Here is a 920206-nt window from a genome sequence, read left to right as displayed (position 1 = left end):
CACGGAGATACGCTGTTCGGCCACTGAATCGAAAAAGACACAAAACTGGTCATTTCTTTTCTTTAATGAAAGATATGCTGAATACGATCAGGAACAATTTTTTAAATATACACGGATCGAAAACCATTATTTCGCGCGGTTTCGTGCTGCGTCGGACGTCAGACTTACCTCATTGGCCCGGCCTTAGGATATTAGGGACTAAAGTTAAAAGATGGAATCTTTCCAAGATTAAGATTAAGACTAAGATTAAGACTAGGGAAGTATAAACGCCTTTATGGCATTCTACGTTATCAACTCTTAAGATTAAGATTAAGACCGAAGCATAAACCGCGCGCGCGCGCGCGCGCGCGGCCATAAGAGGACACTAAACATACCAAGGACAAAATCGCGCCGATACCGATTTTCAAGAATAGAGGAAATAGGATGTGTACACTGATACATAGCGCAAAAGAGAAGAAGAAAGAGAAAGAGAGAGGGAAGATATAGCTCACGCACGCTAAGCGCGACGAAAACAACCCCACCACTGACCTTTTAATATTCAAACATTCATCGACATCGAGTTTAAACCCGATTTTCATATATTATTATTACGATATTAGGGCGATATTAGAATTATAGTATTGATGCGATAATGACCGCGATCGAAAAAAGAAAGAGAGATTTATCATCCTAATATTTTATGTCAAAGGAATAATATTACGAAAAAATTTGTAGTTTATAAATATTTTTTTATCTTACATCGCATAATAACAATCGCATTTATAACAATACATCCAGTATTGATACAGAATCTTTCACCTATCATTTATCGATTGAACTAGCTTCCTGAAATTTCTATTGTCCACTTATAAATTTCCGCGAAATGCCGTGCTCTCGCGAGCTTAATGGCGAGCGGCGAAGCTATCGCAAAGTGCGGAAGCGATACGAGTTTTGCAAGCGGAAATTTTTTTCAACTTGCAGTACGACGGCATTAGTGAGCCTCGCTCAGCGGACTTGAGTCATTGAGGGAAAAAAGAAGGAGAAAAAAGAAGCGGCAGGAAAAGAAGGAAGAGATGGAGGCGCACACAGCTGCTCAAGAGGAACGAGAAAACGACCCCTTTTCAAGTGTATCGTCAATTGTGCACACGGATTCAGGATACACCAGGCTCTTAAGCAAGTGATGCAAGAGAACGAGCGAAACGAAATGATCGCGAAACAAAGCATGCTCAATCAACTTCCATCTCATCGACTCGATCGTTGTATTATATAATGGTACAGATATATCCAGGCATCGTATTTTACGATTGATGCCCAGTATAACAGACAAAATATTTATGAAAAATCGCTACATGATTCATTAGCAGAAGAAATTAATCTGCCAATTTTATTAATTTTACCGACTTTCGCTGAAATCCAGACTTTGTATTCGCAAAAACTCGAACAACGATCATCTCGATATCATTCTAATTCACGGTCTTCCACACGATCGATATTATCCTAGATTTCACCGTGGTAAATCAGCACGATGGTAGGCGCGGTCCCATTTGTAAACTGCTCGTTTTTAACATACGCTTCAATAACCAGGAAAACAGCAAAGACCGACGAAAGGAAAACGTCACTTAGATAAAATTAAATAGCTACAGTGTGATAAACCACTTTTCAACATTTGTACGATGAAAAACTTAATTCCATAAACGTTAAAACAAATTTATAAAAAAGGTGAAAAAAAAACTGGCACAAGAGGAATTTGCTTTATTCTCGTAATAAGAAACGAGCTTCTCATGCGGAGAAAAGATATAAAATTGTGTTAGTTAAATATTCTTTAACATTCACACGATAAAACAGATAAATCCACATCTAGTTGGAAGCAGTTAGGAAAGGAAGAAATATAAGCGACACAATAGAAAAGAAATTTAGCATATGTAAGAAATGGATTTCATGCACGAGGAAGATAACGCTATGCTAATATTAAATTAATCACCGGTCACCTCGAAAAGAAGTGTGACACGACGCGTTGGATCTCTGTGCGGTATGTTATTTGAAAGTCACTGTATTACGGCGGCACGATCCGCGGCGCGAGATAACGGTGACAGCTAAGCGAACACGCTTCTCATGCTTTTCTTTCTTAAATTTCCACCGCACATAAACATAATCGCTTTCGCTCTGAAGATTTCACTGCCTGCGAATTCGCGAGACGACGACCTCGCATTTGGACACACATTAAAAGCGAGCCGCAGAGCATTGTTCATTAAGTTACTTTAGTACCGCAAGCTAGATATTGTATTCGTTTATCACGCAATTAGTAGTCACCGCGCGTTTGACCCTCGAAAATAAGGATAGACTCTTAATAAAAATTCTTCAATAAAATGTTTGATAAAAACACTTTAATGAAAGTTATTTGTTTATCTTGAAATGAATCTGTAAAGCTCTGCATTTGCATTAGAAGAAATTCGCGTTAGAAGAATTCTGTATATTATCTATCTTCAGTATCTTCATTTTATTTTGCAAATAACTGTATTCGTAGATGTTCTGATAATTCATCTTGAACAACAGCGAGGGAAGCCCGCGAAGGTGGAAGCAAAGAGGAAAACGTTGGGAATAATTAAGAGAGTCGTCGACTGTGCACGACCATAAGTCCGTGATCTTGAAGCAGCATTCTTGTGTCGTGGGAGTACTTCACATAGTTAGCATCGCGGAAGAATGCAAGCGAGAGACATAAGGACGTGGTGGTAAACGTCGAGCGACGAGGGGAAGGAGAGGAAACTAGACAGAAACGGAGTCACGTAAGAAAAAAAGGGAGAGGCGAGCGGCAACGACATAATTAATGATTTCTCCGCGGTAATTAGCGTTTTCACTGATCTTGACTCGAGCCTCTAATTCCTATCGGGAAACTCTTCTCCTTTGCATAACGAAATTCACGACATACGCCAATCTTCTAGCATTCACGTCTATCTCGATGTTACTTGAATTGCATTTCTACGGGATGTAGCATCAAAAAAATTCTAATATTATTATTTTATCACGTATAGAAATGCTGTATGCGCAATTTTACATATGTGGTATCAGTTTCCGCAATTTTCTTTTTCTTTCTTTAACTATTCTTTTTTTATAAAGATATTATGAGAACAAACTGCTTATAAAGTCATCAGTATACTAATACAAAAAAAGCGTTAAGATAATATGAACAATAAAAATGCTGAAGTACTCATGATGGTCAACGCATCACACGCTTGAGTGATTTCAACGACAGATCATGAATGAACGAGATATCGCATGCCGGGCGCCTCACCTGGCCTTCTGCGAGCTTAATTACACGGGAAAAGGTGTCGCTCTGCGCTTTCTCCCGTGGCAAAGAAAAAAAATAATAAAAGACGCATAAAATTCAAGCAGTAACACGTGGGTGCGCGAATTGCGCGCGTGTGAGCACAGTATACGCGTGAATGGAAATTGACGTTTTGTTTTGTTCATACTTTCATGTCTGGAACACTACGTATGTTTCCCAACTCCTTTTCCTAGCTTTCTCAGAATTATCCCAATTGTTGGTCAAATCAAGATATCGGACTAAAACATGTATAGACAATCTTTCTCGTTTCACTTCTAACATATTAAATGTCTTCTAACGCATTAAATATCTTAAAAAAGGCACGGAAAATTTTCATTGTTGCCTTTTTTCCGCGATACTAATTGGTTAACGAGCGCACTCCGTGATTCTCATTTGTCTCGGACATTATTTGAAATTTATTTAATTTATTCTTTAATTAGAAAGATAAGAGAATGATAGATTGATGAATTTCTGTATATCGTTGATAGAAGATGTTTTGAGATAGAAATTTAAAGGTTGATCAATGGAAAGCTCGATTGAGTAGATAGCTGGAGATGACCCTAATTTGTATGTCGTCTGTAACAAACCTTTCCTTCCTGTGCTACGCGTGTCTGCGGCACATTGCCAGGAGCGAGAAAAAGAGAGCAAGAGAGAGGGGGAGAAAAAAAAGAGAGAGACTGGAATTAATCGGCCTCGGATGCATGGCATTGTCCCGCAGAAACACGTTCGTTAAGCCGCTCGGACGCCGGACATTTACCGCGTCGTTGCATCGTAACCAAGCATGCAAAGTTCAGGAAGAGAGCACATCCGGCTATGTTTATCCTATGATTCAGCGCTATCCGTCTGATCGTAGGACGCGCACTTCGAATCTTACGTGTGTTAGGCACGAGCGAGCGATAGATTCGCGCATTCGCGAAACGAACAAGCGTTGCAGAAATCGTTTCTTCGTTTAATTCTTCCATCGACGAGTGTGTCACCATTGCTTTTTGCAAATACTTTTTGCAATGTCAAAAATAAGTTAACATTTTAAAAAATTTTTAATGTAATACTTGACAAGTGACGGAAATGCGTATGATACTTTCCCATACAACTTTTTCCTTGAAACTTTAAAAATAAATTCCACAAATATTTTACATTTTATTTCGCCGTGATCACATTTTAATTTATTGTAATCTTCATATTTAAATTAGTGCTAGATATAATTAAGTTAATGCCACAATGTTTAATTTAGTTTTTTGCAATTTTATATACTTTTGAATAATCCTTAAAATTAAATTACACGTCATAATAATTAGTGATTCTGATTGCTAAAAGAATAATGACTGTCTATATTTTTAAAATATTGTGGTGTGGCTTATCTCGCAAATAAAACAATTAAGCGCGTAATAAGCGTATAAATATTTTGCTTAATTTTTAAATAAACACATGACTAACACGCACTACAAATTCTCTGCTAAATGTCAAACTCATTTTCGTGTGATGTCACTCGTGACAAAATCCGGTTCGAGCCCGTCGCTGAAAGCTGGTTTTGCACGAGGAGATGCGAGGAAAAGAGCCCGTTCGAGCCTTAAGAGAGTCCTCTGGAGCGATCGAAAGGTGCGTTCTCCTCTCGTCATCGAAGTGCGGCTTATGTAAAGCATAAGTAATGAAACGTCCTATGGACGACGGAAGATGATATAAGAGACTTTTGTACACATATGTACGCGGATCTTTCGTTCGATTCTGATCCATATTATAGAATAAAGGTGGGTGTATAGCATGTAACGGTATACCGTAGAGCCGTATTGTACCACCCACACCCGATGAAATCGCCCGACGTTTCATATATGGTTGTAGCCAAAGGGCGAGAGCGAAGGAGCAAGAAAGAGAGAGAAGGAAAAGACAGAGAGCAGAGAAGATGCCGGAAAAATCGCGTTTATCCCGGCTGCGATGTATTTTCGTTGAGGTAACAGAACGAAATCAATTAATAATGTCAAACGAAATCTACATATCTATATCAATATTTTTCTGTAGTACGACATTTTTAAACAACAGCCTACTTTTACCAACGATCTTTTATAATAAAAACAAAATACACACCGTGAGAACGCGTGTCGTGTTTTCGAAAAGTTTCTTTACAAATAGATTCAATGGAAAGCGCTAGATAGTTGCGAAATCCGGCCAGAAATCGCGGCGAATCTAGACGCGCGAAGAAAACTAGACGGTAACGTAACTTTTTCGTTTATATAACATAGTAATCCCGCTGGGATATAGGCGCGAACGTAGACAAACGATTTGGCGTGCGGAAATCGATGAGTACCATTACGAACCCTGAGAAACACTTTTCGGTTAGATAACGACCTAACAAACCGACATGTACAATGTACGAAAAAATTGGTTTTCATATATATAATTCACCATTACAACGTAAATAAATATTATGCACAAGAATAACATTCTCTTTGCCGCCAATTATGGTTTCTATCGCTAATAAAGGCCGCGACCTTTCTACGAATCGATGTTACATTACGCTCACTGCAAACGAACTCGTACGTGTAATTGCACGTTGAATGTACTGATTTCACTAAGTCCACACGCCACGTGTGTTCGAGGCTGCTTAAAGGTATATTTTTCTCCATCATACAGTTTTTTGCTATAAACTACAGATTATCATCGCGAATGAGTTCGTCGATTGCTCTTACGTAATACATCAGATGCATGGCCGCCTATTTTCTTTTTTTAATGATGATGGACTATGATGGACAAAGATTATGAAAGATTAAGAAACGATGATATAAAGTATGTCATAATTTTTTTACATTTAGTATATGTCTTCTTTTTTCATAAATAATTTTATAATAGAATTTGATTTAAAAAGGAAGCATATTCAATATGCCGCCAATAATTGAATAAGTAGAAAAAAATAAAATATATAAATATAAAATTCAGAAAAAAGTGATGTAGAGAAAACGTCTGAAGATGATAGAGAAAACTCCAACAGTGATGAGAACAGCGAGGACTTATTTGATCAGGAAATAAGACGGACATCCCTTGAACGAGTTGCTAGAGAAGAAGAAACAAGGAGATAGCAAAGAGATCATAAAATTTCTGAAAGGTATACTGATTCTGTCTTCCTGACTTATCAGCAGATCCAAATAAGCAAAACTGATTAACGGCCATACAAGAGGAAAAAGAGGCCCAAAAATAAAACATGGATACTGATAGATGCAGATAAAGTACAAGTGAAAGATAAAGTGAAAGACCACTCACGAGATAGAAAGAAATATACCAATAAAGATCTACGAAGTTGGTGCAACAAGATAAGCATACAGATTGACTTCATAATACTTTACATGCCACGGTTAAATGAGAGAGCAGAGCACCTAAATCGCAGCTTAATGGAGAAGGCGAGATCATTGACTTCCTTCATTAAAATTATCATCATGCTAATCATTAGCATTGAACAAAAATATATAGGACGAAACTGTTTATATGGCAGTGTATTTACAAAACCAATTACTCGAAAACAATTGAGACCTTCTAATTTTTTAAATGATATAGTCACCCTTTCAAAGTATCTAAGATTTATCAATAATTCCAGTTTATCGAGCACGTCTTGACTCTCGCTAAGAGACTATAGTACTTTCTATCCCGAATGCGATACAATTTCACTTGTTCCGCGGTGTTCCTGTGCGACTCCGCCTACGAAGAGCTTAGCGCAACCAGAGGAGGCAGCGACGGCGGCGTTATGCCTCTCTCCCGACGACGCGATCGAGGAATAAAGCAAAAAAATATACCGGTTGCGACGGCGGCGGCAGACGCAAGAGAGCGGAGAGAACTCGCGTGTAGGAAACAGTTCCGGGTTCGCGGCTCTTGTGGGACGACGCTGGTCACGCGATTCACGCGCTCGGCTAATAATTAGCAGCGTAAGGGCTGCCCGGACTTCTCAGGAAGTCGCGCGTATAGCATAGATGGCATCGTTAACGAACCTAGCATCGCGCGAATTAAGTCTTACAGTCACCGACAGATTTTTTCGCAATAATAGATTTAATCAATTTTGCGTTAAATAGAACCAATTGAAAGCAAAATCCAACTAATTTTACTTTTCTAAAATACCAAGTTTAATATTCCTATCGTATGTCAAATATAATATATAATAATTTTAAATATAAAATATAATAAAGGACTTATAAAAGTCTAAAGAATCTGAATTATATGCAACACTCCATGTTCGAAAAAGATTTGATCTTTTAAAGACTATCGATATATAAAAAGAGACACTCAAAAAAAAATAAAGTCTATTACTATAATTTAAAGAGAAATATATAGACAATTTATAAAATAACTCAAATAAAAGGTCTGCAGCTATGTTTTAATTTTTATTTGTAAAACTATGATGTTAAATTTACGAAATTAGATTTAGAAAAGTAAAAGTTCCTTGAAAATAATTTTTATAAACATCCAACAATTTTTCGAACTTTTAATCATTTTATTAAATCCTTCGGATCCTTCGGTCATTTGGATCGCGAAGGTATTAATTTTGAACAAAGGAATTCCATTCAACAAAGGAATCACATAAAGCATATTTTCCCCTACATGTTAACTTTAATAAGTTAGACAAAAAACATAAAGCTTCGAAACCAAAATTAAAAAAAATTGATTTTTTAAATGTATTGTAAAATAATATTGTTTTGCATATGTTTTTGTAATCGCAACTTTGAAATATAACATTTATGAAAAAAAAAATATTTTTCCGAAAGAGTTAAGTCACTAAATTAGTTTTCCTAAACTGTATTAAGCATGTAAATGTATATACAAATAATTGTTCTCTTTTACCTTTTCTAGAAACATTATATTAAATAACGTTTTCAAATAAATCAAAGTTTCCCTGTTTTTTTCTCTATAATGTGTACTTAGATATAAGTGTTAGTTTCAGGTATCATAAATGTAAAAAAGTATAAATGAATTCGATAAAGATAAATTTTAAACACATATTAGTTATATTGCTGCCATCTGTAGTGGATGCAGAAAGAAAATCAGTAAAGAAAAGCAGTAAAGAAAAACTTGAGAGCGGTTATCCCGTCAGTTTATCATGCTTATCGATCCCTGTATCACTATTTGCATTTATTTTAGAATTAGAATTACGTAGCTGCGTGCTCAAGTTACATTCGCAACTTATGGATCAAAAATACGTCTCGGATTTAATTATATAATACAAAACAGTATAGTTTTAACTATAATAAATGCATATGAATGCAAGTACTTTGTTATCGATAAATAAATAAAATTGACACAAAATAAATGTAATTAAAATTTTTTCATGCGCTTTTTTCCTATTATATAAATTAATTTAAATATACTGCGTATAAAACATATGTTTTAAAGAAACCTCTCAGTTTCCTCCTGTAGATAAAAGTGGCTGTACAGTCCCAACTATAAAATGGATGTAGATAGCAGTACTAAACAGGGGCTAAGGGTAACATGAGCATAAGAGCCATTGTCAGACTCTTATTTAATTTAATTTATAACAAAACAATTATCAGCAATTGGAAAAACAAAATACTCTACATTTAATATTCACAAATTTTGTTTTATGCATTATGAAGTCATCAAACTTTATAAACTAGATCTAACGAAAATTGACCTTACGGAATGCTATTCATATATTTCAATATCTATTAAAATTAATCATGTCTGTTGATTTACACACTAATGCTTAATTAAAAAATATTTTTTATACAACGTGAGAAATAATTCTATTATAATTCTGATTTGATTAAAGATTTAAAAATATGTTATCTTTTTCATTAGTAAATTATAATAATGTTAAAGAATAGATTAATAGAATATAATTCAACATTCTTTAAATCGAAAAATACGAAAAAACTTTAAATTGCTGTTTCAAAGTAATTAAATTAATTACAAATCACTTAACATATTAATTGATTGCCGTGGCAGAAATTTATTTGGCTAATAGTTCGAATTCTTATCATTATGCAATCGACTTGATACAGTAGAAGTAAATAAGAATTCAACAGGGAGAAGCTAACAAAATGTAATTTACGAATGACGCAACATGTAGGTCAAATATTTTAGTGATAGTTATCGTATCCAGTAAAGATTTTATGCTCTGCTTCTTAAATGCGGGTGTGAATAGCGCTAAATAAACTTGAGCATCAATAATGAGTCTGCCGCGATTAGCAACAATTAGTTCATCTATCAATAAATTACAGATAAAATACACATTAAGCAGCATGCTAGAAATATCTAGTACATAAAAATAAATTATTTGAAACAATGACTTATATTCTTTTCTCCGATTTTAACGTCATGTTTTTTTCAAGACTTTTTACTTCTGAAAAAGCAATTTAAAAAATCAAAAGTAATATTTTTATATTACTTCGTTATGCTCTAAAATTCGATACATTCGAACATTCCTAAAATTTGGAAGAAATCTATCAGATAAGATATCTCAGAAAAGATTATCAGACACAATAAGGAAAACTTTGTTGCACAACATTCTACATGTATGTTTTCTACACAAGTAAACAGGCCTTGAGATACAGCTATTTGATTTAGATTAGGTTTAATCAGGTTTGCGTTTTCGTGAAACATTATCATGCAGAGCTTTTCTATTGCTCGTTAGGTCTTTTCGTTCCCACTTATGACGCTCTCTTTCTCTCTTACTTATAGCCGACTTGCATATTAATTTGCGCAGAAGATTTACCGAGCGCAATTGTATACATGTTGAGTACACTTTTATGTAACAAAGTAACAAGCATTAAAGTAAAAACCTTACTTAAAGCAATACCTTACTTAAAGGATAATAAAAATAAAGCAATTAAAAATATCTTTCTTCAATTTCTCTCGCAAACGTATTAAAATAATAAATGCTCAAAATATTTATATCTATATTTTTTAATTAAATATGCATTCTTAATCAAATTTTTTCCTCTTTTAATTTTTTTAGCTGTAATACATTCTTATTTGTTAGTAATGTTCAAAATATGATTCTGTTGAATTAACTCCGTTAATGTTTGATTATGAGATAGCGCATATGTACACCTGAACAATTATAACTTGCAAACATACAAGCATAAATTTTAATTCTGATGCAATCATAATCTAAATATTCATTTCTAATCAATTAAATTTTGTTCGTACTGGAAACAGCTGGTCATGATTATCATAAGATACTTATTTTTCTCATGGCCTCATTTTCTTCTAGAGAAACAAATATAGTCTTCGGTTCAATTTTTTTTTTCAAGTTTTAAATTACGTAATAAAGCGCGTAATTTTTCTTTTTCGACAAATTTAGTTTTTATATCGTAACTAAAATCACATTTGCATGTCTTTATACTTATTTGCATGCTATGTATACGAGAATTATTGTAATTTGTAAATGAATGACATTTATTTCCATTATATGTAAGAACTATTGGAAGAAAAATGTCACATAAATATATTTTTATTTTTATTAGAATAGCTAATAATTATGATATATATTATAATATAAAATTATTATTTTTTAATAAATTATTTAAATTTAAAAAATATTTAATGATTTAAATTATGTATTGCAAATGTTAATATCTCTTTGAAATATTTGATAACTTGTAATTTTTTTATTTTTGAATTTTTCGAGATATATCATAATTATTAACAATTTTAATCAATATATATTTTTATGGCATTCTACTTCCTACATATAACGGAAATAAATGTCATTAATTTATAAATTACCACAGTTCTCGTATACATAGCATGCAAATAAGTATGTGTAATAATTATGTACGTATAAATAACAACCCTAAAGAGAGCACACTCATACGCACACAAATGGAGCAAAGTAGTACGGCTGATCGCATACTAATATGCTTGAGAAGCTCGTTGCATATGCGTGTGCGATAATATATAGGTTATACCTTGACCTTATGAGATTTATCAGATCTATCTTAGTATCAAAATCATGTATAAAGTCAACAAATAATATTCTACTTATGGCATTTACTTTATAAAAAAATGAAGTACCATATAAAATAATTGAAAAATAAATGAAACAATTAATTTGTTTTACTTCGTATTTATATTAAAACTTGTGCGAATTTTCAAATAATTAATCGCTTATACCGGACAATCATGCTTTAATATTTTCTTTATCTTTTTCAATAAAATCTCCTTTAAAATTATTAAAAAATGACACTATATATTCGGATATAAAATATGTGTTTATCTCTAAACTAAAGTATCTCTCTTATGTCTACACTTTATCATCAGAATGAACGTAATCATGCTAATGAATATAATTGTAAAGAAATGTCTATAGACATGCTTGAGTAGTTAATTCGAAAACTTGTTTCACACGAAAGAAACGCGTGAACGTTATGCGGTTAATTGCAAACAGTTTATCTCTAACCGGCTTCAAGGAAGTTCAGTATACATAATGTTAGGATTAGCAGCAGCCTCGAGAAATCATTTCTAAGCATGCGACAGCGACTAGTAATTATAAGTATACGCTAGAAATCATTGTAAGCAATATATCCATCATCGTATTTTACACGAATCATGATTCTATTGATTTTATATTAACAAGTATATTTTTTGAAGCAAGTTTTTACCTAAATGTCCCTAAATAAATTTATTTTATTTACGCAAAGTACAATCTATAAAAAAAATTGAAATATTTGTTAAAAAATGTGTAAATAAAAAATTAAGATATTCTAAAATATCTCTTTCGATTTTAAACATTTTTTTAAATTTTAAATATAATATTTTATACTCAAGTAAAAGAAAAGTAAACCAATTACTTACAATATCTAGTAAAAGCACGCCTACATGATTTTACATTATAAATCTTACTTTATTCTTGCATTAAATCTTGTAATCGACAAAATGTGAATTAAATATATACTGAATAAAAAATAAATAGATAATTAATATTATATTATTCTTTTAATTTAGAATCATTTTGTAATCATTTCACGGATTTTTATCGGTTTGAATGAACGCGAAGCGAACGTTTTACGAGGAAAATAAAATGCAGCCACCGGTTTGCGGATAAAAGACATTTATTCGGTTTAATAGTAATTGTACCTATTCTTAAATCTCACTCGTCCTAGAGAATAAGGTTATGCTAAATTATGCTCGCCGCTAAATAATGATCACGTGATGAGCGTAACAAATACGCCAGGTCGACAACCCTCCATATTTACTTCTGTTATCAGAAAATATTCGAAGTATTATTAAACGATAAAGCAACTTGATAACAATTAAGTGTGAGAGATTAAATTTTCTGAAGACGATATCCGAAAAATCTAAACGTTTTCGTTTTCTTCTGGAACGAGATGGTGTGGAAAGTATGATCGCCTCCCTCTACCTCGATGAAACCCGACCTTCTGATACTCTGCTAACGAGTCGGATGTGTTTAGGGTCAATTTGTCTATTATCTCGTTGTCAGTTTTATTTATTACTTCTAACATCTCTCACGACGCAGGCACATATGTGCGACTTCCACCAGTCTGAGATTCCTCGGTGCAAGTTAATTAATTCTGATTTCTTGGCGGATAGTCGTTTCAGAGTTGACGTTGTACACTTTGCGTGACTATCTTTTGAACATCGACGTATTCATATCTCGTTGCAATTTATAATACTTGAAGTTTTAGATAATCAAAATTTGTAGCTAAAGTATTATTTGTAAATCGTTAAATATTATCTGCTAAATACGATTTGTAAACTGTTAGCTAACATATCTTCGAATTACTTATTAATTTCTTTTTAATCTTTTTTTATGTCCTGTGAGGACAACGTAATTTTTGAATTAAATTAAATAGCTTTTAAATTACCATATTTTTCAGATTTTTCCTTTGTTTCTTGCTTTCCCTCTTGTCCTTCAACTACTTTATATTTCTTTTATTATATGATTACATTAGAGTTCAAAACAAATCATGCAGTGTTATGAACGAATTGCGGTTCGCAATTCATACTAACATACGCTATAGCGCTCTCTGCGCTTTCAAGTAAATTAAAAATAATACATATTTAACTACACTTTTCCCGATGCACGTAAATGCTAATATAGAAAGAATTAAAATGAATACACTTATAGATATATTTGTATATTGATAAATTCAACGTTGCCAAATCGCAACGGCTGAAGCCGTCCACAGCTGCAACGTCGAAATAAATGCAACAGTTGTGTGCCATGGGTGGACTGCAAAGAAATTTTATTACAAAAATCTGACTACTTTTATCTAATGTTATCTATCGATATTAAAATTTATTGCATGTTATATTTCGTCTTTTATATGTTTTCTCGTTCTAACGTTGTTACATGATTAAATAGATGTAAATGTAATGCAAGAACGGAGCAAGAGAAAAAGTGACAAGAAAAGATAAAATCAGAAGAAACAATACAACAATTTGATTGTATATTAATTTTCAGATATCTAAAATTCTTGATAAGAGACTTGATAAGAGACGATGCTTTAATTTATAATCTAAAGCCATCGATGCATTCTTTTTGTATTATGTATATTATTAGATATTGTATTATTTCCTATATCCTTTTGTAATAATTATCCTCATTATAGAAATCTTTCTCCTAATTTTCCTTATAAAAAATTTTTCTCCTTAGAATTTTTCGACAAAATTTTATTACTAAGTTTTCACTTGATCTTAGATGAACCCTAAACCGAGAGTACAAATAAGAGCTTCTACATTGTAGCTCCCTCGATTGATACACGACTGTGTACGTGGGTGGAGGAAAAGCCTGGTAGCACGACCGGCGCATGGGGAGAGTGAAGTTAATGTGGCAGTCGTGAGCGCGATTCCGTCGCGCCGCGTACTTGAGGAGTTGCATGTGGCGAATAAGCGGTGATACGGAAGGTGGAAAGAAGCACGAAGAAAGGAAGCCCTCGAAGAAAAAAAATATTTTCCTCTCCGAAGACAGGAACTAAATGTAATTTCTTTGTTTTCATCAAAGTGAGAAGCTCGTCCCCGCGAGTGCGCGAATTCCCGAAGATCTCGATCATCTCGCGATTCTAGATCATATGTCGAGAATCTCCATTGAACGATTGTATACACGGTTTTTTCGCTGACTATCTTTAAAAGGACAGAATCATTGGTAAGGATAAATGACATAATTAATTAATTTAAACGTAGGGTCGTTCTTATTATCCTGTCATACTATTCTGTTCCATTCCCTTCATACAGAATTGTATTCAGGAAACTCATTCTAATTTAAAAGACCGCATGACTTCTCACGTGCATCCCGTTCATAACAAGGAAGTATATGTATATGTCATACCTCGCGATTTTACAAAGAGGAAAAATATTCCTTGCACGTTCAGGTTAATCTCATATCTTTCGACCTAATACGAGATGACCTTAATTGCTAGTAATCTGTGATAAAGCATCAAATAGCATGGCAAATAATGTCTTTGTAGTGACTACGAGTCTCTTTTACAACTTAAAATTTAGTATATATTAGTATAATCAGATATTTTTTGAATAAAAAATAGTTTTCGAATATTTTTCAAAATATTTCTGAATTCTTTGTATACAAATTGCTTAAAGCGTGAAAATGACAATTTTGATTAAAAATAATCATTCTTTTAAATGTATTTAATTAATATTTTAGTTAAAAAGCCCAGTTCTTTTGCTTAAAAAATCAAAATTCGTAAAAAATATCAAAATTCGCAAAAAAATTTTCTAATAAAAACGCAAAAATTATACACTTTGTTAAAGCAAAACAATTTGTTTTATGTGATACTACTATGATATTTTTTAAGATAAAATATAATACTTGTGCTTCTCTTGTGGTGCTAATTATTGCGCTCTTCGTATTGTCGCAGATCTGGTTTCAACTGCCTACCTATGTTTACATTTAAATTTCAATTTGCTCATGTTAAGCGTAACGCACAGGTGACGACACTTCTCTGATAATAGCATACTTTGCTGATGGCATCTGCGAAAACGATCGTCAAGTATAAACTAGATCTTTTCAGCGCGATACGATCAAACAATCATACAAAATTCAAATTCAATTAATACTTTTAATTTTTTTTATTATTATATTACACATCTTTTTGCAAGTTTTGATTTTTCAAGCAAAAGAACTGGACTTTTTCACTATTATTTACACGACGTTAAGTATTTTAAAGTTTTATACTGATTTTTTCTTTTTAATTTTTGTTTCTAGATAATAAAAAAAATTCTTTTTTAAATTAACAAAAAGCAGCAAAATTTTATCACTTTTTCTGTTTCGGCAGGTAGTCACGTACTTGAGTCATCAACCCTACCTTTATTCTTTAAACGATTCCTTTCACGATCCTTGTATATTCTCTTACGTGATTACATGATCCACTTCCTTCATGCAAATCGTCACTTTCAGCCAAACAACGATGTCGCATGTCGCAAGACACGAAAGCGTTTTTGCCCGACAGTATAGGAACCCATGAACGACGAAGCCCGACACGTGGTATGAATCATTTGCTGTACTACGTGCGTGACCAGCACGACTAGAAATATTATTTTCAACGAGAGGGACTATAGATCGACAACATCTATTTTTGTAGACTTCTAACTATATTGTCCGCACAGTTATGCATTATCAATTTTCATTCAAGTTACATTAAAGCACCGAAGCTCAAACGGGGCACTCATACGGGGCACTCATACGGTCTCGCTGATTTTTTATCACAAAAGGTTTTTATCATAAAACAATGAAAGCCTGGGGCAAATTTTTAACATGCTCAAAGCATGCACTTTTTTGCAAGCCATTGTTCTGAACCAAAAGTGCGAACATTTTGTGATGACCCAGTCGTCGGTTTTGCTCGATATATCGATCTTCCGACGACAAGAGCGAGAGAGAGAATAAGAGAGGGAGCGAGAGGAGCGATTCCGGCGAGCACGCTAGGCCGCGAATGTCAAGAGTCGCGAAACAGAGAATACGAGGTCTTTAATGAGAACAATTCTACATCTCCAAACGGACTTCCGTCGAGTCTTTGTGAGAGACAAAAACGTTGAAACAAAATGAACGAGTATTGAAACTTCCGAAACTATACACATCTGAACGAAAAAATAAAAGTCGCCCAATTTTCAAAATACAATGCCGATGAAAACGCTCTCGAATAATAATCGGTTGTCTATCATTTACGTCCCGTTACACGTTGTTCATAAACGAACACTCGTGTTCTATTATTTGCTACAACACACACCCTATCGATTCAACTCAACCTCTTTTTCACGTCGGAAAGCACGCGTTGCCCCGAGAACACCCTGTAAAAGCTTCCGTAATACCAGTTGCCCGATGGCTTGCGTAAAAACTGCTTGCAAAACATTCTATGTATCGTTATTAGTAGAATCAATACTCTTGTAAAAACACTGTAAAAACATTCGCGATATTAATCGCCAAAAGCTTCGTGTAATAACCAGCTTTAAAAAATAAATTAATTTCTATCTTTCGTTATCAGAAAAATTGGAAGTAATCTATGCATTTCGTTATTTTTATGAAACTTTGATGGGACAAAAAATTATTGCTATTTTAGTATTTGATAACGTATCATAAGATAGAAGACTTTTGGCGTGAGGAAGATCATATCTTAAGTGTATCACGTCAGACAACATGTTCAATACTACGATCGTCCTAAAGTTCATTTTCTATCTCTGTTGAAAAATGATAACAGTCGTTCTAATTTGCTAATATTGATTCCGTTTCAGGGTGTCGAATATTCATTCAGAAGACTGCACTTGCTCTTAGACGAGATTGCTATAAAAACGTCCCCTATAGGAGAAGTTCAAGGAGCGTCTAAAAAAATAAGATTTTGCGAAGGAAGATAATCGACATCGATCAAGGGATGATTGATGGTCGAACGGGCGCTTACGCAACTGCGGCATTTGCAAGTGCGGGAAAAGAAGAGAAAACGCTTGATTGCAGCGGACGGTTTGTCGTCGTATAGGGAGGAAAAGAGTGAAGAAACGTTAGAGTGTGGCGCGCGAGACGAGATCGCAATGAAAGTCAATAAACCGTGATGAGTAACAGAGAGTATAGTGGTCGGAGTGGCATTAATAAATTAGTGTCTACTTGCTGCTGCAAGCAACAGCAGCGGCAGCAGCAATAGTAGCAAAAGTCCGGAGGAGGAAGAGGACGAAGAGGAGGAGGAGGTGGAGGAGAAGGAGGCGGAGGTGGTGGAGAAGGAAGACCTCGGTGCGTGCGCGGTGTGTACCACGTGTATGCATGCGTGCGAATACGTGTGACTGGCCGTGTCGATGCGGGGATTTGGCCAGTGTGTCAGTGTGAAAGAAGACAATTGACTCGTAGCCGCAGTCCGTCGGACGGTGCTCGGCACGGCGGGGGCCTTCTGACGTCACATCCTGCCCCGCGGCCTGTACGAGCCGCGATCTCATCTGGACCACGGCGCACGAAAGGTACGCAGATTCGTGCACTCGTACTGCGTGTGGCCCGCCTAAGAGTTTAAAAAGCTCGGATAAAGCGGATGCCCCCTGTCCCCTCGACCAATGTCGCGAGCTCTTGCATCACAGGCGAGACGATGATGCCTCGAGATTGTCTCGGTGAGAAATCAGGGTCTAGGGCCGAGTTGTCGACCGACAGTTTTGCATGTGCTGTTCCCGTCATCCCTTCCTCAGCTTGCATAGCCACCAAAAAATTCGAGATTTCGGATCCACTGCGCTAAATAGAACTGAATTGATATTAACCCTGATTAACCCTGATCTTTGCAGGGCCAAGGGGTCTTTTTAAAATCATTTACTGGAATATGTTTTTAAAATATATTGGATTATATTTGAAGAATTCTTTATTTTTTTTAAATAAAAATAAAATTAAAAAGCTAGAAAATTTTTCGAACGACTCAATATATGTTGCGTAATTTGTTTCAAAAATTTTCAAATATTTTTATCATAGCACCAAACAATATATAATACAATGTATGTATTATTGTTCAAGTTTCGATTCTAAAGGTTTCTTTTCTAAACTGCAATCTATAAAATAAAAAAAATAAGTAAATTTCGGCAAGGATTAATGCTAGTTCAACGCAATAGACCGCAATCTCAATATTTTTCCTCCATCAATCATTATTCAAAAATTAATGAATTTATTGCAAAATAATAAATTCATCGCCTCACGATCGAAATCGCGTTTATAATCATTGTATTACTTTCGAATAAATTTATAGTAAAGCTGTTGATTAAGTGTTATAAATAAGTTAAGAAGCAGAAATGATCGATATCGAATTGATATCATACACATGTGAATTCACATATCAAAAATGTAGATATCACTTATCAATATATATACATAATACTAGCACAACATTAGTAGACAAATAGTCATAATGGCATTGAATCGAACAAAAGTATAATCGAAATTTAATAACCAAAAATTGGTCAGAAAATTGGATTGAAATTAAATTGACAAACATCGAATGTTCCTAAATACTTGCTAACATAAAATTACTCATCATTCTTGTACAATATTAAAGAATATATTTAATTTATAAAAAAGTATATTAACATTATCCATATTATCGTCAACAAATTTAGAAACCAGTTAAAATGATATTTATCGAGACAATTTTTCCAAATTGTATAAGCAGAAAGATAAATCCTTATTTGTTTTATGTGTTTGTAATAAATCATATTAAACATAAAAATTCTTTCACTAATTATAATGTTTGTAATTAATAATTACAAAAAATATGCAAGAATATATTTTTTAGGTAATGTAGATACACGCATGGATATCGTGCCTGTTTAAACAGATAAATATATTGCAATAAAGTAAACACTCTGTGTTCAAAAAAATATTGAACTCGATATCTTTGAGCACTTTTATGTTTAACAAGAAAATTGTGAGCATCGCGCGTGATTAAAAGCTTTTGCCATTGAATACTGTTGCAAACTAATAATTTCTTCGTGATCATAAGCACAAGATTCCTCGCTGTGACGAATTTTTAGATGACGTATGATAGACTTTTTTCTTAATTGAAGCATTCCGCGAAGCGCAAACAGACATCGTAAGAGAAAGAAACAAACTCGACATTAATCATCGCGAGGATAGTGCGATAAAGATACAGAAAATATAGAACGAATATCACTTTTCCGGATTTTTTAAGTACAGTTATTCGTTATGTACAATATAATTGTATTTGATTCTTTTCCTCAATTATCAATATTTGTCAATTGTCTCTTTTCCTTTTTCCTCTTATTCGTCAAAGTTGTTGCACGCGTCTCGCTTCGTTAGATGTCAGAGTTCCAACCTTGAAAGTGCGTTTCGTATTGACTTGATAAATCGCGATGACGGGAAGAAAATTCGCAATAAATGCAAAGTGTGATTCGCAAGCATCGTAAACCAAGAGCGTTTGTCAAGGTATGCGCGTTGCAGAAAAAGTTTCATTAGAACCAACATATTCAACAGGGTGGCAAGAACCGGTCGATCATTATTCATGTCGGGTAAGCGCAACGCATGGGTCATCTTTTTTCCGTAGATCAAACCCAACTGACCCCGCAAAAGCAATACTAGCAAAACTAAAAAGTAAAGGAACTTTTTAAATTCCTAAATTAATTAAAAATATTCCTTTACTTCCTTTTTATCTCTTTGTAATGGTACAAGCTTACGATACTCCGAAGATTTTTGAAACGACAACGTTTACGGTTAGATTAGGCATCGTACGTGTAAGTCGACACGTTATTTTGTCTTGCGTATGTTGACGCTTTATTATCAAAGGCGTATTATCGGGTATATCGCTCTGTGTACACACAAAAAGAATCCATTCGGAGCACGATAGCATATGTCTGTCCTCTGAATTAAATGTAACCGGAAGACATCCCTTTGAAAGGGAGAAAAGTGAAAGATCATATAGAAATGATAACGGTAACTAACCGGTTATGCTGCATACATAATTCGTTGCATCATTCATATCGATCTAGTACCTACGTCGCCGAGGGGAAGTCGTAAATCCTAAAGTAGCAACCGCTATCGCAAAGATGCGTCTGTATTGGAGGTAGCCTTAATCGAGTCGCACCGGAAGGACAAGTGATATTAAGCCCTTTGTGGAAAGGCGCGTGGGCATCCACGTGGTCCGCATTATTAAATAGTTTTTGAGCACGAGAACCGAGTTCGAGTGATATTCAGGCATGAAATGCGTCACACTTGATCTTAATCTCGTGCCGGTTCCGATTTGATCGATTGCATTGTAAAGTAAAAAAAAAATATTGTAAAGAAGGCGGAAAACTCTATTCTGCACTTTTATTTTTAAAATTATTTAAAACTCGCATGTAAAACTAATTATATTTATTTTTTAACTTTCCAAATTTTACGCGTAAATAGAATATTTTTTTCTATCGCATTATTTTAAATTCGTAAAAATACGATCAACTTATATGTTTTTAAATTCAAATGTCGTTGCAAATTCAATTATAAATGGCTCATGAAGTTATAACAATTAAAGATAAGTGGTAATTTATTAACATTATTATTAAAAAATTGTTAATAAATGCACACGCGTTGCTAATAATTACACAAATATATTTAACTATTTAGTGATATTATAAGAATTAATACCCATTCCTGTATAAAGCAACTAGCTTAAATAAAATGTTATTAAAATCTTTACAGCGAGAAAATTGAATTATTCTTTTAGCGAATGAAGAACGATGATCCATCGCGACAAGAGGATCCTTGGGATCTTTGTCTTGCTCAATGTAATCGCAAAAATTCCAGCGAATCGCACGGATTCGCCAAAAACAGACATGATTGAAGAAACGGAAGTTTTTACTACGACGAAAAGGATTCTACCGGACAGGTGTCTTGTCAAAACGGAACCGGGACCCTGCAAGCAGTTCGTACACAAGTGGACCTTCAACAAAGCGGAAGGAAAATGTCGAACCTTTCCGTACGGCGGTTGTGCAGGAAATGAAAATCGATTTAACTCAGAAGCCGAATGCCTTCATTACTGTATCGGCGGTGCTGATCGTAAGATGTTCCAAAAATTTGTTATAAATTAACAATTGTGAGAAATCATTTTCTATTGTTAATAATAAAAATATAGAAAAAAATCTAACAAATTTAAGAAATTTGAAATTAAAAACAAGCTGATAAATGTCTGGAAACTAAAAATTAAAATATCTGCCAATTAAAATTTTACTTAACTGCAAATAAAAATCAACGGAAATTAAAAATAATTATAAAATAATTTTCTATTAATTATTTTTAGATACGCTACCGCCTTATCTTGTGACGAAAGGCAGCGTATTTGTCACATCGAGCACCACGACAACCAGCACTCCACCTCCCACGACTTCCAGCACTTCACGACCGACCTTCAAACCACCGGAACCGACAAAGCCGCCGGTACCGAAGCATCAACGAGGAAAAGTAAAGCTATCAATGTCAGCTCACGCGTTTTGTGCAAACCAATAAAATTATTCTTATCATATCATTTTACCGTAGGAATTAACTTTCATGGAAACTGGCTACGAGAAGACGTTTATGTTCGCACAAAGCAATACTTTCATCCAGCTCGATGGCCCTGGCATCAAAACCTTTCAGCTGAGGTGTAAAGATAATAATTTAATTATTTGTTAACTTTTAATGTTAACTTTTAATTCATAAAACAAAATACGCGGCATCTTAAAACCGCGGCCGATATCTTTTTACTCTTTATAAATAAATAAAAATTAATCTTAAAAACATATGTAATATTGAAAATTATAAAGATAAATAATGATTTTTCAAGTCACAAATAACGACATGATCTTGAAAATTTGTCATTAAAAGACATCTGCAAGTTTTGAGACATTTTGCATATTATAATACGTATATTCTTTTTAATATTTTCTGACAGATTATGCCGCGAGATATCTTTCAAATTTCGCACAAAACTCCCACACGGCTTGCTAGTTTATCACAGCGTGAAAGATCGTCCGGAAAGCCTCGATCCTTACGCTCTTTACGTGATAGTGGAAAAGGGTCAGCTAAAGGTAGTTCATGTATTTGGCAAGCAATCAACTAGTTTGACAGTCGGCGAAGGGCTTAACAGGGACGAATGGCATAGCGTTCTCGTGAGGATCGATGTGCATGGAGCAAAATTGATTGCTAGAGTCGACGATAAACAGGGTGAGACCACTCTAAAAGTCCTGGAACGCGTCATAAATTATGGAGTATCCGAGGAATTAGCCTCAGTCGTTCTTATCGGAGGTGAGAAAAGTATTTGCGAAACCAATAAACAATTTCTGCGCATCTTCATCATCTTATCTCTGTTTTGTCAGGATTGAGTTCCGAAGAACGATTGCACGGCGTGAAATATATAATCGAGTCCTTCGTCGGTTGCATCAGAGATATGGTTCTGAGTTCCGGAAAATCTGCCAGCGATTTGCTACCTATTCGACCGCTAATCGCGACCAAACACGAGAATGTTAAGGAAGGCTGTATCGATAAGTACGTTTGTTTATTTCGCAGACAAAGTCTGCGAAGTAATCGATAATGCAAATACTTAACTTTTTCTTATTTTGTTATTTAGATGCAGAACACGAGAAAATTTGTGCTTCGTCCCTAATCAATGTGTGAATCACTATAATAGTCTGACGTGTGACTGCTTCGGAACGAAGTACGAGGGTGAACGTTGCGACGTGTACAGTACGTAAAATAATTGGATTTATTTTTTGCTAAAAGATATATTTCACTCATTTTTTTTATACTTTAAATAATTATCTATCTTTCTAAAATTTAATTCGTGATAAATATTAAATAAATATTTTTTACAATTAATGTTAAAGCAATAAAAGGAGGAAAAAATTTTGTTTCTGAAAAATTCGAATTATACGATAAGTAGCTATCACAAAAATTTAATTATATATAACAACGATAAACTGCATTAAACAACCGAAGAAGAAATAAAATTTTTTCGTGCATCTACGGATATTCCAATATAAAAATAATGGAGTTCAAAATGTAACATTATTTTTCAGCCGCGACGATACTAACGCTGAGAGGTTCCTCATACGTGTCCTTTCGCGTGTATGATTGGAAGGATCGTGTTCACTCATCTGTCAACAGGATCAGTCTTGCTTTCAAGGTATTTAACTACAGATGCTTTATTGTAGCAAGTCGCGTCTCTCTTTCCCGTCGCAGATTCATTGATTCGTTATAGCTAGGCGTATCTTTTCGACAAAATCATAAAGAACACGCTTGATACTTTTATAAACAATTATTTTTACCTGCTAACCAATTTCTATGAAAAATTCATTGTAAATATTCTTTAAAAGAATATTGGGTTCACTTTTCGAATTATGTCACAGCAAGTTATTGTGTCTACACAATTGAATTATCGAGCGACAAATTTTTTCAGACAAAATGGGATGATTCCGTCCTGTTTTATGCTTCCGGCGAAATTGACGGGACACCACATTACGTCGCAGCTTGCATTATAAACGGATCGGTTTACGTTGAGCTCGATTTTGGGCATAATTCAAAGATCTCTACTATGCTGGGCGATTACGTCACGTCTGATCATTGGAATAACTTGACTATATTTCACAACGGATCCCTAGTCTTCGTCAGTTTAGACGATGATGTGAAGGTGCTAGAAATACCTGGAGAAAATTACAATATGATTATCGATCCGGAGATATACATCGGCGGTGGCCCAGAGCTCCAAAAGAAAAAGGGCCTTCTCTCGCACAATAATTTTGCAGGTTTGACGAAATTATCGAAAACACCTGGCACCAATTATTAATCTCTAAATTTCGTCGCTCAATTTTCTTTTTCTTTTTTCAGGTTCCTTAAAATATGTATTCTTTAACGACAAGTCAATTATATACGAACTAAAACGCTCCAATCCCATGGTGCACTATATTGGCGTGCTGGAGCCCGAATACTACGAAGCCGACGTCGAAGTCATTCCGATCACTTATCCCTTCGCAGGAAGTCACATCTGGTGGCCCATCGAGCGCACCGATTCGCTGAATTTAAAATTCGATTTCAAGAGTTCAAAGCCGATTGCAGTAGTCGCTTCGGGAAACGTGAAGAGCAATCGTGGTATTGGCTACTGGGAGGTATTTTACTGCTCTATCCTTTATTACTTCTTTTTCACATGCTCTTGCGCTTACTCGATCTATTAATAATTTGTATTTTTTCCGTATTCTTGTAGCTACGTCAAGTCAATGATGAAATTCGTTTCCAATTGATACCAGTCGTAACGGAAAACATTACGGTGTCAGCTTCCGTAAAATTTCCACCTTACAATACCTCCTGGCACGCAATCGAGCTTAATTATACAAAGGACGAGCTCAACCTCGTGCTCGACTATAAAAATAAGCAGAGCAAGCACTTCGGCACTATGACGTTCGAGCTGGGTGATAAAGTCATTATAGGAAGTGGTAAAAGCAACGCAGGTAAGTTAAACGTTTGATGTTAAGTCTGAATAATTATTATAAATTCAAATGAATCTAATACGAAGATTCTGATCTTGATAATTTAGGTTTAGTAGGATGTATGCGTGAGATACAAGTGAACAATCAAAGAATCGAACCTAGATATGTGATTAACACCGAGAGAGTAATCGGAGAAGTCGCTTTAGACAATTGTCAATTTGTGGATCCATGCAAGAGGCCGAACACCTGCGAACACGGTGGTAAATGCTCGGTGAAAGAAGACAGAATCACGTGCGATTGCGCAGACACGGGATATATGGGACAAAATTGCCACTTTGGTAAGATAAATTGTGTTCGCGATAATTCATGTATATATCCAAAATTGATTTAATATCAGTATTTAAAATAAAAAATTTAGAAATATATTTCATAGATAATCTGTTTCTATGTATTTTATAAAATTTTTCCCTAAATACATATTTATTAGTTTAATGCTTTTAAGAATTCTTAAATTTATTAATTAACTGCATAACTTTTAAATTGGTTACAGTACGCTGTGACTTTACTTTTTAATATACATGTCGTAAAATAATAAGAATCTCGTTTCAAAAAATTGTTCTATTATTTTAATAAATAATATAATAATAAATAAGAAAAAGTACTTGATAATCAGCGTATTCATTTATATTATTATAATTTAAATTCAATATGCAATTTTACATTTAGCACAATACCGAAAGACCTGCGAGGAATTGGCTCTTCTGGGATATACGCAAGATGATGTTTACAAAATCGACATCGATGGAAATGGCCGATTTCCGCCCGCCTTAGTAAAGTGCGAATTTCAATCGATCGAAGATTCGACCAAAACGATCGTCGAACACAATTTACCCTCCCAAGTGGATGTCAGATCCATCATCGAGAGCGACTTTACTTTCAGCATCAAGTATAGGCAGTTCAGCGCTGAGATGCTTCAGGAGTTGATCTCGCATTCGCTTTATTGTAGTCAATACGTAAAATACGACTGTTACAAGGCACCTTTGGAGTTGCACAGTGCCACGTGGTTCCAGTCCTCTAAAGGCACCACTGTCGATTACATCGGAGAAGTCAATCGCGGATCCTGCCCTTGCGGAAGTAAGTTCTTTTTCAAATAAATTCGCAAAATGCAATTTATAAATTTTCAACAACCTGCATTTGCGAAAATTTAATCGTGCCTTGCAAAAAAAAATATTATTTATTAATTTCACTTTAGTGAACAGAACATGCGTGCACTCCAACTTGAGCTGTAATTGCGACGTGTCCGCCGGAAATGCGGGAAAATGGTTGTCGGACGAAGGATATTACGAAACACCTGATTCATTAGGCATCATCGGAATGGTGTTTTTGCAACAGAGAGACCTCGAAGAAGATGCTCGAGGACGTATTACCTTAGGGCCACTAGAATGCGTTGAAACAAGTACGAGCCTTGAGAAAGAACAGTTATCTCGCTTAATAGACTGTAATTCCATTGATTTTCAAATAGAAACTGCCTTTGATTTATTTAACATAACTTATTCACAGAGTTAAACGACAAAACTAATAGATATTTTTGGAGCAATTATTTTGAATAATACTATTTTGCTCTTTTGTACGCAAAGATCTTTGGAATCTTTCTACAACAGATTTATAGATTCCGTTAATAATGCTTTCTAGACACACAGAAGTACGTGGTAACGTTTACGACATCGCAATCGTACATCGAAGTGCCGGGTTGGAGAAAAGGTGACATAGCCTTCAGCTTCCGAACAACCGGCGAGAAGGCTATTCTTCTGTATCAGCCACCGATTCGAAGCAACTATCCTTCCTTCATGGTTGCATTAACATCCGAATATCGATTGACCTTCCATTTCACTCTGAATACCGGTAAGGTTCGCGAACTAGAGGTGAAAAGTCGGCGCAAGTTGAATAATGGCGAGTGGCAGAAGATTTGGATCGACTACAACGACTATCACGTGAGATTCATGATCAATACCGACTTCCAAATGATAGATTTGTTGCCCGAAGAGGAGTTCGGGCCTTTCGAAGGATCTATGTTCATCGGTGGCGCTACCGCGTGAGTTATTTTCACGAAATAAATAATTAGTTTCACGGAAGAAACTCATTTACTACGACAGATAATTGATTTTGATTTCGAATCTTGATTTTATTTAACGACACTTTTAGAGAGCACTTGAAAGCTTCTTCCGTTCGACAAGGTCTCATCGGTTGTTTTCGCGGTCTCGTTGTCAACGGAGAAATATTAGATATCCACAGTTATATGTCGGTGCATCTGTCGGAAATTATCAAGGACTGCAAGCCTTCGTGTCAACCTAATAAGTGCGAGAACGGCGCCAGGTGCGTCGAGCTGTGGAGCAACTTCGAATGCGTGTGCGAGAATAAATGGGCGCACTTGGGCACTTATTGCGAAACAAGTAAACGCGTAATCTTATTCAGTTACTTGAAGAGCTTACTTTCAAGCCGTCTTAAATCCGTATTTAAAAAAAAAAGTGGAGATTAAAGTTTTCCATAGCTTTTTATTTTTTTAAATATGGATGTAAAAACTGATTGGAAGTAAACTCTTCAACTTTTGGTGCAATTATCGTTGAAAATCATGTTTATAATGTTATTTTCCAATGCAGATATCAATAATAAAGCCCTCACATTTACTTCACCCGAAGCGTTCTTGAAGAAAAACTACTTCGGATCGGACGATAACGAGGAAAGGCTACAACTGAAAAGCATGCTGCAGGAGAATATTTTGATTAACTTAAGAACCTACGATACTCATTCTCTAATACTTTACGCGAATGATCATTTAAATAACTTCGTGCATCTCTACATCTCCAACGGTACCAACATCGTGTATCTCTTCAACGCTGGCAATGAGATTAAGAACATCACAGTAGTAAATCCAAGTACGTGAGAATCCTTATCGTGAGAACAAACACGTGTGCGACGTACATATTAAAAAACATATCAATTTGTTTTTCTCAGATGTCAACACGGGAATCTCGATGCAAATCGCTATAATTCGAGGCGAGAATTGGACCACGCTACACGTGAACGAATATAATGTCACATTAAACGCAACACCCATACTTCTGGAAACGTATTCGAACAAGCCGTGGACGAATCCAGAGAAAGAAGTTTTAGCGCCGCAACGGCCACCGGCACCCCCCACCGATTATTTCCAAGTTCGTTTTTAAGAAGATATTGATCTTTTGCTTTCAACTAAACTGCCGAACTAAAATCTACAAAAATGTATCAAAAATGTCTAAAGACATCCTGACATCTTTTAATCTTTAGATCTTTATAATGCAATAAGTTTCCTGCAATATTTGTTAATATATTTTTAACATAATTAATATAAATATTAATTTAGGTAAATTTAGGAGGATTTGATCCTGATAATCTGTTGAGAGTCGGCAAGGAAGGAGCCTTAATTCACGGTTACGTTGGTTGCTTGCGAGGGCTTATGATCGGCAAGTATCTCGTTGATCTGCCGAATTTGGCTAGCGAAGCGAATCGCGAAGGCAGCAAAGTTCTTGGAGTTCTACCGAATTGTCAAATGAAATGTGACGCGATGCCCTGCAAGAATTTAGGAATCTGCACGGAAGATTTTGGCAGGCAGGAGTCCTCCTGCAACTGCGAGCTAACGTCCTATTTTGGCGAACATTGTGCCGACGGTGAGCTTTTTTGAAGTTACTTGTGTTAGAAAAAATAAATTGTTACCATTTGAAAAACCGTAATATCCAAAGATTGCAAAAGATTTAAACATTGCAAAATTAAAAAATTATGTTTTTTAAATTTTAAGACCTATTAGTGCCTCCAGAATATTTCTATGAAAAAGAATCTATACGGAACTAATCACGATACGTGAAAGATTTTTCTAATATATTTCTCCAAATTACTTCGCGCAGAAAAAGGCGCCGACTTCAGCGGAGAGAGTATACTTCAGCGCGAATTCGAGCTCGAGGGCGAGGTGAACCAGGTGAAGGTTCAGCTGGCGTTCTCGGCAAACGAGTTGCGACAGCGAACCACCGCGTTGCTGCTGATACAAACCGACAACAAGTAAAGCATCGCTCTTAATACATATTTACTTATGCGTGTTGCTTGATCATGCCTGGAGTTCTGAATATCTTTCGAAATTTGCTTTTTCCAGAAGGAGCTATTATTTACTGGTGGCCTTAACATCCGAGGGACATCTTATCTTCGAGGAGGATAGGGACGGTGCAGCAGCTTACGGCGTGCGTTTGATCGATCGGAACTTCCTGAACGGTGCACGTCACAGCGTCTATTATGTTCGCGACAATAATACGGCTACTCTTTTGGTCAGTTATAATTTCCTTCTTTTTCGAATTTCTATGCACTATATAAATTATTTATAATCCTGTAATTTTAGATCGACCGCGAACTCGTCCAATTGCTACCAATTCCGCTCGGAGCGCCGATTCCAGCGGACGAAGACGAAAGTCTGGGCGCTACGGAGATTCAGCTTGGTGGATTGAACACCACCGATCCGCGATTCAGCGCCTACAAAGGATACACTGGTTGTCTGAGCAGTAAGTGTTCCTTTAAATCTTTTCATGTTTACCACCGAGTTTTTATTACCGTGTGTTCAGACGTTTTGCTATCTATTTAATTAGATACGTTCCTCTGATAGATAAAACAAACAGCCACATTAAAAATTTATGGCTTTTCTTGCAGATGTTGTAATATCGATCAATGAAGGTGCCGGCATGAAGCCGTTGGAAGAATATATGCTCTTTACGAAACAAGGCAGCGAGACCGTCCGCGCGACGATACCCGCTGGCGTTAGAAGTGCCCAATGCGCGGTCTTTCATGCTCAATCTGGCGGTCCTGAACCGCCCAGAAACGATAGCGTGGTGAGATTTTTGGAAATTAAACCCTTCATTAAATAGCGATCTTCATTTTATATTGCACAATTCTTCGGCAACAAATAAGTATAAAAATTTAAATAGAAAGTAGCACATCTTTGATAAATTTAAAATAATTTGCAATCTCTAAACGATAGTATTTTACTAAGTAACTTATTGCAAGACTTCGATAAGGCTTCATTGAACTGAATAAAATTGAAAGTTGTTTCAAAAATTAACTAAATCTTAGATTGTCATGTCTAATTACATATGTTTTAATATATTAATTAATCAAATTAAAATTTTTGAGCCTCTAAAAAGCATCCCTTTCAACATTATTGATACCGATATAACAACGATAAAAACGACGGATGTCGAATACTCGAATATTTCGTTTAAGGGTCGTGACAAGGCATGGGTCGAGGACCCGCCGGAGAGAAATGTGTACACCTCGCAGTATTCAGGCGCCACGCAGGAGGAGCAAGGGGCAGGAACATACATTTTCATAGCTTTGTGCTGCGTTTTCGTGGCCGCGGTGATCGGGTGCATTTACGAAGTGTGGCGAAGCGCACGCAAGGATCGCCAACGACGTCGCAGTGCGGCATCCGCAGCGTCGACGACTGCCGCGGTCGCTTCCGGCTCGCAGCGGTGGCAATCACAACAGTACACGGAATCCTTAGTGACCGGCTCTAACGTGAAAACGGTTGGTTTCAAGAACGTGGACGATGACAAAAGGCCAAACGGCACTCATGTGAAAGTACCAAGTGCCAAAGAATATAAACCGTTGCCAAACACGGATCCCAAGGACTTAATAAACGACAAGAAAGTTCACATAAAAGGTACTCTAATCTATTTCTATTTGTAGATGGAAGTGAGAGAAAGTTGATACTATGAAATAGAACTTTTCTTAATTTTATATGTATATTTGTATATAATTGTCCACAAAAATAGGCAACTATATATTTTATTGTATATTAAACTGTAATTTAATATGTATATTTTTCTGTACATTGCAGCAGACGAAGAACCAGAGAAAAAGGAGCTCCTAGGGGTAAATACAGGCATCGTCACTAAAGCTGCGAAACCGAATCCATTCGTAAAGATTTTTTCTTTTTTTTCTTCAAAAAGACTGCATATATTAAGCTTTGCCAGGCTTACAAGAAGGCTTTTGCATGTATTTATGGAATTCACGCGTTGGACATGTTACAAACATTCATTCATGTTATGCAATGCATTTCTGCAGAATTATTGAACGCATAGGGAGAAAATACATCGATCGAATTCTCCCGCAAAGTACATCGACTTGCATCCGACATCACAATTTGCACTAGATCTATCAATAAGCACATAGCGTTACGAAGAAATACATACAAGTATTTGATCGAGATAATAGTACCTTCAAACTTCCATTGTCACTTTCAATCCAAATTCTCAAAGACAATTTTCATGTTCACACATTCGCGCTTTGCCGAAACAAACATAGCACAATATTTTGCATATCGTCCTAATTCAAGAAATCGCCGAGTAATTTTTTTTTATTTTTCTCCAACAGTCGATGGAAGATCTGCAAGAAGAGCCTGAGCTGGAAGAGCGCGAGGAGAAAGAGGTGGAAGAAGAAGAGGAGGAAAAAGAAAAGGAGGAAAACACGAAAGAGCCAGAGGTGGACGAGAATAAAGAAGAAGAGGAAAAGAATGAGAGCAACGAACAAGATGACGAGCTTCTGCTTAGGCCGGTAAGAAACAAGACGGCAAGGAGAGTTTCCTTGACCGACGAATTGGACCCAGACGACACGCGGGGCCTCCTCGAGACAAACTTCTCCGTGACGGGTCTGAATGAGATCAAAACCGAGCGTATAATTCCCAGAGTGAATAACACCACGAAAGCTAACGATAAGAATAACACCATGCCGAAAAGGCCGATGAGTCTCGATTTAAACGCGCCGATTAAGTTCAGAAAACTTCGCGGAGCAACTCGGCCCGAGAAGGTCACGGCGAAGTTGATCGATGATAACGATGTGAATCATCAGTCTCGAGGTAGAGGCTACGTCAGCCTCGCGTCCACGTTACGCACTCAGTAATCAAATCGACTGACGACAATAATTAATTACATTCAAAAGTCACCGCGTTTCGACGATTGTGAATACCGTTTCATGGAACGAACGTTCTTAAACGACAATCATATAGATAATATGTACATGTAAGCCAATGTGATATAATCGCAATTCGAGCATAACAGAATCGCTGAAATATAACTGCCTAACCAACTGCTACAGAAGTTTAATCCGGAATTTCTAACATTTCATTAAAACACATTTATGAATTCGGCATTTGTAGTACTTAATCATTTTCTAAAATATATAACTTAGGCACCCATAACTGCTAAACTTATAACTACTAAAAATCACAGTTTGTCGTGAAAATAAAATTTATGATTAAGAAACAAAATAGTGCAGCGTAATAACACGTGTCATTGTAACAATAACTGATGATTAATCGATGCAGATTCAATAAATTGCTTCGGAATCGCCGCGTATTGTTTAATGCGTATCGTTGCAGTCATTACTAATATTTTATCTGTACTTTACAATGCTTTTCCTATTTAATTTTATGAATTCTTTACGAAAATAGACGGTTGTTTCAAAGTTTGGCTCGTAGTGGCCGCATTCGGAGAGAAAAAGACGTTCGCATAATGTATTTAAAGTTAGCTTATAGTCGAGCACCTGTTTGCGTTTCTTATTATGTAGCATGTGTTGTCGTCAGTATTTTTCCAGTATTGATTAGTTACAAAAAAAGCCATACGTACTTAGCTCGAGTGAAATATTATTTTAAGATTCTAATGCCTTGTAACAACTCAAGGATAACGATGAAAGTAGTATTTAAAAATAAATTTACAACGAGATAAAATGATAAGAAACTATACTTCGAGATAAGATGATGCAAATCGTTATCTTAAGATACAAACCACGTAGTTTTATTAAAAAAGAAAATTAAAATAAGACATATTTTATCGATTAAAGTCACCCATGTATTTTACGACACCACTGTATCTGACGCCACGCAATTAACTAAAAAAAGATCACCATAGCATAGATTAATGTTATTACCATTTAAGCTTACAGTGTACGCCAAACAAACTATTCACTTATCGATAAAATTATTTTGAATATTGCAAATTACAAATTTTTCGAAACATAAGTTTATTTTCAATACGCAATATATATGATAATTGTATAGTTTGCTTTGTGTGTACACTTGCAAGCCTTATTTTAGTTTGATTTCGCTGCTTCGCGCAATTGTAGAGTGTGTGGCGTTTATGTGCTTTTGGTGGCGATCAAAATAATCATGCTATCAAACTCACAAAATTCACATACCGTGAAAGCCCAAGTCATCCGAGAATATCAAGCCTGATCTATTCGTCAGATTTTAATACGAGGTGCCATATTTTCAGCACAAGAATTGGTCATCTAGAACGAGTGTCGAGGAGAGCGTTATACCGTTAGACTCCATTATAAAACCTGACGAAACGAAAATACCGTGCAAACTATAGAGGTACGGACGTCGATAATAATCTGTTACGAATGTTAACGCGACAATCGCATCTTAACCTGGTCTCTGCAGTCTCTGATTCTTTTCCTGACCGCGGGATGCAATTAATTATTCACGATACGATGCATCTAAATCTGCTTCCCCGGATGCAATTAACAGGAAGTTACTTATGACAATGTTATTATGAATTGAGAATTATTTTCGTTATTAATATTATTGTCACTATCTCATAATTAAATTTAAATAAAAAATCATTATTTATATGTAAAGAACTTAAATATATATATATATAATGTACTTTGTTGCATATAGATAGTTAGATGATCAAAATTAGACATAATACTTTATCATCCCAAAAAGTCAATTACTATTTTACATTTCGCTATTTTAATTTTTGGAAATTGTTATTACAATTATCATCGTGTTACTGCAATTTTATTTACCGTAATATTTTTGTTTAATAGTTCATAATAACATAGCTGGCGAATGAAAGTCATGCGTTGCGTGATCGAATGTATTGCTTGCACGATATAAACGTGACGATGCATCCCATACGGAATGACGAAAAGATTTATATTCTTTTAAAATAATTAGCCGCTAGGACATTAACCCGTGAGTCTCATGAGACGTTTTATAGTATGTTATATACGCACGAAGTGACAAAGAAAATATACAAGTTTTTCCATTGATTCGTGTTTGTTACATCGTTGCAACCATCTCTCATGCCGCTCCTACTGCCAAGCATCTTCTTGCAAATTCGTCATCTTTTCTTACGACAGTTTCTCAATTCGGGAATAATCGTACAATTTGACAGATTTAAACGCCATTTACAAAACATTATACTCTGGCCAGCGCATTTTATATAATTTTACTATAATTGCTCCTTATTTCATTATAAAGGCAAGCATGTGCAGCATGATATGCTGATAATAATTTAATGGTTTTATTAATTAAAAAAAAGTATAAAAATTTATTGAAATTTATTAAATTTTAAACGATCTCTAAAGTATATAAATCGAGAAATAATCTCGGAGATGAAACCTATATAATATTTTATAAGTTGAGTTTTGGATGTTGCAGAGAGGTATGTATAATCGTTGTGCCTTTATCACCACAAATTTATCAATATAAATAACCATAATCATATTTAGTTTATAAAATCGAAATCAATATACCAATGTCTGGCGTAAATTATACCAATATTCCCAAATTAAGTTAATCATCGAAGAATATCCTGCTATCGATCTATGAATATCCTACCATGAGGAAATATTGATGCAACTTGTTCTCGTGAATGTGCACGAATGCACCAATCGAGTGGAATTGATTAAAATCGACATAGCTTTGTTTCCAGCATGAGGGAAACATTCACTTCATTGCATGCACGCTTTGAGCTACAGAAGTCTCTGAGTGAGGCCACTTTGTGAGGCAAGCCTGTTTGAAAGTGTCTAAGCACATTGTTCAATATATGTACTAACCAGAAGTGCATCTTTTATTTTACCGTTATGATATATCACGTAGATATATCACGCGAGAGAACTTTAAAAACCAAACCTTCGCTCTATTTAGGCGCCTGCGGACCAAGACAATTGGAGACAATCAAAAACGCAAGGAAATTTTTTAGGTTTGTAATATAAATGCAAAAAAATTTTCCTCAAGCGTTTAATCTAATAGCATAATAAATTTTAAAATATAGAATAATTTCCATTAATAATCCACAATCTGAAAAGATATACAAGTTCTTATATTGCTAATAATTTCTCTTAGCAAAAATAATTATAAAATAATCATATGTTACTTAAATAATTATGAATGCCGAAAGATATTAATCAAAAAACATTGTAATTGCTTTTCAACAATTTCGACTCTTATATTTCCTCACTAATTTCTATGATCAGGTAATGTTAATTATAAAAACAATTTTATTTTAGCGTCAAGAAAACCGATATTCTTCAATCTGTCTCCTATCATCTTGCCGGATGGCCTACGGACTTTCAGTAATCCACTAAGTTATCTCGGTGGTCCAATATTGCCACCGAGAAATAAATCTGTTGAATCGGTATTGTCGTTGGATTGATCGCGAATCGTCTATACTTTGCTCTAAGAGGGACCATCGCAAACGTTCGCAAAAACGATATTACTTTCTCTGATTAAGAGCAGAAAATCTCAAAAATGTTGAGCGCCAAATTAATATGAATATCACTTATGACAAATTTATAAAAGTATACTATGATGTCAAATAAACTAAGTGCCAGATTATCCAAATAACAAGTCTAAAATATACTAAAAATATGCAAAACTAAGATATATTTTGAATTTCTACCTTCTGAGAAACTTAGTTAATTATTTGCTCCAGTAAGTGCAATTTAAAAATACGTAAGATATCTGTTTCAGATGTATAAATTTAATTAATATCAAAAATAATTTTTAAGCACTTAACATATTTGGCATTTTCCGATTTTAATTTATCTTATTATGGAATCATCCGCTTTTCGAAAGGCTCGTGTTAATAGTTCACCTCAAGTTATAATTAAATAAAAGTTATAATTAAAATCAAGAAAAAATTGCATGGATCAATCACAATCGGTAAGTTTTATCCATAACAATATGACAAATGTTATCATTAGTAGTTGATAACATTTCAAAGTGTGATAACGAGCTTAATTCAGTAAACAAAATGTTGACAATATTTGCAGATTGACAGTAAATTTTCTTAAATTTCATCAAGTTGGTAATAATCTGTCAACATTTTATGAGTTTGCATTAAAATGATAAATTTGAACAGTTTCTTACCAACTGCAAAAAAAGATATTAAATTTGTTATAATTATTAATTATACTGTAACATGTATTACTCAGGTAGCCAAGTATTAGCAATGTTGACAGATTGACAACAAATTTGCTTAAATTTCATCAGTCTGTCAACGTTGGCTATCTGGATAATATACGTTATAGCAATTAGTAATTATACGAACTCAATATCTTTTAATATACTGCTGGTAAGAAACTACTTAAATTTAACATTTTAATGCAACCTCATAAAAATGCTTGTAAAGAATAACTTTTGTTCTCATTATTATTCTTGCAAAAAACAAGCTTATAAAATAATTTTTCTAATCTTCTTTTTCCAAAAAAAATATATAACTATTTTTTTATTCTTAGGATTTTAATGAGTACTGCTCTGTTTAAAAATTAATATAGCGGATAAAATTCCAACTGAGTCACGACCTTTAATTCTTTATCCTAGTCAAGGTTTAATCGATTTTTTGTGCAATGTCGTAGTAGACATGTATTTGTAAATTACCGTGTATGACTGCCTTGTACGTATGTACAATATAACAAAGATAAAGATAGAATAAAGAAGCATCGTCACGATGACAGAAAGAAACTGCTTCATGTGCGATAGAATGTGATATTCAATAACCAGTATGAATAAAAAGTTTTTGAATATACACATAGAATCTATATTTCTTATTTCTATTAATTAATGAACATACCTTTTACACGCCGTCACCTTCTGTGTCATTGCAGGTTTAATTAAAGATTTCGTCGACTTAAATTTTGAAAGCCTTCTGCACAAGTAAAGCAAGCTTCTTGAGAAACTGTTGGCAAAAAGAAAAGATTAATTGTTTAAAATTCTATTCATGATTACAGAGAAAAAGATTATTTGAAACAATATTGGGTGATTTATTTTAATTTTAGTAGACAAATATTTCAAAAATATAGTTTTGCAAAAAAATGTTTTAAATAAGTCTTAAATTTTCAAGGAGATGTGAAATGTCGACCTTGGTTTAATCTGAAGTAAAGGTTATAATAAAGTTAGGTCGAGGTCTATTTTGGTTTTTTTAAATAAAATTCCCATATTATAGTTTAAAGTTAATTGAAATCAAACAAACATTTCTTTCTTTTTTGATATTTTTCCCTAAAACCTATAGTTTCTGAGATATTTTACTTTTAATTGCAAATTTAAAATATAATTTACTATTTTATATTACGATATATAAAAAATTAATACGCATGTATGATTTAAATAACGTTTGTTATAATTATTCTTTATCTCGGAAAAAAATATTATCCTATTGCTATTATTATGTTAAAGATTCTAAATAATTATTTTTATAATGTATAGATAACCTATATATGTACCATTCATACTTGTCAAGACGGCAAGTTGAACACTTTACGAAATTCCTACATACTAATATATCATTGATTTCTAAGTTTTGAAAACGAAATTATATTACACGTATTTCACTGCACGCGATTAAACTTATAGCAACCCTACAGCTTTTACAATTTCACGATTACGAGAATAGCAATTACATTTGTATTCTAACGATAAAAATGGCGGAAAAAAACATTTCTAAACGTGAAGGAACAGCATGATTGAGGTTGAGAATCCCGGACACATGATAAACAAGCAATATGGCCGACCATCGCGAGTCGTGAATGTTGACAAAGGACGCGTGCTGGTATTTACAAATTAGACGATAAAGCTTGGTTACATCGATGAGGCGTCTTTAATCTTTTCGATCACGCGATGGCACAGGCGGAGAGATCTGGCAGCACCATTAAGGAAAGGGATAAAGATGCCGAAGAAAAGGAAGGTACAAATTTTTATTTTCGATTATTATACTCAATCATGAATCATACTCAATCATTGTGGAATACACTTCTAAAATATACTTTGAAATATACTTTCGCTTATTATGTATTATATTGTAGCAGCATTAGATTTTTATTTGTATTTATATTCAAAATATAATTTAATTAAAAGATAATTTATTCTTGTAAATCTCTTTTAAATTAATCTTCATATATATGAAAGATTGGAAGTCTATAACTCTGTATATCGCTCTACTAGGTCCTACCGTTGTACCAGAATGTGCAGTGTGTCTCCAGCCTTGCATTCACCCTGCAAGATTACCCTGCAGTCATATTTACTGCTATCTATGTGTAAAGGGTGTTGCTAATCAGAGCAAACGATGTCCAATGTGTCGCCAAGAGATTCCACCAGATTTCCTTGAGAAACCTCAACTGGTAGAAGTTGAAGAGTCTCAGAAGGAGTTGGAACATTCGGAAGAAGAATATCATTGGTTTTACGAAGGTCGAAATGGTAAAGTATTATTTTAGATTACATTTTGTTCTTTAAAATGCACATCTTTTAATAGTAAATGCTTATGGAGATCACTTTCAACATTACATTTATGTGTATGACATATTACAAATTTGCAATAGCTTGGAAATGCTTTTAAACTATTTATATGTGGGTGCACTGTAAGTTGATATCCTACCCCTCCTTAGGTTGGTGGAAATATGATCCAAGGACAAGCAATGATCTGGAGACTATTTACAAGCTAGGGAATGCGCGATGCGAACTTTTGATCTGTGGAATGCTTTACATAATTGACTTTGAAAATAAATGTCAATATAGAAAGAACAATCCACGTTACAAACGTAATATTAAACGTGACGAAAAAAGTGCCCCATGCAAGGGTGTCTCGGGTGTACGATAATACTTGCAACATATATTTATCCAATTTAATTAAAATAAAATCTATTTTATTTTTAAATTTCAATATTACATTGAACTACATTTATTCATTTATCATTTTACAAAAGCTATATAGCGCATGATTATTACAATTACAACAAAGCATTCCATAAGTATGAACAATACCACATATAATACTTCTGTGAAAAAATGTAAATGCATTAATTTTAAAAGTACGTTATACAAAAGAATTAATTAAATAACAATTAATATTGAAGAGATACTTGCTATATAATGTATTATCTGAGTTAGACTTATTTTATTAATAAAATTATATTTTGCAATTAACATTTCTTTCTTTTGTATTTTTTCCTAATTTTTCTTCAATTTTTCTAATATTTTTTTATTTATTTGCAAATGATATTTTTATTATAATATAGAACATACTTCACTCTTTTATAAACAAATTCTTACAGGTTGGTGGCAATATGATCAACGTACAAGTAACGAATTAGAAACGGCATATAAACAAGGAAAAAGGACTTGCGAGTTACTGATAGCAGGATTCCTTTACATCGCTGATTTTGGTTCAATGTTTCAATTGCGCAGAAATGATCCTTCTAGACGAAGAAGGATTAAAAGAGATTTATATAATGTTCCAAGAAAAGGAGTTGCCGGATTACGACTTAATGTACAAGACGAGGAGATTGTAAGAGAAATAAGGGGTGCAGAGCGGCCAGCTAGTCCTGCGAGCGATAGTATGGGTATGAAGCAATATAATAAAAGCAACATAATTCATTACAAATGTCTCATATGATTTTCACTAAATATGATTCTAGCTAAATATCTTTTGTCAATGAAGAACATCATATGCTTACAGGTACAGGAGATGGCACGAATACTCCTATACCACCTAGTAACACACCACAGACACCTGCAGGCGGGACAACAAGTGGCGATGCTACACCTCTAAACGATAGAATAGATCAGAGATCGGATTCTTTGCATCAGATTCTAGAACAGATGCGTTCTTTGGTTCTGAGAGAACATCTATCTTTAAACAATGATTATAACGCTTTAAACAGTAATAATGAATTTGAAGAGGATACAGAGGATGCAACCATTCCGGATCATCTTACTTTCTCATAGCTACAGATATTGAACACAAACTTATCACCGATCATGCTTAGGAATGTTCGATATGTTTTCTGTTTTTTTATTCTACTATTCATCTCAATAAGATAGTATTACTCACAAATATAAGATATTGCGTTTGCTAAAAGTGCGATAATGTACAAACTTGATTAATCTAGCAAACTGCATTGCTCAATTACAAGAGTACGAAAATTGATGTACACAATATAGTCTTTCGAGTTAAATAGGTATTATTTAATACTCTTTTGATTACAAATATTGTTCAATTATATTAAATTGATCATTATTTCATCATCATGATCATCATTAGTCTTTTCTAAAAAAGAAAAACTGCAAGATGTTATTATGTGGAAATCAGCATTATGTTTTGAAGCTAGTTATATGTTAAACATATGTTTGGTTTTTTGGAAAGTTTTTATTTTTTTAATTTATTTTTTATAGACAAAACTTGGAAAACTTTTTGAATAGCTTAAACAGTAGATTGTTTCTTAGAACAAAAGTTTTATAATTTAAAAAAAACATAGCTCTCTAAAAGTTAATAAATTGAAAAAAGTATTAATTTTATTGTCATTGAAAGTTACAATAGTTTGGAAAGATAGATCTATAATTTACAGTATAATAAACTTGTTAATAAATAATGTACTTAAAAGTTTAACTTTAAGAGCCATTGTATTGTATAACAAGAGTATAGCTTTAGTGAAAATAATTAGTTCTGTAAAATAAGATAAAGATATTATAATTCTTCTAAAACATTAAAATTTCTAATAAAAAATGTGTTCATGTCTTAAAAGGACGCGTAAAAATGTATAACAAAGAAAAAACATTTATTCTTGCGAGAAAAATGAGTGCAATACTCAGTAATCAATAATCGCTAATTTTGAATAAAACTTGTAATCTTTGATGTTAAGAATTCGAATTATCTTCTTTTGTGTATTATATATAAAAATAAAAATACATTTTCTTCAATAATTTACACAGTTTATCCTTAAAAAGACTAAAAAAGACATGATGATATTCTAGTATGTGTGAAATATATTGTATAAATAAATTTAATATATAAAATTTAAAAACAAGTGGAATAGAATTCATGATTTGCAATAATTTTATTTGTGGAATTTTTTTATTTATGCATAAATATATACAGATACAAAAAAAATATCAAAGACAGAGGCTCAACGCATCTACCAAAAAAAAAAAAAAGAGACACAGCTATTCTGCTGCCCTCTTCGTTAGCCTGCGGCCTACAGTATATAGCGTTCCAGTATATGGGACGTAGAGTTCGGTGTACACAAGAAATTTTTATTCGAAGGATCTTGCCGTTAGTTTTGTGCTGTTAGCAAAAGATAAGCGCCGTAAGTAATGGTGTGATTTTCGAAGCAGAGTGAGATGTGGCAGTAGCTTCGTTAATCACTAAAAAACTCAAATAAAGAAAACAACGCAGGAATAACTGTATTAAGTTCCAGGTAACAATGCTGCTATAACATTCGAATGTTGCATGTTTCGTCTCATGTTTTTTCAAAAGTTTTTATCGTTATGCGCATATGTGTATACAAATATTTTCGGGAAAGTCGATAGCAAGGACAAAATTGATTGATTCAACAATTCTCTACGACTTTTATGTCTTGAGAAACTCGATGAATGACCTACAAAAATACGTTCATGGGTTAATTATAAATATGTAGAATATAAATATAGGAATAGTGTAAATTTACGATTACATTCTGATATTCACTGCCACTGAAATTTATAATTCACGTTACCTTTTCGTACTGGCAGTACATATTAGAACGCGGCTATAATCAAAATCTCATATTACAATCTCATACTGCACAGGTGATATCATCCTGAGATGGAAACAAAGGACATGAGATATATAGAATTGAAGACGATTTATAGTTGTAAACTCAATTCAGAATAGAAATATTTGCTTATTGCACAACGCTCGAATGGCATAAATTATATTATATTTACATATTATATTTACATATTATATTTGCATTAGTGTCGCAATGCATAATCTAGTCTCATTGATGTAACGGTTAGAAAAAAGAATTCGGATCCTTGTAAATCAATATTTGTTATATGTTATAGATTGATGAGAATTGTTCAAACAAAGACGAAAAATACAAGAAAGAAAGCTATTACACAAAAGGAAAAACGATTTGACTTAAACACATAGATTAAAGTGATCAAAATGATGCAGCCGTCCTCCGAATTCGTTATTTTCGTCACCCATGTTGAACCAGACGACACATATTTGAAGATCTGGGGCCAAGTGGACAAATCGAATGCTGCTCTTGTGGAGCGTCAGATATATTCTCTAATAGAACATTTCAATCAGGGATATGTTTCTTCTTCCAAGGCCAATAGATTGATTGGTTCACTGTGCTGTGCTCGATTCCAAACTGATGGATATTATCGAGCAAAAATACTTAGTATTCGTCCGGATAACATGATGGTCGTTCAATTTATTGATTATGGCAATATAGAGATTTTATCACCAAATGATGTCCATCTAATGGAGAATATACCTGGTTCAGAATCTCTGCAAACTGTTCCAGCAATAGCTGCAGAATTCATATTGGCTAATGTGATGCCTATAAATTGCGTTTGGGAAAATAGAATAATCGAGACGATTAAAAGAAATCTATGTTACAATGAGTACAGAGCTACATCGGTTCATACAATGAATAATCGTTGCCTGATAAAATTGTGGTACAACAATGAAGACTTTAGCGAACTATTGGTGAAAGAACGTATGGCTTTACCAGCTTCCATACAAGATATGTTCAGGTAAACTTATAGAGATTTCTTAGGATTACATCTTTCTTTTTTTTTATGTTATGATACTTAAATATTTGTCTATTTTTTTTAGACCAAATCTTGTACTGCAACCTCAAATACCAATACCTCAGCAATCTCAAATGCCAATGCCATACCAACCACAAAACAAGGGAAATGTGAATAATTATGTTGCAATGCCAATAATACAAAATCCAAACATGAATCACAATACTAATATATATCATAAGACCTTTTGCACTGGCATAAATCAATACAAACCTGCTGCTCAAGTGGTAGCACCACCACAGTCATCGCCTGTCCAAGAAGCACTTGTATTCAAATCTCGAGTATTAGATATAGGTTCCAAACATGAAGTGTTAATATCGTGTGTAGAAGACGGCCCGCAAAAATTTTCCGTGCAGGTTGAAAGCACGAAAGATGTACTGACTCGTCTTATGAACGAAATAAACAGCCGTCCCAAGCAATCGTTGCAAGAACCACCATTGCCAGGATCAGTTTGTTTGGGACGCTACACAGGAGACGGCGTGCTATGTCGGGCGGTTGTAATGTCAGTGATGGAACATAAATGCAAATTGTATTATGTTGATTTTGGCCATACAGAAGTCCTACCATATACCGATATCTTCCAGTTGCCACCTGAGTACATTAACCCCAAAGTGCTTTCCATTAGGTTTACATTAAGCGGCCTAAAAGAACTGAATGTTACACAGGAAATGAAACAGTACTTCACAGAATTAGTACACAGAAAAGTACTCGTTCTACATGTCCGTCCACCAGAAGGACCGCCGTTAATTCAATATGGTGACTTGTACGACAACAATGTTAACATAAAGGACATGCTGAAGAAAGCATTCCCACCGCCAGCTGCTGCAATGCCGATAACGCATTCCTATCCACAATTACGACGATTATCGAAAGATATTCAGGAAATTGTGTATGTCTCTTACGTGGAGTCGTGTAAAAGATTCTTTGTTCAACTTGAAAATGGGATAAGGTCCCTCGACTCAATAATGGCTGGCTTGACACAGTATGCTAACACCGCAGCTGTTTTAAATATTGAGCAACTAAAACCAGGCTTGCCCTGTGCCGCTCTGTACGAATCACAGTGGTAAGTTTTGCAACAACATTTCTCTGTTATTAATTGCTATTCTGTAAGTTAATAATTATACTAATCTTTTTTAGGTATCGTGCGCAAATCCTTAATATTGTTGGAGATCAAGTGAAAGTGGTATATGTTGATTATGGCAATGAGGAAGTATTATCCATTCTTTCGATTCGTGCCATTCACGACGATTTAGTGACGAAATTGCCGGCACAAGCTTTGAAATGTGCATTGAATGGTTATGAGGTGCTTTCATCAGATCAAGACGTTTCTACTCATTTCGAAAAATTGACACTCGAGAAACGTTTTTACATGAAAGTAGTTGCTGCACAACCCGATGGCCTATTAGTGGATTTGTTTGAATTTGACACAATGAGGAGCATTCATCCCCAACTGTTGAACAATATATTCTGTGATAAAACTGACGATTCTACAATAAGCTCGCGAAACGAAGAAGTTCAACATTCTATAAAAACAACGAATGATTTCCAAAGGTAATAAATATTCAATATTAAATATTATTATTTATAAAATTATGTAAAAAGCAATCTATTGTGACATGCATAATTGTGCATAATTCATTCAATTAATTTCCTGATTTTATATTCAATTGAAAAATATAAACAACACGGTAAACGTAACAATAATGCAATGCTTTTTTAAATTTTTAGTACAGTTGAAAAAAGACTGTTCTGTGTTATATTTGTTTTATCATTTGTACTTTAGTAATAACTGAGAAACGTTGCTTGAAGAAATTCCATGGTAACAATTTTTAGACTGTATTGTACAAAGTAATAATACTGACAATAAGAATGATTGATAAATAATTCTCATTAGACTATTCAATTGTTCTTAATATTTTTGCATCACTATATTTCTCTCTTCTTTGTTATTTGTGCCATTTATAATAAAATTATTTCAACATAACTGCATGTTTCCTTACAGTGAAAATAAAGACAGATATAATAAGAAGAATAACACGGATTCTTGGAATCATAATCAAAATGCTAAGTCTTTCCAAGACAACAAGCCGAACACCTGGAGAGATGAATGGTCACAAGAGAAACAATACGATAATAATAGACGGGAAAAACTCAATTATTCACATCGTGATAGTCCGCAAAACGATCGATTCTCTAAGGACGAAGGTGTGAATAATAGGTACAGCAGAGATAGAAATGAGAGATCGTATAACAAATACGATAAGGGTGAAGCAAATACATTTAATAGAGGTGCCAGAGGAACCACTCGAGATGGTGGAAATCGATTTGGTGGCAATGAACGGAGGTACAATCATAACAGTTTTGCCGATAAATCGACACTTAGCGACAAAGATTCAGATTCTTCAAAGGATGGTACTAAACGTGGGAAAAGTGGTTTTAATCGTAGCTTTAATGATGATCGAGGAGGAAACCGTTTTGATAACAAAACAGATAAATTTCAAACTCCAAACTGGAATAACAAAAAGCCAACTAAGCCCATCTATAGAAATGAGAAATTTAATGGTAATTAACGTTAAGATACACTTGATATTTTATAATTTATATTTGTATAATATAAACATAATTATTTAATAAATTATTGTTCAATACAGGTGATTACAACAAGAGTAATAATGAATTCAGGAGTGAAAAGAGTGATACGAGCAATGTTTCATATAATCAGGTAAAATTAGTAATAGTAATTAATAATGATTAATATTAATTAATTGATATTACATGAATACATATCATTATTTGCAGATAAATACTTGTGAATGGGATTCAAATAATACTAATAAAACGTTACAGAATAATTTAATTGCTAATGCAGGCTCACAATTTTCATCTATAAATATTACTCTTGGCACCATGAAGAATTGCGAAGTGGTATTTATTAATGATCCGACAGACTTTTTTATTCAGTTAAATCCTGATTGTTTGGAACTGGACGTTATTGTGGAAAACATTGCTGCATTTTATGAGAACGGCGGAGAAACGATGCAAGTTTCTCAGATACAATGTGGAGTATGTTGCATTGCTCAATATTCGGTGGATCTTAAGTGGTATAGAGCAATAATCAAATCTCTAGAAGAGACTAGTGCGATTGTAAAATTCATAGATTATGGAAACATGGAATCAGTTGATTTCACGAAAATTAAAATTATTCAAGACGAGTTTCTAAAGCTACCGATGCAAGCGATACAATGTAAATTATTTGGACTGACGAATATAAACGCTAACGAAAACAAATATACGATTTTCTCAGAAAAAGTCGAAGGAAAATCGTTACAGGTTGAATTTGTCAATGAAGAGAACGGAGTATACGAAGTATTGTTACGCGAAATCATCGAAGGTGAACCGAACAATAATTATATTAATGAGGAATTTTGCGCGGGCGTAGACTTGACACAAACAGCTGCATTAAATAAGAAAGCACTTAAAGTGACGACACAGGAAATACCAGTAGTTCCAGATTATGCTCCTTTTGATTCGAAGTGGCAAGTAACTTCTTACGAACCTGAATTTACATGTGATGCAATCGTTACATGGTTCATAAATCCTAATAAATTCTACTGTCAAATATTAACTAAAGAAGCAGAATTTAAAGCAATGATGAATGAGATCCAAAAGACATACGCTGGTAGGAAACCTGTAACGCATAAATTAGAGGTAATTTACGCTACTCTGTCAAAGTTTATTACTTTCGTATTTTAAAAAGTGTATCCATAACACGTGTAATGAACGAATAAATGGAAAAATGATTGTTTTAGGTTGGTTCAGCAGTTATAGCAATGTTTTCTGAAGACAAGGCTCTTTATCGAGCAGAAGTTGTAAGCATTGAACAGAAAACTACACGTGCACAGGTGGATGCATATGTAGTTCAATATATAGATTTTGGAAATTGCGCAATTCTGAGTCAACGTAGTATATATTCTGTCGAGAAGAAATTCATGCAATTGCCTAAACTGGCGGTGCAGTGTTCCTTGAAAGATATTGTACCTAATAATAACTTGAGTTGGTCCGAAATGGACACTGATGCACTCGATAATTGTTTTAATGCTGACAAGTACGAATGTATCTTTTATGATTTTAGTAACAATAATTACACGGTTTCATTAACTCACGACGGACAAAATGTGAGTGATATGTTAGTACAAAAAAATCTTGCATCCTTTGCTACAAAAACTTTTACCGAAACAGCTTGTGGTAAGAATTATTTAAATTTATTAATACTCAATATCGTAATTTATAATAAAAATTGTTTGGTGGTATTTTTTAAGATGAGAAAAATTGCATATTTATATTAAATATTAAAAATATGATATTTTTCTATTTGTATTTAAATTACAACATTTTTAGTTGCAGAAACAGAAGTAGAAAGAATGGACATAAATCTGTTGAGTGGTCAGACTCTCAAAATGAGAGTTTCTAATGTAGAAAGTACACTTCGGTTTCACGTCCAGCACCCGTCAGCTTCCAAGTGTGAAAACATTGTTGACAAGTATATGGCTGATAAAAATACAGAGGTATTATTTAGGGTAATTTACATTACTGCGACTGCGTCTCATATGCTATCATATTATTTATATATATTATAAAAAATCTGAAAAATATAGCATCCCATTTTCTAACACATATATAACAAATATAAACTAATATAAGTTTGTCATCGTAATAATTTATCTTCTAGCATCTTTTATATGTGATAAATTGTTTAAACAATCGCGGATTGAACTATGTATTATTTTTTAGAATACATAAATGTGTAATTTATTTATAAATTTTAAACGTTTATGTTTTGTTAATGTAAACGACTAATTATGTCATAAAATTAATATTAATCATGTTACTAAATTTATAACATTCAACCTGAATCGAATCATATATTTCCGTCATGCTAACATTATTTAAATAAGATTTAAAATTTTTAAATAAGATGTCTCAATTTCATTGCACGATGTATGGTATTAACAACTGCATAATCAATAATTAATTGTAACATTGTTCTAACAACAACTTCACATTGACATAGCTTACGATTCAGCCTGCCGTATGTATGATTCATCGCATGAGTACAAGCAAATTGTATTGATAAAAAGAAGTTATGATAATGTCAGGTGATGCCGCGATTATCAAGCCACGAGATGTGTCTTGGCGCGGGTTGTCTTATCAATGCAAATGGAACTTGGTGGCGAGCTGTAATAATTGACTGTTCACGGTCTACCAGGTTTGATGTAAAACTTATTGATACCGGGGCGTATGATGAAATACAAGATAGCGTGAGTTTATTTAGTCATATTACAAAAACTTTTACACAGATCTTATTGATAGGTGCAAGTTGATACCATACATCACGCTGCAACTTTAGATTACGATACACTGTATTGTTTAAATAGAAATTTGTTATATAATCATTTATTTCATGTCTGTAAAAATATAACAATTTCAAGGCTTTGGCGCTACCTGGAGACCTCGCGATTATGCAAAATCAAGCATTAGAATGCTCTCTGTACAATGTGCCAGCATCTCCCGACTTGGACAAACAATTGAAAGAATTTGAAGGAAAAGAGGTACTGATTCGTGTAAAAGAAGTTGAAGATAACAGGTAATTTTTATTTTATTATACAAAAATAAGTTTCGAGAAAACTTATTCTTAAACTTATTTTCTTGAATATTAATATTTGCCGTTTATATAGGCTTTTTGTAAAATTGTACGATTTATCCGGCAACGGAATAATAAATACAGAAGAAGAGGATAACAAGATATTGCCCATATGTCCGCTGCCTATTATAAGTTCGACTCAGAAAGTGTCTGTGTCATATGCAGAACATTCAGCCAGCATCTGGTTGCAACGATACTCGGACATCGAGCTCGAAGCTAAACTATTGGAAGATCTCGCACAATATTATGCTGAGCCTAGACAAAAACTGAAACCGGAGGCACATTTATTGTGCGCGGCCAAATCTTTAGACAACCAATGGTATAGAGCGAAGATTATTAGCTGCACTGAAACAACGGCCTATGTGCATTACATTGATTACGGCAACAATGAGGTACTCGATCTAGAATCGATCATGGTTTTGGAACCGCAGTTTTACGAACCTTATATGCTAACTATTAATGTATCCTTACCCATAACTCTTATCGGCACCGAGGCCGAACAAATAAATATACTTCAAACTTATTTAACGGACAGAGAGCTCACAGCTGTCTTCTACAACGTACACGAGAAGTGGACTGTTGATTTGATGGAAAATGAAGAAAAGTTCAGCGATAAATGCCGCTCACTGAATCTAATCAAGGAAGAAGAGACAGCGGAAAAATCAGCGACCGACAGATTCGATGTATACGTGTCTCACGTGGATTCTCCGAGTCAGTTTTGGTTGCAACGAGTGGACAAAGTCGCCTCTCTCGGTTATAATCAAACACAACTTCAACAGGAGGTCTTCAATTTTCCAACGATAGATGATGTACCGGAAGAAGGCTCTTTGTGCGCCGCCGTTTACTCCATCGATAACCTATGGTATCGCGCAGAAGTATTGGACGCGGATGAGGACATTACAACGGTTCGATTCGTGGACTACGGCAACACAGATGTTATCAATAATAAGGTAGGCAACATTCGTCAAATACCGGAGAGCTGCAAAAATCTAGAAAGATTCGCGCAGAAATGCAGACTCGATATTATTCCCGTGGACACAGAGGACTGGAACGAGACGACTTGCGAGAGATTCTCAAATCTAGTAATGTCGGTGGACACTCTTCAAGCTCTGGTGGTAGCAGATACCACGCCTAAACGCGTCGAGCTATTCATAAACGACAAGAGCGTTAGCGAGACGTTGGTCGAGGAGAAGCATGCCGTTATAATTAACACCGAGCAAGAGCCCGTGGATGAGATAGTCGATCTCGAACTGGATCCACATTCCGCTTTCGTGTGCCATGCCAATTCACTGGACGAGTTTTGGGTGCAAGAAGAGAAATCGGTTGCCGATTTGGAAGTGATGGCGGACAGATTCATGGTTGCCGACATGTTCCCGAAGATCGAGGACGTGAAGGAAGGTTTACTGTGCGTCGCCAAATTTCCCGAGGACGATCAGTGGTACAGGGCGCGTGTTATCTCTCACGACGATAAGGGCACGCAAGTCATATATATAGATTACGGAAATTCCGCGGTATCCACTGAGATTCGCACTATCCCGGATGACCTGGCGAATATACCGCCTTTGTCGCGAAAATGTTGCCTAGAATTACCATCCCACATTAAAGAATGGTCAGAACAAGCGCGTGAAGAGTTCATCAACTTGTCTGCGGAAGGTGCGACAATTTTCTTGCTGGATGTATTGAAGGAGCAAGAGAAGTCATCGGTGAAGCTAACATATAACGGCCAAAATGTCGCTGACATTCTAGCAGGTATGTGCGAGCAACATTCGCCGGTCATCGAGGAAAGATTGCCACCGCTTGGCGAAGAGAATTCGCCGAACGTAGTGATCAGTCATATTAATGACCCAAGCGAATTCTGGATTCAAACCGAGAGCAATATGAACGAACTGGAAGTGATGTCGGATCGTCTGCAAGATGCGGAAAGTTTCCTCACGTTGAACGACCTAAGCATCGGCACAGTCTGTGCCGCTCGATACCCCGAGGACGGATATTGGTACAGAGCGAAGATTGTCCGCTACGAGAATGCCGCAGAAGTTTTGTATTTGGATTATGGAAATTCTGCAATTACAGAAGAGTTGAGAATGTTACCGGAGGACATCGTGAATATTCCCATCTTATCAAAACGATGCACGCTAGAAAAACCGAGTCACATCGCTACATGGAGCGAGAAAGCTTGCGAAAAATTCAAGGAACTCGCTGCCGATGGAGCAACGATGTTCGAATTTCAGACTCTTGATGAAGACGACCCGATACACGTCCGATTAAATCTGAATGGGATAAACGTTGTCGATCTTTTATTGAGTGAATGCGAAAACATTCCAAAAGTTGACGAAGCTCCAGAAGTTGAAGAAATAACTGAAACAGAAGTTAAAAATGTCAGTCCTAATACAGAGAAAAATGATGACGAGAAAGCTTCAAATTTAAATGAGATTCAACAAGAACCGAATAATCAAATGGAGGAACTTGAAGATGCAATTGATGAAGAAGTACTTAACGAATCTTCACTTGAATCTTTCAATGTAAATAAAGAATATGAATATAAGGAAGAACAGAATTTCGAGAAGAATACTGCAAGTCTTAGCACAATCGAGGAAAACATAAACGAGACTACTGACACAAATGAAATATCAGAAAATATCAGCACTATTGAAATTAATAAAGATTTAGATATCAACGATAAAATGATTTCTACAAACTTGGCTACTAACGCACTGTGTTTTGAAAGATCTTCTCCCGTAACAGAACTTAGTGTTGATGATATAATTGAAAATATGATAAAAAATGCCATCGATGATCGAGAATCGCGAGAAGTCGTGGATTCGAATTTGTTGGTCAGAAATGAAGAGCAATCACAGGCTGCTGCTCAAATTGATACCGACGAATTACCTTCTCAAACACAATCTGAAAATATGAATAAATCTTTAGTGACGCAAATTCTGGAAAGGACAATAAGCGATGTCACCGAAAACGTAGATTCGATAAAAATTTCATCGGAGGAACAACTCCAGGATATCACACAACTTGATACTAGTCACATTGAAGAACAGAAGATACATGCTGAGATGCAGTCTGATGTAAACGAGCCTCCAGAGCCTCAAACTTCAGAAACGATACCAGACTTGTCGGAAGAACAGCAAATTCCTAAAAGTGTGAACGATGCTTCTAATTTAAATGGTACTCATAATTTGGAAACGCAATCCGAAAATATAGATACGGATAACAGTTCGAACACTTCCTCAGGATCGGCGTGTACGATAAAAACGGCGGAATCTGTAACTAAGACTGATCCGGATAAGCAAAATGATAATTCGAGAAGGCCGTCAAAGGACGAAACAACGCCCAGATGTACTTTGACAGACGAATTACCTGCATCTGATCCGGAAGCGCAGCATCCTGTCGTACAAAAAATACCGCATTCGGAAAAACTCGTAACCGCTGCCGTTAATCCCATTGTACAAACGGCCACCGATAGCGCGAACCAGGACGACGAGGCCGTTGTGGACAACATTCCTAAACATACGGTATAGCTTTGTAACTTAGGTAACATGTTGCAAATTCGAAACAACGCGACGCATGATGTGTGTTCTTTGCATATAAGCTAGTAGAATAGCTAGAAGCGCTATATTGGTGCATTTCTAGCAAATACTAGTTTATTCATTCTGATACAAAAAAGCACACCGTGTGACATGAATTTTATATACATACGTATATACAAATTTGCACTATAAAAGTTTAAACATATATATATATATATTTAATTTTTTTTTTTTTCAAAATTTAAATATATTTTTATTTCTTTTGCCTATGTTGTTTATGTAACGATATTTATGTAATACTTGAGAGTGTTACGAAGAGAGTATACGCGACTATATGTTTTATTTTTTTTCTTTTTGCAAACGACTCAATATGCTGCCTTTGTTACAAATTTACGTGCTATTATTATAATGCACGTCAAGAGACACAGCCAAAGATTAATTCATGTAATTCCTGTATCATTTTTATTATTGCGGTCATGATAATGTACATCTATAACATCGAATAATTACGCTTCCGCACCAAATTTAATGCTTATAATTTTAAGTTGTGATCTAAAAAATTCAATTACCCATTTTCCTTTAAATTTTCAATAAAATCATTAAATTTCTTTAAATAATTCTGTTGTAATTATATCAATTATTCATATAATAGACTTTTTTTTGGTTGTAAACATGATTTAAACATAACTAAGATTAGAATTTTATTTGTTTGACGTATTTACTGATGATAATATAACGTCATTACGATTAAAAAAAGTGCGTTTTGTGTCGTTACATACATTACGTTATTACTTTACCTATAATTTTCATTTATATTAAAACCACGTCACATCGAATGCAATTTGTGAATTTATTTCAAATTCTATGTCATAAAATACTATTATCATATAAGTTTTCTAAAAACGAATAATATTGTTATATAATAATAATATTATTAATTATTAATAATATTAATATTTAAAAATTATTAATATATATTAATATTTAAGAATTAATATATATTAATATTTAAGAATTGTTAATATATATTAACATTTAACGATTAATATATATTAATATTAATTTCTAAACCTAATGATATTTGTTTTTTTTCTTTTTTTTCTATGGTTTTTTGTATATTGATTTCTATATAATTATATTATTATTCTCTAATTATATTAAATAGCAAGTAAAGCTGTATAAATATTTTTATTTTACTAAAATACATTTTCTAATAAACATTTGAATATATTCTATCTCATTCTGTTTACCAATATTTTGTTATTATTTTCAGCGGTTTATAAAAATATTGTAAAATTTTGTTATTGTGAAAAAAAATCATTATATTTTATATTCTTTCAATCCTTATACAATTTTGGTCATTGCTTGAACGTTTATATAACAAATTTATTTTTAGGGTTTTTTTTTAATCGCTCATTGTGATCTTGTATCATTTTTATTTCGAGAATCTGCAAACTTCTTCCGGCGTTCTCGTACTGTATTAAATATTTAATTAAAATAAATGGTTTGCAATTATAATAAAATACTTATCACAGTTATATGCATTTTACAATTGATGCTACAAACATTGCATTCCTGTTTTTTTAAATTTTACAAAAAGTGACGTACATTATATCTTAAATTAAAAAAAAATTATTAAACTATAAACTATGGCATATTATTAAATATATTATAGAAAAAAAAAATAAAAAAATAATTCTTATTTTGGAAATTTAGAATGTTACCCTTTCGTTTGACCATCATCAAGTTCCTTTTCACATTCACGTTGTAATTATCCTGTCTCTGCTTCGCGAGAATTTCGCGCGCCAGCGCAATTTCGTCCTCCAAATACCATCGCAAAGGACCTCGACATCGTTTGCAATGCCCTAAATAAGCTAGGCCTCTGACTTCAAGAATTCTACGCTGAATGGTATACGGCGGTCGACCAATGTCCTGAACACGGAACTTTACACCGGGTCCGCCGCCGTCCAGAACTACATCTGTCAACGACGATATAAAGGGCGGCTTTTGCATGTCATATTGCTTCCTAGGGTCTTGATCCTTCTCCTCGCAACAGAACCTGTATGGTTTCTGCGACAACTGTGGTGACAGTTTTGGGGGATATCGCTTGTTCGGTACTTTCTTCATGTCGCAAATATTCAATTATATGCTGTAAAGCAATATGTTCCGCCGAAGAATCATTTTTAACGGTTGATTATTAAAGGATTACATATTATACAACTGTGAAATATTCTTTTAATTTTATTTATAAGTTAGTAAAAAATACAATTGAATCTAAGTACGCACTGAAATCATTAGAGATTCAATACTCAATGATACGATTGTCAATTTACATGTCTGGATCTTTCAGTACTTTCAGAAAAAATGGAGAAAGTCCTAGTGTTTATTCCTCGAGATTTTTAAAATGACCCTTTACTAAACCACTTCCGATCACTTCAAAAATCCGAATTTTGTCTTAAAAAATAAATTTTTCTGCACTTTGAACCTTTATATCTCGCAGTTATGGGTTATGGGTTATGGGTTAATAATAGTTTTGCGAAAAAAGTAAAATATAAAGATGTTTGTTTGTGAGGGAAAGCTGAGATGATTGATTCATATATTCGACAATTTTTCATGCAATTTGTGTTACTTATTGTTACAAAATTTTATGTATATTTTATAATTACATGTGTAGATCTATAAAATAGTAACTTGATACTCATTTAAATTCTTGATTATATATATATAAGTTCTTTAACATAGTTATCGTTAACAACACATCAGATCCTCAAGTTTGGAATTAAACACTACAAGTTCATTGTTCTTGAGCAAATTCAGATCTAACAAAATCATGATCATGACTGTCTTCTGCTAATTCAACTATAGATAAATATTTAATGGTTTGTAAATCACAGCAGCAACAATTTTCTTAACTTGATTCGTAACATAAATGATGTATTTTCTGGTATCAGATCCAGGCGAGCATAATCTAATTTCTTATACATAGTCGTTCATAAATCCCCTTCAATTATTATAATTATATAATATACGTTTTACAATGTAACTTTTATAAATTAAGTCGTAAAAAACAAGAGAAGAACATAACTGATATGTTATGAACTATGTTAATCTCGCGTAGCCAAAACGTCGTATAAAATAATATTAATAATCAGATGAAACATTATTTAAAATTAACTGTTTGTCACATAAAATAAATGTACTACAGCCCTAATCAATTCTAATTTACATGTGTAAAACGCGAAACAATTCACATACATACTTGTAAAAATTATATATGACGTAAATGTCTATTATTCCGAATTCATTATTTTATCTACAAAATAGATATCACAAAATCGCACGGTATCCTTGATATGCAATAAACATATTCCTATAAAAATAACGAAATATATTTCAACATTTTTCTTAAATTAAATTTCTCAAATCTGTCTTGACCGAAACGTTAATAAAAGAAAATTGTTATAGCAAATACATCTGCCGTTGGCTCGATATCCTAATGTTTAATTTATTTATTAATATGAGCCTATATATTTTTTATGTAATATTTTTCTTAACTTTTCAATATTAATTATTAATTAATATCATTATAAAAAAATGTAGATTTCAGATTTTTTCCATAGTTTTCCATAACACGAATTGTAACACACTGTGATTATCGGTATTGCTAGCATCCGGTATCATTAGGATACATATTCGAAGCCAACGCTTTCACATCGTCTTTTTGCTTTCTTCGTGATAGCGGCGGCATTTTCAACCTTAATCTTCTTTTTCTCATGGAATCCTTTCTGTAATAAAGTATTATCGTTCTGGAGAACATATCTTTCCAACGAGCGCATCATTATCTAATTTACACTTTATTTAAATAGAAAACAGCTTTCTATTGTATTAATGTATATTCAGAACGATAATGTTTTCGCTGTTTTTTTAAAAGAATCGTTTAATTATTAAAATGCGGATGTTTTGAAAACTAGTGAAAGAAAAAATACATTGTTACGTACTGATGTTTGCAGTCTATGAAGATACCCATCGAGAATAGCACCACGATAGCAATTATGATACCAATCACAACGATCACTAGTGTCACAATTGCGTCCTGTTCTTCGATAATGAGAGATCTTTTCGATGTAGCTGCGTACGCTAAAAAAAGATAATTTTTTTCGTGCATTAGATATGTATGATAGAAAAAATCATTTGTCTTACACCCTCTATTACATTATCTTGTTGCTTTAAATTTTATTATCATTGTCGAGGATGAATATTTGTTACTTTATTTTAACCGGATAAAATTAGTTATTAATTAAGAGGTGACATTGAAAATAACGCACGTCGCCTTACGTAATTCAAGAAACGAGCAGTTTGTATTTATGCCGATGCATGTGAAAGTTATCGTCAGCAAAGGCCACGCTGTACATGAGTATTTTTCAATTACAAAAAAATTGCGCTCAGCATTTAGCACTGCTAGACCGAATAATTCTTTGCGCTACTTCAAATACACATTATAGTTGTTAATACATATTTAAATTTAGGCTCGAATGAAAAGTTGGAAAACACATATGTGTTTGAACAGAATTGTTTGAACAGTTTAAAGTAAAAATATTACAGTCTAGACAGTTTGAACAGTTTAAATGTAAACAATAAACCATTTGTAATGATTCGTAATGTCTAAAAAAGTTCGGAAAGTAAAAAAAATTTAAACTAAAACTGACAGAAAACGAGCAGTTTTGTGCTTTTATCTAATTTTATGCAAATATCAATATCACGTTGTCGATATTGATGTTTATCATATTGCTCGCCATGTGCTGACTTGCTGATAATCAGAAGCGAGTAACTTGAGATGAGAGGCGTTTCTTCTATTATGTATGTTGCATACTCGTGCTCAATATTTGAAATTAATGCTGTTTTCTAATTATTTCAAGTGTTTATTTAATTCTTATATGTTATTATTTATTATTATCAATAATTTATCAATATTATTAATAAAAGTTAAAATTAAAATTAAAATTGTTAGATTTCAATTACATTCTTACTTTCAAAGTTGATTTATATTACAATATATGTGTTAAAATACATCCGATTAAAAAAATGTAAAAGTTTTGATGCTTATACTTTATTGCCACGCAGTAGAAGAATGAATTTTCATTGCGATCGCGCTTGCATACTGATTAATCGATATTTTTACATTGAAGCTTGTTAATCGTCCAATAATAAATACAAGCATCCGCAACAATGTAGATGTATAAATTCCAACGAGCGTAATTGAATGCCGTTTGAATAATAAGCGATTTTGTTTTCAAGTGTACAAAACACTCAGAAAAAATAACTGTAAAAAATATAACTTTTCTCATTTTGAACTGCAAGCAATATTTTTCTCCGAAAGAACTGATGCTGATTTCCAAGAAATAATATTATTTTCGCTTGATTACTTGTTTGCAAAAAAATTTAATTTATGTCGAAAGATAAATTATTTCTATTTCTAAAGTATGTGAAACGCCCTAAATTAATTTTTCTATTTAAGCATGTAAAAGTATATATAGATATGTTCTAATTGCGTATTAATTTGGCAAGACAACTATATTTAAAATTATCGATTTGGTATGATCATAAATAATCGAAATACAGGCAATCAAAAACGCAAAGTTTTACTTGCGCTCCAAAAATAAGTAAAATAATGTTTTACTGAGATTTGAAATATGTAAACAAAAATATTAAATAACGAAAAACTTATACTAATGTCAGCAAAAAAATTGAATAAAAATAAAAAATTTATATGTATTATTTTATACATATTAAAGCTTTATTACGTGCGTAAATATATACATATCACGTCAACATAGTGCACACAAAGATTAAAGACAATATGTTACTTGAAATGGAAATCATCTGTGGAATTTTAAAAAATTTGAACGTTGCATTTATCGCTACGCACTCGAGAAAGATATGCTTGATGCGTTCTGTAGTGACTCATGACGATGATTTGGACTTAGGAATGGAATTTCTAAGGAATGTCTACGTTATCGGCATTTTTATTGATTTTTATCAACTAACGGTTTTTTTTATAAAGGCTGTACACGTAATGTTTTATTCATTCGTATATATTGTGTCCTTGCAAATCAAGCAATTTCATCTCATTGTCGAGTCTTACCACTTTTACTCGGATCACAATGTAAACGTGGCTAATACAGTTATTTGCCGGCTTTCTTAGTTCGGCTCACAGCATGAAATTGATATGACGCAATTTTTAATATGCAAATGACAGGCTTGTAGATCAGAATACTCTACAATTACGACCTTCTTTTCTTGGCAACGTATCCAATGTGTCATATATAAAATGCTAATAAAAATCTTGGCAGGAGATTAATTCAGTTCTAAAATATTTTAAAACGTAAAGAATATTTTCCAATAAAATAAACTTAGTAGTGTCGTTTTTTGAACTTGGCCGGAAACACTACCGCGTCTCCTGATAATTGATTAAAAATCGAGATATCGATTATTAAATAAGAGATAATTTATCAACATAATATAAAATGTTTAATATTTGGCCATTTTATTTTTATTTTATCGTTATAATTAATTGTGCTAGACGTATAAGAATTCTAAAATGCAATGCAATGAGACATAAAAATCTTAATTTAAATAATATTTAAACCTCAAACTGTTCTTATTATACGATATAAAAAAGTAATATGAATTCATTATACAAAGTGTTTCATACGTTTGGAATTTATCGTTCCAAGTACGCACATAATCGTGCATTATACTATCAATACTATTAAATTCTGCATAAAATTGATTCCTGGAATACACTCGTGACATTGAACAATTTTATTTTCTTTGAAAATGTACGAATTTATGAAGTACGAAGTTAAAGAAATACGAAAATTTATTAGTCGCAACAGATTGATCAATAAAACACGAATCATGAGCTATCACGAAAGTCTACTTTCACTCACAAGTTGTGTATTTCCATTCGTTTTATACTTTAATCTTCTTAATGAGGTTTTTAATAACTGCTTACATTTGTGAATGTGTACATAATTTCTGTGATATTATCAGTTTATAAATTAACTTGTTCAATGTTCTCAAACGAGACAAGCATTTATCTCCTTTGTTGTTTTTACAACGGCAATAGCATGTCAGATGTATATGCGTGCAGGTAGAAATCATTGAACATTATTATAATTAAAATTTTGTTTTATTCAAAGAAATATTTATTACTGCATCTTTATCTTCAGTAACAAGACAATTGCAATTTTTTAAGCTTTTCATTGTATACAATATTTTTTAATCCAAATCAAACTTTTGAAAGTTTAACGAACGCACAAGTACAAATATGTTTTCTAATCATTCTTTATTAGAACTGTTCATAAACAATTAAATTTTCCAGTATCTAATATACATATATCAGACACACATTTATAAAAATTTTGTAAATTATGTGCTCCTTGATAAATCACACCGTCACCTTGATTATTAATTAATAATACTTTTTATTGTATATTCTTTTATCGTATTACCTTCTGTTGACGAGATGTTTATGCTGTTGTTCATAATTTTAACTTCTGTTCCCATTCTTTGTCACTTTTGTAAGAAAAAATAAGAGCAATTCTGTTTTCACTGCATTTTGCTCCATGTAATCTTAATTGACGGAACGAAAATCTGTAATAAGTGAGCGATTGTAGATTTGAACATTGAAAGCACTCTCGAGTGCTTCACGTGTCGACCGGCTCGAGATCCTGAGGTAAACTGTCAGCCACATGCCTGCGGTCATACGATATGCTCCGTGAGGCGTCAATGAGAGCGACGAGAAGGAAAGACAAGCAATATCGGAGGAACGAGAAGAGTGGATACATCGACTGTTAAGGAAAGAGAAAGAAGCGTTTGAGGAAGGAGGATAGAGTGTGCGTGCGTGGTTTATTAACCAGGACAGGGGAAGGCGGGTAAGCGGAAAGAAAAACCTCAGAGAAGCATCGTGCGATCCACGAGGAGCTGTGTAATTTCCATTCATCTCGGAGTCCAGGTCCAATATATGCAGGTTTACATCCTGATATGCATTGAAATAGCGTGGCGCAATGCGCGGTGGCAGGGGTAGTTTTTGTATAGTTCCCAGTGAGAGAAAACGCTGGCTATAGCCGAACGAAATTACGTAAATGACTGTTGTGTAAAAGGAAGTAAACTTTTACTGTTAGAGACATTTCATGGATTTTTATGCCTCGGAAAATAATTGTATTCGAGTAAATTGAGTATAAAAATTTATTATCCACTGATTTATTTCGTATTAAAAGGTACAAGTAATAAAGGATAAAATAAGTCGATATAAATCATCGATCATTTTTCGAGCATTATCTATTCCACCATGCATATAATACGGCAGCATTATGATGCGCCAAAGTTCAACGGAATGTTGATTTAGGAAACACGTCACACACACTTTACATCGATAAACAATATTGCAGATAGATCACGTTTATAATTCGTAAAAATTTAATTTCGGCTTGTTATAATCGATCGATTGAAATTATTAGATTTTAAAAGATTAATATAGTGTCTAGTAGTTACCGATCGATAATTATCATTGTGTTTTCTGATAAAGTATAAAATCTGAATCTGATTGCTATGCGCAATTCCTCTTCGAGGAGGCTCACATCCGTTCGACTAGAGTATCTGTTCAACGTCTCTTAATGTATAAGCATTTATATAATTGTCACGTATCTTTGCAAAATTATACAACTCGCATTCCCATGATTATCATGATTCATCTTCCAGTTTTGTAATACACAAATGACAGATATGCATCTGCCCCGTGCAATATACCCATAACGCCAGATAGCATCTGTAACATAGATCGATCACTTTTCACATCCTTCTAAATGAAATTTAACACTTGATCAAAAGTTTCGCCGTTCTAAAATCTAATACAATTTTGTTGTATTGGACATTCAGAATTATTGACAAAAATTCTTACTTCCGCAATGCACCGTTAACGAAGCTGACTAATGAAAGTGTCAAATTTGTGTTTGAGCGCGTTAAACAACTTACGTAAGCAGCTGTCATGGCAGGATAAACATCGAAGCCAGGTTTCATATAATAATCAGCCATTAGATATAGTTTTGTAGCAAAACCCAAATAAGATGCTGAGCTTACGTACAGGAAGCAGGCTAAAGAATTGAACATCATTTCCTATTAATAGAAAAAAAATGTAATATAAAAGTTTTAGAAAATTTTCGGATTAATGAAAACATAGTATTTTCCTTGAAAATACTGCAAAGTACATAATCGAAATAAGTATTAAATTATTTAAAATGCGTGCAAGTTTCTAATATTTCTTTCCATAACGCTTTATCACTTATGTATTTGTGTATATATGAGATAAATACATACAAAAAGTGATGAACGAATCAGCCTGTAAGTTTTTTCAGAAAGTGTATAACAAGCAAGTAGAAGAGCGGATGTCAGAAAACAAGCGGATGCCGTGGTCAATGATCCCTCAAAAGCCGAACCAATGGATGAACTATACCTCAAGCCATAATTGATAAGTAAACTCTGTATTAATCCACTGATTACCTGGAATCATTTATTAAATTACAATTATATAAATATTAAATACATCTCAACATTGGCATTTCAAAGAATAAAATTTGACACACACTGTTTCTTTGAGCATAATTTTCCTCCGAATTTTACTATATCAAATAATTTGCATGCTATTACTTACCGTTTCACAAATTTTTATAATTCCCGGTAATGTTTTAAAAAATTCTACATGTATGCATGTGCAACACCTGAAACAACAGCAACCGACACCGCCCGTGCTGTGTGTGCCAGAAGATGACATTCCAATCACTGGTCTTATACCATTCATGCCCATTTCGTATTGTACACAACTAAGGTAATTTAATATTCACACTTGATTCAATTATCTTTCCTGAAGTAGTAATTTTTAAAGAAACACGGAACACAACTGCGATCGGTGATACCTTGAAACCGACTGAGAATGTAAGCGCGTGCATCCACAAAGTTTAAATGTCGTTGCACCCCCCGCATAGCATTCAACGCAAGGGAAATTACTGTCTATTTTTGGCACGTGCTACGAATGTTTTGTCTGCTGACTGTGCGCAGCTGGAGAAAACGCAAAAAACTCGAAAGGGAAATAAAATTTTTTACAAGAATTACAAGAATTTTATTTCGTATTATAATTCTTATTATAATTTTATAATATTCAATTATATTTACAAAATAAGTAAGCGTAAATAAATTTGCACTATAATTTTCAGAATTTTATATATAATTATATATTTGTTAGGAAAATTTTTTAAGATTTTGTGATTTGGATTTAAAAAATTAATTAAAATGAACAAGTATCATACATAAATCAGAGACGAGAGAAAATGAGAATATCAAAGATATCATCAATACAAAAGAAGTGAAGACATAAGCAGATAAAAATTAATTAAGTACAAAGTAATCAATACACATACACACACACAACTCTTGCAATAGTAATCTATAACCTATTGATTGAACCGTTTTACTACTTTGTTCGAAACTTTTGTCCGAATCTTCTAATAGAGATCAATTATGATATAATTTATATTCAATTATTTATTTTGAATATAAATATTTTATAGGCGCATAAAATAAATATGTTTACGTTAAATATATATTCTGCGAAAATATTAGTCGCAAATCACTTAATCATTGCAAGACCGCGATGAATATATTATACAAGTGCGAATGTCGTATATTGATACAAAACGTATGCAATAAAATATTCAAATAATTTGAGATTAAGAATAATATGAAATTCACGTACTTTTCGTTGTAATATGTTACATAAAGTGCAATTTTCAAAACACAAATTCTTTTATATATTTGAGATTAAAATAACGTAATGATATTAAAATAACATTAGTGATATCTAGTGAGCATTATAAATCTCGTAATTTTGTGTGTAAGGACCAATAATATTATCGTATAAAAGTATAAAGGATGAATTTTGTCAAAATTTTATGAAACGCATAGCATAGATCAACAAAATATTTTTCATCACTTTTTAAATATTCCTCAGAAATCTCGAATGTTTGTTATTTGACATCAAACAGTTCATATGTATTGTACAGCTTCTGCATCAATTTAATTGAATAATATTTGTAAAATAAATAAGTTTGCATAAAGACTGTAATTTGTATAAAAGTGATACCTTTTCACTTTTTAAAAACTTCCGATTGCATTATTTGATCGCTTAGGCTCCTCTGTAATTGCGAAAAGCGAAGATTGTGCTGCAGATATATAAAGCTGTGTTTATCAGACCGCAAATCTAAATCAGAGAATTAACACATTATTTTAACAACAAAATTAAGTAATATAGATATATAAATCAAATATAAATTTTACATAAAATTACATGATAAATGAAATATCCAAATAACACATTATTTTTTACAATTAAATAATGAATGTTTATAAATATACAGTCAGGCTCGATTATTTTGATTTTCAAATATGTTATTAAGATCATAGTCCTGAGTAATGTTCTAAAAGTTTAGGATTATGATCTTACGGTAACAATATGTACGAAAATCAGGACGTTCAAGCCTGACTATGTATTTGTAAATATTTATCTAATTAAATTAAATATTATTGTATGTTACAAGTTTTAATATCTTCTATCTTAATCACATTTTTAAGAATATCATAGTCTACTTACAGCAGCGGTTAATAATAAGTTCGATCGCCTATAATTAGTGACGTGCACCAACAACGTCAATGAAGCCGAAAATATTAATAAAGATGCAATGAAATGATAAATAAATTCCTGAAAATTTTAAAAATCTTTGTCAATTAACATAACAAATTTGTAATAAATTCAGCAAAAATAACTGTTCTTAATTTCTACTTTATTAATGTTGTTTACATGTTAATTTTAATATTTCGGAATAATTGTTCTTTTTGTTCAAATATAAATAAGATACAAATATCTAATCTCTAAATCAAATCAATTATATCTTAAATATTATGAATCAATTTTTTATATTTATTTATCTATATATCAATCTATTTAAAAGTACTCACGTAAATCGTCTTGGATATAATAGCTGCGGTAGAAAAAGATATTAGGCAACTGAGGAGAAGAATGAAAGTACCAATCATAAAAGTAGTCGTTATGACAAAAAAGAAAGGCTCTTCCGTTTTACTGGCATAAGGATATTCATTACCGATGATTCCTACACAAACTATCCCCATCGCCTATTGATAAAACATAAGAATACTTATTAAACATTGATTAATTTTTTCGTGGAAAAATTAACAAAGTATAAACATATATACGTTTCTGACGTGATAAAATATTTAAGAATATATCACAGCAAATACTTATATCTCTCTTATTGCATCTAAAAGCGACAATATAGTTTACTAAAAATACTATCCCAAAAGAAAAAGAGAGAATTCATGAATATTTCAAATTATGAATAAGTATAGTAGGAATAAAATATCTAAATAAACAAATATAATAATAATAATAACACATACCAGTTGTAAAAGTTTCAATATACCGCTCCAACTTTTTAAATGGCCAGTGTTGATAACAATCGTCGAACCGGTCGTTGTTACTGTTTGTTGTGTTCTAATCGTCATAGAATGGGCCATGATTGTCTTGTTTTAATGTCAGTTCTGAAAATGAAGGTGATTCCTTTAGTTATCGTAATTTTAAAAGATTTTATACAATGTGCCAAAGAGAGGCAATATTGCTGTATGGCAAGTAGGACAGGGTCAAGATATTGAGACGTGCGAAGATATCAAACGAAGTCTTGCTTCTTTTTGCAAAAAAAAAGTAACAACATAATTTTCCACAATTCCACATTCGTATATCTACTTTCCAAAGTTTCAAATTTACTTTAATGATTGTATAAGCAATTCATGAATCTACTAAGATTTGTGAAATATAAATAGATAATTTTTTTCAATAATTTTTACGTGAACAATCAGTGATTCAATATTAATCTGTGTGCAACGATCGCATAATGAACAAACAACACAGAGATATACAAAATCGTACATTTTATTTACGAAATATCCTCTGCCTCTGGCACACCCTTTAAACACGTTTGCGATCAATAGTGCGTAACCTTCACGCATTACTTTCTCTCATTGCTATGTCAAGCCATAAGTACCATAATACTAAAGAAAATACTTTTCTTCTGTGCGCTAATTTTGTAACAAAAATCTCATTAAATTCCATTTGATTTGTTTGATGTTTAATGTTAACGAAGTCGATTAACAAAAGTAGTACAATCCAATAAATGCCATTAAAAATTTGGTATGCTTTATAATCACGATATAATTCTACATTCTGAAATTTCTCGAAATTAATTAAATATAATATATTTTTAAGACTTCAATTACTATGAACGGATTTCTATCAATGTCATATTGATAAAGCTCCGATAAAGAAAGGATTGATAGCGATAACAACTATATCAGATTAAACATTTTGCATACTGTTCTATCGACAGTAATTTATCACAAATATTTAGTAATAAATTTCATACAAAATACATAAATATAAAATGTCCTGCTTATGATTGTGCAAAATAATAAGGATAATAACGATAACACACTTTTCTAGATAAGATTCTAAATGAACAATAATGACATATAATATGTATGTAGAATAGTTATGAAAAAATATCCTACAAAAAGAAAAGTATAACTCATACAATTTTAATTAGATTTAGCCTATGATGTCAAAAAATGTTGAAGTTAATGGTGCCAAAATTTAGCATTCTGGAAACTGATAGAAAGCGTGCTACTACGAACAAGCAAACACCGCTCTTGCCATCGTCACGAGTTATTTTTAAATATCTCGGACACGGACACGTTAGATACGAGTTAAAAATTTATCGAAACGACTTCGATGAAGACTTTGAATCGCATCTATCACTAAATCTTCGTTCAATGTTCACTCGCTTACGTAGAAATTGCAGAAATTATTTTTTACAAGATCGCCGCTAATTATATTATACTGTTCCAACACAATATCCTTTGCCTGTATTTATATATACAAATTATCAATTTATTCTAATTCTCACTTTTTGCCATTAATTTTGCGCGAATTGAGATTTTAGAAGAATATGAAATTATATAAAACCGCAATTTCTCTGTCTTTCTCTAACTATAATAGATATGTTTATCGCACAAAATATGTCAGTTCTTTTTATTCTACGATTTCAAAAATATAGTGACTGAGACACTAAGACGCTTAACTTTTTGAATAATATAAAAAAAATCTCATTACGACATAACAATGTTCCGATATATTTTTGTAAGAGTATTCCACAATCACCTAGCTGATTATTATAATCTTCAGACATTGCATTGATTATTAATATTTAAAATTACTTAACCAGCAAAATTTAGGTTATTTTAATGAAATAAAATTACTTACAGCAATATAACGTATAGTTAATTTATAATCAAATGACCTTTGCTGAAGATAAATGACTACGAAAGAAATATGATAAAAAATAATTATACAAAAAAATGATTATACTAACCTCAAAGAGGAAACGTTGTTGTCTATCGGAATGTCAGCGATTGACTGAAACGCTGCGCTTTGAGCGCGATACCAGGATGACATCACTGATGATATCATCCCACCCGCACACTTCTTAAGATGGTGCGTGTGCACGCTCATGTATACTAAAATCGTACATATATATACTAAATATATCGCGATTAGTTACGCAAAAAAGCAACACAAATAAATATATAGAAAATTGTATCTTCAATGAAAAGTAATAATGATAATTAAATAAAAAAATATAAAATAATAAAAAACAAACACTTATTATTAAGCATCGAGCATCGATATCACATAGTATAATACCGAAATATATCAATTTGCGTCTTGCATGCACATACGTACGTAATTTTTTAAACGTATGTGAATAAATAACTTGTATAAATATGAAAAAATATGAAAAAATATGAAAATGTAGCAAACATATGAAAATCATCTAAAAGAAAAATTGAACGTATGAAAACAAGGATAAAATGTTTAAACACACATGTTAAAACATGGCTATACACTTAATAATTTTTAAATTTACTTTATTTACCATCGATAGCTTAAAAATAAATAAACTTTCAAAATTAAAAAATGTTCCAACGCATATATATATATATGATTGTATATGTATATCACTATACGCATAATTAAAATACGAGATAAATAGTGCTATACATAAAAAGTAACAATGTTGAAATAGAGAATTTTTGGAAGGAAAATGCATCACAATGTGGTTTTTTTACCTGTTTCAAATAATAAATGAATGGAAAGATAAGCAAAGAAGTGATCAAACGCCGCAAAGCAGATATGTTCTCTCAATGCTTATGATAAAAAAAAGCGTAATCTTAATTATTAATATAACATCTACCTTTAGCTTCAGTTAATCGTGTCATTACTGTAATGTCACGCGACCTTTTATCAAGTAAAGGATATGAGATTGTAAATATTCTTGAAAGATAAGTAAAAGCGTGCAACTCTTGACTCTGTGTAAGATATCTAAGAAACGATCGATGTAATGTATATTCACAACCGATTCTGTCGGGATAAATTCTCCCCTAATGTATTCCAAATATTGTACGATTTACATGCGAATGAGGGAGAACATAAAAAAAAATTATACTGCATCTTATTTAGAGATTACGGGAGTGTATGTATAGTATATAAACACACACACACACACACACACACACCCATGTGTATATATAAATATATATCATTATATATTATAATATTTATATATTATGTATAGGAAAAAATATATATGTGTATACATAAAAATAAAATTTTACGAGATTGCATAACACTTCAGTTAGAAAATAAATGTTTCACGCATATGTATCAGGTGCACGAGAAGTTAATACGTTAGGATCGTCAAAAGTGTGCGAATTGATGGAAATTGCCAGCGAAGATAATCGTCCAATATGAACTTAATCGCTGAAATAACTTTAAATCAACACACTAAACATTATTGACAATTTGTATTGATTAAAAATCATTCCTGACCGATATCCCTATAAAAACTCATCGTACACTATCATATAAAGTTTCTTAAAATATTACTTATCGTTCTCTGTAAAGAATTATACAATTGAAGTAGCAGCAGCATATGAAATGACATCGTAGTGTCATACATGATTTAATCAAATTAGAATATATCCACGTGTATTAGATACTGCATAGAGACGCATACTGCGTCTTTTTATATAATATGAATCAATAATGAAGATTTCTGCACACAAATCTGCAGTAAATTAATAAAAACAAAAGTACAGTATAATATTTGTAAGAAATGAAATAACGAATGTATTTCCTGTTTATTGCGCAAAATATAATTTCATGTTCGCATTATCTTATTTAACATTGTATATTATAATATTGATGTATATTCCATTATTAACAAACCTGTTAAATATATAATCTTCAAATAACCATGCCATAAGATTATTACAACTGCCGTGTAAAAAAATGTTTTTAAAATAATTTTAAAATAAGTCAATCAATTTCTTTGTTCAGTTAATTCTATTTTATGGTTTTTTTTTTTTATTACAAAGACACAGGCTCAATGATCCCGCGCAGACTTGGTGAGTATAAAATAACATTATTGTCTTAGGACATTGCAATATTCCAAATGCAGTACTTTGTTCGCTCTTGCAGATCATCAATCTTTCTCGCAGTGGCAGCGGGTTTAGCTCTAACGACAATGATCGCGACAAATAACTAATCTTAAGGCACGTAGGTATAGAGTCTTTCTTTAAGTTACATACAATCTGAGGAGAATTATGCCGGACTAGTTTCAACAAACCGTCACTCTCAGCGTGACTTTTCTATCGAGCATATGGTTTTGGGATACCAAAATCCTTTTGGACGGACGCTGAGAGTCTGACCACGGCAATTGTTGTTGCATGCTCTTCAGGTACCTGGCTTCTCCTCTATAGGTTGACAATGCTTACTGCGTATTAGTGCTCTTCCATTCGATGTATAGGAAGTAAGTCCCGGCGGCATATGCGATGGTATTGAATATTCCAAATACCTGCAAACAGTATTGTGCTTTAAAAATAATCACATTTACTCATTTCTTTTTATATATCTTGAAAGTTGAACGTAAGTAATTATAAAAGAATGCTTGGAATATTTATTTAAAATCGAAATTTTAGATCAGCACAATCTCTAGCTTATTTTACAAGAGAAAGTAAGTTTATTTGTTGAGTAAAAAGCATTTTTATATTTATACAAAATATTTTAGTTAAAGAAGTTTATATAAATCGTCTTTTACCCCAGCAGCAATATTCGAAGCTGCCACCGTACTTCTCAATGCACTCCAAGCCGATAGCTGGGCGATGAATGCAATCATATAAAGCACGGCTTTCACAAACGTGTTTAGAAGTTCCTAAAATATACATACGCATACATTAAATTAATTTTATTAGGAAAAAATAAAAAAATAACATTACATTATTAAATAGTAATAACTCTTTTACGAAAAGATTAAGATACATTATTGATAAAATTACGCGTCTTCCAAAAATGCATTAATTCTCAAAAATCTCTCACAAATCAAACATTTTCTTACGATAATTTAAATAAATAAAATGTAAAGTTAAGATTTTTTAATCAAAAAAACTTTAATTATACATAATTATAGCATAATTAAGCAAACAAGCTTAAGAAGACGCGTGTTTTGTTTTAGGATCTTTTTAAATGTCTTCTGTGCATACTTACACTTAAAATCCAATTGATGGGCACCTTAAGTACCTCTCGGAGAGACAAAAAGTAAATAGCGCTCCATATAAGGGTGCTTATAAAGGCCGTTACTGCAACGAACAAAAACCAGTGCGTTGCACCTATAAATGCTGGAGATGCACAAGCCATACATATTATGCCCAGACCCTGGAAAAAACATCAAATACCTTTGATATGCGTACTTATTACAAGACAATTTAAAGAGGGAAAACAAGTATTGACAATCAAAGTGCAAAAAACAATTTTTTATTTCAATTACAAAGACTGACATATACATTGAATTAATGATATTCGAATTTCTCGAAATTTAGTAATCTTTTCGAAGATCGAGATTTCAGGATTTCTCACGTATAAATTCATTCATTCGTGCTCTCTTTGTTACTTTTATATACCCAGGTAGAAATCTGGTCTAGAAGAAAGTCTGGCCCTGAATATTTTTCCCCGAATATAGCTTGGATCTGTCCGGAAAATTTAGCTTGAACTCATGTGTAATGGAAGACGGCAAGCATAGACGGACATTCTTTGTCTAAAATGTATTCAGGTCCAAGCTTGTTTCCACAATTTTTCTTAGAAATTATCCTGGAATCCCACCCCTAGGGACCCCGTTAGAACAATCTGAAAGTTCAAAATAAAAATACTGGTTTTTCCCTGATCGAACCCGGCCAGATCCAGAAAAAATACAAATAGATATTTTTTAATAAAAAACCTGGAAAAAATCTTGAAGAATTTACAGCGAAAAGCCAGGACCCGTCAGAATTTTCGAAGCTAATATTTCCCATATAGGGCCCATATATATTCAGGGAAGATCGAGGAAAATTTCTACCTGGGTAGTGTTCTTATATTTTTATATTTTTTAAAAGTCAACGTTAATCAGAATTTTTGTCTATTGTAATTATGTGCAGTTTGTTATAAAAAAAAATTTTGTAACACTTGTTAAAAATTATCTTATCAACATATACATGTTTACGATGTAAAATTGTACGATTGTAAAATAAATGAGGAACGCTTTGACACTTCTCGCGAAAGTCTTCTTAGCTTTGAACTTGCTTCTGTGAATGCTTCGTGTTTTGTAGTCTTTCCTTATCTTCCTTCATGCAAGTGTTCCAATCAAATTTTGGAACATATGACTTCTCCGCTACTGTCTTTCGCACTTCGTCCCTAATTTTATAAAATTCTTGCAATAATGCACTTATTGCCTCTTCATCCTGTACTATTTCATGTTTCTGTTCCAAGCTCTTGTCTTTTTCTGCCAAATCATGAAATTCAGGAAATTTGCGAGATACAATTTTATGAAAATGCTGGTCGCAAAGCGAAACTTGATTCTTCGCTTTAGTCATTTTTTGATTCCTCTCTTCAGCCAAGCGAACTAGCGGCTGTCTTTTCTCCTCCAGTTCTCGTGGCGCGAATTTCTTTTTTTCTAAGAGAATCTTCTTCATTCTTTCTTGCTGGCGTAGCTTCCACATAGTATCTTTGGATTTTGGTGCTTTCCGTTCTTTTTCTTCAGCCTCCAACCTCAGTCGTTCTTCGTGTTCTTTGTGAAGTTTTAATCTTGCTGTTTCAAGCTTCAATCTGCGTTCTTCTTTTGCTCTTGCTTGCCTTTTAGCAACGATTGTCGGGTCGTTTTGGAGAAAATCTTTCTGCCACGAGAAAAACATCTTCTTTCTTCTTATCTCTCTCCATACAAATTCCTCGAACCAATCCATTCTCTCAAGTATATTATCCTCAAATTCCGTCGATTCCTCGAAAATACGGAAGATACTGTTGCAATCGCCGACGCCGATTAGCTTAAAGCCATGTTTACACGATTCTTGAGGTGATAAAACAGTTATTGGCTGTCTGAAGATAGTTTGTGTGCGTATCGGCTCATTTGCTCTTCTTTTAATATCCCAAATCTCCAAATCGCCCTGGTTAGTTCCCATCAAGAAGGTTCCTGGTCGATTGCCCCAGCAACACGCGGTGTATATGTTATCAGATTTTCGCCTAAACAGGGGAAGGTCTAAGAAATCATCTTTCCAAATGGCGAAGACGTGACCGCCTATCGTCAGAAGAATGTCCGGAACATGCGGCGATCGGAGAATTGCTACAACGGGACCGTCGTGCGCGGAAATGCAGCCAAGGAACTTGCACTCCTCTAAGTCAGTCGTTTCCGTATCCTGGCCCTCCCAGGTGCAGCAAACGAACTGTCCCTGTGCCATACCGATCCATAATCTCTTCGCGTCGTCTACGTCCATGGAATCTAACTGATTACGGCGCTTGTCATCTGTTTGAAAAACGCTGTCCGGCGGAAGGCATAGACAAAGAGGCGTGAAAGACGAATCCGTGGAAGTTCGTAAGTTCAAGCGATATATCGGTCGAAAGGTGTCGTCAAAATCCTGGCCGGAGCCCGGCTTCAGCTGAGAAGTAATGGAATATTTCAGAAGATCCCAGATGGCGACGATGCCGTCATCGGAAATCGTCACAAACTGATAACTCGAATGAGACGACAATTTCGTCAGTTTTCCAGATGGCTCAATCCTGTAGTTATCGGGAAGCCATTGTATTCTGCGAATCGGCAGTTGATGCAAATGATTCAGATCAGATATCATAGATGCAGATACTTCCGACACGATATCTCGAATCGCAAAATTTATCTCCACTTCGTCAATATTGCGATCGGCTATTCGGCCGTGAATGTTCCAAACAACTACTTGGCCGGATACGGAACCGCCGATTACGAAGTCACTGTTCGTCGGACAAAAAGAAATACAGTAAATGTCCTGGTGACAGCGTAATAATAGCTGGGGCCGAAGGGAATCAGCGAGGGACCATAATAAAACCGTCGACTCTGTTTTCGATGCAGCTGCGCCATCCTCAACACTCGGCGAGGATGGACTGGATGTTTCGCACGACGGTATGGTAACATAAGATACAGCCACGTAATCAACAAGGCTCGGATGCCAGGAAACATCCGCGATAACTTTATCTGTGGTGAAGCGTAAATTAATGAGAGAGTATCGCTCCACAAAAGTGATCTCACTTCGCTGCTGACTGACTTCTAATTCTCGCCGTGCAAGCGTCTCGATATCATCTACATAAACGTTCACGACCGTATTGTAACACACAGCGTCGATCATCTCCTGCGCGCGAGCTTCCAAAAAAAGCTCCAAGGAGCTCTTCTCTATCGGTTTCTCTTCTGCGTCGACCTCGGACGCATCTTTGGATTCTTCGGTCTCTCTCTTCTCTTCGCTCTCCGTTTCCTCTTCTCTCAATTCGTCGTCATCAGCTTCCGACGGTAGAATATCGTTGTACATGTATTGCGTCCAGGCGTTTTTAGGATATCCGGGATAGGTTTGCACTTGAATTTCTCGCGGCTCCAAGTGCGTCTGAATCGTTCGGGAAATGCATCTCCTCTGGATATTTTCGAATCTCTCGTAAGGAATTAATTCCACATAACTATCCGAAGAGTCTCCCGACAGCCTGTCGCAAAGCTTCCGATTTAAGCCCAGAGACTTAAGCGGAAAGCTCACTTCTACTTCAAACAATTCTCTTGTGCACCTGACAGAGGCCGACACCGTCTCATCTAACACCGTCTCACTCGCTAGAGTTTTCCAGGATCCACCGGTCTTTCTGATCTTCCGCATGACTTCGCTCCGGATTCCCTTGCTAATGTCGGCATTTCTCTTCGTTATCACTGACCTTGCATCCTCCGTCAAGCAGATAACAAAATCACAACCGCTCAACTGAGTGGACGAATAGCCTACGAGAAAAGTATCGCCGCCATAAATCTCGATTTTGTCTCGGTGTAGCTCCAGCGACGAGCCCGCTGTATTGGCAAGTCTCGAAACAGTCTCTCGTGACACATAAGCCCAAGGATATTCCAGGAACACGTGCTCACCAACCGCGCAACCCAGTTCTCGCTGAGCTTCAGCAGTGAGGCTCACGCGCTCCACATTCTCGATATTTTCGTCGTGCAACGTCCAACTTGATCGATACTTAATCCCATTCCTCGACATTATTTTTGTGGTTCGTAATATTGTGTACTAACTACGTTGAGAACACGTCTAACTGCGGAACTGCGGTCCTCGATATTGATCAAACACCGCTGTTTCCCCGGTTATAAAGTTTCGAAATTTCAGTAATGAATTATCTGAGATTATCTGAAAGTCTAGAAAATTGCAAAAGCGGAAAAAGGATTTCACTTTCACTTCTTAATGTCATGACCAAGAAATCCTAGTCAAGAAATCCGTGAGTTAGATTTTGCGAATTTTTATATACAATTGCAGCGGGTACTTGCGATAGCATTATCGCAAATTTAAATACAATTGTTGAATTAAATAATGTACCATAAAATGTTGTTATGAGTTTTCTCTAAATATCCTTATATGCAACAATCATGAATACATATACACACACACTTTTCGGCTATTATTATTTTAAATTAAAAAATATATTAAAATAAATAAAATGGATTACATACAAGTGTTATATCAACTTATATCGACAATGCAAATTATATTTTGAAGTAATCTGTAACATTTGCATCTCTAATGTTATGCACGCAATTTTATAACACAGTCAATTTTAATTAGTTTACTTAATATTATATTATATTATTATTACGTAAGTGTGTTCTTTCTTTATATTTCCTCGTGCGCACGCGTATTGTTATTTAATGTGTTATAATATTCACGTGTCTTTCATTGATATTATTTTCATTTATTATTTCTCTAATAAGCCATAGACGCCTTACTCGCGTATTTTCAAGTCCTCAGCGACAGCACGTTTATGGACAGTGATCAATGTTGACCTTTTAAGAACGGCCGGCTTAAGTGACTGTCGCGTCGCTAAGTATACATGGGTGGCTATAGACATAATACGTACTAAAGTAAAGAACGCGTAGAAATAAGATGCGTTCCTGCACAGAAATTTCAATTTGTGAAAGCCGTCAGACGTTACTTCACTCAGTCGGAAGAGAAAATTAAAGGTGCAACAACTGATTATAATCCTGATTTACTTGATATGCTATAACATTGCGTGACTTTCATTGATATTGCTTTTCAAAGAAAGGAATTTAATTTCATATTATCTTTTGTTAATATTTTTCAAATTTTTGATAATCTAATAATCGACACACTAATATAAAATTAATAAAATCAAAACAATATGTAATATACAATTGACTTTGTTAATTCGTCGAAATAAAGAATTTATTTTTATATATATTATATATTAACGTTATTATTATGAGTATATTAACGCTAGAACTATGAGGAAAAAGTAACGCACACAAATCGAGGAAAAAGAGGAAATTGCATTATATATCGTATATGTATATCTACAACGATACCTTTATCTGCCACGGCAGGAAAACGCATAAAGATGCGCTCACAATCAGTTGCATTGAAAGTATACCAATTGCGAAAGTACACCAATATGCGAGGCCGAGGATGTTGAGGTAACATCCGTCGGCGTCAAGAAGAAATTTCAAACACCCATTCGCCTATAGTATATAATTATTATACTAAATAGTCACCGGTTACATATATTTATCCTCTTTATTACGACGGACACTTGACACATTCATTTGTTATTTCAATCATTATTGAATTCAATCATAATTAAAATTACATACAATGTGTCTACATGCGCATATATGTGCATGGTATATAAAGAAGAATGTCATTGCGTAAATGATCCTATGAAAAATAATTACCAATAAAAATAAATATCAAAAATAAAACCAAATAAAAATATATTTCTCGAATAATAAAGTGTGTTATTTAGATATAGAAAATGTCCATAAATGTCACAACACATTTATTAACCTTACGTAATGTGTTAAACTGTTAGAAACCGCCTTAAGATAATGAAGATACGATGTAAGAATTACATTCAACCGCAAGAAGATTGCTGGCAGTACACGCATTTGATTCGTCATCCTCTACATTCATACTAGCCGCCTGCTCATTAAAATTGCAGAATGGGATAATCGTCAACATATGTCGGTTGCTACCGTGAATGTGTCTATACATCAATTTGCAGCAAACACATTTAGTAGATTTATCGTTTCATATCAAAACGAGTGCAAAGAGAACATTCAAATGCCTCTTAAGAATATGAAATGTGTGTATATGATATAAAATATATAATTTAATAAATCATAGAGAAAAATATAAACAGATTCGAATAGTTTTTTTTTTTTAACTCTACTTTATGGTAACTTTATTGGTATTTTGTTATTATAAATGTGCAATATTTGTTTATCGCAATATAAATAAAATCTTGAAATTATTTGCACACTTCAGATAAAGTTACGTTATAAAATGTTAAACGTAAATAAAAAAAATTAATAACCGCGCAATTCTCTTTGAGCATTTAGTATCTGCTTCTTCTCTCTGTTATCGATATCTAAGGTGTTTCATTTAATGTGTAATAAAGATAAGATGTGTACATAATTCCAAAGATTAAAGTAGAAGTCTAGAAAAATAATTGTCAGTTCGTTTTTGTGATGCAAGTGATAATTGATTATAGATTTATTTATTATATCATTATATATCTATTAATTTCGATTAAATATACTACACGTAGATGCTTTATTATCTTTATGAATAAATTTATATTACTTTAACGAAAACTGAAAAGGAGATTTACATCGATTAACTTTATGATTTATGCAAATCTTGAACACGTTTTGAAAATACGGATTTGCCGGAACGGAGTTATTACTTCAGGTCCACGTAGCAGCGCGATATTGCACAATTCGCAAACGATACTCCAGCCTTTTGCTTCTGGAAATAGAACGGCGGAAGTTGTAATAAGTAAAAAAATACTAATTATTCACGAATTTCGAAATAACACTTTTCCTTGCATGCCTATGTGTATATTGACTTATAGTAAATGTAGTTTTATCGATGAAATTCTCAATATCCTCTGATTCAGAGATTAAAATCGAAATGCATCATCAGTTTTCTATTATTTGCTTTATCAGAGATGAATACGCAAAAATATGATTCATGTATCTACCGCTAGTGAAGCAAATAATACAAAACAAATAATAAATATTTTTTAACCTTTTTAACTTTAATTATGTGACTTTAATCACAATAATAAAATAATTATACAAAAAAATGTTGTTAATCAAGTCAAAAGTTAAAAATGCGCACATTGCACTGTCAAGTGCAATGTGTTTAATTATGCATACATGCGAAACGTGAGTATCACGTCTCACATCCTTCTCTCATTTCCCGAATCAAAGTGCATCTCGTTCATTCTTTTCTCAAGTCTATGCGATGTGTTGGATATACGCGCGTATGGCACGTATTATGAGGCGCGCCCTGTCCTTGCACATAAGTCGAGTTACGCGCAATTACCACGATGCATAACTTGTGTAACGCAGCCGATATACCTCGGCCTACACGCTGCGAGAAACACAATGGTACGAGGTACACAATGATAATGTGATAGCGATTGCAAAATTCACAGCACGAGGCTTCGTTCGATGTGGGCGATCAGAATTCGCGATGCTTTCGAGCACTCACTCTAAAGAAGAAAGTTCAAAGATTGTATACGTGTTCCCTTGAAGAGTGATTAGAAAGTGGCTTTTCCAGGAAAACCAGCTACTTCCGTTTAGAAATTGCTGGCGTACAACGTAAAATTGTATATTTTCTTACATTTCTAAATATATAATTATTAAATTAATTTATTCCTATTGATTTTGTTATAGCTCTCGTGCGCATACTGCCGCACCTGTTCCGCAAGAAATTTATTACAGGATATTTTGAAAGATATTTTTACAAAACCTATATTGCCACGATCGTTAACGCTAATATTATAGAATAGCGCCGTATACATATTAAATAATACAAATAAAAATCTTTAAAATAGCTGGACTTGTAGCTTGCATCAATCTACAAATATTTGTGAAATTGGTGACTTCGTTAAAATACAATTAATCACAAAATTATTTTCAAATTTCCTAACACCATTGTAGCTCATTAATCGAAAATACTTTCCACATTACATCTCGCAACACACAACATTTCTCACATGAGAACTTCCCGCCGTTAACGAGAGTTGATTATCCACAAGAGTGTAATGCACGAGCGTTACCCTGACCGAAATTAACCCTTCAAGTGGGTCAACGTGGTTTAGATGCGTAATATCGTGTGAAAATATCTTAACTAAGGAGGGAAAAAGAGAATTGTCGCAGTTGCAGCCTGTTAAAACGAGTTTTAAGTTTACTATTTGCATTGTAAATTGTGCATAAAAATATCTGCTCTAACAGGCACATTTTATCTGGATAAATTTGTACAGTTTTATGATATTACAAGACAGCAATTAATTATTTATTAACTAATTCGCATTAATTTATTAATAAGTGGGACGAATGTACGAAAGCGTGAGCTTGTATGTACGAAAACAAACGTTACGATTATTTGTCAAGAAAAAGTTTTGCTAAATTTTGTGTAAAAAGACACAATTTTGTTATATAAATAAATACATTCTTATTTGATTAATTTTAATCTAAGTCCTTAATTTAAAAAAATTAAACATTTTTTTATGTTTAACATTAAAATATGTGCACAATCAATCATCCTTTTTCTTACATTTCTATATAATTATTAAATTAATTTATTCCTATTAATTTTGTTATAGCTCTCATGCGCATACTGTCGCACCTATTCCGCAAGAAATTTATTACAGGATAGTTTGAAAGATATTTTTACAAAACCTATACTTACTGCCACAATCGTTAACGCTATTATAGAATAGCATCGTATACATATTAACTCATACAAATAAAAATCTTTAAAATAACTGATTTGTAGTTTGTATCAATCTGTAAATACTTGTGAAACTGGTGAAAAAAATATTATTTCAAATTTATCACAGAATTCGTGATTAAAGTTTCTTCTTAACACATTCTGTTGCATCAAATGCAACAGAAAAATTATATGTAATAACAATCTTGTTTTTTTATTTAAAAAATGTAATGATTATTGCGGGAAATTTTCCTTTTTGCTATAGTGTGATCTACTAAATATACGTAAGCAACAGGTGAGGCCGGAAATGATGAGACCGGATGTCAAACAAGTTTCTTTCTAGAAGTGCAACTGCAATTGTGTATATACTATATTGTAATTTCTCTTAAATTGTCCGCGCGTTTTCTCTGTTTTGTTTGTTAAAATAAATTATTTAAGTAAAATAAATGACATAAAAAAATAAAAATTATTACATTGGCATCAATATGTAGTGTTAGAAATTTTTTAATTTATGCAAACTCTGTGAAATTAATCACATTTAACATGTTATAGGTTCTTTATATATTATTCTCAGAGCTCTTTAGAAATAATATACCATATCTGCAACTAAATAAGTATATTTATCTTCATTGCAGAAATATCTTTAAAACATCTTTACATCTTTAAAATCTAAGAGTTGAAATTACCGTACATACATATGTATTAACGCCTATTGTAATTGCAAGAGCCAGCGTTACCTGTATTTCGTTAAGAAAAAGTTGCGGTATTCATTCTCACTGTGTATAGCTTGCAGCACACTATACTTATCTAATACTTGTATTTACACGCATGGATACCCAAATAGATATGACGTACATATATATGACACATTACGTAGCGTTCGTATTACTAAGAAAATTACTATATCAATTTTCCTCTATTTTTACATGCAATTCCACATTACGATTCGTCACATTACGAGACATCAATTATTATAGCCCAAGGATCTGGCGACCCAATTTGCATGAATGATTCTATTACAATTATGTAAGCTACTATTCATTGATAATGCAACTAAACAAGTAACAAAATTATTTATCGTAAATTACACTATAAATAATAGAAAAATTCTATGGGTAAAAGATATTCACAAAAATTCGATGAGAATCAAAAATGTAAAATAATATTCGGTAAATTTTTGCATATAAAAATTTGTGAAAGTGTATAGATTTTTTAAACTTTTATATACTATGTAGTTTTCTATTATTAAAGATTAATTTCTCTACATTAGCAAATTTTTGTGGGAGATACCAGATGCGTGTCAGGAAAAATGTAAATAACACGACTTGTCGGTTGTTAATTATTGTGCGTGTGTAAATACTAATAAAAAAATGTTGTACAAATGTCAAGGATAAACGTCATTTATAGCGACGAGATTGCATTATTCGATTGTACATATATAGGTATGTTTCCTCCTACGATATAATATACCACGATCTCTCACTTTCTTATATAATAAGCTCTGAATAAATTCTGTCATGTTTTTCAGTAAAAATAAGCAAGTTATACAACTTTATATAAAACTGTATATGCGAATATCCTCGATATAGATTAAATTATATTTATTTTTGCCTAGAAAAATAAAGACGCATTTTTATAAAAATTGTATTTGATCATCTGCATTATATCAGGCGTATTTAATTACCAAATATAAATAATTCTTCAGCTATTATATACACATTTATATTCCAGGTGTTTTATTTTGACTACTAAGTGTGTAAGTGTGTAAAATATGTGATATGTGAGAAAAATCAAATCAATTTAATACCGATAGTTGGAATGTAATAAGCAATAATGACCTTCTAATTATTTTTTGACAACACATGCAATTAAACAACAATTCAAGAAATAAAAAAATGTCATTCTCAACAGAAATAGGCGAGTGATAGATATTAAAATAGAATTCGATGATGAACAACCGTTTCTATGATTTTGATGCATCAATATGTATTACATTACATGCGTATCTACGCTTTTCCATGCTTTTTCATTCGATAATTTTTCAATCAAAATAGCAAGTGGTCCGTAATAAGTGGGCACCCGGTAGCAATGTGTTTGTCGTCAAACTCGCGACAAAATGGTCGAACTAAATGGGTACGTTGAATCCTTAATGAGACGTTCCGATACCGTTGTCCCAGCTGTGGCACGGTGCGGTGCGAAAGGTAGTCTGAGTATGTGGGACGCTACGTATGGTACCGGTCGTCTGGTCGTCCGGATGAACATGTATGGTCATCGCATGCGTGAAATCTAGCATAGGAACGAACATGCGTAGCACCGGATCTGCCATCGTCCAAGTTTTCGTTAATCATACACCCAACCACTAGTGAAAACCGGTTCTTCCGGTATTGCCGCTATGTTCCTCAGGTCACAAATTCGGAATTACCGCATTACAGGAATGTCAGCCTTCCCACGACCGTGGCCGGCAATAACATATTCGGCTCTGTCGTCATCGCTTTATCATCGCACGATTTTTCAAAGAATTCTCTTATACCGCGCCTTTTTCCTCGATTCATCCAATTCACATGAATTTCCTCATATTTGCACGGATTTAAGAGATCGGTATTCGAAAATCGAATTGTTTTTCTGCAAGTGGTCGAATTGTTCAAAGATTACCTCATCTCGCAATATCTCGGCAATAAGTCGCTCGTAAGCCACTCGTAAACCGCTCGTAACCCGCGCGTAAGCTCACACGTGCTATATTTGGCATTATCGCTGCGTGGTCGTAATTTCTATATCATTGATATTTATTCCTCACACGTAATTTGCAATTGTTCTAGAGTGCAATTTTATTTCCTAATGACATGAAATAACTATACTTAATATTGAACAATCCTATCATAGATCTGCAATATTCACGCTGTCGCTTACGATCCGCTCGCGATATTCGATCCGCGTACGTATCAAAAATTTTATGAATCCATATAATAACTTAGGAATTAGCGTTGAATTAAATCAAATAATTAATCTTTAGATTACACATTGTATCAATCACTGTTACTGCGCGCAGTTAACAAATCTACATGAGATTTTACATCCTAAAGTGAACGCAGTATTTTAACTAGCTACAAAATAATATAACATTATCGTTATTCTCGTTGTCATAATTCTATCTGATTAAAAAACATTAAATATTAACGTTGTTAACAATTTATTGCACCCATTTTCAACAGCAAAACTTTGCACAACTTTCGCAAAGAATGTAAGATTCATTAATATTTATTTCATTACTCTTGCTAAAGTTCAGTCGGCTGAACTGGCTGAAATGGCTATAAGGTCATTTATACTATAATAAGAAATGACACTTTATTTCGCGTCAGAAAGATCAATATAATATACTTTTTTATTACTATCGACCGTAAATAGTAAATAAGCTTATACGTATGTACATAAGAAGAAATATAAATGGTCGTAAGTCAAATTAAAATAATGTTTATCGATTTTAATTATCTCTAAGAAATACACATCAATATTTCATAACAAAATTATGCGTGACATGTATAAATTACATCTTATTGTCAGCCACGCTGATATAGCAATAGATATAGCATAGAGTTTTAGCAATTATTTGTATAGGCACTATACATCTCATGGCAATATTTTTTCAAAATATTAGCTTGAATAAAAAATAACATATAATTGCAGTTTTAAGAACTACAGTTTCTTAAACAATTTTTCAAGTTCTTTTGTAAAAAAATATTTTTCTTCGTAATCTACCGAATTCGAAAAACGTGGATTACTAGTTTGTCACATGAAATAATTTGTAATAAAAGTTTTAGAAAAATTAATTTGTTTCTATAAGCAAATCACCCCCCCAAAGTCTGATAAATCAACGAAATATTGCAAAACCTTTTCTGTCTGGTAAAGGTAGGGTATTTTGTTAACTGCTCTGTAAGAGAGTTACCGTTACGCGGTTATGCCACTGCAGGTTCAACGTCACGGTGTAAACCGCACAGCCGATGCCATGATGACGCGTGTGCACGCAGTGCGTACTTTTAGATTGATCGGAGAATTACCGTAAAATCTTATCAGTTGTTCTTATTTTCTGCCTTATTTTAACATTCGTTCATATGATTTCCTCAATCTAAAGCATAAAACTTTTTGCATATTAATTAATACGCAACACATATTACAGCTGCACATTAAATTTCGAAGTAAAACTCAATATTCTTTAGTATATTTTTTCATTATGACCTTCTATTGTGAACAACACAAAATAAATCAATGTCACATATCTATATAGATTATTGTAATATTTATCTATCGCGCCTATTCTTGCATGAGTTTAAATGAATGAAAATAAATCAAAGATAGCTTAAAAATCACACGATACCACTCGTAATTTACTACTCGTAAATTCTGATATAAATAAATTGGGAAATGTATCTTGATAAGAATGATGTGCGAAAGATACGAACTCTTTACGAAGTCAATGACGAGCATCAGCCAAGGTTTTCAGTCAAAAGTTGTCTTCCGGGTTTCGTAACGGTTTGCGTCTCGGTTGGAAGGACTAAAATACTTATAAATTGCGTGTGTATAGAATATTAACACGTTGCAACAAGCAGGAATAAATTGAACAATTGTGTTTGATAAAAAGAAAATATTGAGGCAGTATGGAGAAAATATCTCCTACACAGAAATCCAAATAATTTAAAGAATTTTATATATAAGTACATATATATTTCTTTTTCTATATATAAATAATTTACTCAAATATTGTGTGTAAATACGCGCACATGCGTATAAACGCAAGCACAATCGGAAAAAGAATTAGAAAACACATTTACTATCATAGAATAAATATTCAATAAATGTGTCAAGAGCTATAATATATGTTTAGGCATTTTATATTTAGATCATATTTTTTCGAAAGGATTTGTTATCGAAGAATTTCACTTGACGGTAAATATTTTCCGTGCTCGTCGCCGTCAGAGACAAGTGTTTGGATCAAGATCGCCGAGAAAGTTAATTTCCCCACGGAAAGTATCGACCCGACCCAATAAAGCAAAGAAGTTGTTTCTAATTCAGTTGTCATAAATGGTTGGAACGTAAAATGCCTATTAAAGTACATTTATACGCGAAGTAGATAACGTACGAATAATCCTTGACATATTTCTGCTATGAGAAAAACGCTCAAACAAACAAAAATTATAAAAAGAACATAGGGTTAGCATTATGTCAAAAGTCGAAGACATTGCAACGGATTATTGCTTTCCGATATGACCTTCCACATCGCAGTGCGATAACTGTGGAATTTCATATGGTAACCATCAACGCGAAATTGCGACTTAAGTATACGATAATGAATGGATGTAGTGTATTGCGTAACATCATTCTGTTTGCGTGCAATACTACCAAGAAATCTATCTAATTATATGAATGATCGGGGATTATTTTTGAAATTTTTTTTCCTCGTTCACTTGATTTGTGTCGCACGAAACACGATCCGACTAATGTTGTCTTATTAATAAATTGGCAATTCCAAAAGCTCGATATGATAAATATGAAGAAAATTTTCATAACATCCCAACACTTGGCGGTATTCCAAAATAGAACAATAGTACAACTAAGAGAGAAATTCTACATAACATAAAGGAGGAACTTGGAGTATCTTGTGGAGTATTCTAATCTTAAATCTCGAGTGTTTAAATAATGAAATACATCCTGCTGCCAATTGGCAATATTACAGTAGTGTAATATTCTTACACAGATGTTTGTAATCTTCAAAAGTGAAAGAATGTATAAATTATTGTCACAATTTAGCGGATAATCAACAAAGTTTGTGCGTTTTTTCATAAGGTTTATTATTAGCAAAACCGCACGAACTTTGTTGATTACTTGATAAATGTATATAATTGGTAAATAGAAAATGTAGATAAGAATACATGTATAATGTATCTATCATGAATTATTCAATCGTCAGTTTTAACTTTTTAATCAGTTTATGATACGTCTATTGAAATATTAGAAATTGCCGCATGATATAAAAATATACGCACGCAAGTGCTTTGAAATTTCTATTATTAACTATTGCGTGATAAGGTCAAGTCTATTGCGAACAAAACGCAATTTTTAGAAATAGAAAAGCTATACTTAATAAACTAGGAATCAAACCTTAATTATAAGCAATGATCGACATAGCAATAAATTATATCATTAATGGTAATTAGTGCTAGCAGATTATTCTAATGAACATGTAAATCGTATGTCAGAGTGATATATGTGTACAAGACCTTAAAAATTATTGCGCATTTCAAATGAAAATTCACTGGCTACACATCTAAACATCACGAATAAATTAAGATTTGTTTAAGTAAACATAAGAAACAACTTTTACAAAAGACTGCTAAATATTTACTGCTTTAAAAGAATTTAAAACTAAGCTCTCAAATTTATTTTTTTATTCGTGCAACTCTATTCAACGAAGCAAAATAAAATCTGTTCGATAATATTTTTTGCGATATCTTAAAATTCGAGACCAGAGATTTTATTACAAGTAACTTGATTTATTATGTTCAGATTATAGGTATAGATAGAATATATAGATAGATTGTGCGTGCCTGTGTGTGTGTGTGTGTGTGTGTGTGTGTGTGTGTGTGTGTGTGTGTGTGTGCGTGCGCGCGTGTGTGTGTACGTGTACACGTTGAAAAAAAAACAATACACTACGTCATAATGCAATGCAACGTTGCTTTCTCGTGGAACCGATTCGGAAATTGTGGTAAACATATAAAATTATATTTTACCATGAGAACGTAAATTTAGTATCAAACTAGATTGTGCCAATTTGCCATGCTTAGGCATGGCAAGAGGCGTCCAGCGCTCGCGTCTCACGTTACAAACATTTGTACACAACGGCTCGAATAAACAGAGAATAAGCTGTGATGCTTACCAGCTGCACCAACTTGAGGATGCCGGGTATAGTCTTGAAATAAGCCACATTCAGCCTGATACCAGCCAGGGGATTCGGCTGACCCGGTTCCGTCTTCACCGTCGGCACTTGCCGCGGATTGTTGCTGGCATTGTTGCTGGAACCATCCATCGTCACCACGGTCTCCGACATCATATTACGCCGATCCGCACACTTAGGTTGTTCACCACACGCGTTCGCGCTCGCGTTCACGTTCACGCTCGGTCGTGCTTCTGTTCACTCGTACACGGAGTGAAAGGCGACGGGGAATAAACACCGAGGGAACAAGATGGAGAACTGGACCGGTATCACAGGAGAGCCGATCGCGGGACACCTGTTGTATGCTCACCACGGCCCGCTGCGCACTACCAAACGCACTACCTAGTATTAACGGCGAAGCCACTATTCTTTCACTACGATCGCTGCCACGACCGTTGCCCAACGCCGGATCAATCAAACCTACGTGTCGTGCTTCATTTTTAATTGCCATGAATATACCTCTCATTCGAAGAGAAATAAGATAAATCTTCGTGAAAACAAAATTGTGTTATAGCATGAAATAAAAAACAATATTGACTCTCTGTAATGTGTAAAATTATGATATACAAGAAATAATGATGATCTAATAGGAAAATCGAAAAAAAAAAACAATTATTAATCAATTAATTTCTATTATCGTTGGACAAGAAAATAAAATGTAACATCACTTATCAATTTTTTGATTTATCAATCATGTATCTTTGTTGAATAGGTTTAAAAATGTTCAGGATATATCATGAGAAACTATAGTGTGTAACACCTCGAGCCCGTAGAAGATCCGTTACTGATTTTACCCCACTTCTACTCGAAGAAGTGGTAGGAGTGCATACCGCTACGTTGTATGCACTTTTCAGTCTCTTTCCTCTTTCGCTTCTATCGTTTATACTCGCCAATGTTATCTTTTACAATTTTTTTAAATGTAAAAATTGTTCATATACACAGCGTTCAGTAACGTCAGGTTTGCATAAATTGCAATTTTCTTTACGTTAAAAGCGATGAAAAGCTAATACATGTAGTAAAAAATAAAGCGATAGATACAATTATAAAAGATTCATATATAATATAAACATATACTTGAACGAGAAACACATATTCTCATTAAAAAGATTTCAACTAATATACTGTGTTTAAATCATGCCACGAGTCGAAGCGATTCATTGCTGTCACGTGATCCGTGACGTCGCATCAGCTGATAAATACTACGCGTGTATGCGCTATACGCGCAAAGCTGACACCGACTGACATCCTTCGATTACATTTGCTGGCAGGCACCGTTGTGTGCGCCAATGTGTGCCGATTGCCATCGATGAAACGGATTGTCACTGTTATGAACGAAATAGATTTGAAGAATACAAGACATCACACATTTTCGCTGTATCAGACGACGGGGAGAAATGACAAGATTGACTGGATATAATAGCCCTAACCAACCCTAACTACTAATCGTGGATACTCTCGAAGAAATCAATGGCATAAATGCGCTCGGCTATTAGTGTTATCCTGTCGAGTCCGGTGCCCGACAACAAGATGTCCCATCCTGATTACGAGCAAACCGCCCACGATCACGCCGCCCTGCTGCTACTACTGAGACCCATCGGCACACAGATCAAGCCGAAGACGGTCAGTAGGTTATGCGAGAGAATCATCAAAGCTGGCAGTAGATTCTCCGTGTCTGATTCCAGTGGCGGAATCCGGGAGATCATCGCTAGGTTTGTCAGGGAACATCCCGTGGAAAACAACGACTGGGGGGACTTTCAGACTCACAGAAGATTACTAGGTCTGATTACATTCGGCAAGTATGACAATCAAGCGGAACTGAATGAGCTGTGTAGAGTGCACGAGACTCTCAAAGTGAAGTACATCAATACCTTGTATGATTCGCGAGCTGTTCTTCTTGGTCCCCTTGAATCGAACAGCTGTCACGAGCCACCACCAGGTTTTACCACACCCAGCAACTTTAAAACGCGAGCAGTGTTCTATGCGGATGAAACATGTTCTGATTTGGAAACACAAACAGCTGAATATCTCAATTTCCTGTTCTGGATCTTGGAGTCAAAGAGATTGGAGCGTTCTAGAGAAAAGATAGACCGTGTCTCTCTTCTTCTGGCTCCATTCGAGAAGAAAGATTTTATAGGATTAGATTTAGAATCTAGAAATAACAAGAAAAGATGCGTAGGTCGCATGACAAAACATTTAGGAGATTTGTGTCTTCAAGCTGGACTCCCAGCTGATGCATTAAGTAATTATAATTCTGCAGCCAACATTTTACAAGCGGTCAACGATTGGTTATGGCTAGGAGCAGCATATGAAGGTCTTTGTGCCGCTTCAGTCTTGGTTCTTTATCCTAATATGTGTCGAAGTCTTCCATTGCAAAGAAATTCTTCTCTACAAGAAGGAAGTCCAAGTAAGCAGAGGTATGCATAATCTTTGAAGAAAATTATGATGTAAAAAATAAATTCATTTTTTTTCTGGTTCTATACAACTATATATTAAAGTATTTTAGTTTTTACTATGAAGCTCTAAGACAATAAGAATCTAATGTATTAATAATTCATTATTTTACAGACGAGGGTCGCAAGCTGTCACAGTTTTGCCATCTCCGCCTAGTATAGAGATGGTAAAGGCTAGCATGCCGCATATTTTACTACCTGAGGAAATATCTAAGAAATATCGTGAAGCTATAGTGCATTATAGCAAATATCAATATGCTGGTATAATTGAAACTGAAGCTAGTTTCAAAGCTACAAGAATCTCGATAGAACAGAACTGTACTTTACAAGCTGCATCATATTTAAATAACGTGGTTCTAATTAATTTACCTCTCAGCGAGCGAGAAAAAGTATGTATATAGTATAATTATAATATATGGAGGATTCCAAGATATGTACAACATTTTGAGATATTACATAGATGAAACATTTCAGATTGACCGATTCACTACATTATCGGATCTATATACAAGTTTTGGTTTTGATAGAAAAGCCTCATTCTGTTTGCGATTAGCTGCCACACGTCACGTGTCACAAAATAATCCGAATCCAGACTGGCAACAATGTTATAACTTAATGTTACAAGCTACATCCGGATTTAAATTATCCTTAGATCCTGTTGATATGCCACCAGGTAATTACTATGATTATTATTCTGCTACTATGCATTATCCAAGCAAATTTCATTGAAAAAGCTCTTTTATTCTAAATATATTCTTCTAATTTAAACATAAAAATATGTTCTAATTCTTTTTTCAAATTATAATTGTCAATAAGATTACGTTTTAATATTATTTATTTCACTCTTATATCGATAATGTTCTCTGATACTTAAAATCATTTCTTTCTTTTTCTTTCTTACAGATGGACAAAGGGGATGGCCAGCTATACAAATTCAAATAATAAATGAACTTGTTGCTGCTGCAAACCGAATGGGTAACCCGGCACTCGCTACAAGGCATCTAACATTTTTGCTGCAGACAATGTACAATCACCTAACGGTTACGGAACGAAAAGATACTGCGCTACAGCTTCAAAACGTATCTCAACAGTGTGAGGGTGCACCTGTTCCCCTTGTACGTTAAGATCATAATGATGAATAACGATATGATAAACTAAATTGCAAATTAAACGTTGTCTATTCCAACAGGTTCTGGACTCTGGCACTGTCATACCACCAGCTAATTTATTAAATATACCGAGAACAAAATCATTCACTCTGAAAAATATGCAGCCACATTTACAGCCTCAAAAGATAGAGAGGATAAAAGAGGATCACGGTCCATTTTTATTTACGCCAATTAACTTTGGATCATTAGAGCGCAAAAATACTTCGAAAAGTAAAGTTGGTACGTGCATATCTAAATGCATACGTGCGTATCTAATATCAGTAATATTTAATATGTTTTTATCTATGAACTTTTTGTTGCAACAGATTATTTATGGGTGGAAGGAGATATGTGTGAGGTATCGATGCAGCTAATAAATCCTTTGCAGTTTGAATTGCACGTGTCTAATATGAGACTCTTGACAAATGGCGTGGTATTTGAATCGATACCAGAAAGTATTAGTTTGCCTGCTGAGTCCGGACCGATTGCGGTTACATTAGCAGGCAGGCCGAAGGAAGTTGGAGATTTAGAGATACTCGGATTCAGTACGCATACACTAGGAGTTAAATCTAACTGTAGATTAAGGCATATGGAGAGCATGTTACATCCTCAATATACGGTCGAAGTCATTCCAGCTTTACCAAGAATCGACGTCGCGACTAGTTTGCCGCAAACTGCCAGTTTCAGTTCGGGAGATAATATAGTTACCAGCGCGAGTATATCACTCTATGGTGGCGAGAGGTTCGCATCTTTTTTATTTATTATTATTATTTACTATTATCTTCATGCGAAATTGATAAGCATTATACGATTCTGTTTACGATTTGCAGCGCTGAGTGTACTGTGACAATAACGAATGTTGGACAAGTTCCTATCGAAATGATCGAGTTATCAGTACAATCCACTTTAGATGCTGCAACCGAGAATAAAATTTTTAAATGGAGCGATGAAAATTTAACGACACAATTGCCTTTACAACCGGGCAGCAGTGCGAGTCTTACTTTGTATCTATACGCAGCGACGGACTTTATAGCACCTTCAATTAGAAATGGTAACGTCCATAGTAGTTGGGATAATCCTTTTGCAGCTTTTAAAGCTGTTTTTTCATAACTATAATTTTTTTTCAGATGTTACTAGCAGTACCTGCCTTAGTCAACCAAGCAGCTTAATGTCACATTCGGGTTATAGCTCTCTGCCATCCAGACTGAGTTCTCCATCTCATCATACAAAAAGACAATCCGAATTGACTTCTTCTTTTAGATCAGGAATAAGTTCACACTCTGGGCATTCTTCCTTAGCAAGTACACGTTTATCGAAACTTGCAGTACCTTTGCACACGTCAAATATTATCGAGGGTCAATTAAGAATAAAATACTCGGGAGGCGCAGGCTTAGTAGCTGGTTATTGCAGAACCTCGTCTGTTTTCATAACTATCGAGATGCTACCCAGCGTACAAATTACTAATTGGGATGTACTACCGGCGGAAACGTAAGTTACGCAAATATATATTTCGCAAAATAATTATTTATGTGATTTATATTTATGTCATTCGTAGATATTTTGTCAGTAAATGTCTTTCCAATGTACTTTTAGACCGTCGCAATTTTATCTCGTATTAGATGTGACAAATATGACAAATCACGAAATGGAATTGCATTATACGCAAAGTAAATGTATATACATGGAAGGTAAAGAGCCATGTAGAATTCCCGTGCCAGTTGACCGATGCCCGCTTAATAAATTGTCTATGGTAATAAAGGATGCCGCCTATTTGAAAGTACATGGTAATGTAATGTTATTCTATTTTTCATTTGCAGTTAAATGGTGCTGGTGACACAAGTGAACTACAAAAAATATGCGCAGAACACATAGCTTCATTGGTTGATCTACGCTGGCAATTATTAGGTACTGAGTCAACGGGAAAAGCAACTCTATCTGGTATTACTCTAACTCAGGATATGTTAGATTTGGTCAGAATGAGTCCTCTACAGTGGGGTGTGTATATTTTCTTTATTATATCATGCTTATATAACTGAACATTAGAATTATGAATATAGTGAATAAAATGAATATATATATATATTTTTTTCAGAAATAACCATCAACGATGCTACTGTGAAAGCGCAAGACGAATTAACATGTGGTTTAGGTGAATGCATCAGTGTCGGTGTCGGAGTATGCAATGCATTGGAACATCCGCTGAATGATCTTACATTGTCTATCAACTTTTATCAAGACCATCATAATGGAGTCAATAATTATCAATTAGAGACCAGATTGTCTATAGCTGGGGCAAATAAAGTCATGTTGCCTGCCGTAAGTTACAACTTTTATAAGTGCACTTTATAGCTGCATACGCTCGCGCGTGTGTCTCTTCTTGTTTCGTATTATCATAGTATCAATAACAGTTACAGGAATACGGCAGAGCTTATCACGAGTGTCGGGTGGTATTTTTCACAGCTGGTCAGTACAAAATAGATATTCAATGCAGTAGTAAAGAATCTGCTCCAAATTCTCCAATACTTTACTCAGAACTTATAAATGCCGGGCATACATGGCGTTACATACCACCCATCGAAATAACCGTCGACGATTATTAATACAAATCACTGTCCACTTAATTCTTAGCAAATTGTAATATTTGTAAAAAAAAATCAGAAATGTTGTTAAATGTATCAATTGTACTAATTATATACATCACAATAAAAAGCTTCTACTTTCTTTAATGAAATTAATTTTCGTGGTTTAATTTTTCCAACAAATTATAAAACTAATTATAAAATATATAAATGTATTATTTTTTCTTCTCTAATTTTATTTTCTTACCTAAAGGAATCATCTCAATATCTTGCAAAGTTCTCCTAAACTTTTTATAAAATTCAAGCACAGCTGTATTAGCCCAAACCTGTCGGCTATTAAAATCTAAAACACGTAAACTCTGTAAACTCTGAGCTCTTGATAATGCTACATAAGATTGACCAGCATCAAATACTCTTGATAGACACATTTCTACACAGTCCAAAGTTAAGCCTTGACTTTTATGAATTGAAAAAGCCCATGCTAATTTTAACGGAACCTGCTTTCTATGTACAAAAGCACCAGAACTGGTTTTAATAGTCCATTTTTCCATCTTTGCTTCATAACGAGTTCCGCATCTAAATTGAATTACTGGTATATCATTTTTAAAATCAATAACCACACCTCGAGCTCCGTTTACCAGTCCACTATTAACATTTATATTTTTTAATAACATAACTTGAGCGCCAACTTTTAATACTAATTTTCCAGGTATAGGTAGCTGTTGATCTAACATGTATGTCATAGAACCATCAGAATCTAACGCTGTATATACTTTAATTTCGCTCTTAAGTTCATTCAACTGGAAATCATTAATTTCATCAGCTTCCTTAACATGTGAACACAACCGAGTCGCTAATACTCCATTACTTTCAATTTTTTGTTTTGCCGTTTCCTTCAAAGTTTCTACAATGTCATCTGTGACCCTACCTATCCTAATGTTATTCAATACTTTCACAAAGATCTTGTCTTTTTGTCTATGGACTATTTGCAATTCAAAATTAAAATGAACACATTTTTGCCAAGCCTGACTTTGAAAACAAAATTTTGCTCTGTCATTAGTTTTAGATACAGGTGGCAATTGAAAAAAGTCACCACACAAAATTAATTGTATTCCTCCAAATGGTCTTTCCGTTCTACGTATGTGTCTTGCCACTGCCTCAATTTTATCAAAAAAATCACCATCTACCATAGAAATTTCGTCTATCACCAAATGCTTCGTTTTTCTCCATATTGAAGTTACAGATCCACGAGAAGCTAACTGAAGGCATCTCTCCATAGTACCAGTACCCAAACCAATGCCAGCAAACTGATGTAACGTAATTCCACCGATATGACAGGCTGCTACTCCAGTACTTGCTGTAGCCATTGTTGCATCTGGAGGAAGAGCTGAGATAATCTTCTTCAATAGAAAAGATTTTCCAGTACCTGCACTTCCAGTGAAAAATACATTCTTTCCACTGAGCACAGCATTCAAAATTTTTGCTTGCTCCTCAGTTAATTCTCCTGCAGTAGGATTTTCATACAATTTTTTTGCTGCAGGTACTTTAGAAGTGTGATCACTAAAATGTTTTCGCTTCCTAACAATACTTGGTGAAGGTGTAGTTGCTGTTGTACGCGATACAGCCAGAGCTTTCTCCTTTGCTCTATTGATTTCTGTACTAGTAGCTGGACTAATATTTTCAGCACCTTGCATATTTTCCAAGAGCTTCTCCTTCAAAGGATCCTTCAATGTTTTTTCATCTTGACCAGTTATTTTGATGAATATAGTTTTCAAGAAGTTTATCAATTGAGAGGCAGGTGCATTTGACAAGAACAATGTACAGTTCTGTTCCTTGAATTTAATGGATGCTTTCCCTTCAGTCATATATTTATTAAAAACTGATATACCTTTCAGACGTAGTTTCGTGCGTACATTCACCTTCTCTGCGTGCATCTCAATAAGCATTTCACGTTGATCGTTTCGAATCAAGCGTAAAGACGCCGTTCTGTGAGTTGTTTTTCTTAAAATACCTCCTTGAGAATTTAACCATTCCATGGTGACAGTGCACGTTAACGAGTAACCGTCTGAATCCATGCCCTTTGTAAAAGTAAAATCGTCTCTTAAGATATTTCGAAAAATTGTTTCAATAGATATAATAATTTTACTAATCAATACAATGACAGAGATCATTTAAACTAATACGTGTGTTATACTCACGTGTGAATATACGAAAGTAGGTGGAAGAAATATACGTATGAAAAATTGCTGTTATGACAAAACAAGCCACAGCAAGTGAAATGGTAAACTAGAAAGCGCGCGCAATGTGTTTGACGAGAATATGTAACCTAACCTGACCGTAATCAGAATGAGGCATCAAGCCACTGTATATTATGGATGATTCATCTTATAGAAGTGACGGCTGCGTGGAATGCTTCTACAAACGTAAGGGGGAATACATGAAAAGATTATTATCGGTATCATCAACATGGTGTAGCCAATGAAATTCATTACTTCACTTTGCATTTGATTACATTTTTATCTAATAAATACATTTTTTGCAGTCAATCCAGTAATTTTCTCATGTCTATGGTGCAGACTTGATTGGATTTTGACAGAATATGTGTACCACGAAACATTTCGCGTTCTACGCAAGTGCTTGTAGTTTTTATTAGTCACACCGCACTGCTATTCAACGTATTGTTTCATGGAAAATGTGCGAATAATATTTCAAGAGTGCAGTGCATCGAACAAAGCTGCATTTCAGGATCTTGAAAAACTAAGAGTACAAAATGAAGCCTTTAATTGAATTCGAGGAATGTTTGCGAGATACACCAAAGTTTCGGTAAGCTCTCTTGTCTTTAGCTCTTAATTAACTTGTTTAATGTTTAATGGCTTTATACTGTTTTTAAATGTTGCTGTATTTCTTTCATCTAAATTTTTAGATGAAATTATGCAAAATAATACATAATATGTAAAATATTAATTTTACAGATCATGCATCGAAGAAGTAGAAAAAAATGTAGATCAACTTGAACAAAAGTTGGATAAGGTATATAAAACATAATAATAATAGTTTCTTATTTACAAGTGTTCTGTAATATTGTGTTCTTTTATAGTATTATTTATCTTGTCTTCAATGTTTACAGGTATTAAAGAATTGTAGCCTAACTATCGATACTGGAAAAGCCTTTGTTGGACAACAAAAGTAAATTTCATATATTTATGTTCTTATAATGTTATCAGTTCTTATAATTGTATCAGTGTTATAATTGTGTGTGTAGTGTAAAATATGCCAAAATTAAGAAGCTAAAAATAACAATAAGGTTTAATTGTCAAAATTGATCAAAGCGAGGATGATTTTTAATGACACTATTTACAAAAATACAAAAATAGCGTTAAGATTTATATAGTAAAAAACTAATAACAAATAATATATAGAACAAAATATAAATGAGAAATTATTGTATTATTTTGAATATCAAATCTAAAATATGATTTCAACTATTAGTGTAGTCACTATAAAGTACAAAGAAGATCAAAGTCCTAGCAAATCTTTTACATAAATGTATTTTCTGAACAACATTCTAAGTAAACATTTTTTAATAATTTACATTTAATAAAATATAGCCTTTGTTATGGTATAGATTATTACTATAATTATGTTATATTATATAAATTATTACACTTCCATAATTTTATCATAAATATCAATAATATAATTGTATTTTCCTAACAGCCAATTTGCTAACAGTCTGTGGGATCTATCTTTGTACTTCAACGATGATCCGGAAATAATGGCATTTTTAAACAAACTTATTCATGCTTTACAAGAAATGAACAAGTATCATACTATTTTATTAGACCAAGCTTCTAGAACGGTGATGAAAGATCTTAATAATTTTATAAGAGGGTAAGTTAATATTATATTAAATTAACAAACTGACTTATTCTGTAAAATGTTATCTTGATATTTTTTCAGTGACATCAAGAAAGTGAAAGAATCTCGGCATTACTTTGAAAGAATATCTAGTGATCTTGATGTTGCACTAAATAGGAACTCTCAAGTACCGAAATCTCGGCCTACAGAATGTGAAGAGGCATCGAATATTCTGTCAGCTACTCGATCCTGTTTTCGACACACTGCATTAGATTATATACACGCATTGACGATGTTGCAAGCGCACAAACGACATGAAATATTAGGCACATTGCTGAGCTATATGCATGCATGCATTACTTATTATCACCAAGGTAGTGATCTTGCTCAAGATTTAGATCCGTTTTTGAAAGATCTTGATGAAAATTTAGTTCAGATGAGAAATGATTCAGTCAAACTTGAAAAAGAAATGGAAAATCGGCATATTTACGTTAATAGTCGAGATCTAATCCCTTCTCCAGAACCTGGCAATCCTAAAATGGAAGGCTATCTATTTAAAAGAACCAGTAATGCCTTCAAGACCTGGAACAGGAGATGGTTCTGTTTGAAGGATCATCAACTAGTATACCGAAAACGAACAGGTGACGAAGGTTATACAATTATGGAAGAAGATTTGCGACTATGTACTGTAAAACCTGTAATTGATTGCGATAGGAAAAATTGCTTTGAGGTTTTAAGTCCTACAAAGTAAGTAAAAACATGTTTGTGCAATGATAAATATTTTTAAAAAACTCAGCTTTAAAAATTACTCAGCTATAAATACAAAATATTTTCTTATCTGTAGAAGCCACATGTTGCAAGCAGATAGCGAAGAAACATATTTGGCCTGGGTGACTGCGATGCAACAAGCTATTGGTGCTGCTATTCAGAGAGGTATGAGTATAAGTACTAATACCAATCCGAATGAATCGCAATCATGTGATAATAAACGACTTGTGAGACCATTAACGAGACCAAAATCAAGGTAAATATTGATATAAATGTTTGTAGGCATTGATTGATGTTGGATAGGTAAATATAATTTTTGAAAATTATTGTTTTAAAATTGCAGAGTGTGGGAACAGTTATTGAAGATCTCAGGTAATGACGTTTGTTGCGATTGTGGCGATGTTAACCCAAGGTGGGCTAGTATCAATCTAGGCATTACACTTTGCATAGGTAAAATTTATTTGTATTTTAATTGTATTTACTAATGTGCTATTTGCAGGGCATGCGCACACACAATACATATTTTTTTATTTCTGTGTAGAATGTTCTGGTGTACACAGAAGCCTTGGAGTACATTATAGCAAAGTTCGTTCCTTGACTTTGGATGATTGGGAGCCAGAAATACTAAAAGTGATGGCAGAATTAGGTAATACCGTAATAAACACTATATATGAAGGTCTGCCTTTATCTGCCGACATTATTAAAGCTACGCCAAAATGTGATAGGTAAGTAATATGAATTTATCAGTTATTTACATCTCTTACATCTCTTTTTTTTTCTAGTAATGTTCGAGAAGCGTGGATAAAGATGAAATACGTAGATCGTAAATTCGTAAAACCTCTGATTGACGTGCCAACTGGACATCACGTCAGTCGAGAACAAATGCGTTTCCGGAAGTGGAGCGTGCGTAAGCTACGTCGTAGACCACGCAGTTGTGATAAAATCGACAGTAATGATCGTAATAAATTGGCATTATCATCCGTAAAAGAAAACCCTCATACGAGTTTGGATGACAGTAAGCATACGTCAATCGATAGTTTGAATTCCATTGACAAAGCGAAAAAAACAGAACGGATTTCAGTAAGTTCTGATGATAGTGCTAATGTAGAATTGAAAAACAACTCTACTCTTTATAGAAAAATCTTAAATCGTTCGCAAAACGATCTGAATGATGCTAAACATGCTAAAAATATCCGTGTTGTGAGCGACGAATTGGTACAAGATACAGAAAGTGAACAAAAACTGAATGCATCAAGAACGGGTACCGATACGTTTTCAGTTAGCGAATCAGACGACAACTTCAACAAACATATCAGTAATACCAAAGACGAGAAAAAAATTTCAGAAAAAGATTCTAAATCAGAGAAGAATTCTAACGAAAAAGTAGAATCAAACGTTTTAATGTTTGGTTGCGATGTGCCAAAACTCGCTATCGATAGCAACCTAGAATTGAGTTCTGATCAAGATTCAACAGCTGGAGAAGATGAGGAATTTACCAATGAAGAAGATATAGAAAATTTACATCCTGAGATGCTGCTTTACAAAGCTGCAGCGGCACACAATTTACCTGTGATGTGTGCAGCATTGGCGGCTGGCGCAGACAAATTATGGTCTAATGTTAATGATAAAAACCGTAATGCCCTGCATCAAGCAATAATAAGCGTACGTGACTTTTATACAAACAAGAACTTTCTACATATAAGTGTGTATGTGTGGCCGCGCGCACAGTGTGCTTTATCATATTTTTATATATATTATATAGCTTATTCTTTTACTTTTTTTTTAAAGCAAATGAATAAAATAATTAATAAAAGGAAAAAAAAAATATTACAATTTCTACAATTCAGTTACGAATATGTGCTAAAGTAAAAGCAATCGTTATTTTTAATGCATAGCATTAAATTCATTAGAATAGTATGTTTTAATAAAGATAAAAGTCTCTTGTAAATTCAACATGTCTTACAAGATTAGTCTTGCATGACTTTGTACAAAATATAAAAATCTAATAATATGTTTTCCATGCACAGGGTTCTGTTATGTCGTGCGAATATCTTCTCCTGAATGGCGCACGAATTAATTGTCAAGACGCTGAGGGGAAAACACCGTTACATTTAGCGACCGAATTAGGTATACATTATATAATCATTCTTCCTACGTTCTTGAAATACTATATCTTATAAATATTTTGTTGTATAGGACATACCGCACAAGTTTGTTTACTTCTAAAGCATCGTGCTGATCAGCACATAGAAGATGAAAGTGGAATAAAACCTTTGTCGATTGCTGTAAAAGAAGCGAATGCTGACATTGTCACTTTGTAAGTATTATGCAAGAGTTCGGGTATACATAATATATTTTATTTTCCTACGACGACTCAACTTACGACGTTTCAGATTACGACTCGGCCTCCTAAATGAAGAAATGAAAGACTCTGAAATAGGCGTCACCGGTGATGAAACGTTCAATGATGTCGTTCGTGATTTCAGTCAATTGGCTTGTTCGCATCCAGAACGATTACAACGTCGAAATGAAGCTACGAATCTACCACACATGCCTGAATGAGGTTTACAAATTCTATCATAACCAACTACAAAGCTTTATGAACAAATAATATTTTATATATTATAAATTGCAAAATCTCTTCTCCCCCTCCTTCCCTTCTTTCTCCCTTTCTCTCTCCCTTTCCCGAACACATAATCGAAGAGTATTGAATTATCATATAAATGTAAGTGAAACTGGCATTTTAAAACGCTTTATATGAAAAATTTTCAAATATCAATTTTTTTCACTTTTGTAAACTCTTGTAAAAGATAAACAATTATCCTAATATTTAAAATGGATCCATATATTGCGTTTTTTAATCTAATATATATGATTTAAGCTGTGTACATCGAAAGTTTCATTTTACACTGGTAAGCTTTAAGTTTATTGTTAAGTACATTACGGTCTAAAGAGAGATATAACTCTAAGATAGATTTTTCTATGCATACATATATCTTCATATATATCTTCATATGTTTTACTTATTGGTGTTATAATTATCTGCGATTTAACTTAATTTAGTTATCCTACAAATCGCTTAGAGAATAGCATGGCATTGACATAACAAGAACCGTCATTCTATTTTATATATATATATATATATATATATATGTATAATTTGTTGATGTAGCTTGTTAAAAATATCATGGTAGTATATATCGTAGAAAGTTGATAAGCTTCCCAAAATAGATAAAGCATCTTTTTGTATACCTAATTGTTAATCGATGCGTCATATAGTGAAGACAAAGTATAAATTTTGTTGCCACAAAGTTTTTATTTGTATATAAAACATGACGATTTGATCTGATTAATTTCTACATATTTTTAAATAAATTAAGTGATTTTTAGAAAATTATACAATGGCATATATATGTGATATAAATTAAAAAGTTAATTGTAATTTTGATTAAACATGCATTTCTTGGTTTAAAAAAAAAATTTAATGTTATGTATCGTACATATATAAATATTTGGCAACGTTTTGTACTATATGTATCGCTACAGTTATATTTATAATTAACATATATAAGTGGGATAGATAGAACATACACATTCCTGATATTGTATCACATTCTTTTTTCTACTTGTTTATTAAATTAAATACCAAGATATACGAGATGATTATTGCGTATTTACGCTGTTACTCTATATAAATAATGTTATAAATATAAATATATATATATATATTTTACTTAAGATAGCAATTTGGAAAACATTATAAGCGTTTGGTAAATACGATGAAACGTTTTAACATTGTGATTGTGATTACTGTTGACTTATTTTGTACATATAAATAACTGCAATGTTGTCATCGGTTTATTACAAGTTTATTGCAAACTGTTATTTGCGAAAAGCTTAAATAAACCGATAGGAAACAAAATACAAATACATATGCATTTTAAATTTTGATAAAGATATACGTCATCAACGCGCAATTTATATCAATAAATATTAACTTTTACAATTTGATATAATTATATCGAAATGATTTATATTATTTGGAATACAAAAATATATTTTTTTGTATATACATTTAATATAAAATCGAACAAGTTCCAATATCATCAAATGCGTATATTGTCTTTTTTGTACTTATAAAATGTATGTACCTTTTATAATTTCGTAGCTACATTTAAGTTATCGTTAAGTATCGAATGATTTGATTAATTACCGATATAAAAACTGAATTATTAATTTACAAAATTTTCCTAAACATATGTACAGCACATTGGCAGATTTTTGATAATGGAGAATTTTCTTAAAATATTAAAATTTTGTTCGGCAACATAAGCTATATAATAAAAATCAAAGTGTTTATGTGACCTGCAATAAAAATTGCATGGTAAAAAAAAAGTTTAACAAATTAAGATTACTATTTGGATATGTATTCCAATTATAATTATGATGAATATGTGTGATTTTGCAATGTATGATATATTGTGTAGGAAATTACAGCCTTACAAAAACTTGTTTATTACATTCCATCACTTATATCCCATCCAAGGTGTTAGGAGACCTTCTTTGTCAGTCAAGCTGTTATTAGCTATTATTTCAATGCTTTGCGAAATTTGATACCAACTTCTCATTAGATTCTCAAGTTAAGCCTATTTCTTGCAAAGTATAGACATGCGTCGACAAATAGAATTTCTATCGTCGACTAAAAAGTCATTGATAAATATGTCAGCATTAAAACAAAAAAACAATCGTTTCAATTTCTAAAAAAATCCACACACGTGCGCGCAACAATTAACGAGTTATTTCTTCTCTGGTATATAATGCTTTTTTCTCTTGAAATAAAATTTAGAAAAAAAGACTGAGAACAATAGAGAAAAGAAAAAATAAATAATTTTTGTTGCTTTTATATTTTGTCTGCTTAAAAAATCTTATAAGTGTACATGCACTCGAATGATACGAATATCAATACTCCGTCATGATTATCGATTATCAGTGCGTGCACGTGACCAGTGCACGCATCAAACAAATTTAAAATTTTATATCAAAATCAAATCTAAATCAAATTTAAATCAAATTTAAAAAATCTTATAAATATATGTACTTAAGTGATACGAATATCAATGCTTAATCATGGTTATCGGTTATCAGTGCGTGCACTGGTTACATACACGTGAATGCATCAAAGAAATTTGAAATCTTATATTAAAATCAAATCTAAATCAAATTTTAAAAAATCTTATAAATATATGTACTTGAATGATACGAATATCAATGCTCTGTCATGGTATTTTATCGGTTATCAATGCGTACTAGTCACGTACACGCCTCAAATAAATTTATCAACTTATCTTTTTTTCCGTTTGCGATGAAAGAGCGCGATGCATTTTCATTATAAATCGTATATTTGTAGTTCCATCGCACGTAAAGCAAGTAAATACATATATTCGTATCTCATAATAGAAAATTTATAATATTGAGAAAACTGAGATTTTAAATAAATATATATTCTATTATACTGCAAACTATTTATCTCTCTTTATCTTTAAAGAGTTAAAAATTGGACGTACATTTTCTTTAAACGAAAACTTTAATGATTTAAGTAAAAAAGCGCGCAGCCTATCATTACGATCGTCTTTATATTTTCTTGCGTTTATGTATCCGTATTGATAAAAACTTACAAATTACATGAGCGATAAATGTACAATGTATTTTTTAACCCATTCCGCTTCTTGGATTTTCTTCTTAACAAAAACTGTTTATTGATGTATAATCGTAATATCTACTATATGTACTGCGCAAGAGAGAGTTAAATCTTTTTCGTTCGGTACCATTGATAAATCATTATCCGTCATGTCTTTTGATACTAAATGAGGCTAACAATTAAACACGCAAGTGGTGCTTAGAAATGTAAATCAATGCAGAGCTAAATACATTTTGACGCGTAATTTTTTCGAGTACTGTTATGTACGAGAAGCCACGTAATAGATAATTTTGAATAAATCAAGATACGTTTGTGGAAAGTCTTTATTAGATGTTGCTGATTCGAGCTGTGATCAAAAACTGAACTCATGAGAGGGATCTTCGTTCCAAGTGCTCTAGGTATTTCTTATAGGGAAGGTTATAGTCTTGAAGGCTATAAGTCTGAGGGCCATAAATAGTGAAAGGTTTTATTGAAGGGAAAGTGCACATTATGCAGAAACAGGGATTAGGCTATTCTACGTTTATTGCCGTATCCGGAAGGAATAAAGATAAAAATGGTTTGAAGATCCGAAAGAAAAAAATAATTTAAGGAATAAGAGAGTTACGTGCCGCAACTCTCTTATTCCTTAAATTATTTTTTTCTTTCGGATCTTCAAACCATTTTTATCTTTAGCCTATAAGTGATGGATACGGCAATAAACGTAGAATAGCCTAATCCCTGTTCCTGTGCATAATGTGCACTTTCCCTTTAACAGCACATGCTTGTAATACTTTTATATATTTATATAGCGCAAAGTCTTTTAGCTATATTGCAACTATCAAATTAATTGTGATCTCATTGTTATTACTCTTTTTAATCATATTTGTGCAATATGTTTACAGACATTACAAAAAATATGAAAATTTATTCAATTGGCGTTGTTGCGATATAAATCGGTGTTGTTCCGAACGTTTCGAGTCCAAACGAAAATATGATAATTGTCTCAAACAACAAAACATTAGCAAAATTATAATTATCTTATTCTCTACCTATGTGACATTAATCCCCGCTAGATTCCAAAATGATTCGTTACCCACTAATAATAGCTACTGGCCACGTCGCGGCGCGTAGCATCGCATTAGTATCGCGTGATGATCACGGCGGCAGGCAGTCTACGCGTGTGCGCGTGTGCTCGCGTATGATGTTTACTCTCCTTATTAGAATCATTAATAGAACAGAAGTAGGCTCGGGCGTATAGCAAACACGTGCATATACATACGCTTGATAGTATTCATCAGGTCATAATTCATACTTTAGATCTATACGTTTTTACGTATTGTTTCAATGTTTCCATTTGAATAACAAGCTGACAAAACAGCGGTGAATCAATAATAATCAATTTTCCAATGTAATTAATTAACAAAAAAATTGTTTTCAACTACAATAATAACTTCAACGATTCTAATCACACATTAGTACAAATGCTATAATCGCCGAATGAGCGAAGCTAGTGCACACCAAATCTGGAGAACCGAAGTGGCCGGGGAAAAGCGACATTCGAAATATCTCTCTCTCTCTCTCTCAATCGTCCTTCAATCAATCTAAAATTTTTTACACGGTTCCGATTTAAAATGTAATATCGAATATTAATATCGATAGACTACGGTTTTATACATTTCATAATTGATGTTTATCTTTAATATCGTAAAAAACAAATTGAGCCACGGACGGCGATTACTGTGGAAAGCAAAAAAATTCACAACTTCAAGAAGTAAAGATATAATATAAAATGAATTTAATCTTGATCACTCAATAATCAGATGCCGATTTTAAATGCCGATATTAGGAAGAAGCAGTATCTTTCAAAGAGTCTTAAAAGATTTCTTTTTTATTAATTTCTTAGGCGAGCTTTTTTTGTAAAGATCAAGTTACTTGGTTTTCGTAAGATTTATCGTATTCAAATCGTATGGTTGCTAAATCCCCTAAAACTTCGCACGCTTGCGCTAAAAATAACACATGTACTTTAGCAAAATTGCCACAAGAAAGACAATAAAATAAAAATTATGTCAATATGTGCTTCTTTATAATTATACGTTGTACGATAAATGTAATTTCTTAAATCTTGTTGAAAGTTGGATCCTCTTTTATCTTTCAATTATCGTTGCAATGTTGAAATAACTACGCAACATGAATGATATGTTTATCATCGTGACGTCGATGTGTATCGTATGTGAAATGTTAACGTATGTCGAAGCAACAAGTTGCGAAGCCCTAGTTCATGAATCGTCAATGGGAAAAATAAAATGATAATTCGATGTTATTGATACCCTATTAACGACGTACAATCGATTGAGTTAGTGTTTACTGCCTTCTCATGCTCGATCATGATTAAACGAGCGCGATAAATAAATTCCACGTTCATTTAGGTGATTTACGTTCATACAAGTGACTCGTTAAAGAGAATATTTTTTTTATCTCTTCTTTTATTATGCTAGGAAACAATGTGTACTATGTGAAGCGAGTTATGACAATCGGAAAGAAAAACTTTTCTACGATGTGACGCGACTTACAATACGTATGCAAACTAATTGAAAAGGAAGTATTTTATTCATTAATATAGAGTACACGCACTAGAAAAGTGGCAATAGCGATATATGTAGCTGGGCGCCGCATCGAGAGAAAATTGAGCGGTTTTCTCCTTCCGTCATGTGCTCGCATAAATCTATTTTCGCAAAATTCCTTCCGATTGCCAAGAAGTAAGCCAACAGCGATTAGGCCTAGTTAACTATTTGTCTATTGTAAGAAAATACACCGTAATTGTTCACTGTTACTTAGCGTATAGCTACGTAATAGATTATTTAGAATAAGTCGGGACACGTTTGTGGAAAAAGTCTTTATTCGGTGTTGCTGGTTTGAGCTTTGATCGAGAACTGTACTGGCGAGAATGATCTTCGTTTAAGGTGCTGTAGGAAAATCGTAGCGGCGGAATGTTTATTGGAAGAAGGCGGTTTTGTCAAAAGGAAAATATGCGTTAGTCATAGGGACAGCGTTTATGTTTATTGCAGTTATCAAAGGGTCATGTGTTTAGGATCAAGAAGAAGTAAAGATAAAAAAAGGTTCAAAGGTTCGAATAAAAAGAGTAATCTAAGAAACTATAAGTTGCGGCACGTAACATCACTCGTAAGGATTCAAAGAATCGGGAAATTCATATTTTTGCCAGACTTTCTTGCGAATGATAACAAGGAGATAACGGCGGCTCGTGACGCGGCTAAAGGAGGTACGGAGATGCAACGCGAGACGACTCATCGCATGCTCACACGCTCGGCGGAGACTCCGCCGTCCTACAGGACGTCGTAATTCGACAGGAACAAACGACGATGCTGGAAAAGCTAGTACGTTGGTCGCGACGTCGTTGGTGGTGACGACCGCCTGCCATGTCGGGCGATTTGTGCGTCTAGACGCGTCCTTGTACGCATGTATAGTGCGCCGCGGCTCCGACTCATTCGCGCGTTGATTCATCGTAACGGATTTAGACTAACTTACGCGATAGAGGCACGCGTATCTCGTTCTCTCGTGGTCCGAAGCGTATAATTTTCACTGACGAGCCGGCTTCTGTGAGATGAGAACCCGTACTACGCTGGTATATATCGTAGACACTTAATTACAAATCCATTTTTTTTTTCACGAAATGCCTAGTCAAGATATAACTAGATCGTCAGATACTTGACGAAATGTCCGACACGTTTATTGTACGTTTATTATAAACAATATTGCATACTGCTATTGTATTGTGCATTATACAAATACAACGTGCCGTCCTTTCTTAATACGTCTGTTAGTTAGGAATGAACTTGGAATTATTTTACGCTTCACCAAAAAATAGATTTTACTTTGGACTTGTCACGTAAAACAAGAAAGGTGGGTAGTGATGGACTTTATTTTTTTACGAAAATGCAATTGCATAAATAATGTGAAAATTTCCAAATTCTTTGCACATCGAGAATTTAGACACGATATTCGATATTATATCGCAACAACGAATCAAATTCTTCGTGTATTTGCGCGAGTAATAAATTTTAAATACCGAGACTCTCTCTAAATCGACAATATATCAAAAGATAAAAGTAGATATCAAAAAAAGATAGTACCTTGTGTAAAATTCGATAGAATGATTTGTGTGCAAGTAACTTGTAAATTAAACGTATCGTCCTCCGATTGATAATATTTCTTAAGAACGTTACGATCGCACCTACGGCCGGCGCCTGAAAGTATCATAAAACCGAAACTCGCGACAGAAAGAAGAGGCAAACACGCGGAACCAATTATATTATTTCCAGCGCACATATCGTATCGTCTGCAAACAAGACAAACAAATATCAAGAAACCGACGAGAAATCCGATGGTGTGGAGACGATACACGTCGACAACTTTAGAATTGGCGCCTGGGTGCGCAAAGAGGTGTTACTCTTCTCGTCGCCGAGCGGCGGTCCTTAAGAACGGTTGTTGTCTTCACCGTCGTAATCGTCGTTGTACTGCCAACGCCGACGCCGACGCAGACGCCGACGTCGGCGTCGGCGTCGGCGTCTTCTTGATCTTCGGATTGTCTTTAGTCACGAAGGGAGAGAGAGAGAGGCGCCATTTTCGACCGACTGAATAAATACGCGTAAATTCCGTCACGGTAGTTAGTGGATCCAGGCCGCGCCTATCAAACGAATGTTTTGCTGTTTATTTTATGTATATATACGCATACCGGAGACAGAAATGTTCGTCGCATGCACGCCAAACGTTTGATTTGTTTCTTGCATCGAATAAGCCTTGGCGCCTGTCGCCTCTATTACTTTTCTGCATGCTCTTCGGCGAAGACGCGGCGCGGCCTAATCGATATCCTTCGACTTGAACGATAACAACCAAACTGCCTATCAATCGTGAAGCACGAATAAGCGAATGGCTTCGCCGCTATAATAATAATAAATTTACGAGCGCTATTAATAATAAAATAGTATGAGTCAATCGGAACAAAGTATTACGATGTGGCAACGCAAAAGTCAAAGTATTTGACCAACAATCATTTAAAACCATCATTTAACTGCAAGACATAAAGTGATATTTTATTGGCATTTTGTATTTGTAACATTGCGATTTTACAATCTTGCAATCTTACAAAGATGCTGTATTGTTGATAAACAATTGGTGATGCATAATATGAAGAATCTATTTATGTGCGGATATTTAATGTATAAACTGGTCATTTTTCCAACAGATTTATGGAATCAATAAATATATTACTGTAAATTAATGTTAGATTTATACATACAATTTAGTTTATACGCGGGAAAATATTTCGAGCACAACGAATTAGTTTCAGTTTTGCTACGATTGAAGGTGTATTAACGATTGGTTTCATTATCAAGCAATCACAGATCTTTCTGATACAGATTCTTTAAAAAAATTTGCGACAAAATTCGAGAAGTTTCCTGTCTCAGCGGAACCTGATTCGCGACAGTTTTAAATTGAAACGAATAATTGTTGCACAACGTCTGCAGCGCGACAAACATGTGAGAGAAAAAGCAGAATCGTCGCGACGCGTGCTGTGAATAGACCGTTGCTCCTGGATGGGCGATTCAACAAACATCGGCTAAGGCACATTGTGTTAGATAAATTGCTCGGCAGAAACGCACCTGTGCGATCGCAACATACTCGTAGGGGCGATGCTGCGAGCTGGACGACGGACACATATATACGACGGACAGCGAAAATAAACGGCGTCGCGCCGTCTACTGATGCGACCTGCGCGGCCTACGCAATTCGCGCTTGCGTTCGCGCTCGTACTCGCGCTCACGCACCGAGCTGATCGTTCCTTACAATTCCTCTCATTCAATTCTTCGTGAGTGATAAATATTTTTCTCATCTTGTGCGACAATATTTTTCAAAAATATAATATATATTCGTTTCCTGCTTAGTGCAATTATTCCTTGAATAATAAAACTATTCCCAACAACGATTCATCAACATACTTGACAACAATTTTATATCTATGCAGGGATAAAACGTAAGCAATATTTATAGTCCGTAAATTATTATACATTAGAACATGTATGTATATACATATAAATTCAGTAAGCAAAATGTTAGGGTTAGCCAATAAATGAATAATAAAAATAATGATCTAAAAAAGTAAAGTTAGAAAAAAAAAAAAAAAAAAATTGATATACATGTTTGATGACGATGTTGATTGATGATATACATGTCATTCGTGTCATCGTAATCGCTGCATATATGTGGAATGAAGATATCTAAGAAGCAAAGCTTGAGATATGATCTCGAAAAGGACAAAGGTTCTAAAAACTTCGTGGAAATTGTAACATTAAGAAGATAGTAATATAGCGCGGTGTTCATAGTCCGTTTTTATTCCAAGATTATTTCAAGTACTATCTTATGTTAAGATACTGTAAGATACTAATGTGACTTTCTGATAGGTTCATGGCATCTAAGACCATACTTCAGACAATCTTAAACACCGCCCATAGTGTAGGATCGTAGTTGAAATATTGGATTCATTGAACCCAAGTTAGCCCTGTCGAAAGACCGCCCACAAAGAGTGAATAGCTGAAATATGTTACAAATATGCTACGAATATGCTACGAATATGCTATGAATATGCTACGAATATGCTACGAATATGCTACGAATATGCTACGAATATGCTACGAAATATGTGAAAAATGTGTTTCCTACCTAGGCAGCCATTCGTGAAAATATTTCGAATCGACCTGAAAATTGTGTTGGCACTCTCTGTGGATGGTATTTCGACAGGGCTAACTTGATGGGTCCAATACTTGAACTATGATCCAACGAACATCTACTTTTACGAACTGCCGGATTTTCTGCGAAAGTAAAATTAAAAGATATCTCTATCTTAGTAAAACAACGTTATCTAAATAAAACAAGCAATTTTACTTTGAATTTCGAGATAAAAATCCGGATCAAGTATCTTTCTCCTTTTTTATAGATTTATTGTAACGTTTTAATTCTCTTTTCTTTTCCATTTTAATAGTGATTTTTCCAGCAATTCCGTATTTCCTCGTCTTTTGAACGTAAACACATGATTAAAGATCCGCGTGAAAAACTTATAACAACATCGCAGAGCACAGAATCTGTGGAGCGGTCCTCGCATGATTATCTTTATTGCGCAATGTAGACACATCACGCTGGCAAGATACTGGCGTCTGCCAAGAAAACCGAAAACGCCAAGTAGTTCTTCCTGTTTTCTCGGAAAATCGTCTGGCTACGTGCAGATATTTGCGGACGACGCGTATTTGCCAGTAACAACAGGCGATAACTTCTAACGAAGTCGACCGGACAATTTTTCTCAATGTTTTTCCTAGATAAAGAGCAAAAATTTTTTCAAATTCTACATAAAAAAGTTTGGAGTTTGCTTCAAAAATAAAAGCGCACGCATTTATTCTCTCCGCACGGAATAAGTATGTCTCGAAGCGAACTTAAGCGAATCGATCAACGATTTTTGAAATCTCTTTTTCGTTTAGACCTTAAGAAATATATAACACTGTACAGACAATTACATCTTTTGCGAAAACTTGAAAAACAATTGTACTCGTAGATCATACCACCTTCTGCAACAATAAGCTACAACAGGAAACTACGGCGCATTATGTTTCATGATACTTTCAATTCAATCATGTTGATTCTCATAAGGATAGGATCCTGCGTGCAATAGCGCTCGCGATTGACGTAGATCAATCGATATAATTTGTGACGTTGTAATGTCGTACGCTCCTCTTAACCCGATTCCTTGACCCGATCGCAACTAGCTCTGACTGACTCGCTTGCACGTGACACGAGGAAATTCTTTCTAATCTCACATGGATCATCTTGATGACCAGGCAATTTCTTCGTAGATAACACTGACGTCATTAGGGTTTCACAATAATTGACGTGATGGAAGCAGTTGGAATTCCTAAGAGGATTTAACAGTCGTCATAGAGTTTAGCTTTGTTATGAGCGTGTTTTGTTCGTTTGCGGATATATATAATTGCTGTCACAATTTTTTTTCTACGCCACACTGCGCCGTGCAATGTCGTCTTGCGTTACCTCGCCGCTTCAACGTATCACATCGCATCTATCACGCTACGTACATGCGTGGGCGTCTTATATAAACGATCGACTGATTTGCACTTGTGCGACTGTGAAAAATAGGATAGGATATATTTGACAAAAATGGAACCTCTCCAAAAATCAAATATTTCAAAATATTTATACGCCAAATGCAATATCGAAAATATTAACTTTGATTTTAACAACAGATTGCTTGTAATAAATACAAGTAGACGTTACAATTCCAAAATATTAAATCTAAGAGTCCAGATATTTCATTTTGAATAGGTGAAAACACGCAAAGAGAGAGTGAAAGTGAGAAAAAGAAGGGGATGAGACGAGTTTTCGTATAGAGAGATATTTTTTGCAACAATCACGCGCAAAAATTTGTGCAAACATTGTATCGAGATAAAATATCGCGCTTTAAACGTCACATATTGACAAATATAAGGAGAATATCGGCCTGGACTTGATATTATATAGCAATCGATCATTGAATGAGTGTGAATATCTTCCTAGAATAATACAATTTCTTATGAACACAAATGAGGCAAGAATCTCGTAACCCCTCTACAATTATGCCTAATTCAAATGTGATTAAAATTCCAAGAAATTTATATATGCCGATGTCTGGTTTAATTTTTTTAGAAATATACATAGCTACGTTATGTGTATGAAAAGATTGTGAATCAGAACATCTATATGGCGACTCTAAATTATATTATAGCGCTATAACATAACTACGCATTCACAGCGTTCTACATTCCCACAAGTCGAATCGTCGAGACGAGACGAGACTAGATAAAGTATAGTATTATAAAACGGCAAAGTATGTGTTGTATTTATTCAAGTATCATTGTATAGTATCAATGATAAATATCGACACAAGAACTGCATGTAATTTAGTCCTGGATAGTGATTATACGATTTAAATTATTATTCTGAAACTTATAATTTCAAAATGCTATAAATAATATGGACAGTACAAAACGTCTTGGGGCATCTTAGAGATATCCTGATGTCCTGAGGATTGTCTAAGAACATCCTGATATTCTCAGGATATCCAGGACCTTTTGTGCTGTCTGGGATTTCAATAAAGTAATATTTTGTTATTAAACAGTTTTGATGCCGTCAATGTTTTACGTCAAAATAGATGTCATGTCTAGATAAATTATGTCAAAGCTTAAATAAAAATATGGAAGGTAATCGTCATAAAAATTTTTCCAAAGAAAAATCTATCATCAGAATCATAAATAATTTTTTAGTCCTTAAGTTCATTTATACAGGTTTTTGTAGGCAAACTCCTGGAAATTCTATTAAAAAATTTTCATTTTTAAAAAAACGCTATGTAATTATACTACGTGACATTGTGGCATACGTGACAATTATACTACGTTGCATCATTTTACGAGAGATAAACACGCGTTTTTTAGGATAACATTCCCCTCTCCATAGTGTTTGATCAGTTATAGAAGTAAATTTATTTTAAAAAGGGAAAAGAGGGGAGAGAAGGGCTATCTCGCTTGACAAACTGCGTAGTTTACAGTTCCGGAATGACGCAATACCCGATGGCACAGTGTGGCCACGTGTTTCTTTTCATGTCAGCCTCTCTGCTGCCTTTCCTTTCGATCCCTTCTTTTCTGTAACCGACCATAAAAATGTCATGTGATGAAGGAATGATTCCTTATATTATCTCCCCTCTGTTTCTACTCCGGTGTCTTCCAAGAAAAGAAAATATTGCGTCATTCCTAGTTTATGTATCTCATGAAATCTTTGATAGGACAAGAGCTTGTATCGAAAAGTTCTACGATGGGCAACATAGCTCCAATCATATTAGATATATTTATCTTTACCTAAGCGCGAAAAAGCAATAATCATAATTATCAAACGTGTAAAATGTACATCGCTCAATAGAAGTAAAGAATATAGAGTGCATCATTGCAGATATATTACTGTATTAATCTGTGAAGCTTACGAGATCACAACCGTGACATTTTAAAAACTATTGTTTAACAATTATTTCGAAACTTTTATTGATATCCAGTGAGAAATACACATTGAAAAAATGTTTATTAGATATCTATTAGACGACCTGTTATTTTTCAATGATAGGTATCAGTCTGACAGGTACGTCCTGATATAGATAGCGATATTCCGATTTCTAAGAATTGTCTCAGGACTTGAGGATGTTTTCAGAACCTTTTATACTATCTGGATTAAGATACATGCTGTATTTTCCGACTAAAATTTTTCGTTATTTGTAAAATTCAAGACGACAGAAAAAATTTTTATTAGACTAACGCCCAGTTAATGATAAAAGATAAGACATTAGTGGTGCCAAGAAAATTTTATCCAATAATTATTTGTCAAATAATGTTTAAATTCTATAATCAAAGTACGTTTCAAAGCACTTCGTTAGATTGCATTTTATTTCATTGTACAAAGTACTATAAAGCTATATTATTTACTACATTTTTAATTGTTAGAAATAAAAGAATAAGTTAATTTCACAAGTTGTATGTGCGGTAGTACTTTGCGGTGCGTATTACCGACAGGTGTTTATATACATAGATCGATAGATTAAGCGATCTAAGATGAAAAGCGCGGAACTCCACTCACGTCATCGATATCGGAGCGAGCACACGCGAATAGAAAGAGAGAAAGTGAGACACGCGAATACAAGAGTGATAGATAAATTCGTTACGAATTGCGATCGTACGTGATTTTTTTCTTTGTTAATCCACAGTTTTATTTTTATCTTTTGTAATCGCACAGGTGTCGATCTGTTGTGCGGATTTTTGTTTTGTGTGACAAATAAATTGTACTTTTCAAGCATAGTGAATGTTAATTAAATTTATTGACCACATGCACAGACTTCCATTCCAACTAATAGCAATATTATAGTACGTATGAAAATGTGGAAACATCACGATCAAGCTATAAATTTATACACACATGCCGCGGAGCAGAGATTCCGTCGTAGTATATTGTGTCGTAATATGTCGTGTGTGACACGATTGTAGCGTAAGTAGTGTGAGGTCCTGTGATTGGCCGAGAGGCTGACATGCCTCCGTCGAGCCTCTCTACATTCTCTGACTCACACATAACAAGTTATCAAGTCGACTGACTAAAACATTCCGTGGATAAAAGCGGGGCCTTTTTCAAACAGCAATCGTGCCGTACCAAGTCGATACTTCGAGTAGCGCAACGCGCGATGTCTCGATTGAGATTCCAATTTAAAGGCACGTCCGAGAGCGTGACCTATGACGAATACGCACTACGTCGATTGAATGAATTAAAAGAATAAGAAAAACTGTCAACGATAAGATATTTGTTTGTGCTTCATAAAGCTGGGGATCATTAATACTGGAAAATACCTTAATAACAATAGAATACGAACGATAAATGTTTGTCAATGTCAAAGTGTAAATATTTTTCGACTATTTGACAGAAATTAAAAGATCGCGAATATCAGTGAACAATAACAAAATCTTATTTTTCAGTTAACTAAGTAGAATTAATCTAAAATCAATTTTAACTTGATTTTTAATCGCTCATTAAGATTTTGTTGCAAGTTGAGATTTAACATTAAAAAATGAAATGTTATGAACACGTCATATAGAATATGTCTTTTGTCAAATTTTTATTAAAAAAGTTATACCAAATATTAAAAAATCTATTATTAAATATTCCAATAGACTAAACACTATTTTATTTATTTTACATAAATTTGTTTGAATAGAATCATTTGTCATAAATATAACATATTCGCAAATAATTTGCTTATGTAAATGTAAATTTTATGTCAATTTATTCATTTATCTAAGCATCAATACATTAACGCAGCTTGAAAGATTCCGTTACATGAAATCACATGCTCTGATGGTTCCCCAAGCAATATTACATCAGATAACCGAAGGAAACGCTTCTGTGTAGTTTCGATAATGCTACGCAAATGCTTACACACCACGCTCTATCTCTCTCTCCCCTCTCTTGTTTTCTCCAACAGACTAATGCGTTTCTAAAATTTTTATCCGATTGTATGATATATGTCACTATTTACTGTGCAATGATACGTTTATCAAACAAAAATTAAAGATGTGATAATTAGTACATATATAAAAAACATGTTAATCTCTCTTTCTGTTGGGCAACATAAATGATAAGTCTGTTGATATCAAAATCAATTTTATACGCTTCAAATTAAAAAGAATACATTTAATGAAACAATGTGACAGCTCTTAGCATAAGAAAAATAAACTATATGCTTCGTATAAGAGTTACTTTCGTATCTACGTAGATTTTTGGTAATGAATGAATTTTTACGTACTACGTAGATTTTTGGTAATAAATGATAATAAGATTCATTTTCAAACAGCACCTTAAAGACTCCTTTTAAACATCAAAAGACGTCTTTTAGATGTTTTAGGACTGCGTGCTGTTTGGATTAACACACACAAATACATATACACATTCCCCCAACTCTAACTCTCCCTCTTCCCCTAACCTCTCATATACTATTTTAAAGACGCAAAACAATTTTTTAAAGTTAAAAATACTGAAAAAATTGACAAAAACATTATTTTTATAATTAAGACATTGTAAATGTTGGAGATATAACTTAAAATATGGAAAATTTAATAATCATACATGAACCAGATAAAGATACGTTCGACTTCCTCTCATATATTCCAGATCGCGAAAGAAAAACGAAAGAAAGAAATCAAATGAGACTGCAACGAGAAAACACCTTGTTTTCCTGACCATTGAGAGGCACGTGCTCCACGCGCGAACACTCACGAGATCTATCGATCTCGTTAAATGCTACTACTGATGCTGGTGACGGAAGATCGCGCAGTTAGAGTTATTCTTTATTACGTTCGTTATTATTATTATATCGTCTAAGCGTAGATTCCCTCTCTTCCCGGTATTGGTCTCGGTCTCGCGCCCTCCCTCTCGGTTTCTCGATCTCTCTTTTTCTTTTTCCTTGTCCCTCTGCCTAAATCTTTCTCCCCTCTACCCTCTGCGAGCGATACTCTGTGGCAGTAGCTAGCCTATATAAACCCCCGACGACGCGAAAGCGTCTTCACTCTATACGAGAAGACAGTCTATGTGCAAAGTTCCAAGGCACACGGAATAATACACGGTATAACTCGGTCACTGAAAGAGAGCGTACGTGCGCGTCACACGCTTATATTTTAATACATCTCGAGTAAAGAAAAAAAAAGAAGCAATCGAAGTCCCCTTCGATATCTCGTCTTTTGCCTTTTCAAGTTATCGTCGAACGCTTTATTGCGTTCTTACCCTTGCGGGCAACCCCCCGAACTTGCCAGTGTTCTTGAACGCGAAGCGCTCGTTTCGCACCGCGCTGTTCGTAGTGTCTAACGCACGCAGTCGCGCCAACGTTTGTAATTCTACCTGCTGCCTGTGCGAGAATCGAGGACTTGCTGCATCATAGGAAAACCAACGCACCCGCGGAATTAAGAACGAGAAGGAAGGAAGATTGCCTGAAACTAGTTTACACGAATCTCGTGCCTATATACAAATAAAAATGTCGAGTCCGCGCCCACGCACAGAAATGTGCTACTACATGAAAATAATTGTCATTGGAATGCTCATGGTTACACTGTGCTACCCGATTTTCATTGAGGCGGCAGCGATTCCTTCTGAGGTAAGATACCACTGTATGAATGTAATCGAGTAAAAAATTAAAAAAAAAAAAAATAATGCTGAAAATCAAATAAATCAACTCAGAGATGATAAAAAAAAAAAATTTAGAAAGAAAGGAGAAAGAAAAATAATTCGTGTCACAGATGTGATCCACAGTCAGAACGGAAGTCGCTTTGTGGTCACGGTTTGCGTGTTCTGTGGAACAAAGAAAATAATAACGAATCGCTTTTTTTCTGTAATGTATATTGCAAAGTTTCCTTATCGACAATTCGCGCATATAACGCTCAATTCATTATATCATTATATTCGAGATATAAGACGATGCATAAATCGTAGCATAGTATCATGTGCGCATGTGTGTATCACGCGAAATAACAAATATACACTGTTACATTTCTTTTTCCTTTTTTAAGATCTCGCGCTTATTGCGTAAATAATGCTGATGCATATTTTGTGAAATAGAAAATATAAAAAACACTCGTGCATTGAGCAAGAGAAATCAATTTAAAATTTCTACGACTTATCACAGATAATTGTGTTACGTTTGTTCGTCAAAATTGAGGTTCGTTGAAAATTATTAAATATTTCAAATACAAATATAAATGGTGATTTAATTTCCCCGTCAAATTATTTTATATTTAATAAAAATATTTTTTTAAATTTTAGTAGAATCAATTTTTTATGTGTAGTAACATATTACGCACGTATCTTTACTAGATAATGACGCGTTGATTAAAAAATACGAGATTGTCTGGTTGTTCAAAGGTTGTTCTGTATCAAAACACTGCAATGTGCTAGCAATCTACGAGTAGTTTCATTCATAAATCGAGTCTCCGAGAGTTATAGCTTCAGAGTATCAAACTACGATATCCTTCTATTATTATGCAAAACTGCTTGTTGTTTGCCATTTAATTTTCAGTTAAATAGTTGACTCCATAATCATTGTCGATCGTAGCCGTAAAGATAATAAATCATTAAAAAAATAATAAAAATCATTTCTTATACTAGTTATTAATTACTATATATTAGTTTCCTTTTACAAATTTAAAAATCACATAAAAAGATTATTTGTTAAATTGTTGCTCTGCTATTTGCAACGTGATTGAATCGCATTGTATAAAGAGATATTTAGCTTAAATATGTTTTCACATATACAACACAATTTAATTCAACATAATAAAACACAATAAAATTCAAATAATTCTACGGAAAAATATTTCTACGTCGTATTTATTAGGGTGAATCGAAATAATGAGGAAAAATTTTAGGTGGCATGACACAAAGCAGTATCGCACTTGACACGAAAGGCTATCGAGCTTGCAACTCAATAAATTGCAGTATCGGTCACTTTTCATTCATGTATGGCGTTATTTACTTTATTGCATGTGATTGTCACGTATAAATTTATATATAGATAAGATTGCTGTTGTAGAAGTGCTCGACAACCAAATATAAATGTAAATAATATTATCGGATAAAAAACCTATTTTATTTATTTTTTAATCTTTTCTAAAGATATCTTTGAAATTCGTGAAAACACATTTATATAAAAATGTTTCTGTATCATCTTTAAAGAAGTGCATTAAAATAACGAGAAAATAGAAAGTTCATCGAAAGAAACACAAGAAATCTGTAATAAATTTAATAAAAAGATCACAGCATGTTAAATCCGCCTAAGAAGAACAACATTGTTTTGTTTTTCTTGTTTACAATTATACAAAAAAAAAACAGTAACTTTCAATAAATTGTATTTAAAACATTTTAAGGATTTAACACATTTAGAAAAAGATCAATGTTTTACGTATGCCAAAATGACAATTACTGAAAAAAGGAACACGCGAATAGCATTTGCATGGTAAACAAATTTTAAAAAATTGAACAAAACACAAGTATGTTCAATTACAAAAATGTACATTTAATTACAGCAATTTAGTGAGCAACTACAGCGCATGGCACTGCAGGATATAAAAAATATAAGAATTTCACGATCATTGGAGGACAATGAGGAAAATGTGCGAAATTGTTATAATGGGCCTTGCGGATGGGCGGTCTATCATAAGCATACGCGCAACGTCGAATATTTCATGAAAAACGCGTAAGTGGACATTATTTTTATCAAAAATTTGTACGTACGAACTCTTTAGCATAATATACATAGCATAAAAAATTTAATTAAAGAAATTAATCACTTTTTTTTTGTTAAATGATAATTTTTATCCAAATACTAACAAAAAGAATTATCAAATTTGTATATATGTTCCAAAATATGTTCTAAAATCTTAAAAAATGTAAGAAAAATATGCAAATATTCGCAATAGACAGATCCCTTTCAATATACAAAGGAATTACATGTGTAAAATTCCACAATAATGATCAGGAGTGTGTATTTTAAGTTTTAACACATTGGATAGATGACAAAAAAAAGGTTCTCATTTTATTTGCGTAGTTGTGAATGCGCGGATGAAACCTACAAATGTGTGCGCTCTGGTGACGACCTGTCTGCGAGCGCATACGTATACCGCTGTCGTCAGAACTCAACGTCAGATGACGTCTTGCCGTTGGAAGACACCAACTGAGATGAGGATAGGCAGCATCGTCACGGAACTCGTGTCACACAACTACCTTACAATCACCGCTATCGGCGCGGCGACGCGCATCGCCTTCGTTATCCACCTTTATGATCCATCGCGGATTACTTTAGGACAGATTAGTCTTTTTCCGGACCGTACGAAAACATATCTTCCCTCTATCCACTCGCCTCGCTACAATAAGGATTGTGACAGGTGCTCGATTGATCAAAGTGATACCGGTTCCTCATTATCAAAGTTTGAATTATTACGAGTACAAACGGAGCGCTGCTGCCAGGCGCAACGAATATAGTTAATCCCATTATTGGACTAATAATTTTACAAGCAGAAACAAACTTTGAATGCTGTGTGTGTATGTATGTATGTGTGTGCGTGTGTTTTGTGTAAAATATATTACACATTAGTATTCGGTACAAATTTTCACATCTTAAGCTCGCTCGATTAACACTTATCGTTAATGTTAATTTCTCCCAATGTATCTAAATGAAAACTAATAGTCACACAACGAACCGCCACCGACTATTTAACCTCTATAGTTTTCCTATTTTTATTTATTTTTGCATTATTGCAATGTACTTCAAATTTCATGTCTATCTATCGATTCGAATTAATCATTGAAAATCGAAAATCTGTGCTGTATCCCTATCGATTTTATAATTATTAATCAAACGCGCATCGAATTACAAGGAATAATGACGACAACTTTGCGAAAGGAAAACAACCAAGATTTATAACAATCGAATGAACTAAATGTTGAAAAACTTGATCATTTCTTGCATAGTTGCATATAGGTTCTATAGATCTAAATCCGAAAGATTTACGGATGCACTATCTATTATGTAACTAGTTAATTTAGCTACATCTTACGACATTATTTAATAATTATATAGAAAAATTGTAACGACAATAACAATTTTACACATAGTGTTACCGACGTCTATGCGTTGAGTTGACAGAACAAAAAGGAAGTTCTATTCGCGTAAGCACACTATTTGCGTTTATCATTTGCGCATCAAATTACAATATTCATACTTCGTACTTATGATTAGTTCCCGTATATACCTCGTAAATCGTACGTTTAGTGCTGCTATCTCATCCTGATCGACAGTCTATTCGATTTATTCGATACGATTTTCATTTTCATGAATAAAACGTGAAATTAAATAAGCTAATTCAATACTTATATATTTGGCACTGATAAATATGGGCCTTTAATACCACGCGAAAATAAGAAATTTCCTCACACTTCTTTACTTTTTTTTGTACTTAATGAAGGAGTTGCTGCGAAATATCCGAAATAATTTTTCCTTTTCGTATAATAATAATAATAGATTATTTATGTAATAAGAAATTATCATAATTGTTCACTACTTAACGATCGTACGAATATCGATGACGAATACGATTGTAAGTTATTTGATCCTAATCTTTTGCTTTAATCGTATAAGCAAAATTATCGAGTTATGCAAAACTGCAAAACAGAGCAGACCGTGCAGAATATAAGCATCGCATTGTTATATTTCAAATTCAGCAAAGATTGAAATAAAATATAGGCCAAACAAATTGGAACGCGGTGAATTTCATAACAATATATCATATTTCAAAATTTTTCTAATTATAGGATTCAGAGATACGTTTTATTAAATCTAAATTATTCAGCTGCATAATATTTGAAAGTAACGTAACACGAAAGCTTGATGCAAAAATAATTGTAAAAAAAGCTGGATACTGATACGTTTAAATTTCATTTTCAATACATTCAAAGATTTAAGTAATACATTTTTAATGCAACTAGAGCTCTAACACAAATATCAACGTCTCAAAGAGACAATCTAGATTAAGAATGAAACATAGAATAAGTATTTCAGTTCGTTGTATTCGTACGCAGTATTCATTCGTTATGTAATATAAAAGAACATAAGTTTCATGATTATGATTAAATGTCGATGAATAAACGACTGATATATATTGTGTGTATAATTATTGTCTATCTAATTTTATCACTTTTAATACAATAAAACAAAGTTGTTAGACTCTTATGACTCGTTTTGCTTTGTGTTATATATTTTTCTTTCCCATATCGTATTTTATATTCTTGAAAAGACATTTACTTTTGCAATTATAGTCAAGTTTTTTTTTTCTTTACTTGTTTTCCTTTTTATGTTATTTTACTACTATTTCATATTTTTCTGACTGATTGTGAGTGAATATGTAGAACAAGAAATGGAATAAAAGATAAAAAATATCATATAACACTATGATCATAGAAATCAGGTTTCTATTTTATTTAATGTGTTATCTATCCATATTAACAATATTTTATTTATATTAACAATAAGATTTGTTGCTTTCTATTTGTCATTTATTTTCTAGTCTTACGGTTAGCCAAATATAAAGTAGCAATAAAATAATGCAAAAGAAGAAATAAAGAAAGAGAAAAAATTAGAAGTATGAGAGTTAATCAATTTTTATTGATTATATATATTTAAATTACACAGTCTAACTTTCATACTTTTTCTAATTTTCTTATTTATTCTTCACTTCTTCTTTTGCATTATATTATTGCTACTTTATATCCCATACAGCACAACATATCCTACGTATCCTTAGGACATCTTGGGGAGATCTCGATGTCCTCAGAACATCCTTGGGACACCGAAATATCCTCAATGTCCTGAGGATATCCTGAGAATGTTTTGTGCTGTATGGGATTTGGGACCAAAAGATAAATAAAAAAACAGAAGACAATAGATCTCATTGTTAATATATGAATAGATAACATTAAATAATATAGAAATTTGATTTTTGTCGATGATAATATTGTATGATATTTTTCTATCTTTTACTTCATTTCTCACTCTATACACTTACACAGTCGAGAAATAGAAAGTAATAGCAGAAACATAACATAAAAAGGAAAACAAGAAAAGAAAGGAATTTGACTATAATTGTAATTGTATATGTATGTGTTATCACACAATTATGTACATATTTAAATAATTGCACCATAATTACTGTGCCTTATGATACTTGCTACTTCGTAATCGTTTAAGAAAGATATTAATTTGAGAGAATAACTAGCTTCTTTTCAACCAACATTAACTACTGACAAGTATATTTTTAGTGGCAAACATAATGATATAGCTTATTTAAGTCAAGTGCATTATTTCTATTTAAAATAGAAAGATATATATTTACTTAAAATTTTGCCACAATTTAAAATAATAAATACCAAATATGAGATTTATAAATAGAACAATAGATAAAAATTATTTAAATCATAAAGTCTATAACGGAATTGCAGTAAGAATGAAAAGACATAATGTATCAATTCTTTTTCAGCTGTGGAGAAAAATTTTGTAAAACGTGTCGTATGTAGAATGTTACAAAATCTGGTCAAAGAAGAGAATCATTCAATAAAAACGTGCGTCATAAAAGCAGATAAATTATATCAATTGCTGTATAAGCAATTGCATCGATATGGGTTTTTTGTTGCCCGCAAAAGCAACAAACTGCGCTTTGACTTAAACTGTACTTTGATAATTTATCATTTTGTAAAAACATTAAAAAATTAAACATATAATAATTATTAATAAAATAAAGTGAAAAATATATACTATTATATTGCTATTATATTCTCATAATTTATATTTGTAAAACTTTATTTTCTCAGATCAATTTCTTATAAAATTTATGTATTGTAAAAGTTTCTATTCTGTATATATGTTTATATATAATTTATTTTCAAATACAATTATATAATTTATATTTTCAAAATTTTCTAATTTTACGATTCAAAATTGATAAGCTGTGCGTATAATTTGTACAACATTTAAAAATTTTCACAAATGTAAAAATGCAACGAAAATTTAATTGTCAAAGCGTAGTTTTAATTATTATATAGTAAATATTGGGGAATAAAAAGATGACTAATTTCAATATTTTTGTAAATACGCAAATATAATGAATTAATGCACTCACCGGTCGTTGTATCCTACTTAAGAACGCTGTCAAAGCTGTACCTAGAAAAATTAATATATAATTTAATTATTATAAATTATACGTTGTATGTATATTGATTATATAAATTGTGTGTATAGCATTTCAATTATATTTATATTTAAATAATTGTACTCACTAAGTAGGATATTGTAGTTTGTTCTACTGCAGACTGTGTTGTGGATTTCACTTTAGACTGTCCTGCATCAGTTCCGTAGAAGAATCGATGAACATTGGAAACTTATTACACACACACACACACACACGCACATATCATTGTTGTGATCGCATAGATTTACATCTATGATACAACGATCGATGTAGATGTTAACCATGAATACTCGCGGTAATACGTTTCGGCAATCGCGCATTACTTTATCTAGCATCAGCACTTCTGAAAAAGATTCGCATTCGTTATTCATTTACAGATATGCATTGATATGAATAAAATGTATGATTAATCGAAGCATTCGCGCTCCAAATGTTCCGAACTGATATACGTACAGATATACTGTCATGGCGATTAAAAAGATAGCGCGCGTAGTATTTGCATATAACGTCGGTATGGTTGATCATATCGATCACAGATAATTCAATGCACGCCATCTCTCGATCATTGTTACAATTACTAATCCGCGTCTGTTCAAAACGGAGACCGCGAACGTTGCATGATTCTGCATATATTTCGACTAACGGCGAACCGTCGTTTGACTCTCAAATGCTTGTGATAATTGTCTTTCTGGCAATCGTCCATTTACTTTCATTAGCATGCTAATTGACTTGACAAATAGCTGTACTTGTTATGCGCGTAGCGAGCATAAAATAACTCTTTAAACATAAAAATCTCTTTTTACATGAATTGTATATTTATGATTAAACTGCTAAACTATTGATAATTTGTCATCAAATACAAACATTCGTACTAATACATTCCAACAATCATACATTATTTTAATCGATACATCCAAATACGCATAAAATAAAGCTTCCAACATAGAAATTTGTACTTACTGAAACTGTAGATCTACGAACCAATTGTGAGATCACCGCGACGAAATCACAATGCCGTTTGTCACAAATACATTGTAAATAATGCATTTTGGCAATTACACGTCACTTTAATCGGTACACCAGCAAAAATTTAGACTTGATACACTTGCGAACACGGATTAATATAGCTAAAAACGCGATTAACAGCGGAGCGTTCGTACTTCGCGTTCCGAACCGATGCATGTAGAGGCATTATGGCGACCGAGACAGTGGCGCGCGCAACGGATTTTGCTCTAATTAATCTGTTTACCCGCAACTTATGAATTTGGCGGTGAAATTATTTAAAGTTTTATAAAAAAACGCCGAATAAAGCATTATCAATAACAACATAACACACAATAAAAAGCAGTACCAATTATCATAACTTGATGAAATGCATCTAATTTTCATCCAATATTTTAGTCATTAGTAAATATATCTCAATATAAAAAAACAGTCGAAAGATGAATATAACATTAAGTTATAGAAGTCCTTAAAAGATACATTTTCTTATTAGCATCTCGTACATCAGACAGAATAAATCCTTAACATCTTTAAAACGTCAATCAATTGATATTATGTATATTGCATGTATATTGCATGTGTATTGCATAAATATATGAGCTTTAATTAAGAAATCAAAAAGCAATCAATTACAAATTTCCTGAAAAGCTGTAAACAAAAAAAAGAATAAAAGAACATAGTGCAAAAACTTTATATAGTTACAAATAATTAACATTTAGTATATTTTCTACACAATTTTATATTTAAAAATAATTTTTAAATCATGTTTAATTAATTTTATAATACGGATTTTATTCGTATTTAATTATTAATATAAAAATTACATATTTTTCACAAAAATTAATAATTTGAAGATAAAAGTTGATGATTCTTAATATTTATATGTAAGGAATATTCTGGTCCTTTTTAAAAAGTTGTTTATTAAAATACAGCAACTTTGATTTAAAAAATTATGTAGTGTTACTATTAAAGTGTTGTACAAATAAAATTTCTACATTGTATGACATAAGATGTGATAGAAAACTAATAAAAAAAAATTGTATACTACTAATTTATATTTTTTATTCGTGCTAAATTTGCACTGTACTGTTATTGTAATAGCTGATTAGACCAATTTAGTACGAATATCTAGTATAAATTAGCTAATGATTAAGTGGATCACAATTATATTTCGATATATTGATATGATTGAAATTTATATTATTACTCATATTCATAATATATTTCGTGTAACGGCACGAGTATTTATCCTCAAAATGTTGATAAATTAATGCATAAAAAAATAAATAACATTTTATGGACTTATCTGAAATAAGAAGTTCAAAAATATTTGTTACTTACATACTTAACTTATGTGTTCAAACGATTCATTACTAGTATTACTGCTAGTCACAGAAGAATGTCTAGTTAATTGTGGCAACTCAAAATGCCACTTTGAATCTTTATCTGTATTAAGTTCATTAGCTATTTCATAATTTTGCAAGGGTAACCTTGATTTAATGCCTAAAGTTGTAGGTCGTTTAGTAGGATCATTATCCAACATCATTTTGAGCAAATTGTACTGTAAGAAAAATATTTTATCATATTATGTGTGTAATAATAGTTAATAATGAGAAAATTAATATTTTCAACTATCTTACCTCAGTAGTATAAATGTCTGCAAAATTTTTTGGAAAAATAAGTTGTTTCAGATTTGAAAGCGCCACTATTCTTTCCATATCAGTAAAAAATGGTGTAAGAAGCTCAAAAAAAATTATTCCTAAAGAATAAATATCTACTTTATAGTTGTACATTTGGCCACTTATTTGTTCAGGTGACATATATAAGTGAGTGCCAACACACGCAGTATGTATACTATTTTTAAAAGTAATATTTTCATTCTCGGGATCAGATATACAGATCTCATCGCAACTTTCAGTCATTGCAGTTACAAGGCCAAAATCGCCGATTTTTATTTTATTATCGTAAGCAAAAAATATATTCGATGGCTGAAAAACAAAATCTTATTAGAAAATAAAAGATTTAATTCATAATCCATATTTCAAGTCTGACATTACCTTCAAATCTCGATGAATTAATCCTTGTAAATGGACATATTCCACAGCACCTATTATCTGTTGAAATATATTTAACACCTGGAAAGGATCTCTTGCTGATGTGTGTTGCTTCAACCATTCCCTGAGACTGAGTCTTTGGCACAATTGCATTTGTATATATAGAAACATTTTTGCTGATTTTTGTTTGTTTGATTTGTTATTTAAATCTGAGGAAAAGAGTTTCTGGTGTTCGTATTTTTCTTTCTCTAGCACACTATTATCAGTTGCTTCAAATACAATACTGTCGGAATGACTGGTATCCTTAACATCAGACAATTCTTCTTCAGTTTCGTTTCTTGAAGAAACCAAGTTTGAATTGTCAGTACTACAACCATCAATGTAAATTGCATCTGTATCGTATTGCTTGCTTGATTTTTCAAATACAACAAATGAATCATCATTAACATTTTTATTATTAAACTTTAAAGCATCGAGTGCATTTTCTATGGAAGACGGATCAGTATGTGAAACATCGATGCATACAGAACCGTTAAGTCTTGTTTCAGTCTGAGTTATTTCTGAAGGAAATCCAGATGAAGATTTTAGCTTATCAATCCATTGCTGATCGTGTTCTTCTTGCCATCCACAAGGAGGACATTCTAGCCAAGCATTAAAATATCTCACAATATTGTGATGATCCAACTTAGCTAATGCTTTTACTTCCCTCATTACACGTTCTCTCGAATCTCCACTGAAAAATTTCTTTTATAAAATTCTTACTCAATTACAATCCTACTGTCAAGTTCTGTTTGTTTATAAGTGGAACTAGACGCTAGCAGTAAGTTTTTGAAATTTAAAGAAATTTTAAAAAAATCTCCGCCAAATAATTGAAAATCATAATAAAAAATTGTAATAAATTTTATAATTTTATTGATTTAAACAAAACATTACTAAATATAATAAAGAAATTAAAATATTGTTCTTCGAGAAATCGTCACTTTTACAATATAATCTATAATCAATCTCTATCTGCTAAAATTTAAATTTTATTCAGAACTGTATCATTTATAACAGAAAAAAAATCAATTGAGAACTTACCTATTTGGTAAGGCAATTCTTTTGATAGCATAATTGCAATCATCAATTTTATTTTTTGCTTCAAAAACCACACCATATCCTCCCTTTCCTAAGCAATCAACTGGCTCAAAGTCCGTTAAATAACGCGATTTAAAATTATTTATATTTTCACTGTCGCCATTAATTAAATCGCTCTTTTCTATCTGTCCTTCTATTATAGAGGGCTGAAATATAACACTCATTTAGAATGAATCAAAATAGACCAAAAAAAAAAAGAAATATATTCAACAACTATTAAAAGTATAAAAAAATATCAAAATAAAATGGAATACAATTTATAAATTCACTTACCAACAATACAGTATTTTTAGTTTTAAAAATTGTCATTACATTATTGTAATAATTGTTTAAGTCACGAAGTATGAAATGTGGCATATACAGATAATTCAACAAAATAGCAGCAAGTGTTATCATCAACATTCCCTTCCTGGATAACAATATGACACCAAGTTAAAAATATAACAATATGTATGTTAAAATATATGTATTATTTTGTGTGTACGTGCACAAACACAAAGTAGTATTGCTATTTTATAAAAGAACTCACCACTTAATCCAAATTATCACTTGTATTTGATCTGATTCCTCATCTGTCTCTTCTGTCGTATAAATCGAGATAGGTTTTTCTTCATTGATATTAAGCATATTCATGTTGCTACGATTACATTGATCAGTTAGCTGATTCTTTGAATATAGGTAAAATCCATTACCTACAGAAAAATATATTGTATAAATTTGTCCATATCAATAATTTTTAATATTGATATGCACAAGTATTACCATTAATATATTCTGAATTATATAATACAGATAATGCAGTTGTGCTCTGTATTTGAGTTGCTTCATCAGAAACTTCATTGTTATCCTCACTTAATGAAGTACTTGTAAGTGCAGTTTCTAAAATCATATTAAAAACAATAATAATAAAAATCAACTTTGTAAATGTAAAGCGCATAAAATAAAATATATAAGTTTAATTTTTATACCATCAGCTGGATATGGCTGCCATGGGTATCTTGTGTGTTGAACACGTGTAGAAAACAAATCCAAATCTGAATTCTGAAGATTGAAATTTTCTTGCACGTATAATTGTTTTTCATGCATGCCTAAATATAAACTTGGATTGACTGTAGAATGTTCTGATCCCCAGGTCCATTGAGAGCTATCGAATAAATTAATTTGTTCCAAAGATCCTTTATTCGTAGAAGTTTTAGATGCATTTTCACGCCATATTGTGACAATTGGAGAGTCAAACTAATAAAAATAACAATTTTTATTATTCTGCACATATTAAAAAACTATAATTATATACCAACCTTATGTTGCCATAACTTAACAACAGGATCATTTTTACTGACAGCCCAAATCAAACCTTCTGGAATAATTGCTTTGATTTCTATATTTAGAGCAGTAGCTTTATTGGAGCAATAAATATCTGCAGAAGGTGACAACACTAAATCATGTTGTCCAACACTAAAGTTCCACCTTTAAATAATAACATCATGCTGTTTATACATATTCAATTTCTTTAGTAAAAATAAAATTACTTATTTTAATTTAGTTTACCTTTCAATACCTGTAAGAGCTTCAATAGCTCGCACAGTTTGTTGTAAACGTTGAATAATAAGTAAATCTTGTTCTTGCTCTAGATATCCTTCACGATTTGTATTGTTTTTACACCCATCAACATTGCATTCATATAAAATTTGTCCTGTACTGGCTGATACACCTATTTAAGAAAATACTTATTTTTTACATTTAGAAATTTAAGCACGTAAAATATAGAAATATTCTTCAGTTACTGTTTTTTTAGTGAAAAAGTATAAAATCTTTATATTTATTATACACGCAATATTTCAAAATTATAAGACAAGTCCAAGATTTTAAATTAGCTAAGTACTGTAAGTGTAACATCCTATATATTTATATGAGAAAACTTACCATAGGAATGTAGCTCTTTACCACCTGAGAAGACTAAATCATCAGAATAACGATATGATGAACGCAACAATTGATCTGTGGATATTGGTACATTTTCCAAATTTTCTCCATCAAACTTATACAAAGCACCATTCAAAGATGGGATCAGACGTATCCATTGTCCATTATTATTGAGCTAAATTAATTATTTTCAAGTGATAAATTATAATTTACAATAATAAACAAATTAAAATTATCTTTTAACTTATAAATGTTTCATTACTTCTCTGCGATGAATATTAGATGATAACATTGGTCCATCATTGAAATCCAAAGTCCACAGCTTTTGTCCATGATTAGCAACATCAAGAGCAGATATCTTTCCATCCAATGTACTAACAAACACTAAACTGTAAAATAATACATTTCTCTTTATAAATCAAAGATCAAGATTCTGACATGCAGTTGACATTTTACTAGGTTTATAATTTTAACCTTCAAATTATATAGATTTATTTTTTATATATCAATTATTACAACTTTGAAACTGATTATGAATAAAAACCTAATTTACAAACTTTTAAAAGTATAAATTTAATATTTATTTTATCTATTGAGTTTTCAAAATTCTGAAAAGATAATTTAAAAGGTAATAGAAGGTTAACTAATTACATTTGTTAAATTTATTTATTCTCTTTCCGTATACAAAATTATATAGAATATTTTGAAAAAATGATCAAATCTATTCAAAAATAAAATTATTCCTGTTAAAATATTACTGAAACTTGCTTTGTCCGTCGAAAAAAAATTAAATTACCTGCGAGTACTTGTCGATTCTTCACCGCATAACTTCAGCTGTTCTGTATTAACAGCAATGTTATCAGCAGAAACGAGAAAATATGCGATTGTGAATAACAGCGGGAAATAATGTGTTTGCTGCCACATTTTCTATATGTGAAATTGATCGGCATTTATATACGTCATTCTGACGCGTACGTTTTAGGCGCAAATTTCATCATAACGCTGGATTAGCACGAACAGAAGCGATTGATAAACACCTATTGGATAACCATCCAATAAAAAGAAACGAATTGATGTTACTGAGGACGAATACAAATAACGGTTTTTAACACTCGTGCATCAACCAGCCTTAACTGATAATGTGTTTTATAACCACGTTTAACCACGATTAGATTTTCGTAAACTGAGTCATGATACATGAATATATAGAGGTCATAATGCATATTTGGATTTTAGATTTCAAAATAGTGCCATCTGTTAGCATTTTTCAGCGTGCAAACCATTTTAGTTGAGACTCAAATCATTGTTAGCCAAGACTTAAACCTAAAAATGGTTTGAGTCTTGGCTAAAATAGTTTGAGTGTTGAAAAATATCAATAGATGGCATTATTTTAAAAATTTCACAGTTCATAGAGTGAAATTGAGTGAAAAGCATTGACGGTGTCAGCTTCTCAGCGATGTCAGAAGCTTTGTAACATTCGTTCGATCGTACAACAATTACACAAGGCAAACTTTTACGGCAAGGTTTACAAACTTCTTGTCAATTCGAAAAGAAAGTCTGCCTGTTGCGATCGTGACTCACTTCCGCTCGCTACGTCACCGTTGACGAAGGTGAGAAGCTTATTTGCTCCCTACGCAACAAGCTATAGCCCGTCGGACACCGCCTGTACGTGGATCCGCATATATAGTTATCTCTCGTTCCTTATTGCTGCTCCCTGTTGCCGGAAGAGCATCCGACGATGGTGAGTATACAAGAAGACCGTGAGGAAATACAAGAAGTGTGTCGATGATAAGTCGTCAGCGAGCTAGCACGATGAGCATGCGTCTAAATGAATCGCTACGTATGTATGTCCGCAGGCGTCTTATTCCGAGGATCAGCTGGCCGGTAAGTGAAGGCGACTGTGTACAGCCGTGGAGTGAGATCGAGAGAGGACGAGGGGACTCGTGAACAAACGAGAAAGCCGATGGTCCGTCGCGCTCTTCTCCCCAGGCTTTTAATTCAGGTCAAGAATATCCTCGCCTTTTTAGACGCACCCCTGGCGCGCGCGCACTTATCGAGGACTACCTTTTATGGCCTGGTATTTGAAAGCGAGTCACCGCCGTCGTCCGTGACTTAATCACGCTCCCGCCTCCTCCACTTCAAACTTGCCGATTATTCTTGGTTTACTCTCGCGAATTAGAGATCGGCCGATATAAGACGTTCACGACGTGTTACACAAAATTCGCGTCACAAAATTCTAGTGATTGTTAAGTGTCAAATATTATCTTCTTACAAAAGTGCAGAATGTATGGGTTTAGCTATCAGGAGCTAGCTAATAGAATGATGTCCTCAATAGAGGGTAAACCTATTCTTGGTTTAGAATATCAGTGGTTTGTCATACTCGAACAATTTAACTATAATGCGAGCTACTATAGATTTAGACAATGGAGAGACAAATAAAATCTTTATTCCACTCTGTTTGTAGAATAACTTTATGAAAATTTTCACAAAGCAATGTCAATCTTTTCTGAAATTATTTTGTGCATATATATATATATATATGTGTGTGTGGTGTTTATTATTAAGTATCTAAAAGTATATTACTATAGAATTCCAGGAGGCGTTTCAATTGTTTGATAGCCGTGGAGATGGAAAAATCCATGTCTCTCAAATCGGTGACGCATTGCGCGCTCTTGGCCAAAACCCGACCGAGTCAGATGTAAAGAAGTTCACTCATCAGCATAAGCCAGATGAGCGTATCAGTTTCGAGGTCTTCCTACCAATCTACCAGGCAATCAGCAAATCCCGTACCTCAGATACAGCAGATGACTTTATTGAAGGCCTACGTCATTTCGACAAGGATGGAAATGGCTTTATATCTTCTGCGGAATTGCGACACCTTCTGACGACGCTTGGTAAGTACTGAGTGTACTTTTCTGAAGAAACATATGTACAGGATGTTCATTATGCATCATTACAGGAGAGAAGCTCAGCGATGAGGAAGTGGAAACATTACTGGCAGGTCATGAAGATTCACAGGGTAATATTAATTACGAAGATTTTGTCCGCCAAGTGATGTGCGGCTAAATAGCTACTTAATCGTGTAAGAGAGTATTATTATTACCGTCGTTTATATATTTTGCCATTATTCGTCGAGTTGAAGCATTTTACTTTTGAAATATCATATCATAGCATGTGTACCTACAGTGATCTGTCTCGAGGGAATCCTAACGCGAATATTATTTTGTTATGTATTGTGGGAAGGAGGTTTATCCTTTTTAGAAGAGTCTAAATTAGTTAAACAATGGTAGGTAAAGAACAATCTAGTGCATTGTGCCTTGACGTATACTCCGATTGACGAGCATTTAGTGATAATAAGACACACCTCTTGTGCGACCTTTAGCAAGATGTCTGAATTCTGCAAACATTCCAAATTTTTGTATGATAGACTTGAAAGAAAGAGTTAAGGATATTCGGGCTTCAAAGTGAGGGTCGAGTATTTTGATTTACGCCAACATTTACCGGCCATGTACTTCCTCTCTTTTTCTCTATCGAGTTTAATATCCTGTGTATAGTTAAAATGTACTTTCGAGTATTTTTCACCTCCCATTATGTGTCTTAGAAAAAGTATGCAGAGTATTGACTTTATTTATTTATCCATGAGCGTAAATGCGCAAAAAACAATATTGTACATTATAATGAATAAAAAATTGCTCCAAGAATTTGATGTGCAACTTGTTTGATTATTTTCTTTATGAATAAAGCAGAACAGTTTGTGATAATCATCTGATGTAAATTCTTTGTGCGACTTCCAGATTATACATATATGTGTTGATTGTGAAAAATTGGATTATGATTTCTATCACAATTTTCTTCTAATCTGTTTATCAGGTGAGTATTTAGAAATGAGATCTGTTCTTAAATTTTTTAATAATGATTAAGAAAATCTCTTTGTTTTTAATTGCATTTAAAAGTCCGCAATCGGCGCATGTGCGTACACGTGGGAGTCTATCACGCATTTGATTCGTAGGAGATCCTGATTCAACGTCACGTGGCACAAAGCGGTGCTCTATACAGGGCACGCGTCGACCGTAGCTCCAACAGTAACGTTTCGTGCGTCCTAACGGGAGTTTCTGATCTTGCGCGTTCTATCGTAGCGAAAGTCGCCACAATCAGTCTTCGTTGTCGCAATCGTCAATCGCTGTTCCAGCAAACATTTCGCGGTGGAGCAGTACATTTAAAGCCGCCAAAATTTTACGAAGAAAGAAGTATGAGTATTAACTCCAGTCTGTCGTTAAGTAATAGTGAAAGTAGTAAAAAGCCGACGATGCCGAGTTTAATTTCCAGTAATTGGTGAGTAGCAATCCATACAACTGCGCCATTTTTGTCCTCGCCTTCCCAGCGGATCGCCATCTTGCATGTCGCGTCCTGATCCGTGTTTTTCATTCCTTCTGCTGTTTTCTCTTCTCTCTGTCTCTCTCTCTCTCTCTCTTTCCTCATCTCTATTTGTAAACTATCGTATCTTATTTCGTGCGACCATTATCGCGTGATGTCCCTTCGTCAAGCCATCGAAATGCGAGACAGCTTGTGTCAGGGGCATATCATTCGCTTGTCATTGAATCGCTAGGAAGAGTGGTTGGATGGAATAACTCGAAATTATCACGCGCCCCTCTTGTTACCCATAATAATTCGAACGTACAAGCAGACATTCCTTGAGAATCATTCGTGGTGAAAACGGAATGTTCGCAGAAATCTCGTGTATGCGAAGTTGATTTAATCGCGGCCACGTGACAGCCCAGCTAGAAATTTCTTTTCCGTATATTACGGTATACCGTCAATAGCATTGTATTATCAGCTGTTCCGTTAGACGTTTGCGTTGGAAGTGCCGTACATTTCTAACGGCGTAATAAACGTCTTTGTCTTCCTCGGATAAATTTTCCAGAAGTACAATTCATATCTAATCGTATCTGATATGTTACGATTTACAGTTATATTTGTAATTAAAGAAAGAAAATACCAATGCTATCTTCTTGTGACTGATTTGTGATATGATTACACATTAATGAAAGATAACGAATATGTTTGGTTTGGCTTATAATTGGCTTATAATAATCATTGAGTTTAAAGTACATTTTTATTGAATCTTATCAAAAATTAACTACTAAATCAGTAAGTATTACTCTGATACATTGTCACTGTTTTATTTAATTGCATCATAATGTATAATATTTAGAGATGTGTTTATTTGGAAAATATTTATTTAGACAAGATTTAGACATCATTTATAATACTCTTCTCTTATCTAACACAGCTATGGAACTTTAAATTTTGAAGGGACGAGTTACTCTCGGTTAAATCTAAAAAACTATCAGCTATAACTAGCTACGATGAACTAAAAATATAGATTTTCTTTTTTTTATTTGTTGCGATTAGTTACACAGACATGGTTCTTGTTTCTGTATATTTAATGAACTTCTGAAATAACATGCTCCGAAATTGCATAGCCAAAATTCCAGTATAAAATGCGTGTTATCTTTAGAAATGTTGAAATCTGTAAACGAGATAAAGAGCACAGTGGTTGCAGACTGTTGTCAGCTATCTAATCAACGTTGCTCTTTGGAAAACAAAAATAAATGTATTAATGCACCCAGAGCACTTAATTGATGATTATTTATAGTCATGTGATTTTAGATGTAACTGTACATTGTGGTAATCGCAACCATCTATATTTTGCTGCATCAGCTGCATATGACCCCTGTCATAATAAACGGCAATCATTAAGCTTCGTAAAAACGATATTTGTAGCAACTTTAAACTCTTTTAATGCAGTAAAAAAATAAGTCAAAATATTTACAAGATTATCTGAATTAAAATCTTTGCAATAGCTCTATTTGAGAGCGTGTATTCGATTTACAGAGCGAACCAGAATGATTTGATTATTTTCATATAAAAAACTAAAAATATCCTGAAAATTCCGAAAGATAACGACTGATAAAAATGTTTTATAATTACACTGTGAATTGCAAATCATACTATAACAAATTATAATAAAAGATTTAAATTACTTCACAAATAACGGAAACAAAGAGGACGAGTGATTTATTTGTTTTTTTTTTTTATATAATGTTATCACGTGGAAAAACGTAATGCGTCGTTAGAGTAGCGACATTGGCTTTGTGCTTTCTTTTACAACGTCAAGTTCCGTCTCGGTCAATCGATATACAACCAGCATTACCGCTTTATCTCATGTTCCATCTTTCGACATGTGATATTTTTCCGTGCAAAATACAGTTTTATAAGCTGCAAAGTGAATTTATTTTCAATTCATCGTTTTTTTTTTTTTTTTTAAATTCAACGGTTACATCGTTAAAATAAAGAGAGAAATGTGCGATGAATTATTTGGATTGGTATTTTTTGACGGCGATAATAAAACGATATGAAATTGATACGAAATTGATACGAAATTGTTGCTTGTTAAATTGCGATAATACGCGGACAATAGATAACATTTCATTTCATAGTTCAATTATGTTAAATAAATTGTTTCGTCATTATAGCTTTGGCTATCGTAATTACGTAAGGTTTGTGTATTTATAATTATCAGTAAATCAATAATGTTTAGTAAATAAATTCAATAAATTGCATGATACATGCAATATCCGATTATACTGTTCTATTATTTTCTCGCTTTTATTGATTAAAGAGTTATTCAATGCAGTTTACAACTCGATTAGAGAAATCTATCGCAATACCATCGGTCACATTTTGTATTTCTAATATAAATTTATAATCGATTTTTATACATTTTTGGCCAGATTATTCTTCGCACATTGCGCGCATTGTATACAGTAAAAAAATATTCTGTTACTAAACGTCTATTATCATCTTGTTGTATACATCTTGGTCTTACGTAATTCTTGTTAGTCAGCAAATTAAACTTATGTTAGCCTATTTCTCTATTGGACAGCTGTAACAGCAAGTTGTCTTTTGTCCATATACATGCAACAATAGTAGATATCGAACAAATACATAAGTAGCGAGTGACGTAAATATCAAAGAAATGTTCACATCTCTATTCTTGGTTTCTTCTTTTTTCTTTTTGTATTTGCAATTGGATTGTTACGTATTATTTATTAAAATAAGCACACGTACAGAATAATATCAAAAGTTTCGATATCAACTTTAGTGATTAATTCTTAAACAAACTGTTATTCACAACTGTTAATCCTTTTCCTTTTCATATATCTAATTGAAAATTGTGCCAAACAAATATAAACACTCTAAAGTTCTACGTTCAATGTTATCTACTTTAATATAAGTTACGTCGCTACGCTTGAACAGTTGATAAACCATAAATTATTTCGAAAACACGTCGTCTCATGAAAGAGTACAATTGGTTGATATAATAGAGGCTTGATGTAATATAAGCCTCTAAGTAAATATTCGTCAATCGACTCAGAGAAGCTTCTAGAACGATTGAACGCGAGCAGAGCTCACGGAAAACACGCGAGATTGCTGCGTCAAAACGCGTCGAGAACGACAATAAAATTCTAGTTAATTGTCTGTTAGTTTTTTTGCCCGCAAAATATGAATATATTATTTCTTTTAAATTTAATAACGTAAAAATTTTCTTTTTTTCTACGTATCAATATTCGTTCAATCATGTGCATAGTCGTGTTTTATCTCATTCTGACATATCACAGCGGATGTGTATTAAACACTGCGCTATATTAAACATTCAATCGCAAATAGATGACCTATTGTCACGTTCCGTATGTCGATAACATTTGAACTTGAAAAACTGCTTTAATTATGACTTCGAATTGCAAAAAACAGATGCAAATATAGGTTTGATATTATAATTTAGAGCTATATAAAATCTATCGTTATCATCACATTATTTTAGATCAAACTTCATGTATAATGAATAGAACATATCTGATTGCTCGTTTTATTGTAAGGGTTTATAGCTAATCGTCTTACAACAATAAAAAGATAATAAAATCCTCGCATAACTGACATTGTTGATACATAATAATGTTATTTTTTTTATACGGTTTTTTCATAAGTCCAAAGAATTAAAAGCTCAATCTCTGATACTGATTACAATCAGCGTTTTAAATATCGACATGAGGAAAAATTCTAAGTACTGATAGTATATCAGTATTGTATTGTAACACACTGACTCACGCACTGATAATTTCTGATGAAATATAAATATATGAAACATCGAACGTGATTATTTATCGCGCAAGGATTCTTAGGATGAAAGTACGATGAATGTCCGAATTGCGTATTACAATATAAGATAATATTCAGAAGATATTAATATTATTATTGTGTAATTCTAAAATTGACTATTCGCGTTATCTGTTACATCGCATGCAAGTGTAGCGATGAATTCTTTATAAATTGTTGCACGACAGATTCACAATTAAACGCTCATTTACGAAATGTTGTTGCGAATACACGTTTACACGGCGCTGACGTAGTCCGATGTTTCTCAATATCAAAATTACATCAGTAAAATTACATTGGCGCGTGTCGTGAAGTGCGGAACAGCCAAAAGTACAAAGATGTAAGCAAACCCGATCGGTCAAATTTCTCTTCACAACACACAAATTTGTGCTATCCATTTGGCGCGACGCCCGTTTTAATGACGCCGTCGACACACGAGCGACAATACGCCTTAGCTAGCGCGGTATCCCGCGCTACATCCGCGTGCACCTTATAAATCGCATACATCTGCCGCGCGGTGCGGCAGTTGCTTATTTCCCCTTGAACCGTGAATTCCGCTCTAGTTTTTTTCCCGGGACGATCTAACTGCCGCAGGCACGACGCGACGTCGATCACTCACCGCCGCACGGAGAGGTTCCGAAGACCCTCTATCTCTCGCTACATCCTGCGGAAATTTCCGCTGAAAGGTCAAGGTAGACGTCCTATACTTTTTTTTTCTCTCGAACATTCTCGCGACGATCTCGCGAAATGGCATGGTGTCAATAATTATAATTATTTGCCGCTGATAATGTTTATTACGTCAATCGTGCACTTCGCCGCACTTGTTAATAAGAAGACAGAGCACCGCGGTTCACGGAAGTATCTGTCTTTTCCAATATGCTGATTTAGATTTAGGAGCTTGTGGGAGAAATAAATCTATCCTGAACTTACATAAACACTTCATTAAGAATTTCTTGGCAGTAATCTACTGCTTATGCTTCAAATACGTCATCCTCTCTTTAAAGAACAGCGCTCTATCTTGCGATGCCGATCGGTTGTTTGTATATTCGTTGAAAAAATAAGAATTCTTATATTAATTTATTCTTTTTCTTCTTTTTCCACTATCTTCATTCACGCTTATACATATCTTTATATTCTTGTGTCTTGTATAATTTTGATTAGATAAGATTTTTATTTATTGAATGAGCAGTACATTTTTCATTTTAATATATTATCTATGTGTGAAGCTTAAGATTCACGTTTCTAATTTACGAAATGCATGTTCCAGTGAAATGTCTAGTAAATGCATGGACGAGAATCTGGAGGAAAGCTCTAGGCTGCAGCAACATTATTGTATAACGCTGGGCGTGGGGCCTCTGTGGTGGTCCTGATGTGCCCCATGCCGCATTGTCTGTATCCACAGTCAACACAGAGAGCCGCGGCGTGGGGATCAAGCAGAGTCAGCTCTCTGTGAGCTCCCACATTGTGCAAGTATGTATTTTTCCGGCTTAAAGATCCTGGAAACCAAAAGCGACAACTCATTTGTGTGACAAATGTAAAATAAAAAATATTTGCCCGATGAACGAATAAAATTGTAATCCCAGCATTTTATTTTATTTTATTTTTTTTTCAGGAGGATGAATTATTGAAAGCTGTGAAAAGCAACGAACCATTGCGTCTAACGTTCACTCTCCACTTGACTGAAAGCACATCCGTCGAGTGGGAGACCGTAGCATGGCGCCGCTGTCTATACATTCGTGTACCGAGCTGCCTTCTGCCCGAAGGGTCAAAAGAGGGCTTTGTATCGCTGCTAGAATACGCCGAGGAAACACTGCGCTGCACCAATATCATTGTTTGCCTCCGCAAAGATAGATCAGACCGAGGTACTTGTCGCTTGCCGTTCTTCGATACAAACGTCCAAGACTTTTGTGTTGACGAGAAAGATTCACCGTCTAAATCATTCTGTTGTTATGGTCTAGCAATGCTGGTTCGTACCTTCATGTTCTTGGGTTTCACGGTCCTGCCGCCAAATCATGCTTTGGTACCGCCAGGCAGTGACGCCGGCAATCTCTACATGCTCTATGCCATCGAGTAATCGGCAAGCAGCTCGGCCCTCTCAAATTTAACGCGCAGGTATCGACTCGGGAGAAGAGATGATGAAATTTCTTAATCCTGCGACTTTATCTTTATTATTTACAATTAACCGCTTTTTATTTACTAACCAATTTTTCTTTCCATCTTTTTTATTATATATTATTATATATTTATTTATGATTTTAATTATTTATTTTGATTTTGTTGTGTTTTATTGCAGGTACCAAGCAAGTAAAGTAAAAATTCTGGACGGAAAACGATTGGAGAATTCTAAAACTCATTTTTTGTTTGTTTCATATACTTAAAATTTTTTGTTGTACATATAATTAACATTTTTGTTAGTTTCAAATTTAAAAATTTGAAATTTTTATGAGGATTTGTCGAACATCAAACACAGATTTGCTGATCGAACAAAAGAACAGAAAAAAATGATGGCGGAGAGAAAACCTTTAGCGTTAAATTTAAGAGGTTTGACGGAGAAGCAGAGAAAAAAAAAACACATAGTCGCGAATACGTAGAATGCGTATATAAAAGGCTTTCGATGGGTATATCGATTCATTCTCTTGAACACAATGTTAATAACTCTTATAAGAGTATATAAATTGCTGACAAAGATTCCCACGTGAAGGAATTTGGCAGAATTTGGATCCGCGCTTGAACAACTGTATGTGGTGACAAAACTGTCAAATTTTAGAGAAAATTTTATTATCGATATATCTCGATGTTAATTGTGGCAGATTGGGTATCACCACTTTACTCTTCGTAATATATTTCTTATTATTTATAAGTATTATCAACATGTGTAATCTAGGTTGTAATATCTGTTGTGCTAGTGTCGGTAAGTTCATTCTCATCGAATTTTGACTACTGTTCATTTTAAAATTGAAAGATTAATAGACTGGCATTCTTTATGAAGATGTCATAATTCTTTATTTTCATTCATAGTTTCGTGCATAGTTCAGTGAATTTGTTTATGCGTTAGAAAATAACAAAAGTATAAACTAAAGAAGAAAAGAAAGTTTTATCCACTGCACTTTCGTAGAGTGTAAATCCATAAAAGATTTGTATTTTTTGCGAAATATTGGATAAAATATTTTCTAATTTAGGCCGTTACTTATGCCATTGTACGGATAGCAGAACTTCATGAATTTGGAATTCAAATTAGAAACATCACACAAACATTTATATTATATTATATTAATAATCGGAAATGAAGAATGATATGACACGCACATATATTTTCCTAAAGATATTCAAAACTGGAAGGTACAGGATTATTAACTTTACTTATCGTTATATAAGTTCTACTATCTTATTAAATATTTTTGTAGGTTTTTAGGTATTAGTGATAGTACATCTGGTAATTCCCAATCAGTTAACATTAGAGAAATCTTGCTAATAAATGCATTCTTTAGTGTTGACTTGATAACAGACATGAAAAATATAAAAATACAAAAAAAGTGAAAAATATCTAAAAAAGAATAAAAAAATGTTATTAGCTTATTAGAAACATACGTAGAGATAAGTACAGAATGACGGATTATTGTATGTTAACTTCACGCAAATAATTATCGACTTGCCTCAAGTTTTTAAACTGATAAACAATTCCGTGCGTTTTACCCCGTCAGTTAGTATTATATATTCGTACCCTGACCACACACATACACACACATGAAAAAAGTGAATATGTATGCTAAGTTTCTTATTCATACATGAAAACATAATTGCTATAAATAAACATTTAATAAAACCCTCTATATTGTTACTTCTTGTTCACCAGAAATGTTTATTTTAAACATTTATTTAATTAAATTACTGGATTTTAGGTGATGGTTAAAAATAAAACATAGAATATGCAAATAATTTTGTTTAATATAATAATTCTTGTGGACAAAATCAATATGTCGTAAGCCTTACATTATAATTGATGATTTTCAATGTAAAAGAACTCATAAATACTTTATAGAATTGTCTTTATATATTTTTTGCAACGTATCACTATAAGCTTTGAAATTGGTATAATAGTTTTTCAATATTTTTATTATTGTATATGAAATTATATATGAAATTACGTTATCTCAATTTAAGCAGACAAGATATTACACTATATATCAGAAACAAATTGCATAAATTGGAAATCAAGCTGTATTTATTATTATGCTATCATTTATACTATTCACTAATTAAAGGGAAATATGTAAACTTGTAATATGTAATGTTTTATAATAATACGATAAAATACGTGTGTGTGAAATAATTAATTGAATACAATTGATTGAATTAAAATTTTTTTAGATTCTAGAACTATTTGTAGCATCTTAAAAGTTTTGTTCCACTCAAACATACAGTTCTATTCATAATGTAGTTGAAGTATTATACAGTAGGTAAAAAAGTATTTGCATACTCCGTGCATTGCATACTTGAAACAATGATTGAAACTATGATAATGAGGCATTTTATAAGAACCTTGTTCCACGCAAAATTATTTCCGGAGAGTAGTGTGTGCAAACACTTTTTTACTTGTACATTTTTATTTTACGTAATTTTATATCTGTTGCCTTATTCATCTTAATAGCGATTACATTTTTCATTTCCATGTCACTTTAATTGCGTGAGTGGGATTTCTCGTATGCATCACATTCCTATAACCAATTTAAAGCATGAAAATTAAATGGATAAGAAGAGAAATGAAAAAAAAGTTATACAAGTAAAAATATATTACCTCAGACTTCGGCACTAATCCTAAACTATCAAGCATACCAGACTGTGTTGATTCGTCAACAGGATGTGCCGATGTTCTTTTACATTTTATCAAATGTCTTGCTGCAATACAATATTTAATTTAAATTAATTGCTAACAATATTGAATGTAAAAGATTACAATTATTATACCTAATCGATTGCCATTATTCGACGTGTAACCGCACAGACATTGCAGTTTTTTTTCTAGCGGGATGTTAATTAAAGGAGACGGCACGATCAGACTGGTCTTCGGCCTTTCATTGTGGATTTGTTGTTGATGCTCTTGAAACGCACGCCAACAACATGTGATGTAACGGCACTGTTGACATCGTTGTTCGCCTCTGTTCGTTAAATAATATATAAGTATAGTGTCTGTAAGACATAAAAACATTGATTTTAGAATATGCTTACGGATAATGTTCTTCTTCGTCGATGTCTTCTTCGCATTCCTGGCATGGCAAATATCTGGTGCAAGTATTCACTGTGATCGGCCCGGTACTCCATTTCTGTATATTTTCATCTGGTGGTAATTCGGGGAGTGGACTGTCTATAGTAAATCGTATTATTTCTGGTCGCTCTTTTGAAATCATTATCCCGCTGTTGCTAGCAGAGTATGGTATTGCCTCTGTAAACATTTTTTTGCTATTAAATAATGAAAATTACAATTTATATTCAAAATAAATTGACCTTTTGATCCAAAGAGGATCTTATATTAATCTTGATAAAGTTTCCTAATTTTGTTAACATTTGGAGTTCCATATTAATAGAATTCTTTAATATCTTTATCGTTTTAAATATTTAAATAGATATTTACTTGAATTAGAAACACAGTCATGTAATTCTCGTTGGTGCATCGTTAACAAACTCTTTTGGTTGAACCAAAGACAACATCTAGAACACTTATTGCCTTTTCCTTGATCTCTTCTTACAACATGTCTTTGCATATGCGACAAATAAGCGTAAACGCTAGACGTGCTCGGGTTGCCCTCATTTACAAATTGTATTACCTTTTCACAATAACAACATTTGTTTAATCCATATGGGAATAAAAATCACATTTGCGCTGCAATTCTTTTATTCTTACCTTGAGGCAATAAGGACATTGCAGTCCTTCACCCTTCTCATGAATTTTATAATAATGATCTATGACGTCCTTATGACTAGACGTGCGATAACTGCAATTTTCACATCGATATGGCATTTCGGAAGGATAATGCATCATTAACAAGTGGTCAATTAATGATTTGCTCTTTCCTAAATAAGAAATACGTATGAATGCAATTATCTCGCGTACGGTATATTTTATTAATTTTTTAAATAATACTATTTATTTTATTTTCTTAATTGCAAGTTGTTATAGATCGGGTGAAAAATGAGGATGAATTAACTTACCGAATTTCTCTTCACAAATAGCGCAAACTAGCATGAGACCGTCGGAAAAACCGAAATTGCTATGTGTTTCCGCCACATGAGTAAGCATCTGGTGTTGTGATGAAAGTGCGGTGCAACAGTATCGGCATACAGACAATTCTGATTGACCGGGTACTTGCGGAGGTACGTGACTGACCATATGTTCCATCACCTCGACATTAGACTTCATTATCGTCGTACAGAGGAAACACTAAAGCAAACAAACACTATAAAGCTAGAAATTATGAAACCAACAGTATGATTCGCTTGAAACAAACCTTGAAATATAACGAAGACTTGTGTTCTTTTAACATCAGATTCTTTTCACCTTCCATGGTAGCATAATATAATTCTTGTAGTTGAATTTGCTCTTTGTCGTTTTTACTTTCTTTTTCTTTACTACTCTTAGGATCAATTGCAATCCTTTTTGGTTCTTGTTCCGGAGTTGTTACAGTATGCATTCGCTTTCTTCCTCGTTTTATGCCAGATTTGGTTGGAACAGTTTCGGCAGTTTTTGTATTTTGAGATGATGCTGCATCATTTATTGAAGTTGCATCTTTCGGTGATATCATTGATGACATTTCAGTTGATAAAGGTATGCTTGAGTAAGACCAATCTTGAAATGGATTAGAAGCTATCTTTGCCAGGCGATCTAGCAGACTTTCATCTAAAAGGATATGTAATTTGGTTACTTGATGATGTAGAAATATATATAGAAAATAAGATCATGAATTATTATGCTCTTATTGGTGACGCATTTATTTTCTACTCACTGAGGTCGATTCTAGTTTGCTCTGCGATATGCTTGATTATATTGTCAAACGCACGTTCCGACGAAGCACCATATGTCTCCCTCCATATTAATTCGTCTAAGAACTGTTGTATCATTTGCCTACTAAGCAAACTTAATGTGTTCTGAAACATTCTTGGCACAATTTTTCTAAGATATTCCATAATGTGAAAATTACTCAAGATATTTCTAATATTCTGATCTGCAAATGCAGACTGCACGACGTGATTGTAGCCCATATCATGTAAAGTACTTTTATCAACAGTGAAATCGGTCATTATTTTGGAGTCTGTATGGACCCATTCTTTTAATGGATGTAGGATATTATTAAATCGTCTTTTGTACGACCTGTTCCCGTCTTGCATCGGGTCACAAGCGCGTAATCGTATGTCCAAAGTAGTCGGATCTAAAACACCAAGGACCTCGACTTTCACCTAAATGTGAGATCAAATTTATCATTACATAAACAATCTCTATTTTGGCAAAACGAGAATATCAAGATTATTTACTTGTCGCAAATGTCCATCTTGTGAAGTGGTGCCTAAGCTAATCACACCAACTTGTATCACTGAATTCTTGCCACCCATCTTACGGGTTTTGTCCCATATCGCTGCTGTACAAATACTACGTAGATTTGTATAAAAATTTTTCAGATATATATTTGATACTTTTACCCAGGAAACTACATTTTGCACATTGGTTTGACAAGCCCAATGATAGATTAATTTTAATAACACTGTAGGTGTGTAAGGAGCTCCTTGGAAGATAGAACCGGAAAAAACGGATACAAATCTGTCGGGACAACAATTGGATATCCAGACATAGCCACCAGAATAAGGAAATGTTCCTTGATCGCTGTACATTCCTAATTTGAGTTTAATTTTCTGATAATTTGAATTGTGTTGTATACAATACGAACAGTATTGTTCTGATTTTACTAAGCCATGTTGGATTAACCATTCAGCGAATTTTGTGGCGGAAAACATAAGCACATTCTTAACTTTAGAATCTGAAAAATTTCATTATTAATGCAACATGTGTAAGTACTATATCATTATAGAAAGGTAAAAATAAAAAATGATACCTACCTAATGCTTGTCTTTCTTTTTGTGCAATTTGGAGTACGACATCTTTGTTACGTAAATTTGGTCTCGCAACCACTACTAAGGATGGAAAAGTTCGGCCACCAGTTGTTTTGTTAAATGTAAATTCTCTGCCATCAGGTTGGTTCTTCTTGACTTCGTCAATCTGTTCGCCGACTGTAAAATATTTTGCAATGAATAGAATTATATTAAATATTAAATGCTTCTAAAAATAAATAACATTGTCCAGTTACAGGTTTCAACCTGCATTATTGCTGCCAACAGATATTCCTCCTATACTAGTGTGTTCTGTAGGTCTGACAGTTGATTGATTCGCTGTCTGTTTATTGACAGTTTTTATCCTCAGATTTGTAACACCTTGAGTGGTTGTACTAGCTGAGACATCAATATTAATTTCTTTTGTTAATCATAGACTTTTTTGTTTTAGGTTTTAAACTTTGTGGGAGAAATTAATTTAAATGATATAATTACCCTTACTTGGTGTAACAACATGTGTTGCTGGTCCAGACTTTGATCTTACATGAGTAACCACAGGTGTAGACTATAAAAATAAGATAAAAGTATAAATGTTTTTTTAGTTATCACACAGCAATAATAAAACTTGTATTTGTAAAGATTATACCTCTTCTATAATGTCAGGCTGTTGTACTTGAAGAACTTTTGTCCTACGTCCAGACCTGGTATACTTGTACTGAAGAGAATTAATATATGGTTAATGTTTAACATCAAATTTAGATTCAGTAATAAAAAAGATATAAACAAAATTGCTAATACATTTTCTTGTTGAGTTTGTGCTGCAGTTGAAACTACAGATGTAGTCGTAGTAGTTGTACCTGAAATAATATTATCTTTCAGTAATTTTCAACGCAAATCTCAGCTTTTATTAAGCTTGTTACCTTGCGTTTGTGTAACAGGTCCTAAAATGACTCCCATACGTGGATCAACTACTAGCTGAATATTTCCCTGGGAATATTCCTTGGAATTCCTTGGTAATACAAGTGGACATTCACTTGTATTACCAATATTTAGTTTGATTGGTGCCGAATTCTTATTTTGTTGAGCCTAAAAACGAAGCAATATTTCTATATAAAAATGTTTATAAATTTATATTTTTTATTATACTGTATATTACACAATTTCTAGTGTAATACTTACAACATTTAAAATTTGAGAATTGTTCTGAACTACTGTTGGGGTTGCTGTTGGACCTGAAGGTCTGCAAAAATCAATAAATTATTAATTAGTTATTAATTAGTTTTATATCATAATCTCAATCTTGTAATTAGATACTTACAATGTGTACTGATAACTACTTACAGCTCCTGCTTGAGCTACCAATTTACCTCCATAATCATTAATTATTTCTTTTAAGATAGTTGAAACCTGATAGAAAGAATCAATATATAATATGTCACAGAAAAAATTGATTATCACATAAACTTACTTTATCACAATTCTCTTTAAGTTTTATACTTGATCTCAATTGTGCTGCGCTAAGAGGTTCCTCTGAACATTCCAAGTTCAACGTCATGTTGAGTGGACGAGATTTTAGGACAGAACGTTTATATAGCTGTGGCTTTGGCATTTTATCGGCACTGACAATAACTTTAAAAAATTAAAGACATGAGATATTTATTTAAATTAAAGCTAATTCAGCATTGTTCCAAATGCAATGCATAAAAAATTAATGTATACAGCAAAATAAAGAATGTTTAGTAGAAATATTTAGTACATATTTCATTAGTAATAAATTTAATTATAAATCGTACAACATAAAAAAGATAATAAAGATTTTCTTAATAATAGAGATTTTTCTAACACACTAATTGAAACATTAATTACTATTAAAGATTTTGCAGGATATAAAAAGATTGAATATCCCCACTATCAGCCCGCTAGTGTCGCTACTATCTCCTACAAAAAGACTTCCGATCGTTCGGCGTCGATTATCTCAAAGAAAGATAAAATTGGGTCCTGATATCACGTATCTCTCACGGCGGCTCTTACCTGTCGTTGCACCTGACTGTAAACGTAAAGGACAGATTTTTTACTACATCGATAGAAGTACACCGACGCACAAAACTTATTAAAACTAATCAAACAACACAATAACCTAATCACCGGAAAACCAGGCAATTCGACGCCTCACTCGTTTTCGCAATAATCAGGATAGATAGCAGCACCGATCAACTATTTGAGTTGATTCATGTAAACTGTCGTTTAGGCTGCTATCCTATATGTGGCCAGACTTGAGACGCGAGAAGCAAGCAGCACGAATGGAGGGGGTATCGCATCATGCGCAAGCTACCTAAGATTTTAGTCAAGATTCAAACCATTCTAGCCAAGATCTAAACCATTTTAGTCAAGACTCAAACCATTTTGAATCTGTTTCGCAAGTTCTCCCTCTTGTATTATGATTCAGAAATGTATCGATATATAAATACTTAACGATAAAAATACTTAAAATATTTTTTTTATTGATTAATACATTATCTATCTATTTTTATTTTTCTCAATTTTGTTTAATTATTTACTTTATTAAACATTTAAGATGTTAAATTGTCAAACGCAATTTAATATTTATTAATATTCTACATTTCCAAGTTTATCTGATTAAAATGAAGGTTTACATGCAGTTGTGCATTTTTACAAAGATTGCATTCTGATATTTACTACCAGTATTAAAATCTATAGTTCATGTGTGGCAGTGAATATTGGAATGCAGTCCATTTTGTTTCAACAATCAAAATAATTCGATATAACTATAAAGCTACAAGCCTTGTTTCATGTGGAAAGATATATATAAACGAGCCAAATTCCATAAAACTGTATTTTAATGAATAATGTTTATTACTAATGCAACGATACATTTATTTATTGCATTAGTTTCAAGATTCTTAACAATAAAATGAAATGATTTCTTCTGAGATCACATATAAAAAAGATAGCTTCCAGTAAAGTAATTACTTAATTATTTCCATGCAAATAATTTAATAAAGCGAGATATATTATTATGCAATCTTATGTAACCATTTCTTAAGTTCCTCAATATCAACTGGTGCTTGAGGATCTTTATGAAATGCATGTGATTCTGCGAAGTCAATCTGCGAGTCCAAATGCAAAAATTCAAAATCTTTTCCCTGTCTTCCAAGAAAGACATTAGCAGATGATGCGTCTGTGGCTTCTAATTGACTAGTCTTTGTCATTCGCAGCAAATTCATTTCCCTTTCTAACAGTGCTTTTATCACTGAACATCCCTTGGCCATTGTTTGATCTTGCTTGTTGCATAGTATAAGGATAGGAACATTTCTTTGTATATCGGGATCTGACAATAAGTTATACAAATATCTGTAAAAAATATATGAATTATTTAAGACATTAAAATTTAGTCACTATTTCAATATTATGTACAATATTTTATTAATAGTGTATTAATAGTAATTTGAAGTCAATTCTGTCAAACTTTATACTTACTCAGCCACATCTTTGATTTGTGTTTGGATAGGAACTGAATCAATCACGTAAACCAAACCTTTAGCAAATGATTTATACTTATCGAAGTACTTATTACGTAATCGTTCATCTCCGGGAATATCCACTATTCTCAAAGAACTCTAAACAAATATTTCTATCAGCACAATTATAATATATATGATTATAGACTTAATATATCACTTAATTGCTTAATATTTACATTGTTGATTGCGATATCTCCTATATTTTCCTTAACAGATGTGTATGTTTTGGCAAATTTGGAATTTATTAACCTTGCGTAAATTAATGTTTTTCCACTGTCACTGAGTCCTGTTAGAAGGATACTACGGCCTGCGGACCTCTTCTTGCGCCAAAGTGCAAACAAAACTATAAATACAATTATACAATTTATAAAATATACAATTTTTCTTGTATTAACTTAATCAATTGTCAATCAACTATCTATAAAGCAAAGTATAGAACTTGTCTAAATAAAAAAAAATATATATATTTTTATTCTGAGTTAAAAATTCCTGTAAATTCGGACAATATTTAAAAGCACAGCAAATATATGAAACAATCATATTGTCAAATTCATAATGTAAATATTGTACAGCACGTTTAATATAGTTTTATAATTTATGAATAAACATTACCTAACGTTATAATAATAGCAAACACAGCAGCTAGTATGCCTAGCAACTCTGAGTTGCCATTTTCTTCCAAAAGCGGTTTTATGTTTTTCTCCATAATTGTAATTTATAATGTTTTTGAGTCTTGTATTTCCTTATGGTCATATGTTTATAACAAATTGTAACAAAACTTGTTTGAGGTTATGCACAATACTACATTAAGTTGTCGAAGAAACGTGGAACTTCCAACAATATCATGCGACGTCTATGCAAATCGTTCTAAAACTATTGATAAAGTCGATAGCTTATCAATAAATTTAATCAACAATCGATCACAATCCTGGAGTAGAATATTCTTTAGTCGATAAAACAAACAACTTCAATATCTTCGTAAAATTAAATTTAGTTTACCAAAATTTTCTAAAGATGTCGCTACCTAAAGTGTTAGTTGCGCAAGCATTTATGGAAATGGCGGGAAGAAAGATAGTTTGTATGACAAATAGTACGAAAATAAAACGGAGAATGAAAGGTAAAAATCACGCATAAATCACACTAATACAACTAATATTTGAAATACATTTAATTAAGGTATCAAGATACAATTGTTATGTTTTTTGTTCGACTTGCAAACATATCAATCGCCTGACGGACAGTAATGCCAAAATATATACGCCTCTCAAATGCACCAATCACAGCTCGCGTAACATCTCGCGTTTGCAAATTAGTAGTATCACTGCTAACGGACATCGCGTCGTGAAATAATAGGTGATCGTTGCGTTTCGTCTTACTTATCTGTTTTATTTAAGCATGTGTATGCATAATCAACTGTCAGGAGTGCTATAAAAGATGACAGGTGAGTATTGTATTACGCTCATTAAAGCGGAATTAGAAATAACCGTAGTTTCCGACGTGCTTTTGTCGAATTACATGAAGCAGTGGAATGGCTAATGAAGAATAATGGCGATGCTCTGTTTGGCGAGCAAAATCATTGATTGCGCCAATAATATAATAATATAGAAAACTCTGAAAGACGGATTAATTATATAGATTTCGTCTCTTTTTGTGAGCATAATGAAAGATTCGTACAATCATTCAATTCATTCAGTTTAGTTGCCGACATTTTGTTCAGATTTTTCTAAAATAGAAACTTCTCAATTGCTTTGTACTGAAAGAAACAGAACCGCATATAAGAAATCTCTTGCAAAAAATGTTTAACATAACCTCATTTAGCATATTTAACTTGCGCACGGATAATCTAGTTTGATTTTTTCTTTTATTTTACAGATTGTTTCTCAGATTTGCATTACTTCTCAGATTCGTAAAATGATGTATCAACCAGGAACACGACAACAGCTCCGCACATTTGCGTTTTTATACGCGATGAGCGAAGAAAAAAGATGCGGTACGAGTGCGTTTCGCCGCTATCTGTCCGTCGGCTTGGCGATGTGAATTTATTGCTACAATTGCGATGGATGCTGGCTGGATTTACGGACGAATCTACCATCGAGATAATGCTTTGACCGTCAATTCTTCGGCTTGTGATCAAAATATTCAGTTCCTTGCATCGATTATCTATCACCCTTGTAGATTGCAGGTCAATGGTGAGTTATTATAAATTTCCTTTTATTTATCTTTTAAACTGAGAAATCCTGTGGAAAATATTTGGCTTTCAACATGAAGTAGTGTAGATTTTTTATGATTATTTGATTTTTTAATTCTTTGCACACTGAACCGATTTTATTTATTCATAAATTATTGCTGTCTTATGTCATAAATATGTTTTGAAATATGATTTAAACTCTATTTAGTGTTATTTATAATTTTTTAATAATGTATGAAGTTTATTATTTTCTTACGCGAGTCTACATAGTTTTGAAGCGAGTTATGAGAGATTCTGGCCAGTGTGTTATTAATATCAGACACGGCAAGACGCGTATCGCCGTGTGGCGACGATGTTTTATATCTAATAACACATCTTAAAGAATCGCTCCATAAATTCGCCTTCTTAATTACGCACCTTCTTAATTACGCTCTCGCGCCGACCCTTGTTAAGTATGTATTAATTATCGAGTGGCACGATCGAGCTCTTTCTCGATGCGACGCGAGAAGATGATAGGTTCAGAAGATGCTTAAGCGAAGCATCTTGCTCTCATTGCAGCGGGCGCCTTCATTTATCGCAAACGAAGCGGCGATATCCGGCGCCGTTTAAGCCCAATTCCGATGGTATAATCGAAGGTGCGGCGCGCGCGTTCCCAAAAATAATCGTATCGGTTGCTGCACGCTCTTTCGAACATTATTTACGGGCGATTGAATCGCGACGGTTGCCTTTTTTGCCAAACCGACCGAAAGGGGCGGGGAGGACGATCGATTAAAGATTGAAGAGCGTGCACTTTCTCCGATTGAAGTTTGTGGGAGGGGATATAAAAATGGAGACACAGCCGAGTCGTACTACAGTAAAGGCGGGAACTCGTTCCTGCGGTAAGGGAAATTGCATTTATTGCGCAAAAAAGGAGGGCGATGTGATAAAATGCGGGTATAAAAAGGATGCCGATAGCCGGACGTCGGGCGCAGGCCGCGGAGCTTATGAGGTAGAACACGATCACTCGGATTTCTTACGCTGCTTGGTAGGGCAGAAAAGTTGCGGCAAAAAGGACCGCCCCGACTGTACGCGCTCCCGCGGACGCGTAGAATCTACAATTATATCGCAAAAAAGGATCGACAAACGCACGCGGAACAAACTGCTTCTTAGCCAACAATGCTGCCAAATAAGTCGCCGAACATAAATCTCTTCCGTTCTTGACTCTCTTTCGCAGATGCAGCTTCTCCCCACGCTGCTCAATTGTACGATAAAAGACAATTGATCATTAAACTCTTTATTTTCGATTTACGAGTCTAGCTTGATCGCTGATATGTAAGAAAGTTTCTTGCCATTTTCGAAGTCGGCATTTGCTGATATAAAACAGATCAATGTTGCAATTAATTGACTCGTTTAATTGTCAATTTTTGCAGAAATGTAAATTTTATAGAATACACGGGAAAGATTTTTGAATCTGTGATAGTTTCATCTAAAATTAGACAAAATTTATGAGCATGCTGTATGCTTAAACGATATTCTAATAATTATATCAATTAAAATAATAATTATAACGAATAATACGAATCTCAATCATACATATTTTTTAGAATTATATATCATAGACTTTTCTTTCCTTTTTAAAATTTATTTTAAGAATGAAAAGATTTAGATAACAAAGAAATTTGTGCCGTTTAAAAATTAAAACGGTATTTAACTTTTGTAATTTTGTGTGCGATGGCGTTCAAGCCTGATTTAATCCAGCGATTTAGACTTGCGAGATCCAAAAGAGAGAGAGAAAGAGAGAGAACAAACCGCCCATTCGGCTCGAGCGGATGGGAGCACTTGCCGCGTTAACGCTTCGCACGTAATTACAATGAACCTGCTAATCTGATCGGATTAATTTTTTCTGGATTCGGCCACGTTCCGCGGTGGCGATTATATCGGCGGCCGTTCGTGTTCTCGCACCTGTGAGGTTAACGCTGCTAATGGATTCCCCAGATCGCGTAATTACGGGGTGTGAACACGAAATCTCGCGCGTGTGTGTTGCGACTATACTCCGTCTCGCGTCTCTCTTTTGAACGGAAAATAATTGCACTATGTGCTATCCTGCATTTTTTCACAACAATGTTCTTTTAATTTTGTACGATAGCACTCTTCGTTAAAAAAAGTTAAATAGAATCATAAGTAATATAATATTGTTTTAATTTTAAATTTTATTATGTTCCAAGTGAATTGGGATCAAAGTAGGAACATAGCTTGTTTATTAGAATGCCAGAGAAGTTAATGATTTTATGCAATTTTAAGCAATTTTGTTGCTTAGAAATTCACTCTATTAGCGCGATAATTACCGGAGATAATAAGATCCTTAATCTAATTAATGATAACTAACCAAATAGAAAGATAACTCTATATTTTTATCGCTGCTGTATTTTATTGCAAGCCATTCCAAATGCATTGTGGTGGAAAATCGTTGGATTTAATCAAGATTTGGCAATGCGAACTGATTTACAAAACTATATATTAAATAAAGCAATTAGTAGATTGTATATGAACAAAATACAGACTGAATGTACACAGGTCTTTAACATATATGTTTTTGGAATTCGTAAAAAAATTTATTAAATATAAATATTAGGTGAAAAATCTCACTTTCTCTATATAAAATCACATGTTTGTATTTTTTGTTATAATTAATTGTGAGTTGCAATGTTTAAACATCTCACAATGTGCTCATCTCTATATTTGTTGCGAATTGTATTTTATTCACTCTGAAACTTTTGAAGAGCAAACTTCTCGAGATATGTTCGTATGCCGAGACTGATCGTTTGTCGTAAAGAGGATCGTTGTCGTGAGATTTCTAAACGTGCATTCGCACGACGAGCATCAAACGGACGGTCGGAGACGCGATCTTTTAAAGGTAGTTCTCTCTCTTCTCCACTCCGTCTTTGTGAGCCGCGACTAGAAACACGACATAAAAAGTCAACTTTGTAACCGAACCGATCATAAAGGTAGTGTCCTCGTTATGTATCCTTCCTTCCATATGGGCATCGGGTATATATCTCCGCCGGATGAATAACCACTTCTACCGGGGGTCCTTGCGAGAACAAAGTTGGATCCATTAAAAGGTGCACAAAGTTGCTCTTCGGTCGCGGGCACCGTTGCTATCCGTTCTGCTAATAAAATGTTACAAATTCGTCGCATGGGGAGGCTGTTTATGGGGACGCACGTGGAGCTTTTATCGTGAGGATTTGCCTGGCGTGCGATTCACGTTCTACAGGCACGGAGACGAATTAAGGCATTTAAAGACCGTATATACAAACTAGTTTTGTAGCCTAAGAGATACTAGTGAAAATATAAAATAAAAAAACATTACAAAATACAAACAAACATTACACGATACAAACATTTTTTTTTAACATTAAATATTCATTATCTTGATTAATAACAATATGTTTAAAGACATGGAATTAGTTTTTTGTGTTTTTAATTTAGAGTTTATTTCGAATGTTTTTAGCTTTAAAACGCTACATAAATTTTAATTCTTGTATCCTGTTTTGTATGTTTGCATTTATTTGTTGCATTAATGACCGCCTTGTTGTCAGTTGTCGATACAAATTGAATTGATTTAATTATTTGAGTGCCGAAAGCGATCGTAAGAATGCGATTACCGGTTTTATTTGATGTATCGAGATCGCATCTCTTGCGACGTAGGGTATGTTATTTTTTTTATAATTTTTTATATCGTGCATTCTGCGATATATAATTTTAAATTTAAAGATTTGAAGAATTACAAAATAATTGTTATTGCTAATTGAGAGCAATAATTTAATTAATAGTCCATTTTACATTTAGCTTGTAAAAATATTTAGTTTATATTTAAATGATTATTTTTTACATTTTTTAAATATATACGTCGGAAACGTTCACGTAAAAAGAGTCTTGATGAATGGTTGCACCACAATATTTGAAGAATAAGCTTTAACCTTTTCAGAAGCATTGCCCGATTTTTAGTTATTCCACGAGGAATCGGTGCGTTGTGCGGAAGATGTCGGGAAAAAAATTGTGCGTTTCAATCGGACGGATGGGGTAAAAGTGCGGACAAAGACGCTATTGTATGTCAAATTTTTATAAGGATTCTCAAGACTCTCCATTGTGCGAAAATTGGGGGCTTACGCCTTGCGGGAATTACGGAGGTGGAGCACGATAGCGAAACGGGTTTTTGGATTCTAAGACTATAAAAGAATTGATTTTTCTACGGTTTGGTGTTTTCGATAGAAAAACGCTTTTTGCGCCACATCTGCCCATCTGTAAATTTAGTGATGTTAGAAATGAATCAAACGGACATCTTATAGAAACGTTCGGTTCGTCGATATTGTTTGTATCGATCCTTAGAGCTAGAATTCAATTAAGAAATATGATTCTTATTTAAAGCAGAGACTCATTAGTAGTTTACAAAAATTAAAAATTAAATAATATTTTGTACTTAATTTATATGAACAAAAATTCTTATCTCTGCTAATTTTAAATAAGTTTTACTTTAAAAAGCAGATAAAGAATAAATATTTAAATGTACAATAGAATTTTGTTATAATATTAGTGAGATTTATTTGGAGGATCATTGTTTTGCCAAAAACACTTGTAGTTGACGAATATTTGGACCGATTGAGATCTGATCGCATGTCAATATTTTCAAATAACTGGTTAACCGTAAAGTGAATCGACTTTTCCCTTCCTTCTCTTTCAAGATTCAACGAAGGGAAGAAAATTCTTTCGGGCTTCGACAAAGCGCCGTCCGGATTGCCGCGTGTCACTTCGTGTCTAACAAAGCGCCACTGACGAACCGCTCCGTATATAATATAGAATTTCCTGAAATCTGGATTTTCTGGAAAGAATAGAAGATCGAGATCATAGTGCTTTAAGGGTTCGCTGCGTTTGAGGGTTAAACGAGAGAATCGACTCACTGGACTCTGCCTTTGAAATAGCACATATAAGGAAGATTTTTTTATCAACTCCCACAGCATTACGTGAATTTTCTCACGACCGACAATTTTTTTCTGTTACGTAAAGACCGTATTCTGCGCAGTTCTAGCTATAACTGAGAAATGACAATAAAAGACGTAGAATAAAATAGATTATTCTTTGATACTAATGACGTTAGAGAATTTGAAACTAGTTTTCCGCGAGGTTGAATGAGGTTAAATAATTAAAAATATTTAATTTATAATATTCACATTTCGCGAATTATTGGACGTTTCTGACTTTAATTGAAGAGTAAATCTTTTGAATAATAAGATAATTAATGCAGCGGAATATTGTTTGAACGATAGAAAATATTTAATAATAGGGACGCATTAGGCGCACAAAGCAATAGTCAATAAAACGAGGAAATGCTTGCAGTCAAGTACCTAGCCACCTATGTGGCTCGAGCGTTAATTCCTCTTGCAATCTTGCATGCAATAGCGTGATTACTGTCGCAACGAAATCGCGTAGTATCCGAGGCTTGAGAGATACGGGTTGAATATAGGCAACTCTCCCTCCCGAGTATAACTGAATAATAAAATTAAAAGCCAGGTGGCTTTAAAGCATCTCGAAGTTTCATGACTCGCAAGGGTTTGTGCGACGGCGCGTTTGAGCGCATTTTTATTTCACTACGATGCCATAAAAATTAATCTGATCGTTAAAGGTCGTCGTAACTGTCAAGATATACGACTCCGTGTATTAGTCGAGCAAAAATGTCCTACGAAAGTGAATGAAATGATTATCATTGTAAAAAAGTACTTGGAAGTGCAACGTGCTCCAAGTAAATGTTTCTCGTCTAACAAATGGCGATTTTATAAATATCTTTGAAATAATAACGCAGGTATTTGTAATTTTGCTAATAAAATAATTGTAGCTTCACGAATTGGGATTATTGTAGCGTAGCTATTTATATTTTCTATTTTCTCTGGTGAATCGCAATACGCGTTAATTCTTAGTTGTTAATCTCAAGGATTAGCTCGAATTTATAGAACAATTATTCATTTTTTCCTATTTTCTTCAGGATTTAACTCTCCAGGAAATAGTAATAGCTGTCTCTTTTCTCTCCTCGATTAAAATACAGTTACGTTGAAAATCATAATGCAAAAATACATTTAATTTCTCTAATGATTTATTTACTACATTTATTTCGTCGATGACAGCTTTGGCATGTCGCAATCGCCTTTTTTTTTGCTTAATTACGTTCCGGTGGGCGGAGAAATCGATGATCCAGATCGAGATTACTAATGGATCTGGTCGCGGACTCCGCTCGATCGGAGTATCCGTGCATAATTCGGGTAATCGAATCTACCAGGGTAGTTAAAACGAATTAGGTCACAGAAAAAGAGAGAGAGTATTGAACAAAAACTTAACAACGAGTCGATTCATGACTAGTCATCGCAGTTTTTCGTATCGTTGCCGCTCTCTTTTCGAAGCTGCAATTAAGCAAATATGCGTTTGTCATTAAGAAAAGATGCAACGTGCATTTTTTATTTAAGCGGACTCGTATCGCTCAATTATGTATCATATGTCCATGTATAATCGCAAGTGCATGTTTGCATATACTTCTTCGGCATATCAGTCATGTGAATCGCTTTGAAAAAAAAATTAACACTTGCAGGAATTTTGCAAATTTATATTCCGCAATGATGGTTCAATCGAAGATCTCGAATCGTTACTGGGAAAAGGCTGCGATAAATTCTGGGTGCAATACGAGGGAATGACAGAGAGAAAGAGAGAGGGAGAGAGACAGAGAGAGAGAAATGCAGTATAATCCGCCGCGAAGAAGAGGCAGTAGATCACAGACAGGAAATCGCGATAGCGGGCGCGGGGATTCCAGCCACGGCGTTATAACATTTCACGAACCGGAAATGCAATATAGCGAGATACACATGGCCACGAGCCGCGTACGTTACGCACAGCAGGCGCGCGACGCAAAAGCGATTGCCGATGTTCGCTCCTTGTCGTGAAATGAATAAAAGATGCTGCGCCGTTCGGCAGCGCATTGCTCATTAACTCCGCGTTGCACTCTTCGGCGCCGGGATGATGTACTAAACGCGAGAAAATTTTAGGCAGAGAGAACGATTGATATGTCAAATGCGACGATCGAAGTTTGACGTTTTCCGTAGCAAAAAGCGAAATGTTTTGCTTTTGTACAAGTGATATATGATTCTTCATAAAATCTTGCCGTTGCAAATATCTAAGCATGACATATCCTTTCTTCGATTCTCGACTTAATGATACATACATATAACTTATATAACTATTGTTTTGGATACCATTGTAATGTAAATATATTTATATTTTACAGATGAACTTTGTGCGTGTAATTGATGCTATGAAATATATATCGTTCCGTAATGTAACAAAATACGCGTCGGGAGTGCCGTTTAAAAGTGTCGCGCGATTTTCGGGTTCTCGGGTACGCACGCGAGCAATGCGTGCGAGTGTTTCGAATGCGTGTGAGTGTTTCGAAGGACCGTGAGGAGGAGGTGGAGGAAGGCCTAGGAAAGGCATCGGGCGACAGCAGAGCAACGATACGGTAAGTGATTTAGTATAAAAAATGTATTTTTTAGTGAAGAGGCTGTATGTTTATTTGATTTTTGCTTCAAGTATGGTTAGTGTAACACATACTTGATCAATGTCGGAAATGGTAGTGGTAGAATTTGTGCCTTGGCGGCGCGAAGCGCGTTAATAATCGGACCTACTGTTTATTGCGGCTGTTCTGTGAGAAATCGGGAACACCAACGACGACAACCGGCACTCTGACGACGATAACCCAGAACGGAAGGCCAGACAAGCCCCCGTCTGCCTTCCGACCGGGCAGAACGCGTTCGTCAAAGAGTTTCATTCATCCGCGCGGCAAAGTTCACTCGCGCGGACACGTGTGCCCGCCAAGACCGGCATTGTAAACGAGGGATTTATGTCCTTTCGGCGACACGCTCTCTCAAAGTTCTTCTTTTTACGCTTTTACGTTTCCTCCTAACTACATAAACTCGATCCGAGGGAGGGCAAAAACTGAAGAAACAGAAAGAAATTGTTTTAATCGGTAACAGAGGATACGATGGGGCGCGATGATTAAAGCTTACGAAGTAGCGAGGATAAAAAGCAAACTGTCCTGGTTTTGTAGAACGTATGACGCGATAATATTTATATGCTTTTCTTAGAAATCTAATTATTCCTAATGACTTAAGTGCGGAGTAGTCTCGAAGCGTGCAAGAAATAAATTATAGATGTCCATCCTGCGATAGAAAGCACGATAAGCTTGCATAAGATTCCCGGCACCATTGTCACTGTTTGAAACGAATCTCACCGTTACGGTTTAGGAACTCGCGTCCTAAAAGAGGGAGATTCGTAGTTCCAAGGTGTCGAGTCGATCGATAACGTTGCCTGGCAGACGAGCAGGAGTGTCCAAGCTCTAAAAGGACTTGGACAGGCAATCCTGACGCGTACGGCTATCAAAAACATCAGAATGTCAACGAGCGGGCTTCTTCATTGTGTCCCGTTCACTAAATGCACAGATCCTATCGACTTATCATTTCCGACCTGCATATGTGTGAGCAACATTGACCTTTCTTTATTGCTAAAGTGATTCCGCATTTAAAAAAATCTTTTTTATCTCTATCTTTTATTTTATATCGAAATTTTATTGTATACGAGCTTTAAAATTTATATATTTTTTTTCTTTGTAAATTGACCGATAGAGTTGATGATGAAAAATGCAAAAGTTAGCACAATGCTCAGTTTTTTATGTTAGAATATTACGGAAGAATAAGAAACGGATTTGAATTAAGCTTTCGGATGTGTGGGCGGATTACTTAGTCGTCGCGGCTTCCGTATTTTCCGGCAGGGTATTATCGTGCCTTTTATGGGATAAAGAATGACGGCGGTTGCAGGATCGCACCGATCTCACACGGTCCATCTTGAATATTTCACTTTGTTGAGTCTCGTCATTGGAAGCCGACGAAGCGTTCGCTCGAGAAGGGAGCGAGCAGCTCGCGTGGGCGTACAAACGGGTATCGAGTAGCCGGCCACATTCGTTTATTTCACGTTACACACTAAGCGCACCGCATTAAGAGCTGTTTAATAAATTCACGCCGGATAGGGTGAACGGGACGGTGGAATGACATACGGGTATTTCGACTTCCTTTTTCGTAAGAGAAAACAAGGCTGATCGATGTTGCTGATGTTTGTCTCGTTACTTGAATAAATTCTCGCTTTCTAACAAAATTTTTTATTTAATGTAATCATAATATATATTTTGCGCTATTTATGTGCATTTATTTTACGCTACTTTAGATGTTCATAATAAAATCACTGATATTAGATTAGTGGGTAGATCGACAGAGAAAGCGTATATTCTATATCGTGCTTATTTTGCTATTCGTGACATAGATATGATAGGTATCATGTATTGTAGATACTTGATTGCGCGAATAGCATCGGTGTTTCGGGATTGATATCTCAAGCAGGTGATATCTCATTGATACTTAATAAAAAAGCCTTCACTATGCAGACGCTCGAAATCGAAGAAAGACTGGCCATCTTCATGTCCGTCAAACGTATATCGAATCATAAGAAAGAACGATGAGGACCTATTGTTGTTTGAGAGTCTTCTTTTCGCCGTATTCGAGAGCGGAAGAGCGGTTTCGATCGCTCGTTAAGCGGATCCATTCAAGGGGCCACTTCTTTGATCTGACAAAAATGTTTGCTGTCTGTAGAACAAAAATTGACGCTGCACTGACGGGTTGGGATGTTTGCCACCTCGATTCTTTGTTGATTCGTAACGAACCTATAACTTTATCTTTTATGTCACTTTTTTTCGGGATATAAAAAGTATAGACTCTGGCAAAAAATGTAACTATCTTATGCGTGTAGTTTTTACGAGGCAAAATAATTTTTTTACTAAGAGATTTTTGAAAAATAAAAAGGAAAAAAGGGTGTGTGAACAATAATACAATGGAAGGGGAGAAAGTTAAAATGTAGATTATTGAAAAATATTTTCATTGGCTATGATTTATCGTTCGGCGTGGACGGAAGGACAAACGCATCTGTCCAAGGATGGAAATTAATGGAGCTAACGTCGTAAGAGCAGATGTCGAGGTGGTAATTAGAGTTAAAAGACACACACGTCTACTTGGTGCCATTCCAAGAGCATGGGCGTGGTAGGTTGTTTCGAAAGGCAGATCCAATGCTGCTACAGTTGCCGCTCAGCTGTAAATTTGAACTAATCATGAGCTAAGCATTTGCCTCCGCGATGCTACACGTCTGACAGGTTTACCCAAACGAGAGAGCAAACTCTAAGACGTCTCGAGAGCTATCGCGATTTTGACGCGTATAAAAAGACTCAGTCATTCTGTTCGTTCTATTCAATGCTATTTATTGTATGTTCTTAATGAATTTAAAGAAAAACTTTTATTCTACACATTTTGAAAGAAAAATGATTTTTCCAAAACTTATCTTAATTTTTTAATAGAAAGTTAATTTTATTTATTTGTTATTCCATTGCAAAGTAACATAAATCGTGTTTATATTCGGGACGAGTTAGCGGTTGATTCTTGCCGCTGATGACTCGAAAAATTCTCTGCCGAACGATCCCTCGATCGTTACTTCAATAATGAAATTCCACGATGACGTTATCTTGTAGGAAATGAGTTACGTGACTGTCATACATTCTAGACAGACTGGCAATATGTCGTACGTCCTTTCGAGGTTGCCGTTGTTCATTGTCAGTCGTACGTACGGTGGGAATAAGATTCGTGAAGGAATCTATCCTGTTATTCTTTGACTCGTTGATCAATGAGACAATGATGGGGGTTGGGGGAGGAGAAATACTTTCATTCACACAACGATTTCTATAGGATGTTCATGCGACGCGTGGAGCTTATTTTTTTATTTGCATATCGCAGAGATGAATGTTCGTTCTTTGATATAAGAATAATGTTTGTAACTTATAGCAAAAATCGTAGTGCCACATATGAATAGAAAATCAAGTTATATGATAAGTATAAATAAACTATTATATTTTTATTAATAGAGAGAGAGCCTCATGTAGGAATATAACTAGGAATTTTTGTAGGACCAATCGTCCAATATATTTGCGTACGCTATGATTGATTCTAAATTGATTCATCGATTGATTCAATGTTTTAAGAAGAATAATTGTACGTACATCTTCCTTTTTTACATAATGTTCTATACATGATATCAATTGAAATAAGGGAGAAAAAAAGAGAAAAGGAGGAAGAGAGAGAGAGAAAGAGAGAGGCTCTTAATATGATGATAAAATAGTATGATGATAGAATAGTAGATTAGTAGTATGATTGATTGTGAATATCACGTAGGCGAATATAAGATGATAATATATAAAGGAGTATAATTAAATTGCTGCACGCGGATAAATAAATTTACACGCAAATAAAAACTATTCAGCTATTTAAATACGCAATTAGATAAACCGCACAGTAATTTCGTCGACTTTGTATTTAAATATTCGGACTATACAATATTATTATCATGTTATGAAACAATTACATATAAAATAGATTTAGATTACGATTTGCGTTGCTTCTCGGAAATCGACGCGAAAGAAAGATGCAAGAGAAGGTCAACAAAAGATATCTTAGCGGGATGACATCTGCATATTTTTGTATGACTGAACCAGCGAGATAAACGCGCATACGTCGAACCTCTTGCGACCGGAATGGGGCATAAAGTATCCTCCGCAGGATCGTAAAGCATGTGATATCATCTTCGTGGCCGACTGCCAGTTGGAGGCTTTGTCTCTTTGCGAGTTGGCATTGTCTTTCGTCTGTTCTTTGTAGGCTCCGAATCTTCCAGTGTGCACCAATAGCACAAGAAATCGAAGGCCGGCCGTATATATCTTTTTTATTCGCGAAATCCTTCTGCCACAAGAATTTAAATCGAACGAAAGGTTTTGTATATGTTATATTTTCTCGCTTTTGTTATTTTCGCGGTATGTTCATGTACGTTCGTGTATTTTTAAATCTGATTCATGAAAAAATTTGTTTTTACTTGGTTAGAAATGAATAAATATGTTTACTAAAAATTGCATATATTTATCAGAATATTAAATATGTACAGTTTTTTGAATTTTTGCAAAGCGAACAAAATTCGTTCAGTGTTATGTAGACTTTTGAATATTTTTAAATGGTCAATAATTCATTTATTATTTAAAAATTTAAATAATCCTTTAGGATTTAAATAATATGTTCAAAAAAATGATTTAAAAGTTGTAAAAAAAGTACTTTCCACAATGTAAGAAGTATGATCTTTTATTTGGAAGGCAGTTCAAGGAAATCGTGCGGTGTGTATCGGTCGGCGATATCGCGGAAATTCGCATTGCATGCGGAAATTATGCGCTCTCGAAAAAGCGGCGTCGGTGCAGCGCTGATCTCGGTTTCGACTCGCGATGCATTTGAAAGTTAAATTTCCGTCTTGAGAATTCAACAGCGCGGCTCGGCGACGTTGTGCTCGCCGTGGGCGCGCTTGCACGTATACGCGTTGCATTCAGATGCGTCCGCTGTGTCCGTCACGCGGCCTTTCGCTTCGGCGCTCTTCTATCAATCCACCTTGACATGCAAATAATTCGTGGAAAAAATCGTTCGGCTGTGCGGCAGCGACGTTACAATTAATCACGCGGACCGTGGCCGCGATGCCGCGTCCTGCTACCGGGAGTTACAATTTGTTATGGCTGACAGGCTCGAACTGCAGTTCCACCGCATAGACAATGCGTGCCGCTTTTTTCCTTACACTTCGGCATCGATATTGCCGCCGTTGTATCTCCGACGTATACTTCGGGGATGTCGATTGTGGGATCGATCTGATCATCTCGCGCGCCTCCAAGAGAATCCGGCCGGCTTCACCTTGCATATGAGAAATGTCGATCTTATCGATCCGGGGCTCGAAATTTTTTAATAATGTATTTATGATGCGCCATATATTATTTTGATATTTTGTATAATTATTTTAACGCGTATATTTTATGCGCTGCGTATTTAACAAACGCATTCACATAGGAAACGGAAAATTTATTACCAACCATTTACATCGCGTGCGTGGTCTCTTATTGTTAGTCGAGTTCTTGTAGCGCGCGAAGACGAGCTGCTAGTGCATACATGTGCATCGACGTGCATCCTACGGGTATGCAACGTTGATCCGGACATAGATCTGACTGTCTATCACAGGTTATGGTACGTGGGTACATATCGCAACTTGAGTACGTTAAAAAAGAAAATGGAATTACCGAGTTATTGCATGGAATTATACACTACTTATACACTTAGAAGGCAGAAATTAAATTTTTTTGTAGAATTAATGCTTCTTGATACATTTTTAGAGAAAGAATGAAACTTTTTCGTATCAAAATATTCATTTTTATATGTCAATTGTAATTTTTTAATATTAATCTCTCCATCGTTACCGTGTTGAAAATTCAGTTCTAAAATACTCTTTTTTTGTCCTGGAACGAACTGGTACATTAATCAGGGCCACAGTCAGCCGTAATAAGTTAAATATTGATTCAACCCCCCGCATACGTTCTCATTCGCTATGAATATGTTGCATACGCTGCGGAGCGCGCCGATCAAGATTAATGTATCTATATGCGCCGATAGTGCGATCGGCGCTTTAATGCACCGCATGCTGTGCGTGAATGCACACGGGGATGAAGATAAATATTTGTATTGACGAGTCAAAACTCTCGCGGGCAACCGCAATCAGATGTCTATTAGTTTGCGACCGATGAGGTTACTCTCTCCTCTCTAGCTCTCGTTCTTTCAAGAATCCCTTCATTTTCCTTCCTCTTTTTCTTCCTTGCTTCCGATGCAGCGAGGAGTTCAGGCTAGGTATTCTATTCAAATGTAAATCAATAGCGACGAGTATCTCAACGTTTACGATCAACATTTTTTTTCACGGAGATTCATGGCGAAAAATTAAAAAACGCTGTAGTGTAATGTGTACTTTTTTGAATTCGCTTCACTAATCGTATTAAAGTCGCGTTGCTTCATGAAATCGTTATTGTCTAATAAATCTGAAATAAGAATTGTATTTAATGTAAATTTTATTTTATAATCAAGTTAGTTGAATTAGAATCTAATTTATGTAAAATTTGTTGTTGGAATTAGAATGTATTATGATAGAATTTAATTCAGTTTTTGGCATCGTGGATAAAAAATTTCGGTTTGAATGTTTCTCAGTTTAAAATACGTCTCTCGACGTTGATGCAAATTTATGAAAGATTCAAATAAAGCCACCCCAATCTTTTCTTCCCACGGCTAACGTAATACTGATAGATGGGACGTTACCTTCTTGCTGCGCAAAGGGAGGGCAAAGGGAGGGCATCTAACGTTCGAATTTATCAAAATCATTTTGATACCTACTCGACTCAGCATGACGTCATGCGTCACTATGCTCCGGCTGATCCGTCATTACGAGATTTGCATACACCGATCAGTCAATGGTTGAGATTCTAGTTTCTGCTTTCTTTTTTCTTTTTTTTTTTAAGAGAGAGAGAGAGAGAGAGGCTTTCGATTTGCTACTGCATAAAGACAGTTGATAAATCATTTCTGTCTTGTTTTTATTATTAAAATAAAACAAAATAGTATAGAACAGCTGCATAACTCGTTAATTTAAATTCGTGCAACGCTGCCGCCCTCGTAATGTTTACGTAATACTGTATATAATGCGGCGAACAAATCGGTTGTGCAGTTCTGGTACAGAAAACATATGTTTATAGCAGACAGAAGAAAGTAATTATGTGCTGATCTCGAGTGTAATTTATCTTTTAAATTATTGCGCTTTTATGCGTATCAGCGATGCATGCTGTATCCAAAAAACACTGCGTTACAAGAGCATTAACGGGCGTGTAAAATGATCTTCAGCTCTCTCTTTCTCTCTTTCTCTTTCCATGAGATGCAGCGTCAGCGACCACTACGAATTTCTCGATTAATCTACCTCGAAATCGATAGCGTTTCTTGCGGCTGCCAGCGGCAGGGACGATTATAATTTTGAACTCACTTTAGCAACCACTACATTTACTACTACATTTACTTATCTTTAATTTTATCTATTTAAATTGTATAAAAGATATTAAATATTTTAATAAGTAATAACATGGAATATTGGAATTAATAGCAGTCATTGTTTTTAATTATATTTTATTAATTATTACATTAACAATTATGTTTTGAATAATTTGATGAAGGCCAATAATTTTATTATTAGACAAATATGAAGAATATAACAAAGATTAGTTTTGTTAATTGTATTTAATTTTCTAAAAATTATTTGAAGATTTTTTTTTTACGTAAGATCGACATTTTGTGTGCAACTTACATTTCGCTTGAGTGGAGTAAAATGCGTCCCTGAGCACAGTTTGCAACTTCGATATCCGCCGGTGGTCCTCACGATCGCTGGCGGTGGCGTTCGTTCCCATGTAATCGTGATGTCACGTTATCAGATGAGGCACGAGACAAGATGATCGTAGAAAAAGTTTGCGCGTGAGAGTATTCGTAGCTTGTACGGTAAGCAAACCAGAGCAAGACGGTAGAAAAATAACTTGACTTCAAACTGTTCGGTCTCGCCTTGTTCTCAGTGCACGAAATTTGCAGTCTGTAACACAATTGAGAATGTAGCGTGTCATGCGGCCGGCGATGGACCATTTTTCCGATATCTTTTTTTGCACTATGTTCATTGACGTTGCTCATCGTCTGTTCTCGTCTTAAGTAGAATTTACATTGTTTTTACAAAGTTGTTCACAAAGTTGTGCACAAAATCGCTATTTTTTACTGAAAGTTGACAGCTTGATAGCAAACGTAAATCTTGCAAGATATTTTCTTTTAAACTAATTTATAGAACCTTAATAATTGATAAAAATGTTTGTGGTAACTTGCAGAAATAATATCTGGAAATACAAAATCGAATTTTCGGTTCTTTTAATACGTAAAATTTGCGACGCATGTGGCGCGCAATGATATCTTCTGTCGCGTAAGTCTTGCATACAATGCACCGTGAAAACTGAATGCATTCATACGAGTGGAGTTCTACTATGCGGTGTGAATGAATAAAATCGCGTAAATATTTATGGAACATTAGGGATGTAAAGCGTGGAAAGCCATTGCAAGCGGATGTTATTGCTCCTTTTGTCACTCGTTTACGATGCGATTACAACAATGTCGACGACCGCAGTCGAAACGGCGGCTTTGATCTGAGAGAGAGAAAGAGAGAGAAGCCGCCGATTGTCGGAAGAATGACGAATCACGTTGAGAAAAGACTGCAATTTTAATGAAATCGCAACGAATGTTTAACATCGCTGAGACTTTTATTTATTGTTTTAAAGAAATTTAGTGACTCGTAATTCCTTTTATAATTTAATATTATTATTAATATTATTATTCTAAAATATCACTGTTTTATCAGTGAAAATAGTCCGTTAACCTAATAAGAAATTTGCGGAAGGGATTAATTCAATACTATGACGTCGCGTTTCTAAGTTTGAATGTTGCGCGTTTCTTGTATCTGCCTGGTATCAGCATTAAGAAATCTCGTTTTGATTATGCATGGGGTTCGAGATTACTCGCGGTTGTCTGTCAAAAGACAGGGAGCCTATTTAAAATCGCTCGAGAAACAGTGCAGGCTTGGGCGTCTCGTGACGGCCTCGAGGCACGCCGTGAGATATTACAGGATAGATCATCTCCCCGGGCACGCCGTCATTATTTCTGCTGACCTTTGCACCTGAACGCGATCCTTTCTGCATGAGCAAAGTACGTAATTTACGGATCTCGCGTTTCTCAAACCACCAAGGGATTTACTGCACATTGGGCGCCCGGGGTCACCCTAGCAGGGGTCCCCCTAAAGGTATATTTCTCTCTTTTTGTCGTGTGCAGAGCTTTCCTCTTTTTTAACAAAATCTTCCACAATATCGAAATTTGTGTGTGTATTAAATAAAGGAAATTTGAAAAATAATTTAACAAGAACAAAGAAAAGGGCTACTTTTGTACAGAAATTTCATTTTAGAGATTCGAATGAGATTAATATTTAATAGGATTATAATGTATACTAATATGCTTTCTAAATGAATTTTATAAACTGTATTTACGCATAGTAGATAGGAAACTGTAGTTATGTCTTCTTTAATCTTCAAACTTTTTTTAAGCTAAAGTAAAGGTCTTAAGGAAAAAAGGCAAGCATGATCGAGGGGGGGAAGCTTGTATAAACGGCATTACGCATATTATCTTCGTGGTAGATTACCACCTGCGTTAGGAAATTATCAGGATATTATCGTGAACTATAATCGGTGTGCCGAGAAAGTCGTATATCTTTCTATGCGGATATTAGCAAATTGATCATTACTTCTGACTCAGGTGCAAATTTCACAAATCCTTTTTAACAGAAAATATTCCTTTCTTTAACATTTTTTTAAAATTTATTAATGCGATATATAAAATTGTTGTTAGAAATAACAAAATTTTATATTCAAATAAATTCTTCTCGTTTCATTCAATCTTTAAACAAAAGTTTTTAAGTTAAAATTGGAAAAAGTTGATAGATCTTTTTTTTTCTCAAGCGTTGGAGCGATTAGTGTATTGTGCGTATTAGTTTACTACACGTAAATATTCACGTTTCTCTAACTGGCGAGTATTAAATTCCGGGGTGCAGCATAGTTCCCGTCAATCGATCATTAAAACGCGATACATCGCGGTGCACGCGAGTCTCTCCTCGTGACTCTGTTCGAGGCTGCGGTCCTGCCAGCATGCCCACTATATAATCATCCGCGAGGATCACCGGGGTCGAGAAGCATAACGCGAGAATGCCGTAGGAGTGCGCTCGCCTGGAAAGGGGTTGGGTCCCCGGGTGCATCTTCTGGAGCCCCACTCGTGCGCGCCGTCGATGGGCCGAGAGGTGAGGGACGAAGGAGACCTTATTCGAGCGGCAGGTGGCCTCGTCTCACGAGGCCCCCATCCGCGGCCCAGCCAGGATGAGAGTCCCGATGGACACGCGCGCGCCACGAGATGGAAACGTAGATTGCGGGACCCGTTCTCCTTGCTCTCTCCTCTTCCTCATTGCCATCTTCGTCCCCGAGCAGCGCACGGGGCACCGTATACCTTCATCGCGAACCAGGATTTCTCTTGTCGGTCGTTTCATACGCTCGCCGCTTTAGCGCTTCTGTTAATCTCGCTGTATCTCTTTTCACGAGTCCCGTGGTAGAGAGCGATTTATTTATTAAAAACTCTTGAGCTTTCTATATAAATTAGGAGAACTAAAATACCGATTAATTTATACGCTAATGCGTGAGATTTAAGACATTTCACATGCACGACAAATTACGGGGAAATTTAAGTCGCATGTGTGATTTGTATATAAAAGATTGAAGGGCGATTTATTACGGCTTGTACGATATTATGAATGCAATGCAAGTACATAGTGTAGCTTTTGGTTATAATAATTTTTAAAAATTAACTGCAAAATGATCAAAGGTCATAGCATTAAAACTTAATGCTACAGCAATTAGTATTATAAATGACGAGTGGATTTCGGGATGGTTTGATTGAAAAAATGCTATTGCGAAAATCGTAATCGGTCGCGCCGTGTTTCCTGTTTTGTCGTCGTATGCCTGTAATTCGCGCTTGAGTTTACGCCGATCGTATATCTCGCGGTTTCGTGGGGGATCCAGGCAGAAATAATGGTTTGAATGGAGTGTGTGCGTTCAAGCACACGTATCGTTACCGATCGTGTAACCATAATTTCGCGACTGTAAATCACGACAGGTGCCTACGTCTTTAGAACCCTGTAATTCAAGCCAAGAGGTGTCCCACGACTTGCGCACTTCCTCTTCTGTGCGGTTCCTCTTCCTTTCTCCTTATTTTTTTTAGTCCAACAAGCGCGTATATTATACATGCCGCGCTTTAACGCGCGCAGCTTTATGAGAAAGCAATTCTCCGTCGTGAAAAGTCGTCCGGTGCTCTTTTGTCGTAGTTACGCCGCGAGATAAATCAGTCAGATTTTTGCATGGCGCGTAACGTACGACGCGTTGTATGCGGCTTTTACAATGCTGTAACTTTTGCCTATACACATCGCGTTTGGTCTTTTTCGCGGAGCACTGCGCGAATTATAGAAGCGGGAAATATTGCTGGCGATGTTAGCAAGCAACATCGAGGAATAATCAGAAATATTTTTGTGTACCATTTCAAACATATTATTTATTATTTTTCTACAATTGCCGGGTTACTAAATTTATGCTGCTCCATAAAAGAACATAATATATTTTCTGTTTGCTTCGCGAGTTGCATACAAAGTAAGATATCCGGCGAGAAATCTTGTCACATATATCAAGATTGATATCGATTTTCGGATCTCTGATTTTTTTTACGAAGGAATCAAGTACGGTCATACATAGGTCTTATATGCTTAAGCGTGGCCTTGTTTGCAAGATCAACAAGTCGATAAATATCTTGCACCACCGACAATATATACGGCAGGTTTTACAACGATTGACGTGTTTGTCACAAATGTACATTCGCGCGCACATCGAGCAGGGGATACGTGCAAGCTTAACTGCACGTATAAATTCGCATGATACACCATAAACTGTTATGATGCGATATATCTGTCTGATCGTGAAGAAAGACGCATTTACTGAATTCTGAATTTCTCGATAACTTTGATCTTAAATGAAATCAAGTATTTGATCTTGAGTCACGAAAAAATTTATGGCAATCATAAAAGCAATGCATCTTTGGAACAGATAATGTCTTCTTTCACGCAACCATACATCCAAAAATGGAAATAGTGATAATAACAATGTTGTAATACGTATATAAATTAGTTTTCAAGTTAAAATCATTAAAGATTACGCAAAACTTTATATTTAAAAACATTTTACATTAGAGAATGTTAATTCTCAATTACTCACGTGTATTTCATAATTGCCGAGTTGTGATTACTGTAATTTTTTAATTTTACAGAGATTTCTGATATATTTTCTGTGAGAAAAAGGGAAACAAATAAGAATGTGTTAGAATGATAATAAAATTAGAATGTAATGTAAAATATGAGAACAAAATATGTAAGTGTAACGTATAAGATTTAAGTATCATACTTTGAGAATACGTAACGATTTCAATGATCGCACTTGGATAATTGAGAATTAATATTGAGAAGCTATTATTATAGTTTGATTTTTTTGGAGGGGAGTAAAATCACGGATATGTCTACGCACTACAATTGTAATACATTTGATTGTGCTATTCTTTTATTATTACGTGTCATCGATACCATTCTATTGCGTAATTTTCTGATAAAAAAATGTAATCACGCCCGCGATCTCGGCGCACTTCCTCGCGGGTTGAATTGCATGAAGGTTTGTTGTTGGTTAACACGCATTTCCGCCACCGGCAGTGACAGTTATTATCGTCCAATTGGATAAAGTGTCGACGTTGCGAGTTTGACGAGACAGCGTCTAGACGCGCTTGACATCTTCAATTTCGTCACGTCGTTCTGAATGACAACTACGTGATGTTACGTCTTGCGAAAACGACCCGTTCGCGCGAATAAACGCGTGTAAAAGCGAGTTTATGAATGAAAAAGATCGACATATTCCGATTGCGCGACCCTGGAGAAACTGGAGAACTTGACAAGCACTTTATAGCGTAGAATTTATCATAGTGATGTATTGGTTGTGCAGAAAGCACATTTGCCCTTTTCATTGCTTTTAAAAAGGAATAGTAACCTTTTTTAGGAGCCTGATTTTTGACAGACATAATTCTTTTTTTATTAGACATACTTGTCGCTTCATTGGACCGACGTAATTTATTCTCTCATTCGATTTCCTCTGTTTTCACTTTCATTGTCCTACTGACACGCAGAGTGACCCAGCAACATACAATATATATAAGCATAGGTCCGGATCTTTTCCAATTGCACATAAAGCACGAGTACAAACATACTTGTGATCGATTGAAACAATCGGATTTTTTCGTCTGTGTACCGGGCAGTTTTTGTTATTATCTGAATATATCTGGTCGCCCCTTCTCCCGTCGCTCAATCGCGAGACGAGGATCGACGTGACGCTTTGACGCATAAGGATGATCTCAATTAAACGGGTTTATCCGAGTCGACGGGGGGCCGGCAGCAGCGCAATGAGGGTCGACGGGACATCTGAATACGAAATCAGCAGACGATACGATGTGAACGAGGCGGCGACTCCAGACGATCGTAAGGGGATGAAGAAGGGTGAATCATTGCGCTGCATCGTGAGAAAGAACACGCGGCGAGAAGACATGAATATCTCTTTTCGGGGTGTGAATGTCCCTCGTGACAATCACCTGAGGTTTACGGAACGCCGACTCTGTGGGGTTGTTGTCGGTGTTTTCTTCGTGCTTCGTTATGCAATAGCCACGACGCTGCCCTACGCAATAAAGTGTCGCTTGTGCGGTCAGGTGTTCGCCAATACCCGGGAGATTAACGTGAAACTGACCGCCATTCAAGCCAAGAAAAGGGTTGCGCCCTTCTGGACCGCGTGTGCCGTACGAATAACGATCTCGACTCTTTATCACGAGACAAGGGCGGTAAAGGTTGACATAATTTCAAAGGGGGAGATATTATTTATTTCTGTTGAGACTTTATTTTTGTCTAGCAAATATCTTGAGTTAGCGATCGTCTCCAAATTGTTACAATCGAATTGTTTGTCGAAATTTTTGCTAAGAAAAAAGTGCACTCTAAGTTAGTTTTCAATTAAATACGCGTTCAATTAATTTACTTCGTTAAAAATTAAACGAAAGAGAACTCGTACCTGCCGTACGCAGAAAATTACAATGTACTTGTACGTATAGTTGCAATAAAAATTCAACTATAACATCTTGATGCAGGCAAATGTCTGAGAAGGTGTTAAATTGCCTAGAGAGGATAGTGAGATACCAAGTCGCAGAGGGTGGGTATTCACCTCGCGAACGTTCTTGTGAGATATCGTTAGAGGTGGGGAGGGGGAGAGGGAGGGGGGAGGGCAGCAGGCGCAGAGGACGACGTGGCTTGAATTGATGAGCAAAAAGCAGCGAAATCATGAGCGATTGCCCGGGCCGGCGCGGCATCTCCGGAGCCCTTATGCCGGCACTGCAAAGCAGTTTTTTTTTCGGTGTCGTCGACACCGCCAGTCGTTAGTTGCTCTTTCCCGACTAATCTCAACGGGTATCCCCGTGTGCATGTGGCTGTATTATAATGAGGTGTGGATTGTAAATGAAGCTTAATGACGCCGGCCCGGCACCACCATTTTTCAACGTTTCGCCGCGAAGGGACGAGAAGGTATCGCGGCGCGGCGCTCTACGCAAGCATCCGCGGTTACCTGCGATCTGCACGCGATAATCCGCTTTATCATTTTACGTCAGCATCTTTAAATAGCTCGACTTGTTATCGCAGTGATAATGTGAACGCTGTGACCGCAGTGATTGCTGTAAACCGCAGGTTTTCCACTGGTTCCAATTGAATGTCCGACTTTTGCACACGAACAACAATTCGGGCGTCCGTTATATTAGATGATTGGGGAACAAGATCCGGCTCGGAATTATTTGAATACGCGAATCATTTATCAGGTGGGCAATTGCCGTAGCGAAACTCGTCCTTCGAGTGGGGCGGTTTTTCGCTCGGAAGCACGTGAAGATTTTTAGGGACGACAACAGCATTATGGCCGCTCTATAAATGTTATTTATTGATATGCGCATATAATAACGAGTTTACCATTTTACAATTTAAAATTTTACAATTTTGATTAACGTATTCAATACGATGACATTCGGAATTTATTAATCTTTGCATTGTAGCATAGAGAAAACGTAACAATAATTTCTTTGTTAATAGTTGAAAGTTTACTCTGCAAACTGCTAAAAAAATATATATTTATGCAATGGCCATACAATATTTTTACAAGAAACGCATTTTGATGCTAGAGTTGAAATATTGTAATAGAAAAAACGAATTTCTTGTGAGGCGATGATTTTCCACTGCGCGAACACCCTCTTGTCCGTTACACTTGTTGGTAGCAGCAACAAAGAACTTCTTCATCCCTCCTTTGTTATGCAGCATGCTACTCGGGGTGAAACAAAATAGGGGAGTCTGGACCAGTTTTTGAATTACCCTGTTATGAAGTGTCGCCACTCAAGTATCACATTTGTATACGAATTGCTCGCTTGTGGTTCTGGATTGCGCTCCCTTTATCCGTCAGGAAGGGGTGCATTATATTCCCGTTCGGTTTTTTCGCGCATTACGAAGCATCGGACCCTCCGGTAAACAATGATGATAAAATGCACTGAAAATAAGCATGGCAGGTAAAAGTGAGATCGGATAAAGTCAAACAGAGATTAAGAATATCCATTCAATGCAAATGAGCGAATCGAGTATTACAGACAAGTGCTTCAATAACAAAAGGAAAAACTGACGGCAGTTTTTCCCCGGATAGTAATCGTCATACTCGATGGCGAATCGTTCGGCGAAATCGTTAAATCGGCAGAGAAGAATAAGTCGGCAAAATGTATGAGGCAAAATTTGTTCGTAGCCTCGATTTCGCGATCGAGCACCTGCCTGAATGATGTCGTCCGCTCGAATTTCGCGATATCGGATCGTTCAAGGGGAGTTGAGATAGGAAATATTTATTCGAGGAGCGAACTGGTCTCGGAAACGAGCGGGCCGGCACGACGGGGCGGAGAACTCGAGATTTGGTTTTTGCTGCCGGCTGCGAGCGGCTTGCGAAGAACCTATCGATTTACAATGAGCGACCGTCGACGTCGTTGAAAGTTGGTCCGCTGCAAAAACTAGTATTGGATTAACGCGCGGAAGGAGCCCGTGGCTTTTTCGTGCGTGGCAGCGATTCGCCCAGAAGAGACGGCCGAAGTCTATGAAGATGTCGCGGCTCTTGTGAATGTACGTCACCGCGATGGACTTCCATGCTTTTTGCAAAATACTTTATTCTTTATCCTCGTTTATATCGATTTTTAAGACTGCTTTTTGCTTATTTTCTTTTCGCTCGCAAAGTTTGAAAAGTCTTGTGGCAAAGAATAAGTAAAAAAAAGCAAACAATAATTATTTGCACATCTATTCAGTAACACGAAATCTATAAAACAAATATTTCTGCAAAATAATTTTATAAAATTCTACTTGTGAATAGATTAAAAATATTTTAAGACTTTCTTAAATTGCATTCTCTGGAAAAAATTGAAGAGTATTTTGCTTATATTTGCATTATTTCCATAATTTCCATATTGTGTAATATTATTTGCAATTAAATTGCGGTGATATTAAAGGCGTATATATTTCAGTTAGAAAATCTTCTATGCATACGTGATCGAACCGTGTTTCCAGTATCAGAGCTGTCATCATAACCGCCTTGCATCTGCTTCGTATCGATAAAGACTGGTTATACGGTGCGCGATGGTCTAAATGGGAAAATAAACAATACCATCTCGTTAGCCAGTTGGCGGCTTTTATCTTACCGAGCCAGAACGCGGCGTTATACCGTGAAATGGAGTCTCGTAGACGGAGACGACGTTGCATTTCGGTCCGCGCCCACCCTGCACTCTTCATCATGTCTGCGATAAGTGGCTGCCGTTTGCACCGCGATATAGCTGGCTCCGACCGTCTTCCTTTTTATCGGAACTTCATTTGTACAAGTCATTAAAGACTCACCGTCCATAAACGGCCGAATCGAGCCTGGCTGTTGAATTCGTTTTGTATCCTTCAACGCTTTTGGAAAGCGCCGTGTGCCCGGTGATCGGCAAATTTCTGTTTGCGGAAGGCGCAGAACGGCGATTCGAGTTTTTACGTGTTGGTTTTTAGTACATGAAAACGATTCTATGAGATATTTATAATATCGTTTTTTCTCGTTTTGAGCGTTTAAAATTATAAAATTTATGTGATATTTTATTAAATATTTGTTTTGAATTTTACAATTGTTTTACGAGAATGTCGCATAAAAATGAGAGATGCGCAAAAAAAAAAAAAAAAAAAAAACGACGAGAAAGTCCAGATACGATCCTCTCCGTCATTATCCTCCATCATGTCATGTCATGGTTTCCTCTGCTTTAACGCTCAGTGTTTCCACAGTCCTAAAACAATTCCGTAGGATCATTCATCTTCGGCAACAAGCGGCAACGTCAGAAGCGTTAGACCGAACTAAGAGAATTAACAGGAGATTGTCTGGCAGATTTGAAATCTCAAAACATCCTCTCTTCATCATCTGAAAAACAAATATGTTTTTCAAATATTTCTCAAAAACAAATGTGTGTATGTATCTATTAGAGCATGGTGAATGCAATTTGATAAATAAGTATATCTGTACGGTATCTGCGCATGACGTAACATATTACTGAACGTGTAACCGTATTAATCATACCGAGATTATCAGAAGCTGCTACATATTTATCGTCACGTTTTAAGTAATACCAAATTTTTGTTTGGATGCGATGCAACTCGTGCTGTATTATGTATGAAACTTTCTCCGTTCCTGATATCGATTCCTCTCTCGCGTTGAGTCACATACTCCTCTTTTTTTCATCCGCGCTCTACCAAATCACGTATGCATCGTATGTTATCGCACAATGCGACTGCAAATGCATTTATCGGTTCAGCCATGTGTAGTCCCGAATGCAGTGCGACGGAATCGAAGTGTATATCTACGCAGGCATCTCGGTCAGGGAATTTCGAATAATTTGCTTCGCTTGTTGCCAGGGATTTAGATCTTGCCGACTTTTCGAGCGCATTTGTCGCCGTAGAATTATAAAATTTACGCGTGAAAATAATGTTCGATTCTATATAGAATTCTTTAGAATATGTTTTATAATTATCGGCATTATCTTATAAAATTTTGCCAAATTTAATATATCGACAGAATTGAAAAAGTGAGAGATAATTGGAATTCTCGGTGTAGAGTTTACACATATTTTGCTAAACGTATCGAGAGCTATTACGGCGACAAATAAATAATTGATGTAGATATTTAAATGACGATGTAATGGATTACACTGAAAAAATAAGAGACGATTATTACGGATTCTCATATGGTGAAGTACTTAAGTCTGCTTTTTCTTTTTTGAGAATTATTTGTAATTATTTTATTGTATTTCGCGCTTTCTCGCGATAAATTTCTTCGTATTTTTTAAAATATAGTTACAACAATCAATATTTTTTAACGTTAAAAACTTATTTGTTAGATTTAATAATTAATTTAATACAAAAACATATTGACTGTAACTCATGACGAAAGTGTAAAAGTGGTTCTCACGATCGTATCAAAGACGTTCATCTATCACCATCAGTCCTCACCGTTTCAAACTGTTTCTATATGTACAAGCCAAAGGAGCGTGGACGATTTTTATCTCGATCTGTTTCTGGCCTAAAAATTCCTGCGAGATCGGTGAGTTTTTGGTCCGCGCGCGATTAGGTCTGGAGATATGGGTCCAGAACAAACAAACAAGAACAAGAGCGCACTCGGCTACCTATTCTCCGTGTTCACCATGAATCGTCACGATGTCCTCTCGCTTTTCTCGTGCCGCGGCAGGTGCACGCATTATCGTAAAATTACTCGAATGTGACAAATATGCCAAACATCTTGGCTAGGGAAAAATAATTTGTTTTGCACCTCTTTAAAGCCGTAGCCTTTGTTTTCCAGAAAGATCAATACTGATATCATCTAATATGCATCTAATATGAATGGAAATGATTATTCTGTTTATGAAGATTGTATTGTAAAAATATTCTTTATTTGTCGAAGATACTCGCTGTTTAACAGTTCGCTCAAGACTTGTTCTTCAATTATTTATTGATTTTTTTCTACATTAAAATATTAAATTTATTGCTTTAAAGATCACTGCACAAATTGATAATAACTGAACACTGAAAAGATTGATTGAAACCGAGATGGAGATTAAACTTACATAAAAATCATTTTCCGAGCGTTTACATCGTGCTCACACTCCCATTCTATTACGTTGCCAATAAACGACAATTTCAGCAGGGACAGATTACCAGCGTATTGTCAGAAAACTCGAAGTTGAGTGCACTCGAATTTCGGCGAAAGTCTGGAAGGCGTTCCGGACCCTCCTATTGTCGCGTTTTCCAATTGCTCACCGCTCTGGGTGACATTATACCTTTTCATTCTTTACTCTTGCACCTTTTGATGCCAGTGGTTCTTCAGTTTCCTTTGAAACTTGAAATCGTAAAATAAATAAACATTTAGTGCGTCTTTTATTCTAGGAAATAACAATTTGCAAATATCCATCTAATATCTTTATTATTAAAATGTAATTTTATTATTTACTAAATGCAGATTTTACAAAATCCGCTATTGCTTACAAGACGTATCATTCTTACATCTTTATATCGAAAAATTTTATCAAAGAGAACGTTAAATTTTATCGTCATTTTATGTAAATACGACGTTAAATATAAAATTATGTTGAATAATAAACAATGATTTTATATCAAGTTATATCGTCAGAAAAATAATTTTTTCCTAAATCTTACAATCAACACAGAATTAACATAGAAGTTGAGAGTCTCTGACTTGCGAATAGGTTAAGAAACTCAATGAAAGTCATTCAAGATAAGTCGTGCCTCCGGTTTTCGAGTTCATTGATGCTCGAAGTTCATTTTTGACAGATGGTCCATCTGCAGGCGGTCATTTTGTTAAGCGTTCTCACTGTAACCAATAGACTGGTGAGCGAAAGGAAGCGACTTGGAATGAATCGCCTCCCTCATCCATTATTGGCTAAGTAATTGTTCGGCCTACTGACCGGGCATCATCTCTGCGAATTTTGCGGCTTTTCAGTAAAAGATCGTAGGTTATTGCTGTTTCCGTTGGTATCCTTTTAAAGCGCTATTGAGAAATCGAGAAGTTCACAAGATGTGTGAGTATCTCGAGCAAACTTTCCGAAAGCAGGCTCGAATATTTTTATATTCTCATAGTATGGTAACAATAATATAGTATCTCACATATATGTATTATTTAGTATATTTTATTTTTTGGCATACAAATGTAATTAAACAGTTTGCCTATTTAAAAAAGTTTATTTATTTTTATGAAGTAGAAAATAAATGTTTTGTATATTTTTTTCGCTATTCGTTTTATTCTGCGTACATTTTTTATTAATATCTTTTTTAATAATATAATATTAAATAAATGAATCATACGTGTAACCAATCGTTTTGTTTCGACTTCCTTTTCTCTTTGCTTGTACTTGAGTAACTCTTGAGGCTGCGTGGAGTTCATTCATATTTCCTAGAAATGTCATGAATGGACTGCGCATAGAATTCAACAGTAAATCAAGAGTAAAATCTAAAGGTTTCATTGACTTTGAAATAGCAATTCATTCACTATTCATTCACTATTCATTCACTTGACTCGCCTTGCTCTTTTGTAGAATGATTCTTTGTTAAAAAAGGTTACTTTTTAAATAAACTCATGAGTTATTCTTAAGACGGTTTACAAAATTTGGGAGAAATAAATTTGTAAATACTATCATTAAAAATTAAATGTATTCTTTGGATATTTTTCGACAATTATCTTAATTACTAATATATATGTTTTTACACGATACTTATATTTTTTTATATGATAGATAGTGTGTGTTTCATACTGTGTTCACATAAAATATAGTTTATTAGCGTTGCTACAACTCGCGCAATTTAATATCTCGAGTTCATTATTGCAGAATAATTAATAATTTTGTCAACGAGCACAATGTTACACGTACAAAACTTCTATTTGACGTGGTGAAATTAAAGAAGCGAGAAAAAGTGGCGCATTCGATACACCAGCTGCCTCGTCTCGCTGCACCTCGGACGTATTTTCTCGCTTCTTCGAGAAGGCACGTGGGTGGCGGCATGGCATTTCGCTGGTTTTATGAGGCCCTTAAGAATGGTCCCAGGACCCGTTCATCTCTTTCCCCTTCAGCCCCCTCACGTTTCACTTCCCTTCTCTCTCCGCTACCTACCTACCCACCTCTTCCACGCCTTCGAACTTTTTGTAGAGTCGCCATTACTCGACAAAGTCCTTTGCTGTTAGGACCCTTGATGGATGCCTGTTGCGTGGGCACCGGCGTTCCGGTCGGTTCAATGGGCTGCGACCGAATCCACACGCGGTCGGTCGGCTTCTTCTATGCCGAAAAGACACGCGTCCAGCTTTGTAAATTGTCCGACTGCCAGGAAGGGTTTCATTCTTGCGCGCGCGCGCGCGAATATATATAGCATATATAACTGCGAATTTACAGAACGAAAGCGTCTCATAACTTTTATACTTTGTTTCGCACCAGAGATATTATCGTTCGATTTCGCCTCTTTTATATTCAGTAATATTTTACTGAATGCCAAATTACACTTTTTGTAAACCGATCGTACACAACTAACGTTTAATAATAAGCATTTATCTTTAAGTTGAACATCGATTTTTTCTTGATATTTACCATAGTTATTTTCTTAAAATATTAAAAACACGCAGAAGGCATTAATATGACAATGTTCCTTAGTCTAGGAAATATTTTTTATTACTTTTTTTATTAGATGTATTGCAAAATAAACTTTTATTTTTAATATTACATTTACTTATTACAATTTCTCAGCGCTTAGATATAATTGTTCTGTGTGTTACAGCAGCTGTACGCCCGTGTGCATGTCAATGGTCGCCGGGATAACCAGATCCACCCACGCAACGATAATAAAGTCACGGACGATTCGTTCCTTTCGCTTTACTTCGGATAAGGACTGAAAGCTTGCCACGACCATGATCTTCGATATGCAATTCCGCTCGCGAGCCTCCTTCGTTTTTACCAAACGCATTGCCGACGAAGGACATCGTAAAAAGCATTCAGATCTTCGTCAATCTCTACGAAGGTAAGATATTCAAAAAGAACCGTTTGTGTTTTTGTCCTAAGAACAAATTCGCTGGAATTCAGTTCAGTTCGCATTTCATGCCGACAACTAACAATTATACGATTTAAATGTTTTCCGCCGCAGGTATGAAACAGTTTAACTTTCGACGAGTAAGCATTTCGTAAAAAATTACAATAACTTTTATCTCATCGGCCGAGTGCTGTACATATTCATTTGGACAATTATCTTAATCACGATGCGAGTCGTTCAGTCGAACGTAAATTTCCCGTATGTTACTTTCTTCCCCTCGAATACGTCCCCTAAAAACATCGATGCTGCATTGGCATCTCCGGTGCAATATCCGCGGGGCTAATTCGCGAGTAATTCGTCGATCGTTCGTGCACGTACGAGGGCCAGCTTCTTCCGCTGTGGAGAGTTGCCGAAGCCATTAAGAGCGCGGCGGACGCATTCACGACTTTCACCTTCAAAGTTTTAGAGCGCGCGAGAGAAGGATGTGCCATATAATTTCGTGGGCGTATGGGGAGCAGACTAGAAGAAGGGATGAAGAAGGGAGTGGCAGGGAGCGAGCGGCATGGGCGCAGCATATGTATAGAATACGTGACATTTTTTAGCTAAAGCGATACAAATATGTGAATTATTCTTTAATTCGAGGATCAGATTCAAGTACAAGCTTTAATATCAATGGAAAGCGAAATGTGCGGGAAAAATTCTGCTCAATATTGTTCTTGCAAATACCGTTTGTTAAAGGCATTTACAAATTATTCTAATACAGCTGACGTAATTTTCTTCCCTGCGATTTGAACGACTATGCACGAGGTAACATACGATTTTGAAGCGAGAGCAAGTGCCCCTTCTTGCCGCTCCCTGTGGACGCCCGCGATGAGGATTGACGGAGGTCGGAGCGGCTCGGAGAGCACTATATGCTCTTGCAAACAAATGGTCGGCAATTACCTGCAATTTGCTATATATATGCCGGTGCCTCCCTCCTTCCATCCCTTCGCTGGCCCGCCGTCTCTCGTTTTCGTGGCCGTTTTCGTGGTGCTTCCACCCGGGGCGATACATCGATTGCCGAGTAATTGTCAGCGCTCAGCGCCCCGAAACGCAGGTGTAGCGGGGCAACAACGGAGCCCGCGAGCGCCACGTAAGTGCGTTAACTTATGTATTTCCGCCGGGAGGGACAACTAAGAGTGGTGCCGGAATCTTTCTGCTGGGTAAGGCGCGAAATATCAGCGCTTATACAAGCACGTACATCTATACTAGATCGCTAACAGGCTGAACGAAAGAAGTTTTTGAGAAATGCTCTGTCTTTCTATAACTAGATACGCTCTCTCTTTCTATAACAAATATAGAAGAGTGAGAAAAGATAAAAAAATTTTAAATTTTACCGAAGAACTTATTCTGCGAAATTACAAGATATGGCAAATTATTTTGATTATGTACTTTGTTAATTGTCAAGTTAATTGTCAAGTTGTCGTTAAACTAGAATTATACAATATAAAAATTTCTGTGCGTAGGATAATAGAGCTTTTTTCTAAATGTACATGCAAAATGTAGCAATAATACAAGCGTCAATAATATTAAAGTATTAGCACTTGTGTTGCTAGTAAAATTGAACAATTTATATATTTGCCGATATATCAATTACCAAAGATAGCTATTGCAAAAAAATATTTGAGTCTCTCTCAAATATAATAACATAAACTTGATAATATTTTTTATGATGGAACGCACGCGTGAGAGAGAAATAAAAATTTTTTTTGATGCAGGAATTCGAGAATGACTTAATTCTGGCAGTGCTTTCTCGCCTTAAACGGGGCATCCTCTCGGCGATCTCGCTTTTCTTTTTATTTTTGTTGCACTTGACGAGCGCCACGTGACGCAAGTGTCACAGCTGTTACGGTCACGCCGGCCGCACCTCTCTTACCCCCCGTGACGGTCCCTTGAAAAAGAGAGAAAAATCCGTGCCGCATGACGCGATGACGGCGAGAGTCACGAAGGAGGCAACGTTGAAAAGAAGCGGCTCGTTGTTGCACGAGGAAGTGTCTCGTATGTCCCAATCGCTCCGGTTCTCCCTTCGGATACTCGATACCGAGAATGCATATCGCGTGTGCCTTTCGTACGTATATAGAATTGTAGCTAATGACCGGTAGACTATCGCAAGTTGCGTGCAACTTCGACGTATGTAACGAGAGATCGTCGGGATATACGACATTATGTGTGAAAGATCGAAAAGCTGTATAAAAATTGCCGTTTTTGCTGAACCCGGAAGTGCTATAAAGTTAATTTAATTCACTAAATAGCTGCTTTGAATAAATCCCGTTTCAAAGTTTTATGTTACTTTACTTAATTCTTATATTTAAAGTTGATTTTTCGTACGATTATTTCAATAACATAAAAAATTGCAACTGAATTTTATATTACATCGTGAGGAAAGGTTGAAGATCACTGCTGTAGTAATTATTATTGAGTTATCAGCCATACACGTGGTTTACATGTTTTTGTCAATTTTGTTTTGCACGGTTACATGCATTTTATTGTCAACTTCAAGCTTACAACAGCTTACTACGTGCAACATTTATTTTCGAACGCTCCAAGGCTTTGCGTAAGGTACATCGAACGCTTGAATCCTGATCGAGTGCGTTTTAACTCGCCGTTAAGCATCCCTTTTTCACTGTCATTCGCAAAGCACGAACGAGCGAAGCGGGCGCGAACGAACGTTACTTCGAGCCCCTGAGCGAGTAATTAGCAAGTAATACGAAACTTCGTGATCCGCAACCATTTCGTTTATTTCGCTTGTTAAATCGATTCGCCGAGCCGGTTTGAAATATTGATTTTTACTTACCGTCATTATCGAAGAAAAACTTCCGGGAGATGGGGAGAGGATCCGCGCGTGCGAATAAATGTGTCCTCGGGGGGTTTTTGCGGTCACGAGAATTGGTCGTAAATATTTTCTCAAGACCGCAAAGAAACCTCATTCCCGGATGTTATCGCAGGTAGATGTTTTCGATACAGCTTAGGTTAACCGCGCTGGATAATCCGGCACGGTTCATAGCGGGGAGAACAAACGCAAACTTCGGTAAAACACGAGCTTTCGCACACCTGGTGATGCACAAACAGTATCGGGATGAAAAATGCAAATTTCTCAACGTATTGTCGGTCTTCTTTCATTCAAATATTTTTGCCTGAAGAAAATAGGCATTGTTATTATAGATGATTTATGATCTTGATAAAAATAACAGAAATTTTGAAAATTTTGCGTAAATTCCATGCAATAATAATTATTCGTTATGTCAAAATTTTACATATAAAATAGTTTATATAAATATATTGAAAATTTAAAGCAAGTTTTAGATTAAACAATTTTTTATTTATTTATACATGTCTCAACTGTGCTCGTTCGATGCGCGCGTTAATTGTAATTATATCACACATTTTAATTATTTTATTGAAGTACTGTGTCATATATCTCCATAGTTTGTCATGGATCGTTATTTTTCATTTATTTGCAATTGAAGTTTGAGTTTAATAACGAATACGATACACGCAGACCGTATGCTCGCGCGCCAAGACATTATGATCAAAGATGCAACGGAGAAAGTACATCGCCACGGGGAATACGATATAATGGATCAATGTAGCGAAGCGTGCGGGAATTTACTTAATTGCAATTAATGAGGGGAGATACCGCAGTGGGGTCACGTGAGTTAAAGATTACTAATGTGCTGACAGGATTATGGTTGTTGAGTAATCACTCGAGTGTAGCGCCTATTTCGAGTATCAAATCTTGTGGAAGACGTATTTATTGTGTATATACCGTACAACACATCGCACGATATTTAACTTTGTTTCCATTATGTTAAATATTTGACATACACAAACATCTCGATGTTTATTCATTCAATTGAAAGCAAGCAGAAATCCAGCTCGCTCGAATTTTTTATCTCGGTTTCCGTAATATCGTACATTTCATCGACCACCCGCGTGCGCTTTTGTACGCGATCACAACGTATGTTTATCGAGCGATTTTTCTGCAAGGCGAAATTCTGAAAGAATCGGAACGAGTTCGGCATTCTTGGATAAACAATTCTGATCATTGGCTCCGGGTTTTGCGTGGGAGTGCGTGTGTGCGTGTTGTACGTGCGTAATGTCGATCGTTCTGTGCACGGCTGCTCGCACATAAGTAACGCTGCCGCCACGCGTGTGGAGGAAAAAGGCCGCCGCGTACGGCACAGGCGGCTCGTCTGATTGGCTAAATTTATGGGGTCTACTTATCGTATACTTACCGCGTTGTATATCAACAATGACACTCACACCCGCCGGCGCTCCCTTCCGCTTCCCCGTGCAGATTCTTTTTAGGCCTTTCTCCGCTGCACTTTTCACTTCTCGCCCTCTCGAGAACGGATTTATTACAGATAAATCGTTGATTAATGCGGTCGTGCGTTATTTAGGAAATCGCAATGCTGCAATATGCAAGAGAGATACAAGCACTCACTTCTTCGTGCGATAAAATTCTCATTAAAATAAATTTTCAGGTTTTGATATTGAAATTCAGTCCATATTTATTATTAATTACATCCTGTTATTTTAAACCTTAAATCGCTGCAATTTCTTCTGTAATGAGATTATATTTTCTCGATAGTATATCGACAGTCCTAAGTGTGTGAATAAGATATTACAATAGTTACCTTTATTAAAATCAATCTCGATTCCCCTCAAGTATAGACGCGGCAGTCATAAGAACATGACTTCCTGAAACATCGGTCGTTTCGTCGACGTCGTGCATGAAAAATGCGACAGTTGTGCATGCGATAAACAATTTATTAATGAATAGACGATACGGGTCTGAATATGAATGTTCGTTGATCGTAACAGCGACACATGTCGCGACGTTATCTTTGGTAATTCCTGGACACCTTGGCGCGCGGGATATCCTGTAGGCGCCAGGAAGCGACCGTCACGCGTTACGGTCGTGAATCACAGAAACAGGAAAGCCTCGCCCCCGTGACTCCAATTGAAATCGGTGTCGCCGGGACCCGGAACTCGAGGAGACGCCAGTGCGACTTGTAAAGACGCGTAATACATGGTATCTACGATAGTAAATGGCGTACGTTTCGTAAATCTTGCGAATGTACATTTTCCACCGGCAACATACGTTTTATTTCATTAAATCGATAGTCTTTCAGCTCGGCGATAAATCTTGACGAGAAGTTTGTGAAAGTTTGTTTTATGGCAGACGATAAGGCATTAAATTTTTAAATCGTATACATTGGAAACTTTTAAGAATAAAGTTGTTAAATTTTACACACAAAAAAATATATCGCGACGTAAACACATTTCCGTAAGAAACTTGACTTGTTTTTGTTTTAAATATTATGGAGCTTCTTTTACAATTTTGTGAATATCAATATTTTTTCAGCTCATTGAATATTAAGTTCAAGGTAAAGATTTTGTATTTCGCCACGGGAATCTGGCAACTACAAGTCGGTACACGATAAAGGCTGTAACCTAATATTTTCTGGATAGGATTGTAAAAAGGCACCCACTACCGGGCTGTCGGCGATAAATTTCAGAGGCTCTGTCGAGAACGTTGAATCAAATGGAAATATGAGACACTGGACAGGTCTAATAGTTTCGGACACGTTGTTTTAATGCAAGGTGGCGTAGGCTTTTGTTAGGTCGACACGGGAAAGAAATGCTGTGAATGCTAAAAAGATAGATTGTCTATAAGGAATATTAATAGTAAAATATATATTTATACATTTCATCGCTTTATATCTAAATGTATACGAATTTTTTAAGGAATTTTGCGATTATTTTTATAATTTTGCATTACACGCAAAATTTTTGCTCGAACTTAATTTGCATATGATTTAAATTTTCAATATATATATATTTTTTTTGCGTAAAATTTATTTTTAAAAATTTCCAATGTATTTTCAAAAAGTTTCTTTATAATTAATTTCTCGCACAATGCAAAATTATTTATCGCAATTTTACGTGAAATTGCAAAGTATTGCTAGTCTAAGAATACAATAATTTTTATATTAATAAAACAATAAGTTAGTGTAAAACGAATGACTAAAGATCTCGAAGATCCTTGAGGTAATCGACATTTTGTCCTCGACGAAATTCCTAACTGGATTTTGCATCCTTGTATTATCGCAATATGCACGCACGCGCGTCAGAAATTTACTGTCCTTTGGAAACGAGGGTCTCGCATAGCAAAAAAGGCGCCGAGGCACCGTTAATTTAACGGTTTAAAAGGCCATCGGGAATAATTTGTATACTGCGAGGCGACGCCTGCAGGGTGGTTATCCAAAATATGCAATTTCCGAAAATATCTCCCTACACGGAACGCGGAAATTACAGGGTGGGAAAAGAAGTCCTTAGAACGGTCCCGAGGGCTCCTCTGACGGTCGTTGCGGACGTTTCCGAAAGTCGCCTTCGTGACGCCATCGTAAATGGCAGCTGTCTGCTCAAGAAATCCCCCCGCGTCCTGGACGGATAATCTCTTTTCCTACGAGCATTTTCGTAGCCTGTCAGGGAATCTGATTCCGCCCAATCAAAATATAATCACGTGGCATTAACGAGTAATCGCCGGTTCGGGGACTAATTTGAAATTATAGTCATCGCGCGACGTTCTCGTGCCATTTTTCGGATTTCTTCCTTGAGGGTCGCCGTTTCTCGCAGATAATTGTCCAACAAACTAGAAGTTAATGAAGCAATACTAAATAAAATTCGAACTATTTACGAAGATTAGTGGATAAAGTTAATTTTGGTTAGACCCATTCCAGCTGTATTTATCCTTCGATCGAATAAAACAAAATGCCATTAGCAACTCCTCTGCTCTACCGCTTCCACGAATGAATTCCGAGTGAATCGTGGCTCGGGATAAGATTAAAATAACATTTGAAGTTTAGACAGATATTACATCATTGTTCCGTTATTATTTCTTAATCGATCTTTCCATTACAATTCACTGTAACGTAGTTATCGAGGCGCCAAAATGTCATTTTGACACTTATCAGTGGATACACGGTTCTGTCTTATTTTTGAAATTCAAATAAATGAAATCTAGCTGTCACATTAATATCCTTCGAATCTTGAAAATATTAATCACGTGAAATCTACGCTTTTGCATAATTTCTTACAACTTTAATGTTTTTTTCGTAATCAAGTATAATTTTTCTGCGAAAATGTTTATTATGAAAACTTTTTCCCTCTTAATAATCTTTATAGTTTTGCATAAAGTAGTCTAAATCGTCTAAAATGTAATTAAATTATTTTTAATAAATACAGATTAAATTAAGTGACTGGAAAAAATAGGAGAAAGCTATCTTGTGCGGAAACGTTTGTTCAAAGAACGATTTATGATTATGAAATCTGGTATTACTGAAAATGGAAGATTTTCCAAGTTTGCACCTTGCAATAATTACAGTGCAAGAAAGGAAAAGGTACCTGAACTGACAGAGAAAAGATCCTAACTCCATGAAGGAGGTCTTTCTGGTCTATAATCTCGTGCAATTACGCAGTTTGTGCACCTCCCATTCGATAGTCTCCTCAAATAGTCACGGTGTCCCAAACGACGTATAAGCGTTTTATGGTGTTTCAAAAAACCTCAACCACATTATCCGAGATCTTTGAATTAGCGGCACGATTATATGCCGACTGTAACACAAGAAATACATTGTGTGGGCGCAGTGAGTTAATTGATACTTTTTCCTTAAGTATAATAATTAAAGCTATGAATCAACGCTCAAACATATATCGTGGCGACTGGTTTGACATTTTTATTATATTGTCTAATAGATTTACCGCGTGGCTAGACTGTGACTAACCTCTATTGTACGATGGAAGACTGCCGGTGCGTGTAGAGTATAATCGCTACTACAAAACAAATATAAATAATAAATAAATTGATAAAATTGATAAATATTTAAAATAAATTATATATTACAATCTTTATTAAAATTAGAAAAATTTTTAGTCTAATTAAAAAAAGTAATTTTTCTATAACTGGGCCGTAATTAATAAAATACGTAATATATATTACATACACAAGGTACGTTGCAATTCCATCGTCAGAACAATAAATTGTACGTTTTATGCGATTCGGAATATTATTCGCGCGGCAGTATCATACACATGAGGCAATAAACTGGTCCAGATAAGCAAAAGCTCGTGGTTTTATCGGGGCAGAGGCGGAGGCGATTGCTGATGACCGAGTCATCGATTGAAAACAAGCGCGATGCGTGCCACACATGTTTTTTTGCGAATTCTTAGAACACTTATTTATAATGTAAACTTTTATATAATATTATGAAAATGAGCATAGATCGATGCCTCATCAGTGACGCTAACAGGTATTCTTTCGTGAGCGCCTTGTCTCTACCTAAAACCTAAAATTATCGTTAACTTTATGATTGTTTCGTGAAAATCTAGATTTATTCTACAAGGGAAAGGCTGCTATTAGTAATTTTGATAATTACATTTTTTTATAGGAAACTTCGATATTAGTTAAACAAACAAGTTTCTATATAGTTATAAATCAGAAAACAATTGATGAGAGATTATGTAACGATTATTCGTTTATCTATGCATATGTCTAAACAAGGAATTAAAATTTTTTTAAATATAATTTTTGAATAAAGTTTAAAAAATTTAATTACTAATTAATAATTGAAATAATAAGTATATATAAATATATAATAAAAAATTTCTAAGAATGGTAAATATTAACTCTATTGTAAATATTTTACTAAATATTTAAAGTCTTTTTAAAAATATCTTACGTGCGCTACATTATATAATATTTTATATGCAATTTTGTGAGAATAACAAATTACAAATAAATAATTAATTACTTAAATATTCCTCCGTTGGCGCCCATACTTCTCCTAAGTCTTCTTCTCCTCTCAGTTCTTGCAGTTTTTTAAGCATTCATACGCGTTTGCGATACAACAATACGAAAATCGCTGTACAATCGCGATACATACGTGCCGTACTTTGTCGTATTATTACATTATATAATGTAATAATTACGTTATATAATGTATATACGGGAGCGTTGCAATATAGTACGCAATATACGCTTCAGCGTAGCAAAATTTGGAGGGGCGCAAAATTGTAATAGACTCCGATAATTTTTGAACTGTGTAAAAACCGCGTGGTGGCATGGCGTTTTTTTTTTTTTTTTTTGCTTAGCGCTTGGAGCGCCCGAACCACTTCCAGCGTAGGGGCACTTCTGACGGTCGCAACGCCCCCGATCACAATATAATATAACAAAGCTTTAGAGGCTTAGATGAATAATACAATTATATTCCTTAATTTATCTCAAGTAAACTTGAGTAAAATTTAAATTTAAAACTTATTACTCGCTACTTTTACTGAAGTAATATTGATTTTAAATTGGTTAAAGGATTATTAAAAAGACATTCACAAATGTCTCATGAAATTCTTATTTCAGTCTTTTGATCAGGCTTTTCTTAAATTGCGCTTCAAAAACAATTGATATTTATTAGATAAAATATTTTGGATGTCATTGTAGTATAAATGTATTTGTATATTTTACAGATAAACCTTCGCGCTTCAAATCGCCATATATAAAGTTTAATGTGCGCAGTAATTATTTTATAAATATTAATTATTTCAAACACTAATCTGCATTTAGCTAGATATTTTAATACTTTTTAAGACATTAATAATACATTAAATCTATCGTAAATCTCCCAATTTCCAAAAATGTTTGAATAAAAGATAAAGTTTACTGTTTATTCCAAATTATGAAACAAGAATCATCCCTTGTGATAAAAAAATCAAAATCTATTTTTGTTTAATTATATGTTTATGCATGTATATATTATGTATGTATATATATATATATATATATATATATATACATATATGTATATGTGCAGTATACAATTAAAAATTTAATAACTTTGTTAAAAAAATGTTGTGATATTTATAATGCAATTTTATTATATTTTAATACTCTGAATAATAGTTGTTAGCTATATTAACGAATTATGAGTTAGTAAAAAAGCAACAGTTATATTTTTATTAATTTATGTATTGCAGAGGATATTATTTAATTTTTTAATCATATGTTTAAGTTTTTGCACATTTCTAATAATTAAAGATATAACTACATGTGTATGGTATTTAGATGTAATACGTACGCTTCAAATTGTCAAAAATTTTTGCAATTTTGTACGACAATGCATCTCTCTGGTCGCCCGTGACTTGTAAATTACATTTACCCAAAATAAATTCTTGAATAGACGCTACATCTCTAATGGAAAATACATTATATTTCTCTTGAGCGAATTTATAGATGATTTTACATATTAAAATCTCTACTCACTGCAATCATAACCTCTTTCAATCCATCGACCGCTAAACGATCGAGGAAACATCGTTGATCGCAAATTTCCGCGGTAAATAATACATTCCAACAATCGCCCGTTACTTTAATCGGCACTGCTGGCAAAAATTTTTAAAAAATTATGCGTTCTTATTATGTAATTATTGCGGATAAAAAACGCGATTAGAATCGACACTTCGTGAAACACATTCACGCTCTGCGATGTTTTTAAAGCTCGCAGCGGCCGGTAGAGGAGCATGTGTCCTACCGACTGTTACGCGTATTGCTCTATTGATCGCTAGAGTGAGTGACATCTTTTCCGCTCACTCTTTTCGCGCCCAACGGAATGCAAAGTAAAAACGTAAATTATTTAATCGCATATTTTATCCGTAATAATTGCGTAATAAATGTGCATAAAATCGCAAACTTTTGTCGGGAGTGTCGATTAAAGTGACGGGCGATTGTTGAGAGGTATGTATTTATCGCGAATATTCATAATTAACTACGTTTCATCGATTGTCTGGTCCGTGAATTGAAGCAGGTTAGAATATCAGTAAGTACAGATTTTAATGCACAACAATTTTAGACATGCAAAATGATCGCTACAATTGCTCAGAAAGATTAAAATGTAATGTATTTTTTTAGGTGTAACTTGTGCAGAAAACTCAGGACGTCGGATTTATATCGAGTAATGATCGTGCATACACACGCACACGCACACACAACACCCGCGTACGTATCCGCGTACATAATGGCTTTTATTTTTAGGCAAGACTATCATTATTTGTTTTATTTATTATGAGTGTACATTGTAGAATCAATTGTTAAATTTATATCGTTTTATACTATAATTATATGTATGGATGTGTCGCGGCACAAAGTACGTTTAACTTGTATTCGTTTCACGTACCGTAGCGTGTCAAATTCGTGATGTTAATTCGTATAAAGTATACGGGTTAATTTTCTTTCGATAGTTGGTTTCGAAACAGAGCAATTATCAAACATTTATTTATGCGAAACCGATTCGTTGGGGTTGTTTTCGTCGTTACGCTTAGTATGCGCGCACATCCTCTTTCTCTCTCTCTCGCGCGCGCGTTCGTGTATCAACGTAAACATTGTGGCCCCCACTTCTCGCATTCCTTTAAGTCGGAATCGGCACGACCTTGTGTTTCTCATTGTACCATTATTATTCGCACGGCGGCACTTATACGAGGTAAATGTGTATCGGCGCGTTATCGTCTTCAATAATACCATTATTATTTCTCATAGTTTTTCGTATCATGTTTTTCTGTCTAATCTATCGCGGAGAGTGTCGAACACGTAGTCCGTGCAATAATATTTCAGTTACATCTTTGTCTTAAAATGACAAAGGACGCGTTGGGAGTATCGCTTAAAATATCGAGCGATTTTCATATGTGCGACGCGAACACGAGTGAGTGCCTTGCACTGCGAGGACTGAGAGGAGGAGGGGGCTCAGGAGGAGCATCGGGCGCGGGGGAACAACGTTTGCGTAATTAATCATTTATTTCTTATTTCTTATTCGCACAAAATATTGCATATAAAATATTAATATAATGTAGCGCCCATAAAATACTTAAAATATTTTATACATTTAGTAAAATATTTACAATAGTTGATATTCACCATTCTTAGAAATATTTTATATATTTATTATTATTCAACTAATAAAATTTTTTTTAAAATTATATTTTTGAAAATTTTAAGTCTTAAAAATTTTAATTCTGTATGCATAGATAAACGAATATAAAATTCAATGTGCGCAATAATTATTTCACAAATATTAACCATTTTGAACAGTACTCTAATCTGGATTTACTTTTTTATTTTGCAGATCAACTTTGTGCGCGTAATCGGTGCTACAAAATATATTCGTTCCGTCGTATAGTATAACAAAATGCGCGTCGGGAGTGCCGTTAATGCCGAGAGTTATAGCGAATCTATAGATGAACGCATTTTTGCTGTATGACAAATATTGGGACACGATTTTTTTTTACTTTAGGCTTGGCTCGGGGGAGGGAAAGGTCGGTTTCAATCATAAAATCTCGACTACGGCAGGGCAATCTTCGGTTCTACGTGCAGCGCTCTAGTTGTACAGATAGCCGGACTGTCGAAGGTAGTCGAGGACGGCTACCGGAGTTAGTCAAACGCTACCGATTGCTTTTCAGATGTCTTGTATCTAGTCGGTTGATTGGATGACTAATCACCTCATCTTCTTTGAGCTTATCTTTGCCTTCTGTTTTGAGAGAATCGTGCCCCAATTGGTAAATGTGGTCGTCTGAAACGCGGACGGAATTCGCGCGTAACGTCACAGCTTGGACAATTCGGTTCGATTCGCCTGTGATGTCGGGAGTGCCGTTTTAAGTATCGCGCGATTTTCGTATTCAGGTACGCATGCGAGCAATGCATGCGCCGCGAACGCGTGTGATTCAATGTGAGTGCTTCGAAGGACCACTGAGAGGAGGAGGAGGCTCAGGAGGAGCATCGGGCGCCGGCGGAGCAACGTTTAAGTAATTAATAATTTATTTGTTATTTGTTATTCGCACATAAAATATTTAAAATACTTTAAATATTTAATAAAACATTTTTACAATAGTTAATATTCTTAAAAATTTTTTACATATTTATTATTTCAATCAATTAAACTTTTTCTTTATTCAAAAAATATATTTTTGAAAATTTTAATTCTTTGTTTAGATATGCATATGCATATTAGAAAATTCAATGCACGCGTAATTATTTTATTAATAACAATTTAATTATTTTGGACAGTACACTAATCTTGATTTGCTTTTTTATTTTACAGATCAACAACACCGACAAAGAACGACAACTCCGCTGCAGCGCATCGTACCGGTGAGTAAGTTGTTTTATTTTATTATCGAGAGAATATAAGAAAATATAAGAGAAATATAAGAATATAAGAGAGATTTCAACTATGTATATCGAGAATAGTTTTGCATAAATAGATATCGCATTGAAAAATCATTGGCAGGAAAACTATCGTGCCGACAGGTATACGTGTAGCTCAATGGGCGTGACTGCTTTATAAAAAGTGATTCATAAAATATGCACGCTGCAAAAATAGGCACCCCTTCAGGCATTAAATGTCTAATTAAACGAATCCGCCGATCGTTTGAGCGGCAAGATTTTGGTAAAAAAAAGGTTGCCGGCAGGTGAGGCAACATATCAACGACTGAAAAACGGATTCTCCGTGTTTTCTGGCCGTAGAGAGGGGCCTTCCTGCGACACGTGTGCCGTGACACGGGAATTTTTACGGTGTCACCCTCCCGATTCCCGAAGTCTGTATGCGTAGTTCAGGGCATCGTAAAAATGTCGTTGCGATTTACATGCCCAAATTCGGCCCGGCTCTCGTAAACGCGCGTGCTATGATGTGGTTTTATGGGCCGCTCGTAAGTATAATGGATAGCTTGAATTGCATATTGGATCGTTTCTGCGTACTTGTACGTACTGATTAGCATTAATTTCATTTTTATTTAACGTTTTTATTTGAGGCGAAGAAAGCTGCGAAAAAATTTCACGAAATATTATTATAATATTTACACAATACGTACACTTTGAATTTATATGTTATGACATTATATATTTATATTCGCGACGAGTTTTGTTAGTTCATGATTTTCGATTCGCAATGTTATTTATTCCATATTTTTATCATCTTAAATAATCCGCTGGTCGTTGGAAACATCAGGGCAATGTATTAGGTAACGCAATACGTGTACAATGTGTCACAATTCAATACAGCATAGAGCACAATGTAACGTATTAGATTACAATGGTGTCGGGCGTGAGTTAAGCTCACTTCAGGAGGAGCTTAACTCTACGATCGATCCTCTTACACGACAGAAAGAATCGCGTGTCGTTCGACAAAATTTAATTCGATTTCTCGTGAATTCGACTGCTTTATCAGCATAGTTCCATCGACGCGTTTCATACGCAATAGATCGATACAGTCGATCGATCAGGCACGGTTCTCATTAATTTAGTATATGGTGGGATAGGTATTTAACGCCCCTTCTATCTATAATCCGATCTACATATAATATTCCGTTCGTCATTAATATACGATATATCATCATCGGATTATCGAGCTTACGGGTCGTCGTACCTAGAGCGGTTATTTGAATAACAATATTCCCGGCATTAGACGGGTCACCATTCGTGGCACCTAACGAGCTCTTATGCAAATCCAGCTCTATTCTGGCAAGTCACAATATTGAGAGGATTTAACGATTCATTTAACCCAACTTACGCGACCTATGAAAAATGTAATCGTCGAGGGATCGGAGAGAGGAAGAGAGACTTCTAACTGATAAATCCGCACGCCGACAAAGTTACTCGTTACGAGTATTACAAGTCACGGTGAGACTATCGTAAGATAGAGCTAACGTCAGGAAAAGGCATTGCCGTTGGATCTTCTCTGAAACTTTATCAATATGCATTGTAATTATTTTTTTAACGATACATAGTCTCGAAGAATAATAAGTAGCTTCGTTTTATCTCCTCGCATATAGCTATACTTTCAGCGCCTTTAAAAATCTTTTTCGAATACGAGCGTATTGCAAAGAGAAAATTATGGCTGGAATCGTCGTGACTACTTTGGGTTCGCGACTACCAGGCCACGGTCGCTGGTGTTTCTTCAGCTATACATCGTGCGGCGGTACTGCCTGCTTGTTATATAAACCAGTATTCCACTGTCTCCTCGCTATAAATACTGCCATAAATACTCCACCGACCCGTGGTATTAGATTCGACCTAGCTAGCAGGTCCGGTTAAATGTAAATTTCGGATACGAGATACATAGAGGTCGGCATCTGCTTTCTCGGTATTTCGTTCTCGACCCGGGTGGCTGCCGTTAGCGTATCTCCCTTTATTGTACCTCTTTCTTCTTCTCTCATCTTGTTCAAAGTAGCAAAATAATCCAAAAATCAAGCTCTCTTTGCATCGGAAGCGGTGTACATTGATAGTGTCTTGAAAGAAGGCGGCTCGGTCTCCTAGAGCAGTCACGAAATAGCTGCATCGAAATCAGTTCCTTGTATCATGGAAGGTTCTCGGGATCTTGTGAGAATGCGAACGACCGCGAAATCGCATATAAATTAAGGTTTCAACATTTTCGGACCGATCCTTTGTCGGATTTGCCGTGTTTCCAAGGGAATCGTTTTACTTCGCAAGAAAAAAAAAAAAAGAGGAGAGCGAACAGATCTCAGCGCGTTCTACTTTCAAATGAAATAAAACACGGAATAGTTTGTATACGTTAATGATACCATGATGAAATTTATTTACAGTAGATTTGATGATATATCTAATCTAGCTGAATAAAATTTGTTTCCCAAGTAATTTATAAAAATAATATATTGACGAGTTTGCATAAAAATTTGAATAAAAACAATACATATGCGAGAAACTTGATTCGCTCATCTAATATATTTTTTATTCGGCTCGCGACGCGAATCTCACATGTCCGATGATGATCGATGCGAGCGATAAATCTGTGATCCTTCGCCCGCGTGTTGGCGCGTCCGACACACTTCGTGCCACGATCGGACTGCGACGTACGAGGCTATTGACCCGAATATCCCACGATTACCTTCTTACGAGCTGCATTGAGAACGGCGATATAACCCCGTGTACTTGCCTAACGTACCTAGGATCAGCTGAGTCATAACAGGTGAACACGCATGTCTACGATCGCAACGATCCGAGCGGTATTGAAGCGGTGCAAGCGGTATTGAAATTGTCCATCCGCTATATGAGGATGCTTTCGAATCTTGGGCATGCTTGGGGCTACAATTTCTCGTACGTCTTAATGAGCCTAGACCACGTGTAAGACACCAGGCGATTGGTTCTCTGAATCGGCGGGATGAGAGAATAGTGATTCTATATTTAATGACCAAGAATTTTTTAAAAACTAAGCCTGATGCCATCTTTTTAAAGTTTTATGACTTTTTTTTAACGGAATAGATGTACTGAAATTGTGTATAATATAAAGTAAAATATAGAGAATATCTAAAGGGTGATTGTAGGTGTTGCGAGATTGTGCGGAACACTTGGTAGATAAACTTTTGCTCGTCCTCGAAATCACCGCGTTACACATTGTACTCGTGACTTGTCGATGCAGCGTGCATGACTAGCATGCAACGAGCTCTTCGTAATGCAGGTTAATCGATGCACCGACCCGTGTAAAACGCGAAGAGGGTAAGTGTGATGCAGTAAACGCGAGGAAATTCATTCAGCGGACGCATTCTTATGTAACTGCTTATCGCCCGCTTCTCCGTCTACTTTCCATTTTTAGCCTGGCGTGAGGTGAGTTAAATCGAATCGAATCGACCTCCAGTATAATTTATCTCGAAAATAAATTGTACAGAATCTTACATTGACGTTCGAAATTGTAAACGCTAATAATTTTTTTAAATAACCCGTTAACACACATGTCGAAACATCTTTTTTTTTTGCAAAGAAATTATGATATTTTAAATATTTAAAAAATATTTTTATGTTATGTTCATATTTGAAAAAAGGAATTTTCACGATGAAAAAAATTAATCAACTTTAGAATCGAAATCTTTGTATAGATATGTCGTTAACGCGTAACACTTTTGATCAATAGCGTCATGAATTTTAATTTTTATATATGGCAAAAAGACGCTGCGTAAAAATCGACACATGGTACGCCGACGTAGCAGTTTTAGTTGTGTATATTTATGAATTTTAATATCTCGCCGAAAGTAACCCTTTTCGGCAGTCGTCATTAGAGCGATTCAACCAAAACTGAAATATCACCGCGTGCTAATAGTCCTCGTGCATTTTAATAGCTACTTGCTAAAAGGGGGTCGCGCGAGATCTTTGTGTCTCTGCACAGATGCCTGCCGCGTGCAATCGAATCAAAATGACTCGCCGGAAAAAAGGTGTAAGCAGGGCGCAACCGGGTCTGTTGACGTTTATTGTGTCTAAACGGCTGACGGAGGCGCTATTAAAATTTTCTCGCCTCGCACGCACTTTTTTTTCTTTGTCTTTTTACCTTTTGCGAAGGTCGGGGCTTGGATCTGTTGCTGCAAGTCAGCACGGGAAGCCGCGATACGCGCGTCGGATAACAGAATCGTCTGAAAAAAACGCATGCAGCCGCGACCTAAGATTCGCTCGACGAATTTTATATTCTGTTACTTATTGATTGATGGCTTGTAAAAGGGTTCCGCGCATTTTGTTCGGTGTTTAGTCATGCAGAATACTCGCCGACTATTCAAACGTGCGCGGCATATGTGTACGCTTTTTATAGCGGTATTTTTTTTCCAACGAGTTAAAAAGTCAGCGCGAATTATATATTTTGTACGAAATGGATTCTCGAAGTTGATCGGTTGAATTATACATTGTATAGATGATAAGAATCAAAAATTGAGCGTATAAACAGTAATTGGCGTGGAATCACGGTGCTCAGTCTCGTCTTATCCTTTATAAACTTCATCAATGTCCGTCCTTGATGTGCATAAATAGATCGCTCCTTGCTCACCTGCTAACAGAAATGAGCACGAAGTTCAGCCGTAATTTTATAACCGATTTAATCTTTAGTTTCGAGCTGCCGCGGGAGAGAGGGAGGTATTAAATGCCGCGGAGAGACGGAATCGGGAATAGCGGGGAAGTTGGAGCAAGTTTAAGGCCTGAAACAGGCCCATAAATAAGCCGGGTCGGAATTACAATAATCCGATCCAATTAAAGCGGAAATTTATAGTCGCAAAAAGCGTAGACAAGACTCCCCCCTCCCCTCCCCACCCACCAGTTGACGATTTGCATTTCGAAATTTGCAAGCGTAATTTCGAATTTGCTTAATAGGGCTCGAAGGTCCCTTCGAGGCTACTCGCGTAATAGATTCCGCTTTCATATTCGGCAGACCTACGTACTACGTAGAGAAGATCGCGGCCGGACCCGCTTGAAAGGGACCGCCACCCATTATGAATTTCATACAGTGCTCCGTTTTTTGCTCCCTTTCAGCGAAGGCGGCCCAGTAACTTCAGGTCCATTTACCATACCTTGCTTCGGGTAAACTCAGCCGCGCCACTAGCCTGCGCTACTCTAACAGAATCAATTTCGGACCGTAATATTCTATCGGGGCCTTAGATCCAATTATCGATGTCTGCTGGTGTTACAGCACAGTATTCCCATGTAATCTCTACGGTAATGCAGTACGTTGGATATTCAGTAACGGCTACTTGAGAAAAAAAATACATTTTTTTATATATAATTTTTTGTACACATTTTTATACAATTTGTGCAAGGTTTATGCTGTTACGTTTTTATTATTAACGATTTAAAAATAATTCGTAGTTTAATTATTTAGTTGTTTCGCGCAGTTTTCACAAATTGTACATTTTCGAAAGTTATTGTTCGCACACTCAGATTGTTCTATCCGGCACCTGACGTGTGATTATTTCGCTATTATTGTCAAGGGATCGAAACCAGATCTAACAATCATCATCACGCAGGACGACCGACTCATCAGTGCTAAATTCGTAGGAGCACCGATGCTTTCCGGCTGCCGATTAGCATAAATTATCTGCGGTCAAGGTGACCGGACACGAGACCGCTCATTCCTTTACTGCAGTCTCCGATCGCTAATGTCATACATTGAGCCTTCTAAAGGCGCTAAAAGCAGCGCCGCAAAGTGCCGACTGCAGGAACCGAGGGATTCGTGATGCGTCCGGCAGCGGAAGCTCCGCGATCAATATTCGTACGGAGGGATGAGGGGGACGCAATATATAACATATATTGCGTCCCCCTCAGTCTAATTATATTTAAATTATTTTGGCCACATTCTTGCCTGATCGATGTCGTAATTGTCCGGATCTATTTTGTATTTCACTTAAGAAGTTTACAAGCTCTTTATCGAGTTTTCTTAATTTTTGTTTATTTTCAAGTTAAGTTGAAAGCAATGCTGAGATTTTTATACATTAAAAAGCTTTCATGGCAATCTCTCCAACTTTAATCGCAGTAAAATAATATTCACTCATCTTATGGAATATAAAGTATCTTGCGTATATAATATTTATACTGTAACGGAGGTATAAAAAACATACATAACGAAGGCAAAAACTTTGTCAGATAACCAATAATTTCGCGAAATTAATGGCGAGTGCCGAGATCAAAATGGGTCAATCGAGACACAACTGCTTTTTGCAATTATTAAAGACTGCCTCGTAATTTTCGACGATCGGCCGATAATCCATGCATTAGTCGGTGAAACCGCGACTTGACAGCGAAACTCGGTGCTCGGATTATCGGGATTTAACTTTGTATTAATAAGATACTTAGTGCTGCTCTGTGTTCGGTTTTTATCCCGGCGCATTCGTAAATCGCGCAGTAATCGCTTAACGAACCACCTTCCGAGATTGTTTCTCGTCGTAAATTTTTACGAGGCCCGTGTCGACTTGTTTTCGTGTGCGTAACCCACTTTATAAATCTACCTCGCCTTTCGCACCCCGTTCGATTTTACGACGCGTGTAGCGCGCGCTTTTCATCTCGCTAATTATTGTCGAGTTGGCGATTCTTGTGCCCGGCATATCAATTCTTTTTATCGCATTATTATACAATCTTTCATGCGGTTGTTGTGCAATTATCTTCCATCCGTAAAGTTAAACGTCCAAAAAGTAATATTCAAGAGAAACCATCTATAATAAGATCCGGAAAGTCTGACGGCCTAATAAAATTTTCATGACAACCTTGTACACGCCGCGATTTATGCCCTTATTTCTCGTATAAGTAATATTTCAATGTGTCGCTTTCAACGTATAACATATAAACGTCCACTTTGCAACGTAAACGTGATAAAGACACCATTCATTAATTATGTTAACAACGCGACGCATCGCTCGGTCAACCATGAGACGATCATAATTTCCGGCCGGATTGAGCCGTCAGCAAAAGTGCAATATTTTACCGAGATGGCGAACGATAGGTACCCATCAACGGCAGAATACTAAACAGCTTACGGAAGATCCCCGTTAAAAACCGGGGAGAAGAAATCCGAAACTCACCTGCGTATCTTCATCTTGATTTTCTCGGCCGACTTTTCGTATTATTCGCGGCGGGGTTCAATCATCGGAGATTTCCGATCTGCTTGACAAGCTTACTTTTCCGGAGATATTGAATCTGTGGACGAGAGATGGGTACGTCCGATGCCTACGAGTGAGATATTTAGTTTGTAGGAAGTCGCACGAAGCACGTTTCTTTTTCGTTTTTTTTTTTTTTTTTAATCTATTTGTAAATTTCGAAGATCTTACGGGCGATTTTCCTCATATAACCTTGCGATAATCAAGAAGGTTTTATCCGGCACGAACCGAATTTTACTCTGAATAATTGAAACGTTTGTATTGTTTACGTATTGTACTCTTTGTTTTACTTTTTTTCTCCCCGTAAACTGTTTCGTGTTCATAGCGCGGTTGGCCGGATCCAAATTCCGCGAGAAACCTTAGTATCGTTTTATTTCGTGCTAACATGAACCCGCAAGCGGATCGGAATGCCGAGTGTTTCGAGAACACGGTTAAGGCAAAGCCCTCGTGCTCGTTATACTCGTGGAATAAAATGTATGTTCAGTAACAGACCCTCTCTTAAAGTAGCCAGGCATTGTTCGGTCCTTCAATGCTGAGAACGAGTTTAAATCTCGTGTAACGTGCTTCCTGCGCGTACACGACTCCCGGATGCATTCGCCGTTTCGACACGCTGATATTATATGATCGCATCCTCGATATTGTTAATGCTATTATTTTTAACGCTGCATTACAGATGGAAATCGCGCCAAAGTGTATGAATCTGGTTTTTTTTTTCGGCACGAAGTACAAGATGTTCGACTTTCGGTGCAGCTGGCGAACATCACAGATCTATCTCGGATAATCTGCGTGCTCGAGATCCGACAACGGGCTCGAGATCGAGACGAGATACCGGCGGGAAACCCCGTGGATTGTGTTTGTATGACGTCGGTGTTGTACGACCGCGTTAAAAGTTCGCCATTGTGGCGATTATTGTGCAGCTTGTCGTCGAATGCATTTGGAAGAAAAATATTTTGTCCCCTTTTCTCACAATATAGACGGGGCTTTTTGAGGCTAACAGGAACATGTCCATCCCCCTTAGCACCTTGCGCGGTTTCATTTCCGCTCTAAAATTTTTATGGTCGGCCCTAAAGATACGCACTCACTCCGTAAAAGATTTAAATTTCCTGACTCAGGAAAACTTACTGGAAGTCGGCGTAAATTTTTTTTATTTCTCGGCATAAAATAGCTCATCTGGAAGCGAAGTGCTAGAACGTGCTTTTCGCAGCTTGTTCTGTGTGTCACGTAGAAGATTTCGAGTTTTATTAGCTTCTCCCCGAAGCGTACGCTTCAAATTGTTGACTCAAGTCAAGCTGACATTTTTTCGGAGGACCTTTGGCGTGATCAAATTATCAAGTTTCCTGAAACACGTTTATGGCTTGAATCTTTAACAAGCTTAGAAAATTATTTTAGTGTTTTACTTCTCAAGTATTAACAAATTTATAAATTTACGATAAACACTTTTCTGGAAATGATCGAAGTTTGCAACTTTGGTGATAAAACGTATATTATGATAGTAGCCTTTCCTGATCTCCTCTTTCACTCGAGATCAAAATGTATCGATCAGCTGGAAGAAAGGAGTTGAAGATTGGTTCCGATCTTGTGCTTCTCGGTCGGCGCTAAGCAACTTCCTTATCCGCGTCTCTTCCGCATTCGAGAGATATCGAGTATATGAATTCGATTCAAGTATCGGCCGTGCGCGAACGCGGCGCGTTAGTAATTAGTCTCCGTACGATCCCGCTTGTTATCCCGCGAGATATCTGATCGCAGTTCCTGGCTTGCACGTTGTATGTCTTTATCGTCAACGGCATCAAATTATCCGTGAAAGGGCGGACATGCTCGAGTAACTTCAGAAATCGGTACACGATTACCCGCGTTCCTGACGAAATCCAATATGTTCCGAGGATCATCGTAGCGATTATATGTTCCCATCAAACCACGGAATTCTACTTGAAGCACAATATTGCTTTTTGCTCTATTTTGTAAAGTATTGGTGAACCTGTCAATAAATCGTATGCAGCTTGTTACGATTTATGATTGGCGTGATTTTTTCATATTTAGCATCTGCATAAATATAATAATATACAAATATATAGACTTTTGTATGATAAAATTATATAAAAAATATATATATATTTTTTAATATTTATTTATTATATTTAATTAATTACAATTAAGCTGATATAATACAAAAGTGTTAATTAAGATTACTTAAAGCTTGTAATCGCGTTATTGAAAGAAATGACATTTAGTATCCATGATAGATTTATCCTATATAGGTTTATATTCTCTTTGTTAGGAGATAAAAGATTGCAATGTTGCTAATTCAGACGGAACGGCCGAAACGCCTCGGCAAGATCGACATAAATAGTGTCGCGCGCAAACGTAACGTATTCACGAGATAGCGAAAGGCGGGCGTCTAGAGCGTTCACAGCTCCAGGCCGTATCTCGTGATTCTATAGGCGGCTATCTCAGATGCTTATCTCGATGGAAGCGTGGGTGTTTCAATGACGTGACCGGTCACGTCGTCAAACGATCAGATAGCAAACCCGACGTCGCGACAGTTTCAACACGTGACGCCTTATTGGCGAACTGTAGCGCTACTCGAATGTCGATCTATCTGTTCGAATTAGTGGAACGAATATCAGAGTAAGACAAGGATGAATTGAAACCAACTGTCTTTGATACTAGAAATCAAATTTTAAGAAGCGTAAAACTATTATTCTCTGAATTCTTTAATGTACAATCACGCGTGGCAAGTACATTCATCCGTTCGATGCATAATGGCTAATGCGACATAAGATTCTATTCTCGAGGCTCGTTTGGAGGAGAATATTTCCGCGTTACAAAGAAGATTCTCGCCATCATCCGACGAAGAAGACGTCAGCACGAAAGATGTCAATATTCATTCTCCGAATGAAATTGCTATAAGTATAGTTTATTGTAAACTACCAGGTCCCACCAGCTGCTCGTAATCCCGGACCCGCCGCCCACTCTTCGTTCGAGGCCTCCTTGCGGTGAAAAGAGAGACCGTTATCGCGATTCTATCTGCGATCGGCCGATGCGATATTTCTAACAGGCCCCTGGGTCTTACCATAGATCTCGACAGATAAGGTCTGCGGCGCTCGCGGGTCCCACCGGGGGGCCTGTTCATTGTATCGCGTGTCTTACGCTCGTCCGACCAGTTCTTACGGACGACCTGAGACCCCTTGCCGCCTGCGTCATTGACGATTGCCTTCGACCAATTAGATACTTTCGCAATGGGTATCATGTTCTTTGTATTAATCGATTTTATCTCATGTTAAACAGGTCCGTTTTCTGCCCGTAGGACAGATTTTCTGTCCGAAAATTCTGTACAACATTGATACTCGGATGCTCGGTTTTAATTGTTAATTGGTAAAAATTCCTTTATTTTAAGAATAACAATAATTGTACAGTTATAAAAAGCGCATTAAGCGTCATAATTAAAACATTCTTTCTATTTCGGATATTTGATATAACAACGGAAATATTAATTTTAATAATTAAATATAAATTGCAAAGAGAGAGGTATGCGGTAAAAGTTAAGTGAGACAACTCTTCCGCTACGTCGAGATTATGTTTCTTTCAATCATTCTTCTTGCCGCGTCCTCTCTTTTCTTTTTTTCAACCCTATGCTTCGGCGTCGAATCCTGTGATTACGGTTGAATGCGGCGTCAAAAATATCCGTTTCACTGTGATGGGAACGCAAGGTTCTCATCACCGAAATAATTAGGTATTAATTGTCGGACTACTGGTAGGGGGCCTGTCTCGTGCGAGTCATTCCGCTTAATACGCGGCGATTCCGTCACAGGTTGACCTGTGTAGACGCTACAGGTGTTGCCGATCGGCCGTGTTGCCATTAAGCCGCGCGTTAATTACAGAGATCGCATTCATTGCCGGCCGGTCGCTGATATTAGTCTTTGACATCATACTAGGAGCCGCGTTTCATCTTGCCGAAATATTAATTTTTATTGCCGCAGTATCAGAGCCGCCGCTTCCTTCGAAAATTCGTCGCTCTTAAACGCGCCGAGAAACAAAATAACACAAACGGGAATACAACTTTCTGAATTATTCCGCATCTGCGACGTATAAATAGAATGTGCAATTGTTATGAGGTATTGCATTCTTCTATTCTACGTGAGAAAATCGGTTTATTTAACATTTTTCAAGAAATGTAGCTTCTATGTATGAGAACTTTTGGTTTCCGTAAAACATTTTCCGTAAAACATTTATCGAGCATTACGTGTCGTGAATAATAAATATAACGAAATGAATATTTATGACAGGTTCGCTTATATAGCACGAGGTTGATACACAGAAGCATTTATCCCGAGAAAAATGATTAATCCAGATGAACACGAGGGACCAGCGTGGATTAAAAGATTAAGTACGTGACACGGTTGCCGTGACGGCTGCGCGTGAAGCGGTATGAGATATCGTGGTAAGTAACCATTACCTAGATCCAATTGCGTTAATACCCTGCATGCCTGCGCGACACGAAACATACCAACACGCAAGCTGCAACAGCTATCGTCTCCGTTCGTAATCCAATTGCACGATTTCACCTTCCATTTTCATTATCGAAATCCTCTCGGTGATAAATAAGCCGTTTCGCTCAGTCGCGGTTAATGACGACTTACTAAAATTAAGTAATTTATCTTGGTATCTCGCTATTTTTTTAAGGTTGCGAATTTTAGATGTTTGGTAGAATGTCGATTGAATAGCGATTTTGTCGTACAATAATGTGGAAGATTAAAAAAAAAAAACAAATTTCAATTTTAATTATTACGATCAAGAATGTCATTGTTTCAAATGTAACTGTCGCTGTTATCTTATGCAATATCGTTTTATATTTTTTATAATATAATTTATCTCTTTAAAATTATTACTTATAATACAATTTATCTTTGAAATAATTACTTTCCGGTTAGCATAGTTGTCAGATTATCAATGAATCACCAAGCGGCGTGAGGAATTTCCAGGAAATTTCCGACACGACTGCTTAAGTGATTCCGAAATTGTGGCCCGAAAAGTTGCAACAAGTGATAAGAAGGCGTAATTTTGAGACCAGGTGTCTGTCACAATTTATCGTTTGCTGATCGTCGAAAATTATACGTCGAGCTAATCCGGTTTCTTCGCAACAGACGCATCAATTCCGCAGATACCTAAGATTACAGCCGGCGTCCTTACGCCTCGTGAGCCCGAGTGCCTATAACAAATCCATTACCAGGGTAATTTCACGTGTTGCAAACCGTCCGACATTCATTCTCGGCAGCACACTGACGATATTGATCGTTCAGCTATCCTCCAAGTTGCCTACAGCAAACGCGTAGTGCGTGTATCTTTTTATTGAAGTTCTTACGTTATCGATTATCGGTGGTATCAAGTGCGGTGCCATGATAGAAACTTTAAAATGAATCGGTAGGCTTGTTCGATGTTTGCGAAATTGAATCCGCACGTCTTGTCTTCCTAACATAACATCTGATCCACTTGCCGATGATTAATGCGGTCTGAATAACCGCAATCATTTTCTGAGATTAATGACGATATACTAGGGATGAACAAATAAATTGTGTTCGTATTATTGAGACGGAATTAAGCAATAACTTGCGCGAGCAATTGAATGCATTTTGGTAAATTATAATATTTTAGTTAATATCGTTTATGTGCTACTATTAGAATATTAATGTCTCCGTATATTATTTCATGTTTTTTCTATATAGCCAAGTATTTTCATAATCTTTCTATTTTTTATGTTTAAAAGGCCGAAAAGATATGTATATATATTGTGAATATAATTAATATTCTGTGCGTTTCTAAGAAGATTTATTGTAGCATGTGAATAGACATTCAATAATGAAACAATAGACAACATTTTGGCAATATCTTATATTTCATTCTATGTCTTTCTTCTCCATCTTATTGTTCGCTGACAAAAGTCTCTGAAAAAGAAATGGCACGTTTTCGATTTTACCTTGTCAAAGTTTCACTGTTTCTTCTGATCCATAAATTCTATAAGTGAGACAGGTGAGTCTTCAAAATTGTAAAAGGTTGCATACCAAGGAAGAGTCACGCCCTGTGTCTAAATAAGTTGACATGCGATGCTTTGTGAAAAGACTTAGATAAATGGAAAGTACAATAATGCTTCTGTTTGATTATTCTCAATATTTTCAACTCTGTCGTTAAATTAATCGTTAATGTTAGAGATGCAAAGAATACGAGAGATGAAATAAAATTTTTAAGAAATCTGTCGAGAAATAATTGCTTTATTCTTAGCCGGCTGATTAAAAGAGAAGACGCGTCACCGGTTACACCGATGGCGTTACAAATGTTGTTCAATTTTCTTGTAAGGCTATTGAGAGCGCCGCCCAGTTTCGCTGGTAAGCGTCGATACCTGCCACTTACATGGCGCAGATTATCACGCGCTCCCGCAGAAAACGACGCGCGGGGCCCTCGTTTAGAGTATGATCGAGTGTGTCCGACGCGCCACGCGGTTCCATCGGGGATGGGAGCCCGACGCGATTTAGCGGAAGGTGGGCAAATTAATGACATCGGCTCGCAAAAGTTGAGCGGGCCAGTCGCGGGAGAACAGGCGAGAAGGAAACCGGATCGACGGTGTGTTGCTTCAATTTCGGAGCTGCCGTATCGATAGACAGTCTGAGAGGCATGCAATTAGCCCTCGTTTAGGGGCGTTTAGGGACTCGCTTATCGCCGCCATTACTGTTATTATCGACTTATTACATGCCCGGGCCATCACCGTCGATCCCCCGAATCCGCGCATCAGCTCGCAAGCAACTCGCACCGTCGCGCGGACGTGCGGTAGGACGAGGGGGTTGCGCGACGCTTCGCAGACGCGCTAGCGGCGGAAACAGGATCTGATGTTACGCGGCGTTATGTAGGAGACCAGTGCAGTGGGTAATTCAGTCGGTAGGACGTCGCCAAAGGGCCGTGAACGTCGAAGGGTTTACGAGAGCAGGTGCGAGCGTGCGACGTGCTTGTTTTATTTATACGCTACCTCGTCGAATATTGCTAATTTAGCGCAACTGGTCGACACGGCAATTTTGCGCTTGCTTATATATAGAGCACAGGTGAATAATAATTAAAATGCACTTAAACAAGTTTTTGTTATTCTACTGAGATATATACGCGTCTCGCTTCTCATTCGTATCTTTATCGAGGCTATTTTGTCGACTCCAAAATTGACCAAATCAATCGGGTGAAAGATACTTTCTGGATGTGATAAAAAAAGTATCCTTCTCAACCGCAGTCGTGGCGTTGGAATTCATTTCCAGCGGCGCGAGAAAATAACGTGAATGCATATCGCCGTTTCGTAGCCACGCCTTCTGGTTTGGCGCGAGCATCTTAATCCACGCTAATGAACGACTCTCATTTATTCGGGGAATGTGTCTGCGGCCATATCCACGCTAATATACGATCTGGTGTATCTTCACAAAAAAGCTGTTAGATAGAAGATTGACTGACTAAAACATCGCATGTTTGAAATAAATAAATACGTGATTTCCATACGTATTAAATACTGAGACGTTCTTCAATTAAAAGAGTGATTAGATCACTATAATCTCCGATACTGTATGTTTTTTACAATGTAGAGATTAGAGACATTTTAAAGATGGGTAGGCGAACTATTAAGTCGATTGTACTTCTGTTTTTTATATTCTATATGTTAATTTTTAAAAAATTTACAACGAAAATTACAAATCTAACGGTACTGCGAGCATTTCTACTAGCGATTACGAGTGAAAAATTAGACGTCCAGCAGGAATCGAAGACAAAAAATTACAAGGAGATTAATTTTTCTTTCGCAGGTACTCAATTTTCACTGTTTTAACAAGTCGAATAAATTACCGGTGAACACGTTCAAAGCAAAATGTTGTGACGTATTCAATTCGGTTCAAAAAGAAAATCACCTGGTGTGCTCATTGTTTTGTTATTTTTCTTGACATTACCGTGACAATTTAATTTATACAATCAGAAACATTGAAAGCTATTCACTCGGGTATTTTTACCACTTTCTAGAAGCATTTACTACATTTTTTATTTTTCCATTTTTTCTTGAATGTTAAATAGAGATTAGTATGAAGAAGGGGACGCGCCAATCATCATCTAACATTCAAGAAAAAATGGATAAATAATGTAAATGTTTTTATAAAATGGTGGAGATATCTGAGTGAATAGCTTTCAATGCTCTTGGTTGTACCTGCAATAGAAACTAAATAAAACTAAATAATCTATTCTCATTAATCTCCTAAAACATCACAGTAAAAACCATTGAATTTAAAACTAATTTACATATCTTTTGAATGTCTTTTGCATTTATAATAATCTGCCATTATTATAATCATTGATTGTCTTGTCATTGGTCTTTAATAAGATAATGTGATACATAAAATTATCATTTTAAAGTTCGGCGCGATTTAATGAATGGGCGCCGGTGAGAAAGTAAAATAAAATCGTCAGACTCGTCGGAGACCACAAACGGCAATTCGGATGCAGACGTATTAAAATGCGGGCTGCACTATTTCGCATTCTCATTCTTTTCGACGGTTGTTATTTAACAGCGCCATTTACAAAAACACGGCTGCCGAGATTCCACATTGTTTTCACCGGCATTGTGTCTATCGCCAGATCTGTCGTTACGAAAATCGTCTCTGCCAGCAATTCAAGTATTAACACGAACTTCTATTTCTACACGCATAACATTATAGCGCGGCACAATGGCGCCGATAGACACGCCACCGTTCTATTAACATAGTAATGGCACGTTTTAGACCGTCGGGACCATCGAACGCGGCCGGTGAAGTCATTTCCGATCCACGGCGGGATACCGCGGAGAAATGCGGCAGTCGCAGCCGTCAGGACGATTTAGATGATTGTCCCGATGAAGTCCGACGCGCACGTAACGTAGCGTGACTATCGCACGCGACCGGTATCCGGCACAATAGAGAGTAGACCCTTAATCGGTTCTTTCGAAAATAAAAAGTAACATGCGGAGACTTCAAAGCCCTTTTTGTTATAGTAAAGAGAGCCCGTGATGCTTGAGCGTTCTGTCGGAAGCCACGCGACCGAAAATTGTATCGTTATTCTTGCGTCGAAGAATCTGCGGTTTCATACGAAGGACATGCGTTGCAGGAGAATTAGACAATTATTAAAAGTAAAGTCGATAAAATTAATAAAACAGTAACAAAAATTTACAGCTTGGAAATAAGTAGTAAAAAAAGCTTAAAAGATTTTTGATCTTGCTGTTTCGATTGTCATGGCTGCTTGAGCGTGCAACATGTAAATTGGTAGATTAAAGGAGATTTCTGTCGCGCTCGAGGGATTAAATTGTAAGTTGCGGGCTATATTTCCCACGAGATCTCGCGTTTCGACCAGCATAACATGAAGGAGAGCATTACCGGCCCGAAATATAACCGACAATGTCCGAGACGGATTATATCGCGTGGCGTATCCTGGAAAGTGCCTCGAAGCTATGTCGGGATCTCGTGGTTTTGCGAGGCAGTTTCTTGGTTTATGTCCGTACTCGGTCGTATACCCGCACTTAAGATCGTCGTGCCCGGGCCTGAATATCGTCAAGATTCGTCGAACCGAGAGTCGGTGTTCTTTACACCTCGTTGTTTCTCGCAAATTCACGTGGCCGTCCGCACTAAATCACTCGACAGGCAGTCGCTGTGTCGTAAAGCTCGCGGACGGCGCACCACGAGGCGTTTCTATTCGAGAAACTGGTTGATGCATCGGCGCGAAGATACATTTGGCGCGTGCAAAAGGATGCAAAAAGGAGAATTTTGGACATTTTTCTCAGGAATACGATTCTCTTTTATTGCTTCGCGAATGGAAGTTTCGGTGCCTCTTATTTTGCCCATAAAAAAAATTAAAGGCCAATCTCATCGTAACCACTCGTTACATCTGGATTTCCGCCCTATACATTTCGAACACTTTTATTAACGAGGGTATCGAAATTGCGCGTGTTATAATTCAATTTTTGCATCATCCACGATATCACGCGAGATTGTTGCTGCGTGCGATTTCGAGATGTAACCGCGCATTACAGAGCAACCGTCGAATTTCAAACATTAAGGCAGACGCGTGATTATCGGCAAAGGTATCAAAATTGCGCTTTCGAAACGGTGTCAATGTAACCGCAAGTGAAATCACCTAAGGATACCGGTAACGTTTCGCTAATATTCGGTTTGCGTGGAATCGAATTGTTTTTTTTATAACATTAAGATTTTATTTCTTGAAATCAGTATTAAAACTTTGCCGAATAAATCTATTTATTATATTAAAAGAAATAATAATCTGGTTAAATAATTGTGTGTGGCCGAAAAGATCGGGTGGAAAAATTATACTGGCTTTACTGACATGCGGCGTTGCGTATCACGAATTTCGTGCAACGCACAGGAAAGCCCTCATATTAAGCTCGGCTTAAACTCACCATAATTTTACATTATAATCTTGACTATTCCATGCCTATTAGCCCTTACTGAAACGCCATTTGTTATGACGATTTGCTTTCGGCGCGTGAACGAGACTTGTACACGAGAATAATTTTATTGTTGCATGCATTTTATTAAAATTTTTATAGCGTCCGAGTTAACCGCGACGAGGTTATTATAATCAAACTTATAATTTCGCGTAGCACTTTAAACTACGAGTGTGCTAACGAGAATGTTACAACTGCACTCGCTGCAATTTATTCCGGCAGTTAAATAAAGAGTAATTCTGAAAAATAAAATCACGTACAAATTAATTAGTTAAGACAAAAATCTTGCATTCTTGATCTCGTCAAGTAAAAAAATGCATTCATCATTGGTCAAGTAAACAAAAGTGCAATTTTGATTATTGATCATTGCTGTATTTTTATATCGAGGTTTTACGCTGCATTGCTCACGAAATTCGTGAAATAAATTCTTCGTCTGCTAATGCATACAACGGCGCGCAAAAACATACTAAATGCTACGTTCAACAATTCGAGGATTCGATTGATGCAAGAGCGAGCGATTTTCTTCCAATATACCAATTGCATATCGGCGAGTGTACGAATTCACGAACATTATGGTAAATCAAGCTGCAAAAGTGATACTTAGGAACGACTGTATATCGCGAGCGCCTCGGAGGCATGAGATTTCGCAGGGGTAGGTGCCTGGTCGAATCTTACTAACGAGGGTATCGAAATTGCACCGGGCCCCGACTCGTGTCGATCCCAATGGGCTAAGTATCCAGGGGCCAGAGGGCCGATATGCAAAGGCGGCTTTCGCCGACGCCGAAATCGCGCGTTCCTTCTCTCGTTCAACGAAAGACAACTCACGTTTCCGTCCCTCGCTTCCCCCTTTATCTTCGAAAGAAGGAGAACGCGCGTGCGCGCGCGCGCGCGCTGCAATCATCCGAACCGAGCGGAGCTATCATTCGCACATTTGCAAACCAACTGGGCGAACGGTGTGAAAATTGCAGGCGCGAGACTCTCTCACTCTCTCTTTTTCTCTTTCTCTCTTTCTCTCTCGTTTGTCTTGTGCGTTGGGCACAGCTATAGAGGAGACGGGAAGATTGCGGGTACTAAACTCACGTGCCTCCATCGAGAGGTATGCTGTCTTGAGGTTCGGATATGGGTACAGGTGCGCGCGCGAGAAGGGAGTGTGAGATGCGCATCACCGTTAAAAATGCGTGAAATGTGCGCTGGCGGGAGACTTGTAGATTAGCCTTCATTAGGACTGGATGCTTACTTACTATTTAGGCTTGCTCCGATCTGCGTGTTTAGAGAAGGGCTCCGATCGTATCGCATGCATGATTCGCGCGATGCACCGTACATCGGCTACACCGGCGATTGTTGTCGTTGATTTATAAGTCGACACAAGCGACTTTGTTTGGCCAGCTTGATGGAAATCAGAGGGATGAAAAGTCGACGACGTGATTGCGTGGCAGATAGATCTACCGTTAATTGTCGGGCGTCATGCTGAGCTATTGATCTAGATTTAAATATTGCTGATCAATATAAAGAAATGGAGAGTTAACACATCGTTTTAGACAAAGAAACACGCGAATTAATAAATTACATTAATCAGGTGCAAATAAAACAACAATTATTTAATGTATATTGAAAAACATAATAATAATCGTGAAATAAAATCAATAAATATTTATTTAAACATTGTACATAAATTTATATTGTAGCGGAAAAAAATAGATGTAGCTCAAGTGAGATTTAGGAAAGCTGCTTAAATTTTCTTTTCAAGCGGCTCAATTTCTAATCGATCGACTTGTCAGGGGCATATAACGAAGGCGCATCTTTTATGATTGACTAATGAACCACCCTCGAGTCGCTGTTCCGCCACTCCGACTCTTCATGTTGCGAGACAGGACAGATCGAGTATCGAAGCAAGAAACGGTTTCGAGGGTCCAGTGACGAAGCGAAGACAATTTGTCAGCGAGAGCACAGGTCTTGAGGGTCCTCATGCTTCTCCATCAAAACCTAGATATCACATCCTTACGATCCTACGAAAATATACCGAGAATAATGGATCTTGATCAGTGACTCTTCGCAGTTTCTTCGTAGACTAATGATCGTATTCATTCTCGAGTAGGACTTTCTCGGGGCAAAAAGAAAACAGCAGATTTCATTCAGCAGATTCTCCAACGGTTTACTTGTTCTTTCTTCCCGCCATTGTGGATCCCGGTGATCCTGGCAGGTACTATTGTCCTTGGGCACACTCCCTTCGCTCGTGGCAGCTTACCTGCATTTTCTCATGCTGCGAACAATGCGAGAAAATATTCGGGACGTAATCTGAAAGGATCCTGCAGGATTTGTAGTCACTTTTCGCGCGATTTTATCATTGCTATTTCTTAGCGTAAATTTTCCTTTTTTTATTTAAATATGAAATTATTTTTATTAGAGAAACGTCAAGTCTTGTATAGAAATGTATAGAAATATGTGCGAGGAAAAATTTTCTAAAAGTAACCTTTCAATGTCACGTGACTTGAGTAAAAAATAGAAAAAAACTGGCTATTAAAAAACGAGATCTCATTATATTAGCTTTCTTTTACTATTTATGAAGACTTTCAAAGTGCGAAGATGATAAAACAGACTCAATTCGAAACGCATCGCGTAAACGATTGCTTAAATATAATGACGCTCTAAAAATCCAATTGCGAATTATCCACCTGTGCGTTTGCTCTCTGCAGAAAAATTAAAATTTCTCTCTGTAACCAGTTTCTGGGAACTCGCTTTCATGATCGCGTTTAACGATTTCATTAAGCATCCGAATTTTGCACCTTGCAAACTTGTGGGCGGATGCGGAGCGCGATCGCGATCGTAAACACGCGGTAAGTTTTCCTTTTTTTTCCTTTGTCGATGCTTTAGGCGCAGAGAATAAAATTATCAAGGCGTTTATCGCCGTCCTTTCGTATTTCACGCGGCACTTTCGCAGCGCTGAGCTACCGGCTCCGGAGCGATGTCGAGCGCGGATTTTTACGCACCGATAACTCTGCACTTCGAATTCATTAGAGCGCGCGAAATGAATTCGCCGGGACCGCACTCCAGTTTATTTTCATCGATGAGAGGAGAGAAAAGGGCGGGATTTCTTTGGCGCCAATTAAAGCAGTTCTCACCGGACAACCGCTTTTTCCTAAATCTGTCAACGATACGAATCGACAAGAGCGAGACGCGGTGAATGGATCCCGCGAACGCACGCTATCGATTCTGCAGCCCGTTATCGAGTCATTTCGATCATCGATAGCTTGTTTTTTTTTCACGTATTTTGTTTTAGAACAACGCTCGCGAGATCTCTCGAGAAGCAGGTGAATCGTAAAAGCGAGGATAATGAAATATATTTACATGATTCTTGTTGCACGTTCGTTAAGCGTCCGCCTCTTGTTTTATCTCATCTAAGCGTCTTACGACCGCTTGTTTTTATATTTTTTACGTCGCTTGTACGACGACAGGAAGATTCTCGGAATCCACGGAGTTTATTCGGGAGATGAAAATTTAACAAAGTGGACTTTTAATGTTTAAAAATAGAATTAGTGGAAATCCAGATTGTCGGGTCGAATTCAACATTTCTCAGATTTCCATCGCGCTCGACTTAACGAGTCGGGTAAAAAGTAGCGGAGCGTTTCCAGTGCGAAGGCGTCTATCGTGTGTTTCCTTTCGGAACCTGTTTCTAGTTCGCGATGTGTCTCGTTCCGTGTGACTCCTTCGGGCCAAGCGAGGAGAGTTCCAGGTCGGTAACGCGAGACTGTAAAAAATTCTTTTGTGCAGGGCCCCAGCGTCGTCGTGCATGCGCGTGTGAATGCTATTGCGTTACCTCTTTCTCCGGTGCGAAGGAGAGTCGTAAAGTCGCTGTAAACGCTTCTAAACGATCTCGCGGGTTTACGACGAACTTGAAATAGGTCTCACACCGCGCAAACGCGAATATTTGCTCGCAAATTTTTACCGCGACTCGCGGTAACGAGAAACCTTCCGGCAACGACTTTTCGACTTCAGGCGCGTTGTGGAAAGTGTACGTCGCGCATACATTATGTATTTCGCGCCGTGTCCACGTAATCTCGCGTTTTGCATTACCGTTCTCTCCGACACGCGTGGCGCTGAGTTGACTTTTTACGTAAATTTATTCTTTCTTCCTGTTTAAGTTATTTCGAACCAGTTGGATTTTAAAACATACCCCGTTGAATCACGTGGAAAAAATGTGCGAGTTTTATGATCGATTCTCTAAATGTCTTTAAATCTAATACAAAGAAGATAAGTAAAAAGAACCGACCAAGATATACAAGGAAGCGTAAACATTTTTCATCCTTTTTATGAACATTTTTTGGTTCACGTAAGTCCTCCTGCACATCAGGTTCTTTGTTTTCCCGGAACTTCTCTCCGCAACCAGTTTCTGGCTCATTTTTCATTAGGTTGCTTAGCACGTAAACACAGCCGCTGATCTCGTTTAAAGAGATACGACGATAGCAAAGATGTCGAGCGCGACTCTTCCTTTTTCATCAGTCAAGTCGTATCACATTGTCGGCAATTAGTCTTTTCGAAACATAATTAACGCTGGCGGTGTTAATCAGAGCATGAAGATGTCGAACGTGACTCGTTCCAGTTCTTCGGTCGTTCTTAAGTGAGAAACGAGGATAGAGATGGGTGAAAGATGGGGTCACGGATGTGCACGATTGGTCCTAACGACCATGAGAGGAAAGAGAGTATCTTTAGATCCGCGCCAAGGAGTCAATAATTGGCTCCCGGCCCGCGAGAATTCATTCCCGCCTGCCGCGTTTTCTACCGTCGGATAAAACCTTAATTCCTTGGTGAAACAAGCGGCTGGATCGCGCCCTCCGGCACGAAGCCTCGTGTTCCACAAGATGGATCGCGAGATCTCGTGTATTGCGTGGTATTCGGCAACAAGCTAACGAGTAGTTATAACAGGCGTTTCTTTACGCGCGGAGGAGTATTCGGCGGTTTTTCGAAACTCTCCCGTGAGTGGTGCGATACACGCGATACAGACTTGTTTATCGACGCCAACGTCGCGTTGCAAATTTGCAGAAGGGAAGAGAAATGTCTCAGCGCGTATCTCATTACTGTACTCTACTCGTCACAAAATATTTCTGTTTTTTTTTATTTTTAAATAAAATAGCCTTTTGTGTTTATGCATGTAAAAACATTAAATAGTTCCTGCAAAAGAGCTTACATCTTAATTATTTCACTCGGTATTTAATTTTGATGCTCGCAGAGAGCATATTTATTATATTATGTATATTATTAACATTCGTTAGATTTATCAATTGTTTCAACAATTCTTCCGGCCTGCACGTGGACACACTCAAATATTCTTCCATTGGCAGAGATCGATCGCGCATTTTTTCCCGCCGTCTTCTTCCCGTTTAACAATTCGACATCCAACTGACGAAAAACGCGCATAAAGCTGTACGTGTTAGTCGGCGATTTATTTTACAGACGGACGTGCGACCGCGAAAGAAATTCGTGGACTCATGCATATACAGGGGAGATCCCAGGTAGCAGTCTGCATAGAGAGAGAGAGTATCAATAGTCCGTCGAAAAACTGGTACAATCTTGCACGCCGTGATCACCGTGATCAAGCTCTTTCCTCGCTGACTAACCCTTCCGCCGTCGTTCGATCGCTCGGTTCGGGCATCACCTGGGCCTTTTTGCGCCCAGTCATTGTATTTGCACGAGAGCGTGCCCGAAATATTAAGCTCGGTACCACACTGCATCTCTTTCGACGCCGGCCACCTGTACATGTTATGCATGTTACGCGCACTTGTGGTGTCGTTTCCGCAGGGATGTTGGAATGTGTTTTCGTTCGCGGGCGCACATTTGTACTCTTGTTTGTTAATTAGTTATTCGATGAAAAAGCAGTCTTCAATTGATTTAATGAACGCGCGTATATGTAGTGTGCGTCGGGTCTGCAGGAAGAAAGAAATTAATTACACGCGTCTTTTCGATTTAACGAGGAGTTGCTTGTAAATATTTCGGCGTGAGACTTTTTGATAAATTTCTGTAATAAAATGCGCAGCGAACGTGCATTAATACTTTTCAACAACGCCGTGTGAAGAATGCGATCTATACGTGTAAGCGTACGTGGCAAGGATTGTGGAATTCTCGGCTCGGAATGTCCAGAAATTAGTAAGGCAGCACCGACACGATGGAAGTAACACGAAAAAGCTATTTGAAAAATCAGAGAAATTAGCGTCTTCGGCGCAAAAGCCGCCGCTAAGGGGGATTATAGTATTTTATTGAAATCCCAATCCGTAAGATTTGAGTTTGCTGGGAGGATAAGATACGATAGAGCGAGTCCTACGAATTGTCCGAGAGTCCTATGTCGGCGGGTGGGATCAAACGATGCCCACAGGGTACTAGAGAAGGGAACGGTTGCGTCGGATCTACGCTCAGATAAGAGAAAGGCACTACTGTGCTGTTATATAGAAGAGATAGGATATCGCCTGAGAAACCATTACCTTTTAATAGTTCCTTGGTGAAGGCTATGCAAAAGAGCTACCCAAAAATTTAACTTGAAGAGGCGAACGGCTCTTCGAGACATTATCATGCTGCTCGATATTTATATACTATGACTTGTAAGAAAAAGACTTGTAATCTGGTTTATAAAAATTGCAGTAGCGAGAAAGAAGTAATTATTGCCGTTGATCAATTTCAACTTTCCATCTTTCTCTTGTTTATTCGATTTTTGATCATTTAAAGTCAAATATGTATCGATACTTTTGTTGTAAGATAAAGATTGGTAGATAAAAGATGAGAAAGCATACAAAATGAAACACCGCGAGAAAGGTAGAAAGAGAGAGATAAAAAACAGCGAGAAATCTTTCGATTACTGGCCGCTACTGAAACTGTAATAGTGGGCCACATAGACACTGATTAAGATACCAGAGTAGATCCTATTTATCTGGCAGAACCAACCATGAGACACGTCATTATTTTTCAAAGACGAAGCAGAAAAATGTCAATTGGGCATATATGTCTTCGCATCATTAAAATACCACTTCATGACAGTACGTGAAGGGTGGAGGCTCCTCTGCAGCCGAAATCTTGTTTAGAAAAAGTGGACGATCCTAGATGCTGTTGATAAGGGAATTATTTTTTTTTACATTTGTCATTGTTGAGAATTGTGTGTCCTCGCAGGAGTTAGGATGTATTATAACGTATATTTTAGATAAAGAACACATATATATCCTTTGTACAATAAATTATAAATACAAAAGTGTTAAATATTCGATAAAATCTGAGAGATAATTTAGAATTAAAAAAAAAAAAAAATGTTATTTCGTAATTATGAGCTTGCCAAAAATGCAATGGTATTATACAAACGAAATTCAGTGGTGATAACTCAGTTTAAGCATAATCGTCAAAGTAAGACTTTGACGCGCTTGCATAGTGCGACTTCATACTGAGAGTGAGATTAATCGAACGTTGGCGACAGATGGTCGGATTGATAAAGCGTCGAGAGATCGAATGACCTCGGTGTATACCGGTAGCGTGGAACTTGATACAGCGGACGTCGCAAGTAGCTGAAGTCTACAATAATTTGGCATACGACAGGGAATTCTATACATGTCTTTCGGTATAGAGCACTCGTGCGAGCGCCAGCTGACGCATTCGCTTAACTTAAACGCGGTGTAACTCCGGCGACTAAGAAGATCTCAATTTACGCGTTCGGCGGAGATAGAGTTATCACGCGTTGGATATTAATCCGTTCTGACGTATAGGATCGCTCAACCATCTTATAAAGTATTTACCGAAATGCATTCTTATTTCATTCTGAACTAAACGAAGAGGAATTGTTTAATGATATTTTAATATATATATTAATTCATGATTGTTTCTATTTTTTGTCATTGATCATTTTTACAACAACGTTATTAATATCATATGTGAAAGATATTTTGATTCAATTTGCAATTTTTTTTCCATTGCACGAAGTCGATAGTTTGAGCTGCTATGGCATCTATAATAATGAGACAATAATAAAGAAGATGTGCCAGAGCGGAGGCGGTTGCCTTCTTTCATTTATGCCTGAAATATTTTAGGAGCACGACCTACCGTGGTTTAATTAAAGCGTCGCGTAAAGTTAATTTATGGGAAAAGCAGCGGCCCATGAAAAAACAACGGAAGCCAATTAGCTTAGAGCCACTTCATTCGGCCGCGGCGCCCCCTTATCGACTTCTTTCATTTTTTTCCTTTCTCTTCGAGGCTCGTTTGTCCGCGGCCGAACCGCCATCCCTTTTCTTTGTCGTAGCCTCGTTATGATTTTTGGGAATGGTGTATGTAGACGTAGCCTGGCGATACAGCGCGCCTTGTACACGAAATGGCTCTGATAATTAAGTACTCTGATTACCTACGCCAGGATAATAGAAGCAGCGTTGCGTGCGAGATGACTCTGTCGAAATAAGCCGGCGCGTTTGTGGCCCGGTTGACTCCCGTTTGAGCGATCAGTCTCTCGTAACACTGATGTATGACTATAGAGATTTGACGAGAGTACGAGCGCCTGCTTAGGCGCCGAGAAGAATGCGAGACGCGATGATAATGGGCCCTCGCGAGCTGTCTCGCTCGCCTAATTACACGAGGAATAATTTAGACCGACGTCGCTGCCAACTTCATCTCGCGCGGTGCTGGCTTCGAAACTTTATGGACTCCCGTATTTTTATGGACTTTGCGGGAGACTTTCGAGAATAAAGGAACGCGTTCGATGTATATTTATTTCGCGTCGAATGCGCAGAGGTAATTTCCCGCCGACGGTACGAATTATGAACTTGTAAATATGCGAGGCTGAAACGAGACGAAATGAGGCTGGCTCCGCGCCGCTATCAGCGCGGCTGCCGCTACTCGCTACACCCGGCCTTTTTTCGCGCCGAAATGCGGCAAAGGCCAATTTGTCGGGATCATATACAACCGCTCGTAAAATAGAGCACCCCTTCCACCGGGAGTTGTCCGGAATACCAATGAGATGCGGGTTTTGCGAACTGCCCGACGCCGTCAGCGATTTCATGAGAACCGAGCGGCAGCAGGCTCCCGCTCGGTGTGCTAGAAATACAACGACGCGATTGACACACACTCGCATAAACCGGGCGGGAGGATCGACAAGATCGGATCGCCGGGCTAGTCCCGGAGTCGGCCGGTCGGTCCTTTATAAATCCGAAGCCGCAGCTGGTAATTTCAGACCGCCTCCTCTCGGACGCGCTTTCCGTAGGCGGGAATGAGAGATGAACTGCGGAATCGTAATCGAATCGAGTACCTGTATTGTTTCGGACGTCTGGTTGTTGTGCGATCCGCCGACACAAAATCTTATTACAGTGACTTGCACGTATTTTAATGTATTTAATGGGGGGGGGGGGGTACATTTCTATCCATGTTTTTTTATTCATTTGGAAGACAAATTTTAACTCTTTTTACCATTTAACAAAATTTTCGTGAAAAATTTTTGAAAATTCAAGTTATTCACTGGAGAAATAGCTGCTTTAATTTTCACATACATATTAAAGAAAATTTTGATGAAGTTATTTTTCTATATATTGAATATTTGTAATAAAATATAAATTGAAATAATATTGAATATACATATTAAAATAAATAAATTAAAACAAATTAAAATATATATTGAAATAAAATTTAAAAAATTTGTATCGTTGAAACATCAAGTCTCAGATTTCTCACGATAGCTCGCGATGAAACTTACTTCGTCAAATTTGCGTGATATGATAACCATTGGCGGGCAACATAAATCGCCGCATAATAGAATAATTACTAGCTGCCTATACGATACACATAGCCGACACACAAAAAATCACGATGGATGATCTTCTGCCGCTGTGCGCCGTCGAGATCACGACGATTATGCTGTCTCAATTATCCAAATTAGCTGTAAGCACCGCACCAGCGTCGGCGCGATTGCAATTAGGTAGCATAGACATATCGGCGACAAATCACGGCCACTTTCAATCGCCCATTCGCGGATTCAGTCTAACTTTCCCACGATCTACGTCAATTTGATTTACGAGTGTGTTCTAAATTCCGGAAAATTATTGAGACGCGCGCAAAATGTTACCAGAGTTAGCGAGTCGGATCGAGATTAAAAATTTTCACCCTGTACGTTCTCACATAAACAACTTCTTATGATGCGAATCTAACTGCGCCGGAAAATTTCCATGAATGTGCGTGCCCGTAGGCATGTCATTTTAGTTCGACTAGAGCGGATTAATAAATCGCGTGAAATTCTTGTGCGAAATTGTGCGCGAAACGATCATCAATATCCGTGCTCGAGACATCGATACGTTATGTTACGGAATGCAAAAACTTCTTGCGATTACGCGAGCATAAATTATATCTTGCTGCTTACAATTAGATTGGAAATTTTTATAAATGACCTCCGGGCGAATCGTTCTGCTTACTTTCCCGCATGACATAAATTTATTTTTCCAAAATTATCGAGATGTTTGTGAAATATAATCTTGAGCAACATCGATTAAAATTATGCTGTTATAAAAAAACATTTTGCAGTTAAGGTTTGAAGCAATAATATAATTTAATGAAAAATATGTCTGTTGATTTTCCGGTTTTCTTTTTCTATGTGTATTTATTCCCATAATCTTGCAATTTAATTTTATTATAAATTTTATAAAGTTTTTAATTTTATTTTATATAAATTATAATGATAAAACTAAATAATGTTTTTAATATTATAGAAAGCGCGATAGTAAAAGACGATCAATCTTTTTGCTTGCAAAATTGTCTTGCGTTTAGTTACTTGCTCATCATGAAGCGTCGGACGTACATCATCAGATAAGAAAATCATGCGTTGTATTTTTTGTCTTGCAATCCTTAAGATCTTAGGCGCTCGTTACCGATATGACTTTTTATAGTCGTGCAATTAACAGCTTGTATGATTCCTCATGTGATCTCGTTGTTGAGAAAGTATATATAAGACTATTCTTTTAAAGATTTTATCTTGATTGATTTATTTCGCTGTTTAACTTTTGAAATGTATTAATTTATTAAATTTTAACTTACAATGTTTCAAGGAATGCTTCACTTTCATGTCGGTTTGTTTGTTCAAATCGATGGTTTAATACGAGGCGATTAATTACATATGGATTAATATTAAGAAATTGGTATATCTTGATTTTATTTGAAATTTTGATCGATCAAGATCGATTCACGGCTTAAATCGAGATTATATCTAGATGTGATCGAAATTTTATCGGTGTGACGTTTCACATTTCTGCAATAAATAATACATCGGTGTGTGTGCGGATTAATTGTACGATAAAGCACAGAAGTGAATGTCACAGATAAAATTGACGAGTATTTCTTTGGTCACGCTGGCTGGTCAAACACAAAGAGAACAGATTTCGAAGCCCGAAGTCACGTTTGTCGAGACGCGTGGGAGTCTGAGACGGAATTGGTAGATGAACTGGAAAATTGTTCACACCCACTGCGTTTGGCGCAGCAAAATTGTCGTGAAATTATATGGAACGGAATGACAAATGCGTTTCGTTTAACGCTTTTCGTTTTTTCATCATTTTTGCTACATTTTTCTTTTTGAGCTATTATTGAATACGTTTCAAATTTTTACCAAAATAAACTGCTTCAAATTTAAAAATATGAAAAAAGCGTGATAGAATATGATATGATTTCATTTTATAAATGGAATGTTATATTATACGATAAAAGCTATTCTTGTGTGTGTGTGTGCATCCTTTCATGATAAATTTCGAAAATTAATTCATAAAAAAACGGATTCTTTAGAAAACGGATTCTTTTTAAATAAAATTAAAATAATTTATTTAATAACTCGAAAAAATACAGTAAATACGACTACTAAATTGAATCGATGAGTTTGCGGCGCCTTGTTTTCTGCAACCCAATATACACAGTGTCATGATGATTCACGGATATTTGCAGAGAGTAACTTGATCGCTTACATCATTTTGGTTGCAATTAATGCAGAATATAGCCGAAGTCGATTAAACATTACCGATAAATTATTGCATTAAACAATATTTGGCAAAACACGCAGTAATATAATTACCACGCCTATGCATAATAAGATTTTTATTAATGCTTAATTCCTCGATAAAATTAACGAAATGAGCTTGAAATTGGCTTTGCTACGGATTAATGTAATTCTGGGAGATCCGTTAAGCACGGTATGCAATTTCCAGAGCGGCTCGCATTAAAAGCTCTTGATGGCAGGAGAATTTGTAATTAAATGGTTAGTCCGTAGCCGCGTTTCATATAAATCCATGCCTGGGGCGAATTAATACTAATCTCGAAACCGTTAATCATGACGTTTCGTCGCTAATATATGCCACACGACGGACATATGCACGTTCAAGCCCCGCGGGCTATCGGCGGCGCCGTGTATAACCTCGCGAGCAGAGCGAAGAATTCGATCGGTCTGATTTATCGGTCTCAAAGAAAAATAGAATACGTGAGATTATTGAAGATGCCCACATTGGGTGCAAATTGCGGCCGTTTTTGCCGCTCTTAAACGCGTGAACAATTACACTGTCACATGTCAATTACGCGCGAACAGTCTCTTTTAGAAGTTTCTTTTAAATTCAATAAGTTTCCATTTTATCAAACAGAATTCATCATCCGAAATACTTATTTGAAACACGTTGATATCATTTTTTTTGAAATCTTGTATATTATTAAGGTATCGGAATTGAAGAGCTTTATAAATATATCTGCATTTTAAATTTATTATTGTCGGTCGAGCTTTAACTTTATGTTCATATTCAATCTTAGTATTTGTAGTTGCAGACAACTACAATATTTTATTTTACGCAAGTAAAATTATAAATTTTTTAGCGATGCTGTCAGACTAAACACGTCGGTGGTACTCGTGAAAAAAACTGCGCGTTTTCCGATCGCCCGCGGTGTGGTGCACGATGTACGATGTGATGTCATCGACGTCTTTCTGGCACGGATTTAATGTCGTCCCAGAAAGTACGCTCAAATCTCGGAACGTTTCCCGCATTGCGCATCGTACGCGCTTCGCATACCATGCCCACGCACGTGAGTCAATGCGTTGCAACGGAATATAACGCCAAAGGCACGCTAAAGATCTAGGTGATTCGCGGTTGAGTCATCTTACAAACGTGCTATAAAAAAGTTCGTTCTTCTACTGCAAATGAAATAAATTGCAAAAATGTCTCTATCGCTCCGCTATATCTGTATCGATAAATCGATGTCATTATACGATTAAGATTAAAAGCTAAAAATTTGCAGCTATTTTTCATGTATTGAAAAATTGTCTTTTCATGCATTTTGCAATAAAATAGCTAACATTACCAAAAATTTTGCTCTTAAAAAGAGCAGAAACAAACCACGCTGCGTACTTAGTTAATTATCGCGAACAAAGAAATCGCAAATTGGTTTCGAGTGCGTAACGTTCGCTCGGTCGCATGGCCTGGGTCATTATTACCATACGGTTATCGCCTCTGGTCATTAGCCCGCGACCAAGAAACGAGCCTCATTAATAATTATCTGCCGTACCCTTGGACTCGTCTGGCTAGCCAAGCTTATCTCTCAGATTTTCGAGGGAAGCCACGAGAGGCGGATTAATATCGCGCAGGTAGCGCGTTTCGTGAGAATCTTAATGAATCGGGCTGTATCATCCGGACACTACGCCTATAAATTATGCCCCGCGCTTAATTCTTAATAATGCTACACTTGCGCTCGTACTAATCGTTAGATATCGTTACTAATTATAGCAATAATAACGGGGGACATTTCACAGAATGTAAATTAATGTTCTATCTGGGTGTGTACATCTTAGATGTAGCACGGAGTGCGTTTACTCTCGGCGTTTATTAATTCCGGAATTTCTCTCGACGTAAAATGAGTCAGAGGAACGTAAGTGACAGCAGCGAACAACCATTCACCTCGATTTTCATTCAGCTGAGTGCGTCACGTTTGACCTTTAGTCGATGTTCTTGGGATTAGGCACCGCACGATCGCAAATCATCTCCCGCATTAGCGAGGCTCGCATGCAGCATTCAATGCATATTGCACGTTGTCATTATTGTATAATATTTTACCATACTTTAGATCATAATCTTTTAAATTAATTAAGCAAGGAAATAATTACCTCAATTTGATTTGTCTTCTAAAAACAATGATATGTTCGCCGTATCGCGAATTGTGCAATTCTCGATAGTGCTGCATTTTCCGATTTATGTTACCGCAGCAATAAAGTTCACGCGTGAGTTATTCGTGACCACAGACACGACTGTCGTTCGAATTGAATTAAGCGCGATGATAAGCGGCGAACCGCAGGAGCTACTGTTAAAATGAAAGTTTCCGTTCCCTCAACATTTTCAAACCGATTCCATCTCGGACAACATCCTCATTTTTATTCGCGTCGCGTTTTTTTTTCATGTTATTGTTGTCTATTGCTGACAAAGAAATCGTGAAACATAAAAATTATAAAAACAAAAAATGTTTCTTGTATTATTTAACATCTAAAAATCAAAGAAACCAAGTTGAAAAGAATTTTTTGAGATAGATTTTTTTATATCTTATATTTTTGTTTCTCTGTTATGAGTGTCGCGCATTCTTCGCAATTGGCATTATTTCTCCTTTCTTGCAAAGAGCAAGGGACGATTGCCTTTTTGCAGTTGTTTCTCAGCGGTGTTTCTAATCGCCGTGCAAAACGCCGCAGGTGCAGCCGCCTATCTGTGAAGTGAGAATCTTACGCAGTTTCTTCCTCTTCGCACATTCGCGTTTCTTAATCGCCCAGAAGTATCCGCCGTTCGCGGGGCAAAGGTGCGCCGTCCGTGCGGCATCATCCTCTTACAGATTCCTCGCTCGAGGCGTTTCCACGATAGAGAGATTCTTATGTTTCTACTTCTTGTTATTGCTTATAGTATGTGCGATTGCATCGTGCGGATGATTGGGATAATCACTAGACTTACTTCCTCGTCAGTAACGTAGTCGTTGATTGTACAGATGTAGAAGAATGTGCTGCATTACAAATTCATTCTACGGGAATTATTATTAGTATTGGAATTACTTTTTTATAAATCTTTCTATCTATATTATATCATCCATATGAGAACTTTTTGCAAGTATTTTGCTTTATTGACGAATGCGATGCCTTGCGATCGTGAAAACGTGATCGTGCACAGTCGAGGTGTTTCTTTGCAATCTGATAAGACCACCTGCGAGAGAGAAAGAGACAGCCCAGGTTCTCCTCAGATAAAAATCTCGCGCTTCGCGTAGCTCGCTCGATGGCGGTCGCGTATGCTCAGGGCTTGCACCGGGCTTATAGGAGCTTATTTATAAACAGGACCAGCCACCACAATGGTTATTGTTTCAGCACGGTATGCGAACGACGTTGTGCCGCCTATTTATGACACATTATGCGAAAGCGCACCCGATAGCGCGAGTATTGCATTTCGTGCCATTGTGTGATGGCAACAATGATATACCTTGGACCATATACCCTGGCATCACTGCATAAATCATGATTCGCGCAACGGGCCGAATGCTCATCCTCTTGTGAGCTCGTCACCACGGTGCAACTTTTTTTTTTTTTTTTTTGCAAAGTTTTGTCGCGACGAGTGCTTCTCCAGCAGGTGCTAAAGTTTTATATTCGCGCGGTTCGCATTTTCCGTGGCGCCGAAATCGCGGTATTCTTAGATACAAGTGTATCGGGCGTCATTAAGTTGCGAAAAAATGGCAAGGCAAACTTTTGAATATACGAAATAATATTTCCGCAACGCGGGAGTTACGTAGCGGTGATAAAAAAATAAGAGGCAGAAAAGAGAGGAGAGCATCCCGCGCCGTATGCAAATCGGGGTTCGGTTCGATATATAGTCGACGTTGTATATGGTTCAAAGGGACCAAACGGGATCCACGTTTACCATATATCCCCGTAATTAAGTCGGTCCCTCTTATTAACCACCGAACATTCGCTAGCTACACAAAATCGTTGTTTAAACCTATGGCGACCGATGTTAAGGGTGCATTATAACGAAGAGCTTTATTTCTTAAACGTCAGGACGCGTAGGGAGTTGAAGGTATAATTGGCAAGAGCAAGTAGCCGCCAGTGCATATAAAAATCTCAGTGGGCGTCCATGAGAGCACCATTATAATCCGCCGCATTCGTGCGCAATATTTTAATGTCTTAATCGAACATCGTGATCAGCAATGTTTATCGCGACGGTGATTACAAGCGGAGACAATTTGCACACTTTTGATGATATTTTTCTTTCATAAAGTCTTTGATTAAGTTTTTCTTTATTAATCTTTTCTCAGCGCAAGTGATGTCTTTACAAGATTAATTATGCTTTGATAAAAAAACGAGTTTTTTGGCGGTTTCAATCTACCGATACTTTCTCATGTGGTTCAAAAAATTGCATTTTGAATAATTTAAAAAAAAATTGTATCCGCTCAAGGGTATCATTCTCGCGAGATATTCGCCGGAATCCTGGTTCCCATTCTCCCACTTCTAGTGGCGCGCGGCGAGTTCCAGTCGCTCGCGACAGCACAGCCACGCCGCATTCCAGCCACGCGCCTTGCCTAGGAACACTGGCGTAACTATCGAGCTTAACTATCGAAGTGATTTGTCGAGACCTCTTATGTTCCTCTCGATAAAAGGATATTCCTTTTTCCTTTTTTTCACTCTTCAATCTTCTTCTCTTCAAATGACAATCACAAAGCTATCGATAGCACAGTGTCGATGATCGGGATGAAAGTATAACAGCCGTATGCTAATTGACTTGTCTTCTCGGATGGAAAGAGAAATTTAATTCTTACAGCGGACAAGAGTCGCTGTAATATTAACAAAAAGAAGTTAATTATTCGGACAAAGCGCTTCAATTTATCGATTATACGCATTGTCAAAAGTTGACTGTTTTAATGATATAAATTGCCATTTAACTATTAAGAATTCAGAGCTTCAAAACGAAAACTTAAGTACCCTAATAATTGAGTTTTCGAATACAGTAAAACGATGCGAATTTAAAATAAATCTATTCAGGTAGAAGTGCGAGCTATCTAATAGGTTATCATGACTCTATAGTCTTTTGCTTTGCTCCTGTTATACTTCTATCAACTTTGCCATCCACGTCGTCCCTCAAACTATACTTAGTTGTCCAATGACGCGTCTGAATTTCAAATACTATCGATCTGATCTACACTGTCGGTGAGAGAATCGCGAGTATCTACGCCACTGAAAGCCCGCTAGGTACAGCAAGAGCAGCACAGCCTGCGGAGTCGCGGTCGAGCAGAGGCGGTGGGAGCCGTCCTCTCCATCGTAGCGAGAAGCGAAGGAGAAGCAAAAAGGAGTCGGACGTCGAAAAGGTAAGAGTCGATCTGTAGTAGGGGGCGAGTGCTGAGAGGTGGTGGTAGCGGAGGAGCGAAAGAGAGACTCTCTGTTCAATCGGGGATGAGAGAGATGAGAATCGCGACACAATCACGTCCTGCACGCGCCGAGCCCCGAGCTACTTTCAGCCTCTGTTACACGAAGCACCGGTTCACCTTCCGCTTTTTTTTTTATCGCGGCGAGTGTTTTATCGGCGACTATTTTAATGAATTTTCCACGTCTTGATTTTGTACCAAGATTAAATAACGTATCTGCTGAAATGTGATGCAATTTTTGGAACTCGAAGCATTACTGCTGCAAAAGCAATTACTGTGATCTCGAATCGTAATTTGACGATTTTAAAATTTGTAACTTTATCGCAACTAAATTTTTCAATTGCGAATATCTTAATGATTAAAAGGGTTTTGATTTGTTTCGTGTAACATTGCGCTAGCCAGGATGGCCGCTGCAGGCATATAGTGGCGTCTGACCCATGCGCTTCTAGTGCTGCAGGCAGCTCCGAAGTGTGGGAACTCCTCACCTCGGAGCCTCCCGACGACCTTTGCCGCAACCTGCAACCGCATATCTGCCTGCACTTAGCATAGATATCCCTCCGACGCGCCTTTTTTTCGTGCCGGTTTCGCCGAACCGAATGGAGTCTTCATGGTGACGGGTTCAAGGTAGACCATTAACTGTGACGTAGTCCGCATCATTCGTCGGTTCGCTAAGAGAACAGCACCGAGTTTGATTACACGCCTCAGGCAGTGCCGAAGTAGCGTTTCCACTCGCGAGCGCGAGCATTTATCTCGCTTCCATTTGTGCTTTTCATCTCGATATCGCGATGTTTCGCGCATCCGTGATGGTATCCTTCGGGCGTCTTTTGTACGCGCGTCGTAACACACCTTGATGTTATCGTTATATCGTTATAATTAGGCGGAGTTTCTTCCTGCGGTTCGATAAACGACTCGGTGTTTAACTTGACTTATTCGTTGTAATGCTGCTCTTATTATATATCGCATTATTCAAATAAAACATATTTCTCTCTATAATGATAAAGCGCGTTACGTTATCGTTATTATTATAATCTATTCTAGTCGACGAATATATAATTTCTCATTATTCTCTTGTAATTTCTTATTACGTTTATATTTATTACTACTTCTCGTTATTACTTGGCTACTTGCTTCAACTCTCATCTGGCGGGCGGAAATCTCAGGCAAAGGTCAAGGAAAATTGCTCGACATTTAGAGAGAGGAGCACACGCTCGAGGCTCGCGGCTGTCGATTCGCGTGTCAGGATAGTGCTGGCGCGTTACTCTGAAACTTTGTACGCGTTTTCACGAGACGAACGTACTTACGACCGTAACCAACGCTTCAGTTCAAAATAGTGGATCGTGAGGGAATTCTTCTCCTCGAACGCGCAGCGCAGCCTTCCCTCCAGCATAGGCTCGCATGTACACTCTCGACAATTTTCTCCTGTTTTTCGGTCCGTACCGCTCCGAGGTATTTATCAGTCGATCGTTTATGTAATCAGGGGCACCGTATCGTGGGATGTAACCTGTAAGTAATGATACGCCTTTTTTATCGTGCGCATTTTATATAATTCGAACGTACAACCTACGTGAGTTCACGGTAGCATTAATGTATATAAAACGGTACACGCAAACACAGTTTCAAGTTACAAGCTTAAAAAAAGGAAACATCTTGAAAAATGCAAATTTATACTCGACAGAGAGACGTTTAATATTTTTTTCGGATATTTTTGAGCAGTATCTGTAAGAGATGGATAAATTTGTTTTTTGCTATATAAGCAGCAAAAAGGGTAATATTTCTCTAAACGCTCAACAATGCCGATGATAGCCAGTAATTAATGAGCTATAAAAGCTCCGATCTTCCGATTGGATAAGGATTGTAAAGCCGTGAAGCGAGATACCTTGTCGTGACCCTGCGTCATGAGCGAGTCAGAACGAGTCCTGCGGTGCACGACCGTGATCTCCGATCTGGATTGCTCTGGTGATCCGGTTTGTAACTCCGTCGAAGGCGAAGGCTTACAATTACTACAATGGCGAAACGGCTTGAGGGTGCACTCGTTCGTCGTGCGACCTAAGTACAGGCTACGGATCGAATGTTCGTTCGCGGATCGTTACGTCCCCCGCGATTCCATCGACGAATGATTACTGTCCGCGCTTCGAAAAAGGTTCCTCGGGCCCTCCAGCTGCGTTCACGTGCGCCGAAAGCGCAGTCACTCTCGAAATTGCGATCGGTTGCTGAAAGAAATGCCGGCCGAATATCAGATGTGATTGTAAAATGACGAGACTGATTCGAAATCTCACTTGCACGCCTGTTATTTCGGAGATGACTGAACGTCATTAATTAATGTAACTATCAATCAAAAATTGGTGCGACTGAATTTCTCATTTCTAGCATAAGACAGATATTGAGAGATATCAAATAGCATGACAGCATTAACACAGGTGTTTTGAGATACACATCGAGAGTGTTTGTATATTGCGATCATTAGACACGCATACGTTTATCACAACTCAATTGATTCAGCGTGTTTAGACGACCGAATGTCTAGACTTGTTAAAGGTGAAGTGACAAACAAGCCGTTAGAACGGTTTACTATCCTTGAAGCTAAGACGGCGCTGTGCTGTCTATCTGTCTATTTGTCTATCGTGCTTTTGTACGAATGTTTACTTTAATATAGTATTCAAAGCATTAATTGAAGTGTTAAATATATTAGATATGTTTTAGTTTTTTTACTTTAAGCACTTTAATGGATTCACAATTTTCTTATACTTTCTTTAATTTTCTATTTACATACATTTCTTGATCTTATGCATTAGACTTTCATAAATTCCGCGAGCATTTCACAAATGTGCCAGAAGCCGCGCACACTTTGTCCTTCATTCATTCGTTTGTTGCGCCTCGATTTCCGATGGACGAAACGAAGGACTCTCTTCTGTTCGTTTAATTGGGCATCGTTGATGAACAGATCTCATTTGCATACACTTTAACGAGGCCAAGAACATTGTCCGCTCGTAGCGCGTAACTGCTTGTCCATCGAATAATTAATTAACGAGAGGTACTGGCTTTTTTTATTGTTTTTGACGCATTCGTCGGCTAAGCGTCGAATCAGTTTACGCGTACCGCTGTGTTTAGTAATTAATGAGTGCTTTGATTAATACTCGGGTTACGGGCGCGCACGCGAGAGTGAAAAATTAACAAAAGACGTATTACAGAATAAAACTGCGTACTATCATTTTATTATCATATCGCGTCCCACAGTTATTACGATTAATAGTTAATGAGCATCGTAATAATCGCTATTATATAGATTTTATGAAAGATATATATTCTTCGTCTGTTCTATCTTTTTCTAGTTACAGCCATAAGTTCAAGTATAGACTTTTTACAAGCGAAATGCTAATATGTTACGTGTTGTTTTAGACCAATAGCAGATTAAAATGTCTGCAAGTTACGCAAACTACTATAAATATTTTTTTACGAATTCGCTAGTCGCTCGATTCCACAGGAAGTGGTATATGACGCAAACCGACGATACGCAAGAAGTGCAAAGAAGTAACGTCTCTAGAATCCAGTTTGATCGCATTGCCTCGTCGTCGGATGATCCAGGTGGTTACAGAGCGTATTTTTTGCCGTAACATTTTTGCTGTCGTCGGTTACGCGCTTGACCACGCCTGCAGATACGTGAACTTCGTGCGAGAAGAACGTCGACGTCTCCCCGCTCATAATACTGCGGAGGCATACCGACGTTTCGGATCGCTTAGTGCAAGCTATTTGCGAGATTCTTCTAGTCTCTGAGAAAAGAATACAACACGCGCGATCGCTGTCGTTTTTGCCGATTTTATACAATCGCTAGAAATACCTTAGTGTAAAATCTTGCAGAAGTGACTGAAAGGTGTAGCAAATTCGCGCTTCATAATTTATAGAAGAAAGAAAATACAAATTTTCTATAAAAAAAAGTTATATTTTAATATACTTAAGTCGTTTACACTTTGGAGGATAGAGATGTATATCTTCATCCGAGAGAAAAAGACTTTGAACATAATTGCATTCTTACAAATTGCAGCTCTTAATCTCGAATTTTTGCAGATGTAAACCTATAGGGCGTATAATAATACGTGTGTAATAATGCTCGAGTATTTGCTGCGGTTACTCTAAGTGGACGGAGGAGCGCGAAGAATGCGAGGCTTATGTTCAAGCTAATGATGGGTCCCATTAGACCAGCTATGCGCTAGACCGCGGAAAAAGAATGTAATTAGGTTTTATTTTTTTTCTGACAAGCGTATTTCCCTCGCGAGACAGCTCGAAGACGTAGCGTCGGATTTCGTTGTTGTTAGCACTTTGTGACTTTTTGCCTCTGTCCATCTCTTAGCCTCCTGGTGACGGCCATCTGCCGCGAGAAATGGCGTGGCGCGGGCGGTCAGTCTTCTATTTATTTTCTCGTCTCCAATTAATTTGGCCGGAGGAAGCGTGGCGTGGTCCCGGACGAAAACAAAGCAATCGCGCTCCGGTATCTGCGGTGGCGGGCTGCCCGCTCGTTTAATTAGCGAGTATTGTGCGGGCAAAAGGGAGTTGAGAGCGCTCCGCGCCGGGTTCCGTGGGTCAGATATCGCGTAACAAGATCTTATTCAGTGTTCGGTGCACGGAGGGTTAATGATGCTATCGCTATACAGTGCCAAAGCGATCGCATTACAGATACGATTCCGGCGTATCCGCATGGAGCGCCCGCGACGGGGAGGCGCGTACGACGTTCGATATTTCTTTAACGATCCACCGCTGTGTGATCCCACGTGGTCGGCACCAAGGCCTCTCTTCTCCCTCGGTCTTTTTGTTCCGAAGTCGGGAGCGTTGTCGCGCTGCCGGATGTGAATTCTTATATGAAGCTGTAAATCGCGCCGCGTGCCACGAAATCGCTTTTCAGGCTTCTGTTATTGCCTAAAATTGTGTAATATGTATTAAATTCAATACGGATTTAAAACGTATAGCTATGCAAAAATATTTTCGAATCGATATATTCACGCTGTGGTAAACAAAGTTTCAAGTTCTGCGACGGATAAACAAGTCACACCCAAGCTGGTTACTTACAATCGCAAACATGTTTGTCGCGACGCGCACAGACGTTAATATCGTAAGTCTTTTCGACGAAGGCTGGTGACAGGTATTTAAAATTCCCATTTTGCGGATGACGAATTGCTTGTGGTGACTCGGCGAGTCTGTAGGACAGACTTTGACTTAGCCGACATCAAGGACGTGCGATCTCCCAGTTTCTTCGGTGTTTGTGGGAACTCAAATCTTCTCACGTCCGCGCGCTCTATCGTCGGTGAGTCGCTTCTCGCAATGTTCTTGAAATGATGGGAAGTGCCTACTTATGACTAGACTAGTATTCTCACAATTTATTTCTAAATTATAGATAATCGCGGAAAAATGTTTCAGCCAATAGTTGGATAATATAATTATAATTATTATATATTTAAATCTGCATTATTGAGCATCGGAACTTTTTACAAGAAGAAAGCCATTTTTTATCATTTTAATCTAATTGGAAGAAATTCTGATAGCGTTTTATCATTAAAACAAATGCTTGTATGTTTTATGGTTCGTGAATAAAATAGCATTTCATTTAATTGTGTATGACGCGAGTGATGTAGGTATTTGTACATCGCCCGCGCACAAAATTAGGCAGATCGATGTTTTGTAAATGTCACGAACTAATTACTATATTAATTGCTTTCTTGTGTATTATCGATTAAGGATGAGCAGGTATCGATAAGCAGACGATCCAATAAATCGGAGATCCGTGTTTGTACAAGCGCGCAACCTTGATAGGGGCGGCTTTCTGTAGTAATTTGTACGAGGTATCACGACGGAGAGATTCAATTTCCACATGATTTTTTATTAATTCAAAACAAGGGATGTTAATTGAGAAAGCCTCAACAAACTTCGAGTGTATTATACTTTGAGGATGATTAATTAAGGCTGCGTGCGTAGGCAATAACGCAAGTAAATTAATGATATAGCAATTACTCGGTGGAATTTATTATAACACGGCGGCACGATGATTCCGCGCTTTTATTTACGTACAATTTTATCGATTATACGCAATTATTTGTAATTGCAGTGGAATTATTAATTGTACGCGCATAATTTATGATTTCGCATAAGCGAATTATTTCGGAGGACTTAATCGGCATGTGTAACTCTCGACTCGGCTTAATTTTATTTTAATAGTTACGTGGCAATCTATGCAACATATGCGAATTATTGAATTATTTTATCAGATACGATTTTCCCTGTCTTCTCTCACTCAATCTATTTATTATTAAAAATCTATTATTAGAATAAAATTTTTTATAACAAGCTAAATTGGGATTATGAGTTTGTGAGATACGTACGATCGAGTTACACGCACGCAGCTTTATGGAGGGAAAAGTTTAATCAGGTTTACACAGAGACCTACATTACGTCGCAGTCGCGTTGGCGGCGGCGGCTTTAGGACTGCGGGGACAGACACTTTGGGGGTGTGGGTTTTCGTGGAAAGGCAATAAAGCCGCGACGTCGGCGGAGAGACCGCAGATTTATGCGTAGTAAAAGTGAACACCTCCGACCAACGACTTGCTCTTCGACGTTTTGTTCATCCCCTTTCCTCTTTCTCTTTCTCTCGCCCAGCTGGTCGGCCGCGGACGCGGGCGCGCGTAGACGCGCGCAGTACATAAGGACGAACATTAGCGTTGCTCTCGCCGGTACTTACGGATAGTTACTGTGCGGCATCGTAAATTATTGCCCACGCCCCAAAACTTTTAGTACCACGCTGGACGTTGGGAGTTTCGGCCGCAGGAACCATCCTCAGCGAGAGATTGCTGCTTGGTCATTGCACTCTGCTTTATTCTCACGGTGGCTGTTTCTTTTGAAATGTAGCTTAGCTTTGTTCATTAGCGTTAATGTTTTGAAAAAGATTTCTGTCCTGTAGTTTAAATTTTTTTACATGCTACAATTTTTTTAGCTTTCAACCAATAGACGCATTATTTCGCTCTGGAAACAATCTGTAATTTTACTTGGCCTTCGAAAGTTACTCACAATAAGAACCTTGTGATTATCATTACTGAATTTGAGACGCGTGACCGACTCGAGAGTTTCTTCATCTTTCCTTTATCATTGTTTTTCTTCTCTTTGAAGCCCTTTCTCTCTCTTTCTACCTTTCGTCGTCTTCGTTCCTCCGCGATTTCTCGACATCGATTCTCGCACGCTCATTGTAACTCGTGACTCGATGACATGACCTCTGCACACCAATCTTGCATTGTCTTTCACGGATGTATAGTGCGGATTTGTATAGGGTGTCTCTAAATAATTACACTTTCCTCTAAGGGATATATAATACATGGATTGGAAGATATTTTAAGAGAAGTGTTGCGCGTGAAAGAACGCTGCAGATTCGACGACTCATTATTAGTAGACAATTAGAATTAATTATTGCTAATATAACGCGATTAAAGGATATTGCGTGGGCGGTTAAATTTAATAATAAAAGTTCAATATCTATTTTCTCTTTGAAAAGTTAATAAAAATTACTTCTTTTTTTAACTATTGCATTTATTAATCATATTTTTTTATGTATGTTATTGAAAAATAATGGGGATTAATCTGAGACACTCTGTACATATATGAGGTATTTCGATTGTGTGAAATGACTCACCTGCGTGTTTGACTGTCGTTCGGTACGATTTAACGATATAATTTAGCTCGTTTCAAGGCGCAATAAATCAACGAAATTCTTTGCGCGAGGAACGCAGGGTGGTATGTCGAAGTTTAAAGCGAGCATCTGCTTCAGTGAGAGCTAAGAAGTGGGTTGTTGAGCGAGGTGTACAAGCACGTGGTTTGATAAAGACTCACGATTACTCTTCATTGTCGATATCAGACAGTTGCTTCCTCAACGCATTTTGTTCTGTCATGACGTGGTTATAATTGTGTTTAAAAAGTACTTGAAAGATCCAAATGGATGTCCATTAATGAATGCCGAGTAACATACTTTTTTAAGTCTGTTTGTTTCGCGATCTGAACGTCTTATTGTCATGCATTAAATCTTTGATAAAAGCAACGCGGAAATGAATCAGAAGAAAGGTAGATAAAAGTAATGTCAATGAAACGTATTAAGTTAATTTTTATCCAAGTTTTATTGTTTTTTTATATGCAATTTAAATTTAATTTAAATTTATTGCAGGATTAATTTAGAATTTCTTCTGATTCATTACTTGATTAGAACATAATATACATACTTTTTTTTCCTCTGTTCTTCCTCGTTTGTTAATTGACGCAGATAACAAGAACATGTACAATATATGTACAATATATACACCCGAATTTGTAATCTGCGCAGAATCTCATAAATCTCAAGCATCTGCCGACTTGTTCGTGCGAGTGTAACTTACTCCAAAATTGATTAATGTGCTTGTAGCCTCGTTTTTCCGTTCGTTTCCCTTTGTCAAGTTAGTTGGCCGTGATATCGCAACGACGCGTGTTGCTGCACTTGGCGAATCGCGCTCGGAGAAGAAGAGGAAGGTTTATGGTCTCGTAAATAAGGGAACGTAAAACCAATATGTCTGTTTTTTATGCGCCAAACAAAACCAAGCCCCCGCGTGTAAGTAGGCTCGAGCTCTCGAGAGCCGAGAGTAGGCACGGTTCGTCTTTCTGCCAATGAGAGACCGAGGATGCATCAGGCGCGAGGAGGATTGCATCTGCATGCGCCGAGGGAGCTTCTGGCCGAGAAGCGTTATACTCGCACAAACGATCGCCGATAAGACTCGCCTAATTTATCGCCCCTTTTCCCTCGAGGTTAATGTACCGATCTGAGGTATGCACCGAGGTTCGCCTTGGTGTCTGACTACTGATTCGCGCCATCGACCGTATCGGGCGGCGATTTGCTGAGCTAGTGGCTGCGGGAAATTCCGTGATGATAGCTAGTAAGTAGGCTTGTAAATCGAGGGAGATCCTCGGAAATGGGTGGATATCGGCGGGGTTCGTGTTTTAAGCGCGAATCGCGGGTTTAGTCGCTTGTTACTTGCACGAATCGTAACTTTGAACTTTACATGCCTTTACAAATACTTTTGCCGATTTAATAATTATCATATATACGGTATATTTTTAAATTAACTTACATTTCTCTATTGCAAAACATGCTTTTACTTACATTGTTTCTGTCTATTTAATGAAATAACTTTAACGATTTGTAGATACAGTTTAACAATGTCAGCTTATTTCACAGAACAACTTTGTTGTTTAGTGTTTTCATTCTTGAATTCTTTGATATAAGATCTCGCTGTACATGCGATTTTCAGATAGCTATTCAGCAAACTGCAGATTAGAGATTTACGATGGAATCATATCTCGCGGACTCGGCGCGATCACCGCAATATCCACAAACTCCCCTAATCATGCCGTACGAAAAATACCACTTGTAGACACACCTAGGTGGTCTTTCGATCATCACCTGCATGTTTTCGCCTCGACACCGATAGCGGTGTTCGGTCTGTGCGCGTATTTGCGAATTTTTCACGCCCGCGGCCGACACGAGGCGTCTCGATATAAATCGATGGAGCAACGAGATCGATCCTTCTTATCACGAGGCAAGCGGCCGAGCGAGGTGATGGGAAGCGAATACCGAGATTCGCTGCTGCTTTTATTTTTGCACATACATATCAGATACTAGACGTTGCCTTATCGCCGGCCGGTATCAGGCTCACGGCGAGGATGTAAGTATACGGGGCGCGTTCCTCCGGTGCACGCGGTGTGTGTCTCAGATAAGATATCTTCCGGTCCGAGGCACCTCTGTGTCCACCACGGGTCTCCCGTCCGAAAGCCGCAATAAATAACTCAGACCGATCGCGTTTTGCCGATCGGTCCGTTCCACCCCGTAGCAGCGTATGTGCCCGAACGCATACGCGCTAACGAAGAAGTGCGTATTTTTCCAACGTACTGTATCGACTTAACATAAATCATTAGAGTAAAAAGATAAATCGCGTTACACTTTACTTTTACATCACGTGTATCACCAAACTTATACCTCGCGGATATACAGATAATGATTTTTTCGCATGTAGTTTGCAAAATTTATGCGAAACAACGGAACATGAAATTGACTGCTTGTGTAATGTATACGTGTCGAGCTTTGTGACGCGCGTACCGCGCAACACGCGCATGAAAATTACGAGTCCTCCGACCGAATATGACGCGTCTCGAGAGACACGTGTCTCCGGGCCCGAGATGCATATCGGTAGAACCGGGTCCACATAATTGTCGGATTAAAATTATGATGACGTTTCTCTCTGGGGTATGGGAGGACCGGTGCGGTCACGACTTCGTGATGTGTGGGACGATGATGATGTCCTTAGGCCTTTCGTGGAAACGGTAGCCTCGCGAGGCTAATGTTCCTCAACCATAAGTCCATAGATCTGCATTATTTTAACCGAAATTACAGACTACACTCCAGATATAATTTTGCTTAATATGACGCGCGCGCAATTATGTCCGTAAATAAAAATTACGTTGGGACTTTAGGAAACAACTCACGTTGTTTTAGTATAAATTACATGGTAGTTTCTTATAGATAATTACAGTATTATATGGTTAGTTTGCAAAAATTTTGCAATAGCGTAAATTGATCATCGCGGAAATCAATTATTCCCTTTTTCTAACTTCGTACAGCACGCCTTTACTCTTGTCTTTAAATTTCCGTATCTAAAAAAAGATTAAACAGAATATTTCGGCTTGTACCTGTTTTGTTAGCATTTTATATACGAGCACGATTTGTTATGCAAGCGCAACGGAGAAGCTTCTACCGAAAGAAAGACAAGATTGCCGACACATGGCGGCAGCAACTCGTGATCCGCATATCACTGCGGCGCACGCTACGTGTGAGATAATATTAATCTCCGTGTTTCTCGTGTCGTACTTGTATTTCGTCCTGCAACAGCACAACATCCTACAGCATACCAAGATGCTGGACGAGAGAAAGAGAGAAGTCCTGCCGGCAGCGGAAAATAGTGCTCGGTTTTAGGGTCGCGAGGTCATCTCATGAAGCATCGCGTGGCTCCGTGGGATCGCTCGGTGTGCCTCGTTCTCCCTGCACGCACGCCTTTTTCACGCCCGTTGATTAGCCTTGTCGCGTTCGAGGCAACGATAATCCTTGCGTTAACTCTAGACCGTACAACGATCAAGTGTGATTCAAGCTAAATCGCTACAGAATTTTAATGTGTAAGATTCTACGAAATCAGAGACGCTTCTCATATTTTTACTGGAGTTATATTATAAAAATTGCAATGTGTTTTCCTAAAAACATAAAAACGCTCTTTTTACTATACCAATTTATCAGGACAATGTTCAGTTTACAACACTGCACGATTCAGTTTAAGTTTACGTAAAGAAAAAATTTGAATGTGTCGAAGAAACCTCGCCGGAAGTTTCGTGTAAACCTTACAAAGCACTCTAAAGATAAACTTAACGAGCGCCGATAAGAACGTGCCTGAAATGGAACGCTCGAATATGCGCAACGTTTGCTATTTTGCAATGCGTTTCTGTATTTCGTAATTGAGTTTCAAAATATCTCTAAAGTTTTAGTTTTGAATATACGTTGAAAACATGTCGGATATGATAGAGCTCCAAACAGGAACACAGTAATGATCTTATACCTGTTTTGAATTTCACGATTCTTTCTTTTTGCTGTTTTTATTTCAAAATTACACAATCGATGTTGCAAGAGACTGACTTTTTCTTGCAATATGAGAAGCACTGTTTGGCAATGAAAAAGATAACCGAGGACAAGGCTAATCATACTCGCGAGAACTAAAAATCACGCACGCACGGCGAGACGTACGGAAATTCGCTATGCCAGTTATCTGTCGGTCGGGCATACAGGGTTAAAATTAATTAAAAAGTAATTACTGATGGTACGCGATATGCTCGTAAATTAGTTTTCAATTTGCGTGTTCAGTCACGAGATTGATATTGATGTAAGTACGAATTACTCTCCGCGGCTTTGAAGTCAGGTTTTCCGATCGATAACGCGAAACCGCGTTCCTCTTTCTTCATCTTGCTTTTCAGCTTGCGAAACCTTACCTACGGTGCCCTAAAGGTCCATATATCTTTCGCGTGAGGGCGCCTTAACGACTTCCCCGCCAGTCGATCCTTAATTTACTTTCGAGACTGGTTCCTGGAAGCTTTCGCTGCATAATTAATAAACGGGTGCCGGCTACGATTGCTAATTGCGGTTTAATTAATCGCACGGCCGAAATTTAATAAACTGACCGTAATTGATACGTGCCGACATTCACGCTCGTCCGATAATTACTAATTATATCGCTAATTAGTACGGCCACTGACTCGCTATATTGTGAGACGTTATTATTCAATAATAAATTACATTTTTTGCCAGGTTAGTCATAACATCTACTCGCGCATGTAAAGTATGGATATTTTCGAATATTTATCGTATTATTTTAAGATATAATACTTCAGCAGTAGCAATACTATATTAAATAACATTTTATTTGTATATTTTATTTTTAAAATAAACTAGTATAATCTAGTCAAACTTATAGAGAAGTTTTGGTGTCAAGAATTTGCTCGAAATTTGCATAATTATTTTATGCCATTAAAGGTAAAAAGCGTTTTAAGATTGAGAAAATAAATTGAAAAAACGAAGGATGAATGGAAAAGAGAAAAAAGAATACATGACGAGGGAAGATAATTTTGGCGCGTATCACCGCGTGACGATACCTCCTCGCATTCTTCATGTCTCGCGATGATAGTCACCACACGGTAGCTATTAAAGCTTCGTGAAAAGCGAAACTCGTAGAACACGCAATAGTAAAGACAAATATGTCACGGTTTGCTCGCACGAATAAATTACTTGCCATAGGCGCGACGCTGTCATAAAGCACCACACGCAAATTAAGTAGTCACGAAAGGAAGAAAGATTATCGTTAGTGGTGCAGAAAAAAGTTTGTGAAAGTTTTTCCTTTCGTCGCCGGGAGAAATTTGGGGGAAAAGTATACCGAATGGTATCATGAATTTAGCTCTGTGTGATACCTCAGTTTTGGCCAAGTTTGACTTCAAATAACGATCGGACATTTTTTAACAATAACATAAAAATTAAAAGCAATTTGTTATGTTAAAAATTACGAAGATTTAAAATAAAACGTATAAAGAACGTTTGTTAACAATAATGTTTTATAATTTCATATTTTATTCGCGCGCGCGCGCGCGCGTATGAATATATATATATATATATATATATATATTTTTTTTTACTTATTGTTAAATAATGTTTTTTATATCTTTTCATAAAGATGAATAAATTTATAAGTCTCGGTACAAATGCTAGCATAAAATTTTATTTTTATCTTTAGTGTCAAGGAACGGTCTGAAACAAAATACTTGATTAGCATGTTTTACGCGCGATCGTTTAATCGGTTTTTACACTGCGCATAAAGCACCTCATGAATTAAGTAGACGGAAAAGGAAGAACAGCATCGTTAACGAATACCGAAAGAAATCGCAGTGTGCCTGGTGTCGTCGAAAGAGAGAAAATGGTGCTGACCGTAATTTTCGTGGAAATTATTATTGCTTGTAACGGCAGTGGCTAGTATCCCGTAAATTACTGTCCAGATGTTTATTTTTATATCGTCTAATCATTATTTTGTAATTAAATTTTACTAGTCATTACGCATGTGAACTCCCAGAACGCGCCTGGTGTTTGTCCGCTTAGGTATCAAGCATCGTAAAAAGTCGAAGCGGAATGTCGTTAAGTACGGAGATAATGAATACCGTAAGTTTCTTCAGTGTGATATTGACGGTCCGCTTCGGTGTCCTGGCGTTTTAGTGCCAACCTAACTTTAATAGTGTCATGAAAAACCGTAAAGGTAACTCACGTGTTGCGAAAACAAAAGCGATGTGCGACTGCCTGATTCATGCGAGTAGCCGATGTTGTACAATGATTTCCGAGCAAAATTAGCGTTTAATTTTATATGGAGCGTAATGTGTGATTGCATGTGAAATATGTTCATGCATTTGAATTGCGTTAAATGTAGCAAATGATATACAATGCAATGCATTGTATAACGCATACTCGCATTCTGGTGATTTATACTCTGTGTTCCGCTTCGCGGTTGTGTTTCAGACACCTTTTCAAAAACATTAATTACTATATATTCTACACAGTGGTTTAAATTGATTTACAATGGTAAAATTTGCCTATAATTAACGCGAAATTTAAGAAAACAACATGACATTGTCGTCGTTATTTGATATCGCCGAACATTCTTTACATTGTGTCATGTTACATTTTTTAGCAATGTCGCAACACTCGGCGCCATGCATGACGCACAACCTACGATAACACATTATACAATCATTAATAATTTTTGAACGTATATTTGAAGAGTGCTTCTATATCAAAATACTACATATGATTATAAGATCTTTTATATAACAATACGATACGCATCAATCGATATCAGCTTATACATTTTACACATGACTGTCAAAGACAGTCTTGTCATCGCGTTGGAATTCTGCGTTTGACGCACGTTTCACGACTTTCGTCTTCTTCCTATCATGCTCGTTTACGTCTTCTCTCGACCGCCAGCACTAACCGCCGTACAAACTTAGCCCACGTTATAATAATGAGGTGGGTAAACGCAAGATCGACGTGTGAGCGCACGCGGTCGCGCGTAGGCGCGCGCAGCGCGAAGTACGGCGCGCGTGACCAGAGCAAATTTGCTTTGGACGCTTTCGGGTTGGGAGGATCGCGGACAAGCGAAGGTAATGTAAATTAACGAGGTAGGTCCGAGAAAAATCTCGACTGAAGATTCTCCGAGAAAATGTAGCAAATATTGTTAGTCGTGACAAACCAATAGCGCACTTAACCATTGTATTATTTGACAGACATGGATTTTATTAAGTTAATTAATTAACAGGCGTGATTTCCACACACGCATAAAATTTTTGCATATGACAAATGGTCGATAAGATATTTCTGAAAAAGATTTATGTATCATGCGACACTCGTCTCGTGTCGGTTCGTCGATATATCGACGCTTTTTACTTCGATTCAGCGATAAACTTACATATTACGCACCTTTATGATGAATATCGAGATAACGCTATCAATGTCACCCGAGTTTTACGTCGATCAAGCACCCGAGCATTCCGCTGAGACATGACTCGTGTGCAAGAATATGACACTAATCGTATGCGTAATTTTATCTTTCGCGTATATTTTTAAGTGTAAATTTCGCAAGAGTAAGTGATCTTTCCATGAAACAAAATTTTCGCAGATATATGTGTATCTAAAGATATCATAATCGTATATATGCGAATGTAAATTATAATTAATCAATTTGTGTCTACGTATTTGCCAAAATTTGATAAATTTGAAAGATATTTTCCTCAATTTTGGCCTTTTTTTGCGATAAATCTCGCTTGTATCTATAAATGATGAATTAATTAATCAATTATAATCAATAGAATGTTCGCAAGGATTAAAAATGAAGTTAGAGGTTTTTAATAGTTTGTAAATTTTTACGAAAAACGCCAACTTTGTACATATTTATCGGCACATCCCTAATACTAGACTTTATTAGCATGGCGATAACCCGGAAACATGTTATTACTTAATGGTTTAACAAATATTATCATATAGTTACGTATCACCTCGTCGTGGCCCAATTTTGTTTCGTTTTGAGAATTTAACGCGAGTAATATATTCATCATAAGAGACTTTTTAAAAAATATCTATTACATTTTGCGGCACGTACAACAAAACTGGCGTCAAATGCTATCATCTAATCACGTGTAATTTATCGCGGAAAATTGTAGCGATTTATGTAAAAGTCAGACGATCTTAATTTTTAAGACAATCTTTACTTAATCTTTAATTTTTTATTTAATTTTTATTTAATATATAATCTTATCTTTAGGGGTTGAACGATATCTCACAGGAATTTTCCATTATTATTATCAGTCAGTTACAATTGATTGAGTCAGTTAGAAAAAGAAGAAAAGGTGAAACTATCTCTATATTTTGTTTCTTATCTTTAATAACGTTGGGCTTGCGCTACTTGCAATTTATGAATATTCAATTATATTTATAGTGTTCGAATATTAATTTCGCAGCTGCCACTAGTCTTTGATGTATAAATATCATCTGCGTCTATCACGCTTTCGCTAAGCGACTGCAAAGTTTCCGTAGTCGCTATTGCGCGCGAGGCTTCCACTCAGTTTCGTAATCATCGGCGTTATCCTGGGTATTGACATGCCGCCGTAAATTACGCGGCAACTCACTAGACGCGCGATCATGTTAAAGCGGTTTCACCGTAAACAATCTTAAATAGGCGTTCAAAGTCCGTGGAGGGTGTCACGTGCCAGTTCGCGTCTAATCGAGCGATATTGATAACGTGCGTCGCGGCGCGATCCAGCACGGATGTCTGTATGCTTCATCAGTGTTAATCGTTATCGGTTTAATTGCCGTTCTCCCCTGGGGAGCATGTCGCAAGAGGTCCGATAGGTCGTGGAACTTGAACGCGAATCACGAGACAGTCAGCAGATTCCGTATATGCGTTGGCTATGACCCGACGCTATAACGGGTTATCGACGTCGAGGAAGCGCGGCGAGAAAGCGCGATTTCTTCATGGCCGCAATATCGATACGGCTCATTTTTGTAAAGCGCAAGCAGCGTTCGTTAAAGCTTCTGCGACCGTTCGACGGAGCATTTAACTTTGCATGCAGATAATTGCGAGCTAAAACGGGTATGAACAGCACCCGCAGTGCGATCTTCTCGCAGATGGCATTACACAACGTTCATTTAACATTGGAAAATTTTCTTTGCGCGAATAACATTTGCAGTTTTTTCCGATGATGCAACAGCGCAGTTATCAGTTTCTCGTTATTTAAATAATAACGCTGGTTTTTCCTTGACGAATATTTAACTACAAGCATATTTAATATTAGTACATATCTTATTTCGTTCCTAATTAGTTATATTAGTTTCTATTAGACGTTTGATACTAATATATTAATAATACATTTTTGATAAAATTGCTACTCCCCCGATCAGGGTAATTATATTCATAAGTATGTATACTTTTTTTATAAAAATAAATCCCGATATTGTAGTATCGGGATTTATTTGTATCTTGAAAATTTTCCAGTCTCAACAACTGGTGTAATTGAGGAACGACCTTCGTGGAAGAGCGATCAACTCGCGTGCATCATTACGCGGCGCATGTGTGCGGTGCGTGTTTTTTCATTGACAGACAAAACAGTAAATTTCTTGAGATAGGTTATGGCTGGCTATTGCGTAAACATTTGGTAGTTTCTGCGCCGCGCCGTTGTTTTTTTGCAGAATTTGCTGAAACCACGTATACTTCATCCCCAACGAGACTCTAATTTCATCGTTCGGCTGTTTTATCTGCCGGTAACATTCCACACGATATCACGATCTTTTTTTTTTTCATAATATCTTCAACGCATTCTCTTTTTATGCTTATTCGCGTGACTATCGGCGCTGCGTAATATCCGCGCGCCTACCAGACGCTTACTCCCACGAATCCGACTTCCGCAGGTGCTCGTTTTAAGCTGCATAGTTTTATGCATTTATGCTCGTACGCAATCGTACGTATCGGTTAATAATATAAAAAATTATTCAAATTATGTTAAGGATTGTAAGATTGATCGAACAATTTTCCGCGTCTTTGCAAGGTCTTCCGTTGTATTAATATTTCTTATATTCTTGATTCTGCAATATCCGTTGACAATTTATATTCTCGTTTGGTCTCACGTCTCGTGAATTTTTTTGTCTTAACCACACAACCTTTCTTTGAAGCTAATGAGCAAAGGGTTTCGATATAATTTGTTTTTTTCCGTTAAAATTATATTTAATTATCGAAAGCTGTAAATAATATTGATATAAATCACATTTATAACGAAACTATAATATTACAGTACAAGATGTACTTCTAAAACTATTTTTGTAGCATTATCTAAGTCTTCTAAGTAGTAAAATTCTTCAATGAATGGTATTTTTATGAAAGAGTTAATGCAAGTCATTCATTTATTATAAATAAAATAATTTTTCTAATTACTTCATATTTTCTTATAATCTAGATAACGTTATTTTTTGTCGATAACGACCGCAATAAGTGGAATCTCTTACAGGAGTTCCTCGTACTCTTATTTACGTTCTGATATTGTTCGTGTCGCACAGCTATCCGCCGGAAGTATCGTAACGACACGTCTCCCATTCACATACGCGTCTAGTGTTTCATGAGAACTGTGACGCCGCGGAAAAGGGTCATGTGAACGTGTCACGGGCATCCATCGTACATTTGCGTTATGAATCCGAGATCGTGGGACGTTGACCGAGTCGAATAAATTATCGCGAGCTATTGATTTCGTTATTTTACTCTTGGCGCGATGCTTCTCGTATTTCAAAAACAGAGCTGAGTCAAAGAATTTATATTTTTAACAATAATATAATGATATGTTTTACAGCTTCTATTAGTATTAAACGTATTTATACGACGTTTAAAGAGAATCTTGTCGTATTAATGTTTATTTTTTATGTTATTATAAGAAATTATTTATTATTATTTGAAAATATTGCTATAAGCGATTTATTATTTTTTTTATAAAATAGTTATAAGAATTGTGTATAAAACAGACGATCAATGCAGGCAGAAAGATATTTCTCGTTTGATATATAATCTTCAACTGCATTGGAATTTTGTGTTAGATACATCTTGATACGCAGCATAATGCAAACGAATGGCAAAAACGAAAAATGCCACGCCATGCGCAACGCACTCGAGAAAGCACGTTTCGTCCTGACACGGCAAAAAGAGAATCGAAACGATTCGCGATTTATGTGCGATATACACAATTGCACTTAAGCGGTCGACCGATGTTCGCTATTATTCGTGCAAATGATCGATCGGGAGTCGAGAATGCCGCGCTGTTTCACAATCGCTTGTGCCGACCAGCATGTAGCAACGCGTAGTGTTTATCTTCACGCGTGAATTTCCCGCACATTATTAAGACCTTTTTGTATAGTCTACGCAGCTTTTTCTCTTCATGAGATCACTAGAAAATTACCTGCGAATATCCGCGCGTCGCAAATAAGACGCGTGAACCTCTCGTAAATGTATATCTTTTTTCTCTTTTTTTTGTCCTGCTAACGTTAATTGGGACTGCGCGACGGGCTTCTATTTTGATTTAAGGACGCAAGTTAACGAAGTTCTGGGAATGCGACTGGGCTGGCGGCATAATGACGCGACTGCATAAGAAGGCGAAGGCGTCCTTATGGGAGAACGCGCGACGCACGCCAATCCCCACCGTGATGCATGCGGCCGTGTGCGGCGACCTGTGTCTCTTTAAGCTCCATTCACATTGACAAGTAATTTTATTGATATTTGTAAACTAACAACGCAAAAGGATATGAAAGTTAAAAATATTTATCTTTCATACTTTTTACTTTTTGCTGAAAAACAAATTTTTTTAAAAGATTTTTATGGTATTTTTCTGGTACGTTCGTTCGCGCGCGTGTTTGATTTTAAGAACGTTACAAGTTTACATCCGAAACCTTGAAGTTATCGCGTGTGCTGTTGCTGAAATCTTCGCCGCCGTTATCACCGCGCGATACTCGAGTGCAAAAGTCGTCGAGCGTGCGTCCACATACGTTCATTCACGCGCGTAGAATCATCTCGCCGCGTGAGAGCAATGATGCGATCAAGTAACACGATCCAAAAGAGACACCCCTCTCTATGTCTCTAGATAATCTTATATTTTTTTACGCTGATACAACAGCAATTAAAGTGAGCGTCTTCATTCTTACGTTTTATTGGCAGCAGACGCCAATTAAGCGTGGTTATGCGAGGAAAAATGCACGCCGCCGAGAGATCGTGCGATCTCCCACGGTTGCAGGAAAGAGGCTTACAGTCTGTCGTGAAACCGGAAGTCTGAGAAGCATACGGCTCGGTAACGCACATCGCACAATAACCGCAAGAACGCAAATCGTAGTGTGAGCCATCCGTGTGTTATGTAACGTGCTTCCATGTTCATGTTACACGAATTGTAGAGTAATATTATTTCACATACATAATTCTACATGTTAATCTTAGATTTAATTTTTAATTTATTAATCAATTCTAATCTGGGGCTCACTGCGACCTGCATCTATATCTAAATAGTTTGTTGCGTTGTCATTTATATCCCTTAAGTTCGATTTATATTATATTAGTATAGATTTGCCCAATCGGGAACAAGAAAATTGAAAAGGAAGAAAGGACCCATAGGATGCGAGAATGTTCCTTTCCGTCGCTGTCCACACGACGATGTAATCCAGAAATCAGATTAAATGTCGGATATCCTGCACGGGGGACGTCTCCCTTCCTTCGCAGTTTGTGAACGGCAGGAAGCTCCAGTCATTACCTCGCTCGGCAGACCCCTCGCGCGCATCCTCCACGACACACTCCGATACACACATTCAAAGGTACTCCGCGCCATACCGCGCCGGTGTGCATCGACGCACGCCGCGTTTACGAATTCAATTGATGGTCTGAACGCAATAACTAAGCAAAAAAACCAGTGGCGCATATATTTTATTAGACAAATTAAATTTCAAATTTTTAAAAATTTTAATGCAAACTTTTAATAAGTAGATCCAAATTGTTGCAATTTATTTTGATTATATTACAGAGATATTTTTTGTAGAGAGAGAGAGAGATTTTTAAATGTAATATTTCTTTTAAAGAACAATCATGATGACCATAATGTATCAAAAATGTTTGCTTTATTGACGAAAATAGATTTGTTGCCAGGTTCTTGCAAGCAGGTTTTTAATTTCTGTCTTCGCAACTGTTGGCTACTTTTAGCCGCTAAACGTGCACACACGGATATCCGCCTTTTCCCGCATCATCAGTTAAATGTGGCACATCTTGCCGCCCCTAAAATCTCCTGTGTCGATTAGTCATCCGTCTAATTTCTAAGGACGTCCCTATTTAGAGTGTCGGCTGGCAAAAAGTCCGGGAAATAATTACGCGCGATTAACTGTGTATATTTGAAGTTGCCACGCGGTCGCGCAGTATTTTTCATTCTCATGCCGGGCTGCACGCTGCACCGTGACGGCGATAATGAGTCACCGTATCCCTCAAGCACGACACGCTTAATAACTATTATTTTTCTAATATCATTTGCTAAATGAGCCTCTATCTTGCATATTCTGTATCACTTGATAAAATTATCTACATAATGAGAATAATTATAATAGACGCATATTTAATTTGAAAAAAACAGGAAATATTACTGGAGAATATTGTTTGATTTATGTACCATAAAATATTTAAACTCTCACGATGCAGTATATCTAATTTTTGAATATTATTATGACATTAATTAATTAACTTTAATTTTATGCTTTCATTTAGTTTTTTTGTTTGCTCCGCATTACGAACCGTGGCGTATATATCGTAAATAAATCGCGCAGTGTTAATATTTCATCATGGAAACATTTGAATTTTACTGCACTTAAATAATTTTAATCTTATTCGTTCTTTTATACATGATATATTTAGCAGAAATATTTACATTTTTATACGCTCATATACAAAGAATCTTCTAATTAACACACACTGTTATATGCACTATGAATAGAAAATCATGAAATTATTTAGGTTTTCTGTTAAGTGTCCAAAACTTGTGGCATCTTCCGTACAAATCGTCGTTAGTATAGATATTTTCTTCTTTGCCTCGTCCATTTGTCAGGGAATCCGCTTAAGCGTGGCGACACTACGGCGGTCGGGCGACACTCGACTTTAATTTTTCAAGCTTTGAACCCTGCGGAATCGTCGATGTTTTTCTTTCCGTCGGCCAACTTCCCGTATTTCTGGAGCCGCGTAATTATTCCAAGTCGTCCGTCTTTGGAGACCGGGCTTATATCATTTGTCAGGATGAAGATCCTTCCTGACTCCTGCGTGATGACTGACGTTGCGGCATTGAGTGTGCCTTTTCTACTAATATATTACAGGATACTTCTTGACATTTAAAAATTGTCATTAGTCATTATTTTGAATTACTAAAATTTTCTAGCTTATAATTTTGTTATTTCTTTAAATAGTTAATTTTATTTGATGTTGTTTTAAATAAGTTGAACAAATGCTGTTTTACGGTTTCATTGATCTTGTTTTTCTTAACCAAAGCTGCCGAAGACTCAGATTATGCATGGTTTTAGAAATTTTTCTTTTTACAAAAATATTATATCTCTATTCACTGGTCTGCTTGAAAGACTTGAGCTCTCATTTTAGTCAGAAATTTGTGGTTGCTCGCAACATAATAATTAGTCACTGTAATCCAGAATCCGGTCATGAATAAATGAATCTCTTAGACTCACAAAGTCCTCGCGTGTGGTAGGACCACCGTGTGCGATAATTTTGCAGTTTCGGGTTCGTGGTCCGTCTCGCCGGAATAGCGGCTAGCCGCCATCACTTCTTCGCGCCTTCGAAAGCGATCCGTGGTCGTTAGACGTTATATTTTGCCTTGTAAAAATTGCCGGCAAAAAATCAATATTCCGTGGAGCCACGGCGAATTGAGATGCAAGATAGTTGACGGCGATTAGGCCTAACAGGTGTGGGCCGAATCGTGAGTGTGGCTAATCTATAATTGTGCGAAATTGTGACGCCCCGAGCACTGAGATCGTCACGTCCGCGGATCCCGTGTGAGGACGAACCTGCGTTTAAAGGAACTACGACACCGACCACCTGCAACTTCTCTCGCGCGCCCGCCTTCATTATTTTTTACGTTTTTCAAGCTACGCGGCATTACGCTTTCTGCTTTGCGAGCGCAAGGGGCTGGAAACGCGTGTGTTCGTCTACCATAGTAGAGATCTCATTGTGAGGTGATTTTTCTTTCTACTTCTTTCGAATAAAAATCTTTTTCTTTAAGTAAAGATTTACTTTTTATTCATTTCTCATTATTATTTTAAATAATAATAGATGGACAAAATCAAATCTTGAAAAAGTTAAATAATTATGTGTAAAATGTAAATTTTACGAGAAGAGATAAATGTAAAAAGTAAGTTAGATTTTTTTTAGCGCGTACAATCAATTTGAGAAAAGTAATAAGTTTTAAGAAACATAAAATCTGGAATGTAAAAAGTCCTGAAAAATTACGCCATCATTTAAATGCCAAGAGAGTATTTTCGCGTAAAATCCTAGAGCGGTAGCTACTTACATTAAAGTTCCTTCCGATCAGCACTTCGTGTGGTCCTTCACTTTGCCATTTGTCCGGTAGGACAAATTACCAGCGAGAAATATAGCGGAGACGATAATGCTGGTTAAAAGGAAATTAGGGTCGACGTAATTCCGAGCAAGAGCCGAAGGCAGAAATCTGCTATGTAGGGCGTATGTGGAGGCCTTCTCGTCCTAAGGACCGGTGGATAATCTGTTGTCATTGAGAGACGTAATGGGCCACCCGTGAAGATTTCTTTCGATGCGATCGCTTCAGCGAAATTAAGAAATTTTTTTTCAGCGCCGTGTAAAATTGCGCGTCTTCCGCGGTTAACGCTGTAAATCCGGTGGACTATACCGTATCGTGACAACACGCGGCATTGGCACACCTTACATTATAAACTTTAATGTTAGACCATTATCATCCTTTCTTATTTTCTTCTATATCTTCATGAAGGTAAACTATAAACCTTCTCGGCATCTTTTAACTATTCTACACTACAGTCTGGATTGCCTAAGCTCAAGCAAGATATTTTCTTTTGCAATACACATCGAGTTAAGCAGGAGAGTCGTTGGTGTAACCAGTCGCTACTGTTAATAAGATTGCATTCTTGAAGATATTCATACATTCTTGATATAAAGAGAATACGTATTTTTCATTCTCCAATGAATATGCTTTGGAATGCAACGCGCATCTTAGGTGCGCCCGAAGTTTCCAGGCTGTGGGTGACGATATATCGCGTCGTTGCGACCCGACTGTATCGCGCCGCGAATTCTCATTGGTGATACAGCGTCATTCGCAAACTGCGCTTTTTACGACGTCGATTAGCTTATCTTCGTCTTGTGGTCGGTCGCGTAATGGCGCGAGTGTCCGGCGCGCGCGACAAGAGTGTAGACGGCGGACTTTATCTAAAGACGGCGTTACATAGGCAGGGCAATTGCGCGACGGTCGCAAAAAGTGTCGTAAAGCGGCCCAATTACACGTGATGATGACTTTGCGTCGCCGAATCGAGCGCGCGACGCGCCACTCAGACAAAACTTATCTTAATCGCCCTACTCATTGGAGCTTCTTCTTATTTGAGAGCAAGGTTCTCGTTCTCAATCACTTTTTATTCTCGAGACGTTTCCAGATTCTTAATCGTTACGAGCGATACGGCGTTGCTTTCAAAGTCCTTGGAGGAAGGTGAAATCTAAATTTATTTGCTTCGTGAATTTAAAAGTGTATATTGTAATTATCGCACTTTGATAACGCTAAAATACACACGATGAAAAACTTTTAGAAAATATGAGAGAGGTACTTTAATTAAAAATATCAGAACGCCAGCATTCTCGTAAACTTTAAACCTCAAGTAAGAGTCTTATCGCATGAAATTTAAATCGCTGACCTAAACAGAGCGTTTCGCAATCCTGACGCGTGCGTCGTCGGTTGAATGAAATCATCAGCGCACGTGAGCCGCTTAAATTACGAGCTCGCTTCACCGGAGTTAGCATCGACTCTCGTCATGTCGATTGATACGTGGAAAGAGCAAGTGGCCTCATCGGGGACGTCAGTAAGGTTGTTATACGAGTTTCCTAATGCATCTGCTTCTAAGTAAACGTAAAAAAAGCTTCTTACGCACGCATACGTGTTTGCGTCTTCACGGCGCAGCGTCAGAAGACCTTTCTACGATTCGTTAGGTCGTCTTTCGTGTGAGATACACGAGCGTCACGTAAAATAAATATACCACGGCAAAGGACTGATCAAATAACGCGTGCACCTGTTAAAATGCGACCAGACTCCGATGATGCGATTCCTCCGAAATGACGTCAAGGGGTAGTAAGATATTCCTTATTTCTCTTTCTCCTAATGCAGCGTTTTATTTCCATTCATTCATAATTATACGTATGCAAGATATGCCAAACTGATTAATAATTAATGTTGTAGTTATTAAATTTATTTTTTCTTTGTATAATAATGGTGAAGCTTTAATGTAGAAAAAACGTTTTTTCTGACATTTAGATAAAAATTCAAATAGTTATTTGCTGTAATTTTAAGTATTGTGCGAGTACACACATGTGTAATTCACATCAGAGGAATTTTTGAGTAAAGATAAACAATCGCGCTTTTTAATACACAATCACGCATTAGAGTCGCATATCGATGCTAGATAATAAATCGACGTTACATTTGCGCCGTATGAAGATACACGTGCATGCGACAATCAAGCCGAAGGTGAAACCGACGTCCGATGTCATTGAAGACACGTCGGATTGTTACGGTACGTGCGTTTATAATCAGTATGCTAATCTTTTCGTGGAATAATATGTAAGTTGCCAAGAAATGCAGGATTAGAAAATCGAGCAGTCACTTATCTTGCTATCGCAAAAATGTCCGATAAGAAATTCAAATGACACAAGATATGTCATAAGATATAATTCAGCCGAAACTTTTCGACGAATTCTAACATCCGTAGCGTCTTCTCGGATCGGACTTAATCTCGAGGAGGAATGCTGTTATCTAGGGTTGAACTGCACGACGTTGTGATATCTAACCCGCCTGAGACAACATTTGAGGAAACTTCAGTGCAGGTAGACGTGTACGTTCAGGACCGCTCCTCTCTGGTCTGGGAAAGTCAAACAGTTAAACAACCATGCGTACCGAGTTGTTGACTCGCGGCACACATTTGGTAGGAATACCTTCCCTTCGCCTTGCAAGACAAACAACCTGTCGTGATAATGATACATCGGATAACGGCAGATAAAACGGCGAAGGCAACGTAAGGACTGCGTATCGCTAACTTTCTTACTGTACGAATATCAGAATGAAAATTAATGCGATCTGCTATTAGTGATTAATTGACAAAAGAATTCGGCGCACGATACAGAGAGAAGGAAATAATTAAAAAATATACAACTTTGTTATTGCATAAGAAATATTGGAAATACTTTATGAACTCAACTCTCTCTCGAATGGTGTAACCGTTACAAAATTCTAACAAGAAGAAAAAAGTTGTGTTCTCGCCGCCGCAGATTACTTTTTATGGTGTCTTCAATAATGTCTGTGCCGCTTGCGGCTACGTAGATCAATTTCCAGCGTAGGTGCACGCAACGTTTCAATACACGCGGCCGCGCGCGCGTTCAAGAAGCGCGGTATGTACATCGATATCGAGAAAGGAAAGAGGACAACACGAACGACGCAGAAGATGCGGACGATTCATTCCCACAATTACGCAATCGTGCCTTCCGTGCCTCGTCCTTCGAATTCGTCCTTAATGAGGGATAATCACGTTTAATTGCCCGCCCTGAGGCGTCGAGTGCACCCTCGGGCGAGGATATCGTACAGTGTTACCGAGAGATTCGTGAGAAAGCGGATCCGACCGCTAGTTCTTCGTGCTTCACAATTAGAAGAATGGAGCTAGGTCGAACGATAAATTAACTATCTCGAAATTACACAGGCATATTTTTCTATAGAACTTTATAGCGACTGTTGAAAAGTTTGATTTCCATGAGCGTTCTCAATTCATTTAATCGTCAATATTGTTCTATTATTTCATATATGGATTTAAAATATCGCTGCAACCACAAATATTACCCGATTATAAAATATGAGTTTAAAAAAAAATTATTAATATGACAGTAACTATATTTATCAAGAAGATAGCTTCCAACGTCTCAATTCTAAAGTCAATTTACGCAAAAAAATATTTGTCTTTTATTGAGTCATCCTCTTTGTATGGAACAAGACTATGCTTAGATCCTGTAAATTCACGCTTAATTGCACCAATAGTCGTCGTAATTTCTTTGGACCGTGTCGTGTCGCGTCAACAATTTTAACAGCGACGTAAATCATTCCGATAAGTATCGCACGTGTCGCTGAAGCAAGCAAGTAAGGTCGTGTCTTCACTGTGTAATTAATCATTTTCGTACGCCGGCATGGTAATTCTTTCAGTGCTGGGACTACCAACGCGTGCAATGTCTAGCTCGTCGTCGTAATTCAAGCGCCGCGCCTGCAATGGCTAATTAAAAACCTTACGACAAGTTTTACATCTTAGCTTTCGTTTCCGCATTAATCTTCATACGCCGCGTTACAACACCTACTACTAGTTCAACGTCTTTTAACATACAAACGATTATTATAAAATATGAAGGTATTAATTGAAGTAGCCCTTTAAATTAGCCCTTTTACACGTTTTCGAATTTCTATCTTTTCTTTCTTTTTACTTTCCGTTCTTTTGTTATTCTCTTCTTATTTTATATTTTACCTGGTAAATACAATTTATTAACTTCAAAAAATAACTTTTTAAAGTTTTATTATTTTTTAAATTTATTAACTTTAAATTTAAATATGTGTGTAATTTTACAGCAATACATACATATATGAATAATTATAATTTGTATTTATTAAATATTTATTACACTTTGTAAATAATTATTCACGCATTTTATTGCATGTAATTATGTGTTAATTAAAATGAAAATAGAGAAATATAACATTAATATTGTAGGAATACAGATAGAGCCGTAAGGTTTATTTAGATATTTGGTAGGCGGTCAGAATTAGGAGAGTAGTGAAGCAATCGTGGGACAGCAGGCTAAGTGCTAGGTTGAACGAAGGGTCCCGAGTTTCAAAACTCGGTCCACTCCTTCCATTTTTTCCGACGCTTACAGACTCTATATAAAGTGTTCTATATAAGCATTCCAACTATCGTTATAATGAACATATAATACACGTGATATATGCATAAAAGACAAGAGCGATCGAAGAGCCCAGATAATGGAACAAGTTGGTCTCGCCGGTGGAGAAACGATCCGTCGCACTTAATATCCGCGAAGAGTGGGAATTATCCTTTCAACGGAAATAAATTCGCAGCACGGATCCATGAGCACCGTGTAATGAGCACCGGTCCGATACCGTCCAATCAGATTGCCTATCCAGAAAAATTTGCCAGCACCCGCTCGAGAAACGGCCACGCGCGTCAGTCGTGCCGCGAGGTTCCGCGCCGATTCTAAACGGTGATTCATGGTGATTGCTCGCGGCGCGGAATAAACGAAGAACAAGAGGGGGTCCGGAGTCCCTAGCACCACGCGACCGCCTTGAGTCGCCGCGAGCCGACTTTATGGTCCGCCATATATAAATACTGCCATCATCGAGCTTTGGTATCTGGCATGCAGGTAGAACATCTCTTTCTCTCCCTCGCCTTGTCCCAGTCTCTTCCATAATCACCCCGCGAGTTTAATTACCCCTGGCCGGTTTTATCGCACAAAATCGTACTTTCCAACTTATTTATGAATACTTCGATCCATGTTGTGGGTCCTCTACTAGTTTATGTCGGTCTGCGCGGCTAATTAATATTTGTCGCCATTATCCCTCCACGTGTCTGGCCGGCATCGCCGTAATATGTTGCACATCCAGTCGGGTGCACAACGGAACGTCTGCACGATGGCAGATCGTTCCGTCGCCTGAATGATTCCGCTGTTTTGACGGTGAGCGGAATAATTAAACCGTGTACAGCAAAAAGGTTTCGAAAGATTTTCTGTTCCGTGGTTAATAAGCATGCCACGCCGAGTTATTTTGAGGCGAATTACGCCCATGTTTTTCTGCGAATATATGTCGAATTGCCGTACGATAAAGAACCACCGTGAAAATAGCTAATATTTGCATTTCATTATAAGATAAAAATTGTACAAATTTCTACCGTATAATTAGACAGAGAACGTTGAGAATTTAGTGAACGTCCGTCGAAACTCTCGCGGTTCGCCAATTGTTTGATTTGCTCGAAAAAACATTTAAAAAAAATTTTTTTTAAACCAAATCGATTGCCCTCGATTTCCCATTTCTAAAAATTCTAGGGAATTGTGTGATTTCGAATAAATAAATAATAATAAGAAGAAAAGCGAACAATTATCAAGAATCATTTCATGATCGATCAGTTGCGCTGCTTATAGACGACTCTGACTCTGTTCTCATCGTCTGTCTTTGTATTGTCTTTTTCACGAAATCACTCGGTCCGAACGCTTTAACGGGTCTTGTTCCTATGTACGATGAATGCTCTGTTTATTTCTTCGAAACGTACTTCTCCAATATCTGTCTTATTACAATATGCCTACAAGTCTTACATATAATAATTATAATAATAAATCGTAATGATTAGTCAGCATACACATCTGAATTCCGTAATTTGAATTCTCGTCAAGTAAATTCGCACAAAGGAAAATTATACACACTTTAATTAATCGGCTTGAAAATTTAGATCGTTAAGTAAAGCGCGATATCATTGCATATCTATGAAATAATCAATTTCTTTTGCTTACTAAATAGTACACAACAATCCGATTCTCCTTCAATACATTGCGGTAATGATTCTCGCGATATTTTTCAACAGCCAAATATGCACAATAATGAGACAATGATATTATAGACTGGTATTGAAATAAATGGCCGACAGTCATTCACATGAGGTCGTGCTTTATATTTTCATACAATTATCGTCAGAGGCCGTGAAATGATGACTGGCTGCCCTCTTAATTATTCGATAGAGGCTATCTCTTTCTCTTCTCCCTCCCATTCTCGCCATTCTCAACGTAGAAATTGGATACTACCGCTACCGTGCTGTAGCGGCATGACGTTGCAACGGACTAATTTTACAAAAGGAACGGGTGCTCAAGTATTGCAGCTGCGAGCTTTCATATAATATCGCGATCATCGCGATGTAAGTACTGCAACGTTTTGAAAAATCGCTTGTCATTTATTTAACGTTTTAATATCATTTCACTAATAAACTTAAAAAGATAGAAACTCATATGTGTGTGCGCGTTTTGAGTAACAAGTAGCTTTTCTTGTAATTTAATATTTTACATATCTGTAATATTTGTACGTTCTTAATGATTTGATTGATCGCTCTTTGATTATCAAAGAAAGTAATTTATGCAAGTTTTAATTTTATGAATGATTACATATGTCATTGCATGTGTGTGTAATTATATATATACTAAATGTATTTATTAATGTATGAAAATACGTATGCACGTTAATATTTGCTGTAAATCATTAATGCTGTGAATTATTATTATTATCGGTAATCAGGCGAAGTTGAAAGTACGATTGGTACGTTCGCACGATCTGCCGATAATTTTACATCGGTCATTAGGTTTATTATCCGATTCCGGACGAATTATCGATGACTTACGGTGGATAGGATCAAAGTGCGGCAATTATTCGCGGCGCGAAGAAGATAATCGGTTCCTTGATTGCTCAATCCCGGATCGGGCAAGCTTAATCGGCCAAATCGTTACTCACCCTCGAAATCCTTCGGCGCTATCTCGTTGTGCCGACTTTTAATTTGCGCATTAGTGCGCCTATATACATCCAATAATTAGTCTCCATCGATAGAGCTATTAATATTCTCCATGCGAGAACTTCTGAAAGACCCGATTTCTCTTCCAGTTGATTTCTTTGCGCGAATCGCGCGAATGATCAATCGATTAGCCCCCAAATTGATGAGGCAGACTCGTAATTGCGTCATTTTTTTGCAAAAAGGATTTTGGGGAGGGATGTTCCGAGCGATGCCATCAGGACTAAAAAAAAATTATTCCCGAATCTTATCATGTCTGATAAGCATCTGTAATTTATTGTGATTTTTTTCTTGTAAGTGATATAAAAATTATAGTTTCTATATACTTCGAGTAAAAACGCTATAAACAGAGTAATATAAATATCATCTCTATCAAGTTAGAGCATGCGTGCAGCATAAAATAATCTTTCTCACGCCATGGCGATTAAAAATTAGTGCTATTATTTATCACAAGCTGATTATTACATTTTCTCCAGCAGAGAATTAATATCGCTAGTTCTTCTCGATGATAAAACCGATGGACGCGTGCAATGCGTTACCGACACGCGGCCCGTAATGTAGTTCATGCATTTTGTTCGCGTTAAAGCGTTATACGATGTATCTACCGTAATGTCTACGGTAGTCATTACTTTTTGCGACATTTCATCTTTCCGCATTGAATAACTGAGGAACTAATCTTCTTATAGTTTCATGTTTTCGTCCACGTCGTAATCGACGTACTGGTCGTGACGAACCGCTTTGACTGATAAGGCAATACGATCGTTTGAGTGTTCTTGCGCAGTTAATTATGAGTTTGTCCGGTCGGCTGCGATGCGCGACAAGTGGCCGACGTGTCGAATGCAAATCTCGAGGGAAACCGGTAACCGGAAATAGCCGGTGTTCGAGCGACCGGCCACCTGTTCCTGATACAGAAATCAAAAGCGGATGTCTGACGTACCGCGGAAGGCATCGAAGCATGTCGGCGCTTTCTCGTCAAACTCGTCGCACCCAAACGGCTCCGTCACGATTTTCCATTACTGACTGACCTCGATTGCGTCATCGTGGTTCCGATAATTTCGCAGCTCGGCGACGTTGATAATCGCACGGCGGATTAATTTTCGCGACACGCGTAAATGAACATCGCGTTCACGGGCGCAAAACCGGGCGATTTTACGAGCCCGTTTTACGGGAGTTTGCGCGTCTATCGGCGCAAGGACAATTGCCACCGGTTGATCGTCGTCGGGGGGGGGGGGGGGTAGCAGTAAATAGCCGATGAAATTGAGCGTGCGGTGTAAAAATTTGATGGCAATTCGGACGAGCAGAATTGCAGAACGATAAAACCGGTAAAACCGACAACGATTTAACTCTTCGCGATCAGGCGAGCCTATCCGCGCAGTTACGCTCCGACGGGGCCGCCCCTCTTTTAACTTTTAACGTTTCCTGCAACAGGAAACCTCGGCCCGATGAGTTTTAGGGGTTAGAGCATCGGGAGCATCCCTTCCGTTACGGATTGCTTACTACGCTTCCGTGTCAGTTAGCACGATCGTAGTGGCACACGCGCAGGTGCATCTGTCACGAGGAGGAATCGCACTTCCGCAACGAGCTGGTTATTAGTTCCCCCATCGTACAATCGCGATTGATATAAAGTAGACGACCATTCACGCCTTTAAATTATATAAGTCATTGCACTGTAACCTTAGCGTTTTTTGTAAGTACAGATTTTAATTTGACGGTGAATTAGTTGCTAATTCGTTGATTCTATCTTGTAGAAGCAAATTTTTTTGAACTTTAATTTTTTTAATTGATTGCGTATTGCGCTGTATACAATATTGGAAATTAAACGAGTTATAAAGCGAGGAATGCATGTTATTAAACGCAGATTAAACATTGAATAAGACTGGAAGGCGTGCGATTTTGCCATGTGAAAAGATTTCGCAATAGATTCACAAGTGTTTATTAACGAATAAACATTCTGGTAAAGCACGCATCGAAATAATGTCAAGGATAACTCCTGCATTGCGTAATGAACGGCAGGTGCATTACAGAGCTACGGTACGCGGGAAAAAAACAACAAAAATTCGAGTGCTAAATCTATAGATTCAGAGCTGAAATATTATATACATGATTTCGAAAGAGAAGAAAAGTGCACTGTATATAATCGCAATGAGCTTAGTCATTGTGACGCTTTCCTGCATTCAACGGTCATTAACTCTGTTCGTTTCGCTTCTCATGATCGCATGCACCTCGCGGTATCATAATTCACAATAAGAAATCGACAGGAGTCGATTCTGCCGGTTATTCGAGGCGCTCGTTGTCGTGCGGCTCTTTTGCCGATGAGATTGCACGCGAACGATAGCCCCGCGACTGAACCTCGGGCCGGTTTACTGGTTAATGAGTGTGCGCGCGGTTAATAAGTGTTTACGCGTCGTCGCGAGATAAATCGACGCGCTGCTTCGTGTGGGGCGCCGATAAGCACGCCGCCGACGTCTTTAAGTCCGCGTGCAGAAGCGCATGGGTACACGCCGACGTTATCGCGGGGATAGCGATAAGTCTCTTAATGCGCCGCCGATCGTTCGCCCGCCGGCACTGCTTGTCGTAAGAAAGCGCGAACCGAGGTCGCGTTTCGATGAAAGCGGCGTATATTGCGACGAGTATGCCTGGCATAAAATATCTGAGTTTTGAAAAATTTATCGGGACGACGCGATGTCAATCACGTTTGCTTTGTCACTATCGTATCTTAAAAATGTTGTTTCTATATTTGAACGGTTTTATATCAATTACTGGATAAAATATCTTAAGCCTCTAGAAATTATCTTGAAACATAAGCCGGAGGCAAGATTTTAGTAATCGCGCCCTTATCGGTCGAACGATGATATCTACGCTAGTGGTTCTTTATTTTTTATCGAATCACGTGCAGGGCACTCACTCGTGAAGGGGATTTGAGTCGATGAGAATCTTAGGGTTATCAGCGCGATAACGTCAAGGTTCTTGTTCCGTTTCGATTAGATTAGACGCGCGGAATACGGTGTACCACTTTGATAATATCGCGCATTGACGCAAATCTTCTTTTTCGGCGAGACGAACCATTGCGACGATACCCATGAATCAGTGCGTCAGCACTTATTTTTGTGCAAAAATCTGTACGATAAGCGGTACGAATGAATTGAAAACGAGAAAAAAAATTACAGTTTACATTTATTATCAATGTAATTTACGTGTTACGCACGGCCGAGCTGCGTCGTATTTCGGAGCTGAGTTCAAATAAACTTTGGAGCACTTTTACTTCACGAATACGTAATTATTGCTAAGTTACACATATGTCGTGGATAATAATAATTATGCAGACTATAGTTTTAACATTTTACGATTATTTTTGTGACCTTAATCTTATTGAAAGTGATCATTATCATTTCTGCCACCCGCGGATAAATTTCGACATCTTTGCGATATTTATAACGACACAATTGTCTGAAATTAATTTTTCTCATACGCATATATAAATTACTATAATTTATTTTATGATTCTTAGACGCAGCATGCGTCTTAGATTTAGTTTTTATATCCAGATAGAGTAAATCGATATTATACTGAAAGCAATCGCGGCCATAAATGCGTAGACGGATAGTTGCGAAAATATTTTTCCTGCGATTATACTGCGTTATGTAACATTATGAACGCGTATAAATAGCACGTAAAGTTTTTTAAATTTAACCTTAAAAAAAAATCACATAAGCGGCCAGTAATGAAGCCAGTCTTGAAGCGCAATCGAAAATAAACTTAAAATATATCAGAGGCATTCATATCTGTGCCGCATCAGGCCATTAGGTTAAAATATCTTCTCTATGGGCAATTTATTCCTCCCGTTTCTCTTATCTTTCGTTCGCTACACGTCTCTCTCTCTCTTTCTCTTCCCCCCCCCCCAACTTTCCTTGTTCTCGCTCGCTCGTCGATCCCTCTATTCATCTCTCGTTTATTGCACGAGCAAGTATCATCTTCCCTTTCTCTTTCATCCTGACTTTGCATCCGCGGCATGTATTTTTTCTCTCTTCCTTTCTTCGTAACTTCTTGCTCATGCTACATCTATATACACTCTCTTTCTTTTCTACGCTCATTTTTCTCTGCCGACTCCGGCGGAGCCGCCCCACCATTCGGCAGCGCATAAAGGCGGCTTGCGTGCGCCGGTATCTTCGACCTATGACCCCAAGCAGGCTCCTTATTTCTTCGAGAGGTTCGAAAAACACGCCGTTACGGCCGTGCGTGTTATCGCGTGCGCGCAGGGGGCATCGCGGGTATCCGTCCGTCGAAGTCGCCGCATGGGTTATTCGTGGATGACCCGCTGAGCCGAACCGCGAGTACAGTCGATGAACAAAATATAAACAGTTGTGGATTATCGTCCACGTGAAAAATTGCGTCTTTTAAACAATCTACTTCGTGGAAGCAAAATGATAAATCTTCCGATGACCAGACATCATTTTGGAGCGATTGAGTTCAACATTGAGAGTTCTTATGATAATTGAATACATAAAGTAGAGTATGCATTAGTGTAATTAATATCGTTGACACTTTTCGTGCTCGAATTTCTAGATGAAGAGAATTTCTGTAGATGTGCGATGATTCAAAGACCATATTAAAAATAAATCACGGCTTGTCGAAAGTAATTTAGCAACATAAGCACAATTACATTTTTTTTTCCGCATGTTGTTGGATCTCACGGATCGACCGGTATTCAAAATATGGCTATAATAAACGATGACTACTGGTTATTCCTCGCGTGGCTTTCCAGATTACAGCAGGCTACCGTGAAACATTTCTCCGCTATCCTAGCATACGTCCCCCATACTCGAAATTGGACGGGAATCGGCGGGAGCCCCGACGGCGGTAATTGCGGCACGAATATACCGCGGGTGTAAAAAATGTATCAGCATTCTGAACGCGCGGCGCTAATGGCAGACTGGCCTCGTCATAATATCAGAAGCAAGCGAACGATTGCGGTTCCCGGTGCTCGCCCACCGGCTAATAACAATAATTAACCTAGGGTGAAAATCATCCTACCGGGCGTTTTTCATCGGCGCGGTGGTGGGTGAACCACGAAGCGAAGTGGAGAGAAATCTAGAGAATGACTGATTATTCTACGAGACCATAGCGCAAGCGTGCGTCGTCTCGCAAACTACCATTAAGAAGTTTGACGCCTCTCGCGCTAGAAAAGGATGATAATTCCGCGGTTGAACTAGCCTTAATGACCGCCGCTAATTGCCGGAACGTCCATTGGTAATTGCTTACGCAAGTAAGAGATGTTTTGACGCTTTGCGTTAAGTATCATAATTAATTGCATCTATGTAAGTCAAATAAATCACTACAATATTTCCGCGCGTATATCATACTTAGCACTATCATTTTTATCGTTGGGCGCACCTTTGCGAAGGAAAAATGTGAAAGAAATCTGCGTTAAATTCAAATCTCATGAAGTATCTAATCACGACAGGTTTGTTAATTGCGAAGTACGGCTTATCGATCGGGCCAAGTTTGTCCAAGAAGATATATCGATGATACCTGTTTTGGTGGCCGTTTGCGTTGCTTTCGTGCCGGTGTTAAAGCGTTAAGAGAGTCGTTAAGTAATCGCGCTCGTGCGCAAGCAGCGTTACCGAATGCGTCTACTCGCTAAAAGATTACGCAAGTCGGCATACTGCGTAAACGTACATACGTAAAAGTGCGCGAGTCTAGTTCATAAGTTCAACAGCTTCTTTAGTGGCGCGTGTACGCCGCGGATTTCTTTTGTCATAAAAAAAATACAAAGGATGAATGACAAACTCGATTGAATGCAAAAAAAGAGAGCGTCTATTTACCAATAAACGTGTGTAGCGAAAGTAGTCAACTCGCTGTAGTGAAAGTAACGAATAAGCATGAGGAATTTATATTACATTCGGTGAATCACAACAAATAAAATTCAATATATCCGTGTCATTCATTATTCCGAAATATATTACAAACCATTATTTTTAACTTGCTTTTTTTTGAAAAATTTTCTATATACGGTAGAGAGTAAAATAAATTTATTCCTAATTAATACATGCTAATTCTTCGTAACTTCTAATCATTTAATCTTTTCGTGCTTTTATGACTGTAGTAACAGTACATCTTTTTCTTCTGATAAGTTGGAAGCTGTTGATGTAATGCTATGTACTTTTACGAGTGATAAATTTATACAAACAGCGGTGTTTGTCATTTATATTTTACGATCAGGAAAAACATTAATAGCTTGTTATCGTATAACACTTAGAATCTTATTCATTATCTAACTGTGCTTATAGTTTCCGCTTTTTGTGTCCAATACTGAAAACAATATACACAGATATCCCATGATTTATTCTACATTATAAATTCATATAAAGCAGAAATGTTACGTATTTGCGTAGTGTTTATTTGAACCAGACGCTCGGAACTGGCTGAATATTTTGGCGATGAAATCGTCGAATTTCGCAGTCGACGAGACGCGACGCGACGCGACGTGACGCGACGCGCTCGACGCGGCTCGTTACCATTCGGGTTAATTGCCCGACAGTGGCTGCGCCCACTCGGTACTCGGACGTTGTTATGCATTCGCAAGCGCTGGCAGGCTGCACGTTCACCCGACGGCACTGACGTGCAGCTTACACAGTGTTGTTGCACTCGCGACTCGCTCGAACGTGGTGCAGCAATTATTCGCTGCAGTTTCGCGTTCCACCGGAGTGTCACGGTGACGCTCCGACTATGCCCTCCAAACGTCCGATGTATTCAGCTCACTCATTATGCACCTCCATCTCGTCTCCTCGTCCGCTCGATTCGATTCGCAACTACGCTTCGACGCATTCATGCTTCTTTTTGGCTTTTTGTTACTTGATTATTCGTTGCCAGAAAATGTAGTCCGATTTAACAATACAATGACTTCCGCAACATTTTGGCCAATTTTATTTACAAAATAAAATAATTTCTTTTCTTTCAAATCTGATCTGATTTCCAAGAAGAGTCAAATTTTTTTGACCGAAAATCCGGGAAGGCGTTATCTTACATAAATTGTTTCTCTTTGCTCTTTATTTCTTCCTTCTCTTTGCATAAGTTTATTTAGCGAACAAAGGAATCACTGGAGCGCACCACGATGAAGTCGAAATTTGGGTGTCGGAGTGCTGCACCGTGCAGCATGACGAAAAGGGGAAACGAGTGAGTAATTATATCAGGATGAGACGTGAGCGATGATGAGGGGGAGGCGTTTATCGGCGTTCTAAGACGAAACAAAGTGGAATTTTCTCGAAATAATTTGTCGAAAAATGACAAAATAGATACAAAAGAAAGAATGAAGAATAGCGAAGCAAATGCAGAAGAAAATCATCTAAATATTCAAAATCGAGTAATTAAAATTAAATTTCCTCTTCATCTCGATATGAATATTTTTTCTGAATGTTTCATTCATCAAACTCCGATTATCACGAAGCTGATATCAACAAAGTGTTCAATTACTTTGTACAATATCGCGTAAAAGACCGGATTTTTGGACAAGCTCAACGATAATAAATCTCGTCGATCTTTTCTCTCTTCCGCGAAGCTGGCCATTTGTTGATTAAAATTCACACCTCGAGGTTCATACTATTCTACTCTCCGGCCACGGAGCTCCTATATCTTTCGGCCTTTGACATCGACGTGTTCCATGCGCGTGACGAGATTCACGCCAATCTACTCGGCTTTTGGGCGAAGCCGCCGCTGTCTGGTTTCAGCGGCGTATGCGTGCCGAAAGTATGCGTGCCGCTCGCTCGCTCGCTCGCTCGCGCGCGCGTTCAAGTCGACACTCACGTATGCAGATGCGATAGACGCGAGAGATGGTCGCGATGACTGCGCCATGGACGGTTCCGGCTAGTGGTGCGCAGTTCCCTTTCGGCCCGTGCTTTGCGCTCTCCGCTCCTCCGGCGTCTCTCTCGCCCTCGCCTCGCGCCGGTGCGCTCACCCTGTGATACGCGTGCATACGTACACGCCGGCGAGCTCGCGTGTACGTAGCCTGTGAATGTATACCGGTATGTACACGAGACTACAAAGCGTGCCACGTTCCGGCGGGCGTGCTTCCTCCGGGTGTCCGCTCCAGTGGGCCAAACCAACCGGCCAGCCCCAACCAGCTCCAACCAGCCGGTCCGACAACCATTGAGATTGCGCGCTCTCTCTCACCGCGACTGGCCTCGGTTCCCTCGACTCTCGCCTTTTCCTTTTGATTTGGGTGTCGCGATAGCCCGTCTGCGCGCTAGACTTCTTGTGCAAGTGGCAAAAGAAACAGCGCATTTATTTCGGGGGTTGCGCGCTGTCGAAATCGAGAGATTACCAATTTACGTTCGAGTCATATATCGATTATATATCATAGAATGGTGATATGAGTCAGAATTGAGTCATTCATCGTGATTATATTCTAATCAATTAGATAAAAAAATAACAAATCGATAATGTTACACATATCAATCATTTTATAATCAATATGGTAGGTAAGTAGAAAACGTAAAATAATGTTTATTCGAAATTCTCGCTATTAAGTCAACGGCTGGGAAACAACTTATTATTTATCAGCGGGAGACTTTAGGTTATCGGGTTTCTCTTCTTTGTTTTCTTTGTCTCTTTTTTTGCCTCGTTAAGCGACACAGCGAAAAGTTGGGGGATTTATCAGACTGAAAAAAGTTATCAGCAAACGATGCTTAATCGTCGGTTTCTTTTCGCATCGACAAATTTCGTGGAATTCGAGAAATTATGTCACAGTTCGCGTCGAGTACTCTCGTGGAGCACGCGCACGTGCTTGATGTTGAGTCTGCGGAGAAGAAAGCTCCGACACGCGTATCACAGCTTCATACGTGCATGCTACCATGCTTATTTGATTGAATTTTTCTTACTTCCTACGGAAAAAAATTAACAATGCGACAACTCTTGAATCACCGTTTAATAATCGTCGGGACGATCTACAGATAAAATTAAAAATCGGGAATAGAATGTCAAAGGGTTTATAGCAGAGTATTTGAAACAGCGACATATTGTTTATTATTTTTTTATTGTTTTATGAACATTAATGAAAGCTAAATTTTATTTAGGAATTATAAAATTATTAGAACTTGAAGCAACAGGAAAGTTTCGTTTATTGTGCAACCACTCGGTAGTTTATCCGTTCCGCCATTTGGCTTTTGCACTTCGGGGGGAACAAATCGTCCGGGCATAAGGTCGCTCAGTCGGTGGTTTTACGACCGAACGAACTCGACTTTAGAAAATCCGTAATGGCGATGTTCGCGGAGCGCCCGGCTTAAGCGAGCAGCTCGAAACCGCAACCTCCGGTTCCCAGCGAGGCTAACGTATTAATTACGGGATGTTTAGCGTTAAATTTTGTGGAACAACCCTTGCGCGCATATCTGTATTCGTTCTTCGTGCTCGCCGCCACTATAGAGATTCCTGCGAACAATTATTGTACGACGACCGCAAATTGTCGCCCACGGCGTGAAACCGTCTCCTTCTTCCTTTCGTCGACTTCCTCGAAGATGGCGAGGCGATCGCGCGAGGCGTATGGGATCGAAATTTTTCGTGAGCAACATTGATGCCGGCACGGTATGTGTGCTCGACGGGATAATGGAAGGCAATAACGTGTCTGACGTAGATCTCGAGGATGGATAATACCCGCCGGCCTCTTCCCGAGAGCTGACCCTATACTTTCGATTTGATAGACAAGCGGTGCGCAAAACCAACGGCGTGTCGTGGTAACTGACCGCACGTAATCTTACGTGAAAATTGAGCGTGTTGCGCCCGGGGGTATTAAGTTATCGGTCAGCCTTCGATCCACCTCGCCCTGCGATATCATCGACATGTGAAACCGCATTGAAGGTGCGTAACGCTTGATTTTTCGCCGCGTGAAGGGAAGCCGCACGCTAATCGACACGCTTTAAGGGAGGCACCTTCGCACCTTTAATTATTATTAAGTTACGTCTCGCATGGTGGTCAACGTTTTGTCGGAAACTAAAATTGTACCTCGTCGTTTGTCCGTTTTCGCAGCGCGAAAATGGTGTGAAAATGAACCGTGGATGCTCCCCTAAAAACAGAAAAGAGAAAAAAGACAGAACGGATAGGATGATTTCTCTCTATAACCGCTGACAATAGAGCGTCGTTAAAGGCGGTTGGTCTCGCTATATTCTTCTGCTCATTGTTACGCGAAGACCCTTTCGGAGGCACTCTTGTTCCACCCGCGCCTCGACACGCCTTATGCTTAATTTCTCGGGACAGGCTACGGAAAAGTCCGTGCGATAATCGGGATTTCATACTTGAACGCGCGATACGCCCGGGCGCCCGTAACAATCGTATTCTATCTGCCTTTTTTTTTTTTATCGATATCGATCTCACCTAACTTTTTACTCGGGGCGTATTTGAGCACAATGGGACGTTTGAAAGAAAGGAATGAATCTTCACGGTGAGCCTACGAATTTCGAAAGAATGAGTTGGTTAATTTGTGGCATATTTACGCGGACAAATCAAGTATAAGTCATAAGGAGAACACTGCGATTTTTATAATAGGAAAAAGTTGACTCTTGAAATTTAGCCGGAATATTAACGACGCGTATAAAAGACACGTAATTTTTCGTAAAATGTAAAAGCGACACTGCACGGGCACAGTAGTTTTCTTTGTTGCGCCTTCCAATGGCTTCAATAATATTAAAACACGCACGAAAAGATTTAATCTCCTAATTTATATGAAAAAGCTTTGAAAGGCTAGAAGAGATCCGACTGAGAGAGCCGTTATAAAAACGCGGCCTCGTCTGTGGGCGCCAAAGGGTCTGAAGATAGCCCATTTAATCCGTGGGATTCTACCCACCCGGCGCTATTAGCTTTTGCATTTTTAACCTATGAATTCATCTCCGAAAATTAACAACCCAATTAAAGCGGCCATTAACGTCTCGGTATCTCATTAGGCGGGTATCGTTTGCAACTTTTAATGGAAGGGGGCACCCGGTTTTTGCGAAACGGACAGACAGACGAACGAACGGATTCTCATTACAGAGAACTGCTTTATGATGCTTTCTTATCGCATTTATGCTATCTGAACGGCTCCGATCGTGCAGCCGCACGAGTTTTGCTTCGACATTTAAAACCAACCAATGCGATATCGGTAATTATTTACGATTCATAAATTGAACGGTGCGTGAACTGCGTTAGAAAGTTGTTCTATTTCAACTGGAAAAATCGTTTTGAATATCATTTTTCTTTGGCAATAAACATAGTTCTTATAACACCCACGATACTCCGGCGACGTTTATTTGTATTCTATTAAACAATTTTGCGATTCTAAGCGGGATCATATTTTTTGATACAACATATATTCACTTGTCGATAATTATAAAGATTTTTATATGCGTTACTGATTTAAATTTGCATATTATATTTTTTTCAAAATTTTTTGAAATATTAACAATTGGAAATTGGTTATCATTAGTCTGATGAAACAGTAAACTTTTTCTGTTTTTTTTTTTTTTTTTTTTTTTTATACGGAGTAACTAGATTTTCGTCAAAGGGCTGAGAAGTCATAATGACCCTCTTTTTTCGAAAGTGATTATCTCACTCCCACGCGGCCTAATAGGCGCATAATGATCGATGGATCGTTGTTCGATGCCTCAATATTCTCTCTTTCCTTCTCTTCTTCGAACATCAATCCGTTCGAGCTTGGCGCGGGCGAGGCAAATCTCCGGCAGGTGTGATCATGGGAAAAGATCAATTTCACCTATAATGGAAACGTCTCCTCGCACTCGACCGGATTCTTCATCTTGCTCTTAACCGCGCAGCACCGCCCCCCTCTTTACATGATTTTTCAGAGAACATCTCTCGAAACGAGCCGTCGTTCCAACGGCCATTCATCATAGCGCATCCGCCGCAGACACCTGCATTGTCTCAGATTAGGACGGCTTTTGCCTTCGGTGTGCCGCTCCTCATTGTTTCACCTTCAAAGCGCGGTCGATTTTGCCCTTAAAGCATTTCAGCACTAAAGCCACGCGGCAATTTTGTAACTCCCGTTTCGCCAGCCCGACAAATCGCAAAGTTCCCGGAAGACGACGATCGATGCTTCCTGCCGAACCGGCGGCTGAACTTTTTCTGCCTATTGTTTCAGTTTCACGCTCGATTTTACTGGGTCGTTTTTATTGACCGGCTTTGATCTCGTAGATACTAAGGAACAATAGAATTTAATTATCCGTCTTCGCCTTCTTCGTGAATGCGCCGAGAACTTGTGGGTCATTTTGCGACCACCAAAGAAGCGGTATCTTAAAATTAGATAATGTTGCGGAAAATTTAGGAAGAAACTGAGAGTTTTCAAACTTAAATTGCAAAATTAACGGATTAACGTCTGCAAGTTACGATGGTTAAGAGTCTCACGACGCTTCGATTTGCTACATATAGAAAAAAAAACATTGCAAAAAATAAAATTTTGTAACGGAGAAATCCGGGTAGTTGGCATAAATTTATGCGAACCCTCCGCAAGGAAACACGCTGCCTTTATTAACGTTATTCACCGCGCCAATAATGTAGCCATTCATCAGACCGATCAGAACGATTTGTTCGGTTCTTGCGCCGGCTCGAGCGAAATCGATCAAAATGATCGACTGCGAGCTGCAGAAGGGTCGAATGTGTAGATTCGTGTGCACTAATTCTCAATGCAATGCATCATCGAGCTCGACATTATTTTTTATTTGTTAAATCACAATTGAATTTTGCTAATACGAACAGTCTAAGAGGAAAGTATTGACTGTCATTTACATCGTATCTTTTAATTATCAGCGCGGTTTTTTCATTTGCTTTATCTCGTGATGTATCGTTCTTATTTAAGCGATAGTAATTATCCGCAGATAATAATTGAACGCGCATGCATTCTAATCAATTTTATTTGCCGTTTCTCAACAAAAATGTTACGCATTTCACGAAGTGAAAGAATAGAAAACTTCTTTTTCGTAATTTATTCTCGTCCTTCTTAGATATTTGACCACCGCCAATCATCGAGTCCCGATCCACTTAACTAGATGGGAAGTGCTCCCGACCGAAAGAAACCGACGAGATAAGAGCGTAGCTCGGGTCCTGACTTCCGAGAGTGGGTCATCAATCAAAATGACAGAACACAACATGGAATATTCATTGGATTCGTCAGTTTGGGCGCTATCTTTCTCACTCATTTTCTCTCACTTGTATCTTCTTGGTTTTTCAAAGATAGCGCGAGACTTCCGTTGAGCGCATCAGGCAGGTGAATCACAGTCGGTGGTGCGGTTGGACAATATTCGAGGAGAGTCGCGATGATACGCTCGCTGTGGGTTTTCGGGGGCTTTCGGGTTGCTCGACTCTTCGGGAACGCCCGAGCGACGGGGGGGCAACCGGGCACCCCGTGGCGCCGCCTGCGTGTTAAATCACTTTGATTATCCCCGAGTTCCGTCGATTAAAACCTTCGGAGTAATTATCCTAGCGGCTCTAGCGTACCTAAGTGCATCGAGTACAAACTGCTATTTAATTATGCTATTTAATTTAACTCTTTGGATTCATCGAGGCTCGCTGCCACGCACAGCACGCGGCGCACGTTATTGCAATTGTATTTATCGATTGCGCGAGAGCACATTGTTGATTTCTTAATAAACTTTGACACGCGAGGCGTGCATTTCGACGAAAGCTGTCGAAACGTCTCCCATAATTTGCGATAGCACGGCTATAAAAGATATTTTTATGCATTTTAACAACGAGCTGAATGCTTTTTAATAAGTAAACGGCCATTATGCTATACTAATAAATTTTCTCGTGGCAATTAACCGCCCTTATTCTCGAAAATAGTTTGAATATAGGTAATATTTTACAATATTTAGGAAGATACAAACGATGGTCGAGGTCGGAAAAAAGTATTAAAATTTTCTGAAAAGAAGAATAAATCAGCAGGACTTTTTATGGGAGGGTGGTCGAAAAACCTCACACGAATCGTATTATGGACCTTTCAGATTTATCTTAAACTAAAGACTTTCTCCACTAGAGCTATTCCCACATGCTCCCATCCGGACAGGATAAAAATTTATTTTGTTCTAACCCTCTTCGAAAACGGTCACCCTGTGCGCGGTAGAAACATCAAACGGTGATTTCCATGGAAATATCTTGCATTTTTCTTCGGGATTGTAGCCTGAATATTTATAATATTGATCTGTAAACGTACGGTGTGTGAGATTCTGGTTTTTGAATGAGAATTTATACTTTATTTTACAATATTTTAAAATCTATCAGCTTGACGATATTGAAATAAAATAAATCAGCCTTATTCACCAGCTGCAGCGGAGTTCACAAGTTGACCTGTAACGCACAAAGTAGATACACACAAATTATAGCAGTTTAAAATAATTATAATGGATAATAGGTTTAAAAATAATGTAAAATATATGTATATCTTAAAATGCGCGTTTTGTTGCGGTATTGTACGTTACTTTTGGCAAGCTCTATACGTTCTACCTCGTTGCCAATTTCCACGTCGTAGTCCAAAAAGGCGTACCTAAACAATGAAGTTTATGGGCCCAGACCTGCAGGAGCGACCATTAAAACAATCGACAGTCGCGCTTGCTTGCGGGGGATGCAAATGCTGGCGCGAGCACAATGGCTTCTCGGGAGAGGTCGCGGCAGTAAATACTGGCATAATTGCCAGCTTCAAAAGTTAGGGCCCTTTCACGAGCAATTTTTTTTTCCCTTTTTTTCGTGTTGTTCAAGCTTTGCGACTATAGGTTTGCTTGCGGGATTAGATCGCAAGACCAGATTGCAACGTAGATTGCACTCTTTCCTTCTTCATTCTTAAAATGATATTATTAAATCGATTTAAATGGTATTAAAATCAATTTTATATTATGAAATCATTTGTACTAATTTTTTTGAAAAATATATAAGTAGGAATATCTTGATTAATGAATACATTAATTTGCATTATGATAAAAATGCGGAGTGCAGCCATATTAAACTTTCCTACATTTTTGGAGACATGGATTACTGCTGGATTATGCATTATCGCTGCTAGGAACGATTGCGTTAAAAATCGCAATTGTGGAGAACGAATAGAATATCGAAGTCGCGCATTACCGCGGGAATGAATCACGGCTTGAGAGAAAAAGCAGGCCTATAGTACTAAAGCAAATTATGCCGCGCGCGCATATGCGTCACCACGCCCGCCAAATGGCCAATTCGTGTTTGCAGATTGCCTCTATCTCGGCACCCTGTCGCGACCTGAGATTGCAGTTTCCTCTTTCCACCTCGGACGAAAAGGAATAACTCGGGAGGGAGGGATGTCGGCCAAATAAGAGCGTTCTTATTCTTCTTTTACAATGTCACTCGAATTCATGGTCACACTTTAAACTCGAAAAACTTATAAATGATGGCACGAAAAAGAAATTGATTATGATTTCGTGCGAAACTTGTGGAATGACTTTACATAACTGTGATTCTTCGCGCTGGTGCGAGATCGGTACGAATGAGTAAGTGAAATATTCGCTTGCCGGAGGCTAGCAGGCGCCACACCTCTAAAAACCGTCGTGCAGCTTTTCTGAAAGTCGTGTAGGCGCTAAGGCATCAAGTCGGATTAAAAAACGCCTTTGAGAACAGGTCGCGTATTATAATCGCGGCACAATGGCGGAAACGGCGGCGCGATTGCGAAGTCTCCCGATCGTTTTGCACCAGGTTTTATTAGTCTTTGGTTACGTTTTTTCCCAATGTCCACGCCGATTTAATTCACGGCGAACGATCGGTGCGAATACAAACGCGTTTTTAAACACACCGAGCCACCGGCCGAGAGCTGAATTCCGAGAGAGGCGAAAACAACGATAAATCGCCGATTATCGTGCTTAACGTCTTCTCTTTTTTGTGCTCGTTTTCTTTTATTACACGCGCGGCCGAGACAACGTGCGTATGTTGCATGCGCGTCGTGCAGGCACGCACGTGCCCCGTTAAGGATATCTCCGAGCCGCGCTTCATTCGAGAACTGGAATATGCAAAACGCACGCGAGATTCAAGCGCCTCTTTGCTTTTTCTTGGTCGATTTTGCGGAAGCGATGGATATAGATGCTTAAGTAACATGTATATGTTCGACTTTTCATATTTTAATAACTGTAATATTTAACGACCACTAGCTGTCAAGACATAAATTGGTTCCAAATTTATTATATTGTTTATTCTTTAAGTGAGGAAAAATACATAATAATTCTTAATTAAAATTTCTTATATGTGGACATCTTTATGTATATGTTTTTGTAAAACAATAATTTTAGATGCACGAAAAAGATGTGCAATTATACCGTGAATAATCATCTACTCAACACAAAGTCTGATTAAAAAGTCTATAGAATGTAATTACCTGTCACGCTTGCAACATAGTACAGTTCGACGAATTCTATTATGATTATTCTCGATATTGACATTTCGATTTGTGAGTATCAATCAATCTCGAAAATGAATTCGAGTCTTAATTAACTGTGTATTTTTACAAAAGTATAACCGACGGTTTTAAGATTTTTTACGAGGATACACGTGGTCTCGCGTAGCCAAGTCCGAAATCATGGGTCCTTGAGTCCTTGTTTAGGCTACGTCGAAGGATAAAGAAACTCCTGGCGTCGGGCTAAGCCGAAAATGTTTCGTGAAATATTTCTAAACAGGCGTGAGGCAGTTTCGTTTCATGAGACCGCGGAACCAAAACACGCATATAATAATAATAATTAATAAAGTGGACGTAAAAGAAGGGGTCTCGCGGTGTAGGGCAGGTGTCCCTTTGGCCCTCCACGAGGCACGCTCCTCTCACTGCCCGAAAACCAAACTGATGCCCTCGCCTGCGGGCTCATGCGAGAGCACAGAGTTTTTCTCCTCGTCTCTCTCTTTCTCTCTCTCTCTCTCCGAGGTCTCGAAGTGGCTTTTTGTCTGCCCGACTGAAGCGACAAAAAAATAACGCGTTACGAGGAGAGATCGCGTGGACCTCTCTCGAACGAGAACTAAAAACGTTCTTTAACCTTTGAGTGGTATTCTGGGAGAGAACACTCGAGGCAACCCTTCGTTATCGAAGACAGCGGTGAGCGTCGCACCGGTAAGAACAGGACGGAGCTAAAAATTCATTCAAATATTATGATCGACGATAAGATTCGTATTTTTATTAATTATTAACGGGACAGAGTTAGTAATAATTTTTAAAAAATAAATGGGAAAGTGTAATACAATCTAGTTATGCAATATTTCAATAAAGGTATTAGTTCTTGACACGACGTTTCTCTGCTACCTCGGGCAGGTCGCGCTAGGTGTGTAAGGATATAATCGCGAGAGACTCTCGAGGGCGCGCACGTGCGTCAGGACATGTTGTATTATTATGATATAAGACCCGCCTGGTCTGCATAAAGCATAAGCCGCTGTTCGGACGGTCAGCTCGCGCGCTGCCGAGAGCGTTCTTCGGAATATACGGCGCCACATTACCGTCAGCGCCTGGCTCCTACGATCCTCCCTTGTTCTCTTTGCGGCGGTGCTTCGTAAGCAAGCGCACTCGGATAATTTAGTTCTAAGATACGCGAAACCATCGCGGCGGTCACGGCGGTAAAATATACGCGCGGACTGTCACGTGTAATACGTTGCGCCCACACGAGACGAAATGTTTTTCATTGAGTTATATATTCGACGTCCCGTATCTGCGGTGTAAAACTTTACGTCCGCACGTTCCCGTCGATCGGCGCGAACGCAACACGTCAAATCTATTTTCTGTCGCGAACGGCGCGAAAAGCGGCTGTAAAATTAAGCGCGCGCACGCACGCGAGCGAGCGTCGCGGACAGATGGAAAATACGGACGTATTGTTAATCTCGAGAGCGACGCGTTCTTACGTAAACACCGTCGTGAGTTCCAAGCGTGCTTCACCTCGTGTCAAGATTCTTATCGTCGCCGTTTACATCCATTTATTAACGCTACGTGTTCAACTTTCTCGTGCACATCCCGATATAACGCTGAAATACTCGCACGCGTCCGACGGCGACGTCGCGTCTGTCTTATTTTATTGCCGCATGATGTGATCTCTGATAACAGCGCGCGCCTCCTCCGATTTCTCAGCGCGACTTGGCGTCTTTGCGATCGACACCATGCGCGATTTTATAGTGCGCGCTGGATTATAGTTGCATTTCATACTTTTCACCGCGAGCGTATCGGCAACGAGAGAGATAAGTCGCGTGAGTGTCCGAATGCGAGGGATGCATTGTGGAATCGAGAAAAAAAGGACGGAGAAGGAGAGTAATCGGCGAACGGAGATGGCCCCTAAGTCCCCGCTGCCCGCCCACGCAGCCAGACAGAATAAAACTACTCGAGGACGGCCGTAAGTACCGAGGAAGTACGCGCTCGTGCCGCCTCGAGAAGAAACGACGGGAACGCGTGGGGAGGACTCGGCGAGGGCGAGCGAGAGCAGAACGAGAAAGAGAGCCGTGACGATAGAGCCCTGGAGCGGTCGCGGGAGACGTGGAGGAGGAGGATAAAGAAGAGGGCCCGGCTACGCCACGTAACGCTGTTTTACAGCTTCTTCGGTCCAGTTGTTGCGTTAATGTCCTCATACGCTCGGCGTGGGCGCGACCGATCCGCGACACGGCCGGACATTATTTCGCGTGCCATGCAATTGCGTGTGCCAAGGGTCTAAGTTGCAATTTATGAGGCGACGGCATAAGGACGGACAGAGGTGAGAAAGCCATTTATTCTGGGACAGCGTTCCCTCGAGCGATGATGATATGGAACATACACGGAGCTTTATATAAAGCACCTTTGATATTACGTGGTGTTTTTCGGATTTTCTTATTTATTTGCAATTGGCCCACAATGGATATAGAGAAGATTCCTTAGGAAGGTTCTTTGTAAAAACGATATTTAGGGTTCATTTGTGTCCGGAACGGCCGAGCTGGGATGCAGCAACCTGCCTGCCGTGGGCCGAGTCTCCTCGCCCACGCGCTGATACTTAGCGGCAGTCCTGCTGCCGCAAAGGCGGTTATTAACGGTTATTACGTTACGGCTATTCGCCGATGAAAAACTCGCGTCGGGCATCGACGGACGATCCGCGCGAGTCGTTTGCGGTGAACGCGCGGAGATTCGCGCGCGACGACGGCAGATTTATTCCCCGGCGCAGCGAAATAAATAAAGCTTCGAGTTTATACGCGAGGCAAGTAGACGAAAGAGACTGATGGCTAATTACCGGTACTTTACGTAGCTAGAGAAGGCTGATTACCGAGGGAGGGTACGTATCGTTTAAGCGATACGATTATAAATTTCAACGTCGACCTTCGTGACCCTTTGCTGAATACATTCTTTATTTTATGCCTCTCTTCGGTATTTTCGATGCCCGCGAATATAAGCGTATTAATAATTTAATATGACGCACTTGGACGGTAAGAATGGCACGTAAATTATCAGATGCGACTGTTGCGGTCAAATTTATGGCACGATTTTTGTGCATTTGCAACATGAAATCTATTTTTATACAACGAAACTCGAATCTCTCTTCATGAGTAATATTATAAGCAGTGCGTAGGTCATAACGGTTTGACGCATTTTATTTCGTAGGACATTTATCGCGACATTCTCATGTATTTTATGCCGCTTCTACAAATTTTCTTAAAGCATTCTCGAAGCCGAGTCGATAATGTATATCGTCCGACATCAGTCTGGATTTATTTTAAGATATACTAAAATTCTTTATTAGTCATTACGTTGAAAAATTTTATTAGCCATTCATCTATGGACGCGGTAGAAGTCCAGGTAATTTGGTGCGGACTCGTAAAGTGGGTAAGGAATTCTACGAGGGCAGTTTTCGAGATCCCGAGCGTCAGCTTCCTTGCCACTCGACAGAATCGCTCCGTGGTGAAACACGGCAGAACGCCGCGCGTCCTGTGTTTCCCGCCCCACCCACCCTCTGTTTCCATAAATCACGACCCGGCGCAGTTCCGCCGAGAATGGGCAGGTGCTCATGCACCCACTGTCACGCTCCGTGCACCCGTGCCCGCAACTCTTCTTCCTCCTCTTCATCCTCGTCCTCTCAAATCCTATCCACCTTCCCCGATCTCTCCTCTTCCCGACGACTCGCTTGCGCCCGTTCTCTTTTAAGTGCTTTTTTATGTGGTTTCGCCGTTTTGTTTCGACGTATTTTTTTTCCTTCCCGCTTCGCCCAACGGCGTCCTTCCCTTCCCGCCCCCAACGCGCGCCTTTACTTTTAGGCTCCCCGGCGTAATTACCGCGTGTTGCGGTTTGCTAGCGGTTTGTCGGTGGGGCCTACAGGTGGTCCCTCGTGGAAATCGTCCTAGGCAATATTCAAGGACTACAAGATGGTGCCGCTCTTCTTCCGTCTTTGCTGGTCGCAGTTAGCGTCTCGGAACCATCTCGCGGAAATTTCGCAGAAGTGTTTTTTGCGGTTTTTGATCATTATTGTCGCGATATTCGAAATAAAGTAGAAACGGAAATGGTTCCAAGCTCTAAACTTTCGAATATTCTTAATGCTTTACAAATACAGGAAAGATGTATTATTAATTGTTTATTTACGATGCAAATAAAAAATTAATAACATATTTTTCGTTGCTTCTTGCATTTCTTGCGAAAAAAACTAATAATGAAATAGTATATTTTTACGGTGCTATTTTTATATTTCGACTATTTTTTATTTTTATTTGTATATCTCTACTTGCGGCGATTGCCTCATCTCGCTTAACGAGTCACTTATCTTCAATCTCTCTCTTTATTTCCCATACCAATTATAATTAATATTTCAACGTGTTGACGATCTGATATACTGTTATTTGTGTCTGTTTTTGATGCACTTGAGTCGACCGGTTGTATTTCAAACGCAGAGCGCATGAACAGGTGGCATCAATTACCAAGGCATGTGCTCCGAAACTTCCGCGATTTTTTTACCTCGGGGAGGTAATAACGGCACACGCATATAATCCACACATACGTGTAAATATAGCGCCGCCGAGTAATCTCGAAGGAATGAAAGGGCTGGTCGATTTACGTCGAGAGCGATGCTTGCGTTCGGCGAACGGTTCGATATGACGATTTAATACACAGGATATTGATATTGATAAGTGCAAATGCCGCAGAATTGTACAGCAGATATTTCACTCGCTGACATTATTCCGTAGATAGAAATTGCACGAATTCAGAGTTCGCATACGCCATTCGCGGGTTGTTGCTTCATCGAGTATTTAATAAAGCGTGTGCGCTTATATATTTGCACTTATATATGATATATTTATATGTTGATAACGTAAAAGTTTGTGAAATGGACACAAGTTACACTGCACTAAGAAATTAAATAATCTTGAATCTGCATAATAAGATGCAAGTTGATTTTACGCTTACGATCTTTAGGTCGATTACAAATACACGCGAGTGAAATAGTAGATATACATAAATATACACTATGTTTATTTTCTTTCCTGTCGCTTGGAGAGACATGTCGCAATCTTGCTCATATCTTTTTAGTGTTTTACTGTAATACTAAACTTTCTAAATGGAATAAAAAAAGGATAAATTTTATGTACCGTTATACAGTGCGAAAAGAGGCACCATGTATATTAATCCAAGAAGCGATGCCAGACGTGCTATTACCTAAAAATTGCTTCAGTGCGAATCAGATTGCTACATTCAAGTGGGCGGACAGACATCACGTTCCCAACGGCTGTCTGCACCTTTTCATTGCGAACGTGTCTAAAACGCGTGAAAGATCGGGAGCCTACTCCGTGCGCGGATATCACGGAGGAAGGGGGGGGGGGGCGATCCGGCGGGTAACTTCATACAAAGAAAAGAGCGTTTCTACTCGCGAGTCATCGGCGGAGCTCCGATGAACGTGCCGACGCGATGCACTTTGACTTTTACGCCGAAATAAACGTTTTATAATGATGCTGCAGTATCTCGGGAACTCGTTTCTTCCATTAGTCGACGATGCACCTGTAGCGAGAAGCGAGTGTGGGGGTGTGCGCTTCGAGAAAGGGTTGGATCGCCGAGAATCGACCCTCTAATTTGTACTTCCCGAGGTAGACCTCGCCTCGGTTCAGGCCTGCTCGGGGTCAAAGCTTCAAATATAGCTCTTTAACTATCTTCGGCCGGATGTGGCCTGTAAAAAGAATAAATTATTATCTACGAAATAATCTTGGACTTGTACAATAATAATCGAAAATACGACCATTTTTATTCACGTGTTCTGCATGATTATTTATAACGTATGCTATTCGTGTGCCTTTCGTACGTGTGGATTGTATATGTGCTAGAATATTTTAGAATAAGTTTGTTATTCTAATTGTTTAAATAATTCGTGAGAAAGCGGTCGATAAATATTTCCGACGATTATTATTATGTCCTTGCCTTCCTCCGCGAGGCTGGAGGAAAATCCGGCAACGATAACTTCGTGACGTACAATCGTGATCGCGGTGGCTAATGATCGTCGATTTTATGCTTCGGCACGGATTTCGCGCGGCGCGTGAGCTGATCGTTCCCGCGCTGGTGAAGGGGGAAGGCAGCGAAGACTCTCTCTCCGTACTTGCGTCACTGCGCGGCGCGCGGTGCGGCACTGAATTACGGAATTTACGAAAGAACTATGAAATTTATTGCCGTAGTCGTATTTATCGCCCGACCGGTATGAATATTTAGCCGGGTTTATCTTACGTGCTCGCCGCTTCCTTATGCTCGATCGGGTCAGGGGTTAATGAAACTTGCCGAAAAAAATGCAAATAAGATGCGCGCCACGGCAAATGCCGACTCTGCTACGCTCGTCTCTCTTCGCGGTGCGGCGTCATCAGGTTTCGAAAACGCTTCTCGGCCGTGCACTATAAAAATATCTGAAAGCGCAAATTGGAGGTCCCGCTATGCTTGGCGAATTTGCTTGGTAATCTTTTATATTGGTCTTATATAGTGCGGCCCGCGTAATGACTCGAATACTTTCTATCAAATTTTTACGCGAGCGAGATATTTCGACATCTACCGTCTGATATCGCTCTTGAAAGTGAAAGTAAATGATAAGATTGTCGCGAGTGATTTGAATTTTAGATACTGACTTTTTTGATGTGTAATTTTTATTCGTAGCACAAGTATTTTTCCGTTGAACATTAAGATTAAAAGATTTAATACTGACACTTTAGTGAAATATTGATAAAATAATTCGACAATCTTACTTTTTTTTATGAGTGAACAAGTAGTTTTATAAACATGCTTTACTGTTTTAGTAACCATTTCTTTCTTTAAAATGCAAGATTTCAATGCATCACAGTAAAGTTCTACACCTGAAATGATACGATGTAGGATACTAATGCATAAAAATAATGAATAAAATGTATATTTTAATATTAATGTACAATTTATTTATTTTTAAGTTTTAGAATCTTATATCATATTATTTGGCAAGTCTAGAGCTTCACTGTGATGCATTGAAATCTTGTATTTTAAAGAAATAAATGGTATGGAATGTTAAAATGTACATTTTACTCTCATTTTTAGGGTTTTTAATGTTATATCATAACATTTGTTATACGTTAGAACTTTAGAAGTCATTTTGAGTCAATGTATTTCTTTACTATAATGTGCATTGAAATCTTATATTTTAAACAAAGAAATGGTTTAGAATTCTAGAATATAAGATTTTAATGCATCCTAATAAAGTTCTAAGCTCATCAAATAATAGAAGATTTCAAGGTATAAAAATGAATAAAATGTACATTTTAACATTAATTATGCGCATGTAGTGTGCGCAATGTCATATTCTAGTATGGTATTAAAAAAAACAGGTGCATGTAAACGGCACAACCTCGACGAGTGCCATCTGGCAAGGTGGTGTTTCCGCAACCGGAAGCAAAATGCAAAATGATGCTAATTGATAAGTAACGAAATTATTGAGTTCAAGCATACGGAGCGTCCACTTTTTAACCGACAAACGCGACTAATTTGTTCGAGTAGCAAAGATAAAAAAGGACGTAAGAAGATGGCGAGAAAACTTTTCGAAAAATTTATTTTTAATTTCACAATTCTTCATTGATACAATAATTAATTTTGAGTTATTTGTAAAATACGAATAAAGTTCATGAGAAATGTATTTTAATTAATCATCTCCAGCATCGCGTTGTATCCGTATGGGAGAAATATCTTGACAGCGAATATATCTCAAGCTTAAATTATAGACTTAATGGCTTTAGCAAATATTTTATTAAAATACCTACGTTAGTTCGGACATGCTCACAGCTGTGAAATTTTTACCTCGCTGTCGTGCGATAACATTTTTTAAATTCTCTTTTGTCCTCTATAACGTAGATCGTGAAATATCGCGGTCATACCGCGGATATGAAGAAAGAAAAAAACATTTGTGTGGCTATATTGCGCAAGTATAGGCGCGCAATTGATAATTTACGTTGCTAATAAAGCAGAATTAACATAATACTCGGCCGATTGTTGGGCTCGTTCTTCCGCGATTAACTCCGCAATAATACGACACGATTTATTGTTGCACAGTCGAGTCTATTTCACAGAACTTTTTTCAAACAATCTTATAAGCTTACCGTATTAGAATAGCTTACTTTACATAAAATTTACTCTTTTCATCCTTTTTTTAATAAGTCTATTCAATTCTACGGAAACACGACCGGAATGATTCATTATTCTATATACAAAATATATAAAAATTGTTCTTAATCGAATTAATGTTTTTATTCATGAAAAATCCGGGATCAAACGACTTTCTCTTTTGCTTCCCGAAGACTACATGGATAAAGAAAACAACGTAATTTATATCCGGAGACTGCAACATGTACATTTTCTTCTCATAATAAATTCTACGTCGTCGTGTATGGGTGTCAGTAATGCATTTCAATTATCTTACATTGTTTTAATTTCAACTTGGCGCGCTTCATTATCAAGTTGTCCGTTATTTACCGCTCGAGTTCTTAGCTACAACGTGAAGGCACATGCCGTTATCTTCGTGTGAAAAAAAAACATTTTGAAGAAATAATTTAACAGTTATTTTCTCAAGATTTTCTGTGTATCGCGAGAAACGCCAAAAACACTCGGCTGACATATAATCATCAATAAGCGACAAAATGAATGGAATACATTGCGGTCGTTCACTTCTCTCTCCCTCGGGCCTTTGAAACCGCGCTTAACGATGCAAATAAAGTGTCGCCCGTAAAATAACAATTAAACTGCAATGAAAATCGGCGAGGGTTTGAAAGTCGCCGCTTATTACATGTCGCATGGCATAATACCGTTACGATTTCTGCTTGGTGTGCGTGAGGTTAAACATACTCAGTGTAGTAATATTAAAACATTTTTTGTGACTCATTTCACGAACCAAAATTTAATCTCACGATTTATCTACGGCTTTCAGCGTGCCGCGTGCATTAAAAATTCCACATCTTTAATATCGCGTATAAAACGTGCGAAAAAATTTATATCCCTCGTATTTATTCGACACTGTGTTAAGAAGAAGGTTTCTTCGACTATTGGAAACGCCACGGCGTTTGCCGCGGCTATTACGCCCGTACTTAACGGGCATGCTGTTTTGTTTCGTCACGTGGTGGAGGGAAAGATGGGGACGAAGGAATATACCCGGGGAAGAAGGAGGTGGAACGAGTAGGGACGGGAATAAGTAGCGGTAAGAAAATTGGCGCTGGACTTTTAGCTTACCGGTCGGCCGGCTAATTAAGCGTAATTAAATCCGAGGAGGTCCGCTCGCATCTGCTCCCGTGTCTGGAGGATAATGGAAATCCTGCTGTGCTTATGGGTCGCGGTGAATATATCGCACGATCTTGCTTTTTAGGATCCCTTTGCGATCCACCTCTATATGAACAAAATAAAGGGAGACAAATACACTTAAATTTCTTTATGTAATGTGTATTAAGCGAGTTTGAGAGAGATCACGAAGTAACGAGTCATTAATTAAAGAAATTACCGTACGCTAAATATTACCGTAGCAGTTCCCGAAGACAAAGCATTGTTTGTATTTCAGTAAAAATTAAAATATATTCATAATCATGGAAAGCGTATTCTACAACTGCACTTTTCATCTAGCTTTATCTCTGCCTCTACAGATTCTGCTAATTTTACCATTCTGGATTTATAGCATTTAATTCAAGAATACCTTTCGCGTAAACGTAATAAAATTATATTTTTGTACAGCACGCGGCATACCACGGTTATATTTATACTGTTGTAAATTATTGGATTATTTTTGCTCTCGTGGTGCAGTGTGTTCTCATCATGCGCGTCGCGCAAATTCGCGCCGCACTTCTGTTCGGCGCGCGCGTAGAGAGAGTGGATTCGCCAATTAAAAAGGGACCCACATGGAATCCCCGAGTTTCTCCGTCTCTTTGATCGCCGGCCGACGGCGCAGAAAATTAATTCGGCAAATTACGCAGCGCGGATAAGCGGGCGAGAGCCGGCGGTACGGCGGGGTCACGGGGCTTTCACGATTTGTTGTGGCCGTGTCGGCGGCTCTCGTGAATACGCATACGAGCCTTTAACGATATGAAACGCTGGAAGGTTACGCTGCATAACCGTCGGTTATCCGAGTGCTCGAGTAACATTCCAAACATCGCACGAGCGGTCACGCGATATTCTCCGGCGTCTTGAACATTCGTTTCTATAAGACGGTTGCGTTATCCCGGAATCCGCCCGACGAATCGCCCTTTCCCACGAAGGGCCCCTCCTCGCTCTCTTCACTCCGGCCCGCCGCTCTTCCTTCCGCCCTTCTTTAACCTCGGCGTGGCTAGCCCAAAGGATTTTGCGCGTGCATATCTCCCGGTGCCCGATTAATTATCCAGCATCTAATTGCCGCGATAATTATGAGCGTGTAAACCGAGCGATAAAATGTAATCGCGCGTATGCATCCAGCTTCGAGGATTCGAGCGTTTCGCCGTTTATGCCCGCCGTTCGAGGAGAGATCGCTGAACAGCGAGACATCCTGGTTACGGAATTTTTTATCTTTATACTTAAAAGTCCGTTAGAGTTTTCAGGATAATCAAAATTAATCTTCTTATCGTCATTTGTCTTAATTTTTTCACAGCGAAGCTTATATTTAATTTTATTATTACGTGTGGTCTTTATTCTTTCAATATTCAGAAGTTTCCTGCAGAGGAAAGACACTCGATCCTTAGCAGGTTGAGTACGAAAATGGCTCGTTGTGTGATTACATTCGTCGAAACCCTTGTTTCTTTTATTCCGATGCACCGCTTGCTAAAGGTACCAATTTTCTGGCAGACAAAATAACACCCGTAACGTATTGGCTGCGTGCGAACCCATCGGGCCGTATTGCAATTGTCGAGATTTCCGCAAAAAGAAACGTATTTCTTATGCCACGATTGCACGTTTTAAACATCATGATTGACGAAATATCTTCGTATTGTAACGATAATTTTTCAATCAAAATGCAATCGCATAAACATTCAAATTTTGCTCATTTACGCACGCCGTACACTCATTTGACACATGATAAAGAAACCTACCTAGCAGATAATAAGACATCTCACATTATATAATAATTATCGAAACTACTCTTGCCAGAGAAAATTGCTGCACCTGTCAGCGGGAAAACAAGATTTGTATTGTTTTTTTTGCGTGTCGAATATAAATCACAACAGCTTTTGATGCGGTACTTTGCTTCGACGATTTTATAGATGCGTCGTTACAAATCGCTTCGTGGAGAAAATTACAAGTATAATCTAACAGCGAGTTTACTGCTGTCGCTATTTTGCCTAGATAGAAAAACGAAGTAACGATCAATGAGATCCAATCTTGACAATCTTCCATATTTGACGAGATGTCACGGGAACAAAACGAGAAAAGAAAAACAGAAGGGAAAATGGATCGCGGCAGATCTTTTCGCAGCGGTGCACGCATCTCGATCTACATCTACAGCGGTCCGATCGCTATTTGCATCCTGCGCTTTACATCCTAATGAAATGTTGTGCGTCCATCCGCGCGTAATGACGCGTTTCCACGCTTCACGGGCGAAAGGAGACGCAGCTGAGGAAAAATCGTGCGGTCGGCGTACGATCAAGTGTAAGTGTAAGCGCGGCCCGCAATCGGCGGAGTGCCGACCGTGAATCGCCGATGGATAATGACGGGCGCGCGGGATGATCCGGAATCGTGTGTGTTGCCTTCGGGAGAAAAAGCTTCGCGACGGTGGAAGGCGCGCGGGATGCGTTCGACATGGCGGCCACTGGCTCTCTCGTTGATGCGCTACGAATAAAAGATAATCACCGCGCTCCGGGCGACAAAGGCGTCCGCAAGTGAGGCGCACGCTCTGCCACGCTTCGCTATCCCCACCCGCGCTTTAAAGCACTTTCACAGCGTTTGATGGCCTTGTTTGGCATTAAAAGAGCAGTCCAATCGAGATCAGTGGAATCAGATTTGCTCGTACAACTTCTTGTGCAATTGAGAATATAATAATTAAACCTTGCCGATCAAATTAACATGTTGAAATTTTTCATAAAAAATACATGGAGTTTTAAGTTCTTATAAATTTATTTATTTATTTTTTTCTTTTATATTGCAGATAAATTCATGACCTCGGAGGAAGCAGCGCATCGTTTCGGTGAGTCAAAAAATAAATTATAATTGCACTTATGTGCAAGTGTTCATTTAGTCGCGCCTTTAGTATAAATCTTATCGGTATGCACTAATTTTTTGATGGCGTAAATCGTGCTTAACGAATCCAAGCCGTACGATACGAAAGTTAATTTGACCACAGTTATGCGAGTTACTTTCCAACGACGTACTCGGGCCTCAGGGCGATCCCTTGATTTTAATGTCCCTGCCTGTTGGCAACTTTACGATTCTTCGTGTCCGTCGGATTTTATATACGTTACTGTTGTGTCGTTGTCTTACTGGTTCGTTAACGACAGGTTCCACCTTGCATCTTCGCCGTAGAGAGAAAAAGACAAACTATTTCGCTTACAAAACTATCATTGTTACATCTGCTTCTGTCTTGCTTATTGGGATTTCACAGTACATACATAACCATCGTGATAGATGTTACCAAATATTATTAGATTCTCGAGAGTTTTCTGTATCAATTTAAAGTTATTAATAAGGAGTCGTCGCCTTTTAATTGTAAGCCATCATGATTTTAATATATGCAAGAATTTTACGACATAAAAAGGGTCGGAAATATTCCAGCAAAACAAATTCCGTTATACTTACGTATTTTGGTTGTAACATATGCGTTTTTTGCGTGGTTACCTCAGGGGAATTACAAGGAATCCTCATTTCGCTGCGTACAATTTGACGAACATTTTACTTTTTATGTCATTCTTGGCAAATTACATCTGCCACATATTTCTGCGTATTTCTTATGAATACAAATACCTCTTATTAATTATGACATATTCGAATCTCATTTTATCATAACAAATGAATTGCTTTTTCTATTTTGCACAAGCAAGCAAATGACTTTCGATACTTTAATCAGTTAAGCAGAGTAGCGAGCAAAGATCAATAATCAATAGCGAAAACAACGGCGCCGGAAAATGTTTCGCTTTTACACCGTGAAAATCGATCGTGGCATTTTTTTCCGCGAAGAGATTTACTGCACGCCATAGTGGACGAACCTACACGAGTGTGGGAGAACCCGCGGCCACAACGTGCGTGTCCAACCTCTACCGGGGCGACCCGGTCGTTATGACTTCACACTGACTTTTGCACGCGCAAACTTGCGGGGCCGCCACGAGCGTTCGTGCAAATGAAACGTGCAACGCTACAAGTTCAACTGCGCCGAGGAGAAGGCAGGCGGCAAAACGGAGCAAGTAAGAGCTGCCTCGAGCTGATTCAGTAAAATTGCGTAGGCAGATTACTCGAGTTGTTACCCCTGCCCATTACTTGTGCTCGCGGAGCACTTGGAGCGATCGACCGGTCAGAAATCAAGGTCCGATCACGAGATTCCTCGGCTTTCACTCCGCGATTCTGAATGACGGTAATTTTTTTTCGATCGTCGGTGGTATCGAGTATTTTGATTATCGCCGTGCGTGGCCGTAATGAAACGTTTGTGTTCGCGCGATGCAGACAAATTTGCGCTTGCATATTGAAATGCGAAATAGAAATTCTTGTACACCATGTGGATACAACTGACTCGCCACTTACCACTTTTCCGCATTGAATAAATGTATGAAGTACAATTTCGAATTGTAATAAAAAATTAAGAGTGAAACGCGTGAAACATTTCTTTTTGTTATTTAAGCGGTTATTACAAGAGATTCATCAACGCAATCGCGGGGTTTTCGACTACCCGCGTGCACTTCATAATATCGGCCGTTGCAAATCTTTTAAAAAACTTGCAACTCACGTTTCAGGAAAACGTGATTGATGTAGACGCGTTTTCCACTAACAGGTGGTCTCACTTTGCGAAAAGCCCCATACCTGCCTCGAATTTCCCTGTTGTCCCTCTTTTCCTCAGTTTCCTTCGACACAGGGGTCCACCACTGAGACTTTTATCCTTTGTAATCGCGGCATCCTCAAGGATTAACCGAAAGCCGAGAACCAACCGAGATCGTGCTGACGCTTGGCACGCGCTTCATGCTGCGAAATAACGGTACCGGCACTGGACCGCCCGTCCGAGATTTTAAACCTCTCTTTCTCCAGGTATATAATCGCGCGCCGTATGGCGACCAGCAAAAGCGGAAGAGACGGGAAAGGAATTCTGCCGCGCCTCTTCGTAACAGATTGTCATCCGCAGGTGGACACCAACATAGTGCCTGCTGAAAAAGTAGCGCAGCGGTTAATCGCTGCGGAGAATTCGCGGAAAAAGGTCGTACGATCTCGGGTGAAAATCTCGGTCTAGAGAAGATTGTTACGGCTAAAAGTATTTCCTGGGCTTGCATAAATATTAGCTTGACATTATTCTTTTTTTCTCGTTTAGGAATATAGATTATCTCTTTCCTTAAAATTTCTTTTTTTCGTCAATTTGTTAAAAAATGATGGAAAATTAAAATACAAGATTAGTTTGTATAAAATTATATACGGATTATAAGGATAATTACAAGAACTGTATGGATTGAATCGGGAATATTTGCGTATCACAAATATAAGGTTACAGATTCGGGCAGCGCAAACTGTTTTGTCGTTATTAAAATTCTTAACTCATTAATTGCCGATAAAATATTTTGCCACCCATTTTATATGCAGATAATAAAACTTAACGGAGAGTTTACGGTCTCATTAAGCTATATTACTGAATAAACAATTTTCGTTTCAGATTCTCATATTTGTGTGTAACTCAAACACCAAAGAACAGGTTGCGGCCTTTATAATGTCTCTGAGTAAGAATTTTGCTTAATTTATGAGAAACTGTGTGTTTTCTTTTTTAATTAGTCGTCTTATGTAAGCGTATCGTTTTCGATAATTAAACTTAATTACCAAATTACGCTGCTGGTCTGCATCAGTCAATTTAAAAGACACGTGTTTAATTGAAACTCGCGCGCCAGAACATTCTCTGTGGAAAATTCTGAATTTTTTAAGATTATTTAATTATCTATTTTTTTGCACATATGAACTATAAAAAAATTTAATTGAAAATTATAGTTTTAGTTTTAGTTTGTGTATTTATATCCTCTTACAATGTTTTCACTTTTATTACTTAAATTTAGCATTATGAAAATATTGAAATAATCTAACGGATAATTCTGAAATTAAAATAGTATTCAGTAATTAAAGTAAGTACGCGTTAAATATCACGTAGTTGATATCATTTTTGCTGCGAGACAAAAAGCTGGCATAAAAGATCGAAACACTGTAAATCGGTTGTCTCTCAACAACCGCGAAGCAATTTGCAACAAATTATAACAGTCGCATTATGGTAATTGCCAATTAAGGTTTTGCAGCGCAATGTATTTCGTATAATGACATTGGAACGTAAGGAGTTAAAATTGGCACCCCGAGGGTCCGCATAATCCACGAAATCGCCGTCGGGCCTGCTAGAGACGCGGATGCGAAACGTCAAACGGCTGCGGCTGATTCATTTAACGTCGCGCGGACGATCCGCCAATAATGGGGATCGCGAGCGCAAGCACGCAACAACGCGAGTGCAGAACTAGTTTCAAGAATTTCTTAATGGGGCACCTGCTGCTATAATGTAAGCCATTCCCAACTGAGCGCAGCCGAGCGCGATCCTGCTCTAATTCCATATGTGAGAGAAATAACAGGAGCGAGTAACTAGTTTAATCTACGTGTGCCCGTAAAGCATGCTGATAAAGCAGTGCGGATTAGCTCGAGATGATATTTATTACACGACGCACGACGCAACCTTTTTATTCCTCATTCACACCACGTAGCTGCAACGTAAATGAAAATTATGTCCGATCTCTTGATACTCGCGGTACATAATATGTGCATTTTATGTGCGAAATTTAACGCATAAAATATAAACACATAATAGACAACGACGTCCTTAAAATAAGTATAAGTATTACTAGTCTGTTCAATCTTGATTATCTCGATAAAATATTAGCACTTTGATACCTTGGCAAAACATTGATTTATTCCTTTCCTACTCGAATTTATCAAATGCCAAAAAAGTATATCGATCTGGTTTTGTGGTTTGAATAAAACTCCACTAGAATTTCGCTGTGAAATTCGTCTCGGTCCGGCGACTACGAATAGTCGAATTCTTTTTCTCCTCTCGTTTCGCGATATTCTTTTTCACCTGCCGAAAATGGCGCAGATGGGTCGGCAAGGGGTACAGACGTCGGCCGACATCTTAGGATCCTAGGCATTTGCTAGTTTAGGTTTTTGCCGGTCTCCAGCCGGGTCTGACGAAATCAGTATATCTACTAATACCTTCTTCAGACTAAAATCACCTGCCGTTTGCTCATTCGTCCTTGGATAATTGCGCCTGTCAAGGCGCATGGTCCCTCGCATTCGTAGACAGATCCCACAAAATATGGTCAAGATTTATCGCTAGAATTGGTCAAATTTTTAACTGGCTTTAAGCGTCTACGAGAATCGCGATTTAATAGCACGACAAAGAGGCATGTCAGAATAATTGCCATTCTTGCCTCTCTACATTCTTCTACCTTTCATCTGCTATTGAGCAGATTGCCGCGCATGAATACTCCGCGAGTAAGTGGCCTGCGGAATTAAAGGAGACTCGCGTTAGTACCAATAATTTACACGCTGTGCGGGTCTCCTTACACGCGCGATGAGGAAAAAAACGACGGGGCGCAATCTCTCTTACCGTTCAGATATAAATTACATTACCGTGGCAAATGGGCTATTACGCGAATTCTCCATCTAGTTCCCCGGCTTGTTCCGTGTCTCAATTATTCGCAGACAGTTCGCGGCTTCTGGAAGGTATTCTTTGCCGTAACGGATGAACGCTTTCAATCTGTTTGTACTTTTCTTACAGACGCATCATGATCGCCGCCTTTTTAATTTTCGTAATCAACGTGACGTTGCAATCTCGCAGTGATGCAACGACGTTTCACTGTCATCCTCATCATAAGAAAAGACATTACACTAATAATTATGAGCGAAAAAAGTTCTTCGATTCCCTTTCTCTCTTCTCCGAAGAGCTTTTTCTCCATTTTTTTTATTTATCTCTTCTTTAGCGAATGTTTCGAGATGACAGTCGCCGTCTCGAAACAAGTTGCACCGCGAAACCGCGCAGCAATCTTCGATTTGTAAAATTGCTAATAGTTTTCTTTCGCTGACAGACGGAGAAAATGATTTCTTCGCCGTTCAAATACATTACATCGGCGAATAGCCTGAGACAGTCATTGATTGTAGTTGCGTGCGGAAACGTATTTAAAAGATTACTTGCAATAGCTTAAGATTTCTTTATGGTCTTTTTTATCACGCAGATATTAATATCACGAAATATATTATCCCATTACACATTTTATTCGAATGTAAGAAATACTAGTAATTTAGAAATTACTATATTTTTGATTACACACACAATTTCCTGGAAATTTACATAAAATATCGCGAATAATACTGCAGAATACATAGAAAAGAAAGTGCGAATTGAATATTGTTTTTCTAATCACTTAAAATTAATTAAACCGATGACTAATCACTCTCATTGTCAGATTTTATCGTGCGATATTTTTATTGTTGGTGGCAAGGCTATTCTCGCAGCTGCCTCCACGGTTCGTCCATTCCGATACCAATTACACGGTCGCGTCAAGTACGCCATTACGTAATTACATTGTACCTCTATTACTCGCGAATAGCCTGCTAGGATTCGAAACGTTCCGTTCGAAGATCTTGCCTCGTTGTTCCGCAGGCGAACGGAGGTCTTTTTAAATCTGAAACTCACACCTGCCGACTACTTGACAAGTCCGGATCTTCGGTTGAGAAAACTAGAAATAGTCACGATTTTTTACACCGCCGGCTAATTCGTTTCGCAAACTCCCAAGTGTCATCTGCGCCAAGTTCTAATGTGTTTCTATCCACCTTGTCCTCCGGCAACTGAATAATCGACCGATGGTCGTGTGTTCGGTGACTATTATTTCTTTTTTTCTACTAATGTAATTTCTTAGGATTCATGTTGCTTTTATTACGGCATTTCTCGTTTTTTCCTCCAATTCTTTAAAGAATGGTTACCTTATTTCAACAATAACATTTCAGTAACAATTATTGCTGTTGTATTGCAGATTTGCGGGTTGGAATTGTGATCTTTGTAGCGTACAAAGAAAGCAGACAGATTCATGCGTTTGCTAAAGAAATGCTGACAACAATAGACGATGATCGTTTTCTCTAAAATATTTCAGTTTTTACCCACAGGCTGCTCATCTGTGCGGGAAATATTCTCTTTTTCCGGAACATATCCCAAGATTGTAAAGACCGATGCTAGGCTTAAGTCGAAAGAAAGATGCGAGTCCACGCGATGGCCAACACCCGCTGCGAGAGGACTACCTCAGCGAGCCGTCTCCCGCAGTGTCGGGACGTCCCGAAAACAATTTCCTCGTCACGCGGAAATAGTTCGGTGCTCGCCGGGAGTTGCCTGAATCCGATTCGAGGCACGTGCCTCACCCGATTCCGACGTGCTGCCTGCCGCCGACTCGTCTTTTTCCTTTCTTCGTATTTTCGATCATCGCGATCCTATGAATAGAGTCCAAACGGATACGCGGACTTAACCGACCACGTATGAGGGCTCCATTGTCTCCCAGAGTTGCTCTCCCTTGTCGCTTGCAAGGGATCGTTTTTGCGAATTTAACTCGTTGCTTCATGTCGTTTTTTATGCACGTCATTTTGTGCATTTTTTACTGAAATTAATAATTCCAATTTGTTGACACATATTTACGCATATTCAACACTACAAGTTTTATTCCGAGCTACTCTGTATATAATATCTTCCATCGATGCGCATTAAATTATCAAAGCAAGTGTGATCAAGAGTAATGGGACCGTTCAGGTTCTCAAAAATGATTGCTCTGGCGGGCTGGTTACGAAATCAAAGTTCTTTTTTTTTTAGCTGCACACGGCACATTAGGTCAGCAGCAATTTCGTCGAGTAATCGATAAAGTTATATGCCGAAGAGCAGCTGCCCGTCAATCATCGTTCCGAGACCATCGACGTCCGAGCTACACGCGATGTAGGTTACTTTGCATTCCGTATCTCGCACGTTAGATTGTATAAACGGAACGCTCTCGAGCATCTACTATTAATCTTGGCCGGGTTGAGGAATAGCCATTAATATTAAGGCGGGGTCATCCGTGAGAGGGTGTATCTTTATAAATTATCGTCTTCTCAGGCTGTGTCGTTTGAGGTGACTATCTTTTATTGTCAGGAGACTTGTCAACTCTCATGATCGAACTACCCGAGATAATTATTTTCCGTGCAACTTCGCCCTTCGGCCGAAATCGAACTTAAACATCTCGCGGGAACGCTCGCTCGCTCGCTCGTTATAAGCAGATAAACAGACATGTCAAACGCTGTAACGCGATCTGTTTGCATTGCGACGTAGGAAACTTTAGTGCACGCAACGATTTCTGTATAATTTTTTCGGGAAATAATCAGCCGTAGCAAATTGTGCTACTGATGTGGCCAAGTAGTTATAAATATCGCTGCGTAACAAACTGTGCGCATTTTATTTTCAGCTCGTATATTTTCGTAAAACTATCTAAAGCAATTAAAATACACTTGGTTATCGTGTGATAGAATCGTTAAACAAAAAATATTGGCAAAATAAAATTTTATAATATTGATATTTTTTTCAGACAAAAGTTTTATTTGAAATTCAATAACTGCGTTTTATTTTAAAAGAACTCAGATATTTGTAGCGGGATAAAGTGCGTGTCTTCTTCTCATATAAGTCGAAGTATTCACGAAACAAGAAATATAATCTTGTCTTTATTAATTATTGCTAATTTCGGTGTCATGTAAGATACGCCTTCCGCGTATACCGAGCACGAGTCCTGCGCTCAGACTCCCGAATCGAATCCTACGATAATGAACGCAATTACGAGTTAATCTACCGTGCGGTATCATGAGATCGCGAGCATTAATGGGCAACTTTCGCCGGCGCGCGCGACCGGTTTCCTTTGAATCCGAGAACCGTGCGTAATCGCTTTTGAGAAAGAAGGCTGTCGTATAACATGAATCTTCAACGATTCAGTTGCTCGCATGTCGACCGAAAATTTCGGATCTTTTCTGCACATAGTGTATGTATATATATATATATATATACATAAATATACCGCAATCACGCGTACACGAAATGATGCAGTGTACGGATGACTCTTACGAAACTATACAGCATCTTTATTTTTTGATTGAAGAAAATGTTTAAGGTACAGTTACATTGGAAAGTAAGTTTAAATTGCAACAAACCGTATTTATCGCACCTCGTCGAGAGTTTTCGGATTTAAAAATCAAACTTTAATTCGCGCGGCATTCGATAGCTCGACAATGGTTAACGATTGACAAATGGCAAGACGAATGTCATCTCGATCTCATCACGCATTCAGCTGAGACTTATTTACGCATGGATGCGCGAGAAAATCACCGCGAGGGAATCAGTCCGCATATCGAGGAACGCAGGCTGCAATTTGCGCTCGCGCATCGCGTTGCATGTTCATCCATAATGTCTCCGAGACGAGACGCTTAAATCACACTTTAACGAGAAAGGAAAGTCGCGTATTACCGCATTACCATTACTGGATGATGGGGCGGTACCAGCAGGCACTGTAGACCGTTAATTTTCGAACGATTCGTTATGCGACCGAGCGAAAGGTCTCGTGATTCGCGGGCACGTTGTCGCCGTCGTCGTCGACCCGATTCAACTTGACGCCAGATAAGACGCGGATGCAAATAAAGATTTCCAGCTGTGAGAGATGGACGATGTCCACGGTGATAAATGAAAGCCGCGGCTCCCTCAGATAACTCCGAATCCTGCTGACGGCTGCGTGCCGTCACGGACTGGTAACTTTTTTTTTAGCGCAACATCTACGTAATTCAAGTTTGATCGTCCCTCGGATCTACCTTTCGATATTTCTCGGTGTTATCACTAGCGGACGAGAGCGGACCTTGATGTAAAAATAAAATTAAGTCGAGACTTTTCAGTATATGATTTATAAAAATCCACTATTATATATATCTTGATGTAATGATTAATAAAGTGCGTAAAGTGTATAATTTAAATATAAAATTTATAACACATTTTGAACTTATCGCGTCAAGTATATATATATGGAGTTTCGAAATTTCCGTCACACGATCAACAGAGTGGTTCAATGATGTTGTTGCATTGAATATCCGTCGGTCATTAAGGTTCCAATATCATTTATCACTCGAACTTCGTTCATTTGTCATTGTCGTCACGCATCGTTGACACCACTGAATTCTGTTTAGCGTTTCGAGAACAACGTTTGCGTAACCATTCCTTCGGTAGTCGTACTTTCGATTTCAGATTAATCGACCGCGCTCGGTCGGAGATTAATTTTGGAATTAAGGGCGCAGTGGGGTGCTCGCCGCGGGACGTGATATAAATTATCACCGAAATTGCGCCAGATGCTAATGAGCGTAAGGCAGCAGTCTTCTCTTACTTCTTTGTTGGTTGCGCGATTCTGAATTCGCGCAGATGCCTCGTTGTCGGCAATTATCTTGTCGACTTGTCGTTCGATCTTGATCAGTTGAATCCAATGTTCGATCAGATTTGCCGGATTATGCAGCCACCCATCATACCAATTTTGTTAAAAGTCGCTCGCGATTCTAGCCGCAGTATCCGTTAGCGGCCGTCTCGCATACCATTTTTTGTCTTTGCCGATAACAGGCCGGTAATTGCTTCGTCGAACAGCCACGATGCCGCTCCGACCAGCTATAGACGCGTAACTTTTACCGTGCGCGGCATTCTCATCATGAAAGAATCAAGGTTAGCGGAGTTTCCGCTTTTTGCGATACCCTCGCGCAATCACCGTGAAAATTCCCGTTTTTCATCTCGCCGACAATCGCGCGGCGTGCTATCTTGAGCTCGGCGGGATTCTTTATGTTTCTTTAAACGATCTTGTTACGCCGCGTGCCATGCAGATAAGGAAAGTCGAAGAAGTGAACAGTGGTTAATTGTCAACATACCAATTAAGCATGTTATTGCCCGCGTGACACGCACAACTTTTTCTTATTTAGTATTATTAATTGCTATTACTACTCATTTGGAAGTTCCGTAGTTTTAAACGAACTTATATTGTTCTGTGCATGTTAATTTTGCATCAAAATTTAAAAAAAAATATAAGTATTTATCTTTTTTGGTAAGAGAAGAATGTAACAGTGGAATATTTTCTGTTGTCTCAAGCGCGAACATCAATTTAGATTTCCGATAAGAAACATCGAAGGCCATTGGTTTCTTGTAATCGTCATCTTGATACGGTTGGTGTGCATAGTGTGAAGTCGAGGCTATCAATTATTTCACGTACCGATGATGAATTTGCGCAGAAAGCGGAACCACCTATCTGACAGCTATAATTCCGATGCATCTAATCAAGATATCAAGTAGAATACTATTGTCGATAAATGATTTATTGTATTTAGCTTTCATATATACGTTATTTCTTCACTTCTATGAGATTTATGTCACAATTATTTATTGTGAGATATATATATATATATATATATAAAATAACTTTCGTAATATTATATAATAATTGTAACGGATATGCAAATATTTTAGCTCAATGAAGAGCGATAGTGAATTTCAAGTCCAAATATGGGACAGTATTCTATCGGGTTAATTAAAGCCAGAGTCAGACTTTTGAATATTGATGTAGGCAGCTCGGGTACTTGGAAAGAAAGGCTGCCGTGTCTGTGACGACTGGACTGTCGTATCGCGCGATCAGCGATCATTATTCAGACATTCAATTAAAGACTCGCTGGATCTCTAATTCGGTCGGCGCCGTGAGATTATTCCGATATCTCTTGTATCGATTGCTTCCAGGTGGGTCTGTCATTTTATCGTACGTGGTGCACAGGGACGGATTTATTATTTTCTTCGAAGCAATCATTTTCCTTTCAATAAGAGTAATTTCAAAATTTTGTTATTCCATATATTCTGCATCTATTTAATAATATTAATTATATACACATGTTATTTATTGGATATAAATTAATATGTGTATTTATAATCGTTTAGAAAAATGAAAATATTTCTTTTGATTCTTTCAAACACTTTATTCAACATCGGTGCTATTGTTTGTTGTGGCACGGAAAAAATCTTTATTATACAATCACCTCAAATGGTATAACGGTGCATGGTGTAACGCTAGAGATTGCCTCTCGAGAGGCATCATCGCGGTACATAAATCTATTAGAGTCGACATGTCGATATGGAAAAATACTTCTAGCCTATTGAATCTAGGGGTTCAATCCGCCCCTGACAGTGCATCATCCAGTGCTCAGGCGGCGGGCAAGCGTGGGCGCGCGTCGTCGTATCGATCTCAGACTTTCTTCGACGAACATTTCAGAGCACACAGTACTCGGCTGGGTGGTCCCTGAGGCGCGTACAACAATGAATCATATCCCGAGAAAAAGGATTTCGGCGTGACACGGGTACCAGTCCGGAATGCAATGGTATGGAGAGCACGTGTGCACATACCGGAACTGCGATCGAACGATTCCCTTGTGATTCGCGATAAACGAAGTGAATAATCCGTGCATGTTTGAACCGAACTTGCGAACAGAGTCATTTATTTTTAATCCTTTCACTAGAAGCTCATTCATGATTCGAAATTGGATGGCATAGTATGATTCGTTTTGCGACACATGTATGGAAAATTGTCAATGTTGAGACATAATAATTTAATCATAAATTTTTTATTGAGAAAATAGGTTTGCATATTACTTACATATCTATCTGTTATTATAGCGATTACTCATTTAATCTTGTTATTTTAATTCTATTGAATTCTAAGGTGAATTTTCTTTGAAACAAACTATTGGAATTACGTCTCGCATGAAAACAGCCCTGAGTCTGCCGAGCAAACGCTCTGTCGGCACGACCAGCCACGACACGCACTTAATTAAATTAGGTGCTCGTTGATAGATTTCAATCATGCTTTCAGTACCAGCACCACACTTGATATAAATAGGAGCGGAGAAAGGGGGGGAAGAGGGGACTAGGGCTTCGACTCTACATGCTCCTAAAATTTAACAGACTACCGGGCGTCCACTTTCAGACTCCCGCAGCTTGTCCCCCTATGTCTTCTCTCCTCCGTGCAATTAATTAGTCCTCCCTCTGTCATCCCTTTGCGCTATCGTCCGTCCTCGTAATTCGACCTAGGGGGAATCAGAGTGCTGCGGGTAAACGTGACCTTCGTGAGAACTTTCTCTCCCGCGGGAGAATTATAAGCATCGTCGCTTTTCTTTCGCGTCGCGTTCGCCGGGATCGACAAAACGGAGACGCCCGGAAATTTGCCGTCGCGACGCCAATCGGTACGTATAACGGCTCCCTCGTGCGCGTCGTTTCGCAAATAGGTACTTCCGCCGAGCGCGAGAAAGTGTGTCGTGTAGATTAAATTAAGCCCGTTTTTTGCGGGACCCCGAAGCCCGGCTGCTTTCGCAGTTATTCTCGAGGCACTGTGCCGTACAGAGTTAATCAAGCTGACAGTTCCCCTTATGCTAACTAATTTGCGCCAGTTTTTTTGCTGCCTTTCGCTCTGAAATTGCTTCGCGCCCACATAACCGTGCATTTGCGTTTCGTCGCCGCTTTGTATCTTTTGGCAAAAATCGGCGTAAAAACTCTGCCGCAATCAAGATGACGTCCGAGATCGAGATGATGTGTGTAATTATATCGATGATAATATTCGCAATGATATGCATCGAAAATAAGGGACAAAGCGCCGATTACGTGTATTTTGTTGCATTCTCTCTTGATGGGCCAATCTCCTACCTTTGGGCGAATTAACGTATCGCTAAGAACGTCGCATGAAATCGATTTAAATAAATCGCATGCCTTTACAGGTACTTATGGGTCGTAAAAACGTTTGGATCGAGTTATCGATTCAATCTTTCACGCTGCGGGACTCCAACGCCACTCGGTAATTCAGAAGAGATTCGGTTAGCCTTAATTCTCTCTTTCTTTTTCTCTCCCTTTCTGTTGCTGCCAGCCTTTAGCGTGCGTTTCGAAAAATGATGAAAGTTACGGTGATGCAACGCGGGTAATTGCAGTTCTCAAATCCTGGATAGAGAGGAAACCGACGCGGACGAGGGCGGGTTACTCGAAAAGGGAAGGCAAGGGGAGACAAGTGGAGCGGGTGGTACCGCAGGCAGCTGGTGAAAAGGCATTTATTGCCCGTTGCACCATTTTACGGGTTCTTAATTCCTTTGCCGGTATTATTCCGAAGATAGGAAACGGCTCTCAAGAATACTGCCAGGTCTTGGCAATCCTTTAAAGAAATTCACACTACCCTAAACACTCCTGCACAATGCTACTGGCAGGCTTTTATATCTTGGAAGCCGCTCTTTGTTGACACTTTGCTTCAAGGAGCTACATTCTCCTGGAATTATCCCTTCTGACAATTTTAGTTAACATGAGTGAAACGTTTAGATTTAATTCTTTACACATTAAATTATTTTCCGAATTACGTGACAATTAGAATCAATAATTATTTAGGCTGAACTAATGAATAATCCAACAATTTAGATGAAGCGTAATCTAGCATCGCTGATAGAAACTAACGCGCAGCTGCGGACAAGATATTCTCAATCCTAAAAACCGGTCCGTTGCGATTTATGCGCGAAAATTACTCACTGATGTATTTATAGGGTGATAACGAGAACCCTGAATGCATATTAGTAATCATCGTTAATCGCTGTTAATTAATCTATCCAATGAGAGATTATTAAAGCTATTGCGCGAAGATTATAGTTTTGCGCGATAACGTATTACGACATTATTAAAAATTGATATGCATTTCACCGACGGAATGTATAATTGGCAATCCCGTTGCAATGAAACCGTTCGAATCTTGAAGATTATCATATTTTTGTTCTTTAAAGTAATATTTTTTTTTGTCAAAATAGAATAATTATACATTTGTTTTTAACATATATATTTAATATATTAATGGCAAAAATTTCGTGACATTATTTATAATTTCCTGATTTTATATCATTTTTACTTTGTCTTTTCGATGACTCAACACGTTGCATCTCATAAAAACGATGATTCTTGACGAAGACATTAAGATAATGTTAATGTATTTTGGAGTAACGCCATTTGTGTACATGCAACGCGTGCGTGCAGCCAAGCATGTCTAAGACGGCAAAACGCTGACAGCAAGGTCGTCAGTAATGTAGAAAAAAACAGTGACATTAAATGCGTAAGTTCCGCCGAAGTTTCTGTAAAAAAGAGAATAAATTATGTGCAATTAACAGTAGCGCCAGTTATACGCGTCATAATAAATTTTATAAAAGCATCAAGATGTAAAGATGCTGATAGCGTTTTGCGCGACGTCTCATTTCCTCAAATGATAACTCGGATCATTACATCAATCATCGATCACTGTCAACATGTCCTTTGAGTTGATCTTTTTCTTATTAATTAAACATTCAGAAGTAGAGCGAGGAAGTAGATTTAACTACTTTATTGCTCGTCACAGAAAAGCCAAGCGCAATATTTTTATCAAGACACTGGATTTTTGTTGTTGCGTCTACAATACTGTTGAATGATTGTAGAAATTTATTTAGGATTTGATTGATCAGTGTCGGAATCAGTATCGGACACTTCCGCAACTTGCGGTTAGAATCGGAACCAGTAAATTCGCTTTACTCTTTTTTTTTTTTTTAATATTTTGTTACACATCAATCGATGAGAACTAACATTTTTTGTTTATAATAAACTATTATTCTTTAAAATACCTAATAGTATATTTTATCAAACATGCTATTTGAACGGTACAAACCGATTTGCTTTTACAATGCGAAGCAAAATATTATAATAGAAACTGATAGCTATATAGAAAATTCAGAGGTTCCTTAATCATTCGTTGTGATTTTACAAGCGTGCAGGAACAAAACAAAAAAGTTATGTTGTTTTCATCGAAAATCGCGTTTGATCGTACGAGTTGTGAGTATCGGCCATCATAAAAGGGTATAATAAAGTCGCGATCAGACACCGAGGAGACGCGTTTTATCGTCGCGCATCGGCGCGTCATTTTTCATGAGATTTTACTTTTACGAGGCAAGCGTGCCTCGTAACACGAGCAGCGACGAGTGCGTGAGGAACGAAGGCGCGAGTTACCGGAGGCCGGCTGACCGGTAACGTTTCTTTGAACGATAAAAGTAACGTTGATTGCTGCGCGGCCGCGGAGTGCTGCGGCACAATGCGATTTCAATTTTATTATGCCAGCTGCGGGAGATAACCACCGCCGGCGGTCGTAACTCACGCGGTATCCTTTAAGCTGTCTTCACGGTGAAACTGTGTCAAATCGGCAGAATAGCCCCCGCCGGATTCCTCTTCGTGCGAGGAGCATCGGCGCCCGATATAGAGGTAAACCCGTCGAGAATAATGCGACGCGGACCGCCGGAAGTTCGTATATTCTCTCTCCTTCTCCCTCGTCTGTTCGAGACGCAATGCAAAATTACAGTGTAGCACTCTTTCGACTTATTTTCGCGATTTAATACTACAAATGTTGATTATTTTTCTAAACATCCAAAAAGATGGTCCACCAGATTCATTATCTTTTATTTTTCTCATTAGTCAAATGTCGGCGCACGCAAGAGAAGCTAATTAAACCCCGTGCCTAGCATATAGAATTTTAATTAAGCTATCGATTTCCAAATGACCGCGACGAATGCGAGCAGCTTGACAGATATCCTCGGTTCATAACGGCCGTACATTGGGGCGGAAAAAAAGAGCGTCGGATAATTTATTCAAATACGCACATTGATATACAAATGGAACGTAATTACTGTTAAAGCGCGCGAATGTGAATATACATAGCCTCGCAGCGATACCGAGATTTTAAGCCGTCGGTCAATTAATATCCATCTGGCGAAATCACCTGGCCTCGTGTAATGGTCGCGCGGAGCCCGTCGCGCGTTACATAGCCGAGTACAATAATAAATAATTAAAGCCGCGCGTCCGTAACCGCGTGTCTTTCGTTTCTTTGGGCCGGCACCGAAATTACTCGGGCGTGGATGTCCCGAGGAGATCTCGTGTCGCCCGGCTTAATTAGTTTTGCGCTCGCATTAATGGCGGTCGCGCAATCTCACACTTTATTGCCGTTTCGGCAGGTGGGTTCCCGAGAAAGATGTGCGAGCGTACGGAATAGCTTCCGTTAAGCTATTCCCCGGGCGATTAGCCACCGACGTGGCGTCTGCGATTTTTGATTCGACACAAGTGAGGCCCGACCAATGATCAGGGAACGCGCTAAATTGCACGCCGTGGGGCGAATTAAAACGATTGCCTATACATCGTGCATCGTACGCCGAAGAAAATTTCGAAATTTATCTCGCGCGATGCTGGACAGAATTCCGAGTTCTATACGATCGCCTCGAAATTGCTCCCATGAATCTGTCACCATGCTTTAGCGATGTTGAACTCTCGCTTCTGTATTCTTTTATTTCAATTTTGAAGATTTACTTTGCGCGACCTATTTAATGATAAAAAACAATTGAAAAATAAGCTGTATTGAATGCATTCGTAATTTATCTGCTTTGTACATCAAAATCTTTGAGATGTTCAATTGTCTCTGTCGATTTTGTAGCTTGATCATTGTTGTCGGCTGTTGTTTTTCCGGAAAAAATTGTATGCCAAGAATATTGTGATACAATACAGAATAATTTGAATATGTGCAATGCATTAAAGCGGATTAAAGAGTGAATTGGTTTCAGCGTAAGCTTGAGAGCTTACTTATATGCATATATCACTTTCACGCACATTCCAACATTTTACGGTGGATAAAATTGTATAAAATATAACATGTATTCGAATTATTTTAAGTTTTCAGAAAGTTTACAAGTACAGAATATTCGGCTGCTAATGAGTACCAAGTTGGAGTAAAGATGTTATATGGTAATCGTACAAAGTTCGAAAGCGTTTCTCTCGCTGGCTGGTAGTGCTCAACATCCGGTTGAGAAACCGCGCTATAAACCACGAAACCTCATGACTTTTTGATCGGCGACACACAAGAAAAACGATAACGCAAACTTTTTGTTTTGGCACGTTTTCTGCTGTTGTGTTTCTTCTGAAAATGCGTTCGGCCATGTTAAAAATGTAAATTGTACCGCGTATTTCTTTTCTTTCTTTGCAATGCATTTTATGCGATAACATCGAAATTGAATATAAATGGCGATTTTGCGAAGTCAAGAATCTGTCTAAATAATTTCTTCTAGTTTGTTTCTTAGCAATCATAGCGAAGATGGCTGATTTTGATATTTCTAAATATTTAGAAAGTCGAGTTATTGATTAAGTTAACCTACTCTATCGTCAAGTTTTCTATAACTCGTAGCCATTCGTTGGCAGGTAAGAAAATTCCTACATTAAACTATGTGGTATTTGTGGAATAAGTAAGGGCTATCGACTCTATTTATATAACGGTCGAGCAAACAAACTCGAACATCATCGAACGTGCTTACCCTTTCCAATTATCAGAAAACGTCTGGACTCCACTTGGAACTCTCTCATGACGTTTGCATTCAGAATAGTTGTCGAACGTCGGCTACAGATAAGCTAAAAGCAGGGAAGCGCACGAATTCATGCTGATCGCACATGTATATTTATAACATGTGCGATTCTTTTCGCCGTTGCGCGTAATAGTCTGTCTACAAATGCTAATGAAGTTTCGAAGCGAACGTACGCCCCGCTGACGAAGATCTATGTAAACGAGCGATCGCGCAAAAGCACAGTGCCAAGCCTGACGTAAAACTGTGACTTTACGTGACTTATCGCTTGCAAAGAGGACACTGATAGTTCGTTTCTTCATTAAAAAAAACTTCGTGCAGGATAACGGAAAATAAGCTACTAAAAATTGCACATGAAAGAATATTTTTTTTGCGCTAAATTTAATAATATACGAAAACAATTGAATAATATCGTGTTTTTTTTTTTAATGTTTGACGTGAAAAAATATTTATTTAATATTTCATATATAATGATAAATAATAATCAGTCTGTGTCAGACGATCCGTCTCGCCAGCGAGACATCATTATGGATACGTAATTATAATATTTTATCGGTACATGCATTTCCTTGCTCGGCATTATTAACTATAAGGGTGGAGGGATATAATATGCACAGAAACCCATGGCGCTTAACACAATCTCCGTATCGTCCGGTACGAGCGAGAGGCAGAGAATCCATAATGGACTGTCGTAATTTCCATTCATAATATCACGAAATCGATAAATTATTATACAACATCTATCCCCGATGATTAATGACTGCGATCGAATCATCTCCGCGCCCTTACATGGATCACTACTACGTACACTCGGCCGAACACATTATCTCTTACCATGAGCGATATTTCACCCATCTAAACCGTTCGAATATTCATTAATGAAACACACGCGGGGTGTGCTTGCACGTCGATGGAAAACACGGCCGGTAAAAAGTGGACACTTAAGAAGGATCTCCACGAAGGGTTCGTCGAGAGGGGGAGATCGCGGGACTTAACGCGGCACCTACGAGGACGTTTCCACCTACGCGATCTTCTCAGGATTTGTAGTAAAGATTCCTTTCACAGATTCATTAATATCCCGCGTTATTAATAGAGGACACGCTCTGGGTATAAAAGACTCATAAATACGGCGGCGGGGAGCGCGAGTGTGGGTGTTCGGTGGCCGCCCATGTCGATTGGCGTGCGGTCCGCCTGAAGTAACAATTTAATTATAGCACGGGTCCGATATGTATAGCAACCACCCACGGTAAATTGATTTCGCCACGGTATTAAGCCGGCGGACAGCGCCGGATTTATAGGAGTCCGGATACGCATACCCGGCAGCGCTAAACGGTAGTCGACGAATAGAGTTCGCCCGTGTTGTAATTAAGGAGTTCCTGCGAATTAGCGGATTCGTTTCGAGTCATATGTACTACGTCGGACTCGTGCATATCTTTATCGCCGCGGGAAAGATTAGAATAATCGCATCTTCGATTGCGTTTCACGCGAGGGAATCATTTTGGCATTGATCGGCGACTCAATTTTCGTGGCTACGTTTGGGCTAAAGTATAAAATATGTGATACGGATGATAAATGCAAACGGATATACCAAGCTTAGAATTTTTTTTTTATCTATTTACAAGCATGAGCACGATATTTTTCTGAATGTTTTACATGCAAGTCGGCAGATCATTATTGCTTATTTATTTATCTGCCAGAGATCAAGATTCCGCAAGTTCAGGAAGAGAGAGCCGGAAGTATATTAATCACAATGTATGGAGAGTACAGAATCGTTCAGAAAAATGGCCAAGCAATCGATCGGTCGGTCGATCAATATGATCTCGATGTATAGCTTAATCGCGTGCGCTTCGCCGAGGCAATGAAATTGGATATTCTCATGATGAGGTAATTTACTGCAACTTACGATGGAAAATGCGCGTAATGTGACTAGATTAAGTTTACTTCGTTATAGAAATTGCATGTTGTTACACAAATGCATTATATCGTTACTGCGCAACGCGCTCTCTTTTGCCGCGCTCGTCCCAGCGATCTGAAATGTCAATGACACAGATTTAGCGCTTTAGCCGCTCGCACCCTGCATTTCGAAATTTCCGGCCCGGTTACGAATGATCATTGTACCTGCCGATGCAGCAGCCGTGCGGCGCGTAGTAAACCTGGGGAACTCGTTTAAGAATAATTCTCTTTGCAGTCGGCACGTTTATTGTGCCATCGAATGAATGGCCGATGGAAGGGCTCTAATCCACGGTATTAGGTGAAACCCGTCCACGTTTTCCGGGCGATTCATACAAACGCGTCGTGTATCGACGAACGGGGACAGGTAGTCGCACTCGCCGTGTGAGATCTATATCGCACGCGGCGTTTCCACAAAGGCTCATTCGCGATTATCATCGGCTCCGTTCGCGCTCGAGTAAATATTTGTTCTTGTTACGCTCTCGTGTCGTTCACGCGCGCTCTCGACGTAGAAAAAAAAACCTATTCGATCTGAGGATTTTGCGAGGCTTTGAGAGTTCATTTCTCTGAAAGAGGGGGAGGAGAGAGAGTGAGAGATTTAAAGGGCTGGATGATGACACTAAGCTGGACGCATAAATACAAAAGAAACCGGCAAAAACGGCGAAACGAGCGTTTTAAGGTAGCATTGCGTGCACGTAACTGCGCGCACGCGGTAGAAAATGATCGTATTCAGCTTTAATTTAAGTTAATTATTAATTAGGAATGTCATTTACTTCTTGCTTACGCGGTTAACCTCGATAACCGAAAGATTCGATGCACGCCAAACGGCGTATTCGACAACGATGTAATTTGCTGCATGATCATTATGCGTAATTAAATACTGCAAGGGCTCACTTACGATTCTGTAATTTTTTTTTGTTTTGGTCAAAACAATTTTTTGGACGATTGCCACCAACTTCAAAGCGAATTCGCGATTGTACCAAATTATAGTCATATTAAGGGACAGATTTCGAATAGCCCTCTGGTCCAGACCCAACATTTAATTAAGACAGAGCCAAACAGGATTTTAAGATTTTAATGAGCGGTTTGGTAGCAATCCTCCATAGCAACGGAAAACGGAAATTAAGTAATTACATCATTATTGTTTAGTTATTCGTGGACGGAGGGACGAATTCAATTTGTTGCGACAAGTTGGATCGGATATTTGTTATTGTCTCCCGGGATTTGTCTAGACTGGCAAATGAGCGGGTAATTATATTGTTTTAAGCGACATTTCGGAGCTAGACAATTCGCAATTCTATGTCAATTTAGTTCGTTAGCATCGTTATTTTTGTGATTTCTTTTCAGAAATTTCTGATTTGTTTTAAGAAAAAATTTTGATGCATGCATACTTGGGGGGGGGGGGGGGTGCCATTTGAATATAAATCTCACCGTAACATAAATCTAAACCACATGCGGTCGTTTAACAACTCAACAACAGGTGTATTTGACTTTATGCGTAATAGATTTTTTACACAGCTTTGCTGCACGCAGCTTCGCAATTTTAAAAGCAGTATTACCATATATTAATTAATTTTGCATTTCTTTATTTTTCATAAAATAGGATCATAAAATATTATATTTCGTGTTTCGTGCACATGCAGCTCAGGAAATTATTATCGGTCTTTCGAATGAATGATGATCTTTCACACGTAATGAAAATATTGAAATCGCAGTCGCTCTAATCGCCAAGTTCCGCAGAGAACACGATAGACTGTAAGAAAAAGAAAACTTGGCCAAAAAAACGACGCTAAGGCCGTTCGTCGGCAACTGGTAGCCGCGAGGGCAGCGGCTGCGTTGATCATTGGTGAATCCGGCTTTAACCGCGACCGCCGACCGACCGTCGCCTGTGCCGAAGGACCTACCTACAGCAGCGCTCCATGCCGCTCGAGTGTATTTACGTGTTTCGGAATGTTATTATAAGTGGCAACACTCGTGGGACCCTCTTTCCGGCCCTTACATCCGCCCTCATCCCCTCTTCTTCTACTACAGACGATCTACGAACGCGAAAGGACAGCGTGGAATTTCCGCCGTCGCGATCTTGGCGCACGTATTTTTTTGCAATTCCTGTTCGATCACCGCCGAGACCGATAAAAATCATCCATACTGCGGAGAATTTGTTGCACGGAATTTGATGGCATCTAAACGATCCGCCGTTTCGAAAGTAGTTTTTTATAATTGTACATCTTCGTGAAATTTGGATTTTTTATAAATTATCGCATTTCTTTAGTATTCTAGAAATTTTAACTAAATTTCGAAAATTACATGTGCTAAATGATATCTGTTTGACGAAAATACAATGCAATTATTATTCGAATACTAATTCGGCACTTCCATTACGGAGCTATTGCAGTGATGGTGGAGGATGAGGGATTAAAAATTTTTCATTTTTATTTACGATATGTTTTAAATATGACATCTGTCTTAATTATCCAGCCGCTAGCATGGTGGTCGTCGTCTTCCAGCAATACATGCATCGTTGCGCGCAATAATGTCAGTAAAAAAAAATCCTTTGTCCAGTTTGTATTCACATCCCGGGGCCTGTCATAATTCGCGGAATTTTTTCGGCAGCGTGATCGCGGTGCACCCGCCTCAAAGATCCGCCTCTTAACGAGCCGCATATACCGCCGGTCTGTATGCTCCGGCGTCGGAGAGCGGCTCGCAATTAGCGCTCCGGTACAACTCGACAATCGGCACTCTTCGCGATCTTCGCGGGCACGGGGCACGCCGATAAAACTCTCATAATACGATTCGACTCGTCGGCCGGTCTCTCGACATGGGCGGTCGGACCACGTCGCCGCCACAATCAGCAGAAAACTCGCGTTTGTTTGTGTGAACGGTGGGAACTGATATGATCGATAAGCCAAGCCCGGGTTTTAATAAATATGTCAGTTCGCTGCCATCGGTTCATTACGCCGAGTCGTCCGTTCTCGGATTTTTCTACCGCAGTGTATTATCGTCCGTTGAAAACGAAAGCGCGAATGACACGAATGACACGATGCAGGGGAGGGGGGTTCACGGGCAGGCGAAAGACTGTGATCGAATAAATTTAAATTGTGTGCGCTTGCTCTGAAATGCACCTGCCTCGAAGAAGTGTACTCTTGCGAGAGCAAGAGCCACTTTTAAGTAACAATGTCATTCATGATGGCGGGATTATGCCCGGCTGTTTATGACGCTCGACGGCCACGTGATTGCACATGCGGTGTGTTCAGAAGCCGCTTGAGATTCGTCCTGACTGATAAGCTTGTCACAACCAGATTTCACCGATGCAAATGATGAAATGCTGGTAAATCTTTTAGCATATTTAATAACGTAACCACCGAATATCACGTTGTCAGTCTGCTCAGATTGCAATAAACAAATTTTGCAATAAACGTTTCCCTCATATATATGATTTACGGTGTGCTGACGAATACTGGATACTCATCTTTGATTATGAATATAAATCGACAATTAATTTTTTTGCGCAACTTTGATCTAATATTTGAGAAACTACTTTTTTTTTTTAAATTATTTTATAATCGGTATCTCTTGGTACACATTTTAACTTTTGATGTAAACAATGCATCAACGGAGATTATCGTTCCTCGATCTCGAAGGAAAGCAATTTAAGCTCGGAGAAATTCGCGCGACACATTCGGCATTATCCTGCGTAAAAGCAAATTTTGCTTTCCATCTCAATGCATGCGCGTGACGCACAATTACGTAGTCGACCTGGCTGAATCGAGTTTCGTAAACGGCTTTCAACGTCTATCGTTGTATGCGTGTGGTCTGTATGCGTGGTTGGGAACAGTTTAAAAGTTCACGAACGTTCGGGGAACATTCCGTGGTAGCTATGGCGAAAGCGGCGTTCCCTCGAAATCACCGCCGTTACATATAGTAACGACGTATTAAATTCCGATTTTAGGCGACGGCGGTATATACCGAAATTAGGCCAATTCGTGCTTTAATCGATCTGCCACCCAAGCAGCCGTATGCCGTTTGCTTGTAGAAACGGATCGTCGAATATTTGGCCGCTTAACCATCATGTAATTTCCACTCGCCTTGATTAAATCGAGCGAGTTAAATGCATATGGGAGGAGCGGTCGCAACAATATGATGTAAATGATGGATTTTAATGCCAGACAAATACACGGTTGTTCTGATTGGCTGTAAAGAAGGATACGGAGATCATGTATTCGAAGCGATTTTTCTTGTTAGTCCTGATTTAAATAATGTTTTATGATTACTTTATGATGCGAGGTATTAAAATGTTTTTATTGCGAGACCTTATTTGACCATTTTCGCTTAAAAAAATTACACATAAAGAAAATTTCAGTATTGTTTCAGTTATGAGATTCGGTACTCAACATACTTTATTCTTATATTTTTCACGGATGCTTGAACGGATTGATTAAAATATGCGAAAAGGGCGTTTGGTGATTATCTTTTTATCGTTTGATATGAATATTTTCGCGAAATGTCGTGCATTTGCGCAAAGCATGCCGCATGGTCTGTCAAACCCCGCCTCTCCATAATCTCTGAAATATGCCTGTACCTATATATTTTGGATTTAGGACCCTCAATTTAAATTTTAATCAACTCATCACACAACGGATGTCACGCAGCTTCTAGAAGCTACAACTATAACGACCGCTGTAACGTTTGATTAACATACGATTTTGTATTTAACTCTGTGGAATTAATTGCTTTCGCGTATCACGCTCGCATAACAATGTTTTAACAGTAAATATTGAAATGTGATACAGCTTTTAAATATTCATTATAAATTTTTATTTGATTCACACACGATCTATCTTACAAAATTATAATTTCTTATTTTAGTATCTATTCTATAATTTTGTCATAATTTGGAATTTTCAAAGACCTAAGATTTTTTAGGGGCGCTGGTCTATGTTCTGCATATTATTACTGCTAGCAGCTTCTCACCGAAGGCACACGGTGAGACGGTTTTGCGAAAGTTCGTAACATGTGTTTCAGGTCAGTCGGCACGTGTTGGTGGTCCGGCTTGACCGTAAACGTCGTGACTCGGTAGAAGTAGGACGCCGACAAAGGGCGCCTCCGGTTGTTCTATTGTGAAGAGTTCAAGTCCATGGAAACCAGAGGCATTGTCGAGCCTGCTTCTTGTCCGACTCGCCCGTTTCAGATTCATCCTCGGAAATGGAAGAAAAGAGCGGTGCAGTTAGTACATTGAATGCATTCATTTCAAACTAGGGTCTCGTCTGGTGTTTGTCGGGTGGCGCCGCTCTGCCATTTTTTAGCACGCTTTGAAGAATTTTCCAGGCACGCCCACGTCTGGAAAATACATATGAAATTGTTAAAAAATATTTTCAGGTGGTAAAGATTCACTTTTAGTCATAAATTAGCATTGATTAATACATACAGTTAGATTTACACTGGATTCACATTTAATGGTGTGTTTTACTTACATCCGGTTGTCTGACAAAAGAGTTGCTCTTTTTTTCGTGAATACCAATAATCTCCTAAGGCGATTAAATTGGTTTAACATGCCAATGGATTCTCTCTCACGATCGATGCGCGCTTACCCTCAATCCAGCTTGAGACACGACGTGCGTCCTGGAAGCGTGCCCGTCTTGGGAGGTCGTGGCCATACTTCTGTGGGGATACGCTCGTCCTCCTAAATATGTTATTAGTTCGGTCGTATAACTGCTTCATTTTGAGTGCATGGCCTGAAGGCGATCATCTGCCTGCACGAGCGGGCGCTCCTCGCCAGGAAGAAGAAAAGGGAGCAAGGACGAGGTGGAGGGCAACGCGCGCAACGCGAATAGACACGCTGCGTTTGTAAGAAAGAGTAGCTTCGCCCTCCCAGAAGTTCTACCAGGGAGGCCTAGATTGTTTAATCGTCCCCCCCCTAATCAATGCCACGCCACCCTGTAATTTTGCCAAATTGCAGAGCGACCGTCCTGCAGGACATTCGGGAATAGGCAGCAGCGTGAGAGAAGATAGGTCTTAATTTAGGACGCTATAAAGCAGTTGGCCGGGGCGTGCTTCTCTGCGTGCAGTCGACATTATTACATTATTTAACGAAAGCGCGGAGGTTGAACGGTTTAACATTAAATTTTACAAAATACGCAAATCACGAAAAACGAAAACTCAAGCATAATAATAAGCCAAGTTTAGAGGAGATTTATTTATTGACACGAAATTGCTAATATGGCTGTTTTTTTTAATCGTAAACGACAGTTTTAGCAAAGAGTCTATGATATTTATGGAGCATATTTTATATTTTAATTTATTTGTATTAATAATTCAATGGCAAACTAAATTTTTCGATGCATGTAGCAGCACCGTTCTTTTTTTCCAATTAAGTTGTACACATAAATGCAAAATACTTGGAAAGTAACTTTCTTACTCATTCCCGCCTTAGCGATCAGCTTGTACCGTGGTTTCACCATGGTTGGATTTTTTTTTTCGGCGTTTGTACGTGTTCGCCGGAGAACAAAGGCAGTATCGAGACTAGGTATGTTTGACCGCCTCGAAGCGGTACGTCGTTAACCCGCGGTAACGGCGAAACGCGTAATAACTCAATTTTTCAAATAAGCCAGCCGGGGGCGCGGGCGCCACAACATTAAACGCAATTATCGCTTGTTTAATATTTTGGCCATGCAAATTCGCTGCTACGGTGTGGCGTGCTCTTTCGTGGTGGCGCGATCAAAAAGTCAGACCCGTTCGCTAATACCTCCTCCAGCAATCACGAGCGGTCGATCGTGTGATTGCTTTTTCACCGCGTTGCGAGAAGGTCAGCGTGAGAGCGAAGGCGCATTCGCTTTATTGCGCTTTTCAGTATTTCCTTTCGCGTTACTTTAATTACAGATACGCATGTAGATCATTCTTACGAAAACACAAGTTTTTTTTTACAAATTTGCTTATCTTTAGCTAAATGGATGTTAATGAAAAAAAAAAATGTATGAGTTGAGTTGACAAGGAAAAACTTGACGTGTCGTCCTTCGTTATTTCAAGATTATGCGTTTTAACGAGCGCGATGATCCCCTCTTACAATCCTACGCGCGAGTCTGGCGTAAGTAATTAGCTCGATCGAGTTAATTGGCGCGAATAAAATTATATGGCAATTGATTCCACGGGGGGATGGTCGTAGCGGCGGCTCCTGGAAGTCACACGGTGCATCCTGGGTGGCGGGTCGATTAAAATTTGAATTGGCCTAATTCAAGGTACAGGTGCAGGCACACCCCTGCGCTTTAGCCTCGCCGGAGTGGGCATTAAAGCTTGGGTGGCATCGACGGGGAGATCTCGCTCTCGCGTCAAAAATATGCTTGCGTCGTTCCGCTGAGCAAACGCTTCGTAATTGCAAATGCAAAATTTTTACATTTTACATACCGTGTATATTTAGATTATATCTAAAGCATATCACTTGAACTTATTCAAACAACTACTTTACCTTTTTCAGGAGAAATACGAAAATTATTATTAAAAATGATATTTCAATTATTTCCTGTGAAAATAAAATATCGTCAAGAACGTAATGAGATGTGTGGATTAAGATTTTTGAAATTGAGCAATGATTCCGGATAGATTTCGATAGTTTCGAGTAAAGACTTTATTTTCGTGGATGCTTATGTTGCAGGGCTGATCACATGATTTTTTTTCCATGCGCGGCTTAGTCGTTCCGCTAATAATACGTGACACTCGTTAATACTCTAATTCACGACGCTACGTCTGTCTTCCTAGAAGGCTGCTGTTGAAACTACCTGACAGTCGTTGTGTTTGGACATAATAAAAATTAGTTTCGACGGCTAAGTCAAAATGTCAACCTAGTTTCATGCATTCAAAAATCTTTAATTATTACAATCAAAAGCGGATAATTATTATAAGCGTTCATCTCTCGCATGACTTCGTCGTGTAACTTCTTATAGAATGTGAAAACTTAGCACTCACGGTTTGTACGAAGGCACCGAGCTCACGCAAGACGAACGATCGAACGGAAGATATGTTAACTGTAATTAGGATTCGTCTCTTCATTAGCATAATAACTCTGTTACGAGCGTGCTCGCACTCCTCTCAGCCAAGCCTTCGCTCATCTCTCAAACCCCAACGCGCTCTGCTTGTCTCGTCTCGAAGAGATCCGGAGCAGTTTCCAAGCGCTGAAGGCGAGGGGAGGTGTCGAATAAATTGAGGTCGCGTGGGGCGGACGTCTGCCAGAATGGAAGACCACACTGACGCGATTCCTGCTATCCTCAGGGTTTTAGATCCAAGAAACTGCGTGGTTCCTGCTAGAGGCTTCGGGGGTGGGCGGAAGAGTTGTAAAGAGGGCGGCGTCGGCTTTGTGCCAGCGCCGTTTCCGCTCGGCTTTTCCGGACCTTTTTTTCGTTTCACTTTTTTTTGACCGCGAGAGATTCTGCTATAAAGTTTTTAATGCATGTTGTACATATTTTTTTATAAATAAATTAATTGAAATTGATCTTGTATATATTGCTAAATAGCTTAAAATTATAGCAATTAAAATGTTTATAGTTTAGATTTTTCCGAGATCTTTGAGTCGGCTAGAAGAAAGAAAACCGGATAGGACTTTAATGTATACCAGATACAGCATGTGTTTCGCAGAAAAGGCAAGTAGCATAAGTCGAAATAGATTTTTCCGAAAATGACATCGGGAAAAGCTACTCATGAAATATAATACTTTCGAAGTATTACTGTTATTTCATTTATCATTACTAACGTAAAATATTTTTGTTGTAAAGTGTTTTATTTTATCAATTAAAGGTTGTGTGTAATAGAGCTAAATTACTCCTTTCGTCTAGAAATAAAACTTTGAATGAATAGTTTCTTCATGTAATGACTCGCAGAAAATTTTAAAAATCTTGGTTCGCTTATTCATTGCGTGTGCAAATCATCCGTGGCCCGCCTAACATGTGATTACCGAGAAAGGGCACGTGTACGGAGACAATTTCCGTCCGCATAATGGAGTAAATTAATAGTCGCCAGCAAATGATTAACCAAAGCATGAATTTGGTCCACGCGGTAATGTTTATCGGAACGTGTTGATGGTCTGAATAATGCATTATAATTAAGCATTATTAGACGGCGTGTCAATCAATGCCGGCGTAATCAATTCGGACGTGAACTCGGGAAGGCCTTCTTTTATAATGCGCGTGTGTGGTCGCCGGTGCTTTAACAGCTCCGACTAAAATATGTTATCAACTTGAGCACCAGCTGGTCGACGCTTTTAAAGCGTTTAAATGCTGCACGAGGTATTTGCATTGACAGCGGGTCGCCGTGACGGCTCGTTTCTTTTCGATGGCGCAAGTCATTGCTTCGAGGCAGGCGATTGCCTGTAACTATTATAATACTTACGATAGGCTAAATCTTTTCTAACATCAAATGCTAAAAATTTTTATTTTGCGTACATTCACGAACGGCAACAGTACATGGTCACAAAATTTCTTTACAAAACTCTCTCGTCTTCGTTATCAATCAATCGTTATTATCAATCAATAAAATCGTTGTTTTCTTCAGTACTTTTATTGCAATGACTGCACATTGCAACAGGAAAGCGCGCAATCAGACGCGCAAGCAAACCCACTATCGTACGATGTTGTTCTCTCTTCGATACACCTGCCGTCTTGCAGCGCGCGCGCACGCCTCCGTCGCGCCGGTCGTCATCGTCCTACGAAAAAGGAGCACAGCGAGACGGCAGGAGGGGGTCGGGAATTTTGATCCGTGATTTCGATAAAAGAGCCGGCACGAACTGTTCGATAGACATCTCTCGAAGGAGAGCCCTACGCTTGATATAATAAGGCGTGGGCCCGATCGAATCGAGCGGGACAAGTTCGAGGGCAGGCATTGAGCGTCAATCAGGGAAAGTGATTTGTAAAGGGACGGGCGCGCATGTGAAATCGGGCATGCATGGTGCAACGCGACGTGGTGTTTCTCCGGCTTCGATTACGTCGTGTGTATGCCCGCTTTAAATTATAAAACCAATTTCCGCCCTGAGAATCGAGGTCGGGGAGGTCGTGGTGCATAATAACGAGGCAACGAGCGGATGCAAGCGCGTACCGGCTTTCTTCTGTCCCCGAGGATGTGCGCTAGCTATTAAAGAGCGTTGCATGCAAATAAAGGGTATCCCTTTCTACCGCGAGGATTTTCGATGCGGCGACAGCAAAACCTGCCGCGTACCTGCTGCTTTTGATGGCACGGGCGAAGGGACATAATTTCGGAGGGGCATTGTACAACGGACAAGGATCTTTAATTGATATTAATCTACAAATATTTTATTATATTTAATTTACTTTTACTTGTTTTGCTTTCGTATCAACATAAGAAGTTTTTTTATTAATTCAAAACCATTAATTTCTTTATTAACTAAAACAATTATCGACATTATTATATATAATGTATTTCTGCTTTTGCCGCGGTTAACTCTTGAAAACATTAATGGATCGTTATAATAGATTATAGTACATTATTATAATATCATTTTACCGCAGACCGATATAACAGTTTATGTTAAAATATTGAAATTGCAAATGCGCGGTCTATGCGTTCTTGACTGTAACGGCGACAATTCGAATAATGTGGGTTAGTAAAGTTCACGTTGGCTCGTTAATTAAAATTTTTAACATTGCAGGTAGCGCAATACCGAGAAAGTCACGGATCGAAAACTTTTAAAATGATGCCCTTAATGCCGGCGTTGCGCAGTTAATTAACATTGTTACGGAAGAGCTTACCGCGCTGCATTCCGCTGTATGACATCGACACGTTTCTTTGCCACGCTCGAACGATCCGTACCGACGCCTTTCCCATGTTTGTAGCGACGAATCGCTGATTGGCGAGTGTGGCGACTTCTTTTATGATTTCTTTGAACTCTTCGATTCTTGTGTTTAGATTCTGATGAAATGTGCTTGCAAAATTCTTGATTATTGATAATAGTGAATACTGTTTTCGGACACGCTTGAAACACGCTGGGATGTAAAGTTATGATTATACAATCACACAAAGGGCCAAATCTCAACATTTGTATCGCGCGAGATATAAGATATCAGACAGATCCCGACTACGTTGTTCCGAGAAAGGTAGGGCGTATTAAATTAACGCGCGTTCAAATTTACACATCCAAACACAAGGTGCGTATTCGAGATTAATGGAGCAGACTCATCGTGATAAAACGAATAGAAACCGCATTCGAGTCGACAGTACGAGAGAAGGACGGGACGCGCTTCTCGTGGAGATGAACGCGCAGAAGAAAAACGCGCGTAAGATGATATCGTGGTAACGTCTTGATTTAACGAGTCGCAGATACAGGATTGCAATCAGAGCACGGAGAGCACAGAGTTTGCACCTGGGGCCGCAGGCATCGATTGGGATCGTTCATTGCTGTGTGTCATGCGCGCGCTCGCCTTTATGGTCACTTTTAACAGCCCTCGCGGTGCTCTCTCACAGTGATTATCAACTTTTTCGATCGCTGGATCCTGTCTACTGAACTTTGTAGCAGAATTACCTGTCGAGAATTGAGGATACTTGGTTCCATTAAAATGTAGTTCGATTACAATGTAGAAGGAATTGTTTATTATGGCTGCAAATTCAATTACACTTATACATTCTTTGCATTGTCTGATGTTTAAATTAAAACACGAGTGAACGCAACTAACAATTTGTCTCTTATCTCAGCGAAGGTGGCGTGTTGAGAAGAGCACGATTGCACCCTTGTAAGGGTGTGTCATTATGCTGATTTGCATGTGAATCTTATGGTTGGCAAACACTGGCTTAGGAAATCAGTCGCGACTGTATCGAACACAGCTGTAGCTAACACCGGCAGTTGCCTTTACATAATTATTAAGAGAATATATGGTAGAGGACAGTTATTAATTACAGCAGTGCGCCAAGAATAATTCAACGCGATTTCCATATGTGGGCTGTTCAACACAAGCTAATACTGTGTAACTTGCGAAAGAAATTTTTATAACAAGAAAAGATAATAACATGACACTTATTTTTCGATTTTCAACAAAATATGATTAATAACTTTAACGATTCAACACGTTTGCTATTCTTTGAACTCCATTTTCTTCGATAAACGATTGTTCATTGTTGAAGAAAGCAGTCGATGGCGATAAACTTAATAACAAAAGCGTGCGGAGTGTTACTTTGCTTATCTAATATTGTGGAAAGCATTTTGTCAATTTCAACAAAAAAGTTTCGTTTCTAACGACTCGGCATGGATAATTCTTCCCTTTATTCGTGCAGAAATAATCACCATTAATTTTCTTAGAATAATTGACTCCATTAGCATTTTGAAAGTGTTAGACATGTGAGGAAAAGGAGGAATGTACTAATTGCGCCACAAGCGCTGAATAGCGCTTCAATTTAAACGTTCGCGGCGCAACGCCCATTCGCCGTCGTGCCCCGCGCGAAACGAGGAAGAGATTAACTGCGACGTCTCATGCGAGCCCTTGCGAGGAATTCGCTGACGTCTCGTATGCTCTGGAAACGAGGCACCGATCTCCGCCGGTGCGGCCTCCTCGCGCGGAATGACTCAGTGTGCGCAATGCCGCGCGCACGAGCGGCAACTATTAAATGCCGACGCGCTCATAAATATAAATCATATGAAATTGTCTTGTTGCTCCTCGATGCTTCTGGCGGCCGCGACCCTGGGAAACAGCTGTCCGCCCAACCGCTTGGTCCTCACAATGCCGCCAAATTTGGTATCGTGAACGTTGTCGAGACCGCGGATCGCTTATTCGAGTCCGAAACGTGTCCTGCAGATCTGAAGAGGCCTTTTCTCCTTGTCGTCCTCCTCCTTCGTCCACGAACGACTCCAGAGACATTTCGGTAAGGGACATTTCTTGTCCGAGATTCCAACGGCGCTCGCCCTCGGGCAAATACCTTGCAAGCGTGGTTGATACCTTGGATTAGTGCACGTTATACGCGCGTCCAGGTGACTCGAATAAAAATTTAACGTTCCAAGAACTTACATCGTGATCGATATATATTCTCGAGATACCTGCATCTTTGATAAAGTTCTCGAATTCTCTCAATAGAGTGTGTAAAAAGTCATACATGTTTATGTATGAAATATTATCAAGTTGTTTCTGAAAAATAAATAGTCTACGATATAAATTATAATAAATATGCTGCGACATATATATTTTGTGTTAGCCGATAACAAAGATTACGCTGCATGTGGCGAAAATTCTTACAATACATATCATATTTCCAACTCAATAACCATAATAAATACCAGAAACATGATGCGCGTAATCATAAAATTCTAATCAACCGAGCAGAGCCGTAATTCGTCTTGCATAATAATGGTGTGCCGGTATTCGATTTATTCTCGACCGCACTTGGAAACTGCTTCGAATGTTCCGCGCGCAGATCAATTCCAATAAATGGAATATTAATGAAAGTCCGATTCAAATAACAAGACCTTTTATTACAAAGCGGCTGCATGCAAAATTTTTATTTTATTTTTCGATATGACAAATACGACGCTACCAAATATAAACTCCCGCAATTTCCTTCCCGACGTATCGGAAATCGAAGTCGGATAAATAAGCAATCAGAACCATCATCGGCAATGGTTATCAACCGGCGCGTCTCGATAGTCTTCCATCCGGTCTAATCGTCGAATCGTATAAAGGTCCGCGATAATCGACTCGCCAGACACGGACGGATTTATCGCGGCGATTTTGACAACGGTCCTGCTATCTGCCGCCACTGATCGCGGCGCGAAGTCGCGCGACGTAACATATTGGCCGCTCGCGTACGTGTCAGATTGTCGCGTATAAATATTCATAGCGCGTCGCCGCGATAAAAATCGCGGGTTTCTCTCTCGCCCCGGCCACAAAGAGATTTTTTTTCGGCCGATCGATAATTTCAAGTTGCCTACTTGATCGCCGGGACTCGCGCGAGATATCCCTCTCCCGAGCCGACTTAATTACTTCTCGAAGGAGTCGATTGACTCTTATTCCATCGGTGGATCGCCATCGGGTGGCATAGTGCGGTTCAATCAATGAATTGGACACGCCAGGCTACTATTAATGAACAAACAGATGGAACGACGGTAGATAACCGTATTTTAATTAACTTTTTACCGAGAGAGGTTCCGGCCATGGAATTAATACCAAACACAGTTCTTTTTCCTTCTCGATACTCAAGTTTCGTTTGTCGGTCGCGACGGTGTATGCGTGACATTTAAAACGCACCTGCATATCTAAGATATTCATGAAGAAATGCTTCACAAATGTCCTCCTGACAGATTTTTTTTGCAATATTCTTATGAGATGTATATAATTATCAGGCGACTAGCAATATCATTAGCGCGAAATTCAATTAAGAAATGAAGTTGTGATAAAAAATTCTAGAATTTTAAATAACACGTTTTGATTGTGCGGATATAGATATTATAAAGAAGTATAATTTTGTATGATACCTGAAAGTTGACTTTTCTTATTATTTTACATTAAATTCTCTTCCTCGATAAAACTCGTTGCGAACCCCCTCGGTTATTCTAAATATTTCATGGCAATTATATCGAATCAATCAGCCACTGTGAAACTGTTTCGCAATATTTGAGTGCCAATTTTTCAGTGGCTCGAGCCGTCGCCGAGGATAATCATTGGGTTGCGCACAGTAGGCAACCGCTCCTCGCGTAACGAAAGTGCAGCCAGGGTTTTAATCTAGGCCAATTTAACATTTCAGACGCTCTCTTTCTAGCTGGTGCTTTATTTGCCGTGGCCTGATTATACGTCTTAGTTGATTGGCGTTTCGCCATAGCAGCGCACCATCGCGAATTTTTATTAGCTCACCGGCGTGTGAATGGACCACAGCCGCACAGTATTTATTCGCGATTTTTGGGCATTTTTATCAAGATTTCCGAGATAGTTCGATTAAGATGCAGCCGGAGAGCGGACGGAGAGGGCTAGCTTTTAATTTGTTCGAAGATGTTCTCCGAAGCGGTAACGACTGGGCACGGGAACGCCAACGAACGGGTCAATTAGTAGCAACGAAAGCCTCCGTGGAATTCATAAGCGCGGGCAGCAGCAGCGACTCGTCGTCCAGGACTTACGAAATTATACCCTTTCCGCAGCTGCCCACGATCCCTTCCTCCCGTGCCGAGCGTACAATTCAAATCCTCGGTCACTACTCGTAATTAGTATACGCCCTTTTTTTCACGTGTGCACAGAGTGCTGCTCCGTAGACATTACGAATAATGACTGCCATTTCCGACAATGGTGATTTCAAATTTATCAATAGAATAATACTTTATTCAAAGTTTGCATTGTGTGTTGATAAAATGTGTAGATATGTAAATCGCATGCAAATACTCTATTCGATCAATGACTGATACTCATCGGGTGAAGTTAAATATCTTCACGTTGCTACGACGAATCCGTATTTCGATGTTCACGAGCATCCCGGGTGCGACCATCGCGCACTTATGCGTCGAGTGCGTGTAGGCACGCCACTTACACAATCGCAGAGGTGTCCGTGGAGAGTCAGCATAGGGTGTGAGAGTGCGTAATAACTTATTCCGAGCCTTATTATTACGAACGACTGCGGTAGGCCAGTAGCGGTCAAGTGCGCGCGCGCGGGTATTCACTGCAGCGAAGAGACGTCGGTTGTTACATACGTCGTCACTAGTTCTCTCCGCCTGCCAATGAGCGACGGGATGACGGTGCGCGTTGACAAAATCTTTCCTCGTTAGTCATGATGGTCTACAAACATGGTTATTTGCCTTTTTGGCGATATACCGTTTAGCCCTCGCCTGCTTCGGAAGAGCATTCTATTAAGCCTAAACGAATTCTGACGAGGGAGCGAAATCCCCTATAATCGTTATCGCTGACGATCTTTTACCTGTGGTTTCACAGATATTTAACGAATACAATTTTTTTTACAAAACTGTTAAAAAAGTTACTCGCTTTTCTGCAAGACGATATAAAATTATATCACGATGCAGCTTAAGAAAACTCGTTGTGCAACTATTTATACGAATTCGTCATAGGGCGCATTTAGGAAAGTAACGCATCGATCTCCTCCCCGTCACGACGCCTCGAAACGGCTTTCACTCTGGGAAGAGTGACGATCTCCGGTTATTATTGGCGCCAAAAGACCGCCCACGTATGTGCGTAAATGCAAGCCGCACGCAATGTTTGGCAGCGGTAGCCGAGCCTAATTCGTTTTTCCTCGTAACGATCGTAAGCGTATCTGCGAACATACGACTTGGCATGTACTCAAGACGAATTAATTATGACGCATTGGCGGAATGTAGTTTTTACGTCATCCTAGACAATTATTCTGAATATACTTGTCGCGTTTATGTTAAGGCCGCTCGAGATGAAATCTGTCAAGAATAATTGATCTGAAAGATTTCACGGCGTTATGCCGTGCTGATAGAAATGTATTTTATTGGTGAAACAAAATTGATGGAAAAATAGTTGAAAGTAACAAATGCGCTTCCACATTTTCTCGTGACAGCGGCGAGCCCTCCTCAACTTCCACTAACGTTTCCAACTCCCGCTCGTGGTTTGCCGCGCTCTCTCTCCGCACACGTGGGCACACGCGGTCGACTCGTGCCCTCGTGTGCGTGAGAACGCTCGGTCGCTCGAGTATGCGAGCGGACGTCGGTTGAGACGAGTCTCTCGTGAGAGCGTGCAAGGGAAGAGAAAAGAGCCGCCGGTGAGGAAGAGGGAGGGAGCGTGTGCTGCCGGAGATGGTGGCGTATGTAGAGGTGGAGGTGGAGGAAGGAGCTGGTCCTCTTGGGAGCAACTCGTGAGAGCGCTCGTCCGAGCGGGGAGAGAGAGAAGCCGAGAACCCGCTTAGTCCCACGCGACGGCTCGTGGCTCCTCGTGGCCGACGCGCGTCGCGTCGCCCCTGCATCGCCCTCTTCGTCCGGTCGTGAGGAGGAGGCGGGAGAGTGATAGAAGACGAGGAGAGTGGGATCCTCGCGCTTAAGGTCGCCACGAACGCCGCGACCTCGCCGAGCATTTAAATGGAAACGTAAGGTAAACGCACCAATTAAGGCTGCATTTCGCGGAGCTCTGTACATCCGCATTACATCGAATCGGCAAGAATGTATTTTATTTTAATAGCCATCGGACGGTCCGAAGAATTCGATATTTAATATTTTACGTATACTTTAAAGATATGAAAAAGAGTATCGGTGTATTTCTTTGTATTGAATATGGAATTAAAAGCGCGCCGCAAAGCTGATATGATTCGAACAAAAATTCTTTTATTATTTTTATTTTATTTATGAAAATAAAATCTTATGTGATATAAAATAATTTGATTGTAAAAATAATTTTTTTTTGTTGCAAGGGAAAAACCTTGATTTAACAATTGATTGATTTATATCAAAATACAATCACTCAAAACATATTTTGATTATATAATGCTATTTGGAAATAAATATCATCGAAGATAATATTGCTAAAAAAGTATTATTTTTTTATTTTATTCGCATAAAAATGAAGCCACAGATTAGCCATGAAAAATTATCTTCATTCATCGAGGTGATGCGTTAAGTATTAATTCAGCTGAATCAATATACAGGGAAAAACACATTTTCAATTCTGATTTGCAGTCGGAGATCGCGTGGGCACATCTGCGCAGGAAATATTCGTGCGAGAAACCTTGAACGGAAGAGCGAACGCGGCCAATGACACAAAGAACGTCCGCTAACCACTCGCATGATTTATTATCGATTTCTCGATGCGATATCACTCGTCCAACACGTTGTGAATGCTCGAGCATACCTGTCGATCGTTCATTCTCTTGCTTCGGTTAGTGGAACGAGGAGTTGCTGAACTATAATAAAGATGTGATAAAAAAGGATTTTTTGCCGATTAAGACTATGTAAATTATATTTCGATAGCTTAGAGAATATATATAATCGTGTTTGTGGAAATTAAAAATTACATTACAAAATTACAACTTTCGCAGCACTCATTTTTTACGTTTCCGCGCTCACAAAATCATTTTTATTGAGATTCTAAGGTATCGTATAAATATCTTCTATGTATCACGGCGAGTTTTATCGAATAGCAAATATTTTCACTGGCACAGCGTCCTCAATCGTCTCAGTCGTGAAAATACTGCATCGGAGCGAGCCAATCACGCGCAAATATTATCTCCAAGCGAATAAAGAGGCACGACGCTGCTCGTCCGGCGCCCACTTTGCGAACTGGTCCCGCGTGCACAATGGCTAAACTAATATTGAAATATTGCCGAACGATTGAGCGCAGTATGCATTTTTCAACGTCGGACGCCGGAGGCGTGCCCGCTAACAAATGCAGTTGATATACGGGCGCGCCCTTATTCAATGCCGATTGTTAATACGAAATCATTTATTTACACGAGCCCATCCGATCGTCACGTAGCTATGCCTGGTCTTTAAGAACCCACCGATATCTAAACGAACCTATCGCAATTGAGCCATCCGTAGATTGGATTGCGACGTTATACTCAATGAGTTTATATCTTTTGAGACTGTAATGCGATCAAGCGGATGAATCGTTTGTAAAAAGCAGCTGCACCGAACACCTCCACCTGATTGTGTAAGCACGCTATAATCTTTTTTTTCTTTGATTAATTTAAGATGCCATTACAGTCATTGTCTGAAGTTGACAATGGATATCTTTATGTAATTAAATATTTCACAATGCTTAATTGTGCGCGGTAGACAAATTGTTTCCGTATTTGGTATTTGGATATTATCCATGTTCGTTGCAGGAGCAACGAATTTGTGGTCATCTAGAATAATGGCGCGAAGTACCGCGGATTCTGTCACGAGAAACGATCGCAAAAAGGGCGGTCGAATTTTCAATGTTGAGATATTCCATATATGTAACACGTAATTGGTCATATTTTTACATTGTGACATCTGGACGGCAACGCATCTTACTCGCGGATACCAGCCGACCGGATTCGCCTTCATTTATTTGTCGCGAAAGGGTTTTTCTTAAATCGCGCGAGACGTTTTTTGCGCCGGGTCCACGAACTCACTCCGGCCAAAATCGCATTCAAATGAAGATAAATCCAACGCTTCATTCGCTGCATCGCGTTCAATAACATGAAATATGTTTTGTCGCGGATCACCATGTGGTCTCGTCAATTGAACGAACTGAATAAAACGGAAAACGTATTTTGTACCGCTTTATTCCTGCAGGTTTCTCTTTCTGCTGCTCTATTGCATTCTGTTGCTTCGCACGTTACAATTGACGAATTAATCCTAATTAGATTTAGAAGTGTAATTTCTAAACGTGTCAATTTCTTGTTTGCTGTTGCATTTAATTATATTAAATCTGAATATTCCAAAATTTCGTAGTATATTCGTTAATATTCGTAGTTAAATGTGCGTTGCAATACCAGCGAAAACGATGCATGTTAAAAGACTCTCATTCGTGCAGCAAATATAATAACATACATAGTACACTTAATTCGGTATACGAAAGATAGCTAACGGCGTTTCTGAAACACCTGCGTAATATTCGATGGCGGAACACTTTTGGAAAAGCAGTTACCAACAGCAGGGTTCCAATATTCTTCAACGCATTCCTTGAAACGACCGCTTGCGAAAGTGAGGCAACGCTTACCGCAAGATTCCGCTCACGCGTGTCGCATTCTGTACGCGATTTATGCATCCCGTATTTTTTTTCAACTATCTGTCAATGCGGCCGTGCTTGTCCGATACGCCATTTGCGGGAAAGCCGCGCAATTATCCGTCGGCAAATCTGAGCGGCAGCTGTGTATCCCAAGTTTGGTACTCCGCCAAAGGTCCACCTTTTCCTTCGTACCTCCGATTGCTAACGTTCTCTCGTTTTTCTTTCTCCTTCATCGATTTAATTGTCTCGCTTTTTTCTATTACTTTCGCGAGTCGTTTCTCGCACTGGTGTTTACTTCATTTAACTTGATGACTTAATTGGATAGCGCTTTTAGACCAAAGCGAAATGCTTCGTTATTAGGTTCTCGCTCTTTTTATAAACTTTTAAAGTGGCGATTTCCAATATCAGAGCAACTCTGATAAATTAAAAAATGATAAGATTGAAACAGCAAGAGATTTTGATTAATAAAACCATAGTTTCTCAAATATAATTATAGCGTTAAAAAAATTGATTATAAATACGTAGATTCTTTTAGAAAATTTTTCAGTTGGACTGCAAATATCCGGAATGCCTGAGATAACGAAGATCGTTAGGAGCGTGTGTCGAATACTGGTTTTATCCGCTAATGAGTCACTGTGATCTCAAGTCCATATCTAAAAGGAGCTTAAGACCTGTTGAGATAGCCGCTGCGCCCATGTTTGGCAATCGCGCAGTTTACAAATCGTAAAGGCAAAATGCTACCGCGATAATCGCTAAGAGAAAAATTTCATGATTCGTTATCGCTTATCGCTTGTTAAATGCCAGGATAAATGGTTTCACGTCACAAACTACTCCCTCAATTTCGATCTTGATTTAATCGAAACTTATGTTATTTGGAAAGATGATTGCGTGCCTTGTTAAAGAATAACGGTAGGAATAATATATTAAGAAGAATATTAGCAAGGAATAGCAGTTTACATTTTAAAATTACGATACACTTATTATATTACATAAGCAGAACGTAATCTAAAACACTATATATACAGCCCTGAATAAAATATAATAAAAATTTCAATAGGAACTAAAACCATTTCGATATATCCGCAAATGTAGAAGAAATTGTGGGAATCCCGTGATGCGGCCGTAGCATAATACGCGGGACCATCATGATCGCGTGAATCAGCTTCTGTCAAACACAATAGACATCGTTCGGCGTAAGCGGGGAATTCAATAAAAAAGAAAGAAGCACACGGGTACCCGCAGCTCATTTCGTTCGAGACAGTCGACGACGCCCAGTCTGGGTCGAGCTATTTCAGACGAGCTTCTCTCTCTCGACATTCATCGACCGCGCAACTTACGCCGGATTTTGAACGCGGATAGGAAAATAGAAGGGAAACGGGACAAACAAAATTTGGTGCAAAAGCAATTTCCAATTACCCAATGTCTCATTGTTATTAAATATTGCAATGAGAAATAATGAATATTAAAGATATAACGAACAATATAAATCCAAATTATATTTTAGATATAATCTTTCACCGTTTTGCTCCAGAATTGGCATTCTTTTCGGTGCAGATAATTCAATATTAATCTCTCGCGCGAAACGTTCGGAAGTGCGCCGGACATGCTCGCGAAATGACGGAGGTAAGAGTGGGTCGTTCGAGATCGAACGTGGGACGCGCGCACGTCGCTGCTCTTGCTGCGTGGGATCGTCTTCGTGTGTGTGCGCGAACTGTGGGGATCGGGTCGTTACCCAGACATGAGGGCTTCGTGTGCGTCCTACCACCACCAGCGACAACGTCGTCATCATGACACGGCTTATCGCGATACGAAGTGTGGGAGTGTCTCCGTCTCTATCTCGCCGTCCCCTTGTTCTCCTCTCCCGATTTCTCTCTTTCGCGATATTAGATACGAGCGCGCGTCATCTTCTTTCTCTCTCTCTTTATATTCTTGCCGTTCTCACGTCCGCGCATTTTTTTCGATCTTTCGTAGCGACGCGTCTCGTCTCTTATTTCACCGCCAGCTTCTTTTTCTGCTCGGGATTACACAAACGCGATAGAGACTGTCCTCATTGATGTCGACATGCTACCTCACTCGTACTTGTCGATAAATTTACGTCGTGGATGCCGGAGATAGGATCTCACGGAGGCTGTTACAGATCAGATTTTGAATCGAGATGATCTTGACGCATTTGAATTTCATCTCTAGACGCGTGATTATTATTTATTGAGCTATGCGAGGTTATCTGGTCTTAGAATTGATTCCGGGGCGAGTAACGTGGACAATAAAGTCCCGCATCCGGGACCATCAGCTTACTGGCAAGTTTTTACTTCTCACAATAAAACGGGTTATATCTTACTGATATAAAAAAAAGTATTAGTAAATTATATATAAGTTAAAAAGAATTAAATAGAAATAGAGAAGAGAACACAAAAGATTTATATAAATCTATAATGTAAAGTTAAGAAATTAAAAAAAAATTATAAAACATTAAATGCGCCTTTCAAGAAATGTCAAAGCAAATCTTACGATCCATTTGAAAAGTTACCATCAATCTGCGATTAAAATGATCAACTCTAATTGTCAATCTTAATATTTTTTTTTCGTGTGAGCAAGCATTCGCGCGCAGTGTTTGTTCTTATCGGACATAAAAGCTGCTGAGAAAGAGGGACAAAAAAAAGTGAGAAAAAGGAGAGAGATCAGTATTCTATGCATTACGTACTATGCGCGCATATATACGCGTTGCCAATAACGTTGCTACGTGTGGGCTTGTGAAGTGTAGGTTCAGCCTTAAAGCGCATGTCATATTTGGCGATACATCGCACAAAATTATCGCGTGGATTCGCGCTAGCGAGCAGACGATGCTTAAACATTAATAAATAATTTTCTACGTAGTCTAAAATGTTATAATATCTAGTGGTGCGCAATGTAAAATAATTTTTTCAACAAAATTGAGTTTACTTCCGTCCATCGTGCGGTAAGGCAGATCTATGACGACCGTTTTCTACAGAAAGCACGTCTTCGCTCTCATCGAGAAAAGTCTTGTTTCGATAACTCGTCACTCGACGACTTCGTACACCTGTTCAAACGCGGTAGTCCGTGTAGGGGCGCCGTAGGTCTCAATAGGAAAGTGTTGTTTGCACGGGCCCACATTCGTTCTGTTCGAGACGAAGTCTGAGTACTGCCGCGTCACCCACACACCGCGTCGCCGCTTATTAAGGAACGAACGGTTATCGTGCGTGAGATACGACAAAGAAGGAAAGGACACAGAGTCTCCTTAAGCCTACGCTGTGCTCAGCCCACTTGGAGACGACATCGAAAAAGAACGAGATACAGGGCGGACGACGGTAGGCGCTAAGAATGACCGGCCTACGAGCCGTCTAATTAGGCGTCGTCGGAATCCGTATATTTCTGTCGTGAGACTAGGCTCGCTAGAAGTTGCTTAAATGGTTCGATGAAGTAAATGATGATGGAACAAGATGATGGAAATGTTATCTCAATGACGTTGCGAAAATTCGATTCCAAGCTTATTTTAAGTGGGACGCGGGCATAAATTTTAAACTAGCCCGTAACATATCATATATTGTGGACACGTATGACACGTGAATCTCGAAGGCAGTTGACTGATAACGAAAGATCACGGAGATGTACATTACGAAACTCATCCTGCGATCCATCATGTCTCGGACCGTATTCGAGAGCAGCACATAACTTTTGCATAGATTAGATCGTGACCGAGCGCCGATCTAGGTTTGTGATCCAAACTGAGTCGTGTTCTGACACTGCACAAAGAAGCGGCAGCTGCTTGCCGATCGAGTCAATACTCGATACAGTGGCCGGTGTTGTCCTCTGACCAGTTTCGGAAGGGTGACGTCCCACCCCTTCACTGATCGGACCCCCGAAGCTGCTCGGCTCTGCGCATTCCTCTTGCTTTTTATCGACCGCACGGCGGCTATATCGCAAAGCGTCCACGATCAAACGCCAATCCGAGAGATTCCGATGCTGCGCGCGAGGGCTCGATACGGGATTCGAATAAAGGCGCTTGTGAGAGCAAAGAGTCCTTCGAAAAAAGGGGGGATATTAATAAGGTGACACTGTTCCGAGGAGAGAGCCTGCTGGCAAAAGGTGGACAGATGTCGCGGATTCTTTTTTGGGCTTTCAGTAGAATCAAATGTACCTTTATGACATGAAGTCATGTATTCACACATTTATCAAACGTTTATAAACTTTATTTCTTGTTGGATATAGAAAGTTTCACCGAATTTCGCATAGATACTTTAACGTTAATATAATCACTTGATATTTTTATTCCTTTCTCAATGATTTTTTCGCGCATTAATTATATAGAAATAATTTTGAAAATTGTACAGCTGAATCATTTAAAAATTAATATACTCATTTAAAACAAGAGAAGAATTGATTTAGGTCACATCTAGAGCTTTTGAATAGTCGCCAAGCCGTGGGATGCCGACTCTTGTGGGAGGACGGACCAAATATGTCCGTTTACGAAATTTTTATTGGGTTTTGCTAGATGAATTATATTTTATTATATTATTATTACATCGCTAGATGAGAATTTTCAAGGCAAATCTTGAGAAACGGTGATTCGAGGTTTCTTTTCTAATCGAATTTTATTATTTTGTCTTGACGATATAATTTTCATTCAGAATTAAATCCCAATTTATTTATGTGATATACATTGTTAATCATTTTTATAATTGACGAATATATATATAGCACATTCAAGTACTGCATTTATATTCACACTATTTTTCGCGATTATCATATATTCTTTTTCATAGTGTCATTTGTACAATAGCTTGTAAAAATAAAATATTTGTGGATACGCCGATTTCTGCATTGTCAGTACGAAAAACGGGGTAGAATTTTTGTGCACGTTTTGTACCGCGATCGTGCCACGCGCGCGACGGCCCGAAACAGATGGGTTTTGAAGAAGAAGCGACCGAATCCTCGACCGAGAATGTATTCCGAGAGGGTTTTCTCGTGATCTTCTATTTGTACGTGGCGTGGGACGAGAAGAGTTGAGAGAAGATCTGAACGGGGACGACGACGGGGAAGGCTTCTTGCGTTGCATGTTTGTCGTTGGATCCACAGGGTGATTGACAGACGTGCCGAGACGAAGACGCGCGCGCTCTGTTTGGCGACATGGTCGGATCCGATGTTTATCTTCGTGTACGAACTCTTTTCTCTGGCCCCTGTCGCTTCGCGTAGCCACGTACGAGCGTACGAATGTATTTCGCGGCCCCGACAGCATTCAACACGTTGGCTTTTGCTCTCAGCGGTATTTGATCCTCGAGAGGGAAAAGACGGAACGAACCGCTGCGAGTCTGATAAAGGAAATCGATATATATATAACCGTTGCTTTTCAGGAAGAATTTAATTTAATCTTAACTGATCTTTTCTTGCGGCTATCAGAATACTCAAACATTTTATTCAACGATAATTTTTTATACTATTGTATACAAATATTTAAACCGAAATTGTTGATCATTCCATATGTTTTCACTCTCATGTGCTCATCGAACGTCGAATTCTAAATATTATACGCATAAATGATATTCTTCGCCCCCAGGATCGCTATATACGAAGCTTAGATGGAGCTTCTCGCGCCAACATTTTTGCACTGTGACGAATCTCTCTCTGACTATAATTGTATACGCACACGTATCACACGTAAATATAACGCAAAATGTTTGGGCGGTGCTTTCTCAGGGCTTAATCATCTTGGAGCAAATGCGAGCGCGAGACTTGTGCTCGGCGCGCGGCGCAAGTTGTGGCCGGGTGTACAATTACATATTTCACATCTCAACGATCTTCTCGCCACTGATGTCTATATCATACGTGGCTCGTCTATAATTTGAGACTACGGCACATATTTAACGACAAGGCAGAACTTGAACGACGAACGGCAATTTTTCACGCGAAACGACTGCACGCTGCGGCGTGTTGTAAGCTCACGAAATCACGAGTTGCTCCGTCGTATTATCGCCAGCATGATTTCTCGCAGCGATCAATTATGAATAAATTGTCATACGATTGGCTGCAAGTTCTTCTTTTTTAGTAATTAGTCTTGTACGACGGGGTTTGATAGATAGATTTTTATTTATGCTTATATTTAGTTAAACTTGCATTGAAATAGCAATTGTTATATTCAGGACATGCACGATTGCGAATCGATTTACAAAATGATGCTGTAAGTATATACAAATGTTTCACTTGTAAGAAAATTAATTACCCTTGTCTTTTTTTTACGTCGTCTTCGTAAATAATAACAAGGGAAGAAGAGAATCAAACCGGATCGGAGGGCGAGATTCTCAAGATATAATTGCACGTGAAATGTCGGCGATCTCGCGTAACTCGAAAAGTGCGAATGTAAGAATCTTAATTTAGTTAACGTTTAGTCTCGATCGCAATCTGTAATTCTTTCTCGCAATGACCATAAAACTTTTTCACATTCCGAATACTCTCGTTAACTTCCATACCACGCTGAAAAGTACCAGTTCTCGTCCGATCACTGAAGTCAAACAGCGTTGGGCACGGTTAGTACCTGGATGGGTGACCGCCTGGGAACACCGTGTGATGTTAACATTTTTTTTTTTCCTTAAATAGCCAGAACTAATTATAATGTTAACGAATAATATTTAAAGTCGCCAATCTCGAATCGAGATTTTATCGCGCTTTTGTAGCCGCATCGTTATTGCGCGCGTATTCCCAAAAAATGTATTCGCGAAGAGCGAGAATGAAGACAATTAAGCGCGACAAAAGTCGAAAGATGAACAGACAACATTAAAATACGCAGTTTATTGAAGGCGACGACATTCATTCTCGCGCCGCGGCCTCACGAATTCTGATCATCTTTCTCTCTCGTGCGTTACAAACTCGGCGAAGAACCTTACAAATACGACAAGGAGCCCGCGAGGAAATTGACCATACGGAGGACTTGTTCTTGCGCAGCGGAAATTAAGAGTCGCAACAGGTGAATTTATACGGTGTCACGAGATCTTAATTAACCGGCACGGACGTTTTTACGAGGACGCGCCGATAGAATTCGACGGGGCTACGAGAATAATGCTTATTGGACCAGCTGCAAATTGCCTCGTGCGGCACAGCCGTGCCCGCGAGCGAAACAGAAATCGTTTTGCGCGACGCCTTTTACGATCGGTTAAGTAGCACTGGTGTTATTTATCCGCCACACTCGTCACAAGATCGAGAAGCAGACGAGAGCGTTCCGAAGGTTTGATTTATTCGCGAGGTGACTGGAAAATAAACCGCCATTGTGCACGTTCTAAGAACAACTCTCGCTCGCTTTTGTTTCTCGACGCGGCTGATAATTCGCTGTCGGCAGATGTATGTGCGTCGTCGCGTTATATAAGTCCAGTTTGAATTAAACTTCACATCTTAGAGTCGGAAAGAATATTTTATCAGCTTCCGAGAAGCATCCGAGTCTCATAATTTCAGTCTTCTGCACGAACTTCCGGGATGCACCAAAAAAATGTATAGAAAAGAAAATGTAATTATCGCAAGCACCGTTGAGATATCGCCGTTGGAGAATATCGCTGCTTTTTTTTCCGTGGTATATTTAAACACGGATGCGCAGCCGCAGCAGTGATCAAGGAAATGCACTGGAACCGAAGTGTAATTGTGCTGATTACCGTTGAGCGCAGATGCGAATTCACCTTCGGCATGATGATAATTCCGCTGTAACCCTCTGTAATAATCTGACGCGCGCACCCCTACGTACGCTGCTTGCGTGCGACCGGTAACTGCAATTAAATGTTAACTTGAAAATTCCTAAGACAGTGCGACGATTCGTCTGATATTATTCCATCAAATATTTTTAGCTTTGAATATTTAAAATTAGTGTTTCGATCTTTTACAGAAAATCTCAGAGTAAAATGTTATAAATAAACTGGTTCTGTGAGAAATTTCGACGTGCGGCGGAAATAATGCAGTTCCCACAATCACATTTCGCGAGTCACATCAAATTCCCATATTGTTTTACATATGAAGCGCGCGCACGGTCGCACGTGTCGCGGTTTTCTAACGCAGCATTATGCGTCGGCAGCAAACAAGAAAATAAGAGCATCAGATAAGCCGCGGCACTACGGCCACGCGGCTCACTCTCGCACACACTTCATAAATAACTCCGGTTTCCCGACGAGCACGCTTCTCTCTCTCGAATCACCGCTACGTTCGCGCGAGGTGTAGTAACGATAATCTTAATAATCATAACCGCCGACGACGTACGCGTCCAAGTCTTTCTCTCTCTTTCTCTCTCTCTCTTTCTCTCTCCACTGACTTTATCGTTGCCCATCTTTCTCTATGGCTCGCACGCGCCTTGCCGCCTTGTGTTATTAACCTAAATTGCCATGCTCGTGAATGGAATCACGCCCTTATCGAGTCACACAGGGCACCGCCAAGTCGCATCCACGTGTGTTTCGTCGAAGCGAATTGCCGTATGCGCGCCGAGTGCCACGCAGTGATTGTCTCGACACCAAAGCGTTTCTATGATGCATTATAGCGTGCTAACGGAGAGGTAATTACGCGACGCGTTTATTTCCGACAGTACAGCAAGCACACGGTGATAAATGGGTGATTAATGATCGATAGCAGTGGATGGTGGTGAGAATGTGCAAATTTTTCGATAACTTGATTACTCTTGAAGGTTCTCTGACAGAATATTGAAATGCATTTCGAGGAAATCTTCTCTTCTTTGAATTTTTGCACAACATTATTTGATGAACAAGTCAATATCGGCGAATCGCACTAACGGCAAAAACAGATGAACGTATGAAGCGTGTCTCAGCCTGTTACTCGAGACTATGTAAATGTCAGATTACATACGATGAGCAGCAAGGTTCTCTAGACGACCGTGTCGCGCTGGTAAGCTCGCGATAACAATGGTTGAGCGTGACTAGCATAGATTGCATTGCCGCTCGGCGTGTTCAATACCGCCGACACCAGATTACAAAAAAACATAACGTCTGGTGTATATCGCAATACACACCAGACCATACGCACTCTGTCGTGTGAAGAATCGTATGACAAAGTGTTTAGGCTGTAGTTCCGAGCGCGTATGACTCAACAAACCGATAAGAGTATAATATTAGTGTGCGTATGGAAATGACGGTTCTTTATTACCGAAATATTTTTGTACGAAACTGTCGCGATCGCACAGAAATGGCGGATCTCAGTTTACGATTCCGCGTGTATAGGTCAAGACTGCTGACGTATCCGAAAACCAGCTGCGTCGTCATTTCTCCACGCAAACACATCATACTTCAGTCAATCCTGGATATTCGAATCCTCGTCGAATTGGCCGTTGATTATTCAGCGTCTGGCCCCGTCGTAAGTGTTCGCGTAAGCGTCTGGCCGTGTCGTATAAGCATTCTCGAAATACAAAACCATCGATTGAGAAACAGCGATACGTTGACGTACGTTAAACGTGTTAGTCGATACTGCCCGTTATCGATTTTTTTCTAATTTATACATTTTTTAGTGACCTTTATACATGTATAAAGCTACGTACGGCCAGAAAATTTGCAAAATTATATAACATTCACGTGAAAATGTGATTTATCGAAAAGATTTTGGGTGGTCAAACTTGTCTGTCAAGTAGTCTGTCGTCTCCGCACGTTCCCAGCATGTGGAATGTCCAAAAATGCCAAAGTTCTTTCATGATTGCCGCGAAAGGACCGCGCACCGTTGCAAAGAGCTGCGCTTTCGAAACGCCGCTTCCGGGGTTTGTGCCCAAATAGTTCGGAAAAATTTCAAGAACGCTATCGAGATGGCAGGTAAACGATTTGCGCAGGTACGACGTTGCGCTTTTCTGTTGATGGTTGCAGTCCAATATGTTCAACGATAAATTTTTTAATTATTTTTATATGTAGCACAAAATTTCTCAGCAAGACTGACATATAAAATATACGGCGCAAAGCCACGGTATATTCATATAAATTTATTAAATTTCTCGAGAAAGTTCCCGTTTGATTTCGAGTTTATGAACGAAATTGTGACATGCGGTGTAAAGTACGTGTTAAGTCTGACAGCATCACAGCAGGCGAATACTATTATAATGCTTACGTGAAACGGAAAATACGTCGATACGTGTGAGCAAGACCCCTCTCACTAGTCGTCCGTGAGTGGCGGCGCGTGTCAACCTTGCCGTGTCCTTGAAACCACGCGACCGCGACTGTACGTTGAGCCAAGCCGGAGCGAGCTAGCAAACGTGCGATCGCAAAGTTCTGAGAATCAGCTGATCAGTGATTAGGGGATTCCTAGAGAGGTTCGCTCCGGAATTCTCATCTCTTGTGAGCCGGATGGAATTAGGTTTCGCATTGTGAGTAAAAATGCAGGTACATGTAGTAGCTCTGTCGAGGAATAACATACAACTGCATATATTCGTTGTTTACCGTTAAAATCGGAAATTTCCATGATATATATGTTTTGCGCTATATCTATTGTATTAGGAGCAAATGAACTAAGCGTTCGGACTTTATCTGTTTGTCGAGTTCAACGAAACTAATATCAACAAAGGTGCAAGTGGTGTTCGGCTTAATTACATTTTACTTACGTTATATCCATTCATGTTGGCACACCAAGAGCACTTTAAATTAAAGTTTATATAAAAAAAAAAAACCAACACACAAAAGGTAGAAATCTACAAAGAACTCGATGACGTGAGTTTTTTATTTTCTGACGCGTACACGGTAATTAACCTTTCCGACTATATGAGCAAATTATCGCTGTAATGATTCCGCACCACGTTGAGGCCTCGTATCACGTTGACACGATCGTTTGTCGTGAAGTATCAACGTACACAGTCGGCGCGCGTGACATTCGTTAAATGCAGACGAGCGAGCGCTCGGGAATTTCCTAATGCGGAGATAACGCTCGATGCATATTTTCCCGCTGGCAAACAAGAAATCCCCCCGAGAAACAACTTGGACTGTGCAGTTTCGCGATTTCCGTCGTTCCTTTCGTCACGAGATTAATAAGCGCATTATAATAATTTTTTCGTCGAAAAGAACCGTTGCGTGAGTCTGTGCAGCGGAGGAATGCGGCGCAATCCCAAATACCTAATGCGTAATATATGGAATTACTTGCGGGTAAGGCAGACTGATATAATTAAATTGTTCTCGGGGGCTACAATTGTCATCCTAATGGCCATTAAGTCTAGCTGTCCGGAGGCGTAGAAAAAAATAGGAACGCAATTATAGGATGGTGAAATTTTTGCTCGTCGAGGCGCTCATCAACGCGAAAATCGCGTGCGCCGCCGTGGGGGTCGCATTCTTTTCATTAGAGAGTACGGCGCAGAGAACTCATGCGATATCTCGCGAGTCTGTTTGTCAGAGCATTTACGTAACTAGATAACAATGGATGGTCAGATAAATATGACTCTAATGCGTATATTAGATGAAATATAATTTACAGGGTTTGAATTCGTTGATTGATTGAGATCGAAACATGAAACGAAATCTATCGGTACAGAGTATTTCAATTATCGATGGCAATTAATGATTGATACGAATAATTACAAATCATTGAGTTTTTTTTATTAATATGTACGTTTAATGTTGAATTCGATATAAAATTTTCAGCAGTCCGTTATTGCTTTCTTTCAACAACTTGCATTGTATTAATAACGAATGCAATGATGCGAGCTATTACAGAGTTAAGTCGGAACGGTAAAAAGGCATCTTCTCGCGCGCCTACGAGCGGCGAATTACGCCGAGAATACCATGAAAGAAAGGAGGGTACTATGCAATTTGTCATTCGGTGTGTTTTGCGTGTGGCATTGTGGCCCTTCGCTCTGCGTCTTGCAAATTGCTGTACCGGGAATGTTATTGCCCGCAGAGGAGGACATTATGGTAATTTAGGCTTTCGCGGTTTTCGCGAAGATCACTCGGCAATGCTGCGTACATTTTTTGACGTTCGAAAATTTCTAGTTTTTGTTTCTGCCAAAATATATAGTTAGGTAGTCCTTCTTTCATTTGTCTTTTTTTTGTTTACTACAAATTGAATGCATTAGTTACCAGTTCAAAAACAGAAATGATTCAAAAAGTACGTATTCTAAATAATGCTTTTTTACGTAAAATATTGTAAATAAATGATTAGATAACAATTAGACATGTTTGCAGATAAACTTTTAGTGCGACTCGAAGTAAAACAAATTTACGAACGAATAAAATGCGCGTTGGACACAATATTTAAACATATATACCGTATCTATCTGTTATCTAATTTTAAGCTGTTCAGCAAAGAATGATTGTGCGTTAGAAAATTATGAACACCTGGCCGCGCGAGAGAAAGCGAACACGATAATCAATGTACACGATGTGCTTAGGGTCCAGTTTAGAGATTAAATTCGATAGCGCCCGATAATTCACAATCTGATTTCGTTTGCTAGGATAGCAATTTAATTCTATATGATTGATCGTCTCATAAATCATTTATGAATTGACAATTCTCGCGTAATGTGTCTCGCATAATGAGATGAATTAACAATCAGTTCGAGGTTTCTTTCGTAATAAAAGTTATATATAAAGAAAATCTGTATTGAAGAGAAATAAAAAGCTGTCGTTTATTCACACGATGTGCAATATTATAGCAAATAAATTGTTCGTTATTGTCGGTCTTTATTATCAGACGAGAAAAAGATGCGGGTCCTTTAGGGTCCTGTAAGGGTCCTACAATGTTCTGGCAAAATCCACCAGAAGGCAGCAAGTTCTGGCCTTCGGTACTTTAGGCAAAGACGAAGGAAGGGAGAAATTTTAAGCCTGGACAGGCGAGATGGTCATCGCAGGGATTGGTTCGTACTTGATTGTAAGGTGGCGGCACCACGGCGGAGTAATCTTGCTGTCGACGATCAGCAGTCTCGTCTGAGACGTGCAGCGAGATGCTCGTATGAGGACGGAGCGCTAATGCCTTTAGAGTGAAAATATTTCGTTTCATAAAGTTCTTTGCCTACTTTTTCTACAAAAGAATTCTAATTAATGTCTTTATGCATCAATTTTATTTGAAAGGCATTTATTATTGGAAATAAATATAATTGCGCTCTAGAATATTATATATTTCATTAGATCAAATGCAATGAAAGAGCAAATATGTGTATAAGATGTACGATTATAATGGAGAAAATGGATCGAGGGATTGGTTAATTGATGAACGACACAGAATTTATGTTTTGAGAAAGAGATTAACATTTATTTAATGTTCTTGCAGTAATAAGCGTCGGTTGTCTATTCTCGTAAAAGAGAGGAATTATAAATGTCACCTCTTTACACTCGTATAAATATAAATAACGTACTCTTTTGCAATTAAATCTCACATATATGTGCCGGTGATTATGAAAGTGGGCTAAAAAATTTTTTTCAATTAATTTTATCGCTTATTTCGTGTTATATCGATCTATAAAGTCGAAATATCTCGAAATAAAAAATCATCAAAATTTTTGACTTAGTTCACTTTTATAATTACCGGCACATATACATTCTCGCACACTCTCACATTCATCTGACTCCTTAATTTAATGCTAAACCTAAAGTCGTATCAACTAAAAACATTCTTCGTACTTACAACGATATACTACAAATCGGCTAGCGGTTTACGTACAAGAAACAGAATGGAAGACCTCGGTGATTCTTGTTGCGTAAGGCACTTAAAATACAATATTCGTATAACTTATGTACAGAGAGGATCAGTGAAAAAAAAGGACGGGACGACAGGATGAGAGAAAAAGGGCTGATGGGGATCGCGAAGAAAACCATGTGCGCTCGTTTCCGATACGCTAAAGTTTAACGACATATTTACAAGGCACTATTAATAAGGCACTGCCTCATTGGCTACTGGCCGACTGTGCACGCGCACTCGGAAATAAACTCGCGTCTTCTAACGATCCTTCCAACTTAGCGGTGTCCTCCTCTGTGGAACCGCGCGTATCTACAACAATCTACATAATTGAGGAACATGTTTCCGTTCCGCGGGATTTTTTTTTATACGGCGCGTAAATCGGCACATCGAATCAACGCGTTCCTAACCGCGGATTATTATCGACATATGTCAATTCGTATCACTTTCATCGTCCACGTGTCACTTCGTATCAGTTCTTAATTTAAGGAAAGAAAAAAAAAAAAAATTAATTTACCACGGTCTCCACGGTTTGTCCTCGACCGGCGGCACCACGCTCTTCCTCATCACCAGCGCGAGCGGTTTCTGGAGAGGAGGGCTGTAGACGCGTGGGTCAAACTCCGGATCGCTGGTGTAGCCGTTCGCCGGGGAGGTCGCAACATCCCTGTGACTGTTGGCTGGGCTGTAGGCGGTCGATTGCTCGCGGAACGAAGCCGGGGGTGCCTCGAACGCCACCGGGCTCCCCGCCGATGTGGACGTGGAGCTGGTGGACGAGGTCGATGACGATGCGGACGCCGTGCTGGCGGTTCTTTGAGGGATCGGAATCAGGGTTGGTAACGGTGAGCTTGGCGCCGGCGACGATGAGGGCGATGACGCGACCGGTGCCGCCTTCGCTCCCGCCGGAAGCACCAGTGCGATATCACCGTTCGGCAGTCTGGTCGGGACCAGCTGCAGGCCGGTGCCGTTGGCATTGGTGAAGAAAATGCCGTTGGATTGCTGGACCTGGATCCGCGGAGTCGCGTCAACCTGAGGCAGGATGTGTACTTGCAGCTGCGTCGTCGGAGGCGCCGGCTGAACAGGCTGTTGAGTCGTTGTCGTTGTTTGGCCGTTATTGTTGCTCGCTTCTACCGGACCCAGGCACGTTGCCAAGTGGGCCATCAGACGCCTCTTCACCGAAGTCTCCAGACCGGGAAACCTGCCAACTTCGCCGGCGCACTCCGTATAACCGGCACGGAATTTGTTGAGGATGTTCGGATCGGTCGCGGCGGCCAGGGCGACTTGCTGTCGTTGAAGGTTCTCCAAATGCTTCACGGTCAGTTCCAGAATGTCAGCCTTCTCGAGCTTGGAGTGTCGTGCCGGCTGTAACAAAAAAAAAAAAAAAAAAACGACGGTTAGACGACTCGATCGTTTGAATATTAATGGGATGATAATATATAAAATTAGAAGTAGAAAAAAAGAAACAGGAGATGAATATAAAGTAATTTATTAATCTTTAGAAATTTTTTGAAAGAATTTAAAAATAATTTTTTAAATCTTTTATGCTGTTAAGGCAAGCAAAGAAGAATGATGATGGGATACTTACGTCTTTCTTCATAGATTCCAATACGAGAGTCTTCAGATCGTTCAAACTATTATTAATACGGGCTCGACGTCGTTTTTCCATTATAGGTTTATTGCTCTGAAAACAGAAATAGGAAGAAATAATAAATACAAATGTCTTAGAGAGAAATCCTCGTCGATTAAGGGAAAAAGTAAGGCACGTGCCTTGCTTCTATTGAATTCAGAATAAGTGTCGTGCCGAAAGAAATTAAAGTGAAAAAAGAAACGCCTTGGATTCAATGACGTTTCTTCAGTGCAAAAAAATTTACAACTGAAAAATATAACAAAAGGCACTAATAGCTCAGTGAGAGAATTAACAAAAGTTACCATCTCATATCACATTTTTGTTTTTAATTTTCTTTTTTATTGTATCATGAAAATTAATATATTTATATAAATTATAATAAAGCAAAGATTGAAAATTATTGAAGTGTTCTGCTAGCCATTGTAGTGACTCTCAGTAGCGAGCAAAAAGAACAAATATCGTATATGTTATTTATTTAGTTTTGATTAAGAATAAATCAGGAGCGCGAAAATAAATAATTCAACTCTATTTCTAACCGATCTAATTCTAATTTTATTTCAAAACGAAATGTGCCAATTTATCAATTTCTTTCCAATACTTCACACTTGAGAGAAGAAAACATAATTTTGTCCAATTAAACACTCGGCACGGCGCCGACACCGCCCGTCGGCATCGTGGCATTAATTTTGTGATATACTAATGATTACAATTTCTTTTTTTCTATCACAAGAAATATGATTACTGCTTCGAGTCATTACTCTAAACGCAGAAAATCTAACACGTTGAAGGGAAAGTTGCAAAGCAAAGAATTTCTTCGAGATCGATAGAAGACACTAACCCGTCGATTTTCTCCAGATCTCCTCGTAGTCGTTGTAGTAGTTGGGGTGGTTTGCGCCGGAGCTTGACCAGCCTCTTGAGGCACGTGTTGCGCGGGCGGCGTGGCGCCGACGGTGACACCGCCCGTCGGCATCGTGGCACCCACTCCGGTTACCATTATTTGCTTTATTTTCCGTATCACAGAATCCGGAAGACCTTCAAATCGAATAATCCTCGTCGACGCGGAATCACTGTATACTCAAGTCAATCACTTCACTGATAATCCAACAGTCTGCTGCTACTTGACGTGTCCTCTTCGCCTTGCACGTTGCGCCGACGCACAGAGTAATTACTCGAACCACGGTACGAACGTGAGGTCGATGATTACATACGAAGGAAACGTGATGAAAAAAGTGTGCAGTCTCTTTGCTAAGTCTCGTAACAAATACCGCCGAAGTGCGACTGCTCACGACGAACGTCTGAGCTCGACTAGCTTGGCGAGCAAGCGTCTTCTGTCGTGCTGTCGGAGCGTGGCACCCGATGGAATGCTCGGTGGTGGAGCTGGCCCCTTCCGAAGAGGGGATATTCAGTGGCGAGCGAACAATAAGTGGGGAGACCCAGCGCGTGACGCTTTAACCTGGTGTATCCCTACCATCGAATTCCGACAGTCGGACGGTACCCGACGCTTTCGAGGTCCCCACCCTGAGCTTCGGTACTCTCTATGGCGCGCGCAAGCGACGGCTCGGACCCCCCTCGAGATCCCACCAGACTTCTTTCGAGCCGATCGATCGAACTTTGCCAGCGGGATTACCGTCGGTGATTTCCGGTGGAATTTTCGATTGCTCTTTTGCGACTCTGGCAATTTCGTGTGACGTTATAGTATAAATTGATCGTTCAGACCTTTTTGCTATTAAATATTAGCTAATTACTGCGATAGTAAGTAAATTATTATGATAACAATCTCCAATAAACGCGTTCCATTATTATAATACACATTTGTCAAATCTGTCAATCTTAAATCCGTCAGATGTGACATCTCAACCCTATGCATTCGTCCGCGATGATGATGCTGTTTGCAGTACGGAGTTTTCTTTTTGCGACTCTCAGAACGAGAAACGATAGTACGGAATATTTCCACGGATCGGCGATTAGTCTCGCGTCTGCAAAGGTCATTAGAACCGGCTGGCGCGTTCGCGCATGCTGATCGTGCTTGGTGATGGTAACTCCGACGCGACGCGCGTACGCGACCGGTCGCGCGAACGTCATCGAGCTTATATCACGTTCTTCGAAAATAGCCGAGTACCATCGTGCGCGGAGTACGGCGGGCTGACGCACGCGTATAGCTTCGGCACGTGCCTCGTACTCCCTCCCCCTGTATGTCTTTCGAAATTGCTCTTTCTACTTGGCGACCGATTAAACGCACGGCACCGTATTTATCTCGGCCCTCACCACACATACGTAAACGTGTACGCACAGCCTGAAATACGACCGCATCGATCTCGCGCCGGATTTTACTTTGTTGATTCTTGTTTGGACGGCGCGCGAATGGTTGCGTGCAAATATTGTGACGGACCAGAATATTGTGGCCGTTTAGCAGTCTTTTACATTGCCTTTGTGTAACTTCACGTTACAATTATAATTGGCTTTTTAGATTTCGCGGAAGGTTGTCAAAAATGCCTCACTGTGAGAGCGTTTTTTTTTTTTTATCAAAGAGACCAACGTGATAAGAGCCGTAGGATGTCTTTATTTCTGTAGCGATTGTAACGCAGGAAATAATTTACTGCAGACAATAGATGCTGTTGCGTGAGTAACGCTATGTATTTGCCTCGCGATTATATGATGGATGATTAAATTAGATATAACTAGTCTTTGTGCAAACATAGTAATGTGCACTGCGATGTCTGTCTGATAAGCGTTGCTCGTAGATATATGACATGACAAATATGTTACATTGAGCATCACACTGCAAATATCATTGTCTTTTCTTATTTTCAACAATTTCTCATTTCCGCTCAGGATAAAATTTATTTATGCTAATCTTTACAATCCATTCATTAACTTTGCTAATCATTTTTTACGCGCTGTCGCGCGCGATAAGAACACAAATTTAACATTCTTCTAAAATATCTCAAAGATTTATTTGATAAGACTTGCGGTACAACTGAAAAGTATGTGTATCTAAAGTACAGTGGCAAGATAACGGTTGCTCTATAACACCTGCGTGATCAGATGTTGCGATTCACGTTTCAACATCCCACTAGACATCGGAAAAATAGTGGAAAGAGAAACGCAAATCTGATAATACTTAGAGTGCGATAAGTACGACGAGGCTTTCCTCCTCGGAGAATCGAGTGGGATCGAGGCTCGTGTCGTCGCGCGCGGGAGAGCAGGCCGGCGGCACCACACGAGGCAACCGACAAAGAAACGGAGAGAGAGAGAGACCATCGGCTTGGTATGAACGACAGAAACAGAGACAGAGAAAGTGAAGGAGAACGGACGAAGGCAGCAGAAAGAGAGACAGCGCTCGACTTCACCTACCTACCTACCTGCCTACGCGGAGAAGGATGAAGGTGAGGCACGCTGCGAATCACACGACTGGGATTCGATGCGGCGTACGACAAAACTGCACGGATTGGACCAGTCTGAACCCCACCAGAAGGTTTCCCCGAGGATGAGCGTGCCGCGCGCGTCTCTCGTGTAAATGGTGGGGGTGTGATCGTCATTCGACTTCGAGCGCTCGAACTCGAAGTATGGGCGCGTGGGTTGCCAGCTAAGAGCGTGTTCCAAAGGGATACGCGTGGGGGTGGCGATGACGATTATATGAGGAAGAGGATGAGCTGTGAGAGACCGAGGAATTTATGTGCACTACCGCTGTGCAACTGACATGACGCATCTTTCTCAGAAATACTTATGTAATTATTCTATTTTTTAATTTCAATAATTGTTCTTAATGGTGATTATTTTAATTAATTAATGCAATATAAAATAGTACGTTTTTAAATGTGTTATCTAAAAGGGATGAGACTGGCGAATTTCATATTGACAGGTTGGATACGTATTGATAAATATGAATTGGAGTTGCATATTGACAAATTTCAATTCGATAATTTTGATCAAACTATTAATTTTCTTTTTATAGAAGCTCTAATTAGAATTGCATATTTTAAGATCACAAGTAAGATCACGGGTAATTGAGTGTCGATTATTTTTGTGACTTAATTATGACACACACACACACACACACACATGACAAGTGCAAGAATGTCGATCTATTAATGTGAAGACATAAATGCGACATTGAAATATATAATTGGATAATATACTCTTTGATTTTTCTAAATTTAGCGCAAATTGAAAGCAACAAGATCGCCAATATTGTGCCTCCATCTACTGGTAGATGCTACAGGTTTTTTTCTGGACCAGCACGATGATCACAAGTTGAGCTGAGTAATAACGAACAGAAACAATTGCTAATCAAAAAGTACGAATTATAATGTAGAAAAAGTTTTAATTATATATACAATTTCTGTATTAAAATTACTAATATTTACTGATCGATTATTTTGAAATCTGAAACTCTTAAATATCTAGCCAAAATTTTTACATTTTGTTCGTCAGTTGAAGTAATTATTTTTTTTATAATCTTACGTCGAGACGACAAACATATATACATACATTTTCAAAATGGCTGCTCATCTTTTTATGACATTCGCACTCACTTACATAAGACTAGATATCGACAAGCTCTAATAAGCAACGTGCTACTTCATACCTGAACGATAAATAATGGTCGTCCAAGTGTCAGTAGACGAATAGCGGAACTTTAGTCAAGAATTTTGTCTTTTTTTTTTTATCGCATGTCGCAACCTTTGATAAGATTTATCTAAGATACATACAATAATTTTTCCGTTGGTTTATTTTATCATAATTTTTTATCATAATTGTGCTCGAATGTAGCGCGGGATTGCTATTTTATTTATGTAACATCTATTTTCAACCAATATATTACATATTAATGTAAAGTTATGTCACACTTATATAATTTATTTTCGTTATAAACAATATGATTCACACTTTTTAGACATTGAAAAAAAATTCGACAAACATTATACGAGCATTTTGCAATACAAACAGTGAAAAGAGTGAAGAGTAAAGATTAGCATATGTGATGAACGTTGCGCGCGAGTATCCCGGTAGTTACGGCGGCACCTGTTCGCCGAGACCTACGGCCCTCGTGAACCCGGCGTGACTCATTAGCTTTATGGGGTGCCGGGGCATTACGTGGGCCCATGAACCGGTGGTGGCTGCATAAAAGCACTCGCGAGGCGGCATCGGCTTTGCTCGCGGCAAACGAACATTAATATTCGCTCCCCTTCCGTCGAGATATCAGATTAGGGGTCCGTGGGTCCCTCTCGCTCACCCGTACTTTATTACATACACCGTCCAGGGGAAATAAAAAAAACCGGGCAACGAGCAAAAGTACCCCGTTTGTGGTACCCGAGTATACGGTCCCAAGCGTACCGAGTGCTGCAATAATCTGATTTCGCCAGCGCGGCTGTACCCTCGCATTACTCATTCTGTTTTTCTCTCTGCCTTCCATGCATTTTTCGTCGCGCGCACGACAAAACTGCAATTGCCCGCACTTTGGCGGGAATCTCTGTGGGTCGAGAAAGTCGAGCGTATACCTGCCTGCTTGCGGTTCTTCGGCAGAATATCGCCAGCTACGGCCTAAAATCAACAGACGGCGGACGCTTCCATTTGTTCGAATCAATACTACACTTTGTGAAACCGAATTCTTACGGATTGCTTCTGTAATCATTCTTACATAATCATATTACGTAATCATTTTTTCTGCAATCATATTAACAACAGATATCAGAGAATGCTGAAATAAAATATCAAATTTTTTTAAACTGTGCATTTATCTTTCTATTTTGAACACTTCGAAGTATAATTATTACTTTTTTAGATTTTATATTATTTTAGACATACATTTGTTTTTTAATGTGGACCAGTTGGAAGAACATTTGTCAAGCGTAATATCGTTACGTTTTAACCATGCGGATTTTAGCCGCAAAGAAATGACGGATGAATGCATGCATAGTCACGCGTTGCGGCAATTTACGATGACTGCACGGTCGGAATATGTTTCTAAGCATGCAAAGAATTGAGAAACTCCACGCGATATGCGCGCCAGACAGAACTCTGGTAATTAGGCTACGAGTCTCCCTCATTTCTGCTATTATTCGCTGCTCGCCAGCTCGAGGCGTTGACGTTCATTGAATTTAAGAATGCAGCGGTGATTTTCGAAAAGCAACCGAACAAGTCGTAATTGGCTGTGCAGGGAAACGATTCTACATAGGAAATCGAAGGCCATTTCCGAGTCATTGCTTTTGGCATTATTTGCTTAACCGATAATAGCCGGCAAATTGTTGGGCTGTCAGTCAGCGAATACGCGTACATATTATAAGAGGCATACAATACATGCGAGTTATAACTTGCTCGAGGCTACCAATTGAGAGCTTCGGCCTGAATACGTCGATAAAATCGGATATAGTTTGTGCTCTCGAAATTTTCGAATTTCGTGTTTAGAGTTGCGCTTTTGATGTCTGGAATATCCTGTGAAATCTGGCACATAAGTATTTATAGTCACGATGAGATGTCGATGCACGCGAAACTGGTCTCTAAATGTATAGTTCGGCGTTCTTTGAGCAAACTTGAAATTGGACCGCTTTGTATTACATCGCATTATATACAGCAGCCAGCTATAATTTTTCAGATTCAAAACTCGTCTCCGATCTGGCTCCCAAATATATAAATTTTTCGCACAGATTCGTAATTTTTATACAATTGTTGTTTGCCTGTTAATCATAATACAAAAAAGAAGGCGCATAGTCAGTAAATGACGTATTTTTTCGCGTCGATAGTGAAACTAAATCCAAAAAAAGCGTAAACACTGTATTGGCAAGCGTTTTTGCGCAATGCAAAAAAATTTCAAAGAGCTAATAACATCTATTGAAGACCTTCAAGAAACTGCTTTCGGTACGGCTCGTGATAAAAAACATACCGAGACGTTTGAAAAGGCATATTTTTTAGTGACGCCAGTGCGATATCTCGAAAAAAATCAACGGTTCTAGCATAATTTGCCAAGGTACGCAAAAGGGCTTATGTAACCGGATACACTGGCAATTTCGAGTTGAAATTTTTTGTCGCAAAAAAATTCCTCGGAATTTTCTATAATTTTTGAGCATGTATCTGAATTGTCGACACCTAAATTATCAATGTAAAGTTAACGTAAAGTAAAGACAGATATCTTGGTAAATATATAAGAAGAGATAATGCAGAGCTGTGCAAACGAGAAAATTCGCAAATACCCGTCGTTGATGGATTGAGGTATTTTGATTTTCTATCTTTCTTTTGTATCTGGGGTTGTATATTCTTTAAAATAAGTTTGACCAAGAAAGTTTTTTTAGGTCTGTGAGATAGGATCGAAGATAGCATTCTTCCATATTTTACTTGCAAATTTATTTCTATAGTAAACACATTACATTATGTATATATATTTGTGGAAGAATTCTTTTTACATATTGTAAACATTGCTCCGTAATGTGAGCATCTTGATATTATTAGTGAGGAGACTTGGTAATTGTCAAAATTTCTCTATTGACTCGCAGAGAGAAAAACGACAGACTCAGTGGAAATAACTGTTTCTTTCAAATAATATGAATGGACTGTTAATATAGCAATATAGTCAAAACATATACGAAAATAAATACTTTACAGCCGCGATATATTTTTGCACGACATTAAAAGTTAAAAAAAATATCTGTTCTTTTAAAGGGTTGCAGGCGACGATACGAAGTAAATAAAGTCATAAAAAAAAAAAATTGTAAGAAAAAGGGCAATTTAATTTTATAGAAGGGTAAACGGGAAAATTTTCAGAAAAACTCGCACTGTGAAGAAATCATAAACTTTCTTGTTAAGGTCGCGGTCTATCCTGTTAGCTAATGTCCAGTCGGAATCTTTTTATCACTTTCGTCGCCATAAAATTCTGAAAGATTGTCATCGGCATCGAATATTTTATATTTTTATGATGTGAAATCAGACTCAATGTCGAAGGATTGTAAGTTTTAGCTCAACGAAAATTAACTTTAAATCTTTGCGGCTAGAGTCGCGTGTATATGATAAACTTTTTTATTAGTTAGTGATCATTCGGCTTGACCTTCTCGAATGTAAATCTTTAACTTTTTTTTTAACTCTTTTGAGATAATTTTGAAAAAATTTAACGCATCCAAACGCAATAAAAAATAAAGGTTTTAGCTACCTAAGAGAATAAAAAAAGGGAAAGTAGTTTTTACCTGTGAAGTCTTCTGTGAAACGTTGAGAATAATATACATCATCGGCCAAAATATCAGTGTAATACTTCATTGCAAAATTTTTTGAAAATTGTTTGACATTTAATGATTTTATTGGGTGTGACAAGTATGGTCTGGAATTTTATCGATCGTGTAATCAGACACTTTCGATCACATTCGGTAAAAGTTTGCGTAAATAAATCGCATCATCGATAATTCAAATCGATTTTTGATTGTAATGCGAGTAACGATGTTGTTGATATCATATTACAATATTGTAAATTTATGTGCAAACCCACATTTTACTTTAAGACTTTACATAATCAATTAAGTAATTAAAACTACATAATCAATTAAAACTACATAATCAATTAAAACTTTACATAATCAAATCATACAATTATATAATTTTTTATATCTTCACAGGAATGTAATTTATTAAATACAATCTTACAAACATTTTAACTTTTTCATATATTTTTTAAAAATTTATTTTAATTTATGGGATTATAATTGAGTACAGAGTAGATAAATTAAATTAAATCAATTTAAGAAAATTCAGACACAATAAAAATTACTTATCATAAATTATTTATATATATGATTTTTTAAAGTACAATAATCTTATTTTAATTGTGACTATTATCAATTATGTAAACAAATGTAGACACGAGAAATGACAACAATGATATGACAATCAATTTATTTTGGGCATATTCATCTGTGAGGAAAAAACAATTGCACGGAACTTGTTTCGATATATTCGTGCACTTATCCCATCAGTGATTGAGCAAAAAATCACACCTCTCACCTGCACGATCTCACCGCAAGAACGAAATCCTTGGTAGATTCTATCGCGTTTTTCGTGATATGTTTCGCGGCCGAGTCAATTCAAAATCGGCTCTCCCATTGAAGATCGACCGCAAAATGGGGCACATCTGGCTAGGCGGTTGGCTGTGGGGAAAAGGAGGAGGAATCGCGGCCTCGAGTACTCAGTATTTGCCGCAGGAGTATCACGTTGCCTCACGTCTGGACGAGTTTACTCACGAATAGCCCGCTCCGGTTCGTCCGAGTGGATTTCTAGAGTCTTGCGGCGCGCCCTGCTCAATTTGCACTTCATTTGCTTCAGATCGAGTTGCCTTCTTTTTTGGCACGCGCAGCCATACGTACACATACGCAACATGTAAGAGTCCGACGAATCGCGCGGCGCCTCTTGAAGGATCCTGTTCGAGCGAACCGTCGCGCGGATAACCCGCTCCGACGGATGCGCCGAGCAAGCGAGCAAGCGACTGTGTCGCTGCATCTATTCATATGTCATCGATCTTAAAAAAAATTGATGCGTGCTGGCACGCCGTCAAAGATGGCGATGTGATTGTGAAATGTAGGTCCACTGCAACTTTGAGGTATCGTATGAAGCGTGGTAGATTAAAGTTACTGCGCCTTCGTAGGTAGGTCAGCCAAGCTTCATGAGAGGCTTCGCATTATTTAGTTTCACGAAGCACAATCTTGTAAGATGAATGATAAGTATCTCTGCATATTTTATGAAAACTTGTGAGAAACGTTGAAACGATCGCTTTCAATTTTTTCTCTGCGGAAAGATATGATTCGCGCAATAATTTAATTTAATATAATAAATTTGATTGAAATTAATTTGATAGTATAATTACGCGAAATTATTGCGATCCGATTAAAACTGAATTAATAATATAAAATAAAATAAAATATAATAAAAATCGTGTCGTTAATTTTCAAGGACTTATCGCTGCGGAAAAGCTTCGTGGTAGATTTGTGAGCTGTTATCATCGCATTTTCATTTCTATCGAAACGAAAGGACGGAAATAGATTACAGAAGGAATAGATATAGCAGGATACACCCAATTTATCAAACAGCCTCGCTGACATGATACAGATTAGGACTTCATCCTATGACATACGCGATATCCTTAAGCTATCTGCTTTTTAATATCTAATCATGCTTAACATTATTCGTGGAAACGCGCGCTGGATGCCGTGTAAACGCATTGTTATAGGATTTTTATGCAAATGATAAAGAATCAATGTTGTTGCGCATTCTCTTTTTTTTAAATTCAAATTGCTACTTAAAAACACTTCCTAAAATTGAAACTTGCAGGCTTTCAGAGTACGCAATTCCATCTTCTCTCTCATTAATTCCTTATAATTAATATCTTGATTGAATGTTTGAGAGCTTTTATAATTTAATTTATCGATTGAAATTATTTCAGTGCAGGCAATATCTATGCAGCACACTTGGCGATCTGGCATCGTGATAAATGATCCCCGAAAAGTATCCGAAATTCCTTCTGAGCGCGAGAATATTTTTTTCTCGACACTTCGCTCCTTCGAGCCTACCTCTCCTCTTCCGCCCCTTCGTTTTAATCGCTTTCTCGATCACGAACGTCTCTAATGAAACTGACATTCCGAAACAAGAACCCCCGAAGGCCTGGGACGTGAAATAGGATTTCGTCTTCGGGGCTGGATTAATGCACGCGGCCGTTTAATCCGACAATATTAATGACCGCCGATTCTGCGTCTCGCGTTCGTTCACGATTCAAGGATTCTACGGTCTTTAGAAACGTACGAACGACCGATGGAAAGAGAAGAGGAGAGGGCCGCGGAATATACATCCAGCCGCCGCGTAAGCCTATTCAGAGTCTGGCTTACGCGGCCGGCCGACTACCGGAGTTCCACCGTCTGAAATTAATCGAGGTCTTATCATAATAATTTTATTCAGCTGTTCTGAAAGAGCGTCGTCTACTCGGGTCGAAAACAGGCAGAAAGGAGAGACACGTTCGCTTCACGAAGAACGTACCGTCATTCTTTCGCGGCTGAAGTATTTTCTTCGGTGTGGTCCGCGCAACTTGTAAAAATCATTAGAATACTTTGATATATTTGTTCCTAGACGTTTTCTGATCAAGAGACGTTGTGGTGAATATAAGGATTTCTCGAATTGCGGTTTTTGTGTCGTAACGGCTGTATTTATTTTCTGAGAGATCTGAGATCTTTCTCTTTTTGCAATATTTAATATATTAGTAATTTCTATATTTTTATCGTCAATATTTTTTACATTCTTGCATATATTAGCAGTTTTCGGACACTTTCAGATATGCTGTGAAATACGTTATCGAAAATTATTTGAAATATACCAAGAAATAAGTTGATAAGTTGTGTACCGTTATACGTCATTCGCAAAATACCTTAAAAATTTTGAAATCTTAGAAATCTTCGAATTTACGTCATATCTCACGTTGCAGGATTTTACCTTCAACTCTTTTGAATGGAAATAGCTGTCGATGTCGTACATTTTGCAACTTACTGTCGTTTCTTCCTCTCTTCCCCTCTCTCTCTCTCTCTTCATTTCTCAGTACTGACGGTTAGCATAATCGATCAATTCCCATACGACGCCTCGATGCTGACTACAAAGTCAGGCACACCTGTAACCAATGGAAAACACGCTGTTACTCTCGCGCTCGCAGCCGGTTTGCTTCCATCACGAGATAAAATTCCCATGTTCCGGCAGACCGCGAGTCGGCGCAATAAAATTTACATAACTCTTCGTCGATTAGATACAAATGTTCCACCTTGTGCAGAAAATCGCCGTGCTCTTTTGTGAGGGGCATTAGGCCGCGGACTGCATTTGGAAGCACCGCGGAGAAGCGGCGATACAATAGCGATAAAACGTTCCCGCGGTAAATTATATGTATGTAAAATGCGAAACGGAGATACTGGACATTACAGCGCCCTGCTGATCGTCGGCCTATAAATATGGATGTCTATACACTGGCAGAGAAACGATGAAGCATTGCACAGATACTACACGTTCAAATATATTGAAATATATTTCATTCGCGTGACAAAATTTCTATGAAACTACAATTAATGACGGTCGAGAATTAAATTCTACACACGATCGACTATGCTACATTTTTTCATATACGCAATACCGCGCGACGGTTGGTGCATCGGCATTGCCGAAAAAAAGCTTCTCAAGTCGTGAATTCAATTACGCCGGCGGTCTGAGGGTTCTTTTCGTGATCGTCAATTACATCCGTCACGTGACGACAACGCGCTTTTTTTTCGACCGCCTTCCCCGCTCGCCCTTTCTTACGAGAGCCTTTTTCACATAATTCCAATTATCCACGCCGCCCCGCTTGCGCTCGTTCGCGCTCGTCGTTCCGACAGCGCAGCGCGCATTAATTAGCGGAAGCCTCGGCTACTCGCAAAAAACTTTTCGTAAGAAATTCCCCCGTCACTTTGTCGAGCCCCCCGAGACAACGCACGAGGATGCTTTTCATTTTTTTTCTGTTTATTCTCTCCCCTCTCTCACTCTTTCTATCGTTCTCACCCCGCTGTCACCGGCGAACAGGTTCCCTTCGAAGTGGAGTGAGGAGGGATTAAAGAAAGGACGGTGTCGTCATGACGGCTCATTCCTTCGTTTGTTCCTCTTCTCGTGGTTTCGGTTCGTTAATTTCCTGATATGCTCGCGCTAATTGTGGGTAGCGAGTTGTCTAATAGAAATAATATGATAATTTGGCGGCGAGGGTTGCCCGTGCACACTCACGGTCTCGTAGAAGCTTATGGGAAAAAAGGTCCAGAGTGGAAAAGTTCCCGCGGAAGGGGTTGTTTGTTCCGAAGAGTAAATATTGGCATGAAGGGTGTCGCTTGGGATGCTAATTGATCGGAAGAGAATTCGAAAGCACGTTGGCGACGGCACGGAACGGAATAAGGGTCGTTACGCACCTTCGTAATCCGACTTGTTCTTGAATCTTGAATTCGGAAAAAAAAGTATTCGATCATAAGAAAATGCACGAGTGACGGTTAAATCGATTATCATATTAATGAATTTGGTTTTGAATTTGGTTTTGAACAGCTTATTAAAATAAAAAGAAAATCGAATTATATGTTGGGATCGATAGCATGCAGCTGCATGTTGTACATACATCAACGTAATTTTGTTACCCAGATAAAATTGATAGTAATTTCTCGTAGCGTCGAAATTGTATGCTGATTAACGCACATTCCCAGTTTTGATTGTGCTTACGCCCAATCGGCGAATGGGCATCAATATAAAATAACCAGCTACCGTGCGCCTGTCTGTTAGAAACTGAAGCCTCCATTATCGACGGCACAAAGATTGCGCGGCAGAGCCTCAATCGGTCTAAATTAGAATCTATTCGACCTAATTGGATATTATGCCCCGTGTATTGAATTATGTGGACGATTCGGTGTCTGTCCGATTTCTGTTCGCATCTCTTTCCTTCTCTCTTTTCGAAGAGATCACATCGCAGACTGTCGACGTTTTATTTTGTTAGCTATATGACATGAAAGAAGCTTTATTTTATTTTATTTAGTTTAACAAATAAAATTATGTCATTAATGATATCTCGCGCTATAAATTATAGTGCGTGAAATATTTTAATATTTATCGACATCATGGAAAAATTAACATTGTGTTTCATGTTACTTTAGCTAATGTTATGCATAATATTTTCATATACGCGCACCTGTAAATAGTTAATGTATTGCTCCAGGACGCCTATGTAACCATTATAAGCGTATCGGGTGAAGAATCCCCCCATGTTGCTCGGTTTAATGAACGCTGGCACACAGGAGCTGCGAAAAGTTGATATCTCCGGCACCTGTTCCCTTCGGCGCATATTTCTACCGCGCGACTATAAGTCTGCGCGCGCCCGCCCGTACAGCGCGAATTATCTGACGACCGTTGTGAATGAGTATCAGAAAATTTCCCTTAATTTATTTCAGCCCGTTTTATTTTAATATAATATAACATAATATTTTATTTATGCCATCACATTGTATTTTGAAAGTCTTAATTGATGTATTTCTATCTCGTATTTGCTACACTCGGTACCTTATCATTTTTTATAACGAAAATCGGCAAACGCACGGTGAGAAAACATACTTTTTTATGAGCGGTTTTAGCGCTCTTAATAATTAGTTTTTTAATTAGGAGATACTGCATAAGTTGTTTTACTTTTTATCTTAATAATATCTGTCATTGGTAGCAGTGGCAATTAAGAAATTAATTTTTCAGATTACCTGTTCGGTTTGATGCGGCTCTCACCAAGTGGCAGCTTGGCATAACGAAAAGATTAAGCAGATTGGGGAAGCATTCGCTGGTCATACATTGAGTGTATACGTGGTGAAACTGAAATTTGCATCCTAAAAACAGGTAATTTTCCAACTTGAGTGTTTTTAACGATCAATGTGTGCTTCGTTTAATTTCGAAACGCTTCGTTATTGTCGAGCAAAGCGAGTTGCGCGCGAAAAGCGGCATACAGCGTGTTTTAAGGGCTCTACTGGGTGGTCGGCTTTCTCTTTCTCTCTTTTCTCTCTGTCTCTTTCAGTCAAGACCGCAAATTATGTTAATGCGGGGAATTATAGAGTGTATAATTGATATTTATAAGCACCGATAATCATTGACATAAAACTGCTCGCGCTTTCGATATTGCTAAAACTTCTTATTATCGGAAGCTAAAATTATAAAAAAATTTCTACGTTAGTTTTTTGTAAATTTTCTGCCTCGAGTAATGGATTATTCGGCAAAAGAAACAATAACTTTGCCCGTAAACTTCTCTAAAAAAATATCGAGTGTTCGGCTCGATGACGAATACCATCGCTTACTCGTCGCGATCCTTTGACACATATTCGTCAGTGGGCGAAGAAGGCGGCTGTATATTTTTATCTCACGGTGCCGTCGAGAAGATGCCCACACGAGATATGGGTACACGCGCGTCCACGCGCGAAGGTTCACTCATGCTCCGGCGTCCCCCTCGACCCCGACGGAATCATCTGCGCGCGAGCCGCGACGGGTAGGGCACGGCATTCGACGGGAGGGTTAGTAAGGTCATCGAGTGTGGGAACCGAGCGGCGGCGATGACGAGGATGACGCCACCACTTGACGTCACCCGGAGCCGCGAGAAAGAGGACTGGGCCCGAAGAAGCGCTCGTAGATCGTAGACGTTAGCGCATGAGTCACTGTGTTCCGGTACACGGCATCGACTCGCGAGCGGGCGCCCCTCTAATTAGAACAGGCTGAAAATAAACTCGGGTCGTTTGCTTTTAATTGCCCTCCTAGACGGTCCTCGGACGAACGCCCCTCAAGAGTCTCTCCTTTGTGCATTCGCGCTTGATAAAAGTTGGACTCCTCGGAATTACATCTTCGAGTTCCGCCGTAACCGCTTAATTAGTCCACGCGGCATAAATCTTTCATGGTACCCACATTTTTAAGCTCTAGGTTATTATAACACGGGGCATAAAATAAAATGCTTCCGCGGATGGTAATGGAGCGGTTATGTGGAATGTAGCCGCTTCGGTATCTTGCGGTTTCAGCTCGGCCCAACGTGAAGCACATATGTGAGTTCCTCTCGATCTCTGAAGATCAAGAGAATCGGAATGGCTAAGAAGAATGCGTGTAATAGCGATTGACGCGCGTAACATCGCAGGGCGCGCGCGAGCGTCGTGAATGCAGCCGGTACTAATTTAATATTCTCCTTGCCGGAACACGACAGCCGTGACAACGCGGCTTGCGTCGAGTCACGACGCAGAAACAATTCGCCTCGTGGTGCAGGATAATCCGGCACGCGGCATCGTGCGATTGTCACGAAGATATCCGACACTTTTGCACTGCCATCTCGCCGTGTCATCCTTCTTTCTTTTGTAAGCGACGAGCTTGCGCGGACTAAGAATAAACTCGTGTGAGCATAAAGGATTAAGCAAAGATGCGAGCAACAAGAAAAGAAATTAGAAGAAATAAGTTGTGGAAGTTAGAATGGTAAAAATACGTAGCTGTTATTCGAGTCTATTAATTTGATTTTAACTTTATTTAGTCTCAAATTTTAAGCAACATTTTCAATATATTATAGTTATTGTTAACGAATATCAAATAAACAGGAAGAGTGGAACTTGACTAAGGCGCATAGAATTTTTCACAATGAAACGCAAAGGAAGAAGAGAGTCGCCCATACACTGTCGCGAGCCTATATTAACTTTAACGAGTAACGGCCCACGCGACGATTCGACGGGTCGAAGGTCAAGCAGACGTGAGAATCTTCGTAAGACTCTTCGAATTCTTCATTTCTCTGACCTTTGAGATAAAAGTGGGGATTTGCCTGACAGGTTGACTAATGCTGATAACGTTCTCTTTCCTGTGTATGTAGTTAGTATCTATTCAATTAATTTGTGACAATAGCATACATGACATGCTAATGCGAAAGAATCAGAAAGCTCAATGGAACGATGTAGACATTTGTTTTCCCGAAAGAGGTTAAATTGTTCCTCCAAAAATATCCTATGTTAGTAAATGAAACATGGATAAATTAGGATTACAAAATAGGTTTGTGTATTATAACTAGCTGAAATTAGCAACGATCGATCAACTTTCCAAATAATAAAAATGAGACGAGACAACGATTAATTTTGTCTGACGAGACAATTGCGAAGGGATGCCGAAAAATTCCAGCGCGTACAGCCGGCTCGTCGTCCGCGCTAACAAGCGTACACGCGTGCGATGGTTTTGTTCGTAATCGTAAAAAACCGGAATCGGGCGGAGAGACCAATAGCGCGTGTGCATTTAGTGGCGAACGGAAGCCGATCTTCTCCATGCCGTCGTTTTTCTCTCCCTTTACTTTCTCTCCCTCTACCCGCGACTTGGGCAGTCCATTCTGGTGATGATTACGCATATAAAAATGTAATTTCTCACCGCGAGCCGACAGCGCGCGACGCGTGTGGTCTAGGCCGGCGCGCGTGTGGTCAAGTCGAAATTTACGATTAAAAATCGACGACACGGAGATCGTAAACCCCAATGGGACCCACGGATTCTACAAAGCAATCGATTTGTCATTACGAAATGATTCTGATAAAAATTTCTTTGGAAGATACGCGGCGTTACTCCGTCGAGCCTCTTTACCGTAGTTGCGCGGTTGATTTACAGCAGTTGTCGCGAAATATTCGGAATGATCGAGCGCCATAATTAATCAAGATCTTCCTTTCTGAAAATTTGGTCTTTTAGTTGGTCGATAAAGTTATATGTGACGTTTGATATTAATGTATCATTTTCAACGGGAAGAAAAAGACTCGCGCGGCAAAAGTAAACGTTCCATGATTTATTTGATTTCTTAGGCGTGTACCATGTATGTGTGTTAATTTTTGTTAACTTTTGGCGCCCAGTTAGTTATCTAAAATTCAATTCGTACTGGTTAAACATTCTTACACATTTTTATTGTTTTCACATCATAATTTACTTCGTTCTGCTTTCTCCTGTGTGGTTTAAGTCGGGTTTAACCCCACAGAAGCACCGATACAGTTAGTCACGCACAATCGTTGACCACACAAATTTAGACTTGTAGGTTAAAATACGGTAACTATTTTTTATTGCATAGCTCACCGTACATCTTTTCTAGGAAATATAAATTTATGTATTTGTCGCAAGGGTTGCGAACAGATTTTCATTTCTTCGAAGTACGGCACTTCCGTCTTTTGTGCTTGTTTCCCGTCGCGTTGCTGCGGAAGGGTGCGATGCGGTGAAAATATAGAATTTTATGACATTGGGAAGGGTTTTTAATCTTTACAAAATTCTTCTGGCTGACGGCTTGCAGGTTGCACAAGTCAAAATAATTTTTTTCTTGAGATTCTATTTTTAATATTGTTGCCTACTGGGTAAAGTTTTCTCTTGTAAAGGGTCGAGAGTTCGACTTACATCTAAAAATAAAGGGGCAAAAAATGAGGCAATCTTGGTTTTACCAACGTTTTTACAGTTGACTTTAATTTTACTATCCGGAATTCGATGAAAGGGTTGTCATGTACACTTAGCTCTATGGTAGACAAATTTTGAAACGGTATGCAGTCGTAAAATCATTGACGAATTATTTTCACTTTGCTTAAAAATGTTTTTGCGCTTTGCATACTGTTAACGCTATTATTTTTGTCATATGCAGTTTTGCATCCATTTTTAAAATTCACCTTGTCGAAACTAAAATGTAGCGGTACATCTTGCGGTTTGCTATTGAAAAAAAGGATGCAAAAAATGGACATCCTTATAACCACCAAGTCGAATAAGGGGCTTCCATTTTTTTGTACGTTTTGACCCTGTATTTGGTAGCAAATAACGAACGAATAGCGGTTTCCGTATTTTTTTTTTTTTTTTTTTTTTTTTGTGAATTTTAAACAATATAAAGCAGTTAATCATAAATTTTTCTTTATGAAGAAGTAGTTCACAAACAGTAGACGTAGAAAACGAAATTATATATCGTTACTCAAAGGAAGACAAAAAGAATTGAGAAATAAATTTTCCTTAGAATTTTATCTTTTTTCTAGTATGTGCTACGTTAGGCTACACACTGAGAGAAAGAGAGTCATATATAAAATATTTTACCTCTATTTTAATGGTCGTTACTGTTAGCATCGGACAAAATGCGATATAAAAATTCAATTAGTAGAATTTAGAGATAATAATCTTACATCGGCAATGTTTGATGATTAGATCTATACCTTTAAACATGGATTCAAATGCTTAAACAGAAATATTTCTGTGGAATATACATAGGTGCGTATGTCGTTGCTGATCACTGCTATATTATTTACGTCGTATATTGTATACGTCAGCCAAATAAATACGCCCATCCGTATAAGCTAGGCGTCGCTCCCGAGTAACGGTGACCAGTTTATTGACTGGTGTATCACATAACAAAAAAGGACAAGAAAAGGATTAACCCTTTTTGATTAGTCGACAGCAGGTGGCTTTACTACAAGATGGGGAATGTTGAGGGTTAGTCGGAGAAAGCAAGAGAGACGATTTGACGGCGCGTTAACTTTTAGTTAGCTAAGAAAAGTGTCGCAATTTTAATCATAAAACCATCGTTTTGTATGACGAAACTTTCTCCGATGCGCCGCATCGCGGAGTCCGCATTAATGTGACGGCGCGCCGTAGGATCACCAAGGAGGTGGTTGCACCTTCGTTTGTGAAACACAATTCATGTATATGTGCTGCGTTAGAACGCATTATAACACGATTCACAAGGTTCAGCGATGCCAGAACTCAAAGTGCACGTGGACGCGTAACGTAGCGATTCTCGGTTGTGTTGGTAGAAGCCAGAATATGCAGTTCTGGCATCTCTGTTTAATAGCTTTAAACAAAATTAACATCAAATTAAGTTCGCCGAATGGAACACGTCGTAGGTTTTTAATATTATGAGTCTATCGTAAGTAGGTACAAATTAATTGACTTCGAATTTACATGATACATGAAGAAATCGTATTTTTACCGTGTCGATGTAATTTTCTATGAAATAAAAGACCCGTTAAGATTTTTTTCAACTAGAGAATAATGAGGGAAAAGATATGGATATATAAATTTACCTTTTTTAGCATTTAAAGTCAGAGAATTTTAAATGAAAGTTTTTCTTCGTTATATTGTATTTTGTGGAAAAAGAAACGAAGAAAAGTTTTAAAATTTTGAATAAACTATTGCCTTCGTTCAGTGTGATCAAATTTATTCTTATGTTTCCTCAGGCTATTGAGATATTTCTTGTTTTTTTTAGAAAAAAATGCTCCGCAATAATGGACAAGAGTATTTCGTCTAAAAAATTGTAACATCGTGACAATATAACGATATTTTGTGTTGTTATTCTGGCAACTCGTAAATTGGATAAAAACGGACTTGTGCGGTTTCTTCCTTCCTCCTTGAAAAGTGCCATCTAAACTGTAACAACGGGAAAAAGAAGAACAGTTTTTGGAAACTTTATAGTTCTTTGTAACAAATATGCCTTAGATTTTTCTGACCGTCTTGACAAAAAGCGAGGAAGAAGCTGTAAAGTCTCGGTCTCTTTTTTATAACGGTACGAATAACGCAACGAAAACAATCGTTTAAGGAATTTATAACACTAGAAAAAGAAATAGAAAATACGCAGGTATGATAAAAATAGACACTGTGAGATTAATTTTAGTACTTTTGTTAAAGATAGGATTACCTTTTTTAAAATAAATTATTTTTATAATAAATAGTGATAAAGATTTATCTCAAATTTAATAAAAGTTCAATAAAATAAAAAACTATAATAAAAAATGTGAAAAGAGATGTAACGAGAGATGAAGGGCCACTATTTCCAACGTCGATTAACGTAACTGATAATTCCAATTTGTTAATAAAATTGCTAATATAAAGAATAAAATATCGTTATTAAAGGAGACAAAAATTTTAAATCTTTTTCTTTTTTGATGATATTTCATTCATATTGGCAATTTTGTCGACAAGTTGGAACCTTGGATTAAAGTTAACCGATGTTAAAAATAGTAGCCCTGAAACAAGTTTTTTTATTGTTTCTTATTTCAATATAATTTTTCTAAGATGCGCTGTTTATTAAAACGTAACTATGATAATAAATTGAAAAGCGTGTATAAACATAATTTATATAAATCTCAAGAATTTAATCAATTTGTCATAAACGAGAATTTATAAATAAAAATAGTAAAGAAAAATATTTTTATTCGAATTTGTCACTGCTAATGATCAAAGGTATCGTGTTGATTGAATTTTTATTTTGCGATCGAGAGTTATTAGCCGAAATGATTGACATGAGTGACTAACTGAAATGCATTCTTCGCTCGGTTTTAAAGTTCGATTTTGTGCCAGACATGTCTAATGTGTCAGTTGTATACTAAACAAATTTTGAAAGAAAGAAGGGTTTCAACTTTGGGATCTTTGTTCTGCTTCATTATTGCGTATAACTAATGCACTTTCGAGCATTATGTCTGATGACTTTTAATCTCTCCAACACAATTGTACATTGAAGTTGAAAAATTTTATCCTGTCTATAAAATATCAAAGTATCAGTCCATGAATAAACTTTCTGGAATGTCACTTTCGACTATACGATGGACGAATAGTATTTAGACTGAAATTTAATATGGTTATGGTCAATAGAAAAATATTATTTGTTTGTTTCTTTTGTAATAAGTTTTAACAATATTTGCAGAATACATTTATGAGTACTAATAAAAGGACAATAACGCGTCTTTTCTTCTAGGTCGACACAATGATTTTTCGTTACAGAGCTCAACTTATGGTAAAGCCTTGATTTTTTGAGATTTCGGATTTTTTACATTTTTTCACATTATTATCCCGTTATTATTCGCTCGTTTTTTTATCCTTGAACAAAATTTCTTGTCATAAACCTCATGCTGTTTCTGAATACAGTGTCCATGCACGCTATAGTGTCGGGCCACTTTCGAATTCTTTCAATGCAGTTTACTATTATTAGATCTCGTTTCTTTTTCCATGGGCGGTGCGTGTTGCTCTCAATGTCGGTACGCGTTTGTCTTATGCCCTCGTTTCGATTTGTTTGAAGCGTGGTGGAAGATTTCTTCGTTTTGTGTTTGACAATTATTTAGACTTACAAAATAATTCGCAAACAATTCGATAAAAAATATAATAAAAATATAAAAACGTAGGAAATAAAATATTATCAAAAACAATTTTTACATTGCGCGGCAAAATTAATTTTTTTCAATTGCAATAAAAATGTACATTTTATTCGTTCTTTTTACCTTAGAAATGGTATAGAATTTTAGAATATAAAATTTCAATGCATCGCAGTAAAGTTCTAGATCTACCAAATAATATAAGATTCTAAAGCATTTTTTAAATAAATAAAATGTACATTAATATTAAAATGTACATTTTATTCATTTTTATGCCTTAGAATCTTACATCATATCATTTCATAAGTTTAAAACTTTAGAATACACATTTTCTCCACTGTAATGCATTGAAATCTTATATTTTAAAGAAAGAAATGTGGTCTAGAACATATAAAAACATAAAAAAATGTATAAAATGTACATTTCAATATTCTAGATCTCTTTTAGAAGATTTACAAGAAGAGGATTTTCGAGCATATCCTTTGATACGCATTTCACTTCTTTTAGATCAGATTGGTGTTTCGAGGATCATTTTTAATACACTTTTAATATTTTTAAATTTCATAAAAATTTAGGACAGTGGAATATTATTTTCTCCAATTATATTTTAAAACAACTCGGTAATTCGGTCAGAGCGAAAATTATCGTTTGCCCGCGCTTAATGTATCTCATTAAAATATCGTGTAATATAAGTAATTTGATCTGATGCGGATAGTATCGATCGACCGTAGAAAATCGCAAAGTAATCCCTATCTGCGCGCAAATTACTCCAGTCTATAATCACCGTCTTGTAATTATGATTGGCTAAAATTTATCGTATCAACCATCGTTACATTATTTCGAGAGACGCACGTAATTAATAATCGACGCGACGACGGAAAATCGCAAAGTATTCCTTGCGCTTAAAAATTATGCACGAGAATGTAATAACGATCGTTTGCGAGTATCGCCGTAAGTTGTATCGCTCGCGATAACGTAAAGGATCTCTGATTAAAAATCAGACCGATTCGCGTGCGAAGTGGTCCGTGCAAAATTATAAAGTGGATTCACATCGAGCCAACCAGTATCATTCGTTTTTTTGCACGCGGTTTCTCCGGTTGCGGAACGAAGTCCTAATTAACGGCTCGTCGAATGGTACACCGCTATTTTTCATTGGTTAATTTTAATTTCTGCGTGTCGTCAGTTTGCAGAGGCGTATTATCAATCATCTGGAGGAATGTTTTTCCATTCGATCATGCGAATGGCTTCCAGAAGCACGCAAGTGTTTCGCACTGTTCACGCACTTTTTTTTGGCCGATCACGATCTCATGTATATCAATCAGTATTCTCACGTGATTCACGTATGTCTAAAGTTATTTCATGATCACGAATCTCCGTGAAATATGTTTATGTTGGAAGAGATTTTCTTGTTGGAATAACAGTTTAATGTTCGGAAGGAAATAAATAGTAATATTAATGCTTCAGCTAGCAACATATACTTCGCACATTAATCTTCTCAAGGAATAATGAATACTGAAGACAAAATATATATTTTTTGCTACGGTTGTGTGCTATTTTTTAATTCGATTTTTTTCTGCAGTTATTATGAACTTTTATGCGAAGAGCTTTTTGATCTTTTTCCTTTTAATAGTCTTTAGCGTGACTATAAATGTGCATTTTTCAAACGAAGAAGTTTCTTTACGGAAGTTGTAAATTAAGGAAAATTTTTATTATAATTTTTTTTAGCAGCAGTTTTTTAGCATATTGAACTCGAAGCATGAATGAGAAATTATTTAAAGACAGCTAACTTAATACGGAAATATACGCTGTCCAAGAAACGTTCGTTGCAGCCGTGAATGTACATATCATATATACCTTTTTAATCTACTTATATATTAGACACACTTGTGAATTCGTTACGCTGGCCGATAGCAATTGTTTTGCGGTCTTATGTTGTCACAGCGAAAGGATTGATGCACCACCTGCTGTTATTATTATTTGTACATATCGTGTATATATATATATATATATATATATAAACGATGTATTTTATTATACAATTTTGAAAATTAAATTAGATTAATTATATTTTCTCCATTAAATTAATAAGAAAGAAATCCAATTTGAAAGTTTCATATAATAGATACAATAAATGTTTTACTAGCTTCAATTAAATAAAAACGTAGAGTAAACAAGCGCAATTGCTTTTCTATATGTATAATTAGCCAGTATCTTTTCGATGACAGAAACCTTTCTACAACGGCGCAGAAACCTTCCTCTTTTTGCTCTTTTTATGCGATCCAGATGCATCTGAAGTGGAAACGGTGAGCCGAGCTTCTCTTGCGTCGCGCCGCCACCTTCTGGTATGTGTTAACGTTAGCAGATGGTTTTCCAGGACCAATGATCATAACTTCGAACTTTCGTCTCACCCTCTTGTGCAGCGCGTAATAGACGCTCAAACTTATTTATCGGCAACAGAAAAGCACCAATTACTCGTCCGCTCTTCGAAACGGGGTGTCAACTTTCTCATTATAATTTCACAATTGCCGTTCACGTCGTATTGTGACACATCATCCACTTCCGTTTTTTTACTCTGCGGGAAATTTACATCAAACACGTGATAGTAATCGTGCCTTTGGATATCTAATAATGGCAAAAGTGGTAAAAATATTTTCTTCGAAAAAATCGTATATGTACGAAAATGTTTCAATATTGTATATATATATATATATGCATATTTAGATTATCCCTGTTTTGTTCGTAAATTTATTCCTACTATTTTGGTATGTTCACGAAAAACAAATATTCACCTCATTCGTTGGGACGCGAATTAAGTGAATTCCACGGTAGCAAGCGCAGTGGGTTTGACGTATGTATGCTAAAATCAACATCGAGGAAACGGAACGGCGCCAACGAGTTTTTCCTAAAAGCACGGTCAGTTGTTTCTCCGACGAAAATAAATATTTGTTAAAACAATTGTGCGCGATTCGGCGATGCTAGTTTCTAGCAGGAAACGCCACACGGTCGCAAAAAGTTACAGGATCACGCTGTTGAGAAATGCGGGTGGAAAGACGGTTAAAGGCGCGGTGACTTCAAAGACGTTTTCCATGAAAGGAGTGGTCCTGAGCAACTACCTTTTGTGCATCTTTGTCGGCGGATCTTATAGCGAGCGCCGCGTAGCCCATAGTCACACCCCCTGCTAATACTTACCTTTGTGAAAAATGAGACCAAAGATGCAGAATTTGCCGAATGAATAATGTTCCACAGATGCAAAAATTTAAGAGAAATGACAAATGACGATTTAAAAAAAACTTTCTTTTCTTTTTTGAGAACGGTAAATTATTTTTAATGCGAAATATTGATACATTGATTTTTCTGTTTCTCTTATTTTTCAAAATCAAGGTCTTTTGAATCTTTTGAACGAAAAGTGTAAGATTTCTGAAAATTCTCAGAACGTTTTGTATCTAGAATCTGAAAGATGTTTCAGCAACAATTCCGGTTCTTCCATGGGCGGAGCGGTTGGGATCCGCATGTTGCAAAGTGCACGAAAAGTTAATTGAAGCCGCTGCTTTTCACTGGAACGTTGGACAATAGCCGATTGTCCGTATACCGGCGTGCTCGTATGGGGTGTTTTATTATGGGGGCTTGCAGGCGGGGGCTGGCGACCGTGCACTTACCACCGTGACAGGATCCTCGAGAATCGAGGCGTCGAGATGCCTGGAGAATATTCATCTCGAGCGACGGCATGAAATCGAGGGGCGTGCAGCGGATAATTCACGCCTACAGCTAGAAGAGGCTTCGTGAAATCTATTAATTCTGTTGAATACATGCCTTCGTACGCTCGTTTTTATGGCTATTAGCAGCAGTTAACGGAATTACTTGAAGTTCATTATATTATATCCATAGTTGCATAAGTATTGAAACAACTATAAATTATATACTTGTGAATATTTATCTCCTTGTTAAATTTTTAATTTTCTTTCTCCCGATTCTCACACAATATTTCATTCTTGTCCACTTGTTGATTCTTGTGACACGATGAATATTATCCTCGCACTAGAAACATTAAATTAATGCGCGAACACAAATGGATGTGTTTAAAAGTCTCAAACCTCTTCACGTAGTCGGTTTTATTTAGCGCATGTTACTTTACTTTCTGGAGCGCGAAGGGCTTGTGCCGATTACCATAAAATTTCACGTACGTGCGCCACTCGCCGGCAGGAAAGTCCGCTACCGTGTTGCTGAATACTCCGATCTGAGAAACGGTTGCAACAAAAGTGCACTCGCGTATAGGCAAAGAATCGCGGGTCGAGCGAGTCAAATCGCCGACGAGACGGCTGCGCAAGTTTCGACTGGCAATCGGTAATTTTCGCACGGCAGTGGTCTGCGCTGAGTCAGCCAACCGGAGGTCAATACTTGTCGGGCTACTTAAGGCATATCCTCGTGTCAGGACAGTCGCGCGACCGGAGGACTGCATAGAGGTACGTCGCCGCGACGAATTGAAGATTTCACGGGGACCGATGCGGCTTTTGCGGGTTTCTCCGCCCACGAAGCTACGTGCTGTCTCGCGTTTTACAATGTACCTTCGTTAAGAAGGACCAGCTGCACGGCGCATAATGTTAAAAATAACCAGTTGAATTTCATTGAAATTTTTCAAGAGAAGGACCGGCGCAAATGTGAATGCATTTTCATGCGTGTGATTTGCTCCTTGATATGCCTAAATATTTTAACGTATAATCTTTTATATTTTTTTTAAATAATAAAGCACACTGTAAACACATAGAAGTATGTTTTCCGTACATACATAGTTAAAGAGTAAATCGTTCAGAAAACAAAGATGGGTCAACAGATTCTCATCGAATTTTATCATCGAGTTATTGTTTGAGTTTCCTGAAAGATAAACTTTTCGATAGTAAGGTACAATATGCGACATCGCAAGGTTTTTAGACAGCTCTTTCAGAACCGCAAGAAATGTCGAAGATGCCAGATGACGATCGACCTCTGATTAGATTCGGTGTCGTTTGAAAGGGGACGAAGATGGCCGGGACCGTCACGGACTTCGAATCGACATTCAACTTATTTCCGCGCATTTTCGAAACGGTGATTTTGCCACGTAAATAGGGATACATGTAATAGAGCGCGGGGAAGTCAACTTACATTTTTTTTCCAGCGATTTCCTCCGATGGATTCACTTTGGTCGTTAGCAGATGTGGTCCGCTCGATGATTTGACCGGCTTTTATGGGTTTTCACAGTTTCCGCAGGCAAAAAAATGTCTTTGTATTCTGATTTGTGGTGCACATGTTCACCCACCCATCACGGTCGGTAGTTTGGTGCCAGCAGAAATTCTCATCTTCGAAGGATTCCGATCGTATTTTTCAATTTTCTTTACATCATTCAGCTATTATCTTTCATCATGATCTAACATATTGTCTGTGGAAGATTATATAAGTTTGTGTAGGCGCACTAACACGATTGAAGTATCTCTGTATTTGATGTCGCGCGAAAAAGAAAAATGAAATTTACTGAAATTCTATCCTTTAAACGAATTATTTTTATTTTTCAAAAGTGCACAAAATTTTTTTATATAATCTTTGAATGAAAAGTATCATTTCGTTTGTATAGTATACATATCGTTTTATTTAAAATCTGTATAGGAATATTTTGATATTGACGTGAAGTGTTATTGGCGCAATGCTAAATTTTTTACAATGTTGGAATATTAGTTCTGAATTAATCTGGTATTCGAAAATGCGAGTGATCATCAACGAAGTAAAACATAAAAGTCTAAAAAAGTGTTTTCCGTCATAATCATGTTATACAGTATGAATTTTCTTGCTAATATTGTCGATATTGTACTTATATACTCACAATTGTACTCCGGCGCCTTGCACAAATTTAGGCGATCTTAGGACAAAAATGTTATTGTCACGGTTCACCTTTTCGTTTTTTACGCCACATGGGACAATCGTATATCTTTACAGCGCCATATACAAAAAACTAGAATACTGACCGTGAAAAGAAATATGCTGTCTCTTTTCCCTTTTCCTTTTTCCTCTTTTTTCTCGCTTTATTTCAACCAAACCTGAAAGACATTTTATGGATTTCTAACATTTTTGACCATATTTGTCATATTTTTGACCACAAATGCAACAGACCGTGGATTAAATTTAAGACAGAACTACCTTTGGCATGATTATAAGAGGATTTACTTGTTCGGTTAACTAAGTGTAACAGTCTTAAAAATCCGGGAAATCGTCTTTGAAGAAAAATGATGGTAGAATTCCTACAGAGTTTATAACTCGACTTGTGTCACGCTTTTTTTCATGGTTTTTTCAATATTTTCTTCGTAGAGTCTTTCTCTTTAATTAGACATAAAAGCGAAAGTTGAATACATCCACTAAGGTTAGCGTTGAAAGCATTTATTGAGTAAAATTTTAAAAAGTGATTTACAATGTTTTCAATTATTCAAGGATTAAGCAGGGAAACATAATATAAATATATAATTTATGATTTTATTATACAATTATTTTAACATAAAGTCGAACGAAACTTGTGCCGAGTTTTTGATTTCGTTTTCCGATATCTCTTTTCTAAATTTTTTCTATGCAGAAATCTTAAATTTGATATCGCGACTAATAATTGTCGCGACCTTAATATCGAGAAAGTATAAAATAAATACTGACACCGTACTCTGCGGAGAGTCGAGTAACCAGAATGTAATTTTCTCGTGGCGCCTGCATAAATTACTATGCATTGCGTTTTATGTTACGACCGTTACGAGCGAGTGCGTTACGTACGTCTAGGTCTCTTTATGTATATAAGCGCGAGCGGTATAAACTTACAAGACCGCGAGGATAATTCAATGACCGTAAGAGCCAATGCGAAGCTACTTTCGATCGAAGTGCTTCCCGTTGAGAGGCATTCGAGCGCGAGCGGTGAGATTAAATCGAACGTGTGAGTTTTGTACCTGGGTACATCGATAAAAGAATTTTTCCGCGCCGCTCTACAAGCCGGGCATGCTATTGACGTTTTATTGGCGTTAATAAATTTACGGAGGCGGAGGCGGATGGAAATCGTGCGGACCGTTCGTTAGCATGTGAAAATTTACCGCGGTAATCCGATAGCCGTCGGATGATAACGATGGCGCACCGGTGAAAAACTGACAAATCGCTCCTGCGGATCGTCAATCAAAATCATTTTCATTCGGATGTTATACGGAGCGTCTGATTTGCATTAATAAATTTCATCGCGCGCGCCGGAAACCACTGCGTGGAAATTTATGACGGTGATTTCGCGGATCTCGAAGCGAATTTCATAGCTCGAGAAAAATAGCTGTCGCAAAAGTATTATCGTATTCTTCTCGCCGTCTTATCGATAAATATCATTCCACTCAATTTTGCATTTGACGCAGAATAGATTTTCCTGTCGTTAAATTATATCAAGGAAATAAAAAGATTATGCAACCAGAACATTTGATGATGGTTTTGTATAAATGTTCAAGACGAAGATCACGAAATTTATGTAAAAATGATTTATTTATAACTCTTTTAAGATCCTTGTAATAAATTTTTATATCACCAAGATTTTTTTAAACATTTTCGCCGCGGATAAATATCATTGCAATCCTCGCGCGGCGGACCTCGCAGATCGTGAAACTCTTCGTTTGCGTGATTTAGGAAAGGAAGATCAAGAGATGCTAAAATAATTCAGCGACTGCCGCATCGTATCGTTTACAAATCAACGAAGTATATAATTAATGGCATGTGACCTTTTATAGAGAGTCTCCGTGTTGTATTTTGACTCGACTGTTCATAAGGTTATAGCATTGGAAAACATTATTTACCGGGGAGCCTACGGTGTTGACCTATGATACGATCATTATTAATCATGCTTTAAGCGCAGATTAAATTGCGATTTATATCACAGCAAATGCGCAGAATTGCCTCGTTAATTTAATTCAAGGAGACTTAGCGACATTCGAAAGAAAATTGACGCACCAGTGGGTGTCTTACCAATAAACGCGAATATGTTTTTTTTATGGCGATTCTGTTTTACAAGGTTATACCTGAGATAAATAATAAGATAGAAGCGCGAAAGAAAATAATATTTTTGCTTAATTAACAATTAAAAATAGAAAGGAGCAAAAATGTATTCAAAAATAAAATGTAGAAATTGGAAAGACTTGTATTTTTATTTGGAAGCTGCGGTACGTTTTGAAGCAGTAGAAATCTCACAATCCGTAAAAACGTGCACCGGATGCCGGGCTAAATCTTGTTTTCACATTGCTAATTTATGGTTTTATAAAAATAATGGACCATTGCTATGGTATGAGCATTTGGACGGGTTGTTGTGAATACGGCATAAAAACCACAAACTGCTGGTCGTCGACATGCTTTTAACTCTTTTGGGTACGGTAGCGTACGGTAGCAATTCCTAAATGGCCAAATAGTAAATATTGCAGAACTAAGGAAATAATGGTACAATAACATGCCAGGTTTTAACCCTTCCGAACAGTAGAACGAATGAGACACGATTGTCCTATCGTTTTTTGTACATTAGAAGCTTTGAACGGGAAAACATAAATTTTGCACATATAATGCAAAGGTAATAAATAAATATTGTAAGAAATATTTTCACTACGCTTGCAGTTTTTGAATTTTAGTACAATAACAATATTAACGGCGTTAACTAATAATTTATTTTTTTATTTGAGCTGCACGAACTTTCTACAACGTATAATAGAGTTTTTCGTTAAAAAAATCTTCAGATGCATAATTAAAAGCAATATTGTCTACAATAATTGTACACTGAATAAGTAAGAGATTAATATACATGGCGATCTTGCATTATAACGAAATGTGTAGTGGTACAAGTTGAGCAGATTTTTTTTTTATATGAAATGAATGATAAAACAATTAATTTTATCAATTGAATCTATTGCAATTTATTAAACACCGAATATATTTTTGAAGGCAAAACAAGTTTGAACTTTAGAGATAATATTACATACAATTCATAACAAAGTGCTGGAATAAAATATAGTTAGGATATTGTTCACATTTGTACTTTCTTTTTACCGGGAAAGCAAGTACGGCGAGTTGGTGTAGACGTTCTGGAATTGGATAATTTGAAATTGAAATGACGACATAAAACATCAACGACGATTTAACTTCTACAAAGAAAGGGGCGAATACCACCTTTCAGTTTGCTCTCCTGCCCATTTTTGTTTTCTCTTTGTCCCGTATCCTATGCCTTGGTTCCTTTTTTCTTTCTCCACGTTCACCGGTAAAAGGCGAGTATCCATTGTTTCGACGCAGCATTTACTTCGTTGGAAACAAATGACCGGGCGCATAAAGACACTGGCAAAAAACCACTGGTTTCCTTCGTTAAAACTAATATATGTCATCATTATTTTTAATAACGCAAAAAAAAGGCAAGAACCGCGTTACTGCTGGATAGAAGCTGCTTCTGCTTGTCGCAGGCTTTCCGTCGCTTCTGATTCTTTTACGTGCATTTGTCGGATTTAACGAGGGTTGACAGACGGGCGACCCGTCATTACGCTAAATCCTTAAATCTTGCGATTTTTGAATTTCGTGGCTGTTCTCTTTTATCACATATTACGGTGTGACTGATATTGTAACATAGGTTTAAGCGAACATTATTAAAAAAATTCACAATGTTAATTCATAATCATAATTCTTTTATCTTTTTGCACGAAAGAATTTTTTTACATCGCCGCCACTTGCTGAATATTTTGGCCTGGCGACGTAATAATGCAACGTAAAATTACTTCATCGTCCTCGCAAAAATTTGGCCGAAAATTCCATCACGGCCGCCTTGCGCACCCGGAGCGTGTGATAATTACACGCTGCATTACGGCCAATAAACGCGCTAATGACAGATTCGCCCGCGTCTACTAACGCAGTGTGCGATGCGCGCTTAAAATTCTCGTTGGACCTCCCGTTACCTAGTATACAATCAATTTCCATCCCGGCGGGATTGAAAGAGGATGGGCTTTTTTTTGCGACACTGCTGCGAAGGCGGTTTTTTACGGGAGTTATATCTCTATTAAAGCCGCGGCTTTAATCGCCACCGTGATGTCGTGTGTAACCCGGTTGCTGCACTAATCTGTTTAATAGCTTTCGTGCGCAAGAATATTGCGTCGAAATGGTGTATTCTGCCGCTCACGCAACTACAGCCGTCAATTGACAATTGCGGTACCGCTGCACGTTTGCCGTTTTTTTCATTTCGGTGAACGCTCGGAAGGTCATTTAAAAAGCATACGATGTATTAAAAATGTAACAAATTGTAAAAAATGTAAAGAATTATTTACTTACAAAATCGACTATAGTTATTGAAAGTAATAATTTAAAAATATATATTTGTTTATTTTTCTTGTTATAAAATATATTAATATAAAAAATTAAGATAATAACGTTATCTTTATACTTGTATAGAAAACTTGTATAGGAAAGATGAATCGAAAATCTTAAGCGCTCTTGTGTGAAAGCGGAATTATGAAGTTCTCGACTGCGTGGATGTGTCAGTCAGCACGATGCCGAAGGTGTGTCCTTCTTTTACATGCGCGCAATACCGCCAGTCTTGACCGCAGACGTAGGTGATTAAGTGCATTTGTCAGGAGTTTATTGACATTGTACTGCGCAGTCCTTTTTTTGCTCAATCGGCCTTCAGTGATTTTTCTGCCGATAATCGATGTCAGATTTTATCAGCACCGAAATGCTGTCGAAATGCCAATTCAGGAGTTTCGCCAATATAATCACGATGATTATAATAGTTACATGTGTACGCAAAATTTTTGACAAGAAACTCATTCATCACTTTGAACGTTTCCTTTATAATTTTAGTTATTTTTATCTCCGTAGAAGATATTTTCTTCGCAAAGATACAAAAAAATGAGATGACGATTAAAAATTCGCGGCATGTAAGTAAATAAATTTTCCGCGGCAAACATTGCCATTACAAAACGCGTTCCCGCTCGCGGTGATATCTCACTTTTATTTATTATGTGCTCACTTTTTCTACATACGCGCACTTAACTAAAGGAAAACATTTACCACACACGTAACCTATGCCTATGCTCTCTTTGTTAGCGGCGACGTTGCAATTATTTCGCTGCCACCGTACATGGTAATGTTAGCCTGCGTTGGAGTTGGAATACCTATGTTCAGCAACCTTGATTGAAACCGCGCGGTATCTGCCTCATATATCTTATTTTCTTACTTCGGCGCGAATAGAAGAGCGGCGCCGGAGGCTACGCCGTGCAGTCCACTTTTTGCTAGATCTTTCCCGACCACCACATATATATGTGCCACATTCGAGGTTGAAGGTTTGAAGAGGGGTCATTGATGTGCGAGAATTGCACGAACCCGGGGGGAAAATTTATTGAGAGCGCCAGTTACGCGAGGATGCATCGCGATGCACCGTACTCCCATTGATTTTCGCTTGAGTGCGCGGTTCAATACAGTGTTTCTATAGCGCTTTTCATTAAAACAGTTCTCGAGAGTAATAAACAAAACTCTGCTCCGATACGTATCGGCGATGTACGCTTCGCTGTCTGTTAATAGGACTTTTTTTTCCTTTAGAATGGAAGTCGGTGACTAATATAGATTATAACGGACAACAAGGACAATCAAGAATAAACATATAAACATGTGTAATTAATTAAGTTGTTTAATTTAAAAATTTAATAAATTAGAAAACAGATGAGAAAGTGATTTTAATTATATAACAGAATAAAAAAAATAAGCTTTATTAATTGTCCGGAGTTAAGAATTGATAGCTTCATTGAATTCGTCAATTGTGTAAAAAAAACTCGTTTGTCATGCAAATATGAATGTATAAGATTGGTGATGGCAGGGGGTGTATCGCAAGTGAACTTCGATCTCTGCCAGGTGCAACGTTCATGGATCGCGTTATGGGGGCGTTGTGTATTCACATAAGTTTCTATAATAGCCCCTCTCATGCGGGTGCATTCACGTTGGACGATTCATTCATATTAGTTAAGTCTCTCTTTCTCTCTTCTCTGGTACATGTCCCACCAATCGGTGTGAGAGATTTAGAAATCATCGTCGGAAGTCATCGTCATCGATTTAGAAATCATCGTCGTTTGATTTCTTCATTGAAATGATATATCTATTGACTCGAGACTGACTTTATTTTTCACGCACAGGATAGCTAAATGGTTATATAACTTGTAGAAAATTCTACCTGAAGTTTCATTTATAAAAATGCAATAATTTGAAGACGAATGTTTCGTTATATATTTTTATCGCCGCCTTTTAATACCTGAGTGCACTGTATGTATTTTCTATGGAAAGAGAAAGCGTCTTCTTTCAGTCTCTTAGGGTACGAGGATGCGTCGAGATGCGGTGATAGTGAGCTTCGCATAGCAGCTGTTGCTGCGTGATAGCGTAAGGCAGGGTTTAATGTACCTCGATGTCGACATGAACGCATACTTGCCTATCCGCGTTGCTGTTTACCCTTCACGCGCGGCATATGGTGTACAATGATTTTTCCTTGAAGATAATTATGCGAAACCATCTATCCGAGCAAAGGACACCGCTTGCGCCTCATACATGTCCTTCCTTCCTTTTCTTACGCTACTCCGTTTCACGTATGGACTCTCGTTACCTACGCGCAGGAGAAAATTGCATCACGAGCGAGCGTCCTGCTGAAGGCGAATATAATGCATGCGGAGTAGCTTGAAGATTGCCCATCTGCTCTATTAGCAAAGCGCAACTAGCGTATAGAGAAATAATACGAACGACGTAGGATTTCAGGATGATTTGTTCAAGGTGCGAGGATTTTACAAAAGAAAATCACAATGCACGCGCAGCACAATAGTGCGGATAATACTTTATTGCTGTGAAGTGTTATATGTAATTATTTCGTAAAAAAAAATTCGTAGAGAATTGCACATTTTCGAAAAAGTATATTTACGAGAATTACCATTTCACTTCCTGTGAATACCCGGCACATTTCTTAACTTAAGCAATAAACCACGTAGTCAACAATAGCGAGCGATTCTCCGTGCTAGTAGTAGACCAAGCAGCCTCGAGCCAGGCATCTAAATCACACCCAATGTCAACGGGTCAACAATGCCCGTCACGCGCATCCATCTTATTAACGAATGTTAATCAAGTCTTCAGCAACGCGTTGTCCGGGTATTACCTTCGCGACCACCTCGGTTGAGCATTGTTCGGTCGAGCTTAACCGAACGTAACGTAACCCACCCCCTCGGTTCCCTTGTAATAAGATACTTGCCATCTTCGTATGTAAATGCCGGCCATTCATTACGCTCCTGAATGATTGGACCTTTTGTGGGAATCTTTTCATGACAAAGCCATATCATCACTTAGAACGCTCGTGGACAAGACGAGAAATAATATTTGCGCGGTTCTAAATGAGGATCGCAAGCAAGGATGCGCATCAATTGCACGAATTAAGATCAATCAAATTCTTTGCAGAAATTACGTTCGTCTGGAAGTTTTTGCTCAATTTTTATTACGTAACATTAAACTAATTTTATAATCTCGGTAAGCTGCGCCGTCTTTGTGTTGCTTGTTATTAAAATATTTATATACCTCGAGTTGAACTTGCTAAAGGTTCTGAGTACTTTTTTATGTTCATAAACGGCCTTGTTCAAGATAAAAATAATTCTTCTAGCGACATTGCGAATAAGATGCGCGCGAGCGATCTACGTTCTCGAACGACTGATTATGTGGATATGCTGAAGTGGCAGGTGTGTAATAGATTTAAAAGAATCGAGATAGTTGATCACACGAGGCGAACTTTGACCTCGTAGCTGAGAGATTTCTCGCGTATCCATCTAAATCGCATTTGCGCAGATTCCGATGCAAAAACAGGTTCGGTGGAAAATATTAGCAGCGAGAGGCACCTTGAAATCGATTAAGCACACCTCGTAAAGATGAATACATGCTGATTTCACTAATCGATAAATTCGATAACCTTCCGGTAAAATACACGATAACTACTTTCTCATTAGCCTGTTTTCTAAATTATGAAAAAATCTGTGGTTGCTTATAAATTATGAAATTTCGCACGATGAATATTATTTAAAATTCCTTCTTTCGTTTATTATAAACTTGCGCGACTGTCTGCCAGCTGGTGAACGACACACGACTTTCGTTCGAGTTCGGAGAAATGATTCGGGGCACTCGAGCGTTTTGTCTTCAGGGCGTCGTTCAGAAAAGCTTTTGGTACTTAAAAAGGAGTAGGTATTTGGCTTGGCTCAAGCGCACCCACGTTTCCCATTTGAAGGAGCGAATGGTTCTAGAGACATTTTATGTTTTATGCGAGCTGTGCAGCTGCCCGTTACCGACACCCCCACAACTCAATATTCAAATTAGCAGACGGGACTCTCATCCTCCATCCCCGCCTCTGCCCGTTCGTCCGCCCCCCTGCACGCATCCGAGTAATGAGAAAAAAGATGTAAGCCTTGCAAAATATTATCATAATGACGTCCGACTGTAGGTGTAAAGTACTGCAAATAAAAATTACGAAACATCACGCATATAACTCGGAGATAAATTATTCCGATTGCATCTTCTTTTGGTTGCTTCTGGCCAATTGATTCGATACTACCATTATCTTAAATTTCTATTAATTTGCATTGAGAATAATCGCATAAGCTTGGAGTAAAATGAAATATCTTATATATTTAAATTGCCTCTCGTTTCTTTTTCTTGAAAATTAAGATAATATCAAAAATAGTCGGCTACTCGTGGTTCAATTTTCTTGCTACCTGTCAAAACTTCTTGCGAGGTCTGAATGCGTCTGATTTTCATTGCTTTATGACGTGACATCTCCGAGCGATTAGTGTCGATTCAGAGTAGTAAAGAGAGCGGAGACGCGGGCAGCTGCGTTTACTATCCCTGCATTTAGTTAAGCCATAGTGTTAAAGTAGGACGAAGCGACGTTTACGACGCGCGACCGGTGTCAGGCAGCGGGGCGAGAAAGGGTGTTAGTTTCACCTGGGTGGTCCCGCGACTCCTTCAGGATTAATCGGCGACGTCTCCCGGACGCAATATATAAATTGGGCTGCTCGACCGTCCCTTCCACGACCCCCGGCCTCTCACTCGCGGGATTACAAATGCCTGGTCCTTCGGTCCTTAGCATCATTGTAGATGGATATCTCTCGTGCGTCGCCGAAGGATTGCTCCCGGTCTTGCTTCGACTTTGATCGAACTACCCGAGCGACCGTGCGACTCCTCGAGAAAGTTCCTCGTGGCTTCACACACAAAGTCTTCTTTTATGGATAGAAATCCGCGTTAATCATGTTACAGCATTCCGAGACGAAGCGATTGATCGATCATTCGGCTTTTTTCAATGCAATCCTGCCACCACTTTGATGAGGAATTCTGTCTGATGTACAGATTGGATTATTATTTCTAAAGATCGCTCATAAATCTGAATTTTCTTTTAGAAAAATAAAAAATTGTGTTCGCTTCAATTTTGTCTCGTTTTCTTATTATCATTCGAGTCCTTTACTTTTTAGTATAAAGCGAACGAATATTTTATATTAAAGCTGCCTTTTTACAATGCTTCATAAAAATGCTCGTCATCGAGCTATCGAACAGGGTGGATCATTGATCTACCACATTGATCTATCACAGTACAGCTTCGGTACCGCGAGCTAATCCGACATTCCTACAGCGTCACGACGTCCTCTGCGACGTTAATCCTGCAGGAACCGAGCGTGTGGAATACCACCGCTCCTCTTCGTCCCGTTGAAAATTACCATCTAGTCACCATTCTTGGCGTGCGCCACCATTAATAATGTATCCCCGAGGTCAAGCCGTAGTCCGACCGTGTTGTCGGTACGCATCTATCGCGCATTCTGTTCTTCGCAACGTCTATTCTTTCTGTTATCTACATATGTATGCCAGTATGTATTTCTTTACAAAATTTATTCCCTCAAGAGAATGAAAGGCTAGCATTTACGATCTTTCTTTGCTGACGGAGACCATTTTTTGGTATAGAACGTGTTTCTTTTTCTCGCATTCCAGGAATTCGTTATTCCCAACGAGACTTCGACTTACATTTTGCATCTCGCGCAGACAGTCATTATGTATCTTGTTAGCGTCGCGCCCGAATACGCAAATTTACGGTAAAGCCAATACGTAGCAGGAATAATTGAACTTCGCTTTGCTATCGCAAGAAAGGGTTACTCCAGAACGAGATTTTCGCCCTTATACACGCGCGTCCGCCTGTATTCGGCACATTAACACAATAAATTAAATTATAATCCTCTTACCGTCGCATTCGTCTCGCGCGCTCAGGTGCCAGACTTTGCTTCCTTCTTCGCACCCCTTCTCCCTCTCCCCGCCCATCCCCCTCTTCGCGTCTATTCGAGTCGCACGCAATCGGCTTCGGCCATAAAGTTGCACGGCCCGTTGGCGATACGACACGCCGCGGGACAGCGCCAAGAAGTGTACAATGCTATGTACCTCGTGTCCATGGAACACGACATGCCCATGCGGTGTCCAACAAATGACGGGACCGTCGTGTGTGGTCCCACCTGCGTGGGTGTTTCTCTTTCTCCCTTTCTCTCTTACCTTGCGGAGCCTCCCCCGATCGGGAATGTATCTCGAGCTCGAGGTCTATCTGCGTTAGTCCACCGTGTCGGGACACGGACATGCATCTCACGAGGATCTCCTCGCGCTCGATCCGTTATCCGTCTACGAAAATAGGAGAGACGGAACGGGAAAAGCGGTTCCGGACGCATATAGGATGCTGTACAAACGCTTTGACAATATTTATACACGAGATATTTCGCGATTCACAGCGATTTTATGGGAAAAATTAAATAGATAAAGTCTGATGTGTAAGAAAAACACAATCAACAGCGGGTAAATTTAATTTTCATGAAATATTTATAAAAATATTGATATTTAATCTTGCACTTTTATCACATATATATATGTATATATATGTAAAGTATAGGGAAAAAACATTTTGATGTGAAAAAACACTTGGATATGAGAGAAGAAAATATAGAAAAGAAAATAATACTATTTTCATGTGCGAGTGATTAAATAACAGTAAAGTTTGCACTGTTCGCGCACAACGTATTTTGCTCATTTTTTTATATCAATCATTCCTGCAGTAAAGAAGAATAGATTACATTAATAGATAGGTTTATGAAGTTGCTTTTATCTTTTCTTATCTTCAAATGGAGACTAGTCATTACTTTTAGAGAAAAGACTGCGCATCTTTTATCGACATAAAGACAAGATATCTACGAGCAACAAAATTTATGGTGGAAACCTTATAAATTTTATGGTTATATTAGTGAGAACGCGCTAATAATGTTTAAAATATACGAAAAATATTCTGACGAAGGAATATCTTCGAGATAAAATAAAAAATACAGAAATACCGCTGTTTAACTGAGCTCCGTCACTTGTCCCGAGTTGAAAAATCGATAATTCTTGGCGAAGGTGTTTTTGATGAAGGGACGCCTCTCTCGGAAGAGAGGATGTCATAAGATAAGACAGATGAAGTTTCTCTTAGAAACAATACGCGCAGGTAGTTTAGAAAAGTGGCCGTCGCGAGAACGACAGAGGGTGTGCTGCGAGTTAGGTGAATAGATGTGCAGCGAAAGATAGAGTGTCGCCAGAGGCGCCCCTTTTCATACGTTAGGTGTTGATTTAGGCAAGGGTTTCGAGAAATAGATAAATATCCGTCGTGAAAAACAGGAAGTTTTCTCTACGTGTATGGAATTTCATTCGTTTTTCGGGATCGATATTTTTGCGTTTTTTTTTTATCTTTCTCCATCGTATACGTATTCACGGCTGTCGAAGACAACTTCGTATTCCGAACGTGTCGAAATAATCTCGAGGCGTACACAGCAATGAAAGACTCGAGTGAAACGTTTCGCAGATGTCCCTTTCCGGTTTCCGGGAAAAAGAGGATCTTAACAGGAAAGAAAAAAAACTCGTGAAATTATCTTAAGTGAAAGTGCTTCTAAAAACTATCCAAGTTGTTATTGACGGTCCTCAAAAGTTCCTGGACACTTGAGGGCTGCGAAGCCATTATCGACTTGACGCACTCTGCAGGTTCCGTCTGTGATCTGTCATCAGCGTCGTGACGCGTGCGATTCCAACAGATAGCAGACAAATATTTTAGTAGTTTGTATTTTTATTTTTCACATATATTTTACAAACTTTTGTGTTTTTTTCCAATTTTATTTTTTATCTTTACTTTCCTTTCTGCGTTTTTTTTCCACTAGTTCACACTTGTCTAGTGAGCTGTCACAATATTAGAAAAAGAAGCCAGTAAAATATACAAACGATGTAAACGCGATAAATTTTTTAACGTTGACAGTCAGGTAACGTCGGACAAAAAGATCTCTCTAGTAACTGGTCAATAGCATTGTGTGATATCTTTTACTTTTTTTCTTTCTCACTTTAACATTGTCACATGATAAGCCAAATATGAAATAGTGGAAAGAGCAAAAGAGAAAGAGAAAAAATACGAAAATTTGACTGTAGTTGAAAATAAAATATATAATTAAAAAATTAGGATAAAAAGTTTTTTGCGTATATACATTATTAAAACGCAATTTTAACAAATTCTGTAGTTTACTGTCTACTTTCAAATTTTTTTATGTTTGTAAACTACTGTAGCAGAGTTCCGACAAGATGTTCGATATTTTCCGAGTGTCAAGTGTCTGACCAAGGCGCACGACGAAATCGCCATATTTCCTCTCGAGTGTCACTGTCGTGGAGTATCGTTTGCTAGAATGTTGGCAGCAGGAAATAAGCAAAGTAGCGACGAGGAAATAAATGGCACTAAGTGGATACGAATGGCTTGATTGATGAAGAACAGTTCGATATCGCACTGCGTGCATCTGGTAAATCACTACGAGAAGTTAAATTGCCTTTTTCATGAGAATTGTTGTGAATATTGCTACTTTTTATTGCGAAATGAATAATGAGATTAACTTGTAATAAAAGATATTAAAGAAAACTGTGCAGAACTGTTTTTACAATTCACACATTTTCACACTTTTACTTTAATACTCAATGATTAACTTATTCGCCGCATAATTTACATTCGTCAAATATTATTCAGCATGTTAAATATTATAAATTAAAATTAAAAGAAATAGTTGCTATACAGACTAAGTGTATAATTTCAGAAGAGAAATATTTCCGCTCATGTATTTGTTATCAATGAACAAAATTGAAAACGAGATAGAAAACATGATGCATCTGGTATGAATGTGAATCACGATTATTCACATTCGATGAGCTTTCACCTGTGCATTTCGTTTACGATGTCTATCTGCACCCGATAAGAAATCCTTATGCCGAATGGTCCATCAGCAAGTCGGAGCTGGTTTACGTTTTTCTGTGTAAAAAAAATGCTTTCCTAATCCGAACTGGTTATGCATGCGTGTTTTCTCATTCATTCGGTCATAAAATCTCGGTGCATCCTATCAGCGGACAGCGTGTTATTGAAAAGCACTAATAATAAAATATTTAAATGAACCTGAACCACGCGCGCTGATGCAATTGACGCAAGTTAAATCTTGTAGACGGTGATCTTAAAGTTATGATGCTACATTTAAGCTGCATTTTTGTTTTCATTTTGTCTGACAAATTGATTATTCACCGCGTTTAATGGATTTGTTACGAGGATTATTAAAACGATTATTGAAAAAGATGTGCTATGTTTTCCGATAATCGTAAAATTATTGTTTATTAATTTCGCTCATATTTAATTTACACGTATGCATTTATTTTTAATAAAAACATTATTACGAAATATAAATGATATACGCACACAAAAGGATTTTTATAGGATATATTAATTTTAGTTATATGTATATCTGTAGCATGTGCAAATGCATCTTAAATATCAGCCTTTTTAAATATCGATGAAAGTTCGAGTGGGCTAAGTTTTCTTTTTCGTAACTTTTGCGTTGCAAGGATGTGTCAGGCGTATGATGGATTAGGCACAAAAAAAAAGAGCCACACTGTTCTTCCAAACCGCAAACGATAAATCTCCGTGAACAGTGCGACTACCAGGACGCGCGGACATTATTGTCATTATTTTTTTACCGCATCTCGCATAGTGTCAACACGCGTGGTTTCTCCTCCCCCACCTGCTCCCAATTAAAATCCCGGCGGACCGCTATAATTCACATCGAGGAACCGGCTAATAAATTGGCTACATATCCGCGAGCTGTAGCCGGCGATTTGTAAAACGGGCGTATTGCGTCAGGCGCGCGGGGTATCTTGTACAACGGGGCCGATACGATTATCGGATCCGAATTTAACGAGCGCGACGCCGATGGGTCCCCATTTCGCCAAGCCCGGCTCCATCTAAGTGATCCGGGACGTGTAGATAGGAATGGAAATAAAGAGCGCGCGGATAATCGCGGCACTTAGTACCGTTCTCCCGCTCACGCGACCAACTCGAGTGCGGGCAGGTGGAGCCGAGTTTCAAGAGTCACGAAAAACGTCGAGACCGTAAAGATACACTTTTATCGCGTCTTCTGGGCGAGCATTCGTCCGTTGAGTGGCGTTTATCTCATGGGTTCCGGTAATGCCTGTAACCTAACACTGTCCCGGGGGAGACTGATAACGAGGATGAAGCGATGCCACGCTCGTACTTCGTGTGCGCGCGCGCGCGCGCGCGGGCGCGAGAGAAGAAGGATCCATAGGGCGTATCCGCTTCGAAGAACCGACTGAGGGAAGTTCGGGGAATTGTGGATCGAGGTGTAACGGATACTTCGAAGATCTGCGCTTATGCTACTCACGAGTGCGAGTCCACTCAAATTTAAATGCGTTAGCCTGGCGTGTATCGGGGAGACAGGTCACGTTCGAGAAGAATCCCTTTTTCGAGTCTCGACGTCTTAGATTTGGTCGGTTGCGTGTCGTTAAAGGGGCAGAGAGAACAACATCAGTCACGGCGCACGGAGAGCGTCGGCTTAGAGATTTCTGAAAGAGACGTATTTTGAATGAAAATGGCGGAGACCATAGTAGGAGAGCGTTGTCTTTTTGCTGAAAACGAGACACGCTTAGAAACGAAGTGTTTTCGTCTAAGAAAGTGGATTCGAGATTTTAGCATATCGCCTTTTATGCGTCGTCGAGAAAAACCGCGCTTGCGGCATATATCGAGGCGCTGAGTCTCATATTTTTGTCTTGTGTGTATTCGTATGGGAGAAAAATATCTTTCAAAGAAAAGAGATCTATTTAAACCTATTTAGGCTGACGAGTTAAGCACCACAAAAGTCATTTGCTATTCTAAAAAAGTTTAGAAGAGGGATTGCGGACAAAAGTTTGTAATGTACCTTTCCGATGCGTTTCGTGTGAGATTCGAATGAGTTGGAAGAAAGCGGGGCTCGTGTTCGAGCCTTCCGGCAGATATCCATTTCGAACGTCTTGTTGGAGACGTCAGAAGTGCAGATGTTGCACACGCATTCTTCAATGACGCAGTCCGCCCGGTCTTCTTCGTTAAGACAAAAGGGCCACGATGCATCGCGGCGTCTTTTTTTTTTTCGTATGAGAAACATGTAAGTATATATCTTATGTATCGTTGTATGCGACACGTGTTGCCCATTGGATGTCCATCTGTCGTTGACAATAGCCTTTTCACTGACAGTACGAGTCGAACCAACCAGAGTTCCTTATATAATACTCCACAATAAGATCGAATGATCAATGCAAGTCTCGCATGCAAATTGAGTGTCCATTGAAGAAATTTAATTTTGATGAGGTCTTAACTCTCTAGAAAATTTATTTTGCCAGCTCTTTTATAATTTTGCGTCAAATTTATTTCACGGAATTTTATTTTATCGATTTATTATCGTGCTCGGTGATTAACACTTTCGATTCTCCATTGTTCAAAATTTACGCATTAACATCTGTAAGGATTACGCGCCATTCGGAGAACGTGGTCGGTGGAAACGAAGATCTTTAATGACGAAAAAGGAATGGTGATTCTCCAATACGCAGCCGCGTCTCGTAATCGCGACGATATTTAACAGGATGCCGCTAAGTAATGGTTCCTTTAGAAAAAGTCGACGATGCAATAATTTACGAATTACAAATTCAACGCGGAGCCGAAGAGCCTGAACCTCCGTCTCGTAAGCCACAATATTTCAACAGAGAAGACGTCGGCTCCGGGGTATCACATCACCCTACGTGAATAAATCGCCGTCGGGGAGATCTTTCATCAACTTTAATTTTCTCGATTCTTTCCGACAGCCCGTGCTCGCCCGCAGAAATGATATCTTGCGTGATTAAGCTTCTCTCTCGTGCCTGAATTCTTTCTCTTCAAAGGCAATAAACATTGTGATTGTATAGAAACATTTTACCATCATTGCAACAACATTTTTGCAAGAATGTCAATTAAGCACATACGCTTAAGAAAAGTTATTTTTACAGTTGAGAACGTATAAGTACTTTACACACGCATAATTTATCCTACAATTTTATATAAACTTTTTTTAAAAATATTTTATGTAAATCAAGATGTTTAATATGGTTAATTATAAAAATGGAAGATAAATGTTGAAGGTAATTTATAGCAGTGATGTCATATTATGACAATAAATATGGAAGATTTGATAGTAACGTAAACTGCGGCTTAGGATCACCGTCAATTTGAAGGTTGATCCCAGGATAGCTTCGTCTTCAAAAAATATTGGATGTTTCTTTCATGAGAAGATTAGGCTGCGGAATCATGCAGCTAAAAAGCCTTTTGTTAATCCTCAGAGCCGCGATAAAACACTCTAAGAAGAACTTAAATTTGAATTTCGATGACATCATTCTTGCAGCCACGCGTGAGAATTTCAAGGCGTAAATTTCGTCTATCTGATCTGCGTAAAATCCTGGATTCCTGCGTTTTCTGTCGGCGTAATTTGTCATCATTGACGTGCATGAAAAAGTATTGTCGCTTAGAGGTGCAATATTTTCCGGTGAATTTTAGAACAAAATATTTCCCACGATGCGATTCACGTGTTTACCTCAGTCAGCAAAGAATGTATCGTATCGAGTATGATAATATATTATGCTACTTCTGGTATAGAATGATTATTAGGCAATATATTTTCAATTTTGAAAGTTTCGATATGTATTTTCGCGTTAAATCACTCCGAAATTAATTGTTGACTACTAGATAGTTTTCGTTTACCATAAAATATGCAAAACAAATCGATAAATTAGTTCTTATCAAAAATATATTAAGATATTACGCCAGTCATTAAGAAAATTATATTCAGGAATGTTCGTAACGCTGAATTGACGTTGACTCTAAAATTTACAATTTTAATTCAATGGAATCAACAGTGTTCATTTTCGCTTCCTTCCAAATTTCCGCGATTTCGCAAAATTACTGTACAGGCAATATTCCAAATTATCTTGTGAATTTTTTTTATAAACATATCAAACACGCGTTATGTACAAACGTTAATAAGAAATTTTTCTGCACGATGGAACTATAAATGTCTTCTTTTCACATTCGCGAACGTGTGTCGCGCAAGGACGATGCAAATTGCGGGCGGTCGAAGACAAAAGTATTTGCTTGCGCGATTTGCGGTTAGCGTAGCTCCCGAGGCAGAGAATTTCAATTATGAATCTTCAGCGGCTGACAGACGTGCGCGCAGTTCTTTCGACCGGTAGCTCATTCGAAATTCGGTAGCTGCCGGTGAGCGCTTCCCGGTAATGAAACATTCGCAGCGCACCGCAAATTGCCCTTTGCCTCGCCGTGCAAGAACCCAAGTACTTTCGACCGTTTGCTTATATCTCTCTTTCGTTTCTCCTGCTCGTCGCTCCCTCCTTTCCTCTCTCCACTCACCTCCCGGTTACTTTTTCGCCCTTTCTTTCTCTTCGCACTGGTGGAATCGCATCTCCGACACGTACGTTCAGCACTTCGCGGCTATTGCAATTTCGTATGCAATTATTGATTCTCATTGCGGTAAAATTTCTTCATGATGAAAGGGAGAGAGAGACAGATTCGGCTTCATTTTTTTTCTTAAGCTCAGCGAACCGTGGGAGTCATATAATCGCGACGATATGAGAAACGATGCAGAAAGGTAACGTTACTTGTTGCGATAGATTTTTCGCCATTTTGATGAAAATATTGACAGTCGTTTATGCAAGATGATAGGAAAAATTAGTTGCATAGAAAATCGTATCAGTCTATTTTCGTGACCGAATGATGTGATAAATTTAGCGTCCTACGTTAAAGATACTTTTAGACAACACACGTTATATTTTGGATATTTAAAAGTTTATTTTTATCTGTAGCGCTGTATATATATATATATAAAAAGAGAGAACATGATTCTCCGAAGTTAACGCGTCAGAAATTAACAGTAAAGTTGGACTTTATATTTGTGAACGATTTTTAAAGTTTTGTTTCATGGTTCTATAAATTTGGCACATTAAACAGCCACGAATTGCATTACCGTACAAATTCAATTTTTAATTAAGCCATCGCGAGACAGTAACATAAATCCTCGCGAGTTTAGCAGTTCTAATTGGTCATAATTTTTGGCATTCAACAACTTTTAAAATTTCCTGAAGCAAGTTAATAACTATGATGCGTATGATTTCAGGTCGTCGACTTGCCAACTGGGAGGATCCGAGGGACCACTTTCAGCGATAACGACGAAACCACGAGCGTGACTCTCGTTTCCGCGCGGAGTCCTTTTACCAGATCGGCTAACGTTCTCATGACTACACGGGAGAGCGTAGTGGTGCACCCCGGCGATACACGAAGCTCTTTGCAAGACCAGGTGTAATATTGGAGCGGCATTCCTCGTTGCAACTGATGCGCGGCGCCGCGCGAAGAGAGACGTACTGCGAAGAGAGAAGAACGACCCCCGCGAGAGCGAACACCGTGATAATGTCAAGTTAAAAGTTAGAGAAATATGCAGTGTAGTGCATATTTGTGTCAATACTGATAAACTTGAAATATTATTAAATTTCTTTCGTTCTTTAGCTTGAATAAACTAAACCATTTCGTTAAAGACCAGAAAGATAATTTGGATAGCTTGTCACGGTGCGTATAAGATTAATTGTCTTAATTGTGATGCTACGTATGTCGTCATACGAAAAGGCAATTCGAAACTATATTTTGTTATCATTTATGTATACTGAGGATGGTTGAATAGTCAACCAAAACGTTTATGTTTTAATTGTATTCAAAGTCAAAAAATATAAAAAGTATTAACAATACAAGTCATAGTTCTTGCGTCGTTTCGCATATTACTGAATTTTAAAAATATTTATTTCTTATTTTTGAAATCTTATTAAATAAAATAATGGCAATTACACTACAATCAAGTAAATAATAAAATTGATATGTGATAACACATCAACTTTTAACATTTTAATATTTTTGAGGTAAAATGAAACAAGAATTATAACAATGTGCGTTACTAAGTTCTGAGAGAATGATAAAAATATCCATTTTTCCGCATTGTCGGCATCGGATTGACGTTGCTTTAATCGTCTACAAGCTTATCATCATTGGAGCTTACTGGTCGACTTTCTTCTTGTTCCTCTCAACGAGTTAATAAGCCGAGCCGCATCCGCGGCTTAACATGATCGATGCGTCATCGGCCGTTAAGCGCGATTAATCGCGAGCGTGATCGGTACGCTTGACCGTCTGGCTCTCAGGCCAGGTCGGCTCGAACTAGGTCTCTTCGAGATTCATGGCGCTGGTGGCAAACCAGGAGATCAGCTTTTATAGGCTTTTAAAACCAGTAACACGCGTTCTTCAACACCGGAGAAACGTGATATATAGAAAGAGAGAGAAAGTTGTGATTATACCGAAAAAACTAACCGGTGCACGGGATTAAAGATTTAAGAACCGTGTTCTGTTCCCTTGCGTTGGGTATAAATCATTAACAGCGTTCGTAAATGCAAAGTTTCACAAATAACATATAATTATACAATATTGAAAAAAATATAATAAATAACGTGTTTTTTGTGTGCAAGAATTATTATGTCTTCTTAATTTAATATAATTAAAACTGGTATGATAATATCGAAATTGTTTACATAAAATAATCGATAATTTTTTATTATTAAAAGAAAAAAATATTAGATTAAGAAAATAGAATTGCAACAAAATTCTGCGAAGTATGGTTTTGCATATCGAAAACTGTTTGCGTGTGTAATTGGTATTGAATTGCTAATTTCTACCGTTTGGACTGATATTAGCTACTCTTCGATATCGAAACGAACGTATCAGAAAGGCAATGCCATAGTGCATCTGCTCGAAAAAGCATTCCACCATAAAAATCCAAGTCTAATCTAATCGAATTTCAACTTGTAGCCGAATAAAATGATTCCCACGCAAGGGATTCAACGAAGAATTTCAAAATGTCCTCGACGGGTACAATGTCGTTGTTTCCACCTGGACCACCTTTGTTTAGCCGACAGGATGACATATTTGAGTTTTTTGCGGCGACGGCCACACGTAGCTCTAGAGAGTTTTTTTGTCGGCTGGCAATTAGACAATCGGATACGAAAGTATGCGAGTGTCGTAAAGCGAAGGGGTCCGTACGGAATCGGCCCACCGGGCCACGGATGAAACCAGCATTCGTCAAATAATTGACAAATGAATTTAATTGCCGGCCAGGTTTCTTGTTGGGCTACCGTCAGACGCACGTGAACAGATTCGACGATGGGATACTCGCGGCGTTAATTACGAGATGATTTAACGTTGCGGTCGGTTTCGACGAGGCTGCTTTTAATAATTCGCTAGGGAAACAGTGCTTTTTCGCGTTAGCATAAACAGAAATTGCTTGTAAATATTATTTGAGAAGTCATCAATTTCGATTTCTAAAAGAAACTTTATGTGATTCGTTGAAATTTGAAAAATATGTTAATTAGAAATATGGCAAATATATATTTAGTTAAAAATTGTATTATATTGTTGTTACGTTTTTTTAAATTAAAAATTGTTTTCCGCCCAAATTGTATATCAGCTTTAAGTTCACGTATTTATATAAGTATCATATCCGACTGAAATACGTTATTGCTTTATTATGCACAAGTCGAGCGTCGTTCGATTCGTTATCTCGGTATCCGCAGCTAATTTACTTTGACAAATACGGATCGTTCGTTTGTCCAGAGCACAGCTGCGCGCTCGCGTAGGTCCACATTCATGCTCGTTGCGATCCACTTTAATAAAGCGCACCAATTACTCACCCGAATGTTTTAGACTGGATGGACAACACGGATATTTACTCTCCAACATTATCAGCGTTGGCAGCGGAGCAAAAAAGTTGTGCCTCTAAGCGAAAAATGATATATTCAAATATTGTTATATAAACACTTTCATTTTTCAATATACACATACCTCAAAATTTTATTGAGTTCAATTATTGACTCTGAGTACAATGTTTGATTTGCAGTACAAAAATTGTATGCGTTGCACATACGTTAGAGATCTGTTCGAAATAAAAACTAAGAAACTTGAATTTAAATATTCATATAGTGTTATATATCCAAGAGATGATTTTATTTTTACATTATAACGGGACGAAAGAAAATTGTTTGTTCTCAATCTGAATTCAATAAAGTTCGAAGCTGTCAGTGAGTCGGCGAAACGGGAATCGTTTCGCAACATCTAAGAGAGCAATTCGTGTATCAAGTTTCGGTTGCTGATTTAAATTTCAGTTGTGCCAATATGCGGGAAGGGCTCGAATCATTAGGATCTCCATAAACGGCGGACGGCCTAACGAAGCTTCCTTAAAATACGCGATGTACGACCCGTAACGCTGCTGCTCCAGAGGAGAAAAAAAAAAGAGAAGAAGATCGAGGCCGAAAGTACATCTGCCGCCTACCCCATAAACGTACTTGTAAATCAAGACACGCGCGCAACCACGAGAGCTCTGCTGGTGAGGCGAAGCCTATAGACTCTTTGAATTATTAATACGATCTTGCTTACTGGTCCAATCAAGTCCTCCCACTTGGCCACCTGGTCAATTCCTGGCCGATGTTCTTTTAGCAATCCCCCATATTTGAAAGCGCGCAGCCCGCATGATCCTCAACACGATTAAGCTCTTCGACGTCTCTTAAAAGGCCGGCAAAAAAGAAAAAAAAAAAACAATTAAAAAAATTCAAAGCACGCCGACGAGAGCTTCATTTCCAGACGGAAGAAAGAGCTTCGGGGTAATCCATCACTCTACGTGTGGTAATATGGGAGAGATGCGTCTCGGTGAACGACGCGCGATTTTATTTCGCAATGTCGAAGAAATATCCACAGACGTCTATAAAAGCGATGCTTGTAAAGAGTCTCGGAAAAGTTCTTCCGTTTATGCAACAATTCTTTATTTCACAACATCAATGTTATTTCCCATTGTTTATTCCGTTCTACGCCTTTTTAAACAGAAGCGAATGCATCCGGAGAAATCTGCTATGTTTATTGCATGTCGATTCGTTAAGCGTTTCTCGCACACCCGTCGGCTACCGTACTTGTAACCATCGACAAGAGACCGTGCGTGAACGTACGTCTCCCATGCGCGGGAGAACCCATACCCGTGGCAGTGGGAGAACCTTATGGAATGGTATGGGAGGGCGTCGGGTCGGCGCGTGGGCGGCCGCAGGCAGGACGCACGTCTGAAAGCCGGAGAGAGAGATAGTCCGCGTGGTATGCCACGAGGCCGAGCTCGAGAGGGGAACATATAGAAGGAAGAAAACGAAAAGAAAGACGAGAGGGACGATGAAAAGAGAAAGAGAGAGGGAAAGAGAGAGAGAAAGAGAGGAGGGCGAAAGGAGTAGGAACGAGCTGTGGGAGAAGAAAGAGCGATGAGGCTCCTACGTATGGCAAAGGATACCGTGAGGGACAGAGAGAGAGAGAAAGAGAGAAGGAGAAAAGGAACGAGGATAGACGGAAAGTGCCTGGCACAAGAGCTCGATCCACAGCCGGTTAGGAATAAAAGGAGTTTTATATGACGCCGTGGTTTATGACCGTGGGTTTTATCTGATCGCATTGCCACCGGTGCGGATTTCGCAATAAATTAGACCGAGGTGTAATTAAAAGGGCACCAGTTGCCGTTGTACCGCGATCGTCGTGTAGCCACTACCGAACGAGAAGAGAATCCTCGTCCTTGAGAATTCTTTCAAGCCTCCTTTCGATAGCCGGGAGAACAACGGTCCACGGGAGAACATCTATTGCTAATTGCGCGAGTCTCGCGAATATTCGAATGGATATGGCGATTGTACGTACATTTATATTACTTATGATTGAGAGGAAATCCTTTTACATTCTTTATGAGGAAATTAAATTGGTCGGATAAAATTGCGACTATATTGTCAATGAGATTTTTAGAAAACTGGAATTGAAATTATTGACGAGTAGAAAATATTAAAAAGTGGAGAAAATAAAGATTAAAACAAAGCTATTAAGGGACCAGTTTTTAAGATCTAACTGCTGGTAAGTAGATCGAAAATTCATCTCGTGCATCGTGCGCGATATCGCTGATCTGGAACGTGTAATTCGGGGTTCCCGATGAGTTACCGATATAATTAGCGACGCGTTCACTAGCGACGACTAATTTATTTGTTTGGCAAATTGAAATTACACGTTGATGGCACGCTACATCGCGTCGGTTCTCTCACGCAACTGTTGAATTATTATCACGGCATGACGTACCCTCGAAAGGAAATGACGAACGATTTAAAATACGCGTGAAGATGATACTGGATCGTCTGTCCTGACTTTCTCCGCTTTCTGATTCACCCTCGTGCCGTGTTTTCACGAGCATCGTTAATTCTCAGATACATCTTTAGCGAGATCATCATTATTTGCGGCGATCGTTTATATAATTATTACGAAGACAGCTACAAGTGCTTTTATTTTTAAACGTCTACATCTTTCGACAGATTTTATCGATGAAAGCGACATGTATACGCGGTTACGATTATTACGAAGGAACAAAAACAAAAATGACATGAATGTTAAAACTATCTCGCATATTCGTGGACACGTGCTGTATTCCCGATAATCGAACACCAACATCCCGTAACTGTCGTAATCGTAGAAAGAAATATGTTCATAGAAGCATTTTGCGGGCAGTTTGTTCGTGACCAAAGTAACAATCGCTAGGAGTTTCTCATAAACCGCGATTTATTGTACGATCGTATCTGTCGATACGTTTTTTCTCCAGGTTTTAGCGTCGTTGCGGCACAAGTCCGCTTCCGCTTTATCCAGCGTCGTGGAGTCGTGACCGCAAAATAAATCTGACGGCGCCTCGGGACGTGCCGTACTTCGTCTCTCCTCTTGGCACATCCTCGTTTTCTCATGAACCTTCTCCGCGACCTCCCCTTCTCATTTCGCGGTCTCCGTGGAATTTTTACCAATTTCTGGCCTCCAACGTTTTCCTCTCATCTTTTCTAAAATTCCCCGCAGATCCTGGCGATTCTTCTTCCTTATTCTTACACCGTACTCTTTTACTGTACTTTTTTCACAGGATTGTCTACCGTATCCGTCTCTCTTTCATTTCTTCTATTCTTGCCAGAATTGTTTCGTCTCTTCCTTTCCTCTCCCGTTAGCCATCGTCTTCTTGCCGCTCTTTATTTCGTTCCATCCTCTTTGCCCGTCTTTTTTGCAAATTTTTCTCTCTCTTCTTCCCGTGGCATGTCTGTCCTCTCGCTCTCCTCTCGCGTCTTCTTTCTTTCCTTACCAACCCAATGATCTCCGGCGATTTCTCCGAGCGACCTCTTCTCTCTACGCCCCCGTCGAGGATCCCGACGAGAGATAACCCTTATAAACTGGAGCATTAGTAAGGCGCGGAGCAGCTCCGTGAGAGAGTATCTGCGGATCTACACGTTGCGAGAGGGGCGCAAAGGCGTGCCACAATGAGGTCCGGTATATAAACCATATCTGCATCATGCTGGCCCTCCGCCGCGGCGAATGTAGGACCATCACAATGTATATCACACGGCCATATAGGTGAGTGCAGCGCCAGCCAGTCAAATAACGTCCGGGTATATCTTTCTTCGAGCATCTTATTTATGCTCCAGCTGGGCGGGCTCGCACAAAAATCTGCGCAATTATCGGGCTCGCGCCTCCTCGGGGAAATTAAGCGAGGATCGTGTTATGTTAAGAAAGTGGTAATCCTGATAAGACTGCAATAATTAATTAATCGCATGCGATATTATACGTCGGCGTCGAGATCGATAAAACGTTTTGGCCTCTCTTACCATCACTAACATATCCATTACGTATAATTTTGACGGATCAAATTTGTACACAATTCTTTTCAGCGTCAATAAAAACGCAAAATGTATATTAACAATTATTATTTTTTATTAAATGTCAATCGAAGCAGCGTATGGATATTTATACGTTGCTAATGTTTAATCGCGGCGATCACAAAAGAGATCATGAAATTCCACAACAGCGAGAGCGCCGTATCTATGGCACGATGGCGAAAGAAAGATCCGGTAAGAGGAATGTAAGAGCGTTCGCGATTAAGTTGTATCAAATCCACGATTAAGTACCTCATGCATCGTGAGTTCTACCAGCCATAAACGTCCGGTTTGCGGTGTTTCCATAATCTACAGGGTTGGGTACACGCGGAGAAAGAAATAAACAAGAAGAACGAGGGTCAATAATGGTTTTGACAAAGAGCGAAAGAGAGACAAACGAACCGGACAGAAAATAATCGCGAGAGGAAAAAGTGAAGCGTACGATAAAAAAAAAAAGGATAAGGTATAAAGATATATAAAGAGAGCGGGAGGATAACAAATATAAAGCGCAAGGATCGAAGATAGTCGATACCCAAACGGGCAAGGAAGAAGGAACCGAGTGATGAAATAAAAAGTATGAAGTGTGCGAGAAGGAAGAAAGTGATGGAGAGGTAGAAGGAGAATGCGAGAGAGAGGAACAGCTGGCAAATTCCTGGCTTGTGGTCGTTGGTCCTCAGCGCGCGCAGGAAAGGCATCCAGGTGCGGAGGTGACACTCTACAATAACTCCTTCGGCTTTATGTTGTAGGTGGTTTATACTTTATGCGTCTCGCGGGATAATCACGGGGCCACAAACGATTCGGGCTCTTATTTCTATTGCTCTCACCTCTTCCAAAAATTTCCCCTTCGTTGTTTACGGCAATGGCATTGTTGTCTAATATCGCGATTGCATATCAGCGCATCCCTGACATTTTTGAGTAATTGAAGATTAATGAAGATTTTTTTTGCTGTCAGAAAAAGCAAAATCGATATTATTATTCTTTACTGATTATCTCAATAAATAAAGACCTCCGGTCATTCCCGACCAAAGTTCGAACACTCATACTTTACTATCCCCCTCCCTTTAAATCGCGCAAACACTTGTTCGACCGCACATTAAATCTATAATTACATTCCTCTGAATTGCTCGATTTTCGTTGATCTAACGAGCCGCTGTGCAACGCGCCCCCACACGCGCCCTTAATTTTACTCCCTGCATCGATCATAATTACCAGGCGTGATATATGCGGCTCGCATGTATTGCAGGCAGGTGTAAGGAGTGCCCTCACGCGAGTGATGCAACGCGTACCTTGCGATAAATCAAACTTCGAGAAGCGGCGCGGCCCCCGGATCGATGTCCGAGATTGGCAACGTGCCAATTTTCTCCGGGAGTGAAAGCAGATTTCGAGAAGAGCCGCTCGCGCACGACGCCCGCAATGATAGGTGTGATAAATGCAATTATTTACGGTCGATTAAGAGCACTTCGACGCGCGTTTGAGCCGCCGCGGGTATCCGAAGCGGCGAGAAAACGCTTCCGATCGAAACCCTCGATCGCAGCCAAGCTCTCTCGTGTACGCTCTGCTCGAATTTTAAGCAGATTATCCGTTCATCCGCTCATGACGATACGACATGGCTGTTGCCAAAGCGAAGAACAACACTATGCGGCTCGATCAATATGTTTACATTTTTTAATTGTCGGTCAGATGCTTCTATGTATTGAATTTATAATAATTTGGCGTATTTAAAGTTAACATTGCAAAATATTGAACAAAACAAGCACACAGACATTTGATGTAGCAACATGTGGAGAATATTTCAACAATTATATCATGATTATTATTATTTAATTTCCATTGTGCTGCTTTGATTACGATCGCAACATCTAAATAATAATATGATACGCACGTCACTCTTTCCATTAGGTTAACGAAGATCTCTGATCGTATCGAATTGAAGAAGGGACCATCCACGAAGGTAAGAGTTTTTTATTTTATCTCTCCTATACCTGCTTCTGAGACTTCCCTATAAATGCAGCGTCTACCAATTGATGCATCGCCGTACACAAGAATATTTCACGTCGCGCGTTTTGTGTCGCGTGTAAGAAAAATATGCCGGTCGCAACCCACGCACAATGCGTGGAGAATCGTGTGGCGTGAGATACAAGAGGAAAGGAAATCCTCGAAATAAACGGATCTAGGCAACAGGTGTACAGATTGCCTCACGATTCAAGTTCTTGCAGCGAACGCGTAGGAGATCCATCTGAGAGCCATCCACATATAATACATATACGCGTCTCATATGTTTCTTTCCTGAATTACCAAATATGTCGCGCATCGCCGAGAAAAATGTTCCTTCGAGGATATAACCATTTTTTTTCAAACTATGTGCGAACGAGACACATTCTGCCACCGTTTAAAAATATCAGAATATTTATTTATTTATTGCTAAAAATATTTCTCATAAAAATGCCTTCGTAAAAGGGTTAAATTGTATTCTTCAAATTAATCCGGGAATAGTCACAAAGAGATTCTTTAGAAAGAATTATTATAATATTAAAGTTACGATTAATATGATATTATTCATTAATGTAGTTCATACGGCGTTAAAAAGCGACGAAAAAAGAGGAGCAAATGAACGTGTTAGGACCGAGGCGCGTTCTAGGACCGGTTGAGAACGACAGCTTTCGTGCCGAATAAAATGAAATTAATTATAAGAGCCGGCGGGGGTCGGCGGCTCCTCTGTCCTAGTTCATAATAAATAAATCCACGGGCCCTGACCCCTGCGGTGTCCCAATTAATTCGATTTTATTGTAACGCGCGACGCATCCTCGGGATACGTTCTTTGTGATATCGACTTTGGTCACGGTCTCGAACGCATAATCATTCGTCGTGTCCCCTACTCCAATGAATTTAATTAAGTCGCGGACACAACACGATGTTGTCCTGGTGCAGCAACACCGAGCGCACGAGTTCTGAGCGCGTGGAATGCGTGCGTGTTGGATAAATAACTTTTAAATTACACGCGTAACCGTTACGATGTCCCGCGACGGATCTCTTATCGATCTTTGGCAATCAATTTAATTTCCTCTGCGACTTTTCAGCCACTACAACAAAGTTACATAAGCAGCATTAAAGCGTGTTTAACTCAACATAAATATAATTAATTTTTGCTGATACTGAACATTGTTGTTAAATCTGTGCAATATGCACAGGTTGTGTATTACGTGAGTTGTTGATAAGAAATCTGTCTAGTGTGTATCGTAATCAAGAAATATATTTCTTAGTACATCGTGTAACAAGATAAAAATCTATACATTTTTTTTCAAGAATATTAATGTTCACAAATTTTACTCTATTTATATCGGCTATAAATTCTATTACAATTCGCGATAGAGACGAGTCGTGTCTAGCGCATTCAGACGTGTGCGTAATTTATTTAGAAATCTGAATTAAAGTGCAGGTGCGCGGAATTATCTCGGGCCGCAGGCTATACGCGCTACAGCAATACGCGTGTACGCGTTTCGATCGCGTGGAATGTTGATGTAGGATAAATATCCTTGAAATTACACGCGTAATCATTACAACGTCGCCCGAGGTGGATCACGGTAGGCTTCCTCGGTGCGCTCTTGATGATCATTCGTTTTACACGCCCGCAGATTGGATGGTGCGATCGGCATTTGGAGACGAAATCGAGATTGGACCGGACGCGATAGCCGCGGGGCCCGCTGGAAAGACGAAAGTGCCATGGTGTAAAACCCGACGTCTCTTATCTAGTCGATTTACAATACCGTAGATTGGTACGGCTGATTAGCATTTTTTTAACAGACGTCGGACCTATATGTTGTCTTACATTTGTAAAAAAAAAAAAAAAAACAGTGAAAGAAATCGTTAACAAGGAGAAAGTGGATTTAATAAATTATTTATATATAATAAATAGACAGTAATAAAATGTACATTACTGTCCATAATATATTATACAACGTTCATCCAAAATAACACAGAAAAAGATCGTTAAAAATAATACTTGTCACAGATTCTATTTAATGATAAGCAATTTCAGACGATATAATATTGGCAGATGTCTGAAATTTAGTTTATTATCTTTAGATAATTCGATGAATAGCTATTTGGAAACAGAAATTCGTATTGAAAAATAGATCAAATGATGGATCGATCGAGATAAAGTAATAACTACCGTTACGATCATCGAAATGAACCTCGGATTTGATGAGCGCATTTACGATGAAACAAGATCGATCTATGAAACTACGGTGCAGGTCGACCATTCCTTATTATAACGTTTCTCCGCTATAAATACGGAACGGAATTACGCAGGTTATTACGGCGTTGCTCTGCAAAGGGTTGAGCAAATAATATATACTAAATATAACATTACCGGTAGTTAAACGAGCTCGAAATTACGCGCTTTAGCGCCATTTGAAGAAAACTCGTAGGTTCGTAAATTACGGAGAAAAACGTAAATATTAGTTAGATAAGAAAATCACCAGTTTCCCAATGAAACTATCCGTAGAGGCCGTAGCAGATCGGTTAAAGTACGAAGGATCTCGTTAGGGGTATCGAGATAAATCAATGGCTCGATGAAACCGTTTATAACAAAGTGAGATCTATCTAGGGTAACGCACCTCGTCTCTCATACTACTAGCCGCGGCTATCCTATTATTACGCAGAGCTGCCAGCACTCCCACGCTAAGGGGAGTAACTTGATCGGGATTAATCTGACCTTGACCTGCAACATAGCGGCACCTGCGCGCACAGCCCAACCTAATTCCAACTTTTTCCTCTCACCCTCTTTTTCAGTTGGTTTGCTTTGCGTTTTGGGCTGTGTTACCCTAAGGCGATAGATAAGAGCGAGAGATAACAAGTTTTTTTTCCATTTTGAAGCCATTGTATCTCTAACGAAAGAAATTTGGACCATGTCTCCGATATCTCTTGTAACACACTACGAAAAATATTAACAAGCTTTTTAGTATGAAAATAAATGTTTGCTTTCTTGATAACATAATCAAAAGATAACAGCATTTATCGCACACAAGAAGAAGATAGCTTCGTTGTTGCTACAAGAATCGAGGAAAAATATTTACATTGTAGATCATTATTCGATTCGCTGTATGTAAAAATGTTGATGGTATAGAATTCGTATAATTTATCGCAGAATATAATACATCTCTCTTCGTATTTTGACCAGAATTTATCTCGTATCGGGCGATCCGTACATAAGCCAGAGAGAAGAAAAAGAGAATTGGAAGACAGATTGTGCCTTCGATATTCCGGGCTGAAGTCGCGGTAGGTACGCGATCGTAAATCCCGGACGCCGTCGATGGTAGATACTTCCGTGGTTTTATAAGGGTGTATAAAAAAAAAAGAAAAAAACGCTGGGAAATGTCCTATCGGGCGGTGGCGGGCAGGTGCGCCGGCCATATAAGGTTAAAAGGCCATACGAAGTCGACTCTCACTTGGACGATAAACGCGGTGCGCGCGATTCACTCGTGCCTCGCCCAACTTCTATGCTAGGAGTTATTACATACGCCTACGCCTCCGGGCCCGACCGCAGGAAACTCGAAGCGAGGGCTCGGCGACGGCGACGAAAGGGGGTTTGTTTTCGGTGTGTATCTACGGAAATTGAACGTCGAGAGAACTGGTGACTAGCCGTTAAGTTGTAAATCCTGAGCGCACGGTGGACCGAGCTATTCTTAGTCGAGGAAGGAGTTTTCGTTTCTGATATGGATTTGTCGTGGAATTATGGAAATAGGAACCCTTTTTATTGGGAATTTTATTTGCATTCTAATATCTACGTACGAAGATAATAGGATTTAAATAAAAATTGTAAATGGAGATTTATCAAATAAAAAATAAAATATCAAATAAAATATCTTGATTATTGTGCACATTATTATATATAAAGCGTGCGACAGTTCGTCCGTTTGTAATCCTATTGCACTTTAATACGATTCTCGTATTAAAGTAATTACAAACTGTCCCTATTATTCACATGATTATGATGTAATTATGATATAATTAATCAGAAATTCAACGTTCGCTAATTAACATGGCGTTTAAACTCGGCGCGACGCGTTACGTTCCGGCGTTTAATCTTCCCAAGTGACATTATTAGCCGCAAATGAGTGAGACTCGCGCGGCGAATGGCTACAAATTAACTATGGCTGCCAGTTAAGTGGTCGACCGGCGCTAATTACGATGTACACGTCAACGTGTCCGATAATTATGCCCGTTATGCAGCCGCGCACTGGCCGATCCCGTTTTTTTTTCTCGCCGTGAATCGCGAGTGCCGTGACTAATAATGTAAAATAAAAAAAAAATCACGATATCGATTGGCGGTCTGCTCGGGATGCACCGAGGCCGATCTCCCACGGGGGTGCCGTCGAAGGACGGTCCACCCGCTGATCTGTACCTGTGTTCTTTTAATTGGAACCAGAACCGAATCGCCGATTGGCTGCAGGTGAATCGCAACGATTTGTATCACTGGCAGATCATTACTCATCTATTCTCGTACGGGGAATTATAGCGAGTCGCCATTGTAACGAGTAGGAAAGAATCGAATCCGTTCCTCCGTGAGAAAAAGCGAAAAGTTTTCCTTCGTTATCTGTCTACATGGAGGAGCGCGTAGTACTCGTTGTGTTTCGAGCTCTCGATTTTGCCGCGGGAGAGATCGCTTCTTTGTTAGCTTTTTAGTTTAATCTACGACTGTTTCGCCGGCAAGAGCGAACAAATAAGCTGACTAACGTCAGAGCTAATATAATACATCGTTTCGAATTAGCCCTTCGATATAACGAGATTTCGCTTTTTACGTCTTTTATTACACTTTACTTATGTTGCTCTTATTTCTCGTTTGCTTTTCGTCGGTTATCGCTGCACCGTTCGACCTCTAACGATGCAGCTAGTATAACAGTCGAGCCAGAAGGATATTTTCCTTCTGGCATATCGATTCACACACATGAGGTGAAGTTACAGATGTTTCAGCAAGTGTTCGAGCGGGTTCAGGTGCTGACGGTCGATCGGTTGATGCACGTGCTGGCCGGAAGCGGAAACGCGTTGTGGGAACGACGAAAGCCACAAGTGGCATAGAGTCTAATGATGCGCATATAAATGCGGGATGTGTGCGAAGTCGAGATGACACCGATAACGAGGAGATGCGACCGGCGACCGACATTAGCATCATAAATGGAAGTTAAAAATTATTAGACTCGCTTCGTTAAGCTTCGTTATTATCGAAATATTCTAAAGAATTTTTAACAATCAAGATGTTTCTTTTTCTTTACTTTTTTTTCTATTGCTGAATCTCTAATGTTTAAATTTAATACAAAGATCTCACGCAAGTTATATATATATATATATATATATATATATATATATATATATATAAATTACGCGAATTTTATTTTATTCTTAAAGATGCTAATACTCCACGAGATATTCTTATTTTTTACTGTTATAGTTTGAAATATTTTATTTGGTACTAAAAATTTAATCAATAAAAATTTAAATATACAACACCTATCTTGGAATTAAAAGCTGTTCGGTAAATATTTAAATAGTACGAAAGGTCTCACGTCCATGTGTTGTTTTATTGATATCGGTGCCGTAAAGTGCATTCGACGTGAAAAAAGAAGAAAATCAATAAAAGGTTTTCTGTCAGATGCATATGGCTGCCTGCATTCAAGTCTACTACACTGATTCGAAGAGTTTCGGGTCGAGCGTTTCGAGCACTTAAATCGATACAGGTGTTTTCTTCGGACATTTCCAGCGTTATCTGCACGATTGCATGACCCGAGGCTGTTAGCTGTGGCGCGTGTCCATAAATATTTGATGACTATTTCCTCCGTTTCGTGTCCGTTTACGAGCACTTCGCTTCTTCAACTTATAGCATTCCGAAGAGACCGATTTCATCGAACTTGAGCGAGTCTTTTGTATACTAACATTAACTTCAATTGATAATTTAGTTAATTTTTTAATTAGTAACTAGTTAGAGCATTTTGAGTGTTAAGAATAATTATTAATAAGCACACTCTTTTCTGCATTCATGCAGTATAAATTTTCATAAATGACAACAAGATCTTAACTATGTTGAAGATTTTGAGTTTATGAAATTATCTCATTGCATTCTATTTTAATCTTCTATAATATTACACGTCATTTAACTTCCTCGAATTGCGTCAAGATCGTAGACAAATCGCCGAGGCCACATTTTATAAACGATATCAACATTTTCCGACATTATTACTTATATACACCGGCGTAGTGAATCCGATCATCGGCTTTTAATGGAATTCCAGTTTTTACGACTGTCCGGGAAAATTGTATCTTTGAGTCACTTTATATCCGACTGTAAACCGACAGAATACGTTCGCGAATCTCTCGCGAGCTGCTTGGTAACGGGTGACTTTTACGCGTATCTTTAATGACGCCGCTTTCCATTAACAAGTCATAATTGGCGCTTTATCGATTGCTATTGTGCGCTCGCGCCAGCTGGGAAATGCGTTTGTCGCCGCCTTATCTCACGCACGAGTTCAGAACTGGTAATGATACAAAAAAGGACACGAAATTCCCCTGGTTGGAATTGAGAAGTCGATTTAGCACTTTTATTACGGGCAATAAATAAATAATTAAGACTTTTTTGCGCAAACACAAATACGATCCGCACTGTTAATAGCTCGCGGTATGGCGTGGATGACGGCGGCATTACTCTTGCTTTACGATTCAGTCGCGAATTAACGGCGTCTCGGCAAGAAGTACCAACGGCGCATAACATTTTGAAAAAGATTATATCGCAAGTACTGGTGATTATCAGAGTCTTAGTCTGAAATTTACTTGCCGCAATGTGTGAGTAAACTTAACTTGTTATAAAATGAAAATTTTATTGGCTAGGAAATTTAATTTCTTTTTGTAATGCATTTTTCTAACTTTACTAATAATAATTTAATATAATTTCAATTATTCTTTGCATTAAAAATTTTATTTGAAGACTAATACGCCTAAAACGTCATAAATTATAATGGCATCTTTTTTCTTGACAAATGAGTTAACTTTTCCCTTATTTGTAGCTGTAAGAATCCACCTGCACATGGGAGACATTTTTCTCGAAGTGCGATCATATCGTTACCATGTTGTAACTATCTCTCGCAAGTGTCTACTACTTGAAGCGGCTGTATTTATCATACTGGCAGTCTTCCGCTAACGCCTCCGCGTGGCAGCCTACGTTTTGCCAGTCGACGTTCGTCGTCCACGTGCCGCCATCGACTACGTCATATCCGCGCACGCGTCCGCGCGAGGAAGTAAATCTGAATAGCTAATTATAGAAACAATGATGCGGAACTCGACGGAGACCGGAAGGAGATGGGAAGATCCCTTCGACGACACGCACGGGGCTCTCTTCCGCATTGCAATTATGGTAAGCAGACTTTTCGCGACCGGATGATGATCGTAGCGCGTAATAATAATAAACGATGGCTGGCGCCAATTTATTTATTCGATCAACTTCTTAATAATATATTTGAAAAGATTATATTTTTTTCGTAATCGGCGATTAGCACCGTATTTTAGTTAACATACTAATTTTTGCTTCTTCAGTTGTAGAGAAATAACAGTTGGCAGGCTATCGTCATGCAAAGCGAAACGGGGAGGATTACGTCTTATGATTTCATAGCATGCGTTACTTCCCCGCATTTCCCGGGGGTTGCCCTAAAGGGGAGGGCAAGAAAAAGTAGCAGCGAAAGCCCAAGACGGTAAAAGCCCGTCCTCTCGCGTTGTGACGGCTTAATAATTGTACGCACGGCACGCGGGCCGGTTTCAGGTGGCTCTGCGCAAATCTGTTTTACATGGCGGTGCATAATTACTATCATCATGCACTTCATGGTGCTCCAATTCTTTGGGCGGCGAGGGTGGGAGACCGACGGGCAGCCCGGATACTCGCGACCGGCCGAGAACGTCAAAAAGCACTGACGCGTAAGAAAACCTGCAATCAGCGCGTCAAAAGGCAGAACTTTCACCCGTCTCCCGTGTTCGTACGCGTTGTTATTGCTCACAACGGTCTCGTTGCGCGTGTGCAAACGCGGTTAGCTGGACTTTATAAATTTGGAACGTTACAAGAGGAAGTATTGATTCGCACCTGGAACGTTATTGAATTTTTAATGAGAGCTATTATGCCAAATAAAATAAAATTTGTACGTGATGCTGTTAAACGTATTCTTTGTTGCATCGAGAGAGATTTCTAATTTGCAAAAATTAACGAAATATAGAAGTAAAAGAGAAATAATTATGTATTACTTGAAGATTATTTACAATCCTAATGAAATTTTGACAAAGACAGATACATCTTGAGCAGTATATGCAAATCTATTTAACGAGGAATACGTGCACATCTATTATACTTTGCCGTATAAGCAGCGGTAGGTCTTAACTGTCACTTAACAATAAATCATTAAAGAGCCGCGAATATCTATTCATAAGCCTATTAAGAAGCATCCAGTCGTTCCATCAACTGACACTTCCCGCACGACACCGATACTTTTACTCCGAACTGGATTTTTAAGTCTAGGAGCCCGAGAGCGTAATTCGCAACAGACAAGTTACGTCGCGTACGTGCGATGCAACATACGGAGGCGCATATATGCATTTATGCATACGTCCGCGGTCTCCCTACGCAGGGATGCAGATGCGGCACGCACAGCCCGGCAGCGCCGTCCGTAATCCTTTCCCGACACTCGTAATGGCCGGAATTGTGAATTCAATTGCTTCTGAATTGGACGCAGTCAGTGCGTCTCGTAAGAGCCGGTCCGTCGAATGCAGCTTAAGGCACGTACTAAAGCCGTGAAAGGAAGCTGCGCAGCGTAGGTGCATCCGTCAAATGAACGCGCTCGGTAGCCAACGCATCGCGCACAAAGAGCGTCAGCGGCGGACGCTGCACAGCGGCACATAAAGATCCAACGAGTAAGTGACGACGTGGATGCCTCCGTGATACTCAAGAGTGCTCGAGATCGTTCGCCGAAGTGGATGCTGGCAGTTAAAGAAAGTTTAAGTGCCAATCGGCGACGGGAAATTGCGCTGGGACGTTTATCGGATGATAAGAAGCGATCTCAGCGAGATAAAAAATATATAAATTTCTTTGGCTAGTAATGGTTTGATGATCTTGATGGAATAATTTAACATGTATTGGATTTTAGTCGATGATAGATGATACTCAGCTTTTAGACTAAATAATTTCAATAATTAATAATAGCATGAAATATAACAAAATGCAAAACTGAATGATATTAATTATTGTTTAAAGAAATGTTATTTTGTTTTGAATTTTTACTTTGTTGTATGATGAATGCACAAGTTCACTCGGACGGACAATCATCGGCTATAAGCCGAAACGTCCGGTTGCAAAACTCTCTGCATATCCCCGGAGGCTGCTTAAATCAATTTCATTCCGGTAATTTTGCCTCTTCTAGACCAACGCCAACTGGCGTCATTTGCTTCGTGATTGAGTGCGAAAGATTGCAACCGGATTATGCGCGAGCCGACGAGTATGCATGCGCGCGAACAGAGTCCGGAGGTTCTCGTCGGCCGGGGAACGACCGTAAACCATTATTCCGCAGCGTCATGTGGACGGTGCGCGAATCGCAAAAGAACCTTCGAGAGGCTGAAGAGAGAATAATGGATTCGTGAGACTGGGGATAATGGTCGCGTAACGAGCTGCAGAATGAGCAGAAACGCGTAGCTTTTGCCGAGAGTCGGGTTTTTTTCGTACTTTTCCACATCCGGTGGGATGAAGTTAATTGAAAAAAAAAAACTCCGCGAATTTACGGTCGTACTTCTTTTACGGTCTTTCCAAGCTCTCCAGAGCGCGTAATGAGAAACTTTGCTAGTTATGTTTTATCATATTCTTGACTAAAAAGAATTAATAGAATGAGAAATTGCTTAAAGTTAAGAGCAACCTACTCGAAAGTATCCGAGCTTTTCGGAGAAGAGGCGAACGAAAAAAGAATGCAACGTCATGTAAGGTAGGCGCGCAACTGCATAAACTTTGATAGTCCCGTCCCTAAAACTGGCGAGACGTCCGTCGCCCATCGAGGACGAAAGGGGACATCCTTCGAAGAGACGGCAGGGTTTCTCACGTGTGATATGTATAGATAATACTCCAAAAATTTCTCTTAACATTGCTCCGGCTCTATACTTTTGACGAAATACTTTTTACGAGAAAAATAATGAATATTATAAAATGTCGTGTCATTTTAAAGCAAAAAACGCAATATTTTTTTTAATTGCATATTGATTGAGACCCACTGTTTTCTTTCATTCCTCACAGTCGCGAAGAGGCGCCACGAAGATGTCTTTGAGCAAGCTGTCTTCTTGTCTTCCAGCCACTCCCATTTTCAACTACCGAGTTACTGCCACTCTGTCAATCCGGTCTGATACCTATATTCAGACGCGGAAATGACTATACTACGAAACAAAAGTATACGAAAAAAAAAATTATCTCGACGATTTCGACGAAATGATGACGATTTCTGTTGTAATTATACATACATTTTATGTTAATTAAACTTGCTTAAGTAAGTTATAAATTGGAAAATGCATTATCTTTTTACAATTAACGTTAGCAAAACAAATTATTGTATTTTGCGTCGTTTTTATTTTCCGAATTTTCTCGAAAGATCTCGTTTTTCTTCATTCAAACGAAAGCTATACGAAAATGTTTCATTTGAATAAGACAAATGAAGACATTCCGGAGACACGGTGCAAGAACGATGAAGCCGATACGAGAGATTGGACCAAGGATCACCTACGGTGTGGCCGGAGCATCGAGCCGTACCGATTGATTGCTATCGTTACGAAGACAATGACTGACATAGGCTTACTCTAACGATGACGCTTGACTTAGAGATCGAGGATTATCTTGGTAGCATGACGACTAACAAGCATAGGCCGGAGATAGGCTCGACTTTGTCCGATGAAAACCGATCCCCCTGGCTACTACCCACGCTTGTACGCGGCGCGTGCATTTTTCATTCGTTCGTTACTCGATACCGAGATAGGCAAATTGCTACTTTGTGATGCAAATCGTCGTGGCGCCGAACGTTGAATTAAAAACTGTAAATTTTTTTGCACAAGATATCATTCTCAAGAATCATGAAATTTGCGAGAAGTCAAGGATGAATAATCTCGAGCGTCGTCTAAGCAAATAAAATGTATTTGCCGCACGTTGCGTAAGAAAGAAAAAGTGAAACTAAACTCAGGCGAGTGCTTTCAGAGAGATAATTCGTACCCACTGCGCTTGAGAACTTAAAACGGATTCGCAGGTGTGCTTGTTCGCGTGTGCATTTCTCAGTCTCAGAAGCGCCACGGTTCGTTTTAACACTTTTCCCCGGCGTAATTTTTACGACACCGTAGCGTTTTCGTGGCGTCACGTTTTTGCTCGTTTCAGCTCTTCTCCCGAATGTCGCCTCTTGCGTGAACATAATTTTAGACCTCCCCTGCTCCCCGAGGAATTTTTTTAGCCGAAGAAGCGGATATCGCGTGATAGTAAAAGTTTAGTAGGCGCTGATTGCATGGTAGAAACTTTCCGCTTTAGGGATAATTCGCAATTTCTTTACTAATTTTTAACGATCAAGACGATAAAAAGATTTACAAAAAGTGAATATTATAATTTAATCAGAAGTAAAATCGCAGCTGTAGCAACTAGGAATCATGATTTGATTTAAAAATAATTGACGAAGAAGATTGAAACGATTGCTTATACGTAACAGCTCGTATCCAAAGACTACCACGAAGAGCCGAGGTCCCAGGGTGGCTGCGCAGCCTCACCACTGTTTTTATCACCACGTTTCCTCGCCATCTGCTGGAAGCTGGGAAAACCAGGAGATGTATTGAACAGGCTAGATGCGCGCGTCGAGATGCGCGAATATCCGCGAATTCCCGTCAGCGGGGGACCGCAGTCCGTACAATAAAGAAAAAAGCATTCAGGATAGAGCGAGAGGGAGCGAGGTGGAGTCAGTAGGAGTAAAAGAGCACTCCGGCGAGAGAGACAGACAGCGAGACTCCCTAATCCTCCCGGACGCCGAAGAGGCGGACTCGATTAATAGCCGCGCTCGCGAGAGAAACAACGTCCGCAGCTCGAGATGACTTCCGCGGTGCTCTGAGTAGGACGTCTGAAACGGTGCAGTTCGATGGACGATCGTGCGCACCTGAAGATCACGGCATTGGCTCTCTGCAAATCTCCGAGTGACGTGGTCAGTTCGGATAGTTAAGCGGTCATGTAAACATCCCATCGTGACCTGGTGCCGTCGTGTGTCGTCCATCCGTTAGTGTAAATTTTCCAGTGAATTTCGGCAGGAATCAGAAATTTTTTCTCAGAATGAGACCAAGCACGATCGTTCTGTTGATGCTGCTGTGCGCCCAGTTTCTCACGTCGGAATCGAAGCTCCGGCAGCAAGCGGCCGTCGACGATGACGATGACGACGACGATGACTGGGATGACGATGACGAAGACGACGATGACGACGGGAGTTATCAGTCGAGGCCCGAGGTCGACGACGACGGACGAATCTATAAGAATCCACGGAACTCACCCTCCGCCCAGTGCCCGAGAGACGAGGAGCAGGCGGAACTGATGGGTCAAAAGTGTCTGCGAAAATGTTCCACCGACGAGGACTGCAAGAGCAAGAAGAAGAAGTGCAGATGCGACGGAACCTGCGGAATGTCATGTATCAAGCCTGAGCGCGAGTGCCCGGTGTTGACCGAGATTGATCACGGCGCGATGACGATCAATGGAAGATTCTTCGGTGATAAAGCCCATTATGCTTGCGACAGCGACTACTTCATAGTCGGTCTGTCCGAAAGAACCTGTCGCGCCGACGGTCACTGGTCTGGCACCACTCCGTCTTGCAAGAAGGATTCCACCTCTTTCTGCTCCCAGCTGCCGAAGATCCAAAATGCGCATCACAATGCTCTGCCGGAGCAGACGACTTTCGATCTTGACACAGAGGTGCTGTATACCTGTACTCTCGGATACGTAGCTGCGTCGGGGTCGAAAAGAGCGAAATGTCTAAAGATGGAAGATGTTGCTAGTTGGTTCGGACCGGATATCACTTGCAAGCCTCAAACGTGTAAACAACCCCCGGGCATTTCCAATGGCTGGCATTCTGGTGAGTTTGACAATTACGACCAATTATCAATATTTCACGCGAGAAAGATATTAATTGCCGGTTCTGCTTTTAAGGGGAGTGTTATACATATGATTGTCGCGTATCGTATCATTGCTCGGATGGTTACGAATTAGTTGGGAAAGTGGAGAAATTGTGCCTGGCGGATGGCACATGGATCCCGAAGGAGTTGCCGCAATGCGTTCATGTAAGAAAAAACTAAAAACTAAATGTTAACGTCGTAAATTTCTCAAGAACGCGTTTAGCATGCTTAATATCTCGTACAGGTCACGTCCGTGCAATGTCCGAAGCCAGAAAATCCAGTCAACGGCAAGGCTGTCTACACCTCCTACGCGTATAATTCCATCGTATCGTATGAATGCAAGTACGGCTACACCGTCGTAGGCGCAGCAACCAGACGTTGCGGTGCTGACAGAAAGTGGACTGGAAAGACGCCTACTTGCCAGGAAATCAATTGCGGTTTACCTGGCGTGTTATATAACGGTTGGATCGAAAACATTGAAGCTGGTGTGTTTTTTTTCTAAATCGGCTAAATTAAAATAATATAAAATAATAAATAGACAATATTACAATTTATATATTATAATTTCTTATGAAATTAATCGTAATCGCAGGCACAGGTATGGGCGCTAGCATAATCTTCCGCTGTAAGGATCGTATGAAACTGGAGGGCAATACTTCTTCCGTCTGTCAGAAAGATGGCAAATGGCGTTATCCTTTGCCGCAATGTTTAGCTCCGTGCGTTGTCCCGCAGATCGAGAACGGTCACGTAACCGTAGCCAGCCACGAGAAAAGTCAGATCAACAATGTCACGGTGGTAGATCACGGCCAGCGACTTCTGGTCAGCTGTATTACGAATTACGAGTTTGCCGCCAACAGCACCCCGGTCTTATGTAATAACGGTACTTGGTCAATAGTACCGAGTTGCTCGCCGGCTCGTTGCAAGCAGATGCCGAAACCTCCGAAGAACGGGATGGTGATAGCGCCCAAGACCGATCACGGCATGAAGGCGGTTTTCAAATGCAAAGACGGCTTCGAGTTAATCGGCGGAGGACCGTTGAACCTCTCCAAGTCCGTGGAATGCCGCTACGGCAACTGGATCGGCGACATACCGCGTTGCGATCAAGTGTTCTGTCCATTTCCTGGTTTCATCGAAAACGGTAAAGTTTTCTTGGTTGGAAATATGGGAGTTTACGATTACAGGCCGTACGTGAAGAAGATCGTCAATAACAAGCAGATTATGTACGATTGCGACAAGGGTTACGTTCTCGACGACGGGCCAACCGGTGCGACTTGTATAGGCGGCGCGTGGAGCCCCAAGGAATTGCCCAAGTGCATTCTTGGACAGCATCCTAGGCTCCGATGGAGCAGACGGCGTAGATCAATGGAGGATGACAGTGTTACTTTGGATTACAAGTAAGAATTTATGAGTTGATTGAATTTTTGCTCGTAAAATAAACAGCTCAAATAGCTTGAAATCAATCTAGTTCGTAAGAAAAATAATTTTAATTTTATACTTGAATTTTATTTATTTAGTATAAAGTTAACACAGCGATATAAAAACGTCGTTAAAAATAAAAATGCATTATTAATGTTTCAGAAAATTCATCGAATTTTTCCACAAAGTAGGCAAGAAGCTTCTACATATAGAAATGAACAGGAGTCGCGAGCACGGCAAGCATAAAGCGGAGGCGAAGCTAGCATCCGCTGTTAACCATCAGAACAACACCAATGCATCCGATTCATCGGCTTGGAAATCACACGCAGTTCACGGCAATAAATCCCGTTTGCGAGAGGAGAGAATGATCGACTTTCTCAAGATGGTGTACAGAAAGCTGCAACGTATGGACGCCAAACAGCCAAATAATTCCAGCAACAATACCATGCACGATCTGCTGAACGCGATGAGCAAAAATTTCTTTCATGTTGATCTTGCGGAATCGCGACGAAACAACAGCAGAGCCCGTTCGGATTTCGAGATACGCAATCAGCGAGAATTTATCAAGTTAAAGAGAGAATTCGAGCGAATTATGAGGTTCTATAACAAATCTATACGCTGGAACGAGAAGCAGAATCGGAAGGACGCGAAGAGGAAAGGTTTGTCGCACGCCGAGAAGCGGAAGGACAAAAAGAAGCATAGAAAGAATTATTACAAGGGCTTCTACGAGTTCGTAAACAGTTATGTAACCGAGAAACTATCGATGCTAGAAGCGCGCAACGCGACCGAGGAATTAATTAAGAAGATGAACATCGACAAGTTCACCGTGAGGAATGGCACAACTTTCACGATCGGCGAGATGTACGCGTTTTTCAAACATATCATAGAAAATAAATTAAACTCGACGGAGGAGAGCGTCACCGTCGAATCCAGTACGGTACTGGCGCCGAAGAAGGTCGAGTCATACGATAATCAATCATCGACAATCCCGACTAACGACGTCTCCGTGCTGGACAATGAGATTCCGGCCAAAGAAGGAGCGCCCAAGCATCGCAGCAAGCGGATACGAAACGCCTCGGAAGACGCTGGCGCTCCGCGTCAAAAGAGGAAGCTTCTGTCTGTGAAACCGGCCGACATGGATCAAAAGAATTTGAAGAAGTTCGTTAGCGACGCCAAATCAAAACAGTTCACCTTCGACGAGCTACAGGCGCAACAGCAGAGCCGTTCGAAACGGTTTTTGCCGCCTTCGGAGCTGGATAATCAAATATTCCTCAAGAACTTGTATCTCAACACTTACGAGGACGAGTATCGGGCGAACGTGAAGCGATCTATTGGTCAGATAAACCGCACAGTTGGTTTTTCTTCGAGGAGGCGCAAGGGAAACCTCGGCCCATACGAGATCAAGTGAGGAAATAATGTGTTGTGATATTAACGGAATTTACTAAGTTATTTACCGATATCAATCGATTTTAGGCGAGTATACACTATATATATATGATAGTTATAATCGTTGTCCCTCGTCGATACGCACTGTAACGTGTATCGCGCTTTTTTGAAAAATAAATCTTTTCCATGCAAATGTCTGTATATTCATTTGACGCTTCAGGCGCGCCATAATTCTGCAGATTGTCAATAAATTAAAAGTAAGAAATTAAAAGATATACATTTTCTTATAATAAATAAATAATTATGCACAAGGCTTATACTATACGCTTGCAGATATTTGATAAGAGGACAAAGTTAATAAAAATCAGATTAAACATATTTCATGTTACATAAACTTTAGGCAATCGTGCAAACACCAGTTTTGATTCTCGCAACACTTCGATATAATGAAACATTACGTCACAGCGATATCATTAAATTTTCTCCAAACTATTTATCTCGCGTGTACTGGTTCCTCCGAAAATTACTCGGCAAACAGCGATCCGATCACGAAGGTGCGGGTACGATCGTAAACATTCGCAATTGCCGCGTGATATCTCACGATCACGTTGTACCGTGACGGTGATTATGCCGTAACACGTTGAAGCAATTAAGCCTAAAAATAAGCGGAGCCCGAAACGGGATCAAGGGGCGCGGTCGAGGCGAATAATTCGTGTAGCACGCGGCGACGGTTCCCACCTGTCAATAACGACGGTGTCATTAATTACATGCCAATTATAATTCGTGAATGCTCGCAAAACCGTGTTTGATGCTATCGACGACGCACCGCTCATTACCATGTTCGCCGTGACCGTGCGGCTTCTCGGAATCGCATTAAATCGATTAATCGCGACAGCACATTCATCACGATAAGGAAATCGCGCGTCGCGCGATATCTATGATAATACGTTGTTAGAAATACGATGCAGTTGTCAAAGAGGCGAGAGATTATATTCAAATTTGACTTGTCACGCGATTCGAAACGGGATTTACGCGCGAGGTGTGTAACGTCGTCGTGGGTCTTGGGCGAGTTATCGGCGCTGACTAATGACGGTCCTTAGAATACTGTCAAGATATTCTCCCCTGTACCAGTTCGCAGTGTATAAATTATTTCGTGGAAAGGCATTCCATATGTAACGGGACGCGCGACAATGCCCCGCGATAATTTTTGTAGGCGGAATTTGATGAATATTCGTCGACCGATGCATTTGAATTTTAAATGCTCAACTACGTCAACGTCGCTGAGAGGATACGCCGAATAGAGGAGACTGTCGGAACTGGCGAAAATCGATACACGGGGGGCATTGTTCCCGGCGTCCGTAAATGGCGAACCATTAGAGCGCCTGCGCTTAACGAAAAGCAAGCAAGAGAAAAATAAAAGTGTCGAGCACGCACCACTAATTCACTTAGACCGGCGCGTTCCTGGCATTATTCCAGCTCATACGACGATGATTACGCGGTCAGTTGACCAGTGCTAAACGTGCTAAACGCGAGGGAGCTCATGGTAAGTGGTCGCTAGCTAGTTCAATCTCGGTCTCCATTAGAACCCTCTCACGTGCAACCTTTGGCATACACAGACAACTTGTCGTTAGAACTCTTAAAAATGTGTTAATGATAAATAATGAAAAGCACGTGGTGGAAGTTCACAAAAACTGTTACGAGAAGCGTCATAATAAGACCGTTTGAAAAAGTCAAAGAATTCAATAGAATAAAAAAAAAATTTAGAAAGCACTCGATTATTCCGCGGCATCAGTATTTCCTGCTAATTGGCTTCTTCAGTGAAGAGCAGCGGGCGAGGAAACATGCTAATTGCGATGAATAGTATTAATTCGCGACAAAGTTGTGCAATCTGAAAGGATAAAAACAAAAGCCTCGAACGTTCTCATTTCCGGGGACTGCTATCGATCACCCACTTCAGACACTTGGAAGCCCTTTTGCGAGATGGATTCCCGGGAAGTCTCGTCGCCGTGTTCATGAATCGTCACGTCGCGGTCGTCGCTGGTAACACTCGCAACAATACGAATGAAGTCGGGCTCGGTGGCAAGAGACCCGGGTAACCGGCGATAATCTCATTGAAAGAAGAGTTAAGCGGCGTCGGGCTTCCTGCCAATTCAACTTGCCAAGTGTCGCCTTAGACGCAGTCAATGCCGCTGCGAAATTGCTCGGTGGCTGGGGCTCAATGAAATCTACCAGTATTTCACTCGAGCATTTGCCTAGATAACCGCGCTCGGATAGGCGTAGTAAGAACGCCCATTGTGACTGCTATGAATTCGTGAATGAGACTAACCCGTGTGCCTGACCGCGCCGCTCGAATAGATTAGAAAAACTCGGGAAAAAGGTTTGCCTTACCTTTCAATTGAGCACCGGACGGACAATTGACCGGTAGGTCAGACGGTTTCCTGCAAGTAGCATTCCTGGAACTTCTTCTCTCCTAAAACCGCCACTTTGTCAAAGTTCCATGCACGCAGTTCTGCAAAATAGAAAGTCATTTATTATTTCCAAGTTTGTTCCAAATCACATTTGTTCAATAACAGTCGGCAGAAATTACAAACGTTACACGGTTAATTTTAAACATAACATTCAAGACATCATCAATTTTATGAAAAAGAAAACGAAATAATATCGTGGTTCTATTCGCAAATAAATTTTGTAACATTATTAATTCTACGAAAAGAATTTTGTTATCGATCATTTTGTATATTTTAACGGCGCCAGTCTCTCGCGGCGAAAATCGATAAGCATACACGGATGTTAGACATTAATCTACAATGCGAGGTAACACAGTAGTAACGAATAATCGCGCTAATAGAACCGTCAAGTAGCTCGTACATCGTAATAAGATATTAGTACATGGTCAGGGAGACTTCCTCTTCCTATGTATGTTGATAAATGTTACAGCATTTCTCACTGTTTGCAACTAATAATGCATTCCGAGTGCTTAAATTAAGAATGCAAATTAACGTTTAACTTTTTTCAAGTGTAAGCTAATCTCTCAACGTCTTTCAATGAGTTTTATAACGTTATCAATTTCTTACATTTCACGATTGCTTATGCAGTACAAGTATTTCGATTACACAAAATGTCTATTTACCAATTTCATGGTAAAGTATCTCAGGCCCTTAAGAATTTACCATCTGGCCGGTACGTTGTGAATCGCATTATAATTATCGATGCAAAAATGTGTAGTATCGAAATGTCGGCGTTTGCAAAGACCTTAACATAATCCTGCGTGAATCTCGTCCCGCCTTTATCGTTGCCGGCTATCCGCATTACACGTTCCGCCGAGCGTCATTTGCGCCGTGCTCTTGGCGGCGTAGGAAATTAGCCAGCTGGCACGAGCAAAGCCCGAGATTATGACACTTTCTTGGCGGTCTTCGTGTATCGACGACGATCATCACGGGACATCTGGCGACCTTCTATCGGCTCGGCTCTCACCTTCCAAAGGAAAGGATTTTGCCTGCCCGCTCGCTCGCTCGCTAGGTGGTCGCCCCTTTGCCACTTAGCGCGCTTCGCGGCGCGTCGTCCTCTCAAACGCTCGTTTTCCGTGCCGCTCTATAATCAACCGTGCGTCTTGCTCATTAGCACATCTTTTCGGTGGCTCGCGGATTTCAATGAAGCTGGACGCGCGGGCGCCGCGCCGCGCCGCACGCGAATCGCATTCGTAATCACCGCCGAGTCGAGCATATGAGACTTTTTGCCGCGGGCGGTGCGGAGACGGCTTAAGCAGGTGCCGCGGCCATAATCGAGTGCGATCACACGCTTCGGGTGAGATCCCGTCGGTCAAATTAAATCGGACGAAGCGGCTTGGCCAAGAAGCGGCTTGGCGAAAGAAACACGCAGGAAAAGTATTTTTGGTGTGGGAATGATGGATTAATAATTGGTCTCAGCAGTGATTTGCCAGAACTGCGATTCACATAGTTGCAGATCAAAGTGCATTAAAGCAGGAATGCATCAAAGAGCATTCGAGCTGAGACATGCTCGTTTGCTGAATAATTTTCCGTCAAATTTAAAATGTATAAAATAGACTGTGGACGAAATATTTATTAATTGTAGCATATTATTGTTTTGTTAAAAAAATGAGTTTTAATCAAATCAGTAATACATTTTAAATAGTGTATTTATATATCTGTAATGAAATATTAGTGTTATATTGCAAAAAAATGGATGGTAATTATGCCGAAGAGAATATATTTCTTTATAAACAATTTTTCGTGAAAACAGAGCACTTATTTGAATTAATTTGAAACAAAATAACTTTGTGCATTATATCTGTTAACTTGTTAAGCGTACAGATGGCTTTTATGGTAAACCAATTAAAAAATACATTCAAAGACCGCACACATGGCCGAATTGGATCCACAACGAGCGTGCAATAAACGGGAAGAAAGCGGCGGATAATAATAAGAAGATTGGACATCAGGATTTCGTTTCTGTCTTGGCGCAGATTTATCGAAGCATCGCCAAATATGGGTTTCACACCTTGCTACGCCGAAAATACGCGGAGCGTAATGCGGCTGTCCCACAAACTGCAGATTTCGCGCCTTACTCATCCGCTTAAGGTATCGTGCTTGCGGGCCGATTACACGCTGGTTAATTTCAATAACAAGAGTCACACCATACCTGGTTCAGATGGATTTCGATGGAAAAAACCGTGGAGACGGCGTGGAGAAAGAAGGAAACAAACGTTTCGCGGCGTTACTTCGATGTTTCGAGGTCACCGCCGGCAACGGGATGCAATTAACTGTCGAAAGGCTCCGTATTTGTTATTTTGTCAGTAATTAAACATTTTCTCTCGGCGCGCCTACTCATTACGTTTCTCGGAAACACACCGGCGGCGATTGTACAAACTCCGAATGACGGACATTCGCTTTATCATTCCCGGTCGCATTTGATATATCGAACATCGGTCGTAAAGTTCTCGCTGGATGAGCGAAAATTCCGACCTACAAAAGCGAGGTTCGTTAAAGAAATTCGCAAATAATTGACTCTTTTTTTGGGCAACGCAATGGTCGCGTGCGCAATATAAACTGAATAATCGATCAAGATGTACTCTGCTCAGTATATATCAACCAAATAATAACTACCCGCCGCGACATATAAATATGCGAAATCAATGCCGGGATCGACGAAGAGAAGATACAAGTGACAGGCGAAAACAGAGTTAATAAAATGCACGCACGTTACGCATACGAAAGCGTACGAAAGCGAGCGAGCGCTTTAATTGACACGTACGCTTGCTTTTCTGCCGTACCGCGACCGAAATTAAATCTCTTTGACCGCTGAAAATCGCATGAATGTCCCTGCATACAGTCAAAGGCAAACATGAGGTTTCGGAATATTTATGAGAATGCTCATGGCACTGGTGTTCCGCTTTGCATTAACCTATTTCTTCGTCATAAATAACTACGTCGTTTCTATTTATTCGTAATATTTCTTATGTTTCTCATAATAGAGATATTTAGATTTTTGTTTCGCCCGATGATTTATTTCATCATGTTGCACAGAAAAAAATTAACTGCCAAGGTCATGATAGATAATTCCGGATCTTTTGAAATAATGAGATTTAAATCTCTAGCTTAATCCCCGTCCACTCGAATAAATCTTCTTTCGGTTCGATGGATTGCACACGGGTCCTTTCGTGGACCACGGGATTTGAAGATGAATTAAATGAATCCTATCGTGCGAGGCCGTTTCAATTTGAGGCGCGTTTACTGGCCGAGAACGAGCCTGGCCGGTGGTCCCCGCTCACATCTCGCGTAGAAAGCACCGCTCTCATTGTGAACTGCTCCTTGAATCCACTCTCACTCTCTCTCTCGCTCGCACTCTCGTCGCGCCGGTCTCTAAACGCGGTGGATCTTTTTATAACCGGATTTACAGGCGCACAGGTGGCACGACTAAACGTACATGCAGGGGTGAGAAGGACATTGTACGTCTCGAGATTCAGACTGCTTCGAAATTACGCTTTACGAATGAGCCCTCCAAGTGGACATTGGGCATAGTGATCTTCGAATCGAGATTAGATCGCGTTTCTAGCAATTCATGAAAGAAATACGATGTTCTTTTAACGGCATTTCACGTGGAAAATAATAAATGCAAATAACGCATGATTTGTTTTGATACATTAACAGTAGAAATCATTTGTATATTCTTATTATTAACTATATACTCAAATAACATTTTTTATCGATAATAATAAATCACTAGTTTGTAAAAAAAGAATTAACCATTAGATTCTAAATTGACAAGGCAAGCAGTACAAGTAAATTGCACCAGTGTAAAGTCTCATTTCTGAGAAAGTAATCTCCTAAGTGCTATCAAGAAAAAAAAGCGAGATTCGTTTGCGGCGGATTCTACAGGCTTAATTCGAATTAGATTGGATCCAATTTATATCCAATTAATGGAGAAAGACGGATCTTCCGGACAGGGAGATTGTTCCGCTTCGAGCTCTCAAATATTTATTTCAGATTTGAAGGGATTTCACGAGAATTGGTCACGCTAGGTTTCGAAACCGATCCACCCTCATCGTTGATAAATACTATCTACCTTCCGGGCACCATTTCGAATCGAGAACGTCTCGATTTCTTTTCGTGGAGATTGGAGATGGAAGCGCTCTGGGTGATATTGCGAGCATGCAGCAGGGCCAAAACGGCCGCGGAATTTCTAATTCGAAAATTCGAGCCGGTCGAATTTTTTAAATTGGAGGATATAACGATGTCCTTGTGTTGGATTGCCCGACAGATCCGCGATGAACCCTAAACTAAGCTAAGATGACGACCGACAACGCGATCCCCTGTCTTCCTCTCATCGGTCTATTGCGTGGGGGAGACTGAAAGAACGCGTTGTTTTAGACAGCGAATGTTGCCCGTCACCGTTCTCGACGCTCTTCATCAACGGATAATGATGAGTCTTATACCTTGAGACAGCGCAGCGATGAATAGCGCGTTTGTGAGATTTTGTAGTCGCGGGGAATTTTTATTGTAGGTTCTCGTATGGTTCCTATAAATATCGCACGATTTTGGAGGGAAGGGGTCGCTGACCGAAAGAAAATATTCGCAATCAGTCGTCCCGACATCTATCTCTGTGCATTTACATTCCTTTTATAAAAAAATATTAATGGAATATAAAACACTACGAAAATACTTTAGTTTTTATTTTAGACTTTATATAGAAATTAAAATATTTAATTTATTTATGATTCATTCGATTGCACAGATTTAGAAGAAAGATTGATTCATTTTCTGCTTAATATAATATAATAATAATAGATCAAAATACGCACATCAATACACATAAAGTCGCTGGTTTCCTGTTTTATGATGTGATGCAGGATTCCAGCTGTCGACAGGATGTTTACGAGCGATAGAAGGAATATTTTTGACAAAAATTCCGTGGTAGTTCATTGGACACACATGTCGGTGAAAGATAAAGTTTTAAATACTGTAGAACATATTTTCCGTCGACCGGCTCGTAAAATCTCGGCGATGTAGCTACAAAGCGACCACCGATAGTCCACCACCGAAGGCGCTAATCGATACTCACGAACGAAGAGTAACGAAAGATTCGCTTACGACCTCTGACCCTCTTAGTATTACCGTAGGTGCGATTTAACGACGATGCTACTAAAGTAGCGTTTCTCGAGGCAGCAAAGCAATGAATATAAAGTAAAGTTAGCAAGTAACATGTACCATAAACCACTAATTATGTAAAAAGTGTGAATATTCGAGATACAGGTGTAGGTAATTGGAGGCGAGAGAAGTATAGCTCCTGCTTCTTTATTTTTCAATGTTTTTGTAGTGTAAATTGGCTGTTTGATAGTAAGATTCGGATAATTTTAGATTCTTTTATAATATTCTCGAAAATGTACTACTCTATGTAATTCGATAACATATAAAACATTCAAAAAATCTCAAGGAAAAAATAATAGTAAAATCTACTTTCAAGAATCGCAAAATGTAGAATCATGTATTTTCTCCAATTCGCGTTTTTGTCTCGACGAAACGGACGTCAAGCCGATGGAATGTTTCTCGCATCAGCAGTTCCTGCTGTCCTTCTTCCTCGTCTAAGAATCGTTAAAATTATAATTCCTCGATTCGGAGAGGAATGGACGGCGGAGGGGTCGCGGGGATAGATAGTGGGAACTCCACCGTGGTTCCAAGAGAGGAGGACAAAATAGTCGCTACTTGATGGCGACTTAAGGTGATTTTGAATGGTGCCTAACGACTTCGAGCCGCGTCATGGGGCCCTGTATGCGACTGCCGCGCCAAATAATACGGAGTCACGCTGAGCAACGTGTCCCGATGTCACGATGGTGAACGGCTACGGTGAAGATAATGTCCTCCCACACGGCCGTCAGTTCGCTATTCCGTGGTTCTTAACCTCTCACCCCACCTGGGATGCTTTTTTTTTATTTTTAATCTCGCGGCGTTCCGCATAATGAAGCCCGCTGAACCAGCGCGAGACGCGCGGCGAAGAACTTTATTGCGAATTAATGTTTTTTCGCTTTCTTTCGACGGTATGCGGTCTACCTGGCTGGCGATTCAAATGTCACTAGCCGGACTCGATTAATCGTACACCAGCGCGCGCGTGATGTGTGTGTCCACGCCTTCGTGTGATAAATCGATTCCTACCTGCGACCGATGAGACGCGCGCGCGCGCGCGCGCGCGTCGGGAGGACGTTCCATTAATTAAATCCACCGATAAGCGCTAACATTACTTAACGGGCTCGCGTATCCTATTAACATTTGTGCGGCAAACGTTATTTCAACCGGAATTAAATGTCGAGGCGCATAGCGGAGCCGGTTTCCAGATGCTACCGCGGGACAACGCGTTACGTTATTATGCGCAATAAATCATACTTCGGCCGTAGAGTTCGTTTCGCCACCCGCTTAGTGAACGGGTTAATCAATTTCGTTCTGGCAGCTGAGTTATCTTAACGGTTTATCCTCAACGTTAATCAGCATCGATAGTCGCTTACGTTTTTGAGCGTTCTTTATCGAATGAAAAGCAGTTACGTTGAATTTAACATTAGTGCGCACGCTGGAATCTTCACAAAGGTTGCCGCAATCATCAACATGTTCCCGTCATACGTCGTGTGTATCGCAGTAAGCCGCCGCGGCAATTCAGTTGTTTTAGGATCGGAGGTGCCTGACTAGCAAGAAAAGAGCCTGGAGGTAGACTCGGAGAGGATGGCCACGGATGGCGAAGTTTGTTTTTATTAGTCCGAGAGGGGAATCTTCATCCCGCGCGCGATTTCTTTGACGGATGGTCGCTCTGTCTCTCTCCTTTCCTCTCTTCTCGCGGTAGAAAAATAATAGTGTCCCCAGGCATATGACAACGAACTCAAGAACTGCTTTAGTGTCCCGGCACGTCCAGTCGACGGGTTCTGAGAAAATAATCGCGCTTTCCAGTATTTACGAGTGGCCCGCGGAATATCGTGCGCCATCCAAGTAAATCCTGCGCAACTCCGCGCGGCACAAAAGTTTATTTTTCGACGAGAAGTCAAGAGTGCTTATACTTGGTCTCGCTGCACGTGACTTTTTAGTCACTGGGGACCGACGACAGAGTTATATTCCCCGTAAGTGCGAGGGACACACATTATAATGTATTCTCGAATCTTGTAGAATTACAGAAAGTTGAATTGAATTATTTTATATATTTCTTTTTACATAAATCTGTTTCATTAAAAATATTATATACTAACAATTGTTTTACAATAATAATTTAGTGCCAATAAAAATAATAAAAAAAATAAGCCACTCGCGCCTGATATTTTTTCTCTCTTCCTTTCTTTCCAATAATTCCTATCAGTACATACTGATTCTCCATATGTGAGAACAATGTACTAAAATTTTCGTACACTTTAAGTATCTCGAACCAGAGATCGGTGTACAAATTTAACTGTCTCACGTAGACTAACAAATTAATTTCTTTAAGAAAAATTATAATTTCGCACTAACATCCCGCGACGGCTCTCTATGCCTTTCTATTGTATTATTTGATAGTTATCATTTGAGCCTTTTCTTTATATGTGTTAGATTGTTTTAAAAAAAATAATTTAATAGAATATATTAAATATTGTTAATAAATCGTCTGATATAAAATATTACTTAACTGTCTTCTCGTCAAATAAAATCAAAGTGAAGCTATCTGGCATGCGAAGGACATGTAGTTTCTTTTTCTTGCAATTTCTTTCTATTGAGAGACTAGAAATACGTTTTTCGGTGGGTTCGCATATACTATGACAAAACAATTTGGCAAATCGTCGAATGAATCACAATACTGAGTGAAATATAAGAGGGCGAAACTCCCCGGTCACTGTGACAATAGGATTGTCCAGTGTTGGTCCAACTTAAGAATAACTATGTGAATCTAATTGTATACGGATCGTACGTCAAGATTTTCTAGTTTGACAACGTGATGTCTTCTTAGAATGTTGTGAGCATCAATAGGAAAGGTTGATTTTTAAGATGACCGTAGAAAAGCGATTGGAAACGCGTACCTTTCAATTGCCTTTACAGAGTGTATCACATTTAACTATAGGAGAGACTGAATAAACCGGTACCTGAATCAGCGGAAAATCACAAGCTAGATTTGCTACAAAGTTTACGTTTGCACAGTAATTAACTTTTTTACAGTTATTTCTTCACTGAATAAAAGTTAGTTTGAAGTTAAATTAAGTCCGACGTTTTTTATTCATTGCATCATTCTGTTCAACTTTTTATCGTTTTTTGTCCAAATTTACTCAATAAAAGTTCTAGAACAAACCTAACCAACCGCATGAATATTTAATGTTTTCCGCGCGCAAACATCTGCTCGCATGCAGCTTGGAGTTTACGATACGGACTCGCGTGGAATTCCATAACTAGATAGGAGAAATAGCAAGAGCACAGCGAGTAAGAGGCAACGATATATAGGAACAAAGAGAGGCGCGTACGCGGCTCTGCCACCTGTCCCATCGCAGTCTAAGAATAGAGCAACGCAACAACGTTGAGAGCAGCATCGTCGGCAAGATGCTGCATGCTTGCCGGGTCATGCGCCGACTCTCTTCTTTCTTTTTCTCCTCCTTACTCTCTCTATTCTCGGAGGTGAGAGTCGGCCGCCTCTCTTTCAACGTTTCCCCCGTGTCGGTTGACTTTCTTCAGGGCGCACGGCTAATGAGAGAAAAAATCAGAAAATAATTGCTACCACCTCGCGCCGACTCGCCCAACGGCGGTCTTCGAACGTGTTGCCTTCAGGACAACGTCGCGCCAGTCACCGCTGTCTTTGGCAAATGATTGAAACATACGTGTCTCGCGTAAACTTTCGAGATATCTCTGCACGGTGGGGACGATCAAAGAAAGAGAGAGTGCCGATTCTCGGTATTCTGCGTTATGTTATGGGTGTTACATAAAAAAAAAATTTGCAAAAAAATTTTATCGCAGATTTTAGGAAATTTATATCGACAGGTGTGTACATACGTGTAAAAGAATCTAAAATTCAGAGTTATCAATTACAGAAGTCTCCTTAATTTCTTCCACATATTTCATTCTGTCTTGCCAAGAAATTGATTATTATTTTATTTGTTTTTATCCGCCAACCCTTGAAAGAGACGTAACACGCCGCGATGTTGTAAAGACATACGCGCATGGCCGACCCTGATCCGCCGGTAGACCGACAACCTTTCGAATCCCTTCGGCGTCGAGGATTTGCAATTTTTACGAGCCATAATCTTAACGAATCGCTAATCCCGCGGAATGACGACTATTTTTCAAAGTGTCTTCTTTTTTTCGGTTCGCTGCGAATCCTTCCACCGCTACGGGCACGGAATCTTGGTCGCGAATTCGGCGTCGTATATTCCTTATGGCCCTATATATTTGGCGGACGACCGGTATTTAAGTCTTTGTAATCCGGTGAAGTTTTGCGGGGGAGCCAAGCGGTGAGTCATGGCAGGTGCTGCTTGAAGAACGAAGGAAAGATGAGGCGAAGATCGCGAATCCTCGCTCCCAACGAGCGCATCTTTCCTCTTCTCTCGAGCTTTTCAGCCGCTTAATGCCGCGGTATGAACATCGCGTCAACAAGGAACGCTGATATTTATCGCCAATATTATATTTGACAGTTGTAACTTTGAAATTTTCTCAGCAGATTGGAGCTTGTTCTTCGAATGACCGAGGGAGCAACGGAATGCAAAATGTCAAGCGATAGGGAACAATTGATTTCGTGCGATCCTGCGATTCACGATGACTCGGATGTCGTACTTGGGACTTTTCATGCACTCGAATCCTTATACGCCTCCATCGCGATGTCTGTCTATGGGCGAGCGTATAAATTACCCTGACAGCAGACAAAATACTCCGTCCCGCGTGGTTCCTAGATCTGCTAGTGATATCTTCACTAAACGAAGTGCCACCCAAGGTGTTAGTCAGCTCGAGATGGTGCAGCCAGATAGACGACACCATCCCCACCGCATTAGCCACTTTGCGGTTGAAAGGTGCAACTTGAAAAACATACATAGGAAGATAGGAAATGCGCGATTTCTGGGTGAAAGTGACGCTCCAAGTGTCGTCGAGAAAAGTCAAGGGAAAGCGAGATAAAAATCTTTGAGGAGATTCAAAACTGCCATAAAAAAACTACGGTAGAGCACTATGTTTAACGTTTGTAATAATTGTTTACGTATACATAGACGTATAATAATGATAACATAAATTTTGTTAGCGTGATATTGTTAAGTCGATAATAATTTGCATTGCTTTATCGCAATTATATCGCGTAAGCTGATTATATTGTCGCAAGTACGATATAATAATTACTGCGGAAGCGTGCGAGTGCACTTAGAATTCTATTCATGATGTGGGTCGTTTTAATTTTATATCACCTGTCAGTTTAAAATTACAATTGATCACAGACGTACAATGTTCCTCTTGCGATCAATTTCGACAATGGCCGGTAACATCACACGGAGAAAGGGCGCTTTTAAAAGCGAGTGCATCGCTGGCACAATGGTGTCGGTAGCCGCAATGAGGCAAAGAGATGGGGAAACGCACTTTCAGGAGCAAGGAGGAGACTGGGCACAGGTGCGGTTTCTGACATGCTGCTCGTGCCGCGACGAAGCGCAATCGTATGTATACGTCCCGTCGTGATTGTTCCGCGAACGAGTGGTTGAAGAGTATAAGCGCGCAGAATAAAAGAAAAATAAAGGACGACGAACGCATCCACGATCAATACATTGCCCCGCGCACTGTAAAATCGTTTTTATTTTGCGGATTACCTTTCCTTTCGCTATGCATGTATAACGACGTAGTAAAAAAAGTGAGCATTAAAAAATGTTTATGGTAGCTAAGTAGAATAAATAGTTCATTTGCATAAAGTGTATTTAAAATGTCAGATAAGCGCGATATCCCGCAGACGTCGCGATATTGCCCGTGAAATAAATTACATGGGGCGCAACCGCCGTTTCTGCGCTCGTGCCGTTTCGCAATTGCAATTGCACGCTCGTGCCGCGTCTCTCTTCCGAGAAGAGGGACGACGGAAAATACGACTCGCGCAAGCGGGAACGAAGCGGAGATCGACAAAGAGGGGTAGATGAACGGGAGAAGTTACGGGAGATCCGTGAGCGGCGGCGCTATCGCAACCGTGTCTCACGGCGTGTTCGATCGAGAGGGGCTCTCGGTGCTTACCTTCGGCTCGCCTACGGCGAAGGTAGAGGTGTAGCCTTGATGCCTTAGTACCGCGGCGGTAAAAGGGGAGAGAGAGAGAGGGAGAGAAATCTCGGAGAACTTTACGACGAGCGCGTGGAGAATGCCGCGCTTGCCGAGGATTCCTTAACCTTTAGCATCGGCGGCGCGCCTTGCTTCTCGATTACGATCGATCGAGACGCATCGCGAGTATCGTGTACGTGGAGAAGTGGAAGGTCTTGTTGCAAGATCGAGGTAACATTGTTTCTGCCGCAAGGCTTATTGTGCTGCGATGTGTCGAGCGGCGAGACAAACGAATATTTTCTTCTGCAATTACAATTCCACATTTTTACCGAATTCAATTGCTCTTTAATGATTGCGTCGTGATATTGCGAAACATTATCGGTATTACGGATTCTTTAATTTTGCACATGAATATGCGCCTGAATTAAAGAAAGCTGCTTTACTAGATCGCTACGATTAATCTTACCGCGAATGGAGCGCCGCAAAAAGAGAATACAGCATTAGTCCGATAAAAAGAATGAGCTTTGAGAAATTCACTCGAGGGATTCCTCGAGCGCTACCGAGCGCTAATGCGCCCCCGCGTGCTCGCGCGGCCGCAAAAAACGCTGAATCCTCGGCGGAAGAAATAGAGCGAAAACGAGCGAACGAAGATGGCCTCGGGGGCCATAACCGGGGAACAATGAGGGAACCGCTCGTGACAGCCTCCGGTGGAACGCGCGCGTGATGTATGCTTGGTCAGAACTCCGCAACGAGATGAAGTCTGATTGCACTCCCGCGCACTCTGCATGCCCATTACAACTACTGTTAAGCGGCAGCTGTTTCGATGCGCGGCTTAACTCGAGACCGCACCTCGGCGTACGGATGATGAACAGATAGAGAAGATATTTAAGAAGATTTATGAGCTCCCGGTAATACCTCGAGGCCATGAACCACGGCGGTGTCATCTTCGCATCGGCGCGGAGCCCGGATGGGAGCGCTGTTGTTGCTTTGATTTTTGCGCCAGCGGCTCGCTGCACACTCGCCCCGCGCGAAATGTGATGCCGCATTGAGCGGCTGATGAACGCATTTACACAATTTCTCAAACAAATTTCATTGAACTACGGATGCACTGTTGCGTACCGTATATATTGTGAAATATTTACAATTCTGTCAATGATGCGTTAAAAGCGTACTTTAAAATGCATCTTACCATGTCCTCCAGCACCCGATGCTGCTCCCGAGTCTCTTCCTCCTCCTTTCAGTGATTTTCAAGCACTCACACGCGTTCGCGACGCAGAATCGCACGGCACTTTACTTAAACGGCACTCCCGACGTCGCAGGCAAATCAAACCAAATTGTTCAAGCTGCAACGTTACGCGCGAATTCCGTCCGCGTTTCAGATGATCGCATTTACCAATTAAAATGCGATTCTCTCAAAATAGAGGGAGAAATTCAAAGAAAAAAATTTCTCAAAAAGGGTTTAATCGTGTCTCAATATTTATCATTCAAAAATGCGTTCATCCATACGATTCGCTGGAATACGGCGTTTCGTATTCGCGCGAAACTATCACGGCACTTCCGGCATAACGACACTCCCGCACTCCCGACGTGTGTTTTACTACGTTACAAAATTACGGCGGAACGAATATGATGATTCGAAACACAACACCAAAGTACATTAGCTTCTCCTTCAGGATAAATCCGAGTACTGAACTTTCCCACCACGATGTACCCATGGGAGGGAAAAGATACATTTTACTGTAAAATGCAAAGAAAGAATAATTTCAGTAAATACTAGTAAAGTTATTAACGCAGTATTTAAAGTACTTGCTATTTTGTATTATAATGTACAAAGTGAAAAAATACAATTCAGACAAAGTATAATTTAAAAAAAAATATATAAAAAGTATAATTCAGAATAAATAGCCGCGGAATAAAAATCCAAATAGTTATACGAGGAAGCTGGCTAATAACAACGCGAGAGTTTAAAAGACACTCTCGACGCGATAATGTTTCGACCGTGAAAAAGCTTGTAATCGAATTTTTATGGATCTTATCTCAGGCGCATTCATCCGCCCTTAGAGTACGTCGGCTCGCGCGGTAAAGCATAGACAAGGCGTAATCTAAGCCACGCGAGGTCTCCGTCGTTGCACTGACTTGCCTCTCATTATCTCAGCGAGGGGGACTGAGGCCTTAAATCAACGTCTCTTGCGACAATTAACTCGCTCGTGTGAGTGAATAGGGGTGGGTACACCTAGCTCAGAGTGAATCACGCGCGCCACCACCTGCCGGAGCGTGACCTCTTAATGTGCATAGTGAGAGGGAAGAGGCCTCTTCGACACCGGCGCGAACACCAGCGAAAGGTTCTTAAAAAATGGTTTCTTATATCAGCAGATGCATGCGAGGAACAGTAAATCATCTTTCTTCATTTGCCAAGCTTAATTAAATTACGTGTTGGATTAACTCGAACGGATTATTTCGGCTTTTAGTTGTTACCAGATTAAACTGCTGCAGAATCTTTTATACCCTTTTAAATTGCACACGATTATTCATATTTTAGATATAAATAATGCTTAATATATCACATATAGATATATATAAATATGAATAAAGAATTGTTCTTTATATAATATTCAGTCTACGCCACTGGTCGCTCGATCTTTTGCCTTATCCAGTTCTCTCTCCCTCTGTCCATTTTCTCGTTCGGTATTCTGGAGGAGGTAGAAGATAATGGAAAGGAAAAGAGAGTGTACTATTCCTTTTATAATCCACTCTAAGGGCTCCCCTCCCTTACGGCACTCGCCATCCTATTCGAGACCGAATGTAATAGCTCTGACACACATCCACTACTACACATACCATACATGTCCTCCATGTAATGTTCGGATGAGGCTGGACGCGTTGAGCATCCAACGAAAGGGCCTGGGAAAATGACTGGATAATCGACGTACTACCACGTGCTACCATCGACGCAACGCTCGCTTCTATCTCGAACGCAAGCGGGGTCACAGGTCATTGCTATAAACCCACCAATGTTATTACAGGTGCATGTGAAAATGTCGCGTTACGCTCTCGCGTCGCGGTCGTGAAAACGGGAGAGGGAAGCGCGTCGAATCGTAACTCGCCCGGTAGGGTGAAAATTGTTTTCCTCCGCGCAGCGTGATACAGCATATTGCCTATGTAACGAGATAAACTTCTTTCAGTTTGCCGCCCGCGGACATTCATATGCTATTTTCAGCAATTCTTCAACGTTTGCTTTACACAGCGTACATCCCTTTTCATCGTTTTGTTAATGTCCAACTGTCGTAGTTGTCAAGAAATCTGGGCCACTTCGGATCATGTTATCCACGTTGGCCACTTATCTTCCTAGAGGACGAAGCTAAGTAGACGAGAAAGATCGCTAAACCCTCATCCGTCATCGGTCGTCGGTCCGCCAATCACGAGACAGCGCCAACGGTTCCGTGAGTGCCATCGGCGTAATCATTTACTCGCCGCGTTGATTAATGGTAAATGCAACGTGCATTTTGACGAGCTGAAACGCAACACCGGCCTCCATGCAGACGGGCGCGCTTTTTGTCCCCGTCCTGAAGTCCGACGGACGCACGCCTTGTTCAGCGCGACAAAGACCATAAGCGAGTTTATGTCGGCCATTGGCTTCAAGCATTCTCGATGCTCATTCAAGGAAGTAAGATCATAAGTCTTACGGATGTAGCAGCTCGATATTCAGTCCTGGGACAACCGCGCATACGTTTCTTAATGAGAGTGAAGTGCAATAAATCGTTTGCCATTGTTTTCGACCTAGCAAAGGCAACTAAATTATTAAGATAATCAATATTGTCTCATCACAGAGATTCTCGAAATACATAGGGAAAGGAACTATCAGTAAATAGAAAATTAGAAAACATCGCGTTAAACCAACAGCCAGAGAATTGACGCATTATTATTATTATTACCAAAGTTATAATTTTTGAAAATCTTTGTTTCACAATTTTTCAGAGCATTATTCTTTATGGTTTGTATAAAAAAAACGACAGTGTCATGAATGATAGCATAGTAGCGAGTTTCGTAATTTATTGGCAAACGAATACCATTTTTTACGGCATGATCGATTTTACAACGACACGGTCTTCCGGTGACAAGTATTGAATTTCGTGCGCAACACGAAAGAGCGGAGAGAGGCAAAGAGGTGGGCACCTATCGAGAGGAGATTTACGTAACGGCTCATGCGCTCATGACGGAATGCGTGTCAGTCTGCGTGGATCCGGACATTCGTGTGGAGCCGCAGTTTTGGGCACCTGCTCGTGGGCCGTGACCCCTTATGCGTGCACGAAAGAAGGAGTGAACGGGCCTCCCGAGAAAAAGAGTGTCCCGAAGCATGGAGGGGCGGGGGGAGATCAAGAGAGACGGCCGGCATCCTTTGCTGATTGACGAGCGCTGGAGTCACTGAGATGTGCCCGAGAGACGGAGCAATAAAGCACGTGCGCGCATAAACGCGAGAGAACGATCTCGAGAACGAAACACCTGCCTGTTCCGTCCGTGGATACGCTCAAAGGGAGCGGTTCTCGGGGGGGGCATCGCGACCGCTGATACATATTCATCCTCGAACGAAATAACTCGGCGGAGCTCTGCTATCTGTGATGACGATTTGTATAAAGTAATAGAAATTGATTAGATCGCTCTATTTTTCTACGTATCGATACATATATCAAAGCAACTGATTTTTTTCCCGAAAATTTTCATAAAACAATTTTATGCTTTTCTATATTTTTTGCGCCGGCCGCATTTTATGACAAACACGAGCATACTCGTTGAAAGAACGAATAAAATAAATTATTACGTCTAGCACGGATCAAGTTGTCTCGCTAGCAATTTTCACGATTCACGTGTCTCATTAAAAATCCACCGCTCCGAAATGGTTTCTGCATACCTGTTCAATAAAAAAAGCCGTAATCGAAGTATCCGGGTTATACGATTAATGAATAAATAAAAGCCGCTAGTAGTAGCTTCTACCTTCTACGATTATCCGTGTAAATGCGAATTTAATAAAAACTGTACGTTGTACATTATAGATAAATGCGATGTTGGTCTTCGTGATTATTGGCATAATGCAGTGTATATACGAGGTGTATTAAAATTTGCATTACAAATTTTGTAATTTTTTTAGAAAAAGGAAATCGTCGATGTGATTAAATTTTTATGTATATATGTAAAATTATGTACTATCCTCTGATTTATTATACTTGATTCACTGTATATTTACACAAGTAACTCTTGAATATTGTTATAAATAAATTAATATTTTAGAATCGCAAAATAAAATATTCTTTTAACAGGATGCATGTCATTAAAGTACAAAAATAAATTGTACGATTAATTTTACGCTCATTGAAGAAATAAATGTCTCTTTTTGACTTAATTATTTTATAATCGGTCGTATTTGATGAGCATTCTGTAAATGTGTTTGCGCATTGACAATCGTAAAGCCTGATATTAAATCATGGTCGTACCGTGATTGGAAAAGGAAAGGGAAGAAAGTCACGCAACGCGACGCAGGTGTTCGCAAAGATTCAGAAGAGAGAGGCACGCGCAAGGAGATTCATAGCGCGTGCGCGTGAAAGTTGCTTGCCTGCCTTCTGTATCAGGTCGATTGCCCTCTCGATCCCCCCCATATCCTCGACGGCAATCGAGGCACCGAGCAACGCGGACGTGCGAATGGACGCCGTTTAATTAGAATTAATGCGGTTGCCCGTCATTCCCGGGTATCATTCTTCCGCGGGTATCATAGCGTGTTGAGCAAAAAATAGCATTTAACCAGATCGGTCGGTGATTAGCTTTTTTCATGATTGAAGAGATTAAACTTCAATCATGAATAAATGAAAAGCGACCGCTACCATCGATGTTGGTGATTGAGACTAGAGTTTTTGAAATTGGAGTTACTTTAAGAATTTACTTTTTAATATTTTGTTTATATAAGATTCGATTGAATTGATAAACACAACAATTCGAATCCCTTATCTAAATTAGCAATAAACTTTTAATCTTTCCATAAAATTTCTTAAAAAGTGCTGTATATCAATCTTTATTAAGAGAGTAATTGTAGTAAAGCCGAATTTTCAAAATCATTTATACCACGAAATTTGACTCACAATCAGTTTGTCAGTGGCATTCGGTACGCTGCGGTGGTAATTAATGATAGTATTTATTAAACGTCGCCGTGTTAATGATCTTTACTTGTCACGCATGCAGATAACGTATGAGATCGTGGACGATTACGTTCCGTTAAATTGAAATTCTGTCGGTCGGCATACGCGATGCTTTCAAGTTGCGTCGCTACGTCAGACGATTTATATTAACGGGCCGTTAATTAACGTCATCTCATTGAAACCGGTTCGCTTGTTGCCGTCACACAGTGTTCAGCGTTTATTGAGAATTTACGTGTAATTATGTAAAAATATTGTGATTAAACGAAAACATTACGTGGATATCGATGCTTAATACGCATAAATGATTAAAATTGTTCGATGAGAATAATTAATTAACTATTCATCATGCACTCGAAATACGGATATTTATTGATATTAATGAAAGAAATATGCATTTGGTTATTATTGAAACATTATCGTGCCGTTTATGAAATTAATTAATAATCAACAAAATTACATTGACCATATTTGATATTTCAAAATAATGTTTTAAACATGTGTATATCTCGTGATACGAATAATTTGATGAAAGGAGCTGTAGAAAATGTTGACATGTAGATGGCGAAGAAAACTATAGCAAATTACGTTTTTGCATGAGAATCGAAAGCGATCCTGTGATCACGCGGCCGAAGTGTTTTTCAACGATGAATAGGTCGCCCCTTGTCGCTCGTTTCGGCGCATCGTTTGTAAGTACGGCAATTTTACTTTTTGTTGCGCTGCTCTTGCCGCCGATACGACAGTAATCCTGCGAAGAAAAACCGGCGGCCTGATTCAGCCTCATCAGGTAATTTCAGTAGACTTGACGAATGCGCGCGATTTTGTTCAGAAAATTCGCCAGCGATTTATGTCACGTTCATCGTACCGGTTCGTCCGCGATTCTCGCCGCATGTAAAAAGTCTTTAATCAACGTTCATCTTACATTCACAATTTACTGGCACGCAACAAAGAACGGAGTATTCCTGAAATTTAGATAAATGGATTGCTTGAATACCGTCTTTCCATTATGGAAAATTGTATGTTTCGCTCAGCTTGTCAAAAGCTCTAATATTGTATTCGAGCGGTATCGTGTATTTAAAAAAATTCAATTTGATTGCGTAAATCTGCTGGACAGCCGAAAGAGGCCCGCGATACCTCGAAGTCTAACCGGTTGCCTTTTTACGGGTCTGAACTGCCGGTTCATTGCGCCCAGCCAGAGCACCATCAAAGGCAACATCTTGGGACGTCGTTCGAATTAAGCGACGCTCTTCACAACGCCTGGTAGGCACGATAATTATTCTGTAATTGAAACACGTAGATGCGCGTGCCGGCAAACAAGGTGCGATGCGCCAGTTAGCTGTTATGCGCGATGCACGAGTGCGCGGCAGCCTCTGGAGTCACTTGCTGTTTCACGAGACGTACGAGGAGTTCTCTAATGAGACCTAACGATAATTGTGCCTCTTCGCTTTATAGAGAGATTAGAAGTGACGAAAAGAAGCACGAGACGATATTAGTCAGTAGCTAACAACGTTTTCTGAGAAAAACAGCTGCGAATAACGAGCTCGCCTTTTATAGCGGATGACGCGGGAGATAAATTGGTACATATTCGGTAATGGTTAATTAATTACAGTCTGCAGGATGCAAACGACTTCCTCGAAAGAATATTAATGTGATTCTTTATGTCGAAAATATTTTCATGCTACCACATGATGTGAGGGATAATTAAAATTTTTGATATTTCATGCTTCACAACTATCATTTACCGTTTATATTATTTAAATTTTTTAATTACGCAACAATTGAACATCGACATGTATCGCGTTACCATAAATGTTTGTAAGAGATCTGCTCTAACTAAGTAATTTTGAAATTCCATAGACGTCAAATCGTCACACATCCTGAAACGGAATGTCGCCGCCACGTCAGACATCTGCTGCGGCAATTGGCGTGTCGCACCATAAATGCCAAGGTGAGCTTCGCGCTGGCAAGAAAAGTGCGTCTTACATTTCGCTGCTGTCGCACTCGATGAGCGCACTTTTTCGTCAAATGGGCGTGTGATCGTTTGTCGTACCGAAATCTCTCTCGAAGAATTCGCCGACGTTCATGGTGTTGGCTTCCCGCGAATTGCTCTTAAATACTACCTTCTCTTGTTGTTTTTTCTCTTCCCATTTAATTGCTTTATTCTTCTTCCATATGGATTTGCCTCTTAACGCCACTTTTAATGCACGTCTTTACTTTTTTCGTAATAAAAATATCAAATTATAATGCGTTTAAGTTACAATATTATCTTCCTGATAGCGTGAGATAAGAAATGTGACCAAAAATTATTTATGAAAATGACTTGCCGTTTTAATGTGACGCATCCTGCCTCAAGAAAGGGATAACGCGCGCCCGAGGCATGAATTCTGAGGTTTATAAGAGCACGCAGGAAACGCCATTATGTTAAGCGCATATTCCAAAGCCTTGGGGGCATAGGGCAGCGCGGTTTCCCGCAGCGTGCGCCGCAAATAAATTTTGCAAGCCCATAAATAATTAATAGATTCGTTACGTGGGCGTGTGTAAATCATCGACCGACATGAGATTCGCTCGCCTCGACTCTGGTCGCCGTCCCGCTGAGCTCGCTGGGAACAAATCATCGATTTTCGGCAGTAAACGCTCGCTTTTTGAAAGGGTCTAATAAAAACGAGCGAACTGACTTTTAGGCGCGTTCGGCACGTTAAGCCGATTCCAATAAAATATTCTGGGAAAGGTAATGCTATTTTTGAAGAAGTGTTTTTAGTCAATATAAAAATGTTCTTGTAAATTAATAAAAAATAATATTACTAATTCGTATAAAAAATAAAATTATTAATACGTATTTCGGTTTACCAGTATTCACTGTAAATTATTAAGATAACATAAAAATCGTCATAAAAGTTTTAATTTTCTTCTAATATATATATATATATATTTAGAGATATATAGAGAAAAAAATGTGTGCTATTGTACGCAAGAAAATACCGTGAGCCATTGATGAACGCTTGAGTAACCTTTATCTTACAAATAAAGAATTGTGGAATCTACAGAAGCATCCCCTTCGCTTGTGGGAGAAGCAGGTGCATATATCCTTACGGGGGCTCGTAATTTGCCCTCGATCTACTGCACGTTCGCAGGTCAGATTTTTCGCAGTGAAATAGTGGCATAATAGAAGTCTCGAGGGTCTTTTCTCCCTCTCCGTTCAGAACCACGGTTTTCAGATTTGAGACCTATCATTATCTGGCGCGAACCGGAAGCCCGTTACTGGAGGGATCAACCCGGCGGGCATCGAGATTCCAAGATCGTCGCGGTGACTTCGAAACACTGGATCAATCAATGGGATTGCCCAGAAATAGCGGAAGTAGCAGATGAGGATGTTACGTCCAATATGTGATCACAATGTAATGAGCAAATTAGCGCTGTTGGTGGCATTGAAAGAATTGATTTGCGACCAGTTTGCTACTCAACAATTTCCCTTTCCTCTATTTCTTTGTAATTCTTGATTCTACTGTTTCCCTTCGAGTTTTTCGAGTCCAGATGTTCTCAAGGATATAAAACATTGGCCTTATGGCTCGCGACTGGAATTGGCGGAAATAAATCAATTTCTCTTTCCTCCAATAAAATGTTAAGTAGATTTTATGTTACATTTATCAAGTATTTTTTTCTTACTCTTTTTAAATTTTTTGTTAGAGAAAATTTCTTTAGTGAAGTCTTTCTCGTAACTTTCATATTTCTATAGCCATAATAAATTTTTGCATGAACTCTGTCAGCAGAAGAATGCTATTATATCGGTTATACTTTTCGTGTAGACCGCGACATCTGCACAACGAAAGATTCGAAATCTCCTGCGGCATCCTACGTCGGCGAGGTTGAAAGTCCATTTCGCAAATTGGCACCACACCTCTTGCTATCCTATGACCTTATGACGACTTCACGCCTAATTCCATTAATTATTTTCAGCTCGCAAACATCTTTTCGTTGCGTTAAGATTTCATGGGGACATATGGCGTCCGAGTCACGTCAGTCCAGTCATTCCGGCTAATCTGGCCGAAGCTTTGCCAAAACTCCACCCCTTTACGAAAAAGGGACGCGGAATCGGCTTGTTGAAGCCTTTGGTGAATTCGACACGCGTTGGAGCCGCTAATTATCGGTAGAAGGCACTTTTTTTTTGCCTTTTTCTGTTGGAGCTACATTAATGAGAGGCCACGATGAACTAGAAATAAACTAATTGGAGAAAGGCGCCTTCTAATCATCGTGTCTAACGGCAAGCTGGCACCATAGGTGACGACCGAACGCCTTCGGATAGGCGTGCGCTTCGGATAATTACTCTTTGAAGGCGCTGCAGTAATTATGGTTTTCCGCCTTTGCGTAGTGATCCGTGCGGTTTTCCTAATCTATCTACAGTTGTTCGGAAAATGACATATGTTTCTTATTATAATTGTTTAATTAAATTATAATAAAAATTGAATATCCAATGCATTTAACATATTTTCCAAAATCCTGATTATAAAATAAAAATTCTATATAATATTATATTCTAAGATAACAATAAATCTTGAAAGTTTTGATGTCAGCTTCCAAGATAGTTTTTGTACCATACCATGTATAATTTCTATAGAATCCGAGATCGGACATAATCAAGTTCCGGCGAATCCGGCTGGAAGCTGACGGTGCTCGAAAAGATTCGAACCGTTGTTAAAACGATAGACCTATCACCGGCCGGACTGCTCCTGGCATTGTCCTGCCAACGGAAAACGGCGCACTCAGAAGAACTCTGTGCGCGAATTAGACCAAAATCCTTTCTCCGAATGTCCGCTCTAATTCGGCACGAGGAGACCGCAATGGCTCAGCGGGAAACCATTCACTAGCGGCGGCTTAAAGAAACGGGTTCGAAATGAGCTTCGGAGATTATCTGTCTCGTTGCTAGTCGGCCGTCAAAAATAAGTGCAGTCGTCCATATTTTGTCAGCACGACAATTCTACTGTCACAATATATGCGTTTGTCAAAGAACACCGGGCGAATCCTGCTCTGCTTTGTACGCCGTGTTAAACATTTCTCTGCATAGATATTTTCATATTATACAAGTACAGTAACCACCCTTCTCTTTCCAAAATTAATTTATTCCTACCATATAATGGTTTGTTTGGTAATTAACTTTGCAAAATGTTTTGATCAGACAGTAAAAGTATGCGGAATATCGAACACTTGGTATACTGGAGACTCGAAATCACTGTTACCGCAACCATTTCAGGATCCCGCACAGTCAATCAAACCACAAGATCGTCATAGTTCTACGAAATCATGCTTCGACTCGAGGCCGCGCTCCAAACCCTAAAAAGAAGCTAAAAATATCGAATTGCAAATCAAATAAGAAGCACGGTCTAATCTTCCACCTTGAAATCGCGCTGCCGCAATCTCATTTTTAATCAAGGCCCAATCGCGCTCCTTGCAGATAGAGAACCTCCTCCGCGTATATCGAACGGCAGATGATCTTCCTTCCCTCGATAGAGGTCCATTGTGTATCCCAAATTGGCTTTTTATGGCGGTTGAATATAACATCAAGGTTATTTGCAATATTTTTTCTGCCACTCGGTAGCACGGTAGTTTACCCGCACCCGAGGCAGAAATTGCTTTTCGCATATCGCAATCGCCTCGGCACCTCTGACTGACTATTCGATAAACAAAATTACGCATTTTGATGTAATAAGCAAGGAGTTCGATTAATAGGCGCCACATCGCGTATAAAATCTTAATTTAACGCATCATTGTCCTGCCGGAGGCAATTAATTTCTATTTATCGACCCGCGTTAAAACTTAAGCGTCGCTTGAGAGATGACGTCGACATTATCGTTGCGACGTCATTTTTTACAGACGAATATTACGCAGAGATTCTCTCCCATCTGTTCGTTTGGCACAAGGAGCTGTTGAGCTTTCCGAGAATATCGTGGCGCTTGTTATTACGGTATTACGGATATCGGATGTCCTTTTGGTGCCTTCACCGCGCTCATATCTCTCTCTCCTCCTTTCTGTCCTTCGCATAATGCAGGACGACCCGTGAGCGAGGAAAAACCGAGTCCTTGTGTACAATGCTGAAGCGCAGGCTGCAGTTCCGCCCACTTCCGGACCTTGAATGCATTCTCGACTCGTCTAACTACCCTTAGCAGTTAAGCCATGTGAAACGTGGAGACATGTCCTTTTGCCGGTACAATTTTTTCTTCCCTCTTTCAGTCCGATAAAAATATACATCGTGCAGTGTACGATTACCAGATACTCAAAGCCGTGTATTTTCGTATAGTACAGACGCTTTAAAAATGCCAGAAAATATACTATATGCCGATTTACATTACATACAGGAGATGGTAAATTTCTTCACGACTTATGTAAATCCTCGCTTTGTCTCAGATCGAACCAAGGTGTATTTTACCTCGCGATACCTTTGCTCTGCTTTCTGCGAATTTGCACATTTACGAATAAACATCGTGCTTTATAGAATGGATAGCGCATTTCTACGAGCTTCACGCCCACTCACGCCCACGAATCGTCGCGAGCGGAAAATAATTGAAACGTTTTTCTACCCTTGCGTGCTCTCCTCCGTTGGGTGGTTTTTATTACGGTTACTAGAAAAGATCGCGCGCTCGCTGTGTGTCGGGCACACCCCGTAACACCCACTTCCCTTCCAACTTGGATATGGGACACCGCCGACCGTAAGAAGTTAAACGGACATATTATTTTCTGGAAAGGACACACGAGACTTTAGTTGTGGCGAACACGTGCGAAGCGGGAGTAAAACAAAACGGGCACGTGCAGCCTACGACGTCGTTCTCGAAAATTATGCATACGATAACGGAGTGCGAACAGGCGATAACTATGACGTTGCTTCAAGTGTGCGCGAACCGTGCAATCGAGACCACAAAGCCGCTCAAAGGCCACGCTTCATTACTATGTAAATTTAAATTATAATGGCTATCGTTCGCTAAAAGCGTAAATAATTTTTCTAACGATAAACATCTCCTACGTCAGATCTAATTTCGCATTCTAATACTTTCGACGCGTTCCAAGATACTGTATCGATTAAATCAATTTCACGTAGGCTTTTAAATTATTCATTTCTATTGTATGCTTTCATATAATATTCTACAGCTGACAATTATATTTTTTATTCGTCATTTTTGATTAGTATCAGTTTGGAATAAATTATTTAAAGTTTTAGATACAATATACTAGCGAAAAAAATTATACAATCAAGGTAGTTATTAAGTATCTAATCGGAATTATTTCCGTTCGGAATGATTCCGTTTCTCCTTATGTTTCGCTAGATATCTTATTATGTAATCTAGAGAAAAAGAAATCATTCCCGACGGAAACCGATTAGGTATATAATAACTGCCCTGATCCAAAATGTAATATATGATCACGGTTGAATTTAGAGAATGGCAATTTTCATGTATATTGGATATTTGTGCGATACTAGAGACGCAAAGGCGATATGCCAGCTTCATTTGCCTCGCACATTTTGTTCCGACATATCGCTATTTGTGATTTCGTTTTATTGCTCGATCTGCCATAAACCGTAACGATGCCTCGTAAAAGATATAAGCATCGCGCATCTATGGGCTTGCACGCGCTCGTACTCGGACAGATTATTCCGAACCAAAACGACTTAACAACCTCACGAATGGCTCCAAAATTAGCTGTATATAAGAGGCTCTGTAATTGCAATGCGATCTCGTCGGTTCAGTTGTTTAGTCAATATTGTTTTGTATCATGGTAAAATTTGGCGAGATATGCGAATCGCAAAAATGAAAAATTGTTCCATATTAATTTTCTCAGCACAGATATAACTCTGGTAAACATAACAGCTATAGTGCTTGTTTTTTTCGTTACGCAGCATCGACCAAAATACGACAGGAAACCAGGTGGGCCAAGCCGCAAGTGCTACTTCAACATTTTTAATGAACCGCCGCCGGTGGTGATCTGGACAGTGTCTCTGTTGGCGACAGTTGACGCTCTTTGTACCGGACAAAGCGAGAGAAACTACAAGCAGGTCAAGCACGAACTTTCCAGCAGTGGCGGTTTTCAGACCAGTTTCCAACTAACTGGCGGACTTTTGGGCGGCAAGTGGAGAGCCGTAAGAGGACACCGAGCCAACGGGATCGACAACAAACAGGAACTGCAAAGGGCGGTGCGGTTATCGGGTTACCGGCGCAATTTAACTTGATACGGCTGATTTATTGATAGAAATCAATTAGCCTCAATCTTACGCTTAATTATGAAAATTGTAACACATGTGACTACAGTTCGCTTGATATATATCGCTAGCGCTTGTGAATATACTGTCGCATGCTATGGATAACGGACTTTGAAAAGAGTCGAAAGAATAAAGCATTATATTCAAAGCCTCCAATCCAAAGCCTCAAACTCTCAAAGACTTCCGCGTTCTGCGTACGTTTTACCGATGATTTCCGCACGGTCTTTAATCCATATCAGGTCTGCCGCGGGGATTTATATGAGATTCCGGAATTATCCCCGTGGCTATTGAGGATGATCCTAAATAAATACGCGTACAGCCACACGACTCACATCCCCACCATACATAGTAGACCGCGCCAGTTTCTTCGTGCTCGCACAATTCCTTGGAAGTAACCCTCAAGCGAATGGAAAGGGAGAGGGGCAACAAAGGCCGGTACAAGAGCAGCAGGTCAGTCCGTTGATGTATTCGCGGAAAGAAAGATGAATTCGTATACGAAGACGGAAAAGGTGCTACCTTCGAACGGCCTCCACGTTTTCGTCGCTAGGCACTGAATGTGTCCCTTTACAAGACGTGTTATGTCACGAGCTGTCTCTTTTAAAACCCACCAGCAATTCCCGGAACGACGAAAGCGGGGCAGTGACGATGCACCGAGTTGCAGCTTGCTATTGGGAATGATGGATGAGGATTGAGACAAATCGATTGCAACGAAAAAAACATAACAGCCGTTTCTACTCGCCCGCAATTTTGCAAAAACTTTTTCATCGGTCGCGAATTTCAATGATTAAAGCGTATTAAAAAATTGCTCGGTATTATCATTCTAATATTCATATTTCTACAGTACTAATTTATGTATATTTTTCAATCTTTGTATGTGTAAATAATGTATACATATATTTCTAACTAAAGCAAAATTGGCGTTAATGCTTTTGAAGATCATTATTTTCTACCTTAGTGCGTCTAAGGTAGCCGCAATGGATGCTGGACACTCTAATATGCTCAAGGTGAGTGTGGTTTGTGGTTGGAAGGATCACTTGCTCTCGATACAGTCTTCGATCGTAAACGATAATAGCGACAATCTACGCACCATAACGGATACTCATCATCGCTTCGAAATTGCAGTTCTCGCTCGCAAACGTAACCATTTGTGTGCACAAAAAGCGCTTAAGTATCCCATTTTGCATCCTTTTTTCGTATCATTCACATTCACATTGTGCAGTTTTCAATAAAAAGACACTAATGTCATGTAAAAATAATAGATAAATGTGGTCGAATGTGTCAGTTATATATATAATGTTATTACATGATGTAGCTAATTTTGTGACGCGAATTTCTTTTATAACGGCAAGCTCAAGTTGTTCTTGGAAGATTAAAAAGTCAATCGCGTATCTTGCGATCAGTGAAGATCTACATTGCGATTTCTTGTACGTGATCCGAGACTTGATCGTGATCTCTTGCACTGCTTGTTGATTCTTCGAGTGTTCTCGGAGAGTCACGCGACGAATACGCTTAAAAGAAGATCAGGTAAGACTGGTCGGAAACGTAGTAACGGCGCACGGTTCGTCGGGGATTATGGCGAGAAACATTCATCATTATTACTATTGACCGTTGGTCCCTAGGATCTACCCAATCGAGTTTCACAGGAAGTAGGCCGGTCGGATCAAGGACCATGCTGCCCTTTTCCATTTTGAGGCGCCCCATTCAGGTGTAATGGTCAGTTAAAGACTATCCAAACAGAGAATACCACCGGTTCTTTCGATAAACTTCCGATGCTTCCTTCTTTTTTCACGACTGAATCTCGCAACTCAAAATTTTCCGTTAGAAGGATCAGATATTTTGTTTGCATATTGAATTCAGTATCAAATTAGTTTTCTTATTAACAAAAAATTAAAAGCATTTTTATTTCTGAGAGAATTCGAAGATTTTTCTTTGCTGTGTGCGCGTGGACGAGTAGTATTCGAGTTTTCAAACTTGTCAACGTATGCATTTATAACAATTTATATTTTCTATTTACTCGATTCAATGAACGTATCTACCCGAATTTGCAAGTAGCCGAAGCGATCGAAGTAAGCCCACCCGCTTTGCCTAAATAGAGGAATCATCTCAAGTATATTTGTCCACGTGATCTTCGAATAACAAACGTGGAAATCCTTAAATCCTAAATCAACCTGGCGAAAGCCGAAACTGAAGGCAGACTGCAAACAAACAGCGGCAGTTGAACCGTGAAGAACTCGTGGTCCAATGTGGCAAAAGTCAAATATTAGGTCACTAAATAAGACATCCTTTGTGTCTGGTCGAGTTAGGCGATTTCACGGTGGTGCACCTAAGCAATTATTTTTAGCACTTATTCACAATTACGTATAAGTATTTCATGTTACATTTAATAAATAGTAATATAAAAATTTGTCAAGTAATCTTTAAAGTGAAATTGCATCTGCAATATGAAAAATACAATGTTAACGGTTGAACATAATGTATTCATTCATCAAAGTCATAAAAAAAAGCTTTTTGCGAGACACTTAACTCGCTCCTTATCTGAAACGAAATGCCTCTACAGCGGCAGTAGCGGAGAGTAGAAAACGAAGAAATTGAACGCAAGACAATGACCGCTGTTCAAACATGTTCGGACTTCAAACGTCTGCCGGCGCATCTCGTACGAGATATGACTCTGTATGGATGTGCATTAGCGGTCTGCAATGGTGCAGAAGAAGTTGCTGTGCCTTCGAGGTGTCGTATTCTGTCGGGCGTTTAAGGACATGCAGCGTGGGAAATAATAAATATTTGAAAAGGTGCTACAGAACGATGCAGACGCGGCGAAGCCTTTCATTTGTAAGGACACGCCAAAATTAGTGTACCGGGGGCAACGACGAAATACGGAGAAAGGATATTTTGCTAAGACCGCAGCGCGGACGTGTTCAAACATCATTCCTGCAAGCTGCAGTTCTAACTCTAGCAGAAAAGTGTATTTATATTATACTTTGTAAAAAAAAGTATGCTTGTTGCTTATTTAATAGCAAACTGATTATTGCATATATTTTTTCTTACGTTAATTATTTCTACATTAAATATATTTTATTCCCTCTTAATTATTAAAATTCACACTGTGTCCGGTTGTCATTTTGCAAATTTTTCTAGTAAAAAAATTTAATTTTTTGAAAATGCTTCCAATAATTCTTTCAACAATCGCAATAATTTTTCTCAATTACGAGCTCGGCGTCTACCAGCTGGAAGACGCCGCACGCGCCTCGCAGCGTTGAGCGAGCAGCTGGCACAGTGTCGAACACGTCGAATTATCGCGCGTAAATTTTATTTTTAAAGCGATCCCGAGTGGCGACGCACGTATCTGCATACGCCGAAGATTCATCTACTGAGTTGACTGACGAGCGCCGCCTTCCTCTAATCGTTCAATCGCCAAAAAATTCACAAAAAAGCGCGCACGGCGCACTACATCGTGCATGAGAGCGACGGGGGGAGGGGGGGGGGGGGGGAAGAGAGGACTCCCGAGAAACAAACTGAGACAAAACTCTCTCTGCGTACCAGGCACCGCCCTTGTACTCCACCCATCCATCTCCGGCGTGCATATATTTTTGGGCGGCTAGTTTTTCCCCCGAGGGAGATTTATCATGTCTCTACGCCTCTTCTCTCGCGAGCTCCTCCATCAGTGCCCGACGTGTGGCAGGGAATAATTGGCAGAGCGGAGGAGTGGCCAGATCGTACTTCAGAAACTACTTTGGAGATAGCTCATGGGAGCAGACTAACTTAGTTATGAAAAAAACGATGATTTTTGCAAATATAGTTTTGCACAGAATAATTATTGCTGGAGTCAAAATCTCGTGTATATTCGGTACACATCGATTTCATATCGATTAAACAGATTTTGTTAATGAAAATTTTTATACAAATATAAATAAGTAAATATATCTACTTATTAGATAGTTTATTTTTCCTTTAAATATGTTCAACTTTACTTTTCGAAAACATGGAGAAAGGCGACGAAATTTGCAGATACAGTACTGACCGACGTTATATCGTAAACAATAAATAAGGTCGTTAGGAAATCATTTAGTCGATCAGTCGTTCGAAATTGACTCATCTGTGTACATCACTCAGGTCTGTCGTGTCAAAGAAAGTTCGAAATGAGTGTGTTAAATTTTGCGGAAGAATTTACGCGTTTAGTTGTGCGTTACACGAAGACTCCTTCGCCAAATGTAAAGTATTCGCTAGATCAAATGTACAAGTGCAAATGTGTTATGTGTGATATAAGTATCGTACATGTAATAAAATATCTAATAAATAAATGATTATTATATTGCGTTCCAGAGTGAACGCTCAAGAGATGCTATCGTGCCCTTAAATTACGACCAAATGACGAATACCATATATCAAGTATTCAGCGCACTCGGGATACAGAACTGCAATGACAACGTTAATTCTTTGGTAAAAACGCCAGTTAACGCAATTGATATTATCACTCCAACAGCTCCAATTGTATTAAAGAACAACCGTAAACAAAATGATTATGATGACTTCAGGTTTGTTTTTTAAATATTATTAAGAGATTACTTATTATTTCTTATCACTCCGTAACAACAATGTCATGTTTAGATCTGAAAATAGTTTGGCTATTACGGATTTTGGGTTTTCTGCTTCTGATATATCATTAACAGCTAATGAAAAAGAAGCGGAAAGTTCACTCAATGAATTGCAAGACGAAAAAAAGGTAACACGCAATTGCATTATTACATTATTTCTACAAACGGTTATGGATTTCTATTTTTTAATTATTATTTAATGATTAGACTCTCATAATCGTACTTTAAATTAATTTTGATTATTTAAAGTATTTAATATGCTTTTATCTTATTATTTATCCGTAGTCTCTTTCACAATCAAATCCCTTAATCTGCGTTAGCAGATCTGACACTTTTGTCCGCGAGAAAAAGCAAAAAGCAAATACTAATGATGATAACGATGTTTTCCAAGATAATTTCAATAATAATGAAACAAATTATTCAGTTCATAATAATTTGTTGCTATCACTAAACGAAGTACAGAAGTCTATCATGAACGTCGTGACAAAGGTGGAACGTATAAAAAAGGTATAATTTGTTTTCAAATAATAAAATGTAATAAATATATATATAATTTATACGTACACATCTTACAGCAAGTATATCCACAAGTGGCAAAACAAGATAATTTCAATGGCAAACAAACGCGGCGATTAGGTGCATCTTTGAGCAATGGTTCTTTTGGTCTCAATCACACACCAGCTATGAACAAAACAAATTTGTCTACGACAATTCGCAGATCCATTACTGTTTTCTCTGGAACACCAACATCCTCTCGATCATCGTCAATAGACAGAGAGAATACTTGCGACAGACGCAACAGTACTGGTATTGCAATTTCTGGAAAACTAAGCGAATCTAAAAAACTGGGTCATTCGATGTCGAATTTAAATCTATCACTATGTAACAAAGTGTCATCAGATTCGATCCCTAAACGTACGAAAAATCCGAAATACGCCCATGTGCAAAGCACTATACCAAAACCTATTCAAACCAAGAAAAAAATGCAATCGCCAAAAGTGCAATAAAATTGCTAAAATATTACAAAGTGATTAAAAATTTTTATAGTTACGCCAATTACGTGGTGTCGTTATATTCATTAGTCTTTAAAAAATATTATTTTATTTCCTGTACTTATTATATGTATAATATTAACTTTCAAGTGTGTTCTAAAAAACCATACTGCCTTATGAATATAGATTTTTATGAATTATTTATCACATTTAAATTTTATAAATATGTAATATAAATTTGCGTAAATATGTCATTAAGTAAATACTTTCATTAATAAGTGGTTTTCGATAATCTGGTTTGGCGCGCATCGACCGTAGGCTATGCATTCCTGTTTTCACCTTTTCTTTTTTTTGACCGAATGAATATCTTGCATATCTTAAATTCAATGTACGAAAAACAGCATTATTGCGATGAAAATTGTTAACTTGTCGTTTATATTCTTTATGCGATCTCAAACAAATATAAACCGAAGCATCGCCACGAGAATAAATTCGCAAATTTTTGCAATGTAATTTTTCAAAAGCTTTTTAAAACTTTAATTGCTGCAACGTGCAAGTTTGATCTCATATAAGTTATTACAAAAATTGATGTACATTTTTATGTTCATGTATTAACAAAAAATTATAGAAGCAATATAATATCTTAATCTTTTAAACTGTTATTCTTAATTCCGACATAAAGTCACTTTAGGGAATCAATTAGAGCTTTTAATTAAAATATAAAATTAATTTAATTCAATACTTCATTTTCTTCATCCCGCAAAGGTTGATGTAAATTCCCTTTTACAAGCTAGTAGAACAGCGCCAGCAAAATAACAATTAGCATCCCGGTCTTTAATTATAAAAATCGTGTAGGCGGTGCTTTGGCACCGCGAGCCCTCATCAATCATCCGTCAATCTACGAGAGCGATTCTTCTAGATTACACGATCTTTGTCCTTAAAAGGCAGACCTTCGTTACTAGGAAGCAGGTAATCTTGAAGCTCGTAATTAGCTCGTAGGGTGAAGACTATATCTCGCAACTTTCGTGGCATTCATCTGCTGGGTTAACGTAGAATCCGCATAATTCTATACATTATTTTATTTTAATGAATCCATTTCCATCAGAAATCCATTCCACCATTATTTGTCTTATGTCAGCATCCGCGTACGTAGTAGCAAACTGCATCCGTCCTTAAGTGCACTCTCGGCACAATGCTCTTCGGCTTAAAAAGTGTTTCACTTGTTGACGTCTCAGCCGAGCCACTCACCGGCCGATTTTGACGAGCAGTTCCATCAACGACAGCGATTAGCCCCTCGATTCGCCTTAATGGCTACCCGATCGTCCGTCCACTTCCATCCACTTCTCCTTTCGACGTTATTAAGTAGGCGCGAAAATGCGAAATGAAACAGGACCGAGAACGATCGTCGATTTTCTGCCTCGTTTCTCGTCACGATATAATCGTAAGTCGTGCGATTTGTCGTGTATTTATTTTGTCACTTTTATGACGCCGTTTCTCGAAGCTTTATCGCGGCATATTAATGAAGAAAACACGCTCGACAAAAATTATATTTACGAGCGATCGTTAGACTTTCGTATAAAGCGAACAGATAATTATATCTCATCGATCGATAAATTAATCGGTAAATAAATGTGCGCTATAATCACGCGTTTTACATTTAATTATAGGATTTTAAGATACGTCAGTTGTGCTCCCGATTGTAATGATAGTAATTTATGCTTTATGTGCAAATATGAATACTGAAGATTCAAATACATCCAAAATATTAAATATATGAAGTTATTGTATATTTTTTCACACGAAGAGGCTAGCTTATACTTGAAACGTAGAAAATGACGTAGTCCCAAGTTGTAAAAAGTACATTTTAAAAGATGAGGAGAGGGAGAGACCAAAAAATTGATAAATGTGAATCAATCAATACATATATATGTCGCCGGTACCATCTTTATCATTGTGATTCGGACGTTGACATAACCATAACTATGGCACAGCTGCCACTTTGCTGAGAAACGAATTTGTAGCCGAGCGCTCAATCTTTTTGTCTCATCGAATCTTCCTGGCTCTCTCTCTTTCTTTTTCTTTATTTCTCTCACTCCTACGTTCTGTTGCAGTCAGAACGAGCTTGTTTTTGGCCCATGTCTGTGGATGCGTACACATACGCCTGAATGCGCGGCGGAAGACGTTTCTGCGGACAAACCGATTTGGTGCGCAAAAACGGATCGCATCTTTTAAAAACATACTTGAGGTCCGAAGAAGCGTCCGCAATTTCCGCCTGATGGTGCACAGGTGCACACGTGTGCGTGCATTCTTTTGTCGGCGCACCGTGTTAACAACGGTCCTCTTTCTGCGTTGCGTAGTCACGCAATGACAAATCCAATAAATCATAAAATAAACCACACGTTTAGAAGAAGTCTTTATGGGGCCGAAAAATTTCATCTTGTCCAAAGGTTCATTAAATTATTATTATTTTTTTTTGCTTTCGTAGCGTGTAGAGTAGCATGTAGAGCGTGTTGTAAAAAGTATTATACTAATAAAATACCATCAACTAGTAAACATTGAAAAATCGCTCAAAAATTTGTCATCAATGGCATTTGCAGATTTATCATATCTCTGTATTGCCTCTTACTCGCTGATCGATTGTTTTCTTCGGGATTAATGTTTTACATTATTCGTGTCGCATCGCGGGCCTTTAAATGAAGCTGTCACACCGTCGTGGATGAATTGCACCTCTGTTGCATAAACCGCGCAACGAGGGCGGCGGCGAACGCGGTCGTTCACGAGCGCGTAATCAAGGCGCATGCAAAGTCACTCACGCGACCGGTCGGCGGTGGCGCGCGAGACCGTGCAAGTCTGCAATTTCGCGCACTCATTCGAAAGCCTGCCACCCCGACACCTGTTGTCGAAGTATACGCTCGATGATTTCCTATGCTAAGCTCGCGACGCGGCAAAAAGTCGGCCAGTCGGCTCGTTGTGAGCCTCGGGGGCGATCGGAAGCGGCACGGGGCGAGCGAAAGGGGGACAGACTATAGGCGTTCTCCCCTACCTTGTTGAAGTAGCCCCCCCCCCCCCTCCACCTTCCCGATTCTACACGTTCGCAAAAGCATCGGCCCAAAGGGGGGAAGGGGAGATGATTACGCGCGTCTTTTTAACACAAAAGGCTCGAAAACCAACACCGAAATACGATGAGCAGCGGCGCGCCCTGTAATCGACAACGTCTCAGACCAGGCTCTCTCTCCCTTCATGATGAGACAACCATTTTCAAAATTGCGATAGTCGCCTGGAAATAAGGCGAGAGATGGGCCCCGCAACCAGACGTTGTAGCTAACCGAGGGTCTCTCGTGGCCGAGTTATTATTTGTTTTTGCCCCGGGGGACCATCACGGTACTTATCGAGTCACCGTTTGCTTCAGCTGCAACAGAACGTTACGCCCAATCTTCAAAGAAACAAGAAAAATTGCTCGCCTGTCTGTCCTCATGGACGTACATGCGTAGCAGTCACGATGTCTCTCACTTATAAATGCGACGACACTTTTGCATTTCAAAAGCGTTTTGATTAACATATTTCTATTAAAGCAATTTTTATACATTTTTCAAAGGAGCAAAAATATGTATACATAAGCACACACATTTTGTGAGAGATAAAGACTTTTCAACATATTGTTTGTTCTATAATTTCCTTAATTTTGGAGACACATTTGCAGACTACTACCTGTCGAGAATTATGTTTGTAATCCGAAATTCTCGAAAATCATGCAAGATTTGCTAATCATTGGCTCCGCCAGGTAACTTGGGAGTTCGTGAATCGTAGGTCGATCAAACCGTCAGTTATGATACATAACACAAACTACGGATACTAGAAAAATACGAGAAAGAAAAAAATGACGAAAGCGCAAATCGAGCAAATTGGCACGGCGAGACCATTCAAGACTCGGATTCGGCTGCAATCTCGGCTCCGGGGCATTGGCGGCTCACGGGCGATAATTGATATCACCTGCCATGTAAATATCGGGTATCGTCGCTTGCCGAACCTGTCGGCGGAAAAAGGGCCAAAGCAAAAAGAATTGCCGAACGCAACCGCCAGTGAGATAATTACGTGTTGGTTTTAGAAAAGGGGGAAGCACCGGTTAATTCCACGCTTCGTGGCCCGTGCAAAAAGCCGCCTGCGGCTAGGAGTTTTTCTGTTTAAATTAGACGACGCGCTGCGTGAGAATCTTAGCTTGGACCGGAACGCAAATCAAAATCTAGGAAGGCCTCTAAAGCGTCGATCGGACAGATAGAAATAAAAAAGATATAAATATAGAATATACTGAATCTAATAATAGAATATTATTTCTAATTGTCTTAAAAATGATGTAAGAATGTATGTCAAGATATTAATATCTTTTTCAATTTGTTTTTAATACATATTCTAATGTATATAACTCACATTTGGTTACGCTAAAACCACACTTTTGCAAAGATCAACGAGAATTTTTTCTGACATTACTATATTATAAAATATTACTGGCTATGTATAGTACTGTTGTATTTTTTTTCGCTCACGGTGTTACATCCAGCGTTATTTCACCACTGAAGATTATCTCTATCGTGTAGAATCGCATAGCGCGAGAATCATAAACTCTCAGCTGGTCGATAATTTGCACCGGTACGATAAAGAAAACCTCGAGTTGCGAACGTCTACCGTTTTGTATCTGGTGTTTATATGTTGTGCATAAAATCTCGCTCTTAGCAGCTTAGCACCTCTGATACCATACGTTTCAAGACAGTCGCGTATCTCGATCTTGCTTTCAACACCTTTCTTATCGATGATTCCTTTTATGCCTCCGTAATGACATGTTTCTCAGAATGCCTGCGGCGGTGAATGCTGTTAAAAAATAGAAGCATGGCGTTTGTTCGACGATAGTTCCAGAAAGCAGTAGGCAAAAAAATGCGGTATCAAATTCTATAATATTATCACATTTCGAAAAATTCAGCTTGATGCTGCTTTTAATGGCTTATAAAGACAAAAAGTAAATGTATTATTTTTAATGATTTCTGAGTGTTTTTATCTGTACGAAATGATTTAATAATGTAATGATCTAATATAATTCTTCTTAAAATAAAATTTCAACTTATTTCCATTTAACTGTTTGTCATCACATAAAGTAATCAAATGTCGTGCTTAAAGTATTTCTTCGTAAAAATCTAATGCACCATTTTACAATTTTTGTTATTTTATGCCTTCGTTAAGATTTGACATCTCGATAATTAGGTAAGCGCCTTTACATCACCGTGATCTATAATTAACGACATAAAAACGGATTTTAGAAGATGTGCTTAGAACCGTCTAAAAAGCCAGCGCGATCTCATCTCACACGTTTTCGCGTATCAAGTTTCGAAATCTTTGATCGATCCCATGTCAGACGAACGCAGCTCGACGCGTAAGTAGGAAATGGTTCGGCGAGGGAAAAATTGTCTGGAGGCAGACGTCACGGCTGTCATTTTTGATTTAGGTCTGAAATAACCGATTCGAAGCATCGATAACGAAAGTGTTTGAACGGCGGCCTATAATTAACGATATTGAGGGTAAATTTGCATCGCGGTGGGGGAGGAGCGGGCGGTAACATGGTGCATTCCTGGCAGTCTTGCCACCGTATATGATAAGCTGTAATTAAATTGATTGGCTTGCAGAATATGAGTCATGCGAGATTCTGTCGAGAATATGCATTAACGGAGAGATCGAAGGTCATCGAAAGATGAGGTACAGAAGATATTAGCAACGACGTTAATTATCAGGTTTGTAAAGAACGCTACTGATTACAGGCACAGTGTACCTTTGTGTACCTTTTAAAAGACTGCGCGCGGTGCAGAAATCGGAAAGACAAGACTTCCGCGTTCTTTTATAAAGGCGCGGATCGAAGAATTGAAGTTTTATCAGCTTGATCAAACTCTTTGGAAGAATCAAGCGCAACAGTAAAAAGATGTATATTAAAATTTATGTCATTAATTGTCACATTCACTCGTTAATTGCCGCCTATTAATTATCATTCATAGAACTTTTCGAAGATCAAGCTAAAAATAGTGATCGAAATTGATCTTTGTTATCTCTTTAAACAAATTGCATTTAATCGCTCAAAGTATCGTCGTGAAACGTCACGCCCATTCTTTTTTCCGTCCTCGTTTGCTATAACGTGCCTCCGGATATAAAAGGACAGTTGTGAGGAAATCGGCAAAGCGTGCTCATAAAAAATCATGGGTCTACTATTTATGACAGCCTAATTAATTCCTATGTGTTTGCGGCCACTTTTTATGCAAAATGCCCTCTCCGCGCGTCTCTTTATGGCTCTTCATGAGATATAAATGATCTGATAAAATGTTTAAGCGCCGTTGCGCCATCCTTTTCCTACACAGAATGCTATTATTATAGAAAAACAAAATCGCTGTAGAAGCCGCGGGAGATGCGGCATAAAGAATGCATCTCAGCTCCACTTGCTCTCTCGTGCGCAATCTCATGCATATTCATAGTTAAAGGGGGCATTCTTAGAAGCCGATGAGACTAAATCGCCGTTTATCTCGCGATTCAGTTGATTAAAAACGCAAGAAAGCATCTACTATTTCTGGATACCGTACACAAACACGCGAATTTATCGCTGGTACAATGTACGACGTGTTTAGTGAGTTGAGTAACCGATTAAGGAGAGCGAAATATTCTCCTCAAGTTCTCCGACGCTTTGGCGTGGCTTTCGGTACTAGCTCGTGTTTGCCAGCGCCGATTTATGTGCGTTCCACAGTAAGCCTCTTAATGAAGAGATACAACAACGTTCATTTTGCTCACGCGACGGCTGTCGCGAAATCTCGTACGCGCCAGGACGTCCTCCTTTATCCTCGTTCTCGCATAAACAGGCTTGCAATCTCTTCGTGTGCTCCGTGTTGGAACTCGACGCGTCGTCCATCGACGCGACGCGGCAACAGCCACGACGAGGCTCCGCGTTCTCTCGCATCTGTCGGCCGACTTTATTGCGCAATGTTACGAAGCACGTGCGAGCTTTGCGTCGGTGTGAAGATGTAGTCGAGTTGAGTTCGTGAATTCGTATAAAATTAACATTTCACAGTGTCGTATGTAGCTTCCCACGATGCGGCGTACATATAAGTATCAAGGTTGATTTATTTGAAGTAATAAGCAGAATCTTCTGATCTTCTGCGATTTGCAGAATGCGTAAGATCCGTTTATAGAACGGAAAAAGGAAGAACAAAGAACTTTGCGTTTGTGTGTGCCACTCACTTGCCTTTATATCGTACTGTAACGCACCATTTGCAATTAATGCGAGTTATGTACCTACATACGTAACGCATGAGACTATTCATGTGATTCGATAAAACGCTATTAATATTAATTTATAATCACAATTGTGTTAAAAGTCCCTATAATAGAATTGTTTAATTTATGCATGTTGAGAAGCTTTATTTACGATCACTCTCGTACGGAAAAAGGGGGAAAGGGAGAAGAGAAAGAAAGAGAGGGAGAGTTCCTACCTGCGGTTTTAGACCTCGCCGCTTACCTGTTACATACCTGTTACCTGTTACCTTCGCATAGGGACACGTGACACACGCGAGTGGCACGCGCGGCGCGCGTTCACCTCTTCCCAATGGCAGAACCAGTTCTCCACGAAATAGAAATAACGTTCTCTTTTTCTTTCATTTACCATCGTCACAAATATATTTTTCGCGATCTAATTTATTTTCAATAAACTTGTTTTGAATTGCCGAAAAGTATGAGGCAACCGGAAGTACAAGAACTGCGCGTATGCTTTGTAATAATATATGTAGTAAAATAATATTTTAGATATAAAAATATTAATACAACAAAATTATTTAAAAAAGTAATAACTGAAAAATACTTTACAATATACAAATCATTTGCTAATAGTTTGCGACTCAGAAGCCAAAGAATCATCAGACGCGTGATCAGTTGAAATAAAATTTTTATACCTCTCTGAGTAAAAATAATGAGGGGTTATAATAAACGGATGTATAATTATCGATTTCATCTTAAGCGGATTGCGAGGAGGTGAGAATAAACAGGCATAAATCAAAGGCGAGACATCTTTGCGATCTATAGATGTTTTCTTGCGATTATATATCTTGGCAACAAATGCCATCATTAGAAAAACTTTTCTTTTTCTCCATTCACTTTGTATAATTAAGCGTATTTGACGATTTTTCTAAATATTATTTGATTTACAGCTTTAACACAAGCGAATCAATATATATTTGCTTATTTCTAACGAACGGAAAAATTTGTTTTTTGATAAATACGCTATTCTGGTTATATATTACTACCAATAGCGATAAAAAAATATTTTTAGAAAGCAGTAGAAAAGCGATTTCAAAATATTTTATCAGATTTCCTTTCAAACCCCAGATGGACATTGTAGTCTGCCAAAATCTAAAAACTTTCAAAACAAGCATTGTGACCATCACGAGGTCATCGAAAGATTTTCCGTAAGAATGGTGTTTGTTATCTGTCGTTTAGTTTTCACAATGTGGGTCCGGAAATCTTGAATGGGATATCCCACCTTTCTCTCTTTCTCTCTATTCCCGATTCCATAAAATACCTACTTTGGTTATTTTATTTTTTCCGTATTCTAATGCCCCACATGTGAGCAAATAACGGTCAATCACAAGAAACTATTATTATTGCCCTTATGCGTTTTATTTCTCGGTTTTGAATACTAATTTACTTTTTAACGAAATGAATAAGAATATTATCGTTATTTCAACACCTAAAACCTCTAAACAGATTCATGAATATAATATTATTAAAAGACGCAATCATGTCACTTATCTAGTGTACAAATTACAGTAATTGGTGATGGTGCAGTCGTCATTATCTCATTATTTTCTGAAGAAATACATCTTGGTATAAGAATAAGAACACTAAGAGTAGACGAAATTATTTTGCTGTGCTATTACTATGGTCAAGAAGAAGTAATGATGGAGTAATTCAAGATCAATCACATCGATCAGTGGTCGATCAAGTTTCACGGCGTTGCGTCGCATCGTACTTCGTGTGTGATACGTGTGTTCGTTGCCAATTCCATTAGCGTAATTTTCCTTCGTTTCGTCTCGACCGAAAGATTCCTTCAATGTGCGCGAAACAATTCTGACAACCCACGCACTCGGTTCGATACGAATGAAATCCATTGTCGAACAGTCATGTACCACAAGATTGAAGGTTATTATTGTTTAATACGGTCAATAAAGCTGCATTATGGTACACTACATCCATGAACGTAATACTATGGTTTTACGGGGTCTTAGGTTATATCAGAGGTTCTCAGTGAAATGGAAAGAATATTTATAATCTTCCATTTTACTATAAGATTAATTAATATGTTATTATATAAAAGTCATATTCAACGGAATCAATAATTATAATTGTAATTTATATATGGTTAGCAATAAAAAAATTTTTTAAATATACATGCAGAGTATACGACTGTTTAAATAGAAATAGTTATTTCTGTAATAATCTAAATCCAGATTATTAGTGTTAGATTATATATGTAATTTTCTTTGGCATCAATTTTTTACGTTTCGCTTTGCAAAAAATGCAGTGAGCGCCACTGCAGAGTTCGTCCTACAGGGCTCTGCCAGTGAAGGCGATCATGCTTCAAAATAATCAAGATCATATTGGTCTGTCCCGGATCAAAAACATTAATTTTAAATTATCGAGATGGCACCGGTTCCTTTCCCCCCTCCCCCACTGTGGCGAATAACGTACTGTGATCTCAAACGCACTGACTGCATCGATGTTATCAATGGCTCACCGTGAGAGATTGAAGCAGATCGTGATTACTGGTAAATATAAAAGAAAAAGAAATATAGGAAGTGTATGTGAGACGGGCGTCGCGGAGAGAAGAGACGAAAGACGAAAGGCCACGCTTTGCTTCCAGACAAATTTCACTTTTGATATATTTTTGTGCAGTCAAATGTGGACAGCAAGATCATTTGTAAATTACACGATGAATAAACTTTCACGATGCCGCGATTCTCAAGGAATGTTTGATTATCGCTTGTAATAATGTTCCGGTTATTCTGCTAGTCATTTTATCCCATCTTGATGATGATACGGCGCTGACTTTGGACATTGTAAGATGATATTGGAACAATGCTCTCACATCGGCTAACATCACATTAACAAAACAAACAGAGAACCGAAGATACACGACCTGTGAGTACGGAGCTTATCTCACCGAAGCAATTACCAACGGGTAAGAACGAAATTAAAGATGCGTATCGACCGACATCTGCTTAGCACCATCAAATTAACACTTGTTTCGGCCGTCAATTAAACGATCGCTCGATAACGTCCCGCTAATTTTACTCTCGTGATTCAGGTAGAAATTTTGCAGGCGGATTTCTCCGGCCTCTTGTGAAATATAGTAACATAAGTTAATGACGCATGTAAATATGCAATATTGAAAAGACTTTTTACAGAATAAAACTTTGAGGAAAAATACGTTTCATTATTTACATATTACGGGAATTATGGAAATGTTTTGTGATAATTGTTTAACGTGTACGTAGCGCAGATGGCCTTCAACAGCATCAAAGTGATTAAGTATGCAAATAAATTTCTGCGATATTTAATTCGCCGACGCTCGTTAACACCGACCCAAGACAAATTGTTTGCCTAGCACGGGCAAGCGCAGGCGCGGAGGTATTTCTAATTATTCCGTATGCATAGGTTTAATTAAGGACTTGGTCACGTATCTTCTTGATAAATAGTCTTGGTGGCGAAGGTTGGCGATCCGGACATCGATTCAACCTTGGCAGGTAACCATCGCGAAATAACCATTAATTTGAAAGTTTCGGACTAAAGTTGCAATTATACGAATTATCGAACGCCGAAGGTTGGCTTTAAACAAAGCTCATTATGGCAAATAAAACCTGTTTTACTCGTATATCAGCCTTTTTTGGATTTCTCAATTCTTTTCGCGTTTCTACGACAAAATATTATTTAATAAATATGTGTAACGGCAAAATGATATTTGTAAAAGCTCAATCGAGAGATTTGCTCGGTGATTGAGGCTCATCGGCCTCAAAAAGAATTCTTTGTAACCGGCCTTTCTTTGACATTAATCGACGATCGACATTAAACCGATGATAATCCTCAATAAGATCGCTCTCGGGTTCCTCCCGGAACACTTGCGCGCGACAAAAGAAGATTCACGTCATACGCCTGTGCGAGTTCGCGACCCAGTTTCGACGGTGTATCGGTAATTTAAGATCGATAAATCCTAATCTATCGGGTTACACGCGTAGGCTGCCGCCGCCGCCGCTTTCCCTCCTATTCCCTCCGCCGGGATTAAAAAATTCAACCATTCACGGTAATCCTTTCTCGCGCGGCGAAAATAATACGAATGCGGCCTGAACACGACACCGTCGATCGTATATTGAATTTCCTGAATTGGCTTGAACGTGCTCGATATTCGATAAAAAAAACGTGGATTAAAAATATTATGTTCCGGGACATTATATGTCGCTAGGCAGACAAGTTGCAGGGTGAATCTTGCGACTCTCTTCGCTGCCCCCGATCTCCCTTCGATCCACCTCATTCGCGATGATCTTTGCGGATAAGTTTGAAATCCTCTTTGAAAGCTTTTTCACGGTTTTACGTTTCATAAACACGGCGATGGTGTGAGAGGGGGGGGGAGGTAGAGAAATCGAGAAAGAAGAAAGAGGAGACGCCAGAAACGAAAGGCTTATCATATTTTTCTGACCATAGGACAAATCCCTAAATCTTGTTTGCAGGCAAATTCCACAATACGGGGCGTAAGGGATTTAATACGACTCTGGGATGATTTCCGCGAAAGTCTTCTTTAAAATGTAATTTACTACGGAAGGATTATGCGGTGCAGGATGCATCTAAAAGGTAAAGCTCCGCGCCAGACGTCTGCCAAATACGTTCTTTATACGTTCACAATATGCGAGTTATATCGTAAGTGATCCCACGTTGAATGCATATTGAAAGGCATCTCTAAGAAAAATCCATAAAATATTTCATAATACGTCAAATCACACGCGTCAAATAATAATATGCTTGAAATTAAAATGTAATTTACTTTCCGAATAATTAGACTTTTAAAGGCAGCAAAGCCGAACATTAGACTTAGTTTGGCGGAATGATAAAATTTATTTTGCGAAAAATCGGGATGGGCAATGTAGATCGTGATACCGATTGAATACGACTGAGAAAACACCCTCTCTTTGCCCTCTCAGCGGGTGTCTTCGGACCAGCGAAGCGTCTTCTAACAGGATTACTATGACGCGATTGTATACGCGTCAAGGAAAAAGAGCGGCATTGTGGTATTCGGATACGCGGATTGGGTGTAAGCTAGACTAAAAATTAGAAACGTGTTCCTTTCATTCGTATGCTAAATATTTCCTTCCAAGGAGGACATCTGCTAGTTGCTACTCTTACAGCATTATAAAAAAAACTCTTGTCTAGGAAAAGCGACGAAGTATCATTACATTTCGTTATTTTGTATTATACACTATGATAAATATACTTGTGTAAAATAAAAATATGTATGTTATAGGTATGTGTTATTAGTATATTGAATCAGATAAGAGAAAGTAAAAATTCTTCCTCTTTTTTGGTCTCATATAATCTTAGTATATAAATAACTAGCAGGCGGAACAGAATGGTAATGAGATAGTTAACACGAAGGCAAGCAAAAATGTGTTTAAAAGATCCAAAATAATTTTCTCATTTTTCTCGCTGACTTGGGCCATTTATTCATTTGATCCTCAGTTTCCCTTCATGCTCACCAATGAGCATCGTGACTAGACACATCGACGCTTACCGCCGTTTAAGAAACACATCTGCGTTAAGATGAGCCAAGCGCGTGCGGTGATAAAATGGACGTGATTTTTCAGGCATGCTGTGTCGATAGAGGGGTGATACGAATGACAATCTCCATATGTTGGACCAGTCGTCTCTCGAGATACGGGCATCTAACACCCCATTTGTCGGTATCTTCCGCTCATTTATAAAAAGAGTTGAGCATATTTCCGCAGGATAAAAATATAAGCCGGAAATCACTTATTCATCCATGTCCCGGGCGCACAGTTGGCTCATTTTTGTTTTAAAACATTATTCTTACTTTCCAGCTTTCGCGCACATTGAAATTCATCGAGATTTGCTGGCGTGCAAGATACAAACACGTTCTTGCTTAATCATCATCTTACATAAATCTGTCCGGTCACGTTTTCGTGCGCCGCTCTTTGATTAGGATGGATTTCAGGTCGGAGCCAGGGAGTGACTCCGCCACCCACGTATTCAATTTTCCGAAAAGCTCGGATGTTTGGTCCATCGCTGCTTGTGAGTCTCGCAGTTGCACAAAGCCGCGGCATGACGTCCAAGGTGTCCCATCGACAATAGCAAAATACGGCATGGAAAAGGAATCCCCACGACTCGCTCCACCCGCTTGATCCTATCGATTCACGGTTCACTTAGTTCGAGCCTTCCATCGACATTTGTCGTACAACTCACTTCGATGTTGTTACATAACGATTCTGTGTCCACGAGACGTTAAATCTCACCCGTCGTCGATAAACCGGCGTACGTTTTCCCCGAAGAAACTGTGCGCGATCGTTCACATAAATCTTACGGTTAGTCCGTTTCGTTTTCTTTTCAAATCTAATAGTAGTCCATCGGGACTTCATCGTGTTGTCGCGGCCGGCTCTGCCCATAATTATAGTCACATGAGCATGCTCAGTGACAGAAAGACATTTTAAATGATGATAAAGTACAAAAGAAGAAGTATAAAAGACGCGTGAGAAAAAAAGTATATTTTATAGATATTATATAATATAATATCTCTCTCTCTTTCTTTTTTAAATGTCAAATAGAATGTGTCAGAGTAAAATATCTACACTGTTACTTAATAGTAGTTGGATCTAACTTCTGTGCGTTCTATTTTACATAATATTTTTGAAGCTTTACTAATTTGTGCTGTAACTAATACGAGAATAAACTGTGACACAAAATATTACAGAACTGTCTATTCCTCGAGGCCTCCACAGTCCAAATTGCTCCGAGCTGGAGTCACGTGGCAATAACTTTAAAATTTGATTGCAGCAGACATGGGGATAGGCTACCCCCAAGGCAACCATGGTAATAGGCGCTCAACCCTCGCACCCACGCTCTTCGCGAACTAAGCTTCGAACCAGCTCCACCACCACCACTCTACGTCGTAAATAAAACGAAATTGTTGACCGGTACCTTTCGGCTGGTTAAGCGTTAAACAAAGGCACGTCGGGCGCCGTATCTTTGATCTCTGTTTGCCGAGGCATGCATCACCCGCGAGATAATCAGGAATAATTATTTGTTAGATAAATACGATCGTAGCCGGCGATAGCGCGCTAAATTTATGATGGACCACTTGCCGCTTGTAAATGACATAGAGAGCTCGTTCGCGCCGAGCTATGAATATCGCCATTCGAAGTCTGTAAAGCTGGCACTCCAAAATGCGAATTTTTATAAATCCTATGCGTCATTTGATTGTCCACAATTTTATCATATTTGTCCATAATTGTCCACTTTGCAAAGAAAAATTATACATAAAAATTTGATTTCGAAAAAATTTTATCCAATTTTTTGTTTGTGTGTAACTTTTTTCTGCAAAGTGGATAAAAAAATATATATGGACAAATATGATAAAATTATGAACAATCAAATGTATTCTGGGATGCCAGTTTGACAGCCTTCGCTATTCGCGCGGAGCACGAAAGTCGAGCGTGCTAAGTTCGTGTCACATTAAATGCTGTTACCATGCTGGCCTGATCCTAATTTAATAAACAACATCGGTATTAGCATATAAATCAAATAATTTAATTTGAATACTCAAATAGCCTAACGTAAATGTTTAAGTTATTCCATTTCTGCTTTTCATTCCTTGAAATTAATATATCAAGTATTATTTACAACGTCTTTCAACTTTAAAAATAATAAAACAAAGAAAAATTTCATAGATTGAATCATGTATCTTTTAGCCTGAGTCGAGATCTTAATATCATGTTCTGCATATGTATATTAGCACGTGTTGACGCATATATACACATATATATATATATATATATATATATATATATATATGTACGTCGAGTTATAGCATGCCACTTGCCGTGTCTGATGCTTGCATAACACTCGACTAGTTTGAGTAGCCTTTCTCGATCTTCCCAACGATTGAATTACGCGAAAAAATCGTTGCACTTCTGCTTTGCGTTCCTGACATACCAAGTGAAATCGATACATCCATATTGTGTGCATTGGTGCATCGAAAATAATACTCACGTAAATATTTTCAATTCAAATATAATACAATGAATGTTAAACGCGTTCGACTGTGTTTCTCATAGTCATGTTAATTTACAACTTTAACTAGACATATTATTCTATTTATCAATCGCATTATTTTTCTATTTTTGAGTGTATATAAGACAATATAATACGACAATGATAAAAACCTCAAATTTAAAATATTTCACTTCGCACACGGAGACAGAAGAATAAAAAATAAACTGCTACTAAAATGCGTTAATTTACATAATTCTAAATGAATATTTTTGGAGATTCTGCGTAAAATTAATTTTTTTATAACCAACAATATAAAACCTGTCTGTCAGAATCATTTTATTGTTTTGCTATTTTATACCGTAGCCAATTTGACGTCTGAAAATTTGCAGAAGAGCCCGAGTCTACTGGCGGTCTACTGTGTCGTACATCAACATCTCGCGGAAGGTGGGCGGACATCGCGTCAGCGGCTGACGCCCCGCGAAATTGAATCTAAAGGTCCGAGTGTGCCCTCACACGCCAATCCTCCCCACGGAGTTCCAGGGAGGTCGCAAATCATCACCTCGCTACATTTACAACGCTAGATAGCCCAAGATTACAGTTGTTCCAAGGAACGCTGTAGGAAACTCAAGATGCCTCTCCTCTCGCTCTTCATCTCTTCTCTTTCTCTCGACCGGAATATTGCAGTGCCTTTCGCGAAAGCGATCCTCCGCCACTCTCGCGCGCTCGTTGCCTACTTAAGCGAAACAATGTGGTCCCTCGGCGATCGGCCGCGCGAGCAACGTCCAGCTCGTAAATTATCCGCCGGCGAGGACTAATGAGTTCGTGATTATAGGGACCGGAGGTAAAAGGAGGCGTTCTTGCGGATGCGCGACGTTCGCACTGGTGATATATCTCAGGTTTGTTGCTGTTCAAGACGAATACGTGAAAGTGTATCCAGAACGATTTTTTCGTCGGCGAGGGTAAATGAATTCGGCGGACGACAAGATTCGTCGTTCCGAAACGGAGTGTGCGGATGCGTCGGCCTCGATTAGATTTAGCACAGTGACGTGGGTCCGAGGGGATTCTTCAAATTATTATGGATGGTGCATCATGTTTCCAAAACAAAGATTTGTATCTTTTACCGTCGTCGTCTGACCGACATTCTTAAGCTGTTGGTGAGATATAAAATATTATCTACTTTCCTTTCTTTTCTTGTGGTTTCCTATTCTCCCACTCAAAAAGATTTAAAAAATTCACCGTATTACGCGGTAGTCTCGCGTAAAGATCTCCGGCCATTATTTACGAACTAAGACTCGATGATCTCAAGAGGATCAGCCGTATTCTGTTTGCGAATGGGATTTGCTCCTGGCCGGTCAAACAATGCGCCTTGAAGCGCGCCATCGGCTCGAGTCTCTCGTATTTCTCTTAAAACGACGCGAGCGTTCACGTGTAGCGGCAGAAAGGATTGGAGGTGGGTATTCTCTTCCTTTTTGTCCGCGAGGAACTTTGGTCTCACACGAAATTCCAGACATCTTCCTCTCTCTTCTTCTCATCCATTTGCCTTCGCATGTTCTTTCGCGCTGCCCGCAAAACATGCGCAACTTCGTACGGATTTACCCTTTCTCGGTCGCCTTAAGCCGTTGCCGCGTTTTTACATTCTCGACGAAATCCCTGCGGCTTTGTGCCAGTTTATTACGTTTGCCAACCAAATGATGTCATTAGATATACTTAGGCGGGGCTTTATTGTCGTCTTTTATGCCAGTCGAAAGGCTTCCGTGAAACGAATTCGTACTGAATGTTCACGACTCATCGGTTATTGCGCTAAAATTCGTCTCGTTCGTTCCGTCCGTGTTCCTTGAATCTTAAAACGTTCTTACGAACATTTTTCTTTATGAATATATTTCTTTTTTCTTCTCACGACCACGTGAGAACCAGCCATACTTTTTTATCGCCTTTATATTGCTGGACATTTCGCAGCAGCTTTCTTGTAAGACTATGTGTTTCGTGCATGTGTATGTTTTACGATAAGCCTTTGTGTGTTACGCATTTCGAACGCGTGAATTAAAATCAATCCAAGCTTTAATAATAAACCATGAGTTTTACGACACAAAGAATTGATAAATAATGATTAATCGTCTGTTATAAAATTGATGAAAATGGGTCAAGAAATAAAATTCTATATACAGCGAGATTATATATCTTTAACAAAATAATTAAAAAAATTATTAGAGTAAATTGTACAGTTGGAAAAATTTTTATATTTTATGACAGCATCAGACATTGTTGAACAATATTTTTAGATAATTTTTGTTTTAAATACTCTTAAGATTAATTAAGAATTATCGTAATCTTTATGTCTTTCTACGCACAAGCATTGAAACGAATATTTATCTGAATTATTCATAAAAATTTTTAACTATTAGTGAATTATATTTCAAATAAAATTTTTATTAACAAAAATATAAAAAAATCAGTCATGAAAAATTAAAGAAAAAAATAAAGTGGCCTATGAGGGGATCGAACCCGCGACCTTCGCGTTATTAGCACGACGCTCTAACCAACTGAGCTAATAGGCCTGTTGCAAGGCTGACAAAACTTTCGAATTTAACGATAGTATATGACACATTATATTATAAATATTGAATTTATTAAGAAAACAAATACTTTAAATAATAACTGACATAATATAAATAAAATAAATATGTATAAATAAAAATATTGATAATAGAATAAAATGATAAAATTTATAAGCATCGAATATTTTGTAAAATAATCAAAATCAAAATCGAAAAGAAATTTGATATTGTAAATGGATAGTCTTTTATTTTTTCTTAGTAGTGGCATCTTTGGTTATAAAAATTTATAAAATTTATAAATTTACAAGTACAGAATAAATTTGCAAGAATAAAATGCCGGTCGAATTGCCAGTTGACACGTTAAACAAATCTTCGTCGGAGGTTGTCTTTAGAAGAAAACATAATGCTTTGTTTAAGAAATTAGCGCAGAAGACTCACTTCAACTTGAGAGAAGTTGAAGGTTATATAACAAAATGAAACATTTGTCAATCTTTTATTAATTTGGTACGAGTTTTATGTTGTTAATATTTATCACTAATTAATTTTATCATAGCATTAGCTATTATACATAGAAAAATAACGCAAACCTTGGGCCCTATGACAAGAGTGGTATTTAGAGACGTTTTGCATTCTAGTTTGGATTTTACTGAAAATATTCGACATTTATACATCGACAGAATATTTGCTACGTTTGACAAGAAAAACGTCTTGCAAGTATGAAGAATTAACGTAAAAGTATAGTAAAATACATCATAATTAATATTAATTAATATGTGTTGATATGTGTAGATTCACTTGGAACAATGGATTGAAGGGCTCTCTATAATCCTTCGTGGCAACTTAAATGAAAGGATACATTTTGCTTTTACTGTAATGTATTTAGTGCATTCATGCTTCTGTAATCACTCTATTTAATTCTTTAAATTTTAGTTTGAATCTCTGATTGTTTTTACAAAGTTAAAATAATTTTATTGTGGTAAAAATTGAAAGAATCAAGCTTTAATTAAAATTAATTATTATCTAATTATGATATTTATGGAATGCGCAGGTATACGATTTTTTTCGTACTAACAAATTGAAGAAGGAGCAAGTATTTCCATCAATGCGAGGTTGCTTAATTAAATTACAGACAGACGAAGATCCCGATGAAGGAGTAAAGGTTAATTAATTAACAACATCCGTATTATTGTTAAAGATATTGAAAATGACGTAAAATGTGTACATGAAATAATAACAAGCGATTGTGACGTTATAGGATTTGATTGATTCACTGCTGAAAAAACTCGATGTCGATCGCGACGGTGTAATATCCGAGGAAGAATTTTCAAGGGCCATAAAAGAAAGAAATCTATTGCTATTAGAATGTATGGGACCAGTGTTTCCATCAAGAGTAGCACGACGAGCGTTTCTGAGCACATTTACGAATCGACTTGGACGATTTTGATTTGAATGTTTTACAAAAAAAATTATTATTTATATAATCCTATACTTAACGTTGATCTCGTTTCATTAAATTTGTAAAAATAAACATGTATAGTAAAGGTACACATACCAATCGTTTAAATTGTATTGTCAAGAGCTATTCAAGCTAAGAGGACCCAAGTGCAGCCCGGTGCAATAGACAGGCAAACGCGTTTAATCAGACAGAAAAAATCCCTCTGAACGAACAACGCTCCAATAAGTTTTCGAGATTGTCGACGTAACGTAACAGCGTTTCCGATTCACAGAACGATAGCAATTGACTCGTCCGTTTTCTTCGCAAACAATCGCTAATGGACCGCGATAATACCGCATCCTAATCGCATCAACTCGCATCCGCGATACGATCGTCTGCGGGCGAATTGAATCGATCGCCCGATGAGCTCCCGCGATCGTCATAAATCTTATTACTATGATCAGCATGATCAGATAATCGATCCATATATCCGTGTGCTATTTGCCGTGATGCCTCGATCAATGATCGCGACTATGTTTTGCAATCTATCTCGTTAGTTGTATATCGTAAAATTTTTGCAAAATAAATATAAAAAAAACGATACGATCTAAAGATGTAAAGAAGGGAGAAAGAATCTGCACGATACGAACGTTTCGGGTGTTCTATGATATTAAACGGATCGCATGTGGTCCACCTGCTCCGCGATCTCTCGATTAATAAAGACCGCTCACGGGATACGGAGCAAATATAGATCTTTCTTGACAGCGCGATCAACCGCAATCCTACCATCGCGGATCGCGCGAGCGGTCGTACGCGTCACAAAAAAAAGACCTATAATGAATGTTTGAAGGATCTTTGCGGATGGACGAATGGTACGATCCGCGTCTCAAGCAGCTATAACAACAAATTAAACGAGAAAGTCTCGAAGCTTTCGTCGGCTTGGCCGACATCTCTCGTTGCCTATGGTCTCGGCTACAATGCGTGGGCGTAGGGTATACAGTACCGAGGCGTATGGCAACGCGTATTTCTTTCGCGGTGATGGTGGGAGCGAGCTGGAACGATATTGTGTAAAGAGTATAATAACGTGCGTACGAAAGGCCGGATCCTTTGTGGGTAGCCGACCGTGTCCTGAAAGGATCTTCCAGGATCTGCTCGCGGGGGCGACGGGGCTACAACGACGGGTGGAGACGTCGAGGGTTAGGGGCACCAGCTGAGAAAACATGCCCGCGGCGTGTCGACGAAATACTCACGTACGAGCGCGCGCGTGTCTGCGCCAACGAAGCGAGGCGGGCTGGCGCACCGATCTGATCTGATTTTTGGACCATCGTCCCTTAAATTCCTTTAAAGGAGCACAGTAGAATAGAATGGGTTTATTTCACATTTCACAACTGAAAGCGGCGCTGTCTCGATGAATATCGGTGTTACTGTATTTGGTTACAGAGAGAAGTTATGGCCGCGGTATATTGGCGTGTAATATGGTGAACGCCTCGATAGAGGCAAAACCATTTCACTCTGTTGTAGTCAAGCGCGAGAAACTTTGGTAGACGCGAATAAATTATAAGCAGAGTCGCGAATGCAAAGAGCGACGGTGATTGCGGGTCGGTAGCGCCGGGAAATTAAGTCTGTTTGTACTCGACTTCCGCCGACGAGCCTTTGCTCACTGTCGGCGACAGATTTTATTAGGGATAAAATATCTTTCGTTAGCGCGAGAGATACGCCGCGCACCGACTTCAATCAGACGTAATAACAACAACACGGCTGCATATTAAAAACGGCAGACAGCGGGCGCCAGGTTGGTAATGATAATTCAGACGAGACGATCCTCTTTCTCGCGAACGTTTCGCAATTCATCGCTCTTCGTGGCGTGCAAAAGGCGAGACTCGTTTCGTTTACTGTGTTTGATGAAGACAGAAATTGCGGCGGCAACGCGTTACTGTGTAATCTAGCTACCGACGGCGTGGAAGCCGCAGAGAAGCGAATCTGTGAACGACGGTAACGATATATGCAATGTTGAATACGAAACATAAATTATAATCAGGCCTCGAATCGGGCGCGCGGATAGCCGTGATTACAACGGGAACGTGATGAGAACCCAGGCGATTCGATTTACGCGGTCCACGCCCACGCATCAAAGGGGCCGACGACGGGATCACGAAAATGCCCCATAAGTCTCTTTCCGACGATAAATCCGTAAAGAAACTCGCGGGCGACTAATCCGCGCCAAAGCTAATGTCTGGATTTGTTAGCCGAATATTCATATGAGTTAGGAGAAAGAAGTCTTGAGAGAAGAAATGTAACTGCTATACCGAATTTAGTTTCTAAATCCTTAAAAGAATTATGTTTTTTATGCATTGAATTCTATTGTTAGTTTATTATACTAGCAACATATATTATGTTCTGTTGAGATTTAGAGGCAGTTACTCGATTTTACGACAAATGTAACCTGATACAAATTTACACAGACCTGTCGCAAATTTAATTCCTGTTCGAGTTTTATTTGCAAACAATGCGCTATAACGTCCAAGTAACGCCGTACATTGGCGAGGCACAATGATCGCAAACATTGAGATTTATAGCAAGCCATATTCTATGCCGATACAAGCGCACGATTTCACGAAGCCGATAAATTTAATTAACGCAAGTATCGATAACTTTGGATTGGCTCGATGTATTCGATATATAGAGCGTATGGAATCTACGGGTGTGTGTTCGTGGACGATTGTGCAATCACTTTCCGAATTGTATCCATAAATATCACCGTCATGTGCTCTAACTGGAACCGCTTGCTTGAGTAATGTTTCGTGCGTGGAATGTTCAATAAAGCATTCAGATGCGTTACGCGCAAGAGGCGGGTATACCACGTGTCGTCCAGTTACAAGAAACGAGAAACCGCGGTATAAGGTCATCCGCACGAACACGAGACTGTTTTCTTGTCGAAACAGCAGGATCTGTCCTGTGATGTTAATATTGAACAAATGGATTCAGGAAGATCCCGCTAACGAATCCGATAATTTATCTTTTGTAGACACACGTGCTTTCGCAGTACAAGAGAAGTTTAAATTATGTATCGTATATATTAGAATTCGCACAGATTAATAAGAGAATATCCATGTAATATTCTGAAAATATCCCATATCTGTACCCATCTCATAATTTTTGAGAACCATAAAACTGTCTTATGAAAGATGATTTCTAGCTGGTATATTTCGCATTGAGATTATGCTGTAATTAATTCAATACCTATTCAACCGATGAAGTCAGTCTGGCAAAAATTTTTTTTTCCGTCAAGGTGGTTAGTTCAGCTTAGCAAACCGAGCGAATGAACGTCAGTGTGTAGTGATAGGATCTCTGAAAGGCACAACGGATACAACGCCCGCGTCGTGCCACGCGACTAGACAGATTTCGGAGAGGGAAGGGAACAGACGTCCGTCTTACGTGAACCGAGCGTGACGCGTACGCGACTTGACGGACGACCATATTAAATCAACCAGCTCTTCCAGACGTTTGTTTCTCCTTTCAAGCCGGATTCAATTTTCTCCACGACGTCTTGCAAATCGAGGGATATAGCCGCGTGGCCGAAATTTGCAGATACGACGCCTGATATAATGCCCTGATATAATGCTCTTTCGGAGGAGATCAGTGGTTATCATTCATTATTTCATTCACGAATACAATATAATATAGTCAACCAAATATCTACTTTATGAATTTTTAATATTTATTTACCGTGAATAATTTCTATTTATTATTTAAAAATGTTAAAAATAAATGTTTAAATTAATGTTTTTACGTATAAAACGTTATAAAAAATTATTAGAAACACTTTAAATCCCCATAAGAATGTTGTAAAATAGTATTTTTAAATCTCGTGAGATTTATATATGATGTTATTCGACAAAAAATTGCAAATTTATTTGTTTCAAGTTCAGCTCGCGACAAGCTCGATTGCCTTCAACAGATAGCGACCCAATTAATGAGCGAAAAAGAGAGGGGAGATCAATATTGATAGAGGGACCATCGTGTTCCCCCTTTCAGGTGGTCGTGAGGGTCGGACGAGCTGTAAGATAATAGCGGTGTGCAGGCTGAGAAATCGAGGGGATCGTCATAAACTATCTTGAGGTGTCGAGTTTGTCACGGTCATGCGAGACCGAGTTTTCAAAACAGGATTAGGCGTTCGCCGGATCTCAAGAGAGCAGTGGACATCATTCTCCCTTCTTCTCCCGTGATCCTGCGAAACGTGCGTCGTCTATTTTTTTTCAGTGACGTTCTAGCAAGACGTTCTTTCTCTCCGCGTCTGCAGACTCGACGAGGATTATTCACATCCGGTCATTTCTATTTAATTTTTTTTTCTCCAGCCGATCTCACATCTCCACTGAGAGATATCGAGTAGTTTATTGATCTATCTCATGGGCGTCTATTCAACTGAGCGGGCTCAATGGCTTTTATCTATTGTTCGCCCTTCTACCAAATGGCCGCTTTTTTGATCTGATTTGTTCGGACGAGACTCTTCCTTTTTTATACTTCCTTTTGCGATTCCTGTCCGCAATGAATTTCGTAGAGATTTTTAACACGCTGCCAGTTGGTAAAAAAACCAGCAGAATTTTCCAAATACGGCATTAATGCAATATTTTGACACAATAGTAATAACATTAAAAGTTGAAGTAGCAAAGACATGTCGCAGAGTTACGGTAATTTATTTTTTAGCCATGAACTGCAATAAAAGAATGACTCTCACAGTTTATATTGGCTTGTTTTTCGAGATTTTTTTCAACATCATCCAACGTTTGCAGGATGATTTACTATTCTACTAGAATACCAAGAAGAACCATACGCAAGAAACGATTGCTACAAAGTAGGTCGGATGTTTGGTCACGGAATTTAAAACGGAGGATTAGCATAATTAAGCAGGCGGACAGAAAACGTTTTGATTTTATGAACGTTTCTCTTGTCAGGAATTCTCTTACGACATACGTTTCAACATTTATATTGTCTTATCTTTGATTTTGCTTATTTTAGTAATACAACTATCTTTATACGATTTTCGAAAGTTTCCAAATGCACTTGGATTCATACCATAATTATAATTATCGCGCGGTATAAAAATCAACGGAATTTTAATTTCTTCTTTAAGCTTAAGTATCAAATCACCAAATTATATCGATTTTTTTCTTTTAATGTCTTCTTTTGTTCTTTATTGCCTCTTTTGCGCTGTCTTTTCTCACGTTCATTTAATTACGTTAGAGATAATTACATTAGAGATAACGTTAGAGTAAAAAAGCAAGTAAATGTTAATCAATTTCGATTTTGATAAATATCTGATAAGAATGCAAAGCATTCTCTGATATCTTTGGTAATGGATCAATAACATTTTATAGTATCTTTTGCTTTTTTTAAAACTTTACAAATGTAAAGCAGTGGACAAAATAGCGCAAACAGACAAACAAGAAGAAAAGGGAAAGTTAAAAAAAAAATCGTAATTTGGTCACAATTGTTAACTTAAGTTGTATTATTTCAAAATAATTCATATATTTAAATAATAAACAAATAATTGCAATCATCATTTGAGATATTATAGTCATTTCATTGTACAGGTTTCGTCATAGACTACTTTGCATCAATTTTATCAAACAATCGGTAAATAATAAAATCCACATTTATATAGTTATAGATACTATTGAATAAAAATCAATCTGCACAAAAATAATGTAAATTTACGTTGCAATTTTACCACATTGTGGTACACGAAATGCAGCAAGAGATGAAACGCACATTGTGTCACATTTATTAATTATAAAAGAGGAAAACAATGATTAAAGATTAAGTAATTATAAAGATTATTGCGTGACAAAAAATATAATATATTGATATTTTTTTAGTTATTATGTAAAAAAGATTTTTTTATATTTACCAATTGTTGTATATGTGTGTGTGTGTGTGATCAATAATCAGGATTTATTTGTCGCACCAATAACTGCAAAACTGTACTTTGACAATTCGCTCTTTTGCAAAATATTGAATGATTAAGTTCATTAAGATAATTAAGAGAAATAAATATTTATATACAGGATGTATCCTGTAAACCCTAAAACAACTGTAACACGTTAATAGCAAATTCCTGAGATTAATTGAAAACAAAAATCCATTATATTATAATAAAATTTTTATATAATTTATTCTTAAAACTTTTATAATTTAAAAGAAATAAATAACATAACTTGTGCAAAATTTGAAATTTTGTATTAATAAAATGACAAAAAAATAATTTTGTACTTTATTATCTGTTTATAAAAATATAAATCATAGATAAGAATGATATTGTCAAAGAGAGTGCAGTCCTTATCAGTTATATAATCAATTATATATTGGTGAGAAAAAGAAGTGCGATCGAGATATTAGTATTTTGTATTCATATATAATATAAATATAATAAATGAATTCACTCACCAGTCGTTGTATCCTCCAGCTCAATGTGCTTTTATAGCTATACCTGATGAAATGAATACATGACTTCATTCACTGCAGATTCTGTCATAGATTACTTCGCGTCAATTCCATCGAGACAATAGGAGCTGAGAAAATATTAATATTTTAATAATTAAATGTTGCATATATTCGTTATTATAAAACAAAACTATTTATAAAAATATGTGTAAATATTTCTTTATAAAACTTTAATAAAATATTTAATAAATACAAATTGCAATCTATGTATATTCAAGTATGCATACTAAAAAAAATATATATATATATTTAAATAATAAAACAATTAAATAATTATATTTACCAGCCAAAATATTTCAATTTGCTTTGCAGATTCTGATTCGTACTCCATATCATTTTTATTGAAAAATCGATGAACATTGAAAATCAGCACTTATCATCCGCATTATTAAACGAAAGATGATCCGCACATTTCATTTATGCAAAATTCACGAATTTTCGTCGCAAATTTGCCACATCACGATACATGAAGCGCTTAGTGCTGCAACAATTCACATAATTATCTGATTACTAGTTATAATCTTATACATTTTACTATTTGTTTAGCACTATCATACATTCAATGTGAGCAGGACAAACGACGACTGTTTTGGCGGTCGCGCGAAGATCGTCAGATGCAAATATGTACACAACTACGTTTCATGCACTTCAATTTCAATGAGCTACATTTTCAACATGTTCTATTTTAAAAATATATTGCGTTTAAATTATTTTAAGCAAATATAAGGCTTATTTTATGCTTCTATGACATCAAAATTTACATTCTCATTGAATTGTAACCTCTTTGAATATAGCGGCCGGTACGGCCACCAGACGATCGACATTATTAATCGCGAACATCCATAATAAATAATACGTGCCGGCAATCGTCTGTTACTTTAATCGATACCTCCAACAAATAAATCGCATTGTAATGCATTTTTACTATTGCCCTATCTACACCGAAGGATAATTCTGCTTGTGGCTCATCCGAGCGAGTAATGTAGACGCATTGAAATACATTGAAAATCATACTGAAGACGAAAGTGATCGGATGAGCCACAAGCAGGATCATCCTTCGGTGTGGATAGGGCATATGTAATTACTGCGGATAAAATAAACCGTTTACCTTTCATTTGTCCGTCCCGAATCCAAAAGGAAGTGATTAGTAAAGCCTAGCGCACTCTATAATACAATCGTACCAACCACTGCAAATTTGTTACGGCGCCGTTCGCGAAACGTAACACGTCTACGCATAAAATAGTTTCAATTATTATTATTTTATACATTCCACGATTCATTCCACGATTTTACGACACTTTGCACACGTTCAGAACGAGTGAGACGAACGATTGTTTTGACGGTCGTGCAAGATCATCAATTATAAATCGTACGCAACAACTACTTTTTATCCGATTTGATTTCGACAAGCTAAATTGTTAACATCTTCTAAACAACATGCGTTTAGATTTTCTTAATAGAAGATAGAGATCATTCTGTGTATTTCTAGCATCAAAATTTGCTTATTTACCGAAATTATAACCTCTTTATATAGTTCGGCCGCGAAACGGTCGGCATCGTTAATCGCGAACATTCGCGGTAAATAATAGGTTTCGGTGTTTGCCCGCCACTTTAATTGACTTTCCCGACAAAAATTCGCAATCATTATGCATATCTATGATGTGATTACTACGGATAAAACAAACCGTTTATACCGTTTACCTTTCATTTGCTCGTCCCGAATCGAAAAGGAAGTGACAAGAACTATAGCGCACTCTAGATTACAATTATCATACCAACTGTGCATAAACTGCTTAGGTTGGTAAAAAGTATGTTATTTATTAGATGCGCAGTAGTTGGTACGATTGTACTATAGAGTGCACTAGGCTTTACTAATTACTTCCTTTTCGATTCGGGATGCGCGAGTGAAAGGTAAACTATTTATTTTATCCGTAGTTATCGCATAATAGATATGTATAATAATTGCGAATTTCTGTCAGAAAGATCAATTAAAGTAGCGGGCAAATGCTGAAACGTATTATTTACCGCGAATGTTTGCAATTAACGATGCTGACTGTCTCGCGGCCGAACTATATAAAAAGGTTATAATTTCGGTAAATAGGCAAATTTTGATGCTAGAAATACACAGAATGATCTTTATCTTCCGTTAAGAAAATCTAAACGCATGTGTTGTTTAGAAGATGTTAAAAATTTAGCTAGTTGGAATCAAATCGGATAAAATGTAGTTGCGTATGTATTTGTAATTGATGATCTTGCGCGACCGTCAAAACAATCATTCGTCTCACTCGTTCTGAACGTGTGCAAAGTGTCGTAAAATCGTAGAATGAATCGTGGAATGTATAAAATAATAATAATTGAATAATAATAATAATAATAATAATAATAATAATAATAATAATTGAAACTATTATATGCGCAGACATGTTACGTTTCGCGAACGACGCCGTAACAAATTTGCAGTGGTTGGTACCATTGTACTATAGAGTGCACTAGGCTTTACTAATTACTTCCTTTTCGATTCGGAACGCGCGAGTAAAAGGTAAACTTTATTTTATCCGTAGTTATCGCATAATAGATATGTATAATTGCAAATTTTTGTCAGAAATATTAATTAAAGTGGCGGGCAAATGTCGAAACGTATTATTTACCGCGAATGTTCGCGATTAACGATGCTGGCCGTCTCGCGGCCGAACTATATAAAGAGGTTATAATTTCGGTGAATAGGCAAATTTTGATGCTAGAAATACACAGAATGATCTGTATCTTCCGTTAAGAAAATCTAAGACAGACGAATAATCTATATAGACGCGTTACGTTTTGCGAACGGCATCGTAATGAATTTGCAGTGGTTGGTACGATTGTACTACAGAGTGCGCTAGGCTTTACTAATCACTTCCTTTTGGATTCGGGACTCGCGAATGAAAAGTAAACTGTTTGTTTTATCCGTAATAATTACATAGTAGATATGTATAAATTGCGAATTTTTGTCGGGAAAGTCAATTAAAGTGGCAAGCAAACGCCGGAAACCTATTATTTACCGCGAATGTTCGCGATTAACGATGCTGACCGTCTCGCGGCCGAACTATATAATCAGGTTATAATTTCGGTGAATATGCAAATTTTGATGCTACAAATACACAGAATGATCTCTATCTTCCGTTAAGAAAATCTATACGCATGCGCTGTTTAGAAAATGTTAAAAATTTAGCTTGTCGAAATTGAATCGGATAAAATCGGATTGAATCGGTAGTTGTGTACGCATTTGTAGTTGTTGACCTTGCGCGACCGTTAAAACAATCGTTCGTCTCGCTCGTTCTGAATGTGTGCGTAGTGTCGAATAAATCGTGGAATGTAGAAGATAATAATAATCGAAACCATTATGTGCGTAGACATGTTACGGCACGAAACGGGTTTCGCAAACGGCGCAGTAACAAATTCGCGATGTAGATATATCCGTAATTTTCGCGAAGTGAAGTGTGCGGGAGTGCGATGTCGGTGTTTGTTCGGTAGTGCGAGTAACTAATTAATAAGTGCGGGTTTTCGATGTTCGTCAGTTCTTGGATGGAGCTGATGTGAAAAAGCTCATGGCGGAATTAGATAAAATAAACTGCAATATTCTGGTTGGTGAGTACAATTTGTTCATTATTTAAATATGCATATAATTTTGTAGTAGTATATACATGTACAATCTATATTTATTAAACATTTGTAACAAAATGTTTGAAGAAATTTATTACAATATTTATTAAAATATTCGTTTAATAATCGACATGTTTAAATTATCTATGGAATTTATTATACATTGTGTCTTGTTTTTTAATAACTAATATTATGTTATAAATTAGCTTTGATGGAGTCAATGTGGAGTGCAACGCAATGTGGAATACAATCTGGAGTACAAGGCACAACCTGCAGCAGATGGAGCACACTACAATACCCTAACTGGTGAATAAATTTATTTGTTTAACGTTTAAAATGTTTTTTATTGTCGTAATACGTACACATTCAGTAAGACATTTATATTTATGTATATATATTAAATATTTATTTTAATTTCAACATAATTATTCAATTTATTGCATATAATTATAATATGGTAAGATTTAATTAATATACATATTATTATATAACTTATAATTAATAAAATATATATTTTTTGTCTAGGTACAGCTATGAGGGCGTACTTAGGTAGGGTACAATGAACAGTGAGTGAATTAATTTATTAAGTGTGTATGATTATGAATGGTGAGTAAATTGATTTATTGTGTGTATGATGTATGCATGACAAAATATTAATATTTTACCTGCTGTATTTTTATTCATCAATATGTATTTAACAATTGATAAAAACTATACTTTGATAATAACGTTCTCATTTATAATTTGAATTTTTTTACAAATTGATAATAAAGTACAAATTTATTTTCTCTTTCTCTTAACAATGGAAAAATTTGAATTTTATGCTTTGACACACTTAATAATCATTTATCATTTTTAATAATCACTATCATTTTTAATAATCACATCATTTTTAATAATCATTTAATAAATCATAAATTTATAAAATTTTAAAAGTAAAAGTTATTGAAACAAGTTATATCGAAGAAAATTTTATAAAAACTGATTTATAAATTTATAATTTTTATAAAAACTGAATTTTATAAAAACATTGAACATAAAAACATTTTAGAAATTAAAATTTTGAAGATATAAATTTTGAAAATACAATGTCCAGTATAATTTTAGTAAGAAATTTCTAATTTTGCATAATGCAATCATGCAATTTATTATATTTAAATTATTGAAAAAGATTATTAATATTATATAAATGTATATGCAAAAAAACATTTTATAGAGATATAAATTTAAAAAAATTTAATTTATGGACTAAAATTATGAACACATATAAATTTTGAGAATAGAATGTTTAATATAATTTTAACATACTTGAATATATTTTTTATTTAATTTTATTAATAAATTTAATAATTCAATGTTTTCGAGAGAGAGCAAATTGTCAAAGTATGCTTTTGGATGTGCTGTTTTTTACTGTGCAAAGAAACTACGATTACTGATATGATTACTGAATTGCTTATATACAACAGTTGATATAATTGATTTGCTTTTATGACGCGCGGTTTTATTTTTGATCCAACAATTCTTTTCTTTTGTTGGAAACCGCCCACAGCGCGGTGGAAAAAAGCCACACGGTTTCCGTAGCGTGAAAACGAATGCCTCTAATTATTCCCGCGGGAGCTCTCACTCAGGTGCCAGCAAAGAGCGAATAATGCTTATAGTTACGGCCACCTGTGTTTTCGCCTCCGCAAACGTTCTCCATATTCGCTGAACGCGCGCGCGATAAAATATAGCGGGAAATCGAGTTTATTTATCAAGCTGACGTGCGCCATCCCTCATGCTAAATACCAGAAGTGCGTTCATTATTCCCACTGCGCGTCGACTATCTCCCGGATCCGGGATGAAGCATACCGTGCGTGAGCGGAGCGATAATTACACTCTAGCTAGCTGAGATCTTATGATCTGGAACGAGTTCACTGTGCTCGAGATAATGTTTAGTTTTCATAATGATATAACTTTGTTGAGGATTATTTCTTGCCATTCTTGTCTCATTCAGAATTGAGAAACATCTGATGAAAGCGAAACAAGTTATGTAAATTATTCCGATTGTCTTGTTTGCCTATTTATATCATCACGTTCAATCTAGGTATATTATAAGGATGTTGCTTTGTAAGTAGATATTTTTAACAGAGTACTTTGGTGAAAATAATTTAGCCTCGCACATTATATTGATCAATGAATTGACGGCTTCAAGGTTTTAATGAGAGTCATTTAAAAGTATTTGTTTTATCTTTATGCGCATTCAAGTAGCGATGAAATTGATAGGAAAAGAAATTATGTTTGTTCTATGCATTTTTAACAATTTTATTAGATTGGTGTATGAATGGAAATTGTGGAAGTATGTCGAGTCTCGACTCAATCCCAGTACTGAGAATTTACAGTCACGAACTATTTATATACCGTCGCGTCGTGTTGATGGAGTTCCACTTTGTTCACTCTTTCCCCGACACTTTTTCTCACGAAAGAGTCTAATTGGTCTGACCCCGCAGCTGACCATAGCGCAGATGCAACCGTTTCGATCCGTGCAGAGACGGTGGACGACGGCGACAATCGTAAGAGAGTGTAATTTTTCATCTTAATGACGGATGACCGCCGGTCGTGCAATCTCCTCCTTCTCGTCGTCGTTGTCGCTGAATACCGGCATGGCACCCTTTGAATTCTTCTTCCTGTAATGGTCACACCTTCTTGGTGCCACTTTCTTTCACGATATATACGTTCCGAGTGCTAATGATGCGCGCGATTTGCATATCAATCGTAATTGACCAATCTTTGTGCGCGTTATAACCCGTACTGGCTATCCGTGTCGTCGGTTGTAAAAATAACTGTTTTCTCGCTCCAGAACGTTGTTGAATTTATTGCTCACGAGATTGAGCGTCGTGGCTTAATTATTATTCGCTCGGAAAGCCTTTCCGAATACGAAGCGGCCCAGAGGCCGCGATTAAAGATCGCCGACGATAGGATGATTCTTAATTGGATTACAAATTATACGAGTTTCTCGCGCGCGGCTTATTTAAATTCTGATAAGCTGCGTGATGGATGGTATCCATTGAAAAAACAAATTTTACTTTAAATCTGGTTTGATGAAAGCCTGGTTCACGAGAAATGTATTATTTTCAGCAGATTGATTAAAGTTTAACTGCAATGTGTAAGTGCAATAATATCTCTCAGGAATATATTCTTTAAAATTATTATTGTACTAACATATTGTATTAAACTATAATTAATATTATTAAAATACTGCTTTCGAAATTTCTATATAAAATAATGCAGAGAATTTTCTGCAATAAAATTCTAATTTTTACGGATATACATCGTTCGCTTCAATCCTAGCGTTATAGGAAAGCATCTGGATGTCGTTTATTTTTGCCGCGTAACGCGACAAATGTCTGATCATTAGTAAAGCATTTTGTAAGTCATCATGCGTTTGAAAATTGAAATACGTGTAAGTTCGAGCCTCTAGGCATCACAATGCGCGACATAGTTTGTGGATATTTCTATTGTCATCGTCGGCTTCTCTGACACATCAAAGAAGTGATGCGGAAAGTCCAAGATTCTTTGGAACGAATTTCAGAAAATAGCTTAGTAAGAATACGCTGATATTCAAAGCATATTTTGAAAATATTTTCCTCGACGAGTCATCTATTGTGATCTTTCGATAATATTTACAAATATTCTTGAGATTTATATAAAGCATTATGACACCTGATATTAAAATAATCGCTTTATTGAATCATATTTAAAGAAGTATGATATAAAATCACAGAGATAACGACGTAATAGATGATATACATATTTATATGAAACGATGCATATCGCTTCATCGCTTTATCGGAAATTGTATGAATAAAGCGCTGTACGATGAGGCGTACGCGTACTCGAATTGACGTTGGTTTTGTATTAACTTCTGACCTTGTGCTGCGCTGAGCCGTCGGCACGGAAATGATCGATAATTATTATTACTTACACCAAGAGTATACACGTTGCCGGATATCGGGGCCGTTGGGAGGGGAGATATCATTAGGGGGTTGATTAAGCCGCATCGAACGGAGGACTCGCGTATTCGCAGAAGTGAGGTTCGCCGTTCCTCCGAGCGATTCTTCGCATCGCGCGAATTACTTGATTACAGCGGCCGATGAATTGAGCGAGCTTATGGAGAGCTCGTTATTTAGCGGGCATCATTGCGACGAGTTCGCGCTGCTGGTAGTTACTGAAAATTATGCGCGTTTCAATTTCTCGAACACGATGGATCGCTGATAGGCTCGTACTTAGCGACGGATGTTCGTGTTATCTTGACTGGTGCTTTATCTTTGCCGGGGAATATTTTTTGCGCGGCTACGAAGAACGACGTTTTGCATACATTATTTTTTATTATCCGATCGATTTTCAGAGGATAAGTATCGAAGGTCCAGATTGTTCGTTTTGTGCAACAGTATGATTAAACAGAGAAAGTCGGGTAACTCGATCCTGAACGCATAATTCATGCATACATTTGTTTTAAATATCATCACATCAATATTCAAAAATGATTTAAAAAACTTCAATAACACAATTTTTTGCGCATTAATGCCTCCAAGGTTTGCGCCGGTTGATCTGCACATTTTAGACGATAAAATTAAAATGTTTATAACAGCAATCAAGTTTAATTCGCGTGATCATTTTGCTTCTTAATATAAATTCGCAAATCAAAAGCGAGAACGCCTTATATAATCCGCATAACGTGAAATTCCAACGTGATAAGCCGCTTTTAGACCTGTTCCGATCTGCTACAGGATCCCACCCGACTTTCTCATCCTGTCGCGAAATACTCGCCGGTTCGTGCATGTACCGTCGCGCCCATTCACGCGGAGTGTTGAATTTTTCGTCTGCGAGAGCCGGGAGAGAGCAGGATGCGGTTTCCCGGGATTGCAGTCGACTGCAATTACTTGCAGCCTGCCCGGTAAGCCGAGGCGGGACGACCTTCGACCCTTGGGCAATGTCTGCTGCCATGGAGGCTGCTGGTAATCACGTATCCTACCGTAGCGTTCGCCAAAGACCACGAGAGAGAATCCTGGCGTGCGTGCCTCCGTGACGGGGTGGGAGGAATGTGTAATTTTCTCGCAAGCTTGAACATAATCGGGGCTGGGGATTGATACGGCATTCCACAGCGCTCACAAGAGATCTGAATAGGCATGTGGATGCTCTTTTCGAGTAGATACTGTGGTTCACTTTGACTTGCTCTAATTTGTTTTAATCTAATTCTTACCGAACTAAAGTAAGCTGCATTTTTAGTAGATAATTAATTGTATTTAACTACAAAAATATAAAAGTAATGAAATTTGATTTAATGCTCAATAAAACTTCTAACGTTTATGCCACGGTTGACAAGAAGCAAATGATAACTATACGACTTTACGGTTTTATATCTTTCTTATTTAATAATTTTGTCTGTAAATGTATATGCAAAATTGTGCATGAAGATTTCTTCCACATTGCAATTGCGCAGCTTCTTTCGTACATAGTATTTATTTTCTTCATTTATATAATAATTTTAAAATATCCTAAACTTAATAAATCATCTTACAAATAACAAAGAACGAAAGTACGTAAATCATGAAAATATTCTATCAGTTTTCAGTTTAGTTTCCATCTGAGTTTCCATCTGAGTTTCAATTCTTTGAAAAGATGATTCGTTACGTTAGTTCGGAATAGAATAAAATTTCAGATAAAGTGGGTATGACATGTGACAAGAAAATAGGACATATTTTTCGAACGGTAAAATCAACTCCGGAAATATGATTGTCGGCCGTCACTCTTCTGAAGATCAAAATTTTCTTGGTTGCAATAGCAAATGGGACAATAATGGTTATTTATGAAATAGTTGAATGACGATTAGAGTGGCTGTCTTGAGGCGGAACATTGCTTAATATAGTGGAAAGGAAACGTAGGTCGTCGCAAGACAGTGATCTCAAAAGAAAACTTCGGATCGTAAATTATACCGAAAGAAAAATGAACATTGCAAACTTATGGGACCTCGCGAACCTTTCGACATTTCACGCATCGCTGCGTGCTTCTCGAGACGCAGCTGCTTTCGATGATCAGTAATAAGTATTTTAAAAATCCCGACACAAATTGCTTTATTTTTAAATGTATCAGCAAGCAGAGAAAAAAATTTTTAACATTTTTGCAAAAATAAAAAAATTATTTTTTATGTAATAAAATACAATAAACTCAGAAAGTTTTATAATACAATATAATAGTCTCATATAGTTTTCACAGATAAAAATATATATTTAAATGTGGATAGACGTTACTCAGTGATAGCAAACAATTAATTATATTGATTATGATTATACATATATTACACTAATTATAAATGATAATAGCATAAGTCAGTTTTTAAGTGAAGAGAAGATTAGGTCACTACCTATCTTGAAATTGATGCTTCGCGATGTTCATTATATTTGTACACATTGTAAACAGGCAAGTCTTCAACTTAAATTAGATTCAAGATTATTATCCGCGATTAATTTATTAAAGGTAATAAGTATGTCCAAAAATATTTTAATCGTTGAAAGTATTATTTGGTGAGTTATTCTATAAATTATAGCTTGCGTCTGGCTTTTAAATACAATTTCTCTTGATGGCTTGTGTATCGGTACGAATGATGCCGTTGATAATGATGATCATACAGGGTGTGCTCTTAATTGTATACACCACATAATTACTGTAATAGCAGCTAGCGGCGGACTGTTTCATGTCCGTCATAAGAATCGTTGCATTATGCGATGTAAAGAAAAATACGAAAATTACTATTTTGTAATTATAATTGATGATCAATCATATCAATATATCCGATCGATCGATCGGAAAACTTTCAATCTTTTTCAATTAGTATCATTACGAAGTGCTAAAAAGTACATTAACAGTTGAAAATAGTACAATACACGAGGCTTCTTGAAATACATTATTATAGCTGTTCCCAATCACTGCTGTGAGACCACTAAAAGTTTAGATAAAACTACATCTTTTCATTATTGACATCAATTAATTTCTAAAAATATAAAATATATAAAATAGAAAAAAAATTAAATATAAAGTAAATAAATATAAAATATACATATATACGGGGGCGTTGCAATATAGTACGCAATATACGCTTCAGCGTAGCAAAATTTGGAGGGGCGCAAAATTATAATAGACCCCGATAATTTTTGAAGTGTGTAAAAACCGCGTGGTGGCATGGCGTTTTTTTTTTTGCTTAGCGCTTGGAGCGCCCGAACCACTTCCAGCGTAGGGACACTTCTGACGGTCGCAACGCCCCCGATCACAATATAATATAACAAAGCTTTAGAGGCTTAGATGAATAATACAATTATATTCCTTAATTTATCTCAAGTAAACTTGAGTAAAATTTAAATTTAAAACTTATTACTCGCTACTTTTACTGAAGTAATATTGATTTTAAATTGGTTAAAGGATTATTAAAAAGACATTCACAAATGTCTTATGAAATTCTTATTTCAGTCTTTTGATCAGGCTTTTCTTAAATTGCGCTTCAAAAACAATTGATATTTATTAGATAAAATATTTTGGATGTCATTGTAGTATAAATGTATTTGTATATTTTACAGATAAACCTTCGCGCTTCAAATCGCCATATATAAAGTTTAATGTGCGCAGTAATTATTTTATAAATATTAATTATTTCAAACACTAATCTGCATTTAGCTAGATATTTTAATACTTTTTAAGACATTAATAATACATTAAATCTATCGTAAATGTCCCAATTTCCAAAAATGTTTGAATAAAAGATAAAGTTTACTGTTTATTCCAAATTATGAAACAAGAATCATCCCTTGTGTTAAAAAAATCAAAATCTATTTTTGTTTAATTATATATTTATGCATGTATATATTATGTATGTATATATACATATATATACATATATGTATATGTGCAGTATACAATTAAAAATTTAATAACTTTGTTAAAAAAATTTTGTGATATTTATAATGCAATTTTATTATATTTTAATACCCTGAATAATAGTTGTTAGCTATATATTAACGAATTATGAGTTAGTAAAAAAGCAACAGTTATATTTTTATTAATTTATGTATTGCAGAGGGCATTATTTAATTTTTTAATCATATGTTTAAGTTTTTGCACATTTCTAATAATTAAAGATATAACTACATGTGTATGGTATTTAGATGTAATACGTTCGCTTCAAATTGTCAAAAATTTTTGCAATTTTGTACGACAATGCTCTCTGGTCGCCCGTGACTTGTAAATTACATTTACCCAAAATAAATTCTTGAATAGACGCTACATCTCTAATGGAAAATACATTATATTTCTCTTGAGCGAATTTATAGATGATTTTACATATTAAAATTTCTACTCACTGCAATCATAACCTCTTTCAATCCATCGACCGCTAAACGATCGAGGAAACATCGTTGATCGCAAATTTCCGCGGTAAATAATACATTCCAACAATCGCCCGTTACTTTAATCGGCACTGCTGGCAAAAATTTGTAATAATTATGCGTTCTTATTATGTAATTATTGCGGATAAAAAACGCGATTAGAATCGAAACTTCGTGAAACATTCACGCTCTGCGATGTTTTTAAAGCTCGCAGCGGCCGGTAGAGGAGCATGTGTCCTACCGACTGTTACGCGTATTGCTCTATTGACCGCTAGAGTGAGTGACATCTTTTCCGCTCACTCTTTTCGCGCCCGGAATGCAAAGTAAAAACGTAAATTATTTAATCGCATATTTTATCCGTAATAATTACGTAATAAATGTGCATAAAATCGCAAACTTTTGTCGGGAGTGTCGATTAAAGTGACGGGCTATTGTTGAGAGGTATGTATTTATCGCGAATATTCATAATTAACTACGTTTCATCGATTGTCTGGTCGTCCGTGAATTGAAGCAGGTTAGAATATCAGTAAGTACAGATTTTAATGCACAACAATTTTAGACATGCAAAATGATCGCTACAATTGCTCAGAAAGATTAAAATGTAATGTATTTTTTTAGGTGTAACTTGCAGAAAACTCAGGACGTCGGATTTATATCGAGTAATGATCGTGCATACACACGCACACGTACACACAACACCCGCGTACGTATCCGCGTACATAATGGCTTTTATTTTTAGGCAAGATTATCATTATTTGTTTTATTCATTATGAGTGTACATTGTAGAATCAATCGTTAAATTTATATCGTTTTATACTATAATTATATGTATGGATGTGTCGCGGCACAAAGTACGTTTAACTTGTATTCGTTTCACGTACCGTAGCGTGTCAAATTCATGATGTTAATTCGCATAAAGTATACGGGTTAATTTTCTTTCGATAGTTGGTTTCGAAACAGAGCAATTATCAAACATTTATTTATTCGAAACCGACTCGTAGCGTTGGGGTTGTTTTCGTCGTTACGCTTAGTACGCGCGCACATCCTCTTTCTCTCTCTCTCGCGCGCGCGTTCGTGTATCAACGTAAACATTGTGGCCCCCACTTCTCGCATTCCTTTAAGTCGGAATCGGCACGACCTTGTGTTTCTCATTGTACCATTATTATTCGCACGGCGGCACTTATACGAGGTAAATGTGTATCGGCGCGTTATCGTCTTCAATAATACCATTATTATTTTTCACAGTTTTCCGTATCATGTTTTTCTGTCTAATCTATCGCGGAGAGTGTCGAACACGTAGTCCGTGCAATAATATTTCAGTTACATCTTTGTCTTAAAATGACAAAGGATGCGTTGGGAGTATCGCTTAAAATATCGGGCGATTTTCATATGTGCGACGCGAACGCGAGTGAGTGCCTTGCACTGCGAGGACTGAGAGGAGGAGGGGGCTCAGGAGGAGCATCGGGCGCGGGGGAACAACGTTTGCGTAATTAATCATTTATTTCTTATTTCTTATTCGCACAAAATATTGCATATAAAATATTAATATAATGTAGCGCCCATAAAATACTTAAAATACTTTATACATTTAGTAAAATATTTACAATAGTTGATATTCACCATTCTTAGAAATATTTTATATATTTATTATTATTCAACTAATAAAATTTTTTTTTAAATTATATTTTTGAAAATTTTAATTCTTAAAAATTTTAATTCTGTATGCATAGATAAACGAATATAAAATTCAATGTGCGCAATAATTATTTTACAAATATTAACTATTTTGAACAGTACTCTAATCTGGATTTACTTTTTTATTTTGCAGATCAACTTTGTGCGCGTAATCGGTGCTACAAAATATATTCGTTTCGTCGTATAGTATAACAAAATGCGCGTCGGGAGTGCCGTTAATGCCGAGAGTTATAGCGAATCTATAGATGAACGCATTTTTGCTGTATGACAAATATTGGGACACGATTTTTTTTGACTTTAGGCTTGGCTCGGGGGAGGGAAAGGTCGGTTTCAATCATAAAATCTCGACTACGGCAGGGCAATCTTCGGTTCTACGTGCAGCGCGCTAGTTGTACAGATAGCCGGACTGTCGAAGGTAGTCGAGGACGGCTACCGGAGTTAGTCAAACGCTACCGATTGCTTTTCAGATGTCTTGTATCTAGTCGGTTGATTGGATGACTAATCACCTCATCTTCTTCGAGCTTATCTTTGCCTTCTGTTTTGAGAGAATCGTGCCCCAATTGGTAAATGTGGTCGTCTGAAACGCGGACGGAATTCGCGCGTAACGTCACAGCTTGGACAATTCGGTTCGATTCGCCTGTGATGTTGGGAGTGCCGTTTTAAGTATCGCGCGATTTTCGTATTCAGGTACGCATGCGAGCAATGCATGCGCCGCAAACGCGTGTGATTCAATGTGAGTGCTTCGAAGAACCACTGAGAGGAGGAGGAGGCTCAGGAGGAGCATCGGGCGCCGGCGGAGCAACTTTACGGTAAGCAATAATTCATTTATTTGTTATTCGCAAAATATTGCATATAAAATATTATATAATGTAGCGGATATAAAATATTTAAAATACTTTAAATATTTAGTAAAATATTTATAATAGTAAATGAATATTTATTATTTTTAGAAATTTTTTACATATTATTATTTCAACTAATTAAACTTTTTTCTTTATTCAAAAAATATATTTTTGAAAATTTTAATTCTTAAAAATTTTAATTTTGTATGCATAGATAAACGAATATAAAATTCAATGTGCGCAATAATTATTTCACAAATATTAATCATTTTGAACAGTACTCTAATCTGGATTTACTTTTTTATTTTGCAGATCAACTTTGTGCGCGTAATCGGTGCTACAAAATATATTCGTTCCGTCGTATAGTATAACAAAATGCGCGTCGGGAGTGCCGTTAATGCCGAGAGTTATAGCGAATCTATAGATGAACGCATTTTTGCTGTATGACAAATATTGGGACACGATTTTTTTTGACTTTAGGCTTGGCTCGGGGGAGGGAAAGGACGGTTTCAATCATAAAATCTCGACTACGGCAGGGCAATCTTCGGTTCTACGTGCAGCGCGCTAGTTGTACAGATAGCCGGACTGTCGAAGGTAGTCGAGGACGGCTACCGGAGTTAGTCAAACGCTACCGATTGCTTTTCAGATGTCTTGTATCTAGTCGGTTGATTGGATGACTAATCACCTCATCTTCTTCGAGCTTATCTTTGCCTTCTGTTTTGAGAGAATCGTGCCCCAATTGGTAAATGTGGTCGTCTGAAACGCGGACGGAATTCGCGCGTAACGTCACAGCTTGGACAATTCGGTTCGATTCGCCTGTGATGTCGGGAGTGCCGTTTTAAGTATCGCGCGATTTTCGTATTCAGGTACACATGCGAGCAATGCATGCGCCGCGAACGCGTGTGATTCAATGTGAGTGCTTCGAAGGACTACTGAGAGGAGGAGGAGGCTCAGGAGGAGCATCGGGCGCCGGCGGAGCAACTTTACGGTAAATAATAATTCATTTATTTGTTGAAAATGTTGTAAATTATAAGACTTAAAATATTTACATTAGTTAATATTGATTATTATTAGAATTTATTTACATATTTATTACTTTTTATTTTAATAATTAAACTTTTTCAATAATTCTTTTATTTCATATTTGCTTACAAAAAGAATTAAAAATTTAATGTACTCAATTATGATTTGATAAATATTCATTATGAACGTAATTATAATCTTGACTTATTTTCGTATTTTACAGATCATCAACTATGCAGATCAACAGAATGACAACTCCGCTGCTGCGTATCAATCGGTGAGTGAGTTTATAATTTATCTTGATTGTTATTAAGATAATGGATCTATAAGATACATACTATAAAATTTAACACATTGTAGATCGTATATGATATTGATTATATAAAAATTTTAGTTCGCACATTGCAAAATATTTTAAATTTAGTTAGTTTCTAGAAGAACAAATTATTTATTATCTTGATAAATTTAAATTATATTTTTTGTCACACGCGTTATATACATTTTATATATATTTATCTGTTAACATGTTCCATGTCGCTCTGATTTTACATAACTTTCTATTTACGTCGTGAAATTTATGTATATGTTGTAAAAAATTATAATTATAGAAATTACTAAAAATAAAATGTAACACACACAAAATATGTTGTATATCATAAAAAGCTATAATAAATTTAAGAAATATAAAATATTTTATTTTAAACGGCCTGAATAGAAAATTTAGTGAGGCCACCAGTAAGCCACACGGCATGGAACATGTTAATAATACCACACAAGATTATTCGAAACACGTAAATTAACATTTTAAAAACAGGACATGTTGATTTATGTTTCCGGTTTGCAATGAGTTAAAAAATATATGAATTAAAGAGTATGTAAGTGTAGACAAGAACATTATATGAGGACTAGTTTGTCTCTTTGCAATATTTGGGATATTTTTCATTAATTTGAGAATGAAAAATCTTTTTACTTTTTATTTTATCCTCGTATATGTGAATACAATAAAAATAGGATAAATTTCAATACGAAATAAAGAAAATCATACAATGCAATATTATAAGCATAATGATATACAAGAATGTTATAGATAAAATATAACAAATATATAATGTCATAGATCCATTATTTTAAAATGGATGGGCTAGGATTTAGATTCGTTGAATATTTAACTCTGGAATATTTAATAAATGTTCTTTATAAATAAGAATTAAAGCAAGATATATTGAATTATTTAAAAAGTTTATAGTCTTTTTTATGACAAAATCAAAAACAATTTTTATATATTTATATGTTTATTTATTTAGTAATATGTATAAACAAGTTGTTAAAGATGGCCAAATGTTGTCGAAAACAACGTACATATGTTATTGAATAAAGATGGATTTAAATATAAAACAATTGTTTTTTATTTAATCATAAAAATTGCTACAAATTTTCCGAATAACTTAATATATTAAAATTTTTGAAATACATATGCGAATGTAAATATAAGTTAAAAATAAAAATAATATGTTTTACACAAACGGGACAAAAATTGAAAATTTATGTTTTACATTTGAAATAATTTATTTAATAAAAGAGCGCATTTTTCGTTATCGATTTTTGTTTGGTTATTGATTCTGAAATGTATTTGAAATATAGTCTTGCTATACGCTAATTTCTTCAGAATCTTTCCTAGCCTATCCATGCATCCGTGGTCCCATGGCTTAATTGATTCCATGGTCGAGCACGGAAATTCAAGATTCGTGGTCCCATCGATGATGGTCGAGCACGAATCTTGAAATAATGTTGATAACGATCGACCATCGAAACGGTCGACTATCAACACAAATTTCAGAACTCTGCGCTAAGCGTCTTATAAAAACTACCGCTCTTAAATTTTTTAATGTCGAGAGATACAATTTGTGTACTCGCCAACATTCGCTTTTCTTCGGGCAACTTATGTATCCGGAAGCGATCCTATCAGCGCGATACACTCGCTTACGTGTGATAAGGCAGCGCCCTATGCGACCACCTTGGAAAGGGGAACAGCAATAGAGAAATTATAGTCGAATATATAGTCGAAATATATACGTGTATACACTTTCGTATGTGTGTGACAAGCGCACATTGTTAAGTGATAAAGCACATACGCGTTTGAATAGCGATGCGGTTATCGAAGAATTTCAACGACAATCTATTTAGATAAATTGCTTCCTAACCATTTAATATCCCCTTCGATGAGCCATAACACACTCATTACAAAAAAAGTCGAATTCTTATGCATGTCGTGCTTTTAGTACTTTTATTAATAAGAATCAATATCTATATAATATTTATTATTTTCAACAACAAAATATAATCGTAAAAACATGTAAAAATTGATCGCTTGGTTTGCAGTGACCCAGCATAACGGTGAAAGCAGAAATTTTAGGAACTTTTTTGTTTTTTTTTTTTTTCTTTTACTTCGCGCTTGGGGCGCGTGAGCCATTTCCAGCATAGGGGTGCTTAAGACGGTCGCAACGCCTCCGTATATATATATATACATATGTATACGTGGTTTTAATTAAAAGAGTCTAATAGATATTGAGTTACAAAAATCAACAAAAAATATTTTTTACACCTCATACGTGCTTATTGATATTTTTGCATAACATTTATTTTAGTAATATAAGAATATTTTCATTTAATTTTTCACCCTTGATCTCTCTCACTGATTTGCTCGGGGCAATGTCGAGGTCAGCCCTCCGCAATAATGCCCTCTGGCAACAATAACAGCCGTATCATCTCGTGCTCCAATTACACCATTATAAATCATGTTTCCTCTTATTTTCGTGATCTCGAACCCATCCGCAAGCCCGCCCGACGTGGTTGACGTGGGGGGTCAATGGGTCGGCGCACCAGGTGAAACGTTTGGCAATCAAAAGTGCAGTACTCATGGTGTGTCGATACGAGTGTCCAATATCGTAGTTGATAGAAAAATATGACAAACCGATAAACAAATATAACGAAACGAAATACAACAGCCAAGACAGTTAAAATACTTTTTTTCTGATATATTGCACGTATTGTTTAGTGAAATATGATATATAAAATATCTGTGATAAAAATTCGTGATTGAAGTAATTGTTAATGCTTTTAATTGCATTAGGTATATCCTGAGATTAAAATATTACGTGTATATTTTTTGAATTTTTTTTTAAATTAATTATAAAAAGGCAAAAATGTTAATGAAAATTTAAAGATATTGTAATTTGTGTCACGGACAAATAAATATTTTTTTAAATTGTCATACTTAAAATGGAAGCAAACGGCGTTGCGAAATACTCGTACGTTAGTTGGGTTGCGTATTTTAGGGTTCTATCGATCTTTCATAAATACTTCTCATGAATAAAAAATTTATGCTTTTTATGAGATTCCATTATAGTGAAAAGGTGAAAATACAGTTAGAAATACGTTGTAATACAAGAATTCAGGTATCTCAATATATTCCTTGTTACTGTGAGTAACTATGTTCTTCGAAGTTTCTCTAGTCACATACGTTTCCAACACCTTGCGTCGAGATAAGATCTACTGTGTTGTAAGCTTTTAATTGATGTTATCCGTTTGAAATTGAATTTACAAGTAGTGTTTTTGATAAACTTAATTACAGTGCTAAATCATATTCTTTTCCACGTCTACTAAACCAGTAACGTAATGTATTCGTGACAAATGCTTATAAAAGTTTTATCAATTGCAAGAATAATGAAAGATAGAAAATCATAAAGTTGATTTTTTTGTCGTTTCAAATAACAAAGGCAGCCAAAAGATTACACTCTGTCAAATTCGCAAATAAATAAAGCACTAAATATGTTATTTTGAACGCGTAAAACAATGTTATGTCTATTTTATGTTTTTTGCTTTGGAAAATTACTTATTAAGAAATATTAAAGAATTATTAAGAAATATTACTTTTAAATTACGTATTAAGAAATATTATTCATATTGAATCGTTATTAATTTATAGCGATAGGGATTTTTTGTAGTTACGCGTTTGCAAGCATGTCACGTATAGCTGTAAGTGAGAATTATTTCCCATAAAATTTTAATTAAGATTTCCTAATACATGGATGCTCCTCCCTTTAATTACAAAGGAAAATTTAATAATCGCCCGACGTACTGAAAGATGACGGTTGATGCATAAGGCAAGCTCGAGATTTATACCGTGTGAGGTAAATACGATCCGTAAAATTTTAATTATTATAAAGTGTTTTACAATGAATTTTTATCGTATACTGGCAATATTCCCAAGTTTTTGTCATCTCTCGAGAATTAATGTCATAATTATTATTGTAATAAAAATTAAATGAAAAATTTTTTTTATCTGATTTTTGCACAAATCTCTTTTTCTAAATTTGAAATTATATTTTCTAGATATTATAAAGTCTTTAAAGAAAAGTCGTGAGATTTATTTGCTGTGATAATTATACACAGCTTTGTGTTTTGAAATCAGTTTTACAATCGCAAAAAGAGAAACGTGTCGCGGATTTACAGTATCACCTTACAGAAAAAAATGCGGAAATAGTAAGATGGTGGCGTAACTCGAGTAGCGTAACCGTCAAGCTGATGAATGAACAGCTCGTTTCATTGCGTGTGTTGTATACATGCATAAAGGTAATTTATTTCCAACGAATAGCCAGTCTGTGCGTCGCGGTTCTTGTATCGGTAAATTGTATGTATAGTATCATTGACAAATTTTCATACTAATTACTGACATTTATTTTGCGAATAGCTTCCGTATATGTTTAGCGATAATGGTATGTAAGATAAATAAGAAATAGCAAAAGGAATGTTATTTTACTTATTTAATTTCGATTCTTTTGGATTCTATAAGATTGTACTTCTTAAAAATCAATTCAATTTTTTTATTATCACAATATTACATCTATTGTAACATTATTACAATTAAAAAAAGACAAATTTTAAAATCTAGTTGACAGAAATGCAAAATTATTTTAGGTATGTATTTGCTATTTTAATTAGCTCTTATACGAGTGTATCTATGAGTTAAACAGGCGACATTCCCGAGTTGCAGACAACTCGAAAGGTGACTTTACGCATTTACGGCCTCTTTACCCGAAGCCACAGAACGACGTCCTTTACATACCCGCGCGTGGATGGTTCCGAGAATTGCATAAGTGTTGCGTAGAGGCGCGTGGGCAGCATGCATTGCACACGCTTGCTCCTTGCACCGACTCCGTGTCGAGTGAGTCCGGACGGGGGTCAGGCAGGTGCGTGCAAGGGGTCACGCCGCGAACGTTCACTGTCACGTCGCGCGTATTTTGCGTGTCGGTGTACATTGCGTTTTTACGCGTTCTCGCACTCGCTGTATTTGTGAGAGCCGCGCTAATGAGATTCCGTGCGCACACAGGTTTACATTCCATAGGTTTGCAGCGACTTTCTGCGGACGACTCAGCTTTCGCGTGCAAATAACAACTTTGGAAATATTGGCGTTGTATAGTGAGTTACATAACGTTGGAATGCATGTTGGATTTTAGTGAGTTGAATTTCAAGGCACGCGAAGTCCGTTTCGCTTCTCACTTTATGCTTAAATTCGCTTTAAGGTAGCGAATAATAGCAATAAAAGGTGTCGACATGAAAGCGCAGTTGAGGACTGTCGAGCATATATAATACATATATTTGCTCGCAGCAAAAATCGTAAAATACCAATATTACTCTTTTCAAACAAATTTAATCTACATATGCTAATATTTTCTCTCTCGCTTTTATATTATTTTTGTATATTATATTCCTAAAGAAATATTTGGAAATATGATTTCAAAATGATAAGTTTAATTTTATGATTTAGAGTGATGAGTCTAGTTTTATGAGAATAAATTGAAAAGAAGATCGCGGAAAAATACATCTAGCGTTATATCATTTCTTTACTTGTATTATTTCTCAATCATGATAAATGATGGTCAATAATATGTTATGCAGGAGAAATTTGTTCAATAAAATTGACTGCCGTTCGAGATTGCGCTTGAATTTGATTCGATGTATCGCGCGGATGGTAACGTACGGTCGCTTTGCGTAGTCAGCAATGCGGCGCAGCTGGCGATTATGAATGTATATGGAAATCATGACAAGTTCATTTAACCTCCGTGCACAGGATGTAATTCGTTACTTTCTCTCAAGGAGTTGCTTTATCAATATTTTATAAGCGAAGTTCCTCGCCGATTTTCTTTTGTGTGCCCAATATTCGCAATGATTCGTGAAGCTGTCGAATACGTGAATACGAAAAAGTGACCGTCAACGTCATTTCTTTGAGCTGATAAATAACTTTGGTCTTTGATTAAAAAAAAAAAAATGCGTTTACTTAGTATCGCGTTTGTAAAGTTTATTATACATATGAGAATTTAATGAGTTTAAATTACAACTTTAACAAGTGATGGATGATTGCATAGAGGAAATGTTGAAATCAAGTGGATAGTTCATTTCTGATATAATTGTTTGTGATTTTCTCGCTATATTGTTAGCTTATAATATATAAATAATATGTAGTGAGTTAATAATTTACAAGTTTTACTTCCTTTCTATGCGCCATAATAGCTAACATTTAACTAATGTTTTTAACGTTACTTTAATTGACATCTATAATCAATATTGATTAATTTCTTACATTGTATTATAAAGAAATTCGAAAAAATTTTGAAAGCGAAGAATCATCCGAGTGCACGTAAAACGACCTAACGGCACATGCATAAAGCATATTCAAGATTCACAACCCATCCGTGCTCTCTTAATCATTAGTCTTCGCGTAAAAAGAGAGAAATTCTCTGAAAGATCGCGGGATGAATGCGGCTACTCCCATATAGCCGCAAGTAAGGAATTAAATTAATATTAATCTGGAGCACACAAAACCATCCAAATTCTCGGTTACGAGCTGCAATCTGCATAATTTTAGATTTCACAGCTGCTTCATGTTTTTCGTTACCTTCCTTGCGCGAATGCATACCAGGTAGAATTCTGTAAAGATTTTGTGTAACGTACAAGAATTCACAGTAAATAATCTTCTATACTATTTATTACGTTTATTTTCACTGCGTGACAAAATGTTATTTTAGCATAGTGCAGTATGGTTGTACGTAGTAATAGAAAGATAAAGAGACGCGCCATATTTGCATGAATAGCTAAATTACAGAGCGAGTCTCTTCTGTATCGTATCCTGTTTTCACGTTACGGTATTAGGAGTGCATCGTGCTCTTTACATCGGAGCATCAGACTCTTGTACATTCATCTCACGATTCGTGTCCAAATCAGGCGTTCTTGGAAGCCAAGATGGTTCTTAGACTTCCCAATTAACGAGAGGTTCAGCAAAGGCGGGATCTTTTCTCGATATTGCGGAAGGAGATGCTAGGAAGCTTAGAAATCGTGATCGTCACGGACATAGCCGAGTATAGTCTATGAGTATCAGCACGGTGCAAATCTCATTGGTCGGAACAAATCAGCCTCGTCTCTTCGTGAAAATATTTTATCTTTGTATATATCTTTCTTTAATTTATAAATAACTCTATGCTTCTTTCAACGTGGAAACTATTTTGTAAAGTATATATTTAAGAATTATTTTGCAATAACATATTGCAATTTAATATTTTTAACGTTTACATTTTTAAATCAATTACTTGCAGCAATTTTTTTTTTCAAACATGTATAACGATTAGAGTCGGATTTCGCGAGAAATGCCGCGAAGGCATCTAACTTGAGCGATTGTTGTTACGGCTGTAGCTTAAACTCCTGAACCGTAACAATCGACTAAGCTTATCGGTTTCTTAATCCCGAACGGAATCACGGACGTTGGCAATGAAAGCATAGCAATATACGGATTAGTTCTCCCACGATATCGGCACGAGGTCCGTGACAATTGCTAGTGGACGCTTCAAATCGATTTCAACGAGCTGGAAGAAAAGCACGGTGGTCCAGCCTCGGTGGTCATGCATCACTGAGGACGAACGAGAGTTCTTTGACGACCACCACAGTAGACTCACTGATGGAAAAACGATGATTTAATCGGTGATTCCGTTTATGTCCTAGTTTTATTGTTCGAATTAAAAATCTCTGGTTGTAGATAATTTCTTAGAAGGAAAATTATCAATTGAATCGTTAATCATTAATTGGTATCAATTTTTAATGTTATTTGATTAACTTTACATCACTTTTTATTTTGTACGACACTTTCGAATCTTTTAAATTCTTGTATTGAGAGAGCAGTTAATATCATCATCGCCGATACTTTTTTTTACAATATTATAACTGGGGATTGCTCTTATTTCACAGCTTCGAGATATCTCGCGATGCAAGATTTACAAACGAAGTTGCGTTCTCCTCCGCTTTCCTACGCCTATTGGCATTTACACCTGCGTCCCATCCTTCTTCGTTTTCCGCGAAGAACACGCGCCCGCAATTCATTCCCGCTCGACGATCGAGTTCTCGGTTTATCGTAGGCTGTATCGGCGTTAATTTATCGTCCCGTTCTGCGGGATGGCATTAGAAAACGAGAAATCTTGACCGCAGCGTTACAAATCATGCCGAGAGCAATGCGCGTTGTCGTCGTTGCAATAGTAGCAACGCCACGATCGCCGTTGGCTTTGCCGGTCGTCATAAAGTCATAGCAACACGAAGCTTACAATCTGAAATCTAACGATTGCGCTACCGCGTCTGCAATTTTATTTAGACATCGGATTGACTGTCTTACATATTTCACGATTTACATTCTGATTTATATTTATAAGGAAATAACTCGATATAATTAACGGTTGATTCTTAACTTCTCAATAGACAGTACACATGCAAAAATAAATGTTAAAGAATGAAAACAACGATGATAAAAAAGTATACATAATAATGTGCACGTTTCACTAGTAATTTATGAAGATTATAAAAAATGTAATAAAATATTTTAAAAATTAAAACACTGAAATCAGGGAAACAGGCTAACTGGTTTATGTTCTTCTCACAATTTTTGCTACTCCAACAGTATTTTTTTTCTGTTTAAGTGTTACGCGCGGCAATAAAATGTGCTCGTCACGGGCGTCAGGGCCAATAAACAAGAAGACGATTCAGTTTCGTCGGGGAGTTAGATAGCAGTGATAGCGTGATCGCGCGGCGGATAGCGTGACGCACCTGTAAACGAAGCTTAAACTTCGAGCAGCAGCCAGTCTCGCTGATCGAAACAGAAAGATTTCTTTTTTGCGGATTCCGACGCTTGCGTGCCCATAATGTTTCGCTGACTGTTCTCCACTCCAGATAGCCGGCAAGTGTCCAATTTCGAAGCGGTCCGGTCGTCCGTCGGCGATTCGCAGCGTGAACTCGTTTTCGGTAGATACTTACAGGATCCTCTACGATAAGAGTGCCCCATAACCTGATGAATTAATCGCGCGCGTAGTCCTGTACATCTTCCAGAAGAACTGCACGGGCTCTCCTTTTGACGCGACTTTACGGACGCATCGCGAGCACAAAATGCGCCTGTAATTTCATGTAAGCGTGTTCCCCCAACAAACTCGCGCGCCCTTTCTTTTTTTTTCGATGTCTTGTTAGCGTAACCCCACATAATGAGCCGTAAATTGCCTCCACAGATCGTTTCGAGGTCTCAATGCTTCGCCAGTGGCGCAGCGTCATCAGACTTCCTTGTAATTTTTGCGAACAAGATTGTTTTTTTAATGCTATTAAGTTGGACAAAAGTTTCTTCTTCATACGTTGCTTATTGCATGTTTGCAGACATAATATAACTAAAAAAAATATATTGCTTATTATATAACATGACTCAATAATTAAAGAAAATATTATATAGTATATACATAGTATATTAGAAAGTGATATATCTTTGTTTTATCTTTGATATATTTTGGTTGTCTCGTTTACAAGATGGAACGTTCAGAGTGTGCTCTTTAATTCGATATACAGAAGCAAGATTGCTTGATCGGCGTTGTTGCATAGTACCCAATTATGTTGACTTCAACGGGACAAACAAGGTTGCGAGTGCCAGATGTCACGAGAATACGTAGCGATCCGGCAAAGCAGGCGGCGAAACTTTGATGCTGACCCATGTTATAAGAGCCTCGTGTCACGCACGCGCTCGCGTGAAAGTTTCGTCGTGTAGAAACTCTTTTCTAGAGTGTCTAGAGCTACCGCTCTTCTAGGAATAAAAAGTAGTTAATCGATCGAATTAGGGGTTAACGATAAGTGGGATGTCGGCGAAAATAACGAGCCACAAACGCGTCTGCTTGCAGCGTTTAGGGACGATCGGTCGGGCTAAAGTTCTAACGATTTCACCTAATTTATCGGACTCGCAACTAAAAAAATATTCTGCAGTGTGATGTATAGGGTGTTTCTATATGCAAAAAGCCAAAACTTAGCGTATTCGCCAGTCGTGTTAATGAATAATAACCATTCTAAATATGCAATGATAAATCGTGCTTTACTTTTTATAAATTTATATTTTACGTTTTTATTTTATAACTTTAATCTCGAAAAAAATATTTATCTGGAAAATAACTAATAGACTAATGAATGGTTTATAAATTTTTTCTGCGTGTCTCTCTAAACGAATTTTAACAACTAGAAACGACAGAAATCGCGATGAATTAACGCCACGCGGCGAAGAGAAATCGCAATCCCGTAATATGCGTGCGGACTTCAGCTGGTGCCAGAAATAATTTCAGAAGAGCTTTCAAGGATAACACGATTCACAAATTAACCTGGCACCTCTTGCGTGATTCGGACGTTACGTTAATGGTAGATGAGTCACGCACGAAACACGGCACGATATAGTTTATAATCCCATGTCTTAATCGCATCGCAAATTATCACTTTAGTCGCTGAATATCTCCCATACAATAGGCCTAATCACTGGGGCCTCTATTCTTGTCGGGCAGGCGCATTCAGTTTTCTCGCGCAATAACAGCCCGCTACCGCATACCCGCTGGCGCCATTAAACACAAATCAATGGAACCGGCTTCTCACGAGATGGGAATCGTCGACTACGTCGAGGAAGTACGAACAGGTGAAACTCGAGCAGATATAAGCGCGCATGAACGTATTGCTTGAAGCATAGTAATATCGATAAACATAAGAGAGTCTTCAAAAATTTCTACGTAATTTTTTAACAAGAGAGATATTGTCTATGAAATATAATAAATAAGAAAAAATGCACTGTAAAAAGTTCGATGGAGCACGCAATATGATATAACGATGAACAACAGATCTTCTGGAATATAATTAGCATTCGAGGCGATTACAATCTTAGTGGTTTAAGAGCATTGTGATACACAAAGGACAGGTTCTACCACGCAGAATCAAAATTGGTATGTTGATGCCGCCAGCAAGAATCTGCAGCGGCAAACAACAAGTAACCTGGCAAGATACCTGGCCGGCTACCCTATGCATACAGAATGCTGCTACCAACCTTCCGGGAAGAGAATTTATTATGTGATCTAATTTAAGGACGCGTGATGTATGAGAATGCGTTCTCACCCTTCGATAAATTCAGCGGCGCGAAGATTTTATGATTCGCCAAATTCCGCCCGAGGAATCGGCGGAACTGATCCTAAAGATGTCGTCGGCTTAATATTTTTCGCCACCCGAACTTGAAATGCGGCATAATTTTCTAGAGCCCATCATTAGTAGAAGTAGAAGACCGCCTCGTGGAAAGATAAAGTTGAAGCGAATATAAATTTAAATAATATCTCGATATACATGCCACGTTTTTTCATATGAAGTTTATAAAAAAGAGGAAGCTTGGATGAATTATTGGTTAGCTAGTAGCTATGGGCTACGTAATTTTCAAAATTTTGGCTGAGATCACGATATCCGATTACGAAATATGAAGATGTAACGGTGCTCGTTTGGAGCGGAGCGCTCATTGCTACATTTCTTCGACCGGCACGCAGCCGGAAACATTGCGTAATTGCTCGGTGTACCTGAAGCCAAGATCGCGCGAAGCATCCCTACAGACGAAACGAGGTACATAAATTTTCCGGAGCTCGCGTTTACAACGCGTAATTAGTTGGAACTCGAAAAATTCGGCGAGACGAGCGTCATTAACCTACTCGATATATTTGTGTCGAAAAACAAGAAAAAAAAAGATTGCATTCCACTGAGTAAAACGTATCGCCAAACCGGAATACAAATTATGCAACGAACACCCAAGACGTTAAATTCCGCTTTTATGAGTGCGGCAAACTTCTTAATTTTTCTAACACGTACCTGCCAATTAAAATCGCAGCTGCACATAATTATTTACTCATATCTGTGCATGCGTACGATTTGAGGTGTCTTAATATATTTTCAACGATCATTATGTGTTTTCAATGATTCAACGGTTATATCAAATTTATATAAAACTTATTTTTTGCTCTCATTGTCAATATGGGAGCACGATTAACATTCACAATAATCTGATTAATTATTATCGCGCGACATTTTATACAGTACTTCCGATGCATTAGGACAAAAATAATATTCGGATATTATTGCACATATAGTTAAAACGTTATACGTTCGACATTCTGCAGAAAACAATAAAAAAAAAAGAAGAGAGATTGAAACATTCAGCAATTAATTTTTGCGCGCTACTCGTCGCGGCTATACTACATTTAAACTACTTCAATCGTGTCTTTTATGCTTTTTTTTATTAAAGAAATACTATGCAATCGTGGTATTCAAAACATTGTAATATCTCGTATTGTAGATACAAATGTAAAAGTTAAAACAGAGTTAAAAGAGAGATTTTGAAAGATAATTATGATATAGGATTAATAAAAATGTAGTATAGAAGTAATTGAAATAGTAGAAATGATGGAAAAATAATGTGTTGATCAAACGCTCTCGTACAACAGTGCCGATATAGAGTGAAAATATAAAGCGGCACCTAAGCTAAATTCTCACATAAAGACAACTTGTTTCGACTTGTGAGCTGGGCAGAATATAAGTACATCGCAATTCTATCTACTCAAAAAGTAATTTTACGCACTGTTTGCACTGAGACGGCAGTTACGTAGGTGAGTGTGAGGAGCTGCATTGCGAAGATCCAAGAGAAGCTATCAACGTAAATCAATAACGAGAGCACTTTGGCGGCGTATCGACCAGCTGCCATCGCCGCCGCCGCCACCGCCGCCGCCGCCGCCGCCGCCGCCGCCGCCGCACTGGCAATGCCCGGGCTGGCATTCCATCGGCTATTGCTTTTTCGAGGCTTCTACTTTACAAGAAATCACTTTGATGACGTCGTAAATAATAATCTCGCGTAACCACGGGTTTACGTGGGTTCCGCGTTCGCGTCTAATCGTTGTGCACTTTCACCAATTATCTGATATTTCGCGAGACATATTGGTTCGTTGCTTGCTGAATATCGAGCTTTTTCCCGTGATCGATGATAACCTCTTGCGATTACTCAAGTTCGACATTTCTGAGTGGCATTAAACAAGTAAACTATCGTAAAATAATTGCGCGATTAAGGCATTTGCATATTGCACGTTTGCAGTGCATTCCCGAGTTGAAACTTAATACCGAGTTTTGATCTTCTATATCCTACTCTGTTGTAGGACTTAAAAATCAGCAGAAGAAATTTATACATACCGTTTCACGAATGATACGATAAATTCAGATTCTACGGATAGGATAAAATCAATTTTAAGCGAAAACTACGCTCTGCTCGCTCAGTAAAATACGTCTTTATTGTATATCGACAGATTGAAAATTTGTCAGGTGTCATCCAGATTTATTCTCACGGAACGCGTTCGTATCGATGATATTAATCGATGATCATAAAACATTCACGACACAACCATAACGTAGAGTAATTCATCTTTCATACGTGCGCGAGAACATATTCAGTGATTTCGTATGCTACTCCTCACGTTCAGCTGTGCAAAGAACATCAGCAAAGAAGATCGAGCAAAAATGATTTAGTTTCGACAGACACAGCCGTCCCATGAATTGCAGCACGGTCTTCTTATAGCAGTGATCGTAACTCGCGATAAAATATGAGGTTTTTTACCGGTTGGTTATTACACCCGCAACCTGTCAGTTATATGTACGTAACTTTATATTTTGTAGCCGCAAATATCGTTAGATAAATATTTGTGAGAGCCGTGAAAGCCTACTTATCTCAGAATTCTTTGGAAAAAGTTTATAATTTAAGGTGCATAATTTTCAGGATTCATCAAACGTAGCGTGGCAGACGAGGCTTAATACAATGATCAATAAATTTTTGTTCCTTGCATTAAGTTGAAATTCCTGCAGACAATTGTCAGGTGTCCCAGTGTCGGCAGACATAACAGATATTTGTATTTATGCCGCCGTGCAGGATTATGTTTTACGACATTCTTAAGCGGCGTGGTCCTTAGCGAGATAATAAGCAACGATAATATTGAAAAGTTGTACCCAAAGGTATTTACTATCGATGGTGGTAGCTCGCGGAGGGATTTCGAAAGATTCCTCGTGGTTATTATTAACGGAAATGGTGGTTCGTTATCCGCTGACTGACAAATACGATGTTCAGCGTCCCTAATAAAATCAGTGTTTCGTGTGTGTTGGTACGTCGCATAAAGTACACGAGGACATAATAGCATGGTATTATCGTGTCTCCGAGGCTATCACTTGCGGTGTTTAAGGCCATCATTACTCCTTGACAGCGAGCCACTGGTAGAACGCGATGAAATTATTGCCGTTTTACAAAATCTTTTCTCTCTGTTTCTCTACCCTTTTCTCCCGTCTGCCGCCTTTCTCCCGTTCGTTACTTCGAAAACTCGCAGCGTCTTGTTCGAAACGAATAATTATCGCAACGGTCGATTTTGCATTTGTACGCTGGGTGTAATCGGCGATGCATTCTGCAACGAGTGTGCATTTCAGACGAGACCGAGACGGCGTACAGTTATTTCAATAAATATTCATAAGGATGAAATACGTATGAGCTACTATCTTGACCTGTGTCCGAACTTGCTGAGCACGAAACATAATAGCCCGTTATAACTGTAATTCACCAATGTTCATCGTGTCAAGTTTAGAAGCACCAATTTGCGCGAGCAAAATTTTCAAGTATGGCTTGTCGACTTACGTTCCGATGAACGCAATGGGCAGTGTAGGCGGGGAGAGAGTCTCTTGCACGCGCTGCGAAGGACGACGAGAAGGCGAGTGGAGGGGTCGAGGGGTGGATCCGAGAGGCTTAATTAATGAGACGTACGCGGCAGCTGCAGATACCGAGATGCATTGTAAATACAGCATCCCAAAAAAACTATTGTCCCCGGATGAGATTTATACCTGTCCCAATTACACTCGCGTCGAGGCGTCCAAATTTTTTTTCGTTCGTTGAACAATTCGTTGAGTGTGTTTTTTTTTGCGTCAATACCCGTTCGACTAACATTCGGCGTGGGTCCGTCGTTTAGTTACATTTACATGGGACAACAAATATCCGGCCAATGGTGCTGGGATGAATCGTAAAGCGCACCCACACGCTCATGAATTTGCTCGTAGGACCGTCTATATCACGACGAAACTCTTACGTCTTATTGCCCGGGGCAGAAATTAGCGAGACATCTGCACTCATCTTGTAGTCATAAGTAAGCTGTAGAAATAAAAAAATATTTAATTATTTTAGAACATATTTATAAAAAAATTTACAAAACTTATTATATTAACAGATTTATCATTATCGCTAGGTGATAAAATTGCAATACTGCAGATCTTATTACTGAAATCGCCTGTTATTACAGCGAAGTGTTATTTCCTGCTTTATTAAAACAGATATGAGAATTAGTAAGCATTACCGCGTTGAGTTACTAACGCATATAATAGCCATTACGTGATGGTAGATAAGCGCAACAGTTAAAATGATTTCCGAGGTGCACTTTCAGCTTCGGTCAAGCGCAAAAAGCTGAGAGCCGCTGCCGCCGGTGGTAGTAGAAAGTAGTAGAAACGGAAGACAAATTACGTATCATTATCCTTTCCACTTCATTCACTGTGAAGAACCCATAGAGCCAACCAAACGCGCACGCTACGTGTCGGACGCTCGTTCGAGCAGCAAGTCTACCAAATGAAACCCTGAGCGACTCGTTAATCCCACTCAGCGCGTTCCGAGCCTTAAGCAAATGCGAGATTAAATTCATCAAAATCCAATCCTGAGCAAGTGCCCTTCGGGGTGTGGCGCAAATGAATAATGTATAATAGTACGCCACCTCTTTTGCGTCCTGCTGCCCTTCCACCCGTCCTGCTACCCGGGTCAGTTTGACGTCGCCTGATTAGATCGTGCGGAACGTGTCTGACGGAGTATCAGTTTCAATGCGGCAACGGACGATAAATTCCCGCGAGACTGACAAGGAAAAGGCGAGAGTTGCCAACTAAGAAGTAAAGCAGAAGTGAGTGATTGTAATTGCGGAACAGTAGCCGTGGTATTGCCTTCAGCATATGCACACATTTGGAAAGCGATACATGTATAAGCTGAATGCATTGTGGCGAACAGCGATGTTTCAATGGATCTAAAATGCATCATCCAGTTTGAAGACACGAATTTTTTCTCTATGAGATTATTTGAGGCAGCATTGTTGAGAAAAATTGATAATATTGAAGATATTTAAGTGTTTTTTAAGTGTAGCATATTTCATTCAAGATATACATCAAGATGGTGCAGCTTTTTCGTATCATGGTAGAATCTTGGAGGCACTGTCTTTCAAACAAGGAGGCACATCTTCGAAAACACGAGAAACCTGTTGCGATAGCTGATGTTTTTGTCTTCTGGATGTTGACAAGAGCTGTGCGGATGGTACAAGGAACGTAAAAACAACAGGATACACTCGAATGCGCTCAGTGTTCGTTAAGTGAGCTCGGATATAATGTTGCAAGCAAGAATATTTCAAAATGCCCACACGGTACAAAAACGAGAACGTGTCTTTCGTTGTAGCTTTCTTTACTTTTTTACTTGCAAGACGTATCTGATTTTCAGTTTTGCAGATGTAAGAAGAGTTGTACGGAAGACAGTTTGAGGTTCACCAATGGAAGAACATAACTCTCTTTAATACGTAACATTAAGTATTCAGTATTCAGCATATATACAGCACTCTTTGACATAAATTATGGAGAGTACATGAGAAAAGTACACAACACGCGAAATATTTGAATAGTCGTTATCATTCATAAAAAGCCACGAATATTAGATTCTTCGAAATTTATTCATTGAAATAGTTTATGCCGTAGAATTCATAGAAGATTCGAAAGTAGTGACGCTGAGTCACATTGAGATGAGGGCAAGTGGATGTTCTTCCGTACCTCTTTGGCGGGTCAGCCGAATCACTGTGGATTGTATGCAAATTGCGGTAGCAGCTACTTGAGCGCCGCCACATTTGCAGTGGTACGACGCGACGAGGAAAGGCAGCAGTTCGTTTCTACCTTGGCAGAAGCCTGCGGTGTCTCTGAATAAAACATCTCACGAGGAATTTCAGCCCGAGAAAAGACGAAGAGATAGAGAGACAGAGAGAAAGAGGGAGAGAGAGAGAGAAAGGAAAAGACGGTCGTTCGTGGCTCCTCTACGCCGAGTTGTTAAGTACACGTCGCACCAGCTGATACTAATTAAAATGAGGCTCACTTTGGCCGCGCGTTCTCTCGTTTCTTTTCGCCTCGAACCTTAGCCACCCCCTCTGTCTACCCATCTTCTCTTCCACGCAGTATCTCACTTGCCTCCTCAGACCCCTTCCCCTGTTCGCGTCCATTCTGTTTTCTCTTACCTGACGCCGCTCGTTTGAAGAGTGAGTCTCTCTGTGCCTTACGGCTAAGAATATAAAGATCCTACTTAGCCGTTATTACGAAGCTACCTACGTGGGCAGATCATTCCGTGCCACTGTTTTTTCATCTCGCTGCACGTGGACATGACGGGAAAAGCAGCGACGAGCGCGGTTATGTCTGTGGAACGCAAGAATTTCGTAGAATATAACGATTTTTTAATCCAAAAATGCGTCTTATTCTCAATCAAAAATTTTTAAAGAATTCAACAATGTAAGGATCTGAAAAATAAAGAACAACAAATTTTAATTACGTATCAATGTGTAGACATCCGGAAGCACACAGTAACTTTAATTTTGCGACAATTATTTTAATACTTTTAAATATTTTCGGAAGAAACTCGACAGTCGATAAAAGTGTGTCTTAAAAAAAGAATTACGATATACCTTGACACATTAGCTGTGCGAAATATTATCTGTTTTCACGGATATTAACTGTAAAAATGAGAAAAACGATTAAAGTGTTTATCTAGTTTACGTTGAGTAGCAAGCAAGATGATACTGCACTCGTGTCTGTCCTTATGTGGATTTTAACGGGGCATTTACTTCAGCTAATGGGGACAGGTGGTACTATCAATAAGCGGTCGGTTCCGTTTCTCCGTGAGACGCGCTCTCGCGCGAGGATCTTACGATGCGAAACTATTGCAATAAACCGCGATGACTCGCCCTCACTCGGCTAATGGAGGCTGTCCGAAAAATCTGAGGGAGCAGGTGTTGCTCGCTGGTGGCGACGTAGACTGAAAACGGCAGTGTTGCTGGCTACACTCTTTACGACTAAAAAGCAGGGGCTATCGCGTGACGTCGGGCGGTTAACAAGATGAATAAGTAATATAAACCATTCGACAACCAAGGCCTGCGTAAAATCGCGCTTATATTGCTCGTTTACTCGTCGCGACTAAATTAGACGTTAACGGAGACACGAGGACTGATTGGATGTTGTTCAGTCAGACCTTATATTTGACATAAAATTGATTCGAGGAATTCCAAAAATCACACGCTTCGGGCTATATGCATTTTCAATTATGTTAGTCCGTGTTCGTTGACGTTGGTCACACAAAAGATTAGATCTGCTCATTTAGTGAACGCGTAAATATATGTGCATTTAAAAATCGAGACATCTACAAGCAGGTTTTATTTTAGAAAGAATCATCTTAGCGTTTTATTTTAGAAAAATTCATGATATACGATTCGACTGAAATAATATGCAAATAAATTTGACGTTAACGAAGGTAAAACTAGCCAATTGAGTAAAATGGCTGTTTCTTAATTTTTTTGCAGAATTATACTTTAAAATTAATTGAGGATATCGGAATTTATATGCTCCTTAGGATATATATATATATATATTTCTCACATTGATCTATAATGATGATCATTTTATAGCTAAATAAATTGAGTATTAATACAAAGATATAGGTTCCAGCAAACACATTTCTTTTTTTCGAATAAATATTATGTTGAATGTAAAATTAATTAGACTAAGATGATCATTATTTGCAGTAGTAATTAGGCGATATGTTGTACTTCTTCAAGTCATCTTAATTTATGATCATAATCAAAAATCTTGAATGCTTCGTAAATCGACGCAATCAATGTAATGACAGACGGTATGGTTGCTTGTTGCAACGGAAGATATTTTTCTGTTGCACGCATCACATCGTCACATCACGATAAATTAATATTTTTTGACGCGGAACGTCTTCATATAGGAATAACGGGTTTTTCGTTCTGTTTGTTATTGCATCTCTTTTTGCATTTCGCATCTTGCACCGCCCGGCAATTTCTATACATGACTCGACGATTCGTTAAGGCGAAGAGTTCGGTGAATAAATTGCTCTTCGTGAATCTAATATAATTGTAGCGGTTGTAGTAGTTGAGATCAGTAAATCTTTTCCGGGACAAAAATTCAAGAAATATTTTTTCTTTCGCGTACAATGGCTTTAATTTATGTAGATGTAGTTAATAAATTGACATTATAAAAAAATATCGCATATATAAATTGTCATGTATATGAATTCACCGTCAAAGAACGCGGGCCGTCATTAATCTAACGTTATTGCATCGAGTATTCAATTACTTTCGTGGTTTATTTTCGGTATTTTTCCAATTCATTGTTCTGCCTAATAAGATTGGCCCCATCATCCATCGATAGCATGGCATGGCGTTACGTCATTCCACTCCAAAGTTTTTTGTACAGCTTAGCAGACTCGTGCTAGACAATATAACGATGGGTAAAGCGGTGAAAAAGGAAGACGCACGCAAAGCAGGACCAAGTTCATTAATTATCACGCTGACGGGGTCTATTACATTCGCCCTCTATTCAAATTTTTGATCCATTTGATGGCTATCTAAATTGAGCAGGATACCGGTTTTAGACGTTTCAAGATTGTTGCACTTTTTCTTCGAAAACGAATTATTAATTAACAACGATCTTTAAAATACTTTCTATTTTTACTCATAAATATAATAAGTATAAAGATGTTTAACTGAGATATAAATTTGTTTATACTATTAAAATGATATAATTAATAATGCTCACTAAAAAATCTTTGCTATTTTGTCAAAATTGAGCAGGAAAATATAATCGGATTTTTGTCAGAACAGATAAAAAAAGCAGGCTTTCGAAAGGTAGTGGAATTTTTTGAAAGATTTTGTGTCTGTCCAGACAGCGCTTTCGATAAATAGTCTCCTGGCGAACTGGGTGGTGCAACAGTTGGACCATTCAGCTTAATGTATGCCGTCCGAATGGAAACTCCTTAGCGCCTAAAATTGCCTTATCGCCAATTGATAGTCGCGATCGATATTCCGTAGCGAGTAGATGGGATCGCAGAGGGCCCGAAAGCAGCGAGATCAGAGATCCCATCGCGTCGGCAAGAAGACTGAAAGAGATGGAGGGAGAGCGGCCCTATTGTTCTTCCATGGGGCCACGCCTCGTGTCTGTAATTACAGGCAGGTCCCTGCGAGGGAGCCCTTTGATGCCTGCGCTCCGATCCGCGGGCTCTCCGCATAAAAGGGATCCGTAGAATCTCCGCAACGATCGATCCTAGACTAAGAGATTCGCCGGAGATGAATCGGCCCGAAATTAGAGATTCGCGATACAACCTGCTATTTTTTGTGCAGCATTAGGAATATCGCATCAGGGCTAGCAGTTGCGTTATATATTAATAAAATATATGTGTCTATCAAAATAAAAAATATTCAAAAGAGAGATTTTAAATGAAGCATAACTAAAAAAAAATTATGTCTATGTTAAATCGACGTTTGATCCTTAGCTTTGATATCAAAGAAATTATACTGCTTTGGTATAATTACAAATAAATCGTCTTGATAAAAATCTTTGATATATGTATATTAGCGTTTTAATGCGCAGTTAATTTGGACAAACGTATATATTATATATAAATTTCTATCTGGCGTTTCTCAGTGATAGTAGAATCTAAAATATATCGTTATAAAATTAGAGAGCATCAAGAATAGCTTGAGCGATACCGTAAAAAATACCATAAAAATTAATAGAAATCGTTTTTAGGAAATATCGGATTGATCACACGGGAAACCAATGATATTCCTCCAAATGTTATCGCTATTTATGGCAGATTACTTTCCGCCTCGCAAGAGTTAGCAATAAACAGCTCGATTGTTCTCGCCAGCCGCCGCCTGAAATATGTGACACAAACGATGTGTTTTCACGGCGTGATACCTTGGAAAATTAGAGTGGATCCAAACAAAGCGTTTTTTGTACTTTATGTGACAACTAATCCCCGACCTATACGCGCGCGGTTGAAAACAAGAATAAGAAAAAGAAAGGAGCGAATATATACCTGCTTCAAAAATCGAAATCATAACTTTTCGGCGTAAGTCAGTTGGCATAGGCGTTACCGCCGCTGCTAGGTTATATGTGAGGAAAGTGGTAGATGCATTAAAGCGTGGCGAGGCGTTTCAGAGCGCACAATAGCTCGTTTTCCTCACAGATTTCATCGTAACTTACAAAATCGGAGATCGAAACGAAATTATTGGCAATTTCTTTTCTCTAATAGAACATATGTTCCTCCAGTGATAGAAATTTTTATATTTATTTTTTATTTGATTGCTATTTAATATTACTTTTTTATGTTTATGGGAGTCACATTTTTTTAATCTCTCGTACATAATTATAATATTTTTAAAAATTTATTTAGTGGATAAATTGAAAGGATTATTATGACAAAAAATAGTTTGATGAAATTAGATCAGGATACTTATACCAGACTGATTTCAAAGTATCAGATTACATAAATCTACCGTTCGGGCTTCGATACTTTTGCCAATAACCAGTAGCTGTTAGGAGATTATCGCCGAGACAAATTCTATAGTGGAAATTTATTCTTCAAAGCATTTCGGTGGCTTGACAAAAATAAAGAAGATCGACTACCCTTTATTGGCTGGCTTTTGTGCGATCGGCTGCCGCCAATATCTTATCGACTATCGCCACTAGACACGCCACTAACGGACTAATAGGCGCGTCTCCAATTTCACTCAATAGTTTTTTGCGATCGTAAACGCGCCAGAGATTAACTTTGGCGCTTCGACAAACCCAATTAAGAGTTGATCATATAATACGTGTCCTGTAACTTTAGCTGCTTCTAAAAGAAGAACAATATGAATTATTCAGTATGAAAATATAACTGTAAAGAAAAACGTCGAAAAACGAAAAAAGTTATTGAAATGTCATCGATTATTTATTTTATCTTTATCCGTTTGAAGCCTTTAAACAACAAACAGCGCGCGAGTGCAATCTTTTTCGAGAAAATAAAATTATTTATTTTAGACAGGTGCAAAACAGGATTTTTAGGTTTTTCAAAATTGATAAAGTTCCAATTTACTTCTCATGTTTACAAGCATTCTTAAAGTGCAAATCGTTGCCTGCTTGTTGTACAATTCATAGCCGTTAGTGAGGATCGCAGAAGAGTGGCTTAAAATTGGCCCGACCTTTTTGGCTGGATGAAATCATAAAGATCGCCGATCGCGAGTGTAATGGCATTCCCCGCTGAGCATTCCTCGTCGTAATCTGTGAGAAGTTGGGGTCCTGACCTCACTACGAAGGAACGTGATCCTGCGAGTGTAAGGCCGTCGCAATTCACGAAATCTCTTCACGAGAGCACGCTACGCGAAGTCTTAAGTGCTACGACGAAAATACATGATATAATATGCTCTCCTCGAATTTATCGCGGTTAAATTAACATCACAATCGGTATATCATATATATTCTGTGCCATCATTCTAACTAGCGCAAAGTAGAACCAGTATTGATTACAAAAGTCAATTTAAAAACATAAACGCCTGTGTGGTGATTTTAAATAACGTAAAAAATGTTAAAGGAAAGCGCTAAAAGAAAAGCAATCTCTTTAATCGTTATAATTAGTTCATCTTAATATACAAGATAGCCGCTTAGCATTTAATTGATCCGAACGATAAAGGTAGTATAATTTTTTACGTGATTTTAAATTTTGCCATCGACAAAATCGAAAAAAAATTGCTGATGCTTATTATGCCACTGCGCCATTAAATGCTTCATCGTATAAAAATTCATTTTCTTAATTATCAAAATTTGATACATCAATAATTCCAATTAGCATTTGTGCTAATTAAGGAAGATTTATTTCAGCAATTAAAAAAATTCTACAGGATTTGAATCAGCTAATCGGGTGGTCCATCGAGAAAATTATAAATACTTTGCGAGTGATGTATTAACTTTGACGAATATTTTATTTGATCATTTAATAAATAATAAAAAGAGACATTTGCTTTTTTAAACTCTTTTTATAGCTTATAAATTTTTATGCATAAAATATCTATTATTTTATATATCATATTATTATTACATATTATTATACATAAAACAATTAATTTTTGATAATTGTTTCCGTCTTAATAATGATATCAAAATTAATACAAAAACATTAAATTAGGATAGATTGGACAAAGTGAGAACCGCTGAAGCACTCGAGTGTTCTAATTGAAAATCGGTCAAAAACTGACCACCTCTATCTTTGCTCGGCGATTCAACCGGTGGCTTCATTAATCGCGACACGGACCTCCATGCTGTGGCGGCATATTTGATGACTTTGTGGCCACCCCGTACAAAATGATTCCCTTAATGAAAACACGATCATACGCGATAAAAGATGACCACCCTTGATTACTTCATGGGAGGCTGCATGGCGCAGCGGCTTGATATCGCTCAGGAGTGATTTATTTCCGTGGTAGAATTAAGAAGCTAATGAATAATTATCCGATTTAATTATAATACATTGTCCGGTTGATTTTATCCATTGAAAGCATCCATTTTCTCTTACATTTGTGGCTACAGAATTAAATTTCATTTCTTCAACGGAGTGTGCCTCTGAGAAAATTATAGAGACAGTTGTATTGATTTAGTTGAGAATTTTCTCCAGCGTTGAAACTTGTAGCTCGATAATTCAACCAACCTTATAATTATAGGTGATACGGGTGATTTCAGGAAAATTGGTTACGAGAGAGTTCCCAGCTCAGGGAATCTCGTTTATGACGATCGTTATACCATAGCCCGATTTAATCGATCAAAATCATGATCAGCTTCTAATAACCTCGCGCATTGTTTTTTTTTTATTAGGATAGATTGTTTTTTGGAGTCTAAAGAGTGTCGAGTGCCTTAATAAGAAGGCTATACTGTGATGGAAATCATAATGATTCAGCAGCACCTGCATCGTACGGTTTCTATGATCAAAACATTCATTCTTTTTATGTGATATTAGACACGTCATAGTTGATAAGTTTTTTAAAAATATAAATTGTAAAATGTTAAAACAAATATAATGCACGATACTTCGATTAATGCAAACTGTCACAAATTAGCGATAATTTTGATAGATTAAAATAACTTTTTAATGATTAGAGATTTTAACGCGAGCAATCACATTTAAATGTTAATGATGATGATGATGATAACGTGGTATACTCACATTAAATATATGCGCGCGGCATTCCTTCAAAGACTAAGCGGCAACGAATTACATAGAACGAAAATTTTGTTCTGCATAGAGAAGTAGCATCTGTCCGCAGTGATTCTCAAATTGCTGTTTTTAAGCTACTTAATTGCTTACTACTATCCATAAATTTTATTTTAGAATTTAGGTCAGAATTCCAAATGCAATATTATTTAGATATCTATATTCATATAAACTATGATTGATGTTAAAAAATTAGTAATAACTATACATTTACAATTGCACAATGCATCAATTGTTTATCTAACATAAAGTTTTTTTCATGCTGTTGCTTTAATTTTACATTTTCTATTTTAATTATATAAATCTCCTCTTACTATCGTGATACATAATTTTGTGGCTACGCAGCACCGTAAAAGATCGAGATCTTCCGATACCGTAAATGTGCACGCTCGTACGCTTGACCTTTCCTTACAGTGTAACGCGGGTAATGTACGTTATGAAACTTCATATCGAAACACGTTTCTCGTGCGTACACCTGCTGCTGCAATTTTAAGTAAAAAAATTCGACGATCTATATAAGAAAAAAATTGAAGAATATCACATACTTATCCGTAACGTCCTGTTGCACTCGATGAGTCCAATGATTTCATTTTTTATCATGATTATTAAATTATAACATATGTGTATATTATTTTTTTATGTGGGTAATTATTGAATTTATGGAAGATATAATATTATTACTGCTTTCAACATCTTACGGATCTCGAAGAGAAATGAGCAGATTTAGGTTCTAATTTCGCCGCAATAACGAAAGAATTAAAAATCTGCATAAAAATTTATGCAGACCGTGAGAACCTCTACAACATGTAGGTAAGCAACGCGCTTCGTGTGGTCCACATTGTCCGCGGTCAAATTACATGGAGCGGGGTGCTTCTAATGGCAGTTCTCGTTTCTCAAGAGAACCTGTAGGACGAAGGTGGAGCACTTGCCATGAACAAGGAAGAGATGAGGCGAAGGCGGATCATCAGGTGAGAGAAGGAGAAGAAAGTTATGTCGCAGAGGAGAGGAGAGAAGAATAAAGCAGTCTGGAGGGAAAGAAAGAGACTCCTCTTGATGAAGAAGGAAGGAGAGATACGATTCGACGTGCTTCTTTGATCCTTGAGAGCGAGACGACAGGACGGGAGACAGAGCAGCTCATACTCTGACATCATTTCAGTTTCGCTCCCATCCTACTACTGGCCACGCGACGACCGTGAAGCGCACGAAACACCTGCTCCCTTCGTTGATATGCAAGAAAAATTTTGGAGGCGACAAAGATAATATGTTCGCCGATAAAACATCGTTTACGTGTTGAAACCTGCACGGATGTGTATATAGACGTCAAGCTTAACATGCGATTGTGCGATTATTGCAAATCGATGCTAAATGATTGAATATACTTAATTAATTTTAATGACACGTCTCTTCAATCGACGAGGAATAATTTTTCCAATTTTTCACAATCATTAAGACTGATTATTCTTCTCTCAAATAATATAAGAAATTTTTATTATTTAATTACTTTCTAGAAATAAAAGTTGCGATACAACTTTTGACCGTAAAATGTATGCACTCTAAATGATGTGGCTTGTATTAAAGAGCCGGGCAATATTTTTCACGTGTAGTCTCGGGTCTTCGACATGAGAGAACTCAGATCTTCCGAATGTTATTCTCAACACATGACCCACGACGGCACAGTCGAACTGGTTCCGCCTGAAAGGCGCCGTGGATATTTTTCTTCGTATCGCATTGCACGATCCACCGTGCACGTCTTGATCGTGCGCCGTGAGGTAAACCGGGCGATCATTTCGATCCGCGGAATCACGGATGTTAGCTCGTTCCACACGGTTTCGACATTGAGGAAGTTGGCTCGACCCACGGGCTGCTGGCTGGCAGTTGGCCCCGAAGAAACATCGCAAAACCTCCCGTCCGGTAATAACCGTTGCACCGGTGCTATCCAGTCATTACCAGCAAGCTTTGGCTCGGTGCATTAACCTAATACGTTTTTCAGGGTGGTCTGTTTGAACTCGGGCGTAGCGCACATTCACTCGCAGTCTATGCTTTTTGATCAAAAATACATTTGTACAAACAGTTGTGAAAAGTATTTCATTTGAAGAAAGGTTGCAAAGGTTTGGTAGTGAAAAGAAAAAGAGAAAAGTTGCGGCAATAATATTTTTTATAGATACAATCTTATTTTTATAACTGCATTAATAATTAATATTTGGAGAAATCTTTAATTTATAATTTCAGTTTTTTTTTTAAGTAGATAAAGACACCGATCGCAATTTTATTACCATACTAACGAAATTAAAAATGCATTTATGATATCGCGTGTTATAAATAACGGATCTCATAAAAAGCAGCAAAAAAATCAACTTATACGTTAATTTGCGTGCTTATTATCTCGATTTAGATAAAACGTGCAACATTTTATCTCACTAATTTTAATAAATTGCTAACTTGCTTTCTTAACGAGACGCTTACAGCTTATCTCGCTTTTTAAGGTATTCCGCAAGCGCCAGAAATCTCGCGGTAAATTAAATTACTCTACTTGTTCACTGAAAAACCGCACTTACGACGCCGTCGATACGCCGTCGGTATAATCAACAAGGTGTACCACTCCATGCATCAAGACAAATCGGTCATTTAATTAAAGTTGCAGTGGCACGGCTGGAGCCTTTTGCGCGGCATCAAAACGTGTACTTATGTCGTTATCACGTTTACATTAGGTCGATATTGCGTGTGCACTATATCACGATGCGACGTTCACGCGGCGCTGTTACACCGGGTGGTCGACGTACGTCGACATATATCGGCGATATTACCTCGATATCTTCGCGGATCGTTTTCAGGAACTCGTTTATCCGGATATGCGACAGTATATTGCGCACTTCGTCGAATCTCGTCATCGATCGTATCTCCTGTGTGTATCCAACCCTTTCCACTCTCTCGCGACTCGCGCGGTCGCGCGCGCGCGCACGCTCTTTAATGGGACCGCATTAATTTTGTAATTAAATCGTCGCGGGTAATAACAGAGCGCGATCGTGGGCGCCTCGATCGATCGGCAGTTCCACGTCATGACGAGATTATTAAGGATCAATTACAGCGCGTTTTATCGGCAGGATAGACTGCACCGCGGATTCGCTCGGGCACCAACCACCGCTCTCTACTTATATTGACAGTGATTTATGATGACGAGAAACTTGTCTATCTGGATTGCTTATTTATTAAAGAAATTAGCCATAGATCTTTGTATAACGCTGTGAAACACTGCCTCGTAATATCGCATGAAGCTGCATACTGTAGAATACAAGTAAAAACTTTGCAGTTGAAAAGAATGTATTGTTGCGGTAGAGAATGAAAGAAAAATAGGAGAAAATATATTTTTTTCATGAAACAATAAATAAGAACGAGAATTATAGCAATCTCACGGCACATGCCGAGTATGTTCAAGCATGCTCAGAGCTATTTTGCTTCTTGTGCCACAGTAATTTCGCGCTTATACTGTTCTCTCATGTGCGCAGAAAATCCAGGCTGCGAGATATAATTGTGACATCCCCCGAGACGCATAAATATCCAGTATCTCATTAACGGATTTTACTGCCGTGCTGTCCGAGAAATTTACAATCGTTCGCTTGCAAATACATTTGAGAGCGTTCTGGCTCTCCTGATTCCACCAGACTGGCGACGCGTGCTCCTCATCGTTAATCGTTAATCGTGCAATCACGACGACCTCAATTCGACGATTCTCTAATAGTATAAATCCTCGCGAGCACTTACATTCTCCAACCAGATGAACTTAATTGATCGTATTACTGGAGCGCGCAAATAAAACGATTAAAAATTTCTCTTAATTAAGTGAATTCGAATGGAGACAAAGTAAATTGATGGCAATTTCTCTCTGTGAAACGATCGATTGCACACGACCTTAATTAACATACTTGAAATTTATCTCGTGTCGATTATCATTTTTCCTTGCTCATTGATGTTTTAAAGTGTAAACTGATGCATTATTTTCATTGTCCGAATTAAGTCAGAGTTTCTTATTTGGTTGAAACAAGTGAAATTATAATAATCTCACATTTAACAATTTTCGAAATAAGCGTCTTATTTATGTGTTTAACATGAGGTGTAGCGCACGAAAAAAAAGAAACCTAATACGACAAGAAATATTTGCTGGAAACAGCTGGAGAGGAAACAACAAGACAGATACTCTCAGAAACTCGGCCGAATGTTGTAAGAAGAACAATTAATTTTAATCGTCTCATTCGAGTAGAGCGTAGGTACACGCCGCATGGCTAAAATGGCCGGAATACTTCTCAGTGGGTCCATTAAGAACCGCTTGTTGTAATTGCTGCGACCGGCGTCCGATTCGTCCTTGTGTTTTCTCTCTTCAGGGTGCTCGAGACTTAAATACTTCATGGCATGTCGCCGCGGTCACGTTCACATTCGTATTCATCTATGTTTAAGTGCCGCTTTTTTATCACAGTGCTGCTTGGTGAATTTTTGTCATGTATTTAATTAAAGTAATCAGTTATACGTTATTAATTTCCGAATTGTCAAAATTTTGGTCAGAATTTTCAGCGATGTAAAATATTATACAAAGATTACCGGTTTTTTTTTTATGATAAAATGTCTACAATACATAGATTATGTGAAAATATTCTCTTGATTCATCCGGCTCGACGAAGAAAGACCGACAAAGACTAAATTTATGTACGAAACGTGACTTAACCGGCCTGCCATTCGCTTTCCGAGTACGTGATAACGGCATTAAGAAATGCGCTATACCAGTTTCTCAAAATCCTCTGAAACTGATCTCCTTAGAACGTGTCTCTCCATCGTCGTCAAGTCTTAGCAACGGTTCGACGTGCGAACTGTCAACAATGAAGTCTAATAGCTATCTTTGAACGTGTCAATACTGTATTTTGTACACAAACGTCATGGTACAATGGTGGCCCGCATCGACGAAACGCAAACATGTTATTTCATCAAGCGTCGCGGATGCCTGATGCGGAATACACCGATGGGATTATGTCGTACTTGAATGGGATACGTCTGCTAGGTGCTAAATAAACGTCCTAAATAAAGCTGTTTAACGATGCGAAATCTGACTCAAATGGCAAGAAAAATTGTCGTAATTTTATTAACAAATCATGGAAGGAGCAGACATTTGAATCTCGAATCTTTTATTTTCTAAATTATGCTAGTAAATTCTTCTCGTGTCGCGTTATTTGAATGTCAGCGAGAGCACTTTCGAGAAATAGATTTAACATTTATATCCGTGCGCGAACAAAACTGTCTAAACTGTACAATGTTAACTGACATCGTAACGAATAGCCTGACATCGGAACCTTCTCGCGACTGGAGAGATGGACGAACGCGCGGCGCGAGTGACGAGAAGCTGAACGGTCAGAAACGATGATAGAGACGAGGAATGATTATGATGAAAAATTGTTTGTACAAGGCAGGTGTTTCCTCGTGAATGGATGTCCCGGTCCTACGACATTCCACGTCCGTTGTTCCGTGGCATTCGTCATCCGCGACACGTTAGAAACGTACGATTAAACCCCACGCAGTCGTGTTCAGATAACGAGAAGTATTTTACTGCGCTGTGACTGTCGACGACTCACAATACCTCTCATTAACGTACGTACTTATTAAAATGCGTAGAGCGGCGCGTATCGCGGGATACGATTGAATTCTGATCCGGTGTTTCATGGCCGGAAGCAAGGTGCAGGCTGGTGCATAAGAATTTCTTTTTTGGGGAACGGAAGCTTTCTGTTTGTGTTTCGATGCTACTAACGACGACACGCGGGAGATGTATCTATGTTTGAGGTAAGAAGAAAAATGTTGACGGCGTAGTCATTTATGGCTGTAACGTATAGATGTGTGCACATTTTATAATGTTCCAAGTGACACGTGATAAAATGACAAATGACAAGTTTTATGTATATACGTGACTAATAAGAGGATGTGTCGAATTCAAAATATCGGCTTGCATGTATGTTTCAAATGTATTTACGAGCTTTGCCAAAATTATTCATGAAAAATGAAGAAACAAACAGACGAAAGATATTTTTATTAATTGTAGGTGTGTATATAGATAAGCGTATGGTACGCCTGTTGATTGGGAAAGATTAGAAAAAATAGATAATAATGCATTCATAAAAATTCTAGTTTTCTCAAGATGTTTATCGTTATTTACGATAGATTACAGATAACACGATTGGTAAGCCGATAGTGCGGGAAGGTGCTTATAGTTAGCCACAAATATTCCTCGGATTGCATACGCGTCACTTTATACACACCCCCCGCGGTACGCAACCCCTAAGAGCGATGAATGTTAATGAGCAACGCCCCCAAATTATTCCGCATGCCGGCCATAATTTTGGAGTTAGGAATGTAAAACCGTCCGTCTAGAGGCGCGTGTGGAGGCATATAAGAAGGAAAAGGTGGGAATAAAAATTTTAATTGGTACGTCAATTTGCATAATTGGTGCGGGCCTTGATGAGACGTCGCTGGTGTCTACCGTCGCTCAAACGTGACGTACGGTATAATTGCCATAAAGTAACTCTGTGTGGTTGGACAACGGATGAACAATCACATCCTTACCTTCTCCAAGTGTTCCGCTCACCGTTTAGTAACTAGAAAAATTGAGATTTGTCATTTCATTACGCGATATGTATGCTAATAGAATTTTCTCTCACGTATTTATCGCAACTGGCAACCTAAATCACATGCAAACATTTTTATGAAATTAATAATATGACAGCTTCGTTCCATCATCGGTGCGGGGATATGCGCGCTTATAAAAAATTCGGAAGTTATTTTTCCACACACAGATACAATGAGAGTATCACGTTTCTCGTCGGGATTCGCGGTTTCGTTCGACAAAATTTATCGCAGCGCGCGCGTGGTCGGGGTGCGGGCGGGATATCCCCGTGAACACTTGGCATGCTGCGAGAAACACAGAAACGACGTTTACCTCCCTTCGCTATTATATACAGTGACGCTTTCACGTGTCTCGTGAGCGGAGCGAAGCCGAAGCGGGAGGTCCGTGTCGAGAATGAACACGCGCGCGCTCGCCTTGGCGTGGCGCGAGGCAATAAAACAAAACGAACGTATTCGAAAAGCAGACGATTTCTCATCGTCCACAAAAGAAGAGTCGACTGTCTGGACAATGGAGGTACAGACACGAAGCTAGTTTACACGTAGATAATTCACCGGTAGATAAGCCATCTACCATTGTCGATTAAATATGTACGAAGTGACAAAGAAGAGAGAGATTTACGCTCGGAGTGCAATTACGCCATCGCTCGCTATTCGATTTATCAAACGTGATAGCTTCAATATACTTGTAACAATATTTCGACACCTCTGTCAGATAATATTTCATATTAAATAAGGAAGTTTACTTTTGTTCACGACTTTCGATATTTCAAGAAGATGTTGCGTTATCATTTTTCAGATAAAGACAGATATTGTGACTTTTTATTATACTTTTATGATAAATTATACGTTAAATATTTTGATTTTTAAGTAATATTTTTCCGTGAAATATAACATTATATAATATTCGAGAGATATCTGCCACTCTTCTGTCGTCGTATCTTGAAAGATATGATTGCTCGCCGTATTATTATTATTCCAAGTAGTAACACGAAATAGCCAGAGTCCCCGCTGGGCCCTAACAAGTTCTCCCTGAAATCTTGTGCCTCGGTGGCTTCAAAATCACGCAGGTAGAACGAAATCCAAAAGTCTGCTTATATATTCCATCGGACGAATAAATTATATCGAAAAAAAAAAGAGAAAATATGTATCCACAACACTCCGAAAATACGTAAATGTTCGAATCCGGATTGAGATGAATTATAAGTTATCTGAATGAACAATGACCATTTTACTTGCATTTTGTCGAATCCATTTATTCGAAGATGCTTCAATAAATGTATATCTGTGATATAATGTTTTCTGCATGAACACAATACACCCAATTTTGTATACAATACGAAGGCGCAAGTGCAACGCGTTGCGTATCGCGCATTTATCGATCGATCCCGACAGCGCGACTTTAAATCTTCGTTTTGCAATCCGAGTCTTTCACCGACTCGGCCATCTGCACGGTTCTCTTATTACGCGGCCCTATATGTATCAGGAAGAATGATTGTAACAATTAACGCGCAGTGGTTACGTTTCATCAACTGACAGGAGCGCACTGTTATCGATCGTCAGAATCTTACCGCTGCGGACATATCCTTTTAAGTCGAGAACGATCGATGCTGTTTGGCAACTTATATAAAACTTATCTCCATTACCAGATTCAATTTATATCAGCTCAATTTAATTTAATATTTTGTTTTTAAACTAAATAGCGGTCAAAGGAAATTTACTAACCCCTTTAACTCGGTTCCATTATCGATGGCAATTCGTTGCCATTCTGAAAATCAATCCACGATCGTAAGTGTTATTGAACGTCCTCTTTGCACACTGTACCAGCACCCCGTTCTTAATTTACAGTTTACATCGTGTTTTGGGCGTGTTTCGTTTAAAATCGTGGCGCGAATTAAAATATATACTCGTCTCGGGTGGCATCGATGAGTCACTCCGATATGAATTTTTCAACGCTTCATTGATCTTCATCCGGGAACTCCCCAGATTCACCTTGCAATTTGCTAATTGCTCTTAATTAAGATCTTGCCGTTGCCTATAAGCACAGCTGCGAAGATTGATGGCGGATCAAAGCGATTTTTACATCTCAATCTAATTACCTTTATCGTTACAATTTTTGCATCTGTCGAAGATAAGAATATATAGTGTAAGTCAACTAATTCGTATTAATGTATAAATTGGCCGTTGAGGTTTACACAGCGTCCGCCGCGGGCGCAACGTTTTTGCAGATTACACGGCATTACTTACTTATCACCCGTATTATTCCAAACACCACGTCATTTTCTCTGCGCACCTGGCCAATTAAATGCGCGGCGCACCCCGCCCTGCTCGCATTGTAATCGGGACGATGTCGGGTAGAAATTGAACGGCGAGCGCACCGCACTTTCGATAACGCCCGGACATTACTCAGCCCGGAGCAGGTTTATGGGTGACGGTTCTCGGTGGTCGCTTGCTTCTCCTCGCGGCTACTCGTGCGAGCCGATCGATTGCTTCCAGGAGTACGTAAGCCGCTGCGATAGCGGCCTAAAAGCGCATTAAATAACTTTAAATTCAATTAACGAACACACCCAGCGAATCAGCCGAATAACCGGCGCCGTGTTTCTGGACTCGCCAAGTAATTATGCGTCCCATTTCTGGCTCTTGTCTCCTTCGCGTAGACCCACGACCGCCTGCAAAGTTCGCACCGTCTACTGTCCATAAATCTACGTTTTTGTAGAAGCATCCCCTGATTAATTCCCGCGGGAAAAGCACGACGCGGTCCTCGCATTATCCTTCTTCATTTAATTACTGTCACTAACCTGCCCAAGGAAACTTTTGAAAGACGTCCAAGTTTCGGAGGACATCGCTTTAATAATGTGCAGTAAGAGAGTCGATCGATGTTCGGAACTAGAATTCTAATTTGAATGACAATAAATCTTCTTGTATAAAATGTAGAATTAAATTCAACGAGATTGTTAGAATATTCAGAATTGAATCGGGAAAAAATATATATGTTTTTTTTATAGGGTTGTTTCATTTATCGTATCTTTCAGATGCAAACCAATGCTGGACTTGTATGTGCGTGTAAAAGCTAAAAAATCTTTGAATAAATATACGGCTCGTTAATTTTCTGCGTGGATTGGGGTGAACAGAGAAACCGTTTCCGCGAGTTCCATCGAAAACGGAAAGGTGCGTGTCTCGCACGCTTACGCTCGTATAGTTTTTACTCGCGCCGGAGATAACGCTAATGGTGCTCGCTGAGTTACGCGCTTCCATCGGTCGCTGGTTAACCGGCCGGTCGGTTATTCCACTGTCAACTTGCTTCGCTCAGAGAACCCACCTGCTGCGAGTAACCTGCGGCACACACGCTCCTAAATCGCAAAAATGGCGACCGAGGAGGAGCTCTTTCGTGTTTTTGGATAGTGTAGCGCTCTTTTTCGAGACAGCTCTAACTTCCGAATGTGCAGCGCGGATAAGTCGTATCGCGTGCAGTCGCATAATGGATATTCACCTTGCATAACAGAAACATGATTGCACTATAATTCGGAAGATATGTGCGGTTAATCTGCGATATTTCTCAGAAACGATGCCTGCAACCGTTTCATTCAACAAAAAAGAAAAGGTTTTCTTACGGTTTAATTTCACTGTCGCGATTTATGTGATGATATTCGTGTAGAATTAGCACACGGACCTTAGTAATCGGATTCGAACGATATTATCGTGATATTACTGTTTAATTATTTTGCGAAATTTGTCTTGGAATTTGCTTCGTTAAAAGACGAAATCAAATGCACGACACCGGAAAACGAATGGTTTGACATTTAAATTTCCGGGTACGGAACTTGATCAAGTCATTATGACACTTCTCATCGAATTTATCGCTTGTAAATATTGTTAGTATATGGAAATTTTGATATGTCGAAAACAAAATTATGGAATCCACAGCGCAATCAAGCAAGAATGCGTGAATTCGCCCACGCAATTCAGGATAATTATTAAAAACATCAGATAACTGAAAATATCACTGTTACGAAGAGAGCTTGGAAACGATGTTTCGTTCTCACGAGTAATAAATATTCTCTTCATGTTTCCATGTCTCTTTAATTAGTTAAATTTAGTCTTGAAATTCTGTTTTGTTGAATATTTTCGTGGTCATTTTGTACGCTATTCACATTTTTACATATTCGCAATATCATCTCGTTTTCTTTTCGTATTTAAAAATTCAAAATTATTGCGCGATAAACGCTTCAAAATGTTATACTTTACCTCTGCTGATCGTACTGCGTTGATAAAACACGTTGAACTTCATTATTAAATAAGCAAGATAAAAATAAAAACTTTCTAGTAATTATACTTGCAATAAAAACCAGTACATTTGGATAATGGTGCAAAAATTACTTCAGAATTTCAGAAAAACCGTACATTATGAAATGTGTGCTTAAATTTCCTTGAAAATATTTAAGCGAAATGTATTCCGTGCATAATTCCAGAAAAATATGTCAGATGAATTTTAAAGGTACTCTCGAGAGTAGTTTGGCCGTGAAATATACGTTTCGACTCATGTAAGAGCGGAATTCTTTCCCGCGGTTATAGGCGACCGCGTGGTGCGAGTTGGCTGCGAGCCAGCGCAATGCAATTCGACGCAGTCGCGTATATTTATTGCAGCCGTCGTTCTCTATGCAGGCTCGCACTTCTCGAGGAAAATTATTGCCTCGTAACTCACGCGACTTGGGATCGTTTCTATCATTCGAAGTACTTGATGCCGATGACTAAGCGTGTTGATATTGTAATTTTATTACTCGTTGAATCGTTTCACGCACCAGATGCAGAATTAATCTATCGCTGAGTATTTACGTGCTTAGAGATATTTCTGTATCGGCAATAAAAGTTGCGATTTTATCAGGTCGTTAACGTCAATTGATATTAAAGATTTCTGAAAAGAAATATGTAAAGAACTTTTTTCGGTCTTAATAATTTCATTAACGTATACGAACATATTATGAAACATGTGTTTTTCTTATAACAAGCACGTAGCAGTAAAATAATGTTGGAAAAAAAAGAATTCAAAAGAACATAAGCTGGAATGCTTTTCAGATGGAAGAATATCGCGCTGCACCTGCGAAAATATATTGGTACACGTTTTCTTTTGTGCTGATAATTCTCGCATATCTTCGGCGCATCTTCGAGAGTCTTGTATCGAAAGCGGTCTCCCTGTGGTGCATTCATACAGGTGGAACCGAAGCGTTTCATACCGCGAGTTGTCAAATTAACTGCCGACCTGACGAGGGGCGAGAAGCCGAGAGAGGCGTAATGAGGTGGCAGCCCGAGGGTGGGTTTTAATCAAGAATCGATACATAACGCCGATTCGTGGCTCCGCTACCGCGGACAACAACAAACCATCCGGTTTAATAAGCTCGCGTCTATTCGAGCCTCGCCTCGGGTAGCTGCATGGTCAATTATCAGACCACATGAGGCACCATTAGATAACGAGCCGGCAGATGCACCACTCGTCGGCGCTGTAGCCGACATTGCAATCTGTTCTTTATGGTTTTAAAATAGGCGTCTGCTTATAAACTACCGCCACATATTTTTCTTCATTATTTTTAACTTAATCCTATGCGTAACAAAAGTCATGATCTAACTTCCGTGTGGCTTTTTTGACAATTTTTCTCATTGTAGAGCGTACGAAGAGTATGTGGCTCTATTGAAAACTTTTGTGAGTCCGCAACTATGGAGGTAAAATCGTAAGTGGACAATCATTTTAGCGCGACTTTTTCAGTGCACGGCAACCAGCAATTACACGTCTCAGCGAATTAAACGCATATTCGTCCAGCCCTTCTTTTTTTTGCGCAAGGCGCATTCGTTACGTGACCAGGTGTATGATTAATTTCAAGGATGCGAGATATGACAGACTGTGATTAGATCTGGTCGGATACTACTCAGAAATCTCTCATTGTCCTTAAGTATGAAATTAATCGACAACGATATACTTAATACATTCTACATTGTTGTATAACTTGTGACTGATATTATTTCATGTCAATTGGGTCAATTTCATGTCATTTTAAAAATGTATTTATAATATTTTTTATGTCAAGTTATAAAGTTAAATTATTAGTTATTAAGAAAATACGTAGTAAACAGATTATAAAGCTATTTGGAGCGTTAGGTTTTAATAAAGACGGATAGTCGAGAAATAATTACATATTTATAAGTGTATAATAAATTTAGTAGCAATTTATATTTTGTAAACACGGACGTGTAGCCATTATGCATCTTTCTAAAATCACGCTAGAACGCTTCGTGAGACCTCATCACAACTTTATTTCGATGAAAGGAAAGAAATTCTTTCTTCTTATCTTCCAATAGTATTTGTCGGGTATTTTGTAAGCAGGAATTAGTGTAAATTGCTATCATGAAAGAAGAAGGCTTTGAAGAGACATATTTTCTTCTTACAATTTACAAGTGCCTTTTTAAAGGCAATTGCAATGGGAATCTCAGCAGAGCAAATAAATCGGCGCACGAGGCGATCGGCGAAGATCGATGAACGAGGCATCTACACCTGGAGAATCGCCACACCGTATAAAGAGGGACTCGTTACAATCCGCGCTCAAATTATCATTCCGTCGTGATACGAGCTTATTATGTGCCACGCATGTAATGGTATCTCTGGCGATTACTGCGTCAAATGTGGCTTTGTTGGGTGATTAATGCCCTCCTCGTGGCTGACACCTCGTGGAGTTTAATTGCACCTTATTCCGCATGAATATGGATGCTTGCCTCCCGGGCCACGTTGCCGCAGAAGCAACGGCAGCAACGAAGGTGGAAACACGAGGGCGAAAGGGGAGGGGGAGAAGAAGACGAGAGAAAGGGAGAGAGCGGGCGACTCGAAAGAGCGGGGAGACAGCGAGAGCAGGATGAAAAATGCAATTACGATTTTGAAAAATGGGCCAGGCCTTCCTCGAGAGAGAACGCGTACTTTCGGACCGGTTTCAGCTTAGAGCGGTATCTTTAGCAGTTTTTTAGATTAGATCGGTTATCGATCGGTAATTGGGACGCGATTATGAATTCTTTAACATCGGCATTGATAACAAATCTGTTTTTCAGTCGATTATCTCAATATTTATTCTCTCTTTTTTCTCAGGCAAACAGATAGTTGAAAATAATAGATATAGAAATATTAAAAATATGAGAAGAGCTTGCTAAGATTTCGAAAAAACATATATTTTATAAACATTTGACATGCGCTGTATTCAGCAGGAGAAGGCGAGACAAATTTATCGCTAAACGAATCTCTGACACGGCGGAACCTTTAAACTTCAATTGGAATGAGATCAAATAATCACCCTCTTTTATTTATGTCTCCTTTTTTCCGTAATTGGATCCTATCTGACATCTCTGGCGCGATAGTCGATCGCGGCTACCGTACGTTTCTTCATAATGACCGTAGCGCATAGATTCTCAATGGAATGGCGATACCCGCAGGGACGAATCAGTCTGCTACGATATTCGTGAGAAACTTAGAATTCCAAAAGAGCTGTATTTTAAAAGAATTTTCACGTGGGTTAGCAATATAGCACGTTTAAGATTTACACCAGTGCCAGTGTTATTAGAAATATAGTTTTTGCCGTTTCTCGAGTCAAATTTGTTTCTTCCTTAATTTATAGATTATTAACAATAATTCATGCACGAGGATTAATAATCCCGGTGGGCTTTGGTGTGATAAAGAACCGAGTTCATTTAGCACTTGTAGTCGAGCGATATTCACCTACCAATCAGTGGCCCATCTAGCAGTCAATGAAAATCATAAAAATCTGCGCGCCATAACCATCGATAAAAACCTAATTACAAACTGCGCCAATCCATAAAATGACTTAATAACAGCCCTATGCTGAGGAATCGGCCGAATATTATGAGGAACCGTCAAGAAGAACGCATGAATTCTCTCCGGGAGAGGAGTATGAAAGTTTTACTCGTGTTACTTTTATCCGAGACGAAACGGTGTTTGATGATTTCAATTACGATATTCTTCTAATTTGCACTTGCGTCCTACACATCACCTGCTCAACTCGTATAGCAGAGGATCGAATCTCGTTAAAAAAGGCAAACCATCCTTGGTTTCTTTGGGCACGGCCCAATGCATATTAATCGCATTGCAATTTCACAGGTGTCTGCTCGAATAATCGGTTAGTTATAAATTCACGAATTACAAATGTTTTTATAGCAGATTTAATCTCCAATGTATTTAACGAATCAGTAGGTCTATGATATATTTAGTCGACGCGAAGGTATCATATGTGCATTAAGTAATTAAGAAGATAAAATAAATACCAGCCATGTTTATTTTACTTCTATTATATGGATAAGGTAGAGTGTATCGCTATATTATAGTAGGTTTAAATGGATAAGCAAGTGGCTTTTGTTAAAAATATACATATATTATTGAATCTCTTAAAAACAACAATTCGCCGATTTTGCATGCAGTGCCTAATTCTCAATTAATTCTGCGTATTAAAAAAAAATATGCGAACGATATACGAACAACATATATCGCGATTTATCATGACGCGATTATTACGTTAAATTAACATTTATATTTTGCAAATGCCAACTTCGTAAACGCTTAAAACAGGCTGCGCGATATCCGCGCTGAACTTATGAAAATCATAAAATTATCGTATCGTATCGTTGAGATGCTGGATGCACGACGTTCGGAAGAATGATTCCAACTGTTGCCGGGCGATGAGAGCTCGCGACTCGAAATTCGACGACTATAAATGTAGATTTACGAGACGGGCTCTGACGGGAACGATGGAGGTGCGTATCGATCTGGCTGCGTGCCCATTCCGCTTAATGGTCTTTAACGATATACTAAATTACAATCATATTTCAAAACGCCCCAATAAATAATTATGAGTTACTACTTTACCAGCACGGAATTACGTGATTGCTGTAGCGCACTCTCAAAGATAATACGTCCAATTATAGCATATTTGCTAATTTTATTACTTGATAAAAAAGGCACTTTAGACAGAATTTTACGCGCGCTTTTATGATCTTTATGTGACAATCAAATATTCTCGATCTCTTGTTGAGACTCTCGCACGCTGCATATTGCTATTGTGGTTACTACTTATAAAAAAATGCATTGAATTAATCTTAAGTTATATGCAATTTGCAGAGTTTTAATAAAACAAACTTTGCAAGTTTTTAAACTTTAAATTGATTATGCTGATTTAGCTGGTCTTGTGCGAGAAATTTGTTTAAAATGCGAATTAAATTCTGAAGAAGGAATGCTAGCAAAAATTGCTTGTTGTTTACTGAGAGACGACTGAAAATATCGATTTACTTAATTCAAAACAGGTACTTTACAAAAATTTCGAGAATATTTAAGAAATGATTCGTACAGGAAGCGTTGGGGTCTGTCGAAAATTATGGACTGCGATTGAAAGCGATATGAAATGATCGCCATGTTAAATATTTATATACGGCGATCCAGGTAAGGATCCAGCCGAATCGAATCTAAAATTTGATAATGCCTTACTCAAAGCAGACGTATATTCGCCCGGAAGCTGTGAATTATGCGGGTCGATTGGTACGACGCCGCATTACCTTGTATCACGCTGCAGGTGCTTCTGTGCGTGATCTTGTGTATTTTACTTCGCCCAGCGATATAATTCCGTTATAATTCGTGCATCAGTCAACATTTTGCTATTATCAGAATTAAGGATACTTGGAATCTTTATTAAAATTCTTATTTCAATGTTTTAATAATAAATTTTTCATATTATGAAAAAAAATTATCGCAAACATGAACTCATAATTGCAAACAAAATTATTTTATCTTTTGCGGAAACGATCAAAAATTTTTTTAATTTATTTATCAATCTCTTCGTAAAGCGATACTTGTACAAGATAACGAGTGCTAATGTCGTTGTCGTGTAACGAAATCCAGCATGCGCCACATAATAACGTATTTACGCGACGATCTGTCGCTGCCGAAAAGGGCTTTCACAAGAAGATGGGGAGCAATATGATATCTTTAGCTAAAGTTGCCCTAAGTGCTCTTAATTTTCAACACTACGAAGAGCAAAGAAAAGATAATAGCGATGAATTTAACATTGTAGCAGAATAAATTAGCATAACTTTATCATTAATGCGGCATTTAATCGAAGATACTGCAGGACGCGGTAATTTCTACGGCGAAGCAATATAATTTCCTAAGTGCCCGTCGGAATTAAATGTTTTGCATATCAATGCGATAGGTTGTTCTCTTTAGATTGCAGAATTTCGATACTGCAAAATCGCATATTCTTTTATGTCATCATGCTGTTCTAAAATATTTTAGAAAGTTCGTGATTAGATTTATAAGTTGTCAATTTGCATTTTAGCCTTTGAAAAAAAATTTTATTTAAATACGACAGACATATTTTATTAAACGCGTATAATATATTTTTATAAAATTATAAAATATTAAATTTTCTAACAAACATTCGTATTTGAGAATACAAATATTTTTGATATGATAACAAGATAAATATTCAATTCACATGTATATTTATAGATGTATAGTTGAAACAATACAAGAAAATGTTATTTCATTTTATCTTCTCAGATCTCCGTGAATTAACAACAAGTCTTTAACGCCCATGTGTGAACGCGCAAGATGCTTAGGTCGGAGTTCACGTAAAATTTCATCTTCAAAGTTCATAAACCCCTCTCTAAGGCGAGATAAACCAATAAAGCAGTACGATAACACCAAGGCAGGTGCAACGTGGGCGGTGAGTTACCGCTTGGGTCATAGGTCGTTTCGCAGCCAGGATCTGCCGTAATCCTTCTCGTACCCCTACTATTTTCTCGCCCTTCCTTCTAACCCTATAAAGCGGGATCCATCTAACGCACGATCAGGCGTCGAGAAATATCCGGTGAGTTCACGCGCAGATAGATGCAACAAGATACACGAAGAAGGCGTGTACCCTCGAGCGAATCCAGGCTCTCTACGTTCCATCGGTTTATCGAGAAATTTCCGGCGAGCACTTTACAAGTACGCGATTGCAATTTTTGCAATTTTACGATGTTTTCATGAAAAGAAAAGCCAACATTTTCGTAAATTATATTTTTGTGTATCTCAATTATTCAATCCAATTTAAATAACATTTTATTACTTTCATGCTATTTAATAGTCACAATGAACTTTGCGCTCCGTCGATTGATAGATTGAAGAACCGGGACGAGAGAATCGAACGGTGTGCGGGATTCAGCTCTGAAAGAGACTTGCTGCGTGGATTCTCGCATAAGGAGGCTTGTAAACGGCGGTAAATCGTCTTTCTCCTCGCGCTACGTCATGCCTGCTTTGTGTTGCTCGAGTCATGTCCAGAATCGCCTAATGAATTTAAAATGACCGTGCGAGTTTTTCGTACGACCGGCGAAAAACGGTGTGGATTCGACTTCCGAGAGTCGCGGGACGAGGAGCCGGCAATTTCAACGAGCGGTGAGAGCGGTCTTCGTCACATAAAAATGCAAATATCCATTCCGTGTTGCATGGGCGCACGGGCACAAGGTTTTCGCCTGCCGGCTACTTTTTTGTCGGGGTCCCCGGAGGCTTTTTTTCGCGCAGGAGATACCTCGGCACACGCCATTACGGTTCGTCAGGTGCTTTTCAACGGAGCGCCGATTCCTGGCAAATTTACTTTTAATGATCGTCCGCTGGCCGGCGTCACGTGAAAATTTAATTTGCAAACGGGCACGTCGCACGAAATCGGTAATTCGTCTCGGCAAAGACGAAAAGGTATAATCTTTATGACTCGTTAGTTTTTAGCGATGAGCCGTCAGGGAGGGGGAAAGGGTAAACGAGTAATCTCGACGCACAAATACAAGATAGTATATATATTTTACATCATACAGACCGGGTTTAATTCGAAAAGTGAAACGGGAGTTATAGTAATCTTTAATTAATTAGGTAACATCCACTGAAATAAAATGTATAATTATTAATTAATTTCTTACCACGTCCGACCTATTTCGATCAGCCGCTAGATATAAAGTTACCTCGCTATCTAAGAATCTTGAGATTTACGCGCTATTCTGCGATAATTTCTTTCAGTTAATTCAAAGCAATGAAAACCAATTTCAGATCTTGCTCTAACGATCGAATCGTCACGGTTGATTTATATCGCCGAGATCGATATCAGGTTGAAATTTACTTTCATCTGTGTGGGAACGAAGTGGTCGACTTAATATTGCGTTGCAATGAGATTAACGTTATAAAACCTTAATTTTGTAATCGCATGATGGAAAATACGAGAAATGAACGCGTATACAGGATAATCGTTGACGATTTATCTTCATCATCGGATGTTGTCACAGAGTATAATAATTTATCTAAAGTAGGAATAATTGATTCAATTTTTGACACAGGCAAAGCAGACTCGCATTTACTTCCCAATTGCACAGAAAGGTGGTCTTTAAATTAATCGTGCTATCGCAGGAAGGTGTGCGCAGTAAAAGACGATTTTCATGAAGAGAGGAATGTCGTACTGTATATTTACGTCCTTCGAGGACAGTTTTTTCGCTCGTAATGCGCACACTGTAATTATCCGGTCTAATTCCGAGATAATTGCTCTCTTCGCTTTCAAGCGACAGAAGTTTACTTGTATTTCGGTAAATCGCGTCACCGAAATACGTGAACACTAATTGAGACATACTTAAAGGAATTTGGGCGAACCGATTATTACTACCTTCCAAATGCACTTATAATTGTGCCATTTTAATTATTGCACGCAGGATTGGAGGTAGTGCCACCGATTTATCACCCACAGGGCAAAATCTTACCTGGCACAGTAGACGTTTTCTTCGAAGGATTTAACCGCCGGTTTGGTTGCGTTTGCTTATTTTTTCGCTTAAAATTGCTGCAAGCGGTCCGATTCCTGATTGAACAATTTATGGCAATCTTCTGATTTTTTTTCAAGACCAATTAAATTCTATGCGTTTGTAGACATAGATGCAATGTCATATCTTTGCTTGAATTTTTCTTATTGCGCGATATAGTTGAAATTATACGTTTTCGAGACGTCTGCGGCGCATGCGAAATCGTAAGAGGGAAAAGAGTAGGGACAGTGATAAATTACAAATTACTCGAACTCGTTGCGGCCGAAGACAAATTAGTTTTGGAGTCATGAGCTACACAGTGGGTAATAATATAATTATAGGACTGCGAGCTTCTTTCGGCGTTTCAGTTTCAGTTTCTTGCTGTTCTCTACGATAAGGATCATTTGGTAAGCGTGTTTGATTTACTACTAGTATTTTTTGCCGTAATATTCCGCAGATAGATTTCAATATTAGAGCTTCTACAGTAGTAAAAAAAATTGCGGTTATGAAAATTACACGAGGTGTAATTTGTGCGTGGCTATATTTCAGAATAATTACGCGCAGAATGGAAATGTAATTAGAATGTAGTTTGTAGTGTAATTATGAAATGTAGATTTTCAACTTTGGAAAAAGTTTATGATCTTTGAAAATCTTTTTTAGATTTTAATATGTAGTAGATGTTTTGATTAATGACGCGTGAATTATGTTTAACGATGGTTTAATATTTCCTAGTCGTTCTCTGGAATTTTCTTTGACCTTTTTCTTTATCAAGATAAGGCAACGATACGACCATAATTGAGCACAAAGAGAAGTATATAGAGTAGGTAATAACGCCATGGCGGAGATGAACGTAGATAAGACCCGCATGCAAAAGCGGATCATTATACGCATAAAAGCGAAGCAGCCGGGATCTTTTGCGTAAAGGCAATAAATACTTCAATCAGCGCCCTGTGAAGCGTCAGTTAGCATCGCGGCGGTGCGTCTTGGACAGCACGGCGGCGGCGATTCGCAAAGAATACGCATCCTTTCCGGCTCGCGACTAAAGTATGTCTGCCTCCGGTGACAGGCACCTGCGGCCGTCCGAAGGTAGGCATCCTCTCTCGCGCACCCCTTCGTCGACGATTTACATATCTCCAGGATGAAGTCTAGCCAATGGCAGCAACGAGTTTCGGCAGGGAGAAAGTTGCGAGAGGAAGACAAAGTGTTTCCGATGGCGAGATTTCGATTAACTGTTAGAGAGACTTTGAGTAAAGTTTCGGATTTTGCGAGAAGCATTTTGCAGTAGCACTTCTATCGGAGTTTTCATTACCTTAGCAGAAGAGCGTGTGTTATTGCGATCGACAATAATTATATATATTTTAATGTGGCATAAAATCGACTTTGCAAGAACCATTAGAAAAATTCAGAAAATCATACGCTCCACCTTGTTGATCGACTGAAGAAATTAACAAGACATGATATCGCTGTCGATCGTTCACAAAGTACTCGCGTGACCGAAGATAAAAACGGTGTTGCGACCGATAAATCATGTCAATTATATATTGTTTATGATCAGGTGCCCGCGCGCGCAACTGCGGATCCGCGTAGATCTGATCGGTTACATTCTGCGAAGACTCATACCTGAGACTTCTTCAGAAGCACTCACGGCTCGTTGTCAGTGCTCTGATAATTGGGTGAGTAAAGCCACACGACACCTTGCAGTCCGTGCCGCTTCGTTCTCCGTTCTCGTCGCAGGCCCAGGGCCATCGTAAAGAGTGACTGCCACCATCGTGAGCATCAGGAACCCTCAGTCAGGCCCTCATCCGGACAATAAATCTGGTCCTTTGGTAGGTAATTGGGTTCACTCACTGAGATCAATCCGATACTGTCTGCCGCGTGTCCGTCTGTCCATCCGTTCGCCGCTTAGCTCCTGTCCTTCCAACATTCTGCTCCGTTTTTTCTTATATTCCTTCTGCTTCGGACGTTTGCATTCTTCCAGCGCACGCTCCACCAGAATTTCAGCTTGGCGTTTAATTATTCTCTCTTCGTACTTTTCCGTGTAATCTTAATAATTATCGCATGATAATTTTTAGACGATTCATTGAGCGCACATTGAATGTATTGAGTTGTTTGGCTGTCGGATAAGTCTTTTTTTCGAAAATTTTATTTATGTTAGAATGCGTGACATTTATTATGCTTCGGTCGAATGTTAACGAGATATTAAATATTGATAGTTTCGTAGGCGCGTTTCGTCAAAAGGTGCGGTCGCAAGCGTTCGCTGAAACCTTTTATTATGCGCGAGTTCCGCATCTAACGAAGATTGTGTCGTATGCAAAAGATTGTGTCGAATTTCCGAGGCTCTCTTCAAGAATTTACGGCTAATTCGCTGAGTCGCAAAGATCTGCCGATCTGTGGAAGTCAGTTCAAGTCTGGCTATAAATCTGAATAATAAATGAGCTCCGACGGCCTCTAAGAAGTCTCCGATTCAGCGAAAAGACATTGCTGAAGGCTTAAAAGATGAATTTACGAGGGTGCCGCTCATGAAATCCTATAAAAAAAAAAGAAAATATCAAAAGCAACGTGTGGTCTTCGTTATTTTGCAACGCTTTAGAACGATGAATAATATTCTCTCCTTCCGCTTTTACTTCGCTTTAAACATTAAAACTTTTCACTGCGAGTGTTCTGCTTATCAGGTATCGGACGGTACATCCTTGTTTTCTAGCCCTTCGTTATCTGAGTACCGGTTGTTCCCTCTGTTCTCGTCGAATAACCGATGTCACGGAAACCAAGAACTTTGATCCACGAATTCTTAGCATTCTGTGGACGAAGGAAACCACTTTTCTTCTTACGGGGGATTCTCAAACTTGAGAATCTCGCTCAATGATCTCTTGTTCTAAACCGAGGAGCACCGACACCTGCCTTTGTTCGTGAGACTGTGGGCGTGGAGGGGCGTACGGATTTATTTATGCCCATGAACCTCCCTAATGAATTTTCGTCCGCGGTGTGAAATTTCGTCGATTTCATAATTGGCTCATTTATCTTCCAGTCTACAATCAGCAAACCTCGAGCGAAAACGGCGCACTGGGTAATTATTTCGTAATCCCTTACGACTTTGTCTGGCTCTACCTCGTTATAATTAACCCCTTAGAAAATATATGGCGCATTTTCGAATTATTGTTTCTATACGTAACCACACGGCGTAGCGTTTACGCATTCCGCTTTGTGGATTGCCAATATATAACGTGAATCCTGCGAATCCTAGCGCAACGATAAATCATAGTCCATTTAATTTGTTGAAGATAGAGATTAGATCTCTATTCTTTAATCTCCTCTCCGTAAAAATTCCTAGATTTCGGTGTACGTAGAGTGCTGTTGCGATGCGAACGCGACTTTTATGAATGGCTTTTTACACACGGCCTTTATACGAAGTTCGTGCGATGTGTACGCGCCGAAGTCGGCATGCATCAAAGCTGGCACTGTGGAAGCGGAGGTGCAAGATGTATAAATGTGATGAGGCGATACGGGTGCCAAGAGTGTTACTGTTCATGCGGCATAAGGCTGCCGAAGAAGAGCAAGGCGCAACACTTTTGTCTTTCGCCGCCACCGGCTACCCACGTAACTCACGTCACCGGAGCGTGATTAGATCTATACGATTATTTTCTTTCTTTCGTTCTCTCGTATACCCGTCCGTCTTCCCATAAGCGTCCCGCGACATCGCAAACGGTTTCATATGCCACGCACGTAAGTCACGCCTGTCGATACCCATAAACGTTCGTCGATCTCGTAACGCATTCACAACCAGGCGGATTACTCGCGATCAAACGGAGATCGTGCGTTAAGATTATGTTTTTATACATTACGAACAAAGAAGTACCAAAGGTACTGCTGAATGAGACGAATAATCAATGTACTTGAACGAGAATAATTAGTGATAATTGTGCCGAAAAGAAATAATTTCTAAAAAAAATTATTTTATTAAAAATTTTAAAAATTAAAAAATTGACATAGAACTTTTTGATTTCTTCTATATAAAAATCGTTCAATTAACGTGATTACTATTTACAATTCCATATTGCCAATATAATAAGCAGCCTTATATAGTACAATTGTCATAACTGTCTTGTTGATTACACGATTCCAGTACATTAACGAGATCACACCCATTGCCTGTGGACCAGCTTCTCAGGCCCGCAGCAGTGTGATAAGAAACACGCCTTTCGTAATCGGCATCCGGTGAGAACGAATCTCCCGGCGCACCTCCGCTCTTTTCACGGTCCTCGAAGTCGCGAAGGACTTTCTTGCTAGGCCACGAATATCGTCGGCTCGTGTACGCCAGCATGTTTTGCTCTTTAGGAATCATTAGCTCCGGCTTTCGCGGCTAATTCAAATTGCAATTTCTGCGTCGCGGACCCGCCGACCGACTCCATTCCTCCTCATCAAAATACCGTGGCGCACACGCCGCACAGCGCGCAGGATCTACCAGGTCCGTAAAAAGCTGAATTAACTTTTACTACGGGAAAAAGCGCGACCGGTCGTTTTACGTGGTCTGTAGAGCCGCAACGATTTCTTTCTTCGCGCTCACAGCGATAGCCGCATAGCCGGCATCAAAAAGGAAATTTTTCTTTAATGGCTTTCGAAATGCGTCTAATATCCAATATTTTATTTTTGAGCGACTCTAGATATAATATAACATTTATTCCTACAAATTCAAATTCAACAAATTTTTTTATTAAATAACGAATGCATTCCGAAGTATGCTATATTTTTTTGTGTAGAATTATTTTATTCGTGACTTTGCTGTTGCAATTAAATGCATTATTGCATTTTTATAATGCCAAGTATCACTTTAAAAAAAATGTTAATCGTAAAAATTTATAAGAAAGAGTATATTTAGAATAAATAAGAAAGTACAATTATTTGCAAACATTTTCATAGAAGAGCATCTTCGCAGCGCATTCCATCAAGAACTCTTTGTCCAGACTCTTTGCAACTAATCCTTTCTTTCTCCTTCCCACTCTCGTATCCTCCCACCGACTGCAGCTGCAGTCACGCGTGGCACGCTTTGCACACGTGGATCGCGCGTTTTCCATCTCGTACGAGCTCGGCCTTCTCCGGATCCAGTTGCGAGACGATGCCCACCACGTGTCTTCGTCCCGAAGACTGGATCCTACGCGCGTTTGCGCTCGTACCGTGCGGTTTATTTGCTACATGGGAAGTTGCTTCGTGTATCATCGCATTGTGCAATCAAGGCGATCACGCGAATAACCTGTAAGCAACGAAATGAATTGCATTCAATTAATGTTTGCTCGAAATTTTGATTATGCGATGCACAACTCTAGGAGGAGTCATTGTACTATACCATCGGAAATAATCGTTATGTGTATCGCACACACAAACACCTACACACAATTAATTATCATAAAAGTAACCAAAAGAAATAGAGAATTACGTTATTCAAAAATTATAAATTATGAAAATTGTTGTTGAACGAAATATTGAAGGAGTTCTTGAAGAAATTGTAATAGCATACTTATCGTACCAATAGTCTTTTTTTACAATTAAGAAACATTGACATCCTCTTTAAACGGACTTAATCACATAATTTATTTTTAATCCGCCATAGGTGTTTTGCAATATCTAGTATTAAAATTTGACTTTTTTTAAAATGTATCATAATATTAATAAGGGCGCGTACAAAATTCTTTGAGATTTATATCCCGAGACACAGTTTCGTATATTTCACCCTAATTCATCATTATTCGAGCTTCCGAAAAGGCTGGCGGTATATCATTCCTCGAAAAGCAATTAAGAATCCACCCCCTTCGGTCAAACTCCGACGCCCTAATTGGATACAGGACATATCCTATTAATTTCTCTTGTAGCGGTTCATTTGACTAATGAATCTGTGGCAGTCGATCCCTGAGGAGTTTCTACCGAATACAAGAAAGCGCGATCGTTATAATAAATATTAAAATCGTAAACAGTTATATTTATTAAAGCAAATTAATTACAGCGCCATTAAATTATGTTTTAAAATTATTTGTATTATTTTTTTATAAGTACGGCAAATTTTTATTATTCGTATAATACATAGTTTAAAGTTTTTTCTATATATAAAAATAAGTCACAGGAGACGATGAAATAGTAAAAGAAATATTAAAGTCTAGCTATTAAAATTTCTCTTAAGTAATTAATTATTAGAATCACGATTTTGGAATTTGAAGAAAACAGAGAATACTGTAATTACTGCCATAATTAGAAAAAGTAATAGTTGCCCAACTTCGTAAAATCGTAAAATCGAGCTAACGAGAAGCACAGTAAAAGGGTGTCCATCACACGCTATAAAAAAGAGGTACATAAGTGTGGGTAAATGTGACGGATGCAGGTTGTTATGTCTTTAATTTTCGGCCACACACGAAGCTTATGCCCTTTTACTGTGTCATTCTGATACTTTTAAAAATATTAGGTGAAAGAAGATGATGAGAGAATAGAATATATATTTTAAAAACATTAATATATTATTAAATAATAATACAAATTTAAAGATTGTATGTTTGCACTAATAATTATGATATAATTAAATTATAATATTTGGGAAAATTACACAATATGCGTATATCATACAATAGCAATGCAAAATACAGGCAGAATTATAATCGCGCTTTATTAGACACATTAAAATATTAACGCAAAAACAAATTCGCTATCTGTCCCTTACATTTAATTTTAAACAATCTCTGGAGATATAATTGTAAAATTTACAGCACAATCCTTTTAAAGAATATTCGTTTTTTACATGTTCGGATAAACTCATTTAGATAAGCCAAAATGCTCGGTCTATCTCAATATATTTATAACTAATCATGTCACACACGAAACTAGTCATTATGTATTAAATTAGATTTTTTTATTAATGGAATTCAAAGAATTCCTATTGGCTGATATTAAGTTCCTTAGCACAATTCGTATCCGTATTGCCCTCTGTTGAAGTCTTCCTTAAGCTTCAGTTTTATCCTTGGATATGAAACCTTGGTACAACTGAGATACACAAATAAAATCATTATCTTTATCTACAAATGGTTCAATAAGTATAACATTTCGAAAATAAATAATTCTTGTTAGATTTGAAAACATATTTATTAAAAATGCTGAGATGAATACGGCGAATATAAAAGTCGATTACTTTTTTAAAGGATAAATTATCGACAGCTGCTCCTACTCTGCATTTCCATCATAACTAATTATTTAATTTTTTTCTTTTAAATTTTTTATTAGATTTACATAAGTATGTAAATTTAAAATATAAATAATTAATTGTTACATGAATTTTTAAGTACATATATTTATGCAATAATTTCTATAATTCAAAGTTTACAATTTTTATAATTGAATTACGACAATCATTACAAATATAAAATGTATAATATCATTAATGCGATAAAACTTATGTTCACATATTTATAAAAAATTAATTGATTTAGTTATTTAATCGTTAATCGACGAATGATAACAAAAATATCTTCATGTAAAACTTCCTTGTATTGATCATATATATATATATATGTATATTAATTATTTTAATTATATTTAATATTTTGCTAATATCTTTACTTAAAAAAATAATTTAATAATGTTATAAGCGTAATAAGCGTGAGCTTTTTGATGTGTATTACTCAGAACATCTGTCACAATGAGTTAAACTATTTACCACGTGTGTCAGTGCCCCACCGGACGTTATTAACAGACAATTATTGCCCACTTGAACAAATATTTCACTACCGAGTGAGACCGGATCTTGTCTTTTTTTTGGACAAAACTTTCTCGGTTGTGAGCATATTCTGCCAGGTGTTGAAGCATCCATGGGAATTACGCTGATAACTCATCGCTCATTCTCACGATGGTGATCTAACACACGACAGAATATATAATCAATAATTATTTTTCGCAAAATTTGGTTAACCATGTTTAAGACAACGATTGTCCAGATAATAAGAAACACAATGAACATAACTAATTGAAATTCTGTGATTTTACAATATGAGCTTGACAATATGATGATTTTATAATATTGAACATGCATCTAACAGCGTTCTTCATAATTTTTTCAACTCATTTCATAAGCTTAAAATAAGTGAGTAATATAATATAAATTGGCCGACTAAACTGTTTTTAAAGAGCATTGCATGACATATGAAATTCAAAAATAATTGGATCGTTCCGTTGGTGTATCGGAATGAAAGCGTTCCCATAACGATAATACAATAATCAGACATATGTCGTGAGCGCGTCACGAAACCACCTGGACGGGTTAACTGCACTTCTCATGGTAAGCGAACCTTAACGCGATGACATAGGACGATTGCATTATATTACTTTCAATTATTAAATGTAACATCAAATTTTTGCAAAATTTTTACCTGCCCATTAGAAAAATTGCACAACAGCAATATATGTATTATAAAATAAAATGCGTAGAACAACGCATTGACGTGTAAAGTTTTGTGTAAAAGAAATTATCCGTTCTTCTATAGCAAGAACATCGTACAAAGAATTTTCTAATTACCTGACGCAGGACAAAATCTCGTCTTCAGATGCAAATCTGTGTCCTACTTAAGCTACGTTGTGGAACGTCACAAGATATTTTGCATAATCCGAAATTTAACAATAACAAGACAACTTTCACAGCTGCTGTCCAGTATGCTTCACTTTTCAGAACATTGACCTAGTCTTGAAAGACTCGAGGGCAAAGGGTTGAGACGGCTGCTCGTAAAAAAGAAACGTACTTAATATCTTATTGATTATATTTTAGTTAATGTGAGTGGCGGAATAAATTTGCACTTGCCATATTTGGCTAATTGCAACAAATTGTGGACTATATAAACCTTAACGATTTTAATCAGACTACGCATTGCTCGTTTGATACAAAAATGGCAAAACTTTCAGCATTTATGTCAATGTGTTTACTTTAATGCGAGATAATAAATCGAGGGAAAGAGAGTATTTGATAAAACCACGCCACGTGTGCGATCCTAACATCTGCTCGTACTTTCCTCGCCAATTTTTCGAGAGAATCCCACGACCCAACGTACAAATGTCTCACCTAGAACGGCGTACTCCACAAAAAGAACGATTATACCTCGCTGGTTCCTTACGTAAGAGCTCGGCACATGTTCGTGACGTCACAGCGAGCATACGTCATGTGTGACGTCGCGCGACGAAGGGGATCCGAAATCTTAAACGAGGCATCTGCGGACTGTCGAGATTAAAGGGAGGGGAAGTGGTGAGATGACTGAAATCACAGGGAGCAGAAAGGAAGGGAAAGAAATTGTGTAAGAAGAATGAGATGGAATGCACGCAGCGCATAACAAGGGGGGACACGTGGGAAAACGGCACGCGTCTCTTTTTGAGCCCGGTGTCTTTTACACCTGGAATTTTTCGGGCATTTATCAAGAAGACCTTGATTTTCAAATTCCATCGTGTGACTTCGCGTGTCTGTGAACGCGACCCCTCGATCGGACACGAGCGCTCGATTAAATACAATTGATCGTAACATTTGTCTATTGCAGACATTCCGTTATCGCGCGACAATGTTCAACGTTGTAGTTCAAAAATTGTTGAAATTATTTTGCTTTTACAACAAATTCTTGATAAAAATTGTTTTTTTTGTAAATTTATTATATAATAGTAGATACAAATAAATTAGAAATAATTTTAACACACACGTGAACTAAGTTTAATCTAATTGGAAAAGACGGCAGCAGGTGTTTAATACTGCGGCAATACTTGATAGAATTCTTCGTGAATCCCACGAAACGAAGAATCTCAACGTTCGCGCCATATGACGCGCACAGATAATGACTCCGAGACGTCTCGGTCCGATGACCAACGCAAGAAGCACGACGTCGCAGCTGCACCCAAGAAAATCGATATAAGAACTTCAGTAGGTCGCGCAACGGGCAGGTGACGTTGGTCGCGTGCCAGGCTTCCCCTTCTACAGACGAGCAAGAAAAGCATTTTGCGCAACGTATTGTCCTTGCTCCCTCTTTGCTCGCCGGCTTGCGGTCCCTTTAACGGAGGTCTAAGGGGGGCGGGCTTCTATAAAATTGTACGAAGGGAGTGTTCTTCGTTCTGCATGCGGTAGTAGAAAGTAATCTGCCTTTGGCAAAGAAAAACTATAATTTCGACGAAGAGAGATATAATTATAGAAAATAAATTATAATTTCAGAGAATAGAATAGATAAATATGATTTAATAATAGAGAGATTATTTCTACAGCATTTTGAAAAATAAATAATACTGAGTACGATAAATACTAAGTATTCAATTATGTTCCAAGAATTTGATAAAATGTTATACCAGACGTTCTTACTCATTTTGATTTAGATATATATTAAACTTTTAATTGAACTAACAATATTAAACGTTTATATTTTCCGGGATATAATTCGTATTAATTCTTCTATTAGATATTACGCTTATAAAAATGTTTCAATATATGTATAATATTGCAATTATTTAATATTCAGGATAATTTTTAAAAGCATAATATTAGAGCATTCTAAAATTCTTATTCAGATATTGACGTAATAGCGTAGAAAAATGTCTTCACATCAGCTGCTGCTTTAAAATCAATAATCTAAGTGGCAGGTGATACTCGGCGCGTGCCAGCGTGTCTGGCAATAAGAGAATCGAAAAATCTTACGAGGAAGGGTCCTCTCTTGCAATCTGTGCAAGACCGATGCATTGTTTGCACCCTAGCTTTCGAAACAGCACGAGCAGGCGGCAGATGTGATGGGCTATCGACGTGTTTAAACTTTTCATTTCTTCGACGTTCAATAAGAAAAAACCATGTCATTACATTGTTCATTTAATATGCAATACTAAAAAAAAAAAGTATAAAAATAAAATATATTTTAAAAAGGAATAAATAAGGAAAGATCTGAGCGAATTAATTTCTTGTAGGAAAATTGATTACTTTACATTTATAAGATAATTCTGCACAGAATTGCTATTATATGTCATTATATAATAAAAGAATTTCAGAAGGGCAAACATTTTCAAGCGAAAGAACAGTTAAACGTAGAAAAACGTTGATTTTTCAATTCAATCGAACGTTATTCTCGGCTAGTAACGAGATTTTAGCGAAGAAAACCGGAGTCCGATAGTTAAGAAAGTTTTTTCACGCGACCATCTGCGTTTTCTTCAACTATTCTATTTACGTATGCAGAAAACTAGCACGAAGCAGCGACTTAGGTACGAATTTCTCACAGCAAAGTAGCCAATGATCTGCAATTTCGACGAGCCGGTTTAGGTGTATGAAGTAACTCGTTCGAAATGACCAATTTTACCGGAGGTCAACGGCATTCAATAGTCTCGTAGGAAAAATTTGCATAAAGCTATATCCGTAAGAGTACGGAGTTAAATATGTCAATTGCTGCGATAGAAAAATTATTTTTATTGCACGCATTATTTCATCGCACGTATAAGTTAAATGAAATTGTGACGAAAACAGGAAAGGGTCTGGTCTGCTATACAGATATTATATCTATTAAATGATTTGCAGAATTTTTTAATTACTAAAGATATAAAAAATGGTTCATTTATCAACGTTAAAATAAATTTCTAATAAAAATTAATTATTTTTTACACTTTTATTTCTAGGCGAGTATAATGTTTTTTAAATATTAATTTAAATTATTATACATTTGAAAATAACTATGTGTATCAACAATTGTGCGTAAATCCGAATTGACGATCCGAATCTGAGCTTCCGCGAAAAAATTGATGTACTGAAACCATGATCAAAGGATCAACTAGCACCATTTGGACCTGTCCCGGCATCCGTGAGGGGTCTTGAGGTGGGACGGGGGGGACCCATTGCGGCAGAGAGGGCCCTTGACGGTGGCGAATATCGGGAACGCGACGCGCACACAGAGCCGAGCGTTACCGAAGAGGTTGCCGAAGAAGCACGAGGATGATGGTGGGAACGCATGGCGCGGTGTGTTCTCACCAGCTCTCTCGGGGCACCTAGCTGCGAGGAACGCCGCCGCAAGGTTGCTGCCTGTTGCTGCTATGATGTCGCGGCCCATACCGCTGCAGCCGGAACGCTGCTGACGCCGTTGCAGCAACCTGCCGCTCCGCGACCTCGCCGGAATCATAGGCGACGACAACCAAGTTCCGCGACGAGCACCGACCGAAACTGGACTCCATATGACCCGGCTGGTCTACCGGCCCTCCTCCATTGTTTCGTTTGCGTAATAGCACGTCCGGAATTCTAAGTGCACTCGAGATGCGAGCGCATAATGCGAGTCGATTAAGACGGTTTCTTTGTACGCTCAAATTTCTTTAGCGACTGTGTTGAGGGACTTGATAAAACTTATTTTGATCAGTGATGATACGTATTGTATGTGCATCGCTGTGATAGTTTAGAACAGAGCAAAAAAAAGTTAATTTTTTGTCGTTTCTTATCAGTTTATAGCAATAATTACTGGAACATTATTTAAGTTCTTAAGAACATTAACTAAAAAATAGAGATGCGTGATTTTATAAACGCACGGCTTGCTATTGCCAGTCACACAATACATAAAGATAACAAAAGGAACAATAGGAAAATAATCTTGTATCGGCAGGGATTATCGTATTTCAGACTAAAACAACCAATAGAAATTTTGTGATTCTATGAACGTGCAACGGAAGACCCTTTTTGCTTGGTCGAAGACTAAACAGATCGTGTTTCTCAAAGATCAGCCGCTAAATGATTTTAACGGGGTCGTGAACATATTATATTAGCCTTAATATCGACTATATGTTATATTATATTAGCTTTAATATGACTTATAATATAGCCTTTCACTCTAGTTTGCACTCTAGTTATCTAGAAAAAATGAAATCGTCACGACTATAACAATCGTACAATGAATGCAATTTATTTCTTTCTTTTAATAAGATAATAAAAATTTACATTTTAATCTACATTCTAAAACAATAAGTTTCACTATTCTTAAAATCAATGTGCAATCTCACACAAAACGCAGCCCAAGAAAAGGCTCGAGACAGCGTAGTGGAAAATATTCCCACAGGAGCCCGCGGATCTGAAACCTCCCACGATTCTCAAAGGAAAACAGTTATGGCGTGTTAGCAAGGATACGAAATTTCAACCTTTCTATGCAAATACGTACCTGCCTTCGCGCAGTCAGACTTAACACCGTTTTCTTCCTCCCTTCCTAATAAAACGTTGAATCCCGGGGGCCGCGGGTTCCTCGTGTGTCAGCCACGCGCACCGCTATAGCGGTCAGACCCCCATAATAGATGCACGAGGCACCGCTCGTTTCCTTTTCTTTCCGTATATATTTTTTTTTCGCTCCTACACGGGCCCCCCACTCCCCTGTCCTTTGCGTGTTCGCCATTATAAGCACCCAGAATCCGCCGACACGACGGAATATAAGGCAAAGGGTGAAGCCAAACGCGGATCGCAGAAACGTGGGAACTGTCGCCAGGTGATCCCTCTCCATAAACTCGTAAGCGTCGTGCAGGCAGGAACTTTTGCGAGCCAAGGCGAAAGACGGCCACTGCGGAAAGGGGTACGCGAGAATGGGACAGCCCTCTTCGGGCTCTCAATGCTTATGCAAGGGGGTAAGATGGGGATGCATCCAGCGTAGAGAGCTGTACGCGAATGCAAGCAATTGCGGGACTGATTGCGTGCTACTATGTTGCAATTTTGAATAATGTTAATATTTTATGTGCATTTTACAAAAAAGAATAGCTATGTTTGTAGGAAATTATTTGATAAATTAATTATTAATAATAACGTAAAGCAAAATTATGGTAAGATTGACGGATAATTCATAATTAAAATTTAATATTTTTTGATAAGAAAAATTAAAATTTAAAGAAAAGAATTATATACATTTTTTACATTAGTTTTTTTAATATTTTAAAAATTAATGTGTACTTCTATGCAAGTACTTTGTGAACATAATTATTACAAAGTATATTATCTGGAATGAATCAAATAAGTATGCACTATTTGATCGAGTTTGATACTGTAAAATATTTTTCTTACCTTTTTCTTTACGTGTGTCTAACACACGACCCGCTTCCCGTTGTGGAACCCACTGACCTAATTCGCTTGAATGGGATATTTTTGCTTCACGATCGGGATTTCTTAACAATTGTGCCAAAGATATTCGTGTTACTTTCAGCAATGAATAACTTCGGCTCCTGTATAAAGTTTCACTATTCTTACTTTCTATCTTTCTTTCTGTTAAAACGACTAGTAGTTACGATCCCATTATTTGAAACATACCATTACAATATTAGAAACAATGCTAGAGTAATATTAAAAAATTTATATTAAATGGGAATTAAAATTTTAAAGAGATAGTACTTTAATAAAATAGATTTTTTTCTAATTGCTTGCAGATGATTTAAGATTATTGTGTTTTTTTAATTTTAATATTTATATTTATTTAATATTTAAAAGAAATTTATTATGTATACAGCAGCATTTGTCCGATGTCACCTTTCTTTAAAAAACAATTGGCGTTGTAAATGATACCGTTTGCGTGAGACGATGCGTTTTTTCATTAGACTCCCACGGAAACGAGTTATATTTTCCTGCATTCACAATTCAGTGTTTTCCGGGAACGACAATCCAGATGTTATTCTGTCGATCCCACGCATGCATTTTTTGAGCTTGTTTGCACGCCTCGGCGTCGATAAGAGGGTTGGCTATATGTATACATATTATATGAATACTCACGGATTTTAGTTTCTCGTGTTCGAAGAGCTAATGACATTTTTAATGTGTTTTTCCAATGAACATATTACGCGTTAAATATGTTTGATGCGAGATTTAAAACACACATACACCAAATAAGGAAGGAAGTTTTTTCTAAACCAGAAAAGGAAGCTTCGACCATTGTAAGCGGAAATGAAGATTTTGTGATTTAGGGATAATGTTTCCTTCCTGTATGATCTTATGGCTGCGTGGGTGCGAGCTGCAGGTGCATCTCGAGATCGAACCTCAAAAGCATCGGGACAGGAGGGTGGGCGTTCCAAATTTAAACCGAGGCGCACCTTCTTGATCCTTCTCGAGAGGTTTGTGGTCAAGCCAAGTACTCCAGGCTCTCAGCCTCTCAGGGTTAATGAGAAGGTCACGACATCTGACCGAACGCCTTCCGTTATGACAGCTAGGCTGGAATATTTATGGGAAATTATGGATCATGGGAAAAAGAGAGGATCCCTTGCAAATGAATGTAGCAAGCGTTTACGCAAAATTTGCTTACCCGATACTTATAAATCTATATAATTTCGTTTACTTTGTAACGTGAACGAATTAAATTATATTTCCAAATACATCAGCAAATCATTATTTAATATCGTTTTTACCTTTTCTGTTAGCGTATCTTTTATCAATTAATTATAATAAAAAATATAACACTTTTAAATTCCTTATCTCGTATTTAATTAAAAAAATGCAATTGTTTGCATTGCATTTTAAAGTTTATTTACGTTTTAAAGCTTAAGCAATCACAATTTAAAAAATGAATATAATAAAAAGCAGTTTCGGCAGTTTCTTTGTTATACTGTTCATGCTATTCTTTCAAAAATTTGAAATATGGATTCAAAGGTTGCAAATAAAAAGAGAAAAAGGTTCGAAATGCTTTGCACATTGAATTTCGATCTTTTGTGACGCAGCCTCGTAATTGCGTTACAATATGCTAGGGTTTGTCTCGGAGACAAAATGCAGCAGCTTACTGCGTTACATGCTATATACATTTTATTGGCGATAGGCAATATTATAACTATAACCGTGAAACACTTAATTGTAAAAAAATTTTTTTTCTAAGAATACTTGACCTTCGAACAGACGGAGATGAGAGATTATTACTTGTGCAAAAACAACAATGTCTAATTTTCTACAACACAAATGTTTGTTATTTTTACATTAAATTAATAAAATTATAAAGATAGTGATTAAAATTGATCTTAATTTATAAACACAGCATTGTTTGTTATTATTTATATGAGTTTCAAAAATGGCAGCTGCTTGCTAACCGATTGTGTTTTGTCGAATTAGTACAATATACACTCATATCAAAATTGAATCGTTTATCGACCATCTAGACACTGATATGAGTACTTGAAACGCATAATTGTGAAAAAAAACTTGACTATAGACCGGTAAGGCTTATCGAGTCATCTCGTCACGTTTCACTGAGATCTTGATTTTCAAACGTCTAGATTTTAACTCCGCTAAAGAGTTCTCATTGCATCTGGTGGATATTAAACGCACAGCTGCCTCGTCGTAGGCGAGTAATTAATCGTACATAGATCGCATATTCATGATATTTCGCGAACATTTGATACAAAAACAACCTGAAATAATAAAAATCTTGAATATAACACGCTTGTAATATTTATTTAACGTGCAATTATTATTTAATTTGTATATATGTATACTATTTTTTGCGATAATAGCAACAAATTAATTCATATATAATAGAATTTCAATAATAATTGTGTAAATTTTTGAAAAGAAATTATACGGATTTATATTTAAGTTCAATATTATTACGAATAATAACATTGGAAACATTGGTAGTAAAGCTTAAATAAAAACCTGCGTGCATTTTGTTTTTACATTACGTCGTGCGTTTCTGCCGATGAGATGAATCAATTTAGAAAGACCTTGTAGCCTTCAAAGTAGCAGGTCAAAGTAACCCGTGAATGATCAGTCAAAAGCAAAATATTTTCCGAGTCATAAAAATTTATTGCGGTCGTCAACGTTTCCTTAAATAAGCCGTAACAAATTTTAGCAAATTTTATTTTCCGCTTGTATATCACTGTTCGTATAAATTCTGCACTATATAAATTGTACATTTCTGCCCAGATGTGTATTTTAAGCGCATTATGATACTCATAAAAGTTATCACTTTCTAAATTTTATAATCATTACTGCCTTCCGCTTTCCTATGTTGTATATTAACTAAAAGTTTAAGTGAAAATTTTACCTTTTTGGTACGACAGACGTTTGCCGCATAGTGTTTTTTCTTTTTTTTTTTTCATCTAAACGGCCGAGAGCACTAGAGGACTTATTGTTAGGCGGATATTTTTGTGCAATTCGTGTCTTCTAACAAAATATTTATTGATTTGTATAAAACTTTCTATTTGTTGCATTTGGTGGCTGTCGACTATAGAGGCTGTTGACGCTCCGACGTAGAGGTTAACGATTCTCACAATCCAGAAACGCAGAATCTAAAAGTAACATTATTAATGAATGTATAATTACTTTTAATTCACATATAACTCTTTAGAAAAGTTAATAGAAGAAAAGAAAGATAAAAATTAAATTTCTTTTCTTAAAATACACGAAGAAATATAAATACATTGTATTTTCTCATTTTATACACTTCTCGGTTTACGAATAGCGGACACATCAGAGAACATGTCACTCTACATTGAGATAAATAATAGCATGTTTAGAACAATTCCCATGTATGAGAAGGTCTGCGCCCTCGTATGCATCCGTGCAGATCGAGCATCGGATCGCATTGCGCGCGCCAGCCACACTTATGACGCGCGTATACGCACGCATATACACACGTCGGTACGCTATGTTTGCCCTTCTCTGTCAGATGATCCTCTATTGCACGCCTTTGTGCTTTACCGCTACTATAGTCGATTTACGCTAACACTCGATCCTTCTTTATTAATATCAAGTGTCATTGAACAAGACAAAAAATATTAAAGTACTTATTTATATTTTAGCAATTAAAATTTTACATATTAACATTAAATAGGCAAATATCCACAACGCACACGCATTGTTTTTTATTCAATAATAAAAATAAAGACTGTCTCATAATAATGTGTATTATGTAAAATAATAATTGCAATCTATTGCTATCTTTAATTTTTAGTTTGAAGAGAAGAATAGATTATATAATATTTTGAGAAAGCATGAAGGATAAAAATGAGAAATAGATTGAATGTATTATTTTAATGTGAATTGGCCAAATTGCTTCCGATATTATCTTCACAGGATGTAGCCTAAATTTAAGTGACCATGTTGCACGAGGTATATCCTGCAGACGGCGTGAATTCCCACACATCAACAGGTCTCAGGAGGGCCGAGAATCTCCCCACCTTTGGAATATCCAATACCCCACTCTGGGGCATATTTCCCTCTCTTCCCCTCTATGAGTATACGGGTGCATTGGCATGCGGCTTCGAAATCGAAAACGTCAAACAGTTACCCTCAACACCCCGGGCGGGATGTCCATCGGCAACGATGGATTTCCCTAACTTATGGTATAAATAAGTTTCATACTTGAATGCTCGGGAAGTGTGAATCACGTTGTCAGAAAAATTTCAACATTTCTCAGTGCGATTTTTTTCAACATTTTCGTGAGTGTGTGAAATTAAACAATCAAGAATATTGTTAAGAATATTAATTGATAGTGCACAAGAATTATGATAATCAAGAATTCTATTTAAATGCTGGAATAGTATAACGACACAAAATGTTGGGCAGCGAAGAGGAATTTGAGGCTCAAACACAACCGGGAATGACGAAAGCAGAACTCAGAAGGGTAATAAATGTTTCACTATTAAATTGATATTTTCATTGTAATATGCGGGCAACATTTTTATCTAGAGAGAAATTAATACATTGATACATTTTATGCAAAATTAAATTAATATTAAAATTATATTAATGTTAAAGTAACAAATTTTAATTCAATTATTTCAGAGCAATAAACCCATCATGGAAAAACGACGACGCGCTCGAATTAATCAATATCTTGATGAACTGAAGAATTTTATACTTGTTAGTGAAAAAGACGTAAGTGAAATTTCTAGTTTTTATCTACCGTTGGCTATCGCACAGAACATCGATCGAAATGGCTAGTTAACGAGAGATTAGCGTGTTCTGTATTTTCTTATTTTTTTTAAACGCACTTAAATCGTTCGGCCACAACGAGTAGGATTCATGATAAACAACGACATCAGCAAAGTACTCGAATGATAGCACGAGACTGCATGCCAGTCAGTGTACGTGTGATTTTTGTTTGCCCTCGTGAGATTCACGTTGCTGGCGCCGCATTAAAACGTGTCGTAGAAAAACGTGACTCCTGCACTGTTTATCTAGAGACGTGATCCCGCTTTATGAGAGATAACATAAAAATGTGCTACTTCTGATCGCATTCGAAGGACGCTTAGGAAAGATGGCGTTTTTACACGCTATTTGCAGTATTATTATTTTGGGTATTAATATCTTACATGATATTACATCTTCCGTGAATAACTGTAAATTAGCGCAGTCACATGGCAAAATCAAAGATTTCGTTCAAGCTATAATATAAAAAAATTTAGTTTTTTATTATCAAATATTATAATTCGACAAAATTCACATGCAAAGTTTACTGTTAGATCGATGTTAGATTTGAACCAAAATGGAATTATGTATATCTCGTTTTAATATTTTAAAAATATAATTTTTGTTACGATTATATATGAGGCTTGAAGATATATAGGACTGATTATTGTGTCGGTAGCGGAAGTTGTCATAACGGATGTATATTGAACGTATTTGATCAGGTTGTCTACAGTGGACCCCTTTTTTTCCCTCGGCATCCTCTGCGACAGGATCTGTAGACTGGAGGATTGGGCGTAACGAGGTGGGGGTAGGTTTTGTTTTAGTATTCGAAATGCTTCTGTGTGGGAACGAATGGAACTGAATTCCTATACTCGCATAACTGCTCTATAGATTTTACAATATTACTTATATAATCATTATATATATATCATAAGTTTCGAAATTACATTTGCCATTTTTTACTATTGAAACAATTAGTAGTGATGTAACATAATGTTTGATGTTTGATTAAAAAATTCGATTATGTAAAAACTAACTAAAAAAAAAATGAATTGTAAATTAAGAATAAAAAAAAGAAAAAATTCATAAAGCAAATAAATTTTGAATGAATTTAATTGATTAAAATTGATCTCGCTTTGCATCAGAAATTTTATGCTACGTAATACAATCCAGTGAGATTGATTTCTCAAACGAGCATAATGAGAGACAAGACGCTCTCACAGTTTTCTTTTCATTCCTGTCCAGATGACTTCCGCTACCTGCTTGTTTCGGTGTGTCCGTTCCGTTCGTCGAAACGCCCCCCGCACGTTTCGTGGGAACCTCGAAATAATTATTACGAGGAAAAAAAAAATCTCATCTCAGGTTGCAGCCTCTCTTTGTTGACCGTATCATCTTTAAGGATCCAGCTCCGGTCCGGTGCGAAGATGGTATGGATCGGCGAAAAAGGGGAGATATATATGCGCAACGCCTTTGCTTTTTTTTGTCAGTCCTTTAACAGGTGCTACTTCTCCATTCTTGAGTTCGGGTGTCAAATTCAGTCGCGGGAAAATCGATATCTGCGATACGTATCTCTTATCTTACGAAATATTATGCTTGTTATATTTTTAAATATAATTTTTATTCTCGGATCGATTTTATCATACATTCTTTTTTATTACATTTGTTTAAATTAAAGCGCTATTCTAATAAACTACATAAGATTTTTATTATTTCGCATACAAATGATACTATATCGACTCCCACGCTTATTCTTAAGATGATCGTAGATTTAGAAAAATGCGCAGATCGGGATGATCCCACGGAATAAGTTCGGGAGAATAGAGAGGATACAATGGACCCTCGAAAAAGGAGAGCTAAACTATTTTGAGTTATTGGTGGTTAAAGGGCTGGTGGGAATTTAGACAGCAATAAGCCCGATTTGGGGAAGGTCACGTCCATCAGAACATTCGAGAAACCGTTTTCGTGATGTTTTGGAAAACCGATTCGTTTCCCACGATTGGATTAATCACTTATAGTTATCAAGTTATTCAAGAGGTAAAATAAACATTGAATTATTTTACATACAATTTTTTTTTTAATTATTAAAAGATGACCAATAAGTTACATTTCGTAATAGTATATTTGCGAGATGTAAATATCCCGAAGCAATTTACACGTGACTTGAATAAAACAGCATAAACGATTATAATGATCTATCGCAGGCAATTTAATGAAAAATCTAGGAGAATGTAAGTTGTGCGCGCCCTTAGGCTGACTATAAAATGAGTCGAATTAGCTACCGTAGTTGCTAGTCTGTTATTACAGTAGCAATTCATATCAGGTCAATTACATGGGCGTGTCGCATCACAGAGGATTTCTTTAACATAGGATCGATATCCCTCTTCTGACAAGAAGCAATCCCGCAGACGATCATAGTTATTGTGTCTCGAATAAGAAGAAATTCCACTGTGATCCTTTCGCCATGTTATCCTTTGCTTTATTCCTGACGAAACACTAACTTCCGTGGATAACACAGCGTTCTTCTAGTACCGATGCACGTTATGCTTTCCATCTTCTCGACTGTGAAGTCAAGGTCATTTCTTTCTAACTAGCCATGCTCGATCGATGTACAAAATATTAACGAAATTGTTTTTTAAATTAACAATTATTTATTTTGACACTTTAATCATTTTTACATTGATTTGTTTTGTAGCCAACTAGACACTCGAAGCTCGAGAAAGCCGATATTCTTGAAATGACGGTGAAGCATATACAAACGATGCAACGACAGCAATTGAACTCGGCCGTTGCTAACGATCCGGCGGTACTAACGAAATTCCGTTCCGGATTTTCCGAATGTGCTACCGAAGTATCACGATATGTCAGCCGCCTCGAGAACGTCGACCCTGCCGTCAAGCAACGATTGGTATCACACTTGAACAATTGCGTGAGTCATCTCCAGCAAATGGCGCCATTCTACAGCCACTACGTGCCCTACATGCCGGAACGTCTCTACCCGGAGGTAAAGGTCGGTTTCCAGAGCGATTTCCAGAATGGAGATGAGAATAACAATGGTAGCGCGAGAATACAGATACCGAATGGAGTTCAATTGATTCCGAGCCGATTGCCGACGGGCGAATTGGCACTTTTGGTGCCGCAATCCGCTGGTATCTCCGCAACTTTCCCGTTCTTTCCACCAGCCACAGACTCATCCGCAAGAGTTGGTCAGTCCTCGGCTTTTACCGCGGTTCACAGGCCGCACAGCCCACTGCTGAGCCCTTCGACTTCTACCTCCAGTTACGGCGATGAGAGTCATCATTTGGAACATCTACAAGCACCGTCACCTAATCATCATCAACCGCAACGTCGATTTAAATTACTCGAGCAGAATCCTGCTTCTTCAAAGAATTTCTCGTTCTCGCCGGAGACTCAGAAACCGCAAATTAGCTCAACCAGCGATCGAAAGTCACCGGCAACGACATTTCTCGAACCCAAAGTCGACGATAATATTACGATTAAGAAAGAATCTACAGAAGCATCGGAGAAGAGCGCCAATCATATGAACAGTCCGGTAGCGCATAGTCTACGACAACCTCTTTCCGTAATTACAGACAAGACTTACAACCGTGCCTCGAATAGCTCGCTGCTCAAGAGGGACAGTCTCAGACGTCATTCTGATGGGCTTCTGGCGATCTCAGATAAGAGACCAAGATATCAGGAACCCACTAGTTCGACCTCCTTGATGAATAATGCCGACACGCTTAAGAGCGTAAATGAGCAGTCTGCTGCGATTGAAGATTTGTCGAGAAGTCAGAATTCGCAAACTCCGCGAAACTCCAATGCAAATTCCGATAAATTTCCAATGAGTCCAGCAGGGCCTTTTGGCGGCAATGGCGATATGTGGAGACCTTGGTGATCATTATTGCTAAAAATAAAATTTGCTGAAAAATAAAATTGCTAAAAATAAAATTAAAAGCATTTCGAAACTGGACGATTATTTTTTAACATATTTAGTACAAAGTAGGATGAATTTATTTTGATTCCTAATTTTTTGAAATACCGAAGAATAATTGATTGGCGATAACGTGCCATGAAGTTACACAATTTTACACATTTTGACGTTTGCTAATGGTTTGCGTGAATTACGAATAATCAGTGGCGGGATTTTTGCGTGATACGTATTGTTAGATCTATGGTTTATACATTGTACGCTATAAAATAGTTTAAGGATAAATAAGGTCATTACAAACAATGCGGTTTTGTGCCAAAGCATGAAATTATAGTATAATTTTTGGAGCAAGATTGTTAATGCATTCCTTGATTGCATTGCTACGCTGTATCCTCGCCATTTCGTAAAGACTCGTAAGCTTTAAATAGGTTTAACAAGATTTTATTAAGTTTGTCACAACACGTAATATGTGAATAGCTCTGTAAATAATTCCATTTTTAATTGATTAAATTGTACCTTAATTATAATTATGCCGTAAATCAATATTGTACGAGTGATAACTTTTTAGAAGATCTACGGCAAAACGGTGGTCAGTATTGTCAATTAACACGTTCACTGCCACGCAGATTTTTATAAACTCTGCAAAGGAAGACAAGAATTGAAGATTGCACGTATAATTTAGAATTATTGTGTAATCTTTGATAAATATATTTGTTATTGAATTAGTTCTCAATTTACTATATGTATAATTTCCTAAATATTGTTAGTTACATTTTATTCATGACAATGCGACATGAGTAGCGGCTATAGATCACTGTTATGGCATTCAACGTGTTAAGATAATATTATCAGTTTGTGATAAAAAATAGAACGTTGAAATACAATCCTTGCGAAAGATACAGTGTTTGTTACTTATTTTTGATTGATTTTACATGTATATTTACCGATAAAATGAATAAATTTGCAGGATGCAAGCCAGTTTCGTAAGTGTTGCAATTCTATCTCGCAAAAAACCTGCTCTCATATATTTTACCAATATATTCCACGACCTCGTAAAAGCACGGAAATTTTCCTCGCTGAGAGAGCCATCGGAGGCGCTTTACCCTTTTAAGAAGCGTTAAACGCGCTCCGATTCATAAACTGGAACTTATTCTTTCCTTTTTTGCCGATAAAGGAGCAAAAAGCTGTGGAGAATGAGAATTTCAACCACCTGTTACACCGCAAAACCACCCGCGTTCTCATCGACTGAATGCTTAAACTGATTTATCGACAGAAATCGTGAACTTTGTTAAGCTCCCTTAGTCTTATTCTCGGACACGTGTTTGCATTTTCACTAAAATTCTTGCTTACTGATATTGATGATTGAACTATCTAATCGATTACACAATCGGAATGCATAACAAAAATATGCAAAAAATTTATGATATACTGAACGATTTAACAAATTATTGCAAATTTAACATTTGTTTTATCTGGCTGATTTAAATAGTCATAAATATGTAGTTGTCGTTGTGACATGGTGTTATTTACAACCAGTTTTAACGTATTGGAATCCTATATAAGTTCGAGCATTGATAGTGAGATGGCAGCATGTATGTTTGAGATTAAAATTTTTCTTTACAAATGCAATTGCCGAAGAATGTCTGTCGAATAATATTACAAATATTATTCACGTGTTGCAAACATATCTGACAATGTATTATGCACTCGCATTCGTAAAATTGTCAAGTTTCCAATGATTTTCGTCTGATTTTGCATTAAAGTGAAAAAGAGTAATAGCGTAACAATATAAAACAAAAATAAACATTTACTTATTCGTAGAATATATTGCACTGTTATCTATACATTAGAACAGATATATATTATCATTACAACTTAATTATACGCTGCAATATCAAAATGCTTTGTGTAACTTCAAGTATCACGCGATAGAAAGAGAATGTCATTTTTCTCAAAAATTATTATATTCCCTGTTAATATAAGAAGAAAACAATCAAATTATTTTAAAAAAAGAATCATGGATTTTGCGCTTGTGGTTTCTTTCTTCGATTCTTAGCGGTACCGTTCTACTGGCGCGAGGCATCGAAGTCGCCAATTCGTGCGCTCAAATTCGGGTTTAATATCACACTCTGCTCACTCCTTTTTGATATTTACGTGTACAATAGTCCTCGACGTCGGTATATATAGATCTCGACTGTGAGTAACTCCTGTGCGCTATATCACGGGTATAAATAATTACTACGGCGTACAGCAATTACTATAAGTTATGGCGCAGCCGCTACAATTTGCAATGTCAAGACATAAACACTGCTACCGCTTACATTTGAATACATTAAAGCGATGGGAGCCCCTGATTGGACCGACAAGGAGTCGTACGGTCCCGTATCGGTGCGTGAGCTACGATCTGGTTGACGATTTTTATTGAGGAAACGATCATCTCGCGGATCTCTCCGGCAATCACTGCCCTTACTGCTATTGCTTTACGTTGCAGTCGCTGCCGCTTGATGGGTCCCCATTGCCATTCCATTCGTGAATGCTCACTAAAATAGATTTGTGATTTTTCATTGATCTTCAAGTATTTATGAGACGACAATCGGAATAATTTTATTATTCAATTGTTTCATGACAGTGCGTGGATTTTCTTGCTCACGATAGATTGCTACATCGCGTTTTATTGAACGTTTATCGTGAGAACTGAGAAATGATCGTATTTAAGACAGTAAACTTGTTTTTATGCAACGAAAGGTTTCTTGGACATCGAGTAGACACAATTAAGATGAAATGACCGAGAAGGCCATGTTAATTTTTGTTAGAAGAAATTGGTAGGCTGCTGTTTTTGCATCACATTTATTATCCTAAATTGTTCGATACACGCGTGAGAAAGCTATAAATATTGTAAAATTAGAGATACATAATTCATGATTGTTACGGCAAATGACATACATCTATGATATGCAAAGTTAAAAATCGCTACATCACGAAGAACAAATCTGCGATAGCAACGAGAGAGACTTAGCCGTGCAAACGCTCTATTTTCTCGCTTACCCGAATCAAGTTCGAAGCCGCCTCTCGGGCCAGGCCACGATCTTCCTGGCCGACTCATCGATCGGGCGAAAAAACGATCGTCGAAAGCTAACCGAGTACACGGGCTGTTTCCGTTGCGGTATGCGACCAGACGCGAGTGCCTCCGGGCGGCGGATATAGCAATCGTCGAGTGTTTTTCGCGTAGTTGTATTTCGATGGGCATCCGATCGCAAAAGAGAGAGGAACGGCGCCGGGTGCCGACGCGCGAAGGGTAAAGGGAGGAAGAGGAAGTTCCGTCCGCGCGTATGTGCGGCCGCCAGGCCATTTGCCTCTGCGGTCTCTTGATTCCTAGCGACTAAATTTTCATCTGTACTCATTCAAGTTTTAATGTGTTTTTGCGGCATCAGTCATTCAAACTTAATCAACAACCGGTTACACGTCGGTGCGCGAGCGCGACCACACAGATTCGCGCGCTGTCGTCCGTATACGCGTACGCGGGGCGTCCGCGTGGTGCGGCTCCGACTGTATACGTGTGTGGGCGCGACGGAATATTGGTCGGGCGCACTGTGACGAGAGCGTATTAATTATAACTCTGGTCAGAGGAACGTCAAGAGATGCTTTCGCAGATACCTACGATAAATTGTCGGTTTACCAGCAAATCTCATTTCCAAACCCCGCCATTTTTCCGCTCGTTTATCCACGCCCATCGGGAGAGCACCGCGCTACGGCGCGCTCAGCCAACGTCGCGGTATTCCCTTCCTTTCACGTGTATACACGTATGTATATCCGGCCGCAGTGCGCGACTGTCGCGTGCACAAGAGTGCGATGACAGCGGAAGGGAGAGCGTTTTTACCCAATAAAGTTGGTGAGCGTAATAGGAATGTCGGCATTAACGAGTTCATTCGGAGCTTATCGGGCACTGCCGGCCTGCGACGTGTCATGATAAGGATTTATTCATTTTGAAATCCATAGAATATCTTGCGCATGTTTTTCGTGCGATTATTAATCGCACCAGCATGCTAGAAATTGCCACAGGGCTGAAATAAGTTTGCACGAAACTAAATAATATTAGATATATCGCGTAAAAAAAATGATCTTACAAAACAAAGTTTTTCCCAGTATTGGCTTACGTATAATGTAACTTGAATCAAATTATTTATATCGCACCATATTTTAGATATTTGATGTATTGCAACATGGTCACTGTCGTAGAAAGAAAGTAAAATTAAATTGCGCAGCTAATTGGCCAATTTCCAAACATTCTTTGCCAGTCTCGGTTACAAAGTTTTGTACGGTACACGGTGCCGAATTAGCTAAGCGTAGCGGAGAAGTGTCGGTGCAAGTAGTCCGAGAGACATTTATTTGGCTGTCTCTGGAGCGGTCGGGAATTCTGCCAACGTGGTACTGACAGAGAGTGAGCGAGTAGGAGATACCAACGCCAGGTAGGAAGTATAGTATATCCGAAAGAGAAGGAAGCAGTGGAGGGCAAACCTCGAGAAGGGTAGGAGATAGAGAGGTCGGGAGATTGCCCAACAAAAGAGGGAGAAAAAAACTGTAGGGGACTCAGAGGAAGAAAGGAAGATAAAGAGACTCGTTCACCACAAAACTCGAAAGAGGAACGAGGATGGGGGGGAAGGTGTTGAAGCGTGACCAAGAGAAAGGAAGAGGAAGGGAAAGGAAAACAGTGGAAACGCGCGTAAAGCGCTCGTGTGTGCTCCCGCGTACACACGGGCGAGCCGGCGTGGTGTGAATGAGAAAGGGAACGCCGAGTGGAAGAAGGACAGGTGCGAGAGGTCTGGAGAGCAGGAGAAGCGAGTATGTTTTATTAAGTGCGTCGCGCGTGGAAAAAGCGCGAGGCAATTTTCAAGTGCTAAAGCGGTCACTGATAACGCGAAACCGCGTTTGAAATAGTCTGTTACACTTTTCAAGTCGTTTTACTCGCTCTATGAACGCGTACTTAGAACTCGGGGGGTTGATTACAAACCCGGAGGAGTCGAAGATGGAAAATCGGCGCTCCCCCGTACCGCTCTCTGGTACTTGTTGCATATATGAATTTCCATTGTATATATTATACAATACCATATATTTTACAATACCATATTTACTATCGATATGATATTATATTAATAAATGAGAACCGATAACGTAAATATGATTTTATCGAGTCTCCTGCGTATTTGAAAACAAACATGTATCTCTGACATAAAGTTTAGGTTTACCTGAAACAGAAATCAATCATATAAATTATCACATCATCATACGGAATCAATTGCGTAGTCATACAAGTTATCATACTTATTTGAATGCGCGCAAGTAATACTAACGAAAAAAGTTACAACGCTGTCAGAATAGACGGCTGAAAATGGTTTTTTTTTTTTTTTTTTTTTTTTCGAAAATTGATGCAAACATTTGCTCCGATTCTTAATGCGGGTGTGACGCGATTACTCTCGGGAACGACGGCATAGGCGATATAGAGGAAAAGGATTATATACATCGTTAACGCGCACCGATACGACGGAAGGCAAGCCATCTATTATTTCAGCCGTCAATGAGATGTGTCAGCGCTGACGGATGTACGTCACCCGCGGTGTTCGTCTGGCAGACGCGGCGGACTATCCCGCGAGAGAAAAAAATCCCGGAAAAGTGGAGGAGAGGCGTCGACAAAGTGAGAATTAATATTCAATCGCATTAACGAATCGTCGCTGGCGACGCCATCGTTATACCAGCGGCATACATACACCGGGGAACAAGGGGGTACCGACTGATGCGGCGGTTGGGGGCAGCGTCGTGCATGGAACAGAGAGAGAGAGAGGCTGGGGAGGAAGGGAGGAAACGCCACTGGAACAACCACCCCCCGCGTCGTTTCATCTCGCTCCGAGTGCGACGCCAAATGAAAATACCGAAGGACAATGGAAATACTAATGATTGATTGGATACGAAAAAGAATTATAATTGAAAAAAACGCGGAGCGCCAGCCAAAAAAAAGCGGTGGTGGCGCGAGAGCGGGGGAGGAGGTGCGCGCAGGTGGAAGGGAGAGAGGAGAGAAAAGGCGGTCGGAGGGAAAGAGAAGGCGTGCGAACTATTGGGAATAATATATCAATACCTATCGAACCCACGCATACGAATGCGACGGTTCGGCGAGGGTGCTTGCTCGGGGGTAAGGGACGCTGGGGTTCGCTCGATCGGCGGGGACGGGCACGAAGGGGTACGAGGGCGTTCGGAAAGAGTAAAAAATATTACACCCTCACACACTGGCGCCATGTCGCGGATGAAACGGGCACTGACCAATACCAATAACGGGCGGCACAAAAGAATGGCCGGTCGGTGTGCGAAAAACAGACCCACACAGTGCTCCGGCTCCTCGCTGCTTCGGTGGCATTATAGCTTTTCACGTACCCGGTGGCTCCTCGATACAACAGCGACCAGCTCGTCGGACTGGTTCGTTTGAAGAAAATTTCGACGCGGTCATGCGGCGTCCCGACCGGCGAGGAAACCCCGTGGAAAAATTAACCCTTGTAGTGCCGGAGCTTTTTTTGGCACGTTAAGTGCAGTCCTATGGGTGAGCTTCTGTTCTTTTCTTTCGATTTTTGTTTTTAGATTTAGTATTTTTATTTTCGTGGGCCAACCGCGGAGAATCGCGTATTGTCAAGACAATCTTGATGGACGCTATGTATGAATGTATAGATGTCAACATAACAAACGTAATATTATATGAAAGCAGTCAACCATCTCATTTTTATTATTACAAAACGTTTGATAATGACACCTTTAATGTTGCTCGAATAGAAAATCGAATTATGGAAAATCTGCTATTATCGAAATCTACAGTTTTATCACGGTAAAGTGGATGCAGTATGTAGGCCATCAAAGATAAAAAATAAATGTGTTACTTGCATGAATTACAGAAAAACCGGATACATTACTTTATTCAATCAGAATTGAATTCTAGATAAAGCATTCTAAAATAGATGGAATGACATGCGATATCTCGATTAAAGATATATTGTGATTTTCATTTTCACGAAATAATAATAGTCATTTATACGTTCATTAATATTTAATGATAATAATTACAAATTTTACTAAATAAAATTTTCGACATTATTTTATTCTTTTCATTTCTCGCAATTGCATGTATGATATGCAAATCTCATATCTTGGTAATTATTCATAATTTTAAACGTACATTGATATATATCATGCATATTATGATGTGAGCATGATCGGAGTTCAAGTATAATATTCGCATTTTTAATTCGAATGAAAATGCTACAAGATACTGTACAACGTTGAAACGTTCTCCACGGACATCCAAACGGGCGATACCGATCACCAGTCCACACAGCTGTCTTGTTCGCTGACTTGTTCCGGGCGACCCTGTAGATGCCACGTAGCACAGGCACACGGGATGGGTGGGTACGAAGCGCGCGTTTAGCATTTGAAAAAAGCGCTGGCCGGGCGACTGCCTCTCACCCGAATCTCCCATACACCCGCACAAACAAAAGGCTACATTTAGCATTAAAAAAGCACGCAGACCAGCGCGGTCGTGCCGCCAGGAGGGTGAGGAGGAAGAGTCAGCGGGCCGGAGGGGGTGGGGAACATGCAGACCGATGCCGGTTACTCTCATCTCCGCGGCCGTACGGCCGGACATGCGGCCCTCTTCGACGATGCGCGCACGCCCGCGCGTATCCGCACGCATACACGCTCACGTTTCGGTCCAAGAGTAGCGAGAGGCAAGCGAATGGAGATAGAGCGGATACGGTGAAAGAGCGAGCGCGCGGGAGAGGAGCCGCGGAGCGTGGACCACCACGAGGCCGCTGGTGCGAGGGCTTTGGATCGGGACAGAAGTGGTTGATGCATTGGGACAAACACATTTGGCATTAAAACAGCTCCGACACTACGTAGTCTGCAGGAGCAACGTCCCATCGGCGGCGCGGCGGCAGCGACGGCGGCGGCACAGCGACCACCGCATTGCTATACGCGCGCGCGTAACGCGTCGGCCGTCTCTTTCCCTCTCCCTCTCTCTTTCTCTCTTTCTCGTGATCCATCGCTATTTCGCTTCCTATTCCAACGGGTTTCCCCCCCTCCCCCCGTCGCTGTCCTTCGTCCTTCGACGGTACTCTCTTTCTGTCACCTTCCGCACGCTGCGAGCCGGGCGCGCGCGAACCGTTGTACGCGGAGTAACACACGTCCATGGTAGCTGCGCGTGTGCTTGTACCTATCAATCGTGTTCGGGGGCTGCATTTTTTCTCGTCCACCACGAGCGGGCCTCCGCGCCGGAACGTGAGGCGGAATGAAAATAGAAGTGCAGTAACGTCGATGAAAAAAAAAAAAAATTATCGGAGCCCCGGGCCGTGCGACGGCATTTCGACGACGGCCTGGACGGTGCGAGGACGCACCGCGCGATACCGCTGATGCCGATTTGCGGATTGTCGACGTTGCACCGATTTCTTTACGATTGAAATTGAAGACAGCTGGACACATGTTTGTCCTGTTGCACGAAACAATATAACTTTTAAACTTTTCTGTACCGTAAGATATATTAGAAACCGTGCAAAATCGCTTTTTCTCTAAAAATTCAACTATACGTTCAACATATAAAAAAAAATGTAAAAATGCCTATTTAAATCGCTTAACATTTTGAATTACATATCTGCCGATCGCAACAAATGTATTTTAGAAATAAATACTGTGTCAACTAAAAACAACGCGATTGTCGCAATTACGATGCGTTATTCGTATACCGCTATTGAAATAAAAATGGCTAAGTTTAGTGTGACAAAGTAATACGGAATTGTGATAGTCTTGCAATTATATATTACACATATATATTACAATATATATCGTATTTTTTATTTATAATAATATTATTTTGTTTCTTTTTCAGAACGAGAAAAACCAGATATTTACGCGACTAAAATTGGTGAGTAAAATAAAATTTTTTTATTTTCTTCTTTGCATTTGATTGTCTCTTTAGGATGATGAGCCATAAATACAATAATGCATAGCGCGTAATGACAATTATATTCGGCGATATCACATAATGCGGTATCGAAATTTTGCGCAGATGAAAATGCTTGCGTTCAACTCATTTCATTTGCGGTGTATTATAACACATGCATAAATCAAATGTAATTTATCCGTTATATATTACGTCACTATATATAGAATTTACACGTCGATAATGTACCCGAAATGAAAATGAACGATAAACCTATATTTTTGCGATCATATAACCAACAGTTTCATCTTTCAAAGTTCACTCTCTGCATTTCACCCCCAATCGCATCTCTCGCTCACACCTCATCGAGTCCCGATTATATTACGCATAATTAGTATAACTCTAGAAGCATCGGGCGATAAAACATTATCGAACGAAACGAAGGACGGCGTGCTGGGAGACTGTAGAGAAAGAGGAACAAGAAGGAGAAGAGAAAAGGTAAGAGGAGCGAGCAGGGAACCCGTCCAGCTCTTCTCTGCCCTCTTCGGATAATTAAAAATAATCCCCGCGGCCCTTTACTCCTTTTTCGCGGCTCATTAAATTGACCATAAATTATGCATCGAAAATTACGGGCAGGGCCACCGAATATCGGTACCAAACGCGGGCCCCCGACCGGCATAATAAGCAATTTGTAATCAAGAGGCGTCGTACGGGTGTTATAGTTAGTAAGAAATCCAATGGAAGTCCCGTCCCGTCCCGTCCGCGGACTGCCGGTCGAAACAGTGCGGAGCGGGGGTGAAGGCAGACGCGTAAAAAGAATTGCAAATTGCGAATTAGCATTATGTCCCGTCTACTCAAATCGTTATTATCCCCGACGAGTTCTGCGCCGCTTCGCCCGAGCCTGCCCCCGGGGATGCGCTTTGTCGTGATACTCGGCGCAAATCGGATTCACGTCGCTTCGAGTACCGAGGCATCCGGTTAATACGGGCCAGGAACGGACGAAAATTAAATATCGCGCGTATCTGCGGTGCGTTCGCCCGCGCCGCGCGCTACGCCGCGAAAAATAGCCGGGAAACCAGCAAGAAACCGCACGCGGTTCGCCGCGGTGCCTCGCATCGACCGCATGAAGAATCCCTGTTTGCGTGATCGACTATTTCCGATTTTCTAAGCAATTTTTCACGCGCAATTCAAATTATTTTAGTATCGATATAAATTCAATTAAACCTGATCAATAATTATTATTCTCTTTTCTTTTCTTCAAAAGATTTCTTTATTTTAAGATAAGATATGCATTTTCTTTGCTCTATTGTATTTTTAAATAATAATAAAATATTAACTTTTTTCTTTCTACATAATTCACGTAATTTATGATCCGAAATGTCGAAAAAGTTCATGTACATATTGCGTAGATAATACATAGAAAAAAAAATACGTAAACGTAATTGTACAGCCTACAGCGCAACCGTATTGTGCTTTTGTGTAAATCAGTAAGCGTATATTGGCAGATGAAGCGACGCTCCGTTACATGCGCCTCTATCGCAAAATGTGCACATCGTGTATGAATGAATAAAATACAACGTAAATTTTTCTTTCGCGTTAATTATTTTTTGCGCCATACGTAGTCGGTTTGTTATGTAATGGCAGATCTACCGAATAGATAATATCAATAAACAACTGAATATAATATAAAAAATAATTAAAAATATTAATAAAATATTGAAAAAAGCCATACATTGTTAGAAACTTATCAGTTTGCCACAAATATGTTGCAACTTAGAATTAAAATGTGTTATACATATAATGATTTTAAAAATTGAATTCCGTAAAATGTTTTCATAAAGTAGAAAAAAAAACATTTTAATAAATTATTACGTATTATGTTAAATAACATCTTTATATCACGGGACTACTTAGTTATTACATTTTAATTTTATGAAAAAAGACGTATCTATAGCATCCCAGATCTTTATAAAAAGTAAAAGTAAAAGAAAAGCTGAAAATCTAACAGAGATGCGATGAAAAGAATTATATTGCTTGCCACATATTTTCGCGTTATGCGTATCAGATTAGTTAAACAAGATACAAATGCCGTACACACGCGGCGGTTAATCGTACAACGTTATATCGGCGGCATTATTCAATCTATCGGATCGATCATATGTATCCGCGCCTGATAAACGCGTAAACGTTATGAAAGCACTTTGGGTATTGATGTTTACTTTGAAAAACAGGATTAAAACGGGTATCGTGGAAATTCGGTTGATGGAGGAACCGGCGGCGGCCGTGTCTCGTTGGACCGAATTTAAATAGTGGCCCAACCATATTATTGTATTAATAAATGGAATTAGCGAAACAGTAAAGTGCTTTTAACGGGCGGTGTCTATCCTGACTTCTCTAATATGACAAATACACTACAGTGCTCCGCCGGTTTCGGCGTTCTTGCATTCATTAAATGACGGTCGCAATGCGCCTCGCGGTTATTAATGGCACCGCGTCAGAATCAATTTTCATTTGTTGAATACTTATGTACGGTGCAATCCAATTTGCACTGTTCCCGTGAAACCGTCCCGCGCCGCGCATTTTACCGTAATTGAAAGCCCTCGAACGCTTCTGACGCCTGAAAAAAATACATGCATAAAGAAAAAAGGGTTTATATATATTGTATGTGTATATATATATATATATATATATATATATACATATATATATACATATATTGAATAAGCTCGTTTTTACCAACGACGGTCAGTTATTGAAGATAACGCTAAATGAATGCGATGTACTACTTTTGCGAGACATTGTTTCAGACAAATGTTTTGCAATCATGTGTCAAATTAAATTAAAGTAAATCCGGGATAAATTTTGTCGTTCATAATATTGCTGTATACATATTTGATATTTATAGCAGTTTACAAAAAGTAGCTGAAAGAAATTAACAAACCAACTTTTTATCTGAGGAAAATTCCAAGGATCAATTACAGTAGTCGTCGTCTTTCACGGTGATGATCAATTCTTGATAGTGTAGTTAGGAAAAGTTTTAAAAAAGTCGCTTCTCTTGATAAAAACGAAGGCGCCTCTCGAATTCGATATTTCGTTGCTTAAATTGCAACAGTTGACGAAATGAAGCGACGACGGCCGAGAATAATACTCTTTCTTCGTAACCTCGGCGAGTCAGCGAAGTGACGGTGGATTTCGAAGAAATCTAATTAACTCCGCGCTTTGGAATGAAATTATTTTTGCGCGGTCGCCGTGAAAAAAGGAGGAAAGAGGCGGAGGAGGAGGAGAGGAGCGAAGACGACGGGAGTAAAGATGACGGCGTCAGCGACGACGACGACGGACGAAGAAGGAGAATCAGAAGTAGGTGGTAGGGCGAGTGCGCCGGCTCGAAACTACCAAACTACTTTTCAAGCTGCCCCCGCGGCCCTGGCAAGATTATAATTAAAACGTCGCGCGGCGCTGGATAATAAATTAATGCATAATTAACATAGCTAATTATAATACCGGCTGAAATTTTTCTCGTAACTCGTAACACACTGGTCTCTCGCATGCGGAGGCAGTGCAGCCCGGTAATTTATGATCGGACATGAAAAATTACCGTCTCGGGGGGGTTTAATCATCCTCGGACCCCCTTCCCCCTATCCCTTCGCGCGGTCGCTCCACACGTACCACTCCACCACTAGGCTTCCACTAACGAACGCTGCGAACCACTGCGCCTTTACCTTCTCCCGCGCCACCCTCTTACGACTGGACTTAATAACTTATTATAATGCAATGCGTCGTGCGTGGGGATCTTGTGAAACGTGGTAGCGCGCTTGGAAGAGGGGAAATCAGCTCCGTAAGTGAAACGCGTGGAACGATGAAGCGTGTAATGGAAGAAGAAAGGCGATCTAAGCACTCGAACGTAGTATAGTGCGCAGGGTATTTTAAGGGATGTGCGACTAATATAATGATTAAATTTCAACAAGATTGTGTATTTTTTTATTATTTGTACAATTGATTGCATAACCGAGCGATAGCAAATTATAATTATGAGTCTTGATAGCGACAGTTAATAAAGGAGCGCGCGTTGGACCATTACAACAAGGAAACTCCGATCCACATCGAATTCGGGCGGTAAAACTTTCGTACGGGCGCTTATGCGCGCCACACTGGTGCAACACGAAGCGTCTGTTAATTGACTTATAAAAAGCTTAAATAATTAAATTAGCATTAAAAGCCGCCGCGAGGCGGCCCTCTGGCCGTCGTATAATTCAACATTGTGCTTTTTTCGTGCTGCTGGCAGTAACGTGAAAGCTGCCGCTGGTCTTTTTCAAAGCGTACCCACCGCACGCGCGTTAATTCATTAGTCGTTGCTATACATCGTTTCGCGAAAACTTCCTGGTTTTTAGATTCCCTCTGTCACAGGGTTTCAAGCGATACAACCGCGCCAGCGGTTTCGTAATAATTTATTACATAAACGAGTCACTTTCCATACATCTCTGTGTTACACAGATATCGTTTATCCCTCATATCGGTGCAGTGAATATAGGATATAAAATTTCATTTATACTTACGCTATCCCTTAAATTCATGAAAATTACGAGAGTAACAAAGACGCGCTTTCTTTCCGCGCGTTTCTTTCTTTTTATATTCGCAATCAATGACACTCACGCGTCAATTCTGTCTCGATTATGCAATACCCTTCGAGAAAAAGAGAGTCATATAAATCTACACATTGTGGATTAAACGATCTCCTAAAACATCGTTTCTCCGGGAATCTGCAAAATCATGGTCCATTACTCCGACCCGAAATCATGCCAGCGATCGCTTAGCCTCGACACAGCTCGAATGCAGTAGCGTCGTAGTAATTTGTCCGCGTTATTCGAACCGGTCGTGGCGCGCTACGGCGGTCCAGTTCTCTGCCCTCTGCTCCCTGCTTCCTGCTCGCTCCCCGTTGGGGCGCGAGCGGCGCCGAAAATGCAGACAAATGAGTTAAAAAACGCAGTTGCAACGCTTCGCCGTGGCGAACGTCGGCGAGGGTGGCGTTGCCGACGATTTGACATTGTCGAAAGTTAATCAATGCCCCGATACATACACACATACCTACACAGGCGTGCAATCGCGAGAGAGAAACGGTTGGGCCCCACTCCGGCCCGTAGCTAGCGTCGTTTCGTCAATTTTTTAAAATTAAATCACTATCTGTCCTTGTTAAACGCGCTTCCCGAGCACAACCGGTCTCCATCCCCGACTCGCTGTCATGCCCTGCTCTCCCTCGTTCCCTATCCCCATCGCGGCTTCGCTCGTACGTCGATCCACGTGCTGCGCCTAATGACAGACAGTTGCCGGCCGAAAAAAGTGTGTAAATCCGTGGTGGAACGGCCGCGAGCGAGCTGGCGAGTGAAAAGGACCAAAAAAAAAGAGAGAGAGAGAGGGAGAGAGAGAGAGAGAGAGAGCGAGAGAAAGAGAGGAAAAGAGAGAAAGAGAGAGGAAGAGGAAGAAGCGTTGGAAGCGCGGACGAGAGTCGCGTAAGAGCGGCGAGTCGCGGGAGAGGGTGAATTTGGAGAACGAGAGAGCGAGAGGACAAGAGAGACTATTCCATCGTGCCCGTATATAGATGGCGGTGCATGCGGCTCGGCCGAGCGGCCATTCCGGTAAAACGCACCGGAATAAAAATAATGGCTGGAAATGGACACGGGGTAGGTACCCCGGCACCTCGTCATTTTTTTCTATTAGCCGAAACTTACAAACACCCGGGGCTTCCGGCCATTTCGGCCGGCCCCGCAGACCGCCAAACTGCTCTGCCGGCAGTGTCCGTGCGGCCGTCGAAATTCGAAGCGCCGCGGCCTGTTGTTACCCCCTCGTCCCGTCCACCCACCGACCTCTCTTTCCCCCCTGCTGAAAACGGTGGCCATATTTTTTTTCGAGCAACGAGAAGGAGCCCGGGCACCGCTCGCGCCCGCGATTAAAATGTCATCCGCGTTCTGCAAATGACGCTTTTTTCCGCGGCGTTTTCGGCGTGCCGAGAGCGTGCGACGGAAAGAGAGGGTGAGACGCGGTAAACACGGAGCAGAGGGATAATTCAACCACTTCGTTCTAGTTATTAATGCCTCCGCTGTGACGGGGAAGTATTTAAACCGCGTGGGTCTTTAAATATTTTAACTCCGGCTATTTTTTTCTGCCGGCGAAAGGATCGCGCCAGCGTTCCCGACGATTGCGCGTCATATATTTGCCCGCTCTACTTGTCTTCCGCGTTTGCTGGGCTGTTTTTATCGCTCGTAAAATAACAGTTTTGTTTAAAATAACGTTTACCGAATATAATACGGCGAGAAATATATGTTGGAGTAAATGGATAATAAAACAAATAAGAAACAAATCCAGTATAAATATCGCAATCCTATTTTTCATGTGACGTGTTTATCCTGAATGTTTGTCCTGATTGAATGATGAATCAGTATGTCTTGAAACTACGAAACGAGCCCGGCAAATTCTTTGCGTCTTGTTGAGACAATTTCGCTGGCCAAGAATGACATCGAGTGAAGACGGTTTCGCGGTAAATGGCGGCGAATTGTCTGGTTCGCTCATTCGTATGCGGACCGAACCGTGCCCTAAGACGTATATGTAACGTACGCGTTTCGTTAAAGTGGTCTGGATGAAGGCCAGGCGGCAAATTATGCACAATTAACGTCAGTCAGGCGTATTTACGTTGTACCATCGCTCGAGAAAATATTTACGCATAACTCGGTGCGCGGTAATTTTTACGCGCGCTTATACATACAAATCTTTCATATTTATGCATAGCAACATCCGTCTCGGTCGCAGTTAGATCTTTAATTTTGCTCGAATGAGCCAATGATTGCTATCGATGAATCTTGAAATCTCTCCATCAATCTTAAAATAAAAATTGCTTTAGAAATTGTCAAAAGATACATAAGTCGATTTTAAAATCGAATTTGTAATAGTAGGAAAAATTAATTACAAAATTTAATAAAAGAAATATTATTAGATATTGTGCCAAATTAGCTAGCAACTATTTTAACTATTTGCCTGTCGATGTAGGTATTCTAATATAATAGAAAAGTTATTATACTCTGAAAAGGATTAAACAAAGTGTAATGTTCTGGTATAATTGATAAAACTAAGTGCATCTTCTGAAGGTAGCACCATATCGATCTCTCAATCTGTGCACGCCGATCCTCCCGCCCATAATTCGTACGATACGCGCGATGACTATCTACTAGCGTCCATCACTGCCGGTAGCCGCTCACTCAAAGTGACTCATCAGTAGGAAACAGCGCGCCGATGGCCACCCTCTTACGTTCGAATTGACGTTAATATTACCGGAGCTGCGAACGCAATCGGCCGACATAATAACCGTTTTAGGCGGCTCTCTGACCCGGCGATTCGCCTGGCTGCTGCGACTCCATCGTTTAAGTGACGCTGGCGTTACGAAGCCCGTATAGCATTAGCTTTGACTCGCTTAATTCGATCAAAGAGAATATCCCCCGGCAAGAAATATTTATTTCAGTACGCCAAGTAATTTTACGGTGTTTACGTACAGTCACGCAACATTAAAAATGTTTTGCTTACACCTATATATATATCTACCTATAGAATATGTGCAAGATTTTGAATTAAGAAGATATATATTCTCGTATTTATAATTGTTAATTATTTCTGAAATTTCTTGATTACATTCGCACAGATTTACGTATAAAATTAAGAGAAGTAATTTCCCGAAAGAATTGCTTTCCAAGCACATTCACGACGAATTCGAAAAAATCTGGGCGAGCAGTTCTTCGCAGTTGCCAAATTCACGCAGCGTAGTCGTCGCGCGGCACAATGAATCTCTGGAAAGGGCGAAGACTCCGGCGTCCTGTCGACTCGGAACGCAAATCTGATTGGCTCATGAATATTAAGTTCGGCCCGCAATTATTATCTGCGTTATAAATCGGGCGACTTGCCTCGCCTGCCTTCTTCGCAGCCAGCCTCGCTGGCCAGGCCAGCCGTTATTATCCGCGTGCATACACTCTCACGGCTATCACGGACACGCTTGGCCGCAAACTCGCACATGCTTCCTCCGTCCGTGCGTCTTCACGCAACGTTCGCGATTACCCCCAAGTGTTAATTACTAATCTCGCCTCTGCTAATTATAATTAACGCCTTTCGGTCCGGGATGCCCGAGCGGCCGTGTCCGGTATACATTGCAAAAGGAAAGGACAGATCGGCGTGGATCGAGCTGTTCACGAATATCCGCTGTAAAGGAGATCGGCCGGCGGTTGGCTTCGATGAGAGCGAGAATCACGTGTGCGCGCGAACGTTGGACCGGTTTTGCGCTTCTCACGGATTTCACATGATTTTCGAGAGAGGAGGAGAACGGACCGTTGCAAATTTTCGCGTAATAAAAGAAACCAACATCTCTTCGAACGTAATTTGGATCTAATACGACGCAACGTCCGCGCCGTGCTCGCACGCGACACGAATGCTTCTCTGTTCTACTAGATCTGCGTTAGTAATTTTAAAATATTTCTTTTATTATTTCCCAATAAATTACGATAGTTTTATTATAAACGCTGTTTGTAATTGAAATATAACACTCCAGCGAAGTCGACTACAAAAACCAATTCATCTTATATAAAACGAAGTAGGATGTCTCGAGAAGAGACTCGGGTTGTCGGAAATGCGGCGATATTCACAGGCATTCGTATATTCTACTGTGAGTCAATTGATATGCGACCGCCGCGTCGCGTTTTCGCAGGAACGCATTAGGCTCGCGCGTCACATTATCATCGGCATTTGGGTCTGACGTTGGTCGAAGCGAAACCTACCAGGGCTACCTGCTGCCGTCGTGGCGCGTCTCTCGGCAGCTCCCGCGGCACTATACACCCGGTACCTCATTAAAATATGCAAATACGCAGCTCTCGGGTCGTCCGTTCCGTTTCCTTGGCCGTCCCGCACACCTCTTCGTGTGTATGCGTCGAAATGTTTACGATCACGGCGAAATTAAAAGTACCGCTAAAATATTGCCCCTAATACGTATGTGGTGGCCGCTGCTGCCGTCGTGTCGTCCCCGGCCCTCTGTAGCTCCCTAAAGCCAGCCCGCTGCCGTTGCCGCTCTCTATCTGAGCACGCAAGACTAAGACTGACGACGCCCGCTGAAAATGAGTGCGGGCGACTCGTATGGCCGGTTGGTGACACTTTGCGGGTGCGTAATTTAGCTGCCGCGCGTTTTTCTCCCCCCCTTCCGAACATAACACGGCGTCGATTGCTTCGGTCATTAGTCAAATTAGGCTAACGACCGCGAGGCCGCGTCGTCTTATCTCTACTGAAAAGCGACTAAAATATCCGGAGATAAATCGCGCGCGATAAATTCTACGGGAAGGAAATTAAACTTCATCGGCGACATGTTCAATGACTACCGAGATAGTCTTCGCTAGGATTCATTGTCTATTTACACGTGATGTTAATTTATATCGCTTCAATTTTTATCAATGCCCGAATTTCGACATAGAGTTCATTCTTATTGATTTTTCGTATGCGTCAAGAAATCCGATGTCGCGAGTAAGTCTCAGCAACAAGGATAACTCAAAGATGCAGTTACTATCGATTGGAATTTACGGAGAAGCACGGATGAGTGCAGTTCGAAGAATCGTCGAAAGACAGCAGTAACGCGAACAAAAGGAACATATTTCGAGCAGCTCCAGGCAGACATTGGCCCGCCGCGCGCCGTTAGATTCTTTGAAGTGACTTCGTTGCGCCTTTTCGCGGTCCTCCGCGTCGGAATCCGATTGGTCGGATGCAACCCGCAGCGTATACCGGGTCCTTGCGCGCAATCGCGATGATTTTTACGATCCTGATGCACTAACGAGTAGCCCAGCGCCTATTCCATGTCTTATGCGGCGATAATTCTTCATTATCGTACATTGTTGCGTAGTGGTGTGTACTGCCTGCGCTCGTCTAAGTCGTTGATGTATCTCCGCTCGGGGCGGCATATTGGAGATTAGTTTTTTTGTTTTGTTGACAAGATCGCAGAGTAATCAGGACGCACTTTTAATTGCCATCGTTTTTGTCAAGCTAAATTTGATGTTTACGAGCGGGCAGTAATGTTGCGCCGACTGGAGGGGATCTGAGCGGATAATCAACCACAAAGTAGTCGATACAAATTCGGTATTCATTACGCTGTTACCTTGCTTTGCCTTCTTTTTCTCCTTGCTCGTGGCGACGATAAAATAAACTTTGAGTGACGTAGTGCCTGCAATTTTTCTCTTTTCAAGAATTAACGCATGAAAAGACGGTCATATTTTTGTGTAATTAAAGAAACGAGCATTTTATCACAACGCGTCAGCAGTTTAGATTAATCGTTTTAACTTTTGATATTATTTTTAAATAAGGCAGAGTGCAAAAACTATAAAAATCTAAATAAATCTTAAGTAAATGCGTTACTGATAAAAAGAAATGTTAATGTCAGAAAAAAAAATAAATATACATCGAAATGCGTATGCACGACGGTATTTAAGAATAAATTTGTAGCAATATCAATAATATAATTTTGTCGCTTCTGATGAAGGCTTATTCCTGGTGCAGTCGAAGAACGACGCTTTCGAGGATTAATAATCAGAGTATTAATCTGCTCTCGTCGGCTATATATTTGTTAATGAGTGCGAAACGAGTTCCTCAAGGAACGCTCCTTGAACGCGATCACGGGACAGCTGGCTGTAGTTTTCGAATTACGATTAAACATGATTTATCGCTGTGACTGCGCCTTCCGTGCTAGTAATTCCATTGGCACGTAATGGTATCTCTCTCGAAAGGGAGAAGGAGAGAGAGAGAGGGAGAGAGGGAGAGAGAGAGAGAGAGAGAGTTTTACAGTCAGAGAATCATGCGCATCGTCGCCACGCGGACAAAGAAGCGCAATCCTCCGACGTGCTAATTATGCGGAGCAAGTGCGACCTTCTTCGTATAACATTGGAATGCTTGACTTGGACGGGTTCCCAATTGCTTACCACGATATAAACCCTGCGACAAATCGTGTCAGAGGAAGATGAACTATGGTCTCGCATTCGTTACGTTAATGTGCGATTTTATTACGCGATTATTTTTAATTGTAATCTTAATGACGCATCTGATTCCTTTCGGAAATGTCGCGCTCGGTCTTTTGAACTATTCTGTATTAAGCGCTATCCGATCTAACTTTTGATTTTTTTCTATCTTGTGTAAGAGAACCCACGTTCTAATTCAGCTGTAATTTATTAATGTATGCTCGGGCGATTGACTGAAATTTTTTGAATCTTCTATCAGAGTCTCACGTGCGTAATTGCCGGTGCGTATATCGCTTTTCGCGGATCATCGACTCCCGCGGCACTGTTTCCACGGAAGCGACATAAATCTTTGTCGTCGCTGCCGCCGCGAGGAGTCTCGTACAGCCTCGAAAGCACTTAATCACAGTTACCCTTATTGAGCTTACAGATTTATCCACGCCCAGTAGCCTCGGTCCTATCATGCCGAGCGGATGATTACCCAGCTGCGTACCAAATGATGCGCGAGACCAGACAGGAAGGGTACAATAAAATGCCAGAAGGCACTTCATTATGCACGCTCGTAACGCATTCAAATAACGCGTAATAGTGCCGCGTTGTCTTGTCGGTACGCTTTTGTTAATACGAAGTTATACGCGGCGCCGCGACGGTGGGAGACATCGACTCTCCCGCGCGCGCAAGTACGACAAACAGAAGCGTACTAACTTTCATAATTATACAGCTGTAAAAGCCGCGCTCCGGTCGGAAACCTTAAATCTGAAACCGCGGGAACGGGTTACGCGCGGAATTGCGTTAATAAGTCCTCGGCACGAAAATCGGAATTAATATCGCGTCACCATTCATCTTACCGACGGTAATTTATCCCGCTGCCTCTCCCCACCCATCGTTGCGCCAACTCCGCCGTCGTCGTCCTCGGGGTATATAGCAGCGATTTTTGTTAATGCGTAATTGAATTTACGGAGCGTGTCTACTAGATTGTATCTGGGCTATAGATTTCAGCCGGGCGATAACCTTGGGAAGGCGTGGACTGTGGTTCGATTCAATTCCCATTTATAACACCGTCACATCGAAAGTGGTGCCGTAAGTATCTGCAGCCGATTGTAAATACACACGTGTCCCGCGGATCGCGGTGCACACACGCGGAGCACTTGTATACGTAGGGGTAACACAGTGCCGCGGTAAAATTCAATCAACTTCTTGCTTTTTTTCTCTCTTGCTCTCGCTCATCCTCTCCCTTTCTCTCGTCTCTCCTCTGGCCGGCTCGACACTCTAGATCCCTCGTCAAATACTCGCAGATACACGGCCCCGTCCCTTTCTCGTCATGTGTCGCAGTAGCGAGCTACGCGCGCGGCGATCCTTGAGAACTCATTAACTCGTCCTGTAATTGATACGTATCGATACCGATCACGAGAAAAGGTACGACCTCACTCGGCAAAAGTTAATAATCCTCGTTAATTCGCCGGACTTATTCACTGGTAATGAGTAAGCTGACCGCGTATAATAATTCGTGATCTTTACTTTGATTGAGAAAAAGAGAAACTGTTCTAAGTGAATTATTCAATGCTTGATTAACAGGTGCGTCGAATTCGAATAACCGGGAACGAGCCATCGTCTTGAAGCGATGGAAAAAAGTGTCGATGTCGAGGTTTGCCTTTAAAAATACACATTAGAGTCTACAAAATATTATTTTAGAAAATAATCACTGAATGCAGACACTTTTCTCAAAGATATTTACATTTTCGTGAATTTTTAGATCATTTTCTTGGACATTAAATGGCAGTAAAATGATAAAGTTGAGATTTAACAAGTACAACATTATAGAGTATAAGCGTGATATTATTTAAAGCCAATGCCTGTCATTGTCATTTAACGAAGTAACAATCCTCGGGCAAATTCTTAAAACCGATCAGAGTTAGGCGTTTAACTTTGCCTTCGTAACGCGATAGCGCGTAGGCTACGCGAATGTTAATTGTTTACCGATCGTACTTTATGAAGGCTATCATTCAGGTGCCGTCCTCGTAAGGCGTGTGTTCGTACATCGATTCGATATTTTTTAATGAGTACCCACCGTGCGCACCGTCACCGCCGCAAGATATGAACGCGATCGACAGAGCCCGAGGCAAACATTGCTTCGAATTACTCTATGAGTGCAATTCAAGTGCATGCCAAGGCAAGTTAATTCGCTATTACATCTTTTTTATTTTGTACAACATAAAATCTTATTTGATTAATCCTTAAACAAATGCAAGTTAAATCGAAAATAAACTTGTGAAAAAAAACGGAATGCCGAAATAAGAATTAAATTTAAAATTGAGGTCTAAACAAAAAAATTGTACAGCTATCTTCCAGCGGAGAAATAATTTCTTGAAACACAGTAAATTTTATCGCATTTTTAAAAAGACGGAGTTAATTTCAACTTACACGATATTAAGAGGTGGAGAAACAAGAAGAGCGCGAGAATATAACTGAAATAATCGAAGTCAGGAGATTAGATATACATGAAGCTACTTCTAAAATTTTACTCATTCCGATGTGATCGCAAAATGTATTGTCCGGCAAACTAGGACGTGTCCCAGGATGTATTCACCGGGAAGAAATTCGTTCCATCGTGCCGGCCAATTTACCGGCAGTATCACCAAGACATATCGAAGTTCTAAATTCGCGATTTGCACCAAAGTTCGACACTGTTTGCGCAGCATACGCCACGGTTAGTTTGTCGGTGGTCACGTGAGACCAGGTCTCACGTCTTGTACTGGTACTATAGCTCACATTCTGTTGGCTGGACACTTGGCGACGACCCATCCCTCATCCCTGTCGTAGCTGTCCGAGCTTCCAGGTACTGTCCAGTCACTGAACTCTCGAGCAACTTCTGTTATTATAAGTTAACCCCAGGCCCCACGCCTCCGACCCCACCAGCCTGTTCAGATTATGGCCATCAGCCAGCGACCCGAGATCTGGGTAACGCCGCGCCCAACTTCGCTTCGTTTGTATAAGGAAGCGTCTCAGGTCATCCGAAGAATAACACATTCGACCACTTGCCTCTTCTTTAGCAAGATCGCCCCTAGGTACCTTCAATTCCGATAGTTTCAAATATCTTACTGCTTGTAAAATCGTTTATTCGATAGTGATTTCATAATTCGTATGTTTTATCGGTGAAACGTGTATTCTTATTCATATGTATTTTTTGTTACGTTAATTTAAAGAAAATCCATCTTTTATAATAAGGAAAACGATTTAATTTGAATTAAATTTGAGTGAACACGTGTATAATTGCTCAATTGTTTATCAATTTGCAAATATTATTTGTAAAAACGTTTTAATTTATTTCACTATCAATCACAGTGATTGTACAAATTTTTATTATAATCAAGCGTGAATTATAATCAAGTATGAATTTGCTAAAGCGAGTTTGAGTAATCTGCAAGGTTAAAAACCGCGTACGTATTCGACTTGAAAAGACGATACACTTTCGGAGGCAGCAAATGCAAAGAGAAGAGAGCGAAGTAGTTTTACGAGAGCGGAAAGTTGCACTGGAGATATAAAGCAAGCACGTCGCATATAACTTACAATCAGCCAGGCCGGCTCGCCTTCCTCTCCGCTTCACTCTAGACGTTTCTCCAGGAGCTACCGCACGAGGTTTACCTTGAACTCGGCATCAAAGTTCGACTTAGCAGAATTTATGACAACGGTGACGCTAAAACGTGCTAACTTCCAAGTTCCACGATTCAAGAGAATTCTTGCTGGCTGCTTGCCGAGTAAACATCGCGCGCCTAAAATATTCAAGAGATGCGCGGTAGAAACAATAAAATTTAATAAAACATTCTAACCATTTGTGCTACTAGCGTTGCGCTAAAATTTTAAGTGGGACTGTTTAAAAAAATGAGTCGTATAACAGGATGTAATTTCAAACTTGTTCTTCTTCATATATATTTATTCGAAATGGTTTCTTCAATGAATTTGTGTCTCGCGTGCTGTCAAATTTGTATTTTTAGTCGGTATGTTCTCTCTTTTATGCTATTATTCATAAAGTAATTCGCGATTATTCAAGTTAACTATTATTTTCATATATTACTTATTTGCATTATTACATATGCAATTTTTAATAAGGCAAAGACGGTAGTACATACAATCGTACATGTATCGTAGATATATCGATTCGTTTCTTCGACGGTGAATACACGTCGGAGCTCCCGATTGAGAACGTGACGAGTCACGTAAACGCTTACTTATGTCGCCAAAAAATCATACTTTATGGGAGACAATGTCGGATATAAATAAATCGATAACTTAATTAAAGCCGCCGGGGTTCATCGAGAATCGGTTAATCAATTCACACTGTACCCTGTATTACACGAATACGCATAACAATCACACTCATAAACCAGGCACGATTTCATTAACTTATCTCTTTCACCAGTATGCATGCGTGACTTGAAGAAGTAAAATCAGCCAATTATATTGCCCGTGAAAGCGACCGAAGGTACCTCGTGCATTTTTTATCTTTAAGGGCTCGCTGTTTCGCCCAAGGGCGTCATTATTATTCGTACGACACTTTATACAGTTTCTTGGATAGTTACGATGAGCGTATATTCTCTTTGCGACAATTTAACCAATTAAGATAACATTTTCCAAGAGGATTATTCAGTTTTCATAGTCGCGGTGAAGTATTTCCTCTTCAATAACTATTGAAACGGAGATACAGTTGTTTTTATTTCAGTCGATTACCCTGTATCGATTAATCTCGAATAGCTTTTAATCAATTCAAATCTCTCGGACTGATGCTATATTTAATAATCATCTCTGAGTTGTTTAAATGATATAGATGACACTACCAACTATTACTTTCTTCAGCTGGAACAAGTATCAGGATTTAACTTGTCACAGTTTGCTTGATTTTATTCGATCTGATCGCATTTGATCGTTAAGCCTTCTTTGAAGCCGTTTATTCGGGACACGCGATACAGAATCCTTGGATGCAGGATGCAGACAGTGGGAACGGAGAATTACCCGCGGAGTTAGACAGAAAAGTACCTGGATGGCTGTTGCAAGGGCGCGACAATAGATACGCGGCGGACAGCACAATAGTCATTGTAAATCAGGGCATTTTTAAAATCTGACAGGATATATGTTGACTCGGCCTCGTATATCGTGTCACACATACGGCTTGCACTGCTGCCCATTAAATACAGCATTATGCTACCCAACAACCGGACCGATTTTAGCTACATAATGGTAATTGTTGGGATATATAGTCCCAATGCCATTTTCGGCAAGTTGTTGATCTTCCGAAGATCCTTTTTCTTACGAGCGTGTTTTACTCTGTTAGTCTATCGTTGCTTGATTTTTATTTTGCATTTTAAAAGTTAAAAGAAAATTGTCGATAATTATCGATAGCAAGCATCGATATATTCGAAGTCTCTCGTAAGTTTATTACAAAAAATATTCTATTATAAAAAAAAGTGAATCATTTTTCAGAGTAGGATCTAAGAAAATACATAAATTTGCCATTACGATACGACTTGGCTATTATTTAGATTATTTCACACGAAATCGCACCATTTAGAATTTTATAGGTACAATAAGGGCTATAGAAAAATATTTCAAGGAGTCTAAGAACGGAAGAAGATATATAGAGAAAAAGGAGCGAGAAAGAGATGGAAATAGGATGTAGCTTAGGCCAAACTAGTTGGTTTAACTGCGAGTAGACACGCGACAGACTCTCCATAATTTTTTTACAAATATGAAGCGAAGCCTATACTCCGCGAATATAGACCGGCTTTCAGCACCTCCTTTTCTCTATCTCGTGCCGCACTTTACGCGCTTTCCCCTCCTCTCCTCACCTTTTGTCTTTAATCAGCGGGACTCTGATTTACGGGGAATTAAAGCGGCTCTCAATCACCGTGACAGTCCTACCATCTTACCACTTCATGAAGATCGATAAGTAACATTACTTCACGACTCGTACTAAGTAACATTATCGCCGTGAACAATTAAAAAAGAACGAAGCCGCGGAGAAGGAAGGGTCAGCGAACACAAGTAAATCGCTCTCGACGTAATCAATCGCGGCGTACCCTAATAATTAAGCGCATTGATGCTCGATTTTTTTCATGTTAACTAACGACATCGCGATGCACGGACATTATTATCGGGCGAGCGTGTAATTAGCATTAATTCCGTGGATTATTATTAATTGCTCCATGCTCACGAGCCCCAACAACTGAGCAACAGTAGTCTCCCCTAGCTTCTCGCGTGCGCGAGAATAAAGCCTTTCTTCTTTCGTGCAAACCAGTTAGTAGAGAGCAGGTGACCCGAAAAGAATACGCTCATTTCTAATGTATGTGAGCTCGTAAATCTATTTGTCGACAGGTCAGCCGGTTTATATCGCGCGATCACAAAGAGGTTAATTAACGTACGACTAATATATCGATTACTTGCTCCGGATTATAATAATTGCTTAATGCGAAATTATGGCTTTTTGCTCTGTAGGGTTTCTATGCGCCTACTCAGATAAGTTTCTCGATAAACAATGAAGTAATTATAAGCGGGTACGCACTGTCAACTGGATTATGAGAATTATTTCCACTCTAAATGTTATATTTAAATTTTTGCAAAGGTCAAAGCGTGCTTATTTCTTTATTAATACATTTTTCTGATTGAAATATTTGTTTCAAGGTGTACGAATTATTTCTCTGAATACCCTGAATATTTTTCTTCAGTATCTTATTTTTTAATTGCATTTATTCATTCTCTCTCTCGTATAGAAGAGAATTAATAATAAGTTTTCTTGATTTGATTGAAAACTCGTATTAATAATATTGGTAACATTGATCATCGTATTTTTGATGTAATCGTTAAATAGAGGTCACGCACAACGGGAAACCCATCGCGCGTTAAAATCGCCAAGTTGAGAACCAGCAAAGTAACTTGCAAGCTAGAAATCCAAACGGTAACAAGAGGTTACGTTTAGGGGCAGTAAGCAGTAATGTATTCCGTCGGAGAAGTGAAGCATGCATATTCTAGATATATTATAAATAATTACTCAATTATATCTTTGGAAAGGCAATGAATAAAGATGTCTGTTGCCGAGCTGTAGGCAAGGAGAGGGCCGGCAAGCTAATAAAAAAAACTTGCGTTGAATATTCAAACGCAACAAACTAGGTACACGGGGGTGCTAGGAGGCGGGTGGGAGGGGGAGAGGGGGAGAGCTTATTTCAAATGGAGATCTATATTATACCCTCTTCTTACCAGAACGTACTTTTGTTCCCAGATTTCGCGATTTTCGCTGTGCTCGAGTACGCTGGTTGGTGGAAGAGGGTGTACTTGAATTTCTAAACGGCACTCGGATCGCCTATAAACCTCGCAATAAACACGATTGTTTTTATCGATGACTAATTATAGTATTAATCGATGCTCGTAAAAACGTCGAATGTATCGTCGTATATCATAGTCATCGATTTCGTCATATCGCCAAGCGGGAATGTAAAGTTGAATCCTTAAAGAGTTATGTCTTCAGTAAATCGGGCGCGTAATCGATTCAAGCGTTATAATTTCATGATTCTGGTAACAGATTGGGTATCGGTGACATGAAAATTTATTCAATCAAATGGATTCCTATAGGTCGGACAGTAGTGACAAAGTGCAAGTACGTGACACAATTTCGAATTAAATCAGACGATTCTTCGATACATTGGGTGCGCATAAATACAAATTTTTGCATCGCACACTTGAGTGCAAACTTAATATAATCTTAGTGCGTTATTTGGATAAAGAACAATACAATATATTCTATATTGTTGTATGTCTATTATGCATATAACTATAAATATAATAGCTTCTATTTTCACTATTCATAGATCAGTTTCAAATTTCGCAAGGAGAAATCTGTAGCGGGAAGATGATTTAGCAAATTTGGATAGTTAATTCTGTACAAATATATTCGGAATATATGACGAGGAGTATCTACATTTATTCGAGGCTAGTACGAAGCTAACTGAAAGTTCTATTTCTGCTTATCCGATATGTCCAATGCGTCACTTAAATATTGAGGGGATACGTTTAAAGTGATGTCCGTCGTGCATCGCAGTGCTTCCGAAACATCTGACGTGAATCGTTAAGGTAATTCGCGTGGAACCATTTATCTGCTGGCTAGCTGTTCTTCCCATGTCCACGCTATTCCCGTACGAAAAGGTCGAAAAACTTTATTGGGGCATAAATTTGCCGGGGCGGACACGATAACTTTAAAATATTACGGAAATGAAAAGCTTTCGCCGACGCGTGCAATGTTTGCCTCCTTTTCCGCGAAAGATAATGCAACTACAGGCCGGATTTACGGGACGTTGTTTTGTAAGTGGACCTTTCTCGTCGGCGAAAGATACCGTGAATTTAAAGCCGGTTAAGCTACTTTTTCTCATTTGTTCGTGGTGAAACGAACCCGACGAATTTCCTCATGTTAGAGACCTTGAGACGTGCTTCAGTATTTTGGATGTAACTTTGACGCGCAATGTTGAATAAGGAGACTTGATTCGAATGTCTGCATATTTCGTTTAAATTCGTTAAAAAATTTAGTTTGGAACTGCCGAAATCATCGACGATACAATACTAATTACGTAATGTATTAAATAAGCCTAACAAATATAAAAACTTATTGAAAATAGTGTTACTTCAAGATCAATGATGTCAAACGCATTTTAGATTGTTGAAGTACAATAAAGATACACATTTAATAGTATTAAAATTATTTTATGCCCCAATAAATCATACGATGATCTTTAGCTCTGAATGATATTATCTTTGGTCGAAATTGGTCTGTAAACTTTGAAGAAACATCGGACATGAGAGCAGTCACTCCAATATTCGTGCACTCGAAGTCAAAGAAACCTGCCGTCTCGGGATTCGCGCATGAACGAAACAATATTTTCATAAGACGCTGGGCTAGGAATCGGCGTTTCCGCCTCGACGATTTTCCGCATGCACAGATAGGGCCACCCTCTGCCGGACGTGATTGGCTTCTGATAGAATTACGAAGGGTGGACACACGGGACTACTACCCCAGTCCTATGTATGTGTATGTACGCGGCACCATCCAGGACACACACAGAGTAGAACCACAAACGACCCTCGCTTAAAACAAAGGACGGAGGATGCTGCGTCGCTCCGGTGCATCTTCATATAGTCGGGATCATATTAAGTTTATTTTTTGTCCCTCCGCATGGAAACGGGAAATTGATGAGGTCCTTTCTATGGTGTATAGAGATGGAGAGGACGGCCGTGTGTTCTCTCGTGTTCGGCGGCCGTAAGAAGCAGCGATGTCGATCGTTTCATTACGTTGAATAGAATTTGCGCGCAATAAATATACATATATATATCCGTGGCACTTAATTTTAGATAACTTTATTACAAACTGAATCTTAATATTAAATCCTGTGTTATTTATGGGTTTCAGAACTACGTGATTTATAAAATATAGAACATTTTATTTTCGTCTATTTTGTTATAAATTTGATTTTCGTTAAATCTGTATTATTATTTATAGTATTATACGATTTAGATTTATATAGATTAGATATAGATTTATATAGATCAACTATTTATCGATAGATAAAATAGTACGCAAGTATAATATTACGAATCACACTGAGTTCAAGCAAAGCTTAAGTAGAATTCCATCTCGGCACAAATAATTTAAACAATTTTAAATATTTATACATATTGTTTGCATTCGATCTACCCTAGATAAACTCGGCGGATATGAATTGAAGACGGTGCCATTTCTAATATATCGGTGAAGCAAGGGCGCGAATAGGGTCGTGAAATTGAAAGATTCGAACAGCATTCATGCCAATTTCCTTTCGACGCGATTTCATAATTTTATTGGCAATTTGCGATCCATTTACCATTTGCTTACGGATCGCGCAGTCGTTGCCAGTCGCTTTCTCGATCAAACTTTACCACAACCTGCCACTTCCTCACTCGCCTCACCCATATTCGAGGGTCACAATATTTTAGGGTTACTCTCCGAAACGAAATCTTCGTCCGAACGAATTTACGAGTGATGGCACGCTGATTCGACGTACAAATCGGGCCGCGAAGGGTCTTCCCGCGGGGGTGTTCGCGTAATTACGCAGTCCTGAAGCGGGCGAATATTATCGAAGCCTCACTTGCCTCACTCACATTCGAGGGTCACAATATTTTAAGGTTACTCTCCGAAACGAAATCTTTGTCCGAACGAGTTTAAGAGTGACGGCATGCTGATTCGACGTATGAATCGGACCGCGGAGGGTCTTCTCGCGGGGGTGTTCGCGTAATTACGCAGTCCTAAAGCGGACGAATATTATCGAAGCCTCGCAGTAAATGTAATTTGAAAATCCTTTCGAGGTTTCCGTCGGATGGAAGGCGAAAATATTATTTTTTTTCCACGATATCGCCTCGGTAGTAACGCGAATGAGTTTTGAATACCGCGAATAGAATATCATTGGCTCGTGTTCCGGAGTTTATAATGCATTTTATCGTCAATAAATATAAATTTTATCGAGTCAACTGCTACCAATAATCATTTCGTTTTTTGATAACTTTGTCATCTTGCCGCATACGTAATTAAATTCTTTATAATATCTTAATAATAATGTTATATAATTCCTTCGTCAATTAGTTTATGATACAACTAATACAAATTGATTTTTAGATTTTTGAAAATTATTTTTAATTGCTTTTTATTACATTCCTTTCAACAACTATTGTAGAAATTTTCTATTTTATTTTTACGTCTACTATAGAATTTTTAAAACTATTGCATGTTGCGTTCGACTTATATTCATATTCACTCTTTTGTGTAAGATGCTTGTAAGCGAACCATTACTATTTTGTAGCCATTTATTGTTTTTCGTTATTTTATATGAATACTATACATTTTGTCATGTTATACATTTATGTTCCTTTCAAAACATGTGTTAATTTTTAAAACTTAAATACAAATTCAAGAATTTCTTTTAATTAAAAAATGATTCTATTCTATCTCTTTCAAGTAGAAACAATTAATGAAATGATCGAGACGCATCGATTATACGCGTTGATATTTATCTTTTTGAAAAAGCGCTTTTTATCTTCGAAGAGCCACGTGCGGTAAGCTGTCGATTTTCGCCAGGGACTGTACCCGCATGCCAACAGCGTCGGTCGCCTGAAAGTCGAGCACATCATTTTATCTCCATGATAAATACGCTACATTTTATGCGCATTATTTTGCGCCCCCTCCATCCGCACGTGAGAGCTGCCCAAACCTCCGATCCATCCCCGTGTGCCCCCGCGCCATCCCGCTCGCCTCCTCGTGGCGTTTCTCACCCCCTCGAGCGACACATACGTGCAACGCGGTTGTATCTCTCCATGCTCGTCGTTCGCAACCCGACGACCCGCTGTCCCGCCGCCCTCCGGCCTCCGGCCTCTCTCAGCACCGCCACCTCCTCCGCCACGTCCTCCAACCCCTTCCTGTCCTGCTCTCTCGCGCGTCCGTCCGTCCAGCCACCGCCACCCCGTACACAGCCCATCTTTTTTAATGTTAGGCAGTTATAGCCGGTGCGCAGCGCGAGCTGTCCCTCTCCCTTTCTCTCTTTCTCTTTCCCGCCGCTCTCCTCGTCCTGTCTATTGCACTCTGCGTTTCTCGCTCTTTCCCGCTGTCACTGTCTCCCTCTCTTTCTCGCTCGCGCTCTTTCGAAAAAAAAGAAGAGGACTTAGGTCAATTTTTATCACACAAACCGGCCGACCGAGCGGCGCCCATAAAAAATGCCTCTTTACGTATGGCGATTGGTCCGCAACGGGCTTCGGGGGTAATGCCGAACCGCTCTCTCTCTCCCTCCTCCCTTCGCGGCCTGCCCCTCGCCGTCGGCTTCTCTTTCCGACGCGTGTCCTACAGTTCTCTTCCCGTCCTCCTCGTGCGCTCTCTTGCACTTCTCTGTCTCTTTCGCCCTTTCCTCCTTTTTTTTCAACGCGGGGAAAAAATGCGCGCCGCCCGTCGATTGGTCGAGGGGACAGATGACGTAGTGAGCGACGTGCCACCCCCCGGCCTTGGGGGTGGGGATGCACGCGAGACGGTGGTGAGAGGGCGCGCGGCTGAGTGCAAGCGCCGGCACCGCCGGGTGCATATATCGAAGGGGTGTTGCATGCGAGGATGCGGAGAGAGAGGGGGACGGGGAGAACCTCAGATCGAATTGGAAATATTATTATACGAGAAGAGCCTTCGGAATCTCCGTGCAAAGAAAGAAGGGCGCCCCCCGACTACTCTGGCGAAGCATTTGTGCAAACGAGAGAACGAATCTTGATCAAGATCGATTACACATCCATTTTTGACAAATACAAATTCATAATTTGCTTGGTGACATTTTTTATGTTAAGTACATTTACATACAATTGACACGGTGTCAATATAACAATTTATATAATAGGTTTACAAAATTTAATGTAATCGAAAGAAATTTAATATGACATTATGTTGATATAAAATTTTTCAATCGCAAATTTGCCTGACAATGAACACTTTGTATCAAATTAAACGCGGTGCCCAAAATATACATCGAAAATACACGTGCATCATCGACACGGAGAAAAGTAATTAAAACATTTGCCATGACGATGCAATTGGTTAGTCAACTTGTTGAATTTCTCGCGCAAATCGAGCCCATCTCCGACGGCTTAAAACAGCCCTAAAACATCGGCGAAACGCTCGGGGCGCACATCCCGCGGAAAAGAACGAGCGCGTTTGGTATATATACGACGCGACGCATAAAACTTTCGGAAGGGACGAGCTGTCGGCGCGATCGCAGGAGAATCGAACAGCGGCGGCTACGACACAGTCGTACATTTTCGTCCGCGCGGGCAGGTATTTGTTTAGCCAGCACCTCGATATGACATGATCAGCGCATTAACCCCGCTCGCATTTTTCCATCCGCGCGGTCCTCTTCTGGCTGGCGCCTGCCTGGGATGCGTTTTTATCGATTCGTAGACCCCTGCCCCTCGCGACGGCGCCCGTGTATCTGTATGTCCACCTCCACACTGCTAGCGTACAAAGCATCGATAGAGAAGCATACAGATTGGACTGGGCGTCCCTCTTTTTCGAACGCAGCCCTTCCGTGCCCGGGGACACCATCGCGGAACTTCCGCGAGCTCCGGAATAATAAGGCTTCGCGTAGTCGCGCGTGTCCCCCTTACGCTCTTTCGCGCTGTTTTTGTAAATATACCCCGCGGCTATCTCTCAAATCGCATTCGTTTGGGCCTTATCACTTTCCGTTTAACGCCGAATTTCTATCGCCCAGCTGTTGAATTATTATCAATGGATTACTTTTATAAAAGAACAAATGCTCATCGATCTTTCGATCGATCTTACGTACTTTATTCAAAGCGATAGAAAAAAATAATTTTGCTAAATAATTAGTATTATCGCTGAATTGGAATCGAAAAGCAGCGAGGAATTGCACGAGATACATCTGAGATTTTGAGATCGAGCAAATAAACATTTATCGTGCAAGTTTTTGCCACGAGAATCGTCTTGCTCCATTTCGGAGTTGATATAAATTTTATTAAAAAAAAAGAGAGACCCCTTTTTGCTCAATCGCTCAGGCCATTCGCCGTCGAATTTTTTAAAACCACTTTAAATTTACCGAGCTGTAAAAGGTGGATAATAAGTTTTATGGGCCGCACCCATCGACCATCTGCGATCCGTCATAGACCGGCATCCGTGTTACGTTTGATTCGTTGCTGATACACCGTCATGAACGTAACGTGTAGGACGGTGTAACATTACGTCCGGTCGTGTCCGGTGAGTTTCCGGTAATTTACGGATACGTCGAAACACAGGATTGTCAGCTACTCTCGATTATCTCCAATTGACGGTAACGCGATAAAGAGAAAACTTCCGGCGCGAGATGCCGGCTAACCAGAGGGAAAAGATCGACCGGAGAAAAGAGCAGGAAGTCAGGCGCCGCGGTTGGGGCTTTTATCGCTTACGGAAGTGCCAAACACCTGTGGAATAACAGCGTAGCCAAGTACATCGCTGGCGAAGAAAAACGAAAGTATTTAGCACGTGAGAGAACCCGCAAGATAGGGTTTTATTGTTCGCTGCCGGGCGTGCCGGTCGTTTGTATGCACGCGCGATATACATATACGTTGGAGAGTAAGATCGATACGTTCTCCGTCTCGATCCCGGTGTTAGTAATTGCCGCGGAGGCTGCGGAGGCCGAGAGAAAAAAGTGCGACTTGCTTCCACGTAATACGAATCTTTTATAGGTTTCAACGGATTTTCTGAAAAGCGTTGTCATTGCATTAAGAGATCACTTTTACATTAAAAGAAGGCGATATCAATTAGTTATTTTAAGATAAAAAGTATTCGTGATAACGTTTAAATTTTTCTGGATAAAAAGTAGAACTTTCTGTAGAAAAAAAAGACGTTGAAGGAATTCGAGACTATGTTAAAAAGTAACTCGATTGGATTATAAAATAATATATTTAGTGGACTTTGAAAGAACACGAGTGCGATAGTAATCCTCGGCGAATCGGAAACAGAAGGGGAAACATATAAAAGCGATGTTGAGCAAAGAACAGAATCCTAGACCGGGTTGAACGCAGTCTCGTAAGGAGGAGAAGGAGGGTGGCATAAGCATAACAATCGGGGATATAGAATCAGTTGTAAAGTCAAATGCAATACTTGGCTGACCGTTTCGCGTTAGGGTTTCCCCTTGCACTTTCGGCTCCAGGATCGGCCGCCGGTCCGTAACCAGGGTAACCATGGTAACTCAAGCTCATAATGATCTTCTACCAGCGGTCCAGAGAGTCCGGCACCCTTCTCACTTACCGACACACTCGACAACCGCCCGCAAATGCCGCGTCGTGCCGCGCCGCGCATCCCTGACGCCGCATCGGTGGAAGCCCTACGCGCCCGCGCTCATCTTATTACAATAAAGTTATCGCAAACTTCGTTCCGCAACGTTAATCGCCATCCATATAACTTCGGAAGGATTAGCAAAATACAGGGCCACCAGAAGCGACGCCAAACGTAATTTGCAATTTGCAGGCGATATAAAAAAATGTTATAAAAGTAACATAAACTCTTTGTCGCACTCTCGTCGCGCATATATATTTTGATAGGAAATGCAGATTGGTGACAAAGCCCCGCTCATAAAACTTGAGCTTAAAGTATAACGCACGATGGCATTACGACGGACAGTTGCGGATTAATTGGACAATTAATATTAACCGTTGAACGATTGTCGCGAATGTCCATGTCGTGAAAAACACACCAAGTTACTGTCGCGAGCGGGGCGCCTCTTGAAAAATTCAAGCCGCAGCTCGGCGGCCACAGAAATTTCACGGTAATCCAAATGCAAAAAACCGCGCGCTTTTCTGAAATTCAACGTATTACCGCCGCGCTTGCCTTCGTATTAAGAGACACGCTAAGCGAGTTGTTTCCGTACAAGAGCGAGGCGTTGTCGCGAAACGCCCCGGAACGCGAAAAAAAAAACGAACCTTAACTCAATCTGTGTACTGCTACTGAGAGCTCGCGAGCACCAGCGCAGCGGCCTATCAATTTTTCAACAGCAATTCTCATTGCGGTGAAATTTTATGCCATAAAAAAATAGGAGCGTTCTCACCCTTCCTCGACAACATTACATCGGGCCTCTGTCGGGGAACGGCAGTAATGCAAAACGCATTCATTTCAACGTTCCTGCATTCGTAATGCCGCGTCCTGGTATTTTAATCAGTGGCGTAACTATAAAAATTACGTGCTCGCACATACGATCGCGCCTGTCGCAGGGTATTAAATTAAGAACGAGCGATTCCCGTATCCAACGAACGTGGTATCTTCGATAATGCTTTCTGCAAAGCAATCGCAGTTATAATATAAAATAACAGAAATGCGAAATTAACTAGTGTAATATTGTATTGGTAATATTTACTGGATTATTTTTCTCATTTATTTCATCAATAATTTCCTATAAAGGCCTTATAAGATGAATTGACGCAATTACTTGTGAAAAAATAATTTTTTATTTATGGCACAGCTTGAATAGAAGAAAGCTTCGTTTTACAAGGCGAGAAGACGTTCATTGCTGATTGTGTCTCAATACCACGCGCTCTACTAATTAAGATCATTTCTGTGCGATCACGGCGAATAATTTGATCTTCTTAATCATTGGACATTCATCGCATGAAAGAGTCTTGATTTTAAGTGTGGCCTCTAATAATTTCTAATAACGATGCGCTCTTCACGGGCCTGTCATTATTTCGTCAAGTTACACGCTCGCGCAACGGATCGTTCCCCGCGCTTCGCGCAAGCCACTTATGCAAATCATCGGAGGGTTAATATCGCCCCCTTTTTCTCGTATTTTCTACTGCATCTGACGCTATTATGTGTAGTAATTTTCGCCGACAAGATTTTTATGATCTGCGTGCGCACAAAGCGGAACGAAAATCTAATTCATTTACATGAGTCAATCCTCCTTCAATGTAAAAAAAATTTTTTTTAAACAAATATGCATTCCTATCTCATCTTTCCTCAACGATGAAACAGTCAAACTGTGTCGTGAGACTGCATCATTATTCACAACGTATGCCAACACTGAATAAATTCAGCTTTGGGAATTAAACACTGTTGTCTGGTATTTTCAGACTGGCGGACACTTTGGCGAAATTTTAGGAAAAAAACATGTGTACGTCAGGGCGTGTGTGCGCACTGCGGAGCGAGAATGAAAAATGGACTTTAAAATCGAATAGCTCCTGTCATATTATAAATTGAATTTTGGCTTCGGGAGCGTGTACCACCGAGATTTTTTTTCTTCTTTCGCACGGTGCTTTCTCTTTTCCGCTTCCCATGAATTTAGCGTTTATACACATATATATATATATATATATACCTACATATATATATACATATATATATATATATATGTATATATATATGTATACATACATGTATATATGTATATATTTTTTTGAACGTCAGTCGCGGCCACGTCGAATATTTTTGACGAATTGATAATGAACGCCCGCGGGAGGGACGGCTTTCTCGAAAGTTGGCACGTAACGCCGTTGACTGGCGCGAGTTTGTCGGCATGACGTCGTCGAATTTATCGCTCGACGCTCAACGAATTTATAACCGCAGAATTACAGAGTACTGAGTATATGCGTAGATGATTATTAGACTTATATTACCTCAGAGCGTGAGAAAAGCATTTGATTCTCGCTGAAAGATTTTTTTAATTTTGCTTTGTGGAATTACTCTTGTATAATCTAACAGACTTGATCGCAATATAACATTGATATTTTTTATAAAAAAAAACTGTTAATCTTTACACGACGGTTGCCCAAGAGTTTATTGAGCGGAAAGCTCCTTATCTCCATTTGTACTCTCTTGTTTCTTTTTGGTCTCTCTCTCTCTCTCTCTCTCTCTTTCTCTCTTTTAGTGAGGTAATGGACAGAAGAATTTTACTACGTGAGTAAGAACTCGGACAGGCCTGCTTTATGCCACGCCAATCTTCATGTAAATGTCTACTGTCGCAACTTGTTGTATAAAATTGTTTATTGGAACGAAAGAAATGACAATCGCATCAATCTCGAAATCGAAGACGTCTAATGGTTCTTTTTCGCTACGTGGCTTAAGGCGATATCTATCCCGTTTGCGATGCTAAACAAGCAGCTGATCACTCTCGGTAAACTTCCAATGGACTTTAATCTCTACGACATATATTAATACATCGTGAGCTTGGTAAATTATATTAATTAAATTTCTGCTTGTGTTGGTGCTGATGCGGATGCGCGTTTCACTCGATATCATAACTGGAACGAATGGCACAGCCGATAGTAAGCAATGGGATAATTACTTCTGGAACGCCTCGCCTACTAAAGCAGATACGTGTTTCTGATATTACACGGATATATTATATCGATGTTCCATGCGCACAGATATTAATTCTGCTTTCGTATCACAGTCCCGATACTTTGTCTGTAACGTATACTTAAAGTTTCTTTTTCAACGAGATCCAGCATGTCTGATAATAAAGCGGCAATTTATGCAAAGCCACGATGCAAAATACACAATCTCGTTAACGTATAATCCGAGTCCTGTGTTAAACAGTGCCATTAAAGTTCCTAGCAAAATTATAAATTGTAATTTCTTCCGATTGCGGTATTGCTTCTGCGACAATCACTTGCGCGATTATAAAAGACTTTTTTATATTGTGCGCGAATTTTTATGCGACAGGCTATATTCTACCGGATTCTGCACTATTTTCAACCAAAATGCTAAAATTGTATAATTAGTGGCCGCTCCCTTTTATATCATATTTGCAATCCCTCCCATAAAAACTTATAATTGAGATTATGCCGTTGAAATATAACCGTAACGTTCGCATATTATAAGGGCGCTCTGCACTTTATTAGGTGGCGCGGATGGAGACAAGACCAGCTGACATTCCCTTTACGAGGGCGTAATAGAACACCTCCATTTCCAACGGCGGCGTTATCCGGCACTGCCTGTCCTCATTATGCTAAGCACTAGAATCGATAGCATTAGAACGGCGGACTTTACCCGCCTCCACTTCCCTTCGCCACCCCCGACGTGGCAACGACCTTCCCGCCGTCCGATTTGCGTGCAACCCTTTCGTTCCCGCAATCACGCCGGGATAATCAGTATGCAAAGTCCAACCCGGTCCAACATGGACGATTCGCTGTAATGCAAAACGGTCCGAACGCCGGGGTGTTCGATTCCCCGTCGGGGATACCATTGCAAGCAACGAGAAACGCGGGCTGCGCGTCTGTAAAACGCGCCGGGAAACTGAGAAATGACCAATTTATCATTTCGTTCGCGGCCGTCTGCGCCCGTTAACCGATGCGCATAAATTGCGACTCGGAAACGCCGCTCTAGCGCCGTTGCGCCGGCACGACGATACATAGAATCGAACCCGAGAGTAGATCATAATGGAATTTTAATAGTATTCTTACCGTTTCCGCTCACGAATTGCTCCCGTGAGAGTTTCACGGCGTCTTGAAGTGCGCGAGCCGTGAAAGTTTTGGAGCGTTTTTGGGTCATCTGGATTGTCATAATCGAAGAAATAGAAAAATCCGTTTTTTCTCGTGATTTGCAACCATGTTTATAAAAATTAGGACAGCTTGCGTTACAGATTATAGTTATTCACGTGAAGCGATAAGAGGCAAAGACGCGATCGTTTATCACTTATTACGGACAACATCTCTGCTGTGCGATTTATAGAGCAAAACGAAACACGAAGTCGATCGAACGATAGATATGCGAATGTGAAATAAATAATATATGCTAGCTCGTAACAAACGATCGGAATAGTATTGAGTCAATTCTTCCGATAAATCTTCGATCAATTTTTAACGCCAAAGTAAGATATAAATAACATATAAGTATGTTTACTATTTCTTAATAAATGCAATGTCATTATTATATACTTTGTACGTTCAAAATTTTCTAAACAATCAAACGACTTAAAACATATTTGTAATCAACGAAATGTAGTTTATTGAAAAATTTATTCTTTTGAAAGAGTTTAATATGTCTCGAAACTTTCCGACTAAGAAAGATATTAATTTTTCATTTCTTGATATTCACAACAATAATTGTATTCGCTTCGATTTAGGATTCATCCACAGCCTGTAAATACCCCGTAGAGATCGAGGCAGGCAACTGGGGACACCGGGAGACATTTGCATCCAAGTGCCGTCCGTTAGCAATCCTAGCCCAATAATCCCTGTTCCACGTCGTCTATCGGTAGACGCTATCGGCTAATGACAAAACTACAGGCTCCGACAGTGGCGCATTGGCCACGCGGTGTGGACGTCGGTATCAAGTTGTTGCCGGTCCAGTTCAGTTGGACCCTCGCTTCGCTGGTCGAATGATAATTTGCAATGCCCTCTTCTCCTCCTGCGCGTCCACCTACTCTATTCTACCGGTGGCAACGCCACCTCCACCTCTTCCAGGCCGACCCCTGCCGTCGTTCCTCGCCGATCTGGTCCCGCGAAACCCGCCGTGTCGTTCCCCTCTACGTTCATGTCCACCCTTTGATTACGTCATACCCCGCGCGTTCCCCCCCTGGCCCCAATCCTCTAATTATATTCACTCGGCGCTCCGACTCTCCGGCTCCAGGGGGTCCAATTCCGTTCACCTTTCATTACGAACTGGCTGCGATTCCAGCGATCGAACCAGCTGCGTTTTTCTCTTCCCGCCTCTGTCGCGGCCACCTCCATCCGCGTCGTCTCATCTCTGTCTTGCCCGACAGGCGCCGGTGCCTGCGTTCGGTGACAGGACGCTCGCTCTTCATCTCTCTCACACCCGATATCCGACCCTCGTCGTTGGTGCATGTGCGGCCCGCGACGACTACCGGATGGAAGCGGTATCTCGGAATTTCCGCGTACGTGCTGAGCGCCGGCCGTGTGATCCGGGCGAAGGGAGAAGGATTAAGTTCCTCGATAACCGTGCCGCAAGTCTGGCTTAACCGGTCGACAATCGTTGTAGCGAGTTATGTCACGTCGGTTCTTCGCGGTCGAGTTTTCTCTTATTTTTCGTTCTTTTCCATTTTGTTCAACTGCTTCCGTTTAACGACACAGCACGGGGAGTTGTGAAAATACATGGACGGTAAACGAGGGGTTCAAAAAACGCGGTTTTCTCTTAATTCGAACAGAAATTGTCACGAGACACGGCAAAAGAAGTATTATATATACATACATTGATTTGCCGTTACATATTTATAGAAATTTATCTATTTACATGGCGTTTATTGACGCAATAAGTCATTGTGCTCCCTGGTATGCTAGTACGGTGTAATTAACGAGTGCTAAAAATATGATCGAAACTTAAATCCAAGTCTGAGGGCGCCGATTCTACGCCGAACTATACATCAGAATTATCAGTAAGACAGTACGAGATACATGCGAAGGTTTGCATGCTTTTCGGCGCTTAGACATAGTAATATTCAAAAGAAGGGGCGTTTCACTAGTGGATGCGGCGGCGTATCTCGGCATTGGATTATTCAGACGTGTTGATTATAAACTAATGGGCCCTGAAATATAGAGATATTATACGCGACGCCGTCAGTTATTACTTCATAATTTCGAGGAAAATTATTAAGGAAGGAAGCGCCTGTCTGCTCGCGTAAGAAAGCTTAGCTATGTTATCTCTGGAAGATTTAGGAGGATTGCACGCGCGCGCCACGAACAAGCCGCTTTCCACATGTAAGAGCTTCGAGCGGACTGTACGTGAATGACCTCTTCGTCCGTAATTTCCACGTTGTTAAACGGATCATATCGATCATATCGGCACACAAATTCAGGCCTTGGAAAATATTTAGATAATGTAGCGCTATATAGAACGAGATTATCGCTGTGGAGCGACGATATTAATAATCATGGTAGATGGAATCATGCGGCATTATTTGACTATCAATGAGCGATTGAAACGCTGCGATTAAACAAGTTCCCTTCTACAGAGTGTATGCACCGAATTCACGTAGGAACGTGGACAATAGACAAGCTCTCCTTAGCTCCTACAGTGAGAATGCAAAGGAACGCGAAGCACCTCGTTGCCGCGGCCGCCACAGAATTCCATTATTACTCGCCAATTAGCTATGATTAAAATATTTGGGCATCTCGCGTGCATCCAGAATATTAATATACACGTGATTCCGCGGTGCGCGGAAGCGGCGATTATATGGAAATGCGCGAGCGATCGAAAGGAAAGCCCTCCTTCATTGATTAAATAATCTCGCAAAAGCTCTCGTTAATGACTTATTTATTACGCCAATTATGTTCGGCCTATTAGCCATGGTATGCATGCGTGTGTGGAGTTAACGTATCCAGATATCACTTCGATCGTAAATTTCATCAAAATTACCCGAAAATCGTCGTTAATTGCATATTTGCACGCGCGGTTAGTTAGTCAATCGGTTAGTTTTATGATGACGCGCGATTTGCGCATCGTGTACGTACATGATAAAATGCTTCGGTATATCTCCATATGCTCGAGATAATCGCTTATACACTCGCATTATCGCAAATCGGAGTTTTGATCATGAAAAACAATTTCGAGCCTGATACAAGTCTCTTTCAGCGCGAGCAATAAATCTTCTCGGATAATTTTCAAATTTTATTTTTCGTCAGTTATCTTTTTGTTCAGTGAAAAAAAAAAGGGCAGTTGTCAGCCTCAACGTGCATGTAATTACTTCCGCGTTTTGTGCTGACATTGGTCGCATATATGAAGTTATTATACTTCTACCAACTTGCAAAGAGCTTCAGTAAATAGATTATACGAATTTTTCAACGCACAATTCTCAATGATAATTTCAGAATTTTGAAATAATCTTTACAGTAGAATGCAAAATAAAATAAAACTGTTAAATTAACATACTTTTCCGTTAATCAGAGATTTGTTTATTTCAAACAGGAATATTATCTTATCCGTTCGTTTTTATAAATTGATTATGATTTTAAGACAACAGAATGTTATTAGGTTGGAAAATTCGATCTCATCAAATTTACGTTAAGCCGATAATTTACATATCACGTACAGGTGGCCGTTTCGCGCGAAATTAGATCATACTTTTCACCGTTCTCGCCTAATCTAGTCGCCGCGCATAAATTGCGGGAAAATCGTTAGGCATAGTTTCTACTTGGAGAGTTTGCTAGCTTGGAAATTAGACGCGCATTCTTTAAACTTTCGGCTGGCGATAATTCAAAACTTTTGGATTGTAGTCGATATCTTGAGGCTTCCCTAAAACATATTCATTTCCAAATAAGAATATAAATCTCGAAATAAAGTCTATTCTCTGCTTTTTTTAGAATTCCTATAGTGGCAAATATAGTTTCTCAAATAATGTAGGAAATGTGACGCGTGCTGAAACTAGCGTTAAAACACCGTTTTAGAAATATTTTGCAAAAGTGTCCTGACGCTGAGTAAGGTTTGACTGATCCTTGTAATAGACGTCCAGTGGTCGAATTTAATTCGAATACGGTATAGCGGCTAGGGTGACGGCTCGGCCAGGAACAGAACCAGAAGAGGGTTGCTAAATATTCAAGCATTACGGCTCTGCATAAATTCATTTCATTATAGCGCCACCAAACATTGCTTTTGATGCTTTCCGCTCGTCCCCTGCAACTAAGCCACCCGCACTACGATCCGTAGTCCTATCCGCAACCGCCAACGGCGCTTCATGCGCTGCATTCCGCTTTCTCACCCCTTCGCTTCTCACCCCATTCTTCCGATCGCACCCTTTCTTACCGTAAGTACCGTCAAGTCCATTCGATGTCCGCTCAGCTTGGCAAACTCGAATCCCGAGAGATGGCTGACACGTAAGATCGAACATAAATGCAACAGTGTACATCCTGTTTTCCGTAATTTCTTCTCTCATAATTCGTTATTTGGTCGCCACGGCAGTTAGCGTTACAGTACAATAAAAATCATTTTAATTGTCGCTGATAACAAGCATTTTTAAAAGTACACGGCGCTCCACAATTTTTTAGCGCTGCAAAAAATCGTCGATATCGCAGTCAGTTTAATAAAGCCAATAATAACAGCCATAATGACGCTATTAACGCGCATGGATGTTGCAAAAATGCATTAACCGTATATCGAGGCGAAAAGCCTTTGCGCGCCGTTTGCGATAAAAAAAGTCCGCGTACGCCAATCGCCGACGCAACGACAGCCTCGGTTATGGCGACTAAATTATACTCTCCTTTTTTTTTCAGCCCGTCGGCGTGCGAGCGCCATTATTCGGCTCGTAGAAACGTTCGATCTGGGCTCATCGAACTCACGATACGTCAGTGGCACGCAGAGAAACGCGAAGCACCGTGGTGTCGTGGTGCGGCAAAGCGGCAGGCCGGCCTCTCATGCATATGGAGCGTTTCATTATATTAAACCCTTTCAATGTATAATTTACTTTTGCGTGAGTCATTTGAGGTACGGCCTGTGCACGGGCGACGGAGGACAGAGGGTCCTCTGCAACATCGCCAACCTAAAGATAGCAGCCTGGCAGAGTCGATAGCGCGCGCCCGGTATACATTATCCTCGCGTACGATTTTTCACGGAAGTTTTGCTTCCTTCACACCTTTATTGCGACAAGCCCTTTTTGCATAGTGACGGCCGTCGCTGCGCGGCACGCTCTGAGCGCGACGCTGCGTTTTGTCGTCGGAAGAAAGCGTTCGTGTGTGCGTGGCGAGACGCGAAAAGGCGCGACGGCTATTGAAAAGGAGAAAACGAATGTTTAGGATTTAGCCATCGATGTGACTGATATCGCAAACTTTTGCGCAAGCAAATCCGGCTCTCGTCCGTAATCGTCGTGCAAAATAATTTTGCAGCTATCGCAAAGTTCGCGACATCAACTTCGCGCAATGGAAAACTTTATTCCAGTCGTTCTCATTTGGTCGCGGTAGAAATTTATTATAGTTATTATGCGACGGTATTTAGTGCGTTATATTCATACTCAATAAAGCGAAACTGAATGCCGATTATGCAGATACTTATGCCAGCGTTTCCAAGGACGTTCGCTGAATCGACGCATATTAATATTCGAGGCGGTAAGTCGTCCAATCTCGCATTTGCATCGCGCGATTATGGCGCTAATTAACGAAAGCCTTCATTCATTATGCAAATGACTATAATAACGCACGGACGAGTGCGTAATTCTCGACGTAGCGCGCACTTAAAATGTAATATAACAAAGTAAAGCGCAATTAGCAGCAACGTAAAGGTATTGTTAATTAGCGGAGCGACTGCTGTCTGCTTTATTATTTAACTGCGTATCCAGTTGCCTTCCGGCCACAAAGGAACAAATAGGCGGGTTTTATCGAGTTCGTCGCGCGTAATAGGTCAGGTACGATCGCAAGAGGCGAAAAAAGGACTATGACCAGTTAATACTTGGCAGCTACGCGTTTTCAAACCACGCGAAAGTTGGATTAATTCGTTAACAAGTTACCATCGCGAAAATGCACCTTCAAAGAATAAAAACTTTCAACTATGAGTTTAAAATAATATATTCTTTCGTTTTAAATATTTCTATTACATATTGATTCTTTTTATAAATAAAATATATGTATAATGTTATTAATAGTACTTTTTTGCACAATCTTTGTATTCAATCTTCAGAATTTATTTGAGTTTATTGTAGATAATATTGAGAGAGAAAGAAGAAAAGACCACAGCAATTAAATTAAACTTTATTCAACACAGCCTAATTTTTCGCAATATTATACATGCAATTTCGTTTTCACACGGTATATATACCACCTCGTCGCACATTTATAAATGTGCATTTTGTATTCGAAATATTTCACAAGTTGAATTCTATGGTAATAATGGTAAAGATCGTCATTCCCGCATTCATGTGTTATATCTAGCGTGAAAATCGAATGAAAGTTTATTTCCATAGCACGAAATTGTCATTTCCTTCATTTTTTAGAAACACTCACGGCGTTTGCCGCACGACGACTGACTTCTGGTTTGACGGATAAAAGTTACATTAATTTTCAGGACGTTACGTCGACGTTAAAAAATATGCGAACCACTCTTTTTGCCCGTCAGAATACGGGAGCCGTATTTCGGTTCGTCTCTGACCAACGTTGGGGTCCGCTGGGTGAATCGGACATTCACAGTAACACAATTAGACCAACAATCGATAGGAGCTGCTAGTGATGAATACAAACCCCTTCTTGAATCGCGCATCAAGTATCTTGACGAAAGAAAGTTGATACGTTCGATCCTTTTAGCGGAGAAATTCAATCAATTAAAATACTTATTTAACGATTGTTACTACTTATATGAATAGATACCAATAATTGTTAATAATTCAGATTTCTTCCTTCTATATATACATTAGAATTCGCTTTAAAGATAATTTGCAATATTATCGCGTCATCATATTTGACAATATCTAAGGATGTTATATTTTTATCTTGATTTAATAATCAAAACGGTTATAAAATGCGGAAAAAGCGAATTTCCGTATGGATTTATAATCCTAGTATTAAACAATTAGGATAAACTATCATTGATAAGTTTTATTTCACAAGACTAGCAACATTAATAAGATCAATGCATTTCTAAGATCGGCTTCTCTGTTCAGACTCGGGTACTGTTTGAACTTTTCGCTAGAATACTACCCTGACCACCTATATCCCCACCTTCCCCTTGTTCAGTATAGGATTTCATCTCTCATCCTCTGGCACCTCACGCTCTCTTTCCAACGAACCATCCCCTATCTCATTTGGCCTCATTGTGCCTTAGCGTCCATTGTTTTTTAAATTACGAACCCCACTTCTGTCAGGCGGAACTCGATTTCATTTTTTGTTGGTACTGTCACTTGCCTGAAACGCTTTTCGTGATCCATTCAGCGGGTTGTCTTTGCTGGGGTAGCTGAAACGTATCCAGGAGCGATAATCAACCCTCGCTTCGGAGTTGCGGGCAAGGTACATCGTCGAAAAATCAACTGACACTGATCATTCAAAAATAGCATTCATTGTATAACTTGTATTATCGAATGCTGTTCATCTGTATCTGAGATATATCTTTTCTTCACTTCTGGCTCTTATACGAGGGCGACTTGTTAGTACAATTGTTAGGATAATTGTAATCCTAACAAACGTGAGAAATCAATAGTCATTATATTGTTAGTTGATTATTGTTCTTTTACTGGCTGTGATCTTTTCATTAATGCCACGTCTTCATCTGCTTTTTATTCCGTACATAATAACGATATTGATGTTCTACTTGTTGAATATTATTCTAACAAATTCTACATAATTTGTTTTGATTTTCCAATCACAGTTTTCAAAATGATACTCTAAATTCTAATTCCCCCTGAGGCCGCATTCTTGCGAGAAGCGCACTCGAGCGTCCCATCGATAGCTGTCATCGATAACGCCCAGCATGACACTTTCACGCGCGCGCGACCCATTTGCCGGCATAAATCATTGGAAACGAAAACATATCCCCGCGGCCACGCAAATTTGCCAACACCCGACCGCAGCGCGAGCGAGAGTGAGAACGAGAGCCGGTAGTAGCACAAGAGCGCGCGAATGACGGAGATGATCCCGTTCGAAAGAGAGAGAACGCGCGTAAACAAACGCGAAATCATGACACGACCGCGGCCTACGTTCGCACGCACACGGCCGCGCACTTTCACATATTCGCAGCGTACGGCCGACAGAGTCCGACGGTCCAGCACGCGGGATTCAGCGGCAGCGCGACGGAGAGCGAGGGCGCGACGCGCGACGCGCGGAGAATCAGCGAGGAGCGAGAGAAACTCGCGTGCGGGACAGAGGTGGCGAGAGAGCGGACCAGAGGCGAGGTGTTCTAGCGTGGATGACTCGTCATTGCCGTGGGGCGCGCGTGCCGCGCAACCATACAGCCTGCACGCGCGTGTACACGCGGACGCACGCGTATGCGGCGCGAGCCGGCACCAGCGAGGCGCTATCCGCTCGGTATGCCCGTGTCCACTGGGTGACCTGGAAATGTGTGTCATGAAGAACGCGCGGATCATTGCGGGCCATTCATCGGTAGGCGAGGGATGATGCGCGCCTATTGCGAGTCTCGCCTCGAAGACGCGGTTTCCAGATTGTTATCTGCTACGAGCACAGAATGTATCGAATTTTTTCGCAGATGTGAGATATTTCGTGTGCTATGCGGTTGACAATGATCTCTATTAATAGATTAATGAATGAAAGAAATGATCCAGCGGCAGATTCTACTGATTTCCCTTCAATCTTACTCCTACATCTTGTGTTTTATTTTTTGCTCTCTTCGAGTATTCTGAACATCATTGGATACTCTTTGAGTAACATTCATATTGGCTCGGTCATTTTTTAATTCGAATACATTTTCTAAATGTGCAAAATATTGCACAGATAATCGCTGAATAATTTGCATAATGTTGCGTGAAATAGTATAACTACTATCAGAATATTGTTAACTAAAGCTCACATATTTAGACGAACGGGGACGCGTCATTCTCGTAATAATAAACTGCATTTCATCATCGCCGACCCTTCCGAGCCTATACCTGATTCCGAGTCTCGTTTTAATGGCCTTGTCACCAAAGTACGAATAGGTACCGCGTCCCTCCATCATCATTTCCGGCAAACGGGGGTACATCGTGCGAAATCATTTGCTTGCACATTTCGAGAACACCCGGTGGATTTGCGCGGCCGTGTGCGTGCACTCACACGACCGCGGCGACGCTCTCTGGCAGTCATCGCCCACACCAGCACCACTCAATTACTCGCGGCACGCTGTGGAATCATTTACCCAATCATTTAGTTACATCAACGCAACGCAACGCGACTGGTCCGCCGCACGGTCAGTTTCGCGGGCTAGCAGTCGGCCGTTTCGGCATGGCAGGGGGGAACGAGGGGGTCTTTGGTAATGGGGGTTGGGGGAAGTGTGGCGTGAGGGGGAGGGGTCGCATGCGGAGGCTATTGTATTTCGCCACGCGGGACCCGGTGTATATCGTTACCCTGTTGATTTCGCGTTATATCGTTATGATGACGATATAATAGCCCCGGCGATGCTCACCGGGTAGATTTACTTTGATATGGCATAGCGGCACGCACGCGGATGTATGAACATTCGCATATTTTTACCGTTGCTTCGAGGAACGTGCGTGCAACTTCTACGATTGCGAATCGCGTTAACAAGGAGGTTCCTTTCACGCAGCTTTTACTGATCACGCGAGACTTTACGAATGACGTAAGATCCGCAAGATGCGGAAAATCTTGAAATACAATAGAAGTGTAATAGAAGACGGATAATAGTTAATTACAATGACAGTAGTAACTTTCTCGCTAACGTTAATGAATCTTATCGTGCGGCAAGAAGTTTATTGCTTTCAATTTACGTCAATATTATGATGAGGAATAATAATTATATCTATTCTCATCTTTTTGATTGTCCGCGCATCTTAGACATTTAAATTAAACATATAACTTGCTCTTTTTTTTTTTAAATTTATTGAAAAATTATTTATGATGAGAGATGCATCTCACGAGATGGAATGTACACGCGCCTAATATTTTTACACAAATAATATTATATTTTCATAAATCAAATATACGAAACCATGTCCACGGATTTCCAGAACTGTGTGATATCATCTAACTCGAAATATCCATAAACCAAAACTGCAGCCGAACCGTAACCGCAGGGCTCGAAGCAGCAACAATGTATTCGGTATTCTCTCTCACCGGCAGGAAAGCGCCGGTACCACAAAAAAATAAGTATCGCCAAATTTTTACCGTGCAATACCGTCGCAACGTGCAAAAACAAAGAGCCCGGAGGAAGATTCAATCGCGGCATTCAAGAAGGCAAAATAAAATTACGTGACATGCCGGCACAACAAAGTGTAGCATCAGCGGTTGTTCCATCACGCCGGGCCAATCGTAGCAAACTTCCATCCCCCGGCAAAGTCCGGATACATTCTCGAAAAGAGGAAAAAATCCATCGGGACGTGGGTGGGGCCGGGTGCGGGTGGTATATTGCAGATCAATACAATTGCACGTTAGTGCTAATAAATAATAGGCGGTGGGAGCAGAAAAAAGCGCGCAATGCAGCAACGAACACAACACACAAATAATACGCAATACATCAACCACGCCGGTAGGTAGGTACGTACGTGCCTTTCTCTCGCTCCCACCCGCGCGCTCCGTCTCCCTCTTGCCTCCACCTACCGCCAGTCCCCTTTTTTTCTGCCCCGCACCTATAACCGTGCAAGCACCACCCCCGGGGCACCGCCATTTCCGGACAAATAAACTCTAGTCGACGTAATTTTTACGCCGGGCGCCAAACGCGACGAAAAGCGGGGACCGCGGACGGCATTCGGCGGGAACAATGCAAAATTCTGCCTCGACCGTCTTTCCACCCTGCGACTCTGCCAACCGGCGTGCATTTAGGAAGATATACCCTAATTACAAGGTTTAATTCAGAGCAAGAAAATTTTCTACAAAATCGATTCTACAGAAGCGATAAAATTATGAATTAAAGTAATTTTTAACAGCGAATAAAAATTTTTTGAATACAAATTAAATCTATATACAGAATTCCTATGGAAGTGGAGGAAACATTATATTGTAGAAGAAATGGTATGTTTGTGCGAAAAATTTAAAATTTTAATACTTCTCAAAATCGAACTGGTATCTTATAAAGTTACATATCTTCCGAGTTTCAACAATTTAAAACGCATAATTGTAAAGCAATGATTGGAGCTTGAGATAAAAAAAGACACGATGCGTCTGGTATTTCGCGATAATTAAGAGTGATTAATGTTACGCGGCGGAAGGGCGAAGGACGAAGGGACAACGTGCGTTCCGAAAGTCGTCGACGGCATGGCTGTCGAACATTAGTTAATTTTGAAAAATTGCACTAAACACGCGCCCCGTGAATTGGCTTCGGGGGAGCTTTGGCAGGCCAATCGGGAGGAGACATGCACGTAGATATCCTCTCTCCCCTCTCGTACGCGGCGATCGGGGGCTAGTCACCCCCGCGTCCCACTTCCCCCCTTAAGGGCCCTCGCCATCCCGACCCCACTAGCCCCTCTCTGTCCAGCGACCGACCCAACCCACCCACGCACACGTTAATGCCTGAAAAATGTACGGCAATTTTTTATTTTTTAATACGCTTCTTGTCTCTCTCTTTCTTGTCTCTCGGCGCAACGCCGGGCTTTCTCTCTTTCTCTCTATCGTCCTCTTTTCCTCCCTGCCACCCTCGTATGCGTGATGTAGCGCCTCGTTCGGTTCGTTCGGTTGGTCGGTCGGTCGGTGCGCGGGCTCTGGGTTTTTTTTCGCTCTATCGATAATTTGTTTGGATAATTTCCAATGGTATTGATCTAGATGTACATCCTGCAGGACGAGCGCAACGCCTATACCGTTGCATACAAAGCGCGGCGATGGGCGCACGGTGAGGCGGCGGACGAGACGGAAGGTGGAAGAGAGTCGAGGCTGATCGTGAGTTACTGACGTTTTAGTATTTATCCATCTACGAGCTCGTTTTCCGCGTATCCGCTTAGGCGGTGGAGACACGCACACATCCATACGCAATCGTGCACAGGCGCGCATCGTTCTCGCGAAACACGCACGCGGCTCGGTCCAGACACCACCGGCACACGAGTGCGTTCGGCCGTCCGTCGTTGTAATATTTCGTTAGCCGTGCCGGGGCCATACGGGACGGGAGGGTGGGGATGGAAACTTTGATGAATCGCCCTCGTCGCCGATACCGCAGATCGACAGATACGATGGCTGGTCTGTCGTCGCGCGGATTCCCGTCACCGGGGTGAGAAAAAAGAAAGTCGACGGGCGACAGGTGCACGCAGCCGCGGCTTGAAGGCTAAATGATCCTGTTTGCACACCCTTATCCTTGCACCTGCCTGTTGATTTTTTAGGAGTCTTTAGGACGTCCCGTTGTATTCAATTTCAATGTGTTAAATGTTATGATACCGAATTGAGATTGATATGCCTCAAGCGTCGTTTTCAATGGCACTCTTTCAAATTTCACAAATTATAAATAATTACGGTGCTTGATGATAAGAATTTTAAATAAATCAATATGAATACATTAAATTTATTTTTATGTTTTAATGGAAATAACAACATTATTCGAAATAAAAAGATACGAATGCCTAATTTGTGTGTATTGTTATGATATTTTAACATAAAATAAATTTAATAAATTTTACAATTTAATTTATTAATTTATTTTTTATGAAGCAATCACGCTGGTTAAGTTTTTTTTTTTTAATGTTATTAACCAGATTCATGAATAATACTATCACGACTAAGTAGAGCGAAGAACAGAGGGAACGGGAAGAAATTGTTTGTGTTCGCGAAGACAATGCATCGGCCGTGGAAAGAGTAGCGGAAAAGGGATCGGAGGGATAAGAGGTAGGGTGAGGTGAGACTTCTGCTCTTTGGGGTTGGTTTTCACCTCACTTAGCTCCTCGTGGCGGTCGACTCGGTGACCGAGGGCGGCTGGAGTCGGTGGGTGAGCGTGGATGCGCTCGTCTTCGTACCTTCGAGTCAAGTTTTAATTAGCTTTTCCGAATTACCGATGTAGCGGACTCGCCCCGACTCGCCGCTTCAGACTCCTTTGCCAGAAGGACAAAGAGGGAAGCTTGGTGGGCGAGCTATTTCGCTTAGTTTTACCCTACGACTTGGACAATGGCCAAGCAGCCGAGTACAAGGATCTCGATGAGAACATCTAATTCTCGCTAGTACTCGCAATTTTGATTCTTAGAACTTTTTCTCAGAATCGAAATCTATATCGTACGTTAGATCTAGTTGTAGTAAAATCATAAACGGCTAAGATACAATTGTCTAAAAAAAATCTTACATAATAAAGTTTGCAGGTATTATAACTGATTATCGCAAAACCGATAAGCGTGCTGAAACAGTGTAATACGAATTAATTAAAAATTGATAATTCTATATAGCCCATGTTTATGCAGGCGGTCCCGCGATGCGTAATAACGTAAAGTAAATAAATAGACATATATATATAGTCGATATCTACCACTGCGTAACAAAACGAACAATAGACGAGGTTGATCGGGAAATATAGGAAATGGATAAGAATGCATTGATTATAACGAACTATAATGCGATTTCTGATACCGAGGCGGCCGACGACGCTGCTCGAATCCATTTTCGCGTTACGTAAAATCCTATTAAACATCCGATGTATCGATGTTCTCGATAAATGCGGCGTAAACCGCTTTAACGTGTTACCGGCGCTGACCTATGACACCGATGATTAAAACTTGGCCTTCTAAACAATGTCGGATGGTTGCTAATTATTTCGTTTCGCGTTATCAAATTACTCCCACGGAATCGTTCTTCTTCTCCCTCCGATTCTTGTCAATTTTCGGACTTTTACGCGACTCGACTCTCGCTAGCGTCACCGACCGTGGCGGGAGGAAGAGGGGGAGGACGACGATTGATAATGATATCCATACACTGACGCAGATATCGCACGTTATCGAGTTCGATAAGCCCCGAGGATATCCAATAGAATCAATTAACATTGTAATTACCGACTTAGCCGATGATTAAACGCCAATGTGATGACATTGCTTTTTTGTTTTTTGTGAGTTTGTAGAACAATCGCTTGGATGCCATTATCTTGCCGTAACTTACACGACATGACGGGAAAAGATTATTTTTAATTTATTCTACATATATTATTTAAACAATTTTTTATGATTGCAGACAATTAAATATATTTACAAGATTGCTTCTCAATAATTCTTTACAATTGCACCGTGCTGCAGCTACACGTTCGAGAAATACGTCAGACAAGTAACAGGACTAAAAAGCAAAGTTGCAACAAACTTGCAGACGTGTACAGACGCAAGATTGTCGTGACGATTGTGAGTGGCCGAGTTTCTTCGACTCTCCGCTCGCAAGAACAGATAGGTCAAGTTAGCGAAAAATCTCGCGGATAAGGCTCCGCTCTCTCATGCCCAATCTCTCAAAAGCCGTCGAATTCGTTTAACGAGAACGCTCGGATGGCAGAGGCCTGTCGTCGAAAAAATCGTCGCCACACCCACAGCCACCCACCCACCCACATGCCCAACCCCCGCCTATTTTTCCCTGTCCCTCTGCCACCCCTGGAACTTCCTCGATGCGGAGGGGCATGCTAGCCGTGCCATCAAGGTGCTCGATATTCCGCGCATTTCGGTATTTCCCAATTAATAGGAAAGCGCGCGCGTGAGCGTTCGCTCGCTTGCTCGCGCTCACTCGCCCGGTCTCGCGCAAATAGGAACAAAAAGAAGCACGTATACACGCACACCGGTGCATGCCGAAATATACGGGCACGCGTAAACACACGTACGCAACCGTGTACCTATACTATCGCGCACGCGTATTCTGACAAAGCTTCTAACGCGAAAAAAAGCAGGGGCTGCAAGCGGGAGGGCGCGACGTAGGACAGGGGGGGAGGGGACGGTCGAGCTGGTGTAGAAGAGAGACAACTAGCGCGGATGCGAGCGAGAGGCCGGACGATTGGATAGAATCAGCAGTCTGCGAGTAACAATGGGGGGTTCAATTGAAAAAATAATTTAATGTGTCCTTTTAATTAAACAGAGAGGAGGGACAGGCGGGTGAGGACCGAACGGGTGGCATCGGCGTACACCGCGATGTAGGGTGAGGGTACGGGGATGGATGGACGAGAACCGAAAGAGGACGTACGGGGTGGCGCGGAGGAGCAGCCAGCAGCAGGAGAAGCAGGAGGACGAGGTGGAGGACGCGGAAGAGGAGGAGGTGGAGGCGCGGCTCGGATGGACGCGGAAATTTAAAACCTGATCAATTGATAGGACGGAATGAAAAAAGTAGGGTTGTGGGGTTGCGCGGGTGGCGGTGCCGGAGGAGAGAGAGAGCGGGTGCCACGGCGCATCGACGGCGGGAGGGAAATGGGGAAGCGGAGGAAGGCGGTAGAGGAGGCGACGAAGAGAGGGGCAGGGGGGAAAGGGGTGCAGGCTGGCCCGCGGAATAGGGGCGAGAGGGGGGCGGCGGGCGGGAGGCAGGAGAGAGGAGGCCGCGGTGAGAGAGGCGGGTAGATGGGATTGCCGGGCATTATTCTGAAACGCGAATTTGTTCATTTGTTTCTTCCCTCTGTATGCGCCGCGGCGTGTGTGCATCCTTTTATCGACTGAAATCCAGGCTTCGAATTACCGTGCAAATGATTTTTTTTTTGAGTGCGCACTCGCGCTAGTCCACCCCCTAGCACAGCTCCCCGCGCGTCACCCCCTGGTCCAGGCTCTTCCCTCCCGATTTTCTCGCTGCAACCCTCTTCTCTGCATCGCGCCGCGTACAGCGGCCCCGCGACACCCGCGCGCGCGTTTTGAACTCAAAAGGAATTTAAAACCGCTGCCGATGCCCGCCGCCGTCACCGCCGCCGCGACCGCTGCGGCAGCGCCATGAGATGACGCGCCGGAAAACAAACGAAAAATGGGAATTTCCCGATCTGTCGAGTTTTGCCCGCGGGGCTCGTGTTACCTGAGTCCCCATTCGCGAGTTGCGCGACACTTCGCGACGATGACGCGCTTGATCGTTCGTACCGAGGTGCGCCCGAGCATTTGGTTGTTCCGGGCTTCGCTACCGAGGCTTTCCAAGCTTTTAAAATATATTTTTTTTACAGGCACTTGAAAAGAAAATACAGATATAAATAAGTAACGGGTAAATTAATAACTTTAAGCTCCACTTTTATACGCACAGCGTGTACAAATTTATATACAATAAGAATGATATTACTTTAGAAAGTTTAATAAAATATCAAATTGCAGAAAATTTAAGACGATAATCTCTTTAATTAATTGATTTTTAAAACAATACAAAAAATGTATAGCTTACTGATGCTATCGCCGTCCTTGTTGGTGATTTAAATGCTTTGATACCCCCGGGGTTTAAAACTTTAATTGAATTCTCACCGACAATTCGACGGTCATCATAATGACGACTCGTCGATAGACGCTGGTTTGAAACACGGGTGACGACGAAAGCCAGCGTGGCACCGCGACGCAAGCAACTTCTTCACAATTGACTTCGTTAACGCGACGTTTCCGACGCGGAAGAGCGCAAGTACGACGGCGTCCGGCGCTCCTGAGCCCCAATGGACATTATTACGAGACGAACTGAACCATAGATAAACTCCCGGCGCACGAGATCACGGAGCGCTGCGGAGCAATATGAAACTCCTCGATCTAATATGGCTTGAGGCGGCGACGAAGCGTGACGTCACATCCGCCGTCCCGTTCGCCGGTCATCTTGAATATTGAGTCGACCACCGACGGACCGGAAGTTATGAGATTCGAATTCCGACCCCGATGTCTCGATCCGCGTTTATATATCACGAACGACTTCGTTTCGGCTCGGTGAACGTCTCTCGAGCATGCAACTTTCCCTTGCATTTGCGCCTCGGCGCTGGATGCCGCGGATTAATGTCGTTTGCCCACACTCTGCCCGTATTTTATCGCGGCAAATGTATCAGTGTAATACAGTGTAGTCGAGTAAACAATCTGTAAACGAGAGGAAGCTGTAATACACTCCCGTACGAAAGGATAAATAAATAATTGAGTCGCACTGATTTGTGCTGTTTAACGTGACAAAAATAACATGCAAACTGTGAATTACAGGATCGGGAGATGTATAATTTTGCATGACGCAAATTGCATTTTCGCGCTTATTTCCGTGATTCTTTCCACGATACTTTGTATAATGTATTTATACGAATGCGAGAACTGGAGCAGTGCATTAATAATAACCCTATTAGCTGACTGTACCGAGGCGAAACAATCGATAATTCATTTGTGTTGTGTCCATTAAAAATGTAATTTAAAAATATATTAAAGGGGTCGGCTCTGGCAATGAGAGAAAAGGATAGCGAGAGAGAGACAGAGAGAGAGAGAGGTATGGAAGGAGGGAGAGAGAGAGAGAAAAGGCAAAGAGCGAAAGAGCGAGAGAGAGAGAGAGATACTGAGAAAGTGCGGAGGCGGAGATACGCCGGTCGAATGCAAATGAATTATTAAAAATTTAATCAATCGAATCGGCAGTGCCTTGCCTCCCATCTACGACGTAATGATTATTCATGCTGAGGTGGTTTCGCGCGAGCGAATATTTATAATTTGTTTATTTAAATTGTTCGGCCGCGCTCCGTCAGCGGGCCGCGTACCCTCGCGAAATTGCGTTATTAAGTTTACCGTTTCGTATAAATCGCGTTTCCAGGCCAGATTATTGGAAACTCGGAAGCTGCCCACTTTATACGCTCTTACAGAGGCCAGAAGGTCTTGCCACCTTTTCTCACACCGAAACGTATTTACACTACCGGCGAATATCTGCATAAAACTAGAATCGGAGCATAGACTTAATAATTTTTATTTATTCGTTAAACCGGATGCAACTGTGCTAACAAAATTCATATCTCACTCTTAACACGGTTTATCAACACGGTTTATCAACACGTTTTACTCTAAATATCGCGAGCAGATTTTCAAAATATTTTCCTTCACATATAACAATTGGAATATTATCCCAAAACATATTTTATTCGTACGAGAATTGCAAACTAATTACTGTTCATAACTCTGTCAAATCGAAATGAAATTTTACGAGGCATATTGTACAGAAGAGCCGTTTTAACGAGTTTGTCCTCGTAATGGAACTCGAGTATTTCGTCCATGCTTTCTAATAAGCGGGTGGGACCGTTCGATTCCTCGAGAAGGACTCGATGTTCCTTCGGGAGGGATTCCCGCAAGTTCGAGGGAAACGTCTCGTCTTTCGCGACCCCTCGAGAACTGCCCTCGTCCTTCGGCGCCACGCGTCTTTTCGGCGTCCCCGCGTCATATCCCGAGGTAATGTCGATCGATCGGCTCATTTAAATGTTGACCGCTTCGGCGAGATATAAAATTCAAAGTGCCTTCATAGATACTTTCATATGCGGCGATCTCTCCGTTCCTCCGGCAGCCAATCCATTTCTGTCTCAGTCTCTCTTCCTCTTGGATCCCATCGGTCGAAACGTATTCGTCGGCCTAATATATTTATGCAGGAATATATGCATGTACATGGAACCCACTCTCTATCCCCTCCTTCCGCGCGGGCTCTTTACAAAACGCGTGTGTACGGGTACACATGCATATGAAATTATGTATGTAGTGGTAAGATTATACATGTGCCTGACCTCGAGAATCGATACCAATGTGGGGGTGTGAAGTGGCCAGTCAAACTTCCCGTCGACTCATCCACGTGATCGCTGACTTTTCTCGCAATTGTATATTGTATTGATTTTGATATCAATAGTTTTCAAAACTGATATATAGTAAGTGATATAATTAAATGTACTAAAGTCCAATATACTAAGAGGAAATTTTTTTAATGCAAACACATTATTTTAAAATTATTGCAGTATCAGTTTACTCATAACATGTTCTGATTCAAATTATATAACATTATTGTTTTTTTTTTTTTTTTTTTTTTTTTTAATTAATAAAAGAATACAGATTGTGGCATTGTGCAACAAGAGTGGTAGCAGTAAATATCATTTTATCATTCTATTCATTTTTAATATTCTTCATACAATTCGACAGATAATACTGTGAAAGTAAATACGAATTCCAAGCAAAACTCGTTAACCTGTCGATGTGCTCACAATTTTCTTATTGATTAAAACGACGGCAGATTCGCAGTGTTACGCAGTTACCTTCAAATTCCGAAATTGGATGATGGCACGAAACATAAATAGTCCGTGAGGTTTTTAATCATTTTCTCCTCGTGCGGAATACAAAGTTCAACGCGCGTCCATGTTGCTCGAAGGGAAGAAAAACATTGCGCCGGTACAACGCTGTCAAAATATACCTTCCTCGCATCCGTCCCGCGGGCTCCACATTACGTGAACGTTAAATATTATTTTTAGGGGGACACATTTATTTGCGAATAAAAAATAGAGCTGTCTCGCGAATAAAGTGGAACCTCCGCGAATACGCGAAGCGTATTTCGCCGAAGCGCCTGTTGCTAAATATTCACGCGATCTCTCTTCCCACGGTATATCCCTCCCCACTAGTATACACATATACGTTAATTACTCAGTAAACAGTAATTATTTTTGTGAATGTAGAACATTATCCTTTGTGTGAAACAAACAATGCGTAATATAAATGACTAATCATATCGCTGTGATAAATTTTGCGTGTATAAAAAAAGCAGATTGTAACACATTTTTTTCATCGGTAAAGAGATTTCATGTAACATGTAGTACAATGCTGTCTCTATCATATAAAAATATTTTTTCTTTAATATTTTTTTTTATTAAAAAAAACATTTACGTGATAACGATAAATTTTTGGCACTTTTACGACAAATCTGCTGCAAATAAGTAACTAAAGATATTATTTATTAATTTCTGATAGACTTTGATTGCATAGTCTTGCGTAAAATATTTGCTTAAAATTATCACGTGTGTTTAGAACAATAGGATATTTTTCAAATGTACCCGAAAGGAACGTCGTAATTTTGTAACCAACGAGGCAAGCAAAGAAAGTGACAAACGATATATAGGAAAGTATTCTGGCGGTATTTCGATAGGTATGGAAGAAGAAAGGTGAAAAATGATCAAATTTTTCGGTAGAGGGACCGGTGTAGCTCAATGCATTTACAGATATGCAGGATAAATGCGTATAGTGCGGCAACGGTATATAGATATATATACATATATATGTATACGTATACTCGCATCGAGACTACGTAACCGCGTTAGCGGAGAGAATCTGGCCGCGGGGTGCTTTTTAAAAATTCGTGATTTTAAAATTCGCGTTGGCAAACAGTCCCCACTCGATTCGAAGCGCGCTCACTCCCCGAACGACCCCCTTCTGCACCCCCTTACGGCACCCCCCTGTCGCCGTTTCGACTCTTTTAGCTGCACTCTCGCCGCCGACGGCGCCAATGGATGACAAAATATAAGCTCCAAGCCTGGATTCAATCAGAAATGGCGGCGACCCGCGCCACACATACGCAACGCTTTTTTTTCCTTTGTCGGCGGGTGCCCCTGCCTGGGTTTTCCGCGGGTCGACGGCTCGATAAATAACCATAAGAACGTGGAGAGACTCACTTTGTATGCGAATGAAACGATCATATGTACGCCTTTCCGTAGTTTTGGGGATAATGAAGCGGTCGGCAGGCTGCAAAGAGTCGTTTGGAGCGAACCGCAATGTGGTTTCAACCCGAGTGTATTCCGAGCGCTCTCTTATTCTTACATCACGCGACATTTAGGTGACGGCGCATGAAAGAGATAATGGTAAGCAAGCATAAAAATGTAAAATTACGATGATTAACTGACTCTGATTTTTTTCCGCAAATTATAGCACAATAAAACGCGTTGTTGTAATAAAAAGCGACGTAATATCGGCTGAAAATCAAAATTTTATTACGGTTATGGTGTAAATATATTGAAGATATTTTTATATGTACATTAATGTAGTTATCAATTATATATTTAAATTTAACGACGGCATGCGTTCTAATTTGCTACCACCGCGTGACCATTACGTACAAAATATGTAATATTGTCAAGTTGTATAACACGGGCAAGAAGATGGATTTTTTTTAGCTTTCTATAGATATCATCACATTAATAATCAATAGCGCGGTTGTGATAGTAAAAGAAAATGTATAGCGAGAGAAATATTTTGCAGCATTGCATCCTTATCAGAAAAATTAGATACGATGGATAAATATTTGCCCGGCCGTAAGCGAAATACATTTGAAACGACCGGTGAGATTTGTTGCGGGAATTACAATTTTTTTTTTCGAAAATAAAAGTTTACATTTCCTGCAACTAAATTTTTAATCGAGCCAACTTTATATCAGTCGCCGCGGACAAATTTTTATTCGTGGCCGCGCACGATGTTGCATTCCCTTTTGAATCGAATATTTTATTGATTGACATCGAAAATGTCTCGTGGGGATCGAGAATAACCGAGATCTCGATGTAAGTACGGTCGCTCATTGCGATTGCTATTAACGAAATATCCTGAGTACGTGGATTTCCCTAGTGCAGATTAAATCCTAGCAAACGGAAACCCGCCAAAATGGTGATTGTAAATAATAAAATCTATTTTATCGGTTTATTAAATCCGCGTGTAGGATAAAAATATTGGCAGAGGGAGAAAAAGAGAGAGAGAGAGAGAGAGAAGGAAAGAGAGATATTGAATTATTTTCATAGTCTCAAATGCAATGCAACAATGTTAAATCGACTTACGATTTATGCATCAACCAAGATACAAAGCTTCATCTATGTATTTTAAGACTTAATCTTTTTGTAGCAAAAATATAACTAAATGTATGACAAAATTTGGGGAAATATATTATTGAGTAAATTTAATAGAGTGCTTATTTAAAACAAAATAAGCACTACAGTTACATGCGTGTGTGATGCTGTGAATTAATTTAAACCACACCACTGACAGATTGCAGCCATATTACACTTAGTCTTTCGAGACTGTCGAGCAAATGGAAAAGGCCGTGTAAAGATAGCATTCGAAACGAGTGAAAAAATTCAGGTATCCCCGCGAGCTAAACCGTGTGACACAAGCAAAAGTCATTTCGATGCGCTACCGTCTATTTATATTTCACAAATCGCTTTCAAAAAGAGCGCAATACTTTGGGATTAGCGTACCGCGCAAAAAAAATGTCACAGAGAATCGTCTATGAGTCGCGGCAGCGAGTCAGGAAAAAAATTCGGAAATATTATTAAAAGCCGCTGGATCATCGCTGCGCACCCCCGGCGGACGCTGTGGTCGTCAGGGTGCGAGGGGATGGTCAGCTAGGCCGTTGGTTATCTTCGGCGGACAGCCCGTATTCAAATACGCACCGGTAGTATGTGTCCGGAGAGGAAGAGAGAAAGAGAGAGAGAGAGAGTGAGAGCGCGAGGAAAGGGAAGAGGGAGAGAGAGAGGCAGCGGCACCCCTTAATACCGCGGCATAAAGTATGTATTACGCGATATAAAGCCGTAGAGAAAGGGAGGAAATAAAGTGCGTCGCCGTTGGCGAAACTGGGTCTCCATATAAAACGCACGTTGGGATTTTTCGGTCACGTTTGCCTGATTGCAATCAGGCTACTCGTCGATCTTGCAAATAAAAGTTATATAGCGACTGTTTGTGCTGAATTACCGACACGTGTTTTGTAGCCAAAGCATCCTACGCGGCGTACACGCGCTACCGGCAGCACGAAAAATTCGACGGTCCCAGTGCACCGCAAGCGCGATCGTCTAGTCTCGTAAGTGAAACGTTCGAAGCGAATGGAAATATTGAGTACACGCTGTTACGAATACGCGTGTCCCGAGTGTATCGCATTGTTCGCACAGGCAATGGTTACCGTACTAGATTACAATCGGAGAGAAAGGTGTAATTAGAATGTAAGTTGTATAATATTATTTTGAAAAATAACGGTTCGCAATTTATAAAATCAATTATTTCGGAAAAAGGATAACAGCGGAATAAGCAAATTGTATTCATATGTGTATGATATGTAATATGTAATAATATGTGTGTGTGTGATCACATATTATATTATATAATACAATTATATTAATACAATTTATAATTATTAATATACTATTTCAAACTACTGCTTTTAATCGAATTATAATATACTTTAAATCTCTTTATATTACACAGTTTTATCAGTGCGAATTTTGGTGGTCATTAATATCATTTTTCATGTTGATTCTCCTGTTAAAATTCGCAGGGCATTTTCCTTTTACCGCTTTTATCAAACGGTTATAAATATCTTTTAATGACAATACAACGACTGTGATGTTCGTAACACGGTTAAATCGCGGATTAACGCTTGCATTGGTAATCCAACAGACACGCATACGTCTACCGTTGTTGCGACCGAAAGCAGATACAGAACTGGTTCTGACATCTTTGGTGGTTCATTACGGAGCGTATCGTGCAACGGACAAAAACCAGGCGGAGCGATGTAGTCCGCCGCTCGCGGCCGCATTATTATCATTAATTATATGCGCATTACAGACACGACTGTCGGTAACAGTGTTGCGGTTATTAGAGGAGGGAGCTAAGTGGCCGCGCGCTCGAAACAAACGCTTGAGAGTCCACAATGCGCTTGATGCGCTTACAGAAAGTGAGGGGGAGAGGCACAGAAGGGGAGAAGAAAAGAAGAGAAAAAAAAATCAGAACAGCGAAAACTCGCACGAGTAAACCTCCGCTTGACGCGAGTTTTTTTCGAAGGTCGGTACCTACGGCACGGCGAGGCTGGGTTTAATGTAATGCTATAAAACCGGCATAATTTAGTAATGAACGGCCACTTTGCACAAATGGCTTCGTGCATCATGGCCAAACCAAAGAAGTCCCTTTGGCCGAGTGAGCGCGTGATAGGATAATAGTAATGTGCTTAATGGTAAATGGAGGCATTCAAGAGGCCGAGATTCAGATGGCACTCATAATGGCCGCCCGGACCGGCATATCACCCCTAATAAGTACAAGTGGCACAAAATAGCTGTAATCACTTGACATCGTGGATCGTAAGATCATCCTACTCCCCACTGTCAAGACATCGAGCTCGATGCTATCATGACGTCTTGGTAGGTATCGCCTACTTACCTACGCCGTCGAGCTCGCATCGTGATATAGCGCCACGTTCAATCCTCACGTCGGCTGTTTCCGCTTAGGACGTGTACATATCTGAAACAATAATGATAAAAATTCAGATTAACGCACGTTGCACATTAACGGTGCATACTGACGCTGATTAAACTATAGTAAAAGAATTTTTTTTCAATACTAATAATCTTCTTGTCATTAAAATAAGTGCAAAATTTCAAGATATACTTTCCGAACTAATGTCTATTTAAAACTTGTAAGTTTAAAAAACAGAGCAGTTGCGATATTTATTTTTCATCGAAGTTCTCCATCGAGGCTGAGAGAAAGAGAGAAGCGAGCGGCACATGCCGAGAAGGCGGCAGCATCGTAGAAGTGTCGAAACCGATTGAGATCTACAGGAAGAAGCTTCGCTTCGGGATCGAAAATGTCGGATGCCGCAAGGTCACGTTAATGGACCGTACGCGAATCACGGACTAATAATAACCCAGGCCGTGTCGCACTATCGGCGGTAATTCAAAGCAAATTTAACTGGGAGCGTATCGCAATTGCGGACAAACCGTATATACAGCGGGAAACATAACTCACCGTGGGTTTGTTTGCATTATCTGCCGCGCTCAAATACCCATATTTATCTCGTCTCTCGTGACACCCTGATGGGAGATCGTTATTTTATTGACACCTCGCGTCGAGCGAATATTAAATAACCAGTGGGCTCGGCGGGCGAGTCGCGCGTCGAATCGTCCGTCAAAAATTGGTCGATCCGATTTAATCAAGAAACTTGCGAAATCATCCAAAAATTCATCGCGTCTAATCGCTCGGCGATCGCGAACGCTCGCGAGGCAGGACAATACTTGCGCCGCGTTCAGGTCCTACGATTTTTCTGATCAAACTATATCAACGTGCGCGGTGAATTATCGGTAAAACAACCGGCATAATATCGGCGGCATTAATTCCAGTAATATGGCGACGCCGGATAATTATTAATTTATACGACGCCTAGGAAAACGATTCGTGACGCCGGAGCATTTGTCACGAGCTTAAAGTCCCCCTCAGTGTATCGCGTACCACGACCGCCGGTACCCCTGCCCGCCTCCTCTTTTCCGTCAGCTGACAACTCCGCTCCCTCCCTCCGCTTCCCTCTCCAAAACCTCTCATTGCGTAAAGGGCCTATTTGTTGCTTGTGATCGATGAAACGATTTCAATTAACAAAATGCGCTACGTCGATGCTCACGGTCTCTCATTTCAGCGGCGATGGAAGCGGGCGCACCGGGACGTTTTCGGAATTTGCCGAAAAATATGCTCGCACTCAAGGCTAATGGACCGGATGAATGAGGTCGTTTTGTCGGGTCGCGGGAATCACATGTAGAAAAATATCAACGCTAAAGTATAGCGCCGCATCAATTTGCGTCGCTTTGTCCCGCGCCACGTTGCCGCGGTTGAGAGTTAATTAACCACTGACGTGGCCTTTGGAATCAAATCCAATGCCAAGCGTTTGCGTTCTTATGGTTTTAGATTCGATTGTCGGACGAAATAGTTTGTCAATATATAATTTCAAAGGTCGATGCAATTGTACAAATTGAGTTTTTAATTTAGTTTGAAACTTTTCAAGTTCGTATGGCGGACGTATTTTTCATGTATACAGAAAGACAGAATGCGCTAGATGTAAAATGTCTGTAATTTTCAGGAAAATAGCGGCAATTAGCCTGTTTTGCAAGGTCTGTCAGGTATGGATTACCGCAGAAACATTTATAATGAGGAACGCTTTTGGAGTTGCATTACTGGATATGTTGATCTGTCAAATTAGATCGCCTGATATGAGAGCACTTCGACAATATGCTTTGCCGATATATTTCACAATGTGGTGCAGCCGACCGACCGCGCCAGGCTTTCCCCGGGGAGAAATATCGCGGATTATTATTTAGTCAGTTTATCGCGCAAATTAGTCATGCGAATAGGGATTCATTAGAGCAGTCGCTTAATTATCGGCGTTACAGACGACGCTGAAGTGAGAAATACACGGCGCAGCTACGCGAGCGCCACACGAGCTTAAATCCCATTCTGATTGTTCCGCGAATGTTACCAGCGAGTGTCGATATCCACGTTTTGTTCGCTAAGCGAGTTAATTAACTTTCGTCGCGTACCTGAAATATTCACAACCAAGCACGTCGATTGCGTGACAATTTGCCAACGGGAGAAATCTTAGAACATTCAAGGAACATAATGTCAACTTTATCGCCGCAAGAATGCCGTCCGTTGCACCTTCAACTAAATAATTATCTGCGCGACAAAATTTTGCTCCGCAAGCGGGTTAATTTATTTTACTCGGTTAATCAAGAAAAAAGTGGGCGCACATCTCGACGCGGTGATTCGCTGATGATTCAAGCCCAGAAGTCGGAAAATCTCGAGAAACTTTTTTATCTCGGGGTCTCGACGGTGGATCCTCGCGGTGGTTCCGCATTAGCTGAAATCGAGATAGTTTCAAGTGCGCGCGAGATAGCGCGATCTCATTTGCATGGAAAAGGCGAATAGAAACTTTTTTCCCTCGGACTTCAACTTTAATTCTTAATGAAAATGAGCCCCTCGCGAAGTCACTATGCTGGCAGGCGATGAGATCGGAGCGAGAAGCATGGCTGGTTGGTGAGAGATCTGCTGGAGGTAGCGGGCGCGATGGAGGGGACAAGGAATTCGGGTAGCAGGCAATGTAGACGGCGAACAATGAACATGAGAGGACTGTTCCAGCGCCTTTGGCCACGCGCTCACAGCCATGTACTTAATGTCGTAGTTTTGAAATTGTCGTTGTCTTCGTAATACCGCTAAATTCTGATGCGCGATTCTTCGGCAACATAGTTTCGGCAATTAAATACACGTATCAAGTGCGACATATTACGATAACAATGCACTTTAAGGCAATTGAGATAACAGAAGTAACTGATTAACGATTAGAATTTAACTTGTTGTATTTAATCAACATTTGAATAAAAGATAGATAGAAGTTTCGTGACAAGAATTGTGGCTTGTTTAGCAGAGAATTGAGAAATAATTTAAAAAAATATTGCAATAAAATTTTAAAATGTGCATCGTTAGTGATCTTATTAAGTGATGGACAAAATTTCAGCGGCTTGTTGAAACTGCAGTGTATAAGTACTTAGTAAGTATATGCAAGCCTTTATCTCTCATGAGGGTCCTCGGAGCCTTACCGCGGGCGTGAGTCTTGCCGAGCGGCGCTCTCTTTCGAATACAATATCGCTTTGCCGAGTAGGCAGACGCTTGACTACCAGGTCGCAGACAATAGTAATCGTACTCGACTTTGTACTTAGCTGAGCGCAGTTGCAGCAGTTGCCGGCGGGCAAGTCGAAAAATTGCGATCGGGAGTGCAAAAATTTATACGAGAAAAATTGATAACTCGACAATCTTATCAAAATTATTATAATTTCAGATGGACAAATCCCACGACTGGAAAAGGTGAAATTTCCCAACTCTAGTACACCGGGTCGGGTCGCCCTGGACTTGCCCGGAGGCCGCGCTAAATCCATCGAAGCGATGCGTTTCACATATGAGCAAGGTAAGCACCGTAAAAAAAATCTTGGGCCAAGAAAATCCCTTCTGTTACCCTCTTCTGACTCCGCCGTGCCCCACCGCCGGCCGCTTCTCCTCAGTTAACAATGGGGCGAGGCTCACGTGTGCGAGGAATCAAGTGTTCTCGCACACCAGCGCAGTCCACTAGACCGAGGGCGCATGCATAATACAATGACCCTGCTAAGTACTATTTTAAAACAATGCTGAAATTGCTTTAGGGGATAAAAATGAACGAGGTAGCTAGGTGTATTTTTCTCCCCTCTGCCTCCCTGCCTCTTTGACGAGGGTGCACCTACACGCGGCCGTATACGTGTAGTTATCACCACTCCCGTGCGCGCACCCTTCGCGCCGTTGTGCCCGCACATAGGCATAGCTACGTACAAAGCTCTAAGCCTTTGAGTCGCACAGTCTCACCGGCGCACAATAAGGCGCCCCACTTTTTTGTTTTTATATCCACTTTAAGAGCGCGCGCGTTGGGGAAAGACGGAATGTAGGGAACGAAGGGAGCGCGAGCTGCCGTTTTTTACGAACGATATCATCGCAGGTATCCCGTTCGATATCTCATCGCTGTCTTCCTTGAGGTCTTCCCAAGCCTCGGTGACTACGTCAGTCGGCGAACTTTTGATGTCACGCATCAACACTTTCTTAGCTAATTGCTTTAATAAGAGGTGTGTTTTTTTTTTAAGATTTGGATCAAGCAAGAAAAAACATTAGAATTCGAATAAATTACTCGAATATGGATATGATATTTTAGAACTTGCAGATGAGTTATGGCGTGACTGATCGCCGTAAAGAAACAAGATTTCACGCAATGTTGGCTACTGCTTAAATCTCACTTGACTTTTAAATGTCATATGCAGCAATTGATATAATTGCGCTAGGGGAATTTAACCAGGGCACGACTTATCGATCTCGAGAGCATTTTGTCTGGAAGTTAGGACCGACTACGTGCACGAATAAGGTGCTCGAGGATGACGACTCCGCAGTTCTTAGGTGGTCCCGCCTGGTTACTTTGACATTTTTAATTACGGGCTCTCATTGTCGACGAGCAGGCTCGTCTGTGCTTTGTGAACCGACGACTCACGGCGGCTTGACCGGCATTAAAAAGCAGGCATGGTCGGAACGGACGAGTGGCGGGAGTTAACTCGAAATTAGTAATTGTTTAAGGCTACTCCCCACCGGCACTTTTGTGCAATTCGTTTCTGTAAAAACTGAATTTTTGAAAAATTAGTATTAAACCATCAAATTAAGTTTTATCGATATGTTTATCGGATAAGATGATTCAGATTTTTTTCTTACAATTTGCACAAAATATGCTATACATTGTTTTTTTATTATAAAATATAAAGCGCGTATTAAAAATTTTATATTTTTTCTTATCACTACGTCACTTTTGAGGAACTCTTCAGTAATTAGCTTACGATGATTTGCTGTTGTGATTAAAACGATTCTTTAATAAAAAAATTCAATTGTCTAATATAAAATCTTTATACAACAAATGTTCCGTTTTCTTACAAATTACAGAGATTGTATAGTATCGATAAGTATCGATGGATTATATATGGGTATGAAGAAACAGAATATAATAAATAAAAAGTTGTATCGTAGAAAAATATACTGAGATATAAAGAGTAATTCTGCTCCTTGGCAATCACAAATAAGTTTACATAATAATGCAAAGTAATTGGAACTGATGAGTTTGGAATTAAAAGTTCGATCCGATAGCATCATTTTTATTTTAAATGGAAGGAAAAGCAAGAGCCGCGACAGTGGTCGAACGTACTCTGTCCCGCACTCCCTTTCATCGTCTCTAATGTAATTTTTCAATGTCATTACTCGGGACGTTTGAGGGAAAGTGTAGGCTTTTAAGGTAAACTAAAATTTCGGTATATTTTCCATGAACGACGATAGAATCATGGCAAGTGAATTATCTTCGTTAGACGCTGCTTATTACTGGTCACTTGGTTAACCATGTACACGTTACACACTTTTTTTCATATCTGATAGTCAATATTTTAATAATTTATTTAATAACTAATATTATATATTGTCATAATATATATTAATTGTGACCACATTTCAAGATGTGAAATGACAGCCTTAAGCGAACCAATACAATACTTCCATAAACGTCGAAACGGAGAATATTAAACTTGACAAGATAAAGTCTAAGAAATTATTATATGATTAATAAAGATATAAAGTTCTGTACGCTTCAACATTAGCTTGAGAATCTGTTAATAAAGAGACCGGCGAATCCGCCGATTAGAAACACGGTAGTATCCGAAATTAGCATCAACCCGTAGGCATAATGTAGCTACCCGTCCTCGCGTGAAACCAATAATCGCGCGGCGCGAGGTCTGGTATAGATTAGAAGGGTGAGTCGGCATAGCTAATACGCGCGTTAATAAGAGCCCCTGTTCTACGCTCCGTACGCTGTATATAAGCGCCCGGCATGTAATTTCTAACCACATTTCCCCGTATTCGCTTCAAATGTACGTACACGTACGAAGGAAGCTGACTGGAAGTTACGAGCCCGTATACCGTGTGTCTCGATATACAAACGGAGCAACTTGTCGTATTCCCACGGAGCCTATGTTAATTCAAGTAGCATTTCTATTCTTAAGAATATACTTTCGGAAACTTAAATTTGTCCAGCCTATTACACTGGACATTTGTCGGACAACGAGTATAAATAAAATTAATATTCATGGTTACACATTATTCTCCATCTCATAATCCTTTGATAATACTGTTATTTCGTATTTTAACGCGTTGGTGTGCGATTAAATCCAACGAACACAGAGGAAAGAAAGAATTAAAAGACTGCAGTCGACGCGGAATTTCCAGAGCCCTAAAGAGTTTTCACCGTATTATGACACGCGTCACGAGTGGCCGGTTTCCGGCCGGATTCCATGAAATGTTCCGGTCTTTAACCAGCACCCGCGGCGTATCACCCGTTACAATTCGACTAGACGAGTACTTATACGGCCGCAGAACGCCACGGTAGCCAGGCACATTCGCAGGAGGTCGAGGGTGGTGGCTGCCCGTAGCCCGCAGCCTGTAGTCACGTAATTAGGTGATTAAAATTAGATCTCGCATCAGCCAGAAACTCAATTAGCAATTAAACGTGGCATTTTCTCTAATTACGATACGTTCTCACTAATTACCGTAGCTAACCCCCTCCCCCTCCCTTCGCATCGTCTCCCGCGAGTGTTCTCCACGACTGCCTCGTCGTTTCCATCCCCCTGTACGTACTGTTTCTCACACCCTCGTTTTCTCTCCTTCTCCTGTCCTATGCCGAACGGTGGAAGCACTTGGGGAAACGAACCCGATCAGGGTTGCTGTACACGCGTCGGCCTATCGAAAGTATCGATGCCAATTGCCTACCTTCCGATCGCTCCAGCTTGACTATCGACGCTCTCGTTTATCGAATTACATGGATAGAAATGCGCCTCCTCCGACTCTTTCGGGATCACCCCCTTGCGCCGCTGCCGTAACCCTTTTCCGCGTGATTTTTGATGGAAAATAGCGAGCGCGCGATAAACGCCGACCGGAGTACAAATTGAGATTACATCGGGGGAAGTCTCGAGGCGCTCGCAGATAAATCACAGATAGCTCGTGCATCGCGTGCGACGAAGTTTACAGTTTACGAATTTATTTCCAAACTTGGCAACTGCCGAATTTCCATCAATAATTGATGCGCTCTGCGGGCGAGCAGTTTCGGAGCGTCGAAAAAATATGGTCAAGCTTTTAGTATTCGTTAAATTACAGAAGGCTGCGGAATTTATGTATGTATAGGGAAGGGTTATGGGTTTCGATCGAGTCAAGAGACATTTTTTTAGATTACTTATTTTCGGTTATGCATCGGAACATGGAAAAAATATTACCAGTCGTATAGTAACGCAAAATTATTGCCAAGTTAGTTATTGTTAATCGTGTGAAATATAGCCTATAATACTGTGGAATTTTAAATCTATCATATTTATTTACGATTAGATAAGTATATATATAATACATGTTTAATAGCCGCTCACTTAGGGTGTTACTTTTATTCTTTTTAACTAATATAAATTACATTTGAAATTTTATTAATTTAGATGCCGTAGCGCCGTTGATCGATATGTGGAGTTTACATAATTTAAGGATTATTTCATTTAATTTCTTGAATGCGATTCACGGCTACTGTTTCCAAGTACAAAATTCTAGAAATTTTGCGTCATAAAAGCGACCGCAATTGTCCAGACTTTCGATAAAAGACCTCGGGCGAACATCGCTATTAACATAATACTGGCAATGAACGGATTAGTTTACGACTCTTCGTCACGAATAATAATCTTTGGATCGGGATGTTTTACGAAACATCGAGGACGGAAGCATTTTCCTTGAAAACTCTGAAATGGAAGCGTTTATTATTACTTGGTTGTAACGGAGATTCGATGCCGTGCGGTCACGGCTCCCAATTATTTTAATCACCGCCGGAGTTACCGTCGCATTCACCTGCCGCGATGAATAATCATATCGAATTACACACGAGCGGCCCTCAATCGTAGACACGATTATTATAGCATAGCTACGTTACGTAATGCCGGCCGACTTAATTATTGAACGCATATCAGGCGCGACTATTGGGTTTAGTAATTTGCCACTTACACGGATTGTCGTATATGTATTGAGAGACGGGGGGGGGAGGGGGGTATATACGTGCTCGAGATTGTTATTTCGGATAGCCAATGACAAACGCAAATCGGATTTGAGCCGCCGCATGTCGTCGATATTATGCATCGCACGCAGCATTATTTATTAACGTTTTAACGATGAACTTTTTCAGAGCCCCGTTTCGTGAGTGACTTATTGTTCGTATGCGAAGCCGAGGAAAAGTATTGCGGCTCCCACTGGAAAAATATTGTTCAAATGCGCGACGTATATCGTATCGCAAATCGGAAGAATCAATTAATGAACGTTGATTCTCTCGAATAAATTGTATACAATTTATTAGCTGGTATCTGCCTTTATTTTTATCAGGCCAATGCGAGCAGTCGTCAAAATAGTTTAATAATTAAAAATGCAACGTCAAAACGAGTTGTGTGCAGAATATCCGTAACAGCGTATCACGAACAATTGCAGATGCAATTAAAAATTGTGAAGTCTGCTTCTAAATATATACGGCACAAACGAATGAGCGTATCAGGACGAATATTCCGAAGCATGTAGGGACAAGCGCGTTCTGCTAGTTAATAAATTACAATAATAGGACAGGTCGTTAAAGAGAAGAGAAAATCCCTTGAATAACGCGTTATGAAGAATACTAATGACGCTGTCGATCGACAAAGTTAGTATGACGAGGAAGCCTGAAAACGCTGTGTTAGTGAGATGTGTAATTAAAGCAATATTTGGGCTTACGTAATTATAGTTCATTACCGCGTATCCGGAAACGGCAGATTCAATAAGATACGCGTGCTTGGTTAACATTATGTCACATCGCCGAATTACGTCCCATGGTTCCATTAGCTGAGTTGGAATAAAGTTACCGATCGATAGGCATCAGCGTGCACGTTATACAAACTGATCGCACCAAGTTTCCACTAGTAAAACCAGACGATCATGAATAATAAAGCGCGCGCTGTGATATTAACCTGCTTGTATTTAGGTACAAATTTTATTACACAGATATAAAAAGCGGACCAACGATTTATTCCCCGTTACCAATTCCCCGTTGCCGCGCGAATGAAAAAGATCTTCGACCTAAATTGCATTTATACATAGATATTCTTAGCGTAGAATGCTGCCGCCGCGGTGCTTATGCACGAAAAGCATTAAAACGTAAATTGATAGACTAGCGCATCGTACCAGGGAATAATCTGGAAAGTTATGAACCTCGTAATTTATCTCGGCCTTACTTAAATTCATAATGAGACGCATTTAAAACAGCTGCCGGTAATCACAGCGATTAAAACGTCTTTAAGCGCATACCTAAACAAGTTAAAGCCCTCTGTTCGCAAAAACTTCTACACACATGTTTCAATACAACAAATTAATATGCAGAAATGTGTGCGGTACAATGAATAAAAACTGTGACAACTTCTTAATTTTTTTTAAATTTAATGTTTCAAAGTTTTACGTTTATTCGCATTGTCGCAAAAGCCGCCCCCCCCCCCCCCCCCCCTCTGCCCCTCGCCGCTGTCAAAGAATCACGAAGAATCTATGATGACGGTAATTTCTGGCCACGCATTTTTTCCTCATTTTCAAATGGCATCCTCTCGGCCAATAATTCTTGCAAGAGTCATTAATCACGTTATATGCGAACGAATCGGTCGATCACACATCACTAGGCCGTCCATACATAACGAAAACCGATTGACATTAACGCGATAAATTTAAAAAAATATATATACGTATATCCAAAAATACACTGCAAACAATTCTATTTTTTACGTAACTTGAAGAATATCACACAGCGTTTTTATATTTTTACATGCATTATAAATTATTTTCAACTCTAAAAGTTTTATATCAAGTTAATTTTGTAAATTATTTTAAAGCGTTTCTCTAATTTTCTGCAAAATTTGAAACGCCAACACGTGATCTCGTTTAAATCATTAACGTTACATAATGCGAAATAACATCAAATTTCTATATTATACCATCATGTATGATCGTCATTTAGTTATTTGCGCATGCGTGATGTAATATAGACCGTTATTGCAAAAAGGCTTAACGCGATAAGGGATGGAGAAAACATTTTTCGAGAGTATCGGAAGCCTCGCGAACGTGGGTGTTTTTTTAAAGAGACGCGCCTGAAAATTGATTATCGCGTTCGATCGATCCGGTATCAAATTCTACAAGTATAATTGCAATCAAAACGAAGCTGCACTGATATAACACGCTGGCCGCGTTTCCGACAATTATTTCTCTATCCATTTCCTATCGCCAAAACCACGATATTCTCGAGGAATCCGATATATTCAATTAACACTGCGCCGCACTTCCACTTGCAAATCTACCGCGTTCTACGTGGCGAATCGGTAATTCTTTCCCAGGCTCCCATGTTTTCCATACTGCAACCCAAAGGTTGCAATGCTGTCAACACCGAATTGCTGTTGTTCGCACTGTGCACGACGATCAAATTATTCGTCTCGATATTTTTGGCTTATTTCGCAGCCTAATAGAATACAAAAACAACCATCTCTATTAGTGTTGCAAAACGCGAGAGTAACTCTTTCCCGTAATAACGACGGTTATTTCTAAACTTTCCAAACACAGCGATTACGTCTTTCTCTCTCTCTCTCTCTCTCTCTCTCTCTCTCTCTCTCTCTCTCTCTCTCTCTCGGGTTGACGAACGAATTCGCACTTGCCGATGGCACAGCCTAATATTTACGCAGGCCTGTGCGACAGCCTAGAAACGCGTCCTTCGACAGCCCGTGGGGGCGCGGCCGCTTTGAAAAAGCATTTTTTTCGTTGGACGAAAATTCCTTACCCCGATAAATCACGATTATTTGACCGAGGCTTCCCCGGGCGGGCAGTATATTTTACTTACAAAGTCACACGTTGGATCACGCGCGCACTTTTTTTTACTCGGCTGCCGGGTATTACATTTTTAAATGGTTTTTACGTTTTGAATAGCAATGGGGTGCGCTTTAGCCGCATACCTTTACGTACCCTACGCGCCCTGTGCCACCCCTCCAACCGGTACGTTACGAACTATCTCTGTCTCGCACCCTCTTATCCCTCTCGACACCCCTGGCTTCTCTCGCGCCCTCCTTCGCCCCTCGTAACGCCACCGACACCCGCGCTCGGTGTCAGTCGGCAGGTTTTTCGCGGTGGGCACGATATCGTTGTGTCAGACGGGGCGCCGGCCTCATTTGCGAGGCTTTCGCCGGAACTTCGCGGCCAAGAATTATAATTAAGATCCCGCACCGATGCCCCCGACCCGTCCCGCTCGCCGCCGCTCGGCGGCGCTCACCTTCCGTGATATTACATTCCATTCCAAGCTGGATCAATCCTTTAATGGCCGGAAGTTTAATTTGTGCGCCGCTACAAAATAATCGCGAATTGCACCGGCGAGCGCGGCGTGGAAGCGTGACCCGTCGAGAAGTTTATTATTCATAAGGTCTTATTATTGGACCGATTCCTCTGGTATCGGGCGTTATCGCCGACGCTTGAGAAAAATGAATATTAAACTATCCCCTTTGATGCCGCGCTATATTTGGCAGAGATAGGGTTTCTTTGCGAACACAAAACAAAAACACGACGATGAGTTTAAAGGAAATTTTCCACGATTGAGAACGTCTTAAGCTTAAGTACCGTATTACGTGGCTCGTTTCACGTTGATGTGAACCTATAGATTATTTTTTATCTCATTTGCCATTGATAATAATAATATTATCGTAACATAACACATTTCGTGTTTCTATTGTTTTAAATGGAATTTTGTTCTGAAACGTAATAGTTAATCGAATTCCTAAATTTTATTTCACTGTTCATAAACCGTTGGAGTTTCCCGACCATTATGTGATTTCGTTATTAGAAATTAAAACTGGCGTGCAGAGTGTAAATAAATTTTGCCGTGAGGGAAGAAAGAAATAAAAACGGGCTCATGTCTGTTCACTGACAACGCGCGTTAAAAATATCGAACACACTTTAAATAATGAACAGCGCCTCTCGCAAATGCTGCGCGATTTTCCGCGAAGGAAATTCGTTCAGCGTATCATATTGTATACGGATGTTTTCCGCGAAGTCGCGGTAATTTCGCGGGACGATTCGCGCGTCGAAAGTTATTCGTTTGATTCGTTACCAGCGAAACGAGCAGCGCTCGCCATCGTGCTCGCTGAAATGCAAAACGTTTTCGTATCACTACGCCCGGAGTCGAGATACATTTTTTTCAAAGCAAGTCCCGCACCGTATCAGTGAGGGCCGCGTGCAAGGGAGTGGTGAGGAGGGAAACGGCGAGAGGAAGTGAGAGACAGAGCGGGAGAGAGAGAAAGGGAGAGCCCCCATATGAAACCGTTATCTGCACCGATTCAGCAATATTTTTACATTTACTACCTCCCCCTCTCTTGTCCGTTACCCCTCTACGGCCATACCCCTTAATCTGAAACCCGCAACCTAACGAATGTACGAGTACGGCGCGGCTTACATCGACTGCAGCAGTTTCCCGTACATGCAAACATACTCCGAACACTTTAGACACCGTTTGTCATTATTACGAATTTAGTCGCGTACACCACGGTGTTTTTCGCAGTTTGATTTTCGGCTGGTTAAAATGGTAGCCAAGCTCACGCGGATCAATTGTAGATTTTGCGTGTGATATTTAACGAACCATAAATGAATCGACGCGTATAAATGAGCATCGGTTATACCTCGAATACTACATTAGTTTCGTATTTTAATAATTTTTATAAAAATAAAATGTATTATTCTTGTTGACAGATAATTTGATAAATAAGTATAAAACTATAAAATTGCCAACTTGAAATACATTTTGCTTTTGCTATTTATGTTTTCTTACGTAACTATATTATATGAATTACTTTTTAACAGATATATGCATTGATATCGTACAGCAGTAAAGTTATTATACATTACTTACTTTCTCTTGAATATCACAAGTTCGCCGCCAAATTAATCATATCAAGCGGCATCGATTTATTCATAGACCCAGTTTACGATGCTGGAACTGATTTTCGCGGTGCACGTAACGAGCACGGCTGAGTTGTCGAATCGAGGGTTCACGCGCAGTTGAACCGTTGAGTGGTCGTGAGTCACCTTAGAACGCACCAGTGGTGCTTCGTATCAACGAAGATGCTGATCTTTCGAATAGAGCTTACAAAGTGAAAGTATATTCAACTTATTTATTTCGAATGAAACGTTGGCAATCGCATCTCTAAAAATTCGTGTAAACTGAATGTTTAGTTTTATAATTCAAAGTTAAATTCGGAGATAATTAGAGTTTCGTGAGAATAATCAAGGGGCTCGAGAGCGAGCGGCCGAATATGTTTAAAATGCAAATTATAATTCTCTTCAACATCAGCATTTGTTTCGTTCATCACGAAATCTCATTCGTCATCGTTGCGAAGTTAGGGTGAGAGCCGCTGTGACAACGGAGGGTATCCTGCCGGCGCAGCCCTCGTATAATTCCACCCTTACAATTATCCCCAGCATTAAAAACACGATGTTAATTTCTGTGCGTACTTCAGTGCTCGAGGAACCCCTTCGATTCGATCGATTTGTAATTCCGCGCCTAAGCCTCTCCATCTTGTTCGATAGGAGTCTACTACAAACGATGAATTCGCAATATTACGCCGGCGTAATCATCATACTCATACATCCATGTATCCACAAACCTCCTCTCAAATGTTCTCACGCAGAGAATGTATCGAATGTATCGAATATGACGCGATATAATGAACAAATTGTCCTATCATTTTGTACCTTTTACCGTCGTAAATAGCGAATTAATTAAACACACATTCGACAAATTATTTAGTAAAATTCATTTTTCACATCGATGGCTCTTTAACCAGCGGCGACGGCAGAAATTGTTGGCAACAGCGCTGTATTAAAAAATATAAAAATATGAAATCGATACGAGAGTACGATGCCGTGTGTTGAAAAAAAATATGCATCCATATTAGTCGGTATATTTCCAATTTTCGGTAGAATCTCGTTAAGCGTCGGCGGTGTCTCGAGAACATCTCGACTTTGCTCGCCGACCCTTTCTCCTTTTTCTGCCCCTTCAGCCGGGGGTTGCAGATGTCACGGAAAAAAGTTTATGCTCGCGTCTTGACCGTTGTTTTACAAGGGCATCTCCCCTTCGCCCCGTGCGTGCCCAAGTGGTCCGGACGCATAATACAGTTGTACGCGATGGCGGTTCGGGAGTAAGGGGGTGGTATAATTAGGGGCTTGAAGGGGCGGCTACCAAGGGAGAGGAAGTAGAAGAGGCTGACAGATGTGGGAGCATTGTTTTATGGGGAGACCCCTCTGCCCACCCCGCTTCCTTCGCTCTTTCGTCTCTGTCTCTCTACCCGTCTGTCTACACCCCACAGCGCGCGTGGCGTGCTGTGATTTAAAATGGGTGCCGCGAATTCGTGAATCCGACAGCGAGAGACTGGCGATTCGCAAAGAGCATGCTCGCTCGACTATGACTGACTGCCGTGTGAAACTTTCCGTGGCTTTGCCGAACGAGTCGAGCAACGCGACAATGCGTTCATGATACCTTTCGCGAAACGCTTCCTGTACTTGACAGAAAAAGAGCGGACAGGTGTTACATTTATGCATAGCGTAACTTATTGTTAGTTTATAAGAATCATGCATTGTTTTGCGAGATATACAAGAATATAAAAGTGAACGTAAAAAGACTATAAAAGTTTTTCATTTATCGTGTCATTAAAAAATTATAAAATAAAAAGGATGGAATATAATATAAAAAATGTAGATATGAAATTAAGAATTTATATAAGTGTCTAACATTTGTAATAACGGTGACACACGATTTGAAAAATTCGCCAATAGCTCACAAGTTTTGTTTCACGTATAAAAATATAAAAAGAGCAGATATATTGTTCGTCTATTCTGGCAGAATATAATTCAAAATACGTATAGTCTATGACAATTTATTTTATCGACTGATAGCTAAGAATGAATGTTCAGCACACCAAATCCTGATATTGTGTATTAATATAAAACAAATCCGTGGTATGTGTAGAATTCCACTGAACCGAATCTTATTCAAGTGGATGCAGACTTTCAATAAAAACGGCTATATACGCAAAAAAAAATATAAATTGTGTATATGTCTGCTTTATTTAATTCTTTTAATATATATTGACCGTCTAATCGTTCAAGTTATGAAAAGAATATTGGCACATCTTCAGACGCGTCGTCAATAAATTGTCAAATTATTTATGTTTTGAACTAATACGAAATTTACGTACTATTTATTATCATAGTTATATAAAATAAACTTGTAAAAATGTTAAACTTTTTTCCATTCTCTTTTTTTTTTTTTGAATCGCTTATTATTGATTTGGCACACTTCTTTGTGCGCAAGAAATTATATAGATACCTTTTCCTATATAAACTTTTTTTACGCTTGAAAAAGCACTTTGATATCGACCATCTCTTTTGCCATTTGCGCGCACAGTGAATCACATCTTTGAATTTTAATTTCATTCAAAAATCTGAGTAATCGCAAGAAAGGCTTGCGAACATGTGCAGTCACACCTCTCATTAGGTTTTTGACAGCCCTTCATACGAGGATCAACCCACCCTGTGCATCCATCCGAGTTCCCAAACCATCGGCTACCCCTACTCGCGCTTTTGTTCTTTGTCTCACTGAATGCTAGCAACCCCTCGGCTGTACGGCTTAAATCAGTCGAACGCCGAATATGAGCACGAAATTCACGAGTCGAGCGGCAATTAAAATATTCTTTGCCGACGGTCGCGAACTGGCCCGCCGCTTATTCTTTCGTTCATCGCAAATAATGACGCCGCGATATTCTTTTAATTCATAATTAATTTATGAACGATCAATCTACCAACAATTTCAATTTTTTTCACGTACAATAAAAAATTTTTTCCGAAAAGTTTTTAATGTAAGATAATCTATCTTTTTTTTGTATAACATTTGTTTTAAATGACATAAAATTAGATGGTTTACATTTGGATCCATGAAAAGTATATAATATTTGGAAGAAAGAAGTTTCTCTCTTCTTAAGATTTGTCTATTGTTAAAAAAAAAAATCTTACAAAAGTTTTGTATAATATTCTATTAAGTTCTTGATTGCTTACTTTGTTTCAAAGAATATCCGCCAGTCTGTCATCGAGAAATAAGATCGACGGCGAAACATTCCCATCATAGAATTCACAGGCTATAATTATCTATCAGAGTTAGTGCAGAATAATAATGCGTAGCGCGTCTAATCATAAGCGAACCCTTCCGCAAGTTCGCATACTTAGTCGTGTTTTACTATTTATGTCGAAACCATAACTCTTCGGTTGTCAAATATTAACGACTAATGAGAAGAGTGTTAATTTATGAGACAAAAAGCACGGGACAATGAGATACTCCTTCTTCCTTCCGCGTCGGGAACGTGCTGAAATAGAACGCAAGACAAAGAAAAGCATATGAAGGAGCGAGAAAGAGATATATAGACCTTCTATAAAGTGGCGAGACCGTGAAAGAAAGAGAGAAAATATGACTAAAGGGCTGACAAAAAGAGAAGACAGAAGAGAAGAGGCCTCTGTCAAGTAAGACGAAGAGAGCGTCGTGTAGGAGAGATAGAGAAGGCAGATGGAGGAGAATCGATGATAGAAGAACAGAGACAGAGGATAGGGAGAGAAAGAGACGGATGCCACAGAGAGTGGAGCAAGTGCCATGCCGCGAGAAGCGAGTGCGTGGCTTAATTTCCTGCTAAATTACTACTTTAATAGGAAAGATGAACGCCGTTGATGAGGAGGGTTAGCCGGAATATAAATAGGGGGTACCGGTTCTCCTTCTCTATCTTTTCTCCTCTCCTCGCCTCTTGGCAGCTTCTCTCGTAAACCCCCATAACCCCCGCGGCTTCACGTTGGACCACCTTCCATCCCAACCCCTTGACGCGCGGCATCGTCATCGCCCGGTTAACGGCGTGACAGTAGAAGGAGAGCGATGATTCACAGGATGATTGACGATTTTACAATGAGTTCCTTTGTCGCGGCTTGGCCAATTTCACGCGATTTTACGGCAGAATCGTGCTTCGACGGATAGTGAGCGTAATTATTCCTTTTTATAATTGCTAAAAAATGTTGGAGCATTATACAATGATTTGCATGATGTTGAAACAATCCTATAAATCTTAAATAGATGTGTTTTTCTTTTATACAAATAATTAATGTATTTTGCTACCAAGCGAAACCAGTTTCTTATTTTTAACAAGAAATTATTAAAAAAAATTAGTTTCTTTATCTTTATTCTTTTTATAATTCTGATGCTATCCTTCTCGAGACAAGTTCGTAGAATGGTTAATGTGCCCAAGCTGTTCAATGAGACGCGTGCAACAAATTCGCATAATAATTATCGATCGGCCGTTAATCCATCCTTTGTTTCTCCCCGCCGGGGGAAAACGAGCCGCCACAAAGCGGATCGCTTTAGTCGTCTTATACATCTCGTGGAAGTTAACAAACATTGTGTTCCTTATCTCTTCTCGGCACAATTAATGCGAGAAACCCTTTGCCCGCTCTCTCGTGCCCGTCCTCCTCTTTCTTCCTCCTCTACTTCTTCGTTTCAGCCGTACGTACCGTTCTCACCATCCCCCTCATTCCCTCAAACCTCTTCCACCTTTTACCCCCGGCGCCTTTGGTGCTTTCCTTAACGCGGTATTACTTATGTAGATGAGCCTCGCAATTCCTATACATTATTTGCGAAGAGCCCAGCCTCGAAGGGCGGCAAAACGGACTCGAATGAACGGGGAACGAGGGTGAGACGGAGAAGGTAAAAGGATCTGAAACTTTCAAGATTGCGGAGCCGACGCTGTGCAAATTCCGATTCGCACTGTGGAGAACACAGAGAAAATGGGAGACTATCGTCTTTACAGCCGGACTCTTTTTTAATCCAAATGCGTGTCGTTGAACGGCATAATCGCTATTAAGAAATAACGCGATATAACTGATTCGCTAAGTCATTAGCGTTGATATGGTACAAGATAATTTTTTATCTTGTTTCATCGCATTTTTTTACTACTTATCACGCGCGATTTATGAGGAGAAAAATATGTATGTTAAAATACGATAATTTTAAGCGACAGAAATTCAGAGTATAATTTGTTAAGAGCGAATTCTCTGCTTTTGACATAAACCTAACGCAGATTTATTATGAGAATTAAAGCGCATTGTAAAATATCTTCAAGATTAATGTTGCACAGCGGAAATTCCGAGCTCGTTCGTTCCCTTCTGCAACCTCTGCCGGGGCGACAGTTTGGTTACGAACCAGTAGGAAATGTGACATTTTTATCGAGCCGTATATCGAAATGTAAATTTAGTTTGTAGCGCCACAGTCAGGGACGGTATATCTACTTTACGGCTGATTTTAGTAGTGATATCCTTGCACTTAACGTCGCAGCGCGCAGCCGGGCCCCACCTCTTCGTCGCTTTCTCGCCGCGTGCCATCGTGCGTGTTTTGCGAGCTGCTTCTGAGCGAGAGATCACTATGGTACTTTGTTGCATGATTTTATAGTCGCATAGTCGTATAACTAAAAGGACAGTGATGATACGTAACCCGAATGTTCTTGCTATATTCTTCGCGTCAGTCAATCTTTTATCTGTCATCTGTCGTTCTCCACCGTATTGAATTGATTATACATTGTCAAGTGTATATATTTTCGTATATATATTTTTTTTATTTACATGCGTTAAAAGTATAGACTTTTTTTAAGCGACACAGTGTAGAGGCGCGATTGTGATTTTGCAGTTTGCCAACTAGGTATCACAAAGAGAAATTTTGAGAATACCATCGTAATTGAATTTGTACAATTATTCAGATTTTTTAGAAACATAGAATGTTTACGAGAATTAAAACAATGTACCAACATGTTTTATTGTCGAAGAATAATAGTCTGAATAGACAACTGTTTATTATAATACTAGGTCAAAATTAAAAAAATTTTATGCGACTTTTACTAATCTTTTTGATTTCCTTGCAAAAAAGCATGATCTGTGAAGCACGTGCGGCTCTCGTTTCCATCAAGTCTTTCCTTGCAAATATGATCGTCCTTGAATAAGCATACATTTATAATAAAAGGCAGCGACATTAACGTGCCAATATGCCGCCGAACAGATTCGCCACGCCGTACATGCTATGAAGAGGCGGCCGCGCGGTGAACGCTGCGTGTAATGAGAAGAACACCGAGAATCTTATTGACCGTGCTTACGAATCGAATATCGATTGCTCGCTGCCAATTATCGTGTTGCATTATTTTCGATCGACTCGGACGGCAAACGAACCGGCGCGGCGATCGCGCTCACCTGCCCTTCAGTTGGAATTTATTCGCGCGCGTCGCACCGGGATTGCCGCGCGACGCATAATTATCACGAAACTCGCAATTTAGGCGGTCGACTTCCGTGTGAACGAACGGAACCGGTGTAACGCGAGCGTGATGTGCAAAAAAAAAAACTCGGTGCCTCGTAAACGAGTGAGCCGCGAGTAAGTGCGTCTGGGCAAATGTACGATGCACAAGTAATGTAATTTTTATTGCGTCAACAGTAACGCGCATCGCGTAATGAACAATTTTTCGCGCTTTTAAATGAACGCGTATTTATGGCGTAATTACGTAACGCGTCGTAATAAATATCGTTGGCGTTACAAGCGCGCCTACGTACCGCATGTACGTACTTTCGCATTCGCGATTTGTTTCCATTAATTTTGGAGAGCCGCTTATCAGAGTGACAGAATCGTTCTGTGTAAGGTGACGCGTAGCGTATAAGAGTGCGCCCATCGGCAGGAAGTTGTCCGTCACGTCGATTCTTATTGAAACATTCACAAAAGGGCGATCGTAGCTTTATCTGCAGTTTGATTGTAGATTATTGATGTTCCTCCCCGTGTTCGTTCATCCAGGCAAGCGAGGGCCGTCGCCCGTAAAAAAAAGCCCCGAAAAATCGACGGTAAAGGGTGGACCACCCGCGCCACCCTCTGCCACCTCCTCCGCGCCCGCTGAGCCGCCCTCACCTCTCATCCTCGCCCCCTGCTCTCCCGCCGCCGACCCTACTACCCTCGGCCAGTCGAATGCATGTCTCTCCCTGCACTCTCTCGTTGCGCGTAAAAAAATATCTCCTCCCGCCCGCGCCCACCCGCCCGCGCGCCGGACCGCTTTTTTTCCACACACGTGCGTGAAAGCATCGCGCCCGCATACACACATACACACTTATGTATGACGCATACACCCCCACGCACTCGGCGGAGACGTACATGCGGTATGAGGCACGCGGAGGATGGCCGACGTTGTTTTCGCGTATGTAATCTCGATTCACAATCATTTCACATACTTTTGCCATTAGAGCCGATTCACAAGTGCGCAAACAATGCCTCCATTCTTCCGATCGCTACAAAAGGGTTTTTGGCACACTTTCGCGCGCGCCCAAGCACACGCGCACATAAGAGTGGCGCAGGCGGGGATGAGCGTGGCGAGACGGGAAGACCGAGAGGGGAGAGACAGAGAGAGAGAACGAGGAAGAGAGAGGGAGAGAGAGAAAGAGAGAGAGAGAGAGAGAGAGAGAGAGAGTGTGTGTGTGTGTGTGTGTGTGCGCGCGCGCGTGTGTGTGTGAGAGAGAGAGAAAGAGAAAGAGAGAGGGAGCAGGAGAGCAGATCTCCTACCTACTCGACTGCCTGCCTGCCTGCCTGCCCGCTTGCATCTGAATCGCATCGTCGATGCTCCGGCGCATCGGATTTCCATGCGGCTCTTCGTGACAATCGCGGCCCTTTTTGCCCTAGACCATCACGAGAAAACTTTGGCACGGTACGTTGCCACGTGTCTTGTCGCCGATAGAGCGACAATTATCCAACCGAAGCCGGGCGATCGCCCGATAGAAACTGTTTGCAGAAAAAAAAATTTCAATGCGATTCACGTCGATTATGTCGACGGCGTTCGACGGAAGAGGCGGCGATGCGGGAGAGAAGAGCGGGAAGGAAGAAGGGAGGGGGCAAAAGTGATGGTCGTTGATAGATTTTTTCTGGATGCGAACGGGGCGATTTCGAAAAAAATATTTGTTGTCTTTGCAGACAATAAATATAGGCGTACGTAGGTACTCTGTTACACAGAAATCAAAATGTGGAAACACGCGCAGCACTTGAATATCAACTGAATTGGATATCGAGTGCACTCCCGGTGCTCGGGGATGATCAAATATTTTTTTCTGTTGCACCGTACTTGTTGAAAAAAAAATGTATCCACGTCGGAGTGATCATTAGTCGCGAATTCTAAACGTAGCAGCGCAAGAAACGGTAGCGAACGTCGCACCGTTATCCCCGTTCGCAATATGCGAAAAATTGTTCCACACCGGAAACTGGAAGCTAGTAGTGACGAGTATTTAGTGGAAATTTGTCTTGAAATTTTTTCGTGCACAGAGCCGAACGGCGCTGACAATTTTTGTAAATTTTTGGCGCGTCACGCGTGACTACTTTGACGCCTCGAATTTCAACGGGCGTCATTGCTGCGCACTGATATTCAAGAAACATCAAGGGCTATGTATCAAACATATTCCGCTTTTATTTTGAAAACAATAATTTCTTGAATATAACAACGCGCAATTTTCTCTAGTAATCTCCGCGATAATCTCGAGTCATTAATGTCGCTTACTCAGCAAACGACAAGGTTCAAAGTTGTTAAAATGGGGCGAATTTTTTGCGAGAAGACGTATGCGTTACGGATTAATCGTCGCTCGCAAATTTGGATGATTGTAACGAAGAGAACCGAGGGCGATGCACGCGATACTCGCGCGCCGTTAGCGACGCACGCCATTTTCGAAAAAAATTCCTCGTTGCCGACAAAACGGCTCGACGCTCGCGGCCGAACGAATCCTAAAATTCTGCCTTGAAGGGTCGTTAGGTTAACGCGGTGACATCGGAGGTGGTGGGCTGCTCGCTGTAATATATCGAATGATGAATCCGCGCATCGCAAACCCATAAAAACCCGTCAGCTCCGGACAGATACGAGATACGCCCTATTACTGTCCACCAACACCCGGGCGCCGTCCAGTTCGCAACGGCTAACTAAATTACCAGTTACATTTTTTACTGTCCGATCCCTGGGCGTTTTTTACCATCGTATCGAACGCAATGAAATGCTTCCCTAGGTCGTCGCGGCGGAGCACTGAAAGGCCGGCACCGAAAATGTTCCACGAGCTTTTTCGTGCTACGGTAAAACGATAGATTCGAAAAATAAATATGCGCCACCCCGTCCGTAGCGGGCGTAAACGCGCCAAAAAAATATGGCTCGAGATATAAATGCGTGTATTTTCGAAAATTTTCGCGGAGCACTCGCAACACCTACCCTTAGGCAGTGACATATTTTCTAGGGAATAAGAATAGTTTATTAACGTAATACGATATTGGTATCTCCCTGCTTTTTTACATGTCCATCTACAATTCTGATCGAAGTAATACAAAGACGCGCACAAAAAATTGCAATAACATCTTGAAGCTGTTGTATGAAACAGGCACAATTATCAGCAAAACATTTAATTGGTCAAATTAGATCTAGTCGTAATTAATAATGCTTACTAATATTATTGCGGTAGAATATGCAAACGTGACCAGCATTTACGATTATATTTAAGGTACCTAATTATTTGATTTTAATAAGAGAACGTTTCTTAAGTGATTTTAGTTGATGAGAATATAATCAGCTGATTACTTGAAATCATCCAGTTTTCTCGGTAATTCAAATAATTTTTTGCTTCTACTTTTAAATTAGACAAGTTAATGTTAAATAAAATGTAACTTGAAAGTACGAGCGTAATCACATAATATTCTTAGATTAATGCTACACTTAACGCGGGCTTAAATTTGCGCGAGTAAAACGCTCTATTAGAATGACGTCAGTTTGGGACGTAAATGGAATCGTATAAAAATCGTAGCAGATATCACTCTCTATAGTCGCTTACACTCTTTTATATCACTCATATATATGAGGTCAATAAAATTACACAGAAAATAATGTCGCATGCATTGCAAACGACAAATTTTGTGCCAATGTTCAAAAATGTGGAAGAAAAATTTATTAACTGTGAACCATGCCGGATTGATTCGGTTCGCCGGCTGAGTCGCGATTTTATTTCACGAAGGATTTTATTAGGCGCTCGCAAAATCAGCAATAACTAATATTTTACTATTTGCCGGCCTCGAGCCAAGGGACTGCGGGTTATAAAATAAAATGTTGCGCACGTTTATGCGACTGCCGGGCCACTCGTTTCGGAAGTGAGACGGTGTAAATTTTACAGTGCGCGGACGATAAACGTGTGCGCGAGATGAAACATGGTCCGAACATTTTTCTTTGCCATCCATTTGCGCGTAAGTTACGTGGTTTATTTTTTTTCACTGTCGTTATCTATTCGATCGCTATCGTTTTTGAGCTAGGAACGTCTAAACTTTCGGTTGCCTGAAAAATTCATTTTCCAGAAAATATACGCGAAAAACAATGCGCCGAGTAAAACAATTTAAGCGATTAAACATCTAATTTTGGTCAATATTTTCATCATATCGCTAGGTTATTAAAGCTGTAACAAAGTAAACGTCTACGCTTATGGCAACTTCCCGGAAGAAGTAAACCATGCGGTTAACCTAATTTATGCCAATATCCACCCGGAGAGGTTAAAGGTACTGCATCTTGAGAGCCATCAGGTCGTAACAGATAGTCTGTATTCGTGCCTAAGTTATGACCTCGTAGGGCTGACTTTATCCCTCGTAAAAAAGCCCGAACGGCCTTCCGAAACGAGGGAGTGCGCATAATTATTCGACGCGTCGCTCATTCGGGGCTGGTTCTCTTAACTTTACTGTCTTTCTGAACGTGCACACTCATTGAAGGTTCGCAAAAATTACGCATGAGCGGCAGTGTCAGCCAGTCGCATCAAAATCATCCACCTTTCTCCCGAGGCGAGAATGGATCCTGACACACGCGCGCATGCAAACGGCGTTATAGATAGCGATCGACAACGATCGAGCGGTGTCGAAACACGTTTCTCCTAATATTACGAGTTAATTAGCACAACCGTTCGAAATGCGAGGGATTTGAAAAAAAAAGGTATATAAGTAGAAGGAGAGGGCTGTGACCCAAGCCTGACGTATCTACCTGCCATAGCAAGTTTTTTACGACGTGTAAAAACAAATAATCCTTTTTAGCGGAATAAATTTTACGTGAGAACTTTTTCAAAATAGATTACTATAGCAATAAATTTATGGCAAAAAATATAATTTTAAATGAAAAAATGAAGATAGGTATAACAGAATAAAGTAAAAATATGCGTAAAACGATAATATATCGGCTGTTGTTTTGTTTCTTAAATTAAAACATAAAGTATTGTTTTTTAGGATGCGTAACGGCTATAAATTTAATAAATATTAATCCTTCTAGAAGGGTATGCGTGCGCGTGAACGCGTAATCGGGAAGGCAGGCGTGTGTAACTGTACAGAGTTATCAAATTGATCAAGCCAAAATAATCTGTGCGAGCGGCCACCCCGGTTATGCGCCATAAACGCAGTGTATGAGCAATACCGCGTGCCACCTAACCATGTATACCTACGAATAAACCAGCGTCCACGAGGCCACCATCCGTGGGATCGCCAACACAAACGCGGGGAACATAACATAACCCGGTGTCACGCGCAGGACTTTACAACTCTGCCATCTCGTCGTTTCTCCTCCTCCATCTCCTCCTCCTCCCTCGACTCCTCCGTTTCTGCCTCTATCCCCTTCTCGCTGTTCTCATCACCCTTCGAGTACCCTCCGCGTCGCCTGTACGCCGCCCAAGCGTTTTCCTCTCGGTGCTATCTCTTTATCGCCTCATGTAATATCCGCGGTACTCGGTACCGCGTTTCAAAAAGTGAACTCTCGGATCATTTGCGCTTGCAAATGGGACCAATTGCTTCCGCATGTTGACCGATTGTTTCCGCGGAAGCGCTTTCGGTGTTTGTGAGAAAATAGGGCTTTCGAGACCATAAGACTTGAGAGGTAGGGTGGCGGCGTCCGCCACTCCAAGACGGAAAGGAGAACATCAGAGAGCCGAAGAGGAGTGGTTGCGGATGAGACAACCTCCTGATACTGTAAAGAACGAAGAGCTTACTAAACGCAAATTTTAGCTTAGAGATTACAGAAAAAGAGAAGCGCAACGACGAAAGAAAATCGTCGTTTGTCAATGTCTTTGTGTCATTCGTTCAAGTGTTATTGTAATAAAATTCCAAAATAAAAATTAATGCCTATTTCCACCAATGTAGATTAATTTTAATCTCGATTCAACTTACTCTTCATCTTTTTCTAGTTCTAAGAAGAAGTTCTATTAGAAGAAGATGAAGAATAAGTTGAGCCGAGATTAAAGTTAATCTACGTTGGTGGAAATAGGCATTAATTTTTATTTTGGAATTTTATTACAATAACACTTGAACGAATGACACAAAGACATTGACAAACGACGATTTTCTTTCGTTGATTGGAATCGGGCATAAGTGAAATTATCCTTTGGTACCTAATGACATCAAATTATTCGAACTACTAACTTCGAATATCAGCAAATTCTATATTGGATCTACAATCATCTTTATGCATGAAAATAAAACCTAGAAACAATCCAACATATATGATTGTATTTAACAGTGTAGCACGCACATATATACAATATGCGAAACCGATCAAACGTTTTTCTTAAACTTTCTTCCTTTAATATCGTAACGTTTGTTCCAAAAACTTGAAAATTATGTCTAGCAGAATTGATTTCAAGAAAAATAAATAACAAGAAAAAATTTGTACAAATTGAACCGAGTGTAGAATGTTAACGCGATTAAAAGTGAAACGGGAACGATGATCAAAACGAGCTGAAGTGCAAGAAAACGAAAAGAAAATGAGAGCTGCTCGCGAAACGCTCGGGTATGCTAACGTCGAAGAGGCAACATCCGCTGGGTGCTGGCAGATATTACTATAATGCAACTCTGGACATAAACGCGTTTACGACGCGCTGCGTTGTCATTACGCGGCCCCTGCATCGTTCGCCAGTGGCTTTAACTTTATCGGCACCACCACCAACAAAAGCACCGTCACCAACGGCGCCATCGCCGCTACCCGCGTATTACCACTACCAGAAACAACCGGCAGCAGAGCATTCCCTTACCGCGTCATTTCGAATGCTCTCTTCTCAGTCTTCACCCCTCCCCCCCCTCCTTCCCCACCTCCCTGAGAAACACCTGTCTGTCATACTTTACGGTGCGCTCGTAAAAATTAATCATCTATAATTAGAAAAATCTCGAGCGCGGCGTGCTGTACCACGCCGCCGGAAAGTCAACGCGCAGTCGGAGAGCTTCCTCTCCGCTGTTTTTTGGAGCTCTCGCAGGAACAAAGATCTTTATTTTATTCAACTGCGATTTCTTTATATCTTTCGGTTCATCGTTGTGTGATGAACACCAATCGAACTTAAGAAATTAACATTTTGCTACGATGTCACTCGAAGAGTGCGCGATCGTTTTATACTGAGCTAGATTACTTACCGCGTTCTTCGTGTTCGTGCACAATGTGTGGACACATATACATATGCATATGTAGTTTCGTATATACGCGCTGTGCGCACGTACAAGATAGAGGAAGACATCACGTGCTCCCGTGTGATCGCGCGTATGTGTTACATTATATCAACGTATACATACCATTCACGTATCCATCGGCTCTCTCCTGCACGCATCGTCGGGGTGTTGCGGCAAGGAAGGGTTTAACGATTCGCGTAGCTGCGTCGATTTACGGCCCCTAAAACACATCGAATACGCTTTATATGTATGTAAATTAGGTCAGGCGCTTTTCCTCTGTCCGCTCGTGGCCCCCCTCGAACCCTCGACTGACGCTCGCCTCCTCCGTGGCACGGCAATACACCAGCGGGCGTCTGAGTAAAACTGAGCTCGAAGCAAAGTTACGATATTTTGGTCCTTTCAACTGTAGACAACGAAACACATAAAGACAAGTACCGGCTGCAATCTTCGTTAGGACGTGCGTCGCATTCGGCCTATAAAGTGCGCGAAATCACGAGCGAGATAATCGCATTACTCTAAATATTGTACTTTTTAAATATATTACATTAATATAAACAATATTCAATCATTCAGAATAATACTACATAATGTAAAATAATTAAAAGAAATATCTGTAAGAAAAATCTTTTAAAAAATATAAATCTTAAATTTAATTACATTTTATACAACATACTCGATGCGTGTTCATTTCTGTCAAGTGAAATTATGTTAGAAAGATAAGTTTGAATTGAAATCTGTAAGAGAACAAGTGGCGATTGTTACATTAAAATTTTTGAAATGTAGGTATAGTTGAAACGTTATACGGAAAATTATTCCGTTAGCATCACTACGAAATATTCCGAGCACGCATCCGAGAACTCTGAGGAAACGCGGCTTTATAATCGGCGCAATAATCATCGTCGCTTCCTCTAATTACTGCTATACATGTTTATGGTACTTAGACTTACACAGACACTCGGGCTCAGGAGGTGCAATCGGTGAAGCCATTCTCGCGTTGCGTTTCTTTTGCGAAACCGCGGCATTTAGCTGGCAATAAATCCTAACAATGCCGCTCGGCGTGCGTATCTCTACCTCGACAAAGAAAGCGCGAATTTTGATTTGCGAGCGTCGGATTGTCAGTAATTTTAGTAATAGCTTACTCGTCTCCGAAGCAAACGACCGTACCGGGGTAAAGTAGATACTCGCCGCTCAAAGTAACCACTTTCCGAGCACAACCGTTCCTTCGTGGTAACTTCATAAAAGAGCCCCCCGCATTCAGATGATTCCCTATAAAACAGTATATCTCAATTCTCGAGGCACCGGCACTCGCACTCATATAAGCTCTCGCAAATATATCTGGTGTTCCTGAAAGCTTTTTGACTCCCGCGCGAACGAATTACGTTGAATGTATCTTCTTTGTGAAAGGGAATAATGAAAGTTTTACAGAGTATCTGTAACAATTATCAAATATACTTTTGTGTCGCAAAAATAAAATAATTTTATACGGTAAATCTTCAACGCTAACATAGTACATTTAACTCTTAGCATAACAGATTATATAGTAAAAGATACCGTTTACTGATTAAGTTACAATTATTTTTATTTTATGTTCAATTCTTGTGCATTCTATTTTGTCAAAAATTTATAAATAATCAGGATTGATTTCTGTTAAAAAAACAACATTATAGTGTTGTTTAATTAAACTTGTGCGTTAAATATGTGTCGGCGTTGGCATCGAGCGAAATCGGCAAACTTTATGAGCACCCAGTACAACTTGGAACGGGAATAGCACGTTCTAAAGGCTTGAGCGCTGCTACCTACGTAGGTTGCAGTTTGAACTATAAAACGACGTAAATTATGGCCGCGGATTGCAATATTATGAGGCTATATACGCACGTTTAATGATCGAAGCTACTGGGCAGAGAAGCGCGGCTAAATATTGTCCGAAAGCGGTGCGAAGGTACGAGCTGACTCGTCTCCGACTAGCAAGTATTGACCATATCGGTCGAACATCGTGCAAGTGTAAGTATTTGCTGAGTATTTGCGATGTACAATGCAACGAACGTCTTTAAGACCGACCAAATGATAGCTAAATAAGGACAAAATCAATGCAGGCCATGTATCAAATATTGCATGGATTAAATTTAGATCTCGCAATAATTAATACCTGTTTAAAACAATGATGAGATTGAATAAAATTAAACTGAATCGCGCGTTCTAACAAAAGCAATAGTTAACAAAAAAGTCTGTTTCCAGCTAATTATATCGGTATATTTTAATCATCTAAATTTGTCTATGACTAATGAAAATTGATCAATTAATAATCAGAAATAATTGTGTGAAACAATTATTTAATTCTGCACAACAACTATTTAGATTGTTGCGTATATAAAGTCGATTAAAATTGTCTTTTTAAATACGGTTATTGAACAAAGAGATCCTACGCCGGTGATCAGTGTAAAATTTCACAGTGTAGCATTACACCGGACATCTTCAAATAAGGCTCTTTGTTTCTCCTTACAATGATGCGGGTAATATGTCGGGTTTATTATTCACACGAAGTGCACACGATACATATCTTGCGTATCATTATTAAATCTTAATGAAACGATTATATCAGAGCGAATTGTAAGATATTGCCGAACGAATTTGTCGATAAGTTATTGATATTCGCGATATATACTTGCGTGTCATATTTTGCGTCCGTCATTAGAAACATGCTGTTGTCGAATTTACAAATATCGAAAAACAAATAATAAGTCATAAACCGAAAATTTCTTAGAGCCGCGGACTCTACGTGCCAATCAGCAATTCAATACAATTGTAAAAAGGAAGTACAGCAAATGCAAAAAGAATATTCAGCGATGTCCCACGAAGTTCGTGCTTCGTGAAATCTCCCGCTGCGGTGTGAAAAAGTTTCTTGATCGGAAGTGGATATCGAAAGGATACCACAATGTTGCTATACGGTTATTATCCAACAATGAGGTGCAAAATTATCGGTCAGTGGGGAAGCGATCACAAAGAGATGTTCCTTTGGATAGCTTCGTCCAAAATGCATGCCTTGTACAGAGCGCTCATCTCCGAGCATTATCTTTGTCGAACACCTGCTAACTCTTCTTCTCGCGCATTTGGAGAAGACATAAGAAAACAATTTTGAAAATAATCTTCCGCCATTCATTACGTGGTCACGCGAAGAAGTTCTTCCGCCAGAAGCGTGATACTTCTTCTTTTTCTGCTTCTACCTTCATCTTGCGGCCCGCACTGCATCCGCTGCGCGCATAAAGAAAGTCGAACATGCGAGAATCTTACATATATTCGTGACAATATTCATAACATTCACCTCGATTGTCGCTAAGGGTCATTATTTCGTCCGCTCCAACTCATCCTGGCGCCTCTATTCTTACTCGTCTTCATTCTCCTGGATCATTCGCTTCTTCGTGTTTTCCAACACGTCGGATCGCGCCGGCGACTTAAGAGAGCGATCACGCGAGCAACTTTGTTGTCGGGGCCCTTTCGCATTAATTAGCCCTTGCAAAATTTCGCGGGTCCGTACGGCGCTCCGGGAGAGACCGAACGTAGCTGGACGAATGGTGGCGAGGGTCCAGGGTTTATACTTCTGGGAAGATGGTCGTAAAGACCGCTTGGCTTCCACTGGCTCTGTTATTAGCCAGGTTGCTGCGACTTCAAGCGGACAAGGCCCCAAGAAGGATACTGACAGAGCCTCGGGGATATAATCGCGCTTTACCTTTCACCCGGGAGCAAGATTTGACTAATCGTCCCGACTTCCTACTACAGAAGTTATGTTTTATTTCTACACAATTGACTGCACTGTTCAAAAATTTATCAATAAAAATTACAATGTTTTTGTTAACGATGTCGGTCAGACAAATATAATGCCGTTACTATTTGCGGTAATTTAAGATGTAACTTAGTAGCGGCGTAATTAAGTAAACGGATTCAAAACTAAGAAAATATATACAGCAAATAAAACGAAACATATACGGTGAGAGAAGTCGGTTTGAAGAAATTAATATTGAAATTGTATTTTCGCAAAGATGTCTTTGAGCATTAATTAGCGGTAATTTTTAATAAACGCGAATACAGCGAAATCTTTTGTTCCCATGGCCGTGAAACGAAAACTTGGAGGTGAGAAGTGGCGCACGACCGATGTCCCTCACGCAAGCGAAAGGGGGAAAGGTAGCGCGCGAGAGCAATCCCGACGGGACAGAGAAGTTTTACGCGGGGATTATCAGGAAGCGAAGCGAACGCCCATGAATACGGAGATCCTCCGATAAAAGGACGAAAAAAGAGGCGACGGCGGTGGAGCTGAAAGGAGAAAGACGGAACAGCACGCGAGCGGAGGAACAGAGAGGGAGTCGGGAAAGAGTTGGTAACCCAGTGCCGCCAGGAGAGTGCCAGAGCAATGTAGTCGACCACGAATGAGCGTACCAACGGATGGAGAGGCAACACTTTGTAGTTTTAATCGATCCAGTGGGACGGGGGAGAAAGACGAAGCACCCTAGCACGGGGGATGAGTCGGCAGCGTGTGGAGAAAGAGCGACGGAGATGGTCGGAAGGAGGGAGAAGGATAGACATGTTCGCAGGAAGTGGGACGAGTGTCGCCGGTTCAGCACGAGCGAGAGGGACGTCTACGGGAAAGCGGAAAAGCGGGATAGAAGGAACAGGGCGAGAGAGTAGAGACCCACATCCTGCCGACTCCTACAACTTCAACCACCAGCTGGCTACACTCCTGCCTCCACGGGGACGAGTTATATGTGAAAAGCACGTGGACCTTCGAGAGGAAGAAGGACGGCCGTATTCATTCATTTCCTCGTATATTTCGTGTAAGAGACTTTCCCTTCTTCCACGTCGACGCTCGACGTACACGCTGGTTGGGGAAAAAAAGACGGCCGATGCACGCGCTGAATCTCATTGAGATATATTAATCATTTCGCTCTACCGTCAAGAAACTTTTGGCAATGTTTCTTAAAATTGCAAAGTTCGAAATTACTACATTTGCTTGATTAATTTATATGTTAATGTAGAATTAGAATTTTAGAATGTCTGTTGCAACAATCAAAACGTTATGTACATTGTCATTAATTTTACAATGATTTCATTAAATCCCGCAAATAGTCATACATTGCATTACTTATAGAGGAATATAAATAACTTGTGTTATTTATTCCGACAATATTTAAATTGCAAAACTAATCCAACCTTTTTATTACACCACAACGACGTTATATATAAATTGATAAACGTTTTTATTCTGGCGGACGTGCAATTTACTGGATAAATGAACGAACTATTGAATTTTCACAATAGAGCCTAGTCACGAGCTCTGTCCCATAATCGATCGAAAGAGGACCAATCGAGGACAGTTTCTAAATAACTATATTAATTTAGAGTTAGTTAACATGATAGGATAGTTGCACTTGCGGTGCAACAGAAAGAATTTCAAGAATTTAACTGATATTTAAAATAAACTGGCCATCGGGTCGTTGGAATCGTGTCTAAGGGTCGAATCAAGCCGGAATATGGTCAGAGTCGACGTCGGAGAAATTGAGGGGAGAACATTAAAACACCGAGGGTGCGGACGGTGTCAGTGGCGTCGGCGAGGGCGACACGCAAGCAGGAAAGGGGTAAAATTCTATCTTAATAAACGCACCCTTCCAGCTCATGCAGCGTGTAACTTTGTACGCCTACAGTTTTGTACGCATCGGAATGGATTTGTAATCGAATCACGTTAGTGATTTTGCTCTGATTTGGAATTAAGAACGGAAACTAGAATTTATACCATAATAATTAATATATTTAAATAAATTGTGTGTTTTATTAGTGGAAAAAAGCTGTGAAAATTGTAGTTTTAATCGTTTCTGATATTTCATCAAAATATCAATTTTTAAAAATATATTTTTTAATAAGATTTGCACAGTATCTTTTATTCTTGAAAAATAGTGTTTGATTTATATTTCAATAATATAATTCATATTTTTTGAAAAACAATGCATTATTTGAAAATAATCTATGAAAAATGTCAATCAGATATATTTGCAAATTGCTTTGAAAAACATAATGCATTAAATAAATAAGTTACATTAAAGAATACGTTTTGCAGAATTAAAAACTACTAAAAACAATATTATATAAAAATTTCACATTTAATTATTATAACATCAATAAAATTTTACAACTCGTGGTCCTCTTTTGGTCACGTCGTCAGAGGATTGAATGCGCGAAAATGTCGCGTCCCGACATATTTGTAATCGTCCATGAAAATTAATGCCCAAATAAATTTCATGATATTAATAAAATTATTGTACTTTGCTGGTATAAAGTAACCTAAATTGCATAATTGCGTGACAAAAATTTAAATAGAAATAGATTACCATTTCCGCGATACGCACTTATTACGTGTTAACTTTCGGGCGCGATTCTGTGACTATTTTATCCATCTTGAGCAATGATTAAAAAAAATAATCTCATCATTGTTGAGGTTATATTAACTTTCGTAATAGATCAAAATATCAAATGTTACAATAAAATAGTCACATTGTTATCAGTATGCGCCAAAAAGGAAAGAAATAAGTAAATTGTTTGATAAATTAATATCAGTTATCTTCTATGTATTATAAATCAAAGTTAGCACTTTTTTACTCAGAATAGCAATTTACTTAATAAATGATCGCAAACTCTATGTCTAAAAATACCGAAATTTTCGCAATTCTTTCGCAATTCTTTTGTATTTTAATTTTTAATGATTAGTTTGGAAATGTGCGGAAAATATTCCCGTTTTATGAAGTTGCTAAGAAATAAGTATACTACTCTATTTACTATTTTTCAAATCGAATTATTTCTGCCAATATTCTAAAAAATTCTCCATAACCTTTATAATTTATTACATCAATACAAGCGTAAATCATGGATTATTTTATAAGAAAGTTTTACGTAATCGTAACAATATTTTAGTTTCAGTTCAGTGTTCTCCATAAACAATTTTATAATTGACTAGAAAATGTCTGTACATACTCTTTTATTTACAATTTTAAATGTCATCGAACAATGATAAAAGTACAAAATCTTCAAAGTCGAAAACGAATCTATCCGACTTTCTCAGCATCGTGTGGACGTTCTCCAGCGATATTAACGGCCTTCTTACCGCTCGCCTATTCAACAGCCGATATTGGTGGAGAGTATCTCTCGATTTCACTGATCGGTTCTTAAAATCACACCGCTACCTACGTACCGATCATCTTCTTTCCTCCCGCGGTCGGCTCTCGTATCACAGGAGCCTCGTATCGGTCCTCCGTGCCGATCGCTCCTCCCGGGCATCCCCGCCGGCGAACTCACCAGCCCCGTCGGGCTGATTTGCATCACGGTTACGAGCTCGTTCGAGCTCGTGGTGGTTATATTACAGAGTGAGCGAGATGCGAATACGTTGGAAAAACAGAGACGGACAGAGGTACCTCTCGCGGGCGTACCACCCTCCAAAGTGCATCGCGGGAGGCAGCTCGGACACTCATAACAATCATAACAACGGGATCTCGCGAGTAACTCGCGGACCACCTCCGCGCATCGGTACCGCCTATGGTACCGCCCATATTACCCCTTCTGCAGAAACTACCCACCAGGCGGGAGAGTCGTCACGGCGGGTTGTCTTCCCTCGGTTGTACGCCGGGGCCACTACGCAGCCAGACTGCGGACCGTCAGGTTTAGGTCCGAGTTTTCGCGTCGAGCTCCAACCGCGCAACGTGCACGACCACGCTGCCAAGCGAGAACAGCACGAGGAGAAGTGGATCGCCCGCCTTCTCCGAGACAGAATCGTGCGAAATTTGGATCATCGCTCACAGTACCGATCGTGGAACAAGGAAGAATTGTATTTGGAATCGAGAAACTCGAACTAATTGTTGGAGAAGGAGCCAAGCAGAATCAAACGATCGACAACTCCTTCGCGAAGATCGCTCGCGACATATTGGTGGAAAATTAGTGTTTTGTGGACTAGGGAGTGATTAGAGAGTTTGAACGTGTAGCTGCGTGCGCCGATTTGACCGGCCTATCAGCACGTGGCCGCAGGGGTGGGACTTCTTTCGGTGCGCCTTACGGACATTTAAACGCGGTGAACCCTGTGACAGTCACTCAACGATTGAGGAATTGAGAGATCGACGAATTATAAATCTCTTGACAGTTGCGTTATCTCATTATCAGCTATTTGAAATTACGACGATCGCGACGATTTGCTTCGTGTCCACCGAATGTAAATGAGGAGTAAGTGTGTGGGAACGTTAAATCGCGATAAGTGCACAGAACAGGTGAAAAATAATTAATTGTATGACGATTTTACCGCGAGTGTGATCTAGAAAGAGACACGCGTCCTCGAACAGCATACGTGTTGTTGCTAAACAACAGAAAGCGATGAAACAAGGACTCCGGCTCTAATAAGCTTCTAATTATCACGACGAGTGCGCTGATAATTACGACACGCGCGTGATCATCACACAGATACGCCAGTGTTTTTCAGCGCGAAATTATACGTTACGAACAATAACTGCGAAGCGCACGGCTTGACGCGCACAAATAAAATAATTAAAATCACATTACGCGGAAAGGTAATGTTATCTACAGGTTAACTGCTCGGTGACGCATCGTCGCGAGAATCAAATCGCAAAAGAATATTTGAAAACATTCCATTCATATCCAGAATAATCGTAAAACAGATCGAAGACGTTTGCCCGCCACGTTTCTTTCAATCGATCGCTTAAACTTAGGGCATGAAACAAGGAGGCGGAACCGACCAAGCAGTGTTTTATCAAGTCGCGGGCAATTAACTGTTTGCTTCTTAATCGCTCCTAATTACTCGCAATTACTCGCCGTAATTAAGTAGGCTGATGTCACCAGCAGCCGATGTATCAGTGAATCGTCCGTTTCTCGACGCCGATCCACCATTGCTATCAAAACGGTCTGTTAATATTCGCCGTAGGAAAATTACCGGAAGATCGTGAAACTCGCAAGCACGGCAAGAGACGGCAGGAGGGGAAGACTAGGAGATAATTGAAACGAGCCGTGTCGGTGTGAGCGCGACATCGAAAGAACCAAAGCAAGACAAACGATTGACCGACGAGATCGGTACGACCGCGACGGAATTGCACCGTGGCGGAGATAAATAACAGCCGCTTGATAAACCCGCGTCAGGACGACGTCCCAAATACATCAGTCACAAATCGCCTCAGGTGAGTGTCAGGCACGAGTTCGCTCTTGCTTATTATAAGCCCAAGCTAATCTCGATAATTAGACGGGCCTTCTAAATGCACCCGGCCCCGACTACACGTGTGTAGTTCTCACACACCGATTAGCCGCGTGTATGAACGCGCCTGCGCATCCATCACATGTACACGCGTAAAGCGCATTAAAATGCTGTAGAAACAGCATTCAAATGATGATTAATTAATTCTGTTTTTTATATGTTACGCGATAGTCTCGAAAAACAAATAAGAAACATTGGATCATTTTTTCGAAACAGTTAAATCCTTTCTTTTAATTCTCGCATGATTAATGGTTGATTATTAACATGTTAAATTTAATTAATTGTTTAATGGATTGAATAGAGCTTAAGATAGAATGCTTGTTGGAAAAAATACGTTAGAAATCAGCTCTAAGATCTATTTATCCTTTTCTACTGCTATGCGCACATTCAGGCGGCAATTGCGTGTCTCGTGAGCGATAATCGTTGGCTCGATACCATTAAATTAATCTCGGTAATTAAGGAAGTTCCTCTCCCAAAGCTGGTCACGCGGGAATTGTGCTGGCAAGGGATCGAAAGCAGCGCTTCGTTTTCTGCGCTTCACTCCAACTCGGTGATAATTTCATCCAGGTACTTAGCTACGCACTAATAATTAGCGCGATAATTATGCGTGCCCGCGTATACTCGCGTCTACGTCGAGTGTGTGACCTGAAAATGCTAATTAAAGGATCGACCGAGCATGTAAATGTAATGCGGTTGCGAGGAATTCTTAATCTCTAACCTCTTTTGAATCAGCCTATAACGTAAAAAATCAGCATTATGAGAATATTATATAATCAGGCAACAGTCATGAAGCAATTATTATAATTAGTTGGAATGTGTGATATGAGCTCTATTTTTAAGATATCTGATATAATATTCATTCTAAATTATGCACATAATTATTAGCACGATCATAAAGACGTTAGATAAAGATGTTAAATATATTAAGAGGAAAAGGTAAATTTATATACAGCTAAAGCTAATAAAAATAATAATTCTATACTAAAATAGATATAATTGAGAACTAAAAGTTATATATGATTAATTAATTAATAATTTTTAAAAATCTTGTACAGCTGTTATTTTGTTTCAAAAATTTAGCACGTTTTTTAAAGCGTAGAAGAAGTATTGATTGCTATAAATATTAAAACAAGAATCAAGAATCAAGTTATCGCGTGATAACACAATGTTGCGGAAATAATTCATTCTATACAAAGCATACGAGTAATAGTACGGTTTGTCGATATCATCCATGCATAACGCTATGTTAAGTATCCTAAACTAGGTGATCGAAATTTGCGGAGGAGACCGAAATAAAATCCGATAACCGACTTGTTAATGGCTCATAAGTAACAAGGTACCGTAATACTCGCCTCGCAGACGTCCCAATTATTTATGAATATATATTAGCGCTCCACATTCTTATACGTTCTTTTTTAAAGCAATTTTTATAAAAAAAACGACATCAGTCACCAGAGTTACGCGAGCGATAAAAAAAATTCAAACATTACATATAATTTTTTTAACCGCGTAAGATGTATATCGACAGATATTTGTGATTAAACGACGACGTCGCGTCATCTCCCGTACCATATGACCGGAGAGGTAAACAGGAGCACGTGTTGGCGGCGTGACTACGAGTGACGGCGTGAGCTCTGGGGGCGGAGAGGAGGCAGAGGCAGAGGTAGAGAGAAGAGGGGGTGACGGTGGTGGACGGGAAGGGTGACGAGGGTGGAAAATCAGTGTGAGCTGCCCGAGGGTAGGAGAGTTCTTTGCTTGCCGCCTCGGGAAAACGGAGGGTAGGTGAAAGAGAGGGTTGGAGGAGTCAGAAGAGAGGAAGAGCAGTAAATTCTAGCCGTCGGAGGTGGAAGTGAGATAGTCGAAGCTGGCATAGCGAGTCGTTGTCGGTGGGAATAGACGTAGAGAGTTGAAAGCAGAGAAAATCCCAAAGGAAACACTTGACTCGCGATATTGTAGGCGCTCTGGAATCGACACAAAAGAAAGCGAGATGTTTCGTCTCGGCTAAGTGACGTCAAATTTCAGTAAAGCTATTTTAAGATCTCCGCATGCTATGAGTTGTATCTCGTAAGAAATTATTTGGTAATAATATATATTTTTCTAATTAACGTTAGAAAATGTACCGAAGAAAAGATGCAATTGTTTGTTGCTGTAATTAAATTATTAAACGTTACTTGTTATTACAGAGAAAAGATTAACAAATTCCGGCTGTTTTGTTGCTGATATTGATTTGACAAAATCAGCAAAAGATCACTAGGATTATTATGTCTCTTGTGTCGAGGTCAAGAAAACGAGTCCCCTTCTTACATCTTTCCGCTTTTTTCTCTTTCTGTCTTCCTCTTTCGTCTCTTTTCTCTTATTCTCGCCACCCTCGCTTCCCCTTCTTGGCTTCCCCATTCAAAGCTTCCCCTTTACCCGGTTCAACCCCTGCCGACAATCCGGCGCACGATAACATTTCGTTCTACAACTTATCCACTTGGAGCTCGCTTTACAGCCGCGCTATTCTGTTTTGCGTCTGAGAATCTTCATTGATTATCGACTCGGAAATCGTTCTGGGCAGGAAAGTTTTGCTGCAGTCTTGGTGTGTCAAGTGTAAGGCGCAATGCTTACCCGTCGTTTTGCACGCTACAGTCTAATGGTAACGGTTATTTGCTGCTTGTATAACTGCAAATGCACTACAAAATTTCTCTTAACCCTTTCTGTTGGTTCTTTGTGCATGCCACAAAGAGAAGTCGAGCTCTTTATTATCTCAAATACTACTACTTGCCGGATGAAACAATTGTCATAAAAGTTCGATTTTACATCGCGTTGAATTATGTTATCATTATTTGCGCGAGAAACATTAGCGATTTAATAATGTTTGCGGCGTTAAAAAGTGGCAAAACAAATTTTATTACTCTAAAATTCTCTCTCTCTCTTTATCTCTCTCTCTCTCTCTCTCTCTCTCTCTCTTTCTCTCTCTCTCTTTCTCTATATATAAATATATGTCTACGATTGGCCTTTGCAATATTAAAAGAAATGTGTGTACACTCATTAATTCTAATAATTCATGAGGAAACACGCACGCACATAATAGCTCGGGACGGGATATGATTCGAGAAATAGAAAGTTGTTCCAGTACTCATGTTTTTGTATGCTGGATAAACTGTATTCTGATATTTTAATAGATCTAATTTGCATGTAAAACTTTGAAAATTATTTTGTCTTCAACATATTAGCAGTATTTTCTTTCCCAAAAGCAAACGTATATAATATCTCGAATAATTGTATTTATATATATCTTGTTTCTTCTTCAAATAACGATATACTTAATTTCTTTTCTACAACAATATAAATATATTGTTAATAATAATCTTTTAAAAACAGAATAATTAAACGACTGTAGAGTAAAACGATAACAGGCATTCTCTTCTACGAATAATTGAAAGCACTTCTGATGGTACAGTGAGTACGCTTGTAAGACCGAGAAAAAGGGATCCAATGAACCGAGCGGCAGGTTTTTGGGCCAGATGTTAATTCCGACGACTCAGCGTGAGCCACGGAGGCAGTTTAGTACGTAAATACGTCTTCAGCAGGGGGTGCCATTATAATGGGCATGTGCGGTTAAAGTTCTATTTGTGGTAATTCGGAGTTTAATGCACCCGGAGCTCTGATTTAGCCAGCGAGCTGACACTTTTTTATCCCACAAAACCCCAACGACGCTGGCGCCGTAAAACATGAAATATTCTTCCTGCGTCTCTGAGGATACGTCGCACGAAATTTAAGCGAGGCATCGTTAGGCATAGCATCGTTCTCGTGTTATAGTGCCAAATTTCGGAACGAAATGATACTTTTTATCAAATTCACGAGATGCGACATTCGATGGGCTATTTCTTGAATAAAGCAGAGAAATCGTGTCTCTGATTAAAATGACACGGATTAATATAGATGTTCGCCGTTGCCAGAACTTTTTCGCCTGTACAGTTTTATTTTCGGGCGCTGAACTCATTTCTGTGTACGGGATTAGCCTTCGCTTCGATTACTTTTTCGAAAAAGAATTTCACGGGAATAATGTAAAATGTTTGTAACCAGAATTCCGATGAGGGCGTAAAATATCGTGTCTTGGATAACGCGTGTTGATGCCGAACCTCTTCGGCGCCGATTTATGGGCACTCTCGCGCCCGTCGATGCGCGCGTTACGCGCTCACGCAGACACTCTTACGCCACGTACACTCCGAAACTGGTGCGGTAGTCTCGACGAGGCGTTCGCACAGTCGCATTAACGGCGCGCTGTTCAGTTTAATCCTTGCGTTTCGTGACTCGGGACAAAGCCCCACGGATTTCTGACAGAATGGTATCGCACGAAACGGCCATTACCTTAGCCGATATGCCTATGTACGTATGCGAGTTAAAGGTCGATGCGAATTAACTAACACGGATGCGGCGGGGATTCTTTGTACGCTCGCCTTAATTATGCCCGCTCGTGCCGGCGAAGCGAAACTCCTATATAGAAGGGTAGCATGAAGCGGTTTAATCTATCGCGCGCTTATTATATTGCATTTACTGCTCGATCACAGCGAACCGGCGTGAGTACCCATCCGGTAATCCGAATCGGCCGTATACGAGCACGTTCGCGAGAGCGCGCAAGTTTCTTTCCTACTTTTCTTTAACGTTAATGTTCGGTTAGACGCCACAATGCCGCGATTATGCTTTGCCATTAGGGCGCCCGGTCGATTACGAGATCGTGAAAAAAAAGGACTCGCAAGGACAATGTCGCGATGGGCGGTTGCCAACTGGTCCCGCTGGGACCATTTTAGTGGCTGTGTTTTAAGTAGGAGGGTTACCCACGCTACACCATGTTCTTCAGTATGTTATTCAATCTCTGAATCTATAGCGGGAAGCATCGATCGAAGACTCGGACTTTTTTTTAATTTTTAAATTTTTAAATAAATTTTATCTTATATTTGATTGACATTTTATCGAAATTATATCGGTAATCAAATTATCAGAATTCAAATTTTTAAATAGAAATCCAGCAGAAGATATTCGATCTCCGACATTATCGCTTCGAGAAAGAAAATTGCAAATACTGTTACACGTAATTCGCAGTTCGGGTGAAAAGTTCTCTCAACGAATCGACTCTACCGGGAAATTGAAGGCAGGCATCGTCGGCAGTGCTACGAAGAAATGGTCAGTGGTTCGCTACATGCGTGGCCATATGGCGATTATCCGCGCCCAGTTATTTATAGCTTCGACTTGAGCACTGCGCGGAGCACCCCAGACACGCAGCACCGCGATTTGTGCGTTGCGCCGTTCCACGCAACGCCGCGCGAATTGGACCGGGCCTAGAATTCTAAAACCGCCGTCTTGTCGGTCGGGAATCGGCCTCGTAAATCGCGACCGCCTCGGAGCTCCGCTTAGGTGGTTTATACACACCTTCATAGCCCCGAGCGGCGTCGTACCAAGAGGAGAATGTCGGCGGCTACGTAGAAACTAGCTGCTGGCCAGAGGCGCCCGGTTGTTTCTAAACCCACCTTATCTACTGGCCCCTATAATAAGCCGCGATCTGAGACCGTATATCCCCGCCCGCACACGCTCTCCAAGAAGTCCGTACGGGAACATACATACACGCGCGCTCCACGCCACACTCGCGCATCGCGTACTAGATAGCTACCCGCAATCCCTGAACGCGTATACGGCGAGCTATAGGCCACGGAACGCTTGCAATTACAAGCTGGTCAACATATAATTATCCCCAATGACCATAAATTACCGGATTTTTATGCGCAACATTCTTAATTACCCTTTGAATTAACATCAATCAACCCCTTAATTGCACACTGCTGACGCTGCCTCCACGTCGACGACGACGACGACGACGACGACGATGACGATGTCGGCTATAGAACTATAATGCGAAATGGCGATGCATGCCGCGAGCTAAGAGGATGACGCGAAAGAAAGACCGGCGCGCTTGCTCTGGTGCGAGAAAAAGATACAGAGAGAAATGTAAGAGAATACGACAAAATCGGGAAACGATGGGTGTCGCTTCGAGCCAATCCTGGAAGGTAGATGACTTCCAATCTTCGAGAACCTCTCCTCCTCGAGTCGCGTCGCGTCGCGTTTGCGTCTAACCGGATGACAGCACCACGCGTAATGCGCCCGTTTTAATTGCCTTCGGAGACCCTCGAGTGATTCTCATATCAATCGCCTTGGCGTATTAATCGCGCGTTCTATTATGCGAACTTTCACCGTTTATTCAGCGGACGATTATCTGGAGCCGGAGAAGTCGCAACCGGAATGACGACTAATGAAAGAGAGTTGCGAAAGGAGATTTATTTTATCGTTTTGGAGAACTCGATTAAACGAGAGAAATCGATAGTCGTAAGTTTTGAAAAGATTAATTTGGACAAAGCATAAAACATTGTTCATACACGGAATGCCCGATTTAATTTCTATATGGAACATCTCCGAAATAACCTCAGGGCAGCCTCTTCCCTTTTTCGAAAGATTTATGCGATCTCGATCGTAAAGAGAGCATTTTTCAAGGTCGCACGGCGAAGGTACCAATTTCCAAACGGTCGGTTGTGGTGACGTTTGAACGATCGCGCTATAATCACTCGCGATATCTTCGTTCGGTTAAGAATTCCTCTTCTATTTCACGAGTCACAAACCGTGAGGGCGATGCGATACGCTAATGAAACCGCACTCTCATTAAAGCATCCAAATCGACGATACTAATTGGCTAGCTTTCGGAATACCCGGCATTAGACCTCAGGACGCGATATAATAATCGCTGCGGACGAATTCGGTTTGGACAGCCAGTGGTTAAAGCGTCTAGTAATTTCACGGGCGCAGCCCTACAGCGATTAATATGATTCCGACGGGAATTAATGACTGGAAACGGAAAAAAGATAGGTTGCATATCGTTGTGCTCTGAGATGGCACGTTCTTGTGGAACAAAAAAAAAAACAGAAACGTTCAAAGATTAAATAGGATCTTTACAAAAGCGAATTTTGCTCTATTGTCAGAATCTGATTTTTGAGGGCAGCAATTTTGATGCATTCGCGTAACATTACCTTTGTTTTCGGAATGTTTGATATTATGTCTGAGGATGGAATTATCGTATGACAATTTGGTTTTTCAAACAAGCATCGATGACAATTCACCTTCAACTCATTTATCGGTATTTGCTCCTATGGCACAAAAATCGAATAATGCTTATTAATCAGCTTAATTAGCGGCAAAGCTCCTCCCGTTGCACGTTGCGTAAATTAATGCCTCGCAGCGATGATCGATGTGATCTCTTCGTCTAGTCGCGGTTGCTCCATTCTGAGCCAGCTTATTTTGTCGTTTTAATTGATTTGAGGCAAATATGGCGATTGTTAGAGCATAATAATTTTGTTCTTTAATAGTAGCTTTTATTATCGTAATAGAAAAAAATATAGAAAAAACTTATATATATCTTGAGAAAACTTCATACTTGCAAAAAATTATAATATTTATATATATTTATAAAAATTATTTATATATTATTTGAATATACTAATTAAGTTTGCATTTATAACTTTGATATAAAATTCTCACAAGAAATTGCACATTACAATATAGAAAAAAAATGTTTTTGAAAAGTGAGAAATCTGAATCGAAAGAATATGTGTACATTCTTTAATTTTGAAGTAAAATTTGTATTGTTTTTTTATTAATGAAAAAGGAAATTAAAAGCTTTATTAATGAAATTTGTAGCATTTAAATTTAATCCATAAATGTTCAAGATACTTGTGCATGCTTGCTTACTCGATAGGGAGACTTGAAAGCGAAACAGTAAAATAATGCGAAGACAGGTGGACAATGTCGCACGGACTGAAAGATAAATCTTGTTCATTTTTCTTGTTTCTCATTCCATGAAGTACGATATAATCATTTTAAGTTCAAAGCCACATAGCAATCGGCAGCGACCCGCGGCTTCGTCAGAAAAAGACGCGTTGTTTCTCCCGATTTCGCTTAATCATCGCTTGGCATCTTAAGAAGCTTTCGCGATTGTCGCTAAACAAATACGAGTACAGTGTGACGCGCGCATATCAGGACACCAATATTTATAGGGAACAGGCGACATTAACACCAGAGTTTGCACTTGTGAGCGGTCTATTTGGTACCCAACGACCTAACGCTTTTATTATAAACACCGCCGTTTTAAAGCACGGCATCAAATATTTTTACGATGGCCATTATAAAACGCCTTTTATGAGGAACAAAGTAGCTCGCAGGCAGAAGGTGTTTTCTCGCCCTTTGACAATAATTTGTCCAGAATAACCGGCTCGTTTCACTCCCGGCCCCCCATGCCCGGGCTTCCGCTCGATGATCCATCCAGCCGTTCGTCATAGGCGCGCGGCTTTTAAAAAGTAAAGCGCTGGACTCGGGCCAGCGCAAAAATAGAAGCAGATGTTATTAGTTGCGTTCACCAAGTATACGACGGCCGCCGCGGCGCGACGAAGCGGGCGAGCGGCGGCGGAGACGGTGAAGAGAGGAGGGGACGCGAACAGAAAGCGACGAGGGAGCGGCGTGTCCAGACGGGAGTGATTTCATTGCCCTTGAATTCTTACTAACTGAACGCTTAGATAAAAATAATTAGGCGGATAAACGCGGGATGCCTGCGGGCGGCAGCGCGTTAGCGAAAGATTTTATTCTGGAACTTCTCTCGGCGCCTCTCGCGTCGCAACGCGCGCCTTTCCTCTCCTCCGATGCGATGCGCCAACCAAATGTTTTTGCTTTGAAGTTGGAAGATGAACGAGCCTCCTTCTAATTTTCAGTGTCTGCATTCTTAACAGCTGCACGCGCTGCCGTTCGATACGGCTGATGCGGTCCCGCGCTTCGCACCGCGTCATGCCGCGCGTTTAATTAGCATCTTGTTTATGCGTGTCGTCGTTTTCTCTCCCTCGGTCGACAAAAACCAAAATTGATCTCAGTTGATATCGATCGTTTAAAAAAGCCTCTCATTTTTCGCAGCAAATTGCTTCGTTTGCTCTTTATAAAAAAGAAAAAAAAATTAAATACAGCTGCTGCGATTCTTCACGGACAAATTTTAATGCATATTTCATTATGATATGTGTGTAATTGTTTGATGGAAATTGTTCGGTATATATTAGAATAGAAATCACGTGCATACTCTTTTTTACGCTGTTCAATTTATTCGAAGAAATTTATAAGGTGGCATCAATCCGAAAATGTCAAATCCATAATGTTAGCGCATCACGACCGTTTCGCGCTATTGAATCGAAACGCGCGAATTATATTCGCGCTATAATGGGATTGCGTCGGTGCTAGAGGCTGCGCGGCGGCGCGCCCGCTATTAGAACGGTCCTCTGAGAGTTTTGGTCGATTTGCAGATTACGAGTCCCCGGGATGCAAGGCTGACATGGCGGAGGGTTCGGCCGAGGAGGAACAGAGCAGTACCGCTGCGCCCGCTTCCCCGCCAGCTGATCTTCGCACTCTGAACACCCAATTGTCGCCGCCTTATCACCACCAGCCCCATCTCCAGCCTCGTCTTCAGCATCTGCAGCATTCCAACATGCTGGCGACCGCCGTACCGCCCCGGCATAGCCACAGTATGCTGTCTCATCAGGTGAAAGCGGAGGCAGAGCTGGACGCCCCTTGCGATGTGCCATTGAATCTCAAGAGCGAAGTAAGTACAGAAATCTCTCTCATCGATTATTGATGTTCGAAATTAGCTAACTGTTTTTGATTGTCCTTTTTCCAGTAATATTTATTATTTGTATTATAATAGTTATTTTTGCTTGGTGTGAGAAATGTAGTTAGTGATTTTTAATTATTATGCAAAATAGACGGTCTTATAATGTGCAATCTTTAGCAATCACTCGACTTAGGCTTCGATTTGTTTGAGAAACTACGGCGCTGCTAAATATCTGCCGGTCGAGACAATCGTCACACGTGTTACTAACGGTTTTGTGTGTCAATGACAACCAATTGTGCGGTTAAGTAGCCACCATGTCGCATCTCAACCTAAATCGGCCAATAGTCTCTCTGACCTGTATATGATTAACATACAAAACAAAGTATATCAAGCGACTTGACTTGGCGCGAGAATGACGTAATCATGGATCTCATTTACAACGAATTACGCAATATAACTTTAAAATCGTACAAAGTAAAATTTTTTTAGAAATATTAATTTAATACGTATTTTATATATTAAAAGAACGAATAATAAAATAATATGAATTTCGCGCGTATATCGGCGTCCTAGATTGATAAAATAAAATTACAAAAATCTTTGCTGCAGACTATCCAATCAAATTAGATGACCGACCAATTTAGACGATGCTCAAAATAAATTCTTGTTATAAGCAAAGTATAGTAACACATTTACTAAGTAATTATTTTAGAAGAAAATCGTTAATCATCGTAGTTGCGGGTGGCACATTTTGCAATATAAAACGAATAAAGTGCAAAAATTGTTGCAAGATGATAAAGATAAAAATATAATCCTTAATTTGTAAATGTCAATTTAAATTTATCATATAATCAACAGTCGCTCGTGTATTCATAATGCAATTCAATTTGTTTTTTAAGAACCGCGGAAAAATCCGAAGTAGAATATTTAAGCTTCTAGAGGTTCGTGCAACAGTACGCGATTATCTTTGCACATTACGATATTTGCCTAAGCGTTGCACGAAAGACTTCCGTGTTACAACTACAAGATGAAATAACCGTCATATGCTTCTTGATCAAATCAGCTCAATTAGCAATTTTCAGCGCGCAAAGAATCATTTACCGGCATCGGTCGCAAACGAATCGTTATTTATAATTATACTACTGCTAATAACATATGAATTGATATTTATAATTTAAAATTTGTTTGTGTGCAAACACAAGAATGAGAAATGCATGTAAAATTAAGAGGCATTCTTCGATCAGCGAAAAATGCAGGTGAGCAAAAATTTATTAATAAAACTGATAAGTCCATCGTTAATTATTTTTTGTGTAGTAAAATTAATTGTAAGCAGCGACGGCAATTGAAAGTCATTAGAAAAGACAGTAAAATATTACAAGAGAATGCTGACTTCTCCGACTACGATCGTAAAGCGGAAAATATTTGCACGTAGCTTATGTATCCGCTTCGATGAACGGGGACCAGTTTTGTCGATGCTTGCACATCGGACTAGCTGGTAGGGAAACTTTAACAAACAAGCGGGAAGTATTAGTCGTCAAACGTGTCTACTTTCCTTTGGGACAATTAACTCCCACTTATCGCTTTCTCCGAGTTCCTCATTAATTTTAAAAATGACACGAGAGTATGTTTATGCAAATGAATGATACTGCACATTGAAGAATATTAAACGCAAAAATGGACATGAGTAAACTCGCAGTAGTAAAGTCTGTAGATAATTTCTAGCGTCACGCACAGAGTACTCTATTGATAATGATATAATTAAGTCACACTGTTGATGTATCACTTTACGATCTTAATTGCCAGAACACAAGCCATATGGTATTCTCCGCGTAAAGAATCAAACGGTACGAAGAATTCGACAATGATGCCAATTAAGTAACAAAAGAGAACAACCGCGACACTAGATGCGACGACAGCCCGAGACTAGAGTCTCGAAAACGGCAGTCATCCGTTAGCTCGTTGTCCCTGTCCATCCATTACACTATTATCCCCTCGGCAAACACGGGATCCACGCCGGACTCCACGCATGGACTTAATGCCCGGCGCGGATCTGAGAAGGGAGCGTGCAATTTACGCGCAAAAGAACAAGGATGTTTCATTCGCGTCTGACAAAAAAAAAAAGAATATCCTGCAGGTATACATTGTAACAAGACACGGATAATAAGCCGCCCGCACTTGCCGTGCGGTAGGACGCGTGGCAACGAAAAGAAGGCGCGATCGATCATCGTATCGCGGTTTCGTACATAATCCCTCCGTGACTATCGTATCGATGCGCTGTCAATTCTCCAAATCGGAAAGGAAAATAAATCTGGCGCACTTTGTGAGCGATGCTCGGAGACGCGAAGACGCGAGTTATCAGCGGAATAATTTATCCATGATTTCATCGGGGAGTTCACTCGCGTAGAGTTCCACAGTGGCTCGAACTTCTGTTCCACGATCATAAATTATTAGACCTTTGAACGCGGCATTCTTAACGATCCCTTCAATGCCATTAGCCGTTCCTCTTAATTGCGGAATATCTCTCTTTCTCGGGAGAATAATGGATATTCAGCGATGCCAATAAGTATGAGGATGTAAAGGAGCAACCTTCAAGATTTTGCAAGATGTGCAAGGTTGTTCGCAAAATTCGACGGCGTCTTTGACTGGAAGAAATGTAAAAAATTGTGCAAACAATATCTCGTGTTCAAATTTTTCGTAATGTGAAAATTAAAATATTTAAATTACCTACTGAAGCAAAATGTGACAATTCATTTTACGACTCCGGCAGTAATGTAAAAATAAGAATATCGTACAATAATGTTAGAGAAACGCAAAACGGAGCGTCTTTCGCAACCGCAAAGACCGCAATGATGAATCTATATGCAAATATTCGCGTATCTCGCAAACATATCTGTCGATCGGAAACCGTTAAACGCCAAACGGATGCATCGTCACGAATATTCCTCCACTCATGACCCCGAAGATTTCGTCGGTCACACGAGAGAAGCCGCCAAACCATCTACAGCTTTGTCACGGAAACAGCGACCCTATCCAGACCCTCTCGAACCCGAAGACGCAAATTTCACGTAGCTGAATCCGGCGCGTTGACCGTCCGATGGATCGATACGCCGTAACCAGCCTTAAGGCGCATTCCAACTTGATGGCCACCAGTCCCGACCGTAAATGCATCTGTCAAGAAAGTGATTGAAGGCAAACGGTTCAGGGGAGCCGCGAATGTTCGGCGGATCGGATCTCATTACTTTGGTAGCTCATTTCACCGACTCAATTGCATTTCGATCGAATTTCACAATTATTATGATTATTGTTGTGCCAGACCCGCGCACGGCCTCTGCGGTCTCCTTTTAAAATCCGGCAAGAAGTCATCTCGCGCAACAGCCGCGCAGCAGCGCGGCTTTTGACACGCTGAGATGCCTGTGCTTCAATCAACCGTAAAGAATCCGGTTATCACGCTGCATTATAGTTTTGTTTGCATTCGATGTAACGATATTCGCTGGGATACTTGTGATAAAACGGTGCAAGGGGGTGTCGGGCGCAACAAGAATCGCGTCGGCGGCTCAAGAACAAGGGAAATCAACGGGTCGCGTGTCGCGAATTGAAAAATTCAAGGTTTTATGACGCAATAATGCTTGGCAGTCGCAAAAGATTTAGCTAATAAAAACGTACGTTTGACGAGCGACCGTCTGTAAAGCAACGCGGTCAGAACGACGAACGTGGGAATGGGTGGCAAAGAGAAGAATAAAAAAAAAGTGGAAGAAGTAAAAAGAATAAAACGCCGAGATATTCTATCGCTCGATGGCTCGTCTATTTCTCTCACATGGTATTCGCGGAGTGATGGAATGTTTATCAATAGATTAATCTCGGAGATCGGCGGGTGGTTCCGCGTCGTCGCCGGGCAGGCTCCTCGATTGCGATTAAACATAAAAGTATTATTTCAATCTGGCCCCTCCGCGCGTCGGCCATACATTCTCTCAATGTGTACGTCATCCCCATCGGCACACACATACACATGTACATGTATATACATATATATACATATATAGATATATATATACGTACATACGCACCCATACATGCGCGCGCACCTACTCGCGCGACCGATAGATCGGGCATTTTTCCATTAGATTGGAACTTGATTAAATTGAAAATCTGTCAATTTAGGAAAAAGCATCCGACAGCTTATATTGACGGTGGACATTATACGCGGTGGCCAACGAGGCAGAACTCGTTGGCCTGACAACTAGCGGAGATATAAAACCCATCGTCGCGACGATGGACCCGGGATGCGCGCCGGGCTGTTTACTTTTTGCTTCCTTTTGCGCCCTTGTAAAATTAATTGCCGGACGCTCTTTGAGGGTGACGGTCGCTTTCGCTGTTCTACCGATCGCGGAAATTTGCTCACGGTGTCATTCGTTCAATCTCCACCCTGATACGATTCCGACGCAGCACCCTCTGTGTTTCCCCTCCTCACGCCTGTTTCCACTCCCGTCGCGAGATAGCCGCTGACGGGGTTTTGTAACGAATGCATTTATCGCGTACACTTTTAAAGGAATAATATGGTTTTAACAGATTTAATTCGCTCGCATTGCCATCGACGTCATGCGATCAAACGAAACCGCGGATGGCCGAGCATGAAGGAGGAAACGCGTTTCTTCACGATCATTTAACGCGCATTACACGAGTCGCGTGTAATACGACCCACATATCTACTCATCGATGTTTGAAATGTGCATTATATCTGGTCAATACTAATTTAATCGCCAGGCACTCATTTTAATAAAATTAACAGGATTTATATAGAAATTCTGATTAAGAGTTTAATTTTCTCATGTAGTTAAATTTTGCTCTGTGAAGGGATTTAATCATTGTTCGCATTGTAAGAAAATTTCCGGATATATGATCTTTATCGATATAATGCGAGAGTAAGCCAATTATATGCGATACAATTATTTTGCTCTTGTCAATCTTTCCTCTCCTTGCCAATAAATTTTAACGATTTTGTCAATGCTTACCGTTCAATCATATTTATTTAGTGACATTATCATACATTATTGTATATCCGATCTCAATTGACATTTATAATTAAACTTTTTGTCACATTAAAAAAAAAAAAAAAAATGTGATTAAATCCGCTCCACAATTTTCTTTGGGGAAAAAATATTTTATTCGAAAACTAAAATAATCCAAGGTGAATGGCATTATATCGACTGACTTAAAACAGTATCTTGCAAACAGTAACGCTAAGCACCACAGAAACGTGATTGCAATTCGCTTAGCCGTATATGGCGCTATTGTCCGAACCAGTTCGATGTTTGCCGCGCAATCGAGAACGTATTACGCTCATGATAAGGTGCCATGATTACAGCGGATAATTTAATTGAAAATGCGGCCTGACATAGCAATAATTCTCTGGAGAAATTTCACGCCAACGCACGCAGTCATTATTAAGAATGCTTGAAACATGTTGAATAGACTGCGATCTGTTTACGATATCTCGCGTGCATAATATGTTAATACATTATCACATTATCATTTCTTAATATAAGCAGCAGATAAAAAGAAGTGCTTTATTTTCAGTACGATAAAATCGTCATTAAAATTTGTAACAATTTAAAATTATGTATTTTGTATGCATTACACAACCGATTTAGATTTTAAACGTAATTATTGAATAAAAGAGAAATATTAAAATAGAAATTTGTCCAAATATATACTCATTCGCATTTAAAAAAAACTGAACTCTACATAGACCAGTTGAAAACTTTACATTGGCTAACGTCGTTGGAGCAAAGTTTAATCGTATCTCGTGAGTGTCCAGGCGGACCTTGATTAAAGACGATCGCGGGGCGGGAAGAACCGCGGATAAGTCAGAGCGTAATCGCGTACCGGGACGCGGCCTTTTAAAGTAGGAAACTCGCCGGAAACTACCGGCCGCACGGCACCGAGAACTCCCCGGTGCGGTGCCAAATAACAATGTTGGATCTCATAAACAAGGAGACAAGACAAATACCCGCCTGGACGGTGGTTCCTAGGGCGCGGAGTGGACAGAGTCCGTTCCACCGCCCACCCACCCCTCCGGGGATGGGAGACTCTGCTGGTAATTTCACGGTGTCTTGCATCTCTGAGCCACCTTCTCCGCTGCACCTCTCCACACGAAACATTCACGTAACGCGATACGTTAACCACATACGTCTAATATGTTCGTTCTATGATTAGAAATCGGTGAATATTTCACGTAAATTTTACAATCGCTGTTGCTCTTTTTAATCATGACATTTCGATATAAAATCACGGGAATTTATGCCGATGATAATAATGTACGTTTTTCAAAATATTCCGCATACATCGTTTTCGAAGATAAATTATTTCAGACATTTTAGAGATTAAACTGCAACAAGACGTCTACAGATCTATACGCGTAGCAAACGTTCTGTTGTGATGCGTAGCGAGAGCTTTATCTTGGAGCAAGTACATGACATTGAGAATAGGCGGGAGACGAGGGGAGTCACTGGGATTTGCGCGAATGGCCGACGACTTAATTGATCGAGGGCCATAAGCGAATTAGGGATGACCAATGTTCCACGTGCGGAGCTCAGGAATATGGACGGGGGAAGATGCCGAGTTAATTCAATTCGAGAAGGCTGAGGAGGGTTTTGGGACGTCTCTCGCGAGACGTAAATTTGCGTACGGACCGTGCGCGCTCCCCCGCGCGTACCCCTCTCCTCAAGGACGATGGACACTCCAACAAATTGCATCGACGCCTTGGAACTGGCCGTTCCTTCTCTCCGCCTTCCTTCCTTCCTTCCTTCCTTCCTTCCTCCATCGCTCTTGATTTTTTTTTTTTTTTCTCCTTTCGTTACTACGCGGCCGCGAGTCATAAATCAAATTTTACGTTGAGTGAGATTAGATTTCTGTTTGGCCACGCTCGAGTTCACGAGCAGTGGATTCGACGAGGGTAAGGACTGCTGCGGTGGAAACCTTCGCCCTTCCTGTCTTCCGCGCCACTCTCTCCCCTTCCCCCTACCCCCACGACCCATCCCGGCGTGCTTCGGTGCTGCCTGGCGATAGTGCTGGTACTGCAGCACTACGAGGTCCAACATTAGTTAACGATTAATCAAGGCGCTTGTAGCTCAACATATATCATTAAACTAGTTAGCGAAGTAGGGTCGGCCAAGTGTGCTGACCACTGGCTACACCACCCACCACCCCATTCTCTCTCCACCGGCCGGCCCTGACCGAACCCCTTCACCAAGCCCCCGCGGCTTGCTCGCGGAGCCGATCCAACCCTCTGGCGACGTGCTCACGTAGCGAATGGAACTCTTAGAGACTCCAGAAGCGAGTTTAAGCTCGTCGTTGGTGTTTCGTCCGTTTCTGGCGTGTGCCAATTGCTCGTTAAAGCGCGGAAACACTTCTGCGCAGTTGAGGGGGCATTACGCTTTGACTTGCTAATGTCAGAATAAGTTCTCGTTTCGTCCAAGATATCTATGGAATATAATAAGATTTTCAATAAAAAAGCATTCGTGAAAAATATATTCTGTTTGCAATGCAATTGTATTAATTAATTGGCATTAGCAGCTGGCTGTCAATCGGTCGGAATCTATGTATCTATTCTTTAACAGCCGACTACAAATTAATTAAAACATCATTCTCATTTTTTTCTTCTAGTAGAAAGATTTTGCGAAAATGATTATAAAATCTAGTATCAATTTAAATCATAAAGCGGCTATTTTTTAATAGAAAATAATCCAAATTTTAAGATATGTTTAGTCAAAAGGAAAAAAAAAAAAAAAAAACAAATAAAATAAAATTTTAATAAATCAAACAAAGAATGAGAGATATTATGCAAAATTATAAAGATTGGTAAATTCGTTACTAATTGAACAATGGGTCAACACGTCGCTATCTGGAATCTCGTGGAGAACATTCATGATACCTCCTTTCGGATCTTCTCGCTTTCCCATACCCCTACCCGCACTTCGTCTCTTCCAGTTTTAACCATCGGGAGACGGCCGCATAGCCTCTCGTGCGCCCGCGGGCGCCCCTTATAAATCCTGCAGGACTCCTGCAGGCACTAATGTACGACTGTTTGCGGGTATAACTTGGCCCCGACACGAAGGATAGGGGATGGTGTTTCCAGTACATGCTAAGCCGGGGCTAAAGGCCCGCTAGACCGAGCCATTCCTCACTGCCCTACAGACTTACACCTCCGCCCCCGTATGCTTGTCTTTGCTTCTTATCCCTAAGCAAATGTGGTCACCGCGAGGAGGGTGCAGGGATTTATTGATGGATTTACGACCTTGATGTTTGGATCTTGGAATAAGACGAATGGAATCTTGAATTCGTAGCCCGTCATGTGTGTTTAAACTTTGTATCGTATATTTTGGAAACGATGCCAACGATAGCTTTGTTATATTTTATACGTAAAACAAGTGATTTAATATTCTATCGTATTTGCATTCTTAAGAAATTTTAAGATTAACAAGAACATTTTTTATATAAAATGAAAGAAAAATAACGAGAGACTGTGAATTGATATAAGAATTTGTTTAATAATCTACAGTCTGAAAAATTAATAGAACAAATAGACAAAATTAACAGACAAAGGGACAAAAGTAATTTGTGCTGTAAAATCGATGAACCTATTTGATTGACCCACGAAAGATATTATCTACAGATTATCGACGTTTCGCGATAGAACAGAAATCCGAAGGGGCCAGACACATTAATACCGTCGCAGGGAATCACTTGGCAAAGTTATTTGACCACCACTGTTCATCCTGGGAGATGGTATTAAATCCCCACCCCGTCCACCACCCTGTACCCTCCTCCAGTGGTCCGGACAGACTTGTACCAAGGACCAGAGCGAGCTAGGCACCAGTGTCCGGCGGTGTCGTCGGCAAACGTTTGCTCGACAAACAAACTCAACTCCCGTCCCTGCTTCACCATTGCGCGACTCTGTTTTACTATATAAATGAGATGGTCACCCTAAGTACAGGGTTGAAAGGGATGATACTGCACGAGTGTGCGTCGCGTCGGTGCCATCCAGTCGCTCTTCAGAGACGACTGTCACCGTCGATCCTTCGTCTCTGGCCTTCGAGTCTCATATGAAGGGATGGAAGACGAATGATAAGAAATAGGTTTATAACGTCGACAATGTATGTTGTATATTTCTTGTCGGAATTTCAAAAAATAAACAGTCTAACATCGCCGTAATATTATCTCGCGCGCAAATTCTGTACTATTAAAAATTGAAACTTTAATTAATTGTTTGAGCTCCACTATCGATCTCGGTGACAATGACACAAAATGACAAACATCGGGTTCCTTTTAAATTATGCAATTGGAAATATCAATACGTCTGAACCTATCAAAAATGCCTGTATTGCAATACGCGAACGATTAAAAAAAATTCAGTTTGGATGGGTACAATGTGGCATTAATTAAACGGAATATGAGCAATAAGTTTTGTCGCGGCTTTGTAAAAATTCCAATCAAAATTTGACGTTAATAAATAATGGAATTAATTTGTGAATTAGCTTCGTTATCGCGTTTGAATCCATTTATGGTTGTTGCAGAGTGTTCGTTACATAACAGAGAACAAATATGGAAACAATCTTCGTGCCTGGAGGATGAATTTCATTGCGAAGTTAGTGACCGTTCGGCTGCCCAAGAATAATATAATCCTCCGGTGTGCGCCGAGACTACTCTGTATTAATGTTTGCCCCGATATCTGTAAACAGGCATTACCTGTATCTCTGGACCGAGGTGTAACTATCCGCTGGGCGAGCTCATGGTAGATTTGAACGTTAGCCCGCCACAGGGATTAGAAACTTCCTACGGCGAGGTCACCGTGCATACTGTTTGCGTTTCTCTATCGGTGCCTCGTGGAAAGGAAAAGAGGAATACGTGGTCGGGTGGCCTGGATCTACGAGAGTAACAGACGTTCGAAACTATATAAAATAATACGAGCGTCAGCTAAAGAAATTTCGCGCAAAGAACGTGCAGTCTTATCCCTTTCGATATTGCAATTAATCATTGTTTCGATTATCATAAAATATTCAATAATTTCGTTCATATAAAGAGTAAAATTTGTGATATTTTAGTTAGTGCATTGTAGGTATATTGTCTATTTAAACAATCACATCTTTTAGCTACAAATTTGTAACGTTAAGATGCGATGATATAACAGCTTTTATTTTAAAATAATTTGTGAAACGATTGACGAAGTTGGAAAAACAAAAAATCTATTAAATTCAAAGACATATAATGCTAAATGAAGAGAAAGATGTGGTGTGTTTGCAAGATTTCACTATAAACGATATACTGTTGAGCGATGACATACTGGCATTACTATAGATGACAGAGTGGCCGGTTTCGTTCACGCGCGTGCGTTCTATGCGTCGTATACGTAGGCACACGACGGTTAACTGACGCGGCATATTTACATTGTGTGGCGGTGCAATTAAGCCTCGTATCCGGCATCAAGCGTAGGAAATTCCGTGCGGACTAACACCTTGCTCCCTGCATTCACGCGGCCTGCTTGTGTCCTGCCCCTGCATCCTGCCATCCTTCTCACAACAAGAATAGCGCATACGGTACATGTCCGAAACTTCAAGCCCTCCTTGCTCTTCGTTTTTTGACGAATATACGTTTTAAGAAAATGTAGATTACCCGATATGATGTCCAAGTTGGATATTTTATTCATAACAAAATTTTTTGCAAAATTTATTGCGGCACGTTAAATAATAACATGAAGACTATTGATTGTAGAATGTTGTTCACAGGTACACTGCGTTTCTAAAGGTTTTTTTTTTTCCTAATATAAAATATAATTATCTAGAATTATGTAAAAAAGTTTGAATTAATGCTACGATATTTCACGAATTTTATGACTTGATAATTTCAGATCTTTTTTCTCAGTATCGCTTGATTCTAAATTTCCAAAACAATGAATTACATTGATATGCGGTGAGAAACTATTTCGATTACGGGTGCATCGATTCATTCTTCTCGTCTATACTACCGAAGATATAACCGTTTCTACTGCTCGTAAGGGAATTCCACAGGCTGCTTTGAATCGGGTGGAAATCGTTCGAGGAACCGTTTCAGGGAATCGTTAACGTACCCTCGAAGCGGACGCATCTTGTAGATGATTGTCCTCTTGGGTGCGTGCAAGATGGTCGATTATTTGCCAAGAATGGGAAGTCTCGACTCGTTCTTCAAGTATTATAATAAGGAATTCTATTGACTGTCGACTTCGCGGCACACATGTAAAGTTCTGACGTAATGTGCTAATTGAAGCGTTTCGTAGAACGAATACAGAAATACGTGTTCAAGTAAAAGCGAAAATATAAATACTTATAAAACATTGACAATCGATAGCCACTAGCATATTGTGTGTTTGATTAAAAAAGTCATAAAAAGCATAAAATATATTCAATAAATCATATAAGCATAAATTTTTACAATTTTTTAATTAAAATAAAATTTTAGGAATATTAATTATCATAATACTTTTATTTAAAAAATGATAAATTATAGAAGCTTTGACAAGAATTTGATGCGTACTTTTTTACATTTGACAGCATCCGCGAACTATCACATACGGATAAATATGTAGGTAATTGGCGTTTGACGAAGTACAAGCTGTACTAGTACGAAAATAATTTGCGCAAATGATCAATATCCACTCGAGCTCTTTGCTTTCCAGGTTGTTAGCATGCATTTATTGCGACGAAGGAAGCGCAAGAAGCGCGAGAAGCGTCGCGTAAACTTGATAATCACTGCCGTCTCTTGTCAACTGCGACTTATCGAGACTCACTATCTCGCATCGCGGTACGTTTATCGTTAAGCCGGCCGCCAACATATTGTAATTGATTGAAGCAAAATACAGTCGTGCAAGGGAGGCCAGCAATCGGGAGACAGCTGAGATCCAGTAAGTCAAATTTTCCCGTCAAGCGACGGCCGCTCGTCCGTGTACATGACGTTTTAATAACGGTTCGTGAGCGATTGAAAATGTCAATCTACTTCGCTTTTGCGGAGAGCGTGCGTGTAAACGCGTGCACTACATTCGCGATGCGTGCGAAATGCTCGTCAGAAGCTCGTATCTGTTAACCGTCATCATTTAAGAGTTGCGTATGATCTCGCGTGTTCACTTAACGCCTTGAAATCATCAAGAGATGTTTTTTCGAATCCAAGTCCTCTGCACCTGCTTTTTAGCAAACTAATGCCTTCTGAAATCGATGTTAGAAGGAGTTTTATTGGCATAGATTTGTTTCGCACGATGAATTCGCATGCCGGGCGCGCCAATCGACTGGACAATATTTAATATACGATCAATTTTTTCATTTTTGGTTTGGATAGTAACGTATCCCGTTTCCCGTAAAATTTTTTTTATAAAATACGTAATTATTTTATATTGCAATAAAAGAGATTTTTTGCCGAGATAAAAAGTAATAAAAAATTTCATATTAATTTTTAAACATGGAACGCAAATTTTTCATCGGAACACATGGAAACAAGGGTTACTGGTTTAGATACATTTATATATTATGCAGTATGTAATTACTTTCCGATAAAAGCGATTTTTTTGCCGAGATAAAAAAAAATAATAAAAATTTGTATTAATGTTCGAAATGTATTTCCAGTTTTTTCACTGCTGATTTTAAGGCATAGACAGGACAATGTGATATACGCGTTTTTTCTCTTTGTATATATTATATTATAATTATTTCTCTCGGGCTTTGTTTAAACGAAAATTAAACGAAAATCGAGACGATTCAAGCTCCTCAGAATTGTGAAATATGTTGATCCTGATTAATGATATATTCGTAATTATATTTTACATTATTATTTTGCCTAAAATATATAGATCAAGGAGAAAATTAATTAATCGCGATTATGAGAAATTGGGAATTAATCAGAGTTGGCGCGAATCGACATTGTTATAACTGAGTATAAGAAACCAAAATCGAACTCGAGGTCAAGTTCTGGCAGTCTCATGTTTCGGTAATCAATTGTTCTCATCGTTGGCATCGGTTAGAAGACGACGATACCGGAAACAATAGTGGCGCGGTAGCGAGGGTAGGCGAGAGGCAGTATTGCCGCGCGAGTTTATCTAGTTGGTTCTATCTTTTATTAGCATCCCGTAGAAGCTATTTCGTAGCCCTTTCTCTATCGCCTAACCTACCCAGGCAGTTTCTCTGGAGTCTCGGCCGTTCCGTAGTCGAGCAGGAGTACCAGAAGTGCGTATTTACGAGCGTTCCCGTCCATAAAGCAACCTCGCGCCTGATTTTGATACATTCTCCACTCCGAGCACTATCTCACGCGCGAATACGACCTACGTAGCCATACACTTGGGATTTATGGTGATGCTGCGCGCGTAAGCGATAGTTTTGTTTTGTATTCCGTATACTTCGAACAGCCTGTGTCCCTTTTTTCCGCTCTCTATTCTCTGGAATTTTGCGGATCTAAACTATTTGGCGAAAAAAAATGTATCCGTATGTATCGCATCAATGTAAACGAAATTATATTGCATATCAATACATATGCGGTATTTTTATGCTCTTTTCTCTCGTATAGCTAATCCTCAATACAGAACTTTTAGAAATTTTTTTATGAGAAAATCTAGAAATGCAAACTGAGTGAAATTGCAGAAATAATAAAACAGGGAATATTATGAGGGAACATTTATTCGCCTGTTAGAGATGCAAACTTCAAGATATATATGCTGTGAAATTTAAAACGACGCAGCAAACGGATACGTGTTGCTGAAACATATATTAGGCGTTGGAGAAATAACGACAGACCGGCGCGCGGGCAGGAATAAATACACGGCAAGCATGAAGCAACCCTCTAGCAGCAGCAAATATGCAGCTGCCACTCTGAGACATATTTTCGTATCCAATATAAAACTTGGCGTAAATCGATGATGTATTGTTTAACCACGCTATTTTTGCAGAACTTTTGCAAGGAAATTGTATAGCATTATGAATCCATACATGCCTTCGGCTAATTAATTAATTTATAATATTAAAATCGCGTTTTGATCGTCATGTGTTACTGACGTGATTTTATCTTTGATTCTAGCATAACAGATTACAATTAAAAACTCCAGATATACCGCCCCGAGAATTACAATCATATATGCGTGCATACGTGAGACGCTATTGGTTGTAGAAAATAAAATGTTACAATCTTCCGTAAAATATGCATTAAATGCCAAAGAAATAATGATGCAGGCAGAGTCGCTTATGCAGGAATAAATGTATGGGAAACGCGAAGAGCCGATTTTGATATTGGATGTATACTGGACAAGGGGCACTCGTCTGGAGTCCTCGCGCAGGTATACGCGCGTATATATAAAGTGTCTGTGCATATCGTAATCACAATATTATGCTGGAATTGGGGGAGGGCCGGGTTTCCCATTTCTATTTTAATAGCATCGGGGATTTCAAACGGGGTTGAGCCAAGCGTTGTGTAATAACTTGTATCCTGCCGAAAAAAAATATCGGAAGGCTCTGCGAGCTGGTTTACGATTCTCGTTTTTCATTCGATGCGTTTTATTGAAGCCATCTCGCAACGCGAATCTACGTTTAAATGTTAGACAAACGCGTGTTGGTCGTCATATGGATTTTTTCTTATTTGTGCTAATTTGTGTTAACGTATTCAAAAAATGCGAAAAGAAGAAAGAACCATGTTATAACTATCGTAACTGTTGCAACTATTCTCTGAATAAATATTTAATCGTAATTGAAGCTCTTTATCTATAAATAGAATAATCTCAGACCAACTTTATTATTCTTTCTTGACAGATTTTTGAGATTATTTGAAGACGAAAATGTCATATACCAAAATATCAAAACTACTATAATTTTGAAATAAAAAGTATTTATAAAGTTAATCAATCGGTCAAAAACTCACGTGTTCAGGCATGTCACATATTGATTTTTACATGCTTACGATATGAGAGAAACTTCAAAAATCTGCTATTAACGGGTAATACGGTTAATCTGAGATTCCTTGTATATTTCTCATTATTTTTAAATTTCCTTTTTTAATGATATTAAAATAAATTGGATTGACTTACCGGGACGATGTACAACAGCGGAGCTGTTTACAAGTTAGTCTGTAACATAGAAAGTATTTCAAATTATAGCAACGTTTAAAATAATCATATAACAAATAATAATTATGCACATTAACTTTTACTTATCTCTTTTATATAAATTTCTAACGAAAGAATATTATATTTATCGAAAAAACTATAATTTGTAAAATGATAATTAATATGTTAAAAAATCTAATAACTATAAATATTAAAAATTGCAAATCTACTGAATTTTACTGAATATTTCAAAGTTTTTATATGCGTTATATGATATAATTTTTTACGTGCAATATTTTTTATATCACAAATAACAAATAATCAATTACTTATCCTACTATAGTTGCTCCAGCGATGCCTTTCCTGAGCGTCTAGAAACTCAGGAAAGACATCGGACACCAGCAAAGCAACTTTTAGGTAAGTAATCATTTATTTGTTATCTGTTGTTTGCAAAATATTGCACGTAAAATATTATGCAATGTAACATAGAAACTTTGAAACAAAATTTTTCAGTCAAAGATTTGCAATTTTTAATATTTATGAGTTATTAGATTTTTTAACATATTAATTATTATTTTAAAAATTATAGTTTTTCGATAAATATGTAATTTTTTCTTAGATATTTGCATAAAAAAGAGAAGTAAAAGTTTAATATGTTTAATAATTATTTGTTACATTATTATTATAAACGCTATAATTTAAATGTATTTTTTATGTTACAGATCAACTTGTATACAACTCCGCTACTGGGCATCATGTCGGTAAGTCAATTCAATTTGTTTTATCTTATAATATCATTAAGAGAATAGATTAAAAAATAATCTAAAATAAGGTATCTGAGACTAACCATATCACTCATTAATAGCAGATTTCTAAAGTTTTTCATATAATAAGGATATAAACATCAATATGCAACGTGCCTCAACACGTGAGTGTTGGACAATCTAATTGTTCAACTTAAATACTTCCTATTTAAAAATGATTGTAGCTTTGATATTTTGATCAAAGATTTTTGTTTCCAAATAACTTCAGAAATCTACTATGAACAGATGACATGGTTGATTTGAAACACTTTGTATAAGCATAGCTGTTTAGCTAAATCTACAAACAATGTACATATATTATTTATGAACTATCAGTGCCTCTAACACATCCATGAAATACCTTACGCTTGTGTAAGTAGAGAAATCAGCCGTCGCACGTGTGACTATTTCAAAAGTTTTATCTTATTTCTTTTGCAAATTTTTTGTGGAACTTTATAAATAAAGATAGAGCAGATATGAAACGAATCAAATAGTGTGTAATATTAGCATAATGTATACTGCAATTATTGTAATGATTGTCCAAGTTCCTGGTAACTGATTTCAATATACGCTTACTTTCACATTCACTTTTCAAGCGAACGGGACGTTTCTTTCAGGAAAAGTAACAGGCATAAAGCCTGCAATTATATGCAATAATTCTAGCGACTGGGATGTGTACCCAAGCTCATATATAAATTAATTAAGGAAGCAAAAACAAATACTTATATATGCATCAAATTATCTTTCTATCTTCTAACTTTTTTCTTCAATTTTTCACTTTTTCCCTTATTTTCTTTATTATACTATCATTTATTACTTTATATTTGTTTAATCACGTGTGAATGTTGAAGTAAAAAACATAAATGAAAATAAATTTTGCATGCCATTAATTTTGATGTAAATTTTTTATACTGATTAATATTGAATTAATTTTAATAGATGATATTAGACAAAAAGCATGAACTCTATAATAAATCAATAGCACTATCTTGCATGTTTATATATTTTGTTTTTTTATCAAATATATGTAAAATATATGTATAATAGTAGAAAAAATAGAACAAAAAAGAGAAAAGAGAAAGAATAATAAGAAAAAAATACTGTAACTGTAATTCTGTATATATTATTGTAATAATATATATATATATTTAAATTTATAATTAACAATTAAATTTATAATTAAGAAAAAATTCTATATATGAGCTGAGGTATTGCAGTTTCTAACTCGTTACATATTCTGTCTTAATAAATTCACTCACCAGTTGTATCTTAGCTAATATAAGTACGCTCTCAAAGTTGTACTTATAAAAATTATATCTATTGTTTTAGTTATTATAAATTATCATATATTTTATCTACATTGATAATATTTAAATATTTAATTATTTTATATTGGCTAAAACATAACTATTATACGCAACTTGCGCAAATAATTATTTAAAAATTTGTATAAATGTGTAATAAATGTTTTAATAAATATTCTAACAAGCATTTTAATAAATATTTAGCAAATATAAATAGTAACTGTTTATATGGGTATTACCACAAAGTTATATGCATATTTTAACAATAAACAAATAATTTACTCACCAGCTAGGATATTGCAGCTTGCTTCAATCCGCAGATTCCATCATAACCTCTACCGCATTAGATCCATTGAAGAATCGACGTACGTTGAAAATCCGCACTTATTGTCAGTTATTCGTATTATAATAAAAAAGTTGCACACTTTATTTCACAAAAATTGTGGATGTATCTACATCGCGAATTCATTACGATACTGTATATAAAACGCGCTTTGTGTCGAAACGTCTCTACGTACACAATGATCTTGATTATTATTACCTCATTCATTCCATAATTCATTCTACGCATGAATGTGAGTGAGGCGAGCGATAACTGTTTGGCGGTCACGCAAAAAATGTAAACATACACTCAACTATGTTTTACCCATTTCAAATCCGACGTGCTGAATTTTCAACATATCTAAAAATATATTGCGTTTATCTTAAGCTCATTCAGGAATCATTTTGCGTATTATTATTTATATCATAAAAATTTGCACATTTATTGCAATTATAATCTTCTTTAATTATATTTCGTAATCGTTATGCATCTTTACTATGCAATTACTATTGTAAATGAAATAATTTACCTCTTATGTAGCATTTGCGTTCCGTGTAAGGTGGAAGTGACGTAGTCAAATGGAGTACAGCGCGCTCTACAGTAGCGAAATGAACTACTGCGCGTAAGGCAGTCGTTACGTCTTTTCCGGCTTGATTCGGGACGCGCGAATACTTCGTGAAAGGTAAATTATTTTATTCACAGTAATCACGTAGTAAAGATGCATACCAATTGCAAATTTTTATCGCTAGAGTCGATTAACGTGGCGGATGATTATCGAAACGTATTATTTACGGCGAATGTTTGCGGTTAATAGCGTCGATCGTTTGACCATTGAACCGTATGTTTTAAAGAGGTTATAATTTCAGTGAGATGCAATTTTGGTGTCATTGGGCGGTATTCATAGTCCGTTCTTATATTCAAGATCGTCTTAAGCACGAACTTATATTCGCTCTCTTTGTCAGACACAATCTATGTGTGACGAAGAGAGCGAATATAAGTCCGTGCTTAAGACAATCTTAAATATAAGAACGGACTATGAATACCGACCATAGATATTGAAAATAATTTCTATATTTGCTTAAGAAAATATAACCGTACCTTTTTTGGGTGTAGCATATTGAAATCTGCTCATCGGAATTGAAGTAGACATAGTTGTGTATGTGTTTATGCCTGATAACCTTCGCGCGACCAACAAGACGATCGTCGTTTGTGTCGCTCGCTTTGGACGTGTGCACAGTGATATGTGGAATGTGTAAGGTAATAATAATCGAGATCAGTGCTCAGCATTAGTTAGATATTTCAATCAGTTTTCGTGATTGATGCCTTCTTTTCTTTTCTTACCGCGCGCATTATAACAACTAAGGTTAGGAACGCTATCTAATTAATGAGTAGATTTTTTCTGTAAGAACTGTTATGCATTTTACTTAAATTTGAAGATTATTGCAATTTATGTAGAATTATTAAAATTTATTGTTAAAAATATTGTTTTTCCAATTTTTATATTTATTTCATTGAAATATCATGACAATAAATTTTCATGTTATTTGCATTATCATGATATTTCAATGTAATAAATATAAAAATAAAAAAATATTTTTAATAATAAATTTTAATAATTTTTTTTTAAATTCAATGATCAATTCTCACCTCAAATTTAAATAATCAGGGTTTTTATAAGAGAAAAATCTACTTATTAATCTGATAGCGTCGCTCCTAACGCTCCGCTACATTGGCCCGTCCCACCTGTTACGGCGCGTACGATAAGAAGAGGAAAGTGGGCATCGATCACTAAAATCGCTTCAGATGCTCAACTATTTCCAAGCACTGATCGACACTATTATGTACGTAGACGCGTTTCAGTGCAAAGCATGTTTCGTGTACATTGCGCCGGAACAAATTCGCGACGAAGATATATCCGCGATTTTCGTGAAATAAAGTGTGCGGATCAATTTTTCTTTTGTGTACGGATAATTAATAAATGCGGATGTACGTGAATCGAAGTGATGTTCGTCGATTCGCCGATGGATCTGATGCGGAAGAGTTTATGATGGAATCTGCGGACTGAAGCTAACTGCAATATCCTAGCTGGTGAGTAAATTATTTGTTTATTGTTTAAATATGTATATTATTTTGTGGTAATACATACATATACAATTACTATTTATATTTGTTAAATATTGATTAAAATGTTTGAAAATATTTGATAGAATATTTATTGAAACGTTTTTATTGCACATTCATACAAATTTTTAAATAATTATTTGCACAAGTTATTGCATATAGTTATGTTTTAATCAAAGTAACAATACTTAAATAATATTGACATAGATAAAATATATGATAATTTATATAACTGAAATGTGTATAAATTTCTGTAGATACAACTTTGAGAGCGTACTTAGCTAGGGTACAACGACCGGTGAGTGAATTTATTTATTATATCTTTAATTATACAAAATAGTGACACCTTATTTTTATTTATCAATATTTGCAATATAATTGCTGAAAACTGTGCTTTGACAATAACACTCTTGTTTGCGATTTGCATTTTTACATATAAATAAAAAAGTATAAGATTATTTGTTTTATTTTAACAGTAAGAAAGTTCAAAAATGTTACATAAATTATAAAATTTATTATATATTTAAATTATTAACTTATACAATTTTAGAGGAGTTTTTTAATATAAATATACATATGTATAAAAGAAATTTTTATGTAGGTACAAATTATAAAACATTCAAACAAAAATTTTATAAATACAAATTTTTAAAATATGATAATCAATATAATTTCAATATAAATTTATGAATATAGAGTTTTTGCTTAATCTTCTTAATAAGTTTAATTGTTTAATACTTTTGCAAAAGAGTGATTAATAAAGTACAGTTTCAAATGCACAGTTTGTTAATGCGACAAGGAGGTCCTGATTAAATACAATTGCTCATATAGCAATTGGTATAATCAGTTTGGTTCTGTGATGTTTGTTTTATAAAACGGATTTTTTTTATTAAACGTCGTAAAATTTGACGATTTTCTGAATACGTCATACGTCGCGAAAAGAGCTTCTTTTGCAATGGTCAAAAATAATTAAAAAGATATCGATACATTATATTTTTTTTACTGCAATTATATTAAAGTTTTTATGATAACCTGAACAATTGCTAACTATTACTGAATTTATAACTCACAGTTGAGGCTCGAAATATAGTTTATTTCGCACGTGCATTTTGTTTATTGCGGCATAAATTTGCAACACATGCGTGATTTTTGTATAAATGACAAATGCGCGTTGACTTTTGTTTGGTAATATGACATGGATTTTTGATATTTATTGATGGAATTGATGCGAAATAGAAACAGCATAAAAAATTATGCTGTTCATGATAAGGCGGATTATTTAGCGAATTGAGCAGCTCGCAATATACTTTAGCTGATGAGTATGTACATTATTTGATTATTATTTATATGTGTCTAATTGTGAATACATACACACATACATAATTACAATTACATATTCTATTTTATAATAGAATTAAATCTTTTTCTATTATTTTTGTGCAGTCAAATTATAGAGTTGAATTAAGAAATTAACGTTGAGATAAATAGCTAGATTCAAATAAACGTCAATTTGATGTTATAAAAAAAACAATGGAAAAATTAGAATAGCTCTAAATAATGAAGCAATTAGAAGTTAAAAATATCGGGTGTCGATGCGTCGAATACGGAAACGGTGTCGTTGCCGACTGTTTTACAGGATAGAAAGTTCTTCAGGGAGCAGAGGATTAAAAGTTTACTTTACCAGTGGGCGAGGGGGGTGGCGGTTAGCAAGAATGACTCCGAGAAGTTAAGATCCATGAGAAAGGAGTCTGTAAAGTTGCTGAAACTTTTTAGCAAGAATTAATCACCGGAAGATGGTGACTGGTCCTTATTAAATTGCGACCTCGCCATTTATTTCGATGCGGTTAGTCCAAGCGATTCAATTTGCGGCCACGGCATTGCGCAAATAAATTACGTTAGCTGACATTATCGTCATTAATGTTATTCATCTCTTGAGAGTACTATCCATTGTAACAGATAATTCTTTTTTTTCGCTTATACCGTTTATGATAACTCGAAATTTATCCGACACAATCTCGCCGCAATATAGATATAACAAAGATACACTCTATCTCGCGGACAAATAATGGTTTGCTGGGGAACAGACAATCCTAAGTGAAGCTGCTGATACGCATTTCGCGATCGTACCGGCGCGCGGCGACCATACACATACACCCACGCACACACATACACACACACTCTCCGCAAATTGCATTTTGCGCTACGTACCTACACGTTAACCAGTGCGGTCTTTATTATGTATGTTCAGCGTATGAATCCTTGATGGATTCCAGATACCTCATTACACCGCTATTGACCTGAATCTTTTATTATCTTTCCACCGCGTAGACACAACGGTGCGGTGGTGGTGGCTGTGCTCATTATACTGCAGAAAATAATCATTATGTCCATTGACCGGAGGGCGGGTAGGGAGGGCAATTTTATTTTCTGTGTACGCCGCCGCGCCGGTGAATACGTCTCTGATGACGATTAGTGGCCCTTGGCATCCTTAATGACCGCTCACACACAATCGTCTCGCCTCACGCTTACGCGTTGACGCACGTACGCTCGTTGGGTAATATCTCGATCTAGGTGGTTGAACATGATATTCGGAGCAGAGAACGTTTAATTAGGCAACACGTGGCAATGATCGCGTGGAACACTGAATAGCACTCTATGGCTATCATGTCTTTCCGAAGACAGGTATTACCTGATTTAGTCTCTAACGTCAAACGGCTAAAATTTCAGACGGGAATAAAAGTGTTCATATAATTATACCACATGGTCGGCATGTGTAGCTTTAACATGCATTTCAAGGGGTTGAGCACGAAAAGGGGAGATAAAATCAAGCAACTGACATCATGGTAGCATTTTTTTTTTTTTTGTGGACGATTAGTACCTTGTAGCATACTAACGATACCTCGTATATATTTATATGTCGATCGCCTGTTTCGGATAAAAATAGTCAGCCTTGAATATAGATCTATTTTTCTAAGTAGATATTTCAGAACTGATGGAAGAGCGAATAAATGGAAAACAATTTAAATGACAAATAGCAATATTTAATTTGATATTTCGTATAATTTAGATAAACAATTATAATGAAGATAATATTTTCATCGATATAAAATCATCAATATATATTTCAAAAATATCCATATTAATTTTATAATCATATTATATCGCGTTTTTTATATTTGTAAATATATTAATCTTCGGCAAAATATTGAAATCTTTTTGCAATTAAAACAATATTAATAAAACGTCGAAGTTGAAATTTGGCTTTTGTTTCGATTTTGAAAGATATGCGCGAGATATGTAGAATCATGGTCAAAAGCCACGAAGCATCGGGTGGAGGCACGAAGGCGCGAAACGAGTGTGGAAAAGGGGAAGGGGCGAAGAAGAGGCGAGGAGAAAGTGGAAAACCGAATAATCGTCCAGCTCCGACCTCGGTGTCGGTTAGGAGCTCCGGCGAAAAAGAGGAGATGAAATGGACCGTCCGACTGACAGGAATTTACATCCTCTCGTGCGCAATCTGCGTGAGTGAATTGTGTCGTGTTACCGTCCGGAGAATTAGATCCGGAAAATCCGTAATAATTACTCGAGCGCGGCGCTCGCCGAAGCATCCTCTTCCCTCCGACTTTCACCCGCTCTCTCGCGCGCCCTTTTTCCCTCCCTTTCTATACCGTCGCTCCCTCGTTTCGTTTCTCTCACCGCCACTTGACAGCGTGAAACACAAAAATAAATAATGATTCACCGCGCAGCGGCGTTGCCCCGGAAAGAAACGGCTTCAACCGAGCCTGCGAAACACGCTGTCGGAGAAAAAACGCACGCGGTAACGGACTCATTTAACTCACGCGCGTTTTCCCCACGGTGCATCGCGATATATTACGACGAGCATGAATGCGCGTGTGGATACGTCAGCATCTTCGGAACGCAATGCTCACCGCTACGATAAAATCCAATCTATTTAATCTTTTTTCTTCTCATTTATATTCTTATCTCAAATTTATTTTGGCACTTTAATCGATCGCGATGCTGACCGATTTTAACCCGATTTAAGAAAAGCTGCAATACTTGGAGGCGAACGCTCGCGATATTAGATCGCCAGATACTTTTTGACCTATTTGCATTGCGAGAATCGTTAAGAGTCAGCGGAATAACGCCGCTTGCTAAATTCGTTCTGTCTTCCTAGAATGGCGAGACCAGTTCAGCATGGTTCGTTAATGTAGCTGCTTAGGAACAGATGTAATTAGTACACTTAATGCTTAATGATTTATACGTAGTGTTCTCGCGATTTAGGTTAAATGGAGTAACATGTGTTGTAGTTAATTCATGCGCGACACTGTTTATGAGCTTTAAGCTTAGCAATCACCATAGAACAAATAGATTAATTAGGGAACGCTTTAAAAAGCTAATAGAAAATGGGTTAAAATAAAAACGTTTATCCGTGGATTTTGTAGTAATATAATTTTTCAAATAAAAGTGAACAAACTTTTGTCTTAGTAAAATTCTTAAGTTATAATATTCTTACATTTTTGCCTTTTGTTAGATGTGCATACGTAGAATGAAGCTCGCGCTCGTGGTCGAATGCCAGAAAATATTCAAATGAAATTACGATACGCTACAAAATACAGCGGACGCGAAATTGTGTTGCTTATATCGTTTCACGTATTATATTTGGCACTTGGATTTTGTCGATTTTGTACATTTCGATGTTTACTATATAGTGAGTGCAATGTATCCGCAGTGTGGATAAATTGTAAAATATGCTTTGCGTTAAATCGTTACGCTAATAGAAGCACGCGCACGCAAATCGGTAATTGTAGGAAGGACTTGCTATTTGAAAGGGTTACAACAGCGATGACTAGTACGGTCGATTGGTTCGCACGAAATTCGAGTTAATGGAGCGCGCGCTGGTAATCAGGGTGGAATTCGAGTTCATCACTTTCTCGATGACTGTTTCGGGTCATCGTTCACTGGCTCGCGTTACCCATCGAAAATGATAATTTGCTCATCGTTGACGCAACGGGCCATCTACTCGCAGCGGTAACGTTTTCCTTCTTCGTTAACGTGACTAATTACAACGCGTTATAAATTATTAATAATTCGTGATTTGATGCACTCAGTGTTTATTTGTATATCATACAACAATTAGCAAAAAATAGTTTGCATTGTATATAGTTATATATAAAATAATTTTCTCGATAAAAATTAAAAGTCGGATCTGCAATGCGCGGTTAAAGAAACTCTTATTAGAAAAAGTTCCGAAACTTCATAAACATCCGGCAGTCTCGATATCGTGACACTTGAAAATGTCATCCACGAGAGACGCTTATTAGCTCGGCCGTTGTTGAGCCCGCGTTACGGCAGACGCGGTCGTTTACATTTTTACCAGGGCGCGCGAGAACTCGATATTCCGACAAACACCGATTGGAAATGTTAAAAGATCGAAAGAATTTTAATGAAAACCCCCGGCCATGGCGTCCGGTCGAACGTGCCTTTTAATAGTTCATCCGCGTCTGCTTTTCCTTTTTTTTTTTTTAACTCCGTTCTCCCTCTGACCCACCCCCGGCCACCTATTCTCGCTCTTTCTCTCTCCCTCGTCGCTTTTTATTCGGTACGTTTCGGTCCGCTCGCGGTCCGGATGCAGGAAATATACATGGTGTATCACAAATTGCGTATTTTTAGTCGGTTACAAGATCTCTGAAGAATTTAGAGTACATTATTTCGTCATTTAGTAGGAGACTTAATTACAGAATAATTTATTATTGAGCAGAAAATAGTTTCGTCCACAACTGATACTTTGAGAATATACATAAATAAAAAAATCTCGAATCGATCAATATCACATGGATTTCCTAACATACCAATGAATTACAAAAATTAGGTTATTGAAAGACCTGACTGCATTCAATTTAGAATCTGATTAAAAAATAATTTAGCATCAAAAATTAAAACGTTACAATCGGGAAGGTTAAAAAAAAAATATCGATTCTGAACTGGTCGATGAGTAAAAGAAAATGTGCGACTTTTGACGCGACTTGTACATCTGTTGGAGAAGGAGCGCGATTATCGTACGTTTGCCACCGTACGTGGACGGACGGACGGACGGATGGACAGGCGAGCGGACAAATGGAAAGGGGAACGCGGTTGCTCGCGCCCTGAGAGGACGAAGGGATGGAACGGGCGGTGGGTGCGATGGGCTGTGGAACGAGTACGGCGGAATTATCTTTCCTCGTGCGTGTTTATTTTTCGCGTGATTACAAACGAAGTTAATCGGAATCGAACGAAATTAATTTTATTGTCCATCGAAAAAAGCCATCGCCGTCTATCCGTCCACCCCCGCCCGCGATCTTTCCGCCTTTGGCTAACGGCGATGCAATGCGACGCGACGCGTCGCGCCCGCATGTGTGCCACTTTTATACAGCCGGCATCGTGCGAGTGTGCAGCGTTTTCGACGCTGGTAAAGAGAATCGGACGGACAGCCCATTAGGGCGGCGAATTAAAATTATTCCATTAATTTCTGATTTTAGAGTATTAAAAACGCGGGCCCGAACGGCAAAGCGCGATAAGCGGAAAAAGTTGGAACGAAATGGGGAGGAATATGTCAAAGCGGTCGATGGGTATGTCGTGTTATAGTTTGCGGCGCGTAACGCAGCACCGGTAGTAATATAATCGCGATGGAAATATAATGAAAAATAAAGCGACATCAAATCTCTTTATACCTAAGTTTTTCACTGATATCGAAGAGATTTGAAATATACGTTTTGATTACTTTACGCTTTTTATTTATTACATTTATTACATGTTATATCTAGTTTAAATAAAACATTTTTTTCAAATCAATTTTTAGCAAAACTAAACCATATATGTTGCAAAGCAACATATTAGTATTTACAAAATATTTTGCTAAAAGCAATTAACTCGTCGCACAGAGAGTCGCAGATAGGGAAATTCATACGTAATTCAAAACAATTTACGAAGACGAAGTGAAAGTTCGATCGCGGCGAGTGTAGCGGGGGAGACGATTGCGCAACCAGAGACTGGCAATGCCTTAAGGAGCGAACACCAGCGGAGCTAAGGAGCTAGCGCTCACCGACGTGTCACATCGGTTGGTGTTGCTCCGGTGTTGCTCCGGCAAGTATCGTTCGCGCGTCGGATGTCTTTCCCTCTCGTACACTTGTCTCTCATCTCTCTACTACATCTCCTCTCTCTCTCCCTGTCTTTCTCTCTGGGGAAGCACACGTTCCATCACGGCCACGTGTGTTACGTACATACGTACACATACGATCGAGAACGGCCGACCTTTCATTTCCCACCCCATCGACGAGCAGCCGCCGACCAATCGGACCTTACCCCGCGCAAAAACACCGCACCGCACGACCGAGCGTGCAACGAAAGCGGGGTGAGAGCGCTCGGGCGGGACGGTGCGGGGCGAGGAGAAACGAAAAAATCGTTCAGAATTAAAACGGGGAAGCAGAAAAATAATCAGATTTCCGCGTATATTATTAACGAAGATACGTGCGTGCATGCGTGCGTGTGGAGGGAGCGCGCTTGTGGAGGGAGTTTGGAGCGCTGAAAAAGTATTGACTTCAATCGGAATCCACTCTGCCGATGCCTGCCGCCCGCACCCGCATCCACGTCTCTTTCCGTTCATCCCCTGCCTCCTCCGCCGTCTCTTCCTCCTTCTCTTCCGAATATTCGCGAATTCAATGCAGCTATGAATTCGAGTTCACGTGCGAATCACGTGACTCGCCATGCGTCTCCGTTCCGTAGATGCGCGACCGAGCGTGGGCGTGCCGCGTATGTGTAAGCACGTGACCATCCGCTTGTCGTCGGCAAAAGCGCGGAAAACCGGCGGTGCAGGGTGGCTGTCCGGAGCAGAGAATTTATAATGCGAAAAAAAACTGGTGTCGCGCCGCACACCGTCGCGTCGGTCGTTTAGGTGGCGTGGCACGGTGCGGCCATCGCGGAGAAAATCACGCCGACCAAATGGACCGTCGTCCACGCGCGAGCTGCTGCGGGTTTTGCATTTCAGAAAATCGGGTCGGCCGCGAATCGCGAGATTCGCGGAATGCGGTAAAAAGAACAGCAGTCGCCTCGCTCATACATGTCCGCTTATAGAAAAACCGCTAAAAATTACGTCTTTTTTTTTGTGCGTTCTCGAAATTAAAAGTTAAATTAAAACGAGTATCTGGGTGGTCTTTATTAGCTTTCAACTTACGAACGATTGAAAAGAGAAAAGAAACGAAATAAGTTATGGCTTATAATTAACATCAGCATATAGTGCCATTAATTATTATATGTAGAGAATACAGACTGTGTCCAGAAATTCAACACCGAAAGATCAATAGGATCGCGCGATCGTGGGCTTTCGCTATCTCTTCGCCGTGCTCGGTGAGCCGTATTTGATACGTATCGGCTCGAAGTTAATTTCAACATCCTTAATCAAGTTCGATTGTGTCTAAATAGAGAGAATACGAACTTTAGCTTGACAATCCGGGTCAAATGTGTAAACAGGCGCGATGGACAATACAGCGCGACAGATGCAAATTCGAAGCCGTAGTCTCGAATCGAATCGTTACTCGAACGAGCACCGCAAGCACGACGTTGGACAAATACCTTCGTCGAGGTCCTTCAGGAATCTCCGGAGTTTCGGCGGTAGCAGTGGAATCCTTCGATACTCTAATTGGCGCATTCACGCTGGTGTTGCCCGTATATCGGTCCGCAGACTGCATGCAACGATTCGATTTTCACCGGTGCATTTATATCCGTCAACATTGCCAGAAAACGTTATGATATCACTCGTCTTATCTTATTACCAAGTTTACGCAACAATTACGAAGCTATTTGACTCCACAGTATATCTTCCATAGTATGTATATCTAGTATATCCGATGAAAAACATGTATGTGTGTCATCACGCGGAGTAAAATATAGTATATCTTATATATCGTCTACCAGGACTAAATATTCAGGATAGTGTAGATGTTGAGTCTCTCATCGTTTGTATCCTTCCGGAATTCTGTCGCGTCGTCTGGTTTCTCCGCCTATGCCAGAAGGGGGGGTTCTTCTCCATCCTTTCCGGAGGGTAGGTATATATCGAGCACCAATCACCACGCATAATCTACGTGCTCATTATTACTAGAACTGCGAGGGGACGCGCATGCATGTACCTATACTGGCGTTCATTATGGAGACGATATGGAGCATTGTTTGCAGAATGAGAGGGGTGAACGCCGCCGCGATCCCTCCACACCGCCTCTCCGCTTCTGCCTCCCCTTAATGCGATACCACTCTATATCTCGCACTCTCTTTCCTGTCTCGTCCCTTTCTCTGTGCCTCGTCCGCCCGCTTTACGAGCCTTGAGTATTCTTCTCGCGTGTCCGTGCTTTCGCACTTGCCGAGCGCCGTTCTATGTGGCGACACGCGTACAACTAAACTACTTATCGCGCTTCCATGGCGCGTTTATGTCGCGCGAACGCGAAAGATTTCCGGCTGCATGCGTGACGTGCGACAAAAGGGGCCACGCGCAAATCGCTCGTAGTAATTAGGACACGTGCGCTCACGGGAGGAGATTTGTTCGTGTCGCATTTATCGGGCCCTACGCTTAAATCGTCATTGGGGGGTGAAAGCCAAAACGAGAGTTTCGATAAAGTTCCGTTTGTTCAAACATCAAACGGAACTCTTCGATAAATTAATGAGTTTTCAGAAAGTTTATAATAAATCGTGTCGCAATCATTATTGTAATCGAAAAAAATATTTAATTATATTGCGCGGAATGCAATGCTTTTTTTTAATCTGATATAAGTGCAAAGTGCCTCTGGGAACAAGAAATTGTTAATGAAATTACTGTTAATAAAAATCAATCGCAAAAAAAGCACGTTTAGTTCTAGAAGTAAAATTAACAATACCTTCTGAATATTTTTTCAAACCGCGCTACAAATTTATTATCAGCAAACGCACTGAATAAACGCACCGAAAGGTAATTAACTTAATGTACAAAGTGATTCCGGCCCGTCGTTTTTGCATTCGTGTCGTATAATTCGCGAAAGCAATCGCGAAAATCTGCCTGGCGAGCGAGGAAGGCTCGGAACGCCTGTTTTCGTTTTCGCGCTAAAAGGTATTACGGGTAGCCTCGGGCGCATTCCTCAAATTATTCCCAACGCGGAGAACACACAGCGACAATAAAAATATGGCATTAATTTCCATACGTTACAGAAGACTCGACCAGCTCATCGGTACACGAGTGTGCAATCAAGCAGCGCAATTATCGGAGCCTTTGTTCATGAATAATTACAAACAAGAGAATCGTGAGCATAGTCCCCGCTCCTCTTTTCCTTTAGTCCTATTTACGTCCCGCTCGTGTTCTCTTCCTCTTTTAGTCCGAATGCAGCTCGCAGTTGCGTTTGAAAACGATTTCGCCAAGTGACGCGAAGTGCAACCGTTCAGAATCTAGTAGTTATATCTTGTTCATCCGCGTGTGTGTAGGCTTTTTATATGTCGTAGTAATAAAACTATAATCTATGATATAAATCATACTATACGTATAAACACTAGCGGATCCTGAGGGGGAGGGGTTAAACCCCCCCCCCTTCCAAGTTAAAAAAAATTAATTTTGCTGGATCCGTTTCAAGAATCTTGGTAAAAAATGCATTAAAGCAGGTCAAAACCCCCCCTATTATCGATATCAGGATCCGCTAGTGCGTATAAAACATTGCAAGCAAAATGTTGAAGAAGATGGTTAAAAGATTTTTAATTTTAACAGCTAAAAATCTATTTTAATTGATCAAATCGTCCTTTTTTTTACTAATATTCTTGTTTGATGTCAAAAATAATTCTATCTTTTCTTATGACATAAACGCTGAAAACTCGTTGAATGTCGCTAATGACGGATGAGACAAGCAGAAAGCTTGATACGTAGCACGTTCTGCGATCGTCATCTACCGGACGCTAATTGCACGGCGAAATTTCGACCACCATACGCTTACGGATTTGCTGTCGCGTCGCGGATACTACGATGGCGAGTAGCTGCTACCGACAATAATGAACGGCCGTCCACTGTATCGCGACGCAATCTGCACATACTTAACGAAGGAAAATGCATATTCATAACCGGGCCTGTGTAGGCGCGAACGAGCGCGCAAACGCACGGACGCGTTGCGTCGCATCATTCTGCGCATAGAATCCGCTTTTTCTCTTTCTCCGTTTCCTCTTTTGCGCCGAGCGCAAAATAGTGGCAGAAAAAAATCGAGAATCCACCGCCGGGTTAACTAATGGTGCGTATACGGTGCACGGCACTGCAGATGACAAATAGTTGCGCGACGCCGGATATATCTGTTAATCGATCGTTCCTCGAGATGCGGAAGAACGAAACGACCAAAAACCGATGTGAAAATCGGCAAGTATTTTCGGCAAATTCATTGAGATTTTTTTTTAAACATTCTACAAATATAGATATCGTTGAATAAAATTATAGTCGGACGGTTTTAATTAAGCTAATAAAAGTGATTTTATAACTAAAAAAAATACGTATAAATATTTATATAAAATAAGCGACATGACGGTTTAATTCTTTTGCAAAGTAGTAATAATATGAGTTTTAAAATATCGACAGAGAAGTAAGTAAAAATAAAAGTCGTAAAAGAATAATACTTCGCTGAGCGTGACTGAGTCTGATACGTTTAACCCAGTGACTCGACAGTCGTTGTCGTCGTCGTTGACGATGCCGGGACGCAGGAAGAAAGGGGCGTCGCGACGCTAGAAATAGACGAGTGAGCTTTCGCTCTCAACGGCGGAGGCGCCGCTCCAACAAGAAAACTTTTAACTTGGCGGCCAAGTTCAAGTCGCCTAGCATTCAATGGCAAATATCTGGGACTCTCGAAAGCGGACATCTCATTCTTGTTTATGCCGGTTTCAAATACATTTTGAGTGTACGTCAAAGCGTAATTACTGGATTCTATATTTTTCTTTATATTAATTTCAATTACATTGCTATCAGTTTTTACTTTTTTACAGATAAAAATAAATCGCAAAACTTTCGATACGACGTTTTACGTTCACGTACGCGCGAGGTTTTCGAATTAGAATCTTCACCGTCTCTCTTTCTAATTTTTACGGACAACGCTTCAACGGTACGAGCGACGAAATCAACGCTCATCTGTTTGCGTAGACGATGGTCGGATAACCAGTTAGATTCAAAATTGCCGGACGGTACCCTCCTGTTCGCGTTCGTCGAATAAAATTGAAAACCGTCTCCCTCTCGTGACTCTCCCGCTGTCTCTCAGCATACCGATGGCACACGTACATGCACACATTTTGCACATACTATCCCTCTCTGTCTCTCTCTCTCTCTCTGTCTCTCTCTCTCTCTCTCTCTCTCTATTCCTCCCTTTCCGCTATCCAGCCACCATACGCAGAAAGAACTCGTCGTGCACTTGTGCGCACAGATTTACGCGCGTATTTTTCGCCTCCTGCATTCAGCATGGAACTAAAAAATATCGGCGTCTATTCAAATCCACGCTTCCTATCACACCATTTGAATTAAAGACGATCACAATGTGTTTGCGTATTTTTTGAAAATTATCGATATACAAATTTCACTGTCTTAAAAGCGTCTTTTTACAGTTGCTGTAAAAATCATGTATCTTTATTCCGATAATTGTAATTGTGTGTAATATGTCAGCTAAAACATATACCAATCTATAAATCTCGAAAATATAAAACAAACAAACGGATTGCATTTCAAAATAGATAATTGAATAATGCCATCATGAACGTTAAGAACTGATAAACTCGTGCGACTCTTTCAGAATTCATACCGGCCTGATGAGAACGTACGCGCTCGCAAGCGTATGCACAGAACGCATTCGCGTTTTCACATAAACGCAGCCAATGAGATCTCGCCGGATGGCGAGGGAAGATTCGATTCGAACGAACGAGCGAACGGTTTCGGTTGGGCTCGCTCGTGCTTCGTATAAATCAGCTATGCTTATCGGTCTTTCATCGTGCCGGAGGTGAACTCATTTCGTTCCCTCTAAATACGAACTTTTTTTCGGGGCGAAAACCTATTTCGATTAAAATGGCGCGCGCGTTTCGCATTTTGCCGGATTATAAAAGGTTGCCGCCGCTCCCCCGCCGACCGCGCCTTCACAAATTCGCTCTTCGACCGCCCTCGCGCTCCGGTGGCGCTCTTATACCCCTCGTCCCGTTTTCCCTCCTCTCCTGCCGACCCATTCCTTTTTTTCCATGTTCGGCTTCAATCGGATGCGGTTGCAGCTGCATCGAGCGACTCGATCGCCGAATCGTTAATACCGAACTGGTCTGATCCGAATTTTGGCGCGGCCGCCCGGCCGCTTTCGCTCGATACACCGTTAATCTCGTTACCGCTTATATTGTGTTTCACGCTGCCAACTTCGGAATCTCGTATTTCTGATAAGTATAACGTCGACTATTTTTCGATGCGCCCAGTAAAAAATATACCTCGCGAATAGACAGTTTGGACCATTTTTTCGCGATGGGCTATTTTTACATTTGTGTAATAATAATGCGATTTCGATAACGAATACTTTACGATTCACTCTCTTTTGACATGATCAATTGACTAGATAAATAAAATTAACTAATTAATGGTTTAACTCAAATTCTTATAAAAAAATGAGAATTAATTTTTTGTAGAAAGTCTTTATTATATATGATTTTTATAAATTTTTTAATACTTTTGCAAACTCTTACTACAAGACTACAAACTATAAGATATAGAAAAACTACATATATGTACAAAAAACGACATTGATTATACACATTACTATTAATTCTAGTAATGACGGCAAGTTCGTGACAAAGTTTGCATTTAGTTACATCTGGGAATGCAACGGCTCCGACGAGTCTAGCAAAAATCGCTAGCACTAACGAATCGTGATTTTCGTCTGGACCGTTTCTGTGCTTCCGCGAAATTAGGCGGCATTAACGATTCTACCTGCAATTAATTGCGAGCCATCGTGTCCGCCGGTACAAACGAGGACGCGCCTACGCTGTTTGCCTAACGCATCAATCTCGAACTGCTCGCCGTTGGGGAAATATTCGTGGGGTCAGTGCGTTTTGATTTCAACTGTGAAATTCCTTTGTTTTGTTACTCGACATTTTGCTAGATGCATATCAGATGATGACAACTTGCTGTAACTTGTCTAAGAAACAATTAACATATTTCAATTTTGTAGTAATATTGCCAGAAATTTCTAAAAACTTTTTATATACATCATTTATTAATCATACGATAATCAACTGAAATAGTACGTAAAATATACATTTAAACATTAGCATTACGGTAATCGAGTCATCTCTATCGTCTGCTGTTCACTACATTACATTAATAAGCATCTAAGAGCGGTAGATCATTATTACTCATGCAACATACCATGAGTGCGCGTATGGCTTAACGAAAGTTAATTAAAATCGCTGGTCAGACAGGTTTGTAGCGAGGTGAGAAGTCAGTCGGATGAAATTGCTGTCGATGCTTGATTGAAACGGCGAAACGAACGAGAACGAGAGGGCGGATAACGCAAGGCGGTTCGATTGTAAAAGGAGAGTTTGGACGATGATGCGGAATGATTCAGCGCGTATCATTGAGTAAAATGACGGGAACGATTCACGAGGATCCCTACTATGTTTCTAATCAAAATCAAAGTAACAATGTATACTCATTGTAAATTTTTACCCGTCTCAATATTTGTATTATTTATCTCGAAACGTTTTCTTTATCAAGATAACGTAAGGAAAAGCACATAAATTTTGCAGAAGTATTTATTTTGTCGTCTCCCCTCTTAGATTTCTGTCGCAAAATAATCCAGCAATCTTACATATATCTCACATTTATCACGCAAGTTTCTTTTATTACCGATAAGAGCATGCTAATTAGTTAAAAATTATCTCGTGCAATAATGATGTATAAATCACGTTAAGTCGACGAACATTTCGACGGCGATCGGAGGGAGCGAAATAAAGGGCGGGTCTTGTTATTTTAGGAGAATAGAACGAGTTGGCAGCGAAATGGGTTATTCCAAGCCGTTGATTTTCTCCTGCTACTACGAACGGAACGCGGGGAGAATATCATTATAAAACGCCAAGTCACGAAACCGGCCATTCCGCCGTCCTATTAAAATATTAAAACACCTCGTCCAGCCCCTGGTGAGTCCTGGCGTGGGGTGTGAAAAAAATAAATCTACCTTGTCATGCACAGCCCCGCTCCGTGCCTCTCGTTGTCTCCCTACCGTGGTGTTTCAGGAACAGGTATGAACGATCCTCGAACACATTTGATTGATCATTGGAACAATTTATTCTCGTTTGGAGAACGAAATGCCAAAATAATGTCCACGGTGTTCTGATATTGAGAGTCTTTCCAAGTACTTCCAATAGCTACTTGTATAAAGCTGCTTTGGAAAAAAAAATATTTTTGCAGAATATAAAAAATTATTCTTCTTTCCATTAACATAGATAAGATTATTTGTGGTACGTTCCTATCACAAAAATTGCAATAAAAAGTATAAAAAAAGTTGGGGTTTTACAATTTCTATATTTCTAAAAATTATATCATTAAAAATCGATCCGATGTATATCAGCAATCAATATAATATAATAATTTCTGTTGTATATTGACATATATTTTTATCAAATTTTAGCAATTATTTTTATGAAAAATACATATGAAAGTTGTATGAATTTCTCTATTTCAACGTTCGTTCGCAACCATCACCATTTCTACGCTATTTCGACCTGGCTGGACTTGTCCAGCCGCTCATCAGTCAGAGTCATTACTGGGATAATTAATTACATTTGCCCCCTCGTCTCCTCAACCCCTAGCGTCCACGTCTCGTACCTCCCTGCTTCCTCCCTCGAGTCTGCTACGAACAGTGGACGAATCAATGGAAAAATATAGGATTAGGTGCTCATCGGACGACGGTGTCGTATCTATCAAAGCCCGAACACGTAGAACAGAAAGAAGATAGCAGATTGAAACGATGTGTTGCGCATCGGTTACTCGGAAAAAAATATTGAACATTTCTTAGTAGCATGATCCTCTCATTGGTTCGTCGCGAAAGAGGATCCCGAAGCTTTCTCGTTTGGTGAGAAGACGGCAGCATGAAAATCTGTTGAAAACTCGGTTCCTTCTTTAATTAATTATGCAAATGGCCCCCGGGCACCATGCTTAAACTTTTCGTCCGAGACCTCAGCGGTGGTAGCTCCGCAGCCGCAGCGTTAATTATACACCGAATAATAACAATTATTACAATTACCGTGAGCCAGCACTGCTCGCCTTCAGTCTCGAAGGGGGCAAGGAATATCAGCCCGGGAATATAACGGCGCGCTTTATCTCGCCAAGTGCCGTATAATTTGTATATTTCACGATGCGAATTATTTCCGTGCAATATCTCGGTATGCGGAAATGAATGTTCCTTTAATCACACTAGTTATATTTTCGATCGTTATATCGCGGTCATCAATGATTAAGACTGTTTATCTATTTCATTACTTATCTCTTTGAAGTCGTATCTAATTGTACGGAGAATATATAACGGATATAAGTCAAAATTGAATAAAATGACGTGACATTTTTTTTTATATTTATTAAAAATGACTAGATAGATCAAATCGCTACGTTTTCGAATTTAACAACCATTTTTAATAATTTTGTAAAATATATTTGCATGTTGCAAGAGAAATATGTTTATAACCTGAAATGCTAGGTGTGAAAAAATCAGTAAAAATATTGTGTTTAACATTCAGTTGAATCTAACACACGTTAGAACTTTAACGCGATTACATATACTATTATTACGTGACATTATATCCTACATAATTACGCGACTGTCCACGGAAATCGCTCGGCACTGTTGAGCTCCACGCGTCAATTTGCGGAAACTTTTCGACGTCGGAGCGAGATGTGCTGATGCTATTTGCGCCTCCGACATGAATGGACAAGGACGTAAGAATAAAACGCATGACGTATTAATGTGCCCGCTTACGCAATGTTCCGGCTGCAAATAAAAACGAACAAGCTGTCCGGCAGAAACAGCCATAGTATACTGTTAACTATTTTACTCCGATATAGTTTATGCTTATATTCATGAGTCAACATCATGAGACAACTAGCATTCGTAATAAGAAATTACATTCACGCACTAATGATCAAGATCTCGTTCATGATTCTATTTCATTTCATTAAATTCTTGCAAATCACGAAAGTTTCTGGAACGAATAAAGATCTATGCAGTGTAACAACTTTTAATTCATATTAAATTCTCTCCGCCTTTGGACTATACGTGATCACTATACATTTATTACATACAGAGTGATTCAGAACTATCAATTTTTATCTATAAAATGTTTAAGTTAAAGTTTTTATTAACAGAAATCATATTTAATATCAATTTTAAAAAATAATTTAACGTAAGTTTTTATATTAAATATATTAATAATAATTTTATATGGTAAAAATTTGCTATAATCAAACCTTTTTATCTTAAATTAACTAAATTAATGCTTTACAGTAAAAGGCAAAATGATAGTTGCTACATCTACTTAAATCTGTAAACATGAAAAAGAAATAAAACTTTAATTATCGATGTGAACAATACTCGCCAGTAGGAGATAATGGCGCAGCATTATACTCCTTATACTTCTCGCGTGTGTTTGTTATCTACGTTGGCGTGAAAATAATAGTAATCAGCTATCATTACGCGGTACAATCATGCCACATTGCTGGTAAACATATTTCATTTAATGTCCTTCAATTACCGGCATCACCTAGGATATCAAATTTTACTTGTTGCTTTTCATCATTGAAAATTGTTTTCTATTTGGTTACATTAAAAATATTAAATTGCCGATTTACATCGTGATTATTTCTTCTTCTCTTATTTTATTAAAAATATTCTCGATTTAGTTTGAAATTACTTATCTACCATATATGAAAAAATATCATCCATATTTCGATAAAATATTATTCCCTAATAATACAAGTTATATTTGTATAAGTTGTTAAATTTACGTTTTTTTTGACACACATTATACGTATTTCTTTTCAAAAGATTCATTCTAACAGAATAGAGAGAGAGAGAGAGAGAGAGAGAGAGACTATCGTACGTGCGTTGAGCTGAGACTTGCGAGAAATCGTACAAACCAACCTCATTTTCTTTTCTCGTTCTACTTGGCAAAAAGCGCAGCAGATATCGCGTTACTAATTAGTAAACGTAATGACTCTTTCAAATAATGTTGATACCACGGCAAAAATCTCACGTGATACATTACAACCGTAATCTCGTTTACAGCCAGCCGACAAAATCATTAAAGTTTTAAATTGCATTTGTTCACGTATAGATCTCCCGCTAGACGGTCACTAACCCGTAAATATATAAATATATAAATTGACACTCGATCATATTGCACTTGGCGAACTTTGACTTTACTCATGTATTCGCCTGTTGGCGCAGTTTTAGTATGTACCAGACATATCAGATAAATTCATAAAGAAAATAATGCATAAAATAAGAGAAAAGTAGCTTTTAGTAAAATAAATTAATAAGTTGCTTTTATTTATAATTCGCTTTTTATTCATTCGCTCTTTGTTTAGTTTGATCTTTCGTGGAGAAAAATTCTTATAAATTTTTTGCGAAAAAATATTATAATTAAAGTTCCAATATTGAAGGGATCTTGTAATCATTTGATGCGTATGAGAAACGCGACAAGCAAATATGTAATAACATGATTGTTACACGTTAATATGGCGACAGCTGAATTATAGCGACGCTCGAGCTTCATAATTTTTTCAAAAGGTGGCAAATTTGAATCAGTGGCATCAATCGCACGCCGCTAATACCGGTACGCGGGTAGAAAATTGCGAACGGGATTGCAACCACCTCGTTCGAGCGATTGGAACCAAATTTGGCACGAAATCACGTTCCACGTTAGTGAGGATTGGGATAAAAATTCACATGATGTTCTCTAAATCTTTTATTACGTTACACAATTTGTTGTCAAGTTTAATTTGTTAGTGATACTTCTTATTCACACGACGATTCGACCTTAAATCTTTCAAGTAGTGGCGATAAAAAAGTTAAAATCATATGGTTTCGCGATATCCGAAGTCGAGCCGCGATATATAATGCGATTCTCGCTGATTCGGAATCAAGACATCCTCGCGAGCGGCTTTGATTAGACGAGTATCGCCTCGCGAGACGGCAACCGGAAGAGATGGAGGAGGACGAGTCAGAAAGGGGGTGCCGAGAGGGGGCAGGTCGAATTTGTTTCCGAACAATTTTCAGTGTTCCGCCGTGCAAAGGGGTTGGTCGGCAGGAATAATGTATATCCGAGGTTTGGCTGGCTTGCCAGGCGAGCGGGGTGCGCCGGTAGGGGCTGACGAACGGGCAGACCGGTGCGGCCGGGGGTGCGGAGGGGTGACGGCGATACTTTTTTCGGGTGTAATTTTTTATCAGCACCGGCAACCGAGCGCTTTGACCAATCCCTCAACCCCCTCCCGGCCCCTATATGGCTCGCCTCTCGCCATCCCGCGTACCATCCCCTCGCCGCACCTGTACTGACTGGCCTCCACCACCTCCTCCTCCTCTTCCTCCTCCTCCTCTTCCTCCCATCGCCACCCAGGACACCCCACGGCGGCCACCCACTCCCCCTACCACCGACCAATCTCGCCACCGTATCGGTGCTCAATCACATTTGCGATGCATTTTTTTCCTTCCTCTTTTTTCATAAAGCTGGATTATAATTGCATCGCGAGTTCGAGTTGCGGGATAGCCGGGCGAAAAAATGGAACATTGCCGGGTATGAGGGTGCACCCGCGCTCGACGGCTCCGCGCGGGAGGGAGCGAAAGGAAGGCAGGAGAGGGTGCGGCAGGGCGAACGATCGGTTTTGACGGAGCGAGGCGGGGGGGGGGGGGGGTGAGGCCGAAGGGGGCGAGGGGGCATCGAGCAGGAGGAAAAAACCGATGAGGTTTCGAGGCCGCTTGATTGGTAGCCGAACGTACACCTACTCGCCATCAACGAATCCGACTGTCCGCGTCCTCATCTTCACCCCTTGCCCTTCGTCGCGCCCTATCCACTTCGCGTGCTCCCATCTTCCCTTTACATCCGGAGCGGTCTCGTTCCGCGCAGCGCCCTAGCGCGGTGTCGCGTGCCAGCATAACGAAATCTGGAACATCGTTAACTCATTGGAAACATACTCTCACCGATGTTGCTTGTAAAACGGCAACGGCAGGTCGCAAGTGCCGCGATACATTCACGCAGCCGGCTCGTCGGTGCCGTGCCGCGCGGCTCGGACTCTCGCCAGTCGGATATTCTCAAGATGCTTCTTACGCTTTGTATGCCGTTTCCGTTTCTTCCGTGTGATGAAATTTACGCGTGTTAAATTAAAATTTTTGCATACTCACTGGCGCGTTAAATGAGATTTCTCTTAAAAAGAAAATTTTTTTATACAATATAAGAACTTATTTCATATAAATATTAAATACATTGTAAAAACATTGTAAAAGACTATTATTACATTGATACATACGTACGCAAAACAAACTGTTTGAAAGCACAAAAGTTTACATGGCTTTTTTGCATACTCTACTGCACAAATTTGTTTCACAATTTACAAGGTAACAAAAATCATTCGCGTGTCGGCAACAATCGGCGGTGTGACGCCGCTTAGATACCGCGAGTATTTTATCCTCGAGCAGATGAGAGAAATCCGGAGGAGAACGAGATAAAACGGGCGAGAGATAGAATGACGTCCTTTGGACGTGCAGCCCGTCGATAAATAGCGAATGCGATAAAATGCCGCGAATTTAAAATACGTCCAGGTTTTACAGCGGGGACCAAAGGACAAAGCCGCTCTCGTTGTTTCGACAATACCGCTCGTCGAAAAGGGGGGTTGGCATGGGAGAACGAACAGGAACGTGCAAGAGAGAGGGAAGAACGAAGCGCAAGGAAGGGTGTGAGCGAGACGACGCGCGGCCGGCCGACGAGGGCAGGACGCGGAGGCAGCAGACCGGGGGTGGTCGGTGAGGGCTGATTCTTCGGCCGACACACGTTCGCGCACCAGCATCACGCGCCGGCAGGCGTCGCTGGTTTAAAAATGGGGGATTTTTTCACATTTATCAGTGCACGCTCAGATCTGGCTTCCGTATCAATGTCCGAACACACGCGAACACCCAGACAATCGCGCGAATTCACACGAATACATTGTCCCGATCGGATTGTATGGATTTTTTTCCGGGACACACACCACCCTCCTCCGCACCACCCCTGATCTGCCGAGCGAACTCTCTCGTTCTCTCTCGCCCAGCGGGTTTCCTCGTTTACCACCCCCGGCCGCGCCCGCCCCCTGCACAATACCACCCCATCAGCTATCCCGCCATCCACTCGACAACCGTAATTTTAAGCTGAAAGGACCGATTTTTGTGCATCTCGATGCTGTTTGCTGCGTCGTCGGCTTCACCAACCCGCCAGCCTGCGTCGCGCCGCGCCGCGCCGCGCCGTCAATCCTCGTCCCGCTTTCCCAGCGGGCATCAACGATACCCTCTTTTATTGCGACACGACAAAGTCGACGCACGAGCGATTGTTTTTGTCGAAGGTATGCTCGTTTTGCCCGGCCGTCTTTTTCGCGGGCCTCATTGTCGCGCCTGATAATAATTATCGTCGGAAACCAACACGGCCGAATGCTACGCGTCTGTAAAAAGATTTACTTTCGCCCGCGTGATATATTTATGCGCATTATTCTCTTTTTCCTCTGCTTTTTCCTCTTCGCGAACGAGAGCATGCGACAAGTGCGTTTTCACGACGGTCGATTCTCGCGACGATTCTCGCGCAGTCCGATATTCACGGAACAAAGTCCGCCGTCTGCGGAATCAAAAGGCACTTGGATGAATGGAAGACGATCAGTCGTGTCTGCTCGTATGCCCCGATAAATAAATAGGGATCCACCATTATCTAGAGGACCAGCCCTCGACGCCGAGCCCCTACCACCGAACGGGTCAATGGAATTCATAACGTTTGCGCGGATAAAAAAGCTGGCTGGCCCGCACAGTAGGGTGGGGCCACATCGGAACATTACTCATACCTCGGCGTTCGCGCAATTTTTAGCTCTGAAATAAATCATCATTATTGCGGCCGGAGGGATGCGCATTATGGGGGCCGGGGGGTAGATTATCGTAGGTGGAGGCTACCTATCCCCGCGTCCGATAATACCCTTTCAGGGCTGAAAACGGATGACGGGTAGTAGCGTCAAAAACTCTTCGTATCTCTCATCATTTGTATATAGATTGCAATACATAAAGAATTATAGAATTTTTTTTTTTAAATCCATCTTTGAAATTCCAGTAATTGGACACTATCGCGAATAAGCTCTTAAATTGACAGCCAAAGGGAAGATGTAAAGTGAGAGCGAGAAGTTGTTCCGCTACCGTTCCATTTCATTCGAATTATCATCATGTATTTTTTATTTTGTCAGTGTAAAAAGGCACACCGCGCACATTATTCTGCCTACGAGCGAGATATATCGGAAAAAAAATGATATTTATAAATCTAGGAAATGCGGCCTTTCGGTCGATGCCGCGCGATGATTAACGTTAACGATTAAGAATTAGATAATTAATTACAGCCGGACATGATGTAGCAATGCCGCAACGATATCATCGGGGCATATATTTGGGTACAGGTCAGGACATATATCCCAAGCGGGGTGCGAGCGTTGAGTTGATGTTTGCCAGCTGATTGATGATGTAACATCATCCTGGTGGCCCTCCCACCGATTTCCGCTCCGTCGTCCTGTGCCCCGCGCCTATCCACCACTCTCTTTCCCTCTTTCTCGCCCTCTCCCTCCCTCCCTCCCTCTCACTCTCTCTCTCTTTGTCGATTTTCATTCCTATTCGTCGCTACTAAACACAGCGATCAAGCAACGATAAATAGATTTCGATATTCCTAAAGGCAAATTAATTAATTATTTTATCGATCGCGGCGACGTTTGATTACAGCAATAATGAGCGCCATGCAATATCGCTATGCTAATCGGATCAAAATGTTAAAAAAGAAGTGTAACACTGTACGTACTGGACTCGATGCATTTGGTTATAATCGATAGCGCGTGTATAAATATCCGTCTATTTCTAAATGCGGCAACGATGCTGACGAAAAGCGAATGAATCAAAAGTGCAATAATATTCTTACATGCAAGGCAATCGTCGACTAATGCAGTCCACACAACTCACTATATATATATATATAAATTAACAAAGAGGTCAAATTAATTTGCTTTTTTTTATTTGCTTTCTTAAATATCCAAAATCATCCATTTTTACAGCTTTTTTTACGAATACACAAATGCTATACTTATTGTTGGACTTATATTTTTATGCAGTCGTCCTTGTTAATTCTTTGCTTATCGTTTCAAAAAAGAAACATTGCAATAATATAATTTAAGATAAATAGCAGCTGAAAAATGCAGAGTTTTGTTGCAATTTTTACTTTACTATTTCTGTTTTCAGAGAGTTTCAAGTAAGTTTATTCGAGTTAACTATCATCTATATATATATATAATTTTGATCTTTCTATTCTTTCATCTAATACTTAGCGATTGGTATGCGTGCGCTTGTACAATCGATAGGAGAGATTAATATAAATTGAGACGTAAGTTCGGCACGAAGGCGAAACGAGGAAGAGTGGGTTAAGGTTGCCCGGCTCATTAGTGAAGTTAAGCGGATGCGCGTCGCTAACGCCACCGAGGAACTTCGGCGCTGGCAATCATCGGTAATTGTGACGATCGATCTTGATCGAAATGCTCATTTCCTGTTTGCCGGGCGCTACGAGTCGCAACAGCGGCTGCGGGGGTGCGGAGGAGGGTAGGTGGCTCGTGGAAGGCGGAGGGAGAGGTCGAAGGCTGCCTAGCCGGCGCATCATTAACGTGATTAATGTTGAAATAAATCAGGAGCTTCGAAACGGTAGTCGATAAATCCAATAATTGCGGTATAATCATAAGTAAACAGGCGACGTCTATCGCGTTAACGTATCATCAGCAACGATCGACGACGGTATCCAATGTAAAGCGTACTGCATTTATTATGCATGGTTTTTCCATAAAGTACCTTCGTAAAGTGACAATTTACAAATACCTTTTCATCAAAAGAAATATTCTCATCCAGTTGAAAATAAATAGGTGTTTTGTATACATATATATTTAATATAAAAAATTTTAAAAGCGTTACTAAATTAACGTGAAATATATTTTTCCAGAAATGTTAATGCCTTTTTCAAAATAATTCCATCGTCGCGCTACGCGTTTTAGAATTCTGGCGAATTGGTTTCTGTAACAAACGGGGAATTTTTGAGAGACGTAGCTCTCGCGTGAAATTAAAAAAAGTACAGCTCGAAATTGGATGGGTGAATCGTGATCGGTGACTGAACGGCGCTGTCGGACAAAAGAACGAAATCTGTTGCTTCTTCGTACAGATTCATTGTCAAGATCTATCAACGTTTTCGATTTTTAATTATAATTGAATTATAAAAGCCGATTTTTCGCGTATTTGTTTATGGCAAACCCGACCGAATTGAATTGGAGGAACGCACTTTTCAATGCACCTTTCTTTATTAGGTTCAACTGGATTAATCAAGATTCACGATGTTACTATTCGATCGACTTGGTCGAAAATCGCGAATCCGAATTTACCGTAGCACAATGTGCATTGACGGTAAAAATAGTCTTTAACGAAAGTGAAGCAAATATGAGACGAGAAATTTCCCTATCGTGTATGCACTTGTATGCAACAAGTCGGAACACTCAAAAACGGCCTGCATAATTTAACAGTAAAAATTTTATTTTTGTTGGCGGTACCGTTTTTTCTTTCATATTGATTTTAGAGAAAGATACGGAAGATACGAGGTCATGAAAGGGGTCATTATGAAGCAATAGAGCGACGTCGCTCGTACGCGAGTAATGTGCGAGCAGAGGCGTCAGAAGAGCGTAAAAAAAAAGCTACGAGGAAGTGTCGCGGTGCAGCAGAGGCTGTGCGCGCGGTTGTCCGCGACTGCGGGAAGATTGTCTCCGTGCGAGTTCGATCATCCACAATTAGAAAATTTATTAGAGAAAACCGCGGCCGTTATCCATAATTAGCGCCTGTCCACTGAGCAGCATAGATATCCAATGTCCGCACCGGTTTATCCTCTATCTAGTACGGTGTCCACGCGTGGGATTAATAACTCTCAAGAGACGCGTAAGAAAATCAATTCGCCCGTGAGAATAGCGCCGTGAGCACGTGTTAACATCGGTGGATGGGAGGGGATCTAGTCTGGATCGGTCGATCGATGCTTTCCACCCTTTCCTCGGCCTCGGTGGCCGATAGGAGCGCGTCGGACGTGTAGGTGCGCCCCGCTGCAGCGACGTGTGCGTCGCGTCCCTTATGTGCCGCAGCAACGCTGCACACCACGTTGCATTTAACGCGACCCAGTGGATCGATGTGTGACACACGGACGCTCGGTGATAGATATATAATAAGCGTGGAATCGCGTACCGTCGCGCGCGATCCGTGGCAGAGGCCTGTCCATCCTTCGACTTTGCGCCGCTCATTATGTATAATGAAGTAGCCATCAAAGTTTTATCTAAAAATATTTTATATTTTTTCGTGATTCTTCCAACTGTGAAAAGTGTCACAGATTTGTCGCGCGCTTCTCTCTCTCGGCCAGGGATTTTTAAATATATTTTATTTTTTTAATCTTAATTTATTATTCATTATAAAATTAAAATTTTCTAACATTAGTTATGACAATTAAATTCCAAATTGAAGTTTAAATTAAAATAAATTACAGAAATAAGATTTGCTAGGATAGAATAGATAGAAATCGATAATTCTAAGTCACAAACTTCTGAGATATCAATAGAAATCTGATATTTATAGCGATAGCCTTTAAGAGCGAGCTAATTGCGAGCTTAATACTTCTCGATCTAACCCATGCAAAAGCAATTTAACCGTCGAGAATATCCGACAAGCATGCGTTAACACCGCCATCAAGGTCCCTATCTTGTAAGGACGAAGATCTCGTCTGAACGGATCGATCGAGCTTTCCGCCTTTTCCTCCACGCACAATAGCCGATCCTGTATACACCCATAGGCGCGCCGTCGTACATGTCTCACGTGGTACGACACAACGACCGTGCTACCAACGCACTCGCCCGCTCGTACGACACGCACACACACGCACACAATGTTAAATTTAACACCAGTCGGCGGCTCACCGAGAAACCGTGTCGCCGGGTAACGCACGAGCTTTAACACGCGCTGCGGACAATCGCCGCGCGATAGATACATAATAAGCGTGGTGTTGTATACGGGCGTCTAAGGCCGCCGAGGGCTAATGAAGCCTGGGCTAGTTAGGCGCGATGTTAATTAAATGATATGATCATTAGTCATTATAACGTCATTGTGTTGTGCCGGCAACTTGCACCGGGCCTATGTGTACGCTGCGTCGCCTGCCTACTCTTGGGACGACCAGCAATACGACCCATGTGGAACGTGTACCGGACGTATGAGCATGCCACGCCCGCCACCGCAGCATTTCTATGACTATACTCATCCCGCTCTCTCTCCGCTCTCCTCGTACTTCTACCGTTTCTACTGCTTCTGCCGCTACGGCCGCCTCTATCTATCGCGCGGATCAGATCGAGCGGTTTCATAGCTTACGTCAAAGACGTACGGTGAGAGAGCGGAAAAACAATCGTCGCACCGGCGGTGATTCGAGAAGCCAAATTAATAAAACTGCGCATTAAATCGCACTGAATACGCGGCGTAAAATGCTTGAGAATGACGTCATTATCGGTTTAATTTTTTTTTTGTTTGCCGTGCGATGCCGCAATTCTTCGAATGATTGCTTATAATTCATTTGCGTAGTAAATTCCTCGGTCGCGGGATCGTCGTTACGTACGTATGGTTTTTTTCTTCCTCGGATGTCTTTCGAAGCCGAACCGGAGGTACGATACCTCATTCTCGCTTTAAGAGGCTGTTAAATACGGGAGTGGCAATTGACGACTTGGGCTTAACGGGCGACACTGGGCGCGAAGCGCTTAATTTCAATCGAGACATGGAGAAATGCTAATTAGGACGTATTTATAGCGCGGTTTAAAGCGCTGGCATAACCGAGCATGGATCGGTGTGAACTGCGGAGCGAGTAACGCATCGCCACGTCGCATTTCGCGTTAATGGCCACAATTAGGTGTTTTAATTAGCGCTTACTCCCAGCAGCAGCTGCCACTGCCAAATTAGGACTGCCACGAAACAATAACTGCCGATTGAAGAACCTAATTAGCGGACTCTCTCGCGTACATCACATCGCGCACATCGACGAATCTCAGCTCGCCTGATATCGGGGTTATAAATTAATAATTGGCAATGATCTCGCTATGATGTTATCTATACCGGTATCTCCAGAAGAGCAGCCTAATTAAATCCTGTTCAGGCCAACAGATGGATTTTTGCATATCGCGATTAAAGCTCTCTGTAAGAAATTGCATCTATTCAGCGCGGAACGTGATAAAATCATTAAGAAAATGACTTTATTTTATGCCAATTATTTTTATTGATATTGATACTTTTATTGAAATTGACGGAACAGAGGTTTTTCTCATCCCTATTAGCTCAAGCTTTCACTTTTGAGCAAGTGACACGTTTTAGAAGCGATAGAGTAAGACTTTTTTTTGTTCTACTTGTGAAACAAAAAGAAAAGTCTCATCTTTTAACGTCGCATCATCACCGAGAGTTTCCACATTCGCGAGCAAGAGAAATCCCAACTCGGTATTTAACGAGCGTTAGCGCGAGTCTTGCGATCGTTAGAGTAACGCAAATGCGTCCATTCGTAGACTGTGCATATAGCCGTATGTAGTCCGGCTACCGGGAGACTTTGGATAATCCTCGAGTGCATGTGCTCTTCCGTAATATGGCTACGGACCCCTCTTCCGACGAATAGCCTCGCGGTCGGCGGCTGTAATTTAATATACGCACGAAATGGAGACAGTAATGACTCGTATGGTTTCGGGCTTAAAATTAAATGCGACTATCCGAGTTAGTAAAATTCCTAATTCGCGCGCTTCAGATCCCGCCGGGATGTTGCAAGGCACAGGCATTTTTCCTGTGATCTTCCAGGGCTTCGTATCCTCTCGTACCAGTCAAGCGAGCAGGAAGGTGCAACTGGACGCGCTCCAAATTAAATTCGGCCAGGGAAATGAAAAAGAAGTTGGAAGAGAAAGGGTTGCGCGCGATACCTAGGCTTTCGCTTTTCCTGCCTCTTGTTTTCCGACGCAGAGAGAAAAAAAAGCGTCATGTTCTTAAATAAATCCCATTCTCATTCGTATTCTCGCCCGATCTCGAAGAGCGAGTAATGTTTCGCGCGAGGTCTTCGCGGGCATACTGAATCAGAAATCCGTTGGTCTTGCTTACTTTAATATCCATGCCAGCTCGTAGAAAAGTTAAATGATGAAAAAGGATTAAAAACTATTTATGAATAATTAAAAGAAATAGAAGGATGATTAAAGGGTGAAACAATTACGCGAATTTAATTTTTAGCGAGTGGCTTTTTCTTGTTTCCATCCAGAATTCTATTTTCTCTTGTGAAAAAAAAGATATCAGTTTGTTTTCAATTATGTTACTCATGAGCTTTTCGAAATGTCCGCATTACGCGCGCATAATGATCCGTTTAAACGCTTGCAACTCTTAACATAAATGCGGGGTATTAAATTCAACCAAGTTTTTCGTTATTCCCAGAAAGAATTAGAGAGCGGGATCCTCGGGAGTGGTTAGATGTACGCGCACCATTTAATTAATGTCGCTTATTAGCATATAAACTCGTGTGTGCTGATGATGTAACCTGCTTCTGCCGCGCACTGTCGGTCGTCGTAATGATCGCGGAGTCGGTCGTTCGACAGACGGTCGTAGACTAACTCGACGATGGAGGAGTGGTCAGAGATGCGAAATGTCATGGGGAACGCTCGAGGCAGTGGGCATTACGAAGCCCCTGGAACACCCGGGCTGCCCGGCAGCCACTAGTTACATTGTCTAAGGTTTCAATAACCTAATGAACCCCAACGCGCGCGTACCAAACCGACCGAACTCGCTTGCAGTCAAGAGGGAGCGACACAGCTACGGGACACGGTTAATTAAATACAAATTAGAGTCAAGAATTGTGTCGGCAGGAGGTTGCTGGAAGAAAATAACGCTTTAAATGAGGTTGAACAGACAGCTGTGTAATCTCTACGTTTCTTTATAGAACGCCGTCAATTGAGATTGATCTTAGACTATTTAGCATTTTTGGCCGTTCGAGATAAATGTACGCTCGCTTTGCTAAGAAAATCATGCTTAAACAATTATAGATAGTTTTGGCTTCTATTCTAACGCGGCGTTTCAAACATTAGAAGGAGAACAAAAGAGAGCGCAGGATAATGAAATGGATGATTGTTTTATCTTGTGCGATTGAAATTAAGAGATAAGACTAACAATAAGATGACAACGAAGGACACAACTTCGCACCCGCGTATCGCACACGTAAGCAGCGTCGTCAGTAAAGCGATTAAATTAAAATATTTGATTGCCAAAAGGGTCTTCCACCTATGTCCGCACCGTGCGGGTCCTCTCGCTAAATTTGAAATGCTAAGTAGCAAATACGCCTAATGAACACGTATGCCCGTCCGTGTCCGTATGTTTGTACCATCGGCGACATTACTGTCGGCGTATTTACGTTAGCGCGGCTCTCGCGGATAATAGATTCATCCTTCACGCTTCTTAATTAGGAGTTAAGTTTTATTGACCTTTAGCTCGATGACAGAGTGCGTTCGTGCACGAGTGGCTTCCGCGAGCTGGCGCGGCGCGTCGAAACGATACACACAAACACACGCACACAGTTTCGATGATGCCGATGGATTATAAGTAATGCGTCGTTCGTGCGTGTCGTATCTCTGTATATGTACACGCGTCTGCGTATGACGTGAATGTAACTGCATGGAATATCTCACTTAACATTTCTTTAAGTTCTTTGCAAATATAATATTATGTAAACTTTAATCTAATTACGATCGAACGTTGCTAAAATAATTTTTTATTAATTTCCTAGCTATAAAAGAAAGCGTAGAATTATTGAAGATACTTTACCGTCGCATCGGTGATTCAGAATCCGAGAACGTACGAGAAACTGAGTTCATTGGTAGATGCTATCGATGCATCCCCTTACTCTCCTAGCGGCTCCTTGCCACAACGCTTTGCATTTCGCTCGTTTTTGCAGAAAGCATCAATATTTATATTGCATAATGCATTCGTAATTGCCGCGTGTACACTCTATTTGTACTGATTTTGTAATGCCATGAAAATGTATGAAGCGATAGCTATTATTAGAAACTGGATGCAAAACTCGCGGCAGCGACCAGGTTAACTAGGTGTAGACAGGTGGGAAAAGAAAGTAAATGAAGCGGAGGATGAGATTGCATGATTATCAAAGAACGCTCTTGCGTGAGAAATTTCTCTCTACGCTCGCGGCGTCCGTTAATGACGTAGCAAAGTCTTCTGTGATGAAAGTCATGTAAACAAGTTCAATACGTATCATGATTCGCATACATATCTCACTGTCAAAGACTTTGCCGTTGTATTTTATTATTAGAATTCTAAATAGTACCATCATAATTTCATTTTAATACGATTTATACAAGCGTTTGTAACTGATGTTTCAGAAGAATTACGAAAATTTCTTCGCGCACTTCTTATTCATTGTCTGTTTCCATTGCGAATCGATATCTCTAGGCGTATGTTAAAACGAGGATTTGCTGCACCGCCGACTTTTAAGCTTCTGCATGCGAATTTTTCGCGTCGTTGCGCCGACAGCTGCATCCCTCGTCCAACGCGTGCTCGCACCGGCTAGCATAAGACGTTTCTGGAACTGTCCGAAACTGTCCGAAAGTCGAGCTTATAGACGTCGGACGTCTCTCGGTCCGCAGAGGCGTGTCGGACGAAGCCGGACGGCCCTCAATTTATCGACAACCTGTACCGACGCGTTGTTAAGACCTCGTGGAAATGGCTCGCACAGTACAATCCATATTAGGAGGGACTTCTCTCGCTCGCCAGCCAAGATCTGGACGAGAGGGTTCCGTCCGAGGGTGAGTGGGCGGTGGGTGAAGCAGGAATAAGTTATCTGCAACTAGCAACCCTTCGGCTAAGTGGACGGTTCTCAAGCAGCACTATTCCGGTCCCGTTGTTCGCTCGACGAAACTTGATTAATGCCCGTAAGAGGACAAACTCGGCGGATCGAGGCACTGCGACTATTCGACGATAATTAGAACCGACCATTTGAGGCGATATTGACAAAGGCTTCGATCGGCCCTTTCGATCGATAATCCTCAGAAACGCTTAGATCCGATAACAGGCGGTAGGGAAAATAGAAATGTGCAGCTGATTATCTTCTCTTTTTAGCGCCCTTGAAGATTGAGACACGTTAGACTCGTTCGACTCGCGTTTGGTGTCTAAAGGGATCGGGTTGGGAACCTATTTTCCCAAGAGGGCGGAATAAGGTGGAAGGAGAGGCCGAGGAGGGAGTCGTTGTGTCCAGTGTCTCGGCGTGCGGCCGCTGGGGTGGTTGTGGCCAGTCACGAGGGCGCATGGGATGGGGTTAGGTCCCTCTTGTACACGAGGCGAGGTTCGGACTTGAGAGATCAATAAACGACCCTCCAACCTGGACACTCGGCCCATCCCTCATCCTACCATGTCGAGACACCTTCGGTCCTACCAAGTCCGAACTACGTGCATTATCGGTAATCGTTTTTTTATTACAGGAAATTTGTCTTAAGTTGATAATCACCGATCGCTTTTTTTTTTTTATATGTGAATAACAGTCTGCAATAATAGTCTGATCGGTTTTTATATTATTGCCAAATTTCTCAATATTGACTCAATAACGATGCCGTATTTAAACAGAAATCTGTACGCGATAAAAGAGTGTACGCGTTTTCCCCGTAGAATCCCGAAGGTTCATATCCGGCGTACTTTGTTTCCTATCAATTTGCATAAGGGTGGCTAATGTAAGCAGAACTGTTATAGGGCGGATATTGCCCAAGGGTGAGCGTATAACTCGCATTCGTGAATGCTTCTTAAGCGATGAATGTTAAAAACAGTATAACCGAGCATAATAATTGCGTTTCAAAAAACGGCAGCTTAAATATAATGTTGTACGAAGATTTTAAGGAATTTTAACTCAAATGAAATTGTAAAATTTTAACATTCGCAAATTATGTAAAATTCTATGTGGTGTAAATTCTCTACATTTATTCAGAGTAGAATTCTTTTCAAATTTATTCAATTAAAATCAAGTCTTGAACTAATTCTCGCAAATTAATCGCCTCAAGATCAATTCTATCTACAATTCATCTCGAGAAATGTTACAACCGCTCTTATGTTACGAGCAGATCTTAAGTAACTTAACCTTGAACCACTTTCAGTAAATCGAAATGATTAATACGAGTTGTTTTGTGTGTAAATCCTTGGAGATATGAAATCTCGATATATTACGAAAGTTTTTCTTATCCCTCCAATTATCGAATTTTGATATTTATAATTTTATCTTTTGATTTTGCTATACCGGAGAAGCGCCAAGGTTACGAAGAAAAGAAAAATAGAGAAATGGAACACGAAGCTTCAGACTTTTACGATAAAATCGCGTAGATTTGATTCGAGTCCCCTGATAGCAGCAACTGGTGGTGGATAAAAACTGCCTTCCGTCGTTTCTTCAGGATGATTACATTGACGATAATCAGCATCTTGCGTCAAACCATATATTTCGATTTCTTTGAAATTTCTCGTTTAAGATTTTTCAACAAACTACATATTAATTGTTATGTAAAACGAAAAGCGTTATAAAAGCTTACTATATAAAATATTTTTTACGGACATTATATACATTTGCTGTAACGTTAAAACAGGCGTTTTAATTAATTTTATATTTTGTCTTTTGTCAAATGAAAAGAAATATTAATTTTTGCACAACGTAAATCACACAGAATCCAAACGTCGAATAGCGTTTAGTCAAAATTATTATCCATTCTTCTGCTGCAGTTGCATCGTTTAAACGTGAGATTGAGCTAGATCTTTTTTTGCATTCAGACGCCGTTCTGTAACCCCATTTCGAGATACGGAGACGAGGAAGAGGTGCACGGGAGTCGGTAGGAGTTTGGGACTTTTACGGTCTAGCTGTTCGCTCGCGCTTCTCTCCCTCTCTCGCTCCCTCTCGCACGCCGAGATCGAGAGGGGTTTGCGGATGCCGCGAGCAACTGGTGGTGGAAAAACACCCTCGTTCGCTCTCTCACCACCCCCTTAGCACCCTCCGCTGCCGCCACCGCCGTCGCGCCCGGCGCCAGCGCTCTCTTCCATCTCCCTCTTCTTCCCATCCTCGTTCCCTGCCGCGATCCCACGACACCCACCTCCGGCCGATGGTGCGCACGGTCTTCCACGACTCAAAGCGACTGCGATCCTTCGAGCTTTATGAACGCGTAAACGCTCGAGGGTACGCGATTCTCCGCGCGTACACCCGTCGTATATCGTACGGAAAGAAAGAGACAGTAGAGAGAAATACATGTAGCGTGTACGCATATATGCACACACACACACACACACACACGTAGCAACGGCAAGAAAGGGAAGGTTAAACGTTCCATCGACGACTTCGGACGGAGTTTGGGGTTTGGAAAAAAGAACTTCGCGCGAGAGCTTTCAACGACACGACGTCGACACCGTCGCTCCCCCGAGTATTCTCGGCTCGTCGATTCAAACGTCATTACCCGTTTACTGTTAGCAGTTACTTCTCCATTCAGCTTTATTGTTTCGTCGGTTTATTCGCGCGCCGTTTCAGCTTTCTTCGGTTAACCGCTTTGCGCGTCCATTGCTTATGTATCTCAGTGCCTCGTGCCGCGGTTTTCCTGACTTGATGTGAATTGTAATATACATGTTTATGTCATGTGAACTGGAATATAATGTTGTTTTCATCTTATCATTTATCATTGTGAAATTAATATTAATTTCAAACTCTAAATGCAAGTTTTACAAGTATAATTTTATAGTTCATTCCTGACTATTCTATTAAAAAAAAAGAGTCTCTATAATAGTTAATCGAATTGATCCAATCTTCTAAAAATACAGTTTTTTTTTAAAAGCTTCCAAAGATCATAGAATGTAGGTATATATGTGATAGATGAAACCCTTTCTTCCGAAGGTCCTAGGCAAGGACCTAATTCCCGGGTGTTCATTAGTCCTTGCAATATTCACGGTTTAATCCCTCAGATCAGTGGGCCGTTGCCTAAGCCATCATTAAGACTCGAATAATTCAGGTTAACGGCAAATACAGCTGGGAATAATCTCGATTTGCATTTCGTTGTTTGTTTAGAGATGGTGACCGGAAGGTGGTCCGCACAAGAATAAACATTTCGGAGAGGAGACACTGGTCTCTTCACTACGATCAACTGTTTCCGCTCTCAAAGCTCGAAGAAGGCCTCACAGTCGATTTATTAACAGATCGTCGAGTACGCTTTGCAACACACGCTGTACAATCCGCTGCACATAATTTCAACGAAATCGTTAATGAATCGCGCCGTAAAGATAATGCGTTTAATATAACAAATTACTCCGACGCAAAATATCTTATAAAATTGATCTAGTTTTGCTTTTCAAATATATACTTGAATTATATTCAAATATATGATGTAGAAACAAGGAAGCTGTAAAGAGGCCGATTGTCGTCGATACGACGGCGTCCAATTGATTGAATGTAAGTAGACACTGGTACAGACAGAACTATTCCATCCATCGAGGTATCGATTTACTTGGGCGTATCCACGGAAGCCTTAAAACCACGGTCGTCTAATTTGCCCGTCCGTCTGAAATTGCTTTCTTCGTATCCGAGGCCGAGTACTCGGGCCGGGGTCTTCTGGACGTTGGTCGATCGGTCGCTTCTTGCAGTCGAGTTCCAGACTCCAGGGCCGGTTACAGAGCTGGCCGGGCAAATACAGGCTATGCATAACAATCGATCTCCCAGGAAACTATGGGGGCGGATGGTCAGCGGGCGGATAAAGCAGGGTGGTTCGACGTAAGGGGCGGCGGGGCAGCCACGAGGCAGCCAGACGGGCACAAGATGAGGGAAGTCTGAGATAGCCACTGACCAACACCCCATCTGCTGCCCCTTTCGAAACCAGGTTATCCGTTCTACCCCCGTTAGATTCGGACATAGGTACTAGGAACTCTATTGAGCGTCTTTCGCCGCTCTCGATGTAATCGTCGATATTCTGAAAAATCAGAAAATATTCGAAAGATATTTAAAAAATGTAGAAAGTTTTTTTACGTAAAAATTTATTATGTTAATTACTTTCCTGAAAAGTTTTTAAAAATATTTTTCATGCCATTCACGTGTAATACAAGATGTAAATCAGATTTGAAATTCTACACAAAACTCAGGACGTTCAGCCTAATATAGCTATTTCACGCAGATTGCCGCGTTCATCTCGGAAGTTTCCTTTTTCGCGAGATCATATACGTATGTCAAAAGTTTTCTTTCGCACAAACTTTGCGGGGCACGTTCGTGAGCCGGAGACGAGTAAAGCCATCGGTCAACCAGTATTACGGCATCTGCATGTTATTTACTCGCGAGCCACCGAGTACATTTGTTTGGATTATCCCTGAAATAAACCAGTGCCCATTTTGCCGCGCCTCCCTCTCCGATTCCCCCTCACCGACGTAGAGAGCAAGCTCCGAGGAAAGCAGATAAATGGTCCCAGTTTGTCCACTTTATGCGCAGCTACATCATTCGAGAAACGTCGCGCTCGCATCTTCGGCAAGCTAAGGTTTGCCTATCCTGCCGAATCTAAGTTTTAAATTTAAAAAATGTTAAAATTTCCTTAAAAAAAATGTCTCGTCGCCATTGGAAAAAGTACCTCGTTTCAAAAACATTATTAGCTTCGTGCAATTTGTTATGTAATTTTTGTGATTATTCTTTTCCATGTAATGTAATATATTTATACATTATGTTTCACTTTATCTTCATAAATCTAAATATTTGATATAAATTTATAAAAATAAAGCCAAATGAAATGATAAAAAATCTTTTTTTGATTGAAAATAATGTGTTGTAACTTTCAACTGAAAATACGCGACGTGATTTCGATCGGTGACGATGCAACGATCATCATGAATGTGACCTTCTGTTACGGGAGACTCCATTAATATCACATCATATGCGATGATTTCCAACTACTACTCAATGATCACTGATCGTCTCTGATGCTACTTTACGATGAAACAATTGCGCAAGAATCTATTATGGTTGGCTTAGGTCGCGAGACATCGCAAACCAAAAGAAAACAGTTACTTCTAAACGTTTAAACGGCGCAATGTCTTAACGTCATGCTAGCAAATGCAAAAATATACATATGAAGCCTAATAGACGACGTATAAACGATGTCGTGGATCTCGTAGTTTCGCAAAGAGTCACGAGTCGCGAGATCGTCGGATAGCAAACGGCATTCCATGACTACCCTAATCGAACCAGCACTCATCGAAATTCATGCGAGAATCGTACAGCGGTGTCCGTATACGTAAAGAGTGCGTATAAATATATATGTGCGTACCTCTGTCCACCGTCGTCGCATCCACGCGATATTCGTAAATTTATGGCAATTCCGTCAATTAAGTCGAGTGAAGCGGAGTCATAACATAAATATGTAAACGGCCACGACGGACTCCCTTGCGGCGGCCATATAAGCTGCGCTTGTCCATCAATGTCTCCGCGAAAGAGGTCCAACATGCTCGTAAATGCATACCCAACGAAATGCAACGGTCAGTGGCTATCATATACGTACGTACGTGCGGATCCGCACGTCGCATAACTCGTCCGCGACGCGACAGTGTGCGCGTTTGCATTCGTGCGTGTCCGTGCACACTTTATCGTCCGCATATAAAAATATACGCAGGACGCGCGAGAGGAAGAGAACGCGACGGACTGACTTGTGCATATTTTTGTGGCGACTTTACCTGAGATGGGTCCCCGTCAAACTTTCCATGCGGATTCTACGCGGCGAGATAATTGAATTCTTGCCTCTTCTCGTTTGAAGCAAGTAATTAGCTAGGCGTCGCGGAATCGAGCAAAGATAATCGGATGATCGCTTGCAAAGAAAAGGAATAGGTGAAGGAATCTTTATTTCCTTTTCAAGTAATTGGATGCAGTGTATTTTTAGTTCTCTGCACTTTTCGTTTGTGAATCCTTATAATAATTTTGCAATAATTTTCCTGTTATTCGGAAAAAGAAGGGCATTATTGTGCTTTAATTATACAATATTATTTATGAAAATATCGAATAAAAGATTATATTACCTCTGGATTTATCTAATTGTATTATCAAGGAAAAATGCAAATTAAAAACATCAACGCAAGCACGACGTAACGAGTACGAGGAATCAAGAATTTCCACGCAAATCATTTTACAAATAATGTTAAACTATGTTTTGGAAAGTCTTGCCGAACTCGACACATTATGTTAATTTGCAGCCGCGTCCGATCGAGGCTTATAATGCTTAAAAACTCGATCGCTTCCCAAATAAACGTCTCAAGGTAAATTAGTATTCCTCGATTTCGATGGCGATCTCGACGCGTGGAAAGGAATACTCCGCTCTCCACCCTTTTCCTCCCATGGTGTTTCCCATTTAAACTTCTTAAGCGATCTCTTAATTCGCAACCCCGATGGCGCGGCAATTCGCCCCTTCCGTCCGCCCGTTGTCCGTACTATCCTCTCGACGTCTCTTAATTTCACGGAAACCCCCTAGCCGGCACTCCGCCCTTGCTCGCTTTCTGGGGCGAATGTAATTAATGTTTAGCATCTACATTATTTGTTTAGTTTCATTTCATTATCTTCGGAGGCGTCGGGTACGACGATTTTATGCAAATAGAGCCGAGAGACGAAGTTTCCCCACCCTACCTTTTCGTCCGTCTCTGCGCTTCGCTTTCTACAAGCGCCGAGCTCTTATTGTCGTTGTTATTATTGCTATTATTATTGTTATTATTACAATCGAGACGACGATTACCATTATTATTTTCCTGGTGGCTTCGGTGCTCGAATAATAAATATCATTCATAATTCATTCCGCTTCTTTGGCGCTCATTAATCCTGTGATTAAATGTATCTCATTATTTAGAGAAGTCCGCCCGGAGCTTCACAGAAGCGGCAGAAGTGCCGTCGCAAACTTCGCGATCGATCCCTTCGTTATACCGAGTTTCGTAACGAAAGAGACTGCGGACTTGGAAGAGAGTTCATATTTTTATACTTTTGTAGGAACATGCGGCAGCGTTGCGAGCTTCGAATTCTATGGCAAGTAGTTTCACGCCGAATATTCGGCCGATAGTTCAACCATTGACGAAACACTTTGGGCGGTGAGACACAAAGATGCGGTTCTTCTATATCAATAATGAGAGAGAAAAAGAGAGAGAGAGAGAGAGAGAGAAACAGATTTAAGAAATTGATACCGCAACCATTATGTTGCGGGAATCCTACATTTAGCGCGGCATATTAAAACGAAATGCGTCGGGAATATGTGACCATGCAAAGAGATTATGCAGCGGTTACATCGATCAAACACTCGAGCGTACGCACATGCATCCTACGCTCGCTCGGCAAATCGTTCGTGCTCGACGCCTGGTTAATGAGACACATTCACAAAGTTTGCCCTATGCCGAGACGAGCCGATTGTACGACGAGAATTAGCTTTTCAATTCAACCGTCCCGAGCTGGGAGAACTTACGGCACCAAAGTTCGACTGAATTTAAATACGTCGTCTGGATAAGTCGCGCGAGACGCTCGTCGACGACCTCCGTCGACGCTCGAGTTTCGGTCACCTTCCGCGAGTCGGAAATTGAGGACCATCTTTATGGTTGTTCCACGTAAATTATATCGAAAATCTGAAGCATGCGTAATTTTATTATGTGCGCAATTTATCGTATTAAACTTGTGTCTCAAATTAATGTTGGAAAATATATAGAGAAATTTCGTGTAAATATTTATAAAAAGTTGTGTAATATGTCAAACATTTCTCATATTATTTTGGCAACGTTTCCCTTTGAATTTGTTGAACTCCTCGGCTTAACTCGTACGCGTATATTTCTCCGCGAGTTTCCTCGCAGCCTACGGACGTGTACAGGCTTTCTTTTTCTCTATCTCTCTCCTTTTCTCTCCAAGGCGTAAAGAACAAAAGACTCGCTGCGCTATGGACTGCGACTTGCGGCCGCTCGTGCACAGAAATAAAAAGGAAACGGCCGCGCAGAGCTGACGCCTTTATTATTCGCCGCTTTAATTTAAGCGACGCTAGCCGTCCCGTCACGGTTGCAGGTGTGAATTAAGCTCGGAATAAGCGAAAGAGCGCTAAGCGCATCCTCTTCTTTCAGCGGGTATGTTGGACGATGCGCGGCATAATTAAATGTGTGTTTTGATAAACGTAGAAGAAACGAACCCGCCCGCGACCGCTTGGCGAGAACCGACCGATGCGACGTGTTTGCTTATATATGTTAAACTTGGCGCGGAAATGCCGCGTTGCTATCAAATCGGGTCCATCTTCCCGCCGTCTCTTGCACCGATGCTCACACTGCATGTGCGTATGCTCGTGCTTCTTTCTTAGTCTATGTCTCTATAATCCGCTCTTTCCTTCTAGTTTGCCTCGACATCGTCGTCTTGCTCTGTCTTATCGTAGCGGGTGATAGGGATTTGTGTTAGGGAGCCGCACCGACGGTGTTCTGGAAACTGCTGATTCGAAATTAACGAAAATTAATTGGCAACGTCGTGATATTAATTCCCGAGATTAATTCCCCGGGACGTAGTGCTAATTGATATCTCTCAGTGCCAGGAGCGAGCGAGAACGAGAGAAGGCGGGGTTGCGAGTGGGGAGCCGAGATGCTAACCCAGAGAAACGGAATGCGGTGAGACGAAGGGAGGAGGTGGGGGATCGACGTTTAGGACGCGGATACATCCGGATCATTGAGTCCTTGACACCGGACCAGATCAGTTTTTCGCGATAACCGCACAATCGTTCGATGATGAACAATTATAGAGAGCTGAAACTCAATTGCATTTTATATTTGTTTCCGCTTGTTCGCCTCTCGTCCGCGGTGGGTACAAGCGCTTTATTGAAAATCCTGCAAACTTTAGGGGTGAGTTTATTCATAGAATCGCACCGCGTCACGTCGAGAAAGGCGTCACCAGGGGACACTTTTATTGGTGGATAAACCGCGCAGTCTTGGCGACAATTAAAGTTTAAAACTCTAAGCGTCGTCGGTGTTTTATGCCGCTAAGAAGACAGTTAGGGAGAACTTGTGTATAAAACGTAATATAATTAAACATAAAAATATACCGCGTACAGCGTCAGGCCCGGTTGGCTGTCCGTGAACGAGGCAAAGTGAATAAAAAGTGTTCTTTATTACAATGAGCTTTAATTAACGCGCGCGTTCCACGATGACTACTCGCATAGCGCACTTTCTCAACTTTAATTTACAGTGTCTGAAAGCAGCGCGGCGCCCTCGCGCCTTCGTTACGTCGTTGCCATAAAGCATAGACACATAATTATGCGGCGCGCGGGGTGAATGAACGCGTGACGCTGATTCGTCCAGAGTATTAAACCCTTTTATGAAACTGGTGGTCCTCTGCGCTGTGCCCAAAGACATGATCAAGAACGATGCAGAAAACACCATCGCATAAATAATGTGAAACGTTCTTTTGTTGTCGATGCGAATGCAAATTGTAATTAGTGAATAATGATCTGCATCCGTATTTGCGCGTATCCCTTCTTCACACTCTGCGTGCTCGTTACTTGGAAATTCTAACGACAATATTCACTACTTTGCATACGGTGCAGTCATGTTGTCCCAGAAAAGAATATCATAGAGCGCAGGATATTGATGGCAATTAAAAAATATAGATTTTAGGACGAAAGAGAGAGAGTGATCGCGTGTTGTGCGTCGTTGTGCCTGATCGGCGGCGTCGATTGATGACACAACTATCTGGGCACATAAAACTCGACTCGGACCGTACGATCACGATGACTATCGCTAGCGTTACGTAGACGGAATAGAAGTTTGTCATATAGGGCAAGCGTATTCCCGATGCGTTTTGAAGTAATAAATTTGGCGGCGCCGGTCGATGGTCGGCGTCAGGTTATGCGCGAAAGTTGGAATTTATGCGTGGTTGTTTATGATCGCCGAGTGATAAGAGATCTACGGTCGCATGACAAATGATCCCGTAATGAAAAGTGAAAGATACTGCACGTACCGCGGCCGGCTGCATAAATTTCAATGATTTAATGCGTCGCGCGTGCTGCGCGCGGTATCCTCATTGAATAGGGATCGATAAAACTTTAGCGCATCGCTGGCGGGAACCGCCGCGTTCGTTCGCGGCGATCGAGACGAAAAGTCATCGATCCTATGTTGCAAAGCTTATCGGAGGCCGCAGCCGCCGCCACTACTGCCGCCGCGCCGCGTCGGGTCAAACGGGAATTCTGCATATTAACGTCGTATCGGATATTCAGCCGAGATACGTCTCATCCGATCGACGGCGTCATAAAAAAGATCATTTAAGGAACAGTATGATTTTAAATACAAATGCTTGTTTTGTTGTAGCGATTTGCTTTGCGGATTTCGCTAGGTTTTTGATAAAGAAATTTTTTTGTATTTTTATATATATTCCTATTTTATGTGTACATTTAGTAGGACAAATACTTAGTGAATATTTTTGACGCTACTGATTATAACTTTTGTACTCGTGATAAATGTATATTATTTACGATAAAAGTACGTATTTCTGCACCTACTATGTGATTGTATTGTAGAAATGCTGAAGTAATCAGTCTTGATGCTTCAATGAAAATAGTGAAAAAAATCCATTCGGCATCACTCGCACGATTTTTATCACTCGTACTCGTGCGATAATCCGGAATTCCCCGGTGACACCGTGATCGTTAGCGAAACGATCTGGTCGTACGGCAATGACCACGTCGTAGCACGGAAATCGTCGTCAGGGCGGTCGATCGATGGCGAATAACGCTGGAAACGCTGGCTAGGCTCCGGTAGGTTAGGTAGGGTGCTTAGGTGTTACAATGATTATCCGAGAGGGACAGCGAAAGGTAATTATGCCCGATAGAATCGGCGGGCGGGAGCGAGACCGAAGTATACTTTGCGCCAGCGAAGAAACAGAGACGGCAACGCCTGGCGCGCCAGCGCGACCGAGAAAGACGGCGAATCCTCGTAATTACCTCGAAGTGAGCTGCTTTCGGCTCACCCGAGCCTTCGAAACTTCGGGAATAAATAGCGTTCCGTATTACCGGTTCCGCGTTACGGGGTCAACGGTACGACTTGCCAAAGTCGAGAGAACGTCGTCGTCGATCGTATCGATCGATCGGTCTGTACAACTTGATCTTTAAGAGCTGCATCGACTGCTATACCGAGTGCTATAAAATTCAGATGTCTGTCTCGTTTGTGGCTCAATTTAGCATACAAATTTATTTTGACAATGTACGCAGTTTAATGTATTTGTCGCGAAATCGATCGAATCGTGAAACGCGATGATAATCGCGTCGGAAGTTAAACAGCCTGAATCTTAACATGGCGTTTTCTGATTTCTTACCGCCGCCGACTCGGAAACGAAACGTAATGAAACTTTATTTTCGCGTGCTTTGCGAAGACACGAGATTGCAAGCGCGACAGAAAGAGGGGGGGGGGGAGAGGCGCCTTCGCGAGGGTGTCGGTCCCACCTTGCGCTTCCAACTTTAAACGGATGTTAATGATTGCAAATGACTTGGCTGAAATGGCCGTCGTCGTTGAAAGTAATGGGATTCTTTACGAGGCGATTATTGACCCGTTTTCCTAGTTGTAGAAAAGGTGACGATAATAAAGCGTCTATAAAGACAGCGAGACTCGGCCTCAGCCCCGGCGCTTGGTCTCTCTCTCGCTCTCTCTCTCTCTTTCTCTCTCTCTCTCTCTTTCTCTCGGCGTTGCTCTGTCGTCGGTTAAGATTTAATCCGTTAATCTATTCCCGTAATAAGGAATCCATAATGAGTCGAAGCGGATATCTATACCGTGCTGGAGAAGGGTCGAGCATAGTTACGTGAACGAGGATGGCGGTAGGGAGACAAACCAAGCATCAAAGAGAGAGTGAGAGAGAGAGAGAGAGAGAGAGAGAGAGAGAGAATGAGAGAGAGAATGAGAGTGAGAATGAGAGTAAGAGAGAGAGAGAGAAAGAAAGACAGAGAGAGAGACTCAGAGGAGGTACAACGGGAGGGTGGTAGTGAAGGGGAAAAGACGGCGGATGGGATTGGTGGGGCAGGGCTATTGGGTGGGGGGTTAATTAAGCCGTCCTAATATAACTTCTCCTCAGCCCCCTCCCCCCCCCCCTCTCCCCCCGAGTTATCGAGTATTATTCCGCAAATGTGTCGACCTCAAAGACAATGCCATTCCGGGAAAATTTATTTGTGTCGCTGTACAACACAGTCCTGGTCTCTCTCCTTCTCCTACGCCTCGAAACAAACCCGACGAAACTTCTGCCAGCTCGCGCAACTTAATTAAACCAACCGTGGCCTCGGTCCTGTACGAAGTGTCGAGCTAGTCGTTGCTCCTTTTTTTTTCTCTCCCCTCTGACCGCGCCTCGCGTTAGCCTCGTCGTCCCTTCGCCGCTTCGCCCTTTCTACTTCGGCCGAGTTTTTCGCCCTCCTCGTGAAACAGATTTTTCGCAGGTTCGCATATTTCGGAACGTAAGAAATTCGATGAGTAGGAACGGAGGCGCCGTCGAATCCCTCGACAAGTGAAATTTCTTCGCCCTCGATGGCAGATAATGGTTATTTAGGTATGCGGGTTTCGTTGCACACCGCCATCACGATCGTTGCGGTAATTATGGGTCGACGTTTTCCTCGACAGCGCCAAGTCAACCGCCGTGAAGAAGCTTCCCAGAAGTCATCAGCGCGACCGAGCGACCGCTCGACACATGTTAAAAGATCCACTTGCCGTTTGTCGATGTGTTGAGAGATGAGTGGGGAAAGGGAGAGATAGAGGAATAAATTATTATTGCTCTGGTAAATCCGGTCAATCTCGCGGACGGACTCCAATGCGTAGTGATGACGACCAAAGCCGCCAAGCGGCACAATAGAGATGCATGGGAGTGCGTTAATCCATAGAGATTGCCGCAGTACTTGATGCTGCTTCTCGTAAAAGCGTCTTCCTTCGTTTAAATCGCGAGTTTAAATCAACGCCGGCCAGCCATTGCATTTACGCGTCATTGCTTTAAATTCTTATTTCAATCTTATTTATGTCTGCCTTATTATTTTTTAATGTTTGTATTTTTGTTCAATCTTTTAATTATTAATCTTATTGTTAGTGTACACCGCAATCTATTAATTTACAATTTGTATATTTTTCAATATAACTTCTAATGTAAGACTGAAAAATTACGACTTGAGATTAAATCAGTATTCTTGAAGCACATAATGCTCGGCAATTTAACTCGCTTAACTTCATCATAAAGAAAAAAAATAAGACATTAGAGGAGATATATATATATATATAACGTAAGGAGACAAACAGACAGAGAAACAAATTGATTGAAGCGATAAGCACTCAGTGAAGTCGTCTATCTCTCTATCTCTGTTTTTCCTTTTGTCACGAATGCAAATTACATCTAATAAGAAACATTTTGTTACTTTATGTACAGACAACGTTCAACAAAAGCGTAGAATTTTTATGAATATAAAATATTAAATTTGACGAATTTATTTAATGAGTAAGTTAACTCTTATATTTTTCTTAATCGCGTTGTCATGCGATTTATCATACTGCTATAACTTTTCTCCACCGTAATTATTCAGAGGTTTCCAGTAATGTTAGCGAACAACATTCGAGGCATAATTATGCGTGATTATAATCTAGCGTGCTTACGCGAAAATGATCATTGCGTTACTTGGCACATCACGTTGGCACAAACTTAATCACTTGTAATTCGTGGAAGAAATAATTTTATTCCAAGCAGGATCATTATTTGCGGTGACCGATTTCCGCGCAGTCCTTGAGTTATACAATACGAAGCCAAGTAAGATCATTAGCAGATGCCTCGGTGTTAATGAGCATAATTCTAGATGTTCCAACGATACTACAACGCTCGTGGCTTTCTGCTAAGACGATTATTCCCGCTGCGCCGCGCGCGCCGGTAATAATCAAGAATATGCTCATAAGTAGGTGCTATCCGATACGGTTTGTATGGGAAACGGTTAATCGATCATCGTCGATTTTTCCATCCGATCAATCGATATTGTGAGGAAATTCTAAAAATTGAAAATTGATTTTATAGAAACACGCGATTATATAAATTTATTACACTCCGATATTTCTGTAAGCTTAATTTAAGATTGTGCAATTTGTATAATTTTGCTTTTTTTGAAGGACAAAAAGAAAACTTTCTAGAAACTTGTAAATTTAATACAAAAGCCTGTTTTAAGTATAGAATTATGTGCGGAGATGGCATTACAGAATAATTACATCTATATTTTTCATTAGGCATGAAACAATATTACTTTTTTTTTAATAGAAATTTCAGCGCAATTATCCACTGACATTCTCGTTGATTGTGTTTCTTATTGCTCTTTCAATATCAGTATTTTCGCTTAACCGCGAGTGAAATGGAATCTCGTTAATCCTATCGTTCACGAACCAGCAAATTTTGGCTGGCTACGACACGAGGCGTCGTACGTAAGATTAAGTACACTTTAATTATATCATCAAGCAGCATTTGACACTCACCGCTTATATAATTGTCTTTAGGTTGCGGTGCGACCTTCTCGAGGACTCGAAATCTCGTTAGCTAATCTCTCAGTCAGTTATCTCTCTCCCGCTTGCTCTCCTTCCCCCCCTCTCTCTCTCTCTCTCTCTCTCTCTCTCAGCCAGAGTTAATTTCCATCTCTTTGATTTTTGGCAAGCTCTAGAAATTTCGCCGTCCCTAACACCTTCTACGAGGCACGCGCCCGTTTTCCACTCACCCCTCGTCTGTGACGTGGCCTTCGTCGACCCTTTTCAGCGGATTTCTGCACCTGCCGGCAAAAGCGGCTCGAATAGGCGCGCGTGACGCTTTACGCCGAGATTTTACGTGAACGGCGTGACTGCGGACCGATCTAATAAAGTCCCTCTTAGAACGGGCTAACATTATTCCGCTCTTTGACGTTTGCACCTAGTCGGCGTCGCGGCGGCTTACTTTGCAGTCCGCGCACGCGATTCTACGAAACGCGACGCCTTAAAGACACAGGCGCGCAGCTCAGCTTTGCGCGCAGCTATGTGTTTCACTTTTAATTTCTCGCCTGCACGATATCTAATTACCGCGTATCCAGCGGAGCGACCTTTCAAGGAAACGCGATAGAGGAAGAGAAAGGAGTGGTTCCTGTATATGTGTGCGCGCGATTTCGTGTCACCAACACTATTCGGCGGAGTCAGTACCTGCCGCCAAGGGTATTCGCGTGCCACAAACTTAAGAACGATCGTGCTTTTAGCTTCATCATTTTCTTTTCGGTGTAAAAAAATTACGATTGCTTCTGCTGAAGGATAATTAGGCCATAAGAGAGCGTTGATCCTTGGAACGAACCGAACGAGCATATGTTTTATCTATCAAAGAACTCTCTGCGTTCAAACAGCTGTTCGAATGTTCTAATTTAGTATAAAGCTTTGTTCATTTTTATCAATTGTTTGTCTTCAACTTTTTGCCCTTACTTTGCCCAACATTGCAAATAATGATTGTATCGTTAGATCTCCTCGATGATTGTGATGCTACGTTAAATGGGAATCTGACAATAATCTTTAATCAACGATTAATGCGAATTTTGACTGGCTTGTGGGGACAGAATGTAGACAGGATTGTTTGGTGTTGGCCAGAATGACACTCTTGGCAATCCCTCGCCGCCATCCTATCGTTTCCAACGAACGATCAGGGGCCGCGATGCCTCACGGTACTATCGATCATTCGGCAGGCCTCATAATTAGCAATTAACTATATCCATTAGGCGGTGATATAATTACCATGTGCTCCTACTACCGACGCTTAACCCGCCGTCTGCTCGGCGGACGCTGCGAGGGGCTGATTTTCGCGGCATTAGCAGGTACATCACGATAATTATACGATCGATTATTCTAGGAGACGAGAAGGGCGCAGCGCGGCGAAGGGGCCGGCGAAAATTACTCCCCCCGACTCCGTACCCTCCCCCGCCTTAGCTGTGGCAAACTTGCCTGGCTTCGACTCGGATCGACCCAACCTATTTTCGATAATTCAAGGTCTTTCCATCGGGATTGGTATCCGCACGCGCGAATTATTCCGCGAACTTATGTATTCCGCATTGATTTGATTACACACACCGATCGTCGAATATAACAGTGACTCGGCCGGGATCGGCGGGCGATTATCCGCGATAATGTGTTATAGACCGCGGCCAAGAGATCGCCTTTATTTGTCTTGCGCGTGCGCAAGTTAATTATCGCGAAGATCGATACGACGGAGGAAGGAGGAAATTAGATTGCTGCGACGTCAAGATCACGATCGCGTTGATCTTGATCCGACCGGCGACAACGGGGGCCAATTTGAGAAAGTTAAGAATGCATGACCGTGCTATACATATTCGAGCGCTTATTTACGAGCTTGTTATCTCAGTGATATTATTAACGACCCTCGCCCGTCCTGACTTGTTACGAGTTGTATACTTTGCGGTCACGCATTTTGCCGACGTATGAATAATACAGTGTGCGACCGATCCGAATCAGAGCCGCAGGTCGATCTCGCCGCGGCGAATTTTCTTGGTCGGCCGTCCGGATCTATCTCTTCTCCATATGGAAAGGAAATTTAATCACTCCGAGGCCGAGGGCGGCAACGCATGTGCGGGGAATTATCCGCACGAGACACACGGGCTCGCACACAGCGGCTGGCTGGTGCACACCGGCTGAAAGTTTCAGGTTCGGTAATTATTATCGTGGGATTGGTATAACCGTTGATTATGGCTATTATGAACTGTCGGGTAAATATAAGAAGGTAGGGCGCGGGTAGGTAGTTGGAATTAGTGGGCTAGGATCGGCCTAGAACTATCTTGGATGCCGCTGATTGCGGAATTAGAATTTATATGGATCGCCGCACGCGAGTCAGTGGCTCTCATACTAACGGCGGCGTTTGTATTTGACCGGCTAAGCGGTCAGTTCGCGTTTAATTCTGAAAGCTTTCGATATACCGCTTAATTCACCAAACGATATCAGCAATTAATGTGGCGCAATGACGCGCCGCCCATCACGCGCGCGCTCACTCCGCGTTTTGGACGCGATAAAATTGTTTTGCGTACCGTGAAAATTATTAACTAATTTATTCGCCTATATTTGTCCGCGAATGTAGAAGAGCTTTGACGTGATTTCCAAACGATTACAGAAATGTCTGCGCCATGTTTTCACGTGCCGATAATCGCAAACAAGAAGTTTATCTACGCGTAACTATTCTCTAGTATATTTATCGGGTATTGCGTCCGACGCAAAGCCCGAGACTATTTGCCATTGACCACCGCCATGTCACGACATCCGTAACGACGTAGGGATCGCTAGACTTGATTAGGTACCAACCAGCTCGTATAATATTTGTCATCGACTTTCTTCGACTACGAGATCCGCGCTACGTTCGATTCTCCTATGCATATGTAAGAGCCGTGCCCGGCACTCGAATTGATGAAATTCCCAACATTAATTGTATCACAATGGTAATTGAATCTGCGGAGCGCCGTCTATTTGAACAATAGTTGGTTATATTATGTAGATTTGCCGTCGTAGCCTCATACTCTGCCATCCAGATTCACCCCCCTTCTCCCTACTACTGCTAACCCCCTCGGTCTCACCCCTTTCGCGACGACGGTTGCTGCAGCACCGCCTAGCTGTTTAAACACAGACGATATCTGAACTACCAGAACTAACGTACGGAGTTAGCCCGGGTTAGGTGCTTCGACTACGGTCGCCATTATCATAATTGCACGCGGAGTTCCTTCGACGAAACTCGGTTGACCCGCTGCAACGGGAATAGTCGACGATTTCGTCGATGACCTGAAATTCTAATGAAAATCGTAAGCGTGAAAACGCTTTTATGGGATGGAACAGCATTGCGGTTGACTATATAAAACTAGATAGCGAGATAATCAGTACATATTTTAAATTCGTAATTAAATATGTCCAACTAAATTCGGAAATCACCACTTATATTATCACTTTAATTGCCGCTTAATTTTTTCAGTCATTTAATAGTCAAAATTTTGCTTTTCTCGATTGACGAAAAATTCAATCGGAATCAATATAGATAGAAGCTTTTCGAGTAAAAGCTTATATTTATTACAGTGAGAATAGTCATCTTGGCGAATGCCTGATGGAAAACTACATTCTCTTTCGCGACGTGAGTGGCTCGTGAAAATGATACGCGTCGGCTCATAGGTTGACACCTTCGTTAATCGAGCACGTTGGGACTATCAGGGACGGGTTCAAGCGTGTGCCACGATATGCCCTGGGTGACGACTGAGGGACGAACCTGTGACGATATTAGGGACGTGTTACGTTTGCCGAGAGAACCCTCCGGGGACAACAAAAGGACCACACGCACCGGGATGTACCAATGGACAACGTTATATTGCACTGAAATTGCTCTCGCTTGACGATCGGTTCGAATCTTCGCGGACGGATCTGTTTTGAATTTTTCTAAAATAACATTCGCGCCGATTACTATTTTTGTATAATAAAAAAATCGTTTAATTTGCGCTCCGTGCAGAACCGCTGCTTTTTGTTGCGGCGATACTTAAAATTCAAAATAATATGAACTCACACAAAATATTCTTGCGCGACGCGCAGAAAACGGAAAGCAATTAAATGTATACATATTAAATCAAGTTCCCGTGGCGATATTACTTCGGTGTTCTCTGGCCAAGGATAGATAGCAACGGAAGTGCGCTCGCCTCTCGCTGTTTGATGTGTGACCGTAGCTGGATATAGGTATAGGTTACACGAGCACGGCGGTCCAAATTTCGAGGATTCTGGTAGCTTTTGACGCCCACCCTGGCATTACTCGGACTCGTGTTAGGCCAGGGCCAGTCGACGTACGATCGCCCGATGTGCACGGACTTTGCTCGGTGGCGATGGTGTTCTCCCACTGCTGAGTTGGTAGCCCTGCCCGCCTGTGCCTGCCTGCCACCACCTCATTTGAATTTCTAATTAGGAAACCTCCATGCAATTATTGGATTAATGTAAATTACGAGAGCTGGCTCGGTCTCCGCCACCGCTACCGCCACCGCCGCGCAAGGGTGGAGCTCTCCGTCTCTCTCTCTACCTCTTCTCGTCCCGTCTCTGTTTCTCCCTCTCTTCTCTTTCATTCTCTCTCCCTACGACTACACGCCTCTCTCTCGCTCGACCGCACTTTGCCGATCCACCTCGTCGCCATCCGTTGTCTCGGTCTCTCTCCGTCTTGCGTCATCTCTCTTCTACCGTCGTTCTTCTCCTCCGCTCTCGGCTCTCCCTTTCCTTCGCCAAGGCTCAGCGGGGGTTGGGGATAATTAAAATCCGTTGATTAATATGTAAATTTAATAAGATTACTGTACTAGGAATGCCCGCTGCAGACAAGCGACTGTACCTCGGCTCCTTGTATCGAGGAACGAGGGTGCGTACTGTTGTAGCCTTTGATTGTCACTCAACCAGACAAGCGGTACTTTCCTTGTCGAGGGGGGGACGCCTCCCTTTCGGGAAATCGCTCAAGCATTTGGACGGCTGCATTTACCGTAAAACTCCTTGATCGCACCTTTTCAAGTTCCTCGCATTTTACTTGTAATACGTTTAAAAGCATAACGAATACGGTGTACGTTACGAATTATGCTCTTCTTTTCTTTACCGTTATTTTTCTATCATTATGTATTTCACGTTGGATATATATCTCAAGTTATCACAATGGTTGCAGTTCTTAAAAAGAAAAATATTTTTACATTTGCATATACATTCTATGCATGTACAGCTAACTGCAAAATAAACTACATCCCCGGAAAAACTACAACCCAAAGAAACATTACACCTACAACATTGTCCGAAACGCTACGATCTTATCGCTTTTTATCCGCGTGTTCTTACCGCAAACACGTGCGATCTGTAACCATCAATCCTCTCGGCATCGTGAATTGCACTTGGCGCGCTTCGGAAGAACATCGCTTTATCCGCAACGGCCGTATAGGCGGCGACCCGCAGCCGCACACGCTCGAAAAAAAAAAAAAAAAAAAAAAAAGAGGAGGGAACGAAAGGGCGATGTAGAACGACAGGGCGATGAAGGGACGGTGTAGGTACGCGAAAGACGCGGCCGACAGGCAATTTTTGTCCTCGCATCGACACCAGCACCGGCTAAAAATACAATTTGAAAAATCCAACAATACTGCCCAATTCGTGCGAAAATGCGTCAGTCGCTCGAGCAGCGACGGTATTGTTCGCCGGGTGGACACAATGCGCCCGATTGGTGCCGGGGCCCTCCCGGATTTTTACAACGTTCGTCGTCCGCGACTTTTTTCCACTACCGCGGTCCACTACCACCACCGCCGTCGCCGCCACTACCGCCGCCGCCGCCGCCGCAACCACCCCTCCATATGCTCGTACTTTTTGTCTCCTTGCAGCTCTTTTTTCCACCGACGACGGTTTGGTTGCACGCGTGCCAGGTATAATCGTCGGCGCGTTACCGCGTGCCCGATTTGCATACCGCGGTCGAAAAGTGGTCGGCCACGCCGATTTCCAGTTTGCCGCCGGCGCCTTTTTTCGCGCTCTCTTCGTACTTTCTCATTCGCCTACCACCATCGGTCATTCTAATCTATACCTTTCGGAAAAATGTTGTACTTTATCCGTATCTTGATAATCGGAATATCAATCGGATTTTTAACTCCCCGACAACTTAGCTTCAGAGATAAAATGTGAACGTTTAAGAAAACACGTCGGAGAGTTCTTTATCGGTTTTACTTTCGTTGTGATTTTCTATTCATTCACTCTACATTACCATTGTGTGATCCGGAGATCGGCGAAGAATCTGATGTTTGCACGAATTTTTAATTACGATGAAGAACTGTAGATACGACGATCTCGCCCATTGCATCGTAAAATTGCTGTGATTAGCGTTACAGAAATGGATGTTGCATTATTGGATTGTGCCGCGAGAAAGTTGTAACGAGACGAGTTCAATTAGCGATTTGAACGGCGAGGATGGCGAAAAATAATAGAGGGGGCGTACGGGATGGATGTTTTATTTGCCGTTACGAGAAGCGGAAATTGTTACTTATTATCCGTAATTATTATATCGGTAAATATTGCGTTACTGCAAAATTATATGCGATATTTATATTCCCAAGTCAATTAACGTCACGTATACTCGTAACTTTATCTCGGATTATTTGCCAAACATATTTTTTATAATAACGTTTTCGTTTATTTTTGTAACGCATCCCACGTTCTTCATCGCATTCATCAACAGTCACGAAAAATTTCCAACGAAACACGGCGATTTAAAACAATGCTTGCCCACGCAAAGCTCTTCTTATTGAAATTCGAATTCCGAAGATACCGCATCTGGCAACGATTCGATCCGGTTGGCGGGATCGTATCGTTGCCAGATATCGATGTAATTTTTCTATTGCGAACCGGAAAAAGAGATCCATCGACGCTGGTATTCCCCCAGTGAGATCTGTCGCACCCCCTTTAGTAGGTAGGTCCGCACCATGCATTCCATCGTCCGGCCAAGTGTGTGCGTGTGTGCCCGCGCTCACACAAATCCGCGCAAACGAGTAGCCGAGCCACATCGACGGAAACGGCTACTAACAAACCCAATAAAAATAATGCACTTTCGCGCATTTGCAAATGAACGTTGTCATTTTATTTCGACGGGAACGAGTCACGTGGTGCAGCGGGGTTGCCAACATCGCCCGCCGCTGATAATAATTATGGATATTGAGAATGGTTATCGCTGTGACGCCCCGTGTATTAATGCCCCGGCGCTCTCGCATGCCGATAAACAAATTTGCCGCAACCGTGTCTACGAACGAGTGGTGTCTAATTTTTCTCTTTTTTTTTCGACGCTTCGCGCGGTAAACGCATAACGCGAAATTACGGTGCTATCGCGCGTTACTGGACGGTGACGTGAAATGGTATGTAGAAACGGCTCCATACACGTAACATTGGATCATTGTCGATAACTGACGTTTATTTCGGGCGTGACGTACGAATACGTCGCCTCCTGCGGGGAAGCGAAATGTATTGAACACAAGACGGGAAATTGAGTGTGCCAGCGCCGCTCGTGATACTCATGGAAATATGCGGCGGATGGATTTTTTAATGTTCGCGGATTTATTTTACAAGCCAGAGAGAATGGTGTCATTTTTCCGCGTGATTCCTCCGCGCTCGGAGAGAGACTTTGTCGATAGCTGCGCGAATAGTTTCGGATATGCAATGAAATATTGTTATGCTTTTTGGAGATTCAAAAATTAATATCTATCAGTAATAGCAATTGAATGACATGATTAAAAGATAAAGACGTTAACATAAATAAGTAATAAAGATTATATTCTTTATACATTTAGTATCAGTGATTTTTTTTATTCAAAAAGCTATTAATTTTTCTTCCGGTACCATTATTATTTTCGCGAAAGCAGTCATAGCGTTTGGAATGTAATAGTATTATTTGATTTTGTTGTATTTTGTCTTTGTGATCCGCAGTATCTGAGAACATTAGGAAGATATTTTGGAGTGCGATAAAATCGCTTGTTAAATTTTTCGCGTTGCAAGTACAAAATATTTTCGAACCGCGCTTTAGGGAGAACGTGCGACGTTTCAGCGGAGTTTTAAACGGTTCCAACATACATCATCGTCGTTAACGAGCAAAGGCATCACGAAGTTAACGTCAAAAGCACGTGGTAGCCCGGGGCGAGGTACGTCCACACCTTGCATCTAATTAACGCCGGTCGCGGTCGACACCGCACGAAAAACACTGGAAAAACCCGGTACCGCACTTAATATCGCGAAAACGATCATGCGGTATAACGATATTTGAGAGTGTAACCGGCTCATAATGGCAGCAGCGCCTCGGCTGTGGCCGCGATAATAATATTAAGCTTTATTTAGGTGAAATTCAACTTTAAAACGTGACTCGCAGTAATTATGCGAGAGTAAAACAATGCCCGCGGCCTGGGCTCGCATGATATACGTCTGCGGGTTTTTGCAAGACAAAGGCGTTTTATATCGCATTCGCCACCGCAACTTGCACGGTTTTCTAGCTTCGCTTTTGCGCCAGGAAGTTTATGCACTTCGCGCGTGTCGCGCTTACGCGCATCCGCTCGCTGTGAGACTATATTAAGTACATTTACGTTAAAGAACTGCCGTTGAGATCTTGGGCCGCGATTTTCCTTGAAAATTTCTGGTAATGCGACACTCGGATGCGCAAAGATGACTGTATACGAGTGAGAGCTGTCAAAGTTTTGCTCGCCAAGTTAAACTGATCTGTCTGCAAGTGAAACGGAAGGATAGATACTGATATCACATCCATCGTTACATTCGTTGTATTCATGTCTTGCGTTCGATTAACCATTATCAGAAAGAGTTTACGGCGGCATAAGCGTTACAGAGACAAAGAGTCCGTTTAAGAACTCGAACAGATCTAATATATGTAATCATTATTGATTAATTTTTTGTTTCTTGCCTCGACTTTTCTGTATCGATGCAGCCTGATAAAACTGCGGGCGTAAAAGTCAGCGTAACAAGCAAGCCAAAGGGATTAACTGACAGTGCCATTGATGGAGGAGCTTAATGCATGCGTGATGTTTAATTAATCAATTAATAAGCGTATTATTATTTTGTTTAATTAAAAATAATGAATCTCCCCATAACGCACGGTACACCGTCAGCTCACATTCGCATCAGGGTGGGCACCGCGACTTGCATCAGCGAAACCCGCGTTTAAAGCCGGCACGAGGCCGCCGGTTATATCAATGATTTTGTCAATACGACGGCGTATCATTTTTTTCCTCTCTCTTTCCGTCTCTCTCTCTGTCTCTCTCTCTCTCTTTTCTGTGTGCCGCGTCGCCCGCGCCTGACCGGCGTTGACGCGCGTCTCTGTGTGCATCTGGTTTGATTACGAATTCTCGTAACGCGCGCATTATTAAAGAGCAGGGCCATTATTGCGCAACCGTTCGAAAGTGTCGAGTCGTGCGCGCGAACGGTTGTTGCCGCTGTTGCCGCGATCCTTTATGGTGCGTCAGGCACGCGAATTGGCGGTGGCGTATTGTTCTCCCGTAATAAATGATATTGACGAATTCGCTGCGTCAACGCGCGTGGTCGAGCGAATCCAGTGACGATACACGACACGGCAGAGGGACAAAGAGGGTTTACACAGATACATTTGCTAGTAATTCTTCAAGTTGCGGACGAAACTGGGAAGAGTTTCGGCTGAAAAACAATTTGCGCGAGAGTTCGAATCGAAGTAGGTATATCTGGACTCGATGTACGTCCACTATGTAGCTATAGCTCATCCGCGAGCGCACGATTTTAATAAACCCGATGTAAAACGGTTGGCCCCTTCCCTTTGTAGTGAAAGTTTCCGGGAGAGCGCGCCGATTTTTAAATATAGCGTCGTAGGTTTGGCCGGCAATGAGAGAGCCATGTCGGCCAGGTCGGGAACCGTCAAAGCTTTTCGCAAGCGCTCCGCTTGCCTCGCTGATCCACGAAAAAGGCTTGCCATCCGTGGAATCTTTTGTTTATAATTTTTTTTGATCATTACCAACAGGCTACTAATTCTCCCGACGGCGGTAGGTGCATTCAAAATTTATCGGCGCGACGAAACGCACCCTCCGATTTTTTTGTCTCCTTCCGCCTCCCTCGCTCGCTCCCTGCCGCGATTGCCTCTATCGCCCCTTTCCTCGCTCCCGCCCTTCCCCCACTCGCTCCCTCCTTTCTCTCTCTCTTTCTCACCTCAATTTTCTTTCACCGTCCTTCTCCCTTTTCCTCGTTCAGTTTGTTCGCTTGCTTTCAAGCTATCGCTGGCGTTCGACAACGCTCAAAGGCTATTCAGGGTCGAAGGACCGGAAATGTTTCAACAAGACAAAAAGATGGAAATAGGTAAACGAGATCGCGATACTCGGGGAACGTTGACGGAGCTGTCAAATTTGCGCGACATCTGCGCGGTTGATTTACGTTGCGAAACTCGCGAATTAGCGGCCGATATTATTTATTTATGCGCCATCGTATTTTTTCCGTAATACAAAATAACTTTCAAAGTGGGCGAAAAATAGTCCAGAGAATGATAACGGGGCGGTGAGAGTCGACGGTCGGAGATTGGAAGCGTCGCGTAGTGAGCGCGTGCGAGGATGGGGTAGAAATAATGTGTTTAGGCGCAGGCATTTTTATCGCGCTCCTCCCCTCTACCCCAGCCTTTTGTTGTTTCCGATGCTTTATGTGAATTGCACTGTAAAATCTCATTATATTCGCGCGCAATGCGTCCATTATACACCATGCCAGAAACATTTTTACCCTCTCGAATTTTTTTCCTCCAGTATCCACCTATTCTCGCCCACGGTCGCATCTCTCGTTTTTTTTTTTTTTTTCATTTGGTGCGAAACATTCTCTAAATTTATTCGTTCGTGCGACACAACGGTCTAATTTGTTTCACTAGAAAACAACGCTCGGCCCGCGTTACGAGGATACGCTAATTACGTGCAGTTTGGTCGATCGGTATCCGATTTCGTCTCGGTTTTCCACCGGAGTTATCCTACGGAATTTCTTTCCTCCTCCCACATCCTCTCTATCTTTCCTTCTTTATTACGACGACAGAACTCTTGCCGAAATAGAGATGCGCATTGTAACGTAGCTAGAGAAGCTAAATCTAACTAGCGCGAGTGAATGTGAGGTAAGTGAGAGAATAATGAGGAAGTTAGCAGAACTCTGCATCATTAATTATGAGATTAGAGAAATAGTTACCGCGAGTGAAACAGCGACAAAGAGATAGATTGACGAAAATTACGGAAATACATCAAATTATGGAAATAAAGGATAAAAAGAACGAAGCGACAAGAGAGAGAGAGAGAGAGAGAGAGAGAGAGAGAGAGAGAGAGAGAGAGAGAGAGTGGATAACTAATCAACATTATGAGATCGTGCGAATACAAAAATTTGGACAGTAATTTTTTCATAGACAGTATTAAAATATTAACCGAGCTTCTCTGGATATAAAGCGGCGGAGGATATTTTGCTTAACGTATGAAACCGTTCTGTTGAAAATCCGAATGTGATTTGAGTAAAGCAACGATTATCAATACAATCGAGCTTATGTTTGCTATATCCTACGCAAACTATAGATCTCTTTTAAGTTCGATTCATTTTCTTCAGATAAATACGAATAATGAAAGTAAATGTTTGGTCTCGGTCTTGTCCCGTTCGCTCTAAAGGATTAACACAATCAGGATATCGCGCGCGCGGTGCCGGGCGCAAGTGGCAATGGCATGAGGAGCAACGTTAACGACGATGTATCGCTCAGTCGTCATCGAACGAAGGGCGAAATTTCGCGCAGGGCAAAAGTGCACGACACACCGTTAAGCTCAGGCAACGCGACCGAGAGGTTAATGGCGCGTCGTTGCGTATTCCAGCGGTGTTTGTTTCCTCGCAGTTGGCAATAAACTAAGATAAATGAATGTCCGTAGGCTACTATTATTCCTTCGCTCGCTGCTTACATTAAGTCGGCTCGCATTAACGGCGATACGTAACGTATCGCACCCATTACAAGCTTGGATTCTCGATTGAGTGAAGCCTTTTATGTCTTTTATTGCTGTATGAGAGAAATTTTTCCAGATATCAATAATGTTAGTATTTGGAACTTATTTTTTTAATATTAATTAATTAAATTAGAGGACTTGGCGACCGTACAAAATATCTTAGATCAAGAAACATTTCCAAGGAAATATTCCATTGCACATTATAACACATTATATAACACAAGTGTTAAAAATGATAAAGTTTCAGCAATAGAATGGCTCCGGCAATTCTACGTTGCGTGATCGGGCGTTATTATCTACAGAACAATCTGAATAACTGGCGAAACAATATGATTCGTTCGCAGTCTGGAAAAGGAGATCGCGAATGAGCGTTGTGCTAAGGAGGAGAACTCCTTGAGAGCGGCGGCAGTAACGTCGTCGCAAAATCCACTGTGAGTACGCCTCAAATTCCGGCAGAGGAGGCTCAGCTCGTAAAGCACAGGAAGATGCATGCCGGGATATTAAGGCCATTATCGCCGTTGCATATTCATGCCGTATTATAATGAAAATACAGTTTATTACCGAAGATTAACAGCTTCTTACGGCGACGTGCAGTTGCCGCCGCTCGGGACTACGCCTGACGTCGTTTCAGCAACCCCTTGCCAAAACCATTCGCGAAAGACGGAAGTCGTGGCCGTAGGGCGCGTTCTATTCCTCGCTCTTCCACACTCGACTGATCACGAAAATTTTCTCTACGGGAGAAAGTTCAGCAAAGCGCGCCCGTACCGCGAGATATTTGTACGAAGCTTGCTTCCCGGAACGAACAAATATTGTTAAAAAGTTGAGTAAATTAACGTTTATCGGTACTTGTCAAACGATTATATGTCAGAGTTTATTACGCAGAAATTACGCGATACAAATAATCCCCATCTATGGATAACGTGTAATTTGAACCTTAATGTTTTAATTCGGCTGTCTATAGGTAAGTAACGAGCCGCTCGCCGTAGTTCCGTTTACGTTCCGTAAATAAGTAAATAATTCATTTTCCTATTCGCTCGGCAAGTGGCACGAGGAGCGAGCGTGTCTTGGAGAGCGAGGACGGCCGGAACGGCGGGGGGGGGGGGGTGCGATGGTCGGGAGGGTGATGTTGTAAGGTGAAGTAGAGGCAATGGCAGAAACGGGAGGGGAAAGCGGGTACACCCCGACGACGAAAGGGGGTGAAATCTGCATAATATCGGTAATGCTCAAAATGCGAGTCGCGTAGCTACCTGCCTTGCTTACCCCGCTCCGCTCTACGGCCGCGTCAACTAAAACTTAATTATAATTAATTAATGCGACTGCTAACTGAAGCGGCCGGACAAGTATTGACCCGCAATGTGGCGGCCAACCATTTTGGTTCTCGTTCGCAACCGACAGCGTTCGAACCTTGCAAACCACGAGGAGAAATTGTGGTTATATCGATACCGATGCCGATGACGATTTCCGGAAGTTGAGGATCAGTTTCCGGAAATGGTCGACTTTATACACTCGTAACACTTGGCTGGCGCAAACGTCGCGAACTCTAAATGTCGACGCGAAGAGGGACATAACATTTCCATGGCGGAGGCGGCACTAAGTCTATGGCTCCGTACAGTGCGTAATTAGAAACCTTTGTGCAAAATGAATACTGTTAATTAACGTACCTAAAAAGACATTATACCCACGGGTTGGTAAACTAAATATGGCCTCCAGCGCGTGCGTATTACACCGTTCACGGTGTAAATAAGCGATTTGCGTCTGCCCGCTTTCCCCCCCGCGGCCGACGTTAAATCGTAACGAATTGTATTCGAGACTCTTGAGCTGAATTGAGCAGCGAAAAGAGAATACGCAATTTGCACGAGCGAAACTCGCACTTTCTGCCGGAGCAAACACTCTTCTTGTGCTATTACGATTATAACGTGGAAAATTACGAAAATCTGCTCTTATCTTTCCGTTTCTCGTAGCTTCTTTTCCTTTTTTCTGGTAAAAGTAAAGACAGCATTGAGGTTTCGCCGCTAGACGGCGAACGCGAGTGGTCGATATTAATTGCGCCTTGACTCATTAATTCGTTCGCATTATCTCGGTTCTCCGAGCGAGAGATCGTCCGAGACCGTAGCTGCGCGCTCGCTTTCCGCGTCTCGACTCGAGTTCGGTGAGCAATTACAATATGAAAGGCGCATAAATCAGCGAGTTTAATTAACGCGTTGTTATTATCATTATGACACCGCACCGGGATTATAACATTCCCGAATGCTTCTCGACGACGGCACGCCGTTGTCAGCTATTTTTAAGTATCTTACTGACGTGTTTTCGGATTTCTAGAAAACCATCGCGTGTTGTAGCAGTCACATTATTATGTCGTTATCATTATATTAATGAAATAGCGGGAGCGATATCGATATGGCGTAATTAATTAGCTAATAGAAAGTAATCCACAAATAGACGTCACCGCATCATTTGTTTTTAATTAAACATTGACGGCAGTCGTATGTCGAGATGTGTTTTCAAATATCGACCGCAGCGCGTATCGCAACTTTTAAAACTGTGATAATCATCTTATCAAAAATTAAAGATCTTAATTTCTAATTTTATTTCACATTTATGCGTCAACGAATAATTTTCTCCTTTATATCTTCTGCATAAAATTACTATCGCGACGATATCGTACTTCAATTATCCGCAACTTTCACTAAAATTAATCGTCATGTTTCATACACGCACATATCAACATTCTTTACAACCGTAATTGCAGAAAGTGGAAAAGAGCAGTGACAAAATTCTAAATTGTTTAAACGTCGCGTCGAAAGAACGCCGGTTCTCATGCAGAAATGCAATCGGGAGATAAGGATCCTAATTTGCTCGACTGCGAAACAGTCCGTAAAAAGCGCATTTTTTTTTATTAATATTTGTTAATAGAGTTTTTAGGAGTCAAATGAATATCGCAATATCCAAGCCGGATTCGAGAATACCGGTGGGGGGTAGACTGTCGATCAGCGTGACGATGCAGCGGAACGTGCGGCAAAAATCGCCAATGAACGCACTCGCTCGCGCGCGCAACTATGCTCGGGGGACTTTCGGGAACGCACCGCGCGCTCGATACTCATAATCAAATAATCACAGATGATGCGGCAACATCGAGTGGTGCGTTTCAGCTATTAGCTAACTCCGCGCGCCATCGATGCACCGGCCCTCTTAACCAGAGGCGCTCAAAGGGGGGCGTCCGTCCGGAGACCTTGCGCCTCTTGCGACGCGGAAGGTGCTCAGCCGATCGGGCCGGCTGAGCGACTCTGCGATATTTTTTAATTAATCGAATTATTGAACTGTATCGCAATCGAATTGAATTAAGTGTCGACGCTGTGCGCCGTGTAACATGGAAGCGCGCAATTTTCCGTCATTATTTCAGCGTCCCTTCGCCTTCCTGTCCGCCGCGCACCACCTACTCTCTTTTTCCCCTCTCTCGGTTCGCCCTTACGTGATTTTTACCTCCCACGACCTATCCGTCATCCTTTTCGATGAGCATTCACGCACTCGCCGATGTTCACGTCCGTGTGTCTCTTCGTGTCGTGACTGCGCCACGTGGTCTCGCTAATTACCCATCCAGTAGTATATATCGAAATGTGTCACGAGTGTGTGCGTACGTACATGCCTTGTGCCGGCGCGGTGCGCACCGACGATCGACTCGTATAAGTATTCTCAGCGTTAGGCTATATACTTGACGTATTTCAATTAACCTTATTGCCACGGCTGGTTACGCCCGCCAAATGTCAAACTCTCTCGCCGCGCGTGTGTGTCGCGAAGACCGTCGATTCGATCATGCCGTATGCCTGAGTCAGCTGCTGGATAATTATGGTTTCGACGAATTAGGCTGTAATTCGAGCTCCGTTGCGGTTCCGCTGAATTCCGAGACTGTATCGTGGATTTTCTCGAAATGAGAAATTCATAAAGGCAACGTATTACAACGTTGCAGCTTTATGCATTATAAAATGCCACGCTATTCTCTCTATGTTTATTGAATTTGTCTACCATTTGGATATCATTATTTTGAATATATAATGTGTTCTAGAAAATAACTACTATATAGTGGTATAAAATATATACCATGACCGATAAATCTTTGAGATCAAATACAATGCGGAACGGTGTCCTCGGTGAGCGTCTTATTAAATGACAGTATCGGCTATACCAAAAATACGGACAATTCGGAACATCTCCGCAGGCATGAGTCGGAGAAAGGAAGTACAAACCGGATGCGGGAGGGGGCCGCGGGACTTGGTCTAACCAAACTTAATTGAATCCCAGTCCGAATGTATAATATGTAGACTGCCTGCATAATGTCGTGAGTCGGCAGTGATTCTCAGCTGGATGTACGCAGCCGGCGCGACGCGGTTGTCGTCGCGCGGAGGTCGGCAAATTTTGAGAACCACCCGCGGAATTAGATATACAATAATGTAAGCAGAGCCCCGTTGCGGTGTAAGGGTTGGTGGTAAGGTCATGTATATTCATGCATCGGTCGACCCACCTCCGATTCTCTCACTCAACCAACCCTCTCCCCCCTTCCCCCCGACGTTGTCCCCGTCCTCCCTCTCTTTCTGCTTCGACCGACCGCCCTCTCTTAGGGCACAGACCGAGCTAAACAACGACGGTACGAATAGATTTACACCACGTCCGCGCGGTTTACGAGTCGTGCGCATTAAGATGCTCACCGTGAAGAATACCCAAAATAGATTACTTGTGTTGGTCAAGAAGGAGAGAAAATTTTAAGATTTGGCGCGAGAGATTGAACATTAATGGAAAATATATTCGAATACATTAATTTCTTCTCAACGGCAACGCATTTAAATGGCAAATATTGAATTTACAGTTGCGTGAAGGGTTCGAATTCAAGAATAATAATATCTCATCTTATTCTTATCTCATCAAGGATAAATTCCATATTTGTGAGATAATTCAGCAATACGTCTTCGGAGAGGATTACGTCCCATTTTCAATATTGCGGTGAGAAATTCTCATAAATTCCTTAGCAGCGTGTCCGAACAGTCGTTAGAACGCATTCCTCAAAGAACTGTATCTGGATATAATGAAGGATCCATTTACAAGTAAGATTCGCCTCGCGACTTCATTACCCACGATTTTACCACGGACGCCCCGCGGCATTCGTAATGAGCGATGGTCATTCATTTTAATATCCATTAAATGCAAATACCGTCGACACAAACGTTTACTCCTATTTCGAATTATTTCGCTGACTCGCCGTAATTAAGCTTTTTGAAAGAACTCAGACGACATTACCGGAGGAGCCGCGGCCACGTAACGATCACTTTCTTCATTAATTCATGGTCACGCATAAATATATTTCAACGCCGATGATACGTAATTGTTATCGTGAATCGTATTAAATCAAGCTATAATTAAACTTTTACAATATGGAGAATCAGCGCTGATTTGTTCACCAGCGTTAACTCATGCAATACTCTTACATTCAATAAATTTTAAAATCTGTCTCGCAAGAATTATAAAGTTTTAAAATATATTGAAAAGAAAAAACTGCATCATTGTAATATGAAGATAACGTTTCTTTTGCGCACATATTTTCACATTCTGCACGATGAACGGCCTCGAAGATTCGCTATTAGGACTCAAATTTTCTCGAACACGACCATGTGCAAGAATCACGTGGCGTGCAGCGGCGAAGATTTTTCGGGCTCGCGTGAGTAAGACGCGACGCGCGGATGCTCGAGACACCGTTACCGGCGTACACAGCGCGCCGGTCGTTATACACTCAACATTCTGCAATCTACCCTTTCTATCGGCCCTAATTTATGTTGAGTAAGGCAACAGTGCGAGCCCACCCCCTTGCTTGCTTCGCTAGGAAGCCTCGGTAATGTTTCAAGTGGCTTGTCTGTTGTTAATTTACCCCGGTGGGGCCTTGATGGGGGTCTGTCTACCCGCCGCCACGCTCCACTCGTTACGATAAATCGGTCATTATCTGTACTACCTACTCGCCATGTAAGTACCGCGACTTGGAATTATACCGACGTGGAAAATTTTCGATCCGTTCTTGAAGCCTAAATAGGCATCGCATTACAACGATCTTTTGCTTAAAAGCGAACGAATTCTCGTGGCACGATAACAATCGCGTTATCGTTATCAATCGCGCAAATTGTTTTTAATTTATTTAAGTAAGTACAATATTACACGCTACAAATATTTTCTCTCGTTCTCAAAATCGTTAACGTCAATTTACGGTTAACGCTATCCTTTTGTTTTTGCAACTCTACGCGTTTTCATTTGTAACATCGTTTACGAAAGAACGAGATGCACGATCCATTCGACCATTGCTGCGCTCATCATAATTTTTGGCATTTCGACTCGGCCACTGTCCATGCGGGAGAAACGGTCGTAAACATATACGAAGCAGGAGAACGAACCCTTTTCCGCGTATCCTCGCACCCTTTCGCGCCGAGGCAGGCCGACTCGGGTGGAACATTAATATCGCGAAATGAAGCTCATTTGCATATAAATAAGGCGGTGGTGGGGCACGGCAACGGGGCGAGGGAAGCCAGGATGAACCATCCCACTGCTCTGCTGCACCCCCCTTCTTTTGCCCTCCCTTATACCCCCGAGCCTCGACTCCCCAGGAACCCCACCCTGGACTAATTACACTTACAGACAAAGCGGCCTGAACCGAGGGGTCGAGCGGATTCTATCTCTTACTCCCTCTCACTCGCTCTTCTCTCTTTCTTCTCTATGACTATCTCCATGATTCTCTCTCTCTGCCAAACGGTCTCTGTCTGTCTTCCTAGTTGTCTCCGTTTTGTCCTTTCCGTGTAGAGAGCAGACCCTCTGCCACTGTCTCGCTGGGTTTCCACTCCCGATAACACCCTTTCGCAATGACCACGTGATAATTGCGACCCCCCGCAGGATTCGTTAGAATCCTTAATCGCGAAGGAAATTCATTCTCGCCTTTTTACGCCCTCTTGATGACATGCCGAATGATATCAAATAATTATCCATCTCGATCAATCGTGTAACGCTGCGTGTAACTAGCGAACACAGATGAAGAAAATTTGCGATAGAAACAAATTACAGTCGGCAATTGAATTGCTTAAATATATTTATAAGTTTATGTTTATTGCAAACTATACTCTCAACGGAACCATTCAATCAAGGGGTTTAAATGTTTGAAAAGTTTTGCAAAATTCGAACGAAACTATATATATAAATTAGTGGTTTTAACTTAATTTATACATTATTACATTTTGTAGCCATATATAAGCCATATATAAAATACGTGAATATAAATACGTCCTATTTAAAAAGAAATGTTTCCTGCTTTCTGATAAAAACACTAGACATTTTTATTGGAATCTTAGTTGATGTGTGTAAATTAATATCAGTAAAAATTAATTTGCAATTCGCTTGCAAATTTATGAAAACTCCTAAATATTTCTCGCGTATTCGTATTTTCAACAAGCAGACATTAACGTAATAAACCTCGCGGACATAGATTTTCCCTGCCAAAAAATCGCTCAATTTTCATAACGGCTAACAGTACTCTGTTCAACAAATCGATCGTCAGTGCGGGAACAGCCGCAGCGGAAGATGGGATGAAATCGGCACGGTGCGACGCGGCGCCACGTTTCAGAAAGAAACATAAAAATGCGTATTACCGATTCCGGAATACGGCCATTAGTCTGAAGTCAGCCCAGCTATCGTTTATTAAGCGCAAACAGATATTAATGTATTTTTACACGCGCCCACGAGTTTTGTTCTGCCAGCCGCTACCGCCGCCGCCGCCGCCACCACCGCCGCCGCCGCCGTCGACGCCGTCGACGCCGCCCGACGCCGCCGACGCCAAACTACAGCGCGGTCCGCGCGGGGTCGAAGCCAAATCCAATTACTTTTATTCGGGCGAAATGAGTGCAGCTAAGTCATTAATACTAATCAATGGACCGGACCTGGACCAGCTAGAGCGCACAGGCCCGGGCGTTCCACAGGAATTACCCATAACTCAAACGGCTCGAAATGACTTTATTGCAAAAAACTTGCGCTTTGCTACCAGCCGCGCCGCTTCTCCTCGCGTACGCATTGTTAGAGACCCCCGCGCCGATAAGTAATGTTTATTGTTGCATTTCCAACGCCCGACCGAACGCTCTTCGTTCTCTCTCTCTTCTCCGACCCGTGTATTTTTTTCGCGCCTCCCACTGGTCGTTCGCATTCACCGCCATCCCTGGTCGCGGGAGTGAGAGAATCCAGCCCGGTTTTTCGCATTAGCGAGATGGCCTATGGACGCGGGCTAACGATTTTTTATTGACCGTGCGACCGATTTCTCCCAGGGAATTTAAAACGTTGGCGGAACCAATGGCGTGGGCGGTCGCTCCTTCTATTTGACTTTGTTGGGTAGTTCGATTGTCTCCAGGCGTGTGGAACGAGAAATCAAACACTAATTACAAGTTATAACTCATTTTTTTCACATTATATACAATTATTGATACTATTTTCACTGCTTTGTAATTGTGTATATATTTATGAAAGATAATTAGAAATTATAGAGATATATAAAAAAATGAAAGATTAACGAGAGTGACTCGACAGTTGAGAAATTGGTTTGATTTATTTCTCGATTAAAATGTGCATCAATAATATAAATGTTTGGTTATGTAGAAATAACAAAAATAGTAAAAATAGTAGAAATAGTAAAAATGTGTTTAACAAATTAAAGGACAGTCGATGATTTCATACAAAAACTGTTATTCTATGTGCTGCGATGCTGCGGTACTGATTAATTTATGTGAAATACCGAAAGCTCGTAAACATATGTTTCTACGGTTGGCTGTATATCGTGTGCACTTTTACAAGCAAAATGGTCGAGCCTGTGCATTCAACTAATCCCCCTCGCCTCGTCCATTTAATATAGGGTGGCCATATTGGCGGTATAGCCGTTTACGAATTTGCGTGGAAAAAAAAATTGAACTGCCGTACCCCTTGCGTCTCCTATTTTCGTTCGTTACCTATCGACCGGGCTTTATCTATTTTTTATGCAATGAAATGCCTCGACCAGCGACGCGCGCGGTCCATTGTGCGACTTTGACGAAAATTCAAGCCGGGATTACAAGCCGCACCCAGAAAATACCTCTTTTTATTTTTAGAAAAAGCTGACCGGAATCTAATGAGATTGTTTGACAATGCAATAAACGCGATATTTGCGCAGCGATTTGTTTTATTTATTCGCGGTTTCATAATTTTTTTTTTTCTTAGAAAATGGTGAAAGAAACGACGACAGTTTTCATAAGGCCTGATTTTACTGCAGTATCTTGACCATTTCTCCGCATTGCGTGTGAATTCCGTTGAAATTTTTTCATCAACATACACAGAATAATCGTCGCGTATCAGATATAAAGTGATAACCACCGGAGAAGCTTTTCTAGGGTTTATTCATGGGTCCAGTTACTCGTGGGAACACTTTTTCCCGAATTACTCGAGTGTCGAAGTTCTAAAATGCTTAATCTGTATCCAACTATGGCGATACACGTTCCGGCATATTTCCATACCATTATGCAAAGAGGCCGCACCGGTAACATTACTCTCCGCGGCACAGCCACCACCATCGATATACACTTGTGGTGGTAAAGCATTACGGCATATATACCCCATCGATTTATTATAATTTAGATTGTCTTCTAAGAACCTTGACTACACGTGCACATATACAGCACGCCTTAATGTGCCGGCGTTCGTTAATTATTCCGCTGCTATTCCGTAAATATGCATGAATTATATATCTTCAGGCACGAAAGCGGAGCGACGAAAAAGCATGCGATTAATATATTTTTTTCGCGCAGTGATTCTCGCCTCCTCGCGTAACTTTCCGCATTTGTTTGTCGGTGAGAATTTTTCGAAGTCACGATATACCATATGTCGCGCGGCCCTATCAAATTGGTATTGATTAAATCGGACGCTCGGCTCGACGACCAAGTTAATTCCAAAAATGCGTTATTGGGCGTGAATAACTAAATCACTTTGCCCGCACGCGTTGCTGGATTATGTTTATGGGCAAGGACCGACACCAGGATAATACAGACAAGCTCAATTTTCATTGCCACGCGTAAGTGATATTGAAATTAATATTCGGCAATGATCACCGACATGTTTTAAGACTCGTTGATTTATATACGTTACATTGTGATAATTATTATCACTAATGTACTTTCCACTTTTTCTATATCACTGCCACAATCTAGGAATTGAAATATTTACACGTGTATCGACTGTTATTCTATTTCGAAGGGTCAGAGAGAAAGATCAGCACAGTAATACGTGCTTAACTAATTAAAAATGTTACTAACATTAGTAGCTAATAATATAATTTAATTCGAAGTTTCTTACAATTTTTGTTTGATTTGCATAAAATAGTTGAATTTTAGTTTGTAATTATATATCTATGAATATGTATGTCTGCTGTTACAGGACAGCGACAGGAGTAGCGCTGGAAGTCCTGAGCCGGCGACAGGTGGTGGTGCACTCCACGAACATCAAATGATGATGGATGACATAAAGAATTCACGGAAGAGACGACGAAGCCCATCACCTGAAAATCTCCATCAAGCGAAGCGCGCGGCGGTCGCACAAGCTCATCTAAACGGAACAAGTAAGTGCGAGATAATGTTCTTCTCAGACACGACCGACTTATTTATTCATAATATCGATATTGTTTACTTACTATAAAAATTTATGTGCAGTGGCCGGCATGGTGACACTTCAAAATCTTCAGAATCTAGCGAATTTGCAAAACCTTCCACAAGTCGCATCACTGGCTGCCGGTCTTCAAGGAATGACAGCGGGATTAACTAATAATCAGTTAATCAATACTCCATTGAATTTAACCGTCAGCTCGTCAGGTAAGCAACTGAGTGTACAAATTTATCAAAATTTTAACGCGTATTTAAATAGATATGAGAACTCGCGCGGCTAAAATTGGAACGCACAGGATCGAAAATCGGAAATTAGATAACAAAAGTAATTTAACGCGGTGAAATCGTTAATTTTCATTCTCAGGCGGCACGGTACCAACAGCCTCGAGTACGACGGCGGCTCCCCACCTTCTGCCACCTAGCTCAGCCCCAATGGCGACGTTACCTCAGCTATTATCTCAACCACAACCGGTCGCGATGCCTCAATTCATCCTAACGTCCGGTCAATTGGTTCAAGGCATTCAAGGGGCTCAGCTTCTTATCCCCACTTCGCAAGGTAAGTCATCTAGCTCTAGCATGTATAAATTCCGCATTCTCCGAACATAGATGATGCCGCTTCTCACATATCTTACCGTCATAATATTGACCTCGATTGCTGGCGAGGGATCTACGAAATTACAACCAAAATTCCAATCAACTGAAATTCCATCGACGGTTTCCGCGCGCAAAATCATCATTGCCGCATGAAATACATAACCCGAACGCTGTGCCGGCGCATAATGTTGTGCAATCAAGATGTGCCGATATATAATATAATATCGACTATCTCTGACCAGCTCGGACTAAGGCTGGCCCGTCGTCCATACTTAGTGGTCCTAGACTGCCTCGGCGAGCACAGGGCAAACTCTGCAACTAATTTCAATGTATAATTAACGTCTCACTACCCCTTTCCAACCCCATGAATCCCACCCCTTCCTGTCCCCCTTTCTCGGGTCCGTCCTCCCTCTCCCCCGCCCCTCCATACTCGTAACCCTAGCACTCACTGGCTGGACATCGCAGCTCCGCGGATTCGGCCGCTATTATATCGATTGCGGTCCGCGCTAACTTCGTTTCTACCAAGTTGGGTTCCTATTCTGGCAATCGAGAGAGAAAGAGAGAGAGAGAGAGAGAGGAGAGGAGAGGGGGGGGGGGGAAGAGATAGATAGAGCGCGCGGAGCAGGCGAAGGCAGAGGACGGGAGGCAGAAGGAGAACTTTGGGATTCCGCCTAAGTGGATTGAAGTTCGTGGATATGGACCGGCCGCGGTAGGATGACGAGTTACGTGGCGGCAAATAATGTTTGCACTGCTTTTCGACTCAATCGATGGTAACTGACTAACGCTCGATTGGTCCCTGATAGACATCGAGTGTCGGCGAGGATGAGTCGAGGAGTGTTCGAGAGTGCGGTCAATAGGTTGTCGTTCATAGAAATTATTGTCCGCAGGAATGTCCGCGGCTTTATTTAAAGTGATATCGGCCGCCCGAGATTTTATTCGCCGCGTGAACGATTAAGATTCGAAAAGCAGGGAAGATTAAAATACACGGGGAGGTCGTGCACGTCCTGATTGTTGCGAACAAAAATAACGTCCTTCGAATCTTTCTTTACATACGGACACAAATAAATCTTCGATATTTCTACAAGTTAGAGAGAACTCAGCTTCTAGCGGGCGACGATGCACGAGCAATTCGAAATCGCAAACGTTATCGCGATGAAAAAGTGAAATACTCTGAAATCATCGCACGTTACTGGTCGTGGGCCAACAGTGAAAGTATTGACGGCGCGTTATCGTTCGATAACGTTTGAACTGCACGTTAATCGGATTGTCGGTTGACCTTACCTCAGAACGTGAAACTTTTATGGCTGTTCGGAATACGGGATTTGCTTAGCTTAGCTTAGGTGGCAACACGGGTACGTACTCATGATCAGTAATCATATTAAGCGCGTGTACAGGGTAATCAGATTAGCGGAGCTGGAGGTAATCCCGAAACTATTCTAAGTATGATTAGGCGTCCTTCTCGCAGCGCAGTCCAGTGCCAGTACCTGTACCCACTATTAAGATGACGATAATAGTTTGCCAACTACGCTAGCCTGCGAGGTTACCTGCCCTATGGGTTGCCTAATAATCCCTCTATGAGACTCTGATAACTTTACTACCCATCCTGGATCAACGACGCGTGGACTATGTTCATAATGGAAATGAAGTATCTATTGATTCGAAATGCGATTACATAGCGCTTTCGAAAGATACCGTAATTAATTTCCTTTTCTCACTCTTGTAGCTAGAGCGCTCCCTCGTTTAGAGCGACGTGTTATTTTGAAATTTCTTTCTCGTTCTTTAGGGATCGCTACCCAAACCATTCTGACTATTCCGGTCAGTCATGTCACGAATAATCAAATGGTAAACTTGGCACTCAGCAATGGTCAAGTAGTTTCTACAACACTGGCGAATCTTCAGTCTCTAGCGCAACCGCAAAACATGCTTAACACGCCTACAAGCAATGGTAAGCTCAACGTTTACTTGCTTACAATATAATTCTTTTTCATACTAATGTAATTAGGAGATGTATAACGCATGCAATTAGCCTTTCGCGTTATATGCAGTGATACAATGCAATATTTATTTCTCTCTTTTCGTGTAAAGCCGTACAATGTCGCTAAATATATTTTTCTGCATTTTAGACGGATTTGTTATTGAAAAATTATTATAGATATTTGTCGGAAAATAAAAATATGATTTATCGATAATATGTGGAATTGCATAGTAATATATTTACATTTAGAATAAATGATTTTTTTAAACGTTTATTAAACGTCATGATATTCGATGTCAAACATTTAAATTAAAGTTTTTATCATTAAATTACTAATATGTAGATATTATTATCGCTCGTCAAAACGCTGAGATGCATTAAAATAATATGATTGTCGTTTACCGTTATCTATATTGCGATTAACACAACATCAGATGTCTACTATGTGCGTATTTACTTGTCCTTTTATCAGTTCCCACGAGCCCTAGCCTGGCATCGGGATTAGGACTGAATCCTGCCGCTTTGCCGCATCTTCTGAGCAATAGCTCGGCTAGCCAACAACTTCTGAGCGCGATGCAGCCTCAGCAATTGCTTCAGGCTGCCCAAGCGGCACAGGCGCAGGCGGCGCAGGCTGTACAAGCCGTTCAGGCTTCTCAGCAACCACTCTTGACAACGTCGCCTCAACAGCACAGCCACCGACACACCTCGCATATGAATCATTACACAGTACGTATAGCTGACTTCTTTCGAAAACATTATCTTTTCGAAAGTAGACAATATGTACAAATTTACTAGTTTAAGTAATATTAGAAGAAAGAAAATTCTCAAAATTGATGAATATTTCAGTTGAAAAATGTTTTTCTTTTACAATAAGCTTTATATTTTCATATATAATTATATTGTTACGAAAACGGTATGTATATATTTCACATTTTAACTACAACCAGTACAAATAACTTTTCGTCAACGATCAACATTCCGCCGTAAAAGATCGAAGAAGATATTTTTTTTCTAGCTTCTCTTTCACATATTTTTCTAATGATGTAAATCGGATTTCTATCGGATCGCGATGCACGGTCGAACATGCGGTTTACCTGGTGCGGAGAGGACCGCGGCAAGATCAGTGGGGCAGCTTGAATAATTTCCAATACCAAGCGATCTTGTTAAGAAAGTATTCCGTACCGGCAGCATTCCTTCCACTAATTAGACTCTAAAGTGTCCCGAGATTCCGTCTCATTATCAAGTGCGCATAATTGGCGTGGAAGAGGAGCATTGTCGTCCCCGATGAACCGCTAATCCGCCCCTACTATTGTATTGTTCACAGTCAACGGAAAAACATCACAGGGAGCGACCGGAGCAGTCGTCACCTTTGAATGAATCCGTAGTATCCGCCGCGTCCGCCTTGAACAGATTGGCCGCCAGCAACGGCGAGATCACTATCACGACGACGCATGGACCCGGTGGTGCCGGAGTGAAGGCCTCCCCGAGCAGTATGCACAGTCCGAAGGAGGAGGAGGACGATCTCTTGAATGATTCACCGAGTAAGACACATTTTATTTTACTCTTTTTACGGCGATATTAATCACGGGGCCGAAAGTCGAAGTGATCCGTGTCAATTGGTTTGCGGTACTTGCTTCAAAATGACGTTCACCTGTGCGCGAAAATGATAATCGAGCTACGCCTTGAGGGTAGCCATGTTACTCCCCTTGACAGCTTTTATAATTACAATTTTCGCCGGGGACACCATCTTCTTATAACGCAATCATCTTGCCTATACGAAGCACAGTCGCTAATGTCGACAAGCGATTGCATGCATAATGATCACTTTTAAAGACGCAATTACCGCATGCAAACACGTCCCTTATCCTTATCTTGCCAAGTTGTCACGTTGATTTTTTTAACAAGATATTAATCACGATTGGTCGCATGTAAATTCGCGAGTGTATATATCTCTGTTAATTAAAGTACACGCATTCGATTCAATCTTAGTTTTACGCACTTTGTTAATTTAAATGACGTTTCGCTTTGACGAAACACCAACAAAGTGTAATATTGTCGCCACGGGAAAAGGCGATTAACGCATGTTGTAACATTCTATGTGTTACATTGATCGTAGAAACGCTTGATAAGTCTAATAGGATATCGTACAACATCGGGCTCATTACAGGGCATTAGTTTGTTTCTTACTACCTTCTAGGAAGCCATAAAGATTTCAACGGCACGCGTAACCTCGAGTTAGCTGACAATAATTTTAATAATTCACAATCATTGCGTAGCAACCGGCACTTTGTCATTCTGACACAATGAAATAATCATTTGTAGCATGGTATCTAACAATTCTCAATTGCTAGTGTCAGATGGGACCATTACTTTATAAATATTTGCTTTTGTTAACTCATCTCTGATTAAATTTCAATGATTTGCGTGGATATTAGAATGTGAAATTACACATAAACGCATACGCACATACATTGCGAAGTAATTACTTAATAATTTTTATATTTCTATTTTGTATAATAGGAACACACACAAGCAATTAAATGATATATTTTAGATGTCGACATTTATAATATTTGCAAATTAATTTCGTAATTAAGATTTACCGATTATCAGAAATCTTATATCACATACTTGTTTTATTTATTTAATACGCAATTTGCAACTTATATAAAAGTTAGTAATCAGTAACCACAATCATGGTCAAAGTTATAGTTTTTTTTTTTAATTTGTCAAGTAATTATTCGCGATTCTTGGTCTTCCATTTATCATGTCATATAACGTACCCGCAGCATTTTTTCCTCGAAGTGCGCGAAGTACTTGGAATCTCGATTGGAAATTAACGATCGTAGAAACACTGTCGCGGAAGAAGGATTTGCAGTTTATTGCGCGGCGCAGAAACCAGGCGAACTGGTCGAGATTACGGAGTATGTGGGCATTTCTATTGCGTGCGTATACATTCGGGGTGACAGATTTACGGGAGAAATCGGTGTAGCAGCTCGAGCTGCTTTAACGAAGCCGCCCGATGTCATTAAGCAACCTTCTCGCTAGGACTTCAATATATTCCGACAAATCGAATCGAGTGAAACGTACGCTCGAATGATCGACTATAGATCCTTAACTTGCGCAACAAGCATTATTAGAATCATTATAAAATTAATCACGGCAGTGTGAATTTGTCACATTAATCTCTAACCATGAATTGCATCTCATTTACGCTTAGCGCTGTTTCCGCAATTAGCTCGCTACGTGATTTATGTAATTAAAAATTCATTGAACATATTGCAACGAGTGCATTGGAATCAAGTTTTCAATGTTTCCAATAAACAATAAAATAGTACTATAGGAAAGGTTTGGAATAAAATTAGAAATATTAATTTAATACTTTTCAATGTTTATTGCCGATTTATTTAGGATTAATTCAACATAAAACTAGATTTTATTTTTATTTTTTTTTCAATAGATAAAAATCTTAATACCGATAAATTTCGATATTTTTATATTATGGTTTTTATTTTATTTATCAGAAATAAAAATAGAACGTTACGCGAATTTTTATTACAGACCAACCAACGATCAATGAGGCCACTAACAACGTAGTCGATGGGATCAATTTGGATGAAATCAAGGAGTTTGCAAAAGTCTTTAAACTACGCAGACTGTCTCTAGGTCTGACACAAACCCAAGTAGGGCAGGCCCTGAGCGTCACTGAAGGGCCCGCGTACAGCCAAAGTGCCATATGCAGGTTAGTTGTTTTCCTCCTCGCGTTTGTCGAAACGGACGTCGCTAATAAAAATTCAATAATGTGGTAGAATGTAAAACGACAGTGTGCCAGGTCACTGGAAATGGCGTAGAAAGGGTTGGGATTTGTTCAGAGCAGCAAAAAGGAATAGTTACTCGTGTTCGGTGGTTTTATAACAACATTTTTCGTTAGGAATAAGCGCCCGAGCGTGAAACTAAAAGAAAAATTTCGAAGTGGTTTTACGTTTTTTTTTCTTCTTTGTGTGATAATTTTTAGCAAAATTACTTTTCACGCGTTACTTATCGCAACGTTTGAAATTCGTTCAAAGGCTGGAAAAAATTTGATGTAGCTTTCGCAGGCGCATTATTCAATTTCGAGTGCCATGTTAAACTTATTTATACCGTAATCCACCGCGGTGGTTCCTGCAAATTTATGCTGCGATTTGAATCAAGATCCAATCTCCAAAATTATCAATTAAATAGAAACTGCTTATTCCAACATTTGTAGAAATTTCACGAATTTCTATTGTGTTGTTAAACGTACAATACATTCAATACTTCAATTTTTGTCACGCTACTTATCTTCTTCGTTGAGAGAGCGCGCGCTTTGAAATGCGAATAGGAACCATCGTGGTAATGCCGGTAACAAGCAAAGAAAATATTTATACCTCTCGGAAAATTCTTATCGTATCAACTAATATAAGCATTGGTGATTGTTCCCCAGTGCCCTGGCTACCCAGATGTACGCTGCCTCGCAGATTGCCTCTCAGCAGCAAGCTACGTACGTTCACCCCTCATGCTACTTAATTTACCCAAAAATCTAAAGCTCGAAAGTCCTTTAAGAAACCGCAGTTATACCCAACAATGGAAAATCGAGCGTAGACTTTCCGACAATTATGAGAAGGAATTTTGTAAAATATAATCAATTAACGACACATATCACAAAAAATTAAAATATACGACAGTTCACTTCTCCATCTCTTCGTCACTTGCGCTCGTCCGATTCGCAATCGGTTCTCTCCCGTTTAGAACCGATAGGCATATTTGGGTATAGCTGCACAAGCACTCTCACTAATTTCTAATTCTGTCCGGAAAAGAGATGCGAAAGGAGCACTTCTAAAATTAACTCTCTTCGAGCCAGGGCATTGGCAAACTTGGGCATGATGTCGCCAACGCGCTAAGAATAAAAATATAGAACGAAACCGAATCGTGATTTTTAACGTTTGTCGATCGCATCACGATTACTGAGAGACTCGATCGGATTCACTTTGCTCGCACGCGCGAGAAGCGTTTGTGTAGCGCGTTGGCAACATCATACACGGTATCACCAAACCTTAAAGCATGCACGCATTGTCAATGTCCTGTTAATGAATCAGTGCATGCCTTTTAGTGCTCCTTTAGTGGGACAAAGACGATAAGGGCGAAAAGCGAAAAAAATAATTTTAACAATTTTGAGTTTCCCAGTCTTTTAATATTGCGTATTATATGATTGAAATTGAATATTTTATCAATTTACGTCCTTATTGTCTTTTCTCGACGCATATTCGTTTCTTTTCAACGTCTTTATTAATTTCTCAAAGGAATAAAAGCACAATAAATCAAGCGTTCTTCTTAACTTTAGATTCGAAAAGCTGGACATTACGCCGAAAAGCGCACAGAAAATTAAGCCCGTTCTCGAAAGGTGGATGAAGGAGGCAGAAGAGAGGTGAGTAATATACTCCTACAATACTTTCAAAATTATTCGTAAATACTGTGAGAGAAAATGTCATTTTTAAAAAAAGATTAGCTTTCAACATGTACTTACGTAAAATATCAGAAGCGCAACTTTCTCTTAACTATACCATAAAAACGAGTTAATTAATTTGAAAAATAACTATAATTCTCCAGTCCGAGATTCTCCAATTATGTGTCAAGTCCTAATGCTATATTTCTGATACACGATTATTTCGCAATCGTCCAGTGCGGTCTCGACTTTGCGTCTGCGCACCGGTGCGAGAGCGTGCGAACGCGTGCGTGCTAATTGGTAATTCGCTAATTGAATCCGCTTGATTAATTGCGGATTCGCGTCTAATAAATACGTGGAATGTTAATTAGAATGGGAGAAACCGTTACCGCGCGATCGCGCGAAACGGCTACTCGCTCGTATCAGCAACGCGCCAATGCGGTCATGCTAGCTTTACCGTGTCGCAAAGGATCACCGATCCTCTCTAAGAATCTCAGATCAGAGCTATGTATCCACAAGGTGTAAATTTTACGAGCTGATAAAATCTAATGAATTCTATGTGTTCTAATCAAGGATCCATGTAGTTGCGCTAGAATTAAAATGCGCCGCGATACAGTTTTGACATCGTGCAAAATGATAATGCATTCTCCACATAATTTTATGGCGTATAACTTATAAAATTAGATTGGATTAAATTGGATGAAACTTACCGCGGTTAAGTGGTACATTATTGTTATCATTGTATTTCTGATTCTTATCCGCACCATTCTTGCTTAATTAGTGTATAATCCGCGTGTTGCTCAAAAGAAAAGCTGAATGTTATTTAGTTTCCCGTTTAATCTAAATATGACCACATAATCTCACGGCGCGAGATAACAATGTATGAACTTTTTATATGAGTTTAATACAATCCAAGATTAGACGTTCGTATTAAACGCTAAGAAATGAGGAATGTGAATGTAAATCTTTGTAAAATTACAATTACTAATATATAAATAAACTAGAGAAAAGACTATAACTGTATAAAAAATACAAGAGCAAACGACGATAATTGCTATATTTTAACGCACGAGCGAAAAATTGACGAGGAAACGCGGCACCGATAAAATCGAATCATTTGATGACGGAAGCGGCGATGAGTGCGGTCGTTTCTCTTTTCACGGGGGAAGCCAGCAACAATGACCCATCCTGCATTCGCGCGGCGTAGAACTAAGCGTCGACCGTGTGCCGGCCGCGTCCGGGAAAAATGAAAGCGGCTAGTTTATGCGGTGCACGTGCACGATTTATCTGCCGAGTAATTAAACTGTGGACTAATTAAAATCAGGTTTCTGATGTACCTCTCCCCCTGCATCTCTCCTCCTACCACACCACCGCCGTCACCTCGCTCTTACCAGCGGCGGCACCACGGTGCGGCGCGACGCTCTCCGTCATTCCTTCCATTCACGGCTTCCATCTTCCTTCTTCTCTTCCGTCTCCAGTCTTCCTTCTGCTCCTAATATCTTCCTTCTTTCTCTTCGTTCGTTCAAATCTCTCTACGCGTCTTCCTCTCTCATACTCACACGCAACGGTATGTACATGCACCCACGCACAGGCTTATACGCAGCTTCCTCGTTCTCTCTCCGCATCCTTTACGTATTAACTCACGTTTGTTTCTCCTTTTTCTTCGCCTTCCTCTTCTTCCTCTTCTTGCGCTTGGCATTTTCCCCTTGCACTCACCAGTCACCACGCATACCAACGACGCGGCATCCCAACCCCGTCGAATCGTCGAGCCGGTCGGTTCTTCGCGCTCTCACCGACTTCTCCATTAGCATATTGTTTTCGCGAATTCGACGAAATATTACTGCGCAATGCTAATGGCCCGCCGTGTACTTTTTTTCGACTCGACAGTTGGTCATTCGGAGTTAAATTAAAAACATAAATTTTGAGCTGGTATCGCGCGACTGTACCTATGACCGTACCACTATCAAGCTTCCTGCCCCCGCAGCCGTCCCGTACCGCCTCTCATCGCTCACGCGGGAGTCCCAACGGAAGTTCTCCTGTTTACTGTCGCGGTCGCGAGCTTTTTCCATGTCGCGCCGCACCGTACAACTCGATAATATTATCCGTCGAATGAAATTATGTCGAGTAGTCGCACAATGTCAAAAAAATTTGCGTATTCTTGAGATCGGATCTCTTCTGCAAATTCCTTTTAACTTATTTGTTCAAGATACAAGCAAGAGTAATTAAATAATTAATATCAGTTATTGAGACTGTTGCATCGTACAACGTGATGAACAGTTATTAATATTTAATAACACGCGGTTATTTAACTTAGCCATAAAAAATAATTAAGAAGCAAGAAATATCGATTTTATTATTTGATAATCAATATATCGGCTTGCTTAAAATCTGGAATTAATTTTTTATTAATTTAATTCTATTTATAATAATGATAAATTTAAATAATAAATGGACACACAGATTTATTTTTTGAAGACTATTTATTTATATAAGATCAAGTGATTTGCTTGCATTTTTTGAATATTTAAAAATTACTGAAACAGATAATATTTAAATATATAAATTATTCGAAATTTAATATTCGCATTAAATATCACATCACGAGAGAAATGAAATTTACTTCGAAAGCATCGCAACTATTTGATCGCTAATTTTATTTAAATCGGCATCGGCGTCGGCGTCGGCGTCGGCGTCGGCGTCGACACCGACACTGATGCCGATATCGCGAACTCTGTTTCGTGATACGCGGAGTAAGTTCGACTCGTGAATCAACTTGGTGTGTATCCGGGAAAAATCCAATACCGGATAGGATATTTGCGACCAAACGTGTCCGAGCACGAATATTGTGATGCTGGCGATTTCCTTTTTCAATCAGTATCCTATTTCGCGTTCTAACGTAATTACGAGCGTGCAAAACAGTAAACAGAATTATTTTTTTCATATTGAATTTGCAACAATATTTCACAAACCGCAAGAGAAATGTTGAACTCAATGTAGATGTAGACTTGCGGATGCGATGAATTATTGCATCAGCGTAACGATTAACAGGTCAATCTTTTAAACAGGATCCTGTTTTGCGCAAACAGAAACGCATACATGTCGACAAAGATATAACGCGCATAATAATTACGATAAGCATCGACGACGCAATCTTCCGAATTTGAGCAAGAGTAGTTCATCTGATTCCAGATACAAAAGCGGCGTTAATCATCTGACGGACTTCATTGGGGTCGAACCGAGCAAGAAACGAAAACGACGGACCTCCTTCACACCACAAGCTTTGGAATTGCTGAACGCACACTTTGATAGAAACACTCATCCTACCGGTCAGTTATATTTTCTACTATTGTCTTTTGCTATGGCTCTTGTTAATCCTTTTTCAGATCTATCCCAATTTTTAATACGTTAAAAATTTTTATTCTCTTTTGTAGGTAACGAAATCACGACTTTAGCGCATCGATTAGGATACGATAGAGAAGTGATAAGAATTTGGTTCTGCAACAAGAGGCAAGCTTTGAAGAATACGGTGAGGATGATGTCGAAAGGCGTTGTATAGGGAAGGACTTCATCTACTGATCAACCGAGCAACATATGAGAATAGCTTCAAATTCCGAGCGATAAAAAATACGTTTCGTGACATTTTTCAAATTTCGCGTTTCTCTTAGCATAAATAAACAGCGTCGCGAGAACGAGATTTCCATAATTCTATGTCGGAATACGAAAAAAAAAGCGTTTGAAAGAGAGATTAATTAAAAAAAAAAAAATCGCAGTTATTATGAAATTTAATCCGGTGCGGAAAGATCGTTCTAGATCGAAGCAAAGTTCTTCGAATATTGTGATCGCAGGTGTATACGACATCTATATGTAAATAGCTTTAATCTACGAATATGTGATGTATACATGAGTCGAATATCGAGAACTGATAATCTAAAATCGTTGTTTCTCATTTGGTACCAATCCGTCGCGCGCTTCCAATTTTCATAGATATATATATCTACTGGAGAACACTGATTAGCTGATCCAGTTTCAAGTTTTGAACGGACAAGTTAGCGGCAATTGGTAAGCATCAACGAACCGACGGACGTAAATGCCTCGACGATCGAAATTACTGTGAACCGTTTATCAAGCAACGACAAAAAAACCACTTTCCGACTTCTCTAATTAATTGGAGTTGCTTCATTCTAAAATCGGGACATGTATGTTTGTCGGAATCTGATCGATTCAAACCAGGCGGAAAGGTATGCAAATCGTCGCACAGATAATAATTAATAAAAATTTAGCTACCTTTAAAATGATTATTGACGAAAAAGTTAGTACGTAAGCGACGAACTTTGAACAATTACATGTGATTGATACATAATCAATTGACGTTGCAATCGAAAATGCACTAAAAATCGAAAAACTTGAAGGGCGTAATCTTTTACGCGCACTAAGAACTGTGATTGAGTTTGGGTGAAAATTCTGAAATATTATTGTCTCACGTCGTTAAATTATGCAAATAAAAATATCGCTTAAATAACAAATGCAAAAGTTCCCTATTGATTACGGCATTATTCTTTGCATATATACACAGTACACAATTAGAAGGAGTACAATAATATTTTCATAGTTTCCGCACGAAACAGGTCAATCAAGAGTTTTTAGTGCGCGCGAAGTCTGTAAATTACACGTGTATTTAGAAATCAATGAAATTCCTTTAGTGATTAAATAACGCAATAACGTCTTTGAAAGTATGCTATAAACGATTATGTACCACATGCCACACTACCAACGCTCCTGAAGTTGTATTTAATCCTGTAGGAAAGAGACGGTTAGAGACAGGCGAGATTCGAGTTTCTGCAAAACTAGTCCGTAATAATCTGCCATATAAGACGTATACGTGTTAAACGAGCACGCATCCTCCGTTCCTATACATATATGCGATCCGCTTATTCGCTGAATAACAATGTAGCTCGGACGAAAACTTCAATTTTACTAGAGCTCGATTCTTAGCTGCGGGATATTCCACGATCATAATTCTTCGGTATCAAGATATGCTTCTGTATCTCATCCAATTCCTATTGTAATTTTATAAGGTGTATTTGTAGCTGCTCAAAAGGAAGAAAAACTATGAATCGAATAATTCTATTCGCGTACTCCTTCGAGCGTAAATGAATACAGCGGAAAATATTACAGATGCGTGGTTTTGAGATCGAAGAGTTATTTATGTATTATTGTATCCGTCTCGACAAAGAAATTATAATCACAAATAAATGCATTAACATGGCCATCTAAAATTATTCTATCCATCGTATTGACTCTTAGACGATTGATTTGCATGCGTTGCTAGACACGCATTATGTTGACGCAGTCATTTAGCAGCAAGCGATCGCAGTGGTTTTCCCGCGTAAGAGAATATTTAAATAAAGCCCATAAAATACGGTTTTCTTAATATTTAGCAAACGAGTACATTGAATGGGTAAGATTGTGCATAAAATGTACTTTATCCTCTTTATAATGGATTATTCGCTACAATAATATGAAATCTCTAACGTGACGCGTAGTTAGGGGTGCAAAGGTAGCCTGTACATATTACGATATACTTAGACATTGTAATATTATAATTAACTTTTATTATCATAGCGCTATAAAATAGCTGAATTCATGCAAAGAAAATTTACATGGTTAAAAAGTAATAAATTTCTAAAAGTAAAAAGTATTTTAAGGTTTTACTTTTAAGCCTGAGAAGAGCAAAGTGATCTGTTCCTAAAATGTTGTAATATACGAATAAGAGAGAGAGGGTGAAAGATACGAGTAGGGGAGTTGGAGAAAAGATAGGCAATGGAGTAAAATTCAAAATTCAAAATTTTGATTAAGGGGTGGGATATGTATGTTATCCTTTTTGATAAAAAAGCGAAAACGTTTGTACAGAAATATTCCGGTTATTAAATTTTGTTATATGAGAGAAAGAGAGAGAGAGAAAAAGAGTGAGAGCGAGAGAAGAAAAAAAAAGGAGAATAAAAAGAGCAGAGCGTCGGAAGACGCGCAGCGGTGATAAAAATAAAAACGCGGAGACAGTTTTCGAATCATGTGTATTTTCTTCGTGAAACTGAAATATTCAAATAGAGAACCTTATGAAAATATAAACATGAGTATTACAAAAAAATGTGAATTGTATTCGTGGGTGTCATATTTCTAAGGAAGATAAATCCACGGGCGAATGTTTTATAGCAGTTTCCAGCTGAATTGCTCGTCTTATCCGGTGATTTTCGTAAATTAAAGATAGACTAAATAAGAACGGGTAGTTACTTCATGACCGTAAATAATAAAAAAAAAAAAAACACCCCTAAAAAGCCGTGTCAGGTCACGAGATAAAGTCACAAATTAATAAGAGGAAACTGCTCCTGAAACATTGCCCAGCGAAACCAAAGTTCCTACTACGTTTTATAAAGTATATAACTGAACTGCAAAACTTGAATTGTAAATATGATGAACGCAAAGTTAAGCTAATAATCATGATACAATCAGCAAGTTAACAATGCTAAAGTACGACTCGCCGATCAATTGATTCGACATTGCCACTGTCGGGGAGCACGCCGTTTCGACTTCACTGCGGAGAAAATCATGCAACTCGGTAAGCTGTTTTCGCCGAAGGCGAGAATCAATTGATCTTGGCAACGAAATAAGCACACAGTCGGCAATTAAGCACATAAGTATACAATTAAATTAAGCAACCGTAGCTTTAGCTTCAATGTTAGCACCTAGGCACACGATGTAACATTAAATTACATATTTAAATGAAGGACAAGAATCTTAGCCGTTAAGTGAATACCTGTGTAAAATTTAGTAGGTGTCCACAAAAATAAAATAAAAACATATATTGTGGTACAAATAACAAGAAGTCGTATCTATTGCTTTTCGCGATTAAAAGTCAATTTGATTTTCCGATTAATAATTGTATCACATACATGTTTTTTGTAACTATGCGCTTAATAAGATAAAATTATTTATAAGTTACAAATATTGTAAAGACTTTTTTTTGTCTTGACAGTTTTGTTTCATTTTTCGAGATAGATTGTTTTCTTTCTTATAAGATTATTTGAATAATTTCAGATACGCAATAAAAAATTTTACAAATTAGTTTGCATTATAAATCTTATACTAATAGCAAGATTAAATAATAAGTTCAACTGCATTTCAAAAGCGTCAAATATGTATCTCTATCTTTCCTATTTTAATATTTTGCCGATATGTATTGAAAATAAAAATTTCAAGAAATTGACAATTCCATCAAACGAAAAGAAAGATACCTACATTTATACTGAAAATGATTTTGTATCTTATCAGTTGGTCTCTTTATCTTAGAATCAGGCGTTTTATCAGGAATAGCACTGCCGTTTTTACCTTATCACTTGATAAAGCCGTAACCAACTATTCCAGCGCACAATATTCCGATGAAGAGGTATAGCTTCGTACGCATATATATATATGTCTGGATTCGTCTGGCTATGCACATGCGTTATCACTAAATCAATGGGTTCCCATGAGTAGGAATTGGAGAGAGCTGCAATAAAGATGTAATGTATCATTTAATATAAAAAAATAATTAATTATTAATTGTAACATATTAAATTGTTGCATGTACATTTACTTTGGAAAACCTTTTTTCAAATTTGTACAAAATACTTTGCATAAAATTTTGTTATACTATTAGTTGGTATTGTACCATTTGTAAAATATGAAACATTTGCCGATATTTGTCAATATAACATACTAACATTCGGCAAATAAATTAGAAATTTAATATAACTTAGTTATCAGTAATTTCGTAATTATTAGCGATATACGGTACAGCATATAAAGATTATATGTAGTATACCGCTACACAATTATTTATTAATAACAAGCAATCTCCATTCCAATTGAGCGCACGTCAAGCTAAACACAGCTTTCATCAAAACTGCCAAAAACTTTGATGGAAATGTTTATCACTTGATATTGAAATAATGAACAAATACACGCAATAAATTATAAACGTGCTTTTTTAACACGTATTTATATTTTACTTTTCTGTTAACCAAATAATTAACTCTTTGTCAGCAAATTTACTTTGTAAAACATTTTTTCACATTTTATTTGCATTTTCCTGTATGCATTTTTGTCCAATATATTATGTATTTTTCCAATGTATAATGTCAACTTCAAGAAATTGTAAAGGTGATATTTAGGCCGAAACGGAATTTGAAGCGACCATACGCACCGGATGGCATTTGCAATTAGGAATGCCTAATTTCGAATGTGGCGCACCACGATTGCATTGCGCGTGTAGAATCATCATATAGATTAGCCAGTTGACCCATAAAGGAATATTGTTTATCTTGAGCAACCCCTTTGTGCACACGCACTGGTGATATTCACGCAATTATTATGTAATATAGTTTTGAAATATAAAACAATGCAAGTCTCATAAAAGTGGTTTCGAGTAAAGTGTCAAAAGCAAAAAAAAAATTAATTACAAATTATTTTAAAACTTTTATATTAAAATCTTGAGATATAGTTTACATATAAATAAAAATTTATCTTTAAACTCAATTATTAACTTATTTTTCGATATAATAAAAAAACGATGGCAATAAATATCGCGGAATATTATTGCGGACAATATTGAATAAATTTCTCTGCTACTTTATACTTATAAGCGAGAAACTGTTTGAAATTTATAATCTTATTTAAGTGTATATCAGCTCAATCGTATTAAAAATCAACGACTACCTCTCTTTGACTTCCAAGAACTTTTATGCGAATTATTCGACCATTCTCATAGACTTTCTCTTGTATTTCAAAGTCTATTTCTGATACATTAGGAGCAGTCATGCGATGCTTATACCGAGAAAGTATTCAACATTGAGTCATCATCGTAGAATAAACGGTTTGAAAGCTCACTCAAGAGAAAAAAAACATTTCCTGAGATGGAAAAAGGAAAAGATATTAAAAAATAAAAAAAATTAAAGGTGAAAGTAAAAGCGAGAAATCGTGATGATGCAAAAGGTTGACTTGGCTTCATCTTGAAATAGCTTTAAACTACCACAAGTCAAAAATACATCGCGTGCACCGTTTAGTCTAACGTTGGACGAACGAAACGAGACGGGATGAGGAGAACTCGGCATCGATAAATAATGTGTTCCGCATTAGGGACAAATTTTACGAATGGTTATAATGACATTGTACGGCAACCACGCAAAACGCTTTTATATTTCATATCCAGCGACTCAACAAAAATTCACATTTTTATGTTACACAAATATTTTTCCATGTCTTGTTACAGATGGTGCTATTATTCTTTTTCCTCTTGTGCCGAATATAATTATCATTGACGAAGAACTCGATTTAGAAAATTTAATGTTTTAAATGAGTTCCATGTCACCAGAGTGTCTCATTCTCAGATCAGCAAATCAAAATCGAAAAGCTGCAACATGAATATATTAAAGCAAAATATAGAAAGTAAGAACAAATATAAGACCACACTTTTTTATTGGATTAATGAAATTATATAAGAGCTCTCTTTTCGATGAGAAAAGTTGCGAAACTATTTTCTTATAGTTTGTTAGTTTTTCAGCCGATATCCTCTTCTTGAACCAATAATTAATGTCGTAATTTAGAATTCTATTTTTGTTTGTTGAAAAGCACATGTATCTTCTAGGAATCTTCCTTCTATTATGACACACGAATATATTGTAAGGCAACATGTGCGATAAAACTTAAGCCATGTGTAAATTATCTAGGATTATCTATTCAATCTCTTTAGCTATTTTATCTTAAATTATATTAGATAGTATATTCATCGTCAATGAAATTTTTAAAACCAAATTAAAATTTTAATTTGCAAATCTTGAGAAATTCTCTCTTAAAGCTTATACTTGTTTTATTAAATTAGCGGCTCGTTTCATTGGAATAGTGATGCAGCACTTTTCGCAATGAAGTATACTGACTATGTAAAATAAACCAGGAATTATTTAAGCAAGTAGTTAGTTTATATAAAGCAAATATCAAGGGGTTTCTTCAAACAAGATACAGTGCCAAGATGTCAGGATGACTTTTCCGAAACGATTTAAAATTGTATTACTTCGTAATAGTTCTCTTGAGAATGAAATCACATGAGCTAGTTTGCGCTGATTTCAACACTTATTATCAGAATTTAAACAGGTTGGTGCTTAAGAACAAATTTTATGACGTGTTACTTGGATCAGCTTACAGATAGTGATGCAGCAAATGTAGTGATTTAATAATAATAAGTTATTTCAGTTATTTGTTGCTCAAAATAATGCTTTTAATTTATATATATATATATATATACAAAATTATTTTATTTTATGTAGAAAATAAAACGCAAAATATTAAACGATTCGATCGATACTATTGAAGTAACGTTAAAAGGATTTATCTTATCTTGTATTACATTAAATTTATTATCTTATCAGAAATTTAATTGATTGCTAGCTTGTTCATTTTATTAAATCTGAAAAAAATTACGCAGTACATAAATATTACATCAGTAGTTCATTCTGACTGTACTACGTAATCAATGCTAATAATAATCTTTTTATAGATATCTTTTGAACATTTATTCCAGGTTAATAAGAAATTATTTAAAATTAAAATAGAATAGAACGCGTATAGAATAGAAATAAAATAGAATTCTGTTTTAAATATCTGTATTGTTTAAATTTCTAAAATAATAACTAAGAAAATATTATTTTAAATATATTTACAAAAGTGATGAAGTAAAGTAATGACTTTTTTTGCGAAATAGTTGAAAGTTATGCGAAATTAGTGCTAGCGATCTAATGAAGATGAAGTTCTCATAAAATCTATTACATCACATGTCATTTACAAAATATAAAAAATTTTCTTAGACGGAAAATTAGAAATTTTGTTCTTTTAAAAACATATCTTTTGTCATTTTTCTATGCATAATATAATATTACATTTGTCGAGTGCCATTATAATGGAATTTCGTCTGCAAGCTTCAAATTTCAATTTGATAGAAAATATGACATTTTATTAAAATAAAGGATGTAAAGAAAACAATAAAATTCACAAAAAGGTACAAATAAAACTAATTATAATATAAGACTGATTTTAATAAGATATACTAAATTAGACATGTGAATTTTTGTCTTATACAAATTTAAAATTTTTAAAAGACATTGTTTAATAAACAAAAATTTTACATACCTAGATGTTAAGACAAAACTGGAACTTATGATTTTAAATAGATCTCATTTTGAACTTAACGACATAAATATATTGCTTAAATTGAGGTTAAATAATTAACGTATTGACAAGTATTATCAACAGTTCTTCGCTACATCTGGATTCTGCCATTTCCGGTGATTCCCCGCGAAACGCCTTTGCGTTTGGTGAATTGTGTTGAAAAGCTGGAGCATTCAGAGTTGGATGTGCGCCAACTTCTTCGTCGTCGTTGTCGTCATCGTCATCGTCCTCTTCGTCGTGGTCGTGGTTGGTGACGAGGGCGTGTGAGAGGACTGACGCCGACGCCTGGCGTCGCCGCGTCGCTTCTCGCTCTAGCGGCCGCCACGACGCCGGGCTGCTTTCAGTGTGCCGCGCATTGTCGGACGTGCGTCGTGTCGTCGGGACGCGCTCGCGTATAAGCGATTGAGACATGTGATTCGAGGTCGTAATTGCGGAGAAAATCGAAGTAGAAAATGACGAGAAGAGATTCCACGGTCGCTGACGGCCTAAAGTGGTAAGGATCGATCACTGTACGCGGCAAATCGATCTGGAGAGATAATTAATTCGGATGAGGCGGATGAGACACCGCGATATTTCGGAGCGATTTTTCGAGAGAAAGAGAAAAAGAGTGAAAAGCGCGTGAATCATTTCTCGATATAATCGTAGTTAAAGGGCAGAGGTTGCCGAGTATCGAAAAAGAGGGATAATTACAGTCGCGGCAAAGCTCTTAGGGGAGTGAGACGCGGAGGCGAATGTGCAAGGGGATAGATCGGTTGAGATGTTTATGCATCTCCTCTAGAAGATTTATGTAAAACGCTCTATAATTAATCATCGGAGAAAAAAATAAGTTGACGAAGAGGGGGAGAGAGAGAGAGAGAGAAAGAGAGAGAGAGAGAGAGTAGAGTAATTATCGCGTAGAAAAAAAACCGATGCTCCGACTTTGAAAATCTCGAAGGGCGCACGGTGTCTTGCTATTTTGCCCTTAACCCTTCCGTGGTAAGTTGATAACATTGAGTAATTGAATAAAGAAATACTGGTCACTAGAGCTTTAACCGACAAATAATTATTACAAAATATATGTTAGATGTGCTTGATTTAATAATTGCAAATTAAAATACATTATTTTATGAAAAAAAATTTAAAAAGGTAAATATTATATATTGAATAATATATTATTAAATTTAATCTAATTTAAGCTGAATTTAATTAAATTAAATCTTAATTAAATTTAATCATTCTAGTAATCACGCTATTTCTATAGACAAAATCTTTTTTAATTATTTTTTAATTTTTTTTCTACTAAATATTAACAAAAGTAATATTCTTTATCTTAAATTCACGTAATTGTAATTTTAAAAAATGTTACTTAAAAGAAATAATTCATTAGTTAGAAATGGGATTTAATATTTTAAGAAAAACAGGTAAAAAATACTTTTTAAAAAAATAGTTTATCTCAGTCACGATGATGCTAATAGAAAGCAGGTCACTAATTATAGACCAATACATTTTGGCTATTTTGAGACTCGTGCGTGAAATTTATTGTATATCCAAACTAGATTTTAATATACGATAATTCAAGAAATTGTAGAGCTAAATAGAGATTATTAAAAGCATAAGAGTGATTTAATTTTAATGTTTCACGGCATTGCATACAAAAATAATTGCGATTCAATAATACACAAAACGATTACCATTGTATGAGAGATAGGAAAATGCATTGGATCATTTAATTCCTTGCAATATCAACTTTAAAATCTCGATTATTACATAGTAATAACTGTAGTTAAAGTAACAATTACATAAGAACAGTAAAAATATTACGGCTTTATAAGGGCAGCATGTAATTTTTGCAACGATGCTTTTTTATGACATTTCGTAATATTGATGTCATAATGTAATGTTGCGTGAATACATAGAGCACTTACAGCTATCGATTTAACACATAATATCGATGAGGAACCTCGTATGTGAGACCTTTTCTTACGCTTGTCAATAAGAGGAGATAAAGCTTCACTTCCTCTACTTAATCCTACGGTCTATCTCTGATAAACGCGTCCTCGCGTGCATATATTGTTTCACAGAAGAGATACCTTGTAAGGGAAGTATTTTAAATAAAGTTCTTTGCAACATCACACATTTGTTGAAGAAATTTCTTTGTCATTTTTATTTTATGCCATGCAAGAACTCGCGGTTTTTGCGTTATGATAATAACAGAATAAATTTTATATGTAGAATATCTCTTTTATTTTGTTCTTATAACATGCAAACAGTTTAATTAATAAAGAATACATCGCAAAATAATTCTGTTATATTATATATTTTTATTATCATTCTTTGTGTTCCAAAGAATTTAAATTTTTATTTAAATATATTAACAAGTGTAAACTGAAAGAAAAGAAAAGAAATATTATCTTTTAAACAAAGAGAGGAAGAAGACGGTGCAAAATAATGTCATGTGTGTAGAGTTATAGTTATATTTTAACTTTTACACGAGAGAAAAAATAAGGTGATACTTTTTAAGTATTAATATATACAATTTAATACTTTAAATAAGATTTCATTAAAAAAATATATATAATATATGTATAATTCAACTGTATATTAATCCATAAAATTAAATAATGCAACCATAAAATTATTGGAATAAAAATTTAATTATATTTAGAAACAAGCGATTTAATTTCCTTCGCATTCTCTTATAGTTTAAAAGTAAATTATTACGTGACAAGAACAAACTCTATCGAAGAGAGTACGTTAATAAGGCGTTGTGAAATTGTGTTGGTTCAGACTGAGCTTTCCTTTGTCAATACTCGATTATAGTTGCCGGAACGCCTTCGCGCACCGATATCTTTCAGCTGTATCGCGCTCACTGTTCGCCAACTTCGACAGCTTCGACAACCCACCGAGTTGTCTTTCGTCGGGTTTCGTGAAACTTCAGATGCTGCCAACTATACACTTGACATAGTCACCAATGTTTATTCTACTTAATCAGAAAGCAAGATACATTTCTAATCATTAATATTTCACAATCTAGTTCTATTGAATCAAGCAGTCGCTCAAACAGTGCTAAAACTGAAACGCAAATTCATATTTAAATTATTTAACGTTTTTAACTTGTGAAAAAAAAATTCATTTATTTAACGTTAATAAAATATTTTATTAAAAACTAGATTTGCTTTACTTTTAATATTACTTCTAGTCAATGTTAGTTTAAATAAAATATTTATTTTAAACAATTCAGAATAATTAAATATTCAGAATATTGATGCTAAGAAATATTGCATGACATTTATAAGTTTATATCCGCTTTCGAAGACGCGTTTGCGGCGACGAAGTAATGGAGATATTAATTGACAGGGTGGGTCTAATTAACATGCGAGCAAATTTCCGGCAGAATAACGATAGGAAAGATGTAAAAAAGAAAATGGGCACAAAAAAGAAACACGATAAACGCACGATTGTTCCACCAATTTAGGGAAAACGCTATTTGCCGTGGCTGTAATTATTCATACATACGTGACCAAAAAATATCAACCATTTTATATTTTATTTGTAGAATGAAGAAAAGTGCAAGGGTTTACTTTGGAACGACGCAGGATTTGTCGACGTGATATCGGATTCGTGGCGTTCTCATATTCAAGGATATCTCGTATATCTTTAGCGACTTTACTGATAATCGCGTCATACAAACCATAGTTTTGAGTCGCTTGAAGAGACATTCCGGAAATCACACATGGTGCGACATTTTCAAGATAAAAATAAATTTTATGAATAAATGCTTCTACTAATACACGCACACACTCGTGTCTAGCATTTAAAAAATGCAAAAATTGCGATAAAAACAATGCCCACATATCGTTGTACTTTGTGATCAATAAGTGAGATATAGACTTTACAAAGCTACAGAGAATAATTCGTGGAAAAGGAAGAAATTAGCGGGAAACCCGGAGAATATATAATTAGAAGATAATCGTCATTAAAAGGCGAAAGCGCCGGGTCGTGATTAGTGACGAGAAGATACAGTGGTAGCTGTGATAATTTGAAAGGATGGCAGAAGACTCGCTTCGCCGGAAAACCAGATCGGCTTCGATTTGTGCTCCGGGATTTTCCAGTATGGAACAAATGCTGGAGGCTATGCCACCCTCGGGAGCCCGCGAAAGGGAGAGAGGAGAACGGGAAAGGGACAGCGGCAGTGGAACACCAGATAGTAGTACACCCACGAGAAGACGCAGACCAGCTACGAGATCCCAGAGCGCCCGTGTTTCCGGCGGAAATAAAAGCATCCGTCGCCGTGCTGCCGCCCAAGGTAATGATAGTAATGGCTGAAATGGGGATAAGGTAACGATGCGTGGGATCTTGCGTGAGAATTGAATGTGACCTAATTAGAATTCGTGAATCTTTGAAAAGGATTTAAAAATTTATGCATTTAAAGATTTTGAAATTTGTAAATCATAATTATTTTACGGTTGACAAGTTTAATTTCTCTTTTGAATTTTTAAGATATTCTGTAATTTATCGGCTAGTTTATCTATGCCAATGACTCACTTTTTTTCTTAGAAAGTTTTTAATTGGAAATATATAACTAAGTATTTGAAGGTTTGAAATGTCAAATGATTGTTTGCGTGTTGAACTTTTCCCTAATGATGAAGATACAAACATTTTTGGCCGAGATTGAATCTCGAGGTACATAAAGGTCTATTTTACGCGACAGGATTACGTGGCAGAGTGACGGGCATGACTTCGACATTACCCGATAAACTCGTGGAAACGTCACCGGTGACGTACGATCTCTCCCGGTGAAAGAGCAAAGTGTACTCCGAAGCTTACGATATTGCACTGGTAACACGCCGCTTTAGTCTCACAAGAGTTCTTGAAATTATTGCGGCTGCTATTCTTGTACGTGGATTTGGCTAGTAGGTCACTGACAGTCCAAACATGTCGTCGTATGCCACCGTGTCACTACTAGTTTAGAAACTCGCCCCGTGTCGCCAGATTTGCGCAGCATAGTGCTTTCGCTGTACATTTAAAACTCCGGAGACACGGAGACGTTTTAACAAAGAACAAGAATATTTAGGAGAGTAATTTGTTATACTTGTACGTAAATGTAATGCAACCAAGACGCGGATTTTAATTAAAGTTTACACGGGTAAAATTTCAGTATAATATGCCGAGGTAATAGAACTTAGTTGGTATTTCTTATTCGGTAAATGGATACCCAATTAAGCAATAAAGTTTTTTATTAAAATAATAATATTTTTTTACTTCTTGATATTTTTTAGAAATAAATTACTTGCAATTCCACGTAATATATATATTGTAAAAAATTATTTTGTCATATAAACGTTATCTTACTAATTTAATTGCGTATTATACTATTAATTTCGAACGCAATTGTTATGCAATGTGATAAAATATTATAAAGTCAATGATTAAATATTTCTAAGCCGTGTTCCTATTCTATTATAATATCTTAATATAATATTTTAATTTATTATTTTAATATTGTTTGTTATTATATGTGCAATTAACATGTAATATTATGTTTCTTGTTATAAATGTAGAATTAATTCCGGTTTTAAAGTTCATTCAATCGCGATTGCATTTAAATGAGAGATTTTGTTTTCTTGAAGTGGATGAATATGTATGGTGAAATAGGGGAATTTATTCGCTTGATAAACTTTGCGATTAAGCAAAGCAAATATTCGAAAATGTGTTAAGCTATCTGAGCCTGCTTCTCTTTCCCTTTTCGCATCATTTAGTTTCATTTCCCGACAACTCTCAAGACTTGTACTAAATCACTCGGCTTTCCACGCGCCGGTTTTGCGATGTAATTGGTGTAGTACCTTTGAAAAATGCTCCGTTCTTTGCTTTACTCTTCTTTGCTGAAAAAAAAAAAACACTCGATCGACACGAAGTTGAAAAGGAACGCATTTGTTCTGCTCCAATGATTGCTCTATTGATTGGTTAAAGAATTTTTTTCCTAACAATTTTATGTGTTACTTAAACACACACATTCTATTGTAAAATCCATATATTTTCGTGACATTGCAGCATATCAAAGCCGAATATCAAAAATATATTTCAGCAAAAATTAAATTTTTTCTTAATGAAATGACAAAGGGAAATGCTCTCTACGCAGTGATTATTTTAAACTGCAATAAAACGCATGTATAAATAAAAGAGAAACAAAGAATCAGGAATAATGGTAAATAATATAATTAAAAGAGCTTACAGGATTTCCATATTGTTTGCATAGCTTTACATATTAAACGGCACAGTAAATTTTTACATTCTGTTTTTAATACTCTTTGTTAATAATTATATTGAAATACTTTTTGCAGTGCTTTTTACAATACTTTTTACGCACTGCAATACAAAAAGTTTAGCGCAACAGTTGAAAGGATGACTAGTTTCATCTATTGCCTTTGATATCAATTGACATTGATACACATGATTGATATTGACTATGGCTTTTAGCCAAGTTTGTATATCGAGCTTATATAAAAGTAGTGCTCTCTTCGATTTCAGCTGCTGCCCATCATCATCACCATCATCACGAGGGAACCATGAAGTCGGCCCACTGCAGTAGCGAGCCGAAATTGACCGAGAATGACATCAGTCCAGGAATCAGGAGACGAGGTAGCCGACGAGGGCAGAGCATGCATCACACGCATCATAGGAAGAGCAACGCCTTTCTGGATGTGCCCGATGTCTCGTCTCAGATGCCACCGCGGGAGGATGGCGAAGATGAGGATAGTTATAGACTCCGTAGCTTCAGTCTCACCAGCAAAGGTCAGAAATCATTCTTTTACCTGTAAACGAAATCGTAGAAAACAATTTTGCTTGTTACGAAAATGTGAGAAGTACATATTTAAATCTAATAGAATCTTAAAACTTTTTTTAATCTTAAATTCTTGGAATAGATGTTTTTAAATGTAGACTATCGCGTTTTTACATTTGTAGCTTCTCGCGGAAGAAGATTATAAGCGTTACATTTTAGTTTCTCAATTTTTTAACAAGCAAACTTTTACGATCTTTAAATCTAAGCGAGATCTTAGCTCTTGATCTACGTACTATGCGTAGGCTGTCTGTGCACTTTATTTTAAGCTGCTGGATTTTACGATATTTAATATCTGAAATATTTTTAGAGAGTTTTATACTGAATTTTTTATCTTTAAATATTTTCCAAATTCTGCACTCTATCGTTGTAGTTTCCCGAACACTTTATAAACCATCGACGTTTGCTTAACGGCGAAAGCGATGAAAAACTTGTTAAACGTGTACACGCTCTTTTGTAGCACGAATTATTGACAGCTCTCATCATTGTGCAAGCATTCTCGATTTATCACGAAAGTATCGGTAACTACGTGGGCAAAGCAACTGTTGAATTTTTCGATAGTTTCGTGGCGGCGAAGAGTTTTGGACGAATCGATTACCGATTAAAGCTATTTTGCGGTATTTCATGAATTTAACAATATTTTCTTCATGACTTTTACGTGGTTAAACATCATTATTTTAAAAATAACGATTATTTTATACAAAAGATTATCCGTGTTTTATATTCATGAAGTATGTTATGTCATATTAATGGTAATGAAATACATCAATGTTTATCTAAATAAGGGTAATATAAATTCACAGTAGGGTCATATTTCCAGGATGGGGTGTCTTAGAAAATACGTATTTTCTGAACTTTAAAGTCTAAAACTTTTCGTGTGATCGGGCGAGAAAGATTAAGGAATTATTTAATCTTTTTTTTTACATATTTAAAATTTTTGAACATTAACTACGCTTCTAAGCTTCAAATCTTGATCCGATAAAGTTTATTTGAAACAAATTGAAGGTATAAATATGTTTGATGACACAAAAAAAATTATGAATATGTTAATGTCAAAACAACCATCATTCTTTTTATCCACTTTATTTTCTTATATTCAATCTTTTAGAAAATCTGAAATACACAAACTTTGTGATATTATTTGAAAACTAAGTATCGTGAAATTTATTTCTGAACTGTCGGGCGGTTCTTTCTGGAATCGCGGACAATTTACACAAGCGAAGAACAAAAACAAAAATAAATTTAATCGAAGTACTTCGAACTGTGTGTTTCCTCGCGATTCTGCGGCGTGTGCGTACTTCGCGAGAAGTCAAGCCAGAAATACATGAGTGAGAAAGAGATTCGGCAGAGGAGAAGACCGTGGTGGACTCGAGATAAGCGAAAATAGAGTAAGCTATAACTGTGACGTCGACCGACGGCTCTACCACGGGAATCTAACTCGAGTACGATGAGCCAATGATCGCGCGTGAAAGTCATTTACATACGTCCGTCTAAAGTCGCGCTTGATAATAATGTGTCCTGGCGTGAATACAGACGAATGCGTGGTACCTTCGGTAATTTCATACACTCACACATTCACGCGCATACTTCACACACATAGCAGCCGGGTCGACCCGGTTATACGTCCGGAAAAATCGATCGTCAACCGGCACTAGCAAATTTTACCTTGCAGCAATTCGATGTCACCACCGAGTTAGTGTAATCCCTAAGATAACATCGATTAAAAGTTGATTAGCTCCATGAAAGATTATGATATTACAAAAATATTATTGCATCAAACAGAATTAGTCGAACAGTATTGCAATTCTTTTTGATGGGCTTGTTGATATTTGTTTCCTCGATAAAATTTTAATTGTGTTAATTTTTGTACAGCCAGCCACGTATAAAAATTGAATATCAAAAAGTTGATAAATAGATTTTATTATATTTTTATTAGCTTTTCTCTTTTTTTTTTATGTGAAACATCAATTCCAACTTGATCGAAAAATCTGTCATCGAAATTTAATACTATTAAAACAAGATAAATGTATGTATAGATGCAATAGTCACAGTACTTGATACTCTATCCGATTGCTTTTACATCATGTTCGTGCAATTCCATCCAAAATTTTCTCTCTAATCGCTCTTACAGCGGAAATGAAACGCAGCATACAAAGTTTGAATTCACGTTAAAATGTATACATTCTCTTGTTTCACGGATTTCACTCAGATCAAATCATTTGCTTGGTTGGTTGTTAATCATTCGCAGAAAGTTATCGTTTAAGAGCGGAACGTGCCTGCCGGGCAAAGATGATGGTTTAGGAGGATATATCAGCGGCGCGATGGTTTTGACCTATAGGAATAAACAGTCCCTCAAATTTCCACGCAGTGCTATCTGCCACCGTTTCACTCGATACAAGTAGTTTGATGGCAAAGCAAACTAAGTCTAATGCGATCAATTTGAGTTAGCGACTCTTCCTTTTGTTTCATAATTGAAAACACGGTTTCATTAAACTACATGTATAGAGTTCGATTCGCGTATAATCCGAGCTCTTTTGTCGAAATTAGATTTATTTAATATACCAACACTTTGATATATGATATTTTATACATTACATTAATATTTAATTGATACTTAGTTAATACTTATTTTAATACTTAACAAAACAAAATGATTATGATTATGGTTAGCAAGAAATGTCACAAGAGCAGCATGTTATATATGATAAAAATATCTAAAATTTTTTATCTAGAAAAGATAATTCTTTTTATTTCTTTTTAATACATAATATTATCACTTTTTTCTACGTTTGAGATTTTTTTAAGTACTAATAATACACGGCTAAATATGCATGCCATTATCGGAACTCTCTAGGATGTGACTCAAAAATGCATTATTGTATTTCCATCAAAATTGTGTTCAGATATGCATATTTGCACCAATCACACGTCACGTATGCAATTATTTATACATACATGTGATTCGACAGATCAGCCGTCGCGGAGCTTTTCTCATTAATCAAGTTGATTTTACTGCCAGAAGAATTTGTGTTGGCGTACAAAACAACTACTAATATCTTAAAAAAGTTGTTTTTTTAATTCTCTTTAGAATGTTCTTTTATTTTCGAAGCATTTGATTGATAACTTTAATTAAAAATAAACTTAAATATTTTATCTATTCATGAAGTCTTTAATTTTATTTATTTATTGTTATTTTTTACTAAATAAGAAATATAGTGAAACAATAAATAAGATGGAATAGTAATATAATAGAAATATGTTGAAAAATACATATAATTATTAAATAGTTAATTAATTTGTAAGCAAGATATAAATGCGATTTATTTACTTGATACAAAATATAGCAATTCTTAGTCAACATATTATACTCTAAGATCTGGAAAAGAAAAGTTTGTATTTTTTAACTTGAAATTGTTTTTATTTCTGTTAACAATTAAACTTCTAAATTAATGTGAATTTATAATACTCAATCATCAGTTTCTGTGTTTCCTAAAGATGCATATTTCTATACGCGTAGAAATGCAAGTCAATCGCAGCTACTTCTTTAAGTTGACAAATATTAATTGAGTTTTTTAATTGATTTTCCAGTTTGATAAAGCCGACACTATTTTATCGGAAGTTTACCATCTTTGTAAAAGCGAGTATAAGTAGAACGGTGAATATAAGTGGAACAGAGACACTATTTCCGTTCGAGTAACTTCTTAAGTAAGCAAACTCATTTTCCCTTTTCCACATCTTCAGTAAACTCGTTTGCCTTTGTCCTACGAAAATGGTTGCATTCAATAGTTCGAGCTGGTTTGTCGTAAATCGAATTGGACCACCTGTTACATCTACGTCACAGAACGTTGATTTCTTGCCAGATTTAATTGAGAGAACAAGATAGAGAATTGGGAAAGTATTATAAAATTATTATAGTTACTAAGTACTATAATAATTTTATAATAGTCAGCACTGCATAAAATATTTGAACTTATTTATTTTAGAAGAAAAAAGTTGCTTAAATATCTAAGATTTCTAAAAATTAAAAAAAATTAATAACTAATTATAATTTTTAAAAAATCTTGGTTTAACTCAATATATCAAAGATGTTTGTTTCATAAAAAAGTTTATTAAATATCAAATAGAAGCAATCAATTTTGCTGTTTTATTCTACTTGTATCAAATTATTTTTTATTTTTTTTTAGAAAATTTAATTGTTAACATAATAATGTTTTTATTACGTTCTTGTATTATCGGGGAAAAATTATTTCAAAATTCTCTGTTTCAAAGAACGCTGCGTTTATTAAGGCAATCAGTTACTCGAGAAGAAAAGAACAAAAATAAACAGATGCGTACATGCGATAGTAAGAATTTAAAAAATGACGCAATATAGAAGCAAAGGTATTATAAATATCGGCACGCGTGCCAAAAATAAAAATACAAAAAGAAAGGATAAGAAGAGAATCTCGAAAAAATAAGCAAAATGTTCTGCGATGTTTCGTTCGTACATAAATCTGAGATCGAGAGGTAACGCAATCTGGCAAGCGCTTTTTCAATCTGCTACATGCACTCAAGAATCGTCGTTTCCATTCTCGCAAGAGCTTTCTCGAACGGTTTCTTGGAAAGTTATTTGAGTCATATTGTTGTCTTGAAAGAGTAAAGCTTACCTGATAATACTCAGCAATATTACAAAATGATTCACGATAACTTAGTAAGCTTTTAGAACTTTCTTTCTAGAAAATTTTCAAAAAAAATTTATTTGAAAGTAACTAACAATAAGACAATTTTTATAAAAGATATATTTTATATAATATACTTTTATAGAAGATATTCTCTATGGATTAATAATCTAGTGCATTTGAATTTATAGATCATTGTGTATATTTATTAGTACACATATTTTTATATAATTTCAAGAAAAATCTTTTTCTCTGATTATATATTTTACTGTATATTTCTAGAAGTACTCAATCACAGTTTTTTATGTAGCATTATCTTTTACTTATGTTTGCTGTTATGCCCTACTTTTCTTGATGTATGTCCAGAGAAGAGCTAAATCCGTATATGATGGATCCGTATTTCTGGATCTCTGAATCGGTACATTTGCGAAATTCATTTCTCCGGTTATCTGCATTCTTATCCTTGTCCGTAGCATATATCTCTCTGTAACGTAACAATGATTATGCGAGCGAAAGACTTTCCGCGTGCAACGTAATCCAATTTTGAAGTTTTGCATAGGCATGTATTAAACACATCATAGATTGTGTGCTGATAACCGCTATCACCGTTAATATGAGCTGAGGCCGTCGCTTCATTATTCTTGTTTGTCCCGTCCCTCTTTCCAATCATCACTCTTGGCTGTATATTAACCCCATCGAGGGAACCTGATGAACGCTGGAAGGAAAAAAATATCAACCGAGAAACCGTAAAGTGTAGGTTTAATGTATAATATAAAAACTAAAGTTCACAAAGACCCACAGAAATTTCGCAACATATGCATTTAACATTGCAATCTATTCTCTGTTTTATGTGTATAGAAAGAAAGCAATAACAAATATTTTTAAGTCTATTTTTTTACTAAAGTAATAAAAAAAATTTATACAGATATGTTAGCATATTCTTTTCAAAATATAGATTTTTATAAATACTTAACACAGATAAAAGAAGAGAATTATCATATAAATCATTTAGTAAAAATACACTCGTCAATTTCTAGAAATATTTTTAAATCTTAAGATAGCTCTTTTTTAAGATAAAAGTGAAATTTTATTCACTGTTAACGTTGCAAAAGATATTTCAAATGTTTACTGCAAAAATTTCATGTTGCTAGTCTGAATGAGTACTTTATATTCCGTTCCGTTCATAAAATTCAATATTTATAAAAAGGCACCCCTCATAAAAGTAACGACGCTAAGCTATAAAGTAGTGAAAATCAACGTTGGATGCGACGCGCATATAACATTGCGCTTAGTTCCTCGCGCTATTCATCTACCTATTATCGAAACCCTGTATTGGATTTGACCCTTGACATTTTGGCGGCATCAATGACCTCACACACATCGTAATTCTATCCAGACCTGTTTTCTGCCGACCTGTTTCTCTCGACCTCACCTTTCCCCTTTATTCGCATGTGAGATTTACACAGCTGTTCGCGAGTTTGTTACAGTATTTTACGAAAAAAATTATTGGGAGGGAGAACTTAAACATATATACATATATATTTTGATAAAATGATTCTAATTTAATATTCTTAATTAATTTTATTTTAAAAATGACGGCCAACTATGTATGTTTAACTACATACTTACAATTAAAGTTTCACATTCAGATTTTTTGCACTAAAACATTACAAATATAAGTTATTCTCATATTTTTCATACTTTGTTGAAACGTGTCAATGCTCTCGTAATAAAGGTTCGCAAACACTTTTAAAGCTGCATTAGATCTTGTTTGCTGATACAGCGAGTAATCAAGAAGAGGAATGAAATAACATAAAACGTTAGTTGACATAAAACAAGAAAGAGCTTTGTTTTTTCTATATTTTTTTCTAATTTTTAAATGATTATTTTTTTTAATCCAAGAATATATAATATTATGTTGCATATAATATTATAACACTATATAATGATTATTATTTAAATTTAAAATTATGCAAGATATGTGCAATTGTAGTATTCTTTCATACAATCTTCTTTTAAAAAGAGCTTTGCAATGGATAATTTGGACTATTCTGAGTTAATATTGGTAGCTTACAAAGGGCGCGCCGCCTGCTTTGCGATAAACACATCGGCGGTACAGCTGCTGCGATTTATTTATAAGTTCCTCGGATATACTGCTTTCGCGGCTATAAATAATCCTATCGGCGTTCTACCTTTCCGCGATATTAGGCACGTCGTATCTCGCCTCGTTGAAGGGGGAAAGGTTTGTTGTGCTCTTGTTGCAGACCTTAACCCTCCATGCTAACAATTTCCTCTCTCATTCGCCGAGTCATAATTACTTTTTCTCAATATATACCGATTTTTATCCGAGTTTGTATATATATATATATATATATATATATATATATATATATATATATTTAGGGCACTAGAAAAAATTAATTAATCTTTGAGAACAGAAAATATCAATTTTTACATATATATTTTAACAATCAATACCTTTTCTCTAGACAATCAATATAATTTTGTATCTAATAGTGTCGCAATTTTTTTTAACTTGGACTTAATTGAACAAGATTATTTAAACTTTAGGAATCAATGTAATAATAAGCTACACACATACACAATGTATTTATTTCTTGTTTTTTTTTCCAGAAAATAATAAAGAAATTTACAGCTTATGTTCTTAAATTGCACACATAAAATGCAATATATAATAACAATCTATAATGTACAACATATTGTTAGTAATAGCGATTTTTAAATGGAGTCCAAAAACACCTCTGCGACCTTTGGAGAAAAAAGAACTATGCAGCTATGCTTCTCTTGTTAATTGAGAAATGGCTTTAGTATATTCTACTGATATTTCTTTCTTTCTATGTATACATATATGTATACATGTATGCTTATTAGTCATAATTATGGAAGCGAGGAGAGCATTGTTTTGCATTCTTAAACAAAAAGATAATTAGTGTAAATTTTAATTTTTACTGAAAATTTCAAGATAATTGTATAGATAAAATTTCCATTGTTTCTTTATTTTATATTCCTATTCCGATGGGTAGATATAAGGAATATGTTAAATAAAGTTGGTAGTTTAATTGAAAGAGGAACGATTACTTGTATCGCACATTTCATCACGAGTGAGACATTTAGCGCGTTTAATATATCAGCCCAGTTATTAAAAATTAAATTCTATCGATGAAATAACACAACATGCTCTCTACAACGTCATCATTGATCACTTCCGGTAACTTTCACATTACACCCACTTTTACCCACGTCATTACATCAGCTTTATTCTACGCCCGGTTTAACATTATGATGTCACACCTCCGTACACTTTATTACCATCTAATTTACCGTGTGTACCAAAAACGTCATCATTATTATTTCTACATTGAACTTTTCTATGTCATAATTTTTTCCATTACGCCCAGCAAATCGATATTAATTCTGCAACGTCGCACATAACGCGAGAGTGCATAAACGAGTGGTTTTGTGTGGAGAAAAATGTCGTTTATTTTAAGGTCTTTTTTCCTCACGGAGATCACCTGGGAAGTTTGTTCGTTAAAGGAATATTCATCTCTCGTGACAACGAAGAACGGACACACCGGTGACACTCTTCGACACGGAAAATTATTAATTACAGGCTTGGACGAACGTGCGCGATCCAATGAAAATTTCTTTCAAGGTTCAATGCGCATTTTGCGCGATAGACAGACGAGCCTTGATGCGTGGGTGTTTCCACACATTTTACACACATAAGAATTGCATTGCATCCTTATCTGCTATTGATTCTTCGCCCTTTTTGTCAAATTTAATAATCGACTTCAGAAAGATGTCATATATCGTAATCTCAGTACCGTTAGAAATAATTAAAAATAAATTTCTTGTTAAAATCATTAAAACTAATGTAAGCCACAACTTCTCTTTAACGCGAAAATAATTAACTAGTATTTCACAATATCGATGTCATGTCATAACTCTTTTTATCACTATTTTCGTCATTATCCTGCATAAAAAAATTAAGTGTTCTGCAAATCGTTGAGTATCGGATAATGAGGAACGAAAATTAATGAGGATATGCCTCGAATTGCTGCCATTCATTTTTTTATCCTTTTACCCCCATTTTATTAAAAATCGTATGCAGTAGATATAGCCCACTTGATCAGACATTCATGCCGCGTTGTTGGTGCATGTTCACGCTCGTATCACTTGCTCGATAAATTCGTGTAATAATAGTGACATCATTAGAAGCAGAAGATTGTATATGAATAGAAATTTTATTTTTTACGTTATCTCCGTAAAATAATTTTTTAGTTAAGCAAATATAGACTGTTGCCTAATACGCATTTTTTTGTTTAATTAACGTAGGAATACACGGATATTTTTTATTTCGAATATTTGTTTTTAAATATTCCAAAGTAAAAATTTACAGCTTAAAAATTTTTTAATTAAAAAATTAAAAAATTAAATAAAAGATTTTTTAAATATTACGAAAATATAACATTGCAAAATTTTGAAAGTATCTAAAAATATTATGAGACATTTATTATTAAGATTCTTAATAATATAAAAAAACAGAATAATTCAGAGTACTTTCAGGATCTAAGTAAACAAGTAAATATACTCAAAGTCATTTAAAAGCAATCGTTACCTAGAAAATAGATTATTGAATAACAGCTCAGAGAGTGAGGTGAGACCTTGTATAAACTCGATCCGTGAAATCGAGGGACATGTTCTCCTTGATCGTATGTTAGACTCATTTCGAAAATCGATTTCGCTTTTCCTAGACGCTCATAAAGCAGTGCTCGCTCGTGGGAACCGCATACGACAACGATGATGACGATGGTTCATAACATTTTACGATTTCCCGCTTCGTCTTATTTTATTACGCACTCGTGAGACGTACGTTCGCCTTTGGAGCGTGCAATTTTGCATAAATATATATCAATCTGTCGTCGAGCTTTGGGCACACCAACAAAACGAATCAATTTATATCAAAATTTACAATCGACTTCATCCTTCATTTTCGATGTAATCCGCTTTCTGAAGCGGAATATTTCCGCCCTATTAGTTTAACACCGACAATTATTTTATGAGTTGAACTTGTGCAATTTATTTGAACCGGTGTAAATCGTGTAATTCAATTTTTTGTTTGTTTCTTCAATTTTTATAATATAATCAAATTTATGGAAATACGTACTTATTATAGATTTTTTAATATGTATGTGCAGTTACTTTTTTTTATCTTAAAGAATGTCGCCTGTATTCTTTTTGCAACAATATTTATGAGCCAAACAAGTTTTTAGCAAAATAATGGTCATTGTGACTAAGAATTTAATGGAAAAGATTATAAAAGCTGTAATAAAATCATGAAATTTTATAAGCTCATAAATTTGCTTCGTTAAAATGCGTTATATGTAACAAATATAAGTGTTCTTAAAAATACGTTTTACGTTTTATGCAATGCAAGATAGAGGTCTTTATAAGAATGCTAATGCACTTATTCAGTGCAAAAAAAAAGTGTCGACGCAAAATGCTAATGACTTCGTTATTGTTGCTCAAAGAAACGTGCTAGGAAATCGGCGACATCCATCAATATGAACACCCGTTGGATCTTTCAATTAGCGTCATTTACCAGCCGCTTCTTCTCATCGTGAAACAACGGATCATTGATTGGCATTAAGCCGGTCAAACCGCGGACAGAATCGCGAACTATAAATTAGCCGCATCTGTCAGTTCAAACGCGCTGCTCTATTTTTAACAGTCTGCAGCGCGCGTGATACTTTGATTTTGACGAAGAGCATAACGCTCGTGCATCTGATCTTGAAATATTAAACGGATGTACGAAGTTTGCGGCTGTTGGCTGGCTTGGTGCTGTTTACGGCCAGTAACCGCTACGTTACCTCGGAATGATTTGATTGCGTATATCGATCGATATGTAGACGTTCCAGCGCCTACGCGGGTGGCAGGTCTAGCTTCTGTGCCTTCAGTTCTCTCTCGTCTATGCATATGATTTCGCATAGCCGACGCGCTGCGGGCGAATCTGCATTGACTGGTGTATGAATCCGTGTGCATCGGCATCGCGAATCATATACATACAACGCTCAGGTATATCTATACGCAGCCACGCCTTCATACGAGGCAACCGCGCGCAGCTGGTAGACGGTAGATTGGTCTCTATATACCCGGAACTATATCACTGCTGAGGCTTTCAAATGCGCTTTCCTCCGGTTGCTTAATGGAGTTTAACCGCGACAGCGTCGTCGTAGAAATTTCACATCGTGCCGACGTGGTGGTGGACCGACGACTTTGTACCACAAGGATTTACCTGAGTTAAACGATGACCGACATAAATTAAAACTTTATATATATAATGTAACATAATAAACTTTATATATATATATATAAAATGATTATATGCGTTCAGAAATTTTGCGTCAATTCTAAAATTTACTTTTCTGATAGATAATGTGTTAAATAATGCAATTAAAAATTTAAAAAATATTTTGAGGATTTATTCGGAGACTTATAAAGTTATTCCAAAGTAATTGTAAATTATAATGAGTTATAATAATAAATTCTTTAACAGCATCTTCAGAAAGTAACTTATCGATCCCCCAGAATGTATAAGAGTAGGGCTAACGACTTTACCTTGTAAAACTTTTACTGTTTCGAAACTCTGCAGGGAAACCAAAGACGAGCTGAAACGTTATGAAAAATGATTATAACAGAAGCGTTTACGAGTTAATGCATCATTGTTGAAAGATTATGTATTAATTAAAAATACGAATAATATTAAGTGCGATTTTAAATATGATGCATCGCAAAGAAATATGCACAAGAAGAATACTTAACGATATCAAATTCGTATTATTCATCAGGGTTTTGTCAATGAAATTGAGCATTAGAGCATGTGAGAAAATGTATCTTTATTTTTATAACAAGTCTAATATAAAAATACTTCTCCGAGAATGGAAGCTATGAACAGCCGAAAAGCTTTTAGGTTTATGAGCAGCGAAAAGTCCATTTCATAGAATGGCATCTTAGGTCGGTGTTCGTACAGAGCGCAAACGAAATATGCGTTGCGGAATCTCGTTACTAAAAATTAGTTATGGATAAAATATTTCAATATTATTTAGCAGCAAAAAATCGTCGCTAGACTCTGCATATTTACACAAGTATAATCTGTAATTTTTAATATATTTTAATTGATAATAATTATTTTTTATAATTGACAAAAAAATTATTATTTAATTTTAATAGAGAAAAATTTAATAGAGAAAAATAGTTCTTATATGTTAAATATCGAACGGATTTTTCTCCTCTTGGCGATATTACATAATGAATATATTATATCAATGTCCTATATCTTGTTATGTTACATATTTCATATTTCTTTTCGCAATGATTCATGCTATGCAGCTGTAAAGCTGCGCGAAAATATTGAACACGTCAAATACAATATGTCAAAGTATGTTCACGAATGCGTTATTTGCTTCTAAAAAAAAATGAAATAATCTGAAAACATTGCAAAATATTATTTTTATCTTAAGTAAACAGTATTTGCAGTTCAGGAAAAGTGATCAATAATGTTGTTTTATTGTCGACCGTATATCCGTTTTCTTTATCGTCCCATTTTTTCAGCAATATGTCAGGGGAAGATGAAACAAACAGCTTTCCGCTGATTAAGATCAAAGAAAGGAAACTGGAAACCTTTCTTTTCGCTTTTATATTTCCATCGCGTTTCTCGTAAATCTACTTCCTCATAGCTGGCTTCTAATGCTGATCATACTTCGAATAGTAGAAATTTCATCTAAATTATCTCTGCATTCTTTCGTCCAATGTCATTACATTGCATTAAAACGTAGTTTCGAAAACAATTCAATTAAATCGGCATTTTAATAAAATAAATACCAATCTAATTGCTTATTCAATAAAATAATTAGAGAATTATTATTTTATTTCTTTTATATAATAATGTTTTTTATTATTGATTGTTGTTAAATCAATAGCAATAATTATTTGAACAATTAATTGCGGAAACCAAAATTAATAACTTCAAATTTTTATTGAAATTAATAGTTCAATTCTTAAATTTTTAGATTTGTTAAACAATTATTTTATATAAAGTAGGAAGCTTCTTATTTTGGTTTTTTGATTGAAATATCTAAATTAAAAATAGCGAAAGATATATGGAAAGAGGTGAGCACACTATCTTTATTTTCTTTTTTTATTGACTTGAATATATCGATCGGAATATAATTCTATTTTGTGAGCACAGAAGTGTGTAAAGGTACAGGGGGCGTTTTCCATAACACGCTTCATCTGCCATAAAACTGACTTTCAGGTTCTCCAGGCCGATAACCCACTAGATGGCTAGCATCAGAGGAAAAACGATGGTAGAGATGATGAGAATAAGATCAGCGTTTCGATTAGCGTCTTCAGGAAATGCTAAATATGCATCAACAAAAATCTATGTTATACAAAATTCATCAAAGAAATATACAAAAAATATCAGTTTTTAATTTTTAAGAGATATATCATATCTCTTGTCTGTGAGATTGTTGCTATGTTAAAATATTACAAAAGTAGTTAAAGTATGTAGTAGTAACATTTGACATATGAGATATACGTTTCTCGATACAAGGGATGTAAGCACAAGCGCAATAATAATTGAGAATACTAATTGAAAAGGATGGACGAATGATAGCATGCTGCGCGTGGCTAGGTCGTGGGCTGACGATTTGGATAGGTCAGCGGCGTATCGCACGGCAATAAAAAACAACAGCGCGTGGCGAGAGGAACGAATGATAGCGCGTCGCGCGCGGCTAGACCTTGGGCTGTACGATCTAGGTGGGTCAGCAGCGTGTCGCACGGCAACGAAAAATAACAGCAGTACGGAGATCACGCCTCACGCGCCATTTCTATCCGCTCGCTGCTTGCGTGTTACTCCTCTCGCGCGACTATTTATTTTTTGTCATGCGATACGCTGACCTATCCAAATCGTACAGCCCACGGTCTAGCCGCGCGCAACGCTATCATTCGTCGATCCTTTTCAATTAATATCTCAATTATTATTGCAGCAATTGCAAAAGGATTTTTCTGTTCAGTTTATCGCGATCTACACGAGCGTTTAGACGAACATTGCTATTAAAGCAAAGTCAAACGATGATATTATAAAAGTGATGAAGTTAATTGCATCGTGAAATTTTCTTGCAAATTATTTCCCACGTGGAAATATCGTGCCGAAGTACGCGCAAACATAATTTGGCAGGCGTCGTTGATCGTATGTCGAACGTTTAAACTTTTATTAATAGAATCCACCTCACTTATTCGATGGTCAAATCGGTGCACCTGTGTGTGTGCACCGCGTTTGTCGTGCCAGCTATTCACTCGTCGGAAACCGTCGGTTACTACGACGACCATATTCACGGCTAAAGGAGGACGCTTCCCCACACATTTTTCGCTGTAGAGTAACTTACTTTAGCAGCAAAAGCTCGGACGCGAATGCATCGCAGCAACTCAGTCGAGCGTTGCGTGATATTTTTATCAAAAGCACGTGGAGAATAGTGGTTCCGCTGCGACCCGCAGCTTGCCACTGTCAGCCGGCATTATGTTGTAGCGATCAATGGCATACTGCAATTGACACGTATTTCCAATCGGATTATATGTTGTATAAATAATGATACATGATTTATCAAAGCTACTCGTAACAAAACAACGTGCTTTAATGATCGAATTGCATGAAAAATCGTGTTATGATAAATCAATAAACGACATTAAGTCATAAATCATAATTTTTTAATCTCTTTGAGTAATAATAAACGACATTAAATCAACTTTATCGTTGCAATAAAAAATAGAGATTAAGATAACTTTTTAAAGGTGAAAATTTTGAAGTATATTTTTCAAAGTATTTTATTGCTCGTATTTATTATTTCATTACTTTGTAATTATGACTTTAAATCGTCTAATTTTGCGTGTATTTTGCGTATAAATTTCCGTACATAGTTTTGATCCAATAATTTCTTTTATTCCACATTTATTCAATTTTAACTAATACCAATCGCCATGCTACGTAATTTCTCGACTTTCACCGAATCGTGTCACTGCTACCGTTTTAAAAATAGTCCATGACGCTCAGGAAGACAGATATCGCAGCTTGCCGTCTCATCTTAACGTTCGTCTGACTAACGCTCGAGTATGATACAAAATGTTTCCGGATTTGGCGAAACCGAAAAGGAAATCAGATCGTCGCAGTAAGCAGTCCGACGGTATCCAATTTTGCTTTTCTTTCTCTTTCTCTCTCTCTCTCTCTCTCTAGAACGATCAATTCTCTCATTTTGATTCATCCGTATGTACAAATACGCGAGCCAAGCAGCGCATACATTGGACTAAACTTCGCACGTCAACAAAGGTACAGAAACAAAGGAAGAGAACGGACAGACGAACGGACGGGATATCGGTATTCTGAGTCGCTGTGAACAGGATGTGCGTTGTTCTCTCAACACTTGACAGCCATACGTTGACATCAGCATACATGTACGCGTACATTATCGAGCGCGAGTTTTACACGTGTGCACTACGTGTCTATAACGGGTGCCTACGAACTTTTCGGCAAGCAAAAATTTGTCATGAGAATCGACTTGACAATTGAGATTTATTTCTTTAAGGAATAAAAATAAGGATTTTAATATTAAAAAAGCAAAATTAATATTTATTTATTAGATTTGAGAAAAGCACCTATAATTGGAAAGTAAAATTATTGAAAAATATATTATATGTACAAAGTATAATACTTTTTGACTGTTAGTTTATTATAATGTAAAAATTGCAATCTATTTTTACATAAAACAAGCCTATATTTTCCTTAACATTTAAAATATTAACGTCAGTACAGAGAAATTAGCAAGAAAAATAAAAGATTTTTGTAATTTGTTTTGACTTAATTAAAATTATATAGAAATCAATTAATTTAAATTAAATTTACAGTTTAATATAAACCACAGTAAATAAATTGCATTAAATTTAATACGAAAATAGTAGTTTAAAGCTCCGACATAAGACTTTCATTGTTATCAATGTATATTTTCGTAGCTGAGATATGTAAAATAAATTTGAGTCACCTCACACAGATGATACAAAACTGATGTATGAATCATCTCACGGATGATCCAGAATGGATTCATGAATCATCTCTAAGGTCTACGAACTTGAATGCTTGAATCTTTTGAATGTAGATTCATAGACTTCTCTATTTGCAGATCTTTATCTCTTTTTTTCAGAAATTAGACACTTGCAAAATTTAAAAATCAACATTTACTAAAAATATAATATTAAAATAATAATGACAGTTTTTCATAGTGTTCTTTTTATTTGTTTTAATTTTTTCTATGTTTTATTTTTTTTTATTATTTAAATCTAACTCTTTTTCAAACATATTTGAATATTTGAGTATTTTATAGAATAATCAATTTCTTGTATGCACACTTTTATGTTTAATGCATGGAAAATACTGGTGTGCACACAGGTGCACAACTTTCACACCGGTTAGTTTACAGCTAGTTCGACCTGACGTGCAATTACTAATACAACGCGAATGTATTAGCATAAAGCCAGTGGCGTGCCCAATGGCCAAAGTTTACTTTTGCGATATCTAAGGATTATTTACAAGTTCGCTATATTACCAATCCAATTTCTAGTTTGAATTACGTTTGTTTAGCATTAATATCGATCGTGTGCATTCATCTCTACGCAAATGTCTAAATCTCTTTAGGAATTCCTATTTAACATTTGTGGTAATCTGCAAATCTGTTATTCAGTTTGTGATATTCTAGATTACATATAACTGTTATTAAAGATATAATTAGTTGATATAATTAGTTGATAGTATAAATACAACTGTTTGAGAAATTTTAAAAAATTAATATAATTATTTATTACGTTAATTAAATATTTGCAAGGTAAATTTAAATATTTATAAGTTTTAATAAAGAAAACTAAAAATAAAATAAATAGAATTTATCCTTAATAATTAATTTTTTTAAACACATTTTATAAATTATAATTAAAGAAAAGTTAAATTTTGTTGCTCTTGTCTCTCGTGTGCAAAAGATTATACGAAATGTAAGACATTTTTTAATAATTCACAGATAGAATTATGTAGAACATATAATTATAATTTCTTTGAAAAGCTACAATTCTATTCCATATTTCATAATTTATATATTGCTTTATTAGTCAAGAGATGGAATTTTGCTGAGAATTCCAGCTGTTCCATTTCCGCTAGATTCTTCTACCAATCCTGAGCACGTATTAAAACGGTACTCACGTAAAATATGGTATTAGCGTCATTAACTGGGGTCAGTGCGCCTAGAAAGGGCGCAACGACGTCTAGAATACGCAATGTATTTTATCTATTTACAAAAATAAATATATGTGATTAAACGAGATATGATAGTGAAAATAATGATTGCAAAATGGGAAATAAAAAATTTTCTAAAGATTTTTAAATTTTTTACAAAATATGAATTTTAATAAAATATTTTGACAATTGTTTTATGTCGGGCAGGTGTCGTCAACAGAGGAGATTCTTTCCGGAGAAGAAGATCGAGATCAAATTCCTTGGCGCCTGCCGAGAAAGAGACTGAGGAACGGCGAGCACCGCCTAAGGAAGTCGCCTCGCACACTGTCGCTATGCTGGGCACAAGAGGAGTTGGGAAAACCGCTCTTATCAGTCAGTTTATGACCAGCGAGTGCATAAATGCCTACGACAGACAGAGAGGTGAGTTCCATAACATACTTTATGCCATACTCGGAACATGATAAGGCAATGAAGAAGATATGATTTTAAGACTAACGATAAAAAGAAGAAACTACACGATTCTTATTTTCACTTATTATTATGCTATTTTCATAAAACTGATATCATCGTTACCGATTTAACAAAATAAAAAACTTTAACGTTGTACTAATGGTCAATGGAAATCATCAATCACACGTTCGATTTTTAGAATTAATATTACAAATAGATGTAACAGAATTTTAATTTTTATTTAATATTTAGATTTATGACGGAATGTTTTAATAATTACTAAATTATTAAAAATTTAATATTAAAAGTTATAAAATAAAGTTGATATCTGTTTAATTAAATGTTTTTGCTAAAATAAAAGGTTAATTCAAAATTATTTTATAAAACCACACATAAAAAGAAATTAGAAATTTATGTATAGTCAATACAGAGTTTCTATCATAATCAGGCTTCTGAAGGATTACGTCTAATCCTATTAGATTAGTAAAGATGCAATGTATTATAATAAGAGAAGCACCAAACGTAATCCTGTTCGAGAGCAACGGGATTAAATCCCTCTCAACAATACGTTTCATTACGATGTTGTGTAAACGCGACCGTGTGGAAACGATCACAGGGAGGAAATCATTGAACAGTTTTCGATCGATTCTGTAGCAAATAACCTCCATGGTAGCTTTCAGCGATTTGCACACGGCACGATCCTCGATTATATCGCGCGAGTTTACGTGGCGATCTCCTGTGTATATTTCGATTGCGCTCCGTTGAAAGACGGCGCCAAGCTCCGCCGAGAAAAGCGTAGTTTCCGGTTTCCTAAATGCTTTGGGATATACGCTATTCTCACTGAATAAGTCGCGGACGACGCTTTTAAATCGATACTATAGAACAAGATCAATTGATTCCATAATATAAGAGTATCAATAGACGAATATTCTATGTCTGATCATACAATACTTTTTCTCCTTTGAATTCTCAACTGAATAATATTAATTTCGTGCAGGAAAATTTAGAAATGTAGTAATAGCGCATATACACACACACATATACATACAGGGTGTTTCATAATGTCCGTGCCAACGCTCGTGTGCGAATAGAGTGCGGTAAACTGAATAGAAAAGTTGATCGCGGCTAGATCGTAGGCTGTACGCTCTAGGCGTGACAGCAATGAGAATCGCATGGTAACGAAAAATAACAACGCATATCACTCCTGCTCTTGCTACGTGTTATTTTTCGTTTCCATGCGATCCTCGTTGTTGTCACGTTTAGAGTGTACAGCCCACGATCTAACTACGCGCAACGCGCGATTATTCGTCAATTCCTTTTAATTAATATCTCAATTACTATTGCAAAAATTGCAAAACGGTAAAGGACTTTTCTATTCAGTTTACCGCACTCTATCCGTACACGAGCGTTGGCACGGACATTATAAAACACTCTGTATATATGCGCTATTATTACATTTCAAAATTTTTCTGCACGAAATTAATATTATTCAGTTGAGAATTCAAAGGAGAAAAAGTATTGTATGATCAGACATAGAATATTTGTATATATATATATATATATATATATGTATATTTGATAATATAATAGTATTAATATAATATTTGCGATTAAATATAAGACAGACAAAAATGGCATATCAATATATGATGTATAAAATGAAAAGGAAAGTGCTAACATATGCATAAAAAGTACATATTTGTTTTTTCATCATTTTGTCATCAAATAGAATATATTTCGAGTTGTTTACTTAAAAATTAAACTCTGCGGTATTTAAAACAAATTGAAATTGGACATGAATATGTAATGTATTAAATTTTTCTACCACTCAGTATTGATTATTAAAGCATTGGCGATGTCTCGCGTAATACAGAATTTGCGTAGGTATTTGGGTCGAGGACCTACACCGTCTCGACGATGATGTGAATAATCGTCGCCGCCCTGTCAACCATCCTTGCAGTATCCACCTGTTAAAACAGACAGAGATAGCTTTTGCACCGTTCGATCCCATTGATCTTAATTGTTCTATTTCTATATTTTTTTATTAACTTAGCTGAAAGCCGCACACTACGAACGTTTATCTATTTTTATTATAAATGATTGTTTTTTATTGAAAAATAAATTTATTTAAGTTAGTTCTATTTTGAAAAAATTGGATTATTTAATTTTAATTTCTCACATAATATTATTTTATAGCAAAATTTCATAAAAAGAATTTACTTTGTATCGCAGTTCACCTTTACAGCAAAGAGATATATAAAATATAGAGTTAAAGTCGATTTTAAAAATTAAATTTATCATTATTTGTTTAAAATAATAACTAATACTTTCTGTTATCTATAAATTGGATACATTTATTCTTCCATAGTTTACTCAACAAATCGAGTTATAAAAAATCGACTTCTATTTTTATCCTTTTCATACGAAAGGATCGCTTTTTCATGAAATTTGGTTTAATATTTACCAGTCATTAATTATTAGTAATTAATCAGGCAATTTTCTCGCCTGTTTTTCCCCCCATCGCAGATTCTTCTTCTCGTTGAAAAACTTTCTCACAACTCTTTCATTGGAGCTAAAGTATGATAAGCGAGACGAGTGAGGCTTTGTTCCAGTTGGACACATTCAATCCACGTTTGGCGACGTCATCCGGCGCTATTACGATCGATATTCGTACGAGCTATCAAACAATGGGGCACGCTCGCTCAGAGAAAAAAATCCGCGCCCTCTTCTATTTTCCTCATATATGTATTTTTTTTTATATTCCAATATAACAGGATTTTCTATTTATGTCCATCAGTATGCGCCGGTGAGCAATATTCGCGTCAAAACGGAAATAATGCTTTCGAAACGGTATCGAGAGTCTCAATGGCGTAACTCTCGTAATAATCACACTTCGTGCGCGAAGCTATTTGTATGCTGCTGCCAAATATATAAAACTCGGAAGTAAAACATGGATAACCTCGCAGCTCTATTTTTTTTACGGCTATAATAGAGCTTCCAATTTATTATTAAAGAAGAGATGCAATTTTTGGCATTAATCAAAACGCGCAGAATTTTACGCATTCGCAAATTGGTACACGTAAAATGCAAGCATGAAGGCATTTTATCTTGCTCTGAAAAGTAAGATTGGGAATAAAACACAGCAACCTGTGCCAAATGCCAAGAGGTCACAGAGGAATAGATGTTGATCCTGCTCTAGTGTGTGTCTCAGCTTTCGAAAATATTAACGACTTTGGCCGTTACCTCGTGTGATCCTAGCGCTTACGCGATGCAGTGATTCATGTGTTCTTCCTCTCACACATCTGTTTATTTTACATTCTTCTTGTTCTCTGATCTTTTCGTAGACACCGTTGCAAACTTTGCTTTCATTTCCTTGTGATCAATATCGGTTGAAAACACTTAAATACACAAGGAAAATTCCGGGAACAAATGAAGTGCAAAGAATATTCTCCACAAACTTATAATTAATTTTGCATCGATTATTATTTAAAAAATAAAAATAGAAGAAATTACCTTATTTATTATTGAGGAAATTGATTGTTGATAATACTTATTTTTCATAAAATTTTAATTAAAAATATTAAGAAGTGCATAACAGCGGTTCTTTATTATTTTTTACAGCTTTTTAATTGCTATAAGAAAATATTAAATTATATTGAAATTATATATTAATGAATAAAGGAAAGAAATCGTTTTTAATTAAAATATTATATATTATTTGAGGAAAATCAACGATTGATCTACTAGCTATTAATTATAACTGTGTATATCGGAACCCCATTCCATTAGCATTCTTTAGTTGATTATCTTTATTACCATGGCGCTCCCGTAATTCAATTAATAATTTAATCACGACGCTCAATTATTTCTACGTGATAGTACGTATTTATTGAAATTCCCTTATCACTTTCATGTTGAAACCTATTTTTACTTAACAACCCTAACCCATCGGTCGTTTAATAATATTTTTATCGATATTGCAATATAAATTATCTAACAATAATAAAATTTAATAATAATAGAGCATATTTTCCGTGACGTACATTTGAAGCTTATGCTGCATCTCAAAGCGACTCCGTGAGTACATTTTAATCACCGAGATTATAATTGTATTCAAAGCGACAAACCACGCATATATACGGATTATGTTCATATTATAGCGCAGCTGCGTAATGGCATCGTAATAGCTCAATGAACACCTCAGCTACACAGATAGTTATATGATAACATCCTGTATAGCTAATCTCACGAACCTTGTGACAAGCTAAGATACATTACCGTTTATCACATTGCTTCATTCTTGTAATTAGATACATATATTATTATAATTTCTATTACGTATAATGATATATATAATTGTGCGGTAACTAATAACCTAATTAAACAAACTATATTAATTATATATCCTTAATTACGTCTTAATTTGATTTGATTATTTTAAGTATTGAGACTGCTACATGAATTATAGATTGTAGAATTTGATGTTAATTGATCATTAATTAATTATGGTAAACTTATTGATACATTATCAAACATGCAATTTGTGAATTGCAAATGTATTGTAACTGTTATTATATAAGTTTTAGAAAAAGATACATATTTAGTGACCTACTTGTTGAGTTTTATAATACTTACGAAAGCTTTTCGATGTCACGTGTGTTTCAAACACACAATTGGGAATAAAAAAGAGATGGTTTGCAAAAGACAGTAGAAGCAAAATGGAGTGGAAAACAGATTCACGATTAATTGCGCAGAAAGCTTCAAGGAGAATACGGAACATTTATTAATGGTAAAAAAGTCAATCAAACCTGATGGGGATTACGTGGAATAATTAATAGTTACCACAATCGCATTTAAGATATGAGTAAAATTGAAAAAGATTATCGTATCTTTGATAAAACTAATTTCACTAACATCAATAAAGAGGACACGAAGGAAAGATTTTAATTGAAAATCAACGTTAAAACCTTACTAAAAAGAGCTTACGCAAACGAATAATTTATAAATTTCTGTAAAATAAAGCGTAAATGCTGTGAAAGCGCAAGCGTGTCAAAAATATTCTAAACAATAAATACTTTAATTTTTATCAAATAATTGTAGCCCCCAAAAACATATGCATTTTTTATAAATTTTTAATTTGTATGTTTGACAAACTGTAAACAATTGTTTCTGACATTCTATAAATTTTCATTTATATATAATCGAGATATAAAAATTAACAAAACAAATTACATTTGCAATCTATCTAAAATCAAAATTTATTTTTTTAAATACATTTGAAATGTACGACAAACATAAGATTACTTTTTTGCTTTAGAAAAAATAAGAGAGGAAATTTTATGGAAGTAGTAAATATGTTTACGTAATAGAAAAATAAGAATCTAACGTGTAAAAGATGTTTAATTTTATAATACCTACGAAAAACTTGTTGAATATTTAAATTATCCCTGAAGTAATTTATAATCTTGTACAATTAAGTATATTTCAACCATATAATATATCTGACATTTATATTATACACCTGACATTTTTATCAAAACTTGGATACGGTAAACCCATTCTTTAAAATGAAACGGTAGAAACGAGTGGTGTGATTAAAACGACAAACAATAGTACAAAAATAGAGGTAAAAATATTCAGACCGTTTACAGTCTGGTTTAAAATTTCTGTGCAGTATACGTAACTTTATTTCAGTCATGTTCTATATTGTCACATTTCATATAAATTCAGATTAGCCGCAATCGAAATTGAATCGAGATTTCACCGACCGCAAATAAAAAGAATTTAGGCTGATGTCAAGTTTCACGCAATAATTTTGCTGCAAATCGGGATCGAGGCCAACAGACTACTCATCGCGAGAGAAAGAGAGAGAGAGAAAGAGAGAGAGAGAGAGAGAGAGAGAGAGAGAGAAAGAGAAAGGGAGAACAAATATACGTCATGATCCGAAAATCTAATTGAACTAAATATGATTTTTTTCTACTGTAATTAATTATGTGATCTAAAACAATTGTGTGAAAAGTGGTACGAAAGTATTGATGCTAATATAAATATAAGATTGCAATGTATCACAGTAAAGTTCTAGGTCTGCTGAATGAATAAAATGTACATTAACGTTAAAATGTATTTTATTCATTTTTATGCCTTAAAATCATTTGATAAACCTAGAACTTCAGAATGTACATTTTTGTAGTGCGATGTATTAAACTCTTATTTCTTTTAAACAAAGAAATGATCTAATATATTAATTAGTTAATATTAAAAAATTGATTATTATAAAGAAATGTTTCAAGTTCTTTTAAAATCATAAATCATAAATCATAAATTTAATAATTAATTAATTTCTTTTATTGCTAATATTTGCCAATAATTAAATGTAATTAATAATAAATAAATAAAATTATTAACGCAATAATTATTGAATTAAATATAATAAAACGTAAATTTTAAATTTGATTTTAATAAGTTGTATTTTCTTTTTGTATTTGATACTTTTAAGGCTAAATAGCGCGCACAATATTATGTTTCAGTAATTTAAAATATATATTTTTTAGCGTTGTAAAACAATAATATCGTACGTTATGCAAGTAATTCTCTGTTTTTTAATTATTTTTAAAATTAAAATATATAAATTGTGTAATTAGATTATTTAATGTATGGCATTAGAAGCAAGTTTGTGCAAATTACACTTGAAATATTCTGACGTATTTTTTTATATAAAATTGTCAAGTTTTCAGGTCTCTAAAATTTATGTTGACTTTGTTCGCAACTTCATGGTACCACTATATCATTTAGATACATATTTCGGTCTACACAAAAGATTTTATTCAGTCAAACTTGTATTTCGGACTATTATATTGCGATGTGCTACGTGACTTTGCACGGGAAAAGGGAGCAACGAGCTCGCGCGTGTGAGTCGATTGAGTACGTTCGCCTCGAAAAGCAAGCGCGATTTCCACGAAGATGTAAAAAAGAAAAGTGCAGGAACAAGCCGCTCGGAAATAGCCGCGGTTAATTTTGCGCCCGCTCCATGCTATAAGCGTACATCATAGAGGGTTCGCGTCTGTTCATCGTCTGTTCTCCTTCTCGTTCTTCGTTGAATCTTTCCTCTCTTCTTTCGTCTCTCATTCTTTCTCTTTCTCTCTGTCCTCTCTTCTCTTTCTGTTTTCAGCGCATTTTCTATTTTTTTGAAAAAAGTAATGCTTTCTCTCTCGAGAATTATGGCAGAAATTGCAAATACTACAATATTGATAAATACGGTAAAATATGATCAATGTTATGGACGTAATAGACAGCTTTACTATTCTCTGTATACCGTTACATGTATTATATATTACATGTATTAATACGTAACATTTCTATGTTTAAACATAAATTAATTATTTACAATAAATCTATAATAGTTATAATTTATTAATAATTACATTAGATAAATTATATTTCATTAGAAGCAAAATTTAATAAATTAGCAACACGTGCGATACGTTGACATTTCGGAATTTTAATCATTTGAAAAGTTATTGAACAAAATAATCGAAAGTAATTGGAGATTAATTAAAAGCTACTTTTGTGGTAAATGAATATGGTAAATCGATAATTGTATAATTATATTTTAGAGTAATACTTTTGGATTAAATTTGTCAAAATTGTCAAAATTGATAGCTGTTAGAATTAATAGCTTCAAAAACGTTAAAATTTGTTATAGATTAAGCTTGATTACTTTCCCGATTGAACGCGTTAGTGTTATTAAAAATTTGATGTGAATGAAATACGACCAAACTCAACACAGTATCAAGCTATTGTCTGTGAAAATTGCGGATTCGACGCTGAAATATCGCACTGATTGAGTGAGCATTTCACGTAGTCACAATAATTAAAAAAGTGAAAATCTTTTTGTGGCATGTTAAAAATCAATAATTTGTCCCCGCGAAATGAAAATTGCGGTGCGCTTGCGCATGAAAATTATTTCACCGATTTCCGCGATATTTATTCGCACTGCAGTGCGATCTTGCAACCTCAAAATGTCAGTCAGTCTCCACTTATTTTCATGATACTCCCGTCACGCGCCGTCAATCGGACTTGTTCTGAGCGTTAATCCCATTATATCCCGTTTTATGCATGATTTTATTGAACTAATTATCTCGTGAAAAATACGTTTCTTCGTTTTCATTCGAAACCGACTCAGCTTTTAACTTGAGACATCGTGTATCTCGGAAAAAGTATTACATTTATTAAAACAAATTGATACACATGTATATGACTGCTCACTGTTCACTGCTATGATATATTTCGCAGAAATCGTCCCAATCTTGCATTATTATTTGCTTTGATCTTTTTATATTGCGCGCTGTTGAATTTGCGAACGAATTTGTGAACAATATAAGAATTTTATTTCATGATTTTAATTTTATAAAAATACCTTCTATCTTCTCGGAGCTTTTTGCAGTTTGACAAGCTAGATGTTTGATGTGTTGCGGATTCCATCTTTCTCATTCAGCGATTTTCAGTATGCTTTATATTCAAACGATTGAGAGATTTGTCATTCCAGCTTCTGTTTCTTTTTTTTTCTTATGTTTTTTTCTAATTCTAGGTAAGTACATATTTGTCAACCCAATCGTGTCTGACCGTTAACCTCTAGTTTCTGGCAACTGAGCGTACGGGATTTCACATTGCGAATTTATGTCGACATTTCGAGGAATATTTTGCGAGTCTCCAAATTGATTGAAAAATACTACAAAAAGAATATTTCAGTTTGGAATAAAACTACGATGTAATAACTTGGAATTTGTAAGCTGCAACAGTATTGGAAAAGTATGAACATTTGTATCTCTGAATAGCGCGGACGATTATTTGGAAAAAATTCTGAATATTATTTGAAAAAGTTTTTTTACTATTAATCGTGCTTTTCTTTCTGGTTTTTGTACAATATTTATTGATTATGAGTATATTTTATTTATTTATGCTAGCGAGATTTATTCTAAAGAGAATGCTAACATATAAGTAATTTATTAATTATTGTTATGGCATACTTTTATAAAAATAACACGTAGTATTTTATATCTAAATATGAAATAGTAAAGTAAAATATATATTGAAGCTTGTAATGCTTCGTTGGAAACTGCTGCAAAAGATAAAGCTGTCATGCTAATAATAATTGATATAAACTGTACAATAATTTATTAATTTTTTTACTGAGATTTAATTAAAATTTTTATTAACATTCCGAGTTGTCTGAAAACTAAATAATTATTTAAAGTTTTCTTATTGCCGAGCAAATATAACATTTATATGTTTTCTCTATATTAATATATAGGTATATCATTTATATGTACATATGTTGCATAACTGATATTTGAAATTGGAAGGAAAACGAACCAGGATGATTGCGCTACAGAAAAGCAAATAATATAACGTATTTTGTGTTTGTGAAAACATAAATAAACATTAAAATTAAAGATTTAAAATTAAAAAAAAAATTTTTTTTATTAATTATACTATTTCTGTACCGTAATTATTTAACTGTTTATTTTTTAAGACCAACACTGCTAATTCTGGAAAAAAATTCTAGTCTCGATGTGTGTGTTTCGAAGTTTACAATACTTGCTGTCTGTTGCTTTATGTTTCTGGCGCCCATGTTTGACAGAAACGTTCGTTATTTATTACACCTTTTGGCAGTTACTGGATATCATCTGTAGAACCGTCCAGCCGAAAAGAATTAGTTAGGACAACGACATCCAAACGACTCTCTGACGTCATCGACGATGTTTCGTTAGCAAGCTAAAATCAATTCGTCGATGCTCTTGACAAGCAATCCGCAGACACATTTAGAGGCAAATGATCATCGGCTCTCTCTCGCACGTGTTTGCGAGAATGTTTTTTTGCTCTGGTAGTTTCTCTTGAAATAGGTTTATTTGTGGTTTTTTTGATTATTTTTTCACCATCGCATTTATTTTGGTGCCAGCGAGAAAGAGATAAATGACTCGGCAAGTTGTGGTGCTCTACCGACTTTTTGCTCATCTTTTTTTACCTGAAAGTAATAGCAGCGCATGGTGCGAAAAGGGTAGCAACTAAAGTATGCAAAAAGTATGCATTGCATTGTAAATAATAAAAAACAAATACATTAATACAGTAAATGACACACAAGCTTTTAATAAAATAAAAATTTATTTAATTATCTATTTAAAAAGAGACACATGTAATAGATATTTATTATTAAATTATTAATTAGGTAATAAAATTATTAATTAGGTAATAAAATGTAATATTTCTCACAAACTATCTTTTTTATTGTGAAGAAAGTATAAAAAATTTATTTTGGTTTTAAGAAAACATTTTTTATTGCAATATTGAAAATATCCGCCAAAAAAATATGCTTTCTGTGAAAACTGTTCGATATATCATTTTTTATTCTTATTACAGATGTGCCGAGTGAGCAATCTGTTTTCGTGATGCTGAATGGGGAAGAAAGCGAGCTTAAGTTTTTAAACATCGCCAATCCAAAGGTAAAGAATCGTCTCTCTCTTTATAATAGATTTGTTGATTGTGTATATTTTGTCATAAATTTTATGACATAGAGCTAGTAAAAATTATTATCTACACTGCTATTTAGTGAATATAAACATAAAATTTTTGCATTAACTGAATATATTGGAAAACACAATAAAATAATAAAAATGACACAATTAAACTATATGAAATTAACAAGAAACAATGACAGAAATAAAGCAAACTAATTATGAAAAAGACAGAAAATTTGTTATGCATTATGTATTTTAATTATTAATTTAACTACAATTTTTTAACGAGATTCTATTATATATTCTACGTTCTGAGATTGACAGACAAAGTTTAGAATTTTCTTTTACCTTTATAAATTTGATTCGTGTACAGACCGAATTGGAAAAAATGCCGTTACCGGATGCCTTCGTCGTAATGTATTCAGTGATCGACAAGGCTTCCTTTCAAAGGGCCGAGGAATATCTCGCTCGACTTCACGATCAAGACCTTCTTCGTGGTAGACCGGCTATTCTGGTCGGGAACAAGGTCGATTTGGTTCGTTCCAGAGTGGTTTCGCCCCAGGGTAAGTGGCGGAATATCTTTCTCTTTTTTCACATATACGTTTTTTCACGGTTAGGCAGTTTTGTAGCGGTAACACTTTGTGGTATATCAAATTCTAGGATAAAAATAAAATTGCCATTTCTACGACATTCACACTTGTTCGGAATAATTAATTTTTTTGATAGCATAAAAATATAATTTGGGGTTATACAACCAAATATTTTATATGTTATCATTAAAAATGATAAATTTTGGATTTAGAAATATAAACCTTATCTTATAAAATACGAGAAAAAATTTTCAATTTTCTATGTTGTGATATTACTTTTAATATTTTAAATACTTATTATAAATACAATTATTTGCCATCATAAATTTCCGGATTGTACATTGTAGACGGAAAGTGCTTGGCCTGCACCTATCGTGCGAAATTCGTCGAAGTGTCGGTGGGCATCAATCACAATGTCGACGAGCTTCTAGTCGGCATACTAAATCAAATCCGTTTGAAAGTGGTCCAGGGTAACCAAGAGAACCGAAACAGCGGTAGCGAAGGGAGCGGTCATTGGTACAAGTCTAGAGGCGTTGTGCGCGCAAGCATGAAAGCTAGACAAATGCTCACTTGGCTCTTCGGCAAGGAGGATAGCAAGTTTAAGAATTGCGAGAATCTTCACGTACTTTAAGCAACAGCGATAAGAAATTGGAGTCAGGCTATCCGACTTCTGTTTTATTAGTACGTAAGTATGATGTGACTTGGAAAAAGCTTCTTTCTCGAACGGAATTCTATTATTATATAATTTGCGCTCGTCGAGAAATTTTTGTGCGTTTGGAGAAAACAAAGTAAAAATTATGAGAATGTAGTTTGAGTGGATGAAACGGATGCGTATCTGAAACAATACGTAGTTTAAAGCTTAGAGTCGAACGTCAAGTCTTCGCAATCAATAGAATTTATGAGAGTATTTCGTTATCCTGTAGGAAGTACGAATGGTCCGAGGACCAAAATGGATACAATTAGTATGGGGTGAATAAAGTGCCAATTAGTGCAAATTAACGCGAATGGCGTTTAAGGAGAGGTCTGAAAGCGGAGAAAATGTCGCTGGATTTCGCGCCCGTTCAACTAGAATTACATAGTGAGAAATGTGAATGATTAACCCTTTCCGTTTCAGATGCAAGAAGGTATCGTTTTTCAGCAACTTCCTTGACATAAACTTTGTCTTCCTACAAAACCGTTTAATTCTTTTTTGTGTTAAAAAATTAAGCAGTATTATCAAATTATTCGCGACACTTTGATAATTTATATGCCACTTTTTTCTAGATATTATTGGTTGCTGACATTTTATGATCGATAGTAATTATCGTACAATTTTCTAGTTCCATACTTATAATGAGCGAGCTCCAGCGAAACAAACGCTTACATGTTACATCAACAGAATATAAAAACTGGCAACAATCAAAGATTAACAATGCAATCAAAAGTTCAAATCAATCGTGACGATAAGAAAGATTTAAACTGGACCATGGCGTGAACCTGTCGCCGTTAAGTTTACGACCTTATTGTATAATAAGACCAATTACTTAATCTTTTTATGTACATGTACATAAAAATAGTATGTACATATATATACGAAACTTACATATAAGCGTATACTTGTGCAAGCATGTTCTATACAAATGTACACACATGTGTATTCTTAATCTCCCGTTGACGAGTGTCGATTCTACCACGTGGCGGCATTATGTTGTTGCAAACAAAATACCGCTGCTATTCTTGCATCATTAAATTGTCCTTTATCGCGAATGCGTTATTAATTTCTCTTGTTCAAATGGACTTCCTACAGTTTGTTATTGTATTACGGCTAACTTTATGCAATATGCTAATGTTATTCGACATTAAGTTTTGTACATAAAAATCGTGAATATATTTATTATAATTAGGTGAAATATATATAATGAAACATTATCAGTACATTATACGGTACGTTTTTAATCTCATGACAGACTACATATTGGAGATTGAGGATTGCAGAATTGGAGATTAGAATGCGATCAATAAGGTTACCTCAATCTTGGTCCACTTTGTCTTGATCAGTCTTGATTAATCGAATTCCAATCTCCAATTCGCGATCTACAATCTCCAATACATAATTTGATATGAGCTTTATGCTATTAAATCCACATATCGAGTATAAGATTTTTATCATTTTTATCGTAAAAAAGATAATTGCATTGAGTACGTTTATATTTCGATCCCAAACATGAAAAAAATTGTATTATACAACTGTGTATTAAATCATTCTTATTCGACAGTTATCTAATATGATATGTGATCTAATTCTATAAATTTCCAAATTAAATATTTTATTAATTACATTTTTTATATCTATTATATATTTTATACCAAATATTATAAGAAACCAAATAACATGTAATTTACTAATGCGGCATTTTGTGTACAACATTTTGTCGCGACGGAAATAAAATCTTTCGCGTCGCGCGTTTTCTCGCGCGCGATGCGAGAGAGCGCGTACTGTGTATCTAAAAACTATAGTCTTCTGCAGAGAGATATCCTTTTCGAATCTTTAAGGAGAGTGTCTATAAAAACTGTCTATTTTCTGCGACTCTATGCCTGTGTATCCGAATTATACGAATGTAGCATAAAATCAGAATGCATAAAGTTGTATACCCATATGACGGGAACAATGCGCCAATTTGACGTGCAACCTTGCTCTTCTTGTGTGAATATTTCATCGTCCTTCGGCTATATGTAAGAAAACTTAACGTTTCGGATTACAGTAGCAAATTACAGACTTCCTTTTTCTCGTTACATAAACGTTTTGAAAAGTGTTTTGACTCTTAATGATTCAAATAAAAATTAAGAATTTTCCTCCGGCATTCTTCGTTATCATCATCATTATCGTCATGCAATTAATCGATCGTTAGTGTTAAGTGTGCGAGATGCGACAAAAACGCGTTGTGTGAATTTTGTGTTTAAGGAGTTTATCCCGAAATGTCTCTCAACGAGAAGCCGAAGATTCTTATCAAGTGCCTTTGAATATTTTTGTAATTTAAGCTAACTTGGTGTAAGCCCCATGAGTATATCGCACTGTATAATCTATTATTATACGTATATCATATTATCGATATATTTATTTGTTGTTAATTTATCATGTTACCTGCGAGAACGCGTAACTTGGTGACGTAACTTTCCTTTCGAAGAATATACAAATTGTTCAGCTCTCATTTTAGAGCTCATTAAAAAGTAACAAATTAAAATAACAATGTAAGAAGCGATAAGTTCACGGGTTGTTTTGTCCAATTCGATTGAAGCTCTCGCAATTAAAGTTACGCCGCCGGTGAACTTCCATGTTCATTCGTGCCATTAGCATTTTTTCCCGAAAGTTGTGAATGTAATTTAGCATTAAAGTGTCATTGTGTCTGCTCGCTGTAATACGTGACGTGACAATACTGCCAGCCCTTTATTAATAAAATGCTGAGAAAAATTTCTGCTGCAACGATCCGATATCATGATGTAGAAGATCTGTTAGTTTTGACATTCCGTTTATTTTAACGTATAACAGTAAAAGTTTTTATGTGATGCATGAATCATGCCATGCCCATATTCAACAATGCGCACATTTGTCAATGTACGTAGATTTATGGATCTATAAATTTATTGATTTATACTGATGGTTGATGTATAGTTAAAAGCAGTATTGTGTACCAGTAAATTCCTGGATTAATTCGAAATTTATCACTATAACTTCTCTAAATAAAACATGTTAAGACATGATAGACTTCTATAGTTAGAGTTAATTTAAAATAAAAAAATATTTAAACAATTTTTCGTATGCAAATAAAGTAACAGAATTTTATATTTTTTTAAAGTTTCAAGATTTGAGGTTTACATTAATCAAGCTATTAAATATTACATGTTAAAAAATTGAAGCAAATAATAGTTTCTTTGATTTTTTATCTGCAAAAAAAATGATAATAAATTTATCAAAGAATTTAAGAATAATAATTGTAATAATACTTTATATTCGTCGGTACTGAAAATACTACAAATTTAACTATGCAGTAAAAATGAAGTGATCTATAAATCTAGTTATATACAAGCTAGCACGAGCTTCTTTTATTGTTTCCGCTATTATTATTAACGTTGCTTCTTTAACCACGCAGAGGAATTAACGCGCGTCATCCCTTATTGATCGCACGTCTAGTGCGCGTTTTTTTTCGGACCCTGCTTATTTTTTTTCCGAGCCAATATCTATCGTAAATCATTAGCGTCGCGTCATTTGGTTGATAAATATTCCCGCCAGACGCATGCGTTTTGCGCATTGATTATTTTGCTTGGTACCAGATATTGCCAGCCTTTGGCCGTGGCAGATTGCCATGCGACCGAGGAAAACAAGTGCCGGTTCCTCGTAACGCTGAAACGCACCCTGTATCTGACAGTGCCAAGGAACTGTGGAGAATGTACTTAAAGGACTGACGAGAGATAAAGAGTGCACCTGGAAAATGCATTAAATTAGTTCAAGTTTTCATTAAGAAAATATAACGCTCCAGTTTCGTATATTAATGAAGAAAGATGCAAAATTGGATATTTCTAACGTTATATTTGTAACGTTATTGTTTATAGCTGTGTATACAAGGTAGTTACATATACGTTATATGCAAGATACAATAATTTATAGATTAACACATAATATATGAAATTGCACAGTATGATTTATTTTTGGCATTTGTTAACTGCGTTAATTATTATTAGCATATATTGTATATTAATACAATATTACATTAATCAATCATATTTAATTAATAAAGTACTTTGTTAACATATTATTAATTAATTATGCTCTTGCATTTATATATTGAGTACATCACGATCTTCTAATATATTTTCTATATATTAAAATTTCTATATATTAAAAAGAAAAATGATAGTTAAACATTTATTTTGTTATATTTTACGTGTTTGTAATGTGTGAAAATATTTTAGATATTTTTAGAAGCCTTTGTCGATATCTCGGAAAGATATATTATTGCAATCCATTCATGGCAGTTGGAAAACCAACCACATGTAAAGAAGCTATACGGCGTTGGGAGGAAGAAAATGAACAAACGGCAGCTACAGCGACAGAAATAATTTTAAGCTTTCAGTGGCCGCCAATAGAAAAGATGGATAATGCATTAGCAACTTTGGCCAATTGTGAAAAACTTTTTCTATCAACAAACATGATTGAAAAAGTTGCAGGTAAAATATATTAATATATTTATTAATATCATTTCTAGTAAATAATAATATAATTAATGACATTAATCGTAAATTAGAACAGTAAAAATGCTAAAAAACAAACTATATTATGTATATATAAAGAATTATTTAGCCATAAAATTACCAACTCAATAAATTAGTTCTATTAAATGCATATTTTATAAATATTACTAAGATGTGTGCGCATTTTTTTTCATTAATTAATATTAACTAAGTAAATTATATCTTTTTTTATGTCAAATTAAAAATGCCTGTCTAAAAAGCAATGCATATCTCTTCTTTAAATTTATGTATTACATATACATTTGTAAAAGCAAAAAATCCTTCTTACTGCTCTTACTATGTCTCATATCGATTCATCAGCGGCTATTCATGAAACGATCGATTTATGTAAATTACGATACACATTTTAAACACCGCATCAGAATTGATGCATATTCGGACTTATGTCAATTGGTGCATGCATAATGCATATTAAAGCGGGTGACTGTCTCAATAACATGCAATGCAATTATAATGTAAATATGATTATAACTTTCACGTCATTGCGAACAAATTGTGCGAGGATGCGCATTAATGTCTTTAATTGTTGTCACCGATTTATTCACTGTGATTATGTCACTGTTCATTACAGTGTGTCATGTGATTTCCGGAGACGATAACTTGATCGTTTAATCTTGACAGTCGACAGACGCTTCTCCAATATCGCTTGCAATACCCTAACTTAAATTTTCTTGTAATGTTGTTTACTTATTTTATACTTTTTTATTAATTTTATTAATTGTTATAATATGAATTACACAAATTTTAATATTATATTAATTTGTAATAAAATTTTAATTCCGATAATAATTAGAACACATAAGAATATTGTTTTTTGTATAAATAGAATTTAAATCTTACAATTAGTCTAAATATATTGTGCTTTTTCTTTGTAGGCATTGGGACTCTGAAAAATTTAAAGATTTTGTCATTGGGTCGAAATTTAATCAAAGGTTTCGCCGGTCTCGAACCTTTAGGTGACACTCTCGAAGAGCTTTGGCTTTCTTATAATCTTATTGAGAAGATAAAAGGCATTCAAGTGATGAGGAATCTTCGTGTACTTTACATGTCTAACAACTTAGTGAAAGAGTGGAATGAATTTGCAAGACTACAAGAACTATCAAATCTTCAGGATCTAGTTTTTGTCGGCAATCCGTTATATGAAAGTCTCGAGGTATCATTTACTAATATGTTTTCTAATAAGTATTACAAAACATAAAAGTTTTATTTTGTTAGTAATAAATTTTTTAACATAATATACAATATAAAAAAAAAAACAAAATATTTATATAGAAACTTTTCAGGTAGAGCAATGGAGAACTGAAGTTGCGCGACGTTTGCCATGTTTGGAAAAGCTCGATGGTGAACCCATAATACGAACGGAAGAGAATCCAGTCATGATTCAATCAACCAAGATTGACAGTCCGCTGGATGATTCACTTAATCAAGAAACTGGCTAATTTTTTGACAGCACATTTTATTTATTTTATACGTTTAATTTATATCCTTATTATTTTTAATTACAAAAAATAAATAATTCAATTGTTTATTAAATGTGCACTAAATTATTTTTCTAAATTCTAAAAAAAAGATCTTTTTATCCATACAAGCCAGTAAATATTAAGAAATCAAATCAATACTATTGAAATTTATATCTCTCAATATCCAGCTTTGAAATATTAACAGGAGTAAAAAATATTTACACTCCTTAATGCTTAGCTTCTCAAATTTCTATTAAATATTAATAATTATTATTTGCATTAAATAGAAAAATAATAAAATTTTGCTGTCCAGGTGGTCAGTCAGAAAAGATTATTATTCAATCAAACGTACATTTATATTAATTTATTCGTCTCACGATACAAGATAGATCGTACATACTTTTTGGTGGTTGAAAAAGGTTGAAAAAGCAAATATAGTAGAGTTCGATTGGATTCGATGCACGAAATATATCGAAAATCGGACAGACGAATCTTCGAGGGTTGTTCTTCATAATCATTTCTTTTATCTTTTATCTCTTCGCATTTGTTATACAAGGCGTGCGAAATACAAAGGTGTGTTACGCAGGGCGTTTTCTTTTCTTTTGTATACGTAACAATGTGCGCTCGCGCGCGCGTGATACGTGCGTTAGATTAGAAAAAATTGACTTGTGTGCGTTCGATTGAATCCTTTCCCGTTTGCCTTTCCATGCCTTCTTCTATCTTCAATTCTTTACAAATCTGATTTGTTTGCATTGTCAATTTTATTGAAATAGAGTCGCGACCGCCCTTAGATATAATGCATTATATCTGCTTGTTTATTCTAAATTGTTTATATAAATTATTATAAACAAATAAATTTCATTGAACTTGCTTGGCATATTTGGCAAGACGGGTATGTTATTTTGATCATAATTCGTCGCTTCATGGCAATCTAATACGATTGAAATTTGGACCACAATACAAATTTAACATTAATTTAACATTAATTTCTGTTTTTAACCTTCCTTATTTTTTATCCAATTATTAAAAGCCAAATGTTGATGTTAGTTACGAAGAATTCGTCAGCGTCGCGTAGAAAAGTCGTACAGACATTACATATGAGCAAAATAAAGTCAATAAAAACATTCTTATGTTGAAGACGATACAGAGAACGCTTTCTGAACGAGAAATACAGTTGCTTACAATTTTCACTCGCAGTAAGTTTGAGAATAAAATTTGTTTTTGCCGAACCACATTTTTTTGTTTCGAAAAGATTGCAAAGTACAGCATTTGAAAGAAGCATTTTTGCTTTTGTCACATAAGTGATACGTCCAGCAAAAAGAGTCACGTTGACAGTTCTTTAGAAAGTGTAGAATTAAGTGATGAAAAGATAGAAAGAGGCTTTAGCCAATGACGAGTAAGAAAAATATTGTATTATCAACCTTCCGGTGCTCGATCCGTTGTCGAAGCAACGCCGAAGCGGCGCGGCTGCTTTTCGGAGAGGAAAAGCACGTAATTAGAGAATTTTTTAGAGCAATTTTATTTTAACTTGCATTAAAAATAACCTTTATCGTGACAATATCTTTAGAGAGAAAGAGATTAAAGCTCGATGTTCTTTTAATGTTGAGTATATTATTGAGAATATATTTTACTTCTGTTCAATAATTTGATTGGTCAATATCTTAGTAATTAATGTTATTATTCGTTGTACATTGTTCAGAAGACAGAACAATTTATGCATTTTAATAAATTTTTATGATTTTTATAAAAAATATCTGCTCTAATTTGAGAAAATAGTAAGATTTTTATTTTCCTCTCAAATTTGTCGCGAATCAATTCTGCGTAATTAAAAAAATTTCCATGAGCAATTTTGATGACTTTCTCTTTATATAGAGGTTGTTTGCGAAAATAATTCGATTCGAGGAAAGCCATCATACAATATATATTTATATTTTTATCATGGAAACTTCAATTTCTGTTCGCAATTGATACTCGACAGACGAAAGTCAAGTCGCGCAACCGCAAAGAAAAGCTATGTTCTTTCAGGCTATCCAGCATTTGTGCTTTCTCTCGGAAAATTCCTAAACGCTCGCAATTGCGAGAGTGACATACATAAATATCCTCCTTGTATAAAATAAAGAACTTTACGGTCGCTTCGGTGCTGTTTCGAGCTCGACGAGATAGCTTTTAAATATTTATCCTTAGTTACGTCACACCGACGTGTTTTACTGTTTCCGCGCGTGCTGCATCGCCTTGCTCTACATCTTTCCTTCGACACAAAAATAGTTCTGATATATTTTTCTTAATTCTTCTTCCATTACATTCTTCTTTTTATTCTCTTTTATTCTCTTTTTCTCTTTTTTTTTATTTCTTTTTATAACCAACACCAATTATATTCAACACGATTTACATTGAAATAGATCTGACAGATCTTTGGGATGAAGGCTAGTAGAAAGATAGGCAGAAAGGTAAAGTGCGTGAGAGACAGTGAAAGTCGACGATATACCGCAGGGATGGATTTTTTCCTTCTCCTTCTCTTCCTCGACCTTTTCCATTGACTCATAAGATTAGTATATGTCTTGATGGCGATTGCGATGCATCGCCGTTATTTTCTTTTCTTCTTTTCTCAGCGCGTAATGCGCTTAAGTGGTGGCGAATCGTTGTTTCTGCTTCTTCACAAAGTCGAGGGCCATTTTGTCGCCGATTCGGGTTTCCAGTATCTGAAGGATCGGATGATCTAGAAACGAAAAATACAGAATTAAACTGCACGAGAAATAAAGCATTGTTTTAATATAAAAATAAAGTAAAATTCTGTTTTGCGTTGCCATAAAATCTACATCTTTAAATATTTATAGATTTGCAGATTTTTAAATGTGTAAAAATTTATCGACATCCGAATATCCATGAACTGGGAGATTTGTAAGTCATAGTTTTGTCAATTTTGCCATTCGTAAATCCTACGTGAAATTCTATAACGATTAATTCGCCGCTCACTTCGATTTTTCTGGTGCATAAGTGGTAATTCTTGATGCTTGAGGCCGTGGAAGTTGTCTATACTGGTGTTCGTGTCGACGACGCCAGGAATGGTATTGAGTCCTAGGAAAGCTTCCCCAGCGAAATCGTTTGCCGTGAGAACATCGTGATCCATCACCGTGAAGAGAACCATTGCGTTAAGATCACGACATTGCTCCACGCTCACCGAACTTAAAATGAAGTGTATGCACATGTATTAAAATTACTTAAATGCCACTTATATCAAGATACTGTCTTAAAAAATGGATATAATAAATATTAAACTATGTTATATGTTTATTAATATAAAATAAATGCCAAATCAATTAACAAGCTTCTAAATATATTATTTGGAAAATAAAGATTAAATATATGACGTGAGATAATATACTCACAATTCAAAACATTCATCAAACATGGGATTTAGAGTTTTCTTTTTGACATTAGTCTGTTGTTCGGCGCAATGCTCGAACATGCGTCGTGGCAGCAATTCGATTATCACGAAAGGATCGCTAAATCCATTCGGGTCTAATGGTATCACGTCTCTGGCATTTATCACTTCGACGCAAAGAGAATCGTGATTCAGATAAGCCCGCACCGTCAAAACTCCATATTCATAGCTAGCTACGTTTAATTGATCCTAAAAATAAATATACTTAGTTTTGGGACACTTATTAATTATTTATAATGATTATTGCATATTTTACCAGAAGGCGTTGCTGATAATATCGATCGATCAAGAAGGTCGTGTCCATTTTATGATACTGAAGACGCTCTTCCGCGTTCATGAAACTTTGACGACGTAACAATTCCAGAGGCAAGCCTTTGTCGTCAGAGTTAAAGAATCTCACTAATAAATCAAGCGCTTCGTGCAATCTTTCATAAAACATTGCTGGTTTATCCTGCAAATTATTTTATTGTTTATAATTTAGTTTATAAATATAATTTAGTTTATAAAAATATAATTACCTCGGCATTTCCATCCATTTGATTACTCAATTCACTAAGAATCACCTCCCAAACATCTTGGAGAATGCGATTGAAATTCGCGACGAGTAGAGCTGAATTAAGTGCCACCAAGTGAACATCTAAATATTCCACAAGAGGTGCTATGGCCTCTGTGGTCGGTAAACTGTCAGGAGACCAAGCCAAGTGAAACATCGCTTTCTTTAGAGGTGGTCTCATCTGTAAATCAAATAAATAAAATTATTTGGAAAATTGCAAGCAACTATTTTGATTTTCCATGACAAATGTATTCTCACTCGCATGTTGTATAATACAATACGAATTATGATCGCGTAACTTTACAGTATACGTTTGCTAGCACAATCATTGATGGCCACAGCGATTTTATCAGCAACAATAATTATACTCGCAGACTAATAAACGCTAGCGATAATTTAAACGTAAAAAGTAAATTACACTGCGCCGACCTGGTAACCTTTTTAAAAAATAACGAGTTGATTGATTTAGATAGCGATAACAAAAAATATATATAATATTTATGTATAGAATATATACATATAACAAAGCTATAAATTATACAACAAAAAGAATTATAATTGCGTCACTTTAGAAATCCAATTTAAAGCTTAGGTAATTTTTATTTTACTTCATTTACATCCATGTCGAATTTCTCATACCTTCGTTCCGATTCGCGAGACTATCTGATTTATGAAGAGCAACATTTGCCCAGGAGTTTGCTCCAACGGTGTTATTAAAGCGTTTCGCCACTGTATTCGAGCAGATTCACCGGCTTGATTTTCCAAAGCCGTCAAGATTTGTTCCACGCGTAGTTCTTCGCCCAAAGTCAACAGCCATCTTCTCACATATTCGAGACCGTTGATAGCTACGCACATCTGAAAACAGAGTGAATTATCAGTTAATAATTAAGCATCAAATTCACAACTTGTCAAACCGTTCATACATTTCACGTTCACAGTATTTTCAAAAATGTATATCTATCGCTATTAATTTTACAACTCTTTTAAAGACGGAAGAATAAAAAATACATAAACTCAAGAAAATTCTAGAATTTATAGATTTATTAATTCTACGATGCAAAAACATTGAAAAAATTTATAGCCCTGATTATTTCGGAACATACGTATAAATAATATATAAATTTTGATATGCTTTTTACATAAGCCAGCGCTAATAAGTATACTTATGCTGTATAACGTATCATGCTTCGCTTGTCGTGCAAAGTTGTAACTGCATCTAATATCTGCAGCACGAGTTGCTTGACAAAACTATTTCGCGAAGCGGGAACTACTGTTTATACTAAGCGAAGCAATCTCTACCTGAGCGATTACCTCATCTGTGGTCTTATACGGTGTATGCTCTTCATAATATCCGCTATCCGCCAGCTTTTGATGCGTTATCTCTGCATAGTAAGCCGCGGAACTGCATATCGCCTATGGCATAATTATGAGTTTACACACTATGAGACACATTCAAAGATGCAGATAATCTTATTACATGTTATAAATCATTATAATTCATTTCCGTATCTATTAAAAAAGGCAAGTTTTAAATTGATAGTAAAATTTTATAAATTACATATAAGCGATATTAAGTATTGCAGAATTATTGAAAATTTGTACACAATACTTTTGTCCAAATAATTGATGTAATTTAAATGTCAAAGCTATTAAAGAACAATTGCGATTACTTACGTCAACGACTTTTAACACAAAGTTATAAGATCCAACCTGATCCGGCCACGCCAGTTTCTTCCAGAATTCTTTAATCTATATATTATATTAATAGAAAATGTATAATATTATAAAATCAATTTTATAACACAATAGTAATTATTATTATTTTTCATTATTGTTTATAATTCAATTTAATTTTAAAAATAAAGAAATTTGACAAAATTACCTGATAAAAGCACGCGGTGGCGTCGATCGCCGATGTACAATGCTTAACGAAATACTCCCCAGTGCAGATCCGATCGAGTTCCGCGGCTCTTCGTACTCTTTGAATTGCCTTGAGTTTCGCCAAATCCAGCCATTTGTCGATAGCTGGTCTGAACCATTCGTGATATTTGCAGATCGCCAAAGTTTTATGGTCCGATTGCGGTAAATTGTCCTTCATGCTAAGTAATGTAAACATTATTTAAAATAGTTGTATTGAAAAGTATTTTAATGTTATAAAAGCAAAGCATTATAAGCTACAATAAAATTATATTAAAATAATATGTCAAACATTTATTCTAAAAGATAATTTTATGTAAAAGTTAATTGATATAACATTAATGAGATTTACGTTACGAAATCTTGGAGTGCCAGATAAAGCTCGAATATCGGTGTCCCTATCTCGGCACCGGGTGGCAGAACATATTCTTCGTCTCTATTTTGATGCAGTTGTAGACAAGCAGTAGTGACTCTTGCACCAAGCTCGTTATGCATCTGCGAAGGCGAGCGTTTCAATTACACACGATTTCTTTAATGATACAGTCAATCACTCAAGCGGAGAAAGTATTACTTCTTATATATATATATTTAAGCAACGTTATTGTATTTTACGGTAATATTTTTGACACATCGCATTAAAATATGTCCAAATTACAATTGCGCATCAAAATTAGCTACTCAGATAACTATTATAGTTGAAATCAAGTTCTCATCGAAAAAAGAGGAAATAAATAAAGTTGTGTTAAAAAGGTGTACATGCCTTTTTGAAATACTCTGTACACAATCATATATAACAATTTATATATAATCCAACAGTTTGTCTAAACTTCAAATATTAAGAAACATAAATATTTATAGAATAGCTTCTATTTTAAGTCTAAATATGTATGTTATAATTTTTATTTTAATATTTATTTGTATCCAATACGTAATTATATGTATATGATATGTAAAGAGATATGAAAAAATAGCGATAAACTTTAATATTTCTTTGTACTAACTATTGTTTTATGGTTTAATGAAAGATTATGTCTTGATATCAATTAATTACAAAATTTGCCGAAACTAATTTCATGCGCTACCCTGTATATGTATAATCCAGTGTAGCAATTTGTTGGATCATGTATGCATCGCTTAAATGCCGCTTCGTAAATCCTAGAGGATTTGCGGTCTTGACGAAATTTGTATGTGAAGCCATTAAAGTTCAATCTTGTATGTCGCGGTAAATTCTCGTGTTGCATACGGGTCGCTGATGTGTGACGTTCTGCGACTTTACTCGAGAAAGAGGTCTCGAGAGAGACGCCGAATGTCGTCTGGTGATGTTGTTAACAGGGATAAACGGGAATTGCGCTCGTACACGCAACAGACGGTCGACATTACAAAACTTCTGGAGTATCTCGACGACAAACTGTCTGGAGAAGAGCATTAGTCGAAAAAAACAAGATACGCACCAAATGCTCGGAAAGTTTCAAGTATTCTCTCCTGCGTTGTAACAGTGTACAACTTACCCGCGAGAACTATCACAATAGTTTCCAGTTTCATAACTAGCGTAACATTTGGTGAATCAAATGCGCAGACAAAAGTGTAATTTTATTAAAAGCAAAAATCTGCGTTTAACTTTGATTTAATTCAATGCGATCGAATTTAATTCTCGATAGAACGAGTGGATGTGATTGGATCGATAAGCATGGAGCCTTAATCAAGCTTTCAACTTGAATTTTTCTGCGGAACAAATTCAACTTCAATCCTTGCGAAGGAAACTTTTGCGAGGGAACAGAGTTTTATGGCGTCTAGAGAATAAATTTAATCAAGACTTTCGCGAAAAACGTTGAAATTGAGGATGAGTGAAGGCATTCCTGGAAGTGCAAAAAAATGTAAATCACGCATCTTTGATATTCTTATTCACTTTACAAAATGTTAGTTTAATAAGAAAAATGTACTTTATACTGTTGGAAATCTTTTTATCTTTAAAATTTTTGGCAACAAAAATTGAATTATTTTCCAATACCAATTTAGATTTGAAAATATCTTAGCAATATAAATACCATATAAAAGAGTATTATAATAAAAACATATAATCGATTGTCAACCATATTATTTTACTATGTTACTAAATTTATAGTCTTGATTAGACACAGTAAGTTTTCCAAACGATAATATAATCTATATACAAGAAATTTGAACAAATTTTAAGAACGACAATTTTTGTGAAACTATAACCGTTATCAAATTCGCAACTAATGCGAAAACCATTTATACCGCCGTTAGAAGTAAATGCATAAAAGCAAATGAGAAGTGCGTCATTTGCTAAATTGGCGAGCGCATGCAATCGTTATGTGTCAAATGCAGCTGTATCTCACTAGTGGTCCAGATAGAAGCATGCAACATGCGATAATTTTTACTCGTAAAAATTACTGTATTGCAAAGGAGGAATGTACACCAACGGCGGGAAATAAAGGACCAACGAACGGTAAATTGCACGAGGCAGTAGTGTGCATCGCCGTCTGATCTGACTGTAAGGCGAAGAAAATTCGACGTTGACTTGTGCATAACGGAAGAGCAAAAAAGCGCAATCATATCGCTGACGATTAGATGACACTGAAACGTGCATGTTTGATGTAATAATTAAGACGCTGAAATTGGCGCAACAAATTCCTGAGACAATTAAAGCGTTGTAAAATATATTTATGTATTGCTGCATATAATTGGCGCAAAACGCATCTCTTGATAATATCCGTAACGTATAGCAATGTCAAATGGAGTTATTTTAATTGGCACACTATTGCCCGTCCTGTGCAGTTTGTGGGTATTTATTTTGTATATATGTGTGTATATAGTTGAGAAAATGTGCTCTTTTTGTGTCAAAAAACTATGTATATAAAAATTCAGGTTCTATAAAGTCGCGAGCTTGGTTTACCAAACGAAATAGATTCATCATCTCGAAATTAATATATAAATAATATACATACAATAAAATGTATTCAGCAATTACTTATTAGTTCGACGACATTTGTTTTTTTAACTGCATACTCATACTTCTACTACTTTCATTATTTATTTTGTATATACCATAGTATAGCTATAGGATATATTATAGCTATACTATTTCACAAAAAATAAATTTTTCAATCAATAATCAACTCTTCAATGAATATGCAGATAAAAATACGACGGACGTACGACGATAATTTCGATAGTTTGCAGGAAATTCGAAGAGTTGAAGAGAGAGTAATAGTAAGGTGAGAAGAGAGAGACAGAAAAAAAGAAAGAGAAAGAGAGAAAGAAAGTTTAATATTTTGTGGTGGCGATGAAAAAAGTACCTCGGAAGTGTTCTCCATGTGTTTCGCCACGTGTTCCGCCAGCTATGGACAAACATCTCGTGTACAGTAAAATCGCGCTGACCTGATGGACACTTATAATTCGTTGTCGCTTTTTCTCAACCTGGCCTTCAGGTCACTGCGACTAGTTTATTTACAGCGTGTCCAGTACAACATTACTACAATTTTAATTATTTTATGATTCGTTTTTATTGATTTGTAAATTATCATTAATTGTACAACATAACGCACAGTTAATCTTTGACCTCTATTCAAATATCTTTATAAAAGTGTATAAATATATATTTGGGACACTCTATATATAAACGGTAATATGTATTGTCATTTCAATGCAAGGACGTCGACCGGATTTATTTATAAGTAATTTTAATATTCTGTTGAATTAAATGATAGTTTAAAATCTTCAATTTTTTAAATATACTTGGTGTTTTTGTTCTCAAATAACAGCTTTAAAAAAATTATGGGATCTTTTTTGTAAGCACGATCGACGTCTCGAATAAAGCGTTTAAAGCCAAACATAGCACATCCAGCTTGACGACACAGTGAATAAAAAATAATGATGTGTTATGTGACAGTGTGTCTTTGACGCGACATCGTTGCAAGATTACAAGTGAAAACTTATTTATATAAGTCTTTTATTGTCCGTTCACAAGGAACATTTTTGTCACTTGCATTCTTACCAGCTTTTCCAATTGCTTATAAACTGCAGAGAAATATGGCACACCATTTGTGCTGAAACACAAGTTTAATGTATCGTTAGACAAATTATTTGTCTTGTCAAAAAATATTTATAAATTATATGTATTAGAATACATTTGTCATAGTCTTCGCAATCTTCAAATTTGTGCAATAATGTTATTTCTCACAAAATATTACTAAACATATTATTAATGGATTTAAAGAATAATAAAAAAAATATTAAATAATTTAGTATACTTTTTTGGATTTCTATAGTCTTCTGATGTTGTTAAGTATACTATTTTCTAGTTTAAATTTTATATCGACTCTTGATGCAAATTCTCGAGAAACTTACCTTTCAAAGAGACAATTATAATATAAAAGTCCCTGTTCCAGATCGACCAATAATGCGGTTACCAAGTTCGTGAAATCTTGCAAAACTCGGTCGATGTCTTGATCAGGTTCCTGATCGTGACACATCGTTTGTTGTCTGGTATCTTCGTACCTGCGAAAAGCCAATTAAGTCAAATAAAAATTCTCTCTCTTTTCTTTACTAATTATGTTTTAAGATACTTTAAAAAAATTAATAAACGCTGTTGTTTCAATTAACATTTTTATAAGAAATTAATTTACCACTCAAGAGTTCCCTTTCTAAGAGCGGTGATGATCTCTCCTCGGATTTCCTTATTAAAGGGGCAACAAGTTCGAAAAGCCTTTGTATTTGATAGAAGTCCCAAGCATCTATATAACAATTATTCATATCATTTTATGCATTAATTACATCACTCAAATCTTGAAAAATTATTTTTCACCTACTTTTTATCATAATTAATTTTTTAATATTTTCACAATTACATAATATATTTATCGTTATTTTTATGAAGACATTGATTTACCTAAGCAAGTAATCCAGCTTCGATATAGTCGGTCTATGTAAAGGCGGATAGAGGACTCGATGTTGTCTGACCTTTTTTAAAGACACCTCCAAGAAATCATTGAAGGAATCCGCCAGACATTGTTCTGCGTCGCGCGACAGAGTTTCAGTATGCCATCGATTGTCAAGTTCCTAAATTTAAAATGCAATTTAAACTTATAATTATTATTTGTTACACATTATATATTAGTAATATTGTTGCGTGTAAGACAACAAAATGTAATAATGCGGTTGCTGAAATTACCTGCAAAAGACGATGAAGCATTCGTGGATCGACGGCGGATTGTCTGGAACTCGCCACCCACCTTATCACGGACTGCTGTAATTCAGTGACATCACCTTGCACCGCGTGTTGGTGTAGGATTGTCAGTGCGGTTTGCGGTAATTCTCCAATGAAGTCTTCCTAAAGAATACGCACGTGCGTATAAAAATATGCCTTACTAATGTTTTAATAAATGAATGATCGATAGTATTATCTCAAAACGCAATGCATATATTCTTTTTACATATATTAATTTAATAAAAGTACGATATTATTTTATATGTAATTAAATAAAAACAATTTTTCTTTTTTAATATTAGAACGCGGAAAAGTTTAAGGTTACTAAATTATTTATCTTTTATTTCTTTTTAGAATTTTAGAGCAATATTTATTTAAAATTTATAACACGATTTCATGTTACATGTTTAATAAATGTGAAAGCACGGTATACTGTATTATATCGCATGAAAATTTATAACGCTGTTACGTGAATAATCTATTATATAAACACGATTTCCACGTAGATCGGATATATTCGTGTTACACAATTATGCGTACCCCTTGTTTGTTCATTTCATGATTAAGGAAAACTGTGTACAGCCTTTCCTGTTGCCTTAGTTCACCCCAATTATCTTCCTCGGATGTTCCACGGTCCTCCCTCGTCGACAACCATAATTTCAGTCTGATTCTACCTTGGATATTACTCCTTTGTGTCCGTGCCTCAAGTTTGTACCACTGATCTACTCCAGTGCTCGGAATATCCTATGTAATCACCACATATGCTTGTATATATCTGTTCTACAACTTTAACTTTAATATGTGCATACCATATTTTCATACCATCCAATTATTGCAATATTATTTAAAATATATAATGCAAAAAAATGTTTACAAAATTATTCAATAATAATAATTACTCTGAATAACTAAGTTCAAAGGAGAATGTTAAAAATAAGTCGATTTTGGCCTATCGTGTGGAACCAAAACTACAAATAATTTCTTATAGATTTTATACCGTAAAATCACGTGGTAAAGTCCGTTTTATATCTGTGCGAAAGAGACACGTCTCGTGCAAAAGGAATTATAATATCTAATTGTCAATATAGCAGCGCTGTCAGAGCCATCATTGACGTCGTACGGTCAGAGAATAGCCGCCGAATAATTCCCTTGCTCTGTATAAACTCCAAGCAATTATTATATCTGTGCGAGAGAGACACATCTCGTGCAACAGAAATTATAATATCTAATTGTCAATATAGCAGCGCTGTCAGAGCCATCATTGACGTCGTACGGTCAGAGAATAGCCGCCGAATAATTCCCTTGCTCTGTATAAACTCCAAGCAATTATTATATCTGTGCGAGAGAGACACATCTCGTGCAACAGAAATTATAATATCTAATTGTCAATATAGCAGCGCTGTCAGAGCCATCATTGACGTCGTACGGTCAGAGAATAGCCGCCGAATAATTCCCTTGCTCTGTATAAACTCCAAGCAATTATTATATCTGTGCGACAGAGACACATCTCGTGTAACAGAAATTATAATATCTAATTGTCAATATAGCAGCACTGTCAGAGCCATCATTGACGTCGTACGTTCAGAGAATAGCCGCCCAATAATTCCCTTGCTCAGTATAAACTCCAAGCAATTCTTATATCTATGCCAGAGAGACACCTCTCGTGCAACAGAAATTATTATATCTAATTGTCAATATGGCAGCGCTGTCAGAGCCATCATTGACGTCGTACGGTCAGAGAATAGTCCCCAAATGATTCCCTTTCTTAGTATAAACTCCAAGCAATTATTATATCTGTGCCAGAGAGATATGTCTCCTGCAAGAGAAATTATAATATCTAATTGTCAATTTTGTACGTATCATACAGCAATGTACGTATCATTCACATATTGCATTATGTGTATTCAACACAAATCACGGCTGAAAGAAAAACATATGTCCACAAGAAAAAAGCTTGCACACTTCTGTTCACTCAAGTACATCTATAAGTACATGTGTTATTATACGAGAAATTGCATTTTTTATGGTCTTTTTCAATTTCTCCGTACTTTTTCCGCTGTCTAGAGGAAAACGGACTTTACCACGTGATTCTACGGTATAAAATCTATAAGAAACCATTTGTAGTTTTGGTTTCACATCATGGGCCAAAATCGACCTATTTTTAATATCCTCCTTTCTGTTGTAGGAGACGTGTCTCTGTTGCACAGATATAATTGCTTAAAGTTTATACTCAGCAAGGAAATCATTCGGCGGCTATTCTCTGACCGTACGACGTCAATGATGGCTCTGACAGCGCTCCTATATTGACAATTAGATATTATAATTTCTCTTGAACTGGACGCGTCTCTGTCGCACAGATATAAGAATTGCTTGGAGTTTATACTGAGCAAGGGAATTATTGGGCGGCTATTCTCTGACTGTACGACGTCAATGATGGCTCTGACAGCGCTCCTATATTGACAATTAGATATTATAATTTCTCTTGAACTGGACGCGTCTCTGTCGCACAGATATAAGAATTGCTTGGAGTTTATACTGAGCAAGGGAATTATTGGGCGGCTATTCTCTGACTGTACGACGTCAATGATCGCTCTGACAGTGCTGTTATATTGACAATTAGATATTATAATTTCTGTTGTAGAAGAGGTGTCTCTCTGCCACAGATATAATAATTGCTTGGAGTTTATAGGGAGCAAGGGAATTATTCGGCGGCTATTCTCTGACCGTACGACGTCAATGATGGCTCTGACAGCGCTCCTATATTGACAATTAGATATTATAATTTCTCTTGAACTGGACGCGTCTCTGTCGCACAGATATAAGAATTGCTTGGAGTTTATACTGAGCAAGGGAATTATTCGGCGGCTATTCTCTGACTGTACGACGTCAATGATCGCTCTGACAGCGCTGCCATATTGAGAATTAGATATTATAATTTCTGTTGCACAAGAGGTGTCTCTCTGGCACAGATATAAGAATTGCTTGGAGTTTATACTGAGCAAGGGAATTATTCGGCGGCTATTCTCTGACCGTACGACGTCAATGATGGCTCTGACAGCGCTCCTATATTGACAATTAGATATTATAATTTCTCTTGAACTGGACGCGTCTCTGTCGCACAGATATAAGAATTGCTTGGAGTTTATACTGAGCAAGGGAATTATTCGGCGGCTATTCTCTGACTGTACGACGTCAATGATCGCTCTGACAGCGCTGGTATATTGAGAATTAGATATTATAATTTTTCTTGCACCGGACGCGTCTCTGTCGCACAGCTATAATAATTGCTTGGAGTTTATACGGAGCAAGGGATTCATTCGGCGGCTATTCTCTGACTTATACGGGAAATTGGATTTTTCATGGTCTTTTTTTTCAATATTTCCGTACTTTTCCCGCTGTCTAGAGGAAAATAGACTTTACCACGTGATTCTACGGTATAAAATCTATAAGAAACCATTTGTAGTTTTGGTTCCACACCATGGGCCAAAATCGACCTATTTTTAACACCTTCCTCTAAATTTAAAATTTGTAATTATTTTTTTAATTTCAAATTTTATTTTTACAAGTTAAATTTATGAAAATTCCGCCCAGCGTTAAAATGCCAAAGTTCGATAATGATTGAATTATGAATAAAATAATTACCACTAGAGGAATGTTCACACAACCTAGAAAGTCATCTTGACTTCCAGTTCTAGCACTTTGCGCGATTTGTTTGAAAAATCGTCCGAGTCCTTTCACGCCTCTCACTTCATTGAGTTTGATTACCGCGTCGAACACCGAGGACTCGTCGTCGTGGTCCCTAAAAATTATCAGCGCAAACTCGCCTGATTAAAACTTTTACGTATTTATGTAAAAATTTTTATTCAAGTTGTAACAGTTATGTGATTAATTATCCTTTATCAAATAATAATTCCGTTAAAAGTTTTAGAAATTTTAAGACAATATATTAGCGAAAGTTTGTTTCTTTAATGCTCAAACATTGCTTAAAAAAATTGATTGAACACTCACCATATATCCAGATGGAGAATGTCCGTGCTGACGTCGTCGATGTCGCTGAAACAAGCATTGATGGACGGTTATGCGCGAGTACACAGATTTACACTATTTAGACTAATAAAGGATCGCCATTGCGAGCAGCAATTACAAGGGGGGGGGGGGGGGGCAAGCCCCAAAGTTTTCGCTTACAAACGGAACTTCTCGTTCCATCGCGGGCTCAGAGTGTGCGGCTTCACGGAGGTAGCTCGTATAAACTTCGCAGGTAAAGCACCGCTCAAGGATTCGCGGTGTTCCCGTCTGCTGTGCTCCTTGCGCTTAAACGAAAGCCTGAAACTGATTTTGAATAAACAGTTTACTAACCGTTGTCACTATTAATTCAACAATTCGCCCTAATCCTTTTCTTTTATCGCAACAATCGCTGATCATCAAGTCTTTTAGTTTAACTTTTAAAACAATTCAACTTACCCCTCTTCCGTTATCAAATACTTTATCAAATATCTTCATGACTAATTGTTAACCATAAATTTAAAAAAAACTTTTTAAATAGACGACAAGAGTATAAACTTATCACCGTACATTTAACACTTTAAAGTTTATATTCTAAATAAATTTACAGTAATTATTAAATTTTCTTAGAAACAATATTGCGCCTTCTGTAAACCTTTTTTCTTTATTTAATAAATTTTAATCTATAATGTTTATTGTAACTGCAATTATATTAATCAAGCATTTGATAATATTCTCACAAATCTATATTGTATTGCATTGCAACACTTCTACAGTGAAAATTTAATGCTAATTGACAAATTATGTCATCGTTGAGAAGTAGGACAGGGTTTCAAGTTTTCCTCACAAAGCTTCCAGATCTTCTATGCCAATGTGCAGCATGATACTCGCTGTCATAGAATCCGGATGGAATTTCGTGCAGTTGACGCAGCTCGTAATTCACCGCCTCATAGACGTCGCGCGTCTCACTGCGGTCCGTAATGTACTGTTCGCTCTTGTTGTCGTTGCATTAATCACTTTGCTTATACCACCAGATGGCGAACGTAATAATATAGAAAGATACACAGTAAAATGCTTGCTCTCTCAATGCTTTCGTCTGTTCTCTACCCGGAGAACTATGTTTGCCGTACAGAGAACTTGCTGTATCCGGCGCGTCCATTGTGCATCGCATCGCATTGTCGTAAATGCCAGAGTTAGCTTGAAATGCACGTATCATCGCGCGATACGCGGGTTCGTAATACGCTAGATTGGCGTATCCAGATTGTTCAGCTTTAATTTTCTATTATTCAGAAAGGATCATAATGGATGTAATATTGCGCACATCCTTTGTTAAAAGATAGATAAAAAATCTGGGACACTGTATCCGCTATTTGCTTGTGTAGAATTCATTTTTATGCATCAATATATAACTTTACTTGCACATCCACAAATTCAGAGATCTACATATATTCGCGATTATAATTCATATTTCAAAAAGCTAGAATTTAAATTAAATTATTTTAAATAGTATTATAATAAAAAATATTAATAACAGCAATTAGAATAATCTTAAATAATAATTATTATTTAAGAAACGTATATACATAAATTTAATCTACAAATTTACATATTTTTAAATTCCCAGATGTTATAAAATCCCGAACTTAAGATTCAATTTAAATTCATAGGTTTCACAGGTCTACATTCATGCAAGAAATCACCAGTTAATATTCTTTAATATTCACAACGTAACCTCATTTCACCTTTTCAGTTATGCACATTTTGCGACATTAATTGCTGTTCTCAGGTGTGCACTTATCTTAAGTAGTACGTCGCTGATGTTTCATCATGTTGCTGATAACGACAGACATGCGGCAATATTTTATGATAAAGGACAACTTCGAGAGAGAGCTAACACGGTCGCGTCATCAATATCAATAAGAGATGACGGTCTTTCGAGGCAGAAGATAATTCAAATCAAAGGAGGAAATTCGATTGAATATCTATGGCATTTATATATACTTCCTACAAGAAATAAAGAATAGAATTTCTTAGCCGTGAGCAGAAGCAGTTTTATTCATGAATAATTAACACATCTATCGTCAGACTAAGTTAAAATTCTACTAAATGTTTCTAGAATAAAAATCATATGTAATAAGATTTGCTCACACGTCTCACACTGCTCGTAATATAGTAATTGATTTGCCAAACAAAAATTGTAAAAATTACAACAATACAAAGCGTCTGCATTTTTATGCTGCTCAGCGCGAAAGTTTAATTGGCCATCTCTTCCGCGCTTTCACACATAAACTTACCTATGGTGCTTTCGAAGCTTCTCGTGGTGCGAGTTCTCGTTCTCACCGCCGTCGGACAGGGCGCGAGTTGTTTGTCTCGGGGATGCTGGGGGTGTGTGCGGTGAATGCGCCGTTAAATTCGTTTGCGGACTCAACGGCGCACCTGCGTTGCCGGGCTGTATTCCCAACATGCAATAAGGGTCGCTAAATCCTAAGGAAAATAGCAATATTCTTTCGGTGAAAAGGGCTTTATGTAGTCTCTATGTGAATCATAGATTTGCGGTCTTATTGTTAGTTCTATTCATTACGTTCCAAATTTAAAGAAACTACAAGTTTCAAGTTGCAAAGGTTTTTGTTGGTTTTAATGTTAATCTTTTCCCAGCAAAAATATACGGTAAAATCAATGTTTATCGCAGAGTTTAAATTTTCAACTATTAAGTAAGCATCTTGATAACAAAGTTAACGCAAAGCCTGAAATTAAAATTTTGTAAAAGCAAACTGTATTTTAAACAGAAAATTATGGTTTCGTTATTTGGTCGCAGAAAACTCAATTTCGCGGAAAATTTTTATTTTCAATTGCTTATATACTCCGAAAAGTAATAGCAATCCGAAATGCGCGAAACGGAATCAAACGGAAATTTTACCATTGACGTCCTTTGCCTCGAGTCCATCGGCTTCAATCACCACTACGCTTAACACAACGATAGGTGGCTGCAAAAATACATAAATCATGTTCCATTTATTTTTATTACAACGCCAGTAACGATATTTCGACGACATTTTTCGCGGAAAAGTGTCACAGCAGTTTTGAAAGGAAAGTCAATAAATTGGCATACCTTTTCTTCTGAGGCGATATTGAGATATCGGCGATGTTGATCCGGCGGGACTCCGAAGGCTTCCTGGGCGTATCGATATAGATCCTCCTTGTAATGCGCGTATTGTCCAGTACTGGCGCCTACCGTGTTCGCAATCGTGTAAAGAACTTCTATGTATAATTGCTCTATCTGAAAAATACATTCCAATTTCTTTTTAATATTTAAGATGTAACAAAACATGCTATATATGATTAATATTTTTATTAGGAAAGATTGATATTTGATATCACATACTTTGTCTTTCATAAATTTTTAGAGAATATAGAATAATTATTGTTAAAAAATTAAAATCTTGCATGCATTTTTTTGTTATTTTTAAAAAGAAAAAAGGAGTATAATGTATTCAATTATAATTGCACTAATTAATACATCAAACAAATTATAATTGCGATAATTAATACAATCAACCAAATTTTACTCATAAACATATATTAGAGTACGCATTTGAATTTTAATTATCAGAGAATAGGCTCTCCTATAAAAAAAAAATCTTCAATAATAAAATATATTACTACTTCTTTCAGACGCTCTTTGCAGCAGAAGCTATTTTATTACACAATTATAATGATTAAAAGCAATTTATTCAGCGAGATTGCTGAAGCACAGCAAATTATTACGAAAAAAAATATATGGCAAATTCCGTTATATACATAGTGATTAAGTTGCGAGTTAAAGATTTCCTTTGTCTTGCTGAACAGCTGCGCTTCTCTATTCCCTTTTCACAGACAGTACAGTGTTCATTATACGAAGAAGAGATTACAATCTCATTTCACGGAAGATAGGGTATACCAATCCAAGAACCTTCGCGTCTTTGCAACTTGACTAAGTCGTGCCTTTTAGCTCGTTAACGCATAAGCACCATTTAATTATTATTTTATCGAGATAGTACAATATTAATAAATGTAAAAAGATTAATCATTTTTTATAAAAGTTCCACAACATTTTCAATTTGTAAGAGAAATTAATAATAATTTTCAAACAATTTGTTCGTTCATTAAAATATAGCTCTATTCGTTCATTTTATATTCCACGTTTCGTAACATATCGTATATTCAAAGCGGTCACAAAGAATGGTCTGTTTATGAATAATTACTGCAAATAAGTACAGTAATGTCAGCGGGGAATATTTCCCGGACCATGTCATATTCTGATGTTACAAAAAATTTTTTCTCGTTTTTCCTCTCGCTAACAAAGACACCGTTGGATTTTCGCCCATTATTCTCCAGAGCAGCACAACCTTTACGCTGCATCGAAGATACTGGAGGGGAAATAAGGATGAGAATTAAAAAGAACGGCAGAAACATTGTATCCGAAGAGAATAGAAAGGACGAGACGAGAGCGCTAAAATGATACGCAGAACTTGACACGAGGACGTCGTTGAAAACTCGCGAGCTCTCGTGGAAATACTATTTACTTAAAAGTGTTTTTCCGCTTGGATATTTATTTTGCTTGGGTCAAGAACTTGCGAAAATGCTGTGCGAAATTGTGCGGATATTTAGGAATTCATAACGACAGAAATTCACATACTTCACAAATAGCAAAAACAGTTTTATGATGGATAGATTCATAAATTTATCACACATATAGATTTATAAATTTTTGTCTTTATATATATTTTATTTCAGTAGAAAGAAAATATTCACAAGATGTGGTCCACATTACGTCCGAAATGCAAATCAAAATGTAAATGCGAATGTAAATCCGCAATTATTTTTATTAGGAGAAAAATTTGCATGCTACATTTAATATTAAGTTTTTCAACTTAAACTTATAGCTGCTTTTCTATAAATGTATATAATATAATCGGAATAGCGTATTTTCTATTAATTCCGTTAGATTTGTAATTGCGCGAATCAATAAATAGCAGCTAAGAAAATGCACGGACGATTGGATTTGAAATCGGAGTTTCGAGATTTAAAATCGGAACGTCGAGTTGGAAATACGAGCTTTATTCATCCGCTACTACAGTTGCAAGTCGAAATGACGATGGTAGAACTCTCTTTCTGCATTTGCCTGTTATTTCGATCGACGAGCGAACGCGTCCGTCTGACCTGTGCGCACTTTATCTACTTAGTATAATACTTCAAACGGAACGGACGTAACTACTCGTCCGCATGCAAGCCTGGTGCAATCAGAATGACGCGTGCTAAATGCAACAGCGCTATACCACACGCAATTCGAAAATACGGAAAATCTTACCAAAGCGTAAAAATTTTACCAAAGCTTGTAAAATAACAAATAAATGCAGACTAAAAATCGTAGTCTGCAAATATTAGCACAAAAACCATCAAACAAATTAAAATAACGAAAAAATGATAAGACAAATAAAAATTATATATTTTTATAGCACACATAATGTGAAAAAATATATCATATAAAAAAATTAAAAAAAGTTATATAACGGAATAAATTATTAACCTCTTTTTTACTAAGTCGATACGATTGCGAAGATGAAGTTGACTCTCTGGACGGCGGTGGCGGTTCTTTGGCTCTAGCTTCCACTTCCTGACGAACAACAAGTCTTCGATTCTTTTGTTTCCAAGATAACGCAGTGAAGCTTTCAAAGAAGGATCCATCTGTTTCTTGAACACTATAATGAATACATTAAAATCAATAATAATAATAATTTCTTATAAAAATTTATAGTAAAAAAATAGATTCGTAACAAATAAAATATTATATTTGAATTTATTAAGTATGCGTATATATGTGCTTTTCTCCGCTTTACTACCTGTCTTGCATTTATATTCGTGCAAACATTGTAATTCTAGATAAATGCAAATATCAAAATTGCATTAATAATAATGAACATTAATAAAGCAAGTGTATGTCGCCATTTGCATCTGTTATTAGTTAATAATAACATGAACAGTTTTTTAAGCGGATTCAGATTCAATTTTGTTATTTATCCGTTGCATAAACAATGCATTTCCAAACTAGCCTACATATAATTAAAAGACATTGTTAAACTTTTCTGTTTTCCCATGGCATACACATTTATAATGACTGAATATATACAATCCGTTTGTAAGTATTCGACAAGCGAATAAAGAAATTTTACGATATATCAATGCATTTTGTATAAATTTTAGTATGTTCTCATAAATAAAACCCATTCGTGCATCAGCTTATTACTCGGCGATTTTTTTTACCATCGCGTGTGTACCCGGTTTCACAAGCTCGCGAAAACTGTCGATTGCTATCGACCCTCCCTGCGTTGGAATTTTAACGTCATGCGATGTATGTGCGTTTTGAATGAGAGCGGCAAACAAGTCAGTAAGCCTCTTGAATAACAACTTGATATTTCGTTAAACCATGTGTCTATTTTTTCACATTTTATCCACCATCACTTTTTTGTAAATAATATTTGCTGTATCTAATATTAATTTATAGAATTTTATATAAAATTGTAACTTGTGATAACAAAATTATTAAAATCTAGTAATAAATATTTTTATTTGTAATCTTACTTATTATCTATAATTTTTTAGATAAAGATATATATTTATATATTGTAATATCTATTTCAACAATAATTCCATAAATATCAATGTGATAATCCTCCAGCATCAGGAAGAGAAATTAGCATGGTTAGCTTATCAGTGATTAATGTGATATCTTTTGGCTACCAGTCAGCCATGACTCTGTGGTCTCTGTCAGGAAATAACGTTTTCCCGTTAACGCGAGTTTGATTGCTGGAATCAAGATGGTCGAGCAGTCTCGAAAACGTGGGATTAACAGAGAGAGATTGTTACACAATGTGATGGCGCAAACCTATAATTGTTCCAAGATGATAAGGATCCTGGTAACTTAGTAGATATCGCAAGAACATGTTCCATGTGCAGTCGCTCGCAATAAGTCCACGCCACACAGCATGCTTCGCTATTTCATTTCTTGCACATTATCTTATACGATGTACAGCAGAAACCAAAACAAGTTCTTCGTAGGTAGAAGCGTTTAAATAAGCTACATTTTTTAATTTAAGATTTTTCTAGCTTTCTTTGTTTATGACAAAATTTTTCCTTTCCTTACATGTACAATAACCCTTATAATATTCAGTCAGCAATGTATCATTGTGTATTACTAGTGTATAAGCCGCTGCTATTTCATAGCTTGCTATTAACATATTGATTGCCACCTCAGGCCGTTGCAATCATTTCATTTTCTGACTCTACTCGCACTGTAAGAGTTCACAATCTCACATAATGTATTCATATCATAATGAAAAATCTTATCCTGCAGTGAGCTGTGTTTCAAGCCTGCATTGCAAGATAACACGCAAGAAAACCGCCAATAAAAACACCCTTTGAGTAAGATACAGCTTGAGACTTAAACCATTCGCCATTTACATAATGCACGATATAATACACCGATGTTTCCTTTTATGGCTTTTATAGTTCATAAATCAACGTTATTAATAGACAAAGCGACTTTAATATTCGAGACATTCTAATATTTTATAATTAAAAATGACAACATTATTAACCATTTTCCTTGTTAATTCAATTATAATAATTATGACAACTATAATTAATACAATTATAATAATTAATTCAAGTTTTAATTAAATCAATTATTCTGCGACACAGATGGCTCGTTTTGCGTATCATTATGTAATGGCTTAATTAAAACGCAAAGAAAGTATAGATTTATTTCGAATTGGAAAGACATATATGTATATACATCCAATGTAATTGATACATCTAGTTGACAGTTTCTGCAATTTCAAATGATATCGACATTGCAACTAATTCCAACATTTTTTTCTATATAACTTATATTATTTGTGTGGAGTTTCTATTGTCAGAAATATAAGGTCGAGATAAAGTGGCGGATGCGGAACTTAAATCAGGTGCACAAAGGCATATTGCCAAGACGACACGAAGAGGACAATAATACTGTCACCGAAGCTTTTTACAAGAGACTGGCAAATGCGCGTTAAAAGAGCTGTCTGCAACGAGGGAGAAAAAACGCTGCGGAAGAGTACAACAAGCCGTGGGGGCATCCCCGTAATGGAAACCGAAAGCACACCAACGACATTCTTCTTATCGTCATTCTAACGTCGAGAGCAGTTCCGCCCCGCTGTAATTTGATCAGTGTCGACTTTCCGTTGGAACTTTAGCACTCAACTTTCAAAGACCGCTTTGTAGATTACGACCTTTTAATTAAGGAAGAGAACGTAAGCAATTTTTCTCACATTAGTGCTTTTTTTTACTTACTTTAATCTATTAGTAAGTTCACATTTTTCTACTCTCCTTTTTATTTCCAAGAATTCCATAAATTTTGTAACTCAAATTCAGAAACAAAACCAAACAAAATTTCCATTATACATCTGTATTTGCAGTTTTAATTACTTATTCTTTATATAAATTTTAAGTTTTTTTTATTCCATCATAAAACTTTTTATAACCTTTTTATTCAGAGGCAGAATGTAATATTTTAATACTTACTATATTTTTTATATTTTTATTTATTTTTTTTCTGTTAACAATTAATTCTAATGTTAAAAACTGATAAAGCATTCGATTTTAATGTATGTCTTTTTTTATTTTATATCATCAAATAAAAAAAAAATTTGTGCATGGAACCATGCGCTGTAATTAGACTTTACGTGTTGCACGACATTTTCAGCGCTGCAACTGATAACCAACCTGTAACTTGTTTAATTGTTATTTAATGACTTCTCTACTACTTGCTACAAAGTTACACCAGTCCCCTGCCGTTTTTCTTGAAATCAACCGCGCGGCGATAAATGAAGATAAGACCGAGCAATAAGATCCTTACTAAACGATAAAATAAAATAGCTTAAAACAAAATAAATCGCACGAACATTTTTGTATATCGTATCATAATTTGTTGATCCTATAGAAATGAATATCATGAAATATTATAAAATATAACAATTTTGAAAACATATTATCTCGATTAATTATTTGGGATATTAGATTATCTCATAAATTGTTTATAATGTTTAATTGTTTATAAAACTGAGTTATAAATATTTTTTACAGTTAATCAGAAAAGGTTATTAGTTGCTGTGTAAGTAATTAAACAAATTACTCATAACACACGATATACGAGTACATGGATCATACAGTTTTATATAACTATCAACGTATAAAATATCAACATAATATATTTTTAGTTTAAACAGTTTATGTAATACTATTTGTAAAACGTGCATTTGGAAAGAACGTTTATGTAATTAGAAATGTACAGTAACAAAATATTAATTATAAAAGCATATATTTCTCCATTTCAGCACTTTTGTTATGCTAAATAAGGCTTTTCTTAACGAAAGCAGCGCTCCTTTCGCTTGGCAAGGCAAGCAAGACATTGCAAAGCGTTGAAATAGGCGTCCGCTTAGGAGAGATATTCTACCTCTCGGGATTCACACCTCGTAAGTGGGCGTGAATATTTCACAAGGATTTTCTTAGTCTCAGAATCGTACATTCTAGTGAAGTCCCTTGTCTCTGGATATTTTTATCGTAGGTTCTTTTTTATACAGATTTCATGATTTATGCGAGTGAATTTTTCTCCTATTGTTTTTTTACCGAGAAAACGAAATTGTTGAATTATTCAACAAAACCACTCGACTAAAATGTTGTATAATGTATTTGTTATCAGCTTTAGTCTCCTTTTCGTCTCTTCGCGGTTCTCTTAATTTTACAGAATTCCATGCATCAAAAACAGTAGTAAACTCGCATAATTGGAATCCATGATAAAGTGGAATAGGCAAAACTCTCCGTTTGAACAGTCCGTTTGAAGAGGTTGGTGACTTCTTGTTCCGTTTTCTCTCATCAAGAATTTACATAATACAATGTACCGCATTGAAATGCAGTTGCAAAAATTTCAAATCATCCTTGTTACTTGTTTATAAATTCAGTAATCTACATATTTAAAATTTTACAAATTTATAAGACCTAGAACACATTGCAAATATCTTCCCCTTAAACTTGATTGTAGAAAGTTTGTTTTAGCAATAATTTTAATAAAACCCTTGCTTTAGCAAAATATATCTTTCATAAAATTTTTATATTTTGATTATATTTTTAATCTTCGTATTTTTAAAATTATATAATCGATTTTTACATTAACTTTTGGTTACAATAACTTTAATCCTATAGTAACTTCAACAATCGAGAAGCATAATTTCTATTAAATTTTATTTATTTGAAATATATATATATTATTTTGTGTATAAAATTTCAGCTCTGAAATGATATTTTTCAAATTCTGTAGGTTGTTGTGAAATTTAGTAGCCGGAGATGCAGTGGAAAATGAGGGATGTTGCTAATGCAACATACACAATCTCTTACGCTTCTAAGGCAATCTTGACCTTGTCCGTGCCGAGTCAGATCCACAGACGAGAGAGGAAATAAGTGGGAACACGTCCTCGTTACGGTGGACGGTCAGCCCCGATATCATATTTCAGGAGCGCGCCTTCTCTTCCAGCTTGTTAAGCGCGCCCCACTGCGCTAATTTATACAAAGCGACAGGGCCGTATATTCCGACGGATACGGTATTAATAAACGGCCCTTGCGTATCTCGGGAGGCCATCAGGGGTTGATTTTAAGCTCCTGACGTGCATGTGTATCTTTCGCTGCGCATGACGTTCCTCGATGTCGTGGGCGGTTGAAACCGATTTAATCCTAGCTCTGTCCCTTTCGCCCTTCAAATTAACCCTCAGCAAAAGTATTTTCAGTAACACTCTAAAGGACCATGGATTGGATACATACGTTAATATACTACCTTTCAATCATTTGCTTAAAATACAGGTCCTCCTCTGATAATTATAATATTGCTAGAGCATTTAACGTTCTATAAAATTCTTATAGAGTTACTTGCTTTTATGATAAACATTTAATTTGCCTTATTAGTTCTCTCATAATTGTTACTTAAATTTAACTGTAGTAAGTTATGATAAAAACAAGTTTATAATTTTCAGAAATATCTCTGTGGAAAGCACAAAACAAAACAAAACAAATTAAAAGCAACTCATGATTAGAAATAAAGTGCAAAACATCATGTGTAATTTGTGTAATATTCGTTGCATTCCTTTTTTCAACAGATATCAATTTTCAAAAAACAACAAATATGGAACAATGATGAAAATCAGCGAAATATGATATTTGAAAGGTTTTCTTTTAAGCAATTAGCAACTCGTGGAAAATAAATTACTCGCAGTAAATGCAAACTGTTCTCGCATTAACAAAATGTTACATCTACCTTTACCGTAAATGTTTATAAAGTCATTATTTTTCCATAATAGCGCAGTCTCTCCAATTCCTGCAATTTTTCGCAGATTATCGAAAAAAAACATTGATTAGTACGATAAATCATATTATCCGATGAGATAACATAAATTGTTTCAAAATAATAAAACAGACATTGGACGTGTCTCTCATATGAACAGTTAAAAAAAGCATACTGGAAACTGCACGAGGCTAGTAGAAATGTAATTGGAACGTGAGAAGTTCTTGATTTTTGCTTGATTGTTTACACAAATATTTGCATTTTACAAGAAAAATATGGAAATATGATATTTCCACTCAAGCTATTTGCATGTCTATATTATTTCCAATTTCATATAGATTTATATTTCATAACACATTTGATATTTTTATAACATTTTATAATATTTTTATTGCTTTATAATAAAGTAAGAAATAAAGTCAATTAACGTTCAAAATTGTTCAAATAACATATGCATATTTTAATCCAACTTTCATAAATATTTTCTGTTAGTATCTTTTCATCTTCTGCGATCAAATTAAGTCGGTGATAGTAACTAGTGTTGGATGGCTGATATTCCGTTCCTTTGAATGGCTCTTCCTTTAATCTGGAGTCTTTTATGGAATCTAAGACGTAGATCGTTATTGAGATATTCACGAAGGAATATATCTCAGAAGAAAAAAGCATAGTGTGATTAAGATTAAAAGAGCTGCAATCGCATCGTCTGCACTTTAATATCCTCGAGGATTCAACTATTGCGGTCACATTGAGACTAGATTACAAAGTAGCTGTACGTAGAGTTTCACATGAATGTTATACTTTTTTTTTAATCTTTCATAATTTTATAAAATTCTTTATTTGTTTCTGATAATGTTGTCGTTATTATTTTTATATGATAAAATTACATAATTTTATCAATTAGTGACTGCTAATTTTTAATAAAAAGATAACTCACAAAAGTGCAGAAGGTAAAATTATTTTAAAACAAGATACGTCTTTATGATTTTAATAACTGATGTTAATAAGTGACATTTTATGTCGCAATAACAATTATTTAATTAAAATCTTTTTATATTAAAAATAATATAATTAGATATAAGAAAGTTAATTCATTTGAACTAGATTGGACTTTCTTTTGTTGAAATATAAAAGGGAGTTAAATAAAGCGACTTCTTCGTATCGTGATTAACCCTCTTTACCGAAAGCGTTATCGCGGCTTCATTGCGCTGCACCGCGGGGTTTTCTGGAATTCTATTAATAAATCAGCCCCGCGGCACCTTTTCTTTCTCTGTCAAAGACAGAATCTTTGACGCCGCATCTTTGTCAACCTCTACGTGTTTTACTCGCTTTCTTCGCACTTAATCCGGTCTCGCCCTTCATTCCTTTCTCCTGTTTTCCCACCTCCGCCCGATTGATCGATCCAATATCCGCCCTCGCACCTGCCCGCACTTCCTCTCTACGCGATCCCAATTTTCCACCCTTCGCTCGGCCCTGAAGAAAAAAAAGACGAGAAATTTCACGCGACCGCGACGACGAGCTTACCCTCGTCGGGATATTAAAAGTATCTTGAGGGACGTCGATCGTTCTACCTGGGCGACTTCTGACAGTCAAGGCAAGCTGCCACGACGAAACTTGTAGTAGCTTTTTGTCGATTCTAACTGCTTATTCTGCTGGGAAGCAGAAGTAATTTTGAAATTTCTTGAAATCATGGGATAAACTTTCTCCCGATGATGCAATAAAAATAAATTTTAGTCCCTCGTGGGAATAATGTGACGGAATTTCATCTGCGACAATCTGGCGATGATTACATTAATGTCGGGTGCTTCTGTTTATTTAAAAAAATTACTTAGAGGTATTGTTACAAGACTGGGAGATTATTTATGCTATTTATATTTGTGTACTGTTCATTTCTTAACAATTTAACAACATTTTTTTGTAGTTGAAGCATTTCTAAACTTATTATTTTAACGTATCAGTATATATGTATATAAAAATTTACTTGTACTGTAAATCTTTTAACATCTGGAACATATATACATATTTTTTTTTCTAGAATCTAAAAATATTGCAACAGTTTGAAAAATATTGGAAATGTTTTAGTTAAAGCGTGCACAAAACAAAAGTTTCCAATTTAAATTACTGCAATATAAGTTCCATGTTTCAGATTTGCTTCTCTTGAATACTTTAAGAGTATTATAGTTGTTCAAAAGAACATTTAGAGAGAAATTTAAATAGATAGAAATCAAAGGTTTGTTATAATAATACCTACTGATGTGAATAAAAGATATCAAAGTACCTCTCAAAATTATATATAAATACAAATTCAATAATTTGCAATAAAACATAAAGTTATGTACTTTTAAAATGCTTATTTTTATCTGAATATCTTCTTACACAAAAGAATCTTCCTCTGCGATTCAAACATCTGTTCGCGAACTTTCTCCAAGGGAAATCCTTGCGAATCGGGTAAAGCCACCGTGATACCGCTGATAAAAGACCTTTTTTGACAGGATCTTATCCCGAAAATGGAAATTCCCCGAAGATACACAGAGTTTCGAGAAGTCGACGGGTCACGTTCGTCGGACGTTTGCCTTTTATACAGGTCCTTTTATCTCGTTGGCTGGAGCCAACGTGCTGCAATATTTCTTAAGACCGCCCTCGTCCATGTACCATTACCTCCATTAAGGTAGCTACATTCTCGTTTTCTATTCCCACGGGGTGGACCACCGGTGGTCGATCAGGGCACTCTGTGTGTATCACGTCGATGAACAATGACGACGACGTACGGCATCGTCACCGCGTCATATCGGTGCCGGCCATTCGTGCCCCGTGGTGAAAGCCATACGATCCGCTAATGCAACTTCTCGCTCGTCATTTGTGTCCGTAAAATGAAATATTGCGTTTATATTTCCTCACATTCCTCATAACTGAAGTTAGGTTAGGTTAGGTTAGGTTATTTCCTACGTAATATGCACATCAAATGATATGTGCGTATGATATGAAATTCAAATCATTTCTTCCTTGACAATCGCAGTAACGATATAACATAAAATATGTGAGAACGCGATTGACACAATTTGATTTTATCCCATATTTTAGATAACAAATATTACAATGTAGTATAAAAAATATATAAAATAAGAATAGTTTCAATTAATGATACAAATAATAAGACAGCAGGATTCATTTAAAAAAAGGCAAGTTAACATTTTTTTAACTACAATGCATCAAATCTTATTTTAAACAAAGTGATTCTAGACCATTTATTTGTTTAAAACATAAGATTTCATGCAATTACAATGCATCGCAGTAAAAAAATGTATGTCTAAAGTTTAAAAGTTCTATTAAATGTTATGACATAAAATTCTAAAGCATAAGTACATAAAACATAAATGTAAATTTTATTCATTCAAATGTACATTTTATTCATTTTTATATTTTCATTTTTACATTTGAATGAATAAAATGTACATTTTATTCATTATTATGCTTTAGAATTTTAGCGTGTGCAATGTTATGTTCTGGTAATGTTAAAAATTTCATGGCAGATCTAGATTTTTGAAAAAGTTATTCTTCGTTGGTCAAAGATAATTTAAGAAGTTCTCACTATTGCGCTTCGTATATTGTGGGATTTTGTGAAAGCACTTTACGGCTATACTTTATTGCAGCACTAGGAACGGTTTATGCTACTTTTCTTGATAAAACGTAAGCTTTAAAAGAAACCATTCTCCATCGAACGTTCACTAACACATGTAGTTCGCTTCAATGTACCGTTTTATTTCTATCGCGTATGGACTCTACTTTTATCTTACAATCTTCGCTAAAGATACCGTAATGGCAATGGACCGGCATACAGTGATATGGAATATTCTCATTCCAAGATATTGATAAAGCAATGTTGAGTAAAAAAATAAAAGTAACTAAACTGTTAACAAAAAAATCGTTTCTTATTCCATTTGTTGCGCGATTACTTCACTAATATTTTCTTAATAATCATAAAATGTTCAGTAAGCAAAGTGTTAGCAATGTTGATAAATCAAATTTGATAAAATTTAATCTGCCAACATTGCTAACATTTGAGAAGTAACTTTATTACTCGACATAAAAAAAAATTAATATTGCATCAACAGTATTTTACTGAAATCAATCTTCTTAATTTGACAATAATATTAATTAAAATAATATATTTCTTTAATTATACTTTGAGAAATTTTGTAAAATCTATAATATAATGAAAAGTTGTCAATAATAACGTGATCAGTGCAATGGCTGCGGAGACCTCAAGGATCAAGGCTGAAGCCTGTTGGCAAAAGATTCCACGTGTAACGCAACGAGCGTAAAGCAAAACGCTGTAAAGGATCACACGAGCGAGAGCGCTGCTCTTTCCTCTCCGATATTTTCCTACCACGCAGTCACTTTTATATTTTACTAACAGCCGTGCGCGCGACTTGTTGACTCTCCTTTTGCGCGGTGTCGCTGTAAATGTTTATACAATCTTACACAACGCAGGTAACGTGAACAAGGGATGCTGCAAATTATACCGCAGTTGTTAAACTTTTTATCTATAAGCAACAAATAATTATAAATAAAAATTATAAGAAAAAGAATAAATTTTCTCAATAATAAGACCCAATATTAAAAAGGAAAAACATCGATGGCATTTAATACTAATTTATTAAACAATTTATGTTTTTATTTTACAAATTTATGCATAAAAATACCGTACTGTACTTTGAAAATCTCTAATCATTAAATTTTAATGTCATGCAGAATCTTTTTCTATTTTTAGTATTCCTAGAATCTTAAGTATTGGCGTCATCTCTGCTGGAGTTTTTTTAAAATCATGATAACGCATAATCTTTCTTGATCTTTCTTCAGATTCTTGATATAAATCTTAAACTCATAAAAATTCCTTCTTTAGATCACACACCCATCGATTTATAAGATTTTTATAGAAAAATTTACATATAAATAAAATTTCAACATATACACATTAATACAATATACAATATTCTTTTCATTAATAACTTTGCAAATTCTATAAACAAAAAGAAAACTAGCAAAAGTTCAACTCAACTATTAAAAACATTTGTTCATAAAAATTGTTTTTGATACGCGAAATTATAATAAAGAAATTTTACGATCTCTTTATATCTTTAAAATACTTTTTTCCTTGTTTTAAAATACCTTCCATCAAAAGATCATGGAAGGTGGCGCGTCTCGATATCTCATAATCTTAATTGCCCAGCGGGGAAATTAGCGAGGAATAAAATTAGTATCTCTACTAATGCTCTTTGAGGAACTCGACTCACTCAGTTAAGATCCTTGCCTGCCACAAGATGAGATCGGCTGAACCTTGCCGAGGGAATGGAGCGAGGTCGGACGCTTCGTAAAGCTTTATTCGCAGTAAATGTTTTAAGGTGGTCGTCAGAAGGTAACATTTGCATTATGCCGCTCGTAATAATTCTTGATATATAGATCATTTGTAATTTTTATATCGAATACATTGCATGAAGTGACATTAACTTTCTATAAAAAATAAAGCATGCCGTATATCACGTTATATGCTTATCACATTTATATTTCTACGGTTTTTGATAGTAGAATAAACTAAAAACACGCTATATCTAAATAAAGGTACATATATACAGAACTGCGAGTTCTAGACGACGCTTATAGTGGAGTAAAAGAAATGCCTTGTTTAGATCAACGACGATTCACGCGGAAGAATACTGCGCGAAAGGTGGGGTACTGCAATCGGAGTGGTCCGAGACGCGACGTTTTCTAGACGACGCCGATAGTGGGGCAAAAGAAATGCCTTGTTTAGATCAACGGCGATTCACGCGGAAGGATACTGCGCGAAAGGTGGAGTACTGCAATCGGATTGGTCCGAGACGCGATATTTTCTAGACAACGTCGATAGTGGGGCAAAAGAAATGCCTTGTTTAGATCAACAACGATTCACGCGGAAGAGTACTGCGCGAAAGGTGGAATACTGCAATCGGAGTAATCCAAGACGCGACATTTTCTAGACAACGTCGATAGTGGAGGCAAAAGAAATGCTTTGTATAGACTAGTGACGATTCATGCGAAAGAATACTGCGCGAAAGGTGGGGTACTGCAGTCGGAGTGGTCCAAGACGCGACATTTTCAAGACGACGTCGATAGTGGGGCAAAAGAAATGTCTTGTTTAGATCAACGACGATTTACGCGGAAGGATATTGCGCAAAAGGTGGAGTACTGCGATCGGAGTGGTCTGAGACGCGATATTTTCTAGACGACACCGATAGTGAGGTAAAAGAAACTCTATCGATAAATTCTATCAATAAATTTTAAACTATTTTGGAATGATAGTTCCGGAACTTCCTTAACGTTTATAACGGGATATATATGAAATTTTATTTATTATTCTAACAAAGATAAAATTTATTAATTTATTCTTAAAATATAATTATTAAATTCAATTACGTCTTATACGAAGTGTTCTATAATGTATTCTTAGTAAACAGAATAGTAATATTTCTTGTAAAAAAATTCTTTAAAATTATTTTTGTTTTATAAAAATTGAACTGATTGCTATCTCTTTCAAATTTTAAAACTATGACCATAAATTATTTTGGTAAATTTGATTTGATATTAAATTATGTTAAAGTAAACTTTAAATTAAAAGAATAATATTCCTTTTACACATTTATATGATTAAAATTTAACATGTTAAAAATTTTTTTTTTTAATTCTTTTATAACATAAAGACTGTGAAGTAATGTTAACATTTTGTTTAAAAAATTATTTTTTTGAAACAAATATCGCTTTATTCATGAATTGAGCATATTATCGAGCACAGTGTATGTTTAAGGAGAATTTCACCCGTCATAACGACAATCTGTAAATAGTTGTCAATTATACTGCACTTAGGGCCGTCGCGGCGCTCCTTGACAATCTCGAGCACCCTTCATCGGCGCGTTGCTGGCAACGCAGTTTCCAACACTAATCGCAAACAACGGCCCCCGTCCCTGAAGAGCCTTTTAACAACAACAACTTGACAGCTCTTAAACCTTCGTCAAGTTGCAGAAAGTGTTTGGATTAGAGATTGAAATTGCCATATTCCATATTAGGAATAACAACTGGAGAAATAAGATAAATATAGAGATATTCAATTTTTATGGCTTTACTACAGTTTTCGCGAGAGCATTGCGCGACATTCGAACGGAATCAACACTTGGGAACTCAGCCCAATTCTGCAAATGCATTCCTGACGAATACGTGTCGAGATACCACGCAATTTTTATTGCGGCACGAAATAAAGATGATTTCTCTCACCTAACATCTGACCTGAATGTTCTGCTGGAGATATCAAGACATCATTTGGCATGAAACATGACATTGCGTTCAAAGCAGAAAATATTTGCAATAGAGAGATTTCCAATAAACTTCACTATCGCATCACGAGATATTTTTTTTTGATCGATAAATGAAATCTGGCAAAGCGCAATGTTCATATTGACGGAAAAAATGTTGCAGAGACATTTTTGTTCTAATATTTACAATCGCGTATCTGATCAAATTTACACAAATATTCACAGTATCCAACGTGTGCATATATACAGATTATTAGCAATAGTAATATAGAAGAAATTTTTACTGCAACTACGCGTAATAAATTAAAAAACAATTTAACCAGTATTTCATGAGATAAATTTTTATAAAATATAAGAGTTTGAAAGTAAAACCGTTCAAGAGAATTTTGCATAAAAAATATAAAATGTCATACGCTGTTTTTATATTTATTTAGATAAATTTATTAACGCATAATGTCAACTCTTTACATTTAATTAATTTTATTCGCAATGCAAATTAATTTTTGAATGTATTTCTGAATGAATGAGTTGTATCATAAATCGCGACTTTTCTGTCTCTTTGCATTTTTATATGAGGTATTTATCTCAACTTCACCATGAATATATAAGTATATATGAATCTCTCGTTGAGACGACCAGTATTTGCTGAAAAGACCTAGGAAAACGACAAAAATAAAGCTTCTCCCACACATTTTCGAGTACCGTACCGTTTCATTTTATGGGCATAACAGATTCCGTATAGGAGCGCTTATGCGAAAGTTACCATAGCTCTGCGAACATTCCTTGTCTACATAAGGCACTGCAGGGGATCGCCGCACAGGCGATAAATGTAACATAAAGATACCGGGGGATACGTCTTAAAAATCCTTTTAGAAAATCTTTTTACGACGTCGTTGCTGACCGCGCCGCAAAGTTAATTCGTCGTTCCGGAATCCATGGCTATTTTCAGTCGTCGCCGTGCTTCGGCTACGGAAGACTTCCGGCTGTTTTCCAGTTTTACGAACGCCCGCCGGCTATTTGCCGTTTTACTTCCCGTTTGTAATTTCATCCGTAACCCTCTCCCGCGACTCTGCCTCTTTCAATTTACTCTGTCCCGTAGTTATATGACGCAAGTTAAAGAGCGATGTACATATAAATGAATATCGATCGAAAATTATGGTGCAGAAAATAAGGCGAGTCCATTATAAGCTTCCATGTATGTTCGTATATGGAATGGCTATCTTTCTTTCTCGTCATAATTCAAGGTTTTTAATAAGGATAATCAATGATTTAAAATTATAGCAAATTAAAAAATTATAGCATAAAAGAAAAATTGAGTAATAAAATTCAATCAAATTTGTATAAAAAATATAAATAAAAAATACAAATAAAATCTAAACATTTATAAATATTTGATTTTAAAAGAAATCCAATTATCAATAAATTTATCAAAATATTCCCAAGATTTTCTTTTTAACACTCAAATTTTGTGTAAAAAAATTTTTTTGTGATCTTATGTCAACATTACGAGAAAAAGTACAAAACTTTGAATACATATGAGAATACATTCCATCAATGTTTATTTTCATTTCTTCTAAACTTTCGACGATTTACGAGCACCTCTGTAATTACAGTGGTAACATGCCGTTACGCATTTCTTTGACTTGCCATAAATTCTTATTAAAAATTTATAACTTTTCCAGCAAATGTCATTTACAATGCAGTTTGCTTGCAAAATTGAACATGTTAAAGCTGAGCTCACATAAAAGAAATTGATAAAAGATTGCTGTTGTAAAACAACATGTCTGTATTGAGGATTAATGGAATTTATATGTTCACCATTAGTACTGTATTTTTAATTGTTTTTTAACTTAAAAAAAGAAATGTGTACCATTGTATTTAAACTTTACTTTTCGTTTTTAATTTTTCCATTTAAAACTTTAAAATCTCCACCATGAAATACACTTGCTTATTTTTTAAATGTCAAGTTATTCAAAGAAGTAAATAAACAAACAAATATCTGACATATAAAAATGATTTATGTCAAGTTATTCAAAGAAGTAAACAAACATAAATATCTGACACACAAAAATGATTGAATAAAGTAAAATAATTATTCAATTAATTGAAAAAAAAATCCTTTAATTAAAGTAACGTTATAAACGTCCTAAAATATAGCAGCCAATTTCAGGGGTTTTGCGTCGAGTTTGAGAGACTGAATGGTCAACCGTGAATTGGCGGCGATATATCGCGTCTGAATTCGCAACACGATCGTGGCCCTAATTGCAAATTAGGAAAGCACCGATATTGCCTTGGCTGTTCGCCAGCCTCAAGCTATTAAAGTGCCGTTTGAAAACGAAGCTCATACGATCTTGATAAAAGTTATAGACTAACGATACCGATAAAACAAAGAAAAATTCTATTGAGATTTCTAAACACTTTACAATGAAATATAACATAAGATGAATTAATCCATGCTGCCAATTCGGCAATGTTTCTCTAAAAGCTACATAATTTTCATATTTTGAAACAAAGACACGAGAGACCCGGACAGCAAAGACAGGAGTGAAACGAAGTTAGGAAAATACGGTCATATGAGACTCGATGTTTATATATGGCAAGATATAACATTTTGTCCCAAAGTGTACACAAGAGAAGAATACATAAGCTTGTTCCTTCGACGACGATCCTTTGTGGTATTTATATTTCAGAATATATTATTATGTTCGAAACATGTTAGATTTGTTATATGCTACTAGAATGTTCCTTGCAATTGAAAAAAGAATAAGTTACATTTATTAAAATATTTATCGCATAATTTTAACAAAAAGTCAAAAATGGAAAAATATATATGAAAAAATTTTTAAATTAAGAGAATGTAGATAAATTTTAAACTATAAAAATTACTAAAAATTAATATATTACAAGAAAATTAACTGTTTTACTTTTTATATTGCAGATTTATACTAAAGAATTATAAATCCTTATTAAAAAATTAGAAGAATAAATATAGAAAATTAATGTATCATACCGATAGCTATTTATATCATAAAAATGACAACCATTTTTCTTATACGTTACTATAATGATGATAATTTTGATGTATGCGACATTATTAATATTGATGTCAAAAGGTATAACAGACAATTTACGATGCCGTGAGATCCCTGATAAATTACGATTCGCTTGTTATACAATGTTTAACTACGTTTAATTAATTGGATATTATTTACATATTGTCGAAAATTGGTTTCAACATGCGGTAATTTGCCATTAACGCTCTCTCTATTAATTGGCGCTAGCAATATTAAAAAGCACTCTACGATCCCTATTATAATACTATTATGACAACAAATATATGCGTATAAATAAATATCTCAATTTTTTCGTTTCGCTAAAAATGTACTTTGCAAATTTATATAAATTTTACTTCTATTGTTTTAGAAGAAAAGATATATGTTCACTTTTTTTTTATCTCAGCAATTTAAAAAACAATTTTTAAAAAAGTTTACGTCGAACAATAGCATACGTAAATGAGTAGATGACATACGTAATGTAACATCAATTGACATGATAAACTGATTGAACAGTTGATGCAAGAAATTGTCCATTGAACAAGAGGCACGTTGTATCAGCCTACGTGCACCTGTGTTCTCGAATGGATCGATGGACGCGCGCTCGAGCACAATTAGATAAAGCCCGATCTCTCGCAGAGATGTTTACAAGCTTGTTTACGATCAAGTAGTGGATAGAAAAGCGACAAGTACAAGTTTACCATCTTCGTCTACAAAAACTGATACGCATCGACGATCTTATAAATTTACAATCTTCGTTTATGTTTAAAAATTTTCACTGCTTTATCAAAGGGCTCCTGTAAAGCGACATTATTATCACGAGAAACATTTCAATTAAATTCTGTTTAGAAAACAATTTTTTTAGAAACTTTCTACAGTGAGAAATAAATAAAAAATTTTGTTGTCAGAGTATACATCTTGATATCAATGTCTCTTAAGTTGCATGACGATTCTTGTAAAATGAGCAAATCTGAAAGGATTCTAATAAGAAGTTTTTAAAGTTAAAGGCTTTTTTCTAAAGTCTGAAACACTTCCATTTGGATTACATCGATTCGAGTTCTACAAAAAAACTTAATAAGCGATCTGCTTTATTTTCCGTGATCTCTCTTGAGGAAAAGCCAGACAAATGTTACTGTCGCAAAGACCGCCGTTTCTACAATAACAAGCAGATTTATTTATCTCGGAGCGCACATTCAGTTTGTAACTCATCATAATGGTATGATGGTTGAAGGAATATATCCTGATTTGTGCAACCTCATTTGTTTCACTTGAATTCGTTTTAACTCATTTTTTGTTTCTTCCCGTTTATTCAAATTTTTTCAAGTATGTGAATAGGTACTCTGAAAAATCTAGTTCTCATGCAGCTTTTACGAAGTAAAAACTGTTGATGATGCTTACAACGGAAATCATAAATGTGCAAAAATGTAAGGAGGAATTTAAATATTCAATTAAAGAAGACATGTGTAAGTCATGTCGGGATTTAAAATGTTAATGCAACATCTGTAGATTCAAAAAATTGCTCAAAAATTTGTAAAATACATAGTAAAAAATAAAATAAATAAATTCTCTACAGCTAATATATAGAAGTGGCATAAATTTCAACTATTCATTGAAGAAATTCTTATAATTGTTTAATATCGATTTTATGATTGTATATAATAAATTCAGAATTTTATTAGATTTATATTACATGTTTATAAAAAAACATCATAGTTTTATCTAATATTCTCCTCATTAAAATTCTTCCGATGTAATATCTGAGAAAAATATTTCAGCGTTTAAATTACATCCACGTGATTACGTCAGAAAAACGGTCGTGCAATAAATATCAGATATAAACTTGATATAATAGAACAAGGATCCAACAACCTAAGAAAGTGAAATTAATGGATAGAAGAATATAAAAGCAGCGCAAGATACTTCTTCCTGCACAAAATACGATACAATGAAGTATGATATTGGCTGCTCGCCAAGCGCTAAGTCGTGAATTAAATCGTTGTTAAGGAAAGATCAAATGCACGTGTCGTGAGAACGTGCAAGATGCTGCACTCTGACATATATTTGTGAGACATCCTGCATTGTGCAACATCTCGTACATCTCGTATTTTCGTATTCCGAAGAAGGATAGAAAGTTTCATGAGTAAGCAGGAAACGCAATAATGTTATGTCACCGAAGTAGGACCGGTGTCGTCTTCCATTTACGAAATAATGCACTTTCCATTGTTTATTTCCTTCCTTCATACGGGCGTCAGCATCGTCAACATTGATTAAGTTACACCTGCTGTGTCTAACTTCATTTGCCAGTCTCGAGTGTTTCCAGTTGTTTCGGCGAGAGACGTGTCGGCATTTTATCTAGGGCGATTCTCTATTAAGAATAAGCTAGAAAGTAAGTAATAACTGATCCAGTGTATCCTTGTTGATTACTCATTAATGGCAAGCAAATATGCAGTGATTCTTATATGCCAATCATATGAGTAATTTTTTTTAGTTTTTAATTAGACATATTTTAATATAATTTCTAATAAATTTGCAATCGTCAAACATTAATTATTGATTTCTCAAAAATATACAATAATGAAATAAATTTATCAAAATTGTTAATTCTTAATAACAAAACTACATTTATTAAATAAACTAAAGATTTAAAAAATTATAGCGTTATCTTTTTAGCATTTCATTATTCTTAACCGGAGAATGACAATGTTGGAAACGGACATAAAGAAATCGTGGATGTAAATCTTCATCTTGTCTCGGAAACACGTCGCGCCCGAGATTCAGTCTCCTTGTCTCAGTTAAAATTCACCAGTGTACGTATATAAGGTATCTCATAAGGAAAGCATCCTTCTTGTCACGGAAAGACACATCATTTATTACTTTGCGACAATTTCCGCCTTCAAGAAAGGTTTTATTGCGTGAATAAAAAATTTCTCGGTTCTTAATGTAGTAAAATTGATAGCAATTTATATTATCAAATTACATTAAATAACTATTTATTTAACTATTTAATTAATATAATTATTTGATTAATATCGAATCTCACGTTGCGTAAAAACCTCTCTTTCACATTCTCATACAGAAATTATCATTCGTTTAAATGTATTATCGATTTTTATTCTTGTAGAAGTATAATATAATCAAACCGCTATGACATATCGATACGAGAAATCATGTATTCGTGCAGAGATGAGAGCTCCGGAATTCGGTGAGCGGTGGGCTTTTGTTGATCTAAAGTCAGTTTCGTGGGATCCCAGGTCTCGAGGACGCTTGTATAAAGGATGTCATACTGGAAGGGTAGCGGCCTTTGATTACGACGGTTTCTACCAGTCTCACGAGCGAATTGAGGTCACCGAATGTGGCTAGATCTCGATATGTCCCTTCCCTTTGAAGGATTCGGGACAAATGACAGCCTCTCCTCGCTGATCGCTGATAAAAATCGCCAAATTTTTTTACAGCGTGAATGAAAACGTTATTTTCATGTTGACGCGCCCGCTGAAAAGTATTTATCTAGGCAGATAAATCGAATTTTTCTTTTTACTCTTTTCCTTTCAATTTACTCTCTGTGTGACTTGATTTTACACATTTGTGGCGCTTCTATTGTTCACTGTGTAAATCGGCGGGGTAATTAATACATGATTTTAAAGAAAATATGAGAAATTATTCGTAAATTAAAGTAATAAGAATCGAATTACGATGACACAAAGCTTTAATAGAAAGAAAAAAAATTAAACGAAATCGGAAAACGGTCCAAGAACTCTTTACGAGAGCCTATTACAGTTTATAATGTGAGCATACATGAGTTTTAATTACTGAGGTAATTTTTGTTGCATCACAGAACAATGTATGCGCGTAGCGACTATGACATAAAGTCAATTTTATGCTTATGATATTTAAATATTCACAGCTTTATAATGTAGAATGATGAACGTCGTGTATCGAATTCTATCGCGCAGCAACTTTAATACATTGTGATTAAAAGCAAATATCCATATCCATTATATGTATATGACAGTCGTACTTTCAATCATTAATCAAAATAATTAAAATAGTATTCATTAAATATTTAATTCAAAAAATTTTTTTTCTTATATTTTTCAACGTATATTACTGAACTTAATAACAGTAATTATCATTCTGTCATTTCTATAAGATAAGCCGCTTAGTGCAATTTTCGGTGATTCATTGTAGATCTCGTGTCCTTTTACGTTAATGTCACACGAGTTTATATATATACGCGAATAAATCAACTTGAGTATTCTTGCGGCATCCTTGCGGGATGAATCTTGGAAATATATCTTGGTATAAAGCATGGTATGTGTGATAGACGCACATATTACAGACTTGCACGAAAGAACTCGAGTGTATGCCAACTTTATGCGCCTTTGTGCATAGTAGAAAGACGGTAGTTTGTCGTGTATAAAGTTCAAAGGACAATGTGTTAAGATGTTTATTATTCTTACGCTTGTTTTGCCTGATGGTATGAGCCATGATAATAGACTTTGCATATAAAATCCGACGGGATGAAAAAATATTTTATTCGTCTAATATCGTTAATCATTTATTCGAGTAATGCATACTGTATTACCATTTTTCACGAATATTACACGTACATGAATTTCACGTAAATCCGGTTGCATTTATCAAGCAGTGTTATAAAGCAAAATAAATGTGTTAAATCTCCCCAATTTCTCGTAAGATTTGAACTTGCATGGTTTTCTATAAAAAAAAATTTCTAATGTTGCAATATTTTATATAACGTTTAATAAAATATATTTTTAGAAAAAGATAAACTTGCTTTTAAAAAATTCAGATCATCTGAATAACCATTTGATCAGATCAGATTAACCATTTTGATATTACGTCGATTTTAATATTTTTCATGCATTTCAGTTTTCAAAAGAGCTCACTGTAAAAATATTCAATATTCAAAAAACGATATTACCGTTTATTGTTCCCGCATATAAATGATATCGGCTTGCCAAACGATTATCGGCTTAGAAAGATCGAGTTTTGCAATAAAAATCTAGTTATTGCGCGTCAATTTCACTTACACAATTCCTCATGAAACTTTCCAGATTTGTAATATATGGAAATATTACGTGAGAAAAATCCAAACCAATAGAATTGCTCGCCAAAAAAATATGAGGGAAAAGAAAAAGTGGTAGATTTGAAAAAGAAGATTAACAATTCATGCTAAATGGCCAGATGTGCCTATGCATATGCAACGAACTAGCTCAGAGAAAAATCATGATGCATTGCAGTGGCCTTATTAAAAGCGCACTCACTGCGATATGCATACGAAATTCCAAAAAGAAAATGCCATTGCGCTTTTTACTCACATTTATCGGAATGCAGTTCGCTATCGCGTTTGCGAATGCGACATTATTAGCAGATCCCGGAAACAAAGATACGTTTGAGAAGTCTTGCCTGATTCACACCTCTATTATTAGCGAGCGCATTCTCTGATGAGAGAAAGAGAGATAGAGTAGGGGATGAGACACATAGTTAACTAGAAAGCTTAGTGCATAGAGCTGACATAACCGGATTAAAGCGAATGGCTGGATCGCGCAACGGAGGCAATGTCTTACCGGAAATCCGATTGAGAGCATTTGAAACTGCATCAAGAGCATTCTTGAACATTTCAATCGTAAAGACGAACGATCAAATAAAATTATACGTTTGCAGCAGCAAGAAATGTTGTCGCGTGTGAAAATTAAGTTTCCCTCGAAACACTGATACTTTGTTTCGATACTTCATTATATAAATTTCAGTAATTTAATAAAATCATATGTTCTCCTTTCAGAGAAATGTAATTTAATTTTAGATTCGTCGTTAGTTAATTAAATACCTCGTTATTAAGGTACATCACTTATATAATAATATTCTGAATTCAACATGTGTTTTATAATTTTACTTATAGTTTCAGAATAATAAAATTAAATCATATAATGCATATATTTCATTATTAAAGTATAATAAAATATAAAAAAATTTTTCTATTTGCATTATATTCGACCTCTATGCTTCATTATTAATTTCACTCTTGCCATTATACCTAAGTTTGTTATACATTGCTCCGAATATTGTTCTTACTTTTAATGTATAGCAGTATCTACTTATCGCAGTCGTATACTTGGGGTAAAAAAGCGGAAACGTGACAATTTCTTAGCACTGTAAAATGCGCACTTGTTTCTCAAGGTACTTACCCGGAAGTAGCTTGTATGTCGAACTCCGGCCAGGATGGTCGTCGACGGCAGAACATAAGAGGCGGTCGATCGCTGGATCCGGCACTCCGACGAAAGGAGCCAACTCGCCTCGGCGATGTGGCACCGCTTCCTGTTGCAGGATGCACCGTCAATCCCGGAGAGGAAGTGCACTCCAGAGTGCGTCGACGTGCCGAGAGTGAACGTGTGTGCGACGACGAGACGGTTCCTGGCGGTGGCACAACCTAAAAAAAAAAACACGAATCTGATTAAGTTCTGTGAGATCTGACAAAAAAATATGATTAATAAAAAAAAGTATCAAACGCACTATGACCAGAGGCGTTCAAATGTTATATAACTTTGTCAATTTTAACTCCAAAAATTGTTTGATATTTTGCGTAAAAAAACAATAAAAGTTATAGTTTATATGTAAATATTTTAATTTAATTTATAAAAAAGTATCGTTTACTGAAATATTTATTTTAATATTGAAAAGTGATCTAAATATTGATAAAATTTTTGCTTATAAAATAAAAAAGTAATTGGTTAGTAAAAAATTGATACTTTTTCTCTATACATATCACTTAAATGTAATTTGATAGACATTTTAATTTACATGCCAATAAATCCATTGTTTCCTTAAAAAAACGTGTTCTTTCATCCGTATCGACAGACCATTTTTATGCATTGACATGAGAGTTAATAAAATCTCATTTTCTCGTTCATTTAAACGAATGATATATATTCCATTGGAGAAATTGTCGCGATACGTCATTATATGTCCAGCAGAGCGATGCATCATTGATAATATTTACTTCAATTTGCGTAATAATCTGTCATACTTATTAAAAAAACGCCTCTACCAGTACATCATGTATTAATAAATTTCAATTAGTATCAAAAATCATGATTTTACATTATTAAAGCTTTCCTGGTGTAAATTTGATGTCGTTTCAAATATAATTTATACACTGATATATCGGGAAAGTGTGCCGAACGAGAAGATTAAATTTTTTTTATATCTGCACAAATTAGCGCCGATGTAACAGGCGGTTAATTACTCTGCTTCTAGCACATATCGGCAATCAATAAATCGAGTTTTTTGTCACACTGACAACAACGGACAATACGGCCTTCGTCCGTCCTCGGATCATAATGTCGGAACGTCCTCTTTAATGTCGTCTTTCTTAGTTTCTTTAATCAAGAGACGTCCTTTGTCGATCTGGCACTCCTTCTAAGAAGTTAATCTTGGTTTCACGCAATTAGATCCTCTGTTAGAGTTGTATTAAAATTTATCGCGTTATTTACTCGATAAAATTTGCATAGTTCTCAATTACTCTATCTAAGCGAATAATTGAGTATCGAAACCATTTGTTCGATTATCGAACTAATGAAAAATATATTTGAAAGAAAAAAAGTGCCCGCATAAATATAATCATTAAGTATGATAAAACCAAAACTAAATTATTATGCAAATTATGAAAGTGGATTTTTCCAGAAAATTAAAGACGTAATAAAAAAAAGTCAAATTAAAAAATATTAAAATTATTCAAACAATATTTTTCTTAATCTACTCAGACTACAGTGCATTTATTCTAATCAAATACCTTGGGAAAGCCATGCGGCGTGGTTTGCTGAGAAGCAGTGCTGGTATTGGTCGTCGAAGTGACGCTTCCGGTGGAGCCGCTTCTTCCGGTCCCATTATCGCCCTTCGAATCCTCACGGCTGAACGAGAATCTTTTTGGGCTCAGACTGAAGCTGGCCACACTGTTTGTCACGTATTCTTGCAGGGAGTTGAAGAAACTCATTTTTGTCGTAATGCGATATTTCTTTCGTAGTTTTCTGTGTAAGTGTTAAAGCTGATCGCTCAGACGAGCATCGCAGTCTTCTTTTCGAATTCCCTCGTGGCTCGTTCCTCAGGACCGAAATGCCGTAAAGCCTCTCAAAATCTACAGGCATCGATCCAGCGAAAGATCTACCAGGCACCGTTCGCAGCGGTTGATTCGACGTGAACGAAAATCCCCCGAAAACTTTTACGATACTTCGTCGCGTCACAATATCGATTTTCAACCACGGCCATATGCGACTTCTCTTTGGATTCTTCCTGCGACTTTGGGAAATTCTTGTTTGCTATAGAAATCATTTTGCGCTTTGCCAACCGTTTAATATCACACACTTCGACTGGCATCGACAACGCAAGCCCATCTGTAAGAAATCAAAAGAATAAAGTTATAATAGTTTGCCAAAGATATATATATATATATCGTTATATTATATACATGCTAAGATTAATGAATTTTTATGATAGCATAAAGTATTAAAATATAATCCGTCAGATTTTATAAAAACAATACGTGGAAATTGTCTTGCATTTTATATAGTGTAAGTAAGAAGCCAGGAAAGTAGTTCATTATCCAGATTTGAACTCACGCCAAAGAAGCTAGCACATTAACCAACCCTGCTTTCTAAAATGTTGAGCGAACATGCTATTAAGAGTGTCCGAACTTTCTACCGTAAAACTTTTTAACTTTTCGAAAACTCGATAACTACGCTTAAACTTAAACACGTATCATATGCAAAAGACTAGCTTAATATGATCAATTGCTAATCATATTTGACATTAAATTAGATTTAAAAAATTTTAGAGAATAATAATATCTAACATGTATATTAAAATTATTCAATTTAATTTGCTAAGATAATTTGCTAAGATATTAAACACTAAGTAGGTACTAAAATAATTACGACATTGCACATTTTTTAATGACAAAAGTTATTAATTGATCCTATCAGATTTATTATTCTACAAATTTAAGAAATTCTCAAGTGGATTCCCCTTGATCGAGGATCCTGACATTATATTTAACCACTTGTTCAAAAATGTCGGCCTCAATCCGAAGGTCTAAATGACGCAAAGTGGACTTGATGGAGTGTAATTACAAGACTTGAAGCGACTTGGAGCTAGCTCGCAAGCGCTTTCAAATCCGGGCAGGCATCCCTTCATTACCTCGTGAGTCGCACGTTAACCGAAATCTCATTTGAAACGTCCGGTTCCTGCGATTGAGAGCCGGAGGAAGAGACCAGCAAAGGGGTCGAGGGGTTGAGCAAATTAATCTGCGACCAGCATGCATTTCCGTTGTGGTGCTGCGTAACAACGCAAAATGCATACGCGCGAACAATAAATCGGTCAGCAGTGCAATTAAGGCCGCGATTGCGTCCGATGGACGATTACGCGAATCGTCCTACATTCGGATATTTTGTCATATGATGGATGTTCCTTAAATTTTGCTAGTAATGAAAGTCCGCGAAATTCATAAATGTGTCATGTTACATTACATCATACAGAGCGTAAATGAAAATCTGCTTTATTTTAGTAAAAAAATATTATTATAAATATTTTTTTAGAATAAATCTCTCGAAAGAAGGTATTTGAAAAAAATTATAATATTTAATTAATAATTAAATTTTTTAATCGTTTAATAAGAATGCATAATTATTAATCTCTTTCCAAAATTTAGTTAAAAAAGTTGATCTTAACCAGATATAAAGTTATTAAAAATAATAAAGTTTATATTTCAAGATAAAAGGATTAAAATCACAAAGCACTGTTTGATTCAATCATGGTCGTTTGTTTTTTTTTTCGGCTGGCGTAAAACTTTCGTAAGCTGCTATCCAATTGCTTTTCAGCTCCGAAATTGTCCCTGTAATCCAGACCGCGAGATGTTTACAAAACCATCGACGCCGCGAGAGTGTCGGATTTAAGGGAAGTAATGAGCCCCGCAGGAAAATAGGATGACGTGGTCGGAAGGTAAACATGCAATGTAAACGCGACTTGGCGAGGTAATCCACGAAGTTACATGGAGATCACGAAAACGTGCCGATAGGTTATGCCGTGTTATAAAATCGCGTCTTGCCGATCGAATCAGCTGATCCGGCTCCAAGATGAAATGCCACCCCCTGAGGTGATACCACGAGCTTATTAAATCTTGCGAAACTCCGAGCATCGGCATCCTACTATGTGTATTTCCATATTTTTACTGATGGATTACAAAATACCATAAATATATAGTGGATAAATTTACTTGTGGTTTTAAAAGCAAATTCTTTACTTGTTGCATGTATATATTATTTGTAAATTTATTATGTAAATAAATTTTTAGCGTACATACAATTTATTCATAAATAATTCTTGACTCAAAATCATAACCTTTGCGCGGTTGAAAATATAGAAATTCATGAATGATAAAAACAAACTTAAATTTGTTAAAAATAATAAAACTGCAATAAATATAAATACATTTGCTTAAAATTACTAAAAGTTTTGTTTATGATTTTAACTTCTAGTTTTTACAGCGAAAGTGTAATAATGTTTTAAGTTAATACACTCACAAAAGAGAATAAACGTTTCACATTCTTTACAATTTCTTAAGAATATAATATTCGAAAATTATTGCGCTGACGTTAATAATATTAAGCACTACAGGAATGCATCTTAAAGACTTCGAAGATGAAGACTGCATCTTAGCAATATCATATCTTGGAAGTTCACTTCTGCGTGAAGTTTTAATGAAACTGCGTAGTTTCTGGGTAATATACCATCGCAGATAGAAGAAGAAAAGAGTAATAAATTCCCGTAAGAGAGAACAACAGTTTCTGTTGGCTAACAACTTTTGGGATCTCAAAGAGCTCCGAAGAAGACAACACTTGTCGCGACTTGGAAGATCACTTAACGATCTTTGTTGCTTCGAATATCTTTTTATTCTTGTAATATCCCGCAAGAATAATTACTTTCAGAGTTCACCAGTCTAGTAATGCAACTCCTCGCATAATTAAAAAAAACTGGAGATATCTTTTCTTTTAGAATTTTACTTGATTTAACTTTAAGGTCTTACAACCATTCCTATAATTTTATTATAAGTGTAATAAAAATCAGAGAATATTTCCTAATATGTCATTTTATTATTCCTAATTCATTTTTAATGCAATTCATAATAAATATTTTATATTAACAAAAATTATATATAGTTTCTATAAATTATATGCTCATAAAATTTCTCAAATTTGTGTATTGTAATACAACATTCATATTTTATAATAAAATATTTTATTCTTAATGATAATTAGATTAATAAAATTATAGAATGTTGAATGTTGGGACATGGCTACCAATTTTGATCAATGTGTTATCCAATATTAAAAAGTAATCAGAAAGAATGACTTCAGAGAAGCTCTTAATGAAAATGGCATTTTATTGCTATTCACGAGCGATTATCCTCTCGCCATTTTCATTGGTGTAACTACCTCTGGCATTCGTTTAACCAGCATGTAATATCTTGCGGAAAAAAAAGAGCGTTTAATCTCGTAGAGATATAAAATATTAATTTGAGTTGCACTGATTTTCTCTATCAACTGATTTGCAATTTTGTATTTTTGATTATCTTAGCAATAGAGTAATACAAAAAGTTTCAGTTTTATGGATGCATTAATTTTACATTAATGCATTAATTTTCTGCGTAATGTGAAATTCCAGTGCATATTTCTCAGACAAATGAATAAAAGGATTTACATTTTTCAGATACGTCTCGTTCAATTCAACTTAATATTATTTTTTGCAATACAGTTGCATTTCAAGCCAAATGAATTTAATTGTTACGGCTGGCAGCTGCTAAACTAATTACGAGTACACAAAGTTGCCGTCACCACAGAAATTATAATTGATAAGCAAACCGGGGATCACGAATAAAATTATTCAATCTTTGTATTAAATTACATAATTACTCTTGATTTGTTCTTTATTTAAAATGTGTCATGTTGACACTTTATGCGTGCAATATGTTTTCATCAATTTGTCGGTATATTCCATTTTGTCACGTAAAATATATCACAAAATTGAATTACGGTTATCGATGTTTTCAACACATGTAATTTAATTTATTACGATTCTTTCTGCATTAAGCTGGAATCAATATGTTGTAATTAAATAGACTAATGTAATCGGTATATTAAGTTCTCGTAATTAGTTTTATAAAATTCTAAAATAAAAATAATTCAAAAAGTTAATTACGCGTACATTCGCGCGAAACATCTAAGTACACTTGACGCGATACGATGACGAGAATTAATGCGAGACAGAATGTAATTTTGAGAAACGCGCGATGCAAGTTAATTAACTCGCGGTCGCTCGTTACAGTCTCATTCTGTGGATGCGCTCATTACCAATACTTCACGAAAAAGTATTCTCGGTCAAAACTTCGTTAGGGAAGCAAGCACGTTGGATGCAGCGTGCAGGCGAATTTTCACGAAACAGTTTGTAACTCAAAATTTTTTTCATGTTCATTTTACATGTATTTCTATTGGCAATTCTATGAGGATGTTATTGCAGAATAAAATTTAAAAAATGTGATGACGCAACTTGATTGAGAATTTAATATTGAAAAATCTTAAAAAATTCTACTTACTACGCAATATATCGGATGACAATTACAATTTATTTTTAAGGTATTATTGAATCATATATGCAAAAAATATTCCTATATAAAATTAAATTATTATTTCACCTAATAATTTTATGTAAAGGAAGATACTGTTTTAACCAAATAAATTAATCGCAGCATATAGCTCAAATACATCCTTAAACAAAACAACTTTAACTTAAGAACACTCAGAAATTTTCATTTACAATAAATTGCGCATTATTGCGTTTTAATCGAGGCGAAAGTGCGCAAGAGTAAACGCACTTATTAAAGCACTGTTTAAAAAAAGTAGGATTTTTATTCTACGGACACAATACATAGTTCGTGTCGAATACGAATAATCTCGGCTGCAATCACGGTCTGTATCCATTGCATTTGCCGCTTCCATAAATAATTAATTAACTGCCTCTTCTAGACAATTCTTTTTAATGTAATTAGTATCGTTCTATTCTCGTAATTATTCTTGTTCCTTTCCATTATGCGTAATGTTCTCTTTTTGCGCGTATTTTTTTTTTATAATAGTTCTTCACATTTCTATTTTTACAACTTTTTCCTCTATTGTGTTGCATTTTTGTTTGTTTATTTTGTTTTTTATTCATCTCTTACTGCGTATGTAGTGTTGTAAAGTTAAAAAAATATTCGTCGCAAATAAATTAATTTTTTTTATACATGATATCTAAAAATGATTAAATATTCTTTTACTTCTATAGTTTTTCGTAGACACTTTTATATCAATTCTCTATTAGGATAAATATAATACTGTGTTGACATATAAACAACAAATACATAAAATTTTAACATAAAAGCAATAGAAGCAATTATAAGAAATAAAAAAATGTTTTCATCAATTTTAAATTTTAAAATTCTACGAAGCGTTTCCTTATAACGAGCTCTCTCGCGTAAAATAAAATCTAGATAAAATCGCAACGCCCTCTTTATCAATCTCTTGATCGCTACATCACCCTATTCAGGGGAGATCGTAAATAAATAGAAAAGAAAAATAACTCAGGTACAATCGTGCACGCGACGCAAATAATCGTTAATCGTTGCGACGTCGAGTAGCGTGTTGAAAAGATCGATACGTCCCCCGACATCGTTCGAGTACGCGAAGACCCCAAAGTATAAATAATTAAAAAGTGTAGTGACCAACATCTTTCGGACTTGTTTTCTTGCTGCGCAACTAAATAAGAAAAAAAACTGGAAAACATTTTACAAAGTGATAAGATGTTAATTCTCGCCAGAATAAAGAATAATTCCATAAATTAAAGTTGCTTTAATCTAGCTAATAGATGAGCATCAAACTAACATTCATAACTTTGTGCACGTTTATACGGATTTTGCGTTAATCGGCTTAGAAATTGACGAAAGTTGTCATTTTCACATTTCTCAATTAAATATAAATTTCTAGATTATTTGCAAAACTTTTTGCGTAAAATTATTCAAAAAACGTTAATAGTTCTCATTTTCTCATTAATGTTTAATGCTATATGTATGTGGTTTTCTAATTCCGAGTTTCATTATTCTGAGAGAGTCTCATTTCATACAACCTCATTTAGCATTGAATATGTAGCGAGAACACAAGCAACACATTTTCAACTGCTTCATGCAACAGAGTACACAATAATCCCATAACCTTGTAAGCTAGAAACCATCTAACCAAACTCTCTTTCACAATCAATCATATAAATTAGTTCAACTTCCGCTTTAATCCAAGCAATGCTACTACATCATTATGACATAGAAACGACCGTTTCATATAGTCTACATGTGCACATGATAGAGCATGGAAAAAGCACAAACTACGATATACGATCATAACTGTTAATAGAAAATACTTATTTTAAAAAATTATTTTATTATTACTCTTTTTTATTACTCTTTTGTTTTTATTTGATATAAACTGTTGGCATTGTTATAGCTGATGGCATATTAATCATGTGTTTTATCTTTATGATATGAACATGTCAAAGATTAAACTAGAATCAAAAGTTATTTCTGAAATTCAATACACACACCTAATAAAAATTATTAATTGATATTCACATATTGTAAATTATTATATTCTCCGTATCGCAAACGCGACTCTATAGTTGCAGGAATTTTTATGATAAATAAAAAACGATACTAAGAAGTTTAAAATAAAAAAAAAATCTTTTACATAAAGTTAATTCTTTTGTAATCCTATCTTTTTCAATAATATTTCAATATTCTAACAGAATATTTTTACTGACTTTAAGAATAATTAACTCTATGATTCAATGATTCTCCGAAATAAGACAGACGCCTTAATATTTAATAAATTACTTATCGTTTGACATAAAAAAACCGAGCGCCTCTCATGTTGATATCAAAACCTTCGACTCCCCTAAAAATTTTTTTCTTTATTTCTCTTCAAATTGATCGCCATATTGCACTTATCATTCTCGTGAGAATTTTGCTTTCGCAATTTAAACTTCAGCTTAACTTGTCGCTCATAAAATTTCGCGACAGAGCCGAAAGTCAGCTTCGCGAGCCGAGTGTTTGCGAAACAATCTAGGCAGATGCCTTTGAAGTTCGTTCATTGAACATTTTTCCATGAAATGAAAAAGGGTAGAGCGTTGCGAGGTAGAGCGAAAGCTTCGACGCAGCCTTACTCGGGCCAATTTCATTAGTCAATCTGTTCGCTCTCTCGGTATCCCACTCTTTCATGCGAGTGCTTGTTCTTTCACTTCAAAAGCAGTTACTAAAATGCTTCATAGCAGTGATCTTTGACGAAGCAATTAGCTCGCGAAATGACCGAAGCAAAACTTAAAAGACTAATTCTGCACAAAGCGTGCTCAAGGTCTTAAATCAAACTGTTTTATCTTTTACATATATTTTTTACATATATTTACGTGTCGTGATAAAAGTATATGCAAGATTCATCTTTGACGCATCTTGTTACGTCATTTTTTTGTCGAATTATTTTACAAAATATGTGTAATTTTTGAAAATCTGATGGTACGCACGGTTTATAAATAAATGCTGCACGTACGTAAGGTTATATATAAGTGTGGAGTAATTATTACACTAATGCGATCAAATGGACATCTATCAACAATAGTGATTTTGTCGCTACCTTTGCAAATATGTAGTAGATTCCGCCCTAAATCGGAATATTTTTGCGATATTATCGTCGCGAGTCAATATAATTAACAATATCTTCGCATAGAAAAATTACAACGTACTGGAACAACTTTTATCTATAAGATAAGATTCTAGCACTCTAAAACTCCATTGATTATATAAACATTATAATTTTTATGTTGCGTGTAATATGCAATTTTCACAAGCAAGTAGCTCGCGTACCAAATACGTATCTCATACCATATCAGCTTGAAAAAATTGATTCGTCCGGCAAACTGTATTCAAACTGCGTTCAATATTTTTTTACCTTAACACAATAAAGTTACTAATGCAGGTTGACAACAAAAGTATTTGATAGTACACGACGTACTAGCAACTACAGGGGAGATTATAGGGCAAACTCGTTATGCCAATTTATTTATGCGTACGAATCAAGGTGAACAACTTACATTTCCACGCGACTGACTATGAAACTATCGATTTTTAACTTTTCAGCGAAAGATTTACCTAGTTATTTAAAGACTGTTATAGCAAGCACGTTTTCAGTCGCATTTTAGTTTTATACTGCATTTTTTTAATCAAACATTAAACCACTCATGTACGCGTAGCGGAGATATGGTTAGCTAGTCTGAAGCGTAGATATATACGCCGCGAGGTAAAAGGTACAAGGTACAGATATATCTTATCGTCAAACTTGTTGCACAACCTGTCACAGTAAAGTGATGCTCAAACAAAAACACTATTAGCTGACTCACAAGGAACATAGTCCCGACACCGTTTACGACAAACATTTTAGCTAATAATAGTGTAGGTGTTATCAGTGGAGTAAAATTCAAAATATATATTAGACATCTTGCCTCACATCTGACAATATTAATGATATCATATTAGCTTATAATATTTAAATAAAATTATTATTAACGTGAAATTGTGAATAATGTTGAATAAAATTATTATTATCATAATATAATATGTGGAATAATTCGAATAATTTAGCAAGTTAATTTTGAAAAGAATTGCGTTGTAATTCGCAGTCTTAATAATATTAGAATTTATTATAGAAAGTATGACTAGATAATACATGCAAATATGCAACTAAAGACGTTTATGAAGTTAGCAACATCAGTAGAAACTAGCTAAACATTAGTAGAAGCTGGTTTTGAAATTACAAGTACACCATTTTACCTAATAAAATGTAAATTTTTGCATTTCTCTCGTTGCTTTTTTGTTTATTTGCATTAGTAAGTAGTTTTATTAAAAATATTTTACTCTTCAACAATAAAACAATCTTTATCTTTATTACACTGTGTATCTTTATTATACTCTCAAACTTCCGGGTTTTACTTTTCGATCTGGTAACGTAACGTAAAACTCTTTTTGACAGAAAACAGTGGGGCAAATAGAAGTGTGAGATAAGATCAACAGTCAGAACGTCTCGTGTAGTACATTATTCTGTTGGCGTGTACATTTGCTTTTACGCATTCTATCCGTGCGCGTTTCTCTATCTCCCCGTGTTCTATTTTGTGATTTACGGAAACTTTGGTGTCGCGATAATAATCTCACACCGTAAGATATTCGGTTGATTAGCCATCACTGATTTTCTGGAAACAAACCGCGCGACTATATTTTATTGTTCTATTTCACGAAGTGGCAATTTTGTGCCTCGTGAAATGAGGGTAACAATCAATAACGTCACACTGAGGCTTATAAGCCATATCTCATAAAGCCAACACTCATAAAAAAAATAGTGATACAGAACAAATAAATTAAGGAAGTAGACGGAAATAATTAAGTTCCACACAAATTTAAGAATAAATCTTCGAGAATGTGTGTCTATTAAATAAAAATCATTATTTATCTTTATTTTGTATCAAATTGATAGCATAAACAAGCATAACAAAGGAAATGACGTCGCGCTATTTATAGATCATCATAGACGAAATATTGATGCTTGTGAGAAAATAGAGTTATGTGAAAATTCATCGATCGTACGTGCGCCCGCATGTCGGGCTTAATCGAGCATGTATTACGCACGCGGTGGGCGTATCACACGCATAGCCTCACGTACTGTGACGCACGCACCCATATTCGAGAACGCAATATTGCAGCCGTGTTGCTATCGACAATCAGCGGTTGGCTACTTCACGAGTGAATAATCATGCCGGAACTCTTGTCAAGGTTCGCTTTCGCCGAAGCAATAAAGTTTATTTTTGTGACCCTGAGACGTCTATGTACGTGTGAATTAAAAGCAAAACGCACTTAATAACTTAATAACTTCATAATTGATAACTACATTTGTTATTCTGGCGTAAAATTCTTTAAAAATGTACGAAAGTTACGCGGTTTTTTGAATGTCATCGATAATTTTCTTCAGACTAGAACGAACTTTACAGAACTTTAAACTATAACAATTTCTTGAATTATGTAGATTCTGTAGTGTACTTTTATAGGTGCTTTACGATCGATTTGTGTTTACGAAGAGAAATAAAATTTTCTGACTTCGCGATAATTTTTATCGGTATTCTGAACAGCATTTCGTGATGCTTCAATTGCCATTTAGTCTTGATTATATGCTCTCAAATATAAGAACGTCAAGAATTTAAAGTGAGAAGAAGATTAATCTGCGTGTTTAATGACAGTATTAAGTATAATTTTGTAACCTTTCACACCTTTTCATTGTGTAATCTTTGTTAATGAAGATCAACAACAATGTCGTGTTCACGGTCGACGTGCTTCATAGGATCGCGATAGATATTCAAGGGCGTCGTGAGAAACGACTTCCATTGCCAGTCGATTCTCCCTGACCTCATTAAGCGACATTTAACAGTTTCATAGCGGCTTTGGAAATTCGCTTTCAACCCCATACGCTGAAATCTCAACCTACGCGATGCGGAGATTAGGCTAGGTGATTGATTGGTTAAATTCTTCAACGTTGTTTTGTTTTGAGAAGAAACGTAAGGAAACTGAGGGAGGGAAACTCTTGGTCTAAATAGCCCCAGAAGAATAGAATGATGGATAACATGAATAAAGGCAAAACAAACCGCCAAAAAAATCAAAAGATCCTACTTAAATTACAATGTAAGCATTCTATATAAAAAAATTACTCTATCTTTAACCCATTATGTTAAAAAAATATAATAATATTTTAACTAGCAATTTCAGTCGTTGCCATTGAATAAAGATTTGACGTGAGTAACAAGTTTCCCCTATTTTCAATTATTTTTAATTAAGAAAGATTTCAAAAAGCACCACGACAGGTAAGATTATAGATGCTAGAATTGTAATAATTGAATTAGTAAAAATTAATTTCTTTTAGAATTTTCATTTTCGATACTCTCGAAATATTTTCTTCTCGGCACTCCAAATGTTACTTCCATTCAATCGCACGTTGAAATTCTTGTTCTGTCGATGAGCATTGGAGAGATGTACCGGCAACAAAAAGGTAACTGATGGCGAACAAAATTGGGCCAAGAGAAGCACCTGATGCTTTGACGTCGTGCCGATCTCAGGCATTGCATGAACGGTCACGTCACAGGCTTTCTCCTTTCGTCGTTCCTCCATCTTTTCCGCATTGTCGCCACTCAAGAATGCTTTCTACCTCTTCTTTTTTTTTTCTCTCTAGTTCTTACATCTCGATCCCTTCCACTCTATGCGTCTATGCGTCATTTTACGACGCGCACTTACTCCATCTCCTTATCCGTCTGTTGTTCAGCCTCTTATCAAATATGATATTTAGCACCGCAAGGTAAGAGAGCGGAGGGAGAGAGAGAGTAAAGAGGTAGAACGTGCGTCAGCTTGTGCGTCGATCAAAATATATCCTTATCCGTTTATCTATTTCTTGCCTCTCCTTTATGTTCCATATTGCTGCTTGAGATACTCGAGTATGACGCTTTTTCGGTGTGGAGATGCAAATAACTCATAATGCTAGTCTATAATTATCGGAGTTTCACATGTACATTATTTTCATTGATCAGATATTTAAAAATAAGGTATGTTCGTGTGACAATATGTGGCTATAAAATATCTTCTATATTTACTCAAAGACATACGCATCGCGATAATTAAATTATATATTGTTATATTAAATATTATATTTATATCATTCAAGGTTTCAAGGTTTGAACTTATCTCAATAAATAAAATTGTTTTATTAATAAAGTTTTTTGTAGCCCTTCTTGTTTTTATTCAAATAATTTGTGCAATATCTTGATTGAGCCTTAAATCTGACAACTTTACATTTAATACAAGACAAACCCATTAATTTTTGATTTAATTTTTGTCTCCGAAAAAAGGGATCAAGTAACTCCTTGTGTTGTGTTTGATAAGCAATAGAGACGAGAGATAATTAAACGCTTCTACGTAATGAAACTTACTGTAGCACAGCCACTCGATAACCTCGCAAGCTACAATTTTCACGTTATCTCTAATAAATTACATAAATAGTTTCGTGATAGCGTTTCGATTATATAAAGCAACAGTTTGCATTTAATATTATATTTGAATTTAATCATGTATAATACATAATGTGCAATTTAGCTTTCATTCTGTGGCATTCATTAAAATTTGATAACAAATTTTAACAAGAATTTAAAAATAAAAGTAATAATTATCCAACAGCAGTATTTAATATGGAATTTATCTTTGCAAAATAATATATTGCGTAAATAACTCGTTACAAAATAAAGTCTAATAAAGTCTAATAACCTTTTTTATTACGAGAACTGCGGGTTTTACACGCGTCCAAGACATGTAAGTCATGTTTTAACATGAACTCTCGCACGTTATATAAGCAGGAATGATATAATGGAACCACGCTGTATTGTTTTATTTGCAGCATTATTTCACAAAAAATCTATGTTAATTAAGAATAGTAAAAAGTGATATTTTTTCACAAATAAAGTCAAATTTGCGACCTCATCGATAGATTTTATTATTTGCAAAACTAATTCATCCTTAAAATAGCAAATTTATAATAAAAGAAGTATAGAAGAAAAAAATTTATAATAAAAAAATTCAATAAAAAAGATATTAGCGTATTATAAAACAATTAAATCACTGAGTAACGATAATAGCGCAAATCCTCTGTCAGTAAATAATTTTGCTGCCAATGTATAATGATTATAAATATAAAATAAAAATATATAACAATCGATAGAAAATTCATTCATTTTATCACACTTGTAAATTTGGTATTCTGGGAGTTCGATAAGGGTACGTGATAAAGAATGTGTCTTCGATATGAGAGTAGGTGAACGAACGTTGCCAGAAAGGCGTGTAACGACCTATTCAAATGTAAATTTTTTTACAGTAAAAGAGCTTCATCGGCATATGGAGCTTCGTATCAGTCCATAAATAATGTATGTCCGTCGGTCACGCTCATAACATGGAAATCAAACTTGGACGCTGTCAAGTTTTATCTATAGGTGAATTGAGGCGTATATCACGTCTTCTGTTATACTAACGATGAAAATAATGCATTCCGAAAATATTTATGCAAAATTGTAAAATATACAGATGTAGAAATAACGCATGTAACTATTGAATTATAATAATATACGGAAACAAAAAAAATATTAATAATATCGTATTATAATATCGTACTATAAATAATATACACTAAACGTGATTTTAATAAACATATAATGAGCACCGGCTGCAAAGAGTATATTTATGTACGCATATATGCTAACAATACAGAGAACAATATACTTCACAATTTAATCAAACATGCGATAGCTTTTTTAGCACATTTCTGTATCATATCCGCTTTATTTTCAGTAATTATCATGCGCATATAATTTTCTCTTACTTTTAAAAAGTTATTACGCAAATAAATTCCGCCAATATAGAATTATGTATTATAGATTTTTCTCATTAATATTCTTATATAAATTAAAATAATTTCAAATTTAATTTCCATAAAAAAATAATATAATAATAAATCATTAAAAAAATAGTTATTTATTAGAATTACAAAATTATAAGTTTTCAATTCGCGAAGGATAATAATTATTACTTTGAAAAAAAGAGATTAATAGAAAATATTAATCGCATACAATAACTTTTATTGTGCACTTTTGTTCAAATTCGTTATTGATTCATGCTGTTCGTTCTATCCTATCTATTCAACTCGTTCATTTTTCACCATCTCGTTCGTTTTCCTCGTTCGCGAATCAAATGATTGACAAAGAGACAATTTTTCGGAACACAAAGTTTTCTCACCTCTCAGTAAAAAAAACTATCGACTCTGTGTATTTTCAAGTGCTGAAGAAGAGCTAACCAATATTAAAGATCAATATTTCGTACGATAATATCGGAAAGAATGCGACAGTTGGTACTTCATTTAGAGAATATCTAGAATTGTTTCACAAATAAGCCTGAACGATTAAAGTAAACCGAATTAAAATACTCCAAATGTATTGTAGATTTTATCGATTATATCAAAACCCTTTTGAATAATATCAAATAAAGTGTTATTTTATATTCATTGGCTTGCTTTTCTAAAATACTATACTCATTAAATTTATATTATATTAATATTTTTTTACTCTTAATAAAAGAAATTACTTTCCAATGCAATAATACACAACTTCATAAATTAAAAGCAATATAAATTTAGAATTCCAACTAAACCATTTTTGACATAGACATTTTCAAGAGTATGAGAATGCCACAAAGCATGCACTACATCCCTACCATTCAAAATACCATATGTTTTTTAATAAAATGTAGTCAAAAAAAAGAGGAAAAAAATTATATACGCTTTATAGCTCCATTTAAAGTCGAAAATTTTTGCGGCAAAAAAATATCACATTCAAATGTTCTGTACCTGCAAATCGCATAATACATATTTCCAGCTTTGTGTGATTAATGCGTTATGAATAAAAAATAATCTGTACCTGACAGAATTCAAAATAAATGGTTGAGAAAAGTTAAAGTATCCTAATTGTTAGCGGTAATCAGAGAAGCAATTTCTCAGCCGGCTAATCACATAAACTTTCACTAATGTCTGTTATTTTCATGATTAATGTACTCGACCCGACAATTATCTAGCGTTATGGAAGAATTTTAGCTAGCTTTCTATTGAAAAGTACGCAAAATGTATATAAATATAATAAAAGTAATAAAATATAATAAAAATTCTCTATTTTTCCCTTTTTCATTGACCCACATTCTCCATTAAATAAGGTCACTTTTATTTGTTAAACGTAATGTCAAATATAATGCAACATTTTTAGAACACAGATATGATTTTTATAATAAAGATGTCTACAATTTTAATTTGTAATAATACATGATTTTTGATCAAAATGTGATTACGATAATATTATCTTTTTTTGTACAGTAGATAAAGATACGAAAACAAGTTTACACGTTGATATCTTGAAATAAAATAAAATAATAAAGCGAACATTTAAGCGCAACAGACACAGTACTAGAGTTTAACGGATGTATCCGTTAATTCTGCCCGAGATGAAAGAATAATTTTAATGTATATTCCCATATATATATATTTGCGCGTTACTGTAGAGGATTTCTGCAGCATTGTAACAAAACAAACACCATTATCTAATTAATGCGTATTTTACATATCTACAAGTTACTCTCCATATACCTCCATATACCATATATATGTGTAATCCATATCCATTGTGTAATACACTTGTATAATAAATCATTACCGTTATGTCTATATCATTGCGTCTGTATCGTTACGTTTATATGTTGTAATACACACGTATTGTTCAGGTCAGTTTATACTTTGTATTTACACTTGACATTTGCCATTACAGATATTTAATTTATAAGACTAGAATAGATATTGATGGATTTATAAATCTATCAATTTTTGCAAAATTGTTTAAAATTATTAGTATTTTAAAACGTTTTTACATTTTTAATTGTATAGATTTATTATTATAATATCATATTTACTGCTTTGTATTTATGTCATTGAATATGATATTATAATAATAAGTCTGTACAATTAAAAATGTAAAAATACTTTAAACGTTTTAAAATACTAATAATTTTAAACAATTTTGCAAAAATGCCAATATTCTGATAAGTGTTACACAATAATTGCTATTTATTATTTTAATTATTGATATTGCATTCTTTCACGTAATAAATAATATTTTTGCAGAAATTTCTCGCACATCAAAGTATTTCATGCTATTCGGAACTATTTCATGCCGAGGAATATGCTTTCGAATAATGCTCTCCTTAGCATTCTGATCACATAGAGAAGACGGATAAATCGGATTATGGCTCTGTCCAGGGGTCGCGCAGAAAGCATACGACAATGTTCGCCTTCGACTTCTTTCTTCGACCGACATGTTTTACAGTGAGTATTTCTTGAATAGAATGAAAAAGTTTTGTTCGAGAAATAGGATATCCTGTTTATTGTCAAAAAGTTACTATTGAAGATAAATGTTCAAAAAATTCTTACATTATGCGAAAGACTACATATTCACACATTTATCTTTTCTCTTAATACCACAAACAAAATAAAAATAATGAATTATGATCATTTGAGACAGTACAAGCACTTATTAATATTAATAAATTCAAACTTTTTTTATATTCTAGCTTATTATTTATAATTTCAAAATATCTTATTTAAAATACGTAAAAGAGAGCAAAATCACATTGGAAATGTACAAGATATTTTATAGTGGAATGCATAATGATATCAACGTAGTGTATAAATATCTGTGAAAGAACATTTTGCATTTCCATCAAGAATTGATCGTCTCGTTAAGGAGATAATTTCCGTATGAAAACGTTTGAAGGATTATCGTCGGTGAAATACTGGAAATATAGTAGAGGTTCGTTAAAACTTAACTTCAAACTAGCGTTTACCAACAAGTTTGACATCTGAGCATCAGGTAGATCGAGATATATCGAGGTAAATTTATAGCTGCACATGTAGTCAACAAGTTAAAAATATCCTGCCACGATGTGCAAACTCGCAATTTCTTTTCACAGTTATTATTTATTGCTAAATTTCTCGATAATTTTTAATAAAAGCCGAGTCCGAAGAACAATAATCATTTTAATGTAAAATTACTTACTGAATGTAAGTGCGATACTTAAATCCTGAAAATGACGTAGAAACTTATAAAAAGACAGTTTGATAAAAGACGCAAAAAAATATTTTTAGAAATTTGGCAGTTGTTTTAACTTATTCATTGCCGTAATGTCGTATATTAAAAAGCTGTATATTATGATATTTACTTATTAAATATTTTACTCGTTTTAAAAAGATTTGAAAATTTAACAAGAAGAAATCAAAAGCAATATCTTTTAAAGGAAAATATTTTTGCACCCATTATGTATTGTGTATACTTGTATACTTTTGTATTATTCATCATTTTGATGTACAAATATGTCTTTTTGACATATAAAAGACAAAACATCGAGATAACAAAGTGTACATGGTGTAAAAGTATACATAAGTCGACGTTTTGCCTTTTATATGTCAAAAAGACATATTTGTACGTCAAAAAGATCTTCACAACAAACGCGCAGGAATATATAGGTGAAAGAATTGAATTATAGAGTGCGCAGAGGAATTTTATGTAGCTTTGTGATTTGCCAGGCAAAATTTAGTAACAGCGATATCAAATGTAATATTCATCACCATAATACGCGAGCCACAGGCGAGTATTTAGAATCCAATTCCTGTTGCCATTCCTATGGAAAACGCTTTTGAAGTAGCTGCGTTTGTTTGTTTGCTGAACGAATCGCGCTCAAATAATAATCTCAAATATCTTCCACAAACACATCGCGGCGGCCTCCGTATAGAATCGCAAATTAATTCCGCCTATTTCACAAATCGACTGCAACTGTGTATTTAATTCACATCTCGGTTACTTTGTGTACTTCTGTTTAAACTCATTCCCGTAATAACAAAATCTCTATTTTACAAATAAAACGTGTGTACAGTTATAAATGGATAAATATTCAATACCTTGACAGCTCGTTAAATAAAGAAGTATTTGTACATAATTGTAAAGCACAATGCGCAATTAATTACACTCAAATGCGCTTGCGTCTAATGCAAAACAATCGATTATGTATTTTCATGTTGCTACTTGCAATTGTTAGTTACAAGTTTTCTTCGTGAAGTATTTCAAGGCAATTCGTACAGAAATTTGTCGCCGGATAGACCGAAAGTGTTAGTGGCAGCGCAATTAATTCGCGAAATGCACGCCAGACGCTTGATCTGCCGTTGCACAACACGCAATACCAAGGCGCTCGGACAAGCAGTTTCAATTTCCCTACTGCAGAGCATCATGTTCCGTATTGCAGTGTGTTGGTGTGTTAAGGCATAACGATGTATCGTATACATCAAAAAAGAAATGTCAAGAAGTCTGCGGCAAGTGATAAATTGCGTCAGTAGTTCAAGTCAGCGTACAATCAGATAGTTACTGTTCGAAGAGTAGCATGACAAATCACATGTTCGCATATTTGAATTAACATTTAATAATGTTCTGAATGGAATAATGTGCGATGCGATTACTTTTAATTTACATTGCAATTTCTACATATGTTAGTGTCTGATAAGTCCACATTAATAATCTCTCATTTAATCAGGATAAACATTTTAGTTCGTTTAATAACTTTCACTTGGTTACGTATTTTATTCCGATTAAATTTATAATTAAGTTACTCAAATTTTATATTCACTCGGAATTAACTTCATATATAATTATTATAATTATATATTAAATAATAAATTAAGTAAACTAACTTTAAACGAGAGTAAATACCACACACAAATTTAGATAATAATGTATAAATGTTAACCACAATTTTTTCTCATATCTTTTGTACTGCGTCTATAAAATTTTCTCATATCATTGTTAATTTCGTTTCGCTACTACAGATGTAGATATGTATCGCGGAAAGAAAAAAAGAAAGCTTAAAATAGACACAATCGGAAAAGCAAAATTATATTTTCTAATTAAATAGTACTACGTGATATTAACGAAGATACTTAAAATAGCAACTGGCGGAATTAAACCGCGAACGTAAGAAATAACACGCCGTGAATATTCCGATTGGCAAAGTACGGCGGGGAAAAAGTTGAAAAGGAAAGCTTCGAGAAGAGTAGAATACGTGCTAGCGATAAAAGCAATAAAAAGCTCTCAACTAGAATGGAAAGTCGGCTGCGCTCAATTCCTCGATTTTTCGTGTATCGCAAACGATGTTTTATATTGAAGCCTTCGACATTCCGATAGTTCTACTGCCATAACTATCTAAAAACCAGTGCAAATTAATCGATTCTTGAGAGGCAAACAAGAATAGATAAAAAGAATAGATAAAATATCAGATAAAGAAGTGAGAGAAGGCCAAGTGATTCAACGGAACGTATTAATTTTGCTTCAACTAAGCATTGAAACGCTTAATTACGCGCGATACGCGTGAATTGAGTTCATGCATTATTCATTGGGGCGCGTTCAGCGTAGCTTATAATCGTATCGGTTACTCGAGAGAATTGCTCACACGGATATCATGAAAAATTTAACTGTCATCTTAAATTTTAGAATAAATGTCTTAAATTATTTTATATCATTTAATGTTTCCTTTCAGATTAAACTATTAATTAAAAAAGTATTTCAGAAAAAAATTCAAAAGATATATACTAGAAGTTTATCTTACTTATACCATAATCGATCATAAGTGGTTTCTCTAGTCACTCAACTGCTATCAAGTAATCTCAAACTGTACTTCCTACTACTAAAGAAGAAATATGTCTGTTATAATAAACAAGCGAAGAAAAAGTATATCCATCACAGTGAACGACAATGGAAAGCCAAACAACTAGCGTCTAATTGTGCATTTACTGCCATCGTTCACGCAAATCATTAATTCACAATAATCCTTTCACGATCTCATCGTGCGAGTTACAGTATTATCGGAGGCACAAATTTCGTGTGACATCCATGGATCCGAATTTGCGGTACTGCGAACTGTTTTGGTCGCAAATGCCGCCCGCGTTCATATCACTTAATTACTCGATAGGTCATCAAGGTGTAACGGATTGCGATTATCCGTTATTATTGCGACTACTAATTTAACATTCCTATATCTCGTATATATCAGGTTAAAAATATCGGAAGTATCGAATATCGGAAAAATGTATATTACTTAAATATAAATATTCCTTATACTTATGTTACGTAAACATGTTACACGAACTATTTAATATATAAATATGCATTGTTTGTAAAAGATATAAAAATTTTACATTAAAATAGAACTTCGCAAAAAAAATATCTAGTTGAAATATTTAATCTCCAATTTAATTCTTTAAATATTGCACATAGATACATATATATAAATGGATTTTTGGAATAACCAAATATGCGAAAATTCGTTACGATTTGTCGATCGCATTGTCAACTGACTTCTGCCAATCGCCGCGAGCTCCATGGAATTCACCGTCAATCACGAACGTCAAACGACATGTACAAGTCAATCGAGCGCCAATAACGAACGCGGTTTGCCTACCTCCAGCTTTGCACGCGACTGTGATTACGATTATTATAATTATTGGCGTATCATTAATGTATCGGGCAGGAACGTCGTGTGTCCATTACGTGGCATCGCACCACGGAATTTACCCGCAACCCCCCAGCGTCGCCAAGCAGTCTGTTAATTGCATTAATTAATTTAACCAGATATTCGCCGCACCTGCATGCTTTAAATATGCGATTAGCTGGCAGCGCCGATAAGCCAGCCGGCTTCGTGTACCGTAGAGTTTTACTTCATAATAAGCTTTAGAGTAGATCGTACAAAGATCAATGATAAAATTGAATGATACTTTATGAAAGAACACAGTGCTAATCGCTCCTATCTCACCGCAATATCATTTATCGAAACTATTTGTTATTGAATTTATTACAATCCGATTGAATTGATGCATTTATTGTATTTTCGGATTAATGAATTGTCCGCAAAACAAATTTTTATAATATTTAAAAACGAGAATTTTGAGTCATTAATATCTCAAAGTGACAAACTGGGTCACTTCAATGAAGCTAGTGCGTTTGGTCGAATCGCAAATATATATTATATTATTTCTATTAATTAGAAAGAAATGTATCAAACATGTGAAACTTGTGGAATATGCAAAACTTGTGCATGATGCATCAGTTAAAAAAACAAGTCTCTGAAATTGTAAAAATGACGGCTCTTTGCAATCATACGTGTAACATAGACACGATTGCTTAATAAAATTTAGACATGAGAAATTTTACATTTTTAAAAGCAACATTTTATACATTTTACATTTTTCCTGTAGCAATAATAATAATTTCTAAAAACGCGCTTCTACTTTTAAATTAATTTCCATGATCTATATATATAAGTAATAATGTTGATAAAATTAATAACTCGAAAACTCGATAATTTAAAGCAATATAAATCGCACGTTTTGTTACAAAAATTGCAGTAATATTTCAAGTTATTTACAGTACTTTGTGTGAAAATAAGTGATACAAATTATTCACAATTCTTCAGGATCAAACATGCTGGATTAATTTCGCGAAATAGCTGATTAATCTGTTGAAGAACAAAACGATTCCTCATTAAAGAAACACTCCGACAGCCGTCGGCAGTAATATTCTCAATGTTGAATAAGTCATGCGAAAATCCCCAAAGACCTTCTTCATCAGAAATCTAAAATATCGTATTGTTATATTCTCACTATGGGCATTATTACGATGTAGCATTGTCTACGAGGGAGCTATATAATAACTAGAAAATATTAGGGAAAATTAACGCGCACAGTATCCAGAGAGATTTTCCTGCCTTTTTATGGCAAGCCGCTCTCTCGATGCTTCTCATTATCCATCGCAACATCGGAAACTCTTTTTCTCTCTTGTTCTCTTTCCTCCTATTTCGCCCTCAAACGATCATAATAGAGGCAGAAGAGCAAGGCACTATTTCAAACGCGCCATGTACAGGAATTGTTTTCCGTAAAAAGTTAGAGATCGAAAAAGACTAAATCCTCCGATTCTCCCGCGACATATGAACAACTATTATTTGCTATTATCTTCACCAAAAGAACATTAGACATTATATTGGAGATTTATAATGCACTTAACTCAAATTGACTCCAATTTTACAAACCTCAAAGTGTCGCCAACGGGTTGTTAATAACAGAGTTTTCAACGGAATTCTGAACAGACTTCAACTCTACGAAAATTTAATATGTAACCACTGTGAGAACTGGTCAATTTCTAATGTTACGAAACTCAATAATTACGCGAAAATTAGATTGTTGCTAATGAACATTTACCTCACTATATTCCGAAAATGTAAACTCTAAATATATTATATATAGATATGTATATCAAATCAACAGATGACAAAATATTTCCAGTTTCCAGTTTCGTGACTATTTTTTCGATTGTTTATAATACTGCAACAACCAAGCAAAAGTATAAAAACCATAAGTTGCGATAACTTTAATAGAAAAATGAATTTTTTGTTATTGAATATAGAAATTATAGTCCTGTCTGAATCTTATATGATATATTTCAATTGAACTTTATAAAAATTATATGGATTTCAATTCTGAATTTAAATTTCAAGAGGATAAAAATGCAGCGGAAATTGTCATCTCCGCAAAAGTTAAAAGCAAACGAGGGTTCGCTTGGTTTATCCGAGATAAACCGTAGGACAACCACGAGATGACCAAGAAGCCGTGATTAGCATTTTCGCTCTCTCACAGACATGACAGCCTTATCTCGCATAATATTATATTAGAATAGGACCGACATAATACATATATAATGATATATGCGTATCTAAATATGCCTGTCATAACCTGCGGAAAAGGATTAATAACGCAACCAGACATAAATCATATTGCATATGATTATAATTATATGTTAAGAACAGCCTATCGATCAATATCATAGTCAAAATTCAAGTTTAACAGTTTACTTAGTTCAAAGGTCAACCTCTTCGGTTTATATTAAATATTTCAAAATTGCGCGAAACATTGGTTATATGTAGAGTATTTTAAGCAAATTATAATTTAATATTCATTTTTAACTATTTAAAAGAAAAATATGACTAAGAAAAAATTTCACACTGCAACAATTATGTATAACTACATAAAATATATGTTGTATAATTCGGTAAACGCGTTAAATTATAATATGTTAAATAATACATCATCTTTTTGCAATCTTTGTATATTATTGCTTACAATTCCGCATGATTTATCGGGATAAATGTGCGTGAGAGTTAAGAAAACATCTCAATCATCGAATTATCGAAAATATCTCAAAGAAGGGTAAGATTGCTTCTCTCACAAACTACCGGCACTTGAGTTGTCCCTAAATCAAATTCTATTTGCCGAAGGACAAACCTGAATAAAGATTGGCAACGCATACTTTAAGGCAAGTTATGGTCAGACCGGGGAAAAATTCTAGCACTGCGTTGAACTTGAATTCTACGATCGTAGAGAATTTATCGCCCAATTCAGCATTCCTTTTTCCTTGTGGAACTGCAGAAATACGACGAAAGAGGTTTCCGCGGAACCAAGAATGTCAGACCGACGAGTATGTTTTCCTTATTCGAATCGAGTGCCAGGAAATCTCTTCTGGATGTGCCCGTCACTTTTCCGCCGTGCTTCAACTGGCGTTGAATTTCTAATGGATTCTTCGAATATTGGAGGTTTAAAGATTTTCATACATTTTCATATGTATTTTTAACATCAAGACTTATCAGCTATTGCTCATAATTTATTAATTAATTTAATAATTCATATTTATAATTCATCTCTAATAATTTATTAATGCATCTCTATGATATATCGATGGATGAGAGATAATTATTGAAGGTGTGGCTATTTCATCGTTCAACTCTGGCAAACCGTAAAGTCCATACTATCGGTTCAAATATTTATAATGCAAATATAGCATTTCTTATGCGGTTATGTAAAACGTACATTTTTTTCCTATTTTATACTTGTTAATTCTTAGGTAGAAGTTTGATTTAACACTCAACTTTATATGGATAAAGTTTTATTTAAATGAAATGCTCATAGACGTCATGATGAAATCAGCATTACGTGAACCTGTTCTCCGAAATCCAGATATATTCCCGTTGCACAGCGCGTATAAATCCGAACAACTGAATCAGAATGGTAAAATTACATCCCTCATTTAATACCTCTTTGCGACGAAGCTTTTTTCATTCCCTTATAGAGCTATCGTCTTTTTGCACGGGCTTACTCGTCCGACGCAAAAAAGCTCGGCGAAATCCCTTGCGTTGAATCGTCGTGTAGAAACGGATCTTTGTAATCCAGCAGATGTCTTTGATCTTGCCAAAGCGTTTCCGTCACTCGCAACCGGAGCTGATCGATTGCGAAAAAGAGAGTGTGAGAGTTCACTATTTCGCATCTCGTATACACGCACGCACACAGTGTCCTACCATGCTGGGAATGATTACTCGTTTCGGCTGTCATTTAATTAACGGCCGCTATACGGCCTCGCGCTTTTAACGAAGACTATGCCGTACCGTTGATTAATTTCAAACCTGCGATCGCGCGCGTAGTGCGTAGTCCTTTGAATATTCAGCTAATGACTTTAACAGGCTAGGTCCAGCCATAACAAACTTGATATATTCATCGATTTATATCGCGATAATTTCCATCTATCGAGGTCAGACGGTCGGCGTGCTAATGTTGATTAAGATCGTTCATTATTATATCGACGACGACATCTTTAATGCTTTTAGTTTAATGTTTAAACACTTTATTAATTTGTAGTATAGTAAAAACCACAAAGAAATATATGCAACTCTGATGCATTTGATGCATGTTACGGAAAAAAAAGTCAACATTTTTTTTAATAATTATAAATTAATTTAAAAATATTACTAATAAATTGTAACTCAAAAATTTAAAATTATATTGTTAACAAAATATAGTAGTATAGATTGTTTTGCCTATACTTTTACGAATTTTAAAGTAGAAATTTCGAATGAATAAAGACTTTCCTACTAGTTTTCCATTAAGTAAATTTCCTATAATTCTTGCATGAACATCGCATGACATAACCATGAAAGAAATCGTCGTTTATCCATATTGCATTGGCACTCCCACCTATCAAGAGACATTATCCGTTCATCGACCCGTGAACGACAATTCAGGTAGGGCGATAATCCTCGACGTGTCCGACAGTACGCTGACCCTTACTACTTGTTATGCTATTCGATTGCGTACGTGTCTCACCGAGATAGAATTCGCATTAAAGCGACTATTAATTGTCACGTTTAACTAGCGTCTGTCATTATTGTTACATCGCTTGCGTCGCATTGATTCTCAATACATCGAGAAAATTGTTCAGAGTAATTGACGAAAGATTATCGTAAGATATTCTCACTGTTGTGTGGCAATTTTCAATATTTACGATACTATTGCGTCTCGTTAGCTTTGTTTAAATAAATTTTCGCGCGACTAGAAATGCGTCAAAGACAAACTCAATCACAATTTTTTTTATCGCTCCAGTAAAACCATCACGAATGCATTTTGTCGAACAAACAATGAAGCCACTGGATGGCATGTCAACCACTGGTAAAGCACGCGTGTTCGTAATTCTCAAAAAATCTTCTTTTGTTACACCAATCTCTACAAATTTGAAAAAATACAATAACAAATTTTTGAGAATAAGTAATAAGAATCAAATATAAGCTTTCACCAAGAGATTAATTGCTATTACTATGATCCATCCAATGCGTCAAATTTTTATTTGTCCTAATGTTAATTTGAATTTAACACACACTTGCAAATTGTTGTAAAGATAATAAAACAATAAACACGCCTTTAAAATATAATTTTAAAACAGCTCGCACTAAGTCACCTGAGTTTCTGGGCGCGTACAATTAACGCGTAACACAAACTGAAGCGCGCACGCGCGTCTCAAATTCCGAACGAGTCCTTGCCATCGGATCTAGCGGAGACCGGAAACGACCGCGCGATTTATTGGTATCACCAGTGACCCAGTTCGCGTGAGAATCGAACACAGACTCCGATTACTCACCGTCGCGCTGACGTCTGATGGCGATGGCGAATAGGAGTGATGTCGATCGAGACAAGCCCGTTGAGACAAATTGTATCACGATGTTATTGTCCTTTGAACGTTAATCGCACGTACTTTTGCAATATGTACAGATGTTTTCGACGTCCTCGCAATGAATCGCGGTAGAGAGTTACAAGCGAACGAGCGCGCGCTCGTTCGAGAGTCGAAGTGGGATAGCCACTTGTAGCGCCGGCGGATGACCGGGCGCGTAAACCAGACTGGCGATTGGCAAACAGGTGAGATGCCGTCGCGTGCCTCTCTCTTCCTGTCTCTCTCTCTTCCCCGTAGCCGCTGGCGTCCCACTCCTTCCACTTTCACCAGTTGCACCCTCTCTCAGTTTAACCCCTGCGCGTTTCCCTCCTTCCCAGATGATTCCCCCTCTTCGTTCGTCATCCATCTCACTCTTGTTCAGAATTCGGTCTGTCCGTCTCGTTTCGATTCTCGTTACGTCGTCTTCTTGTTGCCTCCTCCAAAGAAACTTCTTTGTCTGTCCTATATACTTTTTTCCTTCTCGCGTCGATGCACTATATCATTTATCTTTCTTTGTCCACCTTCGGCGCGCCCCTACTTTCTCACCCATCTCTCTTTCTCGAAACAGCCTTGCTGAAAACCGATCCTTCTTCCTTTCTCGCAGCCGTCTCTCTCCCATTTGAGGCGCCACGTCACGCATTTCCCTCCCTGATTCACCTTCTCGATTTCTCGACACCCTCTCACTTCCTCCTTCACATTCACCCTTCCGTTTTTCCAACACGGCGCCTCCTTCCACATTTTCAGATCCCCTCTCTCCTTCAACATCCCTCTGGCTGTTCCACCCTCTTCAGTGACTCCCACCAGCTATTTCTCGATGCCGCCCTACCTACCGAGCTTCGTAACGCGCTTCCCTACCCCCGAAGGGGCCCTCACCACCGGAGGTACTTGCGTGCGCAGCATGTCCATCGATCTATTTCAGCTCACCTACGCTCCTGCCAGGCCGGACCTGCTGTACCGCTTCTATACCTTGAGCGCGTACGGGTGCGTTCACACTACACACCGCCGCAGGGGCGAAATGAAGAGAAAAGCCGGCAAAGGGAGGAAACTTTGATGAAACCCAGAGACCTGAATTCGATTTCAGGTCACTATGGTGAAGAGAATTTTCAAGAAGATTGTATGTACCAATATTCAACAAATAAGTAAACTTACTTAGAAAGTGAGTAATTGGATAAATAAGAAATAGCCCCTCTGTTTGTTTTTATAATCATTATGTGTTAATGGATTGCTTGCGCAAAGTTAATCCAACATCTTCGAAGCAGCGTAAAGGCTGCCGGCAGTTTATATACTAATTATATAATGTTGTTTATGTTTATTAATGAACTTTAGATGTGCACTGTAACATTAGATCTATATCATCACTCCAGCTAAAAGGCTTTCTATAGGGATGTCCTAGAAAGCTTTGGCCAATTTTATGGTAATATCAAGGTCGATGTTTGTTTAACGAAAGGCATCAAAGAGACAGTTATTAAAATTAATATTGAAAATTCTGATTACTTCTTGTGTATAATATAAATTAAAATTTACTGGATAACAAAAGCTTTAATACTTTAATTAAAAACTTTAATATTTAATTTTAACAAAATATGAGTTTTTTTCTACAAAAATTAAAGAAATGAAAAATTGTTCAAAAAATAATTATTTTTACATAAATTTGTTCATTATCTAAATAAAAAGTTTACTCGTTTGTCGACGACAATTTTAAATCAATAGCAAAATTAATTATTTACTTTTTAGTTGACGATATTATCGTAATATTCATGCTGAGATATTATGCACAGAATATATATAATTTAATATTAGTTATGTTAGCATCATATGTGGAATGTGATTTCACGTTTATACTAAGATTGTTGCAAGAGACTATGCTATTCACGTGATTGTAATTTCCGTGGGAATTACTTGGAGACACAAATGCGGTCAGTATATACATACTTCGCAGTTATTTGCAATAGTCACGCATCAAGGTATTTAACTTTACTTATCTCATGAAAACTTTCTTTGATTGTTAACTTTAGATGTATCCTAACGTCTATTTTACTCTTCGAAATTTCAAGTAATATAAAAATGCACACGCATGTTATAAATAATAGAAAAAATGAATTCGCGCAATGTCAGTGAGAATTTCAAATTTTTATGCCATAGAAATGCATGAAATGGATCTTTTTCACTTTAATTATAGAAGCACTACAATTTGTGCAAAATATGTTTTTTCTGTATCTAAAATTAATTTGCTATTTTATAGCTTAATTGCTTAATTAGATAATTTCAAATAAAGAAATAAATAAAGGAATGTTTCACTGGCTGTTCGTCTTTCAGAGACTACATGACAAGCACGAGTCGCGCTTTTTTATTTGTCAATATTTTTCCTAACCCGCGAGATATTTCGAGTTCACGGCGGGATTTGTGGTGATATTAAACGTTCGGATGATTTGGTCGGACGTACAAATCTAGATGGCCGGCTGTTAAAATTGTTTTCGCTTCTTGCAAAATAAAAACGCGTAACTTTATAAGCCGGCAAGCATTAAATCAAGTTGAAAATTATTTTCGATTGCTCAATCAGTTATGTTCTGCTTGACGGTTTAAAGATTGACATTTCATGCCTCGAAAATATCAATTTTCTACGCATTTCATATAATAAAAATTATTTGCGTTTATTAAAAATGTATTTGTTAGTAGACGATTACACGATAAGTTGATAAAATAAAGATTATGCATATTACTCTACATTTGATATATTGATTACTGATAATTGTATAGAAAGCTGAACGTGAGAGAAAATTAAAAGCTATATTAACTATATTTATTTTTTATTCGAAAAGTTAGATTTTTCTTCACAAAAATTTTAGAACAAAAGTAAAAAGAATTATCCACTTATACTAAAATAATTTATTAAAGACTAAAGAAAATAGAAAAAGTACTATAAATGTAAATGTAAAGAAATTAGTTACTGTTTTGCACTTTCAGTCTGCAATTAATAGATTCAATATATTCATAAAAGCATCATACACTGAAATCGAGCTCTTGACAGCATAATTTTATGCTATTGTTCGCGCCGTATATTTATGGAATCGACATGTACCAGTCAATAGAACCGTGGCTGGTCTCTACGATGTGATAATGAAATCGGATTATCGATTTCGTTCCCGCAGTAAATAGTCGTATACCAATGTGGATAGCATTGATAGACATCGGCTATGCGGGCGTACAGGATAATAACTGTGCAGTGTCTAATGGAAAAATTTCATTAACTATCTCATATTCGCAAAGTCAAAAGTTGAAAAAAGTTTTAATTGCATATATAATAGATTTATATAAACACTTGTCTTTAACAATGTTATATAAATTATATTAGCTCGGCATATCTTTATTTTCTCATTAATGGCAGTTTAAAATATCTTTCTTTTATTATAAACTATTTTTACATTTTAATAAAAAATACTTTTGACATTATGCTATGATATTGATTATTTTTATTTGTATTAAAAATTTTCTTTTAAAGTACGAGAATTTTTCTCCCCCTTTCTTAGCCGGTCTCTTTCTTTCCTTTTTCCTTCGTTCTTTCACACGTCGGAAACAATACTTCTATGTAAGTTGCAAGTGCATTTAAAGGGAATTTTCTGATCGTTAATATTGCGCGATTAAAGTTGTGCGGTTTTTGAAAATTTTTCCTTCTCCGTAATGTTTCCCAGGCGGAATTTCTAGGTCGAGAGATGCTCAGCCATTAACGACGATTGTGGCACGGCGGGGACGAATAAAAGTGCCGACGACACTCGTCAACAATTCGAAGGAATCCTCGTGATCTTTCTTGTCGACAATCTGTTCCGTTTTATCCCGCTTTTACCATATATATTGCATCTTCTATCCACCGTTACAGTATAAATTGCAGATCGCTATGAACGAAATTCGCGAGATTACCATGACGATAATCGTCGATTAATCTGTTTGATAAACTTTCTTTGCAAGATAATAATATTTCTCAATCTTGAGATTTTAATAAAAGGTCTTTGCGCACTATGTAGATACATATATAATAAAGATGTACTTGCTACTTTTCAGAGATTTAAAACCATAATATCATAAATGTCTCTCATAATATATACTGCAAGAGAAATTATTTTAACATAGTGAGATTTCACGCGTTACTAATCTTTCTATCTGACTAATATTTGGAAAAACTAAAGTTTATACGCTGCAATAGTTACGCCATGTATTTATCCCAACTCATTTTGTTTGTGCAGTTCGTACATATTGCGTAATGAAATGGCAAATTACTTTTATCGGTTCGTATAAAAATTTCGTAGAATGCACAATTTTTCAATTCCAATTGGAATGCAGCTCTGACATTTTCCGCGATGCAATGTATGCGGTGCGTTCTGTGGAAATTGCTAGTTTCCCATTTAACTATGTCAAATTACTACCGAATTAACTTTGTTGAACAGAACAAATTTTTTATTCCAATTTTCCATTAAAATACGATTCTAACTAATAATCATCTGTCAGTTTTTAAATAATGTAGTGTAAGAAGAGATAACGTGAAAACATGTGATATTTTACAATGTTTACATGTGTGTAATATTTAACAATTTTCGATATTGTTTTCGATGTAATTGATTGATTCGATATTGGTTTCGATTATATTTGTAGTATACATTTCAATATATTCAACAATTCTCTTTTGATAACATTATTATTTTTTCTAAATATAGTTTTCTAAATATAATTATATTAATTTATTATATTGCTCGTACTATTTCGCTCGACAATTTATCTAACATTTATAATATCTTCTGACGTACGTCAGTAATTTAAGAACTCAACTCCTGTCATGGAAAGTTGTGCGAAAATTAGTATTTATTATCAGCTAGAATTCAATCTTTCACTAACAATTCAATTTTCAATTATTGACTTTTCATAATTCCATTTTTTATAATAACATATTAAAGGTAAGAGAAATACATATAAGAAATAAGCTCGTATAATAATATATCATATTAATATATATTAAAGGTTTCTCGAGCCATCGCTGGTTTTGATGCGAAAAAATTTTTATATTTCATATAGAAACTTGATTCGTTTACATTGAGACATTAAAGTGTATTGAGACATTAATGTGATATCTTGAATTTGAGATTAGTACACTTTAATGTCTCAATGTAGACAAATCAAGTTTCTATATGAAACATAAAAATTTTTTTTCGCATCAACAACCAGCGAAGACTCGAGAAGCCTTTAATATATATTAATATAATATATTAAAGGTAAATTGTGCAATGTAATTTTCTTTAAAATGTAAAAAAACGCTACAAAATGCACTTTTTAAGAAATAAGAACACCCTATCTTCTATATAGAAAAGTTTGTCCAATTTATATTGTACCGTCGCTATATTTTTGCGCAAAAGTAAAACTGCAGAAAATATCACATAAGCGAAGAAAAGATGTTCTAATGTATCTGAATTATTTATTTACTTGAAGAGAGAAGAAAAGCACGCCTGTCTACGTCCATTCTCCTTAACTTCGATAAAACCGACCCGGATTAAGACGAAAATACTAGTGACGTCGGTATATTGAAGATCACAAAAACGCTGAGCAGACTTGCACGTGTTTAGATTATGTTAATTTATCTCAAAGTACAAACGACCACTGACTTACGTGCTTCTCGTATCGACGCAGATCCCAGATTAGATTTGGCGCAACAATGGTGCATTGTCAATTCAATGGCGTGGAGGAAACCGGGCCGGGACAAAACTTAAATTGGACTAAATTTCTAATGAAGTTTGGTATCGGCAAATCCGAGCGGACCACTTTTGTCGTCAATAACGAACCTCTATAAATTCCGTTGTGTATATTTACAGACAACAACCGCATCACATACGACATTATGTTCCGTAAATTACTCATCGTGAAACACGAATAGAATGATTATTCTTATCTTATGTAGCTTGTTTTACATACATGAAAGTATACCCAAATCTAGAGAAAATGAACAGATACAGATATGTACGTACGTATGTATACACGCATATACATGCGTACATAATATTGTTTTCCTAAAGGGATATATTTCAGTTTGAAATAAATTGCTATGATAAAAACAATTTACAAAAGATGATAGACATGCGGTTCGTGCGGGTTTATTTTCGCATTCACAACGCAAACCGCTGATGAAACGAGTCGCTATGAAAGAACGGAAGTTGGAGAGAATCCTTATTTTATTTTTGCAGAGCAATTTTTTGTTTGATTTGTTGAAATTTGCGCATTAATTAACGAAATGACGCTTAATTAGCACAGTAAAATATATTACGGTCATTGACTAAGTAATGCGATAAAATGAATTAATAATTAATGCAGCAACTTATTGCAAAGTTTATTAGCATCCACCTAAAATATATCTTACAATAAGATATTATCAAGCCCGCACGAATAAAAACGCGACGAATTAACGACACTTTTTTACTTTCTATCGTTAGGTTTCTAATTTTAATAATATTTATGTTTAGTAACATATACGTTAAAATTTAAAATTAAATATTCTTACGCACATCTACAAATTCCTGTACTGGGAAATATTTATTACAGATTTATTTCTGTCTTCATTGCGAAAAAGTTACTAGTCTTCGCGAAGAGACGACAAATCATAAAATGGAAAATATATCGTAGGAGGGGAAAGATATCGGTGGAAAATGAAAGTGAAAAATTCTCGGACGGAAACGCGATTTAGGGGTAAATAGCGGGAAGAAATAGCCAGTACGATGTTAGCATAAATTTCGGGACACGCGTATGCGCGGACATATGAGTGAGTGAGTTAAGCCGCGGTAGATTGTGGAAGTTGGTTCGAAGACATGAATACAAAAAAGGATTGTTCTATCGTGCGCGCTTCAAGGCTTCGAGATGATAGTATCGAGAAGAGTTGGGTAATTCTTCTGACCGACATTTCCACACCCTCATCATATCGAGATATCGAGAGGTGATGACGTATGGTAACAAGAGATCTTTAAGAGATTTTTAAGAGATCTCTAAGAGATAAAAGAAAATCTGGCCTAGTCATAAAAAATCATGCTCGAAGTCGCGCGAGAACTTATGTATTTACATCTTGCAACCTCTCGTTATTTTTTGCTCTTTTTAAGAATTGGAAGGGCAATATATATTAATTTTTTATTGCTGTCAGTTATAATACAGCAAATCAATCAGTAAATAATTTATGAATATTGTATAAATATGTACAAGAATTTCCGTTCTTGTAATCTAGATCTTGTAATCTTGTATAATTCATCTTTTACGATCAATGAATGCGGTTTATCATTCAAAATAATTAATTTAATCGATACAATTCAAACATAGTTTTTTTAAAGATACTCGCGTATCATGCCACGGCAACCAAGTGCCTGCATTAATGAAATTTCTCAGAATGCAATACTGGAATCAGGCTGGTGAAGAATTCAAACTATTCAAATAACGAAGTTGGGAAACTGACGCAATAACTGGCGTTAATAACGTCCCTCTTGTGACTCTGTATTTCACGCTGGCCATTACGATTGTCGTCGGAAGAGATTGTCGTTATCTACAAGCTGTCGAACACACCTGCTTTCTCTCTCTGATCAATGAATGATGCGTATCTTCGTCTTCGTCTAACAAGTGGAACTCAAATGAATGAAGCAATAGTCCGAATACAAAACTCATACAAAATAAAAGATGCAGAAATGACAAGATTCAAAAAATGACTTGTAACAAAATTTGATAAAAATTGAAATGTAACTAAATATAATTAAACTTATTTATGTAGTTATATGAAAAAATGTTCTAACGTTACCCCAAAATTAAAAATTGCAATAAAATTGAAAGTATTTTGTCTAGTTAACTAAACACTTTTCTTTATCAATTTATCAAAAAGCTCTTTGCATTCACTAACCTGTAAGTAAAATTTTTTGGACCTGCAAAACGCAGAGAATGCAATGGTAAATTCGTTGTGATTACAATTGCGACAGAAGTAGAACAAAAACCTTGGTAAAACGTACATGAAAAGAATGCCACTCGCCAGTACAAATTCGGATACGTTTCGCTTCAATTTCTATTTCAGTGAACAAAAGATTGCATTTCTTTGTCTATATTTTGAAATTTGCCGCATTTTCCACCCTAATACGCTGCTACAATTAAATTCTATAAACTTGTCCCCGTAATCCCTAGCGATCTGACGATACGACGTTTAACCTGCAGAAATTGCACCATAAGTTTCTTTAGAATTACGTATCCCACATGGCTTTGTAGACACGTGGCGTCTTATAAAAGGAATTAGTGCTTAATTCCTAATAATTAAGCACTAAAGGAATTAGTGCTTTGCACCAAAGTGTTGCGAATTATTAACAGCAAATCAGCTACTTATGTAACTACATTCTGTCTCCCTCAGGGTATACTAGTACGTGCTTTCCATGAAACATTACGATAAAAGTATGAGTATCATGAAAAGTAACAGCAGCTTTAAGCATTGCGATAACTAACAGCCGTTGCTTATTGCAGGCAGAAACTCAGTCATTTTTCCCGCAAAATCTTTTAATAACGCTTTTAGAGATAAACCACTTGTTATACGGTCTCATTAAATTGTGAGTACGTACGTGGTAAAACCGAGTGTTATTATTTTATTTTTAGATAAAATATAATACTCAAAAATATATTGAAGTAAACTGATAACTGTTGCACGTAAAACATAAAATTATGTGTAATTGATTATGCTTCTTTTTTAAAGTCATTATTATTAAAAAATAAGAGAATATTATTTAAATTTGTTCTTAAGCAATCGCTAAAAGCTTCTTTCAACTACTCTGCTCGAGTGCACATTAAACAAATTCGCGAAATCTAAAAGAATGTTATTTTTGACTACGGCATCTCAATGTTGCATGTCGATAAGTTCCGCGGCATTTCTTTTTCGTCTATTTTCTCTCCCGAACGGAACCTTATTTCGTCGCGAATGAAATTCCGTAGAAGACTTCCAAGCCTGTTGTCGTTTGCGTGGTCTGAACGTCATTGGTGTCTTCTTCTCCTTCATTTTTCTTGTTTGCCTTTTTACCGTTCGTTGCCATTTTCGCGACTCGAAAGCGCGTCCATTAAAAAAGCTTGCTACGACGGACATGACCGAGCTTTTAAGGTTAATTAATGCACAAATAATGTAAAAGTACAGGAAACCAATTTCATTAACATTCCATGATAAGACCACCAATGCTTTCGATACCGCGATAATATAGTCTACTATGCCTACGATAACCCGCTTTTCCGATCGAACGGTATGTCAAGAGAAATTATTTTGATGAAAATAATGTATAATATATTCATCACAAAATATCAAAATATTAAGAATATATTACTTTTTAATTTATTTCTAAGCGTCATTCATATAGCATATTTAGTATATATTTTAATTAAAATAAAAATTAGATTTTTCTTTACGAAAATATCATTTTATTAATTCTCTTAAGTAATCACATTTTTTTCAATTAAAGTATTATATATATTTAAATATATTGCTTGCTTATACAATAAATATTTTGACGAGTAAAAAAAAATATTAATTACAAAAATATATTTTAAATACCTAGAAAATTACTTTTAAAAATAACTGTAGTAATTAAAGAGCAATTCTTTCTTAATATTTTTCTCATGGAATGAATCATTATATGGAAACCGAGACATAGGCTAGTGTACTAAACCTCGGTAAATAATAAAAAAATAACTTTGGCTTTAATCCATGCTGTTTCATCTCCATCATAGACCGTCATGCACATGTATGAATGCGTATTCGCTGATGTACCGAATTCTTGACGATAGCGCGTAGTCAATATTGATCAATACTCGTACGTACGCTCACGATGAAGCAGAGAAAAATGCCGGAAATTCGTATACGCCCTTCACCATGTTGGTCGCATGATTAACGTATCCAGAAAGGAAGGCAAGGACGAAAGATCGCGGCGTAGTGAGCTCTATAGAGAGGAAGAGTAGCGCATAGGTATACGGTGCATATCGGAAATCGATGTGTGCCCGCCTGTTGCCACATTGCATACGCATTTGTCCGATTTCATGAATGTATGTATGTATTGCGCATCTCTACTCTCTCTCTCTCTTTCTCTCTCTCAGTTCCTCACTTCTTTCCATCACGCATGACCCACGACCTTACACGTGATAACTTGCAACTATTTATTATCGTGATCAAAGGCGGTTTATTAAGGAGTTCACACTTGGCGTGGATGACGTCAATTTCTTAGAAAAAGTCTTTTGAAAAATTTATATCGTGGCTTATGTGAATCAAAAAACTTACGTCGAGCGATCTTTTAAGTCATCTCTGTCAATGCCGTCTTTGCAGTAGCAGAAACTTGTAAAATAAAGTGTGAAAAATATATAGTATTTGAAAGTTAGTAATAAAGCGAAGAAAGTCGAAAACAACAATAAACAAGTGTTTATTATGTTAATGTTGATATTTGTTGAAATGCAAATATTAAGTTTTTGTTCAAATTGTAATGTAATTTGAATATTCCCTGTGCAATCATAGCTGCATCTATTAGCGTACGATCAATAGATCATTAATAGACATTGAACATGGAATTTCTAATTAGACCCATCTAAGATAAGCGAGCCGCTTCAATAAATACAATATTGTCTTCTAAGTCATCTATTGTCTTCTATTGTCATTTTTGAGAAAATAATGTAAAAATATATATATATATATATATATGCGGATATGACAAAATAATGCAATTTCATAATATACGGAGAATAAAAGCGAAAAAGAGAAAAATAATATTCTATTGAAAATGAAAAAAAAAAAAATATATATATATAATTTTTCTCATTTTCTCAATAGAATACTATTTTTTCCTTCTTCGCTTTTTTTATCTTATATTATATTATCAAGCTATAATTTTGTCATATCCATATAACAGTGCATAATAATCAATTTCACGCTAAATAATTCATCCATTAATCTAATTTATACAGCGAAAATGCAGTTGTCATAAGTTAATCAAACACGAATCACCCATCCATAATATTATACATAAATGTCGAAATGCTCAAAATGAGATTGCACATTAATATATGTCATGATCATCTTATGACATTTAACTTGGTCCCATATTAATATTATTATATCAAATAACAGGCATGAAACGCGAGACAGACAGTCGAGATCACTGCCTCTTGAACTATGCGACGCGGTTTCTCACATAGTTACTTGTATTCAAGCTATTCCCTTAGTTCCTATTTCTGAAAGTTTAACCTCTCCAGAGGCTAAGCCTTCGATCTTTCGCAGTCACTCGAGGAAGATAAGATGATCTTCTCGAATGTCACCATAACGAAAGGATCTTTTGCTCAACTAACAGGCAATATTTCATATATTTTATTCTAGAAATCATTAACCAATCTAATATTTAAAGATTTCCATGCGCGATAACTAATTTCTTATTTTAATTTAATCGCTAATATTAAGACACAAAAAAGTGTCTTATCGTCTTTAAATTTTGGCATGTTTAAAATTGTTTAAACTTATAAAAGATGGTAAGATTGCAAGATCTTGTTGCAACTGATACGTCTTTATCGTTGGACGAATATAGAATTGTCTCACCTGTCAACTAGGTTACGTTTAATTACCAGATGCATTTGTAACGCGTCCCTAAGCGCAGTGACCTAGTTAAGAAGCAGTTTCAAAGCAACTGTCCTTCCTTAATTAACGCCATTAAAATATTTTTTTCAGTCTCGAAATATTATCTCACTTCGAAATGACTGACAAACGCCTCTATATGAAATAAGTTATACTATAGATTAGTAGCCCAAAAGAAATGGAACAAAATAATTTCCAAAATTCTCGTTATATTTCATTAATATTTCACCAATATTTTTTCAAAAAATTGTTTATAAATTCTCGTAAATCAATTTTTACATTGAAATTGAAATTTAATCAAATAAAAAAATAATAAAAAATAAAACGTTATTATTAATTCACAACAACACAGTAATTAGAAGGCAAATCAAAAGGCAAATGTAGTTACAGAATAAAATAGATAAATTCTACGTATATTAAAACAATCACGTTTTGTGTGTCAACTACAGTCCGTCTATTATAGTATTTTTCTTTTTTTTTATAAAGCAAAACATGATAAAAATCACAGCTCCGCGTGAAGCAAAGAGTTAATTACAATTCCCCACCGATCTTTACAAGTTACGACCAGCCGATTCCCTGTTACTGGGCTTAGCACGTGTTGAAAAAAACGATACTGCCTGCGAGCGAAACGAATGAAAAAGTGTGATATAATTGGCACAAACTTTTCCGCTCATCCAGTTCGTAACTTTTAATCTCTGGGAAAAAAATTACTTCGGCAGGACTTCATTCGAAGATGAAAGTGGTTTGGAATCGCGCGCTGTAGTTGAATTTCTGAATAAACTTTTATGTTTCTTACCTTAGTAAGTGCCGAACATCAGTGCCGAAAATGTCCTCGGTGTTATGAAAAGTGACAATCAGCCGACAATGCAAGAAGACATTTATAGTGATGATGACAGCAGCGTTCGCCTTGACAGGAGCATGGTGTCAGATGTTTAACCATACGGGACGAGACAGCACATAACTGTAAATATGTATGGATGTAAATACAATATGTAAATACAAATAAATGTATTATGATGTATTCAGAAAAAAATTGATAGACATATCATTGTTCATTATAATTTTTAAGCTTTTTGACAGATATTGATATAAGTAAAAAATGTCTCTTAAATTTAAGTTGAGTAAAAGAAAAAATTTAAGAAAACGAATAAAAATTTATTTTGCAGAGAAATAATCTAACTTCTAAATTACAAAATTCGACAAATGTTAAATTATTTGTTTTGTTTCTCGACATGTTTAGCGAAAATTGTGAAGATGCAAGAGTCCATAAAAAATATTCCTTACAAAAAATAAACAGATTAAAAGCAGCTATTTATCATACAAAATTTAACTTTTAATTATTGAAATCAGAAACTAAATTAATTAAAAACAGGAAATTTTAATACTCTTCCATTTTGTAGAACTTTAATATCCTTTTTATTTATGAGCTACAATATGACTTCAATAACGTGCAAAAAAAATCAGAAAATATAAAGATACGAAAAATATAAAATATTCCTCGCAAAAAACATGCTTTTAAAAATTTTAAATTAAAAGCTCGATCGTATGACTATAATTTTTTTGTACTACTTTGACAAAAGCCGTAATCACTTTATACAGCTCTACAGTTAACTACGTTCGATACTTTTACATTTCGACAAGGAAAGGAGAGGCCGCAGATAATACGATAAGTTTTGAAACAAGTTTGTAAGACGAAGGGTGAGGCTATCGGATTTTCCGCTTCTATTGCGTTACGGATGTATCTTTTAAACGATGATTAAATCTACTACAGGATAACGGAAAGAAGCGGACGTAATTGTATTTACCTTCATATAACTTTCTTACAATATTCTGATAGATTTTCAAGCGTTTTTTATCATTATAGATACAATATCGAAAAAGTAATAATATAATTGTTGTGTTCTATTTATATCTATATAATATTTAATTATAAACCCAAGAAGTTAGGTTAAGAAATGTGTTAACTTTCAGATTTAACAAAAATTGAATTACGGAAAAAATATCGAATAAACTAGAAAAATGAAATGTTAGATGAAAAAGATTTCTTCTAGTAATTATGATTATGTGTCTAAATCTCTTTGTAAACTCATTTATTTATTCATTAATACAATACGATGCAATAGAAAAAACAACAGAAAGAAATCAAATTGTAAATTATAAAAATAAATAATTTAAAAAAACGAGACTTACTTTGTTAACTGTTGTTACTAATCTGCTAATTTAATGCTGTAGACACACCTGATGAGAACAATATAACGTTGATTTAGAAGATTAAATTAATTTCGACTAACGGTTAGATGTTAAATAAGAAAGTAAGGAATACCAACATAGCATGGAGAAATGCGTCGTGCTCGCGCCAATTCATACACAACGGGGACATACTTCGTCAATTCAGAAGTACCTACAACTACGTATCGGCAGAGAATAACTTGAGAGTGACCAACCGAATGCTTCTTGTAGAATGGTTACCAACCTCTTTTCAGTAATGTTATCTACATCTATTTTAGAGTTGGTATTACTTAGTAGCGATAGCGACATCTGTCGACCGTTCATATTACTTATTTCCTGCCGCGCATTTTGCGTCGTCGTATGAGTGTCCGTTCCGAGCCATTCAGATGTTCGTGGTTGTTCGTGGTGTAGCGATTGTTGACAGTTACTGAGGTAAGCTCTACACAGCTGTGACTGATTTGATTGACACTCTCCACAGTCTTTTAATTATTAGTGGCACTGGAGCCTCCTCCGTTCTCGTCCGGCAGCTTCGGCCAAGCAGCTGTGTATTCTAACGGCCACCGTCACGTATCACGGCAAATCCAGCCGCATCGTCGTCGACGTCGAGAGGCTTCAGAATTGGCCGCAACAATGAGGTATTTATTATCCAGAAAACTGGCGAGCGATATTCTCGCATATCTCACACCCACGGTTCCGCGTGAACGTCTTTCTAATTGTCATCATTGCCTTTGCCACCCGAGTTTTGGCTGTTCATGTCCTCATTACTCGGATGAAAGCATACGGGATGCCACGCTCATGGCCGCTCAGTGAAATGAGAGCAAGTGACAGTACGACGCTTACAGGCGGGAACGGGAAAGCGCGCCCACATCCGTCAGCCGCCATCTTTCCCGCGTTGTGTTTTTGCTCACCCCTAATGATCAATTTGCGTCTAATGCGTTTAATTCACAAATTTCTGAAATTTAAAAAAGTCGAGAATGATTTATCAGTTAGAAACTTAAAAAGTTTCAACACTTTTATTATTCTAACTTTCCGATGACCAGTTTCCATTGTTTCCAATGATAAAGCACGTTGGAACACAATGTGCTTATGTAAATACTTATTTGGCATGATATCTATGAATTGCATATGGAAATTGTCATGGTTAATGATTTAATTTTATGTTTTAAGACACTTCAGAAATCAGTGGATTTATTCATTATAACATATATTTGATATTGTATATATAGCTTCTAATATTGAAGTTTTTATTATGAAAGAATTCGATCGTTTTTATTATGTTTGCGTTAAGTTTCGGCGATATCGCAATTTAAGTTAATTGTAGATCTTAATTATTCTATTTTGCACTTGCATAAGCAATTTTTAAATACATTATAACACATAATAACTTTATACAGTTAGTCATTTATGCATTTCTTTATCTTATAATTATGTATATTTGATTAACATCTCAGCATCATATTTATTTTAATCATTTTTATCTTCAGATATAGATTATATTAATTAAAATTAAATTTTTAACTTAAATGAATATTACGGATGTTGAGAGAATCAAATTGGATCAATTGCTTATCATAATTTTGTTATTTGCAGTAGTAGATCACAGATGACAGCAATGAATGGAAAGAGGCCTTCCTCGATACCTTCTAGACATCAGCCAGAAACTCTGGCACAGCACTTTGATTTGATTAAGTATATCTATGATTGTAAGTATCTATAATTTAGCTTTACAATTCAATTCAAAATGACTGTATTATATAAATTTGGAAAAATTAACTTTATTTATTGTTTCAGCATGGAACTCTGTATCTAGAGAGCTAGATATGTCTCACAATCAACCACTCAATAATGCCCCCACGCCATATAGATATGGCGCATCAATTACATATTATCAAGAACGTGAGCCAAACCCTCAGCTAAAAGGTAAATACCTTTCCTGTTCTCTCTGGAAGCAGTAAATTTTTATTTAGGTTTAAAAATTTATTTTTATTCTCTATTTTGTGTGTGTTTTCTTGATTTATCCATTAAAAAAATTATGCAAATAAAATACAAATAAAACTACTCTTATTCGTTATATATGTTTAGTCATTTTTATATGTTTACGTTATTGTAACTGCTATTTTTCATAATTTACTGTTTTTATTCGTGTAATAATTTATTGTATGTAAAATGTATTGAATTTTAAATATTTTTACAGATTTTGAGCCATTCAATTTAGAGCAATGGTGGGGACAACGTGTTGTACAAAGTGTTAGTACTAGGAATTCAAATTCCTAGTGCCAGGCCCATCACGTTGACTATAATCGAACATTTTCAAATAGACATAAGAAACAAAAGAGGTAAATGAAGAATTAAAAAATTAAATCTGTTTTTATTTATGAACAAAATTTATCATCTACTTTAAATTGACGAAAAACGATAGTTTAGATATATGTAGTATCCCTGGACGACTTTTGAATCTTTCGAGAAAAAAGGAAATACAGTAGCATCAAACAAATATAAAAGCGTAAAAGAAAAAGAGAAAGATATAGCTACAAAATAATAGAAATAGTACGTTGCTATGATATAACATTCCTCTTATCCTTGATTATATTTTAATGAGATATCTCTTTCTGGATCGCATGTTAAACAAAAATTAAGAGATAAAAGCTTTTTCTCGTTTTTAATATTATCTTTGCAAATCTTGAGAAAGACGTTTCAATAATTAAGAACGTTATAATACAATGCCGAACTATTTATTTTAGCCACTAAATAATACAAAGTATGTAATTATACATAAAATAGAATTGTAAGACATAATTTACTATAATACCGAATTTCCACCGTTATTTAAAGAGAAATTTAAGATAATTATACGCCTTTTTATCTCCTTGGACACGTTGAGCGAAATAAATTTGTTGCTCAACAATGCACAAAGCATTTATGGAGTGCTCAAACTTATTTGATAAAAAATTGCATAGACAAATTTTAGGGGTTATACCTTTTTAGAATATACGCGTAAATGTACTCTTTTTCACATGTTGCATTTTACATTTTCAAGATTTTTCACCGTCACGTCCATAAAGTGACTGCACTTTAGCTAAATAGTTACTTTAGCTAATACATAAAATATAAATAAAAATGTTTTCCACGTCTGGAAGGAGATTTTATTAATATACGAAATAGGAAATGCCGCACTTGAAATTAATGATCATAATATGAAATAGTGTGATAGTTATTGCGATTTTAAATATGATCAATATGTATGTATGTATATGTACATCTATGAATGTATAGCTATTATATAAGTTTAAACAGGTAATGTTTCTAATGAGAAAACAATAAGAGACAATGTCTTTCTACAATATCTACATTTCTTTTATTTTCTATTTCCATTCCTTGTCTTGCCTTACGTCAAATCTGTGTTGAAAAGATGTTTTAAGTAACTATATGTAACTTTTGCAATGTAAATATTCCTGAAAAATATCTGGAATTTGCTAGTGTCTCTTTGGTATGATAACAATCGCCGGTTCCATTATGCCTCGCATTCCATCTGTGAAATGTCACGCGAATAGTTACCCTAGCCCTATGCACTCGAAGTATTCATCGTTTCCCAGGAATTTCGTATGTCCTATCGTTGTACATACTTGACCTCATGCATTGAATATTAATCGAGCACTAATATGTTATAAGCTGTCATATATTATACTGATATTGAAAATTTTAGTAAAATTATTTATATTTCAATATGATAAAATCTAATATCAATTAACACATTCAGTCATACTCGAAAAACTTTATATATCAAGCAATTATAAAACATTATTCATATTAAAATATTAATTAATAATACATATAGTTTCTGTAAATGCATAAAAATTACAAGAAGGATGGTCTTTATTATTCATATTCTTTTTTCTTCATTAATGCATTTTATGAATATAATTGAGTATCGTGAAGAATAAAGCATTAAGCAAATATTATAATAAATGAATTGTGTAATATATATAATAATAATTCAGTTTTCTTGTGTTATGTTGTACATGACTGTCGGTAAGTGTTAAATCAAATTTCGCGCGCGCGCGCTTTTGCGACACCTCTGTTAAAACAGTTGCAACTGGCGCTACGTTCATTCGGAATCAAAGTATTGTGATCAAAGTTTGTCGCAGTTAGTTGCTCCGCGTTTTTCATATTATTTTCAGATCAAAAGTGATTCGTGTGTGTCTTAAACTATCAAAATCGTTGGCGGAACAGTGACAGTATATTTTTATAATTAATTTTTGTTTGGAGCTCTTTGGATGGCCTCCTGGGAGGAGATCTTGGCACGATGGTTGGCGGCAGATTGATGGAATTAATATGCGCTGTGTAATGCTTAGTGAGTGAATTTATTTATTTTACTTGCTTGGTTAATTGTTTAATTGTTCATGGCGATATGATATGTGCATGCATGATTAATTGCTTAATCATTTCTCACAATATGATATTTTTACAAGCAGATCAATTGTTTTCATTATTCATTATTTTATCATGATAACATGATGCATCTTTACTTATGGCGATAGGATTGTAAAAAACAATCGCACACTTTGAATATAATCTTCAAAACTTGATAAAGAATACAGTCTTTTGTTATATCTTATGAACTATCGCTATAGTAAAAAAATTATTTACATGCATCAAATGCAAAAAATTATTAGTATGGCATTTGTAAACGTAAATTATACAAATGCATACACAGGTGCGTGTATGTGTGTGTATAGTAAAATTTGCGATGGGATCTTCTCTCACGATCGTTTACATCAAATGTTAGTGCTCCTTTCGCCTAAAAGAGCTTTTTTACGATTATGTATCTATAAGTTTTAGAACAAGCTTTACTCTGAAATAAAACGCAAATAGAATTGAAAATACAACCTAATCTAATAACATAATACGCAACAAATTTGTTTGTTTTATAAGTTTTTAGTTAGATCGATAAAAACTTGCTTAATTGCGATAAAACTTTCTCAAATTTACAATACGAAATGTACAATATACAGAAAAAGTTACACCGGTAAATATCGTGTAGAAAATCTTCCTCCGCACAGTTTCGATAAAGGAATTAATAAATAAAAATTAAAATAAAATTTATTGCGTAACATAATTAATGTACATGAAAATACATATCAATAACAATACGTTTATACATTAATACAAACGTAAAAATAACATTTAACACTGATAAAATTATTTTTATTTTATGTTAAATTACTTCAAATAAATTGTAGAGATTTAAATGTGTAAAATACAATATTTTATTTAATCACATTTTTATCGCCAAATTGAAAAAGTGTAAAATGTACCAATCATATATCTACTTGCATCGAGATGCATCGCTATTATCCATGTATGTACATATCACATTGCAGAGGAAGTTAGTCGCAACGATGTTGCATGACTAAACTTTCTTATTGGAGTCGCTTGAGTATTGTACAATTGCACCTTGTCGATCGTGACATTTCCGCTTCGGGTTTGTCCGACGTAAGCTCAGAGTTTGCTCGGGGAGCTTGAAATGGAAACCTTGGGGACAGATACAGCGTATGCGGGTGCGCCGTGTACACGACACTGTTCCACCGAATTGCAATCGGAGATTATATCGATTTGATCGAATTTCACACTCCCGAGGAAGTAACCGTACCATGTGTCTGACTGCATTTTTTTTGTCTTTTTAGAAAAAAGAACAAGAAATGTTTTCCCGCAAAATGCTTCTTAGTAATAATATCTGAGAAATCCGTTTCTAAAACGAGATACACTTTGCACAAATCGATATAATCTTTTTAATCAGAGTATTATAAATGACTTTTATCAAAACTTCTAATAATTTTCTATCGAGAAAATTGTGAAGTTTTATAATAATAGCAAATAATAATAGCAAATTGCACAAATCTTATTAAAATATTTATTTTTAATTACATCTTTTAATATTTTGTATTTGTGTGTGACAATATTGCATAATTTTTATGTAATTCCAGTCATACGGTACAAATTATTTTATCAATAAAACGATTAAAAACGTTTTCACAGCAAAATATCTGCCGGCACTATTGTGAAGTTGAGAAAAGTTTTTATGGTTCTTTTTTTTTATTGGAATATATTTCTGTTATATTTGATATGGAAATATATAGAAGTAATTGAGGAAATTTGTAATGTGTACATGTATAGCATCACAAAGAACATCGTTATGTATACGCCAAATGTGTCTATCACCAAATACCCTTTCTCGTTTCTATAAGCTTTGATATTAATCGCAGCTGCGAAATTGCTCGTAATATTGTCGTAACATTCATATCACTTTTGGCGAAATCACAGGCTTTATCGACTGTTTGTGAAAGGCAAACGAAACATTAAATATGACATCTCGCCGATGCAATGTTACTTTACTTTCTCTACGCGTCTATTGGTTTTATATCTTATAACAAAATTTTATCTGGGAAATTGCGGTCGCAAGCTGATCCTCTATCCTTTATTACATAACTTTGATTCTAACATTTTGTCATTTGTCAATTTTCGCTTTTTGTTTTACTCATTTTTAAGTATACAAAAAGAAAGGTTTCGAAGGCGATTTCGCGATAGATATACGTGACATTCGTCCGAATTATCGAAAAATAGAGAGGAAAAATGTTATCGATCAAAATGCCATGATGAATAATACCAACGATTCCTCGTGGTTCAATATGAATAATGGAGGATTCTTGTGATGATTCTCGGAAGTAACAAGAGTTTGATTCTGTGTTCGAAATTGCGAAGCCGACGCCGACGAGGCGACAACTTTTGCGTTAGTGTTTGAAAAAACCATTTTCTCAAAGGCAATGCATTGCGCGTGATGAAATGTCCAGGCGAAAAACGTACTGAAACCGTTAGTAGATTGAATGCATATTAATTAGACGGCACTCTTTGATCTGGAACTGCAGGCAATGTTGTATTGCGTCTAAAAGTTGCAGCAGATGTTCGTTCGAAGTTCGGCTATCGCGTTATATTGAAAGAGATCGATATAAAGAATTGATTTAAAATCTTGGAATTTTATGGTTCTTAAAAAGAGACATTGACGCAATTATTATATCGCGTGAATATTGAAAAGTAATTGGTAAAATTGCAGATCGTAATTAAGGAACTTAATTTCCCGGCGCATTTCTTGAATTATATGTATATCGGGATATACATATTGTATTAACTTTAAAAAATTGGTATATTAAACACTTTTTTAAAATTTCTTATTTAAATAAAGAAGAAACTTATTATTTTGCGAAATTTATGGATCATAAATACATATATTTATATCACAATATTTAATTACCGCATAATTTAACAATTCATAAATTAAAAATAATAAATTGTAAGATTAGCACCACGAATTTTTATATAATTTTTAAAATAAACATATGATTAATGTAACATCGTAATGACATTATGCTTTTTTTTTATTTGATATGTAATAAATTTGATAAAGTACTTTGGTCTGAAAAAATAGATTTATTATAGATTTTATTTTTGCAAATTTAACTTGTACAAGCTTTTTTTTTGTAATAATTGCTTTATATTGACGATTATTTCTATTCAATTTGCTTCACACTTTTTATAATAATTTTCTGTAAGTTGATTTCCAGTTTTTCATATAAATGCACGTAATTTCTTTTAAAAATCTAGAAAAACTTTGTTCTTTAATGGAAAGAGTTTCTCCGTTGTGCTAAACATAAGCCTGTTCAATTTATCCTTAATGAAATTTACGTTTGTTCTACAAGCTTAAGCCGGCAAGATTTATTTAACTAGATCGGAAGTTAAAAGAAACTTATCCTTCTAGATTTCTCAGCATATGTCGGAAGTATTTACAACAAATAATCGATATATTCTGCATCGACCTACAATATTTTACAAGTTATTCCTTAGATTTTGCTTCGTTAAGACATAAATTTTATGCTATTAAAAGTGTCATATTAAGTATCTACATATAAATTTACATCTTGAATTTATGCATAATAATTAATATTATTTTTTCTTGGGAAAGGATATACAAAAGTAGCAAATCTTCCATAACTTAAAATATAAAAGATTCTTTCTTGAATTTTTATGACTGAATTTTTATGATTGAATTTTTATTTCTATTTCAAGTTACGAATATATCTATTCTCAAAGAAGGTCTGTCGTAAAATCTTTAGACAATTGTTATAGATACTATATATAGTTGTATTGTAAAAGAAAATAGCAGTTTTAAAATATTTTATTTTGTATTATTTAGTTTTAGTGTATTATTTCATATTTTCTTAACATCTCCATATATTATTCAGATTTAGATTAACGAGTGTAACTATTTGTACAACAATACTTATATATTGCGTATCCATAATATCTAACTGACAAAATTCATGCATAATAAGAATGCGTAACGCTATTGCTGTGTCGCAGAGATTGGGCACATAACCGCAGGGATGAATTGCAATATGCATACGGTTTACAATCCGGTTTACACCCGCGTGGAAATTTATAATCGGCTACTGATGCATACACGATGTGCACGCGTGTTCCTGACATCGGTAATGTTCCTTGTAACTTACGGGGTACGCACCACGTCACCCCTTGCGGCGTGTTACAATACAGCAGTTGAATACCGATCGGACCGATTTACATTTGCGTTAATTCCCGCATTTCGTGTTACTTCTCTTTTACAATGTGTACAGAAGTGGGTACGCACGTCGCAGAGTTTTGCGCTATTGCCGAGAACTACTTGATGATAACGTTTACGAATGTGCAGAACATTGTTGGACGGTGATGGAAATGTTATAATGTGACGCTCGGAAACTTGTGGATCGATAACATAGTAAAATGAGCCGCAACACGGTTGTCTTTTGTTTCGCGAACTTTTGCACACGAAAATGGTCAATGCTCTCAGCTGAAAATTACTGCAGGAAGGTAGTACGCAGTGATATCTTGCTGGTTCACTCTCCGTTAAACGTAACATTTCATACGTGGAAAATAAAAAAGGCTTCTATTCAAATGTTCTCATTCAATTATAATACAATTGTTTGTTATTTTTGTTTTTATTATGTATAATACAAGACATTAAAATATGACAAAAATACACAAAAAATAGCAAATTTTAAAAAGTTAAAGAAAAAAGCGAATTTAAAAAGTATATAGAGTAGAATTTTTTAATTTTTTCTGCATTTGATATTTTACTTACAAATGTATTTTGAACGAAGCGGGCACAGTGAAAAATCTTCGTCGAGAATCGTAATTAAGTGTCAATTGAAGTTAAACGAATTACAATAAATTAACGCGTAAGGAAAATTTACTTTTCTGGGCAGACAGCGTCGTGCTGTCGATCGTAAAGTACGCCATGTCGTCTTTTTATCACGTTCCAAAGTTAATTGGATTGTTTGAACCTACGCTCGAGTAACCACGATCGCTTACCTAGCATCCGCCGTTAATTTGCACACTCTTTTGTAGCTAATCCTACCGTGCGTTTGCATCTCGCTTTCTCTTTGCACGTATCTATGTCTGAAATTTAAACGCGCACTTAAAGCGCACCGATAAACAATGCTAAAATAAATCGAATTAGCCGCATTGCGAGTTAAATGGCTAATTCTATGATATCAGCAACAAATAAATTTTAATCACGAATCTGTGTATCGCACAAAAAGTTTTACCAAAATTTGTTAAAGCTATTGCGCGCAATTATTTTTCTAATCGCACTTTACGGTGCAAAATATTCTGCCCCGTAAATTTAGGACGTGCGAATGCTCACCGATTTATATTTTTAACTCCACAAAATATTCTTCGATAAATTTTCACCCACGATAAACGCTGCGGCAGTCAGATTTATAACGTTCGATATGTGCCTCCTCAATATATTACTTGTTTTTGACTTAGACTGAATAATGTTTTCAGAAGAGAACTAACGTAGCTTTCAAAAATGATATATCTTTCTTGACTTGTCGTTACATTTTTATACATGATTCGCGTATTGACTTTTAATCAGACCATATTTATTAATTATATAAAAATGTTTTATAGTTTTTTTTGAAAACCAAATAGTAAACCAGGATTAATTTTTTTGTTTATTACAAAATTATGTACGTAGATGTGAATAAGCTTAAAATTTGATTAATTCAATTTGAGTTAATTTTACAATTATTTTGGAATATTTGCATTAAACAAGTAATAAAGCATAATTATGGTTATTATCATAATATCTAAAATATGTTTATTTAAAATTATTTTTTATTTCTCTGCAATGGCATGCAAACGATAAGTTTAATGTGGTATTGGAATAATTATTATTTTATATAATTAAAAAACAGTATAAAACCTTAATCCTGTTTGCATTAAATGTATTGATATATTAAAATGCAATTTAATGTAAGTTAAAACACGTGTTTAAAAATACATCTGAAAATTAACAAAATATATGTAACATGTATTTCCGATACATATTATATAAAGTAAATGAACACTGATTTCGTTCAATTAAAACACGATTGGACAATGAAGCATCGATTATTAACGAAAACAATTGAAATACATACTTTGAAATCGCTCTTTTGGGCGCGTATAAAGTGAAATTAAACCAATTACTAGAAAATTAATTTCATTGTTTTATCAGTATGTTCTCTTTAACTGTACGTTTTAACTATATTAAAATATAGCTATCAATGAGATGCGATTAAATATTATAAACGCTTTTTTGGTCATTTATATGTAACTTTAGATTATATATTAATTTTTATTTTAAATAAAAATAACATTTTTTGCAATTATAAAGCATTATTATCTTAATAGTTTTATTTTTTATTTAAATAATCAATTTTTTAATATTCTTATGTGTATAAATATGCAAAGTGTTTTACACAATTGTAAAATTTTAATTTCGTAAATTTTGGAAAGCAAGATTAGCACACAAATGAAATAACTGTGGTCATTTTGCTCCAGCACCGATAAATCATTATTAATTTATTCAAATCAAATAACAGAATTTATGATTTATTTGCAGTTTGATGTAAATCACTATAGCTATAATTGTTGCAAATGATTTTAATACCCTCTTAATATAATTACGATTTATTGCATAAATATATTGATAGTAGATGTAATAACTCTTAGTGCGTTATATACGTACCAAAATATCAATAATAGAGTTTGCTTGATTTGATTTAACAAATTTTATTAATTATTTAGAAAGTGAAACACATTTATTGGAGAATCAATAATTGCGAGATAATACGCAATGCTCAGAGCATTTCGTATACATCTATTTGGAGTAGCTATCATGTATGTTGCATACATCATTAACTCACATATGAACAAACCAATTAATTCCGCGGCATGAATATTCCATACCTATGATTCGAGAGTGTAGTCTTTATAACAATTGCTGCGTTCTAAGTAGACCGCGCAAGTAGTTTCTGCACGTATGTGGGCAGACTTCACTATACCAGAATTTACGCTTGCGTGACGCATCCGCGGCTTATCTCAGTTGCAGTAAATTAATTCGTTGATGTTGCACCATGATGCGTGCACGTCAGAGATGATTCTAAACTAAATCAACCTGAAATAGGTCATGCAAATTGCGGAAAGATATGCAAAACATACAAAGAAATGTTTACACAAAATACAGATAATATTTTGATGCATGGTGGATCAATAATTTGGATAATGTCGCAACTTTAATGGGATTTCGTTTTATCACTGATTTCGAATGAAAAATTTACGCATTATTTTTTTAAAACTGCTAGAGAAGCAACCATATCGAGCAATGATTTATTGATAAATCGTAAATTACCTGCTAAAAAAATCTATCCATTAAATAGCAGCGTTAAAATTTAGACCTAGAAAGCTTAGGAGCAAAGTTGAACATAAATCCGATAAATATGGATATGAAACGGTTAAGGCACGGCAACCATCTGAGTTACCGCAAATCCAGCTGGTTACTATTTGCGGATTATGATACGCGGCTCGCGGGTCCGCTAATTTGCATGGAAATTTCCAGTCGTCGCCGCGGGTAAAATACGTGTGGCACAGTTATCCAGCGTTACAATATCAAATTACTCGCTTCGTATGATGTTGAATTTGCTGTCGTCGGCACAACGGGTTCCCGGTGTTGTGCGCGACAGTGCGCACGAATATATGTGTGATTTAAAGGTAGTTTACCAATCATTGACCGCTTCTATATAGTGGCAATCGAATTAGCGATTGCATTTACTCAACAGTTGTCAATTCGTATATCACTCATATACCTGATGGAAATATTTACAAACAAGCATTATTTTCAAACATTTTTATGTATTTTGAAAAAATTGCATGCATTTAAATATTATTATTGACATCAAAGAAGGCCGGATTATTTCAATTTTGATATTTAATTATCGGAGTCTTTATAATTTTATTTTTTATTATTTATAACTTTTGAAAATTATAAAATCATTTCGTATAAATACAATTTTACGTGATATTTTATAAATAACTTTATTAAAAGTGATTCGTTAATCATCGATTAAGAAAATTGATGGCACAAAATAATAATTATAATAAAATAATTTATTTTTTATTATATTATATATATATTATTATTTTGTCAATAGTATAAATTCTATTTAGTTGGATAGAAACACTATTAAAATTAAATTGACAAATAAATACAAATTATTTAAAAAATTAGCCATGATAAATTGGAATAATGTGAATCAGATATCCCGGAAAATTTGACCTCTTATTCTTTCCGTGAAAAAGTGGCTGAAGTATTTGTAAAACTTCCTGAAAGCCGAAAGCGTTGGGCGTGGCAAATAAATGCGAGAAGGAGAAAGTATGCGGAAATGTGCTTAAAACTTTCGGATAAAGCGGTGACTTCCGACAAACTTCTGTATTAGCTGCCAATTTTTATCCCCGATATTATACTGTCGCGTCACTAATATGTTCGCAGTAAAACGGGTTAAATTTGTACTTTGATTTAGCACTTAAAATTTTTTAATAATTTAAAACAATAGTATAACACAGATGCTATTTTTTTACTTTATTAAACTGAAATTAGCCAAAAAAATCTATTTTAACAAATATTGTTCTATTGTACGACATAACGATAATTAATATGCTTATGCCAAAGCGCAATGAATTAATTATTATGTTTATTGGTAAACGATAAACATATTGTGACACTGCATTTAATTAGTTTCGAGCAGAGTATACAAGTCAAAGGGAAACATAACGTCCTTTGAATAAAGGTTCCAGGAAAGATATCGCTCTACTTGCTTGGCTTTATGTTATAATTATCAATATAATTATCTATTGATTATTCTCTTGCTACTGTGATATCAATGAGTCAAAGATAAAAGAGAATGCTTAGAACAGTTGTTAATTAAAAATACCTCTTTTAGAATATAAAAACGTGAAAAAAATGATAGAATTAAAAGAAAAAATATTTGAAACTGGAAATTACTTTGTCACTTATGCATGAATCGCAAAAAAATTCTGAATAGTTTGTACAATGAGATTCCTAGACACGCAAGTTTTAAAGCTTGGGATTGTTAGGGACTAAATTTGGAACTAAAATTTATTATTCCTTTGTTGTCTTGAGAAAAAAGTTTGCTTCCAGATTAAAAATTATTAATACGTTATTATGTTTTCGCGGAATCCATGTCACTCAATAAAAGATTTTTGTATCATTTACTTATTAAGGTATCACATGAACATATAGGAACTTGCGCGGAAATAACCGTTTGTAGTTACCGACCACGCCATTCACAAAGCTGCTTTGTCAGGTGACTATTGTATGCGCCGAATAATCGGACCTTTAAAGAAGCCATCGCGAGTAGCGCAAAGTAATTCGTGCGGAACAGATTGTCGCAACTTTGCTGTCTCATCGGCTACCGCGAAATTCTGTTGGTCGTTGTTGCAGCAGGAAACAATTACAGTCTTATGGGAATTTTATGGGAAATCCAGTAATCTTTATAATCCTTAGTCGAGCGAGAATTGCAACACTCTCAAGATAATGCATTATTATTACTATATTAAAAATTTTCTACCATGCAAACGCATATAAACGAAGTATATACTCACATAAATATATTTGAAAATTATTTACTACAGTCTTCATAATATTATGTGTCAGCATAAAGAAACATATGGCACTTTCCAAAGTGTTTTGTAAAATAAATAAAAAGTTTTAACTTTTCTGTTACATACATACTTGAACAATTTAATTTTGAAAAAAACTTTGTATAGAAAGTATCAAATGTAATTTAATTTCTTGAAAAAAAACTTGTGATATTATTATCTGGTTGGAAACCTATAGAATAAAAAAAAAAAATACTGATAAATTATCGACAAGAGAGATGCTAGAAAGAGCAGCGCATACAATTTCATTTTTTATCATACGAAAAGCAAACAGCTAAAGATGACAATTGACTAAGTACATAATACAATAATGAGTTCTCGCAATTCTTTTTCTCTGCGCTGTAACTCGCGTATAAGATACCTGTCCTTTAACTTTCATGTAATTTCGCATTCATGGCATAATGTCACACTGTATTTCGCAACTAGCTATAATTGTATCAAAATTGTATCAAAATTGTATCAAAGTTTGTTGGAACTCGTTGGCGTGGATCAAGTCTTCCGGATTCACATCGGAGCTCTCGGCGAACAATGAGTCAGAATAGAACTCGTGGCAGGGTCGTGTTAATTGACACGAAGTTACTGGGCGATGCGCGAATAACACAGCGGAATCGAGTGAGCTTGGACTCGCAGAACTTGAAATACGTGTCTTCACACGTCGGGAAGGATATAGAAAATGAAGACAGACGTGGTAGACAGGGATAAAATGGATTATTAATGGCAAGTGGTGCACAAGTGTCCTTTCAGAGCGAGATAAGAATTCTCGCTACGGGACGTGAGTGAAATTGAAAGTGTAAAGTAGGGCGCAAGGTGCGGCCAAGGAAAGAAATCTCTTTAAGTTGCACGAACTCCCTGGTCCTTAACACGATATTGGATCGCGAAATTTTCCGCTTCTTTTAGGATTGCGACAGTGAAAGCAATCGAATACCATTTCAGAAGCGATATAATTAAGAATAACAGTACCCGAGAAAAAATGGTATAATATGGTCAGATGTAAATATATATAATTAGTTATGAAAAGATCTGATAACACGTAATATTTTATATGACTATATAAAATTACATATGAGATCTTTTCTCATAACTAATTATATATATTTATATTTGATCAATTATATCATTTTTTCTCGGGTACTTCTCAGTATAACGTCAAATTATTCAGAATATATCGCATATATCCATATGATTTCTTAAGAAACGTGTCATTTGTATAACTTTACCACTGCGAAACATAACAAGAATCTTTTAGTCTACTTTTTTTATTTTATGAATATTTTTTTACATTAAAGTGCACAATATTTTCTATTTTTACTCTATCTTTTTTGTATGATGAATGAAACGAGCGATTTGGATTTAGAGTACACATCTGGCAATGTCCAATATTAACTTTGCATTGATTTAAAATGGGAACAGTGAACAATAAGCGATTTTTCCTCTGCCTTCGTTAAGCTCGAAAAAGACTGTTATAATTCAGCGCAAAAAAACAAAAGCATATAAAGTTGATTTTACATCCATGAGCGCTCGAAACACAATAACATAAAAGCGTAATCGCGCAAATACTTGGCGTTCAATATTTCGATCGTACATTCGATACATTTCCGGCCGATCTCGCTGACCACAATTGGATTTTCCCGGGATCCCCACGGTGAGTCGAATATCCGTTTGTTCGGCACATCCTCCACCGCTTTCAATCCCACCTTCACCCTTTTTTTTTCTTCTTTCCCGCTCAGCACGGGAAATGCATGCTTGATCTACCGACTAATCGAGATTAATGGGAATCACTAGCTATGCTCGGCGCGCTTTCGGTTACCTACGTATGTGGACTCATCCTTTGACATGTTGAAAATGCACGCGGTCATCACGGTAGCTGACGTTAATTAAACGTTCTTTTTTGCAGGGAAATACGTAGGATAGGAAAATTGTGCAAACGTCACCATGTTTTTCTCGAGACACTGCCGAAAACGCATAGTATAGAAATAGAATGACAATGACTCCCTTTTTGTTTTTACATTTTATCGCACAGAAAATATTTTACGTGAAACGTGTCAAAATTAGTATGTTATTTTCAGGTCGTTCAGCATTAAGTAAGATTAACTCAAAATGCACACAGTCATAAATGGAGAATAAATCAAAGTTATATTTTATATAATGCTAATACGGAGTTTATTTTATCTTAAACACTTAAATCAATGTTTTATTGTAGAGTACATTGGATGCATATAATACATAAATGATAAAAGCACTCAAAAAATTATTATATTAATATATATTAATATTAAGATTGTCATTTTTATATAAAATTTTATAATAATATAATTTTAATAGTTTCAAAATATTATGTTATCAAATTTGATATTTTTTAATAAAAATCAGTTGCAAATAATCTGCAAATTGAAATATATGAAAGAAAAATGAGGAGAAAGCGAGGCAAAAGAATGAAGACAAGAGAAAAAGATAAAAGAGGTCATCTATTAAGTGCTATCGTCAGAACTTAATAACACATAATTGGCTGAAGGTGTTTTCTATGTTGAATCGATATATATATAATTCCAATAAAACCCAGTTTCTCGAATGAAACCGTCGATAGCAAGTAAGGGCATATATTTCATACCTTTCGATAATCATTTTCTGTCTAAGAAAGCATTCTTCTAGTGATCCCTCTCATTGATCATTTCCGACAACCTTGAACATATTTCCTTTCAAGCTCAAAAGCTCTCTTCATTTAATTTTCAAAGTTCTAACCAATTCTCACATTATTTAATCACAGAGTTGAAGATTTCGCGAAGAAATATAAGAATGTCTTTTTTGTAAAAAAACTTTTTATCTTTAGACTAAAATTTTTTTGTCAATATTGGACATAGTATATTTAATATAATAATAATTAATTAATTTACATTAATTATATTGTATAATTGCTTTTATGAGAAAGTTGTACGTAATATAAAGTTGAGACATATACTGTCATAAGTATTAATTAAGTGCTGAACTTACTACATATCTTTTGTCAGCGTGTTTATTCTTGCAAATTCATATTTAGTAGGAAGACACATTTTTATTTATTTTGAAGAGGTATATTTCAAAATTAGTAATAAATTAATACAATTTATTTAACACAAAAAATTTAATTAAATATTATTTTTAACTAAATTTGTGCAAACTGTGTCTTTATAAAGTTTTTATAAATTTTATACAAAGTTAAAAACTTTTATGATATTTGTTTTCATCTTTATATGCATTTTATACGACATTCTAGTCTTTCTTATCGTGTCGCTTTAAGAACATCGGTTTTCGCGACAAGAAAACGTGGGTTGGATCGCTGACACCATATTTTCTGCACATCTCATAGCCTCTAGAAACTCGAATCTTTTTTTTTCTAGGCATTGAAAGTTGAAATTGGGGATCAACTTGCGTAGGCCAAACTTGTCAGCAGTTTACAATCACTTCTCTGCTTACGGAATATTTTTGAAGGGTTAGAGTTTACTAAAAATATTTCAATCCAATATCAGTATTTTCCCAACAAGTTTTAACGAATTTTATTTAACCACAAATTTATATATTGCTTAAATTACAAAAGCATAAAGATATTTGCGAAATTTCTATGGTTTACAAATGGTTAAAAAAAAAAACAAAAATTTTTTTATTTTTGTTATTGTAACGTACCTCAATATTTTTATTTTAAATGCATATGTGGTTTCAACTAAAAAAGTAATTTAATTGAATTAGCTAAGTGGAAGCTATTTAAATTAACAGTTTCAATTATTCGCGTTTAAACTTACATTTTAATTATTAATGTAAAAAGATATACGTTTTCTACATCGTGTTTTCTTTTCATGTTTTATAAATTGTTATATATGCAATACGAGCACGATTATAATAATATTTTAATATGTTCTTAATATATGCGATAAATTTATGATAAAACGAAAACGACGATTACTAGCAAAGAGCATATATTACACAGAAGCTGTGTACGAGATATGTCTTGAATCGTTCCAGATGACATCCGTGGTATATCAGAACACGGAATAAATGTTTGCTCTCGCCTTAGCCTGACTTGCTGCCCCAACATGATTAAGTTCCACTTTCACGGCACCTCTGCCGTCTAAAGTTCGTCTCGAAAAGGCTTGCTTTAGCTGTACTTTACTCTCTGACTCATGGCAGGTTGCTGCGCTATACCCTTCATAAGATGATGGTGAAAGGCGATGTAGGTCCATCCCGCTAATAATTACTTTAATTAAGTTGCCGCTATTACAGAAAATGCAGGTGTTTGTGTCATTTGAAAAATCAACATATACTCCGCTTTAAAACAAAAACTTTGAATGCTTCGCCGTCGATTCGTCTATTTAAATTGTCAAACTTTGCTGCATTCTTATTGTGAAATACTATATCAAACTTTGTCTTGCATCTCTTGCTTTATCGCGAGAAGTACCGCGAGAAATAATAATATGCCATAGTCGTCGTTTCTCACGTGCATTTTCGTGTTTCGTGACGATGCAATTTATAATCCCGCTTTTCTGCGATCTCGGATTTCTCACTTCACCTAGAATTCACGCGAGTTCATCCGGTTAAAGTTGATACTGCTCATTTACTGGAATCAATGTGCTTAATCAGATGGAAGAGTGCTATTCAATACTATTGTTGTGTTCAGTTTTGCGCATTTACAAGGATATGATTTTCAGTCAAACAAGCAAACTATAATATCGTTTCTTTACTATACTTAATCATAACTCTATCACAATGTAGATTCTTTTACTATCAGAAATATATATGTATATATATATATATATAGTAAATTGTTTAAAATAATTTTTATCGTTACTAGTATGTCTATCTAAGTAAAAAAAGCCTTATAAATATTATACATTTTGAAGATATAACTTTTTTTTAATCAAAATTAAATAGTTTTGTCATAATCTTTTAATTTCAATACGATCCATTTCAACGCAGACAGTCAAATATAATAATAACATTAATAATTAATGAAAACAACTTCAAAATTGCGATATAGAAAACGAGAAGAGAAAATATAAAATTAATGTAATTATAAAGCAAATGGCTACGTTACTCTCTCTCTTTCTCTTTCTCTTTTCTCTCTTTCTCTCTCTCTCTCTTTCTCTCTCTCTCTCTCTCTCTTCCTCTCTCTCTCCCTCTCTCTGAAATATCGATATTATAGCGGGATTGTTGTACCATGATATTCCATATATCATGTATACATGCGCCTCATATGTTCATGTGTACCTACCGTATAAATACAATACCGGTTAAATATGTGGTACGTGCGTGGCTAGCTGTTCCACAACATGCGGCAGGGAAGTGTCAGCATCCCTTGTGCGCATTACCGCCGTCGCGACGCTAAAAGATGAGAATGGTAGAGTCATTAGCGCGCCGTAAAAGAGATCATTTCCGGTTGCGTTCCCATCTTTTTTCGCGAATGTTACAACGGTAAGAATTCAGCAACAACGTCTCTCGCTTTTTGAAATACTTGCGAATGCTCCGGCGAAATAATTCGGGTTTTATAATCGCCGATATTGAAATATTTTTCACCGTACATTACGTTAATTCTTTATTTTGAAAAGAGAGAATTAATTCACGAAAATATTTATATTTTAAAATAATATATCCGATTTTATTGAACATATTACGAATAAAAATGTACATATATATTATACTTGTTGCATATATTTTACTATTTATGAATTATAAAATGTGTGATACATTTGCTTGAATTTTCATTAAAAAAAGGATTATAATAATGTCTGTACAAAAAGGTGAAATATGCAGTTATTATAAATAAAATATTTTTCCATATTGAAATATGGAGAGAAAATAGCATTGAATATGTATTGGTATAATCAACGAAAATTTTTGATAGTGAAATGACCAATAAACAGGGCGTTCGTCTCTCTTGAAAATGAAGTAATTATTAGGGTGGCAAAGCTCGCAAGAGTTTGGAGAGTTCGTAAGCAACGCCACCCGTTGTGAATAGTTTAGCCTTTGAGTTGCACATCTGGAGGTTGCACAAAAGCATTATTGAAATACGTTTGTTGGCACTTTCGTCCTTTCATTGGATGACAGCGACGAAATTCCGTGCAATATTTGCCGTGCCACTTAAAACTCGAAGAACTCGTGAGAACCGATGGAAAAGTACGCCGGAATTTCAATTTAACTGTGTTCTGTCGTCGATTACATTGATTGGTTTTCTCCGAATTCGAATATATGTGTCTCTGGAAATTTTAGTTGAAAACTTTTAGAGCTGATTTCCTGATGACTGTGATCGTGATTCTCGATCTTTCATCAAACATTGCATTTTGCCATAAAATAAAGAGCATATCGATTTAAAAAAATAATAGCCTGTACTGGAGGAAATTAATTAAAATAAGCTACCACTTTTAAATAGAAAATTGTACACATTACAGATGACAGATATATTCAAAAATAAAAATATAAAATCAAGAGAAACATATGTATTATATGTATTATAAGTAATATAAAAATATCAAAAATAATATTATATTAAAGAGAAGTTTTCTCGAATCTTCTTTTGTTTGTGCTATGTAAGTAGTTCTTGCATTATTACAAAGCACAGTAAGCAATTCAAAATTGATATCATATTCAATTCTATATATATTAATAATTTTTAGAATAAAATGACAATCATTAATATTAATAATAATGATGAAATAATATTTTATTTTGTTTTGCTCGAAATAAAGTTTAGCATAAGTAAATCCGAAGCTTATCGGAACATTGTGCTGATAATACAAGGAGATAACAAACAAGCCGGTGAACTGAAGCGATTAGAAACCTTAATCCCTCTAAGTACTTATTGAGATAACAAACTCGATACTGCCAAATACAGCGCTTACTATAATCACTCTGCTCTACATGAGCGATTGATCAAGATAGTCCACAATACTGCTGCTTTGCACTGACCAAAGCATAAATCAATAAGATGAGTATACAATGATTGCCGGTGTTCATATATATATATATATATATATATAATAAATTTTCCCCCCTGTATGTATTTTACACTATTCTGAGATCTGTTCTCTTAATGATATCAAAATAAAACAAAATTGAATTGACTTATCGGCATGATGCATAGCAGCGTAGAGTTGTTCACAAATTGATCTGTAACATATAAAGTACATTCAAATTATAGTAGCGTTTAAAATAATTATTTAAAAAATAATTATTACGCACATTAAACTTTTGCTCATTTTTTATGCAAATATCTAATAAAAGAATTATATATTTATATCTAATAACCATAAATATTAAAAATTGCAAATTTTTTAGTAAATATTTCAAAGTTTCTATGTGTATTACATTACATGATATTTGATATGCAATATTTTACAAATAACAGATGAATGATTACTTATCCTAAAATTGCTCCGCCGGTTTCCGATGTCCTTTTTCCGATATCCGGAGTCTCCGCCTCCTCTCAATATTCTTCAATCAGTGTTCTTCAATCAGTATCCTATTCAATCTCTTAAGGTACTTTGCGACGCGAATACAAAAATTGCATAATAATTTAAATGGCACTATCGACGCATACTTCGTTATTAG

The 920206-nt window shown here is 37.9% G+C and overlaps 27 protein-coding genes, 2 long non-coding RNA genes, 2 other non-coding genes and 1 pseudogene across 59 annotated transcripts; 18 read left to right on the top strand and 14 right to left on the bottom strand.

Moving 5' to 3' along the window:
• The first annotated feature begins 14057 nt into the window (after positions 1–14057).
• On the top strand, positions 14058–35124 carry axo (axotactin). Of its 5 annotated transcripts, XR_001100863.2 has the most exons (30): positions 14059–14402; positions 17000–17707; positions 20938–21269; positions 21511–21671; positions 21747–21850; positions 22141–22493; positions 22565–22733; positions 22816–22931; positions 23264–23370; positions 23644–23989; positions 24072–24349; positions 24445–24688; positions 24775–25005; positions 25394–25801; positions 25920–26123; positions 26360–26759; positions 26870–27117; positions 27325–27600; positions 27680–27879; positions 28068–28371; positions 28606–28756; positions 28848–29016; positions 29088–29247; positions 29393–29571; positions 29963–30401; positions 30579–30658; positions 31115–31294; positions 33010–33110; positions 34677–34731; positions 35039–35124. XR_001100863.2 is itself a non-coding variant. In XM_012367753.2 (28 exons), the coding sequence occupies exons 4-28, from the start codon at positions 20951–20953 to the stop codon at positions 31637–31639; spliced, it is 6171 nt and encodes a 2056-aa protein (XP_012223176.1). In that variant the 5' UTR covers positions 14058–14402; positions 15672–15758; positions 17000–17707; positions 20938–20950; the 3' UTR covers positions 31640–33796. The 5 variants fall into 5 exon arrangements, 4 of the variants coding, with proteins under 4 accessions (XP_012223176.1, XP_012223178.1, XP_012223175.1 ...); XM_012367753.2 differs by lacking the exons at positions 34677–34731; positions 35039–35124 and adding an exon at positions 15672–15758 and having other exon boundaries at positions 14058–14402; positions 31115–33796; XM_012367757.2 differs by lacking the exons at positions 34677–34731; positions 35039–35124 and having other exon boundaries at positions 33010–33796.
• A 2373-nt stretch (positions 35125–37497) lies between these two features.
• Positions 37498–39979, top strand: LOC105672676 (Ring finger protein 146). Its single transcript, XM_012367766.2, has 4 exons — positions 37498–37713; positions 37971–38222; positions 39077–39364; positions 39481–39979. The coding sequence occupies exons 1-4, from the start codon at positions 37647–37649 to the stop codon at positions 39747–39749; spliced, it is 876 nt and encodes a 291-aa protein (XP_012223189.1). The 5' UTR covers positions 37498–37646; the 3' UTR covers positions 39750–39979.
• Positions 39980–40865: 886 nt separating this feature from the next.
• LOC105672690 (maternal protein tudor) lies at positions 40866–53380 on the top strand. 2 transcript variants are annotated; one of them, XM_067356280.1, is made up of 12 exons: positions 40866–41218; positions 41847–42548; positions 42631–43668; positions 43743–44156; positions 44608–45167; positions 45257–45327; positions 45405–46313; positions 46415–46850; positions 47004–47170; positions 47762–47923; positions 48095–48249; positions 48341–53380. In XM_067356280.1, the coding sequence occupies exons 2-12, from the start codon at positions 41950–41952 to the stop codon at positions 51831–51833; spliced, it is 8004 nt and encodes a 2667-aa protein (XP_067212381.1). In that variant the 5' UTR covers positions 40866–41218; positions 41847–41949; the 3' UTR covers positions 51834–53380. The 2 variants fall into 2 exon arrangements, with proteins under 2 accessions (XP_067212381.1, XP_012223207.2); XM_012367784.2 differs by lacking the exon at positions 47762–47923.
• A 690-nt stretch (positions 53381–54070) lies between these two features.
• Positions 54071–59608, bottom strand: LOC105672697 (uncharacterized). Its single transcript, XM_012367794.2, has 3 exons — positions 59357–59608; positions 55841–55979; positions 54071–55627 (listed from the first exon to the last, which is right to left on the bottom strand). The coding sequence occupies exons 1-3, from the start codon at positions 59409–59411 to the stop codon at positions 55507–55509; spliced, it is 315 nt and encodes a 104-aa protein (XP_012223217.2). The 5' UTR covers positions 59412–59608; the 3' UTR covers positions 54071–55506.
• Positions 59609–60078: 470 nt separating this feature from the next.
• On the bottom strand, positions 60079–62683 carry sing (MARVEL domain-containing protein sing). Its single transcript, XM_067356320.1, has 4 exons — positions 61555–62683; positions 61221–61403; positions 60879–61019; positions 60079–60672 (listed from the first exon to the last, which is right to left on the bottom strand). Exons 1-4 carry the CDS (start codon positions 61705–61707, stop codon positions 60595–60597), a joined length of 555 nt encoding a protein of 184 aa, XP_067212421.1. The 5' UTR covers positions 61708–62683; the 3' UTR covers positions 60079–60594.
• A 139-nt stretch (positions 62684–62822) lies between these two features.
• LOC105672696 (protein singles bar) lies at positions 62823–66784 on the bottom strand. Of its 2 annotated transcripts, XM_067356321.1 has the most exons (6): positions 66395–66784; positions 64371–64511; positions 63912–64085; positions 63547–63654; positions 63040–63156; positions 62823–62962 (listed from the first exon to the last, which is right to left on the bottom strand). In XM_067356321.1, the coding sequence occupies exons 2-5, from the start codon at positions 64485–64487 to the stop codon at positions 63082–63084; spliced, it is 474 nt and encodes a 157-aa protein (XP_067212422.1). In that variant the 5' UTR covers positions 64488–64511; positions 66395–66784; the 3' UTR covers positions 62823–62962; positions 63040–63081. The 2 variants fall into 2 exon arrangements, with proteins under 2 accessions (XP_067212422.1, XP_012223216.1); XM_012367793.2 differs by having other exon boundaries at positions 62823–63156; positions 66395–66780.
• Positions 66785–66933: 149 nt separating this feature from the next.
• LOC105672682 (CKLF-like MARVEL transmembrane domain-containing protein 4) lies at positions 66934–85905 on the bottom strand. The gene is made up of 4 exons (XM_012367777.2): positions 85315–85905; positions 69628–69795; positions 69182–69295; positions 66934–68938 (listed from the first exon to the last, which is right to left on the bottom strand). The coding sequence occupies exons 1-4, from the start codon at positions 85486–85488 to the stop codon at positions 68855–68857; spliced, it is 540 nt and encodes a 179-aa protein (XP_012223200.2). The 5' UTR covers positions 85489–85905; the 3' UTR covers positions 66934–68854.
• Positions 69802–76147, bottom strand: LOC105672680 (dynein axonemal intermediate chain 3-like). The gene has a single exon (XM_012367775.2). The coding sequence runs from the start codon at positions 73638–73640 to the stop codon at positions 70680–70682; it is 2961 nt and encodes a 986-aa protein (XP_012223198.2). The 5' UTR covers positions 73641–76147; the 3' UTR covers positions 69802–70679.
• Positions 85906–86253: 348 nt separating the features above from the next.
• On the top strand, positions 86254–91704 carry brun (trafficking protein particle complex subunit brun). Its single transcript, XM_012367772.2, has 12 exons — positions 86254–87785; positions 87937–88210; positions 88296–88494; positions 88725–88936; positions 89011–89209; positions 89296–89710; positions 89800–90020; positions 90097–90457; positions 90563–90719; positions 90787–90964; positions 91062–91285; positions 91378–91704. The coding sequence occupies exons 1-12, from the start codon at positions 86848–86850 to the stop codon at positions 91567–91569; spliced, it is 3570 nt and encodes a 1189-aa protein (XP_012223195.1). The 5' UTR covers positions 86254–86847; the 3' UTR covers positions 91570–91704.
• Positions 90961–93887, bottom strand: Pif1 (Pif1 DNA helicase). Its single transcript, XM_012367776.2, has 2 exons — positions 93747–93887; positions 90961–93626 (listed from the first exon to the last, which is right to left on the bottom strand). Exon 2 carries the CDS (start codon positions 93621–93623, stop codon positions 91764–91766), a length of 1860 nt encoding a protein of 619 aa, XP_012223199.2. The 5' UTR covers positions 93624–93626; positions 93747–93887; the 3' UTR covers positions 90961–91763.
• On the top strand, positions 93853–100686 carry CenB1A (Centaurin beta 1A). Its single transcript, XM_012367773.2, has 13 exons — positions 93853–93971; positions 94091–94371; positions 94521–94578; positions 94676–94734; positions 95266–95439; positions 95509–96153; positions 96251–96430; positions 96518–96624; positions 96716–96899; positions 96957–97836; positions 98202–98301; positions 98371–98491; positions 98568–100686. The coding sequence occupies exons 2-13, from the start codon at positions 94319–94321 to the stop codon at positions 98734–98736; spliced, it is 2730 nt and encodes a 909-aa protein (XP_012223196.1). The 5' UTR covers positions 93853–93971; positions 94091–94318; the 3' UTR covers positions 98737–100686.
• Positions 100687–114784: 14098 nt separating this feature from the next.
• On the top strand, positions 114785–120260 carry LOC105672698 (uncharacterized). Its single transcript, XM_012367796.2, has 4 exons — positions 114785–114841; positions 115422–115634; positions 117559–117728; positions 118080–120260. Exons 1-4 carry the CDS (start codon positions 114785–114787, stop codon positions 118207–118209), a joined length of 570 nt encoding a protein of 189 aa, XP_012223219.2. The 3' UTR covers positions 118210–120260.
• Positions 120261–123742: 3482 nt separating this feature from the next.
• LOC105672692 (eukaryotic translation initiation factor 2-alpha kinase-like) lies at positions 123743–129583 on the bottom strand. 2 transcript variants are annotated; one of them, XM_067356288.1, is made up of 14 exons: positions 129184–129583; positions 128650–128776; positions 128388–128562; positions 128013–128175; positions 127763–127931; positions 127433–127700; positions 127227–127343; positions 126994–127156; positions 126738–126873; positions 126408–126610; positions 125331–126060; positions 124914–125261; positions 124615–124834; positions 123743–123921 (listed from the first exon to the last, which is right to left on the bottom strand). In XM_067356288.1, the coding sequence occupies exons 1-13, from the start codon at positions 129309–129311 to the stop codon at positions 124619–124621; spliced, it is 2943 nt and encodes a 980-aa protein (XP_067212389.1). In that variant the 5' UTR covers positions 129312–129583; the 3' UTR covers positions 123743–123921; positions 124615–124618. The 2 variants fall into 2 exon arrangements, with proteins under 2 accessions (XP_067212389.1, XP_012223213.2); XM_012367790.2 differs by lacking the exon at positions 123743–123921 and having other exon boundaries at positions 124174–124834.
• Positions 129584–129794: 211 nt separating this feature from the next.
• Positions 129795–132088, top strand: Mlc-c (Myosin light chain cytoplasmic). 2 transcript variants are annotated; one of them, XM_012367791.2, is made up of 4 exons: positions 129795–130128; positions 130244–130271; positions 130976–131281; positions 131347–132088. In XM_012367791.2, the coding sequence occupies exons 1-4, from the start codon at positions 130126–130128 to the stop codon at positions 131451–131453; spliced, it is 444 nt and encodes a 147-aa protein (XP_012223214.1). In that variant the 5' UTR covers positions 129795–130125; the 3' UTR covers positions 131454–132088. The 2 variants fall into 2 exon arrangements, with proteins under 2 accessions (XP_012223214.1, XP_067212423.1); XM_067356322.1 differs by lacking the exons at positions 129795–130128; positions 130244–130271 and adding an exon at positions 130299–130725.
• A 5784-nt stretch (positions 132089–137872) lies between these two features.
• On the top strand, positions 137873–140432 carry Oda (Ornithine decarboxylase antizyme). The gene is given in 5 exon segments (XM_012367750.2): positions 137873–137971; positions 137973–138074; positions 138217–138466; positions 138563–138716; positions 138898–140432. Coding segments are annotated over 4 exon segments (564 nt in total). The 5' UTR covers positions 137873–137875; the 3' UTR covers positions 138679–138716; positions 138898–140432.
• Positions 139913–146933, bottom strand: LOC105672691 (uncharacterized). 5 transcript variants are annotated; one of them, XM_012367786.2, is made up of 21 exons: positions 146836–146933; positions 146730–146745; positions 146167–146327; positions 146017–146105; positions 145878–145938; positions 145619–145784; positions 145497–145555; positions 145345–145413; positions 145194–145263; positions 144966–145118; positions 144708–144878; positions 144129–144628; positions 143603–144053; positions 143108–143496; positions 142812–143040; positions 142504–142673; positions 142234–142426; positions 141831–142044; positions 141570–141760; positions 141400–141500; positions 139913–141319 (listed from the first exon to the last, which is right to left on the bottom strand). In XM_012367786.2, the coding sequence occupies exons 3-21, from the start codon at positions 146305–146307 to the stop codon at positions 141281–141283; spliced, it is 3456 nt and encodes a 1151-aa protein (XP_012223209.1). In that variant the 5' UTR covers positions 146308–146327; positions 146730–146745; positions 146836–146933; the 3' UTR covers positions 139913–141280. The 5 variants fall into 5 exon arrangements, with proteins under 5 accessions (XP_012223209.1, XP_012223208.1, XP_012223211.1 ...); XM_012367785.2 differs by having other exon boundaries at positions 146730–146918; XM_012367788.2 differs by having other exon boundaries at positions 144966–145097; positions 146730–146918.
• A 616-nt stretch (positions 146934–147549) lies between these two features.
• On the bottom strand, positions 147550–149100 carry SrpRbeta (signal recognition particle receptor beta). The gene is made up of 4 exons (XM_012367751.2): positions 148853–149100; positions 148417–148583; positions 148197–148336; positions 147550–148070 (listed from the first exon to the last, which is right to left on the bottom strand). The coding sequence occupies exons 1-4, from the start codon at positions 148944–148946 to the stop codon at positions 147734–147736; spliced, it is 738 nt and encodes a 245-aa protein (XP_012223174.1). The 5' UTR covers positions 148947–149100; the 3' UTR covers positions 147550–147733.
• A 25008-nt stretch (positions 149101–174108) lies between these two features.
• Positions 174109–175241, bottom strand: LOC136999996 (uncharacterized; annotated as a pseudogene).
• Positions 175242–321680: 146439 nt separating this feature from the next.
• Positions 321681–326150, top strand: LOC105672688 (uncharacterized). The gene is made up of 2 exons (XR_001100865.2): positions 321681–324325; positions 324907–326150. It is a non-coding gene; the product is annotated as an uncharacterized lncRNA (long non-coding RNA).
• A 7244-nt stretch (positions 326151–333394) lies between these two features.
• On the top strand, positions 333395–333514 carry LOC137000289 (5S ribosomal RNA). The gene has a single exon (XR_010890581.1). It is a non-coding gene; the product is annotated as a 5S ribosomal RNA (ribosomal RNA).
• Positions 333515–340104: 6590 nt separating this feature from the next.
• Positions 340105–343651, bottom strand: hry (bHLH transcriptional repressor hairy). Its single transcript, XM_012367780.2, has 3 exons — positions 343018–343651; positions 342138–342233; positions 340105–341914 (listed from the first exon to the last, which is right to left on the bottom strand). Exons 1-3 carry the CDS (start codon positions 343171–343173, stop codon positions 341069–341071), a joined length of 1098 nt encoding a protein of 365 aa, XP_012223203.1. The 5' UTR covers positions 343174–343651; the 3' UTR covers positions 340105–341068.
• Positions 343652–356426: 12775 nt separating this feature from the next.
• Positions 356427–474284, bottom strand: LOC105672687 (uncharacterized). The gene is made up of 6 exons (XR_010890524.1): positions 473700–474284; positions 472875–473072; positions 472535–472659; positions 427940–428487; positions 415427–415547; positions 356427–356551 (listed from the first exon to the last, which is right to left on the bottom strand). It is a non-coding gene; the product is annotated as an uncharacterized lncRNA (long non-coding RNA).
• Hasp (Hig-anchoring scaffold protein) lies at positions 409027–413231 on the top strand. The gene is made up of 5 exons (XM_012367779.2): positions 409027–410196; positions 410271–410401; positions 410481–410721; positions 410829–411630; positions 411815–413231. Exons 1-5 carry the CDS (start codon positions 409407–409409, stop codon positions 413058–413060), a joined length of 3210 nt encoding a protein of 1069 aa, XP_012223202.1. The 5' UTR covers positions 409027–409406; the 3' UTR covers positions 413061–413231.
• On the top strand, positions 445226–447411 carry LOC105672685 (uncharacterized). Of its 2 annotated transcripts, none has more exons than XM_012367781.2 (5): positions 445226–445379; positions 445492–445703; positions 445777–445891; positions 446049–446270; positions 446339–447411. In XM_012367781.2, the coding sequence occupies exons 1-5, from the start codon at positions 445308–445310 to the stop codon at positions 446768–446770; spliced, it is 1053 nt and encodes a 350-aa protein (XP_012223204.1). In that variant the 5' UTR covers positions 445226–445307; the 3' UTR covers positions 446771–447411. The 2 variants fall into 2 exon arrangements, with proteins under 2 accessions (XP_012223204.1, XP_067211417.1); XM_067355316.1 differs by having other exon boundaries at positions 445265–445402.
• TRNAI-AAU (transfer RNA isoleucine (anticodon AAU)) lies at positions 464582–464655 on the bottom strand. Its single transcript has one exon. It is a non-coding gene; the product is annotated as a tRNA-Ile (tRNA).
• LOC105672686 (calaxin-like) lies at positions 464804–466568 on the top strand. Its single transcript, XM_012367782.2, has 5 exons — positions 464804–465115; positions 465209–465369; positions 465445–465525; positions 465704–465814; positions 465911–466568. The coding sequence occupies exons 1-5, from the start codon at positions 464989–464991 to the stop codon at positions 466097–466099; spliced, it is 669 nt and encodes a 222-aa protein (XP_012223205.2). The 5' UTR covers positions 464804–464988; the 3' UTR covers positions 466100–466568.
• A 1295-nt stretch (positions 474285–475579) lies between the features above and the next one.
• Positions 475580–768446, top strand: pdm3 (pou domain motif 3). Of its 9 annotated transcripts, none has more exons than XM_067356108.1 (21): positions 475586–476215; positions 476437–476536; positions 476756–476796; positions 486470–487145; positions 487491–488166; positions 488425–488478; positions 564211–564246; positions 621852–621977; positions 663888–664183; positions 680018–680056; positions 752166–752346; positions 752438–752596; positions 752754–752945; positions 754767–754928; positions 755431–755684; positions 756283–756499; positions 758520–758700; positions 759421–759477; positions 760318–760401; positions 763594–763745; positions 763851–768446. In XM_067356108.1, exons 8-21 carry the CDS (start codon positions 621956–621958, stop codon positions 763973–763975), a joined length of 2121 nt encoding a protein of 706 aa, XP_067212209.1. In that variant the 5' UTR covers positions 475586–476215; positions 476437–476536; positions 476756–476796; positions 486470–487145; positions 487491–488166; positions 488425–488478; positions 564211–564246; positions 621852–621955; the 3' UTR covers positions 763976–768446. The 9 variants fall into 9 exon arrangements, with proteins under 9 accessions (XP_067212214.1, XP_067212209.1, XP_067212212.1 ...); XM_067356110.1 differs by having other exon boundaries at positions 475599–476215; positions 763609–763745; XM_067356113.1 differs by lacking the exon at positions 759421–759477 and having other exon boundaries at positions 475580–476215.
• On the top strand, positions 549549–556286 carry LOC105670142 (protein hairy). The gene is made up of 3 exons (XM_067356115.1): positions 549549–551084; positions 551246–551338; positions 554064–556286. The coding sequence occupies exons 1-3, from the start codon at positions 551016–551018 to the stop codon at positions 555264–555266; spliced, it is 1365 nt and encodes a 454-aa protein (XP_067212216.1). The 5' UTR covers positions 549549–551015; the 3' UTR covers positions 555267–556286.
• Positions 768447–771964: 3518 nt separating the features above from the next.
• On the top strand, positions 771965–810501 carry Rgk3 (Rad, Gem/Kir family member 3). Of its 2 annotated transcripts, none has more exons than XM_012363512.2 (7): positions 771965–772647; positions 775208–775957; positions 778180–778443; positions 795707–795919; positions 806366–806448; positions 806837–807026; positions 807401–810501. In XM_012363512.2, exons 2-7 carry the CDS (start codon positions 775699–775701, stop codon positions 807682–807684), a joined length of 1293 nt encoding a protein of 430 aa, XP_012218935.1. In that variant the 5' UTR covers positions 771965–772647; positions 775208–775698; the 3' UTR covers positions 807685–810501. The 2 variants fall into 2 exon arrangements, with proteins under 2 accessions (XP_012218935.1, XP_012218934.1); XM_012363511.2 differs by having other exon boundaries at positions 771966–772165.
• A 356-nt stretch (positions 810502–810857) lies between these two features.
• On the top strand, positions 810858–813872 carry LOC105670145 (dynein axonemal light chain 1-like). Its single transcript, XM_012363486.2, has 4 exons — positions 810858–811653; positions 812001–812255; positions 813215–813492; positions 813623–813872. The coding sequence occupies exons 2-4, from the start codon at positions 812057–812059 to the stop codon at positions 813776–813778; spliced, it is 633 nt and encodes a 210-aa protein (XP_012218909.2). The 5' UTR covers positions 810858–811653; positions 812001–812056; the 3' UTR covers positions 813779–813872.
• Positions 813873–814148: 276 nt separating this feature from the next.
• On the bottom strand, positions 814149–898735 carry unc-13-4A (BAI1 associated protein 3). 5 transcript variants are annotated; one of them, XM_012363499.2, is made up of 29 exons: positions 898621–898735; positions 898484–898531; positions 897090–897254; positions 858545–859142; positions 856941–857182; positions 834510–834681; positions 832053–832220; positions 831861–831927; positions 831238–831427; positions 829127–829270; positions 828950–828994; positions 828584–828740; positions 825482–825685; positions 824906–825064; positions 824624–824793; positions 824361–824468; positions 824083–824232; positions 823730–823781; positions 823032–823073; positions 820064–820206; positions 819677–819893; positions 819469–819543; positions 819094–819207; positions 818434–818649; positions 817760–817975; positions 817498–817692; positions 817186–817430; positions 816773–816981; positions 814149–816515 (listed from the first exon to the last, which is right to left on the bottom strand). In XM_012363499.2, the coding sequence occupies exons 4-29, from the start codon at positions 858743–858745 to the stop codon at positions 816421–816423; spliced, it is 3996 nt and encodes a 1331-aa protein (XP_012218922.1). In that variant the 5' UTR covers positions 858746–859142; positions 897090–897254; positions 898484–898531; positions 898621–898735; the 3' UTR covers positions 814149–816420. The 5 variants fall into 5 exon arrangements, with proteins under 5 accessions (XP_012218922.1, XP_067211829.1, XP_012218923.1 ...); XM_067355728.1 differs by lacking the exon at positions 898621–898735 and having other exon boundaries at positions 898484–898611; XM_012363500.2 differs by lacking the exons at positions 897090–897254; positions 898484–898531; positions 898621–898735 and adding an exon at positions 884587–884946.
• A 105-nt stretch (positions 898736–898840) lies between these two features.
• LOC105670143 (MAPK regulated corepressor interacting protein 2) lies at positions 898841–901865 on the top strand. Of its 3 annotated transcripts, none has more exons than XM_067355744.1 (5): positions 898841–898954; positions 899016–899157; positions 900113–900225; positions 900314–900442; positions 900717–901865. In XM_067355744.1, the coding sequence occupies exons 2-5, from the start codon at positions 899153–899155 to the stop codon at positions 900794–900796; spliced, it is 327 nt and encodes a 108-aa protein (XP_067211845.1). In that variant the 5' UTR covers positions 898841–898954; positions 899016–899152; the 3' UTR covers positions 900797–901865. The 3 variants fall into 3 exon arrangements, with proteins under 3 accessions (XP_067211845.1, XP_012218908.1, XP_012218907.1); XM_012363485.2 differs by having other exon boundaries at positions 898845–898954; positions 899001–899157; positions 900116–900225; XM_012363484.2 differs by having other exon boundaries at positions 898845–898954; positions 899001–899157.
• Positions 901866–920206: the final 18341 nt, after the last annotated feature.

This window comes from Linepithema humile, chromosome 5 (genome assembly GCF_040581485.1).
Source record: "Linepithema humile isolate Giens D197 chromosome 5, Lhum_UNIL_v1.0, whole genome shotgun sequence".
NCBI lineage: Eukaryota > Metazoa > Arthropoda > Insecta > Hymenoptera > Formicidae > Linepithema > Linepithema humile.
This window is presented reverse-complemented; position numbering and strand designations above follow the sequence as displayed.

What these genes read in the sequence shown, in the direction of transcription:
- axo (XM_012367752.2), top strand. Translation starts at nt 20,951, where the DNA reads ATGATCCATCGCGACAAGAGGATCCTTGGGATCTTTGTCTTGCTCAAT. An exon ending in TGAACGTTGCGACGTGTACA is followed by an intron (nt 22,932 to 23,263) that starts GTACGTAAAATA and finishes ATTATTTTTCAG; the next exon opens with CCGCGACGATACTAACGCTG. An exon ending in TTCATCGGTGGCGCTACCGC is followed by an intron (nt 26,760 to 26,869) that starts GTGAGTTATTTT and finishes CGACACTTTTAG; the next exon opens with AGAGCACTTGAAAGCTTCTT.
- LOC105672676 (XM_012367766.2), top strand. Translation starts at nt 37,647, where the DNA reads ATGGCACAGGCGGAGAGATCTGGCAGCACCATTAAGGAAAGGGATAAA. An exon ending in AGATGCCGAAGAAAAGGAAG is followed by an intron (nt 37,714 to 37,970) that starts GTACAAATTTTT and finishes TCGCTCTACTAG; the next exon opens with GTCCTACCGTTGTACCAGAA. An exon ending in TCCTGCGAGCGATAGTATGG is followed by an intron (nt 39,365 to 39,480) that starts GTATGAAGCAAT and finishes ATATGCTTACAG; the next exon opens with GTACAGGAGATGGCACGAAT.
- LOC105672690 (XM_067356280.1), top strand. Translation starts at nt 41,950, where the DNA reads ATGATGCAGCCGTCCTCCGAATTCGTTATTTTCGTCACCCATGTTGAA. An exon ending in GCAATGTTTCATATAATCAG is followed by an intron (nt 45,328 to 45,404) that starts GTAAAATTAGTA and finishes CATTATTTGCAG; the next exon opens with ATAAATACTTGTGAATGGGA. An exon ending in AAAGAAGTTGAAGATAACAG is followed by an intron (nt 48,250 to 48,340) that starts GTAATTTTTATT and finishes CCGTTTATATAG; the next exon opens with GCTTTTTGTAAAATTGTACG.
- LOC105672697 (XM_012367794.2), bottom strand. Translation starts at nt 59,411, where the DNA reads ATGGGAACAGAAGTTAAAATTATGAACAACAGCATAAACATCTCGTCA. An exon ending in AAACATCTCGTCAACAGAAG is followed by an intron (nt 55,980 to 59,356) that starts GTAATACGATAA and finishes ATCTTTTTTTAG; the next exon opens with CGTACGCAGCTACATCGAAA. An exon ending in TTCATAGACTGCAAACATCA is followed by an intron (nt 55,628 to 55,840) that starts GTACGTAACAAT and finishes ACTTTATTACAG; the next exon opens with AAAGGATTCCATGAGAAAAA.
- sing (XM_067356320.1), bottom strand. Translation starts at nt 61,707, where the DNA reads ATGGGCATGAATGGTATAAGACCAGTGATTGGAATGTCATCTTCTGGC. An exon ending in TTATAAAAATTTGTGAAACG is followed by an intron (nt 61,404 to 61,554) that starts GTAAGTAATAGC and finishes AAATGATTCCAG; the next exon opens with GTAATCAGTGGATTAATACA. An exon ending in TGATTCGTTCATCACTTTTT is followed by an intron (nt 61,020 to 61,220) that starts GTATGTATTTAT and finishes TTCTATTAATAG; the next exon opens with GAAATGATGTTCAATTCTTT.
- LOC105672696 (XM_067356321.1), bottom strand. Translation starts at nt 64,487, where the DNA reads ATGGCCCATTCTATGACGATTAGAACACAACAAACAGTAACAACGACC. An exon ending in TATTGAAACTTTTACAACTG is followed by an intron (nt 64,086 to 64,370) that starts GTATGTGTTATT and finishes TTTTATCAATAG; the next exon opens with GCGATGGGGATAGTTTGTGT. An exon ending in TTATATCCAAGACGATTTAC is followed by an intron (nt 63,655 to 63,911) that starts GTGAGTACTTTT and finishes TAAAATTTTCAG; the next exon opens with GAATTTATTTATCATTTCAT.
- LOC105672680 (XM_012367775.2), bottom strand. Translation starts at nt 73,640, where the DNA reads ATGTCGAGGAATGGGATTAAGTATCGATCAAGTTGGACGTTGCACGAC.
- LOC105672682 (XM_012367777.2), bottom strand. Translation starts at nt 85,488, where the DNA reads ATGATGTCGGAGACCGTGGTGACGATGGATGGTTCCAGCAACAATGCC. An exon ending in TCCTCAAGTTGGTGCAGCTG is followed by an intron (nt 69,796 to 85,314) that starts GTAAGCATCACA and finishes TGTTTTTTCCAG; the next exon opens with GGTCTGGGCATAATATGTAT. An exon ending in CTTCGAATATTGCTGCTGGG is followed by an intron (nt 68,939 to 69,181) that starts GTAAAAGACGAT and finishes TACTGTTTGCAG; the next exon opens with GTATTTGGAATATTCAATAC.
- brun (XM_012367772.2), top strand. Translation starts at nt 86,848, where the DNA reads ATGCGCTCGGCTATTAGTGTTATCCTGTCGAGTCCGGTGCCCGACAAC. An exon ending in AATGAGTCCTCTACAGTGGG is followed by an intron (nt 90,965 to 91,061) that starts GTGTGTATATTT and finishes TATTTTTTTCAG; the next exon opens with AAATAACCATCAACGATGCT. An exon ending in ATAAAGTCATGTTGCCTGCC is followed by an intron (nt 91,286 to 91,377) that starts GTAAGTTACAAC and finishes TATCAATAACAG; the next exon opens with TTACAGGAATACGGCAGAGC.
- Pif1 (XM_012367776.2), bottom strand. Translation starts at nt 93,623, where the DNA reads ATGGATTCAGACGGTTACTCGTTAACGTGCACTGTCACCATGGAATGG.
- CenB1A (XM_012367773.2), top strand. Translation starts at nt 94,319, where the DNA reads ATGAAGCCTTTAATTGAATTCGAGGAATGTTTGCGAGATACACCAAAG. An exon ending in GCTACGCCAAAATGTGATAG is followed by an intron (nt 96,900 to 96,956) that starts GTAAGTAATATG and finishes TTTTTTTTCTAG; the next exon opens with TAATGTTCGAGAAGCGTGGA. An exon ending in ACATTTAGCGACCGAATTAG is followed by an intron (nt 98,302 to 98,370) that starts GTATACATTATA and finishes TTTGTTGTATAG; the next exon opens with GACATACCGCACAAGTTTGT.
- LOC105672698 (XM_012367796.2), top strand. Translation starts at nt 114,785, where the DNA reads ATGCTACTACTGATGCTGGTGACGGAAGATCGCGCAGTTAGAGTTATT. An exon ending in CGGCAGCGATTCCTTCTGAG is followed by an intron (nt 115,635 to 117,558) that starts GTAAGATACCAC and finishes ATTTAATTACAG; the next exon opens with CAATTTAGTGAGCAACTACA. An exon ending in GAATATTTCATGAAAAACGC is followed by an intron (nt 117,729 to 118,079) that starts GTAAGTGGACAT and finishes TTATTTGCGTAG; the next exon opens with TTGTGAATGCGCGGATGAAA.
- LOC105672692 (XM_067356288.1), bottom strand. Translation starts at nt 129,311, where the DNA reads ATGTGGCAGCAAACACATTATTTCCCGCTGTTATTCACAATCGCATAT. An exon ending in CTAATATTCATCGCAGAGAA is followed by an intron (nt 128,563 to 128,649) that starts GTAATGAAACAT and finishes TAATTAATTTAG; the next exon opens with CTCAATAATAATGGACAATG. An exon ending in GCTCTTACAGGTATTGAAAG is followed by an intron (nt 127,932 to 128,012) that starts GTAAACTAAATT and finishes TATTATTTAAAG; the next exon opens with GTGGAACTTTAGTGTTGGAC.
- Mlc-c (XM_067356322.1), top strand. Translation starts at nt 130,671, where the DNA reads ATGTATGGGTTTAGCTATCAGGAGCTAGCTAATAGAATGATGTCCTCA. An exon ending in AATGATGTCCTCAATAGAGG is followed by an intron (nt 130,726 to 130,975) that starts GTAAACCTATTC and finishes ATATTACTATAG; the next exon opens with AATTCCAGGAGGCGTTTCAA. An exon ending in ACACCTTCTGACGACGCTTG is followed by an intron (nt 131,282 to 131,346) that starts GTAAGTACTGAG and finishes GCATCATTACAG; the next exon opens with GAGAGAAGCTCAGCGATGAG.
- LOC105672691 (XM_012367786.2), bottom strand. Translation starts at nt 146,307, where the DNA reads ATGCCAAAGCCACAGCTATATAAACGTTCTGTCCTAAAATCTCGTCCA. An exon ending in AGTAGTTATCAGTACACATT is followed by an intron (nt 145,939 to 146,016) that starts GTAAGTATCTAA and finishes TGATTTTTGCAG; the next exon opens with ACCTTCAGGTCCAACAGCAA. An exon ending in AGTCTTCGTTATATTTCAAG is followed by an intron (nt 143,041 to 143,107) that starts GTTTGTTTCAAG and finishes TGTTTGCTTTAG; the next exon opens with TGTTTCCTCTGTACGACGAT.
- SrpRbeta (XM_012367751.2), bottom strand. Translation starts at nt 148,946, where the DNA reads ATGGAGAAAAACATAAAACCGCTTTTGGAAGAAAATGGCAACTCAGAG. An exon ending in GAGATATCGCAATCAACAAT is followed by an intron (nt 148,337 to 148,416) that starts GTAAATATTAAG and finishes ATATTTGTTTAG; the next exon opens with AGTTCTTTGAGAATAGTGGA. An exon ending in CAAATCAAAGATGTGGCTGA is followed by an intron (nt 148,071 to 148,196) that starts GTAAGTATAAAG and finishes TATTTTTTACAG; the next exon opens with ATATTTGTATAACTTATTGT.
- hry (XM_012367780.2), bottom strand. Translation starts at nt 343,173, where the DNA reads ATGGTAACCGGAGTGGGTGCCACGATGCCGACGGGCGGTGTCACCGTC. An exon ending in GATCTGGAGAAAATCGACGG is followed by an intron (nt 342,234 to 343,017) that starts GTTAGTGTCTTC and finishes TTCTGTTTTCAG; the next exon opens with AGCAATAAACCTATAATGGA. An exon ending in TGGAATCTATGAAGAAAGAC is followed by an intron (nt 341,915 to 342,137) that starts GTAAGTATCCCA and finishes TTTTTGTTACAG; the next exon opens with CCGGCACGACACTCCAAGCT.
- Hasp (XM_012367779.2), top strand. Translation starts at nt 409,407, where the DNA reads ATGAGACCAAGCACGATCGTTCTGTTGATGCTGCTGTGCGCCCAGTTT. An exon ending in TTCCAATGGCTGGCATTCTG is followed by an intron (nt 410,197 to 410,270) that starts GTGAGTTTGACA and finishes TCTGCTTTTAAG; the next exon opens with GGGAGTGTTATACATATGAT. An exon ending in AGTTGCCGCAATGCGTTCAT is followed by an intron (nt 410,402 to 410,480) that starts GTAAGAAAAAAC and finishes TATCTCGTACAG; the next exon opens with GTCACGTCCGTGCAATGTCC.
- LOC105672685 (XM_012367781.2), top strand. Translation starts at nt 445,308, where the DNA reads ATGAGTGTGTTAAATTTTGCGGAAGAATTTACGCGTTTAGTTGTGCGT. An exon ending in AATTGCAAGACGAAAAAAAG is followed by an intron (nt 445,892 to 446,048) that starts GTAACACGCAAT and finishes ATTTATCCGTAG; the next exon opens with TCTCTTTCACAATCAAATCC. An exon ending in AGGTGGAACGTATAAAAAAG is followed by an intron (nt 446,271 to 446,338) that starts GTATAATTTGTT and finishes CACATCTTACAG; the next exon opens with CAAGTATATCCACAAGTGGC.
- LOC105672686 (XM_012367782.2), top strand. Translation starts at nt 464,989, where the DNA reads ATGCCGGTCGAATTGCCAGTTGACACGTTAAACAAATCTTCGTCGGAG. An exon ending in CAACTTGAGAGAAGTTGAAG is followed by an intron (nt 465,116 to 465,208) that starts GTTATATAACAA and finishes ATTTTATCATAG; the next exon opens with CATTAGCTATTATACATAGA. An exon ending in GGATACATTTTGCTTTTACT is followed by an intron (nt 465,526 to 465,703) that starts GTAATGTATTTA and finishes TGGAATGCGCAG; the next exon opens with GTATACGATTTTTTTCGTAC.
- LOC105670142 (XM_067356115.1), top strand. Translation starts at nt 551,016, where the DNA reads ATGTTGGGCAGCGAAGAGGAATTTGAGGCTCAAACACAACCGGGAATG. An exon ending in CGAAAGCAGAACTCAGAAGG is followed by an intron (nt 551,085 to 551,245) that starts GTAATAAATGTT and finishes CAATTATTTCAG; the next exon opens with AGCAATAAACCCATCATGGA. An exon ending in TACTTGTTAGTGAAAAAGAC is followed by an intron (nt 551,339 to 554,063) that starts GTAAGTGAAATT and finishes TTTGTTTTGTAG; the next exon opens with CCAACTAGACACTCGAAGCT.
- pdm3 (XM_067356108.1), top strand. Translation starts at nt 621,956, where the DNA reads ATGCGTTTCACATATGAGCAAG. An exon ending in GCGTTTCACATATGAGCAAG is followed by an intron (nt 621,978 to 663,887) that starts GTAAGCACCGTA and finishes GTCGATTTGCAG; the next exon opens with ATTACGAGTCCCCGGGATGC. An exon ending in TAACACGCCTACAAGCAATG is followed by an intron (nt 754,929 to 755,430) that starts GTAAGCTCAACG and finishes TCCTTTTATCAG; the next exon opens with TTCCCACGAGCCCTAGCCTG.
- Rgk3 (XM_012363512.2), top strand. Translation starts at nt 775,699, where the DNA reads ATGGCAGAAGACTCGCTTCGCCGGAAAACCAGATCGGCTTCGATTTGT. An exon ending in TCGCCGTGCTGCCGCCCAAG is followed by an intron (nt 775,958 to 778,179) that starts GTAATGATAGTA and finishes CTTCGATTTCAG; the next exon opens with CTGCTGCCCATCATCATCAC. An exon ending in CAGAGTGGTTTCGCCCCAGG is followed by an intron (nt 807,027 to 807,400) that starts GTAAGTGGCGGA and finishes TGTACATTGTAG; the next exon opens with ACGGAAAGTGCTTGGCCTGC.
- LOC105670145 (XM_012363486.2), top strand. Translation starts at nt 812,057, where the DNA reads ATGGCAGTTGGAAAACCAACCACATGTAAAGAAGCTATACGGCGTTGG. An exon ending in CATGATTGAAAAAGTTGCAG is followed by an intron (nt 812,256 to 813,214) that starts GTAAAATATATT and finishes TTTTCTTTGTAG; the next exon opens with GCATTGGGACTCTGAAAAAT. An exon ending in CGTTATATGAAAGTCTCGAG is followed by an intron (nt 813,493 to 813,622) that starts GTATCATTTACT and finishes GAAACTTTTCAG; the next exon opens with GTAGAGCAATGGAGAACTGA.
- unc-13-4A (XM_012363499.2), bottom strand. Translation starts at nt 858,745, where the DNA reads ATGAGTTTCTTCAACTCCCTGCAAGAATACGTGACAAACAGTGTGGCC. An exon ending in AGAAAGGGAACTCTTGAGTG is followed by an intron (nt 824,233 to 824,360) that starts GTAAATTAATTT and finishes GGCTTTTCGCAG; the next exon opens with GTACGAAGATACCAGACAAC. An exon ending in CAGATGAGGTAATCGCTCAG is followed by an intron (nt 818,650 to 819,093) that starts GTAGAGATTGCT and finishes CTCTGTTTTCAG; the next exon opens with ATGTGCGTAGCTATCAACGG.
- LOC105670143 (XM_067355744.1), top strand. An exon ending in GATTAAGTATATCTATGATT is followed by an intron (nt 900,226 to 900,313) that starts GTAAGTATCTAT and finishes TTATTGTTTCAG; the next exon opens with CATGGAACTCTGTATCTAGA. An exon ending in GCCAAACCCTCAGCTAAAAG is followed by an intron (nt 900,443 to 900,716) that starts GTAAATACCTTT and finishes ATATTTTTACAG; the next exon opens with ATTTTGAGCCATTCAATTTA.